Source organism: Panthera leo, chromosome C1, assembly GCF_018350215.1.
Source record: "Panthera leo isolate Ple1 chromosome C1, P.leo_Ple1_pat1.1, whole genome shotgun sequence".
In the NCBI taxonomy this organism is placed as follows: Eukaryota; Metazoa; Chordata; class Mammalia; order Carnivora; family Felidae; genus Panthera; species Panthera leo.
This window is the reverse complement of record NC_056686.1, coordinates 4,416,628-5,570,060: the sequence shown is the minus strand read 5'-3', so window position 1 is coordinate 5,570,060 and position 1,153,433 is coordinate 4,416,628. Positions and strand designations below refer to the sequence as shown.

Genomic DNA, 1,153,433 nt, shown 5'->3' with positions numbered 1-1,153,433 from the left:
CGCTTAGATCCGGTATTTGCTTTTAGACCGTGGGAGCAAAGACTAATAAGGAAAATGCACCAGAACAGCTGGGAAATCAGCTCCCTTCTGACTGCACAAAAATCGCGACTGCCAAGGCATTTTCTGTCCTCGAGACAGGGAGGTCTTCGAAGGATATGTGGGTTTTTTTTGTGGTTTTTTTTTGTCCTTCAAATTCATTTCTTTTGCCTTTCCTCCATCCAGCCTCACCGATCACTTTACGCTCCGTGCTTGAAATGATACTAAGCTTCAACTGTTTTGTAACACGAAGGATGGCCAAAAAGAAAAAAATCAAATCAAATCAATGTATTTCTCGTATCCTTTCAAACACTGCGTATTTCGTGACTTTGAGATTCCAGATACAGGTGATGTCCATGTTTGCTTGTGTGGTGGCCCAATTTTACTTTGTCTTACCAAGACAATTTCATACCTTCATACAGTCTTGTTGTCTATACAACTGAAATGGAAATTCAGACTTCATCAAACACTGCTGGCCTGAGAGAGAATTCTATAGCCGAAGAGAATGCAAATTAATACTCACCCCTTCTCCTGGCTTCAAAAGCGTGTGAACAGCTTCATCAGAAAATCATCAGTTCTCTTGAAAAACCACTTGGATTCCAGCAAAAATCCTGAATAATCCGAGTAAACCAGCTGTTGGAAGAATGCATCCGTTCTAGGAACTATGCTTTATCATTCGGTAGTTAGAATTAAAAGTAATTTTTGGACCAGGCAAAAATTTTTTAAGTTAACTCAGTGATAAATCCATTTTTCTGGATACAAATATCTAGCAACATATCTGACTTTATTAACATTAATTTTCACGGCATACACAGTCTTCCAGTTTCGAAAATTCTTCCTCTGAAATGGCTGTTTCTGCTCGGTGTTAGTTATCAACAACACGAATTGGGGCATCTTCTGTAAAAAATACTATTCCTGGGGGGTGGGGGCACCGGGATGGCTCAGTTGGGTAAGCATCTGACTCTTGATCTCGGCTCAGGTCACGATCTCATCGTTCGTGGGATCGAGCCCTGCGTTGGGCTCTGTGCTGACGGCATGGAACCTGCTTGGGATTCTCTCTCTCCCTCTCTCTCTATGCCCCTCCTCAGCTTGTGTGTGCTTTCTCTCTCTCAAAATAAATAAATAAACTTTTAAAAACGGTTTTAAAAAAAGAATGTTATTCTTGGGGGGAGTATATAAAACTTATCTAGCCGAGGAAAAGGATACAGACCAGTTCTGCATAGACATAGTCAGGACTATACTCTTGATTATCTGTATCTTTTCGGATGTCATCCACTAGTAGCTTTTCAGCATCAACCCGGCCCTTCAGCCTCCTTGGCCTGTAAGTATGGCCCCCAGCAGCTCAGGCAAAAAGTTAAAGTTGCAGAAGGGAAAATGCAAAACTAGTAACAGCCCACTTATCTAAGAATCACATATGGCAACCTCAGCTCATTGGAACTCGCTGGGAAGGCAAGGAGAAGAGAAAAGAAAAGAAAAAGGTATTTCAACAGTCAGAACAGAAATGAAAAGCAAGTGTGCTAAAAATATCATCTGTGTGTATGTGTGTGGGGGGGGGGGAGTGGACACAAGGAAAGAAAGCGGGAAGGATAGAATGAGCGAACACCATGGCAAAAACTCCAACTCACCCAAGAGACCTCACATACCTGTCACGGTGACAGTGAGGAGAGCTACCAGCACATAGGAGGCCCTCAGCGTGCCCAGTGGGCAGCTGCTTATTCTAAGTGGTGACCCAAGACCTCAGTCATTGGATAAATTGTACTTAGCATCATTTTACTCAGGTATGGAAATAGAGTAAGTTACCTTTTTTTCCCCAACAGGCTTACTATAAAAATAAGTTTCTTAGGGGTGCCTGGGTGGCTCAGTTGGTTAAAGCATCCGAGTCTTGATTTCGGCTCAGGTCACGATGACAGCTCGGAGCCTGCTGGGGATTCTTTCTTTCTCCCTCTCTGCCCCTCCCCTGCTCACACCTTCTCTCTCAAAATAAATAAACTTAAAAAAAAGTAAATAAATATCTTATACAATGAAGCAAACATGAGCAGTGCACAATTCTACTGGTTCTAAAACAGGATCCGGGCTGACGTCTACTCTAAGAAACATGGAATCCTAGTGCACCCGCACAGGAAATGGCCAGGCATAGAATTTTACAGAAAAGGGCAATCTTGTGTTTCCATTTTGGGGATGGGGGGGTGGGGGGAGGGAAATGTATGGTATTTCTTTATTTCCATATCTAGATTAAAGAAAATTGCTGTCTTAGATGCATTACTTTAGGACGCAAAAACATGCCGGCAACTAATAGGCATCTTAGTATGTGGAAGCTGAGCTCCTCATCTGTCCCCCGAAACCTGCTCTACCGGCCACCTGCCCGTCCCCTTGCCGGCAGCTCCATCCTTCTGGTCACCCAGGCCAAAGCCCCTGGGTGTCATCCTTGCCACCCGCTTTCCCCACATCCCACATCCAGCCCATCAGCAAATCCTCTTGGCCCGTCCTTCAAAACAGATCTAGAAGCTAACTGTTTCTCACCACCCCCACTACTAGCTGCTGGGTCAAGTCACTGCCATCCTTCCGCCTGGATTTTCGAACAGCTTCCTTAACTAGCGTCCTGGCTTTCTGCCTTATCTCCCTTGAGTCAGTAATCTATACATAGGTCAGAGGGATCCTTTTAAAACGTAAGTCAGTTGGATTTCCCCTACCTCCTCTGCTCAGACCCCCGGCAGAGTCAAGTTCAAAGTCCTCACTCCTTCCTCCTTCTCCTGGCCCATGGTTCTCCAGCCTCCCGCCCGCCCTTCGAGCTGTTCCTTGAAACCACCTGCTTTGCAGGCTTCCCTTCTGCCTGAAATGTCCTTCCAGCTCAATCTATGGCTGTGTTGTTCAGTGCTGTATGCCCCGCCCCCAGAACACTGCTGGGCAGAGTAGAGGATTAACAACTGAATTAATGAGCACCATAATGGAAGAGTAAATGATATAGCTTTGGCTAGGTGGCACTATCCTTTCTTTAAAAAAAAAAAAAAAATGTTTTATTTATTTTTGAGAGAACACGAGAAGGGAGGGGCAGAGAGGGGGGACAGAGGATTTGATAGGAGGCAGGCTCGGCACTGACAGCAGCGAGCCCGTTGCGAAGCTCAAACTCACAAACCGTGAAATCATGATCTGAGCCGAAGTCAGACGCTCAACTGACTGAGCCACCCGGGCACCCTGGAACTACCCTTTCTATTAAAATGAACCCATTACAGGCACACTCCTACCTGAGGCACGCCATCTACTCGAGGCACACGGCACTCGGTTCTGGAGGTGCAGAGGTGAACAGGAGAAGCTTGCTCCTGCCTTCATGGAGTTTACAGACAGCTCTACGGGACGAGGCAAGCCAGAGGAAGAGTCAGGATCACATCACAAAGATGCTCAGTCTGGTCTAGGGGGTCAGGAAAGGCCCACCAGCAAGAAGTGACATTAAAACTGAGACGCGAACGACAGTACAGTTGGCCAGGCAAAGACAGAAGAGAATATTCCATGCAGAAGGAAGAGCAGAACTAGGTCTGGGGTGGAGAGAACTGAGTCCAGCTGGTTGGAGGAACTGAAAGCGACAGAGAGAGTGAGACAGACAGAGAGAGAGACAGACAGACTGACATAGAAGAGAAGGATCCTGAGAAAGAGCCCTGGCCAGCCAGGGGGGCCTCCCGAAGGGCTCTCGGTCAGTAGGAGTACGATCAGATGTGCATTTGGGGAACGTCTGCTCTGTGCTGTGAAAAGTGGTTTGGAGGCAAGAAGGGGAAGTACGTTAGGAGGCCAGAGATGACAGCGGCTTGTGCGAGGCTAGTGGTGGTGGGAGGTGAGCACTAGCCAAGTATGGGCTTCTACAAAGTCATTAGCCTTATTCAGGTACTCGGCTTCCCTGAAACCTCCAGGATTCCAAGCCATCCGACAACCCGAACAAACAGGAAGTCTGGAGTTACAGATGAGCCAAGAGAAAAAGGACAAGGCTCTTGTTACAATGTTACCCATCATTTGAGAAATGCTGCAAAGTATCTGAATGTTGTCATTTTTCAGGAAAATGAAAACCAAACAAAACGTTTTAGAGCATTTGCTTATGGCGCCGTGAACAAAAACCCAAACCGCGTCTTAACGTGGCTGAAGAAGATAAGGCATTTGAAGGTGTTTTTTTGCTCCATTTTTCAAGTGAGGATATTGAAGCACAGAGAGGTTGTCACTCTCCGAAGCTGAGAAGCGATAGCACGCTTCCCGATAGCACAGGGATGTCTTGGTGATAATATAGCTAAGCAGTGAGACTACTAACTGGGACTTAAGACTGGCCTTCTGGACCCCAAACCTGGTTTCAATCTGCTGACTTTCCCACACGGCGTAAGTGCCCAGCAGAATCCTTTGACGTGTCATGCTGTCTGACCGAATGCCTCATTCGGGTCTTCGCTCGTGAGAAATACTTCCACTTGTCTACTTACTGTCCCTATGGACACAGCGCCAGGATCTGTGGGCATCGTGATGGATGAGAGCAGGCCCTGACTTCGACGGGCTTACGGTCTTGTAGATGGACACAGGTACCGCTACCTGCAAAATGCTCGGGGACAAAAAGTATACAGTGTTAGGGGCCCATGTCAGGGGCACAACCTGGACTTGGGGAGGGGTAGAGCCGGGGAAAATTCCCTGAGGCATTGTCATTTAAGTTACCCATGGAATGGGGCACCTGGTTGGCTCAGTCAGAAGAGCAAGCGAGTCTTGATCTCGGGGTCATGAGTTCGAGCCCCACGTTGGGTGTAGAGATTACTTAAATAAGTAAATAGGAAATTGCCCAAGGAAGACTCTTCCCCATGACTGCTGCAACCTCGCTCCAGAATGAATTCCCAACATGGACGCCCTGTCCTGCCTGTCTCGTGTTTTCCTTCCAGAATAATGATAGCACCGTGCTTTCAGAAAGAGCCTGAGCGTTTACAGAGAGACTTGGCGTGCAGTGTCTCGTCGGATTCCCACAACCATCCTAGGGAAGCAGGCCACCCCATTTTACAAGCGAAGGAGGTGGGGACTCAAGACATTAGATGCAATTGTACAAGTTCACACAACCCATCAGTAGGAAGCTAAGCCTAGAACCCACGTGTTAGACTCTGGTCCGTTGTTCTTTCCACCAAATCACAAATTTTTCACTTAGTTGACATTCCATACTCCTTACTCTTTCCTTCCTGACCGGTTTCTTCTCCTAGAGAAGCTTCCCTTCCTGTGCTGTGTGTGGGTGGGAGGACACTTGGAGTCCAGGAGCTGGCTGGGGGCGAGATTTACGGAATAATACACGAATGAGTGAAAGAGCTCTGATAGACAAATGAAGAATTTTCCAACACGACTTTTGATGATAATTTTGCAGGAAAGGGAAAGAGAAAGAATGACAGGAATGAAGTGCAACTTACTCCTCCTTCCCAGGCCTGGGACGAAATGTACTCCTAGGTTCTAGGAGTACATATGCTGGTTTTATCTAACCAATTAGTCACAGGTTAAATGAAGCAACTTTTTGAAAAAACGGCGCAAGAAGGGAGTCCACGCACAGAGGCTGGTCATCAGAGAAATATAAATAAATGTATCCCAAGCTGTGAAAAGTAGGAAAACAAAAGCACTTGAAATAAAAACTGAGGGTTGATGGGGAGTGGGAGGGAAGGGAAAGTGGGAGAGGGGCATGGAGGAGGGCACCTGTTGGGATGAGCACTGGGTGTCGTATGGAAACCAATTTGGCAATAAATTTCATAATAGAAATAAATAAATAAATAAATAAATAAATAAATAAATAAAATCTGAAGAAAAAAAAAAAAACCCGCCAGCGTCAAGGTCGCTTTTACTAAAGAGCGAATCTCAAAATAAATGTGAGGGGAATGGAAGGATCCGTAGGGTTAATCACCACCATGGGTGTCCCGTCACCACTGTCGCCAGGCTGTCAGTGTGCGTAACCTGAGGACCAGGGACACCATCTCCGATTCAAGGGGTTACCTCTGTTCAAGGTACTGCAGGGCCGCCTCACTTTCTGACCCTAGAAAGTTCTAGAATTCATTTTCTACAAGTCAGGTTTGAAAGTGCAGCCAGATCTAATGCACTTTTTCTCTTGAACAAAGGAGCAGCCATTCCCAAGGCCCAGTCCAACCTGAAATACCAGATTTCCTGATGAGAAGTCAGCCCAGAGGCCTGTCCTGGCACCCTCCTGCCATGTTTAACCCCTTCCTTCCCTCCCGGCAGGTCCCCAGATTTTTACTTTCGAATATCATGAAGGCCCTTTCTTTCAAAAAATATATATGTATATATACATACATATACATAGTGAAAAAATATATATACATATACAGTAGAGTGAAAATCCCCGTGTCTAACTCTTTTTTAGCTATAAATATGCATTAACATTCCTTTATACATACATAATCATTCCAGAGAGTACCTAATAAGAAAACTGTAGGAACTAATAAATAGTACCACCAATCATCACAAAGTTATGTATTAATCTTTCTAATTCACACCTTTTTGCATAAAAAGAGAATAAAATTAACTGTTCTGATCATTTTTCAAACAATGTCACCAAGAGATCTTGAGTCGCTCCACAAACCATGTATGTCAGAGGTCTCTGGGGGCAGCTGGGTGGCTCCGTCAGTCGAGTGTCTGACTCTTGATTTCAGTTCAGGTCATGATCTCACAGTTCGTGGGTTCGAGCCCCCCATGAGGTTCCATGCTGACGGTGTGGAGCCTGCTTGGGATTCTCTCTCTCGCTCCTTCTCTCTGACCCTCCCCTGCTTGTGTTCTCTCTCTCTCTCTCTCTCAAAATAAATAAAAACTTTAAAGAAATTAAAGGCTATCACTCATTAAACTCTACGCAGTCCTATCCAATAAGTGAAAATATTACGCTCCAGGCTGAGCTTCTTTGATTCCCACTGTGTTTGGTATTCCTCGCGTCCCTTTTTAAAAGTGAGTCTTGGGATTCTGGAGTTTAAAGTCTTTGCGATTCTTCTTATCCATACTGACTACACACAGTGGCAGTATTAGCAGGTTTCTGTTCTTGCACCTCATTTATGAAGATTTAAAAGAAACGTACTGAATATGAAAAGTTTTGATTACTAAAAGTCTGCGGTCAGAAAATGAGTGGAGTCTAAAGCACAAGTCTCTTATTAAAAATGAATCTTTTATTACAGATGAATAAGGAAGAGAAATGTGGGTGAATATCTCCTCCCCTGTATGAGCAAAACACCTTCTTCATATGTCTTTTCTTTCCTCTGGCTTATGAAGGAAGGAAATAATTTAAAAAAAAAAAAAAACAAAAAAAACAACCAAGATAAAGCGGTGCCTGGGTGGCTCAGTCAGTTGAGCGTCTGACTTCGGCTCAGGTCATCATCTCACAGCCTGTGAGTTCGAGCCCCGCATCAGGCTCTGTGCTGACAGCTCGGAGCCTGGAGCCCGCTTTAGATTCGGTGTCTGTCTCTCTCTGCCCCTTCCCCGCTCACACTTTGTCTCTGTCTCTCTCTCTCTCAAAAATAAATAAATATTAAAAAAAGAAAACGAGATGAATACTCAGTGATAGCAGAAGTGTGGAGGAGACGGGACACTTCCAAGTGCTATTGGTAGGAGTATAAATGAATAAAACCTTGTTTGGAAGGTAAGCTAATAACTAATATCCATTTATTTCCTTTGACTCAATCATTCTACTTTGATCAACTTGCTCTAAGGACATAATTAAAGGTGCACAAGAGTTTTGGGTAAAGGATGTTCACTTCAGCATCATTTATAATGGTGAAAAATAGAATCACCCACAGAAAACGAGGAACCTCACGGCCGTTCCCTGAATCGCATGGTCCAGGAACCAACACCAGAAATCTTTGCTTCTTACCTATGGTTCTGCTGTGTGGTTAAGGTAACTCAGAAACCGAGTAAACGAGTTGGGTAAATTGCAGATAAGCTACCGATCAGTCAAGGCTCTGACTAAAATTACTAATATTCAAGCTGCAGTAAACTTCTCTGCCCAGGAGTATAACAGTCCTTTATTTGAAAAGTTTCTCATTTTTCTAAGAACGCTACAGACAAATAGCAAGTTGTTGCTGCAGATTTTAATATTATCCAATTATTTATCTCACAAGTAAGCACAAGAGCAGAAATAAAATGCTTTTCAAGTATTTTCTCAAATAAGATCTATGCAACTCACATAATGGCTTTTCCGTGGAATCAGTGAAGCACCCAGCTTGTCCCAGCCAGGGTTCCAAAAGCTTTGCACACATTAATTCGCTGAATCTCCACTACAGTCCCAAGAAGTGGGCACTATTAATATCCCCACCTTACAAATGAGTAAACCCAAGTACAGAGAACTTAAATCACTTGTCAACTTAACCCAGCTAGGAAATGCAAAGCTAGAATCCAAATCTAGGTGGTCAGCACACTGTTATTAAAATACAAGGATTAGGGGCACCTGGGTGGCTCAGTCGGTTAAGTGTCTGACTCTCGGTTTCAGATCCAGTCATGATCTCACAGTTCATGAGTTCGAGCCCCACATCGAGATCTGTGCTGACATTGCAGGGCCTGCCCGGGATTCTCTCTCTCTTCTCCCTCTGCCCCTCCCCTGCTCACGCTGTCTCTGTCTCTCTCAAAATAAGTAAATAAACCTTTAAAAATAATAAAATAAAATAATTAGATAAAAACATAATAATTAAAATAGATGGCACCCAGACTGATATTGAAAACACATTGGGATTGTTGTTAAGTAGAAGCAGAGGGAGCAGGAAGAGATTGTCAGGGAAGGCTTACCGAGGAGGAGCCGATGCCAAAACCTGGGGATCGGAGGCAGGCTGGCGAAGAGCATCCTCGACCAAGAGCAGTTTGATCGAAGGAAAGACCTAGGAGCCACCGGCTCGGCCCTGAGGCTAGACTAGCAGGGATGCTAGAGGAAAGGTGGACAAGGATCATGAAGCAGGGGCTCTGTGCTCCATCTTGTCTTTATCTTTCTTTCGTGTCTGTGTTCTACCTTGTCTTCCTCTTCTCCTCCTTCTCCCCTGCCCCCTTTCCTCCCACTCTTCCTCCTCCTCCTCCCTCCTCCTCCTCCTTTCTCCTTCTCTTCCTCCTCCTCTGCCTTCTTCCTCCTCCTCCTTTCTCCTCCTCCTCCCTCCTCCTTTTCCCCCTCCCCCCTTCCCCCCACTCTTCCTCCCCTTCTCCTCCTCTTCCTCCTCCTTCTCCTTCTCTTCCTCCCCCTCCGTCCTCCTCCTCCTTTCTCTTCTTCCTCCTCCTCCTCCCTCCTCCTCCTCCCCCTCCCTCCTTCCTCCCACTCTTCCTCCCCCTTCTCCTCCTCTTCCTCCTCCTTCTCTTTCTCTTCCTCCTCCTCCTCCTCCCTCCTCCTCCTCCTTTCTCCTCCTCTTCCTCCTCCTCCTCCTCCTTCTTCCTGTGAGAAATGAAGGCTTTTCAGTGGTAGAGTGACATGATCAAGTACATGTTTTCAAATAAGCCACCACCATGGTACCAGGACAAAAGTCGGATCAGGGAATGGAAGATCCTGGGGTCAAGGGAGACCAGTTCAGGAACGAGAGGTAAAGTAGCTATAGGGCGGCAGGATTGGAGAGGAAGGGACAGATTAAGAGCTTCATTTAGCAGTTGGAATTTAGGCTTTGATCAGCAATTAGATGTGAGGGATTAAAGAAACAGTGATGTGACAGAGATAATTGGCTAAAGAAAAATTACTTAAGTACACACACATCTATTTGAGAGATGCTATGCCGGATAGACTACTTCTCAGCAGACTGCTTACGTTCTGAAGAGGGCAATTTACTTTCTTCCTTCCTTATGTCTCTCCTCTTCATATTAGAATCCTGAGTCACTACTAGTCTGCTTTCTCATTTAATTACGAGATCACCACAACATAAACAAAATATAAAAGACGTAGTTTCTCAAACACCTTTCCACAGTCAAATTTCCTTGGAATGTGTTAGGGACCGACGAACTCACACTGAGGATAGACACTTCCCAGTAACCTTGTGTTTTTTTTAAACATAAAAATAGTTCGTAAAGTACAGACCTGATTCTGCTTTAGAAATTCAAATCCTGGGGCGCCTGGCTGGCTCAGTAGTTAAGAGCATGCGCCTCTTGATTTCATGGTTGTGAGTTCAAGCCCCACATTGGGTGTGGAGCCTACTTACAAGGAAAAAAAAACCAACAAAAAAGTGGAGGGGGGGACATCTGCATGGCTCAGGCCGTTAAGCATCTAACTCTTGGTCTTGGCTCAGGTCATGATCTCACAGTTTGTGAGTTCGAGCCCTGAATTGGGCTCTGCGATGGCAGTGGAGCCTGCTTGGGATTCTCTCTCTCTCTCTCTCTCTCTCTCTCTGCCCCCCCCTTCCCCTCTCATACTCTCTCCACCCCTCTCTCGCAAAAGAAATAAGCTTTAAAAAAAAGGGGGAGCGCCTGGGTGGCTCAGTCGGTTAAGCGGCCGACTTCGGCTCAGGTCACGATCTCGCGGTCCGTGAGTTCGAGCCCCGCGTCGGGTTCTGTGCTGACAGCTCAGAGCCTGGAGCCTGTTTCGGATTCTGTGTCTCCCTCTCTCTGACCCTCTCCCGTTCATGCTCTGTCTCTCTCTGTCTCAAAAATAAAATAAAACGTTAAAAAAAAAAAAAAGAAATTAAACTACCATAAAAATCTCCACTTTACCTGCTTCATCCCCAAGGCAGTCAGTTCAGTTTTCTAAAATACATCTAACGGAATACAATTATAAATCTGGGTTCGGGGGGATAATTAGACAACCAGGCTGAGCATCTCTTGGTCCTCAGTAAATGTGCCCTTGTCTGGTCTAAACTGCAGTTCGACCTTAACTCTGGACAGCAAGTTGTTGACGCAGTTTTCAGAGACGGGACTTAATTAGGAGCAGGTAATTATACATTTAAATTAGAGAATAGGGGCGCCTGGGTGGCTTGTCGGTTAAGCGTCCGACTTCAGCTCAGGTCATGATCTCACGGTCCGTGAGTTCGAGCCCCACGTCGGGCTCTGTGCTGACAGCTCAGAGCCTGGAGCCCGTTTCAGATTCTGTGTCTCCCTCTCTCTCTGACCCTCCCCTGTTCGTGCTCTGTCTCTCTCTGTCTCAAAAATAAATAAAAACGTTTAAAAAAATATATATTTTAAAAAAAATTAGAGAATAAAAGCCTTTGGAAACTACTAAAAACACTAGGAAACAATTCTCCCCCAGGAGCCAGAAAGCGGCATCTGAAAAGCCCACACTAGACACAGTTTGCATATGATACACCACGGAGACATGTAACAACCCTGTTGTCCCCAGAGACGGGACGCACGTCTCTGCTAAAGCTGCATGTCCTGACCTCCAGGACCACGAGGCTAAATCGTGGCCTAATTAGACCCCAAAAAGAAGGCTCTGTCTGTCTTCTCCCAAGAGGTGCAAAGGTGAATCTGGAATTGTAATTTGCTGGATGGCCTGGGCCGAGGAAGATTGTGCCCCATCGTCTGCAGTAAAAGCAAAGTATAGAACAGAAAGGGCTTTAATGGAAATCTAAGACATAGCAACAATTACCAAAAAGGCTATTTCAGAAAAATGATATTTAAAATACATTTGAAGTCATTTTCTAAATCCGGTAACCTTCCCTTTTAGCAATACATGCTGTCACTAAGTAATAACGGGAAGAAGAAAAAGTACACAGGCTTTGAAGTCAGACAGACCACCACCACTCAGTAGCTGTGTGACCTCATATAAGTCACTCAGCCTCTCTGATACGTCATCTCCTTCATTGGCAAAATGGTGGTAAGTATACCTACTTTCACGAGATGGTACAAAGATTAAGCGAAGTGACATATGGAAACAAATACAGCCTCTAGCATAATGCCTGGTGTGCGACAGGCTCCCATAAATGGTCATTAGAATAGTACTCCTGAAGCTTCTTCCTTGACGTTGTATTTCTAAAATCTAAGTTATGAGGGATTGTTTTCCCTTTTTTAAGAGAGAGAGAGGAGAGTGCAAGCAGGGGAGGGGCAGAGAGAGGGGGAGAGAGAGAGAATTCTAAGCAGACTCGAACTGCCATCTCGATCCCACAACCCTGGGATCGTGACCTGAGCTGAAATCAAGAGTCAGACACTCAAGCGACTGAGCCACCCAGGCGCCCCAAAGCATTTGAGGTCTGTCTCCTGTATGTGGCCAGCACCTTGCTAAGTGCTACAGTAGATGTGAAGGAAAGAAAGGACAGGCTGTGGCATCACAGGCAAGGAGGCGCCACAGATGAAATGACTAGAATAAAGCTTACCAAAATAAGGTCGAGGGCCAGACTACATGACACACGCTGAATTGCCACTGTGAGTCACAGGTGGGATTCTCAAACTGTCATGAAGAAGCACTTTTGTTCTCATTTCCAATCCATCGTGAACCAAGTGGTCCTGTTGCCCATGCCTGTAACACAGCTCCCGTGACAACCAGCTCATTGGGTGAGTGCGCCAGCACCCGCAGTGGCCCGTGCCCCATCAACAAGACTAGCTCAGGGACCACATCCTTGGACATTGTGGTCATGCCAAATTGCCCAAAGCCTCTTCATTTCCCTACTCATCTTGTTGCAGACCAGTAACGGTTTTCGAACTGGTTTTGAACTAGTAATCCACGGACTGCTTTCTGAGTCACGCCCTGAGCTGGACCTAATGGGGGAAGCTTCCGTGTTTCCAGGGGCATCCCAGAAGCGGCAATAAAAGACAGACAAAGCAACGGTCCAGAAGCTAGGGAAAAAATAAAACAACCTGCGTGTGCTTGCGATAAATATTTTTATCGCAACTTGGAACAAATTGATAGACTTTGGGTCAGGGTCTTAAAAAAGACTATCAAGAACTTCTCTGTCTCATGACTTGAGGGAACAGTTGGTTCGGTAGGGTTCCCAGAAATCACAGAAAGGAGAGGACCGACATGAAGGTATTCCAAAACCATCGCCTAACTGGCTTATCAGCTAGCGAGGAACAGAATCCAGAAGTGCACTCCTTGGTAAGAACAGTCAACGTCTCCTGTTTGGGCACCACATCTCAGGAGGCCTCTTAGGCATCAAAGGGAAGGAGACGGGAATGAGTCCAAAGTTTGGGTCAAGCCCACTCGTCACGAGTTAATGAGCTCAGGCTCTCAAGCCACACTACGGGGCTTCAAATCCTGGCTCTTCCGTTTAGTAGCTATGCAATCTTGAGCCACTGGCTTGATCTGTCTTTGCTTTGGCTTCCTCAACTAAGAGGGGGCAACAATGGCACCTCTCTCAAAGGGTTGTCGTAAGAACTGAAAGAGGTCACGGGTGTAAACCCCTTAGAACAGTGCCTCGCACACGGCAAGGGCCAGCTGCTGCTTTTAGCCTTTTCTCCTCCGGCAGGTTCGTCATCAAGTCCGACTGTAGAGGGATTTAAGAAATTGTGCTCCGATACCCTTCAACTCAGATGATGAGACCCCGGCATTCAAAAGCCCTAGGTCTACGCAGAGCACGCGGGGACTCAGTTAGTTGCTACTCACATCCTTCAAAGCCCAGTTCACGTGCCATTTCCTCAAGTAGGCTTGTATTAACTAGGAATTGCACCCAACTGCGTGATATAGAAACCCCTCTTCTGTGGCTTCATCAAACAGGGGCTCATTGTCAGCACCTCATAAGAGGTCGGGGGATAGAAACCCAAGGGCAGGGGCACCAGGTCCCAGATATCGTCAATGCCTTCGTGACTTCGGTCTTCGTACCACTCCACGGACACCCCTATCAAGGAGGAAGTGGAAAGAAGCACTGAGGACCAAGAGGCGGAACCTACTCCAGGAAAGCGAAACTCAGCCGGCACCGTCCGGTCCACTTCCACCACGGGAGTAGTCAATGCAACGTCCAGTGGCCATCCCTTGTTGCAAGGGAAGTACAAAAATGGATACTCTGCCCATTCAAACGAAATCAGAGTTCTGTTCATAACAGAAAAGAGAAGAATGTTTAATGAAGAAGAAACTAGCAGAGAAGGTGTCCTTGACCCCTAAGACTAGCTCAGGTCCTACTGTAAGATGCTTTCATAGCATCACATACTCCTTTTTTGTGTATCAATTGCATGCAAATTTAATTCAATAACTTCTCATGAAAATAATTCGTAGTGTCTGCCTCATACCAGAACAGAAGCTTTGGGAAGGCAAGAACCACATCTCGCCTGCCCAGCTTACTCCAGGACCCCCCAGAACCTAGACCAGTGCCTCGTATCCAGTATGTACACAATAAATAGATGGGGAATTGGTAAGCAGACCACTTAATAAAAGTTCATCGATGGACTTACTAACTATAGACAATTAACTTCACTTTTTTCTTGTTTAAACTCAGATGAGAAATATTTATGTGCCTTATAAGGTTAATGTTATGAAGACTATGTGAAAAGAAATCAAAAAACACTGGGAAAATATGTTGGGTGAAAACTCGATACGTGTGGCAAGAGAGAAAACAGAGCTTCAGAATTCATAAGGGATATGCCTTAAGGTCATGGGAATAGAAAAATGTCACACAGGAGAATGCCAGAAATATAACTGTATTATTTGGTAATAAATATGGGAGATGGAAGCGTATTTAGATATGGCTGTCCTTTCTCTCTCTTCTCCCCTTCCTTTCCTCCCCGGAAAAGAGAAACTTTTATAAACTGTGTTTTTATAAACTGAATTAAGCAACTCAGGGGAACTCGTTTACTGATAGAAGCTCGTCTCCATTCACTCACTCGACCAACAAACCAACACGGGAGTGTGCACCTTTTTGGATGCCAGGAACACAACAGTTATCAAACAAACGTGATCTTGACTCACACAGCACTTATGCGTCGGTTGGGGCAGTGGGAGGGCAAGACAATAAAGAAGTGAGTGGATTCACTGCTGGTGATAAATGCTATGGGATGCTGTGGCAGTGGAATATGAGAGGGAGGTGGTATTTAAGCCACCACCCAAGAATGGGAAGACAGCTATTAGAACAGCCGGGGAAAGAACATGAGGTGGCCCAAAGATTGTGGGAAAGGGGAGAGGGGCTTGATATGGTCCCTTTCTCCAATCACATCTCCTACTGCTCACTTACACTCACTGGCCAATCCTGTTGTTACTTGGACATGCCAAGCACACTCTTGCCTCAGGCCCTTTGCACATACTGTTGTCCTATGCTCCACTGAAACATTCCCATATATCTCCTCCTTATTCACTCCGATTCAGAACTCTGCTCAATAAAGTGACAGGGCAATGGATGATGCTACAACTATATTCACTCTCACATTAATTCAGCACGTATTAACTGAACGCCTACTGTGTGCCAGGCACCGTTCTAGGCCCTGGGGACATCTGGTCAACGGCAAGGTGAATTTCTTGCTCTCCCAGGTCCTACAATGTACCTGGGGAAATGTGCAGTCATCAAACAAACAAAATGTCAGACAGTGATATGTGTAAGTGGATGAGAGTTTCTATTTTAAATAGAGCGGTCAGAAGAGGCCTCTCTGAAGAAGTTTCGAGCAGAGGGCTGAAGGATCTAAGGAGGCCATGAGAAGACTGGGGCAAAGACACTACAAACGGAAAGGTCATAAGGCAGAAACTATCTCAAAAAAAACACAGGAAGGTATCTCAACAAAGCTGTTAAAAAATGAAATGAAAACTATATTAAAATTTTGTGTCTCCCTTCCCCAAAAGATATGTTAAAGTCCCAGCCCCCAGTACTTTACAATGTGATCTTATTCAGGGAAAGAGTCTTACAGGTGTAATTCCTTACGATGAGATCATACTACAGCAAGGTGGGCCCAGAGTCCAATATGACTAACGTCTCCACCAGGAGGTCATTTGAAGATGAAGCAGAGATTGGAGAGATGTGGCTCCACATCAAGGAGCACTGAGGATGTCAAGGAATGCCACCATCGGGCGCTTGAGGAAGGATTCTTCCTAGGATCTCGGAAGGAGCGTGGCCCTGCTCACCCTCGATTCTGGACTTGAGGCCTCCAAAGCTGCGTGACAACAGATTTCTCTCGTTTTAAGCCTTCCGGCTTACGGTACATTTGATGGCAGCCTTGGGAAATGAATACAGATGCCTTCTAGACGTCCAACTTCTGGAGTTAGAGCTACAGATGTAAATGAGGAGATATCATTGTGACACGATGAGCAAAGAGACTAGACTTCACCCTTCAGCAAAGCCCAACAGTCTCCTGTCCACAGGAGTCATGTGAACAGGAGCCGATGACCACCTTTGAAGGAACGAGATGGCTTACATTCTGAGACACCTGCACAAATTTCAGAAGAGCTGAGCGGACCGCCACAGTGTCGGATTAAGTCAAGGCCACAGCAAGAACCATGGGCAGATGAAATCACCATGTAATGGTAGACCATGAAATGGTAAAAACACAACATACTATTTGTGATCCAGTAAATATAATAAAAATGTCTTACGTGGCGAAATGCAGCCAGTAGTATATATAATGGTAACTGGTGACCTCAACATTTATCAAAGTGACAGAATTAAATGTGAGAGAACTAGACAGAGCAGTAGCTCGGATGATTCAGTAACTACAACAGAATTAGCAGGTATAAATGGAGAACAGTAAGGAGGGGGACAATGAACTTCCTTTGCGAGTATACAAGTGTCCCCAATAAAAAGTCATCAAATTCTAGGGGCGCCTGGGTGGCTCAGTCGCTTAAGCGTCCGAATCTTGATTTTGGCTCAGGTCATGATCTCATGGTTCATGGGTTCGAGCCCCACTTCGGGCTCTGTGCTGACAGTGTGGATCCTGCTTGGGATTCCCTCTCTCTCCCTTTCTCTCTGCCCCTCTTCTGCTCTCTCTCTCTCAAAATAAATAAATAAACTTTTTAAAAAAGCCGTCAAATTCTAGAGCACACAGTCATATTCTTACGTCCAAACCACAATAATAACAAAAAATGAACAAAGAGGAAAGGTCCCTTGTTGAAGTAATCAAAACTTATAAAGCATCAAACAACATGGAGGATGGAATTGAATTCAAGACGTGTCAGACCATTTTCGCAGTGATAAGGGTAAATACAATACCTCAATTGGTAAAAGGCTGTCTTAAATTAAAAATCACGTCCATTAGCCTCTAGGGTGCGAGAAAAGTCTGCCTGGGAACAGCATCACCCATCTGATTGCTGGGGTTGGCTTGGTGGATAGGTCAGGCCCAGCCTGTCCCTCCGCAGAGCTCGGACTCCATCCGGAGGCAGTGGGGTGGGCTCTTCACGGAGAAGCTGTTGCCCACTCTCACAGAAAACGTACTACATTTTCTTCTGTCTTTCTAAAAAGTCCCCTAACCCTTCGAGGTGCCCATTTCTAAAGAAATCTCGTTGCATTTAAACTCCAGGGCCAAATTTTTATTCCAGCAGCCCGGGAATCAGATGAAAAACTATGTCCAATCCATTTATAACAAACGATGATCGTCAGACTCAGATGAGTGTCAGTGGGTGTCTGGCGGTGGTAGGGATTTCTTGCCTCTTCTGGGAGATGAAATCTCTCGTTATGGCATTGTTATGTCACCAAAACACAGAGCCTGCCAAGCCCCAGCTTAGACATTTATGTGGGTTTTCCCGAATTCCCTTCAGCAATTTAAATCCTAGATGTTATTGCCAGCTACCAGGGAATTAAATAGGGAATATTCAGGAAATATAAAGTGACTAACAGTTAGCGTTGCACAACCCTTTCTCATGGGCATTTTCCAGGGCTGGGAAACAGACTCGAGGGTACAGTGGAACACAATAAAACGTTCACAGACATCCTGAGGTTCAGACTCTACAGACAGATGGAGAAATTACTGGTCCTGTTCCTGGAAGGACTGAATGTTTTCACAGTAAACCTCTTTGCCTGGGGCTTTGTTCGCTCGTATCTTAGAAGTCGTGATTCAGTACAGTTGGAATTGTGCATGAGCAGAAGTCAAGATTTTAGTTTTATGGATACACAGTCACCTCTCTCTCCGAAAAATAATGAACTGCTAATCACCTGAAACCAAGAACTGGCCTCAGAAACACACTGAGACCTTCCCATTCAAACCTGACATCCCACAACCATTTGAGATTGTTATTACTACACTTGAGTGAAAGACAGAAAATCGAAACAATACGTGCGAATTTGGTGCCTAAAGAAAGGACGGGGACAACATTAAGAGACAAGCAAGCGTGGACCTTACTCCACAGTGTGACAAAGCTGTAGAGCTGACAGGACCCAGGAAGGGAGTGTAATTCTTAGAGGAAGAAGGGACATGGACAGCATCAGCTAAGATCGTGCTCCCGTGTGTAAAAATGGAACAGCAAAGGCCAGAAAACAGAGAATGTGCCTCCTTGAAACGGACTAAAAAGATACATTGCAAAAAATAGAAAGTAGAGGTTTTTGGCCAGGATCCCTTACATCTGGAATCTCCTGTTTTTTTCAGCATAACAGGAATCAAACCCTGTTTGTGAAAACTTCACTTTTAAAACAGGCATGTTTTATCTTAGACTTTTCAGTATTAGCGTGTGCATACTCCCAACGTACGGAAGTTGCGAGGGATGAGAATGTTTATTCTCTCTCTCTCTCTCTCCTTTTCCTCCTCCTCCTCCTGCCTCTACATATATGGAACAATAAAACTTTAAAAGCATACTTGTAATTTTTGCTAAACACATTTATCTCAAGTTTTGTGACCAATAATTCTACAGCAAGGAAGTACCCATCTGTGAGATATCATTGTATCTGTAAATGTCTCGTTTCTTCAGGAGAGAAGACCTCTATCTGCAGTCTACATTTGCGATGTTCTTTCTTATTTTAAGCTGTTGATAATAAGGTGTTTAACCACAAAATAAGTATCACGTGCTTTCTCTGTCCCCATGCATCCCGTAGCTAACAAAAACAGAGGGGGGGACTCAGAATCTATAAAATCCTGCTTCGGTGAAATGTCCTCTGTACCTATGACCCCATCTCACAAACTAATAAGCTGTATAACTACATGCTAGTCTGTCCTCCAGAATACACATCAGAGCCAGATGGAAATTCCACTGACCAAATTAAAACACACTAATTGGGCATCAAATTTCTCCCGAAAATGTTCCTTCCCAGCATCAGAGATGAGGTATCGTGTGGGTGTCGGATGTACAGCTAAGAGGAAATTCATTCTTTCTGTACAAATAAATCATTCAAATTCACTTCACTGAACTCTCTTATTGGCTCCTAGAAATGATCGAATGTAGGATGTGGGAAATGTAATTGCTCACACATCCAAAAGGTTTATTCAGTGAATGGAAACAAGAATAGTGGAAACAAGACAGCTAAATCATTTTTTAGATAAGATGTGTTCCTTTGCAAAACAATTCTAGAAAATCAAAAGCTACATCTGGGGTACAGATGGATACAGATGCTCTTAGCTTCAAATGGATGTATGCAAAAATCTCTGTTCAAATACGCTAAATGTTTTAAACAATTGATCTTAAGGGGCGCCTGGGTGGCTCAGTCAGTTGAGTGTCCAGCTTTGGCTCAGGTCATGATCTCGCGGTCTGTGGGTTCGAGCCCCACATCGGGCTCTGTGCTGACAGCTAGGAGCCTGGAGCCTGCTTCAGATTCTGTGTCTCCCTCTCTCTCTCTCTCTCTCTGTCCCTCCCCCACTCATGCTCTGTCTCTCTCCTTCTCTCAAAAAAAAACATTAAAAAAAAAAAAGACAATTGATGTTAAGACATTCCATTCTAACATTAATTCCTAGTTCATAGTATCACCAAAAACACACTGTATAAAATTAACCCTATAGTATAGGGGCACCTGGGTGGCTCAGTCAGTTAAGCATCTGACTCTTTGTTTTGGCTCAGGTCATGATCTCATGGTTTGTAGGATCAAGCCCCGCATGGGGTTCTGCACCCACAACACAGAACCTGCTTGAGATTCTCTCTCTCTCTCTCTCTCTCTCTCTCTCTCTCTGTCTCTCTCTGCCTTTCCCCCATGCTCTCTCTCTCTTAAAAGAAATAAACTTTTTTTTTTATATTTTTTTAACGTTTATTTATTTTTGAGACAGAGAAAGACAGAGCATGAACAGGGGAGGGTCAGAGAGAGAGGGAGACACAGAATCTGAAACAGGCTCCAGGCTCTGAGCTGTCAGCACAGAGCCCGACGCGGGGCTCGAACTCAAGGACCGTGAGATCATGACCTGAGCCGAAGTCGGACGCCTAACCGACCAAGCCACCCAGGCACCCCAAAAGAAATAAACATTTTTAAAAATATATTTTAAAAAAATTAACGTTACAATTAGGAATTCCCACCAACATAGGCAGCTCCATGAATTGCAATGAATTTTCCGGCTATTGTACAATTCTCATGATGATTCAAAAATAATTGAACTTCCAAATTTTTTTCAGAATAGTTAACCTGACCTGAAAGCCACTGATAATGTTTACAGAAGCCTTAAATAGCTCAGTATTCCTCAGGTCAACGTCAACATCAACAGTGACAAATCATGTTAATAGCACATACCCTTGATATGATGTGATAAAAAAGACACTTTACTTCTATGATCTTCCTCTTTTAAACCAAAAGCATTACGAGAAAAACATTACATAAATTCCAATAGAGGGACATTTGACAAAATACCTGACTAGTCCTCCTCAGAACTGTCAAGATGATCAAAAACAAGGAAAGTATGAAATTGTCACAGCCAAGAGGAGCCTGAAAGAGACATAACAACTAAATGTTGTATGGTGCTGTGGATGGGCTCCTGGAAAAGAAAAAAGGCATCATGTAAAAACTAAAGAAATCCAAATGAACAATGGAGTTCAGCTGATTATAATGTGTCACTATGGGGGGCGCCTGGGTGGCTCAGTTGGTTAAGCTCAGCTCAGGTCATGATCTCACAGTCTGTGAGTTCAAGTCCCGCATCGGGCTCTGTGCTGACAGCCCGGAGCCTGGAGCCTGCTTCAGATTCTGGGTCTCCCTCTCTCTGACCCTCCCCCATTCATGCTCTGTTTTTCTCTGACTCAAAAATAAATTTAGAAAATTTTTAAAAATATTTATAATGTGTCACTATGGGTTCATTAATTCTAAGTAATGTTAACCAGGGGAGAAACTGGGTGCTGAGTATATGGGAACTCTGGACTGCTTTCTCAATTTTCCTATAAATCTAAAACTGCCCTAAAAAAATAAAGTCTATTTTAAAAACATTTATGGCTTTTGTTTAAAATGTCATAGCTTTGGAGCACCTGGGTGGCTCAGTCAGTTAAGTATCCAACTTTGGCTCAGGTCATGATCTCAAGGTTCGTGGGATCGAGCCCCACGTCGGGCTCAGTGCTAAGAGATCAGAGGCTGGAGCCTGCTTTGGATTCTATGTCTCCCTCTGTCTCTGCCCCTTCCCCACTCACACTCTGTCTCTCTTTCTCTCAAAAATAAATAAACGTGAAAAAAAAAATTTAATGCCATAGCCTCATGTCTGCCACTTATCTGTAAGTGGTTCAAATAAAAATGTAAATAATGTAAAAGAGTAAAACAAATGTAATAATTTGTAATAATCTGTAACTACCAATAGCCTACTGTTGACTGGAAGCCTTACCCATAATGGAAATAGTCGATTAACAAATGTCTTGTAGGTTATAGGCATTATATGCTGTATTCTTTCATTTAATGTTTATTTATTTATTTTGAGAGAGGGAGCACAAGTGGGGGAAGGGCAGAAGGAGAGGGAGAGAGAGAGAACCCCAAGCGCTGACAGTGCAGAGCTTGATGCGGGGTTCCATCTCACAACCACAAGATCATGACCCGAGCCAAAGTCAAGAGTCAGATGCTTAACTGACTGAGCTGCCCAGGCACCACTATATTTTTACAATAAAGAAAGCTAGAGAAAAGAAAATGCTATTAAGAAAGTCATAAGGAAGAGAAAATACATTTATAGTACTGTACTGTATTCATCCAAAAAAATCCATGAACCTGCATGCTTATATTTTCAAAACTGTGTTTTTCAAGGGCCAACTATATTGACTATATAAATAATAATAATAATAATAATAATAATAATAACAACAACTTCCAATTAGTGGTGCTGAAGAAAGAGAGATTAGAATTCCAAATAAGAAAATAAAAATTGGAAGGCAGTGATGTGAGTTAACATGTTCTTAATCATTCCTTGTATTTTTCAGAAAGGTAAAGATATTAGCTTTAGACTTTACTATGTTAAGTATGCATTTTGCAATTTCTAGATAGCCATTTAAAAGGAGAACTAGAGAGTATAATTTTTGAATTGAGGGATGGGATGAAAAAAAAAATGTAATGACTACCCAAAAAGCAAGAAAGAAGAAAAAAGAAACTTCTTACAGTGAGACAAATAGAAGGTACAAACTTACATGATAAAAATAAGTTATAATTGTCAGTAAGTATATCAGTAATCACAATAGATCCAAGTGAAATAACTCTCTACTTAGAAGACAAATTAAAAAAAAAAAAATCTCTGTGCTTTTTATAAGACACAGCTAACATTAAGGAAACTCAAAGATTAAAAAGAATATTTTGGAAAAAGATTCACCAAAATACAAACTAAATGAAATCCAGTGTGACTATAGCAATACCAAACAAAACAAACTTTAAAGCAAAAGTTATTACTAGTAGAAGCTCATTATACATTAACAGAATGTTCAATTTACCAGACAGGTTTAACAATTCTAAACTTGTATGCACCTAATAACATAGCCTCAAAATATCTAAGTAAAAATGTCAACAATATTACCAGAATAGAGTGAGGGAGAGTAGACCAACAGCCAGGGAGAATAAATAAAATAAATGGAAGCTACAATGATGAGCTACCCAGATCCCCCTGGAGGGCTGAAGTCTTACTTCTGGGATTAGACCCCATACTTCTATGATTGCTGCCAGAAAATAGTCCTTACCTGTCAACCCTCTTTAAAGAGTGTCTCAGCTAAATAAAATGGCTTTGCCCAATATTGCTCTTCTTCCCAAGGGCAACCCACATCCAATGACTGGCCAGTGGGGGTGGAAGGAATAAAGATCCAGCTCCCTTGCCTAAGTTGGGACAACTCTAGAGGACCAATCCAGCTCAAATCTTTCCATAGGATCAGCTAAGGCCTGTCTTGGATCTGTACCACAGCTCAGCTTCTCTTTCTGCCCAAATCTGCTCCTTCCTCTTCCCTTCAATAGATTCCAAGAGTATACTCTAATAAATTATCCTTCATCCCAAAGCCTGTTGCCCAAGGAAGCCAATCTGCAACAAATATCCAAGGGTGGTGGGGGAGTACTGGTAAGAAACTGAAAGCATGGGGGCGCCTGGGTGGCTCAGTCGGTTGGGCGGCCGACTTCGGCTCAGGTCATGATCTCGCGGTCCGTGAGTTCGAGCCCCGCGTCGGGCTCTGTGCTGACAGCTCAGAGCCTGGAGCCTGTTTCGGATTCTGTGTCTCCCTCTCTCTGACCCTCCCCTGTTCATGCTCTCTGTCTCAGAAATAAACGTTTAAAAAAAAAATAAAAACGAAAATACCTTTAAAAAAAAACAAACAAACTGAAAGCATGGAATAAAAGTCAGGAAAGAAGATATGGCTATAATTAGATTTGGGCACAATTCATCTAGAGGTGATAATAAAAGTTTAGGAATTGAATGTGATGGCTTAGAAACAGATAAAAATAGCTCCAGAGGATGCCTACAGCTAAGCATCCTAGAAAAAGAAGACTAGAAGACTAAGGAGGACTCAGACGAGACACCAAAAAGGTATGATAGTGTAGTGTCATCAAGGTCAAAGAACAGAAAGCTTCAAGGTGTAAGTTACGGGGTCAAATGCTTATCCTATAGATAATGAAATTGTTGCGGATACTTGATGTATACCAAAAACATCCATTTCCCTCTTTTCCTAGTCCGTTGTCCAATTTGACTGTAGGAGATCACCACCCCTTCTCTGCATTTAGTTGATGTGCTTCAGGTGGAGCTAAGTCTACCCATGGTCCCAAGAGTGGCCTTGCACCCAGGCTCGGCCAATCAGAGCATTCGTTCCCTGTCCCTCCATTTGAACTAGTGAGAAGCAGGCCCAGGTTTTGGTTTTTGTTCAAACCATTAAATAAGCTTTTTTTTTTTTTTTTTTTTTTTTAATTAAATGGCCCAGGGTTTGCTGGCAGCCATCTTACCTCAAAGCTGCGGGCAGCCATCATGCCACCGAAGAACCTCAAGATGAAGTCACTACAAAACAGGACAAAGCCAAAAGTTAGGGAAAGCCCAGACGTGGGTGACGTTATTTGAGCACCTAAATAAAGCAGTGCATGCAGCCACTAAGACTTGTCCAGAACTGAAGCAGTGAATTCCTTTTTATTTTAATGAATTTGAGTTGGATTTTTCTTTCTTTCTTTTGTCAATGTTTCTTTTTGAGAGAGAGAGAGACTGAGAGAGTGGGGGAGGGGCAGAGAGAGAGGGAAACAGAATCTGAAGCAGGCTCCAGGCTCTGAGCTGTCAGCACCCAGCCCAATGCGGGGCTTGAACTCACAAATCGTGAGATCATGACCTGTGCCGAAGTCCAACGCTTAACCGACTGAGCCACCCAGGAGCCCCTGAGTTGGATTTTTTTCTGTCTAGCACAGTAAAAAGGTGCTGATAACACGAGGATAGATATTCTACATATTCAATTTCACATTCTACTTTTTACACCAAGCATTATAATGGAAGAATTTGCAGTGGTTGAGAGCAACTGCCTCGGTTTAAGCCCACAGTTACCAGCTTTGTAACCTTGGGCGTATTACTTCACCTTGTTCATAAACCAGGCATAGTAACAACATGCACTTCACAGGACTGTGTGAACGTTTAATTAACTCTTATAGGTAAAGCCCTAGAACGGAGCCCAGTTCCTAGTAAATGCTATAAAAGTGTTAGCTACTATTAGTTATTATTCCTAATTACAAAATCTTCATAAGGATCATTTTAATAGCTGAATAGATATTCGATATTTTACATGCCAACTGTCCTACTAACAGGCCAGGTTTTCACTATTATGAACAACACTGCTTTGAGCAACTTTGAGCAGAAAGCTTTCTCTGTTTATGATTATTTCCTCAATGTATCACTAGTGAAAATACTGGCTCGGGGGCAACTTGGTGCCTCAGTTGGTTAAGTGCCTCCAACTTCAGCTCAGGTTATGGTCTCATGGTTCCTGAGTTTGAGCCCCACATTGGGCTCTCTGCGGTCAGCACAGTGCTCGCTTCCGATTTCTGCCTCCCTCTCTCTCTGCTCCTCCCCCCTTGTTTTCTCTCTCTCTCAAAATAAATAAACTTAAAAAAAATACTGGTTCAAAGAGTCTTTGATTCTCAAAGATTTAAGGAGACAGAATCTAGTCTTGTTATGAAGACTTTTTTGCACTTTATATAAATTAAGTTTCCCATATGCTTGTCTATAATCCTACCGCTGAACGTTCTCTGAATGTTTCTCTTGCTCACTACCCCGAACCTGGTATGGACTGGCACATAGTAGGAGTTCAATAGATATTTATTGATGAATGAATACATGTATGAATCAATACAGGTGGAGCCCCAAGAAGTGTTGGGATTCACTGACTTCTTACAATGCTACTGTACCTAGTCACTGGGTAATATCTCCTTGCCCTTGCCTTGCAGAGAAAATGGTAATGTTGCCTGTATTTAAAAGTTCTGCAGGTACTTTATGTACAAACTAAACCTATTTCTTAAAAGGACAAATGCCTGTGGGTGTTTATGAATATGAGTTTACAAGAAGGTGCTCATAGATTTGTGGCCGCTTGTTATCTTCCCTTCAGAGAGGCTGAGAGTCTCCCATCCGTCGGGTATCTCCCCAAGGATGGCTGGTGCTTGATATTTCCCTATGGCAGACCCTCGTCTTTGGCTTAAGGCTTTATAGCCTCTTAAGTGGAAATACTACAGGAAAAGTGAGACAGTTTATCTTAGAAATCGTTTATGCTCCTGAAATTTAACAAATGAAAGCACCTCCCAGACAAATTAAATCATGTATGCTAATAAGCGATAGAGAATTTGGGAATCTTGCAAAGAAAGGTGTCAGAAAATCCCTCAACGAATTTACAGCAATAACAGTGAGAATAGCAATGATTTAAAAAAAAAAAAAAAAGGACAGTTACTGTTACTGAACCCTGACTGGGGCCAGACCACGTTCTAAGCACTTCCCAAGTACGATCTCATTTATCTGGCCAGGAACCCTGCAGAGTAGGAACCGCTATTATCACCATCTTACAAAAGGCCAAGTAAGTACTTGAGTCACGGCTGAGACAGTCAGGATGTAAACCCCAGGGTCTGCGTTCCTCATCACCGCACCAGATTTTTTTATTCTCATTTTACACAGAATAAAAGAAACTATCTGTGACCAAGGGATCCATTTGGTAAAATAATAGCAAGTTGTTTCAGAACTAACTCCAAAGGGGTCCACCTCTCCAAAGTTTCTTTTTTCAATGCAACAGTTTTGCTCCCCACAGGTACTGTGTTTGCTGAACGATTCACTGTGTCTGTGGGCAGAATACTTCATCTCTGTGGGTGGCAACGAAAGAGTGAAGTATATTTCTGTAATCTCTTGGTGAAGAGGTGACATTCATATTTTTAATTAATTTCTTTTTAATCAATTTATTTATTAATTTATTTATTTATCTGGCAAGGGACTAGAGCACACCCTACTGGCCAGCTGATGGGAAATACAGCATTTGCTTGGGGGGGAAACGAAATGTTAAAATTTGAAGATAAAGTCAGGTTCATGTTCAAAAGAAACCCGAAAAGCATCGTCTTGCAAACATCCACATATTCAATTAACGTACGTACGGGACACTGAAAAGTTTCTGATAGTCATAAGTTCCAGAAATGGACTAGAACAAGAAATACAATGATCACCAATCACATCAAATGTCTGTTAAGGGAGAATCAGGTAAATGAAAAGTGGTTCAATTTAAATATAAACAACTATACATGCTATGGAGGCAGTTAAGCCATGGCCCTGACACTGAAACAAGAAAATGATCAGTTAAAACCAGTCTGTTCATGGGGCACCTGGGTGGCTCCGTCAGATAAGCATCCGACTCCTGATTTCGGCACAGGTCATGATCTCACAGTTCTTGAGTTCGAGCCCCACATGGGGTTCTGCGCTGACATGCAGAGCTTACTTGAGACTCCCTCCCTCTCTCTCTCTCTCTCTCTGCCCCACCACCCCAAAAATAAACATTAAAAAAAAAAGCCTGCTCATTCTTCATGGTCTGCATATCTGCAATATATACCACATACACTTTTCTTTTTTTTTTTTTTTTTTTTCTTTTAGGGTAAAATCTAAGAAGGGGGAGGAGTATCCCTAACTACAGAAGGGAAAAAATGGAAGTTGTAAAGAAATCTTTTCCCGTGCAATTTTCCAAATGGCTGCTACAGTTGAAAGCTGAGGAGACGTCCACTGTGCTGTGGGACTCTTCGTGAATGAGTCTCGGCTCTTATCAGCATGGATGTTTTATAGTAACCCACAAAGTTTATTGGATATATATCTGTGCCCAGATGTCTCCAAGCCATAAAGTGGCATACTAGTAAATGACCTATAAGAAATGGAATCTTTCCATTGTCATGTTTTACTGCACATTCAGCCATAAATTAGTAAAAAAGGGAAAGTGCATGGTCACATTTATATCATGAATAGACAAAAGTAAACGCTCTAGAACTAAGAGGGTAATCCAGAAAGTGTCTCACTTTAAAACATTTAACTGTTTCTACGGTTAAGACAAAACCGTCTATAATCAAGAAGAAAAACACCAAAATATGCATCTTCTGCAGGATTCAATAACATTCAAACATAAATTTGGATGGGTTGAAAGGCGCCTGTCCAGCATTGGTATTGCTAGACAAGAGAAAAAGGAACAAAATCTTTAGAAAAGCAGTATCTGTGATTCTACGGTTTCTGAGCCAGAACGTCCCCTTGTTCTCACTCCAAGGACAGCTTCTTCTTACACTGAGAAATGGCCAAGTGCAAAGGGACAATTTGGGTCAATGTGATGTAAGTCTAACATTTTAGATGTTATGTTTAGTTTTTTTCATATTAAAAAATAATCAGCTAATATAAATTCCTTGGGAAGTGCTTCAAAATTAAATGGACTGTGAGAGGTGGAAAAAAAAAAAGTCTGACTTTCAGCTTCTCTCTTCCTGGAGACAATTTAAAACAAGTTAGGTTCAGTACAAAGAGGATATTTTCCCCCTAAAGCTCTAGTCTAGTGTTCTAATCTGTTAAAAATCAGTGAATGATCGCCTGATAAACACAATATGCTAATATTATTGCAAGCTGCTTAGCACCTTCCCTTTAAACTCTTCCCTAAATACAATATCATTGACAGGACAGTATTATTACAAAAGATCACCAATAGACTATTAGATAAAAGATTTGTGGGGTAGGAGTCTCCTCATGTAATTTAGCCACAGCCGAGAGAGCTATATTAAATGAACATAACTAGAAGCCAAATCCAGTAAGCTATCAACTATAACTGGGTTTTCCCCCCAAACAAATAGACATAGCTGTTTATTTTGCGCGTTTAACATAGATTAGAAGAGGGGCGCCTGGGTGGCTCTGTCAGTTCAGCGTCTGATTCTTGATCTCAGCTCAGGTCGTGATCTCACAGTGCGTGAGTTCGAGCCCCACATCGGGCTCTGGGCTGATGGTGTGGAGCCTGCTTGGGATTCTGTCTCTCCTTCTCTCTGCCCCTCCCCCCCACCCGTGCTTTCTTTCTCTCTCTCTCTCTCTCAAAATAAAGTTCAAAAAATAAAATAGATCGGAAGAAAGAATGGATTAATCATATATTATACTCACGTGATTTTATGATTTTTGACAGCTTACCAAAACGGGACACCATACGGTTGACAACCGTAGAGCGAGTATCCCGTGGATCTTCTTTCTCTAAAGAAGGGGTGGGTTTGATGGTTGCTCTGGCAATTATCGCTGTTAATGAATAGGGGAATGGAAAAGCATGCCAATAAGGCCAAAGCACAAATTACAACTGTATTGTAGTGGCTTGAATTAGCGTAACGAGGGTTCCTTTCGGATGAAACTTGAGTTCATCTAGGTCCCCATTCAGTAAACGCTCTGCACTACGAGGTCTGAAAAGATGTTCTCTGGCAAGTTCTCAGGCTAGTTCTTTTTATACACTGATAACAGCATATGGGTAAGTCTTAAACATAAATGACACCAAAATGGGGGAGAACAGTCTGGAGTTTCCGCACAGCAAAGAGCCTAATTTGGTTAAGAAAGCCAGAGAGTAGTTGTAACCGATTTCCATCATCCTAAAATAATAACTAAATCAATGGCAATAAGAGCATAAGTTGGTTGACCCGACTCAGGACCTATGACCCCAGAGCCCCCATAGACCAGAAAAAGCCCATCAGAAAGGAGAGGAGAGCTCTCTGCTAAACATGGGTTTGTCTTGCAACTGAGAGAGGGCAAAGGGATACTTCAGATTTGTGGGTGCGCGCGTGTGTGCGTGAAGCCCTTGAATTCAAAACTGGGCCTTTGAATCGAATTTAAAAGAATGTAAGTGAATAACAGGGGAGAAAAGGCAAATCGTTTCATGGAGTGCGTAAGTTAATAGTTAACCTGATAATGAGGTCAGAATCTCATTCTATGTGTTAAACTCCCCCAATTAGGTAGTGCTAACTGTGTAACTCTCGGGCACAATTGCTGAAACCAAGAAGGGGCTCTCCAAGACCAAGGAGGTCAGCCGGAGGTCTGTGGCCTCTACTTAAAGAGAGAGTACCATTCAGGGGACTGTTCCAGTTAAAACTGGAGGGTTTCTGTCTGTTTGCTTTTTTTCTTACTTTACTCTTGGTTTGTTATCATTTGTATTATTTATTTTTCGGTTAAACTATAAGCCTAAGTTGCATCACCTTCCAGGGGAGAAGCCTCCTCCTGCAGGCTTGCTGGTGTTTTGTCCTTGGGCATCGCCGGCTACCCGGATGCCCGGAGATGCGGAGAGCAGCGTGGGTCTAATAAGTAAACTCGAGATCGGAGACCGAAGGCGAGGCCCGGTTGGGGCTGGGGGTGCTCCTCCTGGAAGCCACGGGTCAACGGCCACCAGGGCCTGGCCTTGACTTTCAAACATGTGGTCGCAGGAGAGGTGGCCGGGCAGACCCGCGTTAGGAGGGCTCATGAAAGGCCCTCACCAGGGTGGCCACCCTGTCCCGCGCTGTGCCGCTCTGCCCCACGGTGTGCGACTCTGTCCCTCGACGCCCCACACCGTATCTCAATGTCCCGTGCTGCCCCACTCTGTCCACACCGTCCCTTGCGGTCCCTCCCACGCCTCGGCCCGCAGGCCTACGGTGCGCGCGGGCCTCCTGCTCGCAGAGGCTCCACTCGCCATGGCCGGGAGTCTGCGGCCACCCGGTCACCCCGCGGCGGCCGCCCCGCGGACAGGGGAACACCCGCCAAACCCTCCCCGGGGCAGGAAACGACGGGAAACCCCGCTCGAGGCGCGGCGCCGCCTGCGGTTCGGGCGGAACGAGGCCGAGCTGCCCGCACACCTCACAGAAAAGTTCGATGTCAGGACTCCGGGGGAGGCTCGGCAGCTGCCGCTCTAACTGGGCAGAGCAAAGGCGCGGAGGCCTCCGAGGCCCAGAATCTTCCCCCTCGGAGACAAAGGCGGCGGCCCCGCCGGGCCGCGCGACGCCGGTGGACCCCGCGCCAGCGCCTGAGCCGCGGCATCGCCCCTTTAAGCGGCGCACGGCCCCGATTGGCCGCGCGGGGGAGGTGGGGCGCCGAGCGTCGACGTCACGGCCCCGCCACTTGCTATATAACGCGGCGTCGGCTACCGCGCCGACGGCGGCCGAGTGCGAGCGGGGAGCGCGAGCGGGGAGCGGCGGCCACAGAGCGGCGAGGCGCCTGCGCGGTGTCCGGGCCCCTGAGCCCGCGGCGCTGAGCCAGCCGGGACGGACATGCGCGGGAGGGCGCCGTGGGGCAGCGGCGGCTCCGCGGGGGTAAGGGGCCTGCGGGCTGGGGGTGGGGAGGGGAGGGGAAGGGAGGGCGGTGCCGCCCCACGCCCCCGCCCCGCCGGGCCCCCGCGCGGGGCTGCGGGCGGCTCCGGACTCTGGGCGGGTCCCCGGGGCGCCGAGTGGGTCGCCGCGACGCGGAGTCTCCCGGGACCGACGGCCGGCCGGCCGGCCGGCCGGGGGGAGGGGCCGGCCCGGGGGCGCTGCGTGGGGGCCGGGGCTGCGGGAGCGGCGGCCTCGGCGTCCTCCTTCCACAATGGGGCTGCGCTCCCCCTGCGCGCGCCGTGTGCCAGTCCGTCGCGTCCCGGACGCTGTGCTGGGGGATGGCCGGCCCCGCGGTCCCCCTGCTCGCTCTCTTCGGAGACGGTGGCTGTCGTCCCCGGCCGGGGTCCTTGAACCCCGCGGAGTAGTTCCGAGCCCCCCTCCGCCTGTCTCGGAATCGTGGTCCTTTGCTCTGAATTCTGCTTCCGAAGGAACGGGGAGTGCAGGGTTCTGGGTTCGGAACGTGAGTGCTCGGTGGGTGTTCCTGCGCGCGCGTGCGTGCGTGTGTGTGTGTGTGTGTGTGTGTGTATCACAGCCTCGTACAAATTAAATGACTTCTTAACCATGATTGGTGCTGTATTGGTGCTTGCTAGGTCTTTATTAGGATTTCATCACTGCTTGAAAGAAACCAGTCTCTTCCCTGATAAAAAATATGAATAGATTGTTAGTCATAAACTCAAGTGCAGTCAGAATAGACTGTAGCTTTAAAAGAGATGTGTTGGTGACTTGAGGTACACCTGCAACACAGGTAGGGCCGGACTGGTTTCTAAGCAACTGTCAGAGGTGAAGAAAGGTGAGGTTAAAATGCCTTTTCTTCTTCTTTTTCTGAAGAACAGTGTTCTGCACGGTTTTCAACTTTTATAAATGTGTAAGAACGCAAAGGGTGTATGTTTGCTGAGAATACTGAAATATCTAAGTTCACCATACCAAGTCTTGCCTCCCCCCCCCCCCCCCACCATAATTATAGTTTTAAGCGAGGTTTTGCCCAAACCAGACAGGAGGAGGCTGGGTACCCATTTCACTAAATGACCAAATTTTGCTGAGACAGAATAAAATTTGGTTTCTTGTTAATGGTGCTACGATTGGTTACCAGTATGTTATCAAATAGCATATTCCCATCTCCTCCAGATATTAGCAGATCTGGAGAGAAATACACACAGGTTTTAGCCTGAACTTCAGACACTCTTTTGTCATTCTCCTCATTTCACACAGGCTTGTTTTCACCTGTGTGTTTCGTGGGTACTGGCTGATAGGTGCTAAGGTCCTGGACTAGGCATTTATAACCTAACATATATTAGACTGTAAACTCCTTCAGGGCAGGAACTCTTCCTTGTACGGCTTCTATCTCACGCAGCCTTGCGCATAGTTGATGGTTGATAACTAATTGCATGAAAGCACATTTTACGTCTTAAAGCTCAGCAGGATTGGACCAGTCACTGATAAGGGTGGAAAGCAGATCTCTTTATGGCTATTATGAAATGTCTGAATTATTCGTATTTTCAACAGATAGGTAAAATTACTGTTTGAGTGAATTGTTTTTCCTCCTTTCAGTTCACAATAGATCCTGCTCCCTCTTACCGTGAGGTTTAATTATACTGTAGACTTGAGTTTTTGTGTGAAAACAACTCCTGACTGCTGCTTCTCAGAAGTTGAAGCAGATAATACTCCCTTTCAGCTAATACTAATGGTAGCTTTTAAAAGCAAGTTGCCTAAATTACAGGTACAATCTAACATGCTTCAAACTGACCTGAATGTCTACATACCATCAGGTTGCTTTAGAAAGGTGAGCAGAGGAGGGGAAGGTGGTGCCAAGGGTAATTCCAGGAATTTGAATGTCATCAGCTCCCTCTGCCAGAGAAACAGCTCTGCTTTTAATCTAAATAAATCTGAATTGGAACCTCATCATCAAGATTCCTTTCGCATCTTTTGGTGCTGGTGTTTGGCCATGCTTTGTACAAGCTAATGAATAACTCACTAGATCACTAGATAAACAAGATCCAGTTGTGGCTTTTCTGGCGTTATCCACACAGCATAAATGCATACTTTGGAAAGGTGGATAAAACTGGTGAGTTTCAGAGTTCTGAATGTTAGTTAGTTGCCAGCGGAACAGAGGAATTTGCTTTAAGGTAGGGAAAAGGTAGTGTGGCCTTCAGGTTCCAGAAGGGAAAAGGATTCTGCAATTTGGAGTCATTGTTGAGACTTCAATCCAATTCCACGTACTGACAAGTTGGGTAGCATTACTAAAAGAACAGTGTTCCAGGCCTAAGTGAGTGTATTTGTCAAACCCGGGCCTCTGGCTGTGCGAGTTTTAGCCCTTTTCCACTGCAGAGTGTCAGGGTTCAGCATTACGGAGGAAGCAGGAGGATGGTAAGGATGAGAAGACATTGTCCAGAGCTTTTATTGAGGATCCACAGAACATGAAATTGACCAGCTGGAGATTACTTAAAATACCATTTCCCTGTGCCTGGAATGCTCTTCTGACTCCTCGCATGGCTGCCTCTTTTTCATCCTTAAATTTCAGTTTAGAAAGTCACCTCAGAGAGGTCTGCCCGAACCGCCTGCGTACATCCGGTCTCCCTTCCTGATCCTCCCTTGGAAGTTATCACAATCGGAAATTGCTTGCTTGCTGGTTGTCTCCTCATTAGGTTGAGACTTCCTCAGGCAGCGGCCCTGTCTCCTTCACTAGCATAGCATCTACTCCAGAATAAGCATCTGATAACGACTTGTGAAAATAATTCATCCTTGCTTCCTAAGAATTTGGGAGTGAAACCCTGTGAGTGGAGTTCTGATCTCTGGTGATTGACTTGTGATGCCGTCTCGTACATTTCACTCGGCCATTCCTGCATCAGTTTCCCAAGAACATTGGCAGGAGAAGGGAGGTTGTTGCCTAAAGTGAAGGTGCTTTGGAGAGGAGAGGAGAGGCCTGGAAGGATCTCAGGAAGTGCTGGGTCATAGGGCAGAAGAGCCCCGATGGCCCTTCTGCGAACAGGAAGATGTTTTCACTTTCTCATCCGCAAAATGGACAGTGTCATCCCTGCCTCCTCTTCCAGGGATGTTGTGGGGCTCAGGTGAGCTAATCAGAAAGTGCTTTGTAATTTGTAGCATGCTTTACAAATACAAGATATTCTGTTACTAAGTTCCAGACTTGAAAATAGAGCCTGATTATAATGCCATCACTGGGATCTGTGCTGGGAGAGTATATTAAAAGGAGACCCATTGGGTATATTGTAATATCCCCTTTTTATGGGTAAAGACAGATCCATGTGATCCCAGATATCATGTTGTAACGGGTTATGTAATGGTGGGGCGTCAGTGTATCATTAAAGATTGAGGGCTTCAAAAGAACTGCTTGAAGTGGTCACAGGATATAAGAGTGATACCTTCACCCGCCCTTCTAGAGGATGGGATAGGCCAGATCCACAGTTCATAACTTTCACAGGAGAATTTGAGGGAGGTGAAGTAAAATAGGAAATTTCACAGTCCACGGGTTACCCGAGAAAAACTAGTACCAGGCAGCAAATCCCCAGGACGGTCTGTCTGAGCCACCCTTAACGTGAGCCTTGAAGTGGGTCAGACCTTATTCCCAGTGTGAAGAGCCTGAGGGGCGTGGAGGCCCAGCGGTGTGGTGGTGAGAGCCTGGCTTAGCTGTCAGCCCCACAGCTCACCAGCTATGACCCTGGAGCAAGTTACTCACCTCCCAAGTGCCTCCAGCCCCGCATCTGTAAATGAAGGTAATGGTAGTAACCCGCCCTACACGGTTGTTGAGAAGATTAAATAAGTTATACATATAAATCACCCAGAACAATGCCTGTCAGATGAGTTTATTATTCTTACTGGCTTTATGTTCATTGTAACAATCTGGAGTTACCCATTGGGTGACTCCAGTGCTCGTTAAGTAAATTTAAAGTTTTAAAGACTCCTTTCCCATCAGTAGACTATTGTGCTCATTGTCATTAAGATTAGAATAGAACCCACGTATCTTTTCCATTTGGAAATCTATTATGTGTGTGTCTAAAAGGAATAATATTTTCCCATCCTGTGAGCGTGTGTGTGTGTGTGTGTGTGTGTGTGTGTGTATGTGTGTGTATTGCTGCTGGTCGGGGCACTCTGTAGGAAGAGTTACAAAGGCCAAGAGACTATCCCCGCTCTCGTACATTTCTGCCATTGCGCGAAGATTGTGTGGGACACTAAGTGAATCAAAAGGCTATTGATGACTATGGCAGTGGAGCGAATAGGTTTTTTGTTAGTTTGCCGTTTCTTAAAATACTCAGCTAGAAAATCCTCTGGATTATTCCAGAAGTTAGGTCACTTGGCTTTGATTTCAACAGTCTGAAGATAAATTATCTTCCTTGTTGCCTCAGTTTTTACCACCTGCAAGTGGGTCGTTCTGTGCTCCCACGCTGGAGAGAGGTGGGGACTGCAGCTGCAGGGGACAGAACGTTCCTCTCACCACGTAGAACCGTCTCCATCGCTGCTGAGACCGGCACGTTTACCTGGAATTCGTGCAGGAGAATTCTAATCACATTTTATTTACTAACTTAATATAAAAGACATTAAGTTCTCTAGGCTTTTGCTATGAAGGCCAGTTATCCTTTCTGTGACAGCAGGGGACCACAAAGGAAATTTCTGAACCTCCCCCTTCACTCCCTTCGCCCAAATTACAGTCTGTTAAAGGGAAATCTGAGAAAAAGCCCGAGTTAGGGCCTTTGATTGTGAAGAGTCCTTTGCTGGTAAGTAAACTCAGATCACGCAGCACCCTAACTGTCGTAAACACCGAATGTGTTCGATGAATATTGAATCAGTAAGTTTCTCGTATTATTAGTAAAAGTTACAGTTCTGTAAAACGGCTAAACTAAATGTTCAGTGTGTCAAGTAGCTTGGGTGCTAGTGCTTTAGACGCTGATCACAATAAAAGTCATGGGATTTTGTTTCGTTTTTAATGTTCTGAAAGGTGATTATTTTAGGCATTTTCAGACTGAAGATAAACACGCAGATGTTGGTTTATTTGGTTGGCTTATCCGAAATCATGGGATTTGTCATGCTCCAAAATCAGTTTCTTTTCACAAATTTTTGGCTCTAAGTAGGATTGTCTTTTATCTCCCTTGGTAAGGAAATAGTCGTGTAGGTAGTTGTTAAATAAGGTTGAAAAGACCCATTTATCACCCTGAATAAACAGAAATCAGGTTCTCAAACCAGATTGAGAGAAGGAAATTACATCACACTTTTAAATAAGGAAGCGCTGGGCAGAACTGGGTGAGTTGTATGACAAAAATGTGCCCCTCCCCCTCTTGTGGATTGCTTCTGAGATTTATTAATGAGATCTGGTGGCAAGGTAAACACATCTAGGTTACCCTCTGAAGGTAGCCTCGTTTAAAAAAAAAAAAGTTTTCGAAGTGACTTCCCTCAAGCTAAAGGCATGTGATTTCACCTTAATAAAGCATGTATGTATGCTCTGTGGTGGTAGCCTTTTTTGTTTTCTTTAAGGAAAGTGACATTCAATTTAGCAACAAAAACAGTAGGTACAAAAAGGAAGAGTGTGGAAGAGAAGGTGAAATTCGTTATTCTCAGAAAGCTCTTCCCTGGTTGCTTAAGTAAATATACAGTAACAGAAACCAGTCTGCGAATGGTCCACTTTAGGTTTTGGAAATGAATTTAATGCAAATGCCTTGCCTGCTGCTTCCCTGAACTTGTTACATTATTATCAGGAGGTTTATCCCTTAGTTTGCTGATTTACAGTAAACGTGAATCTGTCCTGTCATTACTTTTTTAAAAACGGGATTAGTGTTTTCTCAGTATCGATTTAGTAAATATTTATTAGAAATGAATGACACCAGGACCTACCCAGGAGTGGAGGTGGGGGGAGGGTCCCAGAAGATTTGGAGGATGGGTAAGGAGTCAGGGCATGGCACAAAACAGCCCAAGAGTGGAGACCCCGCTGTGGCTTTTCAGAAGGGAAGTGGTGAGTGGAGAAGGTGGTGTGACAGATGGCCTCCAAGGACAAGGTGGATTCTGACAGATTTGGGGAAGACAGAAGCCGGAGTTTGAAAAAGGTGGGTCAGGGTCTGCCTTGTTTTAAAGGCCATAACCTGAAGGGCTTTGATTTAGAAGCCCTTGAAGATTTTTGAGCAGTGGAAGATCTGAATTTGAGCTCCAGTTCAGGAATATTGATCTGGTCTGGTGTGTAGGCTGGGTTAGGTATTTTCACACGCAGGGCAGTGTGGTTCCAGTCGGAAGGAAGACGGGTTTGAGAAGCTGCATGGAGTCGTTGAATGTATACCTGTAACTAGGTTAAGAATGGTGCCTGTGGAAGCTTGATCCTCCCATCCTCACAGACCCCCAACTGGTTTGGGAAGGGGGATGGGGTGTGAAGTAAGGGACAGGAGTTCGGTCTGTAGAGTTGCAGATGCCAGAGGACCGTCCAAGTGGAAAGATAATCACCAGACAATAGGAAATGCAAAGTGGAAGCTTGAGCCAGGGCTGGAGTGGAGATTCAGGAGAGGGAGGAGCTGTCTGGTAGAGTTGGAGCCATCGCAGTGGATCAAAACTGGGGGGGGGGGGGGGGGGGGGGGGGGGGGGGGGGGCGAGGGTTGCGAGGAGAGAAAATAGAGGGAGGGCTGCCGCAGGAAACAGATGGTTTTAGGGGATATTCTATTTTGTCTTGAAGTTTTTAAAAAAAGCGATGTTAATAAGAAAAAGTCGTTCATATCTGGGATTGCTATTTAACTGACTAGTTGATGGATTTTAGGAAAGTTCTTACACCCAAGGTCATTTAGGTCCCATCCTACACCGCGCTGCCTGCGTGCACATTCGCCTTCCTACTTTGTGTTTCGTGCAAGAATGCCATCTTGTACTTAGAGACTCTGATCTGCGCGCGTACGCGTGTTTCTGCCGTTGCTGCCTAATGAATTGTCAGGTAGACTTAGTTTGACAGTCACACTGGAACAAGATTCGAAACACTGGCTCAGTGGTGTTTCTTTTTGACTTGACGTTGACCTGGCTGATCTTCCCCTAGGAGGAGTGCATATGGAAGGCTTGGGGAGTTCGGGGGGAGGCGGGGAAGAGGTGGCTTCCTGCCTCCGCTGGCTTCCCCAGGAACACGCAGGAAACGCTTGCTCCCAAACCTACGGCACGTCCCCCTTCCCGAGTCTGCAGTTGGAAGTTATTTTCCAAAAGAGAACACGAAGCTCGCTTCTCCGAGCAGCAAGTAGGAAGTCCGGACAGTTTCATAACATGGCCCATTCACAATTCCCCATTGAAATGTGGAGGCAGGGTCACCTTCTATGAATACACAAAGACACTATTGTGGTCAGAAGTGAGCTGGCTTAGTGAACACAATTCTTTTTATACTAAAAAAATTTTTTGCTTAAGAAAGCTAACAAGTCGGTGATGGGAACAATGAATAAAAAATAACTTTCGAGAACGTATACGAAATTTTCAGGGGCCACTGAAATGTGAGTTTAGAATTCCGAGGCCATTCCAGCAGAGGCGATAGTTACACAATCATTCTGTTGAAAGCTAAGATTTAGATGGCATTAGGAGGCTGACACACAGTAATTACGGGAGCACTTGCTGGCCTGCAGACAGGTGGGGGTTGGGCCTCCAGAATCCCCCGCAGCATTTTCCTGTAATCTGGATGAGTGATCTCCAAACGTGTGCTTTCAAACTACTTAAATACCATATTCTTCTTCCTATCTGGCCTTTCGTTTTTGCATCACCCTGGATGCTTGCCCCGTGGTCTTGCCCCAGCTTGCGGGGCGCTGGGGGAGAGCGCCACATACCTACAGGCCAGGTGCCTGGAGGGAGCCCCAAGCAGTGTTTTCTAAAAATGGGTTTTCAAAAAAAATTTTTTTGTAGATTTCCTTAATCCAGGTGAGGTAAGAACACACGTGTTTGATTTCAATCCTCTAAAGACCAAAAATGACAAATCAAAAGACGACCTGCCACTAACTTAGATTTCTTAAATGGCGGGTGGTGGTTTTTTTTCCCCTGTTCTTAATCCTGTGTCTTTGAGCAACGGATCACAGAAAAAGGATGCTTGACTCTTTGAAATAATGTTTGAAACCTATTTAAGTCTCTGCCTAACGTATCGAAGCAGCTGGCTTTAGGAGGGTAAAAAGGTGAGGACCAGTGACCAGGACCCATCTGCACTTTGTCCCTGAAACATTGCTGCTGGCTCTCCATTTCCTTTTGCGTGAAAACCAAACGGTAAACACTCGCAGACTATGTTTTAGCTCTGTAGCTTAAAAAAAAAAAAAAAAAGACTGTGCTTTATTCATTGTAGACATTGGATGCTGACGATGGTAAAAATCAGATGGGGTCGGGTAGTCATCGTCCAGCGAGCATTCACCTCTTGAGCACTTCTGGTGTTCCAGGTAGTGATGGTCGGGACCCAGCCTCTTTCCTGGACTTGCAGTCTAGCGGGTGACAGATTTGTCCGTACAACAACAACAAAATGGCCCGCGTACCCCCTCCGCCCTCCACCGCGGACGTGCCGCTCGCTCATCTGAGTCACCCCGGGTCCTCGGCACACCACCCGGCTCTCGGGGGGTGCACACATGCCTGGTGAGAGAAGGGGAAAGCCTCGCCAGGTGGCTGTGCACGTCCCAGAAGGGGTCAGCGTTGCACAGAGAGTTGACACATTGCGTCCTAGTGTCTACAAGAAAAAAGTCTCGACTGGCTATAAGCAAACATGAATATCTGAGGAAAGCGGAGACGGATGCTAACGAACCCTTCTAGAAAGAGGGTGTGGGGCCTGGGGGACCGCAGACACTGGCCATCTGACAAGGGCGAGGGCCCTCACACTGAGGCCCTCCTAGATTGAGGAAAAGGCGCCTGCTTCACCTCTGTAATCCTTGCCTTGCAGCGAGGCAAGACTCGGATCCCCAGGCACTTCGTACACAAGAATGTGAAGAATGTGCCTTTAAGTTTGTCTTTCTAGAGGGAGGAGGAAGCTGTCCAGTCCTCCGACAAAGCTAGTGGCCTTGCAGAACTTGATTTTTACAGGATAATGGAAATTAGTATCTTCACCTGGAACTCTTTCTTTATTCTCGAACAGGCAGTACCTGGAGAATTTGTCCTCCCGGGGCCAAGCCTGAAATACAGCCTGCAGACAGCTGCCAGGCAGGGGGGTAACCTGGGGCCGCAGTAGGATCTCTCGTTCTGTCGAAGCTCTGGGTTTTAGTGAACGTTCGAGCCGCAGCACTGAACGCAGTAATTTCTGAGATCGCTTTGTTGGCTGGGGGGACGGCGAGCCCCATGGCCGTGACCTCCGCACCCTGGAAGGTCGGATGGGAAGTTAGAGAACTGCGTGCTGGGGACAAGTGAGCGCGATGTGCTGTGTAGCTGCCTGGCCACAGTGGGAGTCCGCTGTTGCCCGTTGTACGTTATAGCTCACTTTGCTGAAAACGTTTCAAAGCTTTGATTAGTATGTCCCCCCAAAATTGTTCTTAATGTCTCCATTTAAGTACCATCATGAGAAGTGAGAATTCGCTCATGCAAAGATGTCAGAATTGAATGAGCGCCTGTCACTACGTTTTTCTGCCCGGCGTCCCCTGAAGTTCTCTGGTACTAGCTAGTGTGGGTATTTCGGAATTGTTTATTCTCTCGTCTTTTTGTCATCCCCACCCCTAGGGACCTCGAGCTGCTGGTTGGTGACAGATCCCTAGGCGTCCCCAGTGAGGAGACCTCCAGAGTAAGGCACAATGTCCACAGCAGGAGTTGCTGCCCAGGAGATTCGAGTCCCGTTGAAAACCGGATTCCTGCACGATGGCCAAGCCTTGAGGACCGTGAGGGCCTGCTGGGGCGGCCGCGGCGAGTTTGAAAAGTGAGTGCGGGACGGAACGTCCCCTGGAATCTCCCAGCCCGTGATTTTAAAACAAGACCGAGAATATGGTAGCTACTCACTCACCATCAAGGTGTTTTTCCTTCCCTTTCAGTCACTTTTTGAACATCGACCCGATAACCATGGCCTACAGCCTCAACTCTTCGGCCCAGGAGCACCTCACATCTCTTGGTACGTGTCCTGAAACTCCACGGGGAGGGAGCTGGCGCTTCAAGGGGAAGTTGACAGTGGGGATGATGCTGGTGCGTCCTCCGGGGTGACTTTTAAGCGAGGAAGCCACCTGAACTATTTCCAGCAGTAGCCTGACCCCTAGTGGCGGCAGGTTCTGAAGAGAACGCGTTGGGCCCTCAGCCTCCCCGCCTCCACCCTGACTCACCGATGCCCTGGCGACCTGGGTGCAGAAGCGCAGTCGTTCACAGTCAGCGGGTTCTCAGCCCGGCTCTGTTCCACGTTTAACTTGTGGAGACCTTGGGCCAGATCCCTCCCCTTTCTTACTGGTGTGGGATCCCCGTGTGAGGGAGATCAGGGAGTGTACGTGTGGATGAACACTTGCGAGGGTGTTCTCTGCTGTCCGGTGCTTGTGACGTGAGCGCTGTGGTCCTTAGATTTTTGTCAAGAGCGCGTAGTGCATCGCAGGCAGGTCCACACTCTCCTAATGCCGTGACGGCTCCAACCGTGAGGACCCGGTCTTATCTCCCTCACAGCCTGCGTGCCTCGTATTGTCGCGTCTCTTAAATGGCTAGGCCGGTGTGGTGTGGTATTCACGTAAATTATATGCTGCTCCCTTCTGCGAATTTTGCGCACGTCACCAGACCTGCCCGAGATGTGTGGGTGTGCACCGTGCACACGGCCAAGGAAGATAGAAGAGATAATTTGTTCTTTGAACCAGATCATGTGCATTAGCAATCTTCTGGCCTCTAATTACACCTGTGGCCGTCGCCTGGGTGTCCTCGGGATTGCCGCGACCGAGCGTCGGATACCCCAGCAGAAAGCTGCCGGAGCCCGGGCGGCTGGGGAGGGCGCGGCGGCTCTTTGGCTAACCTCTGTCTCGTGCATTCCAGGGCGCGCTGCGACGTCCGCGCCAAGGAGCGGCAGCCACTTTGCAGAGCACGGCCCCTCCCAGAAGCCCAGCTTGGCCCCTCTTATCATTCCCCCGGGCGAGCACCCGGGACCGCGGGAAGAGGAGCGAGTCGCGTGTGGTTTTAGGAAACTCTCGGTGAACGGCGTGTGTGCTTCTCCCCCTCCGCTCACACCCATAAAGAGCCCCCCTTCCCCCTTCCCCTGCACGGCCCTCTGTGAACGCGGTTCCCGGCCCCTCCCGCCACTGCCCATCTCCGAAGACCTCTCTCTGGACGAGACAGACTGCGAGGTCGAGTTCCTAACCAGCTCGGACACGGACTTCCTCTTGGAAGACTGTACGCTTTCTGGCTTCAGATACGATGTTCCTGGCAGGCGAAGCTTCCGTGGGTGTGGACAGATCAACTACGCGTATTTTGATACCCCAGCTGTCTCCGCGGCAGATCTCAGCCAGGCGCCTGAGCAGAATGGAGGTGTGCAAGATTCAAATCCTCCTCTGCCTCAGACCCACCGGAGATTAAGAAGGTCTCATTCGGGACCAGCTGGATCCTTCAACAAGCCGGCCATCAGGATATCCAGCTACATCCACAGAGCTTCTCCGAACTCCGACGAAGACAAACCCGAGGTGCCCCCCAGGGTCCCCATTCCTCCTCGGCCCGTGAAGCCAGATTACAGAAGGTGGTCGGCGGAAGTCACTTCCAGCACCTACAGCGATGAAGACCGGCCTCCCAAAGTACCACCGAGAGAACCGTTATCACGGAGTAACTCCCGCACGCCAAGCCCCAAAAGCCTTCCGTCTTACCTCAATGGGGTCATGCCCCCCACGCAGAGCTTTGCCCCTGACCCCAAGTACGTGAGCAGCAAAGCTCTGCAGAGACAGAACAGCGAAGGGTCTGCCAGTAAGGCTCCCTGCATCCTGCCCGTCATCGAAAACGGGAAGAAGGTGAGCTCGACACACTATTACCTACTACCTGAGAGACCGCCGTACCTGGACAAGTTTGAAAAGTTTTTCCGGGAAGCAGAGGAAGCAAACTCAAGCACCCACACCCAGCCGCTGTCTGCTGACCGCGGTACAGCCTCGGCCGCAGAAAAGCTGGACTCCAAGACAAGACTGGACCTGGGGGGCCACGTGAGGCGTAAACACTCGTCCTACGTGGTTTCTCCTTAGGCTTCGGCGTCGCGGGTCAGCGGGGGTTCCGTGGGAGCGAGTGGCTCCCCAGCCGCCCTCCAGGCCGGTTGAGGTTCGCAGGAAGAGGTCTCGGATTGCAGAACAAAACAGTTGAACCCTCCGTCTTAGAAAGGGTAGGGGCGGTCGCGGGGCGATCTCGGGCCAAGAATCCCCGATCGTGCCGGCGTTGGAGAAAAGTCTGTTCCGGTCCGTAATTTAAAAGTGGGCGGGCAGGCAGGGAAGGCTGGGGAACCTTGGACATGTGCATACATTATAGGCCTGTGTAGAAACTCGTGCTGTAACCATAGACCGTAGCTGCAGGGTAACCAATTAGTTGCTACCTTAGAGTAATATACATTCAAGATGGTGAAAGCTGGGGGGCAACTCCTGACTGAAAATTGAGCAAATGGAAGAAAACACAGTATTGTTTAGATCAGAATCATTAAAAAAAAAAAAAAAAAATTTTTTTTTAAAGTTAGTTTAGTAACTTTGAAGCATTCAGGCTCCTGGGCCCTGTGATGTTCTCCTTTAAACTTTGCAAGCAGCCTTTGTCCCCCAGGGCAGGGCGCAGTCCCTGCCGAGGCTCTGCCTGCCCAGCCTAAGAGTCACCCCGAGACCCGGCTCCTTCCGTTCCATTCCAGGGAGGACAGCAGCATATCTGGCAGCCACACGTGCCCTGCTTCTCGAAAGATGCGAAGCTAACGGAATTCGCACGTCCGTTCTCCTTACGGTCCCTGCTCTGTTCTGCCCGCCACGGTGGCCCGGTCTGGCATGCGCCTCGCAGCCACAGGGGCACCGCGTTAGACTCCCCTGGACCGGCAGACCGGTCGCCAGGGCTCCGGGCGTCCCGTTGAAGCGATCGTGAAACCACTGGCCACGTGGCAGAGTCCCTGGGGGGGCCCGTGTTGTGTTTCCGTGTCGGTTTCCGTAGACTGTGTGAATGAACATGGACAACGCAAGCTGGCCTTGTGTTGCTGGTTCCCGTTCAGTATTTCCTGGGGGTGGTGTGCCTTCCACGTAAAACGCTTTTGCCCAGTAGCGCAGTGTGTTTTAATGCCACAGGCCGCGTCCGCGTCGCTACGCTTTGGAGACCCTCCCGGCTGCCGCTTCCCTTGGATTCCGTGAGACCCGCAGCCTGCGCTCAGACACCCACGTGCTTCGATGCATGTATCTTGTGTAGACAAGCACAAAAGAGAAGGTGCTCACTAACGGAGGTACATTACTGCAATGTTCTCTTAACAGTTAAACAAGCTGTTTACAATTCAAACTGCTGAATATTTGAGCTATTTAAAGCTTCTATTTTAGTATGAACTACATGAAGGTTGAGACATGCTTTAGAAAAATGCACTGATTTCTGCATTATGTGTACAGTGTTGGACAAAGGATTTTATTCATTTTTGTTGCATTATTTTGAATACTGTCTTTCCATTTTAATAAAGTTATAATACTATTTATGACACCGTTAACCGCGTTTCTTGCCTAAGCTCTTCTATAAAAGTTGATGTCTCCGGTACGTTCACAACCATTACCGTCTTTAAGCACAAGGGAAAGTTTTTTTGCAGCCTCATAAATGCTTGAAATTTATGGTTGGTCCCTAAAATGAAAGTAACTTGAGCAATTAATGTTTAATATTATACGAATGCACAGTGAAGACGGCTGGCTGGGCTGTCCGTATTTCCCTTTAACAGTTCAGAAAGGGAGCAAGGGGCAGATGCTGGGGTGTCCCTGTCAAAGCAGGTCCTGCCTGGGGAGGGGCTCCCCCGTCAAGGGGAATGTATGGAAGAAACGAGCATAGATACAAACTGGACGTGACTTTGAGTTTCAGGACTAGGTCCGGGTTGTCGGGGGCCCTTGGGAGGCTCTGCTTCTTGCTTGATGTGAGGCCACCAAAGGAACCCCAGCCTGTCCTGGCCTCTCACAAAGAGGACGGACCTGCTTCTCGCAGCTTCCAGGTGCAGGAGGAAGCTGGGCCTCTGTGCTTGAGGGCGCCCCTCCCCAGTGCCGTGGGGCTCTGCGCCCGGCTCCCCCCTCTCCTGGGCCCTGTAGCCAAAACCCAGCTGCTCCTCCCACTCCCCAGGCTGCTGGGCAATATGGTGAAGCTCTCCATGACCTTAATTGAACTTGGTATCCTCCACAGTCAGGAGTGAGGACTCGGAGGTCAGTGAGCTGGGCTGGAAGGCCACCTCCACCTCCGTCTGTGTTGGGCAGATTCTTTTCATTATTTTTCTAATGTTTATTTTTGAGAGTGCGAGCAGGGGAGGGATGGGGTAGGGGTGGGCAGAGGATCCAAAGCGAGCTCTGCGCTGACAGTAGCCCCGTGTGGGGCTCGAACTCACAAACCAGATCATGATCTGAGCCGAAGTTGGACGCTTAACCAGCTGAGCCACCCAGGTGCCCCAGTGCTGGGCATATTCTTTAAAATCTCAGTCCTTGGGTAAAACTTGTTGGCGGGGGAGGGTTGGGGGGGCCATGATACCCACTACGTGGAATTATCTGTGACAACTGCCTGTAAACCGTGGCAGCTGGCATGCAGTGAAGGCCCAATACAGGGATGGATTCTGTGGTCATCGGTTGCTCGCAATTGCCCTGAAAGGTGTTACTTCTGACCTTTTACAGGTGAAGAAATGGGCTCAGGGAGTTGGTTCAACAGACACGTGTTGGGGAATACCACCCCCTGCTAGACCCTGGGAGAGAGGCATCCTCCCTGCCCGCTTGGATTTAAAGCAGTACCTAATGACAATTTGCAGTGACGGTGACAGTGACCGTCACAAAGGCCCCTCTTCTCCAAGGTGATAAGAAGGGAAGCTAAACCTCAGGAGGTGGAGCGAACAGGGAGGAAGAGCCCAGGAAAGAAGTCCTGTGTGAGACCCCAAGGCTGGGAAAAAGTCTGGCGTTTTCCAGAAGCCAGAAGTAGCAGCAGGAAGATGGACACTGGGCAGGGTGGTAACTGTGCAAAGGCCTAGGCAGGGGACTGACGGGATCTGATTTGTCTTAAGATGACAGTGGCTGTTGTGTGGAGAGAAGCCAAGAGAAACACAAAGGTGTCGGTGGGGGTGGGGGGTGGCGGGGCGCATCGGTGGGGGGGGGTGTCAGGATGGGAGAAGAAGAAAACTGGCTTTGAGAGATCCTTCAAGGTAGAGGCAGCCGGTTGGACAGCAGTGGGAGGAGCCTGGGGGTGCCCGGCTCCAGTGCCCCACCCTCCAGCCCCCAGGGGTGCAGGGAGTCAGGGGAGATGTGAACAGAGCACTCCCATTCATCTTTCCCTGTGTTGCATTTGTTGTTTTTGCCTCTTTTCTCCGCCCCCCCATCCCCTTTCCTTGTGGTTAAGACGATCTTTAGTTCCATTATTTGCTTCCCTCTGAACTTTCTTGTTTTTCCTTGATTTTGCAAGAATATACTTTCTCCCTATCTTTTCATGGCCAACCAAGCGCACCTCGCCATGGCGCTAACGCTATATGCTACACAACTAAATGCTGTCTGGACGCCAGCTCCATCCTCAACAGACGCAAGGAGCCAGTGAACTCGGGAAGGGCGGGTTCCCCGGGCACAGGCCGGCAGGGCCTGCGCTTCAGCTGCTGCTGAGCCCCCCGCCCCAGGGGAAACAGCTGTTAGCCGCTGCCGGACACACGGTTATCGGGCAGGTACTATCTAGTAACCAAGTGCTGTCCGAAAGTCAGGAAATGTAGGCTCCAGTCAACACCCCCCACATCCGATGCCAAGGCTCCCCTTCACATCCCCGAGCCTTGCTGTCCCCTCAACCTGAGACCGTGCCCCAGCAGACACAATACCACACAAACCACACGGATTTATGATTAGGGACTGTCTCGCGGCAGAAGGCAGACGCTAAAGTCAAGAGGACTCATTTGTAAGTCAATTCAAAGTGTGGGGGAAACTGTGAAGTGTTCCCAGGCCGCAAGAATCGATCGTGTGTTGTCTATCTGTTATTAAATGCCACGTACATACTAATGGAAGTTTCATCTTGTTTATATGTTGCTTAGCTCTCCCTACGTCTCTAGGGATATCTTAACCATGTTAGGAAAAGAACTGTCTGTAAGAGGATGTCTCTTCACTGCCAGGGGCCCTGTTCCAAAAAAAGAGGCCGACAGATTCTTCTAGACCATCTCATGGTTGGAGAAAAGAGAGCAGTATCCCTTTGTCCACTGGCTTGAGTATCAAAATACATATTAAGCTATACTCTATTTCAGTTCTTATTTTCATCACCTAATTTGTACTTTTGAGGTACATGGAGACTTTTTCTTAAAAAATAAGCTCTTAGCGTGGTTATTTCATACATAGTTTGTTCACGTTTTGTTCTGTAGTAATTATAGACGCACAGGAAGTTTCAAACTTGTACAGAAAGATGCCCTGTACCCATTACCCAGATTCCCCCAAAGATAACATCTTACCAAATTATAGTCCATTATCAAAACCAGGAAATAGACCTTGTCACAGTCTTCCCATACGGTATTTTATTTAGAAAGAGTTCCTATCAAAATGGACTTAGGTCCCACTTTTTAAAATTAATTTATAAATTGATTCTGGCATTCTGTTAGGCATTTTGTGAAAAGCTAATCAAGCTTTAAAAATATGTTGCTGTGTAAATATTCATTACGCAGATAGTAGCTGAGATAAAACTGATGCATGTTAACTTTGATGGGCCAAGATTTTCTGCAAGATGCATTTGCATGAGCTCTAGTAAAGCCAATACTTCAGACCTCGAGGATTCAGGAATAGTTTCCCAGAGCCTCGAGGCGCCCCAACTTTGAAATGTGTAACAAACCAGTACCAAAGCTCTGAGGTACCCTTGTCTTTAGAAAGTAAGTCTGGTCCAAAGTAGGATCCACTCAGAGACATGTTTCTTTGCAGACTAGATCATTTGGCAGATGTTCTTTTCCTCTCCACGTGTGAATCATACAACTTTTTTTTTTTAATGTTTATTTTTATTTTCGAGAGACAGAGCATGAGAAGTGGAGGGGCAGAGAGAGAGGGAGACACAGAATCCGAAGCAGGCTCCAGGCTCTGAGCTGTCAGCACAGAGCCTGACACGGGGCTCAAACCCACAAACCAAGAGATCGTGACCTGAGCTGAAGTCAGACACTTAACCGAGCTACCCAGGCTCCCCTGAATCCTACAACTTTTTTTAAAAGATTTTTTTTTTAATTTTTTAATGTTTATTTATTTTTGAGAGAGAGAGAGGGAGACACAGAATTCAAGGCAGGCTTCAGGCTCTGAGCTGTCAGCACAGAGCCCAGCATGGGGCTCGAACTCACAAACTGTGAGATCACGACCTGAGCTGAAGTCGGACATTCAACCGACTGAGTCACCCAGGCACCCCCCACCTACAACTTTCAAGAGAAATCTCTCTGTGTCTTATTTGGGGAAAGCAGAGAGGGGGGAAAGGTGAGGAGAACGGGGAAGAAGGTTCAGATGTGCCTGAACTTGGTTAGCCTTCCCTTTTATCCCTCGCAACTGAGTGAAATAACACGATCTAGGCATGTCTAATGCAATTTGAGGGTGTGAATTTTCATGCTTGCTTTTCACTTGAATGTATTGAACTTCAAGAACCTTCTGCCTAAGCTGCTGAGAATCTGTCAGGGGAGCGTGTCTGAACACGCTCACCCCTGCTTGCATGGTACCTGCCCAGAATTCAATGGCAAACATACCTGGTGTGTCTGAGGAGACCCTTCACATCGGAGCAGCCCTGTAAACCGTCCCTCGACGTCCACCGCCACTGGGCAGCGGAAGGGCTTCGGGGATGGCGAGGGAGCCGGGGACGGTGGGACAGGGCTCTTCTGAGAACGAGAAAAAGAGCTGCCATCAGGCTGTTGGGCTTACGTGTGCCTCCCCAGTGCTGTCAGCCCTCACCTGGTGATTCCAGAAAACTGCCAGGAACCCTCAGCAGGTGGGCCTGTGGCAAGTTCACTAAAACAGCATCCGTGACCACGCATAAAACTGCTCCCCCCGCCCCCCACGCCACACACACACGAAGTAAAAAGGCCAGGGGACGAGGCAATTTGTTTGGGACCGGTCTTTGGGAGTATTCTTTGTCCGTCCACTTGACTTTGTGCCCTTGTGGAGAAAGGCAGCAACTTCGTTCCTTGGAAGTAACTTTGGATCCGCGTCAAATAAACATCTTAATCACATGCTTTGTGCATATTTCTTCATTTTACAGTCGTGAGGGCTTAGCCCCGTGCCTCCCCCCCCCCCCCCCCACCTCCCCGGGACTGCGTGACTTTTATACACTCCCCTCTTGTGTAAGGCGGGATGAGTCTCTCTGGCCTGAACCCTGAGCGGCCTCCGGCACCACAGCTCACAGGAGGCTGTATTTCGGGTTCGCGTGATCCCCCCGCCTCCCTAGTGTTCTCGCATGAACTCGTGTCTTTGTACGCTGTTTCTGTGTCGTGACCGATCGACGTTCCTGGCTGAGCAGGAGCCTGGACGGTTGGTGGTTCAGGGAGGCCCAGGCGCCGGCTCACCGGCTCCAGGCTGCAGAGGGAACTCACGCACCCACGGCAGCCCAGACGCATGATAAGACTTGTCTGCGCATCATCCCGGCCCAGGAGCCTCTAATTACACGTCTGGGGCTTGCAGGAGCCCAGGTGGCCGGGCTCACATGATCCCAGAACTGTGAAGATAGCGCGGGCCGGGTTCTCACTGCCTGCGCACCCAGGTGGGGGAGGCACCCCCGAGCCCCGTGCGTCATTTCGATACAAATTATAATAACTGCGTTCCAAAGACAACAAGAGTGCGTTTAACCACGCAAGCCCTTCCTCCCAAAGCGTTGCCACAGTTTTATCTTCCCATCTGCCTTTTTGGTTGTTACATCTGCACTTTCCTCCTGCCCCCTTACCTGGTCCAGCAGAAAACCCCCGAGCACCACGCCTGACTGAACTGGCGTGCGAAAGAGCACAGCATCGGGTCCCCGCACCGCCGCGGTTCCCTCCGCGTGGCGGGATTTGGGCCGATCTGACTTGCCCGGGGGGGCCCTTGACCCCGTGAACGGCCCCCGGTTGTCAGACACTTGTCACGCGCCAGGTACCGTGCTGGGCGCACTGAGTGTGGTTTGGTGACATCCCCAGAATCGGCCTTAGAACCAAGGGACTTGGTCCGAAAGAAGACACACCTGCCCAGAGCCCACTGTCACCGGGGCCGGTCGGTGGCTGGCCGAGGAAGGCTGTGCTGTGGGAGTGGTGTAACAAAACAGTTGTTGATGTTGATCCTGTAGTTAATCAGCGTGTGGGAGGATCTGGAGGACCACAGCCAGAAATCTGTTTTGGTTTTCTGTTTCCAAAGCCACATTTTTTTTCCTCAGAGTTTCGTGGATGCTGAATCGGTCCAAATGTTCCTTATACAAGAATCCACAAATTTTAATGGTGGGAATAGATTGTCATTTGTCGTCTGGGCATTGATGAGGATCTCATTAAGGAATTGATTTACCAAACTGAAAGGCTTGTTTAAAACGTTTTTCTCTAAAACCTTCTCTATCCGTCTTTACGCAACGTCTATTCGTGTCGGGGCTTTTTTTTTTTTTTTTTTCTTAAATCATATTCCTAAGGATTCCACGTATCCATTAATTACAAAAAGTTTTCTGGGGCACCTGGGTGGCTCAGTCGGTTAAGCGTCCGACTCCGGCTCAGGTCATGACCTCACGGTTCGTGAGTTCGAGCCCCCCGTCGGGCTCTGTGCTGACAGCTCGGAGCCCGGAGCCTGCTTCGGATTCTGTGTCTCCCTCTCTCTCTGCCCCTCCCCCGCTCGAGCTCTGTCTCTCTCTGTCTCTCAAAAATAAATAAACATTTAAAAAAAAGTTTTCTAGATACAGAGTCTCCTCTGAACAGCCTTAGTACAGGCAAAAAGAGGTGTTACCACCCACTGGCATGCATTATAATTCTGTCCTTGCTTAATCCCCACCCAAATGCCCATTTCCAGCTATACAATCTCATATTATTCTTTCTGAATCATACCTAAGTGCCACACCCTGAGTTGCACATAAAACTCTGCCATATTACTTAAATGCCAGTATGTAGTGCCACAGCTGTGGCTGACTTAGAAGTCGCCTTCCATGTTTCTGGAATTATCACCTCACTTCTCCATAACTGGTTCCAGGTGGGACTCCCCCCCCCCCCCCCCCCCACTCCCCGCCCCGAAAGATGTTCTTCTAAAATTTGGTAGCCTAACGTTGAGGATATATTTTCAACTGCTTTTCTGGCTGTAAATCCCGATGTTGGCAGGCCTCTTTCCTCTAAGTCCGAACCTCATCCGAGGCAAGCTGCTAATTATGCAGAGTGGTGCGGCATCCTGTTGTGCAGCTCACAGCCAGGAATGCACTGCAGTAGGGTGACCGAGAATCAGTCCCTCGCCGCCGGACGCAGGGGGGCCCCTGCCGCCCCGCTAAGCATCGCCTGAAAACTCCTGAAATGAAGGCTCAGTCTGTAAGTACAAAACAAAACTCTCGGGGCGCCTGGGTGGCTCTGTCGGTGAAGCGTCTGACTCTTGGTTTCAGCTCAGGTCACGATCTCACAGTTTTGTGAGCCACGTTGGGCTCTGCGCAGAAACCTGCTTAGGATCCTCTCTCTCTCTCCCCCTCTCTCTCTGCCCCTCCCCCACTCATGCTGTCTCTGTCTCTCGCAGAATAAATGAATAAACTTAAAAAACCCAGAAACCTCTCTACCGGCATGCCTGACTGTTGCAGGAGTTCATGAAAGATACAGAGCAGACAGGTGTGATACAATGGAGAAGTAGGATCAAGGAAGTCGTCATAGGACACGACTTTTGTGAAAGCAGCTCCGAGAGTTCTGGAAAAACTGTGCCTTTACGGACACAGAACAGGAAGGAGCCCTGGGGCGGTCATCAGGGTGATTATCTAGGGAACCCCTTCCAGGGTATCCCCCAGCCAAGTTCTTCCCCTGTCCCCCTGTACGAAGCTGTGTTAGTGAGTGTGAGTTTCCATAAGCCGGAGCGTTGGTGACAGAAACATATCAAGGTCCCAGGTAGCAAGAAACGTCCTCAGCTCAGGTCACGATCTCATGGTTGGTGAGTTTAAGCCCGGTGCGGAGCTCTGTGCTGACAGCTCAGAGCCTGCTTGGGATTCTCCCGCCCTGCCCTTCCCCCTCTCATGCACTCGCTAGCTCTCTCTCTCAAAATGAATAAACATTAAAAAATAAAAATAAAAACAAGGAATGTCCGGGTGGGACTGGAAACCCATCTGCTGGAGAGCGCTCATCCCGACCACACGCTCTGTCTGGAAGCACGGCCCTTCCGCTTTCCAGGCCCGTGTGGTCGGAACTTGGATCCACAGAGAGGAGAGAGGGGGTTTTCGAACATAAATATGAGCATAAAATCGAACATCACCGAGCACTTGCGGAAAATTCGTGTCAAGAAAAGAACAAAGTTCAATAAACAGAGACCAGCACCCATACGAACACTTCACAAAGCCGACAAGATGTTAAAATAACCCTCCGAGATGAGACAGCGTAGTACATCCACGAAAACAGGCGATTGTGAAAAAGAGCCAAGGAACAGAAAATCAGAGGAAGAGTTAAGATGCATTTAGTATCTGAGAAGACGAGAATAGAGAGTAGCATCACGTAAATAAAGCATACTGTATTGTGATGTATGTAATTGTTGGATTACGATGTTGTACACGTGAAACTGATAGAATGTTACACGTCAACCATACTTCAATTAAAAATTTAAAAAATAATAATCGGGGGGGCCTGATGGCTCAGTCCATTGGGCATCCAACTTCGGCTCAGGTCATGGGTTCAGGCCACGCGTCGGGCTCTGTGCTGACAGCTCAGGGCCTGGAACCTGCTCCGGATTCTGTGTCTCCCTCTCTCTGCCCCTCGCCCACTTGCACTCTGTTTCTCTCTCTCTCTCTCAAGAATAAATAAACATTTAACATTTTTTAAGTTAAAAAATAATAATAGGAAAAAATTCACCAGATCTGAAGAAAGACATAGGTCTTCATATGGAAAGGACTCTCTGAGGTCAAATGATTTTCCTGAAAGTAAGACACACCCAGACACATTTCCCAAAACTGCAGGATACCGAGGTTGGAAAACACAAAACAAAACAAAACACCTTCCAAAGGGAAAAACGAGCAGGAAGTTACCCACAACAGAGCAAGAATTCTAGGAGTCCCAGCAACACAGGATATGCTGGAAGAAAATAAGAAAATGAGAAAATATGGCTTGAGCCATATTATCAAGAGTCTAAGAAAAAGTGATTCTGAACCCACAGTCTTGTACTCGGCCAAAATAGCATTCAAATGAAAGGTCGGAATGAACTATTTGGGGCATACAAACCTCAGAAAGTCTGTCACTCTCAGATTGGCTTTTTGAAAGAATTTCTCAAGGGTTGCAACACAGCAAGACAAAAGAATCCAAGGAGGAGGAAGATGTGTCCAATGGGCAATGGAGAGAAAAGAAGACATTATAACCTACAGTGGAGTTTAAATAATGTGTTATGCATCGCTAAAGAATCAAGGACAATAGAGAACTAAGATCCCAGGTTAATCCCAGCAGGAAGGGAATGAGGAAGAAACTGAAGACAGATTAATGCTTTGGTCTCTCAAGAGAAGAGGACAGAATTGATTAACTCCGGAAATAATTGAATAACTATTAAATGTACATAAAAAATTGGGGAGATAAGTTCCACTTCAGGTAATAGAAAAACTTGCATCGGATTAACCATCCTGCCTATGACAATGATAAACCCAGCGTAAAAACAAACACAAAACCAGCCACGTGAAGGTAGTGGGGAGCGACCAGTGCCCTGGGAAAAAAAGGAATCAAACTAATGCAGATCCATGTGTAACCAGCTTTCCCCCAGACAGTTCCTGAATTCTCTCAGCCTGCAAGAAACAGAGTTCAGGGGGTGCCTGGGTGGCGACGTTGGTTAACCGTCCGACTTTCGGCTCAGGTCATGATCTCACAAGTTCAAGTTCAAGCCCCACATCGGGCTCCGCGCTGACGGTGCAAAGCCTGCTTGGGATTCTGTCTCTCCTTCTCTCTGCCCCTCCCCAGCTTGTGCTCCCCGACCCCCCACTCTCTCTCAAATAAATAAGCTAAAACTTTTTTTTTTTTTTAGAGAAATAGAATTCAAACAGCAAGTAGCAGTCTCACTGGACTGAAAAGACAGAGGTTCCGTTTCAGGGTTTCCTTCCAGAGTAGATAGGAATAGAGGGAGGGCAGATCGTGGAAAGGGGGAAGCCCCCAAATCTGTGTACAAGCACCCCCCGAATCCATGGCTGAACTCTGACCTGTGCATGTGTACGTACATGTGCATCTCCAAGGAATCCGGTGGAAAGCAACCAGAAGGCCAAAGGAACTGAGCCGGAACGTGAGCAGTTTGGATATCGAGTCCAGCCAACTTCGAGGTACTTGGTAAACCCATTGGGCTTTCTGATAAAGCCCAGAAAGGCCATGGTTTAGAAGTGAGCACCATATCCCAGACTGAGGGCAAAACTGAGATAAATACCCTAAAAAAGCCTGTAGTCAAACCACCACAAGACCAAGGTTATCTGCTGGGAATTTAATTGTCTTCTAAAACCAAACTTACCACTTTCCAGAGGAAGGTCACAGCAACTGTCTATCATCCATAGTGTTCGGTATATGATACAAATTTACGAGACATGAAAAGAAGCAGGAGAATGCATGTTGTAATCAGGAAGAAGCCGTAGAAGCAGACCCGTAGATAACCCGATGCTAAATTAATATAGATAATAAAATAATTATCATAAAAATAAAGATTTTACAGGCAATGATGGATAGAATGGATGAAGATATAGGGAGTTTTTAGGAGTAGTACAGAAAATATAAAAAAGAACCAAATGGAAATCTTAGGCCTGAAAAATGCCAATCTAAAAAAAAATATGTTTTTTGTTTCAGAGGATTGACAGCAGAGGATAAAAGAAAGGATCATAACATGAACATAAAGACAGATGAGCAGAAAGTCTTGGACCTACAGCACACAAAAAGAAAAGCAGTCAGAAAATTCCCTACTTGGGAATAGTAGAAATTGGATGTACAACGTCTAAACCATTTGAAGAAAAAGAAAATGAAACTTTAAAAAATGATCAATCCTGGGGCGCCTCGGTGGCTCAGTCGGTTAAGTGTCTTGGCTCAGGTCATGATCTCATGGTTCGTGGGATTGAGCCCCGTGTCGGGCTCCGTGCTGAGTGTGGGACCTGCCTGGGATGATTCTCTCTCCCTCTCTGTCTGCCCACCCCCCTCCCCCCGACTCATGCTCTTTCTCTCTCAAAATAAATAAACAAACTTAAAAAAAATCAATCCAACAAATGGAAAGAAAAAGGGAGACATTTCAACATCAAAAAAATCATGGTAGGGACACCTGGCTGGCTCAGTCAGTGGGCATGCTACCCTTGATCTTAAGGTTGTGAGTTCGAGCCCCAGGTTGGGTGAGGAGATGACTTAAAATCTCAAAAAAAAAAAAAAAAAATCATGGTAAAAAGTAAACCAAATGACATTGCAGGAATAAGTCAAAACATATCAGCAAAACAAAAGGAGAATGGATTGAATCCCCATTTTAGAATACAGAGACTTTCAGATTTCGTTAACAACAACAAAATCTCTGTTATTCACAGAAGACACACATAAAAAGAAAGCTCTGTATTGGTTAGGGCTACTTTTGAGTACAAATAACAGAAACACCACCTAACAATAGCTAACAAAGTGGGTTTATTTTTCTTCTAGAAGTCTGGGAGTATGTGGCTGCTGGTCTTTGTTCAGTAGTATAGGGATGGTGTCTCAGCATTTCTCTTTACCTTTTCTTCGTGATCACAGAAAGGCTGCCAAGACTCCAGCCTCTACATCCACACTCAAAGCAGGAAAGGAAAAGCTAAAAACTAGTCACGTTGCTTCCTTTTTCGGGAAAAGCAAACACCCTCCCAGAATCTCAACAGACTTCGGCTTGTGTTTCATTAATCAAAACTGTTGTCACCTGACAAAAGAAGCTAGTCTTCCCCCCGCCCCGCTCCCCCAGCCTAGGTGGTAAAAGTATACAAGAGAGAAGGAAATCACAAGTGAGTGTTCAGTAGCCGGTGAATAGTGTCTCCCCCAGTCAGAATAAGGGGAGGGAAAAGATACACTAGGGAAAGGTTGACTAAAGGCTAACAAGAACTGAGCTGTCTGGTGGTTCTGAGCTGAATAGGATCAAAGGACCCGGCAGAAGCTAGAAAGTACACGCTTCGTTTCTGAGGCTCTTTTGCAGCTAGGTTCTAGACGTGAATTAGGTCTGGCCGGTTGCCCAGAGCTGCATCAGATTTGGTAGACGGAAGCGAGACAGGGGCGGGTCTTTCTGCAACTAAGGTCATGGAAATGAGTGTGAAAGGCAGCCATGGCAGTGGCAGGACTAGGTATTTCAAGGTTTTATCAGCAGCTTTGTGGGCAGATATGGTTGTTCTGGCAACAGCTTCAATAGCCTTAGTGGCCACATAACCCTCGCTTCCTTATGCCTGAATCAATTCAACAGTTCCAGGGAGGCCTGCTGATGACCACTCCTCTGTCTTTCCAAGGATTTTACGAGCGCCTGATGTCCTGTTTTCAACTTCTTTCTGCTTAATGTACACTGACTGGCTTCTGTTTTCTGCACTGGACTCCAAAACTGATACAAAGTGTGTGCATATGAAACACACACACACACACACACACACACACACACACACCATCTTGGGAGAATAGGGCCTTCAGGTGACTTTCAGAAGCAAATGTGAACCCTCCCTGGAAGAACTCCACCTCAGTCCAAATCTCAAAGAATTCCTACAGAATGAACAATAAAAGAGAGGAAAATGAACACTTCCCAAGCAAAAACCACAGGACACACAAGGAGGCAAAGCACCATAAGTAAGAACAGCAGAAACCAGACAGCGACACAGAACTACAAAGGCCCGATTTTAGAATTATTGGATACAGGGCCACCTGGGTGGCTCAGTCGGCTGAGTGTCCGACTTCGGCTCGGGTCATGATCTCATGGTTTGTGTGTTCGAGCCCCGCTGGGGCTCTGTGCTGACAGCTCAGAGCCTGGAGCCTGTGTCTCCCTCTCTCTCTGCCCCTCCCCCACTCATGCTCTGTATGTCTATCTGTTTGTCTCTGTCAAAACCAAATAAACATTAAAAACTTTTTAAAAATAATAATTCCTCTATGTGTTAGTCACAAGAGGTGGTTCCAAAACATAAGGATCGTAAAAAATTGAAAATGTAGAAAAAGATAAACTGGAAAACGGTAGCCAAGAGAAAGCTGGAACAGCTATTAAACATCAGACAAAACAGAGAAGAAAGCAAAAATCATTACCCGTGATAAAGAGGACTATATAATGATAAAAACTTTCAATTCATCGGGAAGAGATAATGATTCTAAACTTGTAAGCATCCAGTAATACAGCCTCAAGAGATGTAAAACAAATATTTACAGATTTATGAGAAGAAATTGCCAAATGCACTGTTAAGGCGGGAAAGTTTAACGCAACCTCTCTTATACCTGACAGATCAAGTGTGTAAGAAGTAAGTAAGGATAGAGATTTGACAGGAACATTGACAAGCTTGATTTAAAGAGATTTTTTTTTAAGATTTTATTTTTAAGTAATCTCTACACCCAAAGCGGGGCTTGAACCCACAACCCTGTGATCAGGGGTCCCACCCTCCACCAACTGAGCCAGCCAGGAGCCCCTAACAAGTTTGATTTAATGAATATATAAACATCGCACCTAGCAATTAAGGAACAAACTTTTTTTTTTAAAGTAGGCTTTACACCCAGCACAGAGCCCAACGTGGGGCTTGAACTCACAACCCTGAGATCAAGACCTGAGCTGAGATCAAGAGTCAGATCCTTAACTGATTGAGCCACCCAGGTGCTTCCATTTGTTTTTTTTCCACTGAACTTTTTCTTGAACAAGAAGATATATAGAGAAGAGTACACAAATCAAAAATATAACTCAAAGGAATTCTGTCTTTTTTATTTAAATTCAAGTTAGTTAACATACAGTGTAGTCTTGGCCTCAAGAGCAGAACCCAATGATTCATATCTTACATATGACACCCAGTGTTCATCCCCAAAAGTGCCGTCCTTAATGCCCATCACTCAATTAGCCCATCCCCCCTCCAGCAACCCTCAGTTTGTTCTCTGTCTTTGAGAGTCTCCTGTGGTTTGCGTCTCTGTTTTTATCATATTTTCCCTTCCCTCCCCTCCCCTCCCCTCCCTTCCTTTCCCTTCCCCTCCCTTCCACTGTGTTCATCTGTTGTGTTTCTCAAATCAAATGAATTCTCATGGAGTCGACACACGGCAGACCTAGTACTTGGATTAGATCAGGAAATGGGTCTTTATGGCACCCTCAGACCCCTCTTTCTGCCACCGCACCAACCCCAGTCACAATCCATGCTAAAGGAAACCACCTTCTGACTTCTAACACTGTGGATTAATTTTGCCCATATTGACTGAATATCGACGAAACCATACAGTAGTACTCTTTTGCTCACTGTTATGTTTGAGAGATTTATGTGTGTAGAAATGTCTTTGTATTCTCATTCCATTGTATGAATAAGCCACACGTACCCATTCTTCCGTGGATGGATATTTAGATTGTTGCCTCCTTGCAAGCAGCATAAATGGGGCTGGGATAAACACTTTTTTAACCTCTATTATTATTATCTTTCAGTATCTTCTACACCCAACGTGGGGCTTGAACTCACGACTCCGAGACCACTGGTTGCATGCTTTGGGCCACACTGGGTGGCTCAGTAAGTTAAGTGTCTGACTCTTGATTTCGGCTCAGGTCATGGTCTCACGGTTCATGAGTTTGAGCCCCACGTTGGGTTCTGCACTGACAGTGCAGAGCCTGCTTGGGATTCTTTTCTGTCTGCCCCTCTCCCACTCACACACTCTCTCTTAAAAATAAATAAATAAACGTTAAAAAAAAAAAAAAAAAAAAAAAAAGAGTCGCACACTCTACAGACTGAGCCAGCCAGGCATCCCCGGATGAACAGTCTTGTACATGTCACCTGATGATCACGTGTACGTATTTCTGTTGGGTATATTTAGCTTATGTTTAGCCTTTGCAGACATTGCCCGAAAGGTTTTCAAATGGTTGTAGCAATTTGTGTTCCCGCCAGTCCTACGTGAAAGCTCCAGGGGCCCCCCTCCTCATCAATGCTTAGCAGTATTCTGTCTTTTCATTTGAGCCATTCTGATGGATGTGAGAAGACCCATTCTATTTTTAAGTTTATTTATTTATTTTGAGAGACAGAGAGAGAGAGATTGCAAGTGTGGAAATGGCAGAGAGAGGGAAAGCCAGAATCCCAAGCAGGCTCTGCACTCTTAGTGCAGAGCCTGATGTGGGGCTCAAACTCACAAACCCCGAGATCATGACCTGAGCCAAGATCAGAAGTCAGACGCTTAACCAACTGAGCCACCCAGGCGCCCCAAGACCCATTCTATTGGATCACACGTGAAATGGTCACAAAGATTGACCAACTGTTAGGTTCCACATATTTCACAGGATTGGCCCCATGCAGACGGGGCTCTCTGACCACACTGCAATTAAGTTAGAAATCAGTAACGAAATACAGCTACATATATTGGGAAAAAGTGCATACACTTGGAAGTCATCAGAACTGAATGTGGACACAAACTGATATCCATATACAGAAATAATGTACCATGTCTGATACATTAGATACATTCTAACATTTCTGTTAGAAAAGAAGAAAATCTCAAAATGAATGAACCAAACACTCAACTTTAGAATTTTAGAAGTCTGGAAAGGAAAGAATAAGAGTAGAAACTTCTGAAAAGCAGGGAAAACATAAAACAGAAAGTATTATCAAAGTCAATATCAGTGTTTATGCCAATAAGTTTGAAAACTTAGATAAAGTAGTAGGTAACATCCTAGAAAAAAAAAAAAACAACACAGTTTACCAAAACCATCTTAGGGAGAAATAAAGAACGTGAGTAATCCTTTTTTTCTTAAGTTTATTTTATTTATTTTGAGAGAGAGAGAGAGAGAGAGAGAGAGAGAGAGAGAGAGACAGCATGAGTGGGGGAGGAGCAGAGAGAGGGAGACAGAGAATCTCAAGCAGGCTCTGTACTGTCAGCACGGACCCTGATGTGGAGCTTGATCCCACCAACAGTAAGATCGTGACCTGAGCCGAAATCAAGAGTCAGACGCCGAACCGACTGAACCACCCAGGCACCCCTAGAACCTGAATAGTCCTATATTACCTGGAAAGATTTTTTTTTTTTTTAAATTTTTTTTTCAACATTTTTTATTTATTTTTGGGACAGAGAGAGACAGAGCATGAACGGGGGAGGGGCAGAGAGAGAGGGAGACACAGAATCGGAAACAGGCTCCAGGCTCCGAGCCATCAGCCCAGAGCCTGATGCGGGGCTCGAACTCACGGACCGCGAGATCGTGACCTGGCTGAAGTCGGACGCTTAACCGACTGCGCCACCCAGGCGCCCCAAGATTTTTTTTTTTAATATGGAACGCTTCATGAATTTGCACATCATCCTTGTGCAGAGGCCATGCTGGTCTTCTCTGTATCATTCCAGTCTCTCTCCGTCTTCAATAAACTCTGCTCTTACCTCCTCTCGGCTGCATTTTGGTTTTCATCCTGTATGAGACCAGGGACCCTTCTGGCTGGTCTTTGTAGGACTCCCTCTGGGTCCTCAGACCCAGCCAGCCTACATTGGTTGGAATAACGTCCCCCACAACCTGCCCCCCAAAGATGTCACTCCAGAACCTATACATTACCATTCATGGCAAAAGGGACTCTGAAGACATGATTAGGTTTCAGGACATGATCTTGGGTTATCCAGGTGATCCAGTCTGATCATTCAATCCTTTAACTTGGAGAACATTTTCTGGCTGGTTGAATGTGGACACACATTCAGGGAGCTGGTCAGGGAGATGTTGCTCTGGAAGGGTCAGAGATGCAACATTACCGGCTTTGAAGATGGAGGATGGAGCCACAGCCAAGGGACACAGGCACCTCTAGAAGCTGGAAAAGTCAAGGAAATGGATTCTTCTCTAGTGACTCCAGAAGGAAGCACAACCCTGTCCACACCTTGATTTTAGTCCCGTGAGAGACAGACTCAGATGTTTGGCCTCCAGAACTGTAAGGTAATATATTTTTCTTGCTAAACCTCTAAAATTGTGGTATTTTTAACAACAAAATAAAGACCGAATACTATATATACCCAAAACGACAACTGTACAACCAATGTTATATTTAATTCCCTTTAAAATCCAACTGGACGTAAGTTGCCTATTGTAAGTTGCCTGTAAGTTAGCATTGCACTGAAGATCCTAACCAGGGTAGAATGGCAAGAAAAAAGAAATAAAACATTGGAGGATTGGGAAGAGAGAAATAATTGTCAGTCTTTGCTGATGATATGAATATATGAGAATCTTAAAATAACTTATAGCTACATTATATTAGAATAAGAGTTTTTTTTTAAGCCTGGATACACGATCAATATATAAAAGTATATATCTGCATTTCTATATACAGCAACAATTTTTTAAAAGGTCTTTACAATATCAGAAATTAAGAAAAATGCAAGAAGGCGGGAAAGAAGGAAGAGTTAATAACAAATCTAACAAAAGATGTGCAAGCCCTTTGCTGGAAACATTACAAAACTTTATTGAAAAGACATCAGAGATTAAAGAAGATCTAAATGAATGGACAGCGGACTATATTCTTGGATCAAAAGACAATAACTGAAAGATGTCAGCTGTCCACAAATTGCTTTATAAATTCAATGCCATCCCAGTAAGAATTCCGAGAGTATTTTGTGTGAGCTTTGGCAAGCTGATTCTGACAGTTCTCTGGAAAAGCTGAGGCTGCAAATAGCCAAGGTACTCCCGAAGAAAGTGGGAGACTTGCCTCCACCTGGTAAAGAAATTCGAAGGTGTGGTATTGACGCGGGCACGGAACAATAGTGTTGGATCAGGATAGAGACCAGAACCAAAGATAAGCGCTCATGGAAATTTGATTTCGGACAGAAGGGGAACTGCAGACTAGTGGGGGATAAATGGATTCACCAACTGGTGCCGGGACAACTAATTAACCACATGGGGGAAAAATGAAATCGGATCCCTATCTCGACATACACAAAATTAATTCCCGGTGGATTGAAGACTTACACGTGAAATACAAAACCGTAAATAATTTAGAACACCATGTAAATGGACGTCTTTATGATCTTCAGATAGAAAAGAAGTTTGCACAAACTATAAAGACAAAAGCTGACAGATTCTACTCTATTAAAATTAAGAATTTCTGCGGGGTGCCTGGGTGGCTCCGTCAGTTAAGGGACCGACACTGGATCCCAGCTCAGGTCTTGACTTCAAGGTCCTGAGTTCAAGGCCCTTTTGGGTTCCACGCTGGGCATGGAGCCTTCTGTAATTAGTTAATTGCTTAATTAATTAAAAATGAAAATTGAGAATTTCTGCCTATTGCAGATACCATAAAGAATAAAAAAGGCAAGCCACAATCCAGAAGAAGATACTTGTAACATATATGAATAATAGGGTTTTTTTTGTCTTTCTTTATTATTTATTTGAACAAAAACACAAGCAGTTCACTCATCTCTCCCCATTTCTTCTCATATAAAGGATTCCTACAAGTCAAAGAGATAAAAGCAAAAACCCAACAGAGAAATGAACAAAAGGTAATCATTACACAGAAGAAAAACCTATATGAAAAGACGCTTCATGAATAATCAGAAAAGTGCAAATTAAAATGTTCCAGGAGATTCCATTTCATACCCACCAAATTGTCACTAGTTTATTTGTTTTAAGATTTTATTTTTATTATTTTTTTATGTTTATTTTTGCGAGAGAGACAGAGACAGAGTACGAGCAGGGGAGGGGCAGAGAGAGAGGGAAACAGAGCATCCAAAGCAGGCTCCAGGCTCTGAGCTGTCAGCACAGAGCCCGACGCGGGGCTCGAACTCACAGACCGCGAGATCATGACCTGAGCCGAAGTCGGACGATTAACCGACTGAGCCACCCAGGCGCCCCTTAAGATTTTATTCTAAAGTGACCTCTATACCCAACATGCCACTGGAACTTACAAACCCAAGATCGAGAGTCACACGCTCCACCTACTAAGTCAGCCAGGTGCCCTTTGTTGGCACTAATTGAAAAGCTGGCCAATGGCTAGTGCTCCCAGGAGAGGAGACAGGTCACTCACTGGGCAAGGAGTGTAAGCGCCATAATCTTGGGAGACGGTGTAGCATTTCTGGGGGTGAGGATTCTTAACCTGGGGTACACAGATGGAACTCAGGGCCCGGGAAACTTCAAAGGGGGAAGAAACCTTACGTGTTTTCCCTAATTTCTAACTACAGCTTGGTATTTTCCTCTATGAGGAACCAAACCAAAGTAGTATTAGGCATGCCTGTGACTTCCACCAAATAAGTACAGAGTATCACATTATCACATTAGAATTGTTGCTGATATCTCAAAATATCATTTATGCTCATCACAAGCTTCAAAATTTGGGTAGTCATGGGGCGCCTGGGTGGCTCAATCGGTTAAGCGTTCGACTTGGGCTCAGGTCACGATCTCACGGTTCAAGGGTTTGAGCCCCGCATCGGGCTCTGTGCTGACGGCTCGGAGCCTGGAGCCCGCTTCGGGTTCTGTGTCTCCCTCTCTCTCTGCCCCTCTCCTGTTCATGCTCTGTGTCTCTCTGTCTCTCAAAAATAAATAAAAATGTTTTAAAAAGAAGCCATTCAGAGAAAGATGTGGGTCCAGTGAGGCCCAGAGCCCTGACCCCGGCTGCAAGGGCCGCGTCGTAGATGCCTCCTCTGTTACCCACGCTTTTGTTCTTGTCTTTGTTTTCTACGACAATGAACTTTTCATTCTAATGCTAACTTTTTTTGAAAAAGACTTTCATTTGTATTTTATTTTTTTAAAGTAATCTCTACCCCCAAACGTGGGGCCCGAACTCACGACCCCAAGATCAAGGGTCGCACCCTCCGCCGACTGAGCCAGCCAGGCGCCCCTCCCACGTTCTTTTTAAGCCAAGTAAAAATTTCCAAGAGCGGGCTGAACTCAAAAACAGAACACGTCTTTAAAAAGAGAAGACCCGCGGACACGGTCGCACGCAGAAGTGAAAAGGCAAAAATAAAGCGGTCGGGTTGTGAGGCCGGTGGGGCGATCTCATCTGGTTTGAGGGTCATTGCCGCCGGCCCACGACTGGCTTGGGAACGTGAAATAGCCCCTTTGGGCTGCAGGAAGCAGAGAGGACGGTGGCGATGGAGGCGTACGGTGGGCACAGTGAAGGCTTCCCCCAGGTGTCACGGGAGCCTCGGGCCTGGGGGCCTCAGGCTAGAGCTCGGATCCGGGGAGACGGGCCAGCTCCAGAAGGACCCCGCGCTAGGAGCGAACAGCGCGTGTCCAGGCCGGCGGCAGACAGGATTCCCTGTGGCCCCTTCCTGCTCACCTCGCCGCCGGCCCCGCGCGCGGGGGACACGCGCTCGGGCTGGTGACTCACTGGTGTGACTTCGGTCCCCTTACTAAGGGCAGAGACGGGGAATTCCCTAAAAACAAAACAAAACAGACCAAAAAAAAAAAATGCAAACAAAACGCTGAGATTATTCTTCAGGTGAGTATAATGTTCGCATCCCTTTGGGAACCAAGACCCTCGAATAGAGAGCACGTCACCAGACTCTGGGAGGAGACCGTCGGCTACGCTAAAAATAAGACTTCACGTTGAATGTTTCCCAGCTTAAGAAACGTACTTGCCTTTCACTGTGGGCCTTGATCCTTCCGACAATCCCACAGCGCAGCACAGACGGGTTCTTGACCTCTAAAGAGACGAGGGTTTCCTCCTTTTTACGACGGGTGACGACCTCAGCCCCTTGTGACGGGCTGCTGGCCTCGCAGATCCGGCCGGCCGACGCGGCACACGAGTTTCTCCGCGCTGACGGGGAGCAAGGTCTCCAGACGACGGTGCGTCAAAACGAAGGGCGGAAAAGTGGAACAAACCGCACAATCCCTTTTGTATAAAGTGTGAAAGACCCGACTCACCTAGCTCAGTGATCGGCTCACAGTAGGTGCTCGATAAGCCGTGTGGCCCCTTCCCGGTCCTATTCAGCACCCGGGGAACGGACGGAAGCCCTTCCCAAGTCCTACGGAAAGACGGGTACCGACTCCCCCTTCGGAAGGGCAGGCTGGCGGCCGCTGCCCCAGACGGGCCCCAGGAACGGAGCCCGGCCGCCTCCTGCCCCGCGCTGGGCTGCGTCCTGCCAGGGAATTTTCTTTCCCAAGGGGACTGAGCTCCAGGGTAAAGCTTCATTTCTGGAGCCCCTGGCCTCCCTAGCCGTCCCGGAGAGCTGGGCAGACCCCAGGAGCTCTCGAAACTGCAGCTACTGTCGCTGAGGTTGTGTGGGCGGAGTGGTACCAAAGTCCCTCCGAGTTTGACCTCCGGTGACCCCAGGCCTGGGAGGCGCCATCCGGTCGGGCTGGAGGGGCCACACTCCTCAACTCCAGGTACTTCCAGATGTAGCCAGCCTCCCCCCCCCCACCGCCAAACTTCAGTGCCCAGGTTTGGTTTGCCTCCCGCCCCAGCCCCCCACCCCCCCAACTTCCTGGAAGAAGGAGAGCAGGTGTGCTCAGCACAGAGCAGCAGCTAGAGAGGGTGGAGGCTTCACCTGCTATCAGTGTGCCTAAAGCCATAATTCTTGACCAAGCCAGGAAGGGCCCGAGCCTTAGATAAGGCGCCCAGCGGTCCTTGCCCCAAACCCTGTCCGGAAAAACCCTTCACTACAACACCTGAGCTCTGATAAAGGCTCCCCGTAGAAGTGCTCTTTTCATCGTCGGCCATTCTAGAACCACCTTTTCTGGCTGCCCTGAGGGCAAAAAATGCAAAAAAACCGTTTCCCTTCCTTTAGATCCCTCCAAAATTCCAGGGAGTTTATTCGGAGCTAGGGGCTGGCTGGTAAAACCCCCGTAACTTGGGAGAATTTACAACTGCTCACGAGTAACATTTTCAGGTCGGTAATTTGGGACTTTGAAAGTACCAGGTCTCTGGGTTTTCTTTCCTTAGTCAAAGTGTATCTTCTAGACCTGTCAGCTTTGTCCAGCTGATCTCTAAATTCACCCCACTCAACCCCAATCGCTCTCTCTGGCTCCCCACGCAGAATCTCCCTTTGACCTTGTGTTCAAGATGTGACAGTTGTCCCAGAGGGCCCACTGCCCCTCCTGTGCCTGGAGCTTCCCATCCGGGGCCTGCAGCAGGCCTTCTCAGCAGGGCCTTTGAGCCAAGTAGGGTTGGGTCCTTCCTCCACGGCTCAGAGTCGGTTCCAGGCCTTGCCTCCCCAGCCTCACCTCCGAGTTCCCCCTCAACCGGCCCTCGTGCTGTCCCTCCACACCCCACGCACTCCTCCTGCCTCAGGCCCTTTGCGTGTCCGGCTTCTCCTTCCTCACATGCTAACAGACTTGCCTCGTGCACACCCAAGACTCCACAAATTTTTGAGGTCCCCTTCCAGAGAGGACTCCTCTAACACGGCTGCAGAAAAAAACCCCATCGCTGCCTCCTCACCCCACTTTGCTTCTCAGAACACAAAGTCTCTCCTGCTGCTGTCTCTCCCCTAGCCGTCTCTTTACAGCTTCGTTTCCCGAAACGTAGTTACATATCTGCATTAAAAAAATGATCTGCCTTGCCTCCTAGCCCAGGGGTCAGCGAGCTGCAGCCCGAGGGCCAAATCCCCACCGCTCCCTGGATTCATGAGTTTTGTTGGACACAACCATCATCACCGCCTCACGTGCGTCTTTTGTCTGTTTTGGTGCTACAAGGCCAGCTGAGTAACCGCGACGAGGCTTTGTGACCCACGTTTAAAATGGTTACCAGCTGGCCTTTCCAGAGAGTTTGCTGACGGCTATTCTTTGCCAGAGGACGGAGAGGGGGAAAGGAACAGGAGGGAGAAAAGGTAGCACGCGATGAGGCCGTCTGCCTAGGTGCTGGCTCTGCGTCAGTCGTGCGGAGCAGCCCAGCTCCCTGCGCAGAAGCCCGAACTCCGTTCCGCCCCTCGGCCGGGCAGTACACGCCGGTCACGGGGAGACAGAAAAGCCAGGGGAACCTGCTGGGTCCCGTGAACAACCCGGGAGTCGCTCTGGCTCAGCTACAGATGGATCTGCCTTCCTGGGCGGGCTCTCCTCGGGGACAGAGTGGCTGCCGGTGGCTCCAGGCGCCCTGCCCGTCCTCCTGACCGCTCGGCCGAGGCCCCGGGGTGGAGCCGCGCTGGCTGGCGGGCCCGGGCCCCTGGTGCCGGTCACCAGAGGAAGGGAAAACGGAGGCCGGGCCGGCCTCGGAAGGTTTTCACTTCCGCCTGAAGACTCCTTCTGCGACGTCAAAAGGAACTGGTCTACAAAAATTCACCATTACAGCCAACTTGGTTGGTATTTTTTAATAGCACGTTAATGATACGCAATTAACAAATGAGAGAACATCACAGCCTCTTAAATCCTTGCTTTTATGCCTTTCCTTCTTCTGTGACAAATGTGTTCACTATTCGTTCACCTCAGCAGCCGCATCAACAGCTAACAGCTGCAAGCGAGGCTGATCATGAACTTGATTTCACACACAAAAAAGGGGAAACCAGAGATAAATGAAAACCATCAGGAGCTCGCTAAATGCCATCTATGGTGCAATCCAGGTTCAGGACCGTCGGGGGGGACACGAGGCAGGCGGGGAAGCCCCGTGCGGCTGCCGCCACCGGCCCACACCGCTGGGGGCAGTGACCACGCTCCTCCGCGCGGTGACGGCTCCTTTCGCTTAAAGTGAACACGGGGACAATGACTGCGGACGGCCCGTTTCTCTAACTCCTCCTTGAAGGTTTCCGCTCTAATCCTTAAGCACGAGCGGGGCCTTCACTTGGTCAGCCACGTCCTTGCCGCTCAGCGCTTCAACAATCGCAAGAGCAAACTCGAAGCTGGTTCCAGGCCCGCGGCTGGTGAGGATCAGGCCGTCCTTCTCCACGCGGTTCTCGGAGTAGCTGTAATGACCTTCGGAGGAAGAACGAGAGAGGGTTACATCCGAACGGGCTCCGCTGGGAACACTATCACTCCGCCCTGCAATTCAAGTCCCCGTTACCGGACAAGATGGGTCTCACAGAAATTTCCAAAACCCCAAAACCAAACCCCACGACAAGGGTAGCTGGACGAGGCGGCGGCGGCCCGGCCCCGCGCGGAGATGCTACGGCGGCGTGTGCAGCGGAGGGAGAGGAACTGACGGCCGCGGCGAAATGACACGAACACGCGGAAGTCAAGTGCGGTTGCAGAAGACCTTGTAAGTGGGCGGGGCAGCGGGAGGGAGGCCGAGCGTTCACATTTCTGTCACCAACCAACGCTCAAGGGTCCGCCCTTACACTGAAGGGGAAGCCGAAGGAGCCCCCCGAAATGTGCCGCTTTGGTACAGCGACTACTTTGGGCTGAAGGCACCGGACAAACGGCAACTGCAGGAAGAGGCTTTCTCTGAGCCCCCCTCGCCCCCGCCCTGCCTGAAGACAGGTCCTAAGGGACTCGGCCGCCGTGTCCCTTCCGGGAGCCCATCAGCCAGGGAGGATGGACTCTTGTCCCAGGAGAGAGGAGACCAGAAGTGGACACCAGACAGACTCTGTCACAAACCATCCCATCTCCCATCTAGTCTCCCAAGGGCCCCTTCATCTTTCCTGAAAATCACTGAGGTCTTCTGAAAGGCCTACGTCCCTGCTCCCCCTTCCCTACAGACTGCCTGTCACACAGACTCCTGTCACATGGAGTCCCTGTCACACGGACTGCCTGCATCACGCACAGACTCTATCTCAAAAACAAACTAGCAAAAATAAGGGGCGCCTGGTGGCTCAGTCGGTCACGATCTCATGATTCGTGGGTTCGAGCCCCACGTCGGGCTCTGTAGGGACAGCTCGGAGCCTGGAACCTGCTTCGGATTCTGTGTCTCCCCCTCTCTGTCCCTCCCCAGCTCACCCTCTGTCTCTCCCTCTCTAATATAAATAAACATTTAAAAAAACATTAAAAAAAAAAACAACTAGCAAAAACAACACAGAACACACAGGGAGGAGGAGGTGTGTGGAAGGAGAAACCCCACCCATTTCTCAGGAACCACTTTCCTTCCGTGTCCCCCAGTTGGCTTTTGGGGGGAAATACAGTAAAACCAGCATATGCTTCTCCTGTGCCCAAATTCAGTGGATGATGGGACATCTGGGCAGATCACAGCCACAAAGCTGGGAACCTTCAGCGTCAGCTCCCCAAGGCCTCCCCTTCCGCACACGTGGTCACCAAACCCTCCTAGTGCACAGGCCACCCGGCCCTAAGTCCTCGGGAGCAGCCGCACCCCCACGACCCGGCCCCCCGGCTCCCACTGCCCAGAAAGCTCTCACCTCCTCCAGCGCCCCTCAGAGGAGGCATCTGTGACCGCTCCCCAGATCAGGCCCCCGGATCGCACCACCGGGGCCCCCGGCACTGACAGGACGTGAAAACAGTGTGTCTCCTGCTTTACTGCCTGCCCTTTAAAAGGCCGGGCCCTCAGCCACCCCACGTGGCCTAGGACACTAACGGACCCGCGGAGGTGCCCCCAAGCATCAGGTGAACGAATGAACATCCCTCGTTGCCTCCTCTCTGCATCTGCGGCCTTCACGCAGGATCTCCGTGTTCCGGCCCTGCCTTCCACCTGTCCTTCCCTCCACTCTCTGCTCAGCGCCACAAAAAAGGTCACCTTTCCAAAGTGCACGTCGGAGCTTATCCAGTTCTGCTCCCAGGAGAGGCCTTTGCCTACTTTCTCCAGCACCTAAAGGCGACTCTGTTCCACATCCCGGCGGGCACGCCCTCTGGGTCTGGCCTGCACAAAGACTGGACCAGAAGGAACCAAAGGGGAGACCGAAAAGAACTTGCCATCCAGGTGGGAGCTCATGGTGACCTGGGCGGGGCCAGGGGTGACAGGGAAATGAAAGTGTGAGAAATCACGTAGAAAACAAAACGCCCACAACTCTGAGCAGGACTGAACACGGGGAGGTGGTGAAGAGAACTCCCAGCTGTCTGTCCTACAACTGGGTGGATGGTGGCACCACACAGAGACCAAAGACACAAAGAACAGACTGAGGGGAGGGGCCGAAGCCCACAAGGTTCCCCGGTCGCACCGCCAGCCCTGAGACTAGTCTCCCCCTACTGCCACATTCAGTGCCCGCACCACCCGGCTCTCCCATCAGATAGCTTGGGCTTGTTCCTTTTTCTGTTCTCAGAGTCAGGGAGGAGCCCAGGAAATGCTTGTTCGATGTCTACAGACAGAAGATCGTCACCTGATCTAATGAGCCCCTTAAAGCAGAAGTGATCTGCTTCTGCCGTATCCACGAGCTTTAGGAACCACACGATGATGTTCACGTCCTTTCCAAGTGGTGGAGACCTTCAGTAGATTAGGTCTTCCTGTCCTCGTTACAAATCCAGTCACCCGAGGGACGCCCGGGCAGCTCAGTTGAACATCTGACTTTGGCTCAGGTTATGATCTCACCGTTCGTGCTGACCGGGCAGAGCCTGCTTCGGATCCTCTGTGCCCCTCCATCTCTGTCCCTCCCTTGCTTGCTCTCTCTTTCGAGATTAAACAAACATTAAAAACAAAAATCGAGTCACCCACTGAAATAACGAAATACAGCACATGAACGTCTTCCTACGGGTCAGTCAGTTAAGCATCGGACTCCAGCTCAGATCACGATCTCCTGGTCTGTGGGTTGGAGCCCCGCCTCAGGCTCTAGGCTGACAGCGCGGAGCCGGTTTTGGATCCTGTGTCTCCCTCCCTGCCCCTCCCCTGCTCGCTCGCTCGCTCTCAAAAATAAACAGACACTGAAAGACAAATTTCCTAGTTACCCTGCCGCAGAGGAAGAGCATCTCTGGGTTGACCATCTAACCTCATTTACTGACGGCTGAACCAGGCCGAGACATCTTCAGATGCCCAACCAGGAAACCCACTGGGTCTCGTCTTCCAGGGCGGCGAGATGCACGGCCTGGACTGGGGCTGGGTGAGGCCATTTCTGAACGGCTCGCTGAACGCTCTCTTCGTGGGTAAAGTATTACAACCACGGCTTGCACCAGTTACAGACAATTCAAGGTTCCAGGACTCTTTTCAAAATTCCAGCCCGAAGAGCAGGTCTACACTCGCCGGCTACCTCCACCTAGCGGCGACGCCGGACAAGGACACCACGCGCCCCAGGGCCAGCGAGGCAGGCGGGCACGCCTCAGCCGACTTGGATTCACGAACTCTGCAAATCCACACCCCGCAGTCCACTGGCACAAAGCATTAGTTGCCGACTTCTTAACTTTAACCAAACACTCCAGAGCCAGGAAGGAAGTCTCTTCAGAGCAGCAGCAGCCAGGGAGCCTAGACACGAGGGGTCGGCACCTAATGGCTGCTTTTTATTGGTCAGTGGCTCCCCAAGGGAGTAGTTGCTGGAGAGACCCGAAGGCCCCGAGAGCCCGAGACATTCACCATCTTGCCCGTTAAGAAAAGTCACCGACCTCTGGGAATGGCAGCCCTGGGTTCCAATTCCAGGTCTGCCATTTAGTAGCTGTCCCATCTCGCTAAGCCTCGCCTTTCTCTTCTGTAAAATGGGGGTGACACCACCCCCCGGGGCTGCCACGGGAGTCCGATCAAGTGGAAGGCCCGGACAGAGCGGTGGTGTTACCGCAGCAGGCAGCAGCCGGGGGAGGACGGCCGTTCACCGCCGTGTTCCCAGCGCTCGGCCCGGAGCCGGGACCGACCGGCCCTCCGCCCCCAGCGCGGGCTCGCGCCAGGCCACGTCCTGGGTGCGTCACACACGCTGACTCACGGAGCCTGTCAACGACCCTGTGAGGCGAGGGCTACTGATACCCTTAGGTGTCAGGATGGAAACCGGGGCCGGGAGGGGGAAGGAGCCCGCCCACGGCCGGCCCCACACCGCCTGGCCCAGGGGCACAGCCCTTCACTGCTCACCTTCGTGACGGGGGGCTTCGGGTGCTTTCGAGAACAGACACATAGGAAGCGAAAAAGACTATTAAAAGACTATTAAAAGACTTCTTCATTTAAAAACCGAGACACGGGAAGACTGCGTCCTTCAGACCGGATTGCTTATGTGAGTAAAGTTTCACGCCGCTCTGCCAGGTACGTGAGGAGGACCAGGGCCCCCAGGAGTGATTACGGCCTCACTCCTCAGGCGCCCTGAGAGGGCAGATACTCAACCGGTCTTTCCCCACAGGAGGACTCACCGGCTGAACCCAGCACCTCGTAACTTAACGTGCGCGGGAGCCACACCGGGACAGAGGTGGGCCCGAGCTCCAGCCCGACTCCGGGCAAGTGGCCGGGCCTCCGGGAGCCGGTGTCCTCTTCCGGGAAGCCAACAGCTGCCTCGCTGGGCACCGGGGCCCGGGAGGCTCCGTGGAGATAACGCCCGCGAGTGCACCTGACCAGCGCCGCCGAGAGTTAACGACCTAAGCTTTCCTGTTCCCAACCCACCTCCGTGTTCTTGAGGCAGGAAAACAGACACAACAGATCCACATTCGGATAAAGGAGGAACGTGGCCGACTGGACGCGTCCCCCCCAACATGTCGTAACCACTAAAGGAAGCCTGATTCCAATCTTTCCGACTCTCTAAAACCCGTCCGTTAGCCCCGAGTACGTTACATGCCCACGTTAGAAACGCCCGGCAGCCAGAGCCCTCTGTAAAAAATCCCCACTTTTCACACAGATGGTTTTATCGACAACTGAGGATCCAGCAGCTCCAAAAAAGTGCTAGGTATTTAAGAAAATACTACCTTGGATCATGTTTGAAAATATTCTGAACATCCAACACCAAGAGCAAACCCTGACGTAAATGACGGATTTGAGGTGGTGATGCCGTGTCCGTGCAGATTCATCGACTGCGACAAAGGTACCGCTCTGGCGAGGGAGAGGAAGGCGAGGGAGACCGCGTGTGCGGGCAGGGCGTGCGGGAGGCCTGCGCTTTCGGCTCCATTTTGCGGCGAGCCTAACGCTGCTCTAAAAAGCAGCACCTCTTCGTTAAAGACAAAGCAACAGGGGCGCCTGAGTGGCTCAGTCGGTTGAGCGGGTCAGGATCTCACGGCTCGTGAGTTCGAGCCCCACGTCGGGCTCTGGGCCGACAGCTCGGAGCCGGCCTCGGATTCTGCGTCTCCCTCTGTCTGCCCCTCCGCTGCTTGCGCTCTGTCTCTCACGTTGTCTCAAAAATAAACATTAAAAAAAAAAAAAAGACAAAGCAACACGGTGCAAATGCGCCACCCGGCCCGGCCGTGAGAAGATGACGAAGAGATGTTACCCGCCTACGCTGTGTGAGGTCAGAATGAGCCTCGAGTGGGGCTGAGACCGGGGACAAAATCTACCGCCGCCTGTTTCCCAATCAGCTGCCGCCATTATTGTTTCCTCTTCCGGTCCCTTCGCTGGTGTTTGGCTGGCGATGTTTCACACATGGCCAGCCTCCCGGTTTCCTTGCTGGCTCCATGCCAGCCGAACCACTTCTGGCTTCTACCTGGAAATTTCAGACGCTCTTGCAATCATCCACAACAGCTTTCTTTCTCTCTGCAAGTTCCAGAGTCTCTGTCTCTCTGGTGCGTGCACTCCAGGGACAGATGGCAGAGGGAGAAGCCACCTGTCTGACAAAAGACACTACCTGGCTGGTGTTCCGAGTGTCACACTGAGAAGCCGTGGCTGTTAGTGAGGGAGCGTCACACAGTTGTACGTTTACGTGGCTGGTTACACTGCGCTGTCGTTAACTGCACGTTGCCTTCTGGTTTTAAATTCGACGTGTGTGTCCTGTGTCTGTAAGCGGTTCCCTCCCGGAGGACAGAGACCATGGCAGGCTCTGCACTGTGAGCACAGAGACCGATCCAGGGCTCGAACTCCTGAACCGTGAGCTCAGGACCTGAGTTGAGATCAAGAGTCCTACATTTAACAGACTGAGCCACCCAGGCGCCCCAATGGCGTGCTTCTTTTACAGCCTCTGAGTAAGTAACCGGTCATGCAAAGAATTAAAGAAATACCTGACAGATTACTCTCCTGCCCCCAGAAAAGGATACAATCTTAGGTTTAAAAAGCAAGCTGCAGGGGTGCCTGGGGGGCTCAGTCAGTTGAGCATCCAACTTCTGATCTCTGTTCAGGTTGTGATCCCAGGGTCGTGGGAACGAACCAGTGTCAGGCCCCATGCTGGGAGTGGAGCCTGCGTAAGGTTCTCTCTCCCCCGCTCTGCTGCTTCCCCATTTGCACTCGCTCTCTTTCTCTCTCAAAAAAAAAAAAAAAAGTTGCAGAGCAATGTATTTAACAGACTTCATTTGAATAAAGTTATTAAACTACAAAGGATAATGAGTGTATGTGGAGAAAATTCTAGAGTTACACAAGAAACTTTCTAACAGAAATTATCTCTGAAAAGCAGAAAGGGGGTGAGGAAGAAAGAGAAAACGCAAATTTATGTTTTTACTTCACCCCCCTTTTGCACTGTTTGCACTTTTTACCATGAACAGAATTGTTTTTATAAAAATAAATGAAAGTTAACAGTCTAGCTGGTATTTATGAAAGAAACATGTCACCTAAGGAACAGACCTGCCACCCAGGGAGAGAGCAACATTCACTTTACTTTGGACTGTGGGCAAAAGGGCATCTTCTGAAATTGCTGTCGAGGTTTGAAGTTTACCCTCAAGTGTCTGGCAAGGTGGTAAAAACCCGAGTCAGCCTGGCATTTCATAACCACGCCCATCCAGGACGACCGGGGCTCCGGCTGGCCTCTGCTCATCAGCCCTTGCGCCCCGTCAGGGCGCACACACGGGCACGCGCACCACCTCCCCTCGCCGCTCGCTCCCTCTCCGGCTGCGACACTGGCGAGGCAGGTGAGGAACACGCCAGGCCTCAACCCGCGGAGAGTCCCTCTGCGTAAGGCGACCAGGTGGGACACAAAGCTGAATCACAGCTTTCTGAGAAGGTCTTTCCGTACATGAAAACAAGCACAGGGGCGCCTGGGTGGCTCAGTAGGTTAAGCGTCTGACTCTTGGTTTCGGCTCAGGCCATGGGTTCGAGCCCCGTGTCGGGCTCCGCACTGCTGGTGCGGCGCCTGTCGGGATTCTGTCTCTCCCTCTCTCCCTGCCCCTCCACCACTCACTCTACCTCTCTCAAGAAAAACTTTAAAAGGATGCTTTAAATACATAAAATATAAGCATATACTTACTCCCATTCATCATTTTGTCTTTAGCAAGCGGGTGTGTCGTAACTTTGCTTCCAAAACCTATTTCATGAGCCAAGAGAGCCGTAGGACCTAAAAAGAAGATTAATAAAAACACTTAAGTGCGGATATAAAAAAACTAATGGTTTAAAAATTGCAATGGAAGAATTTTTCAAAACCAGGAGGCTCTCACCAAACATATCCTGATGATTCTGAAATTAAACACCTTTTAGTATGAGAGGCACGGTTTGTTTCTAATAAACCATCTGCTGAGCACATCTGGCAGAAGTGTACAAACTCAAAATCCTTCATGAGCCATCTCACCAAATGATACGGAGCAGCGTCAGATAAACAGTGTGTGGTCCCTCAAGGAACGGCAGGCAAGCCTGCCGGGGATACCCGGAGGGGAGACCACCAAGGCCTTACTCTCAGCAAACGGAAGATTTAGTCACACACTAAAGGCAGCTGGCACTCTCCAAACTTCTGGACTTGACTGCTACTTCACAGACTCATTTTGGTTTTCTACTTAAAAATGAGCACTCACTCATCCGTCTATCCATCCGTACCTCCCAGGTGACTAGGACACTGTCCAGCCCTGAAGAAGATATACCTGTGAAATGCCCAGAAATCTGGAGACATAAAGGCACCAGCGTTTCTTTATTAATAACCACTAAAGACCACGCACAGATGTCCGCTTCTGATCCTCTAAAATACACAGCTGCTAACAGATTTTGATCCCAATGTATTCACTGAAAATGGTCAATTTCACGGAGAATCACAACCATAATTTGTATGTAATGTTTCTCAGATAAGGACTACAACAAAGACATTTTATGACTGTCATGTTACCTTGAAAGTTATAAAAAAAAAAATTCTACTTTTTTCTCTAAGCCTCACGTCACACCTAGAAAAACATGCTTCAGAACAGCAACGCGACCCTCAAAACAGGTCAGGATGCAACGCCCTGGCTGGGACCTGAGGACAGAGCCCGTACGCTTCGGCTTCAGCCACCCCGCCCACCTGCTCTGACCTTTCATTTTTCAACCCAGTTCCAAGGAAAAGGGAGCTACAGACTACACCTGCCGGCTAGATCACAGCAGCTGCACACAGGAAGATCAACAAATACTGCTTAATTACATAAGCTTTCCACCTGACAGGCCAATCCCGATTTATATCTCCTAAATCAAAGTCCTCAGATAGATCTGATGTCCCTCTCACCTTATTTTTACCCTATGTACGAGACAGCTATGTATGGTGGCAAATTTTAAGTCTGTAAAGACTGAATAATTATCACTCAATATTTATGTGAATGGACTCATCAGTTTCCCTTAATTCTTACACTGTGAGATGTTAAGAAGTAAATAACTACCTACATGATCTTGTATTTTATGAAAGCAAACCTCCAGAGGTGACCGTACAGTGAGGAGAACAATCGCTCGTACGGTAAGTTAGAAATTTTTAGGCTGCTCCCTTCAGTTGATGAAACTGCTGCCTACGGTAATGTTAATAAATTTACGTTTCGGCCAAACGTAGGACTTTAGTGATGGCTTATTCACCCTGATAAGCCCATAATTTCTGCTTTCTGAAGCTTAAGAATCCTATTTGGAGAATTCGAGAAGAAATATTTAACTCCCATTACTTGACATTCTGGCAGATGAAAATATTGCTGCGTGTATGCGGGGATCCGGCTCTGAGCCAGAGCCGAGAGCAGAGGGCACCGCAGCGGGAGCCCCTGGGCAGCCAAGACACTACGGCCAACAGCGCCACCGTGTGGTGACTCACGCAGACAACACCTCGGTCACCCCAGCTCCTCCAAGCCCTTGGAGGTTGTACCTAGACCCAGTCTCCAGGCTCCTTTCCCTCCAGACCCAGAGTGAATGTCATTTTACTTTCTTATCCAGATAGTCTGCCCTCCAGTTTCTGTCTCAAGCACTCAATACTCGGGGCTAAGCCAACAGTCTTTCAGTTCAGTAAGCAGCCCCCGGTTCCTAACTGCGACACTGAAGAACCACCTTATTTTTCACCACACTTCCTACTTTCTGCAGCACCAGAAGGCCAGGCAGTACAGGATATTCAACGATACAAACACCATATTAGAGCGCTGTTTATGTCAACAGCGATTTAAAGGATTCTAAAGTCTAAGCTCCTTAGCACGGCATTCGAGCTGCCTGAGCACAAAACAGTGAACCAGATATGGCCAATCATCCAGCCACCTCAGTGATACAAAAGGACAAACCCACGTGTGGTTTTTCCTTTCAGCAGACTCATAAGGGAACAAATCCAGACTAAACCCTTCCTTAGGTTAGAGAACCTAAGAATGAGGCCGTGGCCAGGGGCTGAGAGTGACCGGACCAAGTCCTCGTACATCGAAGAGGACCTGAGACCCCCACCCAGAGAGTGGCACCTGCGCGGGCGGTAGGGACCGCAGGGTCCTCCAGCGAGGACAGACCTGGGCCCCCAGGGCAGGTCAAGAGGCTGGCGCTGACTGGAACCCAAGGACAGGGCCTGCCAGAGTGGTCACCTCTGTGGTCCCTCCCAGGCTCCAATGCAGGGGTCCTCGAACATCCGGGTCTTTAGGAACCCCCCTGAGCTTTTACGTGAGTTACATCTACCTGTAACTTCCGCGTTAGAAGTCAGAAATTACAACTGGGACATTTTGACGACACAAGAATGCGGGAGCACGTGTGCCACACCCCAATGGTGGCATCATCACACTCTCCATAAGAAGGAAAAGGACAAATAACATCAGTATCTGCTTTCACCTTATGACGCCTTTGAAAGAGCTCTGAGAACGTCTGCTGTAATGCAAAGTCCCCAGGGTCCCCGACTTGTAACTTCCTTAACAGATCCACTGTACTGAACAAAACTCTGTCATCTTATCAAACCATCCATCCATTCACTGATTTACTTGCTCTTTCGACAAATGTCTCAGAGAGACCTGTAACAAAGAACTGCACTCTGGAAAAATGCAAGATGGCGGGATATCATGATACTGGAGCATTAAGAATGGATTTCATGGTGGTTCCAGAAAACAAAGTATTACTGACTTCCAAGATGTGGGGACATCCAGGAAGCACGAACAACCTTCTTCTTCTAACTTACGTGACAGATAGTACGGTGCCCGAAACCAAACATTCCACACTGAGGACCAGGCGGAAAGCACCCGAGGCCTCGGAACCCGCAGGGCAGGCACAGGACAGAGCTGTTATGCTCACGTCCGACCGATTCTTGCTGACTGGTGCTGGCAGACCTAGTTTCTGGCACAGAGATTTGCTGTAACAAGCTGTTTACTGAATTCCAGAGGGCGTTATTTTCCTCAGAGGTCAACCAGAGACGGAAAACATGTAGTTTCACAGAACGCAGACCAAAAAGCACAGAGAAGCAGAAAAGAGAGCTGTACTCATTTCTGAAATGACACTGAGTTCATGCCGCCCAAGCTAAATATGCCCATACAGATGCCCTGCACGCTCTGTGAAGGGAAAAGAAGTATCTAGAACAAAATCTCACAATTAAAGACTACCCCATCACGTATTTTTGGGAGAAATCCAACAACACATTTTAACACAGGATGGTTCCGCACGTTACCTGCACAGATAGCGGCAATAAGGCCCTTCCTTTTTTCTTGTTCCTTCAGTATCTCTTTCACAGCAGCAGACTATTCAAAGAAAACCCAAACACATCAAGTTATCATTAAGCCACAGCCAATGGCCAGCTGGAAACTGGGAGAGAATCTGCTTTTAGTTTAAAATGCAAGATCTTCAATCAATTTTCTAATAGTATTTCTAAATCATTAATAGAAAAATTCTCAAATTCATAGTTTCTACATGTTTAACCCTAATCAAGGTGTTTGTTACAGGAGAAGGGCATTCTTTTCTTAAAGGTGTTTGAAGAGGAGACGAGAAGAGCAATTCCCCTTGGGTACGCTGACCCCTGCCGCTTTGTGCTCCGCGAGGAAAGCGGGGGGGGGGGGGGGGGGGGGGACATGTGGTGTCTGGAGTGTTTTCAGAAGGCAGAGCCAGGAACAGGGCCCAGCACAGTCCCAAACGTCTGATTCAACCTGCCTTGCGCGCTTCTGTCTCTTGCCCCTCCCTCCCCTCTCTCTTCCCGCAGGTGGACTCGATGAAGACTTCGATGAAGAAGCAGGGGCCTATTCCGATGCCATTTTCATGCAAGCTGGCAATTCCAGCCTCTGCAGCCCCCCCCCCGCCCCCCCGCAGCCCTAGTGTTGAGCAGACAACCAGTCTCTTATCTTTCTATGCTTAAACCTTCATAAGACACAAAATTAGGTTCATTTTTCTACTGTGGGGGAGGAAAAAAGAAGTCTTACATTCGGACTGTATTCACAGAATCTGTTCCCAAATTAACTGTTCCACCAATTCTGCTTACTCATATAGTAAATGTCATTAGGGATGTTTTTCCTAAATAAGCTACAACACCATTTTGTTCACTTCACCTGTTTCTAGTTTCCTCCCAGCCTCCTTCCTGAAATATTTTAGTAACAACAAAACCAACAGAACACGGGCAGATGCTGAAGTACTTCCTTTACACGGTTTTTACCTCAGATAAATTCTGTGCACCCAGGTTACCTCCCGGCAGAACCACTACGTCGTAAGGTCCCTGTAGTTTCAAAACAAAACAAAAAAAGTAAACAAACACTTTTCATCTGAGATGTGCACTAAAGTGATAGTCCGATAATACTTTCACATTTTAAACGTGGGTCATAGCAAAAAACTGTTCATGGAAGCGCAGCTAAACAAATTAAGGTATATATCTCTATGATGGAATGTTGTAACTAGCAAAAAATCTGAATATAGTAACAGGAAAGGATGCCCGTGTTGCGGGATGACAGGGGTAGCATGATCTCACTCTTGTAAAAAGGGAGGAAAAAAAGGGGGCGCTTGGCTGGCTCAGTCGGTGGAGCACGAGACTCTGGATCTCAGGGTTGTGAGTTCGGGCCCCATGTTGAGCGTAGAGCTCGCTTAAAAAAAAAAAAACGCAGATGTGTGTGTATGTCCCTGACACACACGGGGTCTACAGGTACCCACACACGGAAGAGAGCTCAGCTGCTAATGAGATGTGGTGTGGGATGGTGGGGCGAGGACAATGAGAACGGGGACATTTAATATTTTCACTCTGTAGGTATACACGGTCTACACGCATTATTTTTTCAACGATAATGTGCACAGTAATGAAAATAATTAAAAGAACAATTTCAAGTAAAATGCACAGAAAAAGGTATTTTACCTCTATGAAAAATGGAACTTAGGGGAGAATAATGATACAGTATTTTAGTATCCCAAACACCTAACATCCTACAAATCTGCTGATTCCAAACTTGATTCAATTCATGAAATGGAATTTGATGTAACAATACTTTAAGATGTTAAAAAAATTTTTCAAAAGTTTAGTCATTAGCATTTTAAAAATTTAGTACATACTTAGTGCAACATATACTACTCAGAATTACTCAAGACTATGAACATTCTGCTGTTTTCAAACCAAGCAAAACTACCAATTAAACAAAGTATGAAGTACAGAATTTCTTTCACTCCTTTTAGAATCTGATAAACAGACACCAAGGGTAACCACGGTTCTAAAATACCCAGACACCACAAGATGAAAAAGACCAGAGAAGAGCGAGTATTTACTTCTACTCGCCCACTCGAAACGTGCTATTTAGAATGTTTTCAACAATTTTTATGTAAATACCAACATTCCTGTACCCCACAATCTGGCACTGAACTATGTGAATTTATTAGAAAGGAGTAAACTTTTCTCTATGCATCTGAGGCCACCTGGGCATGGGAATCATGCTCCGGGTTCCTGAGCAGGGCACAAGTGGCCGTCCATGAGCTGCCTCCACTTTTTTTCTGCCACATCTATGCCCTGAGAGCACAGAGCCCACACCCCTATCACACTGGCCATTAAGCAATGAACTACATGAAAGGGTGTGCAAAAGCATCTGTGCACATGTGGGTGAGCTTGCGTCTGAGGACAGGGCCCTCAGCTCTTGACAGATTCCCCGGTGTTAGCTGCCACCAAAGGTAACTGTCAACATAAAGTGACACGATTTAACAACAATTCTTAATGCTCCCTTAATCCCACCACTAATCAACTGCGAGCTGTTCACATAAAATGGATCACATAACTATGTCTGGAACACTGAAAAAGGAAAGGCAAAAAGGAACTTTTGCATAAAGAATAAGAAATGAGGGGCGCCTGGGTGGCTCAGTCGGTTACGCGTCCGACTTCGGCTCAGGTCATGACCTCACCTGCTTCGGATGCTGTGACTCCCTCTCTCTCTGCCCCTCCCCTGCTCACATTCTGTCTCTCTCTCTCTCTCTCAAAAGTAAATAAACATTTTAAAAAAAAGAAGAAATGAACAGGAAATGTGGCAGGTGATTCCTTCTATCAGGTACGTCATAACAGGAGGCTAAGCTGCCTGCGAAGCCAGAAGAATCCTGATGAAAACGTCCCACCCCCCCCCACCCCCCCCCCCCCAGCCAGCACAGGCAGTAGGGAACTGCCAGATTCCATGGATACAAAAAAGGGAGAGTCCCTGACTTCCCAGGGCTTATTATAGTGGGGAAGACATCCAAGCAAAGTAACTTTCTTAAAATAAGTCTGTGCTCACAGCCTTAGATGTAGTCAAAAGACAGTTCAAGAAACTGACAAAGAAGGCACAGGAGGGAGTAATTCCAGGTGTGGACAACAAACCTCTTTTTTTGCATCTTCCAGACTGGCATCCGGACAAATGAGAACATCTCGGCTACACTGTACCGGGTCTTTCCCAGCCAGACCCGCAACGGTGACTTTAATCTAGGAGAAAGACATCATCACATTTAACACTGAAACATAAATCTAGAGTAACATTTTCACAGCTGCTGTGTTTTAAAATAACTTGGCAGGAAATACTGCGACAAAACCATGCTGCCTTGCAGCCAGTAAGTTAGCTAAATATATTTAATAACCAGGTCTGTCCCGGTTTGCCTGAGACAGTCCTGATTTACAGATGCTGTCCCGGGACCCTGTCTGGTGAGTGTCCTTTCTCCCACAAGTGTCCTTTATGGTTTGGGCGACAATTACATGATCATCCTGTTAATAATCCATCTTGCAAAGTTACTGTTGTCATTTAAGTGTCATGGAATTTTCTGAAGATACAAAGACAAGTTAAAACAATGAAATCCTGGGGCGCCTGGGTGGCGCAGTCGGTTAAGCGTCCGACTTCAGCCAGGTCACGATCTCGCGGTCCGTGAGTTCGAGCCCCGCGTCAGGCTCTGGGCTGACGGCTCGGAGCCTGGAGCCTGTTTCCGATTCTGTGTCTCCCTCTCTCTCTGCCCCTCCCCCGTTCATGCTCTGTCTCTCTCTGTCCCAAAAATAAATAAAAAACGTTGAAAAAAAGAAATTAAAAAAAAAAAAAAAACAAAAAAACAATGAAATCCTACTTTAGCCTGCAAAAATGTACAAAGTTGACATAAGAAAGAGCTGGTACTGACAACATGGGAATTTTCCTACACTGCTGGTGGGTCCACATGTCGGTACTTTGGGGAGTTGACAAAATCCGGTAAGGCCAACTACGGGCTGTCCTTTGGCCTAGCAATTCCACTCTCAGTCACAAAACCTGGAAAAACTTCCACACATTTGCATAAAGAAACCCGTAGGAGAATATTACAGAACTGAAATGGCACAAAACTGGAACAGAGCAGACTGCAGCATATTCGTACAGCATAATACTAAGCAGCAATTTTATTTATTTTTTTTTTTTCCAACGTTTTTTTATTTATTTTTGGGACAGAGAGAGACAGAGCATGAACGGGGGAGGGGCAGAGAGAGAGGGAGACACAGAATCGGAAACAGGCTCCAGGCTCCGAGCCATCAGCCCAGAGCCTGACGCGGGGCTCGAACTCACGGACCGCGAGATCGTGACCTGGCTGAAGTCGGACGCTTAACCGACTGCGCCACCCAGGCGCCCCAAGCAGCAATTTTAAATAAACGAAGTGCATCTGTGTGTCTTCACTTATGGGAACCAGAGAAATGAAGGTAACAGACCCTGGGACCAGACTGCTAGGGTCTGAGTACCGGCTCTTCTCCTCGCTAAGTCTACAATGTCGACACTTCATCTAGTGTCGTTGTGCCTCAGTTTCTTCAGTTGTACAATGAAAATGGCAATAACTCACAGGGCTGTTGGAAGAGTTAAACAAGTTTACGTTAAGTACTTAGAATAACACCTAGCATCAATAAATGCTATTTAAGCGCTCACTATGGATGCATATATGCATATACACACACACACACACACACACACACACACACACACAGAGACACGTGCAAAATGCAACTGCAGTTTAATGCTACTTTGAAGACATGCATGGGATGGACACACACCAGTGAGGGGACAGAGCTATCTCTGGGGCAAGAAGGGGAATAGTATTGGGGAAATTTACAAAGAGGGCTGTGTAATGTTTTATTTGTTTTAAGCACCTGTTCCTAAAGGGGCACCTGGGTGGCTCAGTCAGCCGACCATCTGACTTTTGATTTCAGCTCAGGTCATGATCTCTCGGTTCATGGGCTCAAGTCCCACACTGGGCTTTGCGCGGATAGCACATGGAGCCTGCTTGGAATTCTCTCTCTCCTCCCTCTCTACCTGCTCACATATGCACGTGCTCTCTCTCTCCAAATAAATAAATAAACAACAACAAAAAAAATGTTTTAAAGCATCTATTCCTCTGGAAGTGGGTCTAAAAGAAACATGGCAAAATACTAACAAGTACTAAACGTGGGCAGTGAATAAACAGGTAATTATTATTATACAGTCTTCTGTATTTGTGGGTGTTTGAAATATTTTATAAAGTACACTGAATATTATTTTATTCAAAATGACTTCAAAACCCCAAAATTTTGAAAAGGGTAGAAGACATCAGGGGACTTACTCCGGCTCGCCTCATGACATCTACAGGAATGACTGTCTCCATCTCCTCTGCTCCTTTGGCCAGGATGACCAGAGCTCTTTTGGAAGCCATTTTTGTGTTGTACTTTTTAAAGACTTAATTTAAAAAAAAAAAAAAAAAAGAATTAAAAAAAACTTCCATTGCAACCCTAAAGCAGCCAAAAACTTTAAGCTTAGTAACATTTTTAAGCAGGGTAACTAGGTGCCTCTTAGGGGAAAAGTTCGGAGACAAACATTAAAAAAAAAAAAAAAAACAAAAAAAAACACCTTAGGTTAATATTGGTTTACACAGAATTTCAACTGCTGGATTTCTGCGAGAACACAGTAAGGTTGCTAATACATGATACTACCACTTGGATTTCCTTCGACCATATTTTTTAAAAACCCAGTAGACAGTAACGCACAGGCCTTGCATTTCACACAAAGTAGGGAGACAGTTTTCTTTTCGTTAGCACTATTTCAGAGAAACGACTAAACTTAAATTTCACGGGGAAAAGCTGCACGTAGTCTTTGGCAATTAGCCGGTGAGATTTTTGGAGGGGATTTTTTTTTTAAGTTCCAATAACTGTACGAAAAATTCTGGAAAGTTAACGGTGTTAAATATTTTATCACACTCTTTGATGACGCAGAAAGATGGGAATCCCCCACTACATTCAACCCAACTGGATTCTCTCTCTGCACTTTGCCCTCTCGTTGCAAATGGCAGCTGCTAAGCAAGGGTGTGGATAGTTCTTAGCCTGTTCTTTTTCTGCAGCTTGCTGTCCATGCAAATCAGAAGCTAATAAAAGCACTCCCACAAACACAGCACTGGCCAGTTCCAAACTGCCGGACACCCTGCACACGATCCTGGAGGGTCCGAGGTCGCCCCGTGCGCTCCTGGCCGAAGGCCGCCCCGTTCCACAGACGCGGCGGGGCCTCGTCCCTCGGCGCCCCCTTCCGAAGCCCGCGCCGGGATGCCCGCGGGCCCCTCGCCACCCTCAGCGCTCCCCAGACCCCGACCTGAACCTCGACTCTGCCCAATCCCGCGCCGGGGACGACCGAACGGAACCAGAACCGGACTAAACGGGCCGCACGCACACACGTACGCGCGTCGCCAGGGTTCACGCCCTCAGCCCCGCACTGCGCAGACGCGCGCCCCCCGGCTTCACGTCCTGCCCCGCCTCCCCGGTACTGCGCAGACGCCCGCCGCGCAGACTTCACGTCTTCCCCCCCGCCCCCCGCCCGCCTCACAGCCCTATAATGCGCAGGCGCACGGCGCCCAGCTTCTTGTTCTGCCCCGACACCCCCCCCGCCCCCCCCGCCGGTATTGCGCAAACGCCTGCCGTCCGGGCCCCACTTCCTCCTCAGGTTTGAGCTGCACCGACTCTTGCGGCTCGCTCGCTTACGTCACATCCGGCCGAGCCCACCTTGGACCGCTGCGGGGTACGGCCCGCCTTTCCGCGCCCTGACTCTGCGTCTAGGGGACGTCTCCAGTTGGAGCACCCAACGCGAGGAGAGTCCCGTGGGCTCACGCGTGCTCACGGAATCTCCCCCGCCCCGAGTGGCGCGGTCTGGCCTGCCCTCGGCGCCGCTGGAGTTAACTCGCTTTTCCCCACGGGCCGGAGGCGCCCGGCGGGACCCCTTCGTGGCGGTTTGCTTTAAACGTGCGTTTTCCTGGAGTGGAGTTGTACCTTCTCGCTTCTGTGCACTTGGCTTTCCTTTCTTGGAGGGCCTGCCCGTGTCCCCCTCCCCCCGCACCCCCCACCTGTTCCCGACCTCGTCTCCCCAGGGCGGGCTGCAGGTCCTCGGTCTCTGGCGACTCTTAGCATTATTTGCCTGCGGTGATTTCACGTGTGCTAGTTTCTCAAAAGTTCTTTTTTTCTAAAGATCCCAGGGTGTGGAGCCCTGCTGAGCACAGTGATCTGACAGTCCCTTTAATGACATCTGTTTAAGTTATAATCTCAGATTTCGTTTTTACAAGTATAAATTGAATACTGACGCTTTTTCCAAAGTTTTTATTTATTTTGAGAGAATCCCAAGGAGGCTCTGCACTGTCAGGCAGAGCCTGAGCCTGATGCCGGCCTCGAGCTCCTAAACCGTGGGATCATGACCAGAGCCAGAACCAAAAGCCAGATGCTTAACCGACAGAGCCACCCAGGCGCCCCTGAATGCTGATGGTTTAACCCCTTTCAAAACCAAGCTGATCAAAGTTACATTGAACAGATGGACTCCCAGCATCGTCCCCATGTGGTTCCATCCTTGCTGCTGCCTACCGGTAACCTTGTATTCGTTTCCTGGGCATCTTTCCAGTGTTTCCTTATGCAAGCATAAGCAAATACACTTTTTACTTCTTTCTCATGGAAATGTAGCAGATTATCCATATTGTTGTGTCCTTCACCTCGCACTGCCACCAGCTTATTAAACGAACGTGGTGGAGATCTTTCCTTATCAAAAAGAACTTCCTCTCTTTTTTCCAGATAGTATGCCATTGTGGAATGTCCCGTAGTTTATTTACCGATGCCCTACTGGTAAGACTTAGGTTATTTCCAGCTGTTTTTTGTACAGACAGCACTGCACCGAATAACCTTATTTATATAAGGTTGTGTCCTACTTGTGTAGGTGAAACTGGAGAGGAAATTCTCAGAAGTGTAAATACACTGGAGTAACTCCATGCAAGTTGAGTGAGTCACTTAGCACTCTCACCAGTAATATGGGAGCTCAGTCTTCTAAGTATGTCAGGTTCTTGACATTTCAGTTTAGATGTTAAAAACATGATTATTTTCAAGAACTAACTTACATTCCTTTGTTCGTTTACAAAGCACTTGAATAGATTTCATGAGATCCTTACAATGGTGGTGAGCACGGTTTTTGTTTAATTTTAAGAATTGTAAGTAGATTTCTTCGTGCACCACTGCGTTGTGCAAAAATTTTCGACTGTCTTTAATCTTTTGGCATTTGAGAAAGACATTTTGGGAGTTCTGGAATGACTTCATCTTTGACTATTTGCCAAGGAAGCAGGCAAAAGCCACCCGCTTTTAGTTTTGAGTATGGTGGGGAAAGTGAGGCCAGTGGTCAGATGTGTTTCAAAAAGGTGGGATTTTGGGTAGTTGGAGGAAGACCCAAGAGAAGATGGGCTGTTGGGTTCCAGTCCCCATAGCATGGGGAGACAGTAAGGAGGCATCCATGCCGGTAGCCTGCTGCCATGCGAGGTAGGACAGAAAAAGGGAAAGGCAGATGGTTTTAGTTAAAGGGAAGCAGGGAATGAACCTGACTGAGCACTCCTGAGACATCTGCATCACCAACAAGATCTGAAATCGACCTGGGTCAGTATCAGTTTTTATCCAATGAATACATCACACACAGCGTTCACAACTAAAGTATTACTTTTGGTAGATTGGATTATCTTTTAGAAATGTTCACTCTCTCCTCTTTCACCTGCATGAGTGGGGGATACTCCCTGCCCGTTGACTTTGCGTTTGCCCTTGTTTTTGCTAATAGAATGTTAACAGACGAGGCCCAAAGTTCTGAAAAGCACTGACCTGCTGATCAGGCGTGCTCTCTAGTAGTTTTGTGCTGCCGTAGGAAGAGCTTTCCTCCAGGGCTGCTGCTGCCCCTTCAACCCGGGTTTCAGAATGAACACAAGTGGAACAGAGCTGCCTCGGCCAACCCGCACCTGCACCTGAAGGAGTCACCTTAGCCAAATGGTGCCCAATAGCACAGATTTTGTTACACCTCAGCTCAGTGATTCAACTTTAAAAGATTCATAATGAAAAACAGCAGTCTTCTGACTCAGGCCTTCCTACCCCTCAACCCTGCTTTCCAGAGGCAAATATTTTCAACTCCTTAAATTATTTCCTGTAGTTCTGTGAATACAGTGGACCCTCGAACAACATACACTTGAACTGCGTGCGTCTGCTTGTGCTCGGATTTTTTTCAATGGACGCAGTTCAGTACTCTAAATATTTTCTCTAATGATTTAACATTTTGTATTCTCTAGGTTTATTACAAGGCTACAGTATATATAAAATGTAACAAACAAAATATGTTAACTGACTGTTATCAGGTTTCCCCCATCAACTGTAGACTATTAACAGTTAAGTCTTGGGGCACCCGGGTGGCTCAGTGGGTTAAGCGTCCGACTTCGGCTCAGGTCATGATCTCGCAGTCCGTGAGTTTGAGCCCCGCATCGGGCTCTGTGCTGACAGCTCAGAGACTGGAGCCTATTTCAGATTCTGTGTCTCCCTCTCTCTGACCCTCCCCCGTTCATGCTCTGTCTCTCTCTGTCTCAAAAATAAATAAACGTTAAAAAAAATTTTTTTTTTAAAAAAGGAATTGTTAAAAAAAAACAGTTAAGTCTTCCCCGGAGTCAAAAGTTACATGTGGATTTCTGACTGCCTAAGGGGACAGGGGGTGTCAGTGCCCCTAACCCTTGTATTATTCCAAGAGCCAACTGTATTTTTAAATAGTGCTCTAATACTGTTGTTTCTCCTTCTTGGTTTTAGACATTGTATATTGACTTCCTGGAAAACATACTTTCCATTTCACAGATGCAGAGGTTGAGGGTCCGGAGGGGTGAAATGACTGTAAAAGGTCCTGCAGAACCTTGGTTAAATTCTCATACCAAATTTCACACTCTGCCACCATAAACTCTTACCAGTATTAGTAGGTCCACAACACTCATGACACTCTCTTAACTTTCTAGTTCATACCTATTTCTCATCACACATTTGCAGAATAAAACAAAAAAAAATTAAACCATTCACAAAAAAATAATTGCTCTATTACTGGTAGTGAAGAGGCCTCCTAATTAAGTCCTTTATTTCCGGGCAGAAAAACCTCATTCTATTCACTTCTTTTATTCAATATTTGACAAGTCTTTATGCATAAATACCAACTAAAGGACTGGCTGTTTTCAAGGAGCTTAAAATCAGTTTCAACCTATAGCAGTTGCAACATTTAATTAAAAGATATTGTTCTGCCTTGCTGAGCTCAAAATCCAACAATGGAGAAATGATGTTGATAATGTTAGTGACGGAGTTCAGGACATGCTATCTCCAAATGTGTCACGTTGGCACATTATTTTGACTTAAAGGCATTTTTTGTTTGTTTTTTAATTTTTTTTTATTTCTTTTGAGACGGGGAGAAAGCATTTGAGCACAGGTCGGGGAGGGGCAGAGAGTGGGAGAGAGAATTCCAAGCAGGCTCCACAGTGTCCGTTTAAGCCCACAAACTGAGACCATGACATGAGCCAAAGTCAAGAGTCGGACGCTTAACTGACTGAGCCACCCAGGCACCCCGAGTTATAGGCATTTGTTTAAACAACAGGCGCAAGAAAGGTGCTCAGCTTCCCATTTTTTCTTCCTGAAAGCGGAAGGTGAAATCCCAGCACCAGGAGGAAAGAAACCTCATCAGAGAGGAACTTGAGTCTGGAAGAATTTTCACACAGAGACCTTAAAATAACTCTTCCTTGAGCCTTCCCTGTTTTCTTTTAGTTGCTTTGCCACAATAGCCACAATTGTTCAACCCCATATGTAAACATTTAGCTTTTGTCCCTTCTTTGTGTCATTTTCTCATGAAAGCCCCTGGGTCATGTAACACACTGAATAAGTTTGTGGACTTTTGTCCTGTTAACCTTTTTTTGTGAATTTAGTTCTCAGGCTCTGCCAGAGAGCCTAAGGAGGCAAAACTTTCGCCTGCCCAACGTTAACAGGCCACCAGTGGCCATTCTGATCCTAATTCCAAAAAACAACTCTCCCCCAAATTAGCCTGATCACCATAAATAGCAAAGAAACTGCTACCAGGTTATTTTTTCATGCCTCACTTATATTTCGCATCTCATCTCAGTAAGACTCATTTTCTATTAATGTGAATGTATCTTTTATGTCACTGATAGTACCTATTTAGCATTTTGTCTTTTGTTTACTTATTATCTGTCTTCCTCTAATCCTGTGAACTCAGTAGGACCTTCCTGTCTCGGTCCATAGCATCTATCACAGTCCCTGGCACACAGCCGGTGCTCAATACTTGCTAAGCATTATCTTAACTTCACCTAGATGTTCCTGGCTTTGACTATGGCCGTAGGCTAACACTTTGTAATACAACACTACAGTTAACAACGTGGCTCCAACCAATTTCTTATCCCTACTTTAATCTTAGTCTCCACGTCTAATTCATTTCACCGCACAGCGAACAGGAACTTTTATGTACAGTGGATAAGGTAACTTTCTTTCCATCCGTTTCCTGGGTTCACTAAAAAGGGCGAGGGCGCTAAACTGGAGTTATTGGGTGGAAGGAAGCCATTTGCGGAATTCAACGAATGTATTTTTCAACATCCACTGAAGGATGGTTCGGGGCAAGCTCCGGAGACGTCCGGCAGAAACGGCGAATTTCCCCTCCGAGCCCCCGAAAGGTTAGGTCGGCGAAACAGGAGAAGAGTGGGCGAGTCCTGACATTTGAGGCAGCGCTGGCGCAAGGGGGAAATTCTGACACCGAGGCCTGTGAGGGGCCCGGGGGGTGGCTTCGCCTCTGCTCCCCCCCGGTGTGAAAGCCCCCCGAGCGTGGGCCACCCGGCACCCATCCCACTGCCCGCCAGGAGCCGGAGGTCAGCGGCCCAGCCGCTGTGACGTCAGGCCCGCGGCCGGCGCCCGGGATTGGTCGGGCCGCGCCGCAGTGGGCGGGGCGCTGCGCGAGGGGGCGGGGCGGTCGGCCGTGTCCGAGGTCCGGGTCGCGCGTCCCGTTCCCTGTGGGCGGGCGGAAGTATCTGAGCGACCCTCCGGACACGGTGGGGTCACCGTCGCACCCTTGCGACACCGCGAACTTCCGGGGAAGGTTGCGGTCCGCGTAGGCGAGGCAGGAAGTTCACCCTTCCCGCCTCCTCAGCTCAGATTGGTTCCGGTGGCGGACGCCAGCGGGCGCGCGGGGTCACAGAGGGCTCCACGGCGGCTTTGGGGGAGCATCTGCAGCCCGGCGTCGGAATCGAGGCTGTGTCGCGCTCGCCTCGTTTGCTCTCACGTCTCTCCGGGTCTTGGTGGGAAACACTGCTCTGCTCTTAACTGGCATTTACTGCTGGAAGAGACAGTAGGGTCTGATTGGGGCTTCAGTACTGGGTTATCAAAAGCGTTCAAACACCCCCGTTTGTAAGACGTGAATAGGAACGCCCGCCCTTAGTTTGGTGAGGACCTAGTGAGAGCTCACGTAAAAAAAGAGCTCAGAGGAATTGAAACGTGGCTGGTCCCTGCGGCGGTGCTTTAGTCCTGTTCTGCTGCAGTGTTTGCAGATTCCAGTGATCTTGGGATCACGGTGATCCGGGAGCCACGCCGACGTTTCTCTCACTGGTCAAAGTGATCAGCTACTCCTCCCAGCAGTACACGTGTGAATCTAGCAGAACCTTCTGACTCCTTGCTCCTGCCCTCTGACTGTACCCTGTATCCCTTTCTTTTCTCTAGCCCACTTAGTGCACGTGGGGGCCCCCACGGTGAAAACATTTCGGCAAGCTTTGGCACGCCCGCGTAGCGCTGTGGATCCGCTGGCTTCGGCCGTGCGCGCCCATGTAGGTGATGACAATCAATAGAAGGTATGCTCATGCGTTCAAATCCCTCCACACCGGGGTTCAGACATCTTCCAAATCTTTCACGTTCTTACCTTACTCTCCCTCATTCATTTTTTCTGTTCCTTGAACATGCGCTGTACTTTACCTCCTCCATGCTTTGGCATAACCCTCTAACTGGAATGCCATCTGCTTCCCACGCCAGCCTTTCAAGCCCCTCTCCATCCTGCAAAACCCCGTTCCCTTGTCAAGCGCTCCAGGAGAAGGTATATTCCCACAGCACTTTGTCCTCCTATTACAGAATCTGTAAGGCTGTACGGCCTTACCTTCCTTATGGGTATAAACGCCTTCCTTCCTCTCTAGGCTGTGAAGGCTGTTGGGATGGTGTCCTATCTAGATATGCCTCGCAAGGCAGCACAATTCACTCACGAAGCATCTATTGAGTGCCTGTCCTGTGCCCAGCACTGCTCCGGGTGTCTGGGACGCAGCCGTGAAAAAAACACCTCCCCTATGATAGAGCTGATGTCCATGAGAGTGCGAGAAGACAGATAGTCAGCAATTGCATGGATGACTGTGGGTGCCAGGTGGCGATATGTGCTAGGAAGGCAAGTACAAGGGAGAGGAGATGGAGAATCACAGGGTGGCGCTCTTTTAGAGAGGAGGTGACCTGGGTAAGATGAGGGGACAAGTCACCTAGAAAGTGAGAGGGCAGGATCTGAGACGAGAGAGCAGCGAAGGCCCAGGAGTGGGAGTGCGGTCCATCCGTCCGAGAGGGGCAGGGAAGGCGGGCTTGAGGGAGGGGCAGGACACAAAGCAGGAGAAGTGACAGATCAGGTCCTGGGCACACTTGCATCAGACATTCAGTAGATGCTTGTGAGTTGAATTTATTGAATTGCTAAGGGATAGAGAATAATTTAATGACAGTAACAATGAAACTTGGAAATTGTTTGAGTGGTATAGACCTAGTAGGCGTACCTAAGTACCCACAACTTAACGCGCAGGTGTGTTGGAGCTCTCATTTAGTGCAGCGTTATCGAATGGACAAAAAATCTTTTTTTTTCTTTTTTGTTTTCAAGAGAGGGAGCAAGTGAGTGAGGAGCAGAGAGAGAGAGACAGAGAGAGGGAGAACCCCAAGAGGGGCAGGGAGAGAGAGAAGCAGGGCTCACGTTCACCCAAAGTGGGAGTTGAACTCACAAACGTAAGATCATGACCTGAGCCCAAGTCAGATGCTTAACAACTGAGCCACCCAGGCGCCCCCGAAAATCTTAGTGAAAACCAATGGTTTATGAAGTGGCCCTCCATGATAATGGAAATTCCGGAAGAAAAGGAGGCAGGTTTTGTGAAGGAAGATATGGGTTGACATGTGAGTGGAATCATTTGGGAGATAATTCTGATCACCATTAAAAAGTTCAAAAGGAGGGGCGCCTGAGTGGCTCAGTCGGTTGAGCATCCGACTTCAGCTCAGGTCATGATCTCACAGTCTGTGAGTTCGAGCCCCGCGTCGGGCTCTGTGCTGATGGCTCAGAGCCTGGAGCCTGCTTCCGATTCTGTGTCTCCCTCTCTTTTTGCCCCTTCCCTGCTCATGCTCTGTCTCCCTCTGTCTCAAAAATAAATAAAAACATTAAGAAAAAAAATTTAAAAAAAAATAAATAAAAAGTTCAAAAGGAAACCAAATCCATCCTCTGATGCTGTCTTGCTTTTGATTTGGAGGAAAAATACTTGTGTATCAGTTGACAGAAGTCGAGCTTAGGAAATAGTTGGATGTGTCTGTGTATTTGTTAATTATAGACGTACTCTCCTTCCCCAGGGCTAAGAGGAACGCTAGGGAGAGGAGGCCAGTACTCCACAGGCAGAAGCTGGCTTTCAGCAGAAAGTCATAAGCTTCAGGATAACCTTGCTTGTTGGGGTGACTTTTCTTTCATCACAGTTGTCAGCTGTAGGCCACAAAACATTTCCCTCTAAGTGACCTGTGGCAGCTATCTCTCTCCAGTAGAATTTTCAAATGCAGACCACTTGCTTACTTAAGAAGCTTTGGTTCCATGCTCTTAAATTTTGAAAAGTTAACCTAGCTTCCTCCAAAACGTGGCTGCTATCGGTTCCAGCCTTCATCACATTTCTCGAGGTTGAAATTGACTGTCAGTTTATTGGCAATCCTTCACATCGATGAGATCAGATCAGATGTGGTTTCCGACTCAGCTCGCAAACCACTACGTCGGCAGTCTCAGGCTCCGTTGCTGAGTCAGATATCTTTGTGTTCATTCACAGGAACGAGTAGCTCCTGGGTTAGTCAGAGCCCTTGGCCAAATGTTAAGGGAGCCTGGGAATGAGAACACCTGGGCTCAGGCCTTGGCGTCTCCTTGCTCTAAAGGTGGCTGTCTGGTGTGCTGAGAAAATGCATGTGCTCGAACTCCAGCCTGTCTGCGTTTAAGCCCAGCTCCCTCCATGCTAGCTGGATGATCCTGAACGAGTTCCCCGACCTGCTCCCTCCATGCTAGCTGGATGATCCTGAACGAGTTCCCCGACCCTCATGCCTCAGGACCCCCATATGAGTTAGGGCCCTCACTTCATAGAGTTAGGATCAAAGGAGGTAACAGAGGTGAAGCTAGAACGTTGGTCCGTAGTGGACACTCTGGTGCCGCCATTAACGCTTGAAGAGTAACAGCAGCTCTTGCCTTGTAGACTCGTTAAGAGGCTACGTATTTAGTGTGCTGAGTAGAACATCAGCGACGCAGGCAGCAACCTGCCTGTTGTACTGACTGTTATTAAGTATTAGAAGACATTGATTTGTCAGTGTTGCAACCTGTCTAAATTCATTGGCGAAGGGCCCACAGGAGAGGAACACGGGAAGTGATAGACCATAAAAATGTGCCATCTTGATGGGGATGGTGAGGGATAGAAATTGTACAGATGGACCTTTTGCCTTAAGGTGCAGCCATAGGATCTGTATAAAGATTCGAAAGAAGAAAGAGGAAGAGCAAATTCCCAGAGCTAAAACCAAGCATTGAGTGTCTGTCTCAACACAAGACATGAAAGGCAGCAAGGAGGCCTTGTGCATAGAGGTTGTGATCCTGGGGTCCTCAGATGCCGGGGGGCACAGATAACATTCAGGGGTCTATGAAGCCGGACAGGGAAAATCACATCTTGTATTTTCACTAACCTCTAGCAGAAATCTAGTATTTCCCTCAATCTTGAATTTAAAAATCCTCATAAAGAAAAAAAATTTCTTTTAAAAAAAAAAAGGGGGCTCCTGGGTGGCTCAGTCGGTTGAGCATCCGACTTCGGCTCAGGTCATGATCTCACAGTTCGTGAGTTTGAGCCCCGGGTCGGGCTCTGTGCTGATAGCTCGGAGCCTGGAGCCGGCTTCGGATTCTGCGTCCCCCCCCTCTCTCTCTGCCCCACCCCTGCTTGTGCTCTGTCTCTCTCTGTCTTTCAAAAATGAATAAACATAAAAAAAATGTTTTTTGAATTTAAAAATCCTCAGAGCATAGCCAAGGGAGCGGAACCTATGATATTGCACCAGTAGAAATCAGTTATTTTCATATCATGTTATGGTTATTGCAAGTACCCAAAAATACCATTTACACTCATGATTAATCTGTAATTAGGACAGGTATGTCTTAATGAAGGAATCCATCTATTACCATACATTGCAAGTTGACTTTAAATTTTTTTTTTAACGTTTTATTTTATTTTTTGAGAGACAGAGAGCAAGCAGGAGAGGGGCAGAGAGAGAGGGAGAATCCAAAGCCGGCTCCAGGCTCTTGAGCTGTCAGCACAGAGCCCCGTGCGGGGCCTGAACCCACGCACGTGAGATAATGACCTGAGCCGAAGTCGGAGGCTCCATCGACTGAGCCATCCAGACAAGTTGGCTTTTTAAATATTTGGTGAGGGGCGCCTGGGTGGCTCAGTCGGTTAAGCGTCCGACTTCGGCTCAGGTCATGATCTCACATCTGTGGGTTCGAGCCCCGTGTCAGGCTCTGTGCCGACAGCTCAGAGCCTGGAGCCTGTTTCGGATTCTGTGTCTCCCTCTCTCTCTGCCCCTCCCCTGTTCACGCTCTGTCTCTCTCTGTCTCAAAAATAAATAAATGTTAAAAAAAAAAATTTTTTTTTAAATAAATAAATACATAAATATTTGGTGAGTATATTTCAAAACAACTGGTTTCCTCTGTAGTCCTTTGTATTATATTTTACAAACTTAAGAAGAGAATTCCATGAGGGGTCCACAAGCATAGAGTCCACAGGATTGAAGGGTACTGAGCACAGAACGGTTAAGAGTCCTTGTTAAGAGCAAGGGCTCCAGAGCCAGCCAGCCAGCCAGGTCTGAACCCTTTCTCTGCTCCTTCCCAGCCAGGTGCCATTGGGCAGCCTACCCGGGTTCTCCATGCTCCGGTTCTGTCATCTGGAAAGTAGGGACAGAGGCTGTTGGAAGGTATGATCGGCATGATCTATGTAAACGCATACAATAGAGCCTTGCAGGAGTAAGCCCGCAGCAAATGTTAGCAACCAGCACGAAAGCACCTTATGTGAGCCCCACGGAAGGGAAACTGTAAAACTTAGGCTGGGGTACACCCACCAGCATGATCTCACAAGGGAGAGGGGAGGAAAACGTTAGGTCATGAAGAGGTAGGCAGACTATGAGACTGGAGTTAACAAACTCGTTTGTTCATTTACCCATTCATTCATTCATTCATTCATTCGGCAAAGGTTTCTTGAATGCCTGCTTCGTGCCTCTCAATATTGTCACTGACGTTTGCGGGGCCTAGAGCAGGTGTAGAAATGGCACTCGCACACCGTGTCATATGTAAGAGTGACAAATCAAGCGCAAGACGTGTTAAATGTGTTCTGTTTTTCTACTCCAACAGAGAAGTCTTCAAAAAGAACAGAATACAAATATTATTGTTTTTATGTGACCAAGTTGGGAAAATATCAGTGATGACTGAATTTAATTATTGCAGATGCCTGAATGTACTCTGATGGTCTGGAAATGTTTAAATGGGTGGTGAAGACACATAACTCGTAAATTACTATCTGTTTGCTCCATACAATTTCTTTCTCTTGCCTTCATTTCACTTGTTGAGAACGTCACGTAATCCGTGCTTTGCTGACAGTACTGACTTGGAGGAGTAAAAGAATAAAATATAATTGTACTCGAAGAATACAGACCTTATATGCGTGTAATGTAAATTGTAAATGTGAATATGCAGAATTTTTCAATTCACATTATTTTTTGTTTTCGAAAAGTTACTCTACTAAAAGCTTTAAAGTTATTAAAATAAAAATTATAATTGATACATGTCAAATATCTAAAATTATTTAAATGTATCTGAGACTTTTTATTTTTGAAATGTAATTAAATTCCATTAAATATTTTTCACAGAAATTTAAACCTCTGCAATTCTGAGGTTCAATGTCCTTCTTGTTGATTTTAGTAAAGAACCAATATTAAAATTCTTTTCTTAAAAATGTTTATTTATTTATTTAAGTAAGCTCTGTGCCCCACATGGGGGCTCTGACTTCGGCTCAGGTCGCAATCTCACGGTTCGTAGGTTTGAGCCCCGTGTCGGGCTCTGGAGCCTGCTTCGGATGCTGTGTCTCCCTCTTTGTCTGTCCCTCTCCTGTTCGCGCTCTCTCTCTCTCTCTCTCAAAAATAAATCAAACATAAAAAAAATAATATGAATTAATGTTGCAAAGGCTTCCTCAGACTTCGTGTGCGACTGTTACAAATCCTGTGCTGATTCACAAGGACTTTCAGAACTACAGGAACATAAATAGGACCAAGAAGATGGACACTTGGGACTTCTGGAAACTACACTGACCACAACATTCTTGCAAAATAATAGATTATGTGGGAATCGGTTACGTGCCAGGTATTCGAGACGGATTTGGCTTTGCCGGTCGCAGCACGCTGGGGCTCGCTGTGTCTGCACTCTGAGGCTAGTCGCCCAGCACAGGGATGCTGTCACCATGTGATTCCAGGCCCTAGACCGAGAGCGGCGGGGAAGCGGTTATCTCGATGAGCTCAGAGAGTGTGTGCATCAGGTGAACTAAGAATCTGCCTATGACGTTTTTTATCAAAGAAGAATGTGGTGACACGAACGGCGGACAATTCCTTAAACATCGGAATCAATCTGTGCGGAGCCTTCAGTGGATTAATTCTGAAAATGGTGGATTTTGTGTAACATGAGCTGGTCAAGCTAGCCTTGAGAATCTTCTCTCTAGGTAAAGACTTTTGTGTCACTAGCGCCGCTTGAAACAGGGAGCTAACTGCTGTGCTGGGAAATGACAGACGTCACTTTCAGAGGAGGCAATGTGCCCACAGACTATCCAGAACGTAGCTCCGTGAGCAGCACTTAGTTAAATGAAAATATAGTCCAGTTAAATGTCATGCTGCAGCGTTAAACCCAGACAGAGCACCACATGTAAATGAGGAGGTCACCTGGTTAGATCGTGACTTTGAAAGTGTTAGGTGATCAGCAGTGTCATTTTTATGCGGTATGAAACTCCCACGGGGCGAACTCTGATGAAGTCGCTGCAGGGGATCCCACAATGACCACAGGTAAAGTGGCTTTTGGAGGACTCTCAGACTCTGGGAATAAATTCTGTAGACAGCCCGTGCATTTTCCTTCTCTTGCTACTTGCCCTGGTTGCTGTACAGATGATCAGCATGGGAAACTGGGGGAGGGAGATTTTAAAGTCGTAAGTCACATCATAACAGCTCCTTTCTTCTGGAGAACTATGTGCCAGGCACTGAGCTAGGTACTTCATGTTCAATGTCTCATTTAGTCCTCACTAGATAAGGATGAAGTACAGCGTTATTGTATCTGTAAGACGTGATTGGAAAAATTGACTCACGGAGGTTAAGAAATTTAGCCAAGGTCGTATGACCATCAATTGCAGAGCCTCGATTCAATCCAAGCCAGTCTGATGGCAAAGCTTGGGCTCTTAAGCAGCTGCCATACTCTACTGGTCCCATTATGTGGAGGACAGTGTGTGTGTGTGTGGGGGGGGGGGGGGGGGGGGTACATAATAAAATTGGACTAAGGGTAGCAAATGACAACCACAATGAAATGCCACCTACCAGGATGACTATAACAAAAAAATTTTAACTAAAAATAGGGGCGCCTGGGTGGCTTAGTCGGTTAAGTGTCTGACTTCGGCTCTGGTCATGATCTCATAGTTTGTGGGTGTGAGCCCCACGTCGGGTTCTGTGCTGACAGCTTGGGGCCTGGAGCCTGCTTCGGATTCTGTGTCTCCCTCTCTCCCTGCCCCTCCCCTACTTGCACTCTGTCTCTGTCTCTCTCAAAGAATAAATAAACATTAAAATTTTTTTTTAAATTTTTTTAATGTTTATTAATTATTGACAGAGAGAGCATGAGTGGGGGAGGGGCAGAGAGAGAGGGAGACACAGAATCCGAAGCAGGCTCCAGGCCCCGAGCTGTCAGCACAGAGCCCGACGCGAGGCTAGAACTCACGGACCGCGAGATCGTGACCTGAGCCGAAGTCGGATGCTCAACTGACTGAGCCGCCCAGGCGCCCCTAAAAAATTTTTTTTACGCTTAAAAAACCAAACAGAGGGCACATGGGTGGCTCAGTCGGTTGAGCATCCGACTCTTGATTTCAGCTCAGGTCATGATTCCAGGGTGGTGGGATTGAGCCCCGCGTCAGGCTCCGCACTGAATTTAAGATTCTCTCTCTCTCTCCCTCTGCCCTCCCCGCTTCCCCCACCCCTCGAGCATGTTCTCACTCTCTCTCTCTCTCTCTAAAATAAAAAATTTTTAAAAATTCACGGAAAAATAACAAGTGCTAGCAAGGCTGTGGAGAAATTGGAATCCTACGCACTGCTGGTGGGGGATATATAATGATGCAGCTGCCGGAGAAAAGAGTCTGGCAATTCCTCAAAAAGTGAAACAGAATTACCATACAATGCAGCAATTTCACGCCTAGGTATGCACCCGGGAACTGAAAACCTACCCGGACAAAAACGTGTAGGCAAATATTCATGGCAACATTATTCATCGTAGTCAAAAGTGGAACAATTCAAATGTCCATCGACTGATGAATGGCTAGACGACATGCGGACCTCGGTGCGGCGGAATATTATGCAGCAGTGAAAAAGAATGAAGTTCTGATTCACGCGAGGACGTGAGTAAACGTGCTAAGCGAGAGAAGCCTGATGCAAAAGACAAGACACTATGATTCTGTGAACAGGGAGCATCTAGAACGGGCAGATTCACAGAGACAGAAAACAGATTGGCGGTTACCAGGGTACGCTGGGGAGTGACTGACGGCTCACGTGTATCTTTTTGGAGGGATGAAAATGTTCTGGATTTATATGCTGATGATAGTTGCAAAATCTAGTGAATGTACCAAAACGCACTGAAATATACACTTTAGTGAAATTTGGGGCACCTGCATGGCTCGGTCGGTTGAGTGGCCAACTCTTGGTTTTGGCTCAGGTCATGATCTCACGCTCATGAGACAAGCACCGTGACGGGCTCTGTGCTGACAGCGTGGAGCCTGCTTGGGATTCTCTCTCCCCCTCTCTCTGCCCTTCCCCCGCTTGAACTGTCTCTCTCTCTCAAAATAAATAAAAACTAATAATAAAGCAAAATAGTGAAATTTATGTTATTTGAGGTATATCTTAATTAATTTACTTTTTAATGTTTATTTATTTTTGAGAGAAAGAGACAGAAACAGAGTGTGAGCGGCGGAGGGGCAGAGAGAGAGAGGGAGACACAGAAGCCGAAGCACGCTCCAGGCTCCGAGCTGTCAGCGCAGAGCCTGATGCGGGGCTCGAACTCACGAACTGTGAGATCATGATCTGAGCAGAAGGCGGACGCTTAACCAGCTGAGCCCCCCCAGGCGCCCCGTTAATTTTTTTAAACGGAGACTTCAGATCAGGTCTCAGAGGTCCTTGAATATTGGGCCATCTGGACCATGGGATCCAGGTTTTCTTTCCACTTTGTTTTGTTTTGTGGACAACAGGGAGCCACTGAAAGTTTCTAAGGAGCACGGTGGCATGATGGGAGTCGTGGAAACGTGCAAAGTGCTTAGCACATAGCAAGTGTTTACTAAGCATTAGCTCCCTCCTCTCCCTCTTCATACCCCATCTCTCCTGGGGGGAGACACCAAGCCCCCATGTCTCCTGGGGGGAAATAGTTCTTTTCTGTTTGGATCCTAACAGAAAACCATCTGTTTTCGTTGAAACCACTCTTGCTCTACAGTTGCCTTGGTTGTCTTCCTGAGGGCCCCTAGCCTCTCGATACTGGACAGGTTCTTCTTAGTATCTCTGGAACACCCTCCTCCTCTTCCTCCTGCCTGACCACCTCCTCCACCTCTCCTTCCCCTGCTCTCCCCTTCCTCTTCTTCCGTTTGGAAAACAAAAACTGAAATAATGGTTTTCTGAAAAACCCTCGTAGCTCTCAACTTTACCCAAAGTCATCCGCCATATAAGTTCTATGCTATTTCTCCCTCCTCCTTCCCGCATCTCACCCACACAGCAAGGAGCGCAGTAGAAAGGGCTCAGGTTGACCTGGGTTCTAATCCTGGCTCCCCGTCCTGCTGACGGTCTGGCCAGACTCATAGGCTCAATGTTCTCATTTGCATAGTGCCATTCTAATAATGATGATGATATCAACTCCTGGGGGTCTTCTGAGGACCGTATTCATTAAAGGGCTTATGCGATGCCTGGTACATCAGCGCACTCAATGAGTTATAGCTATAGAATCATCATGATTATACAGGTAAGAGGTAAGGTATGGCAAAAGTGCTGGTATTTATCTAAGAGGTGGGCTTCATCCCTGACACCTCAAAGATGTTCGGGACCCATTAAAGGTTTTGACATGGAAGATTCTTTTAAAAAATGACAAAACCCTTTTCCCAAAGTCATCAGAGAGATGTCCTAACAGTAGAGAGCTGCTTCCAAGAAACGGCTTGAAGTGCCATTATCAAGTGGGGACGGGGGCTCTAGGGGATTTTGGGGTCAGCAAATATCAAGTGAGCAACCTCACAGAGTTGTGGCGGGGATTTCCCACAAGGCCCCGCCCCCGGCTGAGTCACCAAACTCTTGGGTTTGACCTGGCAGCTCTCCTCAAGAGTCAGAACCTCGCAGCTCTGAAAGATCAAGGAGTGGAAAGTTCTTCACCAGCCCTGAGATCTCAAGGTTTGTCCGTTTGGGGCAGTCGGGGGAATGGAGTCGGGGTGGGGATAGAGGCTTTATTCTGTTTCTTCAGGTCTAGACTTTTTTCCTTCCAACTTCTAATAACTGTTGATCCATAGCCTATTACATGAGGACCAAGAACCTGGCCTCAGGAGATTTCATTCTTCTGAGCTTTGTTACCATATGAGCTTCAGACCTCAGAATGGGCAAATACATGTCTATTAAGAAAATATGATAATCAGCTGAGCAGAGAGGTGCTTCAACATTTTAGCGATTCGGTGTTGAGATTTTCACGTATTGTTCTGACAAGGGGGGGAGAGTAATAATGAGATGCCTTCCCACTGAGCTGAACTGTCAGATATGACTGCAGATTGTCGACTGACAGATTGTCATTTTAAGAACTCTGTCTCAGAGGCAGCAAGCAGCTGGCATTGTTGAAATCTGGACGTCAGTGCTAAGTGTCTATGAAAGTCCCCAAAAGTTCTTGCTATTGCTATTTCTGCATTTTGGCAAAATATGTTGGAAAGTGTGCTCTTAGACTTTGGCCAGCCTGCACAAAGCTGTGTGTGTAGTCAGGCCTGTCTGATCGTAGACACGTCTATGAATTCGCCACCTTTTCCATAATATTCCATCAGTGATTGTTTCGGAAAAACCCCAAGTTACGGTCTTATGGAATTGCAATGGTAATGTTCCAAATGTAGGTAATTCTAAAAAGGAGAAACCATCTCATTCTTGAAATGTTTTACCTTTTGCAGAGTGGTATTTGCGAAACCAGCTACTTTGGCTAAAATCCTTCTGCAATCTGCCTTGCTTGTATCCCATCTATGCAAGATTTCATCATGGGCAGTGGCTATTACAACATATTGGCTACCGTGTTGTTGGTCATGAATTTTGAGAGGACAAGACCAATGCAGGATTCTTGTAGCAAATGCCCAGCAGGTAAGAACCAAATTAGCATGTGTGTTTGATCTATTCTGTTGAACACCGTGGTTCGGTTAGTCTAGTAGTCAGGGCTAATGAGCTCTGTTTCAATGATGTTGTATTAATTGATTTACAAATATTTCTTGGATGCTACATTTTAGCTGGGTGGACATACCAGCCATGTCACTTATTCTCTTGTGCCCCAGCTTTGTCCTCTGGGGATAATAAAAGATCCTATCTCCCAGCTTTGCTGGGAAGATCATATGACAGGTTGTGAACAGTGCGTGGCACATGGCAAGACCTTGGTAAGTGTCAGCCTTATCTGTAAGGATCTGTGTTCAGCAGGGGGCACAGCAGGGCATAAGCCATGGCAGGAGGCTTCACAGAGTAGGGAAGAGCAGACCCACGAACGTTGTTAGTATCCTGATCCCCTGAATCGGTTGTATTGGTCTCCAGGGTCCATCGAGAGATATCATTGTTTTTTGTTCAGCAGAGGAAGGAAACTGCTCTTTCTGTTGGTTTCTTTGTTGCGATATCCACACTTCGTTTAGTTGTAGCTCTGTGGCTATGCTAAGGGCAATACTGCAGTTCTAGAAAGTCCACCAAAAGAAAGTGTACGGCTGCACCAGCCAGAGACGAGAATCATTGTTTCGTATTCTCGTTTTCCTGTCAACGTCACGATACTTCGGGTGATGCCTGTCCGTTGTCCAACACGTACAGCCATTACCTACCTTCCTAGGTACTTTCTGTGAGAAAAACAAGGATCACATCTGCATTGCTTGCCCTTCAAATAGTTTCTCCAGCACCAGTGGACAGAGGGCCTGTGACATATGCAGGCAGTGTGAAGGTAAGATTCAAAAGATGTATTGTTGGGGCGCCTGGGTGGCTCAGTCGGTTGAGAGTCTGACTTCGGCTCGGGTCATGATCTCGCGGTCTGTGAGTTCGAGCCCCGCGTCGGGCTCTGTGCTGATGGCTCAGAGCCTGGAGCCTGCTTGGGATTCTGTGCCTCCCTCTCTCTCTCTGCCCCTCCCCCACTCATGCTCTGTCTCTGTCTCAGAAATAAACACTAAAAAAAAAAAAAAAGATGTATTGTTTACCCGGACCTGTGTGGGGAAGACAGGTTCTTATTCCCTAGTGTATTGATTTCGATGGAAAGTGTTAAGTGTTAAATAGGCTGGTTCCTGTGTCAAAAGGCAAGTCCAGTAAAATAATTCACTGTAAAAGCAGTAATTTGTGGATTGAGATTTTAAATATTAGAGGAAACACATGTCTGACAAGAGAGAAGCTTTTAATTGGGAAGATGTAAAAATGTCTTCTGTAGAGATTTAAAAAGAAACTTTATACTTGAAGGTCATTAGGAACATTGTAAATAGAGTGAGCATGTGCTTTTTTTTTGTTTTTGGTTTTGTTTTGTTTTGTTTTTTTGCCTTGTTTTGTTTTTGTTTTTGTTTTTGTTTTTGTTTTTGTTTTTTGGGTTTGTTTGTTTTTGAGCATGGTTTTTTGTTTGTTTTTTTTTAAATCACAGAACATAAATTTTCTTCCTGGGTTCAGAGGTCAAGTGTAATGTAACACTGGGAAACTTTGTAGGTGTTTTCAGGACCAAGAAAATGTGTTCCCCCACCAGCAATGCAGAGTGTGAGTGCATCTCAGGATTCCACTGCTTGGGGGAAAGATGTACCATGTGTGAGCAGGATTGTAAACAAGGTCAAGAATTAACCAAAGAAGGTAAGTTCACTCTTCCTCAATCTAGTGCAAGTCTGTTCTCCAGATGTATGTCATTGATTTAGGTCTTGGTCCTTTGAATATAAAGTAGAACATAGATTAGTAGAACCTTAAAGTAACACACAATGAACCACTGAGTCAAGTCTATGATGTTTACAAAATTATTTTGCAATCAATGGAGAAAACTTGAAATTTCAACATTTGTTATTCACCAGGATTATGTATTTTCATACATTCTCTACATATATATAAAATCCTCTCTGTACAATTAGAATGAAAATTTTAATCATCTTGGGGGTTCGTTTCCAGGAGCATTGTTGAACAATCTGTGTAGATTGTACTAAGTTAATGCCTTTATTATTATGTAATTATGTTCATCTCAGAGAGAGCTATAAAATCATGAAAATATTCCCTTTCTTATTGTTGCTTTAATTTTTATGGAAGGTTGTAAAGACTGCTGCTTTGGGACATTTAATGATCAGAAACATGGGACCTGTCGACCCTGGACAAAGTATGTATCATTTCCTTTTGCTTTCAAAATAAAAAATCTGGGTTAACCTTTTTGTTGTTTTTTTTTTTTTAATGTTTATTCATTTTTTGAGAGAGACAGAGCCAGAGTGTGAGTGGGGGAGGGACAGAGAGAGAGAGAGGCACACACACAGAATCCGAAGCAGGCTCCAGGCTCTGAGCCATCAGCACAGAGCCCGACGCGGGTCTCGAACTCAAGTACCGCGAGATCATGACCTTAGCCGAAGTCGGCCGCTCAACCGACTGAGCCACCCAGGCGCCCCTCTGGGTTAACCATTTTTTTTTTTTTAATTTTTTTTTAACATTTATTTATTTTTGAGACAGAGAAAGAGAGAGAGCATGAACAGGGAGGGTCAGAGAAAGAGGGAGACACAGAATCTGAAACAGGCTCCAGGCTCTGAGCTGTCAGCACAGAGCCTGACACGGGGCTCGAACCCACGGACTGTAAGATCATGACCTGAGCCGAAGTCGGACGCTCAACCGACTGAGCCACCCAGGCGCCCCTCTGGGTTAACCTTTTTAAAGAAAAAGAATGTTTTCACTGAAGCTTTTAAAAAAATCTATCCAGTATACAGGGGCGCCTGACTAGCTCAGTTGGTGGAGCGCGTGACTCCTGATCTCAGCGTTGTGAGTTCAAGCCTTTACGTGGCCGTGGAGCCTACTTAAAAAATCTATCAAGTATAGGTATAGAAGGACATATGAATAGACAGCATGGGAGCAGCATGAGGTAATAGTGATTTGATGCACAAAGTGGGCATTTTCTCCAGAAGCAACGCCCAGAGCATTTAGCTCAGATTTGCTGGAACTTTGTTACTATCAGCCCCTCAGCCCCAGCTGTCCTGTTCTGTTGCCTTCCAATCTCTTTGCTGCCTCTTACTTTCCTCATCGATCAGCCCATCTTCAAGTACAATGCCAGCACTGAGAATTGTACAGGAAGGGTAAAGTGTATTTCCTACCCCCCAAAACATAACATCTACCTGGACAGACACGACCATCACAGAAGTAAGACAGCCAACAGCATACATGAGAATATGCTTGTTGCCTTGTGTGATCAGGACCAGAGCTACTCAAATTGTGGTCCGTGGACGGGTGCTGACCTACAGACAGTTGGTTGTCTGTCCGTGGCAAGAACACTGCACACATTAAGAATAAGCGTGTAGAGGGGCGCCTGGGTGTCTCAGTCGGTAGACCGTCCGACTTCGGCTCAGGTCATGATCTCGTGCTCCGTGAGTTCAAGCCCCGCGTCGGGCTCTGTGCTGACAGCTCAGAGCCTGGAGCCTGCTTCGGATTCTGTGTCTCCCTCTCTCTCTGGCCCTCCCCCCGTTCATGCTGGGGCACCTGGGTGGCTCAGTTGGTTAAGCGGCCGACTTTAGCTCAGGTCATGATCTCGCGGTCCTTGGGTCCAAGCCCCATGTGAGGCTCTGTGCTGACAGCTCGGAGCCTGGAACATACTTCAGATTCTGTGTCTCCCTCTCTCTCTGACCCTCCCCCACTCATGCTCTGTCTCTCTCAAAAATAAATAAAGATTAAAAAACTAAAAACAATAAATAAATAAAAGGAAATGGAGGGTGAGAGACTAACCAGTCCCAATAGTGAACCAAGCTGTCATGGGACAAGGCTCCGCAGCCTGGGAAGAAAGAAGAATCCAGTTAGGTGGGTAGAATAGGATCAACTACGGAGAGCCGTAAAAGCTGCAGGAAGCCAGCCAGCCAAATGGGCATTTTCCACAATACCTTTATGAACCCAGACCCACACAGCTTCGTCACTAGACTGCTTTATTGGATGGGAGATGTCAGTATTTTTAAAGAGAATGATCTGTACCTAAATTAATTCTCTGAACTCTTTTCATTGGACCGTCTAAGCTGTTCGTTGGATGGCAAGTCTGTACTTGTGAACGGGACGAAGGAACGTGATGTGCTATGCGGACCAGCTTCGTCCGACATCTTTCCACGTACAACCTCTGCCACCATACCCGCCCCTGCAAGAGATCCAGGTAGCTGACTCCTTGCTATTAAATCGGAGGGAATGTATTATGGCTCTTCCGATCGGAATCGAAGTCGCCCCAGTGCCATGATGTCTCACATCTCTGCCTGCAACAGGCACCTCCTCCGTGCCTCCCTTCTTGTATCCTGGCATCTAGAAGCCCACCGGTTTTCTTCAAGTGTTTGTCATGCAGTTTGACACACACCTTAGTAAGCAGAGCAAGGTGAGACTTGACCCAGACAAACACCTCACCTTTGATAATGCGAAATAAAGGCGGCTATGGAGTCCCATATTTTCTATATTCTAGAGAAGCCAAAGCACTTAATGTGTGTGGGCCTCTAGGAAAATTACTTAGGTTTTTAAAAAGAGGTCTCTTATACGCAGGCAAGTTGATCAGGTTGGCTGGTTCGAGATGTCCAAGGTACCACTTGTCTTTGCGAATGGGGGTTTACCGATGTACCCTATACCTATGTAGATATGAGCATGTGTGCAAAACTGTGTATCTGCATGCATTTCGCATTTTTCCTTTTGCTCTTTTTTGAAGGTCCTACCTCCCAGATCCTCGTCGTCTTCCTTGCGCTGATGTCAGCTGCCGTGCTGTTCCTGGTGTTCTTTCTGGCACTCCGTTTCTCTATTGTTAAACACAGCAGAAAGAAACTCCTGTATTTATTCAAACGACGTAAGACCAACACAATTGTATTTGTTATGAGCTCTTTTGAGGCAAGAGTTTTTAGAGCAGAAAGGAAAAGTTTCTTTTTGGGGGGTTAGTACAGCACAATGGTTTCGAGCAGGGGCAATTTGGCAATTTGGCAACGTCTAGAGACAGTTTGGGTGGTCACAACCTTGAGGGGGTGGAGGGCAGCTGGTGAAAGGAGTCAGGGAGGCTGCTAAAATCCCACAACGCACGGGAAAACAGAGTTATCCCCCCTCAGCTCTTACCAAAACCTCTGATTTAAAGAATTATCCTTCCCACCTTCAGCCCCGGTTACAATGGAGTTCTTTATAAAAATGCTTCGGGAGAGTAGTGATGGGCAATTGGTGAGATGCGATGAACTGTAATCCATTTTTTAAGGTTTTAGGTCGTTTACACAAGCTTTCTGTTTTGAAATAACCATAGGTGTACGGGACGTTGTAAAGACAGTACAGAAAAGTCTCGCGTGCCATTCATGGGGTTGCATCGTCCGTAACCGTAGCACAATATCCGAACCGGGCAGTTGACATTGGCGTGTCGTGGGTGCACAGCTGTCTGTCACCTGATCACACGCGTGGACTGGCATAAACTCTGGCACAATCAATACAGAACTGTCCCCTCCCCGCGAGGACCCCCATCCTGCAGGTCCCCTGTGGTCACATCCGCTTCCTCCCCCCGCCCCAACTCCTGGCAGTCACGAGTCTATTTCCTACACCCGACACTCTAAGAAGGTGATATAGATAGAAGCATGCGATATAATAAATGGATTATAAGCGTGTGACCTTTTAAGAATGGATTGTTTTCACTCAGGTCGATGTCCCTGAGATCCCGGTATAATGTGCTTCCACAGTGGCCTTTTTTTTTGTTTTTCCTTTACCATCGACCAGCATTCCGTGGCATCATCGAACCTCGGTTTGTTTGACCATTCACCTACTGAGACACATTTTGGTCGTTCCAGTTTCTCACTATTGCATGTAAAGTCTTTGTGAGTAATCGCGCTCAAGTTTCGCGCGGACTTACGTTTTCGTGTCTCTGGCATAAATGCCCAGGAGGGCAATTTCTGGGTCATATGGTAGGCGTATGTTTGTTGTTTGAAGAAACTGCCCAACTATTTTCCAGAGGAGTCGTGCCCTTTGACATCGCACCAGCGGTGTGAGTGATCACGTCTCCTCATCCTTAGCAGCATTTCGTGCAGCCAGGGTGTCTTACGCGGCTTTTCGAAGAGGCCTACGGTGGTGGATTACTTTGGTCTTCAGTTGCCTTGCCCTAGGGAGCGAACAAACATCTTTTCATGTACTGACTTTCCATCTGTGCGTTTTCCTCAGCGAAAGGTTCCTTCATGCCTTTGGTCTGCTTTCCGATTGGACTTTTGTTTGCCTGTCTTACTGTTGACGTTTGAGAGTTCTTCATATCTTCTAGATGAGTCCTTCGTCAGGTGTGTGGTTTCATTGTTTGGCCCCACTCTGCAGCTCGCCTTTTCTTCCTCTTCCCAGGGTCTTCTGCAGAGAAAAAGGTTTTACTTTACTTTTATTTTTTTAAAGACTTTATTTTTAAGTCATCGCGACACCCAACGTGGGACCCCAGCTCACAACCCTGAGGTCAAGAGTCGCGTGCTCCACCGACTGAGCCAGCCAGGTGCCCCTAGAGAGAAAGCTTTTAATTTCGATACATCCAACTTGCCAGGTTTTTTTGTTTTGTTTTGTTTTGTTTTAATTTATGGAGTCATGTCTGAGAACTCTTCAAGTTCTGGATCGCAAAGATTTTTATTTTCTCCTGTGTCATCTTCTAAATGTTTTACATTGAAATCCATGGTTTAATTTTAGCTAAGTGCTATATCAGGTGTGAAAGGTTTACATCAAGACTTTTTGCAGTGTTACTTATTCACTTATTTAGCTACTTACTTTGCCTGGGGATGTCCACTTGCTCCCGTATCATTTGTTAAAAGCATCCATCCTTCTTCACTGAATTGCTTTTGTGACTTGGTCAAAAAATCAGTTGGCCGTACTTGTGTGGGTGCTGTTTCTGGTTTCTGTCTTTCGTTCCACTGATCTGTGTGTTTATTCCCTGCCCATACCACACAGTCTTGATTACAGCAGGTATAAAACAAGTTTTGAGTTTAGGTAGAGGGTCGGTGGATTCTTGCCACTTTAGTCTCCTTTTTAAAAATTGTTTCGGCTGTCCTAGTTCCTTCTCATTGCCATATAAATTTTAGGACAATCTTATCTGTATCTACAAAAAAGTCAGCTGGGATTCTGAAAGCAGTTGTGTTCAGCCCGTATATTAATTTGGTGGGAACTGATGTCTTTACTAGGTAAAGTGTTCCAGGGCAACAAAATGTGTCTCTCCAATTTATGTATATTTTCTTTTATTTTTTATCAGCATTGTGTGGTTTTCAGCACAGAAGTCCTGTACATATTTGGATAACTTTAGGCCTTAGCATTTAAAGTTTCTGAACAATTGCAAGTGGTCTTGTATCTTAAATTTCGGTTTCCACCTCTTCATTGCTACTATTATCAGAATACAGTTGATTTTTGTAACTTGATCTAATATTCTGATTTTGTTGAACTCACTTATTTGTCATGGGAGGAGTTTGTGAATTCCCGGGGATTTTACATGGACCATAATGTCATCTGCAAATAGAGACAGTTTTATTTTTTCCTTTCCAAACTGTATGTCTTTTTTTTTTCTTGACTTACTGTGCTGACTAGAACCTGTTTTTTCTTTTTCAATTTTTTATTTTTTTTTTAATTTTTTTTCAACATTTTTTATTTATTTTTGGGACAGAGAGAGACAGAGCATGAACGGGGGAGGGGCAGAGAGAGAGGGAGACACAGAATCGGAAACAGGCTCCAGGCTCCGAGCCATCAGTCCAGAGCCTGACGCAGGGCTTGAACTCATGGACCGCGAGATCGCGACCTGGCTGAAGTCGGACGCTTAACCGACTGCACCACCCAGGCGCCCCTTTTTTCAATTTTTTAAATATTTACTTAGTTGAGAGAGAGAGAGAGAGAGAGAGCGTGAGCAGGGGAGGGGCAGAGAGGGAGGGAGACACAGAATCTGAAACAGGCTCCAGGTTCTGAGCTGTCAGCACAGAGCCTGACACGGGGCTCGAACTCATGAGCCGTAAGATCGTGACCTGAGCCAAAGTCAGATGCTCAACCGACTGAGCTACCCAGGAGCCCCATGTGCTGGCTAGAACTTCTGGTGTCAAATTCTCTTAGTTTTTCAGCCGAGAGTGTCTTGATTTCCCCTTCATTCCTGAAAGATACTTTCGCCGGCTATCGAATTTGGGCTCGCAGGAGTTGTCGCCGGCCCGTCAGGTCACATGGGGCTGGAAGACATTCCCCACAGCAAGTGGAGCTGTGGTTCAGCTCCTTGCCTGGCCCTGGGCAAACCAGGCTCTCGGGTGGCCAAACCCCCTTGCTCGAGGATCTGAATCAGGCAGATGTGCACCCTGTCAGCTTCCCTGTTCAGGGTGAGCCCTCAACTTGGCTTTGCAGAAGAACAAAGCTACTGGTCATGTTTGCTACTCGGACTTCTCAAGTACGTACTCCGTAGGCCAGGATCTGTGCGCCGGTGGCCGTAAGCGCCTCCCGCTTCTCCGCTGCCGTCAGATTCCCAGTGGTTGGACCCTGAAGCTTCCTCTGCCATCCCAGTGGCGTGAGATCAGAACAGGGGCTCCCACAAAGCGGCCCTAGTGCTGGGAGAGTGGTGGTCCCCTGGGGGTTCTCTTTTCTTTGGCACCGGAGGGGCCGGAGGCTCAGGGAGAACCTCTCTGTGTGGTGCTGTGCTGGCCTGATAGAGGAGCATTGAGGTCAACAGCGGCTGCTTCTCTCACTCTTCTAATACAGTCTGTCTTGACCTCTGTAGTGTCGAGGTGGGGCATGCTTCGGCCTCACCCCTGCATCCTAGGGTTCTGCCAGTGGTGTCTTGCCCTTGAATAGTCTTTTTTTTTTTTTAATTTTTTTTAACATTTATTTATTTTTGAGACAGGGAGAGACAGAGCGTGAACAAGGGAGGGTCAGAGAGAGGGAGACACAGAATCTGAAACAGGCTGCAGGTTCTGAGCTGTCAGCACAGAGCCCGACGCGGGGCTCGAACTCACGGACCGCGAGATCATGACCCGAGCCGAAGTCGGTCGCTTAACCGACTGAGCCACCCAGGCGCCCCAACCCTTGAATAGTCTTTAGTCATTCTTCTTGTGAAGGGGAAGCAAAGTCAGGAGCACATGCGGTTGCCTGTGACATGAGGTCACTCCCTTCGGTGATTTTTTACAGTAAGAAGCATGTGATATCGAGGCAGGCGCTTTTGCTTCGTCACGCGACTCAAAAAAAAAACTCAGTTTAAGATGCCGAGCTGCTCGTCGGTAACACAAATTACTTCACACCAACGCGTCAAAGGAAACCTGGGAGCGAATGCGCAGATCAGTTCTTTCATTGCAGAGATGGAGGTGGTGGGAGTATCTAATATCTTGGTGCCATAAGCATTTTCTTCAAAAGAAAGTGTCTAGGGTGTAATCGAAGCACCTCAAGACTCAAATAAGCACCGCTGAATTGAAACTATGCTTACGTTCGGGATATGACTAATTTTATGCGCCAATGATTCACGCTCCAGTTTTTAAGCCCTTGCAGCAAATAAAGACAATCATTGTTCAGGGCCAACAAGAGTCACTGGCAAAAAGAAATTGCAAACAATCCTGAGAAAAAGCTCTTCCGTGCGTGCTGTCGCTTTTCTTGTCGATGAACTTGTTCAAATCAAAGTTGAGCGTGGTTGCTCTAAGATGTCCCGTGACTGTGATTTATGGAACTGGGCTGTTAAATGGTTACGGCCAACAACAAAAGATGACTCACTTTTAAATTACTTTTCAGCGTTTATGAGACGAGTACAAACCGCCCAAGAGGAAGATGCCTGTAGTTGCCGATTTCCAGAAGAAGAAGAAGGAGAGTGTGTTCACACTGTTCTGTGAAGCAGAAATCCACCGCGCCGCTGGGAGCGTCTTGAGAAGAATCAGCACAGAAACATGAGTGATCCCTCTATCGTAGCTTTCTAAATCGAAAAAGACCATCCTAGATAAGACTCAGGATTACCCCCCAAGTTTTCTCAGAATGCTAACAGGTTGGCCTTTAAAAAATGTATCCCTTTTAAGTGGATGTGTGGGACCGGGGCATTTTCTAGATAATGTGTAATAGCCTTGAGATGCTTTCTTTTTTTTTTCTTTCTTTCTTTCTTTTTTTTTTTTTTTTGAATTCTAAAGAGACGTATACTTCAAATGAAATCATGTGGGCCAATGGTCCAGCTAAAATGATAATCAAATTTAATTCCGTTTTGTGTGTGTGTGTGTATGTGTGTGTGTGTGTGTGTGTGTGTGTGTGTGCGCGCTAATAGGACAAAAAGCCATAAGATCCAGGAAATACCCCCAACCAAATCTTCCTTTGGTTCAGACATTCGACACAATGAGCTCTACTAATGTGAGGAGGGAAATTATGACAGGGCCCAAATTTGAGGTCAAGGGCAAAATATCTCAGACCTTCAGGAAGAGTTTTGGAAAGAGTTCGGATGTCTTTGCACATCTTGTGGTCCCCTCCACCCTTGTGTCTTCTGCTTTGTAACTCTCCTCTCTGAGACAGGGTTTATGTTTTGTTGTTGTTGGTGTTTAATGTTTTTTTTTTTTAATTTACTAGTGAAGTGTAATTGACAAGCAATGTTATATTAGTTTCCGGTGTAGAACATAGTGGCTCAATTCTGTACATTACTCAAGCTCACCACAATTATAAGTGTAGTCCCCATCTGTCACCATAGGGTGTCATTACAGTGTCATTGACTATACTCCCTGTGCTATACTCGTCATCCCTGTGCCTTATTTATTTTACAACTGGAAGTTTGTGTCTCTTGAGCCCCTTCATCTGTTTTGCCCATTAAAAAGAATTGGCTTATGTGTTTTTAATTCTTGAAACCACTAAACATAATATTTGATATACTAATCGAGGAAACAGGTAGGAATGAACAATTCTAGAATGAACACCCGTGAGCCCGTAGCCCAAACAGGGTCCGAGAGCAGAAGTTGCCAGACCCCGAAGGACCAAATCTGAGGCTTTGTATGGCTTCTGAGCTAAAAGTGATTTTTACATGTTTAAATTGTGAAAAACAAATCAAAATAAGACTAATATCTCATGACATGTATGTATGTATGTATGTAAAATTAAAATTTCGGAGTTCATAAATAAAATTTTATGGGAACACTCAGCCACACTCAGGTGGCTTTTGCATTACAACAGCAGAGTTGAGTAGTTGTGCAAGAGACTGTATGGCCCACAAAGCCTAAAATATGTAACATCTGACCCTTTATAGGGTCAGGGTCAAGGTCAGAGCATCCTCTCCGTGTTGCTTTTCCTCCCTCATCTTCTGCCTACCTCTCCACCTCACCCCCAGGCATCCTCTCTCAGGAACATCAATTCGATCGATTCCCTTGCTTTAAAAAAAATCATCGCTCACATATTTATGTACTCCAAAACTATGTTATTTAGTTTTGCTTGTTTTTTAGCCTTATGACAATGGTATTACACTGTATGTGACTTGGTTTAATCACTCAAAATTTTATTTATAAGATTCATTCATATAATTGTGTGTAACTAGAATGCATTCATTTTAACGATTGTATAATTTTGCAAATATACAATAATTTATCAATGCGTTCTGAATCAAAAGACATTTGAGTCGTTTGTAGTTGGTTTTTTTTTTGCAATTATAGGCAATGTTGGTATGAATTTTTTTTAACATTTATTTATTTTTGAGACAGAGAGAGACAGAGCATGTACGGGGGAGGGTCAGAGAGTGAGGGAGACACAGAATCTGAAACAGGCTCCAGGCTCTGAGCTGTTGGCACAGAGCCCGATGCGGGGCTCGAATTCACGCACAACGAGATCATGACCTGAGCTGAAGTCGGACGCTCAACCGACTGAGCCACCCAAGCGCTCCGGTATGAATGTTTTTTTTCATGTGTGTCTTGTGGAAGAGTGTCTCTAGGGAAACTTCCTCCGAGTGAAATTTCTGGACCTTTGGGCGTATGAATGTTCAACTTTATGAACTAAGTTATGCAGAAATAACAAATGTCCCTCCCTGCCCACCCTCCCCCCCCCCCACAATCTTCATGGACTTGGACAAAACAACAGGTGCATTTCTTGCTATCATTACATGGCCACGGCAGGCTGAGAGTGGCTCCGTCCCACGTGATTTCACTCGGATTTAGGGGGAGGGGGAGCTTCTACTTGGAACACTGGCCGTCTCAGGGCAAAGGCATACGTGCCACTTTGCTCAGAGCTGGTTGGTTAGAGTCTAACCTTTAGAGCGAGTCATGTGGTGAGGCTGGCATCAAACAGGGCAGAGAGCGTAATCTTTGCACAGGGAGGGCCAGAAAATATGGCCAAACAATATAACTCTGCTACTGTGCTCAACGCTTCTCAGAGCAGTAGTTCTAACTCATGGTCTTGTCAGCCTCACCAAATCCCATCATTGCTACTGTCTGGGATTGGCAGACTCTCGATTTTGCCCATCTAGTGGGTTTTAGAGGGCGGTTTCACTGTGGTCTTATTTTGTATTTCCTGAATTACTGATGAGCATCTCATCCCGTGTTTTTGTATCACTGGTGTTTCTTTTTGTGACACGCTTGCTCATGTTGTTTGCTCGTTTTTAAACACTTGGTTGTCTTTTGCTTATTGGTTCGTCATTCTTTATATATTCGCGATAATAATCTTTGGTCGCCTGTACGTGTCATGAATATCTGCTTTGTTTGTAATTTTTTTCTCTTTTTCATTATGGCCTTCTCCGTCTTTCCGGTAATCGGCAAAAAAGTTCTGACTCTGGTTAAGTTTACAACTCGTTTCTTATATCATCAACACATTTTTGTTTCTTGATGAAAGAAACCCTTCGACGCCTCAGTCTCGTAAAGATACTTCCACACCTTTTATTCTGAAAGTTTTAAGTGTAATCTCTCAAGAACTGATTATTGTGTGTGCTGGGAGGTGATGGTCCAATTTTGAGCTCTGTATGCCGATAACCACCAGACCTGGTGTCATTTATTCCACGGTCCATCATTTCCCCATGGATCTACACTACTGCCTCTGTCCTTCTCCAAGTTCTCCATATCCGTGGGTGTGTTCCTGAGTTCTCTGTTCTGTTCCACTGGTCAACGAGTCTGTCCCTGTGCCAGTACCACACTGTCTTGGTTACAGTAGATTTATAAAAACTCTTGATCCTCGGTAATACGAGTATTTAATTCAATGTCCCACAGAGTTTTATAAAGTTTCTCCAGAAGCTTTGCTCGTACATCTCTTATTAGATTTATTTCTAGGCACCTTCTTATTTTATAATTTGATGTGTGTGCTTCTTGTTTTATAATTTTGTTTTATTTATTTTTCTATTAAGTTTATTTATTTTGGGAGAGTGAGAGAGCAAGAGCAGGGGAGGGGCAGAGGGAGAGGGAGAGAGAGAGAATCCCAAGCAGGCTCCACACTGTCGGCACAGGGCCCGATGCGGGGCTCGAACTCATGAACCGTGAAATCACGACCTGAGCTGGAACCAAGAGTTGGATGCTTAACCAACTGAGCCACCCAGGCGCCCCCATAATTATATTTTTATTTGTTATTATTTTTAAATAGTCTCCACCCCAACACGGGGCTCAAACTCACCACCTGGAGATCAAGAGTTGCGTGCTTTACCGATGGAGCCGGCCAGGTGGCCCTTGTGTTTGCTTTTTAGATGATTGTGTTTATTGTGGGAGCATAAAGATATAATTGATTTGATTCTATTAGTTTATAGCCAGCCTCCTTGCTAAGCCTTCTCTTTTTTTAATGTTTATTTATTTATTTTGAGAGAGAGACCTCGAGCAGGAGAAGAGCAGGGAGAGAGAGAGAGACAGAGAGAGGGGAGGAGAGAGAGAGTCCACTCTGAGCGTGGAGCCTGACACAGGGCTCAGTCTCACGACTGAGATCATGACCTGAGCTGAAATCAAGAGTTGGGTGCTCAACCCACTGAAGCACCCAGGTGCCCCTTAAACCTTTACTTCCGGTAGTACGTATGTAGATTTTGGGGGGTTTTCTGTACAGATAATTGTGTTATTTACTATAATAATAGTTTCTTCCTTTCTAGTCCTTTGTCTTTTATGTCTTTTCTGATTGACTTAGTGCTGGTCCTACAGTACAAAGTAATAGTCTTTTCCATCTTATCTATAGGGGATATTTTCAGGGGATTTTTTGATAAATGTAATCAGGTTAAGTTCCCTTCTGCTCCTGGTTTGTGCAGACATTAAGTTTTTAATTTTAAATCATGAATGCATGTCAAATTTTACCAAATGACTTTTCTTGGGGGAGAAAAAATAATTTGATTGCCGATGACTCAGCCAGAGGTTCTATCATCTTTGATTTGGATCTGAACTTCAGCCACATTCCAAGAAAATTACTGTCTGAAGGAAATTGAATGTCATAATAGGTATTCCTGTTTTCCTCTCTTCTTTAAAGGATGTATTTTTAAAAGTACTTTGGTGGATGATAAAATTATATGCGTTCAGAAAAAAATGTGTTATTTAAAATTTTTTTAATGCTTATTTATTTTTGAGAAAGAGAGCGTGAACGGGGGAGGAGCAGAGAGAGAGGGAGACACGGAATCTGAAGCAGGCTCCAGGCTCTGAGCTGGCAGCACAGAGCACGACAAGGGGCTCAAACTTAAGGAGCCGTGAGATCATGACCTGAGCTGAAGCCGGATGCTTAGCCAACTGAGCCACCCAGGTGGCCCCATCAAAAATGTGTTATTTTAATTTAAGTAGATGGAATACCTTTATCTGCCTTTGAATCTTGTGGATAACAAAGGCCACTTCAGGAACAAGGCTCGGGAATAAATTCTGATGTGGCTTCCTTTCTCTGCTTCCGACACCCGATGTTTAATTTTCCCTTGGCCATTATCCTCAAAGGGATTGGTAGTGGCCTACCATCATGGGTCACCCTCACTAACTCAACTAAATTCATCTGTCCCAGATAAGAAACACGGAAAATCCACCGTTTATTATGCCTCGCTGACAGAGGCTGTGTTTGTGACACAGATTGTATGATACTTTTAACATAGTAGATTTTGGTAAAATGTGTAAAATTTAAAAATGAAAACCACGGCAACTTGGAGAATGAGTCATTTTTTCCTTAAGTGGCAGTTAACAGAGGAAGGAAATCAAAACAGAATAATAGGATCCCCTTTAAGAGTTAATTTAGGAATCCAAGAGTTCAGTTTAATAGAAATGAGGGTACATTTTTACAAAAATAGATGAGCATATTTAGGGAGGAACAAGTTGGAAACGGTTTTCTAAATACTTAAAAACAAGCTTAGGTTACTTCTGAACAAATTTTTATTTTTTTTTTCTCTGGTGGAAGGTGTCATTCTGATGGAAACTTTTGATATGAGGGGCATACAACTGCTAAAGTGAGTGTCTTCCTTCTGTGGAGAGCAGACATTTCCATCTGTGGGTGGGATGTACGAGTGGGCGTCAGCTCTGGTGCGTTATATGCGGTCTGTGGGGTGGGGGTGGAGTGGTGGGAATATTGGTCATTATTGATGTTTTTAAAAAAGGGATTCTATAATAAAACACAAAGTTACCATTTTCACAGAAAAAAAAAAGAATATCTAAGAAAAACGCTTATCTTGTATCTTACTTTCTTTTAAAGCTTATCTTTTAGAAAGTTCACGTTACTCTTGCAACATTGAATTGTAAAGGCTAATAATGAAATAACATGTCATTCTTTGGGAACCATGGAGGCAGACTTTAGTGCCAAGGTATGTGAAGGATTTAGAGTTTGGGATTTCTTGCTCCCAGCGACTGACATTTTAGTCACATGAAAACGAATGCTTTTTATACCAGTATTGATTCTGATAGCTGTCTTTGGAATTGTCATTGAAGCCTGTCAAATATGTCCTTTACAAATTCGGGTGAGTGGGGAAGGGGCAGAGAGAGAGGGAGACACAGAATCCAGGCTCCAGGCTCCAGGTTCCAGGATGTCAGCACAGAGCCCAACGCAGGGCTCAAACTCGGGTACTGCAAGTTCATGACCTGAGCCGACATTGGATGCTTAACCGACTGAGCCACCCAGGCTCCCCGTGAACAGGCTGATTCTGATGAACCTATCGAAGGGACTGACTCTGAAATATAAACGACCAGTTCGCTGAACTAGCATCCTTCCAGTGCCCTGCACCTGGGGCCACGTGAGGGCACAGAGACAAAGGACCCACTGCCCGCCTGAGGGCTTTGAGTCCAAGGGACTGACCAGTACAACCCGAGAAGGACGCAATGTCACCAGGACCTGCTCTGTGCCAGGAATACCACTGTGCAAGTAGTTGGAAGGAGTGCTGCCTGCCTAGTACTCCCAGCCTGGTAGGGAGACAGCTGTCGTGGGGGAGGGGGGGACTCTGTGCCAGTGGGAAGCCCACTTGAGAAGGGGTGGAGGGAGGGCTTCCTGGAGAAGGAGGAGGAACCATCTACTTCCACTGTGTTTCCCAGAAGGAGCAAAGACCCCAGGCAAATGGGAGGGAGGGCTGGGGCTGGGGACCAAGGGCAGATGAAGGAAGCTATAGGGCCAGCAGGGACCAGAAACACAGATTTCATAGGCTATGTGAAGAAACTTGGATTTTATTTATTTTTTTAATGTTTATTTATTATTGAAAGACAGAGTCAGAGCGTGAGCAGGGGAGGGGCAGAGGGACAGGGAGACAGAATCCGAAGCAGGCGCGAGTCTGAACTGTCAGCACAGAGCCTGATGTGGGGCTCGAACTCACAAACCGTGAGATCATGACCTGAGCTGAAGTCAGACACTTAACTGACTGAGCCACCCAGGTGCCCCAAGAAGCTTGGATTTTAAACTGTGGATAATGATTGCAGAGCCAGATTAGGTATCTGAGCAGATACGCACTTAGGAAAGATCTCCCTGATTACAGTAAGGAAAATGGATTAATGAGAGTCAAGACTTAAAGCCCTCAGGTGGCCAGTGGGTCCTTTATCTCCAAGCCAGATGAGGGGGCTCCTACAGGAGTCGGGGTGCCTGTCGGGGTGGGGCACGAGGCCTGGTTTCTGGCCAGGGCTGCTGTGGGGAATGATGCACAGGCAGAGCCGAGGCCCTGCATGAGGAGATGAGGGAGGAAGGAGCTGGTCCAGTGTCAGCACGGACCCTGGGGGTGCCCCGCGGAGGACCACGTTGGTGGTGGGAGAGAGGGACAGGGAAAAGTGGCCTCACAGAGAACCAGGGCAGGGTGCCCAGAACCGGCGGATGAAAACAGAGTCAGGAGGGCCAAAGTCACCAAGAGGCCAGGAGGTGACAGTAGAACATACCTTAGGTTTGGCAACAAAGCAGTCACCTTACTGGAAGGCTTTTCAGGGGTGTGGTGACCCTAAAAGTCAAGCCGTGGGATGCAGGAAGGCATGGGGAGTGACAGCAAATGTACCCACACTTTTCAAGAGTCAGACGGTGGAAGAAAGGAGATGGTGTGAGACGTGGGGGTTGCCTGCGGGTCAGGCGTCACATAAACACAGATGCCCTCTTAAATCTGAAGTTCAGATAAATGATATTAATTTCTCAGTATAAATGTGCCCCAGACAAGGTTTGGGACATGCTTTTACTAAAAATTATCTGTTGCTTATCTGAAATTCAAATTTACCTGGGAATCCTGTATTTTTTTATTTGCTGAGTTTGGCAAACCTAGTGGAGTGGGGAGTACCGTCGATTCTTGAACAATGTGGGGGGGATTAGGGGCACCCATCCCTCCACCCCCATGGCAAAAATCTGCCTGTAACTTTTGAGTCCCCCCCCCCCAAACTTAACTACTAACAGCCTACTGTTGTCCAGAAGCCTTAAGAATAACAGAAACAGTTGATTAACACATATTGTGTATGTGACATGTACAATAAAGTAAGGCAAAGAAAGAAAATGTTAAGAAAATGATAAGAAACAACACATGTACAGTACTTTATTGTATTTATTGGGGAAAAAATATGCCTGTAAGTGGAACTGTGTGGTTCTTTTTTTATGTTTTATTTACTTTTGAGAGAGAGCAAGTATGAATGGGGGAGGTGCAGAGAGAGAGGGAGACAAAGACTCAGAAGCAGGGTCCACACTGACAGCAGAGAGCCCAATGTAGGGCTTGAATTCAAGAACTGCAAGATCATGACCTGAGCCAAAGTCAGACCTTCAATCGACTGAGCCACCCAGGTGCCCCTGACCTGTGCAGTTCTAACCTGTGTTCTCTTTATCACTATATTGCCAGTCTAATTACAATATGTCTTGGTGTGGGTTAGCTTTTGGTGATTCTGACAGGAGTTCTCTGTGCCTCTTGGATCGGGATGTCTGTTTCCTTCCCCAGATTAGGACAGTTTTCAGCTATTATTTCTTCAAGTAAATTTTCTGCCCCCTATTCCCTCTCTTCTTCTGGGACTCCTATGAAACAAATGTTATTATGTTTGATGGAGTCACCAAGTTCCCTTAAGTCTATTCTCGTGATCCATAATTCTTCTTTCTCTCTTTTGTTAAGCTCCATTATTTTCCATTATTCTGCCTTCTATGTCACTAATTCATTCCTCTGCTTCTTCCAACCTGCTGTTCATTGCATCCAATCTGTTTCCAATCTCTTGTATTGCACTCTTCATTGCTGATTGATTCTTTTTTTTTTGTCTTTTATCTCTGTAGTACGTGTCTCGCTGATGTCTTCTTTTCTCATGCTCAGTGAGTATCCTTATGATTGTTATTTTAAATTCTCCATTAGGCATGTTACTTATATCTGTTCCACTTAGATCTCTGGCCGCAACTTTATCTTGTTCTTTCATTTGGGGTGAATTCCTCTGTCTTGGCATTTTGTCTGAGTCTCTGCTTTCTTCTCTGTGTTAGAAAAGCAAGTTATGTTTCTTGCTCCTGAAAGTAATGGTTTTTTGAAGAGGAGATCATGTAGTGTCCAGGACCTCATGCCTCATGGAGTGTCTCGGGTGTGTGCTGCGTGCACTCTGCTGTTGTGTCATGGCTGCTCTATTCTTCAGGCTGTCCTTGCTGTGGGAAGTGTTTGCTCCCTGGCCTGAATGTAGTGAGTGTTAACCACATGTGCTCTGGTCTGCTTGTAAAATGAGACCTGACACCACCTCCACCAGAACTGAGGCCCTGTAAAATTCTCTGGTCAGAAGATATGGTGTGGGCCTGGGTTTGTGCTGGTCTTCCAGGGGCGCAGCCCACTGTGCTGGGACTGAGGCAGGCCTGACTTAGAAGGGGTGTCCTGCCAGAGCACAGGGGGTGGGGTCTGGTATAAGCAAGTTAGGCAGCCAATGTGAGTGCTATGGGGCTTCCCGCAGGTAGCTCTGTGTTTATGCTGAGGGGCAGGGGAGAGAAATGGTGCCAGACAGCCCCTTTGTTCCCCAGAGAGGTGTCTCCATGAACACTACTTCTCAGGGACACACTCTGAGAAGAGCAAATAATCTTTCCCACTGTGTGTCCCAAGCATTTTTCAGATTGCTGTTTCCATGCTTTCTGACCCTTGTTGTTGTTGTTGTTGTGGGTTTCTTTTTTTGTTTTTGTTTTTTGTTTTCTGTTTTTTTTTTTTGTTTTTTGTTTTTTGTTTTTTGTTTTTTTGCCTGCTTTCTCTTCAGGAGCAGTGCAATGCTCTCTGGGCTATATCCCAGTCAAGCCCTGTGGGTTGCAAGAACTCATGAGATTCAACCCCTCTCATTTTCCAGTCCAGTGGCATTGGGGAACATTCTCCTTGTGTGTTCCCCTGTGTGCTCCTCTCCCTTACCTATCTCCATGACCATGGCTCCCCCCACCCCCTGCAGCACCCGAGATCTGTTTGTCCCCCAAGCCACATCTCCACACTTCGTACCTTCTTCAATGTGGCCTCTTCTCTCCCTTTAATTGTGGAGTTTGTTCTGCCAGTCTTCAGGTCAATTTCTGGGCTATTTAGGAAGATTTTATAGTTATCTAGTTGTGTTCCTGGGATGAGGCAAACCTAGGGTCCTGCTACTCTGATGCCATCTTTCCCCCCTCTAAATTGTGTTCTCTTTTAGTTGAGGAGACTCAAACAACGTGATATACAGATGTTCAAGTCATGGCAGCTGGTGCCTGGTGACCCAGAGGATGGCCTAGAACACAGGGAACAGTGATGACAGAAGACCCCAGTTTTACAGGAGGATGGGGCCAGATGAGTGAAGATGGTGGTAGGCCCCCGGTTTTGATGGAGGGGAACAGGAGGGGTGCCTGCTAGAAGGTTCTCCGGGGTTCTTTATGGATATGGGGTGTGCAGGGGAGACTGATGGATGGGAGAATGAGACCTGCCTTATTGGAGGCTTGGATTGCTGCTAGAACCCAGGTGAGCCTTCGCTCTGCAGGGATGCAGGTCCAGATACACTGGGGGCTGTGTAGGGTCAGGAGAGGCAGGGCAGACTGCCCCCAGACTGACAGAAGGTCAGAGGGACAAGGAAATTGAAGATACAGGCAAGAGAGTGGCAAAAGGACTCCATGTTCATATTTTATGCATTAATTGTGCACTTGTTATAAAGGCCATTTTAATACCTTATTCAATCCTTCTGAAGCCAGGTTAACAAAAACACAGGGTGACGATAAGGTGCAGCAGCACCTTACAAAGCGACAAAGCAGCCTTCTCTGGGAACTGGGATGTTAGCATTTCATAAGGACAGAGTTTCAATTTTGCAAGACGAAAAAACTGATGGGGACTGATGGTGGTGGCAGCACAGTATGACTGTGCTTTGTGTACATAACCTGTACACTTAAAAATGGTTAAAATGGTAAATTAAAAAAAATGTTTATTTATTTTGTGTTTTTTTTAATGTTTATTATTTTTGAGAGTGCACAAGTGGGGGAGGGGCGGAGACAGAGTTGGGGGAGGGACAGAGGATCCGAAGTGGGCTCCATGCTGACAGCGGGGAGCCCAATGTGGGGCTTGAACTCACAAACCATAAGATCATGACCTGAGCCAAAGTTGGGTGCTCAACTGACTGAGCCACCCAGGCGCCCCAAAAATGTTTATTTATTTTGAAAGAGAGAGGGAGAGTGAACAAGCCGGGGAGGGGCAGAGAGACAGGAGGAGAGAGAGAAAATCCCAAGCAGGCTCCTTGCTGTCATCACAGAGCCTGACATGGGGCTCAATACTATGATCCTGGGATCATGACCTGAACTGAAATCAAGAGTCAGATGGTCAACTGACTGAAACACCCAGGTGCCCCAACTTTTATTTTTTTTATTAGACAAATAACTTTTATAGACAATTAAGAAATACTTTTTTTTACATTTAAAAAATGATAAACCCACCATTTGCTCATGTGGCTTTGTAAGAGAGGAAGGGTCTGTTGAAGATGACCCACATAGGATGCTGGGATGTGGATCAGGGCATCTTCCTATCAGTGTTAATGACAGAAGAAAAATTATCCTTTCATCTTTTCTGATTTTATCTAAGATAATCTATCTAAGTGTCGAAATAAAATTTTCTAGTCCTGGGGTGCCTGGGTGGCTCAGTCGATTAAGTGCCTGACTCTTGATTTTGGCTCAGGTTACGATCTCATGGTTCGTGGTTAGAGCTCCACCTCAGGATCTGTGCTGGTGGTGTGGCGCCTGCTTCGGATTCTCTCTCTCTCTCTCTTTCTCTCAAAAATAAATGGACAAACTTAAAAAAATTAAGAAATTTCCCGTCCCAATCAAAGAAAGGGAATTAAACATTTATCCTGCCTGTCCCATATATATCATATTTCAGGGCAACCAAATACCCCCGATTGGGGAGGGAAATTATGATACCAGAAAGCAACAGCAATGACACCATTTTGCAGCCCTTAATGAAGTAATTAATTCAGACAAAGATCATCAAAGGAGGAAACCATCAGATAAAAGTGAAGACTGAAAAATAGAAGAATGGAAACATGTGTAAGTACATAGATACAGACACGCTGATAGAAGGCTGGCTGGACGCGGGGTGCCTGGTGGCTCAGTCGGTTAAGCGTCCGACTTCAGCTCAGGTCACGATCTCGCGGTCCGTGAGTTCGAGCCCCGCGTCAGGCTCTGGGCTGATGGCTCAGAGCCTGGAGCCTGCTTCCGATTCTGTGTCTCCCTCTCTCTCTGCCCCTCCCCCGTTCATGCTCTGTCTCTCTCTGTCTCAAAAATAAAAAAATAAAAAATTAAAAAAAGTTAAAAAAAAAAAAAAGAAGGCTGGCTGGACAGATGGAGGAGACAGAACCTCTAATCCACATGGAAGAGGTCTCGTGTTCACTAAGATTTCAAAGCTGAATTCACTATGTAATCCCTAGACCCTGCCCCTCCTCCAGCATCCCTGCCCTCTTGCTTGAGGAGGCCTTAAGGCGAACACTCTTACGCAAGGACCTGGCTCCTGTCCCTCACCCTCACCATCAAGCCTGTTTACAACCTCAGGCATGTCTCCAACTGCACAAATGTAACCCCATCGTTGTGCTGCCTGCCCTTGATCAAGGGATTCCCAGTGTCCCCAGGGTGAAGTTCAAAACTCCCAGGTCACCATCCCAGCCAGCACCAAGCCAGTCTTGCATTGAATTGCCAGTTCTCTGCACATACCAGCTGTTTCATGACTCTGGATTCGACCGCAGGCTTTTACCCTCTGCTTAAAACACCCTATCTGCCTGACAAAATCCTGCTCTTCCTTAAACATCTGCCAAAGCAGCCTCCTTCTGTGAGTCCGACCTCCCTCCATAGACCCCTCCTTCCCTGGGCCTCCCGCTGTATGCATATTGGCCCCGTGTCCATCCATCCATCCATCCATCCGTCTTCTTGCCTGGCTGTAAAACCCTTGAGAGAGGAAGTGTGGCTTACTCATTCTCTGAATCCTCAATTCCTATGTAGTATATAGTATGTGCTTAAATGCTTCCTAAATATATTGCCTGTCTCCTTTAAAACAGAGGCAGGGAAAGACCTGACATTTCATCTTAAGGAACACTGCAAGGGAAAAAGAGATTTATCTGCCTGATTAAACTTTTGGTGATTCCTGACAATTTCCAGCAGGAAATCGGAGGCCAATTATAATCTGATTAAGATTTTAAACAGATTTATTTTTGCGGTTGCACTCTTATTATATAACATTCTCCAAGGATCCTTTCGTGCAGTGAAGGAAGGAGCAAAGCTCACTGACCTGAGATTTTCGATTTGCCTCATATACTCCATGTATGGCCAGTTAGAGGGTACACAGGCAGTTTAAAAACCTTCCAGATTTAAACAGTATAGAGGTTCCTCAAAAAGTAAAAATAGAACTACTTTACAATCCAGTAATTGCACTACTGGGTAGTTACCCAAAGAATACAAAAACACTAATTCAAAGGGATATATGGACCCATGTTTAGAGCAGCATTATTTCTAATAGCCAAATCGGGGAAGAAACCCAAGTGTCCATTGATAGATGAATGGATAAAGAAGATGTGATAAGCATGCACGTGCGTGCACACACACACACACACACACACACAATGGAATATTACTCAGCCATCCAAAGGAACGAAATCTTGCTATTGCAACAACACGGATGGAGCTTGAGAGTATGATGGTAAATGAAGTCAGTCAGAGAAAAACAAATACCACGTGGTTTCACTCACGTGGAATTGAAGAAACAAAACAAGCAAAGATTAAAAAGAGAGGGAGAGGGTTGAGAGAGGGAGAGGGAGGGGGAGGGGGGAGGGGAGAGGGCAGAGGGAGACTGGGGTGCCTGGGTGGCTCAGTCGGTTAAGTGTCCGACTCTGGTCCAGGTCATGATCTCTCAGTCTGTGAGTTTGAGCCCTGCATCAGGCTCTGTGCTGACAGCTTGGAGCCTGCTTTGGATTCTGTGTCTCCCTCTCTCTCTGCCTCTCCCCTGATCACACACTCTGTCTCTCTCTGTCTCAAAAATAAGTAAGAGTTAGAGAGGTAAGTCAAGAAACAGACTCTTTTTAATTTTTTTTTAAAGCTTATTTATTTTTGAGAGAGAGAGAGAACATGAGCAGGGGAGGGGCATAGAATTCAAAGCAGGTTCCAGGCTCTAAGCTGTCAGTTCGAGCCTGACACAGGGCTTGAACTCATGAACTGTGGGATCATGTTCTGAGCTGAGGTCAGAGGCTCAACCGACTGAGCCACCCGGGCGCCCCTGAGCAGACTCTTAGTTCCGGAGAACACACTGATGGTCACCAGAGGGGAGGAGGGCGGGGGTGGGGAAATGGGGATGGGGATTAAGGCGGGCACTTGTGAGGAGCACCAGGTGATGCATAGAATTGGTGAGTCCCTATACTGCGCACGTGAAGCTAATATAACACTCTTAACTACACTGGAATTAAAATGAAAGCTTAATTAAAAATTGAAAAAAAAAGGGGCGCCTGGGTGGCTCAGTCAGTTGGGCGGCCAACTTCAGCTCAGGTCACGATCTCGTGGTCCGTGAGTTCGAGCCCCGCGTCGGGCTCTGGGCTGATGGCTCAGAGCCTGGAGCCTGCTTCCGATTCTGTGTCTCCCTCTCTCTGTGCCCCTCCCCCGTTCATGCTCTGTCTCTCTCTGTCTCAAAAATAAATAAAAAAAAACGTTAAAAAAAAAAAATTGAAAAAAAAAAAACTCTTCCAGATTTTACAGATCTCTCAAACACAACATTTCCAGCATGATTTGTAGAAGTTGATTTCAGATGACTGCTTCCCTGCCCAAGGTCTGACTCAGAGGCCACCACGTGGACAGGGCTGAACTGGCTCCAAATTTGGCTGCTCCCTGCCACCTGCGGGCTCTCTCCTTTTCTAGAAGCGTGTGCCACATGAGTTTTTCTCTTGTGCAACCTGATTTCTCGACACCGAGAACGGTCAGAGGTCTGCTTCCTTTCGTCAACTTTCAATCACTGTTTCAACTTCATCCCAAAAAGCTAACACTGGCTACCATATTTATTTATTTGTCACGTTCCTTAAATACCATGTGTAAAATGCAAACTAAAATATCCTAAAGTCAATAATAAATAGATTCAAATATAATCCAGAAAAAAAATTTATTCTATGATCTGAATTTTAGAAATCTCAAAACTCTAGAATTCTAACTTCGGCAGTTGTGGGGAAAAAAAAATCTTTCACCTAATCTTCGTTATGAAAAGTACATCAAATGGGTAGTAACACACATGAAGCTCACTTTTCAAATCCCAAATTTGAGCTACTACTTACTAGTCAAGGAGAAACAAGGTAACTATTTGGAGGCGTGGCTCAGAATCTAAAAACTGGTAGCTTCTTTATTCCTTTTTCCTTTGTCTTCCTCCCTTTCCTTCCTTCCTCCTTCCCTTTCTTCTCTCCTCCCCTCCTTCCTTTCCTCCCTCTGTCCCTTCTCTCCCTCCCTTCTCTCTTCCCCTCCTCCCTCCCTCCTTCTCTTCCTTCCTCTTTCTCTTCCTCCTTCATCCCTCCTCTCCTATTGCTCTTAGCAAACCTGATACTCAAATGTAAACATAATAACACATATGTGCAGGCCTTTACTCTTGCAAAATTCGATCTTTTAGATTTCATTAGAAGTCATTACGTCCTACAATACACTGCAAAGAACAAGACGCCTCTGCCACAAGAGGGCAGTAAACACCACTCGGTGCAGGCGGCTGGCCAGGGATCAGAGAGAGAAAAGAGCTGGGTGGGAAAGGAAGCAAGAGGCTGTAAAATTTCAGCCTCTCCTTCCGTGGATGGGAAGAAGGACGGCCTAAGAAGTTTGGCAACTTGTCTGAGATCGTGGAGCTAGTTGCCAGAGTCTGTTATCCTCAAAGAATAACATGCCTCCAAATTAAAGAGAATGAAGTAAAAGGTACCTAATTAGGGATGCTGTTCCCTAGTAACCCAGTAGTCCGATGACTATGCATGACTCACCACAAGAAAGAAAATATTTGCTCATGGACAGGAAATAAGAAACTCTTTCCTGCTTTAGGGCATTTGAATTTGCTCTTCCTTCTGCCTGGAATCCTTTCCCCGACCTAACCCAGGGCTCAGCCTCATGCGCTCAATTATCTGCTGGGCGAGTCTGCATGGATTCTCACAGACATCTCAAACTCGAGATATTCCAAAATGATCGACACTCCTTGCTTGGGGTTTGACGGCACTGGATTAACCTCTCCAGGTCTGTTTCCTCATTTATAAAATGAAGACAAGGACATCTGCCTTACCCACATTTCCTGAAGCTTTAGTGAGTTTATATATTCACTCAGATTGTATATATCATGCGGCACAGTACCTGATCCATAGAACACCTCGATGAATGGCAGCTTTTTTAGTAAATATCACCTTCCTCCATAAACCAGCCCTTCTCATTTCCTCTCCCAAGGCAGAAAACAGATTAGTATCCTTAGATTGTCTTTTTCACCATCTGCATTTAACTAACCCGTACATCTCAGTGTATATTTCCAGAATCCAGTCCCACCTTTTGGTCCCAGCTGCCACTGCCACTATCCTAATTCATGCCTTCAGTACTTTTTGCCTGGACCATTGCAGCTGCCTTCCAGCAGCCTGCCTCCCACCCAGGTTCCACACAGCAAGTAAAGTAATCTATGCAGGATGGAGCTTGGCCATGTCATAAGAGACTACTGTGAACAGTAAAGTCATCAGGGTTTAGGGCTTAATTTGATGACCTTTTTCCCTCTGTTTTAATAATCCATCTAGAAGTGATTTTTGTAAATGGGGTGAAGTAGGGATTCCACTCCATTTCTTCTGCCTGGATAACCAACCTGTCCCCCCTTATCTGCAATGTCACTCTTGAAAACTCAAGTATCAAGGCCCCTGGGTGGCTCATTGGTTGAATGTCCGGCTCTTGATGTTGGCTCAGGTCATGATTCCAGGGTCATGGGATTGAGCTCCAAGTTGGGTTCTGCTGAGCATGGAGCTTGCTTGGGATTCTCTCTCCCCCCCCCCCAACCTCCCTCTCCCTCCCTGCTCAAAAAAAAATTTTCCAAAACTCAAGTATCTAATTACAGATGAGGTGAAAACACAGGTTTTGGGCTTTAACACTCTACATAAAGCCTAGAAAAAATTTCAATTCAGCGCATTTGTGATACTTCCCTTGGAAAACGTTTCCATAATGAACTGAAAGAGGGAAAGTGGCATTTGCTCCCCCACACCCACTCTCTTGTCTGGATGACAGAAACACAGATGCTTATTTAACTCAAGTGCTGACTTAAAAAACAACAGCAATGTTGCTTCTGAAATTTAGCACATCAAACACTGATTCGAAACACGGAGAGAGCCTCCATGACGTAGGTTTGCCTCCTTTATTCCAGTTATAACGTGAAATTCTTTAATGAACTCTTAACAATTCTTGATTAAGAAATGAAGACTGAGCAATGCGGCCTTTGTTTGGCTCTGATTATGAAAGACTGTTTTTCAAGTGATAGTTACCTTTACATTAATAATTGGCAGGTTATTGATTCTAAAACAGCACCGTGTTTTTCCTCACCTTCCCTCAGCCACCGGTGTCTATCCTGTGAATTTCCTGCATGGAACACCCAGCTCCAAGGCACTGTCACTGGGGGCAAAGGGGATGGCCTTGAGAAGAGAATAGCTGCTTCAGGCATCCGAGGTAGGGCCAGTTTTTTTTTTTTTTTGGGACAGAGAGAGACAGAGCATGAACGGGGGAGGGACAGAGAGAGAGGGAGACACAGAATCGGAAACAGGCTCCAGGCTCCGAGCCGTCAGCCCAGAGCCCGACGCGGGGCTCGAACTCACGGACCGTGAGATCGTGACCTGGCTGAAGTCGGACGCTTAACCGACTGCGCCACCCAGGCGCCCCTCGGGCCAGTTTTAACTGATGCCCTGAATGGTGCATTTTCTTTCTGCACAAAGCTGATGATGAAAACCGAGGTTAAATATCTGGCCATTTATAATGATATAAAACAAAGAGGAGGCAAAAAAAAAAATCAATAAAAGATTAAAAACAATGTCCAGGTCTGAAGAGTGGCATATTTTCTTTCCTTCTATTTCTCAGTGATCTGAAAAACTTCTTCCTGTAAACTTTCCACATATTCTACTGACTTTGTTTCTCTCTTTTTTTTAATGTTTACTTATTGAGAGAGAGAGGGGGAGAGAGAGAGAATGCAAGTGGGGGAAGGGCAGAGAGAGAGAGAGGGAGAGAGAGAATCCAAAGCAGGCTCTGGAAGCCTGATGCGGGGCTCAAACTCATGAACTGTGAGATGACCTGAGCCAAAGTCAGACACTTAACCGACTGAGCCACCCAGGCGCCCCTATTGACTTTCCGTTCTCTGTGATTTCCCCTCCGCCACCCCCAGTGAATGCGGCAAAGACCCCATAGCAGCGTCTAGACCTGTTACGGTAAATTCCACCGCTGGATTGCAACCTGCGTGTGCCATGGATTCAAGGGCAACGAGGTCATTGTCCCAGACAACTTCCTGGGGCTGAAAGGCACAGGGCCAGGAGCAAATCATGATAGAGAAGCCAAGGGGGAGGGTCGTCTTTCTTACCTTGTGCTGCCAGAGCAAGGGAAGGTTGGCCCTGGAGGGCTTGACCCCTGAGAGTCCGGGAGCAGGTGTCTGCATCACTGTTCGCGCTCTCCCAGGTGTGTCTCAGGACCAAGAAGGGAGGGTGCCCCTAGCCAGGTGGCTTCCAGCTACAACACACATCAGCTGAGCTCTTCTGGCATTGGGGCCGTGTTACTCATTTTCAAGAGAATGTTTCTCTTTCATTCCATTCTCTCCTGAGGCAGCTAGTGATCAAACAAGCATAATCCACGTCTTCCTTCCCTTCTCTTTCTTTTCTTTTCACAGAAGGATCTCCTTAAACCTCACGACTATCAGTCTCTTTCTCTGGTTTTGTAAAGCCTAACGCCCGTCCGGAAGGGTCCCCTGATGCCGGTCCATGTACTACTCATCTAGACTGGCTGGATTCCTTCTGCACCTCCAAGCCCTCTGAACGGCCGTCCTGCTCGTGGCTGAGAGAGCCCTGCACCCAGCACAGCACCTGGGCACACAGCAGGTGCCCCAGGACTAGTTGCTGGTACGTTCCGGAAAAGTAAACCTACAGAAGGGTCAGTGAGCTTCATTACTTACCCTACCCTAAAGAATGCGGCAGAGTGGGACATTAGTCACCAAGAGAAGAAAATTTGCATTCAAACATACACCCTTTTTGGAATGAGGAAGGAATAAAAGTGAGGATATATTTTGTAGACGTGATTAAGGTTTGGAGAAAGTGATTGAGGTTTCTTCACACATTCGTTGTTGAAGGTGGAACTTGAAAACGTTTCTTTCCTGCATTTTTGTTTCTTTCAGCTCCCCAGACATTTGAATATCCTATTCTAAACAATTTCAGAATTATTAAAAGGTTTTGGAAAGGTTGTCCGAACAAGGATAATTGTTAATCTGTAAGTCACATCTTCCCTTTTTGCTTTGAAAACTATTTGCTCTGCAATGCCCACAGAATTTTTTTTAAGATGATTTATTTTTTTAAGAGAGAGAGAGAAGGAGAGAGAGAGCACTCTGGAGGGAAAGAGAGAGAGGGAGGCAGAGAATTCCAAGCAGGATCCACACTGTCAGCTCAGAGCCTGATGTGGGGCTCGATCTCACGAACTGTGAGATCACGACCTGAGCCGAAATCCAGAGTTGGACGCTTAACTGAGCCACTCAGGCACCTTAGCCACAGAAATTTTTCAATTGCAAATGTTAGCTTTTTTTATTTATTTTTTTTTTACATTTATTTATTTTTGGTAGAGACAGAGCACAAGTCGGGGAGGGGCAGAGAGAGAAGGAGACACAGAATCTGAAGCAGGCTCCAGGCTCCAGGCTCCGAGCTGTCAGCACAGAGCCCGATGCGAGGCTCGAACTCACAAACCATGAGATCATCACCTGAGCCAGAGTTGGACACTTAATCGACTGAGCTATCCAGGTGTCCCAAATGTTAGCTTTTTAAAAATTAATATGCTGCAGGTCAGATCTTGTACAACAGCACACTGCCATGAAGAAGTTTAAACAGAAAGTAAAGATTCATAAATCTCAGCCACAGCCCCACTTTCTGATAAAATCAAGTTTGTAAGAACAGAAGAACTTAGACAAGCTGCTAGTGTCCAGTGAAATAGGACCTCACCTGTATTATGGCCGATTCTATTGCTTCGATGGCCACTTCTCCCACGGGGTCAGCATCCTGCTCCCATGCCCAGCTCCCCGATTTGGGGGTTCTCCCACGGACATTCTCGCCTCACAGGTAGGTAGGGCTTTGCAGGTACCATGGGCCGCCCAGGAAGGAAAGAACGGGGGGCTCTGTTCACTGAACATCTCAACAGAGCAAAATCAGCTACATGGTTCCTGGACATCCATCTCTGGACTCGCACAGGAAGATTCAGCAAAACGGCACCAAACACCCAATTTTCCACGTTGGCCCTCAGTGGTAGTCTCTGAATGAGTTGTTTCCCATGGGTCTGGTCGTCACCGTTCCTAGAATTGGCATTTCAGGGTCCAGCAGAGCAGCGGGTCAAGAACAAGTTTCTGAAGCCCGACTGCTCTGTCCTTCCTGGGAGAACCAGGCCCGTCCCTTCACCTCACTGTGGCCATGGCCTCACCCAGAGCGGCTCAGGGGCTGTCACGAGGATGCACGAGTTAATGTTTGTAAGGAGTTCAGGGCACAGTGAGAGCTGGGTGCAATATTCATGAACCAAACACATAATTTTACCATTCCCAAAAGGTGAAAATAAAGGGATACGAGCTACACAATTCAAATCCACTCTTGGAGAATGTTCCTGTGGTCCTGAGGAATCTCTGCATGCTCCAGTCTTTCCTTTTTTAAAAAAAACTTTTTAAAAATTAATTAATTTTTGAGAGAGAGAAAGAGACAGGGCACAGGCAGGGGAGGGGCACGGGAAGAGACACAGAATCCGAAGCAGGCTCCAGGCTCTGAGCTGTCAAGCACAGAGCCCAACATGGGGCTCGAACCCACCAACCGTGAGATCATGACCTGAGCTGAAGTCAGATGCTTAACTGACGAGCCACCCAGGCACTCCACTAGTCTTTCCTTTGTTAATGGTTTCAGAGGCACCTGTGCCTTTGAACTGCATGCTGCCTGTCCCCTACCGCCCTGGCAGGACGCCCTGTCCTCCTCCCCCAGCCTTTGCCCTGAGAAATCTGAGAAGAGGTGCACCCCCAGCATGACCAGTCAATGTGGAGGGTTCAAAGACCTCCATTTGTTACGGTGGCCACGGAGTGACCAAGCAACAGTCAGTGGAGGAAAGAGTCCACGATGTGTCTCAGTGGCTGTACCCAAGTTTTCTCTCTACCCCTGCCTCTGACTCACTCCTATGGGCTTCAGACAAGAAATACTAATTTCCCAACTGCAGCATGGGGGTGAATAATTGTGGGTTTTTTTTTTCTTTCGTTCCAAGCAGCTCATGGCCTCAGACCCCTGACAAGACGTTTGTGTTCACACTCGGTGATGCTCTTGGGGTCCCTGCTATGTCACCTACGACCTGTGCTTGCAAAAGTGGTATTTCTGGAAGTGTTTAACTCCCAGCTCTCACTTTTTGGTTTCTGCTATGAGCCAGTGCTCTGTCTTCAAGGATTGCAAAACCCTGACAATGTAGTCAAAAGAGAGAAAGAGTAATAAAGTGGCCACAGTATCGGCATTCAAATCTCATGCATTTATCAATTTGTTCAGCCCTGAAAAAATGTGCTCAACTCATGGTGTTGGGACCTAAGGAATGTGAAGACAGGTAAGGTCTCTGCTCTGAGATTTCACAAGACAAGTTGAACACGGTGGGCTGAAAAGTGGCCCGTGAAGATGCCCACATTCTGTTCCCTAGAACTGGTGGCCACATGACTTTGCATGACAAAAGAGACTTTGCCAAGTTAACTTTGCTAAGTTAAGGATCTTGAGATGGGGAGTTATCTTGGGTTGGGGTAGCCCGATGTAATTGTGGGGTCTTTATAAGTGAAAAAAAGATGTGGGACAGCCAATGTCAGAGTGAGGAAGAGACCCGGAAACCCCATCGACATGGAGGAAGTTGACCAGGGCCCACGGAGTGCAGGTGGCCCTTGGAAACTGCAAAGGGCAGGAAACAGATCCTCCCCTAGAGACTCCAGAAGGAATGTAGCCCTACTGACACGTTGATGTTAGCCCGGGTGAGACCCATTTCAGACATCTGCCCTCCAGAGCCCTAAGATTGTAAGTCTGTGTTAAGCCACTAAGTTTGTGGTAGTTTATTACAGCAACAACAGGAAACTCATACACTGACAATGACGACAGAGTGTGACAGGTGAGCAGATGTGCACCTATTTCACAGTGAGGTAAGGGCTCGAGGAAGGCTTTTGGGAAGGTCTCCTAGACGAAGCAAAGGATGAGTGAATGTTCGCCAGGCAGAGAGCTGGCAGGGTACATGCACGTGGAGCCACCGTCGTAACCTGGTCCACGGACATATCATCCGTCACTCCAGAGGGTTCCCTGAATTCCTCTGTAGTTCACCCTCCTCCACCACCACCCCGTCCCCGGGCAACCACTGACCTACTCGCTGTCACTTAGAGTAGTCTGAATTTTCTAGAATTTATATAAACAGAACAATATAATATGTATTCTTCTTCTTCTTCTTTTTTTTTTTTTTTTTTGCCTGCCTTCTTCCACTCAGCGCAAAGATTTGGAGTTTCATCCATGTTCCCACATCTATCAATAGTCCCTTCCTCTATCTGGCTGGACAGTACCCCATTGTATCAATATACCGCCATTTCTCTGTCCTCCTGTTAACGGACATTGGGGTGTTTCCCGGCCTTTGGTTATTACAAATAAAGCTACTGTGAACATTTGTGTACAAGTCCTTCTGTGGACATAAGTTTTCTTTTGAGTAAACACCTACAAACAGAATGGCTGGATCACAGGGCAGGTGTACATGTAACTTTTTAAGGTATACATGTGTTTTTTAAGCAGCATCTACTCTTTTGACAATATGTTGTGAGTATCTTTCTCTGTCAATAATATACCTCATCATTTGAATGCTTCCAGAATCATTGTTGCAACTACATATTTGCATATTTTCTGATTATCTCCTTGGGATGTATTCTTTGAGGTGGTATTACCACATGAAACATGATCTAGTTTGGAGCCATATTCCCAGATTTTATCATGAGGACAGAAGAGCTTCTGGCCTGGTATTGGTGCTCCTCTGCCCGCATGGCCTTGGGACAAGGGTGGACATTCAGATGTCTACTTGAAAAGAAAACCCAGTTCCAATTGGCCGGAGTCAGGCAAGGTGGGAGAGTGAAAGGGCTAGGTATGTGAAGAAGCTGAGATCCAAAAAGATGTGGGGCAGATTTTCAGGGTGCTTCCTAAAAGAGGTGGTCTTGTGGTTGGTTTTTGTTGGTATTTTCATTGAACTCTTAAATGGTGGGGAGGTTGGGGAGATGGGCTCTATTTTTAAAGGCTGTACTGAAAGGATCATCTTACACTGAGTTGAAGTCTCTCGTCCTATACATTTCACGAACTGGACCCATGGCCCCCACCATCATCCCCACCATCTAAAACCCCATTGCCCCCACCATCATTATCATAACTAACACTTGTTGAATGCCTCACCTTACTAACACCTTTGATCCCCACGTGCAGGTGAGTGCTGTCATTATCCCCGGTCTGCCAACAAGGGAACTGAGAAGCAGAAAGAATTTGGCCAAGGTCCCACAGCTGGCCAGAGGGAGGGCGGGGTTCCCACTCCAGAAGTCTCCCCAGAGCTTCATGGACCTAGCCCGTATCCACAGGACAACCCCCAGAATGTTAGCAGACAGCCCCTATGTCCCTCCAACCTTCACAGTTGCCTCGGCGAGATGATTTCCAGACACCTAGTCACCGCCGGCACACAATTCGGTTTATCAGAAGTTAAGTGGAGGGAGCCTGGGTGGCTCAGTCGGTTAAGTGTCCGACTCTTGGTTTGGGCTCAGGTCATGATCTCGAGGTTCGTGAGATGGAGACCCACGTCGGGCTCTGTGCTGACGGCACAGAGCCTGCTGGGGATTCTCTCTGTCTCCTTCTCTCTCTGCCTCTCCCCTGCTCCTTCTCTCTCTCTCTCTCTCAAAGATAAACATTAAAAAAAAACAAGTTAGGTGGAAATCTCAAACATTACATGTGGTCCGAGGAGGCAGGAGCACAGCACTTTCACCTTAGACACTGTCTTGGATGAGATGCCCAGAGGATTTTCGGCAGCCAGATCCCTGCGTTGGCTTCTGCAGACAATGGAGACCCCGAAGCGGACACGGCACTGAAAATGAAGAAGGGATGATGAGAAGGGTGCACTTTGTGGGAAAAGCTACCCGGACCTTGTCATTGAAGGAACAGTGGCCATAAAGGAGAACAGTGACTCACAGATGATGCATCAGAGGGGTTGAGGCTGGTGTGGGGGTGAGGGCCGCCGGGCAGAGCCGGACTGTCGGATTGGGCCGAGAAGGCTGAGGCTGCTAAGTACTCTTTTAGAATTGTTGCACTTCAGGGCAAAGTGCCACGTATGTGAAAATGAGTCGCGTGGCTGGGACACAGTTTTCCATTCCACAGAATGGAAAAGGGGGTCAGAGAGACAGATGTGGATCATTAACACAGATATAAAGGTTCAAGATCAACTGTAAGTAGGGCTGGACAAAGCACTGCCTGGATGCAGGAGCTGGGGGTGTTCAGTGTCTTCAGTTGATGGGGGAACCCAAGGGTTGAACCTTTGAATTCATTTTTTTTTTAAATAAGATTTTAAGTAATCTCTTCACCCAACATGGGGCTTGAACTTACAACCCCGAGATCGAGAGTCACACGCTTCACCGACTGGGCCAGCCAGGTGCCCTTGAATTCCTTTAATGCGCTCGTGTCCTAGCACGATTCCCCAGAATCTTAGCCTACTTCTGCCAGAGTCGGGACCAGAATTCTTAACAACTTCCACAGATGCGTTTTGGGCTTTGGAAAGAGAACCCAACTGCTCCTGTGGTAGGTCGTTTTTGCCCTCTGAGCTTAGCTGAAAGTCAATGCCATACAGTATCAACCCGGCTGACTTCATTTTTAAAGAACAATCACTCATGAGTATCTCAATTCACTTCTAATCTGTTTTTACATTTTCGGTATTTTTTTTTTTAATAATGGATTCATTGTTGCAGATAAAGATTTAACCTTGATCTGTGTGTGATAAAGATCTAAACTTGATCTGTGTGCGATCGTCTCCAGTATTAGAAAGAAGAACTCATCCTGCTTCCTTGATGTCTGCCTTTGCCTGTGGATCACACAAATGTGCCCGAGTCCGAAGGTAACGTAGGAGTTCGTCTGGATCCCAACACCCTGCTATGTGGGAGAGAGGCTCACTGAGGGGTGCTGTCTGCAGGGAGAGGCCCAAATGGAAAAGTCCAGGCACTTCATGCCATAATGGAGCCTCTTAAGAACTGGGAAAAAGAGCCAAGTGATTTACGTCATGCCGACAAAATCCTACCACATGCTACTTGGCAGTAAAGGGGACAACCTAGAGAGAAAGGCTGACAGCCTACAAGCACGGCCAAATGAGAACTTATTTTTGCCATTTTTTTTCTGACAATTAAAAAAACCTCACAAAAGAATCAGTGTGTAATGTAATGGCTGCATGGACTTAAGAACTGAGGCTGAAGGGAGAACAGGACTGAAGGGGAAGAGAAATTCTGCTTCAGGGTTAATGCCAACGCTTCATTGATTATCTGGCAACTGCTAATAGCTCTTTTGTGAGCCATCGGTTTCTTCTGCCACCTGGCAGGACCTGCTCCCCTCAGCTTGTCAGTGAGCCCCGTCTTTTAATGAGAACACGTAACTCTATGATGGCTATTGATCGTTCCATACCTTTAGGAAAGCAAACACTACCGCTTCTCCTTCTTGGAAGGTAGAATGTTCAACAGCCGTGTTAGAACTGTGTTCAGGGTGGGACCAGCCCACCGTGGCTACAAATTGGTTTCCTTAAGTTCTCACCTACATGATAGTTATAGGTGGGTTTGGGACTCCTGGGGGTGGCGTGTGGGTTTGCTAATGGAAAGAAATGAAAACTGTTCTGGTTAAGTAGTTTTATCTACTGGTTAAAGTTTTCTTAAGTTTTCTGCTGGTTATCTACTGGTTCTTATTATCTTATCTTCTTAGTTTTATTCCAGTGTAGTTAATAAACATACAGTGTTAAGTTTCAAGTGTACAATATAGTGATTCAACACTTCCATATACTACTCAGTGCCCATCATAACAGGTGCACTCAATCCCCTTTACCTATCTCACCCACCCCCTCACCCACCCACAGATGGCCCTCCAGGAACCATCAGTTTGTTCCCTATGGTTAGGAAAATAATTCTGCAATAAACATAGGGGTGCATGTATCCTTTCAAATTAGCGTTCACATATTCTTTGGGTACATACCCAGCAGTGTGATTACAGGATCATAAGGTACTTCTAATTTTTTTTAACGTTTATTTTTGAGAGAAAGAGCACGAGTGGAGAGGGGCAGAAAGAAAGAGGGAGACAGAGGATCTGAAGCAGGCTCTGCGCTGATAGCAGTGAGCCTGATGTGGGGCTCGAACTCACGAACCACGAGATTATGACCTGAGCCGAAGTTGGATGCTCAACAGACTGAGCCACCCAGGCACCCCTATTTTTTTTTAATTTTTTAAATTACATTTATTTATTTTTGAGAGACAGAGTGAGACAGAGCATGAGTGGGAGAGGGGCAGAGAGAGAGGGAGACACAGAATCCAAAGCGGGCTCCAGGCTCTGAGCTGTCAGCACAGAGCCTGACGTGGGGCTTGAATTCGTGAACTGTGAGATCGTGACCTGAGCTGAAGTCAGACGCTTAACCGACTGAGCCACCCAGGCGCCCCATCTATTTTTAATTTTTTGAAGAACCTCCATACTGTCTTCCACAGCGGCTGCACCAGTGTGCATCCCCATCAATTGCGTGCAAGGGTTCCTTTTTCTCCACATCCTTGCCAACACTTGTTTGTGTTTTTTATTTTAGCCATTTTGACAGGTGTGAGGTGTTATCTCATTGTGGTTTTGATTTGCATTTCCCTGATGATGAGTATAGTTAGTTTTTGGTTTTTTTTTTAATTTTTTTTCAACGTTTTTTATTTATTTTTGGGACAGAGAGAGACAGAGCCTGAACGGGGGAGGGGCAGAGAGAGAGGGAGACACAGAATCGGAAACAGGCTCCAGGCTCCGAGCCATCAGCCCAGAGCCTGACGCGGGGCTCGAACTCACGGACCGCGAGATCGTGACCTGGCTGAAGTCGGACGCTTAACCGACTGCGCCACCCAGGCGCCCCGAGTATAGTTAGTTTTTAACCACTTCTGAATCTAATAAAACTTGAGCCTGACAGCAATATTCATTCTGAGCCTGTTATACGTAGAACAACAACTCAGCTTTTGTGAGATTTCCTTTTTAGGGATTGTAGAAGTTATTGCAGTCATCATTTTAGATGCTTTTCTAGAGATATCCAAGAGGACAAAGAAATAAGGACCAGATAAAGAGCTGGAGAGAATCTATAGGAAAGGGAACCTCTAGGCACGCATCCGAGGGTGAGTCTGTATGGACTGAAAACTAGCCCATGTTATGGTTACTAATGTTGTGTAACAACCCCAAAATGTCATGGCATAAGACAGTCATTTTAATAGGATTATGGATGGATTCTGTGGATCAAAAATCCAGACGGGGATGATTTGTCTCTGCCCCACCAAGCCTGGCCCTTTACCTAGGAGATTCCATGGCTGGAAGTTAATATGCTATCTGGGAGCTGGGCTCATCTGGAGGCTTCTTCACTCACACGTCTGGCAATTGATGCTGGCAGCCAGTGGAGACCCAGCTGGGCTGTCAGCCAGAACACCTCCACATGGCCTCCCAAGTGCCCCGGGATTCCTCATAACATGGTGACTTCAGGGTGGTCAACTTCCAGCATGGTGACTCACGTCTCCAAAGGTGAGTGTCCCGATGAACAATTAAGAAGCTGCATCACCTTTTAGGACCTAGTCTCAGATATCACACGGTACCATTCCTTGCATTATATTTGTTCCAAGTCACAGGGTGTAGGGGTTTTTAAAAATGCCTACAAATTCTTTGATTCTCCCTTCCAAGGGTGCAACCCAATTCTCCTCCTCTGCACTTAGTGACACACGTATCACATATATCACTATCATATGACACATGAATAGAACATGGCAGAAGTGAAGATATGTGACCTCCAAGACTAGGTAATAAGAGGCACTGCAGCTCCTTCCACACCCACCGACCCCCATTCTTGAAGCCAGCTGCCATGTCATGATGACCCTTTGGCAGCCCTATGGACAGATCCACATGGTAAGGAACTGAGGTCACCTGCCAATAGCCACGTGAGCCAGCTACCTTGGACATGGCTTGTCTTGGTTTGTTTGGGCTGCTAAAACAAAAAGACCACACAGTGGGTGGCTTGAACAACAAACATTTATTTGTCACAGTTCTGAAGGCTAGGAAGTCCAAGAACAAGGTGTTGGTGGATTTGGTGTCTGGTTTCTTCAGAGATGGCCATCTTCTTGCTGTGTCCTCACCTGGCAGAAGGGCAGAGAGGTCTCTTGATTTGTCTCTAATCCCATTCATGGGGGTTTCATCCTCATAACTTAATCACCTCCAGGCTCTACCTCCAAATACCATCACTCTGGGGATTAGATTTCAGTACATGAATTTTGGGGAGACACAAACATTCAGTCTATATAGCAGAGATCAAGGCTTCAGCTGATGACTGTAACCTGAGACCCTGAGGCAGAAATACCCACTTAGGCCATTCCCAGAATCCTGATGATCAGAGACTGAGATAATAAATGTCTGTAGTTTTAAGCTGCTAAGTGTTAGGATAACTTGCTACTCAGCCATAGATGATAAATACACAGGGCCAGGCCAGATTTGAGGGAAGGCCACATATACTCCATTTATCAATGGGAAAGTATACAAGAATTTGTGGACATGTTTTAAAACTGTCCTAATTCTTAAGTGAACAATAAAGAATTATTTTGCTCCCCACAGACCCCATAAAAAAACTAAGTGCTCTGTGGAGGCTTTACAGCAAAGCCTGCTTTCATTATTTGTTCTTTTTTTTTTTTTTCTTTTAGAGAGAGAGAGAGAGAGCACGGGGGAGGGGGGCACAGAGAGAGGAAGAGAGAGGCCCAAAGAGGCTCCACATTCAGTGCAGAGCCTGACACGGGGCTCAGTCCCACAACTGTGAGATAATGATCTGAGATGAAATCAAGAGTCAGATGCTTAACCAACTGAGCCACCCAGGTGCCCCTCATTATTTGTTCTTCTTAATGTCAAAACAGTAGCATGTGTGAAGAATCATGGGTCTCTACTTGGTCAAAGAAAAGAGAGTTCTTGATGAAACTGGCCACCATTTACTTTATTAATAATATCTCTTTCCCCAGAGTTTCTCTCAAGTAGCTTCACTGAACATATTGTGCTTGATCTCATCTTTGATCATGCCATTCCCATGCTGGTCCCTATCCTCTTCTCCAATTTCCCCTTAGTAGGGAACTAACTCCTATTCAGCCTTTATGTCCTAGGCCAGGAATCCACCATTCCCAAAAATACACCCAGCGAGCAAAGGCTATGAACCCACTGCTGCCTGGGACTCCCGGGAGAATTTCTCTCTTACTGTACTCGCTACCCTGCATGGTGAAGATCTGTTTGTGTGTCTGTCTTCCCCATCAGGAGCGCTGTGGGGAGTGTGTCTTATTCTGCACGTTGGCGCCAGCATCCAGCACATCCAGAGCACTGCCTGTCAGTCAACAGTGGTGATGTTGACGGTCTCCATACCTACAGGACAACAGTAAGAGCCGACACCATGCACCATGCCAAGCACATTTTCACACCATCTGTCTTAATCCTTGCAGTGAGAAGGATGACTACAATTCCCCTTTGGCAAATGAGCAGGCTGTGGCACAGAGAGATTAAGAAATTGTGCGTGTTGCCTAGTGGGTGAGTGGGACCACCCACCCATTCACAAGAGTCATCAGACCTCAGAGTCTGCACTCGTGCTGTGATTCTATATTGAATTCTATATTCTCAATCCAAACAAAACCAACATCAGGATTCTTAGAAAGAAGTAACATTTAAATACATAATGTTTCTTAGGTTAGTTATAATGATATTTTATTAATAGGTGCCATATTATTAAGTGGGAAAGGAGATGAAAGAGAATAAGGCACAACAGAGTCAATTTTAGCGCATCTTAAATAAAAGGTGTGCACAAAAATGCTGACATAGGTAAAGGTGGGGGACATTCTTTGATTGGACTGTAAGACTTACTCATACTTAGAAACTTACAGGCTCAATGACCAGGAAAGAAACCACTGAATCCTTCAGCTATATCCCGACATTTCTTATTTTCAAACCAGTGACTCTATTTTACCTTCTAAAAAACAATTAACACAACTGGCCTGCATACAGGAAGAACTCAGGAATGACCCTCCAACCCTAAGCCACTACAAAGACCAATACGGGCCTCACGTAAACCCAGGAGTTGTATTTACTGGAAAGGGATCTCCTGTTGTAACGTAATTATATTCTAACGCAGGCAAATATTGTTTTCTAAAATGCATTTTGATGTTCACCGATTAAGTTATCCTGCTCTATGTAGGCGAGCAAGACAGGGAGGTGCAGAATGCAAAATAAACATGAGATTGACCTCACAAAGGTGAAAAGAACAACAGATGCTTCCTCCAGAGGCTTTAATGCGGGCATTATAACTATGCTCCGTGGGGTAAAGGTAAGTACACGACAGATGAATTTTTGTGCAGAGGACGTGTCTTCTTGAGCACCCCCTCCTAGGAAGCTTAATCTGGTCTACAAACTAGGCAAAAGAGGTGAGTATACGTGTGGTTTACTCATTTGTGTTCTGAATGCAAAAGCTATTATTTGAGAATCTGCACAAAACGTGACATGGAGACATCATGAAGAAAAGGGGAAGAAAAAGCAATTTCCAGCCCAACACGATTATTCAGATAGAGCCTCCACTCCCGTGACTATTAAGTCCTCCTAACAAATGACCCATCTTGAAGGGAGGAAATCAAAGTACAAATAGCGACTACTTGAGAAATGTGAAGAGCAAACAAGGAGGTGGACTGGTAAGGAAATCAAACTTGAAAATGGAGGGGGGAGTGGTAAGTTTCTCATTGTTTTTCCTCTTTTCTTTCCTGCCTTTGACCTGAGGGCAGCCCTGGTCATAAAACTCTGCAGCTCTGTTTTTTTGGGTCAGAGAACCAGGAAAAGCAATCCTCACAAACCAGAGAGTATGGGAGAATCTGTTTTTTTCTCTCTCTCTTTTCTCTTTCCAGGCCTTGCCCTGAAAGCAACCCCAGTCTTATATCTACAAGGTGGCAGACAGCATAACAAAGTCAGAGAGAAAGTCTGGATTTCTGGCCATAGGACTGAGAAAGGAGCCCCTGGGAGCCAGAGAGTGTTCCGGGAATTACAGAGAGGAGGGAGCTGGTAAAGGAGATCCCTTAATTCTACATATGAATGGGCACAGGTCTGCAGCTTGCCCTTGGGCTGTGCATGTGCAGGAGAGACTCAGAGCCACATAGCAGACTTTGAGAATTGAACTACAAACATAAACAGCTGCCTACACCCCAGGCTAATCTCTGAGTGCTACCTGCATGAAACAGACACTAAGGAACACAGCAAAGGTTTTAAAAACTTAAGTGACATTGGAACCACCATTCACAGAAGGCAAAATAGAACTTGTGGTAGGAACCTAGCCAGGTAACTGTATGCTAAACAAGTCAGTGTTCTCCAGAGGATTTCAGCAGGACACAGAGTCTCACAACAAAAGCATCAAAATCAAACACTGTTCGGCATATGAAGATCCAGGAAAATGTAAACAACTCTCAAGAGAAAAGAAATCAACAGATACAAATCCTGAGTTGACCCTGATAATGGATTTAACAAAGGCTTTAATGTATTATAACTATGCTCCATGGGGTAAAGGTAAATACACTTCAAATGAATGGAAAGATAGAAGCTCTCAGCAGAAAAATAAAAAAACTATACAGGGGTGCCTGGGTAGCTCAGTCGGTTGAGTGTCTGACTCTTGGTTTCAGCTCAGGTCATGATCTTGCCATTTGTGAGTTTGAGCCCTGCATCGGGCTCTGTGCTGACAGAGCAGAGCCTGCTTGGGTTTCTCTCTCTCCCTCTCTCTGCCCCTTCCCTGTTTGCTATCTCTCTCTCTCTCTCTCTCTCAAAATAAATGAATAAACTTAAAAGAAAAAATACACTATATAACAGAAATGGAAACTTTAGAATTGAAAACTACAATGTCTGAAAGGAAACAGAATGTGGATGACAGAGGAAGAAGTAAACTTGAAGATAAATTAAAGGAAATTATTTAACTTGAAAAACAGAAAGATAATTAAAAACAATTGAACAGAGCCTCTGGAAACATCAAACATCAAAACATCTAATATTTGTGCCATTGGAAGTCCAGAAAGAGAAGAGAAAGATATTGGTATGGAAAAATATTTGAAGAAATAATGACCAAAAACTTCACAAGTTTGGTGAAAGATATAAATCTACAGATTCAAGAGCCATCAAACAGGGTATATACTTAAGGAACATTAGGCATAATAAACTGGTGAAAACCAAAGTTAAACGAAAGATCTTGACAGCAGCCAGAGAAAAGTGACACCTTGTACAGAGAACAATCGGAATTACCGTGAATTCTTCATCAGAACCTATGGAAGACAAAAGACAGCAGATCAACATTCTACACTCAGTGCAGATATTCTTTAGGAATGACAGCAAAACAAAGACATTCTCAGATGAAGGAAGACTAAGAGAATTTGTTGCCAGCACAACTGCTTACAAACAAATACTAAAATGAGGTTCTGTAGGCTGAAGGCAAGTGATGCCACAAGGAAACGTGGTACTTCAGGAGTTCCTTTAGGAATGAAAAAAGAACAATAGAAATGGTATGTATCTGACTAAATATAATAGACTATTTTCTTAAGTTCTTTAAAATACGTATACTGCTGAAAGGAAAAAAAAATAGAGCATTGTCTGGTACAATTTTAAGTGAATATAGGTATAATACATAGGACAACTACAATATAAAAGAGGGTGTTAAAAGGACATAGATGCTTACAAGGTGTGTATATTTTACTTGAATTGGTAAAATATTAATCTAAGTAGACCATGAGAAGTTAGGTATGTATATCATAATCCCTAGAGCAACCACTATAAGATAATACAAAGAGAAATGAACAAAAAACACACCAATAGATAAATTTAAATGAAGTACTAAAAACATTAAAATAATTTAAAAGAATGTACGAAAGGGGGAACAGAGGAACAAAAAAAAAAACCAGTGAGAACAGAAAAAAATATATATATAAAATGGGAGGCCTAAAGTCAACCATATCAATAACTACACTAAATGTAAATGGTCTAAACACACTGATTAAAAGAGAGACTGTCAGATTAGATTAAAAACACAAGACCCAAAAATATTCTATATTTAAACAAATATAATGACTTAGGTTAAGAGCAAAAAAATAAAAAGAGATACACTATGAAAATACTAGTCAAAAGAAACTGGAGGGGCTATATTAATATAGACAAAGTAGATTTCAGAAAAAGAAACAATAAAAAGGGGATCCAAAAGGACATTATAATAAAAGAATCAATTTACCAAGAAGATATACAATTCCTGAAAGTGTATGCACAACAAAAGAGCTTCAAAATCCATGGAGCAAATCATGATGGAATTAAGAAGAAAATTCACAATTATTCCTGGAGATGTCAGCAGTCTTCTCTCAATAATCAATAATTTCTAGTGCAGAAAATCAGCAAAATATACAAAACCTGAACATTATAAATCAACTTCATCTAATTGAGATTTGGAAAACATTCCATCCAAAACAACAGAATACACAATCTTTTTAGGTGCATATGGGACATTCATCAAAATAGGCCATTCTGGGGGATCATAAAACAAACATCAACAAACTTGAAATAACTAAAATTTTGCAAAGTACATTTCCTAATTATAATGAAATGAAACTAATAATCAATTACAGTAAGGTATCTGGAATATACCAAAACATTGTGAAATAAGAAAGGACACTTCTAAATAACCTATGAGTCAAAGAAGTCATGAGAAAAATCAGAAAATATTTTGAACTGAATGATAAAATATAGAACACATTAAAGTTTGTGGATTCCAGGTAAAGCAGTGCTTAGAAGGAATCTACAAGATAGTTTCTAGAACTAAGAAGTAAATTTAGCTAGGTCACAGAATATGAAGTAGTATACAAAAATTAAGTGTATCTTTATGTACTAGCAGTGAACAATTAAAAATAGGAATTACAGGTGCACCCGGGTGGCTCAGTCAATTGGGCATCTGACTCTTGATTTTGGCTCAGGTCACAATTTCACGGTTCATGAGATCAAGCCCGAATTGGGCTCCATGCTGACAGTGTGGAACCTGCTTGGGACTGTCTCTCCCTCTCTTTCTGCCCCTCCTGCTCTGTCTCTCAAAATTAATAAATGAATTAAAAAAAAAAAAGGAATTACAGACAGGACCATTTCTAATAGCACCAAAACCCATAATCCTACTCCCAAGTGAAACTTTTTTTTATCCATTTTGAGTTTATTTTTGTGTCTGGTGTAAGAAAGTGGTCCAGGTTCATTTTTCTGCATGTCGCTGTCCAGTTTTCTCAGCACCACTTGCTGAAGAGACTGTCCTTATTCCATTGGATATTCCTTCCTGCTTCGTCAAAGATGAGTTGATCATACGTTTGTGGGTTCATTTCTGGGTTCTCTATTCTGTTCCACTGATCTGAGTGTCTGTTCTTGTGCCACCAAATGAAAAAAATTTTTAAGTGATACAGAATCTGTATGCTGGCATGTATCGCAGCATTACTCATAATTGCCAGAGAGTGCCCTTCAAATGGTGAATGGATAAATTGTGACACACCACTAAATGGAATATAAAGAATAAAAAGAACTGAAATATTGATTCAGGTAAATTTCAAATGCATTATGCTAAATGAAAGAAGCCAGCCTCAAAAGGTTACACACTGTATGATGATTCCATTTGTATGATATTCATGCAAAGACAAAACTTTAGGGATGGAGGGGGCATCGCCAGGGATGTGTGTAGGGGTGTAGGGGGAGGCACAGACCACAAAGGGTCAGCATGAGGGAATTTTGGGGGGTGAACGGAATTATTCTGCATCTTGATTATGGTGGTGGTTATATGATTATCACTGTTTAGCAAAAAGTGTACATTTCCTTGCATGATTAAGTTAAAATTAAATAAAAAATGTTAAAAAAAAAAAAACCACAATGAAATCCACAGTCCTCATCTGAGTCCAATCTGAGCTACCAGTCCAGCTCAAAACATGGTAGAATTGCAGACTTTGACATCAAGGACACTGGAGGAAATTCGCTTTTGTCATTGTTGCTTTAGTCTGATAAAATAGAATAAAGAAGGGAAATAAATGTGTTGCATCATGTTATAAAAACGACGATATGGCCAACAACAGTCAATAGGTTTTTTTTTTGTTTTTTTTTTTTAAGTCAGAGGACATTTCTCTTCGGAAGAAAAATATTGGAAAGCTCAATAAGGCAATATCCGTCTTCCTTGTACATAATCATGTACATAATCGATTTCTTTCTCCAGAACGCACCCATCTTTGGATTCTTCCCCTTGGTTTCCTTTTATTCCAAGAGAGCTACTGAAATCCCTGCATTCCTTCCCTGTGCCTGAAATAAAAATATAGAGTAAAGTGTAGGTCCAGTGCAGCAGTGATTTCTACAGCGTCAGACAACTCTATCTTCAGCACAATCACAATGACAATCACATCAAAGTGTATTTGAGTTTTGTTCTTTGATTCCCACACTATTGTTAGACTGTCTTTTTTTTTTTTTTTTTTTTTTTTTTTTATCCAGAAGCTGTAGATTAGATCGATGTGCATTTGTTCAGGGAAATATTGTGTATGTAAGTCTTCCCAACAGGGATGAACATTAACTGACTTGCAGCTGTGGCCAAAAGTCCATCGAATGGTACAGAACATTAAGAACAAATATTTTTCAGCATTTTGTAAGTGGGAATGTTCTGTAAGTTATGTATTCTTACAATACAGTACAACAGTGCCCTTTACCAAAAAGCAAAACCAGACAAATTTTTTTAGCAATTTCTCAAAATAATTTTTTATTCCCAGGTGATGACTCAAAAACATTAATGATGTGCAAAAATACAACTAAATATCAAGTATAAAAATCCTTAATAAGGCAAAAATATATCCCCCTGTAGTTCTGTGAAATTCATTTCATTTACTTTTTCATTTACTTTTGATTATGTGCCATAGAGTACAATTATGACAACACGTAACTTCTATTATAAAATCCAGAAATGGGCCTCAGAATTTGCTAAATAATACTGATTTAATTTCTTTAAGAAGTTTATGATAAAAGTGTGGAGTTTAAAATCTGATACAGGGATACCCTATAAAACCAATTCCTTTTGTTTTGGGTATCCCAATAAGTGACAGGGCAGTTCACAGCCTTAAATCTGATATACCCCGACAGATCTAGCATGGGTTTGAGTCCTATGAATTAACATTAAAAATAATTTCTTTTATATGTGTTTCAAATTAACACTAGCTTGATCACTATCTTAAGCATCCCTGTGTGAGCTGAATAGGGCTATCTGGAAGTGGTACTTTCTTTGTGTCAGTAAATAAATATTAATCACTTGGGTCACTGGGGGCAAATTGTCATCTGTTCCCGCAGCCTGGGCGGAGATGGGTGGAGCCAGCAATCCAGAAGGCAGGAAAGGGCCAGAGGCCTGGGAGCCCCTGAGGCCCCAAAGTCTCGGCGACAGCCGGACAGTTTGTGTCAGACCTTCCCCATGTCGTCGTCCGGGAGTGCGGGTAGCGCGCAGGTCGGTACAGAAATTTACACGTGGACACCTGGGATGCCTTATAACTCGGAACAGGTGCGGACAAGGTGACTCCCGAAGGGTCCGCGAGACCAGATGGCTTGATTATAGGAATGCTTATAGGGATCAAGTCCAACAATCCAAGTGCCAAAAACTACCCGCTTCGGGTTCCGTCCCCACCCTCAGCCCCGGGCTCCGAATCCCTCCCACCTCCCGGGCTCGGTCCTACACGCCCCTTTTTGTCCTTCCAGGTCACGTCCCTCGCGACTTCCTCACTCACCTGGCTCCACCCGCGCTATCCTCGGAGGCCTCGCCCAGTCTCAACTACAGGCCGCCTAGCCCCGCCCCTCACCCGCATTGGCCACGCCCCTCCCGCCTGTGCCCTCTCGCTGCGCCACGTCAGTCACGTCACCCCTTGCCGGGCCCTGCCCAGCCCCAGCCCCAGCCCCGCCCCATCACTCCCTCCAGGTACCGCCCCCTCCCTGCCCTGTAGTCGCGGCGGTGGCTGGTGCGGCTCGCGGTACCCACAAACCAATAAAAACTAGTGCAGGTGGATGTGTGGATAGATGGTGGGTGGATGGATGGATGCATGGGTGGTCAGGTGGATGGATGGGCAAGTGGATGAAAGGATGGATGGATGGATAATGGGGGGTGGGGTGGATGGGAGTACCGCTAATTGTCTTTTAGAACAGTGGCCCTGGGAATCAGAGCTTTGGAAAATTTCTACTGGAAGAGACCCAGGTGCGATTTGGCCGGGCATGTATGTATTATACAGACAACACATTCTTTAATTAAACGTCAGCATCATCAACAAAGTTTTTGAGCACCTGCTAGGTTCCAGGCAATGAGGATACCGCAGCCAAAGAAACAGAAGGCCCTGTCCTCACGGAGCACACAGATACCAGCCCGCAGGAGGCTGCGGAGAGAAGCCAGGACAAGGGTGACACGGCACCTGAGGTGAGGGAGGGTTCTAGGGTGGCATCTGATTAAATGAACTTGGGCTTGTAAATCACTGTCTGTCACAGAGACAGCACATTGTATTACGTGTTTGAGAAAAAAGCACATGGATGAATGGGGAGAAGAGCGCAGGTGGGGCTGCCTGGCCCTCGCAGCTAGCCCTACCGAACACTGGTTTCACTGAACCATCAGGCCAGGTCACCCTGTGTCTGCGCTGGACCAAGAAAAAACAACGGCGCTGGTAATCAGGTCTGCTCAGACAAAAACAGGAGCGCATTCGAACCACAAAAACGATCCAACATCCCCTATCCTGGCTAACGCGAGAGACGGCGTCTTCTCTCCCAGTCACTGCTTTAATCTCATATGGTTTGTCCTGCTTCCTGGATAACAATTATTGAGATCCAGGAGTGGAATCATCTCTGCTTCCTGACAGCAGTCAAGCCAGAGCACAGCCCTGCTTCTTGGAGCCCCCACTCCACCAGATCACCCACCCCAACTCCTTAAGGTCCTTTACAGTACCTCCTTCCTGGGACGCCACATGGTCCCCCCATGATGCATGTTTTTATGAAATGCATCAAAAAACCCAACTTTGTTTGTTTGGCTCTGGGTGTGTCCTTGTTTTTTTTTTTTTTGTTTTTGTTTTTTTTTTGGCTAGCAGACATTACAAAAAAGAAGTAATAAAAGTGAAATGATTTTAAAAAAATTTTTTTAACTTTATTTATTTTTGAGACAGAGAGAGACAGAGCATGAATGGGGGGAGGGTCAGAGAGAGAGGGAGACACAGAATCGGAAGCAGGCTCCAGGCTCCAAGCTGTCACCACAGAGCCCGAAGCGGAGCTCGAACTCGCGAGCCACAAGATCGTGACCTGAGCCGAAGTCGGACACTTAACCGACTGAGCAACCCAGGCGCCCCAAAAGTGAAACGATTTTAACAGAAACAACAGTTTGATATTCTAAATGTTTAGAAACCTGAGAGACCCTCTCCGTCTTTACACCGGAGGATTCAGGTAAGCTAAGTTCCGATCTTAAAAAGGGCCTGCGAGAAATACAGGGGAACTTTGGAAGCTTAGATACCGTTTCAGGGGACAACTGGGTCTTCTCACTTGAAATATCAAATACCTCTGTGAGTCAGGGACTCCCACGCACTGGGTACAATTGAGTTTTGACGATTAGATCTGAATTGGCAAAGAAGTATCAAGGATACAGGCTGCCTTCCATCACGTACGAGTTAAGGAAGAGACATAGAAATGACAATCACGATAAAGTCACCCAGCTGGCTCAGCTTGGCCCGGTGCCCGTCCTCCTGGTAAATACATCGTGGTGACACAGCCAAGTTGGGACTTTTCATTTCCCTTTAACTCTGTGCCCAGCCCTCGGTTGCAATTAATATTCTCTGTAACTAAAAGCCTTCTGTGACATCAGAAAGATGAAAAGTCCTGGCCGAAGCCATTCGGGCATCATTCAGGTGACATTTGAGTCATCCCTTGAACGTTGCCTAGATGAGGCTCCCGTGTAATTGGATGAATCAGATCAATAAAGAGAGTGGATGTTTACCCGGCATCCCCCCTCCCCGCCCCCCTCCTCGTCATCCACAAGGCGTGACGCATCCCCCGATGCATGAAGTCCAGACCTGGAGTGTCATTGCTTTGGCAGCTCATCCTTCTTTGAAAAGTGGCCTTCTGGGTCACCGGGGTGGGGATGGACGCCTCTGCTGGAAAAATAATGCCTGGCAGTGAAGATCCGGCCCATCTGTGGCTGCCCACAAGGTTCCACTGAAAGGCAGCATTTTTAAGGCCAATGGATAGACCTCTTTTTAAAAGTATTTTATAAAAATCTAGGCCCATTGAGTAAGGCTGTTATCACTAGTCACGTTGTCATTTTCTCAGGTGGTCACCTCCCTTCCGGGGAGTTGTGGACAGGGCCATACTCATCCAGTTCCACAACGTGGCTCCTCTCAGGCACCCCTGCTGTGGAAGGGCCCCTAAGCACCCGCGGCTGGTGGCAGGGCTCCCACCTTCCAACGCTGCCAGGTCACATGAAGGATATCAAGGACGGGGAAACCATCAGCCCAGCCAGGTATGTGTCCCTGTAGCAGGCCCAGCGCTCACAAGCTGCAGGAACTTGGCAGGCTTCTGGACTTCGTGCAGCCTCCCTTCCAGCATCTGAAAAGCAGGGATGTTGCCCTAGCTCTGTCCCTCCCCCTGGACACTCCGGTACGTGTGCCCACAACATGCCGAGCCTGGGACACCTGCATGGACATCATCGTTATTATTCCACTGATAGAGGAAGCGCCCGGCCTCGTAGGCTTTCCTCCATTCTTTCTAGAGCTCATTCTAATCAGCCTCTCAACCCTCGATGCCACCAAACCGCTCTTGCCAAAGACTCCGTGGGCCTCCTGGGCCCTCATCTCCTCTGCTCTCCTTTCCTGTCCGTCCCCGAGTCCTTGGTGACCCATGCAGCCCTATGCCTTTGCACACCATCTGCTGACTTCAGGTTTAATCGATAGCCCAGGTCTTCTGCCTGATCTCGAGTGCCTCCAGCTCCTTCTTGACCTCTGCCTGGCAGGTCTCCAACCAACATGTCCAAACCACTCTTGACAATCCCCCTGCAAACCTGCTCTACCCACGGATGTCCACATTTTCTTCCAGGTGATGGAGACCTTCCAGGTTCTCAGGTCAGGAACGTTGGGCAATTCTCTTGAGGCAATTCTCTTGAATGCCATTCTCTTGAGGCAATTCACCAGAAAATCCTAGTGGTTTGTCCTTCAAGATAGCTGCAGGGGTGCCTGGGTGGCTCAGTCAGTTGAGCATCGGACTCTTGATTTCAGCTCAGGTCATGAACTGTGAGATCAAGCCCCACATTGGGTTCTGTGTTGACAGTGTGGAGCCTGCTTGGGATCCTCTCTCTCTGCCCCTCCCTGCTCATGCTCACTCCCTTTCACTCTCTCAAAATAAATAAACTTTAAAAAACCCACAATAAGTGCAATATCCAGCCATTATCACCACCCCCAGTTCCAGCCTTTAGAGGGCAGTCTCTCCTCTTCTGCCTTGTCCACGCCCCACCCCTTGCAGTCTCCTCCCCACACAGTGGCCAGAGTGAGCCTTTAAAAACACCATTCACATTCTGCCATACCTGTGCTCCACACAGGCTTCCTAACCTACTCACTTTAAAACTCCAGGTCCCTAAAATAGCCATCAAGAACCTAGATCTGTCCCTCTACCGTCTCTCTCTCTGCAACCTGCACTGTCCTCCCCCTTGATCAACTCTCCTGGAGCCAGGCTGACCCCCAGGGTGTTGCTGAAAGCAGGCAAGACTCAGTCCTACCCCAGGGGCTTGGCAGTTGCTATCCCCTTTGCCTGGAATGCTTTTTTTCACAGAGAGCCACACAACACTCTCCTCCTTTCCTTCTATACTGATCTCCTACCTAAAATAGCCTCTCCATCCCATCACCTTCCTAAGTCTAGTTCTTCATGGCATTTATCGCCACCTGATACCCAGATGTGAATGACACGTTAAAAACCCTTGTTTAAAACCCTTCATTGCCTCACCTCTTTGCCATTAAAGGACACAAATCCAAATTCCTTACCTTGGTGATATGATCTAGTCCCACATACCTCTCTGGTCTTAGCAAGCTGTGCCCAGCCTTTCGCAAACACACTGAGCGCATCCTCTGGGCTTTGGTTCAGGCTGTTTTCTCACCTGGTCCCCATTCACCTCTCCCGAGAAGCCCCCCGATTCTCCTGGGGGGTGAGGTGGGGCTACGATGCCCAAGAGTTATTGCCATCGTGCAGTTGACAAGGACGGCATTCACTGGCCATTTACACGAAATGGTTATCTGAGATATAAATTAATCTAAACTAAACCTATAACAAATACAGATTAAGTTTTTCATTAATCTACATTAACTCTATATCTGAGAGTCTGTAACCTGTGATTTTACGCTAATAGAAATAAGAGTGGACCCCTATGATGTCTGAGATGTCATCTGAATGTGAGCTGTGCTGGTTTCAGGGACCCGGGTCTGTGTCAGAAATGGTGTAGACACTGCATTTCTGAGACAGTGTCTGAGGAGCACAAACACACTCCTGATAGGTCGTCCTGGATTATGACAATTAGTCCTCAGAAAGTCCTAAACAGGCTTGAGACACTGGGCAAAGTCACTCCTATCAGCTTCTCCTTAGGGAGCCCTCCCAACTGAGGACTCTGCCCATATGACACAAGAGTAGACAGTTGTTTCAGAACAGACCAAAAAGAGATTTGTGACTTTTCTATTTAGCCAATGGATGCTGGTGCTCCATGGGCACGAGTCACCCCAAATACGTCATATTAACTCTTTGCTTCTTCAAGACACACAAAAAAAACGCCCCTCTGGTTTAAGAAGGTAATTTGCAACTAACGAAAGGGACCCCCACCTCTTAGGAAACGTGGTCCTCATTCACACCTGTTCTGCCATAGACACGAAGCTGCTCTGCCTACCAAGGACCGTGAGGATTGAATGATGTGTCAGTACATTTCTGGGACAAGGTGACATTGTCATTGAGGGTCTGTGGAAGGAAAGAAGCTAATTTTCTTTTAAGCTTAAGCCTGTAGTAGTAACTTAATTAGGCCATGCTGTAAAATCATCACTAATAACTGTCAGAAGTGCCCCTGAGTCACCAGAGGATGACAAAGCTTGGCAGACAGCCTCTTCCATAGAGAGGAGCATCTAAAGTTCACCCCACCTCTCAGAAATGTCCTCAAGGGGCACCAACAGTCCCCCAATCTCAGCCTGCCTGCTTCCCGACCTCACGGCAGGACTTTCCTTCAGGAGTGCTTTACATATACACGTGTAATATATATATGTAACACATAGGTATGTGATATATAACAAAATAAGGGCACCTGGGTGTGTCAGTTGGTTAAGCATCCGACTTTGGCTCAGGTCATGATCTTGTGGTTTGTGAGTTTGAGTCCCGCATGGGGCTCTGTGCTGACAGCTCAGAGCCTGGAGCCTGCTTCCGATTCTGTGTCTCCCTCTCTCTCTGCCCCTCCCCCACTCGTGTTCTGTCTCTCAAAACTGAATGTTAAAAATATTTTTAAATAAAAGAGCACTTAAAAACAACCCTTCACCCTACACAGTATTTTCAATTTTGCAGCATTACGTACCAGTTCTTGTCCACATACTCCCCTTTTATTACATAGTGTCAATCACCTTGTATCCTAATTCCTTAACATTATTTTATTTTCCAAGTTTCTGTAATCTTTTAGTTATCATTTGAATGATTGCTAAAATTATGTGTTGCTACGCTCTATGATCTTCTAACTTACACACTTATTTTGGGCATTTAGGCCAGAACCTGGTGCCTGTAGGTTGAATTACAGCTCTTTGTGGGTGTATACTATTTGACAAAGAGTGGTCTTACAGTGCATTTTTTGTCATTCTTGTTTTTTATTTATTTACTTTTTTTAGAGAGAAAGAGCATGTGCGTGCACATGAGCAGGAAAGGGGCAGAGGGAGAGAGAGAATCTTAAACAGATTCTATGCTCAGCTCAGAGCCCGGCTCGGGGCTCAATCCCAGGATCCTGGGATCATGACCTGAGCAGAAATCAAGAGCTGGATGCTCAACTGACCGAGCTACCCGGGCTCCCCAATCATTCTTGTTTTCTAATTTGAATTAGTTGCCAAATCATGGATAGCCCTTAAAATTCAGATTTCTAACATCGAAAGTTGGCAACTAGCAGCAGGAGTCTACCTCTAGAAAGAACATAAGCTCTCCACTTTGCCACAGTCCCCACCACTCCCTAATGCATTCGCCAAGCCAGCCTCGCTCATTTACATGATCACTCCTTGATTTCTGTAGGCAGTTCAGTCTGCAGCCTTTGATTTAATGCCTTTGCCTCCACAGACAAGGATGCAGATGACTACAGGGGATGTTTTGCTTCTGTTGTTTTATTTCTGTAGGGTAGATTTCTGAAAGCAGGCTTATCGGGTGTAAGTATATTTTGGCTCCTGCCATACTGTATTCCATTTGGGATGTCCTCTCTCGTGCAATAGCTGCCCCAGGCACCCTCGCGCTGGGCTGTTCAGCAAACGCCCTGCTGCACTGGGCCAAACCCTCTCTCCTAGGAATTTGCAAATTGGACGTAAAGATAATGTGTTTGAGCTGATCTTTTTTTTTTTTTTTTTTTAATGTTTATTTTTGAGAGAGTGTAAGTGGGAGAGGGGTAGGGAGAGGGGAACTGAGGATCCCAAGCAGGCTCTTTAATGACACCCCCTTTTGGGGCTTGAACTCATGAACTGTGAGATCATGGCCCGAGCTGAACCCGGAGGCTCAACAGACTGAGCCACCCAGGTGCCCCTGGGTTGATCTTAAACTGAAGAAAGGCATGTTTTGGGCAGTGGGCTTTATGTTTGGTCAAACACACGTGGAAAAGAAAAGAAATCAGTTCTGCAAAGAGAAAGAAGGAGATAAAATGGACAGAAAGATGTCAAGGCAAGGAAATGTAGAACCAGAGAGAGAGAGAGAGACAGAGAGAGAGACAGAGAGAGAGAAGGAGGGAGGGACTAAGTGTGAGTCAAGTCACTAAAGGGCAGAGGTCAAAGGAGCAGGAATTCTTGTCACTCTAGGTCCTGGTGGGTTTCTGGTTCTGCTACTTACTACTGCACAGCCCCTTGTATTCTAGAAGCTATCCTGTGTCGTTCCAATGCACTTGTTTTCTTAAGCTGGAGCTCAGTGGTTTCTGTGGGCGCCAACTTGGCCATCAGGTTCTTGGGAGCCGCTTTCTGTCTTCTCGGTCCACGGCTGTGTGCCCCACCTGGCAGTGCAGGCACATTGTAGGTGCTGAGATGTCTGAATACGTAGATGAATCTGCAGTAAGGTGACCACCCTCCACCCTACCAGACCTGGGAGCGTGTGAAATTGCCCCGACTGTCCCTGTCCCTGTTGAGGCACTGATGACCCCCATGCTGCCCATCCCAGGGGTCCGTGCTGCACGGTACCTGCCCATTAGTGGAACGCTCCCCTCCCTGGCTGGTGCTGGGACTCTTCTGTTAGCACCCCACCCCCTTCCTTGCTCCTCTGCGTCCGCTGGGAGGTCCTCCAAATGTATGGCTCCCTGATGCCGTCTGGGTCTCTGCTCAAATGTCCCCTTCCCGGAGGCCACCCGACTGTCCTGTCTGAACTAACATCTTCCCTGACTGCCTGTCTCACTGCATGGTCTCCCTGCTATGCTTTATTCTTTTTTTTTTTTTTTTTAAGTTTTTATTTATTTTCAGAGACAGAGACAGCATGAGCTGGAAAGGGGCAGAGAGGGAGGGAGGGAGGGAGGGAGAGACAGAATCCCAAGCAGGCTCTACACTGCCAGCACAGAGCCCAATGTGGGGCTTGAACTCACGAACCGTGTGATCATGACCTGAACCGAAATCAAGAGTCAGACGTTTAACCAACTGAGCCACCCAGGTGCCACCACTATGCTTTACTCCTCATCATAGCAACAAAAAACTATCATGGCAAATATTCATTTTGTTGTCTGTTACCTCCAGTTAGAAAGTTCACAAGAGTAGAAACTTACCATCCTTCCCCTGAAACAAGGCCTGACACTTTGGCGCCCCACATGTTGATTTCACAGGTATTTACTGAGTGCCTACCAGGTACAAATAATGACCTAAAATATGTAACCGTGCTGGAAGGCGCTTAGTGCAATGGGACAAATAGAGCGAGGCGGGAGATGGTTAAGGTCGTGGGCAGCTTTGTTGCAATTTTTAAGCAGCAGGGTCAGGGACGGACTCACGTAGGAGGTAGCGTTCTAGCAAACACGTGAAGGAGGTGAGGAAGAGAGCCAGGCACATGTCGGAACAAAGACCGTTTCAGGCGGCAGCAGTCATTGCAAAGGTCCTGTGGCAGGGATGTGTTCAGGAAGCAGTAGAGTTTAGCTGTAGGGGAGAGTGGTGTTGGAAGACGTGAAACATGAACCTGGAGCCAAGGGAGATTTCAAACGCAGTCACCCTTATTCAGGTATCATTTACATACAATCAAATGCACCCACGTTAAGTATATAGTCTGAGTTTTGGTCAATGTATATATAACTATGTACCTGTTGCCTTGGTCAAGATAGAACATTTTCATTACCCCAGTGGGTGCCCTAGTCTCTGCACAGTCAACCCTCTGCCTCCCACTGGAGTGTGCTGCAAGTTCTAGAACTTCATTTATGTGGAATCATGCCGCATGTGCTTTCCGAGGTCTGGCTTAGTTTGCTCAGCATAAAATTTTTGTGTTTTTATCATCACGTCGTGTTTATCAGCAGTTCCCTTGTGTTGTTAAGCAGAATCCTCCTCATAGGATTTAGCACGGTTTATTCGTCCATGCGTCTGTGGATGGACACTGCGTTGTTTGCAGTTTTCTGCTATTATGAACAAAGCTGCTGTGAGTGTTTGCATACAAGCGTTCCTCGGGTCTATGTATTCATTTCGCTTGAGCATCTGTAGACCTAGCATAGTCTAGCGGCAGGCTTTCTGGGTTGCACACTTTAATGTATGTTTAACTTTACAAGAAAGTTACAAACAGGGAGGTTGTGCCGTTTTTTTTTTTTTTTTAAGTTTATTTATTTTGAGAGGGAGAGAGAGAGCACTAGCAGGGGAGGGAGAGAGAGAGAGAGAGAGAGAGAGAGAGAGAGAGAGAAGTAATCCTATGCAAGTTCCACACTTCCAAGCGCAGAGCCCAGCGCGGGGCTGGAACTCACAAGCTGGGAGATCGTGACCTGAGCCAAAATCAAGAGCCGGATGCTCAACTGACTGAACCACCCAAGCCTGCCGGTTGTGCTGTTTTGTTTCCCCACGGGCCCTGCGCCTTCGCCAACACCTGGGATTGTCGGTCTTCTCGGCTGCAGCTGCTGTGGTGGGTGCATGGTAGCCCCTCACTGTGATCTTCATTTGCATTTCTCTGATGGAATCAATGCTGATTCCAATGATTTCCTCATGTCCTTATACACCTTCTGTATACTACTTACAGCTGTGGAGTAGGTGTTCACTCCTTTACTTGGGTTATTGGCTTATTGAGTTGCAATTCTTTATACACATTTTGTATCTACAGAGAAGTCTTGCATCAGGGACCTGTTTTGTGACTATTTTCTTGCAGCAGTGGCTGGTCGTTTCATTTTCTTACCAGCATCTGGCAAAGAGCAGATGTTTCTAATCCCGGTGCAGTCGGGTCTATCCGTTTCTTATGTGGTTGGTGTCTCGGCTAAGAAATGTCTGTCTACCCCAAGGTTGTGGAGGGGCTCATGGGTTGTTTTTTGTTTTTTGTTTTTTTTTCCCCTAGTCATTCTGTAGTTTTAGCTTTTATTTCAGGTCCATCGAGGGTTTTGAGCAAGGACCTGACATGATCATACTTGTGTGTCAGAGGCACCCCTGTGCTGTGTGGATGCCGGTGGGGCAGAGTGGGAGTGCAAGGCAACAGTCAGACGCGGGGAATATTGATCAGCGAGGGTTTCAGGTTTGTGCTCTATCCCTCCTTGATGGAGAATATTGTAATTTAAGGCTGCTTTGGGCCCAAATGTTTGCTGTGCATTTTAACTTATCTTCACTAAAGTAAAGAACTGATTTTAAGTTTCAATCTGGACATTGTCATTCTTTGGGCATGGAAGCCCCCGACACAACAAGACAGTTCATCTATCATTCTTGAGAGGTTACAAAAAGGGAGAGCAACATATTCCAGGTCACGCCTGAATCATGCCTGCTGGGACTCATCAACCCAGGTCTTCACCTTGGCCACTTCAACCCCGATGCTACCCTTCCTTGAATTTATGATTTATTGCTCTCAGTTACTCTTTTGGCCAGATTTATAAACCTAACTGTTCTGTCTTTATATAATGCCTACTTTGTACACTAGGCAATGACAGCAAATTTATTGTCTATGAGTTGTTAACCTTGAAAAATTACATCAATGCAAAGTGATTGCCTTTTAGCCTCCATAGCCAATAAATTTAATTTTTTGGAGGGGGGTGATATGAGTCATAGGATCATATATATAATCGCCGATCACAGAATGAGGAGCAAGTTGAAAGTTCTGAGCAACAGAAGCCAAGAAGGAAGACTTCTGTCTCTTGCCAAGCATGCACAAGCTGGTTTCTTGTCTGCTTTTCATAGGATGCTTACAACCTCTCTTCTCTCTGCCCGTCCCTGACTCCAGGGAAGAGGCTCTGAAGCTCTCAGGTAAGATGGATTTGTCCCCTTTATGTTAGTCATGGAAGAGTCTTTGAGGGTCTCATATGCAAAGTTGGAGATAAGGACGGGAATTCTTGCTTGAAGGAGTCTTGCTAAATTAAGTCTTAGCTATGCATAGAATACTAGAGGATCCTTACGGCACATTGTAGGTTTTTTACTTTCTTTCTAAAACATAGGGGTCGAAGGGGTGGCTTTGCTTAATTCATGTCACTTCTGTAACCTAAAAATGTTGTTTTGGTTGTTTTTTTTTCCAATTTTAAAAACTGTACTACACTGAAAACATCATTACTCTTAGTTTCTATTTTAAACGAACTGGTTGGATGTAGAATTTGGTTGTTCCAATTGTAGATTAAAACTATTTTATATTAAGTTAAAAAGTAATCACCTGACATGTGTTATATGAAACAAAAATATTAAAAAATACAAAAATGACAATCCAGAGCTTGGGATGACACCGATTTCCAGGTACAAGTATCTTGTCCTTTTGATTTATGTTCCATTCAGATCGAGTGTAAGTCGAATTTTTAAAAAAAAATCAGTCAAGCAGATACTTATTTTGCTATTTCCTCTTAATTTAGTTTCAGAAATGAAAAGGCTGATGCTTGGTTATTAGTTTCCACTAAAACTTTAACTGGATTTTATCTTGCCTTTCATTTGGGGTACTTTTAGACTTAAAATTTTAAGTGCAGAGGAAAACCCTTCTGGACCATTGATTTTATAATTTCTTGTCTCTAAGGTTTCTCCCAAGATGCTTTTTGACAATCAGCAAAAGCCTTGTTGGTCAGTCATCTGTGTCCATGAGCTGGCACAGCCCGTGACCTCCTGTCAGTCACATCGATGGTCAAAAACAGGCATTGAGAGGCACCTGGGAGGCTTAGTTGGTTGAGTGTCTGACTCTTGATTTCGGCTCAGGTCTTGATCTCAGGGTCGTGGGATCAGGCCCCGTGTTGGGCTCTGTGCTGAGTGTGGAGCCTGCCTAGAGATTCTCTCTCTCCTTCCGCCCCTCTGCCCTGTTCACGTTCTAAAAAAAATAAAAATAAAAATAAAAATAAAAAACAGGCGTTGACTTTACTGAATCTCTGCTATTTAAAAAGAACATTGGAAAGCAAGCACAGGATGAAATCAAGATTGACTATTCAGAGAGTTCTGTCCCCTTCAAAAATGTACTCTGTATTAAGATTTTTTAAAATCATACATTTAAAAAATGTATTATGATTTTTTAAAAACAAACTTAACATTTATTTTTGAGAGACAGAGAGAGACACAGTATGGGGAGGGGCAGAGACAGAGAGGGAAACACAGTATCTGACAGAGGCTCCAGGCTCTGAGCTGTCCGCACAGAGCCCAATGCGGGGCTCGAACCCACGAAACGTGAGATCATGACCTGAGTCAAAGTCAGACGCTTAACCGACTGAGCCATCCAGGAGCCCCTATTCTGATTTTTTAAAATGTAGGTCAGTGTAGCATCGTATTCAAATTCTAAACAGGTGGCAGCCTGCCTTCAAGTTCTTGCCTAAACTTTTCTAATGTATTTGTTTTGACATAAATGAGCCTTCATTACACACCCAGTTACACGTGGTCAAATTTTATAGATTTTCATGAATAATCTTCAGAAATGCTGTGAATGTGCTCAGATGCCGTCATGATGGTTTCAGTGCGTTGTCTTCCAGTCAAGGTTGTAGCTGAGCATCTGGAAGCGGCCAGCAGGCGGGTATTCCAGGACTCCCGGAGCCTCTGATCTCAGAGTGCGGCTGCCGGCCAAGAGAGCCTTCCGGGAGCCAAGTGCCCGCTTAGTACGCCTCCCACCTTCCACGCTCATTCCGCACGCCGTGCACGCACATTCCTACGCATCTTATACACACATACCGCACCTCTTACATGCCATTAGACTGACATTTCACATTAAAAATGTTATTACTATCAAAGTATTTAAAGAGTATTTTAAGGTTTTTTCTTATTATTATATTCAATAATAATAATAACTCAATAATTGCGGCAATAGACAGTAGATAAATAGGAACAAAAAAGAACTACTTTTTCAAGTGGAAACTCTTTTTTAACAAATTCTTCAAATTAAAAAAATTTTTCTTAATGTTTATTTTTAAGATAGAGCACAAGTTGGGGGGGGGGGGTGGCAGAGAGAGGGAGACACAGTATCCAAAGCAGGCTCCAGGCTCTGAGCTGTCAGCACAATGCCCAACGCAGGGCTTGATCCCATGAACTGCAAGATCATGACCTGAGCCCAAGTCAGATGCTTAACCAACTGAGCCACCCTGGCACCCCGGTGGAAATGTTAATTGGTCCTGTGGCTCAGCTCCACTCAACTATTCAAGGCAGCCGAGCGGCTTGGCAAAATCACACAAGGCAGAAGAGAGTCAGAATTAGATCCACTCCTCTTGACTGTCTGGCCTGCCAGCTTGCGAATCGGATCACAGCATTTCCACCTCTTTGTTAAAACACCACTGACAAATCACGAACTTAGCATTTGGGGAATTTCTAGTGTTCTCTCTCTGTCCTCGAGCCCCCAAAAGACAACAGGGAACAGAAGTAATTGACGAACCAAGCTACTAACCTCTTCTATTACTCTGTGTAGCACCTGATGGAGATGCAAGATCAACCTTGGATGAACTGGAAAGAGTGTCCCTCCTGCAAATGCTGGAGACGTTAGGGGCAGAGAGAGGCGACAGTCTTAGGAAAGCAGGTAAAATAATTCATGCGTGTACAGGCTGTCTGATTTTATTGCTACTGAATTACTCTCTATTCTCATCCACTATGTGAGGTAAAAACCTGTTTTGGAATAGAAAGATGTTCTATAAAACATGCTAATAAACTGCCCAACACTCTCCGCTTCTGGTGTAAAGACTCCTCTGCAATTTGGTGTTTTCTCTTTCTCACCAACTCCTTGCAAGCATCATGCTCTCCTTGGTACCTCAGCATATCTACATTTTTTTTTCTGTACACATTTATTTTGGAGAGGAAGGAGGGTGTTATCCATTCCCAATAAGTGCAATTTTATTTTTTTAAAAATTTTTTAATGTTAATTTATTTTTGAGAGAGAGAGAGACAGAGCATGAGCAGGGGAGGGGCAGAGAGAGAGGGAGACACAGAATCTGAACCAGGCTCCAGGCTCTGAGCTGTCAGCACAGAGCCCAACGTGGGGCTCAAACTCACAGACCGTGAGATCATGACCTGAGCCGAAGTCGGATGCTTAACTGACTGAGCCACCCAGGCGCCCCTATTTATTTTTTTAAAAATGTTTGTTTGTTTGTTCATTTATTTAATGTTTATTTTTTAGACAGAGAGAGAGCATGAATGGGGAGCGTCAGAGAGAGAGGGAGACACAGAATCCTAAGCAGGCTCCAGGCTCTGAGCTGTCAGCACAGAGCCTGACGCGGGGCTCGAACTCACGGACCGTGAGATCATGACCTGAGCCGAAGTCGGACGCTCAACCGACTGAGCCACCCAAGCGCCCCTAAAATGTTTATTTATTTTAAGAGAGAGAGAGAGAGAGAGAGAGAGAGAGAGAGCGCATGTGCACGCAAGGGAGGGACAGAGCGAAGGGGAGGAAAAAGAGAATCCTAAGCAGACTCCGTGCTGTCAGCGCAGAGCCTGATGTGGGGCCCAATAAATGCAAATTTAAATTCTGGGTTTCTACTTGTTAAAATCTTATGCAAATTACTTAATCTTCTGGTACCTCAGTTTCATCACCAGTAAACAGGATTCATACAAATATCCACCTCATGGGGCTCTTGTGAAGTCAATGAGAAAATGCAAGTGAAATGCTCACCGCAATCACACGCAGTTATCGACAAAATGTTAGCTCTTACTAGTTTCTCCAACTGGATTCCACTGAGCAATGACACCAAGGCTCAAAACATTTTGGAAACAAAATGGAGCCTTTAATAGACACTGTTTAATAGAAGTTCATTCATGTAAAATGTTTTGAGTGGACTACTGGGGAGAACACAGCACCCTCTGTGAACTCCATCAGAGACAAGCACAAGGGTACTTGCCCAGCAGCCTTCAGGTAAATATTGCTGCAGAGTGAAAACAGGGAGATCAGAAACTAGGCACGACTCAGTAATACTCTATTTTGTGTGTTTTAAATAAGACAAGCATTAAATAGAAACCACAGATCTGATGATGAATGGTTTTCAAACACTGTTTTCCAGGTCTCGGTACTGGCACTGCTAACCCGCGAGGAGGTATGAGACAGGTAAGTGACCATATTTAGGAGAGCTGGGTGAGGCATTTTACACCTTGACTTTAGAGGATCCTACATTCTTGAACTGGGTAGCGTTCGGGGTAGAAATCACGCCTTCAAGTAACTGGCCAATCAGTGTTATCTTGGAGCATGTTTTTTCTAAGTTTTGATGTGTATAAAATGTGCCTAACAGACCTTATTCAGTGCTCAACTTTAACCAAGCTCTCCCCAAACATTTGACCAGAGACCGTTTTTGTTGTTGTTGTTGTTTTGTTTTGTTTTTTGGCTTAGTGCCCAGTAACATCCTTATAAAAATACACTGGAAACACTCGATCCTGGAGATGGTGTTCACCACCTGAGGTCCCAACAGGGATGAACCCCCCCAGAAGGGGCTGGTGTAGCTTCTGCATGTGACTAAAAGTTATCATTCAGATGTTTATGAGTGGAAGGATTATGGTTAAAGACTCTAAAATCACAAAGGTAATTAGGAGGATTTGCTCATGAAATTCTACAATAAAAACAAACCGAAGGGTCCACGCTTAAATAGGTAAATTTCAGGGGAAATACAAGCCCTATTTTACACACAAGATGGTAACTGTACAGAACATGTTACTGACATTATTTAAACAGAAAGAGGTCAGTGAGGGCTTAGGAAACTTCATGGCCATCAGAGGGCTACACAGACTTGGTGGACCCCTGGCTGGGCACAGGGAGCCCTTCCAGAGCCATACTCTGGGTTCATACTGCAATTACAATGGCAAACGATTTTCAAAGGTCCTATGTCTTAACTACAGTTCCTTTTTCTTGCAGCGATCTTAATTCATTGATAACCTATGTTTTTTGTTTTTGTGTATTGTTTTAGTTTCAAGCTTTCTTTGGACAAGATCCTAACATTTTCCTGAGTCATCTTTTGGCCAGAATCAGGAAGCAATATAAGAAACGTGGATCTCCCTCTGAATGCTTCTGGAAATACTGTGTCTGAAGTAAAATGAACATCTATTAGTCAACTCAGAAACAACCACCTTAGAAAGTTAAAAATAAAAATGTCTGACTTGAAAACAGCATAGAAAAAAACTAAGCGAACTACACCCCACTCATGACTATTTGGAAAAATAAATCCTCTATGTTTTGCAAATACCATGAGTGGTCATTTTATTTATAAACAGGCCCTGAACATTTATAATTTTTCTTTCCATCGATTTATTTTTAAAAAATATTTATTCATTTTTGAGACAGAGAGTGTGCATGAATAGTGGAGGGGCAGAGAAAGAAGGAGAGAGAGAGAGAAAGCAGGCTCCACACTGTCAGCCCAGAGTCCAACATGGGGCTCGATCCCACAAACTATGAGATCATAACTGGAGTCGAAATCAAGAGTTAGACGCTTAGCCAACTAAGCCACCCCAGCACCCCTTCGTGAATTTATAAAGAACTCTCTGAAAATTGAAAAGTAAAGCTAATAAAATTAACAGAAGCAAATACTAAGCAGAAAAGTCACAAAAATGCAATTTAGTTGAAACCGTTAAACTACAACTCACTTAAACATTACCTTTCCTGCGTGTCCCCTCAACCCTTAAAAATGACGACATACGGTATCATCACTTAAAAAAACCACATCTTGTCGTGGAAAAGTCTCTAGAGTGAAGGATGTGTAGATGCGGGCTGGGAGCGGTCTGAATTCTCCTCAGTTTCTGATGGGGTGGGTTCACGTGCTCAAATCCCCTGTCCCTGAGCTTTAAACTCTTAACAGAGACACATGCTTGCTCTCGGTTCCTGTGAGCTGCAGATGTGCAGCTCGCTGACTCGGGGATCGTCTCCTATACAGGGAAGGAGGCTGAGGCGGGTTTAGGATCACAGAATGGAAGGAAGAGCCCGTTTGTTAATTTTTAAAACCCGCTAATGTGTGTGTGCACACACCAACTTACACTCTGTGAATGCGTGTGTACAAAGGTTTACTGACACAGTGCAAAAAAACGTCTCCAGTTCTGCATGTACAGTTTATGTTTTTCCTTAAAAAAGATACCTGATTGAAATATTAATAACCATTAAAAACAAGTAAATTCACACAGTTAATTGTAAGTTCACCTGAAACAAAATTTCAATTTGGATTAAATTTACCTTGTGAGTTATAACGAAGTTTTTACTTAATTGCAAAATGACTCCATTCCCACAGCATTGTGTTTTTCAAAAATCTTGACCTCATATCCAAGAAAATAATCACCTTCTGGGTAACATTTTTGTAAACATCGAAGCCTATAGTACAGACACGTATTACCAATTTCTGTAGTTATTCATACAAAAAGTTAATAAACCCCAACAATGAAGTATATATAAAGGTTGGTAGAGCACCCCTGGGGGGCAGCAGTGTCACTGCTGAGCGTGCCCTCTCCCCTCCAGCAGTGCGAGCTTCGCGGTACAATCTCTGAATACGCCAACTAGTCTACTTGTCAACATATGAAAATTATAAACTCAGCGCTACTACAGATCTGCCTACAACAAGCACCGGTTTCATACCAAATCTGGCATAATATTTGTGCTATAAGATGTGTACGAAGGTAAAGAAATCAGCAAACGCAGGTAAAACGAACATCCAGACAAAGGCGCTTCCATTATTAGAGAACGTAAGGTTTCAAACGGGCTGCATGAAGCAGAGTGGCCCCTGAGAGCCACACATCAGTTTTGATTTGTACAAATTAAAACTTTTATCCCTACAGAAGGTCGCAATGACTACACTGATGGACAGTACCCAGGCTGGTTAGTTTTTCTAAAGTTGATTTTTCACCAAGGGTAAAAATGCCACACAACTTGACCAAGATGACGAGGACTTCAGAAATCACTGAATGATCAGGATGGAGTAGAAAATGACAGTTCCATATTTGCATGGAACTGCTTAGCATCTGAAAATGGTTCTGACACCTTAAGATGGACTCACCCTCCAGAAAACTCTACTTTAGAAAGGACACCTGAGCTACGGGAATTGAGAATCAGGGCTCCGCAGTCCTCACGGATGAAGAGGTCGAGTCTCCTAATTATTATCAGTTATATGTACTTTACAAAAGGTATCAAACTTGGAGGGAGGAAGAGAGTTTGCTTGAAACAAAGCAACAAAACACGAAAGATCAGTCAGTCTGTTATATAAAAGATAGAAGGTCCTGCTCCTTTGCTTCTATTCCTTTCTGATCTGTGTGGGTGTGAACCGCATGAGTCCCTCCAAGTCTGGGCAGGAATCACGGATTTCTCTCGAGAACAGGGACTTAGCAAGTAAACAACCCACTCACTTCTTCACAAACACCATCTGGGCCGGAGTAGGAAGCACTGATCTGCGGCCACGCTGCACCCCCGTGAGGACCACGGAGCTCCCGTGAACCGCGGCTGTCACCGGGAAGCCACCACGGCACTTACAGACCTCTGGCAAAGACGGACAGACCTCTTGTGTGTAAGTTGGTTGGAAAGAAAGAGTTAAGTGTTAGTTTTGGTGAGACAACGTTCAAACACATAGGCATAAAGGAAGAGCATTATTTCTTACGTCACTTCTGAAACTCTTCACAATCGTTATTTTAAAAACCAGAACCTTTAAAAGGAGAATGCCACTGGTTGAGTGAAGAGCTCTTTTTGTTTTAATGTTACACATGCAAAAGCTAACTTAACCCCAAGAAATAAGCTCATTGTAAGTAGACTGGTTTTTAAGATAAGACTTTGGGAATTTCAGTGGAAGGTGGAAAATTAAAAGGAAAGGCATCTATAGGAATAAAGCTCAGAATCCAAACCTAAAAGCCAGCTATTCCCAGTGTACCGATGGGCGGTATTTTCTAACACTGGTAAATACTGAAGTGACCTGGCCTCGTGAGGAAGCGGAACGTCTCCTCTTAATCTCGGGGGGAAGCACCAAGTTGTGCACAGGCCGCATGAAAGTACGCAACTTACGGAAACCATTCCGAACAGTATACGGCCTGCAGATGGGACGTCCTACGTCCTCCCACAGGAAAATGATCCACGTAACAACAGAACGAAATAAACAAGGCTAACGTTCGGGGCTACTTGTAGCCATACTTCTAACTACCATCCATTTTGGGTGACACCCGAAGTCAAGTGTCGCTGTGCACGCACCTCTCTAGAGGCCATCCAATCTGCTCAGAGGATGGCCAACCAGAAAGAGAAGCTGACTGACAGCTTTAATACACCAGGAACACAGGAATGAAAGACGGTATATACAACGTCTGTTTCAGAAAAATGATGCCTGTTAAAAAGTCCAGAAGGGAAAACCTTCACATTCACCGATAGCTTCATGGCCATGTAGGAGTCAGGGGTTAAAGAGACACACCAAGAGGTCTGCTTGTCCGGCAGGTGCCATCTCTGTGGCCACTCAACTGCCGTTTGCTGCTGGAGCTTGACCACAGGACTCTGCGGCGTCACCAAGGGAGTCTTTGCTTTCGCAGGTGACACAGCCCTCCAAGAGAGAACAAGAGCAGGCAAGAGGACATGATGTCGTCTGGAAAGTCTTACAATCAGTAAAATGCTGGCCAAGCACCCATCTCATTCCCCAATTTATTCAATTCATGCCTAAGAATCGTCTGTATTACAGGTCGTTCCTTATTATTAAAAGGTAAATGACAGTTGTTTACCTACTTTTGCTTATTTTGAAGCTCATCCGTATACTCGTACAAAAGCACACAAATAGTATTTTAGTTTTTAAAGTTTACTTGAGAGAGAGGGAGAGAGAGCGCATGCACACATGAGCAGGGGAGGGGCAGAGAGAAAGAGGGAGAGAGAGAGAGAGATAAAATCTCAAGAAGGCTTCCACACTGTCAGCGCAGAGCCCAACACGGGGCTCGAACCCACAAATTGTCTTACGAATGAAGACACGTGGAGTGCCCAGCTCAGCTCCTGCTGTTGGCACTACTGTATCTAACCTTCCTTACTTTGTGGGCACTCATTCCTTTCTTTAAAAACAGGCGGTGGGGAGGCTTCCGGCACTTGTTTACTTCAGAAGCCCTAATACCACAGTGTTTTGAGTGCTTAGCTTTCTTCTCTTATCATAGTTTTTAAATTAAGTTTTTCTGATGTTTATTTATTTTGAGAGAGAGAGAGAAAGAGAGAAAATGAATGAGTGGGGGAAGGGCAGAGAGAGAGAGAGAGAGAGAAAATCCCAAGTAGGATCCATGCTATTAGTGCAGAGCCCTTTAAAAAAAATTTTTTTTTTTATCTTACCATAATTTTTAACTTCACACATTATCACCTCCTGCATCTCAACACTTGTGGGAATACAGAGCTCATTACAACTGTCACAATCATTCCACGGAGCCACCATCAGGACCACGAGCAAGTCAAAACTCCACTGTCTAGGCCGCTCACATATGATCTCACTGAGAAGATCTCGCAACAACAAAACAGCACCTGGGCTCACGGAAATTCCTGCCAGGTATGAAGACTACCTCTGGTGTGAATCTTACACCTTGAGTTTTAACTCTGTTCAAACATACCTGCATATATGAAATGCAAGTCCCTTGGTCCTCTCCTCCCTTGCCAATCATGTATCATGCAGGTGTCCCAGAACATTCCAACTGGTAAAAACACTTGCAGTCAAAGAGACCTGTATTCAAAATCAGAGGGACTGTCAGCCATATATAAAGTGTCCAACATCTGTATACATGACTGTGTTGTTTGTTGGTAAAGCAGGGATAGTAAAGCTACTGCAAAAGTAGCTGTGAGGGTTGTAATTTTTGGTGGGATCGTGCAATGAGTATTAAGTGCCTCGAGCACTACCTGGCACAGAAAAACATCCAGGAATGACAGCTGTTGTCACTGTGCTTACCTGGATGTCTATTTCTCGAGGGACAGTCTGACTCTGAATCCAAGAGTGCACCTTGGCCAGCTCCTCCCTCTGCGCGCGTGAAAACTGGGGTTGCCGCGGCCGCATGCCCGCCAGCCTCTCCAGGTCCCCTTTCAGCACGGTCTCTTTCACCCTGTGGACAGACAAGCGACCTCAGTCCTGAATAAGGCACAGGGTTCTCGTGTGATCCATGAACAGCTCTGTTTGGGTCTGTGATATACTTTCTATCTCTTGCTAATATACAACGTGCCCATTAAACAAAGAACTGAATCAGCTCTTGGTCAAGCTGGTGAAGCGAGAGCTCTTTCTCTTGGAGAAAGCATCTGTACCAGCACCTGAATGGGGCAGACGCAAGACACAGCTTTCCCTCAGCAACTCTCTTCTCTCAGAATGCGAAAAATTCAGCGTCTAAAGAGAAAAGTTCTTGTATGTGTGTGCCACCTGGGGAAGCGGTGCTGTCTTTGTTTTCTGGTCTCATGATGCACACGTTGGTGCGGTGTGGATCTGAGTGTGCACGGCATTGACACTACAGCCACTGTTCCGGGATCATTCATCATTTAACTTCAAACGAATGAATGTGAAAATACATTTCTGTAGGAACATCTATAAAAACAGAAGTTAAAAATCACTTTGTATTAAACAATACACTTAAAAAACCATAAAAGTTTCTTTAAAAAACCCCATTTAAAAGGGGGGTCCTTGAGGGCACCTGGGTGGCTCAGTCGGTTAAGCGTCCGACTGTTGGCTCTGGTTCAGGTCACAATCTCACAGATCGTGAGACTGAGTTCCTGTAAGCGCAGAGCCTGCTTGGGATTCTCTGTGCCCCTCTCTGTGCCCCTCCCCTGCTCACGCTCTGTCTCTCTCTCTCTCTAAATAAACTTTAAATAAAAGTGGGTCTTTTAAAGTGCTTTCTTACCTCTCAGGTACCTGATATGTCATTAGAATGTACTCAGATGTCTGTTTTATCATTCTCCACATGGACTCTTCAGCAAAATTGGGAAATGTTTCTTTCTTCTGTACATCCTGAGACTGCTGTCCCTCTGAGGTGATTTCAGAAGAATAATCACCACTGGTGGAGTATATACTGTGGTCACTGCTTCCTATCGAACATCAACAACAATTATAGATTAGGAGACACTGTTGGGGGCAGATTTGCCAAACTCATTCTTCCCCCTGTGGCAACCAGCTGACGGTCTTCGCCATCACCCAGCAGTGGTCCCCGGTGACCCCCTTGGCTCCTCCGCCTTCCCTAGATGTCCCTCTCACTCCTCCCGAGCTGTCCACGCTCAAGGCCACACCTCACTCCTTCTCATCACCTGGAGATGCTCCAGGTCGGCTCCAAAATCACGAACACCTCAGCTTGCCTGCCCGTCTGCTTGTTCAAGTGCGCCAACTACAAAGTGCCCCGACCCTTCAGCCCACAGTCCGTCATTCAGTCACGCTCTTTACAACACCTGAGATTTCTTTTTCCCTCTCATTTTTCACACTATCAAAATGTCAATTCTCATAAAGCCGACAGTTCTGTTCTTATGTAAACCCAAGTAACCAAAGATAGGGATAAAGTCATTTATCATTGGGTACACCGATCCGTCATCACCACAAGGATCACACAAAGCTGGGTAATCCTGCTACAGTCTCTGGCCAGCCCATCCTGGCAATGACTGTTCTCCACGTCTCCGTTCCCTGACTCTCACCTATTGAAAACGTCATTACTGACACTAAACACAAGCTTACTCATATCTGCACTCTCTCCTCACCTCCTCCTGTTACAACAGAGAGGTATCCACCCATCCCAAGGCCCATTCCTTTATGGCTGCTATGGAGCCTTGCAAATCATTCCTTTCCTAACTCGCATCGACTCTTCTAGATCCTTCTCGTCAACTTTGAAACAAAAACCCAGAAGACCCCGCCCCAAAAAACAAAAACAAAGCAAACAAAAGTACCTCCCTAATTTTTTAAAGAGTAAGTACGTGGGCGAAGATGGTGGAGAAGTGGGAGGACCGGGATTTTCCTCATCCCTCAAAACAACTGTATTGAGGTCAGAGCACTTGGAACACCCAGGAAATGGAGCTGCAGAGTGGCAGAAGGGTCTCCACAGTTGGAGGGGGACAGTTTGGCGGGACTGAGGTGTGTGTGTGTGAATCGGGGGAGACAAAACGGCATAGGCACACAGGGGAGGGAATCCCTTCTGTGCAGAGATAAAAGGGAGAGAAAGGGGAGTTGTAAAAGTCAGCCTCAAGTTACTACAAGAAGAAAAAGTCTCTGGATCACGGACTGGGGAACGAGAAATACAGAGAGTGCCGATTTCTGTTTTGCAAACAGTCTTAGGCGCTGAAACTCGGAGGTTTGGAAGTATGTGACTTTCTCTGGAGCAAAGCTGGAGCAAAGCTGGGAGCCATGGACCATGCTCCCAGGAGGTAGGAAGCCGGCCGGAGTGCAGAGTGCGGTGTAGCGATCTCAGGGGCGCACTGGGAGAGAACGGTCCCCTTCCTGGAATACTTGGAGAAAAGGGATTATTGCCTCCCCAAGGACAAAAGACCCTGAAGGTACCAGCCAAAGGCCTTTTATCAGCGGGGCGGGGTGGCGCTATTCCAGAACAGGGTCTGGGCAGTGCAGGATCCTTGAAGACACTGGAAGGCCTAGAAGGCACGGGAGACTGTGGAGCAGGACAAGCCTGCTGCCCACGCTACTCTGTGAGGGCCGCTTGAATAGCATGGTTTGAGACACCTGGTCCGGGGAGCAGAGACTAGGGTGTTGCCATTTTTCTCCCCATCATCAAGAGGGTGGGGGTTCAGGAAGCAGCACAGTGGCCCCCAGTGGAAGTGGGACCTGCTTACACCAAAACCCACCCCTCCATAACTGGTAACTGCTTATCTACAGGAGTGGGACTGACACTGAGCAAACCAGACGGCCCCTCCCCCAAACCAGCACAGCCGCTGGTCCCAGGCACCAACAGGCAACTGTTTTTTTTTTTCTTTTCTTTCTACCCTCTTCTTTTTTTCTTTTGGAATTGGGCTCACAGTTTCTGATTTGTATATATATGTGTATGTATGTGTGTGTGTGTGTGTGTGTGTGTACATACACATATATATATATGTTTGATTAGGCATTTTCATTCTATTCTTTTTATACCTTTTCTGTTTCTTCTTTTTTATCTTCCTTTCTCTTTCTCTGGATTTAGCCTTATGGTTTTTGATTCTCTGGTCTTCTTTCATTTTTCTCTTTTTATGGGACCAGGCTTCCCCACCCCCCTTTCCTTTTTTTTTCCCCAGGGTCACTTCAGTAAACAAATCAAAGCACACCTGGTTGAAGGTCCAAACACTCCACCACTACGAGCAAGAAGGAGCTCTGCAGAGGGCTGACCAGTGGGACACAGCGGCCAAAACATAAGAACAGCATGCACACAGCAGACACCAGAAATACTTCCTGAAGTGCAAGGCCCTGGACAGTGCATGACCCCTTTTTACTATAGTAGTTCTTGCAGATGCAGGACCTATAACAAGCTTTTAAAACACGCAAAAGACAGAAACTTACCCAAAATGACAAAACGGAGGAATTATCCCCAAAAGAAAGTTTAGGAAGAAATCACAGCCAGATAATTGCTCACAACAGGTACAAACAGTATGTCTGAAGAAGAATTTAGAGTAACAGTCATAAGACTAATAGCTGGGCTTGAGAAAAGCGCGTAAGACACCAGAGAATCTCTTGCTGCAGAGATCAAAGACCTAAGAACTAGTCACAGTGAATTAAAAAATGCTATAACTCAGATACAAAATAAACCAGATACAGTGACAGCAAGGATGGAAGAAGCAGAGAAGAGAATAGCTGAAATAGAAGATAAAATTATGATTATGTAAAATGATGAAGTGGAAAAAAAGAGGGAAAGGAAATTACTAGACCACGAGGGGAGAACGAGAGACCTAAGTGATTCAATGAAACAAAATAATATCCGTACCATAGGAGTTCCAGGAGAAGAAGACAGAAAGGGGCAGAGGACTTACTTGAACAAATTATAGCTGAGAACTTCCCTAATCTGGGGAAGGAAACAGGCATCCAAGTCCAAGAGGCACAGAGATCTCCCTTCTAAATCAACAAAAACAGGTCAACACCATCACGTGTTATAGCAAAACCGGCAAAATACAAAGATAAAGATAGAGTTCTGAAAGCAGCTAGGGACAAAAGGTCCTTAACCTACAAGGGTAGACACGTAAGGTCAGTAGCAGACCTGAAACTTGGCAGGCCAGAAGGGGGTGGCAGGAAATATTCAATGTGATGAATAGGAAAAATATGCAGCCAAGAATACTTTATCCAGTAATGCTGTCATTCAGAATAGAAGGAGAGAGAAAGACTTTCCCAGACAAACAAAAACTAAAGGAGTTTGTAACCACTAAACCAGCCCTGCAAGAGATCCTAAGTGGGACTCTGTGAGTGGAAAGCAGCAAAAACTACAAAGGACCAGAGACATCACAACAAACATGAAATCTACAGATAACACAATGACACATTTTAAATTTGTATCTTTCAATAATCACTCTGAATATAAATGGGCTAAATGCCCCAATCAAAAGACCTAGGGTATCAGAATGGATAAAAAAACAAGATCCATCTATATGCTGCCTACAAGAGACTCATTTTAGACCAGATGCTACCTGCAGACTGTAAGTGAGGGGATGGAGAACCATCTATCATGCTAATGGACATCAAAAGAAAGCTGGAGTAGCCACACTTATATATAAGACAAATTAGATTTTAAAACAAATACTGAAACAAGAGATGAAGAAGGGTATTATATCATAATTAAGGGGTCTATCCATCAAGAAGAGCCAACACTTATAAATACTGATGCCCCCAACATGAAAGCACCCAAATATATAAATCAATTCATCACAAACATAAGCAAACTTATTGATAATTATACCATAACTGTAGTAGTCTTTAATAAAATACTCCACTTACAGCATGGACAGATCATCCAAGGAGAAAATCAATAAGGAAACAACAGTTCGGAATGACACTCTGGACCAGATGGACTTAACAGATATATTCAGAACATTTCATCCTAAAGCAGCAGAATACACATTCTTCTCAGGTGCACATGGAACGTTCCCCAAAACAGATCACATTTTGGGTCACAAAACAGTACTCAACAGGTACAAAAAGACTGATACACCATGCATATTTTCAGATCACAACACTATGAAACTTGAAACCAACTCCAAGAAAAAATGTGGAAAGCCCCCAAATACATGGAGGTTAAAGAACATCCTACGAAAGAATGAATGGGTCAACCAGGAAATGAAAGAAAAAATTTAAAAATATATGGAAGCAAATGAAAATGAAAGCACAACAGTCCAAACCCTTTGGGATGCAGCAAAGGCAGTCCTAAGAGGAAAATACATTGCAATTCAGGCCTATCTCAAGAAGCGAGAAAGTTCCCAAATACACAACCATACCTTACACATAAAGGAGCTGGAAAAGCAGCAGCAAATAAAGCCCAAAGCCAGCAGAAGGGAAATAATAAAGATGAGAACAGAAATAAACAATATAGAATTAAAAAAAAAAAAACAACCCAGAACAGATCAATGAAACTAAGAGCTGGTTTTTTGAAAGAATAAACAAATTAATAACCCCCTAGCCTGACTTCCCAAAAAGAGGACCCAAATAGATCAAATAAAAAACCAAAGAGGAGAGATCATAACTAACACCACAAAAATACAAACAATTATAAGAGAATATACTATGAGAAATAATATTCCAACAAACTGGACAATCTGGAAGAAATGGACAAATTCCTAGACACTCACAGACTACCAAAACTCAAATGGAAGAAACAGAAAATTTGAACAGACTCACAACCAGCAAAAAAATTGAATGGGTTATCAAAAATCTCCCAAAAAAATAAGAGTCCTGGGCCAATGGCTTCCCAGGGGAATTCTACCAGACATTTAAAGCAACGTTAATACCTATTCTTCTCAAACAGTTCCGAAAAATAGAAATGGAAGGAAAGCTTCCAAATTCATTCTATGAAGCCAGCATTACCTTGATTCAAAACCAGACAAAGAACCCACTAAGAAGGAGAATTACCGGCCAAAATCCCTAATGAACACAGATGCCAAAATTCTCAACAAAACATAAGCAAATTGAATTCAACAGTACCTTAAAAGAATTACCCATCATGATCAAGCGGGATTCATTCCTTGGCTGCAGGGCTGGTTCAATATTCACAAATCAATCAACATTATATACCACATTAGTAGAAGGAAGGATAAGAACCATGTGATCCTGTCAATAGATGCAGAAAAAGCATTTGACAAAATACAGCATCTTTTGATAAAAACCCTCAAGAAAGTTGGGACAGATGGAACATGCCTTAACACCATAAAAGCCATATATGAAAGGCCCACAGCTAATATCATCCTCAGTGGGGAAAAACTGAGAGCTCTCCCACTATGATCAGAATGCCACAGGACGTCCATTCTCACCACTGTTATTCAATATACTGTTTGAAGTCCTAGCCTCAGCAATCAGACAACAAAATGAAATAAAAGGCATCCAAACTGGCAAAGAAGTCAAACTTTCACTCTTTGCAGATTACATGATACTCTACATGGAAAACCGGAAAGACTCCACCAAAAAAACTGCTAAAGCAGATACATGAATTCAGCAAAGTTGCAGGATATAAAATCAATGCACAGAAGTCAGTTGCATTTCTATACACCAATGATGAAGCAACAGAAAAAGATATCAAGGAATCGATCCCACTTAAAATGGCACCAAAACCCACAAAATGCCTAGGAATAAACCCAACCAAAGAGGTAAAAGATCTCTACACTGAAAACTATAGAAAGCTTATGGAAGAAATTGAAGAAGACACAAAGAAATGGAAAAATATTCCATGTTCATGGATTAGAAAAACAAATATTTTTACAATGTTGATACTACCCAAATCAATCTACATATCCAATGCAATCCCTATCTAAATAACACCAGCATTCTTCACAGAGCTAGAACAAACAATCCTAAAATTTGTATGGAACCACAAAAGACCCCCAATAGCCAAAGTAATGTTGAAGAAGAAAACCAAAGCTGGAGGCATCACAATCCCAGACTTCAACCTGTATTACAAGCTGTAATCATCAAGACAGTATGGTACTGGCACAAAAACAGACACACAGATCAATGGAAAGAATAGAAAACCCAGAAATGGACCCACAAATATATGGCCAACTAATCTTTGACAAAGCAGGAAAGAGTATCCAATGGAAAAAATACAGTCTCTTTAGCAAATGGTGCTGGGAGAACTGGACAGCAACATCCAGAATGAACCTGGACCACTTTCTAATACCATTCACAAAAATAAATTCAAAATGGATACAAGATCTAAATGTGAGACAGGAAACCATCAAAATCTTACAGAGGAAAACACAAAGCAACCCTCTTTGACCTTGGCTACAACAACTTATTAGTAGACATGTCTCCAGGGCAAAGGAAGTGAAAGCAAAAAATGAACTATTAGGACTTCATCAAGATAAAAGCTTCTGCACAGCAAAAGAAACAACAAAACTAAAAGGCAACTGACAGAATGGCAGAAGATATTTGCAAATGACATATCAGATAAAGGGCTAGTATCCAAAATCAATAAGGAACTTACCAAACTAACATCGAAAAAGCAAATAACGCAGTGAAGAAATGGTCAGAAGACATGAATAGACACTTTCCATAGAAGACAACCAGGTGGCAAACAGATACATGAAAAGATGCTCAATGTCACTCATCATCAGGGAAATACAAATCAAGACCACAATGAAATACTACCTCACACCGGTCAGAATGACTAAAATTAACAACTCAGGAAACAATAGATGTTGGTGAGGATGTGGAGAAAAGGGAACACTTTTGCACTGTCAGTGGGAATGCAAACTGGTGCAGCCAGTCTGGAAAACAGTATGGAGGTTCCTCAAAAAATTAAAAATAGAACTACCCTACGACCCAGCAATTGCACTACTAGGAATTTATCCGAAGGATACAGGAGTGCTGATTTGAAGGGGCATATGTACCCTGATGTTTACAGTAGCACTATCAACAATAGCCAAATTATGAAAAGAGCCCAAATGTCCACTGACTGATGAATGGATAAAGAAGATGTGGTATATATACAATGGAACACTACTCGGTGATGAAAAAGAATGAAATCTTGCCATTTGCAACAACGTGGATGAAACTAGAGCGTATTATGCTAAGCGAAATAAGTCATACAGAGAAAGACATATCATATGATTTCACTCATACATAGAATTTGAGAAACTCAACTGATGAACACAGGGGAAGGGAAGGGAAAATAAGATAAAAACAGGGAGGTAAACCATAAGAGACTCTTAAGTACAGAGAACAAACTGAGGGTTGCTGGAGGGGAGGTGGTGGGGGGATGGGCTAAATGGGTGTTGGGCATTAAGGAGGGCACTTGTTGGGATGAGCACTGGGTGTCATATGTAAGAGATGAATCACTGGGTTCTGCTCCTGAAGCCAAGATTACACTATATGTTAACTAACTTGAATATTAAAAAAAAAAAAAAGTTAAACAATGCATGTTAGTCACGTTACTTCTCACTGTCTTGTCTATAGTCAAAATTATGATCTATAATTCCATTTTGTCACCCAAATTCCATATATTTTTCTAAGTGTTATCAGCACATATTAATAAATAATTTTGATGAGGGGAAAAAAAGTACTTAGGAATAAACTTCACCGAAGGGATAAAAGACCTATATTCCGAAAACTGTAGGACACTAATGAAAAAAACTGAAGACACAAACAAATGGAAAGATATTTAGTGCTCATGAATGGGAAGAATTAATCATTAAAATGTCCATACTACCCAAAACAATCTAAAGATTCAATGTAATACCTAGCAAAATACCAAAAGTATTTTTCACAGGAGTGGAACAAATAATCCTAAAATCTGTATGAACTACAAAAGACTCTGAATACCCAAAGCAAATTGGAAAATGAAGAACAAAGCTGGAGGTATCATAATCCCAGATTTTAATATATACTACAAGGCTACAGTAATCCAAATGGTATGGTACTGGTACAAAAACCAACACATAGATCAATGGAACAGAATAGAGTCCAGAAAGAAATCCATGCGCGTATAGTCAATTAATCTATGATGAAGAATGTAAAAGGAAGAAAAGACAGGATCCTCAATAAATGGGATTAGAAAAATTGGACAGCAACATGCAAAAGGATGAAAAACTGGACCACTTTCTGATGCCACTAAAATAAACTTAAAATGGATTAAAGACCTAAATTTGAGATGTGAATTCATAAAACTTCTAGAAGAAAAGGTAGTCATCTTTTTTGACATTGGCCTTAACAACATATTTAAGGATATGTCCACTCAAGCAAGAGAAACAAAAGCAAAAGCAAACTACCGGGACTACACCAAAATAAAAAGTTTGTGTACAATAATGGAAGCCATCAAAAAAAGAAAAGGCAGGGGTGCCTGGATGACTCAATCGGTTAAGTGTCCAACTTGATTTCGGCGCAGGTCATGATCCTGCAGTTTGTGAGATGGAGCCCTATGTCAGGCTTTACACTGACAGCGCGGAGCCCGCCTGGGATTCTCTCTCTTTCAAAAATAAACGTTAAAAAAAATAAAAGACAAATTACTGAACGTGAGAAAATATTTGCAAAGGATGTATCTGATAAAGGACTAGTACACAAAATACATACAGAACTCACACAACTCAACACCAAAAAACCAATCTGATGAAAAAAATGGGCAGAGCACCTGAAGAGACATTTTTCCACGGAAGACACAGAGATGACCAACAGACACATGAGAAGATGCTCAACATCACTCATCATCAGGGAAATTAAAATCAAAACCACAATGAGATACCACCTAACACCTGTCAGAATGGCTAAAATCAATGACACAAGAAACAACCGGTATTGGCGAGGATGTGGAGAAAAGGGAATCCTTGTGCGCTGTTGGTGGAAACGTAAACTAGTGCAACCACTGTGAAAAAAAATATGCACCTCCCTAAAAAAAATTAAAAACAAAATTCCACGTGATCCAATAATTCTACTACTGGATATTTATACAAAGAAAACAAAAATACAAATACAAAAAGATATATGCATCCCTATGGTTACAGCACAATTATTTACAATAGCCAAAACATGGAAGTAACCTGTGTCCATAAATGGATGGATGGATGGATGGATGGATAAAGAAAATGTGGTATGTATATATACATATACAAATATATATACACACGTATATATATTTACATATACATGTGTATATGTGCGTGTATACACACACACACACACACACACACACACACACACACACACAATGGAATATTACTCAGCCATAAAAAGGAATGAAATCTCGCCATTTGTGATAGCATGGCTGGAGTTAGAGTGCATGCTAAGTGAAACAGTGAAAGGCAAACACCGTATGATTTCATACATATGTGGAATTTAAGAAACAAAACAAATGAACAAAGGGGAGAAAAAAGAGAGAAAGACAAACCAAGAAACAGACCCTTAACTCTAGAGAACTAATGGTTACCAGAGCAGAGGAGGATAGGGGAAATAGGGGGTGGGGATCAAAGAGTACACTTATGATGAGTACTGAACGATGTACAGAATTGCTGAGTCACCGTATTGTACAGGAAACAAATCTAAAACTGTCTGTTAACTACACTAGAACTAAGATAAAAAACCTAAAAAAAAGATGTGATACACACACACACACACACACACACACACCGGACTACTGCTCAGTCTTAAAAAAGAATGAGACCTTGCCATTTGCAACAACATGAATGAACCTAGAGGGTATTTTGTTAAGTGAAATACGTCAGACAGAAAAAGACAAATACCATATGATTTTGCTTACAAGGAGAATCTAAAAAACAGAAGAACAAATGAACCAGAAACAGACTCATAAATATGAAGAACATGCTGACGGTTGGTTGCCAGAGGGGAGGGGATGGGTTTAGGCAAAATGGGTGAAGGGCTTAAGAGGTACAAACTTCCAGGTATAGACAAATAAGTTAATGGAGATGAAAAGCACCACACAGGGAATACAATCAATAATACTGTCATAATATACGGTGAGAGATGGTAACTACACCTCATGGTGAGCAGCACATAATGTATAGAATTGCTGAATCACTATGTTGTACACTGGAAACTAACATAACGTATATCAATAATAGTTTAACAATAAAAATAAATAAAGCTAATCATTCATTTACCGCATGACCTAGCAATTTCATTCCTATGTATTTACCAAAGAGAAATGAAAACATATGTGAACAAAGACTCACACTCAATGTTCATAGCAGCATTATTCATAATGCAACTGAATAACCATCAACTGGTGAACGGATGCCCGCACAATTTAATTGTACTTGGTAATAGGAAGGAACACCAGTAAGGCTCAATCTCAGTAGCACTGGCTTACCTGAAAGAATCCCTACACAAAAGACTGTATACTGGATGATTCAATTCACATAAAATTATAAAAAGTCAGAACTACAGTGACAGAGAACAGATCAGCGGTTGCCAGGAGCTGGAATATCAGGGCAGAGACTGACTATAAAGGGTCACAGAAGAACTTTTCCAGGCGATGGAAATGCTCTGTACGGTCACTGTGGTGCCGGTTACACAAATGCATACATTTGTCAGAACCGGTGAATTCTATTGTATGTAAACGCACCCCAATAAACCTTATAAACAAAGACAAATTACTCCCGCACCAGGGCCCAAACCAGATGGCCCATTACACAGTGATCTCCCGGCAACAGAGTTTGGAGAATTCATCACTGTGATCCACTACCTGATGCTGCAGAACCTGTTCTGGAAGGAGACTCCTCGTGAAGTAATGCCGCGTAACTGTGCTTATTCCCGCTGTTGCCTACGACACGCTGCAGAAGGGAAGGCCACAAGAAGAGATTTTTAACATCTCAGGCATCATATTACAAAATAACTGGCAGATCTTGAAGTTCACACGTTACACAGAATGAAGCACATACATAACCGGCAAGCAAACAGTTCAGCCTGTCCCAACACTGTGGTCAAAGTCCCTTTGCACGGAACATGACATATATGGCTGGGTTTGCACCGGCTGCACGGGAGGCGCCATACGGTCATACGCTTTAATTCTGCTGTTTTGTCATCCCGGATGTCCCGACCGTTTTGCCAGTTCTTAGCACTATTCCCAAAACGAGTATTACAGTGAATGAAACAAAGTTGCAGCTACCCTGAGCTTATATTGCATGGGAAGAAGGACTACATAAATATTACTTCACTTAATCCTCAGAATAAGCTATGAAGGTTCCGTCTCTTCATTTTTCAAGTCAGGAACAAAGGCAAAGGAAGGCTGACTGACTTGGTTCAGCGAACCGGCTGATCAAGTGACAGAGCGTCTGACTCCACGTCTTATTCCACAGCCTGGCTCTGCTCACTAGGATACACTGCCTTGCATGAGATTCTAGCAAGTGCACTAATATCAGGCTTTCCAAATTGAGCATATTTTCTCTATCTGGATCATCATATTTTGAGCATTTATCCAACAATGGTATCATATCTTGAAGGGAAGACCAAAGAAAATTGTAAATATTGACACTTGTCTTGATTCCTACACCTAAGTATAGGAACATCAGATTCCAAAGTTTAGCCAGATAAATATATCTGAGAATGGCTTTTTAGGTAAAGAGATAAACAGTTAAGGGAAAATGACCCACACAATTTTTGGTTTTGAAAATGATGTGTGTGAGTATCCAACAAAAACTGCCTACTCTAGTGATAAGTCAATGACAAACAGCGGCCCCTCCCTTCTCCATACACACCTCACCTCGGTCCCTCAACCACGCCTGCAAGGGCACACTCACTCAGTTCGGGTCTTGTCAGTATGGTTTACTCCCAACTTACCAGAACACAACCCCAGTTGTAAAGAAGAAAATACATTTTGTAGGCAATGACTATGTCAAATTAAATGACTGGATATCACATTTTAAAGGTGGGGGAGGGGCGCCTGGGTGGCTCAGTCGGTTGAGCATCTGACGTCGGCTCACATCATGATCTCGCGGTTCGTGGGTTAAAGCCCCGCATCGGGCTCTGACAGCTCGGAGCCTGGAGCCTGCTTTGGATTCTGTGTACCCACCTCTCTGCGCCTCCCTCACTCATGCTCTGTCTCGCTCTGTCTCTCAAAAATAAACAGATGTTAAAAAAAAAAAAAATTTAAAGGCGGGGAGCCCGGTTCACATAGAAAATGTGAAAGACAGGACTTTGGGAAATACTACCAAGTATCTAAGGAACCAGGACTCAGCAGGCTCCTTAGTTCTTGCTTGTTACATGGAGTCAGGGGGATACAGTGCAAATCACAGCGCACAGTCTCAGCCACAGCTATGATGCTGATTACCTGCTCGGCCTTCAGCGTCGGGCCCCGGTGCGAGCGCCTTAATTTTAATAAGAGGACGCTCATTTATGTTCTCACTCACATGCTAGAAGTTAGTGTCACTTACATCCTCGGCTTCTGGGCAAATGCCCCTTCTCATCTGATCTGAAGATTCGCGGGATCTGAGCGTGTCTTCCTGCAGTAAGTTGAGCCACAGTGGTGAGCTGCTCCTCGAGGTAGTGAGTGCGTGCTCTTCACGCGGCGTCTCCCATTTCCCCTCAGCTCGCCTTCGGCTGAGGACCGACCACGGGGGTTCCAGGCTGGCAGCCACTGCTGATGCTGAGGGTGGAATTTCGCAAGAGTCTGGTGCTCCCAAGAACGGATATGGGGGGAAGGATGGTGACAAAAGGGGACAGACAGGGGGTTCGTGCAGGAAAATGGTCATCAAAGTATCTAAGTAGGGGGGGGGCAGGAAAAGACTGCAAGCAGTTGGGCAAACGTGGCTCAGACAGACATTCGAACGGAGCCACTGCTGCCACGGGGCAGGGCTGGGACGGGGGAAGGAGCCGGGCACAACAGGACGGAGGCCCACGGAGAGGAGGCGAGGGAGGGGCCCCAGGGCTGTGTGTCCTGGACGTCCCTCGCAAGTGGGGACAGAAGGCGTCCTTAGTACCACTGCTGCCCGGCAGCTGTGGCAGCTTCTTCCCCTTGTGCTTCCCCTTCTTGCCGCCGGCCGCGCTGCTCTGCTTGGAAGCGGAGCCTCCTGAAAGGATGAAGGGGGCGCATATTATGGAAACTAGACCCAAAAAAGAGAAGAACGCCATTCATTCACAGGTAACTGTAAGCAGATGAAGAAGACACGACACCTGCCAACAGGAACCGCGTCCACTACCACGGCTACTAAAAAGACGAGCAAGAGCCCAGATAAAAGCTGCTGCTAGAAAATAAACTTACTTCAGAATCTCTCAATCACTTTCTTATCAAATCAGCTTCTCAGATCCAGCATCTAAGAAATCGTTATCCCAGACAACAAACTGTCGGCAGGAATTTCGTTCAGCATCTCTCCCATCTGTTTCTTAAAAACAACCCCCCAATTCTTCACTTCCTCTCTCCCAGTACTTACACATATTTATGGAATTGATAAACGAGGCACAGTTTTTAAAACGTAACTACCTTGGACGTACAAATGTTTAGCTTTGCTTCTGCTTTCTTGCGGAAGACAGGCTCTGTAGGGCGATGACAGGAGCTTTTCTCGGAATTTATCAACATAATTCTGTTCCTCCTTCTGTGCGTGGGCCGACAGCATGGCTTTTGTGAGCCCTACTTGTTGAAATTCTTCTGAGGTACACGGACCTGGGTGTGAGCACGGGGTCCAGGGCTCACACGCTGGGACAGCATCCTCTGCCAGAGTCGCTTCTGCTGAGGTGGAAGGGGACAGATTTAATTTTAATTGCTATCAATCATTTGCATTTATTTTATTTTCACTAATCTAATTGCTTTTCAATAAATTTTTACAATCATTACTACAATGGCTGGAATATAAGAAACTTCATCAACCTAGCAAATAAGTTGTTTTATTTTTTTCTACCTTTCTTTAAACTCTTTGTACACTCGCATATACATTTTGCAGAGTTGTAACACTCAATGTGCATATACACATTTACTAATATCTTCTTATTGTAAGTATTTTATCTTCTTAAATTCTTCAGATATGTTTTATCTTTGAATTAATTTTAAAAATCTGTAGTATAGGGGCGCCTGGGTGGCGCAGTCGGTTAAGCATCCGACTTCAGCCAGGTCACGATCTCGCGGTCTGTGAGTTCGAGCCCCGCGTCAGGCTCTGGGCTGATGGCTCGGAGCCTGCAGCCTGTTTCCGATTCTGTGTCTCCCTCTCTCTCTGCCCCTCCCCTGTTCATGCTCTGTCTCTCTCTGTCCCAAAAATAAATAAAAAACGTTGAAAAAAAAAATAAAAATAAAAATCTGTAGTATATTCATGTGGTTCAAAAATCAAGAAGCATTAAACAGGTAGTTAGTAAATTCTCCCCATTCCTGTCTACTATGTATCTAGTTCTCATTTATTTCCCCCACAGAAACTCCATTTCTTTTATTGCCTTCTATATCAGTCCAGATTCTTTATGCACCTATAAATAAGCATGAATACAGATTCATATTCCCCACCCCGATTTTTACTCAAAAGGCATATAATATGTACACTCTCTACAGTTTTCACTTAACAACATCCCCTCCCCACCTTTTTTTTTTTTTTTTTTTTTTTTTGAGAGAGAGAGAATGTGTACACACAGGGGAAAGGCAGAGGCAGAGGGAGAGAAAGAACCCCAAGCAGGCTCCATGCCTCCACAGAGCCCGATGCACGGCTTGAAATCATGACCGTAAGATCATGGCCTGAGCTGAAATCAAGAGTCGGACACTTAACTGACTGAGCCACCCAGGTGCCCCAGGAGCATCCCTTTTACCAGCACGAAAACAGCCATTGTACATTTTCTACATATCACAGTCTTCCATTTTATGTGTATACCACAACTTATTGTAGTAAACACCTGTAGACAGACTTGGAGTTGTCTTTTTAGATTTAAAATTGATAGTACTGGGGCACCTGGCTGGCTCAGGCAGAGGAGCGTGTGACTCTTGATCTTGGAGTTATGAGTTCGAGCCCCACGAGCACTGGAAGAGGCAACCACATGGGTAAATAGTTGAAGAGATAACCAGTACCTACACGTGAGCAACAGCAGCATGGGGTGGGATTTATAACATATGTGGAAGTAAGACATATGGCAACAGACAAAGGCCAGAAGGGGGAAGCAGAAGTACACTATTCTTGGATTTTTATGCTATACCTGAAGTGATACAGTATTTCCAGAAGGTAGACAGTGAACAATTGAACATGTATACCCTAAGTCCCTAAGCAGCCATGAAAGTGAAGCTCACTCCAAACATAAACATACCTGGGTTAAAAGCAAAAAGGCAGAAAAGATAGAACAGGCTAATACTGATTTAAAAAAATGCAGAGTGAATATATTAATATGAGACAGAGTGTATTTTAGAGTCAAGACTATACAAGGGATAAAGAAGATCATTTCACAATGATAAAAGGGCCAATTCAGAAGAAGGCTAAACATTTATGCACAAAATAAAAAGTTCTTTCAAAACACGTGAAGCAAAAACCAGTTTTACCACAAGGAGAAATGGACAAATGCATAATTACGGTCAGAGATTTCAGGACTCCTTGCGAAGCAGAACAAATACTGAGAGGACTAGTTAGGACAGACAAGACCTGAACAACAGTATCAACCAACCTGACCTGGTTTCCACTGAGAAAATATTCAACCAGCAGCAGAATAAACCTTCTTTCCCAGTGCACAAAGAACAGCCATCTAGGTAGAACACATCACAGACCATAAAACAAGGCTCAACAAATACAGAAGAATTCGAGTTTCATATTTTCTTGGACCACAAGGGGATTAAATTAGAAATCAGTAACAGAAAGAACTGTGGAAAGCCTCCAAATATGTGGTACTGAAGTAATGTGAGATAGCAAATATAGATACATGATGACATAAGTGATTTCAAAGGAGGTGGTTAGGGATAGTAGTCGGGTGTTTGAACACAATGAAAATGACACAATACAGCCAAATGTGTGTAACGCAGCTAGAGGTAAAAAAGAAAATTTGTATTAAAATCCATTAGGAGGGGCACCTGGGTGGCTCAGTTGGTTAAGCACCCGACTCTTGGTTTTGGCTCAGGTTATGGTCTCACAATTCATGAGTTTGGGCTCCAACATCAGGTTCTGCTCTGATAGTGTGGAGCCTACTTGAGATTCTCTCTCTCTCCCCCTCTCTCTCTGCCCCTCCCCTCCTCGTTCTCTTTCTCAAGATAAATAAACTTAAAAAAAACTTTTTTTAATCCATTAGGAAAGAAATATGTCCAAAATCAATTCGGCTTCCACGTCGAGAGACTGGAAAGAGAAGAGCAAGATAAAACGAAAGTGGAAGAAAGGAAACAGTAAAAATCAGAGGAGAAATCAGTGACATAGAAAACACGAAAACAATAAACCAAGCCAGTGCAACTGTAAGCTGGTGCTTTGAGAAGACCAATCTAATCGATCAACTCCAGCCAGACTGATCAGAGAAAAAGGAGAAGACATGAAGGTGACAACCTCCGAAATGACAGATGGAACATCATTAGAGATCTTACTGGTGTCAAAAGAAGAATAAGAGAACATTATGCACATGTTTATTCCAATAAATTTGACACTGTAGACAAAACAGACCAAGTCTTTGAAAGGCAGGCAATAACAAAGTTCACTCAACAAGTAGAAAACCTGAACAGCCCTGAATCTGTAGTTAAAAACTTTGCCAAGAAAACTCTAACCCCAGATGGCTTCACTGATTTCTAACTGAATTAGCTCTTGCCAGAGAGCATAGTATGTACAACGTTATTTTAACTTTGAGACGTAGTACAGCCCAAATATTTTATACCTCAATGAATGCATGGCGTAGGCTTGAAAAGAACTCGTACTGTGCAGATACTGGGTGCTATGTTCTCTGAATGTAAATGACAGCATTGCTCAGATCATCTACTGCTTTACTCGTTTTTTTTAACTAGATGTTTTATTAACTGCACAGAAGCAGTGTTACATTCTTCAATGGTTACGGGAAGTCTATTTTTTTCTAACTCTTTCCATTTTTACTTCCTACCTTGGAAACTCTGCTATTAGCGAATATACATAATGTATTATGATTGTTGTGTCTCCCTGGTGAACTGCTCACCACTATGAACCATCTCTAGGAAGACTCTGTCTTGAACTCCACTGGCACGCCAGTCCTCCTGTGCTCGTCATCTGCGTTGTGCCTCTTTTCTCATTCATTTATCCTCAATCCCTTGGTGGATTATATTTAAACTGTACTTTCCAGCCAGTACATACCTGGGTCTTGATTTTTTTTTTTTTAATCTGTTCTGACAATTTCTGCCTTTTAAGTGGAGGGGACACAGTTAGATTTAGAGCTATTATTATGGGTTTGACATGTTCCCTCTGGTGATGGTGGTTGTTGCTCTATTCCTCCTTTTCTGCCCTTCTTTTGGATCATTTGTGTGTTCCTTAAAATTACACTGTAACTTATCTCTTGGCTTTATTTCACAGGCCATCTTGACCCTGTTATGGATTTAAAAATATGTTAACGGCAATGGTTTCTGGAGACTGCTTATTAATGTCTGATTCCCTTCTCTGCCACTCATTTGCTACATAACTTTGCGCAAGTCACTTAACTCCTTTGTACCTTAACTGTTGTGTATACGAAATGGAGGCCATAGCTTGCAGGGAAATGCATTTGGAGTCATGGTCCTCAGACCCAATCGTTTAATTAGAGTCAGGGTGTAAACTGCACGAATTAGGCTTTTCAGAGAGCAAAAGACATACAGATACTTTACAGAGACCGTGCTTCTGTTTCTTCTCCTTGGAAGAAAGATGTGGTCCCACAGATGCTGAGATTGGTTTAAGATCAGAACAAACAATTATCAATAAATTCCCTTCAGTGGGAGCTTACAGGCTTTACTATCAATCTTTCAAAATGGTAATACACACCAGATTACAAAAAGTATAGTGGCATGACCACAAAATCTTTCCCCATTGGATGAGACCCCACCTTGTATGCGCTGAGTCACTGGCGGCTATTATGTCCACACTGGAATCGAAACTATTGAGAAAAGGTATACTAAAAAATTGTGCAGCTGCTCTTTCCCGGGGGACTGGCTCAGCTCCAATAAAACTCTATTTTCAGTTCATTAGAAACATAATCTAAGCTCCAATGGTTGTGTCTCTGGTCTCTTCCCACCGACCCCCAGCCCGCCTGTCAATACTGTACTCTCCGTCTCCAAGGGTCAGTGTCAAGATTAGATGAGTTAATTCCTATGAAAGACTAAGGACAGATGGCTGCACACCGTAAGAGCTCAACACGTTTCCTGATGGGCCACTGAAGACCAGCATCAAGAAGTTTGATAACCCCAAAACCTGATTTAACACCTTTGTCACCACTACTTCATCCACCAAATTGTTGTAAGGACAAAGTCAAAGGGTAGGAGACAGTAAAAAGGAATAAAAAGTAGACATCAGAAGAATTTACCAAGTCATTATGTTGCTAAAAGGAAGAGATATTTTTTTCCTTTGTTTTCTTAAAAACCCTTTTTAACACCCCACAGGCCCTCAGGGGTTTCCCACCTGCCCCGCCCCCCACTGAGAATGTGGGGCACACTCATATGCACACATGCACACCTCGCCCGATGGCCGCTGGGTAGCCCCCTTCCAACGTCCACAAGAACTGTGGCATGGCGTGGCATCCAGCCTGGGGGGTGGGCAGTGGAGTCTGAAGGAGAAGGGACAGGCATCCCCAACTCCTCACAGGCGCCCAAAAGGAAGAGAGTTTTGAGCACACTCTCCTCATTGTTATCAGGCCAATATAAAAATCTGGATGTGTATACGGTCCATCTGGTCACGGCCAATGTCAGTCTGACAAGGACACCTTCTCTCAAGGGCAACAACAAAGTGACCTAAGGCAGCCTCATAAACAACCTCATTAGTGACAGTTAACACTTGCTGAGGACTTACTGCTACCTCACTGGGTTCTGTTAGTTCTAAGTGCCTTCCACGTGTCAGCTGATGTGATCAACAAGTGACAATGATTTAGAAATACGGTCCAAACTATGTAACTGATACAAAGGTGGTATTTCTAAAACTACGGGCTGCTTTAAAGAAAGGACGACGTAATTATAATCCAGAAGTCATTCTTAAGTAACTGATATTAATGACGTGTTTTCTCACGACCCCGAATTTCATAGGAGTGTTTAGAGCAGGAGGTAAAACGTGGCACCCGACTCTGGCTGCGGGGCGTGGACAACGGTGCTGCCGTAGCTACACTGGCTCGTGCCAGAGCCCAGGCTCAGCGCCGCCGGGGACAGGCTCCTGGGGGCGCGTCCTGCAGCGTCTGCGGACCGCCTGGCAGTAGACATCTCCAAGTGAGCTGTGGCTGGGGTCTGAGGCGCAGTTGGGGGCATGAGAGAAACCGACAGTGAAAAGAAAAATCCTCAAAGGAAATTTATGTTAAAGACCAAGTTTGTAGGTGTTTATAACTGGCCATTAAGGAGCAATAGGAAACCAGGATTGTTGGTGATTCACGAAATAAGTAGAGACCAAACCCTGAAGGAAAACCAGAAAGGGATGGCTCTGTGCCCATCCTCTGGCTGGCTAGGAGGGCACTCGCGTTACCGTGCAAGGTCTGGGCATCATTTGCCTTGTGGTTCTGTCTGTCTTCCGAGGATGAAGAGGACGCGCTCTTCCTTTTCAAAGCCGGAACGTCGCAGCTCCTCAGGTATCTGCAACAATGTAACTAGGTCATGTGTGCCTCCCTGGCCCCTAATTTTGCCACTTCCCACATTTCTGCTCTTCTCACGGCACTTTTGCGTGGGTATGCCCTACACTTTCCACTTTCCTTTGATGAGGTCTTCCCTGACTGTCCCAGCCTGAATCACTGGAGTGTCACATCTCTTTTGCTGTGGCCTGGAATTGATCTCCAAACCTTGGCTCGTTTAATTTTTATCATCAAGGTCTTGTCTTCTCAACTGTGCCACGGCTCCCTCAAAGAAGGGACCAATCTTCCTTTTTTGCATCCCTTGAAATGTTCAATTTATTATAAACTGTAGGTAGGTACTCCATAAATACTGACTTATAGTGAACAATCAAGACAATAGATATTAAGTACGATGGAAGGTGTGTGCTTACAGAGACAACGTATGCTTTTGGAAAAACTGGCATGTTCTCAAAACTTGTGTCTCACACCTGATAACACTGTCAATGCAGTTTATTTGCTGATAAGATGGGCTATGCTGGTCTTTTCTCCAATCTTCACTAGACTCCACGTGTATGCTATTGTCTTTCAACGTCAGGAAGGCAGAAGAGACCTTCTGCTCATCTGAAACGGAAAGGATGTGTAATTAAAAATATTATATACCTATGAACTTACCCCACAAAATTAGATCAGGTCCTTTAGCGTGTGTACATTCAGTAGAACATTCTATAGCTATTAAAAACAAGCTCAGATCTAAAAAAAAAAAAATGCACTGATACAGAAAGGCATCCATGCAAAATGATCACATTTGTCTTTTGTTTTTTACAAAAAAGAGGTGAAACAAATGTTTCAGCAAAGACTATCGAGGAATAAAACTATTAGGTAAAAGGCTGATGGAGACTCTACAATACTGAGCTGACACTACCTGCCGACTGGTTGATCCTGGCCTCACCGGGACGGGGGCAACCAGACACAACGTGAAGTGTAAGGGGCTGCCAGGCAGATGCTGTGTCCAACAGAACTTTCTGCAATGACAGAACTGTTCCTCATCTGTACTGTCCAATATGGTAGCCACTGACACCTCATGTGACAATTAAGCATGTGAAATGTGGCCACAGCAACTGAGGAACTAAATTTTAAGTTTTATTTATTTGTAAAGAATTTGAATTTAGATTGCCAACGTGGCTAGTAGCTGCCGTACCGGATAGCAGAGGTACAGAGGGAAGACACACGGCCTCAGGCTGGAGCACTGAAGAACTTCAACCTTGTGTAGAAAGCAATGAGCTAATAATGGAGATGGAAGAAGAGCATGGAGACAGGTAAGAGAGAGCCCGCCAAATATGGCGTCACAGAGACCCAGAAGGTAAACTGGTTCAAGGAACGAGTAACTATGTTCAGTACTGCTGAGGGGCTGGGTTAGCCACGGTTGTTGTTGTTATTAACGAATGTCATCTGAGCTGCGTGGAAGAGACCACTCAATTTCTGGAGGGAATTAACTGAAAGATGACTCGTTAACTTTCACTTATGAACCTTTATACTTTTAATTTTTTAATAATTTTAAACTCAAAGAGGGCTACAAAAATAGTAGAGTTCCCAAATACCCTCTACCCAGCACCCACTAATGTAACATCTTGCAGAACTGTAACAGGATGAACAAAACTAAGGAATTCACAGTGGCACACTGCCAACCAACCACAGCCTATTTGGATTTCACCTGCTGCACCATGAACTGTCATTTTCTGCTCCAGGATCCAACCTGAGATTCACAGTGATCTCAAGTGTCAATGTCTCAGTCTCTCCTGGTCTCTCCTGATCTGCCCCTTGATGTGAGTTTCCCTGATGTTCTCTATGATGAGGCTGAGGGTATGCATCTTGGGGAGGGTTCCTGCAGAGGTGCTGTGCCCTTCCCCATGCCCCACACCACAGGGGTACATGACCTTGACATATTTTGTTGTGGGTGTTGTCAGCCTTCATCACCGGTTAAGCTGCTGTCTGCCAGAGTTCTCCCTGGAAAAGTCCCTGAATGGACTTAATGCCACCAAACGGCACATTTAAAAATGGTTAAGGGGCACCTGGGTGGCTCAGGTGGTTAAGCTTCCAACTCTTGATTTTGGCTCAGGTCATGATCTCACGGTTCATGAGTTTGAGCCCCACATTGGGCTCTGTGCTGATGGCGCAGAGCCTGCTTGGGATTCTCTCTCTCTCCATCGCTGCCCCTTACCTGCTCTCTCTTTCTCTCTCCCCCTGAAATAACTTAAAAAATAAATAAAAATGTTAAAAAAGATTTTTAACATTTTTATTTATTTTTGAGAGACAGAGGGAGCCTGTGAGCAGGAGAGGGGCAGAGAGAGAGGGAGACACAGAATCCAAAGCAGGCTCCAAGCTCTAAGCTGTCAGCACAGAGCCCAATGCGGGGCTCGAACCCACGAACTGTGAGATCACAACCTGAGCTGAAGTCGGATGCTTAACCGACTGAGCCACCCAGGACCCCCCCCCCCCCAAAATTTTAAAATGGTGAAAATATATATATATACATATGTATATGTATATATGTGTACATACATATATATATATACCACAATTATAAAATATTTCAATTAATTTCAGCTTTCACTGGAGGATATTCCCCACAGCAGTTATTACTGTGAATGTTTTTTCCCCTTTCAGATTTATTGAGATATAGCTGACATGCAGCAATGTGTAAGTTTAAGGTGTACAGCATAATGACCACTGATAGCAATTTCCTATTTCTACAAGGACTTCCTTGTAAATCCTTTCAATGGGGAAAACCAGTAAATATATAATGCATGTATGCTAACCCTTGTCTATCCATCTGTCCATGCATCCATTAAATAGAAAGGCACGAGTTCATGCTGACACCTTCAACTCCAACCCAGCACCAAGAGTCGATTCTAACATTCCCTCTTTGCTGATCTGTAAGTTCCTTCTCTCATAGTGAGGAATCTATTGTTATCTATAACATACACACCTGTTTGTTCAACCCTCCCTACCTCTAAATTACCTTTGGAATTGCTAACCCATACTCAGGTAAGAAACAAGTTTATCAACTTGATTACAGTGTTCGTGTCCATTTGCATTTTGTATTTAGTCCTTGGGTATCCAGTTAACACACTGATTTCCAAAGTTACTTAGCTCCTTTCTTCCTTACACCCTCAGTATTTTAATGCCATTTATTTGTGATGCAGTTAGATTCATTTGTCACAGGCTTCCTATCACTTTGGGTTTCCTCTACATTCTGGGTGGGATGAGGTAGGCAGATTCATGACTTTTAGCAAATGCACACAAAGTTGTGTTTCTACCACCAGAGTAACAAACAGAATGTTTCCATCACTCAGAAAATTCCCTTCAGCTGTCCCTTTGTGGTCAATGCAGAAAGAATGCTTTTCTAGAATGGAATTGTAGAATATGTAACCTTTTGATTTTGACTTCTTCCACTTGGTAAAATGCATTTTAGATCCATATATGTTGCTGTAGGAATCAAGTCCCTTCCCTTTTACTGCTGAGTAATACTCCATTGTGTGGATGGACCGGTTTAACCATTTACCTAAATGGTGAATGACATCTTATGTTGTTTCCAATTTTTGATGAGCATGAATGAAGTGTGATAAACACATAGACAAGTTTATGTGTGAACTCGAGTTTTTCTTTTGTTTGAGTAAATAAGAATGGAATTGCTGGGTCATATAGCAAAAGAGAGAATGTTTAGTTTGTAAGAAACTGCCAACCTTCTCAAAAGTGCTGTACAATTTGACATCACCTTCAGCACTGAGAGCTCCAGTTACTCTGCATTCTTGCCACAACTCGGTATAGTCAGTACTTTGTCTTTTACTTTTTAGCCATTCTAATTGGTGTGTGATGGTATCTCATGTGGTTTTCATTTCCTTATGACTGAGATTGAGCATGGTTTCCTATGCTATTTGCCATCTGGGTGTACTTCACTGGGAAAGTGTCAGATCTCTTGACCACTAAAAAAAAAGTTTATTTATTTTGAGAGAGAGTGAGAGTGTGCGTGCCATGTGCACAGGTGAAGGGCTGAGAGAGAGGGAGAGAGAATCCCAAGCAGGCTCTGTGCCATCAGTGCAGAGCCCAACAAAGGGTTCAATCTCACGAACCGTGAGATCATGACCTGAGCCGAAATCAAGAGTCGGAGGCTCAACCAACTGAGCCACCCAGGCACCCACTGACCATTTTCTGATTGGATTGTTTATCTTCCTATTGTCGAATTTTGACAGTTTTTTATGTGTTGTGGATATGAATTTTTTTATTGTACCTATAATTTGCAAATACTGTCTTTTCATTGTCTTGCTAATGTCCTTCAAGGAGAAGTTTTTAATTTTGATACAGCCTATCTCATCGATTTTTTCTTTTATGGGTCATGCTTTTGATATTGTATCTAAAACCTCTTTGCCAAACCCAAGATCACAAAGATTTTCTCCTAAGATTTCTTCTAGAAGTTTATAGTTTTAAGTTTTACATTTAGGTCTATAATCAAGTTTGAATTAGCTTTTGTATAGCATGTGAGCTATGTGTTGAGGTTCAGTTTTTTAACATATGTGGATGTCTAATCATTCAGTACCATCTGTTGGAAAGACTATCCTTTGTCCATTGACTTGACCTTGCACCTCTGTCAAAAACTGCATTTGTGTAAGTCTGTTTTGTCTCTAATCTGTCCCACTGATCTTTTCACCAATATCACACTGTCTTAATTAGTAAGTTTTTTTTTATTATTTTTTTTAACATTTATTCATTTTTGAGACAGAGAGAGACAGAGCATGAACGGGGGAAGGTCAGAGAGAGAGGGAGACACAGAATCTGAAACAGGCTCCAGGCTCTGAGCTGTCAGCACAGAGCCCGACGTGGGGCTCGAACTCACAGACCGCGAGATCATGACCTGAGCCCAAGTCGGACGCCCAACCGACTGAGCCACCCAGGCGCCCCTTAATTAGTAAGTTTTGAAATCACGTAGAGTAAGTCCTCCAACATTGCTTTTCTTTTTCAAAACTGTTTCGGCTATTTTAGTTTATTTTTTCATATAAGTTTGGGGATCCTCTTGATGATATCTAAAAAAAAAAAAATCCTGCTGAGAGTTTAACTGGAATTACATTGAATGTACAGACCAACCTGGAGAGAACTGACATCTTAACAATATTGAGTATTCTAAATCATGAATTTGATATATCTTTTCATTCACCTAGTACTTTTAAGTTTTTCTTTCATCAATGTTTTATAGTTTTCTGTATATGGATTATTTCATATCTTCTGTTAGATTTTGTATCTAAGTATTTCAGTTTTGCATAGTTTTTAAAAATTTGTTTCCAATTGTTCCTTGTTAGTACACAGAAATTTAACTGATCTTCCACATGGACTGTGTATCTTGTAACCTTGCTAAAATCAGTAGGTTTTTTTTTTGTAGATCCTTTAGAATTTTTCTATGTAGATAGTCATGTCATCTGTGAATGGAAAGTGTTTTATTTCTTCCTTTCCAATCTGTATGTCTTTTATTTCTTTCTCTTGCCTACTACATTGGACAGGACTTCCAGTCTAATATTAAGACATGGTAAGTGGATACCCTTGGCTTGTTCTCTAGGTTAGGGTAAAAGCATTCCCTTCCCATCAAGCATAATGTTAGCTGTAGGTGTTTATAGATGCCTTTTTGTCAGGTTAATGAAATTCTTTTTCTATTTCTCATTTTTGCATATTTATCATATGTAGATGTTGAATTTTGTCACATGCTTTTTCTCCATCTACTAAAATAATCTGATGGTTTGTCTTTTTTATTGTTAACATGATGAATTAAAGTGCTTGACTTTCACATATTGAACCAACCTTGCATTCCTAGAATAAATCATATTTGATTGTGATGTATTTGTCTTTTTTATACTTTGCTGAGTTTGATTTGATGATTTTGCAAATATGTTAATGAGGGATCCTGGTCTACAATCTTCTTTTCTTGAATTGTCTTTATCTTGTTTCAGTATTACAGTACTAATGGGCTCATAAAATGAGTTTGGGAGTTTCCTTTCCAAACTTCCTTCTATTTTTTTTCCGTCTTCAATTTTCTGACAAAAAGATTATGTACAGACTGGAATTATTACTTCCTTGAATGTTTGACAGAACTCTCCAGTGAAAGCAACTGGGCCTAGTTTTCTTTTTGTAAGGTTTTCAATTTCGAATTCAGTATCTATAGTCGACAGAAGTCTATTCTAGTTACCTATTACTTTTACACTGAGTTCTTTTTTTTTTTTTTAATGTTTATTTATTTTTGAGAGAGCCAGAGAGCACGAGTCAGGGAGGGAGGAGAGAGACACACACAGAATCCAAAGCAGGCTTCAGGCTCTGAGCTGTCTGCACAGAGCAGATGCGGAGCTCAAACCCATGAACCGTGAGATCATGACCTGAGCTGAAGTCGAATGCTTAACCAACTGAGCCACCCAGGTGCCCCATTTTCACTGAGTTCTGATAGCTTGTTTCTTTCAAATAACAGACCATAGTTGGGGGGATAGAGTTGTTTGTAGTCACTTTAACATCTGTGTGATCTTTCATTCCCAATACTGGCCATTTCTGTCTTCTTTTCTTATTAAGTATGGCCAAAAGATTGTTAATTTTATTTTTATCAGCTTTTGATTTCATTAATTTTCTCTTATTTCTATTTTCAATTCCATCGATACCTGGTTTTAAAGATTTCCTTCTTTCTGCTTACCTTGGATTTAATTTGCTCTTCTTGCTCTTGTTTCTTAGGAGAAAGCTTAGATTACTGATGGAGACCTTTTTTCTTTTTCTTATACAATCAATGCTATATCAATTTCCCTTTAAGCGCTGCTTTAGCTTCATTCCACAATTTTTTTTTGTTGTCTTTTCAATTCATTCCTTTCAAAATGATTTTACTTCCCTTTAAGACCTTGACCTGTAGGTTACTCAGATATGTGTTCTCTAATTTTCAAACATTTGGGAATTTTCTAGATAAACCTTTCAGTTACTGATTTCTAGTTTAATCAAGTCAGAGAATATACTTGGTATGATTTATATATTTTTTAAATTGTTAAGGTTTGTATTATGGCCTAGAATAAGGTCTATCTTGATGAATGGTCCATGTGCCCTTCAGAAAAATAAGTATGTTGTTGTTGGTTGGAATGTTCCATACATGTTCAAGCCAATCTTGTTGATGGTGTTGTTCAGATCTTCTATACCTTTGCTAAATTTCCGTCCACTTGTTTTATCAATTAGAGAGAGGTTTGTTACAGTCTCTACCACTGAGGATTTGTTTATTTCTCAAAACTTTTATCAGTTTTTGCTTCATGTATTTTGAAGCTCTGATGTTAGGTGCATAACCTTTTAGGACTGTTACATGCTCTCAGAGAATCAACCACTTTGTTGTCATGCAATATCCCTCTGAAACCCTCCCTGATAAAGTTCATGATCCTAAAGTCTACATTAGTTGATATTAATACAGCTTTTTGGCTTTCTTTTTATTCCTGTTAGCATGTGAATCTTTTGTAACCTTTTGCTCTTAACCTATATTTTTATTTGCAAAATGGGTTCTTGTAGATACTACGCAGATGCCTCTCGTTTTTTCACCCACTGACAATGTCAGTCTTCTAGCTGGTATATTGAGACCATTCACATTTCATGTGATTATGGATATAGCTGAATTAAAGTGTACCACTTTGCTAGCTGTTTTCCACTTGTTCCATCTGGGTTTTTGTTTCTTTTCTGCCTCATTTTGCTTTAAATGTTTTAAGTTCCACTTTAACTCGTCAAATGACATTTATTGCTTCTTTAGAAACTAGTTCTGATAGCTGTTCTAAATTTCACAACATACATCTTTTAGAAATCAGTTTCTACCTCCAAATAATATATTGCTTCTGATGTAAGGCCTCCACAGCAGCACATTTCCAGTGCCTCCCCCAATCCTTTGCAGTATTTTAACATAGACCACGAAAGCAGAAGAGTATTTTTGCGTTAGTTGGTTACCTTCCAGGGCAATTAAAAATAAGTAAAAAATAAAACTTCTTCATTAACTCCATTTCCAGTGCTTGTCATTTCTTTGTGTAGATCCAAGTTTTATGTCCGGTACCATATTCCTTCCCCCTTTAGAAATTCCCTTAGCCTTTCTTATAGACTAGATCTGCTGGCAATACACTCCCCGCCTAGTTTTTGTTTAAGAAATCTTTCAATTTCCTTCATTTCTGAAAGATACTTTCCACCACGTAGGGAATTCTGCACTAACAATTTTTTTGTCTTAAGACATTTTGTTTTCTAGTGTCCCCAGCATCTAAAAAAAATGCCTATTGTAATTCTTATCCTTGTTTTTCTGTATGTAGTCTATGTTCCTCTGGCTACCTTCAAGATATCCTCTTTGCTTTTGTTTCTGGCAATTGGAATATGATATTTCCAAGTACATGGTGTATTTTTTTCCCAAGTATGTGGTGTTTTTATCTTGTGATTGGTTTTTATTTGGTTATTTTTTGTATCTATGCTACTTGGTGTTCTTCTTATCTATGGAAAATTCTTGGTCATTATTTCCAGTATTTCTTCTGGGATTCCATTAGTCTTATGTTAGATCATTTGATAGTGTCTCAAGGTTCTTAGAGGCTCTATTCTACATGTTTCTTTGTGTTTCAGTTGACATAACCTATATGTGTCGATCTTCAAGTTTATGGATTCCTTTTTTGGGTGTGTTGAGTGCCCATCCAAGACATATTTACAACTCTAGTATTTCTTTTTGATCCTTTCTTTTATATCCCATCTCTATGCTATGATACCCATGTGGTTTTGCATGCTGCTCACTGTCCCATAGATTTTAATGTATTAAATTCCCTGTCGGGTAGTTCCAACATCTGTGTCCTATCCGTCTCTTGTTCGGATGGCTGCTTTATCTCTTGGGAGTTTTTTTCCTTGCCTCTTCATATGTTGAAAACTGAGTACCTTGTGTAGGACAGTGGAGACTAGCATGCCTTTCCTTCTGCTGGGTCTGTGTTCGAGTTAACCTAATTTGTTGGCCAGGCCTAAGGTCTGCCGTTGCTATGGTTTCATTCAACATCGGTATAGCTTTCCAATTCCTCTAGTGACATTTTGTACTTACGTGGTGGCTGGTGCGCTAGAGAGCTTTGGGTTTTTTCCTATATCTGCTCCACTTGCAGCCTGTGGTCTTCCCCTGGTACTATGCCTTCCTTGGAGGCCTGTCTCTTGCGAGTTACCAGTTCTGTCAGCTAGTGCATCAGTACTCAGGGCTTGATCTCACTTCTCCCTGCAAGCACATTTCTCCCTTAGATTTTAGGCCTGTTGGTTGCCACGTAGCCTCAGTACTCTGACATGTTCAAGAAAGCTCATGAATTTGCTGCCATATGGCTTTTTTCCTTCTCAGTTTGGAATGATGCTCTTCCCATCTCTCCCTGAGCAGAAACCAAAGCATGCTCACCCTGAATGAGTTCAGTTCATCGATCTATATCTCTCCCTCAAGCACTACCACCCCAGAAGTGGAACATTTTCCCCAATTTCTCTAGCTGCTTCTAGCAGCTGGTATCAGTATATAAAGCTGATGAAAGGGCTTTATATCTTTGTTAGTCCTTGGCTTTCCATATTAACTTTTGAAAATTTCCCATCTTCCTCTATTTCAAAGCCTAATCTCCCCTCATAAGAAAGGTAAAAATATAAACTTAAAACCTTATCTTCTTGTTGGCTCTGGCACCCTGTACATAAGCTATGTACACAATGACTACTTACTATTTTCCTTTTGATTGGACTTATTTCTACTCAATTTCTAATATTTAAATTGTAAGATTATCTTGAAGCTGCATACTTGTTTCTTTTGAGTAAGTTGTAATAAAGATTTTTTTTACTAGCTCTTTAAACTTGTAGGTCTTGAGATGTTAATAAAATCAAGATGCCCAAGTAACATTAGTTCTCCGAAGCTCTATCAAATGGCAGATCTTCCCTCTCACCCAAAAGACACGTCCTATGTGTGTTAGAGTCAAATACAGCATATAGCTAAGTAGTTGATAATGTCAACTACTAATGTCAACTACATATAGCTAAAAATTGATAATGTCAATTTCTAGAATAGCATCATAAATGCACAGAATTAGCTACAACTTGAATACAGCCTTTAAACCATGATAGTGATGGCACTTCCAGGCCAATGGTGGGTGATACGAAACTGAACAAAGCAGAAGGTAAGAAAGGATTTCCACTCTGACAAGAAATATAGAGGTCAGGACAAAAAACTGTGGCCCTAACATGAGGTCCTAGGCCTAAGCAGCAGTGAGCAGCACAAAGTGGACCACTTTCTTTAAATAAAGAAAAAATGTACAAATTTTAGCCGTCAAATCTCCCTGAAGAAGTCCCAATGCTAGGACATGGGATAATAACATACAGCAAGTCAGATACTTAAGATAGGAAATCTGATGGTTTCAAGGGACAAAAAAAGTTGTTTCTGTCTCGTGCCCTTACAGCTACAGCAAAAGAAACAAGCAGAGTGCTAAACCTCCTACCAAGGCAACAAGAAAAACCCACGGACTGGGCATGCTGTATTGGGAGGGCAGCCTCAGGGCTCCCTGTGATACCACCCGAAAGAGCAGTGGTTGGATGTTTTTGTTGTGTAAATCACGGCAAGTACTGAAGGATATAGCTATTATTATTTTTTATTCTTATTGACTTTAGAGAAGAAATTTCACCCCTACTGTGTAAATACCCACATCTGACAATGGTAGAGACCATTAATAATATTCTGGTGACCAAACCTATGATGACTTCCAAAGTTATATTAGCGTTCAGGAAGACAAGTGAAGGGAAAGCTAACTAAACTAAAAAAGTTAATATAACTTGGTCTCTACTTTATATCATAGATCCTTCCTCTGCTATGTAATGCCAGTAGGTTAACTTTTCTACACAATGTCAATCATCAGGATTGATCCAATTCCTTAGGAACATTCCTTACCTCATAAACATGTATTTAAAAAAAAAATCCCGAATTTTACATTCAGTTGAGGTCATAAATATTCTTCATTTGTTCTAAATGACAGAATTATTATGTTAATGTGCTTTTTAAAATCTGAAACATACTCTAAAATTAACTCTTTTGGGGCATCAGGGTGGCTCAGTCTGTTAAGGTGGGACTTCGGCTCAGGTCATGATCTCACAGTTCTGAGTTGGAGCCCTGCTTCCGGCTCTGTGCTGACAGCTCAGATCCCGAAGCTGGCTTCCCAGATTCTTGGTCTCCCTTTCTCTGCCCCTCCCCCACTTGCGCTCTGTTTCTCTCCCCCCTCCCCCCCAAAAAAAATTTAAAAAATTTTAATTAACTTTTTTGATTTATAGATACCTTATTCGGAAGAATCTATGAATCTGCTGGTGTTACCAAAAACATTAACTCTTTAGTGGAAATACACGGAAATACACTCTAATACCATTTAGCTTCCCGAGCAGTATTTGCCACTGCCATTATCATTATTGCTCTCGTCACCCGGGCAAGGAAAGGTGAAAGGTGACAGCACAGGCCCGTGGCTTTCTGCTCACACGCCCACGTCACCCCAGGAGAGGGCAGAGCCGTGGGAGGAGGTCCGGGCGCTGCCCCGCTGACTCACCGCCAAGCCATCCTGTGCGCATCGCCGTCACTTGCTTATCTGGTGACTTGGCCATTGACTCAATGTAGAGCTGCTGACCGAGATTCTTAATTTTGTTTAGACGGACGGAGACCTGCTGCAAAGTCAGCTGAGAGAAAAGAATGAGAGAAGGTGCTTCAGAAATTATAAACATGTACATTAAAAGAGACACGAACAAAACACACGTAACTTCCGGTTCTCTGAGAACATGGTGGCCGAGAACACACTGACCACGTTAACTCACTTTCCTCCCCGAGCCTTGGCACGGCCAGTACAAATGAGACATTACACACGTCTATTCGCAATACGGTAATCTTTAGAAATCGTACAATAAACCCAAATATCACCTTCCAAAGCTGGTATTTTCTTTTAACAGCCATTGTTTCAAACCAAAATGGGGTAAGCAGGGCGTCTGCGATCGAGTAAGGTCCAGAATCTCTCACAGGAAGTCACAGGAGCTGAGGTGCAGGAGCGGCGCACACGCGCTCCGAGGACGCAGAGGGTGGAGGGCGCGCCTGCGCGGACGCGACGTGGCTCACGTACCGGCTCCCCGTGCGCGTGCGCGGCGCGGGGCCCGCCGGCCTCACTAGACGATGCGTTCCCGACGCGCTGCTCCCGCGAGGCGCTGCCGCCCGGGCTCCCGTAGCTGCCGGAGGCGCTCGTGTGAACCGGCTGAAGGGAAAAGGGGGCCGGGTGTCAGCGTTACGGGGTGCGGGGCCGCCAGGGGACAGGCACAGCGGCTGGCACCCGAGAGTGTGTCTGAGATCACCGAACGCGAAGGTGAACGCTTCCGAAATCCTACGTGCGGTGGGTGAAGCTCCATGCTTCCGGCCCGAGGCTGACACAAAAGACATTCCTCTCTCGCTCGGTAATTCTCAAGGGCAAAGTCTAGTTTTCTAGCCCGGTGGACGTTTCTAGAACAACAAGTCTTTAGAAAGCCACATGGTTATAAGAGAGGTCACAAAATAGGATAGTGAACTCTAGTAGTTCTTTATGCTGAGTTTGGAACAGACGGAACAAATTAAATACCATACTTTTTCCACGAACTTCCTTCACGAACCCTAGAGACTTTACAGAAGACGGTTTGGAAGCTACGGGGCGCACGGTTTTCTGTGTGACACCATCAGTAAACGCTTCGCAAGCTTATTAGTTGGGTCTCCAGTAGAAATCATTTTTGGCATCTGCTTTCAAGAAGTAGTTTTTGCCACGTTTGTTTGGGAGTAACCAGAGATGCTGAGACCTGCCATCCCTCTGCCCCCATCCTTTACGATTAGAATTATTGTTTAAAAAAATACGGCAAATCCCAGAAGTTGAGCCCATGGCTAGTGTTGGAAATACAAGAAGGATGTTCTCATTTAGAAATAGCTTCCTTGTCTTACCTGCCTACTATGACTCGATTTGCTTAGAATGGGATCTTAAAAGAATGTTCTGTGCGTTTCAGTCAGGAACAAGATTAATAAAACTGAATTTAAAAAACAACCAGGAAAACAAAAACTCCTGGAACGCAGACGGTAAAGATTTCTCTCTCCTTGCGGTGTACCTTTGTGAAGTGACTTCACTATGAGCAAATGTTAAAATAAAACACGACTATGGAAATTTTGTGTTTGCTTTTTAAAATCTCACTTTACCTGTAAGAGAAGTTTGTGAATTTGTTCTTGCAATTCTGTTACATCTTTGTCATTATGGTTCGTCTTTTTTATTCGGGTCGCGAAAACATCCTCATTCAGCGGACTCCTACAAGGTGCCAAGTGAAAGATGGAGTCAAGCAATTCAAAATGAATTTACAATAAAGTCTAAGGTGATTTTTTTTTAATTTTTAAAATTAAGAAAATTTTTTTAATGTTTTCAGGGACAGAGAGAGAGGGAGACAGAATGGAAGCAGCCTCCAGGCTCCGAGCTGTCAGCACAGAGCCCGATGTGGGGCTCGAACCCATGAACCGTGAGATCATGACCTGAGTAGAAGCTGGATACTCCACCAACTAAGCTACCCAGGCACCCCATGTCTACGGTGACCTTTAAACAGAATGTTCAAATAATAAATCTATACTTACACAAAGCAACTCTCTGACTTCAAACAGAAAATATAAAGCTAAAATTCCATTTATGGAGGCAGAGAAAATACTAAGAAACAAATGAGACATTAAGAGGCTTCTCTGGCTTGTCTAGAGCTCTAATCTTTCTTTCCGCAACTGTGTCAGCACTGAATTTGTAGAAACCTAAAATCAGTGACGAGTAACCTCTCTACCTACCAAAGTATCTTCACCAGCTACTGGTTTCAAAATTCAACATTAACTGAATAACCTACGCTAGGAATTTTAAGACCCTAGGTCTGCCAAACAACATTTAATGTTTAACGTACCCAAGCACTTCAGTTATGTTATAAAGGTGGTTCTGCCACCCACCTATTGGTGAAAACGTGGCTGTCATGGTACCCTTAGTCTTGTTTATAGTAGAGCCTTTTAAAACTACTACCTGAACACAGCCAGGGGCAGAAATGCCAGCAGAAATCATCGCAAAGAAGGGAAGGAACTGACTTCTATGCAGGAACTGACTTCTATGTATCTTTTATAACACACAGCAAGAATAACATTTTCTAAGCCCCTCCGACGCGCCAGGCACCGTTCCAGATGCTCTGGCAAGTATTATGTCCTTCACCAGAGTTGAAAACTTGCCCGAGGTCACCTAGCTGGTGAAGTCTAAGCAGGTATTCACAAAGGGACCAGAGCCTGGGCTCCAGAGTGCACGTTTGCTACGGTGGTATACTGCCTCTCGGTACCTGAGTAACTAAGGTACCACTGTACTGAGTCAGGCATGTATCTCCTGAATCCTCCAAACCCTACAAAGCAGGAATCATCATGACGCCAGAGAGGTCTGGACCCTTGCCGAGTCACCTGACGCAGAAGCAGTAGTCAGGGTTCCAGTCGACATGCCTGACTCCAAAGTCAACGCGTTCCTTTTTCCATTCTGCCATAGCCACTGTTTCTCGCAACTTAAACACACAGCCCAATTCCCTAAAAACTGAGACACTGTCCCAAAGACAGAAGTAATTATCCACAAACCACAGGATGTCGGCAGCGTCCGTCAGGAAGAGCTCTGCCTCCGGAGACCGCCTCCCTCTTTGTCCAGACCCCCCCCCCCCCCCCCGCCCACCGGCAACGTCGACTCCCTCGGTGCACAGACCGTGGATGGTGCCAACCAATGCCTATCAGCACAGCATCGCGCGTGTGGTACGTAAATGGCAAACCATACTGGAACGCACAGCCTGGCACACTGTATGCGACACTCCATTGGTCTGTTGCCTGTGCCTCCCGCTGCCACACGGGCACTGTGGGGTGAGACTCTCTGGTTGATTTTGTTCACCTCTCCAGTGCCTCCAACAGTGCCTGGCACGTACAAGCAGGAATACGTCAGTGAAGGGGCAGGTTGGTTGAATAAAGTACATCTGATTTGTGATCAACACATCTGTCCACTGTGAGCTTGAATACCTTCCAAAAATTTTCGGGTTTTATTTTTCAAGTGAAATTCCGAAATGGAAATAGGGCAGACTGCTTTGTATTATGAGATTTACATATTCCTGTTGGTGAAACTTTCTACAAAGGGAAGTTGTATGTTCAATCACTAATCATGTAACTCAAGACGATTAATGTGGAGGCTGCAGAGACAGGGCCTTTGTGGGGCAGCGGCAAATGCCGGGCAGCACCAGGGACGGAAGGAAGGCGCACGAGGAGTCAGGGAGAAAACCTGGTTCTCGTCTGCACTTTGCAACTTCCTCCCCTCAGTGACCTCTGCCAGGGTTATTCTTTTGCCGAACACGGATTTTAAGTGTAAAATGAGAAGAAACAGCACATAACCTGCCTGCCCACAGACAGTTAGGGTCCCTGCTAACTATCCACTTCCTGCTTCAACTGCCACACTCTCCAAAGCTCTGCTCACAGGTGACCGTGCCACCTCCATGTCCTGGCTCTCCTGCTACGCTAGGGGTCCTGTGATGGGAGAGGGGACGTCTGTCTGGTTTACCATCTCGTTCTCAGGGTCTAGCATGATGTCTGACACAGCCAGGGATCCCTAAGCACTTGTTAAAATCATTTTATAAACACTATGGACAATTACCTTACAATTATATTACAAGATTAATACTTACTAGACTCTGAATACTTCTCTTACATAATTCTGAAAACTGAGATGCAGACACAGGTATAATTTTTTTTTTTAAATCTGCAGACGTGGGGAGCACTTGGATATCAGTTAATAATAAAAAAAACTGAAAGGACACTTGGGGCATCTGGGACGTGGCTCTGGCACTGACAGGGAGGGTACGCAGACCAGTAGACAGACAGACGTCTCATGAAAGCAATCATACCTGCCCTGGGGTTCCTCACAGTCATACTAAGCAGCCACCTGCTTATTTTCATTTTCCTGCAGGTTTTCCTACCGGAAAAAAAATGTCCTTTCTGACCAACGTGAATAACACTGGGCAGTCATATTTCTTATCCTAATTATTACACTAGTTCCCTAGCACAAATTTGGTCTCATGAGTTAGGGCGGCATGGAGCCCACTTCTCTGCTTAGGGTTCCAGATCTGCTCCGCTGAGGGCCGAACCCAGACGTACACCGACACAGGAGGACCTTGGGACCTCTTCCCGCCGCGGCTAGGTGCCCTCTATTACAGTATGAAGACATGCCAAAGTAAGTCTTACCGGCAGACCTACTGCTCCCAGTTTTGCGCTCATGTGCACAAAGCTGTACAACAAATCACAGAAGACAGAATTAATTTCTCAATCTCAGCAGGATCCTGAAGAGTTTAGTATAATTTCCGTGTTCCAAAAACAAAGACTTCACAGTCTTTGTGAAGAGCCTACGGCCCAGCTGAGAAACTTGCAGGTCAGTTTTAAATTTTAAACCAAAAAGTCAAGGGGCTCGGAGTATTTTAGGGGACAGGAATGGCGGGCCAGGTTGTTTCAGGTCCATTTCACAAGGTCCTGTCACACGGACTGGCGGCAGCCATCAAAGAGGCTTGAGTCAGCCGTGCTGGGCAAGAAAATAAAAACTAAAAAGCATCTAATTTTTTAAAAAATAAAGATTTGAGGGGCGCCAGTGTGGCTCAGTGGGTTAAGCGTCTGACTCTTGATTTAGGCTCAAGTCATGATCTCGCGGTTCGTGAGTTCAAGCCCCACATCAGGCTCTGTGCTGACAGTGCAGAGCCTGCTTGGGATCCTCTGTCTCCCTCTCTCTCTCTGCCCCTCCCACACACACACTCTCTCTCTTAAAATAAATAAACTTAAAAAAAATAAAGATTTGATAAAATGGACACAAATAAGTGGAATTTGACAGCAGAAGCTGATACAAAAAGTTTTACACACTCAGTAAAGAGAAAAAAACACATTCAGAAGAGAAAAAAAACCAAACCCCTTATCTCCCCATTACCTTACACACAGCCAAAATCTGCACTTTAATGTATTACCTTTCTTCTTCTTTTTCCTGTTTTACAATGTTTGTGTGTCTTTTGAACATGTTATGACCATATGGCATCAGCAATTTTGTATGCTGCTTTTTAAGTCTAATCTATTATCAATTTCTCATGTTATATAATCTTTGCAAAAATTTGTATTGACCAATAATACAACATGTCAAATATTCCAGAACTTTCTTTTTTTTTTAATGTTTATTTATTTTTGAGACAGAGAGAGACAGAGCATGAACAGGGGAGGGTCAGAGAGAGAGGGAGACACAGAATCCGAAACAGGCTCCGGGCTCCGAGCTGTCAGCACAGAGCCCGACGCGGGGCTCGAACTCACGGAACGCGAGATCATGACCTGGGCTGAAGTCGGATGCTCAACCGACTGAGCCACCCAGGCGCCCCCAGAACTTTCTTAATGATGGGCATATAAGCTGCTCGAAGTCTGTCATTATGATTGAACAATGGTGCAAAAGATGTCTTTTCTTTATAAAGCTTTTCTGTATTTAGGCATGTTCCCTTAGACTGTTCCCATAAGGGAATCATGAGGTCAAAGTGGTAGAAATCTTTCAAGGCTCTTGACGCGTACTGCCACACTGTATTCCAAAAGCACTTTAAAAACATTCTGTGCTTTATTCGGTTTATGTGTCAATTGATTCAAAGGGTGTCAGTGGGTAGAAGAATATTATTTGGTAAAAAAAAAAGGCCTTCTATAAAACACCAACACTGATGGACTTATGTTCGAACTTTATGCCGACCGATGATGAAAGAAACCTTCTGGCTCCACAGGTTCACGAAGCTGGACCAGCTGCAGTCCAATATGATGTAATCTCCATTTTGGGTACGGAATCGAATGGGTGAGTGTTCAAAGGGAGGGTGACCTGCATACTTCAAGACTAAATAAGATAATACGACGAGATTAGAATTTATTTAACGCAGGTATTTATTGCAAATGGCTGTTCCCAGGCATTTAGTAAGGTTTTCAGAAATGTCCAAATAGAGAAGAAACTGTTTTGGCAGCTTCAACACACTGCTTACCTGTTGAAGGGTGAGCTGTAGTGATTAGACCTTAAGAGGAGCTCTAACATGAAATGAAATGGAGAGTCGGAGCAGATGAGCGGTTGCTCCTGTAAAGAAGCAGGCCCTCACCTTTTTGGTGTATGGCAACCATGAGAGAACGGTCTTCGGGGTGCACATACGCCAAGATGGATGTCCCCAGCAGATCCTGAGGTAGGTAACCCAGCAGAGACACCGCTCTGGGGACACACACAGCACGGGCAGCATGTTACACGCAGCAAGCAATTTTCATACTTTATACGCTTTTAAAAATACTTTTTTACTTAATTCTAAATAAAAGAAAAAACAGGTACACGGAAGATGTCATTACCGCATTTATAAGAGCAAACCACCCGAGTGCCCACACTGGGGAAATGGTTACACAATCTAAGAAATGCTGGTCATCGGACAGAGTGCATCAAAATCACCCGCGGAACTTGCTACAAGACGATTCACAGGCTCACCACAGGCTAAGTCAGGGCTGCTGGGGTAAGACCAGGAATCTGCATTTTTAGCAAGTTCCTCGGGGGTCTCTGATGCCCCCCTACTTAAAAAAAGTTTACAAAGATCACACCATAATGCAGAAAAATGTTTATGATGTCAAATGAATGGGGGGGCTACAAATTTACATGGCATGGTTAAGACTGTACATAAGCAATGTTGCCTAGAAGGTGATGACAGACAGACAACCGGCACGCAGAAACGTGGGCGGGATGCAGGTTCATGAGAAAGCTGTGAATTCAAAGTCTTCAGGATGACTTAGGAAGACCCGACCCCATAAATGTTTTCTATGTGTACAAATGCACAAATACTTTCTCATGAAATAAATGTAAACCGTTAAATATCTCCAGCTAAATGTTCTTACTTTCTACAGATGACATTATACAGAGTATTTCACTGTTATTGTTTAGTTTCAGGCTGTCTACTATTAAATAAGCCTATTTCCAGATGTTAAGATTTTTTAAAAATCAAAACGAATAACTATCATAACCGTGCCAGCTTTTCTGACTCTTTTGCTCTATGCTTACGTGTGCCGTGGTGCACTGATCCCCAGATTTTCACATTTCATGAATAAGTAAAATTTAAAAATAAATGTGGGGGAAAACAGAGGGTACTCATCGGGGGATAACAATGTTTATTTTTCCAAATCAATTTATTTAAAAAACAATAATAAGGAACAACTACTATCTACTATCACTCTTCTTTAAGACTCTTTTAATACCAAAAAAGTAGAAAGGACGTAAGTTCAAAATAAGTAATAATGTTTTAAATTAAATAAACTTACCTTTACCAAAAAAAAAACACAAAAAACAAAACACCTGTTCTTATTTTTCCTTTGTTTCCCCCCTCACTTCAGACTAATAAACATTTCATCAAAGCCTGGTTGGGGAAGCCCTTGTCTGGTGGAAATCACTTTGGCACAGGAAGTAGGAGGCCAGAGTTTTGGTCCCATTTCAAACACATCACATACTAGGTGGCCAGGTTCATTGTCCTCTTGTGTGAAATAGAACAATAATTAAGTCCTGACTTACCTAAAGCAGACTATTGTGAAATCAAACATAAATCTGAAATCAAATTTAAATCTGAGAAGTAGAATATGCAAACTACTTATATTAAAAATAAACTGCAAACTAACAGAAATCAAATGGGCAAATGGATAGATGTCTGTTACATAATGCAGAAGTATGTAAACATAATGTAAACGTTCTCACATTTTTCTCTATTTTCAGAAACAAATGTCTTTCAGGCCTAAAGAAGTACTTACCTTTCGTCTATTTCAAGAAAAACACACCCTGGGGTGTGTGTTGTGGTAAAAATTCTTTTATCCATCGGGATTCGAGGAGCTATGAAAAACAGAAAGACTCACCTAAAGGCAAATATCTAATTAGTCATTTACTTAACTAACCACTTACATTAAAAAGGAAACAATATCTCTATATGAAATGATAGAAATGTCACTTAGGGCGCCTGGCTTTCAAGTAGCCAAAGCTATGGTTAAATTATGATTTTCATTAACTCCATTTTAATTAAGTCAAAGTGCAATGCCTAATAAAGTTAATTTAATTTTCTTTCTTTCTTTTCTTTCTTTTTTTTTTTTTTAAGGCTTCCCACCCAGTGCAGAGCCCAATGCAGGCCTCAAACTCATGACCCTGAGATCAAAACCTGAGCTGAGATGAAGAATCAGAAGCTTAACTGACTGAGCCACTCAGGTGCCCCTAAAGTTAATTTAATTTTTTATTTTTTTTAATGTTTATTCATTTTTGAGAGACAGAGCATGAGTGGGGGAGGGGCAGAGAGCGAGGGAGACACAGAATCCGAAGCAGGCTCCAGGCTCTGAGCTGTCAGCACAGAGCCTGACGCGGGGCTTAAACGCACAAACCGTGAGATCAGGATCTGAGCCCAAGTTGAATGCTCAACTGACTGAGCCACCCAGGCGCCCTCCTAAAGTTAATTTTAAGTAATTTGTGTACGTGAAAAGCTTACTCACCACAAAGAATCCAACAGTCAAAGCAAGGGGAAATTAAAGGTCAGGACTAGAAAGCGTGGTTGTATTTGGTGGTTGTGTGTAACTGAGCACCCTGGATTTGGTGTCGGCGTGATTCGGAGATTTCAAATCTATGTAATATAATTGGTGTGGCCAATTCTGCTGTAATTCATTTTGCAAGTGGAGTGATTTGAAATCACGCACAATTTCATTTGCAAGACACGAGAGGTGAACGGAGTCACCCACGAATACACAAATACACGCACACCCCGCAAACACCTCTGGCTACCTCTGTGCGCTGCATGTTACGAGCCATGCCCGTCCACGTCCGACTTCAGACAACCTTCCTTCCACCCCCCTCCTTCCACAGCAACTAGGAGCCACGGCAGGTGCCAACACCCACAGCCACAAGCCACCGAGGGGCTTTTTCAGGGTGAGGTGCCATATTTACTGCAGCGACTGTGTATTTCTTAACCATTTAATGTGTAAAACCATTACTGTTTTTATTAGATTCGTGTCTTTTTAATGTGCAGTTAAGTGTTTTGAGTGTTGTGCCCCTAAAACCCATTTTTCCCATAAGCCCTGTGGTTTTGTGCGTGTGTGTTTGGGGTTTATTTTGCACAGGACAGTAATTTTTAAGGAAGCAGATGTCAGGTTACAGCAGAACGGACTGTAATTGCAAATAATAAATGTAAGTTACTTCCGTACTAATGCATGAATTTAGAAATGTAGTTCTGCCATCAGAAGATATAAACTATAGTTTTTACTCAAGGGATTTCAAAACACTTAAAAAACACAAATTCGTTTTTGTGATGTTTCTGTGCCACACTTTCTATGCTATTTCACACAGGGCAGAAGCAAAAGGCCATAGGACAGTCCCCAGTACAGAAAGGGTCAGAGGATCACGTATCTGTGGCCAAGTCTGTGCTTAGACCCTTGGGCCGTGCTGCTGCCTTGAAGGAGACAAGCACGCAAGAAGTCAAGGGTAGTGAATACACATCAGGGAAGATCTGCTATATGCTACAGATGCCCACAGAGTTCGGGGCCAAGCTGAAGCCTTGAGAGCTCTTTTCTGGTTCCACAGCTCAGTAAACAGGCTTTCATGTGTTCCCACCTGATGTGCTGACAGGTTAGGTCTGATCTAAAAGCAGAGACTCCGGACTCACCTTCATAACCAGAGCGAACTTTCTCCACCAGGGTGAGACAGCACGACTCAGGTTCCCGCTGGGTAGAGACATGTACGCGCGTCAAATAGGGAATAATCCGGAATGGGTAGTAACGCTTCTCTTGCTCTCTGACTTCGCCTCCACTGAAAAGAATAAAAATGATGAGTGCCTGTCCTCATGCATTCAATTAGCCCAACGTGAAACCAGGCAGGAGAAATGTCCTATTGGTAATTTCTGAGAGAGACAGATCAAGTCTAAAATGTTTAAACGTGTTTATTTTAAAGAGAAGAGAAACATTAGTTTATATTTTCAATACCCAAAGGCAATTATACTTATTCATTATTCAGAGATAAAGAGGTCTTATGGAAAGCTGCCCGCCTGGGTGGCTCAGTGGGTTAAGCATCTGACTTTTGGTTTTAGCTCAGGTCATGATCTCGTGGTTTGTTGAGTTCGAGCCCCACATCAGGTTCTGCACTGACAGTGTGGCACCTCTGTCTCTCTCTCTCTCTTCTCTCTCGGCCCCTCCCCAGCTCTCTTTCTCTCAAAATAAAATAAACTTATATATAAAAAAAGAGGCTTTATGGAGAACCAGCTTAGTGAGTTAAAACGAACCAGCCATCCTGCGACTTTCCCTCTGACCGCCAAACCCTAACTATCCAATGTGACTTTCTGCTTCTTCCAAGAGGGACAGGTGTAACTACCTATCTTACCTCATGCGTCTAAACCAAGTACCACATGACAGAAAACGGGGCTCTTGTGATCGTGCCCCCAAAGCCAGTTCTTCACCGTCCCTTCCTCTATCTCTCAGGGGACTGACTCAGTCTTACTGTTTCAGCCACACCTGATGGGCGCAGGGCCCTGTGTGCGATTGAACACTCCTTACGTGCCTGCCTGAGCCGGAAAGCAGGGCTGCAACCTGCTGGCCAAGCCCCAGCCCCCGCTGCGGGACACCTCCCTGGGTCGGGCGGCTCGACTCCAAGACTGTCACCCTGTTTCACAGCTCCAGCTGCCCAGAGGACACTTCTCCTTGGATACGACGGTCCCCTTAGTGTCCATGTGCCCACAACTGAGTTCATACTCCCTTGTTTCTACCAGTCACATCCCCTCTCCCACCGTCATTGACATAGGTGTCAAATGGTCTGTAGTGGCCTAGAAGCTCCACGTCCGTCCGTGGCCACGTGCACACGCACTCCCACCCCCACCTCGCTCACTCGCCTCTCTGCAGACTCCGGCACCTCCACCAGTGGCCCCACTCTCCACCACGAACCCGCTTCCGCCACTGAGAAGAGGGTGGCCTTCCCTGGACCCTGAGCCACGAGCTGAGCCTGTGTCTCCCGCTCCCTCCGACTTCTGTGTGTGCATCTCCCAGGCCCACCCCGCCATGGGGTTTGCGATGCCCTGTGTGCGCAGGCGACCCGAGTCCCTGTCTCCAGCCCGGAATTCTCCTGCAACTCCAGACTCACGGACCCACGCCTGCTCAACACCACGAGTAGGTTCCCAACAGGTAAGGCGAACCTAACTTGTACTCTTGCCCTCTGCTCCAGGAAGCTGCCTTCCTAGTCTCCTCTGCCTCCGCACACGGCGACTGGAGCCAAAGACTCTTGCGCCACCTCGACTCAGCCTCTATTTCACACCCCAACCTCGTCCGTGGATAAACTCCAGTAACTCTCGCATACAAATCCATCCACGATATCCAAGACACTTCCGCATCCCCTCCCCCTGTGCACCTGCTGCCTGTCGCGCCCACGCCATCCCCAGCACAGCGCCCAACGCGGCCCTTTTTTAACACCAATTACCAATTGCCATCCTTCTGGAAGATGAAACTGAGAATGCCTAGAAGCCATGATAAGCCTAGCCACCTCCCCGCCCCCCACCGTGCAGAGTTGGCCTCCGGATGGTGATGCCACTTCCCAGCACGAGGAGTGAGGGATCCTTGGAGAAACAACTGACTCCATGTCTGAGGCAGGAAATGTCTGGGAAGAGGCTGGGTGGGACATCATCCCTGAAGCCAAGGAGGCTGTCACCGACCACAGGGGCGCCCTCACACGGCCCCAGAGCTAACCCGAAGGGGCTCCGGCTGGCCACAGACGGGACAATTTGAGCATCACAGACATTAATGGGAACCTTATCTTTTAGATCCCGTTCTGAGATGCCAATGGAGGAAATGATGCACGATCTGAGATTCTGCTTCAGAATCATGGGGAGGGCGGGCTGAGGAGCAGGTGGTGGCAGAGGTGACAGACCACTGGCCGTGGGTTAAAGTTATCGAGGCGGAATGGTAAGTGCGTACCAGTCCACCGTCCTTTCTCCTCTACTTCCCTTTATTTTGCAAATTCCAAAACTAAAGTTTTCAAATAAATGATAGACCTGAACAAAACGTTTCCTTCGGAAGTCAAAGCTCCCTGTTTCTTCCTGTCCTTCCTGCTCACCCCCTCCTGTGCTCCAGCAGCATTCGCTTCCTTGTCACTCCGCCCACAGGCCAAGCATGCTCCGCCCCAGGGCCTTTGCACTTATCTGGAACACCCTTCTCTCAGAGAGGTGTGGCTCACTCTCTCACCTCCTTCAGGCTCTGGCTCCAATCAGGCTTCTTGTTAGAGAAGATTCCTTGACCCCCCTGAGAACACTAGTAATCTCTGCACTGCCCAGAATTCCCTTACTCTCTTGCACTGTTCTACACGGAATTTACCGCCAGCTGACACATACACATGTACCTGTTTATTACTGGTACCCCCACACACAGAATGTAAGGTCCATGAGGGCAAGAACTTTGTATCTGTAGCCTCGCCTGGCTCAGAGAAGGCACACGGGTATGTTTACTAACAAAACAAACACAAACAGCACTTACTACGTGGTAAGCACTGTTCTAAGCTCTTCATAAGAACTCCTCTGTAAAGGCCTGAATGAACCAACACAGCCCTCCCTCCTGCACACCTTCCCCGGGGTATCGCTCCCCCAAGTACCGGAATACGATTAGCTCAAGTTCCCCCAACCCCACGGAGCGGCCGACTAACCCATTACAAGGCGTGTTCTCTTTAGTTTTCCACACGTCTGGAGCATTTAGGAACTTTAGTACTAATACTGGGAATCATAACATCGTTGAAACACGTTTTCTTTTTGACAAAGTAACATGAACAAATTATAGTAAAAGTCACCAATGACTCCTACCAGAAATCAACTACGATTAAAATTTTGGTCTGTTTTCTTCTGGTTCACTATGTCTGGACCTTTTAAATGCTTCCCTTGAACAGATCTATCTTACTTCCTTTAAAGTTATTGAAAATTTCAAAAACTTGGGGTGCCTGACTGGCTCAGTCGGTACAGCATGTGACTCCTGATCCCAGGGTTGTGAGTTCAAGCCCCACATGAGGCACAGAAATTTCAAAAATTAATTTTAAATGTGACCAAAGGACAAAAAGCAACAAAACAAAACAAAACCAAAAACAAAAAACAAAAGAACCTAAAACAATGGCCATTTGACAGTTAACTTACCATCCAGTGGTTGAGAGAGAGAGCAGAGAGAGAGAGAGACAATGCCCCTCCCTGCATCACTGGCTAACAAGAATCTCTTTGCCCTTTTTCCTGATTGCATTTTTATGTAGGTAGGCATTTTGTGAATGTATGTCTCTTCCCAATCAAAATACAAACTTCTTGGGGTGCCTGGATAGCTCAGCTGGTTAAGCATCTGACTCTTGATTTTGGCTCCGGTCATGATCTCAGGGTTGTGAGATCGAGCCCCGTGTTGAGTTCTGTGCTCGGCATGGAGCCTGCTGAGTTAGGATTCTCTCTCTCTCCCTCTCCCCCACTTGCTCTCTCTCTCTCACACTAAAAAAATAAACAAAATACAAACTTCTGATGGCAAGATCGGAGTCCTAGATGAATCCGGAAGAATCTAAAAAGTACCAAATAAAATCAGAACATAACCCACCATTCCCGGCCCCCACAAGCCCCGAGACTTACCGGATCCTGCAGAAAAAGGATTTCACCGGAGCGAATTCGTACTGAGATGCTGCGGGAAATAAAGACAAAGTGTTACTCACCCCCTCCCAGAGCAACAGGGCAGAGCAGCCCCTCCTCGGTGAGACAAACTTGAACTATCCCCAGACAATAAATGATTCTTTCAAAGGAGATACTCTTGGGGCTCCTGGTGGCTCAGTTGATTGAGTGTCCGACTTCGGCTGAGGTTGTGATTTCAGAGTTTGTGAGTTCGAGCCCCGCATCCGGCTCACTGCTCTCAGTGCAGAGCCTGCTTTGGATCCTCTGTCCCCCTCTCCCTCTGCCCCTCCCATGTTCACGCACGCTCTTTCCCTCTCTCAAAAATAAATAAACATTATAAAAAAAAAACAACAAAGGAGGAGCTACTCTTGAGATGTAGTCACATCCAGGATCTTCCAGGGGCTTTCCTATTCTAGCAGTGGCTCTCAGACCGAGGGCACTGGACTGAGGTCTGTCCCTTACTGCTTCCCGTGGTCCATCCTCTATCGCTGAAACTGCCCGTGCTCATCTCTCCGATATCACTGCAATAATCCGGTGACACATTTACTTTGGTGATAAAACTCTATTTCACTGGAATAGTCTGGACACACCTCACGGATTGTCGACGTCGACAACTTCCGGCATTTAGGTGTATGACACATACATGTCTTTCACTTGTTTCTTGCCTGGAATAAAGTCCCCAAAGTCGGGGCCCTGGGCCAAGTGGTACGATTATCTGCCTCTCACTGTGTACTGTCCCACTGACAGTACACAATTTTATTGCTTTCTGCATGAATTTTATTGGTTTGTGAAGTGGTAGTGCAGCAGCGTTTAAGTTTGCCTCGATCGGGGGACTGAACCTTCTCCCCGGTGTTTGCTGACTATTTACGTCTCCTCTGCTTACAGCTCCTTAAATTTATCTTTTGGACATTCGCTCACTGGGGTGAAAAGTCCTGGGGCACCTGGGTGGCTCAGTCGGTTAAGCCTCCGACTTCAGCTCAGGTCACGATCTCACGGTCCGTGAGTTCGAGCCCCGCGTCGGGCTCTGTGCTGACGGCTCAGAGCCTGGAGCCTGTTTCAGATTCTGTGTCTCCCTCTCTCTGACCCTCCCCTGTTCATGCTCTGTCTCTCCCTGTCTCAAAAATAAATAAAAATGTTAAAAAAAATTTTTTTTAAATAAAAAAAAAGTCCTTAGTCATAGGAACAGAGGAAATGCTTAAAACCAAGATGTTTTAAAAAGATACACTGAAGGAGCACACACAGTGAGAGCTCTAAAGAACCAAAATACTGGGACTCCTGGGTGGCTCGGTCGGTTGAGCATTCAACTCTTGATTTCGGCTCAGGTTGTGATCCCGGGGTCGTGGGTTCCAGCCCTGCGCTGGGCTCCGTGCTGAGTGTAGAGCCTGCTTAGGATTCTCTCTCTTTCCCTCTCCCTCTTCTCCCCTTGTGCTCCTTCTCTCTTCTCGAAAAAAGAGAGAGAGAGGAAACCAAAATACGGAAAATGGTCCAGATCTTTGCACTTCTGAGCAGAAGAATATAGGAAGAGTCAGAAAATGGGCTTTTGAATGATCAATGAAAATGTACTTGATTAAAAATACACACACACACACACACACAAACTCCTTTTAAAAAGGCACAGATGAGGGGCGCCTGGGTGGCTCAGTCGGTTAAGCGTCCGACTTAAGCTCAGGTCACGATCTCACGGTCCGTGAGTTCGAGCCCCGCGTCAGGCTCTGGGTTGATGGCTCAGAGCCTGGAGCCTGCTTCCGATTCTGTGTCTCCCTCTCTCTCTGCCCCTCCTCCATTCATGCTCTGTCTCTGTCTCAAAAATAAATAAACGTTAAAAAAAAAAATTAAAAAATAAATAAATAAAGTTACAGCCACAGGGACTCGGCAGTCAGGAGGGGCAGTGGTTCAGAGCACGGACTCTGGATTCACACCGCCAAGGAGAAACATGGCCCCACGCTTACTGGCAGGGTGACCTCAGGTGAGTCACTTAGCTCTGTGCCTCAATGACCGTAGTGGCCAAGAAGGGGAGCAGCTCCCGGCGTCAGGGGACAGAACTGACCACAGGCCACAGCTGCTGTCCCCGGGGCCCCGTATCCGATGTCCGCTCCCAGCCAGCGCCTGCACACAGAGCGAGACCGAGGCAGGACCAGTCCACGGAGACGCACGGCTCCTCTGGCGTGTGCCTGTGGCCTGGACTTGCCTTTGACTGCCTGGCCAAGCCTCCTCCTCCCCAGTCCTTGTTCCCGCTCTTTCCACGCGCGTCAGAGGAGCGCTGTGGGCTGAGGGCAGCGCTCCCCTCCTCCCACGCCCTCCCCCAGCGAGTCTCTTACACAGCTGACCCCGCCCTGACGTTTGCTTTCCAGCAGACCCAAACACACACAGTTAGCTTACCTGTCAAGTGAAGACCATGACCTTGTCTACACCTCATAAGGTTTTTGTGGAGATTAAATTAGTTAACCCACTGAAACATGAAGAAGAAGAGTCCCTTTCCATAGATGGTAGCAATGAGGATGATCCCCTCATGCTGCGGAACATTCCAAATACCTGCTGCCTCCCCCACCATGGGCGAGCTCGCGTCTGCGTCAGTTAACAGGCTGCCAGGAAACTAGCATTTCACGGGGAGAAGCTAGCCGGCCTCCACAGTTCACGAAGGGACAGGACTCGATTTAAAGCTCAGACCTCGGATTCTTTGCTTAAAATTCTTTACACACGGGAAATACTGGAACCCTACCGGAGGGCAGACTCGTTTGCACTACGTATATGGAACACCAGGCACCTGAACGTAACCGCATTCTCTAGGGGTCACGTAGGACACAGCCCGACTGTAGGATCTCAGGTAGTAGATGTGAGCCCGTTATCACTTCCACACCTCGGCTGTCACAGTGAATTCTTGCTTTTGGAAGCGTGCGCTGAAGGAACAGTGGTCAGAGCCTTCTGTGAGGGCCGCGCGACAAACCAAAGTGGGTATGTGCTCAGAGGCCAGGCCAAAAGCGGACGATGGCTGAGTTGATAGCTTCCTCTGTCCGCTTAACGTTCCAGGAGATCAGAGGAGGGGACAGGAGGCGGCAACACAGGCCCAGCCCGGAAATGGCTCAAGAAGGGTTGGAATCGCTGGGGTGTGTGAGGCAAAGCACCGTGTGGCTCGTCACTGAGATGGGCACCGTCTCTCCATGGAGGAAGCCAACTTTTAGATCCAAAAGACGATTTCAGGGCATATTTATGTTTTCACACGGAGGGGAAATATCACAGCAGCAAGTATTATGCAAAGATAACACGGTTGAAAAGAACAGAGACTGGACAGGCCAGTTGGAGGAGCGGCATCGGGTAAGCGGGAGGACTGGCACACAGTGCCCTACACCTGCTCTGTTCACAGCTGTGTGTCAACACCCTGCATCCTCCCGGCCCACAGTGTTTGTTGAATACATGTTCGCGGAGTGGGTCAATGACCAATAAAAGCGGAGAAACAAAGGTGGACAATTAAAGGTTGAAAATACGTGTTCACGAAAGAGGAACAGAAATGAAATCCACATTTTCGAGTGACAGGAAATGAGGAAGACAGGTGTGCGTCCTGAAGCTTATACAAACTGTACACAAAAGATGGGGCAAAGGTCTGTCACTGGAAAAAGGAGCCTGTAAGTGCAAGACTGTTTTCCATTAGACCACGTATGCACTAAAAAATCGGAATGGGCACAGAGTCCTAGATTTGCAAGATGAGAATGTTCTGGAGGTGAGTTTCACAACCATGCTAACATACCTAATGCCATGAAACTGTACACTTAAAAATGGTAAGATGGTAAATTTTGTTATTTTTTTTTAGCATGATAAATCAAATTTAAATTTAAAAAATAGAGAAAAAGGCTTGGAATCAAGAGGAAAAAGTTGATCTATATACCACGCTCTTTGAGATACACTAACAAAGGATATGAAATAAGTAATAACGGGTGGCTGTAAAAAGAAGTAACGACTTATTTTAAAAAGCACACAGGACTGAATGCCACAGAGAAAACTGTGAACAGGCATCCCAGGTTCAGGAAAATAAGCATGTCAGAAGGAAAACAAAGCAATGAGATTTGTGAACTTTTAGGGGGAAGCAAAGCTAGAATGGGAGCCGACCATGAGAAGTTTATCTCCAAACAAAGCAAAGAAATAATGAAGTCAATTTAAGAGAAAAAAAATTTAATTTTATTAACTTAGAGGGAACAGAGTCTTCATAACAATAACCTGGTATTGAGTTACGCAGGCTATCACACCATGTGTATGATATATAACCTACGTAGTTAATCAACTTGACTAAATGACAGCATATTGATTGGAACTTTTTGTCAAGAGAAGCATTTAAAGTGCTGTTTTCGTCACACTGACTTTTTATTTACTTTTTAATTTTTTTTTAAGTTTTACTTATTTTTAGTAATCCCTATGCCTAACGTGGGCCTTGAACTCATGACCCTGAGATTAAGAGTTGTGTGCTCCTCTGACAGAGTCAGCCAGGCACTCCACATTCTGACTTTTTAACATAAAGAAGTAAGAAAAACCATACAGTTTGCAGATTCAAAATAATGTGTCAATTTTGGTCCTATCTCTCAAAGAATGAAACTGATCTTTACGAGGCAAGATAAACATCTGAGCATCGGTCCCGTTACCTCTTCGGGTCCAGCTGTTCCAGAAGGGAAGCTGAGAGTGGACAGTGTGTGCACAGAACACCCTCACATCTTGAGGGGCGAGCAGTTCAACAAAGTGCGAGGACTCCAAGAAACCCTTCTTACAGTTCAGGATCGAAGTGGCCTGTTCAGAAACGTGCACTAACCTTCCAGACAGAAATGAAAACACTGGCACAAAGGTATCCTATAACAAACATTGGGGATGAATGCCAACACTGAGATCCTTACGGCAATATTCCCTGAAAGGTAAACTTCTGGACTTCTAACGTGATCAAAAGCTTAAAACACGCACACATGTCCCACAATGAACGTGTAATTCTCCAATATACAGCTTAACCATCACCGTAGAACCTGCATTTTACCTCCTGAAGGTCTGATTTCTATACCAAAGGATACACCAGCTCCTCCCATATCTATAAGCATGCATGTGGCACGTCTGCTTCTGATTCCTTCTCGTTTGCAAACTAGGGGGACTGTCCTCTCTTCACCAACGGAGAACTCTAGGCTTTAGGACCAGGCTCGAGACTCCCCTCCCTGAGACACCGTCAGTACAGAAGAATAACTTCTGATTTGTCCCATCGGACATGTGGAACGTTCATAACAGGCCACGGTTTGTGTCTGCGATTCCAGCACCGGCATGCCTTCCTGTCTGGCTTTATTTTGGAGATCTTAAAGGGGAAATGTTTTCTTAAACTTTTCAGTGTGTCTCACATCTCGGCCACACCCGCAGCAGTACCATAAACACCTCGGTCAGTGAAACAAAAGCTACTGTGGTTTTAGCACAGCTCATGTTCTGACAGGACAAAATCGTTACGTTACAATCACGCTGAAGTCTAAACATGACTTGAATTAAAAATTAAGTAATCTCGGGGCGCCTGGGTGGCGCAGTCGGTTAAGCGTCCGACTTCAGCCAGGTCACGATCTCGCGGTCTGTGAGTTCGAGCCCCGCCTCAGGCTCTGGGCTGATGGCTCGGAGCCTGGAGCCTGTTTCCGATTCTGTGTCTCCCTCTCTCTCTGCCCCTCCCCCGTTCATGCTCTGTCTCTCTCTGTCCCAAAAATAAATAAAAAAACGTTGAAAAAATTAAAAAAAAAAAAATTAATCTCCATCGCGTCAGTAAAGGGTGCGGTTGAATTACTCAGTCAACATGAAGAGATTCAAAACAGATACACTAAATGTCTCTTCCAAAACGTTACCCAAAAAATGACAGCATATCAACTCACCTGTTCTATAAAATCCAGCTGTTAACAACTTAAAGTAGTAGGTACTAGAACTAAGAATGTTATAAATACAAATTAACAATTCGGGGCTTAGAATAAAATGACGGCAACCGCTCTGCAGTTTATTTTTTTTCCTCTTAATTCCAGAAAACTCAGGGAAGCTCGGGATGTTGGGGCACCTGAGAACCAAAGCACAGAGAACCACCGCTCGCGTGCTGCCTCCTGGTTTTAGGTCCGTGCTCTGGCGAGGGCCATCATACTACACAACACCTCCATGGTAATTTGCTTCTAGCCTCAAATCGTGGTTTCTGCAACTCCCAAGTTATTAGGTTTAAAAATCTACACCTGGATAAAGTCGTTAGGAAAAATCACCCTGGTTGATACGGCAAAACTTGGGAATCCTTACTGTGTTTTTGGAGGCGTGTTCTGAAGCAACCGTGCTCAGTTCCTCAAGACTGTACGTGGTCACATCTGCTCGAGGTGCTCCATCCGGACGCAGAATCTGGAAAAACTCACTGTTTGCTAAGAAACACAAGAAAATAAAGAGGGAGTCCAGTGACAACAGTATCTTCAGGAAGGAAGTTTCACTACCGTTCAAGTGGGCTCGTTTTTCAGGATGAGGACACTCAGCGTGTTTTCCTCAAAACCACAGCATCATCTTGCACCTAAAATACTGACAGTTGTACAAACCTAAGCCTTGGAGTTTCAGGATTTTTTGATGTTCCACATTGCGAGGAGCAGGACCCACTGAAGACACTAAAACCAAAAATTTCGAACACATACACGTGACATGTTTATGGCAGAAACATTACTTCAGTACTCAAGAACTGTGTGTCCTACACGAAGTCGCAGAGATTTATGCTAATGAAAATGTGTACTTTAGAAATCCCTGGAAATGAAAAGTCAGAGATAAAAAGGAAAAGGTGTTTGTAATTGTTCATTTTTAATTTGGTAGATTCCTGATATATCATCAAGGCACCGGAACAGTATGTGGATGACAGCGAATGGGGAATTGCATTTTCTCAAATGTATTTTCCCCAATAACCTTAGAAGACAATGATTTTTTTTTTTTAATGTTTCACAGAAAGTAGTTTTAACTTTTATTTATTATTGAGAGACAGAGAGAGAGCATGAGCATGGGAGGGGCAGAAAGGGGGGGAGACACAGAATCTGAAGCAGGCTCCAGGCTCCGAGCTATCAGCACAGACAGAGCCTGACGCGGGGCTCAAACCCACAAACCGTGAGAGCATGACCTGAGCCGAAGTCAGATGCTGGACCGACTGAACCACCCGGGCACCCCAGAAGACAATGATTCTTTTAAAAAGTGAGTCTTCAGGGGTGCCTGGGTGGCTCAGTCGGTTCAGCGTCCAACTTCGGCTCAAGTCATGGTTTCACGGTTTGAGGGTTCGAGCCCCACATCAGGCTCTGTGCTGACAGCTCGGAGCCTGGAGCCGGCTTCCGATGCTGTGTGTCTCCCTCTCTGCCCCTCCCCTGCTCATGCTCTGTCTCTCTCATTCTCTCAAAAATAAATTAACATTAAAAAACATCTTTTTTAAAGTGAGTCTTTAAAACGTGCCCAAGTGTACTCTCCTGCAGCAAATCACAAAATATGGCACGGGCACTCAACAGCAGTTCCTAAACCATTACACAAAAAAGGTTCCTTCTCCTGATGTTCCTAATTTGCACACCTACCACACTACTAGAATCAGTGTAGACTTCCTCCTCACCCATCCAGCACCATAAAAAGCTCAAAACATTTCAGGGATTAGAACCACACTGACAACTCTTCCTGCTCGGCTGAGGTTTACGAGCAAAATGATGTACTTGCACCACTGGACTTTCCCTCCGGCTCGTTTTACCTTGCACACTGTGTACACAACGAAGGGCATAGTTGAGGGCGTCTAGAGTGCTCGGCTTATTGGGTCTCTCTGATGGGAAATATTTTTTCATTTCTTGGACAACCATCATAAGCTCTTCGTAAACTCTGTTTCGATCTTGCCGTTCACTGGAAGATTAAAAAACAAAACTCGACTCACGCTTTGGGTGACAAGAACAGCCAAAGTTAGTCCACTGCACAGCATGCGAGGTGCCCAGCAACTTTCTAAGCGCTCACCACGGATCAACTCATTTAGTTCATGGGTCTGTTTCTGGTTTGACAGGTGTGGGATCCCAGCCCAAGAAACAAGGGGTGATCATCAAACATTCTCTGTTCTTTCTCATTCCCACTTGAGCCCCCACTCCAGCTAAATCCTTAACCACTCCTTCCGTACGTGTGGTTCTCTTCGGGAATTCTTCAGTTTCCCAACTTATTTCATCCGGAGTCGTCCAGTATCCCCCTAAAGCTTCTCCTAGGCTCACAAACAAAGGAATACAAGGGTTTCAGCCCTCCTTCCCCGAGGAACAACGACGCAAGAATCACGGTGTGTCACCTGTTGCTGCTCTCCGCGCGTGGGCTCTGTAGGTGGTACTTCTGGCTCCACATCTCCTCGTGTCCTTTCCCCAGGGCCTCAGGGTCGCAGGCCCGTGGTCCTTCAAGTTCCGGAGGCCCGGTCTCCCTGGAGTCCAGAGACTTATGGCTGGACCTTTCCAGATCTTCACAGGGGTCCATCTTTTGCGGGGCGGCCCTCAGTCCGTTGCCTGCCGCTCACTCTGCGGGCAGCGGCAGACCTGGATTCCTCATTTCTGCGCGTGCGGTCGCCGCAGGGAAAGCTCCAAGTCACCGGGAGCCGGCGGCCACCGACCCCGCTCACCTGGAGGAAGTCTCTGCGGGGTCTCCATGCAGTCTCCGACGGCCCCGCTCCAGGAGGCAGCCTGGGGGCGACACAGGGCACGAGTGTCCAGGGAAACGGGCGGCCTGCTGCGGGAGCCGGACTGCAGGAGGCCCCTCGGCGCCGACGGCTCCGCAGAAACCGGACCCCGGCAGGGAAACTTCCCGCGCAAAGTTGCGGACCCCCAGGTTCCCGGCCCGGCACCGCCCGGCCGCCGGCCCAACGGCACAGGGCGGCCTCGGGGGAGACCTCCCGGCCCCGGCAGAGCACTCACCCGCTGCCGCAGCCGCTGCCGCCACCGCTCGCCCGGCGCGAGGCCGGGCCGCGAACCGTCCCGAAGCCCGCCGCGTGCCGGGTGGCCGCCGGCGCCGCGCCCCCTGCGCGCCACGTGACGAGGCCCCGCCCCCCCAGCCGCGCGATTGGCCGCCGCGGCCAGCTGTGCGGGCCTCCATTGGCCCGGGGGCGGGGCCTCGGCCGGGGCGCCCGAGTTACATAACCCGAGGCGAGTGGGCGGGGAAAAGACGCCGACGCCCTTTACGTAACGCGGGTGTTCGGGTGGTGGGCGGTGCTCGGCCAATCCGGAAAGCGGGCGCGTAGGCAGTGGGGGAGGGGCCCTCAGAGGGTGGAGCCCGGGCCGGGAGAGCCGAGCGCTCCGCCCCTTTCACGGCACCGGGGCGGGGAGGTGAGGTGGGAGGGAAAGAACAGCGGGGCGGCTGGAGCCAGCGCGGCAGGGATAGGGCGCTGGAGCCGCCAATCACGAGAGGGCGGGACCCGGGCGGGGTGGGCCGGCCTCCACGTGAGGGGCGGGTGTTCCGGCAGGCGGTCGGGCGCGCAGGTGGCCGAGGCGGCGCGGGCCCGGACCGGGGACAGTCCTGGGGGGCGGGGCGGGGCGGGGCGGGCCCCACCCCCGGGCCCTACCCCCGCCCCCGGGCCCTACCCCCACCCCCACCCCCTCCCCCACCCGGGCGCGGGTAGAAGGCTCTCGTCGTCCGAGCCTTTTTCGCGCCTTCTCGGGTTCCCTTATTTGCGTTTTGCTCAGCCTTCCTGCTTTCTCGCCCTTCAGCTCTTGAGGCTTGGAGGACCCGGGCGGTAAAGCAGCCCTCGGGAAGATCAAAGCCGTTTTTCAGAAACGGAATTTTGACGACGGACTTCACACGTTGCCCCGGTCTTCTTTGAGTGACAGGTTGATTTGGCAACTGGGGGAGGACAAGTGTATGTAAAAAACACTGTCAGAAAAGGAAGGTGCAGAGAAACCCTTTTTAAAAATGCCAGTCTGATGGTTTTTTTAGAACGTGTGTTAACTCAGCCCAAGGGCAGAGCTCCGCCCCTCTCCAGTGCCTGGCACATCAAAAATCTTCAGTGTTTATTGGATGAATGAAAGGAATTGTATAGAAACGGGGGCGGGGAGTGAAGTGTGGCAATTGTTTATATCATGTATTGGATAATCCACCTCATTTTCCCAGATGATGGCAGATCTCACTGTCCTCTTGTGTTTTTGTCAAACTGCTTTCGAAAGCACATTTATTGAGTGGATTCTTTAGGCGGGGATGATTCCGGTCCCCGAGAACGCCTGGTGGCACAAGTCCCTGCCATTCAGGGCGCCTACATTTTATGAAGGCGTAAAACAGGAGCAAGTCCATGGGGGTCAGAAAGTGGAAAATACTGTGTAGAACAGGAAACAAGCTAATGGGACGAAGTGTGGCTGGGACAGGGATGGAGGGTGAAGGAGGCAAGAGACACATTATCCTGGTGACTAGGGAAGCCTCTCTGAGAAGGTGAACTGAAACCTGAGTTTGTGTATGGGGGAGGGGGAGGGAGCAGAACGCACCTGCTGAAGCCCTGACAGCACGCGTGCTGTTAAGGAACAGAAAGGCAACATAGTTTGCCTGGAGAATAGACAGAGGGAGGAGGAATGGTGTGAGGGGAGGTCAGCCAGTTAGGAAGAGCCGGATTATAGTTCGGGAACACAACTTGGATTTTCTTCTAATGGTAGTGGGAAGGGGAGGATTTTAAGCAAAACAGTGATCTGTATCAACCAGAATGCCACACAGGAAGCAGGTAACAGGAAGCTGTTAATCACGAGAAGAGGCTGAGGACGGCTCAGACTGGGGTGGCACCAGCAGGGATGGTGACAGGAGCCACTGGACGTGGGGTGCGTTTAGGGCACGGAAACTTGCCAAGGAGTTGAATGTATGTTGTGAGAAGAGAGCGTGATCCAGGGTGGCTCCTGGGTCTTTGGTGTAAGCAGTGCTGTGTTTCGTGGGTCATCGACTTAGATGGACAAGTCTGGGGATGGCACGTTTTGATGAAGGGAGAATGGAGACTCGTTTCCCACATGTTATGTCTGAGATGTACATGACACAGGCAGGTGGGATTGTCAGATGGGCGAGTGGATCTCCCAGCCTGGAACTTAAGGGAGAAGCGAGGATGGAGATTTGGGAGAGGCAAGAGCCCTATGGTGTTTACAGTCACGTGGGAAATGGTGTTGACATTAGAGTGCAGACAGAAAGAAAAGGGCCAATGGCCGAGACCGGGGGCACATGGAGATTCAGAGGCCGAGCAGAACACCAAGTGAAGGGACATCTGGGTGGCTCAGTCGGTTGAGCGTCTGACTCCTGACTCTTGATTTCGGCTCAGGTCATGATCTCATGGTTTGTGAGTTGGAGCCCCGTGTCAGGCTCTGCGCTGACAGCGCAAAGCCTGCTTGGGATTCTCTCTGTGTGTCTCTCTCTCGAAAATAAACAAACTTAAAAAAAGTTAAAAAAAGAGAGAGAGAGAGAGAGAGAGCCAAGCGAAGAACAAGGAGCCATAGATGGGGTTGGAAGAAAAGCAGAAGAATGTTGGGTCGTGGACACTAGATAAACTATTTCAGGGAGAGAGCTATCAACTGTATCAAATGCTCGTGACTCAGTAGGACAAGGGCTGAGGATTTCCTGTTGTGTTTCACCAAGTCGGTGACCTTGGTTAAAGATGTCTCAGTAGCGTTGGCTGGGGGAAAAGGACAGTGCGAGGCAGTGACAACAGGGAGCCGTGGGGAGGGATTTTGCTGTGTGGGGCTATAGACAAGTGTTGTTCGAAGGGAGGGATGTGGGGATCACAATTAGGGGCTGACAGGGCTATTCGGTTAGGAGCGAGAAGGGAAGAAGCAGGAGAAAGCTGCAGACAACAGGGAATTGCTGGAGGGGAGGCTTCCTTTAGGCTCGGAATCCACAAGCAGGCACCTGCGTTAACGGGATTGTCCATGGTCTTGTTGGCATAGAGACAAGTAGATTTTGAAATGCACTTAGCTTGCTATTTAAAGGATGAGAACAAACTGCGGGTGGAGGGAGGGTGGTGGAGAGGGGAACGTGGGCGATGGGCACTGAGGAGGGCACCTGTTGGGATGAGCACTGGGTATTGTGTGGAAACCAATTTGTCAATAAATTATATTTTAAAAAGAGGATGAGAAAAAAATCAGTTATTTTCCAATAACTATGCCATAATTGGTTTATCTAGTGCATTGTAGTTTAGCAGATTGAATTTTCTGCCTGCCTGAAAAGCAGCTCAGTTGCAAATAAGGATGCTATTTTTTCATTTTTAAATTTTTTTTAAAGTAATCTCTACACCCATTGTGGGGCTTGACCTCACAACCCCGAGATCAAGTCACACGCTCCACCGACTGAGCCAGCCAGGCGCCCCAAGGATGCTATTTTTAAATGCACAAAAACAGTTTGGTTAATTTTAAAGCAACAATCCTCACTCAAAACCAATTAAAAAAAAAGTCACCATACTTTAAGAAACATTTTGTTAGTGATGCAAATACAGACTTTATCGTGTAGGATTCATCACTCATTAGAAAATTGTTATGAGACAAGAGGAGTTTGCTCCATTCTTTGACTGAAATCAATTGCCAGCAGGAAGGCAAATGTTCATAAACACGTTGCATTTATCCTTCCGGTGACACGTGTTCTCTGCCCCCTCTGAGGCCAGGCATGGTCATGTGACCTGCTCCGGCCAGTAAAATGTGAGCAGAGCTGTCAGCCCCACTTCCAGACAGAGGCTTGGAGAGCCAGTGCACAATCCCTGATGTTCCCTTCCTGCCGCAGCGATACACAGTGAACCAGAAAAGAATGTTTACGGGAAGCTCCTCCCGGAGCCACTGATGATAGGGGCTTCCTGCTGCCTGGCATTGGACGTGTACCCTGAGTGAGGAAAGAACTCTAAGCCGTTGAGATTTTTATCTATAATGTTTGTTATACAGCACACCTGCAGCACATTCTGAGTGACCTGTGTGGTGATCGAAAATATCAGCAAGTCCAGGGGCACCTGGGTGGCTCGGTCAGTTGAGCGCCTGACTTCGGCTCAATGTCGTGATCTCCCAGTTCGTGAGTTCGAGGCCCCGCGTTGGGCTTTAAGCTGTCAGCACGGAGCTTGCTTGGGATCCTCTGTCCCCCATTCTCTCTGCTCTTCCCCTGCTCACACTCTCTCTCTCAAATATATATATACGTATATACATATGTATACGTATATATATATATATTTATATATATCAGCAAGTCCAGTGGACTTGTCTAGTGTGGACCCTGGAAGGACAGTGGTGCCATTCTCTGGAACAGACACGTTAATGGCAAGAAGAGGGGCGTGAGGCAGGGGAATGCTTGATTCTGTCTGGTCCACCTTGAGTTTGAGAGGCCTGTGTGTACCAGGCCAGGAATCATCAGGACACTAATGGATAGAGATGTGGGAATAGGTAAGATTGCCCAGGGAGAGAAGTAGGATGGAGAGAGAAGTTGGCTGAGGGGGATCCAGCTGGCTAAGGAATCCTGACATTAAGGGAGGGGTAGAGAAGGGCCCATTGATGGTAGGTTTTCCTTCAAAATCTTGAAAATGGCACCCAAATTCATACAGATTTCATTATATAAAGGTCCTGAACAAACAGCACAATTCTATTGTTAGTGCTTTCCTGGGACATAATAGTAGGTCAGACAAGAAAAGCAGTGACCATCTATCCAAGGCATTGGGAAGAAGTCAATGTCTTCTCTCTCAATAGGATTTCATCGGAAACTGGCATTTTATTGTAAACATAAGCAAAGGCTACTTCCACCCGTTTTATATTGTTCCCTAGGGATTGTAGATTAAGAGTGAAAGTGTTTTCAAGGGAAAGGATATGCAGAGTCAAAACGAGCCACGTGTCTGGAGAAGTCTGTCACCCATCTGAGTACTAGCTACCCCTGTGCCCTATAGGTGGCTATCTATTCTCCCATATACACGGCCAGCCTGGATATCACTATTTTTTTTTAAGTTTATTTATTTATTTTTGAAAGAGAGAGAGCATGCATGCAGGAAGGATAGAGAGAGTGGGAGAGACAGAATCCCAAGCAGGCGCTGAGCTGTCAGTGTGGAGGCTGACTCGGGGCTCGAACTCACGAACCGTGAGATCGTGACCTGAGCTGAAATCAAGAGTCAGATGCTTGACCGACCGAGCCACCCAGGCGCCCTGCACATCACTCTTTAAAGATGACAGATTTAAGAAACTCAAAAGCCGGATCCTGACCATTTCGGTAACCGTGGAAAAGTCAGTTCCTCACTCACGTCCTATACTGCTCACGAGGGGAGGGGTTCGCTTCTGTGCACTAGGGGACGGGGAAGGGCTGGGGACCAGGAGGTGAGAGGTGGGGGCGGCAGCAAGGCACGCCGCTGGGAAGACCTGGACCAGGACGCAGCTATCCTACAAGCACACAGGTACCAGAATCAAGTTTATAAACAGTTTATTCAGCTCATAATAGTGGGCAAGTTCCCAGCCAAATGCACAGATACAAGCGAGGTGCCCCTGGGTTAATGCAGGAGCCGGCGGGTTACATGGGACTGGGCGTCAGGCAAGGAGGGAGCACCAAGGTTTCAGAGTCAGACACGGCCAGGGACCCTGAGCCGAGGGCGAGCTAATGTCCCGACGCTGACCGCTGCTTCCTTCTCCCAGCCGGGGTGTCCTCGACACTGCATCACTTCAGTGATGTCAGGGGAACAGATCTTAAACAAATGGAGCCCGTGTTCCCGCACACCTCAACTGTTGTTGCTTTGTAAGTCACACGCTAGCACGTGAACAGGAATTCTAGAATCCTCCGTGACAGCGGGCAGAGTGTTGATCCCTCTGTATTTCTCCCTCAGCGCCTCCTTGCCTGTTGTCATTCCTACCTAAATTCCCATCCTTAAGCCACACACCCTGATGACGAGAGTCTCACATACACAAGTCTCTCAGATGACAACGCTATTTCCAAAGCAGCATCTTGTGCACACAGTCTATGACATCGAAAAAAGAAAGTGTCTCTGGTTAGCTATTCTCCGTGAGAAGAGTCATCCACCCTTGACCGATGCCTCGCTGAAAGCGTAATTTAGAAGACAGACTTAGGAAGTGGAATATGGACAAAAATAGGAAACAAACTCCAAAAAGCCATCGTCTATGGGGACGGGGCCACCTAATGACCAGTTCACAGATGGGTCTCACTCGAAGGCTATAAAGTTGCTGCTCACGTAATTATTAGAAACCTACTGGAGTCCAGAGCCGACAATCTGCAAACCTCTGGGTAGACAGAGATCGGCGTCTGGGTAGGAGATGGTTGGAGTCTAGCTTAGACCTTCTCTGACCCCTGGGAGAAATGCTCAATCAGGGCGGGGGCGCGGGGTGCAGGCGGGAGCTGCACCACATACAGCATCTCAAAGGCAAGAAGGGCCTGATAGGATGTAGAAGGTTCACTGTAATATTATCATTTGAATTCTGAAGGGCACCTTAAGTTCCATTTGTCACTTTTCTGAATTTATCCGTCGGGAACAGACTTGAGGACGCTGTACTGGCATTTAACTTTTTGGCAAAATAGAAACTTTGGTCATGGCCTCAGCTCTGTAAAAATGTTTTCGAGAGGCGATTATTTCCGATGAAAATAACATTTTTAGCAAGTGATACAAAACAGTAACAGGAAAGTAAACATCTTCGTATCTACGGTAAGAGCAAAAACTCTCGGTCAGAATCTTATTTTTAAATACGGCGCAAGGGTCAGTAGTGCTTACAAACAGTACAGAGTTCTCTTACAGGGGATCAGAAAAGTAGCAAAGTAAGGCACAACCTGTTACGGTTACAGATTTGTGTTAGGCAGTAGTGTTCTTTCTGGAAGGCACAAACTGGAATTCTGATTACCTAAAGGTTTAAAATGTGGTTCTGAAGATGCCGTGTGACAGGGGGAGCCTCTGGGAACGAATCCCCTTAACTGAAATTAATGGCAATTAATCACGCAGCGGGACTTCCAGGTTACGACACTCTGGAACTCAAGTCCGCTTCCTCAGCCACGCGGCAGTCTGAAGGCGCCGGGCCAAGTGTGGGCCGGGTGGCCGCACTTCAAGTTTGGAGTGCTTACGATCACAAAGGCACGTTTCCCAGAAATTAAACTTGACAGTAACAAACAGAAGATATTCACTTTAGACAGAACAGTAGGCGAGCTCGAGAGTATAGCAGGTTCTAAGTCAAACGTCTTGAAGAGGTTTCTCGAACAGCAGGCCGGAGCTTCACTGTTTCTTCACGGGGACACGTTCCACACTAACAAGCAGGGGAGACGGAAAAAGAACAGAGGAAACAGCAGTTTAGTGTTTCGGGGCGAACCCAGAGCTGACCCTGCATGTCGCGGTCTAAACGCGAACATCAATCTGGCCGATTGCGTACTGGGGGCCCCTCCACAACTGTGCCGAGGCTCCGAAGCCACCGTGAAAGGAAAGGATGGCAGGAATTGCTTTTGCAAATGGTTCCCACGGGTGGGGCTAAAAACCCCGACGGCTTGTTCCAAGAGGAGATACGACAGTAGCAACAGCAATGCCAGTCAGTAATACTTCTGTGGGCGCGCGGGTGTGTCTACGGATTTATTTACTTACACGGCTGGCACCACTAAACGCCAGACGCCACCCTATTCGCTTGTTACGGATCAGCCAGTTGTGTCCTCGCAACAGACACGTGGGGCAGGTGCTATTATCGTCCCCACTCTACAAATGAGGAGACGGAGGTTCCGAGACGTTCAGCGATTTGTCTAAGGCCGCACAGCTGATGGCAGTGGAACCATGGCGGGGAACAGGCAGTCACGCTTTTCATCAGCAGACCACACTGTTTCTCGTAAAAGGAAGGATCAGACGAAAAGGTACTCGGTGAGGGCCCCTGGGGGCGCTCAGGCGGCCGAGCGTTCGACTTCAGCTCAGGTCACCATCTCAGCTCGCTGCTGTCAGCGCGGGAGCCGCTTGGGATCCTGTCCCCTCTCTCTGGGCCCCTCCCCTGCTCACGCGTGCGCACGCGCGCGCTCTCTCTCAAAAATAAATAAAACATTAAAAAAAGAAAATGTACTCAGAGGTACAGGACACCACTGACCTACAGGGTGGGTCAGTGACAATGAATGCATTTTCTCTAACTTCAAAGGATCAATGTTTATATAAAAAATCTTGGACTTTGACGAAACAACACTCAAGTGTTTAAAACGTTTACTGAAGAAAACGAAAATCTGTGGAGTAAACTACCAGCTCTGAGGGAACTTTTACTCTGAGTTCTTGTACGTGAGGTCAGCTGTGAACATACAGAGAAGACCCGAACGAGGAGCTGAGGCCAGAGAACTCACCGATGATGATGATGATGATGATGACCACGACGACAATCCCTATCGCCCACATCTGTGAAACAGACCATTTCACATTTCAAACACAGAGGTCAACGTGCTCACTGAGGAGCGTCGCATTCTAGTCACTGGCAGAGGAATTAAGGTGCACTACAATTTGAAATGATTCACAATTTTTAAAGCCTAAGTTTCCTGTTCTCATTCGGGGCATGAAGGTATTTATCTGCTTTTTGTAAGACGGTCAGATGGCCTGCGGTCCCCAGAAAGGCATCTATTTTGTGCACACAAGTTCTTCACGTAAGGAAGGGCTGCTAACTTGTCCTGTGTGTCCGGAAGCGTTGCTTTTGTCCCAGGAAGGGGGTGGGGTCCACCCGGGCCCTGGTAGCTGCAGAACATCTGCTCTGGGCTACACTCCTTGCGGGGCTGCTCTCCGTGCTCCTGTGGGGCACACTGGCTCGCCAGCTGCCCTGTCTCGTCACGCTGGAGCCATGCACTCAACCACATGCCAACTGACCACCGACCCCAGCCCTCTCTGGCCAGTCTGTGTTCAGGGCGATGCGGGGGTGAGGGGTTGAAAGCGGCTTCTGTTTATGATTGGTTCTGGACATTCCCGTTCTATGTGCTTCTTAAGGTCAGCCACAGAACCTGAAGAATTCCTAGCTGAGGGGCTAGGGAAAGGGCAGGCAGTCAGTGCCTTAGACTCAGAGTCAATCCAAATTTCCATGTACGGGACGTCCAACTCACCTCCAACATTCACAGAAGTCCCATACTTGGAGCCTTAGTTGCCCCTCTGAGACTGCAGAACTTAATGCAAAAACCAGTGAAAAGAAAGTTACCTTGCAATTCTTCCACCAGTATTTTCTCTTCAGCTTGGCGGCACTTGTTTCAAATTGGGAAGCTCCAGCCTGCAGCGCGTCTGCACGATCATCTAATTCCGAGAGCTTCTGATCTCTTTCCAACACCTTATCCACGTTGACTCTCATGATGTCCACCACCTGAACGAACGTGATCACACCGAGTTACACACAGAGGAAGGGAAGAACAAACACAAGGCTCAGTGAAGTAAACAGCACGTTTTCCTTCAGGTCAGCACTTTATTACTTTGGGCCAAACTTCCATTTATAAATGGGAGGGGGGCGGTGCTCATTCTTTCGTGACAAAAACACTCAGCAAACTAGGAATAGAAGGGAACTTCCCTAACAAGAGAAAGGGCATTTATGGAAAAACCCACAATGAATATCCATGCTCAACATGAAAGTGAAAGACAGAGTTTGTCCCTAAGATCGAAACAAGATAAGGATGCCCACTTTCACTAATGCTGTTCAACACTGTACTGGAAGTTCTGGCCAAAGTAATTAGGCAAGAAAAGAAAAAAAAAGACAACCAAATTGGAAAGAAATAAATAAAATCTGTATTTGCAGACGATTTCACATACAGAAAATCCCAAAGCATCCACACACTGCTAGAGTTAATAAACACATTCGGTAAGTGTTCAGGTTACAAGATCAACACCCAGAAATCAGAATGTGTCCATATACTAGAAAGAAAAAGGAAATTAAAAAAATAATTCCATAAACAATAGCATCCAAAAGAATAAAATACCTAGGGTATAAATCAAACCGAGGAGGCAAAAGCTCTGCACAATGAAAACTGTGACACCGCTGAAAGAAATTAAAGACCTAATTATAAGGGAAGACATTCCATGTTCATAGATAGGAACACTTAATATTGTTAAGATGGCAAGATGCCTCAAAGCAATGTACAGGCAGACAGATTCAACACAATCTGTATGAAAATTCCACTGTCCTTCTTCCCCCTACAACCTCCTCCCAGAAATGGAAAAGCCGATCCTTAAATTTTTATGGAATTGCAAGGGACCGGAATAGCTGAAAACAATACTGAAAAGAAAATGTTGGAGGACTCCGACTTTCCAATTTCAAAACCTTACAACAAAGTTACAGTAATCAAAGTGTGTGCCTCTGGCATAAAGACAGACATGCACACCAATGGAACAGAACTGAGAATCCAGAAATCAACCCAAACATCTACAGCTGATTGATTTTTGACAAGGCTGTCAAGAGCATTCAGTGAGGAAAAGGACTGTCTCTTCAGCAAATGGTACTAGGACAATGGGACAGTCACAGGCAAAACAATGAGGTTGGACCCCTATACCTCACCCTATATGTAAAAATTAACTCAAAATGGATGAATGACCTACATATGAGAGCTAAAAACTATAAAACTTTTAGAAGAAAACCTAAGAGCAAATCGTCATAACTTTATTATTTTTTAAGAATGTTTATTTATTTTTCAGAGAGAGAGAGACAGAGACAGAGACAAAGAGTGGAGGGGTGGGGGCAGACAGAGAAGGAGATACACCTGAAGGAGGCTCCAGGCTCTGAGCTGTCAGCAGAGCCCGACGCGGGGCTTGAACTCACAGACCGCGAGATCATGACCTGAGCCGAAGTCAGACGCTCAACCGACTGAGCCACCCAGGCGCCCCCGTCATAACTTTAGATTTAGCTATAGATTTGACACCCAGTCAAGAACGACAACAAAAATAAATAAACTGAACTTAATAATAATTAAAACCTTTTATGCATCAAAAGACATTATCAAGGCTGTGAAAAGACAATCTACAGAATGGAAGAAAATATTTGCAAATCATTTAACCCTAAAATGATTTTTAACCTAAAGAGGGTGTAATATCCAGAATATATGAAGAGCGTGCTCGCTTCGGCAGCACATATACTAAAATTGGAACGATACAGAGAAGATTAGCATGGCCCCTGCGCAAGGATGACACGCAGAATATATGAAGAGCGCTTACCACCCAGCAACAAAACGAGAAACTACCCAATCAGAAAACAGGCCATAGACTTGAATAGACATTTCTACAAAGAATGTGTACAAATGGCCAACGAGCACATAAAAAAGATATTCAACATCACTGGTCATTAAGGAAATGAAAACCAAAATCACAATGCAATACTTCCATATTCACTAACTAGCACAGCTACACTCCAAGAAAACAGAAAACAACAAGTGTTGGTGAGGATGTGGAGAAGCAGGAACCCCTGGACGTCGCTGTTGAGAATGCAAAATGGTACAGCTACTGTGGAAAGTTTGGTAGTTCCTCAAAAAGCTAAATACAGGGGCGCCTGGGTGGCTCAGTCGGTAAAGCGGCCGACTTCGGCTCAGGTCATGATCTCGCGGTCCATGAGTTCGAGCCCCGCGTCGGGCTCTGTGCTGACAGCTCGGAGCCTGGAGCCTGTTTCAGATTCCGTGTCTCCCTCTCTCTCTGCCCCTCCCCTGTTCATGCTCTGTCTCTCTCCGTCTCAAAAATAAATAAACGTTAAAAAAAATTTTTTTTCAAAAAGCTAAATACAGAATTGCCACATAAATACTAGTCTGAATCTCACACAGTCTTCCATTGTGGGTCTGCAAACGCAGAGCAGAACAAAAGATGCTCTGAGGGTCCTCTGACTTGAGACGCCCACAAATACAGATTTGTCGGGCTAGAGCAGGTTGCTAGCACCTGCCTTCTGTACACGAATGGGTGACAACCGGAACTGAATTTGAGGCTTGCTCAAGCTTGGGAACGAGTTAGTCAGGCTACCGTAAGAAGCATTTTGATGAAAAATCTGCTAAGAGGGATTGGTCTTGGCTTGAACAATCTAAAACTCTATTACCCTATTTTATAAAGTAGTTCTTTCTTTTTCCTTTTTTTTTTTTTTTTTAATTGCAGCAAAAGATATCTTTAAGGTGGTTCCTGGAGGAATGTTCTCAGGAGGAGTGTTTGTGGTTCAGATATGTGGTTCAGTCACAGGGAAACCAGCATGACATCTGGAGACTAACTTCTCAGAAGCTTGGCTCAGAGCTTTCAGAATAGGAGGGGACACATTTTTGTTACATTTATGAGACGGTCAAAGTTTCCTTTACATTCATGCTTTTCTGATACTTTTTCTAAACAGAATTATTTCCAGTGTTCCCATGCTGGTTTAAAAGTCACTGTGGGCAACATGTTAGAACAATACCTCATCCACTTGATTTTGTGTCTGCTGAAGTCTTCGGTTACTGCCAGAGGCAGCACTCGAACCTGCAGGTGCACCTGTAGACCTGAAATGTGTAAAGGCACAAGCGTGAGTAAATTATTATTCCAAATATTACATTGTTGTACGTATGAAGACATTACTCCAAGACCCTCACTGGTAGAACTAAAGCAGAAAGAGAAATCCTTCCTACAGTAATGAACAAAGGTTTAAATGACGTATCTTCTAATTCCCCTATAATCTTCAAGATTCATCCATATATTAAAAGTGACCGGGGTCTAAAGTGCAGGTTTAATAAGATCTACTCTGCATCACTGAAGCACCTGATCTTAAGATCAGGGATCCTACAATAGGGAAATTCAACCTCCCAATTTTTTTTTTTTTTTCCAATTGTTTAAAGGCACACATCCACTTAAATGCAGCCGGTACTCGTCTGCTCTCTCACTGTGGTAAGAATGGTTTTCAAAGTTATAAACAGTTACAGAATGCCACTTTTCCAGTACAGAGAAATGTATTTACACAAACAGGGTCAGGAACAGCGAGGTGCAGGTAGGAGGGGTGGCGCGAGTGGGAAAGATGAGGTGAAGTGGTGCTTCCTCTCTTAAAAGGTACTCCTCTCTTAAAATCCTTGCTGAATGCCTTACTTCTCCCCAGCCAGATCTTTCTTGACCACTGTGGCTTTGAAGTTCCTCATTGCTTCTGTTATTAGGTTGGTCACACTTTGATTTCTCTCTCTCTCTCTCTCTCTCACACACACACACACACACACACACACACACACACACACACACACGGTTGACCCTTGAACAAGGTGGGGGTAAGGGACGCCGACCTCTTCTGCCCCCTCCACAGTTGAAAATCTGCATGCAACTTTTGACTCCTCCAAACGTTTAACTACTAACAGCCTGCTGTTGACCAGGGGCCTTACCAAAAACATAAACGGTTGATTAATACATATTTTGTTTGTTAGGTGTCTCATATACTGTATTCTTACAATAAAGTCAGCTAGAGAAAAAAATGTTAAGAAACTCATAAGAGAAAATACATTTACAGCACGTACTGTATTTATCAGAGAAAAATCTACCTGTAAGTGGACCTGTATAGTTCAAACCCATGTTGTTCAAAGGTGGTCAGTAATGTCTTGCTCTCCTAATAGATCACGGACTCCTGTGCCTTAGAGGTCTCGTCCCTGTGTCCAAGACAGCACCTGGCACATGTCTCGCATACAAGAGCTACTGATGCATCCATTGATTCAAGTTATTTATACCTACCAGGTGTCAAAGACCAGGGATGCAGTAGATGCCGTGCCTGCCCTTACAGTTTATTTATTTATCGTTTCGTCTGATAGATAATCGCAAAGGGCCATGTACTGGTACATTTTCTCCAAGAGTTTTCTCATTTAATTCTCACGACTCTTTGAGGGAGGTAGTACTATTAACCCCATTTTACAGATGCATAAAGCGGGGTTACGAAAGTCAACGCAGCTGGCTGCGGTGGAGTCTGTCTTTAGACCAGGTTCCACAGAATTCTATGGATCTAGATCTTCACCACTGTAATTTACTGGCCCAGCAGCCTCAGCCAGGTACACTCCTGTGGTGATCCTTAGTTCCTACAAGGAACCCAGGGAAAGCACCCATTCCTTGCTCCTCTGTAGGTGAGCAACGAACAGGTTGGAGGGGGACAGAGGGTCCTCGTGACTCTTGACGGTTTTCTCTCAATGTTACCACGGTAAACTCCACGTTTTCAAGGGCCACTACAACAAGACAGCTTCTGCTTAAACAGAGAAGGTCCACAGGTCTGCCCCTGAGTCCATTCTGATCATAGGTGCCTCTAGACGGGGCCGAGGTCTCTTCCCTTGCAACTTCCGGAGCCCAGCCCAGCACCAGGCAGCGAGCAGGCGCTCCAGGTGTAAGGCAGTGGCCACCGATCCCCTCTGGGACCTTGGGCCGGGGGGTGAGGCAAGAGGAGAAGGGGTGGGGTTGCGGTAGGGGCGGGGGTGGGGGCTTTTCCTACCTCCGGGAAGCCCCTGGCTTCCCCACCCCGCCCTGTCCCTTCCGCGATCGTCCGACGGCCGCGAGGCTGTCGGCCCGCCTGCAGCCAGCACCCCAGGGGCCGCCGCCCACCCCTAGGCCTCGGGAGCTTCCGCGCAAGCTCACGCCCGAGCGGCGGCCGGCGGGAACCGTGCCGGGGGAGGGTCCCAGCCGCGGGCCGCCGCCCTCCGGGACCCGAGGCCGCCCCGCGTCCCGCCGCGTCACTCACATTTTGGCGGCGGCGGGCGACGGTCGGCAGAGCGGCGCAGCGGGACGGGAGGCCGGGGAGCCGGGCGGGGCGGAGGCGCGGGGCCGATGACGTCACCGGCCGCGGCCGCGAAGGGGCGCGCCGGAAGGGGGCGGGGCGTCACGGGGGCGGGGCCACCCGAAAGGGCTGGGCGGCCGGCGCGGGGTGACCACGCGGGCGGCGTGATGCGCTGGGCTCTGTCGCGCTGCAAGCTCTCTGCCCGCCGCCAACCTTGTGACGCCGCAGGACGCTGAAAGGGACTGTGTAGGTGAATAAGAGCCGTGGCGTGGTACGTTATTTTGGGCCCGGGTACGTTATTCTTTGGCCTTGACAGTCCTGGGGGTTGACTGCGCGCTTCTGCGTGACGTCTCCCGTTAACCCAGTGGTCCTGGAGACACCACGCTTCCCCCCGAAGATTTGTTAACATGAGACAGGGAGTCCGTTTGGGGTATTTATCATGGGCGTTGATTGGGTTAGACTCCTTTCTCCGTGTTCATTTGTGACTCAAATATTTATTTGTCACCGCACAGACCATGACGGGAGCCTGGGCATCAGGCACTGTTTAGTGTCTACGTTTCTGTATTCCCCGGGCCCTGGCAGAGAAGGTCCTCAGCTTTTGATAGGCTGCAGGTGGAGAGTTACTCTGCAATGAACTTAAAGCGGTTATTGAAAATATTCCTACCAACGTAGACGACGCCTCCCTTAAACAAACAAAACTCTGAAAAACACTGCCAGGTCGCCTGGAGATCGGATGAGAAAGGAAAAATAAAACACTGAAATACTGAACTGTCTTTTCTGTCAGTGTAATAATTTGAAAAGGGAAATGTTAATGTGTATTAGGATAAAGAAGAGTGTCCCAGGGGAGGTGCGATTTGAGTTGGGTAAGTAGCTGAGAAGAGAATTCCCAGGCAAGGGATGAACAAACATGAACAACGACAACCGTGGAAATGGAAATGGTTTGCACAGGTTTGCACCAACCAACAGAAGGGGCAGGTTGGGTCACAGGTGAAATAAGACAATAAGACAGTGAGGATAAACAAGAAAGGAAAATGTCGTTTAAATGCGGTTGGGTCTAGAAACCACTGGGGCCTGGGAGAGCTGGGAGATAACCCTGCAGACGTGGTCTGGCAGGAGCACCGCAATGGACTCCGTGGGAGAGGGACTACCAGGGAGACAAGGTGACACTCTGCAGTGAAAGGGAAGGAGAGGATGACAGAATTCTCAGAAAAGAAGACAGATAGTAGTAGTCAGTTGGAAAATGCCTTTTGAAAACCAGAGGATTTTAGCTGCAGAGGTGAATTTAAATTGGTGTCTTTATGTGTCAGGTAACCAGTATGCCAGTTGAGAGGCACCTGAGAAAACAGTTGGAAAGCAAGGGTTCTAGGGACGGTGGCTTACAGTGAAGTTTTTCTTTCAGGGACACCTGGGTGGCTCAGTCGGTTAAATGTCCTACTCGATTTCAGCTCAGGTCAGGATCTCATGGTTCGGGAGTTCGAGCCCCACATCGGGCTCTATGCGGACAGTGTGGAGCCTGCTTGGGATTCTTTGTCTCCCTCTCTCTCTGCCCTTACCCCACTCGTGCTCTCCCTCTCTAAATAAATAAATATTAATTTTTTTTTCTTTTTCACGGACATGTCCCAAACTATGTAATAGTCGATGCCACAACACTGTCTCTAGATCTAAGGAAACACGTGAAAAATGTATGGTTTGAAACATACTGGGTCACCCTGGGTCTCAATAGCAGGTAAAGTTAAAGCAAAGCACACACATAGTATGGGGAAATTTTCTTCATTTTTAATTTACAGCAGAAAGAATATAAAGCATTCAGAAAACATTTTCCATATTTTAAGGGCAATTCAAAACATTTTGCATGGTTTCCAGCAGCTGAGTTCTTCAACAGATCCATTGATTCAATGATGCTTTACATGCACAATTACAAAAATAAAACTTACAAAAAAGAAGACATCTAGACTAGTTTTACATGCAAGTCTCAGGGACCCCCCATTGGGCGCCAACTACTGTGTGGAACTGCCATAAGCGACCCGTGCAGCCAGAGAGGGGTTCGAGTTATTGTCTTTATTTCGTTCACACAGTACAGCTGATTTCAAATGGGTAACAAGAATAGCAATTAAATCTTCAGGAGACAGAATAAGATTAGCTATTAATTTTATAATGAAATCCTACTCCTGGCACTTGGGAATTCAGATTATCCAAGAAAGCTGCGCTTACCTATCATCTTATATTCAAAATTAAGATTCACAACCAAGAAAAAGCGGTCAGAAATGCTTCGTTTCAGTGGAAGTGCATTTGTACCTCACCCAGGATTCACAGTTGTACTGGTAGGCTACACTGGTAGGTTTTGAACCTACTTCCTATCCCCTCCAGAAGAACCCTCCTAATTCTATGTAAGTCCTTATCTTCCAGAAGTTTCTAACTTACTCAGCTAATAATGTAGCATGGGAGACATTAAAAAAAAAAAATAAATGAATACATAAATGTGAGGATTCAAGCAAATCCACTGAGGTCATTACTCTTGTCGAAAGATCACTTATTTGTACCATAAGAAATGGAATAAACCGATCTCAATTCAGTACTAACATAGGATATTCTGAAAGAGCTGGCTTTCACCTTCTGTTTCCATTCATGAATACAATTGCGTGTTTGTAAATTACTCAGTGTCCTCCTGTAGATCAAATCGTGTAAAATAATAGGTATCTGGGGGTTGGGGGGGGGGGTGTGTGTGCAACAGCTGCAACATAACCCACACATTTAAAAACAAAATGGAGCCAGGTCAGTTTACAAATGTACAGGTGGCTACTAGTTGTGGGGCTGAAACCGTTGTCAAAGCTGATCACAAGCGGTAAGACATATACTTTACAGTAATCCGAGGTTGGCAGTGAAAGGAAGTAATTAAAAAACAAGTACAATTATAGAAAAGGCACCAAGAGCACTGACCCCAGTTTTTACCACAATCTGTTTGTTTCTATCTTCCTTCTAAAGACGCCAGTTTAAAAGCTTATTTGTGAATATTTTTAGGCTTCACAACAAGCCTTGAGTTTTAACGTACAGTTGGCAGCCAGAACCAAGAAGAAGAAGAAGAAAAAAACCAAAACTATTTAATCTCAGCTTTACACCAACTGATCCTGAAACTTAACCTGGGAGTTTTAAACTGGCATCAGCAAATGCGAACTTTATTCTCTCAATTTAACGTTAGTAGTTTAATTTTTAAAAGCATCAGATTTCTTTGGCTCCTCATTATATAGAAAGAGTAATAGACCATGACAACCTTACAAGACCAGTTTGCCTCTTTTAAAGTTTTAGTCTTTTTTTGTGTGTGCAATTTTTGTTACATTTTCTGATTTCCAGCAGGAGATATGAAAACGCGAGACATTTTTCAACCTTTCGTACTATTTCTTTTGTCAGGTTTTGATCGTTCTAAGTGTTCTTTGTTGGAGTGAGTGGATGGTGTTAAGCTATATACGGATTCATCTTATGATTATCTGTTTAGCGAAAGTAACTTAATTTTCTTAAGCAATATTAGCATTCACATTACTTGGCACCATTGGCAAAAAAATTTTAAATTAAATAAAATAAACTCCTGGTAGCCAAAATTAAATGTAAACATATCCTTTTTTTTTTTTTTTAAGTAATGTTACTCTGCCTTTTATCCTAAGTCTAAATACAGTAGCTCTTTTTTTTTCCAGTTTAGTCATGCTTTAGCAAAATGTTCTTCTAAAGAACATTTAAAATAAAGTACTCTTATAGTGAAATAAAGTTTTTTTTTGTTTCATTTTACAGACCATAGCCACTAATGCTTTGCTTTTGTTCATTTCTTTTTTCTTGATTTCATGCACATATCTCTTTGTTTTAATATATACAATATATACAAACAATACATCCACATTTTTCTCGCTCATTCAGACAAAACTATACAAATAATTTTATCTCGCCATGTTATCGACCTTTGTGAATAAAATATTTAGCAATTAATATAATCCCTTTCAAATATTTTCTCGCTTTCCGTTTCTACCTTCTATATATACACAGAAACTGCTCAGTTTGGATGAGATTATAGCCAAAAATATGGAATTTACTGGCCAGAACGCAGCACCACACTGATCTTTTAGGTGGCAAATGTCCAGGCAAGGTTTATGATTCCTTAGAATGACTACAGTTTCCAAGGTTACTAAGAAAAGCTACATGCTGTACCAATTCTCTAAGTAAATCTCATTGCACATGAAAGTAAGGCCCACAAATGAAAGTGCTGAGCATGACAAAAGGGACGAGATGGTCACTACACTCGCAGGTTCCTGGGAGGTGGTGGGGACAAGAAAATAAAGTTAAACTCTGTGAGCTGTTTCTCATTAATTCCCATGCATTCCCCGTTTACCACACACCCGCCCCTCTGCAAATTTCCACAAGACATTAAAAACCTGCAGATTTCAAAAGTTGCATTAAGTGTGCTGTAGAGATTAAAACAAACACGGATTCAAAGAAAATAAAACCAGTGAAGGAAACGCGAACACACGGACCCAATGAAGATTTGTATGGTCTAAGCCCTCCACTGAGAGTCAATCCCAAAGATTCAGCTTCTTGGAAGTAACTGACAGGTGCAGGAGCAGCATTCTCTTTTGTTGCTAGCGCATCCCCACCTTTGCTTATCTATATTTTTGGTATAAATATTTGTACAGTTCCACACGATGTTTGAATACAGCCCTATATGAGAAGGAAACCGGCTGCTTCCTAAGGAAAGGAAGCCTCTTTCGATTCCTCGTGGTGTCTTGTTTTTCCCATGATCCAACAGAAGATTGAGTTCCAAGATGTCTTGCTGATCAAATGAAAAGTTGTCCATGAAAGTGCAAATGCAATGACCAACACATTCCTGTTAAAATCCTGCAGCTGATCTCCCCAAAACTGCAGAGGGATTGTGTGCGTGTGTGTGCGTGTGTGCGTGCGTGTGTGTGTCGTAGTTTTGCATGTCTCTGCTAAAAACAGAAATGAAAACAGTCTGAAAAGCAATGTCACATTGCTAAGGGATGCTGCTGTATGTCTTCAAGTTCCTTGGCCTTTCTCAACTCTTTCACTCTGGAAGAGAAACAGAACAGAACACCAGGTGATAGCTGTTTAGTGAAACTGTGGCCAAACGGAGGGAAGGGCATTACCGATCCCTCTGAAGCAAAAACAAAAAAAAACAAACCAAAAAAAAAAACCCCAAAAAACAAAACAAAAAACAACAACAACAACAACAACAAAAAACCAAGACAAAAACCCTTTGGAGGACTGATGGCAAAAGAAACTCCTGCTAAACTGCTGGGGGAGATATTCAAGGAGGAAGACACGGCCCTTCCTGAAACTGCTCAGTATCAAGTGCTCTCAACACAAAGCAAAACTGAAGTTGGCTGCATTCAGTCCCGTGTGACAGGAACGTGCTCAATCTTAGAAAGGGTTGACTCTTCACATAGCTTTCTTCGAAGCCTGTTGGGACCATCAGTGACGCCCTGCAATTAATTCCACATGAGGCAAGTTAGGGAAACTGCACACGCCTCTACTTAGCTTCGGATACACCCAGGGACTGAACCGCTTTGCTCACAGACTCCAGATTGTTGGAGATCTTGAAGCCGACCTTGCACCTGCACAGCCGGGCTACTGCGCTTACGTATCGTGGAGTCTTTCTGATTTTCGTTAATTCCTTACCTTCCTCCCATTCCACACCGTAACTTTAAAAGATGCTCAGGTCACTTCCCCCAGTGCTCCCAGATGGACAGCAACAGCTCCCAGATGCATACCAGTAAGGTACTCTGTTCTATTTATCAAACGTGTTGCAGTCAACAAATTTCAATGAAATGGTTATCAACAGTCATGGAAAGTCCGCATCAGATTAGTTGTTTGCCGTGGGGTTTGAATACGACCCCCCGATGTGGATGGGGTGCCGGGAAGCAGGTTGTAAGTTGGAGGGTTATTTGTTTCATTGAAAAAGAATTCAGATCTTGCCTTAAGAGCAAAAAGATCCAACGCCAAGTGTGATTTCGGGGTCTACTAGTAAAGTCAGCATGTGCTGTATATGGCACCCAGCTGGCAGCTCTACGTAACGTACCACATCATAACCTGTGTTTCCCAAAAATGGGGGCGGGAGAAGGAGTTTAGCCGAACAGAAGCGGCCGTTTCTCAGGATGCGTATGCCCTATGTCTCAGCAGCACGACAAGGAAAAGTCTGATTGGCTGTCGCTCATATGGGCCTCTATCTACAGAGGGAATTCCCAAACGCACTTTTCTGATTCTCTAAGAATAAAGCGTCTCCTATTAAGTGATACCAGTGTGTTTACATTCTATTTTAAAACGAATGCCAGTTTACTTTCTAAATAGATTCTTGTTAACACTCGGGGGAGAAAACATTTTGAAAACAAGTAGTGAGTTACTGCTGTATCGCACAGGCTCGGACTCAGTGGCCTGCACGCACGCTATTACAGCAATTTAAGAAAACAGGATATTTACCACCTCCAAGCAGAATCGTTTCTGAATATTCTGCCAAGTTGATGCAATCTCTTCAGAGAGAAGTTGCTCTCTCTCAGAAAAAAAGCTTTATTACCATCATCATTAATACTAAAAAGAATTACCATGTTCGGAAACCTGATTTGTCTGATATATTTACTAAATACACCAGGTCCAGCTTGATCAAACGGTCTCTTCAGAACGGTCAACTTTCTTTCTTAACAGGCACGTTTAGAACGCATTGCTGTGTTCCTAACTGGATCTCGGTATCAGTTTTCAATTTTATAATTAAATATACCACGGATTATTAAATTTTAGGGTAATTTGGATCATATCACAGTACAGAAGTGTGCATCATCATAGGTCCCTAATTTTGGACATGCATACTTGATAAAGAAATGGCTTTTTAAAAATTGAAACATGCCGTGTCGTGTGTTCAATTTTTAAACATGCAGTATCTATACTAACAGCCCTTTGGCTGGAAAAATGCCAGGCATGCACTGATGCCCCCTTTGCTCCGGGCATGCAAAGTGTCTGTACTTGTGCAGACCTAGTGGCTGAGTCACCGCGAAGTGTGCGTGCTGCTTCACATGCGACATCTTGTTTCTGCACTAGTACAGAACTCATTCACAAATATGCAACAGTGACTCCATCACTGATGAGCTTTCTAGAATCTGAAGAATTCCGAACTCAAAATCTGACAGCATAAACACAGATATCCATCCACAGTTCTTCTAGAGTGAAGACGAACGCTATAAAAATATCACGTTCATCACTGAGAGAAAAAGGAGGGTGAACTATAAACCAGAAACGTTTTCTACAGTCTCATACCGAAGAAGCTGTAATCAGCTGGTCATGGGGCCTGTACCTTAAACGTTTTTCTTTTCATTATAATGGTCACGTTTGTTTTTGTAGGTTTTTGGTTTTTTTTTGTAATTTCTCTTGAAATTAACGAAAGAGTCTACTAAATTCCCATAAGGTTTTAAGGTCACCATGTAAATGCTCTGCTATGAAGTGGCGGTAGCCTCGCGCGGCTCTGGGTGAAGGAGAGATACACGTCCATACACACAGAGGTGACGATGATCATCTGTGCTGGAAAAAGGAGACGCCCCAATCTCAAGATACGTCTTCTAGGCTTGCATCGCTTCTGAGCTACAGTGGAGAGCTCAGTTCTTAGTTCCATGATGAAGGTTTTACAGAACGTTAGCATTATAAATGATACCAGAATGGCTTCAACGGCATAGGCTTTTTTTTTTTTTTTTTTTTTTTTACAGAAAGTCGCTCAAGGAGGATTTAGGGAAAGAGGAAGAGAGGCCTTCTGTTTCAACAGCTGTACAGGCTACTTAGTATTTGTTACCTTGTTTAGGCCTCCAGACACATCACCATCATCTCCAGTTTGTAAATGCAGAACCTGAGATTTTTACACCAATGAAGCGACCTGCCCCAGACAATACAGGTAACAAGCAGGGATTTGGGCCCAGGCCTGTCTGCCTTTCGCCTCCCCACCCTGCTGCCTCCGATATACCTCAGGACAACAAAACAATTAAAAAAACGATTACTGGGGGCGCCTGGGTGGCTCAGTCGGTTAAGCGTCCGACTCGGTTTTGGCTCAGGTAGGTCATGGTCTCAAGGTTCGGTTCATGGGATCGAGCTTCTTGCCGGGTTCCATGCTGACAGTGTAGAGCCTGCTTGGGATTCTCTCTCTCTCTCTCTCTCTCTCTCTCTCTCTCTCTTTCCTCCTCCTCCCCTGCTGGTGCTCTCTCTCAAAATAAATAAATCAACAAAAAGAACAACAATTACTGTATTGGTTTCTCCAAAGGCCTCTGGAAACATCTCCATGGTGCGAGACGAGTGTATTGTTGAAACCTGGTAACAATTCACAACTGTATTTCTAACAACTGTATTTCCTCAGCTCTGAGATGCTGTCCCTTATAAGACCTTATGTTGCTTTCATTACAGTGTTCTGCAGAACAAAATTTCCTCCGTATAAAATGTACCTACCAACTTTATAAAATAGATCTGAGAAGTGAAAGAAGTGGGAATAAGAATCAAGGAAGTGGAAGATTTTTAGCCTCCTCCAATTTCCAACTGGCAGACTGTGTGGATGTTAATTAACCTCTCAAAGTTGAGATGAAATTGAGAGACTTTCACAATCTGCCCTACTGAAGCCGTAAATCGAGTTCTAAGTCACTTGAGGGCAGATTATTAGGATGGGCTAGGGGTACCTAATTTTCTTTTTGTTTTACGTCAAACGTCAATTGGACAAAAAGTAACGTTTGAATGTTATACTGCCTCTAGAGAAACGCAAAACAATTCACTGTATCACCAAAGTAGTTTTCGAGCATTTGATACTAGAATTTTTGTTAGCCAATTCTAAAAAACCAGACGTTTCAGATCAGAGTTTCAACAGTTACAGAAATTTGGTGTTGCCTTGTCTTAGGACATGAACAGCCACTAACAGGCACATGTCAACACACATCTTAGCACGAGAGGGGTCACAATGAAAGTTTAGTCGTTAATTACCTCTGGGTTTTTCTCCTTGCTTATTTGTATTTCCAAAATGTGCTACAAGGAGTGTACTTCTTTCATAATAATTATTTCTGCTCATCATTCTCCAGGTTGAAAAAAAAGTTTATGTTTTCCTATCCATCCGTTATGACTACATCCCACCATCCGTTATGGCTAGCAATATTGTACTCGCATGACACAAAAAACCAAGTGAAAAATTCAGTGGAGAAAGAAACTGATTCTATAGTCCAAAACCAACATCAATTGTTTGAACTGGTGTCACTGGCATTACCTGTGTTTTAAGCCTATTTTTTTGGCACACAAACTTGGTAAATGTGGGCCGGGTTTGTTTGAAGTTGGAATTACGTTGGAAAATCCAGTGGTCGTATTTGCGGAACTTAGAATACAGACAGGCGTTCCATCAACTCTCGTTGCGTTGTACGTGCTGTCCCAACTCAGCTACTGGTTACTGAGGCTTTGGTTCTCTAAAGGAATTACACCTGCTGCATTCATTCAGGGCCAAGAAACAGCCTAACCTGAGGATGTCCTGGTCACCTAAAAACAAACCCCGTATACAGTGTGTATGCTTGCTTCTGAATTCCACTGCACAGAAGACAGGCAAAGCAGTCTTCCTTGGGGCTCTGAAGACCATTGACCCGGGGCAGAAACCACAGCTTCTGTGGCTACGAGGCTGTCGCGGCCGCAAGGAGAGCCGCCGGGAGCACATTTCTGAGCTGCGCGCGTCAGTCCAGTCGGTACCTCGGGAAAGGGCCCTCCAGGGACTGGCTGGGAGGGGAGGCAATCAGGGCAGCGCGACTTTCCCCTGCAGCCATTCCGCTATGAAAATGGAAGACAACCCCGGGATTTGCCCAAGCGTTCTAGGCTGAAGATAATCCCCACTTTGGGGTATTGCTGCGGTCTCAACGACAACAACAACAAAAAAAAAAAAAAAAAAAGAAAGAAAGAAAGAAAGAAGGAAAGAAAAAAAAGAAACGAGAAAACATAAAAACGAATGTTGCATTCTAATGTACTGAAGTGATGTAGGAAAGCAACAGCACTGAAAGCCAGCAGAAGCCCACACAGGGTTTATTTCCATCAGACGTCCAATGAGAATTCACGAATAAATGAGGTAGGCCTGCTTCCGAAACTTGTAGCAAACAATGGCTCCATGGGTAAAGCATAAGGCAAAGCCGCTTCATTACATCTACTTGGTAACGCTCAGCCAGAGAAATGTTTCATGAGTCAGTGGATTTCAGCAGATATATTCTTGCAATGCTGGACGTCAAAAATATACAGGGCAGCCAGATGCGGCTTTCTGATTAGTTACCTGTTGCTCTGAGAGCTGCAATAGCTTGTGGGGAATTTAGGAAAAGAGAGATCTTGCCATTTTCCAGAAATCTCATTTGGATTGCAAAACAAAAAAGACAGAGAGGCCCAATAAGAATGACACAGAGCATGTTGTCTGCAATTTAACACACACCACTGTGTGCCAAAAATATTCATTTCCTAAAAGAGGCAAGTAAGACAAAATTACTTTGGATATTTGAATTACATCCATGATGACACATCCCACACATTCATTTCCTACTCCTCACCAAGTGTATCAGGCCACCTGGGAATTACACCTCGTGTCAAATTTAACTAAAGTGTGATGGCACCGTTGTTGACCTAGAGCACCGTCCACTCTTCTCAATCAAGCAACATACTTTTGGGCATCGTTAGAGAACTGTCCCTCGGATTAAAGTATATACAACAGAACACGAAGTATGAACGGAACCCGCAGAACTTGACAACGACCCCCTGAAGGTGTCTCACAGGACTGCTGTCCAGAGTCAGTGCTGAAATCGCTACTTACCAAGAAAACTGGCAGCATCTGGTAAAGTTCAGTGTTTAGAAAACCAGTTGTCAGAGAGAAAATCTGTTGCTTAAACATTTGTCACCAGAAAGAGTTACCTCTTCTTCCCCCCAATTAGGGTTCTTTTATGCCAGGAGGATAGCTTCACCCACCTTTACTGAACACGGGGACTAGGCCAACAACTTCCAAAAATAGGTTATTTGAAAACCAGAATTCCCGCTGTTTCTGATAATACCTGTAGTGACTGTTACAGGTCATAATGCCCCGTCACAGAAATAACATCTCAGGGGAAAAAAGGATTTGTCCAGGAATCACTCTTCAGAGAATAGTCTCTCTAATCTATGAGAACACTTCCTGATACCCACAAAACCCCAAATATCTTGAAGAGGGAAGTGGGAAAACCATTTTCTAACTGGAGAAAGAGGCATTGTCCTCTTTAGTCTCAATACCCGGAGGATGAATCTGTCACGTAATTCAGTTATTTGTTATTTTTTTACGTATGAGGTATCTTGGGTTTCTGCTAGGACACTACATTACATCCTGGTCAATTTAATCGGAACCCAGCCGGAGAGTCAGGTTTTCAGTACGTGCCCTTCAAAAACCTCTTCAACCTCAGCAATCCTCATTGTTTGGAAAGTAGTATACAACACCTAAGTTAACTCAGAGAAATAATTAAGATTGCCGATTTAAATATCTCTCTGTGCACAACAAAAGTTTTCTCCTAAAAGGGAAGTAGTTGTGCCCAAGACAAATCAAATCCCTAGGAAAAGCTGGAGAATTTGGAAACTCCACTTTAAGAGCCTGGATGAATTAGGGGCTAAGCCTGGAGGGAAGGCTGCATGAAGACACGAGGACTCTCGGCCGAGAGCACCGGGGGGCTTTTTCTTAGCCAACCCCAAGCGAAGATTGGTGTACTGTGCCTTAATTCCGATGACTGACCTCGTCTGCCTTTCTACATACCCTTCCGCTTCACCCATTGAGGACGTGCGGCTGAATGGTGTTTGACAAACCGCGCCACAAAATTGAGTTCAAGTTATCAAATATCATCTTTTGATGCAGAAAGCTTAAATGTCTTAAGTATGGTATGTACATTAATTAAAAAAAAGTATGCTAAGTCGTTTGACACAAATTCCACCAGTAAGAACTCCCCTCAGAGAATGCCCTCCCTCCCCACGAGTCATTTCAGCTTGGGGACTGTTGGAGGAAGTGCCACTGTGGGACGTCTCTGCTCTGGTCTCTTGACCGAACCAAGAGGGGTCGAGATCTTACCGGTAACTAGACAAAGCCACAGATAAGCTAGCCCTCCATCCACACAGGGAGAGAGACAGGACCATACTAGAAGGAATCTGAGCTTCTCAGCTGCTCTCTCTCAAAGTCCCTGAAGCCCGGGAGGCACAGGGGTGTCAGGAAATTCCAACTTTCCGTGCCTGAGGAGGAGTTTTAGGAGCCTGTGTTGATGGATGCAGCAGGTGCTAAAGAAGTTATGGTAGGGACTCTCACATTGAAAAGCACCTTTGGAAAACGTTCTCTTAAAAACGATCACTGACGTACCAGAAGCTAACAAGCTTCCGAAGTGCGTAGGCAACCACTTTTGCCAAATGTTGGCTCCTTGCAGGGATCGTGTTAATTGCACGTCACATGCAAGATACTACAACTGTTTTGTTAAACTGAGTCTTAGGGCCTGCATTTGCTCTTTTGCGGGGTTTTTTTTTTTTTAAGTGGAAACAAATATTGTTTATGTATGCAGAGAGTGAAAGGGAATGGAAAGAGAAAGAAGTGGGGATTTTTGTCCCCTTTTTTAAATTTCAAACACAGACATCTCTGAGCCAGTTCTACCACATGGGACAACTGTGAACAGCTGCTTAATTCTCAAGAGGACTAGCTAGTAAATTTACAGACCAGCGGAACTGCTTTATTCTGTTTTACATACATTTTCTTTCAGTGACTGCCCATGGTTTTAACCATGTGAGACTTTAAATCTGATATAGGGGTTGGGTCTTATTTTAGGAAGAACTTATAAAAACTCAATTCTCCTATCAGAATAAGTCAGCAAACTGCAGTCCAGGGGCCACATCTAGCCCAATGAATATCTGTGTAAATAAAGTTTTATTGGAATACAGCCATAACCGTTCATTTATATATTACCTACTGTTGTTCGCATGCTGCAATGGCAGAGCTGAATAGGTGTGACAGAGACTGTGTGGCCCACAAAGCCTAAGATATTTACTATCTTTTGAAAGCCTTTTAAGAAGAAGTTAGATGATCTTTGACTTAAAATACAATGAATAAATACCAGCATCGACATAAAGGCACTTAGATGAAAAATACTAGCTTCAGAAACATTAGTTTTAGAATTTTTGAATTATAATCTCTTCTCAGAAATCTTACAAATGACTCAAGTCGGGGTTAAAAAGGGAGGGTGTCGAATGGAGTGGAGTTGATGGGTGGGGGCTCCCCTGCTCCCCTGTTATTTGCTTAAGGGCATCTTCTCTTAAGTCCATCGGATAAAAGGTGTCAAATTAATCTACATTCGAATCTGCTTTGGGTGAATTATATCCCTGTCTTTTAAATCAATTTCCTGACACTAAATCCTTTCCTCTACCTTCACGCATGTGGCAGTCGCCTCTGACAGAGACTTCTGCCCCTTGTGTATACCTACAAACCAGCATCATAGTCTAAAACCTCAAGGACACCAACAGTGTCCATCGGCTACCCTACCTCTTCATCATCATTTCTTTAAAATACAAATTCTATTGGAATGTCCACTCTTAACTGCTATATAAAATATGCAGATTTAACACACCTTCCACCCCATCGTCTTTATTCAGCATTGCCATTAAATTCTGGAAGTCGGGTTTGCTCGCTCTTTAATAATGAATGCGCTGCATTGGTTCTGAAAGGGCAGCTTCATGTGCTGACTTACCTCATGGCACCAGGGAAAGGGAGATTTACAAAACGAAACTACAGGAACAGGGTGATGGGGGAAATAGTAACTCTAAACAAGAAATCGATTTGTTAAAAAAAAAAAAAAAAAAAAGCCAGTATCACCTGGTGAGCTTTTTTGCTTTAGAAATTTGGACACAGCGGTAGTTGAGAGAATTGCATTGTGGCCAATGATCTGAGTCACAAATAACCACCTGCTTGACGTTTTCTTCCAGTGCAGCCTTGTTCCAACTCCACCGAGTTCTAAGCATGCCCTGTGGCGGCTTCAGAAGGGCCTCCCTCTCGCTTACTCATGCATTTGTACATCTGCTGTATGTGACTGTTTTTCATGTTGTATAAAGTAGCAGTGTTAGTAATTAGGGTTAGTTTTCATTTTGTCTTATTTCATTCAAAATGGATGTGAAACTTACTGGCATACCTAGGCTGCAGCCCCATGCAAGCAAGCAAAAAGCAAAATATTGAAAATGGAAGATAAAGGTAAACACTGGCTAGCAGGCAGCTAAACTCACCCTTTTGTACAGCCTATGGTCCACCAGGGGGCTTTAGACAGTAAAACAACACCAAAGAGCTATTAGCACGTGAGGGTCACAACAGAAACCTTATACACAGCTTTATTTCAACAACAAAAAAAGAGTAAAAAGTGGTTCCCCCTTTTTTTTTTTTGGAAAGAAAGAAAAGGAGAGTGGTGATGGGGTATGTGAAATGAGCAGGTAGAAAATTCACCAATTCATCGTGAGGTCTAAAAATGTTGGCGTCACATGACTTGGCAAAATTCTTAAGAGACAGGACCCTTATTGATTCCTGAAGCCATTACCTACCTACCTTTTCTGAGAGGGTGTTATATGAGGTTTTCTATTTTAATACTTCGCAGGGACAAGGCACATGACAGTTTCTCTTAAAATAAGACTCAATACCCCAGCGTGGAAAGAGGGTTACGTTCATCTGAGGGAAAACATGAGCTTTCAGTTCTACCGATTTTCAGGATACAGGGATGGGAAGAGAATACAGTCGGTATGCAAAAGTTATTAAAATTTGCCTGCTCATTTTTTTCTAACGTCTAAACCATTATGGGGCAAGTCAGGAAAAGAGCCACTAGGGGTCTTTATTTTATCCCAAAGAATGAATAGGAATTCCAAGTCCACAATCTGATGTTCTCCTCGCAACAAACCTTCTTGCCACCCTCAGGAGGTTATTACTAGTTAAAACACGAACTTAAGAAAGGTGAAATCTTCATGAAATTCTTCTCAACTAGCTTATAAAGAGAGAGCTTTGAAAACAAGAATAAGAGTGTTCCTTTGTTCAGCTTACTCTGGGAGCCGGCCTTTTAGGCACGGATGTTTTGCCTAACTGTCTTAACCTCTCAACTCACCCAACGTAGACATAGGGCATGGCTTTGGACGAGAAAAACAGAGAAGGAGCAGGGGACTTGATGTGAGTTTGCTCATAATGACCAAGGTCGCATTACCCGCACGTATTTTCAAAGTTTGAGGCAAAGACTAGGAGAAACAAGGAAAATTCAACTTGCAAACATTTTGGCTCCAAAGAAGAGCCCCGTAAAGCTAATTTCCTTGAAAAGAAAATCTGTTGTGAGAGTGTTAACCACAGTCTCAGCAGGGCTGGGGTAGACAAACTGGAGGGGACGAAGGAAGGAGGGAGTGCGAGCACAGGTGAGCACGTCCAGAAAAGGGCGGAGGGAAGTCCCTGATCATGTCGACCAAACAAAGAGAATCTCACGTTGCCAAAGGTACGGCCCAGGGGGGAGAGAAGAGAGACCGACCTCAGCAGGGATTCTAGAACTAACGTAATTATGTCACAGGCGCTTCATGTTTTGATACGCATTTCCTAACAAGACTTCCCATTTGAGTATCGATACGGGTATCTCATCGGCCAGCTGGTCACGGGGAAGGAGACCCCAGTTGCTGCAGGGTAGAGGGCAGATGGGCTGCGGAGGTCTAGTAAGTGTGCACCAGCCTCTTTCCAATAGCATCGCAGCTAGAGAATGCCAAATACAGCCTAAAGGATGTTCTCTTTAAAATTTTTATTACGATTAACGTGTGGCTCTGAGCACACTTCCTCTCAACATGCTGGAAAAGAATTCTTTTGTTAACAGAAGGAAAAGCGCAGATGGCCGTTGACCCCTATTAAGTCTCCAAGTCGCAAACGTTCTCGAAGTTGGCAAGTTTTAGGAGTAAGAAAAACTGAAGTGAAAGGAACCGTCTGAGGAATCGAACTGAACCTAGACGCTCGGGGTTTTGGTGCAGTGAAAGAAGAAGAGGCAAGAAGACACTAGAGAGCTAGTTTCTGGCTGGAGATCACAGCTCCTGATGCACAGGGAAGCGACAAAACCACACAGGGTCACCGAAACGCAGCCCCGAAGGCCACCGTCACAGATGTCAGCCCAGAACCCTAACCTCATCAGGAAAACAAAATAATCTCCCCGGCTGTCCCCAAATCTAAGGAAAGAGCCTGCTGTCCACAAAGGAACCTCAGATTTGAAGGAACAAAGAGGAACCCCTCTAGCTGGTCTGGTGGGAAGCCGCCCTTGTCTCGGGGGGGCCCGTTTTCCCCCGATGGAAAACGCACGTCTCCGCGCAGATGGCTTCCCTCGGCTGCACAGCAGGGGGCGCCCGCGACGTGGCAGAAAGTCTCCGTGGGAAACCCTGCCCGGAGTCGGTGGTTTTCTACCCCTTCCCTGAGGACAGGAACTCTGTTCGTTCTCTGGACACAAGCTGGCACAGGAGGGGCTCGGAGTGGAAAGCACGCTGCAGGGTGGCGTACAAGTAAGAGGTTGAAGAGAAAACAGGCAGCAACAGCCAGTCCCACTAGGCCGTCCTCACACCCAAACTGAGACAGGAGACCCGGCAGGAATCTCCGCCGCTCAACATTACAACGTGCCGTGAGGCAGTTCCGGTGCTCCCGGTGCAGCAACTCGGTCCCTACTTAGAGACTGGCTCTCCTACTGCAACTTGGGACGTTTACTCTGATGAATTTCGGGGAACTGGCTTTACGCAGGAGTTCATGAGTGGTTAGGAGGGTCAGGGTCGTTTCATTGCTCTCGATGAGTAAACCGTCTAGATGAGGCTTAATGTTACCTGTGGCGGCAGCGGCGTAGAAACCTCATTATTTTTCGAGCAGCTTGGTCCTGCTTTTTGGTTAGCAAACTGCTCCTGAAAAAGCCGGAACATCACTGTCACGGGAAGGGTACCGCCAGGCTTAAGGCGCAAAAGCTGAAAACGGGTGAGCGGGGACAGAGGACGTGGCGAACCCGACCGCACCCGCAGTACGGCCTTCGGCACACGGGGTGCGGGCGTCGCCGGCAGAGAAGGGGGGAGGCCGCGGATGGCACTCCGGCCGGCCGTAAGGGGTGGGGGTGGGGGGGGCGGGGAGCAGGGCCGAGATGGAAAATGCGGTGACACCGGGCTGTTCTCTCATGAGTCTTCATGAGCTCATTTTGTGGAAGAAGACCTTCCGGCACTAGACAGGCTTAGTTTAGCGGCTGGTTTGCCCGAGTCTGCTACTCTTCCGGGCTGTTGGGTTCTGAACTTCCATCGGCAGATTTTACTGTGCTCCGTCTTCATTACTCTAAGACGGACTATAGCTCACCTCTAGCTAGCCTCCCCAGGTCTCCCCTGCAGCGACGCCACACTTTGGGTGGGGGGCGCCCCTCTCCTGAGTAGGAAACTTCGGGCCTGCCAAATTCCCATCCAAGCATCACGATAACTGGGTGGGGGTGGGGGCGGGGTGGAGAGAGGGGCTAAAGAGATACAAAGGTCGGTGAACGGCTCCGGTACCGCTACGTAGAGTCACAGCATCTAGAATGGCCCTTAAAGAAAGTCACTGCAACGCGCGCGTTCGGCCCCCGACGTCCAGGCAGGGCCGTTCTTTGGGCGACGCCAAAAGCTTCTCTTCCCCAGACAGCTTTCCCTCCACGAAATCTCAACCCACCTGAGTTTCTGTTGTACAATTACAGCTGTTCGGCGAGCCTGCCGTCTTTTGCCACATTTCTTATAACTCCGGTAATACTTCTGGATCAGCACAGCGGCACGCCGGCTCTGCTGAAATTTCTTTTGTTCGTAGTAACTTCGGAATTTACTCTGGATTAGGATGGCAGCCTGTGTCATCTTTTTATAAAGTGCATACTGCAGGGAGACAAGAATAAGCAGGAGAGTAACAGTAGCCACCGAGTCTGTGTGTCCTTTGGGTTTGCTGGGGAAGGGACAGCAGGAAAATGCTTTGACCCTTTACTGTGATTATTACTATTACTATCACTATTATCATTGTTATTATTGCTATTCTCTGGTTTGGGTTCAATTATGAAGGACGCAAACTAGGAACCTCTTCACCTACCTTTCCCAAATGCAAAATATTAGTTTAAGGGTTGCCTTCAGACAACACGTTGCTTCAAATGTGCTTTTCCCCCCCAGTATCAAATATTTTGCCCTGCTTGGAAACACATTTGATAGCAATACACTTAGACATTTAGGAATAAGGAGAACACATTTAGAAAGTATAATTCACATGCTTAAGATTAACATCTACTGTCCCATTTTAAGAGAACCTTTTTTACGCATCCCAATCACCACCATACACACGCCCACTTGGAGCGGTCAGCCTCCGATTACTGACTATCGTTCCATACGACACATGTCTGAGTTGCAAGGTCCCAAATACAAGGCTTATCATGAAACGCTGACACCTTTAATACATTTAACCTGCAAGAGATTAACACTCATAGGACCGACACAGGGGTAATGCCATGGAACCTGGAAAAGTGTCACGGAACCAGGGACTTCCCCAGAAGCCAGGAGCAGTGACCCTCCGCCCAGCCGGCTGCAGAACTACACACAGGAGAAGGAGTTCTCTTCCATTTCGGTCTCTAGGCACTAAAAACCCAGAGCTCTCCATACTTCAAAAATGCGATGTTCGAACTTCTAATGAGACATAGAAGAGGAGGGCTCTGGGGTCAAGAAGTCACAAGGAAGCACTTTGCTTACAAGAAGGCAACTTACCATCCTGGGGGAAAATACTCTTGAGAAAAATCCCTGTGCCTGAGGACATCCCTGCCTGTATGAGCTGGACTGAGGGCAGGGAACAGACTGACCTCTCAAGAATGTTCAAGACACAGGACCCTTGTGCAAGAATCCTCTCAGGTCTTGTCTGACCTGCCTTCCATTTTCATTTGCCCCCAAATCTCCTAAGACAAGAACGCTGCATGCTGCAGGGCTCCTATGGCCTTCGTCCACTCGGCCTGTGCATACTGCACATGCAGAAATTACTGGAACCCAGGGAAGCACGCTGGGCAGCAGGGTGGTGCATTTTGGGGCTCGTGGGGCTCACGGTAATTGGCTCGGATGGATTCTCTAGACGGACGTGGCCAAGAAAGTGTCCAATGACTGTTAATGCCAAAACGCACTGCAACGGAATAGCCACATGGTCCCCAGAGATGCACCGTACTTCAGCGGCCTGGCAAGGGGAGTATGCCTATTTCAAGACCCTGCCGTCTTAATGGCCCCTTCTTATCGCTGGTGATGGGTGTGGCGTTTGTGACTCTGGTGAAATGGTTTGTGAGAGGGACTTGGGTGTCATTACCTTCAAGGCTATCCATGTCAGCTTGGGGAGAAACAGAAAATACAAGATTAATGTTAGACTGCTGAATAGAATGAAATAATAAACCAGAACTAATAAAACTCCCAACCGGAAAAAAAAAAAAAAAAAAAAAGAAAAAAGAAAAAGGCAATCTGGCTATCTTAATGCCTTCTGTCTTCCAAAATATTTGTCTTCTACTTGCCAGTATTTCAAAAAATATTGCCTTCTGTCTTCCTGGTTGTAGACAATACTTCTTTGGGAGAGTTTTTTGCTTGTTTGGTTTGGTTTTTGTTTTGTTTTTAACTTATTTTTGAAAAAGAGAGGGCGTGAGCAGGGGAGGGGCAGAGAGAGAGGAAGACACAGAATCTGAAGCGGGTTCCAGGCTCCGAGCTGTCAGCACAGAGCCCGACGCAGGGCTCGAGCCCACGAACCGTGAGATCGTGACCTGAGCCGAAGTCGGATGCTCAACCGACTGAGCCACCCAGGCGCCCCTGGGAGGGCGTTTTAAAAAACAAAAACAGAACTCATGTTTGGAATAAACACCTGTTTTAATCACAGACCTGACACGTGGATTCTGTGTGGCATCTGTTCTAATGTGAGCATGGCTCCCTGCTGCAGAGCTCCAGGTACTGTGGTGTCAGCGTTTACACAATAAACCTTCATTTTCTGGGATCATGAACTCAATTGGCTATAAGTCGAGGACTCCTCCCAGCCCACCCCCTTTCACTAATCCTAGAGAAACTCAAGAAAATGGCAACCCATATCAGAAATCAAAGTGAACCCTGGATCGTAGCAAGAGAACATAGTACCACACTTCCACTTCTCAGCATTCACTATTCCTTACATAAGCATTTAAAACCTCCGTATGGCATAGTCTCATAGAAGGTTCTAGAACCTACTGACAGGCCTGAACTTTATCCTATGGACCAGTCAAAACTGAATTAGGCAAGTTTGTATGGTTTCCAACCACCCAGGTGGTTAGGAAAGTCTGATATTTACTTAGTTTCTCTGAGCCTCAGCTTCTTTGTTGAAAAATAGAAATAAAGTTATTTACTTCCAATCATTGTAGAGAGCACACGTGATGGGATGATGTGCCCAAAAGATCTCGTACATCCTAGGGGCCCCGTACACATTAGTTAGTTCCCTTTCCCAAGGGATGGCAGTTAGGTAAGCTTACAGGTTGTTCTGGAAACAGCAACCCTGTGTAAAGAACACTTAGAAATTCTTCCTGCACGTCTTAACTGAGGAATGCGAAAGCAGTTTAAGATGTTCTGAGCTTCTTCAGAATTTTACAAGTCTTCGTGTGAAAACGGATGGGAGGAAGTGTAAAAGAAAAGTGGCTGGACAGTATATAATTTATACAACTCAAGGTCAAAGATAACTGCCACCGTTCACCTTCTCTGACCACCACATCAAACTCCCTAGTGGAGTTAATGGCTACGGAGGCTGTAGGCAAAATTACTAGAACACAGATCCTCCCTTCAGATGCAGATAACTTCCTTTGTGCCAGATCAGCATCTCAGCTGGGTGATCATACCGGAAGGCCAACCATATGAACAAAAATTACCCTGTGGGATAAGTTTAACTGCAAATGTTTTTTGGGGGTAGTTTTTTCCTTCCCCCTCTGGAATATTTTCCTTTGTTTTTTGTTTTGTTTTGTTTTTTTAGTCAACATAATTCAAAGTTGGTCTTTGAATCGGGCACTGGACATAGTACTCTTAGGCCAAACCACATGCTAACATCCTCAGGGGCCTGTTGTTTGGACAAGGCGCACTTCCCACTGTGACCCAAAGCCGTGGTTTACCTGTTTGTATTTCCTGTAACAACGCTGAATGACGGCAGCAGCCACTTCTTGCTGTTCTCGCAAGGGTCGGCCCTTAAGGGTAAAGTGAAGCAAAACCACGATTTAGTGTAAGAAATTTCAACTTTTTTAAGACTTACATAGAACTGTTAGTCACATGTAACCTTCTCCGAGACCCCAGGTTTACCAAAATACAGTGATAATCAGTTAGAAGCACAAATCAGGAAAAAAATGAATTTACAGAATAGATCTCCCATTCCTGCTTCTAAATAGAACTATAATAGTTGGATGTTAGGAGGCCTAAAAGTCTTCATTTGCCAGGTATTTAACGAGTCAGGTATTGTACTATTTGTCCTTATGCGCTCTGCCAGATCTCCGTCATCGTTCCTAACCTAACCCGGGCTGCTCTACTGTGGGATCGATGATGATTGGCTTTTAACACCTATTCAGGGTGGTCAAAGGCTCCTTTGAGAATATGGAAGGCCACGGACCCTGTCCCACCAAAAATGCACACACACAAGCTTCACCATAAAATTTTAGGAGTTCACGGGCCACCTACGGTCAGTCCCAGGCCTCCATCCAGTTAGAAATCCCTGCTTTGGGTCATAAATTCCTTGTGGTGGAGGTGTCAACTTACTCAATGTTAACTAAAGGATAAATATCCATTATCACTGCCAAGAATAAACTGAGATGCTGACATTGCACTACTGATCGGTTTTATTTCACTGAGGCTTCTGAAAATTATTAATAATTTCCTGTGACATAGTAAGTCCAAATAACAATTCTATAGAATATATAGTGGGAGAAAAAAATGGCATCAGGTTTTAGTTTGGATGATTCTGACTTTCGTCTATTCTCCCCCACCTTACGAAACGTCACAACATCAGAGCGCTCTTCTACTCTACCTTGTATTTCCGGAAAGCGGTCTGGACAAGCCTGGCAGCTTCATAGAGTTCTCTCTGCTCATGATCAGACAGAGTCAGCTGAGCAAATTCATTCTCAACCTTCTCACTGGTAGACGCGCTCAGGAATTCAGACCAATCTGCTGCTGAGGGGAGGCTGGGTTTCTCGAAAGCTATTTCACTGACTGGGGAGCCGACAGGGCTCAAGCTGGTATTAGAAGAAGGGGTTAGAGGCTCGTTATACGCACTTCTGAAACAAGAGGAGACACAAGGGAGAGAGACTGGTGACTGATCTGCATGACCCATTACATACTGAGTAAAGAGACAAGAGCCACTGCGCACCAGCAAGAATATGCCTTCCTTCAGCGCAGCGAGTTGCTAAACATCCTCTGTACTTGTAACTGTCCTTCAGTGAGTGAGTTCCTACCGAGTACCTGCTACGAGTTTAGCACGATGCTAAATACTAAGCCCACTGAAGACATTTTCCTGCCCTTGACGAAACTTCAATTGAACTGGGGGGAGAGAAACATCGTGGGACATGATCTCACATGCACAAGGGGAGAGAAGTCACGGAAGAGGTGGGGAAGAGGGACCTGAAAGTTTCCTTCCTTCCATCGGGAGGTCTCGTATCACACAGCATTCATCAGACTGAATGAGCCTCCCATGCCCTTCTCTGAGCCCGGGAGTTCACGCTGGTCAGTGGCCCGCGGACTTCCACGGACCTGATCTGGGCAGTGCTTGGCAGACGATCGACATCGGCCAGGTAACTGGCCAGCCAGCTCATGGTACTGCTGATGGTGGCAGTGTCTGTTCTTTCCAAAGCCGAGGGCTCCGTGGGCACAAAACTCTCCTGCTTGATTCGATCAGGCGTGGCTTCGATGATATGCTCTGCCAAGGTCATCATGTTTACCTGGAATCCGGAAGTCACAGAAACACTCATGTTAAAAGAGAACCGCAGACGTTATCCAGCAACCCCCCCCCCCCCCCGCCGACCCTGCCCACCCATGGGAAGAGAAACGAAGGGAGGGCGGGCCTCCACCTCCATCCGCTGGACCCCGGTATCACTGTAAGGTTTTACACAACTCACCCAAGTGTGCGGACGCCTGATTCTCTCCAAATCATAGTTTGGCCTGAAACCTTTAGTCAAATCTTAGGGGACTTCTGCCTTGTGCCTACTCTCCGCTCGCATCTAGGATCAACCACTTAATGGAACTGTCCCTGGGTACATGTTATCGTGGTGACTCTATGGGTAACCTAAAGGATGCCCCCTCCGCCCCCCCCCCCCCCAGCAAGGCCTTGCCTAGAGACCCCCAGTCCTCTAGAGGGCAGCGCCGAGCCAACCCGAGGGGACAGTTCATGGCTGACCTAAGCCAGTTAGATGATCCTCTGCTTGATTTCCCACCTTCCTGTGAACGGAAGGGAGGACATGGGACCCGCTTCTGGACAACGAGCCTCTCCAGACATCTGCTGCGGGGCTTGGGGCAAAGCTTCTGCTTTCCTGATGAACAGTATCAACACCCTGGGCTCGTCCCCTCCTCTTCCTGCCTTGACTACAGACAAGCTCCAGCACCCACGTCGTAACCGTGAAACAACACGCGCCAGGAGGAATTTCGCCAAAAAGGACAGAGCGCTCGGGGGAAAATCTCGGTCCCTGATGGCGTCACCGAGCAAATGAACCTGTGCATTTCTTGTCATGTGAGAAAAATAAATCATTAGGCTGCTGATACTCGCACCCCAAATACATTCCTAATAGATACAATTAGGGCTCCTCACTGAGAGTCTGCGCTGCCACGTATCTGATCAGACTCGGAGATATGGCCTTGTTTTTAAAAATTTCCTTGCACGTCTCTTGAAAATGGAAATTGAAGACAGCCGTTTAAGGTTTTAAGCGATTTTAAGGTGTTCTCCAGGGACCCATACAAAGGTGATAAAATGCTTATCTGACAACCTGAATGAACCTCAAAATCAGTACGCTAAGTGCAAGAAGCCACACACCGAAGCCTGCATATTTTATGATGCCATTGACATGAGATTTCCAGAAAAAGCAAAGCTCTGGGGATAGAAATCAGATCAATGGTTGCTTGGGGCTGGGAGGGGAGCAGAGGTGACCGCCAATGGGCACGGGAAACTTTCTGGGTGTGACGGAGGTACTCTACATGGGGCCGGATTCGCCACACAGGGCACTTAGAGGGGGCGGATTTTATGGGATGTTGAGTTAAAAACGTGGGTAATTTCCCAAGTTTTCAATAAACAAGAATAATTCTTGTGATAGGAATAAAAATGAAAAACTATCACTGCCTTTCCTTTCCTTCCATGTTGGCCTTTCATTTGCGACTTGAGCACCAGAAGTCCTACCTTGATTCGTTTTCCGTGAAAGTATTCGAGTATTTTATTACGAGCAAAGTGGAATTTCTGGAGACTCAAAGTTATAACTTTACATGTAGTCACCGCCCCCAACAATCCTTCATTTTATAAACACCTATCAGTGTAAGAACATCTTAGCATCACCACGACTGCCATGCTCTGGGATGCCACATGGCACGTTTTTTTTTTTATCGTGAGGGCTGCAAAAAGCAAGGAAACTTAAATAACTTTAAGCAAAATAATAACGTGCTAAGCAGCGGGACCCAAAAAGTCATGTCATCCAATTCCACATTTCTCGTACTGTGGTCAAAGATAGCCTTTAAATGCGCAGCTTTGGGTTTTTGCTCAAATTCTCGCTGTGGTCTAGCGTATGAGCCATTTTACAAATGTGTCTGGGATATGTAAAAAGAACAATTATATATACACATATATATGTTTGCTATGTTTATTAATTACATACATCTGCATAATTACATGCAAGCATATCCTGCATGAAATCTATCATATATATTAAATCTATGTATGAAAGCCAGCTTTCTAATTGTGTAGTTCCGTGTTTTTACATCATTTCTGTATCTACTTAATCTGGCACATTCTGAGGCAAAGGTCAGTGGCACCTTAGGATTACGGGTAGGCTTCCACATGTCTTTGTATTTATTGGTTTTTGCTTTAACATCTAGAAGCTGTGTGCTTAGTTACACAGCAGTCCACCACCATAAGGGTTTTATCTTCTCCAACAAAAGGTACCTCCATACTGTGGACCTTGAATTGTGCTTTGTGTCTTTTTTCCTTTTGTACTCATTTGTTTTTTATATCTTTGTCAGTGGCTTCTGGGCTTTATGGCTTTGTTTTCATGATCTTCCTGTGTGATTTCATTGTAGTTCTGTCTTTTACAAACAGCATACAGTAGAGTATATTCTGCCGCCTTCTTTTTTTTTTTTAACCCAAACTGAGAATCTTTTAATAGAATTGTCAGTTGGCAAAGTGAGGAATGAATCGCGTTTGAAAATACTCCTGTAATTTTATGTTTTCTGCTTATTTCTGTTGTTGCAGTTTTTCCTGAACTTTTCCCCAAGTGGGTCACACTTTCCTTTTTTCCCCCCTTCCAATAACTTAGAAATTCTGTCACTTGTTTTTATGCAGTCTAGCTGATGTTAGGAAGCTGACGTTCCTGACAAGCGAATTTCAGCCTCCACTTACCTATCAATGACACGAGTGGAACGAAATCTGTGATCCTCCCTAAACAAGACAGCTGCTACAACACCCTTCACCCCACCTCTCTGGTGTTGTTAAAATAATCAGAGTATTAGTTATAGGTTAGTTTTAAAATATGACTCTTCCTCTATGTAAAGAATCCCTTCTTAACAAGTGCCTTGTACACACAGTCACGTTATCGCTAAGTACTCAGACTGATCAGTTTTAACTGGTTTTATTTTTCAGTCCTCCGTGAACTCCGCCTTGCCATTTCTTGAATTACTTCATTATTTTTCAATGGTATTTTTTCATTTGGTCGGAATACTTCTTGAGGCTGTTGCTTTTTCGTAGATACATGCTCTTGATTTAGCGGAATATCATTCTCTCAAGACTCAGTGAAAATGTAAAGTAGAATTTCTCGGGTTATTTTGTATTTCCTGCATCAATTCTGTTTTAGCAAAGGCCAGCTGCCACAAGGAGCTCTGGTACCCAAAGGCTATTAAACTTAAGTTCATTAAAATGATGTAAAATCAGAAATCCAGCTCCTGAGTCACACCAGCTACGTTTTCAGCACTAGGTACCAAACCGGCCAGGGGCTGCTGTAACGGGACATACAGACACAGAACGTTTCATTACCGCAGAAAGTTCCAGTGAACAGCACTATTCTAGATGCTCAACACGTTGAGCTGCCAATTTTCACTGTCTGCTGATTTATTATTATGTTTACATTTATGTTTATAAATACTATCCTAGACTGCTTAGTACTGATACACGGTATAGCCAGAGCCAGCAGCTGGTTGTGTAAATAAAGTTTTATTGGCACATAGCCACACTGACTCTTATTTATTTATTTAAAGTTTATTTATTTACTTTGAGGGGGTGGAGGAAAGGGGGCAGAACCAGAGGGAGAGAGCGAGAGAATCCCAAGCAGGCTCTGCACCGTCAGCACAGAGCCCAAAGCGGGCCTGGAACTCAGGAGCCGTGAGATATGACCTGAGCAGAAGAGTCAGACGCTCAACTGACTGAGCCACCCAGGCGCCCAACACTCTGATATTATCTAAGGCTGCCTTTGTGCTCTAAAAGCAGATTAAATAGTCACGACAGTCTAGAGGGTCCACAAAGCCTAGAATATTTACCATTTGGCCAATGGTAAAACTCTTACGGGAAAACTCTGCCAACCCCTTACCTAAAAAATTCTTTGATTTCTCAGGCAGCCTCCCACGCCTGTAGGGGTCGGCAGGTCGGTGGTGGAACCCCCGGCCCACCCATGAGGAACGGGAGCACACGGGCTCTTCACTGTGCTCAAAGCAGGACAGAGGGGAGCTGCTCAGCAGCCGGACGTCTCCCCAGGAACGCTGGCCAGGACGGGGGACCTCCAGACCCCTCCCTCCTCTGGCATTTCGACAGGCCTGGTGCCCTATTGAATTTCTCGTGGGGGTTTTTCCCTGTGACATTTGTTTCGGGTTCTAGAGGAACTTGGAAAGAGAGGAGGCCAAACTCCCACTCAGGCTGCTCATTTGGTCCTCTCCTAAAATACAGAAGGAATACTTTATTTAGGGGCATTAGCTTGCTTAATAGCTTAACCTCAAGTTTACTTCAGTAAATATTCTCTTAATTTATTGCAAGCTTGATGCCCCAAGAGGATTCTGGAGGTGTTATTTGTTTGTTTGTTTGTTTATTTATTTTTGAGGGGGCTGTGGGCAGAGAGAGGGAAACAGAGGATCCGAAGCGGGCTCTGTGCTGATGGCAGAGAGCCTGACGTGGGGCTTGAACTCACGAACTGTGAGATCACGACAGGAGCCGAAGTCGGACGCTTAACCGACTGAGCCACCCAGGGGCCCCAGGGATCCTGGCGTTTCTAGGCTTATCACAAGGACGGCCAATTACTGGCTCTAGGGCTGTTTCGCTGCACCTCACGCCACATATGCTTTTACCACAGCCAGATGACAGCTGTCCTCATGTCACTTAGGTCATTTAAGAATCCTATCCACAGGCCTCCTGTTCTAGACGTTCCTGGGCTGTGACTCTATTAAACCGGTACTTAAATAGGAAACCAGTCTCCCCGGATGCAGAGGGAAGCGGAAGATGACTGGAGGGCCCCGGGTGAGCTCTGAGGAGCTGGTGGGAGGAGGGGAGGGCTCTGCAGAGAGCCAGGTCCCTGGCGTTCAGGCCCCATTTACCACGTTGGATCCTCTGAATGAAAACGTGGCCCGAGCAGAGGAGACACCCCAACACTCTCATGAGTCAGAACACACTTCCAAACGTCTGCTGGTGAGCAAATCACACGACCTGCGGGAACCGGCTGTAAAGACGTGGTGGGGGGGGGGGGGGCGCTCTGACGGCCACCCCGGCCTCTGCGGGCTTACCTGGTCCGTGCTTACCTGGATGTCATCCATGGGCTGTGTGCACTCCTCGCTCTCTGCACTATCACGGTAGGGCCCCATGTCTGTATTCACCACCTCTCTGTTAGCCATCATCAGGACACTCATTGGTTCCCGTGGACGCACCTGTGAAGGTGCGGCATCCTTTCCTACACTGGTCCCCTTCGGATTTCCAGTCACCTGTACTGTAGACACACCAATGTAAAGATCTTTGGGACTCCACTTTACTACGGGCTGAGATCCAGAGGCTTGGAGTCGTGCAGTCTCTGGAACGGGAGGGGAGGTTTCCCGGACGCGGTCCCTCACTCCTTCACTGGGGCTGATTGTCTCAGGGACACACTGCTTAGAACTAGGGCTCTGCTTCCTGATATTTGGCTGTTCCAGACTCAGTGCAGTGGAGAGCAGTTTCTGCTGCCTTGCCTGGAAGGACTCAGGGTTCAATTTATGCTTTTTGGGAGCTGGATAATCTTTGTGGCTCTCACTGCTGTAGTAATTAGAGGGTTCAGAACGAGGTCTTCTCAGCTCTGAAAAGTACAGTAGAAAGGACAGTCAGGACAGGCGATAAAGTTAGGAACCCTAAAGAATTAACACTTTCTCTATTGCCTGAGAGACACAAAGTGCAAAGCGGGAACTCAAGATGCGTCCCTAACATTTAAATATTCCCCAGCAGCATATACTGTATTCAGTCAGTCCTCCAAAATCTGTGTTTCTTTCTTAAATGGACACAGATTTTTTTTTCTACTTTCTGCATTTATTTCTGGGAGGGGTAGGGGGGAAGCAGTAGGCATTCTTACAGCTAAAAGAAAAATCGGAAACATAAAAAAAAAAAAAAAACCCAAAAAACCCCAAAAACCAAACCCTTAAACGTATGTGAATATCCTGTGGACTTTTCTGAGGGTTGCTGCACGAAAGCAAATGGGAAATGTGCCAAGTTCCGAGATGTAATCATTTTGCATTTTTACCTGGATTGGTACTTGCAATGACGGTGACTCCTTTGGGTACTTCCGGTGAGTGGATGGCTTCACTGTGCCACTGGGTCATCCAGCTATCTGTATTGGGCTCTTCGCTCGGAGGACAGTGGATTCTGGGGTTGTGTCCAAGCTGAGCCTGCTCATCTCTCTGCAAGTGCTCCAGACACTCCGCTAATTTCACATGACCCCTCGACCTGGCGATCCCCAAGGGCAGCCTTCCTAGAGAGTCCGGAATGGAGATGGCCCGACGGTCCCACTTGTACAGCACGACAGCAGCCTCTAAGTGCCCGAGAGCACACGCCCACATCTAAAACAAGGAAAACAGCAAGCTTTCTCAGCACAAGTTAAAAAACATCCTCCGCTTTTGCTATTCCCGCCAATGGACAAGTTGGTCCTTGCTGACCATCTCCATGGGGCCATAAGACCTTACCACATCCCCATGCCAGTTTAGAAAAACGGCTCAGGGATTAAATGAACCCATGCCTTACCAGAGGAGTACAGGAGAAGTGGTCCACATTCAAGGGGTCAACTTCCAGTTCCAAATCGATGCTATCTGCGTGCTTTGTGCTGTAAGGGATGGTACCAGAAATTACCGCACAATTAATCAACGTCCAAGAAATACTAGAATGTTATCAAACCCACAAAGATGAAACCAAAGTGGGCATCCAACATCCCTGATGTGAAGAAGATAGAGTCCCTAATTTCACAGGGCGGTTCGGATTATGAGCCCCGAGGAAAGCAGAGAGTGCAACGTCTCGCTCGCCATTTCTTGGGCAGAAGTTCGTGTAAGATTCCCTTGGGAACTGTCCTCCGAGAAAGCCCTTTGCTCACAGGCTGTCAAGCTCACTGAATGGCCAGATTTCTCTCCACCAGTGGAATCGCCCAAGAGGAAGGTGCGAGCTGACGGGCAAGGGTGCCCACTAGCCGTCCGCACCGCGGCCTTACCGCCATTTGATGAGGGTCTGGATGAGGGTGGCGTAGCCCTGGGCAGCAGCCAGGTGCAAGAGGGTCATTCCCCGGAAAGTCTTTGAGTGGATCAAGTGCTTGGACTTGGCCCAGCAGGCGCGGCTCATCATCTTCTCACACACGACAACCACACGGCTCTCGAAGCAGCTGCCCAGCGTCCCGGGGCCAGAGGCACACTAGGAGGAGGAAGTGTGTGTTACCACCGCGGACCCAGGGCCCTCCGCCAAGTCAACCTTTTCATGTAGGAGAAACAAAATGCTTTACGATTAGCCGCTCAGAACAGGAAACACAAAACCGTGCACAAAGGGGCATCGCGAAACAGACTAGAGTGCGCGAGGTTCAGCTCGGTGGCACGCATCCACGCGTGTGGCACGGGGTGACCTTCCGTAATGCTGAGAACACCGGAGTCCACTACAGCTGACACGCGGATTATGAGCATCATGCTGATCCGTTTCGGGGAAAGCATACACCGCTAAAAAAGTGCCACTAGCCTCCAGCTGAAGTACACGTTGTGGACCGTAGACTACTAGGAGAGAAAAGCAGGGTGGCTGTCCCAATTCTGGCATCTGGGGACACACCCAGACCTCTGCCTCCCTGCTCCTCCCGAAGGAGAATTAAGTCACTTAGATGGGGATCTTTTCTCCCCCCTGCCCCGCAAAGAAGCACTTTAAAAAGTCTAGTGACGATCCCATCCTTTGGGGAAAGCTTTAGGGACCTTCAAATCTAAGTGATATTAATAACGATAGAGGCACACAGGGAAGAGAAATTCACTAATTTTAACTATGGCTTTCTTCTCTCGATTCAGTTGTAAAGCAAGAAACATAAAATCGAACGTAGTAACCTCAACTACATTCATTTATCGGCAGTTCTGTGTTTAACATCCTCCCCAAATAAAGGATACTTCTAGCCTGATTCTTATTTCTGGTATTATTTAGAAAGTCTTTTTTTTCCAGCAATAAAGTCCACAAAATTCAATTACTATGGAAGTACTGTTTGTTGTTCCTTCTTTTCAGTCTGGAAAAACACCTTGCAAAAATAAAAAGGTGGGTGACCGATACACTGTCATCCTCGCCAGAGCTGTCAAAACATCTTAAAGGTGGGTGATCCCAACGTGCGGAAGGACGACCTTGACTCGGAAAGGACAGGCAAGAGCTGCTCCCGACGCATCAGACAGACATATTCATGAGCACGTGAAAGTTACGGGTTAGTGAGCAGGGAGGGAAATTTTTTTGCATTCACAAAAAGAGCTGCATTTTTATCACGAAAGGTGGACCCAGATATGTATCGAGGCCACCTTAAATTGACAGAAGAGTCTTCAATAGCAGTTAACATGGGATCAGGTTGTAGTAGGCCAGTTACCGAATGGTTGAGCTGTAAAAGGACAGTATATTCCATTCCCTTGATGCAAACTCTGGTGACAGAAGGTTTTCATGGGAATCCCTGATTTGAGCCATGAGATACAACAAACAACGATTACTTTTCTAAAATGTAGGAGTCTAGGTGAACAAGAAGCCTGTTGTGGCCTTAATAATATTTTACTGTGCACCAAGTCTTCCCTTGGACTTCTGAAGGCAGGTAAGAAATAAGAACATTTGGGGAAGAAGGGGTTGTTTGGTTTTGGGGTGTGGTCCATAAAATGCTTCGGTTTCAAAATATTAACATTTGGTATTAAAACATTATTAACACTTGATATTTACAAGGAACATAAAACTCACACGTTTCACTTAAAAATGCAATTGTTCACAGGAAATCATCATTAATCTTGAAGAAAGAGGGGAAAGTGCTCGGGGTTTGCAGGGAATAATAACTCAGTAGGAGAGAGAGAGAGGGGAATGCTATCCATCCTTTGAAAATTTGTCTCTAGGGTCTCCTGAAAAATAATTTCTGCCCAGGCCATTTCTCAAAATGAGACCCGTAAATAAAACTTATATAAAGCCTTCAAGACTAATGGGACTCTAAAAAAATATTTAGTGACGTCCCTGCATTTGGCCAATTCTTCCTGGAATTTATGAGAAAGCAGATGTGAAACAGGATAGCAGGGCTAATGTGGTCCGACACCAAGTAATTCCAGAAACGGCTTCTCTGGGAGCTTCTGATATTGATCTTCTTGACTTTATAAAAGGCTTTATGAATGGCTGAGTTGGATCATGCTTTATATTTATATTTAAAATAGATATGGAATCCACAATACAAAATAGAGTCCAACCGAACTCTGAGTCGCCACTGGGCCTGTTTTCTAAGTGGATGTCCTCGAGCCACACCGCCAGGCAGCAGCACTGAATTCTGGGATCGGCAGCAATGATTTAAGGCTCAGGGAGGTCAACAACCGAGAAGCCCCACCGTTCAAGGCTTCTGTTATTACACAGATTTCAAAATTTAGGGGCACGGGATTATAAAGCACTCCCTGGGACTAATCCAGGAATGACACCAGCACCAGACAAGGGACTTGTGATCAATAAAGCACAGAGTGAAAGGTGATGGTCAGTGCACGCCCGTACCTGAGCCTGGCTTCCTCCGTTCCCGCTCCCGTTTCCCCCTCCGCTGCTGCCTCCTCCGCTCCCCTGTTTGTGCTGCTGGGACCCTGTCATCTCCGCCATCCTCCTCTCCATCTGCTCCAGACGTTCTAGGATGGACATCCTGAACTGGTTATCTAGGGCAGAACAGGTGATAGTGAGGTCATGTTCCAGAAGAGCAGTTAACACGTGGCCTCGTCAAGCTGCAGGACCGGCATCCGAAACACCATCATCAGCCTAACCAAACTACACAGGGCCGTCCAGGCCAGATTTCTCCAACGTGGCAGTGAATCTCACACCTCACCCAAGACCTGGGGCATCTACGGTGGCCCAAAGCTCTCAGCTAAAGGAACAGAAAATCCCTTTTTGTCAAAGTCCTGGTTTCCGGTTCCTGGCACCCCATCTCTTTGCCAAATTCCCCAACGGAAGCCTTGGAGAGATCTGATAGGGAGGCCCCTAGAACAAATAAATGAAATGAATACGATTTAAATCAGTGGAAGAGAGGGAGATGTGTGTGTATAAAAGATACACGTACGTAAATATATGTACTTTTTAGAGTAGTATCTGTTTTACCCAAATTAAAAAAAAAAAAAGATTTCATCTGTTGATCATTTGCTGGCTGAGACCCTTACACATGTCCTTTAACGCGTGACAGTCTTCTCAGAGCCCAGTGCAACTAGGTGCTTCACCCCTAAGAAAAACATCAGGCCGTCACCGTCGGAGCTAGGACTGTAACTCAGAGAGGCCTGTGATTCTGTACCACGGTACTGAGATGAGAATCTCTCTCTCCCTCCCCATTCACGCATTTATACCCACCTGTGTGCACACACGCAGACACACGATTTGGGCTGCATGCAAACACGCGAGAAGGAGCTAAGACCATTATGAAACTCATTAGCACCGAAATTTTTTCAACAAATTTTAAATAATGCTGTGCCAGATAGTAGTAAACCGGTCATAAAAAGGCCTCTTCCTGCTCTAGCAGGGGAAGCAAACAGGATAATGTGAAGAGGAACCATAGGGCGGGACTACAATTTATATGAGTCTGGAAAGGGGCCACTTGAGTTTCACCAGAATAGAAGGAGCCAGGTCTGCAAGAACTGGAGTGAGTTACTAGCAAATGCAAAGGCCCTGAGGCAGGGCATTCAAGGAACCGAAGCCAGTGGCTGGACCACCACAGAGAGGAGAGCAGAAGGTGAAGTCGAAGAGGGGGGCCAGGACCAGACAGTATGTACTTAAGAACCCTGACAGAGGAAGTGTACAACTTTGAACAAGACCTTAAGTGCCTCAGTTTCCTCACCTCTCAACTGGGGATGGTAACTGTACTTACCTGAAGGCTTGTCGTGAGGATGAAATGAATATTTGCCAATGCTCAGAACATATAAGTTCCAGATACATGCGTTAGCCATCATCATCATCATCTTCGGGCAAATGAATTCTCTAGGAATTGACTGAGCATCTGTGACAACCTATTTGTCCCCCAAATTGTTAAAAGCGTAACTGTTTTCCAAAATACAACCATCCGAATCGTGAAAAGGAAGAATCCAGAAGTGTTCGGTCAGCGTGCCTGGCCGTCCTCACTATACAACCCGACACCGGTGAATGATGCTTACTGATCCTACAAGAAATAAAACAGCAGGCGGACTAACACTTACAGAGTGCCAGCCACCGTTTCCATCACTCTACAAATATTAACCCATTTACTCTCTACAGTAATCGTGAGGTCGGTACTGTTCTTACCCTCTTTTCACAGAGGGGAAAACTGAGGCGGCGGGGAGGGGGGCTCTCCGGCTCAGGGGCCTGGAGCTTAACCACTATATGACACGAGTATGAGACCTTGTGGGAAGAGAAGAGACACAGGAGTCAGGTTCACCCCTGGGAAGAGAACATTTTCTTGCAGTAACAAGGCAGTAGATACGTGTTTCACAGGAAAATTTTCAGGACCGGGTGTCAAACTGGTTCCACTTTACTAAACCACAAAGCCAGAAGGGGAAGACTGCTGTTCAAAAAATCGTGACATTATTTTTTAATAAAGCTATTTCCGGGAACAACACTAAAGGAAAAATCCTTCCCCTTTAAAAGTGACAGACGTCTTTGTGCCAAGTGTGCACTCACACACACACACACGATCCACAAACACCAAGGCCCCTGCTGCTGAGCATCTCGGTGGCCCGGTCACCAACAGGCAGGGACCCCAAGTGGGCACGTCATGCGCTTGCACAGTCGTTGCCATCCTGTGACCCTAACGGAAGACACGAGATGCCTTCAGGGGTGGGACTGAGTCCTAACAGCCTGCCCTCTCCGTTAGAAGAGGGACACTTTGCAGAATGAGGGACTCTCTTATTTGGAGCCCTTCCAAATGAAGGGGATGAGGAATCTTCCCCTTCAATTAGCTGGACTCCAAGGAGAACAGCGCATTTTCCTTGTGGAGCTCGCATCAGCTCTCCCTGCACATTCCCCGCCGTGCCGTCCATTCAACCACCTGCAGATCCTTCGGCGTCCCACCGAAACGGGGGAAGCGTCTATAGCCGCCTCCCGACAGTTTCTTCTGCAAGCCCACATAACTTGCACCTGTTAAAGGCGTGTTCAGAATCCATTTCACTTGTTTCGAGCACTTGTTTGGAGCCTGGTGGCCAACAACAACCTGCCATGTCACGCAGAGGGGCAGAAGGGCACAGGGAGCAGCGCCCAGCTGTGGGCCGCCCTGGCGGGGTGCTCGCCCGGCCACCTGGCCCCATGGAGGTGGCTCCGTCGTGGTGGCCGCAGTGCCACAGTGAGGTCAGCCTCTCGTGCCCGCCCGTCTCCTGCCCAGCATGGAGCCTGCAGAGACAGACCCTCCCTGAGGTCACGGAACACAGACCACGGCGTCTCCAGATCAAAACACTAACAGTCACCGTGACTCTGTGACCGCCACCAAGGTTCCTGTGTGCTTTTGATCTGGGCTGTGTTCAGCGCCATCCCCATGCAGTTAGCTCGTTCACGTTATTAAGCTGCTCCAAGAAGCACTTGGTGAAGATACTCAGAAGCAATTATTTGCCTCTTAACAAAATTATACCATACATAATGGCATCTCTGAGCCTCTCAACTCCAAAGGGGGAAGGCAGTGATAATTAATAATAAGAAACAGCCTCGAATGGAAATGATTGATTGAGCCGGCAGCCCGTAGAGCACAGACCTGATTGTACTGTGTTGACTGAGACTCAGAAGAGACCTTCTGATCACACTTCCTTTCCTCTGAGCAGGGCCAGCGCCCAGCTCCATCCACAGAGCTTACCCGGTGGATGAAGTGATGGCCTTCGCGGGTCCATTACTGGCAAGTCAAAAGCAACGACTTTGTGCTTGCTTTGGTGGCACAGTTTTGGGGTGGCGTGGAAACCGTATTGTAAGATACTTGGCAAATGCAGAGCTATACGTATGGCCTGGAGTGTATATTATGACTGATCACAGCAGAAGGGGAATAGAATTACTTAGAGGCAAAAAAAAAAAAAGTTCTGATTAGGTTAGAGTAAAAAAGTAGATTTGGGATTCACTTACGCGCACGAACATTTACTGAGCACCTACCACGTACCAAGCACTGGGGGTGACGTGAACATTAGTGAACACACCCGTGCCCTCGTTTGTTGGCCGAGTAATTTCCGCAATCTGAATAGACTGGATTTTTAAACGAACGTGTGGGAGGGAGGGGTGAGAAGAGAGAAAACAAAACATGTGTAGCTCTAGCGGGCTGATGAAGCTGGCCTCAGCTCTCTCCCACGAAGTTTCGAACAAAGCCAGCAGTGACTCAGCTTTGAGGGATTCCCAGCCCCTTGTCCTTAGGACAGTTTGAGCGAAGCGACCCCGCTAGTCCTCCGTGAGCCCAAGGCTGCGGGGACAGCACGCCAAGAGCACCTGTTTCCCGAGCACTGTGGACTCTGGGGGTCCCGGTGAGGAAAGCCGGCTGTTCCACGAGCTCCCGCCTGGTCGGCCCCCCGGCTCGGAGTTCTTGTCTAGAAGTGTCAGGGCTCTGTCTGCCTCGCCCAAAGAACAAGCTGCTGCTTACACAGAAGGCTCTCCCACTCTTCCCCCTACCCCTTGGAGAAGTGTGGACAAGTCACGTTACAACCCGTGGCTCTGAAGACTGGGGCAAGGCGAGGTCCGCACAGCAGCTCCCTCCTCCCCGGGGGGGGGGGGGGGGGGGGAGAAGCTCCGGGTGGCGCGGGCGTCCCCTCCGTGGGGGAGGGTGTGCGCGCTGCCCACGGTGCTGGTCCCTCGCTGCGGATGCCGCCCCACAGGAGGCTTCCGCCCATCCAGCGGTTCCCACACCCGAGGTGCCATCAGAATCCCCAGGAGGGCTTCTTCAAACAGAAGGGTGGGCCCTGTTCCCAGAGTCTGTTTTGCTTCGAAGGCCAGGCTGTGCGTCTAGCATGTTCCCAGGTGACGCTGAGGCTTCTGGTCCGGGGCCACCCTCGGGAGCCGCCGCTCTGAGCCCCCACCTCCTTCCTCGAGAACGAGCCCTCGTGCACCTGCGTGCCCGGACGCACGAGACATTAGCTCCTGCGAATGACGCCAGGCCTGGCCGCACGAGCTGTGTCGGCAACCCCGGGCCGCACGCTCCCTTCTCACGCGCACAGCCGAGTCCGACCCGGCTGAACTTGAAAACTATTCAAAATCTGCCCACCTGCGCCGCTCTCCGCAACGAAGCAGACACCACTTTGTCGCGCCCGTCGAATCTTACCTCCTCGCTGCTTGCTGCTTTCTTCTTCTCCCGGCTGACGAGCTGGGGTGTCTTCCCACGGGTCTGCCTCTGCGCCCTGCGGGTCTCTAAAGCGGCCCGTTTACCTGCATGGTTTCGGGGAACGAGGACTCTGCGGCGCCACACAGGTCCTTCCCACGACATTCAAGACACACGCACACGCATGCCTGCGCCCCAGACAGGAAGTAAAGAGTTCCGATGGCTCTGCAGCGACAGTCTGGCTCGTGATTCATTCAGCCTCTTCACGAGCCCGTCCCGCACCCCTTTTAGCAGAAGCGGCATTTTTAGACCGGGCAGCTGTGACAGGCTGCAAGGAACACGGGACAGAGCCGAGAGCTGCAGGGTTAGTCCTGTGGCCGCGTGACTTTCAAATAATGACCACGCTGCACCTCAATTTTCTCTCGTGGAAAGAGGAGATATCACCATCCTTTTGTTCCTCGTGGGGATGGGATAAACTACTATAGGACATTTTTTAAAGTGGCAAGGCTTTCTTTACCCAGTTATACCAATGGGACCCCCCCTTGTTTTTAAAGGCATCTTAAAGATTTTTAAGTAACCTCCACACCCAACGTGGGACTTGAAATCACACCCCCAAGATCAAGAGTTGCATGCTCCACTGGCCAAGCCTGCCAGGAGCCCCTAAAAAATGCATTTTTGAAAATTTTGGATACTTTTAGATTTACAGATGAGTTGCAGTAGTAGGCCTCCCATAAACCCTTTGTCTGGTTTCCCTTAACACCGACATCTCACGGATCCACAGTGCACCCGTCAAAACTCAGACACTCACTGGTACGTCACGACGAACTCAGCTACAGACTTGAAACAGACTTGCCGTGACAGTTAACGTCCCTTTTCAGCTCTGGGATCCAGCTGCAGGCGCCACGCCACCTCTGGCTGTTCCACGCCCTTCCTCTCCTCGGCTGTGGCGATCTTCTCTACGGCCCTTATTTTCACAGCGTCCGTGGTTTTGAGGAACACCGGACACGTGCTTTGTAGATGTCCCTCTATTCAGGTAGTCTGATGTGTTTTCTAATGATCGGACGGGAGTCATGAATTTTCAGGAAGAATATCACAGAGGCAAGGGCTCGTCATATGACACGGGTAGTGTCTGACGTCCTGCTGATGCGGACCCTGATCTTTGGTGAAGGTAGGGTCTGCCAGGTTTGCTTTGATAAAGTCACAATTCTTCTGTTTCCATACTCCATTGTTTGGAAGTACGTCAGTGAGTCCAGCCCACACTCAAGGAAAAGGGAATAAAGCTCTACCTTGTGGATGTGGGTGGGAGTATCCACATATATTATTTGGAGTGCTCCTATAAGGAAGATCTGTCTTTCTGAGTTTGCTTGTATCCATATAAGCCATTTATTTATATCCACAAACACTTTACACTTTGGTCACAATCCAATACTAGCTTAGCTTATTGCTCAAACTGTCCCGGCTTTGGCCACTGGGAGATCTTTCAGGCTGGCTTCTGTGTCCTCTGACATACCCCCAGCCTCTTCCCTTCTTTTTCGAGTACTTCCTTGCTTTCTGGCATTATAAGATGCCCGGACTCCTCTTTTATTTTCCCTGTCCCAGCCCTAGAGTCAGCAATCTCTCTAAGGAGCCCTGGTTTCTTTTATTGGAGGATGGCATTTAGAGGCCAAGGTCTGGCTGCTGGGTGTGCTCGCTGCTCCTGGGGCGTCTCACCGCTGCTAGGCCCTCCCAGCGGAAAGAGCAAGGCAACACACGTACAACACACATACAACCCATGTATGCACACACATCTACAATTGTTCTGAATCTATCTATAATACGCTGGAATAAAATAAATGTGAGTCCATACGGACATCCCTACCTCTAACGGAGCACTGCGGTGCCCATTCTAGCCTTCTGGGGGGTACTTTAAATGTAGGTAAGATAACTAGGGGTTAGATATAATAAACCCGTGTATTAAATACTGAAATCTTTACTGATGTATTAAACTACAAAAAAGAAACCTGTAGGCCTGATTTCTGCAACTCAAAAATACAGGTTCAGAACCTATCACAGTAGTTTATTCGACGACCACTGTTATACTCCAGTTCTTAGAGCTTCCCAACAATATTACAAAACATACAGAAAAAATACTCATAATCCCAGAACAGCTCTGAGTATTACAAAGGTCAAGATGAAGGAACATTTCCAGACAGTCACCGGCCCGAGGGTCACTGAATGGTTTGCTGAGGCTTCATATCCCCTTGTCCCATGCTGGGCTCACCGTGTCCCAGCCTCCCGTGTCACACAGCACAGCAGCAGTCACGGGTCATCTTTTCATCTTTCTTTGACAGGGATTCCCAACCCTCAAAGGGACCCATTTTAAAATGTCCCAAATTAATATTTCCCTAAGAATGAAACGTTCCGAAACAATACCGAAATTTTAAAGACAGAGAAACTTTGATGAAGTCGGACTTCCCACAGTGTGTTCTAAGTTTAGAAAAGTTTGGCACTTGCTTCTATAAAAGTGCAGGATCCCAAGTATTTGAGGATCTGATGTAAGAAAGTGTCTACTTCAGGAAAGCAGCTACTGGCCAGACTTCCCAGGCTCTTAGCACTCAGCTGTACCTACTGTTTCCTCTAGATTCCCTCTCTGTAAGTCTTGGAAGCTAACACATTTTCTGGGCCGCATTGAGCAATACACCCTAGGGCAAGTTTCTGACATGAGGTCGATAATCTAGTTTTAAAAACTTAAATCCCGCCCCTTCGACCTACAAAATAAGATTGAAGATCTTTGGCATGGCAAAGAATACTCTTTACCAACTGTCTCGGGTTACTTTTCAGGGACTCTCTCATCACTCACTCTTCTTCAGTCCACCGTGAGTTTGATGTACCTTTAGACCTTTGGGCATGCCGACTTCTTCCCGTGTCCACCTGGTGAGCTGTCTGTTCTTCAGAGTGTGGCTTACACATCACTTCAGTATTATTACTGAACATCTACAGTGGGCCGTTGCAAATGTATTGTTTCTAGTCCTCAAAAAAAAAAAAAAAAATGAAAGAAAGCTTTTCCTCTTCATTCTACAGACGAAGAAGCTGAAGCTCGGCCATGTGTTGCTTGCCCAAGGTCATGCTGCTTGTAAGTATCAGGGCAGGGATTTGAACACAGGCAGGACTCCAGATCCATGCTCTTTCCACTGTGCCCGGTGAACCTTCCTCTCTTGCCCTGGGTCCTAATGGTACTTAGCAAACGAATGCCGAGTCGTTTTCCTGTATGGGCCATTTCTACCAGAGGGAGCTTTCTGAAAGCAGGGAGCTTGCTTGGATCCCTGGCACCAGATACAGAGTGGGTGCTCCGTCAGTGGAAAAGAATTGTTATTTTCTAATGCAAGCTTCTTCTGGAAGCTGACTTACTGACGTCATCCAAACTCTGGGGCAAGGGCTCTGAGCCATCTCTGTCAGCCCCAGTGGACTCCAGGTGGCTGTGGACCCATCAGTAATCTACCACTTGGTCCGGTGGACAGACTGGTCAGAATGATCACAACCCAATGGAACTGACTTGAAAGCACGCGAGAAAGCTCTAGGAGTCTCCTTGGCTGGCTGCTGCTTCCTTTCAGCTCAGGTGAGGAAGTGACGTCACTGCAGTGTGTTGGTGCGAGACTCTGGCAGAAGAGCTGAGACACAGCTGACTTCTTTACAGACACAAACTGTGGTTTCATAGCAACGTCACTCGTTATCCACTGAGCTTCACGTTAAAAATACAGACCCTCCCCCCCCTTCTTTCATATGTGCCTACCTTCCCCTGGCCAAATGGGATCTCTGGGACACAAAGGGCTGGGCGCACATCTTGTGGAAGGAGTGTCTGTAGTTTGTAACAAAAGCACTTCCCAAGTTTGTCAGGTTGGGTTGTTGTATAAACAGGACATTTTTAGTGTCTTAAAAAAAAAACAAAACACTTTCTAGAACAGCCTCGTGAGGTATGCATGGACCTGAACACCTGAAAATCAGCTAACAAATAATACCTGCAAACACGAGAACCTGTTGCCGCAATTGCTCGATTGGAGTCACCTTGTTGCCAGAGTAGAAGAGAAAGTTTTGCCTTGGCAGGTAAATGAATGAAGGAGCAATCATCAAATACCACCTGCTATTTTAAAACGCGTTATTTGTAGCTCAAGTGCACATGTGCCCTCCTGTTGCTATTTGGATTGGGAACGAGAGACTGTCTCTCATTCCATTTGCAGCTCTTGGCCACGCTGGCAGGAGAAGCTCATGAAGCAAAAGGAGGTATGACTTGAACTATTTCTGTAGGGACTGCTGCTTAGGAAGTCTCCTAAATTTTTCAGGAAGCTCGGAAAGGCAGGGAAAATGAAGTCACTTAATTCCTTCCCAGAATAAATGGGGCCACCAGAGCACATTAAGCTGTCCTCTCCAGCAAGCCATTTAAGATGTCCAAGTGCAAAGGGAAGGGTAAGGGCCGGACAGAGATAAGGCACAGGCTGTACCACTCTGATTTTCCAAAGCAATGGCTAAATTTAGCCTTAGGGGAAAAAAAAAAAACACCACCCTGCGTACTCCACTTTTTAAAAACTCCCCAACTCTATATGCCAAGACAAAGGGAAATTAGCAATTCTTCTTAGACTTTCTTCATTTGCATTGACTTTGGATTCGTCGTTCCTCTCCACGGTCTGTGTTTCACGCTATTCAGTCGTGGAAGCGCCAAGGAAAATGGTTTAGGATGCTGCTAAAACAACAGCGATTAGGAAACGGAATGTTACAAGGGGGCATAGCAAACCCGTCATGATTTCTCCCTTGAGCTCTTTCAATGCCAGAGCTTGAGGCGCAGGAGGGCAGAGATGTCAAACCTATTCTCCAAGGACACTAAGGCTGAGCGGAATGCCCTAGGAGCTCAGCTATATCACAACACGCGCGAAGCACGCGAGAGCACCCCAAATCATGCAGGAGCCGACTGTGTGGTCAGAAAAGCAGCAAATCCAGCTAGAGTTCGACGTAGTAAAACTGCAGCTGGTTGGTGCCAGAGCAAAGGAAATCAGGACCTCTGACGCAGATTCGACACCTACCTTCACAGCCTACGAAAGAGAAGAACATTTCAGGCTTGCTGACTTCAAAAAGCCACATATTTGGAGGACACTGCCTCAACAGTTCCAGCACACAGTGGAAAGAAGAAATCTCACAAGCACAGAGGAGATGTTCTAAAGCAGTAAGAGGAGAGTGGATGGAGACCTGGGGAGCATATCACCACTCAGACTAAGGAGGTTTTTAAAGAAAAAGTGCCGTAATGAGACTCGGGGACAAGCGACAATGTCCCTCACCTGGACGCGACAAAGGTGTGACAGTGGAATGGCATTTAAGTGCATACGGGAAAACGGGAAATGACAACCCTAACACCTAAGAGCTGACAGCGCAGAAAATGCACAGGAAGTGTCAGGAGGCAAGAATACTTTAATTAGCCACCAGCAGGTTGATCTGTGGTGCTCGGCTTTAGCGACAAAAACCCCCCAACACTAAAATCCTTTGGGAAGAGCTACGGAACAGCAGAGTCGTTCGCAAAGGTCTACTCGCCAAGGCTCCACTATGGCACTGGTCTGCTACGGTGCTGCAGAGGTAACAGCGAACAAGAAAACTCAAGACGTTGTGGCGGCCGCCGGGGATACAAAAACCAGTAAGGTGTGAGCCTCTACCTCCAGAAGCTCAGTCGGATAGAAAAGTAAGGAGAAATCGTGTGAGCTCTACGAAGCTACACTCGTTCTGTTCACTGCGATACTCCCGAGGCCTAGCGGGATGGCCGGCACACAGGAGGTTCTCAACGTGGATTTACTGAATAAGTGACTTAATTTCATCTGTTAGAAATATGGAATGTGAGTTTTAAGAAGGACAAGGCGAAGGGCAGCATGCAGAGCAAAATATGTTTCCATTAGTCATTTCTATGATGCACTTTTCTCCAGCCAAGTTATTAAAAGTGGTCCTTTCCCTTCTCACGGGGCTTTTACCTAATCAATCCCATCAAATGTATCGGGGACCAGGCAATCGAAAACAGGCAAAATATCTAATTGAGACTGGTATACAGCAATAACTCTTACATTTGGCAGTTTTCACCTCAGAAGTAGCATCCCAGAACGAGGTCAGGTGGAGACATTGTTGGCGGCGGGGGTGGGATGGGGGGCGGGGGGGGGGGAGAAGCGGGAAAGGAGGGGAATTGAAAACTCCATAAAAAAGAAAACTTTGGGGGGGCACCTGGCTGGCTCAGTTGGTAGAGCATGTAACTCTTGATCTTGGGATCATGAGTTCGAGCCCCACACTGGGGGTGTAGAGATGACTTAAAAAAAAATTAAAATCCTAAAAAAAAAAAAAGAAAAAGAAAAATTTTGCTAGTAAGATGTGCTACCTGGTACCTAGAGAAAAGAAGAAACAATCCTGGCTGTTTCTAGCTAATACTACTAATCATAATAGAGGTTATTTGCCCTGAGTTCCTGGTGGTTTTCAGTATCTGAAAAGCCATGAATTTGGGATTCTAGCTGGAAGAGTCCTTCTCTGTTTCCAACTCCTCCATACATTATTTAGACGCCTGCTGCTGGCGATGCTTTGCTCTCAGAACTGCAGGAATGCCATCTGCACAGACGTTCCCAACTGTCTTGCCTACTCGTGAGAGTTCAAGCCCAAGATGTTCCAAACATACGTATTTTTTTGTAAACACTGGATTCTCCATAGAGACTTCAGTTCTAGAACTTGAAAGTTTATTAACTCCGATAACACTTTTTCATAATGCCGTGAGATTTTGTAAAAATCTGGAACAAATACAGGTGAAGACATCCTTTCCAGGTTACCAGACGGAAATGTATATATTTTAAAGGAAATGTATATATTTTATGCATATATTTTAAGTATGTATGTATTTTAAAATTTAAAGGAAATGTATATATTTTAAAGGAAATAGCTGTATTACTTTAAAATACTGGACACATTACAAAGTAGATCTTGATAGACAAAATGATTTAAGAATACTGTTTTGCAATTTATCATAGGCCTGACAATAGAAAATAAAGCATTTTAAAAAATTCAAGTTACAATATTTTAAACATCTTATTCAGAAATGAAAGTATTTCTCTGAGGGAGGAAACCTAAGGGTTGGAAAAATTTTAACCAGTAAGCTCCTCTTTGGAAGCGTCATGATCCCTGCAGGGTCGTCTGCCTACACATCACACGAGGATGTGCCACCGTCTGCTCTCCCGTGTCTGTATTATGCCACTCACTCGTGACGTTTTGAGTTTGGGAGGTGGTAACTTGTGCGCTACACCTCCTGTTAACACTCTACCCCCTGGACCAGAGTAACCTTCAAATTTCTGCAAATTCCCAATCAGTGAGGCCTAAACGAATGTATTATTGAGGCCAGTATCCCAACACCCCTTGGATTAGGTGGGAAGGCTAACGAGGTATGGTGCTTTCCACGAAACGGGGATGCAACATGATTTCACAGAGCTGAGGGGGTTGCCTTGCCTGACTGTCCTCACAGAAGCCCCAAAGCAGGCTTCTTTAATCACCCCACTCAGAGCATAGTTGGTCGAAAGATTCAGGGAGCAGTTAAGTAATGGAAGAAAGATTAATAACCAACTCAAAGGACAGCAGGTGCTAAACGTGGGGAGTATCTCTCACAAACCCCTAACACATCCCTACAATCTCCTGGTCTCCCCTCTTCCTTATTTTCCCGATCTCCCTTCCGTCTCAATCCATTCCTCCTCAACGTCTTTATTTCCTCCCCTGTTCTCCCCTAACTGCTATCAATCCTGGATCCAGGTATGCCTGTTTGAGGTGGCTGACAAAAATCCTTACGATTAATAACAGATTAAGACCAAGGTTCACAAAAAGTAAAACTCACACAAAGCTATTGTACAGAAAACACATATGAGATTCTCCAAAATGCTTAATTGTGAGTCCCAAATTTGGCTGAATGCGGCAAATGAAACTAGACAGGAGGCAGTTTCGAGATCCCCGTCGGTCGTTTTGGATAGCAGGTGATGGGACAGACTTCAACATCCTTGTAATAAAGTCAACTGGGTTTGAAAGGATTGTTTATTGCCATTTAGTATTAACAGACACCAAAACACTGTTTCACAGAAGCACTTCTGCAAAGATCCAATGTGGTCTGACTTCACAGCTCTCTGATGATTTAAGTCAAGGGGAAATTCCATCAACTATTCCATGCATGTCTCTTACTTACTGCTCACTCTTCCCTGAACAGTATTTTATGATCCTGATTTTTACATCTAAAAGTAGGTGAGTTGATGGTTTTCAATTTCCTAAAGGAAAAGCTTTCTGCATTTATTTGGTTTTTAGTAGTTTATCATTAAGGAGCTCTAAACGGATTTCTCTTCTACAGGTCAGTGGCTCTTAACTTTAAAAAAAAAAACAAAACAAAAAACAAAAAACCCTTTTTACTCTAATGAAATAATACGTCGTCTCGTTTGGGAATAATCCGGAGTGTAATGATAAGGCTGTGCTCTGCAAAAGTAATTTCTTTCCACAATTCTCGTTGGAAAGGGAGTAGCTGCCAGTGTTTAAACCTACTCGACAATAAGCCTAATAATTGACTAGTCAGCCGCCTGCTTACCAGTCGACACCCTCGGCGTCCCTGAGCCACCTCTGAGTGCCCACCGTGCCTGCTGAGTAACGTCCCTAGGCTGACACGAAACGTACAGAAGCTGGACCTCCCTTGTTAGAAAAGAACCCGAAACAATGGTTCCTACCCTTCTTGTTCACGGGCTCTCAGTGATGAAAGGTACAAACCCTTTCCTAGAAAAGTACACATGCACAAAAGTGTACATTCAGTATCAGGGGACTCCCAGACCCACGGGGCGGGGGCGTGGGTTCCAGGCTCAGGACGGTGCTGTGGGGATGGTCCACTGAAGCGTTTCCCAAACTGCGTGCTGTGGAACACTTTCCACGAGAGGTCACTCAGGAGACCACAGCGACAAAATGCCGTGTCAGGATGTTTTGGGATTCCTAGGTTAAACACAACTAAATACATGTGCATTTTGTTAATGTAGGACTTTTTCTGAACCCTAACATGCTTACAGGAGCTAGAAATTGCTGGCGGAGAGCCAGTAGGCATGCTTCCTAAACGTATCTGAACCTTCCGGCATGGGGCGAGGAGAGCTTATTATAAGCATTTCCTGTAACCCATGTTCCCACAGAAGAGGTTAGGGACTGACACTAGTCCTAAAGAGCACCCCGATACGGTCGGTCCCTGGTGAGGAAGTCCCTGGACCACACGCTTCATCTTCCTTCTTCACTCACCAGGCAGGGCACAGGCGCCACGCCAACCGGCCACGGACCTGGATAAAGTTATGTGGGTCAAGGGGGAGCGTCACCCAGGAGCTGGTCTGATGGTTCCTCTGATGGTTCGTTCTGTCACACACAACCACCTCCCCAACCCACACCGTCCGTCCCTCCCGCTGTTCCAGCCTTCAAGATACCTCAGAAGGGCTTCTCTCAACTCTCCCTTCTCTTTGTGCCATTTGAGAGTAAAAATAAGATTTCAATTACAATTGATAATAAGAATAACGTTAGGGTTATGTTATCAAGAAACTTAAATTTCTTTCTTCCAAAAAGTTGGAGACCTAGTCTTTGTAATTTCAGAGGACCATTCTGAGTTCTACCCTATGAATTAAGAATCTTCATTGGGGCGCCTGGGTGGCTTAGTCAGCTGGGCGGCCGACTTCGGCTCAGGTCATGATCTCGCAGTCTGTGGGTTTGAGCCCCGTGTCGGGCTCTGTGCTGGCAGCTCGGAGCCTGGAGCCTGCTTCAGATTCTGTGTCTCCCTCCCTCTCGCTCCTTCCCTGCTTGCTCTCTGTGTCTTTCTCAAATAATAAATATTAAAAAAAAATTAAGAATCTTCACCAAAGGGGAGCCTGGGTGGCTCAGTCGGTTAAGCATCGATTCTTGATTTCGGCTCAGGTCATGATCTCACGGTTTGTGAGTTCAAGCCCTATGTCAGGCTCTGTGCTGACAGAGTGGAGCCTGCTTGGGATTCCCTCTCTCCCTCTCTCTCTGCCCCCTCCCTGTTCACACGCTCTCTCAAAATACGTACATAAACTTGAAAAATTAAGAAAAAAAACTTCGCAAAAAAGTTCTATTTACTGAAGTTATTTTACATGTATATTTGAGTGTCATCATTTAATATGAAAATATCAAGTTCACTCATCTATTTTGGAACATGTAAGTGTAGGCTATATATTATGTAGATTATACAGTTCAGTGTTTTACAGTATATAATGTGATACATACATGCACTTGTATTATTTTAATATTTTTCTCCTATAAATGCTGAGTATCTATCATGGGTTCAAAACGTTTCCCTTCTCAGGCAAGCCTGGGAACATACTTACCATTTGTTGTACTGTTTATCCGGGAAATATTATTCAATTGACTTGTAAGTTTTTAGAACACCATCAGTTTCAGTCTGGGCACTTCCTATTTTTTTACACTATTAGATAAAACATCTTTCACTCACACACACACACACACACACACACACACACACACACACGCCAGGGGATGGATTCTGGCTGGAGTAGAATGAATGGTTTCTTTCATTAGAAAAAACAAAAGGATATTTAAATGAATTCTTTATGGATTAATCCAAACCACAGTGTATAGTATATTAAGGACTTGAATCACATTTTCTGAAAATGGTCCTAGGAACTGTTAGTCAGCACCTAATAAAAGGTGAGGGTTCTGGTGTCTTCTTTAAGATGAGACCATGAGGATAAAATCACGGACTCCGCCTGATGACGAGTTTCTGTGGTTTCAGGATGAATGGTGCTTTCTTTAGGAACGTGACCATCGAGGCTGAACATCACAAAGTACCGGCTTCCTCCCAGATGCCTGGCTAGCCTCCCTTGTTTCTCCTTTGGGAGATGCTCCTGTCCTCTGCAGAGTTCAGGTGGTGCTGACCCCAACACTTGTTCCCAGGGAGGGAGAGTCAGGCCTTGCTAACGAGAGTACGGCCTCCTCCTATTCCGGTGATTGGACACATGAGTCCAGCTGAGCCAAGAACAGAACATTTCCTGGAACAACTGACAGAGACGCGCTGTTTTCCCGGATACGTTTGCTAAATTGGCAAAATATAAACCTGGAGCTTTGAGGAGTCCATCCCGCTATGCTGTGGAAATGAGAGTCAAATCAACATAGAAGAGAGTAGAGTCAACAGAGGGGGAGATGGGTCCCTAAGGATATCACTTGAGCATCTGGAACCAGTTGTGCCTGAAGATAACTCCAAAACCAGATCTCATAAAAGTCAATAAATTCCCTTTTATGCTTTAGCCCGTCTGAGTTGGAGTTCTGTTACTTGCAGAGGACTGTAAGGTGACTCTACTAATTGAAATGTGGATCCTTTCACTAAATGAATACTGGGAAAGTCTGCTCCCATTTACAAACAAAAAAATAGTCAAATATTAATCACCTGTACCTCAGTAGTGCCAAAGTATCATTGGAATCTCTCTGTAAAACATGGGGAAAGTTGTGATGGAAATAAGCCGTCATGCTTTTTTGAAACATTTTGATTACCTGAAGAAATCAGAAAAAGACAATTCTGCACTCCAGTCTCGCTGGAGACCATCTGCCGTTGAATTCTGTACCCACGGCGGTTATCTACGCTCGTGCAGCCTTAGGTTACTGCCAAATCAACTGTTGTAACAGACACATCCCATGGAAGAGAATGGCTGTAGAACACTAAGATTTAAAGAGAACTCAGGAATTCTCTGGTTCAGGGGCTTTCAGTAGTTTTTGCCTGTGTCCCAGAGAAAGAATCAGAACCCAGTACACACACACACACACACACACACACACACACACCCATACACGCATGTGTGCATGTGCCCCTGAAACAAAAACTTCCCAAATCCCATACCAGGTACTCTGATTTTAAAAAGTGAGGATGCTGACCACTACATTAATTTCCTGAATCACTCCTCATAGATTTAGAAAACAGGTAAGGCCCTGATGCAGAGATACAAGGTGACTTCCCTGAGATTTCTCACTTACTGAGTGGTAGAGCTGGAAAAAACAAAACAAAACACCCTGGTACTCATCCTACTGTATTATATTAAAGCAAACAGCTGTTACCGATACCCATTCCTAGATGGCAAGCTTCTGGCCAATCGTAAGAAAGCCGGAAAGATGATGCAGGTGTCAGACCTAGCTATTTTACACGGGGACAGGCCAGGACTCTCCGAGACCCCTTACGTGAAAACCCCAATCCCCTAGGGACTTTGAACGGCTCTGCCTGGGAGATCCTGTGGCATCTGTGTCCAAATGACTAGCAGACAAGACTAAACTGGTGCGAGAAGCAGGGTGACGGTCAGGTTTGCTCTCGGCCTGAGGAAACACACCCTCATCACATCCCCCCTGCCGTATCCAATAAGTCACACTACGCGTGTCAGCTCGTCAGCGGGCAGTGGTTACGAAACTCCAGCTCCCAGGCTTCGTTACGCTAGGTGGAGCAGGGAAGGGAAGAGTTGACGTGCCTCCCTGCCCCCACAAGGAGCCGATAATCTAAGCTGGGAGGTGAGGGAAAAGGCGTCTGATGAGACAAGACTTGAGTTAGGCTCAGAGAATTTAGAATATTGAGTTGTTGTCAGGGCACACGGGAAGGCTGGCTAAGAGGGTGGGGCCAGATTCGGAGGCTGGTCAATGGCAGGCAGAAGAAAGGGGACAGATACGGAGAGACTAGTTAGTCCTGGCAGCTGATGAATGTTAATTTAATGTATTTGGAAGAACTCAGGTTATTTCCCATTACTTTCAATATTACAAAAATGTTACAGAAGTTTAGCATCACTAGCTTAACTCCTATGAACATGTACTCTGATTAAATTCCTTCCATACTTTACCTTCTTCAAAGTAATAATAATGTTATAATTTGCTTAACAGTTGACATACAACTGGTACTTTAAAAAAATGTGTTCACTGATCGATCTTCCTATATGTCACACGTCTAAAGCTATGCTCTATGTTCGGTGCTTGACAAGACAATGTAAAATTAAACCATTTATAGGAACCATGGTATTTTCAAAAGTAAAACGTGTTAGCACACGAAAGGAGCTTTCCTGAAATAAAGCATCAAGGAAAATCATATAGGCATTGTTAACGCACTCACTCCCAATGGTTTAAAAAAAAAAAAAAGGCAAAGACACTATTTACCAAGTATGGTACCATGGTTATAACAAGCCTCTGTGCTACACTGCTTGGGGCAGGGGTGGGGGTGGGGGTGGGGGTGGGGGAGCGTAACTATTTCCTGACAGTAAAGGCATCTCCTTGCCTGCCTGCTGTGCGTTAACCCCTGCCCAGACAGTGTCAGAGAAAAGCAAAGGAAGATCGTCATTTGACTTTGACTTCAGGGCAATCCACGCAGGATGGGGACAAGACCCTCTGTGATGGTCTTCACGATCATGAGCTATCTCCAATCTTCATGCTATTAGGTGCTGACACCCACAGCAGGCTCCCCGGCACTTGTTAAACGTGACTAATAGGGACACGCGGCCTTCAATGTCATTTAGTGCATCCCGTCTGGGCTTCTCCCGTCACCACAGAAAAGTCTTGGTGGGCTGTCAGATCTTACATGGAATTTAAGAAAATCCATGTCAGGTGTGAGAAAGACAAAGTGAGCCCTACATCATGTCTGTGCTTGCCAGAAAGCCCAGAATGCACTTTACGGCCTGCCTCCAGAAAGTACATGAGATTTGATGCAATGAATGTTACTAACCTCATTAGAACCCCCATTTCACATTTCGCTTTCCTGGAGCCTCGCTTTCTTTCTGCCTCATCCTTCTTTATTTCATCCATTTTTATCTTGCTTCACTGTGTAATATAGACAGCCATACCTTGGAGGTATTGTGGGTCTGGTTGTAGACCATCACAATAAAGTGAATATCGCCATCAAACGAGTCAGATAAACTCACTGAACATAGAAGTTATTTTCACACTATAGTCTATTAAGTGTGCAATAGCATTACGTCTAAAAAAACTACATACCTTAATTAAAAATCGCTGCTAAAAAATGGTAACCATCAGTTAAGCGTTCAGCCAGTCATAATCACGGATCACAGGTCACCATTAACAAATAGAATAATGATTAAAAAAAAAGTTTTAATTGCAAGAATTACCAAAACGTGACAGAGACATGAAGGGACCAAATGCTGTGGGGAAAATGGTGCTGACGACTCCCTCCTTCCTGAGCAGGGTGGCCGCAAACCTTCACTTTGTAAAACGTGCCTGATCAGTGACGTGTGACACAGAGCAGCACAACAGAGCGAGGTATGCCTGCATCTCTGTAAGCTCCCTTAAATCACTTAAAAGAAAAAAAAAAAAAAACAGGTGAGGTTTACACAAACTGCATCACATGTTGGCAAAGCGATACATAACTGAAATACGTTCCTAAATCGTCGGCTTATGTACCGCGACAGGATACCGTGGTTGGTATTTAACAATGAAAACTTGGCACCACTAAGAGAGTCTTTTTGAAAAGATCGATGGTATACAAATATTCAGCCACTGGAAGCCAGAGAAAGCAATGCCCTTTAAATTTGAGAAGACATGACGGATACACAATGAACAGTTGGAAGAGGGGCGGGAAATAAGAATAAAGGACTTCCAGAAACCACCGCACCAGCTAGAGCACTGTGCCAAGTTTAACAAAATGGTCTTTACTGACCTTTCTGGGTGATTCCTAAAGTTGTGTTTTAAATAAATGTACTAACCATTCTGCCTTAAACGTTTAAAAACGGCGGCCTACAAGCACATTTCTGCAGCTTCGGAAGTTCCCAACAGCAATGATTAAGACAGCAGCAAAATTATGATGGTGCCCAGAGTTAACTCTAGATCCCCCAAAGGCACATTCCCTGCGCTGCCAGATGAGGGCTTTGAGAGAGCACCCGAACCTTAGCCGTCACTATGGGCTTCACAGCTTTCACTGGGGTGGAGGGCGGGGGGAGGTGCTCAACGTCAGCGGATTCTTTAACATCGCTATCTGACACGAAGTAAAAAAAAAAAAAAAAAATCCTCAGTTCCACCTGCTCTCTATGCCTATGCTCTCTAGAACAGTCCAACATGAATACACTGCAGCAGTGACAGCTGCTAATATGGACAAGATGGCCCAGCAGAGTCCTAGAGAAAACAACCATGTATCTATGTGTGTGCCTGGCAGAAGCAGAAAAGTTGATTTAAACAACTCTTTAAATAGTACACTGTTGTTATTCACCACTGCATTAAATACTGTGTTTCCACTTTGATTGTTTGCAAGGGAATTAGTAATTAATCAGGATGACTGAACAGAGGCCCCTTAGATATTCACACCGGCGCTCCACCGGCGCTCCTTCCCTTTTTCACTCCTAGGCTAAATTTATTTGGGAAACACATATCCTGTAAATAAGTGTTATTTTCTAGAACATTAAACATTATTACTCCCTAAATCTATACAAGGAAAAGAATACACATAAGCTTATTTGCTATTGTCTAATGTTGGTCTTAAAATAATATTTTCCCATAAACACACGCCATGAAAAATGCTACCGCTTCATGTATTTCTATCACGTTCCCAGGCAGTAGTTTCTCCATACAACACAGTTTCTCTAGGAAAACTCTGTAAAATTCCTTCATGCAGAAAGAAAAAAGAACTCCTTTACACACAGCGAGCCACCTGACCACATATGACAAAATTTGGGTGGGGGGGGGAGCACAATTTTAAAATTTCAGGGTTTGGCTTCACTGGTGAAAGAAACAGAATGCACACAACCAAACAAATACGTGAGGCTCTTCTGTGATATTTAAGAGCACTTCTCACGTTCACTGAATCTGCTTTGCTAATTAGACACTTCAGGTTAATCAGCAGAAATCATACCAAGCAAGAGTGGACAAAATATAAAATAGACTAAAATTGTCATCATTCCCTGGTGAACGAGTTGATTTAAGAAGACGCTTTGCAAGAGCACTGCAGTTTCGGAAATTTGTTTTGATGCCTACAGAGACTTATGGAGATTGAAAAAGTCTCAACATTTGAATGTCATCACAGCCACCTCTTAAAGTTGTGCACTACCTAAATCAAACCACGGAGATCCTCTAAGTGCAAGAAGGCCACACGGAGTCTGTATTCCAGCCCATCTGAGAGTGGCTGGTGGAAGCAAGGGTCACTGTGCCTCTCCTGTCCTGGTCTGCAGGTTAAGCCAAACTCACGAGTTCTTCCAAACCTCTTAGTCTCTGAACTCAACCAACTTTCCCCGCCGGTTCTACGCACAGATTAATAAGACGTTCATTCACTCCATTGGCTTGCTTAGGAAAGGCAGCCTCCAACCGCCTAGTCCCGCAGAGGCGCCTGGGGCCGAGCTCGGTGCTGTCCCGGCCCCTTTCCCAGCGCCCCGCGGAAGGGGCACACGTCCCGACCCTTCTCTCCTCTCCCCGCGAAAGGGGCTCCTTTCCGGATCTTCTCTTCCCGCGGAGGGGACACCAGTCTTGGGCCCTCTCCCTCCCCCCCCACCCCCCGCAGAAACGGAACCTATCCCGTCCCCTTTCCCCGCCTCTCTCCCTGCCGAGGGGGCACCTGCCCCAACTCTCCCCGCCGAGGGGTGACCAGTGCCCCACAGTCCCCGCCAAGGAGCACCTGTTCTCCGCCTTCTCCTCGCGCCCCGCTGAGTGGGCACCTGTCTCCCCCTCCTCCCCGCCGAGGGGCACCTGTGCCCCCTTTCCCCGCCGAGGGGGCGAGCACCTGTCCCCGCTACTCGCAGAGAGGGCACCTGCCCTCCCCCGCCGCCAAGGGGCACCTGTCCCCCGCCCTCTCCCTGCCGAGGGACACCTGTCTGCCCCCCCCCCCAACTTCCCGCCGAGGGGCCCCTATCCCCCGCCCTCTCCCCGCGCCCAGCCGCGGGAGAGGGCTCTTGATCCGAAAAGCCCGCCGCCGAGCTGCGCCTCGCAGACAAAAACCAGTCGGCGGCCCCGTGGGCGCCCGCGCGGCTCGCGCCCCGCCGCCCCCGCCCGCCGCGGCCACTCCCCGCACGCGCGCCCCCAGACCGCCACTCACCCAAACACTCCACTCCCTCGCGCACACACGCGTGTCCTCACACCCGCTCCCGCCCTCGCTGCCTCGCATCGACACGCGCGCGCTCGGCCTCGCTCCTCACGTTCCCCCACACCCCCACGCGCCCCAGGAACACGCGTGATCTCACGCCCACTCCCCAACCCACCTCCTCACGGACACGCTCGCTCCCACGCCGGCCCCGCGCACTCACGCGTCCAAACACGCCTGGTCCCCTCGCGCTCTCCATCCCCACGAGCGCTTCCTCCCCACTCGCTCCGCAGACGCGCGTGTTCGCACACCCGCTCCATCAACACGCGCCGCTCACGCTCGGCCAAACACCCCCGCCCTCGCACCCGCGCCGTAAACACACGCGGGACCCACGCACACTCACGCGCCAAAACACTGCCCGCTCGCGTGAGCTCGCGCGCCCCTCGCGCTCCCTCCCCCTCCGCCGCCGCGCGTGTCCTCGCACCCGCTGCCCTCACACGCCCCGCGCCCCCTCACGCGAACACGCGCGCCCCCCACGCCCCGGCCGCCGCGCGCGCCCGCCCCCGGCCCCGCCCCCGCGCGCCCCCGCCGCCCCGCGCGCCCCCGCCGGCCGCCGCCCTCGCCCCGCACGCGCCCGGCCGACTCTCCCCTCGGCCGCACGCACACTCACTCGGACTTGGAGAGCAAGGCCACCGCTCGGTCGCGCTGGCGCCGAGCCGCCTCTGCGTTCCTCCTCCTCTCCCGCGCGGCCCCGCCCGGCCCGGCCCCGACAGCCTAGCCCGGCCCCGACCCGCTCAGCTCCACACGCCGCAGCTGGAACGACTCGGGCTCCGGGTACCGCTGTCTCCCCGCCACAGCCCGAGTGCGCCGCCCGGGCCAATGGCGGGGCGCGGCGGTGAGCTCACCGGCCGCGGCCCCGCCCGCCAGGCCGCGCGCGCCAATCGGAGGGCGCCACGTCACCCGGAGCCGGGCAGAGGCAGGTGTGGGGCGCGGAGCCGCTCGGCGCGGGGACTGCGCCGGAACTGCGCCGGAGCCGCGCGGCGCCGCGCTGGACGGCGGGCGGCCGGGCCCGGAGGGTGCGGGCGGAGCGCGGCCCCGCGGCCCCGGGCGCCCGCACTCGGGGCCCTGGCGGGCCACGGCCCCTCGCGACGCCGCCGCCTGCTCCGCGCCCTGAGTCGGGGAGGTCCGCTAGGGGGTGGGCCGCGGTCCCCTCGAAGGCAGGGACGGCCCCGAGCCCGACGGCCGCGCCCGCTCCCCCGGGCCCACGGCCCCGAGAGGCTTCCTCCGGGACCCGCGCGGCGGGGGCGATCGGGCCGCGCTTGCAAGGCCCGGCGGAGCCGCCGCGCGGCCGGCCCGCCGACTCCCGGCCGCGCGGCGCCGTCGGGTCCGCGCGCGGGACCCGCGCCCAGGGGCCCAGCTTACCCGGGCTCGGCTCCCGGCGCGGCCCCGGCGCGCCCTGCGGCGGCGGCGTCTGCAATGCAGCCGCGGGAGGAGCCGGCGCTGCGCTGAGCGGCGAGCGGGGGAGCGCGGAAGGCTGGGCGGGAAGGAGGGGCGCGGGGCGCGGCGAGCCCGCCCAGGCCGCGAGGGCGCGGGGCAAGTCCTGGGGCGGCAGTGCAGAGGTGCACGGGCGTCGGCCGGGGCGCGGCCGCGGATGTCTGCTAGGGATGGTGGATGGCGGGCCCCCTGGGAGTTCAGGAGCGTCCGGGACTCCCTTGCCGGCGGCGCAGGGCCCCACCTCTTTAGCTGGAGTTCCAGGGCCTCCGCCCACTCCTCGGGGTCTAACCCTGGTGTCCAAAAGTTCTGGCTGCGGCTTGGCTTTCTCACTTGGATACTTCTGCCTAACGACCTCTCGCCTCGCCTCCTGCCCCATGTTCGAGTCACACCTCTCCATCAAGGCTCAGCGTCTCCTAGCAGCCTTCCTAGGCATCCCAAGTGGACACCACCACCCCTTCTCCTTTCCCTACATTGGTCGCCCTGCTGCTGCTATTCGAGTGCTGCCGCCCCCGCACCCACCTACGGTCTTGCACATAGAGAGCGCTTGACCCACGCAGACTTTCCGTGAGGCTATCTTCTCTTTTTATCCTCCATGTTGTCAATTATCTTTGAGATTGATTATTTCCCTTTCCTGACATCTGGGTTAAAAAGAATCTCAAAACGTGGGAACGGACTTTTTTCTTTTTTTTAATCCTATCCAAACGCGCGAAAACAACCACAATATTATGCATAGCCCTTAAGCTTCTACAATCAAAAATGCATAACTGGCTAGAGGCCAAGCCCAGGACGCTCCTGGTGAGTCTGGGTCCTATTCTGCGCCAAGCTTCTGAGCCAAGGAAGCAAGCAGGTCGTGTGCAGCCTGACTCCTGGGGGCTGACCCTGTCTGCAGCAAGTCCCTCCCTGCCCTGGCAAAGTCACAACACCCGATGCTGTTCGGAATCCTGCTCCAACAAGCCTTTCGTGTGCCCGCCCTCACCTGCCTCCATTCACCCTGCTTTCACCGCACAGGACCCCTGCACTTCCTGACTCTGCTTCCCTACTCCCTTTATCTGCTAGGGGCACCCCTATGCATTCCTTAAGGCCTGGCTCCAGCCCCCTCATCCCCAGCATTGCTATCGCAGCGCTTCCTGGGTGGGATCTGCTTGCTTCCAGGAGAGGCAATGTCAGGGCCAGTAGTCAAGGAAGAGGGCTCTGGAGACAAACCATTGGGTTCAAAGTTAGACTCTCCCAACTGCTAGCTGTGTGCTCCACTTGTGGTCCCTTCGTATCCATGGGTGAGAGTTAAATGAGCCAGTCGATGTGCTTATACCAGCGCCTGGTGCATAAGGCACACTCAATACTATTTGGCTGCTACTAGAAGTCAGGTTATCTTAGGGTGGTGAGTAGTGAGTGACTGGAAAGGGGAGGGGAGGGCTTCTGGGCTTCTGATAACGTTCTATTCTTGACGTGGGCACTAGTTTTGGTTTGTGAAAACTGGATGAGCTGAGTTTCACATACTTAGGATAATGTGCACTTTTCCATATGTATATTATACATGAATAAGGTTATTTATTTTTGAGAGAGAGAGACGGAGAATATGAGCAGGGGAGGGGCAGAGAGAGGGAGAGAGACTCTCCGGCTGTCAGTACTGTCAGGAAGGAGCCCGACGCGGGGCTCCAAGCCACGAGCCGTGAAATCATGACCTGAGCTGAAACCAAAAGTCCTCCACCTAACAGACTGAGCCACCCAGGCACCCCATATATTATACATTAATAAGAAGCGCTTTCAAAAAGCTGGTTGTTACTAGCTGAGACCGAGACAGTTCTAATCTCCTGGAGACCAGGAACAAAGTCTTAAGCTTATCCTGGCACCTTATGCAACGCCGGGCACACTGTAAGTAGTCAGGTGATAGTCGCTGAATTGCTCTGAATGGACCGTGAGCAAGAGAACAGGGAGGTGGGACCACGAGGGGCAATGCCTGCCCTTCAACTCTACAATGCCCAGTGACCCCAGTGTAACCAGGATCCAGGCTCAGGCACTTGGACCCTGCTAAAGAGAAGATGCCTCCAGTCTTCTCTGTCTTTCAGGCAGGGGTATTTTTTTCTTGGGTTTGTTTCAAAAAGGCAGAGGTTCGGCCCTAGACGTCCCAGTTGCCTGAGGAGGGGCATCGGTGGAACCCGTGACCCTTCACCCTTCCTCCAGGAGCCCCAAGTCCTGACTACCTGACGTAGTCATCGATGCTTCAGCACATCGGCGGTGCCCTGGTGATACAGCTGGGGTCAGCAGCCTGGAGCTCTCCTTTCAGGAGAGCTCCCGAAGTGACATTTCTGCGGTAGCTAAGTCCCTTCCCTATTCCTCTGCTGGGCCCATTACTCTCCTGGAAGATCTGTCACTCTGACTCCTCACAGCACTTCTGTCTCAGGATGGAGGCCACATGAGCAAGTGCCCTCTTTGGGCCCATTAGTGGAAAGTCAGACGGTGCTGGGTGGGGTATGCTGGATGCTTCTGAAACAAGTCCAGACCTCTGATAGCATGCTAGAACCAAGTACCCACAGGCTGTCTTCCCTTGTGGGTATTCATGTTCCTTTCTAGCAGGTTAGGAAATGACAGGGTAAGGCATGCGTGTGCTTAAGGCAAAATATCACACTAGACTTTTATGGGGCTTTGAGTACATCTGGGTTGTCTTTGAAAATAGGGAAAAAGAAAACTTTGCTCAGTGATGTGGTCCCTTGGCAGGGACCAAGTGCAGTCATTGCCCCTTGAAGCAGGGATCTCAGCCCTAACCTCTGCGGAGGATCTCATGGTGAACCAAGGGGGTGCATCCGGGTGCAGAGGAGGAAGACAGGAACTACCGTTTGTTGGATCCCCATTCTCAGCCTGCCATTATGCTGGCCACTCACAGGCACTGCCATTTTTTCTCCTGCAAGTTGGCTATTGTATAGAGGGAAAAATAAAGGCCTTAAGAAGTCAGAGAAATTGCTTAAAGGCATACAGATGGTAAGCGGCAGATCAGGGTTTTAGGTTCTGAGCCCGTATTCATTTTGCTTCTCTCTGATAGTTCTCCACATACCTCAAATCTCTTGCTGCCATTTAGGTACCATTTGTTTAAGAAGCAGCCTGGGAGGTTTCTAAGAACCACCACATTCTTCTCCCCAGCCCTGGCAACTGTGAAAGCCTGTTTATGTAGAGATGTAGACTCTACCCAGCCAGGTCCCTGAGTAACTGTGATGATGAGACCTTGCCCTACCAACTGACATTGGACTTGGGCACAAGTGAGAAATAAAGCACTAAGATTGGGTAGTTTGTTAGTGCAGCATAACTGTGTCTCGACTATCTCCTAAGACATAAAATCTGTTTCTAAATATAGCAGATGTATTATTTCCAATAAAAAATAGCCAAATGGGAGTCTTCTCAAACTAGATGACAATTTAAAAATAAGTGTAAGACGCATATTCAGTGTATCTTTAAGGCACTAAGACATGGTGGAGAAAGAAGAGTCTTTTCAACAAATAAGGCTAGGACAACTGGATATCCCCATGCAAAAGAATGAAGTTGGACCCCTACCTCACACCATATATAAACATTAACTCGAAATGAATCGAAGATCTAAATGTAAGAGCTAAAACTACAAAATGCATAGAAGAAAACATAGAGGTGAATCTTCATGTCTTTGGATTTGGCAATGGTTTCTTAGATCTGACATCAGAAGCAGAAGCAACCAAGGTTGTGTGTGTGTGTGTGTGTGTGTGTGTGTGTGTGTGTGACACAAGGGGGGTGGTGATAGATAAATTGGGCTTCATCAGATTTAAAATTTCTGTGCTTCAAAGGACACCATCAAGAAAGTGAAAAATATAGTTCACTGAATGCAACTCATGTATGTCATAAGGGACTTGTATCTAGAGCATAAAAAGAATAATTACAAATATATAGTTTTTAATAGCCTACTTTTGTGGTGCCTGGGTGGCTCAGTTAAGCGTCCAACTTTGGCTCAGTTCATGATCTTGTGGTTGTGGGTTTAAGCCCCGCGTTGGGCTTTCTGCTGTCAGTGCAGAGCCCGCCTTGGATCCTCTGTCTCCTTCTTCCTCTGCCTCTGCTCCTCTCATGCTCTCTCAAAAATAAATAAATGTTAAAAGAATAAAAAAAAATAGCCTACTTTTTAAGAAGTGGGCAAAGGATCTGAATAGATACTTCTCCCAAGAAGATAAACAAATAGCCAATAGCGTATGAAAGGATGCTCAACATCATTAGGCATTGGGCAAATGAAAATCAAAACCCCAGTGAAACACTACCTCACACCCACTGGGACGGATGTAATAAGCAGGATGGATAATAACAAGTGCTGGTGAAGATGGGAAGCACTTGAAACCCTCATCCCCTGTTGACGGGCATGGAACATACAGCTGCTTTAGTAAACAGTCTGGCAATTCTTCAAAAGGTTAATCATAGAGTTACTACATGACTCCACAGTTCCAGTCCTAGGTATGTCCGTGAGAAATGAAAACATATGTCCGTACACATGGACATTCATTTGGCAGTAAGAACGGAATGGAGCACTGACACATGTTATACCATGGATGGATCTTGAAGACATGCTAAATGAAAGAAGCCAGCCCCGAAAGGCCACATATTATATGATTCCATTTATATGAAACGTCCAGAATAGGCAAAATGATAGAGATTGGAAGGAGATGAAGAGTTGCCTTGAGCTTGCTGGGGAGAATGGGGCATGACTGCTAATGGGTATGGGCTTTCTTTTCTGGAGGAATGAACATGTTCAAAAATTAGACTGTAGTGATGTCTGCACAACGCTGTGAGTCTACTAAAACACTTTTGAATTGTACACTTCAAATAGATGAATTGTATGGTGTGTTAATCATAGTTGTAAAACACCCGCAATAAGAGGAGAAAAAGAATGAAATATAGAAAAGGATCAGTGGATTAGCTTTGGAAAAGAAGTTAACAGATACGAAGGGGAAGACCAAGGTCAGGGGGCCTGATGGCCTATCCTCAGAGACAGTCCATCCACCCTTGCTCACCAAGCCTCCTGTGTCCAGCCCAGTGTGGGACACATGTAGGTAGGGAATCCACACAGAGAGGCCCTGCCAGGTGACTGCTCAGTGAGGAGACAAGACAGACAAAGGGGAGGCACTGAATCAGTGATGGTGACACCCAGGAGCAAAAGGAGGTCAGAAGAGGGACCATTTCTAATTGTGCTTCTGAAGGGCTGTAAAAGAGCCAGGGCTGAGTCTGTCAAATTCTTGCCTGCTGTGATTGCCTCCTTACCAGCTCAGGATCCTGGAGAGAATAGCGTCCTGAACTTGGGGTTCCCTTTGAAGAACTCCCTGGTGTGTTGGGGTTCTCCATCACAATGGTTGGCTGATTCAGGGGTGAAGGTAAGCTTTGCAGAGAGCCTCAAACATCTCCAGCTGAACTATAAATGTCCTTGTCAGGGCCCCTGAGCCTTCCATATGAGGGAAATGCTGAGGGTAGGGGGAAGGGCTCAGGCCTGGGGTCAGCAGCCTGGGCTCTGGTTCCACCTGCACCACTAACTTCTTGTGTGGCAAACTCTTTTCTCTTCCTGTGCCTTGATTTCCTATTTTGCAAAATGAGGTCAAAGACCATGTAGATGTGGTGCTGGTGTATGCCCAGCTTGACCTGACCCGACACAGCAATCACCCGTGCTCCAGCTGCAGGGATTCTGGATTTGAAACCACCAGTCCTATGAATGCGGCTGCACGCATGAGCCCAGGCAACCCACAGCATCATGAGAACTAATTCACGCTGGTTGTTTTCAGCCACTAAGCTTTGGGGTGGTTTGTTATGCAGTAGTAGATAACTGTAGGGGACGGTGGGGAGAAAAGGTGTTTTCTGCTAGGGTAAACCATGCTACCACGATTTAAATCAGCCTGGGAAGTCTGTCAGATCTAATCCGGAAAGTGGAGGAGACGCATTAACCATCAGCCTGAGAACTTGGGGATTTCTCTTAAAGGACATAATCCAGAAAGAGAATCCAAAGAATCTGGGTGAAAACACCAACTCCTTCTGCCTAGAGGCTTAAACAGGCCCATCTGTTCCCTCCCTTCCCCCCTGTATACTATACGCATGCCAGATGATGAAATACATGGCTAGTCTCTCCGTGAGGGTGGGGCACAGCAGAGACATGCTTTGCTCTAAGGGGCACAGAGTGTCAAAAAGGTGGATAATCCAACATGCATTCGGGAAGTGGGAGTGTGTGGTGATAAAGCACTCAACATGCTTTAGTGTCTGACAGCCCAGAGTCTGAATCCCTAGCTGTGTGCCATCGGAGAAGCCACCTGACCCCTCTGAGATTCAGGTTCCTCTTCAGTACAATGGGGATAGGAACACCTCCTGAAAGCACGGAGAGGATGAAATTGGATAATTAATGGAAAGTGGATAACCTGGAGCCTGGTGGGCACCCAAGGAGAGCTTGGGGACTAGGACTATCTTCGCGATACACTCTAGGATCTTTTGAAATGGTGGATTCTTTCCCACTGTGATTTACTCCCTCTGCTGTTAAAATGAGCTTGCCTTCCTAAGCACACGGTAGCTGGGTGAGGGAGCTGGCCTGGATGCCTTAGGCATGGCCAGTAGTCACACACAGAGGGAGAAGAGAGATTCTCGCCCAGTCCTATTTCGTAGTCATTCAGGAGGAACTAAGACAAGATGATCCAGACCCCTTAGCACATGCCAGCGTAGCTGGAGGGTCCTTCCCAGGCCATCCTGAGTATGCACCTCCTTTCACTTCAGCAGAGTCCCATCTGTTCTAGGTCTCTGGGCAACATGGTCCTTATGGAAAAGTGGCACAGCACTGTGAGTCTGAAGGGTGATGGGAGCCCAGTGAGCAGATGCCACCCGGGGAGTGGAGAGGCTTACTCTTCCTCTTGGGGCGGAAGCTGCCATCGTCACCATCACCATCATCGTCATAGTCATCATCATGGTCGTCATGGTCACAGTCATTGTCGTTGTCATCATCGACATCATCATCATCGTCGTCATCATTGTCATGATCATCGTTATTATTGTCGTCACCATCATCATTGTCATGGTCATCATCGTCATCGTCATCATCTTCGTCATCCTCTTCATCATCTTCGTCATTGTTATCGTCTTCATCATTGTCACCATCATCGTCTTCATCATCATCATCTTCATCATCGTCATCATCATCATCGTCATCGTCATTGTCTTCATCATTGTCACCGTCATCGTCTTCATCATCATCATCATCAGCGTCGTCGTCTTCATCATCGTCATCGTCATTGTCTTCATCATCATCGTCATTGTCTTCATCATCATCGTCGTCATCATCAGGATGACAGTCACTGACCCCAACTGCACTCCTTACCCACATTCATTCTTCCCATGTTTATACCAAGCCTGGGAAGTAGGTGCTACTATTATCACAGCTTACACAGGAGGAAACTGAGGCACAGCAGGGTTATGTAAATTGCCCCAGACTGTGCACTAGTGAGGAGCAGAGCCCCCTGAAATCCCACACTCTGGAGCTGGAGCTCTTAGCTGCTTCTCTGTTGGGCCTCACAGGGAGCCAGAGGGACAGCAATAGGGACAGGTACAACCAGGTGGAACAAGGAGGCAAGGACAGGGAGTGACGGCCCCTCCTTGATCAAAAGACAGTCTTGGCCGCTTGGCTGACGGAGCTGCTGCACCCCCAACCCCCGAGCACCCTTCCTGAAGCCATGCCAGTCAACTCAACGGCCACCTTTTGGTGCTGGTGGTGGGGTGGGATGCTCAGAGAGGCAGGGTCACATCTGAGCTGTGAGCCCTCTAAGCTGGGCCAGTCAGGCCAGTCTGGGCCTGGGCTTTATTTGAACCAGAAGCCTAAAACCCCTAGAAGGCAGAGCTTCCAAGCAGTGAGTGCTCCGTTCAGGAGTCAGAAGGGTCTGGGCACGCCTATTTGCCAGCTCTGACACCTTGGAAAGGGTCTGTTCTCTAGACCTCAGTGTGCTCATCTATAAAATGGGGATGATAATAGTGGGTCACAGGGTCATCGTAAGGACTCAGTGAGATATAGCTCATAGCCTGGTGCCCAAAAGGTGTTGTCATTTTGTCTTAGCTAAACAATAGAGCAAGGTAACCAGTCCACGCCCTGGCCAACATAGTCAGAAAACTCCAGCATGAGCCCTGGGGTCTGAGTCACTGGCCCCCTGTGAGGTCTCAGAGGGTGGGTCTGGGGCCTTAGAAGAGCCCTCATGGCAGTGATGAAATCCCCTTCAGGCAGAACTTCCCATTTTGGAGAATAACTCTGTAAGGGGCTGCATCGTGTCACCCTCAAATTCACTTGTTGACGCCCTGACCCCAGATACCTCAGAACGTGACTGCATTTGGAGACAGAGCCTTTAAAGAGGTGGTTAAGTTAAGATGAGGCTGCTAGGGTAGGCTCTCATCTAATCCATCCGGAGTCCTTTCCTTAACAGGGGAAATTAGGATACAGAAAGATACCAGGGATGCAAACATGTACAGGAAAGAGCCTGTGAGGACGCAGTGAGAAGGCGGCCATCCGCAAGCCAAGGAGAGAGCCCTCAGCAGAGACCAAACCCGCCGACAGCCTGAGCTCAGACTTCCAGCCTCCAGAACTGTGAGAAAATACATTTCTGTGCTTTAAGCCGCCCAGTCTGTGGTATTATGTTATGGCTGCCTGAGCTGATACAAGCTCTCTCTTCTACGCACAGTCCTCCGCCCCTCCCTGTATCTCTTTGCCTGCCTGAGGGCTTACAGACCCTCATGTGCAGAGTTCGTGGTCCCCTTCAAGGCTGCTCTTGCCAAATCGGGGCCCAAGCCCCCAGGATCCTTGTGGAGAGGAGCTCAGGAAGCTCGAGTCCTCAGAGTCTGAGGGAGCTCCACAGGTGCCCCCCTGGGCTGCTGCCGCTGGCCTCTCCTTGAGGCAGGAGAACTAGAGACCCTTCAGAAGAGGCTTCCGGGTACCCACTGTCCAGTGGCGTCATGTGTGTGAAAGGCGCTGTTTCCCCTAAAGCTACACTCAGAATGCACTTATTAAAACTGCCACAGTGTGCTTTCTCCCGAAGTCAACACTGTGCTTTTTTAACGTGGAAATCTGATTAAAGAGAAAAGAATATTCTCTTACAGGCAACAATTGAGTCAGAAGACCCATACAGTGTATTTATGGTGAAAACCACTTTGACATTGGCATCCTGACGGTTGCTGCCTACCCAAACCCGAAGCTCATGCACCAGTGAAGACAAGAGCTAGAAAGTTCTCCTTTTAAGGAAGCAACTAGTTACTGCCTGGGAATACTAATTACTGAGGTCAGGATGGCACAGGTGATGCTGTCGCGTCACGTCGTGTTCTGAGTTACCAAAAGAAGAAAAAAGGCAGTCAAAAGGGAAGGCACGATTAGAGGCAAGTGGGTTTTAAATCTGGCGCATCTCAGGGAAGTGGAACTGACACATTGATTCGGGGAGAGTTTTAGATTCCTTAGGTGTTAAAGCGAGAGAAACAAAAACAAAAACGTGACCGGGGAAAAGCACAGAGGTGTACCCCCACGCACACATGTGTACCCCCACCCCTAGCCCATCTCTCTTTGACACCCCGGGTCACGTTTCTGCTGTGGCTCCTCGTGGTGCGGCCACCACCCCACACAGTCCGGCCACTCACCAGCTCCTTCAGGATCAGCAAGGTGGGTCAGTCCCTTGCTTGGCCCTGCTACCCATGGGCCTGAGGAGCACCGTCTACCCATTTCCGAAGAGAAATGCCCTGAATGCCTGCAGCCCCACTCAGTGATCGTCCTGGCTTTAACTCACTTTTAAGTAATGTAGGAAATGTACAACGTGCACCCACTCACTTTCTTACTGGGTGTCAAACACAGGAATGTCAGGGGGAGGAATGATGTCTTTAGGTGCAGTCAGGCCCTGGAGTCAGACTTCCTGCCGCACATCTGCTTTCTGCTCACAGCTTGTTCTCTCCTGCTGCTTTTCAAGTGAGGAGCCCAAAGACTCGTGATGAATGCGTTAGCCATTTCCACGTTCCAGAGAACAGGGGGCTTCGAATGCATGGGGCCCAGCCTCATGGGGCTGTGCTTGCAATGGTTCTGGGTTGGCCCCGTAGCGCCTCAGTGCGGGACCTCCCGTGTTGGGACTACTTGAGGGAGCTCCACGGGCATTTACTGCTCCCGAATGACCCAGGCCAGGCCTTCCCGTGTCATAATCACTGAGCTTATAAAATTAGAGCATTGATGCATTTCTTGTGCCTTAAGAATCACACTGAATTGTTAATATCCTAGCGGGTGGCCGAAGGCTGAACCTGTGTCTTCCCTTTCTCTCAGAGGTGTATTACTGAACAGGAATGCTCTTGCCTAGGTCCCCACCCTGGCTCTGGAGTCCCCATCTGCACCCAGCGGGTCCCCATTTGCAAGGTCAGATCTATTCCCATCAGTGTTGGCAGAAGGAAAAGGAGCAGTGTGGGAAGAGGGGTGCTGGTTCTGTGGCTCCCAGGTCCCATCACGGCGGCGGGGGGGGGGGGGGGGAGGGGAGGTCAGGTGGCTCCAAATGGAGCCGCTCATAACCCTGCAGCAACAAATGGAGCCATCTGGAGAACACTTGAGTGAGAAGAGAACATGGCTAGGGCCGGGCTGCCGTCTGCAGGATGGAAATGGGCTGCGGGTTCATTTAGAGAGCAGCACAGGTTGTGGCACAAGTGAGTAATTTAAAGAGGTAATTGAAATAATACATTAGAATAATAAGCTTAGCCATCAGAGGCTCCTAGGATTTCTCACTTAATCCACAAGTAGGTGTACTGATCTGCGATCTACTTACTTCCGCATCTTCTGCCCAGGCAACCTGGAACCTTGGGCAACCCTCTCTGCAGAAGACAAAGTCTCCACCCAAACCATTTTGTCCTAATAAAATGCGTTCTTCAGTCCCAAAGGATTGCTGAGGACTCCCCGGGATCTGTGTGGGGGCACTGCTTTAAAAACAACAGCAGCAGAAACTACCGAAAACACACTGGGCGCTCACCGTTTCCTCTCTCAGCAAAGACACAAAGAAACTGGGGGGAGGCGCAGGGGAGGCAGGGGAGGGCAGGTGGGAACGGAGGAGGAGGAGGTGTTGTTCTGCTCAGTAACATAATCTAACCTTGGTCAAAAAGAAGTCTGGCCTTCATCCTCGCCTTTGAAAGGTGGTCTGTAAGCCCTTGGGATGTTATGCCTCGCGGGAGTGTCTTTGTCATTGGATAGACTAAAAATATGATTTAAGGCGAGTGTGGGTCATGGGACGTTTGTAGGGTGGGGTTGGCCACCCTGAACACTAAAGGGACCAACAGTGTGATTTAGGATGGAGGCTTGTGGTCACACAGTATCAGCCAACTCTAGAGAGGCAGGGGACAGGTCAGCTGGGTGGGCGACTGCTCATGTCCACGTGATGGAGCCCGGATAAAAGCTCTGGGCACCAAGGCTCCAGTGAGCATCCTGGTTGGTGATACTCCATGAGTACGGTCACACATTGATGCCGGGCGAGTAGCACTGTCCACAAGTCCACACGGAGAAGACAACAGAAGCCGGTTGTTTGGTGGCCTCCTCGTCTCCGTCCTTTGCATTTCTTCTCTTGGCTGGTTTTAATATGTATCCTTTTTTTCTTTTTTTTAAGTGGGCTCCATGCTGGTGTGGACCCATGACCCCGAGATCAAGACCTGAGCTGAGATCAAGAGTCAGATGCTTAACATGCTGAGCCACCCAGGAGCCCCATTCATCTGCATCCTTTTGACGTAATAAGCTGTAGCTGAGTATAACGGCTTTTGTGGGTTCTGTGAATCCTTTCAGTGCATTAGCGAACCTGAGCATGGACTTGGGAACCCCCGAACTTGCAGTTAGTATCAGAGCTGAGGGTGGTCTTGTATGGATTGTGTGCCCTCTGACCTCATGGTTGGTTAATGCTCTCCCATTCTTTCTACATACGAAGAAGACTGCTGCAGACAAATATTACGGTTTTCATACAGGATCAGCCTCTGTCAAACACATTCCCTTCCTGATGGGGGCACAGAGGGATACCCCTGGCTCTGTCATATGCTCCCGTAACACTCAGAACCTGCCTCTATGGAGCACTCATCACACCGACTGTGTTCTCTGGTTTGCCTTGTCTTGGGCCGTGAGCCCCCAGAGGCAGGCGCATGCACAATTGACTTGTAAAACCCTGCGTCCAGCAGAGTGCCTCTCAGGAGGCGATGGCGCCTGGTCAGTCCTGTACCCCCTCCCCAGCCTGGCTCTGACATCAGGGAGGACATCAGGGATGCTACAGCCTAGAGCTAAGGTTAATCAGCAGTGAGGATGATGCTCACAAAACACCACTGGCTGTCCATCTGTCCATGTATCTGCTCATCCAACCATGCACCCGTCCATCTGTCCGTTCCTTCGAAGAAACATTTATTGAGCACCTACTGTGTTCCCAGCCTCTTGGGGCATGATGATAATTAAGACAAAAAGTCCTTGGCTATTCTCACCTTTGTCAATGTCATCCAAACCCCTTGGCCCACCTCCACGCAGACATGTCACAGACTTCTCTCTCCTGCCCATCTGCTTCTTTGAGCTCTGGAGCCAACATCCACTCACTTGCGATTGATTTTTCACACGATGTCCCAAAGGCCCTTCAAACTCAGCCCAACTTGTGACTGGTCCTCTCCAGGCTAAATGACACAGAGCGCTCATATCCAAGCCACCTGCAGTTCATACTGATGCCACCTCCCGAATGTCTCTTGACTGTGTCCCTTCTCTCCAGAACCACCAAGTCCAGCATGGTCTCCAGACTGGAGGAGTAACTAGTCTACCCTCACCAGCTCTGACCCTCCTTCCATCGTACTCCAAACAGCAGCCAAGAGCCCTTCTTGAAATGCACACCTGCTCATGTCACTGCCTCTCAAACCCTCAGTGCCTGCCCTCTCCTTGGGGATAAAGTAAGCTCTCCTCAGCCTGGCCCACACAGCCCTGTACTTGAGTACCTCGCTGGCCTTTCTGGCCTGATCCTTGCTTCCCTTTCCACCTCATCAGCCTTCACATGCTCCGTTACACCACGAGGCTCCTTCCCACTGCACAGCTCTCTGTACATGCTGTCCCCTCTGCCTGGAATATTCTTGAATATTCTTGCCTCCCCTCTTCATGGAGTTAACCTCTCCTTCTTCCAATCTCAACTCAAGGCTCATTTCTTGGAGCAGAAATCCCTCCCAGACCTCGTGAGGAGGTGTCCCCCACCCCTCTTACAAGTTCCCCAAGCTCTTGTTTGTGGGAAGGCATGGTGGTCGGGTCTGATTTTTCCTGCACTCGATGGTAAGCTGAGTGAGCGCAGGAACCTCATCTGGTTTTGTCCAGTTGTTTGGATTCCAGCACTCGGCCCAGTGCCTGGCACCGAACGGTTAGTGAATAAATGATTCCAAAGAGTGGCCAATGGAGGAATTTGTAAGTGCGACAGGAAGGTGAAGTAAAAAGGTGTCCGGCACGGGGGGGTAAAGGGACGAGGTGCGGAATTGGCTTTTATAGCAGAAGGGCGTTAGAATAGAAGTTTTCAATAGAGCGGGCATTCTCCACACTGACCACAGGGAAAGACCCGCGAGATCAGACAGAAAGCACGCGGGAAGATCCAGAGGCGGGAAATAGCACACCATGTGTGTGGAAATCTGAGTATTGCAGTAGAGCAGTGCAGGGGTGAAGCATGACGCAGGGGAGAGGGAGGGCTGATGAGCTGAGAAGCCAGGCTGGGGTCAGCTCACAAAGGGTTTGTGTCCCATGCTGGAGAGTGAGTTTATCCAGACCTTCCTAAGGAGCAGATGACCACACCCTCCCAACAGGTGCCCCCCGCCCCCAGCCCCGTGCCTGTCTCCCTAACAGATCTCACTACACGGGGTTATGTTTGCCGGTTTTCTTGTCTGTCTCCCAGGGGACAGCACCTCGCACGGTGCCAGGCGCACAGCGGGTGCTCCGTCCGTCCCTTCTGAATGTAATGGTGGCACATAGCATGGATGGGAAGGGAAAGAAGCGGAGGGCTGCTGGGAGGCCCTGCCCTACGTATGGGATGGGAAAAACCTAAGATAGGAGAGTGATAGATCCAGGGGAGGAAGCCCTGTGGGTTTGAAGGTCCTAAGTTGTCAACGGCTTGGCTGGCGGGGGAGAGGATTGTGGGAAGGGAGGAGCAGGGACAAGGGATACTTCTAGCTCTGGACGCCAGGTCAGAAGCAGCAGGACTGAAGTAGGAAGAGACTCAGAGGAAGGCTGTCGCTGTAGGGAAGTCAAGAGCAGGTGGGTGGAGTCAGATCACCTGTGGATGATTCTCTCTGCATCACTGGCCTGCTGCTGTGTCTGTGTCTCCGAGGCTGCTGGCAAGTTCGGTGAGTAACATGTAAACCCTTCCTGGGCAGGCCTGGCAGGTGGTGGCCACTCAGATGTCACTGCTGTAACCCCTGGGTGGGCAGCTCTGTGCTGAAAGGCAGGTTTTGCAGAAAGAGCCAGCTCTCCCAGGTGTGTCCGGACCAATGGATGCAGCTTAATGTCATTGAAGTGACACAAGTTGTCACCAGCTCTTCTAAACACGGGTGCTGCTGAATGGGGTGGCGGGGGTGGGGGCGAGTTCTCTGCTCCCCTCTCCAGCGCATCTCGGACTAGGCGGGAGAAAGGACACTTGGGGGACCCCCCTCATGTGCTGATGTCAGAAGCAGTCCCTCAGCAGGAGGGGCTTGGAGCCGACGGTGGGTGCAGGGGGCTAGTCCCTCTCTCTTGTTGGTGCGAATCGTGGGAAAGAGCACCAGCCCGTTCAGCCGGGACACCTGAGCAAACACCGACCAAGGCAAAGATACCGCAATCCGCCACGCCACCCATGGCTTCGGGCCAGCTCATTTCCTCTCTGACCCTCCGCTCCCCTCTGGGAGCGTCCTGGCTCCCAGGGCCTGGGTGGGTCTGGCTGTTCAGGGTCTGGTCCTGCTTCAGCAAGGGTTTGGGGCAAATCACAGCTCTTCTCTGGGCCCAGATTCCTTCCAGAAAGACGAGCAGGTTGGACCACGTGGTTGGCCGGGCTTCCTTCAGGTTCTAACTCCTGAAGATTCTAAGTTTGTTTCTCCGCTCTGCCACTGATTTTTAAAACGTCTCCTGTGATTCTTATTAAGGATAGAACATCAGACACATTCCTGCCTGTCACTTTTTGTTCTCAAACAAAGGACTTCGGGTTCACAAGTGTGGAGCGTCAGCAGGTTACTGCAGGGGAGGAAGCTGGTCTTCGGCCCGTCAGACTGTTCTCAATGGCTTGTTGTCACAGGCGGGGGACAAGGTCGGCCGGGCTGCTCAGACGGATCAGAAGTGTGTGTATTTTTAGGAGCTTTTCAAAGGAGAGGCCTTGCTCTCAGCCCCAGCCAGAGGCTGTTTTGCCTTCTCAGTCTTGTGCGGGGGACTGGAGTGGAGGGAGGTGTCTCCCCTCACCCTGCTCTGGGACCTGCAGGACTCAGTTCCTCCAGGAGGCCACCGCAGCTCCTGTGCTGCCCTTGCCCTCTTTCTCCTTGCTGATGACGCTCTGAGTGTCAAAGTCTTAGGATCACTGCTCCCCACTGCTGGCTAAAAAGATCTACATCTTCGTTCTTTTCCAGGGAGATGGATTCTGGAAGCCAGTTGCTAGGAAAGGCCGAGGAAGCCGCAAAATGCTGCCTTGACCATCTGTATCCCCAGGCTTGCCGGTCTCTTTGGGGTCCCAGGTTTGCCAAGAGGGCTTTCTTTGAGGCTACGGCTTCTGGAGCACAGCTGACCCACACTCTAATGATGCGGTAGGATAATGGGAGCCCAATACAATCAACTGAGGAGCTGGGGGTACAGTTGCCCGAGCGGGCCTGCCAGGCAGTCTTTGGAATCTAGAGGATTCCTGCATTCTGGCAACAACCAGGGGTCAGGGCTGAGAAACCCACTTCCACACGCCTTTTGATGGTAAGTCACAGTTTGTGCATTGACGCTTGCCCCCGACCCCTGCACCCCAATGGGGAACAAGCGGGAGAGAGTTTGTCCCAGGGACTCAGAGCAGGTTCAGGATGTCTCCCTGGGCCCAGGGTCAGCGAAGCTGAGTTCCTGAGGGCCCGTAGGCCTGTGGGTGGAGGTGTGGGAGGTGTGGGAGGTATGGAAAGTGCAAGATCTCCTAGGCCAGGTAGGAGTCTGAGAGGCTCCTGGGCCTTCCTCTTTTGCCCTGGACTGGGGAAGGCCATGGCTCTGAGCTCAGAGACAGGTTTGACAACATCTTATCCAGAACTTTCAGCCCTTGTCTGGGTTCTTTAAACTCACGCTGTTCCCTCTCCCCTGAGGGTCTTCCTACCTGAGGCTTCCTCTGCCCGGAATGCTCCGCCCCACCTTTCACCTGGCAGGTGACACGGCGGCCCATGTCCTTTTCCTTGAGAGGATCACCTCCTCTCAACTTCTTCCTGACTCCCTGGCTGCTTCCTCCCAGCCTCTTTGCCAGCTCCTTTCTGTTTGACATCCGGATGTCTGGGGGAGCCCATGGTGAACCCTGTGCCACCCCCCATCTACACTTTTTCATGGAACAGTGGCATTTAGACCCATGACTTTCAATTCCATCCATGAGCCCATGATGCCTAAATGTTATCTCCGTTCTGGGTCTCTCCGCGGCCTGCAGACTTTCAAGTGCACACTGGGCAACTCTAACAAGGCAGTAACAAGTCATAACGTGACCGAGGCCAAACTCTCACTCCCCATCTCCCACACCTGCTGCTTCTTCTTCAAACCCTTCCATCTCAGGGAACGATCCACGGTACCCCGGTTGTTCAAGCCCCAAGCCTGGGGACGACCCGTCATTCTCTCTCATCCTCACGTTCAAATCATCCGCAGAAGCCTTGACTCTACTCCACACCCCAACCTGTGTCTCCTGGGCTGCATCGTTACCAGCCCCGTCTGGGCCCCCATCATCTCTTGACTGCACTGATGCAAGTGTCAGGTGGCGTCCTTGCAAGTGGAGACACGGTCCAGTCTCCACGCGGCAGCTGGGGGTGTCTCAAAACATAAACCCGAGGGCGTCGGCTCACCTGCATAAAACCCTCCCGTGGCCCCCACTGTCCTCAGGATAAAACTCCAGCTCTCTGCCTTGGCTGACGGGCTGCACGTGGCCTGGCCCCCCCTGACCTCCCTGGACCCATCTCGTTCCCTAGCACCTTCCCTTGCTCTGCTCAACCACAGAAATCTCCTCGGCTCCCCCGACATGCCAGGCTTGTTTGTTCTTTCTCTGAGGATCTTGTTCTTGATATTCCCTCAGTGTGGAAGGTTCTTCCCCTGCACTTACTGTGGCTGGCTCCTTTCCTGTCATACTGTCTTCCCATAGAGGCCTCCTCTGACCCCCCCCCCCCCCAGCCTACAGTAGCCACCCTGGCACCCTCTACCAGGCCACCCCTTTTAAGTGCCCCGATGTGTCCCTTTGTGATCTGTTCGTTGTCTTTCTCTCCCACTGGAATATAAACTCTACGAGCCTAGAGCAGTATTTGGTGCCCAGCAGATGAAGAACCAACGGTCCCGGGGAAGGAGGCAAGAGGAGAGGCGGGAAGACTGGTTTGCACGTGTGAGGTCATGCTGGGCTGCATGAAGGTGGCGGACAGGGGATGTGGGGAAGCGAGAGAAACCAGGGGGAGAAAAGCACTAGGTTTTTGGTGAGGGGGTGCGGGGAGGGGGTGAGCGGGAGGTCTCGGGGTGACTCCTGGCTTCCTGTGGTTGGACTGCCCACTAGGATGGGGGATGTTATAGGAGATGGAGGTGCGGGTGGGGCAACAAAAGAACAGTAGTGAGTAACTTTTGCGACGTGTTGACTTTGCCCAAGAGAAATCTGAGCAGAGCTGTCCGGGGTTGGGGGTGGGGCAGTTAATGGATGGTTCTGGATCTGAGAAGGGGCACAAAGGAGGAGACACTGCACCTTTACCTTTATATACCATAAAGGGCGCCCTGGGTAAGGACAAACCCTCAGGGAGAAGAGAGTGGCCCAGGAGAGAGCACCCCATCGTCTGCTCACTGTCATTCAACTTGTGGGCCCTTGGCAACTCTGACCCCATTGACTGCCCCACCCTCCTGTGAAGCCCTCTCGACTCTAGGCTCTAAGACTCCATCCTCTCCTGGTTCTGCCAGCTCCCCTGACTGCTCCTTCTCAGTCTCTATCATGGGCTCCTTCTGGAACCTTCTGTTAATGTCCTTGTAGCCTGCTTTATCCTGGGGCACTCTCTTCTCCCTCTGTCTCAGAATATGACCTTATTTGGAAATAAAGTCTTTGTAATTAGTTAATTAAAGAGATAAGCAGTTATAACGAATTTATACTGGATGAGCGGGCCCTAATCCAATGATGGGCAGCCTTCTAAGAAGAGAAAATGGGGACACAGAGATACACACGGAGACAAAGTGCCACGTGACAACGGAGGCAGAGATTGGAGTCATGTTACCACTAGCCAAGGAACGTCAAGGATTGTCAGCAGCCACTAGAAGTTAAAAGAGGCAAAAAGGATGCTCCTCTATTGCTTTCAGAGGGAGAATGGCCCTGCTGACACTTTGATTTTGAACTTCCCACCTCTAGAACTGCAAGAGAATACATTTCTGTTTTTTAAAGAAATTTTTTGAATATCCATTTATTTTTGAGAGAGAGAGAGAAAGACAGAGAGGGAGACACAGAATCCGAAGCAGGCTCCAGGCTCTGAGCTGTCAGCACAGAGCCTGACGTGGGGCTCGAATTCACGAAACGCAAGATAATGACCTGAGCTGAAGTCAGATGCCTAACCAACTGAGCCACCCAGGCATCCTAAGAATACATTTCTGTTCTAAGCCTCTGCATCTACGTTGTTTGTTACGTTGGGCCAAGGAAACTAATGCAATGGTCAAGGACAACTGGGTTGATACTGACCACCGGACGGCTTGGGAAGCTGATGCTTCAAAAACACCCACATCTGCCCAAGCCCTGGAGCCTCCCTGCCCCACACCATGGACTTTACTTTATTTCCTACCCCAACAGCCAGGATGAACTTGCCGAGGCTGCCTCCTTGGCCTCGGCAGAGGCTGGGCTCCTCAGTGCCATTTCTCTGCTGGGCCCCATTTGTCACTGCCGCACGGAGGTGGTGAGGCCCAGCTCCAAGGTGACCTATTCCCTGCCACACAGAGGAGCTCTACACTCATCTATATGGTGACACGGTGTGGCCCCAGCTGCTAACGCCAGAAGTTCACTTCTCCAGGAGGCATCTGAGGACCAGGCCCCTTGGCCCCTGAATAAGGAGAGCTAAGGACCGACACCCATCCCCAGTCTGTAATGACACGGACCCTGCAGAGACCGATTATGGGAAGGACCCTCATGCTTTGATGCAAGGCACTGGCTGGGCAGGCTGCAACTCAGAGAAGGGGGTATCCCTGCCACTCAGCTTCAAGTCCCAAGTAGAAGACTGGGTCAAACCAGCTTTGTCTACAGTCACCTTGTCTCTGGAGTGGAGCCTGGGGCACACGAAGCAGGTTAGCTCCGGCAAAGAAGCACCAGAGAACCATGAGCTAACCCATGCCAGAAGAATGCCAGAGTCTCCTGGTAGCACCCACTGTTACTTGTGGTAACAAGTCCTAGCTCCTAGATCCTATGTCCTATGTCCTAGCTCCTCAAGCTTCTCCTCCCAAGTCCTCCCAGAGGCAGGTGCGGGTGGGCCCTCGGCGCTGGCTATGGATGGAATTCAAGGCAGCTCTCCCAGCTTAAGACAATTCACTCTCGCTCTATGTCATAGCTTAAAAACGCACGTGAATTTTGTATCCTACTCCATAAAATTTTTAGTAAAACTTACGTTTAGTAAAACTGTGACATTTTCAATTATTTACACCCAAATTACTTATTTAAATAATGGTTTGGCTCTGGGCATGTTCTCTCACGTGGACAGTTCAGCGTCACACAATAGGCACAGGAGAGGGTGACTGGGAGGTGGGCTGTGAGTCTCCAGGAGGGAGGGAGTGGGGCCAGGAGCAGCTGACACCCTGGAGTATCACTAGGGGAGGGAAAAAAACATCCAGAGGCTTGGGGGGGGGGCAGTCTCGCAACTGGAATGGCCGGCCTGTTGCCACTGGGCTACCCCCCGGTGGTCTCTAGGTCAGTGTATGGCCTCTGGCTCCTGGTGGGGGGAGGCTGCCTTTAGAAACCGGCTCTCAGGGGAAAGGCTGGCAGGACCATGGCCACATGTGAGGGACAGGCAGCCTAGAGGTGGGAGGCAGGGCTTGGGACCACCCCAGCCACGCGTCTTCCTTCTTCCGTCTGTTAGCATAGAGGGTTTGGTCAGAGCAGAAAGCCAAACCCCGAGATCAAATCTCACTTTTCCTTCTCTCCACCTCCTCAGTAGGGAGGACCTCTCCCTACTGCTCTCAGTCGTCCCAGACATCTGACCCAAAGCAGGCTGCCCTGGGGGTCGGCCTCCTGGATGGCCCCCTGGGCCCTGGGGAGTGTCCACCTTGCCCCGAGTCTTCCTATGCAGGAAGATGATAAAGACAGCTCTAGCCCCTGCTTCCCACTCTGCTGGAGAGGACAGGGTCCCTCTCCTGCCCCCGAGGGTCAGCAGGAGGCCTGCCCAGATGGCCAGCTGATGAGCCCCAGAAAGCTGCATCCCGGCCTCCCCCCAATCCTCTTGCCCAGGCAGAGGCTCAGCTGCCTGAGGAGCAACTGAAAATAGAGTCTATGTATAAGCAGCTTAGTGGGCTTCCAAGAAGGGGGCCGCTGGGGTTGCCGTGGGGCCGGAGGGACCGCGGGGGCTTCTCGACCTGGCCTTGGGGAGGAAGAACAGGGCAAGAGAAAGAACAGGGCACCCAGAAGTTCTACTCATCTCCTCTTCCAGGGACAGGAGTCACTTAAAGGTGTCCCAGTGCCCTTGGTTAGCTGTGAGCCCCACCCCCCCAGCTCCAGAGCCGCAGTGTCAAGTGGACTGGGTTTATTCTCTTCGCAAACACAGGCACAGGCCAGACCATCTGAACGGACTGCACATCCTCCCCGCGCACGGCAGAGCCCTGGCTGTGTGTATCTCCAGGACCCGCAGCGGGCAGAGGAGACATTTCCCAGAGCCCCTCCCAAAATGTCTCCAGGGTAAACTCACTGCCTCACTGTCTCTAGCCCGGAAGAGGTGCCATTGTCTTCCCAAATACACAGCTGGCTTGCCCCAGACCACTCTGGGGTCTCCTTGCAAGCGGCCTGGGGTCAGGCATGGGGAAATCTGCTCTGGATTTGCACCTTTGGCGTGAAATGGTGAAAATGGTAGCTCCCAGAGCAGCCTGGCCGGAGGCAGCCACGGTGTCATTCATCCCCTCAGCGCTCGCTGCGCCCCGCCCCAAGATACTCCTTTTCATCCCTCTCGGCTTAGCGGATGCCTGCTCAGATTTGATGTCTTAGGTCTGGGAAGCCTTCCTGACCACTGGGCTGGATTAAACTCTTTTGATGTGTCCGGTGGGCACTCATTTACTCACACATGAGTTTAGAGCACAATTACATACTGCGGCCTGCAACCTGCCAGCCCGCGCTAGGCAGTGGGGGTCCAGGCAGACCCGGCTGCGGGGGTGGGTAAGGAAGGAGAAGCCCCCTACATCTGGGGGAGGAGCTGCAGCTCCTGGGACCCACGTGATGCGTTTTCCTAAAGTCTGCCCCGAGCCAGCTAAGTGGCGGCGACAGCGCGCACCCCCCCCCCCCCCTTCTTCTCCCTCCTTCCGCGATCTCCGCGTCGGGTGAGGGCTGCGCTCAGCTGGGATTTTGGGGACTAGGTGCCCAAGCACCTCGTCGGAGACGATCGCCCCCGACCCGGGCGGGGCGGCTCAGACAAAGACTGCGCCACCGCCGCCCGCGCGTGCGGGTTCGCTGCGCTCCACGCTCGGGCCCCCACGCGGCCTTTCGTCTGGCAAAACAAATCCATTTTAAAAATGAAATGAAGGCACAAGTCCTCTTCCCAAACATTTCTCCCCCACTTGGATGGGGGAGGGGGCAAAGCGCGCCCCCACGATCGGGAGCAGGGCGACGCGTGCGGGGAAAACAACCGCGCGCGGGCGCAGCCGCGGGGCTCCCCGCGCCTCGCGGGTCCCGCAGGGCTGGGGAGAGGCGCGGGGCCTTGCCGCAGTCCCGGCGGGCGCGAGGGGAGGCGAGGGCGGCCGGCCGGCGAAGCGCCCCTGCATTGCGGAGGGCCGGCGGGGCGGGCGGGCGGGCGGACAGGCGTGCGCGCGTGTGCGTGCGCGCGTGTGTGTGCACGCGCGCCGCCCGGCCGCCGCGCCCCAGTTTGCTCGGCGCTGCGGTCCTTCGCCCCCTCCCCTTTGCACCGCCTCTCCTCCCCCTCGCCGCCGCGGCGCGCGCGTCCCCACCTCCCAGCAGCTCCCGGGGCGAATCTGCCCGGTAACCGCGGGGGCGGGAGGGGAGGGGCGCGGAGGGGAAGGCTTCCGCCAGCCTGGCCCCTGCAGCATCTTCCCCCACACCAAGTTCTCTGCCAGGCCGCGGGGTCGGCCAGAGGCCCCGGAGACCGCTACCCTCGGGGCTGTCCCAGCTGTCCCCTTTGCACTGGGCAGATTAAGCCCTCGCGCTGCGGCTGCGGTTCTGCTCTCCCCCCCCCCCCCCACCTCCACCTCCCCGCACGGTTATTATTTATCAGGCTGGTGAAATGCTGGGAAAATTTTCCTTCCGTGGATAAGGCACTTGTACTCGTTTAGGGAAGGGGTCTTACGGTTCCTCTGCAGTGGCCACCCCTCCCTTCCTATTACTTGAAAGGACACCTGGTCGAGACAAAGGGAGAGGGATTCCTGAGGTCTTGTGGGGGCCCTGATCTGTTCTCTGGGTCGGGGTGGGCCTGCCACGTCCTTCCCCCAACTCCTGTCATCTCTCCAGGGCCTGAAGGATGCTTATCTCAACTGGAGGCCTGTGGAGGTCAGAGCTCTAGGTCCCCTCTGGAGGGGGCTGCTGGGGAGCAGGTGTCCAGCTTGGTAGCAGGCTCATCGCCCAAGGGACCTGGTGTGGCGGAGGGCTCAGAAGTGTGTCTGTAATGACACAAAGATGATTCTCCTTGCCCATGGTCTGCCTCACAGCCTCCCTGCTACAGCTTGCTCTCTGGCTTCTGGGGGGCTGGCTGATGTTTCCTGCGCTCGGAGGTACCGCCTGGCTGAGACTTGGCTCTCTGAAGGGCTCCAGCTTCCAGGCAGGTCCTGCGCTGGTCCCAGTATCCTTCAGCCTGTCCTGGCGAGGTGACCTGGTCACTCAGGGAGAGCCAGGACTCTGCAGACTAGCCTGTTCCGTTTCCCATTTGTTCTCCAAGGCTGAAACCGGATTTCCTGAACGGGAGCCCCTGGTCACCCTGCCCTTCTCTGTTACATCCTGCAGGACATCATCACAGCTCTGGCTGGCTCCAGTCTTGCCCAGGGTGGCTGCCAAGGCCAGCCCGGTGCTCCCACACAGCTACTGCCAGGGTGCAGATGCCTGCTGACCCAAGGCCACCTCTGGGATCAGCTCAGAGGGTTCGGCGGCCAGGGTGGCCGCCAGGCACCCTGTCATTGCTGGAGCCGGGCTGGGATGAGGCTGATGTTTGCACACTGGGTTCGGGAAAGCTGCCCAGGGCACGTGCCCAAGCCCAGAAATCCCCCGGCAGCCAGCCCCAAGGGGAAGTCTGGGAGGTGAGAAGGCCAAGGGCTGCTGTGCACAGGAGAGAGGTGCTTACAGAGGGCCCAGGATCAGCTTGGGCAAGGCCCACACCGCAGGCTGATGGAGGTCTTTGGCCAGCACCCCACGGGCAGGCCCTTCCGCCAGCCGCCCTGATACTGATGCGTGTGCAGCCATTCCCCCCGCTCCGTCTGGGGGCAGAGAGCAGACTGCCAGTTCGGCTCCCCACGCCACTTCCGGGGCTTCTGCTGGGCATGCCCAGGCTGGGAAGGGCAGCCTCTGACCTTAGCACCCCCCACCTGTCTTTGGCAGCTCTTCTCTGCAGAGGCTCTGGTACCAACACTCACTCATGTTCAAGGCCGGTGGCTCTCAGAGAGCCGTGCTTGGACAGCAGGTCCTGTCTCCTCCATTTGAGCCTTTTGGGGCCCTCTGGCCCTCCACCCTCAGCCACGAGGATGATCCTGGGCTTGTTTCAGATGCTCTACAGGGCACAGGCTAAAGTAAAAACAGCCTAGAAGCAGGGGGTGACAGGTGTTTGAGGGCTTTCCATGAGGTTTGGTTTGTTACCCATAAAAAGCAAAAGCACTTAAATACACAGCACCCTCTCCCCCCCCCCCCCCCGCCCCCACCCCTGCCAAGCTGTCTTATCCAGGCCTTAGATCACGAAAGGAGCCAAGCCAGAGCTCCCTCCACCCAGCTTCCCACATTGCTTTCATCTCTTAGTGGCTCGGGGCTTGGTGACGGTCTCTGGGGGCTCTCTCTTCAAGGACATCCTAGAAATTGGCTTGGGGGGGGGGCGGCGGCAGAGGATGGACAGACCCCGCTGCTCGAGGTCTGTCCAGAGAGGAACCTCTTAGCAACTCGGGGGCTTGTCTGGCCACTCAGATCCCCTGGCAGGAGTGACAGCCGAAGGCCCAAACTCACAAACTTCATTCTGTGCCAGGGGAGAGATCAAGGTTAAGGGCAGGGACTCAGTGGGTCCTTCCGTGGTGGAGACTTTCACTCCAAGCAAAAGTAAGGGAATCCAAATGCTTCCTCCTTTTTCACACCCTGTGCACAGCATCCCCAAGTGCCCCTCTTCCTCAGCACCTGGCAAGGTGACCCGAGCGCTGTTCTTACCGTCCAATGACAGCCAGTCATGCTGGGAGGAAGGGAGCGTGGGCAGGGCCCGGGCTTTGTACTCAAACACCACTGAGTTGGAGATGATCTGGTTGTTGAAGGCAACTTGTAGGGTCACAAGACCAGTGTCATGGGCTGAAAGCAAAAGAAAGAGTGGTCAGGGCGAGGGGCGGGGATGGGCGCCCTTCAACTTGACGTACCACACAAGAACCTGGAGTGCCCCCTCCCCACTCCCCTTCACAGGGTAACCCCAGCCTCCGCCTGCTCATTCCTCAAGGCCTAGATGTAGTGCTTCTTCTTCCAGGAACCTTCTCTAGACCCCAGACTCAGCCAGGAGCCCCGCGATCACTCCTGCACCCGGCAAGGGCAGGTACCGGGAACTCAGTGCAGATTTGCTGAGTGAATGAATGAATGGTCCCCAACCCTGTCCCATGGCTGCCTGACTTCTCCCCCATCTCATCCACCCTAGATGGGATCCCGGGAAAGCATTTGCTTTGGAGTCTTTGTATTTTTATTTCCCCCTTTCATCTTATCCTACAAGCTTGTCCTGAGGCACTTAGCATGGCCTTCCAAGTATTTTCAGAACTTCCTCCGCCTCCCTGATGAGAGCAGGAGGTTCATCTGTGCCTGTGACTCTGGGCCCACGGGTGCCAAGCTGGGAGTGCCAGCCTGAAGCCTGCACCTCCCCTCCAATACCTAGACAGTGGGCTTTGGGAAGACAGGCCCCTGTGGGTCTCATTCACTGCTCTGTCCCCAAAACAGGGCTCAATGTATTTATTGGATGTATAACGACTGGGACATTTGTACCGTCAGCAAGAAGAGAGCCCACCCCCGGCAGAAACCTGCTTCATGTCTGGGGTTAAGGCTTTGTGTGGCTCCTGTTGAAATATGGGGGGCTGTGGCCCACCGAGATGGTCCCGGGGGTCAGAGTAGGTGCGGTCTGCTCTCCCCCACCAGGTCTCGTCCCCTGGTAGACATCAGGGTTGTGTGCTCCCTGCCCTGCTTTTTTGGAACACCAGATACCAGTGCCCAGGGCCTCCCCAGGACAGATTTCCAGGGAGGACGCACATAGGGATCGTGTTACTGTTTGGGCTCTTGGCTTTCAGAAGCTTACAGACTCGAGAAAGCTGTCCAAGTCAGCTGCTCCCCAGGGCAGAGTAAATGCAGACCTTACTTCCCAGGGGAAAACCAAGTCATTGACCTGTGGCCTCTGTTCATCCCAGGTATGTATTATGCCACTGTCCCCAGAGCGAGGGTCTTCAGGAAGTCACTGCCCAAGGGTGACAAGTGGGTTTTTCCCCTCTGCTTCCACCCTGGGGTGGTCTCTCAGCTCCAGACTATAAGCTGAGCCAACTGGCTCCATGGAGGGTGGGGGTTCCAGGGGACCTCCTGTGGTGTCTCTCTGGACAAGGGGTTCCCAGCCAAGTCCAGAACCTCCTGAGGCCTTGATAGTGTCCCCAGGCCAACTTCCAAGTTCATGGTCACTCATCTTCCCTAGAGATTTGCCTGGTTTACCAACAGGAAGAAAGGACAACACACACCCCATCTGAGCCCCGCTCAGCTCTGCGCTCGGTAGCAAGCCACCTGGCCTCGGCTGGCGCTGGGGAGCCCAAGGCTGCTCTGTGACACGTGTTCTGGGCCGAGGGTGCCCCTCTTGTCCAGCACCTCCCAGCACTTGTACAGCCTGCAGTGATGCTGCAATGTGGCTGATTGAAAGCATCCCATCCTTCCCCAGAGAGACAGACAGAGGGGACCTTGCATAGTCTCCTGGGTCCCAGACCAGCAGTGTGGTGCACACAGGGACACTTCCTTGGCCTTCTCCCTCCCCCTCCTTGAGTCTATCGGTGAGTCCCGGTCCCTCCACTTCTCTGTCTCCACTGCCACCACTGTGGTCCAAGCTGCCATCATCTCTCGCCTAGACTCCTGCATTACCACCTGCTGAGGGCAAGCACAGTGTACTAGAGACCTACCTGTTTCCTGCTGGGATGGGGTTGGGGGGCCACGTTCCAAAGCTCCTACGCGAAACTGATGGGAATATGTTGCCCAGGGAGCTCTCCTCCTTAAGTCAGGAAAGATCACCCCTCTGCCCGCTTCCTCCGGTTTCCCTGTTTCTGTTCTTCCTCCCTACAATCTGTTCTCCCACACCCAGAATCATCTTTGAAAGACATAATTTAGATCACTTCGCTTCCCTCCTTAAAACTAATGGCTTCCTATTGCAAATAAAACCAAATCAAACTCCTTCCCATGACTTAGAAGGACGGACATGGTTGGTCCCTGCCCTCTTCTCCAACCCTGCCATGTTCAATTCTCCCACCCCCACCCATATCCCCCCCAACTTGCCCCGCTATTTCTTTGCCTCCTTGTTTCTTTCTGTCTCCGGCAGTAAAATGTAAGCTCCGTGAGAGTGGGGCACAGGTCTGTCCTGATCACGTCTTCATGCCCGGGGCCAAGGTCAGTACCTGGCATGCATGGGGTGGCCACTCAACTGTTTGTTGAATGAATTGCTTCAAATCTCAGTGCCCTTGCCCACCTCATTTTGAATTTCACCCTTTGCCTTTGGTGACTGCCCAGGAACCCGGGGTGGGGCTGTGGCCAAAACAAGTCTTCTGGTTGGTGGCTACTGCTGTCTCCTCCTGAGCCCAAGGTAGGGTGGGGGGTGGGGAGGAGCTTTCCTGAAGTCCCCTTCACCACCCCTTCACCCTGGGCTCAGTGCCCTGACTTGGTTGTCTCTCTCCCGCTCTTGGAGCACGACTGCCATCTTGTAGGAGACAGACTCTGTGCTGTGTGTCATCTGTGGCCAGTGACAGTGGGGGACCGTGCTCCTGGTCAGGGTCCAGTCTCCTCGTCGGGTGTCAGGCTGGTGACTAGTGGCCACATGCACTCCCTGTGTCCCTTCTTCCCATGTCATTCCCAGCTCCTTAGGTCGCTTGGCTTGTGGTCACAGGCCTCTGGGCCCTTGTTTTGGGTGAGGCCAGCTTGGCTCTGCCTTTAGGTGTCCCTTCTTCCAGATCAGCTCATTTCCCTGCTCCCTTGAAGACTCAGGGAAGAGGTCTCCGAGCAGCCAGTATCACCCCCCAGGGCAGTGGCTTGTTTGTGTGACTGACTCCTCCCTGGACTGATTGCCCCTTGGGGACGGAGTTGGGCCAAGGGGCTGAGTCTTGAGCTTTGCTCCATTCTAGATGTGTACCAGTGCCTGGTGAACGATTCGGTGCGTGAAGGAATGCATGCGTACATCCAGTACCGTCTTACAGGGTGACGGGTTTTAATTTGGGCCTTAAAGCAGACATGTTCAAGGGGGACCCTCTCTTTGCGGTCAGCTGCAGGCCAAGTCGGTGCTCTAGCAGCGAGGCCTTGGCTCCCAGTCTCTGCCTGAACCTGTGGCTTCTCACCCCTGGGTCCAAGATGTGCTATGTTAGAGGATCCTGAACCACTGGGAGACACGGTGGCTGCCAGCTTTCGGGACCCAGGAATGCTCAGGGACCAGGACAGCCGCCTGCTGAGAGATGGAACAGAGTGGATCCCCTCTTCCCCTCGAAGCAGAAAGAGCTAAGGCTTTGCTAGTGGAGCCCCTTCGTGAATTGAGACTGTGAACCAAGTGCTTTATGGACCGTCCTTCAACTCTGCTCTTACCCATCTGGCAGCTGGTTTTTCAGATGTAGAAGCCGAGGCCCAGAGAGGTCAAGGACTGAGAGCTAAAGTCACCAAGTGGTAACTGGCTGATCCGGGATGTGCTGTGGTGTGACGGATCCAGCACCCGGGATTCGCCAGGTCGTGGCCTGGGACAGTAGCCAGAGGGCGTGCAAAGGCCAGCCTTTTCTGCGGAGGGGTCAGATAACCTAGGACAGGCAAGGTCTGGGTCCTCAGCCAGGCAAGAGCCAGGTACAGGAAGTGGCTTCTATTTAGAGGCCGGGCAAGTCCTGTTCCAGCAGCAGGTGGTAAGTGGACCGTGTAATAACACGCTGCCCTGTCCCCCTACCCACCCCCACCCCGGGGTAGAGGTTGGGCGGGGGGGCGGGGAGTGACGGCTGCATTAGCCGTGTAGCACTGAGCTGTGATAGGCTGATCCAGTCTGGGCTGGCATCCTGATGGCTGTGCTCCAGAACAAGCAAGGCTGCTGGGAGCAAAGGGGGCTGAATGGGTCCCCTGGAGCAGGGCCAACGGGGGCAGGCCAACTTGGACAGCATCCCTGGCTCCCTGGGACATTTGTGGTGAAGGAGGTGCTGGGTTCAGGGAGTCGGGTAGGGGAGGGCCGAGCATGTGAACCCAGTCCTGGAGCATTCTGCCCTGGCTGGCTGCACAGGGAATGGAGAGAGAGAAGAAAGAATGTTCCATGTGGACACAGAAGCTCCAGGCTGGGGGATGGTGTGGGGGGAGATAGACAGCTGGGGTGGCCCAAGGCCCCTGTCCTCACTTCTCTCTCTAACCTTGGGCCTCCACAGGGAGCACTCTGTCCTTCTGTAGGTCCCTTGGCTTCAGATAACATGGTCTCTCTCTCCATTCACTGCCTGGGCAACCTGGACAGGCCATCCCCGAGCTCATGTCAGCCAACGGGTCTTCCCAGAACCAGCACAGAGGTCAGAAAACAGGAGCTCTAGAAACGGATTCCTTCACAAATACTGATCTCCTTCTTGTGACATGTCAGACACTTGTAGGCCCTGGGGCCACACGGTGACCAGGAAAGACACAGACCCTGACAAATGGAGCTGGCGGGCCAGCGGGGAGATAGCAATGGCCAGAGGTCAAGAAGTTGACCAGACAGGGACGTCAAGCCCAGTAGATGACGATGAAGCCGAGTGAGGGACGGAGAAGGTCAGAGCCACAGGGAGGGCAGAGGCGCTCCTGCCCCTGAAACCGGAAGAAAATTCTGTGCCTGCACCTTTTTCCGGGGGCAGGGCAGATGGCTTCACTTTCTCAAGGGAGTCCGTGCAGATTATTATCAGTTTGACAGGCCTTCTCCATCCCTCTCTGATCTGCTCAGCGCCCTGCGGGACTGGCCGTGTGGACCACACAGCCTGGGCTCTCTCATTCTTGTGGCTTCTGGTTGGCGGGAGCTTCGGGAGGCACGGGCCAGAGGAGAGAGAGCTGCCTGGCTGCTCTGACCTCGGGTGTGGCCCCCGTCAGGCCCCTCCACCTGCCCGGCTCTTACCACCAGCTCCTGGAAACTTTCAGGCTGAGGGTGGCTCTGGTCTCCTGCTGTGCCCAGTCCTGGGTGTGTCAGCCCAGCTCATTGGTTGTCCCAACAACCCCCATCATGTTCATGAACTTCAAAATCCCAGCTGAGCAGGCTTCATACCCCTTTGATCCTCAACCAATGATATTAGACTAGTGGATCCGGGACCCCTTCATCACGCGGAGGAAAGCGAGGCCCAGAGTAGTGACGTGACTTGTCCAGCGTCGCTCCCAGGCTGCCCCTGCACCCGGCGCTCGGGGAGGGGGGCCCACCCCCTCGGTAGGGGCACCGCCTCCTCACCTGGGCAGTAGCAGCGTAGGACCCCGGGCTGAATCAAGGACGCAGGCACTGAGATCTGGTCAAACAGGCAGCTGTAGTTATTGCTGGCTTCTTGCCATGGGCCTGTGATGAGAACCTTCACTCCTCCCTGAGGGAACAGAGAGGAGCAGAAAGGAGCGTCAGCCGGAGGAAAGGACGGGGACGCAGGCCTTCCAGGCTGCGCTGCTCCTGGGGGCAGAGGGTGGTCTGTGCCCCCCCGCCCCACGTGTTTGGTGAACATGCAGATTCTGGATTCCGGCATGCCCGGTTTTTGGGAACCACTGTGTCAGGATGGCAGCGGGAGGAGGAAGCCTCTCGGGGCGGGGGCAGAGGGGACCCCCGGATGCTCCTTGCCTTCCTCAGCTGGCATCCAGCATGGGGGCCAGCAGTTCTGGCCCCTGACCCTCTCCCACGTGACTTTCTGTTCTAGGCAGAAGGGAGCACAGAGTTTTTCAAACATTTTCAGTGTAGGATGCATCTGAGAAGTGGCCAGGCAGGCGGGGAGCCCCGGAGGGCAGCGGAGGGAGGGCTTTTTCTGTCATTTACTTGTGGACAGGTTTCTGGAGCCCCGAGTTTCGAAAACAGGCCGGAGCATGTTAGTGTCACCCCAGGGACAGGGAGTTCTGGTGGGGAAACAAGGAAATCTCAGGATCCCCAGGGATGGGGGGGGGCGGGGCAGGGATGGGAGGTCGGGGACATGAATGAGAATGGCTGCAGAGATAGAAAAATGGGGGAGGAGGGCTCAGAGTCGGAGGAGCTCAGAGACTGCCCTGAGCCAGAGAGGGGCTTAGCGCTGGAGGCTGGGGATGCTGGCCTCTCTGGCTCTCCCTGGGTGGGCCGCCCCAGGCTTTGGCCACTTTTCCCAGCAGGGGGCCGGGAACGTCGCAGGACAGGGTTGAGAGCGCCACCTGGTGTCCAGGCTGCAGAAGACTGAGCAGCATACCTACTTGAGACTGGCAGTGGAGGGGGTGCTGGGTGCAGGCCTGAGGCCCCATTTCCCCCACCTCCCCAGGTCAAAGAGGCCAGATCCCAGCTCTCCCACTTCTGGCCCCTGCCAGTGAGACACTGCCACGCAGTCACCAGTTCTTGCGTGGACTCTCCTGGGCACTGGCCCATCCCCGCCCCGGAGGGACCCCCAGCATCAACACAAGGCTTCCCCGTGGGCTACCCACAATGCTCCTGGAACCCAGACCTGGCCCAGGGCTGGCCTTGGGCATCAGCAGCAGGAGGGGGTGTTTCCAGGGATGAGGTGAGGGTGTCTCTCCCTCAGCCCAGCACAGAAGGGGCGGTCCTGGATGGGCAGGTATTCCACCTGTGCCCCGGGATGGGCTGGGATGGTTTTGGAGAAGTCACATTAATGCTGGGCCACCAAAGGCTGGGGGCAGTGGAGATAGCTCAGGCCCGGAGCCCAAAAGCAGGAGGCCTGCCCCTGCCCCTCGGTAGCTGTGTGTCCTCAGCCAAGTGGCCCAACCTCTCTGGTGGCCCTTCCGGCCTTAACGTTCCTCGGTTCTGATATATGGCTCCATAGGGAGATCTGGAGCTGTCAGGTGGCATTCTCGGGCTCACGGGCTGGGGGCTGGGTGCCGGCCGGGAGGCGTGCCACACGGCACAGGTAGAACAGCGGGCCAGCCCAGGGCAGGATCCTCCTTGGATCCTAGGAAGCGGAAGAGCAGTGGCTTCAAAAAGCCACCGTTACCATGTGAGAAAAAAGGGAAAAAAAAAAAATAACCCCAATCAATAGCTCCTGGCGTGAAGCTAGGGCCGCTGTGAGGAACAAAGAACTGTAGAAATTACTGGAGAACATCGGGACCTTCTCCATGGAAACCGCTGTAGGATGGGCTCTGTGTCCATCAGTTCAGGGGGTGGTTCCCATGGCAACGCTCGCCTGGCTGCACTCGATCTGCCGTGACGCAGGCACCTGAAGGCTCTAATTGCAGCTTCCTCTGCCTGGTGCAGCCAATGGAGGAACGTGACGCAGAGGGCTTGGGGGAGGGGCGGGCAGCAAATGCCATCTGAGGTCTCTGTGCCCTGGGAGTCCTGAGATAAAGGACCCAGACTTCAGATGCACCCAGGGCAGATCCTGGGGCCCAGGGGCGCCTCCAGTCTGTGTGTGTGTGTGTGTGTGTGTGTGTGTGTGTGTGTGTGTTGGTGACCAGCTGTGGCTGCAGGGGAAGAGGTGGATGTGGGAGGTGGCAGGGAGGAGCACTCCCGGAAGAGACGGCAAGGTGGCCTGGCCTTAGCCTTCCTGCAGAGTGGATTTTAGACCTGGGCCAGGGTGCCCAGAGGCTGTTGAGCTCGAGCTCACACAGCCTAGGAAGCGCGCCCGAGCCGACAGCCACTGGGGCCTCTGCAGAGGCCTCGCCGTGCGGCCACTGGGTTCCAAAGGGACCAGCTGGGGGGCATCTGTGCATTTTCCAGATCAAATTGAATTTGAGTTGCTTTTGTTTCCTGGAAGCCTCGAGGGCTTCTGGAAAACCAGGGCTGGACGTTCCTTCTCAGGAGTGACGGGACCCACATTCTTTCCCGCTCCCGTGCTGCCCTCGCGTGGCAGGCTGCTGAACTGATTTTCCCTGAGGTACAATGTGGGCACCTGCCGGTACTGGGGTGCAGAACAGGGGACCAGGTCTGCTAATAGCCCCTCACTAGTGCCCCCAGGTCCATGGAGGCCGGACTGCGGGCCTGCACACATGCTGGGGGCCGGCGTGCGCAGGTCGAGGCTGGGGAAAGAGGGTTCCTCTCTCCTCCGACAGGTCCCTGTAGGACTCGGGCTCCAGGCAGCCTTTCAGGGTCCTGAGGGCCAAACCTCCCAGGCCTAAGACCTGCAGGGCCTCCAGGCTACCCTTCTCGGCCATTTGCAGAAGAGGAAACTGAGGCCCAGGCAGCCAGGTCGCCCAGCTGACCCCTTGTGACATCTCCTCCCTGTCCCCCGAGTCGCTTTCTTAAGCCCTGTGGGGGGCAGGCTGCTGGGCAGAGCTGATCTTTCACCCGGGGTGGGGGTGACACGTGGTGCCACTGAGCTCAGCATCGCTGACAGGGTCAAACTGAGCCAAACCAAGAGGAGGCCTGGTCAGAATCTTCCGGATTCTCCTTCTTGGGGGAGGGGCAAATGGAGGTGGACGGAAGAGGCAGGTGCTGCCTGAGTCTTTTACTCGGTCCTTAACAACAACCCAGTGAGGTAAGAGCCGCCATGGCCCGGTTTAGAGACAAGAAAGGCAGCCACCTTGCCCAAGGCCACTGGCTAGTAAGTGTGGGGCACATGCCATCTGGACCCGGACCCAGGAACCCCTTAGTCTGGTCCTGACTCAGGCATCACCCCGGGGAGCCCCTCAAGCACGTGGGTCTGTAACGTGCACAGGTTCTGGCCAGCGTCCCTGCACCGCTCGTACCTGGAGAACCTTCTGTGGCATCTGCATTCCTGCCTTGACGCCCCATGAGAGTCACAGTCTTTCAGGAGCGCCCTCCTCTCGGTGTAGTGGACAGCAGCCCCTGACCCTGGTGCCCAGGGGATGTGGCAGTGGGACCAAGGAGCTGTGGGCAGCCACCTTCCTGGGAGAAAGTGCCGACCTGGGCCCCGTGGTGACTGGGCCGCTCCCCAAGCACCTGGCAGGCGGGCTGGGAGGAGTCAGGGAGTGTGCCCCAGTGTGCAGCAGGGCATTCGGGAAAGCTCAGGCCACTCTCTGTCCCCTTCCTATGCCATTCTATCTCAGAGAGAAAGCCAAGGTTTCTTCCTTAAACACTGTGCCACTGTGGCAAGACCTGGGTTTTCTGGGGGGGTGGGGTGGGGCGGGTTTCCGGCGGTCCTGGGCTTTGGAGCAGTGATGCTCAATGTCAGAGGTCAGCCTGAAGGAACTGAGGTGGGGGGGGCAGTAGGCCGGGGCTGGGCGGGGGAGGCCACAGGTGGTGGGAGATCCCGGGTCATGTGACATGCCTTTGATGTCTTAGAGGCCCGATTTACCCGAGAACGTTTCACGGCTGGCTTTACGGGACTATACCCTTCTCCTCAATCTGATGGGGATTTGTTTATGTTTTGTTTTGTTTAGCGAAGCAAATCGGGAGTAATGGACAGGGATGATCTATGGTGGTGCTTTCTGAATTTGCTTTGTTTTGTTTTTGCAGCCCTAGGACATTTTTTCAAAACAGTCATAAAGCAAAGCAAAACCGTTGGTGGAATCCTAACCCGCAAGCCAGGTTAACAGCAGACTCTCATCCTGGCGGGAGCGGGAGGGCCACCTGGCCCCCAGGAGACCCTTGGCCTTCAAGTGGAGTCTGAGAGCCGGTGCTGGACAAAGGCCACGGGGACAGAGGAAGGGGACAGCTTTGTATGGTCCACAGCTTCCTCCAAAGGGCAGCCGCATGCAAACGAGCCTCCCTGAGCCGAGCGAGGGCGCCGGTGGGCGGGTGGGGGAGGCCGCGGGCGGCCCCAGCTTACCTCTGGGTAAGACCACTCCGGGGAGTAGTCGGTCACCATGAACACCCGTCCGCTGTGCTGCAGCATCCCCAGGGTGCCCTGCGCTGGGGTGGTGGAGACCACCTCAGCCACGTGCATGTAGGCCATGGTGCCAGCCCCGCCCTCGGCACTGGTCAGCTGCAGGCTCCCCTGCTGGGGGCTACAGCAGGGCATGCACATCTCCGCCTGGGCGAAGGGGGCGCGGGCCCCGTCTTCCGACTGGGAGAGCGCCGCGCCGTCCCCCGACACCAGCTGGTGCCCATAGATGGTGCCGCCGCCCCCCTCCACGGAGATGAAGTCGTTGATCAGGTCGGAGAACTGGCCGCTGAAGGAGATGTCAAAGTGGTCCAGGCTGAGCTCCATGCTGGAGGCGTTGGCGAGGCCCGGCTGCGCCACCGGGTAGAGTCCCTGCACCACGCCGCCCGGGAGCATGGGGACCCCGCCGGCGCTGCGGATCACCCCGGTGGTCTCGGGCTGCAGGTAGTGTTCGGAGCTACAGGCCTGCAGCTCCCCAGACTTGATGAGGCCCTCGCCCCCTTCGGCCACCTGCGAGGTCTCCATGGTGACCTCCCCTTCCGCAGCCATGGCCTGGAAGTTGGCCTGGAACTGCATGAGGTGGAGGGAGGAAGCAGACTCTATCCGTGTCTCCACGTGGCCACCGCAGGAGCTGGTTTGTGACGAGGCCTCCGTTTTCACCGTGGGCATCACAAAAGCGCCCCCGGACTCGCTCAGGCTGCTGTGGGCGTTCTGCTCGACGGGGAGGGGCTTGCTGGCGTCCTGCAGGAAGAAGCTCGGGGAAGGGGTCTGGTGGACGTGGGGGCTGCGGCCCGTCTGGCTGAAGCCGGACGCGTAGTCCTTGTTGGAGTCGATTGCGCTGAAATCCATCTGCTCCAGGGTGGTGCTGGGGCTCAGGCCGCCGCCCGACGGCAGGAGGCTGGAGCCGGCGCTCAGGGTGAGGGAGCTGGAGGCCGCGGCTGCCGCCGAGGAGGAGTACGCCTCTTTGGCCATCTGCTGCTCGAAGGACGTGTCCTCGGTCTTAATCTCCTTGGCGAGGACGGTGGTGAAGCTGAAGCCCCTCTCCACTGGTGGCGAGTGCCGCACGTTGGTGCTGACCATCTCCGCTTTCAGGCCTCCGCCCCCGTACGTCTGGCCCTGCTTTGGGTTATTGAGGAAGCAGTCAGGGTCGAAGTTCATGGTGGTTTCTGGGATCTTCCGGCCACCGTCGAGGGTGGTGGAGAGGACCAGCTCTTCGGACACGTTGGTGGGCAGCATCGACAGGCTTTCCGAGCCGCCCGCGGTGGGGAAGGCGAACTTGTGGCCGTCGGAGCTCACGGCCAGGACGAGGCCCTGAGAGGCGTCGGGCGAGAGGAGGTGGTGGTTGGGGCCGGTGGTGGGGGACATGGTGTACACGGCCTCGTTGGTGACCTCAGACATGAACACCGTGGCGCTCTGGGACAAGCTCCCCATCACGGAGGCCACGGCCATGCTGGACACGCCCGTGACCGCAGGGCTGTCCGCCATGTCCGGGTCGCTGTTGAGCCCGCTGCTGATGGACACGGGGGAGCTCTGGGTGGTGTCGGGGACCTCCACCTGGTTGGTGGACGAGACCTCCGTGCTGTTTTGGTGCAGCAGCACGGGCTTGGCCACCTTGCCGTTCCTCTTCTCGCGGCTCGGGCCCTTGCTGTGGCTGTGCTCGTGCTTGCCCTCGGACACGTCATTGTGCTGCACCTCCGAGTGGCTCCCGTACCCCCCTGTCCGCGGCTCTACCTTCGGCGAGATGATCCGGTGTTTGGCACTGTTGCACTTGTGGTGAGCGCTGCTGCCCGCTCCTGCGGAACGAGAGGCACACGACACACGCATGCGCGCGCACACGCACACACACGTCCACGCACGCACGTGCAAACAGAGAGTCAGAGCCGGGGCCCCCCGTCGATCGTGCCCCTGAGCGGCTGGGGGCCCAGGCAGGCCACTGACCCCTGGGGCTGGCGCGTCACCCACGCGCAGGGTCGCGGGGTCTCTCACGCGCCCTATGGAACCGCCCTCGGGGGGTGGGGCGGGGCTTTTTCCTTGATGCGCTTTTCCAATGCTAGTGATAGCACCTCAGGACATAGGCGGTTGGGAAGGACAAGGGGGAGAGTCTGTCATCCTCCAGGAAAACCCTTGCCGCCTTCAGAGACAGACACCATTTACCGAAACAGCTCTTGCCGGCCAGGGTGGGCGGTTCAGCCCAGAACCGAGGCTGCGTCCCTCTCCCCTGCCCCAAACCGGGCTTGCCTGTTCAGGCTGCGCAGTGTTTCTTTGCAGAGAGCAAATGCACTCTCTCTGCATTCGCTCTCGGGCCCCAGGACCAAAGAGGGTTCTGGACTTTGCTCCAGAGGCAGAAAGGTATCTGCCCCCCTGCCTCATTTGGCCAGCCTGGGTTGTGTCCTCAGCTCTTCGTGGGTCAAAATCCCTCTAAGACCCAAGCAAAGGCAATGCCTTAGCTACCCCCCCCCCCCCCCAGCTCAGTGGCAGAGAGGGAGAAGCTCTAGGCCGAGGGTCTCTGGACTCTGGCCAGTCTCCCCAGGGCTCTGCACGCAGTGGCCAGGTCGGCTCTTCTCTCTTCTCTCCCCTCTGCCATTATTTTCATTCCAGCTGATAAGGGTCACCTCGCTTTTGATAAAAGGGTGACTTCTCCCCTGCGCCTATTACAGCCTCACCACCATTATTCCTAAGTGCGCAAAGACTTCTCAGGGAAGTGACATGACCCTCTAATGGAAATATCTAATTAAGGCAGAGAAGGAAATGGAGAATGCACATTCCTAAGAGCAAATATCATTATCAGAAAAACAGGCACATTAGGACAGGGAGTGCGGGACGCTTTATATCCTTGGAGGGGACAGAGGTTAAGGAAAGAGGTTCAGCTCGAGTGGTCCCATTGACTCAGGGCTGACCTCCCGGAAAAGCCCGTCTCAGCCCTGTGCCCGGGCCCCTGGGCTTCCTGACGACGATACCCAAGATGGGGGGGCCCGGAGGGTACCTGCTGTGTGTCCATGAGGCCTGGAGCCCCAAAGCCTTGCACTCCCCAACTCTGCTGCCCCCATTCCTAGAGGGACCTGCCTCTCTGGAAACTGCTCTCTCCTGCCCCAAGTGGGCAGGACGAGGGTGAGTCAGTCCCGGGTGCCGTCCTGCGCTGTCCCCTGGCTCCTGGCTGACCCCGCCCCGCCCACTGGACATCCAGGCCACCCCTGAGGAGGAGAGCCTCACCTGCTGCCTGCAGAGCGCCCCCTGCCCAGCTGCCCCAGCTGCCCCAGCTGCCCCCGCTGCCCCCCCTGCCCCCTGCCCCTGGGAGCCCCGCTCACCCAAGCTGCCGGTGCAGAGGCAGTTGTGGGTCCGAGGCTGCGGCTTGGTCTGGTGACTGTCGAGAATCTGCTGCACCAGCTGCTCCACGGAGAAGCCTGAGCTGCTGTTTCCGTTGCTGCAGGTCCACTTGATGCCGTGGACTGTGGACAGAGAGGGGCAGGGGGGCGGTCAGAGGTCACGGGGTGCAGGGGCAGGGCCCTCCCAGAGCATAGCCCCCTCTCTGCTGGGAGGCTGGCTCTAGGGGTGAAGTGATATACACGGGGGGAGGGGGGGGAGGAGGGAGGATGGAGGAGGGAGGGCCAGGCTGCCCCATGAGACCCCCCACTCCCACTGGGAGCTCTGTGCTCTTCCTCTGCCTCCCCTCCTCCCTTCCCTACGGTGCACCCTGGGGAGCGGACGACCTAGAGATTTGCTTCTGTTTTCCCGAAGTCCAAGTGCACCAAAGCGGTTCTTCAAGGGAGGGAGGGCTGGGCCTCTGAGGGCCCTCCCCCACCCCCAGCTGCAGGTAGTGGAGATTTGCGGAGGATATGGAGGCTACATGCTGGGCTGGATACCCCACCCCCCTGGAGGGGTGCTTCCGATTCTTCTCACAGGACTTCTCGGCCTCAGGGGCTGCAGGCCAGGCTGTGGGGGCACAGGGGGCAGGACTGAAGGGCCCACATGACCCGGACAGTGGATGCCCACCGATGACCAGACGCCTGGATGGCCAGCCCTAGAACTGTGTTGTCCCTGCCATCGGGGTGGGTCCACAGAATGACTGAGGGTAGAGCCCACCCTGAGCACGCCTGCCTGGCGGGAGAGGGGCCGACGGTCTAAAATAAACTGACTTGCCACCTGGGCCTGCGGACTGATGGATTTCACACCCACTGCTCCGTGGTCTCAGCAGGAGCAGACCCGGCCGAGAGGTGGTGTGTCGGGTACAGGGCACAGCCCGGCTCTCTCTGGTGGCTGCTGGTGGGCCAGGTTCCAGAGGCAGGGAATCCATAGCCCTGGGGTTGGAGCCAGTGCCCAGGGCTCTCAAAGGGACCCGGCTTGCTGTGAAATGGGGCGAGTGGGAGCAGGTGGTCCGGGAAGAGGAGCAGGGCAGGGTCATGCTAGGCAGAGGCCAGTGGCTTTGCCAACGCAAAGACAACTTCCTTTCTCCCCTGGCGGAGCTCCTCTCACACGGAGTCCAGGGGAAGAACGGTCACAATGCCCAGTGTCTGCCCTGGCTCTGTGAGGCTCCAGGAGGCAGAGGGTCTACACAGAGAGTAGGAGCTGGGTCAGATTCAGATCTGGATTTGAGTCCAGGTTGCAGTCTTGCTGTGTGAATTTGGGCAAGTCTCTAAACCTGTCTGATCCTCAGTTTCCTCACCTGTAAAATGGGAATAGACTAGCGTGTGCCTCATGGGGCGGCCAGGAGGAAAGTGCATCCACCTGCCCGGTACTGTTGTGCTGACCGTTAATGACGACGATAATGCCGGCCTCGTTCCACGGCCTGGCTGATGCCCGTGGGAACTGGGCTTGGGGGAGGAAGCTGCTTGCTGTGACAGCCGCCGGTGGCTCTGCCTTGGAACACCCTGCAGAGAGCTCCATGGCTGCCGTTCCTTGTCAGCACCTGTATGTAGGGCTCCAGTCGTTTTTCAGAGAAAACCCCTCGTGTGTGGGTTCTGATGTGCTGGGAATCCCGCCAGGTGCTGCTTTCCTTGTCCGTGCACCTGCCCCAGGTATTTGTCTGGTTCTGATGAGGCCCATGGCCCTGCTCCCAGAGGGCCCTGGATTCTGGTGGGTCATCACGAGGGGATGGGGGCTTGCTGAGTGGCTTCTGTCCCTGAGCCAGCTGAGCTGCCTGGAGTTGCGGTCCTGGGTGCCTGTTCAGAGTGCTGCGTGATGGGCATGTGCAGCCCGGGGCAGTGCTGGGGTTTCCGGCCTACTTTTCGCTGCCTTGGGATCCCTTGGGGAGCTCTTCGGCAGCCCCAGGAGGTCTGTGATCCTGCTGGCTCAGGCCCCAGCTTGTCCCCCGGCAGCAGCCGAAAGGGAAGGCCCAGGCCAGGGCTTTGCAGACCTCATTACAGCTGTGGGACCCTTTTCTCAAATAAACCTCTGCTTGGAAATCCAATATGGAAGACAGATAATAGCAGAAGGAGCCTGGTCAAGGCAGGAGTGAAGGCCAGGGTCCACTGGCCTGGCCTCGTGCCCGGGACCTCTTGGCTGAGGATCTTTTCTAGACTACTCATTTTATAGAGAGGAAAGCAGAGGCTGGGGTGGGGGGTGGGCAGAGCATGTCCCGACCCCTGCCCCAGCCCAGAGATTATGATATCCTTGGTCTGGGGTGTTGCCGGGCTTTTTTTTTTTTAATTAAAAATTTTTTTTTAACATTTTTAAATTTATTTTTGAGAGAGACAGAGAGAGAGACAGAGAGACAGAGTGCAAGCAGGGGAGGGGCAGAGGAAGGGAGACACAGCATCCGAAGCAAGCTCCAGGCTCCGAGCTGTCAGCATAGAGCCCGATGCAGAACTCGAACCCACGGACCTTGAGGTCATGACCTGAGCCGAAGTTGGACACTTAACTAATTGAGCCACCCAGGTGCCCTGCCAGGTTTTTGTTTTGTTTTGTTTTTTTAAAGCTCCCAGGAGTTCCTCACGGGCAGTCAGGATGGGGAACACACAGCTCTGTCCTCAGCCTGAATTTTTACCTGCAAGTCTGGGAGAGAGCAGAAGACCTTCCAGAAACAGCATGGCCTCTCCTACCTCTGGGAAGGACTCAGAGCAGATGCTCACTGCAAAGGCAGACCAAGGTGTTCTCAGGAAAAATCCCACCTGGGTCTGAACTTGGCTCTCTGGAGAGAGGAACTGTAGGGCATCCTACAGGCAGCCCAGTTGTGGGTCTGGGGGTGGGGTGGGGTGGGCTGTTTTATCCCTCGAGTGAGTGGCAGGCACCCCTGCTGGAGTCTTCTGGCATTTCTGAGCCCCGCTCTGCGCTGACAGCGGCCGGCTTGTCCCAGGCTTCCTCTCCAGCCCTGCCATGCGGGCACACTTACAGCGTTCTTTCTGCCTCTTGCTCTCCTCCTTCTGTTGTTAAGGTTATAAAATGAAAACCCAGTGAAGGGTGACAGATTGCAAGCGGAGAATTTCTGGATGCTTAATGCAAATTGCCTACTGTCTTGGCACATTCAATATGCAGATTGCGTCCCTCCCCCTCCAGTGGGGGCTGGGGGAGAAGCCCCCTCCTCGGAGCTGGTGAGTTGTTAGTACTGAATATCAAATACTATCAAGACGGCTTTTAACATGTCATATGCTCTGCTTCCCGACACGTAATGAATCAGTGGGGAAGGAGATTTCTATGGGAAAAGAGCGTTTTATGGAGGGAAGGTTAATGAACACGTGCGCTGGCCTTCTGTCTCCAGCCCTTCCCTCTTTGCAAAAGCAGCAAAATGGAAACTGCATTTAAAATACACTTGATTAAATGTAAGGTCATGACCTGGGGGGGTGGGGAGGGAGGCGGGCAGGGGAGAAAAGGGAATTCCCAGCAAAATAACCTCCTGGTGGCTCTGGGTCACGTCTGTCCCCTCTGTTTGCTAAGTCTTGGTGGAGGGCACCGGGCTCCCAGTTCCCCAGCCATCAGCCCCCCATCCATCTGCGGCCACCTCAAGTGGGAGGAGTGCAGCTTGTACAGAATCCCAGGGAGGGGGGTCTCCCATGCACAACCCTGGGGGGTGGCCCCAGGAAGGCTGGGCAGGGGAGGGTACCACTGGGGGAGAAGGCAGGTATGGGTGGGCCAAGCCTGGAGTGGCCAGGAGGGCCCCACTTTCCACTGGAAACTGGGGTATTCGGGGTGCTCCTGTGCCACCCCCCTCCCCCCGCAGGGGTCCCGCTGCTGCCCTGGGACCAGCCATGGCTCTGGCCGGGCTGCCCGCAGCATATCCTGCATGAAGACTGGCCTGCAGAACAGGGGCCGGGGTGGCTGTCACAGGAACCCCCAGCCCACTCTGGTGCCGACCTGGCCTGTATTCAACACTTACCCTAATTACCACCCATGGCTAGGCAGCTACAATCCCACTAATATGAATAATCAAAATGAAATCAATGACAGCAGCATGTGGCCATGCTTTGGAGAGTATCTTCTGATGAACAATTTACCCAAGAGGCGGCCAACCACTGGGAAGAGAGTCATTGGGATCTAGGAGAGGGGGCTGGGGACGGGGAGGGGGCTCACGGCCACGTGGTGCTGGCGGCTAGCCATGGCCTCGTGGGTTATGGTTGCTCCGGTCCAGCCTTGGAGGTGGGGGGTGGGGCGGAGCTTTGGCGAGGCAGGCTAGGCCTGTCACGCCCTGTAAGGACAGAATCGCGTGCCCCCAAATTCTTAAGTTGAAGCCCTAACCACAATCCGACTGTGTTTGGAGATAGGGCCTTTCAGGAGGTCACTGAGGTGAAATGAGGTCATAAGGGTGGGGACCTGACCTGATAGGACTCATGTCCTTGTAAGAAGAAGAGAGACACCAGGAATGTGTGTGCATATCGCGGAGGCCATGTGAGGGCACGGTGAGGGACAGCCGTCTGCAAGCCAGGAAGAGAGGCCTCACCACAAATCAACCCCACTGACACCTTGATCTTGGACTTTAGCTTCCAAACTGCGAGGAAATTAATTTCCATGGCCGAAGTGCCCCAGTCTGTGGTGTTCTGTTGTGGAAGCCCCAAGAGCTTACTGGCGGGAGCCCTAGAAGCCCCAGGAGAGACCCAATCCTGCCTTGTGCACACTGCACACTTAGTGTGTGTATACGTGTGTGCACGTTCAAGAGGCCCTGAGATCAGGGACTTTCCAGAACCCGGCACTGCGCTAGGCTCTTTATATGTTGACTACGTTGCAAAAGGACACGAGTTACAATATTATCCGTCCCCGCCGGAGCATTAATGTGGACAGGGCATTGGGCAGCGGGTCTCAGGCTGTGGTCCCAGAAGCAGTCTGACCACCTGGGATCCTGTTAGAAATGCTCATCCCCAGGCCCTACCCAGACCTATCGAATAAGAAATTCTGCTGATGGGACTTAGGTCTGGGTCTTAACAAGCCCCCCAGGGATTCGACGGTGGCTCAAGTTTGAGACCCACTGGTCTAGAGGTTATGTCTCTAATCCCTCAACAATCCTTTGAGGCAGAATTCTCGTCCCATTTCATTAACATGAAGACCAAGACAGGAAAGTCACATGACCTGTCCAAGGTCACACAGCAGATAAGTGGGGGTGGGGAGCGGTTGCCGTGTCTAGCTCTTCCCATTAAGCCACCTGCCTCCCAGGGCCTCCCGAGCCTGCAACCCTCTGGGGACCAAAGAACGGCAGGAAGGTTAATTAGTGACTGGAGGAGAGAGAGCTACTCCTTAGGAAACTGAACTTCCCTTCCAATCACAGCTGGACTCATTTCTGAGGGACAGGGTGTCCAATTCCCCAGGTGGTGACCATGCAGGAGACCCTGGGACCTGTGGCTGGGCCAGGTGTGGTCCCCCAGCCCGCTGCCCACCCTGACCGTGGAGGGGGCCAGGTGGGCACCCGGGCAGGGCCATCAACCCGGGGCAGGAAGTGGGAGGTGGGGCTTGCCATGGACCTGCTCTTGGAATGGATGTCAGCAAGAGAGGGAGGGGGTCCTGTGGGAGGAGCCCATCCCTGCATCTACACCTGGGCTGCCAGGGTCCCCAGGAGCTTGCTTGGCCTGGGTTCTCTTGGCACACTGGGGTGCGTTTAGGGGACGTTTCTACAAGAGACAGGAATTCAAAGAAACACTCCTCCCGGAGAATGAGGTATTTGTGAGGACAGTGATTGGGTCTGAGACAGGGGTTCCTCACCTGGCTTTCCAGTCACTGGGGGTGGGGTGGGAGGGGACTCACTGACCGGGGGTCCCAGGGGTACCTACAGAAACCACAAACGTCCATTCCTGATATGGCTACCCTAAGCAGCCGTGAAACTTCGGGTAAGGGCAGAGCGAACCATTGAGCTCAATGTCCCAGCTAGCTGTATAGAAAGAAGAGCCTGTGGGGACAGGCTGGGACATGCTGGCCTGGGGGGCAGGGGCTCCAGCTGCTTTCCTCACATACGTGTGGCCTTGGGAGGATCTTTGATTTCTCATGGCCTCAGTTTCCTCACGTGTAAGAGGTATGCTTTACCTGACTGCCCGTCACTGTCCCCAAGGGACTTCAGAGACAGATACGTGAGACCCACACCCAGGATTCTGATTCGACGGTGTCATTAGAAGCTCTGAGGCGGGCCAGGGCGGAGGGCTCTGAGACCTCCTTTCTGCTCTGAAACATCAAGCCTGGAACACTTCGGAGAGGAGCTGGACAGAGTCAGAAACGAGAACATGGAAAGCCCCGCCCCCCTCCCCCCCTTAATCCCATAGTGACTCCAGGAGCTGGTGAGAGCTAGCCGCCTGTCCCTGTTTGCTCTGTGGGGCAGAAACTTCTACAGGTGTGACAGGGCACTCTGGCTGGAGCTTGGGTCACTACAGCAACTCCACAGACAGTGCCTGCCGGAGCCCACATTTGGCCTTCTCTGCACGGGAGGAGATTTCTTGGTATATGGCATACAGGTGACAAGTGGAATGTTGGTGACAAAGATAACCACACCTGCCCCCCCTCACCAAACAGAGGCCTGGTGGTGGTGGTGGTGGGGATTGTTCCTTCCTCCTTCCCCATCAGCCTGGGCTCATCCCCTACTCCTGCCCAGGTACTCAACACTCAGTAAAGACCCATAAATAGGGTGGCCATTTAGCCTGCTGTCCAGGCCGGTCACCTTGGAGGCTTGACGGGGTGCTGGGATCATCTGGCTGCACAATGGTATAAACCGGCCTGTTCCCAGGCAACCCTGGACGTATGGTCACCACACTTAGGAACCACGTGATCGAGGCCGGGGCGGGAGGGAGCTGGCCAAGGCCACGTGCCTCTTGCGTGAATGAGCCCGTTTGGATTCCTGCAAGTTGTTGACACTAAGGCTGTTTCCATGGCAACAAGGTCAATGGGAACTAGCAGGCTCTGAGAGTTTCGTCTTGACTGTGTTCTTATTGACGGGAATAAAGGCCCTCCTTCTGATTCCTGGGTTCAACTGGATAAAATCTTCATTAGATTTGACGTCTCATATCCAGACACACACATGCTGTTCCCTTGCCCCATTTCACCCTCAACTGTCTTCTCCTACTGGGCCTGAGGACATTTCCAGAATCTCACTGGGAGGAGTGCAGGGGCTGTGCGGGGGCAGGACGGCGTGCACACGCAGGGACGCAAGTGCTGAGTCCCCAGGGAGCTTGTAATTCCTGGTTCTGGAAGTCTGGGGATGTGGGGCTTCAAGACCCCTCCTCTTTCATCTTCTATGGTGGGGGGCACCTTGTTCTGACCGTAGACACGCCGTGGAGAAGGGCAGGGGGCCTGAGAATGTACCGCTTCTTCTGGGTGGGAGGGACCGGGAGCCGGTCTGAGCTGTCCAGGCCACATAGGGACGGGCTCCTGAGCCCTTAGCCTCCCGGGCGACCTCTGATCTCCTAGGGGCCCCCGTGTCCCAAAAAGCAGCCCGGGCCGAGTGTTTCCTTGCTAAGCGGGTCCAGGAGGTGGCATTGAGGAGCTGGCGGGAGGCTCTCAGACTCCCGACTTGCTAAGTGCCATTGTTGCCGAGGCCGGGAAGTCTGCGCCCCGCTAAGAGGTGAACGTGCCCGCTGCCCTGGTTGTGTAGCGATGTCGAAGCCCAGCTGGCCAGGAGAGAAGCTCCAGCTGTTGTCCCACAGCCAGGGAGCCAAGTGGGCTCTGGAACCTTCTCTCCCCCTGTTCAGGGGTAACAGCAGACCATCTCCCAAGGCCCCGCTCAGTGGCAGAGATGGTAGGAGTGACCGGCCCAGCAGTGCCTCCTCCAGGCCGCTGGCAGTGGGGGCGGGGACCACGTGGGATTCCAGACAGCTTCCGTCTCGCGGCTTTCGAGACCCTGGGCTTGTAGGAATCCTGGCATCACATGCCTCCTCCTCACGTCCGGAGGTGGTGCCTGCTCGCAGGACGGCAGGTGCCGCTAAAAGGGTAGCTGTCTCTTGGCTCCCGACTGGGTGGACCAGAACCTTCGAGATTCAAAGAGAAGCTGAAAATCTGGAGATTTTAATATTGGCAGTGAATTCTAAGTTTCACAAAACCAGCCCCCGGCCCTGAGCAAGGCTCTGTCAGCTCAGGGTGGCAGCCAGGCGCGGGATGTGGGTGGGGCTGCTGTGTCCCCAACAGGGGCACAGGATACACTCCATCCACGCACGCGGAATTAGGGGCTGGTGAGGACAGAGCCAGGATTCTGCAGCAGCAGGGGGTGTGAGGTGCCCAAGCAGCCAGGGACAGACAGGAAATCAAAAGAAGTATTTCTCTTTCAGTTTTCCTACTTGGGGGCCAGATCAGCTAAACACAATTTAGCCTGAGGGAGAGAGGCACGTTTGCAAACCAAGCCCGGATCCTCTGAGCAGAGCAAGGAAAGGAAGCAAACCCAAACCCACTTGCCTTTGATGCCCCCTGTCTGCTCTCCTCTGCCTCGGGGTGGGAGGTGCCAGGAAGGCGCGCTGGCAGGAGCTGGGGACATAAGGGGACCCACTCTGCCCACTCCCCGTGCCTGAGGAGTTTGGCTCCTAACCAAAGGGACAAGCAAAATGGGCAGGAAAATCTTCTCCAGGCCTTTCTGTACTGTCTTCACCTCCCCCAGTGACTCCAAATCCTGTGGACACAGGCAGGGAGCAGGGCAGAACCTTCCAGATCTCACAGTTCCATCCACCGATGAGGGTCCCTGCTCTTAGGGACAGAACTGCCATCCTAGGCCCTGGGCCTGCCATGGGGACACAGATGTGCTTCCATTCATGGCATCCCCACGTGTCTCATGAGTTCAAGTCCATGAACGTCTGGCAAGACCCCATTATGTACCTGGCTCCGACATGAAATTCAACCCAAGGAAACTTCTAGGGTAGCATATCTCGACCAAGAGTCTATGGGAAGACTTCACAGGACTACTTACACCCAATCCTTTGTGCAAGTTCAAGACAGGCGCTGTCTCCACCGCCCGCTTCCCTCCCACAAGGATTGGAGAACCAACTAATGCTCAAAGAAGGCCACGACCCCAGCAGGGGTCTGACCCTGATCTCCACAACAAGGATCCTCGGTGGGCCTCTCGCTGGAGCCTGCTTTAGGATCTCTCAAAAAGCATGAGAATCTTATCCAGACCTGTGGAATCGGAAAGTCCGAGGGGCTGGGGTGGGGGGTAGGACAGGAGCCTGCCTTTGATCAATCTGCCCAGGTAGTCTCGATGTCGACCGCTGCTCCCGGCACCGAGCCAACATCTCTGCGCAGGCTTTGCGGGCCTTGGGGCATCGGGTGGGGAGCCATGCAGCTCTGGCTCCCCTGAGCCCCAGCGGCGGTCAGCCTGGCCGTGCCCAAGCTCATTCCGGACTCCTGGTCCCGCGCTCCTATCCTGAGAGCGTAACTTTAGAGCAGGGACAAAAGTGCTTCCAAGCGAACATTTCTCACCAGAAAGAAATCCTCCAACCCTTTCTTGCAACAGACCCCCCTTCCCCTGGCTGTTCCCCTGCCCCTCTCCCATCTCGGTGCCCCTGCCTGCAGCTACGTGGGGGCAGCACCTATGTGACTTACTTTGCTAACTGACTCAACACCCACAGACTCTGGCCAAGACTTGGGGGATGCCTCCCTTGTCAGGGAGAAGCTTCCAGCCCTTTGGTCTTGCTCCAGCTGGTGATGTCTCATCAGGATAGACTGAGTCAGAGAGGAAAGGCAGTCGATGTGCTTCTCCCTGGGGCCCCTTCTGCTCGCTCCAGCCTCATCCAGAGCCCAGCGCTCCTGGATCCCGGAGCAGGCCCCAGATGGCCTCCCATCACATCCCAGACACTAGGTCCACAGGCAGGGCGGCACAGTGCCCCCACGTCCCCAGGCGCCTGACACCTGCTGCGTGCGGGGAGGAGGGTGGGTGGGTCTGGCTACTGCAGAGGACTCACATCTCTGAGCCGCTCTGCTACCGTGGGCCACCAGGTGGCGCTAATCGACCAGGAAAGGGGATCCGTGCAGGGCCAGGAAAGGAAAGCCTTTGTTGATTTTACTTCTTGATATTCTATAATCACCAGGATTACAATCTAAGCAAAAAAGCAAAACAAATAAACACCGCCCCTCTTACTGGATCTTTGGTCTTTGTCTGGAAAATTATGAGAAAACAACAGATGCACTGATTCTGCAACCAAGGCTTGGGTGTTGAAACAGCAGAGCCACTCGGACAGGTGGGGAAAGGGGTGGCGGGGGGGGGCGGGGGTGTCTGGACATTGAGGGTTCTGTCGGCTTCAAGTGGGGGTGGGGGTGAGGAGTCCCTGGGAGAGGTGGGTGCCTGCTAATGAGCCCACTGCCCTCCAGCCTCTCTTCCGGATCAGCTACTCCTCAGCGGTATGGGGTTCCCTGTCTCCAGCCACTCTTGCCTTCGCTGGGTCCTGGGGACTTGCCGCACACGTCGTGTGGGTGCGGGCCCTGGGGCTATGCAGGCTCCCCAGCTAGCCCTCCTCTTGCCCACCCAGAGGTCTTGGGACCCTGGGAAGGCAGTCCGAGTAGAGCCAGACCCAGAGGTGGCTGGCGGAGTCACCTGATGATCCCTGAGGCCATGGAGGTCTGCAGGAAGGCCCGAGCCTTGCTTGGTGATGCAGGGCCACCTGGCCGGCCAGGGTGCTCGCCTGCACGGGACAGCTGGGGCACGATCCCTCTTAGGGTAGGGCTGTGAGTGTGGCTTAAAACTCAGGCCCTCATCCCTCACTCTGGATGGCATAACCTCATCTACTGCTAGCTGGGAAGTGGCCGGCAGGCCTGTCCCCTCCCAGGCTGCCAAGGAGTGGGACCAGGCAGAGAGCCACCGATGCTCCGAGGAGAGGACCCCTCCAAGGGCCCCATCTGACTCCCTGCAGCTCAAGTAGAGCCAGGAGTGGAAGGTCCAGGGCACAGCGGTTCAGAACCACTGTGGTTCTAGGCGGCCAAGGATCACCGAGCAGGACTGGCTTGGCGGGACTGTGGCACAGAGTGCCCGTTCTTCTCCACTCCAAGTTGATCCGGGAGGACAGACTTCCACCTGCCCGGCCCTTTGCTCACACTGTGGCAGATTGCCGGTCCCAAGCTGGTGCTCCCTCAGACCAGCTGCACTGGAACAGACCCCAGAATTTCCAGGAGGAGACATGCTGAGCTTTAGGTCATGTTCACTAGACTTCTATAAACGCCAACCCTCAGACGGGACCCGAGGCAATCATTCCCGGGCCTTGACCTAAGATGAGCGATTCTCGGTTGAGGCCCAGCAGGGACACCTCAGGCTGAGCTCAGCTCCACTCAGCTCCGAATGACTCACGCGCAGAACCCTGTTCCCCAAAGTATGTTAGGATGGTAGCGCTTAGCAAGAGACTACACTTCCCAGACTCCTTTGCAACCAAGGGTAACCGTATGACCGAATTCTGACCCATGACATATGAGTGGGAGTATTGTGTGCAACCTCTGGGCCCTGTTCTTGAAAGGAAGAAGCTTGCCCTCGACTTTGTCTTCTCTGCTTCCCACTGGTCGGGACGCAGTTGCAATGGCAGGAGCTGGAGCAGCCATCTTGGACCATGAAAAAGAGGGCAACACCTGGTTGGCAGAGCAACTGGCCGTAGGGAGCCCAGGTGGCTGATCCCCAACACTGCATCGTTGCCATACCTACCTTGAACTGCTATGTGCACGTGAAATAGCCTTCTCTTTTGTTTACGCCACCGTTCTTTTGGTCTTTGTCATGGCGGCACCCATATTCTAATTGCCACAGGAGGGATTGCAAAAGACGGGAAACATACTGGGAATTCCTATCAGATACCTTAATTTTCGCCCCCACCCCTGTCTTCTTCTTCTTCTTCTTTTTTTTTTTTTTCCTTTTTCTTTAATTCTGTAAGAGGCATCCCTCATCTGGCAGATGGATGGGAAAAGCCCCCATGAGACCAAATGGCACAATTGCAAGAATCCAGGTAGGGTTCCCAGCATCAGTCTGGCTTAGAGGCCAGCATCTGTGAGGTTCCCGGGGTCCGGGAACAATGAGCCCCCCGTCTTGCAACAGGTGAGGCGAAGGCTGCGGATCAGAGTTTCCCTTCACCACCGAGAAGCACAACATTTTGATTAAACCACTGACAGTTCTGCCGCAGGGCAGAGAAATTTGGAAACATCAGGAAATCAAACTGTGAAGTCTTTGAAGGAATGTGATTTATGTGAAAATGTGATGAAGCTAATGTGTTTGGCTCCAGCGTCGGGTGGCACGCCTGATTTTGGAGTCGAATCTGATGCCTTCTTGGCTCCCCACGCACCACTGCTCCCCCTGAACGCGGTGCCCTACGTGTGTTCCAAGACTCATCGCGTGCAAGGCTTCGGTTGGAGCCTGACTTCCAGGGCTGTGTTTCCAGGCCGTGTGCATCTGTAACCACAGCCACGCACATACATGCACGCTCGGTAATTGCGCGCGGCTCTGCTCCCCGCCCCCAGACACACCAGCGAGCCAAGTGTTATTAGATTTATGGGGAGTTTGTTGTAGTTTTACATAATTTTCTCGATGCACTGCAGACTTTCAAGCAGGCATCCATGGCTCCCTCCAGTTAAGCATCAGAGGCTGACTCGGGTCTGCTTTGCACCCCCTGGAGTTCATGGAGCTTAATCCCTTTGCCCCTAGGGACGTGGTGTTCCTGTCTGACACGGGCAGGCTCCTGTATGGGGGGTGTTGCGGGGCAGGTCGAGGCAATGAGGAGAGAAAAAGGGAGCAGACGGAATAGGAGAAGGGGGACAGTGGCAGTGGGGTGGCTTCCAGGAGAAGGACCGTCTGCATGTGCTAAGAGGCATTTGGGAGAACCCAGGTCAGAGGTTCTGACTGTGCTGGCCACCTTGAATGGCATCTGTTTCCCCGGGAATGTGCCCTTGGCTGCCCTCTGGCTAAGGTAGTCTCCGGAACCTCCCGGGAACCGGTAGGAAACAGTGGCCCCAGCCTGCAGAGGCCCGGGAGCTGAGCTGGGCCCGGCGGAGCGGGCTGGGTACTGTGGCTCTTGGTGCAGGGACTCTGGATTTTTTCTCCCACTTTATAGAAGGGACTGGGGTGCGGAGGGTGACGGGCTCCCCACTTAACTGACTTAACTTCACTGAGGTCCCATAGTGAAGCCGTCACAGAATGAGGACCTGTCTACCTCCCGGTTCCCCGGCTAGGACCGCACTGCCCTGCCCAGGTGGCACTGGTGCCCACTGTTACTGGAGCCTTTGCTCAGGCCCCGCCGATTCTCTGTCAAAGAGGAGGCGTGAATGGGCCCTGGGAGAGGAAACCCAATGTTAAGTACAAGCACATGTAGACATCACCTCAGTATTGAATTGGAAGGGGTGGACAGGCCGGTCTGAGGCGAGGACCCCTGGTGCCATTGCCCTGACTCCCTGGGCCCCCAGGCTGGCCTTGGAGGGCATCTGGGAACAGCTCTGGCTCCCCAGGCCTGGACACTGGGGGGCCTCTGTCCATTGCTCAGGTCCCTGTGGGGAGTGGCCCAAAGCTGGGCCCAGACACTTTCCACTCAACCATCCCACAAATATTTACAGGGGGCCTTTCACGTGCCCGGCGCTGTGCAGGGCCCGGAGGGATGGTGAGAACAGGAACGATTCCTGGGGATTAGCTGCTGTGTCCTTCAAGTTTCTGGGTGTTGTGCAGAATACTGAAGGGGCTAGAGCGGCCCCTTCTGGTTAAGCGTGGGAGGCTGACTTCAGTCTGATGTCTTCCGGGAGGTCCCGAGGAAGCTGGGTGGTGGGGGTGGGGTGTGAGGCCGGGCCAGTAGTGGGGGGCAGGGCCTGCGGAAGAGGCGACGTGTATGCTGACTGCATGCGGATAAGGTGGGGTGAGCAGAGGAAGGTGGGGAGAGCCCCCCACCCTGGGGACACCGGGAGGTTTAAACAAGACGGGTGTGTTACACCTGCGGTTCCGGAGGGTTCCATGGGATGCAGCCTGAGCCCTGGAAGCCCCTGGGCCTCCTAGTTCTAGATTCCTGGCAGCAGGGAGCAGGGCCTGGGCGGCTGGGCCGTCGGCCTGTTGGGGGTCTCCCTTCCCTTTATCTCCTGTCTCCGGCCCACTTTGAGAATGGGGGGTAACCCCCCAATCTGAGCGCTGAGGGACTCTCAGGGTTAGCTGGTCACTGAGGACGCCATCGTGCCTCAGCTCGGATACTCCTAGTGATGGGACACTCACGGCCCCCCAGCAAAGGACACCTCAGTTGCTGTCTGTGTATGGTGTCCATCGGCTTCTTCCCTGCAGCCCCCCTTCCAAGGGTAGCACAGATTCTGAGGGACCTGGTGACCCCTTCTCTGAGGTCCCGTATGATGACACATCTTTGCGTTGAGCCTCAGAGGTCGGTGTCCCAGAGCCCTGGGCCCTGTGCTCTGGACGGCCCTTCTCGGGTCTGGCAGACCTGTGTCTGTGCTTCCTGAGTCCAGGCGGCAGGAGAGGCCAGCGAGAGCCCCCAGCGGCTGCCCATGGAAACGAGACAGCAGCCACTGCCCAGCTCTCCAGACTCACTTGGTGTTCTGCATTCAGTGATCTGCACCTGACAGATGCTTCAGAGAACATCACTTTGCTGACAAAATGAAACCCAGCTAATTCCGGTCATCTGCATGCCACCGAGTCTGGGAGCTGGGGCCGGAGCCTCGCCGTGTCCAGGAGCAGATGGGCTGGGGGCTGGAGGCAGGCCAGCTCTGGCCAGCCCCTCCTCTGTCTGTCCCCGGACAGCCACTGCTCCCCCATCTGTGGCCCAAGAGGCCGCAGTGCAGGGCTCTCGTGGCTCTGTTCCCTGCTTACGTGGCCTTGTGCCTCTGAACCTCACTTTTGTCATCTGCAACGTGGGGCTGACCTTCTGTGCCCTGGCCACCGTGTAGGGGGCTTAGAGGATCAAGCGAGAGTAGGGTGGGGGTGACGCTTATGAAAAGCTACGTTCGCTGTCGTCCGAGCAGGACGGCCCCCGGGGACCTCTGCCCCACCTGCTGGGTGCTGGCCTGGCCTCCAGCGCAGGACCCTGGGCCAGGTGGGCCACAGCTACTCACACATGGGTTTCAGCTGCCCAATGAGCTCCTCTTTCGTCCATTTCGCCCACTCCTTCTTGTCGGTGTTGATGGAGCAGAGGATGGGGCCACACGGCTTCCCGCAGTCCTCGATGGCTGGGACGTTCAGATAGTGCACCAGGACGATGTCGGGGTTCTGCGGGGAGAGCACAGAGACTGGCAGCATGAAGGAGGCATGGAGCCCATCCAAGGGTGCCCCCCAGCAGGTGCAGACAGGCTGAGCATCCCGACACCACACCAGGCTTTCTCAACCTGGGCACTGCTGACATTTGGAACCGGATCATTCTCTGGGGTGGGGCTGTCCTATGCACTGGCTTCCACCCACTGGATGCTTTTAAACCCTGCCCCCTCTCCAGCTGTGACAACTACACGTGCCTCCAGACATGACCCATTGCCCCCTGAGGGACAAAACCACCCCCAATGAGAACCGCACGGGCTGATTTGTGTGTAACCAAGGACCACACACAAGGCCACACATATCTCTCATCTGACATCTGGGACTTTATGCCAACAGCTGCCCAGGAGCACTGACCCCTGTTCTGTGCTTTACACGCATCTCCTCATCACAGCGTGCTGGACATCCACCCCAACAGGCATCATTACCCCTTTCCTCCTGGGGGAAACAGAGTTCCCAGACGCCCCTGTGCCCTTCAGCCTGTGGGCTTCTCCCTGGACGAGAAGCCCCCTCAGCACATTACTTCTGGGCACCAGGAGAGCCGCTGGAAACTCCTCCTGTGAAGCCTTAAGGACAGAAAGAACTCTGCGTGTGAAGGGCTCACTTTGTCCCCAGATGGTTCTATGGAAATGGGTCAGCCTCTTCCCATGAGAGTCTATTCAAAACGCCCTCGGTCCCTTTCTGCCCACCACTGACTCCGATAGTGACACACTGAGGAGACTTGGTGGGGACAGCAACTTCTCTGCAAAGAGCATGTGCCTTCCATGGCTTTCTGTGGCTTTCCAGAAGGCAAGGCCATTTATTTGGGCACATCAGGCCTGACAGTTTTGTTGAAAAGAAAAGAAAAGAAAAAGAAAAGAAAAGAAAAGAAAAGAAAAGAAAAGAAAAGAATAACCCAATCATATCACTTTGTAATGCATCTGGATAAATCCAGAAACTCCTTCTACCCCAATCAGAAAGTATCGCTTAAACCGTAAGGAAATCTCTGACAATATATTAAGATGCCCCAGGGAACCAGGGAAAAAGCCACGTGGAAGGTTCCATCCCATGCTTTTCCCCAGACCTGTCTCCTCTGCTCTTTTCCGAGGGATACCCGACCACAAGTCCTGGGACCCAGGCACGGAGGGGGCTGGGTCTGTGGCTGCCTTTTTGGATATGGTCAGAGAGAGTAATAAATGTGTGACTCAATCAATGCATTCATAAATAAAGACCCAAGACTGCACCATGACCAGGGCAACAGAATAGACTGGCATAATTTAAAAAGATTTTCAATAAGGGTTGAAACATAGAGTTTTTTTCTTGCCAACGCTCAGTTAACCAGGAAATTAAATCAACACGAACAGGAGCCTTCTCGTTAATGGCAGCTTTTCTGGATTGCGGTAATCATGCTCCTTAATAATAATGATAATCCCTGACATCGGCACGGCACTTTATTCTTTTCAGAGCACTTTCCAGCCATTATCTCATTTGGTGCCCATGCTAGCCGGGGAGGCTGGCCCGCCGGGCTGGGCTGGGCAAGGCTGGGCAGGGCGCCCTCCGTCTACAATGAGCAGACTGGAGCAAAGTTGTGACTTGCCCAAAGCCCTGCGCTTGGCGAGGGACAGAGCCCGGGCTGGAAGCCAGGGCTCTGACTCCAAAATCAGGTCCTGCCAAGACATCTGGTGGCCTCTTTTTTGCCTGGGCTAAGTGCTTTCCCATTTCATATTTCACTTTATGCTTGCCATACGCCCACGAGGTGGGTGGGTTGGGTAGATATGTTATGCTTATCACCGGAATGGGGTAGCCAAGGAGAAACGGGGTGATACACTCAAGTCCCTGCCCTGTGTTCTTCCTATCGACACACTGGCTCCCCACGGTCGTGTCTGGACGAGGGGCTGCTGCCTGAGCCTGTGCCTGGCCAGGTGGCAGCTCCCGCCACTGAGCAAAAGGGGAAGGATCAAAAGTCTGCAGGGGTCGGCAGGCCACCCAGGGCCTCCTCTGATCCCAGCCCTGGAACAGGAGCTGGTCCCCGCAGGAGGGAGCCAGGATGCCAGCCACCTGCGAGATGAAAGGGCCGCGGCTTCCTGCCCCACAGCCCCGCTGAGCTCAGCCTGGGTGCCTGGGGGAGGCCGTGGGGGGCCCAGGCGGTGGGAGGGCAGGCAGGCAGGGGCTTGGGGAACAAAGGGCGGCTCTCACCCTGCATCCAAAGCCCAAGCTTGGGTGCTAGACTGCCTGGGACTCTCCACTTTCAGGAATCTCTGTCTCTTCTTCAGGCCCCAGCTGCCTTTCTGCAAAACCAGCTTCCATCTGTTCTCTGAGGACGGGCACGAGGATCACCTCCTCCTCCAGGAAGCACTCCCTGATACCTTGCCCTCTGTACCTCTACAGATAGAGGTTTGTGCCTTCATGATCTGTGTGCCCCTGCCCCCTCCTTCATCTCCCCAACCACACAGATAATATCCGGCAATGACTGGTGTTCATTTAACATTTGTAGAATTGAATCAGGCTGTCCTGGGACAGTCTTCCCAGACTTGTGTCCCATCGACATCTGGCTCCAGTTTTCTGGGTCTACAAAGGGCAGAGAAGTCTTTCCCAAAATGCATTCCGAGGAGGCTAAGAGGCAAGACTGGTCCTTCCCTTTTCCTGGGTCTGAGGCCTCTTTGAGAATTACAAAAAAGAAAAATTGTTTTCCCCAAAGTTTATTTTTGAGAGAGAGAGAGAGAGAGAGGCAGAGCGCTGGCAGGGGAGGGGCAGGGAGAGAAGGAGACACAGAATATGAAACAGGCTTCAGGCTCCGAGCTGTCAGCACAGAGCCCGACGCGGGGCTCGAACCCACGAACTGTGAGATCATGACCTGAGCCGAAGTCGGACGCTCAGCCGACTGAGCCCCCAGGCGCCCCGACCTCTTTGAGAATTTGATGAAGGCTGTGGACATTCCACTTCCAGCTTCAAACACTGCCCAAGGCACATCAACCCTGCATTTCGGGGGTTCGCAGAGCCAGTGGTCCTTGCACCCCACATCTGTAACTACCGGCGTAGGGATTCTAGATCCACCATGGCTCCCGTTGGATCAAGGAATATGCCCAACGTGTAGGTCCCCTTCCTGGGAGCCTTTGCTCTGGGCCTGTGCTTCTCAGTGGCCCTGATACAGCTGGGGAGAAAGTACCAGCCCCTGAAGGTTCAAGGCTCTGGGTTTGGGAGTAGGGGATGGGAAGCAGGCAGCATTACCGTCTGCGTATTCAGCACAGATTCTGTCCTAGGGCCTGGGGTTCCTGCTCCCGAAACTGCTGCCCTGAATTCTAAGTGACAACTTCCTGGCGTGGGCTGGGTTTAAGACAGAGAGTGATTGAAGTAGTTTTGGAAATTTGGGGCACACATCGCTTCTTGGCAACATTGCGATTTTATTCATTAGTTGTACATTTTATTGGGCGTTTTTGGCAGAAAAATATATTAGCCATAGAGTCCCAGCGCATCAGCTTCATGGAGTGCTCATAACAGTGTCAGATCCTGGCCGAGAGCTGTTCGCTGGCCACGCAGGGTAGGCTGGAGAAGCGCTCAGCCATGCCCGGCTCGGGGTGGGGGGCCCGCCGAGGACACACCCTGGCTCTGGGACCCACCCCCCACCCCAGGACTCTGGGTTCCGGACCGATGTGGAGCCAGCCTGCCTTTGTCTTACTGGGCTGCATGCATGTTTCCTTGGGGTTTACCACCCAGGTCAGGTCGTGTGGGTCGGGGGTCCTGTCCAGAGGCTCCTCCCTGGGCTACAGAACTCCCATGAGGGTGCTTGAGGCCGGTCCCCCCCAGAGAGAGCATGACCCTGAAGATGCCCTCCCTTCCCAAATGTCAGAGGCCTGGGGAAGGCAGCCCTATGGGTGTGGTCTGTGGCTGTGGAGGGGAAAGCTGAGGATAAGTAAGAGTCTCAGAGAAGTTCCAGAAGCTTTCGGAAAGCGCAGTGGACTAGGTGAGCCCATCCCTTCCTGGGGATGCCTCGAGCTCCTCATCTGCACGTGGAAACAGTGCCCCTGTCCTGCCGGCCCGGCTGCTGCCGAGCCCCCACAGGGGCCTCGGAGAGGTTTGAAGTCCCATTTGGGCGGACGGAAGTCCTGCTCTGCTAACTACCAAGGGCCGCCAGAGGAGACCCCACACCGAACCAAACTGTGACATCTCCCGGCAGAGTTGACCAGAGTGCCGCTGCAGGCATCTGTCCACTTAAAACGCACGTCTTCTCTGTGGCAGCCCCCTCTGTCCTCATTTTCCTCTTGGTGCATGGGGACTCCCCTTCCTCCACGGGCCTCCCAGCGGGGTCCTTGTCCCCTCCCTTCTTAGTGACCTCTTCCTGCTTCACGGCCCCACAAGCGTCGTATTGTGAGGATTCTGGATTTCTCTCCCCAGTCCCGCCTCTCTGCTCGGTTCCGGGCCCGCCTGTCCGACTGCCCTGTCGGGGCTTCCAAAACACCCCCGGCTCACGTGGCAGAGCCCCACGTCCACGGGCCACACCTGGCCCACTCGGGCCCTGCCCTCCCGCAGTGGTGCAGGTGGAAACCCCGGGGGATCATTCTTTCTCCTTACCTCCTCCCCCCTCCACAGCTGGCGGGTCAGTGAGCTCTGTCACTTCTCCCACCCACCCTGCTCCCCCGGCCGCGTGGGCCCTCCCAGGCCTCCTCACTCCCCCTCTGGCCTCCCTCCCCACCCGCTCTCTGACGCCAGCGGCCATGCTCCTGTAATCCAGGCAGCTCCCTGGCCCAGTGAAGGAAGCCCATGTCCCTGACATGGTTACAGCACGAGTCCCGGCCGCACACTCCCCAGATGGCCTATTCTCGCCCCGGCTCTTCTCCCCCCGGTCCGTGCCTCACGTCCTGGAAGTCTCAACGCCACCTCCTGGCGGACACCTTACTCTGCGACCCCATCAAACGAGTGCCCCACCCCCACTGTCTCGGCACGCCTCACCACTTCCACCTCTTGCTCAGTGCCCACCCCCATGTCTCATCTCTGAGCAACGATGGCTTGGCCTGATGGGTGAGCTCTGCTGGCCGGGCTCCCTCGTTCGTGGCTGGCATGAACGAGCCCGGAGTGGGGCTGGCAATCAGCAGGTGCTCTGGCACTACCTGCCGTGTGCTGAGGGTGCGGGGCAGCTGAACTGCCCCCGGGGCTCAGAGGGCAGCTGTCTCTTCCTTGGTGACTCAGCATTTGGGACCCACCCAGGAGACCCCCATGCGTGTCTTCCTGAGGGACACACAGAAGGAGGGGGAGGAGGAAGAGGAGGAGGAGTTTGGGGATGAGGAGGAGGAGGAGTCCGCCCTCTTGGAAGTGGGATGGCAGCACCTGAGGGGGCCCAAGAGCCCTTGGCCTCTGGACCCAGTGCCACTCCTGTTTTTATCTGAAAATGTTCTGAAAAGGGAAAGCTTTGGCAAAGTCACACAGGTTTCTTTACTGCAGGACTTGTCAGAGTCTTTACAGCACCCTGAGTAGAAGAGCCTCATAGGTGTTGCAGTAAACAGGCTTTCCAAGCTTATCTGAGCATCGGCCTGGGCCCCTCTTGGGACCCTAGTACTCTCAGGAACGCAGTTGGGGAGCCACTGATAGAGTTCAAACCCAGAGGAAATGACTGTCAGCAGCTACTGAAGACAGTCCCCCAGCCCCCAGTTGCTTGAGTCTCTGGGGCATTGGGGCTTCAGATGCCCAAGAACTGCCCCTTCCCCCTGGGTGCCATCCCTGGCCTGGCCCTAGGCCCATCTGGTATTTGAACTGCTTTCACCTGACCACCGAGTTACTGACGAATCCCTGCCCCGATTTGGCACCCTGTGTGTGTAGCTCTCCCCCCCGCCCAGTCACCATGGCCAAAGAGTTCTTCTCTCAACCCGGGGTGGGGCCTCCTTTTGGAAAGACTGGGGCAGAAGGGGGGCCAGGGTGGGAGATTGTGTCTCCCCTTCAAACGTGGGCTCGATCCCTCCTGACCTGGGCCACTGGGCCACTGGCGTCCTGGGGGGAGAGGCAGGCGGGAGATGCTGGACGGGCAGTGGGGAGAAAGCATGACCGCCCGTTTAATCTTCTTAATGCCTGGTGATGGGATTTGAGGGAGGGAGACCGCTTTGGACAAGAAAGCGTCCCCGCTCCCCCTGTGCGGGTGGCCGCTATTCAGCAGGGTGCCAGCAGTGACCCTTGTGATCCAGATTAATCTGCAGCAGCCCCTGCGGCAACTACAGCTTTCTGGACCCTCATTCCCCGGGGCGAGCAGGTGGAGGTGGGCCATGCCTCATTGATGACACCCACAGGCTTCCCTAGTGGAGACTCTGCCAGGGAGAAGCCGACTTCCCCGCCGTGGAGGACTGGACCTCAGGCCAGGGCTGGAGGCAGGAGGGAGAGGCAGAGGAGGGGAGGAAGAGGGAAAGAGAAAAACAGACCAGGAGGCACAGCAGACACGTGGGAGGCCCAAGCTGGTGGCAGCCACGGGTGGGTGGGGTGGTGCAGCGACTGGGGAGGGGTGCCAAACTTTCTCCCAGTCCTCAGAGAGCTCCCACACCCAACCTGGAGCCAGAGCCCCACGGCTGCTGTGGCTTCTGGCTTCTGAGAGGTACAAGGTAGGGTACAGGGATGGGTGTCCAGCATGGGCCAGCACTTGACCTGGCTGAACCTCTGTGTCTGCCCTTTAGGATGGGGGAGGAGTGTGACTGGACTTGACCTTGTTGGTCAAGAGAGGTGAGGCCCTAAGGAGCTCAGGATGGGCCTGACCCACAGCCAGTGTTCACATGCAAGGACACCGACATTGCCGATTTGAAGGGGGCGGGTGGTGAGGGGGTTCAGTAATCTCCTCCGGGCTCAGGATGGAGGTGGGGTCCCGTCTGCAGGGGGAAGCTGAGCTGCCTCTGCTGCACGCGGAGCCCCCCGTTTGTATGACAGGCCCTGGAATGGGCTGAAGGGGCAGCGATGAGCTTTCCGCCAGAGGCCCACCTCGGGGCCCCACGCTGCCCAGAGCCAGAGCCCCAGGGGGGGTCTCCTGTCCTCCTCTCGGCCACCGCTGGACTCTATCCACTGTCGGGTGCCAGGAGGCCCCCCCCCCCCAGCTCCCGCCCGGGCTCCTCCACCTCCATGGGAAGGGGGAGGCCCGGAGCCAGCACCCCCTTCTGTGGAGTAAGCAGGACGGCAGCGTAAGAAGTGGTTAAAAATGCAAAAAGCTGTTGGTTTTGATAAGGAAAAATGCAGCCGCAACATCTGTTTGACTCTTGTTTGCAGCTTCATCAACGCTAAGTGGTCGATAAATCAGAGTGGCATGGCATTCCGTTTCTTCTGTGGCTCAGTCATTAATCTCGTGCCAGTTCTCATGAAAAATGAAGGAGAGAGGCTGTGTGATAGTGAAAATGTGTACATTACCCAGAAAGTCATAATAGCATGTAATAGTGCCACACACCTCCCCACTTGCCGCTGGTGCTCGGGGGGTGGACCCGCGCGCTGCCGGCCCCGGGGCGGGGGCAGAGAGTAAATCAGCACCGTGTGCGCCACAAGCCCGTTCTAGGGCTGCGTCTGTCATGTTAGCACCGTCTAGGCGGGTTCGGAGAGCCCCACGAGCCTGCTCTTAAGAGGCAGAGCCTTCCCTGTACCTGGGTGCTTAGTGAACGAGGGTAGATGCCCATAAAACAGGAGTGCAAAGCCGGCAGAAAGAAGGGCAGGATTTATCAGGGAATGAATAAATGATGACGCCAGGCAGCTCAGGGCTGGGGGTGTCACCACACCGCAAGGCAGAGAAAAATCCTCTCTCGCCCGTGCTCCGGCGGCCCTGGGCAGCCTGGCACCTGTCCTCTGCTCTGGATAAAGCCGTGTCCCCATCAGAAGGGAGGCCAGTCATGGGGCCCTGGGCGGGCTCCCGTCCTACCCTCTCCGTTCCCCGCTGAGGGCTGCCAGCATGCGGGGTGAGGGCCATGCCGTCTGGAAGACGCGCACTAAGTGTGCTCCCCAAGAAAGGGCCAGGGTGGGCGGGCCCTGGCTGCCGGGGTCTCCTGCCGGCTGCTCCCTCCCTTCCGGTTCTCTCCTCCCTGCTGCAGAGAACCCTCGTGTGCAGAACTGCTACACTTTACATCATCTCTGCTCCTCGGGAGGCGGGAACGTGCCCGTACCCCCAAGCACACACCGCCCAGTGGGCACCTCTGTTTGTAAAGATGGCTTTCGGAGCATCAGCTGTGTGTGGGACCCCAGCTTCAAGCCCCACGGTTGAGGTGATCCTTCAACAACCCACGGATGCAGACGGTCACTGCTCAGGATGCTGTAGCTCAACCGAGCCCTGAGTCCTACGCCCCCTCTCAGCCTGGCCCCTGGGCTCCAAGGGGACTGGCCAGAGGCGGGGGGGGTGTGTGTGTGTGTGTGTGTGTGGAGGGCTGTGCATACAGCCTCAGTGCCCCGGGCGGGAGCTGCCCGCTCATTGTCCACGACAGAGCACACACGAGTCCAGGGAGCCTGACTGGGTCATGCAGGGTGCCGGGAGCTGGTGGGAACCGGGGTGAGGCTGGAAGTCCTAGCTCCTGAGCTGGTCTGTGAGCTTCTCAGGGCAGGGCCAGGGCAGCAGAGTCCCTGTCTGCACATCAAGAGCCTCCGCAGCACACGCACTGTATTCAGGCAGAGGTGAGAGGTGGGGCAGGGGGACGGTAAGGAGCTGAGCACTTGGTGACTGGGGGAAGACGCAGGTCCCCAAAGTTGGGGGTGGCTGAAGACACAAACACCGAGAAAGCTGGGGGAGTAGGAACAGAGAGAGGGGCCTTGGTGCCCAGGAACAGGTGAAACCAACTGTCGGCTGCACTTCCGGGGGGGCCAGGCCCCGCATCAGCGCTGCGTCGGCGGGGGGGGGGGGGGGTGGACACAGCCGAGCTCTCTGCTTCCTTGCTAGGGCTCGGCAGGGCGGGGGGACCTGGGGTGATGCCCAGCGAGGAGGGCCCACGTGGGGCCTCGGATCCTGCTCCAAGTGGGGGCAGAGGCCGGCGGCCCTGGGGGAGCCCCGCGCCCCTTCAGCTAGGCTGCCCTCATTAAGCCAGCGCGCGCACCGGGGGGAGTCTGCGGCCGCAGCCCTTCCCTGCTTCGGAGGGAGGCTGGGAGACTTAATTAGTTAATGTGGGTAAAGTGATCTGAAGATGAAAAACCCTGGGTAATTGCTGAGTGCTGCTGCTGCTGCTGTTGTTATTACACAATTACCAGAATTTTCCAGTCGTGGGAATAGACTTAAACAATTTCCACCTGGTGCGCAGTTCCTGGAACCACACTGGCTGAGGGGCCGGCCTGTGCTGCCCCCTTCAGTCTGCAGGTGACGTAGAGGAAACACACCGTGGGTGGGAACGCGGGCCTGGCACGGTCCTGGCCACATCCTGAACACGTGGGGGACTCGGACAGGGAGACGACTTCCCATTCTCCCCGGGGGCAGATAAAGATGTGTGTGTGTGTGTGTGTGTGTGTGTGTGTGCTTCGAGAGGCGCCAGGGATGCCACCTGCCCTGACTTTCCGGAAGCTTCTGAGAAGGTTCGCCCACAGGCCCCTAGAAGGTCCAGCCATCCTGGCTGTCTGCTGCCGTGGAGAACATTCTATTGTGCAGCAAGACCTGGCTGCTGACTGTACCCGTGTGGTGGGGTGTGTGGGCAGGTTTCTGGACGCGTGGAAGCCACGAGATTCACACTAGCTGGGGGCCCGGCCTTGCCTTATTTAAAGTCGTTACAAATGACTTGAGGGAAGGAGCGCCCAACAACATCTCATCGGCAGACGACACTAAGCCTTTATGGGTGACCAAGTGCCCGTAAAGTACCCCAAGTTTGTGATCGGTCCTGAGAGGATCTTGCGAGGTTGTATTAGTGGGTGCAGAGTGACAGATGGGAGTCCGCTGTGGCTGAAGTGCAAAGCCATGAGCTCGGGAAGAGTAAAACAAATCGTCCGTGGAGGCTGGCGGGCTCGAGTGCCCTCGGCAAACCCAGGGAGACCCCTGGGGTTCACGGACGCCACTGTCCAAAGTCATTGCTGGGACAAAATGACCAAGCCTGGTGAGCTGGACGCACCGCGGAGCAGGAGCAGGGGCAGCAAAGGCTCTTCGTGATCTGGAACAGTGGGTGCAGGGGCGAGGGAGAAAGAGCAGTGGCCACAGGAAAACAAAGGTGAGGATTTTTCTGGCCAGAAAGACAAGAGCCAAGAGGAAATGTGGTTTCAATCTTTTAGGTCAGAAAGGGGAGAAGGTAAATGTGTGGATTGTGTGTTTTTTTTTCACCAGATCCCCAAACGCTAAGAATAAGGGTTCCCCCTGGAGCTCAGGAAGGTAATTTTAGCACAAACTCTGCACAGCGGGCAGTTAACGGATGAGACTCATTATCCCAAGGGGGACATGGGCTGAAAAGTAGAAATAGATTTTTTTTAAACGGGCGATATTAGCTCCTGGGTGGGTTATGGCAGGAGACCCGAACGTTGGGGGTCGTCTCTCTGGGACCCAGACCCAGGGGGCACCCACCAGGTGTGTCCAGGGCTGAGAGTGTCAGTGGAGTGCTCAATGTGCCGGTCAGTTCACACTTGCCAGGGATGCAGGCAGCTGTCACACTGCCGTTGGCACAGCCCGAGCTTGAATGAGATCGCTGGTTTTTCTCTTGCTCTCACCTTGAACTCATTTTTGATTTATTAAAGTCACAGCAAGAATCCCTCTAGCCGGCCCTGAGGTAAGATGCCTGGGACGTTTTGCTGGGACACAGAACTCTAGGGCAGGTGTCCTGCTCGGGGTTTGTGGCCCTGGTTCCAGTGGGGCCCGCGGGGGAAGCAGGGGGGCTGGTGGCATGGATGCCTGGTGCTCAGGTCTCGAGGGCTGCCGTCCCCACCCCTCACACTTCTCCCCTCCCAGAAGCCATATCCACGGGCCACACAGCTTCCTGCTCACTGGAGCCACACGATCCCCTTCTCACCAGCCTCTGGCTGAGACTTGGCCATGTGCTCCTGGAAGACTTGGAAGCCAAACCCGCTGCCCTCCCCTCTCTGTCCCTTCCTCTCCAAGGACACGTGCCTCAGTCTTGCTCCCAGGGCTGGTGTGTCTGCTCAGAACCGTGTCCCATTAGGCAGTGAGTCAACCCCATCAGATGACAATGGCACCAAACAATCGTCCAGGCATGTGACGTGCTCTGGAGCCTTTCCTGTCCATCTGCTCTCCACTATGGCTCTGGAGGACGCTGGACATGTGACACCATCCCCACTGGCCACATGAGCCCCTTCTGACGGAGAGGTGCCACATGATCTGATCAGAGCTACACGGCTAATGGGAGGCAGAGCTGAATAGAACTCTACTGCTTTGGTGTTCTTGCGATAAAAGTATCCAAATGTTCTTTAGGGAACAAACCACCTCACTCTGACTCAGTCCAGGGATGGAACATGTGACGGGGGCTGGCCAGCTGGAGCCCTGCACTCTCTGGGTCATGAGGCCTGTCCAGGAGTCCCAACAAGAGGCGATCAAGCTGATCCCTGGACTTGGCTGGAGCCTCTAGGGGGCAGGGCTGCTCTTTCCTGCTGGACCCGAGCCTGGGATAATGAAGCCTCGCGCTCCTGGAAGCCATCTCTTGCTGCCAGCGCGTGGAGGCCAAGAAGAAAGCTGATGTGGAGGCAGAGCTGAGGGAAGGAGGCACCAAAACTCCATGTTATTGGTTGGGCTCCTTGATCAAGTCATGCCTGAAGCCAGCACACCTCAAGACTTTTCAGTAACTCAAACCCCCAAATTTTCTTTCATCCCGAAGCCAGTTCAAACTGAATTTTCCATTGCATCAACCAAGAACCTTAACTCCTAGACAGATACGCCTTCCTTTTGCTAAGCCACGCCTCTCTGCATTATACAGTTCAGACTGTCCTCTGGTTACTATAGCAACAGCCATCACTATGATTGCCAAGAGCCACCATTTATTCAACACTGCGTATGTTCAGGCGCCGGGTGCTAAGTGCTTCAAAACTTAGCCTTAACTCACTTGATCCTCCCCACAACCCCCCGAGGCAAGGACTAGCTGTCACGATCTCTACACACAAGGAACATGAACTGAAAATAATTAGGTTTCCCGCCAAAGCGCCGCCTTGAACCCAGGTCTATCTGACGCTGAAGGTGATGGTGAGGCGGGGCGACCCAGAGGTGTGCTCTGATCGTGCCTGCCTGGGTTTAAGTCTGGGCTCAGCTACTTCCTAGCTGTGGACCTTGGGCAAGCCCATCTCTGTGCCTCAGTTTTCTCACCTATAAAAGGGGGGGGGAGGCGGTAATGCACCCGCCCCATGAGGTTGCTGCACAGAGTGAAAGAGAAGGCATTTGAATTAACAGCTGGCTGGTCCAAACTGCCAGGTATGGTCATGATGACCTCTTAAGCCAGCATGCCTTCGTCTCTCGGTATGGCTACAAACTTTCCCCAAGATCTCACAGAGCTTGCAGGTGGAGCGGGACCAAACGGATTGTGACATTTCTTATTTGGGAGGTGTCATTCTCTAAGATAGGAGCCCATCGAGGCAAAGTTAGGAAATCCTTCTCAGACCCTGAGGAGGCATCATTAAGCACCAGGGGGCACTCAAGCCTCTGGAGGGGTTTTGATGAGCTAAACCCGGGTCATTCTTGTCCAATCATGACTATCTTCCAAGTGCTGGAAGCAAATGAATCTACATTTCTCAAAAAACATCCTGTGATTTAAGTGCCCATGAATTCAAAGAGATACCCACCCCACCCACATCCTGTCACACGGTCAGAATCTATGGGATTCTCCTTGGCCACGGGGGTCATCTCTAGACCTCAGCCAGATAAAACCCATGCCAGATGACCTCAGGTCTTTCAAACTCTTCTCTGATAATTATTGCGCAACTCTTCATCTGGATGCTTTATACACTTTCATTTGTGCACGAAAGATCCTTAAGGGCCTCCTGGACTCTTCTGTGTATTTCTCTCGGAACGGAGATGCTTGAGGTGGGAAGAAACTTAGGGGTTGTCCAGGCCCACTTATCCATCGCCTTTCACTTCCAGGTGGGAACACTGAACCAAGAGAGGCTGTGACTTCTAATGTCACCCAGCGGACAGGGAGAGAGCGAGGTCAGGGAGCCAAACCCAACTTCCCACCCCCTGCTGGCTTCCTAGTTTTGCCCCCTCCTGGGGTTCGGAACCACCCCAAAGCAGTGATTACATTTCCCTTGCTTTGCAGGGAGAAGCTACCGAAGGGCAGAGCCGGGTGACGTTCACCCGGTGTGGCATTCACCATGAGGCCGGCTTCCAGGCCAATGCTCTACGTTGCAACCTTGACTGTGAATAGGCTCCCAAGATCCCCAGTGGGCTGGACGGGGGGCGCTGCGCTTAGCTCTCAGAGATCATGTTTTCCGTTCAGCCTCTTCCTGGTGGGGCAGGTGTTCTGAGCAGGGAAGTCTGGGTGGCTGGAGCCTGGGCCACCCTCCCTCTGCTCTGGGGGAGCATCTGGGGAGCCCCTCGACTAAATCCCATGAAAGACATAAACCCCGAGGCTCTCCCCTGACTGACAAACGGGCCGACGGTGGAGGCAGCGGAGGATGAATTGTGCCCGGCCCACGAAGCATCTATAGGATTTTTATGCTCTGGCAACTGTAACGGTGAGATTCTAGCAATTGTTTTAGAGGGAATCATGATTAAATTGGGCTGTATGTTTTTTTAATGTGTTCCCCAGTTCCTCTTTAATACCTTGGTAGGACAAGATAAAGCGTAATCACTGAAGTAATTGTGGCACTCAACAGTTTATGTCTTGAAAGAGTGACTGGGGGTTAACAAAGCCACTGCAGGGCGAGGTTTGGATTAGAAATTACAGTTTTTCTTTTTGTTATTTTCTTTTTAAATCCCTCTTTATCTTCCTCCTTTCTCCAGTGGCTCCTGGAGCCAGCTGATAACCTGTAAGCCTCCTCGGGTAATAAGGGAACCGGCCGTACTAATGACACAGGCAAATCCGGGGGCCGCCTCCTCTGCAGAGCTGCTGCGGCAGGCCCACCCCTTCCCCAGAGCCCGTGCCCTTGCAGGCAGTGCCGACTTGTCCCCCAAACCGGTGGCGCTTGACATCCTGAATACCAACACCGGTCAAGGCCTGGTCTCTGCCGCTTCGTACTGAACCACGGCCTGGAGCTGAGCACCGGGTGCGTGCAAATGGCAGAGGAGAGTGAGCTCACCGACCCTGATGCCTCCTGGAAAGGTCCCCCTCTCCTGGCAGATGCCAAAGGCCCCAGTGGGGTGCATGGGGGTGCTGTGGCCGCAAGGAACGGATGACCCCACTCCTCTTCAGGTGGTGTGACAGAGAGACGGGGCCTCCTCCAGTGCCCCCCCAACCCCCTGGGGCAGAATCTCCAAGCTTCTTGCTTGGACAGCAAGACCCACACCTGCCAGTGGGGGCAGAACTGAGCCACAGGCCTGGGAAATTCCAGAGGGCTCGTGTGGCCGCGGCTCTCGTGGCACTCAAATCTAAGGCATGGCTAGTGCCACAGAGCGGAAGGAGGGTCGAAACGTGGCATCCGTGAGGCTTTCTCTCTGTCCTCGAGGCCACTGCCCCAGTCTGGTCCCCACCGTCTCACACATGCAACCTGGCATCAGCCTTCTGACGGGTCCCATCTGACTCTCAGGCCCATTTTCCCAGGTCCCAGCACCCAATGTGCCACCTGCTGCCGACCTTCCACAAGTCCTCACTTCCCATGAATGCAACCTGCTCCTGATACCAAAGTCTTCCACGATGGGCCAGATCCCTGCCGACGACACCTCCACGTACCCTCCTCACATCCCTGGGCAGCCTCCTGAACTCCCTTGCACCACTTGGCCGGTCCTGTCTTCTTTCACTGATCTTTGGGCTCAGGTCTACATTCCTCCTTTACACCCCAGGCTTCCCGACAGCAGAGTCTACATCAGAAGGAAATTCATTCCCCGGTAGGCGGCCAACAAGTACTGGTTGAATCAATGGCTGGTTGACCACATCTGCCTTTGGGGTGGTGGTGAAGTGGGACACCCAGCCTGGGCTGGTCGCTGGGGGCTGGGCTATGCCTTCGGAGGAAAGCGAGCTTGCCGGCCAGTTGGTGGCTCATGTAACCTCCATCTGCCCGGCACCCTCTCCTTTCCTCTCTCCTGCCATCGCCAAGGTAGAGTGAATGAAGCTGCACGGGCCTTTCTGGGTGCTTCTGCATCTGAGCTGATTGGACTTTCCGTGCGCATGAGCTTGTGCGCACGCACATGCACACACACACACACACACACCCCTCAGCTGTGAGGCTCGAAGCTCTCTCTCTCCTTGTTTGTTTTCAGGTCCCACCATGGCTGCCTTCAAACTGAGAAGACAGACGCTGGGCCGAGGGCCTTGGCATCAGCCCAGGGTAACTGGGACGCCCATGTTTGCAAAGAAAGCATTTGTGAAGTGTGAAGAAATCAGAACAGCGCCGTTCAAAAACTGTGTTTAAATTTCGCTCAAAATGTTCTATTTTGTGTAAGGGGCAGAGTCCCTTCAGAAAGACACTTGCTGGCATTTGCGAACCACTGTTGCCATGGAGCTGTTAAGAGAAGTTAGCTACCCAGGGTCGGCAATTAATTCTAGTGGCTGCTGGTAAAATGAGCAGGCAGCTCCTTTTGGACAAAGCCGATGGGAACGGGGACGCTGAAAGGTAAAAGTTGAAAAAATACCTCTTCTGATTGAGGGTTTTAGACACACGGGAGCAAGGTGACTTTCTTAGCTCTATCCTTACACTTCCCTCGCTGTCTAGGAGAAAGGCTGGATGTGCTCAAGGCTTTCTTTTCTCTTAGTTGACCTGAGAGAGGGGCGTGGGGGGGGTCCCAGCTCACCTGCTCCCTAGCTGGGTGTTCCTGGGTAAAATGCCCAGCCTCTTGGAGGAACAGTTTCCCCTCTACAACGTGGGGATAACTGTAGAACTCACTTCACAGGGTGCTCATTCACTCACTCACTCACTCATTCATTCACCAGCTATCTACCCATAGCCATGACATGCCAGGGACTGGTCTGGGTTCAGAGTCTACGGTGGGCAAGACGAAGTTGTTCTCAAAGAGCACAGAAAAGACAAACGGGGCATATTTGCAGCAAGTAAAAGGTGATTTTGGAAGGGCTAGGTGTTATGAGCATAGAGAGATAGGTGACAGGTGACCGAGGGTGGGGTGAGAGGGAGTTTAGCCAGGGAAGCCGGGGAAAATCCCTGAGGAGGGGACCTTCAGGTGAGTCTGAAGTAAGAATCCAGGCCGGGGAAGATCTGGGGGAAGGAAGGGTTCAGGCACAGGCAGATGTGAAGGAAGCGCTTAGGGCAGCCTTGGGCCCCCCAGGGAACATTCCGGAAAAAAGCCATGAGCTGAAGGAATGGAGGTTCCGCCTGAGAGAACACCGGGGCTGATGAGGGCCACCTTCCATGGCAGGGGTTCTGCATCTGTCTTTTGGTCCAGCATCAGCCCAGTGCCTGGCCCAGAGCCGGGCTGGGTCAGTATCTGATAAACACGCAAAACAGCCCAGGAATGCGTCAGTGTTAAATGAACCTCCGCCTTGAACCCAAGACTCAATCTCTCCGTGGAAGGGAACCCGCCCTTTGTAAGACGAAATCACTGGGGAAGGCTCTACTGGCAGCCAAGATACAGCACAAGATGAAATACACAGTTTTACCCATCCGTGAGAAAGTTAGCAAAGTTTAACTTGTTTAAGGTTTGTTCTGAAAAAACAATCTGTTTTGTTGGCCATTTGTTGAACGAAGGCATGAAAGATGGGTTATAATTACGTCAGCTGTGTTCAGTAGCGGGTACTAACTTTGGAACTAAAAGGAGACAGAAAAAGTGCACCAATCTGTTATCTCGCCTGCAGCCAGATGATGGGAAGAACTTGGACGTGGAATTGGACCTTGGCTCAGGCCCCACCTGGGCCACTTCAAAGGCTGTGTGATCTTGGCCAAGTTACTCAACCCCTCTTGGCCTCTTATCCCCTCACCTCTGAAACGAGGGTCATCACGCCCACCTGACAGGGCTACTGTGGGGGTCAAGTCAGAAAACAGCAACGGGCCCCCAATGCAGTTCCCGGCAAGCAGTAGGCACGCAGCCATTGGTTAGTGAACTCACAAACAAATCCAAATCTCTGTGCCCTCTGCCCTTCATGCCTCCAGGGTCATGAACGGAAACAGGTCAGTTCTGCTGTGCCTTCGGAGGCAAGTAACTCCCGATTTGACTGTTGTTTCTCCAAAACCAAAGGTTTGACTTCAATGTCAAGGTCACCCGTAAGAAGTTGCCTTGCTTTGTTCGCAGCAGTCTCTCGAGAGGCGTAGGGGAGCCAAGACGCGGTGGACCTGAGCTGGTGCCTGGAATTTTGCAACAAGCCAAGGCCAGGTGAAAAATCAATGTGACCTTCCCGGAAGTGATGGTCCCACAGGCCAGGCTGTGTTGCAGGGCTCCCCTGCCCTGCTCAGGATTGCACAGACTTTTCCATCCCTTACCCAGTAAACTTCCAGAAGGGCCAGCATAGCACTCAGCACCCCCCCATCCCACTCTCCTTGCTACTTAAATACGCCCCAGATGATGGAGAGCGTTGAGCTGTCACTGCCGGGCGGAGGCACCTGACAGGAAATTAATTTCTTAGCTTCTTATTAACTTTGCACGGAGTGTCTCTATTGAGCAACGCCACCAGGACAGGCTTGACCAGGGCTCCCAGCAATTTTAATATTGGAGATTGGCAGCGAAGCATGACGCACAGCCTCTCTTGCCACCTTCTCATGCTGGTCCCCGGCTTAGCAAATGTCTCAGGAGGGAACAGAAAATCTCGGCATCTGAGACCATGGCCCCCAGTGACAATTCTGCTGGTGCTGACAGGTGGCAGTGACAAGACATTCCTGCTGTGTTCTGATGCCATGAAATGGAGGGGTCCTGGGGCTCTCCTGCACCTGTCACGGTGGGCTCTGCCCTCAGACCTGTGGCCCCTCTCCTTGTGGCCACCTCCCTCTGGCTGCCCCCATGAGAGGCCCGCTTTCCTCCAGTTGGTCCCTGCCCTGCTCCCTCCATTCTCCAGCCTCCAATCAGGGCTCTGTTGCCTCCCCTGGGCTTCTGCCTCTCTCCACTCCTGGCCCTGTTCCTTCCATCGCGAGATGAAATTTTGACAGGCCCCATTTCTGACTCTGTGACTTTCCTTGGTTCTTTCCCTCTCCCCCTCACTCCAACTGCTCCAGCCCCGTTCATCTTGCCCCTGTCCTTGGAGCCGCCTCCTCTGACCTTCTCACCTGCTCATCTCTCCTTCCCACCTTCTCTCGTCAGGGGACTCTTTGGCTTAGTCAGAACAGTCAGGTTCAATTTCTCCAGCAAAACCTTTGAATCTCTCTGACCAGCTCTCGAATGTCTTTGTACCCTAGTGAAGAACCGGCTGATCTCGGCACCAGCCAAGGTTTGCCTTGAGGACCTTGGCTTCTAAATCCTCTCCTCTCTACTCAGTCCCAGACATTCCCTCCCACCTGTCTCTCCTTTTCCTCCCTCCTTCCAGCCCATGTTTGTGGAGTACCTACTATGTGAGCTGGCATGGAGATAGGGACAGATATACAGGAGTCTGCTCCCCAAATGCTTACAGTCTCCTGGGAGCACACATGTGAAACATGGCAGAGTAAAATATTTATTCTTCCACAAAGACAGAGGAAGGTTCTGTGGGAGAAGGGAAGAAGAGGCAATGCCTGGTCCTGTGTTTTCCAGCTTCCAGTCACATCTAGTTGGGAAGCCATCCTCCTCTCTCCCCTCCCCCCTGGGAGCAAAGCACCATGGGAATATCCTGGATTCAAGCCAAGCTTAAACAAAGCTTCTCAACCTCACAACTGCAAACATTTGGGGTTGGGTATTTCTTTGTTATGGAGGCTTCCCTGTGCATTGTGGAATATTTAGAAGCATCCGTGGTCTCTAATATTAAATGCCAGTAACATCTTAGAATGATGACAACCAAAAATGTCTCTAGACATTGTCAAATGTCCCCTGGGAAGCCAAATCTGCCTCAGTTGAGAACCACTGGGCTACACAATGACCCCAGGTTCCACTTACTCTCCAGGTACCATGCTGTTCAACTTTTGAGATTTCAAAAGGGATGAGGAGAGTAAGACTGTCCTTGGAGGGAGCTTAAAGGTGCCGAGGCTAGTTCTGGTCGATTCTGGGGTTCATTTTATCATTACTTTGGTTTCTTACATATACATTCCTTTGGGTTCACTGTTTACTGAGATGTTACATAGCTTTATGGTGGATGTTGTTGGATTTTCTACTAGCATTTGATCCCCATAATAATCCCTCCCCCCACCCCCATGCAGCCAGGAGCTTGGGTGGGGATGGGTGGGTAAGGCGGGCCCCGACTGGCCAAGCGTTCTCCCATCCCCTTCCATGAGGATTACTCAAGAATGAATCTATGACACAGTTCTGGCTAATGAGGCAAGAGAAGTGTGAGCTTCCACAAGAGGGTTTCCCATTGGTAAGACCTTCATCTTCCTCCTAACATGGTTTGTGTGGGTGTGACCTTGGACTTGCTGCTGCCACCTTACTCTCAGCAAGAACATGAAGCCACCATTGAAGATGGCTGAGCAAAGAGTTGGAAAGAACCTAGGTCCTTGGTGACATGGCTAAGCCTCTGAACTCTCTAGCCTCAGCCTGTGCTCCCTTTGACTTTCCTCATAGTTCTCTGGGACAGGAATATCTGGCCACGGAATCATTTGTTAAAGATGGAAAAGGTTTTTGTGGGGGAGAGAAGCTAGATTGTGACTTTCCTCCTAAAAAACCAGATCTCTTGGTCCACCTCTTCATGCTCTCTCCTGTTGGCCAAGCTGCGAGGTCTGCTGTGTTGAGGGGAGGCTGCATAGCTTCAGTGTCTCCCTCCACCCCAGCCTCCCTAAAATCTCCCAAGATATGCATCAGTTTGAGATGCAAATTTCCTAACTACATTTGAATAAGTCCCTTATTTCCCTTCCTGATGTCTAATCCAAGATCAGGTGAAGAGAGGGGGAGAGAGAGAGAGAGGGAAAAAAAAGCCCTTTCTGGAAGAAACGGATGGCTCTAAATTGAAACCCAAATAACATAACAGCTTTCAAACTGGCATTTGCAATTGGGCTGAGCGAACCTAATTCAATATCAAAGGAACAGGGAAGTATTTTAATTATCTCGTTCTCATAATGGAAGAAGAAACTGGTTCTGTGGGAGGTAAACACCCTAAGCCACAAGGTTTCCCTGTAAATTACAACGCTCAACTTGAGTTGACAAGGAGAGGAGACGCTCCTTCCTGTTTGATGGCGTTCCCTGACGTGTGGCCTTTTACTATAGTCATAAAAGGGCAGTAAATTAGGAAGGCGCTGTAAAATATCATCAAAACCGACTGGGATCAACCACAAGAAGCCAAATTTCTAGCCAAAAGCCTTGAAAATGAGGGAGACATAAACAGCATTAAGCCAGTTCCAGGGGTGGAGGCTCCCCGGCCAGGGGAGAAAGCAGGATGTTGCTTCTAAAGGTGCAGAGCAGCAATTCTGGAGCCACACACAAAGCAAGATGGCAGGAGGCTGCAGAATGGGGAGGGCTGCCCCCTCCTAGAAAGTGGTCCTCTCCTGTGGGGATGTGCTCAGGCTTGGTACTGGCTCAAGAGGCAACTTGGGCAGAGACGCACTCTTTCCATTTACCACTCAGTGAACACTTTCTTGAGTTCCTATGTGCCAGGCACTGGAGGTATGGCGATGGGAGAGCAAGTCCCTGTCCACGCCATCCCAGTGGGACAGACAGGCGATGTGTTAAACATACAGTCTGATGGAATCAAGGTCAGCCGAGATGACAATCAGGAATGATAGTGGTGATGGCCACAATGGAGTAATACCTGGGCTGCTTGGGGAGCACCGCATCTCAGAAGCAGACTTAAGTCCATCTGAGCAATTTGGGAGCACCTACTCTGTGCTTGCAGAAGGGCTGAGTTCCTGCCCAGTCAATGGTAAATGAAAGCTAGTGTTTATCTGTGCTAGATGGTCCCTGGCTGCAGGCTTTACGTGACTTCCTGCACTGAATCTTCCCAAGAATCTTATCAGGCACTATTATTAGGATTAATTCCACTTTAGAGCTGAGGAAATGGGCTCTGAGCAGTGAGAGAACCTGTTTCTGGTCACAGTTTCCTGTTAGAGTTTCCTGCACTAGAACCCTGAGCAATCTCATTTCGTTCTGACCAGCCTGGCTCCAACACTGGCTGTATGAACGGTTGAGATTCTTGATTCTTTATTTGTTGGATTGCTTCACCATTGAAAAAAATTGACATATGAGAACAAATTTCTTTGAGGAAATAAATCCTGGTCCTGGGGAAATAGTGCCTTAGACATTAATTGTGTGTGTGTGTGTGTGTGTGTGTGTGTGTGTATGCTGACCAACATCTTCAAGGTGAATTCTCCAAGTGGGACATTCACCATTCCTGCCTGTGTCTTTCTGGGTATCTGGGTGTCTGATTAGCAGAGCAAGAGGCCACCCCAAGATCTGAGTACCAGTCAGCTTGGAGCCCATATTTGCTCTGCTGATATGCTGGCCTGACAACCTGAGGGTAGAGGACTCAGGTCCTTCTGGGAATTTCCTCAAGGTCCCAAAGTCTTCCAATCCTTCCCTTGGTCCTAGGCAGGATTGACATGAGTCACTTCAGGCAGACGAATGTTCACAGTTTCAAAAGTCCGTACAGGGAGGAGGGGGTGGTTGATAAGCCCCTGAAGTTTCCCTCATGTCTCGCCTGATTGCTGCTATGTTTTTGTGCTCTGGTAACTTCTCCCCCACTGGAGGTGGGGAGAGGCCCAGCAGGCATGTTCTCCTGATATTTAAAGACAGAATCGAGTGACTCCCAGCCAAGGGTGGACCTTCCATGACCCAGGTATCTCAGTCACCTGGATGCAGGCCAAAGAGCCCCAGTAGTCTGTTGGCTGGAGACGAAGCTCAAGGCCACAACAGCAGCCCATAGCTGAGACCAGAGGAGGCCCTGGCCTCATGCCCAGCTCCTTCTCTTGACTCCTAGCAGCCACACTTCCCCTGTGGGAAGGGCTATTTATAAAACAGAAGGAGCAGTTTTGGACATACTTCACCCCAAGAGCTCAACCCTCCATGTCTGAGAGAGAAAATTCCACTGCAGGGGACACCTGTGGGATGGCAAGACTTATTCAGGCGACAGATTTATAATAAACAGCCTTATTTTATAGAGCCCCAAATATTTGCACAAAAATGAGCCCTTCATATAACTTGTGCCATTTATCTCCCCGCTGTCACCTGGTATATCTCTCTATTTTATTACTTTATTTTCCAGTTCCTCTCGCTTCTGTGCTCACCTCTCTCTTCTCATTTCCAGTGCAGCTGTCACTCTGGTGGGCCCTGTCTCCCCTCCCTTTCACGATTTTCCTTCTGCCTTCTAGTGCCCCACCCCCACTAGCTAAGGGGCTTGGTCTCCCCAGGGTCCTCCTCCCTTCCTCTAGGATTCTAGGGAGCAACAGGAATATGCCAGTGGGGAAGGGCCCCTCAACCAAACACCCTCCAGTCACTTCCCAGGGCCTGGCTCTCTTTTTCAGCACCCCGGACAGCACCCGGCATTGTCCTCTTGACAGGCTTGGGCTGGCCTGACTTCTATGGAGCCGCCTTAGCTGCCTCCCTGCCTCATCTCTTAGCATTTCAACACTACAAAGTAAACCCCAAGTGGTTTCTGACCTTCTGCAACCCCAAGACACAGGCTCCATTACAGACTGGCAAGTGCATGAAGAAAGAAGCCATTTTAATTTCAAAGTTCTGCTGACATTCGAGGGCTCTCCAGGTTTATATAAACAGAACACCCCGCTTGAAATATCACTTTGAATTCTGTTTGTGCAGTCGCGCCTCTAATGTGCTGCTGTTTTGGTTTCCCTCGGCAATGGGAGTCTTTGTGTTTTAATATTCAGAGGCACAAGGAAGCAGGAAAATTATAGCTGGGGACTCCCGGGCTTGGTTCTTCATCATCCAAGTTAAATTTGGCTGAATTGAGGGAAAACATCCTTTTAAAAGGGTGGTAAATGGGAATAATAATCTCTTACATTTACAAAACACTGGGTATTTTCAAAGCCCGCTCACATTCATTATCTTGTTAGATTTTCACAGCAATCCTGCACAGAATGTTCCACAAATAGCTATTGTAGGTGCTAGATATGAATGGCGAGGCTGAGGAAGCCTGCTTGACCCATGGAGAAACTGAGGCTGAGGGTGTGTAAGTGACTGGCCCAAGGTCACTCCAAGGTGGCAGAGCTGTGCAAGGTGGGCCAAGGCCGGGAGGTAGCCATGCCAGCCACGTTTTCTAGCAGGCTGCGTCCTGACTTGTGCCCCTTCCGTGTCTGCCAGCAACCACCAGAGGGTTTCTGTACATGGAGGTGCCACTTGAACTCCTCACTGGGACTTCTGCCTGTTTAGGGGAATTACAACCCAAAGCAAAGGGAGAAAATCCCTAAAATTAGCAAGTCTTCATCTATGGAACATTTTCTTTGTGCCAAGAAGTGTGTTATATCCCTGATGTGTGCTGTTTCGTCTGACCTTCTTAACAACTCTGAGAATGGTTTTAGTTCCCTTTTATAGCTAAGAAAACTGATGTTCACAAGATTATAGCTAGTCAGTGTTAAGGCAATATCCACACTTAGGCAGCCTCCTCCAAAGCCTGAGCTCCCCCATCACCACGCCACGCACTTCCTGTTTCTCTTTGAGGGCAGTTTTTAGCATCGGTCATGGTGGGGGGACTTGGGTGGCTTAGGCAGCCTGCCTTGCCCTTCCTGTGACCGGCCAGGCTCTTTCCCTCCCTTGGGCAGCTCCTGGAGTGGGACCAGGTCCTGAGGCTGCCCCCTTGCCTGGCATGATGCCCTTCAGGATGGGAAGTCACTGTGCTGTACCCCACACATGGCCCAGTCATTGACGCAACATGCTGTTGCATGAATGGATGCATAAATGAATGGATGAGGAAGAGTCCTGACTCTGCAGGTGTGCAGAGGGGGGCAATGCAGCAGAAGGACAGCAGCGGCCCTGAAATGTAACACCTGCCCTGGCTCACCCCCCTTGCAGCCTCCTTTCTGCAGTGCTGACAGCCCCTGATGGCCAAGGTGAAGTGCAGGCAGCTGGGCCCAGAGCTTCCAGGGTTCAAGGTGAGTGAGGGCAGTGGAAAACTCGGGGGGAAGGTGGCACGGGGGTCCATCAGATAAGCCTGATTTTACGTGCACAGTCTAGCTGGGGCCGGGCAAACTGATGGCGGGTTGTTCCAGGCTCTGTCTCTGGGGGTGGTGTCATTTATAGGTTCTTGAAATTTGTTACTGTTGATAACAGTGACGAGCCATAAATATCTCCAAGTGAGGAATGTTAATAACACAGGAGGCATTTTTTAAATGGTGGCTTTGGGGAGCCTTCAGCGTGTCAGTGCCAATGGGGCTGCTGTTGTCGCTGTCATATATCTGGGAAGTTATTCTGGGAAGGTCGCCCGGTGACTCGATTGTCATTATGTACAAAATATTTCAATTTTCCAGAATGGAGTCGGTTCTGGCGTCAATGAATCTTCATCTTCTCTCCGTTTTATGTCTCCCTGTTTGTCTCTGGGGTCTGGTTTTGTGTGAGCAGAAGATGGACGTAAATAGGGGGCTCAGGCTGGAACGGGACATTCCACGTCAGAGCTACAAAGGCAGAGAGGGATGTGGGATGAGCCCTCATGGAGGGAAGGGGGATAGATGGGCCACTCAGGACCAGAGAGGCACCCCTTCACACACCTTTGACCCCAATTCATCTGCTCCTCAGACTGTTCCCTGGATGCAGTTTGCAGCTTTGGGCCCCAGGCTTTTGCTCACACAGCCATTTCTCCTGCTAAAGTCCCCTCCCTGCCTGTCCACCCCCCAGAGCCCAGCCTGCCACCGCCACCCATCACTCTGCTCTGACCCAGAGCCAGTGCGGTGGGTGTGATTCATCTGGCACTTAATCACGTGCTTTCCCCTGCCACCGCTCTCCCATCCCCACTTGGCAATGGGGCTTAAATCTTGTTCTATTTAGCTTGTCCCCAATTTGTCACCACCTCCTCGTGGGCAAGGACCATATCATATTTGCTTCTGCAGTTCCCCAAAAGGCTGGCCGCTGCTGCTCCTTTTCCCCCATGCATCCTCTCCCTTCCTTCCAGCAGGGCAAACCACTGCCTGTTCCCCACGCCTCAGCAACGGCTGACCGCCTCCTAGGAACCACCCTGGCCAGGCTGGGGCCCCTCCCGTGTGCGCTGGGACCAGCCTGGGCCGAACATCGTGGCACCCACTTCTCAGGACCCTCTTCCCTCTTTGTCTGCTCGTCCCGGCACAGCATGGGGCACACAGTGGGTCCTGAAGAAATGAGCAGCTGCATGGTAGCACTTGGCGGGGGACCTGCTGGGACTTGGGGCTTGGCTCTGCCTCACACTTCTAAGGTGAAAATGACTATGTGGCCAGACCCCCATTTCGTGTCCAGCCCCGGGTTGCCCATGGATTGGACACAACTGCCCAATGTGCACGCTCCCTCTTAATAAATGCCTTATTAACTTGCAAAGGGCAGTCACGTCCTCCACGGGCCCCTGCAGGGCAGCTCCAGCCCTTTGAGCACTGGCCGTGCTTAGAGTCTGGCCTCCGCACGTCCACGGTCTCCCAAAATGTCAGAATGGCTCTGCCTGGCAGGCACCCCTCCATACGCCCCCGGTGAGCTCTGAGCGGGTGGGGCTATCACGGTCACAGGCCCAGGCAGGGCACAGGCAAGGCACAGGGTTGTGAGGACCAGTGGCCATGCCAGGGCAGGCCACAGGGGCGAGGCAGGGGCGGGGGGAAGCCTGAGGCAACAGCAGTCCTCGCCCTGCCCCTGAACACCAGTGCAGCTGGGAAAGGGCATCTGGCAAGTGGGGACGGGATGAGCCTTCAGCCACATGCAGCTCTTGTCAGACTCTCATTAGTGAATTGGGCTCTGCTGCGGCCAGGCCACCCCGGGGGCCTTCTGTCTTGTTCCAATGTGGGGCACAGCTGGCCTCATGTTCTGTTATAGCACCATCCCCGGGCTGAAGGCCCTGGGCTGGGGAACCTTCCTCTTCTCCTGGAGACTCAGGTCAGCAGTGAGACTATGCACCTTTCTGGCATTCTGCTCGTAGGCATTGACACGGCAGGCTTTCCCAGCCGGGACTGAATCTTGCTTCTGAGGAGGGGCAGAGATCAGCTCTGGTTCATGCAGGGTCTAGGTATGGCTCCAGTACCTTCTTTCCTCCAGGTCAGAGTGATGCATGGGCTCTTTTGTCCCCCTGCCCTCTTGCAGCCATTGCTGACAGACTTTGCGGGAGGGGTCACTCTCCATCGCTTTGAATGACAGAAAACAGACCACTTGAAGTGTTGGAGATATAACTCTCTGGTCTACTGCCTTCGTTCTACAGGAGAAACTAGGGCGGGGTGGAAGGTCATGGCTAATTGTACCAAATCGATCTTGTTCACTGCTGGGTCCCCAGTACGCAATATATATCTATAAATTCCCTTCATTTGACCAATATTTATTAACCATAAATTTGGTGTGTGGCACTGTGTGTACATGAGTAGGACGTGGAGGGAGTGGTGATCGAGGCGGACCCTGCTCTCCCACAGAGAGCTGACTGTGGGGAAGGGAAGATGGGCCGAGTGGGGAAGGAACAGAACCCAGATACGTCCTCTCCTCCCTTGGAGTCACTGTGCTGAACTAGCTATGTGGGTATTCAAGAAGTGCTCATGCTTGTCTGTTGCTGCTCTTTGTGTATGTGTGCGTGCGTGCATGTGCATGTGCCTCCGTGTGTGTGCATGTGCGTGCATCTGTGAGCGTGTGCCTCTGTGTGTGCATATGCACATGTGTGTATGTGCCTGCGTGCACGTGCACACATATGTGCATGCCCACGTGTGTATGTGTGCATGTGCCTCTGTGTGTGTGCATGTGCATGCATGTATATGTGTGTGTGCATGTGTGTATGTGTGCATGTGCCTCTGTGTGTGCATATGCATGTGTGTGTATTTGCCTGTGTGCATATGCACACATATGTGCATGTGCACATGTGTATGTGTACAGTGCACATGTGTGTGATGTGCCTCTGTGTATGTGCATGTGCCTCTGTGTGTGCATGTGCATGTGTGTATGTGCCTGTGTATGTATGCATGTGCACACGTGTGTGCATATGCCTTTGTGTATGTGCATGCCCACATGTGTATGTGTGCATGTGCCTCTGTGTATGTGCATGTGCATGCATGTATATGTGCGTGTACATGCGTGTATGTGTGCATGTGCCTCTGTGTGTGCATATGCATGTGTGTGTATTTGCCTGTGTGCATATGCACACATATGTGCATGTGCACATGTGTATGTGTACAGTGCACATGTGTGTGATGTGCCTCTGTGTATGTGCATGTGCCTCTGTGTGTGCATGTGCATGTGTGTATGTGCCTGTGTATGTATGCATGTGCACACGTGTGTGCATATGCTTCTGTGTATGTGCATGCCCACATGTGTATGTGTGCATGTGCCTCTGTGTATGTGCATGTGCATGTATATGTGGGTGTGCATGTGTGTATGTGTGCATGTGCCCCTGTGTGTGCACGTGCACGTGTATGTGTGCATGTGCGCGTGTCTGTGTGCGCGTATACAATCCCTTGCTGGACTGTGCACTCTGGGAAGGTGGGGCTGGGTCAGTGTCCCTGAGGTTCCGCATCCCAGTGTTTTGTTAAGAAATGCCCCCCAAGAACCTGCTTGCCAGGCAGAGGGCACTCGGCTCCTTCCTGCAGCTCACTCTCAGAACTGTGGAGAGCCGTGCTGTGCTCCGGGCGAGGAGGCTTGGGGGCACCGAGCTCAACCCTCTCGTTTTACAGATGGGAAGATGACAAAGGAAAGGCTGGGGGAGGCAAGGCCGAAGTAGTGAATAATCACAGTTACCGTGGTTTTGACTGTTCCCACACGCTGGGAACAGCACCCAGGAGCTCATTCCTGTTCCCTGCTGCCCTGTGGGAGAGACAGCCCTCCCCTGGCTTCACAGGCAGGAAAGGGAAGCTTGGAGAAGCCAAGTGACCTGCTCAAGGTCACATGGCCTATCCGTGGTAGCCATCCAGCTGGGCCTTGAGCTCTGACATTCTCAGCAGGGTTACGGGGCCACCAGGTGACCATGGGGACCCACCCCGTGCTCTGCTCCTAGAACCCTACTCCTCTCCCCATTTGCACGTGGCCTTCTGCAGGGCTGGGCTGGGGCTGGGGGAAAGGAGGTTTGAGGGTGGGCCGGGGACCCCTGGGGATCCTGTGGGGGCTGGAGGCCAGGGTCAGGGCTCCCTTCCTGCTGCCGCCAGGCTCTCACTCAGAGGGGCTTTGATTTGCTGTTAACACCCAAAGTTGAGCGGAGTCTCATGAATCATTCATGAAGGTACTCCAACTAGATCATTATTTTGAGTGTTGGGTGTCAGGGAAACAGTGTCTGACGGGTAAACATGATGTCTGATGGCACCACAGCCGACGGGGTGACCCAGCAGCCGGGCACCTGCCAAGCTGCTGGGAATTTTTAAACATTAGAAAAAAAAAAAAAACCAACCCAGGCTCAGGGAGAGCAGCAGACTCATCGCAAACCCTCATCGGGCGGAGGGGCCAGGAGGCGGGGAAGCAGGACAGTTCTCTGGCAGGAAGTGACTCAGCATTGCCCCCAGCCCCGCACGGGCCCAGGCTGCACCGTGAACCTCCTCTCAGCCAAAGAGCTCCTGCCCTTGTTTTCTCATAGAATTTCCCAACAGATCGGCCTTCTGGAAAAGGCCACGGAGGCCTCCAGCTCCTGTCTGTCCACCCTGGACCATGCCGCCCTCCCGCTCCCCTGGCTGGACCTGTGGCTGGCCAAGGCCCCGGGCCCCCTACACGCCTGGCCATGTCGCAGCCGCTTTCTAGCCAATGACAGGTTGTCAATAGCCTCACTACCTGCATTATTTAAGCAGAACAAGGTGAACCTCGGCTGCACCCTTGAGTGCAGATCAAATTGACGGCCAGAGTGGAAGCTACAAGCAATTAGATTTTCTAAAGAGAAAGGGAGGCTGAGGGGATGGACACAGGCCAAAGGGGATGTGCCGCTGGGGGTGGGGTGCTGGCCCCCTTCCCTGCCACCAGCCTCTCATGGAGCCCTGATGCCCATCCCTGAAGGGACGAGTCCTCATTCGTGGGTCCCACTAGGTCTTCTCCCACTGGTTCTTATTAACGAGGTGATAGAGACACATGCCTGCCCCCAGAAGAGGGACCTCCAGACACTAAGACTTGCCTTAGTCCTGGGTCCGTTTCCCCCATCCCTGCAGGGACCTTTCCAGCAGCTCCCCCCTGTCTCCCATACCCCTGTCTATCAGAGGCCAGCCTGCATGGTCACCACATGCTTTCTGTTCTCTCTGCAGATCACTTTCAACCAGGCCTGCTGGGGCAAGCTCCAGTGCAGTACCTGAGGCATGGGAGGGTCTGCAGCCAGGAGACAGTGCCCAGCCATGGGCCAGCAGCAGCAAAGGCAGAGTACAGGGCCCCCACAGAGGCCAAGGCCCGACCCAGAGAAATTAGGTCCCTGACCCAGCTGAGGGCATGGGCTCAAGAGGACTCACACAGCTCAGAGCTGGAAAGACCCTCTGAGGTCAACCAGCCCTGTCTCCCACTGGCACAAGAACACCTTCTACTATACTGACCAGTCCCTCCTCTTAAACACTTCCCAGGATGGGGGCTTGCTCCCTCCCCAACCCTCTATGCCACCAAAAGCAGTTTGAGTCTTTCTTTCTTAACCTGAAGCCAAATCTGCTACCCTAAAGAATCTGCTATGATTTTATCTTCTGGATCCATAGAAAACAGGACTCTACTCTTCAGGACTGTGATAGTCCTTCAAAGATGTGAAGACAGATTCATGCCATCCATCCATCCATCCATCCACCCACCCATTCACTCATCCATCTGCCCATCCATCCATCCATCCTTCCATCCTTCCATCCTTCCATCCTTCTATCCTTCCTGCCTTCTATCCACCCATTCACTCATCCATCCATCCATCCTTCCTTCCTTCCATCCACTCATTCACTCATCCATCCATGCATCCATCCATCCACTCAACTATCCATTCACAACCAGCTACTAATCTACCCATCTTCCGTCCATCTAGTCACCGATTCATCTAACCATCTACCCATCCACCCTTCTATTTAACATGTACTGAGGACCTGTTAAATGCTGACACCACTCTGGGTATTGAGAGATGCAGTTTCTGGCCTCCTGGAGCTTATTCTCCTGGTGCTGAGGCAGACATGTAACCAGAATCACACTATGACATGAGTGCTAGATGAGAGCAATGAAACTAGCATGGAAGATGTCTGTAGCCCAGCATGCCCACTTGCCTCCTCTGATAATCCTGAGGACTCCAGAGCCCTCCTCATCCTTATCAACCTTCTCTAGATGACTCCCAGTCTAGACACCATCCTGTTCAAGCTCAGTGCCTACAACTGTGCTGGAAGCTGTCTGCTCTAGACTCTGTGTGAACAGGCCAGGCCTGAGCCTGTGGGTGGTCCTTCAGTGCAGAGGGTCTGTCAGGGCAGTCTCTCCTGGAACTGGGGGTGGGAATGTCTTCCCACGTTTCATCCCCTGGAGAGGAGGAAATGTTTGTGCCATTAACCTGAAACACTCTTCCAAGCTCCTTCATAGATCATTGTCTGGTCGCTTTTCGATGCACCAAAGAACATTTCAAATGAGTCCCTGGCGGGCTCAGTTGGGAAGTTCTTTTGGCCACTTAAAATTTCAGCCTCTGAATGTAAGGCACGCTAGCGGTAATTGTTCAAGAAAATCAAATGAAAGCAGATACAGCAAGTTTCTAGTTATTTATCAGCCATAGATATAGGCCACTTTTCATCATGCTGAGCCTCCAGAAAAGATAAAAGAGAATTGATCTGAGTCTCTATTGTGGAAGTGCCGTGTATTGCTGTCATCCAAGTTCGGTCTTAAAGGAGCCATTTCCTGGCCTGGATTGTGTTCTGGAAGGCAGCTGTTGGGTCTCAGGCTCTTCCCCCAACACTCCTCTGGAGAGGTTGTGGTTGCCTGGCATCCTTTTTCTGCTTCCTAAGGGTCCCACAGAGGAACTGGTCAGCCTCAGCCTGGTTGCAGGGGCCTGGGGCTCTGGACCTGAGTGAGATCTTAATTTAGAACCACCACTCGGAGGCCTGTCCCATTGCCTACTGGCTTCTCTCCTCCCAAACCAACCAGGGCAACCTCCTTATTCTCTGCCGAGGGACCTTGCCTGGGCCACATGATTCAGAGGGCACTGGCCTTCTGGTGTGGAACCTGTCCTTTGCTGAAGCCCTCCCACAAGCTACCTCCCAAAAGTGTGAGATCAGGGGTGGGAGAGATGCAGACCAGGCAGGGGTAGGGCCACCACGTCCAAAGGACCAATGGTGTCAGCAGAGGATGGCCGAGGGCACTTGGTTGTTCCTCCCTGTGATGGTGAATCTCGTGTGTCAACTTGACCAGGTTAATCTCATGTGTACCCAGATATGAGGTCAAAGACCAGTTTAGATGTGGCTGTGAAGGTATTTTTTTAAGATAAAGTTAACATTTAAGTCAGTAGATTTTGGGTAAACAGAGTACCCTGCATAATGTTAATGGGCTTCATCCAACCAGTTGAAGGTCTTAAGAGGAAAACCCAGGTTACCCAAGGAAAGGAAGAAGAAATTCTGCCTAGAGACTGACTTTGGACTCAGGACTGCAACATCAACTCTTCCCTGATCTCCAGGCTGCTAGTCTGCCCTGTAGAATTTGGACTTGCCAGCTCCACAATTGTGAGCCAATTCCTTAAAATCAATCTCTGTGTGTGTGTCTCTCTCTCTTTGGATGTATGTACACACACACACACACACACACACACACACACACACTCCTATTGGTAATGTTTCTCTGGAAACCCCCCACCCAGGAAGCTCATGCTCTACTCCATCAACCCCATCAGATTCTTAGAGGCTGCCCAGCTCAGGCCAGTCTAGCTCTTCCTTCCTGTGCAGGTCTTGGGGCCAGAGTTAACAATCAATCAACCAGTCCACGATAAGAGAAAATCACAATGCTTCCTGCTCCTTATTGAGGATTTGTTCTATGCCAAACATTAACCCGCGTTTGTACCCCAACCCTGGGAGGTAAGTACTATCATCACGCCCATCTGGAAGCAGAGGAAATGGATGGTCAGAGAGGTCCAGCATCTTGCCCAAGGTCAAGCACAGCCAGTAGTTGGTAGAGCCCAGACTTGAATCTAGCTTCATCTAAGGCCCTTGCCCGTGAGATGGGTTCTGGTCCTGGTATTTATTGGGGAGCCCGGGGAGCATTACTTTGGCTCGTGTCGGGAGTTCTAAGTGCCATCACCTTGTCACTCTCTCCCACAGATGGAGACATGGGTGGGGGCGGGCAACAGGGAAATGAAATCTAAAAAGCTATGTCATCCTGAATGATTCTTTAGCAGCTGGCTGCCCCTCACTGCTCCAAGAAAGGCAATAAAGACAGGAGAACCTATAAAAGCAAGTGGTGTGGGACTTGACAGATCTGGCTGTCCCTGGAAGGTGATGACCAATTCAACCACAGAGTAAAATAGAAGTTGCAGTCAAGTGGCCAGGAAGAGAATGACCCCGAGAAACCTGGCCTCACTGCTCATCCGAAGAATGGGCCCTTGTCGGTCTGTGTGGGAGCGGGTCCCAGCCATGGCCCCAGGGGAGGACAGGCCATGGCATATAGCTACAGGTGGACACGAATCTTACGGATGAGAGGTGGGTGCGTGTGGTCAGCTCATGACACACGTGTGGGTATGTATGACCAGGCATGGGGCTTGGGGAGAGGCGAGGAAAATTCTGGGCTGAGGACCCAAGAGCCGTGATGAGGTTTGTTCTAGATCAAACTATATCTCCCTGAGAGATGAACCCTTGTTCCCAAGATCCAGCTAGCACCTGGCACGGAACCACCGTGTCCGAACCCTCATCCGTTTACACCTGCCTCTGGTTACACAGCCTGAACGGGCAGACCAGCCCCTCCAAGCTGCACTGAGGATACAGTGTGCTGCTCTAGGCCCATCTTGGGCTGCAGTTGGCGGGACAGACAGCAGGCCACCAGCCTCCGTGGACCCAGAGAGCCCTCCTGCCTCCCCGCCCAGGTGGCTCCTAAATGCTGTCAGCCCACATGCACAGACCACTGAGCTCTGTCCCCTTCACCCCACCTCCAGGCCTCCAGGCCTTGTCACTTCTTCAGTGGCCCACAGTGGCCCACAAGGATACCGGGAGGTGCTGGGAGAGTTCAGGTGAAACTGCTGGGCTGGGGACCTGGGAAGCCAGGGAGAGCACCACCAGAGGGTAGCCAGGCCTTCAGCCACGGTTCACCAGGACACCAATCTCCTCTTTTTCTCCGCAAACGACACCTTTTTGGGGCAGTTTGCCTCTCTGGAAGGCTGACTGGAGGCTGGCCAGGGCCAGGGAGGGGTGTCTGTGAGGAGAAGACCCTGCCAGGGGAGTTCAGGAGCCTGGGTTCTGCAGAACTGTGAGTGGGGAAGTTCCTCCTCTCGGCGTCAGATTCCTCATCTGCGGAGAGAGGGGTGATGGCCTCCCCCAGATTCTTTGGACATGGGATGGCACCTTTTGGGGGGCAGGAGAGCTAGGGGCAGGGTGCCTCAAACTTTGCTGAGTGTCAGAATCACCCTGGAAGCACCATGAACCCCCAGTAACTTGGGGAGCTCTCGCACTTACTGGGCACTCTGGGGGGGGGGGGCTGATGGGGAGAATCACTGTAGCCAGGCTCTTGCGGTGGCTCCAAACCAGGCCGCACCCCCTCCCACCGACGTGGGGAGGCGCCAGGTGCCTGTGGTGCCCAGCGGGTGGGGAAGCTCCAAGGAGGTGACCAGCCGAGCTTTCAGCGTGCAGCCCATTAGGGCCTCGCCTGGTGCCCCTGAGCCCTGGCATCTCGGGCAAGCTTCCTTCATTGCCTCACCTCTAAAACAAGGCCAAACCTCCTCAGCTTATTAGCCAGTTTGGGCCTCGGCTTCCCCACTTCTGAAATGGGAGAATTCATCTCACCGGTCTCCCCTCACAACACTGTTGTGAAGAATTAGTGATTAAGGCACAGGCTGGGCCTGCCTCTGCCAGGGCGGCCGGGGAAGTGTCCGGGCTCAGAGACAGTGAGAACCAGCCTCCAGATTCAGCAGAACCGGGGGAGGAAACAGCTTCCCACCTCTTTTGTTTAAAGAAGAGCCAAATTAAAGCGCTAAGTTTATACATTAGCTTTGCTGCAGACAGGAGAATTTAAATAGCTTTCTAAAAGGTATTTTTAAAAACTGCGTTTCAATGCTCCATTGAAAGGTTCTCTGCCGTGCCTTGGAGTTTCTGCGGCTGCCAAAAATACTATGAAAATTATGAACATGTAGTCTACATTGGCTCCGAAAGGGTTTGCCAACTTGCCTCCAATCATCTAAAAACGGATCACATTGGATCTGAAACACAGGCGCTCATTTTGCCCAGTGAGATGATCTAGAACCTCATGGAAGGGCGTCTTTTTTTGCAGACCTGCCTTGGCCCCCATGGGATCCTTCCTGAAACACTCTCTTCTTAGAGGATGGGACCCACCCAGGACAGTTCTCTCCCGGCACCCTCTGTTCTGCCCCCTCCCATGACTGTAAGTGTTGGGTGTCTCTGGGTTCGACCTCCAGCCTCCCACTCTGGTTCCTAATTCCTGACTAGGGTCATGACTTCTCCACCCAGTTCCAAACCAACAGCACCTGCTGCCGATTGGCACGTGCTTTGGACTGAATGTCTGTCTCCCCCAGAATCCACGTGTGGAAGCTCTGACCCCAGTGTGATGGTATTAGGAGGTGGGGCCTTTGGGAGGTAATTAGGGTTCGATGGGGTCATGAGGGTGGGGCCTCCACGATGGGATTGGTGTCCTTCTATGAACATGATGAAACCAGAGGTCTCTCTCTCTCTCTGCCACGTGAAGACACAGGCAGGGGACAGCTTTCTATGAACCGGGACGCAGGGCCTCACCAGACACCAGATCTGCCAGTGCCTTGATCAGGGATGTCCAGCCTCCAGAGCTGTGAGAAACACATGTCCCTTGTCCAAGTCCCCTGGTCTGTGATACCTTGTGATGGCAGCCCTGGCTGACCAGGACAACAAACCTATCAGGGCGTCCACAGGCACCTTGATCGCAAAATGGTCAGAGAAGCACAGTGCTCCCAGAGGGGTCTTCTCTTCTGAGTACATGGCATGGCCACCCATACAGGTTTTCCAGCTCTGAATCCATCCATCACCCTGCCTCCTGTCTGTGCCTCGGCCTCACATCCGAACCATTAGCCAGTGTTGTCAGCCTCACCTCAAGGTGGATCCCAGACCTCTGTCCTTCTCTCCCTCCTCACCCTTCCGCTTTGGTTTATGCCACCTTCCCCTCATGGGGCCCCCGCCAGAGCCTTCTGGCTGGTCTGGAAGCTCCACTCTCGCCTCTGTACAAACATCCATTTTGCCTTTAGCAACCACAGGAAGCTCTTAAAACGCATCAATCAGATCGTGTCAGTGCCCTGCCTAAAATGCCCCAAACCTGCCCCTGCCCCTGTCCTGAGTGAGATCCACACTCTACCCTTTGTCCAGGGCCTGGAGGTCGTCCCGGCCACCTGTGGCAGCCCTCCTGTTCCGTCCTCCTTGCTACCACCCATGCTTGCTGTCTTTGTCCATCTTCTCAGCCTCAGTGCCTTTGCACTGGCAGGTCCCTCTGCCTGGAACATTCTTCTGTATTACTCTGTCAGAGCTCAAGTGTCCCCTCCTTGCTGACCCCAGATCAGTAAGACCCTAGACCTTCTACACATTCAACATTTTCTTGTTCATTTGCTCACTGTCTCTGTTTCCTCCCATAGGACCCCCCGCCCCCTCTGTGGGAGTGGGGACCCCAGGACTCCAAGTACCTGGGCCCAACACACACCCTTGAATAAATACATCCTGATCAATGAAAAAATAAGAAGTAGGAAGGGTCCCAGGCTATCCCCCACCTGCCTGCAATGGACCAGGCAGTGAGCGTCTGGTCACCACCTGGTCCACCTAGTGGGATCCTGACAGGACCTGCCTGGTGGCTCGCTCATGATAGTGGGCCTGGCTGAGGAGTCGCTGGTCCTACAGTGAGAGTGGCATTAAGCATCGTGACAAGGCATGGATGGATTTTAGAACACAGGCATCTGAAGTCCAGGTTCCTTAACTTCCAAGCATTGGTCTGGCCCTCGGCAGGGCAATCCCTACCTCACGGCCTTGTTTCTCTGGTGGGCAGAGCCTCTTCCTGCCCACATGTTTCACAAATAGCTGCAGCTGTCATTCTTACTGCTCCCATTGACAAGAGCCCAGGGGCTTGGGGGTTGGGAAGAAGTCATGGAGAATCCTCATTTTCCAAGGACAAGGCCATAGGAGATCCCTGCTGGCCTTTAGGGATCTGGGCACAGACAAGCATGCTTCTTTTTTTTTTTTAATTTTTTTTTTTTTTTTTTACATTTATTTATCTTTGAGAGACAAAGTGAGACAGTGTGTGAGCGGAGGGGGGGGGGGGGGCAGAGAGAGAAGGAGACATAGAGTCCAAAGCAGGCTCCAGGCTCCGAGCTGTTGGCACAGAGCCTGATGTGGGGCTTGAACCCACCAACCGTGAGATCATGACCTGAGCCAAAGTCGGATGCTCAGATAGCTGACTGAGCCATGCAGGCACCCTTGAGCATCCTTCTGACCTGATCCAAAGACCCCAGAGGCAGTCTGCACGGCGATGCCTGGACGCCCACCACCTCGTCCTGCACTGGCGGGCAGCTCAAAGGACCGCCAGGCCTCCCACATAACCCTGTGTCCTTGAGTCCCTCCTCTGGGCATCCCTTTCATTCCAGGGGGGACACAACCCACATCACATGTCTGGAGTGGTCACAGCGCAATCACACATATTCCCATTAGGAGCAGGGCCCTCTGCTGCAAGGTGCTGGTGAATGCAGATGCTGAGCCCGGGGGCTGTGCTGGCCGGGGGGTTATGCAAGAGAGGTCAACTCAGGAGACCACAGCTGCAGCTATGGCTGGGGCCAACTGAAGGCAGAGAAGCAGGAGACGTGGCTGGGGGGCAGGTGGAAACCCCACAGTGCAGGGCGTATCTTGGGCAGACTGGGAATTTGGATTTATCTCTGAGAGCAGGCGTCACTGAAGGGACTCTAGTGGTGGGGTCGGGGGGCCCTTGGATGTCGTGGATGTCGTGGTGGGGCCTGGGTTTCCCACCTGTTATCAGGAGCCCTTTCTTGCCATTTGATTTGCTTAAACAGTGAAGAACTGATTAGAAGTTTTAATTGTTTCTGGAAACTTTAAGGCCTTGGAGCGGTGTGAAAGGCCTACTTTCAATGTTTTACAATAATGGTCTGTTAACAAATTCCAGACTTAATTTATCCAAGAACTTGTTAAAATTCCCTCTGTGCAGCCACCAAAGGAATGTGCTTTTGAAGTCATTTACTTACCAATAAATTACAATGGTCTGAAATCATTAGCAGCAAAGTAAATTGTTTTAATTGATCTGAACTTCCTTACGACCCAGGGACTCTGTTTCTGCGCAAGTGCACTTTCTAAAAGTCTAAAATAACAAATTAATCTCTCTTGAATCCTGTCATCTTTGGAGCAGCCCTTTCTCTCGGGGGCCAGGCAGGGGACAGAATCCATGGTGAGCACAAGGTTTGCTGCATGGCCCCAGAAGGGCCCGGAAACATTGCATTTTGGGGGTGGGGGTCCTGGTTCCAGGTTACTCTCTCCGTTACGGGGAAGGGCAGGCCTCAGAGAACCAACCTACGTGAATAGTGTTCTTTTTCTTGTCCCGCCTTGTGGTCACATGCCTTACGATGATTTTTCCAGCTCCTCATATGTATGTTTTCCTGTATCTCCAGTACGTATGACAAGAAAAAAGAAAACTATGTAAAAAGCTTAGAGAATCTGCGTCTCGTGACCTTGATTCTCAGACTGCTTCCTGAGGGAGCCCCAGAATGTGTGCTAAGTGGTCTGGATAGAGGCAGCCCTCCTCCCTGATGCCTCCAGAAGCTGATACCCAATGTCACGCCCTGGGGGGTGTGCAGAAGTGCTGGTCACTTTGAAAGCAGGACCATCAAGTAACTGGAGCCATGCTTGGGACTCCTTTGGGTCCCCTCCAAAATTAGTCCTGACTGGTAGAGGGGGAGAGAGTGTGGGGGCTGTTGGGGGAGCTGTGGGAGGACACCTCCTCATGAAGCCCTCATGAGCCACCTCCAAGATGTGAGTGTCGAGGCCAGACTGCCCCAAATCATGGGCCTGCGTGCAGAGAAGCCAGAGTAGGGGGGCTCCTGCAGGGTCCTGGCCACCCTTGACCTTAGTTCTCGAGAACCAGACTTCTCTGGCAATACTGGGGGTGGGAGGTGGGAGCCCCAGCATCCATCCAAGTGGCCTCAGCTTGTGCCTAAACCCCTGCTCTGCCCCTGTGGAGTGTGCTGCTCTGGGTGCCTGGAACTTTCCTTCTCAGCTCAGCACTCCCACGTGAGTGGCCCAAGGCAGCCCCGGCCCGGCACCCAGCAAGGCTGTGTGACCCCGGGACGTGTGCAAATCCTGCCAGCAGCGTTTTAGTTTTCAGGGCGGTGATGGTGGCTTCTGTTCCAGTGACCCCCACCCCCCACCCCTCGCTCACACCCCTGGGAGGTGGATGGTCTGCAAGGGGCCACTAGGGACCTCAGGGTTCAGGGTGGAGACTTCCAGGACCAGCGTCTAACTCAGGGTTTGGCCTACAAGTTCCTGTTTCCAGAGCGCGCTCAGCGTGATCGTGCCAAGCCCGAGGTGTGCACAGGGCTGGCAAATCCCATTTGCACACAGCCCGGCTTATGCAGCCAGCAACCGGGGAGGCTGATCAAACAAGATGAGGCCGGGGCTGAAGCCACACAGCCAGGAGGGCAGCTGGGGTTTGAGACTATCACAATAGTTTGTCTTGCCACATTGATGGAGGGGCCTCGGGAGGTAACTTAAATTTACAAGCAGGGAGCCATTTACATCTCAGCAAAAGCCCCTCTTATTATCCCTGGAATAAAAGAAGGCAGGCAAGGGCTTTGGGGGGTCCGTCCCAAGGCCTTGCTCTGCCGTCCCATTGTCAACACCACCAGAGCAAGGATTTCTTTCCTGGAATTTTGAGCAAAGCCTCCAAGGACTCTCCCTGCAGAAGCTGTGTGGCAGAGGTCCTGGGGTGAGGGGAGGGCGTAGGGAGTGGGCGGGAAGGGCTTGGGAGCTGGGTGCAGAGACCCATCACCAGCCAGGAGTCAGCGGCCTGCACGTGGCCTGCACAAGGACACACAAACAGCTGTCACAGCTGTCACAGACAGCTCTCCACCGTCAACGCCACAAGCCCGGACTCTGCACTCACCAAGGGGCTCTGCCTTCTCATAGGCCACACGTCCCAAAGTCAACCTCTGTTCCTCAGTTGGGAAGGAGACATAAATACCCTAGGAGATTGGCTTGAGAACACCTGTGCCTGAAAGCCTGAACGAATGTGGGGGGAGGAACGCAGGGAGCCCGGCCTGGAGGGCAGAGGGGTGCAGACCCCCCAGGAAGAGGGCATGGCCCTCCCCTGTGTGGGCACCCTCTCTCTGCCACACCTGAGGGCTTCACCTCTGCAGGCACACACGTGCTCTGCCCAGTGCCCGGCTGAGTGAGCGACCCGGTGACGCGAGGACGGGCAGAATTAACGCAGAAGACAGCCTTGCCAGGAGGGAGGGAGGTGACCCCAACACCCTTAACCCAAAAAGAGGCGCCCGAAGGCAATCTCCTGGAGGAGGCAGGAGCGAGATGCCACCCCCTCCCCCCACCAAACCCAATCTCAGGGAGGAAACAAATGTTAATGGCAAACACTTAAAATGGAAAGGGAGTCTATTTCTCCTTAACTGTCTCTGGCTGCACAAAATTCTGAGAAGCGATTGAAGGTAAATTGCTTGGTTTTCAATTTTAAGCTGCACTTCCCCAAGCACGATCAGTCTTCCCTGATAGTGGCAGAAAATAATAAGCGTCTGATGCAGACTTGCCCTGGTGCCCAATAACATGGTGGGATCGCATCCCCATTTCATTATGGGAAGACAGAGAGCGCCTTAAGCAAGTTTATTGATATGATAAATGGTCCCGACACTTCCCTTTGGGTGAATCTCCTGCCTGGAGGCTGTTGGCCTGGCTCTGGGGGCTGGGGTGGGGGCACCCAGTGGCCCATCTGAGCCCTGGGTTCAGGCCCTGGGTTACCTCACAGGGAACGAACTACAGGGTCGTTTTGGCCAGGGTGTGCTCAGATCTCCCCGTCTGTGCTGCGTGGGGTTTGAGAGTCCACGGCCTGGGTCTCCCGGGGCCTGGGTTCAAACCCCTGCCCCACCCCTCGCTCTCCTAGGCGATCGTGGACACGCCAGGTAGTGAAGGTGGTTGCGAGGGTTACATAAAACGACCCTGCAGAGCCGTTAGTGTGGCTGAAGCACTCAATCCCCGGAAAGCCATGAAGACTACAGAGGCTTCAGCTCCCCCTGGCCCCGGGGAACCATCTCCCCCTTCCAGTCCTCAGCCCAGACCTTCTGTGCAGAGAGCTACGTGCTCCAGACGGCGGAGGCCCCTGCCCCCAAGCCTGGCAGGGCCTGAGTCCCACCGCAGGCTGGTGGCAGCTATGTGTGTTAGGGGGTGGCAGGACTGGGGTGGGGGCTGCCCTCCCTGCCCGGCCTCCTGGCCTGTGGCTGATTTGGGGCTGGTGCTAGGAGTAGGGTTTCTCCTGGCTGGGAGGACAAGAAGGTCTCTTGCCAGCAGACCCCTGAATGGGCTGAGGCTGTGCCTTTCCACTGGGCCCCAGCCTCAAGGGGGCCTCCCAATACCCAGGGGACCCAGGGTAGTGACCCGTAGCCCAGTGCCTACTCAGCACGGCGGAGGCTGCCACAACTACTTGAACACATGCACGTGTGCATGAATGAATGAATGAATGAATGAATGAATCGAGAGACAGGCATGAACAGAGGATTGAGGGTCTGCCCCCCAGAAGCTGCAGGTGCCTGGGACAAGGGAGGAGCCTAGAGGTGCTGGTGCCTATTAAGTTCCCTGGTGGCCCTTCCCTTCCAGGACAATCTCTGAGCCTCACTCCCATCACTGCTCCCTCCGGGGGCTTCTCTGCCCCTGGGACCCTTCCCTGGGGAGGGGGCGCCTCCAGGTCCCGGCCTGCCTGGCAACGGGACCCTGGCCCCAGCACGCTGAAGCTGGAGAGGTTTGCGCGGAAGCCAAGCGCCTGGGGAGCCAGGTGTCTCGAACCTGTCTGAGGTTCTCATCTCTAAACACTTAATGTGAAGATAAATGGATCCGAAAGGAGCATTTCCCCCTCAACCATGTAAACACGGAGCGGCAGACGAGTAAGTAACATTAGGCCTGACACGGGGAAGCTGTGAGGTATTACTCACCCTGATAAGTTTAATGTATAATTTAGAAACATATCATCAAAATGGGAAAAAAGGGAAGAACCTCTTAAATAACTCTGAAAGATATTCAGCTCTGAGATCACAGGCGGTTAGAGCTCAGGGTGTTCGGCAAAGCCCCCTGCAGACGCGCACTCCGCTCCTGGAGTAATCAGATTCAGATGCATCCTCGGGCGGTGGGGGGGGGGGGGGGCGCTCCAGGGAGGAGAGGCTCACCCGTGCCAGAAGGGGGACCCGGAGGGGCCTCCTCCTGACCAGAGCCCGCCCGGGGCCTCTGCGGGGCACAGCAGGCCTGCCTGCAGGAGTCAGGCTAGGTGCTGGACAGGCGTGGCCTGTGCCGGCTGCAGGCTCTGAACCCCCCTCCCGGCCCCGCCCCGGGCTCCTCTCCCCTGGTCCTGCTGCGGAAGCCTCTTCTTTCTCACCTGGATCTGGGGGGCTGGGAGGAGGGAGGCGTGCAGGCAGAGTGGCCCGGGGACAGGAACCATTCCTGGCATTCGTGCCCCTCTCCCGGGAGCTGGTGGTGGCTGCGTGGGGCTCTTCGCGGAGCTGGGTGTGTGGGTAGCGACACAAGGTGAACTACGATGGGGGTATCTCAGGGACATCACAGGTCCCTACCTGAAATATCTGGGCCACCTCCTGGAGCGATGCGTCCCCCTCCCCCAACGGCAGGATGGGAGGAAACCCCAGCCTGCATTAATCTTGCTCTTCTCCACCCACCAGGGAGCCCAGGCGGCAGAATACTTATTCCTGGCTCAGCCACCTGCTGGCCACAGCACTGAGCCCCTCTGAGCCGGTGTGGCCTTCTCTGTAACGCTGGGGGCGCTGAGATACCTCAGTGATGTGAGGATTGAGTGGGACGTTCCCCCAAGGAGACAGTGCCGGCCAGCGTGACCAGGAGGGGGCAGCCTTCTCTCCTTCCCGGGTGTTTCGGCCTGACAAGCCCAGGGCAGAGCGGCGACATGGGAGGCAGGCTTCGGGGCCAACAGGTACTGGCGAGGGGCCAGTTAGGGCCGGGGCTTGGGGCAGGGGTTCGGAGCCGCTGCCTGATCTGTCTGGGGCTTTCAGAAATACTCAGTCTGTGCCTGGGCCTCTCCTGGGTTCTCAGGCGGTGCTGGTAACGTTTGAAAGCTCCCAGGTGGCTTTAACGTGGACCCAGGGTTTAGAACTGCAGCCTGGAGGCTACACAGGGCCCTGGGTGGCCCTCGGGGCTGCACAGGCTCTGTCTCGGGCCCAGGGGAGTCCAGATAAAGATCTTTTTCCAATAAAGGGGAGGACTTGGGTTTGAACCAAGGACACTTCGCTAATTTCTGGGGGGTCATCTTCAGAGTGTGTCCACCGCCATCACGTGCCCTACTGCAAGCTGCTGGAACCCATGACCTGGCCCTGAGGTGCAGCTGCAGGAAGGCACTGTCCACGCTGCTGGGGGCCCGGGGTCTGAGGGAAGGACACAAAACATGCCTATGGCAGAAGAGGGCCCAGGCTGGAGACAGGAGACCCTTCCTGAACTTCCCCTTTACTTTTGCAAACATCTTCTGTCCTCGTTCTGGCTCCTTCTCCCTGGTCCCCGCTGCCTTTTGCTGGAACTTCTCTGACCACCTTGCCTTTTCTAAATGTCTTTAGGGATATCTGGTGTGAACCCTGTTCCCTGTCTCCGTGAGCTCCTCCGGGAGCTCTGTGCCTGGAGTACTGGGAGACACAGACGTTGAAGGCTCGGCCTGGCCCTCCAGGCCGTGGGGCCCGGCTGCAGAACCAGACACACGTATATCCCCAGATGGGACAGACACATGGGCTGGGCTGGTTGTAAGGCTGAGCTGACGGGGTGGGCTAGTCGGGGGCTGACTTGAGCAAAGTCCCGGTGGGTTCGGGACTGATGAGCTGTGTCTGCTGGCCTGTCTCAGGTCCAGAGTATCGATCTGAAGCGTGCTCCCCACCCAGGATGCACGAGCTGGGGTGTTCTGGGTCCTGGCCATCCTGTTTGTCCCGTGAGGTCTGCTCCCACCCTCCTGCAGCCCATCATCCACCCCGCAGCCTGCAGGGCCCCACATTCACTCTGTCCCGGGCTTCCCTCCTCACTTACAGCGAAACCCCAACTCCTTCCAAGGCAGCGAGCTGAGCCCACCTGCTCTGTGCTCACCCCTGCAGCCTCGCTGCCCACTCGTCTCCTCCCTGCTCATCCACTGGGGGTGCGCTGGCCTCCTGGCTGGTCCTCAGACCGTCCAAGCTCCCCAACACGTGAGAGCCTCTCTGCTGGGAGCGCTTTTCCCCCGGACTCACTCACGGTCCATTTCCTCAAGCCTCTGCTCAAATGTCACCTCCACAGAGTCTCTTCTCGGCTGCTCTATCTAAAGCCCTGCGTTACCCCTTCCCTTGCTTCTCCTTTGTTTTTGTTATAGCATTTATCACGATCTGAAATTATATTACAGGCCCACAATCCAATTCCAAAATCCATAAAGCTCTGAAAACCAAAAGCTTGTTCATAACTCATTTGGTGGCAAAACGTGATCCGAACTGACGTGAGGCTATTTATAGTCTTGGTTCATCCCTCTTAGTGTGAATATTCATACATTTTGCTGCAGAAATATTAATGCGTTTGATTACGGGGTGTTACTCCACACCCCGCTGGGGACGTTACATAATATACGGTCTGTGCACCGTATTACGTTTCGAAAATGCAAAGTCTGAATGCCAAAACCAGGTTCCTAAACCTCAGGACTGCTGGCTGTGGGGGCTTGGTAATTCTTCGCTCCAGAGGATGGTCCTGTACACTGGAGGGTTCTGGGCAGCAACGCTGGCCTCTACCCTCTGCGTGCCAGTAGCTGTCCCTCCAGCTGTGACAAACAAAAATCTCTCTGGACATTGCCGAACTGCCCCAGTTGAGGACTGTCGGCTGCAGTATGTCTGGCCTTAGGGCTTTCGGGTGAGGGGTGGACCCCTGTCCTATGTGCTTACTTTTATGGGATGTGAATACCATGGGGACAGAAATTAGATTCGTTCTGTGCTCTGAAGTATTCCCAGTACCTAGAGGGGTGTCTGTTGCAGGGTTGGCATTTAATAAATAATTGTCGCATAAAGGAAGAAAGGATTCTATGGTCCTTCTGGGGTCCATCTCACAGGTTTATCAGAATGCCTTTCAGATGTGCACCCCCAACCCCACCCCCCAGCAGGTACAGTAGACAACCCACCTTCCCCCCTGGCTCGTCACCAGGGGTGCAGTAGTACCCCTAAGGGTTGGGCCCCCCGGGGGGTGCCCAGCTCCTGCACTTGACCCCACCGCCCCCGAGAAGTCTGGACATTGCTGGCCTCAAGCCATTGATCTCTAGAGTGGGGACAATGACCCTTGCCCACATCTTGAGAGACAGTGCCTTTAAAGGGCTATATACCCATTTACTGTACAGAGTCGACTTCCCTTTATCTTCTTGTGTACCTGGAACAGGTTTGGGCTACGGAAAGGCCTTGTGGATCAGGCCTTGCTGACTTGTGAGGAGCCAGAGCCTGCAGATCACCAGTGTGATCACGGACAGGTTGAGGAGGGAGTGAGGGTCAGGGAGAGGGGCCCTTGGCAAGCTGCGGTCTCTGGTTTTTGTCCCGATAAAAAGTGCTCAGGTGCGAAAGGTTACTGAGTCCTACAGGCATCTCTGTCCAGTGATAGTTCAGCCTCTGCTGACTTACCCCCGGTGATGGGGAGCTCATCCCCTCCTGGGGCACCCAGACCAATGCTCCCTGCCCACAACAATGTTTCTGGAGTTCTCAGGCCCCCTCATTTCACATCCATACGGGGCCACCGATATTTTTGGTTTTCCCAGGAGGGTCCCAGTTTTAGTCTCTGCATTAACAGGACTCCTTTCACTCTCCAGGGGAGGTTACCTTTCTTTCATCTGAGGCTTCTATTTAGCCCCCACACTCCCCCACAACATGGAGTCGATCCCTGTTCCCCCAGGGCCTTGGGTGGGTGTGGGAGGAGACCCACTTCAGAAGAGACCAGACTTCTTGCTAAAGACAAAGCCCAGCCACTCTCCACCAAGTAGGTGCTTGATCCTTGGCCTCACCTTCAGATTCCTTCTGAGCTGATTTCCACTGGAAGGTTCTGGAGAGTATGAGTTCAAAGCCTGGGTGGGGCTTTTTAACATCCAGCAGATGGGGGCCCACGAGCAGGTGATACTGGGTGCATAGGGGTGGGTGGGGGTAAAGGTGGCTCTGTCTGGGACATAGACAAGGAGTCCGTGACAGAGGCCATGGTTGTCCCCAGTGTCCATTTCCTACTTCCTCTCAGTGCACAGCCTCCTGGACTCAAATGACTTTTCCCAGCTTCCTGTGCAGCTAGGCATGATCACGTGACTAAGCTCTGGCCGAGGGGGTGTAAGTGAAAGGGGTGTGTGCAAGTTCCAGGAAGTATTCTTCATGACAGCTGGGATACAGACACGATGGCTGGAGTTAGAGCAGCCATGTTGGACCAAGCCTCTGGAATGGAGTGCAGAGCAACAAGATAGAAGGAGCCTGGGTCGCTTGGAAATTGTGGCTACCATACGAGACCTTGACTGACTCTTGTTTACAGAGAAATGAACCTTTAGCATCTGATCCTCTGTTAGCCTACATTTTCTGCCACTCAGCAACTGAATGGAACCCAACAAATCCAGAGCCTGAGCAGAGCTTTCTGCTGGAGATAATCAATCGCCCAAGGGTGCCAGGCAGGAGGCTGGTGCAGGTCAGGGAGGTGAGGCCCTTAGGGGCTCCAGGGGGAGGGGAATTAAGAACTCACGCCAGTTCAAACTCTGCATTATCGGAAGGACAGAGAGCCCACGGCAAACAGACGGGAGTGTGGCCGATCCTTTATGGGACTGGCCAATTCCTAGCAGAGTTCTCTGCTTTCCCCAATGCAGACTCCTACTTTTGGGGACCAGAGCCAGCTCCACCCTGTTGCTGAGAGTCACAGAAGCAACAAATGTAGCTTTCGCCCTCCGGGAGAGAGCATCCCCAGAAAGCCAGCTGTAACACAAAGTCCAAGACTGGCAGGAAGCCCGCTGGACTGTTCTAAGTGCCAAACTGCCGTCCTGGGCTCTGCGGCTTTGCTTAGGCCCGGCAACACTGTGAGAAGCTCAGGGGGGCCGGGGGGGGGGATTCCTGTCCTCTTGCGGCAGATGAGGAAACCGAGGCACGGCTTAAAGGAGCTGCTCCAAACCCCAATACTGAGTTGGGAATCAGGCCTGAGACAAAATCAGCAAGAGGATGCCGATACGCTCCTAGTGCCGGAGCTGCGACGGAGGCAGAGGCCCACAGACGGGGCGTGGCCCGCGGGGGGCTCGTCCAGAGGAGGCCCTGGCTGCTCTCAGACTGTCCCCTCTCCCCGGGGGCTGGCAGAGGGCGAGTGGCCCTTTCCGTGTCTCTCCCCGGCACCCGCCTCGGGTCGGCCCTGCCTCCTGTTTTCTGGCGCCTAGCCCAGCCATTGTTCCTGTACTTTCTCCAAATTAAAAACCCATTGCTGCCCCTTCCTAGGTAAAAAGAGTTAATTTTCAATTCGAGTGTGTGGGAGGGTGTCCCCGGGGAACGGAGTAATGAAGCCGCTAGTGCCAGTTGCAAAACAAATAGATAAATCAATGTTTCAATTTTCTCCATGTGAGAGAAAGGGCTGCGTTGCTTAGCAATTCAAAGAACATTACTGCAGGCTCTTGGAGGCAGCCATAAAGGCTACAAAAGTTGCCCGGGTTTGAGCCGTATTAGAATGACAACCAAACTTACATTCTCCCGGCCCAACAACCGGAGCCAAGGAAGGAGGGCTGTTTCCAGGAGAAATCCCTGCAGACCCATCACCTTGCCTCACGGCACCCAGCAAGGTGGAGCGGGAGCCCCCTTGGACAGACAGGCAGGGCAGTGCTGAGTCCCCACATCGGCACCGATGACGCTCAGGGGAGGCCCCTGTGAACTTCTTGGGCTGCCTGATGCCTTATAGAAAAAGCGGGTGCCTGCTTTCCATGGGCCTAGAAACCCCAGCCCAGCCCTGCCCTGCCATGGTGCCCGCACCCTCAGTCCTGTGTATGGAAACACAGTGAACCGCTTCAGGCCCCTGACTTCTGCTCCCACACCTCCCATGTCTCCCTAGCACCCTGGGCACTAAGGCATCGAGAATTACATTCTGTATCACTGCATTTTATAAGCGCTGCACATCCCCTTTCCTCAATCACCTTTCGAGGTAGTTTCTATTATTATCCCCATTTTATGGATGAGGAAACTGAGGCCTGGCAAAGTTTTGTGGCTTTCCATGGTCACATGGTCAGAACATGGTATTTTAGGGTCTCTGTGTAGAAGTCTTGCCAGAAGCACGGGGTTAGGGCGGATCTTGGTTGGGGAGGGGTTGCCCAGACTGTCCCAAGGCAAAGAACCAAATCCCACATTTACCTCCAACCGGCAGCCTAACTGAGGGAGACGAAGCATGCGAGGGGTTCTGTGCCTGGTCCAGAGTCAGTCCTCAGGCAGAGGTGCTGGGGATATTTGACCCGTAGGCGTGGTAGCCTTTGGCGTCACCAAGAATAAGTGATATTATGGATCTCTGACAAGACCACCCTAGAGCTGGCGTGAGCCTGTGTCCTGCCCTGCCCGGACAAAGTGCCTGTAAGGAAGGCACTTTGGAGGCTGTTGGGTCCATGATGAATGAGGCCAAAAGCAGGGTCAAGACACAAATCCCAGCTCCCTCGCCTGGCACTCCGGGGCCCCCCACCTCCGCCCTGCCGCCTCCTTCCCCCGAACCCTTCCTCTCCTCATTCCCACTTTTGGTCACACGGTCTGCTCCCCGCATATCTCCGCACCCGGGGATTTCTGCAGTCCAAGGGGAGCCCGTGTGATTCCCAAATGTGTCCCTCACCGGCCACCTGTGTGACCCACACGGGGTCCACACTTGTCAGCGGCGGCTCCATGTGTGGGTGTCCCCCTGGCCCCTGTGTCTCTGTGGCCCCCATGGTGTCTGCTGTCTCTGTGACCTCACCATGGCCCCCCTCGCCTGGAGCTCAGCCCGTACGAGCCCCTTTGCTGCCTTGCCGCACCTCCTTTCCCCAGACTCCCCACCTCCACAAGGCTCCCTGTCTGGAAGGCTCTTCCCTCTTCTCCACTCGCCCCCCGTAAAGCTCCCAAAGCCCAGATGTCACCTCCAGGTTGACACCACTCGGGCAGCCCATCCAGTCGTAATAGACATCCTTCTTCCAGAAACTTCTGCTGCCTGAGCTTGCACCCCCTGTCTCCTCTCTTGGATTTCCAGCCCCACCCCCATACCACTCCCCCCAGGGGAGGGACAGACTCTCTGGCCCAGGAAGCCCCAGTTCCCGGCCAGTGCCTGGCTCAGAGGTCGGCCTGTGAGCTAGATGGACACGGGGAGAGGTGGCTAAGCAGCCCAGAATCTATGGTGTCGCCGCCTCTCACAGTAAATGGCACTGCCTGGGTGCCACGTCCCAGGCCCCAACAACTGCACCAAGGCCAGTGATGACAAAGAAGTCTGTATTTTTCCAGGGCTCTGTCCAGAAATTGTTTAAAAAAAGGACTCTGGAGGCAAACCAACCAAAATGGGGATCTTTGCTCTGCTGCCTCTGAGTGCCCGGAGCTTGGAAGATTCCTGAGACTCCACCCTGGCTTTCCTGGTATACAATGGCAGGAAATAATTGCACCTCCTCCAGGGCTATTGAGAGGCCGTGCCAGCGCACTCTGTGAAGTCCAGGCCCCATTGACCCCACTACCTGAAGACTGTTGTGTTGGGGTGGCCTGGCTCCGCTTTCTTTCTGGAAGCTGTTAGGGTTTCTCCAGGCCAGGTGAGGGATTATCAGCCATGTACCCGTCGAGTCTGACGGTCCGTAATCAGGGCCGGCTGCCCTTTCCCTGTCCTGTGCCAGCTCAGGTGCCCCCAGAATAGGTCCAGTTACCCCTGGGCAAGGGCCTTCACAATTCCCACCTCAGCCACCGCGGTCCCCTCCCTCCCTTTTCCTGCCACGCTTCGTTGAGCTGAGGCTCTGTGCTCACCCTAGTCAGAAGCTTGGGCAAAACCTGCTGGCTGCACTCCTGGGGGGGCAGGGTGGGTGGTGGAAAAGCCCCTACCACAGGGGCCCTCCTTCGTGGGGGCATGGCCATCTGTTGCCATGGAAACGGGAGCAACTGGTGTCCACGTGTCTGTGTGCTGGGCACCTTGTCAGCGATGGATGAGGGCGGGTGGGCCGGCCTTGCCCCAGCAGTGGCTGGGAGACCCAGATTGCGGGGCAAGGAGCCTTCCTGACACAGCTCACTGGGAGAGCTTGGGGCTGGGGACACGGGGCGGGGCAGGCACACTCAGTTCAGTCCTTGGTGCTCCCGGTCCTTGGAGGACCCAGGGCCTTAGCTTTCTCCTTGTGAGAAAGAGCTCTGCAGCAGGTCACGTTCCCTCGTCCCCGGAGCCGGGCGTGTCGGGTGTGATGGGACCTTCCACTCCTGTACCCATCTTCCCTCAACTGTGTCAAGACAGATGTTACCAGATGTGTGTCAGAAAAGAAGAAACAAAGATCCACAGTCAGATGAGTGTGGGGAGCATGTCTCTTACCCCACTTGGGGATTCTCAGTGTGATGTTAACAGATTTCTGGGAAAACCTGACAAACTGCTCTATCCAATGTTTCCCAAAGTCACCTGATCAGGGAGCCCTGTCTTTATGGAACAGCAAATAAGAGTGACCTTGCAGTACAGCTTTGGAAATGATGCTCTAGCCCAGGGGCTGGCAAACGGTAGCCCAGAGGCCACATCCAGCCCAGCACCTGCTTTGGTGTATAAAGTTTTATCGCAACACAGCCAGCCCATTCGTTCCCGCTCGTACTGTTTGCCTCAGCTTTCCTGATACAAAGCAGAGCAGGGTAGTGGTGATAGAGATCGTGAAGCAGAAGAGACTGACTGTTTCACCTTTTAAGAAGTTTGCTGACCTTTGCTTTAGACCAAGGCCTTAGGAGACCGTTTTAAAGAAATGCAGGCTGTGTGGGTATAAAGACTATCAATCCACTTTTATACCGCCAGAAGCATTTCCAGTGAGGAAGGAAATCTGATGCTAAAAACAATGCATCTCGTATTCCCGAGCTTGTGTCTGGGCTCAGGCGTCCAGTGGGCCGAAAGAGTGGCCAGAGCCGGCGAAATCCCTGCCTTGTCACAGCCAGGCATTAGGGGGCGCCCTGGCTTGTGTTGGTGACAAGGAGCTGTGGTGCCACAGCCCTGTTTCCCTGTGGGTGAGGCAGGCTGGTGAAGCATAAGCACCAGCTGGGAGAGGCTGGGGTTTCTCCTCCAAGCTCGTTAATCTTAGAATAAATAATAAACACCACCGGGGGTGGGGGACTTCTGAGCCCTTGGACATGCCACGCTCTACACGCCTGATGTGCTTCTGGAGCACCTGGGGAGGCCACGGTCCTGGACGGCGGGAGGTGACAGGGCTCTGAGGACCATCCCCACCAGGCCTCTAATCTTCCAGTAGAGGACGCAGGGTGCCGGCCTCGTTGAGTCTTCACGTTGATCAGTCCCGGGACTGTTGCATTCTTACTACCCTTACATTTGGCCCCACTGTCTGCTTTCAGGGCTCTGAGTCAGACCCTTGTCAGCATGTGCCCAATATTCGCAACTGACGGTCCCTCATCCTCCCACCTCCCTGCTCTGGTGGTCTCTATACACCCCTGCTAGACTAATCTCTAAAATATGACTTTTCGTGTCACGCCCCTTCTCAGGGATTGTCGCTGGCTCCCCAGTGCTGCTCCTCTAAACCGCTCTCCATAAATAGCACGGCCCCATGCTGCACATTGAGGTGCTTCATATTGCCCCGTCCCCCAGTAGGGGGCTCCCTGCAGTCAGGCCCATCTGCCTGCTCCACTGCCTTGATCACTCTCCTCTGTCACCTCCCTCCCTGATGCACCCGGGGAGGCAGGAACCAGCAGGGCCCTTAGCAACCGTGGAGAATGGTCATGACAATTATGCAGTAAGTACACTCGTCTTCCCCTGCCTATGCCTGTGCCAGACATTGCTAATTGATCACAGCACTCTTTCTGTCTGAGCCAGAACTCAGACTCTCTTGGACAAATGTTATTAAAAGTGATATTAAAACCCGATTTGCCGTTGTTTCGCTGGGGTGGAAACTGAGGCCTGGGGAGGGGAAGTGACTGGCCCAAGATCACATGGCCACTTGAGGCAGAGCCAGGCTTAGATCTCTCTTCTCCCTCCTCCTGGCCCAGTGCTCTGCACACCACAGGCCATCTGCAAACTCTGGATCTCTGTTCTGTCAATAGGATCCTGCCTCAAACAAGTGGGAGGGGCTTAGCCCTGTAAGGAGTCTGTGCTCCTGGGATGAGGCCCAACCCACCTACTTGTCTGCTTGGTGGGTATGATTCTAATGCACTAAAAATAAGGAGGCATCTCTCCGGAGGGGCTCACTGGGGCAGCATGGGATGGAGGAGTGAAATGCAGACAGAACCACAGCCCAGCTACTGAGTCAGGCTTACATCCCACCTTGGGCTTGAAGCCCAGCTCCCGGGGTTGTAAGGCTTAGCAACGAGTACTCAAAAGATGTCAGCTGACATTTATTAAGCACCTACCACCGGCCAGGAACAGAGAGCCGAACCCTCCACGTGAGGTATTTCATGTGCTTCTCCCTGCCCTCTGAGGCGATAGTATGAACCCATTTTACAGACGAGACCGCAGAGGCACAGAATTTGATGGGTCAGAGAATACGTGCATGGAGAAGCAGGGAATGTGCATGAAGCAGCAGCCCAGAGAGCAAACATGTGAGTGCTGCTGAGATCGGTACTAAGAGTTGGGTCTGTTCTTAGGTCCTTCCCAGGGGCCCCTAAGCACTGGCCTCAGAGTAAGCCAAGAGCTGGGGATCTGGAGACAGAAATGACGCTGGCAGCTGGACACCAAGTTGACTGTACTTGGCAAAGCAGAGCTGGGGGAAGCTGGAAACCATGCCCCATCTCTGCCAGTCTCATCCCTGGCCCCTTTCTGCTGAGCCCTGAAATCCAGCAACCTTTCCCAGGAAGGTGGAGAGGGTCGAGGCAGGGGGGTGGCTGGGGTGAGGGCCAGAGCTGGCCAGGGAGTCCCATCGCATGGACAGGGAGCTGAGTAGACAGCCCTCCCTTTCTGGAAAATGACCCTGCTGATCCCAGAGTTAAAAATAGAGGCGTTATCGATCGGGGGCCGTGTCCAGCGCGACTTATCAGAGCTTCATTGGCAAAATGACTGGCTTGAGTCAGCCCCTCAGGTAATTTATTTTTCCACTCAGCTGGCCGGGGAGCATCCCCGGCACATCCAGGGCTGTGCAAATGAGGCCTCCGTGTCCCCAACACTGTGGCTCACTCACCAGGTGCCTGAACCCTGGGAGTGGGTGGGGGCTGCCGTTCTGTCCTGTTCAGATACCGCACCGGGTTCCCTGGTAATTACTAACTCTGGGAAAAGCCTGCTTTGAAGGCCTGTTTCATAGGTTTACGAGACCAGCTCGCAGGCCCCAGCCCAAGGCTCAGAGCTCAGCATGCGACATTGTGTCCCCTCCCATCATTACCTAGGTGGCCCTGCTCCTGGTGTTGGGTGGGCATCTGACTGTGTGCCCTGAGTCCTCTCTGGGTCCTGGCAGTGGTCAGACCCGGCCTCTGGCCCCGGGTGGGCTCCCAGGCCGTGGGGATAGGGGTGAAGACCACACCGGTGGCTCATCTCCTGAGGACACTGGGCACAACCCGGGTTCCCGTCCTTTGTGCAGCACCTCCCTTGCAGGTGCAGAAAATCCAAGCCGAGTTCCTTCAGCTTTCGTCTTCCCTTGGGGCCCTCACCGACAGCGATGCATATGGTGTGTGGGGTTGAACAGCGTCCCCACAAAATTCACGTCTACCCAGAACCTCAGAATGTGACCTTATTTTGGAGTAGGGTCTTTGCTGATGTAATTAGTTAAGGTGAAGTCATACTCGATTAGGGTGAGGCTTAGATCCAGTGGCAGGTGTCCTTAGAAGAGCAGAGACAGACAAGGAGAAGGCCTTTTGAAGACAGAGGCAAGGCGTAGAGGTGCAGTGAGAAGCCAGGGGGCGCCAGGGATTGCCAGAGCCACCGGAAGACGGAGCGGGGCTGGGAAGCATTCTCTCTCAGAGCCTCCAGAAGGAAACCACCTGCCAATACCTTGACTCCACACCTCTGGCCTCCTCCCCTGGGAGGCAATACGTTTCTGCTGTTTTCAATCCCCACCCTCTGCCCCATCCGTGGTACTTTGTTACGGCAGCTGGGGTCAAAGTCCCCCTCTTGGAAACTCCCCAAAGCCCATGCCAGGATGGCAGGGAAGCCATCATGGCCCTGGAACAAAGGCAGAACCGCTCCCCCCCCGGCCCCGCCCCAAGCTGCAGCTGATGAGACGGGTTACTCTCAAAGCCTCGGTTTCCCTGACCCTAAAATGGGAACAATAATCTGTTCTTATGGACGGCCTTGCCTGTCCCAGTGAAAGTGCTTTGGTCAAGTCTGCTGTGCAGCCCAACTTGAAGGGCACTGGCAGTAGGAAGGGGGGAGGATGGGTGGGCCCGAACTCTGAGGGGTCAGCGGGGCGCCTGGCCGACTTTCCTGTTCAGTTTCCATCTGCCTGCAGGGCACTAACCCCCGTTCCTGCATGCTACTCCACTAGGCTCTTCTCTGATGCCAGGATTTGAGGCCTGGCCCAGGGAGGGACCCTCAGAAACAGAAACACGAATACGCCTTAAAATTAAGACGTTGCTTCCTAGCAGAACATGGGCCAGGATTCAGGCAGTGATGAGTTCAGGCACCAGCTGCCTTGTTCGCCAGAAGAGCTGGGGCCGGGAGGGAGGCATCTGCACAGATAGCTGGAGCACAGACTTGCTTTCTCATCAGACTGAGCCCTTGGCCCCCCATGGCCTTTGATTTTGTCTTTCCTTTCCCTTCTGTCTTTGGTAAACTCCCTTCCCTTTGGAGATGGTGGAAGGGGTGAGGCGGGGAGATGGTGGAGGGGATGAGCCCCAGGCCTGGCTCTGGGAGGGACACTGCCTGTCTTCCGCCTCACTGAATTCTCACGACATGCCGTGAACTGGACGTTTGTGTCCCCCACCTCCCCCGACTCCAGAGCCGGAAGAAATACATATCTGTGGCTGAAGTCCCCCAGTCTATGGTATTTGGTTACGGCACCCCGAGCGGACTAAGGCACACCACTAGTGAGGCCGGAAAGACCACCCCTGTTCTGCAGTTGAGGAAACTGAGGCTCAGACAGGTAAAGGGGTCTCCTGACCTCACCCACCCACTTCATGGGGGAGCTGGGTTGAATCCTCCCTTGGGACTCCCAGGCTCTCTCCACTCTGTGGACCCCGACAACGTTATTTTCTCTCTCAGGCTGGGAGGGGTGGAAAGCAGTGGCATGGCCCATCAAACCTGCCAGGGCTGGGCCTGGGGAAGTGGGCTTCCCGGGCAGGGGCTGTGTTGACCCAGCAGACCCCACCCGTACTTGGCCTTGGTGAATAGGGCAGAGCCAGGCTCAGAGCACAGACCTGATTAACTGATCATCAAGGTGCCTCCCTACTCCCACTCTCAGGACAAAGCTTAATGGTGCTAAACAAATCTCCTTAATTAAACACTAATATCAGAACAGTGTCCAGGTCCCGGGCTGAGGTCACGTGCAGCCAAACTCCCACCCTGCCGTTGATGGCTGATGTCTCAGGCTAGCCCTGGACACTTGGCACAGATGGGCAAGAGTGAGCCCCCAGCTTTCCCCACCCCCACCCCTGTGCTTCCTCTCTCCACCTCCACATTCCCTAAATACTAAGCTCTCCCCGATCTCTGCCAAAGGGCCCTAACTGATACCACAGTGCAAATGATCCACAGTAGAAAGTGGGAGTCCTGTCAAGGAGGGTTACATCTCATCTAAAACCACAGCCAGGAGCTGGGGCAAAGAAGCTCTCCTGGATGAATTTCAGAACTGGGTCAGAGGAAGGAGGTAGAGTGAGGGGCACTGGGTCCTGCAGAGAGCCTCAGAAGCCACACCGTGCCCACCTGGAGAGCTCTGTTCTCCCATCAGAGTTCTTAGTGGCATTAAACAAGGTGGCTCTGGTGTCTCCCAGGATGCCAAATTATCAAAGTAAAAGTCATTTTTAATCAATATATTGCCTTTAATCAAAGTAGAGCAACGGACACATGATTTTAGAAACTTTTCCACTGAGTTAAAAGGATGAAGCAGGGTAGTTAGCTGAGTGGCAAGCTCATCCTGGGAGTGTTTCCTGACTGAGGGGACCTGGGCATTATGGCTCCGGGGTCTGGGATCTGGGGCACATTGTCTGCACCTAGATGGTGCCGTGATGACGATGGTGATGGTGATGGTGATGATGGTGATGATGGTGATAATGATGGTGGTGGCAGTGAGAATCATCAGCATTTACTGACCACTTTAGATCTCTCAGGCGATATTTGAAGAAGGTTTCATATATTAACTCACTTCATCCTTGCAACAACCCTATTAGGAAGGTAATAGTATTATCTCCAATTTAGTTGAGAGGTTAGGCACCATACCCGAGGCCACCTAGGTAACGGTGGCAGAGTTCAGCTGTGATCCTAGACATTTTGTGTGGGACCGGATTGCTCCTTTTCACCTTTCGGTGGATGACGATGGAGGCCAGGGTAAATGCATACACAGCCTCGAGGCTCACAGACCCAGATGCCCATGGTAATCCCCCAAGTAGCTGGTGAGAATACAGACTCCAGAGCTCCTGCCAGTCTCTCTGCACTGGAACCTGGGGATGTGCATTCTTCAGAATCTCCTTAGGTGATTCCGATGCAGCCAACCCAGGACCTCGGTGGGCAAGCACCGGTGCCAACAACTACCAGGAAGTCATGTTCGCACGGGGGACCGGGAACCTATTGGTCTATCTCCAAGGCATACCTCCCGTCCATCCATGCTTTCCCCTCTCGCCAGTCACCATCTGTGTTGACCCTCTCCTTTTGTCCCACTGCAGTAGCTTTGCCGGGAGCTCCTGAATCCTAGGATCTGGTCCCCTGTCACAGCCTCTGCCTGCCACTCAGTAGCCAGAGTGAGTTTCTGAACCTGCACGTCTGGTTAAGTAATCCTTCTGTAGGTGACCTCTACCCCCAGCCTCTTGCTGTCCACAAGCCTGCAGGCTCCCCATCACTGGCCCTGCCCACCCTCCATCCACATCACAGCCACTTTCCATGTGGCTGTGACTGTCTGGTTTCTGGAAAGCCGTCAGCCTTCCTGACCTCACAGTGTGGCCCTGATGCTTCCAGTGTGAATGCCCTTCCCCAGCTGACACTGGCTCGTTCCTTCTCCATCAGGTCACTTGAAATGTCACAAGGGGCCTTCCTGGACCACCCTATTGCGAGCAAGCTCCTGTCCCCTAACTTATTCTTTCCCCTCATGGTCCCCATCACACATGGCCACTAGGCCGGCCTCATTTACCTATAAGCAGCTCTTTGCTCAATGCGTCCTCCATCACAGGTGCTGGGACATGCAGGGAACCACACGGAGCCCGTTTGCATGGATCTGCTATCACTTGCTTGTTTTTGGTCTTTCCCACTGGCATGTAAGGCTCATGAAGACATGGCCACTTATGTATCTGCAGCGGAAGCCTTGTGTGGGCTCAGAGGGGCCCTGGGGAAGTCTGTCTGGGGAATGACAGAGCATATGAAGCCCTCCCTGTACCAACTCTGCAGATTTGAGGCTTGGACTGGTCTTACCCGTCCCTGTTCCCACCCATAACAGGGCCTCCTGGACATGGAAGGACAGGTGAGCATCTTAACAACCCTTCCCTCCTGTCTGCGAGGGACCGAGGCTGAGAGGGAAGAGACCAAGCGTGACTCAGTCCAAGAGGAGGCAGGTCTCCGGCCCTGTGGAAGGCTCCATGGCCTGGCTGGGCTGAGGTCTGGGTGTCACATCTGTTCCAGCCAGGTGTGCAGAGCCGTGGCCATGAGATCTTGGAGCTGTGCCTGCCTGTTTGTTGCTGAGGCCCTGGTCTCAGCTACAGGGAGGCAGGGAGGCAAGAAGGGGGCAGACGGGAAATTTGGCAGGAGCTGGGCCAGCGTTTCTTTGCTATATTGTGCCATGCCTGGAACTTGGTGGGTGCTTAACAAACGTTTACTGTTGACAAAACCAACCTTGTTTACAGCAGGCCTGTCTCTAAAGACCAGTTTACATACTTAGAGAGAAACTTAATTATCTCTTGCAGTATCCTCTGGAGGTAGGGTGGACTCCTTGTGGTTTATAAATGGAGGGGAAGGCCCAGAGAGGGGCAGAGAGTACCCACGGTCACACAGGGGCCCAGACCAGCTTGGCCCAGAGCCCCTGTCTCCAGTCTTGAGGGAATGCAGAAAGCCTCCGTCTTTCTTTAAAAGTGGCCTCAAGGGCAAAACAGCCCATAGAAAACACCCAGGAATTCTTTTACTGGAGGAGCTTCACAGAATGGCTAAGGTCCCGGTAGCCTCCGGGGCCGCTGGGGTCTCTGCCAGGTGCATCCAAACAGTGACAGAGGGAGAAGGTGGGTCCCGGGCTCTGCCGGCCTGCCCTGTCCCTGGCAGGATGGCATTTCTGTGCCCAGCTGGGCATCCGCTGGGGCAGATCCAGCTCCTGATGTGGATGCCCAGCCCAGCCCTCTGCTCTGGCCTCTTGACTCTGTAAGGTGGTCTGGGGGCCAGGTTGTCTAAGACAGGGCCCCCTTGTGCATCCCCAGACCTGCACCCTGGCCCAGGGCCTCACTCTGGGTTCTGTGGGGGAACCAAGACAAATAACAAGATGTCCCCACCTTTTGCCCCAAGGTCTCCCTATAAGTGAAGGGTCAGGGGCGGGCCCAGGAAGCACAGGGTCACCTGACTGGAGCAGCGGCTGCTTCCTGCTTTGGGGACTCACGCTACCTGGGGGCCTTGGCTCCCTGTCTTCCTGCTGGTGCCCACCAGCCCCTCCTTCCCCTGCTTCCTTTCCTCTCCTCCCTTCCCTATGCCTCCCCCCCTCTGCCACTTCTGATCATCACTCTATCTCCAGCTCGGTTCCTTTCTCTCTCTCCCCCACCTCTGTGTTTCGTTCACACCGGTTTTCTTTGTGCACTGTTCCCCTTCGCCCCCCACCCCCACCCCCTGCAGACCTGCCAAGATTTGTCCTTGAGCTCTTCTCCCCACATGAGACATGGGGGGCGGAGGGTCGGGAGGGCATTCTGGCCTGGGGAGACCACACGCACACGTGCAGGCACGCATACCCACGACTCGCGAATCTGTTCCACCTTGTACTTGGTGCACCGGCCATCCTGGGAAACGGAAGGCGAGGGGGATGCTCTTGGGCAGAGCCTGCCGTAAGCCCAGCCTGAGGCGGCTGTCCCCGCCGCGGCCTCCGCTGTCCTCGCACATCAGCAGCCATAGTCCGCACAGGGTGCCATTTCCGGGACGGGCCCATTACAGCCGAGCCAGCCTCTCCTTCCAGGGAGGGCCTTTGCCTCAGAGGCAGGCCCGCCCCACAGGGGAGTGACAAGGGCTAGTTCCCCCCCTGCCGCGCCCCCCCCCCCCGGCCTCAAGCAGAGGTTCCTCGCCAGGAAGGCCCGGGATGACCCAAGGGCAGGCTGGGGTGCCCATGGGGCAGTGGGTCCTGGCCACCCTGACAAGCTGCGGGATCCAGCTGTCCCACAGGCCCATCAGACAGAACGGCATTTCTGTAGGGCAGGATTAACTTAGGTTTGGTTCTCCTCATCTGAATTCTCAGAATGGAAAATTATGTAGCCCACCTCCTCCATCTGAAAGCCCAGCCTCCACCCTCAGACACTGCCGACCTGTCCTCCACCTTACTTTACGGGCTCTCACTATATCGGGCACTTTCTGCCCACTTCTCTGCTTCCTCAAGCATCTTTCTCTAGGACGTCAGCTCTGTGGGGCAGGGTCTGCTTTGCTCTAACTGCCGGCACACAGTAGGCACAAAATAACTGTTTGTCGAGAGAGTGAATGAGGCCTCTTCTTGCTCAGCAAGTCCCTGAATCTCCCAAGGTCTTGGTCTCCCTGATGGGCATAATAAAAATAGATTTGGTCCCAGGATGCTGTGGTCACTCCAAATGTATGAGCATCGCGGCCAGCCCTTCAACTTGGACCTTGTGAACCACGTGTGGCTCACTATCTGCCGTCCAGTCTCAGGATGGCATTTTGACCCAAACCCAAACCAAGGGCTTCTGATACCCTGACCCACTTTGCTGAAGACAAAACTCGCTACGGGCACAGGAGCAAATCTCCTCCCCACGTTGGGGGACTGAGCGTGGGCCTGGACATGACACTGGAGCTGGGTCTGGGTGGGGGCGGGGGGCCCAAGGAGAGTCAGGTCGGCCACCATGCAGGCCTCAGTCTTGCCTGTCCCCTGAAACAGCCACCTGTAAATGCAGCCTGGCTCCAAGACGTAGCCTCTGACCCCTGTGCCTTGGTAGAGAGTTGGGCCGGGCTGAGAACGGGTTCACTGGGCAGCGGGCCCTGCAAGAGACCCTCACGTGGACTTAGGAGCTGCTGGTTTGGCTGGGTCGAGGGTCCATGCTGATTCTGGCCACCGTCCAGGAGGGAATGGGGACGGTGGCCTGGGGGCGACGATGTCCTTGGAGAGGTGATCGGGACATACCAGTTTGGGGCTGAGGCCACACTGGAGTGTGGGGGTGGGACAGGATGTTTTCAGGGGCCTCAGCAGGACAGTCGAGAGAGGTCTTTCTGGAAGGCAGGGAGGGGGCACCGAAAACGTTTCTGTAGTGGGCCTGGTAACCCCAGACCTTATCAGGATTTAAAGCCCAGCTGATGCAACTGTAAATGGGATCAGTTTCTTTATTTCTCTTTCTGTTGCTTCATTGTTGGTGTATAACAATGCAACTGATTTCTGCACATTAATTTTGTATCTTGCAACTTTGCTGAATTCTTGTGTTAGTTCTAGGAGACTTTTGGTGGAGTTTGTTGGGTGATCCCATTCACAATTGCACCAAGAATCATAAAATACCTAGGAATAAACCTAACCAAAGATGTAAAAGATCTGTATGCTGAAAACTATAGAAAGCTTATGAAGGAAATTGAAGAAGATACAAAGAAATGGAAAAACATTCCATGTTCATGGATTGGAAGAATAAATATTGTTAAAATGTCAATACTACCCAAAGCAATCTACACATTCAATGCAATCCCAATCAAAATTGCACCAGCATTCTTCTTGAAGCTAGAACAAGCAATCCTAAAATTTGTATGGAACCACAAAAGACCCCGAATAGCCAAAGTAATACTGAAGAAGAAAATCAAAGCAGGAGGCATCACAATCCCAGACTTTAGCCTCTACTACAAAGTTGTAATCATCAAGACAGTATGGTCTTGGCACAAAAACAGACACATAGACCAATGGAATAGATTAGAGACTCCAGAATTAGACCCACAAATGTATGGCCAACTAATCTTTGACAAAGCAGGCAAGAGGAAAGAAGACAGTCTCTTCAGCAAATGGTGCTGGGAGAACTGGACAGCAACATGCAGAAGAATGAAACTAGACCACTTTCTTACACCATTCACAAAAATAAACTCAAAATGGATGAAGGACCTGAATGTGAGACAGGAAACCATCAAAACCCTGGAGGAGAAAGCAGGAAAAAAACTCTCTGACCTCAGCCTCAGAAATTTCTTATTTAACACATCCCCAAAGGCAAGGGAATTAAAAGCAAAAATGAACTATTGAGACCTCATCAAGATAAAAAGCTTCTGCACTACAAAGGAAACAATCAACAAAACTAAAAGGCAGCCGATGGAATGGGAAAAGATATTTGCAAATGACATATCGGACGAAGGGTTAGTATCAAAAATCTATAAAGAACTCACCAAACTTCACACCCGAAAAACAAATAATCCAGTGAAGAAATGGGCAGAAGACATGAATAGACACTTTTCCAAAGAAGACATCCAGATGGCCAACAGGCACATGAAAAGATGCTCAACGTCACTCCTCATCAGGGAACTAAAAATCAAAACCACACTGAGATACCACCTCACGCCGGTCAGAGTGGCTAAAATGAACAAATCAGGAGACTATAGATGCTGGAGAGGATGTGGAGAAACGGGAACCCTCTTGCACTGTTGGTGGGAATGCAAACTGGTGCAGCCGCTCTGGAAAACAGTGTGGAGGTTCCTCAAAAAATTAAAAATAGATCTACCCTATGACCCAGCAATAGCACTGCTAGGAATTTACCCAAGGGATATAGGAGTGCTGATGCAGAGGGGCACGTGTACCCCAATGTTTATAGCAGCACTTTCAACAATAGCCAAATTATGGACAGAGCCTAAATGTCCATCAACTGATGAATGGATAAAGAAGTTGTGGTTTATCTATACAATGGAATACTACTTGGCAATGAGAAAGAATGATATCTGGCCTTTTGTAGCCACATGGTTGGAACTGGAGAGTGTTATGCTAAGTGAAATAAGTCATACAGAGAAAGACAGATACCGTATGTTTTCACTCATATGTGGATCCTGAGAAACTTAACAGAAGACCATGGGGGAGGGGAAGGGGGGAGAAAAGTTACAGAGAGGGAAGGAGGCAAACCATAAGAGACTCTTAAATACTGAGAACAAACTGAGGGTTGATGGGGGGTAGGGGAGAGGGGAAAGAGGGTGATGGGCATTGAGGAGGGCACCTGTTGGGATGAGCACTGGGTGTTGTAGGAAACCAATTTGACAATAAATTATATATATATAGGATAAAGCCCAGCTGAGTGGGTGGCCCTGAGGTCTGGCTAAATCTGGAGCAGGAGGCACGGAGGAGATTTGGGGAAGCAGGTGACTATGGTCTGCAGGTAGGTGTGCTGGGGCTTAAAGGGCCAGCGGTTGCCTCCCTTGGACGTGGTCATAGGGAGCAGAAAACAGGGCCGGGCAGCCCACTGGCCGGCTTTGCGAGGGTTAACACGAGATGCAGGAAACCAGACCTTCTCCAGGAGCCAGCCTGAGTTGGATGAACCATCAGAGCAACATCCTGCAACAACTCAGGTGTCTTTTCAAACGGCAGTGGGTGACATCTCCGAAAAAGAGGAGATAACATTTCTGGGAAGTGCAGGTAGCGTGACAGCAGAGTTACGACAACCTGTCAGGGGGTCCAGGTAGCTGTGAGGGGGCGCGGGAGGGGCTCCCCGCACAGCAGTTCGGCCAACTGGGAAGGACGCAGAGGGGGAGCAGAAGTTCCAGCGCCGGGGCAAACAAAGCTTAAATTACCCGAAGTGCCTGGCCTTCCCCGTCTGCTGCTCCAAGCCGCTGACATCAAACTGAGTTATGCCTCTAAACTCTGCAGGAAAATGCTGAATTAAACAGCTTAGTGCCTTTACATATTCAAGCCGAGGCAAACACCATAAAATATGCTGAGTAACAGTTGTCTAACGCACATTCCTGAAAGTTTATTTTTGTGGCTACAGTAGCAGGTTCTGGAGGGGCCGAAGCCCTGGGTGTGTGGGGACAGCTGCGGCCCGGCCTCTCGGCACAAACAGGGGCCGGCAGGGGGGCCTCGGGCACCCACTCCTCGGGCACGAGAGCTTCATCTGAGTCCCATCTCTGAGCCACCATCCGGGACGCAGGCTTGGATGGGGGAAAATCTGAATAACCCTCCCCTAGCGCTCTCTCCAGAGACTTGGCCTGCCCTTCTGAGCCAGGACACAGCCCCAGGCAGACCACAGAAGCGATGGAACCTCAGAAGCTGGGTGTCTGGTGACCGATGCTTGTGACGGCCGCACTGATGCCGGCTTCCCCTGTCAGGCCAGGGCGCGAGCAGGGCTTAGGCTCAGTCTCCCCGATCCACAAGCCATTTCTGCCTCTGGGAACTAGGGAGGAGTCATTCTAGGACTGCGGCCTCGGGGTCCTGGGAAGGGGATGGGTGGTCTCTGATGGGCAGCGGCATATGAGGGGTCCCGCGCGGGGAGCCAGCTCTGCCTTCCAGTGCTCTGTGTGGGGGAGGGAGCCCCCCCCGCCACTGTCTCCTCTCCTCTCCCCATTCCCTCCCTCCCCGGGTCTGGGGTGAACTCTCAGGGAAGGTTCTGCTCATCTTGCAAGATGCAGAGTGTGTTCCTGCAGGTGGTGTGTGCCCCATGGGGTCTGGGAGCCCTAAGAGGAGCCCCCCTCCACGCCCCCCCCCCCCCCCCCCCCGCCAACGCCTGTCCCTCTGTTCGCCCATCGCCTCCACGGCCTCTGGAGCCTCCTCTAGGAGGGCTGACCCCAGCCCCAGTGGCTGCGTAGATGGCAGAGGGGCCTGAGGAGGGCAACCTTCAGGTGCTGCTGGGGGTGGTGGGGAGGGGAGCCCTTTGCCCGCCCACCCGTCCCCCTCAGCCAGCACCTGGCTGCGCCTGGGATGTGTACAAAGAAGAGGAACCTTAGTAGGTAGGAAATGCCTTGCTCAGCCCCGAGAGCGGAGGGTAGGGATTTGCGGTGCACACCCTGTCCTTCACGGCTTGCGTTGGCCATAGTTGCTACTCCTGACCCGGGGCCTCTTGGGCGGCCGTAGTGAGGTCAGCACCCCACCTCTCCTTCCGGCAACCTCCGGCCCTGCCCGCCCCCACCCAGCCCGGGCCCCAGGCTCCGGCCGCTCTCTGCCGAGGGCACTGCCGGGCCGGCTGGCCGGAGCAACCCCAGCGGTTCCATTAGCGAGCTGATGGTGGGTGACACTGTCTTAAACCAGCTGAAATGCATATCCGCTTGGTGACCTTAAAACTAATCATCGGATCACGCTCTGGCTCACGCCGCTCGACCAGCCGGCCCCATCCGACCTTAATGGCTGCTCTTGGAAGTCCGGGCCTCTCTTGTAGCCCAGATGGCAGGGTCTCCTTGGGGCCTGATGGAGACACGGCCGACTCCGTCTCGCGCACCGGCTCATTCACAGAAGAGGGGGCTGAAAGTCAGAGGGGACAAGGATACCTCGTGTCCCGGACCCTGGCTCCCTGCCACACGACGTGGGTGAGCCGCAGGTCACTGTAAGGCTCTGCCGGGCCTCTCACCCCTGTGGGCTCAGCGCTGGGGGCCCGGGCTGCAGGGTGTCTGCACACGTGTCCCCAGTGCCCCTCTGTCAGGGGACGTGAAGGGACATAAGGGGCAGTGGGGGTGCATGGGCATGGTGGCAGGTCCCCATGCAGGGACCCAGGCCCTGCTCCCTACCCTCTCCCTGGGGCTCAGGGACCAGGGTGTGAACGAGAGCCCCACAGAAGGCAGAAGAGAGAAAGTACCCGGTGCAGCTGGACGTCAGGTCCCATTGAGATCCACTGTCAGCCTGGGCCTTGGCTCCCACAGTCACGGATGATTTCGGAGGGAATGTGCATTTATTTTACAAAAAATCCTCTGAATGACAGAAAAACTGCGTTTTCCTATGAAGAGCAGAGAACTAAGCTCTCATCCAAGAACCCAGACATGTTCTGAAACTCACTGGAGTCTGACCTGTGCTTCCTTCTGGAACTCTCTTCTGAGTCTCTGTGTCCTCCCAAAGGCTGGATGTTCAGCCTAGACCCATGTGCGGGTGCTCGTGCTTCAGAGAGGGCGCCAAGCTCATGGGGCTCTGCCCCTGGACCCCCAGGGGGCTGGGGGCGCCCCCCCACACCTCCCATGTGCCAGAGACGGCTCAGGAACCCTCCAACGCAGAGCCCCTGCCTGCTGGACCGGCCTGTGACTTTAACAGGCCCTCTGCTCAGCTCTAGGCTCTGCTCAGAAGATAGGAATGCCGCAGCCAGGCTCCCTGCTCCCTGATCCTTTAATCTGAGACTATTAAAACTTCATTCCACTCCTATTGGTAAACCATCAATCACCGTCACCAAGCAGCCTCTGGCTTCGGCAGCCCAGCGGGGGAGGGTAGCAGGGAGGGCAGGGGGCCAGGGCTACAAGCCCCCTCCCCAGGGCAGAGCCCTGGGCTCCTGAGGGCTGGTATGACCTTGAGAAGGACAGAGCTGCTGGGGGACAGACGGAAGGCAGAAAGCCCTTGTCTGGGGGCGGAGGATGGCCCACGGCTCCCGAGAGCCACCTCTCAGGGCCCGTGTCAGCAGGGTGACGGCAATGCTCGTGTCCGGCCTCGCGGGCGAAAGTGCCACCAACGTCAGCTACCGCCTCTTTTCTGAGCTGCACACATCGGAGTAAACGCCAGCCTTTGTCTCTGAGCCACCTCTCACTTCCTTCCTGGCCCAGACCCTCAGGCCCGGGTCCCTCTCCCCAAAGTGACCCTGGCCTCAGCCAGGAGGGACGGAGGTTCTGGGGCCCAGCCCCCAAGGTTAACTTGTGAAAAGGCAGCACCAGCCCGGTGCTGGCAGGATTATGGGTCTTTTTCTTAATTAAAAAAATCCAATTAAATTAAGATATCAGAACTGAATAACACTCGAGTCATTAGCGCGACTTTTATCTTAATGACTACAGCTGCCGAAATCCTTCTCTAATTCGGGTGGCCTCCTGCCACAGCGGCAGGATGGGGCTTCTCTGGAGAGGGGGCCGAATGGCCTGCAGACACAGGGCGGGCAGGGGGCTAACCTGGGAGCCCCTGCTTTCCCCTGCCCCCCAACCTCCACACAGGAGCTGAGCCCCGCGTGTCCTGGAGCTGGGGCGCCCCTTCCCCTTCCATCTCGGGGACCATCGTCATTGCCTGTCAGCCCTGCTGGCTGTGAGGCAACTTTGGAAGGGACAACGGTGGGCACCTAAATGTGTTTAAATAATTTTCCACCGAGGGAAAGAGTTCCCTCCTCTCTGCTCCGGGCCAGGGGTGCAGAGGCCTAGACCCTGCAGGGTCTCCTGCTCTGGGTGGACGGAGGGGGCTTGAGTGCTCCCTCCTGGGCCCCCAGGGCCTCCATGTGGAGAGCCCTGTACAGAGGGGCTCCTGCCGGTCCCCCTCTTCAACCCCTGGGGTTTTGATCCCACTCTTCCTGCCGAGGCCAGTCGGAAGTGCCAGCCATTCCCGGAACAGAGGCTGCAGGCCTGGGCTGAGGGAGAGGGAGGCAGGTTGGTGGGGGTGGGGGTGGGGGGAGCGGGGCTCTGGGAAGCAGGAGATAAGAGGCAGCTGTGGGCCTGGAGATCTGAGTCTCAGGAGGGCGGCCGGGGGAGCCAAGCATGCAGGAGTCCCGGTTATCACTTAGCCTCAGGACTCCCCAGAAAGACAGGCAGAGAGTGTCTGAGGCCTGGAGGCCCCCAGTGGCGCGGTGACTCCAGGGGAGAAACACTCACAGAGCAGCTCTTCAGGCTCATGCACCCCCTCCTCCCAGCCGCCCACCCCTGCGCCCCGGGCAGCTCTCCTGGCCTGTTCCCCCTCCAGATGCTCACAGAGGAGGCCCTCCCCGAGCCGGCAGTGCCTTGCTATGGCTTCCCCAGACAAGAACATGAGGAGCTGTGGCTGCAAGCGCCCCGAGGGCAGGGACAGCATCTGTCTCATTCACCCCTCCTCCCGTGTCTAGGCCAGAAGCCGCACGCAGGTGCTCAAGAAATACGTGGCGACCGAATGACTGATCGGAAGGAGCCACGGTGAGAAATGGGCCTTCCCACTTGGCTCGTACCATCTTAACCCTGAATGTGTATCACTGCACTGGGGATCTGTTAAAAAAAATTATTTTAGACAGACAGAGAGGGAGAGAGAGAGAGAATCTCAAGCAGGCTCCACACTCAGAGCCTGACGCGGGGCTCCATCCCACAACCCTGGGATCACGACCTGAGCCAAAATCGAGTCAGATGCTCAACCTACTGAGCCACCCAGGCACCTAGGGAGTTTTTAAAGCAATGGCAACGCTATCTTTCATTTGCTTTTCTCGAAAGACTTATGAAGAAAGAGGCTATGGATCATTCCGGACCCTAGAACATCACAGCTGGGGAAAATGCCTAGTTCAATCTTCACTGTCTGCCAGGGCGGTGGTGGGGGTGGGGGTGGGGGCTGGTTCTGCTGCTTGGCAGGGCTCCAGACCCCCAGCGAAGGCCTTTATGTGCTATCACCTGCCTGTTTGGGGCATGGCGGGATCTGATGGGGCTCAGGTCAAGGCCATTTGGTCCCCCAGGTCCTGGGGGCGCATTCAGAAGACAGGACAGGAAAAAAAGAAAATCCCCCTGGCCTGGGGTGGACTGTGTCCGCCCCCAAATTCACGTCCACTCAGAACCTCAGAACATGAACAGACTTGGTTAAAGGGTCTTCGCGGATCTAATCCGCAAATTAAGATGAGGCGATACCGGACTAGGTTGGGCCCTGAGACACACAGGGAAAAGGCCTGATGAGGGAGGCAGAGACGTGTCTACAAAGCAAGGACCTCCTACAGCCACCAGGAGCTGGAAGAAGGAAGGAAGGACCTTCCCTAGAGCCTTCAGAGGGAGCGTGGCCGCTGCTGGGGCCTCGAGCTCGAACTTGCAGCCCCCAGAACTGTGAGGAGATGTTTCCATTGTTTTAAGCCCCCTAGTTTGTGGAACTTCACTACAGCAGCCTAAGGTCACTAATACACTTGCTACCAACATTTGGCAGGAAAAAGCCAGTCTGTCAGATCCTGCCACCCCACCTGCTGATGCTGGTTTTTCCATTGCCCAAAACAGAATACAGGAGCCTAGCAGGTGGGTTCAGGGCACCGCCTGGTCTCCCTGGAGGGATGGGCCTTGATTGTCCCCCAAAAGGATAACTCCTGGGGGTGAGAGCAGCGAGGGGGCACAGAGAAAGGTCAGGGGCTTTGAAGTACCAGCAGCCTCACCTGGAACCCAGACTCTATCCCTTTCTAACCACATGACCTGGAAACCATTAAATCTCCCAGGACTCAACTGCTCATCTGAAGAATGGGGAGAAGCAGGAATACCTATCCCTTAGGGTCGACAACAGGTTTAGAAAGCCCTTTTGCACGTACCTGCTGTGAGCCGTGCCCTGTGATAGATGCTGGGGGTGCCCTGGGGGTGCACAGTCTGGTGGGGACCTGGGATGTAGGCCCACACCAAGGCACAGGGAGCCTGGGTCTCTGAGCATCATTCTGCAGGGATTAGAAGGCTGAGCAGGTGTGAGCAGGCTGACGGGTGGGGGCGAGGCCCGGGCCGATGGAGCACTTGTCCAGGGAGCACGTGCGTGTGCACATCCCCACGGAGCACACTGGAGACCCTGTGAGAGGCTGGGCTGTTTGGGGAGTGGGGAGGGGGTGCATGGTCGGAGACGAGGCTAGAAAGCAGGAAGAGTCACGATGGTCTTTAACCTTAGAACAAAGGGAAGGTTCTTAATCAGCAAGGGGGTATGTGCACGTGTATGTGTGTGTGTGTGCCCGAAATGCTTGGGTTAGTGTTTCTCCCATTGTTGGTTATTGTGTAGAGAAGTTTGGAAGGGTCAGATCTTGGCGAGGGCCCAGGTGAAGGTGTTCCTGTCAGGCCTGTTTCCTTTCTGTGTTTCTGATGCTCTGACATCGGGGGCCCTGCCGACCCTGGAGAGACCATTCCTCCCAGGGCCAGCCAATCCTAGAGGTGGCAGATGACTAACTTGGGGCCCATGTGTCATAGGAAACCAGTGGAGAGCCCACACCCCAGCACCTCCTCTATCAGCTGTCACACTCTGGGCCGCCATTCCCCTGTCCTAGTTAGGGCCAGCGACCTTGCCGGATATGGCCCAGCACCAGATACAGACAACAAAGGAGCCTCTATGCCCCAGAACCCACTGACAATTTTCAAATCAGCCAATTCTTACCCTGCCTCGCCTGTTCTTCCCACAAAAACCACACTAAAGACTGGCCCACATTCCCCTCACTCCCTCTGCCTCCTGAGCCACCCCGGTACATCCTCCCTCGGCCCCCGTGTGTCCTGACCCCCTTGGGAACTGTGGGTAACAAACTCTTTTCGACGGCAAGCGTCTCCACATGCCTCACCACACCCGAATATTAATAAAATCTACATTGGAAAACAGAAGGGTCATGGCAGCTTGGATTGGGGCTGGCAGGGCAGTGCCGAAAGCGGCTCGATTGGAGCTTAAGGTGGGGGGGGCGGCGGTAGATGGACCGACCTGGTGGTGAGCTGGTGCAGAGAGTGAAAGGGGAATGGCAGACTTCGGGGGTTCAGGCCAGGTTTGGGGGGACATGTCCGGGGTTTGGCCAAGATGTTGGGGGGGGGTATGGCAGCGTCTGCCTGCAGGGGGTCACAGCTGGGTGGTGGTCTGAGAGGCTGCGCTGGCCCCTGGGGAAGGAGGAGGGACAGAGAGGCCCGGAGAGGCTCTGGTCCCAGCTGCCCTCCAGGGTCCTGCCCACGTGCACTCCCCGAAAAGCGTCACTGCTTTAAAAATGGAAACAAACGCTTCCTTGCTTTTTGTGGTGCTTTCTGTCAGTCGAAGCTGTCAGTTTTCTGCGGTTCTAAATAAGGGAGAGCTTTGCGGGGCCCATAAATAGATTTCCAAAGCTGCGGTCCCATCCAGCTCTCGGAGCAGCCCCGCCCCGCTGCAGGGCTCTCGGGGCGCGGCCGGGGCTTGGCCCCCTTCGCCGGAGGGCGACCCGGCTGCACGTGCTTGGGAATATCTGGAGGTTCACAGTTTACTGTGGGGTGCCAGCTTTCGCACATCATTACCCAATGTTGACAGAGGCATCTGAGGACTCTGCGAGCCTTGTTCTCGCCTCCATTAGCAGATTGCTTGAACAAAAAATCTGAAAAATTCAGCTCTCAGATGTGAGTCCCCACCATCTGCCTCGGGAAATCAGCTGGGTTCTGTTTCTGTCCCAAAAGAGGTGTGGCTCCTGTTCTTGGGGTTGGAGCGAGACAAGGAAAGGGGTCCTGGGAGCTGGGGTGAGTCCAGAGGTCATGGAAGCTGAAGTCCCAGGGGAGGAGGAGGACACACACACACACACACACACACACACACACACACACACTCTCTCTCTCTCTCTCTCTCTCTCTCTCTCTCTCTGTCCCTCCCCCCCTACCCCCCACTGCCCCCAGCCCCAAGTGGTGGTGAAAGGGGGCTGCCAGGGAGACTTGGGAGGGACAGCTCCAGTGAGGCTGGAGACAGGAGACAGAGCAAGGGGCCAGAGATCAGAGGGCTGGTGACAGTGACAGGAGGGCGTGGGAGCAGGGAGAGCCAATTGCTTCCATCTCATTCCCAGCTTCTAGCAACCTCCGCGGGGTCAGGTTGAGAGGGATTCTGAGACTGCACGCAGGCTGAGCGGGGAAACAGTGATGGGATCCATTAGTAATGTCTGCCCAGGGCACGGGAGGGGAAGGCGACGGCCAGCAGATTTGTTGTCTCTGGCTTTAAGGCAAGTGGTTCCGAATGGGGACAGGAGGCAGTGGTGCTGCCTTCCAGCATGTCCTTTTAGGTGGCCCCTGGAATGTGGGGCTCAAGTGGCAGAAGCTACCTGAAGGAAATGCTGGGCTCGCTGGAAGCTCACTGGGGCAGGCCTGTCTGCCTTACAGCTAGAGCAGCGCTGGCGAATTGCAGGTCTCTGCAGACATCCACCAATGACCGACTGAGTGCCACAGGGTGGAGCCCGAGGGGACAGACCACATCTGGGGGGTTCCTAAGCTCCAGGCCAGCATGGGGGACACGGTCCTGTCAGAGCGAAGGGCACCCAGGAAGGCCTCCTGGCCCTTCCTTTTTGTTGAGTGTTTTTGGGGTACGACCACCCAGGGCACGCATCCTCGAAGCTCACGTCCCTCTCTCTCTTTGCAGACTCCCGAAACAGAGGACACGTCCCGGGGATTCAGAGCACAGAACTGGTCACCGTGTGCCAGACTGGAGGACCTGAGGACACGCTCCCCAGTCCCAGAGCTCGGCAGGCACAGGCCTACTTCTGTCCTTTGTCACTTCTGCCCCCACTGCTGAGGCGCTGGCTCAGACCTACTCCCACTCACTGCAGAAAGGGCCCTCCCTTCTCCTCGGAACCCACGCCAAGCTCCTTATTGCAGAATCTCTTTCTCTCCAGGGTCCTGACACTTTCCCTGGATTCTCCTGGGAGCTGCCTTTCCTTTTCCTGAGGCTTAAACCAGGGAAGAAGTTTCTCCCAGCTTCTGGGCTTCCAAGAAGCTCCTGGAGAGCCAGCCCTGAGCCAGGCTTTTTGCAGGGATGGGGGACACGAAGGGGCTCAGAGGGCAGCGGACAGAGCCGGGGCATAGAGCTTTGGCCCTCTCCCACCCTCACCCTTCTGTGGACCAGCTGCAAGCCCCCGCTGGTGCGAGAGCCCCTGGGTGGTCGGCGCTGGGCACAGCGACACTCAGGATGGACGGCTGCCCTGAATGGATACCTTTGGTCCCTGTCCCTCCCTGCCACCATGCCCTTCTCATCCACCACGGGACCTGGACTTCACACATCCACTCGTTCACCTGCGCCTTTCTGCAAGCCCTTCCCGTGTGCTGGCTCTGCTCCTGAGCAGCTCGCCACTCTGATAAGGGCTAGACTGGCCGGTCCACCCCAGCCCACGTGGCCCCTCCGTCCTATGATGGCCCAGAGGCCCTGGCACCCTCCGCATTCACTGGACCGCCACCTCCTGGCTCCTCTTTGGCTGTGTGGTTCCACGTTGGAGGCCTATCATGGGGGCCCCGCCGGTCCTTCCTCCATCACCCCACTCCCGTTTTGTGCATTGCATCACTGGGGAGCCAGCAGCCTTTTCCAGAAGCCAGAGACTTTGAACAGAAGCAGGAGGGCCAGACCTGACCTGCTCTGTTTAAATGAGAAACCCACTGGACTGTATGGATGATAACCCAGGGCGGATGGGACTCAGAGGACTGGGCCAGGGGGGTGGCCAGCTATTGAACCTCCTCCCGTGGCCCCTCCTGCAGGCCAATGCTCGGCTGCAGCCCTGCCCCAGGTGCCCAGTGCACATAGGATGGTCATCCAACACCGCTTCCCTCCTGGGGTCTGGCCAGGGCTTGTGCGGCCACTGTTCCAAGAACACAACACTAGCAACTGCACTTCAGAGGATCGAGATATGGAGCTGTCATTTGCCTGGCCCTTTGCCCGGTGCTCTGCATGTTTGGCCAAACTTCGAAGAAGGTTGAGTGAGGTCGGGGGTCAGGAGTCCAGAGATGTTGTCTCAGGTGGCAAAAGCATCCTTCCCTTGGCTCCAAAGCTAGGCTGGAGGCCCCAGGGCCCCGTGACAGCCTTGGGAAGGCTCCGTGCTAAGAGTCAGGGCCGTGCTTCCGGCCATCAGCCCTGCTCTGTTGAAGGGCACGCGCTGGGGTCAGGGTTTAAATCCAAGCTGCATCATCTCCAGGCTGGGTGACCCCTGGCTAGTCTTCAAACCTCTCTGAGCTATTCCTACCCCACGCATGGAAGACGGTCCTACTTCCAGGATTGGGGTGAGGACTGCCAGGGTCTACACCGGAATCCCAGGCCTGTGTGACTCTCCTTCCTCAGGGTTTTTCCCGAGCTCGGTTCCATGCGTGGGCTGCCGGGCCTACCCAGAAGCCTAAGAGGTGGTCCCACCCCCTGAGAAGAGACCAGCTGGCTGCATTCAGCAGGTCTGGGAGCTGGGCTGGAAGCAGGGCCTGTGCCGGGGGTGTGGCCGAGGCTGTGAGGGAGGAGGCCCTGGGATGCTGTTCGGACTGCTGTAACTCCCCCTCTAGAGGGTCAGGAGGCTTCCAGAGCCTGAGGCCTCCAAGTAGGGGAGGGGCCGCTGGGAACCTGGGCTGAGGGCCCACCCAACAGTTACGGGGAAGGTGCTGGGTGCTGCTTTGGCACGTCCTGTGGTGAACGGAGGGCTACTCAGGGCCTGGGTGCCTGTCCCTCCCCCACCAACACACGTGCGCGTGCACACGGGTACACACCCCACACATACCACATAGGCAGACACATGCACACACACGCATGCACATACTCACATACACTCACACACACCACACAAAAACACAACACATGCACACGCACACACTCACACACACGGGTGCACACGCCCTGCAGCCTCTGTCCCAGCTTGGCTTCAGAATGTGATGACCACCTTTTCCCCTTCCGCCTTTTCCCCTTCTGTCAGGGTGGGAGTTTCCGGCGAGGGAGGCAGGACGGCCTGGGGTAGAGAGAAGGGGAGGGAATCCAGACGTGTCTCTCTGTGTGAGGGTGAAAGTCACATCTGGCCTTGCCAGGTCAGTCTGCTCTTTTCCAGAATGTTCAGTGAAACACCCAGGCACAGACAGGGCTTGCACCTGTTCCAATCAGTAATTTGACAAGAACCCACTAAATAAACTGACGGTGCTCTGCCCTGTGGGCTCCTTTAGCGGGAAGATGTTTTCCTTCCTTCAGACCCTGTGAAGGAAGCCAAAGAAGATTCATCACAGGGAGGGGAGCGGAAAGGGTCCGGTTCCTTCTGGGTGAGACAAGAGCTCCACCTGCAGTTGATGGGCCTGGGAAGGAAGGGTCCGGATGAGAGAGGGTAGAAGACACAGCAACCTGGCAGGGTCACCTTCGCTCTTAACAAGCCTTGTCAGGGACCTTCTCAGTCTACACAAGAGGGGCAGAGAGCTGGAAAGAAACCGGTGAGGGCGCCACAGTGTGACCTATAGAGTTTAAGTGTGACCCTGACAAAGAAGGTCAAAGATCACAAGAGCAGACTCAGAACTGTGCTTTCCTAGTACATCCAATACATAGGATGACCGGACGACCTGGCTGATACCCGCTGCCCAGTGTCATTATCAATTTTTATTAACTGCGATTATTATTACTTCTCTCTCAAAATCGTATGATCACCTGATTAATATCATCAATGACATCACTCTTTCCCCTGAGCCTACAAACTTCCCTGGAAGCTTCAGAATCCTTCTTATAACAGCATTAAGGGCGTATTGACGGGAGAGGAGAGTGTCCATGTTGGGGAGGAGATGGTGGCAGAGATGTGAGACTGGTTGTATTCAGGGAGATGGACCAAATGTGTAAGCATATTTAAGGATAATAGGAGACAGGTATCTTACTGTTGGAGGAGATAGCTAAATATGTCAAAAGGGAGAAAGTAAGAATGAATTCCCTGGTGGCATACTGGAATTGCTATGCCAGAGTAAACTAATGGTTTTCAAAATATCTACCTCCCTATGTAGAAATATAGATATAAATGTGTGCATATATCCACATGATGACATATATTCCCCGGCACTATCCACTGAGAGGGCTTGGGGGCAGTGACATCCCAATAACAATGAGCACACTTAGACCCAGATCTTGGCTTCTAAATACCATCTCCCACTAGAAGGAACCAGCCTTCTTTGGAGAGATGCTGATTCCAGGAGATACCAAGATGTGCCTGAAACGTCTTGTTCAGAACGCAAGGAAGTGCTCAGAGGATGCCATTCTTATGTGAAATGACACCAGAACCAGCCTGACTGGGCATCCACCAACCATCGAAATAAATAATGATAGGACCCATGGAATAATGAAATTATGAGTCTATGAAATTGTAGATAAATAAACGAATAAACTAAAAGTTTGAAGAGGAATAGTGTATCTATGGTAGGCTTGATGTACCTCCCCACAAAATACTTCTTAATTACAAAGGGGAAAAAAGTAGCTTTGCAGTGGGGAAGCCTTGCAGAAACCACTTTACTCAAATGATCTGAGTGAACACGAGGACTAGGCAAACAGAAATCCTGGACCACCTGACAGATCGCAGTATCCTTTCCGGGAGATTCCTGCCAAAGATGTACAACCTGAATCTACTCACGAGGAAACGTCAGACAAACCCGGACTGAGAATCGGTCTACAAAGAACTGGTCTGTATTCTCCCATAGTGGCAAGATCACGGAAGTCAGGGACAGAAGGAAGGACTGCTCCAGACTGCAGGACATGACCACTAATGTGCTAAGACCTGTGATGCTGACATTGTCGGGACAACTGGTAAGATTACTGAGGATTAGGCAGTAGTGCGATATATGTTCATTTCTGATTTTGAGAGCTCTGCTATGGTTATGTAGGAGAATGTTTTTATTTGGGCGGGGGAGGAACATACACAGGAGTGTTCTCAGGTGACAGGGCATCTGGTTGACAACCTTCAACTAGCTCAGAAAAAAATTCTTTGAACGGTCCTTTCAACTTTTTAGTCAGTTTGTGATGGTTTCGAGACAATTTAAGAAAGGACAAGTAGAAATCTCGAAGAGCACAAACAAAATATCGCACGGGCAACTTATGGTTCAAATAAAAAGCAAGATACAACGAGACACAAACAACCACAGTGACATGTACATTTTGGTGTTTGAAGGGTAAATGTCAGCTCTATGGAAAGTTCTGATGCAGCAGTGGTCAGTCTCGGGTAAAGCTGGGCCCATGAGGAGATCGCACACTGACCTTTGGCTTTCACTGAAACGAAAGGCGAGACTGCACAAAGGCCCTGGATGGTTAGAGATGGCCCTGACTCCTCGACCTCAGCGGGAAACAATGTTCCATCGCCGGGATTGGCTCCATCATTTGTGGAGCCCGGTGCAAAATGAAAACGTGGGGTCCCTTGCTGAAAAATTGTTAAGAATTTCAAAGATGTGACAGCAGAGCATTCAACAAACCAAGTGTGGGGCACACGTCCCAACTGGCTCTTTCAGGAACATTCACCACTGGCTGTTGCATTAAGAGCTTGACCTTTTGTAAAACTCAGGCATGAGATGAAAGATATAAATTTCTTATTTATATTATATTTCTTATTTATATTATGTTTCTTATTTATATATAAAATTCTTATAAATAAGAATGTGCATCAGAGTATTATTTATAACGCTCAACACTGGAAGCATCATGAATGTCCAGCCAAAGACAATGACTAACAGATTACAGTATGTCCGTAAGATGGAATATTATGCAACCATTAAAAACAATGTTTTAAGGGGGCACCTGGGTGACTCAGTTGGTTAAGCGCCCAACTTCGGCTCGGGTCATGATCTTGCGGTTCGTGGGTTCAAGCCCCGCGTCGGGCTCTGTGCTGACAGCTCAGAGCCTGGAGCCTGCTTCAGATTTTGTGTCTCCCTCTCTCTCTCTGCCCCTCCCCCACTTGTACCCTGTCTCTCTCTCTCAAAAATAAATGAGCATTAAAAAATTAGAAAAAAGAAAACAATGTTTTAAGGAATATTGCATGACGGGAAGATCCTGTTGATATAATCACAAATGGGGAAGTATAAAATGTGAAACTGCACATATATCACATTACAAATTTTATAACAATTGATATATGTGAGTATATATAGACTATATATATAAAGTATATAAAGACTGACAAGAATGCTACCAACGTGTGAACAAAGGTTATCTCTAGGTGACGGGATTATAGGTGATGTTTATTATCTTTTTAATACCTTTCCATATCTTATAAATGTTCTACCAGGAGCCTATCTAATTTTTATAATTAGAAAAATATTTGTAAATATTTAAAAATAATTTATTCATTTGTTATAGCGAGCTGTTTGCTTTTGTAATTAAAAAAACTTAATAAAGAGTAAAGTTTAAAACAAGGCCATTCATTCCCATCCAACCGGTATTAATGGAATGCGAACTCTGTCCTGGCGTGATGCTTGGTTCTGGAGGAATGCAGAGGAAGCGTTTAGAAGGACAGACAATATCTGACTCCATGGGATTATCATCTCATTGGTGAGGCAAAATGCACTCTGGGGCTTTCCACGGACCTCTGCCCGGGGTCCAGGGAGATCCCAGAGTGGAGCGGGAGCCCCGGCAGGCAGGCGTAGGTGCTGGCACGCTGAGCCTGGAGGGGCGAGCCTGCGGTCACCGGCGGGCTAGGGGACAAGGAGCCCATGGGACTCCTGTGTGCTTCAAGAGTACACGCCGGGGAAGTTATTTGTTAGGCATATCGCCCTTTAATAAGCTATAACTTAAAAAGCAATGGCAGGCTCTAGGTAATCAATACCACATTGTAATAATTTCAAGCACACAGATTTATATTCTGTGCACCTTGGACAGTAATTACTTTATTCTTTTAATACACTTGCACACGCTGCTTTATTTTCACCTAAACCAATTTGCTTTATTGACCAAAGCAAGTCCTGTGCCCATAATACCAACCTTTCTCCCATCCTCTAACTCAGCGAATCCAGTCCACATCAATAATCATGACAAAGGTGGTGATTCTTTCCCCGGAGCCCGACGGCACCGATGATGAGATCTATCTGGGGGGTATCAGTTTCCCTTCTCCCTTCGGGGAGCTGGGGAGGGGGAGGCAGGGGGTCGGGAAGCAGGTTCCGAACAGAGCTGCACAGGGAAGAGGCAAGAAAGGGAGGGAGGGAGGAGGCAAGTGACGGGACAAGCAGAAGGAGGGAAGAAGGGGGGAGGAAGAAGAGCAGGAAATCTGGGCCGCAAACAACTAGGGCAGCAAAGGCAGGTCACCTTGTCCTGCGCGGCACAGCCCCTGCATCTTTGCTGGTGAGCAGCGGAGTGCGGGAGGGCCCGGCACCTGCAGGTCTCCGGGTCAATGCTGCAGGGCGGTTGGGAGCAACTCAATGGGGCATGCCATTAGCCGAAGACCAGTGACCTAGTCCCTCCTCCGGGCGGCGAAGCAACTTTGTGCAACTCATCAACTAATTCATTAAACTTCAGAGAGGTAGGTCAAAGCCTCTATGATTTAGTCAATTAATCAAGGACCAGAGTTTCACTTGGTGTTTGGATCTTAGCAATAGTTTTCTTGACCTTTCTTTGACTGTGTAACTATCCCTCAGAAGCCTTTAACTTCCTGCATTTTTTTTTTCATCTCCAGCTGGCCTGCGAGTTCCCACCTGCACACTAGGAAGGCCCGGCAATTAGACCCGAGTGTCTAGGTTGGCGTGTGTGAGAAACAGAGGCGGGAGGGAATGGCCTAATGCAGCTGTCTTGCAAAGATAAAGCCGCATCGTACTGCCCGCACCAATTATACGTGTCCCTGAGAAGAGAAATCGTCTGAACACATGGCCAGAGAGCAGAGCGGATGTCTGGGAAGCAGGACCGCTACCTCCAAGCTGGCGCCACTGTTTTGGGTGGGCGGGTGGGGGGTTAGCATACAAGAACTCTCGGCTAAGAACTCATAGAGTTAGTGGCAAGACTCAGAGTTAGTCACTCTTCTGGTAAAATCTTGTTCCAGAAATGAACCTACCCTAAGCCCCGCTTATACTCCAGTTCCAATGCCAGGCCCTGGCCTGAGCCTCCAGGCCTGGGGTTCCTATGTGTTCTCTATCCATCCGTCCCATCCATCCTTCCTTCCATCCATCCACCCACCCATCCATCCATCCATCCACTCACCCATCCATCCGATTAACAATTATTCACTGAATCCCAACTATGTACCAGCCTATGTCCTAGGCACTGGGGACATAATCCTGGACCAGGCACATGAACAAAACAGTGAGCCAGATCATGTCAACGGAATCGAAGCACACAGAGGAGCATGCAGTGTTTGTTGGGCATATACAGGATTCAGAGGCAGCCCCAAGGAGGGCATGATTGGAAGGTCATGCTTCCCAGGGGAGGCAACATCCTCGCTGGCTTCCACAGGAGGCACAGAAGATTGCTGGGCAAGGATGCACCTTGCGGAGGGGGCTGCTTGGCCCCCTTCCTGGAACTTCGGCTCTCTCTTGCCTTCCAGGCCTTTCTCAGGTCACTGGGGCAGGGAACTTCCACACTGGAGCTACCGGTCTCTGGTCCCTGCTCTCCCATGCCTGCTCTCACCGTGCCTTGCCAGAATTTCCATGAGAACTTGGAGGGCCCGCTCTGCCATGAAGACACACACATGAGTGAAGTAGGCCAACTATGTGCAAGAACAACGGCATCAGAAGCAGAATAATTTCGACACCATTCCACTTTGCACGTTAATCACTGGCTGTGTAGGTTGCGTGGTGCACAACCAGGGGGCACCATTCCCACAAGTTTCGACGTGACTGTGTCCCCTGGATGGTGCAGTGCAAAGGCCCCAAGAGGAATATTCTTCTCTCCCACAAAGAAATATGCCATACACATTTCTCTTGAAATGCATGGACAGTTTGTTCTATCTTTCATTTCCCACTTTTGAAAGAAACCTGGGTAGAGGGAAATATTTCTCTGAGGAAAACCACAGGGCGGGTGCCCTGAGAAATGGCAGCTGCTTGTCGGCCCAGGCGTGGGGGGCTGGGAAGGGGACAGTGTGGAGGGTGTGGCCTGTCCCCATCCTGTCTCTCAGGCTGCTCAGCCCTTAGGGAATCTGGGCCAACAAGGCTAGGTCTTCTGGGGGGTTCAAGAAAAGTCAGAAAGTTTTTGTGTGAAATCCCCAGATTTGCAAATGTTGGCTCAAGCCTTTATAAAACATCGGGTAAGCCAAACACAGTGGGAGGCCGGAGGGCTCCAGGTTTGCAACCCCTGCCCTGGAGGATACAGGCTTATGCATGAGCAGTGAGGAGGCTGGCAGGGTATAAAGCAGGCTGGGGACCCAGGGTTCAGACCCTTCTAAGTGGGACTTGCTAAGAAGTGTGGCTTTTCAGGGCTTCGGTTGGTACATCTTTGGGAGGCTCAAAAGACTGGCGGCCTGGGAACCCCGTCGTCCCCAGTGTCAGAGCAGAACCCTCACCTGCCAGCTCTGTGATGTGTGGTGTGAGCACAGCCTGGCACACAGCCATCCCTGGGGGACCCTCTGGGCTCTCGCGCTACCTTTTCGAGAGACCGCTCCTCTCCATCATCACGAGGGGCAGACTCCGTGCGTTGGGGTCTGAGGTTTACACAACCTGGGAGGCCTTTGTTAGGACAGAGAGCACATGATGCAGGTGAGAGAGAGAGAGTCCGTACGGTGGTGCTGGACGTGGCTTGTACCTACTCACGAGAGCCAATTATACGTGCTTCTTCCTAACTGCACTCAGAGACATGAGGTTGTTAGCTTGAAATGGGCCATGATGGGAGTATTTACTCCATGAAAACCGGCCAGTGGTACAAGGCAGGCCTCCCCCCACAGCGAGCCATAGTGGTCAACATTTGCCAGCCCACCAAGTCCAAATGAGGGGCTTAAGGCTGGTACGCATGATGGCAAATCTGCCTCTGACCATAGGTATTTATTAGGCAGGAATCCACTGTAGGGTGAAGGGGGGAAAAAAAACACCAGGGCGATGCTATCAAAAAAAGAGGAAGATATTTTCCCCCCTACAATAGAAGAAAATAGGAAAAGATCCTTCTGAGAAGAAAAGGTTTTCCCTTCTCCGTTTGAGCTGGGGGGGGGGGGTGTGGTGGAGGCGGGAGACAGAGTGAGAGAGAAAAGTCCTTCTTTGATTCCCAAAAGGCTCCATGGAACCCGGAGTTTCCCTTTGAAAAGCGCATGGTTTGGGGGCATTTGCTGAATAAAATCATCCCAAATTAAAATCTCATTTCTTTCAAGGGGCTGGAGAGTGTGTCTATTTGTCTGGGACTAAAGGAGTGAAATTCATTTTCAGGGGAGAGATTCATCTGCTGGGACAGGCTGAGAAGCTCCTGGGGAAAGCGCTGCTGGGGCTCCCCGTGTCCCGATGGCCTTCAGCGGAGCGGGGGGTGGGGGGGGTGGGCACCGCCCGGGAAGCTGGGCCGGGTGCCAGCGCACCCGGATGTGTCCCTGGGCTTGGCGACAGCCTCCCGGGCTCAGCCCTGACCCATTCGGGATGGCGGAAGCCGAGCTTGGGCTGGAGAGCAGAAATGCCACCCTGGCGCACGCAGGCGCCTTTAGGAAAAGGGCTGTCGGGATTTCTGTCCGTAGCCAGGGCTGTGCTGTGCGCCGCCGGGGAGGGGCCTCTCTGTGCTCGCCGGGGCCCCTCGGAAGCCGGGCTCCACGTGTCTGCTGGCTACTCTCTGAGGTGGTGGGAGCCCAGGGGTTTAGGGCTCAAAGCATCCTTCAGGGGAGGGTGGGCGGCGCTCTGCTCACCGCTGGCGCTGGGGCTCAGCTGGTTGGGACCTGCTACCCAACAGGCAAAGGGTCACGGGAAGAGCGCGCTCTTCAAAGACAGCCCTGACGTCCCATCCACTTAATCACGCTTCGCCCCATAAACCGTGGGGCAACGCGTCCCTCCTGGTTAGGCCATATGCCTCGGCTCTGTGGTCGCTGCGTTTGTTGGCGGAGGGGGAAGGGGGGAGGGGGGAGGGGAGGAGGCGTGCAGCCTGCCGCTGCTGCGGAATGTCACCCCTGCGTGTTCCCGGGCCCCAGCTACAGCGGCTGGACCAGGAGCTTGCGCCCACGCTGTGAGGCCGCAGGGAGGGAGGCTGGGGCTGAGGTCCACCGGCTGGATGCCAAGGAGCAGGGGGCAGTGTGTCCAAGAGGGACCGGGAGGGACTCAACAGGCAGAGGAGGGGGGAGGAGAGCATTGAGGAGCTGAGACCTAGCAGTAAGTGAGGCTCTGACCGGAGCTCAGGGCCCTTTAGGGGTTAGGGTTTCAAGCTGTGGGTTGACGGGCAGCCCCTGGGGGACTAGTCTAGGCCTTGAGCGGACCTGCTATTTAGAAAGAGCATTCAGCCGATGCCCAGAAATCTGTGTCCCTGTGAGCATCTGCCCAGAGATCCAGACACGAACCTGCCCTCGTGTCCCACAGAGACAGCCCTTCAAATGCTTGGCCGCAGAAGAGTGAGGCTGGAGGGGCCAGGAGCTACATCCCAGCACTGGCCCTGCCCCTAACAACCCTGCCCTCCAGGAAGGCTGGGATCCCCCTCCCAAGGACTGCCCAGCTCCAGTAAAACCAGATCCTAATTCTGTGACCTCTAGCTGCCTCTCTCAGGACACCCGATGGCCTCTGACAGAGTGTGAGCTATAGAGCCCGGGAGCCAGGGCCGGAGCAGAGGCCAGGAGCCAGCCAGCTATGTGTGTGTGTGTGTGGGGGGGGGGGGTCAGAGTGCACGCAGGGGCCTTGACGCCTCCTCTTGTCCTTGGATCCTGCCGCAAAGCCCCTCCTCACTGTCCACCCCCGAAGTGCTGAGTCAGGTGGAGTTGTTTTTTAATGAAAATGCAGTGCAATTTATTTTGCATGAGAATCTCCAACTATCTGCCCCCTGGGAGCCAGACAGCGGTGGGGAGGGAGCCGTGGGGTTTTATGAGCCCTGTCACTTAATACACAGAGTCGTTGGGGGCTGGAATCTGAGCTCTGGGGCCGCCAGGGATGTTCAGCCCACCTCTCCCTTAGTCAGCGTTCAGTTTAAAGCCAGGCGGAGGTTGTTATAGGCCAAGTCTATAAATAAAGGATTTACAATTAAGGTTATTAGCATCAGGTGTAACCTAAACTCGGGAACCTTGCACCATGCACAGAAAGGAGCGTGAAGCGCTCTTTGTTCTGATTAAAAAAACTGGCGCCCAGAGCACATGAGAACCGCCCTTGCCGAGACCTGGCATTTCCACACCCGCCAGTGACTGGGTTCTCTCGTAGGGTAGCGCCTCTTTGCATGATGCCCCTGGGTCTCAAAGAACCAGTGGCTGGCTGGCTGGGGCGTCACCTCCTGGGCTCCGGGGCTGTGGCCAGAGGGAGGTGGCTGTTTGTCTAACCTGCAGGGTCGGCTTCCCCAGGCACTGAGTTTGTTCACATCAGGAATACATCCCGAGGACTTCAACTTTCACATGGTGAGTCCTCTCCAGTCCTGTACCTTGGAGGCTTTGCTCACCTCTACTGGGTGACTGAGCCACCCCCGACTCAAAAGTCAGCTGCTGTTGCAAAGCAGCAAGCTTCTGTGGAGACAAGACTGGCCTGTGAGAACCAGGGGCACCCTTCCTGTGACCCCAGCCCTCAGAGGGACCCCTCAGCAGGCATCATCTTACAAGGGGCTGGGGTGCCTTGTGCCAGCCAATCAGAGCCCAGTGTACCACACTCATTAGTTAATCGATGCATTAAAATTCACGGAGCGCCCCCTTTGGCCCCAGCCCCAGTCGCTGGCATGGACTGGCGGCTTTGGTTGTGTCAAAGGCCTGTGGGTCGTTGGCCCTTAGAGGGGGCGGGGGGCTGGCCTGTAGCTACAGCAGCCACCTCCACTTCCTTCCCTTTCTCTCTCTCTTTCTCTCTCTCTCTCTCTGTCTCTCTCCTCCTTGCTTTTCTTTCTTTATCTCTTCCGAAACGAAGGCAGAGTAGTCTGTAATGGGCAAAGTCAGGCCTGCTTTATACGTCCCTGAGGCAACCCCCAGGATGAGCCATAAATAATGCTTTCTGCTGACCTCTCTCCAAAGCTGAGGGCTGCTGGAGCCCCAGATAGGCCTCCCAGGCCCTGGCTCAGCCACCTGTGGCATTCTGGGGTCTGGGAGGGGGGTGGGAGGAGGAAGGGAGGGAGGGAGGAGGCCCCGCTGGGGCTGCGGCCACTGGGCCGCCACAGAAAGAAGATGGCGGGTGTGGGTGGTGGGGGCGGGGCGGGCAGCACCCCACAGGGTCTTGCCTCAGGTCTGCTCAGTGCTTGGGAGGCTGGTGACTGGAACTTGTTTAAGGGGAAATGGATTTTGCGTGAAACGTGACAAAAATTTATTTGGACAAATAACACACCATTTTAAGCTGCTGCTCTTGCTTGCCGGCCTCCCCCTCTTGGGTGGGTAGCGAGCTCTCCTGGTGTGGGCAGAGAGGCACTGGGGTGTCAGGGAAGATTTAATTCCTCCCTCTCTAGAATGAATGTTGGAGTAGGATGTCGGTGCAAACCAAAAATAGCCCCGCGGCCCCCAGCCTCGGCCTCCAGCCAGCAGGGCTTTGCCCAATATTACGATGACTCTCACGTAAAGGAAAGACTAATGGGTTTCTTCCTTGAGGCAATTAAAAAGTGATTTGTCACACACCAAGATGTATGGCTTTGTATTGGCAGATATGAGGCTGTGGAGGGCGGGGTGAGGCGGGGGACGGTCAGTGGGGCGGGGTCCTCAGGGCCTCTGTGTGGCTGAGGGGTCCAGGGGGCTCCTGGGGCTCCAGCCAAGGGAGGGCAGGGAGGGGGTGAGAGGGGCGGGGGCACCAGGTCAGCACGAAGCTGGAGGCCCAGTGCAGTTAGGCTCCCCTGGGCTTGGCCACCAGGCCTCTGGAAAGGCCCTCCCGCTTCAGGGGAGTGTGGTGTGGACGTTCCCTAACGCCTCAGACAGCTGGCAAGGTCCAGGGACCCTCTGTCCCCGTCTGTTCACACACACCCCAACCTGGCCTCACCGACTGGGACAGGGCTGGACTCAGGGGTTCCTGCCACCTGTGCATGCCTTTTGGGGGCCCTGGCTCCCCTCCTGCTCTCCTTCCTTGAGGAGGAAGCTATAGGGGATGAGAGAGACCTCTGGCCCCCCTCGAGGTCCTTGGCTCACTCACAGCCTAGGAGGGAGTCTCCGGACTCAGGCGTGTGAGGGCAGTGCAGGTGCATGAAGGGTACCCCCACCCGCCTACTGCTGCCCCACACCTGGGCACAACAGCCCTGTCAGGAATAAAGCCAGGTGGGCATCACTACCTGCCTTGTTTTTTTGTTTCAACCAAGGGGTTCAGAGGGGAGAACGGGGGCTGGTTATCCCCAGCCTCCCATGGGAGTTCCAGACGCACTCCCTCCTGCCCTAAAGAGCCGCCCATCCTGGCCCCGCAGGATTCCTGGGGTCTGAGTCAGCTTTACCCTGTTCCCTCCGCGCTGCAGGCTACTTTCTCTTTCCGTCACGCTGTCCTTTCTTCTCCAACATGTATCACACGTCTGTTCATTCCTCGCTCACTCTCCAGGTGTCGATGGCGCCCACTATCCCCAGTCCGTGCTAGGCTAGCTGGGCAGCTGGGGAGGGGAGGGGGAGGTGCTGCCTTCCAGAACCCCAGCAAGAAGGTGAAGTTACCGAGCCTCATGCGAGTTGGCAGGTTTTGACACTGGCCGAGCCTTGCCAACTGAGCAATGGTCTGAGAAAGACGCTGAGAAGGTGGGCCGGAATGGGGTGTCTCGGGCAGTCTCGTTGGGGGCGACACGAGTGTGCAAGCAGGCCTCCCCACTGAGATTCTGAAGCGGCACGAAAAGGAGGGAGCCGCCCTTGCTGGCCCCTCGGGACGCTGCCTAGGGCTGAAGGCTCCCCACCAGCCGGCTCCCCAGAGCCTCAGAGGGCCCCCCTCCCCTCAGAGCTTCCATTGCTGGTGGGCACCTGACCCCTCTTCCTCTGCTCCCTTCGTGCCCCTTCTTCCCTTCCACTGCTCCCATGTCTCCGCTGACATCAGACACCTAAGACACTAGCGTCATTAGAAGCCACAGAAGTGCCAGGAGTTTGGGGGCATCTTGTAGTGGATCACAAAAACCTTTGCGTCCACTCTGAAGTCAGCGTCCCGCTCAAAGTTTCTGTGGCTCCAGATAGACGCTCAGCTCACAGGGTGACCCACCCGTCAGAGTCCCCTGAATCTTGGGGCCCCGCTGCCTGCAGGAACAGCACGGAAGTCCTTGCTTGTCCTGGGGTGCTGTTCTAAGAAATCCTTTGCTCTGAGGCAGCTCAGCCTCAAAACTGTCAGGAGCAAAGAGGCAGACAAGCCCTGATCAGTCTGTGTCCTGGGGCCAGGCCAGAGGGAGCCCCTCTTCTCCCTTCCCCCTAGCTCAGGGGACCTGGGCACACCTCTCCCGGGCCTGCTTCTGGTCTGGAGCTCTGGCGGGCCAGGGTTCACCTCCTGCTAGACCTGTGGTTCCTCTCCTGGGGCCCCCGGAACCTCAAACCTCTGTGCGGACTTGCGGCATAATACCAATGGCCATTCTGTGGCTGCACTAGGTGTATCTACGTGCATTAGCTCATTTAGTCCTTCCAGAGACCCTATGAGGTGAGTGCTATGATTCCTCACCCCATTTTATAGATAATTTATAGATAACTTGATGCTACTATGCATCAAAACTACCACTCTGCTGGGTACTTTGACCAGGACCTCCTTTCCTTCCTTCCATCCTTCCTTCCTTCCTACCATCCTTCTGTCCTTCCTTCTTTCCTTCCTTCCTTCCTTCCTTCCTTCCTTCCTTCCTTCCTTCCATCCTTCCTTCCTTCCATCCTTCCATCCATCCTTCCATCCATCCATCCATCCTTCCTTCCTTCCACCCACCCATCCATCCACCCACCCACTCACCCATCCTTCCTTCCATTCTTCCTTCCTTCCTTCCTTCCTTCCTTCCTTCCTTCCTTCCACCCACCCAACCATCCACCCACCCACTCACCCATCCTTCCTTCCATCCTTCCTTCCATCCTTCCTTCCTTCCATCCATCCATCCATTCACCCATCCTTCCTTCCTTCCACCCACCCATCCATCCACCCACCCACTCACCCTTCCTTCCTTCCTTCCTTCCTTCCTTCCTTCCTTCCTTCCTTCCATCCTTCCTTCCATCCTTCCTTTCTTCCTTCCTTCCTTCCACCCACCCATCCATCCACCCACCCACTCACCCATCCTTCCTTCCATCCTTCCTTCCATCCTTCCTTCCTTCCTTCCTTCCTTCCACCCACCCATCCACCCACCCACTCACCCATCCTTCCTTCCACTCTTCCTTCCTTCCTTCCTTCCTTCCTTCCTTCCTTCCTTCCTTCCTTCTGTCCTTCCATCCTTCCTTCCTTCCTTCCACCCACCCATCCATCCACCCATCCACTCACCCATCCTTTCTTCCTTCCTTCCTTCCTTCCTTCCTTCCTTCCTTCCTTCCTTCCTTCTTTCCTTCTTTCCTTCCTTCTTTCCTTCCTTCCTTCCTTCCTTCCTTCCTTCCTTCCTTCCACCCATCCATCCTTTCATCTCAGCATTCATTGAACGTGTTAAGAATTCAGACTCTGCTGGAGATACTTTAGGGAATAATAATAATAAAAAAAAATCCATGTCCTGGGGCACCTTGATGGTTCAGTCATTCAAGCAGCTGACTCTTGATTTTTGGCTCAGGTCGTGATCTCACAGTTTGTGAGTTTGAGCCCCACGTTGGGCTCTATGCTAACTAACAATGTGGAGCCTACTTGGGATTCTGTTTCCCTCTCTCTCTGCCCCTCCCCTGCTCGTGATCTCTCTCTCAAAAATAAATAAACATTTTTTTAAAAATCCATGTCGTGTTCTCATGGATACACAGCTTACATTTGGGAGGAAATAGTAATGCACATTTAATCAGTCCCTACCGTGTGCCTGAGACTCAGCTTCGAAGTGGCAGACACTAGACTCAGACGCAAGTTTAAATTCTGGTTTTCCCACCTACTAGCCGTGTGGCGTTGGGCAAGTTTCTTAATTTCTCCGACTCCCAGATCCTCATCTGCCTAATGGCACCCACACAGGGAATACATCTGGAACGCACCTCCGAGTGCTGCGGGGAGGGGACTTAGGTTGGTACCATTTGTGAGACTGCAGAGCTCCCTGGAGGGGGCTTGGTTACCATAAATCACGGAAACAAACGCATGTCCCTGGCTGCTAGGGACCAACCAGAGCGCCCCTCCGCACCGAATCAATAGACTTAATATTTAATAATAATCCGCTGAAAGGCACTTCGGTCAGCTCAATCCATCAGTGCCACGCTAATAACAAATTACTTCTTAAATTATTAGCCCCGGTTCCTTTCATAAAGCTCTGGTTCAGTGTGGAACAAGGAGGGAGAGGGATGAGCTGGGACCCGAGAGGCCAGGGCATGGGCATGCCCAGGCTGTGCATGGGCAGAGCAGGGCAAGCCAGGACCGTTCTGTGGGCAGTGGCCGCAGGCAGGAGGGTTCACCCTGGCGGATGCCCTCTGTGCTTCAGACTTCACGCCCAGCCTGTTCTGGACACATTCCCAGCATGTGGCCCCAGGACAGCTCGCTTCTGGGGTCCATCCTAACCAAGGCTGCCATTTATTGAACGTCTACTGCGTGCTGGGCTTTATGCTTTGCCGTTCCATTAAAAAAACCTAACAGCGTCTTTATGAAGGGACTGTTCTCCCCAATTTACAGGTACAGAAATTGAGGTAGCTTATGCAAGGCTAACAGGTCATATCTAGAGATCTGGGGCTTACATCCAGGCCAGTAGGACCCATAAGTGAACATCTGTTTGCACAGAGGAAGTATGTCAGAGCAGTGAGGAGCACGGACTCCAGGCCTGACTGCACCGTTCAAATCCCAGCCTTTTTACGTACTCGCCGTGTGACCTCAGGTGAGTTACTAAAGCACTCTGTGCCCCAAGTCCCTCATCTGTAAAATGGGAGCGGCAATAATGGCATCTGCCTCGAAGGGTGCTATGTGGACTAGGTTGACAGTGTCTAAACAAGGTTGGCATGAGGTCAGGGTGAGCCATTACGGTCCTGCCCAGAGTCCCATCTGTCTGCACACTTTCTCTACCTTATCTCTCCACATCTCCACACAGGGAGGGGCGGGGGGCTGTTGGGCCCCAGCTCACGTAGAAGGAGGAAGAGGGATCCAGATGGAGCCCACCCCACACTGGGAGGCAGGTGTAGGCACATCCAAAGTCATGGTGACCTGGGGCAAACCTGTCTCTGCCTGTCTCTGCCCCGGTGCCTCCCCAGCATGGGGCAATACCCACCGGCCCACTGATTCATGCTGCCCCTGGTCCTCTGCACCCCAAGAATTACCCAGGATCCCTGTAACGTGTTCCACTTCGACCTAGAAGGGGTATGGGACCACCCCTTCCAGGACCACTGTGAGGGCACAGGCCATGCCCCATAGGTAAGCTCCTTGCCTGGATCCAGGCAGACACTTGATGGCAAGATGTCAAATACAAATCTGACTCAGAGGAGAGTGACCCGAGCTCTTGGAAAGGAGGCTAGCTCGCTGGGGCCATAAGGGAGATCCCTAGTTATACTTTTCTTTACAAGGAAACAACTTTTACTAAAATATTAACTGCGGTTATCTTTGAGCGTCAGGCTTTGAAGCTAGTTTAAAATTAGTCCTGTCTGGTTAAAAAAAAAATTTTTTTTTAATGTTTATTTAGTTTTGAGAGACCGAGACAGAGAGAGCACAAGCAGGGGAGGGGCAGAGAGAGAGGGAGACACAACTGGAAGCAGGTTCCAGGCTCTGAGCTGTCAGCACAGAGCCCGACGCGGGGCTCGAACTCACAAGCTGAGATCATAACCTGAGCCGAACTTGGACGCTTAACCAACTGAGTCCCCCCAGGCACCCCCAGTCCTGTCTGTCTATCTGTAGTTGTTAAAATTTCATCAAGGAACAAGGATTTCCAGTGTCATTAAAAAAAAAAAAAAAAAAAAAGATAATCAAGGGACTGAAACTGAACCCCCCCCCCCAGGCCATTTTCCTTGAGGGCTAAGTCTTGAGTCCTGACTTGGTTTTTTTTTCCCCCCTGTTGCTGAAAAAGGAAGAGGGAGCAGGTGGAAATGCTAATGACCCAGATAGTCTCCAGCAGGAAATCCCGGGAGGGCTGGTCTTCCAGCTCTCCTGCCTGGCCAGGATCTGCAGCTGGGAGGTTTGGGCGCTGCCCATGGCCGTTAAGTTCCACACCTTCCACGGTGAGGGCTAGGGAGGGCTTGGAGAGACTCAGGTCAGGTTTTCCTGGAGCGGGTGGGGAGTCCTTGGCTCCAGGAAGGTGAGCAGACTTGCTTTCTGCCCTGCAGCGGACAGGGTGCACAGTCCCCGGGGAAGCTCCGTGGTGGTGTTGCTGAAGGAGGGTGCAGGTGTGGGCTGTTTGTCCAGGGTGTGGGATGCATGGGCCCGTGCGGCAGGGGGCAGTGGGTGTGGGCACCCTTCCCTCCAAGGCCCCTGCTGTCTGTGCCCTGCAAAGCTTCCCCATCCTGTGCGAGCCATATCTACAGTACTGGTGTTGCTGTTTGCCCTAATCTCTGGCCACTTTCAGAAAGAGAGGGGTCTGGAGGAGAGGGATCTGCGTGGGCAGACAAGCACTTTGTCTGTAAAGTAAATGTGTGGGGCCTGAGAACCCCAGCCAGTAGTGGGGCTCTCAGGAACAGCCCTCTCTCCTTAACTGATTGGGGCATGAAGCTCAGGGCTGGACAGTCAGAGCTCTGGTTCTGGGTGCAGCACCTTCTAGTGACTTCCAAAAGGAAGTGCCTGGGCTGTCCCAGATCAGAGTTTTGGCCTTTTTTCATACCCAAAAAGAGGGCCTCACCACAAAATGGTGTTATTTTTCCCTGCTACCTCCTTTGACCTTCTCCGTCCAGAACACCTCTTCAAGGTCAGGCCCCAGGCTCTGTGCCATGCCTTTGGCTCTGGTCCCAGCAGGCTGTAAAGCTCTCCTATTCTAGGAGTGAGTTCAGGTGTCTCAGTGTTCCAGTGAACTAACTCGGGAAGCTTCTCTGTGTTTTGAGGCCAGAGGTTGACCCAGGGTCGCCCATCTTCCTGCTTGAGGAAGAGTCTCGTGCACCGACAGGGGATGATGGCTCATGGCTTGAGAGCATGACTCCATTCAGATCCCGACCCCTCCCTAACAGGCAAGTTAGGCCAATGACGTTCTGAGCCTCAGTTTCCCCCTCTGAAAACAGTCACATCTCCTTCAGGGGGACATCGTGAGACTCACAAAGATCATCATCTGCCAGGCTGACGCGGGGGCCGGGGTCAGTGATGTGGAGTCGGCAGGCCTGGGACATTGCTCCTAGCAGGGGTGAGAGCCAGCTGGCTGGAGGCAGGAGAAGGCAGGCCTGCCAGAGCCTGATGACAGCCCTGGGGGTGGGCAGACATTCCTGGCACTCGAAGCCCCTTTTTGAAAGGCTCGTTTCTGGGAAACACAGGCCCCAGCAGCTGAGCAAGGAGGAAAGTGGTTTGATGCCCAGTGATGCAAACAGGGTTGATTATCCAGAACTCCTGGAGGTGGCCAGGCTCGGCAGGGGCTAGGGTCCAGCTCCATCATGCTGCTGGAGCTCGAGGATGGGACGGACATGCCCCCCGCCCCCGTTTCAGCTGGGCCTTCTGGGCAGCCCTGGCCCGGCCCTGGGAGGCCCTGAGGATGGCCAGATGGCTTACTTCCAGAACCAGGCTGGTATTCTCCAAGCAAGGGGCAGATCCTATCCTGCCTTGCCGGGAGTTACGGGGGTCTTCGCTGCTGCGAATCGTGCCTGGATAGCCAGCCCAGGTGGAAACTGCCTCCCCCCGACCCCACACCCCAGTGGTTACTCGCCGGCTTGTCCCGCCTCATCTTATCTCGTCTGGTATACTTCCTCTTAGAAGTCACTAGAAGAAGGTGTCTTTCCCCGGAGCCAGGCTGCTGAGGCTCCAGCTGTAGCTTTATGCCCCAATCAATTAAAGGAAGAAGGCTCTTTTATTTCAGAGCACCCTCCCCTCCCTGCCTCAACTAGCTGGGGCTCCCAGAGCACCCGGCCCGGGAGCTAGAGGTGTCAGGGAGGTGACCACATGGAAGGTGGGGTAGAGCGATGGACCATATAATGCTCCCCCTCCAAAAGTCCCCGTCCTAATCTCTCGTATCTCTGACTGTGACCTCACATGGTAAAAGAGACATCACAGATGTGGTTAAGTTAAGGACCTTGAGATGGGGAGGTTATTCTGGATTATCCTGGTGGGCTCAATGGAAACACAGGGGTCCCTGTAAGAGGGAGGCCGGAGGGTCAGAGTTGGAGAAGGTGATTTGACAGTGAGGCTGGAATGATGTGAGGCCCCAAGACAAGGAATGAAAGCAGTTTCTAGAAGCTGGAAAGGAGAGGGAACAGATTCTTCCCTAGAGTCTCCAGAAGGACTGAGGCCCTGCTCACACCTTGATTTTAGCTTGCAGAGACCCGTTTTGGACGTCTGACCTCCAGAGCTGCAAGATAGTAAACCTGTGTTGTTCTAAGCCACACAACTTGTGGTGATTTGTTAGAGCAGCCACGGGAAGCTCATGCAGGCTGTTTCCCGATAGGCAGCGCATGGTCGGAAGCCGAGGGACCTGGCGGCATTAGCCACTTTGACCCTGGGCTGTTCCGATGGCGGTGTTGGCCACTACCAATGAGCCAGTGACTTTGTCACAGCAACGCTGGTGGCATCGGAGACTAACACCCCATCTCGGGTGACCCAGGGACGGAGCTGGGATGGTGGAGCAGGGACAGGGAAGGCGGCTCACAGTGTGTCAGAATATCATCCTCACGCTCATTACTGTTGGCTAAACACACCTACTGTGTGCCAGGCCCTCTGCTGGGCCCCATCGTGTGCAGAATCTCATGACACTGAGAGAGGGCCACTGGGTGGCTCAGTCGGTTAAGCCTCGGACTCCCGATTTCGGCTCAGGTCATGATCGCACAGTTTGTGGGATCCAGCCCCGCATTGGGATCTGCACTGACAGCTCAGAACCTGCTTAGGATTCTCTCTCTTTCCCTCTCTCTCTGCACACTCCTCCCCCCCCCCCCCGCCCCCACCGCTCACACTCGTGTTCTCTCTCTCTCTAAATAAATAAACATTAAAAAAAAAGAATCTCATGTCACCTCTCTATGACCTTGGGAAGCAGATGTTGTTCACCTCATTGAACAGAGGAGGAAGCCCAGGCTGAGGGAGGTTCGCGTATGGACAGCTCGTGAGTGGACACGGCAGAAGTGGGCGGGGGGCTCCTCAGCAGGACGGGCTCAGGGCACATGGCGTGGGTCAGCTCTGGTCATGCCAGCGTGGGGTGCGGGTGGCCGGCCCCGGGCTCCTCCCACTGCTCCCTTTCCCCGTGTTTCTCTTGTCCTGTTTGTATTTCCTCCGCATGCATTGAAGACATCCCCTCTCTGGAGAGCCTTCCAGTGGGTTTTCTGTCTTTATTTTACAATTTTGGTATTTTGTCTATTGTGGATTTTTTGCATTCATTTTGATTTTTAGAACTATTGAATTTTGTGCCCAAGGGGAGCGCCTCCCTCTCTCACCATTGTCCTGGCCTTGCCGGGCCTCCCAAGTCTGGGTTGGGGGCTCCCCCAGGCGCTGGGCTTGTGGGGCTGTGGGACTGGCCGTGGATCCTGCGCTGTCCCGCCAGCCTCCCCTTTCAGACTGTGAGCTGCCATCATCCTCACCTCTGCCCACCTGGCCTGGGCAGCAATTGGCTTATGGTTAGTGGGTGCTCAGTAAATGCTCAGGGAGGGAGGGCCAGGCTCTGGGCTGCCCTAACCTTGGCCATGGCCTGAGGCAGAGGAGGGGCAGTGTGGAGAGCAGGGAAGGGCGATTTCTCAGATATTCAAATGAGAACGTAATAGCCAGGTATCTCTTGATACTTGATATCTTCCTGGCTGGGACTGTTCAAGGGGAAATGAGCCTCCTCCTGCTCCCAGGAGCTAGCATGATAATGCTAAAAACCATAAACTCAGCTACTCTCCAATTCAGCCAGACTCTGCCTGAGGCCACACTGATAATAACATTATTATTATTATTGAAGAGATTTGCATATAGAGAAATTGTTCCCTTGATTTAAAAAAAAAAAAAAAAACAACCAAGAGCATCAATTGTACATCATCCAGGGACTATGGGGAGTAAGGCAGCCCATGTCTCTGCAGAAGTTTCCAGTGTCAGCAGCTGGGAAGGCACCAGAAGGCTGGTCTGTCCTCGGCCTGCTGGGGTCTGGAGGCTCTGGTTGTGCAGGAGTGGGTGGCAAAGGGGTGGGGGGCAATGGCCAGCTGGCTGCTCCCAGTCAGGGGCAGGGCAGCTGGGGGAAGGGGAGTCAGGCTTCGCGGGGCTGTTTGGGTTATGTGCTTCCCGGAAAAAGAAAATGGCAGAGGGAAACCAGTGGAGCCACAGCCTTGGCCAACCCCAGGGGAGCAAGGAGATGGCTAATCATACAGAGAGTGTTAGGAGCCAAGTGGAGGAAATGGACGTCATGTGTTAGACTGAGTTTCTCAAGGGCCCAGTATGCACCCCTTCATTCCTGTACCCCAGGGTCTGGGGTCTGGGGGGTCAGGGCTTGCTGAATGAATGAGGGGGTGAGGAGATGAAGTGAGTGGGTGGCCCCCCTCTGGCTGGGAACACGGCACCAGAAGAGGGGCCTTGGTAGAGGAGACAGGAACAGATGGGGTAAAACACAGGATTTAGAGTCAAAAGCTGAGCGAGAGCCCTGGACCCTCACCTGCCACTGTGAGCCCCTGAAGTGGAAGGAGAGACCGGCTGGGAGGTACAGCACGTGCTTGGTACAGACTGGGGGTTCCCAAGGTTTCCGATTTGAAGGACAGCAGAGCTTAACAAGTGGAGGAACGCTCTTGGCGAACTGGGAATACAAGGAAATGATCTCAACTCGGTAAAATGCATCTACAGAGAGCCCACAGCCTGCATGATATTTAATGGTTAGACTGAACGCTCTGCCCCTAGATTATGAACAACCCTGAAGAGGAACTTCCCTAACATAGTACAGGAGGTTCTATGGCAATAAGGCCAGAAAGAGAAATACAAGGCATATAGATTGGCCAGAAGGAAATAAAATGGTCTCTGTTGGCAGATGACATGAGTGTCTGTAAAGAAAATATAATTCCTATATAGGAATCTTTAAAATCTACCAAAGAAAAACAAAAAGCTCCTAGAACTAATAAGTGAGTGCACTAAAGTCATGGGATACAAGATCAATGCAGAGAAAGCAATCACATTTCTACAAACTAATAATGAACCTGTGGAAACCGAAATTAAAAACACAATACCATTTACAATAGCTCCAAGAAAAATTCTTAAGCATGTGTTTCACAAAACATGTACAAGATCTAGATGTTGAAAATTACAAAACGCTGAGAAACAAAATCAAAGATCTAATGAATGAAGACGCACACCTCGCTCACAGGTTGGAAGACTCACCATCGTGAACACGCCTATTCTCTCAAAATTTATCTATAGGTTTAACACAACCCCTACTAAAATTGTAGCAATACTTTAGAGTTGTTTATTTGTTTTGAGAGAGCGAGCGCACACAGGGGAGGGGCAGAGAGAGAGGGAGAGAGAGAATCCCAAGCAGGCTCCTTGCTGTCGGCACAGAGCCCAGTGCAGGGCTCGATCCCATGAACTGTGAGATCATGACCCGAGCGGAAATCAGGAGCCGGATGCTGAACTGACTGAGCCACCCAGTGCCCTGCAATATTTTTATTGTCATAGACAAATGTATTCTATAATTTATATGGAAAGGCATGGGTCCTAGAATAGCTAACACAATCTTGACAAAGGATAAAGTAGGAGGAATCACTCTACCTGATACTGAGGGTCAACTATATAGATGTATACACACCCACACCCACACGTATATACTATACATATACTATAAATACACATTAAAAAATCAAGACAGTATAATGTTGAAGGAAGGATAGACACGCAGGTCAATAGAACATAACACAGAACCCAGAAAAAGCCCCGTGCAAACATACGTAATTGTTCTTTGACAATGGCATAAAAGCGATCAAACAGAGGAAGGGTGATCTTTCCAACATGTGATGCTGGTGCAGTCGGACATCCCATTGGCCACAACAAACAAACAAAAACCTTGAATGAAGTCTCACACTTTATACAGAAATTCACCAATAGTGGAGCATGGGCTTCACCGTAAAATGTACAACTATAAAACTTTCAGAAAAAAAAAACACACACACACACACGCATACACAAGAGAAAATATTTGGGATTGACAGCTAGGCAAACAGTTCTTCAAGTGGATACTAAAAACATGGCTCAAAAAAGGAAAAATGAATGAAGTGGACCTCCTCCAAATTAAAAACTTGTATTCTGCAAAAGCCTACTTGAAGAGGCTTGAAAAGCCTACTTGAAAAGACACTCCGGGCTGGGAGACGGTATTTGCAAACCACACGTCCCACATGGGAGTACTATCCCGAATGTGTAAAGACACTCTCAAAATTCAGCAGTAAAAGCCATCGAGTAATCTAGATAGAAAACAGGCAAAAGACGTGAGTCGACATTTCACTGACGATGATATACAGGCGGCAAGTACGCCCATAAAAAGATGTGCACCATCATTAGTTCCAAAGAAATGTAAATTAAAACTGTAATGAGACATTACTACATACCCATCTGAGTGGCTCACATAAAAAGTATCGACAACATCGAAAGCTGGTGAGGAAGTGGAGACAGAGGGTCTCTCGGACTCTGCCGGTGGAAACTCGCAAGAGTCAACAGCCCCTCTGGAAAAGTTTGGCAGTTGCTTGTGAAGCTGACCACGAGTTACCATGTGGACCAGCAATCACACTCTTGGACATTCATCCCAAAGAAATACTTACATTCACATAAACACCTGCACGTGATGTTCACAACAACTCTTGTATGTAGCCCCAAGCTGGAAACACCCAGATGCCCTTCAGTGGTGCATGGTTGAGCAAGCCTGTTTGTTACCTCAGTACCAGAGAATGCTACTCAGCAATGAACAAGAGTGAACTGTTGCTATTACCACAACGTGGATGAATTTCCAATCAATATCCTGATTGTGGTGGTAGGTCTACTAATGTACACACGTGATGAAATTGTACAGAACACACACACATGCAAATAAGAAAAAGTAAAACTGCAGAAAACTAAGATTGGCAGATTGTAACAATGTCACTATTCTCCCATGGTATTGTACCAGCACTTTGCAAAATGTTACCATCGGAGGAAACTAGGTAAAGGGTATGAGACCTCTCTGTGTCATTTCTTAACAAACGCATATGAATCTGTAATCATCTTTGTAAAAATTTTAAAGATGGGGGAACCGACAGGGATGTTGCCAGATAAGTCCTTAAAAAACAATCACCTCTTTTACTGTCACCATCCTAAGAGAAAGGATGTTTTAAGCATAAAAAAAAAAGCAGAAAGGCCACAGCCTCAGAATAAAAGATAGTCCTTTCCAAATGAACATTTGGCTTATGAGAAGCTCGCCACATTTTTCGTATTTGTCTCATTCTTATGGACCGATAAGAACTTCATCCTAAGCTACAAAATACTGAAGACGAGCATTTGGGAACCACTGATACTAAGTATCGGCTCGTCAGATACTATTTGGAAGGCGGTGCGTGTGTGTGCGCCCACCTGCGGCAGCGCCGTCTTGCCACGGTCTGCAGCAAGATGCAGAAGGTTATGTGGCTCTTTGGGTTCCCAGCCTGGGAGCCCGGATGGCAGGGGTGGAGTGCTGCCCAGCATGGTGCCCGGTGACATGCCCTGTAGTCCTCTTGAGTGCTGGCCCCAGCAAGGCCGGCAGGCAGGACACCTGTCCCCATGTGCTTCTCTCTAGCTGCGGGGAGCGGGATCCCTTCCAGCCGGCCCTTCCCTGGGGTGGATCCACGTCTGCCCGGTGACACCAGTGACTGATGACTCCTGAGACTGGAACCCGTGCTGTGCCCGGCTTGCCCCACCTCCCTGCCAGGAAGCTCGCACTCAGCACTTCCCAGTGCCTGGCCACTGACTGGCTAACTTTCAGCTCTAGGTTATCCCCTTTGGCCAGGAATCAGATGACGCCCAGCCAGCTCCAGGAACTATGTTAGCAGAGCTTTATAGAGGAGGGTCCCTGGTGAAGGCCACCGTCAGCCTGTGTCTGCTGGAGGTATGCTGACAGACTCCAGCCCACCCTGAATACAGGGCATGCCTTCACCGGGACTTTCCTTGAGGGGACTGTTGTGTGGCCAAGGCCCCACACTCACTGTCCTCAGCTGGATTGATGGGCAGGCACGATGACGGTGAACGGGACCGAGGTGTCCTCGGCCAGCAAGGTGCCTGCCGCCCGGGTTCCCAAACAAAGCAGCCATCTTGGAGGGGTGACCGCACTTTGGCTCAGAAGCTAGAGCTGAGCGCATTTCCTAAGCACAGTGCTCCTTCATCCGGGCAAGTGGCCCCCTGTGAATTCAACCCTCCACCCCTCAGCATCCACTACGTCCCAGGCACCGGAAGGGAATCCCTCAGAGTGGTGAACAGCACTGGGTTGGAATCCCAGACCCACACCGGATTCCTGGCTGTGAATTGAGGAAGTCACTCAACCTCTCAGGGCCTTGTTTCCTTATCTGTGAAACCAAGAGGCCGACAGCACTGCCACCTAGGGTCTTGAAAATGACATGATTTCATTGGGGCAAAGAGGTTAGCACGGTGTAGGAGACCGTGAGCCCTTAAAGAAGGTTAAACACAATGAACACAACCTGCATTCAATGCTGAGACACGGAGGACAAAGACCACCTTCCTGGCCCTAAATAAACTTATAGTTCATTAACACCCAATGATTGCGTAGGATGGGGATTTCCGAACGCAGTGGGGATACCTATAGGAAGGGCTGATTCTGGCCACTACCTGCAGAGGCTCTGATCCCATATGACCTTGGTGGGCCCGGGGCTCAGTCTTTTTAATGAGCCCCCAAGTGCTTCTGATACAGTGGTCCGTGGACCCCACAGGAGCCTGGGGGGAGCAGGTTCAGGGTGCCTGCCCACAGTGGGCTGTCTTTTGGTTTTGAGGTGTTTCTTGACAAAGGAGGAATGGGAAAAGGAGAAGGAGCAAAGTCCATTGCTCCTAGAGACAGAGCCGGGTGCCGGAGTCCACGAAGGGCAGAGGGAGCTCTGTGTGTGGGGTGCGTTTTATTCTCCCGAACAAGGGCCTTTGAAGACTTTTGGATGGGGGATGAGATTACCACCCATGGCACTGTGGCCCACGGAGTAGCAAATGACAGCTGATGTCCCCAAGATGAGCAAAGATGGTGCCAAAGTCAAGGGCAGAGATGAAAAAGCTGGGGAGGGCCTGGCCACGCAGGTAGAGAGGCAGGGGCAGACTGGGGAAAGGTTTGGGATAGAACTGACACATCTGAGGTGTCCGTGGTGGGGTGAGCGAGGGGGCCGAGGGGGAGCAAGGTGGGACCAGAGGGCTGGCCAAGGTCTGTGGGTGCCCTAGCAAATGTCTGCAGATACGTAGTTCTGCAGCCCAGGGGTGGCTCGAGGCTGGAGACAAAGGCCTGGGCATCAGGGGTCCAGGTTCCGGAAGTGGTACAGCAGGCTCAGACTGATGCATGGGGGCGGGGGGGGGGTGGATGGGGAAGGTCCTGGCTGAGGAATGTGGGAGGGGGACTCACGAAGCAGGCAGAAACCCTGTCTCTGGCTCCAAGGATTCTGGAAGGGGGGGAGGGGCGGTTCTGGGCTGCCACCTGCACACGAGGGCTCCAGGTGTGGAGAGCTTTCTCTGCCAAGAAGCCCCAGGCGGTGGCTGTGCAGGAGAGCCACCTGTGGAGCGCCATGAGCAGGGGCTGCCCTCCCTGAGGATGGCTCCCACCCCTCCCGCCTCTCCTGCCCCCTGCCCACCTGCCAACGTCACCAGATGACAGGTGAGGATCCCCTGCAGACGCCTCACCAGCACGGAGCTCCACCCTGGCACCAGAATCCCTCTGCCATCTCCCCTTGTAAATGAGCTTTTGATGATTTGAGAAGACTTCTAATTAGAGCATCTGTTTATTATCTTAGCTTCAACTGCATATTAACATTTCTTCTTCGGTCTTTCCCTTCTTCTGCAACAGGCTGTCTGCAGTGGTGGGTGGGAGGAAAGCCGAGAGATCTCCTTGGGGACCTCCTTCCTCTCTGTGGTGGGGGGGGCACTTCATTCCTGGCACCGGGCCAGGGCCCCTCCCCCCCAGCACCTGGGCATCCCCATGCACACAGGCTGGCAGGCATGCGGGCATCACGGGCTATTATGTTGGAGTACTTAATTGGGGTATTCAACCTCAGAAGGGAGATTAGTATTCACCAGGCTCCCTGTGCCCATGGAGGTACTCTCCATTTCCAGAAGAGTCAACTGAAGGGAACTGTCAGGCAGGCCGTCCTCACTAAGCTCCGTCAGCCTGGCCCCTTCTGCAGAATCAGCTCTCGCTGGGCGAAGGCCCGTCTCCCTAAGGGCGGGTGAGAGGGACCTGGCTCCCTACCCACCAGGCTGCCCGACCTCATGCTCCATTTATTGGGCTGACTTCTACGGGGTGGGCCGGGCGTGCCTCTCTCACAGGCAGCTGCCCTGAGGGGACTTCACCTACGTGGATCTCTCCGTCCTTGTACCTCATCACTGACACTGGGGCGGTCATTTGGGCTCCTAATCCAGGCTGACACGGGCGAAGTTCAGGCCCAGAATAGAGAGGCCCATGGAAAAGAGGGACGAAGCATTTGAGGCAGGGGGATGACTCAGCCTCTAGGCGGTCCAGCCACACCTCTGGAGGGGGCTCCTGGAGGCCTGGGGTGGGGGGTCTTACTGCCAGCTTCATTTTGCCACGTATTTTTTTTTTTTTTTTTTTCAAATTGCATAAGAGTCTACACCCGGCCCTGGGAATTGCTGATGGTCCCCCATGGCTGACATGATCTTTCTAAGTATCGCCTGACTCCCTGTGGCCTCCCGATGCCTTCTCCTGCCCCCAGAGAAGCTTCTCTGCACCCCAGCTCTCTGCTCTGGGCCAGACATCGAGAGTATCTCCAAGGGGCGCAACCTCAGAATGGCCCCAGTGTCAGACCAAAGCCACGGGGGCACTCAGAGCTGGGTGCAGGAAGGTCTTCCAGGCCACCTTGGGGGACCACAACCTTCCACGGCTGATGTCTTTTCATAGGATCTTGGCTTAAGCCTCTGCTTGGACTCTCCTATCCATTTCATGATGGGTCTCATCAATACAAAGCAGGACTCAGGAGTGAATGGATACCATATCCCTCTCTGACTGGGGGCGGGATAGATCTGGCAGATGGGAACATGCACCGGTCCCCGTAGGCACCTCTGACCTTGAAAGCTTAAGGGCAAACCCCAGACATCACCTGTTCTCCCTACCAGCCCAAACTTAGCCAAGCCCACCTTATACTTCCCTTCAGATAATTCGATTCGAAGAGGTAATATACACTTCGGTGTTTTGTAAACCGAGAGTCGGTGCATTAAGGACTGCAGAATAAAAGCTAATCTTTAGCAGCACGTACTAAGCACCAGGCCCTGTGCTGGGTCCTTCACCACAACTCAGAAGAACAGTACTATTGTACCCATTTTACAGGTGGGAGAACAGCTTCGGGGAAATGAAAACGCTTGGTCAGGTCATGGGAAGACATGAACTCAAAGCTTTTCCTACCATCTAGAAGTACCACTGGGACCCATTGATTTTACCTCTAGGAATCCGTCCCGAGGGTACAGCCAGACCAACAGAGAAAGCATTCTCGTAGGAGCCCTGGTAGTTAAATTTGAGAAATTACAAATGATTGCATATGATGAAATGGCCCACTACCAGAGACCCATTAAAGAAATCATGGCGTATTTGTGGATTGGTATATAACATGGCCACTAAAAAGTTTCATGCAGATCTGTATCCATTATTAGCCTGGCAAGATGCTCACGAGATGTTGTTTAGTGGGGGGACAGAGCAGATGACAAGACAGCACGATATAATACGAGTATATTTCTTGTAAAAGTCCACACAGTTATGTGCCTGAAAAGAGCTTGCAAGTTCATATGCAAAAAATATTATGATTTATTATACCACCATCCCACACGGTGGGATTTCATATAATTTCTATTAGTTTTTTACTTTCACTATTGTTGGGTTTTTAAAAAGGAATTAATTAATTTACTTTTTCTTTTAGAGAGAGAGAGTGCGCATGTGTGGGGGGTGTTGTGCAAAGGGAGAGACAGAATCTTAAGCAGTTCCATGCTCAGTATGAAGCCTGACATGGGGCTCGATCCCACAACCCTGGGATCATGACCTGAGCCAAAATCAAAAGTCAGAGACTCGGGGCGCCTGGGTGGCTGAGTCGGTTAAGCGGCCGGCTTCGGCTCAGGTCATGATCTCGCAGTCCGTGAGTTCGAGCCCCGCGTCGGGCTCTGTGCTGACAGCTCAGAGCCTGGATCCTGTTTCAGATTCTGTGTCTCCCTCTCTCTGACCCTCCCCTGTTCATGCTCTGTCTCTCCCTGTCTCAAAAATAAATAAAAAAAAAAAATTAAAAAAAAAAAAAGTCAGAGACTCAACTGACTGAGCCACCCAGGCGGCCCTCCCATTGTTGGATTTTAAAGCACGGGCACAGAAAATTTTCGTAATTAAAAGCTAATAGTAGAGCCGTGTCCCCGCTACCAAGAAGAGACCACTGAGTGTCCCGCACAGGGACGCCCTTCAGCGGCGGAGAGGGCCTCTTTTAATTTGTCTGAAATACACAACATCTCCTTCAAGTGGGCCCCATTCTCTGGACCTTGGAGGATGGCAGCAGGTCTGTGACCGACTGAGGACCGACGGGTCCTCTGCTGCCCCTGGGGGTGAGACAGCCTTGGTCGCTTTCCCTCTCCCTGGATCCCCTTCTGTCTCAGGGTGACGGAAGGAGGAACACAGGCTCTGGAAACATCTGAGCAGGAAGGAGCATTGGGGAGCCATCTGGTTTACCCTTTCTCCCCATTCCAGCAGCTTCCACTGCCAGCCCGACCATCAGAAGGATCCAGCTCTGGAGAGGCTGCGCTGCAGACCGGAGGAAGCTTCTCCAAGGCCCGAAGAGGTGTATGCGGGCTCTGGATGCTGCCCAGGGCACCACTGGCCACCACTGGCTGCCCTCACGGCCCCTACCTCCTCCCAGCCCCCAATTCCAGGGTGATGCTAACAGGAGGTTTCAGGACAGCAGAACAATTTAAATCCTATTACAGTATAAAAATTAATAACATTAAAATGTCATGATCATCCCACACTAATTAAGCATCTAATGAATAATTAGCTGTGGACACATCTGACATTTTTGGTCATTAATTTGAGCAAGTGTTTTAAGATCCAAACAAAACCCCTCTGTGGGGACGACGGCAACTCTGTGTTAAGTGGCAGACACACTCCCCGTGTACCGGGAGGCAGAGCGAGGGGGTTTTCCAGGCCTCTAGAGGCAGGGGCTCCCGTGGGGAGGCTGAGCCCCTGGGTCTGAGCCTCCGGGCCTCGCCATCTCTCCACGTGGGCTGTTCCCACCCAGAGGCTGGGATCAGGCAGACAGTGAGCTGGGGCCTGTGCTCCTCCGACCTGCTGCTCTCTGGGCCCGTTAAGTCTCAAGGAATAGAGCCTGGGGTCACTTAGCAGACCTGCAGATCCCGGGCAAAAGTGAAGCGAGGCCTGTCTGAGGTTCCCACGAGGGGCAGCTGGGCAGGGGGTGAAGGAGGAGTCACTTGGCAGTTCCTTGTCACCCACTCGTGCCTCTCACTTCAGAATGAGCTGGCTGAGGGGCGGGGCGTGCCTGGGTGGCTCAAGTCGGTTAAGTGTCTGACTCTTGGTTTTGGCTCAGGTCATGTCATGATCTCACGGTTCGTGAGATCGAGCCCCGCATCGGGCTCTGTGATAGCAGCACGGAGCCTTCTTGGGATTCTCTCTCCCTCTCTCTCTGCCCCTCCCCGACTTGTGCACTCTCTCAACATAAATAAAAAAGAAAAAAAAGATGAGTTGGTTGGTGTGGAACTGGGCACACAGAAGTCACCCTTGCTAAGGGGCAGTATGACCTACCGGCAAGGGCCCTGGAGCGCAGAGCCCCGTCGGAGCCCTGGAGATAGGTGCCCGGTTCTGTGCTCTGTGCTCACATATGTAACCCAGGAGGACACGGCGGCACAGAGAGGCTAAGTGTCTCACCCAAAGTCACGCAGCAGGAAAGCGGCAGTGCCCAGCTGAAGCTCGGGCCTCCTGGTGCCACAGTCTGTGCTTTAGATGCTGCTCCTCATGGCCTGCTTTCTCTAATGTCGTAAAGAATCCCTCCTCACAAGAGCAAGGAACCGCAGAGCTAGACACAAAACACCCGTGAGTGATGCCATAGGAGACGCGGTCTCTGGCGCAGGGACCCTGAGAGGACCCGTCTGGGCTCTCCAAGTCAAGCAGAAAGCAACAGATGTCATGTCTTTCAGACTTTCCTCCAAGATTGTCTTGAATCTCAGTCATGCACCTCAACTGGTGAACCCCAGAGTCCCACGTGGAACAGCTCCAGAAGCCCCAGGACTCGGCCCCAGACCCTGTTGGATCACTTGGGTCCCCTGTGGGACAACGGCTGCCTTCTACCTAGTGTCCCTTTGCAGCCCCGTCTCTGGTGACAGCTCTTTGCCCCCTGGGGGCTGCACCATGCAGCTTGTGCACCAGGGCTCTGCCCACTTGTGCTCCCCAAACCCTTGTTTCTAAGCAAAGGGCCCTTTTTTACCCCCATCCTCTTTTCCCCTTTGCCCTGCCCCACAATCTGTCTGTCCTTCAAAGTCTTTCCAGCGGCCACCCTCCAGCCTTTTCCTAGACCCTAGGGCTCTCTCTGATGCACCCTCAAATTCTCCGGGGTGCAAGGCACACAGCAGGTGTTCAGTGCCGAACGAAACAACAGGAGAATAGCGGCCTCTACCCAGTGCACGTCCTTTCCAGAGCCGCCCGCCTGCCTGTGGTGCTCCTTCCGGGGGCTGGGGGCTGGGGGCTGGCTTGAAGAGTGAGCGTCCAGTCCAAGGAGATTCCCCAGCCCCCTCCCTTGCCCAGGGAGCTGGGAAGAGACCCCCCAGGCCTGGGGACGGGAGCCAGATGTGACTCATTTGGATGTGCCCCACCCCCCAAACCATATGTCAAAGTCACCAGTACCTCAGGATGGGACTCACTTGGTAGCTCAGGCTGCTGTAACAACACACCGCAGGCTGGGGGTCTAAACAGCAGACGTGCATTTCTCACAGTTCTGAAAGCTGGGTGTCCGAGATGGGGGCTGGCAAAATCGGGTTCCTGGTGAGGACCCCACACGGTGGAGAGAGATGTTGTGGCTCTTCCTCTTCTTCTAAGGGCACTAATCCCATCATGGGGGCCCACCCTCCTGATGTCATCGAACCCTAATTACCCCCCCGGAGGCCTCACCTCCAAATACCATCACATTAGGGCTTCAATATAGGAATTTGGGGGAGACACCATCATTCAGTCCACGGCATGACCTTATTAGGAAATAGGGTCACCGCAGAGGTCACCGACTGAGTGAAGATGAAGTCATACTAGACTAGGATGGGCCCCTGACCCGATGTGTCTTCATAAAAGGAGAAATCTGGGCACGGATGCATGCAAGGAGAGGGCTGGGGAAGATGGGGACGGAGGTCGAGGTGATCTTTCACAAGCCGAGGGACACCAGAGATGGTCAGCGAAGCACCAGAAGCTAGAGAGACGCCCGGAGCAGTCTCTCCCTCACAGTCCGCAGGTGGAACCAGCCCCACGGTCACCTCCATCTTGGTGTCCAGCCTCCAGCACTGTGAGGGCACAGCTCCCCATTGTTCCGGCCGACCAGTCTGTGGTTCTGTGACAGCAGGCCCAGGGAGCTAATACACACGACTACAGGCTTCTGCACCTTGCGTCCTAGAGGCACCCCTGGCCCTCACAGCCTCCATCATGGCTGGCAAGACCCCTACACGCAGCTGGAAGCTTCTCCATCTCTAACCCCACATCTGGTTGGCCAGTGGGCCCCACGGCTCCGCCTCGGAATCCGTCTGGAATCTGGCCCCTTCTCTCTACCCCACAGCTCCACCTCAGACCCGTCATTTTCTCACGCTTGGGTCATTGAAAGTGCCCCTGACCTGGCCTCCTGTGTCCGTATCCTTGTCCCCCAGTCTCCCTCTGATGAAGAGACCAGTGGGTGGTGTTAGAGTGTAAGTCACTCAAAGCCCACAGTAGTCCCATCTCTCTCAGCAATGGGGCTCACGGGGCTGCCACCATCTTCCCTTCTAGAACCTTCCTCCCACCCTGTGGTGCTGCTCACTGCCATGAAGAGGCCAGGCACCCTTGAGGCCTTGGCACAGTCTGTTCCCTTTTCCTGCGTGCTCTTCCCGTGTCCGCTGGCCCCTCCCTCTTGGCCTCCCAGGCTTTGTTCACGTGGAGAAGCCTCCCCTGAGTGGCTCGTTGTCATGTTGCGATGGGGAGATTGCACTTTTGTTCAGCAAAAATCCCCCTCTCCCCTCTCCATTTCCCCCTCCACTGCTGCCGTCCCCACTGTGGGACCTGTTCTGGCCAGTGCAGCAGGAACAGACGTGACTCCCCAGTAAGCCACCACTTGGGCCAGGGCCCGGAGGAAGGGCCACAGAACATGCCCCTCAGCCTGGGCAGAGCCACCACAGCCACTACGATGGAAGTGAGGAATGAGCATCTGTTCCTGCCAGCCCCCGAGACTCCCGGGATGTTTGTCACACAGCAGCACTGCAGCAAAGCTGACTGACTCTCTGTCCTCGCCACCCATGGGACCTCACAACGTGTCTTCCTTCCGGACACCCCTCATCGCTTCCTTATTCCACATTGCTGTTTCTTTCCCACAGCACTGGCTATCTACATAATTTAATTCACTTATCATGTCTATTGTTTTGTGTCCTCTCCCTTGCTTGGAGGTTAAGCCCAGGAGGGCAGGGCCCTTGGTCTGCTATGGTCTCTAGCACATTCCAGATGCCCCAGGACAGCAATCACAGGCAACAGGTGCTCAGTGAGCATTTTTGAGTGAATGAATGAATGAAAAGCGTGCTCATGGGTTGACAGCTGGCATTCCGCCAAGGAAAGACCTTGGCTCTTTGCAGGCAGGAGTCCCTGCGTAGCAGCCGGGCCCAGAGCTGGGCAACCCTGGGATGTGGTTCTGCTTACCCAGGCAAGCCTGTGACTCCCAAGTCTGGGCCAGAAATCCCAGAGCCTCGGAAGAAACTGGAGAAAACAAGAGGGGCTCCCTGCAGCCTGGGCTCTGTCCCTGTGGCTCCGGGGAGAAGGTTTAGAAGGGGCTCCCTCTGTGAAGCTGTGCTCTGGGACTGGGACAGCCGCCGGGCTCCCAGTCTCAGTATACATCCCAGGTGCCCAGGGCCCCAGTGACAAGAAGGGGCCTGGCCAGGTTCTGGGGATAGAGGCTTGTGGAAACATCATCAGACTTTCGGGGTCTGACTCCAGGGCTGGGCCTTTCCCTGCCACCAGCCCGGGACTTGGCCTGAGGACTGGTGACTGTTTGGGCAGCCCCATACCCAGCCAATCAATTCCTGGGGTGGGGAGCAGGCGCTGGCATTCTTTCACAAGCTCCCTGGGCCTAAGAACTGCCGGTCTTTATTCCTCCGCTCTCCAAAACGGGCGACCCGATCACCAGCACTTTACTGAAAATGGGAGCGTCACATCAAGCCCTAAGGTACGGAGCGTGGAGACGCTTCCTAGTGTGGAAATCGGTCGGAAAGGTGTGTATCAGGTCTCTGGGTCAGTGGGCTTGCTGAAAGGGAACCCAATGGCCCCAGAGGGGCAGAGTGACCTAAGAAGGACAGTCAGAGACTGTAAGAGAGACTCACCGGCAGACACACGTTTTTCCCCATCGGTGGCCCTCCTGCCCTCAGGACTGGCCTTGCTAGCTTGTGACATTCCTTTCTGTGAAGCTGTTTGGATGGAGCTCACAGCTTGTGGGCCAGCAGGAGGGAGGCCCGGTCTTCACATCCCTTCATGCCCTGGGTGTGGAGCCCTCCCACCCCAGCCTTTGTTCTGTGGCCCACCTGCTGGATGTCCCTGTTGGGGACCTGGAAGGGACTCAGGCAGCAGCATCAGCCTACGGCCTCTGTGCATTTTTATGGCCAAGTTGTAAACCTCTGAGAAATGGGGTTTATAATAGAAACTCTGACACCACCTAAAATATATCAGCACTACTGGGTGCTCCCAGGATACAGCCCTAATTTATAAACCACTCAGGGATCCTGGGCCATTTTGAAACTTACAGACAATAATCCAGAAACAGAGTAAACCAGGAGGAGAAAAAATGGTACAAGTGTCCGCAGACTATAAAGTCTGTTGAGGCCAGCGGTTCAGAAATCAAATCAGTGTCACAATGTTTGGTCTCTACCCTGAATCCTGGTGCCCCCCCCCCCCCCCCACCCCGAGTGACACCCAGCCCCGGAGGAGGCGTGTGGCCCTGTCCTCTGGCCGGATGCCACTCTGTTTGTCTTCCGGCCGAGTTTTAGCGTGAGGCCTGGATAGAGCGGAATGGGTGGGAAGAAAGTGCCCCCCATTTGGTTTGATGGGACAGACGTGTGTGTAAGAAGGTTCCAACGCACTCCCGTGTAAACTGAAATAGTGCCACGGGGAGTAAACTGCTTGCTCACCAGAGGCGCGAGTTTATCACTAAATGGTTGTGGGGTCACCCATTCAGCTGGGCTCAGCAGCCCCTGGACAAGCCTCACTCGCAGGCCTCTCTCCTCTGTCCTGCCTGGGAGGGCCCCGTAGCAGGACATCCAGGAGCCTGTGATGGGCCGAGTAAAGGACAGTCCTGCTTGGTCCCCGCCCGCCCTCCCCCACCCCATCCCAGCCAGCACTTGGCTCCTGTCTCAGGCCAAGGCCGTCTATCCACATGTTTTCCAGGACTCTCCTGATCCTTTGCAAGGGCCCTCGCTTTCTTACTCATTGGCTGAGCACGGTGCAGAAATCAGGATAGAGACAGGGGCCCTGGGGATCACCACACTGTGGCAGCCTCCTCCCTTCCTCAAGGGCTGGGGATGGATGTTCTCTGACATTCCTACTCCCTCGGGTCCTGGGACTCTCCCTCCCAACGTCCCAACCTTCCTTCCTTCCTTCCTCATTCATTAATTCCATTCGGCAAGCATCTGCCACGAGCTGGGCTCAGTGCTGGCTGCCGGGGACACGCGGATGACTCAGGGAGTGTAGGTTTTGCGGGGAGTCATGCTTGTGGATGAATAGAGGCATTGAAGCAGCATTTCCCACCCATGTTAAGCCCCTTTGGCCTATTCTTCTTAAATGCCACGTGCAATTTTGAAGTCACCGTAACGACGAACAGCAAGTCAAAGTCACGGACGCCTTGCGGACGCTTTTTCAGACCACAGCAGCCCCCATCCCCGCTTCCAGAGGACTCACAGAGAAGGAGGGCTCTCTCCCCGCTGCTGGCACCCACCAGGGGCTACCACGGCCAGGACAGGGGTCCGCGGGGGTCCAGGGGGCCACTCGGTCAACAAACTCTTGCCGAATGGCTGCTGGGTGCCATCGGGTGACCTGCAGGGAGATCACGAGGCCCCTTCCCAGGGCGAGGCTTGTTTGGAGGCCGGTGCAGGTGGCAGGCGTGTCTGCCCTCCCAGAGCTTGGATCCCATTTGTGGGGTGCGCTCTGGCCTGGTGTGGGGGTGGCGGCCCGGGGGAGGCCTTTGGGGCCCGGGCGCAGAACTCCGTGCCCGCTCAGTGCCAGCCTTCCAAGTAGCCCTCCACCCCCACCTCCCTCCCTCCCGCATGCCTGTCTCTCACGGCTCCTCAGAAAATGCAATTTGAGTCAAGCCACTTTCAATTACTGCGATGCGGTGCTCTGAGCCCGCGAGGTGATAAAGCGCCTGTTTTCCCTCGTGGGAATGTTTGGGGTTTTCCAGGCGCCAAAGGAGAGAGAAACAGGAAGTAGAGCTAAGTGCTGCTTAGAGGAGCCACTGGCTTCGCCAGACCCAGAGCCGGGCCCTCGGGCACTGTGCAGGAGCTGCTCAGGAGAGCAGGGGCCTGAGGGCTTGGGAGCGCGTGTGAGTGTGTGCACGGGCATGTGGAAGGCAATGGGTGTGTGGATGTGAGTGCGAAGGCAACTAAAACGCGCGCGTGTGTGAGACTGTGTGTGCGCACACAAGCGCGAGCGTGAAAGGCAATGCGTGCCGGTGTGGGAGTAGCACGTGACCGCGGGGGTGGGTGTGCGTGCGTCTGTGCGCGTGTGCGTGCGTAGGGTGAGCCGGTGTGAGTGTGTGTCTCGGGGACCCCAGTGGGGAGCCGGGCACTCAGGGCGGGCTGACGCTGGCTCAGGACCCTATTCACCAGGGACTCGGCCCCCACCCCCACTCTCCCTCAAAGCCCTGGGAGTATTGTCTTTGGTTTCGGGAACGTTCATTCCATTCCTGCCCCAAATCCTGACCGTGAAGGCCAGGGAGGCCACGGGCGTCTAATGGAGTTTTCTCTTCTGTGGTTTTCCTCCTTCCCCCCTCCCCCCACATGACCTGACCTGGCCCTGCCCGCCCGCCCTTCCTCTACTCTGGAGCATGGAGGCTAGGCAGGCGGCTGGCAGATCCTGTCACCTGAGAATCCTCACTGGGTGGGGAGGGTCAGAGGGGGTCATGCAGGGGAAGTGCCCACAGGGCCTGGTGTGCCTGGCAGGACCTCAGCCAGCACTCACCGCTGCCCTTCACATGCCCGTCACCACCTTACACGTACCCTGCCTTCTGTCGACCCAGGGGACCCTGAGCACCATGGCAGAGGGACTGGGATGTGCCTCCGGCCTATTTGGACCCCCAGGAATGGATGTAGGTAGGGGCCTGGTGGATGGAACTGGCCCCAGGCTGGGAAGGGCAGGGAGCGGCTTGGCAAGATGTGGGATCCCCCCTCTATGGCCCCAAGGACATTCCCAGGTTGTCTTGCCAACACTTCTGGGAGCCCGAGGGTCTGGATGCTGGAGTTAGCTAGCAGAGAGACCAGGTAAATTTCGGAAAGAAACTGCACGCAGGGGCCTGTGGGGCCCGTACTGTCTGACGGAGGCTGAGCGGTCCGATCTGGGTCCCCTTCTTCCCTGACCCAGGTCTGCCCGGCTCATCTCGTTACCTGGATGCCAGAGGGAAGCCAGAGCCCCGTGCAGCAGTGAAGGTGGAGGTCAAGCCCGGGTAACAGGGGGCAGGAGGGCTGGAAGCGGTGCACCCCCTGCACGTGGGTGTCCAGGAACTACACCTGGGGGTTCCTCGGGCCAGAGAAGCTGTGGCCACAGGATCCTACTTCAGCTGAGGCCTCCTGGGCGGCAGAGCCCTGCGGACCCCGGGAAGCGGACCCCCTCACTCCACCCGTGTTGGTGTCCCCGTGCGTGGGGCCCTGGCAGCAGTGCATGTTGCTACCTGAAGTCTGGGTGGGGACACGGGTTCCTTCCTCCGGGTTCGGGTTGAGCGGTCATGACTGATGTGGGCAGTGGGGACAGTCCTCTTCTGCCCAGGAGACCCCCTCTGGCTGTGCCTGGAAATCCTCAAGCCCTCTGGGGTCAGGCAGCTCCCTCCCATGTCACCATCACGTCACCTGGTGTTTTCCTTCATGGGCCCCCGGGCTCCGGCCTCCTCTCAGCCCCTCCTGCCACAGCTAACACGACTGCCCCCTCCACGGCTCTGCGCCCCAGACACAAAGAGGAGCAGACGGAGGCGGCTTTGGGGATGGAGCCTGAAAAGGCCTGGATGTGTCACATCTGCAGGGCACGAGGACGAAGGTGTTGCCGGGGTGATTCAAACTGCAGACGGGGGGAGGGTGAGCCTCCCCTGCCTTCTGATGGCTGCATGCCTAAGTGACCGGGAGCCACATGGGACCCTGGGAGAGAGGGGAAACCACCATGAGAGGAAAAGCTGGCATGGCTCCCCAGACCAGAAGGAAAGCCGGGGACGGCCTATGGATTTGGGTTCTGCTTACCACCCAGTATGGCTTAAAAACAGGGCTCCGAGCTAAGTCTTGGCAAATGTGGTCCCCTGGGATGTGCACAGATGTGTAGATGGGCTAAGGGGAGTCAAATTCTTTGCCGGGAGCTGCCCTGTAAATGCCGGATCTGAGATTAGACCCTACTTCTGTGTCCTTGCCACGAGCTGCCCCCAGGGTCCGCCCTCTGGGAGCCGTGGGTGAGGGCGGCGGCCGGGGCTGGGCCAAGGGGCACACGAAGGCCAACCCTCCTGGCCGCTACCTGGGCTGGTTGTATTCTCCAGGACACGACGCTGGGCACTGCAGGGGAATCACTCTGCACCGAGGCCTGAGAGCCACTTTGCAAGCACACTCTCTGGCTTGCTACTTCCCTGTCTCCAGCTACATTTTCTGCAGCAGAGGCCCAGGCAGGAAGGCCCTCCGCGCCGTGGGCGTTTGCTCTGGTCCCTGCAGTGGCTGCTGAGCCTGGGGGCACTTTTCCAGTGACCTGGCCCCGTTTCGCCAGGACGAAGGTGTACGGGGTTGTGGTTGGAGTTTTCTAGAGGGTGACCAGCAGGCTCCCCCATATCTGAGGGCCCACGGTGCGGCCGGCCTCTCTCCAATGCCACCTGGCACTCGCTGGCCTCACCCTCTGTGCCAGGCCCTGGGCTAAGAGCCGAGAATACAGAGGTGGGTCGAACCCCATGTCGCCCTCAGCAAGCTTGGCTTCCAGCACACATTTCCCACGGGACACCCGGGCAGGGACCACACGCACCTGTCTTCAGCCCTTTAGCCTTCAGCTGAGCCATGAGAAGTGTCAGAAGACAATAAATGAACAGTTACCACACTCCCCCAACTATTCGCAGCAATTCATTTCTATTCCTTAGCCGACTTGAGGCTCCCATCTACATCAGGCCCCCAGCGAGTGTCCAAGGCCCTCATCTCCTGGTGAGCAATTCCCTGAGCTCCCAGAGCCCTGGGGCTTAGCTCTTTCTCAGAGAGACTGGGGAAGCAAGGCACTGGGGGCATGTCCTGCTCCAAGGGCCCCCATCTAAAGAGGCCATTTGCAGGCCGTAGCGGGGCTCTTGCCTAAGCCAGGGACCAAACAAACACTTGGAATTCGTAAGGAGATTCTGCTGAGCTGCCGGAGCCCATCAAATTTTTATTGAATGCATTTCCTCTGGAGAACTTGTGTACTAAATCCTGCCCAGGCTGTATTAGAGGAATAAAAATTCCATGCACAGACTTGACTGCAAATGTTCCTTCCCAGGGCAGAGGACACACTTTCTCAAAGGCCACTTCTTTGCACAGAGACGGGCTTGGGCTTGTCCTTGGCTGGGGGCCAGAGGGAAGCCGAGAGCTAGGGCTCTAGGGGGCCAGGCTTTTTCCTTCCATCTGGCAATGGGGAGGATGGAGACTGCTGTGTGAATCCTAGCAGCCTCCCTCTGAGGCTTCTATTGACCTTGGACTTGTCCTAGTAACCTGCAGTCTCTGCAGTGTGGCTCCCCGTGTCCTCACCCAGAGCTGAAACCCACCGGGCCTGCCAGTCTCCTCCCCAGGGGCTTGGGATCACTTGGCTTCCTCCCAGGCCTCTCTGCAGCCTCCAGAGGCACAGGCTGGCTGCCAGCACAGGAGGCCCTGAGCTGGAGGCCCGAGGGCCTCAGGGAAGATTCTGCAGGACACGGGGACCCCCACGGAGCTACGGGCAGCTGAGGCATTTGGGTTCTACTGGGTGTTCACTCATCACATAATCGCCAAACTCGTACTCAGTGCCGAAACAGATGGAAAAGCAAGAAGAGGCACAGAAGCAGAGCCCACAGCAGAGAGCTTCCCAGAAAAGACCATGACACCAGCTAAGGCGGAATCTCAGATAGAAATTCCACGTTCAGTGTAAGTATACCCCCAGTAATGAGTGGAACATATTTCCCTTCTGGGCTCTGACTTTGCGTGGTTGTGTCCCCAGAGAGATAAGCCCCTTGGGATAAGGTGCAGTGAGAAAACGCACGTGATGATGTTCACGAAATAGAAGTGTGAGTGGCAGGCCCGCACGAGGTGGGAGGTGACGGCTCCAGCATCATACCAGCAACGTGCCGGGGTGAACCCACAGAAGGTTATCGGTGGGCACGGCACCGTGGACAGTCATGGAAGGACAGGGCTGTCCTTCTCACTCTGAGGGATGGGCTATGACCGTCTGAGCTTCCCTGATGAGTGAGGGGCAGAGTAATGGTTCAGAATCGGGGCAGACGGGGCTGGGCTCTTGTCCCTGCGTGCACTGTTGACAAGCAGTGGGGTGGTGGCTCCCAGCTCCAGACGTCGTTCATCGGCAGGACAGCGCCCATGGCCAGCATCAAGGCTGATGGGGTGGGGAGTGCAGCCTGAAGGGGCTCCATCCTCCAGGGGGCAGGGGCCCCAGCAGCTACTCCAGCCAGATAAGCCCTACGGGGAGCCCTTCAGGTGAGTTGCCTCGGGCAAGCCTGCCGGCACTCTTCTTTATGAATACCTTAGGCAACGCATTTACTGTTCAGTGCAATGAAGGAGAGTGGCCTTGGTGGGCTTGGCTATATGTCCTGGCCCTAGATGCCCCGGGGGTGGTGCCCAGTATGACTTCTCTCCTCAGGCCGTACCCAGGAAGAGACTGTTTCTGCAGATCCCCAGCATGGAGAGTCCTGGACTGCATCCACGTCGAGGGCACCAGCCTGGCCATGTAGGCGACCAGCAGCCTTGGGAGGTGGGGCCGGGGTCAACATGCTCGTGGGAAAGCTGGACCACAGGCTCTGGGAGGCCGAAGGATGGATGGCATGACCACCGCCCCGCCTCCCGCCCCCAGCATCTTCCTCTAAAGGAGACGACAGGTTGGGGAGAGGATGCCACTCTCTCTCTCCACCTTTATTTTCGGAGCCACCTACTTTTTTTTTTTTTTTTTTTTTTTTAGTGTTTATTTCTTTATTTTGATGGAGAGCGAGATAGAGCGAGTAGGGGAGGGGCAGAGAGAGAGAATCCCAAGCAGGTCTGTGCTTAGCGTGAGCCTGACGCGGGGCTCGATCCCACGAACCGTGAGATCACGACCTGAACTGTAACCAAGAGTCGGACGCATAATCGACCGAGCCAGCCAGGCGCCCCGAGCCACTACTTTTTAATTACGGCTGATACTAGACGAACGAGACGCTGGTGGCCGGTCTCCAGGGAAATGTCGCGGCGGTTGCGACACTCAGCCGGGTGGCCATCACTGGGGTATCAAGTGGGTGTTGCATCACTGCGCCCACGTCCGCCCTGTCTGCTGCAGGGAGACCGGACACGTGTGTCAACACACGTGGAACCAAATGCAGCAGCCGGTACAGGCTGTGCTGGGCTCACGGTCCCAGTTGACGTATGCCACACCTTCCTTCCGTGCACTCTTTGGGCTGACACACTCACACCCATGCCCTCACCTCCACTCAGAGCTCCTGTCTGCAGGCTGCTCCACACCCAGAAAGTCACGCACACAAGCTCTCGTGTCCCGCATACGGCCCTGTTCTACAGGGAGCCCGACACTGGCTCACACACACCTCTTTCTCTCTCCGGTGGACCTTTCCATACGTGGGGCTGCTTTTCAAGTACAAAGACGCCCCAGACTATTCAGGCAAGCTGTCTGAGGCCGACCTTGAACAAAGACGAGGACCACGCGTTTGCTCTGAGTCGTCCCCGCAGGTCCGGATGGCCAGCTCTGCTCGGGCCACGCCCCGCTGGCTCCTGGGGAGTCTCAGAGAGCTGGCCCCGGCCCACGAGAGAGGGAGGAAGTCGCTCCTCGTTTGGAGGGAGAGGAAAAGAGCTTTCATCTACCTGAGATTAAATTATAGCCAGGAGGCACCTCTGAACAGGACCAAACTAGATAACTGAAAACATGCAGCCCTACTATAAATTCCCAGGATTTGCAGTCTTTCCTGGACTGCTTTATCCTTGAGAAGCTCTGGGAGTAATTCTGTTTGAAAGAGATCTAGGGGCTCCGTGTGAAAGGCTATGGGCTTCTGGTTAACAGACCGCTTGTTAGCAGAAACCCCCCAGCGCAGATCCTCGAATCTTTCCTCCCCGCCTGGCCAGGGGCCCCTGGAGACCAGAGAGGATCCTTCTCTGCCTGGAAGGGGCCAACGATCCACCCCTGCCCTGCCGCCAGACCTTGCCGGCCCTTGGAGTGACAGGCCACGTGTCCCCGGCCCTACAGCCTTGGACTCAAGCCCTGCTGTGCTCAAGCAGGGTGGATAATGGCTGGTGGTCAGGGCAAGTCACTTCTAGGAATGGAAAACGGGGTCCCAAACACCAAAGATCTTAGAAGGGACTCTGACATCACAGGGGATTTGTTGCTCCTCCCTGCCCCCACACCCTGAACTTGACCCTCCCCTCAAAGAACCCAGAGCACAGCTGCAGGAGTCAAATGAATCCGAATCATAAGGACCAATGAGTGAGAGAGCCAGAGGTGAAAACTTGCTAACTGACAGTCTGTGGGCGCACTTCTGTCCCCCGTCTCTCACCAGGAGGCTTGCTGTCTGGGTGGAAATAATGATTTGATTTTTTATCATTGATGAGCTCATGTCTCTCACTCTTCCGCAGCAACCAAAGAAGAATCTGGTAGGTTTAGAAGACTTTGAAGGATGGGGGCTTTCCTTTTTGGGGAGACAGCACGGAGCTCAACAGAAGCTGGGGTTCCTTCTCTCTTGTCAAGAAGCAAGAGTGGGATTGGCCCAAGTCACCTACCAACCTTGGCCCCCAACCCCTCTCCAAGAACATACAAAGCAGGGCAGGCTCAACGCCCTCTGTCCCAGGACGAAGCAAGCTGGCCAGTCAAGGCTGCCAGGCTCTGGGATCCTCACCGCTGTCCTTCTAGCTGAGTCCCCCACCTCTCATCTGGGACTGGGGCCTCTCGACCCTTGACCTCACCCCTCCCCCAGCCCAGCAGCTTGGCTCGACCCCTCTCATGGCTTCAACTTCCCACGGACTGCCTGTTCCCCCTCCACACCCCTGCTCAGTGACTGGCCTTTCTGGAGGATGCCCACAGCTCAGGAGATTGAATTCATTCATATTTCCAGGTGCTATACATTCAGATGAAGTTCTTCGGATCTCCTGCCCAGAAAAGGATAAATATTTCTGATCTATAGCAAATGTGTTTTCCTTTAGCTAACATCTTGGCAGGCAAGTACACTAATCTCCCAGGAAAATCTAGGGCCTGAATAGCAAGCAGGGTTTTTTTTTTTTCCCTGAGTAAATAGAAATTCTGAGTTGCTTTTTTAATGCTGCCTTTTTTTTTTTTTTTTTTTTTTTTTTAAACAGCAGATCTGGAGAAAAATCACAGTCCATTAAATCTGCATCTCTTGAAAGAAAAACCCAGAAGGCCACCTCCCCATCAAAGGCAAAATGAACAGAGTTTGGAAGTGTGTTTAAAATGCACCAAGGGAGCAGCGGCCATCCTAAATTACCCCACTCAGCCTGAGGATGGTAGAGGTTGCCAGGATCCCCATGAGACAGAGAAGGAGAGGCCGGTAGGTGCTGTGCAAAGGCACGGGGGCGAAGCCACGTGTGTCCACTGGCCTACCCGCCACGGCCGTGGCCTCAGCAGCAACCCTCTCCCATTCAAATGCCACGTGACCCCAAAGCTGAGCAAAGAGCACACACAACAAGACCGGAGACTCCCCAAAACATCCTCACATCACATTCCTACATTTTACGGGCTCCTTCTGTAGCCAGACTTAGATCAGGAAGTGGCCAAGAGGATAAACTCTTCCCCAGCCATTCCTTGGAGAACGGAGGCTACGCTTTCCAGTAATAAAACAAAGGTCAGAGAATGACTGCGAACAATAGATCCGCTGTCGTGTGCCAGGCGCTGGGCAACACCGAGGAGCAGGTGTTTTCCTCCCCATTTTACTGCCGTGGAAAGTTCTTTCCGTCCCATTTCCTGCCTCCTGAGCTGCCTTAGGCTTCTGTGAGCCAGAGGCAGGCGGGCAGACTGCACCTGGTCATGTGCACACCTGAGCAGAGAATCCTGGGACTTCAGAAGCCACACTACCCACTTAAGCCCTGCCCAGCCCAGCCCAGGGCAGAGCGGGTCTACTGGAACATCTCCTTCCCTTTACCCAAGCTCATGGCGAAGTCAGCTTATCTGTGCCTATGCTCCAGCTGTACCCAATCCAGTGATACACGGGAAATACCCCTACCCAAGAAGACTTGCTTAGCACCTTTCGATGGGGGTGACCCACCATGTTCTCTTTGGGGAGGGAGCCCCATAGCCAAATGGGAGAGTGCTCCATCCAGACAGAGCCCTCCTCTCAATCCCCGGAACCGGCTAGTGGCCATGAGCCTCCAGCTCGCAAGCTCAAACCAAGCTGGGGGGAGGTCCCACAGCAACAATGTAGGAAAGAGACTTCAGCGGAAGACACAGATTCAACCACAGCGTCGGTCTATGTTTTGTCGGAACACCGAGGGCTCTCCAGAAGGAAGCCCATTAAGTTTGCATTTTCCATCATGGAGCAAGTAAACAAACCCGAGGAAGAGCTGCCCATCACTGAGCTGGCTTCCCGACAGGAAATGGTATGAGTGACTTCGTTTTTAAACATTATTATCCTCTTGAAAGCAAAAGATAAAGGACGCCTCGGAGCAGCCAAATTGCTTTGGCTCAAAAATCATTTTAAATACCATTTCCTTTAACAAGCCTACTGCCTGGGCAACGGATCAACACTATTCATTTTAACCTTAGTCAGTGGGGGAAAAAAAAAAAAAACACATCTCTGAAGTGTTTGTAATTATTTAGCTCTTTCGCTTTCTCCACACCCAGATACGTTAACTAATGACCAAAACAACGCACATGCAGGTCCTATTTCAAACAGCGGAATGGAGCGTTCAGTAGAGCACACGCCAGGGGCCGTTTTCTCCCCGTGTCCGCTCCAAGCCCAAACACGGGAGATCGAGGCCTATTTTCGGCAGTTCCCAGCAAGGGCCGGAGACGTCCTTCACCTCTGTTGCTTTGTGTCTGTGAAAGTCCCGAGCTCGAGTGGGAGCTCACCTTTGCCCTTAAGATGAACAGGCACTGGGAGACCCTCCTCGAAATGTCTTTATGAACAGGAAAGATGGCGGACAGAGTCAGTCTGCCTCTTCCTGGGGCCGGTCAAGTGCAGAGTGGTGCAGGCAAAGGCGGGGGTGGCCAGGGCAATCTCTCAGGGTGCCGTGCAGACAGAAGCTCAGTATGTAAAAGAAATGCTCGGAGGATTTCAGATGTGTAGGTGGGACATGTGTTACAGTCTCCTTTTTTGTTTTGGAAAGAAAAAAAAAGGAGTTTTCATTAGGTTATTTGCAAACAAACAAAAAACCCCAAAATAAATGACTTCCCAGAAGGGAAGCCTGGGTTGCTTGAAGGAGGCTGAATGGATGGGTTCTCACTCGGTCAGGTCAGAGGCACGTGCACAGAGGGAACAAAGTGTCTTTGCTACTAAAACCAAGAAGGCCTGACTTGCTCTCGGGTCACAGCGCTGCCCAGAGGGCTCAGGGTCTCCCCGGGGTGAGCGTCTCACCTGGGGGGGGCGGCTTGTCCAGGCTGCAGTGTCCAAGGAGGCCACCTCCACGTCTGAGGACCCGGCTCGGGAAGCGGGTACTTGGTGCTCAGGACTAGATCAGCAGCACCTGAGGCCAGTGGCTTCCTGTACGACCCCAGCAGGAAATGGATCTGCTTTGGCACGGAACCTTTGGTCCTGGTGTCACTGGGGGCTAACTGATGTGCTTCCTGGAGGACCACCCAAGATAGTGACTGCCCACTCTTAGCACGCACAAAACCAAGCCCCGAAAACTGCCCCAAGAGTGGATATGACGCGAGGAAATGCGGTAAGGGAAGCGTGGCCTCAGATCTTCTATGAGGACAGTGCGTTTCGGGGTCTGGGGGAAGAGCGATGTGCTCCCGGCACACTCTGACATTTCCCAGAAAGCCCGGGGCACCTCTAGATGAGAACAGTCACCTGCGGTGGGCGTCACCTTCAGATGCACAGCGGGGCTGGCCTGTGAGGCTTGGCACCCGCCGGTGTGGACTTTTCACGGGGACCCGCGTGCCCTCCTGTACCCACTGACAGTCCCCCCGTGTGCTGAGCAGCCGGGAGCAAGCTGATGACGCCAGTGCCTGACGTCCCTCCCACTCAGGGGATCGGGCTTGGGCTGTGTGCGGGGATGGGTCCCCACCTCTTCTAGGTTACGGGATGTCAGCTGAGGGGCACAGGCATGGGAGCCGCCCTGCTCAGCAGGGGCTCCAGCCCCGTGGGGTGTGCCCGGCTGGACTGGCAGGGCGGGGGGTCGCCCTCTGCCACAACAGCCTTAGAAAGCCGCGTGCTGATTCAGAGTCCCTCTACACGACAGTCTATATGTGTAAAATGGAAAACTCCAGGGCAATTGTTTCTGCAAAGAGCTCCGTTCTGGGCCCCCATGAGAGTGTATGCTGTAAGCACCCCCCAGGGCAGGGCCACCACCTGCCTGGTCCCTCTCTGCATCCCCAGCACCTGGCCCAGGGCCTGACCCCTTGTATTTGCACCAATGCTGATGCCAAAGGTGGGGTTCTCTAGCACATTTCACACAGGATCTCAGAGCCCCTGGGGCGCCTCACCACCATGCGAGGGACTGGCCTGTGCATCCTCTAGCTGCAGCTTTGTGCTGGAGAGCTGCCTCAAACCAGTCCCACCAGGCCCACCGGCTCTTTCCTTCCCTACAAAGCCCCCATGAAAGACCTGTGAGTCTATCTGAACCCTTCTGGAAAGCGCTGTATAACATGCCATCTGAAGAGCTGAACAGAACAAACAGGAGCATGCCTTGGGGACAGCAGGGTGTCACTGCCCACCCCCCGGCCGGCCCCATCACTGAGGGGGCCCAGCCAATAGGCTTCTCCTGTGTGCACGGGAGCCCATGGGCTGTTCCTACAAGGACAGAGAGGGCAGATTTGGCAGCTTGGGGAGGTGGGGGCAGAACTTGGCACAGAAGAGGAAGACGAGGGAGGCAGGCCTTCAGACTTCAGAACTGAGGGGGGTCAGGCTTACGCTGCTTTTAATGTTTATTTATTTTTGAAGGAGAGAGAGACAGAGCGTGAGCAGGAAGGGGAAGACAGAGACAAGGAGCAGGCTCCTTGAATCTGAAGATTCTGAATCTGAAGCAGGCTCCAGGCTCTGAGCTGTCAGCACAGAGCCCGACGTGGGGCTCGAACTCACGAAATGTGAGATCATGACCTGAGCCCAAATCGGACTCTCAACTGACTGAGCCACCCAGGTGCCCCAGGTTTACACTGCTTTGGATCCATATTTTTTTTTTCTCAGATGAGGAAACTGAGGCCCAGAGAAGGGGAGAGGCTTCCCCAAGTTCAGGCAGACAGAGGAAAAAGGAACCCAACATTTACTGTGTGCCGAGCTCTACGGGAGTGAGTTCATGAATTCTAAGGTCCCTGCGTCACGCCTTTGTAGACAGGGAAGCCAAAGATCCAAGAGATTAAGAAACATGCCCAAAGCCACATGGCTTGGGTGACAAAGGAAGGAGGTCGACGGTGGAAAAAGGTCAGGAAGCAGCCGGTGGCCTGGTGTCCGAACTGCACACTGCCGCACCCTCCCTTTCCGGCCCCCAGGAGATGGACAGCAGCTCCTTCACTCGATCCCCCAGCCTGCACACAGTGGGGAGGCCAGCACCGTGTGCACCCCCCGGGGCCCGCGCGGAGCACATCTACAGCGTGGGCGGCCAGGCAGGCGCACGGTGAGCTGACTGCAGGAACGCAAGATAACAGGTACTCCCGCCGAACGAGCGAATGAACAGACGAGTGAATGCGCGAGGGCAGAAGACCGCCAGCCCGGAGCCTCAGGAAAGCTGGAGCCCATTCTGGCCCTTCTGCTGGCGTGACTTTATTCCTCAAGCCCAGAGCTTTGCATACAGGGAATCCCCACACCCACTAAGAGGTCTCCAGGGTCCACCTGGGCCTGATTTCCAGCAACTGTCAGACAGGAGAGCTGGTCACGTGCATGATCAACTCTCCAGGACCAAGCCTTGCCGGGGTCCCTTTTGTCACCTGGACACATTCCTTCTGAGGCTGGGTGTCACGGAGGGGACAGCAGTATCATATGGCCACCGGGCAGGCCCCCACCCTGGGGCTCCACGGTGTCTGGCCTTCGGGCTGTAAATGTGGCGGCTGAGAGCCGCTACTCAGGGGAAACTAGCCCTGACGTGCACACGGGAGCTCTCGGGTTTGCGGAACGGGAACTCGTGTTCGACGGGGAACCATTTTCTGGTTTCTGTAAAGGCCTCGGCAGGAGCAGGTTGGGAGCCGTTCGTGGCAGGATGGAGAGGAGGAGGCGGCCTAGGAAAACAAAGGCAATCAGGGAGGCCCAGGCCAGGCGGAGGGCAGAGTCCTGGCAGCCTTTCCGTTTCCCTGCTTCTTCCGGAGAGGAGGCCGAGGACTTCACAGGACGCTGGAGAGCAAACAGGACCCGGCAAAGGTGGCTGGCCTTCAGGATGGGGCGCTGCACGGGGAAGCAGGCATGCGGTCCAGGCTCTGCCCGGCCGTGGAGGAGAGGCTGTGCACTCCCGGCGGGCCCAGGCCCTCGGGGCTCCATCGTCCACCACAGAAGGGCATCCCTGTGCTCCGGGGACCGCGGGAGGAGAGAGGTTTTCTTGTGTCTTCCCGGTCGCCTCTCACCACCTCTGCAAAGCTTGTGACTCCTGCCGGAGATTTCCACGGGTGCTCCTGGGGGCGAGCAAGCCGGAGGCTTCCCTGCAGGCCCCACACCTCCCATCGACCTCGTCCTTCGCGCCAGCCACGGAGCCCGAGAGCTGAGTGGGGACCTCGGCGCTCTCAGATGGGACCAGCCTCCTCTCTGGGGCTGCCCGGTCCCCCGTGAATGTTGTCCGCTCTAGATACTCAAACCTTCCGCTTGACTTTGCGGAGCCGGGCCTGATTTTGAGCCTTCAGAAGCATGTTTTCCGCCCTAGGAAGGATTGTGTCTTGCTGGTTGTCAGAGTACCGAAGCAGCAGCCCGTTCGCTCCGTCCGGTTCGCTCGTGTTCACGGCCGGCCTCCTCCCCGCAGCAGGCGGTGGGTTGTCGGTCGGGACCAAAACCCCGGGTGTGGGTGGTGTGGAACCAGGGAGAGCCGGCGGAGGGGGGGCGGGGATGGAGCCGGGCTTTCGGGAACCACTTAGCGGCAGCTCTCCCTTCAGAACCGGCAACCTCTCCTCTCGTGTTGGCCTTTCTTGCTAGTTTCTGAGAAACGCGCAGCCTAGGTGTTGATAAATAATGCATGCAAATCTCAGAGAGGAGGCACTCGTTCCGTGGGGTGTTTTCATCTCTGAGGCGGGACTTCCCTGGGCCTCTTCCCCTCCCCCCATCTCCGTGGAGATGAGACGCAGTGTCCTGTGGCTGGGGCCTTCTGCAGGGGTGTCAGGCTCCGCTGGGGGGCAGGGTGTATCTGTAAGTGTGTGCGTCTATATGTGTCTGTGTCTGTGTTTGTGTCTCTGCGTGTGCATGTGTCTGTACCTGTATGTGACTGTCTGTATATGTGTGTGTCTGTCTGTGTGTCCATATATGTATGTGTGTCTGTGTGTGTGTCTGTATATGTGTGTGTGTGTGTGTGTGTGTGTGTGTGTGTGTGTGTGTGTGTGATGAAATGGGCAGAAGGAAAAGGCTGGGTGGACAAGGCCAAGGTGTAGGCCCTGGTTCAAACCTCGCCTCACGTCCCTTTGGCCCTGGAGGCTTGAGGAAGGAAGTGTAGGGTGATGTAGGTTCTTTGGAGGGTGAAGAGCTGGACCAGGTCCCCCCTCGGCCTCTGCAGGCCCCCCGGCCCCATCCTGCCAGGTCACAGCCAGCACGTGGACCCAGCCTGCTGGGAGCGGCTGACCTCCAGATCTGACTGTGGGAAGCCCCTGGTCACCTGAGTGGGCCCCCGGGCTGAATGATGAGCATCCAGAGTCAGAGGTAGATGGGGGAGTCCCAGAGAAAAGGGAAAACTCTCTTTTCATAGGCTGTCGGGGTTTTATTTCCCTGGGGGAGGTGTGGGAGGTAATGGGAAGTGATCACAGCTCAAGGAAATGGCTTTGAGACCACTAAGCCGGGTCTGGGTGTGAAAATGGGACGTGCAGGCCACTGCGAAGGTGCTGGCTGAGACGGAGCAGAGAGCAGGGACGGGCGGCACACAGGAGGCCAGCGTCAGGACCAGGGACAGGCCAGGGCCTGGGCCCGTCCTCTGGGGCGTAGCTATGAGCGCCCCAGAGCTCCTTACTCACGGGGTGGAGACCCACTCTGGGCCAGGCCCTGTGCCTGGATGGAAGATCCCGTCCTCATGCATCCTCTGGGCCACTCGAGCTCCAGTATCTGAATTCGGTTTCTTCTCCTGAGTTTTCTTGAATCATCCTATCAGGGATGCTTGTGAGCACAGGCTGGCCCTCAGTGCACGTCCCAGACGGGACTGGGACGAAGGTGAGACCACGGGCACCCACCCCGGGTGGCAATGGAAAGGGGCACCCAGACTCTCCGCCAACAAGACAAACGCTATTGTAATGCCAACTTTGAAAAAAATCACAATTAAGGCAAAACCCCACGATGAACCAAATATCAGAATTTTAAAGAAAGACAAGAGCAGTATCACCGATTTCTCCTTTTGCCTGAAGGCTCTGCTGTGGCTCGGCGTGGCCTGGAGCTGATGAACAGCCAATAATTGCTGAGGAGCCTCGGCGCACACGCACGCACTACAGGAAGTGAGGAACACCGGAGGTACAGTGGCTGTGGGTCGCGATACAGCCTTTTCTACGAGCTCCCGTTTATTGAGCACCTACTAGGTGCCACACACTGTGCTGAGTGTCTCCCAAGTCTTAGGGTCTTTGTTCCTCTCAATAATGCCCTGAGGGAGAGGTTAAGTTACTCCCCAAGGGAGTGAGGACAGAGCTGGGATTCACAGCCCCAGCTTGGGTGTGCTGGGAAGGCGGGCCTGGAAGGCCCAGCTCCCCCCTCAGGTGAGACCAGTGATAGGATTTTCAGAGGCAGGACCTTGCCTTGGGAAGGTGCTGCCCTGGGCCGGGGGAGATGGCGGGGAGGACTGGGTTCATTTGGCATGACCCTGAAAAGTCTGGGGGTGCTGAGCTCATCAGCTGCTGTAGGACAGTTGGGTGACAGACTCATAAAGGGGACAGAGACCGCCTTGGAGGTCAGGTCTCAGATGCCCAAAGCAGGCCCCAGTTGGTCTTAGAAAGCTCCGTGGTGGCAGCTTACTCCCTGCAGGAGCCTCAGTCTTGGGCGAGGAGTGGAAAGGCCCAGACAAGTCCTGCAACTTCAGCTACCATGTCTGTGCTCCGCTGAAACTATAAAGCAGGGGTGCGCGGGAGCCGGCTTATCCTGGCTCGAGAAGGCCACTGGTTAACTATTCGGGAATGCGGCGAGCCAACCGACGTCAAATCAGCCTCTTGGAACCAGCTAAGGTGGGAATTATTTACACCATGGGAACTGGCGGCCGCTACCCACCAGGTGGTTTGGCTTTTCCTAGATGCTAAGCATTTACCAGCCCGCCGCCCTGTCGCAGACAATATCTTCACACCTACAAAAGCCTGGCCACGTCTCAAGCGGCCACAGCAGTGGACGGGCGATGGCGTGGCTCTTCCACAAAGAGGCGATCAGCACCCCGGCAGCGGCTAAATTCAGCGTTGTTTCTGGGGCTGAACACACGCTCTGTCTCTGGCGGCAGAGTCGTCTTTGATCTAATTAAGCCCGACCCGGGCCGATGTGAGCCTACACTCTGATCGCACACCAGGGCTGTGCTCAGCTGCGCGCTGGGAGGCCGGAGAGGCTCCACCGCCCACGGGCTCCACTGCCAAGGGGGTCCCCCAAGGCCGCCTGGCCATCAGGAAGAAGGATTCAAGCCTAGCTCTTCCTGTAACTCAGGGACCCCAGGAAAGCCACTCAACTCCCTGGGTGACAGCTTCCCTGTGCAAACGGGGGGTTGGGCCAGGGTCCCTTCAGGCTCTTTTGCCAATGAAGCTGAATCTGCCAAATCAAGCAGGGCTGGGGCTGGGGCTGGGGCTGGTCGCGGTGGGGGGGGGTGGGGATCCCGGACTCAGCAGGGGGACTCCTCTGGACCTCTCTCAACCCAGAGCCTCGGAGGGTCCCAGCAACGAGGAGCCTGCCAGTGACATGGACCAGAGACAGCAGAACCTGGCCAGCCCCACAGCCCCCGGGGACCCTCCCTCGACGGCAGCTCTCTGCCCGAACAACTGAACCTTATAGGCTTAGGGGTCTGAAGAGGCGCCATGCCATTCGTGGGCCCGGCTCGCCCATCTCCTCCCCAGCTGCTCCCGGGAAGCAGAGAGCAGCCGTGCGTCAGGGAGCATCACGGCGGCTGTCAGCACAGTGATGCCTGCCAGGAGGGCTGGCGGAGACAGGCCTCCTTCCCCCTCTCCCCTGGGGCAGTGGAGCTGACTGCTCGACACCCTGGAGAGAGGGGTGTGACGGAGACACGGGTGACACACAGGCTGCAGTTGCCTGACGCGTGCCCACAGGGGTGGTGCTTTTGGTGAGAGGTCAGCAGTGCAGAAGGGCACGGGTCAGGAGAGGGTGGGGCCGTGGGGTGGCCTTGAGCTCAGGGAACAGGTGGGTGAGAACTTGGGGCAGAATTTCTAAACGCTAGCTTATTGGAGGCAATAGAAAGAGCCTGTTCGAGTCTGGGTGGCCCTGGGGACTTTGCTGGAGTCAGCGGGGCCAGGCGTGTCCTCCGGTAGGCATGCACCCAGGCCTGGCCAGCCTCTTCGGCTGTGACTGTCAGAAGCAGAGGCTTGGCCGAGGCACAGCAGGAGACTCTGGGGATGGCTGGGGGCTGGGGGCTGGGGGGAAGGACCCATGACCGGGGCTCTGCAGGGCCCAGCTGGGAGTGGGTGGTGCTGTTGGGGTCTGAGTGGTTCTACTGATCTGGGTTCTAATCCTGTTTCTTTTTTTTTTTTTTTTTTTTAATTTTTTTACTGTTTATTTATTTTTGAGAGAGAGACAGAACATGAGTGGAGGAGGGGAAGAGAGCAAGAGGGAGACACAGAATCCGAAGCAGGCTCCAGGCTCTGAGCTGTCAGCACAGAGCCCGACGCGGGGCTCGAACTCATGAGCCGTGAGATCATGACCTGAGCTGAAGTCGGATGCTTAACAGACTGAGCCACCCAGGCGCCCCTAATCTGGGTTCTAATTTCTAAAGCAGCTTGTCACCCTGAGCTAATGAACCCATACCTGGGGCTCAGTTTCCTCAGTCATAAAGTGGTACAGTGATGTGGCAAGCATTCAAGGAGATTTTAAAGTGTTTTGCATCGGGTCTGACCCAGGCACGCGCTCAGGGGATTGTGTCATGATAATCGTTATCATGACTGTCGTGCCGTCACAAACCCAGGGCTGGGCCCACAGGCCCTGGTCCTGGGTCCTTCCCACCTGGGACCATCCCCAGAGTCTCCTGCACAGCCTCGGCCTAGCCTCTGCTTCTGGCACCCCCAGCTGAGGACGCTGGCAGAACCCGGGTTCATGCTCACCGTGGGATGTTCCCGGCCCTTTCCAGGCCTCCCTGGGGCAGAGGCTCTCTGCCTCCTGGGACTGTGGGCCGGTTTGAGCGAGCCTGGTGACCCTTTCCTGAGTGAAGGGCCTCTCCAGGTCCTCTTGACGGGGCAGAGGGATGGGCCCTGAGGCCGGCACCCACGATGCCTGGTGCTCACCCACACGACCTGGCCCAGGACTGGGGACGTGGGGGCAGCATGGGCAGGGGAGCTGGCGATGGCCCTGGTACACTGAGGCCAGGGTCCGCGAGTGACTGGGCTTTATTATCTCTTCCGCTTGGTCACACTGCAGAAAGGGCTGGGGTCTGGGATTTCAGCCCCCAACTGAATACTCACTACATACGAGGTGCCAGACCACACCGAGTGGAGCCGAGCTTTTGCCATCAGAGTGACTGTGTGCGATGGCCGCCTGTAGCTGCTATGGGCATGATTCTATCTCCTGTCTCAGAGCGATGAGGCCCCGTCAGGTTGTCAGGTGGGCCCCCCAAGGCCAGTGAGGGCTCCACTCGTGCCCAAAGTTGCCCCAGGGTGACTGCAGGTGCCCATTCATAGTGTAGATCTCCCCACATGACAGGGGGACGTGGGCTCCCGGAGCACCTGTGTCCTGCTACCTGTCCTTGGATTTGAACCTGGGCTGGGGACTTTGCACAGGAGCTTCCTGAACCTCTCCCTCCTTCCAGCAGAGAAATGGAGAGCGGAGAGAAACAGAGCAGGCCAAGACCCACGGGGCCCCACATCTTTGGAACTGACAGCGTCTTTCTGAGAACTTTGTCTCCGAATTAAGAAATCGTTTAGCAGGTCGGGATCGCCAAACCTTTCTACTCTGGATTTCCTTCTCAATCCTCCAAGCTAACCTCACAGAGAAGTCTCAAGCCTCACGTCCCCATCGAGCCTCACGTCCCCAGAATCACGTCTGCTGGGTGAGTCAATGAGTCAGGGGCTCACATCCTCTCCCCATACCATGGCCAGTTGAATTGCATTTCTGAAGAGCAAACGTGCTCCCTCTTCGGCGGGGAGGACGGAGGAAGGCGGGAAGGGAGGAGGGGTGGGCCGTTGAAGAGCGAGTCCATCCCGCTGTCTTTACCCAGCGCTGATGCCTGTTCCTGCGGGGCGCAGCCGGGCCCCAGCACGGCTGCGGGAGAGCGGGGGAGCATCCCCAGGAAGCCTGCCTTCTGGCTGGGGATCCACACCCTTCACACCCACCCAACAGATACAGACCCACGTGCCAGGCACGGTTCTAGACGCCGCAGAGTTAGCGACAGACACAATTCGGTGTCCCTGCTCTTACGGCACCTGCTTCCGAAGGATGGGGCCGGGGGTGGGGGGGCGGGGGTGGATGAGACACAAGAAATGACTAACGCTGGGGTTGTAACAACGTGCGTGAATTACAAGAGATTTTGCTGAGTGAAAGAAACCTCGCCTAAGAGGACGTGCGGTAGGAGTCCATTTATATGAAGTTCTCGAGCAGGAAAGACGAGTCCCTGGGAGACGGTCGTCGGGACAGTGGTGACCCTAGCCCACGGTGTGGGAGCCGGCTGGGAAGGCACATGGGGGGAGTTCCTGGGGTGACGGTAACATTCTAAAGCTTGCTACGGGCTTGGGTTCTGTTCACGCATTGATCACAACTCCTCAACTAGGACTTCGACATTTGTGCATTCAGTTGCTTCGTTGTGTGCGAATTTTACCTCAAAAATAAGAGGAGAACTGTAGGTACACCGAACTCGGGCGAATGATAACGATACCTGTGCTGACATGCTTGTGTTACCGCCGTCTGCAACTTAGTTTGAAATGCATGGAAAATGCATCAGATGGATGGAAGGACTTGAACTGATAAAACAACATAACATGTTAACGGTAGAATCTGGGTGGCAGGTCTAGGGTGCTTGTAAAATTCCCTCAACTTTTCTGTATATCTTAATATTTCATGATACAATGTTGGTGATGGGAACAGAGCGGTTTGCCAGAGAGCCAGGGAAAGTTAGATGGTGTGTCAGGAGGACCCCACTCGGGAGCTGACGGATGAGCGGAGACCTGAATCTTAGCGTCAACTATGGAAGCCCAGGGTGGCCTCCAGGCAGCAGGAAGAGCAGGTGCAAAGGTCCTGGGGCCAGCAAGCTTGGCTCAGGTGAGGGGCAGGAAGAAGTCGGCGAGGCCGGAGAGAGCGCCGTGGGAGAGGAGGGTAAAGGTCAGGGGTACAGGCCCTCGGTGGCCTGGTAAGGGTTTGGCCATTACTTTAAGTGCCATGCGCCTTACTAAGCTGGTTGAAAGCATGAGCCTTGGTGAGGTTTGGGATGGGAGCGGCCCTTTGTGTTCCTTTGTGGAGAATGGACCACACGTGCAGGAGCGACTCACACTGGTGCAGGAGAAAGTTGTGGCTCTAACTCGGTAGCAGCAGCAGAGAGGGAGACGGGGATACAGCTGAGACATATTTTTGACGGGAGGAGGGCAGCGGGGAAAAGTGGGGTCGAGAATGGTGGGCTCGAGTCCCGGGGAGCAGCGCTGCGGCAGGAAGGTGAGCGCAAGAGATCAGATTCCGCTTTGGCTGCGGGGAGGCTGAGATGCTGATTCCGCATTTGGGCGGGATGCCGAGCGGACGGCTGGATGTGAAAGTCCGGTGCTTCGCGGTGAGGTCAGGGTGCAGGTGCCAGTGTGGGCGTCTTCAGCCTGGAGCTGGCGTGTGAGGCCGTGAGAGTGGGTGAGAAGACTCAGGGAGGCAGTGTGGATGGATCAGGGGCCTGCTAACATCGAGGGGTGGAAGCGGAGGGGAGGAGTCTGCGGGGAACAGGCAGCGGGGGAGACGGCCAGGGAGGGCCTCTGCGGCAGGAGGGGAGAACATTCCGGAAGGAGTCAGCGGCCAACGTGTTAGTTGCCGTTGGGGGGTCAGGAAAGAGGATGCGGCGACACGACCTTTGGATTTCGCATTTCGGAGGCCGTGGGTGAGCCCCAGCTGGCCTCGGTGTGGCACGTGGCACGGGAGGGAGGAAGAGCAGGAGGGGCAGGGCGAGGGGAGAGTGGGTGGGGCGCGTATCTGAGGACTCCTGCAGCATTTTGTGCCAGCAGTTGACGGGGATGACCCAATGGGGCAGACAAGGGCGAGGGAGAAGCAAGGAGGCAGGGCCGCAGGACGAGCAAAGAAAGACACAGACGGGACTGCTGAGGACAAGGACTGTGTGAGGCCAGCCGGTGCCAGAGACTTCCACAAGGGCCGCCCTGCCACGCTGTGCCTCTCGCTTCGGGCCCGACGAGGACCTGCGTTAGGCAGGAGCAGGCGCACGGCCGTCATCCCCCGGTAGCCATGTGGCCGGGAAGGTACGGTCCCCGCTAATACTCCCCGTCACCAGGGAAGATTCTGGAACAGGGGAGCGGAAAGCCCCCAGGATGTCCTGCCCAGTGTGGGAGTGGTGGTGGGGATGGCGAGAAGTCTCCTTCGGGCTTCCCAGAGCCCTTTACAGGGAGGAGAGCAGGAGAGCTGGGAAGGGAGGAGTGAGGAGCAGGGAGGCGTGTGCTCGCCTGTGCACCCCCCTGAGTCTGGAGTGTGTACTGTCTTGCGTGGGAATCGCTCTCTCCTGAGGGCCACTGCACTCTTAACGGTGATAAAAGCAGCCACGATGGCCTGTCGTGGACCAGAGTGTGACCCATGCCGGAGCCGGCCAGCTTCGCCAGCTGGGGTCCCGCCTGGGGCCCCGAGCGAGCCCCTGACCTTCACACATGGAGCTCGTCACCGAAGACTTGCCCATCGACTCTATCAAATGACGTCTGCGTTTCACTCTTGGCCCTTTGAGTCTTCTTCAGAAGCAAGATGGAAAAGTGTTTCCTTCAGGCAAACTTTTGTCTTTCGCTTTGGAAACCCCCTTTTCCCCTTTGCTCCAGAGGAGATTAGGATATTGAGGACAGGGTGTCCACTGAAGATTACATGAGAAGGCTAATTAAACAGAGGCCCTGCATTAGAAGCCATCTAGAGGGGAAATTAAGCAGCTTTTGCCTCCTTCCCGTCTTTGAAGGATGTTCTGTGGAAGGGGAGCAGGGATTGTTTGGCTCGATAAATAAAGATAGTAACCAAACTGTATCGTCCATTGTTCTGCCTTTCTATTAAAAGCAATTGCTTAGCCAAGCTGACAACGCACACTGCGGAGGCATAAACCCTCTGCAGACGGAAGGATTAAGAGACTGACAAGTCCTGGATAATAAGGCTAATTAATAATTTCCATCTCCAAGGAGCGGCAGCCTCCTTCCTGCTCTGCCTTCCAGTCTGGTCCAGGCAGTTCAGTCCTCTGAGGGCGGGAGGACACAGGAGGCTTTGCAGGACAGGCCAGGGTAGGCGCTGGCCGGTCGCAGCAGGGCAGGGGGCCGAGGGGACACGGTGGCGGGGGAGCGAGCAGCCTACCGATGGCTGGGATGTGAAAGTTCCATCTCACTAAGCGAGCGCCACGCTGCAGGTGAATTAGCAAACGGGGCCGGTTGCCACACAGGCACGTGGGAGGGACAGCATTTTGCCACATGAAAGGTGGTCCGGATGAGACCCTCTCAGAGGCCCCCTCCCCGACAACAGTCACACACACAATCCCGTAGAGCAGGAGCTGTCGTGGCAGGTAATGAACAGAGCCACCATGGCCAAGCAGGACACGAGCACCTTTGTGGGCCTTAGCTCAGTTCTTCCTCCCAGTGACCTCAGGAGAGACGTCCTGCGGGCCTATTTCGCAGACAGAGGAAGGGATGAGATCCAAAGAGGGTCATTCACTTGGCCAGAGTCCGTGGCTCGGAAAGTGCGGAGCTGAATTTAAACCGTGGGCCCGGGGAGGGGGTCTCCCCACTCAGCTCAACACCCTCCTCGTCCACAAGGTGGGGGTAGAGGGTCCCGCCTCCCCCGAGGACTCCGGCTGCCCTGGCCGCTGAAATTTGCAAGGTGAAGGTCCAGCAGCGGAGACCTGATTACAGGTTGCTCCCCGTTGCCCCCAGAGAAGGAGATCAGGATGAGGGAATCTTCTGGAAAATACCCAGTGACTTTCCTCAGAGAGAATAATGGCTGCTTTGGGGGGATGGCCATATTTTTCTGGAGGCTTTAGGTGGGTGCAGCAGGGGCCTCGGCATCATAAATTGCAATCAAGCAAAGATGTCTAAGAAGGAAATAATACCGGGGCTGCTGTGCAGCCTGGCAAAGATCCTGAAATCTTAATGGAATTGAGCAATTTTTTGCATAGCACCGTAAATTCCTAGTGTCTACCTTATCTTCTCATCATGTTATTCAAGGCACATTAATGGAGGACGAAGTGGAAGCTGCTGGTCGGGATAGAACCGGCACGAGGAGGCGGCTCGGGAGTGATCCCTCTGATCCCGCGGTTCAGCCTTAGCTGCCTTCTCTGCACCTGCTCCTTCCCCGGCTCGCTGGTCTCTGCCGTGCTCCCGCAGAGGAAACGCCCGCCCGCCCACCCGGGTAGCTTGTAAGACGGGGCTTTGTTCTATTACCCTGGCCCGCAGCCTCTCCTGTGGGGGTGCCTGCTCCTTAAGCACCGCTGCCCTCTCCTCTCCTTCCCTACGCCACCCCTGCTTCGTGCGGTTCCCTCCACTCACTTCTCCTTCAGCGCCGACCCCTTCCGCAGCCCTGTCCTATTCCCCACAGACCTGGCGCTTCCTTCCAGACTCTGTCGGCCGCTGCAATGAGCTACCAACAGGGCCATTTGCCGGGAGCTCCTCTTTCCTGACGGGCCTCCCTGAAGCATGTTCCCCGGGTGCCCCAGCCGCATTTCTACCTGGGGGTGACAAAGTACCGGCCTCACGGGCACGCACGGGGCTTCGTAGCACCTGGGGCTGGGAGCCCACAACCTACGATGGCTACTGTTACTCTTACCGATACCGACGATGATAACCACCTTTGACAGCCTGGAGGAGACCCCACGGCAGCATCGAACCTGTAACCTCTGGTGGGCAGGCCCCTTCTCTCCTGCTCTCCTCTCCCAGCCCCAAGCCCACATGGGGGGGGGGGCCTCCCACACACTCCCTCCAAGTCACTTGACTGACACCAGGGCCTGGGACACTTGTCCTGAGGGCTCCCCAGACTGTGGGTGCCTGGTCTGTGAGACTGAAGCCGGTGGAGCTGGGACCCCACGCGGCCTTGTTGGTCCTTCCTGTCGCTGTGCTCCGTGGCCCACGGCTGCCACATGTCACAAAGGGCAGGGAAGAACATCCTACTGCCTTCCATCCTGAGCTCGCCTCCTCTTCCAGGAAGCTTCCCCTGACCACCCAGCCCACTCTATGGCCCCTTCTCTGGATTCATCTCATCGACCGGCTTCAGGTGCACCCACTAGGCCAGCAAGCTGCCCTGGGCGTGGAAATTCAGGGTTGGAAAAGTGACTGTGATGCCGTGGGGTCCTTCACCTGTCTCTTCACACAGGAGCCCTCTCCGAACACTTGGGGCCCAGCTGTTCTTGTCCCCGTGTTGCTCCTGGCCTCAGGAGCCTGGACTCATCCCTGTCTGCTCGGTCTCTGGGGCCCCCTTATTCCCCTGGACCTTCAGTTTCTTTGTCTGTGAAAATCAGGGAGAATTCACCCAGCCCTGGCTCCCTGCAAGGGCAGCTGTGAGAACCAAAGACACTGGTCCCCACCAAGTGCTGGGGGCCACCTGGCACTGGGGCTGTGGCATCTGTGGGCCACGTGCACTGTCAGAGGTCCCTCTGCCCCACTCAGCCCGTACCTGGTATCTGGCCCGTCCTCCACTCCCTGTGGCTGAGGGTGGGACACCAGGGCTGGGCTGAGCTCCTGGCTTTCATGACCTAGTACCCGTGGGATGTGCCCAGAGGGTCTGGCTTCCCTGAGGCACCCTCGGCTCCCCGCCAACCCAGGCCTGGGGGGACAGGGATCCTGAGGCACCAACTCATTTCTCTTCCTTGAAGCATGTGGGTCAAAATGTCCCTTTTGGGGGACGCCTGGGTGGCTCAGTCGGTTATAAGCATCTGACTCTTGACTTGGGCTCAAGTCATAATCTCAGTTTGTGGGTTCAAGCCCCATGTCAGGCTCTGTGCTGACATCACGAAGCTGCTTGGGATTCTCTCTCTCTCTCTCTCTCTCTCTCTCTCTCTCTGCTCCTCCCCCCCCCCCCGCTTCTCTCAAAATAAATAAACTTTAAAAAATGCCCCCTTTGGGAGAGAGTCAGCCTGATGACAATGCCTCCTGTTGCTCTAAGCCCCATCAAAGCCTCCTTTCATGGCAAGCCCCATGGCATCTCCGTCTGAGTAATGCAGGACACTGTTCAAGGGCCCACATACAGAGCAGGCTCCTCAACGCTTTATTTCCCAGCCGCTTCTATTTCACCCCAGTGAAACATAAAAACGGTTACTGAGCAAGAAGCCTGGAGTATCTTTTATGAAGCTATAATATCTTCCACTTAAAAAAGATGAAAGAGAGAGGAGGTGGAAAGAGGGAAGGAAGGAAGGAAGGAAGGAAGGAAGGAAGGAAGGAAGGGGGGAAGGAAGGAAAAAGGAAGGAGGGACAGAAAGAAGGAAAGAGGGAAGGAGAGAAGGAAGGAAGAGGGAGGGAAGAAAGGGAGGAAAGAGGGAAGGAAGGAAGGGAGGAAGGAAGGGAGGAAGGAAGGAAAGAGAGAAGGAAAGGGGGGAGGGAGGGAGGGAGGAAGGAAGGAAGGAAGAAGGAAGGAGGGAGGGAAAGAAGGAAAGAGGGAAGGAGAGAAGGAAGGAAGAGGGAGGGAAGAAAGGGAGGAAAGGGAAGGAAGGAAAGAGGGAAGGAAAGGGGGGAGGGAGGGAGGGAGGCCTGGCAGTGGTGGACTGTCTCCTGCCTCTTGGGATCTGGGGGGATCCGGCTCACTCCGAGCAGAGATGTCCCCACCACTAGGACGAGCCTGAGGACGGAGGGGTGAGTGTGGAGGTGCTCCTGTAGCCACGCTGGGGCTTCTGGTCCCTTCTGTGACCTAGCTCACCTACAGGGCGACCCTGAGGGCTGGGGGCATGGTCCCAGGTGGGTCCTTGCTTCCAGAAAGAGTGAGTGGATGTCAGGTAGGGGGGCACTTGGGTTGCAAATTGCAAAAGAAGTGATCATTTCAAGTCTTTTGTGGGGGCAGGGCGGGGAGGGTGTCTATAGTGAAGACAGTGTTTGTGCACGCACCGTGTCACGTTTAGATTCATTCCCAAAGGCAGCCCTGTGCAGTGACCCTATTATTGTCACCATTTACTGATGAAGACACCGAGGCTCCGAGAAATTCGGTAAACTGCCCAGAGGCGAACCGCTAGAAGGTGCTCCCCGGGGTGACCCAACCTTCCTATTTTAAGGGGTTGAAATAAACACCATCCCAGAGGGCCCGCGGTGCTCACTCACCCACTCTGGGCCAAGTGGGTGCCCCAAAGGGCGGCCTTCCGGGCGATGTGCCGGGAACAGGCGGTCCACGAGCCCGCAGGATGCCTCCACCCGACCCAACCGTGCCCGACTCTGCCACTTCAGGGTAGCCGTGAGCTCCGAGGACCCTTCCCGGAGAGCCAGAGGCAGCGCAGAGAGATGCCCCCAGGGGTGCCACAGTCTGAGTGCCGGGTGAGGAGGCCCGTCCCCCTCACGGCCTCCCCCCCCCCGGCCGGCTGGGGAGGCCTGGGACTCTGTACAGCCCCCGCCCCGCTTGCTCTGAGTAAAGAGGCCCCGGAGGAAGGAGGCCGGGCTCCCTCGGGACACACTGGGGGCGAGGCCTGTGTCTGGTGTAGCAGCTGAAATGGAGCCGTTCACTGGGGTGTCCCCAGAGTGTGAGCACAGGTGCCTCTCTGGGGCCCCGTCTGCAAGGCTGCAGAGCCCTGGGTCAGCGTGGGGACGCCGGCTGCTGGCTCCCCGCCTCTCCTCGGCGGCTCCTCCTGGCAGGAGAGACGCTCTCTTGAGGATGCGACGCCAGCCGTGGGCCCACAACCCGACGGAGGGATGTAAGGCTTCAGCTCCACCCCGGGCCTTACCAACCGGGTAGGCAAACACGGTTCCCAGGAGCACTTGCGAGGGCAGACTGGAGCTCTGCCCAAGCAAAGACGGGGGTCTCCCCCCTTTCCTACAAGGCAGGGAGACGTGTGCTTGAGGCCTCCCTCTGCTCCCGGGCTGGGGGCTTTAGTGGGGCCGGGGCAGCCTAGAACTAGCCCCCGACGCCCTGCCCTCCTCTGGGCTGGCTCTGTGAAGGTCTCTTTGCCGTGGTACTTGGTGCAGAAAGCACCCTACTTCCGGGGGGGGGGGGGGGGGGGGGCGGCGGGACCAGCTGAGCTCAGGGGCAGGCAGGAAGGAGAGAGTGTGGGGTGAAAGGCCCGGAGTGCCCCCTCTCTGCCCTAAGATCTGGAACCAGGTAGCCCCTCCCTCTAAGAGCAGGTGACACTGGTGCCTCCGGGAGGCAGATGGGGCCACAAGGGGGTGCCCTCCACTGGCCGGGTGACCGTGGGCCTCCTGAGAGCCTGGTCTTCTCTTGGGGGACACGGGGCCTGTGGTGAGGGTCCAGGGCACCGTCTGGCCAGGACTCAGTGCCCGTGGTGGCTGGCTGTACAGTCACAGCTTCCGATGCTCAGGGTTGCCAGGGAAGGGCTAGAACCTGCCTCTTCCGTGGAGCCCAAACACCTGCCATCCTCCAGCCGTCAGGAGCCCCCAGGCCCGGGTTACCCCCAAAGCCGCGGGGTCCCCGTGTCTGCTCGGCAGTGCTTGCGAGCCCACGGGCCTCTGTGGGTCGGGAAGGAGCTCCTGGCTGTCTCCGCCCCAGCAGCCTAACAGCCCCCCGCATGGCGGTGGCAGACACACAGGGACACACCCCCCGCTTCGCTCGAGCACAGAAAACATTCATTAAGCATTTTAGAGGACAAGGGCACAAAGAAAAACACTCATTAGAAGCAGAAATAGTTTCCAAATGCGCCATACAGAAGCTGCTGGAAAGTCTGGCCTGAAATGGGGGCCTGTTCTCTTTGGGCTTATTGGGAGAAGGGCCCCACAGGACGGAATGTGGGGGCCCGGGACGGGGATGCAGAGGGCAGCAGGGAGGCCCTGAGCCTGAGCACCAGAAAATCCCAAGCAGGAGAGGCCGTGGCAGCAGGACGGAGGGTGAGGCCCCTGGGGTCTGGCTCACCCGTGGAGCAGCCCAGCGGCAGGACTGGCCACACCCCCTCCCGCCCCCAGCAAGGCTCAGGGCCAAGGTGGCTGCAGTGACAACCACGCTCGGGCCCTGGGAGGGAGAGGCAAGGGTGCCATCGCTGACTGGCTGGGTGACCCTGGGTCTGGCCCTGTCCCCTCTGGGCTTCAGCGTCTATCCAGGAAATGCAGCAGCTGAGTTTTGTGGAGCCCAAGGGCCCTGCCAGCTGTGACACATGGAGGCCCCGACGTGCAGATGATGTGACGGGGGAGTACGTGTGCCAGCCAGTGGTGGTGGCTTCTCAAGTCCCAGGACAGATCCCCCGAAGGCCCTGACCCAGCTGGGCAGATGGCTTCATGGGGTGCACACTGGTCATGACGATGCCCTTATGCACTTGGGGCTTCAGTCCCCTCCACTCCCGGGAAAGGCTCTGGCTCCTCACTTGTCTCCCTGCTCACATCCTAATAAAGCATTTAGTAGCAACAGAGAGGGGGCAGGGTCGCTCCCTCCCCTGAAAATCAGGTCACTTGGGAACTTTTAAGTGCTGTGTCAGTTCCGGTCCCCCTCCTCTCCCTGACCCTCCGCTTCTGGAAGGGGTGCTGACCTCCTCCCCCAGGTCTGACACCCTCTCTCCCTCCCTGTCCTGGGGCGGCAGGCCCTCTGAGCAGAGCTGAGGCCTTCAGGGCAGGCCGGCCCCTCCTTGTCCGGCTGAGGCTCTGTGCTGGGAGAGACAGAGGGGCGCAGCTCCCCCCCCCCCCTCCCCGGCCCAGGGACCTTACAGTCTGGGCGCTTGGGAAAACCAGGCCTGCGCGGGCAGAGGTTCCTGCTGTGCTAAGTGGCCTTGGGGCGAGTGGCATCAGTTTGGGACCCCAGTGGCCACCACGGCCGGCCACGCTCTGCAGTGGGTGGGGGCGGTGGGGCCACTGCTGGAATGAACTCTCCTTTATCCAGAAGCCCTCCTTTCCTCCCTGCCCCTTTCCTTTCAGCAAGGCTCCCCTTGTCCCCCAGCCCCTGGCACCTCTCTGCTGTAAGGGGCGTGGCCGACAGCCACTGGGGACTTCCAGGGACCACCAGGCTGGCTTCCCCGGGGAGCCAGTGGTGACTGGTGGCCGTGGGAGCTGCCTCCTTCCTCGGCTCTTGCCTCAGTCGCCACCCTGACACCTTCTCTCCCACCCAATCCTTTTTCCTGATAATTGGTGTCAGAGACAGACCTGGGCCAATTTCCATCTGGGCCGGTGTCTCATGGCTTCTTTCCTATTTAATATCAGAGAAAGTAAGCCTGGCCACACCGTCGTTATCCTGGTGTTGTAATTAGCACCGGAACAAATTGCCCTGAGCGGTGCCGGCTGCCGCGGTGGCTCTCGGGCTCGTGCGGGACGTGCACCGCGCTAATTGCTTTGGCCTTGGCTCCTTAACCTGCTCCTGCCCAGCACACACTGGGGAGTGGGAACCCCTGCCCCTGCATGCGTCCCCCCCGTCACCTGCTCACGGAAACAAGGGTGATGCTCCAGGACGCAGTGGATAGCGGGTGGAGGGAAGACTGTGGGCTGGGAGGAGAAGATAAAGGGGCCCAGATCTGCCCTTAAGAAACCAGTTCCTGTGACACTGGACCTTGGGGGGGGGGGGGGGGAACGGGCTCCCCCGCCAGCTAGAAGTGACCACCCCAGGCAGACACGAATCACTCCACATATGTTTCCGGCCCACCGTGGCCAGGACAGAAGCTCAGGGGTGGGGAGGGCTGGGACAGCGGAGCCCTCCCACTTCTCGCCTGGAACAAGGCAGGAGGAGCCAAATCTGAGTGAGCAGAATCCAGTCTGGGAGGCTGATAAGCTCACCCCCTCCCCCCCCCCCGCCCCCCCCTCCCCTCCCCCGCCACGGCTGCCCGATGGTGTCTGAGTCTAGGAAAGTAAACTTAGTGGAATCAAAGAGCCACAAGCATGTGATGGGACAAGAGGAGACAGGCGATGGCGTGGGTGCAGGAGCGCCTGGCTGGCAGGAAGCCGACTTCCGGGGCGCTGCTCCAACAGGCCAGTGGTCAGGCCTGGAATCGGGAGAGCGTGCTCAAGAGGCGTTTGGATGGGGCATGAAACTGAAAAGGAAAAAAGCCAAAACAGGCCCCGGGGCCTTCAGAGGCCAGGGAGGAGTTCACAGGGCCACAGGCTGCTCAAGGTGAAAATACCTCTCAGCAGCCAGAGCGTGACCCTGGGGCACAAGGACATGGCCCCCGCTGTACCAGATCCCTGCTCTCGAGGTGGGGGTCCCACACTCCACTCCTCCGCCAGGTGGAAAAGAAAACCTTTTGCGTTAACAAGACGAGAAGTATCATCCCATGACCACGCTGGAGGCCCCTTTCACAAGGAAGCAGGGCCGAGCAGTTAGAAACCCCCACTGCCACCAGCCCAGCCTCCCAGGGAGAGAAACCCGAAAAATGACAACAGGGCAAGATGTCAGGGAAGCCGTGTCTTTGCAAATCAGCACATCCTTGGACAGTCTCAGGCGTCATCTGCTAATGAACTTGCTGAACCGCAGACAATTATTTCTGGAACTGAGGGAGAAGGGCAAGGAGGCAGGGGCTGGGCAGAGCCGACAGACCGAGAGCCTTGTCCGGGCAGAGCCTCGGCGTCCACACCAAGACGGCTCTGGGCCCCGCAGATGCTTTCCAGGCCACCTTCCCTGGGACCAGGGGCCCCTCTGCGCTCTGGCACGTGAGGCCTCAGCTCTCTGAATACACACCATGGTGACAGGGGCTTGCTTCCTAATCTGCCAGACCCCTCCTGACCGTACTCCCCAAGCCAGGGAGCTCCTCCGGCTGCCGGGGCCAGGGGAGGGCTCACTTGAACTGCTGTGGATGCAGATGGTTAGAACCACAGTGGGAAAGGTCAGAGGCAGCAATGCCTGGGCCCACAGAGAGCGGCTGCCGATCGGGGGACAAGCTTTGCAAAGGACCAGGTCGAGCCTCACTGATGGGTCCCTCGGACCCTCCCACTCACACGGCGGCACACTCTGCCGGGCAGGGTGACCGCCACTGACCGCCAACAGGCAAGAGGCTGGGCGGCCGCGGCCCCGAGCCAGGCCCGACTCCGTGAGGCTGTGCACGGGCACCATGGACACAGAGCTGGGAGCCAGGTCACCCTTGTGGAGCGAGGGTGGCCGGGGGGCTCCTCCGCCCCTTTCTCCGTCCCCCTGCATGGCAGACATCACAGATCGATTCCTGGGCTCCTTCCCACTGAGCCGTGGGCCCCCGCTCTCCCAACAACCCTTCCGATCAATCCGGCTGCCGCTGGCATGCCTCTGAGAGCCGATTTTCCACGAGTGCCGACGACTGACTAACCCACAAGAGAATATGAACGCACAGCTTTCGGCCAACGGGCATTCTGCAGTCGGCCGGACGCTCAGCCTTCTTTCCGTCCTCATCAAGAGGAAACCGAGCCACCCTGGAAGCACCCGGCGGGGCTTTACTCTCATGGGGCGGAAGGACGGCCCCCCCCACCCCCCACCCCAGGCCTCTCCCCTTCCTGGCATCGCACAGCACACCAGGCCGGCCACACACCTGGCCTCAGCACTACACGCCAATGCCCCTAGGAGCTCTGGCCGGGGCACCCCCGCCCGAAGCCGCCGCACGCCGGACCCCACGCCCACGCAGCTCCCTCCACAGACCTTCCGCAGCACCGGAGACGGAAGAAGAATCCAGTCCCAGCCACCTACCTGAAGGAGCCAGTAGCACCTCCGGTGGAAGGTGGGGATGATGGAGGAATGGACATAGCAGCCGTACAAGCACTAGGGAGAGAGGAAAAACGAGAATTCAGTTGGAAAGAGGGAAGGAAGCGAGAGAGAGAGACGGCGCAACAGAGAAGGAGCGAGAAAGGGCTGCGGACGCCACCGGCACCCTGGGAGGCTGAGGGCCGGTGCCCGTGCGCCTGGCTCCGGGGCCGGGACCGAGGTCCGGGTCGGAATCTAAGAAGCACAGTGGGCAAGGCAGCAGGCAAACCTGGGCGGACAGCTGGGTGCTTTCCCTTTTAGGGGCCATGGAGGCACGTGAGAACCCAGAAGAGCTGGGGACCTGGGAATGCACATTCGTGTGCGTTTTGCCCATAATTGTAGGGGCTGGGGGTTACCCTGAAGTTCATTCACAGAGCCGAGGTTAAGACCCCTTGGTGTACGGGGAGGGGCTGAACGTGTGTGGGATTGATTCAGACACACACACACACACACACACACACACACACACACACAGTCTCCAGACCTTTCCTGGTCAAGGGTATCAGACCGGGCGAGCGGGGCAGCCCTGGATGGCAGGACCTCTGAGGCTGGGGGTGGCACTTCCTAGGACTGACCTCCAGAAACCGAGAGGCCCCTCGTGCATACCCCACTTGCTGGCTTCTATTTAGTCTGTTCAATCACATTTGTGTTTGTTCTAAGGTTAAGCCTGCATCTGTCGTAGACGGATTTGGTTTGGGGGGCGGACAGTGAGGAGGGACGCTAGGACCCGGAGACAGGGGACAGTCAGGGCCAGCAGTGGGGACGGGCTTGCAGGCGGAGGGGGAGAGCGGGGCCTGGTGAGGAGGACAGTCCTCTAGGGTCCTCTCAGAACCCAATTATGCGAGTCTCGGGGTGGCCAGGGTTTTGCCTTCAAACCAGAACTCTCTCCTTCCCTCTCCTGCCGTGTTTCCCCGGCTTCCCAAACACCTGCTCCACAATCGGTGGGGCAGAAAGAGAAGGCAGGGCACCAGAGCCTTGCAGGCCGGGGATGGGCAAGGTCTTCCCTGGGCTCCTCGTTGCTCATCCGAGCCACAGCCATAGCCACCCCCCGCCCCCCACTGCCCCTCACACCACACTGCAGTGACAACTGGCCAGCAGCTCTCTCTGCATTTAAAGCTTACACCAGGTATTTTTTAATATACCCCCAAAAGACCAAGTGCGATTCGGTTCTACCAGGAATCCATTTGAGCCCTGTCTGATTAGCAGAGTTGAAAGAGAAATCAGTTTGGACTACGGGACTCTGGCTGTAAGAAAATCAGATTTCCAATACGTTAGAACTTTTACAGATTGCTGTCAGCTGGGACCAAACCCTGTATAAACCAACCAAACAAAGCGGAAATTAATTTAAACGATTCCCTTGCAATTCTTGCCCACGAAACGTATTTATTATTAAGAAGGCAATATACTTTCCTGACTCTTCTGTTTTTTAATACGCCGTGTTTCTTTTTTTACTGTTATTTTTGATAACTCACTCCTTCTTGCCGAGAGAGGCGCCTGTTTGGACATTTCCTGTGAGCTCTCGTTTGCCACGAACGAGCAGCCCACCCTGCGACTTTTATCAGTTCTTTTCCTTTGGAGTTTGCATATTCTCGTGGGAAGTTTCATTACTTTGGCTCACGTAATGAGCCAAATGGAGAGAGACATAAATTGTTGAGAGAAGAACTCTCTCCTGTCTCTTTGAAATAAAAGGCCACGCATCCGCTTTTTCTCACTGTTCATTCCTCTTGAGGGTTTGCAGACTTCCCCCCTTCACCTGTCTCCTTCTCCTTCCACTGCTTTCTCTCGAACTTGAAAAGAATGTGGTTGATTTGCGCCTCCATTCCCCGCCCCCCCTCAAGTTCACTGCTGATCTGTGTGGGCTGGGCTGCAGCATCTTTGAACTACACACGAGGACTCCCTGGGACTCCCAACACCTACTGCGTGTCCCTTCTGAGAGTCCACAGGAAGTGGAAAGCACGCTCCCCCCGCTCTCCCCTGAGCCTCCCCAGCACCCGTGGGCAACCTCACCTGCCCAGAAGTGCCCAGAACCATCCAATGAGCAGGATGATGTTAAAAAGAAAAATCGCCGTTTCTACATCAAGGCTCATGCATTTTAATCAGAGGAACCCTCGGGGCCTCACTCAGAACCTAGTTACTCTATTTTTAGATATTACCCTAACCACCCTGGTGATCTGATGTCTCTGCTCTCCACAGATGAGAGGCATCATCGATGAAGGCTGGAGAGAGGGACAGCGGACCCCTGACGAGAGCGAACCATGTCAAGTAGCATCGAGGGAGGAAGGGAAGCCCCCTCTAGAACCCCAAGGACTCAAGGAGACCAAGGGCATGCCCCCCTCCCCGTGTTGCCTTGCCCAGCACGCTGGGTCCCTCCCATGGCTCACTGCCCATCTGTACTCCCGGGACTGGAAGCTCCAGGGTGAGGCAGGGAGCCTCAGACCCTCTGAATGACGGTGGCCAACAGGTGTCCCACCGGTCTCCACAGCCCAGTACAGGGTACAGGACCTGAAGGCAATAAATGGTTCATTTTTGCTTGTGGTATCCCAAAGGCTCAGGACTTTAAACTACATACTAGAAAACCATCTTGGAAAATGGCTCCACATTGAATGCTTAAAGCGCTCAGCTTCAGTTTCAGGGAAATCTGACTCATGTTGAGTAGCTGGTTTACTGTCCCTGTGGGGGAAGAGGCTTCCCGGAATCCACCCTTGGTGAGCTGGAGTCAGCAAAGAGGGGCTTCTGGAGAGACGGGTCCTGCTTGGGGTATGAGAACTGCTAGGAGGGTCCTTGTCCTTCTAGGCTGTGACATGGGCACCTTCCTCCTCCTGTCTCCTGGGTGGCTGTGAGGGTCAAGAACTGATGCCCAGGACAGTCCCAGAGGACAGTGGGAGAGGGCATTGGAGGGACTGCGTGGCTGAGGGAAGGGGGGGGGGCGGATCATCATCCCAGAAGCAGGAAAAGCAGGTGGGGACAGGAGGTGAGGCAGAGGCTGGCTTGAGGAACCATAGGACCCTGGATGCAAGGCCAAGCATGACGAGGGTCCAGGTGGGGGAGACAAAGTGGGTCAGGTGACAACAAGCCATGGGGGCCACAGCCAGGAGCTTGACTTTGCCCTCGGATGTCATGACCAGGTCTGCCTTTCGGAAGCTCACCGCGGCACAGTGTGGCCAGGGAAGACAGCCAAGGGAGGTGAGGGCACTGGGGCCAGCCCTGTCAGTCGGGAGCCACCCTGGCACTGGATGGTGGCGGCCGTGCAGGTGTGGAGAAGTGGCCACGCTCGCCAGGTGCGAGGACGACGCCCGTGCACCTGTGCAGACAAGCGTGGGGGGACAAGGGGTCCCAGGCACCGGGACAGAAAACCCTGGGGGTGCAGCAGCCTGCTGGGGGAGAGGCTGGTTTCAGATTTCTACCTGGCGAGTTCAAGGAGTTTGGAAGACAAGCGAGTAGAGACACAGAATGCACAGAATGGTGCTCAGTCTGGGCTGGAAACCGCAAGCTGGGCACAGGGATGGCGTGGGAAGGAAACAGAGATGCCCGGGAGTGAGTGTCCCCTCAGGCTGGCTTTTGCAACACGCAGCCCAGCCTGCAGGCGGATGGAGCAGGCGTGAACCTGATGAGGCTCAGCATGTGACCGGCCTGCCTCGCCACGTGCTCCACGCCCTGGTCCTCTCCCCTTCTGTTCACAGGGCACCCCCAGCCAGCCCACAGCCCCGGTGCCACCCTCTCTTCCCGGCTGCCTTTGTCGACACGTCATCACCTGGCAGCTCTTGGCCCACTTCTAGCCCATATGACAACTGGGGATTAACTGCACGTTATCGGACGAGGCAGTGTATCAAATCCATTCTTTCACTAATCAAAAAAGCAATCAAGTCTGTCGGTGGCGATCTGTGTTTTACAAACTCCTGGTGCTTTTTGATCAGGCTTGGGGCTCCCCTGGGGGCTCCGTGGGTTGAGTTTTTCGTCTAGGAGCCATGATGCGGTTGGGGGGAGAGTCGTCTTCCAGAGCTGGTGGACGCAGCTGTGTGCGTGTGCACGTAAACGTGAGGTGCACGTGCACACCCGTGCGGGGGTGTGTGGGGGAAAGCGTGCCGTGAGTCCCTGGTTGATGTGTGTGTACAAAGAAGGAAGAAGAGAAAGCAACTAGCTATTTATAGGAAATTCGGGAGAACCTCACCCCTAGCTGGAAGCAACTTTCAAAATCGTTGTATTTGCGGAATTAAGGCCTGACAGCTTCCTGTGAACATGACAGCTGAGCAGGGAAGGAGTTTTTCTTAAATACTCAAAATTGCTTATATGACACTATGGGGCTTTTCTCCCCCTTCTTAAATAAAAAGGAAAGATAAATTTACAGGGAAACCAATAGTAAACGGGAGCTGCCTTCAAGTCAAGATAAACTCTTCCTACAAAGAGAGGGCACCTTGGCTGCAAATCTCCTCCAGTGGATTTCTCCCCACAGACTCAGCCGCCGGGGGAGGGAGGTCCCCCACCTGCCAGACCGTCTGCCAAGGCTCAACACCCGATGGCTTCAGTGGATGAAAGAGGGGGACATCTCTGTGTGATGAGCCAAGTTTACTGGTTGTGATATTGGGACATCACCAGGTGCCTCTCCTTTCTGTCCAGCCCTCGATGGCTTCTGTGACCAGCTGATTCTCCACCTCTCTCTCCACCTCTCCCTCCCTACCTCCCTCGTCTCTTTCCCCCTCTTCCTCCCTTCCTCCCTCCTTCCCTGCCTCTGTGTCCCTCCCCCACTTTCCTTCCCTTCCCTGCCCCCCACCAAAAGCCCAACCCTCTGTTTTCCCCTTTCAGCTAGGGCTACAGAACACGGCCGGCTCACTATCCCCAGGCAGGCCTTGTGGCTCCTGTTTCTACAATTCCCCTCATGGGGTCCCACTGCCAGTGCAAACCCCACTCAGCCCGAGTCCATCCAGGGCCTCCGTCTCCCAGGAAGCCCTTCCTGACCCGGCCGGTGGAAGCGGTCCCCGGAAAGGGCCTCCCAGGGTCAAGGGCAGCCACGAGGGTGTGCATTCTGCCTCAGGCACGCTATTCACCACCACCATCATGTAGGCTTCGCACATCTACACTCCTGCCTCCTGTCTCACAGGGGCTGGCACTTTCTGTAAAGGGCCAGAGAGTAAATATTCTCAGCCTGTGGGTCAGACGGTCACTGTTACAACTGCTCAACCCTTACTTTATAGGGCAGAAGTAGCTTTGGACCATAGGTAAACAAATGGGTGTGGCCGTGTCCCAACAAAACCTCATTCGTGGATTTTGTCGCTTGAATTGGGCAGAATTTCACGTGTCATGAACATTCTTCTTCTATTGATTTTTTTCCCCCAACCAACCATTAAAAAATGTAAACACCATCTGAGCTCAGCTTGTACAAAACTAGGTGGTGGGCCACATCCAGCCTGTGGGCATAGTTTGCCCACAGTCCTGGCTAATCGAGTGTCTCCCCTGTGCTTGGTGCCACAGGTGACCCAGGGGATGGGGAAGAGACCGGAGTCCTCTCCATTATCCCGGAAGAGGGTGGTATGATGCCCTCTCTGCAGATGTGGGAGCCGGGGCTCAGAGACAGTAGTGTCTAACCCAAGGTCACAGGGACGCGTTAAAGCTGGAATCTGAGCTCTGGGAATTCACCCCCAGCTTATGGGCACAAGTCTCATCAGATGGGCAAGAACGTGAATTGTATTGTCCTTTGTAAAATTCCCCACGGTGCTTTCCACAGAGCAGGTGCTCAGGAAACTGTGCTTGACTTCCACGTGATGCGAGTATCTAAGCAGGCCAAAGCAGGAGCAGCACAGGCCTACACGCGTGGGAGCAACAGTTCGCTCATTTAACAAATGCGCGTGACACAGGACAGTATCGAACAGATCACAGCTTCCATCCTGTCCATGGAAGCTTTCACAGGGCTCTGATGTCTTTCCAATTGGACTTAATTCCGGGTGTTTGTTTTCTGGGCCTGAGTACGTTGCACGTCACCCTCGATGCCTCTCGCGAGATTAGCCAACACTCGGGCCCGGTACTTGGACCAGAGGGCTTCTTGGCATGTGGTAGGTACTCAATGAACACATGGCTTCCTCTACCGGTCAAGCACCTTATTTATTAACCGAGCAGCATTCAGTGATGTAAGGTACAGAAAGCTAAAAGCAGCCAGTGTGGTATTGGGGATGTATAGGTGCTTTGGCCCTTTCCTTTAGAGGAACAAAACACCTCTACGGCCTCGGCTGCCAGTGAAATCGCTTCTCTGGAGCCAACATTTCATTCTGTTTCCTGGGGCCACCTCCCACAACCTGCAAAGCCAAGGTTTGCTGTTGACCTTCATCTCTGGGAAAGTGTGAGCCCGGCCTCTCACTCCACGGATTGCTGGAAAGTGCATTGCCCAGGCCTCTCCGGAGTGGCGGTTTCCAACATGGCAGCTACCAGCCACGTGTGGCTGTTCAAATTCAAATTTAGTAGAATGAAATAAAATCGAAACTTCGGTTCCCCAGTCTACTAGCCTCACTTCCAGCGTTCAACAGCTGGTAGTTGGTGGCTCCTGGGTTTGATGGGATGGAACATTCCATCATCACAGAAAGCTCCAATTGGACACTGTGGCCTAAACGACGAGAGTGGACACCCAGGGTAGAGGTGTTTGGCTGAGACTCTTGGAGCCTAAAACCCCAATAGCTGGGATTTGGGGGAACCAGGGTTTGGGGCAAGACAGAACACGGAGGTTGGACTTTTGGACGTTGGCTCCACTCTGAGAAGCTGGTATGCCTGCAGGTTGGTACGTGTCATTCCACATCTTGAATCAGTCAGCCAGTGTCTCCCAGAGCCCCCTGTGCTGTGACAGAAAGCCCGCTCCCTGCCTCTCCCCATGCTCAAAGCCTTCTCCAATGCAGGGACGATACCTGCTCTATCCTCAGACTAGGGTGTTTATGGCACATCTCCGCTTAGAACCCTGAGAGCTGGGTTAGGCCTCTGGCGGCGGCCCCTGTGCTCTCCCTGTGGCCCGGCCTCACCACCCTCCCATCGGGAAAGTGACCGTCCGCACAGCAGTAATCAGAGTGAAAGTAGATTTTTAGGGGCCTAGTTTCTCTCACACACTTGAATCTGATGTTTACATGACAAAGATGAATAGTTTAAAAAATGCGTTCTGGTGTAAAGGAGACAGAAGACAAGGAGATAATAGAAGGGAAGGGAGAATCCACCCAGAAGATGACAATTTAATCCTGCCCTGAAGTGATGAAGGGGTAAGGGGCCACTTGTTCAGAAGATCCTGGGCAGGGGCAGGTGAGAGGCCCTTCCCCTAGCGGATGGAGTGACAGCCACCCCCTCTGAAAAAGGGCACCTGGGGCCGGGCTGGGCCCTGGCTCTGTGGTAAAAAAGTTCTCACTGTTGTCGACTCCGTGCCTGTCCCTAGCCCCAGTCCTCTGTGATCCCCCAGTCTCCCCTGTGGGAGAAAGAGACAAGCAAACCAACAAAACCAGATCGAAACAGGGCTGATGCTAAGTGCAAGGGAGGCCGGGGGAGGGAAGAGTCTTTGCCGTGCTGAAGAGGAAGTGACATTTGTGTTGAGGAGCAGCGGGCCAGGGGACAACAGGTGGAAAAGATCAGGTCAGGTGGACGAGAGAAGTTTCTAGGCAGAAGGATGGGCATGGGCAAGGGTGTCACCTTCTTCCCAGCTTTCCCATCTGAATCCTCTGCAAGGGACCACAGAGGATTGGTCCTGATGTTGGGTTCCGAGTCTGTGAACCCACAGAACGTTCTGCTGAACCCCCATGAGACCAGTGATCAGCGGTCGGCGGACGGCCTTGCATGGAAGCAAAGGCCCTGTGGTTCTTATGGCTCTGCCCTGCGGCACTGGTCCAGACCCTGCTTGTTGAAGCAGGTTTCCTGGAAGGACTCGGGGGGAGGGGGCTCTGGGGATTTGAGGAACAAGTGCAGGTGCAGAATCAGAACTTTGGATCTGATCCCCCCAGCTTTCCCTCCCAGCCGCTGTCTCCGCCTCTCGTTGCCGTATGTCTTCCTGGTGCTTTCTTCTCTCCCATGAGAGCCCCATCCTTCCAGGGTGACCCCAGAGGCACCAAAGTGTCTCCCCTGCCTGAGCTGTGAGCCGGCCCTGGGACTCCTGGGGGGGGGGGGGGCGGGCAGGAAGACACCTGGGCAGACAGAGCTGCAGGGCTCATGGAAGGGGGTAAACACGGTTCCTTTGCTGCCAAAGCTTTGACATCCTGGGAGAAGCAGGTGCTCTCCAAGGAGTAAGTGAAGGGAAAACCCACAACCACTTTCCAGATCTCCCCAGACCAGCAGCTGCTGCCGCATGGTACACAGCCTGATGCTCCCTGGGGCCCCCCGGAAGCCGGAGCACATCCCCAGAGGCACTAGAGGGTCTCGCGTAGGGCACTGGTGGGGTGACGTGGACTTTCTCTTGTCTCTAGCTCTACGTTGCCCCGCACAGAGACATCCTGGGGAAGGCTGAGGCTGGACAAGCTAGCAGTTTGTCCAAGGCCACCTGGGCTAGGAAGAGGCAGAGGGGAACTCAGACCCACCCCGTCTGACCCTGCCCAGCGGGCCAGCCCCTGGCAGCATCACTCAGGCGTCCAGGCCAGTGGCTGAGGGTCAGGCTTTCTGCAGGGCCTGCCTGCGGCAAAGACAAAGGGGTGAAGTCCCAGGCTGCTCCCAGGACCGTCCTCACTGAAGGATTTGGTTCGTATTAATCTAAGATTAGACCAAATGATTCAATTCGCATGCTGCCTGCAAAAGCACTGGGCCTCAGAACTTGTTAAATAGTGAATTGCTTTAAAATTAGTTTGAGCTAAATGGATTGCAGTCTGATCTGGCCTCTGGGTTGGGTGACAGGAGAGATCTGGAATATTAGATCATCATTGACCGGGTCTCCATCCTGGCCTGTCTCCTAAGACAATCAGCAAAGGCATCTCCCAACGCAGCCCAGGCTTGCCACAGCGGGGGACTGAGGCTAGAGAGCAAGGGGACTGGGCTGGGCGTGTATTTTCTTGGGGGGGCTTCTCTGGGCTGGGGTGGGCAGGCTCCCAAAGATTCATTCTCCAGAGCCTCAAGGAACTCGCCCTCCCTGAGACTGGCTACCTCCAGGCCTGGCATCCTGGTGGCCTGCTTTTCCAGGACATTAAAATAACTGGTCTTTCTGCCAATTAATCGAGTGTCTCCCCTGTGCTTGGTGTCACAGGTGACCCAGGAGATGGGGAAGAGACCGGGGTCCTCTCCGTTATCCTGGAAGAGGGTGGTATGATGCCCTCTCTCAGATGTGGGAGCTGGGGCTCAGAGAGAGTAGTGTCTAACCCAAGGTCACAGGGACGTGTTAAAGCTGGAATCTGAGCTCTGGGAATTCACCCCAGCTTATGGGCAGAAGTTGTGGTGCACACACCAAAGGGACACTGGGGACCAGGTGGCCTAGCTTGGCTGTGGAGGTCAGGTCCCCAGAGCCGGAGGAATTGAAGGGCAGAGAGAAAGGGATGGGGCAGCAAACTATGGAAGGCTGGCAGCTCTCTGCCCCGTCCCCACAGACCAGCGGTGTGCAAGGGACAGAGCCAGAATGGGGCAGAGCCCGGCAGGCCTAGGACACATGTGCGCCCCACCCCACTGCCCTGCAGACAGTCCTGTGCACCCCAGACCCTGGGGACCGGCATCGACAAGAGCTTGGGGGAGGGGGTGTGCAGGGGTAGCGGCACCTTGGGCAAGCAGAGAGAGCCAAAGAGACTCTCCAGGAGGGGTTTCTGGTGTCCCTGGGAGGCCTTCAGTGCCTCTGGGTCTGGATGAGGAGCGGGGAGAAGTGCTAAGAGGTGCTATGGGTGGGTCAAGAGAGGGGGCCTCATGCTGGAGGCTCCCCAACATCTCCATAGAAAATTCTAGACCATCTTTATAGCACATGGGCCCTTTAGGTCTCTGGAAAAAGGACCCGAAGGGGAACTAAAGGGCAGAGATCAGGGGACAGCATGAGCAACGAGATGCCTCTCGCCGCCAGCCTTTTCCAGGGACCAGGGAGGTGACGTCCTGCCCCAGGGCCACTGTAGAACATCAGGCCCCGCCAGGTATGGCCTCGCGCTGGCACCCCTGTGCCCCCCCCGTCTCTGCTCACCTGGGCCACCCCCTCCCCCCCCCCGCCAAGGGACAGCGTCTCCAGGACAGCACATCCGAGCAGAGCTGCCGCAGCCTAACCATGACATGAGTGAGGACAGCAATAAAGATTAAATGAATTTCTAGATAAAAAGGCATAAAAATCATGTTTAAAGATATAGATAAAAATCCCTGGAGCTTCAGTTTTATTGTTTTTGGGGGTTTCCAGGATTAATAAATTAGTGGGTATAAAATGGAGCAACAGCTAAAAATTGATAATGAGGTAAATTTAGATTTAGGGAAGGAGGGGATCCGAGCCCGGGCTCTCCCGCAGAGCAGGCGGGGCAGGAGTGGGGGCCGTGGGCTTAACTCTGCAGTCATCCTGCTTGGCCTGAGGGCCCTGTTCTGGGCTCCTGCCAGGGGTCCAGTCCAGGCACCTGGTGGCCCATACCTGCCCGCCTTCCCACCCTTGCCACCCTCAGCCAGGTGGGTGTGGGCTCCTGCCCATCCCCCACGCTTGCCAAACAGCTGCAGAAGCCAGGCCTCCGGGGGCATTTCCACATCTCGGAAATCCTTTGGGGCACTTGGTCCCCCAGGGCCCTCGGAGGGCGTCCATCCCACCCTGCCCCTCCTCGCCGGGTGTGCTGGGCGGGGAAACTATCCTCTCTCCTTCTGTCTCTCCCTCCCTCCGTCTCTCTATCTCTGTCCCTCTATGTACATACCCACGTCCCCTGACTCAGCTCTCTCCCCACACTCGCATTCTTGTTCTTTGAGCCTATTGCAACATATCTGGGCTGTTTCTATCTCAAATACTTCCTAAAAGTACCGGACACAAATAATAAATAAGTAAAGTGAAATTACCTTTCTCTCATCAAAGTGTATTGCTGAGACCTGTTTCTTAGTGCCCTGCCAAGGGGCTGGAACTGATCTAGAAAGTGGCTTCTGCTGGTCATGGCCTCCCCTCCTCCCCTCCTCCCCTCCTCCCCTCCTCCCCTCCTTCCACCAACAGCCGCTCAGCCCTCTACTGTGTACCAGACAGCCCTGTCCTATGGTCTCTGAGGGGGAAAGTGGACTCCCACGAGTAGCTCTTGCTCTGGTGCTCCCCTTGCCAGGTGGCCTGTTGAGGCTGACACGTCTTAGCAACGCTTTGCACATTTTGGCCAAAGTGACTGCTAGTGGGGAACATGGAGTCTCTATAGGAGGCCAGCGGCTGTGTCTTTTGGCGCTGAGGGTTTTCGGTGTATGTCCCAGGTAGCTGGCCCTTGTCTTTACTCATGACCCACCCTTGGTCCCTGTTCCCAGAAGGTGCAGGGGCTTGGTAGATGTGCAAACACTGGGACTCGGGCTCCTCAAGTCCCCAGAGGCCATTGTAGGCGGCACGGAAGGCAGAGGGCTGCCCAGAAAGGAGCCCCTGCTCTGACGCCTGCCCTGCTCGGTACGCTTGGGGCCCGAGGGCCCGGCATTTCTGCTGTAATTATTGCTCTGTTTCAGGGCCTGCTGGAGCCCAGCTCTCAGTGCTGCCCCTCCCGGGCATCTGTGACACCACCCAGGTACCCACGGTGCTCTGCAAGGCACACACACAGCTTCGTGTAGCAAGGGAGTCCGGGAAAGGAATTCTCGCTTCAAACAGGCAACGGGGTTTTGTTTATTAAGAAGGCGGAGGGAAATGCCAGGACCCGAGTCTGTGGCCGTGTTAATGTGAGGCTGGGCTCCCTGCCAAGACATTAAGTGGAATCGAATTCCTGAAACCAGCTTTAATCAGCAGATTTTTAAGGTTAGAATTACTCTCTCCTCTCGAAGCCTTGCCAAGGTTAATTTGGGCCTGAGCATGCAGAATTAATGGGCTGGACAGAGGGAATCGGCCTTTTCCTGATTTTTTCTCAAGTTCACAAAAACATCACCACGAAGAGAGAGGGCAGCAGGGAAGAGCCCTCCGGTGAAGGGAGCGTCCCCGGCGGCAGGCGATCGATCTGGGGGCCTGTGTCAGAAACACACCCAAACGGGATCATGCCGCTGGCCGGCTCAGGCCACAGAGAGATGCCGGTGGGTGGCAAGTCTGGCTGTCTTGGGAACCTCAGGAAGTACTGAGCCGCACCCCTTCCCCTAGAAACAAATGTGCTGGAAACACGTGGGGACGTCCCACCCTCACCAGGCCCTGCTCTCGGTGCCTCCAACTGCCTGAGCACATCGGACGCCCCCGTGAGCCTGCTGACACTTAGGGACATGAACCAAAGTCACTCAGGGCCCTGAGCTTCGGTGTCTTACGTCTTCATCTGTAGAATGGAAATAGCGATGATAGTAACAGGAGTGAGGCTTGAACGGTAATGGCCACCCAAGGAGGTACCAGGAGTTTGCAGCAGGAAGGGCTGGCACTTGGAGGTCTTCATGACCTTGTACGAGAGGCCTCCCTTCCTTTGAATATAGGGCGTGAGGGATGTGAGGGATGCTGGCCCCGTGGGAGAGCAGGGGGAGGCGAGAATGTCCCCAAGGAGCCAGGCCCTCAGACAGAGCGTTTGTGTCCAGGCCCGGGCACCTCTGGAGGAGAACTGAGTTGGGGGGGCAGAGCCCCTCCCTGCCCTTCCTGATCTGCCCCTGCGGCCAGCATGTGGGCACTGGATCCAGGCCTGAGCTGGAAACTCACGGGCACTTTAAAGCACTAAGGACTGGGAAGGTCGTGTATGCAGGGGAGCTTGGTCTCCTTGAACCTCAACGTCCTTATTAGCGGAGGGCGGGGAGCTGATGCCCTAGACCTTGCAGGTTTGTTAGATCGAAGGAAGATGAAATGCCCACATGGTTTCTATGACCAGAGCACAGGCCGTCTTCCATTAACACGTGCTTCCTCAGTTTCCCCAGATACACCCTGCTCCCAGCATAGGAGGATGGTGCTCCCCACCCTCCAGTGAGGACACCCCTTCTCTACCACGGATCCCGTCCCCAGGGCTGGGGTGCGAGCTCTCTGCCCCACTCCCTCTCCTGCTCCCACTCCCTCTCCTGCTCCCCAACACATGCAGTGCCCCCTCCAACCTCCCTCCCCTGAATGGTGGGGGCCTCTGCTTCCTCAGAGCTTAGAAGCCTATTCAAAAATCTCTTTTGAACCTTTGGAGAAGTTGTTGGCCCATCCCTCCGAAAGTTAAACACAGAATTACCATATGACCTAGCAACTCCCAAAGAATGAAAAACAGCCCCTCAAAGCGGCTCGCACACCCGCATGCGCTCAGCTCTTCACAAAAGACAGAAGCGGCCCACACGGCCGTCAACGGCCGGATGGGTAAACAGAATGAGCCACAGCCACACAATGGGACATTGTTGGGCCAGAAGAAGGAATGAGACACGACACACACTCCAACGTGTGTGAACCTTGAAAACACTCCACGGAGTGAAAGAAGCCGGACCCGAAAGGCCACGTATTGTGTGATTGCTGTATATGAAACGTCCAGAGTAAGCAAATGCACAGAGTCAGAAAGCAGATTTACTCAGGGCGGGGGCGGGGGGGGGGGGGAGGGAGGAGCTGTGTAGTAGAACAGGGTTTCTTTTGTGGGGGATGGAAAGGTTTTGGAAGGAGATAAAGGTGATGGTTGCACAACCTTGTGAATGTTCCAGAAACCGGTGAATTGCTCGCTTTAAAAGGGTTAATTTTATGTTATGTGAACTTCACCTCAACTAAAAACAAAACAAAACAAAACTGTGGCCCAGGCACAAACCAGGGACAGGGGTCCCGCTGCCCCCAGTCCCTGGAGAAGCTACCTCAGCTCCAGGAACTCGAAAGGACCCAGGAGACAGACGCCCATCTACAAGCCCACCTATTCAGCTGAGGTACACCTGCTGAGCACCTATCATGCGGTAGGCCCTTTCAAGATGCTGGCACTTTGATAGGGAACCAGACAAAGCTGACCCTGGCCTTGGGGGCTCACATCTCAGGGCAGGGCTGACCCACCCTCCTTGCCGGGCTTCCCGCCTAGTGCACCTGCTGTCTAAATCTCAGCCCTTAAGGAGGAGCTGCCCTGACTCTTGGCAACCCCGCTCCGTGCACTTTTCTGAGGGTCTTATCTTCTCAGTGAGCCTGTCCACTCCCCATGGGCATGGGCTTGACCCTTTACCTCTGCTGACATCCCCCCTCAACCCCAGGTCTGCACAAGGCCCAGCCCAGAGGAGGTATTTGGGAATGGCATGGTGTTGGGACCCAGCAGAAGAAGGCGGGATTGCCAAGGGCAGCGGGCCGAAGGGCCATCTGAGTGGGCTGGCAATGACTTGTGCTGTCAGAGCTTTGTGGGCAGAGGCTCTGCCCACACTCAATGGTCTACCCCAGGCCTTGCAAGGAGCCTACACTGAGGAGGAAGAAAGGAAAGAGGGCCTCCCTCCCCATTGAAAAGCTTCTCAAGGAGGTTTGGACCCATGTTCCTCTGTGTCTCCCCTGGCACTGAACGTTCTGGAAAAGCTAGTGGGGCCAAAGGAGGAAAGTTAGCACAGGAGAGACGGAGCCTGAGTTTCCAGTTTACTGGGCTCTGTATCCCCAGAGCAGGCAGGAAGGGAGGCCCTGTGCAGGGCGGGGACCAGAGCCTGAGCTGCTCACTGCCATCTAGGCAACTGTAGCCGCTCTGCATGCTGAGATCTGAAGTTCCAGAAACCCACTTTCCAAAACCCACCCCCATAGGTCCTGAGACGTGCCATCTGCAAAGGAGATCATAACACAAATGGTTCTCAACTGGAGAAGGGGTTGGTTCCACACTAACAGGGCCAGGTGGGGGGGCGGGGCCCAGGTGGGGGAGGCAGGTGAGGGGGACGAGGTGGGGGGCGGTCTCCCCGGACCAGGAGCTTGGGCACAGTGAGAGTGCAGGGCGCAGTCTCGGGGCTCAGCAAGGTGTACTTAAGTCAAGCAGCGGACCCTACATCCATTAAAGCAGTGCCCTGCCTGGGCCTCTGTAATTACACCCGCTTCTCCCCCGCGAGCACGTTCCCCAGCCTCCCTGGGGAAATAACAGATTGTCCTGCAGCCGCCAGGAGATGCGCCTCCCCGGGGGTGGAGGCGGTGGGCTGGATTCTTAATGCCAAGAGGCAGGCACCCTCCACTTAGCTGCTTTCCCGGGCCCCGGTGGAAGGGCTCTCACCCTCAGCCCCGCATTCTATCCGCCTTGCGGTAGATCCGCAGGTTCTGGAAAGAGAGAATGCAGTCTTTTGAAGTGTGTAATGACATGCCGGCTGCATGTGGTACAAATTTCCTGGATGTATAAAATGGGAAAGAAACAGGTTTTCTGTCGCCTGCAACTATTCGGCAGCCTTAAAATACGAGTCGTCGGGATCCAATACGCTGCTAACCTGCAAGAGGCGGTATTGGATCTTGCAGGCGGCGTGGCAAAGTGGCAGCTCACGGCCCCGGGTGCCCGTGGAAAATTCAGTCCCACCCGTCTCGGGGTCTGCATCTGTGCCACTTACGAGGCCAGCGCGCGCCGCGGTTCCATGCCTCCCCCCCTTGCACCTGCTCACCAGAGGTGGGCCGCGGCCTTGAGGGCCCTGCTTTGCCCCTGGCCGCGGCTGCTAACAGAGACCTGTGTGACGCCACACGTCCCATGTCTGCAGGAAGCTCGGCTACCTGGGTCGCCTCCCCGGGCTTTTCCGTGCGTCTGGCCAAAGTTGTCTACGGACGTGTGGCCGCACCTGGCTGCTTGGCACGCATCCTCCCTCTGTCTTCAGGACCTCACCCTTTGTCCCACCTCCCCACACAGGACACTGAGCCGTCAGGGTAATGTGATGGCAGGGTCAAAACTCGAACCCAGACCCACTGTTCCGTTGAGCCAAGGCTTTCTCGCTGGGATGCTGCTTTGAGAAGAGAGAAGAGCCAGCATTTACGTTGGCCTGTCTTCTAGGAGAAGACGCTGAGGCCGTGGCCATGAAGGTGGGTTCAGGACCTCAGACTGGGGGGGTGGGGGTAGGGGGTGGCCACGCCTGTCCTCGGGGGCCTCATCTCAGGAAAATGCCAGGGGGTCTCTGTGCCCTACCCTGGGGACAGCTGCGGGTTAGGAAACCCCGGACCCACCCTGCAGAGGGGTCCAGGCTGGCGTCCCACCGGCTCAGCAGCTCTGTGGCCCATCCAGGGCATGCCCCATACTCCTGGGGTCGGCCTCTGCTGTCTTCATTAAAGATGTGTCAGCCGGCCACCTTTCCTACTCAGCAGTGGCTCCTAGCCGCTCTGAGCCTCTGGCTCACTCTCCCTGCCACCTCTCACCCCAAAGTGCCCAGACAGGCCATGTTGGGATCACTACTCACAGGAGATTACTGATCATTGTGGGAAATGTTCCACTTCTCCACCTTGGAACGCCCTTCTATCTTTGTGTGCAAAACAGCCTGAGCCTCTGCGGCAGACCAAATGGGGTGGGGAGGTGCCCGTCCAATGGGACAGCAGACTCTCTCCTGGCACACAGTCCTCCCTCCAAGAACATTCCAGATGCACTGAAGTGTGGGGTTTCACACCCTCCTGTCTGCCAACCCAGGGAGCTAGCGCTGACAGTCAGTCATCGGAACTCTGCCCAGGAGAGCCCTCGCCCCCATGCCGGCTGCTGGTGGGGGGAGCCCCTCAACACTGGTGGCCTCCTCCCCACCCCGGGACCTGCCCAGGGAAGGAGGATGGAGGTGGGGGAGGCTGTGGCACCGGACTTTCTGCTCTGCCAACACCCAGGACTGGCGCGAGGGGGGCAAGGAGAGCTGGTGGCAGAGGTGGGGGTCTGCTCACCTACCGGCGACAGTGATCCGGGCAATTGGTGGGCTGGTCACCTCATCGCCCCTCGAGTGTGGGAAGGCAGCCGAGGGGGCCCGGAGAGGGCAGGGCTGGGAAGGGGCTACAGGAGGCCGGGGAGCCTGGGTGCAGAAGGAGGCCCAGGGTGGGCCTCGAGGGAGGAGGCTGTCTTGCAGCTGGATGCGGGAGGGGCTCTGTGGAGATGAGGTTGGGGCCCCAGTGGGGGAGGTCCGGAATGGGGCAGCAGATGGATGGAGGCCACCAGCTCTGAGGCCTTCGGGGAAGGTGCCATGTGGGAACCGCGAGCTGGCCCCGGCCACAAGCAGGGGCTCAGCAGTCCCCAGCCGCCGCACCCACGCCCGTGCGAAACTGGCCCCGTACCACTCCTGGCTTGACTTCCCCTCCCTCCAGCCAGCACCCAGCAGGTATTTACTGCCTTTCCTGAGAGCGGAGTTCTCAACGGGGGGTGGTTTTGCACCCAGAGGACACTGCGCGGCGTCCGGGGCCATTTCACACGGGCGTGGCCGCTGCGGTGGAGGCCGGGCGGTGCACCTGCAGTGCCAGAAACGGTGATCCAGTGAACAACACTGAGGTGGGGGAGCGCTGCTGTAGGGCCTCTGCCGACTGAACCCCTACACCTGGGAGGCTGCAGTGGGGGGCCCTCTACCGGTGCTGCCCGCAGACGGCTGGTTATACTGGTCTTCGGTAGACCAGTTGCCCACACAAGGAAGGGCAGAGCCATGTGCACGGTCTGGGGAGGGGGGGGACCCTGGAGAAACACCCCTCACCCGGCCCTAGGGGGGAGGCAGCCCCGGAGGGGAGCCCCGCCAGCGGGCTCAGGTCTCAGCGGCACCTCCGCAGCCCTGAGGCTCCCCTCCGTCCTGCCCTCCCGGCCTCCCCCCCTGAGCGGGATTCCCCGCGCCCGTGGGAACCCAGCCGCAGACAGATTCTCACCCTCTCTGAGCCTGTCAGGCTGTGCAGCTTTTGTGATCAAATATTGTTATATTTACCTAAGGATCGGTTAGGAAGCAATTTTTGAGATGATGAATATTTAATGCAATATTTAAATATTTAATAGGAACTTTTTCAAACCTGACTTAATAATCCATGTCGTAGGGAGAGGGAAATGGGGGTTGTGTTTTAACATTTTCACTTCCTCTAGTACTCTCCGTGTTTGCTGGACTTTTTTTTTTCTTTTAATTTTTAATTTTTTTTTTTTCCACAGCAGAGTTTTAATTATACTCAATATTCCGGAGAGAAATTCTTTTCTCATTAAAACTTAACTCTTGCCGACAGCAAGGTGAGCGGGTGGGTGGGAGACGCATCGAGTTGGAAACTGTTTGGAGCTGAAAGGGATCATCTGCACACCAGCCTCAGTCCCTCATTTTCTAGGAAATGGAAATGAAGAAAGTCAGGTCGCTCCTAGGGGCGTCGGCAGCCCTGGTCCATCCATGACACCATCTGGACTCCTGAATGCCCAAGTCAAGGTCCAGCCTCCACCCAGCGGGACTCACATCAGGTGACACTTCCAAGCCTGGGCCCTGTCACCTCCGGCCATTACTAATTGCAAATTGTGCAAATTGAGATTTTCACCACTTAGGAGGTGACCACAGATCTTCTCAGAAGAAAAATTCCAACCAAGCGCCAAGACTCTACTAACGTGAGGGTAGATGTGATGAAGGTGGAGCCCCCGATGGAGGTCAAGTCCTTGTCCTGCCCCCGGATTCCTCTGGCATCAGGTAGCCTGGGCCTTCCAGTTCTGAGGTCAACAGAGTCCTTCCAGCTTGTGAGGGGTCTCGAGACAACCCCCGGGGGAGACTCGCCCGGGTCCAGCGTCACCCTGGGAAGGCACTTCTGCTGTGGCCGGGCGCTCACACCTTGCAGGACCCCCAGCCCCGCTTCCCAGCTCCTCGCGGGCCACCCTGCTGACCATCTGTTTAGACTCTGCTCAAACCACGGCTCCCGTGGGCTCGCCGCTCTTTCCAACTCTGCCGCCACCTCCTTTCTGTGAGATTTTCTGCAATCTCCTCCTCCCCCTTCCCAGCACTCCGGATCTCCCACACTGGAGACCCCCGCCTCTCCCCTCTGCTCCTCAGTCCTTCCTTGGTCTCATCCGTCGACACCTCCCTCCGTGCCCCATCTGTTCAGGCCACCTGCATCTGAGCGAATTCTGAGTCTCCCTCCCAACCTGCCTGGACACACCTCCTCCTGGAAGCCATCGAGGTAATCACTCCTTCCTTGGTGCTACAGAGGTGGCTAGAGGATGCTTTCATTGGAGCACATTTCACGAAGCATCAGAGGCTGCTTCTAGCCCGCCCCCCCCCCCCCGCCAGCCTGCAAACCGTATGCGGGGTGGGTTCCTGTCACACTCACTTCTGTATTCTCAGCACCTGGCATCGTTTCTGGCAGACAGTAGGCGCTCGTTTGTTTGTGGAATGAATCCCTGAGCGTGCCACACACTTTCAGACCTCTCTCTGTCTTTCATCTGCCGTGCTTTGTTTTTGAAGTGTTGGGGAAAGCCCTGTTTCCAGGCTCCGTGAACTTGCATTTGTCCCTCAGGGTGCCGTGCGAACACTCACTGCTCCTCTGATCCAGGCTCTGACTCTCCCCGGCAGCGCTGGGTGGTCCTTCCTCTGCTTCCCAGCCCCCTCCCTCCCCCGGTGGGCACACCTCAATGGCAGAAACGGCGCCCTCCGTAGCTTGCCTGCCCCCGCCAGCCTGGTGCCCGGGGAGGAGGGAAGCAGCACGTAGGCTTGGGCTGCACAAAGAAAGTCTGTCATGGAAGATGGACGGGAGCCCACCCTGCCGTCTCCCCCTTGTATTCTGAGACCCGTTAAGGCCTGTGCCAGCCCTAAGTTATACTGTAGAAGCCACTGTGGCAGGAGAGGCCCAGGCTGAGCTGACAGACGTCTACGCACCTCACGGTGCCAGGCACACAGTGGGTCTTCAAAAGCTACTTGAGATGCTCTTGGGTTCCAGGGCAAAGGTTATCCTCGGCAGAGGTGCTTGCACACGGCCCCGAGGCCACACTCCAGAGGCGGGACATGAGAGATGAAGGGCTGACATCTTTAAGACGGTAACTCTTTTAATAAGGAGTCTTTAATTATTTAGCGAAACAGTGGAAGGGGCCAATTCAGCCAGGAGTGATAGTTTTCATCTCACTGAGCACCAGTGGGTTTCCTACAAGCGAGGGAGTTCGGCTTCTCCCGTCTCCCCACCCCCTCAAACTCTTGCAGATTCTTCCCAGGGGCCCCAGGGAGGGCTCACAGGGCTTGCTGGTTGATCCCAGTGCGTGAGCCCAGCAGCCTGAGAATGACCTTTCCGGGTCCTTGTGTCGGGGCAGAGGAGCAGGTGAGACCGGGCCTCCTGGGGCCTGAGGAGCCGGGGCCCCTGCAGGGGCTGCCTGGAGACTCTGACCGGGACGTCAGGAGATAAAAACAGACAGAAAAGGGTGCCAGGACTAGAGGGGCCGTGGCACTTGGCCTGTGTCCACCCGTCTGCCTCGAACCCCCATTTGCACTTCTTCTCCCACTTCCTACATCTCTGACGAATCCCAGCCCTGGCATCCGCCCATCCTAGAAAGTCCCCTTCCCCTGTCCTGGGCTTCCCTCTGTGGGACCCTAACCTCAGTGCATCGCGATTATCTCTTCACTGGCCCACCTCCCCTGTCCTACTCAATGTTCCTGGAAGGCAAGAACGGGTTCCCAGTGCCTCAGCGGGGCCATACCCCAAGCAGGAGCTCAGTAAATGTCATTGTGCTGAGTGGTCCGGGCCCCGATACCCAGAAGATGCTGATGTGCATGTCAGGGCTGGGCGGTTCTCTACCCTGCCTGCTCTCCCTGGCACGGCCACCACCGTCTCTGTGATGCTTCCAAGGCCACCCCGACTCAGCGTCTGTGGACTCCACGCGCATATGCTGATGTGGCAGGCCCCCGCATGTTCTGATGACGCGCTGGGGACCAGAGCCGCTGTGGTCCCTGCGTCCTGGTGCCGACTGATGGCGTGAGCCGGGCCACAGGCGTCAGGCACATATGAGGGGTGGGTCAAATCTGAGACTGGGTCACCAACAAGAGGCCTCAACGCTCGGGGTGGGAGCGCTGTCCCTGGGCTTTGACCTCTTGGGAAAGCCACATACTTGAGCTGGGAACTGAAGTTCCATTAGCATCAGTGTGGCCATGAGTCAGGGACAGTGTCCCCGGGGGGCAGGAACCACACGTGGGTAGACCAGGGGACGTGTGGGTCCACGAGGTCAACCGAGAACCTGGCACCTGGGGAGTCCAGGGTGGTGGCTGGCCGCTCCCTTCTGCACCTTGGTGGGGAGACCCCGCCGCCTCCCCCAAGCCCCTCACAAAGCCTCCACCTGGGGGGTACTGATGCCTAAAACCCGAATCCTCAACACGGCCCGAAGCTCTGGGTACTGGTTGCCCGTGATCTGCCTTACCCGCGGCTGCCGCCCTCCTGGCTTGCTGTGCGTCTGCCCCCCCCCCCCCCCCGCTGGGCCCTGGACGGCGCCCCTCTGGGCCTACCCCTTCCTGTCGCCAGGGCCCCCTCTCACACCCTTCTCTCCCCGGGGAACGGTTCTGTGGCCTCTCCCCACGCCCCACCTCTTCACACCGCAGCCCTAGGCCCTGCTCAGAGCTCAGCCCTGTTGCTCCTTCCTCAAGGTGGTCGCCGTGCCCCGAGAGAGGTCAGGCTCCCCCGTTACTACCCGCCCTCCCCGACCCTGCGCTCCTCCGTGGCCCTCGCCGCCACCGGAATGGAGCCGTGAAGCGGGGTCCGTGTGTCATATCTGTTCTCTGCAGGAACGCCAGCCCTCAGAGGGGCGGGACCACGTTCATCCTTTTCCTTGTAAATCTCTAAATGGCGGCACGGTACGGGCATCCAGTCGGCGCTCAATCAATATTCGTGGTATGCGTAAACAGTGCCTCACGGATACCGCCTCATCTAATCCTAACGACGCCCTGAGGAGGGTACATGTCACCTGCATCTCACCAGCGGGGGACAGAGGCTCAAGAGAGAGTAAGAACCTCAGCCGAGTCACACGGCGACTGAGCCGTGGAGGCGGGATCTGAACCCGGCCTGGTCTGACTCCAAAACCCATGTTCTCAACTGGTGTGCAAGGCTGTGGGGTCTGCTCCGGGCCGAGCCGCGTCCCTCCAGCAGCCCTGTCACCGCGTCCCTGAACACAGTCTGGCCATTGGTATGCAAACCTGCACCCTCCCCTCCCCGGCCGCCCGCTCATCTATGCATATTTCTTTATTAAAATGGGGATACTTTAATCTCGGTCTAATTTTGTCTTTAGGGAAGCTCTGTCCCCGGGCTGCCTGCAGCTCGAGCCCTCAGGAAGCAGGCGCCTGCTTGTGATTCAGGCCGTCGCCTCCATCTGTCAACACGTTCGTCTCCTGTATCTGCCGTCTCTTATTTATAATCCCGCTCAGATTAATGAATGACAGTACTTCTCATCACAGGAAATTTGATTAATCAATTTAAGTGCTTAATCACCACAGCCTTGTTGAGCGCTGAGCATAAGGGATCTCGCTTTGATGTAGATGAATTCCAGAAAGAAATGAGAGTGGAAACCAACCAGTCAGCACTACTCCCCGGAAACGCGAGGGATGAGGGCCGTGCTGGGAAAGTCCTGGGGGGTCCCCGGAAGCCGGCGGCGGGGGCTCTTGAGAGAGGGCTGCTGGCTGGCGCAGTCATGGAACGGTCCTCTGAAACTTCCGGAATCAAGGCCTCCTGGCCCCGGTTCTGCACAGAGGCCAGGGCTACCCCGATGAGAGCAGGCAGGCTCAGGCGGAGCCCGCCTTGGCCCAGGAGCAGGGAGAAGCAGGGGTGACCGGCCGCCGCGCCTCAGCCAGGGGGGTCCCGCCAGCCACACCGCAGCACCCCAGGGACTTAATGCCTGATTCCCGAACGAGGCAAGCAAGGGCTCGGAGCCGTTTGCCGCTGGCTGCCCAGCTCAGCCCCATCTGGAGGCCTCGCTTCCGGTGCTGACTCCTGTCCCTTCCTCTCAGCCAGTCCCAACTCTGTCATCTTTTGAGGCTCAGCTCGGGACCCTGTCTTCCAGAGAGCCGATACTAACTACGTCTTTCCTTTCCCAAGCTCCTATGGCCCCTGCTGCAGCCCGCCCCACACCAGCGGCCATTGCACTATGGCCTGTGTTTTCCCCTCAGTCCCTTCCTCCTCCAGAGAGGGGCTCTCGGGGCGGGTGGCGGGGGGCCGGGGCCGCCCTGACACTGTTCTCGCCCAGCCCAGCACGGGGCAGGGCACGCAGCAGGCACTTAGTGTAACACCAGCAGCTTTTACATGCGAGCCATCGAGACACGGGCGCTCACTGGCCGTCTTCCAGTAGGGGTCAAGGGTACGTGCCCTTGGAGGAGCAGATCAAGGCGAGCGTATCCGCCCCGACACCGTTTCTATCCAGGGAATGCAAGGAGAAGCTACTGTTTTGAATTAAGAAAAGCGGAAACGGAACACCCAGCAGCGAAACACCCTGACTGGTAGAAAGAGCCGGGAGCTCCCCGAAGAAGGCACCAGCAAGAGCAGAAGGGGGCCCACTGGTCACCTGCTTCCAAAGGGGGCCTGAGTTAAAAATGAGCATTTACAATCTGGCACCAGCAGGGCCTGTAAAACCACGAAGGAATCAGTGCTCCAAAGCCACCAGGAGGACAAAGACGGGGGGATGAAGCTAGTGTTCCCTGAATGTTTAATGAGCATCTACTATGTTTAACTCCACATTTATTTTAACCCCACATAAAAAACCCACAACCACCGCCATCTCGTGGCCAAGGACACCAAGGTGCAGAGAGGTGATGGCAGAGGGGGGAGAGGGAGGGAGGAGCCCTGAGTCAGGTGGGCGTGGCCTCCCTGCATCTCCTCTGGTTCATGAGCTCTGGACTCGAGGGGGGGCCAGGCGCTCCCCAGCCCCCAGGCTGCGGGGGTCCGGGGACCAGCACCTTCATCTGCTTCTCCCTTGAAGGCAAGCAAATGTCTACCACGGACAGGTTAAAAAAAAAATGCGTCTCATGCTGTTTGTGATCGCTGCTATACAGAGGAAGGCTAATTTTGGAAACAGATTATTAAAAAATATATCCACTCTGAGCGGCACGATCAATCAGGGCCTCCAGATGCAGATGCGCCCCGCGCTCTGGGCTCTCCTGGCAACATGCCGGCTCCTTCCCGGGCCGCAGTCCAGCCCTGCCCAGGCCTCCTTTCCCCTGGGGCTGTCGTGGCTCTGCCCCCTGGAGGCTTGTGCCTTGGCCTCCCCAGGCGCCCCTGAGGACTGGGAGGCCGCTTCCCGTTTGCTTACTCATCGGGAGCGGCTGCAAAGTCAGAATTGCAGCCACGTTGGCTCCCTGCTCCCTACTCCTTAGAGCACTCAGGGCTGCGCGTGCCTCCGGCCTTGACCTGGAAACCTCTCCCCGCCAGGTGGTGGGCACAGAGAGCCTGAGTGCCTGTGTGAGGGGTCCGGAGCCCCTGTTTCCTCCGGTGCAATGGGAACAATGACGTCTATGCCATGGGCTGAGGCACTGGGTACGTGGGGCAGGTGCGATGTCTGGGGCAGGTGTCTGTGGGGTCTTCCCGTTTTCCCAGGAGCAGCCTCCCTCCTGTGCCACCGAGACAGGCCCACTGGGCCTCCCTCCACACGGCTTCACGGAATTCCAGAGGTTTCCCACGAAGGGAACTCAGGCCTCCTTGTTTCGCAAATGGGGAAGCCAAGGCCAAAGGGCCAAGCAGCTTTGCCCATGGGTGTCACAGAGTGCACGTGGGCCAGGTGCTCCACGCCCTGCGGCCTGAAAGCCCCGGCCACCAGGGTTCCCTCCTGTCAGGGTGGCACTCAGCCCTCTCCCTTCCTCTCCCGCCCACACCTGCACCCCGGGGGCCTCCCCTCTCTAGACGTCCAGGAATGGGCTCTGGAGTCGGGAGGCTCTGCGGGACGGCTGGCCAAGCTCTGCAGATCCCAGCACCAAGGCCTCCTCACCAGCACCCGATAGACTGAACAGCCCTGGTGAGGCAGAGAGGCTTCTCAGACACTTGTCACCTGCAGGCCCTGAGCTAAGTGTCCCCGTCCGGCCCTTATGGAAACCGAGGCGGCCGTGCGGCTCACAGATCAGAAAGCTGAGGCGGAGGACGGGCCATCAGTTGTCTCGCATCAGACCCTGGTCTGTCATACTAGGCCAGGCCTTCCTGCCTCCAAAGTCCATGTTCCTTCTGCCCGCCAGGACATCTGCAGCCCTCTCCATTCTAAAGTCCATCTGATTCAGGGTGGCATCATGTGCCAGGAAGGAGCCCGCTCCCCCGCCTCTGCCTGTCTCTGGCCCCTTTGCAGGTGGGGCTGTGGTTGCAGCTGAAGCGCCCAGTGAGAAGACAGGTCTTGTGTGAGGGGGCCCTGGCTGCCTCCCCTGACCCCCCCACCCCCGGGACCCAGGGGCCAGGCTTCAGTCCTTGGAGTGAGGTTGGGGACTCATAACTGAGCCCGTGCCCTTGGGGGGAGCCCTCTGCCTCCGCAAAGATGGTTGCCAAGAGTGACTGAGACAATCTCCCCGTCACATCCCTCCCAGCTCCTTATTCCCTGGCCACCTGGCTTATTCATTGCTTCCGCTTCTTTCCAGAAGGTTCTGAAAGACTGCACATAAAGCTCTAGCAGGGCTTTCCCTGGAGCAAAGTCTTTCTCCACCGAGATTCCATCATGCAAACATGCCCCTTAGAAAGTGCCTCACTGCCATGAAGTGTCCAGCTGCCCCTTACACAAGGCCGGAGGCCTCTGGCCCGGACTCTGCCTGCCTGCCTGGAGTGATGAGCCACGAGGGCCATGACCCACGAGACCTGGCACCTGTTCCCCCAGTCCTCATCCTCCCTTCTGCCTCTGGCCTTTGAATCTATCAGTCCGAAACCTGTAACTTTTCCCATGGTTCTTCAAATCTTCATTCAGATTTCAGCTCAAACACGGGTCTCTCAGCAAGGCCCTCTGTTCTTTTGTTATGTTCTCTCATGTTACCATTTTATTTCATGCCTAGTAGCTCTTATGCCCACTTGGGATGAGTTTTTTATATTTGCTTTTTCTTTTTTTGGTCTAAGTCCACCTAGAAAGTAAGGCCCAGGTGGCAGAATCTTGCCCATTTTTCTCCCTACTATACCCCAAGTCTAAGGACAGTGCCCCCAAGGAGCAGGTGCCAGTAAATGCTTGTTGAGTGAACGAATGAATGAATAAATCCCGCTGGCCCCAGACTTACCTATAGGGGCCCTCTGGGGATGCAGAGAACCCTGTCAGGGCCCTCCAGCCAGCCCACAGCCATAGTCCTCTCTTGAGGCGCAGAGACTGAGGTCTCTTAGGGAAAGGGAAAATTAGACCCAGACCCACACAGGGAGAATACCGTGTGAAGACAAAGGCAGGGGTTGGGTGGTGCATCTGTAAGCCAAGGAACGCCAACGACCGCCAGCAAAATACCAGAAGCTGGGGCGAAGCTACAACAGATTCTCCCTCACGGCCTCAGGAGGAACCAGGCCTGCCAACACCTTGATCTTGGACTTCCAGCCTCCAGAGCTGGGAGAGGTCCCTTGAGAACGGCGGTTGAAGCCCCCAGCCCACGGTGCTCTGTCAGGCGGCCTGAGCGAATGCATCCTTACGGGGATGCCATGATATCCAGAGGCTGCAGGCCAAGGAGGGGCCGGGCCAGTGGCGGCTGGCCTTCCAGAGATGGGCCTCAGACCAGGCACCTGTGAGGGGGTGGACTGGGGTGTGGACGGGCCTCTGCTGGGCAGCCCCCTCTGCCTACAACGGCCTGCTTCTCTTTTCTGTTCTTGACTCCACCTGCCAAGCCTTCCACCTGTGCCCAGACAGGCGGAGACTGGGGATTGGACAGATGGTTCTAGAATGAGATCTGTCCTATCATTTCCCTGACAGGGACCAGGTTTGCACGCACCCTTCCCCTGTGCCTGGCACGGAGGCCTCCAGCCTCTCTAGGTCCCCCAGTGGGACAGCAGGTTCCTCAGCTGCCTGCCACATTCCACACCCCACCCCCACTGTCTGCCCACAGGGACCCAGCCCCAAAGCCTTCGCGTGTCTAAAGTTGGGGCTTGCAAGTTCATAAGAATCAACTGCCCTGGAGTCGACTCTGATGCTGCAGGCCTGTGGGCAGAAAGGACAGGTTCCAGGAATGCCATCAACTGCCTGGCCGTCCGGGGTGGGAAGCAGGAGATAAAGGGCCAGGCCTGGCCAGGAAGGCCCTGTGATCTGCAGGCAAGGGAGGCCAGGAGGATGCCAGCCTGTGGCTTGACAAGAAGTGTCTGCAGCCCAACCCTTTGCTGGGCCCGTGAGACACAACTTCAGAACTCATCAAAGGCACTGAGGAATCCTGGGGGATTCCTCCCGGTGGGCCCCGGGGGAAGGGCGCCTCACCAACGCACACAGAAAACCAGTCTCCAGGCCAGCGTGCCATCTGGTCCTGAGGACAGCAGTGCGGGGAGACTTGCCGGCTTCAAGCGCTCTCCTGCTGGGGCATCGTCTCCCCCTGCCTGGCTCCTCTCTTGCCTTCCCTGCTCAGAGAGCCCCCTGGCAGCCCCAGACCTCAGGGACAAGGGGAGGGCACATCTCCAATCAGTATTCACACCAGACTGAGGGCTGAGCTGCTGGGAAGCTGAGAATCTACTCAATAAATATTGGGCGAAGAAGGCCAGGGCTTCCCTCTCCTGCTTGCAAATCCGCAGGTCTCCTGTGGTGGGGGGCGGTGGGGTGCTTCCCAGCTCCCTCTCCTGCTCCCCGGGAGCCTCTGCTGGCTGAGGAAGAAGCTTCTGCTGGGTGCAGCATGGCGGGGACCCCGGGTTGAATGCTGTTAGCCCTGTTCCTTCCAGGCCCCATCGGAAGCCAAGAGTGAAGGAGGAAGGGTGCTATCCCCCTGGGAGCCGTCATCTGGGAGGGTCTGCTGCCCGGACCACCCCCACGCCACACAGGTCAGCCTTCGCACCAGTGGGACGGTGCACCCCCAGGGCAGAGGGTGCACTTTGCGGCCTCTGCACTCTGCCAGGCAGGGCATGCTGCAGGCCTAGGGTCTATTGTTGGCTGCTTTCCCTGGGCACGAGGACTGCCTTCCTGGAAAACAGTAAGGTTCTGCTTTAAAATACGAATGGCAGCAGGGCCAGGATCCCGTATGAAATACACTGTGGTCCCAAATAGGGACCATGTCTCCGCATTATAGAATCCTGGCCTCGGCTAGCCCCTGCCAGAGGAGTCCTGGGGCCTGCTGTCTGCACAAGGCTGAGCTTATGGGGCAGGCAAGCTGATGTCAGACTCATTTCAGAACACCTGGTACCTAAGGAGCGTCCTAGAACATATTGGGAATCTGGGGATATTTGCTGAATGAATGAATGAATGAATGGTTCATTCCTCCCAACTCTGCCCCTGGCTGAGGCGGAGAAGACCGATGTCCCTGCCGTGCGTCTGGGCTTAGCCCTGTTCCTGTGGCTCCTGTACTCCCACAGACCTTGAAGGGGACAAGGTCATGGCTGGCACAGGGAGCTGATCCCTTGAGAAAGAGTAGAAAGCACTGTAGATGCTCAGAGCTGTGGAGGACGGGCCTCCTCTTCTCTGAGAGCGAGCTTGGAAAGGAAAGGAGAGAGAGAGAGCTGAGGGCAAGGGCACCCGGGGACCCTAAAGGGAAGAGATCACACGAGGCGTGGAGCTCAAGGCTGGCCCACAGCTGCCCCGCTTCCCTTCCACCAGGGCCCGTGTTCCCTGCAGGAGGAGGGCTGAGCCCACACCCCTATCTTTGGGGCTGAGAGCAGGGCCACCGCTGTCCTGGGACTAGCACGGTCTCCTTTCCTTCACAACCGGCTGTTGACATGGACACAGTCAAGACAGAACTTTTCTGTGTCCACAGGGGCCCCTGCTGCTGCCCTTTTAGGCCACACCTCCCTGCCTCCTGCCCTACCCCCTTCCTACCTACTGGAAACCACTCATCTGTTCTCCATTTCTGTAATTGTGTCATTTCAACAGTGTTATGGAAAGGGAATCGTAGAGCATGCAGCCCTTGGAGTTGGCCTTTTGCACTCAGCGACTTCCTCTGGAGACGCTGGCGTTTGTCCCTTTTTCCCCCCTATCAGTGAGTTACCTACCACTGGCCCCTGCTTGCCACTGGCTGTGCTGGGACTGCCCTTCCCTGCGAAGGAGGCACCTGGAGGGACCCTACATCAGGAAGCTGCTGCGTGGTCCTCTCAGAGACCTCACAGGTGCAGGGGTGGACCTGGGCTCTCGAGCAGGCAACTGCACAGGCCAAGTAGCTTTCAGAAGCCCCTGGATGCAAATGTCCCCTCTGAAGAGCCTCCAGGAAAAGGGAATGAGGTGTCACAGAGCCCACCCAGGAGGAAAGAGGATCTGGCCCCGGTTGCTGGGAGGGAGGCTTAGACAGAGGTGGATGGTGGAAGTGGGCAGAACAACCTTTCCTCCACCCGCCCCCCCCACTTCCTTTTCTGATAGCCACCACCAGCCTGTTAGGGCCTGAGGCTGGCCCATGACCCAGAAGCCAGGAGGCAGGCAGCCTGTGGTCTGAGGGACCATGGGGGCCCAACCACTGGAGAAAGATTCCTGTTTCCTTTTGGGGGGGCTGTTGGGTCTGGAGACCCTCCTGGGCCTGGCCCCCGTTTGGGTCACCAGACTCACTGCTACCTGTCTCCCGGTGGGGCTCGGCCCAGGCATTTCCAGCTGAGAGAGAAGTAAACAAGGCCATAAATACTTCCCTCCTGGTGAAGCTGGAAGGCAGAGAGGCCCTGGATAGAGATAACAGGAGGTGCAGGGCCACAAGGGGGGACAGCAAATTTTGCTCGACTGTGTGGAACTCAGACAACAGAAGTCGGCTGCTAACGGGAAGGAGCCAGCTGCCTTTTCCAGGACCGTGTTCGGTGGGGGCTATCACTGTGCCCAAGGCCTAGCCCTGTTCTTGGCCCGGCATCCTTGCCCAGATGGAGGCAGAATGATGCCACCAGCTCCCGCCATCCTAGCCCAGCCATGGACCCTGCCAGGAGGCCTCCGCCCCCAGGTGAGAGCCTTTGCTCGTCCTCCGCATTACTCGCAGAACACCCCCAGACCTGGACCCCAATTTGTAGTCGGGTCCAAATCATGGCTTCCACACTTGCTGGCTGTGTGACCTTGGGGAGGTCACTCTCCCTCTCTGGGCCTATGTCTCCTCTGTTGAACGGGGATGTTATGCCTAGTCCACAAGGTAGACGTGAGGCTAAAGACAGATAACCTAGCCCATGCTCAACAAACGATGGTTCCTGTGGCCCCAGCTCTGTCTGGAGTCCTCTCAGCTCCCCCACTGCTCAGCCTCGCTCTAGGCTGCTTTATAAGGACTGTTCCGTCACTTCCCCACGTTTAGGCCTTGTTCTCTAGAACTGACCGCAGGCTTCACGAAGACCCAGCTACCTTTGCCCGGTTGAGGGCTCAGGTGTTCCCCCGGCACCAAAATCCACAAATTGCCTGAGTGCCTGCTACACGCTGGGCACCCTCCACCATCCAGCCATTGGAGGGAGGTGGGCAACCAGCATACACAGAGTGGCTGCCCTCTGGAGTCCCAGAGTCTGGGGGGTGAACTGCATCTGAGGCTGCACGTGCGGAGAGCCCCCGGACAGAAGGGCTCTGGGGAGTCATCATGGTGGGTCGGGGAGGAGAGGGTGTCTCCAGGAGCTCAGGTGTCAGAAAAGACTTTACAGAGCTGGGTCTCAAAGATCAGGAGGGACGGGCGCAGTCTGAACGAGAGGGATGGGCATTCTGGGCACGGGGGAGCCCTGAACAAGGGTGCAGGGGCAGGAATTCACCCAAGGGGTCCCAGTCTGCAGATGGGCTGGGGCCACTCGAGAGATACGGAGGCAGGCTGAAGTAAAGCTTTCACCCCAACGTGGCTGTCTGTCCAGCTGTCCAAGTAACTCTTCCTCCATCTACCCAGCAGGCTGCCCAGGGTGGCACTGAGTCCACTTCAGGGACAGGCGGGATCGAGGCCCACCAGGTGTCTGAGACTGAAGGTACAGTAGGAGCTTTGCTCTAGGTGGAAACTGGAAATCTGCATGCCCAAGTGACTATCCTCTGGGGCAGGCTGTGACGGCCACCTAGAGGTAGCCAGGCTCAGTCAGAGGCCATGGTCAAGGGCTCCCCATGTCCCTACTCCAGACCAATCTTCCCAGCCGGGCTCCTAAGGTGCCTGGCTGCTGATCGGTCCCGAAGGAGACGTCTCTGAGTTCTCAGAAACGGCCCAGGGGAAGGAGACCTCGGGTGCAGGGAGGTGTACTCTCACGAGGCTGAGACGGTACCTCTGAGTCGGCAGAAAGCTGCTCTCCCCGAATCCCCGTAAAGTGTCCTGAGCTTCCACTAACTCATTGATCCACGTGTTTTCCCAGGCTTGAAGATTTCTTAACTGTCATCACAAGGTTAGGAGAATTGTGAGTTGGAAAACCATGCAGCATATTAAAGTCAGGCTGAAATATTGCCACAATACAGAGAAATATTTTATATTTATTCTCTTTTAGAAATTGTTATAAAGGGAATATAATGAGAATGTTGCAAACAAGTGGAATATTTTCTTCTAACCTGACAATAAAAATATGTCAAAGGGATGTGTGAAACTCTAATAGGAAACAGCTCATGGGCCCGGGAAGAGTAGGGATTTAGCAAAGGCTTGACTCGGTGCCTTTACTAGCCCACAGGACAGAAAGAGAGGCCTCGAAAGCAGCCTTTCCTGTGGGTGAACACACAGAGGAGGGGAGGGGTGAGGGCAGGGCGGTCTGTGTGCCTGACCGGGGCCTGGCGTGTCACGTATCAGACAGGTTTATGAAGCCGTGAAGGCCACGGAGGTTCACTGAGCCCCAAACCAGCAGAAACATCGCCACCATCCCCAGCATCATCTTCATTACGCCCGTCCCCACTGTCTCCGTGCCCATCGTTTCCATTGTTCCCATTATCACCTTCCCCATCCCCACCCTCCTCCTCCTCATCTTCAGCCCCATCCTCGTCATTATCATCTTCACCACCACTGTCATCATCACCGTCATCATCTGTCATCATCGCCACCTCCGCCATCCGTATCGTCACCATTGACGTCAACACAATCATTACCATCGTCATCATCACTATCACCGTCACCACCATCATCACCATGCCAACAGTTTCCATTTGTTGAGCACTTACGATGTGCCGTGCACTACCCTATGGGATTTGCATAAATTGCTACATTTCAACCTCACGATAGTCATGTGAACTACTCTTGTTTTTTAAAATTTTTTAATGCTTATTTACTTTTGGCACAGAGAGAGAGACAGAGCATGAGTGGGGGAGAGGCGGAGCGAGAGGGAGACACAGAATCGGAAGCAGGCTCCAGGCTCTGCGCTGTCAGCATAGAGCCCGACGCGGGGCTCGAACTCACAGGCTGCGAGATCATGACTTGAGCTGAAGTCGGACGCTCAACCTACAAAGCCACCCAGGTGCCCCTCGTGTGAGCTACTCTTAAGTTTACCACGTATGGACACTGATGTTCAAAGAGATTTAGAGCTCACTCAAGGACACACCCTGTGTGGAGCTTAAAATGGAACCCGGATCCTTCTGGCTCTCAGTTCTGACAACACTTGTCTCAAATGGAAAAGCTTTCATGAAACCTGAAAGCACTCCAAACAATCTAAGGATGGCGAGGAATCTTCTTTGAGCTGAGTGTATATAAACCCAGGGCAGAGATGACTTATGCCATCACCCTTACCTGACCAGAGGAAAGTCCACTTGATAAACACCCACTCAGTCTCTGCCGTGTGCCAGGCACTGGGGCTAGCCGAAGGAATCAGGTGTAGAGATAACCAGCATCTAAATCCAGTATGCAAAGGCTATGCAACACAAGACACGGGATGAAAGGGATCCTTCTAATTTGGCGTAGAGGTGGAGTGGGAGGCAGTGTTTATGAAAAAGGAGGCACTTGAACTTGACTTTGAAGGACAGATACAATTTCCCCAGGTAGATATGGGCCAGGAAGAAGTCATCTCAGTGGAGAAGGCAGTGTGGGAAAGTAGAGGAATAGCCAAGAGTTCCGGATGACTTCAGAATAGGATTCTCAGGAGGATGTGTGGGGAGGTCCTGGTGGCTCCACAGCAGAGCCCTGACCTGTGCTACATGGTAGGGGTGCGAGGGGGAGGGGATGGGGACCTGACTCTTTCAAGGAATGTAAAAACAACCAAGGCAACTAAGCAGGGCAAGGTGATGAGGGTCCCAGTCCTTGAATTGTGACAGGCCCTTGGCAAAGTCCTAGAGGCAGCTAACTATGCCTCAAACGGGCTTCTGTCTCCTCCCCTCTTCCTGAACTCCACCTTAAAGCACCCATTAACATGTCCTCCCTAATCCACCCTGGGCACTGCTCCAGGCGCTGGGGTTGAAGGGTGAAGAAGCCATTCAAGGTCTGCTCTCTAGCGATCCACTTTGCCACGCACAGACCACCTGACCAAGGCCCTGCTCCAGTCCATCCTTCCCAGCAACACGGATGTCGCCACAACTGCCCAGGGTCTGACAGGTGCCTAGTGGCCTCACTGTCCTCACCTTTTCCCCAGACAGCACACCTGTGTGCTAGACGTAACCTTTTACAGACGTCATGTTTTCCATAGACACCAACTCCAATGTTGACTTGTTTCAGGTCCATGCGAGTTGGAAGGGGAGGCCGTGCTGGGTGAGTGGGGGGTGGGCTATGACCAGTCACCGCGCGCTCCCTCCCTCTGCCTTGGGTCCTTTCTCTAGCTCCTAGCTCATCTCTGTAGCACCCGAGGAGAGTAGCTTTCAAAGAAAGGAGGAGGGGCAAGACCCTGGAGAACACACTGGAACCCAGAGCTAGTTCTACCTCCAGGCTGATCCTGGAGCATGCCGGGGAGGATCACCAGCCAGCAGTACCCCGCTCCCTCCCAGAGGAACTTCTGGGGTTAGAACCCTTCTCGAGGCCGAGGGATGTGTGCAGAGGGCTGAGGGGCCATCCTGGGGAAGTCTTTCTCAAATTGACATTCAATTTCCCATCGCTAAAAATATATCTGAAGCCAAGCCACTCAGGATTATAAAAGAGACCAGAGATTGAACATTAAATACATATGCACTCAATGCAGGGAAGGGTTTGACCTTCAAAACTTCCTTTCGATGAATTCCCAAATAAAATACTATTTATACAGCTTAAAGCAAATTATTGTGTAGGCCAGTACTAAATCTTCACATTCTGATTTAGACTCTGCAGACCTTCCTGGAGGTTGGCCAAGCCACTGGCAAGCATGCCAATCGGCCAGTGCTTGAGAAGGCCTTTCTAGACCCACTGCTGTAGAAATACCGAAGGGGGATCGCCCACAGTCAACCTGTAAATATCGCATTTGTGTTCCCCACACCCAAACAGCTGAGCATTAATCCCTTCAGACTGGTGACTCGGTGTGCTGGAATTCACAACGCAGACAGGAACGGAGTTTTTCTGACATTCACAGGCCACTCAGGAAGCAGTCAAAAGGTTGACGTTGCCTCGGTATGAATTTTTTACCCAAGATGGCCCAGCTCATTTTCAGGACAGCAATAAGCAGCCCTTCTTGACTCGGACACCTCCTGTCCCCCACCTGCCGGCATCCTCGCTGTTCCCCAGGGACGGGGACACCACCTCTTCAAACCTCTGAGTCGCTGCTCTGGACACTCATCCGGGACAGCTTAAGAGGGACGACGCCCAGGGATGTTGAGTAAGGAAAATGCGATTCTAAAGGCCATCATCACTAAGGAAAAAGGCCTTAGTGGTGCCCTGACAAATTACCAAAAACACAGGCCAGATTTAAGGACCAAATTTAATCTCACACTGTCTCCCAGGAGGACAACTGTGCAGGTCTTTCTAACTCTGGCTTTGCAACTTTTACGATGGCCCTTATTTATAAGTCACAGGCAGGGAATATGCTGAATGGAAGCACAAAAAATGATCCAATTCAGAACCCGCACTTCCCCACCTCTCAGGCTCCTCTTCCCCGAATGTGGCCAGCGAAGGAGTTTTCTCTACCCATTTTTCCAGCCCTGCTCTTTTTTTGCAGAGTTGTCTCCAGCCCCCAATTACAGAAGCTCTGAGCCATGCTGATTAATTATGGATTTGCCAAACCTTGAGGCTTTCACTAAAGTTAATCTTTTAAATGATCTCCATGCAGATCGGGCCTTCCTGGCCCCATCCAGGACCCTCTGCTTTATCTAACAAATAGTATCAATTGAATCGATGCAGTTATTTAGCAGATAATGGGCTGCAAGCTGGAAACCCCAGGTCGGCAGTTCTTGGGGGAGATGGCTTTTGCCGGCCTTCTATTAGCATCAAGACGGGAGTCGACGCTGCCCCCAGCCAGCCTGCCCCTTCCTGGCCCCAGCCACCGCCAAAGGCAGGTATCCAGGGAAACTGAGGAATGGAGAATGCTACAGAGGATGCCAGAGCTCCGTGCTGGGTGCCTGGCTAGATAGCTAAAATGTAAGGCCTGCAGGAGGTGCCCTTCACCTCATTCAGCTTAAAAAATTTTTTTTCTTAAGGTTTATTCATTTTTCAGAGACAGAGACACAGAGCATGAGTGGGGGAGGGGCAGAGAGAGAGGGAGACCCAGAATCCGAAGCAGGCTCCAGGCTCTGAGCTGGCAGCACAGAGCCCGACGCGGGGCTCGAACTCACGGACCGTGAGATCATGACCTGAGCCGAAGTCGGACGCTCAACCGACTGAGCCATCCGGGCGCCCCAGTTTTCAGATGTCACGCTAGAAAGGTAACCCACTCATGAGTGCTTGCGGTGGGTGTGGATGCCGGGGCCGGGGGAAGGTGGGAGGCACCGTACAGATGCTGAGAGCCCCCTGACCCTGCCACGTTTTCCCAGGCCCAGAGCTCACCCGTTCTTGAGGTTAGGAAGGGCTTAATAGTCACTGTGGCCTCCTCCCGGGCATCAGGCCTGGCCAGAATAGGCACTCAGTAAATAAATGGCATATTCAATGAACGGAAGCCTGAACTGTGGCCACCAACAGCTGCCTGGGGCAGAGGAGATGGGGAGGCCGGAGCCACACTGTGTGCCTCTCACTTTGCGGTGAGGCCCGAGTCCAGAGTGCAAGGGGGGGACCCGAAGGCCAGGTGGGCCCTCGTGTCCTCACCTGGGACGTGGGCCAGTTACATGAGCCCTGCCTGCTGCTTGTGCTCCCAGCTGAGCGAAGTGTGCAGGGCCCTGCCCCACGGGAGGTCCTCGGGCACACAGGGGGTGCTCCCAAGCCTAGAGGAGAGTGTGGGGGGACCTGCCCTCTTGTGCTTTCAAGCCTCAGCTGTTTCAACGCCCCGACACAGCGCCCCCACTCCTGCAGCCCCACTCCGCTAAGAGTGTGGAGGTGAGGAGGGCGGGGTTCTCAGCCCAAAAAGTCACCGCCTGGTGCTGGGGGGGACAGCGAGTGTTACCAAACACGGTGCTCCCTGAAGCCTTGAGGAGGAGGTGGTTTGGGGCAAAATCTTGAAGGATGAATAAAAAAGTTCGCCTGGTGGATAAAGACGAAAAGTGTTCAGAGTCCCTTCCCTTCCTACCCCTGTGACTCTCTCCTCCCATCCCCGACTCTATTTTTTTCTCCAGAGCACTTCCTCTACCTGATGTGTTAGAGCGATTTGCCCGATGAAGAAATGAATGAAGAAGCCCCCACAAAATTCTGGAAGCATAGAACACCTGGCTTCATAAAGCCTTCACCCCTATTATCACAACTGACTCAAATAATAGCCCTAAGAGGCCGGCAAGGAGGGCAGCAGCCCATTTCATTGATAAGGAAACTAAGGCAGGCAGAGTAAACAGTTTGACCACCACGGAATTCGTGGTCATCGGCAAACACAGGGAAGAAAGTGCAATGTGCAGCGTCATATTGTCTAAGAACCACAGGAACGGGCTGAGGGGATCCCCCAGCGTGTTCATGGCCGGGGTGCTCCGAGAGGGGGCGTGTGGCTTGCTCCCACTCCCGTAGCCACACTTCCAGGTGGTTTTCAGCGAAGTGAGCCCAGCCAGGAGAGGGTGCAGCGGGCGCTGTCGGTGCCCGGCTTCTGAACTGCTCGGGTCAGGCCCCGGCTGGGGCTGAGACTCCGGGACTCTGCCTCCCTCGTGCTGTATCTTCATTAGCCTTATTGGTAGTAATCGGCTTCCCATCGAGATGGAGAGGGAAAATATTTTCAAGGCACTTAAACATGCACTTCCATTAATCTGTGTTCTGGAAATGAGTCTTGGAGGGCAACCTGTGAAAAGTGCTTATTGCCCTTCGGGCACAGTCCATGGAAGGCTTGCAGAGGGGCGCCCATGCCTGCCCACCGGCCCCCGAGAGCCAGAGGGAACGTCTGTCTTCAGCTTGGTGCTTTGGGACGAGGCAGGCCCCGGGCCCGGCCCGGCTGTGGTCTTACCCTCTCCAGCCCCCACTTTCCTTATCTGTAAAAGAGGGACATTAAAACACTGGTTTTTCTCACTCTTATATTTTTAGTCCATCGTCTAAAAGGTGCATCTTCTCCGTGGCGCCTTGTGCCCTGCCGGGCTGCCGGGACAGCGGCACGGCCCGGGGGCAGAGGAGGTCGGCTGGTTGGTCCTCCTTCCGTCCCAGCTCAGAGGCCATTATGGACTGAACGCCTGCATCCCTCCAGAATTCCTATATTTCAGAGGTGGGGAGTTGTTGTGTTAGGAGAACCCACGTTGGCACCAGAAGGAACCACAGGAAGCTGTCGGCAAATTCCGAAGTCGCTATTTCAGCAGCTACTATTAGACTCAACTGCATGTGACAGAAGATTCCCCAAGTGAGAGTTCATTTGAGCTGCTGCTGTGATGTCTGCATCCCCGAGAGCTGGAAGGAGGGACTGGAGGGGCCCCTTCTCCCCGCCCCCCAGCTTTATTGCTTAAGTATAATTAGTGGGCACAATTTGGTGACTTTGGACACGTTGTACATCTCATTTTACCATCACCACAGTCAAGGCGACAAACATTTCCAGCAGTATTTAAAAAATTAAAAGCAAAAAATTTGTATGTCGAAGCTCTAAGCCTCAATGCATGGTGCTTGGAGGTGTGGCCTTCAGGAGAGAGTTAGGTTTAGAAGAGGTCACGAGGTGGGGCCCCCAGGCTGGGGTCAGTGCCCTGACAGAAGAGACCCCGGAGAGCATGCGTGCTCTCTCTCCCTGTCTCCCAATCTCTCTGTCTCCCTCTCCCTATCTCTCCCTCTCCCTCTTTCAATCTCCCTCTCTCTCTCCTCTCTCAATCTGTCAACTACCTCTCTCTATATCTCTCTCTTCTTATCTCTCTCAACCTCCCTCTCTCTCTCTGTCTCTCTGTCTCTCTCCCCGCCCCCTGTGCCGCAACGTGAGGACCCAGTGAGAAGGCAGATGTCTGCCAGGAGAGCCCTCACCGGAACCCCTGCCGGCACCCTGATCTTGGACTTCCAGTCTCCAGAACTATGAGAAAATAAGAGCGTGTTAAGCCGCCCAGTTGGTGGCATCTGTCGTGCAGCCTGAGCAGAGACAGAGGCCCAGATGCAATGTCTCCTCTAGGGCAGCAGTCCTGAGACCCTCTTGCCTGTCACCACCAGGAGCAAAGATCGGGCGCTCTTTGGAACCCCTGACCCTCCCTTGACCCTCTCTTCCTGTGTGGCTCTCTGTCCCCCTTGAGCCCCAATTATGTGCCCGCATATCTGTGGCTGCCCTTTGGAACTGAGTGTGTTGAAGGCGGGGCCCCCACGTGCGTGTAGGACCCACGGCTGTCTGCCCCGCCCCGTACTTCACTCCCCCGCCCGCTGGCACCTGGATTTTGGCAACTTTGCGCTGCCGTGGCTTGTGACACACAATATGCGTCTCCCCTCGGCTGACTGCACATATCTGGGGGCCTTGAGGAGGGTGACGGGAACGCTCTGGAGACCCGGGCGCCCGTCCGCTGACGTAGTCATCCCTCACTGAGGGAGCGCCATGACTCGCTATCTCTAAGCGTGGAGGTGGGATGGTAAACAAAGTCACAGGAGGAGGCGTCCTGTGCTGAGCGAGGCCTGTTCGGTCACGAGCGTAGGGCCCACTGTGCCAGGTGACCACGGACGCCCAGCCCTGCGGGGCAGCCTCCTGCCTCGTCGGTCCTCACCTTCCCATCCTCCACCCCAAGACGCCACTTCCTGGTGCCACCAGCACAGTGACAAGAGGCTCTGGTGCCTGGGGCCCTGCCGTGTTCCATCACCGCAGACCAGGGGGTGCTGTTATCTCCAGTTCACAATGGGGAAACTGAGGCCCAGGGACACCAAGTCACTTGCCCAGTGACCCTACCTATGAGGCACAGCCCTAGCGCTCCTGCTCAGCCACTCTGCCGCACGCCCTCTGCCGAAACACACTCAGCCAACACGCACACGACATCTGGGCACCCGGCCCCGATCCCAAGGGAGAGATACTGAGAGTCCCTTGGATGAAGGCCAGAAAGCAGGGACGAACAAGAACAAGCTGGTTTTCGCAGGTGAGGGCACAAGGCAGTTGCGACTTGGTCCCCAGGGAGGCACATTTGAACGCGTGTCCTGACTTCCCCTGCGAAGTGCTCCCGGGGGCCCTGGAGAACTTTTGGCCCAGGCCAGGGGGATGCTTGGACCTGTGGCCAGGACGGCTGCCCTCGGGAGCTGGCTGCCCGCCTGGCCGGGTGCTTTTCTCAGAGGCCCTGCAGATAGATTTGTACTTGAATGTTCTGACCGCTTCGCCACCGACTCGGAGGCTCAAAGAATACGCTGATCTGGCTCAGGACACTGTTAATATTTGATCTGTGAGGTCATGTGCATGGGTTTCCAGGAGACTGAGCACGGAGAGGAGACTTGTTGACAGAGCAAACGCGGCGTCCATGGAGAAGCAGGCCGGGCTGGGGGCTCTGGGGTCCATGCAAGCCAGGCACAAGTGCAGGGGAAGCCCTCCCCGGCCCATGTCCTCGCTCGTTGGCTCGCGAGACGTTGTTTCCTAAGTGCCAGGTGCCGCTGTAGCCCTGGGCTTACAGTGACGAACGTATCTACACCCCATGAAGCTCCGATCTTGTGGACAGGCAGACAGAGACAAACGACTAGACAGGGTATTCCAGAGACGCGTAAGATGGGCAAGGGGGTGGGACGTGTTGGGTGGCTGGGCCGGGACGGTCACTCGTTTGGTGCAGAAGCAGGGAAAGCCTCTCCGCCGGGGACGTCCGAGCAGACACAGGAAGGAAGGGGAAGGGGAAGAACAGGACAGGTGTTCCAGTTAGACAGCGTGGCCAGTGTGAAGGCCCTAAGGGCGGGCGTGCCCGGAGAGGTCATGGAGAAGACGGTGGGGTCCCCCACCGTGGGGAGGGCCCTTGTCCTGAGCTGCCATCTGGTGACTTCTGAGCAGAGAAGTGACATGAGCTGATGGCTGCCGGGTCACAAATAGACGAGGGGCGCCAGAGCTGGGAGGGTAGTCCAGAGAAACATGGCAGCATGGTGAGCCAGAGTGACACAGGTCACGTGGCAGAGGGAAGGGTGAAGCCCCCTGAAGCAGGGCCAGCAGGTACGCTGAGGGCCTGGAGGTGATGGGAGGGGTCAGGGCCGATGCCCACATTTCTGGCCCAGTGACCGAATGGCTAGAGTCCCCATTTCCTGACTCTACTCTGTAGGCTGTGAGGGAAAGAACATAATAGGTGGGGAGGGGGGGCAGGGCGGAGGCGGGGACTCAGTGTTCGCCATGTGAGCCAGATTCGTAAGCGTCCAGTGGGGAGACTGAGGACCCACGTAGGTTTCTGAGTCTAGATTTCAGGGGTGAAGTCCAGGCCCTCAGTATGGGCTTGGGGGTCCCCAGCTTACATACGACGTTTAGAACCACAAAACAGACTGAGCTCACCGAGGAAGCGTGCATAGACAGAGAGGAGGTCCAGGAAGGGAGCCTCGGGGACTCGAATATTTACAAGGCAGGAATAGTTTGGTGAAACAAGTCAAGGAGACTGAGAAGGGGTGGCCAGCAAGGCAGGAGGACAGACAAGAGATCGTGGAGTCTCGGGAACCAGATGAAGGAGGCGTTTGAAGTGTGAGGACCGTGCCAGCTGGGTGGAGCCCTGCAGACAGTGAGAGATCAGAAGGAGTCGGAGCTCTGAGTTCGGAGATACAGAGGCCGCCGGTGACCCACAGATGGGAGCCGCTGCAGGGCTTCGAGCGGAACTGTGACCCCATCTGACCCGTCTGAAGATCAGTCTGGCTGCAGGCTGAGAACTGATGTGAGGCGCAAAGGTGGGGGCGCCTGTACCAGCTGGGGGGCTGCCGCGGGGGTCCAAGAAAGGAAGATGGCGGCTCAGAGCCAGGCACCGATGGAAGTGAGAAGCCGACAGGACCTACTGACTTGGGGGGCAGAGGGGAGCACAAGGGGGCGGGGCGCCAGGGATGGCTCCAAGGTGCTTGGGCTGGTTCCCGGAATGATGGGCTGCCACCGAGTGAGCTGGGAAGGCGAAGGCTGAGCAGGTTGGTTTGGGGAGGGAGAAGTCAGGACGTACAACGTGTGAGACATTTATTACACAGCCAAGGGCAGACGTGAGGCGAACAGCTGGATGACCGTATGTGACGTGTGGGAGACAGGTCCGAGTGGGGCATAAAATCTGGGAGGCAGAGAGACGGCATTCTGGGTCGTGGGGCAGAAGACAAGCAGGAAGTGAGTGTCAACGGAGCAGGAAGAAGACCAGGGGAACACACGGTTCAGACTGGGGAGGGGGGATCTTGAGAAAGAGCAGCCCGTGGGGTGGGGGGAAGGTCAGGAAGATGGTGTCCTGAAGACCACGTCTCAACAGAGGGTCAAGAGAAGTCCGTGGGCCAAGGCTCCCAGGACTGGCCGAGGAACCACAAAAGGGACGAGGGGGTTGGGGGTTGGGACAGGAGGAAGGGCCTAGGTCTTGCATGGCAAAAAGCTGGCTTGACTCTGTGCCAATTGTTCACTCATTCAACGACACTCGTTGAGTCCCCAAATGGGCCAAGATGCTCTTAACTAATCAAAGACCAGTGAGATCAGCTACTGTCAAGGATGGCCTCAGCTTTCCAAATCACCATCCAAAGAAAGGTCCCCTTCCAGGTGGTGTTGCTTCAGGTCTTTAATTTAATCTGATTCTAATTCTTTAAAGGTCAGTGATTCCCACAGAGTCGGTGAGCTGCCTCGGTTGGCCAGGGCACGGACGACAACACAGTGGAGACGTGTCGCCCAAGGAACGGAGCTCGAGTGGACCTCCTGAGTGCAGAACAGATGGGGTCAGGGCTGAGAAGGCCCAGACCCATCCCTGCACCAATTCTCAGACCCACTCAAGCCCCTGTGTCATAGAGGAAACCCACATTTGTGTGCCAGAGCAATGAGGGCCAGGGTGGCTTTGAAGTGGCTGAAACTGCTGTCCCAGGACCCAACACAGCCCCTCCCCAACACTGATTGGTCACAAGGAGCAAGGTGTGGACAGCTGTGTTCCAAACCAGCTGGGCCCTCGTCCCTGAGGAAGAGGATGAGCTTTGCCTCCTGGGGAACCAGGCTTGCAGTGGTGGGAATATGACAATCTGCTTGATTCTCCCGAAAGTCGCCAAGACGCACACGCACGCGCGCACACGCCCACCCTCCGTGCCCACTGCGATCCACAACTCCTGCGGGGCCCTAGAGAAATCCTCGTTTGAGCCAAGTGTGTGACACAGCCAGCAAGTATCTCTCAGCAGATCACTTTGTCTGGGTCTGGAACACCCCAGGTTTGACACGGCATCTATTTTCCGACACATCGTGTAGCCTGCAATCTGAGGGCTGGGTGTCCCAGCCCTGCCGTGTGGGCAGTGGGGACGTCCTCAAGTGGTCCCCGCGGCAGGATGCTCAGGTGGTCAGTCAGTTCCTCAACCTGAGCCAAAGCAAGCACGTTCAGAAGCCCGTGGTCCCTGATCACACATATTTGCCAGGACTTCCTTGTCCTCCGTGGGTGACGTTGTTGTTGCCACTGTTGTTGTTTTCCTAGGGAGTTACAGTTTTGAGGGTTAGCAGATCTCTGAAGATGTTGTGGAGTCAGGGTCCGTGGCTTAGTCTGCTCTAACACCAAGCCATCTGCCTGACTCTGAGTGTCACTTTGCAGCCTCCGTGGGCTCCTGACCATCCAGAGGCTGGAGCCGGGGGGCTGTGGTGGTCGAGACCCTCACTCAGCCTCTGTCGGCGACCACGTCTGCTGCAGCCCTGTTCGGCCACACGGGCAAGAGGTTTCTCAGGGGCCGCATCTGGGGACCTCGGCTCTTCCTTCTCCACGCTGTCTCTGCTGCCTTGGTCCGGTCTGTATGGAACGAAACCCCAGTCCTGGCCTTATCCAGTCCTGCCAGGCAGAAGAAGTTTACTGTGTTTCCTGTTTCCTGAAAATCATCAACGGTAACGGATGCTTTCTGCTCTCCTTCGAGGACAGAGCAGAGAGATGCTGAGCTCCAGCCAGATCTTCCGCGTCCTCTGCCCTTTGCTGACGCACAAACTTCTAGTCACCGTCCCTTCAAAGCTCCTTGTCCCAAGGCAGCGGCTGAGCCCACAATCACAGGGCAGGGGCTCCTTCCTGCTTGGTGGCTCACCTGACCCCTCATTCATGGCCAGGGCCAGGCCTGGGTCCTTGGGCCAACGGGGAAGGTTCCCTGAGCTCCAAATGCTGTGTGCAGATTTTTCTGACACCAAAAGAGCTTGGGTGTCACTCCCCCTTCCCGAAGCACCCTGGAGAGAAAGGAGGGGTGGGGGAACTTGGGTGTTTCCCCTCTGAGAACAAAAACAGCTTATTTTCATTTGAAAGCTAAATGAGGAATTTGTCTCTGGTCCTGGTCAAAAGGCTTAACTTCCAACCTCATGCACTAGCACATGACCTTGGGTGCTGAGGTAGCCTCCCTGAGCCTGTTTCTTCCCAAGGAGACGGCCATCACCCTCCCTAGTGGGCTTGTTGGGAGGGGTCGGTGTCCTTGTGCAGAAGTGCCAAGCACAGTGCCTGACATGAGGCATGGTCACCGGGTGTCAGCCCTTAGCGTTGCTATGGCCGGGGAGGCGCATGGACCTCAGCAGGTGAGGCCCTCTTGCTCCTTCCTTTCACTCAAGGGCAGCCTGGCTGGGTCCTCTACCAGCCTGTGGGGCGGAGGGACTAGTGGTTGGTGGCTTCGGGGCTGGGGCTGGCAGCCTTTCCCAGAGAAGCACAGCGAGGCCAGGCATCTCCAGATGTCTCGCATCGATGGCAGGCCCCAGACAGAAGGAAGCCTCCAGACAACAAGCTGCCGTGTCTTTCCCTCCGAGCTCTCCGTGGTCCCCTCTGTCATCTGTCTCTCCGCCAGGGGATGCTCAGCACGTGCAGAGCCGAACCCAGGCTGCAGCCCATCAGTAGACGGGCCCGTCTTCCTTCCGGGTAGCAGATCCGCTGCTCCAGGTGGCTCGTCGCTGCAAGGGCAGGCTCGCTGGGCTCAGCAACTTTTCCCAGGCCGCCGTCATAATGCCTTGGAGCAAAGGCCACGGGCAAGTCCTTAAAGGAGTTCCTAATTACTCTCCGCTGAGAGCCAGGGAAATAGCCAGACGGATGATCCCAGGGCAGGCTCTGGCCCCCGTTGCCTCCGTGGGCTGGGAGGAGCAAGGAGGCAGCTGGACTCCAGGCACTGGGTCTAGGAGCTGCGGCAGAGGCGCTGCTGGGGGGGGGGGGGGGGGGGGGGGCAGCTCCGGGCCTCAGTTTCCCCATCTGCCAACTCCCAGGGCAGACTAGACGGTCACTAAGTGCTCCCGGCTCTGACACGGGGCAGTCATAGAGGGCTGGGAGCCAGGAAGGCCGCCGGTCCCCTAGGACGCTCTTCAGACATTAACGCCCAGAAGGCTGTGGCTGCACATACGCGCCCGGGCCCGTCACTGAAGGTGAAAGCTGACTGTGGGGCTGTCTCACGGGGGAGATGCCAGCTGGGTGCTGCCTAGGCAGCTTCCTCCTCCCCTACCCCCGCGTGCCCTCCTGTGAGGCTCCCATGCGGGGCCCTGGGGTGCACACAGCATGAGGACTGCCGATGTGGGCAGCGGCCAGGGCAAGAGAGAACTAAAGCAGGATGGTGGGCGGCTGGCTACGGCCTGGTTTAATGGGACCCGAGATGGGCCAGAGGAGAGTGTGAGTTGTACCCCTCACTCAGCTGGCCTCCTGGACAGGGCAGCACCCCTCGGAGCAGGCTGTGGGGTGGTCTCTATGAGGAGCTGCCCCACAGCCTGGGCACCAGGCCTGCTGACCTTCGTTAAGGGCCAGGGGCTTTGGCCGGCTCCTTGCGGGCGTCACTGTGTCAGGAAGTCCAGGGTTCTCTACAGATGAAGGTAAGTCCTTCCTTGTGAGGTATGACCATCTGTCCCGAATGCAGGGGTGACCCAAGGCAAAAATAGGACTTTGATCAAGACGGTCTTGACTCCCTCCCTTTCCCTGGCCCCAGTGTCCTGTCCAGATACGCACCTGGGCCTCAGCCCACGTATCAGACCCCCCATGGCCAAGCCCAGCTCTGACAGCATCCGTTCACCTCTCTCCAGGTTACTACTTGGCAGCCCAAAGCCCCCCGAGTCAGCCTCTCCAGCAACCCTACCCGCTGACAGGTGTTTATAAGGTAATTAGGTAGGGGCGAGTATTGAAAACCCATGCATGGGACTGTGCAGAAGTGTCACCAAAACCCACTTTAGCAGGTTTGCTCAGCCAACCATATAGTAACCGTCTCGCCAAGTGCAAAGGCTTGTCCAGCTGGGCTGGAGGCACTGGGTTTAAAGTGTTACTGAAGCCGGGCTAGTCAGGGGGCAGATATGGAGCTGACAAGGGCCTCCCTCTGATTTAATCCAGCCCAAACTTCCCCATCTCGGTGGGGCGCACCTGCCAAGGGAGCAGTTTCTGCACAAGTAAGAACTAAAACGGATAGAAACTCAGTGAGGTTTCCTGAAAAGCCCACATAACTACGTCCAGTGCTTGGGCAGTAGGGCTGCCGGGGGCACGAGGGCACGGTCCCTTCGGGGCAGAGCCGCCACTGCCCCGGGCACAGGAGGCCAGGATGTGTCCCCTGTGTGTGTGTGCCTCTGCATGCGTGTGACCATGTGCACGTGCATGTGAGCAGTAAGATGTAGGGAAAAGGCAAAGCCAAGGGCACTTCTGGCAAGTCAAGGACATCCTCCTGGCGTCCATTGTAGAAAGGGCCTTTTCAAAACTCTCCCTGTTCCTGGCTGCGTGTCTGACTTTGAGAATCGCCCTGCATCATGGCAGCTGGCCTCATGTACCGTCTTTCAGGAACCCTCACTGCCAGTTAGCAGACTGCCTCCTCCTTCCTTGCCTGAGTCTGGGGCTTGGGGCTTCTAACGCTCAGGTGCTGCGAACGCTGGTCCATGCTCCCTGGGTCACCTGACCCCTCTCCCCACCACACCCAGGGACTCTGTGTGGACCCCTCCTGGGGTTCCCCTTCCGTTCTCCTGGTCCAAAGGAACCTGGAGATTGGACAGGATTTATTTCTCACGGGAGGAACAGACCCCACCAAGCCTGTGCAGCTGCAGAAGCCCCAGTTCCGCACTCAGGCAGGACCCTCCGTCCTTACAGGGGAGCACCTGGCCGACGGCTCTCCTAACCACCCACCGCAGGTCTGGACCAGGAGTGGAACGAGAAAGATCACCATCAAGGGCAAAACCTCCCAAGAGCAACAACAGGGCGGCCATGTGCGAATGGAGCTCCCTCTGGCCCCCCACAGTGGGGCGGGCTGTCCCAGTCAGCACCGCTTCTCATTCAACGTGGAGCCACACGCGTTAGGCTCCACAGCCCTCCCCGGGCTACTAAGCATCGTCCTACTGTTCACGGAAGCCACGCATGCAGAGTGTGGTGGTGTCCCCATTTATAGATCAGGAAACTGAGGCTCCACGAACATCAGTCACATGTGCAGCACCAAAGCTTATTGTAAGTGAGGCACCAGGCTTTGAGACCCGTCCGTGGACCCCAAGTCTGGGACCCTTCCAGGGACACCTGAGTCCACCGTCGGGTCAGGAGGTGGTGCCAGCTGACGTAGAAGCTTCCTGGAGGGCACGTTGTACTGACCTGCGGCAGGTGAGTGAGAAGGAGGACCCCAGAACTCCTTCTCCCCTGGAGACCAGCCCCCAGGAGCAACCATCACCTCTCACGATAGGTGGAAAGTTTCACGTGGCCCCCACATTCGTGACATTTTCACCTCCGCTCAACTGTAAAATTAACGGTTAACTTATTGTTATACTAAAAAAGACCTTTATTTTATGCTGGTCATTAACTAGGGAGGCTTCATACTCCAGTTTGGTTATAGAGAGACCTGAAATTGCTTATATCAATCTCCTTGTTCTGCAGGGGCTGACTTTTTCAAAATGTGTTTTAAATTGTTTTTCAGTCAAAAGAAGGGAGGTCTGCTCTGTCTCGTAGGAGGGGTCTGGCAGCTGAGGGCTCCCTACGTGTCTCTGAACCTACCTTTTGGCAGCCCCCCCCCCCTTAATAAGACTCCTGGGAGAGCCCGTGGGGAGCCAGGGCCCAGGGGGTGACATCGAGCCTGCAGCTCAAGCTAAGGTTGGGATCCCTGAGAGTCCTGGGGCACAGAGGTCTCCACTGACCAGACCACACTGAGGACGCGGGTCTCTGACCCAGGAGCCCATGCTTTTCATCAGCCTCGTGCTTGGCAACAGGCTAACCTCACGGGTGAGTGGCTCAGAAGGGCAGCCTCCACCTTAGGGCACCCACCATTTTCCGGGGAAACCAGAGAGTGATCAACGCCAGGGCACATTGAGAGCCGGTCTCTAAATACAGGTGGAAACTGTTCAAAGTACAGTGGGAGCCATTGCAGGGGAGTTGGGAGAGGCACATGTAGAAGAGTGAGACCCACATGGGAAAACCGAGGGTGGAGGGGATTTCTGGGAGTAGGGAACCGCACGAGGGTGGGCTCAGAAATGGGGCCAGGGATGCCGTAGGTAGGACAAGAGCACTGGGGGCATTGGGGATGGGGTCACAACTGCAACATCAGATAAGGTAGACTTCGGGTCAATAAGCAAAGCAATGAGTCCAAAGGACACTTTATGATGCTAAAGTGTGCAGGAAACTGTTGGGGACCGGATAACTAACAGCAGCCTTCATAAAGCAGAAGTTAAAAGAGAATGGATGGAAAAATAGAAGCGGGCCAACGATAGGTGCTTTTCATTCCCTTTCTCTGTCCCAGATAAAGTGGACAGAATTACGGAAGGATGCAGAAGACCTAACCGAGATAAGTCGTCATCATTGAGTAGAGAAATGACAAATGTCTAATTACCCTCTGCCCCAGCGAGCTCACTGCTGGAATTTATCCCACAGACACACTTTCACAGGCACTAAATGACAACACAGAATTATCTCCCATGAGAATGGACATCAGAGCAAAATACTGGAAACAATAATAAATTACGGTACGACTACCCAGCGGAATATCACGCCTATTAGAAGGAATGAAAGGGAAAAGAAGCACAAGGAAATTCTTGAGATACCACTCAAGTAAACACTTTCTGGGACACATCCCTGAATGACAAAGGCAAAAGTTCATAATCATGAGTAAAGAAAAGTGGGGAAAGTGTGAACGTGTACGGGCATTTGGACCAACACTGGAAAAATGCAAAAGAACTTAATGTGAGGATACCTCTTAAAAATTTCATCTTGTTCTTTGAACCGTGTTCAAAGAACATATTAGTGTGTTAGGCAGAATCGTGGCCTGTGACTATGTGGTCTTTCCCAGCAAAGAGGTTTTGCAGACGTGATTAGGTCACATGCCTTGAGGTGGGAAGGTTGTTCTGGACAGTCCAGGTGGGCCCAAGGTAAGCACATGCATCTCTAAAAGCAGAAGCCCTTCCCTGACCATGGTCAGAGGGCGATATGACGGTAGAAGGAAGGTCAGAGATGCCACATTGCTGGCTTTGAAGATGGAAGACGGGCCACAAGCCAAGGCGCCTCTAGAAGCTGGGGAACGTAAGGCAGTGGATTCTCCCCTAGAGCCTGCAGAGGGGACGCGGCCCTACCCACACCTCGATTTTAGCGCAGTGAGACCCACGTCAGATGTCTGTAAGATAACAAATGTGTGTTGTATTAAGCCACTAGGTTTTTGGTAATCTGTTAGGGCGGGAGTAAGAAACTAATACGATTACTAATTTTAAAAAATTGCACTGAAAACATCAGGAAGACATTTTTTGGCTAGTTCCGCTGGTCTGACTTGGGACATCACTGACGGTGAGAGATCCTGGGGTCAAAGGTGACCAGGTACGCAGCTTGCTGGCATGCCCTAGCCTCACCATCCAGGTCAAGAGCAAGGTCCTAGCTAAGAGCTCCCCTGGGTGGAGACTGGTCCTCAGAAACAATCTTGTCCTATTAACAGCTCTCAAACCCCAAGGCCACTTGGCACGTGGGGCCAGAGTTAATCCAGAAGTGAGTTTGTGGACCGCAGAGTTATAAATGGCACTTCATTCAGCCATACAGCTTTTGAAAGGCTGCCTGCAGGGCCTGCTGACAGCTAGGGACAATACCGAGTGACTCACAGTCTGGCCCAGCCTAGAAGGTGCCCATGGGGCGGTCCTTCCCAGACCCTCTTTAGAAACGCCAGTATGGCTCACAGTGCTGCAATGGGAGGGGCCGCTGAATGTGGCCAGCTCTCTGGGGAGGTTGGGAGCCCAGTGGGTGTGGCTGGAGGGAGCCCTGGTGAAAGCAGCGCCTAGAGTCGGGTCTGGGCTGCTCAGGTCTGTGGATGGAGCAGGGTGGCCACGACCCAGGCGGAGGGGTCAGTAGTGGAATGGCCCAGGGCTGAGGAGGGACCCAGAGGGCCCGGACCATCATGAATGGGGAAGAAAGAGCATCGTGGATGTGGGTGCGACGTTTCAGTTACCGTGAGAGCTGAGGCACAGCCCGGGCAGCAGCCCTGTTGGAAGCCCCTGGACGGTGCTGACCCCTGGCCCTGCTATCGCCACAAAGCCACGTGTGACCACAGGCAGTCACCGGCCCCCAGAGGCCTTTCTCTCTGATAGCATAAAGGGCTGGCCAGATGACGTGAGGACGGGAGCTCTGGGGTCATGGCCCAGAGGACAAATCCCGCCTTGCGACCCTGAGGACAGCAGGTAACCTTTTGAGCTTCAGTGTTTTCATCTGTGCAGTGCAGATGCACCAGCTACCAGCAGGTTTGGGAGGACTGAATGAGATCAGCGATCCCACACAACACAATGCACAGCCAGTAAACAGGACCCCACAGTGGGTCAGCGCTGAGAAGCCAGGGACCTTGGGGAAATCACCCCACCTCTGTACGGTGGAATAACGCCAGTGTCTGCCCCAGGGGGTGTGGGGAGGATTCAGTGAGGAGCATCCCAGGCGCCCCACAAAGAGGCTGGACATGGTGACTCTCGATAGCCCCTTCCGTGGACAACCAAGGAGGTCCCACTGACTGCCCCAGTCTGTAGTGCTGACCCGCAGTCACGTGGCTGGTGGGTGGCCTTGGCCACCGAGGGGACGGGCACCGACAGACCTCGCCCACTCGCCTGTAGCTCGGCCAAAGCTCCACGCCGCTCCCGTGCCCGGGCTGGAGCTCTACCCTTCCCTCCTTCCCTCCCCCTCCCCCAACACCTGACCAGCTCCTGACAGGTGACCAACACCTGACAGCCTGGTGCCCCCTCCTCCAGAAAGCCACCTGGGAGCTTCCTCTCTCTGCTCCCTACATACACCTGGAGAGATCGCTGTCATTCGACTTACCCACACTGACTGCTTCCCTCACGAGGCTGTGTGCTTGTTGAGGGTCAACACTGTTTCCCACCCATCAGTATGCCAGATACCCAGCCTGCTACATAAACGTGGTCATTCATTCATTCATTCATTCACTCATTCATCATATATTCTGCAAGCACTGACTCGGGACCGGCACTGTTCTGTGAATGAAAGAATAATGAATGGGTGCCAGTTGGCCTGTTGCGTCCCCATGGTGGACGAGGACACTTCCAGCCGGCAGGGTCCGGGCGAGGGTGCTGTCTGAGCGGGGGCCACGCCTGAGGCTGATGTGCTGAGCTCCGGACTTCCCTTCCGCACCTCCCCCAGTTTCTGCTGGCCACCTCCTCCTGCCAGGGTCCCTGCTAGCTCTGCTTGCTGGTGCTTGCTGCCAACCCAACGGAAGTGTCCCCCAAGGCGACTGCAAAGCACGACAAGAAGAGAGGAAGAAGCTGGAACCCCCGAGAGAGGCCAGGCATCGCTCAGTATCACTGAGCCCCCACCGTGACTGGGGCAGCGATGGGCCACAGAAATGAATTTGATGCCCACGGCATGGGGCATGGGTCGGAAAACCAACCCCAGGGAGGACAGGGTACCATCGGTCACTGCCTTGGGGGTAACGGCAGGTACACGGCAATGGCGTGCTGCGGCAGAGGACGAGGACGGGAGGCTCACCTGGGTCTCCCCGAGGGGTGGGAGGAAAAGGTGAGAGGAGAAGGTGCTCTCGGGTCAGGGGTGGGCGCACGCAAGGGAAGCCCCCCGGGTCTGCTGAGCCAGCGCGAGAGAGTGGTGGGCGGCAGCTGAGACCTGCAGAGCGCGAGCACCTGTCTCCTAACTCATCGATCCTCCCACATCCACTTTCCCAGAGATGCCAATGAGAACCCCTGGATTGGAAAAAAAAAAAAGACTGGATCTCAACCATGTCAAACTACTCATGTCAGAGCGCTGAGGCCCTTGCTGCCCCCGTTGCCCATCTTTAACATTCCTGGGAGCCATGGAGGAGAGGTGGCTCAATCCTTGTGTTAGAGAGAAAATCTACAGCCAGAGGCTGGCGACTCAGAGTCAGGTGCTGGGGCCATAACCCGGTAACCCAGTTCCAAGACCCTGCTCCTGGTGCCAGAGAGACAGCCTGGGGGCAGGGCGGGACAGGGGGTGCTGGATGTGGAGCGCAAAAGACCCGGAACTCCACTCAATACACAAGAGAAATCAATCCTATTTCTCCGTAACTGCAGTGCACAATGGGAAATGGAAAAAAAAAAAAAAAAGTATCATTTGTGATAGCAGCAAAAAACTACAAAAAATGTTAGGAATAAATCTAACAAAGTACGTGTAAGATCTGTATGCTAGAAACTATAAAACACCGATGAAAGAAATCAAGGAAGACCTAAATACAGGCATGTGCCACGTTGATGAGCTCAGGAGTGGTAAGCTGTTAATTCTCCCGAACTGAGCTATAGATTTAATGCAATTCCAATCAAAATCCCAGCGGGATTTTTATTTTGGAGAAATCAACAAACTAATTCTAAAATTGATATGGAAGGGAGCCTGGGGGGCTCAGTCCGTTAAGCCTCTGACTTTTGATGTCGGCTTAGGTCACGGTCTCATGGTTCGCAGGATCAAGCCCCACATCTGGCTGCTTGGGATTCTTTTTCTGTCTCTCACACACACAGTAAATAAATAAACTTAAAAAAAATTGAGAAGGAAGGGCAAAGAAGTATAATTGCGCAAACAATTTTGAAAGAGAAAGACAAAGTTGGAAGACTTGCACTAACAGATTTGGAGACTTAGCACAAAACTACGGCAATCGAGACAGCATGGAGCTGGCAAAGGAGGGGATGTCAATAAAACAGAGTCCAGAAATGGAACCATATGTACATGGCCAATCGATATTCAACAAGAGAGCAATGGCAAATCAACGGGGAAAGGATAGTCGTTCCAATAAACGGTGCTGGAAAAATTGGATATCCATATGTAAAAAAAAGAGCTTCGATCCCTGCCTCATGCCACATACAAATATTCACACAAAACAGGTCACAGACATAAATGTAAAATCTAAATCTCGAAAAAGCATAGTAAGTCTTTGTGATCTTGAGTCAGGCAAAGACTGCTTAGGGACAACATCAAAAGCATGTTCATGAAAGAACAAATGAGAAATCCGATTTCATCAAAATCAGAACATCTGTTCTCTGAAAGAGGCTATTAAGGGAATAAAACAAGAGGCTATACATTTGGAGAAAATATTTGGAAGTCACAGGTATGATCAAGGGCTTGTAGCTAGAATATATAAAGAACTCTCAAAACTCAACAATAGGAAATAACAAGAAAACAAACAGCCAATGGAAAAGAGGCAATACCAATTTGAGCAGACATTCCCCCAAAGCAGATATACAGATGGCATATAAGCACATAAAAAAGATGCTCAACAGCCTTAGTCATTAGGGAAATGCAAGTTAAAAATGCCATGAACGCTGCTGAACACCTATTAGGATGACCTAAAAGTGACGATGTCAAACGCTGGCAGTGATGTGGGGCAATCAGAAGTCCTTCATGTTGTCGATGGGAACGCAAAATGGCGCAGTCTCTTTGGAAACCACTTCGGCTGTTTCTCATAAACAAACTTACCAGGTAACCCAGCAATTTCGCTCCTAGGAACTTCTTCCAGAGAAATAAAAACTCACACGTACACAAAAACCTGTACGTGAATGTTTATAGTCCTTTACTTATAACAGCCCCAAACTGGTAACGGCCCAGATGTCCTTCAGCAGGTGGATGGTTATACAAGCTGCAGTGTATCTCCACAGCAGAATACTATTCACCGATACAAAGGAAGGAATGTTCGCTGTATGGGACAATGTGGGTGAACCTCGCTATCACTGTGCTCAGTGAAAGCAGGCAGACTCAAAAGTTCCATGCCGTATGACCCACTTATATGACATTCTGGAAAGGGCAAAGCTATGAGGACTGGAAGCAGATCAGGGTTGCCAGGGATAGCGGTGTGGGGAGGACCCGACGACAAAGGAATACAGGGAAATGTTTTGAGCTGATGGAAATGTTCTTTAGCTTTTTTTAAACCCTAGTTAACATCTGTCACCGTACACAGTTACAAAAAAAAAACCTTTTTTTCCCTGCGATGAGGACATTTAGGATCTACTCTCCTAGCAACTTTCACATATGCAGTAGAGTATTATTAAGTACAGTCACCATGGTGCACATGACACCCCCATGACTCATTTATTTTATAACCGAAAGATTGTACCTTTTGACCCCCAAAATGTTCTGTATCTTGAGTCTGGTGGTGATCACATGACTCCATGCTTTTGCCAAGGCTCTCAGAACCAGATGCACAAGGGGGCGTTTTGCTGTGTGTTAATTGCACCTCGAGTAGTGCTGGAGGCTAAGAAGCTACTAGCCATGTGACCTGGGGCAGGTGACTCAAGTCTCTCTGAGCAGCAGTTCCTTGATCTGTACAAAGGGGATAACAAAAACTGTACAGACTACAGAGAATCAGCTGAAGGCGTGCCTCTGGGCTCTACGTAAAGGGTCACACGGGGCACCCAGATATTTGGACACAGGAAACTGTCCCAGAACTAGGGACCCGGCTGGACACGCCACCCACCCCCTTTGACAGAGAGGTGACCTCCTTCCCAGGAGTGACTGCAAAAATGACCAGCTCGAGAGACACGTCGGGCAGTGTGGAGATGGCTGCCCCAAGCCCAGGCAGACGCTCTCAGAGGCGGCGTGTTGACGTCAGGGGCATATCCCTTGTTCCTCCTGTGGAATGGAGTGCTTACCATAGGGGCCAGGAGCTTCTCATACATGGGGTGTCTGTATTAAGTGTATTTTGTTTTCTTTGGTATTTTTGATGCCCTGGCATCTGAGGTCTTGCTGACCTGCCCTGGGAGCCTCTGCCCCCTCCTCTAGCTAGCTAGTTCCTAGAGATGGCGAACGACTCACCGGAGAGCATCCCTTTCGTACGCAAACCAACCAATCCAGAGCCCGCACACAGAAGCACTACTCCATCTCTCTTATACCCCAGGAAGCAATACTCCCCTGGCCCTAATCATCCCAGGGCCCGGCACCAGACAGCATAAACAGCATGGAACAGTCCCTACCCTCCAGAGTCCAATGAAATTATTGAAACTGCCCAGTCCTAAGCCCATTTACCCTGCCTCGCCCACCCCTTCCGACGGAAACCACAATAAAGGCTCTTGCCCACATTTTCGTCTGGCTCTCTCCACCTCCTGCCTGACTCCTGCTTCCTTCCCCATGTGGCCCTGCGTGGCATCCTGATTCTAGGGATCCACACGCATAAGCTTCTCTATGACAGTCATTGGCAGGTGTGGTGACTTACCATATCTGGTTGAAAGAGGTCCTGGGTACATTTTATGTTTTTATTTTATTTTTTAAAGTTTATTTATTTTTGAGAGAGAACGAGGAGAGAGAGAACACGAATCGGGGAGGGGTAGAGAGAGAGGAGACAGAGAATCCCAAGCAGGCTCCAAGAGCCTGACGCAGGGCTTGAACTCAAGAACCGCGCGATCATGACCTGAGCCGAAGTCAAGAATCAGACACTTGAGTGACTGAGCCACCCAGGCGCCCTGAAAGAAAGGTCCTGGGCCCATTTTAAAATGGTGTCTGCATGGAGACTCTTATCATCCCCACTTTATGCAGGTGAAACAGGCCCAGAGAGGAGAAATCAGATGCAGGCTCCCAGGGCTAGTAAGTCCCGGGGACATTCTTGGAGCAGCGGTCTGTCTGCCTCCCAAAGCTGGTATTGGCGCTTGCAGCCGGCCCCATGGACAGATGTGGGGTGTCACACAGGCAATGGCCCCACCACCCAGGCCCAAGTGGAGCTCCGGGGAAGGCTCGCCTGGAGCACGGAGCTAGGGTGCCCCCCTGGAATGAGCCCCAGCACAGAAGGTCCCTGCATCGTGCTGGATGCTTGGAGAAAGCAGGCACCTGGGTTAGCCTGTGTCACCCTCCTGCCCTACCCAGTGAACCCTGACTTTAGACGTGGGAGTTCAGTAGCTCCCAGAGGCTCAGACCTCAGCTGGGTTTCTCCGGGGTTCTCAGGGTGCCAGGACAGGAGTGGAGCGGGTCAGCCCTCAACATGCTCGGGCTCCTGGCTCTGCTCAGCCTCCTCTCCTGCACCCAGATCTGCACCGCAGGAACCAATGGGTAAGGGTTAGTCACGGATTCAGGACTGCAGGCTGGGCAGCAGGTAAGTTTACAGAAGTTCCTGTGCAGGGGCGCCTGTGGGACTCCGTCAGTTAAGGGTCCATTCAACTCTTGATTTCAGCTCAGGTCATGATCCCAGGGTCATGGGATCAAGCCCCACATCAGGCTCCATGCTGAGCATGGGGCCTGCTTAGGCTTCTCTCTCCCTCTCCCTCTGCCCCTCCCCTGCTCGTGCTCTCTCTCTCTCTCTCTCTCAAAATAAATAAATAAACTTAAAATAAAAAGTTACACTGCAGATGCTAAACTAGTGGCTAGTGATAAAAGTGCCCATGTGCTAACTTAGTTCCTGGACTTGGAGAGCAAGCCTCCCTGCAGCCCTTAGACCCCCAACTGCAGCCTCGACTGAGCCCATCCCGACCACCCCCACCCCCATCCGGGCTGACTCTGTCTTCGACAATGCTTCAGAGGCCCACGAGGTTCCCCCACCAGTGTCTCCCCCTCCCCCGGCCTCACCTGCCCCCCTGGGGACTCCATCCTTTCCCACCTAGAGCAGCACGAGGGGCTCTTGTCCCAGAGACAGGGCTTTCCCACCCCAGATCTCACACCCCCAGCGCTAAGATCAACTACCCACCCCCAGTCCGCTCACCAGCATCACACTGGAGGCTCGTTTGGCCTCCAGTTGGCTGCCAGGATCTTTTTAAGGAACCAGTCAGGGCAAATGAGCAGAGAAGCTGGGCCTGCGGGGCCAGAGGCCCTTTGATGGAACCTGCCTTCCTGCTAAGCCTGGGACGGGCGGGTCTGGAGGCCCCTCCTTTCAGCCTGTATCTGGGTCTGCTGAGGGAACCCGCTGGGCATGTGTGAGAGGTCTGGTGCTCAAAGAGCGCTGGCAGGGGCTGCAGGAGCGAGCAGTGGCAGAGCCCAGGACCAATGAACAGCCCCAGTGGGACACGCTAGAAAGGATGGAGCTGGGAGCCACAGGCCAAGGGGAGAGGGCGTGGGGCTGGGGGCCAGCACATCTCAGAGAAGACCGGAGAAACTTGCTGCCAGGTAGAGCCGAGGACCAAGGGCGAGCAGCCACTCGGAGCCCCTCCCCTCCTTCGGTCCTTCCTGCCTTCCTCTCTCCTTCCCCTCCTTTCACTTCACACCTCCTTAGCCCTGCGAGGCCCTGTGCATGATCCTGGGGATACAGTAGGAGACAGTCGGGGCCCTGCCCTGGTGACGCCCATCCAGCAGGGAGACAGGCCCAGGCAGAAAGAGCAGCCAGCACAGGCAAAGGGCCACCCCGACCCGGGGAGAGGCGGCCGAAGCCCCTGCTCTGGTTGGAGGGCAGTGCTGAGGCCCGAGGCCCCCAGCCTGGGTCCCACATCTGGGCCGACTAAAGCACAGGGCTCTGTGGGTTGGCAATGGCAGCTACAGGCTCACCTGACTCCCAGCCTCAGAAGGGAAAGAGCGTTCCCAGGAGGCACATCCTCAGTGGGAGCGGCTCTCCCAGCGCTGGGCAGGGAGAGGCAGGGAGAGGCAGGCTGTTGGCCCAAACCCCTCGATTCAGAAGCCCACGGCCCGAGAACAGTGTCCCCAGCCACGGCTGGGCTCCAAGGCCGGGCCGCCTCCCCTTCTGCCTTCTGACGGCAGCCCTCCGGCTGCCCCCTCCAGGAAGAGAGGGTGTTAAGCACTCCCCATGTGATTACAGGGATGCTCAAAATTAGCGAGGAAGGCGACTTGGAGGTGTGCACCTAGCCACGCCTGCCGGGCGCATCTGACAGCACCCGACGGCTCGTGGTCAGAAGGCAGCTTGGACAAACGCAAGGAGACACTCCCTTTGACTGGCTCCCCAGGGACAGGATGTCTCTGCCTCCTCTCCCTGCAGTAGCCTAGTGACGGGGCCAGTGGGCGGAGGCGGCAGAGGCATGTACTCGGCTCTGCCCTCGGTCGTGGCCATGGTGGTGGGGGCGACAGGACCAACAGGAGAGCCAGTGCCCATGGAAGCGGCCACGGAAGCGGCCACGGAAGCACCCATGGGAAGCACCCACGGAAGCGCCTACGGAAGCGGCCACAGAAGCGCCCCCTGATGCTGAGCGTTTTCCAAGCAGCCCTGTGAGAGCAGCACTACGGCCCCGTTTCCGGTGAGTTAATGATCCTTAGAATGGCAGTTTGCCCGAGGCTGGGGTTGAACCCCGAGTCAGCAGGTCACAGACAGACAGGCTCCTCTCCCGAGCCGAGGGGGTTGGAGGAGGCAGCACCAGGCCAGGGGACAGGGGACGCCTGGGAGGTAGCTCCAACAACAGAAAGGGCTCTCTGTGCATCATCTGCACCAAAAAAAAAAAAAAAAAAAAAAAAAAAAAAGCCAAGCGAGGGGAAGGGAGGAGAAAAGCAATAAAAGCAAAGATCAATTGTGTTGAAGACAATGTGGCAGGAAGACAGATCTTGCTGGAAATTCCTTCTGACTGGACTCTGCCAGGATCAGAGTATTTTTCATTCCAAGATTAAGCAAAATTCTTTTCCATCATAACCTCCTACCCATCTGTGTCCAATCTCCTGCTATCATTTTCATACCATGCACAATTTAAAATCTATTTTGCAGCTTTCTCTCTACAAGCATTAGTTGAGGACGCCATCTCTAGCTTTAAGACGAGCAGAGATGCACGTGAGGCCTCAGGCTCGCAGGGAAGGAGGAAGCCCCCGGGCTGGGTCAGAGGAGTGGGGACCCTGCCTGCTGCAAAGGTGGCTACAGCCGCGGGACTCAGAGACCCCATGGCCTGACTCGGGCAGAAACAGAGCAGCTGGGAGAAGAGAATGGAGCTTAGTAGGGGGTGGGCCTGGGGATGCGGAGGGCAAGCAGAAATTCGGATCGTGGGGCCTCCCGATGTGGGGGCTGTGTGGACGCCGATGTTGCTGTGACTGCAGGAGGGAGAGAAGCTGGACGTTTGGCAGTGCTGGTGGGGCTGGTGGCAGGGAGGCTCCGGCCTGAGCAAGTTCGATGAGCGAGGCCGAAGGCACGCACGGGGGAGGCGTGCGTGCGGGGAGGGGAGGCTGCACTCGTGAGAAGGGATGAGGTCCACCCAGGGTAGAAAGCTGGCACTCTGGGAAGCAAGGAGGCCGAGGGCGGGATTCTGGGGGATTGTGACCTGCAGCAGAAGCCAGCAAAGGAGCCTGGGAACCAAAAGTTTAGTAAGCTCAGAGGGGCCTGAGACATAGCATCACAGAAACCATGGCAACGAGAGCAGGTGGCATCACCGGGCATCACAGGAAAGAGACACCAGCAGGACTGAGAAGCCAGCAGACCTGGCATCGGGGCTTTCTCAGAGCCCTTTCGGTGGCCCGTGTGAGTGTCCGAGCGGCAGGAAGGGGCCACAGGAGTGAGCACGGTGTTTTCCACCAATTATCTCGACCCCTGAACGCTGTGCCGCAGGGAACGTGGCTGTTCCCTTCCCGTGAGGCAGGGGTGAGGTCAGTTGGCATTAAGCTACTTACTGCAGGTTGCATGGCTGTCCTGTGTCAAAGAGCGTGTTCCTCTCAGGCAGAAGGGGAGGAGGGGGGTGTCACTGAGCAGGAGGGGGCCTCTCGGGTCTTCAGGAGAGGCGAGGGGGCTGGGAAATGGATGCAGCCATCGGAGAGGAGGAGAGGCTCCGGGAGCAGAGCTGAGGATCCGGCCACAGCTGGAAACCACACATCGGGGCTGTGGGACCCTCGGCACCGTTGGCATGGCCACTGCCTCGTCATCGGGGGTGACTCAGAGCCTGCGGCCTCCCAGGAGGCAGGGCTCGCAATGGGGCCTTCAGACACCGGGTCCCTCTCCGTGCTGAGCAGCTCAGCTGCATGATGGCCGTGATTCGTGAGGCTGAGGGCATCAGTGGGACACACGCACAGGACACCTGTGGGTGTGATCCAGCACCAACCACCTCTCCTGGGACCAAGCGAGCAGCCGATGTCCAGGGGCTGCCCGGGTTCTGACAGTCTCGTAATAGCCTTCTGGGCGGCCTGCCTCACACCCAGGCCCCGGGGGTCCCATGGGGCCTCACGTTGGAAATTAAGGCTGCAGCCTCCAAGGGAAGAGTCAGGCAGGGGTACTGTTAAGTGTGGCCCCCACTGGGAAGGAAGCCCCCCCTCCCCAACACAAAGGCAGCTTGGCCTCAGGTCTGCTCAAGTCTTCAGAATGGCCTTGAGAAGGGGGCATCCCCCCACTAAGCAGTAGGGGGCGCTAGACCTCCCTGGGGCAAACAGCTCTAAGGGACGCTGCAGTCTGGGGAGGGAGGTGGGTGTCTGGGGCCGGGGGTGCCTCCCGGAACCGGAGAACAAGCCAACTGAACTGGAGGACAAGCCGACGTGCGGTCCCTGCCAGAACAGCCACCACCCCGCCCCTCCTGATTAACAACCACACCGCACACCCAGTGACAGGCTGAAGTGATTTACAGACTTTTACGGTCTGTGATTTAGCACACCTAGACTTGACCATCTCTATCCTAATTAAATTAACAAAAAATTAAGAGCGACAAAATGGCAAAGATTTACTGATTTATCTAACGTGTGCCCTTGCTGCTTAGATGGGCACAAACTCCCTTTAACTCTGAGTGAAATAAAAGGAAATATCGGGCATTTGAGCTACTCCTTTGCCAAAAATTTAGCAGTGGATTCAGAGAAGGCTCTCGAAGGCCAGAACGTCCATGTGTGGGTCATCACATACAGTGCTGGTGTCTGCGGGGCTGGGCGGCACCGTAGGGTGGGGGGAACTGGCCCCGGGCATGTGGGATTAGCCCCAGGGGAGGTTCGTGGCCCTCGAGGGCCCGGGCCACTTCCAAAGCCCCGTGAGAAGCAATGAGTGCAAACTGTGTTGCAGGTGGCATTTCCAGCCGGCCGAATGGAGCTGTGGCCTCCGTTCTATCTATTGTCCCGAGTGCCCACACCCTGCATCGAAGCCTCCCCATGGAGCTTTCCTGAAAGGGAAGCTACTGCCTCCCCACGACTCCTCTGCCTTCCCAGAGTGGCCTCGAGTGGGGGTGGGGGGCAGCTCTGGAGACAGTGCCATGCCTTCCTCTGCCCCGCAGGCTCCGCTGTACTCATGCTGCCCGGCGGCCGGCTCTGGGCCTGCGCGACCCCTGCTCTGGAGGCAGAGGCTCTCCGCGCTCCTCTCTGCACACCCAGAACCAGGGGAGTGGCCGGCACAGGGCGGGGACTTACCGATCCCCTGCAGTGGCCAGCATCACCAACGTCCTCCTCCTCCTCCTCCTGATCACCAGCCTCCTCATCAATGTCGCCGTCCTCTTCCTCTTCATCACTGTCCTCCCCACCATCACTGTCATCGTCATCACCATCCTCCTCATTATCAATGTCATCATCTTCATCATCACCACTATCCTCCCCTCCTCCTCCTCCTCAACGCCATCGGCAGCAGCATCACTAACACCCCCGTCCCCCTGAGCCAGCGTTTACATAGGGCTGGCCCTGTGCCATAGGTTGTTCTAAGTGCTTGGGATGTAATAACTTGCTCCCAACAACCCCATGAAGTAGGCCTACGATCATTTACCCTCATTTTACAGATTAGGAGACTGAGGCACAAAGAGGTTAGTTACTAGGCTAGTAAGAGACACAGCCAGGATTTTAACCGGTTTGAATCGATCTCCAGAGTCCATGTTCTAGATCACTATACCACACTGTGTTTGTTGAATGCGCACACGGGTGAATGTTCAGTGACCGTCAAGGAGCCCCAGGGAATAAAGGAGGCTTTCCCCCACTATTTACATTAGGCGACAATACCCGTCTCGGCCCTCCTTCTTCATTTACCGTGGCAAAGATCTCAGTTGGTCGATGAATTGGGGTTGGGACCCACACTCTCCGGGCACCACGCTGTTTCTGCCGTGCCGTTTATAAGTGAGCGTGTCCTTGTTTTGTGATGATGTGATCATCTCGTTTCTGACCCCCACAGAACCCTGAGCTCCACAAAAGCACAGACGTGGTCTGTTTGTTCATCACAATATTCCCAGTGCTTAGCACAGTAGCTGGCACAGGGGAGCTGCTTAGGAAATAGCTACTGGTTGTACAAATAAATGAACTAACAGCAGAAAGGGACGCAGTTGCCCTCCGATTTCTTAGACTCCACCATTACATAACATATATAATGTATATTCCTACCTAAGCCATTTATGCATATATTTATTTATATTTATGTGTATAAATTCCTATGTCTGTGTGTCCTGTCTGTTTACCCATAGGTCTGTGTGTGTGTGTGTGTGTGTGTGCGCGCGCGCGCCCGTGTGTGTTTTAGCTAATAAACCGCTGCAACAAAGTGGCATGCCCTTAATGCTTTATGTCAAATGTTTCCTGTTATTTTTCCCACGTGCAGAAAGGTGCATAAATGTATGCAGAAATGAAAAGAGCACTGGATTTGACATCTTGAGCGATGGGTCTGAGTTCTTGGACCGGCCTCACTGCCGTGGGGGTAAGAACACCTACACACTGGGATAATACGGAATGCGAATGTGGCAAAGTGTAAAGACATGTTGTGTAAACTACACGGTGTAAAACAAATGATCTAGTTTACCAGTTCCCCACAGGAACTTACCAATTCCCCTAGCGATGGAGCCTGGCCTCAGACTGAGGAACCAAGGGTTGTGCCTGTCCTGGGGAGTGTTGGTAACTCTCACTGTCTTCCAGGCCCCACTGTTTTCCAGGCACTACACTACACATTGTAGAGTGACTGTCTTATGTAGTCTCTACAACAGTCCTTCGAGTACCTGGTTTTATAGATTTTACAGAAAAAGACATGATATTCTGAAGGCAGATCCTAATTCAGCAAAGGCAAACAACTAGCTTACACTTAGGTGTCCATGGCAGAGATAGCTTCTGAACGCCTTTACCCAATCTCTTCTTCTTTGAGTACTAGTTGGGTACGTGGCCACCCGAAAGAAAGGCTATATTTCTCAGCATCTTCTGCAGTTAGATGTGGCTATAACTGATGTGGCCAATGGGATATGGGATATTGGATATAGGCAGAAATGTTGTCCGCCCACCCCCCCCTTCTTCTTGCTAGAATGCAGGCACTATGGTTTGAGCACAAGCAGCCATCTTGTGCCATGAGGTAGAAGCTATAAATTGAGAATAGTGATCCTGCGTGATGGCAAGCTGGGACTCTGATCAGCTGCCAGCTGCCGTGCTGGCTCTGGATCCCCTAAGCAATCTTTTCTACGGCAGAGAAATCAAACTATCCTATTTAAGCCCCTGCTGTTTTGGGGTTTTGGTCACTTGCATTCTATTCGAACTGATACAGTCTATCTATCTCCAGAGCACATTTTCTTAACTGCTTTCTTCAGAAAGCAGCTTATCTTCATCAACCTTCCAAGACCTTAGGACATTACGATAGAGCCCTTGGCACGGTGCCTGGTCCAGATGAATGCTCAATAAATGCTAACTAGCCACTGTTTTCATCGCTCTGTGGCTACTGCCACTGCTATTTGCAAACATGTGCCACCCTGACAGCTTTACTTAGAATTCAAAATGACCTGATCAACTAGGTGGGCGGGCAGGGCTGTTTTCATAAAGCCCAGAGTGCCCACCCCTGCCTGGCAGGAAGGGAGGACTGTTATTTCGTCTCCAGAAAGAGTCTTCAAACTATTTGCACCAATCACCTATTTATGCCAGAGTCTGACGTCGGCATGATGGAATGATGCTACAAAGAGGGAGACATTTTTCAGCTCAGCAGCCCCAGCAGAAGAGTGGCCAGAAGCGGTGAGATCTGATCTAACCAGACAACCGTTTTGAGGACACCCAAGGAGAGGGACACACCAGGCTGATGGACAGTTGCTTTCTGAGCCTTGCAGGAAAACTAACCCGACGGGTCTCTCGGGAAATCCTTTTGCAAGAGCCATATTTGCATATAAATAATAGACATGTCGAAACATATGATGTCTGGATTTTGGTATTCATCCTAAGAGTTGAATGCACAATTGGTAATAATTTCCTCAAATTCTAGAGAAGCTCTTGCAGACTGTCCTGAGCACTGGCATTGGGCAATTAATTAAATTGCCATCACATTTCCCAAAGTGGTGACTGCTGATTAAGAATTGCCTTTCCCACCCCGTCACTGTGGCAGTCCTATTTCAGCCTGGCCTCACCGAGTCTGTGCTAGAGAATGCAGGCGCACAGGTGCGGACGGGCTTTGTCCGGCCCCCGAAGGTGTAGGGCTTGAACAATGAAAACACAAGGAAACGTTTCCTTAGGAAGACGGAGGTGTGGAGAGGCAGTTGGGCAGACTGAAAGATCAAAGTGAGGAGTCAGATGCAGAGAAAGGAGTTCAATCCCCTTTCAATCCTGCCTGCTGCTTCCAGGCGGCCACTGCCCTTGCCTTCTGGAGAATTCTGCCAGTGGAAGAGCACAGAAGCGTCCCAGAATGCCCTGAAGAGACCCCAACCAGAAGATCCACAGAGATGGAGCTTTGTTTTCTGTTTCCTGGGCACCCACACCAGCAGCCTTTTCTGCCACCAGCAGCCTTTTCTGACATCGGTGTTTGTTCCTGGCTCCCTGGATTTAAATTACACCACCAAGGACGAGACATCCCAAAGGAAACGAATCCCTGCAGATAATGATCCCTCACAACAGATTTCAAATTGTAATAAAAATATAACTTGAATGTTAAAGGTGAATTTCAATGAAGCGTTCCATCACGCATTTTGCTCCAGACCACAACGAAAACAAAAACAAAAACAAAAGCAAAAACCCACAAAACTTACTTCATTCTGCCAAGAGCAAGTCTCCGGTGACACCTCTTTGAAAACCAACTCTTTTTGAAAGCCAAGTTAGAAAAACACATGTGCTCTAGGGTATAAAGAAAGCGGCATTGTGTATAAAATGTAATAATACCGAGAGGTAGATCTTAGTATACTGACATTATAAAAACCGGGTAGCAATGGGAAATAATATTTTTACAAAGGTGCCAAACATAAATGCCAAACCTGCAGGCAAATTTATAAACCCTGTCATGCAATGTGGCACGTCACCTTCAGGGTGCTAAAGAGAGCCGGGCGAGGGGGGCGCCCGTGGTGCCCCCCAAGGCATGCAGGCCTCTCTCGGCGCGCCTCTGCGGGTCTGAGAGCAAGGGCTGCGTGGGCACACGGGGTGCCGGCGGGGAGCCTGTGTGAGACACGAGCTCAGGAAAAGCGAGAATAAAGTTGTGCCAGGAAACCAGGCCTTGGCCCTGCGGGTCCCCCTCTGAACACCTACGGAGCCCACAAGCCTTCCCGTGCAGTTTAAATGCTGACTCAGGCTCTGATCTTTTTAAATCGAGATACAATCCACATCACCTAAAACCCACCGTTTTAAAGGGTACAGTTCCGTGGCATCAGCACCCCGTCACCACTAGGCACGTCTGTCCGTCGCCCCAAGAGGAAACCCCGAACTTAGGTATGAAGAGGTTGGTCCCCGTGCCCCTTCCCGCCAGCCCCTGGCAACCTCCGGTCTGCATTCTGTCTCCGGGGATTTATCTGTTCCGGATATCTCGTAGATACGGGATCACGCAGCATGACCTTTGTGCCCGGCTTCTTTCATTCATGCTCTTGAGGCTCATCCCCGTTGTAGCTCACGTCAGTAGCTCATTCCCTTTTACGAATGAGTAACGTTCCGCTCTCTGGATACACCACTTCTGTTTATCCATTCTTCAGTTGAGGGACATTTGAGTTGCTTCCACCTTTTGGCTGTTCTAATTATGTAACGTGGCTTTGCTCTCTTCCTCTGAATTGGGCTCTTCCTGCAGGGCAAAGGGGGTCAGTCCCACCTGAGCTGGCCAAGCTTCATCTGCAGAATGAATAAATGAACAGGAGGCACGAACGTGGATGCCTCCCCGCATTTGTTCCCCCCCCCCCAACCCCATTACGTCACACTCGCAGAAGTGGAGGGAATTTACTGTACCACCAACTTCCAGTATGGACTCAGGTGTGTTTAAGCCAAAGGTTGGCAAACTTTTTCCGTAAAAGCTCAGACAGCACATGTGTCTTGGCTTTGTAGGCAGTAAAGTCTGTCTGTTCGCCTTCTTGATTCTGCAGTCGTGCAGGATATGTAAACACATGGGTAAGGCCGTGTTTCGATAAAACTTTATTTACAAAAGCAGAAGCAGGCTGGTTTGGTCCGTAGGCCGGGGTTTGTCCACCCTTAGTCAAAACTAACTGCATCCTCCCAGCCACGGTGTTTAGTTCCACGTGGTCAGATGACCCACACTGATCCAATCAGAGTGCAGCCCACGGCTTTTTGCTCAATGGTCGGGAAATGAGAGGTTCTCTCTTCTTTTGGCAAGTGGACTCTGTGTCTGTAAGGTCTGAAACACCTACGCTCATTTTGTTAACATGAGGGAAGCCAGCTGAGGATAAGAAAACCCCACGGAGGAGGGAAGCATGAAAAGCATCACAGAGTGAGGGCCAGAATCTTGATCAGGCCATGCCTGAAGTCCCTCTTTCTCTGGGGTTTCACTGCCTAACCTATGTATTACCCTTACACATTTATTACTTGTCTGTCTCCCCATCACGAGGGTTGTGTTAACTGCCGTATTCCTAATGCCTAGCACTTTTTAAGTCCTTAAAAATTTGCCAAATGAATGAACTCTTGAGTTTTTCAGCTCTCTCCTGGGGTAGCGGGTACAGAAAGGACAGATGAAGGAGCCAGAACAGCTCAGGCTCCCCTGTGAACCCGCCAGCCCGGTGCTCTCCATGTGCTGGGATTGGGGTTGGGGGCTTGCTGAAAGTGCTGTTCTGTCACAGCAGTCCTCTTCAGAATGGCCATGCGGCTGGGGCCAGCACCCCCAGATCGATCCAGATCTGTGATCCAGTCTGCAATCTCATTCACGAGAGCCTTCCGACATGGGCTCAGGGCAAAGCAGCCCTGGGGGGGGGGGGGCAGCACCCGTCTGAGAGGTGGTTTTGCACACGTGGGCAGGGGAAGGGACAAACGGTAACCGGTATTGGGCACACAGGGTATCGGCCCCCACGTCCAGGACGAAACCAGTCCCAGGTCGAGGCTGCAGGGGGTGTTTACAGTCAGGGGGACCTGGAGTCGAGCCCTCCTCCCATGGTCCCCCAGGTACCTGCCCTGGGGCTACAACTTTCTCCTCCTCTGGCCTGGACTACAAAGCAGGTATACTAACTCCTACGTTGTAGGAGGGCAGCGGCATCTAGGAGGAAGGCTCCCCGCGAGCTCCCTGCTGCAGAAGGACCGGGTCACTCGGGCATGCTGCCTGCCCCTATTGGGCACTGTTTTTGTGGACTAGTCCCAGGTTCTGGGCCAGGGTCACCCAGACAACAGCACAGCTTGGCTCATGCTCAGATATGGCGGTAGTGCGTCGTCCTCCCGAGTCCCCTGGACCGAGCTGGCTTCCTTCTCCACGTCCAGCACTGAAAGCAATGCAGGGTTTCCACTTAGCTGCTCCCCAAGCAGGCGGGCAGCTGTCGACACCAGACAAGCACAGGACCAGCCAGAGCGGAGCCTCTCGCTGCCCACTTATGCCCAGACCCGGCCAGGTGGCGGAGGCAGCAAAAATATGTACATTCATAATCAAATAAATAAATAAAGAGCTGCGTTCTTACTACGCATACTTCTGCAATCTGACGCATTTCTAGACTGAGGTGGCCGGGACGCTGGAAGTAAACAAGACCCGAGGGACACCTTGGGTGACCTTGAAATATTTATTTGACCTCCTCATTAGCGCTTTCAAAGCTGAGGACTCACACGGGCTGCTAGTCCAAGGCCGGCAAGGGGGTGAGGCAGCTGGGAGGCCCCTTGGTAGGGCTGCTCCCCACAGGGAGGGCCCACATGGGATGGCAGAAGGTGGTTCCTGTCTTTGCTGGCACTCCCCCGTCTTTGCCCACAAAGGGGCATGTGGAGCCGACTCTGTAAAGCTTTTATATTTGCCTTAATCAATGGACAGGCCGTTATGGTGGGAAACACCCGATTTTCAAATTCACACACAAACCTGATCTCGTGTCTCTGGCCTGGACCGGGTCCCCAGTGTTTAGGAGGGTGACACAAAGCCAGGCCTGCAGAGGGGAAAGACCCTGCCCACCGCCGCCCAGGGGGAAGATGTGGCATGGCGCTCAACACCTCGCCTGTCCCCACGGGCCCGCTTCCTTCCTTCACCAACATGCTGATTACGTGCATCTGCCTCAGACCCCCAGCAGCAACGGGCAAGTCAGAGCCAGGCTGCCCCAGCAGCAAGTACTCTTGGAAACAGGATTTTGCTTCCTCCTCTGGGCAAGGCGGCCCGAGTGTCCGGCTGAGGTCCACATGGTGTGGTCAATGGCGGGGGGAGGCCGCGGGGCTGCCCGGGACCAGGCTGAGTGACCCCTTGGTAGTCTGTTGGAGACAGGATCATGGCCATGCCAGCACTGGTGTCTCCTCTAAATGGGCCCCAAGGTATCCTTTCTCACAGAAGGTCATCTTGGCTTTCTCAGTGCCCAGTGAAAAGGACTCAGGCCACAGACTCCTTAGTCGTCTGCTTCCAGAAACTTCCACTAATACACAGTTCTGCCAAGCATTGTTCCATCTCTAGCCCACCAGCTGGACTACGGCTACCTGCCAGGTACTTAAAAAAAATTTTTTTAATGTTTATTTATTTTTGAGAGGGAGAGAGACAGAGCGTGAGCAGGGGAGGGGTGCAGAGCCAGGGAGACCTGGAATCCAAAGCAGGCTCCAGGCTCAGAGCTGTCAGCACAGAGCCCGACTCGGGGCTCAAACCCACGAACCGCGAGATCATGACCTGAGCCGAAGTCAGACGCTTAACCTACTGAGCCACCCAGGTGCCCCAACCTGCCAGCTCTTTTAGCATGAACAGTGGCTGAGTGCCTGGGGCCAGAGCCCTCCCCTTCCCTCCTAGGACCCTCGATCGCCCTGGCGTCTGGTGAGCATGGGAACCCACCACCCCCTCCCCTGCCAACCAGCTACTTCTAAAGCTGGCCTGCCAGTAATTGGCATGGTGTTCTAGAGCTATTCTGCGTCCCAAGGATTGCCGAAAGACTCCTCGGACCTTCTTCCCCTCCACCCAAGCGAGGATGAGATACAGCAAATTGCATCATCTGTGTTCAGGAGAAGCGGCTCTTCAGGACTGTTTTGTCGTCGTCCGTGTCCGCGGCCCCCCAACTTCTTTCTCCACACCTTCACCCCTGCTGAGCAGCCGGCTCTCTCCCTGCGGGTCCTAGCATTGCAACCGTCCCCTTTGTGTGCAGTATGAACGTTCCTCCATTTCCGGTTTGAGGCCATTACTCTGATCTCCCCTCTCAGCAGTCCGTGAATTTTCTAACACGGAGAAGACAACGCACAGGCAAATGCACACGTATTCACAACTTTGCGTGTCCCTGGGTTGTGGGATTGCATCAAGGCTCTAGGAGACGTTCGTTCGTCTCTGCGGAGGAAGGAGAGGTTCGGGCAGGGCGCTCGCCGGCTGCTTGTGCTGAGATGGGTGGTTTTCCATCAGGGACCCGGCTGCTTCCTAGCAATTTGTCAATGACACGTGCTAACTCTGGGCTTCTGCCAGAGGATGCCGTGGCCGGCGCGGGTCTGGAGGCGGATGCTGGGGACTTCTCCCTCAGCAGTGTCACCGGTCAGGACCCCTTCCAGCTCTTCTTGACTTTGCCCGGCTCAGAGCAGCCGGCTGTCCCCGTTCATCCCATCCGTGGGAGCGTTCTTTATTACCCAAGGAAATTGAGGATGTCCAATAGTGAGGGAGGAATAAATCATTGTTCTCAGTTAAATGGAGTAGTGCAGATCTGCTGAAAATGCTGCCTTTTATCAACAGTGCAAATAATGAAGATTCCATGCGCTGAGGACAATGAAATGAGCCACTGCACTATTGATGGGGTATTTGTACAACTCTGTGAGTTATGTTTCAAAACCAGGCTCTATTAAAGATGCAGAACCTTTTCCAGAAGCAAAAAGACTAATATTGCTCTCCAAATAATTTATAAGTTTCCCCACAAGGCAAAAAAGCAAAGTTGTCTGGAAGCAGGTGATCGTTTTTTGGGGTTTCCTGCCATCTCTTGGCTCCTCTGTTCTCCTGGGCTCTGGTGGGGTCTGGATGCAACACTCTCCTCCCTGTACAGAGGCGGGTTACAGCCCAGGGGAGGGGAGGTGGCTGGAGGCAGAGCGTTCCTACCTGCCCGCCTGGGTGCAGCCTCCATGCCTGGGCCTCACTGCAGCCAGCGGCAGTCAACTCAGGGTCATGGAGTAGTGAGGGGAACGGACACCCCAGATCATCAAATCTGGCACTTGGGCAAATGTCTTCCTTATGCTGCAGGCCTCCCCAACCCCAGCGATTTTGTACCCCCGGGGCCATTCAGCAAGGCCCGGAGAGACGTTCTTGGTGGTCACAGTTTGGGGTGGGCGAGTTGCCACTGGGTAGAGATACTCTGGTGCGTGCATCCAGGGATGCTCCCAAGGATCCCATGATGCGCAGGACAGCCCCACAGCACAGGACGATCCGGTCCAAAACGCTAGGGCCAAGGTTGAGAAAGTCTGGATTCGCGCGTCCCTCTTGCCTTTCCCCTGCCGGCTAAGCGTGGGCTGCAAGAAGCCGGCAAGGGCCTGAGGAGTGTCCGCCTGGGTCCCTGGGCTGGTTACGAAACTCTGGAGCCTTAACAGCAGACAGAAGAACCACCACGCAGCCCGGGGCCATTTCGGCAGGGCCCGTACGGCAGGGTGAGGGCACGGCCTCTGAGAAGCCTTGGAGGGTGGGGGCGGAGAAGACGGGCTCTGGGCAGCATCTCTGGGCACAGATTCCGGCCCTGCTGCTGACCGGCTCTGTGACCCGAGGCTGCGCGTTTAATCTCCCTGAGCTTCATTCCCACACGGTGGGGGGAATCCGCACGCATCTGCCGCAGAGGGCTGCTGGTGGGCCCTGAATTAGCTTACGTGCAAGCACTTACAACAGCGCTCAATAACCGTAGGCTGTTATAATTATTAACACTGACGATGATGGCGTTGACTGAGAGACACAGAGACGTGCTCGTGTTTAAGGCTAAGTAAGAAAATGAGGCACCAAATCGTGGGTCTGTTACATCTCTAACTCCTCAGGAATGAGCCTGTGACAGACCCCGACCAGGAAAGATAGGCACCTGCTGTTACTAGATGGTGGGCTAGGAGGCAGGGTCCTGGATATTTGCTGTCTTTTGAAGAAGAAATCACATGCTAATAACATAAAAAAAAAAAAAAAACAAGGTACATAAACACAGCAGCAGGAATGTTCATAAAAAGTCATCAACATTTTTTGAGTGAGAACGAGTGTTTGGTCTCATCCAGATTTTTTTGCCTGCGATCAAGCAGGTCCTGCTGCCCAGGAAGGAGTCTGCAGTGGCCTCACCAGGATGGCACCCGGAGGCAGCACCAGGAGTGGAGCAGGGGAGAGGCCAGCCCAGGGCGTCAATTGGCCCTGGCGGTGGTTAGAGATGCAGGGAGAGCGGGAGGGACTTGAGAGAGGACGGTGGCGCCCCCCCACCCCAGGCTTGGCCCTGGTGGACCTGGGGCTCTTCTTGATCCCATGGGAACAAACCACACCGCCACCAGCAGGCATTCTGGGGACAGACCAGAGCAGGCCCCCCCCCACCACCCCAACAAAGGAGACAGGGACTTCCTCAGATTGGCAGCTGAGGTCTGGTCAAAGATGTGGAAAGGACCAGGTGGACTCCAGAATGGTCTTGCCAGTCTCGACCACTAGCTGGTTGTGTGATCGAAGAAGACACAAAAGCTTCCCACACCTCGGATGTCACCAGGTGCCAGGAGCCACCCCCCCCCCCCCCACCGCCCTCACTCCAGACGTGACAGCCAAAAATGTCTCCGACATCGCCAGATGTCCCTAGGGGCAAAATCACTCCCCTGGGGGGAACCGCTGACTCAGAGGATGTCTAGGGTTTCTTCAGCCCCCAGATTTGAAGACCATGGAAACAGATTCCTATTTCAGATGCGAACAGATTTCTGCAGGTAACAGCTTTACTGACAACAGAGGCAGGGCCCATTCCTGGAGATTTCCCCGGGTCCTTTTAGAGCGGGTTTGGTGAGGGTGACCAGGAGACGTGACAAGATGGGGTGGTGAAACACACAGAGCACCCAGAGCAAGGAAAACCGAGCCGGGGTGTGGACCGCACGCGTTGAAGATCCACGCGGGAATCGGAATAAATTTTTGATGAAACGTGAGAATGGAAAATCGGCATAATTTCCCGACTGATACATTAATTTATGTGGCATGTGGTTTTAAACATATATGAGCAAACACATTAATACACAGCAAGAAGCCCAACGATGTGGGGTGGGAAAGCCCCTCCCCGGCATCGCTTTTGCTTTCTCGCTCGGCAATATGTTAATCCCCGCCCAGTAACACGTGTCAATAAATAACAGTCTGCGGGACATGAAATGTTAAAAGCGTTTCCAGTAATGTGTGTCTTCCCTCGAATCCGACCTGGATCATAATGGATTATTTTACTCCATTTCTGGGTACGCGTGTTTCTTACGTATATTTTAAAACCCTTGGGTTCAAATGTACCTTATTACATTTTAAAGTCTTTGGATTGTAGCAGAAAAGTGTTCTGCGCTATAAAACATGGAGCATAGTTGAGGTTTGATGGGTTTGCTTCTATTTTCTACCCCACAAAACGCTTTCTAAATGCCATTAAAATTTAGCATACACCATAATAACCAAGCCGCCTTTGTTCCATGTTTAAGTCAATTGGCTTCTGAGTTTTATTTCTTTCATATACATCAAATCAAATAAAGTTCTTGCCGCAGCCAGAGGTGAGGATCGTGATGTGGTTCCTGTGTGGACCAGTCCCTGCTGCCCGCCCGCCCCCCCCCCCCCCCCCCCCCCCCCCCCCCCCCCCGCCGCCGAGGACTGGGTGGGGGCTGTCGCTGCTGGGAGCCCCGAGGGAGAGGGGCGACGACGTACGAGTGAGGAGAACTTGCGGGCGGTGTCAGAGTCAGGGTGGTCTTGGGCTGTCCCCCTACTTCTCACACGTGGGTGTTGGGGTATAGTGGAAAGAGCACCGATCAGGAGTCCCAAGTTCAAGCTCTGTCTTTCTGACCCTCGCCGGCCAGGCAGCCTTACATGCGGGGTGTGGGTCAGCTGCACTTAGACACCATCCTGGCTTCACCCAGCATGACAAATGGGTGTCCTCCCTCTGCTCCTGGGCCCCAGGCTGCTCATCAAAGACACCACCCAACGTCCTCTATCTAGGTCCCCGTGATGGGGCGGGGGAGGGGCAAGAAGCAACTCGCCCAACCTGGGACCTGGTGGAGCCCCTTTGGGCACCTGCAGTCTTTTTTTTTTTTTTTTTTTTTTTATTTTTGGGACAGAGAGAGACAGAGCATGAACGGGGGAGGGGCAGAGAGAGAGGGAGACACAGAATCGGAAGCGGGCTCCAGGCTCCGAGCCATCGGCCCAGAGCCCGACGCGGGGCTCGAACCCACGGACCGCGAGATCGTGACCTGGCTGAAGTCGGACGCTTAACCGACTGCGCCACCCAGGCGCCCCTGGGCACCTGTAGTCTTGAGCAACATGTCAGCTTTGACTGAACCTCCAAAACAGAGGCAAGTTGAGAGGAGGCGGAGGGGTGGCGTGTCCGGGTGCAGCGTGACTGCTGTGGTGTGATGGGAAACCAAGCAAAAGGAGCGGTGGTGGCATGGGCTCGACAGCGTGACAGCTCAGGCCAAACCCAGGCCTGCGTTTCACCGGCTGGGCCCCTCTGAGCCAGAAGTCGTCGTACTTCACGTTCAACCAGTCGCTCAACAGAAGTGCGCGGAGCGCCTGTGTGGGCTGGGCGCGGTGTCGGGCGCCAAGGTGAAGGCTTCACGTGACAAGTGCTGCCCCGGGTAGGCGGCGCGAGAGCACACAGCAGGAGGCCCCGTCCTCGTGGGGGCTGGGGGGCCGCCAGGTTTTGCCAGCTGTCACCTCGCGTTGCCATCCATAGAATGGGCTTGGAAGGCTGCTTCACGGGCCGGTGGTCTGGACCCAAGGTGACAGTGAGTGCCGAGGGCTGGGTCGGAGCGCTCAGTGAATGGGGTCCACTTTGGTGCTGGCGCCCGAGGCCCTAGACTTGGTCCGCCTATTCTCCCCGCACCGGCCGGGGATGGGGGAGACAGCAGCAGAGCACAGCACGAGACGGGCCTCCCAGCGTCCCCCCGAAGTGCCATCTCGGCACCTGCCCACAGCCATGCGGCCGGAGGAGCCCATGCCAGCGGCCAGGTTGGCCTCACCAAAGGACGGTGCGGCTGCCCTAATGTGCTATGACGGGAAGGAAGTACGAATAAACATAATAAATCTGGCCGAACGGTCATTCTGATGTAGGGTCTGAAGCAGATCTGGGACGGGGGCAGTCGGGTCCCTTTATGTCAAGGGAGCTTAGAGCAAGCTCTTCCGTTTTACCTGGGGCTCTGTTCTTTACAGCAAATTGGACCTTTCGCTCTGAAAGAAATAATTACTCTCCGAGGAGAAGAGCGCTGGCCATGAATGCTGATATGACACACAATGTCACCTTGCCAGTCAGGAGAGTGCCAGCTCCTCGGCTTGGGTCCCGTCCAACTCCCCGATTCTTTCTCATAATGGAGGTCACCTCTCTATAGAATTTGTTGATGATCTCCAAAATGACAAGTAAGAAAGCTCCTGTCAGCAGGATTTTTTTTCAGAGGGAAGAATGGCCCAGAGATGAAGCAGGCAGCGTGGGGGGTGAGGAGAAGGGAAGGGACCCAGACGTGAGGACAGAGGTCAGGTTCTGCATAGCCAGAAGCGAGATGACTGCGGGGCTCCGTGGAAAACTAGCTTCTGGAACCAGTGACCCAGACGGATGGGTCATATCAGAAATAGGGTGCCGCCCCTAGTCCGATGCAGGGAGGGAGGCTGCGAGGGCGCGCGGGCAGCCGGGCTGGCGGGCCTCAGTCAGCACAAGAGGCTGGTGCCTCTGCCTCTGCCTCTCGTGGTCTGAGCGCATTCGCTGCAAAGCTCGGATGCCAACCAGCCCGGGAAACAAGTGTCCACGGCCACACCCCCGAGGACGAGGGGGGTGGGGGTGGGGGTGGGGGGCGGGAGCGTCGCCTTAGCCCTCTGCAGGGAGACAGCATTGACTTCACCGCCGCAGCTCATCTGCGGAGCAGGGAAATCTCGGCCCTGGTGGCTGTAAATAATTCCATCTGCCGAGAGTCCAGAAAAGAATTCCAGCCGCATGTGCATCCGAGCAGTGCCTACGTGGGGGCCACAGGGCTATTCTGAGCTTTCCAGCAGCCCCCGAAGGGGAGGGGGAGGCTTTCCCACCAGGCTCGCACCAGCCACGGACAGGCATTTCCTTCCCCCACCCGTAACCCCCCAGGCCGACTTGGCCACGAGGTCTCTACCACAGGCTGCATCCCTAGGATTTGTACCCGCTGGGAAGCACACCTCCAGGTCTGGACCGGGGGATCAGGGGAGCCAGCCAAGAACAAAAGGAGACAACAGAGCATAGCAGGCGTGCTGGAATTTACCAAGCTGGATGTGTTTGGCCTGGGAGACCCACGTGTGCCGGAAACATCGCCTCTGCCCCAAAGAGGTCCTAAGGCCACCCCTCGGAAGAATCCCTCCCCAAACCCACTCTGCTTCCTGGGTGCTGATGCTGATTCTGCAAGAAAGAAGATGAGCATTTTCCAAGGCTCCCCCTTGCCCTAGGGCCTGACTTCCCTCGAGGGGGCTGAGCCAGCTGCCCTGGGTTCATCAGTCATCGGAAAGGCCAAATTCCAGAGTCTAAGGCTAGCTTTCCCAGAATTGTCTTCCTGGCAAATCACTCCAGAGCTGGCTCAAACCAGTGACAAGGGGTTGGGGTGGGGGGGGCGGGCCTGCCGTTTGGGCCAGAACTGCAATGAGAATCTTATGCCCAATTGCCGGACAGGATTACAGTCTTGCGAAGCCAGCAAGGCAGAGGGAGAACAGGGCACCGTCGTCACCAGGCAGGGGCATCAGCAGCAGGCCTGGCATCCCAGCCCCTGTAGAGCTTCCCCTGCCCACCTAACCCAGATGAGGACGTACCCAGGCATCAGGCCCTGGGAGAGAAGCTTCTCTGCACATTTAGACTTCTAGAAGCATAAAAAAAAAAATAGAAAGGCCTGAAATTATTTTTTAAATATGAACGGGAGGTTTTAATCAGAACAGGAGAGAGGAATTCCTTTCAAGTAATAGCCTCGTAATAGCACTTCCGAAAGTAATGAGATTTCAGTATTCAAGAATAAAATGTGATCTATTCAGGATTTGAAGAAATAAAACTCTAGAGATAATTTTTAGGGTGATTTTCAGATGCCTGAATTGGTGTTACAGGTTCAGGCCATTAAACTCCCCCACAGGAGGGGGCAGCCAAGTGCTCGAAGCCAAGCCTCCTGACAGTGGGGAAGGTGGCGTCCACCAAGGGCCTCCTTCCCTGAGATCTCTGGGGACCATGGCCCCCTCCCCTGGGCCAGCCCTTGTGGGGCTCTGCCTCAAAGCCAGTGTGGGCTAGCTGGATGTCACCACTGCCCCCTCAGCTTGGAGCCCTGGAGAAGGTCACCCTCTGGCACAACTCAGTCCTGCATCTTCTACGCCCAGACCAGAGGTGGTCCAAATAGACACCCCCACCACCAGCATCCCGCGCCCGCCTGATCAGAGAAATCACCATTTGGTAGGAGGTTCATTCGCTCATTCATACATCCCGCAGATCCCTTCAGAGCCTCTGGTTGGTGCCAGGGACTCTGGCAGATGTTGGAAGTGATGTTTCCACTGGGCAATCCAAGAACCACAGATGGGTGAGCTCATCTCTGCAGCCTGGGTGCACAAGCCAGCAAGAGGCCCTTCTCCCACAGCCCGCAGAATGTCCTCCTGATGTCTCAGGTCTCACCTTCGACATCCCATGCTCAGGGAACCCCTCTGTCATGCCCTTTCCCTGATGTGTGCTGTCAGACCAGCCTCCGCTCCTCTTAACAGCACACACCAGAGCTATGATGCTCACCATTTGCTCCCGGCTTAATAGTTATCTTCCAGGAGAGCAGGAGGGCAGGCCCCCCCACCCCGGTCTGGCTTCCACTCTCCGAGGTTGCCGGGATGCCACATAGGACGCAACTACATCGAGTCGGCACTTGAACACCATTCGCGAACGAGTGAAATAAATCTACAGCCATCTCATCACGGAGCCAGAGTTCAAGATTCAGGTGGAAAATCAGTTAGACCCACGTACGACCTTGGGAAAGGCCCTCAGCTGTTTTGAACCACAGCTCCACTCTAAGCTGATGGGGCTGCACTACATGAACATTTTGGATTTTTCTGGCTTTAAACTTCAGTGACTTTACAGTTCTGCAACTCTCCCCTGGGCTCTATCCCCAGGTGTCCTGGTCCTTGTGATGTTCTGGCTTGTTGTGCCTTTGAGAAAGGCTAGCAAGGCATAAGAGATTGAGCAGAGCACCTGTTCACAGAAGCTCCTTCGAGAGACACTCACGTCTGGCTGGCTGACTGTGGGGCCACCATACTCCACACAGAGAGCCCCTGTTGGGGTCGGTGGGACTTTGTCCCCACCTTGAGTAGGCAGACACGAGACTGCCTCCCTCTCACACTGGCTGGCCCCAAATAGACCTGCTGTCACAGAGCCTGAACCGCGTTCTGGTCCCAGGGACAAGGCAACTGTCCAGTGTTGCATCACCCACCCTGTGGGAATACCATTCACCAGCAGGAACCGAACCACCTAACCTACAAACTGCCGTACCCTGAAAGCCAGAAGACAGCGTAAGAAAGGAAGGATTAAGTGAAGTTCAGCTGACAGATGATGTTCTACAAAAGGTCACCCCCCAGATCATTCCTCCATTCATTACTTACTAACAACCTCCCGGACATGAGCATTACATCAAATGTCCGGCACAGGAGAATGATGAAGTAATATTTTATAGCCACAGACCTCTTAAAGGTGTTAACAAAAAGCTTACAAAGTGATTTCAATGTGTTACAAAATAATTTATTAAGAATTCATTGCAGCTGAACATTAAAAAAGATATTAATCACCAAGTGAAATGGACATAAGAAATGTAAGGAAAACAGCCCAGCCCAAGTCCACGAGGAGAACGATGAGTGAGCCACATCCCTGTTGATTTAGCCCTTGGGTCAGACAACGTGTGGCATGCCACACACATCCCACAAGTTTCCAACTTGGCATATGTCTGCACTAAAAGACTTCCTAAAAACGCTCCGCCTTCTTTTTTAAAATTAATTTATTTAAATTCAAGTTAGTTAACATACAGTGTAGTTAGTTTCAGGAGTGGAACCCAGTGACTCGTTAATTACATACACCACCCAGTCCTCATCCCAACAGGTGCCCTCCTTAATGCCCATCGCCCATTTAGCCCCTCCCCCCCTCCCCCCCTCCAGCAACCCTCAGTTTGTTCTCTGTATTTAAGAGTCTCTAATGGTTTGCCTCCCTCTCTGTTTTTACCTTATTTTTCCTATGTTCATCTGTTGTGTTTCTTAAATTCTACAGAGGAGTGAAATCATGTGATATTTGTTTTTCTCCGACTGACTTATTTCGCTTAGCATAATACACTCTGGCTCCCTCCGTGTTGTTGCAAGCGGCAAGATTTCATTCTTTTTGATTGCCGAGTAATACTCCATTGTATATGTATATACTATATCTTTATTCATCATTTGATGGAAATTTGGGCTCTTTCTATAATTGGGCTGTTGTTGATAGCACTGCTATAAATATTGGGGTGTATGTGCCCCTTCAGATCAGCATTTTTTATATTCTTTGGATAAAATCATAGTAGGGCAATTGCTGGGTCATAGGGTAGTTCTATTTTTAATTTGTTGAGGAACCTCCATACCGTTTTCCAGAGCAGCTGCACCAGTTTGCATTCCCACCAGCAATGAAAGAGGGTTCCCCTTTCTCCACATCCTCACCAACATCTGTTGTTTCCTGAGTTGTTAATTTTAGCCATTCTGACAGGTGTGAGGTGGTATCTCATCGTGGTTTTGATTTGTTTTTCCCTGATGATGAGTGATGCTGAGCATCTTTTCACGTGTCTGTTGGCCATCTGGATGTCTTCTTTGGAAAAATGTCTATTCATGTCGTCTGTCCATTTCTTCACTGGATTATTTGTCTTTTGGGTGTTGAGTTTGATAAGTTCTTTACAGAGTTTGGATACTAACCCTTTATCCAATATGTCATTTGCAAATATCTTCTCCCATTCCATCTTTTAGTTGCCTTTTAGTTTTGTTGATTGTTTCCTTCTCTGTGCGGAAGCTTTTTATCTTGATGAGGTCCCAGTAGTTCATTTTTGCTTTTGTTTCCCCGGCCTCCAGAGACATGTCTAGTAAATTACTGCAGCCAAGGCCAAAGAGGTTGCTGCCCGTTTTCTCCTCTAGGAGAGCCTTCCTCGTCTAGGTAGGCTGGCAAAAGCAGTCATGTTCCTTGTGTCATGTTCCACCAACCATCTGCCCCAAGTACCCATGCCCACCAACTCCACTCATGCCCACCAACCATCAGAGGAAGGCTAATGAGACAGAGTGAGTGGAAGCTACAACATTATGTGACTGGGGCATGAAGCAGATAGGGGACAGGTATATGACCCTGTGAGGAAACTGGGCCATTTGGAAATAGATGTGACTATTTGCAAAGGGCCATGGAGCCCTGCCCAAATATGGAGAAAAGTTTTGTGGTTGATCTTCTGAGACAGGTGGATCATGGCCTATGTGTTTCAGGAATATTAAACTCCTACTTCGTGGATACTGGGGACTCTTCCTCAAAGAACAGCCAAGGTACAAGGCAGCCCCAGGGCATTGGGAATCAGGTCAGAACCACAGAAAGCAAGGAAAGGGAATGGAGTATCAGAGACGGAGGAGAGGGGTGGGATGACTCCTACCAGGGGAATTTGTACCCCGGGTTCTTTTAACTAGTAGCAAGCTCTCTCTTGCATAAGAAATTGATCGTGATGTATAAAAGTTTAATGTACCCCCAACCTTCCAGGTTAATATTTATTGCATGGAATGAGATTCACCTTGACTTTTTAAAGAGACGCGCCGTGGAAAAGTCACTTGGGTGACTGGGTACATAGGACCTGTATATTCCAGTTCCTTCTGTGAAGTAAACAGTGAGAATCACAGAAGTCCTTGAAGCAAGAGAACACCATTCCTCAGGGGTCTCGGGTCCTGCAGCCTTCCATCTCGGACTGGCCAGTTCTGGTTCACCCATCAGGCATCAGCCAAAAGGCACTTCGTCACAGAAGCTTTTCCTCCCCTGGGGAGGCAACCGCCACCCCACCCCCTGGAGCTTCTCTGCTTTGTTCTAGTCCCGCGGAGCTGGAGTCCACATCTGTCCTGTTCACCTTTGTATCCCGAGCACTGGGGACAGGCCTGGCCCAAGCTAGGAGCTCAGAGGAGTTTTGTGGAACAAACGAATGAGTGAATGTTCAGAGAGGCCTATGCGACCACCCCTTCTGTTCAACCCAACGGTGGCAATTTCTTACCACGGGGGGCCACGAATTTTAACAAACACAGTGTCCCTCCTTTTTCCTGATAAAGGCAACCCCTTGGCCCAGTGGTAGGCAGCAGCCAAGGGGTCAAACTGAGCTCCTATTGCTAAATCTCCCCATTAGCTATAACCCCTCCCGAGAAGGAAACCTCCAGGGTGATGCGCTAACACCCACAGCCCCGTTTTCCAGGGTAAGTCCCATTAACAATGGCTGGGCACCAGCCGCCAGGGAACTTCAGCCGAGCACAGACAGATTTATGTGCTGCAGAAAACGACCCTATTAAGTTCAGCAGTAAACTCCCTTCAACCAAGCCGTGGTGTGCCCTGACTGCCAAGTGGCTGTGGACAGATCTGGCGGAGAGAAGGTGGCTGGCGTGGCAGGAGGGGGTGGCCTCTTGGCTTTCGCTCACACGTCCTCCCTCGCTGCAGATCTCTGATCCTGCGCCGGCCAGCACTGCCTGACCACGTCGCCAGGCCCGGGGAGGACGAGGCTAAGGGGGAATGGGAGGGAGAGAAGGAAGCCCCTCCAGGCCCATTCGCTCAGGGTCGGGGGAGGGAAACATGCACAAAATCTGTGAGCATCTGCCGTGCCCCCGGCTGAGTGGGTGCACAGAGATGTTTTATCTGTTATGTCGGCCGGCCCCCAGGTCAGCCCTGCAAGGGGGTTGTTATCCCCAGTTTACAAACAAGAAACAGCTTTGGAGGAGTTATGTCACCTGACGGAGGTCACAGGCTGGTAAAGAGTAGATCTGAGGCTTGAAGTGTGGTTTACATGAGCCTGTCTCCTTCACCCCACATATTCCACTGACTGAGCACAGGGGGCCTGTTGGGCTCATCCTTAGTGGAATCACCTCCTGAGCCTGCCTCTTCGGTGAATTCCAGCCTCCGTGTCAATAGGGTGCATTTTCTCTTTTTCGGCTGTTACGGATTCGATTGTATCCCCTCCCAAATTCTTATGTTAGATCCCTAACCCCCAGCTTCTTGGAATCTCGCCTAATTGGAGACAGGGTCTTTACAGAAGTAATCAAGGTAAGATGAGGTCATTAGGATGGGCCTGAATCCAGTATGACCGGTGTCCTTATAAAAATGGGAAATTTGGACACAGACATGCCCGCTGGGACAATGCCGTGTGAAGAGGAAGGCAGAGATCAGGACGATGCTTCTATGAGCCAAAATGCCAGGAAACTACCAGAAGCTGAGGCAAAGCCTGGAACAGAGTCTCCCTCATGGCCTTAGAAGGACCCAGTCCTGCCAACACCTTGATCTTGGACTTGTAGCCTCCCGAGCTGGGAGAGGGTAAATGTGTGGGGTCTAAGCCCCTCTGTCTGTGCTGCTTTGTCACAGCACCCCTGGCCAGCTGAGACACCTGCTCTGAGAAAGCCCACCCACACCCCACCTCTGAAAGTGGGTGTTTTCTCTTCCCTGCTTGTCACGCACACACCCTGCTCTCTTCCCTTCCGGGGCTTACGTTCCAAGAACAGGCCACGTCCCCTGAAGCCCTAAAGAAAATGCTACCTTTGGGCATGGCCCACTGGTCCATCTGCAACATGCCTTGTCTCTGCAAATGACAACGGTCAAGAACGTTTCTTGCCACAGAAGAGAGCTGGAAGCCGACTGCAGAAGGAGAGCAGGAGAGGGAAGGAGTGAATGGACTTGACCAAGGCTGCAAGGAGGGGGGAGCTGCGTGCAGACGGACGAAGACGGTTCTGCGACTCAGTCTGCAAGGCTGGGCTGCCTGCGTCCGGCTCATCCTGGTTGGCTGGGTCCCCATGAGGAGGACCGAGGGGGCACCAGAAACGCAGGGCTCTCCAGCCTCTTCCAGAACGCAGTTCGGTGAGGCCAGCAACTACCTCCTCCTCCTGGGAATGGGGCTATGTAGCTGCCCGGCAACTCCCCGAAGCCTGGCACTCACCGTGGCCCCTACTGTGTGTGCCTTCCATGCCCCCGCACACGGCACAGGGATGAGGCAAGGCTGGCCACCTCCCGACCCCAGAGTCTCACCGGAAAGGGATCGCCTGGCCCCACCACCGGGAACGGGGCTGTAGAAGTGGAGCAGGAGCAGAGAAGCCCAGAGACACCACCCCTCTGGCATACAAGTGAGCGTGCCCACCCGGGCTCCGAGGGCAGGGCAGGCCTCCCAGAACATTCCAGGCAGGTCCCCGCTCCCCTCTGTGCCTTTCAGGTTGCTGAAGGGTGAGATCTCACGGCCAAAGCCGCCAGGCTACAGGTCCCCGGGGCTCACAGCAACTCTATCCCCTTCCCAGCTGTTAACTCCAGCCAGAGACACTCTCTCGCCACGGGGCTGGAGAGACACAGCCAGGGTGACCCGCGTGCCCGTAACCAGCACGTTCCGCGGCAAGGCCTCTTGTGGTCTGGCGACGGCAGTATTTCCCCTGACCATGCGCCGACCATGCCACAGGAGGGTGGCCAGCTACGCCAACAGGAAGGAGAATGTATTTCTATCCAGCGCCTAGGATCTCTCTCTCTGCAAGCTCACAGAGGTAGCCAAGCCTGAAGAGGCGAGTCTGAGCGCGGCGAAGAAGAAGCAGACGAGGGAAAGTGGGGAAAGGTGGCTCTGGGTGCGGAGGGACCACCGGGTACCCTGGGGGGAAATAAAACTCTGCACCGTAAGCAGCCCCATCACAGCCTGCCGTAAGTGATGGCCACCTGAGCGTGACTACATCAATAAAAAACACAAACAGTGTAAAAAGTCATCAAGCAGAGATGAGTTTATTACTAATTATGAGAGGCTTGACATGCTCCAACTCCTCGTAAAATAAATGGAGTCCATTTTTAATATCTGCTTCCATGACTTCTAGATAATAGGCAAATTTACTTCAAGGTCACATCTCATTTATCAAGTCAAAGTTTTTAGCTACAGATTCAGAAAAGCAACCGGAGATCCCACCTCCTCCACCAGAGAACAGAAACACCAGGACGAGGGCTGTCTTGTTCCCCGTGACCACCGACCACAGCCCAGTCGGTGTTACCGACACCTTTAGTGGCAAACAGAGGGTTGCAGAGAAGCCTGGAAAGAGGGATGTTTTCTGTGTCCATCAGCCCCCCAAAGATCTGGGCTTGGACCTTCACTCTGAAGACGAGCCCCCAAACTCCTTCATCACCCCCAGCACGCAAACAGCCTCGGCACAGCCCAGAAAATAGTGGATCCTGTTTGCGGTCATCCAAAGAGGCACCAAGATGAGAACAGCCTTCCAGGGAAGATGATGGATGATCTCCCAGCTGGTGTCAGGGTGGGGACGGGAGCCTGAGGGGCAGGCAACCCGCTTAGACACTGAATGAAAACCTACCCAGGGATTTCTCCAAATTAAAGGGAGCATGTCCATAGAAAGGTCCAGAAGCATAACTCCCAAGACCCTGGGAGGCAACACGTGAATTTCAAGTAAGAGCCACTCTTGAGGGGAGGGAGGGAAGGTGAGGTATCCTGTGGCCGGAACAAGGCTCTCTGCACGGCTTCGCCAGTATCCCTGTCTCCTGGCCGGGACATCCTGCCCGATCTACTGTCATCCAAAACGAAGTGTAACTCTCGGTTTGACCCCCAAGAGCGGTCACAAATGGAAGTGGTGCACAGAGGCCTCATGAAGCTACTTCTGAACAATAACATTTCTATTTACTGAGCAAGCAATGACACCAGATGTTTTCCACGCAGTCTTCTTGCTGAGTCCAGCAGGCAAGAATTCTGACACTTGCTCCCATTTGTGGGCTGTGGGAGCCCAGGGGTGGAGGGGTTTGGTCATCGGCCCAAGGTCACCCAGCCCAGCCAATAGGCTGCAGAGTTGGTACTCAAGTTCGCATCTCCTTGGCTCGAACCTGTGCTTAACCCCTGCCAGCGAGGGAACAGGGGGCGAGAAGGGGAGAGGAAGGGAGACACAGACCAGAGGGAGAGTCAAAGAAGGGAAGGGAGAAAGAAGGAAGGAAAGAGCAATTAAAAAGAGAAGAAGGAAAAGAAAGAAACAGAAGACCCAGGTCGGTGGTGTGGCCGATAACTATGGCCACAGAGGCGGGCAGGTGTCCCAGCCACGCTTCCTGCCGGAAGGAGCCAGAAGGACAAGAAGTGTGAGTGGAGGACAGACAGGACGCAACAGGAGACGCCGAAGAAGAATGGTGGCCTCGAACTAAAAACGACTTTGTTAAAAATCCAACAGCAGAGCTAAGGAATAAATAAAATTTCAGTTCCCTTCCTTGGAGCGCAAACTGCTCTCAGGTTGATTACACGAAACTGGTAACCTGGCCACATCGAGACGCAGTGACTGTGCAAAGGACCGGTCGTGTTTTCTGAGCCCAGAGATGGGTCCCCGCACTGGGGCAGGCCCGGGCCGTGGTGCAGCACGTGAGCCCGAGTCACCCTGGGACCCTCATGCCCTCCCTCCACCAGGCACGCCGGACCCCCCAACCCCGGAGAAGCCCCCACACTCTCTCTGACCCAACTGAACGCTATTCAAGGCACCTCCTCAGACCTCAGTTCCCTGGGCAGAGGTGGCCCAAGGGCCTGCCCCCAGAGACACAGACATCTCCTCTGAAGCAGAGTTGCTGAGATGGGGCTCGCAGCTCCAGTCACGAAGACCGGCCACTCGTGCCACCACAAGCAATACCATGAACACGATGGTCGGAGTTAGGACCATCTAGCACTTCCCGCGTGTGGAGGAGCCCTGTGCTAAATGCTGTGCATGTGTCTCATTCTGCCTCTCAGAAGCACAGACTGACGCTATTCATAAAAACAGTGAAAACAAACAAACAAACCAAAACAGCTCTCCGGCTTTCCCGAGGCCTCAGGACAAGGGGTGAGAGCTTCAGGACGGTGGAGATGTCCCTTAGACCCCCTCATCCGGGCCTCATCACCACCCTCTCATGTGTGTGAAACCAAAGGACTGAACATCCCCCGGGTGGGAATCATTATCCCCCCCTTTACAAACAAGGGAACTGGGGCCCAGAGAGGTTAAGTGACTTGCCCGAGGTCACCCAGCAGCGAGGGGCAATGCCAAGCCTGAGCATCTAGGCAACTGAGTTGCCTCCACCAGACCACCCCCTCCTTCTCACCAGGAGCCCTGGATGGCCCCTCATGAACCAAAGGGACAAAGCTTGGGAAAGGAGGTGGGGTCTCGGGCTCCTGGGAGCTGCTGCCCCCTGCAGCATTCGGGGTGGAAAGAAAGGGAGGCAGGAGAATCCACAGATGTGTTCTCTCCTCCGTGGCTGGATGCTCCATGACCCTGGACAACATCACGGGACTTTCATTTTATCTCCAAATCCCCCACGAGCCAAGAAACCCACCAAAGCACACAGGGTCTGTGTACAGCCACATCCTTCACCCGGACCCAGAAGATGCCAGAACAGATGGACTCCAGGGAGTCTGCATCAACTGTCAACTGGCTGGAGGCCGAGGTGGGGATGTTGGCGGGCATTGCCATCACAAAGATGGAGACGGGCAGAATGCGGAAGACCACAGCAGCAGGTGATGTGAACTTGGGGCCCGTCCTACCCCAGGAGGCAGGCACTGCTTCAACCCCGTCCCGGGGGAGGAGACTAAGGCTCAGACAGGTTAACTTGTCCTTGATCTTGTGAGCGAAAGGGCGGGATCTGAACCTGGGGCTATATGACTCCCAAGGCCCTGTTCCTAGCCAATGTTTTGCCATTTCCCCATAAAAGCAGCCACCAGGGACGGGGCAGCCTGGGGACCTGCAGGGCTGAGCCCTGGCACGCGGGAGGGACCCCTGTGGACAGGCAGCCTGCCTGGTGGCCCAGAGGTTTGGGGCTCGCCCTCACTTTGGGGCTTTGAGGAAGACATGGTAGGTGTTCGTGCACGTTTGCAGACTCCCTCAAACCATCTGTAGGTTTCACACGTATCTTGAGGAGGAAGAGGCCCTGAGGCTCTAGGAGAACTTGCTTCCAGAAGCGGGTCTCACTCAAGATCCACTCAGCATGGAGCCAAAATGACACCAGAAAATTCCACAGTGGGTGCGCAGGTGTGGTGCACTATTGTGCCTGGCCCCGAAGGGCACATGGGCCCTGGCCCACAGCCTCCATGGAGGCCCCAGGAACCGCCTGGAAGGTGCATCCACTTCTTCTAGGCATGACTCTTAGTCATGCAGGAAACGCAACTAGAAGGAAGAAGCCTGCTGAAGTCAGGCACCCTGGGACCTTGACATCCATCGCTTCCAAACGGGGCCAACCATCCCTCCCACAGCAGCCCTGACATGGAGCCTCCATTATTTCGTGGTCTCTGCTTGAGCTCTCTCCAGCCTTCTGGACGGTGAGGGAACCTTTCTGTCCTGGGCCCTGCACAGTGAGGCCACCTCAGATCCTCCCGGGGCGGGGGGAAGGACGGGGACATTCACACCTCACCCTGGATGAGTGCAGCCAGTTGCGCAAAATCCGGAGTAAGTGTTCCAGGCAGAGGGAAAGGCCCTGGGGGGTGGCTAAGCGTGTCAACCCTGAGGACCAGCAAGGCTGGGGCCAAGGGAGCAAGAGGCAGCCTGGTGGGAGATGAGCCTGAAGCGCAGGGCTGACCGGCGAAGGGAGGAAGGTCACAGGAAGGGGTCTGGATTTCATTCTAGCCACATGAGCCACCGGAGCATTTTGAGAGGGAAGCGTCATGAGCTGATCTCTCGGAGTAGAGAATGGATGGCAGAAGACTCGGCAGCCACGGTGGGAAGAAGGGGGTGGCTGGGGACAGACTTTTCAGGGAAGAGGAGGGAAGGTCGAAATCCAGGATGCCTCCTTGGTTTTTGGAGAAAATGGACGGGCAGATGGATGGGGGAAGGTCCAGAAGAAATGAGTTTGGTGGAAATTTCGAAAGAGTCTGTTTGGTTGGATTAAGTCTGAGGGGCCTGCTAGATGCCCAGGAGGAAACGCACCGGGTGTAGGAGCCTGGGGTTCAGGAGAGAGGTCGGAGCTGGAGAAGTAAACTGGGGGTAGCAGCACACAGGTGACATTGGGTGCATCATTGGGCCAGACACAGTGCTAGCAATGGTGAACAGGTAACAAACCGTAGCTTCAAAAGGACTAAGGTCATATCATGACCCAGGCTGACCCCCTAGTTCATGGCCACTGAGTTTCCTGTGCCCATCCCTTTCCCCAGGTGGGCAAGGTGGTGGCCCTGAGTGTCTCATCGGTGCCTAGAACCTACTGAGGCTCCTGTGGCCAGCTTGACATACTGTGCTAACCTGGGGTGGAGGGTGGGGCAGGGTCACCCTGGACGCCCCTCTCTCTTCCTCGGAGAGGCCGGCTGGCTCAGAGGGGAAAGAGACCTTTACACCAGCTTCCTGGCTTTCTCTCTCAAGATCGGGGCCTTGCCGCAGGTCATGGTTCCACCAGAAAGGAAGTACAGTCCCCCAAGGATCCATGAGTGAGGCATTTGGAAAAGTGTCCCCCCCACCCCTGAGTTGGACTTCAGGGCAAGTCCACGCTGAGACCCCATACCGCGTCCCTCCAACCAGAAGGTCTACCTGCCCGCAAAGGGCCTGCCCAGGAGCAATCCTGCTGGACCGAGGCCAAGAGCCCCTGAAGATATGTGTCACCATGCCTGATTTAAAAATTCCTTTCATGGGAAGGGGACCACTGGTCAATGACCAAGGAATCTTCTCGGAGACGGAGTCAGCAAGGACGGCTTCTGAAATAAACACCACCTCCCTGGAGCTGGGAACGGGCATCGTCTTGGCTACTCTGCCCCCGGTAATGTCCCAACAGAGGTCAGCATCCAGGGGGGTGTGCAGGCAGAGGTCAAGCACACTTGGTGATGTCCACAGTGCACCTGGTTCTTGAAGCCCACAGCCTGACGAATCATTTCAATGGTCCTTTATAGGAGGTGTCAGGACATGCACGTGGTCAAGCCTCCTAGGTGACAAAAGGGATGTCCCCTTCCCCTGGAAGGAACTAGTAAGCCAGGTGGGTAGTGACCACAGAAAAAACATCAATGCAGTGACCACATGAAACCCTTTCCTCTCCTCCCTCCGCGGTGATCCCTCTGCCTCCTGCCTCTTCTGACTTTCTCCATCCTTCTCTTTCCCCTTCCCCGCTTTCCTTCTTCCCCTCCCCTCCTCTCCTCTTCCTTTTCTCCTCCATCCTTCCTCCTTTCCCCTCTCCTGGCACCCAGCGACCCCTCGGAAGCCGAGCCAGCTCACTAATTTCATCAGCATCGCAGACTTCTGTCTTGGCTGCCCCGGACCTGACACTTTCCTGATGGTTTCAATTTTCTGTTCTTCGCTTCCCTGTTTTATAGCAGTAGTATTAAAAGCGGGAGCACGTCACTTTGTTCTCTTTTGTATAAAAACTTCCCTCTCGCTTGCGTGCGCTCTCAGCTCACTGCCTTCCCCTTGGTCGGAGGCTCATGATTTGGTAGTAATAACGCTCTGTTTATACTTGCCATAAATGTCAAGCCCAAATAATATACTGCAATCGAATCTTATCCTGCAACTCTGGGATTTATGCACAGCTCCAAATGCAGAGTTACAAGACTTCCCAAATGACTACTGCCCCTTCAAAGCCCCCTGGCAGACCCACCCTGAGCGGGCAGGTGGGCAGAAGGGCGTGACGCGCTGACCGGAAGGATCGCTCCCCCAGTCAGTTTCCAGCCCCACGACCCGATCAGCCTGCGTGCCCTGGGAGGTGGGTTCAGGGCACAGCCACGGGGCATCCCCATCCACCGCAGACTAAGCAGAGGCCACCCGGGCTGTCTCTGCAGGAGGAAACTTTCCTGGATGGCAGGACTCGCTCCCTCTCTGCTGAGGGACCTCTGAGTTCGAAGGTGCTATGGCCCTTTTGAACAGAGCAGCCTCGTCCACGCAGCCTGCATTTCAGCTGGGTCGGGAGCCTGGAGGCACGTCTGGCCTTCGTTCTGCTAGAAGTTCCTACCTGGCTGTTTCCAGCTCCCTGAGCGCCTGGCGCAGCGCTAAGATTAGAAGGCAGAACGCTTCACCAGCTCTGCACATTCCCCAAATGAAAGCAATCCTTCAGACATCAGGACGGTGCCCGGGAAAAGCACCGGGCCACTTGGACTCTGTCCCTGAGAAAATGCTCCCTTTGGCAGGTGGCCCCATCTGCGTCGAGTCCCGGAGGACATGCTGCCCGGCCCCCCAGTCCCTGGGGGTCCTAGGACGGTCCGCGGGGCTGCAGGGGCCCTTCCCACACGGGCCCGGAGGACCCAGCCGGGTGTCTTTCCACGGCAGCAGCTCCCACCTCCGCCCAAGGGAGAGAACGGGCTCTGGCAGAACCTGGTGGGACAGAGATGCGATTCCAAGAAGTTCTCTGCCTTGTACAACGCTCGCGTGTGCTGTGCTCACACCCACGCCCACACATTCGCACGCGTGCACACACACATCAATAGGATTTCCTTTGTAGGGCCCCACCCCCACCCCCAATTCCATATCAGTGGTTTGCTACGAAGGCTGGCATCCTGGGAAATGGATTTTTAGCCCCGTATAAAGAGAAGAAAGGACATTTTCTGACAGCTGGGGCTGCCCAGCGCAGGAACAGGCTGCAGTGGAGAGTAACGAGCAGCAATCACAGGAGGTTTTCAGACAAAGGCCAGACGCCAGCGTCCTATTGGTGACGTCACAGAGCCGATTAGAGTACACTTTTCCCACCTTAGATCTTTCCTGGCACAAGGGAGGGTACGACGAATCAAATAAGAGACGAGATTCCGGGTCTCTCCCAGGTCAGCGATCGCGTGACTGTGTTCATAGGGACTCAGAGAAGCGCGGGGGCTCAGGGCCTGGGGAACGGGAGGTCGGGGGACTGTGTGCAAAGCAGCACCAGCATTTAACACCCAGCACGGGCACCCTCTCTGGGCTCCAGGCCGAGTGTGCAACGCACAGCTCCTGGCGCTGAGTTGCACGCCGTGTGGGGAGACAGGTAGGGGGAGGGAGGGTGCTAGGGCAGCGGGCAGTGGGGGCTCAGGGAGCACGTGGGAGAGAGCACCCATCCTCCCCAGAAGGCTGCACTGGGGCCTTGCCAAGGGTCACGGGACCAGCCGAAGGGGAGGGCAAGCTTCTGAAGGACTCGCTTGGAAAGGTGTCCCCCACCCCCGAGGCGGACTCCAGGGCAAGCCCACACTGAAATGCCACACCGCTTCCCTCTGACCCAAAGCGTCGTACAGAGGGGTCGTACAGAAGGGTCAACGCGTACAGACACTGGCATCCAAAGGTCCTGCCCAGGAGCAGGCCTGCCGGACCACGGCTGAGAGGCCCAGAAGGCACACGGCTCACCGTTGCCGACTTGAAAGTGGAGGTGAATGTGCCTCTCGTTCCAGTGCTACTCTGGGGTCCACCGTGCTCCCCAAAAGATGTGGAATTTGTAGCCCCCGGTACCTGTGATCATGACCTTAGTTAGAAACAGAGTCTGCAGATGATCTAGTTAAGATCAGATCATTAGGCCGTATTCCATTACGATCGATGTCCTTATAAAAAGGGGAAATCCAGACACAGAGGAAGACACGTACAGAAAAAAGATGATGTGAAGACACAGACAGAAGCCCATCTACTAGCCCAGAAGAGCCCGAGGCCACCGGGAGCTGAGAGAAGCCTAGGACAGATTCACCCCTGCAGCCTCCAGAAGAACCGTCCTAACAACCTTGGTTTCAGACTCTGGCCTGCACAAGGGTGAGACGAGAGAGTCCCGTCATTTAAGCCACCGAGTTTGTGGTGCTTTGTTATGGCAGCCACAGGAAACTAAAGCAAGAGCCAACAGACAAACAAGCAAAGGCAGAGAGAGAGAGAGAGAGAGAGAGAGAGAGAGAGAGACAAACCAACAACCAGACTCTTAACTATGGAGAACAAACACCACCCAGAAGAAGAGGGACCATGTGATGTCCTGCCTAAATAAAATACTTTTGAGATGAACAGGGGCGTGATCAGCCATTAGGTGGGGGTCTGCAGACTCCGCTGGAGAGTTCAGAGCCCCCAGAACAAAGCAGCTCATAGACAGTCACACTTGCTCAGCAAAGGCTGCCACCAGGCCCGTGGGAACTTGGTGTGTGCGATGGGCTGAATTGTGTTCTCCCAAATTCCTCTGTTGAAGTCGTAAAGCCCAGTGCCACATAGCGTGACTGGATTTGGAGACAGGGTGTTTAAACGTTTATTTATGAGACAGAGAGAGACAGAGCATGAACGGGGGAGGGGCAGAGAGAGAGGGAGACACAGAATCCGAAGCAGGCTCCAGGCTCTGAGCTGTCAGCACAGAGCCCGACGCGGGGCTCGAACCCACGGACCGCGAAATCATGACCTGAGCCGAAGTCGGCCGCTTAACCGACTGAGCCACCCAGGCGCCCCTGGAGACAGAGTGTTTAAAGGGGTGATTAGGGTAAAACGAGGTCCTGTGGGCGAGTCCTAACCCAATAGGGCTGGTGTGCTTTTAGAAGAGGAGATCAGGACACAGGCACACACACAGAGGGACGACTGTGTGAAGGCACTGGGAGAGGACGGCCATCTGCAATGCCAGGGACAGAGACCCCAGAAGGCCCCACCCCCCACCTGACACACACACCTTGATCTCAGACATCCGCCTCCCGAACGGTGGGAAAACCGATCTCCGCTGTTTAAGCCCCACGGTCTGTGGTGCTGTGCCCTGGCAGCCGGAGCAGGCCGCTACAGCCACTCTCAGCGGCTGTTCCGAGGGCACACGCCAATGTCGCACGGGTCCTGGGATGGGAAGGGACGGAGGAGACAGGCAGGACGGTGAGTTTTCCTTAGATCCCAGGAAGGCTGGAGGTGAATGTCAGGAACGATGGGCTCATAAGGCAGTAATTAACAGTCGCAGGAATCTCCTCTCGTCGGATGCCTTGGGATACTGTGCCAGCCTCCATTTTGCTGACTTTGGAGAAAGAAATGGTGATAAATAAATGTAAAGCACGCTGGTGATGGTGTGAAATGATGCTTCATCTAATTATCACTATTCCGTGGTGTCATTAACATACACTCGAGGAGAATGGTAATGACTTTTACGTTTATATCAGCGCGGATTCGCCGTCTTAAGCCCACAGCACAGGGACACGATAGTCCCCGGGACGGCGTCTCTTGCAGACAACGGTAGGACTGGAGGTAAGAAGAATGACTCACTGCCACCCAGCTGCACGTGGCACCGAGACGGCACAGGGGGCTCCGGGAAAGCCCAAAGAGGACCCGAGAGGCAGGAAATGAGTGGGCGACTGATGGGTGCCCCAGGGATGTCGCTGGAGAGTCTGTCCTCAATCACGGACACCCCTTCCTGCCCTCGGGGAATGCGGCTCCACCTTTCTTGGATGCTTAGAGGACCATGGAATCCTGGAAATCACTGTTCTGAATCTAAGGAATGAAGGACACCCTGGCTGGTGCTAGAACATTCCCTGTGCTTGCTTTTTTCAGGCTCCTGTCACCTACTTCTCTCTCCCTCGGATGGGAGTAAAACTGAAAATGTGTCAGGTAACGGACGGTTGGACAGTCCCACCTCGCGGATCCCAGTACCCCGGGGGTTCTCCTGCACGAGCGTGCGGCCACTCTGCACCCTGTGGGCATCCCGCCCTCTACCCCTTCTGAGGGCAGCCCGCGGTGGCCTTGCTCGGGACCCCAGCCCCTCCTGCCGCTGGCCCGAGAGTGGGAACATGGGCTGGGACACACAGCCAGCAGGCCGGCCTGGCCCGTGCCCTGTGCTGATGTGAAAGACAGGCACACCCAGCAGGATTTCCTCCCTCAGGGTCAGACTGGGAAAAGGCACAAGAGGAAGCAATTAGGAGGACAAACTGGGGCAGAGAAGTTGCTCAGCCTGAGGCCAGGACGGGCGAGGAGCAGGAAGCGGGAGGCAGGAGAAGTACTGGGAGGGAACGCAGAGGCTGGTGGCAGTGAGAGGACAGAGAAGCGGGCCTGCCCCGTGGACGCAGGGACCCTGAGAGGCCGCCCCTGCCAATGCTGCCCCCGTCCCGCTGTCTGGCTGCGAGATCCTCCTAAGGTGGCCGTGTCCTAACTCTCAGACTCTGTGGCTGTGACCTTGCTTGGGACGAGGGTCTCTGCAGACGTAGGCAGGGACTGAGATGACAGGCTGGATTAGGATGGCTCCTCAATACAAGGAGCACGTCCTTATAAGGGACAGAAAAGGACACTTAGAGACACAGAGAAGTCAGGGGAAGATGGAGGCAGAGACCGGGTGACATCAGGTCACCAGATGTTGCTGGCAGGTGCGAGGAGAGAGGCCAGAAGACAGGCAGGGAACAGATTCTCCTCAGAGCTTCTGGAAGGAACCAACCCCTCCCGCACCCTGATTGCGGACTTCCGGCCCCTCAAACTGAGAGAGAAAAAATTTCTGTTGTTTTAAATCATCCAGTTTGTGATGAATACAAGCGGTCTGAGCACGTTGTGCCTCCTCGTAACAAAAAGGACGCTTTTTTTAAAACATAAGTTTCTGGCCAACACCCAGAGGGTGGGTGTGACAGCAGAGACCGGGGCGACCGGGCCCCAGGTCTGCCTGCATGCTATGCCCCCTGCGGTCTTTCCCTCAGTGCGGCTCAGCTCCCACCTTAGAAAATGGGGGATGAGCCTCGAAGCCCCTTCCTGGCAGAACAGTCCGGGCCTCACCGTAGATTTCTACGGAAAAGGCTGAATGGGGACAGGCCAATGCTGCAGGGGACAAAAATTCCAAGCTATTTTTTAGCACCAATTGCCACTCTCCTCTTGGAGGAGCGTTACCCAGACTCAGCAGGGGGATGAAGTGACTATTTCCTGCCAGAAGTAGCTCCGAATCTCCTCACCCAGATCGCTCCAAGCTGGAGAGGGGTGCGTGCGGCCACTCAGGGGCCGTCCCCGTGTGGCTGATCTGCACAGGCCAGGTCACCCCGCGGAGGTGGAGGGCGAACACGCCCACGCCACCTGCCCCATTCACTCTGTGCTTCCGTGAGTGACAGCTCGGGAGCGGAACCAGGACGCCGCTCCCAGCGGCACCCAGGAAAACCCCCGGGTCCCTAAGAGGCGTGGGTCTGGGTGTCCTCAGAGGGAAGTCGGAGCTCTGAGAGAGCCACCACCCACCAGGCAGGGAGTGGGCAGGAGGAGCTGTCTCCCCGGAGTGAGCCCACCTCCATCTCACAGGCCCCCGCCTCACTGGCCACTGTCTTCCTCCATAATCCCATTTAAAAAAGATTTCAGGGTTGGGGCCCCTGGGTGGCTCACTCACTGGTTAAGCATCTGGCTCTTGATCTCGGCTCAGGTCACGGTCTCACGGTTCGTGAGTCTGAACCCCGAGTCGGGCTCTGTGCTGACAGTGTAGAGCCTGCTTGGGATTCTCCCCCTCCCTCTTTTTGCCCCTCCCCACCTTTCAGAATAAATAAATAAATAAATAAATAAATACCAAAAAAAGAAAAAAAAAAAGAAAAAAGAAAAGAAGAAGAAGGAGGAGAAGAGGAAGAAAAGCTTTGAGCTGCTAACATTTCAAGCCCACTTTTGGGCTTTTCTTGCTCTGGTTCCATGTCCTCAGCGGGATGCAGGACAGCATCGGCAAACACCAGCTTCTGGCAAAGATCTGGAGACCGTCGGCAAGAGGAGGGCCCGGGAGACTGTCCAGGCCATGGACGGCCCCCTCCATTCTAAAGGGAAGTAACTTGCAGATCAGAGAGGGAGAATGGCCTAAGGTCACACAGCAAGGAGAGGTGGACCTGGGACCACAATCCAGGGCTTCAGTGCTCTTTTCTCAATTCCTGGCTCCCAGGGAAACAGTTCTGATGCTTGGAGAAGACAGACTGACTCACCACAGAGGCTTTCAATCCCTAAGGCCGCGAAACTCACTAAAAGCCAGCCCCACATTCGCCGTGGCTGACCACGAGGGGAAGACTCCAGCAGGGAACCTCCCTGCACGCCCTACATGCCTGCTCAGGACCCCGCGGTCCTGATGATTCTCTCTCCCCCGACTTTCCACACACGCAGTGGGCTTCTTCTGCATGTGCTTGGGCGCAGAAGACAGGGGCGTCCGTCACAACGGCATAGTCAGAGCGCCTGCTGCCAATGCTTGAAGGTCAGCATACAGATGACGGCGGCCAGGAATTAACTGTCAACATCCAAACTTCAAAAGTGCAAGGAAAATTGTGGTGAACATCTTTCTGACTTTGACATAGGAAAGGATTTCTTTCTTAAGGAAGATTAAAAAGTGTTAACTAGAAAATAAAATATTGGTAAATGTGCCTGTATCAAAAGCCAGGACTTCTGTTTATCAAAAGATACCTCAAAGAAACCAAAAAGCTACAAACCGGAAAACAAAAGGTATTTGCGACACGTAAGGAAAAAGAATTCATATAAAATATAATTAATGCTTATAATAAAAAGGGGCAACTGAATAGAAAAAAAGAGAAGAAGATTTGAAAAGGAAAGAGGAGAAACACATGGCCAATAATTGCATGAGGAGATGACCCACTTTGCTCGCGATCAGGGAAATGCAGATAAGGTCATGGCCAGGTCCCATCTTATAACCACTCAACTGACACCAACTAAGAATCTGACAAGGTCTGCAGAGGGTGGAGACCTTGGGAATCACTTGTGCATTGCTAGGGGGGCTGTGGATGATACAGTCACTTTCCGAAAACAACCTGGGTTAATTTGCAAAGATGAGTATCCCAGCTGACCCAGTGCCTTGCTCCCCCAGTACAACGTGGTGGGATTCCTGTCAGAGACTCTGGGGCTGACCATGGGCAGCACCTGGGGAAAACCCCTGCCGGGAGACGGCAAGGTGAGAAGCCCATGAGGAGAGGTCCTGGACTCCAGGGAGACAGAGGTGCAGGCCAGCCCCAACCACTCAAGCCACCCCCTCTGACCCCTGCGAGCAGCATGCACAGCGTGGCTGTGTGGGACAGTGGGGTGGTTTGTGCCTCAGCAGTAAAGAGGGTCCCCCAGCCCAGAACTCCTGTCCAGGCATACCAGGAGACACACAGACACATACATGGCCACTCTGGGCAGTGCTGAACTAGAACAACTAATGCCCATGGGCAGGGGAAGAGTGAAGCGAATTGAGGCAGAGACTCCAGGTAGAATATTATACAGCTACGAAAATGTATGAGCCATAGCTATGCACCAACATAAGCGGGTCTTCGGTGACACCAAGTTCAAAAACAGGCAAAACTAAAAAAAATACGAACAGGCAAAGCTATCGCACATGTTATGAAGGGATACACATCGTGATAAGACTAAAACAACAGGTAAGGAAAGAGAAGCACAATTCAGGAACATGATTATCTGTGGGAGATGGAGAGGTGGGGGAGAGACGGTGTGTCCCCCACCGAGCACAAAAGCGGACGCATCCGTTGTCACAGTGGTTAAACAAATGCTCTAAAGTAAACGATAACAATGTCGTGAAATAAGATAATAACCCAGTTACTCGAATTCACCTCTGCTTTAAAAGCAAATCCTCCACTAAGACAGACAACCAAGGCTCCAGTCCTACATGACCACAGGGGGAGGGCAAAGATGGCCCAGGCAGGGATCTAGCCTTGGGTGACAGAGCATAAGTTACCAGTCACCCCCAGGTGCCACGCACCCCAATCCAGGAAGGCTGGCTCACTGGAAACTCACCACCGCGAAAGGCAGCCCTTCGCCATGCGCCCCGGAGCCACCTGGAGTCACGGAGCCTTGTGTTTTATTTCACAATTGTGTGCCTACACTTAACGTGGAAAGATATTACTTATAAAAGATGATTCCTGAAAGGAAAGTTTGGGGTTTTATGATACCTCTGGGCTAGATTGGGCGATCATTGAAGAAATAAGGTTGTACCCTTTTCATTTCCTATCCACAGGACAATATTTTAGCGGCGCGCGGGGTCAGGGAGAAGGAACCGAGGACCCGAGCCGTGTGAGGCGCGGCCGTGGAGCCGGTGCCCACAGAGCGTGGAGGGCACTCGCTCCGGACCCTCACCCGAGAGAGGGGACCGGCGTCCGACGGATGGTCCCAGCGAATGTGGGAGATGCCTCTTGAAAGACAGGCACAGGCTTGTGGAAACAGCCGGGGAGGTGGACGGTCTGCCCGCTGGCCAAGCAGGGCCGGGAGTGCTCGGGCCTGAGACGGCTCTGTCTTCAAGTGACCTGAGCGGCTAGTCCCTCCAGTGACCCGCTGGGTGAGTCAGACAGCATCTTCCCTCCTCTCCAGGTCCTTCTTCCCTGATATCCTCCTGTTTCCAACACAGAGGCTGAATTAGCTGCTTCCTAATGTGGCTCCAGCCCTATGTTGTGGGATTCTAAGTGTTGTAGGTGTGTAAGAAATGAGGAACATTCTTCCAGGGTCACCAGGGGCACCCGGGCGATGAGCGTGGTGAGTCATTTCTTCCCATCCTGGCCCTCAGAGCTCTCGAGCCCCACCTCTTCCCTGTGGCCCAAGCCTCTCTCCTCCAAGCACACACTGAGCAGGTTACAAGGCAGGGCCATGCAGGTGACAGTTCTGCAGGGACAGAACTCTAATTCTGTTGTCCTGACACTGGGATGACTCACCAGGGCGAGTCCAGAGCCTGCAGGGGGAGTAGCTGGCTGGGTCGGTGCTGGGAAGGTAGACTGCCCCCCACCCCAAGAAGCCCAGAGGACTCCCCGGCTTTGCATCCACCTCGCTGCCTCTGGACAGGTCACGGGGCCTAGAGGTCCTCTGAGGTCACCCGGCTGCAGCACCCTGCCCCCCACACCAGGCCCTGTGAGGCCTGTGGCCACTCCAGAGAGGTCCCCAATGTGGCTCCAATAGCACCTGGGAGCAGACTTGGAGCCCAGGCCCATTTTCCTGAGGGAGGAACTGCCGTATGCCTCAGTTTCCTCATTTTAAAACAGAGCTGCCCATGGCACCTTGCTCACAGGGTTAGGGTGAAGAAGAAACGAGGACTGTGCGTGAAACAGCTCCTGGGACAGCGCAAACACGCCATCACGGATGTGCTTCCCGCAATATCTACAACGGTTGTACCTGTTACCCTCTCTCCAGGGTTCTGGGGTTGCCAGGAGCAGAGGACACAGGGGCTGGCCTGCCCTGCTCGCCCTCACAACCCCCAGGAGGCCAGCCCAGTGCTCCTTCCCAAATTCCCCCTTTAATTCTGCTTCCCGCCCGGGGTGTAGACACCACATCTCATTTATCCCACGGGGACGAGACAGTCACGAATCTGAGTTCTGTGGAGAGAAAGCACTGGACCCTGGCCAGCCTGCCGAGCCCAGCCTGTCTGTAGATAACGCACACACAGATGATGTTTACAGCAGAACAATCACGCAGACATTAGGCTGGTGGCAGCCGCGGGAAAGCCAGGCTGGCAAATGCCAGTCGGGGCCGCTTTCAGCGTCCTTTGCGGGGAGCCAGCGCCACACTGGGCGACAGCTCAATTCAGAGGGAGAAATGGACTCCCCTGACAAGAAAGCTCGGCCTATTCTTTGTTCCCGAAAACAATCTCCAGCCTACTTTGTTTGCTCCTAGATAACAAAGAGAAAGGGAATATTTTCATTTCACTGGACACGACGACAGCTGCTCCCCACCTCCTAGAGGGTGTCCCATTCTGCTCAGCAGACATTTGCTGGTCACCTGTTTCCATGGGTGAGAGGACAGAGGTGACTTTGCTTCTCTTCCTCATGACCACCCCCCCCCCCCCCCCCCCACTGCCAGACATTCCTCGGCACAGTCTGTGTGTCCTTGGGAACTAGCTCTCCTTCCCACTCCAAGTCTCAGGGCAGCCAAGGACCCGCAGAGCCGAAAGGCAGGCCTCTGCATGATCCAGAGCTCAGGGTGCAGGCTGGCCCAGAGCCCTGGAGGAAAAGTTTGACCTCAGAGATCCTTTGGGGTCAAGGAGCTGGTATCCTGAGAAAGTGTGACAGGCTACAGACAAGAGTGAGTCTTGGCTTGGCCTGAGAAGGAAGGGCTTCCAGGGTGATAAGGGCTCTGGCCAACCCCCCAGGCTACTGCCTGCCATATCTTTATCATGGCATTCACTTGACTGGTTTACAGACTATGCAAGTTTGTTTATGTAGTGAGTTACTTGAGAGCAGAAACTGTGTCCTGTTCCCCATGGAAGCCCTGTGGCCTAATTCATGGCCTGGTGCAAAGTAGGATCTGAGGACATGTTTGTGAATGAAGCGCTGCATGAATAAATGGATGGATGGATGGGTGGGTGGAAGGAAGAATGCATGTATGTATGTATGTATGTATGTATGTATATATGTTGAGGGAGGAGTAAATGGGTGGGTGGATAGACAGAAGGAATAATGTAGATATGTATATATGTGTGTGTGTATATGGTTAGATGGATGGAGGCAGAGATGGATGGATGGATGGATGGATGGATGGATGGATGGATGGATAGGTGGGTGGATAGATGGATAGATGAGTGGATGGATGGATGGATGGATGTGGGTAGATGGGTGGATGGGTAGATGAGTGGATGGATGCATGGATGGATGGATGGATGGATAGGTGGGTGGATGGATGGATATATGAGTGGATGGATGCATGGATGGATGCATGGATGGATATAGATAGATGAGTGGATGGATGGATAGATGGGTGGGTAGATCAGTAGATGGATGGATGGATGGATGGATGGATGGATGGATGGATGGATATATGCGTGGGTGGGTAGATGAGTGGATGGAAGCATGGATGGATGGATGGATGAGTGAATGGATGAGTGGATGGATGGGTGGATAGATGAGTGGATGGATGGATGGAAGGATGGATGGATGGATGGGTGGATAGATGGATGGATGGATGGATGGATAGATGGGTGGGTGGGTGGGTAGATGAGTGGATGGATGGATGGATGGATGGGCGGACAGATAGAAGGAAGAATGTATGCAGATATAGGAAGATAGACAGACCAATGAAAGGATGACACCTCATGAATGGCCCATGGGAAGAAGCAACTATCCAGAGAGGACAGTTTCCTGGGCCTCTCCACAGAGATGTGTCTGTGTGTTGGACAGGGCTCCTGCTTCATCTTGTTGCTCTGGGGGAATCCAGCTGGGTGAAACACCTCACATACCTTTTCCTGGACACAAATGGGAGAGACAGAGAACACCAGGCCTCACTCCAATCTCATCTTCTTCAGGAAGTCCTTCCAGAGAAGAGGAAATGACAGCCAGAGCCAGAGCTGACAAACGATGCTCCCTGGGCCAGATCCAGACTGCTGCCTGTTTCTGTAAAGCTTTATTGGAACACAGCCACATGCACTTGTTTACGCATCTATGTCTGCTTTTGTGCTATCGCAGCAAAGTTGAGGCATTGCGACAGAGACCATATGGTCTCTACATTGCGGTCTACAGACCGCAGAGTCTGTAGTATTTACTGACTGGCCCCTTACAAGTCTGCTGACTCCCAGGACAGGGTATTGGAGCCTTATCGTTGGCTCTGAGACCCTCGGTGAGACCCTGAGCATCTGCTTCTGTCTTCTAGGGAAAAAAAGAGAATAAGGATGCCTAGAAGAGGGGAGAGTTACCTGGGGAGTAAGCAAGTGGTCTGAGAAGGGGAAAAGCAGGCAGAACCCCAAAGGACACGCAGAGCAGGACAGGATCTGGAGGCAGGCAGGCCCGTGCTTGCCACATAGACCTGCCACTCTGGGCAAGTCACTAGGCCTCCTTCAGACCCCTCTGAAAAATGATGACAGAAGTTCCCACCAGATGTCACCTTTTCAGCGAGGTCTTCCCTGACCTCTATATCTGAAATGATCTGCCCTCACCTGGCTCTACCTTTCTTTTTTAAAAAATAGCTTTACTGAGATACAGTTCATATGCCATGCAATTCACCCACTTAAAGCATACAATTCAGAGCTTTGTAGTTTATGCATATACTTGTGCAATCATCAGCACAAGAAATTTTAGAACATTTTAAAACTATTTTTTAAATTGAGGGAAATTACACCTAACCTCAAATGTACCATCTTGCCCATTTTTAAGTGTTCAGCTCAGTGGCATTAAGTACATTCCCACTGTTTTCTTTTTTTTTTTCAACACTTATTTATTTTTGAGAGACAGAGAGAGAGAGAGAGAGCGTGAGTGGGGAACAGTCAGAGAGAGAGAGGGAGACACAGAATCCAAAGCAGGCTCCAGGCTCTGAGCTGTCAGCACAGAGCCCGACGCGGGGCTCAAACTCACAAACTGTAAGATCATGACTTGAGCCAAAGTTGGATGCCTAACCACCTGAGCCACCAGCCTTCCTGTCATTCCCACTGTTTCTAATTATTGCCACCATGGATCTGTCTGTTTCTCATGCTTCATTTTGTTTCTCGTGGCCTTATGTCCACTTGAAAATACATCATTGCTTATGTTTTATTATTTATTAGATGTCTTTCCCTTGTAAGCTCCATGAGGGCAGGACTCGGTCTTGTTCACTGCTTGTCCCCAACACTTGAAAGAACATTAGGGACACAGCAGGTGCTCAATAAATATTCAAATCAATGACTGACTGCTGGTCAATCTGCTGAGTCCATTACTGTGTACAGGGCATCCTTTCTATAAAGACTCAGGGATGTTCCAGGAGCAGAGTCCGTATCCACATAAAGGCGGCCAGTTCCAAACCAACCAGAATTGCACCAATGCCTTTGTGCGGCATCCCTGGCCCCTGTGAGCGTCCTTCACCCCTCATCACCTGGCACAAATCTATAAGCAGTGTGGTTATTTGCATACACTTGTTTCCACAGCAGGTGGTGTGCCCTTGTAATTGCTCCTGGTCCTTCCTTGTGGGACCTAACAGAGGGCTGGGGGCTGGGTGGGCGGCCAAGCAGGAGGGTGAGTGGCAGAATCAAGAGCAGAACCTCCAAAGTTCTGGAGGAAGAGTGGCACCGTCATCCTTGTATTGGTGAGGATTCTCCAGAGAAACAGAACCACATACAGGGAGAGAGAGCTTTCTTTTAAGGAATTGCCTCACTTGATTATGGAGGCTGCCAATTCAGGTGAAAGTTGCAGCCTTGCATCTGAATTCCACAGGGCAGCAGGACAGAAACTCTGGCAGGCAGAATTCCTTCTTCTTCGGGGAAACCTCCATCTTTTTCTCTGAAGGCCTTCAGCTGACTGGACGAGGCCCACCCACATGATGGAGGCTAACCTACTTCACTCAAAGTCTACAAAATGCCTTCACAGCAACCGGTGTTTGACCAAAAATTGGGCACCATAGCCCAGCCAAGTTGACATATAAAATTCACCATCACAATTCCCAACTGCACATGTCCTTCCCTACTTTTCAAGTCCTTTTCACCCCTTTGCAAAGGAAGAGGGCAAAGGGGCAGACAGAGAAGACACCTGGTAAGGGCTGTAGAGAGGACATAGGCCCCCAGTGCCCACCCTGTCATGAGGCAACAGACACTGATCAACTAGCTGTAGGCCAGGCCTCCCAGAACAGCTGGGTGACTGTGGACTCACCAGCTTTGTGCTCAGTGATCTGCCTCCATCTGCATAAGACGCTCCCCAGAGAGGTCAAATCCTTAGTCATTCATTGGTTGTTGCCTCTGTGGCCTCAGGAGCATAAGCCAAACAGAAAACTGGCTTCTGAGCCCTGTTACCAACATCGTCTTTCTTCCTGGATGGAAGCTATCACTTGGAGCAAGATGTGAATAGAGGCCTCAGGTTCTTTGGGGCACACATGGGGACTCAGGAGGATGGGAAGAGAGAAGGATCTGGCTTAGGCCCAGGGCTGGCTCTGGGAGCTTCGTGAACCAGGCCCAGCACCAAGCCTTAGAAGGGATATTCTCAGCCATCCTGCATTCCTTAGGATGTGAAACATAGAAATGTGATAAACCAGGGAGGCTGGGTGGCTCAGTCGGTTAAGCGTCCGACTTCAGCTCAGGTCATGATCTCACAGTCTGTGAGTTTGAGCCCCGCGTCAGGCTCTGTGCTGACATCTCCGAGCCTGGAGCCTGCTTCGGATTCTGTGTCTCCCTCTCTCTCTGCCCCTCCCCTGCTCATGTTCTGTCTCTCTCTGTCTCAAAAATAAATAAAAACATTAAAAAAAAGAAATGTGATAAACCAAAGCCACATATGTGGTGTGTCGCCCTAGCCTCGTCGACCTCACTCTCTCTGCCTTTCATTTTTCAACAAGAGCTTTCTGAACCTCTTTGACATTCCCAAGTAGTTTAATAGACAAGTCTGTGCCTGAGAGTCAGTTAGCTTTTCTTGGGTCCACGTGCCCCTCCTAACAAGGCTGGCTTCCCAAGCCAGGTGCCCAACTGTGGGCTGTGTGAATGGCCTCGACCTCCAGCCCAGACAACCACATGTGCACTCTTCCATACCCACCCCTGGGCTGCAAGCCAGCAAGGCAACTCAACTCAACTCAACTCAACTCAACTCAACTCAGTGCAGTTTCATTGGAGGCCAACTGGCCCCCCACACCCTCCCCAGTCCCCAGTTTGATGGCCATTCCAAGTATTCCAGTCCAGAACCCAGTCCAGGGAGGTAATAGCCATGCAGATGGTGGGAGTGGCCACTCCAGATGACCAATCTGGGCTTTTGTTGTGTGTCCCTGTGGGCTAATGAACGGGAAAAAAATTGTAGGTGCTCACCAAAGGGCTACTTCTTGGGCAAGACAGCCCAGTTGTTGGGGTTGGGGAGCCAGTGGTTGCATTTTAATTAGCTGATAAACAATTATGCCTTTGAAGCCCCCAGTCTGCCTTACAGGCTCTCTTCTCTGCCACCCACAGGTTATTTAACCACATTTTACTTATTACATAAACTGGAGTCTGTGTCTGAACCACCAAGGTTGCAGAGGTCTTGTTTTCGACACTATCTATGAACACATCTGCTTCTGCTGACTGGCAACATTCCTGCCCTGGACTCAATCTGGCACGCTCAGCCAGGAGGGCAGGCACGTGGGTGCTATTTGCCTGTCCCGAATCCAAATCCCGGCCTCCGTGTGAAGGCCTGACCTTGGTTTTCTCCCCAGAGTGAGATGGATATGACTCTCAGGTGCAAGATCATCTTTTCTTTTTATCCCGAGCACCAGGAAGCCTCTAGCTGGAGCCTCAGCTCAAGGGCATCAGGCTGGGAAGCTGCCGATGATCGGAGCTGAGAGTGTTTGGCTGTTCGGATGGGTGTCTCGGGGACTGAAGGTGTCCCAAGAAACCGACAGGTGGCTGCTGGGTAAACTGTAATTTAACCTATATGTTTACTCTGATAAATGTGCCGATAGGAGCATGCTGCCTATAAATTTCAGTCCTCCGGGAAAGAGTCTCTTCGTTCCCACGATATTGATTCCCGAATACTGCATTCCTCAACCCTTGGCTTTGCAGGGCAAACCAGGACCACTAAGAGTCTGAGACCTAACTCACTTACAGCGTAATAGGAACTTTCATGGAAAAATCAAAGCACAGCCCGAGAAGGGTGGCCACTGGGTCCGACCTGCCCAGGCCTCCATGTTGGTCTCTGGTGTTGTGGGCACCTGACGAGCCTTCTCCTCCATGGCGTTTGTGTACAGGCAAACCAAGGCAGGCGCCTCTCGGAGCCTGGATTCGGTTTTTAGAAAAAAATTGGTCCGTCCTAAAGGGAACGGCATGGGCTTCAGCAAGCAGATCCATCAGTCTAAACTGTCTGCGGAGTGCAAAACCCGAGCTTCCTCCTAAGTCACACTATGACATGTTCTACTTAGGAACTGAGCGCTCCTGCACTCCAGATGCCAGATGATAAGAATTACTGATGCATTGCTTTCAAAGCAGTTGGTTTTATGGCTTGGCAAGGCTGGCTTTGAGATTCTGCTGGGCTTCATTTGCATACCGAATGACAGTGGAGGAAAAGACACCGGAAGGCCTCAGACACGGTTAGCCTCTCCTATGTCTGCTGCCAGTTATAGGTCATTTTAAACTAACATCTGGTGAGTGTACTTTTAAACCATATCTGTAGCTTTAATTAGGGATCTCCCGGGAATGTCAGGGGAGGAAAGAGAGAGACATTCCCCAGAGGAAGATTATTAAGACATTGGCAGTTCCACTGAATCAAAGTCCCGGAAGCTGTCCTGGCCCAATTTTATTGTACTGTAGGATCCACGGTGATAAGGGAGCTCTTTGCATAAGAGGGTCTTAACATCAGCTATATGCTGGCATAAGCAGAAATTTGTTTCCACACTCTGAAGAACCTACTGCCTTCAGAAAGTAGCTTTTGTGCATCAAGACCCCTAGTGGGGTTCCCCTTACACAGCCACAGAAACCAAATCTGTCCCTGAAATCCCCCCAAGGAGTTGAGGTCACCTCAGGCCTCCTTTGCCAAGAGCATCTGCGACAAGGAACCAACCAGTCAATGGCTTCTCTGCCCTGCCAGGGAGGTTGATTTTTTTCCCCTCCTTCTCTTTTCCGGCAAGGACAATTCTTGAATGGTACCTCTCTTAAATAAAACAGATTTTACTTTCCACATAGGTCAATGAGATTTAATATTCTCCTTACACATGTTCATTTCTTTCAGTGATGTTTGAGATCTAAAGCACTATTTTAAAATTCTACAAACTCTCAGGGATAGATATTTTAAACCCACATAAAAATAGCCTTTCCTCTCCTTGCTGCTTGCCCGGCTAAATTGCACGCTTAGCCTACATCAGACTGTAGCCCACTGACGAAGAGAGAAGCCAGCGGTCTAAAGGGAGGCAGCCCCACCATTTGGCTGCTTCCATCCCCACCTCCTCCCCTGATAAATGTAAAAGCAATAAAAAAATTCCTCCATTTCACTGGAATGCCCATTAAAATGTAAACACAGAGAGAGGATTTTGAGTAGGCTACAAAAATGCTTTATTCAAGAGACTGCAAAAGGCAAACCAAATCTAAAGTTGACTTTTAAACCGAGTACATAGCATGTAAATACGCCCGGCTCCCTGTTTCTAAGGGGTTTGTGGAGAATCTACGTATTTACTGGAAAATCTGCAACGTGGTGTCGGGGGGCCACCCTGCAGAGAGGCAGGCGTGGCCTTTCCCTTTGTGAGCCGTCTGAATCAGACACAAAGATCCTGATGCCCATGGCTGTGCGCGGCAGGAGCCCCAGGACGTTTCTCACTGACAAGATATGGGACCTCTGCCCGGAAATCTCCCGATGAAAAGGGAGTCTCAGAGCAGAAAGAACGGCGTGTTCTATCCGCACCCATTCAGGATGCTTTTTTCCAGGTGTGACCTCGGATGAAGGTGCCCCGATTTGGTTGCTCTCCCTCGGCCGGGGGTCCAGTGTTGGATCAGAGGGCCGTCCACAGGTCTCTTCCTCCGGCTCAAGAGTGACAGGTAGATCCCACCGGTGCCAATTCCCGTGGCTCGGTAGTAACTGCCAAGAGGCCAGCCTCGCAGGGGGAAGCCCATCACCGCTAGGGTCAAAATCTGACATGCGTTTGCCAGCCCTGTCTGAAAACCACGAGGGGGGGCCATCTTCAAGTTTCTTATAGGTTCAAGTTCAGCTCCTCCATGCCAACTAGTAACCCCGCTGCTAGAGCAAGGGGGAACCTGCTGCCAGAGTCCCTCAAAGCGGTGCGGGAAGAAGTGGTTGAGAAATGAGAGGGAACAGAGAGTCAAGGTCCGCATGCTGGCCCCGGTCCCTCCCGCCCTCCAGAAGCTCACGGTCCCTGAAGGGGCTGGCCAAAGAGTCTGTCGGAAACTTACAAAGCACAGCGCTCCCCATTCATCACGGGAGGCTAAGTCCACGTTTTGCGCAACCGACGGGGCCACAAGCCAACTAATAGGTATTGTGCGCGTGAATCTGTGGATTTGCGCATATTTATATAATCTGCGAGTGTATTCTTTATTTTTACTGCCTGCTTTGCTCAGACTGCAGACAGCACAAAGATCATCAGCCGCCTCCTAAATTATAGATTGGCTCACCAAACACACTGTGTCACTCATTAGCCACATCCTCTCGCAGCTACGCACAACAATAAATTAAGTAACACAATCGCTGCAGGGAAATTAGGTGAATAATTCTCACATTAAACTAAAAAGTTTGGGATGCCTTTGGTTTCTTCCAGGCGGCTCCTAGGACAATGCAGTACCACGAATAGACAACAGACAGGACTCTAAATTCCAAGGGTACAATTCTTCAGAGCAAGTTAGGTGTGGTTCACATTAAAAATAGAACAGGCTCCTGCAAACAGACTTGTATTTATATAGAATGTTGCGACAACTGTCATTTTACATTAGTCAGAGAAATCCCATAGGACCGGTGTAAGTATTAAATGTGGCAATTTTTTTTGTTTACCGACAAAACATAATAAAAAGAACACAGCCTCCTGGATGACATTCTGGATGATGTTTTTTCCTCTTTCCCTGAAGTCATTCATAAAATAAACATGCGTTCTCAGTCCTTGGAAGGCTTCTTTATGAGAGTCTCCTGACAGTGAACGAGGGATGACAGAGCGGGGCCCCCCACTGCGAGACCCCAGCCCAGCAGCCCCCGTTCCAGGCCCTCATGCTGCACTGCCATTTGCTCCCCGAACAGCAGCCGCAGAACACAATTCCAGAGTCTTTCTTGAACCGTGTAATCAGGACGGAGTTACAGCGTTTCAGGAGGGACATTTCCAATGTGGGGAAAGCCGATCTTTCTGCACAAATGAGCCAGGGAGAGGCCTGTAAGTCGCGAATCCCAAAGAGCTTGCAATGTGCTCCTTGCTGCCAAACCATGGAGGTCGCCGGAGAGTTCCGCAAAACTGCCCGAACAAGAGAAGACTGGGGACAGGTAAGCTGTTCGCATAAAGTTGGCAGCCATCGATGGCCGACCTTCTCCTTGTCCCAATTTACTGCTGATAAGACAGCCAAAGGGGCAAAGGACCCAGAGAGACTGCCGACCGCAGCGTGAGGTGGCCTCTGGTCGTGCCGGGCTTGTGGTGTGGACCAGAGCTCCCTCTGGTTAGCTCTCCAGGGTGTGCCTTGGGCTGAGGTTCTCCAAGTGTGGTCTGGGCACCCACCCTGCCCTCGTAATGACCCTAAGACGTGATTCGCCTCTGGGGGGATAGCGGTGTTTTCCAGAGGCTCTGTGACGTGATGATGACAGCTCGTGGAGTATGCAATGCTTGTGTATTTTAGGTTTCAAAAGTCCTTCAGTTTTTTTAAATTAAGTTTTAAGTTAATTCCAGTATAGTTAACATACAGTGTTATATTCGTTTCAGGTGCACAGGGAGTGATTCAACACTCCCACACATCGCCTGGTCCTCACCAAGACAAGTGCCCTCCAAAATTCCTTCAGTTTTAACTCAAATACGTTGAATATCGAGAGATGTGACCCCACAACCCAAAGCGCCTTGAGATCCTCATTGAATTTTAAGAGTGTCGAGAAGTCCCAAGACCTGTGCCTATGTGCTCACGCTTCCCCGGGACCCCGCGTGGGGGACCTCACTGAGTTTTAACTTTAGCCTGATGAGCCAAACACAACCCTACCTCCAAAATCCCTGTGACAAGCTCAGCCGGCCCCCGGGGGCTGTTCGTGGGCACCAGAGGCGGCGCCCCCCACCGTCTTCCCCCAGCATCAGGCAGAGGGATGAACGCAGCTCCTGTGCGACCAGCCTTGTCTGTACAGCCAGCACATCCAAGAGGGAACAAGGGCAGGGGAGCCTCTTGGCATTCACTCTTTCCTCTTACAGCTCAACAGCCAATTGGTACCAGTAAGTGTGATTGGATCATATTTATATTTATACTTATATTTATATTTATATTTATATTTACATTTACATTTATATTTACAATTACATTTATATTTGTATTTATATTCTCTACTGCATACCCACTGTCCTGGGTTAAGGTGTTCCCTTAGAATTCAGGCACATCAGACTGGGCATGCAGTGAAAGGTCTATCTAATGGGGCCAAACGCCCAGATCCTGCTGGGGTCACCCGTGGCTCATGCAGGCACTGCGGGTTTCACTTCTGGTCCCAGCTCACTTCTGGGCCTGAAGGATCCTCAGAAGAGCTCACGCTGTCTCCCAGCCACGGTGGAGGGGCTAAGCGACTGAGGGAGCATGGGGCAGGGAAGGGACCCACCTCTCTGCACCTCGAGGCCCCTCCTCCTGGCGTGGTCGTGACACGGAGCCTGAGGCTCTTCTGATGACCGCCTGCCACATGGCTGTGCCTGACCATTTGCTGTCTTGGATCCTCAGTCCCTTCTCTGTAAAACAGACATAATAGATCTCTCTCTCTGAAGAGCTCTGAGAGGAGGAGATTTGAGCAGAGTCTCAGCCTCGTGCCTGGGAAACAGTCGGTGCTCAGTTCGTGTGAACTCTCCCTTCCCTCCGGCAGAAATGGCCCAACACTGAACCTCACGACCACCAGTCCTGTCTCCGTGTCTGCTGCCTGCCTAGACGCCAGAAGAGAAAGCGTGGGGAAGGAGGGAGGGAGGACTCCCCGCCACCGGCCTGAAAGCCATTTGTGACCATCGTTCCCTCTGAGCACGGGTCTGGAGGAGGCGCCGGGAGAGAGACTCTTTATTGCATATCCTTCTGTACTGCATGTATTTGTACCAGCTGTATGAGCGTTTTCATAATAATAAAAAAGGGAAAACCTGTCTTCCTATTGGGATAATCATCATTAAGTGAGAATATGTTTCATCGTCTATTAAAGTGACATTTCTGCAAGACTGGGCATTACATAACCTCAGTAGCAATGAATTTGGGCTCACACATAGAAGCACAGTGCATCGCTTCTGTTATCAAAGGGACTCTTTCCCCGTCCCATTACCACCACAAACATACAGGGTATTTGTTGGAAAATACTTTTTCTGGATGCTTCGGCTTTAGGTAGCGATGGACCCCCAAAGCCCCTCCAGCTCTCAGGTCTGCGATTCCAGAGAGAATAGACACGGGGCCAAATCAAAGGAGTTTCCCAAGTCAGAAAATGAAAGTCTGGGGAACCAAACGTGTTGGTCAAAGGCGGGACGACTGGGCATCAGGAAGTGGCAACATTTTACAAAGGTAATCTAAGCATTGCTTGGCTCTAAGTTTCGTTTAAAATTCTGCAATCTCTTTCCACTAATGAAAAAGGTCTCACATGAAGGGAAAAAATGATTAATTATGAATTCAACTGCAATGTCCTAATTATTAAAAATATTAAATTTAATTATTTAGAAAATATTTAGTCACAGTTTATGTTCATCTAGGGAAGGAGATTTTAAGACCCCAACATAATTAGAAATTACATTACATTATTAATTTAGTGCTCCGGGTTTTGTTGTGAGTTTTTTTTTTTCTTTTTTCTTTTTTTTCAAAACGTTACTTTAACTTCTTTGATTTGATGCCCCTGCAGCCCAGAGTGTAGGGAAGATCATCACACTGCTAGGGGTCGTAAGGGCACAGGCAGGAAGGATGGGGACACAGTAAGCGGTGTCACTGCCTTTCGATGTTATTGCTGGTGCCACTCCGGGAGCATGAGGTTTTAAGAAAATAAAACCACCGAACACAAGAAGAAACAACCCTCTGCCAGCGAGAACCCAGCGCGGACAAAATCAAGTTAAAAATCGAAACTGCAAAGCCTCAGACACAGGGATGATCAGAAGCAGAATACAAAACTATCTTTGTTTAGTCCACTCACAGAAAGAGACGGGGGGGGGGGGGGGTGAAATAAAAGAAATAAATATAAGCACGAGGGGGAAGCAGAGAAACTCAAAACTGACGAGGCAGATCTGAAGAAAAAGGGAAACGGAACGTCTCGAAACAAAAACACAATAATCAACATTTACAAGTCAATGTAAAGGAAATATCAGACAGTCACAGACAGACTTGGCGAACTGAAAGATAAATGAGAAGATGTCACAAAGATACCGGGAAAGGGGATACAGAGGCGGAGGTGTGGGGAGGGGACAGTGGCTCCGGGACTGAGTTCAGGAGGGAGAAGGGGAAGGAGGCAGCGGGGGCCCAGCTTGCCCCAGGACGTTTGCACACTCAGAAGGACCGCAGAGAGAAAGGGAGGGCCTCAGCAGCAGTGGCAGAAGAGGAAAAACTACGATTACCCCGACGGCTGATCTCTCAACTGCAACGGTAAGTCCCAGGAGACACGGGCCCAATATTTGCAAGTGCTGAGAGAGAATAGCTGTCAACGTAAAATCGTGCATCCGGCAAAAAAAGCCTTTCAAGGAGGAGGATGAAATGAAGACATTTTCGGCAGCAAAACAAACACCAAACCAAACCCGAGTCGGTTCACTCCCGGCAAGACTCTATTAAGGAGGCTCCTCGAGGATGGGCTTCAGGCCGAGGGATAATGAGCCCAGAAGGAAGGGCCCAGAGGTGCCACGGAAAGGGGAGGAAGGCTCCTTCGCTCCTCGCCTCCTCAAGGAGACCTCGGCCTTCCCCAAAGAGCCTCAGGGCGGATCCTGGGGTTCTTCTCTCACGCCTCCCCACCCCCGCCCTGTCCCTCACTGAACTGGGTTCCTGGGTTTGCCGTAACAAAGCACCACACAGTGGGACGACTCATGCCAACAGACAGGTATCCTCTCTCGACTCCGGAGGCCGGACGGCTGAGCTGAGGTGCTGGCGGGCCCGGGTTCTCCGTGAAGGCTCCAGGGAAGGGTCCTTCCTGGTTCTTCCCCGTGCCCGGTGTTTGCTGGGAAAGCCTGGCCGCCCTGGCCTGACGGCATCGCTCCAATCTTCCCTCTCATCACCCCACACCCTTCTTTGCATGTGTGTCCATCCTTCCTCTTCTTAGAAAGGACACCAGTCATATTGGCTCCAGGGCCCATCTTACTTCACCACGACCTCATCTTAACTCGACATCGGACAAGGCCTTATTTCCATATTAGACCATGTTCACAGGTACTAGGGGTTAGGACTTGAACACTTCACAACTAGAAATACCACCTCTGTGCTGATGACATACACATTTAAAACTCCAGCATGGACTTGCCCCCCCGCCAGCTCCCAAAAAGGCAGTCCTCTGTAGACTTAATTAGAGCGGAAGTTTCTGGGCCTCTCTTGTATCTGCTTTTGATACACTTTTGCATTTTCTTCTTAAAGAAGGCCCTTAAAATTGTATAAGCTTCAGGCCAACAACAAATGCCTGGATTTTGCCTTTGAAACCCCAGACTTGGGTATCCAACTGCCTAGCTGAATTTCAAGATGTCTCAAGTTCAGTATGTATAAAATGAAACTCCCATTCTTGCCCCCACACCTGCCCCTGCTCCTCTTACAGCTTACCCATCTCACTGGATGGGTATTCCATCTTCTAACTGCTCAGGACGAAACCCTCTGAGACATACCTGACTCCCCTCACACCTGATCCTTGAAGAAACCTGTTTATGCCATCTGCAGATTGAACCCAGTATTGGACCCCTTCTTGCCATCTCCCTGGCTACACCCTGGCCCTGGTCACTGCCATCTCTTGCCTGGATTATTACACTCACCTCCTAAGGGCCCCCGCCCCCATGCAGTGGAGTGAATGTTTGTTTGTACCCTCCGTTCATATGTTGGGATCCTCACTCCTGATCTGATGGTAGTCAGAGATGGGGCCTCTGGGGGATGATTAGGTCATAATAGCCAAGCCCTCACAAACGGGACAAGTATCCTTACAAAGGGGCCTCAGAGAGCCCCCTCACCATTCCCACCATGTGAGGATACATTAAAAAGTCAGCAGTCTGCAACCTGCAAGAATGACCGTGGTCTCACCAGACCATGATGATAATACTGATCACGGACCTCCAGCCACCACAGCTGAGAGGAATTTAAAATTTAGAATCCATCCCATCTATGGCCCTTTGTTATAGCAGCCCAAACTAAGACACCCTGTTCCCATCCTTCTTTCTCCCCGCACAGTCTGCGGTCAACATAGCGGCAAATACAAGGCAGACCCCACTGTCGGTAGGCTCAGACCCGTCCAGTGGCTCCGCACTCAGGGTAGAAGCCAAAGCCCCTGCCCTGCACAGCCCACAAGGCCTGCTGGGACCTGGCCCTCCACCTCTCTCTGCTCTGCTTTCCTCAGTCACTCTGCCCAGCCCCAGTGGTCTCCCTGCTGACATTGAACATGCCACAGGTGCTCCCACCTCACCACTTCCGTGTTCCTCCTCCGGTGGGCACATCTCCCTCCCTCGGCCCTTCAGCCTTCACTCAGATCTCTCGGCCTCCCAGAGGCCAACGCTGACCACCCCAACCCTAGACACCTGTGCTTTGCCCTTCTCTCTCCCGCGTCCTGTTCTTCCATTTTCCCAGGGTAGTTATTCCTTTCTAACCTCTCACATAATTAAATCACATGGATTATGTTCCCGGTTTACAACCTGCCATCCCTCCGGCTGGAATGCAAAGCCCACAGGGTGGGAACCTTCCTCTGCTCCAGCCACTGTGTATCCCAAGTGCCTAGAACAGTGCCTGGCACACAGTGTTCAATACGCATCTGTCGAAGCAAAGAATGAAAATGTTAGCTGTGTAAATGATAATGATAATAATGTCTATCTAGCAGGGTATAAAATAATCGAGATATGCTCACCACCTTCACAGCAAGAATATATCAGGTGGATGAGGAGGGTGTGGGTAGGGGTTGGTCATGGCCAAGTTCCTTGCATTTCTTGTGTTGTCTGGGAGGATGGTCAAACTCTTGATTACCTTCAGACTCAGGTAGGTCAAATAGCTCTGTGAAATTTATAAGGTAACCATTACAGAAATAGAGGATATGACTTCCAAACCATGAAAAATTTTCAAGGATGGAAAAGGGAAAAACACAAAGCTCAATCAATTGAAAACACGGCAAGAAGGAGAATAAAAAGAAGCGCGTACGCACACACACACACACACACACACACACACACACACACAAACCCCCAGAACAAATGGAATGTACTAGATGGTAAATATGAGTTCAAACTGATCAATAATTACAGCCAATATAAATAGACTCAATTTTCAAGTTAAAAGAAGAGACTGCCAGCCTGGATTAAAAATAAAATCTTGCGAAATGCTATTTAAACCTGGCATAGCTAAAACATAAGGGAGGGAACTGTTCAAAGTAAAAAGACAGAAAGATATCCACCAAATACTAATCAACAAAATGGATAAAATAGACTTTAAGGCCAAAATCATTACTAGCAAGAAAGAGAATCACTACATATTAATGAAGGATTCAATTCAAGGGGATATACACCAATTCCTGAGAAGAGGAATGTGGAGCAAAGCTCTGAAGGGGATGGGGAGCAAACCATGTGGATCTCTGGAGGAAGAGCTTTCCAGGTAGAATATCACAGGAATCTTCACCCTCCCCATGTATCTGGGGACTTTAAAATACTCCAAACAAGCCATGAGTCTTACAGAAGAAATAAAAGTGAAAATTATAAAATACACTGAATTAAATATCAGCAGACAGGTTACTTACTGATCAAAACATGCGGGTACACCTAAAACAGCACTTGGAGGAAAAAGTCCAGATACATTAAGGGTTATTTTCTTAAAAAGGAAGAATGGGTGAAAATAATGTATTAAGTAATAGGAGAGAAAAGAGTGAACACAAAGGGAAAAAAATCAACACAAAGAAAGCAGAAAGAAGAAAACACTACAAAGCAGAGCTAGGATTTATGATGTGGAAATGAATATACGATAGAGGGGATCGATGAAATCAAAAGGTGATTCTTTGACAAACCTCTGGCAATTGTCAAGAGGAAAAGAGGGAAAGTACATTTAAACAATATTAGGAACTAAACAGGCACACCAGAGAATGCCGCAAACACCTTTATGCCAGCGAGTTTGAAAACTGGGGTGAAATGGATGAATTGGCTAGAAAAATGCAAATAACTGAGTGTGACTCAGAAAGAAACACAAAGTGGCTGTACCATGTGACATGTCCCCCAGCAGGGTCAAAGCGTTCTAGTCGGGACCAAGGGATTGCATGGCTATTGCCACAGGTGCTCTGCAACAGAGGTGGGCAGACAAGTGCCTGTAGGCAGCCACTTGTTTTTATAAATAAAGTTTTATTGGCACACAGCCATGCCCATTCATTTATGGCTGCTTTCACAAAAGTGGAATTGAGTAGCTGCAGCAGAGACCCACTGTGTGGCCCAGAAGCCTAAAATATTTACTGAATATTTTTTACTAAAAAATTTACTAGAGGCCTAAAATTTACTAAAATTTTTAAGAAAAAATTTGCTGACCCCTGATTTAGAGGAAAACAACGAAAAGCTGAGGGCAAGTAACAGGCAACTGAAAGCTAAGTATGAAGGCCAGACAGTCTTCTGGCTGCAGGGCAGATCAAGCTTAGGATCTAATAAGTAAGTAACTGAACCACAGAGCTGATTAGATGCCCAGCCAATGCATGTTTGTTATGCCAGGGTCTGGGGCCAAGCTGAGAAAACTGGGAATTCTGACACATGGGAAGGAGGCATCTGGAGAGATGCCCCCAAAGATTTTGATTCTCCAAGACAACTTGGAATCTCCCAAGCCTGTAGGAGTGCCCACCCTTCCCTAGGTAGAGCCAGTGCCCCCATGTTGCTGGAAAAACAATGCAAATCCCACAACTCAGGATATGTTCCCTACTACTGGGCCTACGACTAGGGTTAGGAGTGGCATAAGCCAAGGGGAATAAGGAAGGACAGGGATTATACCGCAAATTTACTCCAAGTCCTGGCCAAGAAGTACTGGAGGGAAGGAGGAAAGACATGGTGGATGGATTCTGATGAGGGTGCTTGCTCAAAGAGGCCTGACCATAAAGTTGAATAATGAAGAGCATGCAGACCTAGGGGCTCTCTTCTGAGATCTAACACACTGGCAAAGACCCTTGGAGATGGTGTAAACTCTCTACTGGAATGGCTTCTAAAAATATGCAAAAAGAAAGAAAAGTCTAAATGCCAGGAATGCCCCGGTCAATGGCAGAGGAAGGAATAAAAGGGCCCAGGAAGCAGGCATGCTAGAATGGACCCACCACCTGTGGCCAGAACATATGCCGATGAGGCTGCTCCATGGGAAGGACCAGAGGACACACTGTCCTCTAAGGTCATAAGGAATGTGCCAGTGAAGGGTGTCCAGCATCACTACAAAGTTCAGTAGTGGCCATGTCTCCTTTGCAGACCAGGACTGGAGGGCTGAAAGAAGGAGAGGCTGATAGAGAATTTGGCGTGCTGACAGCAATGGGGTGATAGGATGTCAAAGCAGTAGAGGTGGCAACACCCAACCACCAGAAGCCAGGGGTCACAATTATTGAAGATCAGAGGAACAGCCAAAGATGTGCAGAGCGTTACAGAGAAGGACACTAAAACACAGAGCAAGAAAGATGGGAGGCTGGCAAGGCTATTCAACAGAAGAACTCAGTGATGGATGCCTGGGGAGCTGAAGGCAGGGCAATTACCCCTATAAAAAGTCATAATCCCTTACCCAGTCTGTAGATCTGAGCTAGTTTTTATACCTGGAACCCACTAGAAGAAGAGATGGCCAGGTATGCAAGAAAACAGACTCTGCCATTCCACAGCAAGAATATACACTGGGATGATCCTCCTCAGTCCTTCCTCCTGCCATTTTTTTTTTAACGTTTATTTATTTTTGAGACAGAGAGAGACACAGCATGAACGGGGGAGGGGCAGAGAGAGAGGGAGACACAGAATCGGAAGCAAGCTCCAGGCTCTGAGCCATCAGCCCAGAGCCCGACGCGGGGCTCAAACTCGCGGACTGCGAGATCGTGACCTGAGCTGAAGTCGGACGCTTAACTGACTGAGCCACCCAGGCACCCCACCTCCTGCCATTTTTAAGGTTATCTGTGCACCCATTGTGTATAATCAGAAGTTTGAGGACTGTTGCTAGAAACAGAGTCTGAGTTAATATCGAGACTCAGAGACCCCAAGTGTCATTATGTTCCCCCCTCATTAGACTCCTGCTCAAAGTCCACCCAAAGTGGGTCTGCTGGGTCTGTGATCTATCTGATGGTCGTTTCCCCCATCCTCAAATGTGTAATCAAGATTAACCTACTTGGAAGTTGGTGTAGCCCCACAGTGGGCTCTTGGTCTATGAGGTACAATGGGGGGAGGCCAAGTGGAAGTCTCTGAAACTATCTCCCTCCTCGTGCTAAGACAGCAAACTAAGAGCAGTATTAACATCCTAGGGGGATGGCGGAGACAAGTATCATCCTTAAGGATCTAAAGGAAGCAGGGGTGGTTGTCTCCTTTATGTCGTTACTTTTTTTAAAATATATTTTTAATGTTTATTCTTGAGAGAGAGAGAGAGAGAGAGAAATACAGAGCATGAGCAAGGGAGGGGCAGAGGGAGAGGGAGACACAGAATCTGAAGCAGGCTCCAGACCCTGAGCCCGATGCAGGGCTCAAACTCAAAAACCACAAGATCATGACCTGAACCGAAGTTGAACACTTAGCTGACTGAGCCACCCAGGCACCCCACCTTTATGTCGTTACTTAATTCAGTAGTGTACCTCCTGCAGAAACCAGATGGATCCTGAACTATGACCATAGGCTACTGCAAACTCAACTGAGTGGCAGCCCCAGCTGATCCACAGCTATCATTTCAGATGCCTTTCCTAGAACAGATTATTGTGGCCTCAGAGACATGGCATAGGGTGACTGAATTTGTGACTGTGTTCTTTTCTATCTCAATCAGAAAAGACCAGAAAAGGTTTTCATTCACATGGAATAGATAACAGTATTCATTTACAACAAACAAAATCTCTCAGCAAACTGGGGAACTTCCTTAATCTGATAAAGAATGTATTTCAAAACTTTATAGCAAATATTATAATTAAAGATGAATTATTGAAAAATTTCCCTCTGATATCAGCAAGACAAGGATGTCTGCAATCACCATTTCTCTTTGATATTATACTGGAGGTCCTAGCCAGCATAATAAGGCAGGGGAAAAAAAATCAAAGGTATAAAGATCAGAAAGGAAGGGATAAAACGTTTATTATTTGCAGATGACATGATTATGTACACATATGAAAGAATGCAAAAGATTCTACATTTTAGCTATTAGGTTGAATGAAAGAGTTTAGCCGGATATAAATAAAGTCAATATACAAAAATGAATTGCATTTGTCTGTGTCAGCAGCCATAGAATCACACAAAACAAAATTCTGAAAGATAAGATTCAGGGCAGCATCAAAAATATCACCTGCCTGACAAAAGATACCCAAAACTTTGCAGTTTGTTTTAATCTCATTTAAGACAAGGATCTGATTTTGCTCACTGGTGAATGTCCCCAGCACTTGGAACATGCCCGAGACACAATGGGCGCTCGATAATTATGCGCTGAATGAATATGTGTATGTGACGCCCATTATATTTTCCCTCTTTACTGTCTAATAGATCTTCGTGTCACCTCCTTGGATAAACCTTCCTTCAACCTGCACCACATTAGGTTGTCATGTGTTTGTAACTTCTCTTTCCAAGTGCCCCCCCCCCCCCACAATGGTACTTAAGTAATGAACTACTAACTGCTCATCATCGGCCTTCCCCACTGGAGCGTAGATCCCAAGAGGACAGGAAATGTACTGGGTACAAGGAGCCCCCCCACCATATTCTTTGACTGACTAATTTAATGAATCAAACTTGTCTGAGATTCAATAGTGCCCCTGAGTCTCTTCAGCCCCCATTTCCACCCATCTAACAACACACATGACTTTGTGTTGTCTCATCTTTCCCAGTTTTCCTCCCAGTCTTCACCAGTCACCATTCATTCACTCACTCACTCAGCCAATGTATTCTGGGACACCTGCCTATGCCAGGTGCTTGCTGGGACCCAGGGATGCAGCGGTAAGGCACTCTGTACCCAAGGGCTGGTCTTCATCGGTAGCAGGCGGGGTCACAGCAGAACAGCAGGGAAGAGAAGGGTTCTCCCTTTTTACACTTCATGTAACCCCCAAAATAGCTGAGGAAAAACATTCCTCCTCTCCTATTTGTCACGTCCAATAATCCTCTCCCACGGAATTCCAATTTGGTAGCTCTCTCGGGTGAGCAGTCATCAAAGGAAACCCCATTAATACAGTCAGAGCTCACACTAGCTGTGATTCATTTAATACCAAAATGGAGGAGAGAAATCAATAATACTTAGCTCTGGTCACATTACATTTTTCTTTAACCAAAGTAAGTGTCTCTCATAAATATCCCCCTAAAATGGTCATGAAACTCACTGCCCAACTCCCAATAAGTTTGCCCAGTGTTGCGTTTCATTCAGGGTATACCAATGACCCCCCATGGGAGGCTCCTGGCGAGGATGTCACTGACAAAGTTCACATCCCCCAGTGAAGCCTCTACCAACCCACTCAATGTGAGGAAGGTGTTGTGCTTCCCTGAATCACTGCCATGTAATTTCTGCCTTGTTGGGAGGAACATGGTCTGTTCTTTGAACAGCAGTATGTTCCAAGCCAGGGAAGGGGCCCCTTGGCACTTCCCGGGAGCACTGAGCTCTGACATTGCCGTGCACATGCTTCCTTTCCCTTTCAAGCATGCGAGCTCCACACACCTGCTCATCTGCCAGAGCTTCCTCCCACCCTATGCCAGGCAGGTGGTGCAGCAGCCAGCAGGGCCTCCTGAAGAAAAGGCCTCCATGAGGAAAAGCATTTGCCTCTACTCAGGGCTTTAAAACAGATCTGTCCAAGATTGGGCAGAAACAGAGAAAAATCAATAAAACTTAGCTCTGGTCACAAGACATTCTTCTTTAACCTATGTTCAGGGTCTCTCATAAATATTCCCCGAAAGAGTTGTGAACCCTGCTGCCCTCTGCCTCATGGTTAAGTTGTGCAATGGTGTGCTCCATTCGGGATATACCGGTTGACCACCAAGGAGAGGTTCCCAGCTAACTTGTCATCGAGCAAGAGAGCAGGCTCAGATGTGACACCTGCCACATGGATGCCATTCAGCTCCAATGCTTTCAGCCCTTTGAGGTCTCCTCCACCTCCTGGGTTTGAAATCACAATTAAGAGACACCGGCAAACTGCTCTTTCAACTCACTTAAAGGCCCCTTTGACTGGGCGGTCTACCAGATGGCAATATGAGCAAAGCTGTGGACAGGTTCAGTGTGTGCCAGGCACTGTTCTAAGTGGCATACCTGTTTTCATGTATATGACCCTCGCGCTGATACTCACGTCATTCCCATTGTGCAGATGCGGACAGGTTCCTACAGAGAGGGTAACTAACCTCTGAAAGGTCACACAGACCCATCAGAGATCATGCATCCTTCCAAGCTGACCTAGGCAGCTCCAAGGTTCTGGGCTCCAGGCTGAGGCAGGGTGAGCAGGGTGAACAGACGCTCTGAGCTCAGCTTCCTTGGGCCAAGCATCACCTCAGGAGCCCACCTGGACCTCCTTTCTACTCCTGCATGCTGTTCCTATCCCTTCCCAATCTGAGGCCTCCCTGCCCCTGTGCCCCCAGCAAGGGGCTGCTTCCCTTCCCACAGGCTCGGTCCCAGGTGGAAGGAGAAGAAGGACCACGCTCCCCATGGAAGGTGCAGGTTCTCCCAGGACCGGGGTCCACATTATCTGTCATGTGTTTCTCTTCCACCCCTTGTACTCCCAGCGACAGGACAGAATCTGCCGGGCTTGGAGCCCCATGCTGCAGCCAAATGAACAAACGACTCTTTCCCTTCTCCCAGCTTTCACATACTACTGCTCCCTCAGTTGTTTTGGGACAATCCCTTCCGCCCCAAGTCTCATCTCAAAAGCCACCGCCTCTGAGAATTTCCCCGATTCCCCGAGGGGGCCTGAGAGCGGCTTCTCCCCTGCCCTCCAGGTGCGCACACCCTTATCCATTGCGGTTCTTGCTATAGGCATGTGTGCACCTCTTCTGGAAATGGGAGCTTCCTGCCTTGTTGGGAGGAACATGGCCTGTTCTTTGAACAGCCAGAAGGCCATGTCTTTCATTTCTGCATCCTTCAGCCAAACAAGCAAATGTCTGCTATATAAAGATCTGCGACTAAATGAATGAACAGAATTGTTACTGATACTAGAGGTAATAGTAAAGCCATTCAGTAAGTGCTCTATAAATGGTATAAGCAACATTAATAGATACCATTTATTAAGCACTTATTGTGTGTCGGACATTATGCTAAAAACTTCACATGTGTTATCTCATTTAATCTTTAAAGTGTGTGTACTGGGTTGAACAGCATCTCCCCCAAATTTACGTCCACCCTGAACTTCTAATGTGACCTTATTTGGAAATAGGGTACGTGTAGATGTAATTAGTTGAGGTCTCGTCAGTGCAGGGTGGGCCTAGAGTCCAATGACCAGTGTTATTAGAAGAAGGCCATGTGAGGACACAGAGGAGGAGACAATGTAATGAGAGAAATACACAGGGAAAAGCCAAAGGCAGAGAGTAGAGTGATGTGTCTATAAGCCAACCCGGAAAAGGCAAGAAAGGGTCCTGAACTAGAACCTTCAAAGAGCATGGTCCTGTTGAACCTTGATTTGGACTTCTGGCCTCCGTAACTGCAAGAGAATAAGTTTCTGTTGTTTTAAAACCCCCAGTTCATGGTAATTTGTTATGGCAGAGTCCTCGGAAATAAATACCACATCCTAAGGGGTAGAATGCCCACATCTGGCAGGGAAGGCATTCAAAGTTCAGAAAGGTTTTCCCTAGTTTTCCAAGTTTGCCCAGCGAGTAAGTGACAAACCAGGGTCAAAGCCAGATCTGGCTGCTTCCCAAGAACCACTCTGAACTGTTGAACTGAGCTACACTGGCAGAAAGAAGTGAAAAGGCAACCGACCCAAATTCTGCCTCCCCAACACACGGGCCCAGGCCAGACCCTACACTTCATACACACAGAAACGTCTGGAACTGACAACAGTGATAATGTGGCTGCGGCTCCAAGCCCTGAATGTCCCCCTCTTGGGAAGCTCAGAGTCCTAAGGTGTGTGGGTAGACAGCCGACATGAACCTCGGCCCCAGCGCTGCTCTGAAAGTCAACAGCTGACAACTGCTTTCCAGGAGAAGGAGCAATGAAATTGAACCTTCGAGCATGTTCTCATTCACTCTCTGGGCTTGCTGACACCCATCAGTGACCTGCAGGTCCAAAACCCCTTCAACATCCTCACCCCTGGCCTCTCTTTCTCTGAATCTAATCATACATCTTGTGGATGTCTCAGGGTTGTGTCTGCCCTTCAGCCAGAGAGTTTCAGGATGATTAAAACTTGGGGATTCTCTCTGAGACTTGGAAGGAGGGCAGGTTCCCTGGGGGTCAGAGGCTGTTACTATTAGATCTCAGATGTACAGCAAAGTACTTTAGGCTTTCTGCCTGAAGCTCAGCCACATAAATATAGAATTGGGGGCAGGGGAGTTATATTCCAGAGGCAGAAATCTATAACTGTCAGAAACATGAAAGATTCATCAATGGCACATGGAATCAGTTACCTAAATTGTGAAATCTAAGTCACAATTCCATTTGTTATATGATGATGTAAAAGCACAGCTCTCTTCCTCTGCTTTCCTTTTCTCCCCCCATCACAGCCTACTAACACATTCATGTGAGAATTATTGGGATCCAATACTTAAAAGACACCGAGGTTCCATAATTAAAAGAAGCAACAAAGCCTCATCTGGAGACAGTGGTTGAGGACCACGGACAGCACCACAGACACACTTCTGCTGGGCACAGACCAGCTCCCCAGGACTCCATCCCCGTCTGGCAGTGGGAGCTACAGTTTTTGACCCAGGCAGGGTTGTGTACAAACAGCCCCAGAGACGGCTGTCCTCTCCAGAACTAGCACACAAGGAGCTGCTGTTGGGAAAACCTTCTGTTGAAGGATACACCTCCTAGTAGTGGAACAGCTGCCACACCTGGGGGAAGGAAGATTCATGGGGCTCCCAGCTAAAGAATAGCACCAAGGGATACAAGTAGCTGGAAGGCTGACTTCAGGTCTCTGTGAGAACTTGCCAGGAACTGAGCTGTTCAGCCCTTGAGTGGATCTTCCCGATGGAATGGACTTCCACTCACTGCAAATAACCACCTCTTGGGAAAAATGGGGTGGGCTGGTCCGCTTGCCCTGAGTGGGAGTTCAGATTCCTGACATCAAAAATGCCTTCATAACATGGAACTCTTTTTTTTTTTAATTTTTTTTATGTTTTTATTTTATTTTTGAAAGAGAGACAGAGTGTGAGAGGAAGAGTGGCAGAGAGAGAGAGAGGGAGACACAGAATCTGAAGCAGGCTCCAGGCTCTGAGTCATCAGCACAGAGCCCGACACGGGGCTCGAACTCACGAACCGCAAGATCATAACCTCAGCCAAAGTCAGACACTTAATTGACTGAGCCCCCCAGGAGCTCCCAAAACATGGAATTCTTTAATTAAGTGGCGCTGTAGTGCCTCTGACAGCTCCTTCTGCCCTCACGTGACCCTCTGCCCTGCTTTCTAACTGCCTACCCAAAGATGATGAACGGCTACAATGAACTGGCTCACCCTCCTAGCCTGTCCTCCTGCTTTTTCATATATTGTCTCCCACACACCCTTCTTCCCTAGTATATATCAAGTTAAATTTGTAAACACAATTTTAAGGACATCTAAGATTCTTGAAGGCAATCTGACAGTATGTATCAAAAATTGATACATATTTTGATAATATGTATCAAAATAAACCTACCCAAGCTCTGGTTGTAATACAGTAGAGTAAATGTGATGTCACTCACTCCTATTCTCAGAAATCACTCCCAAACACTCAAGAGAACAAGACAAATATGAACTCTAGGCTTGATAGCCAGAAAAATCTCTCTACTCTTATAAACAGTGTCTGAAGAATGCAGTAAGATCTAACCAGGGTATGGGAAGATGCTCAAAGAGGATGTCTACACCTGAATATCAGGCAAAGCCTGCAGAGCATAGCTCATCACAGCAAAGAGCATATGTCCTGAGGCACAAAACCTACTAGTTTGTGTTTGGAAATGGAAACAGGATTCATAGAAAGATAGCACAGAACTGTCAGGACTCACAGGCTGGTCCAGAAAACTGAATGTGGGAGACTAGAACAAGGAAAAATTCAACTTTCATGGAAAAGATACATAAATGTTGGAATTACCTGACCAAGACTTAAAATCAATTATTATAAAAATATTCCAGGGGCACCTGGGGGGCTCAGTTGGTTAAGCATCCAACTTTGGCTCAGGTCATGATCTTGCAGTTCATGAGTTCGAGCCCTGCATCGGGCTCTGTGCCGACAGCTCAGAGCCTGGAGCCTGCTTTGGCTTCTGTGTGTGTGTGTGTGTCTCTCTCTGCCACTCCCTCCCTCACACTCTGTCATTCTCTCCCTCAAAATAAATAAATGTTAAAAAAATTTTTTTAAATAATAATTTAAAAATAAATAAAGATTTAAAAAATTTTAAAATAAAAAAGATATTCCAAGAAGTAAAGGTAAAACACTCTTTCAAAATGTAAACATAAAGAGTCTCAGAAAATAAATAGAGAATATAAAGAAGAACCAAGACATGACAAACCTAAATGTGTATGCACCTAACAAAAAAGCTTCAAAATACATGAAGCAAAACTCAAAAGAAATGAAGGGAAAAACACAAAAACCCACAACTCCATTAGAGGCTTTAATACTTTTCTCTCAGTAATAAAAGAATAAGTAGACATAAAATCAGCAAGGACATTAATCAAAACTGAATTACACCATGAACCAACCAAATCTAATTGATATTTATAGAACATTCCACTCACCAACAGCAGAATGCACTCTTTTTAAGTGTTCATGAAACATTCACAACAAAGATCTTATAATTTGTCATAAAACAAATCTTAAAATGTAAAATAACTGAAATAATATGAAGTATGTTCCCTGATGACAATGGACTTAAACCAGAAGTCAATAACAGAAAGATAATGGAAACATCTGCAAATACTTGGGAATTAAAAGACAACTCTTTTAAATAACCTATAGGTGAATAAGAAAGTCTCAAGAAGGCTCATAATATAATATAAAATACATTAAACTACATAAACAATTAAAATATAGCATATTAAAACTTGTAGGATGCAGCTAAAGCAGTACTTAAAAATAAATTCATAGCATTAAATGCTTATAGTAGGAAAAAAAGAGAAAGGTCTCAAATCAGTAATGTAAGCCTCTACCTTAAGAAACCAGCAAAATGAGAGCAAATTAAGCCCAAAGTAGGCCAAAAGAAAAATATAATAAATATAAGCATGAAAACAAGAGAGAAAAAAAGAAAAAAGACACAGGAATGAGAGAAGAGTTATCACTACAGACCCTACAGACATGAAAAAAGCAATAAAGGAAACAACTAACAACTCTGCATACATAAATTCAATAAGTTGGATGAAATGACCCAATTTCTTGAAAATTACAAACTACCAAAATTAACTCAAAAAGAAATAGGTAACCTGAATAGTTCTATAAACATCAAATAAGTTGAACTTGTAATTTAAAACCTTCTGAAAAAATAATTCTGTAGGCCTAGATGGTTTCACTGGCAAATTCTACCAAATGTTAAAACAAAAGAAAACAAAACAAACAAAAACAAAAACAAAAACAAAACCCAAAAAACAAAAACCTGATTCTTCACAATCGTTTCTAGAAAACAGAAGAGAAAAGAACATTCTTCTGGATTCATTTTATGAGACCAGCATTACTTTGATACCAAAACCAGACAAAGATAGTGTAACAAAAGAAAACTACAGATCAGTTTTCCTCTGGAATATGGATGCAAAAACCCTCAACAGAATATTATGAAATGAAATTCAGCAATATATAAGTAGAGTAATATACTATGACCCAATGGATGTTATTCTGGGAATGTAAAGCTGGTTCAATATCCATGAATCAATGTAATCCACCACATTAACAGTTTAAAGAAGCAAATCCATATGGTTATATCAATTGATGAAGAAAGAACATTTGAAAAAATTCTTCATCCATTCATAAAAAAAGTCTCAGCCAAATAGGAATAGAAGGAAACTTCCTCTCCAACTGTTTGTTTGTAAACAAACAAACAAACAAACAAGCAAACCCACAACTAACATTATTCTTAATGTTGACAGACTGAAAGCTTTCCCTCTAAGACTGGTTCAGGTCAAGGACTCTCACGACTCTCAAAACTCCTATTCAGCATTATATGGAAGTCTTAGTCAATGCGATAAGACAAGAAAAAGAAATAAAAGTCACGTAAATTGGAAAAGAAGAAGTAAAATGGTCACTATTTTCAGACAACATGATCATCTATGTAGAAATTTCCAAGAAATCTACCCCCAAAATTAACACTCTTAGATCTCAGGTGAGCTTAGCAAGGTTACAGGTACAAGGTCAACACACACAAAAAAATCAGTTGTATTCCTATATGCTAGCAATGAACCATTAGAAGCAAACAAACAAACAAGTTTAAATACCATTTACAATAGATCCCAAAATTTGAAATACTTAGGACTAAATCTGAACATTTTTTTACAGGATCTGTGTACTGAAAACTACAAAATACTGGTGAAAGAAATCAAAGCAGACCTAAATAAATGAAGATATCTATCACAGTCATGGATTAGAAGACTCGGCATAGTAAAGTTTTCTCCAAAGTGATATATAGATTTAATGCAATATCAGTCAAAATCTAGCAGGAATTTTTGTAGGTACAGACAAGCTGATTCATAAATTCATATCAAAAAGCAAAGGAACTAAGATAGCCAAAATGATTCTGAAAAAAGAAAACAAGTTGGAGAAATTTCATTACATAATTCAAAGACTTATTATAAACCATGTAATCAAGACACTGTAGTATTAGTGAAGTGATAGACATATAGATCAATGGACAGGATGTAAAGTCCAAAAATAGACCCTCAATGATTCAACAAAGGTGCAAAGGCAATTTAAAAAATAAAGGATCATGTTTTTTTTCAACAAGTGGTGCTGTAACAATTGGGCATCCATATACACAAAAGGAAAAAAAAAGAATCTTGACCTAAACCTTGAAAATAGATCATATATCTAAATGCAATTTAAAATATCATACAAGTTTTAGAAAGAAGTGGGAAAAGAATCATGACCTGGGGCTAAGAAGATTTCCTTGACATAACTCCAAAAGCAAGATCCTTTTTAAAAATTGATAAATTGGGGGTGCCTGGGTGGCTCAGTCGTTCGAGCGTCCAACTTTGGCTCAGGTCATGATCTCACAGCTCATTGAGTTTGAGCCCTGTATCAGGCTCTGTGCTGACAGCTCAGAGCCTGGAGCCTTCTTTGGATTCTGTCTCCATCTCTTTCTGCCCCCTCCCTGCTCTCATACTCTCTCTCTCTCTCTCTCTCAAATATAAATAAACATTACAAATTGATAAATTGGACTGCCTCAAAATTTTAAGGATTTTCATTCTGTGAAAGTCACCCTTAAGATAATGAAAAGTCAAGCTATAGACTGGGAAAAAATATTGGCAAATCGCATTTACAACTCAATAGTAAAAAAAAATTTTAATGGAAAGAAAACCCTAGACACTTCACTTAAAGAAGATATAGGAATGGAAACTAAGCACATGAAAAGTTGTTAAACATCACTGTCCATTAAAGAAATGCAAATTAAAACCACAATGAAATGCCAGTCTACATCTATCAGAATAGTTCATTAAAAACATCAAAAAATAAAGTAAAAAAAATAAGATTAATTAAATATTTACCATATGACACAATAATCCCACTCCTGAGTATTTACCATGGAGAAATAAAAACTCATGTTCACACCAAAACCTATACACAAATGTTTGTAGCAGCTCTATTCATAATCACCAAAAATGAGTTTATTCAGTGAACGAGTAGGTGAATGGTAGTATATCCACACAGTGGAATACTACTGAGCATAACAACTTGGATGAATCACAGAGGCGTTCAGCTGAATGAAAGAAGCCAGTCTCAAAGGTTGCACACTGTATGATTCCATTTATAAGACACTGTGGAAAGAACAAAACCATGGGGATGGAGATCAGATCAGTGGCTGCCAGTTTCAGGGTGGGGTAAGAGTGTGACTACAATAAAAATACCAGCCAGGGCTTACTTTTAGGTCTGGGCACTTGTTCTAAAGTTCATTCGAAAAATGAAGCAGCAAGAGTAGCTAAGAACATTCTGGAAAAGAGGAGTAATAAAAGGAGACTCATTCCACGTGTACAGAAATGTATTCTCTATAAATACAATAACAAAGAGAGTGTGGCAATAGAGTGTGAGCAGACAAATCATGGAAACAGTATAGAATGGACAAAAATAGATCAAAATACAATTGGGAATTTAGTATACAATAGAGAAGGTGCATGACAATCAATAGATAAAAAAAAAAGACAGATTAATTCAATAAATAGTTTGGAGGCATTTGAATAGCTATCTGGGGGAGGGGGAAAGTATACACTGACTTTAATAAATTCCAGATCAGTCAAAGATTTAAATTAAGAACAGAATGAAACCATTCAAGTACTAGGATAAGGTGAGGTTTTGTATAATTTTGGAGGAAGAAAAGGCTTCTTTCACTATGCCGCACATGTTGGGAACCATAAAAGAAACAACTGTTAAATTGCACTACTTAAAACTTTTTTTGAACACGTAGAAAAAAAATTTTAATCAAAAAACTTAGAAATTATTTATGATATATATTATGGAAGAAAGGCCAATTTCTGTAATATATAAAAAGCTTCTCCTAGCCAATAAGAAAAATACCAATAATCTAATACACAATTTTACAAATATGTGAATACGCAGTTCATAACAAAAAATGCTCAACTTCTTAACAGTATGATAAGTGCAAAGTCCAACCACAAGATAACCGTTCACACATGTAAGAGCCACACAAAACAGTATGATAACTTGATGTTTTGGCAAGGATGTGAGGAAACAGATATATAATGTTGGTTGGAATGTAATTTAATTCAGCATCTACCCATTAACAGAGTGTCGATTCCATTAACTTTGGTACATTCATTCTGTTGAATACCAACTCCCAACTCAAGCCCTTTCACTTGCTATCATAACAGGAAAGCTTCTCCCCCAGATTTCCCCGGGGCTCCCTGACCCTTCAGTTCTTGGCCCTCACGTCCCTTCCTCAATGGAGTCTTCTCCGACCTCCCAGTTTACAATTGTACCTGCTTCCCATGCCTTTTCTCTGTTTTATTTTTCTTAAATGATGCCCACTGCCATGTATTTTTTCATTATTTACTGCCCATCTCCCCTCTCTACAATGTGTGTCAACAAGGGCGCCTGTGTCTTTGACACCTAGAAAAATGCTGGACACAGAGTAGCTGCTCCGTGGTACTTCTTACTAAGAATGAGGCAGCACTACATGTACTAACAGAAGCCAATATACACGTCATAGTGTTAAGTTTAAAAAGCAAGGTGCAATACATGTGTGAAGTATCCTGCATTTGCACAAAGGTAAAGAAAAGAAGTGTCCACCTCTAGAAGGATCAATGAGAAAACATTAATATGGTGGCCTCTGGGGACAAGGGGTGGAGGAGGAGAAATGGGAGGTAGACTTACTTTTTACTGTATATCTTTTTCCACTTTTTGAATTATTTATCATGTATTATTCCCTCAAAGTTTGCATAGAGTTTAAAAATGCATAATTTTAAAAATACGAAAGCCCTTTAATCCACAATGCCAATCTAGAAATTTATCATAAGGCAATAAGCAGACAAGCATACAAAACCATGTTCAAGGATATTTCTAGAAGTATGAATAGGAAAACAGTCTAGAAACAACCTATTTAACAATAGAGTAGGTCCCTGCAACAGACTACCATGCAGGTCATAAAAGGTATTTATTTGTATTGATTTTTTAAAATTTGTATTGATTTAAATAAAGCTCAGAGTAGAGTGCTGGTTAAAAATGATACTTTTGGGGGAGCCTGGGTTGCTCAGTCAGTTGATTGGCTCTTGGTTTCCATTCCGGTCATGCTTTTGTGGTTCATGGGTTCAAGCCCCACGTTGGGCTCTGCACTGGCAGCACGGATCCCGCTTGGGATTCTCTCTCTCCCTTTCTCTCTGCCCCTCTCTCTCTCTCTCTCTCTCTCTTTCAAAATAAATAAACTTTAAAAAATCTCTTTAAAAAATAAAATAAAAATAGAATAAAAATTATACTTTTGTATGTGTGTGCAAAAATGTGTGTGTGTTTGCAGTGGATTTAGGGGAGAGTTTTACTGTTTGCATTTTTACAACAGATTGCTTTTGATATCAAAACAAAGATAATAAATACACTTCTGTGTTGGAGAACATACAATGCCTCATTCAAACCTTGCAATGCTGAAGGCCATGCTCTTTAACAAGGAAGAAAGTGCCCTTGCCATGATCTCAGCCACTAATTTTGGGCATAAGATAGCAAGAAATCAAGTAATAATAAAGGTGGTTATAATATTAACATTTGCTTAATTTGCACCAGGAACTGCTCTAAATAAATGCTTTTATGCGCAGTAACCTGTATAATGTCCCTAACAACACAAGAGGGAAACAGGGATATGTTCCACTCACAGGAGGAAACTGAGCCACGGACTTTGTTCAAAGTCATCCCAGTCTCCCAAGTCACCTGGGTAACCAGCCCTCTCTCTGGACCTCATTCACCCAGGACTGTCATTACTTGGTAATCTGTCCATCTCCCCGACAGATGATGCAGGTTTTCAAAGACCAGTTCAAATGTGGATCTTGAGTCTGGCACAGTTCTGAAACACGGCAGATGCTACCGAACCTGTTTACCGAACCCACATTAACGTCAAACAAAGGAAAAGGCACCAAGCAGGGAAGCCCAACACCTGAGAGGTCTTCTCCACGGGGGCTCCCCTGGGGAGGAACGACCCTCCAGAGGGCCTCCCAGGGGGAGAAGCCCACTGTGGGCTCTACCCAGAGAACAGGTGATCACCCAACCCCTCGCAACTTGTGGTGTGTGCACACAGAATCACAGATCTCGAAACTGCAGATGTTATAGGTACACGTTACACGGCTCTCAGTACTGCATATTTATAATTTAGCGGTGTGTAAAAATTTATAAAGGCACAACTAGTGGTTGGTTAATGACAGTTACCGTGGCAGCCCGTATTTAGTATATTTTTCATGTCACAGGAACCTGGCCTGGAACGGAATGGCGCATGCATAAAGCGGGCGACACAGGAGAAATGGGCCAGGGGCTTGGTGACTAGACTCACAAAGACTGTCCCCTCTGTTGTTTCTGAGAGCTGAGCTGCTCCAAAAAGGAGACGTGTGGGCATCTCTCAATGAGCCAGACACATTGAAGCCCACTGCCAGCCAGGCTTCAAAGAGAAAAGCTTTCTGACGGAGAATAATTAAGGCGAGAGACCCCCAAGAGGAAGCGGTTGATGCTATTGCTGTATTGACAAATGCATATTTTATCTTGGAAAAAGAAATCCCCTGCCTTTCCAAAAGTGAGTCCTAAAATAGCTGCCTTTCAAAGACCAGCGTCCTAATCAAGTTTTTATTCATCAGCGGCTGCAGATGAGCCAGAGCGGGTCCTGGAAGTTTACCCCCGAAGCCACGGCTCTGGTCTCACAACTCATCAATTCCGTGCGCTGGATGACAAGGGGCCGGGCCCAGGGGCCGGAATGCCTGCAGCCTGTTATGCGGCTAGAACAGCTCAGCTGCGGGTGGGGCTGGGAAGGCCGGGGCCTCGGTGCTGCGGGAGGTGGAGCTGGCTGGGCGCCATGGTGCTGGCTGCCCTTGCAAAAGGGACGGGAGAGAATGGTGGCCTTGCAGCAGGCATCCCAGGAGTACCCGTTGTCCCCGCCCCGCTCGCCAAGGACGACAAGCGAGCTTTGGCTTTTCCCATCCCGGCCACACTGTGAGCCAGAGACGTGCGGACTTGCGGGCAGATGTCATGAAATCTATCCACAGGCAAAGCTCTGCCAGGCTCCATTCAGGTCACCCAAGGGTCAGGCAGAGCCCAAAGTGCCACCTACAGGCTTAGAAGGATTCTCCCCAGACCTCATCTGGCCAACACCCTACGGTTACCAACAAGGGCTGAGAAACCATAAGACCCCCTTGTGCTCCCCAAATGCAAAGTCAAGGAATTTGATAAACAGAGTCATCTATTTTCACTTAGTGCAACAATTAAAGCAGATCCATATTTTCCAACCATCGCCCTGAACAAGTCAAACCACACTACAAATCAAAAAAGAATAATTAAAACCTACACTTCTCGCAATACCACAGAGTAAAGCAATTACATGACGCTTCTAATGAGCAATTTATGTAATTTAAAAAGTCAGACCCATAATATGCAAAGAACACTTCAAATGAATTACGGCCTGGTGACGTGGTGCACTTTGATCCTGGTGACTGGCCCCTGCCCGCCGTGACTTCTCTGTCACCCTCTCCTCATATTTCTGGGCTCCTGGATAATAGCCATGGAAGATTTTCCGCATAAGCTCAGGCGGCGACTCGTATTTAGAAAGTGCATTTAATACCGACTTGCATAAAGCATGGTGGTAATTTCTGCAAACATCCAATGTGTGCGCTGTATCTCATCTATGATATGCAATTTGGAAGCTGTATTCTAGTAAGAGAACTTTATAACTTGCTGTCATGATAAATACAAGTTTATGGCATAATGGAATTAATATTTACTTTGAGTGCAACACAGACTATTCAAATAAAGTTGCTCTGGAATCACTTTAAACCAGGAGAGCCTGAAAATGTCACCGACCGACATCGGGATTTGAATTCGCTTCCCCTATTGCCCACCAATTACTTACAATCTTTCCATTTTCTGGTTCGATCGATTTCTATGCAATTTTCTAAACAATTACTGTAGTTAAAAACACTGGTGTTAGATGGGACGTACTAAATGTGGAAGGTGTCTGGTAAGCTGGCTGCTTGAACAGGGATGGGGCAGGAGGGGAAGAAGAGAAGAGGAGGCGTAAGGTGATTCTGTGCCAGGGTCTGAGAGAGATGCTGGAGGGCTAAAGGCGGCCTTGGAAGAAAGAAAATGATGTTTTCTGGGTGAGCCCCTCTAATGCAGCTGTTTTCAGAAGGGCATTTGTGACTCATTGGACATTCAATCTGTTGCTTTAATGTGAAGGAAATGTGTTTTTTTTTTAAAGAATGCTCACTTTTAAAGAATGCTCATTGTGGCGGCTGGATTCTAAAATAAATATGCAGCAAGCAATTCTCTTCTTTTATTCTAATTAAAATTTATTTACGGTGCAGGGCTCAGTTATTCCGGATCTTAAGTGAATCAGAACAATGGTCAGGTTTACCATGAGGCTAACAGCGTTTAGGCGTTAGGACCCCTTGTGTTGTGTGAACCCCTTCTAAGATGCGGGCCTAATATTGTGTTCGTTATTTTGTGTTGTTTATTCCTATACAGGGGTCCCCACAGTATCGGCTTCAGCCCATAAAGTTGGGATCTGCCCCTGATCAGAAATAAACTTAGATTTCAAAGCAAAACAAAACAAACCCAGAAGAGGGGCTGGAAATCCTGCCCCATCGTGGGGCAGTGACCTCTTGAGGTCCCAGGCCTCTCTAGGAACGCGGCCCTGGGGCCGCTGCTGCCTGAAGGTGACCGGAGAGGAGACGGGGACGGAGGACTTTATCTGAAGGTTCCAGGAGACTGAGACACAATGGCCAGCTGCTGGCTCAGGGCGAGGTCGGAAGCTCTCTGAGTCTGAGTCATGCAGCAGCAGGAGGCAAATCGCCCACACTGGAAACAAGTGGGAGAATTCCGGAGAAACTGTGGATTAGTGGGTGGGCCAGACACCCCCCCACCGCCCCTCTTCCCCCCACCACCACCCCCAGCCCTGTCGAGTCACACGCAGGGTGCTCACGAGGGGAGAGATTGCTGACGACGCTGTTGCAGAAACAAAACTGAAGCTCTTGACCAGGAACCAAAATGATTTTAATAATATTTCTAGATGCACGAAGTGCCTTTAATATAAAGAGATCAAGTCACTGCTTCATATGCTTGAAACTTGAAGAGCAGTTGTACTACTCGTCTTCCCGATGACCAATCTGCAACACAGAAGGTGCCAGGCCAGGTCTCTGCACCTCCTGCTTATATTTTAAACCAGAATTTTCAGATATTCTGAAGAGGAGGAACCAGGCCCAGAAAGGGGAAGGCACTTGCTTAAGGTCACACAGCAAGTCAGTGGAGAGGCAAGGTGCAAACTCAAAACATCTGACCCTATTATATTCACCCCATTCATTAAAGCCCGTGACCTCCTTGCATCCAGAAACCCTGAGCCTGATTAGCAAAGCAGGAGAGCGCAAGGGAGGCCAAAAGGCCCATTGCTTATGAGTGCTCAGTCCTGAACATTTTGGTGGCCACCATCTCTCGGAAATGGCTCTTCCGTGCATTTCCAAAGCCTTGGGTTGGGAATTTAGAGGCTCCAGAACCTAGCACAATGCCTGGCATATCTTAGGTGCTTAATAAAATTTGCTGCATAAACAATTTAGTAAATATGTTATAGAATGAATTGATAAATACATAAATAATCCCCCAGACAGAAGTGAAACAATAGACTTTGGTAACCCAGGGCAATTAAGGCATAAAACTATAGAATTTCCCCTCTAGCACGTGACAGGAGTTCCAAGCCTGCGGATGGGGGAATGTACCTATGTGAACAGACTCCCAGGAGAGAGGGCCAGATACATCAGGTCAGAGAGAGCTCAGGGCCCCATTTCAATTCACCGTCAGAGAAAAGATAATCACTGTCCCTTCAAGCAGAAAATACATTCCTGGGGACCCCAGGGGCTGGGCAGAACCTGTCAGTGGCTTTTCTAGAGCAGAAAAGAATCTTTGATGGAAGGAAGAAGGGAGTTGTCCCACACTTGGATACCCTGAGGGGACCATGCATCTCTGGGGAAGGTTGAAGAGGAATTCAGCCCCCATTGCTACACCCCGGCCCCCCTGCCATGTTTCCCCTAGTCCTTGGCCCTGCACCCGTCCCCCAGGAAGCCCACTCCAATACCCAGTCCTATGACTCTCTGTCCAAGAATGTCCTATTGAGCATTCCCAGGGAACCCTTCCCTGGGAGTTCCCTACAGACACCAGCCCTACAAGCGTAACTGCAGTCTTTGCAATGGTCTTTGTTCATTTCAGATGACAGATTGTTTCACTTGATTTTATTTCATCCAAAAGAACTGTTCCATATCACATAAAACATAAAACTGTCACCAATAAGGGTGATGGTCTGGTGCTGGGAATAGAAAGAAACTATAAACTTTCTATCGGAGTCTTGGCTTCCAACCACAAAGAAGGGACTAGCCCTGGACCTGCCCTCCTGCTACAAACAGCCATAAAACTAGACAAAAATATCTGAGGCTACTCTTTTTGGGCACTGGACAACAGGCAGTTCAGGGCTGTGATCCTGTGGAAAAAAAACCCCACAGGATGAGCCCTATGTCTGCCTGGCTTTCTGGACCATTGGACAGGAAGGTGGGGTCCAAGCTGGACATGGCTGCCTCCCTGGCTGGAGAAGGCAAAAACCAGAGAACAGCCAGAATGTGCAGGTCTGGATTCCTGAGAGAAGGGAGATGGGTAGAAGGCAGGCCTCAGAACTCTGTTTGGGGGTTCCCTGGAAGTACTGGGTTAAAAGGCAAGACTCCATGGCTGCTGTGGTGGGGACAGCTACTCAGAGACACTGGAGGTCATGCAGGGCTGGGGGACCTCTGAGATCTGGCCCGGCCAGAGGGGAGAAGCCTTGCTGAGTGCCTGGTGCATTCATTTAAGACTCTAGAAAGTCCAGGTGTTAAGAGTAATAACCATGCCCTTGAGTAAGGACCAACACCTACCTCAAAGGGCAAAGCCAAAACAGATGAGCCCAAACAAAGATTAAAACCAAGTCTGACCAGACCAAGAGAAGCTTCCAGCAATTTAACTCCCTGTCAGAATAAAACACAACACCCTTTTCTGGTGTTTGAAAATAAAATAATCCAGACCCATCTTCCCTAATATCTAAATATACCATGTTCATGGATTAAAATTGGTCTACAGATTTAACAATCATAATGAAAAGGAGCTTTTCCCACAAGGAAGAGAAGCTGTCTTTACCAAAGTAGGGTCTTTCTGAACATACAGTTTTGCAGCATTCCCATCCCACCCCACCCCCCCCAAATAACGCTCGCCAGGCATCTGGCACAGCTCCCAACTCCCTCCCTCTTCAAGTCCCTCCCCACTGGGCTTCCAGGTCACCACACTTTGCTGGCTTTCCTGCTGCCACATGGGTCCCTTTGTCTCCATCTCCTTTGCTGGCTCTCCCTTTCCTGCCAGACTGCTAAATGTTTCAGGTACCACGGAGTCTCCATCCTCGGCCGTTTTGTCTCCTCTTCTCTCTCCCCGGGTAGTCACCCAGGGCCAATGCGTACAAAAGTCTGTATCTCTGACCTGACTACTCCCTTGATCTCTGGACTCCTATACTCGGTAGCCTCCTCGACATCCATACCGCCATCACATTACCATGGTCAAAATATCACTCTCGATGCTCTCCCCCACACCCACTCCTTCCTGTAACTCTCTGAGCCAGCTAATGGCACCACCCCTCATCCGGCTTCTTAGGCCCCATCTTTGGAATCATCTTTCGTGTCTTTCTTCTCCCCTTATCCTCACTTCCAACTTGTCGAGAAGTCCTACCAACATGGATCCCAAGTCAGCTCATATCTCACCACGTCTGCTGCAGCAAAAGCAGCTGACACACCATCTCCTCTCGTTGGAAGACAAAAAGAGCAGTGGTGTCGTGTGGCAGGTGGGACAGCAGGTGCTAGCTCTGCCACTTGCCAGCTGCATAATCTTGGGCTCATTTCCCATCTGTAAAGTGGGGTTCCTAATAGCACCCACATCACTCAGAAGACTAGCACAAACGGCTGTGTGAGTCGAGAGCCCCGGCAGGCTGGCTCTCTTCTCTGTGATGAAGCCAACGGCTGTGCCGTGAGATACCTGGAGAGGCCCACGTGGCAAGGCTCCTCCACACGGGGGAGCTTGGGAGAGGGTCTTGGTCCGGTCAGACCTTGAGACGTCCACAGTCCTGGCTGTCACTCGACTGGTCTTGTGACACGGTCTGAGCTGGAGGGCCCAGCTAAGCTGTGCCCAGGTCCCCAGCCCACACAAATGGCTAGATAATAAAGGTGTGTTCCGTAAGACGCCACGTTTGGGGGTAATTTGTTACACAGAGATAGAGAACTAATCCACCCTGCCTTCTTTGTGGCACTCATCACCTCCCGGGTTGTATCTGTCCCTTGTCAGTCTCCCCTGCTGCCAGGCAAGCTACGCGAGGGCATGGATATTATCTGTCTGATTCATTTCTGAGTCCCCAGGAATTAGAGCTGTTCCACAGAAAGCACTCAATAAATATTTGTTGAATAGATGAATAAATATCACATAGTGGGCCTTCTCCCGCGTGGCTGTGTGATGCTGAAATGATGAGCACCTGGAAGTAATTTGGGACGGACTTCTTAATCTACACTCCCAGACTCACTGTATCATCACCACTCAATCAGCCAACGGCTATTCCCCGGGTCCCCACCACGTGCCCAGAACTCTGCTAGGAGCCTCTGTGCAGACAGAGAGGAAACACACACAGCACTCCCGCCCCTCCAGGAGTTACAGTCCAGTCGAAGGGAGGACTCAGCTCTCGGAGGCCAGTCGAGCACTGTAATTCCCCTTCCGGGGCACTGCCTGAAAGACCACACTGCTCGGGCGCACAGAGAGGTGCGGCAGAAATGGGTCCCGACAACGCTGAGCACAGACACGCTGGCACCACCCCGGTCAGGGCGCACTTGCCGCCCGGACCTAGTATCTGAACACCTGACACCTGACTGTGAGCCGGTGCCCCTGACCACCCGGTGACGACTGGCCAGGCAGCAAGAAGGAGGCGAGTGCTCCTTCCACAGCGCGGCAGGGTCTGCGGGCAGGGAAGTCCACGCCAGAATGACCTTGGAGATGAGATCCAGTGTGGCAGGAAGCTGTGGGGAAGACCTGCGACCAAGGGCCATGGCCTCACAGCCCAGCAGGGGAAGGACTCTGGCAAGAGTCGCTGCCCGGTGATGGTGCCCTGGGCAGGGCTGGTCCTCACCTGCAGGTTCAGAGGCCTCGTGTGATTGCAGGGTCTGAGACTGACCGTCTTCCTCTCAACCAAGTTCATAAAGCACAAGGATAAAATGAAAATGCCTATTTATTAGCGTCTGGCAGGAAATCCCTGTGCCAGGGACCAGAAAGTTGTGTGAGTTAGAGCGTTGTCTCTGGGAAGCCCCAGGAGAATAGATGAGTGGTTTCCATGTTCAAGGTTGTGGGCAACGTGGCCAAGGCAGCCCTTTCTCCTCGGGGCTGGCCTCACCAGAGACCAGGTATGAGCTGGCTGCTGGTCGAGGCTGCCTGTCCCCTGAATGCTGCTTCTCCGAGACTCTTCCTTGTCCCACGGACACCGTCCATCAGGTACAGTCCAGTCCTGGGGATCTCAGAGCCACTGTCTTTTTAAGGTGACTGCATGTCTCTGCAGTTGCATAATTACTGTTTAGAGCTGTTGAGTTTCCCATGTTGCCTGCTCTTGGAAGAAGCTCAGGGTAGCCCCAGATACTGACCCTCAGCAAGCGGTGAACAGTATAATCCTTAGAAGGGTCAGACCTGGCTGAAGAGAACAGCCCCATCCGCGAAGCCTCGAGGGAGCCTCCTGTTACCTGGCGCTGGCCTCCACCTGCCTCTCCCTGCCTCTCCCTGCCTCTCCCTGCCTCCGCCTGAGCACTGTAGGCATTTGTACGTCTGGGAGAGCTTGTTCTGGGGTGACCTTCTCTGGCACCTCCTCCCACAGGCACCCAGGATTACCCGATGGCCTCTGCACGGAAGCGAGGAAAGCCTGGATTACTCTGGACCTGGGGCTCAGCTGTGTTCCCCCTGGGGAAATGCCTGCCCACGATATCTGTGCAAGCTTTCACAGGTGGAAAGTGGGAGAGTGCTGGCATAGAGCAGAAAAAAAAAAAAAAAGAAGAATTACAAGAGCCAAATATTCCAACAGGCTCCAGAGAGGCCCCATGGGGTGCTTCTGAGTTTTTGGAGGGAGGCAGGGGGCATGGCAGAGCTCGGGACCCTGGGCAGCCATCGGGTGGCAGCAGTATTACAAGAAGCGGGGAAGACGCTCCCAGTCCTCATCCACAAGGGAACCTGCGTCCCCTGAGGCATTAAGCCGGGGTAATTCACGTCTAGACTCCCCCATGGAGAGTCCTAAGTGGGACGCAGTCCATTTCTGCCGCCCCGCTTCAACCACATTGAAACAGGAGCATTCTCATCGTAGCAGATGAAACCAGACCGCCGCATTCCGAAAGCAGGGGTGATAAATACGTTTCCCGGTGGATGGCAAGAAAGCAAATGACAAACCAACCAAAACAGGAAGGTGCGCACATGGATCACAGAACAATCTGGGCCTTCACCCCACAACACTCTGTATGCTCTATAAATCGGCTCATCGTGACTCTTCTGTCTTGGCTGACAAACGACCACATGGGCTCTGCTCGCACCGAGTGCCAGAGAAACGCCAGCCCCGGAATGGCCTCCAGGTGCAGGAGGGAATGATTCTCTGCGGCCGGCCGCCTGCCAGCACACGTCATCCCCGGCACCGCAGGCCTCCGGCTGCGGCTTCTGAAGATGGGGTCTCTCATCGCCGGGACGAGCTGTGCATGAGCCCTCCATCCTTTGCCAGCCCCACAGCTTCCCCAGCCCAGTCTCTTCCCTGTCTGCTGGAAAGCAGTAAACGGGTGGGATGCAGCAGAAAAACGACATGGAAATTATCGGGGCTTTACAAGTCCCGGCAGCCCAGTAGGGAGTTGGACAGCCTGCCAAGCGCTCGCTGCTTCTGAGCGTGGTTCTTCCCCCGGCTCCCCAGGAGAACGGGGGAGGACTGGCTTTCCAAGAGATCCCTCCCGATGTCTGTCTGTTGGGAGACGGGAGGTGGGACGGGGGTGGGGGGGGCAGCGCTCTGCAGGAATTCCGTTGCCTATTTCCTAAAGACGAACCCAAGGCTGCAGAAAACAAGTTGGCTTGGAATTAGGAGTTTCCTCTCGAAGGGAGCTGGGGACATGAAGGGCAACGACATCAACTCGCTCGGGCGAAGTGGCTGAGTTTGCTCAGATGCGTCCATGGGTGCAGTGTAGCACACAAACACGCGCCAGGTCGCGGGAGCCCCTAGCAGGGGGGGGCAGAGACCGCAGCCCTCGAGTGTTTTAAAGGGCTGGGGAGAGGTTTCTTCAGAAGGAATTCAATCGGGGAACACTTCAGAAATGTACGCCAGAGCGGAGTTTGAGCTTCTCTCTCCAGAGGACGGAGAGGGGGTTGCAGCAGAAAGCAGCAGTACCAGTATGTATCCTCTTTCAGAGGATAATTAAGTCCTCAGGATGAACGGCAAGGCTGGGGTAGCAGAGGCTGGGGATGGGGGGGGGGGGGGGGGGGAGGGGCGTTAACGCAGCCCCCAGCCTCTCCAGAGTGTTCAAACAATTCCCACAAAGATCCACGAGACATACACACACATTCGCCAGAGCTGAAAAACAAGGTGGCTTCCAGAAAACACAGAATATTGGCTCGGCTGCTAAGTAAGTTCTTTCAAAGAACTTTTTTTTTTTTTTCCTTTTCAAACTGCCAGGATGTAAGAGTAGTTCGGAATTGATCCCCAGGGAAGGCTCTGTCCAATAAGCCTCCCCCCCCAGCTCACATCCTGGGAAGCCCCAGAGCAAGCCACCGCTCAGCAATTCGATCTCCATGTAGTTTATTTTTGAAATATTTCATTTCTGACCACCGCTCCTTAGATCTCCAATTTGATTTGGTTTCTATAAATGGATTTCTCTTAGTGTAGGTGGAAGGTATATTTAATTTTGAATTTCGGCAGACCAAAATATTCAATACGAACGCCACAGTGTGTTTGCACCATACACCCTCCCCACGACGCACGCGCCAGCTTTGAGACGGGCACGTGTGCCCTTGGACGGCGTTCTCTGATGTTTCCATCTACAGGGCCCAGTCAAAACAGTGGGGGAGGCTGGCGTCTGGCTCTCTTCCCTGCACCGCTTTCTGCTTCCAGACAGTTGTTGGGGAGAAGAACGCACCTCGAGAGTTCCAACTAAGAGGCCAAATTTGGGTGACGAGCAAAAACGTCTGAAGGTAATGCCGCCAGTGGAATGGAGCCAGGCTGGCCGTCCCGTCCACGCTGGTCACCCCTGCTTGGGTGACGCACAAAGCCCAGCGTGTGCTAGAGCTGTCCAGGCAGCTGAAGTAGCTCCAGTGAGCGTCCCTCCAGCAGCGGCTAACTCATTGCTAGGAAATGCCCAGAGCCCAGAAGACAAGCAGACCATTTGCTAGGAGTGGTAGGGAGGGTGCCCTTGGAGGAACAGTCGGCCCGCCGGGAACGGGCCTTCACACGCACCTCCTCTCAACAACTCCCAGGGGTCTTGCATCATTGAGTCCATTTTAGATGAGGAAACTGAGGTTCAGAGTGGTCCACTGTTGTTGCATCACGACTCCACGGCAGAATGAGGCCACACTGGCTCCACAGCCCAGGTGCTCCCTACCAGCACAGCACTCTGTCAGGCACGGGTGTGCTGAATCCCTGCTCCAGCACGAGGGATGGTCCTGCCCCAGTGCACCTGTCCTTACACTTCTCAGCCTGCTCTCATGTCCACCTCCCCCAGCCCTGGGCCACTGTGACTGCTTCTTAAGTGATGACCCACACGGGGCTTTCAGCGGGTGCAGCACGAGGAAAGCAGACCCTGCATTCAGCACCCCATTCCCCGGCACATGACCCCCTTAGGTTCCCGCAGACTCAGAAGAACATGAAGGCGGACGTGGGGACCTGTATCGTGCAGTCAGCACCCATGAGCCGGGGGCTGGTTCCCACCCTGCTTTTGAGAGCTGGGCGATCCTGGAGGAGTCACTCCACGTGTGAGTCTGCTTCCTTATCTCCTAAATCAAGGGAGATTCCAGAACAGTGAAGTCAAAAGGAACCTCAAAGAACATGTCGGCAAAAAAGCACCAACTGAAAGCCGTTGGGGGCTTTCCAGTGACTGAGAGCATCACTCCGCTCTCTTCCGTCAGACAGGGGCAGGCGGGAGACGCCGCACTCGTTCTCCGAAATGATACCGACGGTGATGACAACAGCAATGATGATGACAGGGACAGTAATATAATGGATGAGAAGGGTTTCTGTTGACACAAGAAGGCTGAAGGCAGCCTTCTTTAATGTGGAGAAAATATGTGAGATTTATTTCAATACAAGCTGGAAGATTAAAGCAGCAATACATGGGTGGTAGAAATTCCAACACATCCATTTTAGACGTGCAAAATGGCCTAGACGCAGCTGGGGGGTGCGGCACACTCTCCCAGACATCACACTCCCCTCCCACCCCCAAAATCAGAAGGGAGGCAAAGAGCACCCCACCTACGGCTCTTTCCTGGTCTAAAACTGAAGCGGGTGAACTGTTCTACTGAGATGGCAGGCAACCAGTAAAAGGAGAAACCATGTTTTTTTAATCACCTAAATCCGGAGAGACTGCGGATAATGCAGGAGAAAGCCTCCAAGCCAAGGGAAAGCACTTTCCAAGGCGGAAACTTCGAGTTCTCTCCCATCCACCCCCTCACCTCTGCCAGGCCATGTCCACCACCTTCCCTCTTATGATGACTCTGCTGAAAATGCCGCACATTTCACGGCAATTGTACATCTCCTGCTACTTTTGAATGCATCTCTATGTTCCACACTGTATCAGCTTCCCGGGGATCCTGTACAAATTACTACACCCGCATGTCCTAAAACAACAGACATTTATCCCCTCTGTCCCAGAGGCCAGAAGTCCAAAGTCAAGGTGTCGGCAGGGCCATGCTCCCTCTGAAGGCTCCGGGGAGGATGCTTCTTTGCCTCTCCCGCTTCGGTGCTGCCAAATTCCTTGGCGTTCCTTGGCTCGTGGCTGCATCTCCCAGTCTCCGTCTCTGTGTCACATGGTCTTCTCCTCTGAGTATCTGTGTCCAAGCTTCCCTCTTATAAGGAAAAGCATCACTAGATGAGGCTCACCCTATTCGAGTATGACCTCGTCTTGACTTGATTAATTACATCTGTAAAGTCCTATTTCCAAATAAGATCACATCCTGGATTCTGAGTGGACACAACTTTTGGGGGACACTATTTAACCCAACACGCTCCTGATAACTAAGAAGGCGAGAGGTACAGGGAGAAGAGCACCCTCGTTTTGTAGGTGAGGAACCTGGACCCTTGTTCCTCTTTGTCACCTGTCTCAGAGGAAAGAATGTTCCCTACTCTCCAAGGTCAGCTCTTCGCCTCTTGCCTTCCTCTGTCCTCTGGGACTGGATCTCAAAACCAACACTCTTCCTTGACTCTCCTTCACTCATGCCCCTCCTGCTCATTTTCCCTCACCCAGATACACGGGGAAGACTGCCAACCTCAGCCCGACTTTGACTGTACTGCCCATCTGTCCTGTTCACACCAAACATCTCACAAGAGCAGCCTGTACTAACTCACCGCCTTCACCACTTCCCACTCTCACTCAGTCCTTGGCATCCTGGCTTCTGCCCATCATTTGTTGTGCTTTCCAAGGGCACCAGTGACGCCTTGGTTACTGTTCTCTTCCAATGTCTTCCCCTTCTTGCTTTTGCCGAACACAGTGCGTCAACTCCTCCTTCTCAACCCTTGATCCACCCTTGGCCTTCCTGCATTCAGAACCTTGCCCTTCCTCTGGGTCTTTATCCACATTCTTCTGGTCCTGCCCCTTCCCTTCCACACCCATGACTCCAGACTCTCTGTTGACTTAATGACCCACATGATAATGACTCTATTTAGTGCTTGCTAAGTTTCTGTTAGGCTATGGACAAGGCCGAGATGCATATCTGACATTGATCCTAAAACTTAAAACCTAGTAGGGAAGACACTTGAATAAGTACAAAGTAAAATAGAGGTAAGGTGCTCTGGGGGTTTAGGGCAAAAAGCAATCCCTTTCTGTCAGGAAAGCACTCTAAATGTTAAGCTCTTCGTGTGGGCTTGAACTGTGTTGAGTGTTCCTGTAAGAGTATAGGCTTTAGGGGCGCCTGGGTGGCTCAGTCGGTTAAGCGGCCGACTTCGGCTCAGGTCATGATCTCATGGTCCGTGAGTTCGAGCCCCGCGTCGGGCTCTGTGCTGACAGCTCAGAACCTGGAGCCTGTTTCAGATTCTGTGTCTCCCTCTCTCTGACCCTCCCCCGTTCACGCTCTGTCTCTCTCTGTCTCAAAAATAAATAAACGTTAAAAAAAATTAAAAAAAAAAAAGAGTATAGGCTTTAGAGTCCCACATTCCTATTCCTGAATCCTGGTTCCACCACTTACCAAGGTAAGTCATGTATTCTCTGTATTTTAGGTTCCACACATATAAATGGGGTACAAAGTCTTGGCGGGTCTCTGGAAAATTAAGCGAGATAATATACACATCGTAGAGACTAGCCAGTGTTCATCTTCCTCCCGGGCAAAGAGAGACTACATTTCCGGGCCTTCCTTGCACTTAGATTGATCATGTAATGGAGTTCTTGCCAATAAAATGAGGGTAAAAGTGATGTATACTGCTCCCAGCCCAGGCCTAGTTCCTAAAGCACCTTCTCTCTCTTTTCTGTCCTCAGAGCTGTGAGGTAGAGACTCTACGACAGTAGAGCCATAAAACGGAAGGAGCTGGGATCCCTGAGTCACTGCCCAGAGAGCTACTGTGGGGAGGTATCTGACCCTGCCAGGGTTATAACGTGAGAAGTAAACTGTATCACATTAAGCCCCTGGGATTGTAGGGTTTATTTGTTACCAGGGCTTGGCCTAGCCTATCCTGACCAATACACCATATAAAAATACTAGCTATGATCATGATAAAGAAGGTGGAGGCCCTTGGTCAGAATAGCCCAGTCCAGTCCTAAAAGCAGTCTGTACAGACAAGTTAACAATCTCATGAGACTAGACATCCTCTGATGACAGCAGTGGCTGTGTCCACACCATCACAATGAGATAAGACCCAATGTGAGTTCTGAAACAAACGAGTGGTGATGATTGTGTTCAGCCTTACTCACAATTCATGCACTCAGCGGACACAGGTACCTTTAGCAGGATGCTGGGCCCACTCCTTCTCACTGGTTGCTCACCACACTCAAGCTGCTCCTCATGGCCCAAAGCCCCCCTGTAGCAGCTCCCTCCCTCCACCCCCAAGCCCGTTCTCCTTGCCAAATGTTTCGTGATAAAAATAACTTTGCTTCCCATCCTTCTCTGATCTCCCCCCAAAGGTCTCAGGCAGGCTGATCACAGCTAGAAAGAATCAGGTCGGGTTAATTTATACTGATTTGGGTGTCTCACGGCGATAGTCACAGCAATTTCTGATGCTTGTAGTAATGGGGGCAGGAGTAGTAACAATGAGTGAAACCAGCCACACCACCTGGAGTCCTTGGAGCTCCTGTGTCCTCATTTTCAGAGGGGAAGACTGAGGCTGAGAAAGGTGAATTCACATGCCTAAGGGCTCACTGCTTGCCAGTGTGGAGCGGGGATTTTCACTCAGGCCTATTCTCTTTGCACTCAGCCTCCAGAGCTCCCACAATACTTGTCGCCTGTCATACAGGAATATCCGAGGTCATGTAAGACCCTTCACCACGTGAGCCTGACATACTTTGATATTTGAGAGCCAGCACTCTAGCCTGGTCGTTCCCAAAGTCTCCACCCCACGTACAAAAACGTTGGCTACCAAAAGGCCGACTGATGTGGCGGTCACTTCCATTACCCATCAGTGCTTCTCGGGGCACTGGCAGTGTTAACCACTCTGCATGGATGTAATTCCAGCCAAAGAGAAGAGACTGGACATGATGGCCACAGACACATCTTATTGTGGAAGATCTCTGGGTTCTTGAAATGCTGCAAAGAGCAGAAGCCCCCGTGACTATCTTCAGTGATCAGCCTGAGATCCCAGATCTGGAATCACTGCCCTCGCCCTTTTAAAAGCATGTGGCACGCTGCACATGTTTGTCCCCACACCCAGATTGTTACCCCTGCCTGATGCTGGGATCTACCTGATTCGCTCCTCCTCAACCTTTGGGGCTCCAACCAACACCAATCTCCCTGTGAGGCCTTCCCTGCCCCTGTCCCAGACCCCCCCCCACCCACCCAGTTAGCACTCAGGCTGTGGGCACCCTGAGGGCAGAGACCATGTGGCATAGCTCCTGGTACGCGGTGGGCTCTCTCAGCACAATGGTGGAAGCATCGGAAAGGGCCGCTTTGGGGAACACGTGCTGGAGAAAGAAGCAGGTCTCCTTCCTGGCCTTTCCACTGTGAGAAGAGGACACACGTGGCCCGTGAATTTGTAAACCATTTAGAAATGTCCGTGGCCACCCGCGTCACGAGTCTCCTGCTGGCCCCAGCGTTCCATTGTAGGGATCTCAGCCGTTAGGGCAGCTTGGAACAAGTGAGGCCTAATTACAGTCGCTGCCAGGTGCTCGTCACCAAGTTTCAGATGGGGCTGCCTGGTCCTTCCGGGGACCCTGCCTTCTCCCGAAAAGGAGCACGTGTGAATCTCTGGTTTTAAAGTGTGGGGGGGGGGGAGGGCGCAGATCCGGGAGTTGGTCACCTGAGCCCTGGTTTCCCTGTACATGGCGTTTAGGTGAGACAGTCCCGTTGCACCGTCATCCTTGAAATGGCTCAGCTGTTCATAAGCCGTAGTATGTGTGGCCTGTATTTCAGAAAGAGAAAAGAAGCCTTTGGTGTCCATTTGGAAGAACTGCCTTCAGAGGGTCAAGGCACTGGTGACTCCCGTCTCAGGGCTGCAGAGAGTCATGGACGATCCTCGAGTCAGAAGTCAGTAACACCAGAGGCCAGGTACTCCCAGAGGTGACACGGCGGGCGGGGGCAGCCTGCAGGTCACAGAGCTACCCGGACACGTGTCAGAACGATCCAGCACGGAACGCGGTGTGAGGCACGGCCTCGGCTGGAAAGCTGTTCCAACACTTTCCCTCTGGGACGTAATTCCCTGACGAGGTTCCGTCTGCCTTCGCTCACATTAAGAGAAAGCAAACAGCAGGAAACTAGTTCCGTTGATTCTCATGATCCATTTTCTCACCAGCGGCTGCGCCTACGGGGGCAGGGGTGATGGGGAAGTGAGCTGTTGTCTGCTGGGCACACCCGTGGCTCTCTCCAGCTCAGGTTGGACGGCTGCTCTCTCTGGGGCCACCTGGCCAGTTGGAGCCCTGGGATGGCGAGTCACCACCAGAGGCCACTGGAACACTCTGGGAGAGACTCACGGGAGCAACAGGCCCCCAAGAGGGCTGCTTGAGTTGCATCTTCGCCCACACAGGGCACTAGATCGCTGAGAGCTCTAGTCCACAACGCCATCCCACCTCAGACACATTCTCTGGATTCTCTAGGCAGGGGTACCCCAAATCAGGGAGACATGGTCTGGTCAGTGAGTCCAGGAAGCAGCAGTTAAGCTAAGGCCTGAGGATACGTTAATTAGGAGAAGAGGAGAGGGAAGTGTTCTGGGCAGTACGGTGTGTGCAAAGGCCCTGTGGTGAGTGGGCACGAAGAACTGAAGGCGGGAGCCGTGTGGGGTGCAGGGCCGGAAGAAGCACACGGCACAGGAGGAGGCTGGCGACACAATAACAGCCACTAACGTTAACCAAGGGCTTATTCCGTGGTCAGCACGTCCATATTACCTCACAACTTTCTTACTACAGTCCTTCTTTACAGACAACAACAGCAGAATAATAATAACAGCAAATATTGAAATAGCCTTTCTCCGTGCCAGGGCTCAACTAGGAACACCGTGACTGGCTCACCGAATCCTTACAGAAGATGAGAAAATGAGCATGGGACAATGTACATAAAACACAAAAGGCCCACAGGTAGCAGGAGGGAGGACGGAGAGGCAACCTGGGCAGTCTAGACCCAAAGTCTGTTTCCAACCAGGACCTCCAAATCTCCTCCTGAGAGCAAAGGAGGGTTATCACGGTGGAGAGAGCCTCAGCGGCGGCACGGAGAATGCACAGGGGGTCAGAGCCCACCCGGAAGGACCACTTGGAAGGATAACGCTAAGTCCACCTGGTGGTATCTTGGGCCAGTGCGATGGCTGAAGGGATGGCAAGAAAGGGATGGGTTTATAAGCTTCAGGAGGTAAAGGGATTCGAGTTAATTTGGAGAAGGGACTGGCAGAGAGGAGTATGTGGAGAATCACTCCTCCTTTTGGCTTGGAGGGCTGGCTGGTGTTTCCCTTCACTAAAACAGAGACACATGAAGACAAAGGTCAAGAGTATGGTCTAGACATGCTGGGTCTGACGGAAGAGGCCAAAGGCGGGCTGCTCACTGTCCTGGCTCAAGCTCAGAGAAGAGGTCTGGGGGGCAGGGGAAGCGGAGAAGTTCCAGTCACCTGTGGGCGGGCGCTCGTGGAGTCGTTAGACAAGGAGGAGCCGGCCTCGGAGAAAGTGGGGAGTGGGGAGGGAATGTGTCCGTCCACACTCGAGGGAGCGCCACAGCCCTGAGCGATATATATCCGTTCCAAGTCGGGACCACAAGGGATAGGCGAGGACAGGAGACCCTGCTCACGACATACCGTTCAGCGGAGAAGCTGCAGGAGAAGCACACGTGGCCTATCATGCAGGTGGGATGACAGTGTATGTGTCTCGTGTGGTGGCTGGGGGCGGGGTGCACACAGAACCCCTACCAGTGGTGATATCAGGGGAGAGGCTTAGAGATGATTTATTTTTGCCTTTGTTCTTCTTTACGCTCTTCTATATAATCATTTATTCAACAAATATTTACAGAGCACCGTGATTTATTTAACGAGTTCCTTATGGTTGGAGAGTTAGGTTCTTCCAATTCCCACACTTATCGATGCTGCTGTAATGAGCATCGTTGTGCATAAATCTTGTGGACACTTGTCATATTTTTCTCCTGCTCAAAACTTCACTCGTTCCCTGCGGCCCGAGGCAACCAAACCAAATCTCTCTGCACCCCTGTGATATCTAAATGCCAAGCCGATCTTCCTTTCCTGCACGTCCTTCTTTACTCGGCCTTCAAGCAAGCTGCTTTCAAGCCCCAGACCAAAGCCTGAATGAGGAAGGAGCAGTGACGGAGAGGCACCAAGGCTGGATTTCTGGGCCAAGAAGGCCAAGAAAGAAGAGTTTTATGGAGGCCGACATGAGCCGTTATCAAATGCTACCAAGGATTCCCAAGACACGGGATGAACACCCTCTAGTTGACTGGAGTGAAGGACGCTGTGCACCTGCTGCCCCAGAGGATTTGCTCGTGTGGACCTGGGGCCAGTGTCAGAGAGGCAAGAGCCACAGAGACTGAGATGGATGTTTACAGGGACAGACATGGCCACACTCGAGCACAAGGGCAAGAGCCTACGGTATGTGTGGAGCAGACCGGCCTCCAAGCTCCCGAAAGCCAGAGAAGTACTGGGCCAGGAGACACAGGGGTGGGGACCGCAGCATGCTTAGGCCATCACCAGCTGGAGTCTCTCTCCAGTGGACTGGCTGTTTCCATCTCGCTCTGTGAGTCAGAGAAGCCACAGGAAGTGAGCCTCCTTAAAACTCCTTACCTGTAACCATGGGGCCATCGTCGGCTTCGATTGCAAAATAAAGGGCTGACATGGATGGCTGAACTGGGCATTTCTCAGGATGACACAGAGCTCTGGCCCCGCAGGGACAAAGGCTCCCAACATGGACACACGCTGATTCCAGGCACAGTTGACAAGAATGAGGGACCGGTTCTCACCAATGCTACAAAGTAGGAATTTGGGTTTCGACTCCATAAACACACACACACACACACACACGTATTTCTCACTCCTTCCATAAACAACAACAACAACAAAAGCCCCACATGGATTTGGAAGGTTTTGCAAAATGAGAATTTAAGAACCACTTAACACCCCCGTGAAATTCAAGCTGGTAAATTGAATGGACAGTGATATTAAAATATTTCATTAGATGTTTTTATGCCAAATTAAGTTGCTGCAATTATATTGATATTCACAGCCTGCATTAATCTAAAACTATTTTAAATCTTTTTCTAATTTAGCATGATTAATTCTTTCCTTTAAGAACATACTCGTTTTCAAGTTTTTGATTGTTTTTCTGCTTTGCTTCTTTGACGGCTCCTTGCCGGAATGTTTAATTCGCAAGGGATTCATACTCAACGGGATGGAATCCAATTTTTCAGGACATTTACCTACCTGGCAACAAGGTTTTACTCTTGTTTCTACAACAATTGTTTTCTCCATGTGGCAGACCAGGCCTTTGACAATTAGCCATAAAGCTATTTATGAAATATCTACGTACAAACTTCAAGCCCGGAAGGCCATTTTTAAAAGAGACTCCTGAATTAGTTTGCAGGATTAATATTCCGCCTAGTTATAAATACAAAAAGTTACAAGTCTGTGTTTTCGAAAGTGAATGAGTGTCTTCAATAGAATTTCTGCCGCCAGTAGGGAGGCTGGAAGCAGAGGGGCCTCGAAGTTAGGAGGGGGACTGGCTGAAAGGCTCAGGAGAAAGGGGGCATTCCCTGTGTTTGCCAGAAAGTTTATCAATAGAACCATTAATTCTGTTTGTAAAGAATTTGGCTCGTTAAGTCAAAACAAATGTGTCACGTTTTGGATTCTTGTTGACGAAATACTTGCTTTAGCTTCTCAGCTCTCTCCTAATTTGGCTTTAATAATGATAATAATAAAAGAAAAGTGTACAATTCCTTTCTCCAAGATGCCCCACGCAGTTGTAGTGTCAATTACTCAGACAATTTCAATCCATCCAGACACTAATGTCATTAGTCCACGGAGAACCTTTGGAAATAATTTACATAGAAACTGCCTTTAGATGCTAAATGAAAAATGTGCAGCCATAGTCAATGGAATTTGAATTACAATCCCACCACATGCAGGTTGGTTTTATTCATGCTATTTATTAACCAGGAAGAAGGTGACGCAGTCAGTTACAAGGCAGCTGCCTGAACAGTTACCGCAGAGCCGGGCCACTCGGCAACTAGAATGCTGCCTCCCCGAGAAGAGCCCGCCCTTGATCGCTCTCCTGGACGCCCACGAGCAGCAAGGACCTGCCCTTCGTGGGCTGCCACCAAGCATCCACAAGGAGGCTGTCTCCACAGGAGGCCCTTCTGAGAGTCACGGACTTTCATCCTTGGCGGGAGGGTTTTACCACGTAAGCGGGGCGCTTGGGACCCATTCCATGCTCCCTCACATGAGCCAAGGTGAAGCTATCTAGGTGAATCCTTCAGTGTTCTTTGCTGGTGACCACAATTCAGAAAACCAGAGGCCTTCTGATGACGGGCCAGCCAGGCGGGTGGAGGAGATTTGAGTGAGGCCAGGCACCTGGGTGGGCAAGAGACACACGGATATGCATCAGGCTGGGAAGACCATGGTTGCTGGTTTTCGTGGGGGTTTTTTTGTTTGTTTTTGTTTTTTGTGTTGTTTTGTGTTGTTTTGAGGCCAGGTATTTCTGACATTTACAGGAATAAAGGTGTCTAAGGAGGGCTGAGTGGCCTTTACAGATGCTGCAAGGTTTCTATGGCAACCAAGGGCTCCTTCCCGGATGCAGTGCTCTTTCTCCCACTGGGCCTGCCTGCTCTCCCTTCCTACCTGGAGGACTCTGGGATAAGGATCCCGCTGGGCACATCCTTCCTCTCTGGTCCGGGGGACCCATGCCCCCCGCCCCACAGTGGTAACTGAGCTTGCGTCTCGTTCCAGAGATCAGACGCACTGAGGGCGGCTCTCAGAGTCCTGCTCCTGCCTCAGCCTTGGCATTTTAGCATGCAGACTGTACAACATCCCCAAGCCCCAGTCCCAAAGTCCTGCACTGTGGGCTTTGGAAGTACGGAAGACAGATGCCGGCGGAGAAAGCCGGCCCACAGCGCGGCGAAGTGTGGTGGTGGAGGCCAGGAGGCTATCTGCAGAAACCTGACCGTTTTGTTTATGGTGTTCCGACAGTGCTCAGAGCCGCTCAGAGCAGATGCTCCTCGTACCGAGCTGCTTGACATTCTGCCGGGAAGGTAGCTGCAGCTCTGGAAAGATGACCTGTGTGACATATGACAGCTTTCGGGGCCGCCAGTCCCCTGGCTCCACTGCTCCAAGACCCGAGCCATCTGTAGCCTCTCACTTCTGAAGCCTGAGGCCCAGAATGGTAAGGGAGGGAAACTAATGGAAAAGGGAGAAGAAACTAATCAAAACAGAAAAAGAAGAAGGAGAAAGAAAAAAAAAAAGAGAGAGCAGCTGGACCTCCTGCTGGGAACAGAGGAAAGAGAAGTCCCTCCTGTTTGAACCTGCTCCCCGCCCCTGTCAACCCTCCATTATAACCACCTACGCGATGTTTTTAAAACAGTAAAAGGACACCACTCCCCTGGTTCTAACCTTCCAGTGGCTCCCACTGATCCAATACTGAACTCTAAACGTCTTGACACAGCTCGGGAGACTCTGCGAGGCTCGGTTCCCACTCTCCTCCCTGCTGCTCCTTCAGACGCTGAGCTCTGTGTACGCTAACGGGCCTTATGCCTTTTCTCTAGCACACCGCCCTCCGTCATGCCTCGGGGCCTTTGCACAGGCTCCAACTCTGCTGAAATGCTTCTCCTCAGTGCCTTCGATGCGCTCTTCAGCCCCACTCACTAACAATGTCTGGGGAACATACTTCTTCAGAGCTGCCTTCCTGGATCTTCAGAGTAGATCAGATGCCTCTTCCGGAAGCTCTTAGAAAGTCCCTCGCTTTTCCTTCATGGCACTGATCATAGTGCCTTTCACACAATTAGGTGATGAAATTATGTCTCCTCTATCTGGCTGGAAGCTCCATGGGGGCCCAGACCTTGTCCACTATATTCTCTCCTGGCCCTTGGAAGGTGCTCAGTAAATATTTCTGGAATGGATGAACTCCAAAGCCAAAGCTATTAGGAAAAGAAAGACAAGTTCAAGTCCAAAATCCATGAGTGGAGTTCGAGTCTGAGCTTGAGTGGCACTGCGGCTCACTAGCTGAGGGCCCCTGCCATTGTTCAACCTCACCAAGCCTCGGTTTCTCATCTGTGAAACATCCAGAGTTGTGGAATTAAGACAAGGTATGGAAAGCCCTCAGCATCATCCATGATAGCTCCCATTATTTTCATCGTTGTTATCACACGGCTGAATGGTGGGTTGGAAAGCTCACTGCAGAGGTAGAGTCCACACCGAACCGACACGGATGGGATGGACTCTTTCCTTCCTCTCTAAGCTACAAGAAGCCAGGACGCACACACCTGTAATGATGTGCTACAAAGGGTGTTTGCAAAACAAAAGGTTCTCCCATCTGTCGATAATTACTAACTCCGTTAATAATAGCAGGCACGGAATGTGTGCCCTCCCTGTGCCAAGCCCGGGGAGGCAGGCCTGTTTGTTTAAGAGGCAGGGCCTGGAGGTCACTGCCACTGTATTCCTAAGTTAACGCGATCTTGCCAAAGGACCATCTAGCTATATGCATCAAATGTTTAGGCGGATATACCATTTGACCTAGCATTACATTCCATTTCTAGGAATATGCCCAAGAAAACAACTGGAAAAGTGTGAAAAGCCTGGCTCATAGTAAGTCCCCAAATATTTGTGGAAGGAATCCCAAATAACACAAGGACACAGTGTGATTCCTAATGGCAAACAGTAGTAATGTTCTCAGTGTCCAATGGCAGTGAACAGGTCAAATAAACAGTACCACACAGAGCTGTTAAAAATGATGTAAATCACTTAATGTGGAATCAAGTGGAAAAAAGCAAGTGCAAAATAGTGTGTATACTATAATCCCCCATTTTGGTAAAAGCATGTGTGTGAAAAACATTCAGAAGGGTGTATGTACATCATGGGCAGTTTTATCAATGGGATTTAGGGTGAATCTAATTTCTTACCCGCTTTTCTAAACTGCCTGACTCTTTTTAATTTTTATAGTGGGTATATATTCATTTTGAAACTGTACAAAAGGAGAAGGTGTTTTATTTTGAGAAGGAGGAGACAGAAGAAAAAAATGACATATTCTCTCTGCCTTTGAGGGGCTTCTTGGGATGTCAGACTGTGAGGCAGTGCAGGAAGGAGTCTGTATTGTTTATATATTTTTTATTTTCTGCATATTATGATGTTCTGACATCTACTTTCAGACTACTTTATTGAGGTGTGACTGACATGTAAAAAGCTGTACATATTTAATAAACACAACTCAATGAGCTTGGAGATAAACGTATACCCATGAAAACATCACCACCATCAAAGCCATACACGTATCCGTCACCTCTCAAGGCTTCCTCCCGCCCCCAGTATTAGTCCTATTCATGTCATCAACATCATCCTCATCATTATTATGTGTGTGTAGTAAGAACACAACATAAACTCTACCCTCTTAGCAAATTTTAAATCTACAATACAGTATTGTTGGCTCTAAGCACGATGCTTTATTGTAAATCTCCAGAATTTACTTATCTTGCATTACTGAAACTCAAAAACCTTTCTGACTGGGGAGAGACTGCCCTCTGGGGCTAGCCAATTTACAGAGATAGCAAAGGGCTCAGCCAGGAGCTTGCCTTTGATATGCAAACTAACCCAGAGATTTACCTCTGCCTGGCCCTTAATCCTACGAGGCAATATTCCTCTACCTTAATCATCCCAGGGCCTGGCGCCAGGCACTAGGGACTATCCAACTACCCAATCCTAAACTGTTTATCCTGTCCAGTCCTGCTTTCCTATGCAGATTCCAATAAAGGCCATGGCCTAGGTATCTCTCCTCCCCTCATTAGGGCCTCTTCTGTCACGTGACCACACGGGTTTCTCCTCTCGTGACCCTGTGTGGTGTGTCACATCCCCTGTTCCTAGGACCTCTGAGTATAATCAACTGTCTCTTCCTGAGCGTCTCCTGTGTCCCTTCTTGTGGACGCCCCAGACTGACCATTACATAAAAGAATACAAAACACCATCTCTCTGTCTCTGTCTCTCTCTCCCTCTCTTTCTCTCTCTCACACACAAACACACCCACCATCATTGCCAGGGAAGATTAAGTCAGTTCTCCAGTTTGTCTCCAAGGAAAGTCCAGAAACTGAGACCTGAAATCTGCCTGTCTGAGACATCAATCTACCCAATGATACCAATCCCACACTGTCTTGCTTACTGTAGCTTTAGATTAAGTATTAAAATCAAGGAGTGCAACTTTTAAGCTTTATTTTTATGAATTCTTTTAGCTATGTGAGGTCTATTTTGTGTTTTATATAAATTTTAGAATCAGCTTATCAATTTCTTAAAAAAAAAAAAAAAAAGCCTGATGGGATTTTGATTGGGATTCCATCAGGGCTGTAGACCAATTTGGAGGAAATTGCCATACGAACAACACTGAATCCTTTAATTCATGCATAAACCATATCTCTCCATTTACTTAAGTATTCTTTAATTTCTCACTGAAATGTTTTATACATTTCAGTTTCCACATACTTTGCTAATTTTAGCTTAAAATATTTCAAGTTTTTTATGCTATCCTAACTTGTGCATTTCTTTAACTTCAATTTGTTTTCCAATTGTCCATGGCTAATATATGGAAAGACACTTGTTTTTCATATAATGATCTTGTTCCCTGTGGACTTCTTAAATTTATTTATTATTTCCTATAGTTTTTTCCCATAAATTCCTTATAATTTTATATACATATATATAAAATATATGTATGTTGTCGGCAAATAAAAAAAGTTTTACTTCTTTCTTTCCCATCTGCATTGCCTTTTCTTTCTTTTTCTTGCCTTATTGTCCTGTCTCAGACCTCCAGAATAGAAGTGGTAAGAGTGGACATATTGGCCATTTTCCAATCTTAAGGGGAAGTATAATAATATACTATCAAGTATGATATCAGGTGTAGGCTTTTTATAGATGCCCTTTATCAGACTGAGGAAATTCCCTTCTATTCCTACCTTGCCGAGAGTTTTTTTTTTTAAATCATGAGTGAATATTGAATTATATCTAATACTTTTTCTGTATCTGTTGAGAGAATTACATGATTATATGGTTAATATCCTTTGCTATTTTGATATGGTGAATTACACAGATTGATTTTCAAATGTTAAACCAACCTTGCATACCAGCAATTAACCCCATTAATCACGGTATATTGTCCTTTTTACATAGAGCTGTGTTCAATTTGCTAAAATATTCTACATTGTACATTTATGCTGATGACAGATAATGGTCTGCAGTTTTCTTTCCTTGTAATGTCATTGTCTAGTTATGGTATCATAAAATGAACTGAAAAGTGTTCTAATCTCTTATCTGTTCTGAAAATGTTTGGTAAGATTAGCATTATATTTCACTTAAACATTTGATAGAATACAGTTTGAAGGAGTTTTCTCCATGGGAAGATTTTTAATTACAAGTTCAATTTCTTTTAACAAATACAGAGCACTTCAGATTTTCCATTTCTTTTTGTGTCAATTTTAATACTTTTTGTCTTTCAAGAAATTTGTCCATTTCATCTAAGTTGCCAAATTTATCACTATAAAGTTGTTCATGATATTCCTTGGTTTTACCTTTAATGTGTGTAGCATCTGGAGTAATGAATCCTTTTTCCTTCATGATATTAATAACTTGTGTTCTCTCTCATTTGTTTCTTGATCAGTCTAGCTATAGGTTATCATTTTATTGATCTTTGCAAAGAGCCAGTTTTTGTTTTGTCTATTTACAAATTGTCTTATTTTCTGTTTTATTGATTTCGCTTTAATCTTTACTATTACCTTTTTTCTACTTTGGTTTTCATTGGCTCTTCATTTTCTAGCTTCTTTTTTTTTTATTTAAAAAAATTTTTTTTCAACGTTTATTTATTTTTGAGACAGAGAGAGACAGAGCATGAATGGGGGAGGGTCAGAGTGAGGGAGACACAGAATCTGAAACAGGCTCCAGGTTCTGAGCTGTAAGTACAGAGCCTGATGCGGGGCTTGAACTCACGGACCGTGAGATCATGACCTGAGCTGAAGTCGGCCGCTTAACCGACTGAGCCACCCAGGCGCCCCCATTTTCTAGCTTCTTAATGTGAAAGCTTAGACCATCTTGTAAACCTTTGTTAATATGAATTGCATTTATTCGTTTCAAATGTAAATACCAGATAAGCATTTAATATAAGACTTAAAAGAATAAATGTCCTTCTAAGATTTGCTTTAGGTGCATAACACAAATTTTATAAGTTGTGTTTTAATTTTTATTCATTTCAAAAATATCTTTTAGTTTCCTTCATGATTTTTTCTTTTTATCCCTAGAGATGTGTTGTTTAATTTCCAAATATTTGGACATTCTTTAGATATATATCTTACATCCGAAATTCTAAATTAATTCAGTGACTGCCAGAGAAATAGTAATCCTTTTAAATTTAATGAGACTTGTTTTATAGCATACCACCTAGCCTAGTAAATGTTCTATGTGCAGTTGTAAAAAATGTATTTTCCTCTATTTTGTTTCAAAAATGTCAATTAGATAAGTTGGTTGATAGCATTATTCAAGGTTTGAAGTCCTTACTGAATTCCTGTCTATTTTATTCATTACTGAGAAAGGAATGTTGACATGTCCCACTGTAATTGTGAATTTCTCTGCTCCTCCTTTCAGTTCTGTCACTTGGCCTGTATTTTGAAGTCATGTAATTAGGTGTGCACACATTTAGGACCATTATGTCTTCTTGATGGACTGACCCTTTTATCATTGTGAAACATCTATATTTTTATTAGCAGTCCTTGTCCTGAAGTCTACTTTGCTTGATAATAGTCACTTTAGCTTTCTCATAGTTTGCACACTGTATCTTAGTTTGTACACTATAGCTTAGATATAGACATACAGATATGGTTTGCACACTATATCTTTTATCCATCTTTTTACTTCAGACTTATCTGTGTCATTATTATTAAATTGTATTTCTTGTAGAGAGCATATAGTTGGGTGTTGCTTTTTTGTCCACTCTGATAATCTCTAGCTTTTAAGTGGAATGTTTAAGCCATTTATAGTTGATGTAATAATGTATATAGTTGGGTTTATCTCTACCAGCTAGCTATTTGTTTTCTACTTGTCCTGTTTCATTTTCCTTTTTTCCTGGCTTCATTTTTTTCAGTATTCCACTTTATCTCCACAATTGGCTTGCTGGCTATTTCTCTTAGCTTTCAGTGGTTGCTCTGGGATTTTCAATGTGTGTCTTTAATCACAGTATTATAACTTCAAATAATTACAGCACTTCATCAGTACTGTAAGAACCTTTCAACAATGCATTTCCATTTCCCACTGCTTTCCTTTGTATTACCATTGTCATGCATTTTGCCTCTATATATTATTATTTTTGCTTTAGACAATCATCTTGTTTTTAACATTTTATTGATATGTAATTTACACACCATAAAGTTCCCACATTTAAGGTGTCACTCAACAGTTTTAGTATATTTACAGTCTTGTGTGATCATCATCATAATATTATTTCAGAACATTTTCATCATCCCAGAAAGAAACCTTATACCCATTAGCTGTCACTCCCCATCTCCAGCCAACACACATGCCTTTAGCCCTAGGCAACTACTAATCTACTCTCTGTCTCTATAGATTGCCCTATTCTGAGCATTTCATATAAACAGTATCATGTAATATGTGGTCTTTGGTACTGGCCTCTTTCATTAAGAATAATATTTAGTGGTTCATCCATGTTGTATCATGTATTGGTACCTCATTTATTTTTACCAGTAATATTTCATTGCATGGATATACCACATTCTGTTTATTCATTCATCAATTGATTGAGATTTAGTTGTTTCCATTTATTGTCTATTATGAATAATGCTGCTATGAACACTTGTATACAAGTTTTTCCATAAACATATGTTTTCCTTTCTTTTGGGTATATACTTAGGAGTGGAATTGCTAGGTCATATGGTAATTCTATGTTCAACATTTAAGGAGCTGACAAACTGTTTTCCACAGCAGCAGCACCATTTACAGCCCCATCAGCAATGTATGAGGGTTCTAATTTTTCCACATCCTTGTCAACATTTGTTATTATCTGTCTTTTCTATTATATTTATCCTAGTAGGTGTGAACTGGTATCTCATCATGGCTTTGATTTCCCTGATGATTAATGATCTTGTTGGACATCTTTTCATGGGCCTATTGGATAGTCATATATCTTTTTTGGAGAAAATTTCTATTCAAATTCTTTGCCCATTTTAAGTGAGTTATTTTTCTTTTCATTATTAAGTTGTAAGAACTCTTCACATATTCTAGATACCAGTCAGCTTTATAATTTGCAAAAATTTTTCTCCTACACCGTTGGATACCTTTTGACTTCTTAGTAGAACCTTTTGAAACACAAAAGCTTTTAATTTCAATGAAGTCCAATCTACCAATCCTCTCTTTAATCACCTATGCTTTTGTTATTATAACTAAGAAATCATTTCCCAGCCTAAAATTACTAAAATTTATTCCTATGTTTTTTTCTAAGACTTTGATATTTTTAGCTCTTACATTTAGGTCTATGTTATACTTTCAGCTAGTTTTGTGTATAATACAAGGATGGAGCCCATATTCCTCCTTTTGCTGTGTATATCCAGTTGTCCCATAACCATTTAGTAAAAAGACTGTTCTATCTTTATTAAATAGTCTTGGCCCCTTTGTTGAAAATCAATTGATCAAAACTGTTAAGGTTTATTTCTGGACTCTCAATTTTTATAATTTTTTTTTAGTGTTTATTTATTTTTAGGAGAGAGAGAGAGAGAGAGAGAGAGAGACAAAGCACAAGCAGGGGAGGGGCAGAGAGAGAGGGAAACATATCTGAGGCAAGCTCCAGGCTCTGAGCTGTCAGCACAGAGCCCAACACAGCGCTTGAACTCACCAACTGTGAGATCATGACCTGAGCTGAAGTTGGACACCTGACCAACTGAGCCACCCAGGTGCCCCTGGACTCTCAGTTTTATTTCATTGATCTATATTCCATCCTTATGCCATAACCACACTTGATTACTGTAGCTTTATCGTAAGTTTTTTTTTTAATTTTTTAAAAAATTTGTATTGGGGCGCCTGGGTGGCGCAGTCGGTTAAGCGTCCGACTTCAGCCAGGTCACGATCTCGCGGTCCGTGAGTTCGAGCCCCGCGTCAGGCTCTGGGCTGATGGCTCGGAGCCTGGAGCCTGTTTCCGATTCTGTGTCTCCCTCTCTCTCTGCCCCTCCCCCGTTCATGCTCTGTCTCTCTCTGTCCCAAAAATAAATAAAAAACGTTGAAAAAAAAAATTTGTATTTATTTTGAGAGAGAGAGAGAGTCAGAGCACAAGCAGGGGAGGGGCAGAGAGAGAGAGGGAGACACAGAAACCAAAGCAGGCTCCAGGCTCTGAGCTGTCAGCACAGAGCTGTCAGCACATGGAGCTCGAACTCACGAGCCATGAGATCATGACCTGAGCCAAAGCTGGACACTCAACCGACTGAGCCACCCAGGCGCCCCATATAATAAGTGTTTAAATTGAGAATTTTGAGTCCTCCAACTTTGTTCTTCTCTCTCAGCATTGTTTTGACTACTCTGGGTCCCTTGCATTTCTGTTTAGGGTCAGTTTATCAATTTCTGAAAAAAAAAACCAAAACACTTAGCTGAGGTTTTGTTAGGGATTGCATTGATTCTGTACATCAGTTTGGGAATTGTTGCCACCTTAATAGTAAGTTTTCTGATGCATCAGCATGGAATGTCTTTCCATTTATTTATGTATTCTTTAATTTTGTTTAAAATGGTTTGTACTATTCAATTTACAAGTCTTGTACCTCTCTTAAAATATTTATTTCGAAGGGGCGCCTGAATGGCTCAGTCAGTTAAGTGTCTGACTTCGGCTCAGGTTATGATCTTATGTTTGTGGGTTCGAGCCCTGTGTCGGTCTCTGTGCTGACAGCTCAGAGCCTGGAGCCTGCTTCAAATTCTGTGTCTCTCTCTCTCTGCCCCTCCCCCATTGGCACTCTGTCTCTATCTCTCAAAAATAAATAAACATTAGAAAAATTTTTTAAAATTTTTTCCTAAGTATTTTATTCTTTTGATGCTATTATAAATTGGAATTGTTTTCTTAATTTGATTTTTTCCTAATTTGATTTTCAAATTATTTATTGCTAGTGTATAGAGATAAAATTGGTATTTTGAAGTGTTCTCTCCTCTTCTATATTCTGGAATATCTTGTGAATGACTTGTGTTAACTATTCTTTAAATGTTTGGTAGTGTTCACTAGTGAATCTATCTGACCCTTGGCTTTTCTTTGTCGAAGATATTTTTTAAATTTTTTTAATGTTTATTTCTTCTTGAGAGAGAGCGAGATAGAGCATGAGCTGGGGAGGGGCAGAGAGAGAGGGAGACACAGAATCCGAAGCAGGCTCCAGGCTCTGAGCCATCTGCACACAGCCCAATATGGGCTTAAACTCACAGACCATGAGATCATGACCTGAGCCAAAGTTGGATGCTTAACTGACTGAGCCACCCAGGAGCCCCTTTGTCAGAAGATCTTTAAATTAATATCTCTACTTGTTTTAGGGTCTATTCAGATTCTCAATTTCTTCTTGAGTCAATTTCAGTAATTATATCTTTCCAGGAATTTGCCCATTTAATTGAAATTATCTAATTTGTTGGCATATAGGTGTTCATAGTATTCTTTTATAATAGTTTTTATTTCTATAAATTCAGTAGTGATGTCCCCTCCATTCCTGATTTTAGTCCCTTGGGTCTTCTATCAATCTGTATATCATCTACCCACCTACCTATCTTTATCTATCTATCTATCTATCTATCTATCTATCTATCTACCTATCTATCATCTATCTTTGTCAGTCTAGCTACAGGTACAACAATTTTGTTGATCATTTGAAAGAACCAATTTTGGTATTATCAATTTTTTCCATTAGTTTTCTATTCTGTTTCATTTAAGTGGATTGTTTAAGTTATTTCCTTCCTTCTACACACTCCAAGTGCCATTTGCTTTTCTTTAATTTTCTGAGCTGGAATGTTAGGTTATTGTTTTACATCTTCCTTCTTTTTTTGTTGTAGGCATTAAGAGTTATAAGTTTATAAGTTTTGGTCAATTATCTTTCAAAAACATTTAGAAACAAGAAGGAGGGTATTTTATTTTTACCTACATATTTACCATTTCTGGTGCTCCTCATTCTTTTACGTAAATTTGCGCCTTGGTCTAGTATCATTTTTCTTCAGCCTGAGGGACTTCTTTTAATATGTCCTACAGTAGATATCTGCCAGCAATAAATTATCTTAGCTTTTTTTTTATGCCTAAAAATGTCTTTATTTCACCTTCATGGTTTTTTAAAAATTTTTTTAATGTTTATTTATTTTTGACAGAGAGAGACAGAGCATGAGTGGGGGAGGGGCAGAGAGGGAGACACAGATTCCGAAGGAGGCTCCAGGCTCTGAGCTGTCAGCACAGAGCCCAATGAGGGGCTCGAACTCACAGACAGCAAGATCATGACCTGAGCTGAAGTCGGACGCTCACCTGACTGAGCCACCCAAGCATTGCTCACCTTCATGTTTTGAAGAATATGTTCCTTTAATAAAGAATTCTAGGTTGGGGCTTCATTGTTTTCTAGCTTTCAGTGTTAATGATGAGAAATCAGTAGTAATTCTTACCTTTCTGATTTTTTTTTTCCTGTGTCTAATTAAAAGATTACTTCTTTGTTGCTGGTTTTCAGCAATTTGATTATGACAATTCTTTGTGTTCTTGTCTATGTATTTATCCTGCCCCATGTTTAGATTCACTGAGTGTTTTAGAGCTATGATTTTATAGTTTTCATCAGATTTGGAATAATCTTGACCATTACTTCTTCAGTATTTTTCTGCTGCTCCTATCCTCACCTGACCGTGGTCTGGGCCTCCAATTATATATATGTCAAATCATTTGATATTGTTTCAAGTTTACTGAGTCTCTATTATTCTTCTGTTATTTTTTTCACCTTTCCTTCTCTGGGTGCTTTATTTTGGGCTGTTTCTATTGCTATATCTTCAAGTTTATTGACCTGTTTTTCTAGTGCCTAACCCACTATTATGCCCATTGTGATAGTTAGCCTCCAAGATGGCCCCAATGGCCTTGACCTCCTATTATTCATACCCTGTGTCATCTCCACTTCTTTTTTTCATGGGCACATTGGTGACTTGCTTCTAATCAATAGGGTACATTAAAGATGTTGGGGTATCACACCTATGATTAGGTTCCAAGAGATTGTGACTTCTGCTTTTCTAGCAAACTCTTTATTGTCTTTTTGGCTTATATACTTTGATGAATTAAGCTGCCATGTTGGAGAGGTCCATATGGTAAGAAACTGAAGGCAGCCTCTGGCTAAAAGCCAGGTAGGAACTTGAAGCCTTCAGCCCAGCATCTTTCAAGGAGCTGAATTCCTGCAGCAACTAAGAAAGCTTGGAAGTAGATTCTCTTCAGGTGAGCTTTCAGATGAGCCATCAGTCCTGGCTGACATGTTGATTGAACCAGCCTCGTGATAGACCCTGAAACAGAGGATCCAGCTAAACCACATATGGATTCCCAACTCTCAGAAGTTGTGAGCTAATAAATAAATGTTGTTTAGAGCTCTAAATTTGTGGTAATTTTGTACATATCAGTCGATGACTAATATACTCTTCTGGTGAAATCTTCGCTTTAGATATCATATTTTGAAATTCTAAAAGTTTTATTTGGTTATTTTTTTATAATCCGCTCCTTGCACTGTTCATCTTTTCCTTTAAATCACTGAAGATTTTATAATAGCTGTTTTAAAGTCTTTGTCTTCTAATTTTATATCTACTTTATCTGGGGCTCCATTTTTACCAACTGATTTTTATCCTGGATATAGGTCACATTTCCTTCTCCGTTTTTTTTTTTTACATGAATCATTATTTTTTCTTGAATACAGGGTACTGTGCATGATACATTGTTGAGTGTAGACTTTTGCTGTCTTACTTTAAAGAATGTTGCATTTTGTTATATCAGGCATTTGCATTACTTTCAGATTAGCTTGCTCATTGTGAGGTTTGTTTTTGTGCTTTGCTAGGGTGAGTCTAGATTAATCTTTACTCCAGGGAGAGTTTAGTCCTATTCTTTTTAAAAAATTATTTAAAAATATTTATTTATTTTTGAGAGGGAGACAGACAGAATGCAAGCAGGGGAGGGGCAGAGAGAGAGGGAGACACAGAATCCAGAGAAGGCTCAAGGCTCTGAGCAGGTAGCACAGAGCCCGATGCGGAGCTTGAACTCATGAACCATGAGATCATGATCTGAGCCGAAGTGGGATGCCTAAATGACTGAGCCACCCAGGCGCTCTGAGTTTAGTCCTATTCTTAAGGTATGGCCCTTCTGAGGTCTCTAATAAATACCCTCGGAGTCCAGTAATATCTCTTCACACAACTTAGCTTCCAAACTTGAACATCTCCAAGTTGTGTGTGAGTTCTGAGAATTTTTAGTTACAGCCCTCAGTGGTTGTTTTCCTTGACCAACCTCATGGAGCTTCACCTTATACACACTCAGCTTAGTATTTAGCCAAAGACTCAAGGAGACCTACTATGCAGATTTCTGGATCTCTTCCTCTGTTTATGTCCCTTCTTTCCAGTATTCTTCCCTATAAATTCCAATTGCCTTGGCCATCCCAAACTCTGATCTAGATCTCCTCAGCTCAGCTAGACTGCCATGTTCTCTTTGCTTACCCGTCTCCATGCTACTGGAACAAAGTCTCCAGCCTGAAAGCCAGAACTCATCTTGTTGTTTACTCTTCTCAGATATCAGATTCCTGCACTGCCTGTTGCCCAACAACTAACAACAGACATTTCACATATTTTTTTCCAGAGTTCTAGTAGGTTTTGGTGGAATGCTAAGTTTGCTACCAATTACTTTGTCATTGCTATGAGAGGTCTCTGGGTATTTTTAGAGATGTACAAGAGGGAATGGGATTAGCACTTCGCTCTGTCCTTGGGTTCTTAAGATTTTTGCAAATACGCAACTGGCTTACTCATGGCAGTGGAGGGTGGCTGGGGGATGGTAAGAAGGTGCATCAGAAATGCTCCTCACCAGCCGTGTCATAACCCCCAAAACCCAAGATCATTAGCGGCTCTCATGACAACCAATCCCTTTGCCTTCACAGCAAATAATTTGTCAGTATAACTAAAACCTACCAGAAAGCCCCTCAGTCTACCATGGATTTATTCTGTGGGTTGTACTAGATCCCTTTGTGCAAAGTGAGGTAATCATAATTTCTGAACGAAGACCCTTGATCTAATGGGAGGCCTACATATTTGGACTTGGAAGGGTCCCAGGGGACCCTGTGTGCCTCAGGCATCTGACATACTATTACACAGACAACCTCTGGCTACAAGGACCATCCTTGTCCCCTCATAAAGGCACAATCCCCAGGGGATCTCCAACCTAGCCAATACACAGAATTGATCACCTGGGAGCTCTTTAAAAAAATTACAGATGCCCACGTCCTACCCCAGAATACACTTTAGAACCCCAGCAGCTCACAGTGATTCTGATGCACTGCCAAAGATCACTCTGTCTTCTCATAATTTATGAGGCCAAAGAACTCACAAACAACAAGGTTGAAGACTTCACATGCCAGTGCCTTATAAGCCACCCAGAACCAGCCTCAGGGGACATGAAAGTTACCTGATCCAAAAGGAGAAGACACTGAACTCTCTCTGAATCATAGAAAAAAAAAAAAAAAAACCTTGAAGAACGTTCTGGCTAGCTTCTCTCCCCCAGCCATTCCACTTCACAGATGAGGAAGCCAACACCCCAAGGGATTAAGTGACATGCCCAGTAACGATAGGCCCAGGGCCAAGTTACTCATCCAGAACATTCTCCACCATCCCTAAGACCCTTCCTAAAATCCCTTAGACGAGAATCCAAAATCCTTACCCCATCTGTGCCCCCACATGACCTGGCTCCAGGCCCTACCAGCCACACCTCCCACAACCCTGTCCTTGTCCCTGCTTCCCAGGCACACTGGGCCCATTCCATCAGCAGAAACCAAGATCCTTGCTGCCTGAAAGACTCACTCTGTCCTGTTTACTGAGAATGGCCTATCCCAGATCTTCGTCCTTGGAGTCTCAGGTAGAATGTTCCTGCCTCGTTCAGGCTCTCCTAGACCACCAAAGCCCAATGCCTGGCTATTGTTCTCAGTCTGGGTATGTGCCTTGCTCGTCACCCTCAGCACTTCTCTCAAAGGTCCTCAGGCACTTCCTCAGGCACTTGCTGCTTATCCCTGTCTGTCCCCATCCCACTCAGTGGAGAGTTTCAAGAGAGCAGACAATGGATCTGCTTTGTGCATCACTGTATCTCTAATGCCTAGCAAAGTGCCTGGCATGCAGTAAGCTCATCATAATGTTTCTTGGATGGATGGATGGATGGATGGATGGACAGACGGATGGATGGGAGAAGTAAAGAAATGACTAATCGACAACTAGAGAGTGACAGAAATCACTGTCTCTAACGTGCCAAGTGCCATGAGGGCAAAGAGCTCCACCTGGACCCAGCAGAACTGACGAGTAAAGGCCGTGTTCCCTTCCGGGGTGCACCCCAGGGGGTTTGGGGTCTCAGGCTATTCCCACCCAGACAGAAGACCTGCCGGCATTAGCTTCCATTTTGAACACATTGATATCAAAAGCCCAGATACCCTGGCACGTGGCAGAGCACAGGTTTCCCTACAAAAGGAATCATGTCCACCATTCCCTGCTCTAATAAGCACACCTCAGCTCTGCAGACCTGCCACGGGGCAGCGCTTTTCTCGTGCCATTCAAATGGGTACATGATGAAGGAGAGTTTAGGATTCACCAGGTTCCACTCTGAAATAACCCGGGAGTTGGGCCTCGCCATTCATAGGCAGACTTTAATATTCAAGCTGGAAGCACCAGCCAAGCGCTATTGAGGGATAAGAGCTCCATTTTCTCATACCGCGTTATTCTCCTACGGGCCCTTCAAATCTCCAACCACAGCATCAGACAGGACCTGCCCTTGCAAGTGCGCTGCATCGTAAGTTTCCGATTACGAGTCAGATCCTCATGCCGGGCCAGTAGAGGAATTAGAATCAGAGTCTGGATTACGGGCCTAAAAGTCATCCAGGCCTTCAGCCTCTTGGTTCGTGTGGTACAGTCCCAGTGCTGCTCAGTGTAAGCATAACACGAAGCCACATTTTAAAATTCCTAGCGGCGACAGTAAAGAAGGAAAAAGAAACAGGTGAGACTGATTTTAATGATCTATTTTATTTAGCCTATGTATTTAAAATATCTCAACATGTAATCAGTACAAATATTAACGGGTTATTTAACAGGGCTTCTTTGTCCTAGTAGGGCTGTGAAACACGGTGTGTATTTTACACTTCTGGCACCTCGCAAATCAGAGTGGGCGCCATGCGGGGCTCCATAATGACACGTGGCTCGCGGCCGCTGTCTTGGACAGCATGGGACCAGTTGGTCTGCTTACCGGTGGTACGTCAGGACGAGACAACACAGCACCTAACCCGAGCTGCCTGCGGACTTGCATGGAAGACGGAAGGGAGGAAAAACCAGTTTCCTGGTCCCCGCAGCCTCTTCCCCACCCTGCGCACGTTGGCGCCCACCTTGGGCAGCAGGGAAAGCCGGCAGGGGAAGCCGCCATGGCAGCTCAGAGCTCCGGGTGCTTGGATTCCTTCACTTGTATTTATTTGGCTTTTTATAAACAAAAGTCAGACTTAATGCATTCCATTCATCATGAGGAAAGGGCAGTAATCCTAAGGGGATCTGTCAAACAGACGCTCTTTCTGTAAATAAATAAAAAGGTGACTGCAGGAAAGGAAAATTACACTGAAGTGAAATCTGGGGTTTTTTCCATTTTCGGAACATAAGCCAAAATATTGCTAAGGCTTTTTATAAACAAAGATAATGAGTTGTATAATTTATGTAAATTAACTAATGCTGCTGCATTTTCTAGAAGTAACATAAACTGCATTATTTATTTGACGTGCCTTTTGGAGTAAAAAATAATTGTAATTGGGCATTATACCTAACAGGCTTCTCCCATGGTTTTCTTATTAGTATTTGTGGTTTTGAACGGAAAACACAGGACGTCTGAGAGCACCACAGGTGTGGCTTGCCTTCTGCACGTAGGAAAACGAGGATGATCTTTTCAACCAGACCAGCGTCAGACCCCTGACCACAACCTCGGCTCCGGCAAGAAAGGGCACGTGCCAGGCACCACGGGCATGGCTTGGTCAGCAGGTGTTGGCTCTTCTTGGCTGGTGAGGGGTACTAGTGAGTTGACACAGCCCCGGGGGATCCAGCTGATGTCACTGCCACTCGCTAGTGGTTTCCCGTGTTCACTCTTCAGGGCGCATCAAAGTGACTGCACTGCTCAAAGCAGCGTCGGCAGCTCCCGGCCACTCGCTCTGAAGGCAGCAGCTCAGGCTCCACTCAGACCCCCTGAGTCGGCAGCCCCAGGGGGCTTTGCACGCACAGTAAAGTTTGAGAAATGCCCCATCCTCTGGATGGTGAAGACCCGGTCCCTTCCCAGACCCTCCTGCGGGAGACAGAGCCGCACACGAGAGGGCACGGGGCCGGGTCCCGGCTCACAGCGTCAACCCACATTTCCTCTCACATCTAGCACGTATTCAGACGAGCAATACGCAATCACACACTGCAATTCTTAATATTATCATATTAGGAGCATTAAAAATGCAAGAAAGGATAATTAAGCAGAATAAATTAAATAAGGATCTTGAAATACACAGCCTTGGAAATAGTTTCATTGCCTAAATGCTTGCAAACATCTGTGAGCTGCTCTCACACTTGCTACCCTTTCCTGATATTCAAAGCACAAGATACGGTCAAATACCAAATGTAAATAGCCCCGATTCCTAACCTTGTTTGTGCAGCAAAAGATGGCCCCGAGGCAGAGAAAGGAACTCTATCGAAGGTCCATTGATCTCTGGGAGGAGTACCTTGTTTGGGAACAGAGGTCGCTGCTGGAGGAACCAGCCTCGCTCATTCAATACCAGGGGTGAGGAAAAACAAAACAAAAGTATCTCCGACCGAAAAGGAACGCAGGGTAATTCACTGAATTTATTTCATCTCATCTCCCTTAATCATGTAAAAACAAAACCCAAAAATGTTCTACATTCTGGTTTGTGTCCAACACAATGTACAAACTAATTGAGTGTAAAAAGCGTTGCTCTGCATTATATCAGTTAAAGTGAGTGTAACAATTGCTCTTTCTACCCCCGAGCTCTGTTTCATTTCCGTTTTTGTTATAATTCAGTCCATTCACAATATGTCATTGCAAACACTATTTGCAAAAGAAAGTATAAAAAACAGATTCTTTATTTCTTAGTGCATTTATTTTCATTTCCCCTCTCAAGCTCTCCACATTTATACCGTGCTTCCATCTGGAGGGCTTAAAAAAGTTATAGACGAAGTTACTATACATAATGAGGCGCACACTCATCTGGTATTTAGCCCGGGAATTTTATTGCCAGGTGTTGTGAAACGAAAAAAAAAAAAAAAATACGGGCAAAATACTGTGCTGCATCTCGTTTCCAAACATTTCATATCATGTCTGAGAGTGTTCATTAATTGGGAAAGGAAGCTGCTTCCATGAGGCTTACTTAGCTGCCTCCCAGGAAAAGGCAAGCGAGGGGGCTCCACACACAGGAGGGGGCTGTGCCCCAGTCACGGCAGGTGTCCAAGTACACACGCCTTGCACGGCTCCGCTCCAGGGTCCCGGGACCCGGCCTGCCATTAGGCACTCGAAACCCTGATGGGCCAGCTCTCCACACACTCGTTCAGGCGTCCCACAAACAGAAACTGAGTCCCTCCCGTGTTCAGTGCTGGTGAGACAGAAGCGGACCAAGCAAACAAGAAAACGGGAGCGTGTCCAAACCCACTGCCTGTTCTGGGGGCTCTGAGAGCTGGCCGTCAAGGGACAATGAATTCCATGAGAGCACAAAAACCAAACACAACCCTGTACCAGCTGAGGGAGCCGCTCTTATGCCCACCTGTATGTGGGGACTGCAGTGTAGACTCTAACAACTACCTCAGAGCCACGAAAGAACGAAAGCTCAGGAGCGACCTCACTTCCTCCTGGACTTCCCTGTCCTGACAAGAGCCAAGCAGGTCCCACTTGTGAGGAATAACTGTGAACAGTTCCGTGTGCATTCTTCGGGGAAACGGAACCTAAAATGGCACGATGCTGACAAGTAGGTCTAATTCCATGTACGCAACAAAATGAGGGATTCAAGTACAATATCGGTGTCGGGGCATCACACCATGGAAGGACTGAGCGTGCGATTGGGCTGCTCCACACGTGGATGAGTAAGGAACCTGGGGAGAAACAGGAAGTCTTGGGGTTCCCCAACCTAGCTTCCCACAGACTCCTACAGTAAAGACTACAGCATTTAGCCACCTGTCCAATGTTTTGGAAAGAGAAAGAAGTCAGGGAGTATTTTGCAACTCAAGCTACCAGACAACGCTGATACCTTCAAAATGTCACCATGAGGCACGCAGATTTGTCATTCTCATTAGATGTCCCCCAGGAGCTCTGCCTGCCCTCTGTCCCGAGGTGACAGGACAGCCACACCTGCTAAGTTTCCCGGGCTCTGTGTCCCCTGAGAATGGGCACAGCTCCAGGGTGTTCCCATCCGCTGTCCTCGGTACAGACGCAACTCACCAGATGGGCTTTGCCGCACGAATGGGTTCAGGGCAGCAGCCTAGATCCTACATGGGCTGACCACACTTCCATCAGACTTCTGAGATGTCCCAGTCACTCGTTGTTTCCTCTGAAACTTCAACAAATCTTTCAGGACATTTCAAGCAAAAGGGACACTCTCCTGGTCTCCACCAGCATCTCAGTTGCTGAAATGCATCAACCTCAGCAGAGTTTTGTAAGAGCATGAAAAACTAGAAATCGGAGGATGAAGACACAGAGACTGAAGGACTCTGGACACTAGACAGTAACCGAGGAGTAGGAGCTGGTCAGCCATGAGTACAGGATATTAGGAGCCAAAGGGAGGGAAAAACCACAGCCACTTGCTCAGAATTTATGTTTCCATAAGTGAAACATTAGGATTCTCGTATGGAGAAGAAATTATTGATACGTGTGCTCCCTTAAGGAGGGCTTCTCGAGAGGCCCATTCCAGATTTAATAATAGTCCGCATTCTTCCCCCGAAATGGCAAACGCAGTCCTTGATTTCCTTATCACTGCCGCAGATACATGAATCATTAAGCTGCAAACCAGCAGAGGTTCAGTTTATCACACGCCACCTAGAATATTTAATAAAACAAATTCTAAATAATCAATTCGTGAAGAGTCAACATCTCTTACACTTTTGTAATAAATGTCTACCTCTCGCATCCATCATAAAACTGTACATAAATTGTGGCAGCAAAGATGAAAGAGAAAGTGCCCAGGTTTCTCGTGCTGTCATGTAAATACTTAAACACGGACAAATAACATCTGTACCCTCCCTACGGCCTCTATTCTAGGGGGACGTTGTCACATCAAACACGGCCAGGCTACTTTCAAAGCACTTCAGGCCTGAAGATGCATGGGGTTCAGCCTTTCCCTCCTGCCATGAAAGCCTGATCCTTTGACCCACCCGGTCACACCAAGGTCATATTCCTTTGGCTCTGCTGTCCCTGAACAGATCCCTGGAGCTCAGAGTGCATCCTGGGGACCTGCTCTGCCCTCTCCACAGCACTATGGAGCAATGTCCTCGGCTTGTGGGAGAAACAGGACCCAACTGCCCTTGCAAGGACGTCTCCTAGCTTCTTCAGACTGAGAACAAATAAACCCATGCCACATGGACACGTTACCACTACAAAGAAAGAGAAAGAAGACATCCTAACTCCACCGGAACAGCGTTGTGATGAACAACACTGTCTGATGTGACAGTGTGTCATGAACAGAAGTGTTAATTCCTGGGGCACCTGGGTGGCTCAGTCAGTTGAGTGTCCAACTCTAGATTTTGGCTCAGGTCATGATCCCGAGGGTCAGGGGAGCAAACCCTGCATAGAGCCCAGTGCTGAGCATGGAGCCTGCTTAAGAATCTCTCTCTCTCCCTCTGCCCTTCTCCCCTGCTCATGCTACCTTTCTCTCTCTCTAAAATAAAAAAAAAGAAAATTTTAAGTGTTGATTCCTTACAGAATTATAAGCCGAGCCTGAACATTGTCAGACTGCAAACGTAAGTCTAAAAACATGGCAGTGCTCACGTGTGAGAGGCAAGTCCCTAATCATCCCCCATCAATCTCTCACTGGTTCCCATTGCACCCTGATGCTTCTAGAACCTGCTGCCATAATTGAGAACAGGAATCGACCAGTCCAAATCCGGCCCTCAGTCTATTTTTGTAAATAAAGTTTTACTGGAACACAGTCACATCCGTTCTTTAACTATTGTCTACGGTTGCTTTCATACTGCAGCAGTGTGACAAGACCATCTGGCCAGCAAAATTGAAACTATTTACTGTCTGACCCTTCGTGGAAGTCCATCACCTTATCCATTCACTCAAAAAATGTTTATTGGGCACCAAATATGCACCAGGTACCATGCCAAGTGCTGGGCTCGGCAGGGGACGAAAGTGCCCTGCTGGGTGGAGACAAACAAAGCAGGAACAGAGCTCGTCCACCTGGGGAAGAGGGCGAGGGAGCCACTCAGTCAGCACCCGGGGGCGAGCTCCACTGTCGGAGAGAAACCCGCTCTTCTCTCTCCTTCATGGCCAAGGGCAGAATAAAGAGTGGTAGGCTCAAACCGTCTGATCAGAGATTTCACCTACAAGTTTTCAAAAGGTGCTGGGAGTCAAGTAATAAATTACCAGACCAACTTGTGAAATTTTCCTTTGGATATTTTTCTTAACATAAGATTAAAAAACACAACACCCACGAGCCTACGGCTGAGTGACCAAGGGAAGAAAAGAGAATGGCGAGGGTCAATCCCTTCCAGTGCCTACGATACTTTTAGTATCTTCCTAAAAGGCGGGTCTTGATTCAGGAGATCGGGTTGGGTTCTGAGAGTGTGCCGTCCTCGTGAGCTCCCAGGTGAGGTTGACCGGGCTGACCAGTGGGCCACACTGCAGGTAGCAAGTGGCAACATGGCTGTGTACGTGCCCGCGTGGCCCCCGGGTTTTGCATGAGTGAGATACGAATGTACAGGCACGTCCTGAAGAGCAGAAAGCATTACAAGGTGTTGGAATTCAGAAGCGCTAAGAGGAAATGGAAGGTCACTCCACCTGTCCTGGAGGAAAACTAGAGCCAGAAAGGTGCTTTCAGGAAATCACCAGCTTTCCATCTATGGTGTGGGTTTGCATCCAGGAAGGGCAGGCAGAGGGCGGCTTAGCAGCCAGAACCCCAACGCGTGTGCAGAAGAAACAAGGAGACCGGAGCCAGCCCACCGCCAAAGCGGTCTCTGCCCTAGTGCTGTGGGAAGAGCTGTTCCCTTCTTGCCTTTATGCACCGACGCCTTCCTCTGCCATTCCTACTGGGTGTGCAGAAGCCCTCCGTCACGCCTCTGTCTTCCCCGTGATTTTTGCGGGTCTGTGGGAAACAGACACAGAAACTTGGGCCTCATTAGTTTGCAAATCATACGCCTTCCCTGTGTCAGTGACTAACCCGTGTCAACTACAGGGGTCAGGCGTGACTGTCCTAGGATGGGCTGGAGATTCGTGCCCTCTGAGCATGGAGAGCACCACACGGAGAGAGGCCACAGCTGCAGATGACAGGAGTAAATTTCCCCAGCAATGTCAGGGCATTGAAAGATGTGGAGAAGATCAATAATTTACTATTCGGTCAAGTGAAGGCCAGAGATATTCTTTACCCAACCCAAGCAGCTGTATCTGGTCATTTACCGAGGTGGGTGGAATATATATCACGTTCTTAAAAGGCATCCCCAGCTTCTGGATGAGGCCGTAAATTATGCTTACAAAAATCAAGGTTATGTGTCTTGAGTAACATCTAACTTTGTGCCTGCTGTATGTTGGGGCCCAAATAGAAAGGCCCTGGGGTGAATTTTGACAGTGGTGTTCAAGAGTTTCCATTGTAATTGAATATGCTAAAATTCCCATTCATGTCCTTGTGGGCTAATCTGCAATCATGTTAAGGGACCGTTATGATAATAATTAAGTACAAGTTCAGCATACCAAGTTGATGCCTTGCTGCTCTACCTTCGACAGGGAGTTTCTAGCTCAATAAGGCTCAAATCAAGTTTAAAAAAGGAAATTGCAAAATATTTTACAGACTGTAATCTACCAGAGACGTGAGGAAGGCAGAAACTACAAACCCATTTCCTTCAACATCTTCCTGGCACCTCTTCACCACTGCCAGGGTCCTGCTTCCTTGGGGGAGCAGCCTCGAAGGGCAAGGCCTGGGCTGCCAGCAGTCCAAGTGGCCCCCCAGAGTCTTTTTTCAGAGAGAATAAGAGGGTCCCCGGGCCCGGCGGCCCTTGGGTTTGCTGTCACACTGCCAGGAGTGCCGTCTCTTCTCAGCGGTGGCCAGCGTCCTTCCTGGTTTTTATGGTTCCTGCATCGATTATGTGTCTGGAGATAAACCAACTCACTTCCTCAAGTCCTCAACGAGACCAATACCCAAGCAGCCAAATCTCTGTCTGCAAAGTCTCCAAGGAAACTGCTCCGATGGTCAGAGGGTGGCCAGATAAAATACGGGATACTCAGCCCAATATGCGTTTCAGACAAGCAGCAAATAAGACCTCAGCATAAGTATGTCCCAGATAATTACACGGGCCATACTTGTACCGAAAAGTTATGTATTGCTTATCTGACATTCAAATTTCACAGGACATTATGTGCACGTGTGTGTGTGTGTGTGTGTGTGTGTGTGTGTGTGTGTACCTACATGGGAGTGCACTAAATCTGGCAACCCTGCATAGGGAGAGTGAACACACGGACCCCTCGTGCCAAAGTCAATGTGTCCTGGAAGCTTGAGAGCTGTAGCTTCGGGATGGATAGAAACTGGCAATTCATAGTGGGATGGATAAACACAACTTGTTGTCTCTCAGTTAAGGTTGACATGGGGATAGAAAAAGCTCCTACAGGACCTGGGTGAAATGAGAGCCAAGGAGTGACAACAGGCCCTGTAGGCATTCAGAGTGTTGGAGGACGAACTCGCACCCACTGAAGTGGATGGCAAAAGGCCCCCACGTCTTCTTCCTGAAGTCCCCGGGGACCCGAGGGCGCCAGGTTCCTGGGCTTGGGGAACAGTCAGGGAGGGGCTCTTGGTCTTTTGACTCTCTGGGGTTATAAAGAAGGGAGGCCCAGGGATTGGAGGGGGACCACCACTTGTACCGAAAGACCTTCCTCATCCCCCCATCTCAATTGAGACTCGTGCGTGGGTGCCCCGTGCTGCATCTTGAAGCCCGTGCTCCTAGATCTCCCTGGTCTAAGCACACATCTCCGGAGTATCGGGTGTTCTGAGAGCCGATGTGGTATGGCGATGAGGAAACTGGGGATTTGCAATCAGATAGACCCAGGGTAGTGTGTTGACTCTGTTACAGACGAGCTGGGCATCCTTAGATATATTTCTTAATCTTCTAAAAATTAAGTACATCTTCTGCAAGAATGAGGAAAATGGCATGGCCTGCTAAATAGGAATGTTGCCAAGTCATTGGACAAGATGGTACCCATAAAGCGATGGGGACAGGAACAGGTATTCAGTAGGTGTTCGATGAATGATGCCATAGCTGTCATTGCTGTTGTTAACTGCCTTTGGTCAGGGAAGGCAGAGCCTTAAGAAAAAGAAACAAAACCGCCACCGTGGCCAGGCCTCCATGAGCTCAGCAGAAGGTGAACAGAGGCTATTGCCATTTCAAAGCATAGCTAGTTTAATGTTATTTATTAGTTAAAATTTAATTATACGAGTTGGGTAGGGACATGTCACCAGGGATGCTAAGTAATTAGAAATTAAAGAAAGACTATGGATTTGAGTTCCTGAATTGATTCTACCAAAACACATCCAGGTAACAGGAAATTGAGTTTTAACGTGCAAGCATGCCAGCAGAACGCTGCACAAAAACTCAGATGATTAAAAGTCAGAAGAGAGCTCGGGGAGATCCTTCAAGGTGCCGCCGGACAGGCTGGCTCGCTCCACTGGAGGCATCATGAGACCAGGACACCTCAACCACCAGTGCCAGACACAAGAGAGGGGGTGGCGGGTTTGGAAATCGAAGAGCCAAGGGCGAGTCCCCATGGGGATAAACACACCCGACTCACAGGACTGAACCACGGGGTTGGGTGGGGCTCAGATGAGGGGACACCCATGAAAGGAACTGCTCGTGCAGCATATCCACCACTCATGGCATGACCCTCTGGGTGGCCGGTGCAGACCCTGTCCTCGGAGGGGAAACAAGCCCATTCCAACCCTCCAAAGCCTCTGTGGTTACCGGTTACCACACCTCACTGAAATGACCTGATACGTGTTTCTGTAAGTTTCTCAAGTACGATGCTGTGTCCTACCTGCCTCTCCCTATTCTGCCCTTAATAGGCCATCGAGTTCCTGGATACCAGATACAGACCTTCTCGCATCTAGAAGATACTGGATACTTAATACGTGTTTATCGAACCGGACAGGGCTAGTGGAAAGTCAGAGAGAACGCTTCCTGAAGGAAGGTACAGAAATTAAAGGGAGGGAATGACTACTGCCGACTGGGAGAGGCCAGGGAAGACGCTCCTGGAAGTTTCCGAAGTTACAAGGCTACCACGACCTCAACGTCGATGTGGGAGAACGTGGGTTCTGAGCCAGGAACGCCGCACCGTACAGACTGGCGGGCGCATGGCGAGTCTGGGGGGGAGCGGAATGAGGCAGCACGTCCACGCACCAGAGCCACATGATCATCCACGAAAAGCAAGAAGCATTGATTCTATTCAAAAACACAAGGCGGCAACACACCGACTCGCCTGGCCCCCTGAGAGCTTCAGCTGCTCGGCCGTTTCATGAGCCAGCTGACCTCCTCCTTGTCTCTACGCTGCTGCTTTCCAAACTTGATCTGGGCTCCATACATGTTTGCGGCTGGCTATTTTAAATATACTCCATCGGCTGCAAGCGAGATATCTATTTATCTTAAGGCTGCCAGCAGGGCTGGAACGATCTGGCATCGCCATGAGGCAGCCCGTTATCTCATGCCCTGTTAATTCCTAATGCGGTAACTACAATATCATTCCTACTTCTGAAAGAGGTGCTTTTTTTTTTTTCTTTTTAATATGTGGCCTAAGTGTCCAAATAAAGAACATCACTTCTAATGAGGCTGAGTCCAAAAACATAACCTTGTTACCGCCTCTGCTGTGCTCACAACAGGCTTCCGGCTTCCAGGCAGTTCGTTGGGAAGTCAAAGCAACTCTTCCTTCTTGGACATGGTACAAACGTGTCAGCAAAACTAAACTTTCTGTTCGCTGCCGAAAATTCCAATCAGAGGGGATGACTGACATTTCTGCCAGGCAGATGGTCCAGGCCGGGGGTTCCTGTCCACCACAGCACCGGCTCAGTGGGGAAGGATGCCTTTGTCCATGCTACCCACAGTTGAGCCAACGGCCTCTGTGCAGTGCCACCCACTGGTTCCAAAGGCAGGACGTCTGTGGCGAGGCGTGCCTCGTGATCAGAGCAGAGAAGGCCTGGTCTCCGGGAGGCGAACATCTGGTCTGCACAGGGCTGGGAGAGATTCTGACATGTCGCAATTCTGGCCACCTGTTGCTTTAAATCACATTAGCTGTTTTTCAACAGACCCTGTCACTGCCCCTTGCTATGTCCCACCCCAACCTGTTACTATCTAGCTCCCACCAGTGCCTCATGCCCCATGTTTATGTCTCCTTTTTACGACCAAGTCTGCCTCAGGTGCCCTTCCCGTAGGTTCCACACAAGGAACCCCACCACACTCCTGGTGACCTGGTGTTAGAGTAGCACACTTGATTTTGTGTCCTGCCGTGAGATAGGGAATGTTCATGTTCACGTCACTGCGTCTTCAGTACCTGTCACAACGGGGGAGAAAGCACCGGACAGCTGGCTGACAGATGGACTGTCTGTGCTGACTTGATCTGAAAAAAACACAAATCCCCCCAGGAATGCCCAGGAGCAACTGATGTCCGGGCAAGCACTTTTGCCACAGAACCAGGGGAACCTTGGCTCAAGTCCCACCTCCACACTGATTTGTGGCAGGATACGAGGAGGGAGCAACTCTGTCTGAGGCTCAATTTTTTCATCTATGATATGGGGATAATAATACGTACTTTAGACAGATGTTTCGATGGGGGTTGAATGAGATAGTGTAGCTGGTGTGTACGGAGGAGATTCATAAGCCAGCGGCCATTGTTACACTAAGTGTGTGTGGCTCCTGTCTGTTGTGGAACCCTAGCAGCTAAGGAGTCGGGGGGTAGACAGGCAAGCGCTGGCCTGGGTTCTGTACCCGGCACTCTCAGGAGAGAGGTGTGAACACCAGGCAGAAGACAGCACCATAAGCTTCTGGGACCAGAGGACAGCTCTGGGATCTTGAAAAGTACGTGTACTCTTCCAGTTTGGCCCAAAGACCCCACCCACCTCACCTAACCCGGGGTGTGGCAATACTGGAGGCAGGGGACAGGTCAGATCTCCCCCTCTCCTCTCAGGGAGTCTCCTACCCCCACAGCTCCCACCCTCATCAAGGCTCCAGATAAGCAGGCACGAATGTCCCTGGGGTGCAGAGCCAACCTCAGGCCTGCTAAGATTTCATCTCCTGAAACGCTGACATCACATCACAACCACCTTCTTTTTCCTCCCTGCCAACCTTTGTCGTCCCTGGAAACCTTATCGAGCTGGCTTCTCCATGGCTTACAGACAAGACAACTAATCGTGGACTTAACAGCTCGTCAGCTTCAAAAGCGGCTGCCCCCATCCTGTGCCTGGCTGAGAAAATCAATGAGCTTTTGAGTTGCCGTGTGTTCCTAGGGCCCCAGCCTCCGAGAACAAAAGAAGCCGGACTGCTGAGCGGTTCCGTGGACAGGGCTGGCAGTTTTCCTGGCCTGAGGGAAGGCTTACAGCAAGTGATATGTTAAACAGTAGATCCAAATATCTTTATCATGCCCTTGAACTGAGGAAACCAGCTGAGGTGGTAGAAAATCACAGCTCCAAGATCCGTGAGATGCAAAGCTTCATGTGTGTCGCATGGCAATTCCCTGGCTGGAAAGGACCACCTGCCCACTGTCCCCACATGACCTCTGGGCTTCCTGGCCATTGGTCCAGACCAGAGCAAATGCAGGAAATGTGCAGTGAGGTGAGGGCAGCCCTTGCCAAAGAGGTCTTTCTCTGGGGCTGTTTGAAAACCATGCCCTGTGGTAGACAATCCATCACGAAGGACACCTGCTCGCATGAGAATGTGCTCATCCCCACAAACAATTAAGACAGACTCCATTCAGACTGAACAGGGCACTGTCTTTCATCCATCTGTGTACAGGGGGGGCACAGAAGAGATGGGAATTCTCAGTGCTGCTGGGCATGTAATTGGCACAGCCACTTGGGAGCAATTTCACAGTGTCCAGTAAAATGAAAGACACTAAGGCCTCACACCCACCAATTCCGGCAGGCCTGGGCTGCACACGTGTATAAGCAGACCTGTATGAACATGTCTCCTGAAAGCACTGTGATGCTGAAAAGCTGGACAGAGTCTAAAAAGGCACTGACTAGGGCGTGGCTCGAATGCTCCTGCAGTGGAAAACTATAGAGCAGTTAAAAGGGATGAGGGGTAAGTGTCAACAGAGACAGAGCTCAGACCACCACGCTAAGTGAAAAGGGGGAGTCCAGATAGACTATGTAAGTAACGCACACAGTCCTACCCAACTTCAAGAGCTTGGCTGATCGTCCACCTCACTGGGAAGCCTCTCTGGTCATCCCAGTCCATTTGGGATCCTCTGGACACTTGTCCTAAAGGCTCAGGCTTCTGTTCTTCTCAGCCGCCAGTGACTTTCAGGTATGTCCACCTCTTTAATTTGACCATGAGTCTCTGAGGCAGAAAACATGGCTTCTGTTTTCCCTGTGGACACTACAGGGCCCTGCACAGAGTAGGGCCGCAGTCAGTGCTCAGTGACTGACTCGATGGGACAACCTGCGAGCTGAGTGGAAGAGGCCACCACATCACGTGCCTGCCTGGGGTGGCCTCACTCTCCAAGAGCCGGAGAGCACACACCTCGTGTTGCTGACCAAGGGTCTCTAAGCCCGTCTCCCATCCCCACTCCCCACCGCCACTGATGCTCGGCAGGTTTCGGAGACCCCTCGTTGTCTGGCCCGTTCCCTGCCCTTGCGTTCCAAGGGTCTCGATCTCCCCCATACAGGTGTCTGCACCCGAGACCGCAAGCATGAGCCACAAAGAACTCCAAACACAAATATGGTCTACAAATAACCACCAATCATTCTGACTCCATCCAGCGACAATTCTAATTTAGAACATGGGAAGAAAATGAGCACTGTGGATTTTTGTTTTGTTTTGTTTTGTTTTGCCCCAGGCTTTTGAGCTGCTGCTGAGGAAGAATTCCACCCCACTGCTACTTACAACCCAAAGTTCCTGATTTACGTGTTATTGAAGACGAACTGTGCCAGAGAGCTGCAGGCCTAGGGGCCGTCTGCTGCAGCGCTGGTGTGAGTTCCCACAGACCCTGGTAGTCCCGGGAAGAGTCCTGTGCCAGTCGCAACCACGCTTCTCACTTTCTGCCCACCCAGCCCAGCCCCCGTGCCCTCGGGCCCCTCGAGGGCTGATCTGCTGGCCCCATCACCAATCGGTCCTAGACCGGGGTCCATAGGAGTGCATTCAGGGCGATCCGCATTTTAATGTCTCGTGAGTTGATTAAGCCACACTGTGCAAACACTGAACACAGGAGAACATAGGAAAAGTGGGATTTCTCATATTGGGGCTTTTCTTTGCTCATCATCATAAAGCATTGTTATTGGGTGTTTAAAAAAAACAACCACAAAAACATAAAACAGAAGTTATCTCTCTCTGTGGGGTAATATAATAAAAGCCACTGGATGCTATTTTTAACAGCCATAAAAGCGCATGATTAATACAGGAAAAGTCATAATGATAAAGTGTGTCACGAAGAATGTCGGCCTGGAGTGTGAGCCGTTGAACTCAAGAGGGCTTATCGTCCAGGTGATCAATCCTGGCATGCTAGGGGACCCAACACACCAGCGGACTCCAGGATCTCTCTCTTTGACCCGCGCGAATTGCCGGGTGGATCACAAGCTACCTTCTCGGCTCCTGACCCAAGACAGCACCATCCTCGCGGGAAGATCTTTTACGAGGATCAAGCAATGCATCGAAGTGTGTGCTCGCTAACTAGCAGCCACGAATGTACCACGATTCGTACCCTCTCCCTCTACCGCTGTGACACACGGCTTAGGCCTTCCAACAATGAAAGGTCCCCAGGAGAAAGTGTCCATGGCCACCCGAGAGTCAGAGCCTGTGGTCTCAGAACAATAGCAAAACCACCACACTGCACCTTGCCTTCCCCCAGGATCCAAACCGAAGGGTGCACAGATCCCAAGATGTGCCCAGCAGTGCCCACCTCCACCCCAGCCACAAGAACCCCAACTGTTCATCTTTAACACCTCCGAGCTCTCTGAGGTTGAAATGCCCAGAAGGAAATGGAAGAGGCTGCCAGCAGAGGGAGTAAAGCCAGGCTCTGGTCGGAGATCACCAGATCCCAAGGGACCCACTCAGCAAAGGCAGGTCCAGGCCACCTGGATGGGGAGACACTTTACGTGGCTCCTTCTTCCCTCACACCTGCACACTCTCAATGCACCTGCAGCCTTCTCCGTGATAGATACAACACAGGGTTCTGCAGGAACCTTGCAAATCCCAGTCTATGCACCAAGGACTCCCAAGAAACAGGACTGCTTTAGTTAAATCTGGCTTTACGGAAAACTTGAACGGAGGCTATTGGGTAAGAAGGAAGAAAAAAAAAACCAGCAAACGGGGGCTTGGCAAACAGAAATGCTTTCGACAGAGGTGACTGGCAGCAAATTACTCCAAAGCGATCCCGTGTCATTGCAGCCCAGAAACAACATTTGTGGAACAAGAGAGCCTTTCTGCCCTTTACCTCCACTCCCTGGACCTTGAGTTTCATGTGGTCCTCTCTGGTCGTTTTCCCGTCTTTCCTCTTTTTCCAGCAATACCCATCCTTCCTGTATTTCACCTTCTTCCTGTTGTAGAGGATCATTGAGCCATTCTGTGGTCTGGAAACAACAAATGGTTAAGTTACCAAGAGAACCAAGCAGAAGAAAAATTTATGAAGAAAGATATCGTGGACCAGGAAAAGTCTCTACAGAAAAGCAATATTCCACATTTGCCGGAACATAATTTTTCACCTTTTATTGCAGCTCCCTGGATTAACCATGTTTTATGGCCAGCCAAAATTTGCTTGTGGATTTGGTACCTAATGAATTAAATGTGTCAATGATAGGCTTAAAAAACATCCCCTTAGTAATATCCACCATCTAATCAAGATATACGATGTGGGGGCCTGAGCTCCGTGCTGAAAAGTAGAAAAACAGCAAGAGAAAGCAAAAAGAGCCGGGGGGTTGTGGCAGACTGCAATATCTTATCTCTTGTAGAAAGATTTTCTACACATCTTTTAATCCATCACCCAGCATTAGGAAATAAATAAGTTTAACGCAGACGCTAGATGACTATGTTAAGAACAGACCAATGGAAGAACTAGTCGCCCAGGCCAAACGCTCTTGATTCATTGCGCGCGTTTAGATCACTGCAAGATTCAGAGGAACATCTATAGCGCTTCTTCTCAAGCCAGCTAAGTACCTGATTCTTTCACATTTGGGCTTCGGCTGTCAGAAGGCTCAGCCCTGTCAGGTAAATTTGTCTATTTGGTCCACGACCACCGTACCTTAGGAAAATCGTTGGCTTCCCGCTCGCTAAACGCTGAGAGGGGATGGCCACTCTTGTGCCATTCCAAAAGAACAAACAGAAAAGAAGCGTGAATTGTCCTAAAAGAAGTCACGCACCAACCGAAGAGAGCAGAGGATGTTCACGCGCACCTCTGCAGCTACAGAGGGCACACACTTTGGTTTGGAAACGCCAAGGAGAGAAACAACTAAATTCCTCTGGCAGCATGTGCTGTGGCAAGCCGCTTCCAGAGTGAAGCAGCAGCAGGTGTGGGAGATTCAACCTTCAAGGAAGACTGAGGTTCCCCCCAAAAGAAAAGAGTACGTCACTCGCTCCCCATGGCCATGCTACCCCCGGCTGAGACCTTAGCACAGGGAGGTCACAAATGAGTCTATGTGTCCAGCAGACCAGCACAGGCACATCTCACTCCTAGCCTTGGCGTGAGAGCTCCTTACACATACAAGGCAAAGGAGGTGGTTTCTTCCAATGCAAGTGGGCGTCTGTGTCTTTGCGACAGTGGTTCCTCGTGGCCTAGGGCAGGAGCCTGTATCCCAGTCTTTCCTTCCTCCTCCCCCAACAAGGGGCCATTTCACAGTCAGGCACAGAACACTGGCTAGTGACGTCTTACTACATTGTCTGGGGCAGGGGGTGGGAGTCACGCCAGGGTGACAGAGGCTAACTGTAGTTCCCACCCAGACGGGCTGTGTCATTCAGCAGCGAGCTGACTGAACAGCAATTCCATTGGAAATTATAGACTTTCAACAGCGACTCCCAACACTTCATTGTTTGCCGATCATGGTGCAATTGGTTTATGTCAGTGCTGGTTTCCTCCCTGAGTGTGGCCGACTAAAACAATTGGGAAATAGCTTCACAGGCTTGTCACAATGCTGTCACCTGACCGTTTGTCTCGCACTTACGAGTCCGCACTGAAAATCTTACAGTATTCATCCATTTCTAGATAGCAGGGAGGCTGGAATATGGGGCCACCTGGGCCTGCCTCTCTCCACTCCGGCCCTGCTCATCGTACCCAAACCATTGGAAGGGCCCCAAAGTCCAACCACTATGCTCAGGGCCAGTGCCTCGGGAATAAGTGAAGGAACACATCTGATCAAATAGATGGTTCTGCATTTATCCCGCCCCCTCCACGCAGGAATGAAGACATCCACGGGAGCGTGCAAGGAACCCCATCTGCTGAGGAAGACACAACATTAATCCAGTCCAGCTTCTCGTGAGCCAAGACAGCTACACGCAGAGCTGCTCCACAGCCCCACTCTTTCTAAACATGATCGGCAAACCTCAGCAGAGCGTTCAGGCCAACTGTCCTCAGATCGTGACTGGTACGACCCAAAGAGAGTGAACGTCCCAGAATACTGTCACGTCCACAGTCAGAACCACAACTGTTCCCACCTTAGGAAACCCATCTTCCCCTGGTGACCTGCCCTTTGCATTCTGAGAACGTGAGAATGGCCCTGTCATCCGACACTTTGAGCTGGACATAATCCCGCAGGGAGCCCAAGTGGCCAACTTAAATGGCCTTAATAAATGGAGTCGTCATTTTAACTTGCAATAATGAGCAACCTAATGGTGTTCAATCCAGCACTCTGATTGTATTAGAACTTGCTTCTGCTCCGTGTGATGGGGGTAGGTCCCTCCCTCCATAGTTCTCGGGTCCTAAGAATGGCAAAGAGAAAAACAGACCGCAGAGGGGCCCCACAACGTGAAGAAAATGAGGCTGAGCTGCCAACCCAGAATATAATCAAGAACAAGTCGGAGCTGGTGGGAAGGGGTCCAGGGAAGGAGGGATGGGTGGACTAGGCCCCACAAGAGGGGTCCAGCCAGGGGAGGGCTTTACTACATCTCACAGCAGCATAAAGGCAGCACCCCCCTGAGAAGAGCAGGGAAATGGAAATGGAGCTGAGGACACACAGCAGTGGCAACAGAGAGTCAGGTAAGAGGGACGGAAGTCCTTCCACTTAACGATCCCACCAAGTCCCAATCAGTGTCTGGTGTGGGAGGAGCAGGCCACGTGTGTGTCTGCACCTGTGTCTACACCTGTGTCTCTGTCTGTAGGTCTACACCTGTACCTGCGTCTATGTCTGTCTGCATCTCTATCTACATCTGCAACCACACGTGTGTATCGATGCTGACATCGGCACCTACGTCGACATCCGTAGCTACACCTGTATCTGTGCCTTTATCCAGGCTGTTTGCATTCTTACCACAACATGATGAGGTAAGATCATCACTCCCAACAGATGAGAAAACCAAGGCCTTGTAGCCACAGAGTGTCTGAGCAGGATTCACTCGGACTCAGGGTGACTCCAGTATCTCCCCCAAGTCTACTGGTTTAGCATAGATTGTGGGTGGGGCCAGTCCTGGTTTGCTCCCCTGACTGGGTGATTTAACACCCTGAAAGCACGCCTCACCCAGGGGGTGGGGATTTGATGGGTGAAGTCCTGGCCCCCTCACTCCACAACTGGGATATCTCTGAGGCAATTCCAGGCCTCCTTACCCCACACTCAGGATGACTCTGGGTTTTCTATATGATCTTCTAGAGCCTAAGTGCCAGTTGCCCAGATGGAGACCCGCTGGACAAGAGCCCTCTATTTGTTGTGGGATTGTTTTAATTTTTAAAAAATGTATTTATTTATTTTGAGAGAGAGAGTGACCAAGCAGGAGAGGGGCAGAGAGGGGGCAGAGAGAATCCCAAGCAGGCTCATGCTGTCAGCATACAGCCTGACGTGGGGCTTGAACTCATGAACAGTGAGATCCTGACCTGATCTGAAACCAAGAGTCCAAAGCTTAACCAACTGAGCCACCCAGATGCACCCATGAGCCCTTTATTTGTATTCCTCCCCTTCCTCTCTCACCTTCATGCCCCCTCTGGCGCTTCCCAAGACTGCCTCTCAAATAAGCTGTACTGGAGTCTATCTATCTCAGGGTCCCCTGGGGGAACCTGACTGAAGCTGACCATCTAAGAGATCCTCAGGGAAACAATCTGAGACCTCCAAGGCAGCAGCCAGAGAAATATCAAGAAAAAACCGTGAGCATTAGGGATGCTTCTAGAGGGAGGCTTCTAGCCAAATAACCTTTTTATCTGAGATACGAATGGCTGGCAAAACCAGTAACACTCATGCAATATGGTGAAAAGATCATGGGATCAATGGAAAAGCTACTGAAAATTACAAAAGTAAACCAGCAAGTATAAAGTTAAGATACATAATCAATAGTTTGTGTGTGTGTGTGCAGTCTGTGTGTGTGTGTGATATACACACACTCACACACTGCACACACACACACAAATGAGACAGAAGGAATGATGGGTGACTTCTTCATATATATACTGTATGTCTTACATCATACAGTAAATGCTATCAAGAAAAAAGAAAACTAAATACTTAGGCATAAATTTAATAAGACATTCCCAAAACACAAGGAGAAAAACTATAAAAATCTAAAGGACAAAATAGGTTTCAGTAAATGCAAAAACATAACATGTTCTTGATTAGGAAAAGCAAAAATCATAAAAATGTCAGTCTTCCAAAAATTAATCTATAAACAAAATGTAATGACAACAAGAATCCCATTAGGGTTTTTTTTTTTCTGGATCTAGAGAATCTTATTACAAAATTTATGAGGAAGGAAAAAACACCAGTGATAGCCAGAAAAACTTTAATGAAGAGAACCAAAGTGTAGAGGCTAGCCCTATAGGTTATTAACACATTCTATAAAACCTCTATATTTAAAGAAGTATGGAATTGACATGTGAATACATAGAAAGACCAAGGGAACAGAAGAGAAAATCCAGAAATATTCCCACTTCCACATGCAAATTAATATACTTTATAATTTTTTTAATGTTTATTTATCATTGAGAGACAGAGAGACACAGAGCATGAGCAGGGGAGGGGCAGAGAGAGAGGGAGACACAGAATCCGAAGCAGGCTCCAGGCTCCAAGCTGTCAGCACAGAGCCCAACGTGGGGCTCGAACACAAAACCGCGAGATCATGACCTGAGTCGAAGTCGGACACTTAACCAACTGAGCCACCCAGGCACCCCGCAAATTAATATGCTCTAAAGGAGACATCACAAATCAGTGGAGGAAGGGGACTGACTTTTTAATAAGTGATACTGGCATATGGAAAAAGATAAAGTTGGATCTATTCCCCACACTGTAGAGCAGAATGAATTCCAAATGGACCTGAGATTTAAATGTTGTAAATAAAATCAGACACTACTATAGGAGAAAACATAGGTGAATTTCTCTATAACCTGAAAGTGGAGAAAACTTCCTAAGCATGATTAAAGATGCAGCAACAACAGGTGAAAGACAGGTACAACAGGGAACATAAACGTAAAACTGGCAGCATGTTCTCCAACGTGGCAGCACCATTTTGCTTTCTGACTAGAAATGAACGAGAGTTCCAACATCACATCCTTTCCAGCATTTGGCATTGTCTCATCTCTTGGATTATGGCCATCCTACTGGGTGTGTGGCAGCGTTTTAATTTGCGTCTCCCTAATGATTAATGATATTGAGCATCTTTTCATGTCCTCATTAGCCATTCATATAAGTTCTTTGGTGAAATGTCTATTTGAATCTTTTGCCCATTTTTAATTGAGTTGTGTTCTTCTTTTTGAGTTGTAAGAGCTATTTTGATAAAATCTGGATAGAAGTCTTTTATCAGATAATGGATTTGCAAATGTTTTCTCTTGGCCCATGGCTTTCCTTTTCTTTATGGGTTTCTTTTAAAGAGCAAAAGGTTTTAATTTTGGTAAAGTCCCAATTTATCAGTTTTTTTCTTTTATGAATCATGCTTTCAGTATCATATCTAGGATTATTTTTCACCTAACCTGAAGTCACAGAAAACTTTTCTTGTGTTTTCTTCTGAGCTTCACAGTCTTAGCTTTCACATTTAAGTCTATGGTGCATTTTAAGTTAGCTTTTGTGTATGGTGTGAGGTAAGGGCCTAAGTTGATTTTTGGCACATGGATATCCAATTGTCCCAGCACTATTTTTGTTTGTTTGTTTGTTTGTTTTTGTTGTTGCTTAAAAAAAAGGCTATCCTTTTCCCCATTGAAGTATGCTTGCATGTTTGATTAAAATAAATTGACCATAAACATAAGACTTTATTTCTGGACTTCATATTTTTCTCTGTTTTCTGTCCTTATGCCAATACTATACTGTCTTGATTGCTACAGCTCTGTAGTAAATTCTGAAGTCAGGAACTATACGTCTTCCAACCTTGCCCTTATTTTCCAAAACTGTCTTGGCTATTCGAGGTCCTTTGTATTCCTATAAAAACTTCTAAGGTAAGTTTGACAATTTCTGCAATACCAACAACAAGAACAACAATAAAAATGCCTGCTGGGATTTTGATAGAGGTTGCAGTGAGTCTAAAAATATATTTGGAAAGAACTGCCATCTTAACAATATCAAGTCTTCTAATCACTTCCAATCACAGAACATGGAGTGCTTCTCCATTTATATAAATCTTTAATTTCTCTCAATAAGACTTCATAGTACAGGTTTCACACTTTATAAATTAAATTATCTAAGTCCTTTATCCTTTTTGATGCTACTGTAAATGGAACTGTTTAATGTTTTTGTTTGTTTAAATATGGAACGCTTCACGAATTTGTGTGTCATCCTTGCATAGGGGCCATGCTGATCTTCTCTGTATCATTCCAATTTTAGTATATGTGCTGCCAAAGTGAGCACTGGAATTGTTTACTTTAAATTTAATTTTTAGATTGCTCATTTACACATTTCCACTTACATATAGATACACAGTTGATTTTTGTACGCTGATCCTGTATTCTGTGACCTTGATAAATTCATGTATTAGTTCTAGTAAAATTTTTTTGCAGATTATTTAGGATCTTTTAAATTTATAATCAAGTCACCTATGAATAGAGTTTTGCTTCCTCCTTTCCATTCTAGATGCCTTTTCTTTTTCTTCCCTTATTGCACTGGCTAGAACCTCCAGTACAATGTTGAATAGAAATGGCGAGAATAAACAACCCTGTGTTGCTCCTCATCTTAGGAGGAAAACAACCAGTTTCACCATGAAGTATGATGTGAGCTGTGTCAAAGATTTTAAATCATATAAAAAGGACACGGGGGGTGGGGGCAGGGGGTCTGGGTGGCTCGGTCAGTTAAGTGTCAGACTCTTGATCTCAGCTCAGGTCTTGATCTCACAGTTGTGAGTTCAAGCCCCCTGTTGGGCTCCACACTAGGTGTGAAGCCTACTTAAAAAAAAAAAAAAAAAAAAAAAAGACTTGGGAATCAACTTGAAGAAGCTCCTACTGACCAAAAATGAGCCAATTCAAGCTTCAATAAGAATAGCAACTGCTTTGAATTAAAAAATGTTAAATATGTTTAAATCCATGAGTTCATAATGAACCTAAAGCACACAAACAAAAAACTAATTGATCGTTGTTGGAGGAGGCTCCTGACCTAATACATTATTTTGAAAACTGAAGAAGTATAAGGAGGAAGAATCAGGCATTTATCTTACCTTTCCTGTATAAACTGTTCCTTTGAGTTAGCAAATTGCAAAAGAGAGGACTTTCTCTATAAAAGTATTCCCGGCAATAAATGAAGAAGTGAGAGAATTAAAACATCACCATTTTGCAACCCCTAATAATTAATGAATCATCAATTAATGACTGACATCACAAAAGAGAAACAACCAGATAGAATGTGTCCCTGATAGAAGAATACTTTGCTGTAGGGGAAAAAAAATTTTTTTAAAAAGGAATTTAAAATTATTCAGACCTCCTGATCTACCACTTTATAAGGTCCATGGAGGACAGAAGAACATGGTAAAGGGAACCATGGGGATGCTGTCAGCAAAATCCAGACTGTGGGAAACCACAGGGCAGATAGATGACCTGGATTCTTCAATGAATTCAGTGAAAAAGAGAGTAAGAGAATGCTAGAGTAGGAATATATAGATTAAAAGAGACAAGAGATGTGTCAACCAGTCACAATCTGTAAAAAACAAACAAACAAAAATACAGCGTTTGTGAAACAACTGGAACAGTGATTGGATGTTTAACGATATCTAGAATTATTAATTTTTAAGTGATAATTGTAGTGCAGGAGTATGTTTTTAAAAAGAGACCTTATATTTTAAAGATATATACTAAAACATTTACTGATGAAATTGTATAGTGTCTACAACATGCTTCATGACAATGTGTGTGGTGGGAGGAGGAAACGTGAATGAAACAAGACTGGCCATGTGTTGACTACAGTTGAAAGTGGATGATAAGTATATAGGAGTTTATTACACTAGCCTGTCTATATTTGTAGATGTTTGAAATTTTCCATAATAGGAAGTTAAAGAAAAAAAAGATGATCACGGGATTTGAAGTGAGCTCTAGGTTACATCTTAAAGCTTGGCTCAACTCCTTATGAGCTGTGTGACCTTGAACAAATTACTTGATCCCTCTGTTGTAGCTGACATAATGTATGAGAGGTGCCCGGCCACCCACCACGTAATATGTGTTCTTCATGACTAATAACAAATGTGGCCCCTTTTTGTAGGGGCCTCTGCCAGGGACAATGATGGAGGGATTTAGGGTGTAATGAAATGGCACGTTGTAGGGTGCCGCTAGAAAATTCACCCAGGGGAGAGGCTGTCTGTCTGTAAGCACTGAGGCACACACACTCGTCCGCCACTTTAAGGCAAAATACATTTTTCAAATCAGGTACATTGAAGACAATCAGTAAATGAAGATCAGAGGGGGGATATGTTCTTGAGAGGTTTCGTGTGTGGATATTAAAGAGGAATTTATGGAGCCACAGGGGGCTGCAGCCAACGCTAGGTTAATCCTACAAAAGGAATGGTCTAGATACTCTTTCCAGTGCTTGAGTCTAACTTTAGAAATCAGTGTCTCCTAAACAGCTCAGGTCCATGGCCCTCCTCCTAGAACCCTCCCTTCCCCTATCACTAACAGATCACTTCCAGGACCTTGACAGCCACCTGAAATTCCATGCAGACAACTGAGAACCAGCCCGCTACCCCAGCATCCATGGGCTTCCTCAGGTCTCTCGTCAGCCCCTTTCTGGCCTGGCCTAGTGGCAGCTGACTTTGTGCTGTCAGCTCTGTTCTGGCTGACCGTCTACTGTCCCACTGAAGTCATACAATGTGTCCCTGTGGCTTCCCTTGGAGAAGAGAATGGATGATGTCCTCATTCCCAGTAAGACTCCATAAGCAGTGTCTGGATGGCTTCTAAAGAGTGAGCATCTCCAGAGAGTCCCTTTTTGCAGCTAGAACCCAAACCTGGGTAGGTTCCCCCTTTCTCCTCCCCTTCTATTCATTGCCCTTGGTCCCAACCCTCACACCAGGAGGCACAGAGAAGGGCCCAGGTGGAGGGAAATGCAATTCCTGCAGTTCCAATGGCCTCCAAACCTGACCCCAAATGTGAAACGGGCTCCTGTGGCAAGGCACAACGTGTAGTGTCCTAGAGCAGGAATGCTGTTCCTGAGGCCAGTGTGGAATCTCCGTTCCAGTGGGCAGTTAAGAAAAGAGAAACACCACTCTTCACTGCCGCTTACACACGCGTGCCCACAACTTTCCTTCTGATCTTTCCAACCCAGAATGACCTGATTGAAATGCACCATTAGAAGTGTGTGGCCTAGGGGCCCCTGGGTGGCTCAGTCAGTTGAGTATCCAACTTCGGCTCGGGTCATGATCCCACGGTTCATGGGTTCGAGCCCCACGTTGGGCTCTGTGCTGACAGCTCAGAGCCTGGAGCCTGTTTCGGATTCTGTGTCTCCCTCTCTCTCTGTCCCTTCCCCACTCACGCTCTGTCTCCCTCTGTCTCAAAAATAAATAAACATTTTAAAAAATTATTTAAAAAAAAAAGTGCATGGCCTAGTTCAAAATGCCCATAATAAGCATGACAACAACTGCTATGACAAGAGCGGCCACCTCTCTGGCATTTTCGAATGTCAGATGCAGGCAAAGCCCTTCCCTCCCACTTCTCATTTTAATCCCACAACAACTGTAGTAGGCGAATACTGTTGTTGTCATCTTACAAATGAGAAGTACACAGAGAAGGGAATTAACTTTCCCAAGGTCACACAGCTGGTAAGGACAGAACCAGTGAACCAGCCCACTGTCCCCCCTTCCTGGCATTTTGCTACAAATCCCTGGCACATGCCCCAGTGTACCCTCTCTCCTTCTCTAGGAGCAACCCAGGGCACTTTCAGAGCCCACGTTTCCTCTCACAGCAGAACATTTCATATAAAGGGAGGATCATTTGAGCCTGATTTAAAATGTTCCTTTAGCCCTTCCTTTTGTTGCAAGGAGAGGAAAGGAATCTGGAAAAGGAATGTCTCCCCTGCTTATCTCCCTTGCACACAGACCCAGCGAGAGTGGTAATTGATGGCTGGAGCACAGCAAGGTTGATAGGATGCCAAACGGAACCCCAAGAAGCCACGGCGACAGCCCAAATCTCACGGACAGGAGCTGCTTTATTAACTTTCAATCTGGTGTTTTCTTCTGACTTGTTTATAGGGTCTGCACGATTTGGGGGACAAGGAGCAGGAAAGCTGGTGGGGAGCACTCCGTGTCCTCCCCTCCTCCGTACCCCCCCCCCCCCAAGCCTGGCCACTGCAAGCCATTTATGGAATGATAGGGAAGAAAGGGCTGTCAGGCCCGGCCCAGGCTGCTATCTGCCAGATATGAAAACCAATTGCTTTTCATAATAAATTCCAGCTGGAGCCATAGAAATAATAGGGACCGGGAGAAGGTAACACCAATTTGCTTTATTTGATTAGCTCCTTCTTGGGCGGTCCAACCCCAGCTTCTTTTCATTAAAATAAGGGCAAATTGAAAAATCGTAAAAGAGGCTTTCTTATCAAGAAACAAACGATTGGGTAGATTCGTGTGCCCAGAAGCCCCCGTCCGCCACGGGGCGTCAGTGCCAGCACCTGCTGGTGCTGTTCTACAGGAGCAGACCCCCAGGGCCTCCGTTTGAGGGTGCTTCTCCGGAATAAAGGCGGAAACAGCACCAGCACTGCCCAGCAGTGAGTACTGGGTGCCACCCGTCTCCCGCAGGCCCCCCTAAACCCGAGGACGGGCCAGGCCAGGGCAACCTCGGGGGATGGGCACCGGACTGTCATGTCCACAGACCAGGACGTCTCTGTGGGGGTCTGAAAGCAGGGTGAGGGACAGCTCAGGCTGCCAGAACTCGGAGGCAGAAGCCAATTCACTAAATGCAGCCTCCTAACCACAGGTTTGTTCGTATCAGCTGAGGCTGGCGGTCACTGAGAAGATACAGCCCATTTGACCAGGAATCACTACCCAGCAAGTCTGCAGGGACTCATTAATGGCTCCCTTCCTAGAGCTCCCAGGGCACTGGGCTTGAAATTCCATTATGACATTCAGTGATTTATTCAATTAATATTTATTGAGCAGCTATTACGGGCCAAGCATTGGTGCAAGGCACCGTAGGTGCTGTTGTGAACAGAAGCGTCCAAAGTGCTGCCTGTGTAAGGCCTGCTGTCTGGTCGGGGAGGTAGAAGGAGGCACTTGGGGGCTTCAGAAGACCACGCTCCGGTGGGCGGGACAGAAGGCAACATGCGAGCACGTCCTGTAACAGATGGCTGTGATGTGGGACGGGCCAGCCCGGAGACCTCTCTCCCAGACGTGGCATCTGAACAGAAGCGTAGGCGAAGGCCGGGGCTCAGCCAGGAAGGCTCCCGGGAAAGCGACAGCAGCAAGGTCAGTGGCCCGAGAAGCATACTGGCAGGCAGAGAGTAGGTGGGGGTGCAGGCAGGGGGTGAGGCCCAAGAGCCTGGCAGGCCTGGGTCGAGGGAGCATGGATTTTGCTCTAAGTGGGAATGAAAGACACAAATGAAGCACGCAGTAGGACGGCATCAATGGCAACGAAGAAGGGAGGAGCCTGGACGGTCACACAAGCATGGCACGAGGCATGAGACAACATAAAGTAACTCCATCAACGCAGCCGCAGCAAACAGCGAAGAAACAGCACAGGGCCCACATAGGGAGGCTTCGTCTAGGTTGGGGCAGTTGGCGGGGAGGTGCCCCAAACCCAGCCCCCACCCCCTCTGAGAATTCTGAACTTCACCTTCGCAGGCACGGGAAGCGACGAAAGGGCTCTGAGCAGAGAAGCAGGGTGATCACTTGGCCTTGGTGTGCCAGGCTCACCCGGACCGCCTCTACCTTCTCCACCTGCCACAGCGACATGTAAAGAGTGAACGCTCTGTAAATGCTCCATCAAACGAGTGAGTTAATCAAGGAACTCAGTGGCTAGAACAAAGGAAGTCTTCTCCTTTGTCTTGAAAACACACAGAAAGCACCACTTACATTTCAAGTGTTGGGTCAATGACGAAGCAGAAGATAAAGGGAAGACAGAACATACAGAGTCACCTTTCTTTGGGTTCAACACTGCTGGAAAGAAAGAGAACCTTCCATCCCTGCTACCCGGTGCAGCCCAGGTTGCGGGAGCCTGAGCCCAGTGAAGCAAAAAGACTATCGCTCAAATGCCACCGGCATCTGGGTCATGTTTGACCCCCCTGACATCTCATTTGGCTAAAATCCGTGCCCCTAAATAGAGCCTGGCACTTCTACAGACCCTCACTTGTCACATTCCAACACCGATATTTTATTAATAATCCAATGTAAATCTGAGAGAAAATTAATGTGTCACCTCCTAGCAGGAAGGACTAAACATCTCAATGTGACGGTCTGTTAGAGTTGTCATTTATCATTAGCATGCAATTCAAGGCAAGCGTCCCACATTCTGGTGGGAGCGTTCGAGACAATGAATCTCTGGGAATTAGCTTCTGGTCCAATTATTCCTGTTTTTCCCCCCCACCTACCTAGGAGATAAATTCTGTCTCGGTGGGAGGAAAAAAAAAAGAAGAAAAGCAGGAGGAGGGAGTTTGCTCTTCTCCTTCCTGGGTGAAATCAATTTTTCTCAAGGAGACAAGGCAATATTCATTTTGTGAGAAGGGAATAAGGCTGTACGCTAAAGGCCAATAAATGGAGCCGTTCTGATGAAAACTTCCTCAAATCAAATGTAGGGGAACCTCTTAATGGGCTTTGTTCTTCTTTTCCATAATCCATAACTATTAAGAGAAAGATGGGCAGACAGAAGATCCGCCAAGGGGGAGCTGTGTAAACACCAGGCAGGGCCACCTTCCAGGGACATCCAAAGAGGTCACTGTGAACACTGGTCTCTCCTGCTCTCCACACGCTTCCTGGGGCTCCCTCCTGCCAGGGACTGCTGTCAGCTCTCAGGATCCACTGGCAGGCATGTCCTGGTCCTCAGGGAGCTTACAGTCTAGCAAGGGAATCCATCAATAAACAAACTAATAACAGACAAGTGTTCTACAGAAAAGAACCCAAGATAGAAATGCTGTGCATTAAAATAGAATTGTTTTGTCTAGTAACTTTTTTTTTTAATCTTTGGTGGAAAACATAAAAATGCTCTCTAGAGTAAATCATGTTTCTGGCTCCAAAGCAAACAGAATGGCCGGGGTGAAGGCTGGTTTCTCCTGCCAGTGGGAGCCGGGCAGGAATAACCGGGGAGCCCAGGGCCAGCCCTGCCCAGGCTAACCGCACCGTCCAGCACGGGTGCGACCAGGGACCGGGGTCCCAGGTGCCCTGGCTCAGATGCCACAAATGGAACTGAGGAGACCATCCCTACAGGTGCAGGTCAACTTTGGCCGGCAGGCGGGGGTCAAGGGAAACAGCACTGAGACCCAGAGGCCTTCAACGGGCCCTGCTCTGTCTGCGGGGCCAACCACCACGGGGGAGTTGTCTCCTCACAGTGCCGGCCCGAACACACCTTCTGCCAGCACCCTGTGTGTCACCCACTGTGACCCCTGGCAGGCTGAGCTGCCCCTGCTCCTGGAGCCTCCGTGAGGGCGGGGGTCCTGCTGGTCTGTTCGAGCTACAGAAGCAGCTCCTTTCACCCACACAACCCTGTCGGGTAGCTGCCATTAGCTTCCCATTTTGCAGAGGAAGAGACCACATCTGAGAGGTGACAAAAGCCTCCAGGTCACAGAGCTGCCAGCTGGTGACCCTAGCCAGCCCCTGGTCTGTCAGATTCGGAGGGGAGCCACCACTGCCTCCCCGACCCATCTCATCACTCAGCAGTCACACCGCTGACCCTGACCGAAAACTGCACACTGCCCTTGCGTCAGCTGAATGCGTGATGACCGCCGGGGGCCCATGAGGCCTGAGACCCTCCCCACCCAGCCGGCTGGCCCCCTGTCTTCCTCTCTCCTGCCTGCCCTCCCTCTCCAGACCCAGCCCAGACAGCTTTTGCTACCTCCCGACTTCAAACCCACCCTCACAGGGTGGAGATGTGGCCTGCTCAGATCCCCCAGAGGGCCTGAGCTGAGGCTGCCTGACCTGCCCAGAGGGGGCACTCTTGGAGGCTCTCACTCAAAAGCAGACTCCAGGGCACCCTGAGTTGGGAGCCCCTCCCTGCCACATGACCAAATCTGCCTCTTCATTTTGAGTGCAGGTGCCTAGGGACACAGGGCTGGCTCCTATTCGGCCTGCCACATGACAGGCACTAAAAGGCCCCTCCTGTCCTGTTGCTGAAGCCCCACCAGAAGTAGGCATGGAGTCAAGTCGTTCTGAGCTCAGAGAGGAAACTTCGAGAAGGAGAGACGCTGTCTGCCCACGGGACAGGCCTCCGTGGCCATAGCCCTGGGCTCTTAAAGAAGTCACGGGCACCAGCTCTCTGTGCCCAACTGACGTGGAGCCCAGGGGCTGCGGGTGCCTCCCGAGATCATCTCAGCTGCCCTTCACCTGGGCTGAGAAATGATGACTTTGTCCCCGGTCTCTGCAGCTCAGGCTCCCAGGCAGAGAAGCCTGGGTGATAACCTCCACCCAAGGCCAGGACCTGCGGCTGCCACCTCCATCCCGACACAAACGATGATTTTCTCCCACACAGAAGACCACAGACCCCAGTAAGCGCTGCTGGGATTAATAACAGAATCAGGGAAATGACCTTTGGTGCAGATGGAGGGGTGATGAGGCAGAGAGATTCAGGGGGATGTTCCAGATGGCAGGAGACAGGCAGTGAAGGCGCTTTTCCATGAGCAACGGCCAGCCCGGGGAGGGCTGCGGGGAAGCGGGGTGGGCCCAGAGGAGCTGTCAGTGGGGACACAGGGATGCTAAGCATCCCCGAGTGTCTGGGGCCAGAGTAGAACCTGCTAGGTTCCCTCAAAGATATCTTCCTCCCCGCCACCCCGCATCCCTGCCCCTAACCCTCTTTCCTGCTTCCCAGAAGCGCCCTTTAATTGGCCAGGGCTCCTCCGGGTGGTCTCCCAAGCTCTGCAACCAAAGCCCAAAAGTTCATGAATCATGAAACTGCTACCTCCAAACCAGAGTTCTGGGGGCACAAGGGTACCAGGTGATGCTTTCCCCAGGTTGGAGGGAGGGCACCCTCCTTCTGGGCACCCAGCTCCAGAATCTTCCATAGGCTCACACCTCGGGCGCCTTCCCTCCTGGCTGCACAGGTCCAGTCCCTGAAATTGAAGGGCCCCTGGGCATTATCTACTGGGGCCTCAGTGGGCCATTCTTTGGGCCCCGACCAGCTCAAAGGCCCCATGAGAAATACTTGGATGAAAGCAAGGCCAAATACCAGTGCCCCCATCTTTATCAGCACTTAGTGGTGGCCTGTTTTCTTCCTCTTACCTACCTCTATTTCCAATTCGTCTACAGTAAACACATACTGTTTTACAGTAAGACAGAAAAGGAAACTCTTGTCATTGAGAAGTTTAATTTGGGGGGAGGCTTAAGCTGTTCCCTGCCACCTTTGCATAGGCTCTGCACCTCTCTAGGTCCACACTCCTGCCCCTTCCCTCCTCTCCCCTTCTTCACCCACCCACTGGACCCTCCCCCCCCCCCGCGCCCCGCGGCCCCTGCTCCTCACCCTGCCCCATCCTCTGGCACTTAAGGGTTTTGTGCTCCTAGTCTTGCCCTCTTGGGCCCTTGAGAATGGAGGCCATGTGTCACCAACCTCTGTGGACTTCCGTAAAACCCCACTCTACGAGCATCGGGCTTCCGCAGGTGACCGAGACATAAACAGGGAGATGATGCTCTATCACTGATCACCACCCCCAACTCCCCCCGCCCTGCTCTCACCTCCTGCCTCTACATGCCCTCCCTTTTCTGCTCCAGACCTCAGAGCTGCCCACCCTGGGACAGAACCTCATCAGCCCCGCCTGCTCCAGGGTGGCCTTCCCCATGCACAGGGACACAAGTCCCATTAGTGCACTGTGAATTAGCCTGGCAACCAGAGCCTTCCACCAGCTGGGCTCAGCCTGCTTTGCTGCCCTTTTCCACACATAGCCTTACACACCAGGGACTCAGCGCCAGTGGGTCATCTGCACAACGTGTATCCTTGGGCCTCTGTGTCACTGTGCAGGGTATCACCTTAGCCCTTTCTTTCTCCCCTGGCCAAAGCCAAAATCCTGTTGAGTTCCTCAAGGCCTATCTCAAATGATACCATTACCACCTCCTTCCATGAAATTAAATATCACCTGCTCTACCCTTCCATGGCACAACACCGGTCCCTCAATCTAGACCCTCCCTGCAGCAATTCCTGTTTGGTTCCAGTGAGTTCCACATGTCTGCTTCCCCAGAAGACTGGAAACCCTTGGGAAGGAGCCATATCCCTTTATTTGATGTCTCCTATAGACCCAGTAGGGGGTCTTAACTATGGTGGGTCTCCCAAAATATCTCCATTGGGTTCCTACCTAGGACCGGGAGCAGAGGTGATCTGTAAAGACCTCCTCAAATGCCAGTAGGAGCCAACAGGTACTGAGCAGGAAGTAAGGGTTCGGCACCGTGTTGGAGACTTACATGTGTGAGCCCATCTGATGTGCAGTGACCCTGTGCAGCAGGTCATGTGGTCATTCCTTTTCAGAAGGGGCCACCGAGGTTCAGAGCCTAGACAATTTGCCCAAGCCCCACACAGCAGTTATGGGTGACACCAGCATTCTGTGTGGGCGGGTCTCACTCCAGGCACATGTTTTGACCCCTGTCCTATGCTGCCCCCTCCCCGCCATCAGGAGATGGTTACAACGTGCACACAGACTCAGAATGCCACCAAAACCAGCAGAGTGATCGGAAAGGGTCTATTTAGTCTACCTTGGACCCGACCAGAAGTAGCTCTCTGAGCAGTCTAAACACCCCTCAGTGCTAAATGCTGCAAGTCAGACACGCACGCTCCCCAGATGGAAATGCACCATCCCGTCTTTCTTCACATTGCAGGGCTGCATTATCAGGGGGATTCGTCTCTGACTTTCATTAATTATAATGTGGATTGTGCTGAAGGTGTTTTGGTCAATAGAGACCTCTTTGCCTCCTCTCTCCAGAGCTCGTAAATCTGGCCCTATGGTCTAACGGCCATGATGTTCCCCTAATCATGTTACTGCAATATTAATAAGGCTGTTTAATGCAACTGGTTCCTTCTAAATTGTCACATAAAAATTTGGTAAATGTCAGACACATCATTTAATAGAAAACGATGTTTCACTGCCAGGGGAGCTAGGTGGCTGAGAGCACGAGGTAAAAAGCCCAGCGATGACCTTAAGGCAGAGCTCTATCTTGGGGCTCCTACCTTGGCCCTTCTTCCCTGGCAGCCCGCAGTGGCCCTCGGCCCACTATGTGCGGATGCTGAGCAAGGACTCCTGTTGAGGGGGCAAGGGTCAGATTAGACACAAACAGCAGCTCCTGTCCTCACGCAGCATACAGTCTTGTTGAAGCAAGAGAGAACCCCTAAGTTTTCTCGGCCACCTCATGGTGCCCCTTGTCACAGGCGATTATAATTCCCAATTTAGGAAGCTGAGAAAGTTCCCAGGGACACTGGTCCCACATTTGAGCAACCTCACATATGAAAGGGGTGGATTCCCAAAAGCCCATCAGGAGGTGAGGGGCAAGGTAACACTCAAAAATGGGGGTGGGGGGGCTCGTCTGCTACCATCTAGCAGGGAACAGAGCATTCTTCCGGGAGAGTGGACCTCAGACTTCTCCACTGGGGAGGACTCAAGAGCCCACTGTAAGTCTGAGCATCTGACTGTGACCTTTTCCAGAGACCCAGACAGAGAAGTGAACCCCAGAAATGGGGCTGAATATCCTGAGAATCCTCTGAATTTCTCTGGGTAGTTATCAGCCACCCGTCATGTCACACGGGTGCCAACCTCGCCACTCCTCTGCATGACCCAACTTCCTGAGTTGTTCCAAGCTCCAGAAATCCAGAGCCTTAGAAAATGAATTCCCACTCCTGGTCAGAGAAGTTCTTGGGAAATTGCTGGTGGGGGAGGGGAGAGGGTAGTGGGAGAGCAGGGGCTTTGAGGAGGAATCAGAGACTTGGCTGTTGGTGGGCACTGCACCAGTCTGAGGTGCCCCATTTGCCTGGCACCCTTGGGCTCCTTCCTGACACTTCTAGACTCTCCTCCAACCTCCCTGTGGGCTGCGGCAGGCCAAGGCACTTCTAGCCATTCCACTGGCTACAGGCTGATGGCAATGCACGTGGTATAAACCAGGACTCATCGCAGCAGCAGCCTGTGTAGACAGGCAGCAAATGAGCCTGCAATGTGGCAGGCAGGGTGCCATCCATCTGTACAGATGACATGGAGTAGCAGGTAGGCCTTGGGCAGCAGGGCCAGCAGGGGACATGTGTCTACCAAACACTCCCACACAAGAGCCCCAAGGGAGCCTCATCCAGTGCCTCACTGGCCCTGGAGCCTTGCCCCGGACAATCTCCTGACAGTGGGGGAGAGGACCCTTCCCTCCATGCCTCCAACCTGCTGACGGGGCTTTAGGAGCCCACTCGAGCGGCAGAAGAGGAGGGCAGTAGACCTTGAGAGTTTTGTGGTTCTGTCCAGAATGATGATGATGTCTAAAGATAAACCAGTATACAACAGATTTCCTGAAAAAATCAATTTTAGCAAGTGGGAAATCGCTTTAAAAAGCATTTCTATCATGGACTTCATTGGGAGTGTGAACACACTGGATTCTCCAGCTGCTGGTTTCCCTTCTTCCCCCCCAGGTAGAAGCTGAGCCACCCCCCCCCACCCCCGGTGGCGCCCCTGGGATGGGAGCCTGCAGACTGATGCAAATTTAGGCCATCCCTCGGAAAACTCATCAAGGGCCTCAGCCACGGGCTTGCAGCCTGACCTTGAGCAGCTATTACATTTCCAACCAAACCCACAGTCTCTCCTGCTGGAAAATGAGGCCGGCAAGACCTATGGCCCCACCTGGCAGGGAGCCGGCTTCTCTCCCACTCGGGGAGCAGCGAGAATGTCTGAGCTCTCTGGCTTTATGGAAAGGTGCGCACAAGTCAAGGTACCGCAGAAATACTTATGATTCACAGTAGGGATTGTAATTATGACTAGTCTGCACTCAGCTTCCTGAGCATCAGGTATTCGGGAATCTTGCTGAAGCCAGGACATCGCTCGGTTGACCACCTCATCATCTACCCTCTACTCATCTCATGGAAGATGGGATGGTGCCTTCATTAAGTTTCTCATATATCCAAACGAAAAATTTAGGTCTAATAAATACATGAAAATACATCTAATAAAATAAAATTTGAGATTAAAAGGAAGCTTGCTTACATATTCATGAATCAGATGAAAACTCAGATGAGCCCTTCTTAAGCTTCTTATTCACAGGGAGTCACAGATTTAACCTGTGCTGGGAGCATTTCTTAGCAAATAAAGCTGGCAAAGGCACACTCACCCATGTATCCATTGAACAAGAATTTATTAACCATTACTTTGTATGACTATTTATTTCGCATTTTCATCCCTCTTTGTAACCCCAGTACCTCATATAAATAACAGGCACTCAACCTATTGATGCAGCTGCTTTTCTAAGGTCCAACCTTAGGACAACCCCTGTCTCCAAGTTGCTGATGTATGGTCAAGGAGAGTCACTTCCTCCATGAAGCCTTCCTGACCCTGCTGGGCTCTGTATGGTGATCCTTCTATGCATTTCCCAAGCAGCCTTTACTCTTCCTGCCTAGTACCCAGCCCCACCACTTGCACACACACGTGCACACACACATTCATGCATGCACAGACACCTATTTCACGTCTCTATCCTCTGCTGGACTTAAGCTTAGTGAAAGCGGAGGCTAATCCACTTCACTCCCTACAGTCTGGCATCTACATAGAAGAAACGGCATGTGGATGGGTGGGTGGATGGGTAGATGGGTGGATGAAGGGTTGGCTGGATGGATGGCTGTGTGGGTAGAAGGAAAAATGGATGGATGGATGGATGGATGGATGGATGGATGGATGGATGGGATAATGGATAGATAGGTGGGTGGGTGGGCGGGCGGATGGGTGGATGAATGGGTAGCTGGATGGATGGCTGTGTGGGTAGAATAAGAGATGGATGGATGGATGGGGGAGGATAATGGATAGATGGGTGGGTAGGTGGGTACATAGATAAGTGGTTGGGTGGGTGGGTGGGTGGATGGATGGATGCATACATGAATGGGTAGGTGGGTGGAAGGTTGGGTGGGTAGAAGGAAGAGTGGATGGATGGATGGATGGATGGATGGATGGATGGATGGATAAGGGGAAAATGGATGGATGGGGTAGGTAGATAAGTGTATGAATGGGTGGATGTATAGAGAAATGAATGGATGGATGGGTGGATGGGTAGGTAGGTAGAAGGAAGAGTGGGTGGAAGGATGGGTGGATGGATGGATGGATGGATGGATGGATGGATGGATGGATAAAGGGAAAATGGATGGATGGGGTAGGTAGATAAGTGTATGAATGGGTGGATGGATAGATAAATGAATGGATGGATGGGTGGATGGATGGATGGATGGATGGATGGATGGATGGGATAATGGATAGATGGGTGGGTAGGTGGGTGCATAGATAAGTGGTTGGGTGGGTGGGTAGGTGCATGGATGCATGCATGAATGGGTAGGTGGGTGGATGGGTGGGTGGGTAGAAGGAAGAGTGGATGGATGGATGGATGGATGGATGGATGGATGGATGGATGGATAAGTGAATGGGTGGATGGGTGGATGAGTGGAAGGATGAGTAGATGGATCGGTGTATGGATGAATGGGTGGATGGGTAGATAGATGGGTGGATGGATGAATAGGTAAGAAAAGATAGTAGAAAAGCCTAAGCTGTGGCCCATGATAAAAAGTACCGAGTGGGCAACCGGCAAGGGCAGGGAGGAGTGAGGGTGCTGGTCAGCAAGGGAAGAAGATCTAGAAGGAAATGGCTCTCGGATCTTAAGGAAAATAAAATATTTGGCACGGGAAGTGAGTCGATATTTTCTGATCCCTTCTTCTGTGCCATGCCAGGTACTGGACACCTCATAAGCATCAGAATGCCTCCTCACACCACGTTGGAGGAAGGTATTTTTCCCCCATGCAGAAGGAAACTGGGCTCAGCAGGACACTGAGCTGCAGGACCCTAGGCACTGCAGAGCCAGCACATGGTGGAGCCAGGATCAGAGACCATGTAGCTAGCCTAACATAAGCTCCCTCCATGATGCAGGAAGGCTAAGGGGCATTTCCTGGTCTATTGTGAGACTGTGCTATGAAGACTTATCTGTAAGGTTTCTCTGCAGAGGGCAACAGAGATGGTGGCCAGGCCCCTCACAGCAAACAGCAAAGTGTCGAGGCTCTCTAGGGAGGGCCCAGGATGCATGACCCCCTCCCTTTCCACAAAAGCCCGAGCTCCTTCTCCCTCCAGGCACAGTCCCTGTTTCACAGAGGGAGTAGAATGGGCTAGGGAGGCAATATGACTTCTCTAAATGATATTATGTAGTTGCCAGAGTTTCAGGCAACAGGGAGGGAGAAAGGGGACAAGAGTGAGAGGAAGAGAGGGCAGTGCAGAGGGTCAGGTGTTCCAAACGGGTCAGATCTCTGCTCCCTGCAAGCTGCACGTGAGACAGGACATGGAGGCCCTCACAGCCAGCAGCACCCGAGGAGCTGGCCCGGCCACGCACCATGGCTCCTAGGGTCCCAGCGCCTGTCTGACATAACACTCAAGGGACTTTCTGAGAAGCATCGTCTATTTAGCTGATGGCCCCGAAGTGTTCCATTTAGCTGGAAATCATGCTTGGTCCATTTCCCAGATCTAACCGCCATTATAAGAGCCCCGCACGTCGCGCCTGGCAACAAACCAGTATAGTATCCCAGTGGAGTGAGTCAGCCTCCTGCGACCTCCGACTGAGGGGCCGACGGGTCAGACAACTTCTAAAAGGCAAAGTCCCTGCTGCCTCCCAGGCCAGGATTGTGGAAAGCCTGTGTTGTGTGTGTGTGTGTGTGTGTGTGTGTGTGCGCGCGCACCTGTTGTGTGCATGTGTGTGCCTTGGAGAGGGGGGCAGGGGCTACCAGATGACACAAAGCCATAACCATCCTTCCCGACCATGGTGTAAACCTCACCAATCCCTTTACCTTATGTAAACCCTCCCACAGAGCCAAGAATCATTATCCCCAAACTGCTTGTGAGAAAACCAAAGTCTAGTGAGGTTCATGTTATCCCAACCCCTTAGCTAAGAGCAGCAGAGCCGAATTCGGACCCAGGTCTGTCTACACGCAAGTCCATGCTCTTGACCATGACCCTGGTGTTGCCCCCCTCAACGGCACCGAGTGGTGGTGCACAGCACGTCCGTGGCCCTGGCGGTTCCACCATATGGAAGCGTAGAGTCCACAGCCGAAGAGACTCGCAATTTTTTCAGTTAGCAAAACTGAACAGGTTTGATTATGGATGAGCTTCCTCCTTCCAAAGCTAGCAAGACTTGATCCCCCAAAGTGACGCCAGTCACACTCCTGTCACAGCTCCTGAAGGCAAGGGCTCTGAGCCCGTCTTGGATTCTCAGCATCTAGCACAGTGCTGGGCACAAGGCAGGAGAATGTGATGGTCAGTCAATGTGTGAGCGAGTGAGCGAGTGAATGAGCGAGTGAGCGAGTGAATGAGCGAGTGAGCGAGTGAGCGAGTAAACAAACAATAAGAACCATGAATGACAGTTCTGTCTAAAGCTTTTTTTAAAAGTAAGGCTCTGGGAGAAATAGCCACAGCGTCACCCTGCTGTATCACCTACCGCTTCTCAGAGCACAGACCTTCCTCAGCTGCCTCCGACGTTCCACACGATGGATTCTGAGGAAAGCGTACCATCAAGTAACTGTACCATCACCACATGCTGCGCCATGAGGGCTCCCGGGGCCCCCCGCCTCTGGCTCTCCCACCCGGCCAGGGCTCACTGTGGTGCCAACTGGCAAGATATGAGAGAGGAGGGCTGGTCCGGTCGGAGGACTGGGGAAGCTGAGTCAGAGGCCTTAAGGACAGAAACAACTCCTCCTCAGAGACCTGTCCCATCACACGGCCTCCTAGTCTTGACTGGTTCCCCCGTCTCCTGGGTGTTTGGGGGTGGAACGGGGGTGTCAGGCCTGAGGGGTGGAAGGACCCATGTGGACACTGGAACACAAATTCGTTACCCGACCCAACGTCTGGTGGCAGGAGTCACAGGTCCCTCCTCAGGGAGAACTCCTTCTTTCCTGTCCAACTCAGCTTCACATCACCTCCCATTTTGAAAAGGTTGCTCAGGCTTAAGGGGTGTGTTTTCAGAGAGGCTGCTTGAGGTACCGGTGCCTCCTGGGGAGGGGTCCGCATGGAGCTGAGGTGGCCCCCTCTTCTGGAACCCACCAAGAAGAAGAGGAGACATGGGGCAGCATCCTGAGGCCCTCAAAGGACCAAACCTATCAGTGGTCTCCGAGTAGGCAGAAACTGTTCCCAGCGACCTCGGTGCTCCTGGGAGCATTCGCTGTGCCAGGAAGAAGGGTACTGATCCAAAGAGACAACGGGCAGGCTGGGACCCACGTGCCCATGGGAGGGTGAGACGGTGACCCGGCCTGCAGCGCAGCGAAGCTCCCTTCAGAAGTGGGTTTGTGAATGGAGCCTTTCAGCACACCCCAGCTCTCCCCACCACTCCTCTGGGGCCTAGGAATAGGGCCCCCTACCAGCTTTCCCTCTCCTGTGAGCAGGCCTGGGTTTTTCTACTATAGTAACTCAGAAATGGTCTATTTTCAGAACAAAGATAACTCAATTTGCTCCTTCCAGAAACATGCTAAGTCCCCCCTTCCCCCAGCCACGCAGAGCAGAATCACACTCTGCTTTGGGGCCTTGCACAAAACCCCTGTAAGAACACAGTGGGATGGTGAGCAGTCTCTCCTTGATAGAGACCTGCACACATGTGCACATCACAGCCACTGGCTGACGCCCACCTCCAGCAACAGAACGGCAATGCCCCCTTCGATGCGTCATGCCAGCAGTAAAAGTCCCCCTGAGCCCGACCCTGGTGCAGAAACCCCTAGCTCCCCGATACTCGCCCACAGTATCTGTGAGAACAGGCTGGTTCAACAGATGGGGTGACACTTAGCGGGGAGATGCTTAACCTTCTTAAGAGAGCATACTTCTTCAAGCATGTCCTCAGGATTCATTTGTGTACCATTAACATGAAAATACTATGTTAATAACGGGCTGGGGCTACCATTGCACTCAGAATTGAGTTAACTGCACAACGTCTTAAATGCTACATTGGGGTCTTCCTGGCAGCCAAGGTAATGACAGCCACAGAAATCCCAATCTCCCAACACCCGCTCCAAAAATGACACAGGTCAACAAGAAGAAGCTATAAAACCACACACAACCCCCAGGTAGAGAAGGCTTAGGGCTTAGGAGGAAACTAAAGTCACCCGAGGAGAGAGGAGGTGCACCCCAAGTGCGAAAACGCTGAGGAAGGGTGCAGAGAGACCAAAACATTGACCAGAGGCCAGGGGCTTAACGGTGGGCACGGGCCCCCAGAGGCCACTCGGGAAGGGAAGGAGACGGCGAGAAACGGGGTGGGCACCACTCCGGAAGCCACAGGGAAGGGGGGACAGCAAGAGGTGGACACTTGGGAATCCGCGAAGCAAAAATAGTAATAAAATAAATCTCAGGGCACACGCCTCTCTGCCCACCTGCGGCTGCCACAAAAGCCAACCTTTCAAGGGGCTGTGGTCTGCTGCACTGACAGAAGAGGGGGCTGTTGAACCAGAAATCACATCAACGGCTCGCAAGGCAGCCAGCCAGCCAGCCGGTGGACCGCAGAGGTGTGAACAGCCTCATCCATATAAAGGCGCCTGCTACAGGAAGGAAAATAAAAACGAGAACATCCGAATACTTCAGCCGATGAAAATTCCTCCAAAAACACAAGCACAAAGCACTGAAACTGAAACAGAGCACTGCAAATGTAATCAAAGACCCCAAAGAAGCATTTGAGAAACTATCCTCACAGCCTGCGAACCAAGAGACCAGGTAAGCTATGAGGACAAGAGGCTTAGACCCTCAGTGGACTTTGCAAAAGCAGCTTTGGAAGGGCAGGGCAGTGATGGAGCCGAATTTCCACGAAAGTCAAAGAAAGAAAGGTGTGAACTGAAAGGTGTAGATCCAGCAAAGCAGAACCTTCAAAAATCAGAGCTATAGGGAAAGAGTCTTAAACATGTAAGAATTGAGGGAGGAATGTACCCACGAGCCATTCTTAAGGAATCTACCGGAGAAGTCACTTCAGCTACTGAGGAGAGGAGTGGGGTACTCTTTTTGGCAAAGGGACATATGGGAAACATTTAATATATTCAGTGACAGATCCAAGTTATGTGGCAGTAAGGGAAAAGAATAACGGAGATGTTATATGTTAGGTCATATATCATGTTAGGTTATATAGGTTATATAGGTTATATCATATATAGGTTATATCATAGGCCGCTATGAAATGGTAGACAGCAAGAGGAGGCCAGGATAAGCTCCATGCTGGCTGTGGAGGACACTGGACATAATGATGGCTGTACAAGGAGCTCAAAGGATCCATCTGCAACTGACAAACCAAACAGTACAAGTCTCCGGGAGACCGAGGGAATTGTGAAAAGGCAGTAAGGACAAAGGTAACCATCCAAACGAAAATGAAAACTTCTTATGTGGTCTATATATACAACGGAATAGTACTTGGCAATGAGAAAGAATCAAATCCCGCCATTTGCAACAATGTGGATGGAACTGGAGGGTATTATGCTGAGTGAAATAAATCAGGCAGAGAAAGACAGATACCATATGGTTTCACTCTTTTGTGGATCTTGAGAAACTTAAGAGAAGACCATGGGGGAAGGGAAGGGGAAAAAATAGTTACAAACAAAGAGGGAGGTAGGCAAACCACAAGAGACTCTTAAATACAGAGAATAAACTAAGGGCGGGTGGGGGGGTGGCGGGGGAGAGGGGAAAGTGGATGATGGGCATTGAGGAGGGCACCATGTTGGGATGAGCACTGGGTGTTGTATGGAAGCCAATTTGACAATAAATCACATTCATAACAAAAAAAACGAAAATTAATCAAAATAAATAAATGATCAAAGAAAATGTCATCATTACAACCAATAGGACGTAATACATAGTATTTATTATATAAAATACTATGAAAATGTTAAGACCAAGTATAACAATCATAAAATATTGGACCTATAAATAACTGTGAGCGGGCTTAAATAGCCTATGAAAAGAAACCGACTTTCTATTGGCTTAAAAAAACAAGATCCAACTATATGTTGGACACTTGAGGCACACTTTTTAAAAGGGATTCAGGAAGGCTAAAAATAAAGAGATAAGCAAAGCTATATGAGGCAGATGGAAACAGTAACAAAATAAGTATTACAATCTTGATATCGGACAAAGTAGAGTAAGTGGACTTCGAGGAAAGAGCTTTGTGACAGACACTTCCTAATGCTAAAAAAATGGGAAAAAACCCACATTGCACAGTAAAAACAAATAGTAATGAATGTCAATGCACCAAGCAAAACTACAACTACAATTTGAAGTAGAAATTGTAGAGAATGATAGAAATCCAGATGGAAACACACTAACACAGGACACCATAACATACCACTTTCAGCACAAAAGAGACCAGTTAGACAAAAAGTAAGTAAGAACACACACAGTGTCCTAAACACCATAATCAACGAGACAGGCCATACAGAGAGATTTACATATCTGACATGGGAGAATGTGCTTAAATATACATAGAATATCCACAAAAATTGATCATGTATTAGGTGACAATTAATCAATGTTTCATAAAGTAGAAAGATGACAAAGAATAGTTTCTGATCATGGTATGATAAAGCTAGAAATTAATTTTCAAAACCTAAAACTAAAATAACAGAAATTCCAAATATATATATGTGATTAAAACACAACATATCAGAGTACATGGGACATATTCAAAGCAGCGCTTATGGGACATATTTAAAACAGTGATTAGGTAAAAATATTCATAGCCTTCAACACTTATTTCAGTAAAAATGGAGGAATTAAAAAGTCTTAATGCCAAACTCAAAAACCTAGAAGAACAACAACAACAAAAGCACAAGGAAGGAAAAAGAAAGTTACATGTAGAAAATAATGAGGTAGGGACCCCTGGGTGGCTCAGTCGGTTAAACGTCCGACTCTTGATCTCAGCTCAGGTTATGATCTCCGGGTCTGTAAGTTCCAGCCCCACATCGGGCTCTGTGCTGACAGCTCAGAACCTGGGGCCTGCTTCAGATTCTGGGTATCCCTCTCTCTCTCTCTGTCCCTCCCCTGCTTGCTCTCTCTCTCTCTCTCTCTCTCTCAAAAATAAATGAACATTAAAAAATTAGGGAAAAAAAGAAATTAATGAGGTAGATTAAACCAATAAAGTCAAAATTCTGGATTTTTTCCCCAAAAAATCAACAAAATAGGGTAACTAGTAGCTGAACTTAACCAAAGAATGAGAAAGCACAAATATGGAAAATAAGAGTGACAAAGGGGCAGGAAGTATCAGGACAGAAGAAGACTCATCCAGCTTCAGTTATCAAAACTGTCTGCTGTTAGCAGAGGAAGAGAAGCACATGATCGGTGGAAAGGAATAGAGAATCCAAAAATAGACCCACACAAATATGCCAAACTGATTTATGACAAATGTGTAAAATTAAGTCAGTGGAAGAAAGCAGACTAGCCTTGAACAACTGGTGTTAGAGTAATTGGACATCCATAGGTGGAAGGAAGGAAGGAAGGAAGGAAGGAAGGAAGGAAGGAAGGAAGATAGGAGAGAGGGAAAGAGGGAGAGAGGGAAAGAGGGAGCGAGGGAGAGAAGGAGGGAGGACTTTGCTCAACCTAACTCCATTCTACACCTATAAAAATTAACTCAAAATAAATGATGGACTTTACATAGGGAAAACTTGGGGATCTAAGACTAGCCAAAGAATTCTTAAAATTAATACCAAAAGCACAATCCATAAAAGGAAAAAATGACTAAGTGGACGTCATCAAAATTAAAAATCTTTGTTCAAAGACGCTGCTAAGAGGGCAAAAAGACAAGATACAGATCAGGGGGAAATCTTGCAAACCACATGTCAGACAAGAGACTAGTATCTAAAATATACAAAGAACCCTCAAAACTCAGCAGTAAAAAAAAATAATGATAAAATAATTCAGTTAGCAAATGGACAAAGGTAGAAAATGCTTCACCAAAGAGCATATTCAATGGCAAACAAACACATGAAAAGATGTTCTGCCTCATTAGCCATTACAGAAATACACGTTAAAATCCCAAGGAGACTATCAGTACACATCTATCAAGGTGGTTAAGATAAAAATTAGTGACAACACCAAATGCTGACAAGGATATGGAGAAATGGGATCACTTGTCCATTTCTTTTGGGAAGGCTAAGTCCAGCTACTCTGAAAAACACTTTGGCAGATTCTTTGAAAGCTAAACATCTAACTACCATACCACCCAGAAGCTGGACTCCTGGGCCTTTATCCCAGAGGAACAGAAACTTACGGTCATACAAAAATCTGTACACAAATGTGTATTGCAACTTTATACGTAATAGCCAAAAACCTGGAAACACGCGGATGTCCTTTGATTGGTAAATGGCTAAACAAACGTGGTCCAGCCACCCCGCAGACCACTCAGCAATACAGAGGAAGGAAAGACTGATACACACAACAACTACAGGACTCCCCAGAGAATTATTTTCTGAGAAAACAGCCAATTCCCAAAGTCTACTTACTGTGTGATTCCATTTAGGTAACATTCTTGAAATGATAATATTATAGGCATGGAGAAGAGATGAGACTGGTTGCAAAGAATTAAAGAGGGGTAGGAATGAGACGGAAAAAGGTGTAGCTAAAAGGGGCAACAGCCAGGACCCCCGCATCCTGGGTGGTGATGGAAACGTTCTGCCTTGACTGTATCAGTGTCAACATCTTGCTCCTAATAATGTACTACAGTTTTCAAGATGTTACTATTAGGGAAACTGTTTAAAGGGTGCATGGATGTGGATCTCTCAATTATTTCTTACAATTGTATATGAATCAACAAGTATCTCAAAATAAAAGGTTTAATTTTTAAAAAGTAACACTTTCCTTTTGTGTAAGAAAAAGGGAGAAAATAAGAAAATATACCTGTACTTGCTTATTGTAGCAAAAGAAACACAGGACAGATAAAGAGAAAACAGACTGGTTACCTACCTGATGAGAGGGATGGAGACAGTGACATTTCTCTGGGGTTGGCTCTTTTGCATGGTTTTACCTTTTGCTACATGTTAATGTTTTACCTATTAAAAGAAAATCAACAAGGATGGAGAAGATCCCTAAAATCAAACACAAATGAAACACAAACCCAGAATTATACAAGCCAAAGTAAATATAAACCCGAAAGTAGGGAGAGGGAGACTAATCCAAGACTCTTGAACATAGTATTTCAACCACATGCCCTCAAACTAAAGACAAAAAGTGCTATGCACAAATTGAACCCTATTTAGTAGATTTGTTTTCTTCCATGGTATAGGTTAATTCTTACTTAACTACCTTATATATCATTTTAGGATTCATAAAATGAATAAATATATTCAGAAAAATTTCTCCCACATTGGGGAAGGAAGTTTCATATTTGGAAAGATGAATGAATCCAATACCCAATGGTGTTGGATTGGAACTGGAATCATTATGAGCGTGTGGTTTTACATACATACACACACACGAACACATATGAAATAGATGGAGACATATATGTGTTTGTGTATTTATAAGTGTATACTCACACATATTTCTTATCTTTTTCTATTAAGAGAGGGAGCACCTGGAAGCAATGACACATGCGCGAATAAAAGTATCAATACCAATGAATGCACCTGGAATTCAAAAACTGTTCTCTACTAAAAGGAGCCAGGGATCCTTGAAGAGAGAGCTAATCCCAGGGCTTATGCGAGAAAAGTATAAGGCAACCTTGAAGGAACATTTTGTTGTGCCAGAAAATAAGGAAGGGCTAAAAAGAAAAAAACAAAGAGGGACAAATGAATGGCCAATATAATCAACGGCATGGATGAATCTGAAAAGTCACTATGGTGAGAATTACCCTCACACAAGAGAATATGTACCATACATGCTCCATTTATATAAAACTCTAGAATGGAATCTAATCTATGTTGCTAGAACAGTGGTAGCTCCTGAGGAAGACGGGCTCAAGGAATGACTGGAAAGATACTTGAAAAACCTTCTTGGGAGGTGATAGCAGTATTCTATGTCTTGATAGGGGTTTAAGTCTCTTAGGTGAACGTATTGATCAAAATTCATCAAGTGGTCCGCTTAATATTTGTACATTGCACTGTATGTAAGTAGTACCTAAAAAATGAACTATAAACAAATTTGGAACTCTAGACAATAGCACATCTGCCAAAAGGCTTAAGAATGAAGGGTAGTGATGGCTACAACTACTCTGAAATGCAATGTAAAAAGAAGAAGGATTGCTGGATGGATAATGGTTAGATATATAATAAAGCAAGCACAGTAAAATGTTAATTAAAGAATGCAGGTGATAAGTACATGGGTGTTCACCAAAAAAAAAATCTTTTAACTTTCTGTGTGTCTGAAATTTTTCATAATAAAATGTAAAACATATGATGAGAATGTGTCACAAGGACACAGCAGCCAAATTGAAGAGGCTCCCAGTGACCAAATCTGTGACAATTTAACCATCAAAATAACTAGATTATAAACTATTGGGCAAATATATTACCCACTGAATGTAACCTGGTCAACGTAACTCATTGACTAAAATGGGAATACATGAGTACGTTATGGCTATAAATAAATAAATAAGTAAATAAATGTAAGAAAGCAAAAGCTCTTGAATACAGTAGAAAGTACTAAGCAATAAATAAATTTAGGAAAAAATACCATCTGGCAAAGATTATAATAATAATTGATCCAGACAAGCATCATCAGTGGATGCTAAAGCAAGTAGGTAAAAGTTCCATGAGTAATAAGATATTTACACATACATAAAATATCTCCTCACAAACACTAATTAATTACAAAGGAAAAAACAATAACTTCACACCAGAGAAATGTAGCAGATAGCACCTTAACCCAGGATCAGAGGGAACAGCTCCAGGGATGGGATAGCTAGTACCATGTACCTTTTAATGTGATGCACTGAGAAGGACCCAACATCACATCTCTGGTCTTCCTGCCAAAAATGCATGGCCTGAATCTAGTGAAGAAACATCAGACAGACCCAAGTCGAAAGACACTGTTCAAAATAACTACCTGGCCTGTGTTCTTCAAAAAATGTCAGAGTCGTGAAAGACAAAGAAGGACGGAGGGACTGTTCCAGATTGTTGGAGATTAAAGACACGGGAATAAATATGAGATTTTAGATGGGATCTTAGACCAGATGATGGTGATGGCGATGATGATGGTGGTGGTGGTGGTGGTGATTACATTTCGCTCTAAAGGACACTACTGGAATATAGCTGGTTGCAGGAATGAAATCTAGATTGGATAATCGTATCCTATCAGTGCTGTTTTCCTGATTTTGATCACAGTACTGAGTTATTCAGGAGAATGTCCTAGCTCTTAGGAAATGTGCAGTAAAGTGTTTAGGACTAATGGGGCATCTTGTCTGAAAGTTGCTTTCAAGTGGTTCAGAAAAAAAGGTACACACACACCCATAGAGAATGATAAAGCAAAAATGATAAAAATGTCAATAGTTGGGGAATCTGGGTGCAGGGCATAGATTTCTTTGCACTATTCTGACAACTTTTCTGAAACTTTGAGATTATTTCAAAATGAAAAGTTTTTAAATATAAACTAAAAAGAAGATGCTATATAACAGAGGTTGCTCTGGTTCTGACTGGTCTCTCCTGGGCCAACATGAAGAAATGAAGCCACCTCTTCAGAAATTTCTAAAGACTGAGCTGCTATGGTCATTTGACACTCACTGAAGAGACACAACGTTCAAGGTACAAACCAGAAGCCACCCAACCAAGGTGACCTGCAGAGTAGACAGGCAATGCTCTTGGGTTGAGGAGTGAGGTCATTTTATACATTGTTCTGGCCGCTTCCAACAGACTGTAGCTGACGGAGCCGTGAGTTCTTTCAAAGACAGTGCCAAGGAACAGGCTTGACAGCTGCCTCCCCCTCCCGGTTCTGGAACCGCCATCAAAGATGCAATTAATAATCCAAGGGCAAGACTCCTCTGTCTCACACAGCCTCGGATACCAATCAGCCCCAAAGTGTTAATAGATCAACAGTTATCTCTAATACCAAATACAATTTGCATTTAAGATGACATCTGCAATATTTTAAAAGCCAAAGTCTAAAACAACAAACTTGGCGTTTTTTCTGAGTAGCAATTAACACAGTGACTAATCCTATCAAGGAGACGGTAATTGGCATGGAGATATCCTTCTCACACCAGCAGCAGGTTGAAAACCTTAATCCTAACCTCTTTTTAACAGCACACACTCTAGAGCATCTCTGCTCATCAAGGAAACTAATGCAATTATTAAGGACAAGGGTAATTACCCTACAGCTTGAACAACAACGAAAAATAAAAGTGTTCAAACAGCAGTCACACAGGAGAAGGATGGGAGGCTTGACTCATGGAAGAAGGCTACTTCTGTCTCATGGCCATACCAGGGCTAGGCTATGGTACCTCCGTGGCCCTGCTCAGGGCAGACGGTCAACCGCAGCCCCACGCCAGCCAGTTCTGCCCAGCGCTGGCCACTCCAGGACACAGCTTCCTATACAAAGCTCCCAAGTGCTAATCGGATTGAGTAAGTGTTCCCAAGGAGATGACCCATGAAACATCTAACATGTATCATCAGGCTGGTCTCTTCCATATCTCTAGAACCCACTACGCTCATTCTGAGCACACTCAGGTTATTCTCCCCAAGTACGATGTTGTTCCCCAGAATCTGTGTAGAGTTTACCCATTCTTTAGGGCTTCAAGTTTTAGGAAGCAGTCCTAAACCAGCCCTCAGTGGACACTGAGTACTACAAGCCCCTCTCGTCCAAACGACGACAGCAAAACACAGAGGGGCACGTGTTCACCCATCACTTCATGTGGGCTGGCTCTATTTGCACCCTCAAAGAACCACACGGTTTCACAAGTCATGCCCCTGACCTAGGCACTGGGCTAGACAAACAGAAAAGTTCTGGCAACAACCCCACAAGCTCTCATATGCTCACACACCTACTGCTCTGTGGGGTAAGGAGGCGGGGGTCGGGGGAGTTCTTTGCACTGGTGGGTGTTTCAGCTGACGGGATAATTATAGAACTTTTAGTGAAGCCCACAGTATGTGTTTAACAAATCAATGAATGAATAAGTGAAATGACAGAATAAAGCCAACTAGGATGAACTGGGCCAGTGTGCTTGATAGCCTTAGCAAGTGGGCCTCGTAAGGCTGTGGACGAGATGTCCACACAGACCGGCTGGCTTCCCCCTCCAGCACTGCTTGGCATGAACTGTCTACACCTGCAGTGCCGCCCAGCTGCCTCAAGGGTGCGCTGTGGGCCATGGCAGGACCAGGCAAGAGTGAAAGACGCTTCCAACTCTGAAGGGACATGTAACCCTTACGTAAAGTGGATGAGGTGGCACTCTGTTGAGCATGGAAACTTCTTACCCATATGGTATGACCAAAGCTTAGTCACACACCCGGTTCTGGCTGGCAGCAGAATGAGGGAATTGCTAATTAAGGAAACACCTGAACCTGGGTATGTAGGCACTCAGCTTTGAGAAGTCCGGGAGAGGTAGCAGGGCCCAGACACCAAGAGGAAAGAAAGCAAGAGTGCCACTCTCAGAAAGGCCGAAAAGACTGGAGCAGGGCTCCAACCCTGGGGGGCACCAGGGGCTCAGCATAAACTACAGCATGGGGAGAAGCACAGAGCCAGTGGTCTGGTCATGAGAAACAAAGGCGAGGCAGCTGGTGCTAGGTCACAACTGGACCGGCCACCGCATCTCATGACAGAGGATCCTGAAATGTGCCCGCTTAGGAGGAAGATTGATTCTGCTGGACAGGAAGTAGGTGGAATTCAGATGGAAGTTCCACTAGGTGACCCGGCCTCTAAGGTGAAATTTAAGTTGTCCATAATTGTACAGGTTAGAAAGACAGGGGAGGTGTCTTTGGTGTTGTATGCATTTTTACTAGGATGAATTTAGCCTGTTTAAAGCACAAAGAAATTCAATGACAGCCTTTCCTACTGAATTCGTAATATGATGCAAAGAAAGAAATATGCCCTTTTCTTTTTACATTCATTGTATGCAAACCTTTTTGTCTGCATCAGCAACCTGGCCCATAATATCCTCAGGGGGTCTCATTGGTGTTATCTATGGTATCTTCTAAAATAAACATGTCTTCTCTTCCAATTAGGTTGTAAGCCCCCTAAAGGTGGGAAGTGGGCCTAATTCATCACTAAATCCTGTACAGAGCCTAGCAAAGGGCCAGATTCAGGCTGTTACTCAGCCGGTTGTTGATAATCTTATAGCACTAATAAATACAATGAACTCAGCAAAGAAATTCCACTCGGAGGCCTGACCTGAGGCTGTCCTCATCTAATGAATTGTACATTTAATTTTATAGAAGTGCCTTTCCCTCAAAGGTATGAAAGAGTCATCATAGCTCCCAATTCTTATCGAGCTAAACACTTCTCAGTGACAGGAGAGCACTGAGAGAAGGAGGTATTAGGGCTGCAACCCACACAGTCTGTGTCCTCGCGGGAGGGATCATCTTGGGTCAGAATTTAGAACCAAGAGCTTAAGAACAGTCATTAAAAACCATATTTCTCTGCCATTTGCTACCCATCAGATTGGCCAAATTTAAGGATTGACCATGGCTAATGCTGGCAAAACCATGAAGCAACAAACTCACACACTAGAGATGAGAGTGAGAAGTGATAGAACAACTTTGGAAAACCACTCGGCAATTCTGACAAATAGGAAACACTCTAAACGTCCATCCAACATATAAATATTTACCCATGGTATATTCACACAATGGAACAGAATACAGCAGTGAAAATAAATAAGCTAGAATGACAGGCATCCACACAGATGAATCTCAAAAAAAGAAATATGCTGGGGAAAACCCCCACATTTATAACCCAAATCAAAAAAAGGATTCAATACAGTAGTAGAATATGAAATTGACATTCAGAAATCAATAGCAGAGGGAAAATCCTATTCAAAATGGCAACAAGATAAAATATGCAGGAATAAACTTAGCAAGGGATATACAAAACTGCTATAAGGAAACTTTTTAAACTAACACAAAACACAAAAGCCTTCTTGAACAAATGGGAAGATGCAAGTTTTTCTCGGATAGGACAATTTGATATCATAAAGACATCAGTTCTCCCTAAGTTAATTTATAAGTTTAATGATATTAATGGAGCTAGACAAATTGATATTAAAGTTCATATGAAAAAATAAACCTTTGAGAATAGCCAGGAAAACACTGAGAAAGAAAAGCCTCAAAGGGAAGTAAACCCTACCAGACATTAAAAATACTACGAAGTATCCACAATTAAAACAATGTAGCGCTGGTGTGCAGAACAGACATAGAAATGAAGTAGATGAGGAAGTTCAGATACAGATGCAGCTGTATTTGGAAATTTTGTATATTTTAAAGATGGCCTCTGGGGGTGCTTGGGTGGCTCAGTCTGTTGAGCGTCCGACTTCGGCTCAGGTAACGATCTCAGAGTTCGTGGGTTCGAGCCCTGTGTCGGGCTCTGTGCTGACAGCTCAGAGCCTGGAGCCTGCTTCAGATTCAGTCTCTCCCTTTCTCTCTGCCCCTCCCCCACTTGCAGGCTGCCTCTCTCTCTCAAAATAAATAAATAAATACATAAACATTACAAAAAAATTTAAAGATGGCCTCTAAAATCACTGAAGGAAAAAAGATTTTTTTAATAAGTGTTGCTGGGACAACTGGCTAACAATTTGGAAAAAGATAAAATATCCCCATCTCACATCAAACATAAGAAAAAGTTCCAAATGTATCAAAGATGTAAATATAGAAAATGAAGCCACAGAATTATTAGAAGAAAATGTGGGTAAATTCCTTTATGAGCCGAGTATAGGGAGATATTTTATTACTATGATTCAAAAATACAGATGTAATAAAAGATTGATAAATCTGACTATATAAAATAAAACATTTTGCACATGAGACACACTTTAGATTCAAAGATACAGATAGGCTGGAAATAAAATTATGGGCAAAATGTATCATGCAAACAACCACAAGAAAGTTGGAGTGACTATGTGAATATCAGACAAAATAGACTTTAAACAAAGATAAAGAAGAACATTTCATGATGATGAAGGTCTCAATGCATCAAGAAATATAACAATTACAAGCACAGATGCACCAAAGAAACACTGACAGGTGAAGGTAGAAATAGACAATTCTTCCACAATATTTAAAGACTTCAATATCCTACTTCCACTAATGGATAGAATGAGTAGGTAGACTATCAACAAGGAAATGGAAGACCTGGAAGACTATAAGCCTGTTTACCTACCAGACATCTTTAGAACACTCCACCCAACAATAGAATGTATATTCCTCTCAAGGGCACAGGCACATTCTCTAACACAGACCACATGCTAGGCTATAAAACAAACCCCAGTACACATAAAAGGATAGAAATGATACAAAGCATGCTCTCTAATTACATTGAAATGAAATTAGAAATCATCAATAGCACAAAAAACTTGGGGGAAACTCATAACTATGTGTAAATTATACAAGGCACTCCTAAATAACCAATTGGCTAAATAATTTCAATGGTACATCAGAAAATACATTGAGATAAATGAAAATGGAAACACAAGATACTAAAACATGGGAAACAGCAAGAGCAGTGCTTAGAGAGAAAAATATAAAAGAAAAAAATCTCAAGTCAAAAACCTAACCTTCCACCTTAAGATTCGGGGCGGGGGGGGGAAGAAGAGTGGGTCACCTGGGTGGCTCAGTTGGTTAAGCATCCGACTTCGGCTGGGGTCATGATCTCACAGCTCGTGGTCTCTGTGCTGACAGCTGGTCTCTGGGCTGACAGCTCAGAGCCTGGAGCCCGCTTCAGATTCTGTGTCTCCCTCCCTCTCTGTCCTCCTCTGCTTGCTCTCTCACTCTCTCTCTCAAAAATAAATAAACATTAATTTTAAAAAAAGGGCAGAGTAAACCCTAAAACAAGAAGGAGGAAGGAAGGAATAAACGTTACAGTGGAACCTAATAGAGAACTGAAAAACACAGAGAAAATCAATAAAACAAAAAGCAGGCTCTTTGAAAAGAACAACAAAATTGACAAATCTTTAGTTACATTGACCAAGAAGAAAAGAGAAGATTCAAATTACTAGAGCTAGAAATGAAAGAGAGGACATTGCTCTGACCCTATGGAAAGTAAAAGGATTAGGAAGGAATCCTATAAGCAACTGTAAACCAACAAATTAGATAACTTATATAAGATAAGGAAATTTCTAGAAAGACAGAAAATACCAAAACAGACACAAGAAGAAATGGACAATCTGAATATACCTGTGACAAGTAAAGAGACTGAATTAGTAATAAAAAAATTACCCACAATGAAAATCCCAGACTGAGTTGGCTTCACCACTGAATTCTACCAGACATTTAAAGAATAATTAATCCTTTAAAATTCTTTCTTCACAAACCCTTCCAAAAACTGTAAGAGGAGAGAGAACACCGTTCAATTCATTTTATAAAACCAGTATTACCCTGATACCAAAACCAGACCAGGACATAACAAGAAAAGCAACTACTCGCCAATAACTTCTAGGAATATGCATGCAAAAATCTTCAGCAAATAGGGGTGCCTGGGTGGCTCAGTCAGTTAAGCATCTGACTTCGACTCAGGTCATGATATCACAGCTAGGGAGTTCAAGACCCACATTGGGCTCTGTGCTGACAGCTTAGAGCCTGGAGCCTGCTTCTGTTTCTCTCTCTCTCTCTCTCTCTCTCTCTCTCTCTCTCTCTGAAATAAGTATTAAAAGTTTTTTTTTAATTTTCAGCAAAATACTAGCAAACTGAATCCACCAACATAACAGTAGTCCTCCCTTATCTGTGGTCTGCTTTCCATGGTTTCAGCTACCCGTGGTCAACCACGGTATGGAAGCAGATGTTCTTTCTCCTGACATGTCGTCAGAAGGTCAAAAGCAGCCAAAACTACCTTACAATGCCCACACCATTCACCTCATTTCGTCTTCATTTCATCACATAGGCATTTTAACATCTCCCATCATCACCAGAAAGATGAATACAGCACAATAAGGTATTTGAGAGGGAAAGGCCATACTCACATAACTTATAGTACAGTAGATTATTGTATTTTTAGTACATATACATATACAAACGCATATATATAGTATATATAGTACAATTGATTATTTTACTATTAGTTATTGTTGTTAACCTTTTACCATGCCTAATTGATAAAGTAAACTTATAATAGGTATGTACATATGGAAAAACACAGTATATATAGGATTCAACACTATTCATGGTTTCAGGTATTCAGTGGGGTCTTGGAACAAATTCCCCATAGATAAGTGAGGATTACTACATTAAAAGAATTGTACATTATGACGAAGTGAGATTTATAACAGGAATTAAGATTTGTTCAGCATCTGAAAAACAACAAAGTAATACATCATATAAATAGATCAAAAAACAAAATCACATGATCATCTCAAAAGACACAGAACAAACTTTTGAGGGGCGCCTGGGTGGCGCAGTCGGTTAAGCGTCCGACTTCAGCCAGGTCACGATCTCGCGGTCCGTGAGTTCGAGCCCCGCGTCAGGCTCTGGGCTGATGGCTCAGAGCCTGGAGCCTGTTTCCGATTCTGTGTCTCCCTCTCTCTCTGCCCCTCCCCCGTTCATGCTCTGTCTCTCTCTGTCCCAAAAATAAATAAAAAACGTTGAAAAAAAATTAAAAAAAAATAAAAAATAAAAAAAAGAACAAACTTTTGATAAAATCCAACACCCTTTCATGATAAAAAAAAAAAAAACTCAACAAATTAGAAGGGAATTTCCTTAACCTGATAAAGAGCATCTACAGAAGATTCACATTATCATAATTAATGGTGAAAGACTAGATGTTTCTCCTAAGATCAAGAACAAATAAGGATGTCACCTCTCACCACTTCCATTCAACATTTGCACTGGAAGTTCTAGACAGGGAAGCTAGCTAGACAAGAAACAGAAACATAAGACATCAAGATTGGAAAGGAAGAAATAAAAATATCTCCGTTCACAGATGAGATGATCTTGTATATAAAAAATCCTAAGGAATCCACTAAGAAAACCTATTAGAACTAATGAACAAGTCCAACAAAGTTGCAGGATACAAGGTCAATAAACAAAATCAATTGTATTTGTATACACTTGGCAATGAACAATCTGAAAATAAAATTTAAAAAGCAATTCCATTCCCTAAGCCATCAAAAAGAATAAAAAACTTAGACATAAATTTAACAAGAGAAGTACAAAACTACGCTGTGAAACCTACAAAACACTGTTGGAAGAAACAGTAAGAAACAGACCTAAATTAATGGAAAAAAATCAATGTTCATGGGTTCAAAGTCTTAACGTTAAGAGCAATACTCCCCAAACTGAATCTACAGATTCAACACAAGAATTCTACCTGACTTCTTTGTAGATATTGACAACTTGATTCTAAAATTCATATGGAATTTACAAGAGACACAGAATAGACCAAAATAATCCTTTAAAAAGAACAAAGTAGGAGGACCCACACCTCCCATATTCAAAATTCACTACAGAGCAATGGCAATCAAGACAGTGTGGTATTGGAATAAAGACAGACATATTGCTCAAGAGAATAGAATTGAGAGTCAGAAAGAAACCCATACATCTACTGTCAGTTGATGTTCAAAAAAAGTGCCAGGACCATTCAATCAGGAAAGAAAAGTGTTTTCAACAAATGGTGCTGGGAAAACTGGACAGCTACATACAAAGGGATGAAAATGGACCCTTACCTCACACCACACACACACACACACACACACACACACACACACACACTAACCCAAAATTGGTGAATCAGAGCACTAAACATAAGTGCTAAAACTATAAAATTCTTAGAATAAAACACAGAAGTACATCTTCATGACCTAGAAGTCCACAAAGCATGTGGATAGGACACCAAAAGCATGAGCAACAAAAGAAAAAATAGACAAATTGGACTTAATCAAAATTTAACATTTTTGTGCTTCAAAGGACACCATCAAAAAAGTGAAGAGACAACCCACAGAATGGGAGGAAATATTTGCAAACGACATATCTGGTAAGGGACTTGTATGTAGAATACGTAAAGAACTCTTACAACCTAATAATAAAAAGCCAAGCAAATGGAAGACATTCAAACATACACATTAGTCATCAGGAATATGTACATCAAAACTACAATGAGATACCACTTCCCATCCACTGTGATGTCTGGAATCAAAAAGTCAGATGGCAACAAGTGTCGACAGAGAAACTGGAACCTTCATCCACTGCTGGTGGGAAGGTAAAAAGTTGCTGCCCCTTTGGGAAATGGGCTGTTTCTGGCAGTTTCTCAAATGATTAGAGTGACCATATGACCCAGGAATTCCACTATTAGGTATACACCCAAGAGAAATGAAAACTATGTCTACACACAAAAAAAATGGTACACAAATGTTTATAGCATCTTTATTCATAATAACCTTATAACATAATAACCACAAATAGAAACAACCCAAACATCCATCAACAGACAAATGGGTAAACAAAACGTGTGGTGGAATACTATCTGGTCATCAAAAGGAATGAAGCACTGACTTGAATGAACAACTTGAATGAACACTGAAAACACTAGAATGTGTGAAAGGAGCCAGGCATGAAAGTCCGTGTATTACGTGATTTCGTTCACATGAGAGTCCAGAAGAAAGAAATCTGTAGACCGTGAAAGTGGGTCCATGGGTTGCATGGGGCCAAGGGGGTAGGGACAGGAGAGAAGGAGACAACGGATTTATAGCTAAATGATATGGGGATTCTTTGAGGTGATCAATATGCTTAAAATTAATGGTGGCACATATGTGTGACCATAGTAAAAGCTATTGAACTATACACTTGAAATGGGTAAATTGTATAGTATGTGAGTTATAATAAATCTGGTTTTACTTATTTTTATTTTTTTAATGTTTATTTATTTTTGAGAGCCAGAGAAAAAGAGGGAGAGAGAGAGGATCCGAAGCAGGCTCTGCACACAGCAGAGAGCCCGACACAGGGCTCAAACTCAGGAACCATGAGACCATGACCTGAGCCAATGTCAAGAGCTGGATGCTTAACCAACTGAGCCACCCAGGCATCTCAATAAAGCTGTTTTTAGACATCTAAAAATTTTTTTCAATTTGATGAGAAACAAGATTTTCACACAGTCCCAAGGGCCACCTCATGAAACACTCATCAATTACAAAAAGGAAAATAGCTTACGCTCCTGTAAAAGAAACCGGGCAGAGCCCACCTGAACCATATGATCGGGTAACACCACTGGCAATGAGACAGACGGGCATCGTGTGGCTCCCATCAGATGCCTGGAGGAGGCCATAGCATCACTTCTGTCGTGCTTCGGACAAAACCGTGCATCTTAGTCTAACGATGAGGAAACGTCAGACAAACCAGAACTGAAGGGGCAGCAGCAAACTGCCAGGCCTGTCCTTTGAAAACCTGCCACACGCAAGAACGAAAGAAAACAGACTGAGGAGCTGCTCCCGGTGAGAACAGACGGAAGAGTCAGGACAAGACACGGAGCCACGCCCGCGTCAGGTCCCAGGCCAAACCCAAAACCCATTTGGTTTGCTTCCGCCACAAAGAACATCAGTGGCACAACCGCTGAAATTTCTATAGCGTCTGAGGGCCAGATGACAGCACAGAATCAATGCTAATTTCCTCATTTTGATACTTCTGCTCCCATAAAAGAACACCCCTGGTCCTAGGAGACATGCCCTCAAGTATTTAGAGGTACAGGAGCATCTCCAACTTACGTCAGGTGTTCCAGGAGAAAAGTAAAATGTTACCTATATACACAATTTCAGATCTGTGTGTGTGTGTGTGTGTGTGCGCACGCGCATGCGTGTGGGAGGGTTGGGTCTGCGTGCATATCCAGAGAGGGGAAATGATTACGCATATGTACTAAAATGTTAACAACTGTGGAATCTGGAGAATGATACACAAGTGACATTTGTATTATTTTTTGCAACTTTTCAAACTCATTTCAAGTACAAAAATTTATTTTGGAAAGTGTTTGCAGTACATGCAGTGATTTATATAAAGTTTCAAAACGTGGAAGGAAGTTACTCATTAAGAACACATACATGCAGAGCAGGAGTACAGAAACATTCACGACACTGGCTCTAAGAAAGGGCGCGGTGTACAGAAAAGCTGTGTTTTGCTTCTCAAGCTAACGGTGGGGTGGGATCGTGCAGTTATTATGTATATTTTTGTATAGCTAAAATATTGAATACTAGTTTTTTTATTAAAAACACCCCACTCCTCTCCCTTCACCCATCCAGCACTCCCGGCCTCCGACAATGCGGGGCCTCGTAGCACAGCCGGTTCCCTCTTGCCCCCAGATGTATTGCAATAGCACCGAGAAATTCTTACTGCACACAGGGGAGGGATTCCCTGGAGAAAGAGACCCGGGACAGAGAGCCTCACACACACGTCATTCGCCGCAGCAGAAAGGAAGACGGCTTACCAGACAGCAAGGAGCTGGAACTTTTGCACAGGACAGGGGAGGGGAAGCCTCTGCACCAGGAATGGGGGTGTTTGGAGCCACAGGGGCAGATGGCTTCCTGGCCTCGGGGAGGAGCCTGGCAGGTGCATCAAGGTCTGGGGAGCAGTCTGGGGTCCCACTGCTGACTGCAGAAGCAGGCATTCCCAAAGATACCGAGCCGGCAGGGCACTGTCCTCCCTAATACCACACCACGCCCGGACTGTGGTGGTAAAGGAAGTGGCATCCGCCTGAATCACAAATGGCCCTCTGGACCAGGAGCACACTGCTGACCTCCATTGGCTTCCCTGACAGTCGGACTGGAGGAGGCCCGTATGGGCAGGAAGGCCAGCACTGGCAGAGGAGGGAGTGCCAGCTGGAACCCAAGCCCCACAGCAGGGCTGGGGACAGGTCTCCACCTGCCCTCTGAGCAACATGTCAAGTGCAGAGCCAGCCAACAAGATGGAGAGGGCACCTACCACAAGCCATGCAGTCCTCCAGGCTCTCAGAGAGAAGTGGGGGAAACTGATAGCAGCCTCTGTCCTCCCTGGAGGACCTCAGAGCAAAGATGAGGAACGAGAAATAGGTAGGAAGTCAGTGGGTAAGGTGAAAGGCAGTTCCGGACCATGAACCCAAGCAGAAGCTGGCCTTCTGCCTCTTGCTGGGTCCCAGAAGCAGTGGCCAACACGGCCAATAGCATGAATGACATTGAGACCGCTGGGTCACTGGGGTCCTGGTCGGCTGTGAGTTTGCTCAAGGCTACGTGAGGAGTGCTAGAGGCTTCAGAGCAAAGTGACAGGTTTCTGAACACTTGTCAAATGTTTGTAGCCACCACAGTCTGAGGGGGCCACCAGGGTGCATGCTGGGTCAGCACCTGACCTCGCAAATGGGCTTCTCATTTGCCTCTCATCGTGTTGCTTCCTGTAAGAAGTCAGGGTTCTGCACCCTGGGGGTTCAGGGGTGAGGTACCTAGGGTGCAAACTGTCAGGAGGTGCTCCTCTGGGGGTCCTGGAACACAGGGTCAGCACCTGAGCGTCTCGGCCCTGCTAAGAGCGCTGAGCAGGGCCCATGGGGGGAGAGCCACACGCTTGAACACATCTGCCTTTCATGCAAGACAAGAGCCTGGATTCTTGGGTCTGGGGGGCACCTTGATACTCTAGAACTTACTGAGAAGCTAGGCCTTGGCCTGCTATTCTTTGGAACGCTTTCTGTATCCTGAAAAGGGGCATGGCCAGGAGTCAAAGACCTCTCCTGCAGTCAGTCTTCTGGCTAAGTGACCTTAAGCAAGATTTCCAACCTCTGGAAGTCTGTCTCCTCATCTATGAAAATGGAGTAAAAATACTCTAGTTGTTGACAGAAGTCAAGGAGATTAAAAAAAAAATTTGTTTAAGCACATACAGGGCCTGCTACAGAGGGGCGGTTATCACAAGCGTTCTCTGCCCCTTCCTACTTTCTTCTCCCCCAAGGACATCCCACGCTCTAGTTCCTAAAAAGACCAGCTACCTCTCAAGTCTCAAGGAGCTGGGAGCCCATGGTATCTTGGGAAATGATGCTAAATCTTGGCGTGAAAATGCCCACACCCAGTGGAATCAGACATCTCCAGAATGCAGCCTGCACCACTGGGAAGCCTCTACCTGTCTTTGGGAACCCCGAAAATTCCTTCCTGCACACAGTTCTGGACGCAGCTAACCCCTATCCCAGACAGTGGACCCCGACTTGCCTCAGCCAAATCTAGCCAGCGCTTCTGGACCCCACATCTCACATCTTTTCCGAGGCCGTGTTTGCGCCCACCAGCCTCGGTCAACCTCGTGTCCCCGTATTTTGGCAAGGGTCCACGAGCGGCTTCCAGTTCTCAGATGGTTTCCCTGGTTAACTTTCCCATGAATTTCATACTTCTGGAGTTCAAGAACCACATACATATTCTATTTTTTCTGCATTTTCCAAGGCTCATGGCACAGTGCCAGACTACCAGTATGCGAATAATGGGTACTTATGGACTTGAAGGTAATAAAATATATATTCATTTAAATTTTTTAATTAGAAAAAATGACTAGAATTTGATAATGAAAGTTCTGCCTCATGGACCAAACTCGAACTTCTTCTAGAAACACTTTTTTTTTCATGGACTTTGCAGGGAACCAAGCAATTAATGCCTTTTCATTACAATTTAGGACTGAAACTGGAATATTAAAATTGCCATTCAGTGGAATGTGCATGAAATGCTGAGAATCTCCTGGTGAATAATTCCTGGTTATAATGACACACTATAGACTTAAATCTTACTCCTAGACGTGAAAAAAAGACAGTTAAATCAACTTTGTCCATTTAAATATCATTTCGAGATATCTAGAACCCATCTCTTCATTGCTCAACAACCCCTGGCAATTTCTTTTGCCCTCATTTATTTCTGGTTCCAAAGGGAATCCTGTCTGATTTATTGGAAATTAGTTCTTACAGCTAGTAAATGCTTTAAACTGTTTTCGTATAAATCACTCCAAAATCTGCTAGCGCACTGAAGCCTGGTCCAAGTGCTTTCCTCCAGCGGCACTGAGCATCAGCCTGCCCTCTCTCCCAGGGACGAGGACAGGCACGTCCTCCTCTCCTCCGCCCCCAGGAAAGCCCCATGGAGGAGGCAGATGGGTGTGTAAAGAAACTTAGGTCTTCTACACACACACACACACACACACACACACACACACTCCATCAGATGCTCCTTCACCTTCGTCTGCAGACACTGATTGGCTCCATTTCAGCGGGTTGACAAGCCAGCTTCCTCTCGGGATCAGAGTTGGCTGTGGAAGAGGTACAGCGTGTGGACGTGTGTGAGCACGCTGTGTGCAATGGAGGCTGTGTGCTCGGCCCCACCTGTGCCAGCCAGGGCAGGTTAGACTGTGCTGGAAGAATGATGAGGGCTTATCTCCTGCTCACACCACACAGCCGTTCTGGCTCAGTTCCGGGCTCGGCCGCACGCGGTCCTCACCCAGGGAACTAAGCTGATGGAGGCTCATCCCTGCATCTTCAAATTGGTGCTTGGAAGTGACACATGTCATTTCTACTCACATGTCACCGGCCAAAGAAAGTGACATGGTCACCCCAAACATCAAAAGCCCGGAGGAAGGGGAAGCCCATCATATATGCCCGGAAGGTGGACAGCTTCTGGCTGATGGTGACCATGCTACCCAAAGCTTCCCTCGTGTGGGCTAGATGCGACCATCGCTGGTGTGTGTGTGTGTGTATGTGTGTGTGTGTGCGCTCATATGTGTGCGCGTGTGTGTTCACCATAAAACCAGGAACGTTCTGCCTGGCCAGCAGGCATCTTTCTACTCTGAAGAATCTGACACTTTGCCACGCTGTAGCCCTTGAGATGCCTAACACACTCTTTATCAGAATCAATCTTAAAAACAAATGGTTGTTATTTAGGTAACTACTAGGAATAGAAAGAGAGCTCTTCAAATTGACAAAGAAGAAGGAGTGAGGGAGGGGTGGAGGTCTTGGAGGCGTGAGTGGAAAATAAAAATCCTAGGATTCTAAGACTCTTCACAAAAGAGAAAAGCCAAACCCTCCTCATAGCGCGGAGACGCTTTTCACAAGAGCTCGGGGTGTTCAGACCCCCAGTTCTCCTTATGGGGCTCCAGGTAGATGAAACACAGTGAGTTATCCTCCTCGCCCTCTCCCCTTCCAGTTTTGCACGAAAAAAGGGCTATTTTCAGAAGAAATCCTCCAGTGCTGCTGTAACACAGCAGGATGTAACGTTCACCACAATAACAAATGTATGTAAAAGATCATCGGTTAGAAATCATTTTTAAGTTGAGATGGCGTTCAAAGGCAAAGATGATCTATATGCCGAAAGACAGGGCCCATAGATCTTTTGGAGAAATGATAGGGCCTTATTTAATGATTTAAAGAACAGCACTATAAAAAAAAAAATAATTCCATGTATAAATATTTAAATGTAGTTTATTATATTCAATACCTGTCCAAATATATCCTCTGCACAGATCTCTTCCAACTGCATTCAAAGCTAGACAACTCCAAGAATACTAGAAAGTATCAAAACACATCGGCGAGAAAACTTTGCCATGCGTTTAGAAGACAGGGCTGTTTTTTAAAACTGACGTGACCAGAAAAGCGGCTGTATTTTCACTGGATTTTGAAGAGAGAAGGCAACTGCAGAAGGAGAGAACTCAGTAAAAATACTCTTTTATTCTTTTTCATGTCATACTTCTAAAGACCGCATTTCAGGAGTTAACAATACTTCATATTGTTAGGTTCAAGTCTGTATTTAAAATGCAGCCTCCACACTTGAGGCGCACATACGCGTATGTAAATGTACACAATGCTTCCGTTCATGCGCATCTGTCTACCTATCGATGAGATTTGGTGATGAGGGCATGAGAGAGTTTCAGTAAAATATAGGTTACCACTATGCTCTGTTGCCGTCTTCAAGGGCCCTGTCAGTTCAGCATCAGAGATTGTGGAAATCGCTAATGGAAATCTGACAGCTGGTGACAACTTCAAGCCAGGAGCCTCTTCTAGAAAATCTGTCTGAAAACCTGCGGGAGTACCCAGAGAAAATGATTTTCCAGGCCCCGCACTCCTCTGCTGCTGCACGCTTGCAGAATTCCGGGCTCCGATTCTGTCAAGTGGCACCACGTTCAGAAGACCCTCCGCCTCGGCTCTCCGCACTTGGCCCAAGCTCCTGCCTCACTCTCCCCCGGGACGGGCACCCACGGGTGGAATTCATGTCTCCAGCGTCTGTGCCCTTCACCTCTCCTCCCAGACCGTCCCCTCCTGCGGCAGCTGGAGTCCCACGCATCTTATCTACCATTATCAGAAACGTCAACGGTTTCCAAGAAACAGCTGCAATTGGGCTGCAGTAACCTACTTAAGTACCATAAATTCCAGAAGGCGCTTGGCTTTCATGGGCGATGTGTGACTTGAAAAATGCCACACTCTTGAGAGAGCAAACGACTGTTTTTAAAGGACCAGTGGGAGATGCCGGACTCCGGGGTCCGGTGCCTCGAGCGGAGCCCTGCCCAGGTGTGGCCTGAACCCAAGCTCTGTCTGCGTGATGAAATCGGGTGGCTCGCACGGAGCTCTCAGAGCGTGACTCAGGACCTCACTCTCTTGCTCGCCCAGCGCAGATCGCGCTCACATTCTCAGCTCTTGCTCCTGCGGGGAAGTCCACACTTACTACCTATCCACCGCCAGGTTCAGACCCTAGGCCCGCCAGAGACCCAGGGTACAACTTCTGGCGCGTCACGTAACCCCACCGAGCCTCGCTTCTTCCCTGTAGAAGAGGAGTCGTGGGCCTCAGCTGGAAGGTGGGGAAGGGGCCACGATGCTCAGAGAGCCACCCGCACCACGCCTGGCAGGGAGCAGGCACTCAGGACCAGGTCTTTACTAGAGATACCACCGGTCCAGGGAAGGGCGCTCACCTCAAGGGTGAGCATCAGTCACACGCACCGACGTTCCATCTGAGCGGCCCGTGGCCTCGGGTGCCAGCTCTGACTCAAGAATCCCCAAATGTGTGATCCCAGGCACTCCATCCTATAATGACTATATTTCCCCCATCAGGCTGTCCGGTTTCAGCCCCCTTCTCAAACTGGGATTTGCCCCAAAGGACTCGCATGTGCCTCGAGAAAACATAAAACCTTCTGGAGGTTGCAGCCACCAACGGTGAATAAAGTGATACCTTCTTAGCTGAAGGCCAAGTGCCAAAGCCCTGGGCCAGGTTAGACACCACACAGCACGAAGTGAGCTCCCAGGTTGGTGAAAGCCTAGCCCCAAGGTGGCAAAAAATGCAGACGACGGGGCTAGCCGCTAACACTAGTCCAACATCGGTGTGTGTCTTACGTATCTGGTCCTGAACACAGACGACAGTAAATGCATATTGACGTGTGATTATTCAAATTAATGAGCCTCAGATCTTTCTAACAATTCCTAATAAAAAGTGGCACGAATACCCCACCAGCTCTTGAAACATGCTGAGGGGACCGGACACCACGGGCATCGGCCCATTTCACAGGTGGGGATGTCGAGTCACAGAGAAGCAGGAACACACATCCAGGGTGACAGAGCACATTCCCAGGGTTCTCAGGAAGTGAGCCCAGCTCCTTGATGCCCAGCTGTTCTGTGCCGTCCTCACCACGGGAAGAGAATGTTCCTGGAGACATTATGCAGGGGCTAATGTTCCACCGGGAAGCACATTCCTGGGGGGTGCAGACTAGCGGTGCAGAAACCGTCAATGACAAAGTGTTTCTTGCCATCCTTTGCATTTCTTATTGCCACTTCTGTCCCCATCCCTCATGCCTTGCAGCTGTACCAGATGTGGAGAAAATGACATGTTCCCTGAAACTTAATGACCAAATTTAAAGCAATTTTAAACTAATCAGGGTTCTGTTAAGCTGATTTTATTAATTTAACAGTTTTAAGAGTTTAACAAAATGATGCACTTGGAAATCTTTGTTGTGGAAGCTGCTCATTTAGGTGCAGAAGGCATGATGCCACCCAAGAAATCCTCCTTCAAAGAAAAGGATGATTTTTAAAATAGCAAAATAATGCTTCTCAAAAATGCACAATTATTGATAACACAGTGCACGGTGGGATGCTAGACCCACCACTTAGGCTATAGGAATAGTTTATACAAGGTGGTTATGCAGAGGTAAACTAATGAGACACTTCTATCCAGAATTCGAGACTTCACTGGTAATGAGAGAGAGACAGACAGAGACAGAGAGAGAGACAGAGAGGGTGGCAGTGGGAAAGGGGCAGAAGAAGAAAGAGAGAGAGAGAGAGAGAGAGAGAGAGAGAGAGAGAATCATGCTCAGTGTGGAGCCCGACTCGAGGCTCGATCCCATGACTGTGGGATCATGACCTGAGCTGAAATCAAGAGTTGGATGCTCAACTGACTGAGCCACCCAGGCGCCCCATTCACTAGTAACTTTAAAATAACCTGTCAACTATCTACTCACAGTTAGGTATGAGTGGTCCTACCTAGTATTCTTCTTATTTAAAATAGAAACACAGAACCTTTTGTTTCTGATGGAGGCTGCTGACAAGTTGCTGATACCCTTTTTACATACTGAACTTAAAATGATCAAAGGCTCTTAAGAACAAAGCTGTGTTTTAATGAAGCTAAAGCAAAAACAAAAACAAACAAAACAAAACAAAACAAACAAACAAAAAGTGGACCCAAATGGTTCTTGACTCTTACAAGGACAATATGTGGCATCTCCTTACTTTAAAAGATAAATCAGAAGTTAAAATCCAGACTTTTAAAAATCACCTGTGTACCTATCTAGAGAAAATTGTCTTGTCATCAGAGAATTAGGTGCCACTCACTACCTATGCAACTTTAGGTAAGTGATTTCACCTCTCTGAGCTTCTATGCACATGTGGAAAACATGCACAACCTTCATCCTAGGACTCAGTGAGGATAAACGAGTGAGTGCATCTAACTGCACAGAACGGAACCTGGCTCAGTAAGCACGTGAATAACATTGACCTTCACCGTTATGTGGACCTAAATATATGCAGTACCATGATTGACGGTTTGTGCTTCATGAATTGCACCTCAGGGTCACTGTATTTGTTTTTTTTTCCCTTTCTTCCTAATTTTAAATTACAAAAGTGATACATTCTTATAAAAAAAAAAAAGAAAAGAAAGCAAGATACTCAAACAATTGGAAGTATGACAAGTAAAGTCTGAAATCCGAAATCCTCCCCCCCCAACTTCAGTCTAATTCCCAGAGGTAATCATGGTCAACAACCTCATACATATCTCCCCAGAACTTTCTAAGTGTGTGCATAAAAAAGGCATATATATATTTCTATTACCTGTCACTTATGGATACAAATATAAGAATAATTTATACTACATACAATGCATCTTACACACATATACACAATCATACACACTTCCACACGGAGCCACTCACACGTGTCGTTTTTCATATGTTATCCTCTGGCTTGCTTTTGTCCCTTAACAATACATCATAGACCTCATTCTATGTCAGACTCGCAGATACAACTCATTCTTTTTCATTGCTGCATAGGTGTTCATGATTTGCTTGTGGCATATATTAACCTTTCCTTTACTAATGGGCGTTTCCGGTTTCTCCAGCATTTCCTCTCTAAGACGCATACCGCAAAGACTACTCTTTCACGTACAGGCTTGAGCACAAGACAACCACAATGAGCGATGGTGGGGAGGATGATGGTCCTGAGAGGACGAGAGTCAGGGACAGAAGGTGGACATCTGCTTTGCATATTATTTGGTAATAAAAATATAAAGTTTAAGGTGTACTGGCTCGATACCACTTTATACCCACTAGGTTGGCTATCACTATTAGAACAGGAACATAACAAGTGGAAAAACTGGAACCCCTGGGCACTGTTGGTGGGAAAGTAAAATGGTGCACCTGTTGTGGAAAAGAGTACGGTGGTTCCTCAAAAAAGTAAATGTAGAATTATCATATGATCTAGGAATTCCACTTCTGGGCGTATACCTCCCCCCCAAAACTAAAAGGAGGCACTTGAAGAAGTATTTGCACACCCATGTGCACAGCAGCATTATTCAAAATAGCCAAAAGGTAGAAACAACCCAGATTTCCACAGACAGATGAATGGGTTAACAAAACAGGCTATGTGCATACAATGGAGTATCAACCTTAAAAAGGAAGGAAATTCTGGCACGTGCTACAACGTGGACGAAACTTGAAGACATTATGCTAAGTGAAATAAGCCAGACGCAAAATGACAAATGCTGTGTGATCTTGCTTATAAGAGGCACATAGAGTAGCCAAAGTCATAGAGACAAGAAGAGTAGGAGGGTGAGTGCCAGGGGCTGGGGCAGGGGAATGACCCAGCAGCATTTAATGGGGACAGAGTTTCATCTGGGGAAGATGGGGCCATTCTGTAGATAAATGTTGGTGATGGTTGCACAGTAATGTGAATGTACTTAATGCCACTGAATTGTACATGCGAAAATGGTTAAGACGGCAATGTTTTGGTATGCAGATTTTACCACAATGTTTTAAAGCTGTAACGGTTTATTTTAGGTGTGGTCCAAACATCCCTGCATCAAAACAGTCGCTTCAGAAAATAGCTCCCAAAGAGCTGTGAAAAGAGCTGCACCGAATGGCATGTGCCTGGATAAGATCTGGAAGACCCCTGCCTTTGAGTGTATCACATTAATGGATTGTAGGAGGGAAGGAGCAGGTAAACAAACCATCAATGACAATAAAAATGCCAAAAACACTGCTGATACAAAGGAATGTGGGCTTTCCTGAAATCCAGAGGGCAGGTGAACCAATGTTCCTCTTATTCTCTGTAATTTTCTATATGTTTAAAATATCTTATGACAACAATAATAAATACATTTTTTAAACTGGAAAGTGCCAGGAAACCTTATTTAGGAAATCTAGGTGCCCAGGTTCCCAGATGTTTCAATTTTATGATCCAGTTTTTTAAAATGTAATGCAGATACAAATCTAGGACTGACAACTTTTTATTTTGCCGAGTAAGGACACTAAAACAATTGCCATCTGCTTTCAGTATTATTCACAAAAGAAGGCATATTTTATGTTAAAAAATGAGCTTGAACATAAAAGACTGTCCTTCCCAAGAAAGGGAAGTTGGCAACCATTCCCAATATCATTGGTCACACACCATGTTGCCATAATTTCTTGCATTTTGCCATTGACCAGTGTGAACTTCTCCAGAGGCCGGCAACTGTCAGGTTCCTAGACTTGGGACCCCCACCTTAGCCCACGTTCCTCACCTGAAAACCCAGAGTCGTCTCCGAAGTCAGCTCCAATGCCCCAAGCGCTCCTCCCTCCCTGCACTCCTCCTACTCGGTGCTCCAGCTTCTCTCCCAAACTGTCCCAAGCAGAGCTCTACCCACTGTCCTATATTCTTCTCTCCCAGGGGAGCACCTCCATTCCTCCTCCCAGATCCACTAGAATAAACTCCCCAGGAAGACTCATGAATACCCCTACAAGGGAGATACCTGAATACCCCCACCAGGGAGACAACTGAATACCTCCAGCAGGGAGACGCCTGAATACCCCCACCAGGGAGATGCCTGAATACCCCCACCAGGGAGATTCTCAATACCCCCACCAGGAAGACTCCTGAATACACCCATTAGGGAGACTTGCAATATACTCACCAAGGAGTCTCTAAATATACCCACCAGGGAGACTTCTGAGTATACCCACCAAGGAAACTCTGAAGACGCCCACCAGGAATAATCCCAAATTATACCCAACAGGGAGACTCTCAATACGGCCACCAGGAAATATGTACCAAGTTGTGAAGGAATGGTGCCTGCTACCTCATTTTCAATGATTGATGTTTACAGTGAATAAATTAAATAATGAATGATTTAGCCTTATTCTAAAGTAGGTCTATCAGGAAGATAGCTCCCCCAAAATGATGGCTTAAGTAGGTACTACCTACTTGTAGTCACACGGTGGGTGGGTATCAGAGGTGAGCCATAAGTGAGGCTGTTATCTGCCATCTGCCAGTGACAAAGGTCAGCCTCTGAGCAGCACTGCCATCGTGATAGTAAGAGCTAACATGTCCTTGGTGATTCTGTGTCTGAGGCCCAGCAGTAATCACTTACATGTATTATCTCATTTAATTCTCCATCACTAGCAGGGAAGGCATATTTCGAACACCTTTTTATTGATGTTTACTTTGAAACATTTTAAGACCTACAGAAAATTTGCAAAAATAGAACATCCATGTTTATCCTTTACCCAGATACCCAAAATGTTAACATATACCTCATCTGCTTTCCCTCTCTCTCTCGCTCTCACTCTTTGTAGACACACACAGACACACACACACACACACACACACGCACGCACGCACGCATGCACAATTTCTGAACTGTGGGAGAGTAAGATGAAGTCACAATGCCCCTTTACCTCTAAATACTTTATTGTGTATTTCCTAGAAATCAGAACATCAACATTGGCCCAAAACTATTATCTCATCTACAGGCCTTCAAATGTCAACTGTCCTCTATGTCCTGTAGAGCAAAAGAAAAGAACAAAACTTCATCTGGTTCAGGATCCAGTCCAGTATCACACTAACATCTACTTTTATCTCTGTTAGTCCTTCTTTAATCTGTATCAGTTCCTCTGGGTTTTTTCTTTTGTGACCTTGACATTTTAGAGTACTGTCCAATTATTCTGCAGAAGTCCTTCGGTTTCAGTCTGCCTGCTATTTCCTCCTAAGATCCAGGTTGTACCTTTTTGGCAGAAAGACCACAGAAATGATGCTGTGTCCTCCTCAGTGCATCATATCCAGAGGACATCCACAGGATGGCTACTGTCCCATTATTAGTGACGTTAGCTTTGATCACTTGACTAAGGTAGGGCCTGCTGTATTTCTCCACTGTAAAATTAGAATTTTCCCTTTGAAATTAATGAGAATTTTATGGATACGTTGGGACTTCATAAATTCCTTCTACACTAGCAATTTACAATAAAGAAATACTTTTCTTTCTTCTCCACTTCTTTACTTGTATGTATTTGATGATAATTTGCTCATTTGCCCCAGATTTGACCCCTGAGAGTCTGGCTCATATGTCTTTTACCACATCTCCATCGTTCTTTGAGCACTTTCTTACTTTCTGGTCCAGACTGTTCAGGCTCATCGTGTACTATCTGCCCCAGCACTGGAATTAACCATATTTCCAAAGATTTCTGGCATCTTTTAGTAGAGAAGTTATTTAGAAAACCAGATCAGGGGGCTAGATTTGCTACTGAGGTGTCACTGCTTTTAGGGGTTCTCAGCAGACAGCTACATCGTTACGTCCATCCATATTGTTAGGTAGCTCTGTCTATGTATGTACATGTTCATATGGACCCGTCCTATTCCAGTCCAACACCACAGGACTAATGTAGCCATCCACCCTTCTATGTGAGTAACCTCCTTCACTGACTTGGAGAAAAGTGCCTCCCATTACTCGCAATACATTTACATAGTTCCTATATCTTAAATATAAATAATTTCAGAATTACTAATCCACATGACCTTAAGAAACAAACCTCCCAATTAGAGTAACAATATACTTATTTACATTTATTTTTTGTTATTAGCCTCAGGGCGTTTGGTCAAAATACTGAATCCAAAAGTCACTTGGGGAGTTTCCTCACCTTCAGTATGGTTTATTATCCATGTGAAATATTGACATGTTTATCAATGTCACAAGTAGATAAAACATATCTCTGAGAATCTCATCTCTCCTCCCTTCTGTCCCTCTGCCATCCACCTATCATTACAACCCCGGGCCAACCACCTGCCTAGGTAATCAATCTCATCAGATTCTTGTTCACCCTTCCTAGAATTATTTTTTGCCAAAGCACACGGATATGTATATATTTTCTTGTTTGACCTTCATTACCCAGTAGTAGCATATGCAGAGTGTTCTTTTAGTGGCTTTGTTTAGGTATATTTTTTATACCATAAAATTCACTCGCTGTAGTTGTACAGTCTGGTGAGTTTTAACAAAAGCATATAGTGTGCAACTATCACCACCATCCAGTTTCATAACACTCTATCACCCCCCCACACAAGTACTCTTGTGTTCATCTGCATTCAATCCCTGCTCCCACCCCTCATAAAGACACTCTTCCTCACTTGGTTTCATCACTTACCACTATATCCTGGAAGTCCCCCAAGTCAGTTCACAGATACCTTCCTCTTTCCTTTGACAAGTGCATAGTCTCCATTGTATGTACGTACCAATGATTATTCAACCACTCCTTCATGTTTGGACAGCAGACTGCTGCCAGTATCTTGCAGTTACAAAAAATTCTGGAATGAATAATCTTATGCATGAGTATTTTCATTCTTTTGAGGTATATCTTCAGGGTGAACTCTTAGAAGTAGGATGTCTGTGGAGCACTTGGGTGGCTCAGTCGATTGAGCGTGAGACTTGGGCTCAAGTCATGATCTCATAGTTTGTTAGTTCGAGGCCCATGTCGGGCTCTGTGTTGACAGCTCAGAGCTGGAGCCTGCTTCTGATTCTGTGTCTCCCTCTCTCTCTGCCCCTCCCCCACTTACGCTCTGTCTCTCGCGCTCTCTCTCTCTCAAAAATAAATAAACATTGGGGCGCCTGGGTGGCGCAGTCGGTTAAGCGTCCGACTTCAGCCAGGTCACGATCTCGCGGTCTGTGAGTTCGAGCCCCGCGTCAGGCTCTGGGCTGATGGCTCGGAGCCTGGAGCCTGTTTCCGATTCTGTGTCTCCCTCTCTCTCTGCCCCTCCCCCGTTCATGCTCTGTCTCTCTCTGTCCCAAAAATAAATAAAAAACGTTGAAAAAAAAATTTAAAAAAAAAAAAATAAATAAACATTAAAAATAATAATAATAATTTAAAAGAAGAAGTAGGATGTCTGGGTCAAGATGTAAATGCATGGGTAGTGGTGTAAATACTGCCAAATTCCCCTTCGACGGGGCTGTACCCATTTTCATCCCCACAGCAATACATGTGAGGGCTCGTTCCCCCACAGCTTTGCCAACAGATGTGTGGTTGAGTTTTTTCTCGTTTGCCAAATTGACGGGTGAAAAATGGTTTCTCGGAGTCCGTTTAATTTGTATTTCTCTAATTATAAGTGAAGTTGAACATCTTGTCATATGTTTCAAGGCCACCTGCATTCTTTTATGTGAATTACCTTTTTCCAATTTCTTAAAATTCAATTTAAACTAGAACAACAACAAAACGCACAGAAACTCAGTTAGCCCATTTCCCTGCCGCCCACGCCCACCTCTGACAACCACGAATCAGCTCTCTGTATCTACGAGTTATCTTTTCACATCTCGTGCCCATTTTTCTCTCACGTTCGTTCCCCTTTCCCCAGTTGTAACAGCTCTTTCTATAGTCAAGATATTAACCCTATACAATCTGATGTATGTTGTAAATGTTTTCTCGCACTTTGTCATTTACATTTTGACTGTGCTGATGGTGGTCTGATTTGGGGGTTGGGGCATGTCAAAAGCATTCAGGTTTACATAATCAGATGTTTCCATCTCTTCTAGTAAATCTAGAAGTTGAGCCGTAGTCAGAAAGCCTTTCCCTACCAACCCATGTTATTGGGAAATTTGCTCAGGTTTTCCTGCAGTACTTTCACAATTTCATTGTTTATATTTGGATCTCAGATCCCATTTGGAGTTTGTTCCTGTGTACAGTGTGAGACAGACATCTAATCTTCTCTTTTTCCAAGGAGCTAGCCAGTAGTCCCAGCACAATGCACTGAACTTTGTCTGCTTCCGTGATGTGAGTTGCCACCTTTACCAATACTAAATTGCTCTGTGTTGTGGGCTCTACTTCTGGACTCGGCTTTCAGTTCTACCACTGTTTCACCTGCTCGCACAACAGTACCACACTAGTTTAATTACAGAGGCTTTATAGCTCATTTTAATGTGTGGCAGAGCTATTCCCCCTAGTAGCTTTTATTTTTCAAGATTTTCATGGGTATTGCATGTTTGCTTTTTCATATGAACTGGAGCATCAACTGTCTAGCTCTATAAAAAAAAAGCTTATTGGTGTTTTCACTGGGATTGGGTCAAGTCATAAATTAACTTTGAAAAAACTGGCTTTTTTACGATGTGAAGTCATCGCACCCAAGTCCACAGGATGCCTTTCTGTTTGCTCAAAGCTACTTTGTGTCTTTCCAAAGTGTTTTAAAGTGTTCCTGATGGAGGCTTTGCCCCTTCTTGCTAAGTTTATTTCTAAGTATTTTGTCCTCTCTGTTGCTATTGTGTCTTCTAACTGCTTCTTATTTACGTATAAGAAAGCTATTGATTTCTATATGTCAACTTTTCATCCTGCTACCTGAGTGATTTTATCATTTGATTTACTTTGACTACTGACTCTCTAGAGGGCTTTCCCAGTATATTATCATATTATGTGCAAACTAAAATAATTTTGATTCTTCCTTTCCAAAACCCATGCCTCTAATTGGTTCCTCTTATCCAATTTCTAATACCTACAGTACAACTGTGTGATAGCAGTGGAGATAATGGGCATCCTTGCCTTGATACTGATCTTTGTGGAAATGCTTCTAGTGTTTCCCCATCAAATAAGATGCCAACTATCGAATTCAGGTCTATAAAATATTTTACCCTGTTAAGAAGTATCCATCTATCCTTGTTTTCTTAAGTGATACATAAGGCAACGGGTGTTGAATGCTATAAAAGGTTTTTCAGCATCTATGGAGATAATCATATGATTTTTCCCCTTATGTGTATTATTGTATCAATAGATTTCCTCGTGTTGAACCAAACTTGCATTCCTGAAAATGAAATACCATTTGTTCATGGTGGATCGATTTCTTAATGTTGTACGGGGTTCAGTTTATGAACACTTTGGCACTTTTGCGTCTATATTCGTAAGTGATACTGTTCTGTAATTTCATGTTTTTTACTTGCTTTTGAAAAATTTAAGTATCAATGTTATACTTGCTTTCAAAAAAAAATCCCTAGAATGTATGCATTTATTTTCAATACTCTGAAACAATTCAAAAAGAATGGAGAATATCTAGTTTTTGGAAGTTTGGTAGAATTCCCCTATGAGACCATATAGGTCTGGCATTTTTATGGTGGAGTAGTTCTTGAGTGATCCTCTCTGGATATTTTATGAAAATTGGTTTAGTTAAGCTTCATGGAACAGAAAGAGCTAATTTTGGTACTTTACCTAGGTTTCCATATTTATTTTTATAGAGGTCTGCAAAAGTCTCATAATGGACTCAAGTTGCTTCTATTTCAATGCTATGCCCCCCTTGTCGTTTCTTATTTTGTACATTTGTGCCTTCTCCCCATTTTTTATTGTTGGCAACTGTTTTGTCCAGTTTGTGAATATTTCCAACTATATTTTTGAGTTATTAATTACCTCTACTATTTCTCAGTTCTGTGCTTTATTATTTTCTTTCTTGTGCTTTCTTTTTCCTTTACTTTGTGATTCTTTTCCTAGATTTTGAACTGAGAATTCAGTTCATTTCTCTTTTTTATTGATTAAAAAAGTGTTTGGGGATATGACTTTTCATCTGATCTAAGCGTATCCTATAAATTCTGCTAGGTAGTCTGTTCATTATCATTATTTCTTTTTTATTTTCAATGTATTGTTTTCCCACTTGCTTGTTCAATAGAAAGTTTTTAAAACTTCCAGATGAAAGGGCCTTTAGGTTTTGCTTTTTGTTAATGTCCAGTTTTAGTGCATTGTGATCAAAGTATTGTGATATTCTACTTTATAGGATGCACTGAAGTTTTCTTTGCAACCTAATATATGACACATTGTTTGCAGATGTTCCATATGCACTTAAGAAAAAAAGTATAGTCTATATCACGATAGCATAAACTCACACATATATATACATACCTCCATAAGATCTGCTTCATTAATTATGTTGTTTTTGTTCACGTGATCTGTACTGTGCTGAGTGTGGTTATGTTAAAATCTCCCATTATTAGCATGTTTCTATCTAAATATCCTTGTTTCTTTGTACTTTCTGCTTTATAGTGATGGTTTCTATGTTACTTCGTGCATATTCACAACCGTTATATCTCTATTTTGAATTGTTATGAGCCCCCTTTTTCCTGGATGGGTGAATTAAGCACCTGTGATGCACAAGGTAATATCCATACTGTCATTTTTTCTTCCACGTACCTGGGAGCAGTGGCCACAGAGGGACACAGAAATGCCTGGCCTTGGTCATGAAGATACCCTGAGGCTACAGCACAGGTGTTCCTCACTTAGGGCACCTTCCTTTACTCTTTCCTCAACTGTTCTAGAAAGAACTCAAGGTTGGTCGTCTAGTCACACCTGTCCATTCAGCCAGCATGCTGGAGAGCACTTCCACAGCCAAAGCCAAGCAACCTACTGGGGCTGAAAATGGATGCTTGCAGTCCAATTGTGTTTTTAAAAGATTACTACAACACGAACCAAAGAAACCTCCAAGGTTAGGATTCTTGACACAGCACCATGACCTGTGGAGCTGAATTGTGGCAAGACTTCTTATGAGGAAACCGAGAGGAGCTTCCTCCTGCGTGCTCCAAAATAACTGCAGGGAGCCCCCTGCACCCTGGCTCCTCTGCAGGACCCTTTCCCTTTGCCTCTTTAAGGAACACCCTCCCTGCCCACTCAGGGAGCCATCTCTCTTTGTAGAAGTGGCAAAGCAGAGAGGTACCCTCTTTGAGCACAGAAAGCATTTTGGAACCAAAGCCAGCAGCCCTTGGCTAAGAGTCAAGTCAGGACGTAAATGCAAAGAGAGCCAGTGACTTCATTGATTAGCCGAGTACCAGACAGCCCCAAGTGAACCTGGGGTTAATCAGCAGGCTAGGGGAGGAGGTGTGGCTTAGTTCAATGCCATTAACACATGCTCCCTCCTTGCCCCAGCACACAGTCAAAAATGTTATGTAGAATTTTCCAGCCTAATTACAAATGCTGAGCTTTCATTTGGTAGGCAATTAATAGTCACTAGACTAGAAATCAGGGCAGAGACACAAACAGGGGATACCTGTCCACAACCTTTCGAAAGAGCCTTTTACAAATGTTAGCGGAGATACAGCCTGCCCAGGGGCACGGGTGGAGAGAAGGATCTTTCCTGTCCACCCACACTCTGTACCAGCTCAGTAAGCCTGGGCACAGAGAGGAGCAAAGCCACTGGAGAGAGAACAGACTCTCGTTTTTTGAAGTGTTCAAGACTCCTCAGGTGGGACCTCACAAGAAGAGAAGGGAGTCAGTGTGGGGGAGGAGCCTCAGTGTAGGGGAGGAGCTTCTGTGGGGAGGGAGTCTCTGTGTGGGAGGAGCTTCTATGTGTGGGAGGAGCTTCTGTGGGGTCGGGGGTGTCTGTGTGCGGGTAGAGCCTAGCCTATTGCCTTGCCTGTCCGAGGTGTCCATTGTGCAGATACTCACCACTGTTTTCCCCCTCTTCTTCCTGGGCTGCCAAACAGTACTTCCCAGCCCTTTGCAGTTGTGCACTCACCGGACTGACCTCTGGCCGACAGAACGTGCTGTTAAGTGGTGGATGCCACTTCTAGGCCTCGTCGGTAACAATTTCTCCCTGGTGGATTGTCCACCTTCATTTGCCCTCCTGCAATGAGGTTGAGCTCGGCCCCGAACTTAATGGCACCATAAGGTGGAAGGAGCCTCAGTGACTGCGTGGTACCGCCCCCACGCCAACAACTGCATTGGACTAGGACAGAGGTCAGCACACCACGGCCTGCAAGCCAGATCCGGCCCACCACCTGTTTCGTAAACAATGTTTTACTGGAACACTGCATTTGTCGATGTACTGTCGATGGCCGCTTTCACGCTACAAAGGCAGAGAACTTAACGGCCCACACAGCTGAACATATTTACTACCTGGCCCTTTACAGAAAAACTGTATTAGCCTCTGGACTAAGGAACAAACGATACAGGTTTTATTACATGAAGGCCCTGAGATTTGAGGGTTGCTACCACAGTTAACCTACCTGGATTCACTTATTCACGCAAGTTGCCTTTACAAAAAGTCTTGGACAGAGCAGAAACCACTCGAATCAGTTACACATGCAATCGTCCACCCAAGAGGGGTTGTGGTGATAGTCCAGTCACCATGATGGTAGAAATTGACTGAGTGAACAAGTCTGGGTTCCTAACACCATTTTGCAGTGAAAGGAACCAGGGCCGCACTGAGAAATGACTGATTCTAGGGCTGGGGCAGCAAGGACACAAGAGGAGCTGGGGCCTCCCAGAAGTAAGAAGTACTAAGTAAGAAAGTGCTAAGAAAATTCCTCAGTGACGTGGATACGTCAGCGTGGCCCCAGGAGACAGCTGGAAGGTGGCCCGGGGACGGAACAACGTGAGCAACAAAATAAGTGGCAATGAATGCCACGTACCCAAAGCATAACACGGAAATCTGTAAGTTCACATGGATACAAATAAGAGACTGAGTGGATAAACAAATAAATACATAAATAAGGAGACAAATCTCCCATGCAGAGGAATTCCAAATAATTTATGTCAATACTCCTGCCTGAAGGGGTAGGGCCTCCAATCCTTCAGAAGAAAGGACCCAGGGCCTTAAGTACAGGCTGCAGAGTGACTCCCCCGCCGCCAAGAGGAGAGTATGGAGGGGGCAGGTGACAATGAGGAACTTACGGCACAGACACCTGGCAAACACCACCTCGGCCAGGTGACCGAGGTCACATCAGCAGTGGTGAGTCACATTGATAGCAGGCACCCTTGCTATGATGTGATGAGAAGGGCACCGTACCTGTGGTTCCTCCCCAAACCGGTCCACCTAGTAACCAGGGGGAAAATAGCCGGCAAATCCCAACTGAGGGATGTTTCACAAGATCCCTGACTAGTCCTCCTCAAAACAGTCCAGGTCATCAAAACCAAGGAAACTCTGAGAAACTGTCACAGCTAAGAGCCTACGGAGACAAGACGAGTGAATGCAACGTGGTGTCCTGAATGGGACCCTAGGACGGGAAAGGACATTTTTACTAAGGAAATCTGGATAAAGTATGAACTTGAGCTAATGATAATGTATCAGTATCAGTCCATCAGTTATAACAAATTCACCATTCTGTTGTAGGATGTTAACAACAGGGGAAGCAGAGTGGTATTCAGTGACTCACTGTATGAGCCCAACAGCTTTTCCATAAACCTGAAACTGATCTAAAAAACAAGGTTTATGTTTAAAAAGTTTCACTGTGTCTTCAATCGTCATCAGACGCACGCTCAATATGTAACATGCACATTTCACTCAATCCTCAGCAGCACTAAGGTGAACATTTTTATAAAATGAGTTAGAAAGTGGTCCCTCTGTTTCTATCTTTTGACAAAGACTGTAACGAATTGGTATAATTTCTTCCTTAAATGTTTGGTAGAATTCACCAGTGGACCCATATGGGCCTGGTGTTTTCTGTTTGGGAAGGTTATTAATTTTTTATTCAATTTCTTTAATAGCAATAGGCCTATTCAGAGTGCCGATTTCTTCTTGTGTGAGTCTTATCAGATTGCGTCATTCAAGGATTTGGTTCATTTCATCTAGATTATCAAATTTGTGGTCATAAAGCTGCTCCTAATATTCCTTTATTATCCTTTTAATTCCATGGGATCAGCAGTGATGTTCCCTCTTTCTTTTCTGGTATTAGTAATTGGTATCTTCTTTCTTTCTTAGCCTAGCTAAGGTTTATCAATTTTATTGATCTTCTCAAAGAACCATTTATTTCTTCGATTGTCTCTGTGGATTTCCTGTTTTCAATTTCAGGTGGGGATTTTTATGATCTTCACCTGAGAGGTGAGGAAACTTGAGTTCAGGGTACCTCACGGGAGACTCGAAGTGACCTGACTGTTGCTACGGTTCACACTTATTTTTTCACAGACTCTTTTTTTTAACTTATTTTTGAGAGAGAGAGAGAGAGAGAGAGAAAGCGTGAGTGCATGAGTGCGGGAGAATGGCAGAGGGAGAGAGAACCCCAAGCAGGCGCCACGCTCAATGTGAAGCCCAATGTGGGGCTCAAAACCACAAACCATGAGATCATGACCTGAGCCAAAATCAAGAGTTGGACACTCAACCAACTGAGCCACTCAGGTGCCCCCAGTTCACATTTTTATCACCATACTATGCTACTTCTCGGTTCATCCGTCCTCCCAAAGCTTTCTATTAAATATGTATGCCAGGATCTAGTGCCCAGAACAGACACCCAGAGACAGGTTGTGGATAGTCAGCCTCAGGATCAGCTTGTCCCCACTCCTGACCCAGGCCGATGAGGCAAAAGGGCAAACAAGCTATCAACTCAAGTAGCTGGAACAGGGGTACCTGGGTGGCTTAGTCAGGTAACCGTCCAACTCTTGGTTTCAGCTCAGGCCATGATCCCATGGTTTGTGGGTTCGAGCCCCACATCGGGCTCACTACTGCCAGCACAGAGCCTGCTTCAGATTCTCTGTCTCTCTGTCTGTCTGTCTGTCTCTCTCTCTCTCTCTCTCTCTGCTTCTCCCCTGCTCGCTCTCTCCCTCTCCTCTCTCTCTCTCTCTCTCTCTCTCTAACATAAATAAAGAACATTAAAAAAAAAAAGTAGCTGGAACAGGCACCCACAGTGGCTGGACTCCAAGGGCACTTGGGCTCCCACATGTGCACCCTGACCTGAGGCCCAAGGACGCCTCTACATGACCATGCAGGCTCTCCGAGGCACTCTAGAGCAAGCATCTCCTGAAGCCACCTTGGCTCATCCAGAGCACGAAAGCACCAGTCCCTCCAAAGAGGCCCCTCACATAGACTCCAAGCAAGGGACAGGAGTTAGCAGCACCCCCCTGGGGTTTTGCAGCTCCCAAGGTCCTCTAGGTGACCCCAGGGGCGTTCTTCTGTTACCACAGAACTCCAAATGCCCCTGGGTTTGGGTTTTTCTTCCCTTTGGTTCTGCCCCCACACCTGTCCCCTGCTGTGGCAGACAACGCCCGTGCCAGGCACATCTCACTCCAACCGACAGACTCTTAACTGCGGAGAACAAGCTGATGGTTCCCAGAGGAGAAGGTGGCAGGGGGGATGGGTCAAAGAGGGGATGGGGGTTCAGGAGGGCACTTGTGATGAGCACCAGGTGATGTACGGAAGCATTGAATCACTACATTGTACACCTGAAACTAATACAGTAGAACCTTGGTTTGCGAGCGTAATTCATTCCAGAAACATGCTTGTAATCCAAAGCATTTGTTTATCAACGCAAATTTCAAGAACCACTGGTTCGGTTGTGATCATGTGACATTCAGCGTCACGTACGACTTGTATTGCAAGACATCGCTCGTTTATCAAGTTAAAATTTGTGAGAAATGTTGGCTCATCTTGCCGAACACTTGAGAACAAGTTACTCGCGATCCAAGGTTTTACTGTATAACACCACATGTTAACTATACTAGGCTTAAGATGAAATTTTTAAAAAAGAGAATCCTTGCTGCAAAAATCTCATCTAATAAAATGCAGCAGGGGTGGCTGACATTATGAAAGGATTCCATAATTTTCCATAATCCCCACCCTACCCCTGTGTCCAGAGAGGGGGAATCTGAAGTCGGTCGGAACAGACAAAGGAGGGTGTGCACACCTAAGGTCTGGTGGCAGGAGCTATGGCCCCAGGAGGGAGGGTCGAGGTCCCCTCAGGCCAAGGGCAGCTCTTCAGGGAGTGGCCCTCTGGGTCCATCCCAGGGTTTGCCCATAGATCATTAATCCCACAAGGAAGGGAGCAGAGAAACTAATACCAAAGTGCTGGAGAAGGACTGACAAGACCAATAAAAAGGAAAGTAATATATTTAGGAATCATAGTGTTTGTCGGTGAGAAAAAGCTTTCCCTGATGCCCAGCTTTCTGAAACCACGACGGCATTTAAGTACAGCTTGCCAGTCCAGAGCATGCAAATGGAGGACCCTGTTTGCTCCCGTCAGCTGGCTACACTGGCTACAATGGCTTCCAGCTGCACTGGAGGACCCTAGTCGGTTTGCAAACAGGGTTTGCACTAAGGCGGCATCCCATCAACCGTGGCATAACTCAGAACCTGACTCAGGACACGGGTGGCTGTGTGACACATCACAGCGGCTTCCAGCTTTGGGCTCAGCAGAGAGTTGCTTCTGCAAAGGAAACCTCACCAGACAGAAGAGGGGCTCTCTGAGTGACACTGAGGCAGGTACAGGGTCACCCCTCCACCCCTCCCTTGCCCGGAGCAACACCAGCAGCGCTTGGGTCCTGCCACGGAGCCCACTGAAATCCATGGATTTAGCGGCAAGGATACATCTGGGCAAAGCCCCGTTTTTCCACGTAGCAGCATGAGCTTGAGAAACTCATTTTACCTTGGCAGGCCTCGGTGTTTTCATATTTAAGATAGTCATATCCCTGACACAGTGCCTCCAAATATACATCCATCGACAAGCATTTATTAAGCACCCACTACGTGATGGGCTCCCAAAATACTAAGTTGAATACAACTCAGACAAGTAAATGTCACCACATGCAGGACGAGACTCCCGTAGGAACCCAGAACGGCAGGGCACCAAGGGGCAGCAGGGGTCAGTGAAGGGAGATCTAGGACAGCGGAGGAGGGCTCTGCAGTATGCACGTGCACGCACACACACACACACACACACACACACATGCACATGCACACAGCCCAGACCTGGATCCTAGCCCTGCGACTTCAGCCTCCACCTGGACCAGACAGCGGTGCCTCCCCCCAGGTCTGTGCTGAGGACAAAGGGAAACTGAGCCTGGGAGCGGGTGCCCCCGGGGCAGGGTCCTCCAGCCTGGCAGCCGGGCTCTGCTGCAGCCTCCTGGGCCTGAGAGAAGAGCAGGCAAACCCCCAGGGTACCCCATTCACTCCGCCTTCTAAAGGAAAGCACATTTTGGAAAGGCTGGGATTCCGCATTTTAATTCTGATTACGGCTTAATACGACACATAGACCATTTGGCGTGGTGCCTTTCTGCTGAATGTATGAACATTTTAATGGAATTGGATTATCACGCACATGTGTGGCCAACTGTTCAAACAAGACGCTCTCTCTGGCTTTCTTGGAGAGCCAAGCAGCGGGGGGAGAACAGAAAACAGAGGACTGGTGATTCCGGTACAGGACATTTATGCCCCAAGAAAAACACTGCCATTGTTTTCCTGACATGCAGCTAATGTCCCCATCACACATTCTGTGGCACTAAAACCACTCCCAGCATCACAGCCAGATGTCAACGACCCTATTGTTGGTCTTCCCGGGGTGTCCACAGGGATAACAGGGAACACCTGGACCCGTGACAGGTGCCAACATGTAGGCATGTGCTTCGTCACCCAGGCCAGAGTGTGGGTCTCTTTCCCGCTCTCTCCTGCCTCCCTGTGACACACGCACGCACGCACACACGCACGCCAGGAAGCGTCAGCATCATTAACGGAGTTTTTCCAAATTACTGTACAGTTACAATGTGTGAAATTCTTTCTGATTTTCTGGAGAGAGCCGGAGAGCCACAGACGCGAGGCTGTTCGCATGTCCCCCGTGGCTCCCTCCGTGCGCCGATCCCCCCGGGGGCCAGGGGAAAGCATCCCCAGCACCACATTGGTCCCTCCCAGGCTCCGCACTCCCAGCCACTCGTGCCCTCCCACGGCTCCCGGCACACAGGGAGACGCTCCGCTGAAAAAGCCACAGAGAACCAGCCTCCTTCCGCTTGGCCCCCACAGGAGCAGCCAGAATCATCCGAACCGGGGTCCCGGGTCTGCTCCCCATTTCCCCAGTTCTCTTGGTGTCCTCTCAGGAGTGGTGGCCCGAGCGTCAGGCCAGGTGCCCCTCACGCTCCCGGTCTGGGAGGTGGCAGTGTGCCGTCAGCACCGGCTCGTGGCTTTCCCTCTGGAAACTTCCAGTCACACGCAGGGCTCTCCAGGTTACCTTCTCCCTCACCCAGGGCACGTGTAAACGGGGACTTTTTGAAAAAGGGTCTTGTGTGTTTTTATGTACCCAGGATTTATGGAAATAATTAAGAAATTTGATTATAATTCCACTGTAGCTGTTTTCTTGAAGAACAAACCCTTCTTGTGAACATTTCCCCACACTGACTAATGCACTTGAGCTTTTTTTTTTTTTAAGGCATAAATTTTCCTTATTGATAGTGACTTTGTACAGCGGTTGCAGCTGGGGCTGTTTCTACTGAGTTTCTAATCCAAGAAGTTCTGCAGAAGAAGAATAATAGTACTACCATTTTCACTACTCGGTACAGAACAGCTCCTTCAGAGGACAGAGGGCCTGGACAGACTCCTTCCCATGAATCCTCAGTAGCAGGAGATGGGGAGCCAGGAAAAAAAGCAGAGTGGCTCTCCTGTCAACTGACTAGAGGGTCTGACGGTCACAATCACAAGGAAAGGGACCCAGGGACAAACAGAGCGCCCAGATGCACCCTGGAGGGTGGGAGTGAGGAAACTTCAGTGACCAAGGTGACTCATAGTAAGGCTGGGTCCCTCTGGGTCCTGCTGGGTTCTGCCGGGCCCTCCTGGGTTTTGCAGGAAGGAAAGTCTACTCTTACCTTCCTCCCTACCAAAGGAAGGATCACATAAAGAAGTCCAGAGACAAATACATTTTAAAATTTATTCTCTGCTGTCTTGCACGGGCATGAAGATGAAAGGGGCCTGACATTAATGGAGAACCTATTGCCAGGCACTTTTTATCTTATTTAATCTGCACAACTCCACGATGTAGGGATTTCAATTCTTCAGTTTTGGCGAATGTGCCTAGGGTCACAGGTCTGGGAAGGGGAGTAACCGGGATTCAGACACGGACCCTCAGGAGGACACCGGGCAGGAAAGTATTGTTTCTGCCACCTGTAAGGACAGCAGAAGCTGAAGGGAATGAAGGGGCAGCGTCCTGAAGCTGGTGATTCTGAGTCTCGCCCCTGAGTCCTCTCCCGCACAGGCTGTCACCAGCCGCACTTTGGCACAGGATGGATGGACAGAGCTGGCCCATCCTCCCCCAGGCACTGGGGAAGGAATCTAATTTTAGCTCACAGAGCCTGAAATTGCTAGTGCAGAAGAAGATCATTAAACACTTGGCTGTTCCCAACCTAGGGGATCACAGCCGGAGAGTCTGCAAAGACCCATGATGTAAGGGGTCGGCGTGATTGCACCACCGTCCCTCACACCTCACTGCCCAGGGCCCCAGGGATGTCAGCCACTCACGGGTGCTGTCCCAGGGAACAAATGTCCTTCCTGCTGCTGAGTACAAGTGTCCGGCCACCGCCCAGGGAAGGCCTGGAGAGAATGAAGCCACGGGCTGACAAAGACATGGCAGCCTGGTGAGACAGTTGTTTAGAGACCAAGGAGAAATCCCAAAGTTGGTTCCCCCTCACCTGAAGCACACACACAGAAATCCAGGCTCTGGTGTGCTGATTAACTCTCCCAGTACTCTGGCCTCCCATGCTGAGCTCTGCGATAATTCAGAGTCCAGCGGCTTCCTCCTTCTACAGACCCGTCATGCTGCCTGCTGACATGCCCCATACCCTTGTCCCACCAAAAGCTCGTCTGGATTAAGATGCAACAGAGAAATCCACCTCCGTTGGCTTCAACCTGAACCTCTCCCATGACAGTGAAAAGCAAAACGTTGGGTGAGCAGGCAGAGCGAGAGAAAAGGAAAAAATACCAATCCAAATACCCATCAACGGGATGGACAGGTAAATAAAAGGTAGCACATCCATACAATGGAATATTAGTCAGCAGAATGATATTCTGCCACATGGTACAACCTGGATGATTTGAAACATTATGCCAAGTAGAAGAAGCCAGACCTAAAGTCACACATTCTGTGATTCCATTTCCACGAAATGTCCAAAGTAGGCAAATCCATGGAGACAGAAATCAGATGAGGGTCTCCAGGGCCTGGGGAGAGAGGGAATGGGAAGTGACTGGTTCATGGGCCTGGGGTTTTTACTTTGGAGTGATGAACATGGTTAGAACTAGACAGACATGGTTGTACAACATTGTGAATGTGATCAATTATACTTAATTGTATTTAAAATGGTTAATTTTATGGTATGTGAATTTCACCCCAATTAAAAATTTTAAGGGATGCATTTGACTGGAGGAGGAGGGACTCATTCAGAGGAAAGAGATCCTAAGGGTGGAAATTATTTCAGTACAATCAATACCTGTTGCCCACTTATTCACTGTCAGCCCTGTGTCTAACATAGGTGACCATGGAGGACATGGGAGTGGAAGCAAGCCTAACAGACCATAGTTTGGGAGATACAAAGTTCGCCCTGGATCAAAGGGTGGAGAAAAGGGATGGTGACAGGCATTCTGGGCAGAGGGAACAGCACAAGTGAAGGCACAGAGTCATGAATGCATGTGGCCATGTTTCTAAATTAGCACAACTGAACGTATTTGTAACAGCTCACTGCTGCTGAAAACGATAGATGTGCTTCCAACCTTCCTCGAACTGGTCACTGGACAAATGGAATGAGGAACAAGCTGTATTTTCCTCTGGTTCCAGGAGAACGAGTTGAAAACAAATTTATCGAGAAGTGAGGTAGTCAATAAAAGAAGGCTTTGACAGAAAGACAAGGAGAAACTGACAAATCCACCATTATAAATATAAGTTTTTAAGCACAGTTTTCTTAGTTATTTGTAGATCAAATAAAAACAAAAATCATAAGGAGAGAGAAAATTTGAAGGACACAATTAACAAGCTTGATCCAAAGACATATTTGGAACATTGCACCCATTGAAGAGAAAATACATATTGCATGTTCCACATTCACTGGAACCAATACTGGGTCTCAAAAATTTCAAAAGGACTAGCATCATATAGATCATGTTCTCCAAATAACAATTAATTTTAGTAGACACTGAAAATTCAATTAGAAACCAGTAACAAAAAGATGCTAGAAATATCCCTATAAGTTTGGAAATTAGTAAACCAGCTCTAAACAACTCAAAAAGTAAGACATAATAAAAGTTATAAAATATTTACAACTGAATGATAAATAAAATACTACATATTAAGATGTACAGGGCATGGCTAAAACATAGTTAGAGGGGAATCTATACATTCAAATGCTCATCTAGAAGAGACGGAAGGCTCAAAGTTAATGAGCCAACCTAACACTGGAAAGTAGAATACATTCAAAGAATGTAGAAAGGAGGAAATAAATATAAAAGAAAAATTAATAAGGTAGGAAACATATATGAAAAAGATATGAACAGCAAAGTGAAAAGTTGGTTCTTTGAAAAGAACAACCCCATTAACAAAATCCTGATGGATAAGGACCCTGGGATCAGGAGAAAAGAACAGAACCAGGAAGTTTCAAAGATCAAAACATTATTGAGAGGCTATATGGTGCTCTCCTGATGATAAAACTGGAAACTTACATGAAATGGACAAACTACAAGACCAAAAAAAAGTATCAAAACGGCCTCAAGAAGATATAAATGTGAGTATTCTTGTAAACACACGAAAACTTCAAGCAGTAGAGGAAAACACCAGGCCCCAATGGCTGTAGCATTTAATCCATTCCATTAAATATTCAGGTAACAAATAATTTCAATCTTACACATCCAACTTTGGCTTGTGAGTTTGAGCCCCGCATCGGGCTCTGTGCTACCAGCGTGGAGCCTGCTTGGAATTCTCTCTCTCCTCTCTCTCTCTACCCTCCCCTACTCACACTCATGTCTCTCTCTCTCTCTCTCTTTCTCTCTCAAAAATAAATAAAACATTAAAAAAAATTTAAGAAATGTAGAGGTCGATATCACCATGGCATAAATGCAAAACTTCTAAATGAAATCTTAAAAAGCCAAATCCAGCAATGTATAAAAATGATAATACGTCATGAACACGTTGGATTTATTCTAGGATTACAGAATTAGCTTACATTATAAGATAAATAAATACAGCTCATCATATTAACAGATTATAGGAAAGAATTATATAATTGTTCTTAATAGCTGCATTAAAAGCAGCCAATAGGGGCGCCTGGGTGGCTCGGTCGGTTAAGCGTCCGACTTCAGCTCAGGTCATGATCTCACGGTCCATGAGTTCGAGCCCCACGTCGGGCTCTGTGCTGACAGCTTGGAGCCTGGAGCCTGTTTCGGATTCTGTGTCTCCCTCTCTCTGACCCTCCCCCATTCATGCTCCATCTCTCTCTGTCTCAAAAATAAATAAACGTTAAAAAAATAAAATAAAAGCAGCCAATAATATTTAACATCTACCTGTGATCAAAACTCTTTGTACACTAGGACTAGAAGAAAACTTACTTGACCTAATAGTTTTGCAGTATTATTTACAATAGCCAAACTATGGAGGCAGCCCAAGTGTCCACTGATAGATGAATGGACATAGAAGATGGGGTGTGTATATACAATGGGCATTTGCAACAACATGGATGGATCTGGAGGGTATTATGCTAAGTGAAATAAGTGTCAGAGAAAGACAAATACCATATGATTTCACTCATATGTGGAATTTAAGAAACAAAACAAATGAACAAAGGAAAAGCGAGAGAGAGAGACAAAAAATAGACTTTTAAATACCGAGAACCAACTGATGGTAACCAGAGGAGCGGAGGTGGGGGGTGGGAATGAGTGAAATAGGTGATGAGAGTTATTTAAATACTGATGAGCACTGAGTGAGTAATGTATAGAAACTGTTGAATATTGTACACCTGAAACTAATATAACACTGTATTTGAATTATACTGGAATTGGAAAAAAAATAAATAAAAATAAATAATAAATAATAAATAAAATATATATATAAGTATTATATATATACTATATAATTATATATATAAGTATTATATATATGTTATATATATATACTATATAATTATATATAATATAATAATTATATATATATAATTATTTATATAATATATTTTATATTATATTATTTTATTATATTTTTATTTATAATTTTTATTATTTATAATTTATAATATTTTTATTATATTATTATATTATATTAATTTATATAATATAATAATATAAATATATATTATAAATAAAAATAAATAAATAAATAAATAATAAAAAAATAAATAAAATAAAAGGTAAATTACAGCAAACATCACTATTAACCATGAAACAGTAGCAGAATTTCCTTTCGTGTCAGACAGGAAGCAGGAGTGTTCCTACCATTACCATTTCCACTCAACACTGTTCTAGAAGTCCTCATCCGCACAGTGATGCAAGAACAAGAAATAGAAGCTGTAAGGTTTGGAAAGTAAAAAAGAATGCTCAACATTCAAATGATGTTACATAGAATCCAAAAGAATGTTACAGACAAGGTATTAAGTTAATAAAAGATTTTACCAGAGTGGCTGGATATTAGGTCAACATACCAAAAAAATCACTTTTCTATACAACAACAACAAACAGAAAATATAATTTAAAAGATTCCATTTATAATTGCAATTAAAAAATATATAAAGTTCTTAAGAATAAACTGATGCATAAAACGTAAAACGTTATAGAAATATATTAAAGAAGGTCTACTACATATGTGGAGAGAGGTACACCACGTCCAAAGATAAAAGGCTCAATGAAAAGGTCAATTCTTACCAAACTGATAAGTAAGATTCACTGTGATTCCAATCCAAATCTCCACAGGAATTTGATGATCTAGAGAAGACTGTCTTCCATAATGCTCATGGGATAGCAAAGGCTAAGAATAGGCAAGACACATCCGAGGGACCCACAGAACATGGGGTTGGGGGGTGGGGAGAACCTCCACTTACCAAGACTCACTGTGAAGTTATAGTGAACTTCGAAAATTAAGACAGTGAGGGGGCACCTGGGTGGCTCAGTCGGTTGAGCGTCCGACTTCGGCTCAGGTCATGATCTCACAGTTTGTGAGTTCGAGTCCCATGTTGGGCTCTGTGCTGACAGCTTGGAGCCTGGAGCCTGCTTCAGATTCTGTGTCTCCCTCTCTCTCTCTGCCCCTCCCCTGCTCATGCTCTGTCTCTCTGTCTCTCAATAATAAATAAACATTAAAAAAAAAAAAAAAAGACAGTGAGTACTGGGACAGGAATAACTGGCCACCACAGTGGAACTCAGAGCCTAGAAACACAACCACCCACATAAGGACTACTTGGTGTAAGAAAGAAGTCATATGCAGGACCTCAGTATGGGCAGATCCTGGCATAGGGTGAACTGCTCAGTAAATGGTATGGGAACAACTGATTTCCAACACAGAAAAAAATAAGAACTTTCCTATGCAAAGTGAATTCCAGATGGATTAAAACTGAAACATGAAAGCCAAAAACATAAAACTTTTAGAAGATAATACTTATGATTTGGGATGGGGAAAGATTTATTAAACAAGAATAAAAAGGCATGAACCATAAAAAATAAGATCGATAGGGGCGCCTGAGTGGCTCAGTCAGTTATGCATCATACTCTTGATTTCAGCTCAGGCCATGATCTCACAGTTTGTGAGCTCGAGCCCCACGTCAGGCACCGTGCTGTCAGCACAGAACCTACTTGGGATCCTCTCTCTTTCCCTCTCTCTGCCAAACATCAGATAACACAAATGAAGCTTAGCCTCACTGTTAGCAAGCACATAATGGGATACTTCATGGTCTTCAAGGTGGTAAAACTGTTAAAGTCTGGACTGGGAATGTGGAGAAATGGGAACTTTCACATACTGGTCGCTGGGAGCCTAAGTCAGGGCAGTCACTTTGGAGAGAAATATGACAGTATCTGGTGAGGCTGGGGATGTATATACTCCACCAGCAAGCCGTCCCACTTTTAGGAATATGAGAATATCTAAATAAACACACACACACGTGCACGCATGCACCTTAGAGAAACACAAGCACATACATGCCAACGCAATGAAACTCTATACAGCAGCTAAAATAAATGAACTAGAATCCTATATGTATATGTATGACATAAATATATATATATATACATAAATATATAATGATAGATATGTATATCAGTACGGATAAAACTGAAGACAATGTTTGTAAGAGGATATCAGATGGTCTCATTTATATAAAGTTTTAAAATCTACAAAACAACGCTATGTATTATTAATGAGGATGTAAATATGTGATAAAAGTATAAAAGAAATGTGCATGAGAATAAAACATACCCTGCCTGAGGCAGGAGGGAGGGAAGTAGGCTCAGGATGTGGATGTTATGCTTTATGTCTTCTCAAAAATAGCAGACAAACGGGGGCAAAGGTCAAGATTTGCTAAAGCTGGGTGGTACATAAACAGATGTAATTGCATTATTTGTCTCTATTTGCCCGTAGGTATCACATTACGAAGCAGCTGATAGTCCATTTTGAACAGAGATCTCCAACCACTAGTTTACGTATTGGCAACTTTTGTCCATTCTCGGGTGATTTTGTCATCTTAACCAATTTTAACTGATTTGACAGAATTTCATTTCATTTTCTCTTCTAAAAATAGATTTTTCTTTCAGTCAGTGCTGTGTGCGTGATTACATCATACTTTCAGTGGTTTCAACTGTCTCATATTTAAGCAGCTCTTCCAACACTTTTTCAAAAAGTGACAGTTCCAAAAGGGATGGAGGGACAACCACTGTCTCCCGAAAAGGACAGCATCGTTATTGATGTTTCTGCCACTGGATTGTCCAAGAGGGCACAAATACTTGTCTGCCTCATCTCTCCTGGCATTGCAGTAATCGCAGGCGTTGCCGGGCCCTTCGCCCTAAGTATGCTCACACCCAATCAGAGGAAAGCTCTTCTCTTAGCTCAATTAATTATCCTTTATAAAGGGGGAATAAACCTCACTGGCTGAAATGCTGGAAAAACAAGCAAGAAGTCATTTTAATTTTCAAGCAATCTGTCCATTTCCATTTCTCGCTGGCTTCCCAAGGTGCAAATGGGATGAGTTCAGCACTTCCTGTGGGGTCTGACCTCAAGCCCATCTCAGCACATGGCAGTGCGGAGCCAGTCCTGGGCACGGGAGCCGGGACTCCGGCTGCTACCTGGTGCAGCCTCCATAGCTTCGGAATTAATAAAGCGCCAGGCAGAGTGAGGGATGCCAGCTCAAACGCGGGCCACGCTGGCAGCCAGCCGCCTGCCCATCAAACCCCTAGCACTTCTCTAGAATCCTCAGATTAAACAAATATTTGGCAAAGCACTGCTGGCAAAAATGATAATAAATCCAACTCGATTCCCACCACAAACTGGCAAACTCCTTCAACAACCCAATCCAATCTGTCTGCCTCAACTTCCAAATAGCTAGTAATGGGGCCAGCTAGGGCCTGTGGGATCCTTGTAGCTCTAAGTCAGTATCTTATGCCTTATTATTTGCCAAAAAAAATCCGCGACGGGATGTAGGGCAGACTTGACTTCAACACGAGGGGCAGAATGTGGACGAACCCCAGGGACGGGGACAGGAAAGCCTCCAATGTCCCAGGCCTGCCTCCGGGGCCCTCAGCCGGCTGCTGTGCCCGCACTATAGCCGCACGATAGGAAGAGTCTCCACCAGTCTCTCAGTCGGTCAAGAAATATTCCTGCGCACCTACTAGGTGCTAAGCCCTGTGCCAGAAACCGGAGAAACAGCAGGGAACGGCGAAGACTGTAAAACAGAGCGCACAGTCCAAAGGGGCACAGTTACGCCAAAGGCGCTGATCTGTTTTCAGGTCCGGCCCCAGATGAAACTGTGGGTGCTCCCCGAGGGTGTTCCCTTAGGCCTCCCCAGATGCCACTCTTTCACACTCCAAGTACCACAGAGCCTAATGGGGAAGCTGGTGCCCTTCTCATTCCCTATTGCCAGCCCCCAAATATTTTTCCTGCTTCCTCCTTCAAACCACAGTTCCTTTAAAGCTGATGCCACGACCTTCTGCCACCTGGCCTTTCCTTCTCATCTCTGCCATCACAGACCTCCTGGTTGTCCCTCGTGTTGCTCCGTGACACCCGATCGTTCTCTTCCTCTCCAATCTGGCCTCTGCCATCATTCCAGGTGACCTCAACATCTACGTGATGACCCACCCCTCCCCCTGGCCCCTCAGCTCCTCAACATCCTCCCCTCACCCCCAATTCTGGTCACCTGCTCCTCCACTCTGAAATTGCCATTGCACACTTCCCTTCTCTGACCAGGAGCACCTCCTAGCCCTCCAGTTCTCCTGGACAAGGGCTGACACCCAGTCGTTCTCAGGTTAAAGATGACTTCCAGTCACCCTGCTTTGTCATTCTCCATTGCTCCCTCCCAGCCTCACCGCTGTCCTCACCTGGGTTGTGGGGCCTGTGGTCACATCCCCTCCTAGACACCCTGATCACCTGGCCCCTTTCCCTGCACTGGACTGGAAAAGGAAGCAGAGGAGGAAGAAGGAGAAGAGGAAGAAGAAGAAAGTGAGGAGGAGAGGAAGGAAGGAAGGAAGGAAGGAAGGAAGGAAAGGAAAAGACAAGAAAGGAAAGGAAAGGAAAGGAAAGGAAAGGAAAAGAAGGAAGAGGAAGGAAGGAGGGAGGGAAGGAAAGAGAGGGAAGGCAGGAGGGAAGGAGGGAGGAGGGAGAAAGGGGAGGGAGGACAGAAGGAAGGAAAGAAGGAAGGAGGGAGGGGGGAGAGAGGGAAGGAAGGAGGGAAAGGGGAGGAGCAGAGGAAAGAAGGAAGAAGGAAGGAAGGGAAAGAGGGAGGAGAGGAGGGAGGGGAGGAAGAAGAGAAGGAGAAAGGAGGGAGGGAGGGAAGGAAACAACTATCGAACTCCACTCTGGGAATGGCCCAGCCAACTGAGCTGACAAGTCTCAGGTGAAATTCATGAACACACACCATCCTTCCCTTCCCTGAAAGCCCACTCAGCCACACTCGGAGGGCTGTTACCTGTCCCCACCCCTCAAACAGCCAGCATCTCTCCTGTCCCCCACTGCCCAGATGATGACTTTCTTTATACTCCTCTGAGAAAACAGGAATGCTCGGTCATGAACTAACCCCACTCTCCCTCCACAATCCGCTGTCCTGCCTAAGCACCACCTGTCCTCCCTCCCTTCCTTCCTGCCCAGCACTCCCACCAGGGGCCACTTTCCTCCTGGGCTTGGTCTAGCCCCTCTTGCCCACAAGGACTTTTCTCCTCCGATAATCCTCTCTTCTCCAAATTGTCAGAGTCTAGTCAAAACTGACTGGAGAGGTTTCACAGTCGCAACTCACCGCCCCCCTTTCTCTCCCTCATGCCCTCAGGCCACCTCAACAGACCCTCCACACCACCCAAATTACAGGGCCACACATAATGGTCACTTCTCAGCCTTCAAACAGCCGTGACTTCCAAGAGCATGCGATACTCCCCTTCTGCTTCATGAAACCTTCCATGGTCTCCTGAGGTTTCTCCTCACTCACTGGAGGTCATTTTCAGGTTCCCGCAGTGGAATCTTCTCTGCTTAACCCCTAGATGCTGGAATACTCCGCTGCTCAATCCTAGACCCACTTCTCTGCCTTCACTGCCTCTGCAGGTTAAGTAACATCCTCAGACTTTAAATATATCTCTAAGCTGATGGTCCCAAATGTGACTCTGCAGCCCTAGCCTGGGTGCTCCTGTACCCATACCTTCTCCCTGCCTCTTCTGGGAAAGCCCAGCAGGCGTTTGAAACTTAATTTATGCTCAGGAGGGCACCTGGTTTACATCCCAGTCCCCCTGACCTCGCCAGGTGGCACACACCCCCACCCTCCTACCTTGGAAAGCCCTCCTGACCCACCCCGCCCTCCCTGCACACATCGCCCCAGGGGCCCTCCCGGCAACACCTCCAAGATGCACCCTGACCTGTCCACCTGCCTGCGTCTCCAGCACAAAACCCCACAGCAGAGGACCAGCTCTTCCCCCTCGGAGTCCTGCAGCCACCTCCCGACAGGGCTTTCTGCGGCTACTCTTTTCCCCTAACCCATTCTCCACGGCGGGACGGAACTGAACATTTTAAACCTTTCAGACTAAATCCCTGGTGTGGAAAGAAAATGGTGCAGCCGCTCTAGAAAACAGTCCGACAGTTCCTCAAAAGACTGGATGCAGACTTGCCACACGAACCAGCAATTTCACTCCTACGTATGTGCCCAAGAGAACGGGAAACATATGTCCGTGGAAAAGCCTGTACATGAACTGAACGTTCACAGAAGCCAAAAGTGGAAACAACCCAAACGTCCATCAGCTGACAATGGACCAGCACGGTGTGGTCTATCCATACGGTGGAATATTATTTGGCCATAAAAGGTATGAAATGCTGTTACCTGCTACAACGTTAGTAACCTTGAAAACACTATGCTAAGAACAAGAGGCCAGTCGCGAGAGACTACAGGCTATATCATTTAATTTATCTAAAATGCCCAGAAAAGGTCTATACAGAGAGACAGTACGTCCCTGACTGTCTTGGGCTGGAGGGGTCGGGGGCAAATGGAGAGGGACTGCTCATGGGTACAGGGTTTCTTTTTAGGGTAATGAACACCGATCATGGTTCTAAAATTGACTGTAGTGGTAGCTGTACCACTCTGTGAGCACACTAAAAATCGTTGACTTGTGCACTTCAAATGGGCGGATAATACTGCATGCGAATTGTCTCAATATGGTTGTTACTTTCTTTAAAAACTGTATCAGGTTGTATCACTCCCTTGGTTAAAACCCTCCAATGGCTTCCACTGCACTAAACATAAAATCCAAGCTCCTTCCTGTGACCTACAAGAGACGAGTGGTCTTCCCCCGGTGAGTCACGGGGGCCTGATACCTTCCCGCTCTCCCCGGGGCTCGCTCTGCCCCAGAAACCCCGGTCTTCTTTCTACTCCTTAAACAGATCGAGAGGCCCCCTCTTGGGGCCTCCTGACTTGTTTCTTCTGCCTGCTGTCCTTCCCTCTGACCTTCGCATGACTGCTTTCTTCAACTCCTTCAGGTAAAATCCCATATGTCACCAGGAGCAGATCCTTTGATGCTTCTGACCTTGCATTGCATCACCTGTTCTACATTCTTCAATGCCATTATCACCGCTGGAACCTACAATATTGATCATGTATTCACTTACTGTCTTTCCCCCCAAGAGAGGTCAGCTCTGTGAGGGTAAGAGCCTTGCCTCTCTTCCTTGGGACTCCATCCTCAGCGCCTGGATGGAGTAAGCACTCAATGAGTATTGTTGCATGAATGAAGGCAAGAGATCAGAGGAGGCTTCCTAGGGGAAGTGGCAGCTTAGCTGAGCACTGGAGGATGGGGGAGGCATCCAAGTGGACAGGGAGAGAAGGAGTGTCTCAGAAAGAAAGAACAAGATGGAAAGTCTGCTGGGAAAGAGTGCATGGCAGTTTGAGGACCTGAACGACAGAAGGGATGGTGGGAGAAGGGGCTGGATGGCAGCCTGGGACCAGACTAGGCACTGCCTTGTGGATCTTGTTAAGGAGTGGCAGGGAGGTCCTATGATGTTTTAAGTAGGGGTTGCCATCACCAAAATTGAGGTTCAGGAAGTTCTTCTGGTTGGGGTAGAGAGAATGGATTGAAGGAGGACAAGAGAAGGAACAGGGAGAAGAAGAATAAGGCTCCCTACCTCCAGGAGGGAGACGGTGGACGCCCGAACCAGGAGGAGTGCAGCAAGGACAGAGAGAAAGCTCTCACCCCAGGCATCAGCAGGTAGAGCTGACACCAGTGGTGACCGATGGATGTGGGAGCTGAGAAACAAGAACTCAAGGGTGGCACCATACCCTGTGACAGAACTCGGGTGAGTGTACCTCCCCAGGCAGGGGAACGAGCACGGGGCATCCTGGCAGAAGTGTCCACGGTCCCACAGACTGACCAGTGTTCTGACAGCCAGGAGAGCTACTGGGCTGTGCATGAGGACTTGGCTGTCATCACTGGAATCAAAGCCACAAACGCAGATGAAATTCCCCAAGTAAAGTTTTTTGAATAAGGAAAACAGAGAGTGGGGCCAAGTCTTGAGGGCCACCAACCTTTAAGGGATAGGCAGGCATAAGATAAGATTAAGAGAGAAGGCAGTGAGAGTTAGGAGGGAAGCCAGAGGGCGTCTATCTGAAGAAATAAATGTGGTTCAGAGAGGTATCCCGAGATATGAGGACTGAGAAACCAGGAAGCCATTGGTAGGAACACTTTCAGGGGCCACAGGATAGACAGAGCCGATGGGAAATGACTTCAAGACACCTGGGTGAGGGGCAGAAGTGGAGGGTGAGATTATATATAAATTTTATAGGTGATACAGAAAGGAGGCATAATGGGTAGAGTTAAGTCAGCAAAGTAAAAGTAATAGCTCACATTTACTCAATTTGTGCCATGTGCCAGGCACCATTCTGAGCACTATAGGAATACAGACCTTTTTCATCTTTAGGAAACAACACCATGAAGGAGGCACAGGGAGGCAAGGCCATCCCCACATTTATCCAGAAGAAGACATCCAGATGGCCAACAGACACATGAAAAGATGCTCAACATCATTGATTATCAGGGAAACACAAATCAAACCCATGATGAGGTACAACCTCACACCTGTCAGAGTGACTAAAATTAACAACTCAGGAAACAACAGATGTTGGTGAGGATGCGGACAAAAGGGAACCCTCGTGCACTGTTGGTGGGGGTGCAAACTGGTTCAGCCGCTCTGGAGATCAGTATGGAGCTTCCTCAAAAAGTCAAAAATAGAACGACCCTACCACCCAGCAATTGCACTCCTAGGTATTTGTCCAAAGATTATAAAAATACTAATTCGTGTCTTCTGTTTTGGTTGGAGAAGTAGGAAGTGAGATCACCTACTGAGAGTGAGGAGGAAAGGTCACTGGATTTGAGGTCTGACTTACCAGAGTTTGAATCCCAGCTATATCGGTTTCTAGATTTTTCCACTAACATTTAAAAATAAGCATACTGCAATCCCTATCAAAATAACACCAGCATTCTTCACAGAGCTAGAACAAACAATTCTAAACTTTGTATGGAACCAGAAAAGACCTCAGATAGCCAAAGTAATGTTGAAAAAGAAAAACAAATCTGCAGGCATCACAATCTTGGATTTCAAGCTGTATTACAAAACTGTAATCATCAAGACAGCATGGTACTGAAACAAAAACAGACACATAGATCAATGGAACAGAATAGAGAACCCAGAAATGGATCCACAAACATATGGCCAACTAATCTTTGACAAAGCAGGAAAAGAATAGCCAATGGTAAAAAGACAACCTCTTCAGCAAATGGTGTTGGAAAAACCGGACAGCGACATGCAGAAGAATGAACCTGGACCACTTTCTTCCACCATCCATAAAATAAACTCCAAATGGATGAAAAACCTAAATGTAAGACAAGAAGCCATCAAAATCCTAGAGGAGAGAGCAGGCAACAACCTCTTTGACCTCAGCCACAGCAACTTCTTACTTGACACATCTCCAGAGGCAAGGGAAACAAAAGCAAAAATGAACTACTGGGACCTCATCAAGATAAAAAGCTTCTGCACAGCAAAGGAAACAATCAGCAAAACTAAAAGGCAACCGATGGAATGGGAGAAGATATTTGTATATGACATATCAGATAAAGGGTTAGTACGCAAAATCTAAAAAGAACTTATCAAACTTAACACCCATAGAACAAATAATCCAGTGAAGAAACAGGCAAAAGACATGAATAGACACTTTTCCAAAGAAGACATCCAGATGGCCAACAGACACATGATAAGAGGCTCAACATTACTCATCATCAGGGAAATACAAATGAAACCACAATGAGATACCACCTCACACCTGTCAGAATGACTAAAATTAACAACTCCAGAAACAATAGATGTTGCCAAGGATGAAGAAAAATGGGAACCCTCTTGCACTGTTGGTGGGAATGCAAACTGGTGCAGTCACTCTGTAAAACAGTATGGAGGTTTCTCAAAAAATCAAAAATAGAACTACCCTACGACCCAGCAATTGCACTACTAGGTATTTACCCAAAGGATACAGGAGTGCTGATTCAAAGGACACAGGCACCCCAATGTTTATAGAAACACTATCAACAATAGCCAAAATATGGAAAGAGCCCAAATTTCCATCAACTGATGACTGAATAAAGAAGATGTGGTGTGTGTATACATGTATATATACATATGTGTGTATATATATATATACATATATACACAATGGAAAACTACTTGGCAATCAAAAGAAGTGAAATCTCGCCATTTGCAACAACGTGAATAGAACTGGAGTATATTATGCTAAGCAAAATAAGTCAGTCAGATAAAGACAAATATCGTATGATTTCAGTCATATGTGGAATTTAAGAAACAAAACAGATGAACATAGGGGAAGGGAAGCAAAAATAAGATAAAAACAGAGAGGGAGGCAAATAATAAGAGACTCTTAAATACAGAGACCAAACTGAGGGTGGGTGGAGGGGAGGTGGGGGGGGGGGATGGGCTAAACGGGCAAGGGGTATTAAAGAGGACACTTGTTGGGATGAGCACTGGGTATTATAAGTAAATGATGAATCACTGGTTTCTATTCCTGAAATCATTATTACACTATATGTTAACTAAACATAGGAATTCAAATATAGGATTCAAACATAGGATTCAAATTTTTAAAAAATAATAAGCATACTGAATATACCCATCACTTTGAATTTTTGCAACCAAATAAAGTCAAAATTTGAAAGCCACTTTCTAAAATTGTGGAAACATCACCTTGTACCCCATGTGGGATTCCTGCTATATAGTCATAAAACACTTCCTTCCCCTGAACTCCCGCTCACCCTGGAAGTGAATGCAGCCCTTCTTGGACCCAAACTATTTAAAACCAATTTAAAACTGAACTCACCTGCGTCTAAGATTTCACTATTTTCCTTAAAAACAAACTTTTTTCAGAGCCTTACAAAATTTTTAAAAAATTTTGTTATGTAATCCTTAACACATAAAAGGATATGTTATGTATGTGTAAATTACAAAGCTTAAGTAAAAGACCCATTAACCCACCCCCACCTCACCCCCAACTTAAAAACTAGAACATTCCACACAAAGCCATGGTGGCCCTTTCCTTCAGCCCATTCTCAAAAGCCCAACCAGAAAGGCAACCACTATTCCGATGTTTGTGCTTAAAACTCCCTTCATTTTTTATCTGATTTAACCAGATATGTATGAATCCATGAAAGATACTTTGCTTAGTTTGGCTTAGTTCTGCCATTTTAGTATGAAAACTATCATACAGAAAAGCTGAAATAATTTCACAAAGAAAACCCTCTTTCTCACCACTTGTCTCTTACAATGAACATTTTCCTATAGTTTTTCCACCTTCTAACTATGTCCATCAGGCCATCCTTCTATGCATACCCCGATCTATTTTATTTTCTGATGCATTTCAAAGTAAACTACAGACATTACTCTCCTTCTTCAGGTATGTCATTAACTAGAGTTCAATATTTGTTTGCAGGTGTTCTTTGTGTTTTTGTTTCAGGGAATATTTACAGAGTAAAATAAATGCACAGATCGCCATTGCATCACAGGATGAATTTTGACAAATGCACCTATCTTTATAACCCAAACATCTGTCAAGGTATAGGACACTATTATAACCCAAGAAAGTTCTCTCATGTCCCTTCCCAGTAAAACTGCAGACACCATCACCCACAACAGAGGCAACCACTACTGTGAATTTTTTTTCACCATAGGTTAGTTTTGCCCAATCTACATCTTCGTGTAAATGACACATAAATACACACTCTTTTGTGTCTGTCTTCTTTCACTCAGCATGATGTTTTTGAGATTCATCCATGATGTGCTATATATCAGCAACTTGTCCTTTTTTATTGCCAAGTATCATTCCACTGTGTGAATACACCTGTCTTTATCCATTCACGTGTTGGTAGACACCTGAGTTGCTTTCTGTCTTGAGTTATTATGAACAAAACTGCCAAGCACATTCTTATGCAAGTGTTTTTGTGAACATATATCTTCATTTCTTTTGGTAAATATCCAAGAGAGGAGTTGCTGAGTTATAGGGTAGACATGTATTTCGTTTAGCTAGTAAGAACATGCCAATTTTCTTCTAGAGTTGGCCATTCCACTTTGTATACCCACCAACAATGTATGACCCTTCCTATTATTCCCCAAACTCGCCAAGTTTTGATAACTTCATTTTTCTTTAAGGCTAACCAGGTGGTTGGTGCATTGTATACCTGTGGTTTTCATTTGCATTCCCTGGACTATAAATTTCTGACAGTTATACTTACCTTTCATCTCACTGAGAAAGGGACTTTTCTACCTCTAACTTGCTTAAAGTTTTTATCATTAATTTGTGTTAATTTTTATCAAATACTTTTTTTCTGTGTAGCAATTCTTTCTGACTCATGGTTCTCTCAAAAACGAAGGAGATGATTGAGAATTTTTGCTTTAAACGCCTCTCTCCTCTCTCATGGTTCCTGCAGGTTCATAAGCCAATGGCAATAGTAAGAGAAACTAGTGAATGGCAGTCATGGTCTCACCAAGAAAGAATAATGCAGACAATAGAGGTAGTGCTGTCTTCACGGTGTTGAAAATATGACTTGGTCCAGATAATCTGAAGATTGTGAATGTTCTCCTTGCCATGAAAGTAGACACTGGCCATAAAACCACCCAAAGGGCAGCAGTTACGCTTGGTGCAGATACTTTGAGATCGCCTTGGTCTTGGGACGAGAAAGCCCAATCGGGCTCGGCTAAGCTGTGGGCAACCTGTGAAAAACACCTTACGCTATTTTGTATTCACTGTGGGGCCTGGTTCAGCCTCTCACAAACAAGGCCGGTGCCCTGTGCTATCTGTGGTTCAGCTACTGCTCAGTGTGGGTCAAAGGATGCTCAGGCTACAGGGAATTCGGCTCAGCTGTCACCTCCTTATCGACAAGCCCTTTCTGGCCCCAAGCCAGCTGGGCACCTTTCTCTCCATCCCCACATACATATTTCTTCCTTCCCACAATATCTTACAAAGAACCAGTGATGCATCTGCCTCCTCCTCTCGACCGTGAGCTCCTTAAAGACAGAGACAATCTCTTATTCATCTTTGCATCTCCTTTTTGGCACAGAGCTAGACCTACAAGTGGTGCTTAAAACCTGTGGAACTGAATGAATGGAGAAATGAATGGAAACTGGACCAGGGAGACGTGCAGCCTGGAGCTGGGCAGCGCCAGGCTGTGGACCCGCAACACCTACCAACAGGAGTTTCAGGTGGGGGGTTACTCCTGGGTTTGGTCCGTTCATCTTCTGACTCCGGGAAAGGGTGCCCCTAAACTACATAAGTGGATCTGGATGCCCGCAGTCCCTGCATTTTGCACTGCTCTCTCCTACAGGAGGTTTAAAGGACTTCCCATGAGCCCAACCTCACTCCACATAAAGACGACGCACGTCTGTGTGGCGGGAAAGCAAGGGCTCACTTGCTCGTGAATGCAATCTCCAGCGCCCTTGCTAATCTTCTAGCCCAACACCTCCAGGCACATCTGGGACATGTGATGCCCCCAGGAGGGATCTGCTGTGCTCAGGGCCATATGGGAAGCCAGTGGTAGGGCCATTACAGAAGCTCAGGGCCAGTGGCTCCCAGTGCCATGTCACATGTCACAACACCACTTTCTTAGGTGCTTCCTGTAACTCCAGCCTTCTGTGGCACATGCATTGCCAATCATGAAATGCACCTCAGACCCAGAATCCTTCCCTCTCACACGGGCGGACCCCAAACCAAGAGAAGAGGAAGATGGTCATAGAGCCCAAGACCAAGAAGTAGCAGTGCCCTTGTGCAAGAGGCCAGCTGGGGATAGAAGCTGGGGGGCTTCACTCCCTCCCACCCATCAAATGTATCACGTGGAATGTCTACCAGAAGGGAGAGAAGACAGGAGCGCTGGTCCATCATCACCTCTGGCCCCCTCCCCTCCCTCCTGGCCCAAGACTTTCTCCTTGCACACTGCTTCCCTCCTTTAGGTCACGTGATTTCCTCCAAGGGTCACCCAGGATGGAGTGAGAGACAGAGCCTCACTCCCTGATGGCGATGGCGGCCAATCACTCCTCTCTCTCTCACTCAAATATCGCTTGTGAAGGAGAAGCTCAAGCTGGACGGAAGGTGTGTGCCTTTCAAACAGTGGCCTAACATGCTTCTAATCCCATTTTTCATTTTATTCCTTCAACCAGGCGAGAAAGGTTCCCGGCTCCTGGTGCAAATGCCCAGTTTTACTCTGCAACCAAGTTTCCTAAGAGCAGGGACTTTGTCTTTTTCATGAATACAAAATATTTCCATTAAAGCTCTACTTTTTTTTTCTTTTTTTTTTTTTGCATTCCAAACACCGCAAGAGACACAAGTTGTTTCGAGACATTCATTATGCATCTCTCGCGGTGCCTCCCGTGGCAGAAGTCTGATAAACTACCGCGATCCAATATCACCCATCCTGCCTAACTCGCTTCAAGTGTCTATGAAATGACCTCAGGGTTCTTGCAGTTTCTGCTGCTGATGCAGTATGCAGATTTTACAAACAAGATTTAGGTTCACAGCTGGTTTTCAGAACAGCTTAGAGTCAAAGATTCAAAATACAGAATGCGGCGAATGGGTTCTTATCAAAATGTCAAAATCGATTTGGCCAGAAAACCTTGGCCTGCAACATCTGTGAGAGGCTGGGGGTGAGCACCACTCCCTCTGGCTCGCACAGAAATTAATCAGGGCAAACGAAACATGACAAAGCAGCATGAGGCTTCAGTTCCTCCCAACCCACCCAGCCTGTCTCCTGAGCGGGAGCTGGTCTCGGGCTTTGCAGCCAGCCGGGACCCGAGAGACCTCCAGGTAGGCAGAGGCACTGCTGACCTTGAAGCAGAGAGAAGACCTGCCCAGGCGCGGAGCACCCCACCCCACCTCCCTGCCCGGGGCTCAGAAACTCAGAGCAGGGACCCACATCACCGCCCTCGTCAACTGTCCCCTCTCTCAGCACCACTCAGGCGTGGCCTCGACATGGAAAGATGGAGAAAAGTGTCAACACCAAAAGCAAAATTCCAAACGGAAGCCTCTGGACCCATCCTCCCAGTGGGTAGCACCACCTGTCAAAAATGAAAGCTGGAGCGGGAGCCTGAGTTTGGGGGCTTCAACGTGTCTGTTGGCCAGGGGCTGGAAGCCACACTTCCCCTGCGTACTCCCCTGGAGGGCCGAGTCTAGAAGATGCTTTACATGGAAGGAAGGGCTCTGAGCCACTCAAAGGAGGAAGGGGGAGACGCACATTTGTGTTGCTGCAAAGAGCCCAGACCAAGGGCTCCAAGGCCTCACCGGAAGATTCTGGCCGCTTTGATGGCATAATGGACACCATCTCCCGCACAGCATAGGCTCGTGTGGAGGTCAGAGCTAATTACTGATTCTAATTTTTTTTTCACTTCAGACAGAATCATAACACTATTAAGATCTAATACATTTATGACTGTGATTCTCAACCGGGCAGTATTAAAACTTGTGAAAGTGACTTTGCAAATTACCAAACAGTCACCAAGCTAATGAAGCAGGACTTTTAAAGTGACTGAGAAATAATTCCTATATTATAAAGACAGCAATCTGTGCAGGGAGATTTGGTTTTAAAAAAACACATTATAACGTATAATGGAAAATGTTAATCTGTAGTGAATCCAATCAGAGCCAGTTGAAGAGAAAAAACATAAGGGAAAATACAAATGAAGTGTGTGCTCCTGAGCCCATGTGAAGAAGCCTTTCCAGAAAGGAGGTTCCCTTTCTCCAGTGGTCACCCGCACAGCACCAGCGACCCACGACGTTCCGGGCTGGGAGACTCTCCCCAAAGCCAGAGGAGGAAGGGGGGAAAGTCCACTAAGAAAGCACTGGGGTCCCCATCTGCCCTGATCCATGACAAAAGCCCTTGAAATCGACTGCAACTCCATAGCTCTCTCTGTTTTGCGGTTTAGATGCTCTGGTAAGACAGAGGAGCTCACATCTTAGAGGACAGTAATATCCAGAGATCTGGGTTCAAACAACACAGAGCAGGGACATGGCCAGAGCCCAGAGGGGGCATCACCAGGGTGATCCTCACACACCCAAGGTCCAGACAGCCCCGTTGGGCAGTAAGAGCTGCTCGCCGCCCATTGGAAAGAGAGGAACAGAAAGAGAACAGGTGGGCCCAGGCCTGCACCCGTGCTAATGATGAATGATGAGGCTGGGGTGCTCCCTTGTGGGAGAAGCTCTCTCAATAATGGAAACACGTTAGAAGGGGCCACATCAAAGCACGGTGCAGAAGAAAGCCAAGGAGACTGACGTGGCAGCCAGTGCTGGCCAAAAGGGAGAGAGGAGGCCTGTGTTTCTCGTTAGCATCTGACAGCAAGAACCGTGTGTTACTTAGTGAACCAAATCCTCCTTTATGCTGGAGCGTTTTTCTCATTCTTGGCCCAATGGTTTCAACGGTTGCTCCCCACAACAGATTTCAAATCCTATTATACAGTAAACATCTGTGGCATTAATTTTCACCCTATAAACAAATGCAGGCAGCTGAGGCAGATCATTTGATGAGTCAATCAATATATGAACAGCACACAATGCCTGCTTGCTTTGCTCGGGCGAAACGAAAGAGTCCTTTCCAAGCCTGTCTGCAGCACCAGATAGCAGCGACAATATCAGAAAGAAAACAAACTTCCCCCTTGCACATCCCACCAAGACCCAAGCCAGGCCATTTCCCTCGGGACATCCAGAAGGAATGACCCTGACCCCAGCATCTGGGCTCCACATCCGACACTTTTGTACATGCCAATATTCAGTGCCCCGAATGCTAGGAATCTGGATCTTTGCACTGTGTAGGGCAGTGTTTCTCCCCTCCCTCCCCCGGAGGGGATAGTGGGCAATGTCTGGGACACTTTTGGGGGTCCCAGCTAGGCATGAGGGTGGGTGCTACTGGCATCTAGCGGGAAGGGACCAAGGATGCTGCTAGATACCTGCAGGGCACAGGGCAGCCCCCACTGCAAAGACTTATCCACCCAGGACACCCATGGCACCAAGGTTGAGGAGCTCAGGTGCAGGGTTTTCGTGCCCTCGAGGAACACATCTCTGCTGCCTGATCTGACGCGGTCCCCTACAATGCAGGAAGCAGGGATGTTCGTTCCTTCGTTATGCGCTATGGCTACATGACTTCCCCTCTGCCATCCTCCACTTGGATAAGCCTCTCTGTTCCTGCCCAGTGAACCGCTTCCAGCCAGTCCCCATGGGCGCCGTGTCTACCTGTCTGTCTGGGCCAACATGCAAAGCCAGCCAGGGCCTCCCAGGCAAGACTTCGGTCAGCCATGAAGGAGGCGGGCGGCTTCCGGGGTCTGGGGGAGGCCCCAGCACTCGGCCTACATCTCCTTCCTCCTCGCGGACCTTGGACAGCGCTCGGAGTTCACGGTCGCCCCCTCCCCCGCCTGACAGCATCAAAGGAGGACTTCTCTGGAGAGGCTGCCGCACTGCTGGGTAAGAACCGTCCGGCTGCCGGAGTCTGGCACCACCATCTCCTGGTTCAAGTGAATGTCTCGAGTCTCGGTTTCCCCGTTTGACTCATGGGCGATCCCTCTCCCAACAATGAAATGAACGATACGGAAGCTCACCTGGCATCACAAGCCCTGGAGAACAGCCAAGGAATGAAGGATCTACCATTATCCGGTGAACTGTTGTCAAGATTTCTAGCCCCATAAGGGCTGCCTGCTATCCGTCTCCGTCTCCCCGCCTCCTCTCACATGGGCACCGTCAGCACCTCTGGCCTGGCTGTGACCTGCTGGCCACCTGCCCAGGCACAAGTTATTCTGGGAATTAGCCTGGATGCGTCCCTTCCCCCCAAAGCTCAGGAACAGCCATCCCTTGAGAACTAAGCACCCACTGGGTCTGAGACCAGCTGGGAAATCTAGCCTGGGGTTCAGACCCAAAGAAGAAATAACCCATGTTACTGACACTCTGCCTTCACGGACATTAACTCATTTGATATTCCAAACAGACCTAGGAGACAGTTATTATGATTCCAGGCCCAGAGAGGTTAAGCAGCTGGCCCTAGACCACACAGAGGTGAAGTGACCAAACTATCACCCTGGGCTGAAGTATTTCTACAGCTAAGGGCTGCAGAGGGGAAAGCATTTCTCCTGCTACATTTGATCGCAATAGGGAGGCGGAGAATGAACAGATTCACTCGGTGGGAGGTGTCCGGCCCTGACCATGTTGCCCCAGGAGCCTGTTTTCAGGGTCAGACACTTCTAGGTTCCAGCTTGTTGGCCACTGTCCTCTCTGCCAGGGAGCCCTTCTGCTGCTCAGAAACAAAGGCCAATGTGTTCAGACGCAAACACTCCCTCCCCCAGGAGGCCCTGCCTCTTCCAAGCCCAGACCAGAGGCACCAGGGACTCCAGTTTCCTGTAGGGAAAGCTGAACCTCTCAGCCCAACTGTGGCTTGGCTGGGGACCAGCAAGAAGGGACCCATGCATCACCTTGCCCCACCCCAAGTCCCCAGAGGAGCCCCTGCCCCATCCCAATCTCTGGGCAGCTGGCAGGGCCAGTGACATGTGGAGGTACCAGGCCATCAGGAGAAGTGCTCAAGAGCACCGGCCACTTCTGTCCCTCCTGTTCCTCAGAGACGTGCACACAGGGCACACATGTCCTCTGACATCTGTGGACAAGGCAACAAACAATTCTGTGTCCCTGTCTGTGCTTGGCCCTGAGCAGACACTGGGACCTGGGCACAGCAAGCCAGGCTCTGACCTTGGGGACCCACAGTCAAGCTGGGCAATGAAGCAAGTGACCAGATGTCCCAACAGTGGGCTGGACAAGAGAGAAGTGCGGCCATGTCTGCGGGTCTGTGCTATGTAGGGACCACCTCAGGGACAGCCACACTCAGAGGCCTAGAGGTAGGAGCTAGAACCTGGTGACCAGGTGACACGCTGGACTTCTGGGTGTCCCAGGACTGAACAGGCGGGCTGGCTGCACACCCGGAAGGTGGCAAAGCTGGGATCGGACCCACTCCGGCCTCTGATAGGCCAGGATGCCTGGTAGTGAGTGCAGATGCCAGGCCTACAGGGGGTGAGCGGAAGAGGCAGGGAACGTGCCTCATCAAAGAAGACACGCAGATGGCAAGTAAGCGTATCAGAAAATGCTCCACGTCACGTGTCATCAGGAAAATGCAAATTAAAACAACAACGAGACAGCACTACGCACCTATTAGAACGGCCGAAACCCAGAACACCGACAACAGCAAACACTGGGACGATGCAGAACAGCCAGAACCCTCACTCATGGCTGCTGGGATGCGCCATGGTGCAGCCACTGTGGGAGACAGGTGGTTTCTTTCAGGCCTAAACATGCTCTTACCATACGACCCAGCAATCACACTCCTTGGTATTTACTCCGAGGAGTTGAAACCCTGTGTCCGCACAAAAACTGGCACATGGATGTTGATGGCAGCTTTATTCATAATCTCCCAACTTGGAAGCAACCAAGATGTGCTTCGGCAGGTGACAGATAAACGGTGGTCCATCCAGACAATGGAAGATGATCCAGGGCCAACAAGAAATGAGCCACCAAGCCATGAAAAGACATGGAAGAAACATATATGCTCACTACTAAGTGAAAAGAGCCACTCTGAAAAGGCCACATAGTGTATAGGATTCCAACCGTGTGACATTCTGGAAAAAGCACAACTATGGAGACAGTAAAAGGATCAGTGGTTGCCAGGAGTTTGGGGGAGGGGGAGAGGAATGAACAGGCCAAGCACAGAGGAACTTCAGGGCAGTGCAAATACTCTGCATGACACGACAGGGATGGGTCCCTGCCAATTATACATTCGCCCAAAGCCACAGGAGGTCCAACACCAAGTGTGGCCCCCGTGTCAACACAAGTTCATCAGCTGTAAGGAAAGTCCCATTCTGGTGGGGATGTTGGTAACCCGGGAGGCTGTGTATGGTGGGCGGCGGAATATGGAAACTCCCTGTACCTTCCCTCACTTATACTGTGAAGCTAAAACTGCTTTAAAGAAGTAAAGTTTTAATTTTTAAAAAGGAAGGAAAATAAGTAGGACTGACATCTGGAGAAAAAGAAGCCCCCTGGGTCCCTGCTGGGGTTGGCGGGGGGGGGGGGGGGGGATGCCCACCCTTCCCTCAGCACCTGACACCTCAGCCACCCCTCCTTCTAGCAGTCCAAGGGGGATCCAGCCCCACGACGCAGGACAGGCCTCTGAACCCAGGGACAGATGCCCGGGGCCCTGCTTGGGGCTCGCTCCAGGAGGAACCTTCAGAATGCTGTGGGCGCCCAGCCTGGAGGGAAAGGAAGGCCACGGAGGCCAGCAACCTGCCAGGCGGCATCCACACGGCTCCTCACCAAACCAGTGAAACGGATATTCCCAGACGAGACTCCTGGCGGGAAGAATTACCGCCCTTCTTAATTGAAAGATAACCCTCCCACTCGTCCTTATCTGTCCACGAGTTTTGCACGTGGGCCTTCCCCTGCCACGGCTGTGAAAGTGAACATCTAATATTCCCAGGCCCCGGGCGATCCGCACAGCCACAAGGGAGGCGGGCCCGTGGGCTGCTTCTGGAATAACCTGCCGGCCAGTTCTCCTGGGGGTGGAGAAGGGGCTGCCCTCACTGAGCAGCAGGGTCTTTAGAAACATCTCATGTAAAGAAAAGGAGCCGATTCAGGCACATGGCGCCATGCCACGCGCACACTATGAGCTCGGGAAATGGAAGCGACACCCCTGCACGCATCAGTCCAGGGGTAGGTACTGTCTCCTCTGCGTGACAGAGGCTGGCAGTCGGGACAATCAGGCAACTGGCACAGGTCATACAGCTCCAAAGCAGCAGAGGGGAATTTGAACCCAGGACTGTGCTAATCCAGAGCTCTTTCCTCTACACCACAAAGCACCATACCACACTCCAGTCCCCTAACAGCCGCATCTCCTTCTACTTAATCAGACACATCACACACTCAGCCAGGAAGCCACCGTCAGATGGCTGGCCGCACGCAGGTGTAGGGCTTGCAGGTGCCCCAGTGACTGAGATCCCTGACCCCTTGGGGGTCACAAACCCGTGGATCACTACCACCCCATCCTGGCGGCCCAGCCTCTGGCTCCAGCCTCCTCCCCACGCTCAGCGGACACTGAGCCGGTCCTTTCCTGTCACCCTGCCTTCCCTGGGGAGCCCTTCGCTTGGGCCCGGCCCCACCCTGTGTCCATCGCCCTCCTTGCGACCCCGCCGGCTTCACCAGCCAGCACTCCCTTCTCCAGCCGCACCGCCTGTCTGAGTCACAGGGAAAACCTGCTCCTCCCGTATTGAGAGCCCAATTTTCCCTGCGCTATTAAACAAATTTCTTCAAAGACAGAACCTCACATTGAATGAAACCTTTTTTTGAAGTTTTTAGTGGTTACCATAAACACAGTGGAGGAAAAAGCTGGCGGCCCACTAAAATTCTTACTTAAGGCAAGATGGAGGACCCAGAGCCCCACATAAGCCACGGAGGAGCAGAGAAAGGGGTGCTCCCTGCCCGGAGCCCAGGAAAGGAAAGGCAGGGGGCCCAGGGCTGGTCCAGGGCTGGCCCCAGCGGGGAGGACGCATCCTTGCCTCTGGGGGCAAACGTGGATTCTTAGGAGATTTGGCAAGAAGGGCCCTGACAAAGGGCTGTCTTTGAAACTCAGCCCCTGGAAGGTCTCAGCCATGTCATGGACCCCCCTCTCTCCTCCCATCACTTGCCCCCGAGAGCCCAGGGATGTGACAAAAAGGACACGGCTCTGGCAGAAAGAGAATCCATCCAGGTTCAAGTCTAGCCGCACAGCTGTAACCAGGGGCCCAGCCGTCCCACGTCTCGCTCTACATTTGTGAAATGGGACAAATAAGCGAGGGGTCACCTCATGGTTTGTCATGAGGTACAAGTGACCAACTTCTAGCTGACAACTTCCAGTTGTTCAAATGACAGGGGACATTCACGGTTGCTCTGCTTTGAGTAAGGAAGTACTATTTGGAGGAGACACATTTGCTGCGGCCTCAGTCGATACTAGTTTGGGATGCTCACAGAGGTCATCAGATGGAACTGGTAGAAACTGGAAAAGGTAACGAACAAATGCATCACAGTTTTAGGAATTACTCTGAGTGATGTGACTTCACAATTACAAGCTCTAACGTCTGTACAAATGAGCCTTGTGAACAGCTCTTGCAAGAGTGAGTCCTTACAATACAGAGACCACAGCAACCACAAGGCAAATGTAAGAATCCCACTTCATGTTGTATCTATCAGCCTCACAGCCTGGCGCTGTGGACTAAACTATGTCCCCCCCTAAAATCACATGTCAAAGTCTCCAAGCCCCCAGCGTGACTGTGTTTGGAGGTAGGGCTTTTAGGGGGTAAGTAAGGTTAAGGGAGGTCATCAGGGTAGGGTCCCAATCCAATGGGGCTGTGGCCTCACAAGATCTCTCTCCCAAGGACGTTGCAAGAAGGCAGCCATCTATAAGCCAGGAAGAGAGGCACCTGACCCTGCCAGCATCCTGATCTTGGACTTCCAGCCTCCAGATCTGTGAGGGAATAAGTGTCTGTGGTTGGCCATGCCCAGGCCGAGGTACGTTGTGATGGCCTTGAGCTGACACAGACAGGCGGGATAACGTGTCCAGGATAGCACCGTGCCTAGATTCAAAACACGGGGTGCCTCAAACAGCAGAAGCGTGTCCTATCTGCCGTGTAGATGAGAAGGCTCACATTCAGGGAGATCAGGTAACATGCACATGCAGAGTGTGAATAAAAACCATTTCGCACAACTCAAGAACGGAAAAGCCACATTTCCACAAAGAACTTAGTTCATATACGTATAATTTTCTACATATTCACACAACTAAATTAGTGGAAGTAACGTACGTCGACATCTGAGTTGCTTTATCTACATCTCTAAGAGTCAGTATTTCAGGGTGACCAAAAACACCCTTTTGTCTTATCTTTGGGGAAGGGGGTGTCTGCCTCGCAGCTAGGGCTACCCCTCTTCAGGTCTGTGCAGTCATTGCTCCGTGAGGACTTCTCGGGAGAGGGTGACGACACGGGGCGAGTTGACACCCAGGGCATCTTGCTTCCTTTAGGAAAAGAGTCTCACTGTTGCCTGGCGATGGGGGGCTGTGGCCGTGGAAGGGAGCTGACAGGTAGCCGCAGGAAAGGGTCCCCCCAAGGAGCCAATAGGAAATCCCACGCCAACGAAATAATCAGACCAGAAAAGCCAGTTCCGTCCAGAGAAGCAGTTGGAGGAAGCCAACTGTTGACATTCAGGAGCTGGATGAGGTGAGCGGAGTGTAATTGATTCTGCTTTCGCACATCTGAAGGGGCTCCGAACGATGCTAACTGCGGAATATCTGGCAGCGTCTCAAGGAAGGTTTCTGCTTCTCATGGAGACTAACACTCGAGGATGAGACTGATACTCAAACTATGTAATAACGATTAGAGTGGAGACTGACATCTCTTACTCAACAGTCCAAGGGCGTGGCTCTCAACAGCATCCCTCCCTGGAACGCATCTGGGTCACGGCCCCTATCACCTTGCCACTGACACCCCCTCCCGGGGGGCTGTGGGCCTCAGAGCCCACACCCAGGCCCTTCTCTGAAGGGAAGCTACGAGGTTCCACGAGCTCTGGCCTGGCGCTCCTCCCCGCAGCCCCTGGAGGGGCCAACACACTGTCATATGAGCAGCCCATCTTCTTTTCCGGCCACCTGAGAGACAGGGATCTAGACCCACACCTCCCATGTGGATCTTACACCAGGGAAACCGAGTCCAGTGCAAAAATGAAAACACCAAAATCAGAATCCACAATGTGTGGCCTGACGGGACCTTGAAAACAGCTGTCTGAGCCCTTTATTTTCCAGGGAAGGAACCTGAAGCCCAGGGAGGGGGTGTCACTTGCCTGTGATCAGAGAGCTGCAGGCCACGCTGGGCCAGGCCCTCTTCCTGTCACTATACCCTGAAGTCACCCACCTCCCGACAAGGGCAGCCACACGACACCTCGGTCAAGACGGCAGCAAGCGTGAGACGAGCTACAAGGTAGCCTGGTCACCACGTCCCATCCTGTCCATTGTCAGTCAAAGGGAGACACGAGCCTGTCACCAACATCAGCTGGCCTTGTGTCGACTCTCTCCTCCAACGGTGGCCGCCCCAGCCCCAAACTCAGCACCGTGCATGAGGCTGGCCCACAACACTGAGTCAGCGAGGCTCCCCACCTGGGCCTCACCGGCCTCCTCCTCCCCAGTCTCAGGTTCCACGTCTTCCAGGAAGCCTGGCTGTTTCTGGAAGCATCTGTGACATTATGGCCCAAGCTGTGGATTATGCACCCACCACCTACCCCGGATTCATATGCATGTGGGCTGTTTCCCAGGCCAGTCAACTGAAAGTCCCAGGAGGAAGGGGAAGCTGGCTTCTCCTGTGCCCCCAGAGGAAGCCATTCCACACGGAGCTCTGAGCAGAATCCCTTTCTTCCAAGTCCAACCCCCTCTTAGAAAACCTCCCACAAACCCCCGGTGCCTAGAGGGCTGCGGCGCCCAGACCGCTGCTCTCCGAGAGCATCGTCACAGCCACATCCCAGTGCAAGGGAAGGAAGCACATGTCTTGCAACAGAGTGTGGACGGTACAGATGCCCGGTAGGGGTGTGAGAAAGCAGAGAGGCCCCTGCAAACCAGAAGGTTCTTTAACATCCAAGGAGACCCTGTATGGTCAGCCATTCTGCCTACAGTCTGGGAGGGCGGTCAGTAGGGCTAAGACAGCAAGGGCACCGGGGCAGCCACCCCAGCAATTAGCAGGAGCTGCAAGGAACAGCCACCTCCTGAGGCTTAGCCGGGCCCTTGCTGACACAGAGCGAGCTGGAATGAAGGGAAGCAGCCAGGCTATCAGAGAGAACGGGGTGGAGGGTCCAGGAAACCATCTCCACCTCCGCTCACTGTGCATCTACGGCAGCGCCTTCTCGGCTAGGAGATCTCGTGCTCTGTCCTGATAACCTGGGATGTGAAACGAGATGACCCCTCTGTTACCAGCCCTGTCTGATGGCTGACAGCTCTCCCGGGCCATGCAAGGCATTGCTTGTTTCCTTTCTTTCTGCCTGTTGGTAGGTTCCAGAAGGATCCTTAAGAGGCCCTACCAGGATCTGATTATAATTAGAAGAATAAAATATTCATAATCTCAATAATAGCCAATATTTATTCAGGGCTTGCGGTGTACAAGGCTCTATCATAGGTGTGTTATAAGACTGATCTCATTTAAAAAGTAACACTGAGTGTATTTACAGCTGTTAATTAGCTACCACCAGAACCAGGCTTGGGGAGGATTCCGGCCCCCAGTCTGCCCTTCTGTGTCCTTTTCTCCCTGCAAAGGCCATTACCTACGTACCAATGTCCACCATCTTTATGGTCTTCTGTGAAGGATCTGGGAGCTTTAGCCATATCAAGGGGTCAATGGCTGATGACCAACCACTTGTCTGTAGGTGGTCTGTATTTTAACAGAGAATGAAACATCTATGTAATTAACATCTCTGAAATTAAAGGGATAACTTTTCACAGAAAAAAATCAGACATCGGAAAGTCACAGAAAGGCTTTTTTTGGGGGGGTGGGAGGGTGGGGGCGGAGCACGAGCAAAGGGTCCTATGAGGAACCCTGACAGGCCACTCTGAGGGTAGACGCCTTCTAAGGCTGTCCACACGTTGGCAAGCTCAGGACCTTCGGGAAGTTCTATTACTCTCTCCATTCATGGAACTGCTACCAGAGGTAGGAAGGCGTGATCAGCCAAAGGCCTCACAGCTGGACAACAGCAGGTACCTGAAGGCTACCCTCTGGCCCGGAGAGGGCCCGAGCCCAGCTCAACAGCCACAAAATTAATGTTTAATGGAAAAGTGATTTCCTGCGTAAACATCCCCAAAGGTTCACGGAACGCTCGTGCCACTTCATCATCTGTTGCTATATTTTAAGAAAGAGGCAAGAAGGTAGCAGAGAGTGGGGGTGGTTCAACTTTAAGGTGCATTTTTAATTAAAAGAAAAAGATCAGAGCTGTGATGTGGCATCATAAAGCAGATAATTTTACAGCTGGATGGTCTCCCTCTGATGTACTTGAAAACCATTTTCAAGCGACATAAAGTTTAACATACCGGTACATCTGCCTACCCACTAGATTCTACATGGAATTTAAAATTTAATTATATTAAAGCTTTGTTACAGTGTGAATTGCAAGCATGCTAACCAAGTGGAACTTTAACAAAATCTCTGCAGATAGCTTTTTTTTTTTTCCTTTTAAACTCAGTTTTGTAGAACCCAGAGTTTGACAAACAGTTGATGATGCTGTCCAAAGTGTTTACTGCTCAGAGAACAAACCACTTGGGACCTAAGTGTTTATTCTCCTGGGTCTAACTCCTCAGCTCATCTTCTCTTTGCTAAGGCAGAAAGGTGGCCATGGAAATCAAGTAGCCAGGGAGCTGAGGCTGACACTGTTAGAGCCACGCTGGGAATTTTTTTCTTGGAGGCGGGGGTAGAGTTGGTTTTTCTGGGGAGCCTTTTCACTACTAGTTTTGCGTGCACATCAAAGAACTACTTTCTCAGGGAAAAAAAGTAGCCAGAGTAACCTAGAAATCACAGGGGGGTTGTTCTCTGCAATCAGAGAGGCCATCCACTCTAACAGGAAGAAACAATTCCACGCAAACCTGGTTCTCCATCGGAGAGGTGCAAGGTTGGGCTGTGGCTCAGACAGCCCTGGTTTGAATCCTGCCTCTGTCACCAGGGAGCTGTGCATTCTTGAGCTGGTGCCTTCACCTTTCTGAGCCTATTCTACAAAATGGAAATAATAATGGTATCTAATTCATAGAGACTGTGGAAAATTAAAGATGACAATGTGCATAAAGTATTTAAGCGCAGTGCTCATACAGAGTAAGCACGCGATTAAGTGGTAAAAGTAATTTTTACCGTTATTGTTACTGCTGTATGTTTCTAAAAATGCTACACACACCATGGCTGAGCACGCCAGCAGTCTCAGCCTGATGGACTAAAGTAAGGGAGCTCATGGCCCAGCCAGCAAATCTGCAAGGTTTGTGTTATGAAACGTTTCAAGGTGTATTTGAGTCAGGAAAAAAAAAAAATGGAAGAGAAGCTACTTTTTTCATTTTCCACTTCCCCACCCATTCATCCATCCAATGGTGTACTGAGCCCATAGCTACAGAAGATACAAAAATACAGAAAATACCCGCTGCCTGGTCCCCGGGGAACTTGTACTCTAATGACTCAGGGAAGTAAGTAGCCACGCTATAGGCAGAAGACCAATGGGGAAAAGTGCCAGGAAGGTCCTGAAGTGGGAAATGTCACACTCGATTCAGAGATTCCAGGCTTTCCAGGGAGGGACTTTTCAACAGTGATTTTTTTTTTTTAATATAGTTTATTGTCAAGTTAGCTAACATATAGTGTATACAGTGTGCTCTTGGTTTTGGGGGTAGATTCCCATGATTCATCACTTACATACAACGCCCAGAGCTCATCCCAACAGGTGCCCTCCTCAATGCCCATCCCCCATTTTCCCCCTCTCCCCCCGCGCCCCCACCCACTCAACCCTCAGTTCGTTCTCTGTATTTAAGAGTCTCTTATGGTTTGCCTCCCTCCCTCCCTCCCTCTCTGTTTGTAACTATTTTTTTCTCCTTCCCCTGCCCCATGGTCTTTTGTTAAGTTTCTCAAGTTCCACACATGAGTGAAAACATACGATATCTGTCTTGCTCTGACCGACTTATTTCATTTTGCATAATACCCTCCAGCTCCATCCACGTTGCTGCAGATGGCAGGATTTCATAAAGAAGATGTGGATTATATATGCAACGGAATACTACCTGGCAATCAGAAAGAATAAGCAGCAATCTTAACAAGTGGTTCATGCCCCTGGAGGGAGGGAAGGGGAAAAACAGAGCCCTGGGCGTCAGACAGTCGCAGAAGGTCTCGAGGTATCAGCAAAGGAAAATATCTTTGGTACATTTTTAGGTGGAAAAAAAAAAAGCTATATGGTAAGGACAAGATACCGTTAAAAAAAAGTTCGTGTGTGTGTGTGTGCGTGTGGTCCACACAGACACACGATGTACACAAAACTGTCGACAGAGGTGTAGAACTGGGGAAGGTGTTATGGGAAGAAACAGTAATGGGAGAAAATGTGGAAGGGATCCTCTTTCACTTTTTATTATGCATTTCTGTACAGTTTGAATCTTTAAAATTTGCATAAATTTTTTATAATCGTTATTAATGATAAAAATGCAGATTCAAATTTTGAGCGATTTTATTCCCTTTCAGTCATTGCATTTAATTTCCAAAATTTAAATTAATATTAAAGGAGGACGTGGAATTTTTGTTTATTAATCGAGGACACGGGTTGAAATTTATTCATTCTAGAAATGATCTACGGGGTCCCCACGGCAGCGTGGGCCCTTCTCGAGGCACCAGGAGGCAGAGCACTGAACAAGGAGTCAGAACGCTTGCCCCTGGATTCTCCGAGGGGCCGCAGGCGGTACTGCAAATCCAGAGCCAGGCGGTAGGCGGGGAAGGAAGAGGAGAGGAAGGACGAGGGTGCTATTTTAGGTAGCGTGGTCAAGGACAACTGCCCTGAGAAGGTGACGCTTGGGAGACACGTGGAGGAAGGGAGGGAGGGGGCTACCAGGACGTCTGGGGGGAGAGCATCCCGAGCAGGGAAAACAGCGAGCAGCAGCCCCGGGGCAGGGGCACGCGTGGGGCATTTACGCAGCGAGGCCGCAGCAGAGAGGACACGAAGGAGAGGAGTTCGCAGAGGCCGCGACAGCCGGGACTGGGTGACCCTTGAGTAGCAGCGGCGTGGCGGGGGGCTTCAGAGCAGCAGCGGATGCCCTGGAAGCGGGCTCCGGTGGTAGTGCCGGAGGAAGGTGAGGGTGGTGTGGACGACAGCGAAAGGAGTCACGGCTCTGAAGATGTCTTGGGCTCCGGATCCAGAGCCAGATGGGTTAGATGAGGGAAAAGGAAGAGAAAGGGGTCCGGGGCGACTCACACGCACCAGGCACGCTGGAGTTGCCGTTTCCGGAGGTGGGAAGTCTCAGGGTGTGAACATTTTAGGAAGTGACGAGTGGAGTCGGGGCCGGAATGATAAATTTGGGGTCACCAGCACGAGGATGGCACATAAAGCTGAGGGTTTGGAGGGGCTCGCCAGGGAGCGTTTGGGCAGGGAACGGGGAATATGGTAACTGAGCGCTGGGCACCCTGGCATCAGGGGTTGTGGAGACACGGAGACGCTCAAGGGAGATGGGAAAGGAGCCGCAGGGGCACCGGAGTGAGTGGTTTCTGGAGGAAGAGCTGAGCAGGTACGTCCAGTTCCCCTGAGAGGCCGGCAAGGTGAGGACGGAGACTCGGCCGCTGGATGTGTCCTTTTCTTCAAATTTTTTTGTAACATTTGTTTATTTTTGAGAGACAGAGAGAGAGCGTGAGTGGGGGAGGGGCAGAGGGAGAGAAAGACACAGAATCCGAAGTAGGTTCCAGGCTCCGAGGCATCAGCACAGAGCCCGACGCGGGGCCGGAACTCAAGAACCGTGACATCGTGACCTGAGCCGAAGTCGGACGCTCAACGGACTGAGTTCCCCAGGTGCCCCTGGATGTGGGGTCCTTAACAAGGGGTTTTCGGGTGGAGCCAAGTAGACAAAAGCCTGGCTGAGCTTACAAGAAAGCAGAGGGGAGGAGCTGGAAGGAACGGATGAGAAGGCAGTGCAAGCCGTCTGCTGCAGGGGGAGCCCAGAGACAGTGGCTGCAAGGAGGCACTTGTTTTAATAAAAGATACTATATGGGGCTCTAGGTTAAGCATTGGACTCTTCGTTTCAGCTCAGGTCATGATCTCATGGTCCGTGGGCTCGAGCCCCGCGTCGGGCTCTGCGCTGACAGTGCGGAGCCTTGCTTGGGATTCCCTCTCTCCCTCTCTCTCCGTCCCTCCCCTTTTAAATAAATAAATAAACTTTAAACAAAAAAGGGAAAATAGTTAAGAGATACTACAGACAGTTTCAGGGTGATAGGAATGATCTGACAGAGGAAAACAGGTTGAACAACAGAGAGGGAACAAGTACAGGAACAGGGCCCTTGAGCAGGGGGAAGGAATGGGATCCAGCCCACCCGGAGGAGCACAGACGGGTTGTCGGAGGGGACCGGAGGGAGGCTGGACACAGACACAGGTGGATGGGCTGATGGGCACGTCCGATTCATTCTGTTCTCCAGGGAAGTAGGAGGAAAGACTGAAGAGCAAGCAGGGGTGCTGAGAGAGAGGGGAGGAAGCTGACACAGTCGGGCACAGGTACGAACAGAGTCACGTACAGAATCTCCGGGGAGCACTAAGGCCTGGGGAGGGACCGTAGATACAAAATGAAACCAGTTAGCCCTGGTGTGTGTTCTTCTCCAGCCACGCTGGGCTGCTTAGATACAAGCCTCCAGAAGGCACAAAGCTGGATTTACAAGGTGGGTATCAGGGAGGTGTGCGGGATGTGGCATAAGCAAGAAATTGTCTTCCGGTAAATTACGCCGCTGAGATGTTGAGGTTTGTTTGTAAGAGCAGAGAGCATTACTTACCGTAGCTAATACTCCTGGGTTTTGAAAGGATCTCTACATGGATATTAAAATCACCAAGAATTATCACGCCTGTGGTGTTGGAAAGAGACAGTGAGCCATGTGCTTCAGAATCTCCAAGGAATGAGAGAGAGAGCAACTCAGGGGATCTGTACAGATTGCCAAGAAGGAAGGATATGGGACGGTAGGATCTTGGAAGCATGGAAGGAGAGTTTGCAAGGAAGACAGGATGACAGTGGTCTGGGAACGAAAGTGAGAAGCAGGGGAAACAAAATTATAAGTCAATCTACTCTCCCAAAATACTCTCAGAAAACTAAAATAGAAGGGAACTGCCTCAACCTGACGTTCATATACGTGATAAAAGACTGCATGATTTCCTGGCCAGTATGGAGAATGACACAGGGATTTCTGCTTCAATATTTATTTTCTAGCCATTGCAATAAGGCAAGAGAAAGAATTGAGGGCATACAGATTGGATTAAGAAAAAATAAAACTTGTTTTAACTCCCTGAAGACAATGATTGTTTAGGGAGAAAATACTATGGAATCAATTAAAAAATAGAACGAACAGAGCTAAAAGACAAGGCTAGTAAGTTTTCAGGATACAAGGGGAGTGTGCAAAAATCAGTTGTATGTCTATACATTAGCATCAACAACAGAAAGTTAAATTTTTTTAATTCCATTTACAATAGCATCAAAAAATATTAAATACAGGAATAAATATGACCAAAATATGTGCAAAACCTGTACAGTGAAAACTATAAAACACTGCTCAAAGAAATCAAAGAAAACATAAACAGAGAGATATGTTCATGGAAAGGAAAACGGGGTATTATTAAGTCGCTGATTCTTTCTAAATTTACGCATTCAGTGCAATTCTAATCAAAATCCTAGCAGGCTCTCTGTAGAATTTGATAAACTTATTCTAAAATGTACATGGAAATGAAAATTACTCAGAAAAGCCAGAATAACTTAGGAAATAAACAAAATTGGAATACTTATACCACCTGATTTGAAGATACATGTAGAGCTGTATTAATAAAGTATGGTATTGACACAAATACAGACATTTGAAAAAAATGGAACAGAATAGAAAGTTTAGGAAAAGACCCTACATGGTCAACTGATTTTCAGCAAAGGGACCAACATAGTTCAAAGAGAAAAGGATGACCATTTCAACAAGTAGTGTTGAAACAATCAGGTGGCCACAGTGGGGAAAAAGAAAAGAACGTTTACCCTCATCTCACACCACATACGAAAGTACCTGGAAAAGATGATAGACCTAAATAAACATGAGATGTAAACTATAAAACTTCTAGAAGAAAACAGAGGAAAATCTTAATGATCTTGGATTTGATGAAGATTTCTTAAATATAACACAAAAGCAAGAGCCACAAAATGGTCAACAAATTTGATTTCATCTAAATTTAAAACTTCGTATCTTCAAATGATCCTGTGATGAAAATAAAAAGGCAAGTCACAGGCTAAGAGAAAAATATTTGTAAAACGTGTATCCAACAGATAACTTGTTATCTACAATATATAAAGAACTCCAGCAACGCAATAATAGGAACACGATCTAATTGTAAATGGGCAAAACGTCTGAATATACACAGAAAGTGTCTGGGTGACAACTAGGTGCGTGAAAAGAGGATCAACATCATCATTAGGGATGCAACGACACAGCCAGTAGATGAGATAAAAAGAAAAGAAAAAAGTTTAAGTAAATAAATAAGCTGACCATACCAAGGGTTGGCAAGGATGCAGACCAAGTGGAACTCACACACTGCTGGTGGGAATGTGAAATGATACAGCTACTTTGGAAACCAGTTTGGTGGTTTCTTATGACATTAAACACATGTCTACTATGCCATCCAACCACCCCGCTTCTGGTATTTACCCAAAAGAAACAAAAGCGTATGTCCACACAAAAACCTGTGCATGAATGTTCATAGCAATTTTATTTGTAATAGCCAAAAGTTAGAAACAAACCTGCACAGCAACAGGTGAAGAGATAGGAAGAATATTGTGGTACATCTATAAAACAGGATACAGCTCAATAACTTTTTTATTAAGTTTTCATCTTAATTCCAGTATAGTTAACATACAGCGTTATATATTAGCTTCAGGTGTGCAGTATAGAAACGATGATACTGCATGTTGATACGTGCAACAACATGAATGAATACCAAAATAACGACTTTGTTGAGCATAAGAAGCCAGATCTAAAAAAGTACAATTTATATAAAGTTCTAGAAAATGTAAACTAATCTAGTGACACATATAAATGTTTGTCCGGAGATAGGAAAGGGACAGGAAAGACTGATTATAAAAGGGCACAAGGAAACCTTCTGAGTGGTGGATATTTTCATTATATTGACTGTGGTAATGTTCACATGGTATATACATATGTCAAAACTTATCCAACTGTGTACTTGAAACATGTAGAGTTTATTGTTTATCTATTACACTTCAGTGGAACTGTAAATGAACAAGCCTATTGATTAGGCACTATTATTATCCCCATTTTGCAGATACAGAAACTGAGGCACAGAGGTATTAAGAACATCGCATGAAGCAGAAGCCTTACCCAGTTGGCATTCCAGCATAGACACCCTATCACATTGGGGACAGGACTTTCTTGGTCCCAAATCTCTTCCCCACCCCAAAGGTGACTTTGCACAGTACTCTTCCAAAGCAATGAGCCCTAGAGATACCGTAGATCCAGAGGGAAAGGAGAGAAAACAGAAATCTGGCTTAACTGTTCTCAGTAACTTTCCCCAGAAAGACTCAAGGCCTGCCCTTGTCTGTACCAAGATCCAACAGAGAGAACCCAAGCTTTCTAGAAGCCAGACAGACCTAAATTCATGACATGCTCTGTCATATACTGGCTGTGGGAGGCCAGGCAAGTGATCTTATCTTCTTTACCTTTATAAAATGGGACTGTGGAATGGGAAAAGTTATTTGCAAATGACATATCGGATAAAGGGCTAGTATCCAAAATCTATAAAGAACTCACCAAACTCCACACCTGAAAAACAAATAATCCAGTGAAGAAATGGGCAAAATACATGAATAGACACTTTTCCAAAGAAGACATCCAGATGGCCAACAGGCACATGAAAAGATGCTCAACATCACTCCTCATCAGGGAGATAAAAATCAAAACCACACTGAGATACCACCTCACGCCGGTCAGAGTGGCTAAAAGGCACAAATCAGGAGACTATAGATGCTGGAGAGGATGTGGAGAAATGGGAACCCTCTTGCACTGTTGGTAGGAACGCAAACTGGTGCAGCCGCTCTGGAAAACAGTGTGGGGGTTCCTCAAAAAATTAAAAATAGAACTACCCTATGACCCAGCAATAGCACTGCTAGGAATTTACCCAAGGGATCCAGGAGTGCTGATGCAGAGGGGCACTTGTGCCCCAATGTTTATAGCAGCACTTTCACCAATAGCCAACTTATGGAAAGAGCCTAAATGTCCATCAACTGACGAATGGATAAAGAAGATGTGGTTTATATATACAATGGAATACTACTTGGCAATGAGAAAGAATGAAATCTGACCCTTTGTAGCAATGTGGATGGAATTTATTATGCTAAGTGAAATAAGTCAGGCAGAGAAAGACAGATACCGTATGTTTTCACTCATATGTGGATCCTGAGAAACTTAATAGAAGACCATGGGGGAGGAGGGGGGGGAAGTTACAGAGAGGGAGGCAGGCAAACCATAAGAGACTCTTAAATACTGAGAACAAACTGAGGGTTGATGGGGGGTGGGAGAGAGGGGAAAGAGGGTGATGGGCATTGAAGAGGCCACCTGTTGGGATGAGCACTGGGTGTTGTATGGAAACCAATTTGACAATAAACTATATAAATAAATAAATAAATAAATAAATAAATAAATAAATAATAAAAAGTAAAAAAAATAAATAAAAATAAATAAAAATAAAATAAATAAAATGGGACTGAGCCTGGGCGGCTCAGTCAGTTAAGCCTCTGACTCTTGATTTCAGCCTAGGTCATGATCTCATGGTCGTGGGATTGAGCCCCCAAGGATTCTCTTTGCCTGCACCTCCCCTGCTCTCTCTCTCAAAATAAATAAACTTTTAAAAATGGGGCTAATCTTTTCTATTCTGTAGGGTTGCTGTAGAATCAGAAATAGGGTAAAGTCCAAATTCTGTAATGTGGCTAAAAGGTCCACCATAACCTAGGATTTTATACGTCCGTCTCCGGGCCCGTGTCGCATTGTATCCTCCAGGGAGCACCTCTATCCACACTAACCTGTTTCAGTTCCTACCTCAGGGCCTTTGCACAAGCCCTCGAGTTTGCCCACGGTGCTTTCCAACACACCGTCTCACCCCTACTGTTCCTCAAGGTCTTTGCTAAATGTCCCCTCTTCAGGAGGTCTTCCCTGACTCCCTCTGTTCGGGGATTCTAAGACCACTCCGAGTTTGTGGGCTCAGAGGATCCAACATATTCACAGCTAAGCTTCCTTTCAACAAAAAGATGCAAAGAAAAATCAGCAAAGGGAGAGGTGTGTGGGGGTGAAGTCTGGGGAAAACTAGGGACAAGCTTCCAAGGGTGCGCTCCCAGTGGAGCCCACACTCAATTCCACACTCGGGACACACTTAGCTCCTCCAGAGGCAGGTTGTAACCACACATCAAAGTGTCGTCCTCCAGGGAAGCTCATCGCAGTCTCAGCACCCAGGCTTCATCGGAGGCCGGTCCTCTGCCTCACACACATCAAAATCCCAGACCCAGGAAGGAAACCAGGTGCTCAGCATGAACCACACTGTTTGTACAAACGGTTCAGGCACAGTGAGTCACTCTTACCATTTAAGGTAATTTTTATGCCCGAATAGAGAACTGCTTCCCAATCCACTTCCCAGACACCAGCCAAGAACCAACGCCGCAAGCAAGCCTGTCTGAGGGTGCCCAGTGGGCTCACTAAGCTAGCTCTTTCCTGCGCACCACCCCACACTAGGCTGAGTCTCTGTGCCTGTTTCCTTCACAGCCTCTCAAACTAATTGAGTCATGCGTAAACTATTTGTGTAAATAATTTGTTCAATGTCTGTTTCCCCTTTGGGCTGTAAGTTCCGTAAGGGCATGCTTGGCACAGAGTTCAAGTTTAATAAATATGTGTTGAATGAATGAATGAAGAATGGATGAACATAGTCTAGCAAAGTGACGGGCACGTAATCAATACCAGCACATGGTAGTGCTCTTCTGTTAAATGCTTGATTCTTGAGTCTCTGTGAGAGTCCCGGGAAGCAGGTGGGGGGGGGGGGGGTGCGGGGGGGGGGGGGCAGAATCAGGGACCACAAGCAAAAGACAAAAGACAGGCCAGGAATTTTAAGACACCATGGCCAAAGTCACAACAAGAAGGGCGAGGGTGATTTCAAGGAATATGAGCAAAGCCCCTGGGCCCAGCGGTTGAAGACCCATCTCAGATCCCAAGGGAACAGATTCAAGCTCAACAAAAAAGAAAAACAGAATAACCCCAAACTCCCTCTGGCCTTTCCTTCACCCCCAGAGATGCAGACGCCTAGGAAAAGCTGAACAGTCTGAGAATTCCCCTGGGGTTCCCACATCCACTGGCTCCTACATTCCTGCATACGGGGCCCTCCAAGAGCACAGACTGCCCAGAGCCTTGAAAATAGCAACCCTGCAGGGCAACAGAAGAGAGAGGTGGGGATTTCAAATATTCGTTGCAAAGTTATGCATTGGTTGGGTCTTTAGCTATTAGAAGAAACAAATTTTTTAAAGCATACCAAGTTCTAAGGATTACTCAATTATTTTAATATAGCCAGATACTGCATGATCAATATGAATCCTTGTATTTTTAATGCGAATCATTATTCAAAATATGTCACTGCCCAATCAATACAAAGTTAAATCCCATCAATATTTAAATTTCTCCAATTGACATCTTATCATTCTATCCGGGAAAGAGCTCAGCGGATCACAAAATCCATTATTTAATCTTTTAAGTTTGCAGAGTTCAGAATTAAACACCACTCTGTGTCATTAGCTGCCTGAACAGAGGCCCGTGGCAGATCAACTTGGGGAGAGGTCTGGAGGAGTGGGTGGGGAAACCTGTGCCGGCCTCCCAGGCTGAGTTGGCCTCAAGACCAGCTGGCCACAAGACAGGAAGGCATTTGTCCAGTGTCTGTAGATTGGCCGGGCTTTGGGAGGGAGGGAGGGGAGGAGAGTTGCCTGGAACTTCTCCCATGTGACCTGTTTGGGCTGAAGCTGAAATTCCTTAGCTTGTGTGACATATGAGGCCTTCCAGGGCCTGTTCTCTCAACCTCTACCCCCTCTAACCCTATCTTCTGGTCCTACTGAACCCCGTGCCCCCCAGTCACCTCAGGCTGGCTCTCGAGCCCCTATATCTTTCAATGCAACTTCCCACCTGAAATGCCCCTCGCCCTCCTCCCCTTCCCACTAGCCTGGACAACTCCCTGCCCCTCCTTGGGATCTCAGCTTAGATGTCACCGGCTCTAGGAAGGCATCTGGGATGGGCAAGTGGCCACCATATGTGCCACCATGGGACTCTATGCTAACCTTGAATACAGTATCCATCTGGCTGACGCTCAATCACTCTGACCTTTCCTGTCACAGGGACAGATCCTGTCCATTCTGGGCATCTAGAACACAGAGAGAGAGGCTCAATCAGCATCAGATGGAAAAATGGATGGATGGACAGATGGATGGATGGATGGATGGATGGATAGAAGCCAAGGAATGCCTGAGGGCACCAGTGGCCAGGAGAGGAGCAGGGAATGGATTCCCCTTAAAGCCTTGGAGGGAGCCAGACTTCTGGCCTCCAAACTGTGAGACAATGAATTCCCATCGTGTCAGCAGCTCAGTTGCGGTGCTTTGTCAACACTGCCCTACGAAACTAACACAGCCTCTAACCATCACACAGTGCCGGGGGTGGGGAACAGGCTAGGGCTGAGCTGTACGAGACTTGCTGGGGTCTCAAGTTACACTCTGGGAAGAGCTGGCAGCCACACTGGGTCTTGACAAAAAAGTGCAATGGTCAGACTTGCACTTTTACAGAATCGCCCTGGCATCTTGGGGACAGTGGCTGGCATGGGGCGGGGGGGGGGGGGGGGGGGGGGGAGGGAGACCAGCTGGGACGAGGGTTGAGGCAGGAGTGATGGAGGGTGGAGGGCACTCCAAATGGTGCCAAGCTCTGGCTTCACAAAGGGGAAGGTGGTGGGGCTGAAGAAGGGGCAACCTGGGTGGTCTTCTTTTCAGCATCAAGCTCTAAACGATATTCTCAAACAAAAGCCTCTGAGAGAAGAAACCAAACCTTCTACCAGCCGTTCACTTTAGACATCCTCCTGAAACCTGTCTTGGACAGAAACAAGAAGGAACTTTCTACGCCCTTCATGGGGAAGGGAGGGACGTCTCCATAAGGAGAGCTAGGCGGAGAGAAAGAAAGAGAAAGGCCCTCCCTTCCACACCCCCTTGGCCACTCTGGAGACCAGAACGCTCTCCATAGCCTTTCCTGAAATGGTCTCCCACAGCTTCCTGCTCCGCCAGCTGGCATTCCCACAGGTCCTTCCCTGGAGCCATCCTGAGGAGCGAGGTAAGTGCCTGACAAGCTAGAGGACAAGCCTTGTCCCCAAGGAGAAGGCGGACATCATGCAGGATACCAAGGACAAATGCAGCACCTCCTAGATGGAGCCTCTCACCCCATCAAATTCCCCAAGACTCAGGGACACAGAGTGACTCCCAAAGAGTGAGCTGACATGCACCCCGCCCTCCACTGTGGATTGTTCGCCAAGTTTGAGGACCAACAACCAGATACAGGAAGTCTGCCTGAGAAGGGCTTCCAGAATGAACACACCAGCCCTCCCACCTCCACTGGGAAACCCACCCCATCTGGCTGACGCTCAATCACTCTGACCTTTCCTGTCACAGGGACAGATCCTGTCCATTCTGGGCATCTAGAACACAGAGAGAGGCTCAATCAGCATCAGATGGAAAAATGGATGGATGGATGGACGGATGGATGGATGGATGGAGAGAAGCCAAGGAATGCCTGAGGGCACCAGTGGCCAGGAGAGAAGCAGGGAATGGATTCCCCTTAAAGCCTTGGAGGGAGCCAGACTTCTGGCCTCCAAACTGTGAGACAATGAATTCCCATCATGTCAGCTGCTCAGTTGTGGTGCTTTGTCAACACTGCCCCACCCCAGCCAGCAGAGTGGAAGAGAAGGATTGTGTCTTGTTCTTCAATCTTGTGGCCCCTGCAGGACCGACTGGACCTAACAATCCAGTAACCCAGCAGAGTACTTTGGGAGACTCCAAAATCATCCAGCAATAAGGACATACCCACCAGTGCCAGTGAATTATCAGAAAGAAGTGAATTAATGGTCGATTATCCTGGCCCTCATGCACATTTTCTCCCATGAAATATGCTCGTGACTCTAAGAGTTTTTGAATTCATTCAACACTGACCGTTTCTGTGGGGAAAAGGTTGATCTCTAGTAACCAGAACATTCCATTAATGGGAACATCTAATTTCTAACATTGCTGGAACTTTATTTAACCCACCTTATTCACCAACTGCGTGTGGGAAATCATTGCTTATTTTTCATGTCTCTCTACAGTATCTGCCAGGATGTCCTACTGAGTCCCCAGTGGGTCTCTTTACAAACGTAGCTCAGCCTGCTCTTTTCCGCTTAAACTCAGGCCTGGGCCAGCCCCAGGAACAAAGCCAGAGTGACTCAGTGGCACAGAAATGCACACAGACCTTTGCTTCCGCTGCACCCGATTCTCCGGGCACTGTGATGGACGTGGCTTCTCTTGAAGGATTTTTCCCTCCAATTGTGGACACGAGGTCCTTAGGAGCCGTCTGGAACTTGACACTTCTGGCAGAATCGCCAGCTTTCCTCAGCTGCCAAAAGCAAGAGGGTGTCTGCAAAACAACCCATGCCCTTGACATCTCTCCTGGAAGCAGATTCACTTTCTTTGAAAGATAATTTTATGAAATGTGCAATATTGCATCTCATACATTAATCAAAAGTGTGGCTCTGAGATTTTAATTCTGTTCCTGATAGAAAACAATGGAAACCATATCACCTGAGAGCAGACAGTTCAATTAAATCTCTGGACCCAGATGGGGCATCTCCAAACTATCTCCAGTCGGGTCTTCTCCACTCCACAGAGCGGGTGGCAGGGCCTGGGCACGGTTCTAGACTCTGTGGTGGACAGACTCTCCAATGTCCCCAGTTACCCCTGCCTCGTGGGGGGGTCACCCTCGTGTGACCCCCTCCCCTTGAGTGTGAGGAGGTGTGCTTCGCCTCTAACTCCTAACACAGCAAAGGTGATGGTTCACTCACCTAAAGTCGCAACCCCTGTCTTGCCAGAAGACTCTTTCCTAACTGTCATGCTCTGACAAAGCCAGCAGCCCTCCCAGAGTGGCCCAGTGTCAAGGAGCTGAGGGATTCTGCCCACAAGCCTGTGAGGAATTGAATCCTGACAACGACGGCACGAGCTTGGAAGCAGACCGGCCCCGGCTGAGCCACCATATGAGACTGTGGCCCCACAAGAGACCCCAGCGCAGAGGACTCAGCTAAGCGATGCCTTTCTCCGGTTGCTCACAGAAACTAGCGTGTGCTTTGGTGAGCCGCTACGTGCGTGGTCATGCGTGACGCAGCAGCAGATAACTAACACGGAGTCAGACAGATCTGGGTTCTGATTCCTGGTCTGCCATTTACTATCTGTGATCTCAGATAAGTACATTACTCTCTGTCACCAAGCCTCAGTTTTTCACCTGTAAAATGGTAATGAAAATCACACCTATCTCAACGGGTGACGATAAAGATGAAATGAGACAAAGCATAAAAAGGGGTTAGCATTCTTTAAGTCAGCTATTCTCAATGAGGGTTCCCTGAAGGGTCAAGCCTTGGTGCCCACAGGCACCTGCAGAGCATAAGAAATTTCCTTCCCGCCTGTGCATCAGAATGGTACTAGCTAGTACAGTCCTTGAAAGAATTGAGAAAAAGCCGCACACATCATTTTCTGTATGGCTTAAGCCTCTCATGGAACCCCGGGTAAGAAAGGCTGCCAGGACCCAGTGAACAGCAGCTTTATCTTTCATTACTGTTGTGTATGACATCGGATGCCCTCATTCTCCAAAGGTGGAGCTTCACAATGTCAGCTCTGGCAATCAAGGGGCCTCTCCGGAGCCCCCTTCTTCCTGCTGCAGAAACCACTGTCTACCGTAGCCACCGATTAGTCCAGAAGACGGACCTCGGGGTGATGTAATGACAGCAACATTTCTTGCCAATAGCAAGCATGTTCTCCTATGTTTTGCGCTCAGGGGTTCACCATGTTAACTTTCCAGGACCCAAACATGGCAGGACATAAATAATGGTGCCTCCGTCAATTGCCATGCTTTTCCAAGGATTAGGTCTGGAAAGGAGAGCAGGAGTGAAGAGGTCAGAGCTCTGGTGGTTTGTCTCTCATGTTTAGTGCTGTGGGTCTGTACATGTTTGTCTCTGAATTGCACCTCCAGTACCCATCGCACTGGTCTTCCTCGGGGTCCCAGCTTGGGGTCCCACACAAAAGCTTGACCTAAAGGTGGGGTTTGGGAAGTGCCATGGCAGCTCTTGACTGATTTGGGGGTGGGGGACATAGAGAAAACAGAAAGCATTTAACCCTTTAATTTCTGAAATTTGAACTGACATCAGGGATCCTTTAAGAGCTCTGTCAGGTAAGGTGATCTCCCGCACTCCAGACCCCAGGCTGTGTGTGAACTGCATGGGTATCTGGGAAATACAGAAGTTACTGGCTTAGCAAATTATTTCTCATTCCACACAAAGATAAACTCTGTTCATTACACATGCCACTCTCTGCTCTTCGGCATAAAAATCAGCTTCTGAAGTCAGCTCATCTCCTAACAAATACAGCTTGTTATACAAATGGGCCTGTATTCAGCAAGCCTGAATAGCAGGTTCTCCCTCACGTTAGCTCTTCAGTCAAGGTCTCCCGCCTCCGTCCCTGACATACAGATGGTTCTGGTGCGACCAAACCAAAGCCTCCACTTCTGATGTTTAGTGCACGTTTGCAAAAGCGAATAAAGGGCCATTTACCTAACACACGGCAACATGCATTTTTTCCCACAAGAAAAACTGTCAAACAATGTGTGGATACACAGGCATCAACATTTCTGCTTCCAAAAACCACCTTTTGATTAGAATCAAAAGCGTCAGAGCCCTAAGTGGGATGTCAAGAATTTGAGGTCTAATTCTGACTCTATCCTGTTCCTGAACTAGGAAGCCCTAGGACCTTCCATGTGACTGGAGGCAGAGTGGAAAGATTCCGAAAATGGGTTCCAAGCAATCAGAGATGGATGTATCCATCAGTGGAGACACTTGCTGGCACAGGGAGATTTGAGTGATGCCCCAGGGCCTGACTCACCTATGTGAGTCAGCCGGCCATCCAGGCCCGAAAGTACATCAAGCTTTTTTAAGCCAACGCCTTGGCCGAAAATGCTGTTAAATTAATCAGCCAACTGCCTACTAGGACCCTCAGGGGCTGGGACACAGAACAGAGGAGTGTTGTCAGAAGAGTAAAGAGGCAGGAAAGCGCGAAGGGCCATCTGAGGAGGGCGGGCCCAGTAGGGGTGATGGAAAACAGAACAGCGGTACAAAGAGCCTAGAGGAGAGCCCACCATGAAGAAGGGGGCAACCGGGGGTCATAAACACGAGGTGGGGGCTGGTGACTGAGTGAAGATGATAAGGGCTGAGATATGCTGATTTTTAGGCACAGTGAAAGCTCCCTTGATTGGCCCAATGCCTAAAACCCATCGCCTGCCCAGGACCGAAGGGCAGTGGACGGTGTGTGAAGTCATTTCGTGCCCACTCAGGAGAGCCAGTCGCTACCTTTCAGGGGGCTCTGATCTAGCAGGTGAAACCACCTGCACACTGAGACCAGCATGGTGGGAGTGTTTATGCCAGTGGAAATCGGCAGATGTCACAAGGTAGCAACCCCCCCACCCCACCCCGCCCCCAGTCGCGGATCATCTGTCGGCTCGTTTCCCACGGGAAGGAACTATGCTCTGGGGTGCCGTGCATTTCCTGACCCATCAGTTGACCCTGCATGTGTACTGAGAGTCAGCGACGTTTATTTCCAAGCCCGTTCGTGCTGACTATACTTTTCATCACGTGCAGAATAACGAAACACGAGAATAAAAAGAAAGATGGTTTTTTCTGTGAAAAGTAAGTCAACTTAGAAAGATTCAGTAGAAGTAAGTTGTTTGAAGAATCTGCCAAGTTAGAGGGGACCGATTCAGCTATAAGATATTGGTGGGGTGGTCAGAAAACTCTAGAAGGATTTTGTACCCAGACTGCTTCACATGTGTCCTTCAGTCTCCCCTCCACTCTGAAGAAATCTAAACTGGAAATCGCAGGTGATCTGTCAAAGACGATTGAACTCACCCACAAACAGCAGGCTCCTCACTAGGGAAAGCCAAAAACACCTTGACCCCAAGTCAAAAGATTGGTAAGTCAATACCTCCCTTTAAGTAATTTTTACGAATTAGCTGATTAATGACTCAACCCAGCTGGGTCAGGAGCCAAGCCCTGGAAGTCACTCGCCAGAGACGATGGTTGAAGACGTGGGAGCAGAAGACAAGGAACAAAATACGGAGGGAAGGGCCAGCAAATGTGACGGGAAAGAGTGCTCTGAGAGGAGGGTCTACAGAGGTTAACTGAACATGAAACTTGCCTGCGCCATGGCACTCCCAGATGGCTGTCCACACAATATTTTGAGCGTGTCCGCAAGGACATGTTTGGCTGAAATTAACATTTGAAACAGCAGACTGAGTAAAACACATTGCTCTCCCCAGCTCACCGACTACGGGTCTTGGAACTTGTCAGCCTCCATAGTTACATGAGCCAATTCCTTATAATAAATCTCTTTACACACACACACACACACACACACACACACACACACACCCTACTGGCTCTGTCTCTGGAGAGCCCTGACTGATACAGACAACAATTGGCACTGAGCAGAGGAGCCTTCTGTGACCACCCCCTCTGGGACTCTCCCCACCCACCTCCCGCTCACCTCCATCACCACACTGTCCTGCCCCTCAGTCACTGTGGTCTGGGGGTGTGCCGCCCCCGCTAGATCTGAGATCCGAGGGTTGATAAGAGCCTTATTCATAGCACTTGGCATGCGTTAGATGCTCCCCAGAATTAACTAGAGAGGATTTTGACAGACGGTCAATCAGTCCATGGGGTCAAATACTGCGTAAGTCAAGGCGAATGAGGACGGAGGAAAGGTCCCTGCACTGGGCATGTTGGTTGGTTACGGCCACGGTGAGAGAGGCTGTAAGGAGGAAGAACCAGAAGCGAAGAGCGGAAACAGTGTCGTGGACTGGGCAAAAGACAGGCCCATCTGGCCACAAGGCAAAGGGCTCCTCTGTTTATGTCACCATTTCACCCTCCCAGCTAGCGTGAGCAAAAGTACGGAGAAGTAGAAACTCCTACATCTACGTGACTTCACTTCTGCCAGGCATCTGGATGCAAGAAGCAGTCACTTCTTTCTGTCTATTACATTTTTGTAGCATAAAATATATTGCTAAAGCGAGAGAATATCATTAAAGGTTAATTATGAGAAACTTAAAGGTTATTTTTGCATATCTCACCTCTTGGACAAAAGCTGCTTCCTCATTACCATGTTAGAATATGAATTAATCTGGAAAGCATTTAAAATGCCACAGACGCCCTAACTTTATTACGACGCGAAACACCACGAACGCACACGTGCTGCCGTGCTCTCCGGGCTGGACGTCTGCCTGCAACCCTCCTCCTCTCTCCGTCCTCCTGATGCTCTGACCTGAAGCCGTCCCTGCCCCGGATCCTCTCTTCTCCAGACCCAGAGGTTCGGGTCAGGACTGCCCTTCGTCCGGCTCCTCTCTCCCCCAGGCAGCCCCAGCTTGTTAAAGGGGCCACGGGGGAGCGTTTGAGCACGAGGCCCCCCAGGAACCCCCAGCTGGAGCCCACTCGCAGGTGCTCAGCCCACAGCCAGCGCCATCCCCCTGGCACCCCAAGCCATCAAGTCCCAGGGCTTCCCGTGGCTCCTGCCCCCATCCGTGGCTTCTGACAGAAAAGGATGGCTCCGGCCTTAATAAAGTTAGACTGAGGTTCACTGAATAATTTATTTGCACACATTGCATTTCAGAAAGTTGCAGCTTCTCTTGCTGACGCTACACCTTCCTGGGGTGAGCTGGGAGTCCGGTGGAAAAGCAGGAGGGACCAAGTCAGTGCACCAACCAAGGGGCCCGTGAGGAGTGCGACAGAACTAAACGCAAAGGTGGCCATTATCGAGATGATCGACAGGTACCTTGAGAGAGACAAAGAAAAGGCCAGTCCATCAGTGCCCGGAGGGACACACGGCCCCAGATCCTAAAAGTAAGACAAGGTCTGAAAGAAGCCAGACTCGAGAGCCGGGCAAAGGGAGCCAGCAACCGGCAGTTCTGCATGGTAGACGCACCCGCTCTGAGTCATACAGACGCCCCCAAGCAACCCCGCACAGCCGTCCCCATGCAGGGTCCAGGCTGCCGTTAACAAGATACAAACCTCCCAGCAGAGAGGTGCCCACACACTCAGACTACAGACAGATAGCTGTGATGATGGCAGCAATGGCCCCATCTCCGGATCACCTTTCATATTATCTCATTCAGCCTCTGCAATAACCCTGCAGATGGGTCTTCATAAATAAACCCATTTTACAGGACAAACAACTGGGCTCAGAGAGCTGAAGCAGCTTGTCCACTGGTCATTAGCTATCGCATGTCCAACACTGTTCTCTAGCTCACAGATGGGAAAGTTAAAATGGGCCCCAGCTCTGTCTCCCAAGCCCCCACTCTTGAAATCACACTAGCCTGCCTACTCAGGGGAGCTCTTCGAGGCTTTCTTTGCAATAGAAATTTCCTGCAAGCCAGGAACAATAGAGTCAGGGCAACGTAGGTGTGGGAGGCAGAACACTGTTCCTCAAAGACGACCATGTCCCCATCCCAGAAACCTGTCAGTGCATGGGGCTATGTGGCAAGGGGGAGTTAAGGTTGCAGGTGGAACCTGACCTTGGTCTGCTGACCTTGATGGGGGTGAGTTGCCTGGATCATCTGGGTGGACCGTATGCAGTCACAGGGATCCTTAAAAGTGGAAGAGGGAGGCAGAGAGGAGAGCAGAGACAGGGTCGGAGCGCTGCCACAAGGCTGGCTCTTAAGATGGAGGAAAGGGCCGCTGGCAGATACCCACAGATGCCTCCAGCAGCCGGGGCAAGCGGGGAAACAGACTCCCCTCAGGGCGGCCTCCAGAAGGAGCACAGCCTTGCTGACACCTGGGTTTTAGCCCAGGGAGACCGTGTTGCACATCTGACCTACAGAACTGTGGGATGATGAATGTGTTGTTTTAAGCCACAAGATGGTGGTGATTTGTTCTGGAGGCGATAGGTCACTACTACAGAAGGGATGTGCGTGGGGACAGCGGTCACCCAAGAGTCCCTAGGTTGGGAGGGGCCCAGAGTCGCTGCATGCTGGCGCGGAAGGAAGACCACCCCAGTGGGAGCACGGAGAGGCCCCAAGGATCATCAGCACTGTCCCTCTGGGATCAGAGGACAAACCAACCTCCTTGAAAAGGTGGGGGTCCAGCCCTTCTAAGAACACCCATTCATCTGCCACAAGTGAGCAGCAGCTGTCTGTAAAAACGGCACTGGTCTCCAGGTTGCTGATTAAATATTACAACAAGAGGACCCACATGCCCCTGCAGAAGGGCTGAATAATTCATAGTGGGCTGATTTGAATGGTGCAGAAGGCACGGATCTGAACTGGGTCAGGCTGGCCCGGCCTCTGCTCAAGCAATGCCGCCATTAGGTCATTTTAAAACAAAAGGGATGAGCTGTTGAAAGGATTAATTATTGGCTTCTCGGCTCTCCTGAAGCACAGTGCCTAAAAATCATTGCAAATCGATGTCTATTAAACTGCCTCTGAACATTCCAGCCCTTCAGGAAAAGAAACTTTAAAATAAGGGGCGGGGGGGGGGGGGGGGGCTGAAAATTCTAATGGGTTGGGATAAAGGGTTACATGGCCCAGAAAATGTGCTCTGCTCCTTGTTAACAGAATGCCCCAGCAGCTGCCGGAAGCAATGAATGGGTGGTAGCAAGATCTCAGAGGGAAATTAAGCCAACACCTGGAGCCCAGGAGCATGTTCCAGGAAGGAACAGAATGAATCACTTGGAAGTCAGATAAATTGAATGGAGAAACACCGCAGGCCACCTCGAGCTCATTTCCAGAATGACCTGTGCTCCCTTTCCAGGCTACCATAGGCATGAGAGTCACTGAGGCCAGATCTGCCCCCACGAGGAGCCACAGACGCCCACCACACCAATGAAAAGGCTGGGCCCAGCCAACCCCACCCTGGGTCTCAGACCCCAAGGCACCTCAGCTGGTGTCCTCTCCGCATCCCTTACCTGGAGTCCGGGTGTCACATGAGAAGGGAGGACCGGGCAGCAGAGGGGCCGGGCCTCCCATTGTTCCCAAACACTAAGCAGTCAGCATCCTCACTCTGGCTAATGGGAGGAAAGCCCACTTCCCTGCTTAAAATACTGCAACATCTTTTTTTTTTTTTTTTTTTTTTTTAAATTTTTTAACGTTTATTTTTGAGACAGAGAGAGACAGAACATGAATGGGGGAGGGTCAGAAGGAGAGAGGGAGACACAGAATCCGAAACAGGCTCCAGGCTCTGAGCCGTCAGCACAGAGCCCATCGCGGGGCTCGAACTCACGGACTGCGAGATCATGACCTGAGCCGAAGTCGGATGCTTAACTGACTGAGCCACCCAGGCGCCCCAAAATACTGCAACATCTTGACAGGCGGTCTGCAGTGCCATTACCACAGAGTATCCTTTTTGTATCACTGGGTGATGGCAATGGACGTCACCATCACTAGTAGTGGCCTGCCGAAACGAGGGTCATGGTAAGAAGGCTTCTGAGGCTAAATCTAGCTCTCAAGAATATGGAGTCATGATTAGTAATGCCTCCTTCAAACAGCTGAATCGGATTCAAGGATGGATCACACATATTAGCCATCCCTGAACCCAATTCAGCCATTTTAAGAAGAAGGAAACTGGGTCCCAGAGAGGCAAAAGCACTTTTCCCAAGGTCACGCAGAAATTGAGTGTTAAGGTCATGATTAGCTCCCTAGTCACACTACGCCTTTCTTATTGGTCTCCGTGTGATACGTGATTGTGGTAGGCAGCGTCTCAGTTAGTCCCTGGTGATCCCTGCCTCTTGGAATTCATTCCCTTGTGTGATGCCTTCCCCCAAGTGAAATGGACCTAGTAGCTCACTTCTAAGAAGCAGAGTTCAACATAAGTGATGGGATGTCATTTATGAGATCAGATTCCAAAGAGACTCTGGCTTTGGTCTTGCTCACCCGCTCTACTTGATGAAGCATGCTGCCATTTTGGAAGCTTTGCCATTTTGGTCCCATGTAGCAAGGGACTAGGGTGGCTTTGGCTGATAGCCGAGGAGGAGCTGAGCCTTTGGCCCAAAGCCAATGAAAAACCAAATCCTCCAGAAACTATATGCCTGAGCTTGGAAGTGAATCCTGCCACACTCGAGTCTTCAGATGAGTCTGCAGCCCCCACTGACACCCCGGCTGCAGCCCTGTGAGAGGCCCTGAGGCAGAGGAATACAAATAAACTGTCCTGCATTGCTGACCTACAGAAATGATAAATATTTATTATTTTCAGCCACCAAGTTTGAGGTAATTTGTTACACAGCAATAGGTAACTACCTTAGTGCTCAATAAACACCTTTTGCACAGATAATCAATGAGTTTGGGGCTCTGAGTTTGGCCTCCTGTGTAACTCTGACTCTCCTGGCAACCACCTCCCATTTAAAATGCCCTTCTCTGTTGAATGTTGTGCCATGAACTCCACTAATACTCTCTCCTCTCAGAAACTTGTCTATCCCAAGGATCGTTATTGGTAGTTAAGAATGACAGGAGTCTTCAGGCAATCATTCCGTGCAAGCACAAAAACAGAAGCAGGGAACAACTTGCCTGTGTGTGTACAGAGCCCAGGGCCATATAGGACTGGGTTGTGAATAGATTCCTGGCAAGGTAATCATACTAAAGACACCAACACTGTGTCCTACATGCTTCACTCAGTTACTCCCCACAACAGTAGGTACTGCCATAATTCCCATCATACGGATGAGAAAACCGAGGCATGGGGGTAGGTGACCTGCCGCTAATAAGTGGCAGAACTGGGTTCCAGATCCAGTCTGGCTCATGGCCACCACGCACTTCAGCATGCCTTCTCTTCACTGATGTCGGGGTTTCTCAACCTCAGCACTGCTGACATGGAGGGCTACATAATTCTCTGCTGGCAGGCACTGCCCTGCACACTACAGGATGTCTACCAGCGTCAGCAGCCTCTACCAGGAGATGCCAGTAGCAATGCCTCCTCCCATTGTGCCCACCGATATGTAACATATTTACACCTCCACGTATTGTCAAAACTCCCAGGGGGAAGGGGAATAGGAATGCCAAAACCATCCCCAGTTGATAAGAACGGCTCTCAAGTATATGAAGAAGCCGGTGGGATCCCAGTGGCCCACCAGGGTCACCTTGCAAATGGTTCAGCTCACAGTCCTGTGGGTTGTGCGGGAGCAGAGGAAAAAAACAGAGGCTTCCGACTTAGATGGGTGTGAATCCCAGCTTGGGAAGGCCTTCTAACCTCCCGGTGCCCACACAGACGCTCCATCAAGGGGGCGCGGCTGTGTCCTCCAGAGCAACTCCTCAGTTTTGTGGGCAGCGTCACCTCCATATTCGGCCTCCACCAAGCTTCCCACAGACTGAACACAAATGAAGACATCTCAGTGGCATCCCTTCCCTCCATGAAGCTATTCTTTCAGGGCTTTCCTTCCATCGGAGTGCGTTCCATGGCCTCTAGAGCCTTCCAATCACTTATGCCAAAGCCACCAATTAATCTGCTCTCTCCGTGGTTTCAGGATGAGCAAAGTCCAAGTGTTGTCCTCCTGTCCACCATCAGGGTGCACCATCCCCCCCCCCCACACACACACACCAAAGTTCACGGTTTTCTGCTTGAAATTCACCCTTACAAATGTTGCTGTGCTGTTTTTCCCAATTAAATCAATTGAATCCAATTGATCTTGGCCCCGTTTTGCATTCCTCCTACAGCTCTGTGGGTGCATGAGCGCATGCGTGCGCGCACACACGTACACGAGGCTCTCCTGTGTGTGCCGTCTGGGAATTACTCTCCAGTTATCTCAGATATGCATGACTTATCTCTCCAATTGGATTAGAGGCCATGTTTTCCACTGCCTTTGTAACCACACAGTGCCCAGTACAAACCTATGCACACAGCGGGCACTCAATAAAGGCTTGTTGATGAATGCTAGACATTGTAGAATTGCATTTCAACAACCCCTGCCCTGCCCCACCTGCCATCCAACATCCCTGATGAGACAGGCTGCCCCTGGCGGTTTCCACACCATCTCCCTGAGGCAGGACTTCAACCCGCACGTTAGCAATAGGATCTTACCCACCAAGTTAACAAGACCACTATCCCGAACCAGAAAGAACCCTGGAGCCTCCCAGAGCCACAACCAGAAAGTAGAGATATTAAGCCATCTGCCTGTTGGAAGCCACTTTCCAAGCCAATTAGGGATAATTTTTAGGACAGCAGGTTCATGAGATGTAACATCAAATGCTCTCCTCTGAAATGAAGGCTTACTGTAGGATCAACTTCTTCAGAGCAAACAAGTTTTGCTGGAAAATTATAATGAACGCTTGGTGATGCAGAGAAAACTGTTCCATCGGGTTAAAAATACTCCCAAGTGCTCCACTACTCAGGGTGGTTAAAAAAATTACTTTACAGTACTAAGGTGCTGAGGTTGAAAAAAAGCACTCAAATCTGAGTCAGAAGGACCCGGGCCATGGTCTCCACATCTGCGCCTTTACGCCGAGTGACCCCGGGCGGGTACCACAATCACTAAGACTCTGTTTCCTCAACCTTGAGCAGAGGGGAGGTGACAAGGCAAAAGAGAGAAGGACTTGTGCTCTCTCTTTCCCACTCCCCCCTTCCCTTTCTCTCTGTTTTTCTGTCCCTCTCTCCCTCGCTCTGTCCATCTGTAGCCTGCAGGCACTCCCCACTTTGCAGGGCTGTCACAAGGCTTGAGGTCCCCAATTTGAAGTTATGACAGCCTATGAGGTACTGAGAAGCCTTCAGTGCTGGTCTGTGAATCGATGCTCGAAGCAGTTTCATGCGTGGGCCCCAACCAAGTCTACAAGAAATCAGATCGCTAGAAAACACAAATAAAAACTGAAGCTGCAGTCAACCGTTGGTTGAGAGCATCAATAGATAAGAAGTCACAGCACAAACCTCTGAAGACTCCACGGGAAAACCCAGTTCTCCTAAAATCGACTTTGAGATGCATGCATTTACCAGTCATTTACCAGAATGTACACCCTTCATCACATTTGGTTTGGGCTCATATTAAACTGTGCTGTAGTTCCTGAACAAACAACAAACAGCTCACGGCAACAGCCAGATGCTGCCTGGAAGGGACCTCAGATCTGCTCTCTCTGCACCCACACTTCACTGCGCTCCTCTCTGTGCCCATCAGAAACTGGTAATGCTGTAGGAGAAATCCCCAGCGGACCCGCGGAATGTTCCTAAACTAATGGCAGTGTTACTTCTGTGAATTCAGACACTTATCCAGGTGATGAAGCCCTAACTTTCTGGCAGGGGGTAAACTCACTAAGCAATGACCTTAACTTAGTAAATTAATTCCAAAGCACAATTGTTTTCAATCTTTGTTTGAAATCAGCCTTCGTTAATCTAGATTTAATGGCATATGAAATGGAAATTCCCTTAATAAAATAAGTTATGAATATTTATCATCCCATTTTACCTGAAAATTGAATAATTCATCAATTAACTTTACTATTAATTATTTAATGCAAAATTAATAAACTGCAAAACTCTGACGTTCCCTTGCAGACCCTGTGGCACTGGAGAAACGGGGGAACTGTGGATGATTCCAGACATAAGCTAATAGGATAGAGGAGTTAAGGCTGCAAGTTTTCTACAATGAGCAGAACCAAACCACTTACACATAAAGTTGAAGGGTGGATCTCCTTCTCAGCTTGGAATTCTCTACCACAGCCAAAAAAGAGCTCCAAGTTTGGCAACTGTTTCAAGAGAACATTTCCCCGTGTGCTCCCTCTGTCATCCGTCACTATCACGTTGTCATCAATATTTTTCGAACGTGAAGCTATCACACCCAGCAAAGCCCCGGGAGCCCATGGCCTCCCCTGGAGCCTCAGTCAGGACCCCAATCTGAAGAGGAGGGAGGAAGGTAAGGAGGAACGCAGAAGGCAGGGGGACCGAGGGACAAGGGGGTTTGTGACAGCAGCCGGTGCTGAGCTACAGACATTGTAAGGGAAGCAAAGCTTTGGGCTCTGAGCTACTGAGCCCCCAATTCACTCAGAGCAGCTGAGGGTCCTTCTGACTCTCTAAACTCGTCAGACCAGATCATACTGCTCTTTCCAAGTGGATATGGCTAACAGGATCTGGCACCTTCCGATAGACGGTCTTTCCATCACTAAAATGGGTACTTTCAGAGGCAAGTGAGAGCTGCCGTTTCTCTGCACTTCCTTTCTTGCCTTTCCCGTTCATTCTCCACTTCCAGGGCAACCAGGGTGAGGCTGTTAATGGTATCTGCTCCTTTACCTGCCCTGCTCAAAACCCTCCCCCAGGAGTTCCCGCAGGGTCCCGCATTATCCCCAAATCTTTGCCTGGTCTCCACGGCCCTCCCCAACCTCAGCCCCACCTGCCCCTCCAGCACCACCACTGGGCTCTCTGCTCTCCCCACCCTCACTACCTCCGGGGCAAGGACTTTCTGTCCAGGCTCACACTCCCATAACACCACCCCCAACACGCGCACACACACACACACACACACACACACACACTCATCCATCCGGTCTCTGCCCAAAGTTTGGCCTTTCCGGAAGGCAGCCCACTCATCACCTCTCCACCCCCCAGTGGGGGGACAGCCCTTCACCACACTCGTCCCTCGTAGCTCCTCCAAACTGCCACCCTTTCACGTTATCTGTCTTATCCACTGCCACATCCCCAGAGCCCAGCCCAGCGCCCGGCACACCGAGGGCGATCCAAAAGTATTCACCGAATAAACACACGAACAGAAGCAGACCGACAATGACATGGGGTGGCAACGTAGTGTGGTGTGGTGTGGTTCAGGAGCAAAAGGGCTCACTCGTAGCTCCACGGGAGACCATGTGTCTTCCACTGGAGCCCCTTCAAGCCCCAGATCGGGGGGCAGCACCCCCCAAAGTTGGTGGACGGGACTGATCACAGTGAGCCGGTGACAAGGGGGCAGGGGGGCCACGGGTCTGCCTGTGGAGAAATACATAGAAAGGGCACATTTCCAGGCGGGCTGGGCTGTGCTCCTAGACAGAAGCGGACGTGCCTCATTTGGTTTCTCTCCTACGTCACTGCACACAGTTTTGTTTTTTCCCTAATTTCACTGCCTTTCTCCACAACGTTCCCCTTAAACCTGGCAGTGGTCTGACTTCCCTCCACCCTAGCCAGGCGCCAACTGCCCTTTTACACACAAATCCATCCACACGGATCTGCCACAGGCAAAACGTTTCCTGTGCCTGAAGGATTCCCACCAACACCTACTCCCAAATTCCTACAGACCTCGTTAGGCCGCTGATGCGAATCACAACATGGCCTGGCAGCGGTGAGGGCCGCCCCCTCGGCTCAGTCAGGACCCCCGCCCCCACCTCTTGTCCACTGCCCCCACCCTGGGCCTGTGTCCCTTTCACACCCGGTGTCCCCTGAAACTGAGCAGCTCAATCAATGTAAGTTCCCTACCAGGCGAGGTCAGGACAGCCACCACAGAAAAATTTATTTCTTCTTTTAGGAGAAATTTTATTTATTTCGTCCCATCTTATTAAATCATCGAATGAAAAGAAGGAAATTTTCCCCAGAAATACTGTTCTTACAAAAGAGAACAATGAGAAGGACAGGGTGCGTGTGTGTGTGTCTGTACACGTACCTGCGTGTAGGTGGGGGTTGTGTATTTGTATATGTTGCACGCATAAGTACGTGTGTGTGTTTCTGCAGGTGTGCACGTGTAGACGTGTGTCTGTACATACACATGTCTGTGTGTGTCTGTCTATATGTATGTCCACAGATGTGTTATTATGTGTACGTGCGTGTGTACCTGCACCTGTGAATGTGCATACGTGTGCGTGTGCCTACAGGTGTGCGTGTGTGTACCATGTCTGTGCGTGTACACGTGTGCATGCCTGTAAGCACACACACCACACAAAGCAAAAGCTCACATGGAACGTGGGATGTTCAGTAGAGCTGGAGAACCAGGGAAACTTTTCTCCCTTTGTTTTTGGTTATTTTCAATTTTTTTTAAGCCCCATAATAAAGGACTGTGGGAAATCTAAGAACAGCAAAGACAGTAATAGCTCCTAACCAGACTGAGAACAGTGGAAGGATCTCCAGCCCAGAATACCCGGCTAATTCGGGAATTACTCATTGTGCAAAAGACCATGAATTGCAAAGAACGGCCTCTCCCGAGAACATACCTTCCCACCTCGCGGTGCCGCTAGGCGCGCGGGCAGCTCCCTTTCCCTGCAGCCAGCAACGATTTCTTAGATCAGAATTGATCTGGAGGAAACACCACAGACACCAGCCCGGGCCCATTACAGAAATACCAGACAGTCCTCATTTTCCAAATCCAGGAAGGGAATGAAGACAGTGAGAAAGAACTGGCGGGAGCAGGAACGAAACAAGATCGCAGGAACTGGGCACCGACACGGAGCGGAGATGCCATCGGTGTGCGTGAGCACAATGCCAGCAAGACTGAAACCGTCACCGCTGCCCGGCCGTCCTGCCTAGACACGCCGGCAGGAGCCTCCTGGCAGTCCCCACAGGTGGCCCGGCACCTCAGCTTGCACCGCGGGGGCCCTGATGACAGCACCTGCCTTGTAAGACTTCTGCACAAGCCAAGGAAGACACTTTCATAACCATGTAGAGGTAGAAGGCACCGAGACACACGGTCAGGTGACATGCATGGCATACCAGATGGCCCCCCAGCAGTCCCCGAAGCCCTCGAAACTCTGCCCAGGGAGAGGCCATGCCACGCCCCTTGTGCCCAGGAAAGGCTCTAAACCAAGGGTGGTATGTTGAAGAAGGCGAGGAGGTGAATCTTGGAGGTGTGGTGTCAGCACGCCTTTGGGGTGCAACCTCGCACACAAGGGGTGTGTGCATCTTGGGAATGGGATTTCCTGGGCCCTGAGCAGGTTGTGCGTTTAGAAACCTCAAAACTGCATTGCAAGGCTTTTCTGCCTGTAAACGAGATAAAGAGAAAAACAGCACGTAAGACAGCATGAGCGAGAGCAGCAGAAATGGGGCCAGTAGATATGCAGGGCCAACCGGCGGGGAAGGCAAACAGGGGCAGACCCGCAAGGACAGGGTGACAGGAGCAGAGATGGGAGAGAACAGAGATGTCAACGCGTTCCAGCAGAGTAGAAGCCACGTGCCCCAGAGGGACCCTGGAAACAAGTCCACTTGTCTGCAGAGCCCAGAAAGACTGGTACATTGTAAGAATTAGGTGCCAGACATGACAGAGGTTTGAAATGAGGTGGGAGGCAAGGAGAGGTCTGTGCAGGGAGCAGTCAGCCCCTCTCAGGACCCTCCGTCTACCCCGAGTGACCAGGCAACCACCTGGCCTCTGCCCCTAGTGGAGACACATTTATTCTCTGGAGAAAGAGACCCTGAAAGACTCCACACTTGAAGGCTGCAGAGGAAAGGCAGGAAACAAGATGTAAGCCAGGAGAATTAACTAATTAACAGTGACATTCCAAGCCCCTTCCCTGCCTGGTTCCCAGATCACTGGCAGCCAAGCCAGCTCAGACCACCAGGCAGCATCCGGGAGAACCCGGCTGTTACCTCCAGACGTCGGCGTCCAGAGATGCTGAATCTCAGAATCCCACAGCCCAAGCCCTTCCTCCAGGTAAGGAAAACCAGAGCGTCAGAGAGAGAACTAAATCCTCGTTGAGCATACGAGGAAGTCAAAAGATAACCATCGAAACTTGACAAAGCAAGAAACAGCAGAATAACACATCAAGGAGTCCAGAGGTAAATTTCAGAACTGAAAGAATCTCAAGTGATCACTCCGGGGACGAAGGGTTGAGCTGCAGGGCAGAGGTCTGCTGTTCCTTCGCACAAGCCCTTCAGGACCGTTTGACTTCTTAAACTATGCGCACGGGTATGTTTGATAAAAATAAAACTAGGGAAAGAAAGTGGAGGTGGGAACCAGGAGCTGGCAGCTGCACGGCCCAGGGAGACGGGGAGACATAAACGTCCACTCCCTCTCTCGGCTCCTCCCGGAGGAGGCCCAGGACTTGCTCCCCTGGTTCCTGAAGTGAGGAGAGACTTGATGCGAGCCGGCTTGGCTGCTGGTGCCATTTCAACAACCTGCTAAGCACAGATGAGGACACACTCCCCTCCCCCCCGCCTGCCCCCAGAGAGGGCAGCGCTGGAAAGCTCCCAGGGAGGGCACGGGGACACACACGGCGAGTCCAGAGAGGTGGCGTCGGCTGGCCCCTCCTGCACCGTCTCCTCTGCCATCTGTGATCCTTGATAATGAACTGGAATCTGGGGCAGACCCGCCTCGACACGGAGGCTAGGGATTTCCCCACCACCGCCGAGACACCAGACACTTTGTCGGCATCCAGGTCACGGCTAACTCCCTGCCTCGTTGGGAAAGGTATCAACACTACAGGACCCCGAGGCAGATGCCTTCCGGGGAAGGTCCAGGGGCGATGCGGCCGCTCACGGGTCCTCAGCCAGCAGACGCCACACCCGCGAACCCGCTCACACTACACTTGCTCTTTGGTTAATGACGGGAGTTTGCACTTCGCCAAGGATTTGCTCAATACGTTAGGCAAATACTGCGATGGATGTAACATGACACATCATTATGTTAATTTGATAGCAGGTCCCCAATTCAGCAGAATGCAAAGGTCACCACATCGAAATGACTGCTGACCCGGTTTATTTTTTTCTTTGCAGCTGCAAAGAACAGTCCTTGAAATGATGCAGGTAGAAGGGCCGCCCTCTCAGACTCCATCCTCCAGTGGAACTGCCTACACACACACACACACACACACACACACACACACAGAGCCAATCCCTGACCCCCGCTCTGCCCAACTGGGCACAGAAAGACCTATAGAAGTAGCCGTGAGAATCTTTTGTTTGATCGTTGTCAAATACAAATAACATAAAGTTTACCGTTTTTACCACTTTTAAGGGTGCGGTGCAGCAGCATTAAGTACGCTCGCCGTGTCGTGCAGCCATCACCACCGTCGTCTCCAGAACTTGTTCATCCTCCCAAACTGAAACTCTGTCCCCCTGAAACACAAAGTCCCCACCCCCCCCGGCCCCCAGCCCCCGGTGGGGGCTTCTCTCTGTGTCTGAGTCTGACTCCCCGGGGGACCCCGCAGCGTGGACCCCACCGTATTGTCCTCCCGTGACTGGCGCTTTCCAGCGAGCAGGTGTCCTCAAGCGTCAGCCACGTTGCCGCATCTGTCACGGGGAGGCGAGACTTACATACGGGGGATAGTTAAATGGTCCAACAGTCAACAATACAGTGAATGTGGGCCGCGGAGGCTGATGGCAAAGAGGGCTCACCACAGGCTGGTGTGTTTGGGGAGGGCTCCTGGAAAGAGGTAACACACGAAGGACAGGCAGACTGGGCGGGATACGGAGGGTTCGAGAACTGAAGGCAAAAGTAGGGGGACACGGAAGATGTGTTTGGAGAGCAGGAAGCAGCCCCCTAACAGTAGTAGGTTCTTCGAGGTGAGAGTCAAAGGGAAATACTGAGGAAGAAGGGCTGAGGTACAAGAACGACCTTAAACGGGACACTGGAGAGGGACTCACCTCAGAGGAAGTCTCTGAGGCGTTTGAGGGGCACAGTGATGCAACAAAGGTGACCGTAGGGCAGCTGGTGCGGAGAAAGGGGTCCAGCCAGAGAGGGAAGAGCAGTGAGGGCGGCTCCCTAATCCAAGCGTGACACCGGGGGTGAGGTGAGGGCTGAACGTGGGCGAATGAGGACGCGGATTACAGTCTGGGATCCTGGCAGAGTCACTGGCTAATTCCATCCGGGGAACAAGAGTCCTGGGAGGGAGGACGCGGTGAGAAAGAACAGAGCCCCGAGGACCTGGTGTCCCCCTCCTGCCCAGCCTTCACCAGGAACACAAGAAGCACCGGACAGGCAGGGTCCAGAGAGAACAGAGAGGGAGGGTGGGGGTGACTCACTTGGGGTCACTTGGATGCTCTCGAAACTCAGGTCTCGCTTTTCTTCCCCTTTCCTTCCAGACGCCCTCCGTACTTGGCTGTTTTACTGCTTATTGACCAAGAGGCATTTAGTGCTCATTATAGGAAAATTCTATTACTAGACCTTTAGTGCTTCAGTGTTAGGTGCTATCTATATAAATCTAATTAATTAATTAGGTAATTAATAGCATCTTCCAGCCTCCTTCTAACTGGTGTACACAGGATTCCTGGGAGGGAATTCTTCCAATTCCATCTTGAGATCTGCATGTCCCCGGCTTCCAGGGAAGGTGCATGCCTCCCGGGGGAAAAGCAATAAATTCTTGGGATTGCTAAATTTTGCAGCCTGCCTCCCTGTGCCCTGCTCGACTCTGCACTCTGCACTATGCGGGGGGGGGGGGGGGGGGGGGGGGAGTCAAAATCCGACTCAGGAGGGCAATACAGAAACACACCTGGCTGAACCACCTTACCACACTCGCCAACAAAAGAAGGCTTTGCCTGGTGCCTGGTTCTCCCAGGTGGCTCAGGATTCTTGGAGATGGGAGGTGGGAGGATGTAGCACAGCTATTTACTGGGCCTTCTTCAAACCCCACACCCACACGGCGGTACTGCAGAGAAGCCAAGATCACGAGCTTTGCAGTGCGATAACCCTGGGCTCAAGTTCCAGGTCTAACATTTGCTGTGCCACCTTGGACAGCCCACGTACCCTCTCTGCATCTCGCGCCTGGCGGAGCTGCGAAAGGACTTAAAAGCACAGCACTAGGTCAATTAGCTGGTCCTGGGGAGACACAGAAGACAAAAATAGAACAGAGAACACCCAGATCTCTTCCTTCACACGCTCAGATGCGTCTTCTGCCTCTCTCGTTCACGCCACAAATGTTCGCTGAGCTCCTGCCGTGTGTCTGGCGCTGTTCCAGGCCCTAGGGCTACCCCATGAACACACCGGCACATCGCGGTATTTTCATTTTGGGCGAGAGGAGGTCAGTTCATGGATAAATGAATTAAACAAATAACTAGGTGAGACACATCGTGTGTCAGATGGTGGTAAGTGCTCTAGAGAGACATAAAACAAGAAGAAAGGAAAGGAGGTCTGGCTGAATGGGAGGGGTGTGATTTTAAATAGCGTGTTCAGAGGAGACCTCACAGAGAAAGTGACACCAAATCAAGGCCAGAAGGAGGAGCTGGAAGAACATTCTAGACCGAGGGAGGAGGCTCTTCACTCCAAGACTCCGAATTCACCTGGTGGGGTGGGGAGTGCGGCGTTCCCCGGGGCCTCCAAATGGAATTATTATAGTGCTGAGCACACAGCAAGTGCCAAATAAAGACGTCCTGAAGGGTGATTTTTCAAACTGCCATTTCCAGAAGGTCCCAGTTGCTGATAATACAATATGGGCTGTTTAAACATTCAACGCTCAACCCTGTCGTCGTGCCGCTGCCACCCCCGAGGCCCCCAACCCTGGGAGCCTCCTTGTAGCACACCTCATTACGAAACAGGTGAGTGGGGCTCCTGGGACCTTCTCTGTAATTAGGGCAGGATTGAAGCAAGGGCTATATTTATAACCCCCAGCCGTCGGCGAGCCACGGAGACAGGGAGCGGGTCCCCGTGCAGCTCCTATACCAACATCTATATGTGAACTGATTACAACAATTAATTTAATAGGGATTCCTCCACACAAACAATGTATCATTTTATTAGGAAACTCTATAAATGTCAGTGGTGCAATTCATTTTTATTAATTTTCTAAAATGGAATTAGCAGTGGCGGCCGCGGTGGCAAACAGAAGTTGCATTGCCTTCTCATTCAGCGGAGTATTGGTGTCATTAATTCCTCAGTACCAGGAGGCCGGTTTGTATGAACTCAGCAGTTAACTGCACCAATTAATTTCAATACTGGAGATGGGAGGGGGGGGATCCAAACTCAACTCAACAACTAATTTAGGAAAGTCCTCCAACAACCACAGCAACTCTTCCTCCTCCTGGGACGAGAAGCTTTCAAGTGTAAACATGGAGTGGAGATTATAATACTAATAGGAAACGTTCTGTCTGCACCCTCTGCCTTTAGGAAATAAATTCATCTTTCCAAAGCCCGGAGAAATGCTGCCAGATGTCTCCTGAAGTTGTGGCCTCCAGCAGGCCCGGGGAGCACCCCTCGCAGACAAGAGGGACAGTGATGTCCCTGTGCATCGACACTGAGGCTCAAAGCAGGCGGGATCACAAACATGAGCCCATGAGATCCTCGTGATGGCCCAGTGATGACAGGACCACCATCGACTCCATTTCGCATGTGAAGAAGGAAAGTGGAGCTTTTAATGAGGGGCTAAAATGACTTTCTAAAAGTCACCAAGTGACTGAGTGATAGGGCCAGGACTCAAAGCCGAATTTGTCAATAACTGAAACCCACATTCCCTCCCTGCGGCATGCACGCCCCGTGTGCCTGGGGATGGGAAGTCTCCTGGCTCTATTTATACTCCAGAAAGTCAAGTGAGTCAGGCACGGCCGTGAGTGACAGTCACTTCTCAACTGAAACCCAAACTCCGAAGGCTGAAGCACGAGGCAAACTCCCTGCTTGAAATGTTCTACTGATCTGCCGTCACAGGGTGTTCTGAAGCACAGCACGTGTCTGTGGATCTGAAATCAGACGTCTGGCCCGGGACGCGTTCCAGAGGATCTCACTCTCTGGCTAAAGAGAAGCTCTTTCTTTCCTTCCACTTACGTTCAAGGAGGGTTTCGCTGAGGAATGAAGGGCGCGCAGGGAAGCTGCAGGCTGCTTGAGATGAGGGCACTGTTTGGGGTCAGGAAACGGTGCGGAGACAGAAATCGGACAGGCTTCCTTCCCCGCGCCAAAGAAACTAGGGCAGTGCTTCTCAAAGTGGGGCCCCAGACTGGCTGCATCCCATCACCTGGCAGCCTGTTACAAGTAACAGGTCCCCAGGCCCCACACCAGGGCTATGGAGTCAGAAACTGGGGATTGGGTCCTAGCGCATGGATTTTAGCAAGCTCTCTGGCTGATTCCGGTGCCCTCTCAAGTTTGGGAATGTCTGCCCAAAAGATGCCCCCAGAAGAAAGGATAGATGAGCGTTCCCAGCTTTCCACAGCTGGGGACACGACTATGCTCACCAAACAGTAGACTGTGCCCCGTTCAGTCTCCTCTCTGCCCCCACCCATGCTCCATGCAAGGATGTCCTCCCTGACCCTGTTCTTATTGGGCTTGGCCATGGGAATGGCCTTGGCTCAGGGATCCGTGATGTATGATACCACACCCAACAGAGATCGTCAGTCTGCCCGCATGGATTGCCTTAGGCTTTCAAGGCTCTGCCACACCCCATGACCATACCTCCCAGACTGCGGATGCTTCCTCAGCCCGGGGCCTGGAACAGAAGAACACATGGAGCCGTCCTAAACCCAACCAAGGCCACAGCCAACCCACAGACCCATACGTAGGAAAAAAAAAAAAAAAGTCTGTTGTTCCAAGTCACTAAGTTTGGAGATTATTTCTCAGATAGCATGATCCCAGCAAAAGCTGACTGATGCAAACCATTTAATTTTATAGCAAAGGAAATCACAGCCCCAGAAAGCTGAGCAGTTGAGGACATCCTGCAGGGGGATTCAGGCTGAAAGGTGAGGAAAAAAAAATCAGAGCCAACTTCTAACCCCACCTGTGGAGACACGAATCTCAGAACTAACCTCTCCCCTCTGCATCCTCTAACCTCCTCCGAAATGGGCATTTTTGTCCTCATCTAAATGATGCTAAGCGGTAAAACCTAATCCTAATAAAGTAATAGCTTAAAGTACCTTCTAGAATGAGTAAACGTTCTAGAGGATAAGACCCTCTTTCCTCCATGACTCAGAAACAAGAATATCAAGGAACCGGCCGAGGGGACAGAGGACACACCTCTGCCCCTTTCCCTGGTCTGTTAACTTTCCTGCAGAATCTGGTGCTTCTGCCCAAAGTGAAACAGACTGAGTCTTCTGCCTCTTCAGCCGAACCCAGAGCCCAGCCACCGTGTGAGCCACACTCTGGCTAACGCTCATCACTCTGACAAACGCCTGGCCCCGTCACCACTGATGGACCAGGGGTGGCAGCTGGTGGCCACATATTCCCAAAGCTCTACACTGTAACGTACCAAAAAGAAAAACTGAGAGAGCAGGAAAGAAGAGCCTGCCTTTTAAACAGACCCGGCGCCCCAACTTCACTGTTCTCCACAAAGCGGTTATCACCTGTGCTGCAGAACACAGAGCAGCTGAGTCTCCACCAATTCCCCGTCCCCAAGTGGCGAGGAAGTTCGGCGTCTGTGGCAGTCGGTAGGTTCAAGCACATTTACTACGCAACACACTGCAAACCTAGTCATTGCTTCTGATCTGGGAGATCTTCTTACCACCGCCAAGAATAGCTCGACTCTCAGTTTGTAAGACACGTTGAGATGAGAGTGGACAGTTAAGGTAGTTTCCCTTTTAGAGAGCGAGTTTCTAGAGAACACTGGTGGCAGGTGGGCACTTTCCCAAAATAAACTTCCCCTGATGTTCCCGCCTGCCGAGGCCTTCAAAGCCGCCGGCTGGGGGGACACGGCGTTCAGCCATCAGGTTAAAAGTTCCAACTCTGTCTGACGGCAGCCGTGCTTTTAGCCGGTTGCGTCCACTGCCACGATCTTAGGTCAATTAACGAGACCTCAGTGTCACGAGCTACCAAAGGCAACGGGGTATGTTCAACTTGCCCGTGAACTGACTGGCCAAACCAGGTAATCAATGAAAATCAATCCACTCACTGTACATAGTCGAAAAACTGCAAGATCTGGGACGTTACCTTGTCTTAGGGGATGTGGTTAGCCATTCTTCGTGTTTCTCAAATGTTATTAAATAAGCTGCAATTTCCTGCAACAGAAGAATAAAAAAATAATAACAACAATTAGCTCACATCGGCTCCTGAGAGGTAAGAAAGTTCTTGTTGCTTCCCAGCTGCTGCCTCCCTGGCGAGGCTGCCCCCCCCCCCATCTCTGCTGGAAAACACTTGACTCGGATGGTGCTTCTATTTTGATTTCGTTAAGCCCTTTCCATTCAACCTGCCATACAATAATAATCAAAGCACTGGGTTTCAAAAGATGAGTCGGTGACAAGGACAAAGATATTTCTCTGTGGGAGCGAAACATCAGACACCATTTCAGATACTGAATGTCATTAATTTGAAGGAGGGACAAACACATGCCCAACAACAGGTCTGCACTCATACAAGGTCATCATTGGAAAGTTTCGTCTGCCTCCTTCCGAAGCCGTACTAATCTTTCATCATTGTCACGAGAGACGTCAGGTTCTCTCAGCTTGATTCCCACCCCCACCCCCAGCCCCGAGCCAAATCACACAAAGATTAAAAAGAAAAGATAAAGCCATATGCCAGAGAAAGAGAGAGAGAGGTTAACCTTTCCCTCTACTGATAACTTAATCTATTGAGCGGCGCTTCAGAGAGAAGAGCTATGTCAGCAGAGTTTAAGGCAAAGATGGAGAAAATGTGGGCACCTAAAGGTAAATTAAATATTTATAAACACAACAACATCACTGCAGATAGAATTACTGATTTATTAATAATTTCCATAAAAAGCCAGTGGGTGACATCAACATAAGTCATTGCTCTGGCTCTGGGGCATGATATGGCCCATTACTTCCAGCTCCAAACAGATCTGCTAACATGAAATTGGCAGGGATTGGAAGTTAAATTAAGGCTGGACTAGTACACATTTCCCTTGATCTTGATGATGAGACAGCACGGAGCTGCGGCCCTCGACAATGAAAACATGCAGAGAAGGAGTCTTCATCTCGAATTTCTCTGCAGCCAGGGTTCCCAGAGGGCTCGTGATGATGCAACAGCCCAGCCAGCCAGAGGCTCGCACCCTTCCTCTGTAGTTAGCCTCCTCTGGGCCTGGATATAACGGGGCTGACACCTGTGACCAGAGATGCTGAACCCACCCTTGAAGAAAAAGAAAAGACTCAACAAAACTGTTAGCAGAGCAGGTTAAAGTAGAAAACGTCACCCACGGCATGCGGTTTGAAGGCCACAGACTCAGGTGGAGATCAGGGTCTCATAGATCATGGACATCAGCCACTACTACCAGGTGGCCAGTGACTGGTGAACCAGAGTCCACACCACCTCACTCTGGAACCCTGGACCTTTCACCAAGCACCTGGGAAGTGGAAACCCATGGACAAAAGAGAGCTGCCTCATTGCCCATGTTCTTGTCATTGAGGGCAGCTAAAGACACTGACCAACCAGCACGTGCTTCTCTCTCATCTCTGAGCCTGCTCTGTTCCATGCTCCACTTCCTCTCCTTAGAAAACACCTATGAGGCCTCACCAGAGCAAACACCACTCCCTTTGGCCCTCCTAACTATTCACGGCAGGGTCGGTTGCCCATCCCGTGCTCTCCCATGGCACCACACCATCCTCCATTGCATATGATTTATCGCTTGGCATCCTAATTACTTGTTTACTTGAATAGCATCCCCCACTGGATCATGAGCTCCTCAAGGGCAAGGAATATGTCATCACTGATGTATCCCCAGGACCTAACAGTGTCCTGACAAACGTTTATTAGGCAGATGGATGGACGGGTGGGGAGATGGGAGGGAAGGAAGAAAGGGGGGGGCATGATGGAAATAAACGTGCATGTAGAAGTGAGGATGTGTGTCTGTGTGCACAACTTCTGAGTGTGTTGTGTGTCTGTATGGGTTTATTACTAGGTGAAGCGATAGCTTAAAAACAGCAAAACGCAGCAATTCCTAAGTAAACCTTTACCTGGCTTTAATTAGCTGCAAGCCACAGGAGGAAGGTGTGCTGTAGTTAAGCTACGGAAGCACACAGACCTGGCTTTGGGTGCTGGCTCTGACACTTGTTAGCTGTCTGATCTTGAGAACGTTGCTTACCCTGTAGAAGCAGTTTTCTATGAAACTGAGGTAATACCACCTCATGAAGCAACAATTCTTAATACACTGACTAGCATATAGCAATGCCCCAGAACCACAGCTACCATTATTATCATCATAAGATCGACATGATGTGAGCTGCCCATCTAGAGGCCCCTGATGAGGTAGCAGGTACCAAAATGGTCCAGCTTGGAAGCTGCCAGCACTGCTGGACTTACCTTCATCGATGTACACCCTCCATCCTTCTCCACCCCCTATGCCCGCAGGAATGATAGCATCACAGGGACTGTTGAGAGTTAGTTGGAGCTGACCCCTCCATTTATCTATGGGTGTCCACTTGGTTTCATAAAACACGGAGAGCAGACAGTGGCCGGAGTCAATGAATGGATAAATTGAACCGCTTATGAGCATCCGCCCAACTACCTGAATTTCAGAAAACTTGGCATCTAGAAAAATAGCCTGCGCCAACTGGAATACCCCTGGGATCCACGTCCTTACCCAGGATCATGCTGAGAGCTAAGTGCCCCCTACTGGCCCAGAAGGGATGGGGGCACGGTGCATCCCAACCACCTGGAGACTTACCACAGTGTTCCACAGATCCAGACACCCAAAGAAGACCTTCGTGAACATCCCTTGGCCAACACTCACCCCAATCCGGCAGGGCTGCCCCTACTGCTACTGTCCTTCAAAGAAATAAACTCCTTGGACCACTTATTGCCTTCAACATTTACTCTACAAATATTTACTGAGCATCTGTTGTGCACCAGTGAACAAGACCACTCTGAACCCTGCTCTTCAAAAAAAATATATTTATTTATTTATTTGTTTATTTATTTTGAAAGAGAGAGAGAGAGCACAAGTTGAGGAGGGGCAGAGAGACAGGGAGAGAGAGAATCCCAAGTAGGCTCTGCAGTATCAGCACAGAACCCAAGTTGGGGCTTGATCCTATGAACCAGGAGATCACGACCTGAGCCAAAATCAACAGTCGGACGCTTAACCGACTGAGCCACGTGGGAGCCCCCTCAAGCCTACTCTTGAAGAACTCATGGTCAGGTAGATGACAGAGAAGTCAACATGATGGGGCAGCATCAGCACCATTACAGAGTCACCTGTCCAGTCAAGTCTGTAGCCAGACCCAGCGGGGGCTCTGTGTAGACCATCTCAGGTCTACTGAGCTGCTGTGCAAGCAAGCCAAGCCATAGGAAGTCACAGTGATTTATGAACTACCTTTGAGCACAGGCCACTGCTTCCTCCACCCCAAGACAACAGTACCTCCCACACAGAGCCCCTTGGTGGAGCATTCGTCCCACTTAAGGTTAGCCTTTCTGAGCAAAGGAAACTGAATGCCTAGACCCAGGTACTTGCCTCTGTGGTGCTCAAGTGGCCAGGCACTGGAGCTGAACTCAGCCACCAACGAATGTCACCGTGTTGCTGTCTGGCTTCCAGCTGGACTGGGCGTGTCTGAGTTACCTGTCTACTCCCAGTCCCATGCTGCCTAGTGGCATAGCCCATTTCCCTGGCCCAGGTCTTGGTCCACCTCATCATCAAATGGGAAGACCATGGGGGCAGACTCACTGTCCCAAAGCTAAGAACATCTTGGGGAAATGGATGTGCATATGCCAAAGAAGTGCACAGAATAGTAGGTGCTAAAGAGTGTAGAGCAAAGAAAGAACCATCAAAATTCAGAGTAAGGACAGTCAGCTCGTCCAGGGCAGGGGATGGTTTGGGGGGGAAACAGAGGCTTCTCGTCAGCAGCATCGTTACTATCATCACAATGGCTAACGTTAGTAGAATGATGTCTGAGGCCAGGTACTTCTCTAGGACTTTGTGGGGGAGAACCTCACTTAACCTTCATAACAAACCATGAAGCAGGAACCATACCCATTTTATAGGTCAGAAAACTGAGGCACCGAGCAGTTAAGTGGCTTGCCCGAGGTCACATGGCTAGTCTCTGTGGAACGAGAACCCAAACCAATGTGGAATGGTTCCAGAGCCTACACTCTCCACTGCTGTTCTGAATTTCTTACGATGTGCTCAGGAAAAAAGGAAGCCTGCATGCGGAGAGTCACGTTTTCTCCAACATGGTTTCCAGCCTCCTGCTCCCCAATGACCTGAAGGCACTTCACAGCCCCACCACCCTTCGGAGGACCAGGGGAAGCCAGGCTGAACATCCATCAGTGGGATTCTCTCCTTCCAGCACAATCAGGTTCATTTCCACCCAAAACCCTTGTATGATTCATGGGACCATCTATACTTCATTGACAGTGAGAATCCCTTATATTCAGACACTATTGACTTAAAATATCTTACAATGCAGAGAAAGCCAACAGGCGAGAAGAGAGACATTCAAAGCTGAGGAAAGAGGTTTAAAAAAAAAAGATCTTCAGCCCAACTATCTGGCCTTTCCCTCTTTCCCCAAAGCTCCATCAACCTAGGCAAGTGGAAACAGATACGGTCTACCTCATTGTTACAGAGCAGGAAACTAAGGCACAGAGAAGGGAAGCGAGTTCCCCAAGGTCAACGTCTGTGGCTGAGCCAAGCTGGGAACCAGGGCTCCTCACTCAAGGTGCGTGCATGGTCTCGTTGGCTCTCAAACTCAAATCTGGCCCAGGAAATTCACGGAGCACTCACCAAGAAGAGAGCTTGTCCCAAAGAAGTGAAAACAGGAGCTCAAATGAAATTGTATACGTGAATGTTCAAAGCAGCATTATGCACGATCACCAAAAGGTGGGAGCACCCCAACGTCCATCACAATATGGATGGATAAACAAAATGTGAGACGTCCACACCACAGAAGGCTGTTCAGTCATAAAAAGGAATAAAGGTCTGATACACGGATGAACCTTGAAAACTTGCCGAGGGAAAGAAGCCAGGGGAAAAGGCCACATACTGTAGGATTCCATTGGTATTAAATGTTCAGGACAGACAGATCCATAGGATTGGCAGCTGCCAGGGGCTGGACGAAGAGAAGAATGAGGGGTGACTGCTACTGGGTATGCAGTTTCCTTTTGCGGGGACAAAGTTGTCCAGAACTAAATAGTGGTGAAGGTTACCCCAAACTGTGAATGTACTAAGTGCCTAGGGGCTAAAAAAAAAAAAAGAACAAGGGGTGCCTGGTGGCTCAGTCGGTCCGACTTCGGCCCAGGTCATGATCTCGAGGTTTGTGAATTCGAGCCCTGTGTCGGGCTCTGCCGACCACTCAGAGCCTGGAAGCTGTTTCGGGTTCTGTGACTCCCTCTTGCTCTCTGCCCCTCCCCCACTCATGTTCTCTCTCTCTCTCTCTGTCTCTCTCTCTCTCTCTCTCTCTCAAAAATAAACATTAAAAAAATTGAAAAAAAGAAAAGATCAAGAAGAAGGTGCAGACATCCAGCGAGGTGTGGCACTGGAATGCAGAAGGTGCCAGCACCACTGCCGTGAACTTGCACCCACAGGCTTTCTCCAGCCTCCTGGCTCCCTTGGTGTCACCTTCTTCTTGGAGCCTCGGTGCTGCAGCATCGCTGAGAAGAATGAGCCGGCTGTCAAGATGAGGGAGCTCACTGCAGGCTCCAAAGCAAAGACTGTCCAGTTTGCAGGTTTTAAATGTTCACTTTGTCCTTTGGACGTTCAAACAAAAGCTGCCGCCAAGGTGTGGCGTCCGTGTGTGGCAGGGGCTCGGGGAACAGGCTGCCATTGAGTCCCACAGGCCCCTGCGTCTGCCCGGCACCAGGTCCCGTCCCTGCAGACCAGGAAGGTGGGCGGGCCCCTCCCCTAAGCACTGACCCAGCCCCTTCCAGGGGGGCAGCGAGGGCGGGGCCCAGGGGTGGCAGAGCCCCGCACTTGGCGACGCTGCCTCGTCCCCGCCGTGGGGTCGTGAATCTCCACCACCGAAGGCACGCTGACCACTCACCGTCCGATCACCAGGCAAGGCCAGGCCTGCCTGCCCCCCGGGGCTGATGGGGTCTGATGGAGGACCACAAAGCCCCTCTCGGTGGCCAGCAGGCTGCGGTCACCCGCAGCAGCTTCCCTGAGACTGGCTCTTCTCGCCCTTCCCACCTCAGCCCCCGTGCCACCTGCCTGGCCCTGTTCACAGCCCACCTCCTCCAGGGAGTCCTCCCTGCTGCTTCACTCCAATGAACTCCAGCTTCCGTGACCTTCTCAGTAATGGCTCACCACTCTGGCCTCCCAGCACACAGTCCCTGCTGCTGCTCTCATGTTCGCCCTTGGTGGTTCTCTCTTCCCGGCTTTGCAGCATCTGGGGAGGGTCTGAGTCTCAGTTCTGACCACACCTTAGGGTCCCAAACAATTCTGTATCCAGAGCCAACTGCAGACCTGGCGGCGGTGGGATGAAAGAACGCCCAGTCTCTTCTAAAGGACGCGGACAGAAAGAGCCCATGTTGGAGCCGTGGAGGTTGTGGAGGTGAAGGGACAAAGGCACAGGTGCCACGGAGGCTCGGGGGCCCTGTGTGCAGAGGCGCTACAGAAACGTTCCGCTCAGCGCAGAGCACCACAGCCCGAGAGGCAGCCCCCGGCCAGGCCGCCAGCACCCCAACAGCCCTGTCCGCTAGAAACAGAACATGAGCCACAAAGGCGAGCGAGCCACGGGCACGACTTCAAAATTCCCAGAGGCTACGTTTTCAAAAAAGCAGAAACAAACGGGAGAAATTAATTTTAATCATATGTTTTGTCAACACGTTGTCCATTTTAACCCAGGAGCTCCAAATGATTATGATCTCGCCAATTTCGAGAAAGTAGTCACGAGCTACTTGGCACTCTTTTTCATACTGAGTTCTCAAGCTCTGGTGTGCATTTTCCACTACGGCCCAGCTCAGTTTGGAGCGACCATCTTTCAAGCGCTCGACGGCCACGTGCGGCTGCCACACTGGACATGCTGCCCCGGATACGGATATATCAGAGGAATCTGCAAAAAACAGTATGCCTCCTAAAGCCAGACCTGGAACCCGGGCGTGAATGCGGAGGCAGCCACAGCAAACACTTTCCTGAAGCAGGGCTCGGCCCCACAGGCCCACCCCAGAGGTGAGGAGCCGCGTCCTGCCTCCGGCGTGCGGGGAAGCCGCATCTGCTGGGGAGACGACGCGGGATTCTCTGAGAGGCTGAATTCACTCCTTCTCTCGGCCCAAGCTGGCTGTTACTTCCATTCCCTCTCCAGAAGGAGCCTCCCTCCTGCTGCAGAGACCCCACAGAATCATCCAGCCCAGAGGAACCGGCCTCCCCTTCAACAATGTCGTGTGAAGCTGCCCTCAGATCTCCCGGGGACAGTCCGCCCTCGATCTGTCTTCAAGGCACGGGTACAGTGTCTGGGAGAGAGTAGGGTCAGTCTCAAGGGGCCTTTGGTGCCTCTTGGGACAAATTAAATAGACAAAAACAACAAACTGTATCGAGATGTGGGTTTTTTTATACTCCCGAATCCAAGCAATAAAAATATCTGTGGTCTACATAATCTCAGATATTTTGCACACCAAAAAAATGAATCTTCAACCAAGGGATAATTTTTAAAGTTTGTTTTTTATGAGAGTTCTGCACAAGGGTTTTATCTGTAAGGGACCAAAGCTGGGGGGGCGGGGGGGAGGGGAAGCCAGGACTCTCCTAGCAGCTGGCCCCAGCATCTGCTGGAGCCACAAAATGCAATTATATTACTCCCAAACGAGAAGTAAAAATATCTTGTTTCCAATACTCTTGGTTTTAAGATTCATACTTAATGTCCTCTGGGTATTTCAATGGTGCCAGATCTCTGTGTTATGTACTTTATTAGGGATGTGTGAATGTCATATTAATGACTTCTAACCAACATGTTTACAGTGGAGGCACATTTTCCCAGAACCCACTGCTCACTGCACTTCACAAAAAATAATTGGCCTTAATTTAAATAAATAACCATTCCGTAACCCCCTCCTAGGGGCATCTCTCACCTGCAGGGCTCCCCATGCATAAAGCTGGTGGGTCTCCTTCTTCATGACAAATATTCTGACCCTGGGTCCAACAGTGCAATGCCCTTTCTCCATACATCCCTGTCCCCATCCACTGATGTACCTCCCAAGCAGCCAGCTGGCCAAGCCAACTCCCTCTACAGGATGCTCTGGGTCCCTACCCACAAATCAAAAACACCACCCTGAATCATGCTTTCAAAATGACCAGCTCTTATAAACAACTAGCATATAGAATAATGGTATATATATATATATATATATATATATATATATATATATATATATATATATTTATGTATGAGTGGTAGCATAGCCCTACACTGACACTTTATGAGAAAGGTGGTGATTAAGATCTCAGGGATCCAAAGACATCTGGAGGACTTTCCACAAAATGGTAAGTAGCAATTCAGGATAAATTCCTAACATCCCAGACTTCTGCAATAAAGCCTGGACCAGTTGGCTGCCTTATTTAGATGTGGTAAAGCACGGTTATGGCCATCAAAGTGCCAATGCAAGGGGCACCTGGGTGACTCAGTCAGTTAAGTGTCCGACTTCAGCTTAGGTCATGATCTCACAGTCCATGGGTTTGGGCCCCGCGTCGGGCTCTATGCTGACAGCTCGGAGCCTGGAGCCTGCTTCAGATTCTGTGTCTCCCTCCCTGCCTCTCTCTCTCTCTCTCTCTCTCTCTCTCTCTCAAAAAATGAGTAAACATTTTTAAAAAGTGCCAATCTGAGCAGAGACAATGAGCCATCACAAAAATATTCCGAGAAAGATTCGGTGCAGAAGCAAGCCACCGAGTGTTTGATTAGTTTCATTGTCCACTCATTGGTTCAATCATTTGGTGAATCATTGAGCACCTACTATACACCAGGCACCACGCAAGGCCCTAATGATACAGACGTAGGAGTAATGATCCTGAGAAATACAGCTGGGAAGACAGGCGGGGCTGCAGGATCCAGGGCTACTGTGTGCCCACGACACAGACGGTGAGGCCACACGAGCAGCACAGATCATGTGTCCATGCTGAGAAGAGAAATGGAGGTTTCGCCAAGGAGCTAACATGTAAACTGGGTCTTGAAGAGTGAGTAGGGGGCTGCCGGGCGGACATGGTAAAGGCGTGAGGGAAAGGAAACCACAAGTGCGAGAGCAGGGAGCTGGGAGAAGCACATGTGTTTGGGGAACTTGGATTAACGGGAAGTAGGGAGAATCCGCAGGGCGCAGGGAGTGACAGAACCCAAAGCTGGAAGGGTAAGGAGGCACCAGACCGGGGGGGAATGAAGACCACCAGTGAACGGAGTTTTCTCCACAAGAGCCAGGGGAGCCGTCAAGAGCCTTCGTGCGCAGGGGAGGCACAAGGAGAGCACTCGGACGGTGCGGTGGCAGAGAGGACAGGCTGGGACCCTGAACTACAATGCGGGAGTGGAAAAGTGGAGCGAAGTTGAATGTTTTCAGAAGTGAAGTAAGTGGGCTTGAAAGCCAATTGGCTGGAGCAAACAAGGCAGGGAGGGCGTCTCCAAAGGACAGGAAGCCCCGAGAGAAGCGCCGGTGTGGATGCCCACGGAATTTGTTCCCGTTCGGTATATTTGCTGGCACTCCAGGATGGGGAGGTGGCCATTGCCAGCTTCTCTTGAAAAATAAGATCTGGCTGCTCCGGGCCACGTTCCTGCAGCATCGCTGGTTGGAGCTGAGGAGCGGCTGCCCCTTTGGAAGGGCGAGAGCTCTCAGACGGCCGCCTTCCCCACCTGGCTGGCTCTCTCCGCTCACAACATCTGCTCGGACCTTGCAGGCACATGACTTTGGGCCTCCTGCTCGGAGGTTTCTGGCATCGAAAATGAAGTGGATTGTGAGACATAAATCATCTAGATTATCCAGAAAGAAATACATTTCGAGCGATAGATTTTAGGAGAGAGATATGCTGGCTAGAGCAGTCATTGCCCCTCAATACAATATTTGCTGATTAATCTGGACCCGAGGTTGCCCCACCTTCTATTTCAATATTGTGCCAGTTGTCAATTGATTATCCTTTGGCTCCAACTGCACCCTTATTTGTCCTGCTTTATGACACAGACAATGGGCCCTGTAAACATTTCTCCTGGGCCAGCCTAGCGAAATGTTCAGCTTCGTCAGTAGAGAGCATGAAGTCACCATGCAAGATGACGGTGGCAAGATGTCTCCCTTCTGGTCTCTGCCCTCTGTCACTATGATTGTCAGCATCACTATTATTCACAGCAGGAGCCCAGGAGCCCCAGCGACACCCCACAGCGCCTTCCCTCGCTGGCAGCCTGCCGCTCTGGTCCTCCCAAAGCCCTCAAGCAACACCGAGCCACCTCTGCAGACCAGCTACAGCCTACACCGTTAGCAGCCAGCATGTTCCTACGTCGGCCGGGTGCTCTGAAAAGGTCTGAATTTCAGCCCATGGGGTGGAAGGAACTCTTCTAGTCCTTAGATTTTTTATGGTCTACTCTTCCTCGACGCACAGGTCGCTGTCCCAGAAGCACCTGGCACTTCCACAATCCTCAGAATTGTCTTTATCCCTGTTGGTAGTCAACGACCCTTTCCTAGTTAACAATTCTTTCTATTAAATGTCCCCTGCTCGAATAACTAATGTGGTTTCTATGTCCTGACTGGACCCTGGCTGATAAAAGAATCATCCACCTCCCTGAGGATACTGATAACCTCACTGCTGTGTCATCACAGAAGACATACTAAAAAGCATAGGGAAATGAAAAGACACCTAAAGGAGAAGAAGGATGTGTTGGGGGACATATTCAAGTCCCGGTGAGAACTCTGTACCAAGTCTCCCAGACTCCAGCCCCACGGTAGTTTGAAAGGCAATGGAATGATGTGTGCCCTTAAGTTGTGAAAATAGCTCATCCGTCTTTTGCGGAAGATAAGAGTTTCTTGCAGACTGGGAAAAAGTCGCTCTCCATCACCCTCTGACTTTGTGATTTGGGTCAAGTGACTTGACATTTCCTCACCTGAACTATGGGACAACACAACTGCATTTCATGGTGTAATATATGCAGACTCTAAGTACACAGTAGATCACTGGTCTAAAAGGTCTTCAATCGGCTCCACTGAGGTATAATTTACATACAGTAAAATGCAACTTATTTATTCATTCATTCATTCATTTTTGTAGAAATTCCTTCTGATGTTTTTCTATGGCAATATATTTTATTTTTTTAATTGAAGTTTAGTTGACATACAATGTTATATTAATTTCAGGTATGGAGTATAGCGATTCGACATTTATATACATTATGCAGTGCTCACCATGGTAAGTTTATATAGTTACCACCTACCATCTAAAGTTATTACAACATTATTGACTATACTCCCTATGTTGTAACATTTCATCTCTGTGACTTATTTATTTCATAACTGGAAGTCCTTACTTCTTAATCCCGTTCATCCACTTTGCCCATCCTCCCCACACCTCTCCCCTCTGGCAACCACGAGTTTATTCTCTGGATTTGAGTATGTTTCTGTTTGTTTGTTGTTTGTTTGTTTTTCATTGGTTTCGTGTAATCATATGGTATTTGTCTTTCTCTGACTTATTTCACTTAGTATAGTAACCTCTAGGTCCATCCATGTGGTTGTAAATGGTGGTATTTCATTCTTTTTATGGCTGAGTAATATTCCACTATATATATTCACCACCTCTTCCTTATCCTTTCATCTATGGATGGACATATCCTGGCTATTGGATTGTTTCCATATCCTGGCTATTATAAATAGTACTGTGATAAATGTAGGGGTGCATATATCTTTTCTTATCAATCTTTCTGTTTTCCTCAGGTCAATACCCGAAAGTGGAATGACTGGGTAATAGGGTACTTCTGTTTTTAACTTTTTGAGGAAGTTCCATAGCATTTTCCACAGCGGCTGCACCAATTTTCATTCCCACCAATGGTGCATGAGGATTCTCTCTTGTCCACATCCTCGCCAACATTCGTTATTTCTTTTCTTTTTGATATTAGCCATTCTGACCGGTGTGAGGTAACATCTCGTTTCAGTTTTGATTTGCGTTTCCCTGATGATGAGTGATGTTGAGCATCTTTTCGTGTGACTGTTGGTCATGGGTATGTTTTCTTTGAAAAAAATGTCTATTTGGGTGACCTCCATCCATTTCATGATCAGACCGTTTCAATTCATTTTAAATGTATGGTTCAATAAATGCTAACAAATACATTATGTATCTCCCACCACATTTAAGATAGAAAATGTTTCCGGCACCATGAAATTTCTTTCATACCCCTTTTCAGTCCATCTCCATCATACCTCCAGCCTCAAAGCAACCATTGATCTGCCTTCTGTCATTAGAGATTAGTTTTGCCTGCTCTAGAATTCTATGTAAATGAAATCATACGGTATGTATTCTTTTTGTGTCTGGCTTCTTTCATTTGAGATAATGTTCCTGAGATTGATTCCTGTTGTGTGTATCAGTAGTAATCCATTCCTTTTTATTGCAAAATATTATTCCACTGTATAGGTTTGTCATAATTTGCCTATTCATTCAAATGTTGATGGGCATTGGTGTTGTACCCATTTGTGAGCTGTTACGAATAAAAATGCATAAGGAATTAACATTCGTTCGCAAGTCTTTGTGTGGGCATGTGTCTCCATTTCTCTTCGGTAAAAACTTAGGGCATGGAATTGCTTGGTCATATGGTAAGTATGAAACTGCCAAACTGGTTCCCGAAGGGGTTGCTCTATTTTATATTTTCCATCAGGAACGTGTGCAAATTAAAGCTGCTGCACCTCCGTGTCAACACTTGGCACCGTCCATGTTTCCAATTTTAGCCACTGGAGAGCATCTATGGCTATCTCAGTGCAGTTTCAACTTGCTTTTGCCCAATAAATAATGATATGTAACATTTTTTTCTCATGTGCTTATTGACCCTGTGTATATTTTCTTTTGGAAAGTCTGTTTTAATTTTCGCCCAATTTTTTATTTTTTTTTTAATTTTTTTTTTAACGTTTATTTTATTTTTGAGACAGAGAGAGACACAGCATGAACGGGGGAGGGGCAGAGACAGAGGGAGACACAGAATCAGGAGCAAGCTCCAGGCTCTGAGCCATCAGCCCAGAGCCCGACGCGGGGCTCGAACTCACGGACCGCGAGATCGTGACCTGAGCTGAAGTCGGACGTTTAACCGACTGAGCCACCCAGGCGCCCCTAATTTTCGCCCAATTTTTAATAGGGTTGTGTGTCTTTTCATTGCTGAATTATAATGGTTCATTTTGTATTTTGGATAGGAGTCCTTCATAATAAGGTTTGATAATAAGGTTTATGAGTGTTTTCTTCCCATCTCTGGTCTACTTTTTCATTTTCTTAAAGATATATTTCAAAGAGCAGAAGTTTTTAACTTGGGTAGTTCAATTTATCATTTTTTTCTTGCTCACTTTAAGAAATCTGCGTCTACTCCAACTTGTCTGCTTTCTTTTGGGAATGTTTAGACTGTATTTAGTGTAATTATCAATGTGGTTGGGGCTAAATTTACAGCCATGCTATGTGCTTCCTGTTTGTTCCATTTGTTCTTTGTTCCTTTTTCCTCTTTTTTTTTTTTTTTTTTTTTTTTGCCTTCTGTTGGATTAACTGATTTTTTTTTTTTTTAGTATTCCATTTTATCTCCATATTGTCTTATTAGGTTTGCCTCTGTTTCATTTGTGGTTGCTCGATGATTTACGTTATGCATCTTTAACTTAACAGAATCTGCCTTCAAATAACACTAGGTATACTCATGTAAATTGCAAACCTAAACAGTGTACTTCCACTTTGCCCCTTCTTTCATTCTTGGTATTGTCCGCTGTCATAAACTTTACTTCCAGATACGTTCTAGACCCCCAATGCAGTGATTTAAACAATTGGTTACCTTTTAAAGAAATTAATAGTGAAGAAAAATATCTTATATTTACCTATACGGTTTACTATTTTTAGCACTCCATGTTGTTTTATATAGCTCCAAGTGTTCACCTGCTGTCATCCTTCCTCACATGACCTTCCTTTAACATTTCTTACAGGTCTGCAAGCAATGAATTCTCTGATGTGCGTGTGTCTGTGTGTATGTCTGAGTCTGTGTGTGTGTGCATCCGTGTGTGTGTGTGTGTGTGTGTGTCTACTGGAAAGCATCTTTAGTTCACTTTCTTTTTTTAAGGATAATTTCACTGAATATAGCATTCCAGGCTGACAGGTCTTTTTCTCTTTCAGCACATAAGAGATTTTACTCCACTGTCTTCTGGTTTGCATGGTTTCTGATGAGAAATCTGCATAAATTCTTATTTTTCTCTACTGTAATGGGTCTTCCCCCAGCCTCTGGTTGACTTTAAGATTTCCTCTTTATCACTGATTTGAAGCAATTTGATTACAGTGTGCCTTGCTGCAGTTTTCTTTGTATTTATCTTGTTTGGGGTGTGTTGAGCTTCTTGGATCACTGGGTTTATAATTCTCATCAAATTTGGAAAACTGTCAGCCGTTACATCTTTAAAGAGTGTTAGGCTTTGCTCTGACAGGCATTTGAGTTACTTGTACATCAACCTGATCCTCTGAAGACTTACTCTTAATCTTAGGTGGGTCTACAGTACCTCTTATTCTAGAAATGTCTTAGCCCCACTATTATTTTTTTCCCTTCTGTACTACATGTCCCATTTGCCCAGTTTGGCTGGTCAGAATTTGAACACCTCCCAGTCCTGTGTGAGCTCTGGGAATTTTTCATCTTATAGCCTTAGGTGCTATTAGCTCAACCTTGTGGAATTCTAACAGTTCAATATCCAGTAGAAACTTCCAGAAGACCCATGCAGATTTCTGGAGCACTTTCTCCATAAGGTTTTTCTCCTCTGTGACATTCTACCTTCTGATATCTGGCCATCTCAATCTCCCCAAACTCTGATATGTGTCTCCTCAACTCAGAAAGATGCATATACCCTGCTTGGGATAACCTCCCTCAAATCACATTTGAAATGCCTCCAAGCAGAAATACCAAGCGGTTGTAGGACTAATAATATCCTCTTGGGAACCAAAGTCCTACCCTGACTATTGCATAACATCTGAAAATATGATTCCATGTATTTTGTCCAGTTTTATATTGTTTATGGCAAGAGGACAAGTCTGCTCCCAGTTACTCCATCATGGACAGCAGCAAAAGTCTTGCCATGAATTTTTAGATTTTTAGATTTTCACTTTATTCTTTGAGATAGCAGCAATCTTTGAATAAAGGACATAGACAGGGTTCAAACTTCAAGGGTACCATTGTTGCCTCAGAGAGACATTACCTAAAGGCTATGGGGACCCGGGCTTTCTCCAATATCAAAAAGTGGGAGGGAAAGATAATGTCCAGGAACAACTGAATCCTGATTCTGTTTTAACAGCACCCACCCTACACTTCTACCCTTGGATGAAGATATAGACTTGCTGATCTGACAGATTCAGTTCAAGAATCAGAAGAGCCTAAAAGAGCACAGATTGTTGTTATAAGTCCTTCCAGAATAGTGATATAAACCTGAATATAAAACAGAAGCAGTGTTGCAAGAATTTGGCTTCTTTTTCAACCTTGGCAGGATTCTATCTGCACAGAAAGTGTCACTGACAGCCACACACTGCCAACTCCCATTAAGAACTAGGGACAAGGGACAAGCTATGTAAAAATATCCTGCATCTGCTGGTCTCTGTGTAGCCACCTCTCTTTAAGATAAATTCTGAATCCCTAGCTATGAAAATCAGGAATTTATATCAGGGTATGTATATGTGCGTGTGTGCGTGTGTGTGTTCTCTTCCTACCAATAAATAACCCTACTCACAGCACTAAAATATCTACCTCTGCTCCAACATTAACCAACAGAGCCCTTTGGAAATGGGTGGGTCTTAAATCATTCAAAAGAGTCAGAAAAGGATGTGAAGGTAGCAGACAATGGTTCCAGTGCCTATAGGGACAGAGTAGAGGTGAGCATTTTGACTTGTTCTTGGCCCTTTCTGCCTCCAAGCAAAGCAGAGCCACTTAACTCTGAACAACTAAATTTCCTTGCAGAACAAACACTAACACTCATCCTAACCCCTCCCCCACCCCAAATCCAATAAAACTAATAAAAACAGAAGCAAGCCATCTTAAAATTAACACATCCAAGATACAAGCAGAAACCATTGATCAAAACCTCCTATCTTCCCTCACAGCCGACAGTTCCAGAGCAGCCCTAACACCCCATAATGGAATCCCATTATCTACAAAGGAAACTCGTTCCAGAAGAGAGCCACAAACAAAGAGAGAATCAAAGGAGGCAGGCAAAGGGGGAGACTCCAGCGCTCGCCTCTGCTCCCATAGGAGGGGTATGACACTCAAGCTGAGAGAGCCATTAGAACTGCAGCAAGGAGGAGGCACTTGCCATAAGTTACAGAACTGAGAAGGAAATTAAGGAAGAGTCCAGTGGGGAAGGAAGGCTTGAGAGCCTACTTCTTTCCATCTGTGCAAAAGCAAAACAAGCTCATTTCATGTAGGAAGCAAATTGAGTCAACAAATATCTGTCCTTAAACTCCAGAATCGCCTGAATTTGGAAAATACAGGGATTTCAGCTAAAGGAGGGAACAAGTAAGATTAATTAGCAAATGCCTCAAATCCTTAATTCACACTTCAAACAAACAAGTTAATTGTGTAGCTAACAGAGTGTGACTTGATTATAGGCCACTGGTGGCCATTAATAGATGAAAGGTGTTTGGATTTCAATAGTGTTTGGATTTCATAACCCGCCTTCATAAAAGAAGTTAAGCTTAGTCACCACCTCCATTTGCTAACACCTGTGATCATGAATCCCACATGGCAAGCAAGCACCCCAGCTTTGAGCTTTTGGAATTGAAGAGTAAACAGGAGGAGAATACATGAATTTTCTAGAGGTAATTGTTCTACTCTGCTTTGAAGAGCAGTTGAGTCTGGTCTCGGAAGACGTTAATACATGCATGAGCATAGCCTCCCTGGCTGACACTCAACCCAAAAGGCCCACTGCTACGCTGCTTCAGCAGGAATCCCTTTGGGAAAGCAGAGCAGGACCAGGCTCCGACCTGCAGATATTACCAATCAATCATGCAGACTTTATTCCCACAGGCACGAGCATAGGTCCACATAAGGCCTTAATTAAAACTACAAATGGAAGTGGAATCCAAAAACTGACCACTGACAAGTCTGGATCAGGCTTCCCTTTGACCAAGTGGGCCCTACCTTCAGAACTTCAGATTGCTTTAGAAGGAAAAAAGAGATCTTCCCCTTCTCTTGTTTCTTGATAATATCAAGCAGTAAGACGAATGATAAGGAGTCCAAAAGCATCATATTGTGTCATTTGAAGAGCAGTATGAGCCGTAGGGCAGAAAACATGGTCAATCAAATATATCTTTCTGAGGAGCTTGTGATGTGATGATGCACATAATGTCAAAGTTTTATTAAAAGGGAGCTTACTTTTCAAAGGGTCATAATATGGCAATATCAGGAAAAGGACTGAAATCGCCGTTTTTTGTGGTCACATGAAAAGGAAAAGGATTCCAGTAAAGGGAGGCCTTCACTGTCCAATGTGATAATGGTCTACAAAGTCATTCCCAGTGGGTCTGAAGCCAGATGCACCCCCAAGGGATCAGCCTTGATGCAATATTTTAATCTTCATTTGTTGAGCTCCATTAATTCCTTGGAAATCTGGATCAGTCATTATGGGGGGTAGAAGCCATTGAGAAGACCTAGGCCCTCTCTTCAAAAAGCTTATGATCTTGGGGCACCTGGGTGGCTTAGTCGGTTAAGTGTCTGACTTCAGCTCAGGTCATGATCTCGTGGTTCACGGGTTCGAGTCCCACATCAGGCTCTGTGCTGACAGCTCAGAGCCTGGAGCCTGCTTTGTGGATTCATGGATTCTGTGTTTCCCTCTCTCTCTGCCCCTCCCCTGCTTGCTCGTTCGTTCTCTCTCTCTCTCTCTCTCTCTCAAAAATAAATAAAACATTAAACAAACAAACAAAAAAAGCTTATGATCTTGAAAGTCTAGAAACCGACACAGAAAGTGGCGTGGGACTGAGACCACTAAGATCCAATGTGGGCTATGGGAAGTCCAGAAAGAGGCAAGTCAACACAAGCTCGAGGAGTCAGGATAAAAAACCAAGATGGGATGGCAGGGAAAGGAGAGTAAAGGGCTGCTGTCCTTGGTTCTGAACCAACCTTGTGTTTCAGGACAGCAATGTCTTATTGCATGTCATAAACCATTAACCCATTAGTGAGTTCTAGATCAATCTATGGAATGGAATGAATGGAATGGAATGGATGGAATGGAATGAATGGAATGGAATGGAATGGAATGGAATGGAATGGAATGGAATGAATGGAATGGAATGGAATGGAGTGAAGTAGAATAGAATCCTATGGAGTACAGCAGAATGGAATGGATGGAGTGGAGTAGAGAGGAATGGAATGAAAAATATCAGAGTATACCACAGGTAGCTTTGTTCCTTAAAACTTCTGTTCAGGCATTTCATCACAAATGAATGTGTGTGTGTGTGTTCTGGGTCATGACATGAAATGTATTTCTGGATGTCAAGGACAAACTTGGGAAATCACTGCTCTAGGGTACAGTTGTTTCTTTCCATTCTTGAACATGAAGCTCCTGTCCCCAGGAATTCTGATGGAAGCTGCAACTAAGAAGCAGTGTTAGAAAAGAACACAGGATGCAAATCAAGAGAAAGAAAGAAATAGAAGACCAAAATGTACTAAGAGATTTGAAGGGAAAGGAAGGGGAAAGACTTTTGATGTTTTCACAGGAGTTACCCAAATTGCTGGGATTGCTGAAGTAGAAGGCATGTCTCCCACCTCTACACTTCAGGGGTTTCAAAAAGAAGGCAGCTGCATGGCGAACACAGCAACACTGGCTGTTTCACTGTCAGCTCTCTCATCTGTGGCCCTTACACTCAACAAAAGGCTTTAGCTCAGCATTAAAGGCTTTACTGTAAACTGGGAACAATGGCTGTACCTGTGTCAGAAGGTGGCAATGAGGATTGAATGAGTTAATTTATGCCAAATACTTAAAACCAAGCCTGGAATTCAATATAAGGGTTAACTATTATTATCACTTACTTTGATATATGTTTAAGGTTGTAAACTCAAAGATTTCATACTACGCAGCCATTAAAAACATGCATGAGAATTTAATGCCTAAAATACAATATTGAGGAGAAAAACCAAGGAACAAAGCTATGTAACGGTATACAATTTCAGATGTGTTTTACACATTAAGCACTATAACAATCTCAATTATGTTTTAAAAGAGTTCATAAAAATATTGGAAGAAAAATTACTAAAATGCTAACAGCAGTTGGATTTGGGTGTAAGGTCTTAGATAAAATTCTCTTTTGTACATTTCCTTCAACTTTCCAATTTTTTCTACAATTAGTATGTGTTTTTTATAATCAGAAAAGAAAAACCTATACTTCAGAGACTCTAGCTCAGAGTCCAAATGGCTTTCATCTTAAAATGTGCCATTCTGCAAAGCAGGCGATAAAACAGAATATAGGAGTGAGCAAAGCAACACGTTCCATTTCACGCAGGTAAGCCAACCACTTAGCAAGACTAAGGTGCTCCTGACTTTATGATCTTCCTGTGACACTTCACAACTGCTGAAAATGGGGAATTTACCTGAACTTTTGATTTCCACCCAACCCCAAGAGGGCAAAGTAACAGAGATTATCTGAAACAATCTCAGATGCAGACACACCAGCTAGAGTCCCCCTGCCCACACCTCAGCCACAGACGCCTGGTAATGGCACTTGCAAACATCTAGGAGCCCTACCACGTGCCAAGCACTGGGAGTCCAACAACACCTCCTTTAATCTTTCCCAACAGCTCTATGATGCAGGTATTACCATTGTCCCTTCTTACAGACAAGGAAGCTGAAATTTTTAAAAAGCAGCATTACCGTTTCATCCTATGCTTCCCTTCAGGGCAGACTCTCTTTAAAGAGTGTCCAGACTAGCTGCTTCCCACATCTCTCCTCTCACCCTTTCTTAGGCCCGCTCCTATCATGTCTTCTGCCCACCATTCTACCAAGACAACACTCATCACCAATGGCTTCCACCCTGCCCAAGCCAGTGGTAATTCTGAGCCTTCTCACTTGCCCAATCAGCTCCTTCCTTGTGGAAACACTCTCTTCACTCAGTCTCTCAGACCACATCTCTCTCTCTCTCTCTTGGTCTTTCTTCTGCTTCTCTGGCTCTTAGTCTCAATATTGTTCACCCGTTCCTCCTCATCCTGCCCTCTAAACGCTGAAATGCTCCACGGTTCAGTCCCTGGACCTCTCATCCATCTCCCCCCTCCCCCTGCCCCTGTGACCTGATGGTGATGTCACTCAGCTCCAAACATCATTTCCACATTGACTATCTATCCCAAAATTTATACTTTCAGTCTGGACTTCTACCCTGAACTCCAGACTCCTATATCCAGCTGCCTATTAAATAACTCCACCTGAATACCTGCTAGGTGTATTAAACTTCACATGCCTCACATGTGAACTCTTGAACGCCCCTCCCCACCCACACAAAAACTTCCTTCTCTCATAGTTTCCCCATCTCTTCCAGCAGCTCCAGAAAAAACACCTGAGAGCCCTCCTTGTCACTTCTGCTCACAAATCCACGTGCAAATGTTCATTCCACTTTCAAAACATGTCCAAAAACCAACACTTCTCTCACCTTCCTTGGTTCCAGCTGCCAGCACCTCCCACCGGAGGACAACAATAGCCTCTTAGTTGGTCTCTTGGTTTATACCAATGAAGGGCTTCCTTTAAGATGGCTCCCACTTCACTCAGAGACAAAGCCAAGGTCCTGACATCAGTCAACCAGCGCTGCATGATCCGGCCCCACTCCCTCTCTGATCTATTCCCTACCACTCTGCTGCAGCCATGCTGCTCCCTCACTACTTCCTGGACAGATCAGCATGCTCCTGCCCCAGGGCCTTTGCATTTGCATTTCCCTGAACCTAGAGGAGACTCTTCTCTCAGAATTCCACTGGGTTCATTTCCTCATTTCCTCTGGGTCTCAACTCAAATGTCCCCTCATCAGTAAGGCCTTCCCTAATCACTATATAAAATAGCAACATCCCATTATGCACTCCTTGTCCTCCTCACCCACGTGACTTCTTCCCATGGTATATATTCCAACTGATCTTCTGCAATGTACTATGCATGCTACTATACTGTCTTTTTCATTGTCCCTCTCTGATCCTTAATACCACCCCCACTCAAATGCAGAGATTTTTCTCCATTTTGATCACAGCTCCTAGAACACGCTTGACCCAGATTCAATAAATATTTATTGAATGAACAAGCAAACAAACAAATAAGCCTGTTCAAAGCCATCTGGCTAATAAATTCTGGCGGCAGGTTTCAGACCTTGACCTTGTGTCTCCAGAGCCCACACACATCCCATCCACATTCTCCTGCCCCTGGTTGCCAAGACATGTTGCCTGACAACCTTGCAAAGTCAGAAACATCCAACCAGGATGCAGCCAGGGAGAAAGTCGGTGTGAGCCCCCATGTGGCTAATAGGACCAAATACTTGAAATAAGAGATTTGTACTAGAAAATTTAGGACACGTGATCATGACATTCATACCGTGCGATGTGTAATGCAGTGTGGATGAGTTCAGTGTTGACAGAGTGGTCAGGGAGCTGATCCCCAGGTAGACCAGACTGCATACAAAGTCCCGGCAAGCATGTAACAAGGATTTACCCTTGACCTCGAGAAAGCTCAGAAGGTGCAAGGCAGATGGGCCAGCACAAGTCCATCTTTACCACCAGAGAAACAGCCCAAAACCCTGATCCTACCAACAGATCCACAAGCCTCAGTTTCATCCCCCAGAGACTGCATTGACCGTCACCTCCAACCTCACTGCTCATTTAATGACAACCCCAGGCAGGATGATACGTATAGGGTATTTGCACCACATTACGTCCCAAATCCTTTGCTTTAATTGGTCCTAGGCACTTCCACTTTTAGAGCTTCTGTCACTTATTGGGCTTAAAAAGTCAATCTCTGCATAATCCAATAGGAGCCCAGAGAATAGATAAGATAGTGAGACCAATCTACAGCATTTGTGTTTAATGGTTACATATTAATTGGCTTTTTTTTAAGTGTGTAAATCGGTCCATTTTCAGTCTTTGTAATATGTTCGTTCTCATTAATGGAGGAGGAAGACTCATCAACAGCTCTACACTACACATCACCTTGTAAAACTACAGTCCGTTTATTTTTAAAAATAAAATAGATTCATCACGATTTGAAATACAGAAAGTCATTAAAATAATAATTAAAAACACGACTACAAGCACAATAAAAGTTCCATGATAATAAACCACATTTTAATGTATACTAATTCTCCTAATGATTTACTCTCTACATCTTACAGGGTCAAATCAATGTCTGTACCAAAAAAAAAAAAAATTCAATTAAATTCTATTCACTGTATCTTTCAAGTGAGTCTATTGTTTGCTTTGTTTCCTATCAGACCATTTGTCAGTTGTTCTAGCCCAAGATTACAAATAGGAGGGACACGGCCCCATCAAGGTCAGCAGAGACACGTCCAAATCCCACCCAACCCACCTTCGCCAACTCCTGTTCATCTGTCATTGGTGACCTTGCTCGAAGAGGGGAAAGGAAGGGGGGCACCATCCCACCCCACACTCCTGCACGAGCCATGGGCCTGTGGGCTCTGACTGACGTGCCCTCCCTTCTCGTGCTCAGCCAGCCCAGGTGCCTCTGTGTGGGAGCACGAGTCACTCCGGCCAGAGCCTGGAGCTCGGACTGTCCCTCTCTAAACCTCCTCTTGTCCAGAGACACACACACCGGGCAGTCCTCCCCTTCTGAGGTGCGTCTCACCTGGGTGCTCAGAGCCAAAGAAAGCACATCTGCTCCCCATTCTCTTGCACCAAAGCAAGTTACTTACCAAGTCTTTACCATGCCTGAGTGATTTTTCTGGAATTAAAACACACACAGACACAGACGATTTCTGTGTTTGGGGTACAAAATGGCCTGAGGGTGGAGGCGACAGGGGGAAGACACTTCTCCTTGTCCCCCTCCTGCCACCAACAGAGAGTGCCACTGCCCAGTGATGGATGCACTGGGGCCAGCGTAGAGACAGGGGTCTGGGTCCAGGCCTGGGTCTGTGCTGACCACTGCTTTTGTGACCAGCCCTGGCGCACACTAGGTGTGATCTGAATATCAGAGATAAAGCCAGGTTCTCAAAAGGCATCTGCTGTGCAAAGCCCAAGGAAAGGGAAATGAAGGACCCCAGAGGCTCCCTCTAGAGCAACAGGGAGCCAGCAGTGACCGGACTCACACCCATGTCTCAAGTGAGGGAAACCACGTTACTGAACGAAAATTATTTACTTCAGAACCCAACATGGTTTAAAGAGGAAGCTGAAATAAGGCCAGGAGTGGCTACTTAATATCCGTGCTCTTTCACGAAAGTCTAGAAAATCTGACGCAACACACACATCTCCCTTCCAGAAGCTTCCTGGCCGTGACATCAGAGAGCCCGCGGAGCCTTCGTGAGAATCCCCCCATGTGAGCCGCACTGATTCTGCTCTTCCTTTTTGTTGACACAGGAAGCAGTGTGCCTGCAGCCCCTGAAGCTGTCACACCCCGGAGCTGGAGGTTCCAGATGTTTCCAGGCGCTTCCAGGCCCCGCCTGCAGCACAGCCCTCTTCCTCCAGAGAGCAAAAGGCACATCCTCCCAGGGAGCCGCGCTCCGGCCCCAAGGAGCAAGAGCGTCACAAGAGGATGAACGAGCAAGACCGGGGGAGGCCGGGGAAGCGAGCAGGAAGCGGCAGAGGCTCTCATTAAGCAAGACGGCCTCACGCTGGCGCGAGGCTTTATAAGTCTCAGCTGCACGATGCTTTTTAAAATATAGGTGCAATTTGGGCCTGTGGTTAATACTGTTTAATTTTATTTTGTACCGTGTGATATCTTCCCAAGCTGGGCCCAGAGTAAGTCTGGAGTCTCACTCAGCTCCAGACGTGGCTGGCCTGGCAAAACCACCCGGTCCGGCAGCCGGGTGCGAGTGCCCGGCCGCCGGCCCCTTTCCCCGCGTCCCCAGCAACACTGCTGGCCAGGCTCTCCTTGGCTGCTCCCCCCGGCCACCGGTGCACGATCTATCCTCCTGGCTGGCCCGTGAGCCGGTTCATTTGTTTGTGCCTTCGACAACTATTTATTGCCTCCTTACTCTGTGCCAGGCAGTCTGCATCCAATTTTTGGTTTGGAAAATATGGTCCCTGCGATCCCCGTGGAAGGAAGTGAGGCTCCAAAAAAGAAAACCGCAGATTCTGATACCGGCCCCACGGCTCCCAAGCTAGGTGACCCTGGGCAGCCCCTGAACATCGCAGAGTCTCCTTCCTGTCCTCAGAGGGTCTCCGTGAGGCCGAGGGGAGACGAAGCGTGGAGGCCCTCTGCACGGCGCGTGGTACAGAGCAGGCGCTTGGCAAACGACGACCACTCCTTCGGGGCTCATGTTGACAGCCTTCCCCAGGTGCCTTTGGGTCAAGGGAACACTCATAAAATAAAGACGTTACATGAAATGGGAAGATACCCATAGGACGCTGGGGGCCCAGTAGGGCCCCGGGAGGACAGTGGGGGTCTGAAACCTGCCTTTCCTGCTTCACGGCTGTACAGGGGGCAGGCCCGCAGCACCAGGGGTTCTCTGGCAAGAAAACGATGAGGGACAACACAGAGGGTCTGTCCTCCCTCGCCGTGAGTTATCTCCATGAAAACAGGGCGATAATTCCACTCAGCCAAAACACCCCACACATGCTAGGTATGTAAAAAGAAGAAGACAGTCACTCCCAGCATGCTACGAAATAAGAGACTCCATCTCGGGGCAGTGCCTGGGGCGGCCAGGAGGGTCCCCTGTGGTGGAGAGGAACTGGGGAGCCACCCTGGGCCGATGTCCCGTACCCATGAATTTCTCTGAATCCCAATAAAGTGCCTTTTACTTTATTTGTCCAGATTATTTATAAATGGATTTTCCAATAAAAAACAGAGCTGAGGACGCATGATGGATTTTCGCCGGCACGTCCCTCGAGGCCCTTTCATCCCCACTGCCACCAGCCTGGCCCAGTCGTACCTGCCTTGATCAGCCCATCCTCCCCTCAGGCCACTGATCAGCTTTCCGTCATTTCTCGGAAGCCCATGGGCACTCACTAAATTTAAAGTCCTGTCGTCAAACCTCCAACTCAACCCTATAAGCACTTACTGATAACCTACTCCATGCAGAACACTAGGCGAGGCGGGTGCTATGCCGGAGAGAGCAAATAAATGGAAGACAGAAGCAGAGATTCTCCCGAGCATCTGGCAGTTTAGGGAAGAAAGTGCTTGTGCGCAAAACTGAGTACCACACAGGGAACCTTGGAAAGGGTTACAACGCGGCTGACGTTGACAGTGTGTGGAGAGAGGAGTGAAGGGTCTGAATCAACAAGGATACTTCTGGCTGCAAGATTACAGAAAATCGAACCTCAGCCTTAAACAAGAAGGGAAATGTATTATCTCACATCCCAAGAGGTTAGAGGGACAGGTGACATCAATGACATCGTCAGGACCCGGTGTTTGTTCTTTTGGCTCGGACACCCTGACCTCGGGGTCACAGCAGCTCTCTCCAATCCTCACATCCCCAACACCCAGAAGAGAGAATTCTTCTTTTTTTTTTTTTTTTGATGTTTGTTCATTAATTTTTGAGAGAGAGGGAGAGAAAGGGAGGGGCAAAGAGAGAGGGAGAGAGAAAATCCCAACAGATTCTGTGCTGTCAGCATAGAGTCTGATGTGGGGCTAGAACTCACAAACTGTAACATCATGACCAGAGCCAAAACCAAGAGTCAAACACTCAACCAACTGAGACACCCAGGTGCCCCAGAAGAGAGAACTCTCACTCCCCCCTGAAAGAGTCGGAAATTTCTGCGGGCACTCCTATACACCCCACTGGCAATGACTAAGTCACACGATGCCCCTAACCCAACCACTTGGCCTGATGGGTTAGACTGACCCAGTTTTACTCCCGACCTGGCCTCTCCAGAAGAATCTGGCCACGGACACCTGTTGGCAAGAAAGAAGAGGGGGCTGCTGGCGAGCAAACAATCAAGAGTGGCCCCTCCTGGTGAAACCGACGTTTGGCATTAAGCAGCTAAAATATACGCACACATAAGCAGGGGACTTTGCCCACGTTGTTCTTCCCGTTTCCTTTGTGAGTTGCACAGGGCCCGGCATGCAGCAGACACTCAGATATTTGATAAAGGAATGAAAGAATGCTGGAAGTAATCAAGGTACTGTCTGGAAGTAGAATAGAGAACACTCAAATCCCCCGTCAGGTCTCAGGGAATCAGGGCAGCAAATACGATCACGAAGGTAAAGGACACTGATGTGTCCCCCTAAACTGTGAACCCATGTCACTTCCCAGATGACAATTCAGTCCAGCAAGGAGCTAAAACTTGCTTTCTCTTAATTTCACCTATTATTCAGGTGCACCCCAGCCCCGGATGTTCACCCGGAGACCTCGCCGGGCTAACGTGGCCATTTGGGAAGGTGACTGCCATGTGGCCCCAGATGTTGTCAGCATCAAGATTTCCAAAGAACGCAACCGTTTATTCAAGTGGCCAAACGGACCTTTAACTCGTTTGCTCTTTTTTTTTTTTTTTAAACTAGGACTTCAGGGTCAACTTCCTGCACATGCAGTCTGAAGCTAATTCTACCCCAACCAACCAGACAGTGGGAAGCGTTTGTAGAGGTAACTGGAGCTGTGTACCAAAAGTACGCATGTTTACCTTGAAAGCAGTAAAGTCGGGTCTACAGGCAACTGAGTCAAAGTGTTGCTGAGAGACCAGAAAAGTCTGTCCCGACTATTTCCAGTAACATGCCCTGTTTTTCAATAAAAAGTGAGTGTGCACACACAGACAGACCTGCCTTCCATGTTCAGGAGCACCCGGGGAGGCTCACAGAAGCCCTCCCAAGACGAGACGCGGGGGGTAGAGCCAAGGACAACGCTGGTGAGGCTGTCACCCCCAGGGTGAAGAGGGACCAGCTGGGAAGAAGGATGCATTTGGGGCGCAGCAAAAGGCCAGAGAGAGAGAGAGAGGACCCCAGGCAACGGTGGGGCCCAGAAACGGGCTGGACAGGAAGCCAGCAGGTACAACCCGAACCAGAGTGAAGTCAAGGTCAGTGGCCTCGGCCTCTCCCACAAACGCCAGCCTGTCCTGTGATGGGCGCTACAGGCTTCCTTTCTTCCTCCAAGACACGTGACGCCGAGTCGCTCCAGCCAGGGCAGACACCCTCGACGAGGTCGAGCAAATCCTACGTTCGTCTCTGCTCCTTACTCAATCTCAGTACTGCCACACTTTCCAGTGTAGCAGGGGGTGGACACAAAAACATGCCTGACTGAGGCCACCTGCTCTCTGAAAGGAGGAAAAGCCATCGCCAGGTTGGAAGAGAAGAGATTTTCCTGCTTGGTCTCTTCCACATTCAGACTTAGGACTTCCACGTGACCACCGGCCCACTCTCTCTCCTGGATCCCTCCCAATGAGCTGATGCCCTCCCTCTTGTTGCCGCGGGCAAGCACCGTGCCCGAAGCACGTCGGGCCCCTCAAGTCTGCCCTGCACCTCATCTTCTCTCACCTTCTCAAGTTTTCTTCCTTCTGCACCATCCATCGATCCAAATTCCCCTCCCCTCCTCCCTCCGACCCTCTTGGCTGGTTTATTCCACTCCCACTGCTTCTGTCTCCTCCGTATTACCACGAAACTTCTCCACGGTCAACCTGCAGACCACCAAACCCAGTGCAGCCTCTTTCCCACGTCAGCTTCCCAGTGGCCTTGCATGGAGCTGACCCAAGTTCCCATGCCCGCCGGCCCTTCCCCTCACCCCTGCTGTCCCCATCTCCTCCCATCTCCCGACCCGGGGGACGAGCCCTGCAGGACGCTGCCTGCCCTCCTCGCTCCCACGCCCACACCCTCCCGGGGCAGCCTCGCCGGGCTCATGGCTGGGAACGCCAGCTACTTGTTGATGGAGAAGCTTACTTTCTGAGCTCTGGATTCCTGTATCCAACTGCCTCCTTGGACGTATAATAAACATCTCACTTTTCACATGTCGAAAATAGTTTTGCCTCACTTTGTTTTGCCTCCTTAGACCTGTTTCTCCTCTGCTTCACCCTCTTGACACACTGCACTGCTCATGGCCTGGTTACTCAAGTTGAAAACCCACAAATTCTTTGGTTCTCGCTCTAAGGGGTGTCTCAGAGCTGTGCCCTGCCCCTCATGGCCACTGCCAGGCCCCTCTGGTCTCATCTGCTCAACACCTGCTTGCCCCTGAGCACATCCTGCCACGTCTCAGGGATCCCCGCTACTCCCCCCCTCCCACCCCGCCCCTGGTGGCACCGCCTCCCCCTCTGGGATCTCAGGGTTCCAGCAGCCAGCCCTCCCTAGGCCCCAGACCACAAAGAGCCCTTTCCCATCCCAGCTCCTCAGGGACTGGTCCCCACAGCATCCTCCCCAGACTGCTACTCCCTTCCCCAGCACTTCTCACCAAGGACAGGGTCTTAACTCTCTCTATTCACTGATGGCTATGGGCTGAACTGCATCCCCAACAAGTTCATGTTGAAGTCCTAGCTCCCCCTGTGATGGTGTTTGGGAAGTGACGAGGGTCAGGTGAGCTCTTGAAGCGTCTCCCTCATGATGGGATTCGTGGCTTGATAAGAGCTCTCCCTGCCGTGGGAGGACACAGCGGGAAGGCAGGCAGGCCAGCACACAGGCTCTCATCAAAACCCAAACTGGCCGGCACCTTGAACCTGGGCTTCCCGGCCTTGAGAACTGGGAGAAATACACGTCTCGTCTAAGCTGCCTGTTTCATGGTATTTGTTACAGCAGCCGAGCTAACTGATGCACGGGTTTACTTTCCTCCCTCCGTCACTACAATACCAACCGCAAAGAGGCAGAAAATGTCCCTGGCGGACCCACCATCGTGTTTGCTGCCCCTCGGTAGCAGGAGGCCAGACACACCACGGGAGCCCAAAAGCTTTGACTGCTGCACTGGCTCCCAGTTTGCGTCTACAACTTACTGTCCTTTATGAAAAGAAAACGTCTACTGCTTTAAATCCAAACGCAAATGCAAATTAGAGCCAGGATGCATTTCAGGTCCAAAATAGCTTCAAAACCACAAAAAGGGAGGAGGGGGTCATGCAGCGATATTTCTTCAGAGGAAGTCTTTCACTGCAAGAGTGGGAAGGTTCTGCCTGCCCCTGCCTCCGGTCTGCCGTGCGCTAAACCAGCGTCTTCGAAGGTACGCGCCCCAGAACATGCTCTCCACAGATGTTCTCCCAAAATAACGGGAGAGCGATGGGGATGGGGCGGGGGTGCGGGCAGGTGGAAAGGTGCTTGTGGTCAAGCAAGTTAGTGAAATGCTCCAGATAATACCCCCCTGGGGAGGCTGTGCCTCAGCACACGGACGTGTCTGAGAGGCCTTGCTGTACAGATGTCCTTTTAACTTTCTTTCTGCCGGCACTTCCAGACCAGATCTGTTGAGGCTTGAATCATGTCCCCCCAAAGATATGCTCAGGTCCTGCCCTGGTACCTGGGAATATGAGCATATTTGGAAACAGGGTCTTTGCAGATGTAATCAAGTTAAGGCAAGGTCGTAATGGGGTGGGGTGGGCCCTCCAGACGGCACAGCTGTCCCAACACGTCCGGCCATGTAAAGACAGATGCACGGGGAGGAGGCCGCGGAGGCAGAGACCGGAGGGACACAGCTACAGGGAGGGAACGCTAAGAATCGGCCGCCTTCCCCGAGAGTGAGGAGGAAGAAGAGGCAAGTCTCCATGTGCTGGCCCTGCGGGCACCTTGCTTGTGGACCCCGGCCTCTGGAAGTGTGAGGGAACGAACGTCTGTTGCTTTAAGCTGCCCAGCTTATGGGATTGGTTAGAGCAGCCATGAGAAACTCACACACCTGCCAGCCTCAGGGCACAGGTGCCAGGCTTTCCAGAGCCTACCCTTCACACCTGGGCCGACACGCCTGCCACCACACAGCCTGGGCATGAGCCTCCTCCTGCAGCCTTCCCTGGTCCTTTCCACACACCCTCACTTGACTCTCAACCATGGCATCTCCCCTGTCCCTGGATGTGCAGACCTTATCAGTGCATCTGATAGATGGTTCCGTGTCATGCACTCCACGATTTAGTCCTGCCTCTTCTCTTCCTTTCCTCACTTTTTGCACCAAAAGTGTTTGACTGACTGTATTATGTGTTTCTTTGTCATTTACCTTAGATATATAATCTGTTACACAACTATTTATTGAACATTAGCTAGGTGTCAGGAACCTAAATCCTTTCTGGAACAAGGTAGAATATTAAAATGTATGCATTTTAAAAATGCAACGGGCACCTGGGTGGCTCAGTCGGTTAAGCGTCAACTTCAGCTCAGGTCATGATCTCACGACTCGTGGGTTCGAGCCCCACGTCGGGCTCTGACGCTGACAGCTCAGAACCTGGAAACTGCTTCAAATTCTGTGTCTCCCTCTCTCTGCGCCCCCCCCCAAAATAAGTAAACATAAAGAAAAACAAAAAACTTCTGAAAACATAATGGGACCATATAAATCGTCACAATAAACCCTTTCCTCACTCATCCTCATGGCCCCTGGTGCTGTGGCATGACATTCAGACCCCTGTGTTATCTGGATGGGGCTCTTCTTTCCAGGTCCTTCTCCCAGCGCTATCCTCTACCCAACTATCACCCCCTGCCCCGGCACTGCACCCACCCCATCCCCACCCTCCAGACCGGTGCTTCTGTCTCTGCCTGGCCCCCACTCAGTCAGCACCGCGCAAAGCCCGCCATGCCACTTACTGCCTCAGAGCCTTTGCACAGCCTATGTCACCTACTTAGAATGGCCTTCCTCCTGCCCTCCCCAACCTATCTTTTCCACTTCTACTCAAGATCTGACCTAGCCTTCACCTCCTCCAAAACACTTTTCCCAGCACCTAGCACTCAACTCAACCCCTCCTATCCACGTGCCCTCCACAGGGTGACGTTCAAAATATTTACCAAATGGTCTGGCACAGACACCACTACTCAGAACGGACACAGGCCAGGGCAGCAGGGGCCCTCAGGGAGCTCGAGTGGCACCTTCTTTATCGATAGTTACAAAATTGTTTCGATAGGTTCCTAGCCTGTGAGCCAAAAGTACATTCTGGGCCGTGTGGGAGGCACCTTGAGAATATGTGAGTGTTTACACGTCTGCCCTGCTCAGGACAGGACTGGATTTTACCCAGTTTTACAGCCTTGGCACCTGACATCATACCTGGCACAAAGGAGTCACTCAATTAATATTTGCTGAACTGAACCAAACTCTTCCAGGCAAAGACAAAATGGAAAGACTGGGGATTTTCCCAGACTGTCACATCGCCTCGGTGAGCCAAATAAAACCTGTTCCTGGACAGTCTGTTTGCTCAGATGGTGAGTCTGTCAGATTTCACAGCCTCAGCGACCTCATGAAGCTCTGACCTGAAAATAAATTGAGAGGGAATAAAAAAAGAAGAAGGAAGAACAAGAGAAAATGATCTGCTCCTTCTGAGGCCGCTCTTTTGGCAAGCATACTCCAGTCAGTTCCAAGAAACAAAAGGAAATCTTCCTTATGTCAGAAAAACCGACATAAATCTCCAACAATTCTGCTTTTCTGGCAACACTTTACGTGCTCCTGGGAAATTGGAACCCAATTCTCGAACAATTTCAATGCAGAAGGCTTGTCTTGTATTATACAAGAGGCCACAAAACTTTCCACAGTCTGGAGCAAATGTATGCTGTTTTGGATGGAACATAAAATCGAGGGGCATGAGGGCTTGGGGCCGTAACCACCTCCAGCGTGCCCATGACCTGCAGCTCGCTGGTCTCCCCTGGCGTCTGGAGACACGCGCACCCCAGGTAGAAAGGTGGGCACCCCAGGTAGAAAGGCGGTCACCCCAAGGAGACCCCGCCAATGTGAAGCAGAAGGCCCCTGTCCTCCCAAAACTCACGTGTTGAAGTCTTGACCCCCAGAACCTCAGCGTGTAACTGCATTTGGAGATGGGGCCTTCAAACAGGTGGTTAAAGTAAAACAAGGTCATATCCGTGGGCTCCAATCCAACTGGGCCGGTGTCCTCAGGAGAGAGAGACACCAGGGATGTGTGTGGGGAGGAAAGACCACGTGACGACCCGGCAAGTAGCGGCCATCTGCGAGCCAAGGAGAGAGGCCTCAGGAGAGACCCAACCTGCCCGCACCTGACCTTAGATTTCCAGGCTCCGGGTCTATCAGAAAATAAACTTCTGTGGGTTAAGCCGCACAGTCTGGGGTACTTTGCTAAGGCTGTCCAAGCAGATGAGCACAGCCCCCTAGAAAGGGAATCCACAATCTTAAGGTTCCCGGCTCACAAATTTTCCACTGAAAATGCGTGGGCACCACAGACTATGCCCATGGGAGGTATGCGAACAGTCCGGGGGGGCCCTGGAGCCTGGTCTGGGGGCAGCTGCAGGCTGAGGGCCCATGACTCAGATTCAAACCCTGGTTCTTCAGCGTATTTGCTGTCACCTGGGCCTCGGGCGGCTGGTCTAAAAGGGGTAATAATAGCATCTGCTTCTTAGTGTTTTTGAGAGATTTAGATCCAATCGCATTTTTAAAGCACTAAGCATAAGTGCCCAGAACAACGGAAAGCTCAATAAAGTCCACTCATTATATTCTGTTTTCAGTCCTCCTCAACACACACGATTCCACTCGGATCGCATCAGGCATAAGGACCGGGAAGAAGTTCCCCTGAGAATAAAACAGGAAGAAACGAGCTGCCATTTGAGGAAGAGTGAACACAGGGCGTCAGGGTGCTAACCAACCCAGAAGATTTCTTAAATTCTTCTGGGTCTGCCAACATCGCCCCTTCCACCCCACCACCTACTTGATGGCATCTTAAACAGAACCACACTCAAGTCTCTGGGGTCAGTAAGGAAGCAAGGAGCTCACCGGGGCCCCTCCCAAGTCTGTCTAGAGAGAGCCACCTCCAGGGGTGGGACAGGTGAGACAGAGAGGATGCTGGGGGCACCCGGGGAGGTCCAGGAGCTGACGACGAGAGCACAGGAAGAGAGTGGCGATGCTGGACGCCCAGGGAGGCCCGGGAGGACCCAGGTGTGTAACTCCCCGGCCCGTGAACTCATGCCCTGAGTCTAGAAGAACACAGCTTACAGAGCCTCCAGACATGGCCTGGAGCACCCAACAGGAAAGAGGTGGAGAGCACGTGCCATTCTCTACAATAGCTTTAGCCATTAGAAACTGTCTGATTTACCGGAAATACTTCTTAGCCTACCAGGGAGCCACGATGACATCTGAATTACACTAGGTTAAGGAAAAGAGGGGATTTTCATAAGCCCTAGCCTCTACATTCAGACCCTTAGAACTTGGGTGATTCTATCTGTCCAGACGTCACATCTGAAAAGGAGAGCCCAGCTCCAGGGGTCCCGTCACCGGCAGCACCCCAACAACCACAGATGCACCTGTCACCTCTCTACTCGCTCAACATCGCTCACTCATCCTCCGCCTATTCATTTACTCCACAAACCTCTGCCGGGCATCACCACTAGCAGAAGGACCGCGTGATCATGTGATCTCCAAGCTCGCTCCAGGCAGTAGGGCCATCTCTGTTTAGCTTCTGCCCACCCAGAAGCAAGCCTTCCGGGCGGGGGGCTGTCCAGGCAGGCCAGGGGCCCATGCCTGGGTGTCTTCCTCCCCTTTTCCTGGCAAAAGATCAGGCCTGGGACAGAAACGAGAAAACCCCGGCCACCCCTGGCCAAGGAGCACAGGCTGAGTGTGAAATAAATCAGCAAGGCCAGAAACTCTCTCTCCCAGCCGCAGAGACAAGAGGGCAGGGAGCTGCAGATCGGGGTCGGGGGACATCTCTTCTGGGCCACTCCAGAGGGATCACAACACGGGGCAATCCCAGAGGAAGCGGCCCAGACAGGCAGAGCTGGGTGACTGTAGGGCTGTTTCCACCCGGTGTGAGGGGGAGGGGTGGGGGACACTCCCCTGCAGGGACACCCCACAGGGAATATCAGCCAAGCTCATGGAATCATACCCTGGACGATGCCGACCTCAGCAGGGGGTCACCTCCAAGAAAGCCTGATCTTGCTGGAAGTGTCCCCTCCCTGCCTCTGGAGTGGAGAGCCGCCCTTGTTCCTCCCACTTCTGCCACGACCAAACGGCCTGCCCTGGCTGGGCTTCCGGGCTCCGGGGTCCAGTGAAGGCATATCCTCCCACAGGAAACCCTCCACCTAGTCCCGGCTCTGAGAGGTCACTGGGTCTGCTCCAACTCAGAGGGGAAGGCTTTATGGTCAGAGTAGAGGCCTCAATGCAGGACTAATGACAAGCGTGACTATACCAGAGTCGGGGGACCCACTACACTAAACCCTCATCTGTATTTCAGTCGGGGTGTTACCAGAACAATCTGCCAAGATGGTTTCAAGAAAAGCCTCATGCAAGTGTCAACAAAACCACAGCCCTGCCCTTGACCCGGACGGGATCTCACCCTCCCGGGTCAGATTAGTCCAGTGGCAGCTGGACGCCTTCCCAAGCACCTAAGGCGGCCCCTGGAATCCTGGCCCCTTCTCCTGGAGGAGGGGAGACGTGGCCTAAGCAGAGCACAGCCTGAATGCAGCCAGAGCCATCCCGCCAACCCGAGATTTGCCGAGCCTGCTGCATAGAGGTATCGTAAAATCCACTTGAAATCTGTGTTTAAATACCTGTAAAGTTGGCCTTTCTAAACACTTTGTTCTGGCAGAGATATAAGCTCTTTCAAAGATCGATCCCCAGGACCACTCCTGCTAAAGCAGCCAGTGTGTGAGAGGGTTTACACGCAGTGCAGGATGCTAGGGAACTGGGGCAGGGAGCCCCGGGCACACATTTCCATTTCCCAGCCGAGAAACTCAAGGGCGAAAATGGGGATTGCCTTCATCTTCCCAACAGGCGAACTTCCAGAAGGACCTTGAATTGCAAAGAGCAGAAGAGGGTCAGGAGCCCAGAGCGCAGAGCCTGTCTCCGGCCTGGTGGGCAAAAGGAGAGAGACTGAGACTCCCACCACCCCCGGCCGTGGAACCTCCAAGAAGGGCAGGATTTGCTCTCCTGGTCCTATAGCTTTGGGAGGGAAGGACACACACCTGCCGGGGTCCACTGCCCTAAAGATCACAGGGCTCCGGTTCCCCAGGCCTCTCCTGGCACCGCAGGCCCTTCTCCAAGCCCCTCCCCTGCTCCCACCTCCTTTCCAGCACCTGTCAGGTGCTCCTCGAAGATCTGCCTCCCCGTCCACAGACTCTGAGCTCCTCCCTCAGCAAAGAGGCCACACCACCCCACAGCTTCATCCCCAGCACCGATGAAGGGCCTGCATTTGAAAGGCGTTCAGTAAACGTGGGCTCAGTCCGGCCGCCCATGAGAGCTTACGTCTGGTGTTCTGCAGTATTTCGTGTGTGTGGCTGGCTGTTTTCACAGAGTACTTTTTTTATTTTAAAAAATTTAAAAAGCTGGAAAAGACATTCCTGCACAACGCCTTTCAGATAATCATACACAGCTCAAGCAAATAGGTCAGATCACACTCCCCTTCCCCCCCTGGCGGCAGTGCGTTCTAATTGCAGGTTCAGTTACTCGAGCGGTTAAAAATAAATTACCGAAACCATAAATGTAGATATTCAAAAGCACCTCCGTAACATCAAAAGAGATCACCAAACCCTGCATGTCTGTGAAATGCCATTTCCTGGCTGTCCCCAGGTGAAGAACGATACTGAAGATATGTGACCCAAAGGCCCCTGAGCTGACACCCCTGGGCAGCCTCTGGGCCCCAGGGACCAGCTCTGCATCTTTGTGTGTTAATATTCACCTCAGACGCTCACCGAAGCTTTGTAGGAGGTGCAGAATCCACATGGGATCATGCAGACATTGGCCGGAGGGACACGAACCATGGGGGCAAAGGAAAACGGTCCCCCTTATATGGAGTGAGGAGGAGGGACATGACCGGAGTTGGAGGGCTCCCCAGGAAGGCACCTCAGACCAGAAGTTGATCCCCACTGGGGTTGTTGAGCCCCGACATCCTTCCAATGAGGACTGATGGCAGAGACCAAAGCACATAGCCTCTGAGTGCCTGAGCGGGTCCAGGCAGGTGAAGCCCAGGGTGGAACAGACTAAGCGAGCGGCCTGGGGTCTGCCAATGGGGGACACCGGCCTCCCCCGTGAAGCCGCCGCAGCCCCTGGATAAAGATGGAGCCATCCGGATACAGGTGTCACGGGGCGGTGGGCCACCACGCAGCAGGTGTCCACGTGGGGTGGCCGCCACCTCCCACGGCATGCGAAACAAGGGCGCGATGAATGTGTGCTGTGCAGGTAGGTAGTGATAGATACCAACAGTCCCTAATGTGTGTGTGGTGTATTGGAGTTCAGAGCCCCTTCTCAATTGTTCTCTCATCTGTGCCTCATTTCATCCCCGAGGAAGGGGGTGCTCAGGGACACTGAGTCCCGCCGGAGCCACTGAAAGGCAGAGCAGAACCGTCCCAGGGCTTTGAGGTTTCTAACGCCATTGTAAGGGGAAGTGTCTGGTTCTCAAGTCTAGGGCTTTGCCTAAAATAAGAAGAGCTACGAGGTAATACTAATCACACATTCCCATCCACTCTCACACCACCCAACAGGCTAGGTGCTGTCACTACCCCATTTGACAGATGAGAACACGGAGGCCAGAGAGGCTGCCTTTTCCCGCCTCACAGAACTAGGAACCGGTAGCGTAGGGACTGGAGTCTACGTTGGCCTGACCTGGGGCCCACACAGGGGCTGGGCCTGTGCCTGGGGTGGGCTCTCCAAGAAGCCTGGCACCACCCCTCCCTCCCCCCACCGCAGGTCCAACTCAGCCCGTCTTCAAGTGGAGAGAAGCTGCCATGTGGCCCCATTGGTTGCTTCTGACAAATCAGGGGAAAGGAAGAAGTAGAAGACGAATGTGTACGTGACGTCATCTGGCCCCGAGATCGCCCACCGGTCTTGCCAATGGACCTCAAACTCAGAGAAACCCGGGGAGGAGCACTCTTTGCTGTAGGAACCAAGAGATGCAGGTCAGTGGCCTCCCCTCCCGCCCTTCTGCCCGGCGGGGTGGACAGGACTCATGTGGGCACCATCTATGAATCAGCAGGAGAGCCCCGGCTCACCGCATAAGCTTGGGGTGAGAAGAGCAGGAAAGGAAGCAGGTCGTGCACCAGCAGTCACTCACTCAGTGGGGAGGGTGGACAGCTGGCGACACAGCAAGCACAGGGACCCCCCAGGGACTCCCCACAGCCAAGGCGGTGGGAACACATGGCCAGCAGGGAAGACCTCTCCAAGGCCAGGGAGGACAGAGGCTAGCAGGGCCCACAGGAGGGGACTGTGCCAGATGCTACATTGCTGAGAGCCATCCCATCAGGAGCCAGCAGTATTCATTCATTCATTCATTCATTCATTCATTCCACAAATATGCACTGAGCACCAACCATCTGTCAGGCCCTATTGTAGGTGCTGGGGATACAGCAAAACAGATAGAAATCCCTCTCTGTGGGAGTGAGAGGGAGCTACACAGATACTTGTTGGGGGGAGACCATTGCAGGCAAGAACAGCCCGTGCAAAGGCCCTGCGGTGAGAAGTGGCAAAGAGGCCTGCATCTCTGAAGTGGAGTGAGCAAGGTGGAGAGGAGAGCGGTGAGCTCAGAGGGACATGTGTGGGAAGGTCCCATCAGGCCTTGGTTGTAGTAGACACCGGTCCATCTCTAGTGAGAAGGGGACCACGGGAAGGCTGTGAGCAAGGATGTGTTCTAACAAGATCCCTCGCACAGCTGTGTTGAGAACATACTAGAGGAAAGCAGGGGTCAAGCAGGCGGACGCACAACAGAAAGGCTGGTGGGAGGCTGCTGACACGTGCTCTCGTGTGTAAACACAAGGAGGCGGCAGAATTGGAGGTGGTGAGTATAGAATTTGGCCCTCGGAAGGTTTGATGTAAAGGGGACAGCACAAATGGAGTCAGAGCTGGAGGCAGAAACGAGTCTAGAGGGTGTTTTTTAATGATGGGAGCATATGTGGGTGCTGATGGCAAAGAACCAGGGAAGGGGGAAGCAAGGAGAAGAAAGGCAGGGGAGGACACGGCCGTGTGGGAGGGAGGAAGGACAAGGGCAGAACAACAGGGTCGAGTTCAGTGAAGGTGTCCTCAGAGAAAAGCATGACCAGCCCATCCTTCCAACTGCCCCAGCAAATCACTCTGTGCCGTCCCCATCCAGTCCCTCGGCCTGTCACCTCATCAGACATGCTTGGCCAAGGTCCGGGCCTCCTTACACCTAATCCCCTCCTGCTCTGGGCCCACCCTACCCCTCTGCCCCTAAACTGCCCCCCACACCCCCACCACCTCAGTTCTGGGAGTGGGAGCAGCTGGGTGGGTAGTGTTCTGAATGCCTCCCCTCCTGGTGAGGGGGCAGGCAGGAGGGAGGGAGGCTGGAGGAGACGGGAGGGGAGGAGAGGAGAGGAGTAGGGAGGGGAGGGGGGAGCAGGAGTGGGAAGGGGAAGGGAGGGGAGGGGAGGGGGAGCAGGAGTGGGAAGGGCAAGGGAGGGGAGGAAGGGGGGGAGGGGAGCACGTAGGAGGTGGCCGCAGCGTGAATGCACTTGAGGTTGGTGGTGAGGAACTAAAGGCCCTGAGGTTCCCTTAGGGGCAGAGGAGTGGGACAGGCTGAGGGACCAGATGGAGGGGCATCTGAGCGGAGTTAGGAGGAGTGTGAGGCCATGACAGGGGTGACCAGGACCCCTGGGTGGGGAGAGCTGGCGTGGCAGAGCACGGTGGGGGCGAGGAGAACGGGCGTGCGGAACGTGGCGGTCATGATGGTGGCGGTCAGGGATGCTAGATCCCCGCGCCGGAGTGAGTCAGGGAGGAGGAGGAGCAGCCCTGGGGAGGGAGGACATCATCACCGGTAGACGTGAAAACACCACACGACGACGGGAGAGGCCTGGCACTGCCGAGTGGGGGGTAGAGTGACCCCGGATGACCCCCAGGCGTGCTGGGGAACAGGACCATCTAAGGACGGAGTGGGGGAGGGGCAGTGATGTGGAAGAGGCATGGAGGACGGAGGTGCAGCTGCTGCAGGACGAGAGAGAGCTAGAGGCCCCCACGGGGGGAAGGGGGCGCCAGCGGTGGGGAGCTCGCAAGTTCCGGAGAGCACAGCAGAAAGTTCCAGGAGGTGCGGGAGTGGGGACATGCGGTCAGAAAAGGGGGTGCACCGAGCTGCGTGGGGATCAGAGTCTGGGGACAGAGGGCAATTTGGGAGCACCAAGGGGCCACCTATTAGAATGAACAGAGACCCAAAGGGAGCAGCCTCTGTTTCAGGAATGTTCTGAGTCCATCCTGGCAAGGCGAGTCTTCCTCAGAAAGGACATTTCCTCAAAGAGCAAACACCAACTGAGTCCCCAAGCTCATCACCAACCACCTTGAACCCCCAGGCTGGGCACCTGAAGTGAGCCTGCAGCTTGGAGTGACCCGGGACAGGAGGGCCAAACCCCAGCTCTGCCCTTCAGCCCCACACAGACACAGGATTGAGCAGAAGGATCGGTTTGGAAGCGTCCCCTGAGACAGGAGGGACGGTGGGCGATCTCCCTTCTGTCTGGGGCTGGAGGTTCACCGGGTCACCTTCGAGCCTGCATCAGTGCCATCACCAAGAGCACCTGGCCTACTCCCCACCAGCCCACGGCGTTCGGAACGAAGGGGGAGTCGCCCTTCTGAGTTCTGAGATTTTCTGCTCATAGGCAACCTGAGAAAACTTTTGGAGCCAAGGTGCAGTATCGGCCTCCCACCCAACCGTCCCATCCCCACGCTGGATGCTGGCATTGTTCTCCGTGTCTCTGGGCACCTCGTGCCAGCACCTCACCAACCAAAACAGAAAGAGTTGACTCGAGGGCCGGTCCCTTGAGCACAGGGAACCAAATCATGCCCCCAAATCATGGGCAGCATGGCCACTATGCCTTTGAGTTGGAGACAAACTGCGGGGTTGTGCTTCCAAATCAGGATCCGGGGGACAGAGTCCTGTCCTATCTCCCCTGTAAGATGAGACAGGGAGGCTCCGGTCCTACCCCGTTCCTCCACCGCCAGGGAGCCAGAGTCCCACACGGCCCGTCCTGTTCCTTCTCTGATCTCACAGTTGTCCCTCCACGTTCCCCTCTCCCATTCACCCAGCTCCAGCCTCCCAATCCCTGCTGCCCTTCTGAAGCTGCCAGGCACGACCCCCTCGGGGACACTGCACCTGCTACTCCGTCAGTCCCCAGATGTCTGCCCGGCTCACTCCTTCCCTTCCTGGGGCTCCCCCCAAACAGTATGTAGCCTTCCCGGCTGCCCTTCTCCTATGCTCTGTACCCCCGACCCCTTCACCTCCTCTCAGGGCACAGGCCACCCTCTGAGACATCCCCAAGCTCACCTACTCATCCTGTCGACTGCCTGAACCCCTCCTCGTGCTAGAATATAAACTCCAGGAAGGCAAAGGTCTGTGACTGTTTTAACGGCTGTGTCCCAGCGCCCAGGATAGCACCTGGCCCACACTAAGTGCTTAATAAACATTCATGAGATAAGTAAACACTTTGAAAAGCCAATCGCATCTTATTGGCTGTTAATTGTTTCTTTGAAAACCAGGGACACGAAATAAAGATGGAGTGTAAGGGTGACTGTGGGATGCGTCATCACACTGCCCAGAACCGAAGACCTGTGTGGAGGTGCTGGGGGGCACCCAGCAGAGGGCCGGGCCTTCCTAAATCAGCCTCCTCAGCATCAGGTTCATGGCACACTGGCCCTTCTGACCAGACAGCCTTCCTCTGGACTGTTGACATTGAGCCCGTCTGGATCTTCAGCTTAGGCCAAGACTCGAAACCAACACTCAGGGCACGTGTGACCGCCCTCCCCCCCCCCCCCCTCCAAATGTGCTGTGCTTGCTAGTCGGGAGGATGGCTGATTTGGGGTGTCAAATTAGCCAACTGACATTCGAGGACAGTCTCCTCGCGTACGATGTCAGGGAGCCGCTGGTTAAAATGAAGCCACGCGTTGCACGTTCCTGAGTCAGCTCGGGTCTAGGGAGATTTGGCCTCTCCGTAACTTTAATTTTAAGCTAATTCCTAAAGCTGGAGGAGATTTGCAACACAGGCTGATGGATCATCGCAAAGTCTCAAAAGTCCTGTGAACACTTTCAAATGCATTTGGGGAAGGCCTTATCGCAAAGCTCAGCTTCAACTGGCCAAACCCCCTAGGAAGACACGGGCCCGTTCGAGGACGGCAAGTGCACGCACCCACGGGACATATGCCCGTGCGTGAGGCAAGCCAGCGTCCCAGCGACAAGCGAACCGGCCGCCTTGTGACTCGGGAGCAGCTGAGAGGGCAAGAGGAAGGCAAGAACTTGCTGGGGGGACGCTCAGAGAGCCCGGGGGGTGGGGGTGGGGGGCGGGAATCACTGCTTTCCTCACAGAGCTCGAAGCCGGTGAGAACCCACCGGTGGCCTGGAAAGAGCCCCTCCACGCAGGAGCAGGGCTCACCACGCCGTGGCCACGAGGCTGCACCGAAGCACACCGAAGACTCTCCCCTCCCCCGAGAAGACCCATTCCTGCAAGTCTTAGTTTACTAATTCCATCAAATATTAAACTTTTAATTGTATTTTGTTTTTCAAATGACTCCCGCTGTGACTATCTAGTTAGCGCTGGCCTCACTCCCATAATTACCTGGACTTTCCAAGTGCGGTGTTATTTTACTTGGAGTGACTCTCTCTCTTCCCTTTTCCCCACACTCAAAAATTTCTCCTTGTCATGATAATTAATAGGCTCCGCTCCTACTGTGATTGTATTATTATCTTAATAAAGCACAGCTCTGCGTGCCATCCAGCCAAAGTCTTTATCCTCACTAGGCCGGGAAGACTCCCTCCCTCCCCAAAAACCCTCTCTGTGTCCCAGGCCCCGGACAAGCTGTACCGCCGTGACCGGCCACCTTCCCCACTCTCAGGGTGACTTAGCCCGGGATTCCCCAACTTGCTAGCCAGGGACGAACTGGACGGCAGGGGTGAGGGAGAGCCTAAAACCTCTGTCACCAAAAACCACCAAAAGTCACCCAGGAGTGCAAATTCCAGGGTGTATATGGCATCTACCCAGGTCACAAGAGCTCAGTTCCCGGAGCAGACACCCCTCAAACATGCCTCCTGCCCAGTGGGCTGCCACCTTCCTGCCATCCCCACACAGACCGTGCTTCCCTCTCTAAGCCTGGTCACCTCTGAGAGAGGGGCGGTGGTGAGAGGCTCGGGGCACAGGAGAGGTGAGCCTGCAACGTCCCAAGGCAGGCAACCGTGCTGGGGACCCAGGGTCACTGAGCCCCGGGACACCTGGCAAGAGAAGAGAATGGAGGCAGATGCTGGAGGGGAGGAGACAGGGGTGGAGCGCGGAGAACGAGAGAGGGGAAAGAAAGGAAGAGAGAAGAGGAGGAACACGCAGAGGAGATGGGCATCCGCTCTCCAGAGCCAGGGGCGCCGCCCTGCAGGTGTGCTGAGTCCCCCACGGGCAGTTGCCTTTCCTCCTCGTGCCCCTGGAAAGTGCTGGGTCCTGACCAGAGAGCGGGCTTGAGTGTAACCTTTACCTTCTCACTGAAGGGAGAAAATGGATCGTCTCGAACGTTTAGTCAGGCCGTGCCAAGTTACCCTGCAGTGACGATCAACCTTAAAATTTCAGTGGCTTGAAACACAGGATCTGCTTCTCGCTCACATCACACATCCAAAGCACAGTGGGGGAAGGGCGGCGGGGGCGGGGGTGCTCTGTGCCTTGTGGCCACTCAGGGACCCAGGCAGACAGAAGTGCCACCTTACATGGACTTCCTTACGTGAACTTGTTGCCAAGTAGGGGGAAGGGGACGTAGCAAACCACATACTAGCTCTTGAAGCTTCTGCCCAGAAGAGACACAAGCCACTTCTGCTCATCCGGCACCCGCCAAAACCAGGCCACCCGTAACTTCAAAGGGGAGAGGGACGTGCACTCCCACCCCGGGCCAGGGGCTGTGATGGGCAATGTCCCATGGTGGTTGTGCGTTTGCTTTTTCAGACGCTCCATATGCCAACCCTGGGGAGAAAAGCATCGCTATGTGCATTCTTCACAGATGAGGAGACCAAGGCTCCAAGAAGTTATTTACCAAGGTGACACAGGTCTACTAAGTGAAAAGAGCAGTGTTCCAAAACCAGTCCTGTGTGAGTCCAAGATGCACAGCCCTGCCCCATCCCACACTCCTTCTCAAAGGGAATCAGTCACTCTCTCCTGTCTCCCAGTGTCTCTCCCACTTGACCATGAGCTCTTCGAGGGGAAAACAGTGCGTCTCCATCTGGCCAGCAGAGAGGCAGGCACTCAAGAATGTCTGCAGAATGAGGACATCAGTTCCGTGCCAGGGACACGTGAGCGAAGCCGTACGGCTCCAGGACTCTGGGGCCCTTCCCCGTGAGCTCCTGGAGCCCCACCAGCTCCCACGCTGAGAACCACGCGAGGACAGTTCCCGTGTGGTGGTCACTAACCTTGTAAGTGATGCCTCGTGCACCTGGGAGGCCACCTGGGAGTTCTCAGGGGACTGGGGTGGGGGCGGGGGCAGGGGGGCTCTCCTGGCCTGGCCTCCTGTCGCTACAGGACATGCTCAGACCCTACCAAGCCAGCCAGAAAAATCTGGGAGGCTGTAAACAATGCCCCCAAGATTTTATCAGTGTGGGCTTTTCCACATTGGCTGCTGGCTTATTAAATAAAGTAAATTAGGTTTCAATTATTTGCTTACACACAAGGCAGGAAAAATGAAATTTTCAATTTAAAAGTAATACTGCTATTTACATGCAGAAGCATATCTGAAATTGGACTTTCTGTGTACTTCTGCCAAGAGAGGTCAGAGGTCAGAGATCCTCACCGAGGGGTCTCCTCCCCACCAAGGCGCCCCACTGGAAGAACCCAGGCCTTTCAGAGAAGCTGGGTTCTGAGCACCTGGAAAGGCAGTTTGGGAAGGAACAGAAGCATCTAAGCCATTCATTGAATCTTGTCTCTTCTCTTACTCAGGTTTAAAAGCAGCAAATCACTGCCACACGCCCTGATTAACACTGTCTTCTGTATGGAAAAGTCTCAGTCAGGCATATTTGAGGCCTCTGGATGTACATGTTCTGATGGGAAGAGATTAGTAGTAGCAGGTAGGGCCGTGGTAACCCCCAGCCCTTATCAGCCACACAATCCAAGAGCAGATCTTAGAGGACATCTTCAAAGAGGAGACTCCTGGAATCCGCTCACGTCGTTTTATTCAGCTCCACGGGCACCGTGTGCTCGAAAAGCCAATTTCATACCTCGGATTGAAAGAACCAGGACTCAGTAATAACAGTCACATTCTAGTTCCCTTTCCAGAAACCCTCTTCCCTCAAGGGCATCTGGAGTCAGCATGGAGTGGTTCTAATGGAATAAAAACAGTCTTTCAGATGTAGATATATATTTAAAAGTTTAACGAGTTCTAGGCTGGCCTGGGGGGGGTAGGGGGAGGTAACGTGATGACTAGTCAGACATACATGAAAGGGATTTCATGCAAGATGGAGACCAGCTGTTTCTGTTTCAGCAGAGGGCAGCAGGAGCGGGAAAGACGTTTCCAACTACAGCAGACGGGAGTCAGACAGGCAGGTGTGGCTGGTGACAGCCGCGGACCTTCCCAGGAGAGGCTGGCCACTGTCCCCAGAGGTAACGTGTCCGAGTGGGTGGAGAGCACAGGCTTCGCTGTTCAGCCACCTTCCAGCTGGGTGACCTCAGACAAGTTATCTTTTAAATGCTCTGAACTTCTGTTTTGCATCTACAGAATGGGGATGGCATTAGTACTGGCTTCTTGGGGTTTTAGGAGGATTAAAGAGATAAGCATATAAAACATTTGCTCGGCGTCTGGCACAGAGTTAAAAACAGGATAGACTCATCTGTGCAGAGTTTTGGGGCATGAGCTATACTTTGCAAGGTCTCCTCATGCAGGAGTTATCACCAATTGAAGAGATTTATTCACTGGGCTTACAAAGAGGGCTGCTTCCAGAAAGCTCCAGGACCTGTGTAGGCGGTCCTCACATGTATGGTTCGGGGGCTTTCGCTTTGCTTTGCTTTGCCTTTTTATTCATTTTGAGAGGGGGTGGGGGGGGGCAGAGAGAGAGGGACAGAGAGAGAACCCCAAGCAGGCTCTGCCATCAGTGCAGAGCCCAATGCGGGGCTCCAACTCCCCAACCGCGAGATGGTGACCTGAGCAGAGCTGACACCCACGAACCATGAGACCACGACCTGAGCTGAAACCAAGAGTCGGACGCTTAACCAACTGGGCCACCCGGGTGCCCCTGAGGCTTTTGTTGTTAAGTCCAAATGGCAGGATGACACAGGGACAGGAGATATGGCTGGCAGACAGGAAGAGGAAAGAAGACGCAGGGGAGGGGAGGGGAGGGCGAGGGGGGGAAGAGACGAGGAGCAACTGGGAGGAAAGACGCACCAGGCGGGATGTAACAGGATGACACCCAGGGTCAAGCGCCCTCTCCAAAGCGAGCAAAGGGCTGATGCTTTAGAAGGTCACCCAGGGAGCCGAGGGAGGGCCAAGAACTGCCTGCCTCCAGCTCTTCCGGGCTCTAAATGGCACGTCTTCAAGGTCGGCGAGCGCCCTCCTCTCTCAGAACCCGCTGCAGCACCTGTGCACGGGAGGCCCGTCACCACTGGCTAATCACGCCTGTGCCTTTCCAGCTTCAGGTCTCTCTGGGCCGGCTGAAGCCCACGACGCTCATGCCACCCGTCACGCCAGAAGGCACACGCTGCAACAGCAGGGTCCCCCAACAGCACTGCTCTGTCTCTCTGGGTCTCCCCGCCTTCCTGGCCAGGCAGGGTAAGGCCCTGTGGCCAGTCCGTGGGCTTGGGATCACAGGCCCAGCAGCTGCAGCCCCACCGTCCGTGCTGCCAGCTTGCAGGCTCTGCAGCCCTAGTGATTTTCCGTGGGTGTGTGTGTGTGTGTGCGCGCACGCGTGTGTGCGTGTGGCACCTCCGCAGAGACATCCAGGGGAAATTACTGCTGAAGGCGGATGGCAGCAGCATGTCCTGTAGATCACTGCTCCTGACCTCCTCCACTGGCAGCCCAAACGGCCCTCCAGAGGACCCAGGTAATGCATTCACCTTCCCCAAGACCCATATATCCTCCAAATGTTCCCAGTGAGGAATGTGAGCACCTGCATCCAAAACCGCCCTCCCCCCGTGCTGCCTCGCTACTTGCAGGGATCCACACGCATCTCTAATTTCACTGTGTTCGGGCAACTCGGGCATCGGAGCTGGAAAAGCAGCGAGTGCAGGAGAAACCTCACAAAGCCTGCAGCCAGAGGACCCAAGTGTCTGCCAAACGCGGGCCCCCCAACCTCCCACCGAAAGCTCTGAGGTTCTCCTGCCAGCCGCCCACCAGGCACGAAACACCTACCCTGGAACGCACACTCAGACCCCGCCGCCAACAAAGGCAGGCGATTCTGACTTTCGCCCGACAACATCAACATCTAGAGAGGATGGCCGGAGAGGGCAGGGAGGGGAGAACCACGACCCCCCGGCACACCGTTGAAGCCGCGCTTTGGGGTGTAGACGCTTCCACGGGTGGTCCCCCGCCCCGACAAGAGTGTTATTATGGCTGACGTTTTTCAAGCACTAGCTGTGAGCCGAGCGCTGAGTTTTCTGCATCGTCTCTTTTTGATGCCAAACAAGCCTAGGAGGAAGTGCTGTTCCTGACTCCAGGTTACAGAGGGGGAAGCACACGCACAGGTGCACGCACGCGCACTCCTCAGGGAGCCTAACCCCAAGACTGCGGCAAGAAATGGACTCGGAGGATGAAGCTCAGGACGTGTGGTGGACGGGGCGGGAGGAGAGCCGAGCACGCCCCAAGCAGCCGCCTGCCCTGGTCCCGCCAGGCTTCGCAGGGGGGCGGACCAGGTGAAAAGAAAGCAGGGCTGTAGGTCCACACCCCAGAGCACACTGCACGCCTGGGCCAGTTAGAAAACCGGGGGGATTTTGTTTGGTTTGGGCTCATTTTCTTTTTTTGAGCCAACTACTAACTTAAGACTCTCTAAAACACCTGCTTTCCACCTTATTACAGTGACCTCTGGTGGCCAAGAATGGGGCATTGCAGGCCCAAATTAGACTTCAATTGCTTAATTTCAAGTAACAAACGCCTTGAGGTGCTTTCAGAGCTTCCAAGAAGAGCAGGAGAAAGAGGAGTGAGGGTTGAGAGCTGCCGCCAGCCCCGCCGAAGGTGTGAGCTGTCACCTGAGTCTAACCCAGCACAAATGCGAGAGGTGCCTGAGCTCCAGCCCGGGTGCGGCTCAGCCTCTGTTCCCCCTCCCCCCACAGCAGGTGGCATCTCAACGCCAGGCTTAGAGGGCACAGGCTCAGGAAGGATTTTTGGAAAAGTTGCAACCCTGCCAGGGGAACTACTAGCAGGTCCACAGGGAGGGAGGGTTTCTAGAAGGCTTGTGACCTCAGTGCCACCAGCCAGCCCTGCTCCGGCTGCTCTGGGCCTCTTACCAGCAGACGGAGACTGCGGACTGAGTCCGGGAGGAAGGGAAACATTGCTCTCTTTCCCCACCAGAGTCACCGGCCAAAAGAAGGTCTGCCAGGAACAAGATGGGGAACTGGGCTTCTGCCAAGGGGCCAAGGTAGCCCAGGTGAGGGGTGAGATGAGGCAGGTGGAATCTTCCATCGGAACCAAAGCTGAGTAGGGCGCCCTGTGGGTGGAGTATGGTGGGTACGGGGAATACAGCCCTGCCCCTGGCTAGAGAGCAGGGAACCTTAGCCCAAGCTAAGAGTCTCCTATTAACCACCCATAACCACCCCAGACAGATGCTTTGCAATCCTAAAAACTCTTCAGAGAAGAGGACCAAACGACCTCCGAGTCATCCAATCTAGTAGCCTCTAGAAGCTTCCAGGTCAGAGCATCCAAAAGTTCACCTTGCCATATGTTGTTTCAACCTCCTGGTCCATCCCTGGCATGTAGGTTTCAGCCAAATCCCCAAACACAAATCAACAGATTCTCCCAAGTTCCCTGCAAGCATCAGTTTGGACAGGCTGGGCCTCTGTTCGGAACATGAAAACAGACTGGTCTGCTATCCTGGTATTCTCTGGAACTCAAAAGGGATGTAGGATATCAATATTATCTCAATTTTCCTCTATCTGCAAGAAGACGTCAGCAAACCTTTCTGCCAAGGATTGTACAAGGATCATTAAAAGGAAAATGTCCATGGTAATCGGGCCTTTATGCATATTTCTTCACTCCAATATTCTATAACATAATAATGCTTCACATTTCTACAGAACTGTCTTTTCAGCATGTTTTCGCATTATGCTTAATTTTGTAAGAGTTTCTCAGCCCCACATAACGACACAGTTCAATGCAAAATCAGATATAAATCTAGCTTAAGAGACTCTCAACAGGAATTTCATTTAAAACTGTAAATGTTAAAAGATCCTGGCTCTGATTTATGTTATGTTGTGTGTGTGTTGCAAAGAGAGAGCTTAACCGGCCCTCCTAAACAATAGATGGGCACGGACTGGTAGCCCCCACACCCCGGGGCCTCCACAAGTCTAACCAGACAGTCTCTACTCATCCAGAAAGGAAGCAGAGAAGAAGGCAGACAGGCCGGCCTGTGGTCAGAGAGCTAACTCCCAATCCAGCCAGGGTGTGTGCATAAAATGAGCAGAGTATCTGAGATGCTATTGCCCGTGCTGGCTCAGAGGCAACCTCTTTTCTTTTTTTTTTTTTTTTTTCATGTTTATTTATTTTTGAGAGAGAGACAGAGACAGAGCATGAGCGGGGGAGGGGCAGAGAGAGAGGGAGACACAGAATGGGAAGCAGGCTCCAGGCTCCGAGCTGTCAGCACAGAGCCCGACGCTGGGCTCGAACTCACGGACCGTGAGATCATGACCTGAGCTGAAGTCGGCGCGTCACCAACTGAGCCACCCAGGCATCAGGGGCAACTTCTTAAGTAAGGAATACTTTTTTCAGCTTCCTCTCATCTCCTCCAAACCCTGGGGCGCCACATGAGGGACCTCCATGTCCCTGCTCCCACTTGTCCCTGTCTTTATAAAACACGGAGAGAGATGGAAGGGAGAGGCAGAAAGTCACAGGGTCCAGATTTTAATCTGCGCTCTACCTGGCTGTGTTCCCGACCCAACAGGGCGAACCCCGATACCTATTCACAAACACATCTGCGAGATGGGCAAAGCGGACTGCTGAAGACCAGTGTGAGACATACCAGGCTGACGGCTTCGGCAGCTGTAAACTGTGAATTCGTGATGGAATTAACGAATCTGGAGGAGGGAGTCACATCCATTGTCTAAGCACATTGAAGACAATTTTAAATGCGGATTATTTACATACCGGGCTCTAATGAGTCTAAAGCAACGATTACAGTCCGTCATGTAAAACCATATCCAGGCAATTTTATGGCAGCCTATCACACACACGCCGTGTTTAGACAACTTATAATACACAAATTATTTACATCGTGAAAACATCTCTGTGGCCCTGGCATTATGCTATCAACAAGAGACAATACAGCAGCAGTAGATTAAATTGAAATATGCTGGCTGCTTCTGAAACTTTAAACTCTATTCCAAAATGCTAAAAGCCAAAAAAAATTCACAGTTAGCATTTTGGAACCCACCGTGTCTAAAATTTCACTTAAAAGGTAGAGCTATTGTGAGTTGCAACCCAAAAAAAGAGTAAGTCACCACTTTGCAATTGTAAAATCCATTTATTTAAAGAAGATTGAAGTATCCAAACCCTCTGATAGCACTTAACATATTGAAAAACATGCAGTGCAAAGCTCTAAAAATTCCTGAATTCCTCCATAAAAAAAAAAAAAAAAAAAATGTTTTTGCCACTTCTAATGGACGCCACCCAAATCCAAGCAGGATCTTTAGGATACACGCCCCCAGAAAAAAAGCGATTGAAATGACTTGACTATGTATCTTTCCAGGAAAGTAAATTATATATAGGTCTGCATTCACACCCCCCACTCCCCTATGGTTCCCCATTTTTCCTCCCACACTCCACAGCCCACAGACATGAAGAGAAAATTATCAAGTGGGTTTAAGCACTTGGATACCTAATTGCAACAAATCTAACTAAGAGCCTCATCTTTCTGCCTTTTAGAACTTTGGTTTCAGACTTTAAAGCGAGTCCCATTAGCCAAGGTGACACATGCCAATTAGCTTCATGCCTTTCACAGAAGAAAACGCCCCTTGAGATAAATCACCCCACATACCCACACATCTTCCACAAATCTCCATTTGTGTTTCAATATTTCATTAAAATCAGGCTCTTACATGACAGTGCAGATGTTTACAGAAGTGCGACGAGTTTTGATTCGGGGTCCTCATACGAAGGTACCAGAAAGGACCCCAGACTTCATTAAGGACAACACAAGTGTCTGCAATGAGGAAAGTCCCCCCTTTTTGTTCCTTGTGTTGCAGGAAATGTGGGGGTTGCCTGAGTATGTTGTACCTTTACAAGAGAAGCTTTCTATAACTATGTTTGATGAGGAGGATGATGATGGGGGGGGAGCAGAGGAGGAAGGAGGAGGAGGAGGAGGAACCACAATGCCATGCTCCAGCGCTATGTGAAATGGTAGAGTTCAAACTCTGTAAGTCAGAGTACGCGGCTCAGTAATGCTGCTGCTAACAGATGACCAGCAAAAGTGCTTTGCTAAGTCCAAAAGTGCTTTGCTAAGTCCACGTAGACCCACATATAGAAACATCTTTGTTGACTGCATAAACGCGTTCATATACTACCTGCCTCGTTACAAAACTAATTTTTCAAAAGAACTGTAAACAAATAACGGACTCTAATCAGTACACGCATGCTGAAGTATTTGGAGGGCAGTGTCCTGATGTCTGCAACTTTCTCTGAATCGAAATGTCAAGCAGGCTGGCTGACTGGGGGAGTGGATACGTGATGGAACAAGCAGGATACAACGTTCGCGGTGGAAGCTAGCTGGTGAGGAGATGGCTTTCACTGCAAAGTTCTTTCAACTTTATTTGCTGTTTAAGATTTTCACACTGAAGCGGCAAAAAGAAATTTAATTTAATACGATGGCCTCAATCTCTTTCCACGCAAATACCTTCAAATCTCTTTATCCCTTTTAACAGCTACATGAGATTCCACGTTATGGCTAACCGATCCCTCACTGATGGACACTTAGGTTACCTGACAGTGCTGTAGAGAACGTCCGTGTAAATATGTCTCTGAATGCTCATGACAGCTTTTCCATAGGATAAATTCCTAAACGTGGAGTCGCTGTGTCAGAGAGAACACACGTTTCACTTCTGCCGTGTAACAACGAGAGCTAACACCTCTGCAGGTTTCTCTGCAGACACCGTTGTGAGCACTTGCCACGCACCGTCTCTCCAACTCCCAACGACCTCATTCAGTAGGTACTTAATCACCAATTATGTAGCCTCACTTCACAGTTGAGGAAACTGAGGCACAGAGAGATTAAATGACTTGCCCAAGGACCTACAGCCAGAAAGCGGCAGTCTGACTCCAGAGCTGGTACTTTTCACCACCATGCTTACAGGTGATAGCCAAAAAGATCAAACCAACATATATCCCCACCAACAGTGTTTGAGAGCCACTGTGTTGTGGTTTTCAAATTCATCTAAAACGTCAAGAAAACGCTGTCCATATTTCCGGATACATGAAGACAGATGCGAAGACCCCAGCACGCAGAGAAAGCAGCACAAAGGCTTCGGCAGGGAATGAATGCCTCGTTAATTAGCGCAGCGGCACCGGGGAAGGTGTAACGATCCACCTTCACGCGGAGCCTCCACGCGGGATTCTCTCCGTGCTAATGTAACCGCCTCTCTGCAGCACAGACCCTCTCCGGCTTCTGCAGAAACGCTGGCAGGTAAACACACCTCCAAAACTCTCAAACTTGTATTTTTAAACTCTATAAATCCTCAACCCGTCTTCCCAGATGCATTAATGTAATCTCAAGGATACTGCCTCCGTTTTTCTTGATCAGACAGCCGCAAGTGGAAGAAAGTACACGAGTATGTATATCATCTCTTTCCATCATCGACTCAATTAACTCAAATAAATCTTTAGACAACGCTTGATGTGTCGGTGGGATATTACTGTCAACAACCTCCAAAGTTTCTTTTGTTTTGTCACCGAAAACACTACAAATGATCCCATCACAAAATTGATCGAGGCTTCTAGAGCAGGCAGCAGCAGTACCGGCCCCAAACTTCCAAGGCCTCATCACCAAGCAAAGCACAGCCGTGATGCAGTCAACTTCAAAGACAAGAAAGCTGCAGCCACTGGAAAGAGCCCTCTGCAAATAGCAGGGCACCAGTCCGGCTGAATCTCACAACGCAACCAAACAGTAATAATACCCAATAACACTGCCGCATTATTGTTGCCATAGCAACAAACACAATGTAATTGATCGAGCTGGTTCACTTAGTAGAAACATAACAAACTACAAAAAAAAAAAAAATGTGTGTGGGGTGGGGGGAGGGGGTTGGAAGAAGAAGAGCCTAAGGGGAAATAGAGACAGAATAACTTCGCGTGAAATGCCAATCCCCTCAGCCATCTGTAGACGGGGCAAAGCGTAGACCTGGAACCCAGAAGACCTGGATTCCCACCGTGACTTCACAACAGACCAATCGCGTGACCTCGGGTGAGTTGCATATTTCAGAATGCCACTGGTCTCAGCTGCAGAATTAGGACGATAATCCCATTTCATAGGTGATCGTGAAGCTGAACGTGACGCTCGGTCGAGTCCTGCAGCCCCTGGTGAATGACAGCTGCTGGCACCAAGATAACCCCATGGTGACCTTGCCAGCTAGCGCTCACCGGGCCTTGTTCCCACGGAACAAGATGTGTTGACACATCTTCTCTTTGTGTGTTTCTCCATGAGGAGGATGACGATGATGACTGAAGAATTTCAAACTTTCCCCAAACTAGAGAATATCACAAAAACCTCCCTGCCAACCAACCACGCTTTCAAGTTTTCCTGCCCTGCTGATGTCCTCTGTCTGACATCAGATTTATTTCTTAGCAATGAAAACTAAGAATTAGAGATATAACTAGGGTTCCGGCCACCTAGCGCATCTCGCTCTCCTCCCTCCAAGAGGCAGCCACGAGTTTCCACTTCGTTTTTATTTCCTATAAACCATATGTAGGTATCCCTGAACACATTACATTTTAAGTTTATATAAATGGTATCACACAGGACATCTCTTTCTGCAATCTGTCTTCTTTTCCTACTCAGTTGTTTTGATCTTTATACACATAGATACATATAGATTCAGTTTATTCATGCTAATGGCTACATAGTTTTCATGATGTAAATATACTACAATCCATTCATCCATTCTACCGCCCATGACCACTTAACTGTTTTCAAATTTGTATTAGTGTCAACAAGGCTACAAAGAACATTCTTGTACGTACGTATATCTCCATACACAGGTACAAGACTGTCTGCAGAGGTAACAGTTCTCAAAGTACAGTCTGTGGACCCTTGGGACACCCCCAAGACCCTTCTAGGGGACTGTGAGGTCAAATACTAAGAACTTTACTTGCGTTTTTTCACTGTGTTGACATCTGTACTGCCAGAGCAAAAGTAATGGGTGAAACTGTTGGGGCCTCAGTACAGATAAAGGCAGTAGCAAGGAACTATACTAGCAGTCATATTCCTCATCAGCGTGCACTTGCTGAAACACACCCCAGCTTTACTTAAGAATTCCTTAATAAAACAGTAAAAAATGATGGGTTTTCTTTTTTCTTTTTTCATTGAAGTATAATTAACATACAGTGTTATATTAGTTTCAGGTGTACAACATAATAATTCAACACTTCTATACATTACTCAGTGCTAACCACGATAAGTATCTGTCACCAACTAATGTTATTACCATCTTATTGACTATATTCCCTATGCTGGGCTTTCCATGTCTGTGACTTATTTATTTTGTAACTAGAAGTTTGTACCTCTTAATTCCCTTTATCGATCTCACTCATCCCCCTATGCACCTCCCCTCTGGCAACCGCCAGTTTATTTTCTGTATTTGAAAATCTGGGTTTTTATATGCCTCTTTTTTCTTTGCTTGTTCATTTGTTTTGTTTGTTAAATTCCACATGAGTGGAACATGGTATATGTATGATATTTATCTTTCTCTGTCTGACTTACTTCACTTAGCCTAATACCCTCTAGATCCATCCATATTGTTGCCCATAACAAGATCTCATTCTTTTTTATTGCTGAGTAGTATTCCATCATACACACACACACACACACACACACACACACACACACATATATATATATGAAATATCTTCTTTATTCATCTACTGATGAGCACTTGGGTTACTTCCAAAACCTCGGTCTTTGGTTTTATGTCTTTCCAGTATTCTGTGTGACAAAATGGAAGTATACCTAAAGTATTTCTGCTGCCAACTACAGTATGTAAGATGACTGTCTTGGAGAAAAGATATGTGTGATTGTTGAGCTAAACTAGCTACTTGTCCCATGGAACTCCATTTTTACTTGAAGCAATGACTGACAAACCACGGTTATTCAAACTTGCGTATTTGGCAAGACTTCTTCTGGCCAAGATGGGATAGCAGTGGTTGGCTATACCCTCCTGTGGGGACAAAGCTGGGCAACATATAGGAGACACCAGTTTTCTAGACATTGGACATCAGGCAATGAAGGATAACGATCCCTGAGAGAAGGGAAGTAAGCAAACGGAGACCCACGGCTGCTCACGCTGCTTACTAGAAAGTCGACCGGCCATAGCACGTGAAGGGGACCCAGGCAGAGCCCGGCAACTTCCCTGAGTTGGAGAGAAGGACTAGGAATCCAAGGAGGCCAAGGCAGGAGAAGGTCACGGGGCAGAGTACCAGAGGAAGCCACACAGAGAACTCCAGAATTATACAGAGGCTCCCCCCCACAAGTATTCAGATAAATATAGATCAGTGCATACATGTGAGGAAACTATCTGAGGTCATGTAATGAAGCACCCAAAAGAATTATAACAGTTGCCATCATCCACACTTGGGCCTAGATAAAGGCCTATTCGCACCAGCAAGAGTGAAAAACATAATATCTAGGGCACGGAGTAGAGTCTTTAGTAGAATTTTACCTCAGGTGTGGGGGAAAATTAGCCCTAGACTCAAGGCTGTTGTGGATCGCCTAACAAAGCTCCCAGGCAAAGCTCAAGAATATTTATAGAAATGAAAATGTATGCACTACCCAACAAGGTGAAATTCATATGTCTGGGAGCAAACAGAAATTTTCCAACCATGTAAAGAAGCAAGAAAACATTACTCATAATGAAAAGAAAAATCAACCACAACAAAACCAAAAATTATACAATGAAAAAATTAGATTAGATTGAACACATTAGGGAGAGGCATGGAGATTTTAAACAGACCCAAGTAAAACTTCTAAGGAAGAAAACTACAGTGAAAACCTAAGATGCAATATGAGATGAAAAACACACTGGACAGGATTCACAGAAAATTAGACATCTCCAAAGAAGTTATTAGTGAACTTAAAGACGTGACAATAAAAATTATCCAAAATGAGAGAGAGAAGAAAAAATGAACAGAGCATCAGTGACAACTCCAAGCAGTTTAATACGCATAAGGTTCACAAAGGAGAAGGTACAGAAGGAATTTTGAAAAAATAATGGCCAAAAATATCACAATTTACTAAAAATTATAAATCCACAGATCCAAGAAGCTTGATGAGCCCAAGCACACGCACACACCAAAGAAGAAAACTATACCAAGGCACATTATAATCAACTTGCTTAAAACTAGTGACAAAGATAAAATCTTAAAAACAGCCACAGAAAAAGGACACATTGTACACGGAGAAACAAAGACATGGGGACCTGCAGATCTTTCACCAGAAACAAGGCAAATGAGCCAGAAGGCATAGAGCACCCACTGTAAAGTTCTGAAAGGAAAAACTATCAACCTAGAATTCTTCCCCCAATGAAAATGTCGTTCAAAAATAAAGACTTTTCTCAGAGCTACAAAAGCTGAACGAACCCATGACCAGCAGACATGCACAAACGTGAAATGTTGAGGGCAGCCATTCAGGCAGAAGGAAAATGATACCGGACAGAAACCTCTATCTACAAAAGGAAATGAGAACACCAGAAACAGTAAATATGTGGATAAATATAAATGCTTTTATATTGCTTAAATCTCTTTAAAAGACAATCAACTATTTAAAGCAAGAATAATGACAATGAACTTGGGGGTTTATAAGATATTTAAAGAAAATGTATGAGAAGAATGGGAAAAGGATTGAAGGGAGAAATGGAACTATACTATCATATGCTCCTTACACTATATATGCCATGGTTAGTGCACTGTGGTAAGTGAAAGATGTGTACTAAGAACACTAAAACAACCACCAAAATAACAAAGAGTTATAGCTAACAAGCCAACAAGGCAAATGAGATGCAATAATGAAAAAACACTCTCAGTTAATTCAACAGAAGGTAGGAAAAAAAGAAAAGGGAAATAAACAGCAGATGGAAAAAACAGAAATCAAGTGGAAACCCAAACATAGTGATAATCACATTAAATATAAATAGTCTAAATACTTCCAATAAAAGACAGAGATTTTAAGACTGGGTCTCAAAGCAAGATTCAACTATATACTGTCTACAAGGTGCCCACTTTAAACATAAAGATGAAAAGTAGACTAAAAACAAATGAATGGAAGGAGCCATACCACGCCAACACTAATCAAAAGAAATCTGGTTTGACTATCACACAAAGTATTTCAGAACAACAACAACAAAAAATACTACCAGGGGTATAAAGGCTCATTTCACAATAATAAATGCATCATTTAATCAAAAGGACATTATAGTCATAAATGTTTAGGCACCTTTTCATGGGTCTGAGGGGCATCTATCTGCCTTCTTTGGAAAAATGTCTATTCGGGTCCTTAACCCATTTTTTAATTGAGTTGTTTCGGTTTTGGTTTTTTTGGTGTTGTTGTATAAGTTCTTTATATATTTTGGATATTAACCCCAATGAGACAGATCATTTGCAAATATCTTCTAACATCATGTGTCAACTATACTCAAATAAAAATTTTTAAATAAATAAAATGAAAACATCCAGTAGCCAATAAATAAATAAATAAATAAATAAATAAATAAATAAAGTTTAGGCACCAAACAAGAGAGATTTAACACATATCTATGAAGCAAAAACTAATAGAAATGAAAGGAGAAATGGACAAATCCACAATTTTAGTTAGGGATTTCTATACTCCTCCCTTAGTTGGGAAAACAAGTAGACATAAAAACAGTAAGTATATAGAAGACTTGCACAACACTATCAACCAGCCTGACTCAGTTCACATTTGTGGAACATCCCCACTAACGACAGCAGGATGCACATTGCTTTCAAGCGCACACTGAACATACCAGGGTAGATCATATTCTGAGCCATGCAACAGGTGTCGATAAATTCAAAAGTATTTAATGAGTTAAGTCCTACAAGTATGTTCTCTGACCATATTGGGAAAAAATTAGAAATTAACAACAAACAAGCATTTGAAAGACTTTTTTAAATGAACATAGTAAGACTCACTTCTACTCACTATATATGCTGCCAAAGACAAAACTGGAATTTTCAAGTAAAAATGAGAATCTGGGAAAACTTGCATTCACCACTGTGAACTTGACAGCTTGCAAAACAAAGACTTTGCTAATGACCCCCATCAGTAGTGATATCAACAAAGGTAAACTTTTGTGTACTGTATAATGAATTACGCCAACTTCTGGAAGATCTGCATAGCTCAGTGAAACAATATTTTCCAAATGACCACTGTAATTTTACAAAACCATGCCTGGGTCGATCTTTTCAAAGACCCATGTTAAAAGATAGCCCGCCTCTGCCTGGGTGGCTCAGCTGGTTAAGCGTCCGACTTCAGTTCAGGTCATGATCTACAGTTTGTGAGTTCCAGCCCAGCATTGGGCTCTGTGCTGACAGCCCAGAGCCTGGAGCCTGATTCGGGTTCTGTGAGTCTCTCTCTCTGCCCCTCCCCCATTCGTTCTCTCTCTCTCTCTCTCTCTCTCTCTCTCTCTCAAAAATAAATAAACATTTTTAAAAAATTAAAAGATAGCCCCCCTCAGAAAAAGTATAGGCCAATGGATTTTAATGTAGCAGAGTACAAAAATCATTCAGTGATAGAGTTTCAGATTCCACTCTGTAATTAACATCTAAAAAGTACCACTTGTCAAGTTTTGGTATAGTATCAAAGAAGAATATTCACAATTCTCTGAAAAGGCAGTTAAAAAACTTCTTCCTCTTTTAAATTACATATGTATATAAGGCTAAATCTCGTCATACATTTCAAATGTAACAGATTGAACGCAGAAAAAGATATAAGAATTCAATAGTCTTTCATGAAGCTGGAATAAATTTGCAAAACTATAAAATAATGTTATTCCTCTCACTAAATTTTGTTGGTGTTGGAAAATGTAGTTACTTTTCATTAAATAACATGCTATTTATGTGAACATGAAATGAGTTTATTATTGTTGTTTTAATGAATACAGATTTTAATAACTTGTTTTTCTTTCTAATGCATTAAATATTATAGATTTCATCCATGAACAAAAGATAACTTTGGAGGTCCTCAATAATCTCTTAAGAGTGTGAAGAGCTCCTAAAACAAAAAGCTCAAGAGCCATTGCTCTAGAGAAGTTGATTGCTCAGTCGTGGGCTATGCAAAAAAAAGATGTTTCTAAATGTTTGCAAAATCACTAGGAGAGTCTAAGCTAAGCCACAGACTGTTCAACACAGACAATTAATAGAGCTCTTGATTTTAGAGTAACAGTAATGATGATCAAAGTAGCAACGAAGGCTCCCGTGTATTAAGTCCTAATACATGCGGGCCGTTTCCTCAAAATGAAATCCTTGGTACACAACAGCCTTGGAAAATGAATACCCTTCACATGTGATGGACACAGGGACTGAGGTTTCAGGGGGTTAAATTAGTTGCTCTAGAAGATGGAGTCAGGTTTTTATCTAGATCTGATTCCAAACCAATAACACCTCCCACATTCAAATTTCTCTGAAAATGGCCATGATCTGCTGTCCTTTTCCTCTGTTCTACTGTCCTTCTCCACACTTGCCTAAGAACACGGCTCGTAGCATTCATGTATTGTCTCTTTCTGCCCCATTAGATTGTGAGGTTTAGGTCTGTCCTCCCATACCCCAAAATCTAGAGCAGAACCTGGGACATCATGGCAGAAAGCCAGTAAGTATTTGCCGAATGGGTGAAAGAATGAATGACCGTGGTAATAACCCACCCTGTAATCCACGGTGCTTAGTGCTCAGGTTGCACTGACATTGTTGTCACCCTCATCAATTTTTACATAAAAAAATTCTATGGGGCTTGATGTGTGCATACAGTGGATAAGGGCAGGGATGTGCCCCCCGCCCCCTGCTATTTTTATGCAAGGAGAGATCAAGCTCCAGATAGCTGTTTCCTCCAAGTCTTGAGGCTCCAGGAGAAGTCCTCTGGCTTTGAGCTAGTGTTCAGTCCCCAGATCTTAGGACAGAGGCCTTTTTTTAAGTTTTGGGGAAACGTGGGTGGAGTGCGGGTTGTCAGCCGAACCTACGAGGGGGAGAGATTGGGAGCTAGGCATTCAGTCTTTAATTTGTTCGGGGTTCTTTAAAGCTATTAAAACTCCTACCTTCAGGACTTTGAGGGCCAAGCCAGAAGGAACATGAGTGCACGTTTCTTCACCCCCAACAGCCCAAACACTCACTCAGCACACAAAAGTTAGCGCGCGATGCCCTGGACGCAAAAGGGCAAGAAGACCATGGACCTCCAAGCCGGGGGCGGAGGGATGGGTGGGGACACAAAGCAAGGAATGTCTGTACCTGAGTGCCTCTTGGAGCCCCGTGGGGATGTCCATGGACAAGTGCTCCAGGCTGTCCGGAGCCAGGCATGACGGCCAAGGGTTAGGATGACTATAGAAACACTGGAAGGAAGGACGGCCTGAAGAGTGGGACTCAGATTCCTGGACAGGAGCCGGAATGAAGAGGGATGGGATGTGGCTGGAGGGGACAGTTTTGTCTCAGACAGCATCTCAGGTTGGAAGAGCAAAGGGCTCAGTGTGGTTGGCGGCTCTCACTGGCTCATGCCGCGATTTCCGGCCGAAGATTCACTGTGACCAGCAGCCCCACCACCCGGACCCCCCATCTCCACCCCGCCGCGGGCACCAATCCTGGCAATTCCAGAAGGAGGACCCCGCAATGCCTGACAGCCGTGTCCCTGGCTGCTGCCCCACATTACACACTTCTCTCCAGCTTCGTTTCTGCCATAAACCTGGACCCAGAAAAGTGTCAGGAAGAGAAAGGCTAAAGAGTATCTCTGGTCGACGGGAAATGTACATCCAGGCCTTACCACCAAAGGGAACAAATCAAAAGCCACAGAGTCACCACATCTGCCACCAAAAACACCAGGCTGACTGAGTGCACTGAAAATATGGGCCCATGCGAGCACCGAGATTTAAAGAACAGACAAGAAAATGTAACCTGGCATATATGGATCTGCAGGCCACTGAAATATATGACAAAGGCTCAACTCGTCCCCTCCCCCAGGTCCAGTGGGGCTCCCTGGGGTGGTGCTTTCAGTCTTCAGCCTTAATTGCTGGTGTTTAAATGCAGCACGAGTATTGCCATTGATCCTCAAAGCAGCCTCTTAATGCTGATATTCACGATGTTATCATGACTCCCAGCAGCTAGTGAGTGAGGTGTGTGTGTCCAAATACAAACAGGAGAGGTGGGGGGTTTTGTTTGATTTTTACTTTATCCCCAAGCGCTGGGAAAGAAAATGCTGCAGCCTTGCCCTTGGGCTGTTTTCCCCCCACCCCCTTTTCTAGGCTTCAGAAGTTGGAAACTTCCTAAAGCACCAACCTTCACCAGCCACAGCTCAAAGGAATCCCAAGACCAAGGATCCACCCCAAACTCAGTTCTGCTACCTCTCAGAGAAAGCCACCAGCACAGGGATAAGACCTATCGAGGTGGCCGGGAAAGGTCTGTGGCAGAGAAGGTGGACCCCGAGCAAACCTTAATTGCTGGGTCACAAGTTGGAGAGATGCCCTCCTCCTCCGTTATTGGAAACCACCCGTGAAGGTCCCTAAAACCCTTCGAAACTAATTATCTGGTTCTCGCTTATACCTGAACTCTGGCAAGAGGAGCCTCAGGGCAGCAAGAAACCTGGAACTGCTGTCCCTGCTCCATCCAGTTTCCTGTCCCCCAAGATCCATTCCCCGGAATCACGCATTGGTGGTGCCACACACGCCTGCCTAAATGTAAACACGAGAGTAGCACGAATATGCCCCCACCAGCCACGTGCTTGCTGTGACGGCATGTCTCCCTTCTGGGCCTTTGCCCCCGTGGTCCCCCCCTCACCCGTCCCCGGTCAAATCCCACTTACTCCTTCCATTTGGCTCCAATGCCACTTCTCCAGGAAGCCTTCCCAAAGCCAGTCCCCCTCTGCCACCCCCGAGTTTCACGGCGGGTAAGCAGTGGTCATCTGGGCCTTGATCAGATCCCTATCACTTCACCAGTCTGCTCCACTGAAATCATCTGTCTGGGTGTCTGCTCTTCCCACTCCCCTGGGAGCACCTTGAAGGCAGAGGCAATGTCTTAATTCTTTACGTGTCCCCCCAGCACCTAGCCCAGAGCCCCGCACGGAGACACGCTCCAATTCCTGACAAACGCAGCCGTGCCCCTCCTCCTCGAACACCCCCACCCCACTGCGGCCAGAGGGGCTGATGAGGTGACCCCAGAAGCAGGCGGCTATACTGCAAACTGCACATTAGCACAACACCCCGTGGTCCCTCGGTTTAAGAGACCCCCGCTATTCGCCTGTGCCAGCTAAAGGTTGGAACGTCAGCACAACAGCACGGCCAGGACCCCCGGGCCTCGGGAGCCAGCTCTCGGGTCCTGCGGCATCGACTCCCACAGGGGAAAGTCATTGCATTCAGATCAGCTGCCGCGGCAATAGGTCAGGCTTCCAGAAGCCTCCCCCAAACGCTGATTAATGGCCAGGAGCGGCTCTCGCGCATCTCATTACGCACAGAGCTGCAATGAAACCATCTTTGCTTTACAGTTTTGTGCAGGACATAAAAGTGGGAAATATCCCAGCCTTCAGAGGGAACAGGCTATGAATATTGAAGCAGACCCGGGTTATTAATCCAACACCATTAGTCTTAGGGAGTCACCCTAGCACTGACCCCCTAGAAGGAAATTTCTCTTGCTGTCCATTTCTCATTGCAAATTATCCATGTAGCCACCATACCCACCACCTGTGAGTTATTTGATATTTTGGAGGGGAAAGTAAACAATATAAAAAATCAGCAGAACTTAGGGGATCTATAAATTCTTTGCAAGTTATTTTCAGAGTGAGGAAAGCTGATTCATATGGCACTTTACTTCCCAAGATTAATTTAGTTTGCTTTTTTTTCCTTTATTAATAGGAGGTAAGCACCCTGGAATGATCACATTTTCGTTCTCGGCAGCACCTGTCAAGGGGATCCCAGGCCCACAGCCCAGATTTGAAGGTTTCTCCCCGAAAGGTATTCACGGGGCAGACACCACACCAGCAACACATCAGGAAACAATACCTCACAGAGCACCAGGCGCAGACACACAAGGACCCTTCTGCTTCCAAAGGCCAGCATTTGAAGCACGTTTTTCCCTGTAATTTCCCTAGAAAGCAGCCCCTGTCCTGCGGTTTCCCCATTTTATATTTATCCAAATTAGTGAGATCTTACTGTGGCTGTTTTCCTGGGCGGGGGGGGTTGAAATACCTCCTTAATCTCTGGTGTTCACTCATTCCACCATGATCTGTCCACATGTGAATCAGTGCTTTTATTTATTCCGCTGGGGACCCCGTGTTCATTTTCAATAGGAGGGTTTGTGTCTTTCCTTATTCCTCCAGCTATATTTCTCCCACGTACACCTCCCTCTCATTCTGTCTTCTCCTTCTGAGACCCCATTAGATACAAGCTGGACCTTGTCATCCACAGACACTATCTGAACCTTCCTGAGCCAGCGTCTGGATGACCTCCTCAGGATGTGACAATATGCTTTGCTCTCTCTTTAGCCATGTGTCTATCTGTTCGCCCTGCCTATCAGGAATTGGTTTCTTTGGGGGAGGGCTCTTTTTTTCCAGTCTAGATATTTTTATTTCTAGAACATCTAATTGATTCTTTTTTGAAAATTCCCCCGTTATCTCATATTCAAGTTCTTGTGGATTTTATTTCTTACTCCATCTCTTCAAACATTTTAAATATATGTGGTCTAACATCCTTCTCGGACTGCTCTGTGATCTGTGGTTCCTGACACGTGACTCCTCCTTTCATGGCATCTGTGGATTATCTCTTGTGGCGGCAGATTTTCTTCTTTGCCTTATAACCCTTGTCTAAGAGCTTATCTTCACTGGGAGCCCGCCATTCTTCCTTCCATGGGAGTCTTATGCCTGCCCTATGCTGAGGAATAATCCCCACAGGGCAGTTTTACATTCACACCTGACAAAGCTCAAGGGTCTCACTAGGTCTGGACCAAACTTTATGTTAGGTTCTCAGCTCAGCGTTTCTGCCCTGCACGGACAGTGCACGATTTGTTCTCACATCTATAGACACTGTAGGCTTGGTATCCCTCTATCTCGCAGGAGATTCTGGTAATAGCTGTAGCTTGGGGGTGGGGGCACACTATGCCCCTGGGCCGATGGGCAGAATCTTTCCAGTTTTCACTGACAGAAAGGACGGCCCCTTCTTGCTCCCAGTTTCATGCAGGAGGTGGAGCCCCATCTTCCTGGGACCTGTGAGAACCCCGAAAACTCAGCTCCAAGCCCAAATCTCCTCTTCATCGCTGGCACCCACAAACTGCCCCATCTCTCCTTGGAATTAGGCTGTTGTGCTATAATGGTATCTAACCCAACCTTTATCTGAGAACAGAGTTGGAGGGGCGAGTCCCACAGAGGCAGTCTGTCTTGACTATAAGTCACCTGCATCCCTCCACCCTGAGGGACTAGACTCTTGCCCAATATTCACCAAGAACATGCCAAACCATAGACCCTAGCTAGCCCTCCTTCAAATGCCTCAGGCATGTGGCCTGTAAGTATCATCCAATCCGATAGAGAGAATGGCAAAAAAAAAAAAAAAAAAAAAAAAAAAAAAATGCCACCCAGCATTTGGGGCCAACTTACATTCCTAGGACTTCAGAAGCTGCCAAGACAATTTTGCCTGGATGTTCCAAAAACCTGGAAACCAAGATCTGACCAGATCTGACTTTTTTAAAGAGAGGCTGTTTTGTGTCACCCTAGACCGATTAGGGAGGTCAAATCAAGATAAAAGGCCCACTCCCCTTGTTCCACAACCAGCCACACAGCGGGGCTCCCCCGTGCTCATCAGGGCCATTCTAGGCCCTCTCTGTAGGCCTCAGCCAGCCAGTCAGTGGACAGAAAGGATAATAAGGAGTCTGCCCCCTAGCACAGACGGCACGTTGCTGGAAATGGGGACGTGGCAGGGAGAGGCAAACAGGTGATACCTGTGAGCAAGAGAAGGGGACCATCTTCTCTTTAAACTCAAACCAAATCTCAAGAGTAGGTGACATCAGATCAAGGGTTAGTGTCCAAAATCTATAAAGAACTTATCAAACTCAACACCCAAAAAACCAATAATCCAGGGAAGAAATGGGCAAAAGACATGAATAGATACTTCTCCAAAGAAGACATCCAGATGGCCAACCAACACATGAAAAGATGCTCAACGTCACTCCTCATCAGGGAAATACAAATCAAAACCACGATGAGATACCACCTCACACCTGTCAGAATGGCTCACATTAACAACTCAGGCAACGACAGATGTTGGCGAGGGTGTGGAGAAAGGGGAACCCTCTTTCACTGCTGGTGGGAATACAAACTGGTGCAGCCACTCTGGAAAACGGTATGGAGATTCCTCAAAAATTAAAAATAGAACTACCCTACGACTCAGCAATTGCACCGCTAGGTATTTACCCAAAGGATACAAAAATGCTGATTCAAAGGGGCACATGCACCCCAATATTTATAGCAACACTATCAGCAATAGCCAAAGTATGGAAAGAGCCCAAATGTCCATCGACTGATGAATGGATAAAGAAGATGTGGTATATATATATATATATATATATATATATATATATATATATATACACACACACACATACACACACACACACACACACACACACACACACACACACACACATATATATATATACAATGGAATACTATTCGGCGATGAAAAAGAATGAAACCTTGCCATTTGCAACCATGTGGATGGAACTGGAGGGTATTATGCTAAGCGAAATTAGTCAGAGAAAGACAAATATATGACTTCACTCATATGAGGACTTTAAGAAACACAACACATGAACCTAGGGGAAGGGAAGGAAAAATTAGATAAAAACAGAGAGGGAGGCAAACCATAAGAGACTCTTAAATACAGAGAATGAACTGAGGGTTGCTGGTGGGGTGTTGTGGGGGGAGGGGCTAGACGGGTGATGGGCATTAAGGAGGGCACTGGTTAGGATGAGCACTGGGTGTCATATGTAAGGATGAATCACTCCTGAAACTAACTACACGTGAATTAAATTCAAGTTAACTAACTTGAATTTAAATAATTAAAAAAAATCTCAAGGGTAGGTGCCAGGCAATTTCCAACACCCTCTGGTAATTGTTCTAAGTTGCACTTTTGTCCCATCCCATGACTGGTGGTGAAAGAGAGGCCACACTCTGGAGACCTGGAGTGATGCAGGACCTTGCGATGGACCTTGTGGCCCCGGGTGGGTCACTTCACTTCCCCTGAGTCTCTGGGGACAAACACAAGAGCTATTTCTCAGCCTTGTCACGCAGAATTAAACCGTTTGCCAAACACAGCAGTTGTTGATGCTGCTAATAATGATGTTAGAGCACCCAAACCGCAGAAATAAATTGCCCCAGGCTGGGTTTTAGCTTCCTTCTAGTTTACAGGGAAACAGAATACAGGCTTTTCTAAAAGCCAAATATTCAAAAACATACCCTCACTGCCCTCCCACTGCAAATGAGTGAGGTTTTCAAAAACAGCTTTACTGACGTAGAACTGACATACAGTAAACTGCATACACCGTGGTGTGCGACTGATCAGTTCTGACGCACGTCTACACCTGTGAAACCGTCACCAAATCGAGACAGAGAACATATCCGTCATCCCCAAAAGGTCCCTCGTGTCCCTGCTCACTCTGTCCCACAGGTAGGGTTGGATTACAACACAAAAATCTAATAAGGAAGGAGCAGAAAGAGAAATGGAAAGGAAGGGGGAGAGAGCACACACACACAGGGAAAACAAGAGAGCAGGAGAGCAGGTGTTTGATGGCCACGTTATGGCCTGGAGAGACAGAGGGAAAAACTGAGACAAAGCGTGTGTGTGCAAGGAACAGAGACAAGAGAGGAGCTGAGGACAGAAGTGCACATCTGTCCACTTCCTCTCTGGGAGCCGGGGGAGGCACCCACTGCCCCCAGTGGCTCAAGATGCCCCACTCAGGTGCGGGGCTGCAGCTCAGCGGGGACCCCGCGCCGTCGCGCCCCATCGCGTGGCCCCATTTTTCATTGTCAAGGCCCTGCTACAGCACAATTCATCACGGCCACGTTCGGAAACTACCCCCGTAAACACGGAGTGATTCCACCTGGCAAGGGCTTGATTGCCGACACCGTCTGGTCTGCGTCGGCCAAGACGGCTGGCATCTGGGCGGTCCGTGGGCTTGCTCTTGAGCCCTAAGCACAGGGAAGGGGTAAGAGTGGACGGTGGCCAGGCCCCGGGCGTCCCACGCCTCCTCAGGATGCAACACCCATGGCCTGAGCCCAGAATCCAAGAAGCTGGTGCAGGGACAGGGGAGGGCTGAGCACAAAGAAGGAGATCCACCCAGCTCTGTGTGACAGCCTGTGAAAGCAAGCTCCAAGCTCAGGCCCCGACAGGGGAGGACACCCCCGCCACTGCCCGCTGCTTGGGTCGGCCCCGCCTGTCGACGGCACTGCGTCTGGCCCGGACCGTCATGCTGCCTCAGGACACCGCTCAAGACCAAGCCCCAGCACTGCGACAGATGCAGGGCGCACACCCCAGTGCCCTTAGAGGGCCCTAACTCCTAAGCCTTGGGCACCCGGTGATAGAAAATTTTTTCTTCATCTACTTAGTTTTTGCCCGTATACATTTTGGAATATACTCCCAGCCCTAACAGGCTCCAACTCGCTCTCCTTCAGAACTCAGAACAGAACTGCCTCCTCTGAAAGACGGAAAGTCATTCAGCAGCTGATCCTGCCATCACGGCTCTCCTCAAATAGCTGGCAGCCAGTCACGCCAACCCCCAAAGAGTCCCCTGAACGAGAAGCCATCAACGCCCACCACTCTGGGGTTTGGGCCTAATTTGTTTCTGGAATCACAAGCCCCATGCTTGGGAAAGCGGAGGAAAGGGAGCCGTTGATTTTCAGACTGTTGCAAAACAGTGGAGTTAGGGAGGGTCCCGGGGAGCAGAGCCAGCAGAGAAGGGGCTGGCCGCAGGGGCAAGGACACATCAGTGGGTTTCTCCAAGACAGAGCTTGGTTTCAGGGCCAAAGGCAAAGGGTCCACAGTCTTCTGCACCCTCGTGTTCTATCTCGATGGAAATTTTTACTGAGCTTACATAGTAGCAGAACAAGCCGACTGGCTTACCGTCTACCATGTACGGGGCTGATGTCTTGTACCCCGAGGGCCCTACGGCATTCCTGACCGTGAGACACTATCCCCTCTGGGGAGCTGAGGGGGCTTCTGGTGCGGATCCAGAGTTCTTCTAAGAGGGGCTCCCCTCTAAACTTCACTCCTCAGTTTGGGGCTTTGTCCCCCACCCTGCCCCGCATGGCTGCCCTGGCCACTCTCCGCTCACACACAGGGTACCTTGTACAATTTACACACAAAGCCTAATCCCACCCCCAGGCCGAAATCACTCCTTTGGAAGGCCTTGCTAGCCAACAAGCAGGCCGTTGTTCAGAGGGAACTGTTCCCAAATGTCACCAGCTGGCTTTACAGAAACTGTCCAAGTTGACAGCAAAGGCTTGGACCAGAAAGACCCTTCAGGAGGTTTGTCCAACCTGTCTCTGTCTCGAGGCAGGCTGACTCCTGAGAACCCAACTGGGCCCTGGCTCAGGAGCAGGACTGCGCTGAAGTCACATGAGAAGTCAGCGGCTCTGAAGCGTTACCGGACCGCTCCCGGACCAGGCCCACCTCACGGCCAGGGCACCAGAGGCATGCCAGCATCCGCTCAGCCCGCCACAGCCTTCATGCCAGGGCGGCGGCCCACAGAGCCAGAATTGGAACAGACGCTCTGGTCCCAGGAGGGACAGTCTTTCCGCATCCCCAGTGCCCTCTCTTCTGGGTCCCCAGACTGCCTCTCTGATGCTGAGCACAGACAACAGAGCCAGAGCACGGGGTCAAGACAGAGAGCTGGCTTCTCTCAGGGTAAAATGATGCCAGAAGAGACTAGAAGCTTTAAGAACTGGGCAGGAAAAGGATGGGCATTAAAAACAAGAAACGGCTCCAAAAATGGTATTGACCCCAACGACAGGAAATAAATCTTCCCTCGCATGTGCATGCTCTGTGATGACCATGGTTCCGGGGCTGGAAGGGGGTGGGGACTACTGTTTGTTATTGAGACCATATGTTAGCTATTGAGAAGGTATCTATAAAGCCAGCATTTTCCGCAGAGAGTTTCCTTTTGCTAGTCTCGTATAATTGGCAGTATAAATTTGGGTGGGGAGGGGAGGGTTAGAAGGATAGAGAACGTTTGTAAAATTGCCATGGAGTTTTCCAGATGGGGAAAAGAGAGTCCTACATGAATCTCATCCCTACCTGTTCTTTCTGGGATAAAGATAATGGTAAAATGCTGTCCCTCCTCAGGGCAAGCCCACTGGGGACAGAAAAACGCCTGTCCTCTCCATGCCACAAGCACCGTTAACCAGAGGCAGGTCCACGCCTCTCTTGTTGGTTTCGGTTGGGTCTTATTCGTTGCCTCCATGACGTCTTTTGTGCTAACCCCACTTGAGGCCTTAAAAAAGTTTGCTCAATGGAGGCGCTTTCTGATCTAGGAGCAGGGAGCTGGCTGAGAACAGCCCAGCTCCACCCACCACCTGTGTGAGCTGACAGGGCCTGGGGGGGTGAGGGGGGCAGGAGGACCAGAGAGTGATGAATGCGGGGCCTCAGGAACCATTGAGGGCAGAGCAAACAAGAGGGGCTATTGTAGGAATCCTCAACAGAGGGTGGTCCCGAGACTGCCTCAGCGATCAAGGCCGGGAGGAGCAAGCCCAGTGGTTCCCGGGAGGGACCTCGCTGCATCCACCTCTGCACCAGATCCCTTCTGGAGGAAAGCAATTCCTCCCTCAGCCCTTCTGCTGGGGGGCAAAGTGAACAGTGCGCGGAGGGCGGGCAGGGGTGGCCCCGGGCGCCATCCACGCTAGCCCACGTTTCTGGGGCACTTGGACATTCATCTGTAGGACACCAGCCTGAATCTGGTGACCCCAGAAAAGGAGGCAGAAGAAAAAAGAATGACCCATAGAAATTAGACGGGGTCACGACAACACAGACCTACTGTTTCCTGCCCTCTCTTCATTTAAAGAACAAACAGGAAGACATCAGACAGTGTTTTCAAATCTTGCAAACATTAAAACTCTCAAGTTCAAAGTGACACATGGGGGCACCTAATAAATACTTGCTAGGGGAGCCTATGCACTTTAATAAGCAGGGAACTTCTATTTTACAGTAAACGAAAGCCCCCCTGCTTGTGTTGGTATATCCACAGAAACGTGGGCACCGAGATCACCCGGTCACAAAGTCACATTGTTGAAGAGCTGAAACATGTGTTTCAGCTTCATCATTTAGCAGATGTGTTCAGAATGAAGAAACGAAAGACCAGAGGTGGGGGCAACCTCCGTGAGGTCACAGAGCTGGGAATGGCAGGGTGAGACCATAGCACATCATCCCCGTTTCCGGGCCGAGCCCACTTCATTCCGTTGCTGTGCCTACCTGCCCCGGGGAGGGTCAGAGAGCCAACCACGGGGTCTCAGGCCTGTTCGGGACCTTCCGAGAGTACAGCATTTTCCCTCGACGTGTGAACTGCTAAAGGATGCACGGGGACCCTGGTCACAGCCTAGGGGGTATGTATCGAGGAGAGATAGGAAAAGTGGGTGCACAGCTAGGAGGAAATCCTGGTCACAGGTTACCCTGATTTCTTTTCTCCCATCTCCCTACTAACAGGAAGCAGGGGGTATCAATTGCTTTAATTCAGGAACCTGACGGTTATGTTTAGTAGAGATTTATTGAGGACAGAGGAAATGCCAAAGTTCTGTAGAATCAATTTCACATTCATGTCACTCCCTGCAGCTCATTCCACCACTGGACGGCCGAATGCCTACTGTTTGCATCACGCTCGGAAGGTTATAAAAACAAACCAGGCACTGACCCTGCCATCCTGCTCCAGTGACATAGGACAAAAGAAGGTAAAGTTCACCGAGACAGGACGCAAAGAAAGCGCTGTGGGAATGGATCCATACCAGCAACAGAAGGAACCAGCTACTGATGTGCACAACTTGGATGAGTGTCAGAGGCACTAGGCAGAGTGAAGAAGCCAGGCTCAAGGAACATTCTCGAGAAGGACAGATCACAGCGTCGGAGAGCAGCTCAGTGGCTGTGTGGGTCAGGCGAGAGCAGGAAGGGGCCCAAGGGGCAACACCAGGGAGTATTTTGGGTGATGGAGCTGTTCTGTACCTAATGTATCTGCTAAAGTTCATAGAAATGCATACCCCCCCAAAAAAACCCACAATTTTACAGTATGAACATTTAAAAAACTAAAATAGTTTGTGTTGTCTGGGTGGCTCAGTCGGTTGCACATCTATTTCGGCTCAGGTCACGATCTCATGGTTTCTGAGATCGAGCCCGGCGTCGGGCTCCACTAAGCATGGAGCCTGCTGGCGATTCTCTCTCTCACTCGTTCTCTCTCTCTCTCTCTCTCTCTCTCTCTCCCTGCCCCTTTCCCCTACTCACTCTCTCTCAAATAAAAAATAAAAATAATATAAAAATGTTTTAAATTGAAAACAAGGAACACCGTGTGCATCAGAGAAGAGGCTGCAGGTCCCTGGGAGGACATCTCATCAGACACTGAAGGCTGCCAGGATTGGGGCGGCGGCCGGGGGGCCAGTGGAACCTTTCAGGCAGAGAACAAGCCAGGCAAAGGTGCCGGGTGGGGCTGTGTCGCAGACCATCGGGAAGGGGCTGGTTCTGCGGGCGGCGAGGAATGTGGCAGGAGGGACAGGGGAGATGCAGTGAGAAACCCAGCCAGGGCCTGGAGTCTGACCACCTCCACTCCGTCCAGAGAAACAGTTATCGTGCCGTGAGGACAACGCACTCACGGGGATAGGAGATGAGAGCCTCTTTGCGGGCTTGCACATTCCAAGGTGCCGGTCCACCCAGCAAAACCCAGTGCGGCACTAGGAACGGAGACTTCCAAATTCCTGGCGTCTGTGCTGAGACAGAATTCTATCCTAGAACTTTTACAGTGTCTTCACTTGGAAGAACAGGATCAGAGGCGGTCAGAGATGGGAACAAAATGTACATTTAGTGTGCAGTTGCTCGGTCAGGGAGCCTTCAAGAATCTGAGGGAAAGCTCCATCCATATGCTTTCTCCGGAAGACAAAGAGACCTAATCATGCAAATGATCGTCAGACATCCCTAAACTCCCTGACCCCCACCCTGGGCACACCGGGCCCTCAGACTGTCCACAAGTGCCAAGTGAAGAGCCCCAGACACGACCACGAAGGCCCGGGCTTCCCCAGGTCGTGAGTCTCACACAGAATGTGTGATCTCCAGCCCACCCAACCTGGCCCGGTCCCACCTATTCCAAGGATCCTGGAAATGGCATCGAACAGAACATGGTTCCTTTTGAGAACTGAGTCAAATGTTGAGTGACCAGAAGTAATTCAAGGCTGGGGGACAAGGAACAGAGCTCACACACTGTCTTGCTGCATTAAAATGGCAGCTGGGGGTGCCTGGGGGTTAAGCATCTGACTTGGGCTCAGGTTGTGATCTCGCCGTTCGTAAGTTCGAGCCCCGCACCGGGCTCTGTGCTGACAGCTCGGGGCCTGGAGCCCGCTTCGGATGCCATGTCTCCTTCTCTCTACCCCTCCTCCGCTCACGCTCCGTCTCTCTCAAAAATAAATAAACATTAAACATAAATAAATAGATATAAGTAAAAGGGCAGCTGGGATATCTCTAGGTGCCATTGTCGGGCTTTAGTTACCGCAGGGCGGGTCCCTACAGCCACCAGCTCTGTCACTGCGGGGCTAGCTGGTGCAGGGAGCAAAGATGAGCTCACATTTCTAGAGGGCGTTGGGATTCCCGGGAAAAGGAGCCTGTCTCCTGCTCGTTCACAGTTGACTCAATCTCCAACCCCCTCAGGCCTCCTGGGCTATTTATAGCCTCATACCCAAAACACAAACTGTTGTTTGCAGCTTTTCCAAGGCCAGGCCCTGGGCTCCACTTCAACTCAGATTTCCTTGTGCCGCCTAGGAGCAGGTAGAGGCTGGGGTTTCAAGAACAAGGGCCGGAGGGGGCACCTCCGAACTTGCGCATCTGGGAGCCAAACCCGGGCCTGCCTCGCCGTGGGGACAGGGCCGAGGGTGCCAGCCCCGGGAGCCTTCTGAGGGCGCAGCTGCCCGGCAGGCCCTGTACCCTGGGCAGGGCGGCCCCACAGAACCTGCATGTTGGGCAGGCTCCCGGCTCCCACGCGGACGGGTCTATTTTAAGAGCTGTATTTTTAGGACAAGCAAATGCGCTGGGTTTCTATGTTCCAAGGTCACGGCCTCGACTCTGGCGGCAGCAGCCGTCCTGCCAGGCCTCCTGTGCCTGACTTTGGAGGTCGCTTTCAGCCGGCTGTTTGCGGTCTGGGCTTTAAATAAGAGGAGTCTCGGGGAGGAGGACAGCAGCATCAGGAGGTGGTTGGGGCCTGGAGGAGTAGAGGCAAAAGTTCTGCCAGCTCTTGGAAGCCGAGAATTGCAAGGGCATCCTCTCCCTTCCCGCCAAGAACGTACAAAGAACTAACAAGATGTGAAAGGCCCTGTCCACGCGGAGGAGGCGGCAAGTCGGGGAGCCCAGAGTCCAACTCTGAGCACCTGGGTTATCCGCAGCCGGGTGCGGAACACCTCTGGGCCACACCGCTCACCTGCACTCGAGGTGAGGATGGCCGGGCCTACCTCCCGGGGTCGTTGTGCACCAGTGGGATGAAGCCATGGAGCTGTTTAGTCCCGGTGACTCACTCGAGGGCAGGCAGTTCTGTTATCATCCCAGGATGCCCCGGGGCTCATCGGATGGTGGGGAAGCCCCCGGGGGCTCCAGGAAGCCCTCCCCTTGGCCTCCTCCTCACCACACCCAGGCTGGCGGAGCTGTCTGGGATGCGGCCCTAGCTGGGGTGCTCCCTTCGTCGTCGCCCTCAGCCAGGCCCTCCTGCCCACCATCCAACACCGTCTCTCCCTCAAGTATCTCCCTGGCCCACTCCGTCCCCATGTTACCACCCCGAGAAGCCCCACTTGCTCAGAAGCCTTCCACATCTCTCCGTGCTCCCCAGGAGACAACACGGCTCCTTAGCCTCACGGGCAGACCAGGCTCATTCGAAACTTCCTCCAACTCAGCAACGACGAAACAAACAACTCCATTCAAAACTGGGCAAAGGACTTGAATAGTCATTTCCACAGTGTGATACAGATGGCCAGCAAGCACAGGAAAAGACGCTCGGCATCACTAGGCATCAGGGAAATGCAAATCAAGACCACAGTGAGACACCACTTCACATGCATTAGGGTGGTTATTATCAAAACAAACAAGCAAACAAAAAAACCCAGAAAGTAACAAGTGTTGGTGAGGATGCGGAACAACGGGAACCCTTGCACGTTGCCTGAAGGAACGTAAAATGGTGCAGCCGCTCTGGAAAACAGTACAACTCTTCCCTGAAAAACTAAACAGAACTACCGTAGGACCCAGCAATCCTACTTCTGGGTATAAACCCAAAAGAACTGAAAGCAGGGACCCAAGCAGACATCTGTAGGCAACGTTCAGAGAAGCATTATTCACAACAGACAAAAGGTGGAAAAACCCAAACGGTCCATGGACAGACGAATGTAAATGGATAAACAAAAAGCGACATATCCATACGATGAAATATTATTGGGCCTTAAAAAGGAAGGAAATTCTGACGCGAGCCACAATGTGGGTGAACCTTGAAGACATTGTGCTTAGTGAAACGGGCTAGACCAGGAAAAAAAAAAGACAAATATTCTATGATTCCATTTAGAAAGGTACCTAGAATAGACAAATTCATAGACACAGAAAGCAGAATAGCGATTACTGGGGCCTGGCAGTGGGGGGGCGGGGGGGCGTGACAAGTAGCGCTTAGTGTGGACAGAGTTTCAGTTTGGGGTAATAAAGTTCTGAGGAAGGATGGTGGTGAATGTACTTAATACCACCCACCCGTATACTTGAAAATGGTTAAAATGGGAGATTTAATGTTATGTACATTTTACCACAACTTTTTTTTACAAAAGGGGCGCCTGGGTGGCTCAGTCGGTTAAGGGTGCGACTCTTGATTTCGGCTCAGGTCATGATCTCAGGGTTTGTGAGACCGAGCTCCGCATCGGGCTCTGTGCTGACAGTGCAGAGCCTGCTTGGGATTCTCTGTCTCTCTCTCTGCCCCTCCTCCACGTGCTCTCTCTCCCCCTCTCTCTTTCAAAATAAATTTTAAAAATATTTTTTTAAACAATAGAACTTAAAAAAAAAAAAAGACAACCTGATTGAAGGCTGCATTTCTAGTCTCCCCCTCAAAACTGGGCCCTCCAGGAACCACCAAAATGTCAGCTGGATCCTAAACCACACTGTATATTATCTTATTTCCATGCCTTTGCTCAGATGCTCACAGCCCAGTAAATGCATTCGAGTGTTCATCAAGCACCTGGTGCATGGAAGCCAGTGCTCTAGGTGCTGGGACACACTGACGGGAAAAGACGAAAAAACGAGGATCGCTGTGCTCCTGGAACTTCCGTTCTAATGGGGAGGAAGAAAATAACGCCGGGTAAGTGAACACCTGCCACCTGTGGTTTCTTAGTGACAGTGCCCAGTGATGGTGCCGAGAACGCGGGATGGGGATGGGAGGTGTGTGAGGGGAGGGGCTGGAACCCTCACTGGCGGCTCCCTGAAGAGGTGACAATGGGGAGGAACAATCGAGACCAGCTCGCGTGGGAAGAGCATCGAGTCTCAGCCAGGTCCTGTCCTATGAGTTTTCCACGCGCGGTCTGGTGGAACCGGACTGTATTTTCTCATTCTGCAGATAATGAAACACGGTCTCCTGTTAAGCCACTAAAGGAAAGTGGGAGCTGGCAATGCGAGAGTTGGGGAAGAGCATTTCCAGAAGCCAGAAAAGGAAGGGTGGCCAAAGCAAATAGCCACGCTGGGTGTGGGGGTGCCCCCATGCAGGAAGAGGGGGCTCGGCAGCCTCGGTGGAGCAGAGGGCGGGGAGGAGAGCAACAGGGCCGCAGGCCCAGAGAGGCAGCGGGCGGTTCCTGGAAGGGGGTGTCCTCTTGCTCTTGGTGCCGCGGGAGCCACGGAGGGTCTGAGCACGGAGTGGCCCTCATCTTGCGGAAGCGCCCTGGCTGCTGGCGTGGGGAAAGCGAGAAGGCCAGGGCAGCGGCGCAGGGGCAGGTGCGTGAGGGCGCTGGGGAGGCGGGCACGTCAGAGGCAGCGGGATGCCCATGTTTCGAAGGGAGAGCGGACAGGGTGTGTGCACGGACGGGCTACGTGGAGACGGAAGGGCGGCTCAAAGACCATCGTGAGGCTTCCGGCCTGAGACGCCGGGAGGATGAAGGTGGCAGGAAAGCGGGTCAGAAGCTGGGGTCTGGGGAGAGGCAAGAGCAGCTGGCTGGGTTTGGGCCGCTGACCCGTGCAGGCATCAGAGGAGTGGCTGGAAAGGCGAGTCTGGGGCTCTGGAGGGAAGCCCGGGCCACGGGCCCCTAGGCAGGGGTTCCATTTAGAAGCGTGAGCGGCAAACAGGGAACCCACGGACAGAGCTGGGGCCTGGAAACTCGGAGCAGGGGGCGAGCGGAGCAGGGGGCGAGCAGAGCGGGCAGCGGAAACCGCAAGAACAGTAGCGGAGGGAAGCCGGGCCGGCGCGGCAGGGAGGGGGAGCCGGGCGCCCGGGCGGGGCAGGAGGTCAGGACTGACGGTGGGTGGCCGGTGCCGGGGTGACAGTCCGGGCGCACGGTGACGGTCTCGGCAGCCCTCCCGGCGGGTGGCTGGAGGGGCGGCTCTTACTTCTCCTTCACACCATTCTAAACTTCCCGAATTTCTGGATACTACTTTTCACGTTTTTTATTGTAGCAAAATACGCACAACACAACCTACCATGTTCACCTTTTGAGTGGCATGAAGGACGTTCGCAACGCTGTGCGACCTCGCCGCCGCCGTCTCCGGGACTTCCGCATCGTCCCCCCAACGGAAACTCTGTCCCCGGGAAACACTAACGCCCTCTCCTTCCCCCCCGGGCAGCCCCCAACAACATCCGTTGTACTTTCTGCCCTATGGTCTTGACTCCTCTGCAGCCCAGGCAGCTCCCGTCTTTCTGTGACTGGCTTATCTCACTTAGCATCACGTCCTCCAGGCTCATCCGGGTTGGGATCTCCTTCCTTTTTAAGGCGGAGTGATATTCCACTGTGTGGTTGGGCCACGTGTGGCTTATCCGTTCATCCCAGGTGACTCCGGCGATTGTGAACAGCGCCGCTGCGAACACGCGTGTGCAAGTATCTCTCAAGACGTTGCTTTCAGCTCTCTCGGGTGTGAACCCAGGAGTGGAACTGAGGGATCATATGGTCATTCTATTTTTAATTTGCCGAGGAGCAGTCACGCTGTTTTCCGCAGCAGCTGTACCATTTTACATCCCCACCAACGGTGCACGAGGGCTCCGACTCCCCACACCGAGAGGGATATTTTTAAGGCGGAAGAAGTGGTGGCGTGTCTGAATGCTGCCGGAAAGATCCGGGAAAGGGAGAGAAATAGACGCTCGGGGAGGCGGGGGACCGGGATCAGGAACAGCCGCGGAGGACAGAGCCAAGGCCTCCCGGTAACCGCAAAGAAGGTCGTTCACGGGCACAGGTGCAGGAGCTGGACCGTTTGGCAGAAGGAGCCTGAGAAGTTCTCTGTTACGATCTCTGCCTAGCAAGGTCGTCAGCCAAGGGAGGGCAGGCGGCGCCGGAGGCTCGAGGAGGGAGAAGAGCGGACGGGGGACCACAAGGGCCGTGGGGCGGGGTCACAGAACCGTGGCCGTGGAGCCCCGGGCGCTGGCGGCTCCCTCTCCAGCCCCACGGCAGCTCCCCACGGCCGAGAGCTGACTTAACCGGGGTTGCAATTTCACCGAGGGAGTGCGATGAAGTGAGAACGGGGCCTGGGTCGGGAGAGGGACTGGTGACAGTCCAGGAGGGAGGGAGCGAGGAAGGACGAGGACGGGAACAGGCCCCTGGGCATCAGTGGTCTGCAGTCCCAGGGCCACCAGGGAGCTCGGAGGTGTGTCGCTACCGGTGAGGACAAAGTCACAGACAACGTGTATTAATGAGTGTCTCCACCTGCCAGCCGCCGAGGGACAGGACCTCAAAGAGCTTACATTCCAGTGGGGGACGTGGGCCAGATAGGAAAGGAACAAAAAAAATAAAAGAGCTACGAATTGCAATAAATGTCATAAAGGACGGAAGCCAGCTCCGAGCTGGGGGAGGGGCTTCCGTAAAGAGCGTAGAGGTCGTGGGGCGGCTCAGTTAAGCGCCCGCCTGTAGATCTTGGCCCCGGTCTTGATCTCAGGGTCGTGAGTTCGAGCTCCGCATTGGGCTCCGGGCCGGCACAAAGCCTACTTAAAAAAAAAGTGAGTGCCCGGGTCACCTCCTGAGGAGGAGACCTGAGTGATGGGAAGGGACCAGGCACGTGCACGGTACTGAGAGAAGGCCCAGGTACCTGCAGAACAGAGAGCCATGGGAGTGGTCAGCGATGATGCTGGGAAGGCAGGAAGGGGTCTGCAGGCCATGAGGGGAGCTCCAGAAGCTTCTTCTACAGACAATGGCAGCATCTGAAGAGTTCACGGCAAACTAACCAATCCAAACTGGAACATGTAATCCCAAGGCAACCACACTGTTAGTAAGACGAGCCGCCAAGTCTGTGGTGGCTTCCTTCTGAAGCGACGGGGCCAAGGCAGAAATCAGGAAGGAGCTCCCACACACGACAGTGGTACCAAACCAGGAGGTGTCCAAACGGACAGCTGTTGGGATGTTTGGGGTTAGAATTTTTGCCCCAACAATCAGAATCGGACAACACCTACACCTGGACCCAGACGTCCACATGACGACCGAGCCCAGCCACTGACCACGTCACAGGTGCCACTGAGCTCTGTCCACTGCTCACTCCACCCAGAGGGTTTGGCTGAAATGGAAGAGAAGCTGATTGGGAGGCCAAGTGCAAGACGCCGTTAGCAACAATTCTAACCACTCAGAAAGGTGTAGAAAGGAGGCTGGTGGGCATGGGGTCCGGGAACACCCACAGATCATCTGTGCCCTCCATGCGCTGTCTCGTGGACTCTTGGGCCCAGTATCACTTTCCATTTTAGAGACAACGAAACAGGGACTCACGCCACCCAGTAGCAAGCAGGCGAGACGAGATCTGAACTTGGGTCTTTCCCGCTCCAGGGTCCACTTGTCAAACAGCTAAGCTAACAAAATCAGGAGGCAGGCAGGCTGTTTCCAGAAAGGGTTTCCTGGCACCCTCAGGGCTCACCCAACCTGGGAGTGTCCAGGGGGCTCCTGGAGGAGGTGGTGCCCGGGGCCCACGTCTGCCAAGCAGAGTGGAGCTCAGGCAACCTGCAGGCAAGAGCTGACGGGCCTGAGCTCGGACGCAAGACCTGCGCAGGCCAGGGAGCCAGAGGCGGGCCCTAATTCCCACACTCCCTGGAGGCCTCTGCAGCCAGATCCTCTCCGTTACCTGCACCTCAGCTTTCCCAAGATCCTGAGAGCCTCCCAGGGGCAGGCCAGCGGTTCACGGTTATACCCGAGGACGTCTGCCCCGGGACAGACCCAGAGAAAGCAGAAGTCCCAGAGCTCACCCAGCACCTACACCTTCAGCCCTGGGTGAAAGGCAGACCCGTCAGTCAGAGGTGGCTCAGAGGGTCTGCGCCAACCAGCTGAGTGGTGGCCCCTGTCTTAGCCTCGAGGCAAGCTCGTGAATGAGCTCAGCCTGGATCAGGGGTCCCGGCTCCGTGCAGCGCGGCGGGGGGCAGGTGTAGCTGACAGGCTCACCCCCAGCTTCCTGGAGGGGCGGGTTCCAGAGCCTCAAGCACAGCATGAAGGTTGCTCCTTCCTGAGGCTGCGGCCGGCCACCTCCAGGGACAGGTGCCCGGCAGCAAAATGTGCCTGGCAGCCTGGACAATGTGGACGGTGTAGAAAACGAAACGCAGAGGCGGGAAGCAGTCAGTGAGCCCCTCAGCCAGGGACACAGAAGCACAGAGAGGGACAGGCAGGGGCTTTCCTCAGGCCACGGGCTGGACCCCGGTCTTGGAACCAAATAGCCCCCAAGAGGACTTGGGTGCCAAGTTTCCTACCCGTCCATACAGGAGGGAAGCGGGCGAGAAAGGCAGCCATCCTAACTGCTGCCCCTCAGACCCGAAGGAGACACCTCCCAGCCCGAACACTGAGGCTGAACGAGCCCAGGGGTCCCGGTACGAGCCTGCAGTGCACTGAGAGGCAAACAGAGGTGCCCTCCCCAGCCCCTGGGGGCAGAGGGCTGGGGCCAGTGCTAACTCCAGGCCCTACGACTAGAGCTGTGCATCCAAACCCCAGGGGCAAGGCCCCCAAATCCGCTTCATCAAGCCACCTAGGTAACTCTGCTACAATCAGCTGGTACCATGACAGGAAAGGCGGAGCTCACGGACCCCAGGGAAAGGGAAGGGTAGGTTCCGTTGACCAGTTTGTCACCTGCAAGCTTGCTTCTGTCATTTCCTTTCTCCCTCACCCTCTCCCTCCCTGCACGAGCACATGCAGATGCCAGAGCTCTGGCCTGTCCCTGCAGACAGAACAGCCTGCCCCAAAAAGGCCACAGAGCTTCCTTGCTCCTCATGGCCAGTCCCCCAGTGCCCCCCCACCCCCAGCTTCCTTCCCACCAGGCCCTGGGGACACCAACCTGGCTCTATCCCAGAGCTGTCTGGGTTCTGAGAGCTCAAGGGTGAGGAGGGGACACAGGAGAGTTCCCTTAGTCAGTCCTGGCCAAGCCCCCTCCCTTGGGCTGGGTGCAGAGCTGGGACAGAAGGGGATGGGGCAGGTGGAAGGAAGAAAAGGGGAAAAGAAGGGGAAAGAGCAAAGCCAGCCCAGAAAAAGGCAGGAGAAACTGAGCCACCCAGAGAGTCCAGGGAGCTCTGAATTCCGCGGGAATGGCCCCTGTGACCCTGTCCTGGGGCAGAGAATTCCAAGGGCTGCCCCTCCTGTGCTGCACTCCACAGGCTACACTGTACCCAGGGATCTCCACGGCCCCACTGTGGATGGGGAGGCTGAGACCTGGTCAGGAATGTGACCTCAAGCAAGGTCACACAGCTCAAAAGCAACCTTCCGGCTCCCTCGATTCTCTGCCACCCGGGAGCTGCTGCCACTGGGGAAAAGGCAGAAACACAGGAAGGAGACATGCCCCTGGGCTCCCTTGCCAAGGACCAGTAGATGAGAGCCCCTGCTGACCCAACGGGGAGGGGCGGAAAGTGCCAGAGCCTCCCAAGGGCTCCTCACCCAGGAAGGCTGGCAGGAGGCCTAAAGCATCTGTTTCCCTTGGTTTTTGTCTCCAGCACTAAAAACATAACATTTATCCTTAGGTCACTTAAAGCATACAGATCAGGTTAAATATTTCATTCACTAAATAGCTCAGATAGTTATGGATTCTACCATAAGAGAGCAGAAAGTTAATTCTACCTAATAATATGAAATAATCATCTTAAATGAATATTTTACAGTTTGCATTTATTAGCAATCTAATTCCTTTAGAGCCGCTTGTGAGGGGTCCCGGTGTCTTGTGAAATTTAACAATCGAGATGAAGCCATCAACTTGCAAAAGTTCTACCAATCTGGCATAGACATGGGGTGAGAAGTGCTCCCCTGGTCCCAGGAAGAGTCCTCTGCAGAAGGTGCTGGAGGCCCAGCCACCTGGGCTCACTAGCTGCCCAGACCCAACTCCTCCCTTCTCCAGGAAGCTTCTGGCAAAGCCAAACTCACGGCTGGCCTGCCCAGATTCTCCCAGATTCTCCCACCTGGTAGCCTGTTCATGTCGATGAGAACAAGAAACCAGCAAGCCACGCAGCTTCGATGCACGTGCCGTGTGCAAGGCGCCATGACTGCCTCTGTCCCCATCACACTCCTGTCACCATGAGGGCCCACTCACACCTCCGCTGACAGCCGCTGCCCAGAGTTCTCTGCCTTGTCTCATTAGCCACATACGGTTCCTCTGAGTCACTTACCCCACACTTGTACCCCCAGGTGTGGTTCTAGGAGCATCTCGCCAGAACAAATCTGAGGCCCCAGACAGGAATTAAGGTTTCTTAAGACGTTGGCTCCCTTTCCACATCCCTCTCTGCCCGGCAGAGTGCCCCAGACAGCAGTGACCACAAGGTCAGCCCCCAATCACCCCTGCACTCCGAATCCCACTGCCAAGATGGAGGCAGAGCTGCACATGTTCCCTGCACGGCTGTCCTGTCCCGCTCCCGAGTGAGGAAGCGTTCTCACCCCAGGCCCGCCTTCTGTTGCTCTAGGTGCCCTTCCGCACACAGGACCACGTATACTGACCGCGCAGGATGCTGTTGGCCAGGTCTTACAAACGCTAGGTGTTTTGTAAGTTCCTTGAATCAACAAGCATGAAGCACTTACGCGCGAAGGCCTTGGAGGGTGGGGTGCACGTGAAATGAGCCACTGGTCTCTCTCCCTTCACAGAGCTGGTTACCCTGTAAGGAGGGTCCGCAGATGATCTCAGAGAACTGTAGGCAGGTGAGATCAGTGCTCTAAGAGGCAGGATGCTGGGAGCCCCAAGGGGCCTTCCCGGAAGAGGCAGCACCTGTCACCAGGCAGAGCCAGGCATCCCGGGGCAGCAGGAATTCGGGAAGCAGCAGGTGGCCTGAAGGAAGCTGTAAAGGGTGGGGCGGGAGGAGGTGGGTTGGAGCTAAATGCAGGAAGGTAAACTGAGACCAGATCTTTAGGACCGTGAAAGGAGTCCTAAGGAGTTTCAACTATTTCCTGTGGGAAGTGGGAATAGCCTTGGGAGGGTTGAGGCAAGGAAAGGAGCCAGGAGTGATGTTCCATCTCCCCGACAAGACAGGAAGCTGCGTCAGCTCGGCCACTGGCCACGGGCCACTCAGTAGACTGGCGTCCCTAGCAGGGTCCCCACGTCAGACCCTCACTTCTTGAGTCCTCTTCTGTTAGAACTCAGATTGGATTAAGAGCGGAAGCGCTCACATGTCTAAGCCTTTTAACTGCTGTCACCTGCCCTAAGTACGGGGGCCCGAGGCCACTGGGACAACGAGGCCCTTTCTCTAACCCATGTCCAAGTAAGATCCTGTGCGATTAGCTCCTTGAAGGATTTAGCGAAAGAGTGGTCCTCATCTAAGAGTTGGTCTTTTCCTTCCAAACAAATACTTACGCACCCCAATAGCCACTTGCCGTCCTGCCCCTGACTACCAAGCTCTTGTAGCTAAATGTATAAAGCCTATTTTAATAATGAATATGAGGGTTTTTTTTTTTTAATTTTTTTACTTCTATCTGGCAGCCTGGTCGGAAAAGTGAATTTTACTATAAGCCATCACAAATCCTTCCTGGAAGCAAACAGGGTGTAAACCAAAGTACAGATCTTTGACTTACAACGGGATTACATCCTAATAAACCCATCATAAGTTGAAAATACTGTAAGTTGAGAATGCATTTAATACACCTAACTTCGCGAACACCAGGGCTCAGCCTCGCCTCCCTCAACCGTGCTCCTAACACTTACATCAGCCTACAGTTGGGCAAGATCACCTACCACGAAGCCTATTTGATAATACAGAGTTGGCTCGCTCATGTAACTTACTGGACACCCTACTGAAACTGACAAGCGGTGGTTGTCAGTGTATCGGCCGCTCACCCTCCAGACCGTGCAGCTGACTGGGAGCCCGCTGCCGCCACCCAGCAGCATGACGAGAGAGGATCGTAAGGCGTATCGCCAGCCCCGGAAAAGCTCAAGATTCAAACTTCCAAGTACAGTTTCTAGGAGATGCGTATCACTTTCACACCATCATAAAGTGGAACCACCAGAAGTCAGGGACCATCTGTAAATAGATAAGTCCTCCAACCAGGAAAAAGAAAACAACCTAAAAATTATACAGTGTTTCCAGTTTGACTTCACGAAGAGGTTAAATGAGAAATTACGGAATGTGCGTGCAGGTGACGAAGGAAAGAGAGGTCTTGTGACCCAGATGGAGACCGAGTCCTGCCCTCAGCTGTGGAGGTGAGCCCGGACGTGTCAGGTGCAGACCCTCTCTGTGACAGGTGATGGGCAGCTGCCCAGCACCAGTGGCGGCTCAAGGGACGCCTCATCCAGCTTTGGAGAAGGTCACCACTATCTCATCCCCCTCAACTACGTTCCCAAGTTTGCCTCAGGGTTGGGTGAGCTGCTGCATCATCATTTTCCTTGTAAGTACTAAACTAATTTTCTATGCCTGGACCTCAGGATAATTCTGAAAGGAGTAAAGGGTTTTGTTGTTGAGTTCACCAGATAAACAATAAAAGTAATAAAGCCTGCCACCTTCCATTCAACAGAATTTCTAAAACCAATACTACACTCTGGTAAAATACCATCATTTATTTTCTTTCTCTTTTCTACTTTTCCGTAACTCTTGGACTTTTCTGTAATAAGCATATGTTAGCCTATAACCAGAAAAAGTAAACTCTGTTCTTAATGATCTCTTTGCTCACTAGATCTCACCATGCAAGGTTTTAAGAACAGAGTCAGGAGAATCAGAAGACCTCCCGCTGCCTGAGGCAAGACTAGATTTAAATCTGGGGAGTTTCCAAGCCCAAATACCATGGCCTGGACTAAGAAACAGTCCCCAGTTCTTCTCCAAGTCTAGCTAAGCCCAGAACACAGCCCTGGCATGACCCCCATTCCCCATCCTTCCAAATGCTGCCGGCCAACCAGCCACTGTTCCCCCTCAGTCCCCCGGGTCCCCCTGAGCTCTTCCTGCAGCACACACCCTGGCCCCCTCTGTCCCGCACCATCCACTGCTCACCAGGCTGCGCCCCTCCAGACCCCGTGCTCTGTTGCATGGATTCTGTGAATGGTTGTGTGCTTAACCCACCCGGTGGGCTAACAGGACCCTGTGTACATAGGACTCTTGGTAGCCCTCGCTGGAAACATCTTTTCCCCCTTTCTTTCCTGCATGACGCTGTCAGGCTTAGACTGCTCAGGCTGCTATAACAAAACACCATAGACTGAGTAGCTCAAACAAGAGAAACTGCTCACGGTTCTGGAGACTGGAAGATTCAAGCTCAAGGTTTGGCAGGTTTCAGGGTCTGGTGAAGCTCTCTTCCTGACTTGCAGACAGCTGCCCTCTCGCTGTGTCCTCACGTGGCAGAGGAGGAAACTCCAGCCTCTTGCCCTTCTTAGAAGTCCTCCTCGTGAGGACTCCACCCTCAGGACCCCACCTAACCCTGGTCACCTCCCAAAGGCCCCACCCCCTGATATACTGGCAATTAGAGCTTCAACGTTGAATTGGGGGGACACCATTCAGTCCACATCAGGGTCTCCTCCTTCTGTTTTGAGATCCCTGCCTGTAGGAAGCTTCCCTGGCCCCCGGAGACAGGGTTTGTGCCCTCCCCTCCATCCTGTCCCTCCTACACACCACTTTTTGTCATTATCTGCGTATCGACCAGGCTTTCCCTCACACCCAGCAGATACGATCCGTGAAGGCAAAGACCAGAGACCCATTTGCCAATCAGCGTACCCCAGCACCTAGCACAGATGATCCTAGAGTTCAGAAAATATTTGTTCCAGGGAGAAGAAAGGAGAAAAAGAAAGAGAGGAAGAGTTTAACGAATTAACTGATGGATGGCTTGATTGGTCATTTTCCCAGATAACTGAACCTGGCCCCCCAGAGGCTCCAAAGAGACCCCACCCTCTTCCTTTGGCCAGGAGCCTTCCAACGGGCACTTCGCATTGGTCAGGTTTTGACAAGTGCAGTACCTGTAATAGAGTAATCTGGAAAACTGGCCTGAATATAAACCGGTCTGAATCTGACCCAAAAGCCTGGCTCTGAGGTTGGTATCTAACAATTTCTCAGGTAAGAAAAGGGAGACGTGGTAAAATGGTTACAATCGGTCCGTGTAGGTGAAGGGTGGACAGGTGACCACGACTCTTCTTGCAATTTCTATATAGGTTTAAACTTCTCGAAGTCAAAAACTGAGAAAACAGGCAAAGCTAAGTTACAGTGCTGGAAGTCAGGATAGTGATTGTCTTTGAGGATGGGAGGGTGGAGGAATGGGCTTCTGGGGCGTTGGCACGTCATATTCCTGAAACAGACGGCTTTCACACTTTCACTGACCTGCAACGTTTTGTTTAGGTCACTTTTTTGTAGATGCGCTTCACATCACAATAGACTTAAAAATTTTTTTAAAGCAGAGGGCACCTGTTGGGATGAGCACTGGGTGTTGTATGGAAACCAATTTGACAATAAATTATATTTAATAAAAAAAAGTTTTTAAAGCAAACAACATTTCTTTTTTTTCTTAAGTCTATTTTTATTTATTTTGAGAGAGAGAGAGAGAGAGAGAGCAAGCGGGGGAGGAGCAGAGAGCAAGAGAGACAGAATCCCAAGCAGGCTCCACCCTGTCAGCACAGAGCCTGACACAGGGCTCGAACTCATGAACCGTGAGATCATGACCTGAGCTGAAATCAAGAGACGGACGCTTAACCAACTGAACCACTCAGGCGCCCCACAAATAATATCTCTGAAGGCTCCGTGGGCTCATGAGCACGTCCTAGCTGTAAGATGGGACCACCTGAGCTCTGTCCAGCTGACCGGCCAAGCCCTCAGGTCCCATTCCAGAAGTCCGTGCAAGGCGGCTGCCTCTCCTTCCCAGCCCAGTTTTGGATTCCCCACCCGAGCTCTCCAGCTGAGGTCCCGCTGCCTCATACAGAGTCCAAATACAATTGATGTCAGACCCCTCTTGTTGAAGAAAAGATCAGACTCGGCCTCTCTGCTCTTTGGCAATTATTCTCTTCAAATAGACAATTTTTCACCATTAACTGGATGACGGGGCTTTAGTTTATAAGGTGATCCATCTAGAAAATAATGTAGTGTCCACCATAATTCCCATTTCCTAAGCACGTCGGGCTATTTTTTATTTCAGGAAAAGCTAGGGAAATCATTCTCTGTAACCAGATGCGTTCTTGTGCTCTGATCATCTCAAAACAGCTTACATTTTAAAGTGGGAGTATCCCTTAGAGAAGCATAGCACAGCCTGGCCCCTTTGGGGAGTTAATTTCCAAAATAAAAATAATAATGATGAATAATCTCTTGTTTGACAGGAAATGACGGGCTCTGACTCACCTCTCTCAACTGCTCTCAACTGCTATTACCTCCCAGGGCATAAACCAGGTACTCTGGTAAAACTGGAGGGTCTCCATTATTCTCCTCAACCTGTGGCAACATGAGTTTGTTCTGACTGCTGTATGAAAATTATTACCCTTTCAAATGGAAATAATAACTTCTGAACAAAGTACCTGTGTGGCCTCATCTGACCGCCAACCCACCTGTATGAGTGATTACTTAATACCAAAGAAACTTAGAAAACCCCCCTCTGTTTGGTTTTGCTGCCCCCAACCACAGTAATAAAGCCCCAAGGCACCTCTGCTCCAGGCATGCATGGACTAGATCTGGGAGTCCATCGACGTCTTCCCGAAGACACATGTCTAATTCCGCACGTTCTGTCACGGACCACCCCTTACCAGCTATCTAAGCCCCAGGGATTATTCCCAACCTGCTTTCCCCCCAGCCCCTGCTCACACTCAGGCACCAAACATGCTTTTAGACCACATTGCTCTATGCTGACAGAGAAAAATCAAAGCATATGAACTCATTTTAGTACAAATCTTTGCAAAATACAAATAGAACAGCAAACATATACTGAAGCTAAGTTCAGAAAATCTGGTGGTGGTGGTGATGGTAGGTATCACTGTTCTAAATATTTCTGCCCTTCTCTCCTTTAGTTAGACCAATGGTTTTTCACCAGAGCACTCCCCCTGGCCACCTACCCAAGGAGCATTTGGCAATGTCTAGAAACATTTTTTGGTCGTCACAGCTGAAGGTGAGTGCTACTATCATCCAGTGGGTAGAGGCCTCCAGTGGTTTGCGACGGGCTTTGCCCTCAGTCCTATCATGTGCGACATTTCTATCAATGGCTTCACAAAGTCTTAGAAAGGTCCTAGGACATCCTGTGAATAACAACTTAGAGAAGGATGCTGATATTCTGGAGGGCTGAGCACAATTCAAACAGACTTCAATGGGTTTTCAATAGAATAAGCCAGCTACAGCACAATAACAGGGGGCCTTAGACATCTTTATGGTTTTTAAAGCACTTTCACACTGGGCTGTTTCATTGGATCGTGACCATTGGATCGCCAGTCCATAGTGTGGGCGGGTCCCCTGAGTCCCAGCCCAGCTCCTTTTTATCCCCTACCTTGCTGAGGGGTTGAGCCTGCACTTAGGTTCAAAGCCTCTCCTGGCTAGAGTCCAGAACCAGGGAGAGAGTCCGTTGGAAAAGGGGTTTAGTTAAGCAAACTTTAAAGGTATTAATTTGGCTGCACTCTTGCAAGGAAAGCAGCAGCACCATTACTCTGCTCTGATCAGCCGCCACGCTCGTGGTTTAGTGCTGGTCTGGCTACCGCATTTACAAGCAGTCGTGAAAACAAGATCTCCCTCAGTGGAGGTCAATTAAGATGGAGGAGAGTATCGACGTCAAGCCCTATGAAGAAGATGGGAAGAACAGGGAACACTTGTGAGAGGCGCCCCAGGCTGCCCACCATGACGGTCTTCAACGGCAGAAGAGGGACTGTCACGGACAAGAGGAATGCATGGTATTCGCTGTGGCTCTAGAGGACAGAAGCAAGAAGAACGTATATTCAGGGGGAATAATCTAAGCTCAACAGACACAAGAACTTTCTAAGTACGCATCCCGCTCAGAAACGGCAGGCAGGTCACCTTGCCCGGAGGTGAGCTCTCCAGCTCCAAATGTGTTCAAGCTCAGGTTGGAGCCCAGAGGAGAGGTCCAGAGTAGGGTTACTAACTATGTCATTTGTTCAGTCAGCAAATACGTACCGAGAACACCGTCCCAGGAGCTGGGGGAGCTAGCGGTGAACAAAAGACAAAATCCCATACTTGTGGGGTTGAGAGTCCACGATTAGGGGACAGTGGGCAGTGCCGCAGAGACACGAGGCTTTCACAACTGAGGACTTCCAGCCAAATTTTTTGCCTACTCTATTCCTCCGATATTCAGGTCCTTAAAACTTAAAGAAACTGGGGCACCTGGGTGGCTCAGTTGGTTAAGCATCCAACTTAGGCACAGGTCATGATCTCACGGTTCGTGTGTTCAAGCCCCGCGTCAGGCTCTGTGCTGACAGTTCAGAGCCTAAAGCCTGCTTCAGATTCTGTGTCTCCCTCTCTCTCTCTCTCTGCCCCTCCCCCACTTGCCCTCTGTCTCTGTCTCTCTCTCAAAATTAAATACACATTAAAAAAATTTTCTTAAAGAAACTATAAATGTGGGGTGCCCAGTGGCTCAGTCGGTTAAGCATCCGACTTCAACTCAGGTTATATTCTTGCAGTTCATGAGTTCCAGCCCTGCGTTAGGCTCTCGGCTGTCAACGCAGAGCCTGCTTCAGATCCTCTGTCCCCCTTTCTCTCCGCCCCTCCCCAGCTCACACTCTCTCTCTCTCAAAAATAAATTAACGTTAAAAAAAGAAAAGAAACTACAAATATAACGACAAATGACTAAATATTTAAGTGTGCAGCTAAAAGAAAGTGGGGGCGTGGGGGTTTCTATGGGCATGGGATCTGGGTCCCTTAAATGGGTCATTAGTGAGTCAAATATAAGATCATCTGAAATCAATGAGACCTGTCACTTCCAAAGTCCCTTCCTGCCCAAAGACACTGGAATTCTATAAAAACATGTCTGTGGCTTCCCACACACTCTCTTTCTGAAACAAGCCTCACCACTTTACAACACGAGCAGAGAACCAGGGTCTTTGGCAGCCCACAAGGCAACAGAAGGAGCAGGAATGGGGGAGGTTAACAGATAAGGGTGCGAAAGAGAAGAAACGAATTTGAAAGTAAACTCATGTAGTTAACAGGTCAGACACACCCAAGGTCACAGCCAAGAGAAGCCACATAACCAGAACCTCAAGTCCCCATGCGCAGAGGCCCCAAGGGAAGGGCCTCCAGGCACCTGCCCAGCCCTCTGCTCTCTGGCAGGATTGAACCCCTTAGGCCCGGCCTGCTCTGGGTCCCTCCCCCACAAAACGTGCTCCTCAATTCATCGCTGTCCCTCCTCTGCAACTGCCCCCCAAGCACAGCCACTTGAAGCCAACATTCCTGCCCAGCAACTGTCAGAGCAAAGCACCTGCAGAGACAGGAAGCTCACAAGAGGGGAGCTGACACAGGTACTGGCTCTCCATGCTTTGGAGACGTCCCCGAGCAAGAGGCAGACACTGCGAAGTTCTTAGGAAAAGAGAGACTCAGAGCCCCATGCAGGGATCTGCAGGACTGGGCAGTGGGAGAGGAGCCGGCTCCATAATAAGCAGGGCTGCAAGGGAACTTTCCAGTGGCCCGTGTCTCTACTCCATCTTGCCCTGGATGGTCCCTTCCCACCCCGTCACTAGAGTCAGAACCGCCAAGGAGCAGAAGCACCAGCCCCTCACCCAGTACCAGCTTTGATGGCAGGACCTGGAGAAGGTGGGAAGGCTGTGACAATGGGAACGGGCCGGGGGGGCCCCCAAGCACTCCACCCCATGGGCAAGGGGGTTGCAGCAAAGGCTAACAGCTCTCACAAAAGAGCTGTCAGAGTCAGGCTGGCCAGTGGGAAGCCAGGGGCACCTAAAATCAGGATATGATCAAGCCCAGACTAACATCCAAGTTGTCTACCCTGTAAGCACCCCTGCCCCTGCCCATTCTCCAAAACTCCCCAGGAAGAGCCCAAGTGTGGGTCTGGGCATGACCTTTCTCCCAGGTGTCAAGACAGCTGTGGCTCCCAGGGAAAAATAGCAAGACTTCTCAGGAGAGCAGCCAGCCTGCTGAAGAAAGACGACAGACACCCTGTATCTGTCCATAAAACAGAATTAATAGATAAAACACAACAAGAATCCAAACTAAGCAAAAAAATATCTTCAAGGAGATAAGGGAAGATAATTGGGAATATAAAGTAGGAACAGGCAATTGTAAAGAAGAACCAACTGGAAACACTGGGTATGAAACACATAAAACTTTAGTTTAATGGGGATAGAGTTTCCGCTCAGGAAGATGAAAAAGGTCTGGAGATGGAGGCTAGCGATGGCTGCCCAGTAACCTGCAAGTGTTTTGTGTCAATGAACTGTCCACTTTAGAAGGGTTAAAACAATAACTTTTATATTAAGTATATTTTACCACCATAAAAACATACAGCAATAAATTAATTTAAATAATACCATGAATGTAAAGATCCTAGCACAGTTTCTGGAACAAAGAAGATGTCCAATAAAAGGGAGCTCTTACAAAGTAACAACAATATTAATAATAGGCGAAATAAGAATACAGTGTAATCATTGGTTCACTTAGCAAATGTTTATTGAACATCTACTACATGCCAGACACTGTGCTGGATGCTGGGGAAATACAAGAGCACAAAACAAACAGAAGGCACTACCTGCCTGGCCCTTACGTTCTGGCAGGAGAGACACAAAATTAGATAAAGAAATAAAATGCAGTTTCTAGTAAGTGGTGACAGGGGAAGAGGATGGGAGTGGACTCCAAACAAGATGGTGAGGACACCGGGAAGGTGGGAAGGGGCCCTGGGAGTCCAGGCTCCTCATGTCGACTGACGACAAAGGGTGGAGAGTGGTGGCCAGGGCACAGGTGAGCTGGGGGCGGGGCCAAGAGTACTCAAAGCCCCACCCCTACCTCTGGATTCAAATGAGGGGCTGAAAGTGGTCAGAGTGTCAGGCTTGCCGTATTTTATTCCCAAAATAAAACATTCAACAACTAGCTAAAGAATCATTTTGTGAGCTGGAAGATCACATCAGGAAACTTCCCTGGAAAGCACCAAAAACAGATAAAAAGATGGGAAATGTTTTTTTTATATAAAGACAGTTCTACATTTTTATTATTATTACTTGAGAGAGAGAGAGCAGGGGAGAGGGGCAGAGAGAGAGAATCCCAAGCACGCTCCGAGCTGTCAGCACAGAGCCCCATGCAGGGCTCAATCCCATGACCCTGGGATCATGATCGGAGCCAAAATCAGGAGTTGGATGTTCAACCGACTGAGCCACCCAGGCGCCCCGGGAAATATCTTTTGAGTAGATAAGTGATAGGCAACATGGGGAGCAGAAGCAGACCTGCCGACATCCACATTCTAAGAGCCCCAGAAGAGCAGAGACATAAACGGAGGGGGGAAACTAATGAAGAACTAATAACCAAGAACCTCCCCGAATTAAAGAGAGACGTAAACACCTCACGCTAGAAGCATGCGCAGAGTGCCAAAGGACAGATAAGAGAGAGAGAGGAATAGTAGCTGCTTCTGAAAGGAACAATAACTCAAGATGATATAATGATCGTGAGAAGATACACACCTAAGAATGTGGCCTCAAAAAAATGCAGAGTAACAGCTACCAGAGCTACAAAGGGAAATAAATAAAGCAAGAGATTTGGTTGGCGACTTTAACACACCCCTCTCGGAAATTGATGGCCCAGACACATGAAAAGCAATATACAAAAATAAAGAGATTTATTAAAGTTGAACTAATAAATATACTCAGAACTCACCCAGCAGAGAATACACATCCTTTCTGAGCACACAAAAATCCTTCCCAAAAGTTAAACAGGCACTAGTCTGGAAAGGAAGATTCAGGAAGGGCCAAACAATCGATGTTATACATACTATGTTTGAGACCATAACATAATAAAAATGTTAAATATTAATAAAAGGATTGATTGCAAATCCAAACACCTGGGAAGTAAAAAACATTCTGTTGCTCCTTGTTAAAGGAAAAATTGTGGGCGAAATTTAAAATACTTGGAACACTGAGTAAAATCACAATATGTCAAATTTTATGGGATACCAGAAATTCCACTTCCGGTAATGGTGGAGTAGCTCACGTTGGATCAACCCTCCACGTTTAAACTCTCTATATTTTTAATCTGAAGACACCAGACAAAGACAAAAAGCAGGCAAAAAGTGGAGAAGTTTGGGCACCTAGAAGAAGATGATGGCGCTGGGTGAGTTTCTGAGCATTTCTGTTTTTTATAGCTTTTTGCTTGAGGCCGACCCCTGTCATAGAGCAGTTAATATTCAGAGAGAAGCTTTCAGTCTCATTGGTTGTAGAATCAGAGGACAGAGTGCAGGTGACCACAGTAGCTAGAAAATGAAAGAGGAAATCCCAAAAAGGAGAGAAATACAAAGCAAGCATTCCAAATTCTGTGTATAAATTCTGCCCAAATCTCCAGCAGACCCCTGAATTTCATGTGCACAGAGCTGACTCCCAGCAGCCCCACTAACGCTGTAAGACCTGGACAGAGATCTCTGCCGCCCAACACAGCAGAGACAGCTTGGAGTTTGAATTCAGCAAAGTGTACTAAACAAAGGCTCAATGTTGTTTAGAAAAACATAACATGGGGCGCCTGGGTGGTTCAGTCGGTTGGGCGTCTGCCTTCGGCTCAGGTCATGATCTTGTGGTTCGTGAGTTTGAGCCCCGCGTCAGGCTCTGTGCTGACAGCTCTGAGCCTGGAGCCTGCCTTGGATTCTATGTCTCCCTCTCTCTCTGTTCCTCCCCTGCTCACACTCTGTCTCTCTCTCTCTCTCTCTCTCTCTCTCTCTCTCCAAAATAAATAAAGATTTAAAAATTTTTTAAAAAGAAAAGAAAAACATAACAGAATCCCAGTCCCTCCAACATATCATCCACAAGATCCAGAATACAATCCCAAATTACAAAATATATGAGCAGAAAAATGGGGCCCAGACTCAAGAGAAAAGGCAATCAGTGTGGACTAACTCTCAGATGACACAAATGTTGGATAAACAAAAAGCAAGTCTTTTTATTCTGATGCTCTGACATCTTGAGGCCTTGTGACACTGGAAGAAACTGCGCCCCCCCCCCCCACCACACACACACACCTCATTCCTAGATGGAGACAACAGCTTCAACAAGGAGTGCACCTTTCATATTCAAGCCAACCAACCTGAAGCCCAAGCCCCAATCATCTCTTTTGTTGGGCTCTCACAAGCCTCTTAGAAGCAGACCATGATCCCCGTGCCCCAGTCACCCCAGGGCCAGCTACTAGACACCTGGGGACAGTCCCTACACCCTAGAGCCCACAGAAATTATCCAAACTAGCCAATCTTATCCCTGCTTACCCTGCCTTCCCTTGTCCTTCCCTGAAAAAGCACAGTAAAGGCTCTTGTCCACATTTTCCCCTCATTCCTTCTGCCTCCAAAATAGCGCTGTGCCTCCCTGTTTGGCCCACTCTGACATGCTGTACCCCATGTTCTTGAGAACTATGAGTAACAAATTACATTTTCAATGGCTACCATTTTCCAACCTGTTGGTCTCACCATACCTGAATAATAGTAAGGCCTACATTTTAAGACACTGTTGAAATTAGAAGACAGAGATTTTAAAGGGGCTAATATAGCTGTGCTCAAGTGAGGAAAGGAAAATGCCTTTGTAATGAATAAACAGATGGGTCATCTCAGTAGAAAGGTAAAACCACAAAAAAAGAGCCAAATGAAATTTCTATAACTGAAAAACAAAATATCAAAATATATTCACTAAATTGGAGATAACAGAAGAAAGAGTTAGTGAACCTGAAGACTGGACAATTTCTGCTGATTTATCTCCCTAATTTTCAACTGGAGGTGATTTCATCCCCCAAGGGACATTTAGAAATGTCTGCAGACACTTTGGATTGTCACAAATTGGAGGCTATGCCACTGGCATCTAGTGGTAGAGGTGAAGGATACTCTGCTAATGTCCTACATGCACAGGAAACCTTTCCCACAGGCAACAAATAACGATCTGGCCCCAAATGTCAATCATGCCGAGACTGATAATCCTGTTCTATCTGAAAAACAAAAATGGTTTCAAAAAGTGGGAAAATAATGCAAGGTCAAATATACATATAATTGGAGCCCCAGAAGAAGAGAATAAAAATAGGGCAGAAAAAATATTTGAAGGAATAACGGACAACATTTTCCCAAGTATGTTGAAAGACATAGATTTTCGGATTCAAGAAGCTCAGCAAACACCAAACAAGATAAACAAAACATAGTCAAAAATACCTAGACACGTCATGGTCAAAGTGAATAACACCAAAGATTAAGAGAAAATCCTGAAGACAGCCAGATACAAACAACACATTAGATAAAGTAGATAAATAAATAAATGCTGAATAACTTCTTATCGAAACAATCAACCAGAAGAGAGAACATCAACTTTAATGTGCTAAAAAGAAATACTGTCAGCCAAGAATTCTATACACAATGAAAAGATCCACCAATATCGAAGGCAAATAAAGGCACATTGAGAAAAATAAAATACAGGGCGCCAGGGTGGCTCATCTGGGCTGGGCATCTGACTCTTGAGTTCGGCTCAGGTCATGACCCAGGGTCATAGGATCGAGCCCTGCATGGGACTCCATGCTGAGTGTGGGGCCTGCTTAAGATTCATTCTCTCTCTCTCTCTCTCTCTCTCTCTCTCTCTCTCCCTGCCTCCTCCCCCACTCGTGCTCTCTCTCACTCTAAAAACATAAAATAAAATACAAGAAAACTCACCAGCAGAAAAGTATTCCTTATGAAAAAAAATTAAATTCTTCAGGCTGAAGGGAAGTGATATAAATGGGAACTCTGATTTCAGAAAGGAATGAAGATCCTCAGGAATGTGGATGACTATAAAAGATATCATTTTATTCTCTTATTTTCCAAAGTAATATGTGACTGCTTAAAGCAAAAAAAAAAAAAAAAAAGTATTATGGGGCTTGCAGCATACATAGATATAATACATATAACAAGTATAGCATGAAGAAGTGAAGGTACATAGCTGTAAGTTTTTATAATTCACATGAAGTGGTACAAATACTAACTATAAGTAGACTATAAAAAGTTCAAAATATATATTATATTCCCTAGTGCAACCACCAAAAAATGCAAAACATGCAAAGAGCAAAGCTAAAAAGCCAATAGGGAAATTAAATGGAAATTCTTTAAAAATAGTTAATTAACCCAAAGAGCAATAAAAAAAAAATTAAAAAACAGAAATCAAATATCAACATGGTAGACCTAAATCCAACCATATCCATAATTACATTAAATGTAAATAGAATAAAGCCTCCAATTAAAAAGTAGATGTTGTCAGAATAGTTTAAAAAACCAAGACCTAACTGTCTATAAAATAGTTGTATATGCTATCTACGTGAAGCATACTTCAAATATAAAGTCAAAGAAAGTAATACGTGAGAAAAGAAATGTCATGCAAATTCTCAGCATAAAAAAGCTGAAGTGGGTATATAAAGTTGTCTTCAAGATAAAGAGCGTTACCAAAACTGGAACATTCCATAATGATAAGTGGGGTAATTAATCTGGGAGACATTACAATCATAAATAGGAATATGCTGGGGAGCCCGGGGTGAACAGCCGGTTCAACGTCCAACTCTTGATTTTCAGCTCAGGTCATGATCCCAGGGTCATGAGATTGAGCCCTGAGTCAGTCTCTGCACTGAGCATGGGACCTATTTAAGATTCTCTCTCAAGGGGCGCCTGGGTGGCTCAGTCGGTTGGGCGTCCGACTTCGGCCCAGGTCATGATCTTGCGGTCCGTGAGTTCGAGCCCCATGTCGGGCTCTGTGCTGACAGCTCGGAGCCTGGAGCCTGCTTTGGATTCTGTGTCTCCCTCTCTCTCTGCCCCTCCCCTGTTCATGCTCTGTCTCTCTCTCTGTCTCAAAAATAAATAAAAATGTTAAAAGAAAATAAAAATGCAAACCAGGAAGAACACCAACCTGTTAAGTTAACAATAAAATTTAAAAAAAAGAAAAAGATTCTCTCTCTCTGTCTCTCTCTCTCTCTCTCTCTCTTCCTCTGCCCCTCCCTGCTCACACTCTTTCTCTCTAAAAATAAAATAATAAATAAATAAATAAGAATATGCTCGATAACAGGACTTTAAAAATAAGAAGCAAAACTGAAAGAAAGAAAGAAAAGAAAGAAAGAAAGAAAGAAAGAAAGAAAGAAAGAAAGAAAGAAAGAAAGCTATTACCTGAATTGGAGATTTTAACAATAGCGTCCAAAAACCATAAAATACCTAGGAACACGTTAACAAATGATGTGCAAAACCTCTGCGCTAAAAACTATAAAACATTGCTGAGGGAAAAATTAAAGACCTAAATGAAGAGATATTCCATATTTATAGATTGGAAGAGTCAATATTTTAAAGATGGCAATTGTCTCCAAATTGATCTATATCTTTTAACACTCTTCCATTGAAAATACCTGCAGCATATTTTTTTTGTAGAGATTGACAAGCCGATTGTACAGTTCAAGTGGGAGATGCAAAGAAAACAGAAGAGCCAAAGGTACTGTGAAGAACAATTCAGCCGGACGACTGCCTTTAAGAGTCACTAAAAGGCTACAGCAATCAAGACAGTGAGGTGCTAACGTAGAGACAGATTAGACCCACTCTTACGGACTCAACCGATATTGGCTGGGCAAAGGTACCAAAACAACCCAATGAGGAAAGGAAAGTCTTTTCAACAGTGCTGGCACAACCGGACAGCAATGTAGAAATTCAGAAGTATTGTCTCCTGCCTTACACCATACACAAAATTAATTTAATACGGAAAGCAGACCATTTACAAGCTAAAATTATAAAATAGCTTCCAAAAGGAAACGGGAGAATATCTTCACAACAAGGTAGTAATAAGCAAAGGTTTTTTAGAGAGGACAGCAATAGCCATGAAAGTGTGTGTGTGTGGGGGGGGGGGGAGTGATAAATTAAACTTCAGCAAAATTTAAAACTTCTGCTCCCCAAAAGATGCCATTATAAAAATGAATAACCAGGCCACAAACTAGGAGCAGATATTTTCAAAACATATGGCTGAGAAAGGACTTGTATCCAGACTACACAAAGTACTTCTACAAGCCAATAATAAAAAGGAAACCCAAATTTTTTAATGGGAAAAAGACTGGAACAGACATTTCATCAAGGAAGATACATGAATGGCCAATAAGCACATGAAAAAAAACCATTAGTCATCAGGGAAATGTAAATTAAAACCACAGGGAGATTCACTACACGCCCACTAGGATGGCTAAAATTAGGAAGACTGACAATGTTAAATGTTGGTGAGTATGTGAAGCAGCTAGAATCATCATACATTGTTGGCAGAAATGTGAAATAGTGTGATCGCTTTAGGAAAAAAATCTGTCGGTTTCCCTTAAAAGACAAAAATAGCACCCAACAATTCTCTCCTAGGCATTTATTCCAGAGATATAAAAACACACTTCCCCAAAAAAGACTTGTACAAAATATTCACAGGAATTTTATTCATAACAGCCAAAAACTGGAAACACACCAGATGTCCATTAACAAATGCATAAACAAATTCTGGTACATTCATACAATAGAATACTACTCATCAATAGAAAGGGGGGGGGGGGAACTACTGACACTTGCAACAACAGATGAATCTCAAAAACATGCCAACTGAAGGAAGCCTTGCCCAAAAGAGTACACATTATATATGGATTCATTTATGTGCAGTTCTAGAACCAGCAGAAATAATGTATGGTGAGAAAAATCCCAACAAGGGTGGTCGGTGGGAGGGGGGCATTGGCTAGGAGGAGGCAAAAAGGAACCTTCTGGGGTGATTAAAATGTCTGTGTCTTAGGGGTGCCTGGCTGGCTCAGTCAGTTAAGTGTCCAACTTCGGCTCGGGTCATATCTCACAGTTCATGGGTTCAAGTCCCACATTGGGCTCTGTGTTGACAGCTCAGAGCCTGGAGTCTGCTTGGGATTCTGTGTCCCCCTCTCTCTCTGGCCCTCCCCCTGCTTGTGCTCTGTCTCTCCCTCTCTCTCAAAAATAAATAAACATTAAAGAAAAAATGTTTAATAAAAAAATGTATCTTAATAGGAATTTGGATTACATTAAGTGTACACATTTGTCAAAACTTATTACATGGTACTCTTAAAATTATGCATTTCACTATATACAAATTTTCCCTTAAAAGTAAATAAACAGCTCACAATATGCATTCTGCACTATTTAAGGTAACACACTCTTCTCTGCAATTTGCCATGAAAGTCACCAAAACCTAAGATGGACCGATGAACACGCACACAAACAGATATTGTGGTGAAGCAAACGTGGCAAAATGTCCAAGGGACAGATACAAGGATGTTAGCAACAATTCTTTCAACGTTTGCTTTTTCACAACACGGCATCGGGGGTAAAAGCAAAGCAATTGTGGGATACGGTGTCAGCAGCGCTTAAGGGGAATTTTACCACTCGGATGCATTTAACAGAAAACAAGAAGCATTCAAAATAAATGCAGCAAGCATTTGTGCTAAACACTGATGGTGGCAGACCCATACCCCTTCTCCCTTTGTCCCTAAACAGCACGGCTGGGTTTTTACCAGGGGCAAGGAAGTACTGGGTGAAAGACGACCCCTTCCAGCGCTCGCTCCCTGCAGAGCGAGGTGGCCAAAGAGACGTCACCAGGAGCGGCCAGGTGGGCCTCCCGGCAAAGCCAGTTGGGAAGCTGGCACAGAGCTGGCCGGCCCTCCTCCGTTCACTTCCTGCCTGGAATCCTGCAGTCCTACTGCGCTCTGACTCCCGCGCCCTGCTTCGCCCCTGCGTCGCTCTGTGCCCCTATGTTCTTCCAGACCAGGGCAGGCCACCAAACGATGACAAAATACATTTTTCAACGCTTCGACCTCCTGGCAAACACATGACGCGGCAGTCCAGAGTCAAAGGCAGATGGCTCTGCTTTCGGAGTAAACCCCGCAGCGGCACCCGCTCGCCACGCGGGGCCCCGGCCAGCGTGATGCTCTGTTTCAAGCCGGAGGGCACCCACCGAAATGAAGAGGTTTACTGCCTCACTTAGGAGCAGTAACAGTGCAGATACCTTGAACCACGGGTTCTCATAAATCTTGTTTGGGGAGAAAACCTTTCAATTCCCAGTGGAAATATGCAAAACAGCCTCCACACTGTAAATCTTCCTTTTCAGTTCTAAGGAGATAAGCTGGACCTATTAACCTCCCGTGTTATTTTCAACTTCATTATTTGAGCTGACACGACAAGAGAGCAGTGACGGCTCTTTCTGGCAGAGTGCATGTAAATCGCTTTCTCAAAGGAAATTACTTCTCCGGCCTGAATGTTATTAATCTAAATTCTCCGTTAGTCAAATTGTTGCCCATAATAAATATGGAACAGGTTCTGATACTCATGGAGTGTGGCACTCCTGGTGGGTGACACATCCGCTCCCAGCCCCCCCCCCCCCCGAAGAAGCCCCTCATCCTGCGTGGCTCCCCCTGCACCAAGCCTCTGCCGGCAGGAGGTGGGGGAGGGCTCACCGGAGGGCTGGTCCTTGGCTCCAACCCTCTGTCCCCCTGCCCCTCCCGGCTCAACTGGTGGCCTAGTGAAAGCTCCTGATGGCCTCCCACGCTGAGACAACATCTTTCAAGGAAAACTACCAGCACGAGGTTTGGGTCGCCCACCTAGGATGGCCAGATCCTTTCAGCTCATTGCCTCAAAGACCAGATCTCCCGGATCCTACGGGCAGCCAGCCAGACCGTTCGGGGGCTGACGTGAGGGTTGTGGGTGAAGCTTTTCACAATACCATTTGAGTCACATTTTGCTCTGCGCCACAGTCTTCGAAAATCACGCTATTTTCAGAATCTGGAGGTGGGGGGGGCATGGAATCGGCTAACTCGCATGCGGCCCAGCCCGACTGCTGGCCAGGCCCCGGAGAACTCTTCACGCGAAGATACTCGTGTCCTACAAGGCCACCTTAAAGTTGGAGGATGCTGGCTGCCATGAAGCATGGGTGGAGGAACACAAAAAGCTTTTTTCGGTTTCTACTGGGGTTTTTTCCAGGGTAATTACAAGAAGTTTAGGATCCATTTGGGGACTTGTAGTTCATTAAATGAATTTCCATCTGTGTATCCACCACCTAAGAAGTATCGCTTGGTACAATACTCGGGTTTTTATTGTATATAAGTCAGATTGTTAATTTGCAACGTGCAGCACTGAAAGGATCATTTCAGTAGCGCCTGATTATGCAAAATGAGGCTGGGTTTTCATTAGGTTTGGCTCCTGTGCTCCTTAACACTTGATGGGGAGCCAGGATGCAGGATGGAGCCCTGTTCAGGGAAGGAAGCCCAGCACCGGCCTTCAGAGCACCCCGGCCCTTGTCCCAGCAGGGTCTCCGAGCCCCCACCACCCCGCCCAGGATGGCCGCTAGGAGCACCCTGACAGGAAAATGGAGCTTGTGAGCGATTAGCTTCCAGATTCCAAGCATGTCCTGGGCCTATTGATTTTAGTTAAGGGATAATGTTCCCAGAGAGGAGGGATGGGAGACAGAGCAGCCCCTGCTGATGGTGCAGCACTGGACTCAAGCAGGGCGGCTGAGCCCCACAGTTGCAGGGGGGAGATCAAAGCTCACAGAAGCCAGCTCCTGCTCCACAGGACGCTCGTCCAGGGACCGTGAGGCTGGGGTGGGTACCACGTGGCACAGGCTGAGAACGCAAGCGGGAAGGAAGGAGTGACGGGAAGAGGGGAACCTGGATTCCCGGCACCAAGGGCTAGGTGGGCCTTTTTCATAATGACCTAGAGGAATTGGTCCCGTGCACCCCGCGCTGCGTCACGGCCGTGAATATCTGCAGGTTGTCAAAGGAGAGAAAGGAAGCGTGAGGGCCTTTACAGGCAGATGGCCTTTTGTCCACAGCTTACTTGTTTGTTCTGATCGGACCTGTGTTCTTCCAGCTAAATCACCTGAGGCCAGGTCTCCAGCCTGAAAGGTCTCTGGGTCCTCAATCTGGGTTGCACCTTAGAATCATTTAGGGAGACTGAGCCCCTCCCCAGATCGTTTAAAATAAAGTCTCTGAGGATGGGCCCTGGCACGAGTAGTTTTCCAAAGTTCCCCTAGGTGAGGACGATGTGCAGACAGGGCCAAGAATGCCTTGGTCAAATCATCTTTGAAAAGTTTATCAAAACACTCACCCCAAGAGACACACAAAAGAACACTGGGAGCGAACTGACCCCAGGGCTCTCAGATGCCATCATGGGCCAAGTCAAATCACAAAATCGGCCCAAGAGCCAGTTTATAAATCCTGGCACCAGAGACACCAAGAGCTCATGTCCCAAAAGAAAGCGGCAGGGGTACTTCCACCGGAAGTTGGGCTGAAAACTCACCCCCACTGCTCTGCCGGCGGGGAGCTGTTCTCTGTGCATGAATTTGCATCCCTGGCATTCTTCCAGCCTACCTGGTGCCAGGCAGGGGACCACCTTCCTGGGATCCCTGTACCTGCGGACCCTTCCAGGAAGCCTCCCGGTTCACGGGGTGACCACACACAGCCTTTCTCTGCATGCCCCAGCCCTCACCTCGGTTTGTACGCATCTGCGGAGGGCTGTTGGTGAGCAACCTAAGAACACTGTCCCTGCCTCCATATTGTCTCTCTCAAATCAGGAGGCACTGTGGCGTCCAAGTCCTTTGTAAACATTCGGCCTCTCCCGGGGCAAGGCTGTGCACACGGGCAGCCTGTCCACCCTGACCGTGCCCAAAGGGTCCGCTTTCCTCTCTGGGACCCGCTCTGCCCAGTGAGCCCTCCTCAACTCCCTCTGTCACATCTCGGACTGCGTACTCCGCCTCGGCTGGGACAGAAGGCCGCTTTACCCCTCTTGCTAAGAGGAGATCTAGACTCTCCCCACCGGCCGTTCCCTCATGCGGAGAGCACACCCCACCCCAGGGGGGTGACTCGAGAACCTGAGCAGCGCTGGTTTATTAAGAGGTGGTCCGCGGCAGGATGCCCGTTCCCCTCAGACCCTCCACCCTCGAGCAGCCACCTGCAGGTGCTGCCAGGGGATGCAGAGAAAGTCCCAGCAAGCCTGGACCCACGCCCAGCCTCTTCAAAGTCCGAAAGTGCAGAACCTGTGTTTCCAGAATGTTCTCCCATTCCTGAAGGAAACAGGTCAGCCCGGGAAGAGTTAATCCTCCAGTAGTCAGAGGTTAGAAGATGAAGCTCCTGCCCATACACAGAGGTGCAGAGAGCATCCGGAGCGTGATAAATCTGGGCATGCAGAAGGCCTCTCTCCTCATTTGTTAGTCAGCGATGTGTGAAAATGTTAATGAAGGGAGTTATAATCTATGAGAATTTCACTATTAAAATGTAGTTCACGTCTGGAGGCTTCTGCTTACACGCAGCCCACTGTACATCAATCCTTCCCGTGCACTGCTAATAATAGACGTAATTGCCTCACTCTGTCTAGCCACCTTCACCCTGGCAATTCTAAGATTTGCTACAACTGTTATTGTAGAAATTATTTTCATGCTATTAACTTTGAGTTTTATTATATGTGTTCTTAAAGGAAAATAAATGCAGAGAGATTGTAAGTGTATATAGGGCCCCCGATGAAAGTATTTTTAAAAATATAACGTAATGACAAGAAGCACTGAAGTAGGGTGATATAATGGTCCCTTCCCTTATTGAAACCTAAATTAGACTCTGCATCGCAAAAGTGCATAAAGAGGTTTCCTTCTTTTCACGGAGAAAATTTCTAGTCTGAAATGGCAGCACGCTGCCTGTTGTAGAACTGGAGTGCGGGAGAAGAGCAGGACTCATCTGAAGAGCTCAGACGCTGGCTCCTTCCTGTTTTGTGGTGGGTGTCTGATGTACCCCAGGAGCATCTCACTTGGGAAAACCCATGACACTTGTACTGGGGGGCCACTACAGCTATGGCGACCATCCTCTCCCCAAAACCAGGAAGGCCTGGCAGAGCTGATCTCAGCTCTGCAGGCGAGCCCTACTCCCCTGTGCTCAGAGCTCCACATGGGCAAGTTTCCTGGGCTGGCAGCTGAGGGGAGAGCCTTATAATCAGTGCAGGATTCTAGGCCCAGGACCTAACGCATAGGACCGGGTGCTGGTCAAATGGATGGACGAGACCTTCAGCCAAAACTGGAAACAAGATGCACAGGATAGGCTAAGTAAAACCAGTGTGTTAGGTACCACGATCCCTTTCTCTGGGAACTGACACCTACACATCACCAGGGTATGCCCAAGCAGTCCAAATGTGTGACCCTGGTCCCCCAGGAGTAATGACTCTGGACTCTTCCCTAGGAATCTGGGATTGGATTGAAGGGCCTGCCAGTCACCTCTTCATGTGGCTGACCTGATAACATGTAAACTCAGCACTGAGGCCACCAGTGTTCCACCACACAACGGAGGACAGAACCAAGCCAGTCTGCCGAGAGAAAACAGTGCAATGGGCAGAGAGGCACAAGTTGGACAAAGAGTCTGGATGGCCTTCCCATTCCCTGTTCCAGTTGCTACCTGAGCTTGGTTTTCCCCATGAGACATTCCTATACCCTCACAATAATTTCCCTTGTTTCTCAAGCTGGCTTGAATTTTTCCATACTTGTGACAAAAGAGTCAGAATATAGTTGGCTAATATAGTGTGAGCCTAGGGACATTTTGAGATTCTTAGCTTAATTTTCATGGAATGCCCCAAAAGTAGTTCCCCCCACCTAACTTCTCATCCAGCTACTCACCCATCTACCCATCCATTCACTCAACCACCCATCTACCCATCCATCCACCTACCCATCCGTCTATCCATCCATCCATCCATCCATCCATCCATCCATCCATCCATCCTTCCACCCATCTATTCGCTTATTCATCTATCCATCTACCCATCCATCTATCCATCCATCCATCCATCCATCCATCCACCCTTCCACCCATCTATTCGCCTATTCATCCATCCATCCACCCATCCATTCATTCATCCACCCATCCAACAGATCTATGTATTGACTGCCTACCATAAGCCAGGCACTTGGCTATAGTACTGAACAAATTAGTTGTGGAACTTGTCTCCATGAAGCTTTGTAGAGAAAATAAATATGAAATAAAACAAAACACTAAAATAAATCTATAAAGACAAGTTGTGATAAATATTACAAAGGAAAAGCATGAGTGTGATGACAGATAGTGACAGAGGTGCCTGGTAGGTTTGGAGGGTTGGGACTTAAGCTGAGACTTAGCAAGAGTTAGCAAGCAGGTGAGGCAGGGAAAACAGAGGAAGTATGTACCCGAGGCCTTGGAACTGAAAGGCAGCCGGCATTCTGGAATGTGGTGGAGGGAAGGGTGGGACAAGGCTGAGGGGTTACACAGGCCCCAAAACCTAGCCCTTTATGATAACAATTATTGTTCTAAGAACACAGCATCAATGGGAAGAGTTTCTGGGAATGCAGGTTCCCCACACACACTCTGGGTTTCTTCCTGGAACTCACACTTGTACAACCTTCCTCGGGGACAGTAACATGGGATAAAGACAGCAAACAGGACCCACACCCAGTACATTCGGTAAGCCCTAGTGGCTGTTCCCAAACCCCAAGAACCATCTAGAAAAGTATAAACAGGGCAGCTCAGAGCCCCCCCCCCCCAACCCAGAAAGGACTTCAAGGTCACATAGTTCAAAGTCACTACCTCTACCCCATGCCCCCATCTCATGGGAGTGTGACAGGAAACCTGAAAGCAGGATCGGTCATCTCCAATGGCCTGCTTCCCACCAAGCCCAAGTCAGAAGGCAAATCTGTGCAGGAGAGGGAGGCAGAGCACCACTGAGGCAGGGGCCGCCCCTGTCTCTCCCCACCCCAGGAACTCCCAGGGCTAGCACATGCCCCAGGGCCACTGCCCAGAGAGTTGAAGGAGGTCCCTTGGGTGAAGGTGAGTGGCCAGAGGACCTCACCAGTGGCCTCAAGGACCTAAAGCCTGGGGCCACTCTCTGCCACCTTCCTGGGGACAAGGAGCTGGTGCCAGGGTGATGTTGGTGGCAGTTCTGAGCAGGGACCCTGGGTCATGGGGGCTTGGGACACTAAGGGAGCAAAAGAAGGGGCTCTTGAGTGTCAAGTGCGGGCAGGAAATACTTGCTTCAAGGGCTGTGCCTCCCACCCGCGTGGGGGCTCTGATGCAGACACCCACTCTGCCTCTTCTCCCGCCCTCCACAGTGTGGACAAACGCACAGTCACCTCTCCGGGACCTGTGGTTCGCACAGAACAGGAAACATCCTGGAAACAGCCCCTCAGCTCTGCCCAGAAGACTGCTCCCCCTGCCCCACAAGGCTCCTGGAGGTCTCGGCGGGAGCCATTCCCAGGGACTCCCGGGTGCTGGGGGCGCCCTGGGGGTGGCTTACAGTCTGACTGGTGGAGAGGCAGCGTGTGCTGGTGGGAGAAAAGCTCCAGGCTGAGAGTTGAGACACGGGCTTCTAGCAACTGTGTAACCATCAAAAAGGCTTCAGTGTTCAGAAACATAGAAAAGTGTTTCTTATGTAACACGAAGTGAGAAAAGTAAAGTACAAAATTGTACAGAGGAAGAATCCAGCTATGTGAAAATACACAGGCAAAAGTCTAGAACTTGGTTCCATGTGGAATCTAAAAAAAACAAACAACCAGCCAACCAAGCGCACAGAGACAGAGAGCAGGCTGGTTGGTTCCTGACAGTGGTGGGGGGCGGGGGAGTGAGGGGTGGGCAAAATGGGTGGAGGGGGTCGCGGGGCACAAACTTCCAGCTATGAAATAGATGTCACAGGGATGTCATGTACACTATGGTGACTCCAGTTAATGGTACCGTAGTGCATATTTGAAAGTTGCTAAGAGATCTTTTTAAAAATTTTTTTAATGTTTATTTATTTTTGAAAGACAGAGACAGACAGAGATGGACAGAGACAGACAGAGCATGAGTGGGCAGGGGCAGAGAGAGAGGGAAACACAGAATCTGAAGCAGGCTCCAGGCTCTGAGCTGTCAGCACAGAGCCCAACACAGGGTTCAAACTCACGAGCTGTGGGATCATGACCTGAGCCAAAGTCACTTAACCGACTGAGCCACCCAGGCACCCCAAGAGATCTTAGTTTTTAAAGTTCGTTGATTGATTGATTGATTGATTGATTTAGGGAGAGAGAGAGAAAGGCAGGGAGAGAGGAAGAGAGAGAAAATCCCAAGCAGTCTCTGCATTGTCAACACAGAGCCCGACGCGGGGCTCACACCCACAAACAACGAGATCATGATCTGAGCCCAAGTCAAGAGTTAAACACTCAAGCAACTGAGCCACCCAGGTGCCCTGAAAGTTGCTAAGAGATCTTAAAAGTCCTCATCACAAAAAAAAAAACTTTGCAACTCTGTCTAGTGACAAATGTTAACCAGACTTAACTGTGGTGATCATTTTGCAGTACGTGCAAGTATCGAATCATTATGTTGTACACCTGAAGCTAATATAATGTTACATATCAATTCTATCTTAATAAAATAAACTTCTTTTAAGTCTACAAATCAGTAAAATTGGGAGCAATCGCCATCTCCTTCTAAGGGTACTATTTTGAACCTTTCAACTTCTTCTCGAGGAGCACGCATTGCTAGGAGACATGGCCCTGTCTGTTCTTGGAAATTTCTCAAATCCAAAAGACTTAGGAAATCCCAAGGGTTTTTCTTAAATTTGGCACCATGTAGTGGCAAGACTTAACCTGAGCTGACACAGCTTCTAGTCCTTATTCACCCCACTTAGTGTGAACATTCGTATGTTGTGCTGCAGAACTATCCATGTGTTTGTTTGTAAGGTGTTGTCCCAAAGCCACTGAGGTGGCACCCCATATGCACTGTATTATTCACCCGGAACCCAAAGGATCCTGATTTCTGCAAACAAGTGACTTGAAAGGGTTTCGCATAGAGGAGCGGAAATTCGGAACACACAGCCAGTGACAGCAGAGGAAGCCCAAGATTCCAGGCTGAGGATCTTAGGGGAGTCACATCACTCTGGGGCCTCTGTTTCTAGATGTGCTCCATGAAGTAGGAAGACCCGAACCCTCTCCTGGGTCTGCCTTTCTACACACTCCCGATTTCTGGTGCCACTGCAACAAGTTCCAAAAGGGACCCATCTCTTCAGCCTATGGCGACAGCCCATCAGCGGAGAAGAGAGCGGCCGCCCTGGATCCCACCCTGAACTTGCAGGCACCTGATGGGCCAGCCCTCAGCACCACTGCAGGTGAGCCAAGGGACTGCCCTTCTCCAGCGAGTGCTCCTGGCAGAAAGACAGCAGAAGGGGTTCAAAAGCTGCCTCTCCAAGGGGCTCCCATCAAGGGTGTTCCTCTGGAAGAAAAGCCCAAGGGAGTAAAGTCCCAGGAGTGGGATTTTGAGGACTTGAGTGACTGGGGGGGGGGGGGGGGGGGGGGGGGAGAGGGCTGCTCCTTTATGGCCCACAATTCAAAGCACTACAACACCCCCTTCTTCACAGGCACTTAGAGGACCCTTCCCACAGCTGTGCTGTGCCAGGAGCGCACAGTGGGTGTGTGAGCAGGACAGAGAAAGTGTCCCACACCCCAGGGGTCCTCTCCCCCAAATTATACCACCACCACCACAGCTTTGTGATTTTTAATTTTCTTCTAATTTTAGGATTGGAGCAGCGTTCTAAGAACCCCTCTAAGTGTTTTAGGAAGATGGTAATGGTCCTACACTAAAATAATTCAACCAACACTATAATTTTAGTGCCACCATCAAAATGAAATAATGGCTGTTTACTATGTTACACCTTTCAAATGACCTTCATTTGAATACAAATTGTGGCTTGAAATTCTAAAAGCTGCTCTTGTTCCAGAAGGCTGCAAAATGCAGGAACTCCATGAGGGCTCCTCTTCCTGAGCCTCCTCCCCAGGACCCGCAGTTTAAATGGATCTCTTTCTCTGGAGCTGTTGGAAACCCATTTAGCGCCTCCACGCAGAATTGAATGGCCCTGCCCTCTAGAAGCAGGCTGGGAGCTGGGGAGGTGGCCTGGGGCATTTTGGGGGCGCAGGGGTGGGGGGAGGCAGGGAGTTTTCCAGAAACCTCCTCCGAGGAGACAGATGCTGCCCTACCACGTTGTGAGTCCATCACACTCTAGCTCTTTTCCTGCTTGTCCCCACCCTGCCTACCGCACACCTTCCTCCAGACGCTCCGGACCACCGGGTCCCGGGCCTCGCTCCACACTTTCAGACGCCCACCCCACCAGCTGGGAGAGGGAACGTGTGTCCCAGGTCAACTCCTGCTAGTGCACTGAATACACCAGTTCAACGAGCGGCTCCAGAAAGACGGAGCCACGGAGAGACACGGGCAGACATGCGTGTGTAAGTGTGTCCCTGCTCTGCTTGTCAGGGACACTCCTGGGGTCAGGGGTGTGTCCTACGTGACTTTGTATCCCAAACACCCAGCCCTCCATTAGTGTTTGTTGAACTGAAATCTCATTTCTAGAAGTAAGTCGAGTGATGCGATACGTCTGTCCAGTCTAAAACATGTTGTAATTGTTACTTCCTTCTGTTTCCGCCCAAATGAAAACTTTTTCAGATGTGTGATTGAGGGTAAACTCTTATTTTTTCTAAATATTAGTAAAGTAGCAATAAGAATAAAACCTGTCTGTGGGTTGTCGTAAAGAGTAACATAAAAAAAGTCAGCCCAGTGCTCGGCGCATAGAATAGGCTGTACTCCTCTGTCATGTTGATACCTGCCTGCCTGGCTTGTTCTCCGATGTTCTCTGCGGGTTGCTGATGCCAACCTAGGGCCAGACCCGCACTACCTTTCTCCCATCCGGTGCCCCTGTCCTGCTACTTGCCTGCTTGGATCTGGATATTCCCTTCTTTCTTCTCTGCCTGTATACGGCTCATCCATCCATCCCGCGGGGAGAGCTTGGCTCCTGATTCACACCTGTGCTACCTGTGCCAAAGGACCTGACTTTCAGGCACATCTGTCCTCTCAAAGGTATTTTCCTTAAAAGAGGAGCCTTTGTCTCTCAGGTCCTCCCACAGCCCTCCAGCCAACTGAACCCTGCACCATGCCATCTGCAAAAGGTGGGGTGTAAGTAGAGACTCACCTCTCCCTTTCTCATCCAACACCACACAGTTCATGCCCCAGGCCCCAGCATCCCAGCCAAAAATGCACATCTCCCGGGGCGCCTGGGTGGCTCAGTCGGTTGGGCATCCGACTTCGGCTCAGGTCATGATCTCGCGGTCCGTGAGTTCGAGCCCCGCGTCGGGCTCTGTGCTGACAGCTCAGAGCCTGGAGCCTGTTTCAGATTCTGTGTCTCCCTCTCTCTCTGCCCCTCCCCCATTCATGCTCTGTCTCTCTCTGTCTCAAAAATAAATAAACGTTAAAAAAAAAAAAAAATTAAAAAAAAAAAAAAAAAAAAAAAAAAATGCACATCTCCCTCCTAGGTCCCTTCCACACATGCTTCTCTTTCTCGTTCCCTGGTCCTGACTGTCCTCACCTCCTACCAAGAAACCCAAGAAAAGCTCCGTGCTCATCTGTGCCTCCAGACACCCCCGTATCATCTGATTCTGCTGTCCGACTGAGCTTCTCAAAACTCCCATTTGATTAGGTCAAACTCCTGCTCCAATAGCTTCAGTTTAGACATCCCGGAGCCTAACGCGAGCTGCGTTCCAGATGCTCCGGTCCGTATCCACGCCAGGGAGTGTCATTCAGCAACAGAGTTAGGAAACCCTGATGCACGCTACAACATGGACCCACCTTGGAAACACTGTGCTAAGTGGAAGAAGCCGGGCACGAAAGGTCACACGTTGTGGGATTCCACTTACGTGAAATGTTCCATATTGCCAGGGGCTGCGGGAAAATGGGGGGCTTTGGAATGACAGGTGAGGTGTGTAGGTTTCTTCTTGGGGGATGAATATGTTCTAAGGTTGAAGGTAGTGAAGACTGCACAACTCTGTGACTACATTGAAAACCACTGAGTTGTACCCCCTAAATGGATGAACTATATCGTGTATGAATTCTATCTCAATAAAGCTGTTTTTACGCTCAATCAGGACCCCTCCCTTCTCACCCACCATACTGCCCACCAGCCTGAGCCAGTGTTTGTCACTCCCTTCAGCCTAACTACGAATACCCACCCTCAAGGTCCAGCTCCTCAAATTCCTACAGCATTCATTCATTCGTGCAAGTATCCAACAAACGACTTTGCACTACCGGGCATCCGGGAGCAAACAAGATACAGTCCCTGCTCCCGAGGCCCCCGCAGTCTAATGAAAAACAAACAGAAAAGCAAGCAAAAGGACGATCACAGTGTAGTGATGCAAACCATACCACTCTCTTGCTCCTTAATTTTCTTACTAAACTCTTCGGGTGTTAGCCTTGCTCCTCTTGAGAAGACCCCAAGCCCCCCAAGGGCAGGGACAATGTTCTGTACTTCTCCAAAGGTCACACGATGGGTGGTGGGTGCAGTGAGTGCTGGAGTTGGCTTTGGAAGACCCGGGACCACTTCCGGCTCCATTGACTGTGTGACGCTTCACCTCGGTCCCACAGTGTCCCCTGGAAAACAGTGATGGCACCTCCTTCACAAGGAGAGCCGTGTGCAGCAGGCTGATTTATTGAGAATTTAATATCAGGATAATCTGTTGAAAAATCAACTTGTATCTTGTAGACTCCTCAGAAGTGAAAGAAAGGTATTTTCCCCTTCTCCCAAGAAGATGGTAAGCCTTTTATTTATTCCAACACATACTCGGTATTTTTTGGATGGATGGATGATTTTTTTTTAATTATTACTTACCCCCACAGGGAAGTTAATAACTCTCTTATGTTTCAGGGCTGGGAGAAGTTGGCTGGGGAAGTTGCCCTGAAGGAATATCCTGGGACAGAGAGCTTTGTATTTCTAAAGTCTCTAAGCTGACTCCTGAGATGGGAGAGAGCTGGAGGCTATTCAGAGCAGGCCTGGCCCCGGGGACATTGGCTCTTCCGTGGTCTGAAGAGGACACAGGTGGAGGGTCTCAGGGTGCAGGGACCTGAGCTTGATGGGACACAGCAACTCTGAGGTAGCAGGACTTCAGACGGAGGGGAGATATCTGTGAACACCAGACGCCTAAACAAGGCTCGTGTCTTGGCCAAGTGTGGGGCCACCCAACGCCCAGGGGCCTCTGCTGGCCTTGGCAGACCTAGGCAAGCCATGACAGCCAGGCACAGGGGGCTGTTCTGGACTCTCATACCGCCCCAGAGTGGGGAGCCCTGAGAACTCCAGATTTGGGACCAACTTCTAATAGAATGTTCAAGAAAAAAGGCTGGGAACAGAAGAGAGTGGATACCCTATTATCAATGAATGAGCAAGATTCTTGCTACTCTTAACAGAGCTATTGGAACAAAAGGTAAGGCGCTCACTAATGACTTGCTGATTAATGACATTGAACTCTTAGAAGATTAAGACGATCCTGAGGACAGACTATGGCTGGGAGCCCTGTAGGCAGGGGTCCCAGGGACACATCATTTCAGTTGCCAGGGTTTAGGCAGATGGCTATGGATCTCAGTGAAAGCAGCTTTTCCAGAACCATATAGGTTGTGGACAGCAAAATGTGGGGCTCTAAACTCATGAGAGATTGACACAGAAAAATATTCCAATCTGATGTGGCTCCACAATCAGCCCCAGTCCTGCTTCAGACAAATCTGCAAAACACAGCACTTCTTTGCCAAACTTCAGCCTTCTGTGACCAGTTCCAAAGTGCCAAGAAACCACAGTTCTGATGCCTAGAGTATTCTCCAAGACATCCAGCCACGTGAAAGGAGTCCAGCTTCCTCAAAGTCTTCCCGCTGGGAGCCGCCTGCCTTCCAGAGCCCCAGCAAGACGTCTGCTGGTACGGAGCGCAGACAGGAGGACATCAGACAAGTTTCCCCTTTCCATCTCCCCAGCCACTGACCAACTCCCAGCTCCCAGAAAGCCTTCGCTCTGGGACAAAACCCAACACGGCGACTATTTCCATCATTCTCTCAGCTTGTTTTTAAAAAAATTACTTGCCTACAACTGCTGGCCGCCGTGCTGTGTACCACCCCATTTAGGGTTTATTTTACGTTAAATCTCCAAGCCAGAGACCCTCCAGTTGGTCTGCATAAAGCAGAATTATTGGTCCAAGGGTTTTTAAAAATAGATGCAACTCAGACCCCAAGAAACTGAAGGGATATTATGGGAATACACAACTGTATTGTTTTGTTACCATATGAAAAATTGGATTCTTGGCTCCTGTGTTCCCCTCCTGTTACCCGACCCCTCTTCTCCTGGTCCCCCACCTGAGATGCTTGCGGCTCCTGGCATGAAGAACAATATATATTACAGACGAGCTCCCCATCAGAAGAGCCCAAACCAAGCCGCAGGGTCCTGAGTCGCTCTGTGTACTATGCTGGGGACCCCATTTGCTCCAGCTTCTTTCTTCGGACCAGAATGCCATTTCTAGGCCAGGTTTTAATAATGCGAACCCCACAAAAATCAACCACAGCTGCAAGCTGGATTTGGGGACCACCGGATTTCAAGCAAGACCTGGGGAGTTCATTTCAGCTCTGAGCTTTGGAAAAGGGGAAGTTCCTTCCCCAGCCAGATGTCCCAGGTGTGGCAGGCAGAATGTCCAGCTCAGGCTTCCCACCGGCCACAGGAGAAGTAAAAGGAAGTGAATCCTCATTCACTCCGGCCACAGGAACAGCCGTCACTCGTAAGTGACTGCCACGGTCCAGACATGACTGAGTGTTTGAGAACACAACGCTGTAAGCTAGGTGTGGTCCGGCAGGGGAGGAGACCAGACAGGCTAAGAAATGTGCCCAATGTCAAGACTGTGTGAGGATACAGAGATTGAAGTCTAGCCTGCCCGCTTCTGCCCTCCAATTTCAGCCCCTGTGATAGTCTGAATGTTTGTGTCCCCCCCAAATTCACATGTTGAAATCCTAACCCCTGGTGTGACTGTATTGCGGGGGGGGGGGGGAGCTTTGGGAGTGATTAGGTCATGAGGGCAGTGCCCTCATGAACAGGATGAGTGCCCTTATAAAGGGGCCCCAGAGAGAAACTTCCCAGCTTTTAGAATAGTGAGAAATAAACATCTGTTGTTTACAAGCCACTCAGTCAACGGTACTTTGTTATAGTAACCCAAATGCACTAAGGCAGGCCCTTTAATCAAAATTTCGCTGGCCAATCGCCAGCCCATAAGACAGCTGGGCAGGACTCCCCTCTTCCCCCTGACAGCATTTGCCTCAGAATATCAGCTCGATGAAGGCAGGGCCACCTGGTTAGCCACCCTAATTCCAACAAGAGCAGTCAGGCACACAGCGGGCACCCAGAGGAATCAGATGGAATGAATAAAGGCTCATTGCAGACGCTGGCACAAGAAAGTGCTTACTAACCATGGATCCTTGCTCCAAATGCAGGAAAAGTAAAAATTCAAACCCTTGTCGAACGTCAAATCAATATTAATTTACTCAAGGGCATGAGTAAATGTCTTAAACAAGGCTTTTTTATCCTTATTAAAGACAAATGACCAGATGTGTCACTAAGAGTACACGTAGGATTTTCTTTCAAGTTGCTTATTATTCTTCCCTGAAATCTACGGAAGCCTACACTCTTTAGACATTCTAGAAATCAGAGCACTGGAGCGGTCACCTCCTTCTCTGCACAGGACCCCACCTTAGCAAACGTCCTCCCCACAGATGGTCCTTGTCGAGAGGTACAGAGGAGGCACAGGAGATATCCAGCAAAATGCTCCTCCTGGAGCCCTCACTCTGCTCCTCCTGGAGCCCTCGCTGCACCCCACCTGAAGCCCTCACTGCGTCCCTCCTGAAGCCCTCACTCTGCTCCTCCTGGAGCCCTCACTGCACCCCACCTGAAGCCCTCACTGCGTCCCTCCTGAAGCCCTCACTGTGTCCCTCCTGGAGCCCTCACTGTACCCCTCCGGGAGCCCTCACTGTGCCCCTCCTGGAGCCCTCACTGTGCATCTCCTGGAGTCCTCACCATGTTCCTCCCGGGGCCCTGACCCGGCTCCTCCTGGAGCCCTCACCCCGCTCCTCATGGAGCCCTCACTCTGCTCTTCCTGGAGCCTTCGCTGTGCTCCTCCTGGAACCCTCACTGCACATCTCCTGGAGCCCTCACTGTGCTCCTCCTAAGGCCCTCACTGTGCTCCTCCGGAAGCCCTCACTATGTTCCTCCTGGAGCCCTCACTGTGCCCCTCCTGGAGCCCTCACTGTACTCCTCATGGAGCCCTCACTATGCTCCTCGTGGAGTCCTCACTGCACACATCCCAGAGCCCTCACTGTGCCCCTCCTGCTTTTCTCCCTCTTGACAAGGCAAGGAATGGGGCAGCATCAGAGCTGTCTCTGCAGAGCCCTGCCCTTCTGCACCCGTCGCCAGGAGGACCCGCCTCTTGCCCTCAGCCTATCCGGGACATATAAAAGTGTCCCCTGGAAAGAGCAGCCAGCAGCTCCACCAGGAAGCTGGGGGCAGCAGGTGGCAAGTCGGCACTAATGGCAGAGCAGGCTGAGTCACGCCTGGGTGGCAGCGATGGTGCCATCAGGACACCCTGGAGCCCGCGCGGACAAGCCCACCTACTTCTCCAAGGCAGCCCTGTCCTGTCCTCTCCTTTCTTCCTTTCTTCTTCAGAGAGCAGGAGATCAGTGCCCCTCATTCACCTCATAATGACAGAGAATGGTCATGGGTGTTTTCATCCTGGCCACAAACACCATTATCCCGCACCAAATCAGCTCTAATGCAGCAAAGATGTAAAAGTTATCAAACACCTTTTTAAGAACAGGCCTGCCTGTGGATCTCTTCCTCAGTTACACATCTACCCAGAAGGTGCTCCTGCCGCCGTGCAGCGTAGCAGACAACAGCGTAAAATCTGTAGTAAGAGTGGAAGGAAGAGAACCGCCACCCACCCACCGCCGACACGCGTACAAACTCTTCGGGATGTTACAATTTCAAGTTTTGTGTTTTCTATTTACTTGCAATCCTAATTAAAGTTGCAGCAGAAAGATACGAAGTGGATGTGGATACGATCGCACATTCTGCTATTTGATTACCTTTTCATAAGCACGATGCCACAAAGGAGGAATCGCAACACTCCGGCAAAAGAGGCGTTGCTATAAATCCTCCCACCCCAGACACCCACACGGAATTACTCACAGAGTCAGGAGGATGAGGAAAGACAGAGGACCCATTACATGCTTTTCTTCTTCGGGAACTTCATGTGCCCGCTCTATTAATGACTTTCAAGGTTTTCTCCGTTTCTGCTTTATGTTCAGTGACAGTCCTAGAACAGGCGAGTCAGCCCCCGGATGACGGGCAGCTGGACTGCCCTAGAAAGCGAAGGGGCTTTGTGGCCCTCACGAGGACAGCAGGGAGGCCTGCGGAGGCCCCCACAGCCTCATCACTGACGCCCGGTTCCCTGCCCAGCCTTGCCCCATTCCACTCCCTGGGATATGGCTCAACCTCACTCTGTCCAATGCATATGGAGGACGTGCATGGTGGGTCAGGCAGAAAAGCAGGGTATGGAACCCCACGTATGTTAGGATTCTAAGTATGTCGGGGCCCCTGGGTGCTTCAGTCAGTTAAGCGTCCAACTCTTGATCTCAGCTCAGGTCATGATCTCACAGTGCATGGGTTCAAGGTCCTCATGGGGCTCTGAGCTGACAGTGCACAGCCTGCTTGGGATTCTCTCTCCTTCTCCCTCTCTCTCTCTCTCTCTCTGCCCCTCCCCTGCTTCAGTACATGTGCGCTCTCTCTCTCTCTCTCTCTCTCTCTCTGTCTCTCAAAATAAATAAATAAACTTTCAGAAAAGGATTACAAATATATTAAATATTTGTGTATGTTTGAAAACAGGCACAGAGGACGTACAGTGAAATGGAGATGGTGGCTGTCTGAGCACAGCAGAATAATGGGGCTATTTTTCTGTTCATGTTCCTAAATTTCTGGAAGATTATCATATATCACTATAACACAAATAAATAAATTCATAACTTAATTGAAAATAATCTTAGGGGCACCTGAGTGGCTCATCGGTTAAGCATCCGACTGTTGATCTCGGTTCAAGTCATGATCTCACGGTTCACGAGTTCAAGCCCCACATTGGGCTCTGTGCTGACAGCTTGGACCCTGCTGGGAATTCTCTCTCTGTTTCTCTCTCTCAAAATAAATGAAAAAACTTTTCAAAATAATAACAATAATCTTACAGAGATGCAGCACAAACCAGTGGTCACCTGGGGTTTGAGACGACAGGGAGCGCGGTGACAGAGCAGGGTGGTGGGAGAGCTTTGTGTTGGGGAGCCAGGTCCAGATCCTGACCGCAGTGGGGGTCACACGGATCCATACATGTGCCGCAAAGTGACCACATACCCACACGGTACCACCGTTGTGACCTGGCGGTACAGCTGGCTGACATCAGCCACCGGGGCAGCTGGGCCAAAGGCACACGGGGCCTCTCTGTGCCATCTTGAAAACTTCCTGTGATTTTATAATGATTTCAAAATAGAAAGTTTAAAATAGCTCTAACTATGGTCCACATCTAATGCGGAAAAAATGCAGATGAAGCCGAAACCGTGGGCCTAGGGTGGTTTTTAAGGCCAATAAACACCCGTCCCACCTTTGCCTCATAAACAGGAAGACCAAAAGAGCGCACACTCTCCTGCCGCGTCGGCCCCCGAAGAAACGCAGAAGGCAAGTGGCCGTGTGATGGCTGAGCACGCTGAGGCAGAACGGGCGCCCAGAGCTAGAACAAGCCCATCTGTCCGCAGTCGGCCCTCCAAAGCTTGTCCCAGGCGGGGGCCGCTTCTGCCCAGCACATCACGTGGCCCCAGCCCAGTCACAAAGCAGGTGTGATTACCCTTGTTTGCAGGTGAGGAGCCCAGCCAGGTGGTGGGGGGAGTCACGACACAGCACCCGGAATCCAGAACTCTGCCTGCCAGGCCCGACGCACCCCCCACCGGGCCACCTCACCTCTGCAGCGCCGAGCCCGAGGTCACATGCGTCTGGCTGCTGCCTCCAAAGACCACACACACCACCTGCTTCCTGCCCAGACTCCAAGTTCCAGCCCGTAACCTGCATCCTGTCCATAAGCTGCCTAATTTAGCGTGGCGCAGGTTAATGGGAACGGTGCACTTGGCAGTGGATGAAGCCACTAGCTTAGCCCTCGCTGTGAATGCTCAGGGTGGTCAAGCAAGGACCCCTGTCCCCACCCCCATGTATCTCAGCTCCCATTCTTGTCCCCTTTGACCCACTCACCGACATACAGCTTCTCTAAGGCAAGAGGGCGGCCCTCCACAGTGGCTCCTCTCTCATTCGGGATAAATCCTTTATGTATCCCCCCCCAACCTGGGCAGATGGACAAGGCCCTTGAAGGCTGACCTTGGCTTGCCTCTATAGCCCACCTTCCCACACCTCTCTGCCACCTGCTCCATCCTGCGGCCACACTCACACCCTGCATTCTCTCCTCGAAGCCACTTCACATTCTGTTCCCCCTGCCTCGCACACTCTTCCCTGTACCCCACTCTCCATCTCTACTCTCTATCCACCACCTCCCCTTGCCAGGGTGTCTCCACAACTCATCCTCAGGTCTCGACTTAGCCCTTCACATGAGACTTTTCCCTGACCCACCAGGACTAGATTAAATATCCTAAACAGGTGCTGTAGTCACCCCCTATGCTTCTAATCCACACGTCGATCGTATTCCTATCACTGCCTGCTTGCCTCTCTACCCCAGCAGACCATCAGCTGCAGGACGGCAAGGACCATCTGCACTGCCCAGCACATCATCTGGCATGAAGTAGGTATGCAGTAAATACTTGTCAAATTAATGAATTTCAGACAAAGGAGCTGACATGACTTCCCAAGGCCACGTTCACCAGTGGGGAGCTGGGATGGGAACCAAAGCAGTGGCTTTGATCTTTCCAACCTAGCCAAGGATGGGAGAAGGGCAAGGGCAGTCTCTCAGCCAATCTTGTCCCAGCACAGACGGAAGCAGGGTGTAAGCCAGGACACTCTCAGGAGAGTTTGGGATCCGGGGGAACACGTCCAGGGCCAGGCTGAAAGCAGTTTGCTCAGCACCCAAAGCAGGCAATGGGCCGCTCCTAAAGGTGCCATCTGGGGCAGGGTGAGCCAAGGGAATTCTTGGACTCCATGACTCAGGCGATGGGGGTGGTCTCAGCAGTGAAGACAGAAAGCTGCCCAGTGCTTCAGGCTCAGTTTGGCAATTCGTCGATGTTCTTCGAGTTAATGCATTATTATGAGTTTGCATATTTATAATGTGCCCTCTAGTTATTAACGGTGATATAATGCCAACTGAGAAAACCAAGAGACCTCAGAAATATTTACATAGCAGCATAATTAAGACTCAGAGCTGAGTCACGGAGGGATCCCACTGACTTTCCGGGAGAGGAAAAAATAGGACGTTCTGTCTTTACACCAAAGACCCCACCCCTTACACGCTGCATCTCTGTAAGATTAGTGGGGGGAGACACCCCACTAACTCTGGGCCAGCAGAAGCCCACTGTGCCTCCCCTGGAATCACCCTCTGCCATCAGCAGAAGACAGACCATCTCTGAAGTGCATAATCGCTGCCTCTTCTTAGCAGACTCAGCCTAGACCTTCAGATTGATGGTTACCCAGTGCGGCATGGCTAGACTCTGTGGAGAGGAGGCAGGAACACATAATCATTCCACGCCCCCAATCCAGGCTGCTCCAGAGCCCTCGCCACACTGACGTTCCTCAGAAAATCCTCCGAGAGGCCGAGGGTCCCCTTGGATACAGAAAGAAGACCAGCGAAGTGCCCCCGGGACCCAACATCAATTCCGGGTCAGAGGCAACTGACCTCGCACTGAGTGAGCCCCTCAACAGGCCAGAAGGCAAAGGATCACCTCTGTCTTTTCAACAGGACCTGCCACCCAGGGTCCCCTCACAACCTCCACTTCTTCCTCCATCTAGAACTCCATTTTCCATCAGGAAAACTCAAGAGTTTGTTCCAATAGAGATCCAAAAGAGATTTTAAACGTGGAGGAAATCTACTAATGAAAACCAGCAAAATGTGCTCCACCCATACAGCGGAATATTACTTGGCCATAAGAAGGAGTGACAGATGCACGGCCATGCTACAATGTGGATGCACCTTGAGAACATGATGCTGAGTGACAGAGATGAGACACAAAGGCCATGCGTATGACTCCATAGATATGAAATGTCCAGAGTAGGCAAATCCATAGAGACAGAAGGTGGGTTGGCAGTCTTTTAGGGCTGGAAGGGGTCAGGGGTTTGGGGTGATGGCCAAGGAATGAAGGGTTTCTTTTGGGGATGATGAAAACCTTCCACAATTAACTGTGGTGATGGCAGCACAATTTTGTGAATACACTAAAAACCATTGAGTTGTGCTTTTTTTTTTTTAATTTTTTTTTAAGTTTATTAATTTTTGAGAGATAGAGACAGAGTGTGAGCAGGGGAGGGGCAGAGAGAGAGGGAGACGCAGAACTCAAGCAGGGTCCAGGCTCTGAGCTGTCAACACAGAGCCCCACGTGGGGCTCAAATCCACAAACTGTGAAATCATGACCTGAGCCAAAGTCAGAGGCTCAACCAACTGAACCACCCAGGTGCTCCTTGAGTTGTGCATTTTAAAGGAGTTGAATCGTATGGTATGTGAATTAAATCTCAATTTAAAAAAGAAAAAAAAAAAAAGCATTTGGGAGAAATTCCTGTTTCTCCTGGAATGGGGCCTGAATCTTGGAATGGCAGTGTCCCCCAAGTCAGCCTCCAACAGGCGCCTAGGCAGAGGGTGACCCCGCAGAGCCTCTCTGGGGGCTGCCCCACTCCCCGCCCCGACCCTCCCCAACTCCAAAAGTTCTAGCTTGCTCTTGACACAGGAAGCTGCCGCGACAAGTCCCAGGAAGATCCCAAGACGGAAAATCTACATTCCACAGGACACAACAAGCAGTAACTAATGCCAGACACGCGGCATCGAGCTTGCAATAAATGTCATCCTGTTTGGCTTCTGAAAGGGTCTCTGATATGCAGTTAATGCCGCATTCAGGCTCCATCCAGCCTCCATCACGGGCGATATGCAAATGCGGCTTTTGTCACAACCGGCACTAACTCTAATAACTCCCAAAGTGAAAATGTTCCCATAAAAACCACCATAAAAAGTCCCTTATTTTACTGCCAGCTAAGTTTTCTTTACTTGTTGTCAGGACTTTCTCCTCACTGTTGATTAGCTAACAGGCGGCACGTCATTTTTTTTTCCTTTAGAGAAACCAGGGCACACAATTGCCAACCTGTCCCCTCCCTCCATCTGGAGCACGCCTTGCTTCAGCTGCCTCCACTGCCCAGCCCCCTCTGAGCTAAAGGGGCTTATAAACCACATTTACCTTCCCCAACGGGCGGCTGAAATGCATTACCTTTGGTCTGCTGGTTGCACTCCCTGCTCAAGTGGGAATATAAAAATCAGCCTTATTTATAACAACAGAACACCTCTGTTCCCCGGGTTAGACGTGGCTCCGTGCCATACACACGCACACACACACACACACACACACTCTCATGCAAGGACATATGAACACACACACACACACACAAGTACACAGGGGCACGCACACAAGGGCACTCGAACACACGTAGGCATGCATGCACACAGACACACACACACACACACCACACACACATCATGCTGCTTTTCCCAAAGCACTAAATGTCACATTCATCCCACAGGAAAGGGCACAGCCAGGCCCTCCCAGCTAGACCCTGCCTTTCTGTGCCTTGGTGGTGAATGAAGTCTGCCTCTCTTCCAGCCCAGCACCGTGCACCCAGGTCAGAGAGGAGTGGGCAGGTCTCCAAAACTCTCCCTGTGTGAGAACACAAATAAATCTCCACCTGCCACTCTGAGATCCTTGGAAGAGGCCTCAAACCTCTCCAATAGGAGACAACTCCTTCCCCCAGCTGACCCGGCCTCCCCTCCCAGAGCCCTGACACAAGATGACATGATGGAAGGCCGTCCCCTGCTTTCAGCCACAAAGGCCTGCAGTCCTACAATGGACTTATCTCTGCAGAAGCCTTCTAATCCTCCTTCCAGAGAATTCCTGGTGGCATCCCACAAGCAAGACACACTGGCTGCTCCCACCAAGGGGTCCCTTGGAGAGAAGAATCCAGCCACCCCTCCATGCACTGCACAGGGACCAAAGCAAAACGGTGCCTTACAAATATGTAGAAAGGAGTGGGTGAGTCGGTCACCTTCCTATTTATGACCCTTTGCCAATGGGAGCAGCAAGATGAGAAAATGCAGCCTCCTTAGTGTAAACTGCCTTTGTGGACCCACGAGCGGCCACTGCCAAGAGTACAGGGATGCCAACAGGGGAGGAAAAGCGGTCAGGACCACCACGTTTTCTGCCCAAGCAACACAGACCTGAAGTCTCTGATGAAACGTGGGTACAGTGATGCTCCAGGCTCTGAGACGTGCAGGGGGAACACACCGCACGGGCAGATGCAGTGCCCCCGCCCGGGGAATCGGGACATCGCGCCCTACCCGGGGCAGTCTCCCGCACCCCGCCTTTGCAAGCATCTCCCCGTCCCCCGGGCGACCCTCTCTCCCTACTAAAGCCATCAGGGGCCCAGATCGCGGTGGGCACGTTTCCGCTCGCTCGATTCCCCCACCCCCACCCGGGACTGGTGACCGTCAGGGTACAAGTCGCTGCGTCTCATCCCCAAAGGGCCCGCCGGCGCCCCGGGGCCCCTACACCCGGCCGGGGTCCGCGGCACCCCCCCCAACCCGGTCGGGGGCTCCTCAACCCCGCGGGCAGGTGGAGCCCAGTACAGCGCCCCCTTGCCCCATTCTTCTCCTCCTGGCAGCTCTGATTCCTTTACTGGGGGTTTTAAAGGTCATGTTCTCCGTCAGCGGAAACATTCTACATGACACTTCTGAGGCAGAGGCTTCTTTCAGAGGCATTTAATCCGAGAACAGGCACCCTCTGAAGAAAAGGGTTTATAGGTCACCGCTCAGGCTGCCTTATAAATCACGCCGTCTCCTGCGGGCGTGATGGGGGCGCCGGCGGAGGGGAGGGGGCGGGAGGGGCGGCGCCGGAGAGAGGGAGGGGCCCGGCAGGGTCGGGGGGGGGGGGGGGGGGGGGGCAGGACCCCACAGAAGGGGCGGGGCAAAGAGGGAGGGAGGGGCCGGGCCCTGACGGACCGGCCGAAGGGGAGGAGAAGCGCGGACCGCACAGGCGGGGAGGGGGCAGGCGCCCCTGCACCCGCTCCTGGGCCTGGGACCTAAGACGCTCACATCCAGGCCCACCTACCAGCCAGGGAGAGCTGACCTTGGCCGAGCGAAGTGAGGCGGCCTCAGAAGAGGGTTTGGGGAGGGGCTGCCAGGCAGACAATGGGGGAGAAGGTGGCACCCGGCTGTGTCCGAGCAGAGACCCTGTGTGCCCTGTTCCCACTGTGCTGTGTGCCCAACACCGAGCAGACAAACGCCTGTGTGAGCGTATTTGTGTACTGAATACATAAGAGTGCCTGGGAGAGGCGTGGAGGCCATCAGACCAGGAGACGCTGATGCTCCGTATAGCGGACGCTCAGTATAGCAGACACCGCAGAGAAACACCCCGGAGCCCAGGGCAGGCCGGGGGAGGTGCCTCAGTGGGACAATGGAGAGGGCCAACTGAGGCTGAGGGCTTGGATCTCACAAAACAAAACAAAACAAAAAAGGCAAGATGATTCCCATCCCGGAAGACGCTGGACTGGCTGCTGGGGAGCCATGCCCAGCCACCTGCTCTCCCACCCCCCCGCCAAGTAAGAAGGGCCCCCACCCTGCCTTGTACCAGGGCAACAACCCGCAATGACCTTGAGAAAGGTCCTCTCTGCCTGCCCCTCTCTCCGGGGACACCCAGCCAGCCCCCACGTCCCTGTTCTAGAGTCTGGTGCCATCCCAGTGAGAGGGACAGTCTTAACCCCAGTTCATGCCTGTGTCCAAACCTCCAAGCTGGGCTGGCCTGTGGTACTCCTGTCCCTTGGAGGCCCAGGATGAATGGGCTTGGATCAATTCAATCAATCCCCTCAAAATGTTAAAAACCTGAGAAAGGTCACTGCCAGTGAATATTCCTTTCAGGAAGAATCATCCTGCTCACCCCACCCCCAACTCCAGAAATAGGTCTCAAGGACACATGCCTGTGAGCCTGGAGCCCTCGTGCTCCTCAGCCGCCATGACCATAGGGAGTGGGCACCGTGGGGGGGGGGGGGGGGGAGGGTAGGTGGCCAGGCGACCGAAAGTGCCTGAAGAGCAGCGACTCGCAGCAAGCAAACGGGCAGCTTCTGGCAAAGTCTGGAAGACCTTCTTGCCCACCAGCACCCACCCTCAGTCACAGTCTCAGCAGCCCCCCGTTTTGTGTGGGTCTTCGCCCTGTTCACTGCACAGTCAGGATGGCAATGGATCACGGGGCCAAGGAACCTGGGGCGGGGGTGGGGTGACAGGAAGACTAAAGATGGGTAGGCGCACCGGCAAGCCCGCCCTTTGGCTCCTGCTGCCTGGGTCCCCGCTCCCCAGAGCTCTTCCGGCCAGTGGGTCCACTCCGCAAGCTGCAGTACAATCCACTTTTGCTTAATGTAGCTAGAGTTGGGTTCTGGGGCTTACAACGAAGGAAACTTCACTGCATCACAGCCCAAACACTTTTTCCAAACCTTCCTAAACTCAGACAAGTTAAAAAAAAAAAGTGAAAAAAGAATTAATGCCAGAGATTCCCCTAGTAAGAATCACTACTCACAGTCAGAATGGACTTATCTGTAAGGCTGCGTTCTGCAGCTGTGTCCACCCTTGACTACCCGGGATTTAAAATCCGGGCTCTACCACTTGCTAGCTGCATGAGATGGAGAAATTACAAAACTTCTCTGGGCCTCAGTTTCCTCACCTGTAAAATGGAGGTAATAACAGATCTCAGAGGGCCGTCACGGAGACTAAGCGTGTTCATCTAGGTATGTGAAGGGCTCCAGGGAAGACCTCCATGTCATGAGTGCTCTGTAAGTATCTGCTGAATTAAATCAAATGCAATCCCCTAACAGTCCGTCATTTACTCATTCATCATTTATCGAGCACCCACTGCATGCACCCGTTGCCCCAGGTGCAAGGACACGAAGGCAGAGAGGCAGGGAACCTGCCCTCGAGAAGTCCCTGTCAGCTGGGGAGAGAGACCCATAAACACATAAATCCGAGTCCGATGTGATAAGACTATTCTGGAGGTATCAACACAGTGCTGTGGGAACACAGAGGAGGGGTGATTAATTTTGCTTCAGGGGCTGGGGGAGTCTTTGCAGAGGAGGTGACATTTGAGCTGGACTTTGAAAGACGAGCTCTCCACACAACTAAATCTGGACCGGGTGCCAAGAGAGTCGGCCTCGGAAATCAATCCAGCCACCGGGGGAAGGGCAGTCGGCCACAGGCTGACTTCCCACAGGCTCCCTGCCCCCGGGACAAGGACAGACAGGGCCTCGGCTCCCCCAGGCTGTGAGAGCCCAGACTCTCCCTGGATGCGGGGCCAGGCCTCTGTGTATAAACTGCTGTCTTTTCCCATGTCCAGGTGTCCGCTCACCTCCAGGTAAGAGCTCTGTCCAGGCGAACTCCCCCAGTCTCCACGTCTTGAATGCAACTTGCATTTCCTTCCTCCGAGAACGACAATAATCACGATTGCTTTTCAATCACATCCTACTTTCGCAGCATGCGTTACAGGTTTCAAGAGAGAAGGAACACAGAGTATCTGTCAAGGCCACAGCTTCATCCCAGCTCCGCCACAAACTACCTGGTGACCTGGGGCTGGTTATTTAATTTCTCAGGCCTCAGTTGCCACATCCATAAAATGGAACGACAGAGTTGCTGTGGGGATGAAATGACCCGGAGACGTGAGGTGTTCACAACAGCATCTAGGCGACAGTGGGCCCAATGGAGAGGATTACTAAGATAACGCACAACCCGCACTTCATACCTGGTATGCGAGACGCTCTCGGTAAGCATTAGCTTCTTTTATTACCTATGCTCCCTTTCCTGGCACCTGACTTTTCTGACCTGCTGGAGTCCAGGGCACATCTCACTGGTACGTACCGCCACGAGTCTGGCTCTCAGAGCCCTGGGGGGCCCGATGGTCCCCCCTTGCCCCCCCCACTGCCTGCAGACCCCGTCACAACGCCCCCACGTCCTGTGGGGACCCCCCACCCGCCCCACACACTCGTCTCTCCTTAGCGTTACTTCAAATGCCTGTTTGAAGGGGATTCTGGTCACCCTTTTCTCCCAGAACACACTGTGTACAAATCTGTAATTTCCCCTGGATATCTATATAATTTTTTCCAGCACAAACCGAACCAAGGATGAACATGTTTTCAGGACTCTCTGCAGAATTGCTGATGTTATTTTCCCATTGTTGGCAGCAAGGACTCCACCAAAATACTCAAGGTCAAGAGACCAGCATGGTCCTAGGCAATCTGTACCTCTTAAAACAGTGACAAATATGTTATTTAATTTTAATGAGCTTTTTTGCATCTCAAATCTAATTACAGCATTATCAAGTACTGCTTTGAACTGCAGGTGGCTTCTCATTACGTGTGCAAAGCCTGCCACGAGCATTTTTCGTGAATACTAATAACTGCTTAATTTTACTATCTGCTTAAAAAAAATAAAAACTCCCAGCAACTTATAAGGCATCTGTGGAGGGTGAGCCACACAGCAACACGGCTTAATTAAAAAAAATAAATACTGTATGTGGCCACCCTCGAGGATGACAGCTCAGGAAGAGGCAGAGGCGCGGTGGACTGGGGCTGGGAGGGGACACACTCCGTGCACTTCTTGGAGGCTCTGTTTTATTGCAGGCTTATTGCATCACATTCAAATTTCCCAATTTGCTTGCAGTTCAGAGAGAACGGTTCCGTCAACAGATTTTCTGGGTGACGGACTTCAGTAATAGGCCTGGAGCTGGAGGTCCCTGAGGACGCGCTCCAGAAATCTGTTGTGCGGACAGGTCCAGGGAGATGCCTGCAAATCATCACGAAAAAGCTGTCGAAGAGGGACTCCAGCTGCCTCCTATCCAGGCCGCAGTGGGAAAGGGTGGAGGCGGCCGGTTGGTCCGGGCTATGGGTGAAAGGCTTTGCAGTCCCCAAATGGAGAACGTTAGCGCGCCCCCTGCCAAAGGGTCTGTGCGATGTCTGGGCTTTGCGTGTTGTTCATTTATTTTGAAAATTGTTAGCACTGAACTCCGTCTCTTAAGGCTAGCTTCCTGATTTGCACCTCCTCTGGGGAGGTGGTCTAGGAGGGACAGGTTAGCGCTGACAACCCCCATCTGTGATTTGCGTTCAGGAAGATTCCAACAGTCTGCTCCCGGGTTCTGTTCCCACAAGTCCACACTGTCTCTGATCTGGAGTTCCTAGAAACCACAAGCCCCATCATCGGGGTGGGGCTTGTCACCTGCCCGGACAGGCCATGCTATCGATCCAGCCAGGCTTCCTTCTCTTTCTCGTTTCCCGTAGGACCAGCTCAACAATCCCTCCTCAAGTCTGAGCCCCGCCTGTGCCTCGCTCAGAGGTGACAAAGGTCAGGCCTGCCCACCACCCTGCTCCTCACCTGCCTCTGGTCAGGCAAGTAACGTCCCCCTGAAGATCTGAAGATGCCCACGTCCCAATCCTCAGAACCTGTGAATGTGCCATGTCACGTGGCAAAAGGGAAGCAAGACTACAGATGCAGCGAAGGTTGCTGATCGGCTGATCCTGAGACGGGAAGACCACCTGGATGTGGCCAGTGTCATCCACACAAGTCCTCAAGAATGGAGGAGAAAGAAGGCAGAAGAGTGGGTCAGAGAGCCGTGAGGTGAGAAGGACTCCACCGGCCATTGCTGGCCTTGAACATGGAGAAGGGCCCGCAGGCAAGGAATCCACGCCCTTCCTAGAAGCCGCCCTGCCCACGCCTTGATGTTAGCCCACTGAGACCGGTGTCAGACTTCTGACTTGGGAGCTGTAAGATAATACACCCGTGTTGTTTTAAGCCGCAAGTCTGTGGTCATCTGTTTTGGCAGCAACAGGCAGGAAGTACAGTGCTGAGTGCTGGTCTGCAGAGGGGCATCAGGGCCCCCCGGAGAAAGCGTCACCCCGTCAGGCTGCCAACAGCGGGGCAGGTGGCAAACACATTTAACAACCTACCTACCAGTCTCTGTCCTTCTTCTGGGACTTCTGGTACACTTCTGGTTTTCTTCCAGAGAGCGAGCTGGAAGCAAGCCTCCGTCAACTCCGCCCAGCCACGTGTGGCTTCGAGGCTTCCCAGGCCCGCACCCACCGTGTCCTGCCTCGGATCTCGTCTTTGCGTGCGTTGAGCTGAAGAGGGGCAGACCGTGCTGGCCCGCCCTGGAGGACGGCAGAAGGACCCCTGGGCCCCTCCAAGGCCACCCTCACTGGACGCTACTTACTAATGACTTAATCCCCACCCCACCCCTGGCGCGCTGCCCCCGCCTGGACTCATAGAAGGCCACGCCTCGGGCAGGACAGGATCCCTGACGTCAGCCTGTCACGCGGATGCTCTGCCGTCAGGTCCCCGACACAGAGGGAGTTAATGGGCCAACACTGGGCCCTTTGTTTTTATAAGAGAACAAGTGGTTCATGACAAAGAACAAAGTTTCCTTCTTTACGAGGCCATCCTCGGTGCTCCCTCTCCAAGCCCATTACAGCCTAGTTATCTCGCGCACAGCACTGCCACACAGGTACCGTTGCCACCGACAAGTTCATTTAGGAGAATTTATGGCCTGATTGTGCAGCTGTTGCCTTCTGAGTCAGTTTTAAGAGATTGTTACACAAGCAGTGTCATAATTTAGTCATGTTTTCATCTCACAACTGTACTGTAATTACTGCTGTTAACAGCGAACGGTAAACAGAGCAGGAGGAGGGCCAGCCAAAGGGAGCGCTAAAACACTGTGGACCGGGCAAGGCAGAGGGAGGAACGTCACCTGGGACCCCGGAGAGCCCACGCTGACCCGGCAGGCCCTCAGGTTGACCGCGGTGTGCACCTGAGTGAGCACCTGGCAGAGGTGAGGGGTGGAGTCCCGCCTGCCTCCCAAATTCCTGCCAGGTCTGGGGCACTGGCAGGCCTGCGAGAGCCAGAACTCGGCAAGACCCAGGATGGTTCTGGACTTGGGGGGTGGGGAGCTCCAGGTAGAGTGCCTGGAACGGAGTGGGTGCTCAAGCCACAACGCGCTGTGGGTCCCCAAATGAGACCCCGCTGCAGCACCTTCTCAAACAGGAAATACCAGAAGATGCTGCTGCACAGGGAGGGGGGGAAACGACAGAAGCAGCACTGAACCCTGCTTCCTCTGATGCGTGGCTTCCCTCCTGGCTGTTGCCCGCAAGATTATTTGCACAGAAAGACCCCCCTGGAGCAAACCTCTCGGAGTGCTCTGGTCTTCTCCCACTGGCCACCGAGGTGAGAGCCCACGGTCCTGGCAGCCAAGCTCCACCCAACCCAAACCACTTCTGCCCCACAAGCAGCCAAACAGGAAGCCTCAGGCCCCAATCAGAGCATGGAAGGGCTCAGTGAGGCACGATCCCGACGTGGAACAAGGGTTGGAGACACACGTGGTCCAGGCAGGGCCCTTGGAGAAGCCAGTTCCCACTGCATGACCACAGTGACAAGAATGTAATCCTGAAGGCCACCCCCACAGCAGCAGCACCTCCAGGGGCTCTGACTCTCCCCAGGGTCTAGAGAAACTAAGTGGCTCATCTGGGGCCACAAGGCCAGGCCCCCACCCAGATCTAGCTGACCCCGAAGCCCCGGCCCCATCCCGTGTGCCATCTGGACCTGGCCCGGGGCTGCCAATGAGCAACAGCTTCTCTCCCCACCCCCGTGTCTGACTCTGAACCAGGGCAGCCCCCCCTAACATGTGAAGGCACAGGTGCTTTTGGACCCCAGGTCAGAGGAGGCATGGAGATGACAGAAGAGGTGGAAAGATGTGCAGTGCCTGGTGCCTGGTGTCATCTACCCCTGGGGAGGTCCCGTGGGCACTGTCCACCCTGCCCCCCCCCCCACCCCAGCTCACTCAAAGCCACTGGCCATGATTAGTGGGAGCTGATTAGGGAAAGGTCGGATGCTCTGCAGAATCCGGTGGCTAACGAGGCTGGAAGACTCATTTCCAGATTGCCGGAGCCGCAGAGAAAAATTGAAGGTCTGGAGACAACAATCAATAAACACAAAGCCCTTGTAGCGGAGGAAAATAAAGACCATGAAGTGAAGAGGCATCGAAACGGCGACCAGGAAAGCACGTGCAGACGGAGAAAGGGCAGGGTCGGAGCCCAGGAGCCTGCTCCCTGAAGCCCACCCTAGCCAGGAGCCGCCCTGCTCCAGGCAAAGAGACAGAAGGTGGCACAGTCCCAGCCCCATGTGCTCAGAAACAGGTGCCCGCTGGTGCTGTTCCGGCTCCCAGCTGCCTGGGGGCCCCGCTGGACTTTGAAAGAGGCTCGTGTTCCTTAGGGGCTCGGCTGCCGAGCTCAGAGCCTGTCACCTGTGTGGCATTGGACGAGTGACATAACGTCTCTGTTTCTCACAGACTCATTGGTAGAGTCCCCACCGCCGGGCCGCTGCTCTGTACCAGATACAGGCCGGGCACACAGCGGCCCTGCCATGAACAGAACTCCCGTTCCTATTCTGCAAAGCAAAACTCAGACCTCAGAATCCAACAACATACCTGTCACAAAATACTCACTGGGGGGTTCAAGAGGTGATGTGGGGGATCCACTTTGGGTAACGAAATGTCGGCACAGGTAAGACAGAGCTGTGGTTTATGAGAATACATAGAGAGTCAGGGGTCTGAGGACAAATAGCACTGGGGCTCCCCCCACCCACATCCCACCTTGGACATGAGTGGGAGACCCCTTCTCCCCTGCACTGGGCACCAAGTAAATGCCCTCCAACCCCACGACCATCTGGGGCCCGGGACCAAGCCGGTACTCATCTACCCACATGGCGCCCAGCACCTCTACAGACAGACATCACCCCTTTCCGGCCTATGCACTGGTCAGCTGTCAAATTGACATTCAAAAAGCTGCAACATGAGACTGGCTCTCCCTGGCTAGCTGACTTTCCATGAAATGATGAGAAAATAGACAAGTACGATAAATACAGTGTGTGTGGCTGACTCTGCAGGTCAGGGTTCAAGCCGCATCGGCGTCATTCCCCAGGAAAGGGCCTGGGCCTCCCACCCCAAGGCCCCAACCGCCGAGGTCAGTGAGGGCAAGCCTCGGCCCTGAAATCCAGAACATCCTCAGAACCAGAGGACCGGAGCTTCTCCCTCAGAAGCCAGCCCGTATCTTCACGGACTTTCACATCAGCGCTGGGTTTTTATGCCAGTATAATGCTCAGCCATTTTATGTGGGATTATGCACTGTGTGTACCAAAAAGCTCATAAAAAAAAAAAAAAAAAGAAAAAAATTGAATGAACATTGTTTTTAAAAGGCCCTTAAAAGGCTATAAAGTGCAGTGACTTTCATACCCTTGGGTTTTTTCCATCTTGTATTAGAGAGTTCCTCAATCAAAGCAGACTCTGGGCATAAGGAGGTGACAAGGAGGTAAGAAAAGTGGATTCCAAGGTCAGGGAGATGGGAAATTCCAGAGCAAGCTGGCTCCCTGTGGGCACCGTTGGGCACAGGCTTAGGTCCTGAGCCTGTCCCCCATGAGGCAGTGGGCCCTGAGCCAGGAAGGACTTGTCGCTGGGAGGGATCTGGTTCTCCAGGCATGTAGTCTGTGAAGCCACAGCCTCCGGGTGTGATGGTGACGGTGCCCCTGCCAGGGCAGAGAGTGGCTTGCCTGAGGAAGAGGCTGCTGTGCAGGGCCAGGGACTGAGGACACGTGACATAGACCGCTGAGGTCTTGACCAAATTCCCAAGGCTGGACCCCGGCCCCTCCACATTCTCCGGGTCTCTGCACAGCCCCTAAGGGCCAGCCACAAGCATGGCAAAGGGAGACCGTTCTTGACAGTTTCTAGAATCTTTCTCCCTCTCAGACAGGCGCAACTCCAAATAGGGAACGTATGCTGAATTCCTAGAAGCTAGAACAGCGATGTAGAGAGAAAACAATGGGGCGGCCACAGGATGGGCTATTAGGCAAACATTAAAAGTCGTGTTTGCAAAGAACATTTAATGACTAGGGGACAAGCTCGCAATAGGTTGTTCAATTAAAAAGTAAGCTACCAAAAATGTGACCCCAGTTTTATGAGATGAAATAAATGCATGTCTAGACAGGAGGGGGCTGGAGGGAAACACCCTAAGGTCAACAGTTGTGGCCTCTGGGAGGGGAGATCTGGGGGTGACCCCCATTTTCCTCCAAATTCTTTTCTGTATTTTCTAAATTCTCTGCCATGAATAATTATTTTTCTAATAGGGCTTGATTATGGTAAAATAAATATTTAAATGATATTCCTTCCCAAAGAAAACTCACCATCTTATCCCATTTGATGCCAGAGACACCTAAACAGCCCCATGCTACGTTTTCCTTTTCTTTTTCTTTTTTTAAGTAGGCTTCACTCCCAGCGTGGAGCCCGGTGCTGGGCTTGAACTCATGACCCTGAGATTAAGACCTGAGCTGAGCTCAGGAGTCAGACATTTAACTGAGTGAGCCACTCCACTCCGACGCCCCGGGTTTTCCTTTTCTGTACAGCTGTCCCCACAGACAGAAGGCACCAGAGGGTGCGCACAGCAGTGGGGGTCCGCTGGAAAGAGGCTGGACAGGTGGTTCAGGAGAGCAGCAGAGTGCTACGGGGGCGGGGGGGTGGGGGGGAGAAGCCAGCCCGGACACGGGCAATGACATCGCTCCACCGCCACTGGCACTCCGCGGCTTGCAAGACACCCTCACCCTGGACCCTCCCAGGCTCGCAACAGGGGAAGAGGCGGTTCCCAGGACGGGGCTAGACTCTCTGCCGGGGCCACAGTTCGGAAGGACGGGCCCAGGAAGGCCCAGTGAGGGCTCTGGAGGAGATTAAGGTCCCCCAAGTGCCTACAGCAGGCTGGGGCTTTGCAGAGATTGTCTCTTTCGGTCTTCCTAACAGTCCCGTGAGGTAAAGACGCCTCTTATGACACCCATTTCACAGGCCAGAAAACTGACATTTGTTCCTTCAACTGGAATCCACTGCATCCAGTGTGTGCCAGGTCGATTTCGGGGATTTCTGTGCATATCACACCGAATCCTCACAATCCCCCTCCAAGGTAGGGAATAGGTCCCAGAATGTAGAGATGAGAAAGCCAAGGCTCAGAGAGGTCAAGTGACTTACCTAAAGGACACAGTTAGTAAGATGCAAAGTTAACTTTCAGTAATGGATGGATGGACTGACAGACGGATGGGCCCGTCTGATCCAGGTCCGGGCCCTGCAGCCTCCGCTACAGGCAGCTGTCACACTCCTGTTTACATTCTGACTCCCAAGCCCGTCGCCTGTTTGGCCCCACAGAAACATGGGAACAAACACACTTCCCTCCTCTGGGGCCTTGTCCTTGGGCCCTATCAGGACTCCGGACCCCGAACCAGCTCCAGAAAAAGTGTCTGCAACTCCCAGCCCACGGCCATAAGGCAAAAGAAGATGAAGATGGCTCTGTAGCCTCTTCCTTCTGCTCCGGGATAAAGGCCAGGTCCCTGTTTGTAGGCCCTCCCCCAGCGGAGGCAGTGCGGAGCCTGCAGGAGTCAGCACGGGCCTCGGGGGCACCGCTAGACGCCCCTGCTTGCTGGACAACCCCACGGCAGGAAACCCCTCCCTCCACCTTGAAGAGCTCTGACCCCACCTTCCCCTCCTCCACTGTGATCGCTGCTGGGACCCACTCTCCCCCCTGGCAGCATGTGGCAGGACTGCCCCTCTGTTCTACCCTGGTGGGGGAGGGGGGGGGCAGCGCAGGCCCTGGGACTGGTTCTGTGTGGCCAGTGAGCTTCGAGGTAGCACATCACTTCTGGCCGAAACATTTAATTCCCAGGTTAGGACCCCAAGGCTCTTGCTTTCCCTCCCGCATAGTGACCAACATGCTTGAGGGAGGGAATGCTCCATCAGCCGGCACCCCCAGAGTGGCCCCGATGAGCCCAGCCCCTGCCCACCTGCAGCGAGCCAGAGGCAAGAGTGCCAGGTCACCGGCTGCTGTTTCAAGTCACTGAGACTTGGGGGCCGCTGTCCCCACAGTCTATTCCAATATGCAGTTTGGAGAAAGCCTGGCTCGGGAGGCACTGGGTTCCTTTTTCACTGTTCAAAGTCCCAAAGCTCTCAGCCTCGGAATCCAAGGAAATACCTCACTACCTGTAACTTAAATATATAATACATAAGACCCCATCAAGATAGGAGGCTGCCAAGATGTCACAGGAGCTGACAGCCTCCACGGGCCCCAGAATCCTCTTAGCAATTAGGCTTATATGCAAAGGGAGTCTGGTAGTCTGGGAGCAGAAGGTCATCCCCTCCTTACTTCCTCCTCCCTAGGCTCCCACAGCCAACGCTGTCCCCCACCCCTGCGCAGATGAGGCCCCGGCTCAGCATTCAAGAGGCAATGGCCCATGGCTAAGCTGAGAGCCAGCCAGCAGAAAGGTCCAAGGACTCATCCATTTTTTGGCTTTGTGGGGCCTGGAGTCAGGCACACATGGGTTCCGGTCCGGCTCTGCCACGTTTCTGCCATGTGGTCTCAGCAGAGGAACTGTGCCCGTCAAGTGAAAAAGGGTCGCACTAGCCTTTCAGAGGCTGGTGGTGAGAACCAGATGCCTGATGTACATGCGATCGGCACGCGTCGCTGCCCTTCCCTCTGTGTGGCCTCGGGGATAATTCCAAAATTCAGTGCCCTCTTTTGAAAAATGAGCTTGGACTAAGTGAGCTCTAAAATGAGAAAATTGTGGATGGAAAATACTAAATCATGTGCTAGAGGTCATACAGAGAGCAGGCTGTCAGGGCTCGGACTGCAACATCCAGGCTCTGCCCGCCCCGATCTAGGGCTCCAGACAGCAGGGTCTGCAGGGCGGGCTGGAGAGGCCGCCAGCGGCACCTCACTGCGCTACAGCACTTACCGGCTTCGGCAACTCTGTCCCTGCCTTCAGGGAGTTCTATGATCTGGGAGCAAAAGGTTGCCTCTTGGAATAAAGTGGGAAAGGAAAGTCACGAAGAGGCAGCCTCCTCTCCCCAGAACTCCCACCCACAGCACCGTCCACGAGGTCTCTACAGAGGGGACCACCCTCCATACACCTGTCCCCATGGTAGCTGGCACTGCCCCGAGCATCCAGAAGGGATCACCCGCGATGCCAGCAGAAGAGGCTGTGGTGCCACATGGGACCCGGCCCCAGCCCTGCCTGCCGGAACCGTTGGGACCCCAACGGGTCACAGATCCCCACCGCACCCCGACCCGCCCCCTGCAGGAAACACCCAGGTGCGGGGCTGAAATGGGAAGGACTTAACCCATTTCGGTTAATCATCAGTTCTAAAGATAAAGTCGGGGAGTGGATTAGTCACAGGGACTGGATTAGTCAGACTTCTCTCAGAAAAGGCCGGAGTTTGTGTGAACAGGTCTCTGCTTTTCCCTGCAAGATTATCCAGCCTCTCTCGACAGCAGCTAGGCCAAAGGGGGGAGGGGAGAAAAGGTGCCACAGCAAGGGGCCGCGTCTCCAGAAGTGATGAAACCTGGCAAGGCTGGCCTTCTGGGGATCCTGCTTTTTCCATGTTTGTTTCCCTTTAATGAATTTCCTTAATCATTTCAGGTCTTCTGGTGCAGAAACAGCAGGTACAATTTCTGGGGTCAAACGCCTGGGTTTGAGGGGAGATCCCGCTATTTATGAGAGGCGTGCACGGAGCCACTTAGCCCCTGTAACCATCAATTTTCTGAGCAATAGCAAGTAGTGATATTGAGTGAGGATTAAATAGAACATTGTATGTAAAGCGTTCAGCATAGTGTCCGGCACATGGAAGATGTTCAATCCACAGGACATCCCACCCCACCCCTACCATACCAACATTTCCCAGGGCCCAGGCAAGTCGCCCGAGCTTTCTGAGTACCAGGTCTCATCAGTAAAACGGGAACACTAAGACTCATCCCTGCTATCTACCAGGGCAGCTAGAAACTGAAGTGACATACTAGAAGAGGAAGCCTTCAGTAGGATGTATAAATATTACAGTTTCCATTTTGCTGTCTGGCCTATACCGGTACCTATGGGGAGTACCCAGCACACAGAGAGGAGCTTAGTGAGAGAAGCTTGTTATTGAACCATCTGAATGTCATCAGCCAGGTTGGCCCTGGTCTGTCTCCAAGTGGCCACCATATACAGGGATGACACAACTGGATGAAAAAGGACTCTAACAAGTGAACTATAGGGAGCAATTCTGGGCCAGTCCCACAGCTCTATCACTTGTCAGCTGTGTAACCTCAATTTTCTTAATCTCTCTAAAGCCTCAGTTTGCCTATCTGTCAAATGAGAATAAGCATTATCATTACTATACTGGAGTGATGTGAGCATTAATTAATATTCATTTATTCCTTCCATTCAATGTTTTACTTGAGGTTCTAGCCAGGGAAATTAGGCTAGAAAATAAAATAGAAGACATCCAGATTGGAAAGTGAGAAGTAAAACTATCTCTGTTTGCAGATGAGATGCTCTTAGATATAGGAAATCCTAAGGAATCAACATACAGGGAAAAAAAACAAAACAATAGAACTAATAAACAAGTTCAGCAAGGTTGCAGGACACAGGATCAATATACAAAAATCAATTGCATTTCTATACACTTGCAATGAACAAGTCCAAAAATGAAATTAAAAACACAGTTCCATTTGTGATAGCATCAAAAAGGATAAAATACTTACGAATAAATTCAACAAAAGTAGTACAAAATGTATACTCTGAAAACTACAGAACACTGTTGAAAGGCATTAAAGAAGATCTAAATAAACAGACATCCATGCTCATGGCTCAGAAGACTCAACAGTGTTAAGATGACAATATTCCCCCAAACTGATCTACAAATTCAACACAATTTGTATCAAAATCCCAAGTGGCTTCTTTGCAGAAATTAACAAGCTGATTCTAAAATTCATATGGAAATAGAGGAATTCAGAATAGCCAAGACAATCTTGAAAAAGAAGAACGAAGTTGGAAGTATCATACTTTCCAATTTGGAAATTTACTACAAAGCTATAGTAAGCACGACAGTGTGGTACTGGCGGAAAGATAGATCGATAGATCAATGGAATAGAACAGAGAGTGCAGAAACAAACCCTCCCATTTATGGTCAATTGACTTTCAACACGGGTGCCAAGATCATTCAATGGGGAAAGAATAGTCTTTTCAACAAATAGTGCTAAGGCAACCAGATATCCACAAAAGAATGAAGTTGGACTCCTACCTCACACCATATACAAAAATAACTCAAAATGGATCAAAGGCCTAAATGTAATACGAGACAAATAAGTTAATTTAAAATTTAAAATTTTAATGAAAATTTAAAATTAAAAATGAGCAAAGGAGGGGCACTTGGGTGGCTCACTTGGTTAAGTGTCCAACTCTTGAGTTGGGCTCGGGTCATGATCTCATGGTTTGTGAGTTCTAGCCCCATGCTGGGCTCCACGCTAACAGCACAGAGCCTGTTTAGGATCCCCTCTCTCCCTCTCTCTCTGCCCCTCCCCCACTCATGCTCATGTTCTCTCTCTCTCTGTCTCTCAAAATAAATGGATTTTTTAAAAATGAGCAAAGGATCTGAATAGACAGTTCTTTAAAAAAAAGATAATCGAATGTAAGACATACAAATATGCAAATGGAAGATGTTCAAAATCACTAGTCATCGGAGAAATGTAAATCAAAACTGCACACCCAACAGGATGACTATAATCACAAAGAAAGATAACATTGGTGAGGATGTAGAGAAACTGGAATTCTCTTATACAGCTGGCAGGAACGTAAAGCAATCTGGCAGCTCCTCAAATGGTTAAACATAGAGTTGCCCATGACCCAGCAATTCCACCCCTAGCTATATACCCAAGAGAGATGAAAACATATGTCCACACAAACCAAGATTGTGCATGAATGCTCACAGCAGCATTATTCATAATAGTCAAAAAGTGGAAACAACCCAAACGTCCACAACTGATGAATGATAAACAAAATATGATATATCCAGCAACAGGAAGGAATGAAGCATTGAAACAGGCTATAATACAACAAGGATGAGCCTTGAAAACATTATGCTAAGGGAAAGAAGCCTGTCACAGAAGACCATACGTTATATGACTCCATTTCTGTGACATGTCCAGGATAGCATAATCTATACAGATAGAACATGGGGTCAGGGAGATTGGGGAGCGACAGCTAAAGGGTTTCTTTGGAGGTTTCTTTTGGATGGAAGTGTCCAAACACCGGCAGTGCTGGTGGTTACACCACTGTGTGACTATGCTAAACCTACTGAACCATGACTAATGAGTGAGCCATGTGCTATATGAATTATATCACGATAAAGCTGTTTCCAAAAAAGGAAGCATGTATTCATTCGACAAGTATTTATTGAGTACCTATGATGTCCGAAGCACTGTTCTAGGTGCTCAGGAAACATCAGTGAATAAAACAGAAAAGATCCCTCTCCCCTGAGAGTAGGAGACAGAAAATTAACATAATGAAGTAAATCATGTCGTATGGTAGAAGGTGATAAATGCTATTTTATGTGGGCCAGGAGGATCTGAAGTGCAGAGGAGGGGTGTATGACACAACATGAAGCAGGGTGATCAGGGCGGGTGTGTCATTGGAACAAAGACTTGAGGGAGATGCCCGAGGAAGCCAAGAAGCTCTCAGGGAAGAGTGCCCTAGGCAGAGGGCACAGAGAGAACAGCCCGTGCCTGGGCCACAAGGCAGGAGTGAGCCCGTGTGTTTCAGGAAGAAAGGAGAGCTCATTGTGGCTTCAGGCCACCGTGGACAGAGGATGGTGTAAGAGAGGCAGGCCAGATGGGTCCTCACGTGCCCTCATATATGGGGCATGGGCTCCTCAGCAAGAATTAGAAGGCCACAGCTGAGCAGAGGACTGTCATGGTCTGACTTGTTTCGTTGTGTTGTTTTTTTTTAAGTTTATTTATTTTGAAAGAGACAGAGATAGTATGAGCAGAAGCAGGGCAAAGAGAGGGAGACGGAGAATCCCAGGCAGGCTCCGCCCTGCCAGTGCAGAGCCAGACACAGGGCTCAAACTCACGACACCGTGAGATCCTGGCCTGAGCTGAAACCAAGAGTCCAAAGCTTAACCAACTGAGCCACCCAGGTGCCCCAATGGTCTGACTTGTCTTAAAAGAATCACTCCATATCTGTACAACCCATGTTCACAGAACATTATTCACAACAGCCAAATGGTGGAAACAAGCCAAGCGTCCATTGATAGATAAGCCAGATGTGGTAGATCCATGCAATGGACTGTTATTTGGCCTTAAAGGGGAAGGAAATTCTCACACCTGCTACAAATGGATGAACAGTGAGGACACTATTACGCTCAGGGATATAAACCAGTCACAAGAAGACCAATACCGAGAGGTCCTACTTATATGACGAACAGAGAGGAGTCAAATTCAGAGGCAGAAAGTGGAACAGTGGGTGTGGAGGCTGGGGGAGGGGAGGGGACTTAGTGTTCCACGGCGGCAGCCCCCCGGTTTTGCAAGATGGGAAAGTTCTGAAGACGGATGGCGGGGGTGGCCGCACAACAAGGCGAAAGTACTCAACGTCACCGAGCTGCACACTTAAAATGGTAACTTTTACATGACACGTATTTTTCCACAATTAAACACAACGTTAACAAAAGAGTCACCCTGGCTGCCGGGCTGAGTCTGAAGAGGTGCCCTCCGCAGGTAGGTGTCACCTGCGTTCGATGTCCCCTGGCATCTTTCCCTCCACCTTGGGAGCAGCCACGTTTCAGTGTGTGGCGGCCCAGAGGGAGTCAGCGGGAGAGAAGGGGGCCAGAGCTGAGCCCTGAGGCCCCCAGAGGAGACGAGGGAGTGGCCGCCAGCAAGGCGAGAGGAAACCTGCTGGCCAGGCAGGGCCGCTGCTACTCCGGCGGGGAGGGAGGAATCAGCTGTGTCAAGTGCTCTGGCGGGTCAAGTGACACGTGGACGAGCCACTGCATCGGCCACGGACAGGTCACTGTGACCTTGACAAGGACTAACACCTGCAGAGTGGTCAGCACATTGCCCAGCACACGGAGGGCCTCCGCGGAAATTACCGGAAGGTGGGAGGGCTGGGCCCCCTGCATTAATGTTCTCGGTCTGCCGCGGGGCGCATCTCGGGCCCGGCCAGCGCGGAGCAGGCCGCTTAGGTGCTTCCTGGCAGCGTCCCTGGTGGAGTCTGGCCGTCAGCGTGACTCAGAGGCAGGACGGGCCCGAGACCACCCAGTTGTCGTCCACCTACCAGCACACGCAGCACCTGCCCCCTGCGGCCCCACGCCAGGTGGGCAGGCTGGCATCACTGGGAAAGGGGCAGCCGTTGGGCCTCTGGGGACGGTACAGCCTACAGACTGCACTCTGCCTTCTGAGCTCACTCCCTTCTCTGCTGGTTGCACAAAGAGCCCCTGGTTTTAACTCTGAGGTTTATCCACCAGCCAAATGAGGAGGAATATTTTATAAAATTGTAATACTGCATGAAATTGCTAAGTACATATATAAGGCTAATGTCACTGTAATATTAAAATACTAAATTCATTTATATACTTTTTATTTAAATTGCCGGGGCAACTTGCCAGAATTGATTAAAAATTCTGAACAGGGTGTATTGTATGGGCCAATTATGAAACAGGGTGTAAGCACTGTGAGTTGCACTGTAATATGCAGAAGACCATTTGTAAAATGAGATTTCTTTAAAACACACACACACACACACACACACAGGTGAACAGAGAATCAGGGCACAGAGGCAGACTTTCGTGCAGCCACGGATTCACACGCTGAACCGCGTGGATAAGGCCCCCAGGAGGGCAGCACGGCCCCATCTGCACCCTGTGGCCGTGAGGCTGGCTTCTGCCCTCGCTCATTCACATGCCTCCCGCCTCTTCAGGCTCTCTAGTGGCATGAATTTACCATGATGCAAGCCTCCCTGCTCTCCGTCTGGAGTCTTGGGAGAGAGCCCTGGCCACGTACAGAATGGCCACGCCTGGCTTCTGGCCCATCCCAGGCATCTCCTGGCTGGGCAAGGTTACAGAGCCATGTGGCCCACCAGGATTGCCTCCACCCATCAGGGGGTCACCCACAGACCACTCTGAGCCTCCGATCACCGCTCTCAGACTGGGCTCAGTCGGCCTGCAGGCCTGCCCGCAAGTGCCGGGCCACTAACGCCCTAGGAGTGACTCTCAGCCTAGGAGAGACATGAGCTGGTGGACCAATGCCCTGGCTTTGTCATCCCCCCACTGGAGCTGCTCTGTGCTGTGCTCCCACCATCTCTGAGCTCAATGATACCTGCTCACCTTCCAAAAAGCACCAAATCTGTGCCTCAGGGTCAGCTTCGAGGGGAGCCACATGAAGGCACCAAGTCCCTGTACTCTCTCCAGGTATGGAATGGACACCAGCATCTGATCCCTGAGGGATGGGGGTCAGGGAAGAGCTGCTGGAGAGCTGGGCACGTGTGCAATCCCGGAGGGCCTAGGGGCTGGCAGGCATCTTTCTCGTGGGGACACCACGGTCTCCCAAAGGCATCCTGTGGCTTCACACACACCCGCGCCCAGTGTCCATGGACACCAACGGACGCCAGCTTGGGAGGGGCTCCTGGGAGCCCCCATAGAGTTGTGAGACACCCCCTGGAAGGATGCACCCAGAGAGGCAGCAGGGGATGGATGCAGGAGAAGGCTCTGGAATTCTCCCCACCCTGCACTCACTGGCCCAGTAGGCCCCACAGCAGGAGAGTGAGACAAACCACTCCCACTCATCAGGATGTCCCACAGATGCCCCTGGCAGGCAGGAGTGATGACGGTGACTGACGAGGGAGACAAAACCGATAGTGACGCTTGCAGAGTGGACACCTGCTGTGGCCTTCTCTGTCCTCCCTGCCATGATCCACAGCCTACTGTCAAACCCCTGAGTTCCACTGCCTCTGGAGACCTTGGATTGTTACTCGTTCTGGACCCTTGGCTCCCCAGAAAGCCCATCCCTTCTTTATACTCAGCAACCACAGCCCCTAGGCCAGCACAGGCCCCGAACAGGCCTCTGTCCCACCTTCCGGTTGGAATGTCGAAGGCCCCACAGAGACGTAGGTGAAGCCACCGGGATGTTTGGCACTGGCCACATGGCCAATGTGGGGCTGCTCCCTGCCCTTGAGGAGCTCACGGTTCAGGGGAGGAGACACTTACACCTCCATCCACCCACACACTCAACAAATATTCGTTGCACGCCTGCTGCACGCTGCGCACTGTTCGTCAGAGACCCTGGGAGGAGCAGGTAAGCTTCCTGATCCCCTGGAGCCCACGTGCGAGTGAGGAGAGAAGTACGAAGAAAAACCCTCGGAGAGTACGTGAGGGCCAAGGTTTGAAAACAAAACCCGGTGAAGTGATCCAGAGTGAGCAGGATTACCCTGCTTTGGGCAGGTAGCAAGGCTTCCCTGAGGGGAGGCCTGAGCAGCCAGTACAGTGTGTCCAGTGACAGAGAATCAGAGTCGTAGACAGCAGAGGGCCAGGCGGGAGGGCCTTCCCGCGGGGGCGGGGGCGGGGGGCTGGGAGGGGGCAGGTACTGCCCCAGGAGGGGGCTAGCTCCACATTCCCTGCGGGGGGGTGGGGGGGGGTGGCGCTGGGTCCTGAGCCCAGCCTGCGGCTGTTGGCTCCGACACCCACACACACATCACCATGGTGATTCCCTTCCATCGGGAAACAATCGTGTTTATTTTCTCTTCTACATTCTGGACTAAGGCCATATGATAATTACAAAACGCACAGCCCATAATGTGTTCTAAACTGTCTGTGCACACTCTGTGGCTTTGGAATAATACGTAAAATGCTTAATAAAAATTAATGCGGAAAGAGAGTCATCAGCCTCACTTGGAAATAAAATTGGTATTAATTTCTTTGCCCATAGTTTCCCTGAAAAGCTAGTGGTGACGTGGCTCATCACCTCGACCTTTGATATGACCCACGTGGGAGACACCTGCTCCTCTGGCAGTGACCTCAAGTCCTGATGGCCCCCGGGTCTGGTAATGACACGCGTGCACACGGCGGCCGGCCACCACAGCTCCCTGGCATGCAGCAGACTCTGTTTGTTACTGTTTGCTGAAAGCTCTTCACTGAGAGACTCAGAGCAGGCAGGCCCAGGGGTCGCGGGGAGCCAGGGGAAGCCCCAAGATCCTGCCGTGAGTATGGGGCTGTGGCGGCAGAGCGGGGAGTGTGTGTGGCTGCATGCAACCCCGGCCAGCCGGCACCACAGTCAGGCATCAAACCTAGGGCCCCAGTGGGCCGCTGGGTGCCAGAGGAGGGCACGAAAGACCGGAAGTACAAAGGTCAGGACCACACTGGTTGTGAGGGGTGGCGGGGGACCTCTCAGGAGACCTGGGAGGATGGCATGGCTGAGTGTCTGTGCCCAAGGCCTGCCAGCGAAGCCTGCGAGGCCCCGTCCCCATCCTACCCCAGTGGCAGTGGCCCCAGTGCTGCCAGGACGGAGCAGAGGCCACACGTCCCCGGAGGCACCCTGCAGCCAGCTGCAACCCTGCCCTGGTCCCGCGGCCGGGACCCTGCAGCAAATCGTCTGGGACCCCTTGAAGCTCTCGGTCGTCTCAGGGGCCCTGGTCCCCGATGTTGAGAGGGTGTCAGCCACTTGAGAAGAGGAATCCCTGAGTACTAGTCTTCAAACTCGAGACTGCTGACATCCTCAAACTGTTTCCTGGGTAAGAACAGAGTTGGCTTTCTCACTCCTTCCTTTACCCCTACAAAATTAAATGTATGTGTACACGTATTAGGTGTGACTGAGAGAGCGAGCTCCGGGGCCCAGCTCCGCCACTCGCTGAACTCGGGTCTCCTCATCTGCAAAACAGACAGAATAATATCTACCCGGGGGTTGGGAGGGCGGGGCAGGGGGTGATTAAAGGAGAGGATGACTTCGGCGGACTCAGCCAAGGGCCCGGTGTGATGACGAATGTGGCGATGCCATCGCGGAGACCGTGGTGGCCGTGATGGAGGCAGAGCCCTCTCTCTGGGTTGCAGGCAACACCTTGCAGCGAGCTCTGCTCACCGCCCCAACCCGTAAGCCAGAGCTCTCCTTCCTCCCCCAAGCCCCAGGTCCTGCAGCCTCAGCAGATGCGATCGTGCATCCTTATTCATCAAAGGGAAGGTCAGAGGAAATGAGCCCCTCCCCGTGCCAGCTCACATTCACAGAAACCTCATCCCCTCCGCCCCATCCACAGGCATCCGCCTCCGGCCACCGGCAGCACCCGGCACCTTCAGAAACACTCAGCATCATCGCTCCCTGGATCCCAACTGCTAAGCCAGTTATTGTATTTTACTTGCAGTGGAAATTCCATCACTTTGTACTAAATCCCACCGTATACAAAACATCGAGTGGCTTCTACTGATAAGAAGAGATACAGCAGGAAAATTGCCACATTAGATACTGCCTATTATCTGGGCTATTTTTGTTGAAAACTGCATCATCTTAGGCGCGAGCTAACGGCACAGACTCCCAGCGGCCAGGGCAGACTCCCCACGGCCTTCACTCCACGAAATCCAATGCACTCTGCCGAGTCAGAGCGCCGCTGCTCTGTCCAGGGTTTTGCTTTCCAGAAGGTTTTAATGCAAGACAACTAGGAGGGCAGTTTTGTGGGGTCATCCTCCAGGCTGACGCTCATCACCCCGAGCGGCCAGAAGGCCCACAGCCCCAGGTCACAAAAACACAGCGGCTTCCACACCAGGAACCGCTGAGGCCCCGAGCCCGCCCTCTAGGGTCTGCGGGGTCCCCACCTGGTGACAGAGAAGGCCCAGCGAGGGGCTATCTAGGGCCCTTCCCCTCTGAGATGCAACCAACGGTGATTTCCACGGCCACGGCAGAAACGTGAGCGTCCACCGTCAGGTGGCATTTTACAATCCAGGAAGGAAAATTATTCATTTCAGCTCAGAAAGGCCACGGAAAAGTTTACTTCTTGCAAATGTTTTCTTTACAAAAGCCAAATCCCAAAGCTAATATGATGTGGGGCGGATTAGACAATTAAAGCAGGCACGCGGAATACAAATCTGCATTTGTTCAGCTGGGTCTAGAGGAGATCGCCATTCCCTTCCTCCCACAAGTCAATTTACTCAGGGAGAGCAGCCTTCGCTCCAGATAAGCACATTGACTTTAAAATAAAGTGTGTGCCAACAGCTGCAGCCCCGCGACTGGAGCAGGCAGGGATGTGGCATGGAATGATAATTAAATATATTTTCATCATCCGTCATTTTTTTGCTGCAGGTGCCAGGGTAATAAATCTGGACTCGCCTCTTTTGTCAGCTGGCAGTGAACACATTTGAACGTGAAATCTCCCGGGAGGAATTAAGAGTCACTTGGCCTTGTAAAGGAGAAAGGGTTTTACTTCCAAACTGCCAAGTGGGGAGCTCACAGCTGATTGGTTTCATAATACTTTATTATTTGACAATATATATGCCTCGGGTTGTATTTCAGAATACCACACCTACGGGATAACCAGTGCTCCAGGAGATTTGTCATCAAATTCTAGAATAAAAACTTATTTGGGGAGATTTTCACCACTATTTCTTTTTATGAATCCCAAATTTAATGTATTATTGACTAGGTATATTCCCATATTTTAAAAACTTTTCCTCCGTTCTTCAAATTCCTCAATAGCCTTCTCCCCTCACCCCACCCCACCCCTGTAACCCACTGAAGGGAAATCTGGTGTCTTTGTTGCCTGTCGTCTGAGTTAAGTGCTTTCGATTGGCCTAAGGAGTTTGGTTGACTTTTTATTTTGACAATTTAACAGCCCCTTCTCCCCAGCGGCGGCCTCCAGTGAGCGGTCCTCAGAAAAGCCCACTGAAAAGGCACATCAGAGTTTCTTCAGAGCCTTTCCTTCCTCTCCGACAACATATCTCTTGCAAAATACCTTCACTGAAAAGCAGGTCTGGGTGAAGCCAGGGCACCTGCCGTGGGGTCTCAGACGGCTCCTGCCAGCCACAAAGCACCCCTGGAAGGAGGTGAGGGACTCCACGGCACACATTAACGGTCAGGAGCACACACAGACACATGACCAGCCCAGGCAGGGCCACAAGTAGCCAAGCCTTCTTCTCTTTCCTTCTCCAAGGAATGTTCTGGAAAGGAAAGCCTTGCCCAGTGCCCACTATCAGGGTCACCTGAGGCTCCACACAGGGTCAACATGCGTTCACACCTGTAGAACCTCAAGCCCTAAGGCCAAAGGCAGATGACTCAGGCAGAATAAAGAAAAAGAGCTCCACTCACACTTTCCTGAAGGAAGGGCAGCTTCCTTGCCAAGCCTTGACCCAGGATCATGAGCAATGGAAACTTCCACAAGCATGTTTGAATTTGTCAGCTCTGCCTTCCTCAGCAGGGACCTGGGCTCAGCCAAAAAAACAAAAAACAAAACAAAACAAAACAAAAAAAAAAAAACACCCAAATCCCAACACCCTAAGGTCAATGCAAAGGGTCTCCAATTATAAATACAAATATCCTCTCCTTTTACTGACTATGAGCGCCTTCTCATCCAGTCACCCGTTCGACCCCGCAGCTGCCTGGTGTGGGGTGCTGCCAGGTGACAACTCCAGAACAGAGGACCCACAGAGAATACAATCTGAGGCTGGATCCCAATCTCAATCCCAGCAGGCTTTGTTTCAGAAATCGGAGAGCCAATTCTAAAACCCATATGGGAACACCAAGGACCCAGAGTATCCAAAACAATCTGAAAGAGAAGAATAAAGTCAGAGAGCTGATTCTACTTTGATTCAAAGGGTTTCGAGACTTGTTATAAAGCTATAGTAGTCAAGACAGCACGGCGCTGGCGTAGAGATAGACAGCCGGAACCACAAAACAGAACAGAGTCCAGAAACAGACCCTCATGTATACGGACAAATGATTTTTATGAAGCAGCAAAAGGCAATTCAGTGAAGAAAGGGGGAGGCTTTTCAACAAATAGTGCTGGAATGACTAGCCATCTACAGGCAACAAAAATTAAAGTGGGCCTTACCTCCTACCTCACACCATATACAAAAATTAACTCAAAATGGGGTAAAGACCCAAGTGTAAAGCCTGTAACACTTTGGAAGAAAACATAAGGGAAAGTACTCACGGCCCTCTATTAGGCAAAGACATGACACCAAAAGTACCATCTTTCAAAACAAAAGTATATACAAATTGCACTTCATCAAAATTCACTCCAGGTCCTCAAAAGGTAGTGCTAAGAGAATGAGCAGAGAAGCCACAGGCTGGAAGAAAATCTTTGTGAAACATTTGTCTGCTAAAGGACTACCCGGAACATATATAAAGCACTGTCAAAACTCAATAATCAGAACACAAATAACCCAATTTTTTTTTTTGAAAGGGACAAAGGATTTGAACAGACATTTCACCAGGATGATACAGAGGAGGCCAGTAAGTATATGGAGGTCATTAGTTATTAGGGAAATGTACATTGAAACCACAACCAGGTGCAACCTCATACCTAGCAGAACGGCCAAAATTAAAATGAATGACCACGCAAAAGGCCGGGGAGAGCGCAGAGGACCTGGAACTCTCAGACCCTGACGGCGGGAATGTAAAATGGGGCAACCACTCTGAAAAGCAGGTTAGCAGCTTTCGTAGGATCTGGCCATTCCACTCCTAGGTATTCACTCAAGAGAAAAGAAAGCATATGTCCTTACAAAGATCTGTACACAAATGTTCATAGCAGCTTTTTAACAGTCAAAATCTGGAAACAACCCAAAAGTCCATCAACAGGTGAATGGACGAATTTTGTCATATCCACACAGTGGAACACTACTCAGCAATAAAAAGAAATGAACTGACACACGCAACACGGATGAGTCACAAAGTAATCGTGCAGAGTGAAAGGAGGCAGACCAAAAAAAGAGTACAGACTGTACGATTCCAATTATGTAAAACTCCCGAAAATGCAAACTAACGCTAGTGACAGAAAGCAGAGCAGCGGCTGCCTGGGGGCGGGAGGCGGGGCAGGCCCAGAGGGAGGGATTACGAAGGAGCTCGAAGACACTTCTAGAGTCGGGGGCCGGACACGCTGACTCTCTTGAGTTAGCGATGGTGATGCCAAAACCCACCGAGTTGAACATCCTCAATATGTACAGTGTAGCCTATGTCAATTACGGCTCAATGACACTGCTTGTAGACAGAGACCGGCATGTGAACGGTGCTCCCGCGGCTGTGCAAAGAGGCCCAGGATGTGCAGGTGCCACGAGCCCAGGAGAGAAAAGAAAACACATCCACAGAAGGAACAGTGATTTGCCCTTGACTAGTGAAAGAGCTTGCGTTAGAATTCAAAACATCCCGTCTCGTTCGTTCATTCGTTCATTCACTCACTCGTTCAGTAAACGGGTGTTCCGAGCCCTGAGGACACACAGAGAGATAGGGTTACTCTCCTGAAGGAAATTAGGACGGGAACCCTGGCTGTTCTCTATCGTAGCCATAAGCTAGACCCGTTCAGGTGTGCGAGGTGAGCACACAGCCAGGCTCCCAGCTGACTGAGCTGACTGAGCAAATTACACGAGTGCTCTGTGCCTCGGTTTCCTCACCTGTAACAGAAGGATAATAGTATCATCCACTTCAAGGAGTTGTTATGATTTAACAAAATTACATCTTCTTAGATTCTTAGAAGGCTGCCTGGCACATTGTAAGCACTCAGTCAGCGTGAGCCACATTTCATGCTAGAATTATCTCTACCTGTATCACTACACTATCTGTATCACTACACTATCTGTAGAGACATACACCAAGATATAAAGAGGTCTCCGGGGGCTGAGATAAATGACTCGGACTCTATCTGCTTTTCTCTATTTCCTTACTTTTCCTCACTGCTCCTGTATTCCCTCTAAAACCGAAAGTTTTGAGTAAATGCAAACACACAAATGAACAAGTAAGCTGGAAAGCCGTATTTACTGGGACACGCTTTAATGGCAAGCTCCCCGTGGGTTCTGAGCCCCCACCCTCTCCCCTTCCTCAGGCCTCCTAGAAGCCCTTCCCACACACATGCAAGAGCCCAGATCAGAACCTTCACCTGCAGCAGTCGGAGGTGGGACTACAGGCTTCTCTTCACCCCCATTTCTTGCAGCCTTTTACTCTGACCAGACTGAGGGCATCTATGCCCGGGGAAAGGGCTGCTATGTGGAACGGAGAATCAAAGAATCAAAGCCACGACTTCTGGGTTTCAGAAGCCAAGGCCTAGACATATGCATAAGAGGGGCAGGGTACCCCCCCCCCCCACTGCGGGGATCTCTTCCTGCCCAAAGCCAAGCTGGAGGGACAGTGAGGGCTGGACATGTGGGGCACAGATCCCACCTCCTCCCCGCCCTGGTGAGGGGTGAAGCAAGAACCTCACAGAGGCCCATGCTTCCTACAGGGGCCTCTTCCCTCAAGGGGAGCTGACAGCATTCACCCTGCGCCCCAAAGAACAGAGATGGCTGCTGGAGGCACAGGGCAGGCAAGGGTTCCTCACCCACCCAAAAGGGGTGCAGAAGAAGCTGAAAAGGACCTGGCCCTAAAGAGGCCTTGCATGGGGTCAGAGGCACAGCAGCGATCCGTGTGGGGTGCCAGCCAGGGACCCGAGGCAACTGAGGACCCCGTGGCCTGCATGCCCTCCTCTCATACCAACAGACCCAGTAATGGATTAAGGGAAGCTTTAAATTGACTTAGAACCCCCAGAACTAAGTGAGATTATGTTCCTGTGGCCTGGTGGAATGAAGGATTGAAATAGCAATTAAATTCAGTTAGAGAGAGGGTGGGGGGAGGGAGAGGGAGAGGGAGAAAGCTCTGTGTCACGGACCCCTGGACTGTGGCCTGAGGTCAGTCCCTGCTACACACTTGTATGTGGTCACCGCCAGGTCATCCTTCCACGTACTAAATCAGTGCACACACAGTGAGGAACACAGTCCACCAGGCCCCAGCTACAAGAGGGAGGGAGACCTGCACCTTGTCCTGGGGAGCTCGCCCCCCACCCAGGAGACAGGTGTGCAGACAGAGGAGGACAACGTCACAGGGTATCTGGAGCGAGAGAAAGTGAGGCCTGTCCCACAAACCTTCTGGAGAGAGCATCTGGGCAGAATCTGGAAGTCTCCAGGGGTCGACGAGGGCATTTGAAGCAAGTGCAAAGTCAGCTTAAGTCTAAAAGTGGTTTCACCCAGCAGGGAGTTTACAACTTGGTGAAGGAGATACACACGCCATGAGAGCTAGATGAAAGCAGCGTGGGGGTGGTCGCTGAGGTCCACAAGGGGTGGACGTGGCATCCCCCAGGTGCTCACTGATGGACTTCCGTCTTTCATGAGGGTTTTCATCCATCCTCCACGAGATGAGAAAAAGGACAATGCAGCACACTGTCAATAAAAGCTAAATTTACTCCAGTTAAAGAACTGTCCCTTATTGTGAGACTATATATCCTTCCAACTTTTCTTTCAGGAAATGTTAATGATACACACTAGACTTTTTCTAAGTCCTCCTTGGCAAAATTAAAAGTGGGTGATCCTGTAAGTCCCTCCCATTAAAAAAAACAAATACACGGCTATGTGAAAACATTCACTCAGCAAGATGTGCCTGCTCGGTGCCCCTGATGGGCCAGGCCCGAGAGGTGGTGTGGACAAAACAACAGTGAACAATACAGACACAGGTGCCGACAGAGCCTATGCCTGCATAGAGCTCGTGTTCAAAAGGCTGGTAGGAGTAAACAGTTGGCCTGGGGGTCTTCTTGAGACAAGGTCCTCACGGACGGCCTTTTTGAAAAGTGACGTGTAAGGGGCGCCTGGGTGGCGCAGTCGGTTAAGCGTCCGACTTCAGCCAGGTCACGATCTCACGGTCCGTGAGTTCGAGCCCCGCGTCAGGCTCTGGGCTGATGGCTCGGAGCCTGGAGCCTGTTTCCGACTCTGTGTCTCCCTCTCTCTCTGCCCCTCCCCTGTTCATGCTCTGTCTCTCTCTGTCCCAAAAATAAATAAAAAACGTTGGAAAAAAAAAATTAAAAAAAAAAAATTAAAAAAAAAAAGAAAAGAAAAGAAAAGTGACGTGTGAAATGAGACCTGGAAGATAAGCTGGCGCCAGCCATGGGAATGGCAAAAGACAGAGGGTCCCACGTAGGGGTGGGGAGAGGAGGGGGGGGTGGCAAGTGCAAAGGTCCTGGGGTAAGATCTTAGACCAGACAGACAGAGGGCCAGTGAGGAAGAGACAGTGGAGTGGCACGCGGCTGGAACCACGGGTAAAGGCCTGTCTGGGAACAAGACAGCCAGAGGCATCTTCCCAGGGCAGACAGAGGTAATGAACTCTTCCCTCAGGAGGGTTCAGAGGGGAGCAAAGGTAGAAAAGAAGGCTGTGTGAGGACCAGAAGAGAAGAAACAAAGGCCTTGGGGTGAAGCACCTGTTTACCACAACATGGCCCTGCCCACCTGGGTTTATAATCGGTCTGTACCTAAGACACAGGTGCCTGCTGAAGAACCTCTGGTTCCCGGTCTGATACTTGCATAGTGGGCAGAGCAACTTAAAAACCTTTTCAGACTCCCTGTTTGTAAATCTAGCAGTCTGGGGGGCTCCCTGCCCACTGAAGCAACAGATTTCGGTATTTCAGGCCGAGACCACGTACCCACCAAAACGAGTGTCGGCTCTGAATGGCAAGGGTAGTTTTTGTTAGTATCAGCAGCATGGCCACAGACTGGAAAGCATTTTGTTGAGAGGGAGGGTTTTCTGAATTCATATCCTGGAGGATGCAGATCATCAGGTCCTTCCATGAGCATGGAGAAGATGCCTTTCCATAGCGCGCCCCCCCCCCGCCCCCCACAGCTGCTGCCCAAGGCAGGAGAACAGGAGCAGAGGGAGCAAGAGTGTGGGACCCACCCCTGCCTATCCTGAGAGGTGGGGGGTGGGGGGGGGAGGCAGAGGAAGAAGGTGGGACGTGACATCCTCAGCCTCTCTCCACACCACCCCCAGAGAGGTATGTAGGACTCTGAGGGCCTGAGGGCTAATGATCTGAAGAAAGTCACAGGTTCTAGAAATGTGGTTCCCAAAGTGTGCACCGAGGCACCCTGGGGAGCCGCAGTAAACTCCCAGAAGGCCAACAGGATATCTCCAGGTACTGGGCAATACTAAGTATCTGGCAGACACTGTTGGAACTATAGCTTGGGGTGGTTTCCAGTTCCCCCCACAGATCACCCTACATCCCTTTTGAGCAAGTGATTTCATTGCAGACCTGGGTTTCCAGTGCTTGCAGAGACAACAGCCTGGTGGGAATGCAAACTGGGGCAGCCACTCTGGAAAACAGTATGGAGGTTCCTCAAAAAATTAAAAATAGAGCTACCCTACGAGCCAGCAATTGCTCTGCTAGGTATTTATCCAAAGGATACAGAAATGCTGATTGGAAGGGGCACATGCACCCCAATGTTTATAGCAATGCTATCAGCAATAGCCAAAGTATGGAAAGAGCCCAGATGTCCACTGACTGATGAAAGGATAAAGAAAGTGTGGTTTATACACAATGGATATAATGGACTACTTGGCGATCGAGAAGAATGAAACCTTGCCATTTGCAACCATGTGGATGGAACTAGAGGGTATTATGCTAAGCAAAATAAGTCAGAGAAAGACAAATATATGATTTCACTCATATGTGGAATTTAAGAAACACAACACATGAACATAGGGGAAGGGAAGGAAAAATACAATAAAAACAGAGAGGGAGGCAAACCATAAGAGACTCTTAAATACAGAGAACAAACTGAGGGTTGCTGGAGGGGAGGTGGGGGGGGATGGGCTAAATGGGTGATGGGCATTAAGGAGGGCACTTGTTGGGATGAGCACTGGGTGTCATATGTAAGAGGTAAATCACTGGGTCCTGCTCCTGAAGCCAAGACTATCCTATATGTTAACTAGCATGAATTAAAAAAAAAAAAAAAAAAAAAAAAAAAAAGGCAAGTGCCTCACAAAATCCGTATAGAACAAGGGTGGTGGCACCCAGTCCAATTCGAGGATCTGAAGTTGTCCAGCACCCGATGGGCACGTACTCCATTAGTAACTAATATGGTTATTTAAGAATGAAATAAAAAAATTATGAGTACTATATTTTCAAGCAGCTATTAAGTTGTTAAGGACACAAATATTTATTACGGTTTTTGGATCTAACTACTTAATAAGCAGAACTGTGAGCTATTTCTTGCGGCCCAGGGAAACACTGAGGCACTTGGGGGGCCAAGAACCAAGAAAGTTTGGGAACTTCTGCTCCGGGGAGTGGGGGGAGTGACCTGGCCCAACACAGAGCAGGTGGATGGACAATAACGAGTAGTCATTGCCACCGAACACATCAGGTGTTGTACTAAGTGACCGGCTGGCTGCAGAAGTGCAGACTACGGCCTGCCACAGAATGAGTGGTCAGTCAGAGGTGACTGTCATCACAATTATATTCTTATGACTTTTATTGTCAACATGACATCTGTTGGAGGCGGGGCACAGAGGGGAAGGAAGGTCCCCACGGCTATACAGCTGGTGAGGGGAGCAGTGTCCACAGCCTGCCCCTTCCCCCACGCACCATCCCCGAGGGGACAGATCGGCTAAGGACAGCTGAATGCCTTGCTGAGAGGATGCAGAAAGGCCGAGGCCTCTGATGGTCAGGATGGAAAGGCCCCTTTGGAGAAGATTAAGACCTATGAGGAGTCCTCCTCCAAAGTCAGTGCTCCTGGGGCTCAACAGTGCAGCTCCCTGCAGAAGGGACCTTCGCCCTCAGCTCCTACCAGGTCCCAAGGACACACCGCTCCCCATACCCCAGGGTACAGAGGGAGCCTCTGAGAGACACTCAGAAAGAATGAACGTGGACCCAACACAGCCAGGCAGAGACAGTAACGCAAGGGGCTGCGGCAAGCCATTTGAGTAAACTCACCAGAGTGAACCCCAAATCCAGGACCCTACCCTCCTCTCTCACAAGCCAGCTCAGGCCACTTAGAAAGAACTACCTGTTCTCTGCACAGAGGCACATGTGAGTGACCATGTGACCCCATGACATACCGGGCAAGGCATCGGAGGTGAGGGATGAGGGAGAAAGGGAGCGGTGGGCTGAGCCAGCAGGACCTGCCTCGGAGCAGCCCAGTGGCCCCGTTCCACAGAGGAACGCAAGAAGCAGGTTCCGAAATGGCTTCCCCAAGTCCTCAGGCTTCGGGAGCCCACCCTGCCCTCCGGCTGTGGCCACCAAGGGCCCAGCATGGCCTGGGTCTGATATTTGCAGTGCCGTGCAGGGCCCCCACCACACCCAAGCATGCTAGACTGTGTTACATGAAGAAAACGCCCAGAGAAGTTGGACTAAGAGGCAAACCCAGGCTGCCAGAGTTCATCAGAATCACTATTTGCAAGATTTCTATCTGCCCTGCTCGAATCATTTCAGTTCCGAAGGGCTAGACTCCCCGGTATAGTAATAGAAAGGGTATTCATAGGCGCTCTGGCTTCCAATAAGATGTAAAAACTTAGCTCACATTTTTTAAAGTTTATAAATAGCCTCGGAAAAGAAGCTGGAACGCGCTTCTTAGTAAATACAGCCGACCTATTTTCCTCATTCTTCACCAGGAATAAAGCGCCTGTTACCACGGAAAGTACAGAAGAGCCTAAATATATATCCCCTTCTCACAGGCACCCACATCAGAAAAACAGAGTCGACACCCAGGTGCTGAAGGAGGGAGAAGCCAGCCCGGGAGGGGCGGTCCCCAGCTACCTTCCCGCACTTCAGAGGGCCAGGGTGGCGGGCAGGTGACCGCCGTCGAGCCCGTGTCCCAGCTCTGGAGGGGGACAGGCCCCGACTCCAGGCTCTCTAGCTAAGTGTCACTTAGCTCTCCCCGACCCACTCCCCTCCCCAGCAGCTGGCTTTTTCACACATCTCCCCAGCTCCCCAGCTGGAAGCAAAGCTCCCTCTGGGCCCACTACTCACACCCAATCCCCAGAACGGGGCCTGGCACATGATAAATCAACATTGATCAGATGCACAGGTTTGTGCCTGTGTGGCCAGGCCTGACTTAGCCTGTGTTCGAAGCACTGTTACCGATTACAGGCGGGCAGGTCACCCCTTCATTTGAGAGGCTGCAGGCCAGTCTGTCTGGTCACAATGGAGGGAGTCCCTGTTTCTGATGAATTCTATACCTTAGGGAACTCATTTTCCCCCTTCCTTTTGGCAGCAGCTGTGGCATAAAACAATTACCCACCAAACCCGGCAGATCTGGCCAACTCAGAGAAGGAACAGTCCTTCTGGGCAGTCCTATGGGGAAGGGAAGAGTGGCTGTCCACTGCTCTGTCCCTAGGACAGAGAAGAGTGACTGGCACATGACAGGTGCTCCATCACTATCCACGAATGGGCACCCGCAGCAGAGCCACTGGTGGGTGTCTGGCCTGGGGGTCCTGGGGGTCCTGAGGGTCTGTAGCCGACCCACTGCTCCAGAAGAATGTTCTCAGAGGGGCTGTGGGCAGAGCAGAAATGCAAAGCCTCCCTGCTCGATTTTCCCAAAGAACCACAGGAAATACAGAGAAGGGCCAGCTCTGGAGGCCCCGCAGGGATGGGGCTTGTCACCTTGCGGGAACCAGAAGTTTCCCTCAGACATTTCAAAGCATCAAAGTCTCCAGGGTTCTGCCACACAGGGAGAGAGGCATGTGGGGCAGACACAGCCAGTGGGGCGGAGGTGAGGGACGCTCAAGGAGGCTTCACACAGAAGCTGGGCGGCCAGAGGAGGAGAGAAGGTAGCTGGCAGCAGGGAAGCCTGGACCACCATGGGGGCAGGATGCTGGGCCAGACCCACGGGGAGGCCCCTGGTTTCCGGTCACCAGGAAGCCAATGACTGGCATGTGCTCCCACTCTTCTTCCGGCCCCAGCTGACCCTACACACACCCCAGGGGGCCAGCTCATCACCACGGGGAGCAACCGTGTAGTCGCCCACTTCTTGCATACGAGACCCTTCCCAGGCTGGTTGAAACCTATTTCCCTGCCCCATTTCACACCTTCGACCTCGAACAGTCCGGGCCTTGTGACAGAGACCAGTGAGGGCTCCCAGCGCCATGCTGAGGACCGGGCCATGGGCCATCCCACGGGGGGGATGTGGCTGGTGGGGATGGCCTGTTATCCCTCCTCCCCTTCTCAGGACCCTTACATTAAACCTCCTGAAATAGGGGGGAACTCCAGAGCACCTCTGAGTGAGCCAGCTAGCCCACTAGCCACACCAAGCAGAGCCCCTCCTGCACTCTGGTGCTGATGGGGTGACGCAGGGACATTCCCAATCTGACCATGGACTGTACTTGCCCTGCCTGGGCACACCACTGGACCCCCACGTACTAGTCCAGTGTTTTGCCCACAGCAGGTGCTCAACCAGCGCCGAAGCCTGCCTTCTTAGAGTGAGTGCGTGCTTGGGGTCACGCCTGATTCCTGAAGTCTCCTTTACCAGTTATTTCTCTAGATTGACTTTAATTCATCATCTTGGTTATGATCATAAAAGAGCTTAATTGATACTCATTTGATGGCATCTACCTTACCTATGGAATTTATTACTCCAGGGAAGGACAAGCAGGGACCAGCAGGCAGAGCTCGCTCACCCATCACCAGAGAGCCACCTGCTTTATCCTCCACCTGACTTGTTCCGGAAACACGTTAAGAAGAGGGGGGGGGGGCACCTGGGTGGCTCAGTCGGCTAAGCGTCCGACTTCGGCTCAGGTCATGATCTCTCGGTCCGTGGGTTTGAGCCCCGCGTCGGGCTCTGTGCTGACCGCTCAGAGCCTGGAGCCTGCTTCAGATTCTGTGTCTCCCTCTCTCTCTGATCCTCCCCCGTTCATACTCTGTCTCTGTCTCAAAAAAATAAATAAACGTTAAAAAAAAATTTTTTTTTAAAAGAAGGGGAGGGGGTCTCCCAAGATCCCAGCGCCCCAGATTAAAACCCAGCTTTCCAGGGAGATGGGAAGCCATGCACTGCTTTCAAAACATGTCTGCAAAGCCGTTGGATCCCTCCCATCAGGAGTGTAAGTCCCCTCTGCTTGAAATAATGGCTCTTGCAAGGGTCCACCTAGTTCTCTCAGGACATGCACCTCCGGTGCCCACGTGTGATCTGGTTGTCTAGAAGTTGCCATGGACACCATGGTTGGCGAGGGGAGCCCAAGGAGCCCCCACTGGTGTGCCTAGCAATTTGCATCTTCCCAGACCCGGGATGAGGTGCCTGGCTGCCCTCTGGCTGCAACGACACTATGGCACGAGACCCCAAACGAGAGCCACCTGGTGACGCCCAGCCAGCCTTCAGAACCGGCGGAAGTGATAACAAGAGATGGTTCTGCCTCATCTGTGATCTGGTATGAAACCAGACTGCTGGGACGATACACAGACCTCGCTGGCTGTGGGGCCTTACTCGTTGGAAGTGAGGGAATTGGGGACCAGGAACCGATTTTTGTCAGCCTTTAAAAAAAAGAGAGAAAAAAGAAGAAAAAACCAAGAACAAGTACAGTAGAACAAATTCTTCCTAAAGGTAAAAATTCATTCCATCCGAAGAAATATTCTTTATCCTGAAATCACATCCTTCTTCTGTTAGTGGTGTTAAAATATTCTTCCTTCTACGAAATGAAGATCGAGTCGCTGGTGATTGGCTTTTAATGGCCTCACTGGTCGAATTATAGGTTTTTAAAATATGAACCCGTCTGGGACGGCCAACGTCAGGGAACCCACCTGGCTAGCTGGCCTCAGATCACTTCCGCATCTGATAGGCCGTGATTTATGAAATTCCCTACAGAGAAGAGGGAGCTACCTCTTCTCACACCAGACACACTCTACAAAGCCCTGCCAGAGCTTATCAGCTCAGACACCTGGCTCTGCTTTCACCCAGCTCGTGGGTCATGTGACAGGTCCTTCACAGGCTGCCGCAAACCAGTCCCCGAAGGCACCAGCCTCGGGCTGGCCTGCCCCGGCTTCCACTTCCGTCACCCACTCCTCCTGCTGGGCCCCACCAGGCCCCGGGGCCACCGAGCAGGTGGAGAGCTTGAGGCTCGGGCAGAAACAACCCCTCCAGACCCCAGCACGGAGCGCCTGGCTTCATGAGCCGAGTGCCTCTTCCAGCAGCATCTGGCCCGTCCGAGGCAGGGCAGCTCGCCACAGAAACACAACAAACCTCCGGAAAAAGGTGTCAGCAGATCTGCACTTTCCAAAAACGGAGTGTTTTCAGGTCACGGAACAGAAAGACGCCAGCCAAAAAATGCTGTGGACTTCATTTCTAAAATGGTGAAGCGGCCTGAAATGTTTCGTTCATTGGCTTCTGGCTCGCGGGGTCTCACCTGGCCTCCCTGCGGCCTGTGGTCCTCTGGAGCCACCACAGCTCCGGGGCGAGGCTGGGCCACAGTCTCGGCCTTGTCTCCTCTGCAGCAAGCAGTCCGAGGCCACGGAGGAGGGTGGAGATCTCTGCAGCTCAGGGAAACCTCGTGGGGTAACACGGTGGGGTCCCTGAACCTGAGCCTATCTGGCTTCCCCCACTGTCCGCCAAAGGGCACCCAAGAGCCCGGCCCCCGCCCTCCGCCCAGCCCCTGTGTGGGCACAGGGGTGTGTGCAATGCCCCTGGGCCTCCCCGGCAGAGGCTGCGGGGCACGGCCGGTGAGCGCTGATCGTTTTCCGATGCCAGATAAATACCGTCGTGAAGCCACAGTATTTCTTGAGCACAAACAGTACAGTAAAGCCCAGACATTTCTATGCAATTGGGAGACATTTATCCTGTGACAACATTCTATTCCAATGACTTTTCTATTACCGCCGATGATTAATGATGTAAATTCTGTCACTTGGGATGATGGATGCAGGGCAGCTGAGGGGCCTTTGCATAGATTACCCAAACCCGGCCTTCCCATTGGCTCCCAGGACAAATGTGGTCTGAGCTTCAGTCAGGCATAAATGTAAAGTTCTCTTAGATTAAAAAAATATTATTCTTCCGCAGTACTCTCCAGTAGCAGCTCGGGATTGGGTGAAAGCTTTCTCCTTCTTCAACGTGTTTTTGCTCTTCAGCGTCAGGGCTGCTGAGAATAATCACCTAACTTAGCAAACAGAAGCCAAGAAGGCCTTCGGCACTGGGAGCCACGGCAGGAAAGTTAGAGCCAAGAGAGCAAGGCCCAAGGCCTCGGCACGCGGGGCCCCACGTAGCCCAGGTCCCAGGCCGACAGAGGCTTCCCTCCTTCTGTGCCTTGCGTGCTAGTCCAGTGACTAGGACCGTCTTCCCCAGCCGCCCATGGTCTCCACCCGCTAGGAACCGCCATGGTTCAACACCACAAAGGTGTGCAAATGTCTCCTTGATGAAGACCTCCCTGATCCTACTTTGTGGCCCTGCCTCTGAACTGCCTTTAAGTGCTGTGCCTTCTGGGGCTCTGCAAGGCTGTCTTCCCTCTCGCTCCATTTCCCCCTTGGGGTTTCCATCCATCTCCAGGGCTTCAGCCGCTGAGGACTCCCAAACCCATGTTCTCCAGACCCATCTGAGTTTCACGCTCTTAGACCCCACTGTTCACGGGTGTCTCCTGGGGGCCTCTGACTGCAGTCTTCTGTACTCCCCTGGGCCCTGCGCGGCCCAATCTGGTCTCCTCCGGCCCAGCTGGCCAGCACAGAAGCCCTGGAGCCGCCACTGACTCCTCTCTGGCCTCATCCACCATTTCCAATCGATGACCAGCTCCCACAGATTCCTTTCCTTAACAACCTCCGGACCTGTCACTCCAGCTCTACTGCCCCATTTTGGCCCAACGGTCACCTGATCACAGCTAGTTCACAGTCTCTAAACAGCTCTCCACGCATCCAGCCTGGCCTTCCCTCCGAGGGCTCTTGTCAGCCACCCCTGGGCCCTCCAGGGCTTTCCTAGGCGTGTCACGTAAACGCTCCACCACAGCTGACCGGGCTCTGCACCCCCGGGCACCTACAGACAGCCCCAGCCCCGTCCCGGGCAGACGTCGCCCTCGCTCCCCAAGGCGCACACTCGTCGGCCTTCCTGCAGTTGTTGGACACGCCGTGCTCCCTGCACACAGCTTCACGGGGCAGCTCCCCCTGCCTCGAACAATCTTCCCTCTCTCAGCCCCCTTCAGCTGGCTAAGCTGTCCCCCAAGTGTCAGCTTAAATGTCACTCGCTCAGAGAAACTTCCCTGATGCACCCAACCCGAACCACACCTGTGGTTCTCTGCTGTGGGCTCCGGGAGCAGCCTGTGACCCTGCCCTCCTACCTCTTGACACAGCTCTCCCTTCCCCCCAGGGTGAGCTCAGGGTCCACGCCGGCCTCGGTCCCCACGGCGGCCCCAGCACCTCCCACGGCGTCGGCATAGAGTAAGATTCTGTCACACAGCTTCTCGGCAGCTGCACCGAGCAGAGAACTTATCTGGCCACTGGGCTTCTTCCCATCCCTCCTGAGAATGCAACCTCCCCGACTTTATCTCTGCACCCCTGGGGAGCCTGCCATGGTCTCGCACAGAGCAAGACCTGTTCAGAACAGGTTTATGGAGAAACTAGGAAAGAAGAAAGGAAACAGCCTCATAAAAGCACAGGGAACCCAGAAAACCAGTGGCCTCGTTCATAAGGCAAAGGCTTAAAAGTTTAAAGAAGGAGAGAGAATTGATGTGAAGTGTGCAGCCAACATGCGGGCCTGTAAATCAAGCCATTGTGAAAGGCAGGGTGAGAGCTGCCCGGCTTCCCTGCAGACGCTCCAAAGCAGCTGTAATTCAGGGGCAGGGCGGGCCTTACAGGAACTCGGCGCTGCGCGCAGATCTGGATTCCTGGCACTCCTAACTCAATTTGGCCACCTCTCTTAGCGTCCTTGCTTGGAAAATGGATGGGCTCTTTGCTCTGTGAGGTCTGGGGAAGGCCCAGGCTCTGTGCTGACAGCTGGGGGAACCGGATGCGGTCCAGCCAGGAGGATTCCCCCCGGGGCAGGGAGAAGCGCGGAGGAAGAACACAGACATTGTGTGCCCTGGCTCCCCTCCTGACCTCTCCGAGGCATCTGGATCTGGGGAGAGGAGGTGTTCACGGGGCGTGCCCTGGAGACCCTGGGGCTCCACTGCCCACGTCCAGCGTGAAGGACCCACACCCGAAGAGTCAGAACGCACAGACCAGCGACCAGTCCGGTGCCAGCGTCTGGAGCGGGCCTAAGGGTGGGATCAGACCTTCGGTTGTAGGGCAGAGGGTCTGGGAGTAGCCAGGGGCCATCCCTGCCTCCAGACCCCAGGCTTGGTCAGCAGCAGGGCTGGATGCTCCCTTTCTTAGCGACCGTGAACATCACTGACTCCATCTTCCTTCTCAAACCCGTGGCTCCAACCATGCCAGGTCGCCATGGCCGCTGAAGCTGGTGGCCAGAGGCCAGCTGCCGCTTCTCTCGTGATTCACCATGTGGACCTCCTGGGCGCCTCCTCCTGACCCTGACCCTGGCCCTGCTCCACCCTGCAGACCCTCCTCCAGCAAGCCTCTCCTTTTGGACCACTTCTCTGACCCCTCCCTTTCCTTGCAGGCTGCACTGGTCTCTCCCATCTGGAAAATTAAGGTTTATTTGGCTCTACCAAAACTCTTCCCACTGGGTTGTTCTTCTTCACCTCTCTGTGAAACTTCTCAAAGGGGAGCCCCAGTCAGGAGGCCGGGTGGGGAAGGAGTTCAAGGCCAAGTCCCCACGAGGACTGGACAGACCGAATGATGAAACAGAAATTCAGAGATCTTATAAAATTGCTGTATTTCTTGGCTGAGTGAATGCACATACCCCATTGCAAAAATTATTTTCCAAGGTTCCTGGAGTGGAAGGAGTAAAACATCTAATTTTTGAAATCTTCATAAATATATGCATTTTCTTTCTTTTTTTTTTTTTACAAAACTACTTAAATGAATCCACTTTTGCCTGACAAAGTAGAGAAATCCAAAGCTCTGGGATTTTAAAAGCTTCCATTAAAGCAGCTTTTCTTTTTTCAAAAAATAATGAATTGAAAACGAAATCAGAAGCCTTAATTAAGCCCCAGGCCAATGAGAGGCCGCCAGGATGAAGCCCCTGACAAGCCCAGAAAGTGGGAGCAAGGCCGTGTCTCCTGCTTCTCTTATTTCTGAAGCAGGGCCAGCCAAAGGCATGCTTCTGCATCGTACAGAATTAGAATTCCACTGTGTTTTTTTCAGCAGTACAGTATGTCTTCATTGGTGCTACAGCAGGCTCGTAAATTAAGATAAAAAGCTGGTGAGATGGAGACAAGAATGTGTTCCTGGGGAGAGGAGAGAGGGCGGAACCGTGCCCCAGACTTTGTGGCCGCTGACACCACGGGCTCCCCATTTCCTCAGACCTGATGAGCTAAAAGCCCCAACTCTTCCAGCCGAGTCTAAGCTGGCTGCATCTCAAAGAGGGAAAGGTCCGTGACCCAACGGCACCCGTGTGCCAGCGCCCCCCACGGGCCTGTCTGGGACCAGAACCTGAGAAAGGGTAGACAGTGGCCAGACAGCCTGCCCACCGCTCAGGGGCCACAATGGCCGTGGGCAGCCACCAGCTGGGGCGTTGTGTAGCTGTGTGTGCGACTTCACCTTCACTCACGCACATACCCACTCATCCACGAGCTTCTATGCAGCACCTGCATATATATCGGGCGCTGTCTTAACATCAGAGAGAAGGTCAGTGAGAAGGTCAGACGTGGACCCTTTGTGCAACCTACATTCAACTGGGGGAGGCAGTTCTGAACCCCTCAGAAATGTTCTTATGCTTAGCACCCCAAAAGCGGTATGAGACCATGTGGGCAGAGACCCTCGCCCTCCTACGGCCTCTCTGCCTCCTTCTCAGAATGCCGACGAGCCCCATGCCTCGGGCAAAATGGACTATTCATGTGCCTCCGTATCCATCCTTGCCTGCTCCCATGCCCACATTGGCGCTGCCTCTCCCACCAGGGAGGCCCTCATCCCTCTCTCTCAAACAGCCCACTCCGCCTTCGGAGCCCAGCGCCACACCAGCTCCTTTGTGAGCTCCCCCTGGTCCTCTCCCCACCACCTCTCTCCTCTGCCGGCCCGGGCACTGAGTGCACAGCCTGGCCCGGCACAGAAATGCTCAGCCATGAACAAACACTCGGGAAGAGAAGAGTGCAAACTTCAGTGCAAAAAAACCCAGCTGATTGCCAGAAAGCTTCCAGGAAGAAGCCCATCTGCGTCTCGGGTGGAGGAAGCTGAGGTCGGGGGAGGGAGGGAGGGAAGCAAGGTACACGAAGCAGGGGTCAGGGCCTGGCCAAGAGCTCTCGGGGGCCAGGCAGGATGACTCCCGTGCTATGACAGCGCTCTTCTGGGGAGGGCACCCCAATGCAGCTGGAGGGATGGGCAACCATAGAAGCAGGACTCCACAGGCCCCTCAGCAGAGCACTGAACCACCTGACGGAGCCGGTGACCGGCATGTGGAAGTCACAGGAGTACGGGTGTGAGAGGGGAGCACGCAGCCACACGGGGTGGCTCATTCGACCCTCCCGGCACCCAGGCCGGGGGCAGGGTAGGCGGGGGAGTGGGGCCAAGCAATGGCAGCCGCGGCAAAGGTGACAGCACAGATCTAGAGCACGACGGGAGAAACTAGTCCCTGAAACCTGTCCTTGTCCTCAGTGCGCTTTGTCCTCAGGAGTGTTCACATACATGAGAGGAAGGACCGCACCTGGGTCCCTTCATAGAGGGCACCTGAAGGTGACTCACTCAAGGCCACAGCACTGATGGCCACCCGGGGAGGTCGGGTCTGTGGCTGGGGACAGGAGGTGGCTCTGAGCCCAGGCATTGGCACTCATGGCACTTGGGCTGGGTTCAGATCCCGCCTCTGTGATTTACCAGGGCCGTGCCACAGACAGACCACACAACCCCACTGAACCCAAACTTGCTCCCCTGCAAAGTGGGAACAGAAACACCTCCCCAGCTGCCCAATTGGGTAGTTGGGAGGATTCTGTGACACACGCGTGATGACCAGCAGTGGGCCCGGTTCAGTCCAGAGCAGCTAGGACAGAGTATCCCCCATGAACTGGGGTCGAGTCTTCTATTGAAAAGGAGGCAGGGGGCACCTGGGTGGCTCAGTCGGTTAAGAGACTCTTGATCTCAGCTCAGGTCATGATCCCTCGGCTCCTGAGTTCAAGCCCCAAGTTGGGCTCTGCACTCCCAAGCAGAATCCCATTCTCTGTCTCTCTGCCCCTCTCCCACTCTCACTCTCTCAAAATAAACAAATAAACTTGAAAAGAAAAGAAAAGAAAAGAAAAGAAAAGAAAAGAAAAGAAAAGAAAAGAAAAGAAAAGAAAAGAAAAAAGAAAAGAAAAGGAGGCAGAGGTGGGATATATGGAAGGTGAAAGAAGGGGTCAGCCTGGGTGGGGGGAGACAAGCCCCTGGTAGAACCACCAGAAGAACCCTCCCCAGGGATATCCCCCCTCCCCCCCCTCCCTGCCCCCGAGCCCCCACAGCCATGCAGAGGGAGAGAGCCTCAGGGCAGCCCCTCATCGAATGTACATTATAAGTTTCTCTCCTATGGCAGCAGAAATACCAAGGTTATTCTGAAAAGTACTAAGAAATGTTAATTCCCGGGGGCTCTTTATGTAAAGATAACTAAAGTCAAGAGGCCAGAGTGGCCCCCAGGAGACAGGAAGAGAGACACGCTTTAATATTTCATTAGTGTCCCATTAGCAAGACAACACACGTTTTCACACTTGGTGACTTCTTGGGAATCATGTCTCATTCAGAAACAAATGGGGACACAACTGCTGCTTACCCTGCCGGCCTGCTAAGTATCCTGAGGCAGCCAGTCAGAAAGGACTTGACCTTCAGGGCTATGGCTACGACACAATGAACTCAAGAGTGCAAGACTTCTGGGTGCCTCCTGCGAAACCTGCTAATCTGGGATCGAGAGCCAACCTGTTGAGCCGAAGGAGGCAAAACCTTCCTTACTCTTCTTAAGCCAGGCTCATACGGCTCGGCTCTCCAGGCCTGGCACAGTACAGCCCCCCACCAACCCGGGCATTCTGAAATCTGGGCCATCGGCGGTGGGGGGCAGGAAATGAGGAAGACGGGGGATGGGATGTCCTTAGCCATCATTGTGCAAATCGTTGCCTCATTCATTTGCTCAACAAATATGTACCAGGCTCCCAGTGTGTGCCAGGAATGAGCCTGACGCCCAGCTCAGGGCAGGGAGCATGCAGACCTCAAACAAGGAAGTGGAGGGAAATAATGAAGCTGTGAATTTATGTTCACGACAGACCGAAGAGGCAGGGCCACTGTGCCCACTTTCCAGACGAAAACACTCAGGGAAGTTAACTGCATTCAGCAGCTCAGGACCACGGACTCACCTGCCTCCCCCGGCCGCTGGAGGCAGGGGCACAGCAAAGGGAGGGGCCTGGCCGCCCCTGTGGTACCTGGAGACAACAGGACACCTGTGAAGACACCGAGCAGAGGGCCTTTGTTCTCTGGTTTCTAGACTTGTTACTCATGTCTCCTTCTCCGGATGGACAAGAATTGCCAACGGGCAGGACGACTGGCATGAAAAGTCAAAGGAAATGACAACAGGCAGTGTCCTCTCCAGCTCAAATAGGGCACCTTCATACAAAGTGGCCTCCTGGGCTCCTCAACTCCCTCCTAGGACCGCCTCACAGAGCTGGCCCGCAGGTCCTGGTCCTGAGCAGGAGTCATCATCCACATCCAGGGAGCAGAGGGCATCTGGCCTCCAGGGACACCCTCCCCAATTCCCTCTAATTTGGTCTATTAATTTAAAGCACAGGAAGCTGGCCAGGAGTGGTAGGCACAGGGGATGTCTGCGAGGATGTAATTAATGCAGCTGCTCCAAACGGAAGGTAACGCCTTGTCTCCTCATTAGCAGATGTACAGCAATTTAGCATGACATCCTGGAGGACAGCAATGGGGACACACAGCTCCCTTCAGGTCCGCGCCTCGCCCGCCACTTCAATTTCCTCACTGTTGGGCAATTACAAAGTGCTCCCAGCAGAAGGTTCCGAGCAGCCGGAAGCCAGCGCTGGAAAGGCCGGCGGCCCAGGGGCCAGGCCCAGAGCACCTCAGATTCGGCAACCACAGTTTCCCACACAGAGACCTAGTAGGTGACAGGAGAACCCACCTCCCTCTTTTAAGTATCTCCTCATTCGACATTCAGCAGGGGTTCCTGACCCTGTTTGCTGCGCTCTGTAAACACAGAAGGCACAAGATGGGCTGTGAGGACGTGATGACCTTCCCAAATCGTGACATGTCGGAGGCACACAAGGCATGCAGAGAGCTGTTTTCAACAGCTCAAGCACACATCAAGTCATATTAGCATTTTCCCTTCAAAAAAACAAGCCCAGCATTGCAAAAAAAAAAAAAAAAAAAAGCTTGCTTTTTCTTGCAAACCTCGGATGTTGCAGAAACATTTCATAGAGAGGGTTAACCCTGCAGAGTGATGCTCTGGCCTGGCTCAAAAGAGACACACACAGGTTTTGGGCCACCCAGGCGATGACCCATGCAGAAGCTGGAAGGCAGCCAGGGGGGAAAAGTTGCCATCCTGGAGTTCTGAGATCGCAGCTCTTCTTTCCTACCCAGAGGTCACCTCTGGAAAGCCATGGCAGCTTTGGAACCATCTGGGTTGTAAACTTACTTATGACCCCACATAGGGAAGATAAACAAAGTGACCCCTTCAGCCACTACACAACCACCTGGGCCCTCCAACAGGTAACACAAGGCACGTGTGCAGCAAGGGCCTGTGGACCCCACGATCTCATCAACGTTCAGGTAAGGCCAAAGGCCAAAACGGGACCGCTGCAGAATCCGCCATGGCGCACTGAGAGAGGCCACGGGTCGGGGGTTGGTCTAGGCTGCTTGCACGAGAAAGGTGCTAGGTTAGTGCCACCCTCTCAAGAGCTGAGCCTGAAAAATAGGACCTGGAAAGTTCACTGAGGGCTGGTTTTCACAAGTCTTTTTGTGCACACAGATCAAGCTTACCTGCTCATACTCAGAGATCACTCCAGCCTCACCAGCTTTTTAGACTAGAACCTTCTCCACCCCACGGGCTCTCTCCCTCTCCCACACATGTACGCCTCTGCCACGTAGAGCCCAACCCCTTAGACAGATCAACCAGCCCCAGGGTCTGCTCTGGGGCTCACCTCAGGGTGGAGACCCCATTCACCTGACAAACCCCCCGACACCCCGCCGCTGGAGATCCCTCGAGACCCAGCGGCCCGGAGATGGGCCTTTTTCTGGCTACGAATTTCCAGATGATGCCTATTCCCAACCCACCCTAAGGGGCCAGGAGCATTTCCTTGTGTGTTGTTTTTTGGGGAGTGCCCCGGAATGAAACAACTATGATTTTGCTTAGAAAGAACAGCTCTAGGGTTTTTTTCCAAACGCAGCCAGAACAGGAGGCGAAACTGACCTTTCACGTGTTTTTTGAATTAATTCAGAAATACTCTATCCAAATACAGAATATTAGGTGACTTTACTTCGTGTGCCCTTTCCTCTAAATTATTAAAAGTCCCAAGAATTCTCCAGTCTGCATCTAACATTTCAGATGACCAAAGCAGACAAATAAATTGAGTTTTCTCCTAAGGCAAGGCAATCTTTGTTTTCCTGAGGAGTAAAAAAGAATGTGGTGAGTCAGCCTGCTTAATCCTACCTGCCTCCATTGAAAGAATGGGAAAAGGATTATGATCTAAAATGACCAGGATGCCTGTGGTTATTATTGTACTTTACCATGTTATTTTTTGATTCAACGCCTTTTAATTAAATTTAAATTGATTGAGCAGTTTCAGTAATGATTTCTCAATGCTCATGTGCGATTCTGAAAATGACGGAATCTGGCTAAATTACTATTGCACACTTACCTGTCAATAACGACTCCTGTGAAAAACTGCACACTCAGAGCCGGGCGAAGACTGTCCCACTGAGCAGTGCGGGGGCGGGTGGCTTGCAAAGCAAGGGACACCTTGGCACACAGGCCCCAGCCAGCTGTGCAGTTTGCTCTCACGATACCGGACCCCCAGCGCCTCATAAACAGGATTTTGGCAACGTTGAATCAGTGTATTTTTTTAAATTTTATGTCCACCTTCCGATTCTCCACCCCAAGAAAATGAAATGACTGAGGACTATGGTTCACAATTATGAACCCCATGCCAAATCTGGAGCAGGGGGACAGGGCCACTGTCCTGAGAGGCCTGGATTTATGGAGGAGAATCAGGAGGTGAGTCAGTTGCCAAATTGCTGACACTAAAACCTTTTCTTGGGAAAAACACACTAAACTTTTACTTTAAATATGCTTCTTGAATATTCTAGCTTAGCATCTGCAATGAGCAGTGAACAGCGTCTCCTGTGCCAGGAAACAGATAAGCTGTGGGTAGAAGGCCTGGCCATTGGTCTGCACGCCAACCAGGGCGGCGGGGCATCGTCGGCGGGCACGGGTGCCCACTCTGCACCGGGCTTGGAGGGCCAGGGGCCACAGTAATGGAGACGGCAAAAGCCCCTTCTTCCTGCCACAGGGGAGACAGAGGGTACACGGCAGCAGCAGCAGGCAGAGAGTGAGGGTGCTCGTCAGAGAGGGTGGGGGCAGAAGCCACGCGAACGTGCATCTGAGCACAGCTGAGGGGAGAAACGGGTGAGAAGAGTCTGGGGTTCCAGGGAGAAGGAACACGAAGTACACAGGCACGGGGTACGGGGGAGCTGTGAGCCGGACCGCCTGAGGCCTGGAGGTTACCGGCGGTCTCTGGACTTTACTGGAAGCGTGACGGGGTCTGAGCAGAGGGGCTGGCCGCTCAGCCGGTCCCCAGGAGAGCTCTGACAAGCCAGGACCCACGTGCCCGAGGGCAGCCCTGGGGCAGTTGAGGACACTCCCAGCTCCCTCTGCCCAGACAAAAGGACGGCTCCAGCCCCTGGGGTGGCCACCCACACCGCCCTGTTGGGCTGGCCTCACAGACCCTTCGGTGTCTCACCAGGAAGGGACTGTCAAACCCAGGGACAGTGCAAGTTCGCTGTACAGCAGGAGGCGTGAGCCCTGGAAGGTGCCCTGGCATGAGGGTCCCAGCGCGGCTCTTTGGAAGGAAGCCAGGACCCCCTCAGTTCCCTTCTGCGGCCCCGCCTTGCTCAGGAAGAGCTCCTTAACCACGCTGCCGAGACGGACTCTTGTCCTTTGAAATCTCTGCACCCCTCCCAGAAACATGGGGATGTGGGAAGGTACGAGGGGGCCGCCGAGCCTGCAGGGCCAGCCTGTCGTGTGCCCTGACAACAAGAGTCCCTGCAGGCCGGGGACCACGTCCCTGTATCTGTCCCAGAGCCCAGATGTCTGGCGACTCAGCAAATAGTGACTGTTGACGATGCTGCTCGAGCTCCAGGACACCCTAGAACTCTTACTGTCTCACCAATTCAAGGACACAGTGGAAACCACACACCGGATTTTTAAAAAGCAAACAAACTGAAAAGCAATTAGAACAGACAAATCACAAATATTTAAATATCGAGGCCCGAAACTGAAGTCTATCTTGACCCTGGATCTCCATTTCCTCTTCAGACCCAAGGGACCCTGCTGGACAACAGCGAGGCCGTGTCACAGGCACAGACGGCACCAGCAACTGCCTCCCAGGTGGGTCCTCAGCTGCCCGCAGCGGCTCAGGCAGCAAGGTTTTCAACTCCGCTAAAAGGAGTATTTTGATTTGCCGAAGAAACTTGCACTGGCCCCAGGCAAATAACAACTGCAGGAGAGTATTTCCTACAGCACCTTCCTCTCTCACTCCCTTTAGGGAAATGACTGCTGCACTCAAAGTGAGGGGGAGGGAAAATTAAATAAAAAATATATTTAAATAACAGCCACAGAGCAGCGACGGGATGCATGGATTTCTGAGCCAACTTCCCAAAACTCGTGCTGCTGTGATTTGCCTTTGAAGCAATCTCACTTTGCCTTCTGTTGCTTAAACAGTAATTATTAAAGGCATCAATTAAAGATGCCCAACTCTGCCGTCCCCATGGCCGCCGTCCCTGGCACGTCTCCCGCCCCGCCTGCGGCACCTGCCGCCACCCTTTTTTTCTGTGTCAGTGGGGTAGAACCGGTCCAGAATAAAGCCTCTGCTCTGGGTCCACATGCCACTTGATTTAAGGTCAGCAGAGGGATCGCCGCCCACCCACAGCCCTGCTGGGAGTGAGGAGGCTGGATCAGCCTTTTTGCCATCTACAATCAGCATCAGCAGCCCAGACACAGCGCGCGTATCCGGCACGGCAGACACGGTCCTCCACTAGGCGCCCGGCAGCTCCGCCTCCTGTAGAAAGACCCTAGGCCGTAGGCTTCTCCCCGCCTTCCTCCCACCCCTCCCCAGGAACAGGAGAGCCCTGGGAGAGCCAGATCACCAGAACCATTTGGACAGGACATGGAAGAGGAAATCCCTCTTCTTGGCACAGCACTGGACAGCTTCCAGATCACAGAGTGGTCCCTCCTGGCCGGTCCGAAGAAACCGTGGGCCATTTCGGCCCACACTCCCAAGCAGGGAACGGGCTCCTGTGGCCAGAGCGTCGGCATTCAGCCCCGCCTCCCCTGGGGCACCTGGAGGAGCAGGGAGAGTGTGTGGGCGCACAGGTCCAGGGCAGGGATAGAAAGGCTGTCTGGCACCAGAGCACACACGTGAGAGATCCAGGTAGGATCCCCAATGTGGAGAGACAGACACATTCACAAACTAAGAAAGAAATATGCGAAGCGCCACACAAACCCAGAAGAGGGAACGAGTCATTCTGCTGAGGTACGGGGACAATACAGAGAGGAGGGAGAATTTAACTTATGGATGTTCCCACTACCCAGGTGCAGGAATGACGTCATCCTAAGGAGCTGAGGCTTTATCCTGAAGAATAGCAGTAACTGCCTTCGGATGAAGGCACAAGTGGTTTGTAGGGAAAGGGAGATCAAGGCAGGGAGACCCAGGAATAGTCCAGGGGTTATGAGGGCCATGACCTCGTGGGGCAGTAGTTGGTTGGGAGAGACAGAAAAGACAGACAGAACCTGCCATTCAGATTCCAGGGAGCACCAGCGGGCATCGAGGAAGATGCCAGAGCCACGAGCCTGAGCCAGTGGTCTCAGGGGACACCCCAAAACAAAGGATCAGTAGGGGTAAAATGATAGATCTGGCTTGGGATGCAGTGACTTTGAAGTGTTCGGTATGTGACGTGAAACTCAAGAGAGGGGTAGGGCCTAACGACCCAGATGTGGTGCCTGCCATGGGTGTAGAAGTGGACATCTAAGCCATCGGAACACAACACAGGCCAGAGTTCTTTTACGGAGGAAAAGAGGGCCAAGGACACAAATCTGCGGCACTAAAATCTCAAAAGATGGCCAGGAGGACAGCAAGGGCTGGGCAGCAAAGCAGGAGAGAAATGTGTCCGCAGCCAAGGGAGAGAAAGGCTTCTTTTTTTCCAAGAAGAAAAAGAAAGTCAACTTCAACGAATGTTGATCCTAGGAAGGATGAAGATGGAAACCTGGCCACAGGAGTTAGTAATAAGCATCCTCGGTGAACCCCAACATGAGAGTCTACTGAACGGGATGGGGGTGGGGGTGCCCAACTTCTGTGGTTGACGAGAGGTGGGAGGGGAAACGCAGAAAGAGTTGCAGGAAAGGCTTGAGAGAAACTTTATACAAAATGTGAGTAACGGCACATTTATGAGCAGAGAGGAGAACAATACAAAGGGATATTCAGATACTTCTGCCCTGGAAGGAGAGCACAAGCCACAGGTCATCTTGGAATTATCAACAGACTGGTGATGGTAGAAACCATGCCCACAGACGACACTGCCCACGGAGAGTGGAACAAGAGAAGAAAGACCAAAGCAAGAGCCCCGATGTCTGAAGCGAGCTAGAGCTCTTTTCCAACCCCTAGTTCCACGCATCCAGCTCAGCCCACAGGGCTGTGATTCCAGCCACATTAGCTTCCAGACGGGGCTCCTTATGAGGAAGGCACGTGGGAAGTCTTCAAGTTCTCCTCCACACTGAGGGCCGATAAATGGTGAGCTGGTAAATAAAAGCAGATCCTGCAGGACACAGAGCCAAGAAACATGGGGTTACTTACCTGTGTCTTTGACATTCTGAAGCTCTGAGCCTGTCAAACCATGCAGTCGGAAGCTGAACCTTTCCCCCCACACCAGCGGGATACCGCATCATGTCAACAACACGGACCACACAGAAATGTGTGCTATGCAAAATGCACGCAATGATGACCAAACAGAAACAGTAGTGTAAAAAAAAAGGATTCAGTAACATGTCTATAAAACAGAGTTTAGAGAATTTTATTCAGTATAATTAACATCCAATAAAATGTACGGATCTGAATCTGTTTAACGTCTTAATGATTACATGTGCCCACACAATCACACCCTACGTTGGGGGTTAGGGTTCTTCCATCACCCTACAAAGTTTCCTTGCTTTCTTTCCAGTTCCTTCCCCCACGCTGTGCACTCATGAACTATTGTCCATCACCACAGATTGGTTTCATAAAGTATGTACTTCTTTTGTTCTCGAGATCCAACCATACGGTTGTTATCAGCACTTCACTCTTTTTACTGTTCAGGAGTACTCCGCCGTGATAACAATGTGTTCATCCATTTTTCAGAAGACGGGTGCTGGGGCTCTTTCCAGTTTGGGGCTTTATGTAAACATTCTTGTACAAGTCTTTTTGTGAACATATCCGGAAGCACCCCCTTGTCCACGGGAGATTCGTTTCAAGATCCCCGGTGGATGCCTGAAACCATGGACAGTACTGAACCTGACATACACTATGTTTTTTCCTATAAATACATACCTGTGATAAAGTGTGTACATCAGGCACACTAAGAGATTGACAACAATAACTAAGAAAATAGAACGATTATAACAATATACTGTAATAAAAGTTAGGGGACTGTGGTCTCCCTCTCACTGTACTCCCCCTTCTTCCTGGGATGATGGGAGATGAAGGAGGTGAATGGTGTGGGCAGGGGACAACGTGTTAGGCTACTACTGACCCTCTGATGTAAGCGTCAGATGACGAGGGTCATCTGTTCCCAGTAACTGAAACTGCAGAAAGCAATCCTCGAGTAAGGGAGGATTACTGCATTTTCATTTCTCTAAGGTAAAAATACTCAAGGGCGGGACTGCCGGTTCACAACACAGATGTTCAATTTCATACTAAATGCCACACGGGTGTCCAAAGAAGCTGTGCCGTGTCATGCACCCACCAGCAACGTACGACATGGCACCTCACGGTGTGAATCTGTGCCTCCCTTCCGAGGCCGGGGGTGTTGAGCACCTCTCCACGTGTTAACCGGCCATTCATAGACCTTCTCTCGTGAAGGACCCGTTCTAAGAGTCCCGGTCTATATATTCTGACAAACATGTACAGTTGTGCAACCACGACCACGTCATCGAGACACAGGAAAGTTCCCTTTGCCCGTCCGTAGTCAACTCGGCCCCACTTCCAGCCCCAGCAACCACTGAGCTGTTCTCTTTCCACGTACTTGTACCTCTTCCAGAATGTCCCATACACGGCATCAGGCGGTATGCAGCCTTCCGAGTCGCTTTCTTTTCCCTGAGCGTTAGGCAAGCGGGATTCATCCACCCCGTGTCAGTTTGCTTCTTCCCACTGCTGAGTAGTGCTCCATCGAGCTCATGGAGCACTGTGACCGTGGAGCGACGCGGGGTTTCCCACTCTGGGGTGTCCTGGATAAAGCCACTGCTCACACACAAGCTTTTGTAAGGACACAGCCTCTCATTCTCTTAGGTAAATGCCTCCCAGTGAAACTTCTGGGTCAGACTGGAAGTACGGATTGAAGACTTCTAAGTGCAGATTTAGAGAAAACTACCAAATTTCTTTCCAAAACGTCTGCATCGTTCTGCACTCCCACCGGCAAGGTAGGAGGGCTGGAACTACCAAGGTTCTTGTTGTTTGGAAAACATTCTAATAGGTGTAGACTAGTATCTCACCGCAGCTTTTACCTTCATTTCTCAAACGGGAGCCCCAGTCAGGAGGCCGGGTGGGGAATGTATTTCACATGCTCAGCTGCCATCTGTGTATCTGAACGTGTCGACTCAAATCTCTTGCAGGTTTTTAGGTTGGCCATTTTAAGGACTCACGGTACTGAGTTTTAAATGTTCTTCATACATTCAGGATGCGAGTTCTTTATTAGACATATGCCGTGCATACACATCCTCCCCGTCTGTGGCCTGCAGTATCATTCTCTTATCAGTATCTTTGGAAGAACAGAACTTTTGTGTGTTTTTTATATTTTTTTTAATGTTTATTTATATGTGAGGGAGAGAGAGTGCACATGAGCCGGGGAGGGGCAGATAGCGAGGGCGAAACAGAATCTGAAGCAGGCTCCAGGCTGTCAGCACAGAGTCCGACGCAGGGCTCAAACTCACCAGCCGAGAGATCATGACCTGAGCCAAAGTCGGACGCTCAACTGACTGAGCCACCCAGGCGCCCCAGAAGAACAGAACGTTTAAAATTTTGATAAAGTACGAAAATATGTTTTCTCTCATAGATTGTGCTTTTAGTATGTAAATAATCTCTGCTTATTCCAGGGTCACAAAAACTTTCTCCTGTGTTTTCTTCTAGAAGTTTTATAAATGTGTTAGACTCTAAACTTAGATCTATCTTCCATTCTGAGTTAATTTTTGTACATGGGACCAGGTACGGGCCAAGGTTCATGTTGTTTACACAGATGTCCAGTGGTTCCGATTGCCATTTGTTTAAAAGACCGTCCTTTCTCCAATGAATTGCCTTGTGCCCTTGTCAAAAATCAACTACCCCTGTACGTGTGGGTCTATTTCTGGCCTCTCTCTTCTGCCCCACTGCTCTGTGTGTCTATCTCTTTGCAATACCCCACGGACTGATTCTTGTAGCTTTATAAGAAGCTTTTCTGACTTCCAAGAAAACCGGACAATGAAATCTTGTAGTATTTTTCTTTTTTAACACCGATTTGGCTTATTCTAGGTCCTCTGCATTTCCACGTAAACCTTACGATCACCTTGTCTACATTTTGACTAGGATGGTGCCGCATCCCTACTTCAACTTCGGGAAAACAGGCAGGCATCTTAACAACAGCGAGTCTTTCAGGCCACAGTACGGCCTCCATCCGCTCAGGGCATCTCTCGCTTCCCTCAGCCCCACGTGCCGGCTTTCGGGGCAGAAGTCGGACACGCATTCTTGGTGTTTTGTACTGGGTGTTTCTAAAGCTACTGCCGATGGTACTAATTTTTTAATGCCGCCTTTTGCTCCTGTACAGAAATACAGTTGACTCTGGATCTTGTATCTTGTTGAATTCACATATTCTTATAGGTGGATCTTTTTCATAATTATACTGTTTACAAATAAAAGTTAACTTCTGGAGTTAGGTTAACCTGACTGAGACTCTAGAAGATAGGTGCCTTTCAATGATTAGAAAGTGCCCAAACTTTCGGAGGGGGGGAGGGGGGGGTGTCGGGGGGAACCTGCAAGAAACTCCCTTTAACTGCACAAGTTCAGAGGACAGCATTTTGACCTCATACCCTCTTACAAGGGGTGGCGGAGTCCCCATGAGGGGACCACAGAGGCAGTGACAGACACAGCTCCCCTCCCCACACACCTCCTCCGGCACGGCGCCAGGGCTGACGGCTCGCCCGAAGGAGCCAGTGGGCCAGGGAGGGAAGCGGCCTTCCCGTGCGTCTCCACCCTCTGTCATCCGGAGAGTCCCCGCAGCCCGCTGCCAGTACGCCCTCTCCCGGCCTGGTCAGCAGACTTGGGGTTCCACCTGTGACTTTTCAAAGGGTACTCGATTCCGTCTTTGAAAGAGCTCCGGGAAGTGGGGCTGCAAATAGCATTTTTCCCGGCGCACAAGAGGCACACGAAAAGGTCTCAATTACAGGACACCGACAGTCCGACAATACCAAACACGAAACAGGGCCTGCAATGCAACACCCAAAGCCCCTGGTTTAACGGGGAGGCAGCACCAAGTTCTCCAAGTTCATGGCTCAATTACTGAAGTACACAGAAACAAGGAACAGATCACCTGATGAAAGTCTTGACAGGGGCTTGCGTTTAAAATGTACTTCTGGGGGCGCCTGGGTGGCTCCGTCAGTTAATCATCCGACCTCGGCTCAGGTCATGATCTCACAGTCCCTGAGTTCGAGCCCCGCGTCGGGCTCTGTGCTGACAGCTCAGAGCCTGGAGCCTGTTTCGTATTCTGTGTCTCCCTCTCTCTCTGCCCTCCCCTGTTCATGCTGTCTCTGTCTCAAAAATAAATAAACGTTAAAATTAAAAAAATAATAATAAAAAAAAATAAAAAAATAAAATGTACTTCTGGGGGCACCTGGGTAGTTCAGTCGGCTAAGCGTCCGACTTCAGCTCAGGTCATGATCTCATGGTCCGTGAGTTCGAGCCCCACGTCGGACTCTGTGCTGACAGCTCAGAGCCTGGAGCCTGCTTCAGATTCTGTGTCTCCCTCTCTCTCTGACCCTCCCCCGCTCATGCTCTGTCTCTCTCTGTCTCAAAAATAAATAAACATTAAAAAAAATTAAAAAATAAAAAAAATAAATAAATAAAATGTACTTCTGCCACCATCTGATTTTTCTCTGTCCCGTAACTTTCTGTAATTTGACTAAGGTCCGCAGGCACATCTGTGGGATCGACTGCTAGGATCAGTTTGAAGCTTGTTCCTGCCTCCATCACAAAAGCCAAGTAATAATTTTCACACTACTGTTTCCGGCCAGTGGTTTCCGACACGACTTCTTTATTAGGAGGTGGTGAAACCACATATGAGTGAGTGTGTGTGTGTGTGTGTGTGTGTTATATATATATATAATTTTTTAACGGAGAAATAACTCCAGAGCACTCTGCTGCCATTCTATCAAATGCAAGGCAAGTGATTGCTGAGTTCCCAATTATGTTCAACCTTAAATCACACTGTTTGGTCTGGTTGTATATCCAGCCCTACAGGGAGTTGTGCGAAGGCATATATTTGGCAAGCTTTCAAACCACAGCTACAAAACATGTGCTGAAGAAAATGATTCAAAATATTAAGAAAGCAGTCATTTATTTTCGAAAGCCTGTTCACGTGAGACAATAAGCTGCTTCCCAGAATAGGCTCCATCCATCAGGAAAACACTAGAACCCAGCACAGGCTGGCTGGAGTCTGCCTCTCAGCCATCATATTGCTGTGATTATTATTCATCATCCGGGGTGCGTCGCAGATGGATATGCACGCTGGGCACCCTTCCGTGGTGACAGCAAATGCTCCCTGACCCCGGAGAAGCACCCACGGTGCCGATGACCTCACGGGCCCTATAGGACTACCCGGTTGGCCCTACAGATCCAGGTGAGGGCAAGCTGTGGGCACCCAGGCACAGGAAGGGGATGGAAGGCAGGAGGACCTTGGTGCCCGGTCCAGGTCAACCGCTTCTCCGTTACAAAGAGGACAGTTCAAACAAACCAGGGGATCCATGTCAACCAGGTGCCTATTTGGAGGTCTGCTATGTGACGAGAGACTCAGAAGTCCTTCTGGGAATCAGGCCGGCTGAGCCAGCTAAGCTTGGCCAGCTGAAGCAAAAAAGGAGATTGCACTTGAGACGAGAGTCAGGAAAATCCCTTTCCAGTGTCTTTCCCACACTCTTCCCTGGAGACTGTGTGTACCATCCTGAGGGGCTGGCTCACAAGCCCAGTGCCACCCGGGGGGGGACCACTCCCAACTCCTAGCGCCTTCTCTCACCATCTACAAGCTTTAACTTGTCTGCTAAAGGACATAATGTATAAGCCTCTCCTGCCATCACTACAACCCAAGGAAGGGGCAAAACGTGAATCTTATAAAGTATACATAGTAATTAGTTTTCTCTAAGTCAGGACACAATGAAATTTAACAAATATTTAAGTTTCTCAACCAACTCGAAACACTGAATGAGTCCAACACCATCAGCAAGGAATTTAAAACTGAGCTTCAGCGGGTGAACCACTGGAATCTCAACTTTCCCAGGGCAACAACTGGATTTGTGGGGCTCTTCAGGTACCACTAGCGATGGTCTGTAATGCAGAGGGAAGTTATGGACAGCCGGTTGGCCAGAAGTTTCTGCAAATACCTTGGCCGTGAAAGAAAGACCAGAAAAAGAAAACCAAGCAGTTTGTGGGCAGGTTACCCTTCTTGCTTTTTTAAGGCTGGGAAAGGAGACGGGAGCGATAGTAAATGGGCGCTTTTCCCTTGCTGACACGTGGTGCCAGTAAAGCACAGCCAGGATGCCCTTCCAGAGGGGCAACCTCGCTTCCCCGGGCTGGACCGGGGCACCCTCTTTCATTCCCAAACAATTAAATAACGACCACCATCTACACCGAGTGGGTGTCACGCACACTGTCATGTGGCTGCACACGCGGATTTCTAATAATTCACGTGGGAAAGTCACCGCTCTTCAAATACTTACCAGCAACATTGGCCACTAGCAGCCAGAGATGTATGGGAGTATGTTTAGAATATTCAGCTAAGCCAGCACCTTAACTTCAAAAGCAATCGACCAAAAGGGCCCAATCAGAAAAGTGATACAATTCAGGGGTACGAGGTAGCCTCTCACAGGGTCTGTTCTGGAGGAAAATGGCTCCCAGCAAAGACAGGCTTATGAGTTGCAGTAACTAGGAAACCAATGACTGGTACCTTCTCCCACACATGCGCCGGTCCACCAGCTCGGCAGCACGGGTTGTGCCGTGGTTGCCCTGCTGTGGTTGCCCACGTCTTACGTACGGGACCCTCCGTAAACAGGTCCAAACCTCTTTTCCAGCCCTGTCTTGCCACCTCCATTTCACACATGTCACTCTTGAGCAGGCCAGGCCCTTTCTGGACTCTGCCTGGCCTCATTCTGTTTGTTCCCTCCAGCTCAAGCCTGTTCTCTAGCCAGGCAGGCGGGGGACCAGGCCGTCAAGGTACCTTGTGTGGGTGGCACTACGCTCCAGTCACACACGAGAAGAAGGGATTCACTTAATTCCAATCTAATGAGCTGATGCTCAATCAGAAGCAATGTAAAAGCTCCAGCTCAAGCGCTCTGTCCCTCGGTCTCAGTTGTAAGAAGGTCCATTTCACGATAAAATCACTGAGAAGTTAGTGTTTTTACTACAACAATCCAACACTGTAATAACGTCCCGGTAAAGACAGCGGCAAGAATGGAAAGTTGCACAGGGGAGCGTTTGCTAAGCAGACAGGTCTCCCGAGGTCTACAACCCAGTCCCCAGCTGGCATATCTGAGACCAAAGGAAATACTCTGACAGACGGCTTCAGTGGCAGATGATGTCTGAGATGCCACGAGTTGGAAATGAGATTCTTTTCTTCTCTAAGAAAGCTGAACACGCAAGGTTCAATGAACTACTTCTCTCATCAACTTCCCAGGTATCCGTAGCCTCCCTACATTTTCCTCCTAAAAATCTGAGGTACAGCCAAGAGGAAAACCAAGCAAGCTAGAAGCTACTCACCAAAGTCTAGACTTCTGCAAACACTGGTGCCTTAGGAGATCTGTCCTTAACCCCAGAAAGAATGTTGAACATAGAAAGTGCTCATAAGAAAGATGCCACAGGAGCAACCACAGAAAATGAGGTCTGGTTCTCAAGCGGGTGTGGGGGAATTCAAATTCAGTCTCTGGCAAAGTCCGGCAGTGCTGTGCCCCTCCCCGGGCCAGGAGGAAAACCATTACTGCTGGGCTCCCACTGAACCAAGGACACTGGGGACACTGACTTTCCATCTCACTCAGGGAGCCATGCGAGTGAGGGCCCTGAACGTCTTGGGACACGGGCTGATTCTGTTTAAATACAGCCATTCTCTGAATCTCCCAAATGTCAACTTCCAATGACAAAGTGCACGGTTTAGAGAGGTGTTTCCCAAACAGCTCCCAAAACCACCCGGGGACAAGGACGTCAGGACTGGCCTTCTAGGTGCCCAGTCCCACCAGACTGGCCTTCTCCTTGGACAGGAGAGCTCTCCAGGGCTCCTCTCCTGCAATCAGTGACAATCTGTACGTTCACGGGCCCTTGTAGCTGCTGAGACTACAGCTGGAGAGACGGACAAGGTCCCTGCCCTAAAAGAGCTCACATCCCAGTAGGGCGGGGAGGAGACCAGGAAAAGGGAAAGGAAGAAACAGAAAATTTCAGACCGTAATACAGGCTATGAAAAAAATAAGTAAATAACCAGGTGACAGAGCTACTAGGGGTTGGCTGTCTGGGAAGGGCCTCCCCGAGGAGACGACGTCTGAGGTTAAGACCTGAGTGGCATGGAGAAGCCAGCATACAAACGTGGGGTAGGAGGGGACAGCACTCCACGTAGAGGAAATTGCTCATGCAAAGAAGCACGCCTGGTGTGTTCCAACTACGGGAAGGGTCGATGTGTCCAGAAGGAAAAGCAAACGGTAGGCACCGAGCACGGCAGAGAGCAGAACACATGGCGCTCCATGTGGGTACTCCAAATGGGTAGAGGGTCACTGTAGGGTTTTTAAGCAAGCTAGTGAGCTCACCCCAGTTATCTCTTTACTAGATCACCCTGGCCCCTGCACAGGGAGCAAGACTGGCGACAGGAGTCCAAACAGGAAGGGGTGATGGATGTGCGGGCAAAGAAAACGAGGGCAGCCTGGACTCTGGAGGTACCTGTAGAGAGGACTACAGCAGGATCCACCTTAGAAGGAGGAAAGAACTTACAGGTGGATTCCACGTCTGGCAGAGAAAAAAGGGCAGAATCAAGGACACGCCTGAGCTTCTGGCTTGATGTACTGCTCAACTCGTACGAGGCATCACTGGTCTTTATTCTCACAAATATCCTTCCACGCTCTTTTCACCGACACTGAACTTCGACCTCCCCAGACTACAGTGGACAGAGAACACTGTACCTTCTCTAAAACTGGGAAGCCGATTTGGAGACGAATACTTACAACCCTGCTTCCGACTGCAAGGTCTGTTAAGTTCAGCCGAAGGGACAGCTGACGCGCGTCTGTAAGCGGCCGCCTGAGCTACCTGCCTCCTCCCGTGACATCACCCTCCCTACTGAAAGGTTTCATTTTCCTGGCTTTGCAAAGGCCCTCCCTCCATCTGAAGCAGCTGCTCACAGAGCATTTCAGCTTCCTTTTACCAGGCTTTTTTAAACAGATACTTTTTCTACCCGGAGTTTGTCACCATTTAAAATGTTGTGCTAGTTAGCAGTAATTATGTAAATGCAAGCAGCCATTTCTATTTTTAAAAGGGAACCCCATTTAGCATTCTTACATCCTGAAATGTTTAAAATAGCTAGTCCAGTGATGTTTTCACTTTATTCAAACTGTTTGTGTGGATTTAAATACAGGTTCAGCCGAAACCAAAGCAAGTCAAACATTTACTTTCTATTAAACATCTAAATCAGAAGATTAAAAACCTATTTCACATTTAACAGAAAGAAGCCGTCAAATCAGCAGAGCAACAGCGGCTTCCCCGCATTTACTGCCAAGCTGGGCTGATGTCTGAGAGGTAATCAATTTAGGAAGGGAGGGAGGGATTTCTTTAAACTCTTCAAAAAGGGAAAAATACATTTGAGCAAATCTTTTAATTATAGTATCTTCCTAAGAACCTGCAAAGCCTTTATTCTTTCCAAACTTAATGCTTTGTAAAGGCAACTCTTGCCCCTTAATTCCACATGAAATATTCAGTATAGCATAATTAAATTTTATTCCATGCTATTTTTATTGGGCTCACAGAAATAGAGGGTGGCATCATCTCTGAAACAAACTTCCCGGCAACTTCGCATTCACTGCGAACGGGTGGTTCTGGAAATTGAACTTAAGATACAAAACCTACTCCAAATGGCAGTTTCAGCCCCAGACAGATGGGTGGGTATTAAAAAGATGGGCTCATTCGTATGTCGCAACCACAGCCTTCGAATAAACAACTGCCCCAGTTCTCCACTTCCTTCCCTGAGTTTAGCACGAGGTGCCTCTGGGCACGGATCTTAACTTTCAACATGCAAAGACGGGAGCCTGTCTGATTTTTCACTGTAAATCTATCTGGTGGGGAAAGAAAAGAGAACGGAGAGAGACAAGGAAAGAAGTGCCCTATGGCTGAAAGAAACTTATAATCAGAATAAATATTTGGATGACGGGATGGTTTGTGGGGGGCGGGCTTAATGTTTTTGGTCATTATTGTAAATTATACAACCAAAGTCTCACTCTTCTTTCTAGTCAATGTCAGAAAACCACGAGTGAACACAAAACGTCCCCTTCTCAGACCGGCGGCCCAGGTTACAGACCCACCACTCACAGAGAAGGATGAGTGGTAAGCATCTCGGGCGACCCACAGCCAAGTCCATCAGCAGGGGAAAGCCCTGCAGCCCCCAGTCTAACCTTCTCGGGATCTGGTCCCACGGCACTCCCCCGATGGGACATGGCCGGGTGTGACAGTCCACTCCCCCACGACGTGCCCACAAAGCTAAAACTTCATCTTAAATCCTGCTAACGTATCAGCAGGGACGACGACTTCAGATCGAGGATCACCCAACCTCTTTGTCCAGCCAGACAGCCCCATCTGTCTTACTACTCCCTCAAAAGCGCCAAGTTCAAGAGGACAACCAAAACAACAGCAAAGATTTCTCCCACGTGACGTCTGGAACTGCTGTAGGGGAGCACCACAACCACTCAAAGACGCTTCTTTAATGAGACTCTTAGAACTTGAAAAGATTAAAATATATCTTAATTCGTAAGAATTAATCTGACTTTGGCTTTGTAGTTTGGTCTCGGTTATTGATTAAAACAACGACAACACAAAAGAAAAACTACCCACCAAAGTCCCCAAAGTGGTGAGACTTAACTGCCCAGGAGTGACTGCCACCACAGCCACCAGCACCTGGGTTCCTCTAAACTCATGGCGTCAGAGAGGTTAAACGAGGTGCTGTTAGAAATAGAGACCTAACCAAAACCCAAATGACAACAAAATTAAATTTTATACCACAGAAACAGAAACTAGAATTTATATAAAAGCATCTACTCCCACCATATCTGCCAAATTTTCTTCTTAGGAGACTCATTTCTATTTTCTGATTAGATCTAAATGTTTAAATAATATGTACTGTTGGCTTTTCAAGAACCTGGTCCGTTGACTACTGCTTCAAACTATATCGTCTTGGTGCTCAAATATCTCCATGGCTCTTGTAAAAACAAAAACGTCCCATGTGTCTTGAATGCCAAGGTTACCTCCAGCAAGATAAGCAGCCCCAAGATCACAAACAGGACGCCACCTCAGAGGGGGGCTACAGGTACACCAGAGCCTGAGGATGCTCGCTCTCTGCACAGACAGGGACTGCCCCTGAAGGCACGGGATGGGGAGATTCTGTTAAATCAAGCCTAACAATGCTGATCTGATCACATCCAGGAAGGATCTGGGTTGAAGCAAAATATGAAAATTGTCAATTAGGCATCAGAAAAAGCGTTGTGCGTGTTAGAAACACAAAAAGGCTAACTGGGGTAGAATTTAGCCAACATAAAGGAGGGAAAAAAGCATTTCCAAAGCCACATTACTGCAAGAGTGCTGGGGGAGGGTCTGGGCGAGAGGGGTTCAGCAGCCTGCAGAAAGGCTCTAATGCCCTCGGGTTCTCACTCTTCCTAGGTGGCCTCCGTCAGGTCCCCCCCTGGCCTCCCTGACTTTACCCAGTTTCATGAAAAGGGAGTGACAAAGCCCTCCCTGCCTATCTCTCGGGGTGGTTAAGCAACTAAATGAGACGTGTCTGTGAAATCATTTTCTTAAACTGTAAAGGCCTGTATGACGTGAGCGGCTACTAGTTTTCATATGCTAAATATAGGCTGTGTCTATATTAAAACCAGCCGGTGGGCTTTTAATTAGAAAGTCTAGTCAGTTCTTTCTGTATTTCTAAATGTAAGAAGAGTTGTTGGAATTTGGGAGTCTTCTGGGAAATGGACATGCCTCTACCTTGACGTAAACTGTGACGGTGGGAGACGTGGCTCAGAGTGTCAACGCGTCTCGGTGACATACCGACACCAACCGCCTGCCTCTTCTCCCCTGTGGGTGCACAGCTCGTTAAACAGGGAACTATTTAGGTGTTAAGATCCTGGAAGATCAAAGACCACTCTAGTGTCCAGTGGCCACAGACAGGGACCAAAGTAAAAACAGAAGGATGATCTAGAAGCAAAGGCCACATCTACAGTGGAATTCAGAGACTCGAGGCAAACATCTCAGCCTTAGCCACGTGCTCAATTGGCACTTAAAGCCAAATGTGATCAAAGTTCACAGGGATCATATATGAAAAGTTATCAGGAAAACTCAAGAGTATCAAAGCGAGGCTCGCAGGAGAAACCAGATACGGGGAACACGCGACCTCTGTGCCACCTCTGCAACTTAGCTGATACTCTAAAATTACTCCAAGATTAAAAGTTTATCTTTTAAATTATCTTTTCCATTAAAAGGGAGGGAAGGAGCTTGCTTTGGGGGAAGAGAAAGAAAGGAACATGTTACGTGATAGCAACCTGCACAAAGTTTAAGACTTTCTCACATAGAAACTCATTTCCACGCCACAACTATCTCCTGACAGTAGGTTCGAAGCAGCAGCAGCACTATTTCACGGCTAAAGAAACTCCTAAAAGATGGAGCCACTGTCCCAGGGTCCCACAGCTTTTCAGAGGTGGAGGTGGGATGCTACACCTGGTCTGCCTGACCCCAACGCCCGACGAGGAACCCAGCGTGGCCGAAGGACCCAGGTGGGAAAGGCGGGGCTGCCCTCTAGGGAGGATTAAAATGGACGAGGAGGGCCCACTGACTTCTAACCCACCGGCCAGGTTTGTCTCGAGTGGTACCAGTGAGTCAGCCAAAGGCCAGCAAAACACCAAGTGACACGGTCCCCTCTCCAAAAGGCAAATTAAGAGATGCATCCCCCTAGGAGAATCTCAACGTTGGTAAACCTCACAGTGAGTTCGCCTGAAAGTCCTCTCACCCAGAAATGCATCATAACCTACGCTGCTAAAGACGACTCCGTGTAAACTTAGCTGTTCCCAGTCAACCCCCCGGGCCACGCCTTACCGGAGGAGGCCACTGCCAAGCACCCGACACGTGAACAGTAAGTGACAGACAGGCACAAACCAACCACCATGGGCCTTTTCAAAACCCACTCAGAAAAGAACCAGTTACGGGGCACCTGGGGGGTTCCGTCAGTTAAGCATCCGACTCCTGATTTCAGCTCTGGTCATCGTCTCACGGTTCGTGAGTTCGAGCCCCATGTCGGGCTGTGTGCTGGGCCTGGAACCCGCTTAAAATTCTCTCTCTCCCCCTCTGCCTCTCTCCCACTTGCCCGCACATGCTCGCTCTCTCTCTCTCTCTCTCTCATATATAACTCTCACATATATATCGCTCTCTCATAAATAACTGAAAATAAAAAAGAAAGAAAACAAGCAGTTACGAGGCGGCCCCTCCTCAAGAGCTATCTGAAGGCTCACGGGTCATCCCTCTCAGCCTGATGTCCTCTGCGTGCCACCAGAGGGCACTAACTCATGGAATCACTCTTGAAACACTTAGGTCACATTTTAAACTGCAGGAATGTTGAACGAAAGCTGGATTTCAAAGCAATGAAGGGCTGGGTATATAATTTGGACAGTGGCTTTGAGCATTCGCCCGTCATAAATCTCCATTTAATTCCATAAAACTTAGGGGTACACACACGGCAACAGGGTGTGCTAAAAAAAATAAGTCAACCAAATCTTCAGATTTATGAAAATAATAGATTTCAAAATAAAAGTGAGAGTTACACACTTGCTCCTGCTTCTCTCGGCTCTGGGGCTGTCGTGTGGGTCACCCATCCCGGCGGCTTATGCACGTCGCGCCCAAGAGCCCCAAGAAAAACATCTCTGGATCCACCTTGCTTTTAAAGCTGCTCTGGACGGAGTTAAAGTGGACATTCACCACATTAAATTACAGCAGTTTATTATGCATGATTCAAATATGATTTAGTCTTTTTTACTAAAATCCTTCTAAGAAATAAAGAGCACACATTTGCTTGGGCTCACTGTGCCCTGGGTTGCTATTCTGAGCACATTATACTTATTTCATACTTACAACATTCCTTTGAGAGGCTGCAAAATTCTATTTTCGTAAAAAGTTCAACCTTGCATTTCTTGAACGCAATCAAGAATTTTTCTTTACATTTGTATCCTCCACTGATGATTTATTTGCCCACAAAACTATAAATGCAGATTTGTGAGTTCTGCCTCATTAACCACCTTCTGCAATTATTTCTTCACCCCAGAATTCACACTTCTCATACTTCCATGGGGAGGATGACATGACATAATCAAAATAGTTCAGCGGGAAGTTTAATGAAAATGCATTATGCCCTGAAAGGTTTTTTTGTTTTGCTTTGTGGTACATAAAAATCTGCTCTTGGCTTTTCGCACTTTATTTAAAAGGAAATGAAACATATTTACTGATTCGATCAGAAACGTTGGTTGCTTCTCTAGGTGAAAGAGAATTCCAGCTCGACCGGGTTTTTGGTTTTCCTGGTTTTAGTGGATTCTTTCAGCGTCCAAGAAATAACTGAACTTCCCAATGAGATGAAGAAAAGTTGACAAATGCAATGCATCACCCCGAGAAGTTTTGGTTCTTTACACAATTCGTTACAAGTTAGTGCCCCCGTAAACTCGTGACACACGGCCTACGTCACATCCGTTTCAGATTCTGTTTTTGACCTTTGTGTTAAAAACAAAACCAACAATCCTCCTCCAAGGTTTCAAGAACACGTGGGTATTCTGGACTGTGCCAGCACACAAGGAACAAAGACAGAGCAGCTGCGACGTCTAGGTATTCTGGAACAAAAGCACTTTTGTTAGTACCATCTGAATAACTGCCTCCAAGCTCCCTCTATGCCTTCGTTCCTGCCTCTCCGATCTAGGAAATATTTTGGTTTCTCTTATTTACTTGATGCCAAAATCTACAATTTTAAATTATTAAACATTAAGAAAAGTTAAATATGTCTACTCTCTATTTTTTATTTCTCAATGCTTCTTTCTAGACTCTCACTAGACATCTTGATATTAAAATAAAGGAGAGCTTGTTTTATTGCTTTACCGTGATTCACAGGACCTGAGTTTTTACAAACTGGAGGTCTGTGGCCACCCTGTGCCGAGCATGCCCGTCGGCACCAACACCATTTGCTCACTTCAGGCCTCTGGGTCACATCTGGGTCATTCTCACCGTATTTCCAACTTTTCCCTTAGCATATTTTCATAGTGATCTGTGGTCAGCGATCTTTGATGTTACGGTTGTCATTACTTTGGGACGCCAGGAACCACATCCACGTAAGACGGCAGACTTAACTGATAAATGTCGCGCGTGTCCTGACTGCTCCACTGACCGGCCGCTGCCCCGTCTCTCTCCCTCTCCTCAGGCTTCCCTGGCCCCGGAGACCTGACAGGATTGAAATGAGGCCAACTAATAACCCTACGATGGCCTCTAAGTGTGCAAGTGACAGGAAGAGTCCTACACCCCTCACTTTAAATCAAAAGCCAGAAACGACCAAGCTCAGCGAGGAAAGCGCATTGGAAACCGAGACAGGTCGAAAGCCAGGCCTCTTGCGCCAAACAGCCAAGTGGTGAGTTCAAAGGAGAGTTCTCGAAGGAAATTAAAAGTGCTTCTCCAGTGAACATAGGACTGATACGAGAGCCAGACAGCCTTCTTGCCGATATGGGGAAAGTCTGAGTGGTCTGGATAGAAGATCAAACCAGCCTCGACATTCCCTTAAGCCAAGCCTAATCTGGAGCAAGCCCAACTCTCTTCAATTCTTGAAGGCCGAGAGACGCCAGGAAGCCGCAGAAGCAGAGTCTGAGGCCGGCAGAGATTAGTTCGTGAAGTTTAAGGAAAGCTGTCTCCGTGACGTGAAAACACAAGGTGAAGCCACAGGAGCCGATGTAGAATTCACGAAGGCGGCCACACGCAACAGCGGCTGTCGTCAAGGGCTTTCATAGCTAGAGAGGAGAAGTCAATGCCTGGCTTCAAAGCTTCAAAGGACAGGCTGACTCCCTTGTTAAGGGCTAACGCAGCCAGTGATTTTAAGTTGAAGCCAATGCTCATTTACCATTGTGAAAATTCCAGGGCCCCGAAGAACTCTGCTAAATTTACTCTGCCTGTGCCCTATAAATGGAACAACAAAGCCTGGGTGACAGCACATCTGTTTACAACATGGTTTGCTGAATATTTTAAGCTCCCTGTTGAGAACTACTGCTGGGGGAAAAAAGATCCCTTTCTAAGTAGTACTGTTCGTTGACAATGCACGTGGTCACCCAAGAGCTCTGATGGGATGACGGGATTAATGTTGTTTCCATGCCTGCTAACACCACATCCATCCTGCAGCCCATCCTGAGTAATTTTGACTTTCAAGACTTGTAATTTAAGAAATACATTTCATAAGGCCATCACTGCCATAAGCAGTGATTCCTCTGATGGATCTGGGCAAAGTAAACTGAAAATCTCCGGGAAGGATTTACCTTTCTAGAGGTCATTAAAAAGCATTCACGATTCCTTGGAACAAGAAATCAAAATATCAACGTGAGCAAGAGTCTGGAAGAAGCGTACTCCCACCCTCATGGATGACTGTGGGTGTTCAAGACTCCAGTACAGGAAGTCACTGCAGATGTGGTGGAAACAGCAAGAGAACTGGAATTGGAAGTGGAGCCTGAAGATGGGACTGAATGGCTGCCATCGCAGGATACAACCTGAACAGATGCGGGGCTGCTTCTCAGAGACGAGCCTCTTGAGATGGAATCTGCTCCTGGTGAAGACTGTTGAAATGACAACAAAGGATCTAGAACATTCCATAAACTTAGTCGACAAAGCAGTGGCAGAGTTTGAGGGGACTGACTCTATTTGTGAAAAAGGCTCTACTGTGGGTAAAATGCTATCAAACAGCATCACATGCTAGAGAAAATCAGTCATGAAAGAAAGAGTTAATCAACGCAGCAAACTTCACCGTTTTCTTAAGAAATTGCCACAGCCACCCCAACCTTCAGCAACCACCACTCTGATCAGTCAGCAGCCATGACATCGAGGCAAGACCCTCCAGGACCAGCAAAGGGATTATGATTTGCTACAAGTTCAAATGATGGTTAGCATTTTTCAGCAGTATGCTTTAATTAAGACACGTACTTTTTTTTTTAGACACAAGGCTATTATGCATTTAGGAGACCACAGTATAGAGTGAACTTAACTTTTATGTGCACCAGAAACAGAAACATTCATTGGACCCGCTTTGTTGTGATACTCGTTTTATTGCAATGATCTGGAACCAGAACTGCAAGATCTCTGAGGTGTGACTGTATTCCAGAGATGTGACTCACGTCTCTCCTACACCTCTGTCCTCTACGTCTTCATCGGGAGGCATGGATACCGGAACAGAGGATGAATGTGTAATTCCGAATTCTAAAGTCCTGATTCTCTCTGGCATCTCATAAACATGCTGTGCCACTCATTGCAATCACAACAAATTTTTTACATTTACCAAGTTTCACTGTTTATCATTTTTAAAAGTGATATGTAAAAGACAAATTAAAAGGAAACATTCAGAAAGGATGCAATGCCAGTTGATCCATTCATTCACTCAGCAGCATTTATTTAGACTGTACACGGTGCCAGGCCCTGGAAACACGAGGATGAACAGGATGGAGGTCCTGCCCTCGTGGCGCTTCCATTCTCGTAGGAGACAAGACAGTGACCGACACGTAACTGTATCACTGCTCTGGAGGTGAGTGCTCTTATAAAAAGAGAAGCTTGTGAAGGGGATCGAGAGTGGCATCTGGGCATGAGGATGATCACGGAGACCTCTGCGACCAGGGGGCATGTGGATACAGACCCGCTCTCCCAAAGCTAGGTCAGACGGTGGATCTCCTTCATAATGACTGCGGATGAAGCAGGAGCGGGGCACTTTAATCTATTTCATTTTCAGTAACATTCAGTTCGAGTTAATTTTGGGTTTTAAGTGCAATCACTTCACTAACGGAATTCTCCTGGAGCCAGACATGGGGTTGTGGGATGGCAAGATCCCCCTAAGAGTTCTGCCAGCCCTCGGTCCAATGTGCCAGCCCTCCCGGCTCCAGCTCTGTGGGTCCCTCCTCTTGCAGCGCCCATGAACAAGTGTGTGGCGAGAGCCTGAAATAAATAAGTGTAAAATGGGTCAAGACCATCGCTTCTATTTCTGTTTTTAACTGAAGAAAATGTGCCCCATTTCCAGAGGCAGAGAGAGAAGGAGACGTCTGAATAAAGACAAACTACAGTATACACTAAACACACACGTGTGTGTACATGTAGAAATGTACCCCACACACACAGCTGAATTGGGGCAAACTACAATACATAAAATGTATGTGTATGTACACATATAAATGCACCACACACGCACACACATCTGAATAAAGCCAAACTACATGATACATTCAACGCCCGCATGTACGTGGACACATATAAATGTACCACATACATACACACACAAGTGACTCACTTCCCTACGGTAACTCAAAAGTGGGCCTTTTACAATCAGCCTTTATACAATCCTCACAACATAACTTTTATCGGTTGCAGGATGTATCTTTAAGAGGCCACAGGAGTTTTTTAAAGGATCAAATTAAAAATTAACGGTTCAAAATGATCAAGGTTGAGATTCAATTAACACTAATTTTAGAAGAATTTTTTTACTGACTATGCATATTCAGTAAACTACTCAAGTTTTTGTTTTCTTTTTTTCTAACATAGCATCCCCAAGGAGTCATTATGTACAATCAGCTCTCTAATTCAGATTAGCGTGTCTAAGTACACATTGACGCAACAGAACACAATGCTTCGAGAGGCTCCCCTGCTAGACACCATCCGGTGAAGCACAGGCCCGAGAAGGTGGACCCCTCGGATTTCATCCCCAGCACCAACACTCGTTACTTTCAAACGGCGTCATGTGCTACAGGAATGCCGTATTTCGAAGCGATACTGAATGAGGAGTAGAACCAACATTTCCTTAATTATGGAAGATCCTAATAAGCTACAGGTGACTTCCACAGTGGCCCTGAAACCACCAAACGCATACTGACGCCGAAGGAAGCCACAGGAGGTCTGTTCTTTCTGATCTCACTCCCCTCCCCTTGCTTAGGTACTACTGGAGGGGAAGAACCATAAAGTGAGTGATTTGGGGTAAAACACTGAACACCATGCTAATGAGTCTTTGAGGGCAAGGTGTGAGCCCGTGGCAGGGGAAGGGTTGTGATGCTGCGTTGTTTTTCTACTTTGGGGATGATTTCCAAACCAAACCTCTCATCGACTGAGTAGAAGCGTAACTAGTGAATTCCCATGGAGCCAGGTACTTATGAAAGAGCCAACATACTCAAGCATGTGTCCAGTGCAGAGAGGCAGGTCGGCTTCACGGGCCAAGAGGATGGTGCTAGAAAGGACACATCATGGAAAAAAAGAGCAGTGAGCTTCTTACAAGGAAAGTCCTCACATTTATGATCTACTTCCCTAGTTGTTACTCAGTTAAATAATCAGTTAATTAAGACACCAGAACAACAAACTGAAGATTTTGAGGCGATCAAATGCAAATTACGGGGGCGCCTGGGTGGCTCAGTCGGTTAAGCGTCCGACTTCGGCTCAGGTCATGATCTCCTGGTCCGTGAGTTCGAGCCCCGCGTCGGGCTGTGTGCTGACAGCTCAGAGCCTGGAGCCTGCTTCGGATTCTGTGTCTCCCTCTCTCTCTGACCCTCCCCCATTCATGCTCTGTCTCTGTCTCAAAAATAAATAAACATTAAAAAAAAAAATTAAAAAAAAAAAAAACAAATGCAAACTACGTTCTTTAACATGAATCAGGACTGTCTCTGTGGAATCAGACCGCAGCTTCTGACTTCCTTGACCTGTGCACATGTGCTTTCTGCTACCTAAATCTTCAGACCTATATAAACCAACACAGTATATTTATTCCCTTCCCCAAAAAACAATGATTAAGTTTACCATTTTGGCTTGGAGGTACATTACCTCACTGAACCCTCCCCTTTCATCCACCCATATTCCTTTACTCAGCCACACGCACAGGCTGGGCTGGGCTCTGGGGAAAGAGAAACAGGTGAGGCCTCACACCTGCCCCGAAGAGCTCACAGTTTGGGGGATTCAAAACACCAATAAAGAGACAAGTTACAATATGCTGTGACAAGGGTCCTCAGACAGACATGGAAAGAAGGGCTCATTAAAAGGGAGCCAGCAGGACCGGCCATGCAGAAAGGGTGTATGGAGAAGTGACATCCAGGCTGGCCTCCAGAAAGACCCTGTCTGCCAGGCACAAAACCAGGAAGGGAGGAGCAGAGAAGGAGGACGGTGGCAGGGAGCCGGCGAGGCAGGTTGTATTCGCCCATGAATACCTCCCTCCACCTACAGCGACATGCAGAGATGGGTGTCTGCAGTTCGTGAATACTTTATTAGTAAAGGCAAATCCAAATGACAACACAGAGAAGCCTACAGAGAGCTGGCATGCATGGGAGTTCTATGCACCCTGAGGCCAAGGGAGGCCAAGGGAGGCCAAGGGAGGCCAAGGGAGGCCAAGGGAGGCCAAGGGAGGCCAAGGGAGGCCAAGTGCTTGCCCACTGCAGGCCAAGCATCTGCTTTCGTTAGGGTTATGCTGGCCACACTGGATCAAGTTTCAGTGTCAGCAGTGAATTTCTGAAGGAATAAAGTACAAGTTTGAATGTTATGCTTTGGGGTTTTTTTGAGGCAAGAATTATAACAAGAGCATGCTAGTGACCCAGATCTAAGTAAGAAACAATGAACAAATGTCAAAATGCTCAGTCTCCTAGTCTCCTAGACACACTGACCTTCACTTTCCAAGAAACCCAACATTGTGTGTGGACCGAATTAAGTAATCACACTAACAATGCTTTTTAAAAGCTAACGCTTTGGTTCTCTTATATAACATGTGTTATCATTTACACGTGGCATCATAAAATCGCTCTTCTTTTGTTGAAATTCCAGGCCATTCGTCATAAAGATTTACACGTGAAGGAGTGACTTTATAGGCAAAACACCATTTAGTGGAGAGCAAAACCTCCAAACAAATTGCAATAAAGCCATCAATGTTCTTTAAATTTCTTGCTTAATTTCCAGTTCTTGATATTCACCCACTTTCCCATTAGATGGAAACATTTTAATGAGAATAAAGAGAGTTTAAGAAAACTTACATAAGAAGCTTTCATTATCACTAAATTGTGTTTACTGAGTTTTCTCTTACATGAACACAATGGCGCCAAAAGGACATTATTTTTAAGAGGGTGCACAGTTAGTGACCAAGTGGACTCTAGGACACTCTTATGGGATTACCAAAGTCTGGATGTTAACTAACTACAGCCCACATTCTCCTGACATTAGTTCACACGAAATGAACAAGCAATTACTCCTTCAAAACAGAAGCCATCCAAGAACAAGAAATTGACAAATACATGGCTCCAGACTCTTCCTGAATATGGGGACTGGTAGGATTTTTGTTGTTGCTGTTGTTAATCTTAACAGAAGAGGAAACAAACAAAATTGGATCCGAAGTCATTTAGGCCCAGACTGAGGGAGTCTGGGCACCTCTTTCCCTGGGGCTCGTTGTGGGTATGGAAAGCGGCAAGAGCACGTGAGCACAGGAGGCATTCCTGTTCACCCTTTCAAACTAGTTTGATTCTAAAAAAAAAAAAAACAGCTTCTGACCTCATCATCACTTTTTACTAATCTTTAAAGACACACTGTGGATCAAAGCCAAATATACGAACTTATCTGCAGAAGTTATTCTGTGTATACAGGTAAGACAAAGAGCGTGCACGGGGACCAGACATGTAAAAATCTACTGCGTGGTAAAAGGCTGACCGTGCCCACCCTTTCAAAAGCATCGGGTGAGGACAGGCAGGGCTTGTATGCTGCTCCCTGCACCACATGGGACTGCCTCGAAGCTACTAAATGCTGGCTTCTGTAGGAATTCAAATACATTTAGGATGAAGTATAAATGAGCCGAATTTGAGGTAGTCGAGGTTTATGCCAAAATAAAGATCGAAATCTAAAAGATAGGACAAAATAAAGATAAAATTCCAAAGGATACTTTTTTCCTGGGGGCAAAAAAACGACTGTAATGAGTTGCCCACATGGAGTTAACATTTTCATTAGCGACTCAACGAAAAGCCTTCTGGATGAAAATAAAAACCAAGTGAAAAGCTGCCATTTTGGGAAGAACTTGTCAAAATTATGGTTTTGTGTTCTGATATTTTACTGTGACTCAGAAATCTTGATTCCAAGGAGGTACCACCTGGATTTGAAATGAGGCAAGAACGATCCCTCAGAACCTCACAGATGCTTTGAGAAGCAGGGCAGGATCAGGGTCAGGAAATGCTCCTTGGTGGGGGAAGGTTACAGCCGCGGCCACTGAGGTACAGATTCTAGTAACAGCCACAGCACCCCCCTTCTGCCTCTCCAACCTCTGTTACTCTCATCAGGAGTCATAAGCAGTTTCAGATCCATGTAGACAATCCTTCTTCCTAAACACTGGCCTGTTCCTTAACCCATTCCTGTCTAATAACCTTGAACCGTACTTCCCCAAGGTCATCCCCAACCTGTTCGAGATGGTGGCCGTGAGCCAGGTGTGGATACCGAGCACTTGAAATTGTGTCGGGTCTGAATGAAGAGGTGCTGGAAGTATAAAATCCATATCGGATTTCAAAGACTCAGTACAAAATAAATGTAAAATATCTCAATAAGTTTTATATTCATTAAATATAAATAAAAAATAATATAAATATGTATCACTGAAATTAATTTCATTTCTTTTTATTTTTCAAATATGGCTTCTAAAACATTAACAATTACACGCATGGCTCACATTATACTTCTCTTGGACTGCACTGCCCTAGGCCTTGATGTTAACCCAAACTGTACCCCTTCCATATCAAATGCAAGCATCCCTCTAGTTGACTATCTCTACTCCAACCATTCCTTTTTTAAAATTTTTTTTTTATGTTTATTTATTTTTGAGACAGAGAGAGACACAGCATGAACGGGGGAGGGGCAGAGAGAGAGGGAGACACAGAATCGGAAGCAGGCTCCAGGCTCTGAGCCATCAGCCCAGAGCCCGACGCGGGGCTCGAACTCACGGACCGCGAGATCGTGACCTGAGCTGAAGTCGGACGCTTAACCGACTGAGCCACCCAGGCGCCCCAACTCCAACCATTCCTGATCCTACTCCTTGAATCCCACTGACGCCATGGCCTCCTGCTGCCCTCATTTCCCTCTTGCTTCCCTTCTGCTACCCGCCTAGCTTAGAGCACGGGGTCCATCATCACCCCAGCACTCAGCCCCCTTGCCCCTTCCCCACCAGGATACTCCCCCGGCAAAATCCCAACCCTGGGCTCAATCCTCCTTTCTGCCCTCTCACAGCCTGCATCTAGGCAGCAGAAAGCAGAACTCTTTGAAGGCACCAGCTCTGTCTGCTTCCTGTCCTTCCCGTTTTCGCTCCAGCCAGCTAGAATCGGGCTTTTGTCTCCCCACTTCACTCCACCAGCTCTGATCAAAGTCACCGATGACCTCCATGCCGCTAGAGCCACGGTCAATTCTCAGTCTGCATCTGACCTGACCTTTAGCAGCATCTGACATCGATGATCACTCTGCTTTGAAACACATTCTTCCAGGAGACCCCACTCTCCTGGTTTTCCTTCTCTGGTTGTTCCTTTCCATTCTCCTTTGCTTCCTTCTCTTTCCTCCTCTTAACACCCCAGCGCTCCGTGTTTGAACACCTCTCCCTACCCATACCCCCTTCAGGATTTCACATGTCCCAGAGCTGTAAGAACCTTCTATATGCTGCAAAGACTGCAAAGTCTGGCTTGAGCCTAGGCCTCTCCTCCTCTAGATTACAACTCCTCTATGTGACTCCCTAGTCAACACCTCCACTTGGCATCCTGGAATTAACACGTCCAAAACACAACTCTTGCTTTCTCCTCACCCTTTCTCCCCAACCTGCAGCTCCCACGGGCTTCCCAATCTCAGCAAAGAGAAACTGCATTCTTCCAGCTGCTCAGTGCAAAAACATTGGCATCAACCCCGACTCCTCATATTTGCACACAACCTGTCAGCTCTTCCTCTGAAACACATCCAGCATCTGACCGCTTCTCAACACCCTCGTCCAGGCCACCCTCAGCCCTGGACGGTCTCACTGGTCTCCTTATTTCCATTCCTACCACCCTAAACCAGGGAGCTGCAAACTTTTTCTTAAAGGGCCAGATAGTAAATATTTTAGGCTTTGTGGGCCAGATGGTCTCCGTCGCAACCACTCAACTTGGCTGTTGCAGCTCAAAAGCAGACTCAGACAATATGCAAACGAATGAGCGTGGCTCGATTCCAGTAAAACTAGAACTCAAATGGACACTGAAATTTGAATTACACAGAATGCTCATGTATCACAAATTATTATTATTCACCTTATTTTTTTCAACCATTTAGAAATGTAAAAAGCATCTTAGTTTTGCGGGCTGCACAAAACAGGTGGCTGGCTGGATTTGGCCTGCGGGTGGCCATTTGCCAACCCCCGCCCTAGACTGTTCTCTGCGCTACATTCAGAGTGATCCTTTACATCAGGTCGTCTCCCTGCTCCAAAATTCTCAGATGCCTTCCTTTCTCATTCACTAAAATCAAAAGACTTTATTACCATGACCTGTCAGGCCCTGCGGGATCCAGCTCCTGGCTACCTCGTCTTCCTCTGCTCCAACCGTCCTCAGTGTGACCACACTGGCTTCCTCGCTATTCTCCCGGCTTCTCTCCTGCTCCTGCCGAACTCACATCCACCTTCAGGCCTTTGCTTCTGCTGTTTGGAACAGTCTTACTCCAGATACTACCTGGATCACTGTGTCACTTCCTTCAAATCACCGTACAAGAAAGACACCTGCTCAAGTCACACTTGCTAAATAGCACACGCATGCACCCACCCGGGCCGGCATCCAGGAACCCTCTAAATGGTTTACTTTGCTTCCCGCTCCTCATCACACTTACTGTCATCAACGTTTCCATGGTTTATGTAGAAATAAACACAATAGGCCGTTTTTTAAAAGAGAAAGTCACAGGGTGTGTAAGAGCATGAAACCAGCAGGCAGGTTACCTGGGGGGAAAGACCCACAGCACCACGTCCTGCTACGTGACACTGGGTGGTTATAGTCACCACTCTGTACCTCGGTTTCCTCCCCTGCAAAACGAGGATAACAAGAGCACCCACTTCCTCGGTGTTCTGAGGAGTAAATAGCCAATAAATGTAATAACAGGTACATATAATCAATCAATTACTGGTACTTGTTTTTTTTAATTTGCCATTTTCACCATTTAAAATTTTTTCACGTTTATTTATTTATTTTGAAAGAGAGGGGGAGAGAGAGAGCGAGCAGGGGAGGGGCAGAGAGACAGGGAGAGAGAGAATCCCAAGTAGGCTCCACACTGTCAGTGCAGAGCCCAACACGGGTTCAATCCCACAAACCATGAGATCATGAACTGAGCTGAAGTCAAAGAGTCAGACCCTTAACTGACTGAGCCATCCAAGTGTCCCATTGCTTGTTTTTTTGTTTATTTATTGGTTGTGACAGCTCCCTCCAACCAGAAAATAAGCTTTTTGAGGTGAATGGCCTTCTTTCGTTTACTGGTTATTCCTGGTTATTCCTGGTTATTCCTGGTGACGAGGACGGCATCTGCTACCGGACATTCAATACAATATATACTCAGCAAATGAGCGTTTGAGTTTAAGTCATTTGAGGGTAGACAACACTCTACCCCCTGCTCCAGCCATACACTGAAACCAGGGAGAGCAAAAGCTCTCTTCAAACCCACCACAGAATGAAATGGATAATCTCCTACTCCAGGCGGGTATGTTTGAGGAGGTGGGGAAACAACAACCGAGACCGCGAAGGAAGGCACCCCTGCCGACCTCGGGGTAGCAACACGTCACCTCCCGGGAAGCCTCCTACACGCTGTGCTGCATACGCCTGGGTTACATGCTCACATCTCCAGCCAAATGAGACAATAAACAGATTTCACAGCCGGTCAGGTTCAAACTCTGCATATGAAATGGCACCTTACTACCTAGGAGCACAGTTCTATATATATATAGGTCCCAAGAGAATTCCTGGACGCAAGCATCAAAGACCATTTATTCAAAGCTTACATTTAACTGGCTTCATTTTTTCTTTAATGTGTATTTATTTACTTTGGAGAGAGAGATCGTGTGAGCGCACAAGTGGGGGAGGGACAGAGAGAGAGAGAGGGAGAGTCAGAGAGAGGGAGAGTCAGAGAGAGAGAGAGAGAGAGAGAGAGAGAGAGAGACAGACAGAGAATCCGAAGCAGGCTCCAGGCTCTGAGCTGTCAGCACAGAGCCTGACGCGGGGCTCAAACTCACAAACCTCGAGATCATGACCTGAGCTGAAGTCGGAGTGCTTAACCGACTGAGCCACCTAGGCGCCCCCAACTGGCTTTTTCTAGAAACAAAGACTATCTTGCCAAATAGCGAAAGTCTTCCCCAAGCAAAAAGGTGGTGAAAACATCTCTACCTGTCAGACACATGCGCTACTCACAGCGTGCATCACAGGTCCGTGGATTTGGCACTTCTGCTAGAATTACTGAGTTCTGATTTACAGATGGTATGAAGATGAGTTAAAAAGTACTCCTGGGTTGGGGTGCCTGGGTGGCTGAGTTGGTTTCAGCTCAGGTCATGATCTCACAGTTTGTGGGTTTGAGCCCCACGTTGGGCTCTATGCTGGTAGCATGGAGCCTGCTTGGGATCCTTTCTCTCTTTCCCTCTCTTTCTGCCCTTCCCTGCTTGCTCGCTCTCTCTCCCTCTCTCTCCCTCCCTCAAAATAAGTAAATAAAACGTTAAAGAATAAATAAAGTAGTTCTGGTTTCTACTATTTTGTGACACGGTCTTTGATATGAAGATACCTATACATCCTAGTATGACACGAATTTTTTCAGGTGAGAGCCCTACTTCCTTTCAAAGAAATAGGGGTTGGAGTGACTGGGTGGCTCACCAGGTTAAGCCTCCGACTCTTGATTTCAGTTCAGGCCATGATCTCATGGTTCGTGACGTCAAGTCCCCGTCAGGCTCTACACTGAGCACAGAGCCTGCTTAGGTTTCTCTCTTTCCCTCTCTCTCTCTCTGCCCCTCCCCTGCTCGTGCACGCTCTCGCTCTCTCTGTAAATAAATAAACATTAAAAAAATAATAAGTAAGTAAAAGAAACAGGGATAAGGTCACCTATAGTTAAGCAAAGTAGAAACAACTCTCCTAACCCTCAAAACTACCATGTTTCACCGCGAGATGGAAAGCGAACATCTTCAGCCAGTGGTTCTACCAAACAGACAAACGTGAGGGAGACGTAGGCGGTAAAAACACACCTTTATCGGCTGGCATATAATTCAGCTGCAGAGCCCTACGGGCAGCGCAGCAATGCCAGACGAGCATTATGGGCGAACGATACGAGGAAGGGCAAGAAACTGGGGGCTAACAAGAGGATGCATCCCAAGAGGTCAAGGTGAACTGGCATGGACCTCCCAAAGCCTCTTCTCTGCACTGCTCGGGCCTCCTACTGACAGTGGCCCGACCTGAACAAACGAATGGGGCTCCCTGGGCAGAGGTTTTTCTAAGTGATAAGACCCGAGGTAAGTTTTTTTCGGTTATCCCCAGTGGCTGTCGTGCTTTTTAAATTCTGCACTTGGCCATTAAGGTCACTGTGACATAAACAACACAGAGGGCCTGCACGAGCCAGGCAGGCACACGTCCCGTATCCCAATGCTGCACTGCTATACGGTGGCAAAACCCGAAAGCTCAGGATGATAGCACTCTAATTTAATACTGTATTTAGCTGACGATCCTACATAACCCTTTGTCAGCTTTTGTGATCTAGCACAAAACCACATGCCTTGTGATATACCAGCTGGGCTGTGGTAATGCCCTTGACTGGAGGCTTAAAAGCTTTGGTAGGGACAGAACTTTGATGTATTGTATTTCCATTTCAAACTGCAACGATCATCCCTGGATTTGGCATCACACAGAGTACTGCCAAGATTAGATTATGGCTGGTTAAGAAGAGTACCCCTCCCCTCCGGTGCCGTCCACGAGTGATGCGGGTCTCTGCTTTGCTTGTTTGCAAGATCGAAAAGCCATGACTGCCTGGTTTACAGGATGCAGGCATAAGAACCATCTGCCTGGTCTGGTGTTTCTTTAATTAAAACTTTAATTACAGATATATCTCTGCACAGATACGTGCAGTCTATCAGCTCCTGCTCTTAATTACCTGCGCTAATGAGAACAGAAGGAGTGAGTGTTTGCTGAGCGTCTACTATGCGCGAGCCCCGGGGCCGGACGCTGTGGCATCACACGGGCAGGCGGTGCCGGGTCAAACGGCCCAGCCCAGAGTTCCAGCCCTCCCCGCCCGTCCCCTTGCCACCATAACGAGAGAAGTGAAACACTCAGGATTCTCCTTGGAAAAGTGAAGGGCGAAGAGGGGTCAAGTGTTTAAAAGGATCAGCGCAGATGAGAGCAAAAGCACTGGACAATCGACCCCGACTCACCGCAGTCCTGAGGCGGGCGGACGTGCTATGTGTCAGTCCTCACGCCGTGTACTGGTGACCCAGGGGAAAGATTCATTAGGAGAGTGGCAAGTCTGCTCTAAATCCTATGGTTCCGAGGCACGTCACACGGAGCCACGGTAACCGTGGCCCGTTTCGCAGGGAAACCAGAAGCACAGACGAGAACTAACAGGAGAGGTTTCCCGTGACTTCCCGACGGTGCAGCCGCACCGCCACCGCCTCTCTTTCACTAGCCCCTCTCTGGCGGCGGCCAACGGCCACTGAGGAATGGCAGGAACATCTCATCCTTGTCCCAAGCGTTCCCTGGCCTCCTCGATGCCTGGAGAAGGGCTAATCTCCATCAGAACGGCTCCTCAGCGGCCGGACGGGGGCCACGAGGAGGCCCGCTGCTCGCCCTCAGAGCGCTCCGCCTGTGGAATCCACTCATGTCCAGCTCTGGAAACTATGCAGCAGATACACTAAAAGCCTGATACCGGTGCCTCGACAACGGTCAAGTCCATCCTAGTATCCCACATCCTGTCCTACTCGGTGAATCACAAAAGCTGACCGTGTTCAGGCTAATGAAGGGTAGTGCCTACTCCTCAGAAAGATCGATGTGAAGACAAATTAAGGAATGTCGATGTGAACACCTACTTGGTGCTACGCCCCCTGGACGACTGCCAGTGCTTTGCCGTCTGACGACAGAAACGCCCAGAGGCATGTGGACGATGGATGGAGAAAAAAAAAAAGAGGAAGGACAGGAGGAGGAGGAGTCGGGAGCCAGAGGAAAGGAGGGGAAAATAAAGATACAAAATGGGAGAAAAAAGGAGAAGTGAGAGAGGAAGAAGGCAGAGCCCCCTAACTGCATTCAGTTCCGTGATTAACTTCAAACCTGGTTTTGGGGCTGGTCAGACACCCACTTCAAGAAAACTACCGTCTGTGGAGTGGACGGCTGGGACTTTTCCCACAGAAAGGGTGCTGATTACAGACGGCTGAATTACTAAATTGGCCCACAAAGGCCCATTTAACTTACAAAATAGCTAACTATAGAAGAGCACTGGGCCCTGTTCTGGAAGCATGGGTCTATACGTGCACAAATAGTTTACATTATTTTCTGTCTGTAACATAAACTCCCTAGCTTGCTGAACCCAGCGATCAATGGCTCTCGGCTAGAAAGGCCAGATCGGAGGCTGGGACACGGCCAGGGCTCCATACTTTACAAAGCTAACGAGTGATCCTGGATGTGCAGCCAAGATGGAATGGAAGCCACTGCTGGGGAGCCCCTGTGAGGACCACACAGATGACGGAGCCTTCCTGGCAATGGTGGAGGCAGGTCACCGGAGGCCTGGCGGAGGCAGGGCTGCTGATGGCTGAGGGACAGTAATGCACACTGCTGAGTCCCCTGTGACCAAACAGCGGAACTATTTCCGGTCAGGGTGCAGCCACGTTTGCCAGGAAACCCAAGGAAGCAGGTGCCAGGAGAAGGACAGCACCTGGATTGAAGTCCCTGTTCTGTGATTTCCAAGGAGGATGACCCGTGAAGGCGGATCCAACCGCCTGAGCATCCATGTTCTCTGGTGCAAACCATCACCCACCTCAGAAAAATGTAGATGATTAAAATGCATGGAAATGACCCGAAAATACATGTGACCCCCCCCCCCCCCCCCGCCGCCCCCAAACAGTGACTTCCGCCACTTTTTCGACTTAGAAGGAAGCACTGAAGCCTCATACGGTTTTCCGGCTCCTTGGGAGCACACCGGACAGCTTGTCGAAGCCAAAGGAGAAGGAATCCGTGCCAAACTAAGTGAAAGATGAGGGGTCTCTTTTCTTGCATCTCCACAGCCAAAAACCGCGAACACAAAGGGACCTATCAACAAAGGCTTAAGTGCTCTGAATCATCTAAACTTTTCTTCCTAAAGGTCAGGGGCCCAGAGGTACCTTTACGCACCTGAACCGGCACCTGCTTTAGAGGCGCCTCATAACCGTAAGTGGCCCGTCCCGGCTCCCCTCCCTGGGAGCACGTCCAGCTCTCTCAGTCAGAAGACTAACGGGGAAGCTCTCTGAAGCTTCGCTTCCTGCAAGGTGTGTGCTCCCCTCAGAATTCCGTGTCACTGAAACCCCATCCTGCCTGGGGTTCTCCTGGCGCGCAGAATCTGGCCTGGACGCCACAGCCACTGCCACCCTGCCCGCCACCCCTGCTCTAAGTACTGTGCAGACATCGACTCCCCAGAGATGCATCATGACCCTCCGAGTAGGTAGCTACTCCTACCATCTCCATTTCAAAGAGGAGGAAACTGAGGCACAGACAGGTCAAACCACCCTAAGGGACCCAGGTGGGAAGTGGCACTGGACCCAAGGCAACCTGGGTTGCCCCAGAGCCCGTGCTCCCGGCCACTCAGTACAGAATCCACTCCACCCGCCTCTCAGCATGACGATGGCTGCGGCCAACAGGACAGCCACAGGATGAAGTTTAACTTCAAAGCACCTTCCTCCCGCATTCCCAGTGCGGCCAGCATACAGTGTTTCATTTATCCTGCCAACAACCCTAAAAAGCAAGTAGGAGACATAACAACATCTACATTTCACATAAAAGGAAACTGAAGTAGAATCCACAGAATGTTTCAGAAACTCCTACACCGTTAAGCTGAACAACTGATTTCACTGTTTTTAATAACATCACATCAAAGTCTCTGAGGTCTTTCTACTCCCGTTCTTCAGTGTTGGAGAACTACCTTAAAAGATAAGAACGGCACATCCACATACCCTGCTAGTCAAAAGCAGGTTTTTCTGACTTCCAGACTAGAGTCTTCTCTAATCATGCTTTAAAAAACCACATCCGTGCGGCTTACAACTTACTAGAATTCCTAAATACTAAGCAAATAAGCGCTTATTAAAAATAAATCATAAACATGTCCATACACTAGCTCTCTTTGAAAAATTAAGTTATCTTAAAATGCACTTAGCAGAAAACTTTAAAGAAAATCTAACTGACCTAATTGCAAAACAAAATATCACAATAAAAGCATTTCTCTTGGGCACCTACGTATGCCTCTCCAGCTCCTACTGGACTTATGAATAAACTATCCGACTGTCTCTAGGAGACATGGCAGCCTACGGGGAAGAGGTCAAGAGGCCCTGATTCTGTCAACAGGGAGCATGTGACCCTCTGGGGACCAGCAGCCCGCTCCCCACAGGGGCTGGGTGGCTGTGAGGGCCACACGGCCCCTTTCAGCCCTGAGAGTCTCCGTGGGGTAAACTCCAGGCGGACACAACTCCTGCGGTGCGGGAAGGATGTCACCTCAGAGGAACGAGTAATGGGTAGGATCTGGAAAACATTCCTACACAACTTTGAAAGCATTCTCATTTAAAAACAACAACACCACCTTAAAATGCAAGGCGACAAGTAAGTTGCTCACAACTATTGGGACATTCATTCCATGCACTTCCTGGCTTTGTAATCACAAGATTTATATTTCTCAGCTCTGGTATTTTGCAATTCTGTGAAAAGACAGCCAAGGTCACAGGCAGTTTTACAGGTATGTAAGTAAGTATAACAGACAAAACCAAGCCAGTAAGCCTGAAGAAGTGTTCATGAGAGTTCCAATCTCCAATGAACAGCTCACTACAACTAATTTTAATTTGTGGTTCTAATGAATGACATAAACTTTTATAGGTATCAACAAAGCTCAGAGAGGACTTAAATCCATTTCAGTGCTCATTTAGCAGCTTCAGCTGTGTGCAATTAAAGCATCAGCATTAAATGTTAGAGAATAAAATAATGAGACACTTAAAAAATAATCTGTGCTTCAGCAGGCCAGGCTAAGAAATTTCACATGATTTTTTTTTTTTTTTTTTTTTTTTTTTTTTTTTTGGAACTTGATTTCTTAGGAATATCCTGCCAGTTCAAAGAATTAACTCAAGTTTGACTTTTATTTTTAGACTTTGGTTTGTTTTGCTTCTGAGTAAGAATTTTCTGAAAAACAGAATACAGTTAAAAATGTCTGAACAACAGTCACCAAATAGCATATGTCATAAAGCAATCAGGTATACAGACCACTGCAGCTGACCACCCAGGCTTCAGCAGAGACAAAAGGACATTTCTGATCATGTTAAAAATGTTGCTTGTTCTCAACTTACACCTCAAATAATGACATAAGTATTAAAGGAGGGGAAAGGTACATTTTGGGAAAAAGACGACTTTCTTATCTTCTAGCCCATACATGGAACTAAGGGGCTCATTTTCTGACCCATTAATACTTGAGAACATAAAATGTAATCTGAGGTTGTAGACTGTGGCAACTAAGACTAGTAAATTCAAGTCGCCACTATTTCTGAAAGACAGAGGAGGTAATCTGCAAAGGGTGGGGTATGTGCTGATGGGGAAGGGGTGTTATGTGGAGCGAGGAGGTGGTGGCTGGTTGCTGCGTATGTGAGTTATGTGTGATCACCGAGTTAACTTAGCTATTGCAAAACATGAATAGAAAAGGAGATAATATTGTACGGGGAGAGGCACTCACTAAACTTAAATTTTAAAAGGATGAAAACACAGATTACACTTTATTTTAAAAACTGAAATGAATTTTAATACAGAAAATGAAGACAGCATTTTGCAAATTTATCGCTCAAAGGGGTATCTCTATTTGAGGAAATCAGCGTGTTACACTTTGAGAGATGAAATGTTACAGCTTGTACACCAAAATTAAAAAATGAAATTAAATTAAAAAATGAAATGGTTACCAAGGTAATGCAGGTCAGGGGATCAAAGGTGAAGGGTCACACATTATTAAAAAGAAATCCAAAAGGACGGCTGCATCATGATCTCTGCAAAACAAAGGAGCTCTAGTAAGTAAAACTAGTATCTCTGAGAATTTAAAATCAAGTTCTTGAAAAGAAGACTCCCCTGTAATTGAACACAAGTCATTCCTGATTCTGTGTAGAGCCATTTTTATGTAGGCACAAAACCAAATTTCAATTACCTGTTACCAACAAAATTTTTGCAGACATTTAACCGTGTAACATCAAAACCCCAACCATCTCCGATCATAGGTGACTGTGAAGTACCGACATTTCCACTGGACCCCGTGCCCTGTTTTCTGGAAATTACAGTGTTTGAGAAGTTGCCAATAGATCGGAAATCTAATTTGGTCGCAGTGTGGTGAGGTTTTTTCCTCTCCTCAAGGAATGAGTTCCAAAATTGAGTTTTTGCAAATTTGTTTCATTTGAAGTAGCTGCATAAAATTTCCATTATTGGAACATTTAGTGTAACAATGTTCTAGAAGATAGCAATAAAGTGATACATGATGAAATAAACTGTGCAACTCCATCTATTAAGATCTGTTCTCACATTCAACTTTCACTGCACCGAGGGGAGAAAACACATTTTAGGCAAAATAACTTGCTAGTTCTAATGCATTTACATAGAATTAGTAGAAGCTGGACAAGAGAAGTATCTGACAGTGAAAAAAAAGTACCTGACAGGTTAGGCTTCAATTTTTTGTTATTATTTACTCATCTACCTCATTAACAGATTAGAACCATCGGCTTTAAAAAGGACAGGAAGGGCTAAGGTTCTGTTTGGCAACACGCGGCTACCACCCGAGTCACCACAAACCTACTTCGCGGCAACAGCAAGCATGACAATTAACACTTACAGCGAGTAATTCCCATACTCCTGTCACTACTGAAGGAAGCGAACACAACCATGATCGAGATCGCCTGCTCTCTAACAGGGAACACTCCCTGATTTCAGGACCCACAGTCCACAGCACCTCCTGGACAGCAGGCTCTAGCAGGCGGTGCAAACAGTGGCTCCAGGGTAAGTGACAGGCTCCGTGGGGAGCCACAAAGGGCCTGATGTCAGCACCGCCCTCCTTCCAGGCCCCTAGTTGCACTGCACCCCACAGTATCTGACACTCTGAGTTTACCTTGTTCAAATCAAATTCCAAAGACACTTACATATTAAAATACAGACAACTGCCCGAAAGGATTTTATCAAAAGGAACGGCTTATGCTTTCTGATGGCTGAGAGCAATCAATAACTAAACAAACGCCATAAACATCAGATTTCGGTTCCCCCGATTAGATTCTGTTACAAAGGACGTGCAGAGAGCCGCATGCACCAGATACCGGTGTGTTAGTGCCTTAAGGCCACGATTCTAAAAACACGATTTTTTTAAGTTCCATAGCTACTGAAAAGTAAACTAGCATTTCATTTCTCTGGAATGCTCATCTCATGGAAAGTCTGTCACATATGTATTTGCTGCTGGGAGGCATGCAGGCGACTGGGAGCCCTGCAGCAGGAATCGATAGCCTATCAAACACAGGCGTGTGTTGTTCCAGGGGCTGGTGCTCAGGTTTGCGGGAGAAGGCTAGAAGCCAGCGGTGTCAAGTTTGTTTTACTAAAAGATCTATTAAAATGACAAAAATAAGTGGGTGGCTCAGTCAGTTAAGCTTCCAACTGGGGCTCAGGTCAGGTCATGATCTCGCAGTTCAAGCGTTCAACTCCAGCCCTGGGTCGGACTCTGTGCTGACACCTCGAAGCGTGCTTGGGAGTCTCTCTTTCTCTCTCTCTGCCCCTCCCTTGCTCTCTCTCTCTCTAAAAATAAATAAATAAAAAATAAATAAAGTGGGGCGCCTGGGTGGCTCAGTCGGTTGAGTGTCCGACTTCGGCTCAGGTCATGATCTCGCGGTCCCTGAGTTCGAGCCCCGCATCGGGCTCTGTGCTGACAGCTCAGAGCCTGCAGCCTGTTTCAGATGCTGTGTCTCCCTCTCTCTCTGACCCTCCCCCATTCATGCTGTGTCTCTCTCTGTCTCAAAAATAAAAATAAACGTTAAAAAAATATTTTAAATAAATAAAGTGACAAAAAGTGTATCTACTCTGATCAAGTATCTGCATCTACCCCTTCATCACCAAGACACGTGCATTTATTAACTAATTTCCTCTTAAAACTAGAGGATGGAGTCCTTATAGAGACTTTTTCTAAAGTCTTCTAAATCACTTCTAAAATTCACCAACTCACAAAAATATGTTAGCCCAAATTTTCTACCAGTTTAAGCCCTGCCAAAGCTGCAGACACACCAACCCATTCCAACATGACAGACGCCCAGGAGCAAGGAACTGCTCTCGCTACAACCAAGCACTTTCCCACAGATCATACCACAGATACGATCACAGCCTAAGTAACAAACACAAACAGAACTCTCCCCAGCTAAATACTTGCAAGCTCTGACAAACAAGCGGCTCTGAATAAGTTTGTGCCAATAAATAAAATTCTGGGTGATTCAAGAGATCTATGAAGGACTTTAGCTAATGTTTTTCAAATGATTTTAATTGGGGTAGAGGAGAATAAAGGCCACCAGGAGTCAGCACATCCCTAGTACCCAAGGGTCCTGGAACATACTTTCATGGGTAAAAGGAAGGCTCAGGGGCAGGGCACACATTGTCACCAGAGCCCCTTTGCTGAGACAGGCACCTGGAACACACAGACATTTTCCCACAGAAACAATCTGGCAATTGTCTACTGGACCTGAAATCTGGTGAAGCGACAGGTTGGCTCAGAATTCCAGAAGCTATGGGGCCCGAGTAGCTTTTTATTTTTTGTTCAAAGGACTGGCCCAAGCCAAAACCTGATGGATAGAAAGGTTTTCCCAGCCCCCTTCCTGGACCCCAGACAGAGTGGCTCAGGAACCAATTACCATCCTCAGATCTCCTCCAGGAACCCCCTTTTCTTCCCTGAGGCCGTTTACTGGCTGACAACAAATGGACTGAATTTATAGAAACCGGTGCATGCAAAGACTAAGGGGGCTTCTTCAACCCAAAACAAATCTCTCGTTGGTAGAACTGGCATTTTTCCACCAAAGGGTACACAGAGGGCTCATCTACTGCAAGACAGTTCCCTTCCAAAATGATTACCAGTAACTGAATTCAACAACAAATGCTCAAAAATCCTACTACCTCCTAAAACTTCAGGGGTATAACTAACATGTACGCTATCCTCAATCTAAACTGGAAAACTCGGGGGGCCTGGGTGCTCAGTCAGTTAAACGGACAACTTCAGCTCAGGTCATGATATCACGGCTCATGAGTTTGAGGCCCACATCAGGCTCTGTGCTGACAGCCAGGAGCCTGGAGCCTGCTTCAGACTCTGTGTCTCCTTCTCTATCTGCCCCTTCCCTGCTAGTGCTGTCTCTTTCACTCTCAAAAATAAATAAATATTAAAAAAAAAAAAAAAAAAGACATCCATAAACTGGAAAACTATGCTGCCATAGTGCAGAGTAATAACATCAAAAAAAATAAATACATAAACCACCAAGCTTCATTTTCATAAGACCATCAGGTCATCAGAGTTCTGGTGAAGAATACTTTTTGCAGGGAAACCCTCACCCATATTAATTAAGCTCTCAATGTCTGGACCACTTTTTAGAGGGACATGTTTTCCAACACACTTTGTATTCTAGTTAATTTTTACTTATTTACTTATTTTTGCCAAGGACCAGCCAGCATTTATAGGCACAGAGAATTGGCTCGTTTCTCAACGAAATAAACACAGGACAAAGAACATCATTTCTAATGAGGTTAATTAAATCATAACACAAATGCTGCCATTTTCACCTCAAGCATATTACTTACAAAATAAAACACATGGAAGAACCAAAAAGAAATGAAAAATAAAGAGCCAAGAAAATGCAGAGTCAGGATGCTAGGAGACAGCTGGCAACAAATGACAGTACAGCCCTATCTTACTACTGCTTTACAAAATGTCTAGTAACTCAACAGTACAATGCTTTCTACAACAGAAACTAACCTCAGCACGTATGTTCAGAGATGAAAAAGAGAAATGGCCAGCCAAAAGTTTCCAGTGTGAGCCAAAACAAAAACAAAAAACAAATCTTTACCTATAAATACAAGGAAATAAATCACCCACATGTCATTCAATAAAACAGACTGAAATAAAATGCACTTGAGCGAAGTATATCCTTCAGTTAAGAGGGGATTATATTCCTACCGCCTTTCCATGACAGGGTTTGTTAGAAACACCATCTATTGAGAAACTAAGAGAACAGACAGCATTTGGTCTTCTGTGCCCTTCGGACAACAGTCACCATCTCTACCATTTCTTCAACTTCTCCGGAAATACAGCTCTGCCAAGCTTCTCAAAGATAGTCTGTTCAAAGAGATTTGTGTGTCTTTTTCTCCAAACTTTCTATCAGTGACAGAGCAACCAATGCCTACGATCATCACCTTACTTCCACTAGTCCTCGGAAAGAAAATAAAAGCCAAAACTACAGGTTAAAATACTTTCTACCTATGATTTTACCCTCAACAATGTCATTCCCACCCACCTCCCCCCCAACGGCTTCAAAGGTTTCAGGAAAGAATGAAGAGCGTGGGAGGAAGGGACAGCAAAGAGCCCCCAGGAACTCTTCAGAGTGATGAATATGTTCATTACGGTGGAGCAGGGCCGTGCGGTGTGGGCACGTGCACACCCTTCACTGCACACTTAAGTCCGTGCCATTTATTACATGCCAATTAAACCTCGAAAAAGCCACTTAAGAATGAGGGGGGCATGCAAGACAGAGACTCTGCCCACCCCTACACCCTTTGAGCCACATGGCCGTGCTGTGGCCCCCGTGCAGAGAAGGCTGAGAGCCAAGGGGGAGTGTGGGGGAACCACTTATTGCTGAGCCGCTGGACCCCAACTCTAGAACCACATTTTCTAAATGGAAAATCAGAGAACTCTGACCATTTCTCCAAAATGATGAAATCAGCTTTAGACATACTCCTAGCTTTGCAAATGACACGTAAATTCACCAAATATTCTCACATTTTTTTTCTTCAGATTTGAAATTTATGTCAACTTGCCGTAGCCAACACCCATTCCTTTCTGATACTATCCCACTAGGGAAAAAGAGCAACACAACATATGCCAAATTCCCCCAAATACAAATTTATAAGAAATAAAACAAAAGGGAAACAGGCTGGTCCACTGTGTACCTTACTTGTATCTTACTTGTTCCTCAGTTTACTGATCGCGCATGCCCGCGCTCCCTTTAACTGCTCCATGGCTTCCTGCACAATAATCAGGATCATTGAGACTCCGACCTTTGCCTTCTCCTCTTTTCACTGATGCTCAGACTTCAAACTCAGTAAGTCTTATTTATTTAAACCAAGTCATTTGTAAAAATGGTCTCCCAAGTCCTGTCACAGGGAGATTACAACCCAGTGCATCAAACAAGGAACTACACAGACTGCAGTTTTGGTAAAAGCACCAGGAGAGTCGGACCAGAACAGTCACAATCATCGCTGTAAGAAACAGGGCCCAGGTAGGTCCAACCACCCCCTCCAGCCCCACACATGACCTGCCTCCTACAGGCAGGTGTCAGTCACCATGTCAGAGCTGCCAAAGTGGACAGTCAAGGAACAAATTCCAGCTGATAACAGCTTTAAGGCAGTCCTCCCTCCCAAAACTATTAACATTTTTAAAATGCCAACTGATCCCTAAAAAGTCTTTAAAACCCAAAAGAATGAAGAAGCTACACTGAAAGGTCGGTGGCTTCACAAGACACAGCGAAGTCAGTCCTTCCCGGGCTCTGAAACCAGGTCACGTGGTTCTAGCTTCCAGTAACAGTTCTACCACTTACTACTTCCATGACCTTGGACAAATTGTTTAAATTTTCACTGAGTCTCACTCTCTTCATTGACAACATGAAGATAATGACACCCCCACTTCATAGGGTTACTGTGAGAATGACAGTAAGTAATATGAACTGCTTAGCATAGTGCTTAGGACCTACAAAGCAATCAACATTAGCTGTGTGATTGCAACGATTATGATCCTGATCATCTTATATCCTTTTTCTTATCTCATTCTTTCCAAGGTTTACAATGCTGTTCCCATTTCTGCAGGCGGAAAAGGTTAAGTTCAAGATATAGACCTTAAAAAGGTAGAGCTGGAATTCAAACTACAATCTGTCCAGATCTGCCCTACTCCATGACTTAGCACCAGAGGGTATGGAAGGTTCCCACTGGCCCTACCCTGTCCAGGGCTCTGCACATGTTAGTTAAGGCAATAAATGAATAGGTAGGTCCTTCAGGTGAATACATGCTTCCAGATCCACTGCTGTACCCATCACAGGACCTTACAAAATGCAAAAGGATACAGGTAGGGGGGCACCCGGGTGGCTCAGTTGGTTAAGCATCCAACTTCAGATCAGGTCATATTTCATGGCCAGTAGGTTCGAGCCCCACATTGGGCTCTGTGTTGACAGCTCAGAGCCTGGAGCCAGCATCAGATTCTGGTCACTCTCTGCTCCTCCCCAGCTCATGCACTGTCTCTCTGTCTCTGTCTCTGTCTCTGTCTCTCTCTCAAATAAAAATAAACATTAAAAAATATTAAAGGATACAGATAGGATTTACAGCAGTGGAATGACAGCATTAAATTCAAAGCCTTATTTGCATATTTGCATGTTTGAAAAAAGGAACATAAACCTGTTTTCCACTCTGCAGTTCTACCCACTATTGTAAATAAATGACAGATCTTGGGGTGCCTGGGTGGCTCAGTTGGTTAAGCATACAACTTTGGATCAGCTCATGATCTCACAGTTCGTGGGCTTGAGCCCCATGTCTGGCTCTGGGCCAGACAGCTTGGAGCCTGGAGCCTACTTGGGATTCTGTGTCTCCCTGTCTCTCTCTGCCCCTCCCCCGCTCACACTCGGTCTCTCTCTGTCAAAAATAAACAGTAAAAAAAAATTTTTTTAGGGGCTTCTGGGTGGCTCAGTTGGTTGAGCGTCTGAGTTCGGCTCAGGTCATGATCTCGCGGTTCGTGAGTTCGAGCCCCACATCGCACTCTATGCTGACAGCTCAGAGCCTGGAGCCTGCTTCAGATTCTGTGTGCCCCTCTCTCTCCACCCCACCCCTGCTTGTGCTCTGTCTCTCTGTCTTTCAAAAATGAATAAACATAAAAAAAAAAAATTTTTTTTTTTTAATTTTAATAGAAGACAGATCCATTTATTCAACAAATACTTACTGAGTACCTAACTCTGGGGCAGGCTCAGTACAAGAGGTGCCAGGGGCACACAGTGAAGGGCAGAGAGGCCTCAGCCTGCGAGTGAGGACTCCCACACACAGGGCACCATGCAGAGTGAAGGAGTGCAAGGCCGTGTGCAGACCCCTGCAGGGGTGTCCCTGCAGCTCTCAAGGGGGCCTGCAAGTTTCCCCTAAGGAAATAACATACAGCAGAGGTGCGAAGGACAAGGTGGAGAGTGACCATCTTTTAAGCAGCGGAAGTGACATGTAAAAGGCAGCAGAGCAGGAAGCAGCTGACAGTGCAGAAGGAGGGACTCAGGGAAAAGAAACAGGGGACGGAACAGGAATCAAGGGGAGAGGGGCTTGGCCGGAGGCTGGAGGGTGACAGATCGCACAGGCCTCACAGACCATGTTGAGTAGTTGGGATGACATCTCCAGTACAACAGGAAATCAACTAGAGGACTGAGAAAAGGGGTACTGTAACCCTGCTGCATGTTTAAAAGACCACTCTAGTATCTGGGTGGAGACTGGGTCGGGAGGAGGCAAGGGTACAAGCAGGGACAGGAGCCAGGAGATCCCTCAAAGCAGTCTGGGCCCAGGTGATGGTGGCTTAGATGGCAGTGGTGGCTATAAAAAGTGATTTGGACAGAAAGGAAATTTACCTGCAAACAGAACCAGTAGGTATGGATTCAGTGTGGAGTAAAAGGAGGAAGAGGAGGCAAAATGGCCTCTGAGGGGGAAAAATAGTAACGCACAGAGGAGAAACCTGATCAACACCACCTCAGCTAGGTGATCAAGGTTAACACCGTCAATGATGAGTCATGTTGACAGCAGGCACCCTTGATAGGACGTGACGAGGATAGCAGTGTACCTCTGGGGTCTGCCTTCCCCAAACCCATAACCCCAGCCTAGTGGTGAGGAAAAGAGCAGACAAACCCAACTGAAGGACATACAAAATATGTGATCTGTCAAGGACAACAAAAACAAGGAAAGTCTGAGAAGCTGTCACAGTCCAGAGGAGCCTACGGAGACCTGAGTGAATGTAATGTGGCATCCTGGATGGAGTCCTGGAACAGAAACGGACTTTAGGGGAAAACCAAGGTAATCTGGATAATGGGTGGAGTTTAGTTTATAATAACGCATCAGTACAGATTGGATGGGACCAGTGTACCAAAGTAACGTTAAGAGAGAAACTGAGCAGGGGGTACACAGAAACCCTCTGAAATATTCTTGCAACTTTTCTGCACATCTAAACCTATTGTGAGACTGTAGAAGTTTATTTTAAAACTGCCCCCCTGCCCCAGGTCTGACTGGAGCCCTTTATTGAGACAGGAGAGACAGAGAGGAAGACAATCAATTCTTTTTCAGACACACGAAGCAGAAGCTCGTCAGACCCTCCAGCAGAGACATCAGGTAGGCAGCTCTGGCGTGGAGCTCGGCAGAGAGCACTGGGCTCAAAACCAAACAGGAGCCTGGAGGGGCCCGAATCTGTGGAATGGACAGGCGGGGGCAGGCAGGGAGGTGTCACTGAGATAAAGAATGGAAATCAAGATGTAAAGGCCCTCAGATTCCCAGAAATAATCCACACTTAACAGTCACACAGGAAAGGTCTACTTTCAAGCCCCAAGGAAATTCCACCTTCAGATGCTGAGTAGAGATCAAGAACAAAAACCAGCACGTGGGAGGAAAGCCAGGAGCAGACACCATCCCAGAGGCCAAGGGAAAAGGCGAGTTCAGCTTGCTTGACTACATCTGAGAAACCTAATCGGATAAGCTCAAAAAATGCTCCTTATATTAAACAACTCTGAGATTACTGGTGATCTAAGAAAGAAGTTTCAGCAGAATAATGGAAGCTAAAATCAGACTGGAGTATTTGAATCAGAGGCAAAAAGTTGGGGAAAGACAACTCTTCTAAGAAGTCTGGCTCTCAGATCTGCACACCCTGTTCACAGCAATATAATCACAACACCCAACGGTGGAGGCAAGCCAGGTGTCCATCAGCGGACGGATGGAGAAATTAGGTGCAGTGTGTACGTAACAGAGTATCACTCAGCCTATAAAAAGGAAGGACGTTCTGACACCTGCTACAACATGGATGAACCTTGAGAACGTTATACTGAGTGAAACAAGCCGGACACAAAAAGACAAATATTGCATCATTCCACTTCTATGAAGACCTTAGTAGTCAAATTCACAGAGACAGAGAGGGGAACAGAGGTTTGCTAGAGGCTGGGGGGCAGGAGAGAATGGGAGTTACTGTTTAATGGGAACAGAGGGGGGCGCCTGGGTGGCTCAGTCGGTGAAGCGTCCGACTTTGGCTCAGGTCATGATCTCACGGTTCGTGAGTTCGAGCCCCGCGTCGGGCTCTGTGCTGACAGCTCAGAGCCTGGAGTCTGCTTCGGATTCTGTGTCTCCCTCTCTCTCTGCCCCTCCCGTGCTCATGCTGTCTGTCTCAAAAATAAATAAAACATTTAAAAAAAAAATTTTTTTTTAATGGGAACAGAGTTTCAGTTCCACAAGAGGAAAGAGTTCAGGAGCTAGATGCTGGGGACAGGTACACAACAATGTGAATATAGGTAATGCCAAAGAACTGTATACTTAAAAATGGAGCTAAGATGATACATCTTATGTTCTATATATCTACCATGATTAAAATGTTTTAAAAACAAGTCTGGCTCTCAGAATGGTGAATCCATATGAAGCTATGATGACCTATGATGAAAACTACTTAACGCTGGAACACCTTAACCTAGGTCAGCACTCCCTCATGACATGCCACCCATGATACATGGGTAACAGGCACTGAGCCCTTCAGGCTCTGCAAGGGGCCCAGGCCACCCAGAGCCCTGCCCGGTGGGCTGTGACCTCAAGAGAACTCAACCACTAACCCAGCATACCCTGGAAATACTATTATTTTTGGATGTGTTCCCAGATGGGAGGAAAGCTGGGAATCAACAGCTAGAGAAATGAAGGTTAGCGATCATTTCAATTCTACTCTCAGGGGCAAGAAAAGTCGCTTTAATTCATTTTCTTCATCAACCCACAACATTTGCTGCCAAAAGCAAAAAGAGATTGTGACCTCAGCTTACAGAAACTGGTGTTCAGATCATTCAGAGAAGCCAATGAAGCCACACTCCAGTTTCTGAAAGATCTCTCAGAACAGATACGAGTAATAATATTCATGATACATCAGACTGATCAAAATTAAGTAAGTGTGTAAGGAAAGAAGAGCACACAGTGTGGTTCTGATGAAGACACACTAAAGAGATCAATGAACAGGGGGCATCAAGATAAAGAACCACGTGCTTGTGGAAACTTAGCACAAGGTAATCAGGCAACATTTCAATCAGTATGAAAGGCTCAGGTATTCAATAATAAGCATGCATGGGGGGGATGAAATTAGCGATCTACCTCAACCTATCTACCCATTTACAGAATACATTTATTTGTATTAAACATCTAAGTATAAAAGCACAAAACAGGGAAGAAAATCTAGGGAAAACACTACGTAACTGGGGTGGGGAGACTGTCCCAGGCACACTATCAAGGCCAGAAAGAGTCATGAGTGCATGACACACAGGACTGCCAGGGGATGTATAACGAGTTCAGAAAATTAAGACTGAATTACAGGTGACTAGCCACGGAAAAATGATACACACACTTGTTTACAGAAAAACGAAGAAATCAGAAAGAAAAAGATGAAGAAAAGGGCAGAAGAATGATCAGACAAGTCAAAAAAGTAATACAAGTAGCCAAAACATGCCAAATCTTAGGAACATACAAAGAAATGCAAATTAACAGACACGTAATTTTTCACCTGAGAGAAGAATTTTAAAACCAAGTGTTGGTTAGGGTTTGAAGAAATGGACACTCATACTCAACTACTGAGATTACAAATTGGTACAGCCTTTCTAGAGGGCACATGACAAATGTTTACACTCTCAGATGAATAACTCTACTGGCAGGCCTCTCTCCTATGGAAATAACTGGAGAAGTGTGCAAAAATATGAGAACAAGAATGTTAAGTGCATCACTGATTACATGAGCCAAATGCTGGGACAATCCATAAGGGATTGCTTTAAATTTTTACAAAACATCCCTGGCTACGGCTCTGGCGTGGGAAATGAGCACAAGAGACAGTGGCATGGGCAAAAGAATGGTCAGGCAAGAGGCATGCGTGATTCCTCCTGTGTGTGTGTAGGCAGAAGGGGGATGTATGTTCTCACGTATACATATACACGTAAACACACACACACATATGTATACATATTCATTACACACTCATACGTGATTTACATATGCACCTTTAATGTTCAGAGAAGGATATAAATCAAATTGTTGACAATGGTTATCTCCTGAGGTGTAAATTTTAAGAAAAAGTTTCAATTTTTAATCTCTACACTCCTTTGTTGTTAGCATGCTTCCAATGATCACTGATTATCTTTGTAATTAAATATATGTTTGTATACATTTATAATAGAAATCTAATAAAGTGATTTCATTGGGAGGGGTAGATTACCTATGGCAAAAAGGATGTAGGCGATTTAGTATGCTCCCTGTTCCTCATTCACAGTCCTCTGAATATAAGCCAGCTTCCAGCTATGACCGAATGGTCTTAAAACATCTGTATCAAATTCTTTTCAACAAAGGAATGCCCTACACTTATCAGTCAGAAGTTACATCTTCTTGAGCTACGACAACATTATATATGGCATTGGAATCTTCAAATAAAAAGCCTAAGACTTGACAAATAAAGGGCAATCTTCATGCATACCTAAATGAGAAGAAGGCGTTATGGTCTGTCAATACGATTTCAAGCAAACAAAAGATCATCACAAGGCGAAACTTAGCAAAGGCTACATGAAACACTCACTGAAGGATGGGTCCAGTTAACTGATCGGAAGAATAACGGCAAGGAGTGTAACTTTAAACTCAATACATAAGCGCTGCAGTTGAACTCTAGCTAAACTGGTTTAACTGGCATAAAACTGCCACCGCGCGCATGCACGCACACACACACACACACACCGCCAGCACCACCGCTTTAAGGGAGCAAGACAGGTTGTAAAAGAATTTCAATATATAAATCAATATATACTACCAATTTGATTTTTAAATTACTAGAAACAGCCACCTTTCACCTGGGTAATACCCCGGAGGATGAGGAGATATGTAAATTATTATTAATATAACTGAGAAACACACAGTGGACAAAACTAATGTCATGAAACAAAGTTAACTCAAAGAATTCAAAATATAATTAAGCCCTCTAAAAATATAGTTAAATCCTCTAAAAGCGAATATAATTTACAGTAGTCCCCCCTTATCTGCGAGGAACACCCTCGGTGGATGCCTGAAACCACAGAGAGAACTGAGCCCTCTACAGACTGTGTTTTTTCCTATGTATATGTACTCTGATAATGCTTAATATATACGTTAAGAGATTAATAACTAATAAAATTGAACTGTAACAATATACTGCAATAAAAGTTACGTGAATGTGGCCTTTCTCTCAAAATCTCTTACTGTACTGTGCTCACCCTTCTTGCTGTGACGATGTAAGATGACAAAATGCCGACATCATGACATAAAGTGAGAGGAACGACATAGGCACCATGACAGAGCGTTTGGCTACTACTGACCTCTGACAATGTCAGGAGGAGGATCATCTGCTACCAGACCACATCCGATTGTGTGTTAGGTGATACCGCAAACAGCAAACCACAGTTAAGGGGTGACTGCTGGAATCTGAATTGGGGGTATCAGCAATAATACCCCTACAATATGCAGACCCTCCCTACAATGTATCTTCATCCACGACTAATCTCGTCTTGGCCCCTCAATGTGAGATAATAGAAAATGTATGTTAGTCTCTGGCCCCATGCATGTCACAAAGCTCCCAAACCCTTATAATTTTCCTAAATGATAAGATTCTTTTGTTCCGATATTTGGTATTCAACCCTATCTGTGACACAGGGCTCCTAAAATCCTTGTCTATCCTAAACGACAAGAGCACTTGAAGCACCTTTTGTTCTTATGAGGCAACTTCACATTGCCTCCTGGATGGTTCCTGAAAGGTGGCTGGTCACCAGAAAAACCAAGCCACGATCAGAAGCTTGGAATTTTTAGCCCCACCCCACCCTCCAGAGAGGGAACAGGGGCTGGAAATGGAGTTAACAACTGATAACGAGGAAGCCTCCACAAATCCCCAACAGTATGGGGTTCAGGGAGCTTCCAGGCTGGCAAATACATCCATACATGGCAGGTGACCTACCCCACCTCCACAGGGACAGAAGCTCCGGACCCTCCCAGACCTTGCCCTATGTATCTCTTCATCTGGCGATTCACCTGTATCCTTTATCGTGTCCTTTAATAGGGGAACCTGGGGGGCTCAGTCGATTGAGCATCCGATTTCGGCTCAGGTCATGAACTTGTGGTTCATGAGTCTGAGCCCCGTGTCGGGCTCTGTGCTGACAGCTCAGAGCCTGAAGCCTCCTTCGGATTCTGCGTCTCCCTCTCTCTCTGCCCCTCCCCTGCTCACACTCTGTTTCTCTGTCTCTCAAAAATAAATAAAGGTTAAAAAAAAAAAAAACTTATGTCCTTTAATAAACTGATAGACATAAGTTTTCCTTTCTACAAGAACTCTCCTGAGTTCTGTGAACCGCTCTAGCAAATTAATCAAAGCCGAGGAGGGGGTCATGGGAACCTCAGATCTGTGGCCCATCAGAAGTACAGGTGAGAACCTGGACTTGCCACTGGCATCAGAGGAGATGGGAGTGGTCTCGTGGGGCTGAGCCTTTAACCGGAGGTATCTGATGCTATCTCCAGGTACACAGCTTCAGAATGGAGTTCAACCGTAGGACACCCAGCTGGTGCTGCAGAGAACCCCTCCGACATCCAGTGTCAGAAGCGCTAGGAGCATGGCCGGGGTGTGAGCATTTTAGGGGGACACAGGAGGACTGAGTTTTTCCGCAACTCCTTCCTTCCGATCCCCAGGATCCTGTCTCATTCATCGTTCACACATTTACTGAGCACCTACTATGCGCCGCGCACCACTCCAACCTCTAGGGGTACAGCAGTGAATAAAACAAAAATCTCTGCCCTGGTGTATCCTGCATTCCAGTGACATCCAATCCATCAATGCTGCCCGTACCACTTAAAATTACATCCCACTGCCCACCCTACCTCAGTTCCTATATCTCCCCGTTAATAGGTTCTATTTGTTTTCCTTTTTACAATACATTTAGCACCTTACTTTGTTTACGTTCAGTCTTCTCCATTAGAATGTAAGCCCCCTGAAGACAGATTTCTTTTTTGGTTTCATGTGTATTCCAAGAGTGGAGAATACTGCCTGGTGTAAGACATTCCAATATTTGTTTACCTGACTGCCTTCTCTCTATGGTCTCTCCCTCCCAACACAAATCACTTGTCCCCCCCCTCTCCCAACCTCTGTAAAACAAAACACAAGGTTCCCGGCTCTACACCCTACCCCCACCTTCCACTTTACAGCCAAGCTTCAAGTTACAGCAATTACAGAGCTGCAGTATGCTGTGGTCTGCACTCCACCTAGGGACCTGGGGACCTGGGGGTCTGGGGGCCTGGGGGCCTGGGGGCTCGAACTTGTCTCGTCCCCAGCCACTCCCTGCCTCCCTGCCCACTTCTTCACACACCCCAGGGCTCTTCTGCCCTCAGTCCAGAACCTCCTCTCTGATCACTGACCTCATCAAGCTAACTCTTCCTCATTCTCCTGTCTCAAGTCATGAAAAGAACAAAATATCACTTCGTAAGAAAGTCTTCCCGGCTTCCAATCTAAATTAGACCCTCCTCTCCTATGGCAGCCTGCACTTTCCCTTCATTACCCCTTTATTCGACTTTGTAAATATGTGCATATTCTTATGACTATTTGCTTAAATGGCTGTTTCCCTTTGAAGGCAAAGGGTGTCTCTATCACCACTGTATACACCCATCCCCAGGGACTGGAGCAGTGCCTGATTCAGGAGGAGCTCCTGCCTGACAGAATGGCGGGCTATCCTACTAAGCTTCAGTGTCTATTTTGTCCACTCAACTATCTGGTAACAAGCACATTTCTATGTCTGGCATGGAGAGAATGGTTAACAACATGTATTATATAAATGCTGAACGCATACAAAAAGGGGAGACACCATAATCTTATTTGCCAAGGGGAAAAAAACACCGGCATCATCTTGGCATCTTGATCTATACAGCCTTCCAGATGTTTTCACTTAAGCACTGCAACACGGGTGGCTTCTCCAACATCCAGTTCCTGCAGCACGTGCAGCTCCCAGCACCCAGCCAGCAGCTTCTCTGGCCTCCAGACAGTGTGGCACACAGAGGCCAGCAACGCCTGGCGGCCAGCAGCTTCCCCCGGCACCGCCACCTTGGGCGAATTTGCAGCAGGGTACCCCCAGTAAGACAGCTCCCCACAAAAAAGCTTTCCTAGGATGTACTAGAGAGCCACTTCTGCCAAGTCCCAGAGGATAGATTCCTACCAAGCTCCACCAGCACGATGCCAACAGCCACCTCGGCCACCTCTCGGCCTTGCGGTAAGCCACAGCGTGTCCTCAGGACAAGGTCCGGGTCTCATTCCTGGGGGCCAGGGGCCTTTCCCCTGGGAGCTCTCTCTCTCAGCCCTAGAGGCAGCAGCAGCTCTACCTATCTGCTACTCTTAGCTGCTTTCAAGTTCTCTTTACTTCTTGCTAGCCCATCTCTGGTTACTTCAATTCCCTGTTACAGTTAAAAATTCTTCATAGTAAACTTTTTCTTTCAACTTACTGTTTGACTTCTCTTTCCTGACTGGATCCAGACTGATATGGATTTGGAATTAATTTGTATGTTTGTACGGTCGGGCGTCACATTTCTTTCCCACATGAATATCTAGATTACCATCTATTCAAAAGACTGTCCTTTCTCTACTATTCAGGAGTGCCTCCTGTGCAATAAATCAAATTTCCAGATCAAGCAGATCTGTATCTGAACTCGTTTGGTCATTTGATCTACCTGTCTACACAACATTCTTTTCATTACCATAGCTTGATAATCAGTCCCACTATTCAGGACAGTAAGTCTGCTCAGGGTGTTCTTCAAAATTATTCTGGCGATTCCTTGCTGTTTACATTTCCATGTATACTTTAACATCAGTTTGTCAAGTTCCACCAAAAAAAAAAAAAAAAAAAAAACTGCTGGCATTTTCAATGGTATCATATTAAATGCATAGATGAGGGCACCCGGCGACTCAGCTGGATAAGTGTCTGACTCTGTATCAGCTCAGGTCAGGATCCCAAGGTCATGGAATTGAGCCCCCTGTCAGGCTCCACACAGAGCATGGAGCCTGCTTAGGATTCTCTCTCTCCCTCTGCCGCTCCCCCCCTAAAAAATAATAAATAAAACTAAAAAAAAAAATTTAATGCATAGATGAATTTGAGAAGAATCAACATCTTATAATATTGAGTCTTCTAATCCATGAACATGGTATATCTCTCTATTTAGATCTTTAACTTTTCTCAATATTTGTTTTCTGTATAGATACCTCATGTTTCTACAGATTAATTCTGAAAAGTTTGCTGTTATTTCAAGTGATATTTTTATTACATTTTGTTAGTTGTTGGTATATAAAATTGAGACTGTGTCCAGCATTACCTTAAATCTTGCAACCTTGTTTATTAATCATAATTAACTTATAAGGAAATATTCTGGATTTTCTTCGTACACAATTATGTCATCTACAAAATCAGTTTTATTCTTTACCTTCAGACACTTGTGCTTTTTATTTTTCTGGTCTTATTAAACTAAGTAGGACTTCTAGTAAAATAATGATTAAAAATGGTAACAGTAAAAGTAACTTAATTTCTTCCCCAGGCTCAGAAAGAAAATTTTCAACATTTCACTATTAAACATGATGTTTGCTACATAATCTCTATCAAATTAAGGACTGTTACGATTTAGTCATGATGTGTTCTAGGATTTCATTTTAAATGGATGCTCAATTTTATCAAAAGCAATTTTTGTATCTATTGACATTATCACATTATTTTTCTGCTTTACTTTATTAACTTGGTGATTTATACTGATTTTTCAAACAGGAAGCCTATCTTTATAAGTCTGATTTCAACCTTTTGAAATCTGTCAAGAATTACTTTGGGGATCAGCAATTTTGATAAATGTTCCATGACTGTATAAAAAATACATACAGTTTCTAGGGGCGCCTGGGTGGCGCAGTCGGTTAAGCGTCCGACTTCAGCCAGGTCACGATCTCGCGGTCCATGAGTTCGAGCCCCGCGTCAGGCTCTGGGCTGATGGCTCAGAGCCTGGAGCCTGTTTCCGATTCTGTGTCTCCCTCTCTCTGCCCCTCCCCCGTTCATGCTCTGTCTGTCTCTCTCTGTCCCCAAAAAAATAAATAAAAAAACGTTGAAAAAAAAAAAATTTAAAAAAAAAAAAATACATACAGTTTCTAGATATTGGATGCAGTGTCCTATTTATTTCATATTTCATTTTATTCACTTTTAATATTTATTATTTCAGATTACTTGTTCTCTGTCCCACCGGGTCTAATCTACTCGTAAACCCAGTAAGATCAATTAACTCAAGTTTTTAATTGTGTAATTGAGATATTTTATACCCTGATTCTTTATCAGTTAATAAAAAGCATTAAAATTTCCCACTGTGATTTTGGATTTGTCTATTCTTTGTTAATTTTGTCAATTTTTGCCTTGCATATGTTGAGACTTTATTTTCAGGTACATACAGATGCAGATCTGTTGAGCTGACTATTTTATCATTATGAAATGTCTCTCCTTCTCCCTAGCAATGCTTCTCTGCCCGAAGTTCTACTTTATTAACCTAATCAAGCTTCCTTTCAGATAGTGTCTCAGTGATACATCCTCTTCTACTATTTCACTTTCTACCTATCTGCATCCTTGTAAGCAGCATGAAGTTATGCTCCACTTTATTTTTTAAACTGCTCTGTCAATTTTTGTATTTTAAATGAAAACTTTAGTTCATTTTTCTTTCATATAATTACTAATATCACAGGTTTAAATTTACCTTCTTACTGTTTGCTCCCTGTCTGTCCCAAATGTTCCATGTTCCTTCTTCTGTCTTCCTGCCTCCTTTTGGATTAACCAAGTTTTACTTGATGACAACTCCTCCTCCTCTCTATTTCCCTTCTGTCAGTCTGGTAGGTATATATTCTCTTACTATTCTTTTAACGAACATCTAGAGATTACAACATGCATCCTTGATTTATCAGTCTTAAGTAAATTAATATTTTTGCCACCTCCTGGACAATGCACAACCACACGCTGCTAACTATTTACATCCCCACAACTTATATGCCATTACTATATTTATTTAATTCTATGTATATCATAAACCATGCAAGACACTACTGCTGTCCTATACATCGATTCATTTGCATCCACCCTTGCTTTGTTCTTCACTTTGCCTGCACCTTAAAGCTCTCATGCAGGATCATTTTCTTTCTGCCTAAAGAAAAATCTTCACTATTACTTCCTCCAGTGCAGGTCTGGTGGGATCACTTCTTTCCATTTTTTGTTGATAAAGAAAAGATGGTATTTTGTCTTCACTTTTAAAAGGTTTTTTGCTGGGTATAGAATTCTAGGCCAGCAGTTCACCTTCTTGTTTGTATTTCTAAAATATTCCGTCGTCTTTGACTTCTGCTGCTTTTGAGAAATTAGCTGTCAGTCTTACTGCTCTTTTGAATGTAATATGTGATTTTTCTGTGGCTACTTTTAAGACTTTCTTGTTATCTCTGGTTTTCAGCAATCTTATGTTTCAGCGAGATTTTATCTGAATTTATCTATCTAGCTTAGGGTCTACGGTATTTCTTGAATTTGTGATCCGATGCTTTTGTCTGTTATAGACAATTCTCGGCCATTCTCTCTCCAAATACTGCTTCTGTACCATTCCTCCTTCCTCTCTTACTGGATTTCAAATACGTGCTCATTCAACATTTTCACTGACTCGCATCATACATACATTCTCTGATGTATTTCCTATCCATCTTTCTCCATATTTCTCATCGTTCTGAATATTTCTTTTCAATTTATTGCTACTACTAATCTACTGTTAAGTCCATCAATTAACCTCTGAATTTCAATTCAGTTATAATCCTTCAATCTAGAATTTACATCTGGTTCTATCTTTTTTTTTTCCTTTTTTTAAAATTTCCTGTTCCCTGATTCTTCATCTTGTCTTTGATTTCTATTTATTTTTATTTTTTTAATGTTTATTTATTTTTGACAGAGACAGAGCATGAGTGGGAGAGGGGCAGAGAGAAAGGGAGACACAGAATCTGAAACAGGCTCCAGACTCCGAGCTGTCAGCACAGAGCCCAACGCGGGGCTTGAACTCACAGACAGCGAGATCATGACCTGAGCCCAAGTCGGAAGCTCAACCAACAGAGCTACCCAGGCGCCCCTTGTCTTTCATTTCTTTAAACATATTATGTATATCACCCTTTTCTAAAACGTCATTATCTGGAACCCTGTGGCTCCTCTTCCACAGTCTGTTGTTTCTCTTGGTTTCAGCCAAAGTGTCAAAATCTCATCTATCGGATGAGTGCCAGTTGTAAATAAATGCAGATATCATGTGAGGTTCTGGGTAATGTTATCTTCTTCCAGAAAGGATTTACATTTATTTCTATCAAGATCACCTTGATCCAGTCAAAAATTAAAAGAGGATTTGAAGTTAAACTTCAGCACTTCTGAGAGACTGCTATTCCTAGCATGCAGGCCTTTGAGACCTCGGCTCACAGCCTAAGAAGTTTTCCAGGGTCCCTCCTCCCTGATCTGTATCAAAGTATCATTTTTGTCCTCCACCCTCCAATCCCTTGAGTCCATCAAAATTTCTGTTCAGTTTTTCAGCTTCTTGTTTGCCTGCCTCTTCTTGAATTAGCAAGTTCCTCTAGGGCAGAAATAGATTCAAATCTGGTCGCATATCTATTAGCTGCCCTCCTCCCACAGATCTTGGCCTCACAAATAAATCTTCACCATCTTCTGGCTCCCCATTACCTTCGTAAGTTATGTCCAGCTTTTCTACTTGGAAGAAAGAGGGTCAAACCACTTAATCTACCATTTCTCCACTCCCATATTTTCTATCTTTGGGAGTTTATACCTCTTGTGATTCTCTTCTATCATTTTATCAAACTTTTGGAAGGAAGTAGAGATAAATCCACTTGAATGACTAACTGCTTAACCAGTTTTATCTCTGGTTACTCATTTTATTAACAGATCTTCTATATATTAAGGATATTAAACCACTGTCAAATATGTGGCAAATATTTCTCCCAGTTTGCCATTTATATTTTAATTTTACAGTATTTTTAGCACACAGAAATGGTGAATTTATATGCAGTCCAATTTATAGCCTTTTCCTAATTTTGGTGTCATTAAGAACACTGAACACTGTGTAAATATGGACCCATATTTTCTTCTAGTATTTTTATCTTTTTAATGTTTATTTATTTTGAGAGATGAGACAGAGCATGCAGGAGGAGGAGCAGAGAGAAAGGAGAGAGAGAATCCCAAGCAGGCTCCGCGCTGTCAGCACGGAGTCCAACAGGGGGCTAGTATTTTTATTATCTCTATTTTTTACATCTAATTTTTAGAGTCATTTTGTATCAGGTATAAGGGACAGACCTAACCTTATCTATCTTTTAATTGGTAAGCCAATTGTCCAAATTCCATTTACATAAATAACCCTCCATTTCCTCCTCTAGATGATATCTCAATCACACAAAAATTAAAAAATATTTTCTTAATATTTATACGAGTTTTCTTTGCAGTGTGGTACTGCTGATCCCTCCTGCTCATTCTCCTTGCTACGCTGTCCTCCCTTGCTTTCTGTGATCCTCCCAATTCCCTTCCTCTCCAGCTATTCCTTCTGAGTCTCCTTCATAAGCTCAATTTCCTTCCTATTCCCCTCATTCTCTTACTTTCCAGACAGGATGAGGGAAAATGGTTCATTTCTCAAACCTCCCCCTTTCCTGATTCTCCCTACTCTCCTTGGGACGTGTCACCTATAACATCAGTTTCTTCAAGCTCTCTCCCGAGCACCCAGACCTATACACAACTGCCTTCTAGGATCTCTTATCTAGATGTTCCACAGATGCTCTAAGCACAACTCTACAAATATTAAGTTCAATGTCTTGAAACTTGCTCTTCTCTCCATATTCCATTATCTACAGTACCACTATCATTCAAACTACAGTCTTAGTCACTTCTCCTCTGCTTCGCCGTCACATCTCAGAGATCACGACAAATCCTACTGATTCTAGGTCAGTTCCTTCTCTACTGCCATTGCCTAGAAACAGGTCTTCATTATCCCTGGTATGGATTCCTCCCCAGATTTCCAGCTTCCCTCCAAACCATTCTCTAAACTGTCCAAGGAGTGGCTGTATAAAATGAAAACCTGATCATTTTACTTTTCTGATTAAAATCTCTCAGTGGATCCCTACGACTTATGAGATAAAAACGTAAACCCAGCGTCACACGAGGCTTTCTGTGAGCTGGCTGCCACTAGTCTCTCTAACCTTACCGCCTCCATCACTCTCCTCAAACCCTGTGCCAGCCATTCCTGATCACCCACGTCACTCCTGCTTTCACTCCTTTACACAAGTAGTTCCTTCTGCCTGGAAAGTTTTCTTGCTGATTCTCGTTGCCTAGCAAACTCCTAATCATCTTCAAAACTTCATCTGCACTTTTTATACAACGGCCACCATTTATATGCCTCAAATTTACCTTGTACATACATACTTCATAATTTCATTATATGCTTTATTGCACCATACTGCAATTACTTTTTATCGATGTCTTTCTACATGACTGTGACCACCTTTCCCTTCCTTCCAAATGGCTAGACTTATCTCAGAGTTTGGGGCACACAACTGGCACTCAAAATGATCGCTGAACAAATAGATTAACAGACAAAATGCTCAACTAACTAGCTTAGAGAAATTACCCAAAGTGTTGCTGTTGTTGTTGTTTTTTAAGTAGGCTCCACACCCAGAGCAGAGCCCAACACAGGACTTAAACTCATGACCCTGAGATCAAGACCTACGCAGAGATCACGAGTCAGATGCCAACCAACTGAGCCACCCAGGCCCCCCACCAAAAATGTTATTTCTTTAATGGAAAACTATAGAGTGACATTTGATTCAAAATAAAACCCTAAGAGTCTCATTATTTAACAAATGTATCACTGAAGTTTTGCAGATAGTCCAGAGGCACTATAAGTAACAGTAACAAGGTTCTATATTAGAAATTTAGGGGCACCTGAGTGGCTTCGTCGAGCCGACTCTTGGATTTCAGGTCAGGTCATAATCTCACGGTTTGTGAGTTTAAGTCCCACAGGGCGCTGCGCACTGACAGCAAGGAGCCTGCTTCGGATTCTCTCCCCTCTCTCTGTCCCTCCTGCTGTTCACACACGCAAAATCTCTGTCTCTCAAAATAAATAAACTTTAAAAGAAAAAGAAGAAGAAGAAAGAAATTTAACCCACGTAGAAATAATGGTTAGGGGACTTCTGTTAGTTAAGGAGTTAAAATGGGTCATTCAAAAAACTGGCTATGTATGCCTTACACCAAAAGAACATAAAGCTAAAAGTCTACATAACTACAGCAGAAAATTATCTGGCCTTTACAAAGGAAGGGTACAAGATACTCTTTGTTTCTGAACTTCTGTAAAAACCTTCACGCCCATTTCCCCACTCTGGTACAACTACAGCCCCAGGCAGGAAAGCTGCAGAGCTTTCTTTATTTGGGCAATTGCTTCCTCATTACAAAGAGGATAAAAAGAACCATAACAAACATTCAAATAAAAAAATGGCTCCATGTAAAATGAAAAAGTAGATAAAGTAAGTTTTAGATGATGAGAATGTTTTGATTTCTCATTATCAAAACAGATTTGTTACAAATGCTTACTTTAAGTACAAAGAAATATTAGTTGAAATTTTAAAATCAAACATATGCGGTAAAAAGTGATAGAAATATCCCATTAGCCTATTTTCAAAACTTACTCATGGATGTTTCAGGAGCCCTGGAGGCCTCGATGCCCACCCCTGCATCCCTGGGAATAACGCCTCACTGTTACACGGACGCGGACGACTACCCTCAGACTTCCAGATCCCAAGCCGGGACATTTAAATCATCCACCTTAACATCTTCTAATCATTAAAAAGCTAGAAATCAAAGACTAGAGCACACTGAGCCCCCACAACTTGATAAACCGCAGACTCCCCACCTACTGCACTTGGCTGTGAATTTCCGTCTCCTGTGTGTGTGTGTGTTGCCACACGTACCCACAGAAGACTGAGCACTCGTGAAGCAAACACTTGTGGAAGCCCCACCCGTAGCAAGAAAGAGTTCCTAATCTCCAAAATCTCCTTTCTCTCCCAAAGGTAACTACTATCCTGATTTTTGGCCTCATTATTCCCTTGCTTTTCTTTGGGATTTCCAACCTATCACAGTCTTTGTTTAAATATCAGCTTTACAGAGATATCATTCATTCACAGACGATAAAGAGTATTTTAGGATATTCACAAGGTTGTGCAAACATCGCTGTGGCCGTACAAACCTCTATTGATTTGGTCAAGCTGGACTTTCCCAGGATCCCTCTCTGAGTCCGCCTGAGATTTAAAAGGTAGAAGCGGAACAGCCTCAGCTCTCAGAAAGTGGGGGCAGACAGAAACGGGGGCCAGAGGATTCCAGCTTGTCTACGTGCTTCCTCTTCTGACACTAGCTTTGTTCCCCAATGGCTAGCCCTGATGACCAAGAAAAGACACTCTGCCTCCTGAACTTCCCGGCCCCCTCTCCGGCTCCACCTACCCCTACATGCCAGGCAGCAGCTGGCCAGAGGTGACAGCATTTCCTGCCTGGCTTCCCAGCACCCTGCAGGCTGCCCCTGACCCCCAACCCAGAGATTCAGGAGGGGCTTCTCGATGCTTCTCTAACCTAATTCTCCCTCTGGGCTCTTCCTGCTCTAGCTTCTCCCACAGGTGCATACAGTCTATTCTTCCAACAAATAAATCCCTTATTCCGTAACACTCATGGTGCTTCTGCTGCCCTGACTGGCGCCCAGAGTTACGTGTCTTCCTTAACACTGGCTGAGCACTGGCTCTTTTCAAACTTCACACAAATAGAATCAAACATTACATTTTGAGATTCTTCCCTGCCACCGCATGGAGCTGTATTTTGCTCATTTCTCATTGTTCTTTAATAACCTATTTTATACTATATGCCATTTCAACAAACTTTTTATCAAACTATTATATACAAACAAAAAAAAACACAAATCACAAGTGTATTTGTATGTGTCCGTGTACACGTATCACATCCATAATCAAAAACAGAACATTACTGGCTCCCCTACTCTCCAAAGGTACCTACTTCTGACATCCAACCTGCAAGTTCATTTTCCTGCTTCTGAAATGTTTTGAACTTGTATCCAGAAGCATACAATATATACAATATAATCTGAGAGTCTGGTTTCCTTCATACCATACTTTGCGAGCTATCCACTGCCTGAATATAGAATAAGCTCATTCATTTTCATTGCTGCACAATTTTACATTATATGAATATAACACAATTAATGTTTCCATTCTGTTGTTGGTGAGCATTTGGGCTATTTCTGGTTTTGGGGAATCTGGAATCACACTCCTGAGAACGTTCTTGTACGTATCTTTGGTATACATACGCGCGTTTCGGCTGGGAATATGCATAAGCAGGAGAGCTGCCGAGACACGTGGCGTGCATGTCTTGCACTCTGATAGGTAATTCTAGTTTTCCAACACTAACATAGATGACCTTCAGCAGTGTACGAAAGTTCCCACTGCTCTGTTCCCTCCCAGCACCTGATGCTGTTTTTAACTTAGTCATTTGGGCGTATGATGGCACGGTGCCACGGATTTAGTTACTTTTTCCCCAATGACTGTTGAGGACCTATGTATGCTGACCATCTGTGAAGTGCCCGTTCAAGTCTCTGGCCCATTTTCTATTGGGTTTGTCAGTCTTTTCCTCAAAATATTCTGATTACAGGCCTCTGTTGGCCAACCCTAGTCTATGGCCTGACTTTTCATGTACTTGCTGGTGTCTTTTGATAAACAGTTCTTCCAACGTAATCCAATATTTCAACCTTTCATTTTACATAAAGTTAAGTGCTTTTTGTATTTTATTTAGTATTTATTTACTTTACATACAAGCAACTGAACTAATGTTTTATAACGTATTATGTTATTAGCTGTTTTATCTGTTAACTCCTGGGATCCTCCAAACCATTCTTAAAAAGTAAGTAGGATCACAGGGAACCCAGGTGGCTGAGTCGGTCGAGCGCCCCACTTCAGCTCAGGTCACGATCTCACAGCCTGTGGGTTCGAGCCCTGCGTCGGGCTCTGTGCCGACAGCTCAGAGCCTGGAGCCTGCTTCGGATTCCGGGTCTCCCTCTCTCTCTGCCCCTCCCCCGCTCGCACTGTGTCTCCGTCTCTCAAAAATGAATAAACGTTAAAAAAAAAAAAAAAAAAAAAAACCTGGAAAAAAAAAAGTAAGTAGGATCATCCTGGAGGCACAGGGTGCTGGAGGTGCGCTCAACAGGAGAAGAGGAGGCTGCCAGATCCAGCCACCTCGTATAACCTTAGCATCGTATAATAAACAACTTGTACCAAGAGCGCTCTTCAAACCATACCTAATCCTCATACATAGCACACACACATACACACACACACATAACATTCGGCCACACACAGGGAACACGTTACACACGCATACATCACACCTATTAACATTTACCCACATACATAGCACATACATGTAAACATTCATCCATATACACAGAATATATACACACAGACCTATAAAATTTACCCACATAAATAGAACACAGGCATGTACACATACATATAACATTTACCTACATACGCAGACATAAACACTGACCCATACACATATATGTAATAATACCCATGTGCACAGAACACACATACACGTACATAACATACATGTAACAGTTATTCACACACACATAACGTTTCCAGTCCACATTCCAAAAACTAAAGAAGTCAACCTGGCTGAAGACTAAATTGTATTTCCAATGCAATCTCATGAAAGAAAGAGAAGATACAGGGCTAAACCAATAACACCAGCATCAATTCACAGAAAATCACAAGTAGATAATTCAGTGGTAAAGAGGAATAATGCAAAAAAAAAAAAAAAAAAAAAAAAATCAAACAGTAAGAAAACTGAAAATTAATGAGTGGGTTTGAAGGAAAACAACTATTTTGGTAAAAGAAAGCCAAGTGAGATTAATCTTCACTACATATTAGTAAAGTATTTTGAAAGCCATACTAATTTGTTGTCATGGTGCACTTATGTCAGTGTCAGAGATGAACAGTACAGTGAAGGAAATGTGGAAATATACAGTGCAGATGGCTGTACTTACTCTCATACCAGTAAGACTGCCCGCAATGGAACAATTACGAGAGACCATCAGTAGGTAGTACCTACCCTGAGAACTCCCTACATAAGGTTTGAACTAACCTCTTGGATCTTTTTTCCAGATCTTTCCCTGACGAAGCCAACAACATCAGTCTTCTGACAACCGAAGTTTCTCAAAAACTGATCGTCTTATAAAATATGGTGTCTTTCCAAACTGGCTGGGTGGGCACTTTATCTGGAAGGCTCACTGTCACAGTGCTCTGGGATTAGATGGAAAATGGCACACTGAAGAGCCTTTCGGTATAGACAGAGAACAGTAGCTAACTGATGGAGATGGGCTATGGGAAGAAAAGTAGAAAGAATAATTTGTTACAAGCAAATGCTTCATCACATTAGGCTAAAATATTCAGAAAAGAAAAAGGATAAAGAAGGCAACAGGAAAAACAGAAACAGATCACCTCTGTCCAAACAGACACCAGACTCTGAATGTTATCCACTGCTTGAGTCTTAGTCCAAATTCAGGAGTGTCAGCTGGTCCCAATGATCTGTGTTCTAATAATGTAATTGCACATTTCATAAAGTCCACTTGACTATTACAAATGTTCCCCTCCAGATTTCCTTCTGCTTACTTTTAACCACAGTGTGTTCAATTACAACGAAGGCTTCTTCTGAAAGCAGTCAACAGTACAGTTGAGGTGGTGATTCTCAACCCTGGCTGCACTTAGACTCTCCCAGGGAGCTTTTAAAAATCCCCAGCCTGGGGCTCATCCCAGAGACCTCTATTTAATTGGACAGGGAGTGGGGGGAGGGGGGGAACCCAGGCCCTGATATATTTAAAAAGCTGTCCAGATGACTCTCATATTCAGCCAGGGGTGAGAACCACCACCATAAAGAGCACTGGGAGAAAGAGCAGGGACCGGTTTGTCTGAGCTTCTCCATGAGGGCATTTTTACCATTTTGCACAGAATCAGAGAAGACCCACATATACACTCACCATGACACCCAAAAAGCGCTCCCCCCTATTTCTAAATACCCTTTAAAGTGTCAGTGCCAGCCCCACGTGAGGGCCACTGGCCCAGAAAATGAACGTGTCTGGTCTGCGCTAACTCGGTCTCCAGCCCTCTGGGCATCAGTTTCCTGAGCCACGGGTCTGGTCCGACACGCTCTAACTTGCTTCCGACACCCTGGGCTCCCAGGCCTCACTGTGGCAGCTGCCTGTAGAGGCTAGAAGCCCGACCAGGCAGAGTGCAGTCCTGCTGCCCAGCTTCACCCAAACCATCTCTACTTTCGTCTATTTTCTACATTTAGGTTCCCCACAAGTTTATGTTTGAAAAAAATGGTTCAGCTGTTATAAAGACATTTTTTAGGTTTGAGAACTGCCAGACCTTCCCGTCCCAAAGTACTAGTATTCAACTGAGAAACACAGGGCACACAGGAGCTGAGTCTACATTTGCAAAGAGGGAGACTCAGCTCTGACACGTCATGGGTGGCATGGCGCACCGTGACCACAGGGCATTCTGAGAGGCAGTCCTCTGGAGAGAGGCACGTGGAAATTTTGTTTCTTCTTTCAAGGATACATGCCGGGGTTGGAGGGTGACGTGGGAGCGGCGTGACCAGCGAGCTCTAGGATGGCTCCCGCCATCCTGGCCTCCACTGTAAACTTCTTCCCTTTGAGTGTGGGCAGGAGGACCCACCTGGGGGCCCGAGAGTTGCTTCTAAGCAACAGAACACAACCACATGATGGGATGCAGCTGATCACACGTGTGATAACATCAGTTAAGACTACAGCATTAGGACGGTCTCTCCCTTGCCGCCTTTGAGCCAAATAGCCATGTTAGGAAGGCACAAGTAACGAGGAGCCGACAGCTGTCTTTAGCTGCTAACCAGCAAAAAACTGAGGCCCGCAGTCCAACAGCTCACCAGGAACTGAATGCTGCCAACAATCCCATTAGCCAGGAAGAGGATCCTTCCACAATCAAGCCCTCAGATGAGAATCCTGACCAAAACCCTGAATGCAGCCTCAGGAGACCTTAGAGCAGAGGCCCCGGCTAGGCCTTGCCCGGACACTGGACCCACAAAAACTACGAGACAGGAACCGTATGGTGTTTAAAGGCACTACGCGCATGGTAACATGGTCACACACAGTGTGAAACAAAGGACAGAAACAACACACTCCGTGGTCCTGCAGTGAGAAGAGCAAGGCACAACCGAAGAGCTGGAAGAACATGGCTGAAGCTCAACCAAAGCGGGGATGCGGGCCTGAGATGAGGCTGGAGAGAGGGGGCGGCGAGGCGGAGCAGGGAGCAGGTCGGCCATCTTAACGTGTTTAAATTTCTATCCAGAACACAGTGGAAAGCCCCTGCAGAGTGTAAAGCTAGGAAAAACATGATTCGATTCGCATTTTCTATTTTAAGAGGGTAACTCTGACTGCTGTGGGGAGAATGAACCGGAGGAGATTCAAAACAGAGGCAAGGGAGGCACACGGGAGGCTCCTGTGGGGTCCAGGAAAGCAGCGGTGATGGAAGCGCTGGGAAAACGGAAGGGTCACAGTGAAGACGGAACCGGGCTCATGAGCTGGGATGAGAGAACTACATCCTCATTTCCCTAAACTCCAAGTGAAATGCAGTATCGTGTCTAACTGTGAGTAGAGCAGCAAACCTCAGCAACACAGGCTGCACCTGTGACTTGTAAATCGCAGATGGTTTTCATCCCAATCACCCATGTCGTGATCCAAAGTAGCACTTGGGTTTATCATTTCTTCAAATTTATGGTAGTTACCGACCCACCACTAGATCTTGTTATTTAAGAACATTTAAGAAGTACATATGTTGTCCTGCCACAAATCACATCTGTGATATATTAAGACTTTGATAACTATTTCAGTACATTGGTTTCCTTTGTAATCCCAGAAATGGTTTGCTTTAAAAACATCATTCTGAGGGGGCACCTGGGTGGCTCAGTCAGTTAAACGTCCAACTTCAGCTCAGGTCGTGATCTCATGGTTTGTGAGTTCGAGTCCCATGTCAGGCTCACTGCTGTCAGCATGGAGCCCGCTTCAGATCCTCTGTCCCTCCCCCACTCGCTCACACGCATGCACTCTCTCTCTCTCTCTCAGAAATAAACATTTAAAAAAATAAAAATAAAACATCGTTCTGAGAAAGTATCCACTGGCTTCTTTACTCTGCTACAAAAAAAAACCCCAAGAAACCCCTGGGCGGGGGGTGAGTCAGTAAGGCCTGGTGATCTCAGGGGGTGAGAGCGAGTAAAAATAAAGACTACTACAGGGGCAGCAGATTTGGGGAAAGATCCAGAGTTCGGCTCTGGACAAGTTGCCTGAGGTGCCTATAAGCATCTGAGTAGGTGTCTGAGGAAAAGTCGGGGCCTATAACTTGGGACATACGTGGTATCTTGAGCTGCATCGCTAGATGAGAATACTCATCGCTAGATGAGACAGCGCAGCGTGTGAACAGAGACTGCAGGGCAGAGCCTGGGGGAAGCTGACCCTTGACAGGCTGGATGAGAAGAAAGAGGTGCCTGGGGGCTGAGAGGCAGTGGCCCTAGAGGAAAGTGCACCCCAGAAGACGCTCGATCGCGAGCACAGAGAAGCGTCTGGGGAAGGAAGGGCACCGATGTTGAAAGCTGTTAAGAGGCTACAGAGCGTCTGCCGGGTTTGGCGACTTGTATGATATTGGAAAAGACGGGCAGTTTCACTGGAGCAGCGGTGGAGGGTGTAGGCAGGAACTGAAGAGTAGCTGGAAAGTCAGAATGTAGAGGAAATAAGCGGATCGCTTGCTTGAGAAATTTTAACGTGGAGGGTTTAAAAACGGGGCTGTTGATGGAAAGGGAAGCTGGATTTTGTGGACATTAATCTGGACGATCTGGTAAAATGGAGGGACCAAGGATGCAGGAGAATGCAGGATGACTGCCGGACTCAAGCCCTTTGCAGGAGAGAGGGGTTGGCGTCCAGACCTCCTGTGACCAGACTGGCCTCTGACAGAGGGAAGGAAGACACAGTTTAATGGTGGAAAGATCCGGAGAAGCAGCTCAGCAGCTGAGAGGCGGGGGTGTTGGTCTAGTGAGAAACACGCAGAAAGTATGAAGTGGTCATGAAGCCGGAACAGGCTGGGCTGGTGGAGAATCCTAGAAAACTGTGGGTGGTGAGAAGTGCTCACTTGGTAATCAGAATTAACAGAGACAGAAGTCTGATTCTTTATCCTGTTTTTCTCTGGCAACACTGAGCTGCTTGGGTGTGGGCACACACAAGCCAAGAGATAGGTAGGGTTCACTGGGAACAGGGATTTGTCCAGTTGGGTGTGATAGCAGGAGAGAAGGGCAGGAAAGTTAAGGGCATCTGTAGGAGAGTGACTATGGACTATGGAGTATGGAGTTTGAGCTGGATGGGAAAACAAGAAGGGAAAAGAGGACACACGCAGATAAGGTGCAGGGAAGGCCCCTCGGAGGAGGGCGTGTGAGCGGCACGAAGGTCACACGCTAGGGAAGTGAGGGGAACTGTGGGCAGCTGTGGGTGAGGAGAGGAGCTCTGCCAACGGCAGGAAATGCTGGCCCGCTGGCAAGTGACCACGGACGGTCCACCAGCTGGCTGGCAAGTGACCTCCGAGGGCCCCAGAAGAGTGGAGCACATAAACTCAGTGCCTTGCCTCCTGGAAATGACAGCTTTGGATGCACCTGTCAGTTATGAGATGGGTCGTCTAGAACGCAAGCTCCACAAGGCAGGGATCCGTTCGGTTCATGCCTATTGTGCCCAGATCCTAGCATTCCATAAATACCGCTGTGTATGACTGTTTTAAAACGCAATGAAGTGAAGGAAAAACCGAGGCAGGAAAGGGCTGAGCTCTGTGCCGTATGCAGGACGCACTCTCCACCGTGGCACCGAGTTGTGGCCAGACCACAGCAGGTCCCCAGGGAATAAAAGGCAGATGTTCTACCTGGACTTCAGAGACCTGGCCAACCACCGACAGGATGGTGACAGCATGTGACAAGGTGGTGGGTGGGGACCCTGTAGTGGCTGCTGGCAAAAGTTCTGTCCACGGACCTGGGGGCATCCAGATGAGTCATCAGTACACTCTGCTTTATTGTAAATAACCATGTCAATTCTTTCTCTGGGTATCTCCAACTCTATAAACTGTTTCTTGGTCGTGCTCTAGGTTCCTGGCTCAGGGAACCCATTCCAGCTGACACTAGACTCGGCCCCTTCCTTAGAGGTCTTCCCTGAATCTCTGCACCGAAGACGGCCCCCACTTCACTCTCCTGGCGCTGGGCTCTGTGCTTGCCTTGTAAAATGAACCACAACTCCCTTTCCTTCGCAGCAAAACTCCCACCAAGAGTCACTAACACTTGCAGCCCCCACATCCTCACCCATTTGCCCTGAGTCCTCCCATTCCATCGGGCCTCGGTGCCCACCACGCTGCTGAAACCACTCGTCGGGGTTACTAAGAGCCTCCAGGGGCCCAAACCCAATGGTGACTTCATCCTCATTTTACTCAACTTCTCAGTGGCCTCTGATTATACCCTCTGCAGTAGGAAGATTAGTGGTCCAGCAAAGATAGCCACATCCTAATCCCCAGAACCTGGAAATATGTTGTGTGAACATGGCAAAGTTGCAGGTGGAATTAAGAATTAAGACTGCTAATCAGCTGAGCTTAAAAACCGGGAGATTATCCTGAATTATCCGATGGAACCAATGTAATCATTAGAGTCCCTAAAACTGGAAGCAGGACGCAGGGGAGGTCAGAGTCAGAGAGAGGCGCATGGCAACGGAAGCAGGGTCAGAGACACGCTAGGTTGATGGCTCCGAAGACGGAGGAAGGGGCCACAGCCAAGGAATGTGAGCGGCCTCTAGAAAGTAGATCAGGCCAGGAAACAGATTCTCCTCTAGCACCTACAGAAGGGAGCGCAACCCTGTCTCCACCTCGATTTTAGCCCAGTGAGCCCAGCGGCGAACGTCTGACCTACAGAACTCTAAGATAATAAAGGTGGGCTGTTTTAAGCTGCCAAGTTTGTGGTAATTTGTTACAGCAGCAAAAAGGAAACTGCTACACCCTCCTTGAAACCCATTCTTCCCAGGGCTTCCGCCGCACACTTGTGTGGTTTCGCCGCACACTTGTGTGGTTTCACGACTCCGCCGGCTCTGCTGCCTCCCGCTCCACTCAGGGCTTATCTCGTCCCTTCTCCTAAATATCGTTTGCCCCCAGGGGGATCTCATCTAGTCTAATGGCTCTCCAATTTGTATCTCCAGACAGGACTCCTCTCTCTCACTCCCAGACACATGCCACTTCAGGGTCTGACAGCCATCGCAGAATCAATACGTCCAGCCCTACCCTCCCTTCACCTCCGTCTCCTTTGTCTCTGTTATGAACACCAGCAAGGAGGCCACACACTGGCGATCGTTCTCGACTTCTCCTTTCTCCTACCTCCTATGTCCAGTCCCACGAGTCCTAACACCTCCACCTCCAAAACGCATCCCACTTTTCAACCTATCCTCTTCCCAAGATCACCAGTTATTACGACAGCCTCCTCACTGGTCTCTCTGCTTCCCCTGTTGGCCACAGGGCAGCCAGAGAAACACTTTGAAAATAAAAAAAAATCCATATTATGTCACTCACTTCCCGAGAGCTTATCCTCCAGTGACTTACTGTTACTCTTAAAATAAAATTCCAAGTCTTTCTGCCTACCAGACACTGAGAGCTAGCCCCTGCCTACCCTATCTCACCTTCCAGAGGCTCACTCTGCTCCAGCCAGGAGGTCTTTTTTATTGTTCCTCAAACCAAATGCATTTCTGCCTCCGGGCCTTGCTACTCCCTGTGTCTAAAACATTCTTCTCCTAGGTCCTCAAGCAGCAAGCCCTCTTTTATCATTCGGGTCTCAGTTCAAAGGTCACTTCCTAACAAAGTCAAACCGCCACTGGGGAGCCTGGGTGGCTCAGTCGGCTGGGCGTCTGACTCTTGGTTTCGGCTCAGGTCACGATCTCACGGTTCGTGAGCTCAAGCCCCACATCATGCTCTGTGCTGACAGTGCAAGCCTGCTTGGGATTCTATCTCTCCCTCTCTTTCTGCCCCTCCCCACCCCCCAAAATTAAATAAACTTTAAAAAAATTAAAAAAAAAAAAAAAGGGGGAAAGAAAGTCAAACCACCCAAGTAAAGTACTCATACCTCAGTATCCTGCTGTATTTTCTTCTAGGCACTCTCTGAAATTCTTATCTACTTGTCTACTTGGGCATTGCCTTTCCTTCTAAACTCCATGAGAACACTAACTTATCTGTCTGTTATCCTCATCATCTTCAACCAGTGCATGGCACACATGAGGCCCTCAAAAACATTGCTAAGCATAAATGAGAGCATAAAATGCAATGGAATACTACTATGCAGTCAGTAAATATGATGCTGTGGATCACTGTCAAAGTCCTAAGATACATACAACATAGCAAGAAAAAGCCAGATTACAAAACTACATACACAGTATATCTATTCTGAGTTAATAAATATAATATACAGCTACATCAGCACAGAAAAATGTCTGAGGAGACATCTATCAAAAAGTCAACTGTTTCTTTTCTTTTCTTTGCTTTGCTTTTTTAATATTTATTTATTGGGAAAGTGCATGCAGGGGAGGGGCAGAGAGAGGAGGACAGAGGATGTGAAGCAGGCTGTGCGTTGACAGGCTGACAGCAGTGAGCCTGACGTGGGGCTCAAGCTCACGGACCACGAGATCATGACCTGAGCCGAAGTTGGACGCTCAACCGACCGAGCCGTCCAGGTGCCCCCAAAAATCAACTGTTTCTTCCGGATGGTAGACTTTGGGGAGATCTGCCCACCTTTCTAACTGTGCCACGTGCTGTGGGAACCGACGGCAGGGAGGTGGTGGTGAGTGGGTTGTCCCTCTCTCCAGTTTCATTTTCCATAAGGCAAGAGCGACTCCACAAAGCAGAGACTTGGCTTCCCACCTCAACCCTGCTCCCACCCTGGACAGGAGTGACTTATCTCACTGCTGAGTTTGAGATAAAGAACTGAGTGTGCCTGCCTTACTCCTTCCTTCCATGGGTTTGGGAACTGGAGCTCGCACACAGGCAGCACACTTTCTGCTCTTCTCTTCCATGTCAGAACTTTTTCAGGGGTAACTCCCATGGATGTGTTTGTCACTACCAATCAGCAATAGCAGCCCAGGCTGGATAGTTCAGAGACGAAGTATAAACCGTGTCAGTTGGTCACTGAACACCCACGATGTGCCACGCGCTGTTTTAAACTCTTTGGATCCAGTAAACAGGGCAGAGGAAGACTCCCATCCGCCTAGACCTTATAGTCTAGCAGGGGCAGCCGGACAACACACAATAAGAAGTGAATTATACAGTCTATGAGACGATGTTACATGCTAATTCTAGAACACTTAGGTCTCATACCATCTTCATTCGCAAAACAAAAAATACATAATCACCCCACGGCAGGTTCTCTGAATTGCTTGAGAAATTGATCGTTAAAAATTACGGGAAAATGCATAAATACAAAAATTGTGATTAATAATGACTAAAGCATCTAACAAAACTAATTCTTAAAACAATTAGAGTTAGGAAGTCGAAATGTTGTTCAACAGCACAAAAATAAAGTAAAATTCTAGCATTCTAGCATTCACATTAACAACTGTCTTCTGATGCCAGGAAAGGTGTGCTGTCGCTACATGGTTTAAACACAGGAAAAATGGGAAATGACTCTACTCTGACCTCAATTTTATAGATCCTGCTTAATTTCAAGCTTTTTTAATGTATCCTTTCTCAGAAATGGGAAGCAAATGGCACTGTCCCTTTCAAACCTTTCTTAACGTTTAAAAAGGTAAATATATTTAAGTGTTTTTTCCCCTGCTCTTTCTGAGAAAACAGCTTTTGAAGCCCTTTCTAAATAAGAACGCAGCTTCCAACAGGATAGCTTTCTTCTTGGCCAGCTTCTCTGAATTCGTCCTGTCCGGGACCAGGAACGTGAAAAGGGTGTGGCCTCTCTCACTCTGTCCTTAACCTTCTGTTGGGACTTTCCCCCTTTCCTGAAGTGCTACCCACCCTTTCTTTAAAAGGGAACTACTTCACGCATGAGTTACACACAGAATAATGGTCCCTCTTTTTCCAAAGGCTTTTGGTCACTGAAGACCCACTATGTGCCACTGTTTTAAGTTCTATGGATCCATCAGTAAACAGGACAGGTGTCTGCTCTGCAGATGTTAGGCCTTTTGAAAAACCCTAGAACTAATAAGCAATTATACAAAGTCTACCACCTTCCTATATACCAGTAATGAACAAGAGGAATTTGAATTTTAAAATACAATATTAGCACCTCCTCCCCCCAAAAGTGAAACAACTATGCATGAATCCAACAAAATACATACTAGGTCTGTATGAAAAAAACTATAAAACTCTGATGAATAAAATCAAATAATTATGTAAATAAACGGAGACATAGTCCATATACACAGATACGGAGACTTGTTTTCAAGATGTCCATTCTTTTAAACTTGATCTACAGATCCAATGTAATCCCAATCTAAATCCCAGCAACAAAATGATTCTAAAGTTTATACAGAGAGGCAAAAGACCCAGAATAGCCAAGTCAATACTGAAGGACAAGATCAAAGTCAGGGTGGGTGGTGCCTGGGTGGCTCCAACGGTTAAGTGTCCAGATTCTTGATTTTAGCTCAGGTCATGATCTCGTGAGATCAAGCCCCACATTGGGCTCTGCACTCAGAGCAAGGAGCCTGCTTAGGATTCTCCCTCTCCCTCTCTTTCTCTGCCTCTCACCCGCTCATCCTGTCTCTCTCAAAATAAACAAACTTAAAAAAAAAAACACAAAAAACAGTGTGGTATTGCCAAAATAGACAAATCAATGTAAACAGAGAACCCAGAAATAGACCCACATGAATACAGTCAACTCATCTTTGACAAAAGAGCAAAAGCAATACAATGGAGCAAAGATAGTCTTTTCAACAAATGGTGTTGGCTCGTAGGTGGAATTTAAGGAACAAAACAGATGAACATAGGGGAAGGGAAGGAAAAACAAAGTAAGATAAAAAAGAGAGGGAGGCAAACCAAAGAGTCTCTTAATTACAGAGACAAACTGAGGGTCGACGGAGGAAAGGGGGGGGGGGGGTGGAGGTGGGCTACATGGGTGACGGATGGGCATTAGGAGAGCACTTATTGGGATGAGCACTGGGTGTCATATGTAAGAGATGAATCATTAATTCTACTCCTGAAACCAATACTACACTATGTTAACTAACACGAATTTAAATTAAAAATAAAAAAATAAAAGATAAATAATTTTTTAAAAAGGCAAATGGTGTTGGAACTGGACATCCACATGCAAAAAAAAAAGAATCTAGATCATACATCCTTCACAAAAAATCAAGTAAAGTGATTCCAGACCTAAATGTGAAATGCAAAACTATAAAACCCCTAGAAAATAACACAGGAGAAAACCTTGATGCCCTTGGGCATAGCGTTACTACACCAAAGGCACGATCCACCAGGACCCATGAAAGAAGTAACTGTTAAGCTGGACTTAAAAAAAATTGAAATCTTTGTCCTGTGAAAGACAAAGTCAAGAGAACGACTGGGAGAAAATATTTGCAAAAGCACATCTCATAAAGGATAACTCTCCGAAATATACAGAGAATTCGTAGCACTCAACAGTAAGAAAGCAAACAACCTGATTAAAAAATGGGCTAAAAATTTTTAACAGACCAAAGAAGAGATATAGATGACAAACAAGCATATGAAAAGATGCTCCATGTATCAGTCATCAGGGAAATGCAAATTAAAACAAGGAGATACCTTTACACACCTATTAGAACAGCCGAAATCCAGAACACCAACACCACCAAATGCCGGAAAGACAAAGAACAACAGGAGCTCTCAGTGTTGCTGGGAATGCCAACAGGACAGGCACTTTGGAAGACAGTTTGACAGTCTCTCATAAAACTAATCATACTCTTACCATAGGACCCAGCCACCACACTCCAAGGAGTTGAAAACTTATGTCCACACAAAACCCTGCGGATGTTTATACCAGCTTTATTCACAATTGCCAAAACTTAGAAGCAACTAAGATGGCCTTTAGTACATCAACAGACAAACCATGGTCCATCCAGACAGTGGAATATTAGTCATCACTAAAAAGAAATGAGCTACCAAGCCATGAAATGACATTTTCACACCAAGAGTGCACCATAATGGGAACGAGGGACTCTGGGTGATGATGGTATGTCAGTTGTAAGAGAGGTACCACTCTGGTGGGGGGCACTGGTAGTTGGGGAGGCTATTCATGTTTGCGGGCAGGGGTTGTTACATGAGAAAACTCCCTGTGCCTTCCTCTCAATCTGCTATGAACCTGAAACTGCTCTAAAAAAATTTAAACCTTAATTTAAAAACATTTTTTTTCATAACAGAAAAGGTAGAATGGGTGGCCTGGGTTCAAGGGCTCCTGTTGCAACATCTCTGGTGGCCATGCCCTCCATCATAAGCTCCCTCTGACTTCAAGCACAAGAGGCTCTACTTTCTAGACCAGGTCAAGCTACCTCTCAGCTTCCTGTTTTCTTGGACATGGAACCTTCTCTTTTTTTCCCCAGAAACTCCTTGGGAATCCAAAAAGAATGAACTCAAGGTTAAGAACTCAGAATTCCACCTAGATGTGCACATGCACCCCTGCTCAGTCCTGCCCAACTCCCCAGAGCCGTAGCCCCTTTCCCCTCTCCTCCTTTCTCCCCAGGTATAAACAACAGGTTGGTTGAGTTTCACATTTATTTCAACTCTACACCCTTCACCAGACCAGAGAACACACAAGCACGAAAGCATATGAGAAAGCCTCAAGAAATCCACACATCCTGCCCATAATACTCTCCCCTACAGAGAAAACACTCTCCCAAACACAAATGTATCTTCATCACATCCACCCCAGCCCATCTGTGGTTTCTCAGCCATCTAGAAAGGATTTCTTTGTGTGTTTTTTTTTTCCTTTTTTTCCAGCTTTCTAAAAGCATTAAAATTGGAAAACTTAGGTTATATTTTAGGAACTTCTCTTAAAATCTTCAACAGAACTTCATAATCACCAAGAATACAGAATTTATCATTAGAAACATTTGGTAGGTAGTATTAAAAAGACTGGACGGTGGACAGACAGGTAGGTAAGTAGGTGTTATGAGATTCAGCTTTAGGGATCTGCTGTTTCCAGCTATTTGGGCCAAATGGAGATGGGAAAGAAAGAGAGTGGAGATGATCCTTCAAGCTACCTCTTCAGAACAAGGTCACAAAAATTAGAATATGCCTCCACATAACTCCTACGGCCACCCGTACTTTTTTTTTTTTTTTTAGTTTATTTGTTTATTTTGAGAGAGAGTGCAAGTGGGGAAGGGGCAGAGAGAGAGTGGGGGAGACAGAGAATCCCAAGTAGGCTCCATACCACCAACACAGAGCCCGGTACAGGGCTCGAACCCACAAACCACGAGGTCATGACCTGAGCCAAAGTCAGATGCTTAACCGAAAGTCAGATGCTTAACCGACGGAGCCGCTCAGGCCCCCCTGACCAGCTGTACTTCAAAAGGGCTTCCTATGTTATATAGGAAGATATTAACAGACGCTTTAGATAAATACCAAAACACAAACTGCATTCTCTTACTTCTAGGTACAAGAGAAAAAGATTCTAGAAAGCTCAATTGTATCCCATGAAGCCAAAGTACACCAAAATATATCTGAGTGGTATAAGGGCAGCAGAGCTGGGACTCAAGGCAAGTGAAATTAATCAGAATACACTTCTAGGGGGCTGAGATTCTTCATCTAGGTTAAGTTTCTACCCTGAACTTGTTAGAAATGCACATTCTTAAGCCCCACCCCGAACCTACTGGAGCAGAAACTGGGGGTGGAGCCAAGCAATCTGTGTTTTTAACAAGCCCCCCAGGTGATTCTGATGCCAGCTCAGCTTGAATACCACGGAGCTAAAAAGAATGCCCACCTCTCCATGTATCCTTCCCTTTTCCATCTCAGCTGTTTTCCAGCAGGACTCAGCTTCCCTTATGGGAAGTCATCCCACCTTATGGGAAGTCATCACCATTACTACATAGCACCGGGCAGTTTATCCCCATGAGACCCACTGCTGGGAGTGCACAGAGTATACAGAGTTTCAATGCAACTGAAAACTCTACTCAAGCCCTCTTCTTCCCTCAGAAAAACATGGCCCCAACTGGATCCTCACTGGTACTTGAACATTCTAAAAACAATCTCAGGAAACAGCTCTGTGTTAAGACCTGTGCAAAAGGACAATCTATTCAAATTTCAGCTCCAGTGCCAGACAGGTATCAAAGCTTGGGAGGAGATACCAAAGAAGAACCTTGAGGGTGCGCCTCCACTAAGTCCAGGGAGATGGAAAACCCCTAAGCTGTTGGGGTGATGAAAATGTTACAGAATTACATGGTGGTGACTGTTGCACAACTGTGTATATACTATACTAAAAACCTCTGAACCAGGGCGCCTGGGTGGCTCAGTCAGTTAAGTGTCCGGCTCTTGATTTTGCCTCAGGTCATGATCTCAGGGTTTGTGAGATGGAGCCCCGTGTTGGTCTCTGTGCTGACAGCGCAGAACCTGCTTGGCATTCTCTCTCTCTCCCTCTCTCTGCCCCTCCCCAGCTTGCGTGCATGCACGTGTGTGCGTAAGTGCACATTCTCCCTCTCAAAATAAATAAAAACATTTTAAATGTTTTTTTTTTGTTTGTTTGTTTTTTTATTCATTTTTGAGACAGAGAGAGACAGAGCATGAGCAGGGGAGGGGCAGACAGAGAGGGAGACACAGAATCCACAGCAGGCTCCAGGCTCCGAGCTGTCAGCACAGAGCCCGACACGGGGCTCGAACTCACAGATTGTGAGATCATGACCCGAGCTAAAGCCGGACACCCAACCAACTGAGCCACCCAGGTGCCCCAAAACATTTTAAAAAATAAGTTAAAAAAGTAAAAGTCACTGAACCATATGTTTTAAAAATAAAGGATGATTAACAGTAAAAAATAAATAAACACATACCCCAGCTGGACCCAAGCCTGCCTTAAACGTCCTCCACTCCCAAACAACTCTGAAAGCAACAGTGACTGAGCCTCCAAAACTGGAGAACTGGGCTTGCAACATATCCTAGAAGGTGACTTAGCACGTTCGTGAAGACTGAATAGAGGCCAAGCAGGTGGCTCACCCAGCACTCAGCTGACAGGTGGCAGAGTCAAGACTAGACTAGATAGAACCAGTTCCTGACTGTCAGTTCTGTACCCTTTCCAGGTATCAGTGGTCCTTGAGTTCACTACGAAAGTTTTCATTCCACATCTTAATTTAATATAACCTGAAAAAAATAAAACCTAAAAACCAATTTTTCTGGGGCGCCTGGGTGGCTCAGTCGGTTAAGCGTCCGACTTCGGCTCAGGTCATGATCTCGCGGTTTGTGAGTTCAAGCCCCACATCGGGCTCTGTGCTGACAGCTCAGAGCCTGGAGCCTGCTTCCGATTCTGTGTCTCGCTCTCTCTCTGCCCCTCCCCTGCTCACGCTTTGTCTCTCTCTGTCTCAAAAATAAATTAAGAAACATTACCAAAAAAATCTCGGGGCGCCTGGGTGGCTCAGTCGGTTAAGCATCCGACTTTGGCTCAGGTCATGATCTTGCGGTTTGCGAGTTCAAGTCCCGCGTCGGGCTCTGTGCTGACAGTTCAGAGCCTGGAGCCTGCTTCAGATTCTGTGTTTCCTCCTCTCTCTGCCCCTCCCCTGCTCATGCTCTGTCTCTCTCTGTCTCAAAAATAAATAAAACATTAAAAAAAAAAAATCTTTCTACCACACAGATCCACTGCTCAAGTTCGTGGTCTATGATTACAACTGCCTGGGTAGCCATTTAAGATGTTCTCAGGCTAATGAGAAAAAGCAGAAGTGAACTTCAGACTAAATCATGTATTTGTACCAAGGCCTAACAAGAGACTTCTAGAAATGCTTGCTGAGCAAAAATCAGTTTCTAAATAGTTCAACGGAGAGAGGGATGGGGTCACTGCAGGGCACATGATAGTGCCACGTGCCAAATTCAAAAGACCCTGCCTGAGAACACTCACTCTTACATTCATGTTGCAAGAGACTTTGTGTGTGTGTGTGTACATATGTGTATATATATACGTATATATACATATATATATATATACGTATATATATATACACACACACATATGTATATATATGAGTTTTGTATCTGCATAAGAACTCCAAGAGTTCACAAATTTATACTGAGTTTTTTGCGTTTCTACCCATTTCATTCATTCAACAAATATTTATTGTACAGACTATGAGCCAAGTATTCTCCTAAATGCTACATTTTGAAATCATATTATATAATAAAATCATTTGGATGAAAACTAAGGTAGGTCTGCAGGAATTTCCTTCCTTTAAAAAAAACTTCTTTAACATCTTGTCCAAATATCATAAACATTACTCTAACTCTCTGCATGGAAGAGCTGCTTCTCCTGCCGTTCCTCAGAGCCAAACCCGCCTGCTTTGACCTCTCCTCACCTGTCGTGCCCCACCGATGTGGAAGGACATCTGCCCCCAGCATTTCAGTACATCCAATCTCCCTCTGCTACTCCCAATGCTAAACTGATACAGGCTGTCTGATTTGCACGCTCATTTGGATTCTGGTATCCATTCATCTCACCTCATACTACTAAATTAAACAGAGAAATTATAGTTAGCCCAACTGCTACAAAATTGTCACATTTAATTTGACATCTGATGCCATACATTGTATTCAAAATTCAATGGCTTCCCTCTTAAAACTTCACTCTCTGTCATGGTCACATCTGCACTTGCCTATCTGCATATTAACCAGGAGGGCCCTGCCTGGCCTCAGAGAATAACCTGAGAACATCTGAACTGTTCTCACAGCCAAAAGCTACACAAAACAAAGGCCAAGCTCAGGTTAACTAGCTTTCTGATCGATCAATACCTCACTCACTTTCCTAAGGCTAATGCTTTTCCTTTGAGCTCCCATCATGGAAGTCTGAAGGGTGCTCAATGATCCCCCCCCCAAAATGTGGATCTATGTTTCAAAAAGACAACATATATATTCACTAGGAAAACCAATCATTGCAAAAATTACAGCCCTAAATGTATGATTCTATAAGGTATACAAAAGAAAAATTAAAATACAAAAAATACTCAAGAATATATGCGAACACAAAAAAAATGAGCAAAGGAATTTTGAAAAGGTGGCTTCTAATTAAAACAAAACAACTGAAATGAAGTAGAAGATCATAAACCTCAGTCTTAAAGCCCATTTTCCTGACCTGAATATAAAAAATTGAAAGAAACAAAAAATACTCAGGACTTAAAAGTGTCATTCTCTCCCTATAAAGGGACCCTCAGGTTCCTTGGCCTGAGTTAGAATGCACCAGTCTGTAGCTATAGGCTCTCTACAGACATTTTAGGATTAAAGAAGACGCATTTTATATGAAGATCTCTGAAGCTACCACCAACTAAAAAACCTTCGATGCAACTTTAAGATCAGTACAAACTAGAACTCTACTTTGCTTACTCTAGAGAAACTCTGCATTAGAGGAAAAACAAAAGAAAGAGCATTAATAGTTCAAAAATAGTAGCAAGCAAAAGCGGTTTGAACATTTAAGGAGAACATTCTCATTATAAAAGGTTTGTTGGTGTGGCATTAGTTTGGCTTTGGAAGAATGCCATCTGAAATCCAGATCCAGCGACGGGCGGCGGGGTCGGGGGGGGGGGGGATGCAGTAGTTATATTTTAAGTCAAACAGCTAATTAATGACTAAACAAAAGAAATTTCAGTCTGGACAACATACACAGAGTACTAATATGTGTAATTACGAATAGTCATTTGTGCAATCAGAAAGTTACATTAGCATAATTATTTCTGGCTCTGGGCCTTAAAAATATTAACTTAAAATGTAGAAACCTTATAATAGCGCACCTAATGAAGATGTGAATACCAAAACTGATTACGAAAAAAGAGCTGGTTCTTTAACAAATTTGCTCTGTTTAAATGCATTCCTTCTCTCCTGCCCTGGATATAAAAATCAAACCTAACCCTCAAGTTACACACAGATTCAAAATTTCTACTTCTAATATTTTTTTCCATTATCCGGAGCCTACATATTAATATTCATTAAGAATCAAAACTACTTCCCTAGGAAAGGGGTGCTATTTAAAAAAAAAACAAAAAAAACTTCATACAAACACACATTGAGTTTATATATAATACTTAAAGATGTAAGTAAAGAAAGAAGCCAAACAATTTTATAAAACAAGAAGATTAGAAGTCACTAAACAGCTCGCAAGATCTTGAGAAAGTCTATTTGAAATTATTCTTTGGGACCCAACTGTAGACAGAACAGGCTCTGAAAGCAGGCTGCAAGGTTAAATTCCCAAGTCCACCACTCTTGGGCACATTACTTAACATCTCTGTGGCTCAAATCTCCTCATCGATACCATAAGGATAACCACATAACCGGCCTCACAGGATGAATTCAAGGAGTAAATGCGATGATTCACATCAAGGACCCGCCAGTGCCTCGCACACGATAGATGCTGGCTCAATGCTGGTTGCCATAATTACTGCCACCATCATCATCATCATCATCATCATCCCTCCTCTGTCACCTGCAAGAACCTGAGCAAAGGGTGTGTGTGGCTGAGAAAGCATAGTCCAAAACTGATTTGCTTTTAGACACAACATTTGTTTTGCAATCGTAAGTAACATTCAAGAAGGGCAGGAGCTTTTACCTATTCCAATGCAGTAAGAAAGGTTAAAGTAGCTTAGTTGGACCTCCCTACCTTCTGGTAGTCTTCCTTTTTAGTGACTTTCACTTCACAAATATTTGCACATGAACCCACAAGATGAATCCTATGTTAACTCTTTTTACTCCAAAAGTAAATTACAGAATGGATTTGCCAAGTACACTAATGTGGTTAAGAGTTATGGGTCTTTGATTAAAAGCCAAGACAACACACAATAGAATGAACATTCCTACGAATTGGTAAACAATATACAAGAAATTAAGCTCGGAGAGAGATGGGCCCTTGCAAGTGTGCTATCTTGACCAAATTAGTCAACCACTTTTTACCAACATACCCTCAACGGTAAAAGGAAATACTGCGTATCTTGTAATGTTATTATACGGCTTAGAAATAATTACACACGGTGCCAGCCACCAGCAAGGAAACACAGGCTCGATAAATGGCAACATCTGAATGGGCACAACCTTACTCTCCCTCTCGCAACAAATACACAGCACACAGTACAGAAGTTGGGTTTGCTCAAATAATCACCAATATTGCAACACCGACGTGAGTAAAGGAATCTCTCAAAAGTACGGAGGAGTCCCATCACGCCCAGGACGTGCACTGCACACACCCAGCAGAGAGCAAGCGCGGGTGACAGAGACACCTGGTACAGGCAACTCCGGCCACCAGGCTGCCGTGCACACGGGCCGCGCAGGGACTTGGAAAACAGGGATCGGCCACGCTCTCCGCCACTCTCCCTCCCTCCAGCCTCTCCCAGTGGGGGCGCTTCATCCCAGGCAAGGGGGATCTAAAGCAGTTTTTGTACAATACCACTCCTAAATACAAGCTTCTTCACGGAGTCCTCCACCAAAACACAGCAACCTATTCCAACCCCAGAGGGAAACGGGCCCCTGCTAATGGCAGGATGGCTACACTTTATGAGCGACTCGAGAGGCCCCACGGGCAATTCTGACTAAGCGTGCCTCTGCCGTACACAGGGCCTACAGCCCCAATGAGAGTCAAGTCCACAAAGTACACCTCCATCGGGTCCAGTGTCAGCGTGCAGGCTGGCAGGCTGAAGAGCATGGGGAAATGCCAGTACCCAGCTAAATCAAAGAAGGAAGTGCTTTAACACTAGTACTGACTGTTTTGTTCCTATCAGCTAAGCCAGTTAAAAAAAAAAAAAAAAAAGGCAGGTTACCATCCCCACATAACACTGCAGAATCAAGGACTCCTAAGACTTCAGCTGTCACTCCAAGATTCCCCTATTTTTCCCAAAGCCAAAAATAAACAAGAAAGAAAGCCAATGTCCTCTGCATTGAAATGAAATATGGGCCAACCTTTACAGTCCGTTCTCTCGTAAGAGTGTTTGTCGGTGTTGAGCTGACACAGAACTGAGAGAACAATGGGTCACGAGGGAAGAGAGTGCGCGCCTTGACCCCTGTGGGCTGAGCCACCCCTGCTGCCTCCAGCCACCCTTGGGACCACGCTTTGTTCACTGGTGTTTTTAGCAGCAGTGACAGCGTGCGTGAACCATCCACGGGTCTCAGAGCCCCCAGGTGTATGTTTCGCCAGAGAGGGGACCATGGTCTCCCCACTAGACGCGGACTTTCACAACACTGTGGTCTCCGAGGAGCAATGGGGGCCGGCGTCCTAGAAGGAAATACAGAAGAGCTCTGTATTTTCCTTTTAAGCTCATCCTCGACAAAAATTGTTTGTTAGGTATTTTATAACGGATCTGAAGTAAGAGTCGAGTGGAATGTGTCAACCACCGGAGGTAAATAAACATGAAAGTGAAGGCCTGTGCACAGATCCAGTCTACCAAGTGGGCTTCGACTACCGTGACTCCACCTTCAGAAGACCCTTAAGACCACGAATTTTAATTAAGCACTTGCTGGCTCTGGTTTCAAATATAATTTCAAAACGTAATTAAAAATAAATTGCCAATTTCACGTAAAACGTAATATGGAAGAAATACATACCGATTACATGTTTTATTTCATTTCTAAATAAACTGGAGATAATGTATAATGGCATGGTAGCAGATCCATGTTGCAGGGAAAACTAAGAAACATACTGAGGTTTTAAATAATTCATGACCTAGTTATGACCTACTGAACAGTTCCCAAATCATACTATTTTGTTTAGAGAGTAATGATCTATGATTAAGACTAATTTTCAGCATATTTACTTCGTTTTCACGTTTACAATAGTTAATCAATGACTGGTTAAAACAACAGGCCTCTAAACTGGCTAATGTTTGTCAAGGTAACAGTATTCTGTCTAAGGGGGAAATATAATTTATGCAAATAATCAAAATATACGTACCTCAAAAGAAATTTAAAATCAGTGGAGACAAGGAAACAAAGCTATGAGGGTCTAGCGAGTATTTAAATCTGTAAACTGGAGTAAGTAGAGAGACTCTCACCCACAGAACCTCTTAAAACTCAAAACTAAAAGCACTCTAGGTCAAGAAGTTAGAGCAAAATAATCTTGCAAAAATAAGGTAAACAGGCAGCACTATTTGTCTTATGTCTTTTAACAAAACCGAGAGCCCAATACAGAGGGTGCGTATTTAACTTAACTTGGAAGTGAACGCCGAACCAGCAACACAACCTGACTTAGAACAAGGTTGGAAAACGAGTAATCACAGCCATCTGAATCAAAGGAACAGAATTCCCAAACTGACGGACACATACCCAGCTCTCATCCAGTAACAACGAATGGGTATTACCCTGCCTAAATTGAAATACTCGGATTTCAAAATAAGAAAGATGACAAAGGGATCCATGCCTAATATCAAGACTCCCAGACAAGATTCACCAAAAAAAGAAACCTCATCCGAGAAGATCCTTTCATTCATTCTCCTTTACCAAATCTTCTAATTGGATGCCAAATATACAATCTACCATACGGCCTCCGTTCTCAATAAGAATTCCTATCATTAAGGTAAACCCATTAATTCTCCATGCAAACCCTTCATCACAGAGGACTGGGAGCTGTTTTGCTAATAAGAAACCTGCCCTTCCCACAGAAACTTCACATTGTCAAGACACTGCATGTTCTATGGAACACTGGGGCTGTATCTTTATTAACTCATGACAACATAAGAACTAGTGTTTAACTGAGATGCAAGCAGAGTTAACCACCAAATGCAAAAGCCGCCAAAATGCAAGAAAACACAAACACAGTAGCTCGTGCTACCTTACTTAGTAAGTCAGCGTGCACGTTATATTTTTCAACACAAGCCAAGCAGATTAGAGACCGTTCAAGAAACATGTTGGTTTCTGTTAAACCCAGATAAAATAGTCTTCTCATTTACAACTTCCTAGTTCAGTATTTTGATTTTAAAGCTAATAAAAAGTAGTACTATGCAAAATGACCTAACAATTGTGCCCTTAATATAATTATACCCCTAAAAATAGAAATTTATCTACCTCATTAGTGTTCCAACGGTGCCTCTCTTTGGGTAAACTTGAACATTTCGGCAGACATTCAAGCAGCTTTTTCGGTAAAAAGATTTTTACATGACTACTATTGCTGTTCCCATGATCATCTATAAAGAAGAAAACAATAGATTCAGAGAAAATAATAGAGAAAATCTCCTTTTAAGTATACTGGCAAGGTCAGAAATGGCAGCTTAGTTTGGTCACCGTGAGACCAAGAGCACCATCCCTCTTGGTTAGCAACGCTCATTTACACACTGATCAGATAGGTGGCAGCAGGGATCTGGTCAAGAGGCTCTAACGTAAGATCGAGCTTTTGCTCCGTGACAAGCGAAGAACAGGGAATATCCCAGCAGCTGCCCATAACCAGAACATTACTTTTAAAGGTTCTCCCACCAGGTTTCCATGAAGTACATCCAAATTGCAAAAGGAGTTAACCTCACAAAACCCTGAAAACTTCTACTAACCAGTTGAAAAAGTTTTAAGTGTTTTAGGGAAGAGGAATTAGAATAAAATATGACTATTTTATTCATAAACTAATACTACTTCATCCCCTTGAATACAAATGAGACTTATCCTTTCAAAAGCAAATTACAAATCTTATCAACATAAACACTCTAAGCTACAGTTAGCTACCTAGGTAAATACAGAGACTGGCCCTTCTAGCCTAAATCTGGAAACATACCATCTTAATTAACTTGATTTACATATACATATCTATTTAATTAATGTCTTTCATCAAAAAGTAACTCTTCTAAATCAGTGATAGAAAAGTTCATTACTTTCAGACAAGACGGTATGTCTATCTGATAATCAGTCTCCCGGATACTTTATAGAAGAGATCATTTCCTTTATGTATTATTTCATTCATTCATTCATTCATTCATTCATTCACAGATCATTTCTTGTTTCATTCCCGTAACAAAAGTCTCTTCGCCTGGCTCAAAATTTCTTGCCCATTCTGGCACATTTAGGTCAAAGTTTCAAATTACCCAGTCTGGTTTCTGTTTTTTGTTTTTTGTTTTTTTAATGCAAAATGGAAGCCCCAATATCCAAAGAGTGCAATGCATAACCAGGTACTAGGAGCAATACATTAAAATACTAAAGACTGAATTTGCTCCAGAAAGTCATAGTTAAAATAACGTATTCTGATACTAAATGGTATAAACTGAACTCCAAATCAAGAGTCCAGAATTCTGACCCAGTTCTGCTACTTTCTAATTGTGTGACCTTGGGTAAGTTACTTAATATCATCGGTTTTCTAAATCAAGGAGAATTAAGTAATCTCCAATTCTCCTCCAGGCATAAATCCCTAGGAAATTTACTGTCATTCAATAAATTTAAATGCCTTCCAACTAAAAAACTTTATATAGGCATACAGGAACTAGTTAATAATATTAAAAGTGAAATACAACAATATATTTTTCCAGTCATTTCCCGTAATTCTGTTTAGCATAGCCTATTTTTTGAACACGTCAAAACCATAAAAGAATAAAAAACTCTCCACCGTCACAATAAGATCCTCTCCAAACATTTTTCATCTGATTAAGACATTTCTTCTCAAGGAAAAGATCTTAACAGAAAAATATTGGGCACAGAAAGAATTTGAAAAAATTTACTACATCACATGGAAATATTTTAAAGGGAGGAACTTAAGAGAATTTTAGCGTGCTAAATCTTTTTTGGTCCATGAACTACACAACCAATTGAATTATAATGCCCAATCCTCTATTTCTATAAGCAGTATAAAAGCTTGAAAAACTTAAAAGCTGACGGCTTTTAAGAATCCAAAATTTTAAGAGCAAAATAAAATTAAACTTTAAAAAAATCTTGCTATGAAATCAGAAAGCGAAGTGTTCGACTGAGAGGATGTTCATAGAAAGTTCTGTATTAATTACCCACTATAAACCGGTGTAATGCTATGCATGCTCCCTGCACTTCATCCTCCCGAGGGAGGCACCACGGGCCATAAAACTTTAAAGCGCAGAATACCAAATCACATGAGCCTTCACCTCCCTTCTCTCTTCCCCTAAAGTGGTTTTATTCTCGTTTTCTAAAAAAATCTCCCATGATGTGTACAATTCTGAAAGCAGAAGTGAAATTCTAAAATCTATACTCAATTCAAATAGTCCCCATTTATCGGATGCCTTTTATGCAAACAGTACTACCCTCAGTGCTCAATCAGCAGGCTTACTCTGAACTGTATGGGACTAGTCGTATCTCTGAGAAAACTATTATTTAAAGGATAATTCTGAACAATAATGAACATAGTATTAAACCCCGGCTTCTATTTTTATGTTTGTGATCACAACCTGATGTTACTTATCTATTCTTTTAAGTCTCCTTGAGGGACTCAGCTGTCCTGTGGCTATAAAACATATGAGTGTGTGTGTGTGTGTGTGTGTGTGTGTGTGTGTGTGCACGCTCCTACCTATGTGTATACATATGCATGTACACACAGACAGGTGTGTGCTGCTGCCTGCGTGTACATGTGTGTCCATCCACACATATAGGTATACACACGTATGTGTGCATACACGTGGGATGAGAGAAAAGAGATACTCTTCTCAACAGCACAACTAACTGCCACAGAAGACGCTTCTGTCTTCCACTCTGATACCAAATCAGGCAGCGGTGAATCGGCCCAAAGGCTTTTAAAGAGGAAAAGAAGAATGGCTGTGTAAGCACTGTCTCAATCACGATTCCAAATATAGCATTTTATGGGGATGTGCAGCCATGGGTTCAAAAGGAAGAGGAGTATGACAGGCCAATGGGTTCCCCTTAATCAGTTTTTAAACTGTGCTATTTCCAGAATTTTAGGTTCATGCCGAATATAAATTGGATGTTTTTTAGAAACACAACAATGGGTAAATTTTCCCACTGTGCATTATGAAGATGGCAATTTTAATACTGGGTAAAGAATATTAGGAACTCATATTTTCAAATTTCGTTTTTTCCGGTTAGAGTGTGATGAAGAGTAACTGCTTTTACAGGAAAAGAACGGCTCACGTGGCTAAACTGTATAACTGTGTTTTTCAATTAAAAGCGGCTTTTTAGTGTGTTTGGAATGCCTATGCAGGATACAATAATTAGATAAATACATGTGCCAGTTTTCAAATCTCCATGTCAGTACTAAGACTGTAACAGAATCTTGAGTTAACGGTAAAAGTAAGGTTTACACCGGTTTCAGCTCCATCTCAGCATTTAATCCAAATCGTTAAACTTTGACACTGCAAAATGGAAGTGTCAACCAAATACGGTACAACATTTCATTATCATTATCTGGCAAAATATGCGTGTATGATATATGACTTCGCAAAATAATTTTCTAACCTACTTCACAATAAAAATAACTAGTGAAGCTCTTGAAATTGACAGATGATGTGCCTGGCTGACAGCTATAATTCTAGAGAGTGAACCATCTTTTCCAGACAACCTTCAAATATTTTCCAAACAATAATTTTAGAGGCACAGTATAATTTAACTAAAACTCTCTAAAATGTGCGAAAATGCTCATTCGCTTAATTAGGCAAAAAGTGGAATTCTTGTTTTCATGTTTTATTTCTAAAAGCTCAAAGTCACATCACCAAATCCTTTCCAAAGATATGTATTTGAACTCTCTCCTTGGAACACATTTTGGCTTCTGCAAGGGAAATTGTAACTACATTAACTCTAACCTGGAAATGATAACATCCATTTTATTTTGATTCATAATTAATAAAAATTAAATAATTTTGGTGAATAATTATGAACACAGTTATTCAATCAAGTTGATTATGATTAATCTCTCAACCTCTAGACCAAACTGTTCAAAATTAGTTGGTATAACAGTGAACCCAATTCCTAAATCTTATTGGGAATATATTTGATCAACAACTTGGAGTGGTAAAATTAAAAGGAAGCTCTACAATGTTTCTGTTCTGCTCTAATTATTATGTGCTTAGATTTAATTAGTAGGAAAGGAACTGATTCCGGAAAACATAAGCACATATTGTTATATTCAAGTCAGCACAGCGCTCACAGTAGCAAATACCACCGTTAGTAACCTAAGACCTTCAAATCATTACTCATCCAAAATAAATATTAATTAAGCACCAATGTGCTTAATTATGTGCCAAGCATCGGTATGATATCTCTCTAAAAGAAATTCTCCAAAATGAACTGAACTCAGTTGTAATTATCCAAAAGACTTTCTAAAGTTGAAAAAGAACAATAAAGTTTTGTTTTGTTTTGTTTTGTTTTGAAGAAAACATACCTAATGTTGCTATTTAACAACCCCATTCCTCTTCTTCGAGTGTGTGATCATCACATCTTACCCTTTCTTTTTTTAGGCGGCCCAGATTTACCCTCTCCCTGTCAATCACACTACCAAAATCTCTGGTCCAGGTTTAGGTCAACTCCTAACTCGGGTTCAATAAACTTCTCACTATTCAGCTGCATTTACATTTTCCATTTAAAAATATGCGAACGGAGGCCGATAAAGTGGGAGCACAGGAGGTTTGCAATCGACTGCTTCAATTTGGGTTCTGGGGCATTCTCTCCTGCTTCATTCCATTCCATTTCATTTCATTTCAATTTGAGCTACATGTGATCAAATAAACTTATTTTCTACTATTTATTCAGAAGTAAACATTTGTGGGACTCTACGTCAGAAAGAATTTTACATTGTGTTCTCTCATTTAATTTCCACAATGACCCACCAGGGCATAATTACTCCCATTTTCCAGATGAAGAACCCGAGGTTCAGATTAGCTTGCCCAGGAGCCGCAGCTAGTAAGTGACTCAGTGTGGCTTTTCCCACAGTAGCACACGGCTACTCGAAGTCACGGGAAATGGACACTAGAATTCTAAAACTGTTGTATTAGTATCTAACATTTGCAGAGTGTTTTGAATTTCCCATGTGATTAAACCCTTTGCCTTTTTGAACCCCCACAGAAACTTTACGAAGGGAGTACTGTTTTGCTACCCCCAGAAGGATTAAGTAACTCATCTAAGATCACACAGCAAGTTAAAGGCAGAACCCAGGTCTCCCGAGGCCTGGTCACAGGCTATTTCCACTGCACTACAAGGATGGAATCACTCTCACTGCCAAGCCCACCCCTTCCTGTAAGTCAAAAGCTTTTCGAATCCTACCTTCTAGAGGTGGCACGGTGTTGAGAACACAGTAGGTGCTAGTTCCGCAGAATACACTTTGGGAAACGCTCTAAGGAAACAGAAAATAAAATGTAAAACTAATCTTTGAAAAAGATATATACTGGCTCTTCTGTGATATTCCTGCCAAAGATGCAAAACCTGAATCTAATCATGAGGAAACATCAAACAAATCCAAATTGAGGAACATTCCACAAAATGACTGGCCTGTAATCTTCAAGAGTGTCAAGGTCATAGAGTCAGAAAGGACTGAGAACTGTTCTGTAGCAAAGGGGTCTGAGGAGACAACACAGTATGGACCAGGGTTCGGACTGGACCTTTCTCTACAAAGGTCACTGCAGGGTCACCTGGCACAGCTGCAGGAGCATCTGAGGATCAGAGGGTAGAAATGTCCCAGTGTTAATTTCCTGATTTTGATCACTACATAGTGGTTACAGAGGAGAATGCGCTCATTTGCAGAAAATACAGAAGCAAGTATTTGAGGATGATGAAACGCATCAGCAACTTATTCTCACACAGTTCAGGGGGAAAAGAGCTCTTTTGCACTACACCTGCAATTTTTCTGTAGGCTTAAGAGTGTTTCAAAATTTAAATTACACGTGTGTAAAAAAAGATACAGGCTGGTGAGCACACACTATGTGTATAATTTTTTTAATAGGGACCATATGTGCTGCACAGACAGGAAACGTTTGCTAAGAAGAACCAATGCCATATTCGTTTTGCAGCTACAATGCGAACCATCTCCCAACAGTGAGCCCGACCCCCAACTCATTTGGAAGGACCTAAGGAGTCCAACTAACAGTGTGGCAGGTGCAGTGAGTCAGGAGGAAGTTGGAAGACCAGGTCTCTGCTCTCAGGCTGCTTCATGTAGATAAAATTACAGTTTTCATGTAAGAAAAACTATATAACAGTAACTTTTTGAAAAGGAAAAAATTTCTGTGAGTCTTGCCAGTCAATTATTTCGGCCCTAAAAATATCCTTCTTCAGTTACAGTATTAAATAAGTTTTTAGATTATTCATCCTGCATTATAAACCACATATTTATATACTTAGAAAACCAAGGACAGTTTATAAGTTCAGCAACCACCCTTAACATTTTATATTTAAAATGTGAAAAGCTCAGTTCTCTCACTTACCAGCTACCCTTGGGAAAGTAAACTAACATCTGCATGACCTCATCACAAAGGGCAGTGACGGAGCCTCTCACCTCTCTCGCAGGGTTGCCCGGGAAACTTACACGGGGTGATGCGTACAAAAGTGCTTTAAATTCAAAACTACGACACAAATATGAAGCGCTATTGTTTCTGTGTTTAGTAAGAATAATCTGTAACAATGTTAACACTTTCTAAGAACTGACCAGTTGCCTGAATTGTGGGGGGGCCAAAGAGAGCGTTGAAATCTGACTAAACTTGACCTCTATGAATTTTCAATTTCTCTCCTTATACCAATGATCAAATGCTTCACCAGAGATGAGGTCTTTCTCCACAGTGTGACTGCTAGCAAACAGAATAAGCATCAGCTCCCTACTTTACTGTTTCTAGAAAATTCTCGATCCAGGACTTTTACCGTCCCTTCCTCTGTTTGATTTAATCAACAATGGTACCTACTGATTAGCAACCTGTGGTAACACAGGGATTCTCCCCATACACTATCAACTAAGCTCAGAATTCACGCATCCTTTGGAAAAACCAACATTCATCTCTTCCCGCGACTGTGACTGTGGAACTACGGGGCATTATAAGGAGTGGCTGATGTAAAAGCCAGCAGCAGTCTGACTTCGAGTAACGTCTGCAAGAGCCGCCAGCCACAGCCTTCTAACCACATAACGCAACCTCTCATCTTAATGTCGTTTCAGAACGGAAACTTGAAATTTTATGATGTTAAAAAGAATGCCTTACATTCAAAGCTTAACATTTTCTGGCTTCCCGTTACCAAAAACAGATAGTATAAGTTTACACTTAAAAAGACATCTTAACAACGGTCTGAGTGTCAAAAGATCCAAAAATTACTAACGTACAGTGGGATGCGCTAATGAATGGCTTCATAAAAAAGGGCTTTTACATGCACCTAACTTCAAAGTTCGACAATAGGTAAATGAGCAGTAAAATGTACCAAATAACTAATAAGAAAAATTAAACACTAAAAAAGGAAAAAGTAACAGAAATACCACGAACAGTCAACCATGATTTCTCCTCAGCACTGGCATAATGAAGTCTTAATAGTTAACCAGAAAAGAAACTCCTTCACAAACACTGAGAGTGAAATCAAGTCATTCTATCCTCAAAAACGCTGGGTGCTCAAGGGAAAGAAGCTAAATCACAAGAAAACTTCCATGAGCAATGGCTACCTGACACTGAAGACCCACAGGCCAGACTCCAGGCGAGGCACTTTCATTCCACGGACCCTTACAAGGATTTCTAAAGCCTGTTCACAGCACAAAGCCAGAGGTGGCTCTGGGAGGAAGGAGCACCAGTCTGAGGGTCTGACTGTATCCCAGTCCCACAAACTGCTGAGGTCCAACGCAAACAGCTGGCCTCTCTGTCCCCAGGACAATGCTCTACGTGCAAAACCACAAGTTCAAGGGCAGACAGATCTGGGTCCAAGTCCGCCCTCAGCTGCCCGTCTCCATGCTGCCCTTCCTGGCTGACTCCAGCTCAACCGTCAAGAAGCCTTCCAATGACCGAGTTAGGCAGCCTTGCCGGTGCCATCCGAGCAGCCCACGTTTCCCTCTCTGTAACTCCTTCTACTTGTTCTACAATTATTAAAGGAGCACCTAATGTGTACCAGACATGGTCCTAGGAGCTGGGACCTAGCAGTGAACAAGACAGACAAAGACAAAGGTCCTACCCTTGTGGGGTACCAGCCCGTGGGGGAAGGGGGGGAGGGGGGGTAGTGGGGTAAATGTCATGGGTATAAAATGGATGGTGTGCTACAGTGAGAAATCAGGTAGGGAAAACACCATTTCTGAACGTGCATCCACACGTGGAGTACAAGGCCTCCTTGACTGAAGCATCAAGAAAGCTGGCTTCTCTCAACAACCAGATGAGCGGCTCTTAGCATGACTGCATGTCGGTAGTCCAGGGAGAGTTTCTGAATGCTGATACACAGGCTGTAACCCTGACCAGGTTACGTTGGAACATGTAGGGCTGGGACCTAGGCATCAGTATTTTCTGAAGGTTCCCAAGTGATCCCAAGATGTATGCAAGGATGGGAACCACTGAGATAAACCAGCAATGTGACTCTGGGCAACTCGCTACTTTAATCAGCTTCCTCAGGAGCAAAAAGGGGGTTGACCTTCAACAGAGCATCTCCAACTCTAACGTGCACGCAGGTCACCTGAGGGCCTTGTTAAAATGCAGGTTCTGATTCACAGGTCTGAGTGTGGCCCTGTGACACTGTGCTTCTAAGAGGCCCCCAGGCAATGCCCATGCCATGATTCAGGGCCATACCTTGAGTATCAGGAAGCAGATGGTCTAAAAGATCAGCAATTGGCTTGAAAAGATCCTTCCAGTCCTAACGTTCCTCCAGAATTCTATGAATTCCCAACAGACTAAAAAAGCATGCCTGTCTGTTAACACAAACTATAATAAAAAACCATTCCAGTAAATCCAAGCAAGACAATTAAAAGAAACTACAGGGATAGTGTCCGGCATCTCCAGAAGTACCCAAGAGGGGAGACACAGAAGCTCTATAAAATGTACTCCCTGACTTCAGAAAGTACTCTATCAAGTTGCAGATGATACTAAAAAAATGTAATGAAAAAATAATACATGATTTATTAAGGGCTAAAATGAGCAGATGGTGGCAGTACAGAAACTCAGTAACTCTCTGTGTACCAAGCACAAGGTCTTTGGAGGCATGGGCTCCCTTGAGAGAACCTAGGTCAGGGTGTGACACATACTTTTTGGATGCTGGAATAAATTAAGCAAAATGCTATATAAGAAGTGATTACAGGCTTTTGAACAGAGAAGTTGCATGATGAAAACTGTATTTAAAGTTCTTTGAAATAAGGACTCAGAATATTTAAGTCTCCATAGAGTCCCTTTAAAGCCAGCTGAGGCCCCACACAGCTCATTAAATCAAAGGAGAGAGGCCACACTGAACGCAATAAACCACTTGCATCAATTAGAAACGATACATTAAAAAACTTTTGCCACATATTTTAGCATGACTCACATCGATTCTGCAAATTAGCTGGTCATTTCACATAACATGACATACAAGTAATGGAAAGGAAAGCGGAGTCCGAAGTTCTCAGCACCTTTGCTCAACTCACCAGTGTTGCCTAGCGTTCCAGGCAGTACGCCTAGATCAGTTAGGGAGGCTACTCAGAGCAAACTGTACCATGGCTCAAAGACTATAAATATTTACTTCTTGCTGGTGTAAAGTCCAAAACGGGTGTTCCTGATCAGTAGAGGGCTCCCCTACCAGCGGCGGCTCTGGCACCCGGGCTCCTTCCATCCCGCGGCAGGCGCCCTCCCAGGTCACTGGGCTCTTCTGCCTCAGCCAGCAAAGAGGGCAAGCGCCCGGATGACCATGCCTGGAGGGTTTTACGGGCCAGGCCTGGAAGTGGCACACTTCCCTGCTCTCGTTCCATTGGCTAGACTTGGCCACAAAGCCACGCCTAATTGCAAGAGAGGCTGGGAAATGTGGTCTGGCTACCTGCCCAGGAAGAGGAGATGGATTTCTTGATCAGCTACCAGTCCCTTGAACAATGCCATTTGTGTGTGTGTTTTTAATTACAGAAGAATCACTCCTTTCAGAAATGTCTTCTGTTAACCTACAACTCCACCTTCAATCCCTAAGGCTATCCAGCATCTAAAACCAATCTAGTAGCTTTTCTTCTCTGACAAATATTTTTCTAACATACTCAAAACAAGATGATCTCAAGGGCATCCTTAAAGGGATGTCAGGCTCCTTCGTCCCGGTATCTCCAGTACTTAATACTTAATGTCTAACACACAACAGAAGCGCAAATGTCTGTTGAATTCCCAGATGAATGACATTCCCAGAAGCTTGTGGAAAAGAAAAGAGAGTGGCCCCATGTCTTATGATGGTGTGGGTGGGATTTACTGTGGCCATCGGCCTTTTTAAGACCCTCTCTCCCTCCCCTAATGCTGCCCTGAGTAGCCACCCATCCTCTGGTCCCATAACAAGCAAGCAGTAAGACAAAAGCTACTTTAGACCAACTCAGAAGAACTAAGGGGTAAAAATACTCAACAGCGTTCACAAGACACCAAGAGGCCCAATGCTAACATTTCTGGCGAGAGCACAGGACTGCTGAACAAAAAGGAACACGAGGTCTGGCGAAGGCATGCTCTGGAGACGCTCCGTAAAATCGGGCTAATGATCTCTGAGAGTGTACCCCTAAACACAAGTAACTTTATCCTTTTTCTTTCTGAACCACAAAAGGTTAGTGGAGAAAGAAATTAGGCGGTACAGTACAAAAATATTTTGTGCTCACATATTACCTCTTTTCAAGAAGTTTAAAATATACCATAGGCACTACTATAATAACCTTCCCAACATTCCTATGGGACAGAGACAAAATTAAAGTATGTACTCAAGTTAAAAGGAAAACCGGCTGATAGGTGGTTGACTCCCTACTACCAAGGCAGGCTCAATAAAAAAGTGAAGTGGTAACCTCCAAAGTAATTGGGGCACAAACCATTTTAGGCTCTCAAATTGAGTTCAACACCCAGAATTGAGTTCAAAAGCAAACAACTAGCTAAAACAGACCACAAAACAGCTGAAGTCCTAAGAAGCTTACAGAGGAACAATATATCAAGCCTGATTTATGACCTGAGAAATCACATTAATTGATTCGCTATTACCAGAGATTCATGTAAAGCGTATTTAAAGTGATTTCAGAATGAAAAAAAAATTATTCTTTCTAGATATGAATCACAGTATCATTAGAATTTTCATAAATTTAATTTGGCTAGGAAGCCAGTATACTCAATATTCTGAAAATAATCAAAGAGCACTTATTAAATGTCCACATTTGCACAAATAGATTCTAGCAGAACACATCCGGAGAGAAACTATATGAAATTTAAAATTACATTGTTTTCCTTGCACTTATTACTAGCACTAATGATAACAATGGTTTTTAACTCTTCAAAGACAGAGCACTATAAAATATCAACAAAATCAGCCCGATAAACTAGGCATTCTGTTTGGGTTTTTTTATTTTTTCAACGTTTATTTTTGAGAGAGGAAGAGAGACAAAAACACGAGTGGGGAGGGGCAAAGAGAGCGGGAGGCACAGAATCCGATGCAGGCTCCAGGCTCTTTGCTGACACAGGGAGCCCGATGCAGGGCTCTAACTCACGAACCATGAGATCATGACCTGAGCCGAAGTCGGACGCTTACCCGACTGAGCCACCCAGGCGCCCCTAGGCATTCTAGTTGATACTGTGCGCACGTAACAAGCACTTTCATACCTAAAATCCTATTTTGGTCCCAGCAGGTAGCAGAGCAGACATGACGCCTGTTCTAGAAAGGGAGACACCACAGCACGGGTAGACGCTTGACAAGGCCATTGGCCAAAAAGGAGCAGAGCAAGACCCAGGAGCAGGTCTTCCCACACACGCCCATGCGGTCTCCAGAAGAGCTCCAAGGCTCTCTCCCCGATGATGGCAGAACACTGCTCCACGAAGGCACAGCGCGGAAGTTCGGGCAGAGCAAGTAGACAAGGCAGTCTGACAGAAAAGCCAAAGCAAGTGCGGACACTGAGGGAGATCCAGGAATATCGAGTACCTGGGCTGGGAGCTCAGCATCCTGAAGGAAAAGGCTAACAAGGATATTGCCAGGCTACCACACAGGCCTAGACGTTGATCTGGTGGGAAGATTTTCTGGGCTTCTCAAACATTTTCTGGTCCGTGAACTACAGACCACCCATCACCTGTCACTACTTGCTACTGCCCAAGGACTAAAACCTCATCAAAACTAAAGGGGAGAATGACACCGTGTCTCGTAACACAGCAATGAGGCATAGGCCAAGAAAATGGCAGCCGCACTCCCCCGGATGGAACCAGACTATGTGGGAACCTCACCTAATCCACACACAGCCAGAGCCAGGAAGGAAGCCAAGACATGCTCCGAGGCCAAAACAGATTTTTTACAAAGTCCACGCACAAAAGCTCCCATACTTCACTGTGAGGAGGACTCTCTGATCCGTATTCCTAAGCTTGATTACTATTAAACTACTCACAGTTCTAATAAGCTTAATTATCAGGTTGCCAAGCCCATGGAAGATCAGAAACAAATCAGAAGGAGAAAGGATAGCTAGCAATTGACAGGTCGGGAGAAGCAAGAGTGACAAGGGACAGCAAGAACAGATTTTTTTTTTTTTTTTTACACACAATAAAAACTGGATACAAGGGCTTGAAAGGTGCAGCAGTTTGGGGTCACTCATCATAAAAGCAAACACTACTCAAAAGGCCCTAAAAATAGCACCGTATTAAATAAAGCCCAGTTCAATAACTTAGGTACAACATAATAAACCCACGTTAACAAGTAAAATGTACATTAAAGTCCACATTTTCTACTGAACATGGGGGCAAGGGAGAGGACATACAATTTAATACCTTTGTTTGCACACCAGTTTACATTCAAAAAAATACCTGCACAGCAATTACCTCATTGGGTCCTCACCAACATCCTAAGGCAAACAAGACAGATATATCCACTGACCAAAAATTTGCTGGTACATAATTCAATTTTAGCAAGGCAGAAGGGTTTGTCAATGGCAATTATAATACAGTCTGTTAACTGGTTTAACAGGAATGAGCACTTCAAGAGGCACCTGCTCACCTTGTCAGGGGACGAAGAAAGAGGCCAGGGAAGGTTGCCTGAGAAATGTCACCAACGCGACTAGATCTGAACCCTCACCTGGAACTTCACCTCCAAAACTTCCCTCTTTAAAAGTTTCCATTCTGTCATTTGCATCCTACAGGGTCTCTTTCTGAAGAACAGTCCTATGCCTTCCACTGCCATCGTCCCTCTCTTCTGTGAAGACAAACTCTATGAGTGGATGCTCCATGACCCCATCTCTTGATGTCAACACTTAAGACACCCTTGTGTAACTCCTCCCCGTGGGTATGCGCCGGACCTAGTAACCTGCTCCCGCCCTACAGGACATGGCACAGGTCACAGGATGCCACTTCCATCATCAGGTGATACAGGTCGTGCCTTCTGTCTTGCCCGCAGACTCTCTCCCTTGCTGGCTGTGACGACGCGGGCTGCCGTGCTGGAGGGGCTCGTGAGGCCGGGAACTGAGGCCCTCAGTCCAACCACCCACAGAGAAGTGACTCCTTCGAACTGCGTGAGCTTGGAAGAATATTGTTCCCCAGTCGAGCCTTCAAATGAGACCCCGGCCCTGGCTAAACACCTTGGCTGCAGGCTTGTGAGGCCCTGAAGCAGAGGACCTAGCAAAGCCCTAACTAAACTCCTGACCCACAGGATCAGATAATAACAGTATCCTGTTCTAAGCCACTAAGTACATGGTAACTGTTACAGCAGCAACCCATAACAAGCACACCCACAGTCCCAGTGACCTCTCTTCTCAGCAGAGACTTCAATCATCATGTCACTACCGTGTTCACCAGCACTCTGCACTTATCACCACAGTCCTTGAAGGAATTATCTGCCCTCCTACCACCTCTTTTTCATTCTCTCAACTCACTACCAAACTGACAAAATCAATGGCTTCTTCTCAGTCTTCATTCTGCCCAAACTCTCTGCAGCATCACAACTGATAACCTCCTTGCAACCCTCTGCATTTATATTCTTATTCTACTACCCCTGACCATTCTTTCTCAGTGTCCACTGGTCCTCTGCTCTCTGGTGACACATTTCCATTCTCATGCCCCTTCTCTTCTCCCATGACAATTTTATTCACTACTAGGTCTTCCAATTCTTTTGAGCTGATTCATTCATTCAACCAACTGGCACTGTTCTGGGCAGAGATATTAACAATAAACAAGACAAACAAGGTCCCTACTTTCATGAAGCTTGCATGCTCTACCAGAGGCCCTGCAAACGTATCTCTGTTTACCCCTCCAGGTCTACTCACTACCCTGCTCCCACCCTGCCCTGTGCCAACGAGGCTACTCTCTAAGGACTCCCATCACCACAGCCCACTTGACCTCTGAAAGTGCCCAATGAAAAAGAAAAAAACACAGGGACAAGAATGACTCCCCTAATTTCTGACCCATATTTGGAATGCCATATTGTACAGGTATTAAGTCTAAAAGACAACCGACACATTTGCATCCAGTCTCCAAAACACATCCTCCTGGACTGCCTACCCCGGTTAGCAGCCTTCCCTAACCTCAGCTGTGGAGGTTCAAAAGCTAGGAGTCATCTTCAACTATGCTCATCCTTCAAGGCCCACGACACTGTCTCTCTCTCACACACACAGACTCAGTCACGCTCACTCCTTTATCCAATCCACTTCTACACACATTCTTGCCAGAAGCTTTTTCCTCCCTACTCCAGTCCCTCATCTTCGTTCATTCACTCATTCAACCAACAAACATTTACTAAGCCCATCCTAAGCGCCAGGTACTCAAGTCTCTGACTCTAGATTGTACACCTAATGGAGGGAGAAAAAGAAATAAACAAGCAACTCCCATACAAACTTAAATATGCCTGAACGTGGAAAACCATAAAGTGCTGTGGGTGCACACAGGAAGGGCATACGTTCCAGTCTGAAAAGAGAGGCAAGGTCAACAAGGCTTCTTGGACAAGTCTCATTGAGAGTGAAGCCCAGAGGACAAGGAGCGTCAGTAAAGCAGAGCACACGTAAGGGGATGTACGCATGTGTTCTAGAGGGAGGTGCGCCTTCTAAGCGGAGGCAGTGGCAAGGTACAAGGCCTAAAACCAAGAGAAAGCATGGTGCTCCTGCCAATCGGAATCTAGAAAAATTCAACACGGCTGGAGAATGGAGAAGAAGCTGGAGACGTAAGCAGGTGGCCCTTCTTAGCACCTTCAAGGAGAAGTGACTTTATCCAGTCAATCCCACTCCTATGCTAAGGAAAAATAATAAGGCTCTAAGTGCCTCTGTCCCAGAGCAGACAAAATAAAATCCAGACTCCTCGGTCTTGACTTTCCGAGCCCCTGCAACCTGACCCCTACCTGCTTTTCCAGGCTCATCTACCCACATGCGCCCAGAATTCCAGCCACCTTGTACCCTCCTGGCTCCGCGCCTTTCTTTGTTCCATTCCCTCTGCTTGGAATTTCTCCTCCAACTACCATGTTTGCAAACCAGTGATGCCAGGTCAAATTCCACCTCCTTTAAGAAGTCTTCTCAGGTCCCCCCACTGCCTGCTGAAAGCATTTTCTATGACCTGCCTTGAATGAGTCACATCCATATCTGCTGCTCTGTAGACTGGAAGCTTCTGGGGTGTGTATGAACTGAAGTGAATCCCAATTCCAAAGACTAGGAAAAATGTTCAGGAAAATACTCAGTTTACCAGTACTGCATTCCTAAGTAACCAACCATGGGAGATCATGAAAAAGTAATTCCTTTTGAATTCTATAAATACAATCAATCAAAAGCCTAGATTTACGTTTTCATAGAAATACCTCTAAGTAAAAATGTTATGCACTGCTTCATAAGATTAAAAGACATTAAGTAAATAAGCTCAGAAAAGTTACGTGTGCAAAGTCACAGGGCACTTAAGGGGCAGAGTAAAGACCAGAGCCATGTGAAGTCGTCACTTCACATCCTTTTTCTCAGAAGCTTTAAAAAGCCAGACTATAGCCAGAGCATCCCCGCACATCTCACTAACCAGCTCATCCGATTACCTGAAACATTTTCCTCACTCTTCTCTCCATTAATTCCCACTTTGCTTCAGAGCTCAGCTCAAGAGGCCTCCCCCAGCCCCACAGAGTCAGTCAATCCCTTCATCACGCACTCGCCTTCACGACACAGAGCCCTGCGTGGCACGTGGCACTTTTACTGTCAGTTTCCCAGTCAGCTCCATGAGGACAGGGGCAGCGTCTGTCCTTCTCTGTGCCTGGCACTTTATTACTACTTGTCACGTAAATGACCCGACTTTAGGGTATTAACAATAACTGGTAGTCACAGGGCCCCCACAGGAATACAAGACCCTAAACTCTCTTCTGACACATCTGACAATAACACATGAATTTTAACATCACAATTTCATAGTAACACATTCTCTTTGATAATTAAATACTCATACGTGGAATCTGTTAATTCTTTATTAATCAGAACCAGTGTTAAGCAGAATATCACGTTTTGCAAACCAGCATGCTACCAGCAAACTTTCACGTCGGAAGAACACACACCACAAGCCAAACTACAGGATATACGAATAGCTATTCGCTCTCTTGGAACCTGGGAAGTCCAATTCCAGCCTAAAAGTGAACTACAGTGTTTCAACCAAAGCAGCCTACTATATTAATAAATTAAAACAACAATATTCCTTTTAAGGTAAGATGCTTGGCTGCTTGAGTTACCAGTCGTTCCCAAAGCAAACAGCAGATCCGGATTCATAAAAAGGATTTAACCTCCCCAAGTTGATCCACAGATTTAACATAATCCCTATTGATATCAAAACTGCCTTTTTTGTAGAAACTGACAAGCCAATCCTAATATTCATATGGAAATTCAAGGGACTCAGAACAGCCAGAACCATTTTGAAAGAGAAGAACAGGGTTGGGAGAGAGACACTGCCCAATTTCAAAACATAACTGCAGAGTTAACTATAACTTACCCAGTATTCAAGACAGTGTGGTATTGGCGTAAGGGGAGATATACACATCAATGGATCAGAATTGAGACTCCAAAATTAAACCCACACACTCATGGCAAATTGATTTTTGACAAGGATCTCAAGACACCTAAAATGGAGAAAGTATGCTCTTTTCAACAAATGGGGCTGGGACAACTGGATATCCACGTACAAAAGAGTGAAGTTGGCAGCCTACATATGTCACAAAATTACAAAAATTAACTCAAAATGAATCAGAGACCTACATGTAAGAGCTCAGACTACAAACCTCTTTTAAGAAAACACAGGTATACAGGGCGTCTGGGTGGCTCAGTCGGTTGAGCATCCGACTTCGGCTCAGGTCATGATTTTGCAGTCCGTGAGGTCGAGCCCCATGTCGGGCCCTGTGCTGACAGCTCGGAGCCTGGAGCCTGCTTCTGATTCTGTGTCTCCCTCTCTCTCTCTGCCCCTCCCCTGCTCACGCTCTGTCTCTCTCACTCTCAAAAATGAATAAATGTTAAAAAAAATTTTTTTAAGAAAACATAGGTATAAATCTTCATGACCTTGGATTAGGCAGTAGTTTCTTGCTTATGACAGCAGAAGCACAAGCAACAAAAAACAGATAAATTGAACTTGAAACTTAAAGCTTTTGTGCTTCAAAGGCCACTATCAAGAAAATGAAAAAACAATCCACAGAATGGGAGAAAACATCTGCACATCGCACATCTGATAAAGGACTGATATCCAGTATATACAAAGAACAGCTACAACCCAACAGCCAAACAACAAATAATTCAAAAATGGACAGAGGACTTCAACAGACATTTCTCCAAGGCAGACACACAAGTGGCCACTAAGCACAGGAAAAGATGATCGGCATCACCAGTCATTAGGGAAATGCAAATCAAAACCACAGTAAGATACGACTCCACATCCACAAGAATGGCTATAATCAAAAAGACAGATAATAACAAGTATTAGCAACAATGTGAAGAAATTAGAACCTTCAAACATTGCTGGTGGCAATGTAATATGATGCAGCCACTTTGGAAAACAGTCTGGCAGTTCCTGAAAAAGTTAAACACAGAGTTACCACATGACCCTGTAATTCCACTCCTGGGTATATACCCAAGAAAACTGAAAACATGTCCACACAAAAACCTGTACACAAATGTTCACAGCGAAATTATTCACAGTAGCCAAAAAGTAGAAATAACTCAAATGCCCATCAATTGATGCATAAACAAAATGTAGCATATCTATATAGTACAGGATTACTCCCCATAAAAGGACTAAAGTTCTGATACATACTACAATACAGATGAACCTTGAAACCATTTTGCTTAGGGAAAGAAGCCTGTCACAAAAGGCCACCCATCGTAGGATTCCATTTCTAAGAAATGTCCAGAAAAGGCAAATACGTAAAGTAGATTACTGATGGCCTAGAGCTGGGAGGAGGGAGGAACACAGAGTGGCTACTAACGGGTAGGGGTTTCTTTTGGGAGTGAGGAAGACATTCTGGAATTAGACAGTAGTGAGAGTTGCACAACTGTGTGAATATAATAAAAGCCACTGAATTGTATATCTTAAAAGCTGAATTTTATGGTATATGAATTACATCTCAATAAAGCTGTTACTACAAAAGAAATGTATCTAATGTATCTAATCGCTTTAACTCCTAAAAACCACTTTGATGGTTGGTTGTGTTTCTTTAAACTGTTATATTCTTTACTCTCTTGTTAAGCAGAACACACTAAATGTTGCTTTTCTCCATATGCTCGAGGGTCACCACTACAAAACATCAATCACTAAAGTGCTGTGTATTCAGAAAATTCATTGTGCAGACGATTAGCCCTTTACACAGTACCCCCAATCTACTGGCCTTTCACCTACCTCCACCTGCCTACCCTGTAAAATCAAGAAAAACCAGAGTAGAGGCAAGAAGGACATACCAAGGAAAAGCCAAACAACGCGCCTACCCGTGGCCACATGCACTTCAACAGAGGCTGTCTGCTGTTTTCTTCACCGCACACCACCTCTTCTTACTTAGGATGCGTGTTTCCAACTTACCAAGTTCCACAGCAACAAGAAAATTAAGGAAACCCACCCAAGTATCCTAACTGTGGAAAACCTCAGATGCCAACGGCATCCCCAAACTGCCTTCTTCTACCTGAGAACCACACACGGCAAACACTGCAGAGACCATCTCGTTCCAGCGTGTCCTGCCTGCATCACCAACGCTCAGAGCTCAGAGCCCTGGGGCAGTCACTCATTCACACTGCTGACTTACTCTGTGCACACCTAGGCTGGCTGGCCAAGGACACCTGGCCTCCTACCTGTAGCTACAGTGAATACTTCCTCTGCAGTTTACTCCCTAGAGCAACCGAACGTAAGTCCACTGTGGAGTCAATCCTTCTCTCGCACTATCGGAGGCAGAGTATAAGATGCCAAGACCCCACGCTACCGGACCCTTCTCACACGATTCCCTCTGCCCCCTCTGAACGGTCAGCAGGTCCATGGACCGTAACCAACCCTCCTTCACTGTCGACTAGACCAGGATGAACACCTGGCCGAGAGGAGTCAGTCCAATTGTCTGGAGTATTCTAAATACGAGCCTTCGGGGCCAGAGCCATTCAATGGCGAGCACCGGGACCAGAGCGAGGATATACAGGAGCCACGCCGGGGGCCGTGGCAGGCTACGGTGGAACGAGGAAGCCACACAGCAGTAAAGAAATCTCATCTGCAAGGAGAAACACAGGTAACAGCAGAGCTGGGACATGTGGTGTCACAGAAGAGACCCCAGCTCAGCCCAAGGCGTCTCTAGAGGAAAAGTCTACTATCTCAGAGTCTCCGGGTGCAGTTCCCAGACCGTCTAGCTGCACTTCAGTGTGTCCTGGGAGGCTGGAGAGTGCTTCGAGCTCTTCTTCTACATAAACCACCATCACCGAACCAACCTGAATGGCTTGTGTCCCTTGCCATCAAAACCGCTCTAACTAAGGGGCGCCTGGGTGGCTCAGTCGGCCGAGCGTCCGACTTCGGCTCAGGTCATGATCTCGCAGTCCGTGAGTTCGAGCCCCGCGTCGGGCTCTGCGCTGACAGCTCAGAGCCTGGAGCCTGCTTCGGATTCTGTGTCTCCCTCTCTCTGACCCTCCCCCACTCATGCTGTCTCTCTCGCGCGCTGTCAAAAATAAACAAACATTAAAAAAATTTTTTTTTTAATTTTTAAAAACTGCTCTCACTAAAGTAGGGCCTGTTACTCTCCCCGACCTCAAGTGTCATAGCATCTACTTTCTTATAGAAATAAACCTCAGGGCCTGACGACCATCATTTATTTATGGTGCACGTTTGCGTGCGAGAGATTTTGACACACTATTTAAGGCACAATCTCTCACCTTGGGGTAATAAAAATATTGTCAAATATTTATTGTTTAAGACCTTATAGCTACTCTTTCCATTAGGTTTTGAATCCATCTGGAGTGTGTGGTAAAATATACAGAACACAAAATTTACCAAATAACTTTAAGTATACGATATGGGGCATTAAGCACATTCATTGTTGTACGACGTCGTCACTCACCATTGTTTGTTTTTATTTTGGGGTTTTTTTTTAACGTTTTTTATTTATTTTTGAGAGAGAGAGGGGGAGCTCAAGAGGGGAGGAGCAGAAGGGCAGACGGAGGATCCGAAGTGGGCTCTGCACTGACAACAGAGCCCACCACGGGGCTCGAACTCACAAACTGTGAGATTATGACCTGAGCCAAAGTCAGCCGTTCAACCGACTGAGCCACCCAGGCACCCCTGTCTGGGTGTTTTCAAGTTTATTTATTTTGAGAGAGAAAGCGTGCGCATGCACACGCAGAGGGGAGGAGCACAGGGCAAGGGAGACAGAGAATCCCAATCGCTGTCAGTGCGGAGCCCAACATGGGGCTCGACCTCACCAACCAGGAGATCATAACCTGAGCCAAAATCAAGAGTCACACTCTTAACCGGCGGAGCCACCCAAGCGCCCCACTATTGTTTATTTTGAAAAGCATCCTGAAAATCAGGAATTTTCCATTCTTATTAAACAGGTGATTTCTGGGGCGCCTGGGTGGCACAGTCGGTTAAGCGTCTGACTTCAGCCCGGTCACGATCTCGCGGTCCGTGAGTTCGAGCCCCGCGTCGGGCTCTGGGCTGATGGCTCGGAGCCTGGAGCCTGTTTCCGATTCTGTGTCTCTCCCTCTCTCTCTGCCCCTCCCCCGTTCATGCTCTGTCTCCCTCTGTCCCAAAAATAAATAAAAAACGTTGAAAAAAAAAAATTTAAACAGGTGATTTCTGTTTATGCTCCTTCATCAAATGATAAGGGCAAAGAACCTCACTGAGGTGGTACTGAGCAGGCTGGTGAGGCAGGTAGCCGAGAACATCCAACAGCTTGGAGCAGCCCCAGAGCAGCTAAATTCATCCTCGGTTCCTCTAGACGTGGCCACAGAGGCTAGAGACTAAAAATACCTGGACAGGATAGATAACAGCTGTCAAGGATACTCAGCCAGTTAGAAAGGTTGCCACTATCACCAGATTTGCATCAGAAGACACCTGGACAGGCGGCAATGGGTCACATGTAGAATAATCAGATTCAGTGGAGAAAGACTGATGTGCCTTGCCTCCCAGGATGCCTGGAATAAATCTCTGGACCTTGAATCTGGCCAAGCAATCTATGGTCAATTTCTGGAGGACCCCTAGGAAGAAAAACAAGTACTTCAAAAATGTTGGGTGCCCACACACCACCTTCGGCTCATGGTTAGCTTTCTCCTTAAGCACAATGGCATCTATCGATAAAATTAAATCAGGAAGAAACCTCCATCAGAAACTCTGTCAAAGCAAATGATCCGACCAGCACATTTCTTAACAGCAGAGACAGAAAGGATAGGGCAAAGAATGTTGACAAGAAGACCAGAAACTTGAACGTTCCCCTCAGTACCTTTGAATATGAAAAAAAGTTTAAAATACAAATTACATTCAAGGCCTCTCCAAATGCCGTATCTGTAGCATATGGGGGAGCATGCCCAAGAGAAGATCCTACATGATCAGTTAGTGAAACTAACTCCCCAATCCACGAGGTTTTTTGTTTAATGTTTATTTATTTATTTTGTGAGAGAGAGAGAGAGTATAAGTGGGCGGAGAAGCAAAGAGAGAAGGAGACAGAGAATCCCAAGCAGGCTCTGCTGTCAGTGCAGAGCCCAACGTGGGGCTCGATCTCATGAACTGTGAGATCATAACCCGAGCCGAAATCAAGAGTCAGACACTTAACTGACTGAGCCACCCAGGCACCCCAAATCCACGAGTTTCTTAATAGGAAGAGTCCTATTTACTGAACTACTAGCAATCTATACATACTCACAAACGTTGTATCAACCAACTCCAGAAAACACAACTAAATGAATATAAGTAAGACTACCTTAAACACAAAAAGTCTGAGGTTAGCAGCCACATCTTCATCTGTACTCATACGATATGTCAGTCTGTTTCTCCACCACTGGGAGCTCTCCTCCACATCAGAATAAAGAGCTGAAACGTGGCACAGGGAACATCTCTGTGCTGCGCATCTTTAACAACTTTAATAATGTTTCACATCTTTTAAAGTAAATACTCATGACAGGTGTTAGACCTAAAAAATTAAGTCCTCTTCGTACACCTGGAAGAAGGACGTCAGTAACTATAGCTCAAACTCCTCCTGCACAGCTTGAGCCAAAAATACTAATTCTTGACCTGGAGCAAGTACCTCAAAAAGAAGAGACGAAGTTACACAGAAGAGCCGCAAACCAGCAAAGGAGCCATAAAACATATTCCATACATTCAATTTCACTTTCTGTCCATCCTAAGTGAGGATGCGAAGGAACTTCAGAGGTCATCACTAGGACAACCCTTTACCCAACACATGAATCATCTCAAAATTATCACCAACTAACTCAGTACACAAGACCCAAAGTCGAGGGAAAGCAGGACGGGAAGTGGGCCAGAACCAAGAGTGATGAAGAAGAATCTGGTAAGAAGAGAAGGCTGCAGAGGCCCAGGGAAGAGGCTTCTAGCACGTGGCATACAGACATGGCAGCAAGGACGGCAGCAAATACACCGCCAGCTGGAGTCCTTGGGTCCTACCTGCCAGGTTCCTGGCTCTAAGAGAGAGGAGCAGGAGCAGGGGTCACAGTGGGCTTATGCTAAAAGCCACGTAGGAAACCTAAGCCTTCAAGACCAGAGGACGAATATTACGCTGTTTGGGTCAGATGACAAAACCACAGCAAGTCTTCCCAATGTTTTGCCATCCGAGATCAAAACCCGTAACTCTTCATAAATCTGAAGTGGAACACAGTTCTGAAAGTGAGCAAATGTTCACAGAGACCCTCCACCACTCAATATTCCTTTCTTCGGTAGTATTTACAATTAGGTTCCTTCCTAGAAGTTACGTTTAAACAATTTTAAAATGCCTTAGTTCTTAGAGAAAATAACAAACATCATCGTCCAATGCTTCCAATAAGTCATCTTCCAATGCTTATTCACATCTACTTGCTCGTATTTTTGTTCACAGAGCACCCAGCTGGAGGGCAAAGCGAAGTGAGAGACCACACGCTTCTCTGGGGAACGAAAGGAACGCGAAGCTCTCGTTTCACTCAGGACGGGAGGAGACGGTGTCTCTGAGTTGCCAGGAGGTTTAAAAAGTCATCTCAGGAGCAACACTGGCTATCAATCAAAATGGCTGCAGTTCGAATCGTCTACTCTCATCATAAATTGTAGCTGCGCTAAAATGATTTCTAAATATAACACACTTTATCTCTAAATGTTTCTTGGCAATTAAATATCTAGAAAGTCAACACACCCCCGAGAAAGCAGAGAAAATGAACTTTTTTAAAGCTCACCATTCATCAACTACGGGAGGCTTGAAAGATGCCACACGCCGGAGGCTCAGCCTCAAACTCGGCCCTGCAGAGGAAAACTCCAAATAAGATTTCTTCCAGAACTGCTCTCACGCAGTACTAAATTAGAAGCAGTGACCTCCCTGCAGGAGAAACGGGTGTTCAGGGCTACAGAGAGGGCCCTGGAGGGGGCTGCGCCACCCAGCTGAGGGGCGGGGGGGGGGGGGGGACAGAAAACCTGCTCAGACACGGGCAGCAGCAAGTGGGGGGGCAGCACGCTCCTTACAGGACAGTTAACTACCACCTCCTGAAAACAGAAGTCTCAAGCAACAGTTATTGAAAATATTTCAAGGCCAACACAATGCCCCGCCCCCCCAAAAAAGAAAGAAATCCAAATGCGTTCCAAAGGCAATTTGTGTGGAACATAACCTAATAGCCAGGCCTCACCTCTCCAAATTTACAGGAGCTCCTCCACTTTAGTCAAACTGCAACCAAAATGCGACTTTATGACAAAGGAACTGCAGCAGAGGGCTCTGAACTTCACGGAGGAGCAAAGCCGTGGCGTCAATATGCGTGCAACACCGCTCAGTCGGCAAAATCATGAAGTCATCAAACGGACTGTTTTTAGGTTTCAATCTGTTTCGCCAGAAACCCTGTCCAAACGACACTGATGCAAATCAGCATGAGCAACTAGAGCTCCATCGAAACAACCCCAGTATCTTATCTTTTGTTTTACCTTTTATCGCTGATTTATGGGCTGACTAATGGTAAACTGATTTGTGCCTGTGCCAGAAGTCAGTTCAGGAATACAGAAGGAGAAAAGAGAGATAGAAGAGCAAATTCATGAATGAAAGTGCTGACGTCATAGTTCAGCTCCCGGCAGAGCTCAGGGTGGTCGGTGAAGAAACAGTGTTGCTTTTGGGATGGTAAATCGCCAGCCATTTAGTAAAGGAGATAAAACAGAAAAAAGGCCCTGGCTCAGAACCGGGAGGGTGGAAAAAAAAAAAAGAGAAAGAGAAGAGGCTGGATTAACCTTTTCCTGAGACCAAAAGTGAAAAATACACGATGCGTATGCCACCAACAAGCGTAACTCCTAAACCATGGAACTGTTTCATGGTACCGTTAAAAGTAGTATTTTTTAAAGATACAGTTAGTGCATCTCTAAATAAGTAGACTATCGTCCTATTCCCACCTTCAATCTTCCTCCTACCACATGCCATCACGTTCAAAAAAAGAGCACATAGTACAGTTTTAGTTCTTCCTGAAAACGACCTGGCACTGCCACACATACCCCACCTAATTTTAAGCAAGTCTGAATACAATGGGGTGGGACTCAAGGACCTCAGGCAAGCTACTGGAGTTTTTATGCGCAAGGGGAAAAAAATGCTTTTATCTAATGATGTAATATAAACTAATAAAAAAAGAGATTATAAAAATTTGATTTACTTAGAACTATTAAAAGCGGCTGGTGGTGTGGACTGTTCACATTTTTCATCTCTTGCCAGGGCTGAAAATACAACCCGCGATACAAACTTCTGTAAAGTTTAGACACAATTTCCTAAAATCCTTTCACGAAGGACACTTAAGGAACTGGTTCCTAGATGCCCAATGCTTCCCAGGAAATTTAAGATTATTGCATCCTTAGAAAATCAGCGACCCCCAGAATCCCTGGTAACCTTGCTCCAGAGCCCAACACCACAAGGACATCGTCTCTTCTTTACCATTCATACGGCTTAAATAGCCATTCACCCAAAGTGGGATTTTTTTTTTTAATTTAAGCAATAAACAATTTTGCCAATAAACATTTTAAAAAGAAGATCTTATTAAGTTAAAATGCAAACATACCGGTTTTATCTGTAAATCTAAAACGTTCGAAGAGATCATCTCACATTTCCACCACAAATATCTTTGATAGAACATCACTACCCCCTTGTGGATTTGCAAAAAAAATCCTTATCTTTTATGTTCACTTTTTAAATATTTCATTCTGAACTTCCATTAAAGTTTACATTTTCTTCACTAAGAAGGGTTATTTTATTCCAATTACTTTTCAAAAAGAGAAGAAACACTTAACATTTTAAAATAATCAATCCCATAGGCTTCTTTATCTTCCAAGCATCTCCATGTTGGGGAGTGTCCTTTAGACAATAGCTATGTGAGCCACTTTCAACGTGGTAACCCCACCAGCATTCCATTCTTCCTCAGATTATCTGACTTTACACTCCCAATCACCACTTTAGATTAGCTTCAATAATAAATGGCTATTTTCTTCACTGTTGCATCTTTTTTCTACTTGATAATTTCACACTTCATACCAATCTCTTTTTATGGCTTCCAAATGGTTCGATGTCCAAGTGCCCCAGACAACCAATGGGGCACGTACACGTACATCCTCAGAAATAACTTTTCAGACAAGGATTAAAAACCAAATCTAAATTTCAAAAATATTAATTCTGGACCATATTACTATATCTTCAGAAATGCGTCCTGGCAATCTCAATCAAGCCCAATGAAGGAAAACAGATAACACCTGTTTTTCAAAACTAGAAAGAAAGGCTTTGTTTTTCTCTTTGTTTTTAGTTGCAGGACTACCTCTGGTTGTATCTGCGTATAATTCTAATAAAACACACAGATACATCTTGTTAAATGCATACTGTAAAAAAGATTAAATAAACTTAAACATCTGGTTTATCACGCGTTACAGACACCAGATTTAGCTTAAAGTATATAAATCACCTCCACAATAACGTACAGGCTACAGAGAGAAAGTCTGAGTCCTGACTAGTCGCACGGCCATTACTGGGAGCTGACTCCCCGTTTTCTCGCAGATGCTGAACATGAAAGTAGGAACACGGTAACTTACTATTCTTATGAGAAGCAAACCCCAGTTTTCACTCCAATGGTTAGATAGAAACGAAGGAGGAAAAACAACCCACTTTGCAAGTGTTTTTAAGAAACTCAATACACAATCTTACCTTGTGGTAACCTAGAAGGAGAAACGAAAAGACACGATGCGGGGTCCGCTAGATGACCGAATGCTATGTGTTCCAAAGGCTTTTCACATGTCCACCCCAGTGAATACTGTACACATAAAAAGTATCAATTAAGCAACACGTGCGAACTGGTGACTGAACTGCAGAATAGGGACAGTCGGAGCCCGCCTTCGCGGTTCGCTTTTGGGGTTTTGTTATAATTGCTGTTTGGGGACTTTTTGTTTTCTTTTCAGAGAAGGTAGGGGGAGATACTTCAGATGACATTAGAAGTGAAATTCGTGGTGAGAGTAATGCTACTCAATTAGTCTCCAAGCAGTAAGAAGTTTAAAACCATTAAGAACTCAGATCCAAACATCTCTTTCAAAGTATGCTACTCTGTCCCCTGGTAACTACAAGACCACACTGCACACAGCAGAGCGAGGAACACAGCCCCACTCCTGCGCATCCTCCCCCCAGCCTTTCTGCGAAGTCTCAGGCAGGGACACATTATGTGACTTGCAAGGCTTGGCTAAATCGGAAAAAAAATAAATAAAATGTGACTGCACTTTTCCAAAAAGGGGGAAAGGACTCGTGTATAAGAGAACATGCAACTCTACTGGAGCAAAATACTGGGGTGAATGTAGAAGAACTATTCAAAAAACACCTCCGGTCATTCCATCTTATGACACGTCCATCAGCTGAAAGTAAACAATCGTCTAAAAAAAAGAATTTTTTTTTTAAGTGGAAAGTAATGTGGCTGACACTTGGCTTCTCTTTGCAGTGGGGTACATAATATTTCTTTTTTAGTCCAGGGTAATGAGCTAAAAAACGCTCAGGAAGCATTACCAATCTTTACACAAGGAGGCCCATGACCTTCTACAAGCAATGGCGCTCAAAGCAGAAAGATGCAACGCAACCTGAGAAATACACAGCCAGCATACTGATGGGGGGAAAACAACACCACCTTTAACTCTGTCCCACCATATGAAAAATCAGGGACTGGTGTCCATTCTCAGTAGATACAGAAAAACACTCTCCTTACCAATACGGGACAAATATCACGGAATGGAAGACGAGCACGCGTCTGACAGAATGGCAACGCATCTTAATCACAGGAGAAGGGCACTACATCCGAGGACGGCACAAAATACGGGGATTGGATAGTGTCTGGTCAACCTGTATCCTGAACCTGATCTGGGGTGCAAAAAAGGAAAAGAAAACAGAAAAGAAGAAGAAAGAGAACGACAGATGACACACTGTACCCTGGGAAAGAGAGTGAATGACCACGCGGCCCGATTCGTGTTACGTGGCCAAGGAAGCAGAGCACAAGAACACTTCCGACTCTCACCCCTCAACACACCAAGGACCATAGCCAGCATGACAGTAACGTGAGAAGACCCCACCGCCTTGTGAAGGAAGGTCCCAAACGTAGTATACTTGTTGGCTCTGCCCAAAGAATGTTACCATTACCAAGCCAAAGAGACAGAAGGAAGCTGGCTAAACGCAGCAAAAACAAGCTTCCAAAATCCTACGTGAGGAGTCCCAGACGCCAGAAGGACACAGTGTTTCACCCGGGCTCGGTCTCCACTTACAAATACTACTACCACCCCAGCCTTGTGGCCTGAAGCCCGTTTTATCCCTCTGTCCCTCGGGAGACAGAAGGGATACTGCCTCTCGCTACAGGATGAGAGGAATGGTGGGCGCCCCCCTTAACTAAAAACCGAAAGGCTACAAATACAGCAGATCTGCAAATACCTCTTTATGACAATGACAAGGGCAATAAGGAAACTTCTTCACGTGGGAAGGAAAGGGAGGTAGGCCTTAGGTCATCTAGAACATCAAAAACTGGCATGGTAAGTGATTCTAGAAGATACAGAACACTTTAGAAAATGATCTGTTATAATGGAAACACACATCACCTGTCACCTCAAAAATTCTTCAGTCACATATTCACGTGAATAAAGGACACTGCCAAACCACACACAACAACCCTAAACAAGAGTTCTTAAGAGTGAAATACCAGCAGAACTGGTTTCTACAGACATTGTAAAGGGGAAATCTGATTTAATATAGAATGGAAAAAAAGTGCATGTCAGGTTACTTCTTTGTTATTACTGTCATCATTCTGTATACCAAACCTACATCCAAAAACAATCAGAGACTACTATTTACGCAAAAGGGGCACCTGGGTGGCTCAGTCGGTTTAGGCATCACACTTCAGCTCAGGTCATGATCTCACAGCTTGTAGGTTCGAGCCCTGCGTCCAGCTCTGTACTGACAGCTCAGAACCTGGAGCCTGCTTCGGATTCTGTGTCTCCCTCTCTCTCTGCCCCTCCCCCGCTCACGCTCTGTCTCTCTCTCTCTCTCTCTCTCTCAAAAATAAACATTAAAAAAAAATTTTTTTAAAGACAAGACACAAATAAAAGTACTATTCAAAAAAGTATAAAATATTCGAAGTCACGAAACAAACAAGGAAAGTCGCGAAACAAACAAACCTGGTAATTTATACCAGGTATCTAGCCTAAGAATGGCCACCACGATTGAGCATTAAATTTACACAGAACACGTTCTGGCAGCAAAAGTGTAACAGCATCTCATACAGTTCTTACCATCTGAGGACATGAAGGATACCAGTCAGTCAAAAGAGGAAATTAGTTTTCTGCCCCTTCTTTCCACAAAGGATGCATTTGATTTTCTGTACTATACAAGACCTAGTATGTTCTATACTATACCGGGTAGGCTGCTGTTCAAGTGTTAAACAAGCATTCCCACCAACCATGTATCTAAGTGACCTAAAAGTTACGCCTACCCATTTAAAAAGAAGACTGGCCTTACTTTTTTCCACAAATACCCTGCACACAGTCTGACGGAAAGCTGCCCTCCACCCTCTCCCACACCCCCACTCCTGCAGGGAGCAGGTAAGAGTTCTGGGGGATAGTACACTATTCAGAGTATATTTTTGTAAGACTACAATCCAAACAATGAAAACCCAGAAAAGAATTCCTTGAAAGAATATAGAAAAAGATAAACACAAGACTCATTGAAATGTCATTCATACTAAAAGGTCTCAAGCACAGTCACATAACCCACAGATCCCTGAAGCTCAGTGAATGTCTCCAGAATGCACGCACTCAGTGATGGGAACATGGATGCAAAAACAACTCCTCTGCAAAGGACAAATTCAAAGGTCCCACAAAGGAGGCAACAGACACAACCACGAGGGGAAAGAAAGAGAGCAGGAGAATCACCTTCTGTTGCTTTTTCCATAAGGAAATCAGGAAGAAGTACAACTGCACACGACGAGTATTTCCCGGAACCTAGGGAACCTAGGGAAATGGGAAATGAAGAATGGCCCGAAGCAATGAAGAAAGAGTTAAAAAAAAAAAAAAAAAAAAAAAAACTTAACCTACAAAATGGGCTCCCTCAAAATCAGAAAAAAAGTCTAATCCCACCAGGCACATGGGCGAGACCCAGCATAAACAGAGAATTAAAATATCACCACCTGACACTAAAGAACTGGCTATTTTAGAGAAAAAGCCTAAAACTAACAAGATGGAAAAACACAGGTAAGCAGGACGTCTGAATACATCTCCAGGAACACACAAGAGCAACCCTACTCTTTTGGAAAGGAAAATCCGAACCAATCTGACCTTGAGCGGAGAATGCTATACACGCACCCGCACTCCAAATCCACCGAATGAGGAGATGGAGAAACCCGACATTTAACAGCAAGGTAAGTCTTCAGGAAGACAAGGGAAGAGATGTCCCATGAACCACCCAACCTTGTCCGAAGAGCTGGGGGGGCAGGGCTGAGGGGGAGGACAGAGGGATGTTCTAACAAGAAGATGTGAGAAGGAAAAGTCCTTCAGGGAACCCATCTAGCCTGACTAGCTGCAAGAGAACACTGTCCGCTGGCAGAGTAAGGGAAAAGTGGATTCCCCATCATCTAAGGGGACGAGCGACACAGAGCACAACTGCATTTGAACTCAAAGAGCCCAACTTTACACGCTAACCTCAAGTGTGCTCCTCCAACCCTTACCGTGTTCCTTCCACTGCCCGCAGTACGGAGCACCCCGATTAGCAGGAGACCTGGGAAGGCAGGTGGTAGGCAGGACAGGAAGGGACCCACCACTGGAAGTGAGATGGGAACGCTCACTCTCCTGGGCACACCCCAACATCTACAGCAGGCACTCAACTCTCGCTTTCCAAGGCTCGTTAATACCACACCCTAAAAATACACAATTCCATCAAGCTGAGTATAAATACAGACAGAATGACAACAGCATGAGAACTTCTTTAAAAAACTGGAAATGGAGGTAAAAAGTGCTACTTTGGGGCAGCGGGTATTGTGCCCACCGGGTAACTCCATGTGAGCTGAAGGGCAAAGTCTCGAAGCCAAAGCCTAGCGCTGGCCCAATCTTCCAGATCACCCTGCCTCCTTCCTCAGTAACCCGGGCAGGGAGAGTGTCCTTGCGAGAAAAACGCTTTAAGGTCCAAACGCTCAGAGTCTGACAGAGCTTGTTGGGGAGGATGAGGCTCCACACTAAGCCTGTCAAAAAGTGAGACTTTGCTGCTGAGTGACAGCAGCCAGCAGCCATTCCCCGCTCAGGGAGGGAAGGGACGGGGGCCCCAGAGGCGGCTCCACCATCGCCCCGCCCCAGAGCCAAATGGGCAGACTGTGATACTCAGGACAAACATGGACAACAGTCCCTCCCACCCGATGATGAAGTGTCACGGGCCTTCCCAAAGGTACCTTTTCCTAATGGGCACAACCTCTCTCAATTATTTAAATGGCCAAAATAAAACAGCGACATATTTACGGCTGCTCATTCCTAGTTCTGTCACAGAAACACATATTCTCACCCCCTCCTCTCAATGCCCCAAATACACGAAATCTCTTTCCCCTACACAGCAGTGAAGAGATCAAGATGAGAACCTTTCACCCTACGAAGAATCAGGCAGAGGATACTACCCCTAAATTCAGAACGCCCAAGTTCTGGTGTGCACCAGCAAGCACTGTACACTTCATGCACTCGGGGACCTGGTGAACGCTCAGGATGCCATTCTGCTTACTCCATACAGTACAAATGACAGATGCAAGAGTGGTAAGAACTGGCCATTTATCAGTGAGTTTTCTGATTCTTCTAAGGTTAGAGAGTCACCGACAACAGTACCTTATGTCCCTATCTGTACACATCAAGGTCCCCACCTACACGCAGAACGCACAGCTAGCCATCTAACCCTTCCAACTTACCGCGTACACGTAGCAGATGTGACTTTGTCTGAATGCATACCTACACGTGTGTACGTACAAAAAATGCATGGCATCATGTTTTTCGCCAAAAGAGAACCAGAGCAGTAAAAAAATAGAAAGCATCCAAATTTCCCCTTCACCTGAAAGCTACAAGATCAAAAAAAAAAAAAAAAAAAAGTTCAGATCCCATGAGAGACAACACGAGGCCAAAGGAAGGTTCTAGTACAACAAGAAGCACACTAGCAACCCTTCCCGAATGGCACGTGGGCGACATGAGTGTCTACACTCCCTTTTCTAGATGGGAAGGCATATGGCTTCTTCTTACCCAGCCAACATGAATACAATTTAAGAAAAATCAGAAAAAGTCAAGGTAACAGGCTCACTAAATATGGCTGACGGGGAAACCGAAGCCGCAAGGATATGGGCTCTCCTGAAAAAGAAATGGGAAGTTTATTTCCAGGGAAGGTTCAAAAACTCTTGAACGTAGAATGCACAGTCAGGTTCTTACTGCACAGAAGATAGTAATGGGACCGCCAAAAAACAAGGGCACGTGACCATGTTGCGGGTGGGGTGGTGTCAACTGGTGAACGCTGCCCCCGCCTAGGAGGCAAGAGTAAGCCGGAAGCAAAAACAGACCTGGTTCTGCTCAGACACAGAGGAGTAATCACCGTGACCCCTTCTTACTCAGGTACCAGGCACAATGGAAGCCCTGCCCTACATCTGATCCCGGGCCCCCACCAACACCCACACAAGAAACTCTGAGGAGAGAGAACACGCTAGGGGAGACAGCCAAATGGGGAAAGGAGCTCTGGAACGTCCAGTTTCTCCCCTAGGAAAAAGAGGGCAACTCAAAGGGTATTCAGGAAATGAGCTCACCCTAACCCAGGAAAGTGAGCAGAGAGTATGCATAATCTGTAAGAAGTATCTGCTTTCCTATTTAGAAATGACTTCAGAGCTTGCACAGGCCCCCACTACCCACTGGGTGAGGAGGGAAGAAGAACATGGGGAGCCCGAGTCCCCTTGTCCTGGCAAAAGGGTCACTAGACGGTGTGCAGAGGCCCCAAAAGCTTCCAGAGAAGATGAGAGGTTGAGACAGACCCCTCTGCCAAAGAGGGATCAGGGTCACAGAAGGTAAAGGGCAAGGGAGTATGGAGATCCTCACTTGCCATAGAAACGGAGACCCCACCCTCCTGGCTGCGAGGGGTGCAAGGGCAGGAGTAGGATGGGAACGACTGCTAGGGGCGGGGATGCTGCGCAGGCCCCCTTCCCACGAAGGGAAGGGGGAGGGGTCACACGAGGCCCTTCGGCCCGGGGACGCTCAGCAGGAGGGGGTCCCCCTGGCGGGGAGAAGCACGGGGACCCCCGCCGGCTCTGGGAGGCGCCCACGGGGCTCCAGGGTGATGCTGGACGGAGTCCGCCTGGCCCTGCCGCCCGAGAGCCAGGGGCGGCGGGGCTGAGCGCCGACCGTGCCCCCGACAGGGACCGGCCCGGGGCAGCGGGGCGCGGGGCCGGAGGGGGCCCGAGGCGGATAAACTTTCCGCCCCGCGGCCCCCACCGGGCCCGGCGCGGGGGGCGGGGGGCCGCGCCGTGGGCCCGGGAGCGGCGGGGATGCCCGGTCCGGGTGGGGGAGGCGCCGGCCCTCCCTCCGCCGGCTCCTCCTCCTCGCTGGGCCCGGCCCCCGCCCGCCGGCCCCCCGCCCCTCCGGCCCCAGCCCGCCCCCGGGTGGGGGTGTGCGGCGCCGCGCTCCGCCGCCCGGCGAGTCACCTCAGGACCCGGCCGCGCTCCGCCCCCCCACCCGCCGCCCCCTCCCCGGCCCGGGGCGCCCGCCCGCCCGCCGCCGCCGCGCCCCCGCGCTCCCGCCCGGCGCCGCCGATGCCCGGGATGTCCGGCGGGGCCGGGTCCCGCCGCCCGCCGCGCCGCCCCCGGCCCCTCACGCGCCGGCTCTTACCTTCCGGCTTGTTTTCGGCAGCCATTTCCCCTCCGCGCGCCACATCCTCCTCCTCCTCGCGACCGGGACCCCGAGCGCGCGCCTCGTACCGCCGCCGCCGCCGGCCCAGCCACCCCGCCGCCGCCGCGCACCCGCCCTGGCCCCGCCCCGCGGCCCACGCACTGCGCCCGTTGGGCCGCGCGGCTGCCACTCATAGTGCCCGCCACCAATCGCCCCGCACCAGGGGTCTCACTACTCTCCGGGAGGAGCGTCCTATCCGCCCGGCCCATTGGCTGGTCACCACCCAACGGAATGAAAGGATTGGTCAAGAATCAACGCCCCCTCCCCACCCACTCCCAGGAAAGCCCGCCTTCCGGACCTAAACAAAGCTTCCCAGTGGTCAGAGTCGGAAAGAACTGCCCAGTCAGGACCCGGCCGACACCGAATATTTCCTCGAGGCCGAGACGTGGCGCTTTGATTGGGCGTTACTACAGTGTTTCCCAGGCCGTCCAGACCAATCAAAGGGGGTTCCCGGAACTCGGGAGCGGCGAAGGGAAGCCCCGCCCCCGAGCGTGACCGTCAGGAGGAAGGCGCTCTCTCATTGGCGCGCTGGGGCTTTTCCCGCGTGCTCCCGGGGCTGAAGGACGTTCCCGGGGAAGCCGCTGCCGGCGCGTGGGGTCCCGGTGGCAGTGGAGGACGCGGCGGGATCTCCGGAATCCCGCGGCCTGCCGCTGCCGGGGGACACCGCGGCCCGGGGCCTCGGGGCCGGGGTCGGCCGGGCGCCGCGCTCCGGAGCCCGGTCGGCCCGGGAGCCCGGGCGTCGCTGCCGGCCGTGGGGGAGGGGCGCGCCTCCCGCCAAACCCCGCCCCTTCCCCTCCCCCCCCCCCGGCGCTCCGCCCCTCCCCCCCCCCCCCCACGCCCGGGCGCCCGCGCAGCCGCGGCCCCTCGCGCGGGTGCCCGGTCCGCCCGTGCCCGCCGGTGCCCGCCTTCCGTTCCCCACCCCCGGTGCGCTCCGTTGTCCCCCTTTCTGGCGGCTTAAAATACTGAAACTTTATTTTGGTCACGTTGGCCATGTGACCCACAGAGCCGATGACTCATAACTGCCTGTCCCAGGATGAGGCCGCCGAAGGAAACCTTGGAGGAGCGCTACGCCGCGGCGCGCCCGCCCGGAGGGCGAGGCAGGCCAAGTTTCCTTCGGTCCTGGGTGTAGGGTCGTGGTTCTTCGCAGCGAATGTTCCAGCGCCCGCGCTGCGTGCGGGGTGGGAGGCCAGCCTGGAAACAGGTCAGGAGCACCCCGCGGGGGACACGCGCGCCGCCGCGGCCGCTCCGGAGGGCTGTGCGCACGCGGGGGACCGGCGCCACCGGGGGTGGCGGGGTCCGGAGTGCCCCCTCCCAGGGAAATCGGCACTGGCGCACGTGGGCAGGTGATACCGGAAACAAAGAAAGGGCTGAGCCCTCCAAGTTTAAGAGAAAAAGGAAGAAAAGTTGAATGGAAAGCAGAGCTCCAACCCCTCTGTGTGGATCTTGCGTGGCTTGCAGTGGGAACATTTCATTCCTCAGATGTTAGGTTTTTTTCCCCTTCCTACCGTTGAAGACGACTAGCAGAATCAGCGAAAGGTCCTCGTTCGAGAATTTTGACGTTCGGATTTGACTGCCAAAGTGAATTCTGTGCCAAGCCTAACATGCGTTCTTGTAGTGTTCACAAGTAAAAATTTAAGTTTGCCAGGAATAAAGATGTCCCAAAAGAATGCTTTGTATTAGACACTCGTTCTTCAACAAACCTTAATTTTATGAACCTCAAAAAAATGCAAAAATTTAACAACTAGGGTGCAATATTTTATCGATCGGCATTCTTAATAGTACCTATGTTGACGATTTGAGTAGTGAAACGTCCTTAAAAGTGCTGGTGGCATTGAAAATTAGTATAACCCTTTTGAAAAGCAATTTTACCGTACGTATTAAAAGCCATAAAAAACGTCTGCATCTGTTGACCCAGTAATCTTACTTCTGGGAATCTATTCTAAGGAAATAACACTAAATGCCAAAAAAGCTATATGTGTGAAGGTATTCTTCATAGGATCACTGTATGTATTACAACAAAAACCTGGAAGCATCCTAAACATGCTAATAATGTTGGGTATTTAGTAAGTACATTGTTTTATATCCGCACAATGGAGCATTATGGTAGTCACAGACCTCAGAATAGCTTACCCATTGCTAGGTGAGGGGGAAACTGTTCATCTATCATATGATGTGTTTCTAGTTAAAAAAAAAAAAAACAACTGGATTTTGTAAAAAGGTTAATACAAAATACACTAAAGAAATAACATTCAGGTGATGAGGAATGGGGTTGTTTTTTAATTGTCTCTGTTGTCTATAACATGGTCCTAACTATACAGCTTTTATAATTGAAACATGTATTGAAATTAAAACAGGATTTTATCCAGTGCCTAATGGAGGCCAGACACTGTTAGGTTCTGAGGATGTAAAGGTGAATAAAGTTGGGCGTCTCCCTCCACAGGTCTCACAGCCTAGCAGGGGCTAACAAACACAAACAACAGGTCACAAGTCAAGCTGCAGTGGGGACGACATGGAGGTCATGAATGTCACCAGAACTTGAAATAAGCAAGGCTGTCATAGCAGAAAGCACCTGTGGGGAAGCTTCTTAGACTCGGGCAGAAATGGCAGTTTTCAAACTGCAACCTGGAAACCTGGGGAAGTGAGGGGATCCTCGGGACTCTTTCTGTGGGTCGACAAGGTCAAAACTTTCTTCCTAACAATACTACGTCAGTCTCTTACACACGTACAGTGTTTTCCAGAAGTCACATAATACATGACGTCAAAACAGACTGAGGGCAGAAGCAGCTAGGAGAATCTAGTTGTCTCTTATTAAGTGACATATTAAAGAGATTTGCAGAACCATAAAACAATGCTGCTCTTATCACTAACTTTTTCATTTTGGAAAACTTAGTTACTAAAAAATATGTATGTTCACATGTAATGGTTTATTTTTTTTAACGAGCTCATAAATTTTTTTTAAATTGCTGTAGAGTATATACGTGATAAATGAACATATCACAAACAAAAAGCTCTTTGGGGTCCTTAATAATTTTTCAGAGTGTAAAGAGATCCGAGATCAATGGGTTTGAGAACGGCTGGCCCAGAGGATGAGATGTCGGGGGTAGGCTGTGGCTGGTTGGCTGTGCTGTTGTCTAGGTGACTTCAGGCTGCTGTAACAAGGGACCAGGAACAGTGGCTTGTAACAACTGAAATTGATTTCCCACAGATTAGAGGTCTGAGATCAGGGTGCCTCCTCCCACTGTGGAAACCAGAGAGGGGAAGCAAGTCCCCTCATGACTCTTAAAAGGGCACTAATGCTATCATGGGGCCCCACCTTCATAGCTTCATCCAATCCTCATCATCTCCCCAAAGCCCCACATCTTAATACCATCACAAGACTGGCAGGCTCCAACATACAAACTGGGGGGTGGGGAGGGACAAAAATATTCAGTCCATAACAGCTGGTGTTTGTCTTTGCTTGAGAGGTTACCAAGAGGTAGGCATTTCCAGTCTGGGAAGTCATTTAGAAAGTGGCTAAATGAGCCCATTTATAAAGGAGAGGAGTCGGGAGAAATGCTGGACACCCTACCCTATGAATCCTTGCCCATTTTGGCCCCAATGTTCTTCAAGGAAAGAATTCTACTGTCCAGGAACAGATGAACATAGGTAAATAAGGGGAATATTAAATGATCGCTTTCTCATCTCAAAAAACATTCTAGAAGAGTGTTCTTTCCTGGTCAGCATAATTACAGTGATTGTGTATCGTGACAGGTGATGAAGATAAGAGTGCCAGGACTTGAACATAGTATTGGAAGTCCTAGCCTCAGGAATCAGACGACAAAAAGAAATAAAAGACATCCAAATTGGCAAGCAGGAAGTCAAACTTTCACTCTTTGCAGACAACATGATACTCTATATGGAAAACCCAAAAGAGTCCACCGAAAAGCTGCTAGAACAGATCCATAAATTCATCAAAGTCTCGGGATATAAAATCAATGCACAGAAATTGGTTGCATTTCTATACACCAATAATGAAGCAGCAGAAAGAGAAATCAAGGAATCGATCCCATTTACAATTGCACCAAAAACCATAAAATACCTAGGAATAAACCCAACCAAAGAGGAGGAAAATCTATACACTGAAAACTATAGAAAGCTTATGAAAGAAATTGAAGAAGACACTAAAAAATGGAAAAATATTCCATGCTCATGGATAGGAAGAACAAATATTGTCAAAATGTCAACACACCCAAAGCAATCTACATATTCAATGCAATCCCTATCAAAATAATACCAGGAGTCTTCATAGAGCCACAACAAACAATCCTAAAACTTGTATGGAACCAGAAAAGACCCCGAATAGCCAAAGAAATCTTGAAAAAGAAAACCAAAGCTGGAGGCATCACAATTCCAGACTTCAGGGTGTATTACAAAGTTGTAATCATCAAGACAGTATGGTACTGGCACAAAAACAGACACTTACATCAGTGGAATTGAATAGAGAACCCAGAAATGGACCCACAAACATATGGCCAACTAATCTTTAACAAAGCAGGAGAAGAATAGCCAATGAAATAAAGACAGTCTCCCCAGCAAATGGTGTTGGGAAACCTGGACAGAGACATGCAGAAGATTGAAACTGGACCACTTTCTTACACCATGCATAAAAATAAACTCAAAATGGATGAAACACCTAAATGTAAGACGGGAAGCCATCAAAATCCTAGAGGAGAAAGCAGGCAAAAACCTCTTTGACCTCGGCCACAGCAACTTCTTACTCAACACGTCTCCAGAGGCAAGGGAAACAAAAGCAAAAATGAACTACTGGGACCTCATCAAAATTAAAAGCTTCCACACGGTGAAGGAAACAATCAGCAAAACTAAAAGGCAACCAACAGAATGGGAGAAGATATTTTCAAAGGACATATCAGATAAAGGATTAGTATCCAAAATCTATAAAGAACTTATCAAACTCAACACCCAAAAAATCATACAGTGAAGAAATGGGCAAAAGACATGAATAGACTCTTTTCCAAAGAAGACATTCAAATGGCTAACGGACACATGAAAAGATGCTCAATATCACTCATCATCACAGAAAGACAAATCAAAACCACAATGAGATACCACCTCACACCAGTCAGAATGGCTAAAATTAACAACTAAGGCAACAACAGATGTTGGCGAGGATGGGGAGAAAGAGGATCTCTTTTGCACCGCTGGTGGGAATGCAAACTGGTGCAGCCACTCTGGAAAACAGTATGGAGGTTCCTCAAAAAATTAAAAATAGAACTACCCTACGACCCAGCAATTGCACTACTGTTATTTATCTAAAGGATACAGGTGTGCTGTTTTGAACGGTCACATGCACCCCAATGTTTATAGCAGCACTATCGACAATAGGCAATGTATGGAAAGAGCCCAAATGTCCATTGACAGATGAATGGGTAAAGCAGTTATGGTATGTATGTATATATGTGTATACACACATATATATATGTGTGTATGTATATATATACGTATATATGTGTATGTGTGTGTATATATATGTGTGTGTATATATATATGTGTGTGTGTATATATATACACACACACACACACACACACACACACACACACAATGGAGTATTACTCAGCAATCAAAAAGAATGAAATCTTGCCATTTGCAACAATGTGGATAGAACTAGAATGTATTATGCTAAGCGAAATTAGTCAAAGACAAATACGTGACTTCACTCATGTGGAATGTAAGATACAAAACAGATGAACATAAGGGAAAGGAAGCAAAAAAATATAAAACCAGGGAAGGGGACAAACCATAAAAGACAAATAATAGTGAACAAACTGAGGCCTGCTGGAGGGGTTGTGGGAGGGAGGATGGGCTAAATGGGCAAGGAGCATTAGGGAAGACACTTCTTGGGATGAACACTGGGTGTTCTATGTAGGCAATAAATCACTGGATTGTACTCCTGAAATTATTACTGCACTATGTCTAACTAACTTGGGTGTAAATTCAAAAGAAATAATAATGAATAATTTTTTTTAAAAAAAGAGTGGCAGGACTTGCTTCCTTAAACTGGAAGTTACTGGATTTGACACAGGAAAGCATATACTGAACCCACTTCAGAGGCTTAAAGACTCCTGCTCACTCTTTCCCAACCCAGGACAAGGAAGAGTTGAGTTGTTCTACCCATGACTCCTTAGCTTTGGAAGGGCTACATTGTTCAAAGTAGTACTGTCCTAAAGTTCTGCTTCCAAAAAAGTCTCTCCCCTTGCTTTCTCTTTAATTATTCTTTTTTATTTCGAGATCACTACAGCTTTGCAAGCAGTTGTAAGAAAAAATACAAGAGATCCCGTACCCCCTTGCCTTTTTAAGACAAAACATAATGAAAACTTGTGAGCTTTAGCAGAACAAACCTTTCCCTAGATATCCCGTTTTTCCAATCCTGCAAACCCCCATCTTTCCTCCTTTCTACAACCTGCCTACCTCCACGCACAGAATGTCAGCCGTTGTCATCTCGAAAAGTCTGCTCTCGGTGAGCAAAGTACAGGCTTGTCAGTCCACACATAATGAGCTCTTTATGCCTAGTAGGGCTAAATTTCAGCTCATTTGAAATGTAGTTTGAACATAAAAGTCCTGCTCTGTGGACAAAGAATCTGTTGAAATTTTGAACATTTTCTTTTTATTTCCTTTACCAAAGTACAGCCAAGTCAGCAGGGACCGGATCTCTAAGGCTAAGGACCAACCACACCACTTCTGGTGGGTTTGTTTTCCTTTTAGTATTAGAACCCAGAATAGAACATTATCCTTGTGATAGTGGTTCCAAGAGATGTTATCTAAACGACAGCTTTAATTGTAAAACCTTCCCACAACTAACTAGAATTTAAATAAAAGTTGGCGGGGGTGAGGGGGACCTTTCCACATCACCCAGCTATTGCATAAAACAGGCCTGAGTGCACCCGCTCTCCACGGACCCTCCTTGGACTTAACAGCTAAGTGCCTTTGACAGGATGTCTGTCATCTTCATGCCCTACTTAAAAAATCAATCCAGTTTTTTCTGGACTTTCCCTTTAAAACGAGAGTCTTAGGGCACCTGTCTGGCTCAGTCGGTGGAGCATGTGACTCTTGATCTTGCAGCTGTACGTTCGAGCCCCACATTGGGTGTAGACATTACTTAAAAATAAAATCTTTTAGGGGTGCCTGGGTGGTTCAGTCGGTTAAGTATCTGACTTCGGCTCAGGTCATGATCTCACGGTTCATGAGTTTGAGCCCCGAGTCAGGCTCTGTGCTGACAGCTGGAGCCTGCTTCGGATTCTGTGTCTCCCTCTCTCTCTCTCTGCCCCTTCCCTCCCTCAAAAATAAACATTAAAAAAAATTTTTAAGTAAAAAATCTTCTAAATTCATTCATTCATTCATTCATTCAAACTAAAGTCTCTTCCCTCCTTCTTGAGCTTTCTGGTATTACAGCCTAATCCATTGTTATTGAATTTGAACTCAGGATCAAAGAAATGGCTACTTTTTTTTAAAGAGGGAAATGGTTAAAGAGACAGGCTTTGCTGGTTCAGAAGGGTACATACGCAAAGAACTTAACGACTTCAGAAGCTAACAGACTTAGGAGACCAGGAAGCTACCTCTGCTTTCTGGAACCCAGCGAGATATCAGTGGGGCCCCCAGACTCTCTGTAGAGCAAGGACTTGTGGGCAGCAGTCTAATTGGAGGGAGGGGCGAAAGTACTTAGTATCTGCCCTGCAACCCCCACTTACACATTCATTGTCTATTTGTATGGTTCCAGGAGGCAAATAGAGACGGTAGGGCTGCTCATCACCCTCTGGCCACCACTGAAGGCTGGTGAGAGTATCTGGAAGGTTCCTAGGTTTTGTTTGTTTTCTTATTTGCCTCAACACTTTCCATTGTAATTTATTTTGCCTTTCAGTCTTCCAAGGAAACTTTAATTAGTTGTTGAAAATAAAGTGACCTGTCAAAACACCTGAAGGAGAAAGCTGCTGATTACCTATCAGTACTGTTGTCTCTGATGGGCACTGAGGCGCACCCAAGAAAAATCAGCCTGCTGCCATCTACCAGAGCCCATAAACACAGCATGGACTCACAGGCATTTAACTGTCGTGAACTTCTCCATTTTTCAAATGAAGTCAGCAATTTATTTTTCTTTAAGTATTAAGCTGTGGGATATTATGCAGCCATTAAAAAGATGGGGGTAGCAGTGTACGGGTGGCTCAGTCAGTTGGACGTCCCACTCTTGATTTTGTATCAGATCATGATCCCAGTTTCGTGGGATCGAGCCCCGTGGGGGACGCCATGCTGAGCGTGGAGCCTGCTTGGAATTCTCTCTGTCTCTCTTCTCTGTCTCCCTCTGCCCCTCTCCCCAGCTTGTGCTCATGCTCTCTCTAAATAAATAAATAAATAAAGGGTACTGCCATGTAAGTTTCTCCAGCTTAGCTGTTGAATTGGAACAAAGCAAGACACAGGGCATGATGTATACTGCTCTCATACTACACAATCATAACATCTATGGTACATAGAATATTGCACATATTCTAGCATGTACAGAAAACATTTCTGGAAGGATAACAAGAAACCTAAATACTACCTAAATTTTCCTTTGCGAGTAAAACAGAAAAAAGAAATATGGCTTACTCTTCATTTGATATGGTTTAAGTCTTTCTTACCATGTGCATCTACCCAACAAATATTTATTGGGTGCCTATGATATACCAGCTACTGATTCTAGGTGTGGGGGTACAGCAGTGAACAAAACAGACAAAATCCCTGCCTTCATGGAGCTGGCACCGAGGGAGGAAAGACAGATGATAAGCAAATACATGATCAAAGGTTAGAGAATGATAGATGCTTACAGAAAAATGAAGTAGGACAAGAGTGTGCTGTTTTAGACAGGGCGATGTCCCTGAAGAAAGTAAGAGTGAGGGGCGCCTGGGTGGCTCAGTCGGTTAAGCGTCCGACTTCAGCTCAGGTCACGATCTCGCGGTCCGTGAGTTCGAGCCCCGCGTCGGGCTCTGGGCTGATGGCTCAGAGCCTGGAGCCTGCTTCCGATTCTGTGTCTCCCTCTCTCTCTGCCCCTCCCCTGTTCATGCTCTGTCTCTCTCTGTCTCAAAAATAAATAAAACATTAAAAATAATTTAAAAAAAAAAAAAAAAAAAAAAAAAAGAAAGTAAGAGTGAGCCATGCAGTTACCAGGTAGAAGAATATCCCAGGCAGAAGAAACCGAAGGTGCAAAAGCCCTGTGGCAAATGCACGCCTGGTGTGTCACAGAGACTGCAATGAGGCCATTCGGGAAGAGTGCTGGACTTGAATCCAAAGAGGAGTCTGAGGCCAGATCCCACAGGACTTCGAATCCATGGTAAAAGGTGTGGACTTTATTCTGAGGGTCCTACAAAGTCTATGGAGGGTACTGAGCTGGGAGTATACTTCAGTGGTGTTTTTTAAAAAATCACTCTGGGGCACCTGGGTGGCTCAGTCGGTTGGGCGTCCTGACTTCGGCTCAGGTCGTGATCTCCCGTGGGTTCAAGTCCTGCGTTGGGCTCTGTGCTCACAGCTTAGAGCCTGGAGCCTGCTTCGGATTCTGTCTCCCTCACTCTGCCCCTCCCCCGCTCGTGCTCTGTCTCTCAAAAATAAACATTTTTTAAAAAATTAAATAACTAAATCACTCTGACATGAGGTGAATAGGCTCTAAGGGCATAAGAGAGGAAGCAGAGACACTCAGCAGGCGATTATTACAGTCAGGATCTGATGGTGGCTCAAACAAGGTGTATGAGTTTCCTGTGGCTGCTGTAACAAATTACCTTAGTGATTTAGAACAACAGAAATTTATTCTTTTACAATTCTGGAGGCCAAAAGTCCAAAATCTGTTACATTGGGCCAAATTTAAGGTGTTGGCAGGGCTGTGCTCCCTCTGAAGGCTCCAGGGAAAATCCATTCCTTGCCTCTTCCAGCTTCTAACTGGCTGATGGCCACATCACTCCAATCTTCAAGGCCAGCATCTTCAAAACTCTCTCTGCCTCATCTCCACATTGCTCTCTGCCTCATCTCCACATTGTTCTCATGTGTGTGTGTGTGTGTGTGTGTGTGTGAGAGAGAGAGAGAGAGAGACAGACAGACAAACAGAATCTCCCTCTGCCTCTCTCTTAAAAGGACAGTTATAATGGCATTTAGAGACCACCCAGATAATCCAGGACCATCTCACTCATCTTAAGATCCTTTTTGTAAAGTTTGTTTGTTTGTTTGTTTGTTTGTTTGTTTGTTTTGAGAGACAGAGAGAACATGAAAAGGAGGGAGAGAGAGGAGAGAGGGAAGGAATCCCAAGCAGGCTCCATGCTGTCAGCACAGAGCCAAATGCAGGGCTTGAACTCCCGAACCATGAGATCATAACCTGAACCAAAATCAAGAGTGGGTCACTTAACCAACTGAGCCACCCAGGCGCCCCATCCATCTCAAGATCCTTAACCATGTTGGCAAAGACCCTTTTTCGAAATAAGGTAACATTTACAGGTTCCAGGGATTATGACCTGATATCTTTGGAGGCCATTGTTCAGTCCAAGGGTTAGCAAAAAACATTTTTTTTTCAATAAAGGACCAGATAGTAAATATTTAAGCTTTGCAAACCCTGTAATCTCTGTCATAACTACTCAACTGTGACACCTGCTGTGGCCGTGCAAAAGCAACCACGGACAATATCTAAACAAATGGCCATGGCTATGTTCCAAATGAACTTTATTTACAAAAACAGGAGGCAGGTCATAGACCAAGATGGGGGACTTAAGAGAGAGGTGGATTTGGAATATGTATTGAAGGTAGAGATATTGCTTGGGTTTTGCTAAAGCATAGGATGTGAAGGATAAAGGAAAGAAGTGCTTTGGGCCAAGGTTTGGCTCCTAGGATATTGGCCTCAGCAATTGAGTTGGTAAGTGTTGCCACTTGAAGATTGGGGAGAGGCAAGTTTAGGAGAGGCATCCAGAATTCCATTTAGGACATGTTAATTCTGAAATGCATATCAGATATCCAGGTGGAGACATCAAGAAGGCGACTGGATATATACACGTGAGGCACAGAGAGGTTGTGGCTGGAGATACAAATTGAGGAGGCAATCAGCGTCCAATGGCATCTAAGACCATGGGACTGATGAAGGTTTCCTAGGGCATTGGGAGTCTAATTTACTCTCTTACTCATCATTTTCAAAAAGCTTATAAAAATCATGACTCTCTGGGCGCCTGGGCGGCTCAGTCACTTAAGCATTCAACTCTTGGTTTCAGCTCAGGTCATGATCTCATGGTCCGTGAGATCGAGCCCCACATCAGGCTCTGAGCTGACAATGCTGAGCCTGCTTGGGATACTCTGTCTCCCTCTCTCTCTGGCTTCCCCAGTTCTCTCTCTCTCTCTCTCTCTCTCTCTCTCAAAATAAATAAGCTTTAAAAAAATTATGACCCTCACACAAAGATACAGTGAGTGTGTGTTGAGAATTGTCTCTAGCTCCTTAGGTTATGGGGGGACCAGTAAGATACTGACACCAGTTGGAAGAAGAATTTGAAGAAGAGAAGTATATTTATAGGCAAGCAGGAATGCGTGGTCCAAGATGCAAAAGTGGTTCATATCCTATGGCGCAATGAAGTGGCATGTTTTCCTGAGGGCAGAACTCAGTTGTGTCTACGGGTAAGAATCTTCTGTATTTCTTCACAGATTTCTGCTCCTACCAGGTCCACAGAAAGGCAGTTAAATGTGTTCACTCCAGGGGTGCCTGGGTGGCTCAGTCAGTTAAGTATCTGACTCTTGATCTCAGCCTCAGGTCATGAGCTCACGGTTCGTGGAATAGAACCCCACACTGGGCTCTGTGCTGATGGTGGGGAGCCTGCTTGGGACTCTCTCTCTCTCTCTCTCTCTCTGCCCCTCTCCCCCTCTCAAAATAAACATTTTTTTATGAAGGTGCTCACTCCGGTAGAATCACACCCTCCCCAGAGGGTCCCCCAGGCAATGCCCAATGCTTTGCTAAAAGGACAATCTTGCTCATTTCCAAATCTTGGACAACCTTTCCTGTTCCTGTGATTCCACATTTATTGAGCACCTACTAAGTGACAGGCACCATTCAGTGCAATGAAAGTACATCACTGAACAGAAAACACATATTTCTGCTTTCCTGATGCTCACCTTCTAGGGAAGGCAATAAACATAATAAAGAAAATCTATAGTATGTGAGAAGTCCATAAATGGTACAGAAAAAAAAAAAAGTGGAGCAGGTCAGAGGGGATCAGGAGGACCAGAGTTGGGGAGATGTAGTTTGAAATAGAAATGGTCAGGTCAAAGGCCAATTAGCTCAGCAGGTTAGATCAGGGTGCTGACAGAAAGAGTCAGGGTAGATATCATCGTGAACTTGACCTTGGCAGGACGAGTGGGGAGTCTGCCTGGCTCAGTCGGCGGGGCATGGGACTCTTGATCTCAGGGTTATGGGTTTGAGCCCCATGCTGGGTGCAGAGATTACATACATACATACATACATACATACATACATACATTTTTAAAAATTGACATTCAGGGGCACCTGGATGGCTCAGTCACTTTAGTGTCCGACTTCCTCTCAGGTCATGATCTCACACTCCGTGAGTTTGAGCCCCCGCATCGGGCTCTGTGCTGACAGCACGGAGCCTAGAGCCTGCTTCGGATTCTGCGTCTCCCTCTCTCTCTGCCCCTCCCCTGCTCTCTCTCTCTCTCTCTTTCTCTCTCTCTCAAAAATAAATAAACATTAACAAAATTTTTTTAATTGACATTTGGGCAAAGAGTTGAAAGAGCTGAGGTAGTTAACCTCATGGATATCAGGGAGAAGTTTGCTTAAAAGACAAAAAGCATTTGGAATTTTTTTAAATTTTTTTAACGTTTATTCATTTTTGAAAGACAGAGACAGAGCATGAGCAGGGAAGGGGCAGAGAGAGGAAGACACCGAATCCAAAGCAGGCTCCAGTCTCTGAGCTGTCAGCACAGAGCCCGACGCGGGACTCCAACCCGTGAACCGTGAGAGATCACGACCTGAGCCAAAGTCGGACGCTCAACCGACTGAGCCACCCAGGAGCCCCATATTTGGAATTTTTAAAAAAGAAGGTTAATTTTGTTTTTAATTAGTGAAGGAAAAAAATGTAAGCAGTAAAATTTGAGTCATAGATTGAGCCAAAACAGTTTGTTTCCCTGCCGGCGACGCCTTCTTTCCGATTCTAAGCAGACTGTGATGCCGTGGGTACAAGATAAATGCTAAATCAGAAGGATGATTCTAACAGTCCTGATCTCTTCGCCCTTTTCAGAGTGAAAATTGGCTCTTCTTTCTCATTGGAGAGGAGTCCCATCTGCCTTGCTCTCCCACCCACAAAGAATTTGACTGCATGTGTGACAAATACTTAGAGGAAAAATTAAACTTTTAGTAGTAAATAGCAATTCAAACATAGGTTTCTCGAAAGAGAATTTGCTGGTTAATGGAAGTGCTGCTCTGGAGTAGACCCGGAACTCCTGATGTGGCTTCTAAAACTCAGCGATAGTAAACGTAGAAAAATGAAGTTTTGTTTCTCTGTTCTCTGTTGGTGTTGGGGGTGGGGGGCGGTGCTGGGATTACTTCCATTTTAATTCAAACTGTAAAGCAGAGCCTCAAGACCTGGGCAAAGATTTCTCACAGCACAATTTTCTTCTGTGACAAAAGATTTCTTTCTTTTTCATCTTGTCAAACATAATCACTCACAGATAAAGTCAATTTGCTCTTTTTGCCTTCGTGTTGGGCTATTTCCTTTTGCCAGCTGACTAACGTTTTCTAGGGCAGGTTGGAATTAATCATTCAGCACCCTGAGATTTTTCAGGCCAGCCGGGACTGAGGATTCGAAACAATGAAATCCACAGTTCGCCCTCCGACAAAGGACCTCACACTTGGCAAGGAGTGGACCACAAACCACCTTAGAAAACAACAGTTTGGGGGCGTCTGGGGGGCTCAGTCAGTGGAGCGTCTGACTTCGGCTCGGGTCACGATCTCACAGCTTGTGAGTTCGAGCCCTGCATCGGGCTCTGGGCTGACAGCTCGAAGACTGGAGCCTGCTTTGGATTTGGTGTCTTCCTCTCTCTGCCCCTCCCCCACTCGCACTCTGTCTCTCTCTCAAAAATAAAAATAAACGTAAGAAAATTTTTTAAAAAAAGAAAAACAGGGGCGCCTGGGTGGCTCAGTCGTTTGGGCATCCGACTTCAGCTCGGGTCATGAGCCGGTTTGTGAGTTCGGACTCCAGGTCGGGCTCTGTGCTAACAACTCAGAGCCTGGAGCCTCGGATGCTGTGTGTCCCTCTCTCTCTGCCCCACCCCCACTTGTGCTCCAACTCTCTCAAAAATAAATACACGTTAAAAAAAGTTTGTTTTGTTTTTTTTTTTTTGAAGAGAAAAACGGTTGGGAAAATTTCACCTAATAAATAGCCCAGTCCTGATTCCCTGGATCTGGAAAATGTGCTCATTTGTCACCCTAACTAGAAGTCATTTGGTGCTAATTATTCTAGAGCTCGTGGCCGTTCTCCACTTCCCCAAGGGGCCTCCCCCTCAAGTGCAAGCACACTTCATTGTTTTATCTGTGACAAACCCCAAGCCTGCCTTGTGGGGTTTCAACCCGGAGGCTCTGAGCCCTGAATGCTGGTTCTCCATTCACTGCCTTCGAGTGACCTGAAACGCCATGATCTTGCCACCAGGCTGGAGCCTTCGCAGGCCCCTCCTGCAGAGCCAACCTCCTCCTGCCTGTGCTCAAAAACCCGGGCCCCTTGCCCTTCTCACGTCTGGAGCTTCAAGCCCAAGAGGCAGAATGCGGTGCCCGGCACACAGGAACAGCAGGCCGAGAGCAGCCAGGCTTTTAGGCCAGCCGGCCAGGGTGCTAGAATAAATGTCAAGGGATATTTGCTGCAAAGAGGCTCCAGAAATAATGTAAAATTGTTCTGTCCTTTTAAAAATGGAAAATGCCTTGGCAGGGTGATGTATTATTTGCCTGGCTGCATTTTCTCTCTGTCTCCGTCAAGGCTTGGAAAGGACTGGCACTTCTGCCTTTCCAAGCGGAGCTCAGTGTAACTGGACCACATCTAATGCCTGTACGATGCAAATGAAGATTGAAAGTGTTGTTTCCTTTGATGTGTGTGACTAAATGCTCAAAGGGGATATTTTCTTTTCGATCCTCCAGTGGATAGAGCCTCTTTAAAAATACCTGTTGGCTCCCTTTCCCCACTGGCGATTGCCGTAATTCCTGCATTGGAGACGGAGGTTGGGTACAGTCATGATGAATGTCTTTCTCTGAGAAGAATCCCCTGCTCGTGTTTGCAATGATGGTTAAAGCCCGGGAGGGAATTAAGAAGCGTGAAAGGCACGTTAATGATGGGTGTCTGCAATGAGCCACTCAGGCTTTCCTGGAAAAGTCCAGAGAGCGCATTTTAAGAGCGAAGTTGGGGAGGTGGATGAGTCACGGCCGGGCTTTGCAGTGACGCCAGCTCTTTCTGGCGCCCAGTGGCACAAAGGGCCTGGGAAGCTGGTGGGACCCCCGTTGGCGAGAGAGGCTGACCCACAGGTCGGCCGTCCCGTCTTACCCCTCGTCTCCTCCGCCAGCAGCCGAAACGATCCTCACCAGTGCCGGGGGAATCCTAGCTCTTCTCTGAATCTGGGTGGTTTCTGGAGACACACAAACACACGCAAGGAAATTAATAGCTGTGAGCGTTGTCAGGGCTCCCAGCCTCCAAACTGGCCGAGCTGGGCGCTTTGAACCACTTTCGAAATGAGAAGAAGCCGAACCGTGATCCCACCTCAGCTACTTTGTCCTCCACACCCATGTTCAGCAAGGCAATCTACAAGAGACACTTCCACGGGAACGCAAACACAAACAAACAAACATTTGGATCCATCTGGGACATTTCCTTTACTTTTCATGTCACCTCCTTCCCCCTGTTCCCTGGTACATGTTTATAGTGTCTCACCCGGGGAGGAAGCTGGAACGCGGATTGTTCTGGAGATGGGAGACTAGTGGGGAGGTCCAGGATAACAGGGGCTCGTCACATCCCGTTGCTCAGGGACCTGAGCAATAAATAATGAATGAAGAATGAGTGAATGAATGAATGAATAGCCCAGCCCTATCCAGAGGAACCACATTGTTTCGGGAGCAGGAAATTCACACAGAGAGGCAGGAAAGGTAACCCTTGAGTGGATGCTGTGCTAATCTGCTCCAGCAGCCATAACCCCGTGCCATCGACAGGGTGGGGCTTACATAACAGAAAGTTACTTTCTCACAGTTCTGGAGGCTGGATGTCACAGAGCAGGGGTCGGCAGGTTTGGTGCCTCTGAGGCCTCTCTCTCTGGTTTGCAGATGGCTGTCTCCTCCAGTGTGCCCTTGCAAGATCTTCCCTCTGCACACAAGCACTCTTGGTGTCTCTGTGAGTCCCAATTTCCACTTCTTAGAAGGAAGCTGGTCCTACTCAATTAGGACCCACCCTATTGAGCTCATTTTAATAGAACCACCCTTTACAAGGTCCTGTCTCCAAATACAGTCACATGCTGAGGCACCAAGGGTTAGGGCTTCAAGGTACCAATCTTTTTTTTTTTTTATTTACTTACTTTTTAAAATGTCTATTGATATTTGAGAGAGAGAGAGAGAGAGCACAGCAGGGGGTGGACAGAGAGAGGGTGTGGGGATCTGAAACAGGCTCTGTGCTGACAGCAAAAACCCTGATATGGGGCTTGAACTCACGAACTGTAAGACCATGACCTGAGCCGCAGTTGGACACTTCACGGACTGAGTCACCCAGGCGTCCCCAACACGTTGGTGCTTCTTAACGCAAAAGAGCGCTGGTCTCCTTTCCTGCCCTGTTAGCTGGGACTACATTCTCCAGGCCTTTCATCCAAAACATGTTATGCAAGTATCCCTTCAGTGTAAACCCTGAAGTACTTTTGTCTTTTAAGATCCTGGTTTCCTTCCTCTCTTCTTTCGTCCGTATCCTGAGAGGCAGCATGCTATGTGAGCAGGTGCCGGTGGCCTCCTGGCTCTGCCCATGCAGACTATTGCCTGGCAGGTGTCTCGACGTTGCTGAGGGCCCCCTCATCTGCAGGAGGGGCCCGATCGTCCCTGCCCTGCCTGCCTCACAGTATCACTGTGACGATCTCGCAGCGTCATGTTTATGTGTCCAACCGGCTACATGTGCCTGCCGAGGTGTATAAATCTCAGAATAAACAAGTCCATCTTTCCAGAGCATCTGTTTTAAAATACGATCGTTATATTAAAATAAGCACAGATGCATTAGGAAGCAGAACAAAAAAAGTGGCATGAAACGCAAATAAAACGGAAGATTTCAAATAAAATGTGTCCTTGCTGCTGCCTATGTGTTTCTGTCGTCCCGGGTACTGGGGTGGGGCGGGGGGTGTTCGAGCAATGCTAGTATGCCATGAAGATGTATGAGGCCGCTCTCCAGGCACTGATAGGGAACAATTGCCAAGATATATTACCAAGTGAAAAAATCCAGGTGCAGAACAAGGTGTTACCATTTGTTTAAAAAAAAGCAGGGGGCGTGTGGGTATTTATAAATGCTCGTGAATGCCAAGCACACTTTGGAGTCATACAAGGAAACCCGTGACGGGGTTACCTCGGAGATAAAGACCTGGGGGACTGGGAGACAGGGATGGGAAGGAGACCTCTCACCATGAACCTTCCTGTATGACCTGACTTTTCAAAACATATATGGAGTACCTGTTTGTAAAACGCATGGTTTTTAAAAGCCACAGTTCCTATTTTAAAATTAATTCGTTATCGTTCTTCAGATGATAGTCATCAGAGTTACGTGGAGTATATGAGTATATGAACTATGTGAGTTACATGAATATGTGGCTATATGAACCATATGAGTTATACAGAGTATTTGGGTACATGAATATATAGAGTAATGAGTATATGAAGTTTGTGAATATTCAGGGTGAGACACCTTGGATGCAGCCCTGGGCAATGCTAACATTGATGAAGTGATTGGATTGGAGACTGAGCAAAAAAAAAAAAAAAGAAAGAAAGAAAGAAAGAAAGAAAGAAACAACCATAAAAGCAGAAAAGAGAAGGAGGAATCGAAGAAGGCCACAGAGAAGCCAAGTCAGAACCAATTCACACCCACTAGGACGACTACCATCGAAAGCAAAATAAAATACAACAGAGTAACAAGTGTCAGGATGGGATAGAGGAATTGGAGCCCTGGGCGCTGCTAGGGGGCTTGGAGGATGGCTCTTGCTGGGGAAACAGTGTGGCGATTCCTGAAACAATGAAGCATAGAATGACCATAGACCCAGCGCTTCTACACTCAGGCATACACCCTGAAGACCTCAAGGCAGAGACTCGCGTATTCGTACACACACGTTTGTAGAAACATCATTCACAATAGCGAGAGGTAAAAGCGACCCAAATGTCCATCCCTGGATGAAGGGATAACCAAACCGTGGTATTCGCGCAGTGGGATGTCATTCAGCTCTAAAAAGGAAGGAAGTTCTGACCTTGCTGCCGCACGAACGCATCTTGAAGACGATATGCGAAGTCTCAAATAAACCAGTCACACAAGAACAAATACGGTACGATTCCACTTCCGTGAGGCCCCTGGAGTAGTCGAGTTCGCGGAGACAGAAAGTGGAACAGAGGTTGTGTAAATACAAGGCGGGGGGTGAGCCTGGGGCATTAGTGTTTCACGGAGGCAGTTCCAGTTGGGAAACGTGAGAAAGAAAGTTCTGCAGGTGGACGGTGGGACGGCTGCTCAGCAATGAGGATGTACTTGTCCCCTGAACTGCTGGTTCACATGGCAGATTTCACGTCACATGTGTTTTGCCACCGCAACAAAAACATCCAGTTACGGGATGGGTGTGAGTCCAGCCTGGCAGTCACCAGGGATTTCGACGCGCGCGGCGTCTGGGAAGGCAAAAGGGCAGAAGCCAAATGAGAGAGCATAGGACAGGAAGACTCTGACAAGGCGCCCATAGAAGGCGGCAGAAAGGTGGGGTGGCGGCTAAGGAGTGGGGGGCGCATTCTCAGCCCTCCCTGGACTTCTCTGCTCCCTTGGCCAGGCCTGGGCTCCAGGATCGCTGCTGGTGCCGAGGTAGGAGGGGGAGGCTGTCCGTGCCCACTCCGAGGGACCCTCTGGCCTCTTCCAAGCCAGCCTGCTCCTCCCCTTCCCCTCCGTTGTGAGCACCCTTCAGTTTTCTTACGGTTCAGGCTTTCAGAAACAAGGGCCAGCATCTTGCAGCTCCCCCCACAATCTGCCAGTCCCAGAGCTTGTCAGAGGCAATGAAATGCACAGCCAGCTACCTACCTGAAGAAGGGGAGGGAAAAAGAGAAAATACAGAGAAAGAGAAAACCATACCAGTGCACATGTTTCCTGGGGTGTCCGAGCCCACGTGCGGCTCCTTACTGGCTGAGACCAACAAGGGGAATGCGCTTTCTAGCACCTCCCCTCCGCAGACTTATGTTCGATCCCCTCCTCCTCCCCCGTGCGGTCTTCCCGATGCTCCCGTGCCACGGTCCACCTACCCTTACACTTGACATCAGAATTCACTCAACACATTGTTCATTAGCACCTGCCATGTTGCATTCCCTGAAGCAAGGCACGGAAGGGCCTTTCTGCTTGTGGATTTTAACATTCTTGCAGCGGGAGACGGATAACAAAGTTTAAAAGTTAAGTATATATGTGAGATAGTGTTAATGCTATAGGAAAAAAAAAAAAAAGTCCAGAAATAGGGAAAAGAGAGAGCAGGAGTGAGGAATGGAATTTCAATTTCCAAAAGGGCAATCGGGGAAAGCAAGCCTCAGGGTGATATTTGAGCAAAAATCGAAGCAGGTGAGGAAGAGCCCTGTGGGTCTCTGGGGGAAGAGCATCCCAGGCAGGAGGGAGAGTCAGTGCAAAGGCCCTGAGGCAGGCACCTCCCTTGTGGATTGGAGGAAGAACAAGAGGGTAAACTGTTGCACTTGAGTGAGCACAGGAAAACAGTGGGAGATGTGCTCAGAGTTTAAAGACGTGAGCAAGCAGATCTGACGGTGTGGCTTTGCTACCAACATTAGGACTTTGGCCCCACTAGCTCCTTCCCAACACCATCCCAAACGCTCCACCTAAGACATGTGAACTTGGAGTTTCTCTACTACGTGGCAAAACTCGTAACCCAGAGTTTACTTCCCATCTATTCTGCCAGGTGGAGAATGAACCTGTTACAAATGTTAATAATTTAAGAATAAGATGTGACTGATCGGGTAGCCCGTTCCTTTTCTTAGAGAACCAGAATGCAGCCAAATCACAGCCCTGTCATTTCTTGGTTATCAGAGTCACCATCGATGTGGCATACGCGTCAGGAGAGTAAAAGATTGATTTCCACATTTCTTTGTTAAACATGGACGGTTCTGTAAAAACCTGCCTACCCTCAGAGTACTGAGAAGTCAGGGGTGTTAGCAATGGGTGTGTCCCCGAGTGAGTAATGCACGCCCTTTTCTGGCAGGGCACACCTCTGGATCCGTGGTCCTCAAAGTGGGGGTCCCTGGATAAGCTGCGTCCAAAATTTTCTGGGAAACTGGGAGAAATGCAGATCCTGGGGTACTATTCGAGACCCACAAAGTCAGAAAGTCCTAGAAAAGAGGAGCCCAGTGCTCTGTGTCTTAACAAACCCTCCCCCCCAGGTGATTTTTTTAATATATTTTTTTAAAGTTTATTTATTTACTTTGAGAGAGAGAGGGAACACACGAGCAGGGGAGAGGCAGAGAGAGAGAGAGAGGAGACAGAGGATCCCAAGCAGGCTCTATGCTGTCAATGCAGAGCCCAATGTGAGGCTCAAACCCACAAACAGCAAGATCATGACCTGAGCCGAAACCAAAAGGCGGACGCTTCACTGAGCCACATAGGTGCCCCTTCCCCAGATGATTCTGAGGGGAGCTGAGGCTTGAGAAGCATTTTCCAGACGACCACACCCCCCCCCCTTTAATCCCTGCCTTCGGGAGGGGTAGACACCGGGAAGTCGGAATGAGAAGAGATAGACTTTTCTTTATGCCTTTAGCTTCCGGGTTCCCTATCTGGAGTTTTCTTTATAGATGGTCTCTGCTTATTTAAGATGCTCACATGTAAGCAGCGGGGACCACATCCAGGCATTTTGTCATGGGCACTCAACCACACACACACACACACACACACACACACACATGCACACCTCTGTGCCCAGTTGCTCTGGCAAGCCTAACACAACCAGATGACTTCTCCAATCCCTCCCTGTACGCGGGGCAATGTTGAAACCTTTTGCCAGTTACAAAGTTTCTCTGCAGAGGAAAACAGTGGTAAAAATGCCAAATGATGTTGTTTTTCAAACACTAGTCAAACATGAGGCTCACTTGTTCAATGTTTGCGTGATCGGGATAAAACCAACTGTTCTTTTGGCTAGCACCTTCTCATGTACCGCTCTTTCTAAATAGGGTATAGGGGAAACCCTGGTAACCCAGCCTACCTTGCAGTCTGCAACGCATAACAAATGGTCCTATTTCTTCGTTGTAATAGAAGTTTGAGTCCTTACAGCAATCCGGGAGACCCCGCCAAGTTTACCAAAAAGAGGTTCAGAACCACGGCGGGGGTGGGGTGGGGTTCCTATCCCTTTTTACAGCCCCTCAGTCTGGTGGCCCATCCATTTAACACGACTGTCTTACCATTCGCTGATACGTTCTCGGGTTTTGAAGGAAAACAGCTATGCCAGGAATTTTATATGAGCAGTAGGTGCTGAGTCAGCGTTGATTTGGTGTATATTTTCCTACCGGCCTGATGAGACAAGTCACCGGATTATTTCCCACCTTCCGGAGCCAGAAGCCCTGCATGGGAAGGAGAGTCAGCCTGTCCCAGCGCACACGGAAAGTCTGTGTCAAAGGCAAGGGGAAAATTCCCTCGTTTTCCATGCCATTCCTCAGCGAATACTTTCTGTAGGTAAAAACAGTCCTGAGTTATGACCAGCTTTAGGAAGAGGTGGGGGGAGGCCTCTGCCAGAGCTCTTCCTCATCAAGGGACAAATTGAGGCTGGCCCCGGTTCTGGTTCCGCCCATACCAAGGGGCGATGTGGATGAGCCTCCCAGAGCCTAAAATGTTGATGCTCGGGGACAGTGTTGTCCCTCCCAGCATGCCCCCAGCCGCGAGCCGAAAGGGCACCCAAAGCCAGACCCAGAAAGAGGGGGAAGCAAGAGAGACACCGGCCCTGCACCTGCACGACCCTGGCCGAGAGCACCTGCCCGCTTTGCACCCGGGCCTCCCCAAAGACACCATGAAATGCTACAGAGGATTATCTAACAAGACAGGCTGGAACCTCCACCAAGTGCAATTCTTCAAACCATCACATAGTTAGCAGTAAATGTGCAAGACTGGAAAGGAAATGGAGAGAAAATTCGAGGGAGTCTGCTTCCAAACTCCTCTTGGGCCATCAGGATTGGGTATCGACAGAAGTCCTTGGTTTCCCTTACTGTTCCCAGCACCACTTTGCAACTTGGGCGCATCGGAGAAAGGGGCCCGGACCAATGGCCTGACTCAGCCAAAATGACACAGCGGCACTGGGCAAGTCACATGGCTTCTGAGAGCTTCGGTTTCCTCGTCCGAAAACGTGCATGGTGCCTACTGTGGCACACCGTGACCTGTCGTGAATGTCAGAGAGTATCTGTACAAGGTCTTTGGAAAATGAAAGCTATTTCAGGGGCACCTGACTGGCTCAGTTGGTAGAGCATGTGACTCTTGACCTCGGGATTGTGAATTCGAGCCCCATGTTGGGCATAGAGATTACTTAAAAATAAACTCTATTTTAAAATGCAAGATATTTCCGGGACACCCGGGTGGCTCAGTCCGTTGAGCATCTGACTCTGGCTCAGGTCATGATCTCGCGGTTCGTGGGTTCAAGCCCCGCGTCAGGCTCTGTGCTGACAGCTCAGAGCCTGGAGCCTGCTTCGGATTCTGTGTCTCCCTCTCTCTCTGCCCCTCTCCCGCTCACACTCTCTCTCTCTCTCATATCAATAAACATTTAAAAAATTATAAAAAAATAAAATGCAAGATATTTCATACAAATGGAAGGCACAACAGTTACCCTCTGCTCTCTATTGCTTACAGGTCTGCAGCGGGTGTCTGTCGAGCCAGTCATTTTCTTTCTTTATTTTTCTTTAAATTTATTTATTTATTTATTTATTTATTTATTTATTTATTTTGAGAGCGACAGAGACAGTACGAATGGGGGAGGGGCGGAGAGAGAGGGAGACAGAGAATTCCAAGCAGACTCCACGCTGTCAGTGAAGAGCCCTACACGGGGCTAGAACTCAAGCACATGAGATCATGACCTGAGCCAAAACTAAGAGTCAGACGCTTAACTGACTGAGCCACCCAGGTGCCCCAAGACAGAGATTTATTATGGGAATTGGCTCATGTGATTCTGGAAACTGAGAAGTCATATGATCTGCTTTCCACAAGCTGGTGACTCAGGAAAGCCAGTGGTGTAATTCAGACTGAGTCCAAAGGCCTGAGAATGAGGGATCTGATGGTTTAAATCCCAGTGCAAGCAATGGAAAAGATGAAATCAGCTGTCCCAACTGAAGCAGGCAGGCAGGAAGCAAAAAGGGGCGAAGGCCTCCTTGCTCTGCCTTTGATTCTATTCCAGCCTTCCAGGGATGATGGCTCACACCCACACTGAGGAATGAACCTGTGTTCCTGAGTCCTCCCATTCAAATGCTCTTGTCACTTGGAAACACGCCTGCCCCCGCCCCAGACACTACCAGAAATAACGTAGAATCTGGGCACACCCTGGCCCAGTCAAGCTGACATAAAATTAACTATCAAAGTCGCCAAATGGTTTTACGTCATAAGTATTCCAAGGAATATCACACTAAGTGCTGGGGAGAACAAAGGAGAGATCACCTCCATGGAGGACACCAGGGCCACCTTAACAGGAGAGGGCTGACCAAGATGGGCCTTGAAGGCTGAATGGGCATCACCATCCCACAGCATCGTGATTGCTCTCAGAAAGGTTGCCTCTCTGTGTTGTCATTCATTGACCCCACAATATTTGTGTTTCTGTGCGAGCTCGGGCACTGTTCTTGGCCCTAAGGATACGGTGGGAAAGGACAGAGACCATGTCCTGCCCTTACAGAGCAAGATGGACAACAAAAGGAAAAACAAGGTGGTGTGCTATGTGACAGGTGCTCCGAAAGTCAACAAATCAGGGAAATGGGACAGGGAAGACCTCCCTGGGTGTGCAGGACAGCGGATGGACCGGAGCTTTGACTCTCTGGAAGAAATGCATATCAGGCACACGGAATAGTCTGTGCAATCGCCCTGAGGAGAGAATGAGCTTGGTCTGAGGAAATGATAGGAACACCAGACAGGGAAGGAAGGAGCCGGAACTGAAGGGTACTTGTTGGGCCCCCTGAGGAGGAGTTTGGGTTTTATTCTATATGTAGTAGAAGCTCTATTTGTAGGATTTTCAGCAGGGGAGATCATATGATCTAAACTTCTGCAAAGTGAAGATTTTGTTCCCAATAGTGTCCAACCATTTATTGAAGTGAATTGAATTTCATCCACTCTTCCAATATCAGCCATATGACCTTGACCAAATTCCTCCACCGTCGACTGTCCCACAGAATCTTCTTTACGCTTAGTAAGCTTGAGCCCAGCATGTGTTACATGAAACTCTGGGTTGCCTCCCTATAGTGGGGAGGCGGTGGATGACGGCTGGGGCGCCTTCCGTTTCCACGAGACCCGTGCTTGAGTCTGTGATGTCAAAGCGCTGAAATGGTTGTGGGGTTACCCAAGCTTCCTCTGGTGCTCAGTTTCAACTGCATTATAACTGCTCATTTTCCTGCCGAATGACCCAGGCCCTCCCTCAACTCTGTGCCACAAAGGGAAAATTAACAGTAATATAGAAAGTTAAGAAGGTGAAAGAACATTATCACTCTTGTCAACAATAAAATCTGCTGCTGATATTCAGTTGTGAAGACAGGCACATCTATTATTTATAGAATACAGATGGTTAAATATTAAATACTTGAACCTAGGACAGTGTGAGGGTAAAGCCAGGAGTGTGAACTTGTCAAAATCGTAAAAATGGTAACTCTTTGCAAGGGTGGAGTGCACCTACATTTATCACCGCTTTTATTGCACTATAAATTAAGGGGGGAAACCTACGCTGTGTCAATTTCAAGTCCTAAGTGACCTGCGTTATCTCTGGGATGGCATCTGTTCAAATCGGCTTCACAAACAGCAACTGACCCACCTGCCTAGAACTTTTAACTGTTTTGGCCGGGAAGGTGGCAAAAGATAAGATTTGCCCCCTTGTTTGCCACGTGAGGGATTGGCACGCAAGGAAAACATTTTACGAGTTGGCAATTTTCCTTATACTTGCACGTCTGATCTAATGGTTGCCCAAAGGTTTGTGTTGACGAAGGCAAAAGTACCTTGCAAAAATCTTGAAAGTCCCATGTGGTCTCGAATATCTTAATTTCTATATGATTTTGATGTTCTCCAGTTTACCTTAATTTGTTTCGGGCCTGAATTTTTCATGCAAGCTGAAAAACTTGAATCACTGCCATTTGCTTTATAATATGAAGCGAGATACCATGAGGTCTGTCAGAATTGGAGTGTCCACTCAGCCTACCCCTACAGCTCATAGGTGTAAGCTTGATTTCTTGATGTACTGCTCATAATAAAATGATTTCTCCATCTTCTTACAAAGAAGAGTTGCACACCCAATTTGTTTCTCCCTTTTAAAAAACGTGTTGAAGTTAGCCAAAAAATTTCCAGTGAAGCACCTGATTCAAATACAAATTCTGCCCAGTAAAGTAGGCAGTCTTATGTTTAATAAGTACTCAGCAAGGATTATGCATTAAATGATCTTCCTCAAAAACTTGCTGATAGACTTATCAATACCGGGCTTAATTTTAATGTTAAAGAAGTAAATTCTGAATATTTCCATTTTAGGAGGAAAGGAAACCTATGACTTAATTGTATAACAATTTTAACCTTGATTATCCCTTTTTCTGATTGAACGCTATACAATGATATTAAATTCAAAAATTAATCTAGCCTGCAGGATGGATAATTAGTCAAAAGCAGGGAAAAAGTCACAAGAAATTAACAATGAAATCAATTCCTTGATTTTGTGTCACGCCTCTTTCTCCTGGGCATTCTGAGGCAGATTTTCAATATGAGCTCATTTCCTTCTTCTAAATTCTGCTGAAGTTATATTCTAGAAAGATCTAGACTTTTCCTTTTAGAGACAGGAAAACCAAGTTAGAGCAAAGTTCCATGGTGACAGGATGAAAAATTAGAGGAAGAAATGATTCAGGAAGGGCTTAACTAGGAAGGAGGGAAGAGGCAGAGATCAGAGGAGCTGACATTACCTGGCAAAGAGAAGGAGGTCCAAATGGTTAGGGCTGGAGCAGAAAACTGCTTTCAAAAGCTGCTGGGAATCTTGCAAGCAACCATCCGGTTCGGAGCAGGAAAGCAGGGAGCTCCAGGAAGAAGATCTCTGGTGAAAATAAATGGAATAACTGAGAGCTTGAAAAGGAGTTGAGAGTAGGGTGAAGACAAGTCACACACTCGAAAGAAAGAGAGAAGGGCAGGCAATTGGACCTTCAGGGAAAAACAACAGAAAGTATGAAAAAGAAGCAAGCAAGATGTGTCATAAATTTAAGTCGTCCATGGAATATAACATATGATTTTTTTTAAATATTTGGGAAAATGGCACAGAGTTTGCTCTTAGCATCAAACATGCCCGGGGATGTCGTTTTAATGTAAAGCCATTCATTGGCTTTTAGCCTTTCAATTCAAACTGTAGACATAGTGTGTTGTCAGAATGCAAATATTACCAACTTTGATGTTGTGAAATGTAGTTAATAGTTGTAACAAGGAAGGAGGAAGGAAAGGGTGGGTATAAATATACTTACCTGACTAAGTGAAGGATCAAACAAAATTATGGACAGTTGATACACAAGAAATCAAGACATAAGCCCATTATTTAAAGTTAGGAAAATGGCTTTTAGAAGATTTAATAATAATGTAAATGTCAAACATTAAGAGAAGAGGGAAAACTCAAGAAGGGACTCAAGAAGAAATAGAAAATATGAACAGACCTATAAGAGACTAAATTAGTAATCAAAAACTACCCCCCACCACCCCTACAAGCCGACCTACATGGCTTCACTGGTGAGTTACACCAAATGTTTAAACAATAATTAATACCAATCCTTCACAAACCCTTCCCAAAAATAAAGCAAGAGGGAAACAGTTCCCAACCCACTCTGAGACAAGCATTCCCTGATACCAAAACTGGGTAAATGCATCACCCCCAAAATCACATACCAACATCCTTTTCGAAGATAAATGCAAAAATCCTCGACAAAATATTAACAAATAAAATCCAGCAACATATAAAAAGGATTATATGACCATGTGGGATTTCTCCCAGAAATGCACTGTTGGTTTAACATACGAAAATCAACCAATGTCATATACCATGTTAACAGAGTAAAGGACAGGGGTGCCTGGGTGGCTCGGTTGGTTGAACGTCCAACTTTGGCTCAGGTCATGATCTCATGGTTCCTGAGTTTGAGCCCTGCATTGGGCTCTGTGCTGACAGCTCAGAGCCTGGAGCCTGCTTCAGATCCTGTGTCTTCCTCTCTCTCTGCCCTTCCCCAGCTCATGCTCTGTCTCTCTCTGTCTCTCAAAAACATTAAAAAAAATTTTTAATAAAAAAATAGAGTAAAGGACAAAACTACATAATCACTTCAATAGACACAGAAGAAGCACTTAACCGAATTCAATACTCCATCACATTACTAGCACTTAACAAACTAGGAAAAGAAGGAAACTTCCTCAACCTGATGAAGGTATCTATATAAAGCCCACAGTTAACAGCATACTTCATGATGAAAAACTGAACACTTCCCCTCTACGATCAGCATAAGACAAGGGTGGCTATTCTTTCTTCTTCTTCTTCCCTTTTTTTTTTTTTTTGGTTCATTTATTATTTTTTTAATATGAAGTTTATTGTCAAATTGGTTTGGTTCATTTATTTTGAAAGAGAGAGAGCAAGTGAGGGAAGGGGCAGAGATAGAGGGAGAAAGAGAGAATCCCAAGCAGGCTCTGCACCATCGGCACAGAGCCCCATGCGGGGCTCGAACTCATGAACCATGAGATCATGACCTGAGCCAGAGTCGGACTCTTAACTGACTGAGCCACCCAGGCGCCCCAAGGATGACCATTCTCACCATTTCTATTCAATATGGAACCAAAAGTTCTATGCAGGGCAATTAGGCAAAAAAAAAAAAAAAAAGCATCTAGTTTGGGAAAACAGAAGTAAAACAATTCACAGATGTTATGCTCTTATATATAGGAAATTCCAAGGAACACACACATACGCACACACACACACACACACACACACACTATCAGAACCAGTAAACAAGATCAACAAGGCTGCAGGATACAAAATCAATATATAAAAATGAATTATATTTTCATACACTAACAATGAACAATCTGAAAATGAAATTAACAATTCCACTCACAACGACATCAAAAGCTGAAAGCCACAGAATATTATTGCAAGAAATTAAGGAAGACTGAAAAAGATGGAGTCCTTGTTTATGGACTAGAAGAATTAACCGTGAAAATGGCAACTCCCCAAACCGGCCCACAGATTCAACACAATCCCCCACAGACCTAAACGCAAGAGCTGAGACTATAAAAATCTTAGAAGAAAATGTAGGAGTACGTCTTCCTGACCTTGGATTAGGCAATGATTTCTCAGATATGACACCAAAAATATGAACAATAACAACAAAAAATAGATGCATCAGTCACTGTGAAAATGTAAAATATTTGTGATTCAAAGGACACCATCAAGAAAGTGAAAAGACAACCCACAAAGTAGGGAAAAAAATATTTGCAAATCATATATCTGATAAGGATCTAGTTACTCAGAATACATAAGGAATTCTGCCACCTCAACAATAAACAAGTAATCCAATTTAAAAAGACAAAAGACTTGCATAGACATTTCTTCAAAGAAGATCTATGAATGGCCAGTAAACTCATGAAAAGACACTCGGAATCATTAGTAATTAGGGAAAATACAAGACAAAAACCACAGTCACAAACCACTTCACATCCACTGGAATGACCATGAGAAAAAAGACAGACAAAAATATCTTGTGTTGGTGAGGATGTGGAGAAATGAGCAGTTGCCAGGGGCTGGGAGGAGGGAAGAATGAGGGCTGACTGCTAATGGATATGGGGGTTCTTCGCGGGGGACAAAATGTTCCGGCTTTAAACGTGGTTGCACAACTTTGTGAGCACGCTAAGAATCCACTCAACTGCGCACTTAAACAGGGTAAATTTTATGGTATGTGAATGCTAGCTCAAGAAAGCAGTTATAAACATAAAAGACAGAAGGGGGAGCACCTGAGTGGCTCAGTCGGTTAAGCGTCCTGCTCTTGATTTTGGCTCAAGCCTTAATCTCTCGGTTCGTGAGGTCGAGTCCCATGTCGGGCTCTGTGCTGTCAGCTGCTTGGGATGTTGTCCCTCTCTCTCTGTGCCCCTCCCCTGTGTGCGTGCGTGTGTGTGTGTGTGTGTGCACACCTGCTCATGTGCTCGCTCGCTCTCTCTCTCTCTCTCTCTCAAAATAAATAAACTTAAAAAAAAAAAAGAAGAAGACAGCAAAGGGAAAATGATGAACTAAAGTCTTATCTTTCCAGTTAGGAGTCAAAAGGTAAGAGCCCCAAATTGATAAATCAAACAGTAGAGGTGTGACCCTAGCACAGCACAGGAAGCTCTGGAAGAATTAAAACAAGGAATGTAAAGTCACTTTTGGGAGAGGGCTGGGAAGTGTTGGAGAAGAAAGCTGCTTTGCCACATTATCTCTTTTCTACTTATTTGTTGCTGTGTGCGTGTGCGTGTGTGTGTGTGATTTTGACACAACAGAAAAAAATCTTAAAAATGCAAGCATTTTTTTTCAAAGCTCTTGGAGATCGAGGCCAGGGAAAGGGAAGCTTTGCAAGGTACTCATGGGACACGGAGGTGGAGCTTCTGGACCAAGCTTCTTCCAGGAACCGTCCTCGTGCTGAAATCTTGTCTCTGCTGCACACCTGCTGTTGCTCCTTGCGGCCTCCCGCTGCGGCCAGATGACCCTGTCTGGGCTCCAGCAAGGGTAATGACTGATACACACTTTTCCCAACCAGCTGAGAGATCAGAGAGTGACACCATCAAAGAAGGAACAGTGAAAAGAATTAACTGTAAAATTAATTAAATGTCATGCATCAGAATCGCAGCCAGATTGGAACAAGAACGTGGCTGTGGCTCAAGCAGCTAGCGCTCCACTTTTGCGTATCTCTTGAACAGCCCCCCAAGTGTGCCAGCAAATTGGGGGTTCACACTGTCACCGGTGGTCTCTATGGCTTTCATTCCAAGTCACTCTTCTTCTGGGTCAAACCTGTTGTTCAGCTACCACACAGCTCAGAGAGTTCTCCATTTGATCCCACACTCCGGGGCGGGAAAAAAAAAAAAAAACAACATAACAGAGTGTAAGGTAATTTTGTCCCAGATCTTTCCCTCCGAGTCATGAACATAATAGATTTGACTTTTTACATCGTGTGCCCCCCTAAGAAGCATAAAAGAAAGGTTACCCTGGCAGGCAGCTAGAAAAGAGTTTAATTAATCCCAAAGTGTGCGCTTCATTTGGAAAGTGCATCACAAAGAATCCTGTGTTTACTGAACTAGATCCTTAGGGCCATTATCCCTCCACCAATGGTGAGATTTTTCTGAGGGAGCCTTGTCCCTTGTGGTCTGGAAGGTACTGCCATTAAAATAAGATCCACACAGGGAACCAGAATTGAAGATGCTGAGGATTCAGACACTTTCCCCTTGGCAGAGGTAATTGGCATCCTGGCATTTGTGGAAAGATCTGAGCCCTAATCCTGTAGACTTTGATGGGGCCAAGCCAGCTTTCCCCAGACCATTCCCACGAAGGAGCCCAAGGGTGGTCTGCATCTGGCATCCTCCTCGTTTGCTATCCCTTTTCTAAACGCAGAGCTGCCCTGTGTTAGCAGACACGCTTGAGGGCTGATCAGAAACTATTTGCTTAGAGGCGCCCGGGTGGCTCAGTCGGTTGAGCGTCTGACTTCGGCTCAGGTCATGATCTCACAGTTCGTGCGTTCTGGCCTCACATCGGGCTCTATGCTGACCGCTTGCTTGGAGCCAGGAGCCTGCTTCGGATTCTGTGTCTTCTTCTCTCTCTGCCCCTCCCCCGCTCACGCTTTGTCTCTCTGTTTCTCAAAAATAAATAATTGTAAAAAAAAAAAAAAGAAAGAAAGAAAGAAAGAAAGAAAGAAACTGCTTAAAACAAAAAATGGAGTTGTGCTTTCATTTAGCATTATCTTATTAGATGAGTGATTCATTTAAAAGCTTAGGATGCTGGACGTGGATGACCCTTGAAAACACTTACTCACTGGAAAGTGCCGGCCACAGGAGGATAAATACGGTGGGATCCACGCTGTGGGGTCCCTCGGGGAGTCAGACTCACAGACACAGAGAGAAGAAGGGCGGGCGCCAGAGGCTGGGGGACGGGGGCGGGGGGTTAGCGTTTCACGGGAACGGAGTTTCAGTTTGGGAGGGTGAGAAAGTTCCGGAGACGGACGGTGGTGATGACTGCACCACATTCTGAATGTACTTCATGCCAACTGCATACACTTAAAATGGTTAGAATGGTCATTTTTACGTTACATATATTTACTACGATTTTCAAAAATACATTGTTAGGGCTCATTCTAGCAAAAAAAAAAAAAAATAGCACAGCGTTGTGCTTTCTGCTAGGTGTTAGCTTCATGCTGATCTCAGAGGCAGCTTTAGAAGCCAGGGTGGGGGGACCCTCCGTGGGCATCGGAGGGCAAACCCAAACTCTTCTGGAGACCTGGAGGGAAGAAATTTTTCCTGCTCATGAGTAATGACTGTGGTTTTCTGGCAAACATTAAGGAGGAAGGAACTAAAAATACTTATCGGACACCCTGCCAAAACTCCACAGCGCTCAGAACGTACCAGGCCAACACATAGAAGAGGCACTTTCAGAGCGCGAGGGATAGGACTAGACACCAAGGTCAAAGTCATTTCACACCTTCCCCTCGCCTCTCGAGAGACTGGGGCGCAGGAGGAGGGACCAGGCACCCAGCGCTGCCCCAGCCAGCTGCCCGGAGCCACTGCCCAGGAGAGAGGAGGTGCAGGACGAGTGCCCCCCACAACTGGCATGCCGGCCGCAGTCCCCGCTCCCACCCAGCTGCAGGGTTCGCTGAGCCCTGCCAGGCGGTGAAGCTGAGACAGAAAGAGCAACACAGACGTTTCCCCGATGCTTCCTCCAAGCTGCTGGAGTCCAAGCCCCAGACACCTGCACAGGGGGTGGGTGGGAAGGAAATGAAGGTGTGTGAGGGGGTGGCCCAAAAGGGGTCTGGCCCTGGAGACCCGCGCTTCTCAAACTTCAGTCTGCCTGTGTTCACCGGGGGGAGCTGGTTAAAACGCAGCTCTGATTCAGCAGGTCTGAGCGGGGCCAGAGATCCTGACTTCTAACAAGTGCTCAGGTATGCGGCCGCTGCTGGCTCAGGGACCGAGAATGAAACGAACGGCCACCAGGCAGAGAGAGCAAACAGGGGCGAGGTTGGGGGGGTGAAGCTAATGGCGGTGGGTTACTCAGGTGTGGTGAGCTCCTGCTTTGGAAGGTGAATGTTTTCTAAATCCTGACCTTGTCCGTGCAGGTCGGCATTGGAGCCGAAGGCCCATGATTTTGTATCCAGCACATGTGAGAATTTCCCTCAGCGTAGGCACTGCCCGAGACCCCTGTGGGTTTGGAGGGTGCAAGCACCCACTATCCACTAGGGGAAGAGTGTCACTGCAGAGAGGGTACACGCTGATCCGAATGGGAAAGTCGAGGAGTGTGACAGAGGCGTTCAAGCCCCAGATGTTCTACCTCAGCTGTGTGACCCTGGGCAAGCCATTCTGAGCCTCAGTTTCCTTATCTATAAGATGGGGTGAGGGGAGCGCCTGGGTGGCTCAGTCGGTTGAGCGTCCGACTTCGGCTCAGGTCACGATCTCACGGTTCGTGGGTTCGAGCCCCGCGTCTGGCTCTGTGCTGACGGCTCGGAGCCTGGAGCCTGCTTCGGATTCTGTGTCTCCCTCTCTCTCTGTTCATCCCCTGCTCTCACTCCGTCTCTCTCTCTCTCTCTCTCAAAAATAAATAAAGACTAAAAATATTTTTTTTAATAAAATAAAATAAGATGGGGCGAATAATGATACCTTTCTGTGGTAGACAGCACAATGGCCCCCAAAGAAGTAGGTATCCTAATCCCCAGAACCTGAGACTGTGGGACCTTACATGGCTAAAGGGTGTTCCCAGCTGTGGTTAAAGACTGTGGCTTGGGGCGCCTGGGTGGCTCAGTCGGTTAAACATTCGACACTTGATTTTGGCTCAGGTCATGATCTCACAGTTCGTGGGTTCGAGTCCCACATCGGGCTCCATGCTGATGGTGTGGAGCCTGCTTCGGATTCTCTCTCTCTCTCTCTCTCTCTGTCTCTCTGCCTCTCCCTTGCTTGCTCGCTCTCCCTCTCTCTCAAAATAAATAAACATTTTCAAAATAATAAATAAACCTTGACTTATGGAGAAGGTCCTGGATTATCCAGGTAGCTCCAAAGTCATCCCCAGTCTTAAGAGGGAGACAGGAGGCTCAGTCAGACAAGAAGACACAGTGAGGACAGTAGAGGTCAGGGAGAGAGATTTGAAGGTGCTATGCTCCTGGCTCGGAGGATGGAGACAGGACCCACAAGCTAAGGGATGCAGGCAGGCTCTAGAAGCTGAAAAGGGAAGGAAAAGGAAGAAAATGGACTCTCCCACTCCCCGCCCCCAGGGCCTCAGGAAGGAACAGAAGTCTGTCCACACCTTGATTTTAACCCCACACAACCCATTTCCTCCAGAACTGTAAGACAACAACCTGGTGTTGTTTTAGGCCACCAAATATGCAGTAATTTGTGACAGCAATCATAGCAAACAAATACGCTTTTCCACAGGAAGTTTGTAAAGATCCATGAAACTGCGTAAGCAGCTCCTAGCACGGTGCCAGGCACTCAGGCAGCTGCAGCTGTTGGTGGGGGTGGGGGACGCTCATGTTCCACCCCCAGCCTGGCCAGGAGCATGGAGGTCATTACTAAGTGGTGACCCTGGACTTCCTGCTTCCAAGCACCTCCGATGCCTAGAGGTCAGACAAGCTTGGCGGAGAAGGATCCCCAAAGCGAAGGCTTTACAATCACAGATGAAGGGCAAAGAGGACCTCAGTCCTGAGGGTTCCAGCCAGCATCACGCACTTTCCTTTCACCTAAGGATTAAAGCCCACTTTGTAAAAATCTCTATACCTCCACAATAATTTCACAAAGAAATGCCATTTTAGGGTGGGGAGGAAAGAGTATAAAATGGATGACGTGCAGCTTGAGTTTCAGGCTGATGCAAAAAGGGGCAGACACAGAACTGAGCCTCCCAGGAAGGACTTGATGATGGAGACCGTGGCCGCAGCCCTTGAGATCGCACGCGGCTCCCGGATTACCAAACCTGGACCCGGGCCAGGGTGTAATGGATCATAACTATGGAGTAAGTTATTCAAATTATGATCATTTCAGGAACCGTTTTTTTACGAGAAAATAAATTTTAAATAATAGCATTTTAAACTTTTTATGGTTACATTTGTCATGTGACCTGAGACAAGGTATATTTTTGCACTAAAATGGGGCGCATTAATTATCTCCAAAGTAACACTCGCTCAGTAACAACATCAGCAGGATGAAAGGGCAGGCTGGGCCAGTCAGCCAATCCTCTGACCTGAGACACGTGAGCACACACACGTATGTGCACACACGGAGGGTGGGACAGGACAGTTGGGCCTGTGGGTCCAACATAGGTCACCGAAGGGTGGGGGAAGATTGTACACAGGGCAGGTGACTTAATGCAGGCCCAGCAAAGCTAATGTGTGTGTGCGTGTGTGCGTGTGTGCACGTGCGTGTGCAATTGTGCACGTGTGCATGTGTGTATATGTTTGCTTGTTTGTTTAGCAGCTAAACAATCAGTTCATGTTTGGCCATACGCTTCCCCAAACTTCTAGAAATGGAAAAGAAATTTCTATCAGCAATCGTTGCCGACCTTTCTCTCCATATTCCCATGGGAGCCCAGAGGGTCTGAGCCCACCCACCGCCCCTGCAGGTGATCGGGGGCCTGGCAGCAGAGAGTAGGGTTGTCGAACAGGAGGTTTCCTGGCAGGAAGACCGGTCACTGGACCTAGGAGGTCCACACAGTCGCTGTTGTCCCTGGGAGGAAGGACAGGAGGCTCATACATAATAAAAAGAATGTTTTGTATAGTGCTTTCCAGTTTACAACTCCTTTTCCATTCATTGTATCGCCTGCCCAGAACTGGCTAATATAATTTGTGGGGCTGGTACAGGCCCCATTTAAACATTTTTAGGAATTTTGGGGCGCCTGGGTAGCTCAGTCGGTTAAACGTCCGACTTCGGCTCAGGTCATGATCTTGCGGTTCGTGAGTTCGAGCCCCGTGTCGGGCTCTGTGCTGACAGATTGGAGCCTGGAGCCCGCTTCGGATGCTGTGTCTCCCTCTCTCTCTGCCCCTCCCCAGCTCATGCTCTGTCTCTGTCTCTCAAAAATGAGTAAACATTAAAAAAAAATTTTTTTTTTTAATTTTTAAGAGTTTGAAGATGGCAACCACAGAACATTAAGCCAAGCCCAGGACGCTCTGTGACTGCCCGGGTCAGCCACCTGTGTAAGTAGCCCTGCTCCTGCGGAGATTTAGAATTTACCATTTGAGGCATAGGTACCACCCATTTTCTCCCATGCCGCCCTCCCCCTCATCCCCCTGCCGTGTGCTTCCAGCTGCAAAGTACAAACACCCAAAGCAAACTGGCTTAAGCAACAAGGAAATGGACGGGGTGCCATGACTGAGAGTCAAGAGAAAGCTTGGGCTTCAGGACGTCCCTAATGCACTGGCTGTGACTCAGTTTCCCTGCCTTGCTCTGGGTTCTGCCCTCTTGGGCAATGACATCATCCTCAGGTTGGAAGCAAGAATGGCTGCACATCGGGGCCCCCCCCAACTGTGCACAACATGCCGTGCACCGACCCAACCTTGGATTCTTTGACCAAGAACTAGCAAGAAAGGGGGCTCTACAGCCCCCTCCCCGTCCAGCTGAGCTCAGCCCCCAGACCACCTTGCTGCTGCGCTGGGTGTTGCAGAGACAAATCCACACGACCGCACCAGTGCCCTGCCCACATTCCTTGGTGAAAGCTGTCATGAGCTGCCATGTTCTCTAGCATATGACATTGACCTCGAGCCATATCTATTTGGGACATGGGTGCCCCAACCTGAGGACCAACAACCGACCGGTTATATATTGACCTGTATAGAAAGATGGATTAGACCAGATTGTTGCTCTGGGCATTTGAAGGAAGAAACCATAGGACTCAGAGAGAAGGAGGACCAGTTAATGTTCAAAACTGAAGTTTAAACATTACAACATGAAAAAAAGTCAGGGAGGCCACAGAGGGTCTCGTGCTACCAAAATCATGAACAAGATCCGGGTCCAGCAGAAGCCATAGGGTAGAGATCTTGAGCAAAAGGTGAGAAGCAGGAGAGTGGGGGAACGGAGGACCCGAGTAGCCTGGCGGAGCCCCAGAGTGAAGCCCACAGAGTCCTGCTCCCGAGGGCCTGAGGGCAGTCCAGCCTCTGGCGGCATTGCCCAGCCTCGCCAGCCCTCCTCGTTCTTCTCCTCTATTCGCTCAGTAGGTTTTTCTCACAACCAGAGGAGTCCTGCTTCAAACAAGGATCTTAGATTTAACTGCACTTTTCAGCTAAGAGGAGAGACATACAAGAAAAGATCCCTTCCTTCATTCAACACGCACCGAGAACTCCAAGCCGAGCACTCTGCCAGGCTTTGGGGACGCTATGGGCGGCCGGTCCTCTCAAGGACCTCGGTGTGGCCTCGGGGGAGGGGACAAGACAGGTGAGCAAGTGATTACCCTGTGGTGCGATGATAGGGAGAGGAAGGAAATGATTCAGAGTCCCCAGACTCCTCCTTTTCTGAGGGAAGTGTCCCCAAAGCTTAAACCACGTTCGAAATGGATGCTCTGAGCCAGCGTGAGATGGAAATATTGAGTAAAAAACAAGCATATGGCAAATTTCTCCGGTTCCCCTCCCCACTGTTTCTCCTGGATCTGTAATCCTTCCACTTCCATGAAAAAGAATTAAAAACAAATAACCAAGGTTTATCCAGAGAGCTTTGCACAGATTAGTCCTTGCAGTGGGTAAAGCCCGCAAAAGTACGGCTTGCAGATACTGAGAACGCTGATAACCAAAACCATATCCATGGTAACTGATCAGAAACATAGGAAATCTATGACATAGGAATCTCTGATGAGACAGAGTAATCAGATGGATGATAGTGACTTATGAATCTAGTTACGGAATTTTATGAGAAAAAGAAGAGGAGGGAGAAGGAAGGGGGTTCGCTTCTCAACACAACATCCATCTACGTCAGAATAAATAACCTCACCTTGATTCCAAGGGACTCGCCTTTCTCTCTGAAAATATCCAGGGATATTGGGTGCGTATTGGCAGGTTGGTGCCGGCTGGGGATGGGGCATGAGGAAGAACTTGCCTATTTTTGTGGGGAAGATTGAGCCACACTTTCCTGATTCACTTATCCTATGGGCATTCAATAAACCCACTGCACATTCACGGACTGATATTTGATATTGAAAGGCTGGTTTAAGAAAGCCTTAGGTCCCTTGGGTGAAAAATCTTGCGGTCAGAACTCTGAAGCAAAAAGGTCCGAGGAAATTTGCTACAAACTTTGGAGGGGGACATTAGCTTAATTCTCTGAGGGACAGAATTACAGACTTTCCCCTTCCTTGCCTCATTGAGACCTCCTTAACATAACAGGATGTGCTGTTAAAATCTGAAAGAAATCGCACCGCATAAATCATAAAGACTGAAGTTTAATTTTTAGATTACAAGAGAGAAAAGCGAGCCTGAGAAGACCGCCCTAAGGTCAGCCGAAGGGGACGGGAATTGATTTCTCATGAAGTCATGGTTCAACAAACCCCTGGCCAGATGTGACCTGGCAAATGTCCACATCTGTATCAGAGAATCCAAAGTGCCATCCTTTCGTACTTAGAAAATAGATTAATAACAAGGCAAGTCACGATCACATTAACAACACGACAGCTGCCGGTCTGATGAATTGGAATGGGCAGAAGTATATGGAACTTACATTTTCGGAGTCAATGAGTTTTGATAATTGAGTTTATCCCTTGTGATGAGTACAGTTCTAGGAAATCTAGATAAAAGTGTTACGGGCTCTGTTTGCCTAAGTATTTCCTGAACAAGGACCGTTAGCTTTGTATCACTTTTTTGGACATTTTGTTGTCATTACATCCAGAATAAGATGTTCAGTGGTGTTCTCCAGCACCGTTTGCACCCCACAGAACGCCCTTTTTTTTTTAAGTAATCTATGGAAATATCTGGAAATCACCCAGAAGAAAGGCAGCTTTCTGCTTGGTGAATGGCTAGGAGGGGCTGACCCTTTTCACCCCTGTCCCCGCTGTTACACACAGTAGCCCCTGGGGGGATCCTGGGGAGCACAGTTTGAAAACCACTGCACAATCCACAGTGGAGTTCCATGATTCTTTCCTAGTTCATGGACTATCACTGAAGCTTCAGGAGGATTTGGGCTTGGGTTGGCCTTGGTTTGGGTCTGCATGGGCTGGCCCAGGAGAAAGCTGTCTGGGAAGAGAATGCACTGAGGGCCAGGGGCAGGGATGGGAGGGAATCTGGGGCGGAAGGAGCCTGGGAGTCACCCAGAGAGGGTGCCTGGGATGATACGATAGGAAGGAAGACGACAGATTGGGAGTTTGGGAGGAGACAAGGTTATAAAGGGTCTTGGATACCAAGCTAAGCAATCTGGCCTTTGTCCTATGTCACTAGGCTCTGTGACTAGTTGATTAGACTAGTTCCCTAAGGCTCCCATAGCAAAGATCCACAGACTGGGGGGCTTAAACAACAGGAATTTATTTCCTCACAGCTCTGGAAGCTGGAAGTCTGAGAGCAAAGTGTTGGCAGGCTGATTTCTTCTGGGGCCTCTCTGCTTGGCTTATGGATGGCCACCTTCTCCCTCTCGCGGTCAGCCCTCTGTGTGTGTCTCCTCTCTTCTTAGAAGGATAACAGCCACGCTGGGTCAGGGCCCACCCTAATGATCTCATTATTTGACTTCATCTCCTCTTCAAAGTCCCCCATCTCCAAATACAGTCACATTCTGAGGTGCCGGGGGCTAGGGGTTCAACGTATGAATTTGGGGGAACACATTTCAGCCCATAACATTGAGATTTATAATGTAAAGCACACACACACACTCTCTCTCTCTCTTTTATTTTTAATTTTTTAATGTTTGTTTATTTTTGAGAGACAGACAGACAGACAGAGCAGGAGTGGGGGAGGGGCGGAGACAGAGAGGGAGGCACAGAATCTGAAACAGGCTCCAGGCTCTGAGCCCCCGTGGCTGAGCTGCACCCCAGCGCAGGTACAAGGAGAGGTGGCTGTCATCTGGTGCCCGCGGGAGGATGCATTCCAGAGCACCACAGGAGTTCAGGCAAGAGAGGAAGAACAGTGTGGAGGGCAGAGAGTGTGGCGGGCACTTGTGCGGGACTTGAGCCTGGAAGGGTGGGCAGGGCTGGGCTAGGCCAATGAGGGGAGGCTCTGCGTTAATAAAGAGGCGAGGGCCGAGCCACAGGACAGGCTCTGCAGCTGCCTGTACAGTTCGCAGACCTCCATGTGTGAGGTCTGGACATAGCCACACTCATTAGCTTAGGAAGCCACGGCTTCTCAGAGCACAATATTTAAATAGGAAGGACTTTGCCCTGACATCTGCATTGATCCTGAAGACATGCCCGGAGGTGATGCCGAGAGCCCCCATCCTAAGAAGAACATTTCCTTCCTTCAGCGATTGGGTTTTGGGTTTTGTTTTGGTTTTGGGGGTTTTTGTTTTTGTTTTTGTTTTTGTTTTTGTTTTTTTTTTGCATTTTTATCCTGTTGCAACACACTAGGCAAGCTCTCATTGCCTCCAAAGCCCTCCCAGGCACTCACACCAGCCCCCGGTTGGAGGATAAAGGAGGGGCACCCCTTCTAAGCAAGTCACAGGGAACCTGACATCCACCATCACGTGTGTTTCAATGGCACTGATTTTAAAGGAATTTTTAGACGGGCTCAAGTAACAATCTGGAAAAGCCAGACTCCAGAGAACAATGAGAAAATGTAAGGAAGCCAAATATAAAAATCCTGGCACATGCAAAAGAAAAGAAAAAAAAAAATCAATTCACTTCCCCAGATTACAACTGGAAATTCCCAGAGGAACAGGTAGATTTTTTTTTTTTTTTTTTTTGGGGGGAAGAGGAAAAGAGATTATATTTTATGGGAAGAGATACAATAACCATTCTCTTCCCATAAAGCAAGTGATGGAAGATTGTCTCTGCTCCATAGATGCACGCTGCACATTCTCGGGATAATACCAACAGGAAATCAATAGGATCTTTTATATGTGAAAAGACATTATCTCTCACAAAAACTTGCCACTCGCTGTTAATCTTGGTCCTGAGACAACAAGTAGCCTTTAAATCGAGATCTCTGTTTATTTTTAAGTTATCCTTATTATTTATTTGTTTAGAAATAATCACGTTCAAAGCTTCACCCTTCGTTAGGGCCGGAGGGCCTTCAGATAACGCTTCAGGACAAGTGTCTCCACCGAGGGCCAGACGCTCTCCAGAAACCTCCCTCCCGGCCGCATCCACTCCGGGTGAACGGCCATATCGTTAGCCACCAAAAGCTTTATCAGGGCATAATTTGGCAGCTGTGACGAGCTCGACGGGATTTATGGGATCTCCTGGTTTTTTGCCTCCATTGATCTGAAATGGAACCAAAGTTAATATTAGCAAAAAGCACTTTGTGCTAGGGTAATTTTCCCATGAAAGGCTTTGGCGACTGGTGGCTTTGAACATCTATCATCCAAGTGCTCTTGGCCAACTCTAGGTCATGAGTTTCATAATACCCAAAAGAGTAAATATCCTTGTCTCTCCTCCCGTATGAGAATCTAACCACCATCCTGGTGAACTCTCTCATTTTTCCAAGACACTAATTTAATTGTCACAGGGTATAAACCCCATTAGTATCAGGTTCGGATTTAGCACTGGCTCTGACCTTGTATTAGCTTCCTGGGGCTGCCCTAACAAAGTGCCAAAAACTAGGTGGCTTAAAACAACAGAAATTTCTTCTCTCACAGTCAGCAGGCCTGAGCTCTACCTGAGGACCTTGGGGGGGCGGGGGGAGGGAGGATCCTTCTCTGTAGCTTCCAGCTTCAATGGCAGACGGATGTCCTTGGTGACCCTCGGCTTGTAGCTACAGGGCTCCAGTCGCACGGCCACCCCTCCCTCTGTCTTCACGTGGTCTTTCCTGGCTGCATGTCTGTGTCCAGGTTTCCCTTTTCCATAAGGACACCCGTCACATTGGATTAGAACCCACCCTAATGACCTCATCTCAACTTGATGACCTCTTGCCAAGTCATCTTGGTGACGTCAACTTAAAGACCCTATTGCCAGGTAAGGTCACATTGTGAAGTATGAGGGGTTGGGACTTCCACATATCTTTTTTGGAGGGCACAACCCAGCCTAAAACAGCCCTCAAGGAATTCATCTCTTATTACACACAGACTAGATAACTTGTCATACGACTAGGTTGAATTAGGGGTTCTTGACCTCTGCACAAGTAACATCGTCTTGGGATAATTCTTTGTCCTGTGTATTGCAGGATGTTCAGCAAAATCCCTGTCCTCTACCAACTAGAGGTACAGGTAGCCACCTCCTGCCCCTTTTAACAACCAAAAGTGTCTCCTGACCCTGCCGAAGGGCCCCTGAGGGGCAACGTCGCCCTGACAGGACCAATGACTTCAGTGAAATGTAAACCAGGCTTATGAAGGTGCTTCATGCAGACTGAACCCTAAAGAGCTGAGGGTAGTTCTATGTCAATCAAAGAAGAGTCCCGAAAAGAGATGGGTCTTGAGGAGTCCCCTAAACGTCTGCATTCCTTCATTAATGTAACACGCATTTACTGGGCGCGGTGAGAAAAGAAGAGGACGAAAGAGATTTTGAAACCCCTGCCTTAAACATCATACATTTTAGCAGGGAGGCTGAAAATAAACAAGATGAATAAAACATATAATATGTTTAGATATTGATGAAAGGGGATGAGCGCAAGACGAAAGCGAGCAAGGAGGACAGGAAGCGTTGGCAGGAGAGGTGCTGAAATTTTCGACAGGGTGGCCTGGGAAGGGCTCACTGAGATATGGGTACACACCTAAGAAGTTGGGGCTGGGGGTGGGCCGCAAAGATTTGGAGCAAAGACCTTGCAGGCAGGGACATTCCTGGGATGTGTGAGGAACAGGAAGAGGCTTGTGCAACAGGACAGATAAGGCGGGGCTTCTGGGTCCTAGCAAAGACACGCTGGCCCTCCTGGTGACACGAAAAATCAGCGGACACGTGTGTGGAGGGATGACCCCTGGCCCAGCATGGTGGGTGACAGGGCCTGTGGCGAGGTTCTGAGCGCGTATCTGAAGGCACAGCTGAGCTTTAGTGGTGGGCCGGAGGTGGCCTGGAAGAGAAAGAAGGGGTTTTTGGCTCCCGCCAATGGAAAAATCGAGGTGGTATTAAGGGGGACAAGAAGTCTGCATAAGGAGCAGGTATGAAGGAAACATCAGAAGGAAGATCAGAAATTACTGGAATGCGAAGACTCGGGTGTTTTACGTGACAAAATTTACCAGTTCGACCACCTTTAGCGCTACGGCTCTGGGGCACCTGATACGTGTGTTGTGCCTCCATCACCACCATCCATGTCCAGAATGTTTACATCTTCCCCACAGGTACGCTGAACTCCTTAAACACCCCCACCGCTCCCCAGCTCCTGGCAATCACCAGCCTTACTCTGTCTCTGTGAGCTGACTGCTCTAGGAACCTCACGTAAGTGGACTCTCACAGTGTTTGTTCTTTTGCGACCGGCTCACTTCACTCAGCATCACGGATGAACTTCAAGGTGCATCCACATTATAGCGTGTCAGAATCCCCTTCTTGTTTAAGGCCGAACAATATCCCATTGCGTGTATGGACCACGCTCGTCCGTGGATGGACCCTTGGCCTTCTTCCACCTTTCCGCCCTCGTGAATAACGCTACTCTGAACACGGGCATACAAATGTCTGTTCGAGTCCCTGCTTTCGGTTCTTTGGGATAGATACCTGGGAGTAGAATGCCTCAATTATATGATAATTCTGTCTACATTTTTTAAGAACTGCCCTATCATTTTCCACAGCAGCTGCACCATTTTACATTCCCATTAGCAGTGTGCGGGAGTCCTTGCCAACACTTGCTGTTTTCTCTTTGTTTGTTTTTTAATAGTCCTACTAAATGGGCTTGAAGTGGTATCATATTGTGATCAGAAGGTTAGTTTTGCCTGTGTTAAGTCTGAGGTGCCCATTAGACATACAAGTAAATACATCAAATGGGATATATGGATCTGGATGTGAGGGGAGAGGATGGGGTGGCTAGACAGATTTGGGGGTCAGAATCTGTGGGTGGTACTTAAAGCCATGAGCCCGGCTGGGAAAAAAAAAAAAATTATCTGGGTCTGCACTGTCCAGAATAGTAACCACTAGCCAGATGCGGCCATTTAAATGTATATTAATTAAAATTAAGTAAAACTTAAAGTTGCCTTACTTAGTCACATCAGTTGCATTTCAAGTACTCGACAGCTACATTTGACTAGTGGCTATTATATTGGACAGTACGGATGTAGAGCATTTCCATCATTGCAATTCCACTGGGCAGCACCGGTATGGGGACTATGTAAGATTTTTTTTAAAAAGGGGGTGGGGGGGCGCCTGGGTGGCTCAGTCGGTGAAGCGTCCGACTTCGGCTCAGGTCATGATCTCGCGGCCTGTGAGCTCGAGCCCCGCGTCGGGCTCTGTGCCGACAGCTCAGAGCCTGGAGCCTGCTTCGGATTCTGTGTCTCCCTCTCTCTCTGCTCCTCCCCTGCTCTCTCTCTCTCTCTCTCTCTGTCAAAAACAAATAAACATTAAAAATAAATAAATAAATAAAAGAAAAAAGAGGTCCAAGCACTGAGTCACAGGGCACTTCAACACTGGGATCTTTAGTGGAGTGGGGTACAGGTTGGCCTAAAGGTAGGGTTACCTGATGGCCCTCTTTTCCAGGGACAGTCCAGATTGTGCCTGTGGGTCTGAGATGACTAACAGCAGCTCCTTAAATTCTGAGACGCACTCCACCTTGACAATATGGTCACCCTACCTACCCCCACCCCACGCTTACTTACTCTGCAGTAAGAGCTACCAGGTGGCGTCTCCTGTAAAGCAGGGGTGCGGAACTTCAGTGATCCACACAGTCTATACCCGGGCTCCTCCACCAGTCACCGGGAGCCAGTTAGAGGGCTGGGGCCGGTCTGCTTCTCCCCGTGACTAACCCGCGGAGGAAAAGCGTGCGCACCGGAGGCCACGCCTCTGGTACTGACAGGAAGCAGGTGTCAACCCCCAGCCCCCGTCCTCAGGGTCATGAGGGCACGCACGGAGCTTTGGGTCCACTTTCCCCTTCTGTCTGCTGGTTCTGATACGCTAAACCAAAGATGAGTTTAGATTGGCAAAGTTCGGGCTGTGAGATCTCCTGCTAGAATTTCCATCTCACCTGCAGCCTACCCTGTGGGGACCATCTGGTTATTTACAGCAAATCTCACCTTACTCGTTACCATTTACACGCACATGCAAAACCAAGGGAGAGCCTGAAGAGCTAGGAATGTCAGGATCCGCGGCGCTCCCGCGTCAGTCAGTCCATGTTTCGTTAGCCAGGGGGGCCGGAAAAGGAGAGAAAACCGGGAAGTCACGGGCACACATTCCAAAATCCCCCGTGACATCTTCAGAAGGAATGAAACCCCATGGCTGGCAAAAACAATAGCCCCTGTTCAATTCTGAAGTTTAGATGCGCGTTGGCACCGTTCTAGCTCAACCTTTCGTTTCCATGGAAACCATTCATGATGCCACACACACAGAAATGGGGATTCTGACCAGAGCGAGACAGGAGTAGCAGCACTGAAAACTAGCTTTCAAGTAAACCTGTGGCAGAGGGAAGGACAGGAAAAGCCATGGAGCTGTACTAGAGGGAGAGCAGCACTCTCAGGGTCCCCAGGATGAGCACTGGTAGCCCGCGTAGAGCCCACCGACCCCAGAGTTGGTTCTGATGACCTGGCCGGCGACATGTCCCAGCCCGAATCTGCTTTACTTTTTTCCTCTTCTTTTCTAATGCAAAAAGCGTGTTCTACAGTGGGTGGGAAAGGGCTCTTTGCTGTAACTCAAGCATAGGAAGGTGTGGGATGGAGGGAGCAGAAATCACCCATGGTATCAGTTTCCTGTGGCTACGGTCACAAAGTACCACAAACTGGGGGGGTTCGAGACTTGAAATTTATTCTCTCACAGTTCTGGAGGCCGAAGTCTGAAATCCGGATATAAGGACAGCCACGCTCCCTCTGAAGACTCTAGGGGAGAATCCTTCCTACCTCTTGCAGCCTCTGGGGGCTCCTGGCGTCCCTTGGCTTGCAGACACGTGGTTCCAGCCTCTGCCTCCGTCTTCACGTGGACTCTTTCCCTGTGTGTCCGTGTCTCAAATCTCCCTCTACGTTTTCTCGTAAGAACACCTGCCTTTGGATTTAGGGCTCACCCTAAATCCAGGATGATCTCATTTCGAGATCCTTAATGACATCTGCAAAGACCCTTTTTCCAAGTAAGGTCACATTCACAGGAATGAAGACGTGGACGTACCTTTCTGGGGGCCTCTGTGCCACCCAGCAACACCCACTGTGCCCGGGGAGATGCAAAGATTCACATTCTCGGCCCCGAATTGGCAATCCTGCGGGTCTTGAGGCTTTGGCCAATTTCAGAGGAATGTCATGACCAGTTCCTATCATTCTGAGACCCGGGCTCGGCGGGGAAGCTGCGTCGTTGCCATGGTGATCCCACACCTTGAAACTTTTGTCCTTTTGCATTGTTCGCAAGGAACTAATTACTGAAGCTTGGCTGGAAGCACAGGAATGTGAGAGGTGGAGTGTTTCTGCAGGAAAGTCATTGCTCGGAGTGGGGACCTTCCTCTCCCCTCATCAGACAAGCAGAATCTGTGACATTCTTTGGATTTTTCCCAGACGACCGTTGTACTAGGCTCAGTCACAACGTTGAACATAATCAGGCACATCGTAATCGGACGCATCTGGGAGTGAGGAGAACAGCCCAGTGGGAAGGGGAAATAAATGCTCCTCCTCACCCTCACCACGTCCCACCCCGCCAGTGCAAAAGAGATTCTGAAAACGTTCGACCCCCCAGAAATGCGGGTGGTCACAGGGACGGGAAGGGAAAAGCCTCTGCATGAACATGATTCATACGGCTCTGCCAGGCACGGAGCAGAAGGGCCAGGCAGCGGGTGAAAGCCCGCTTCTCCAGGGAACTGCACCAACTTGGAGAAGTTGTTGTTTACCCTTCCTGCGGTTTTCGTGCAGGCGAGCTTGTAAAAATGAAGATTTGGGGGGATTCGTCAGTTTCAGCCCGGATAGAATTTTGGCAAAAGGTCCTGTGGGTAATTTCCTTTCTCATGAGCTCTTTCAATGCATCCGTCCCCTTCTGGATTCAGCGTCCTGCCGGGGGGAGCGTGCTGGGGTTTGAACACATGGCCCCAGTGAGCCCTGGAGAGCCTACCAGATAGGAGGATGCAGAGGAAAACCCCCTCCTTCTTAATGGTGTTTCACAGCAGAGGCAATTCTCGCTCCTATAACACCACACTCCAGACCAAGATCAGCGTACTAGTGAGGAGTCAGGAGTAGGAAAGCAAAGTCGAGGTGGTCTGGCAACTTTACGTTATCTTTACGGAAGGAGGTTATGCATTTTTGAGAGCACAGGACGATTAAATACATTGTCCACAAAAATAGAAAAACAGCCCCGCCTCTGGACAAGCGAGGGCTGCAGCTGCCATTTTCCTGAAACGTCTCCCCCTCCGTTCCAAACCTTCAAGAACAATTTTCTTTGCCCACTTGTGCCGATCGGGACCACAGGTCTGCCCTCTGCTGGTTAAGGGACATTCGAGCAGCGTTCCGACTGGGAAGGGGATGATGTTGGGTCCCTTAGCCACCTGCCTGGCCAGGGGATGCAAGGTGTCCTCACTCGCAGACACTTCATGTTGGAGTCAGAGCTGTTAAGTGGGCAAGAGAACATTCCCCTCCCTCGCGGGTCCCTGATAACATCTTCACACACCACGTGTCCGAGGGAAGGAGAAGACAAAACTGACGTCACCACACGTACGGCTCAAGGTCCTCTGAAACATCATTATACAAATCAGTCTAAAAGCGAAATAACGATTGAACGTAAAGGCAGTCCTAAAAGGAGACAGACCTGCGTCTGAATCCGTTTTGAGGTTTACGAGCTCTGAGGGCTGGGACGAGAACCTGCCTGAGCCCAGCTGCCTCCTCTGTCAAGTGAAGCTATCAGTAATTACATTGGAAAATTAAATGAGAGGAATCCGTTAGCACAGTGTCTGGCACATGGCAAATATTCTATAAATGGTAGTTTAAATATTTTCCTTTTTCAATCCATTTAATTCTAGAAGCTGGAAAATCTTTCTCCTGCGCGCGGAAAGTAGGAGAAGCCGACGTCAGAGAAGAGGGGTTCATGACCTTGTGGTTCATGACCAGTGTCCTCACCTCTAACCCAGAGTTCTTGACTAGGGTGATTTTGTCCCCTAAGAGACTTCTGGCAATATCTGGAGACATTTTTGGTTGTTGCAGCTGGGGAGGGATACTACTGGCATCAAGGGGGTAGAGGTCAGGATAGTACTAAGCTCTTACAGCGCACAGGACAGCCCCATAATTACCCAGCACCAAATGTTGATAGCACTGAGGTTGGACACCCTGCTCTGACCTTTCTAGAAGCGTCTTGAGTTTTATTTTTTTTATGTTTTTTTTTTCTGGGGGGGGGGCACGTGAGCAGGAGAGGGGCAGAGAGACAGGGAGACACAGAATCCGAAGCAGGCTCCAGGCTCTGAGCTGTCAGCACAGAGCCCGACGCGGGGCTCGAACTCACAAACCGTGAGATCATGACCTGAGCCAAAGTCGGACACCCAACCGACTGAGCCACCCGGGCGCCCCTGAGTTCTAGAACTTTCAATCTCTGACAGGCAACATTTCTGCTAACTGCTTGGCTTTCTTGACGACAGTGGGATCAAGAATCAAGGATAAAATCTTCTGGATTTAAAAGCCACCCAAAGTCAAGAGATCAAGACTCCCAATATATTTTTTTAAAATGTTTAATTGTAATAAAATACACATAACATAAAATTTACCACCTAAACCATTTTGTGTCATTTATTTGTTTATTTTGAGAGAGAGCGAGAGCAGGGGAGGGGAAGAGAGAGAGAAGGAGAGAGAGAGAGAATCTCAAGCAGGCTCTGTGACGGTGCAGAGCCCTAGGGGGGGCTCGAACTCAGGAACCACGAGATCGTGACCTGAGCTGAAATCAAGAGTCAGATGCTCAACTGACCAAACCACCCAGGTGCCCCCACCTAAAGCATTTTTAAGGGTACTGATCAATAGAGTAAGTACATTTACGTTGTTGTGTGACCAATCTCCAGAGCGCTTTCCATCTTGCAAAACTGAAACTCTATAACTCTACACCCATTAAAAAACTCTTCATCTCCCCTCCCTACAAGGACTCCTGCTATCTCTGTAAGATAAAATACTCATGTGTGTGTTTTTTTTTTAATGACCTACAGCAGCCATCCAGGCGCTGTAAGACGATCTAGCCTAAGCAGACACAAATCCCAAGAATGCCAGAGACGACTTGGAAACTGCCTTCTTCCTGGGTATCATTGAGCTGCTGATCTATCTACTTCTGGAACCCCCTGGCTTCTTGCTAGATAATAACTTCTGTTTCAGGGAGAAAACATGTAAAAACAAATTAAAATAACCAGCCAACCAACAAAATACCCATAGGTTTTTCTTTGAAGTTGGCACTTAATTTAAAAGAAGACATCTCTTGGGGCGCCTGGGTGGCGCAGTCGGTTAAGCGTCCGACTTCAGCCAGGTCACGATCTCACGGTCCGTGAGTTCGAGCCCCGCGTCGGGCTCTGGGCTGATGGCTCGGAGCCTGGAGCCTGTTTCCGATTCTGTGTCTCCCTCTCTCTCTGTCCCTCCCCCGTTCATGCTCTGTCTCTCTCTGTCCCAAAAATAAAATAAACGTTGGAAAAAAAAAAAAAATTAAAAAAAAAAAAAGAAGACATCTCTTTGGGGCACCTGGGTGGTTCAGTCAGTTGAGTGTCCAACTCTTGATTTCGGCTCAGGTCATGATCCCAGGGTCTTGAGATCGAGCCCCACATTGGGCTCTGTGCTGAGCATGGAACCTGCTTGAGGTTCTCTCTTTCTCTCTCCCTCTGCCCCTCTCCCCCACTTGTGCTCTCTCTCTCAAAAAAGCAAATAAGTTTAAAAAGAAGACATTTCTTCAAAACTGGCGTGACTCTATGGTCAAAGCGGGTCCCCTCTGTGACAAAGCCACCTCCACCTGTCTCTCCTTGGGGTTCCCAAGAAACGACGGGTAAGGGAGCTGGGCAGCTTATCACACTACAGAACCACGTATTTCCTGAGATCAGGGATGTTCGTGAAGAAGGCTGACCGACCCCAATTCAGAAAGGCTTAGAGTTTCCCTTGGCTCTCTGCTGGGCTCCTGGGGTCCCTGGCACCTCAGCCTGAGCTCTGTCGCCCTGCCTATCAGTGGATGAAAACATCTCTCTGCTTCCCCACTTCCATCATCTTTTGCTTCGAGCTCTCTTTCCTCTTGGTTTCAGTGCACGTTAAATACATGCATGTACGTTAAGCTCTTATTACATGCAGACACACAACGCTGTTGGAAATAAAATACAAACTATTTCAAGCACTTGCCTCCAGAGCTTACAGTCTAACAGAGGAAATAAACGTGTAAAGGATGGAAATTTGTCAGTGGAATATAAGTGGTATGAATGGACATTACGTTGTACAAAAGGACTGAGATTAAACCTGATGAGACACAGGAGGTTGTCTTTGCTCCCTCCAGAAATCCCAATGAAAGGATAACAAAGGAACTAAGTATAAATACACATGGACACAATGCATGTAAGAGACAACTTTGGACAAAAGATGCGACAACAATTTGGAAGATGGAAAATGGAGGGGCCCTTTGTAACAAACTTGGGTTACAGCTTTCTCCACTTGGCTAAATGCTTGTGAGGTCAGGGAAGACAACTGAAAAGTGGGCTGGTTTGTGCTACAGGATCCAGGAGTGATTCAGGAATTGGAGGCTGGACGTGTGTGTTGCTAGTCTATGTGCAGATAGTTTAGAACCTCAAATCTTTCCCCAATCTAGCCAGTCAGGCAACTACAGCCCCACCTGCACCCTGTAGGGGGTTTATTAATTGCTGAGGCTCGACAGGAAAGGCCCTGGAGTCTAGATAACAAAGCAAAGGTAGATAGCAGATATTGTAATGAAATGCTATTCCCGTCCCCTTTCCTACAGAGCTTTTACCTACCCCAGGCAGAGGGAAAAGTAGGACTCCTCCCTGGGAAAACCAATACACCCAAGAGAAAAGACCTACAGATCTGACATGTGGGGGACCTTACCTGACAACTCTCTAAGAGCCCCCCTGAAGAGTAGTCTTCAACATGTACACGGGGGTCCCATGAATAGACAGCCAAGGATCACCAGAGTTTTGAGAAAAGTCCCTTCCACCCACCCACACATACCCACAAAGGCCAAAACAAACAGGGGGAAAAATAACTAGGAGGAAAAACAAAAAGTGAAAAGGTAGAATAAAACTTAAATACATTCTCAGAAATACAAGAGAACAAATTGCATATACAAACCTATTTTAAAGATAAAATAATCAAAGAACAAGAAAGAGCTCTGGAAAATTTAAAAATTTTTTTAATGTTTATTTATTTTTGAGAGCAAGAGACAGAGACACACACAGAGTGTGAGCGGGGGAGGGGCAGAGAGAGAAGGAGACAGAGAATCTGAAATGAGCTCCAGGCTCTGAGCTGTCAGCACAGAGCTTGACACAGGGCTCAAACGCATGAACCACGAGATCATGACCTGAGCCAAAGTCAGACACTTAACTGACTGAGCCACCCAGGTGCCCCTGGAAATTTTTAAAAAATATATTATGACAAGTATTTTTCAAAAATCAATAGAAGAACTGATAGATATAGTTGCATCTCCAACAAAGACTCAAAGAACAAAAGGATGGAAATAAAAGCATGTGGGAATCAGTCCAGGAGGTCTGGCATCACAATAAACATAGCTCCAATAAGAATAAACCCCAAAAACCAATTAAGTGGAATTAAGTTATCAGTCTAAGATATTTCTCCAGATATATCAGATATATCCAGATATATCAGTCTAAGATATTTCTGACTGAGTGACTCAGTCAGTTAAGTGTCCAACTCTTGATTTCAGTTCAGGTCATGATCTCACTGTTCGTGAGTTCGAGCCCCATGTTGGGTTCTGTGCTGAGTGTGGAGCCTGCTTTAGATTCTCTCTCTCCCTCTGCCCCTCCCCCCCCAAAACAAACAGACAAACAAACAAAAGAATATATTTCTCCAATGGACAGAAATGAACCCACTGAATGCATAGCACAATCCATTTTAGAAGATCTATACAAGGTACATCATCATGTAATTTCAGAAAACCAGGAATAAAAACAATGTTTCCAAAGAAAGAAGAAAAAAAAAACCGTTACAAAGCCATAGGAACTAGAACAGGGTCCATCTTATTGCCAGCAACATTGGGAAACTGAGGTTGTAAACCAATGCCTTCAAAATTATGAGGAAAAGTCTTTCGAACCTAGACTTTTGTACCCAGTCAAACTATCCACCTAGCAAACTCACTATCAAATATAAAGGTAGGATAAGGGTATCCAAGTTCTCAAAAACCTGGAAAGATTTACTCCATTAAAAACAAGGAGGGGTGCCCGGGTGGCTCAGTCGGTTAAACGTCCGACCTCGGCTCAGGTCATGATCTCATCGTTCATGGGTTTGAGCCCTGCATCAGGCTTGTGCAGACAGCACAGAACCTGGAGCCTGCTTTGGATTCTGTGTGTGTGCCTCTCTGTACCTTCCCCTGCTCATGCTCTGTCTCTCTCTTTCAAAAATAAACATTAAAAAAAGGAGGGGAATGAAACAAACAAATAGAAAATAAGGCATTCAGGAACAGGGGTGCCAACAGTGAAGACAGGGAATGGGTCATCCTACAGTGACAGTCTAGGGAAGATGCAAGATGACAGCTGTGGGACAGGATGTATGTTCCATATATAAAATTCTAGAAAATGCAGACTAATCTACAATGATAAGTAGCAGATTGGCAGTTCATCATCTTATTTATTGTAATGGATTCACAGGCACATACATGTGTCAAACTCATAAAATTTTTCACTTTAAACATGCGCATTTTATTGCACGTAAACTATACTCCAATAAAGTAGCAAAAAAAAAAAAATTAGGAAAATGAGAGAAGTATAGAGAAGTAGAAGACTGGTCATGGAGAACTATCCACAAAGAAGCCATAGAGACAAAAAGAAGGAAGATACAAAAGAGAATAAAAAGCATACAGAATACACTGAGAGGGTCTAACACGCTTAATTGAGATCCCCAAAGAAACAAGAAAATCATGTCACGGCAGTAATCCCAGACATCTAAAGGAAGTGAAACCGTATTGGGAACAATGTGCTGGAAAACAAAAGAGCTGCCAAACTAGATTCCTCTACCCTGAGTGGAAAAAAAATCCCTTAATATTAATAAAGACAGATAAAGATCTTTTCAGATAAACAAAAGTTGAGAGCATTGTTCAACAGCAGACCCCATACTCAAAAAAATACCACACGGTGTTTGTTTAAGCTGAAGGTCAATGACCCTTCATGGAAGCTCAGAGATGCAAGAAAGGTTCAGAACCAAGTTCAAGAATGGTTCAGAGATTTAAAAAAATTTTTTTCTGGCTAGAACCAAAGCTCCATGAAGAAAGTCAGGAGCTATAAGGCTGAAAGATGTGTGAACCTAGATCACACGGGTCCTGAATACCAGCAGGAGGAAGTAAGGATGATGAATACAGAGCAACATGGAGGTCGAGAGAGAGAGAAAGCAGAGCAGTGGAGGATGGAGAGCTTATAATGAAAAAGAAGGCAATGCCATTAATGCTGCCTGGGGTCCAGGCCAATGGCGAGGAAACAGATGCCATTGGCTCTGGGGCTCAAGAAGTCACTGGAAACTTTGAGGAGGGAATTCTAGTGAAGGATGGGAATGAGGGTCTGATGGCAAGAAGGGAAAGAGTGAGGGGCACCTGGGTGGCTTGGTTGGTTAAGCGTCCGACTTCGGCTCAGGTCATGATCTCACGGTCCGTGGGTTCGAGCCCCGCATCGGGCTCTGTGCTGACAGCTCAGAGCCTGGAGCCTGTTTCAGATTCTGTGTCTCCCTCTCTCTGTGACCTCCCTCGTTCATGCTCTGTCTCTGTCTCAAAAATAAATAAACGTTAAAAAAAAAAATTTAAGAAGGGAAAGAGTGAGTGGAAAGGAAGCAGAAGCAGCAGGTACCTCCTCTACGTGGAGGTCTAAGAAAGACTTAGGTCTACTTCTCCAAAGTAGAACTTTTGGTTACTCCCTCCAAACCCTGCCGCTTCCCTAGCTTCCTCAGGAGCATAGATGGCCTCACCCCCCGCACCGCAAACCAAAATGGAGGAGTAACTAACCACCGATTCCGCTCTTCCACCCCCACCCCCTCCAGACCCAACCTATCATCACTTCCTGTTGACCCCAGTGCAACCAGTGGTCCATGCTTGCCAGCCCCGTGCAGCCCCCCGTCTATCTTAGTGCAAGCCCACCTCCCTCTCTTTCCAGAACACTGTGATAGCCTCTAACAGAGGAGGAGGGGAGGGGCTGCTTCCATTCTTGCTCCCTCTAGCCTCATCCCCCTGGAATAATCCTTCGGAGGGGGGGATGGAAACAGGACCATGTCACCTCCCTGCTTAAAATCCTTCCATGCTCCCCATCGTGGTTGGAATAAAATTTGAATTATTGAACACTGCCCTCCACGAGCCCTAACCGAGCTTCTCTAACACCTTTTCCTACCGCTTCCTCCCCACCCCCACCCCCACCCCACCCCCCGCCCCCACCTGATACGCTTCATGCTCACTGAACGATCAGTCTTATGCTTCACCCTCCCTGTTCCTGGAGCACATCAAACTTCTTTCTGTCTCTGAGCCTTTGCACCAGAACGTTCTTCCCCGAGGTCTCGCAAGCTGGATCCTTCCCGTCATTCAGTTCAAAATTACCTCCTCAGATAGATCTTTCATAACCAACCAACTTGACGTGAACTCCCCCCACCTGCGACGTCCCACCGTTACATCAGCGTGTTTTATTTTCCATACAGCACTCAGCATCTGAAATTATCTTGTTTATTAAGTGACTGGTTTATTGTCTCCACTTCCCCACCCGGTCCCCTTGGAGGGTTAATTCCACTAAAACAGAAAACATGTCCTTCTTGTGAATTGCTGGACCACCAATGCCCTTTCCTGGTTGTTGCCTTCCAACTTAAAGATAAGCTGAGGAGACACTGTGGGGGAATTTACAGAGGCTTAATAAGAGGTGAATGCAATAGGTTTACCAAGTAACACTGGGGGCTTGTTGAAGTCAGATAGCATCAACTGTGCGTTTTCCAAGATTTTTCCAGCTACTCCTGACAGCCCAGGAGAAGCGCAAAAAGGTAGAGAAGGAGGAAGAACCAACCGGAGAATGGATGTGGTGGACAGAGCCAAAGGTCAAAGGATTTTTGATATCGCTGAATGACCAAGAAAGCAGCTCGGAAAGGACCCCAGCTGAGTGCTGATGGATTAGGATGGATTAACACACAGGGACCAGGGACCTAAAGTTGCAAACGGCAGGGAAACCGGTACCCTTGGCACAATGGATGGATCACCTTGCAGGTGAAATGCTGAGTTCCAAAGGCAGGAGCTCTGAATCGGAGATTGCGGAGATGCACGCTTTGTCGGGATGGTGAGGTCGAAACCTGGTGAGGCGTGACCCCACCTCCCCACCCCCTGTCCGTCCCTGCACTGCTGCCAGACCCCCCCCCCCCCCCCCCGCCAGGCTGCCTCTGGGGTGTGGGACTGTCTCAGTTCTTGCAGGAGTGGCCCTTCCTCTGGCTGACTCAACCCTTCTGCAATTGTCATCTTGGCTAAAGATGTAAATGACACGTCCCTGAAATGCTAAGGGGGGGAGATACCATCAAGAAAATTTAATCCTTGAGTGCCTGCAGACTTTCCCTTCTTTTCTTTAGCTAAGGAATATTTTCCCCCTAACTCCTCTTAACAGGGTTATCAGAGTTCAGGAGGAAAAGAGAGAACAGGCTATGAATGGCAAACAGGCACTGAGTCCCAATCTGGACTCAGTGACAAGAGAATAATAAAAAAGATTAGAGGTAATTTTTCCTCCTGAATTATAGAGAAAGGGTGTGGATCCAGACCAGCTGTGCAGGGTTGGGTCAGGCTGCTAACCTCATCTCTCAGGAGTCCTACTCAGGAAAAGGGGAAAGGAGTGAAGGGGTTCCAGTTGGGGGATGCCATGAGTAGCAAGTAAAATTACAGGGCTCCCAGTCCAAATGAATTTCAGACACACAATGGATTTTTTTAGTATATGCATACGCCCCATGCAATATTAGTATACTTATCCTAACAATTATTCACTGCATATCTGAAATTCAAATCTAACTGAGTCCTGTATTTAGTGCTAGAAAGGAGGGCCCCAGCACTAGATAGAGCCATTAAACAGAGGAAGCTTCCCGATAGGCAGTCCTGGGAAGGCCACATGTTCCGGGTCATTCTGAATACGAATGGTGGTAAAGGTTAGGGGCGCCTGGGTGGCTCAGTCGGTTAAGCATCCGACTTCGGCTCAGGTCATGATCTCACAGTCTGTGAGTTCGAGCCCTGCGTTGGGCTCTGTGCTGACAGCTCAGAGCCTGGAGCCTGCTTCAGATTCTGTGTCTCCCTCTCTGTCTCTCTGCCCCTCCCCTGCTCATGCTCTGTCTCTGTCTCAAAAATAAATAAAAAACATTAAAAAAATTAAAAATAAAAAACAAATGGTGGTGAAGGTCAAGGTTTTTATCTTTTCTATTTAAAGCTAAGAGAAATTGGGGCGCCTGGGTGGCTCAGTCAGTTAAGCATCCGACTTTGGCTTAGGTCACGATCTCGCAGTTTGTGAGTTCGAGCCCCGCGTCGGGCTCTGTGCTGACAGCTCAGAGCCTGGAGCCTGCCTCAGATTCTGTGTCTCCCTGTCTCTGCCCCTTCCCCACTCATGCTCTGTCTCTCTCTCTCAAAAATGAATAAATGTTAAAAAAAATGTTTTTTAAATATAGCTAAGAGAATTCAAAAATGATAATATATACATATATAATACATACACATGTATATATAAATATATTACATAAGTATACCAGGCTGGGCTTTGCAGCTAAATTACAAACTGGTTTGTGGCTTTACCCAATAAAGAGAAAACAAAAATGCAAGGCAGTGGGGCACCTGGGTGGCTCAGGCAAGTGCCTGACTCTTTAAAAAAAACCTGATGGGGCACCTGGGTGGCTCGGTGGGTTAAGTGTCCGACTTCAGCTCAGGTCATGCTCTTGCCGTCCGTGAGTTTGAGCCCCGCATCGGATCTGTGCTGACAGCTTCAGAGCCTGTTGCCTGCTTTGGATTCTGTGTCTCCTCCTCTCTCTGCCTCTCCCCTGCTCATGCTCTGTCTCTCTCTGTCTCTCAGTAATAAATAAATGTTAAAAAAAAATTAAGAACAAAAACAAAAAAACACGAGGTCGTGACCTGAGCCAAAACCAAGAGTCAGACACTTCACGGACTCAGCCACCCAGGTGCACCTCAAATGCCTCACTCTTGATTTCAGCTCAGGCCATCATCTCACAGTTCGAGTTTGAGCCTCGCATCAGCACTCTCAGCATGGAGCCTACTCGGGATTCTCTCTCTCTCTGCTCCTCCCCCACTTGCTCTCTCTGTCTCTGTCTCATATATAAATAAATAAAGTTAAAAAAATGCAAGGCAATGAGTTAATGTGGCTGAGTTTCGTCCGTTGCTCTGGCACGAGTAACGGTTGAATGGGTGTGGTGACTTATCAATTTGTACTGTTCCTGGTTTCCATTATTTTGCCCATCAGAGATTAGGGTTTTTGGAGGGAGAAACAAAACAGCCAACCTCCGAAATAAATTTACTCTCAGGCCTGTGGTGTATCTAAGTTATTTTCCATTTGTCACAACCACTTTCCAAGTAACCATACTACAAAGCATCATGGGCCCGAGAGAGGACAAACACAGAGCATCCCTGAGTCACTATTTATTTTGTTCGGGTGACGATAAAAACCAGGTCATCCTCAATCATAGAAACGCAGACCTGAACGTTCTGAAACATATGTTAGGTTCTGTTTATATAATTCCTAGAGGCGGTGTTTTCCAAAGCAGAAGAAGGATAGCAAGGAATTTCTCTACCCAACTGAGCATTATGGCCCAATTAACGTCTACAAACCTAAGGAAAAAAGGAATGTCTCAACACTGTAGTTTTTTTTCCCCCCAGCCTCTCTCTCTGTAAGAAATTCTTAAAGACCAGCAAATGTCAGCAAGCAGCTTAGCCCTAATCACTGTTCTGCAAAGGAGAAAAAAGAAAGACCGTAAAAAATTGCTGTGATAGCTTGCGGAACGTGAGGGTCTGCGGAAGCTACTGCGGAGAAGCCTCACACAGCTAGAGAAACAGCTCTTCCTTTGCAACCCCGGGCAGAGGTCGGCTCCAGACTGACTCAATAAACCTGCCTCAGCTCACCTATGTGTCTCATGCCAAAAGATCCTAAGAGGGGTGGGCAACTTGGAAGGGACCACACACAGGCCCAGATGGTGAACATCTGGCCAAAAATTAGAAAGAGAAAGAAATCAACTTCTCAAATCCACAGACAGGTGTTTGGGGCTTCCCAGGGGACCTGCTTAGGAAGGGCAACAGGGATGGTTCTAAACTGATCCTTAGTTAAGGAACAACACACACTCCTGAGAAATAATGAGGAATGGATACAGGTCAGCATGAACCAAACAGGTGGCAAGAGTATGGGAGCTCTGCTGTCCACCTTCTCTTGATAATTGCATCCTTTCGAAGACATTTAAATTATTTAGATGATTGTAACCGAGACATCTTTAATAATGCACCAAACAGCAGGCACCAGGTTGAAATCAATTAGACTCCACCGCTAAATTATAAGGTAGAAATTTACAAGAGGACGGCTCTGGGATAGGGACTGAAGGTATATATGCCTGCCAGAGACAATTATGTTAGGAACCAAATGGGTATTGCCTCGTCAGTTAAGAAGCAGAAAAAATGGTCAGGTGCTCCTAAATATAGGGCAATAATAAAAAACGATAATGAGGAGGCTGGTCCTCTGGGCAGGGTTCTGGACGGCCGCGAGGAAAGACAAAGAACAACGGAGGCAGGAACCAATCCCGTTCTGGGGGTTTCCTGTGCAAAGACGAGCCAGCAAGTGGGGCCTCGAGGAGTCTCGGGCCAGGGTGGCCTCACGGGGGTGGCCTAGGTGGGGCTGTTTGGGACAGGATGCTCGC

General features: G+C 49.3%; 7 protein-coding genes, 3 long non-coding RNA genes, 2 other non-coding genes and 1 pseudogene across 30 annotated transcripts; 5 read left to right on the top strand and 8 right to left on the bottom strand.

Annotated features, from left to right (window-relative positions):
* Window positions 1-231: 231 nt before the first annotated feature.
* On the bottom strand, window positions 232-3,621 carry LOC122228393. Its single transcript, XR_006206551.1, has 3 exons — window positions 3,279-3,621; window positions 560-669; window positions 232-475 (listed from the first exon to the last, which is right to left on the bottom strand). It is a non-coding gene; the product is annotated as an uncharacterized LOC122228393 (long non-coding RNA).
* Window positions 3,622-30,757: 27,136 nt separating this feature from the next.
* On the top strand, window positions 30,758-44,860 carry ERRFI1 (ERBB receptor feedback inhibitor 1). Its single transcript, XM_042951776.1, has 4 exons — window positions 30,758-30,905; window positions 40,590-40,782; window positions 40,895-40,971; window positions 41,862-44,860. Exons 2-4 carry the CDS (start codon window positions 40,661-40,663, stop codon window positions 43,043-43,045), a joined length of 1,383 nt encoding a protein of 460 aa, XP_042807710.1. The 5' UTR covers window positions 30,758-30,905; window positions 40,590-40,660; the 3' UTR covers window positions 43,046-44,860.
* A 15,669-nt stretch (window positions 44,861-60,529) lies between these two features.
* Window positions 60,530-60,628, bottom strand: LOC122228997 (annotated as a pseudogene).
* A 6,827-nt stretch (window positions 60,629-67,455) lies between these two features.
* Window positions 67,456-85,342, bottom strand: PARK7 (Parkinsonism associated deglycase). 2 transcript variants are annotated; one of them, XM_042951829.1, is made up of 7 exons: window positions 85,193-85,342; window positions 84,177-84,289; window positions 81,964-82,065; window positions 79,804-79,863; window positions 78,832-78,901; window positions 75,253-75,339; window positions 67,456-68,068 (listed from the first exon to the last, which is right to left on the bottom strand). In XM_042951829.1, exons 2-7 carry the CDS (start codon window positions 84,264-84,266, stop codon window positions 67,908-67,910), a joined length of 570 nt encoding a protein of 189 aa, XP_042807763.1. In that variant the 5' UTR covers window positions 84,267-84,289; window positions 85,193-85,342; the 3' UTR covers window positions 67,456-67,907. The 2 variants fall into 2 exon arrangements, with proteins under 2 accessions (XP_042807763.1, XP_042807764.1); XM_042951830.1 differs by having other exon boundaries at window positions 84,177-84,292; window positions 85,195-85,342.
* Window positions 85,343-90,872: 5,530 nt separating this feature from the next.
* Window positions 90,873-131,949, top strand: TNFRSF9 (TNF receptor superfamily member 9). 13 transcript variants are annotated; one of them, XR_006206047.1, is made up of 16 exons: window positions 90,873-91,199; window positions 91,618-91,745; window positions 101,327-101,461; window positions 101,803-101,880; window positions 102,633-102,816; window positions 103,538-103,645; window positions 104,386-104,523; window positions 104,965-105,031; window positions 106,911-107,041; window positions 107,576-107,710; window positions 112,591-112,837; window positions 122,790-122,939; window positions 124,490-124,656; window positions 128,647-128,835; window positions 130,175-130,287; window positions 131,489-131,949. XR_006206047.1 is itself a non-coding variant. In XM_042951909.1 (11 exons), the coding sequence occupies exons 5-11, from the start codon at window positions 102,702-102,704 to the stop codon at window positions 112,686-112,688; spliced, it is 792 nt and encodes a 263-aa protein (XP_042807843.1). In that variant the 5' UTR covers window positions 90,873-91,199; window positions 91,618-91,745; window positions 101,327-101,461; window positions 101,803-101,880; window positions 102,633-102,701; the 3' UTR covers window positions 112,689-114,366. The 13 variants fall into 13 exon arrangements, 1 of the variants encoding a protein (XP_042807843.1); XR_006206049.1 differs by lacking the exon at window positions 128,647-128,835 and adding an exon at window positions 118,426-118,534 and having other exon boundaries at window positions 131,489-131,948; XR_006206050.1 differs by lacking the exon at window positions 128,647-128,835 and adding an exon at window positions 96,066-96,147 and having other exon boundaries at window positions 131,489-131,947.
* Window positions 131,950-160,662: 28,713 nt separating this feature from the next.
* On the top strand, window positions 160,663-166,061 carry UTS2 (urotensin 2). The gene is made up of 4 exons (XM_042951090.1): window positions 160,663-160,762; window positions 163,368-163,475; window positions 164,947-164,990; window positions 165,841-166,061. The coding sequence occupies exons 1-4, from the start codon at window positions 160,663-160,665 to the stop codon at window positions 165,958-165,960; spliced, it is 372 nt and encodes a 123-aa protein (XP_042807024.1). The 3' UTR covers window positions 165,961-166,061.
* Window positions 166,062-166,393: 332 nt separating this feature from the next.
* On the bottom strand, window positions 166,394-226,298 carry PER3 (period circadian regulator 3). The gene is given in 26 exon segments (XM_042951091.1): window positions 166,394-169,422; window positions 170,788-170,938; window positions 171,722-171,905; window positions 182,666-182,753; window positions 184,353-184,695; window positions 184,697-184,988; window positions 185,399-185,638; window positions 191,107-191,269; window positions 191,491-191,608; window positions 192,072-192,196; window positions 197,428-197,436; window positions 202,830-202,847; window positions 203,173-203,307; window positions 203,742-203,870; window positions 204,827-204,932; window positions 209,393-209,549; window positions 209,803-209,909; window positions 211,475-211,553; window positions 213,361-213,503; window positions 217,318-217,366; window positions 220,700-220,702; window positions 221,982-222,183; window positions 223,624-223,739; window positions 225,077-225,222; window positions 225,647-226,028; window positions 226,260-226,298. Coding segments are annotated over 25 exon segments (3,366 nt in total). The 5' UTR covers window positions 225,826-226,028; window positions 226,260-226,298; the 3' UTR covers window positions 166,394-169,338.
* Window positions 226,299-231,715: 5,417 nt separating this feature from the next.
* On the bottom strand, window positions 231,716-240,999 carry VAMP3 (vesicle associated membrane protein 3). The gene is made up of 5 exons (XM_042949362.1): window positions 240,915-240,999; window positions 238,641-238,722; window positions 235,440-235,598; window positions 234,607-234,658; window positions 231,716-233,549 (listed from the first exon to the last, which is right to left on the bottom strand). Coding segments are annotated over exons 1-5 (315 nt in total). The 5' UTR covers window positions 240,917-240,999; the 3' UTR covers window positions 231,716-233,529.
* LOC122228933 lies at window positions 237,331-237,438 on the top strand. The gene has a single exon (XR_006206819.1). It is a non-coding gene; the product is annotated as a U6 spliceosomal RNA (small nuclear RNA).
* A 1,696-nt stretch (window positions 241,000-242,695) lies between the features above and the next one.
* On the bottom strand, window positions 242,696-1,094,614 carry CAMTA1 (calmodulin binding transcription activator 1). Of its 6 annotated transcripts, XM_042949355.1 has the most exons (24): window positions 1,094,502-1,094,614; window positions 1,084,331-1,084,394; window positions 1,078,445-1,078,508; window positions 1,065,676-1,065,745; window positions 1,060,534-1,060,652; window positions 807,614-807,681; window positions 672,460-672,595; window positions 490,522-490,593; window positions 349,717-349,870; window positions 334,644-334,784; window positions 331,285-333,131; window positions 326,838-326,964; window positions 321,368-321,502; window positions 273,391-273,542; window positions 270,872-271,068; window positions 270,415-270,493; window positions 269,918-270,233; window positions 268,956-269,479; window positions 263,739-263,926; window positions 263,020-263,266; window positions 262,118-262,189; window positions 258,673-258,866; window positions 257,820-257,894; window positions 242,696-246,017 (listed from the first exon to the last, which is right to left on the bottom strand). In XM_042949355.1, exons 1-24 carry the CDS (start codon window positions 1,094,524-1,094,526, stop codon window positions 245,954-245,956), a joined length of 5,130 nt encoding a protein of 1,709 aa, XP_042805289.1. In that variant the 5' UTR covers window positions 1,094,527-1,094,614; the 3' UTR covers window positions 242,696-245,953. The 6 variants fall into 6 exon arrangements, with proteins under 6 accessions (XP_042805289.1, XP_042805293.1, XP_042805292.1 ...); XM_042949359.1 differs by lacking the exon at window positions 1,078,445-1,078,508 and having other exon boundaries at window positions 1,094,502-1,094,523; XM_042949358.1 differs by lacking the exons at window positions 1,078,445-1,078,508; window positions 1,094,502-1,094,614 and adding an exon at window positions 1,084,775-1,085,057.
* Window positions 597,809-600,078, top strand: LOC122226350. Its single transcript, XR_006205592.1, has 3 exons — window positions 597,809-598,292; window positions 598,723-599,214; window positions 599,844-600,078. It is a non-coding gene; the product is annotated as an uncharacterized LOC122226350 (long non-coding RNA).
* On the bottom strand, window positions 678,879-678,985 carry LOC122228922. The gene has a single exon (XR_006206809.1). It is a non-coding gene; the product is annotated as a U6 spliceosomal RNA (small nuclear RNA).
* A 40,692-nt stretch (window positions 1,094,615-1,135,306) lies between the features above and the next one.
* Window positions 1,135,307-1,139,748, bottom strand: LOC122226612. Its single transcript, XR_006205702.1, has 2 exons — window positions 1,139,475-1,139,748; window positions 1,135,307-1,135,593 (listed from the first exon to the last, which is right to left on the bottom strand). It is a non-coding gene; the product is annotated as an uncharacterized LOC122226612 (long non-coding RNA).
* Between the last annotated feature and the right edge of the window lie 13,685 nt (window positions 1,139,749-1,153,433).

Coding starts and splice junctions, on each gene's coding strand:
- ERRFI1 (XM_042951776.1), top strand. CDS start 40,661: ATGTCCACAGCAGGAGTTGCTGCCCAGGAGATTCGAGTCCCGTTGAAA. Junction 40,783..40,894: donor GGCCGCGGCGAGTTTGAAAA/GTGAGTGCGGGA, acceptor CTTCCCTTTCAG/TCACTTTTTGAACATCGACC. Junction 40,972..41,861: donor GGAGCACCTCACATCTCTTG/GTACGTGTCCTG, acceptor CGTGCATTCCAG/GGCGCGCTGCGACGTCCGCG.
- PARK7 (XM_042951829.1), bottom strand. CDS start 84,266: ATGGCTTCCAAAAGAGCTCTGGTCATCCTGGCCAAAGGAGCAGAGGAG. Junction 78,902..79,803: donor GTGCACAGAATTTATCTGAG/GTAAAAACCGTG, acceptor TTCTTTGAATAG/TCTGCTGCTGTGAAAGAGAT. Junction 75,340..78,831: donor TATTGCCGCTATCTGTGCAG/GTAACGTGCGGA, acceptor TCTTCTTTTTAG/GTCCTACGGCTCTCTTGGCT.
- TNFRSF9 (XM_042951909.1), top strand. CDS start 102,702: ATGCAAGATTTCATCATGGGCAGTGGCTATTACAACATATTGGCTACC. Junction 105,032..106,910: donor ACCTGTCGACCCTGGACAAA/GTATGTATCATT, acceptor GGACCGTCTAAG/CTGTTCGTTGGATGGCAAGT. Junction 107,042..107,575: donor CGCCCCTGCAAGAGATCCAG/GTAGCTGACTCC, acceptor TCTTTTTTGAAG/GTCCTACCTCCCAGATCCTC.
- UTS2 (XM_042951090.1), top strand. CDS start 160,663: ATGCACAAGCTGGTTTCTTGTCTGCTTTTCATAGGATGCTTACAACCT. Junction 160,763..163,367: donor AGAGGCTCTGAAGCTCTCAG/GTAAGATGGATT, acceptor TACTCTGTGTAG/CACCTGATGGAGATGCAAGA. Junction 164,991..165,840: donor CGCGAGGAGGTATGAGACAG/GTAAGTGACCAT, acceptor GTATTGTTTTAG/TTTCAAGCTTTCTTTGGACA.
- VAMP3 (XM_042949362.1), bottom strand. Junction 235,599..238,640: donor CACAAAATCAAGTGGATGAG/GTATTGTTCTAA, acceptor ACGTTCGTTCAG/GTGGTGGACATCATGAGAGT. Junction 233,550..234,606: donor CATCATCATCATCATCATCG/GTGAGTTCTCTG, acceptor CCTGCTTGTTAG/TGTGGAACGTGTCCCCGTGA.
- CAMTA1 (XM_042949355.1), bottom strand. CDS start 1,094,526: ATGGCTGCCGAAAACAAGCCGGAAG. Junction 1,065,746..1,078,444: donor GCCACCAGCAATGTTTGAAG/GTTCTAATTTCT, acceptor CTGTTTCCTTAG/AGCGTTTCCCAAAGTGTATT. Junction 807,682..1,060,533: donor ACCGTTGGAACACTAATGAG/GTAGATAAATTT, acceptor CTTCTGTTGCAG/GAAATTGCAGCTTATTTAAT.